General features: G+C 33.0%; 37 protein-coding genes and 1 long non-coding RNA gene across 70 annotated transcripts; 19 read left to right on the forward strand and 19 right to left on the reverse strand.

Annotated features, from left to right (window-relative positions):
• Positions 1–39620: 39620 nt before the first annotated feature.
• LOC110994641 (RNA-binding protein Musashi homolog Rbp6) lies at positions 39621–477247 on the reverse strand. 8 transcript variants are annotated; one of them, XM_022261422.2, is made up of 15 exons: positions 476998–477243; positions 476881–476921; positions 329695–329776; positions 277067–277151; positions 259808–259849; positions 185936–186028; positions 140102–140150; positions 68813–68895; positions 56241–56325; positions 54577–54609; positions 53850–53930; positions 46341–46406; positions 45743–45963; positions 44352–44417; positions 39621–43948 (listed from the first exon to the last, which is right to left on the reverse strand). In XM_022261422.2, the coding sequence occupies exons 1-14, from the start codon at positions 477228–477230 to the stop codon at positions 44376–44378; spliced, it is 1236 nt and encodes a 411-aa protein (XP_022117114.2). In that variant the 5' UTR covers positions 477231–477243; the 3' UTR covers positions 39621–43948; positions 44352–44375. The 8 variants fall into 8 exon arrangements, with proteins under 8 accessions (XP_022117114.2, XP_022117115.2, XP_022117116.2 ...); XM_022261423.2 differs by having other exon boundaries at positions 477004–477241; XM_022261424.2 differs by lacking the exon at positions 46341–46406 and having other exon boundaries at positions 476998–477244.
• On the reverse strand, positions 79346–82473 carry LOC123689332. The gene has a single exon (XM_045628822.1). The coding sequence runs from the start codon at positions 82125–82127 to the stop codon at positions 81363–81365; it is 765 nt and encodes a 254-aa protein (XP_045484778.1). The 5' UTR covers positions 82128–82473; the 3' UTR covers positions 79346–81362.
• On the forward strand, positions 200851–202895 carry LOC123689330. Its single transcript, XM_045628819.1, has 2 exons — positions 200851–201114; positions 201193–202895. The coding sequence occupies exon 2, from the start codon at positions 201278–201280 to the stop codon at positions 202412–202414; it is 1137 nt and encodes a 378-aa protein (XP_045484775.1). The 5' UTR covers positions 200851–201114; positions 201193–201277; the 3' UTR covers positions 202415–202895.
• LOC123689331 lies at positions 204243–205978 on the forward strand. Of its 2 annotated transcripts, none has more exons than XM_045628820.1 (2): positions 204243–205843; positions 205922–205978. In XM_045628820.1, the coding sequence occupies exon 1, from the start codon at positions 204409–204411 to the stop codon at positions 205522–205524; it is 1116 nt and encodes a 371-aa protein (XP_045484776.1). In that variant the 5' UTR covers positions 204243–204408; the 3' UTR covers positions 205525–205843; positions 205922–205978. The 2 variants fall into 2 exon arrangements, with proteins under 2 accessions (XP_045484776.1, XP_045484777.1); XM_045628821.1 differs by having other exon boundaries at positions 204243–205764; positions 205844–205925.
• Positions 477248–481160: 3913 nt separating the features above from the next.
• On the reverse strand, positions 481161–488706 carry LOC110994646. The gene is made up of 9 exons (XM_022261438.2): positions 488322–488706; positions 488048–488251; positions 487860–487928; positions 487448–487588; positions 487148–487339; positions 486096–486236; positions 485024–485731; positions 484324–484544; positions 481161–483182 (listed from the first exon to the last, which is right to left on the reverse strand). The coding sequence occupies exons 1-9, from the start codon at positions 488457–488459 to the stop codon at positions 482636–482638; spliced, it is 2361 nt and encodes a 786-aa protein (XP_022117130.2). The 5' UTR covers positions 488460–488706; the 3' UTR covers positions 481161–482635.
• Positions 488707–489836: 1130 nt separating this feature from the next.
• On the forward strand, positions 489837–492321 carry LOC110994600 (isocitrate dehydrogenase [NADP] cytoplasmic). Its single transcript, XM_022261353.2, has 2 exons — positions 489837–490004; positions 490940–492321. The coding sequence occupies exon 2, from the start codon at positions 490950–490952 to the stop codon at positions 492174–492176; it is 1227 nt and encodes a 408-aa protein (XP_022117045.2). The 5' UTR covers positions 489837–490004; positions 490940–490949; the 3' UTR covers positions 492177–492321.
• Positions 492322–495538: 3217 nt separating this feature from the next.
• LOC110994644 lies at positions 495539–534119 on the forward strand. 2 transcript variants are annotated; one of them, XM_022261431.2, is made up of 10 exons: positions 495539–495685; positions 513599–513734; positions 525083–525214; positions 526738–527340; positions 527817–528022; positions 528268–528367; positions 528810–528957; positions 531916–532041; positions 532297–532421; positions 533390–534119. In XM_022261431.2, the coding sequence occupies exons 1-10, from the start codon at positions 495629–495631 to the stop codon at positions 533416–533418; spliced, it is 1662 nt and encodes a 553-aa protein (XP_022117123.2). In that variant the 5' UTR covers positions 495539–495628; the 3' UTR covers positions 533419–534119. The 2 variants fall into 2 exon arrangements, with proteins under 2 accessions (XP_022117123.2, XP_022117125.2); XM_022261433.2 differs by having other exon boundaries at positions 528268–528355.
• Positions 534120–535126: 1007 nt separating this feature from the next.
• LOC110994643 lies at positions 535127–542733 on the forward strand. 2 transcript variants are annotated; one of them, XM_022261430.2, is made up of 5 exons: positions 535127–535208; positions 539896–540173; positions 540424–540667; positions 540839–541133; positions 541225–542733. In XM_022261430.2, exons 2-5 carry the CDS (start codon positions 539921–539923, stop codon positions 542425–542427), a joined length of 1995 nt encoding a protein of 664 aa, XP_022117122.2. In that variant the 5' UTR covers positions 535127–535208; positions 539896–539920; the 3' UTR covers positions 542428–542733. The 2 variants fall into 2 exon arrangements, with proteins under 2 accessions (XP_022117122.2, XP_045484844.1); XM_045628888.1 differs by lacking the exon at positions 535127–535208 and adding an exon at positions 536173–536382.
• A 146-nt stretch (positions 542734–542879) lies between these two features.
• Positions 542880–550054, forward strand: LOC110994632. Its single transcript, XM_022261410.2, has 5 exons — positions 542880–542995; positions 546093–546258; positions 546872–547130; positions 547799–548084; positions 548874–550054. The coding sequence occupies exons 2-5, from the start codon at positions 546099–546101 to the stop codon at positions 550032–550034; spliced, it is 1866 nt and encodes a 621-aa protein (XP_022117102.2). The 5' UTR covers positions 542880–542995; positions 546093–546098; the 3' UTR covers positions 550035–550054.
• LOC110994633 (sugar transporter SWEET1) lies at positions 550050–554120 on the reverse strand. Its single transcript, XM_022261411.2, has 5 exons — positions 553922–554120; positions 553775–553852; positions 553471–553697; positions 553063–553238; positions 550050–552278 (listed from the first exon to the last, which is right to left on the reverse strand). Exons 1-5 carry the CDS (start codon positions 553996–553998, stop codon positions 552171–552173), a joined length of 666 nt encoding a protein of 221 aa, XP_022117103.2. The 5' UTR covers positions 553999–554120; the 3' UTR covers positions 550050–552170.
• Positions 554121–554223: 103 nt separating this feature from the next.
• On the forward strand, positions 554224–581889 carry LOC110994595 (GATOR complex protein Iml1). 9 transcript variants are annotated; one of them, XM_022261339.2, is made up of 27 exons: positions 554224–554556; positions 554676–554813; positions 554938–555107; positions 555493–555759; positions 556001–556143; positions 556399–556586; positions 557336–557813; positions 558144–558289; positions 559301–559492; positions 560473–560616; positions 561532–561684; positions 562721–562735; positions 565194–565411; positions 566263–566474; positions 567191–567365; positions 567874–568068; positions 568922–568999; positions 569811–569896; positions 571776–571847; positions 572316–572514; positions 573011–573116; positions 574285–574506; positions 575216–575376; positions 575863–576031; positions 578883–579111; positions 581060–581159; positions 581616–581889. In XM_022261339.2, the coding sequence occupies exons 1-27, from the start codon at positions 554514–554516 to the stop codon at positions 581817–581819; spliced, it is 4503 nt and encodes a 1500-aa protein (XP_022117031.2). In that variant the 5' UTR covers positions 554224–554513; the 3' UTR covers positions 581820–581889. The 9 variants fall into 9 exon arrangements, with proteins under 9 accessions (XP_022117031.2, XP_022117032.2, XP_022117036.2 ...); XM_022261340.2 differs by having other exon boundaries at positions 569814–569896; XM_022261344.2 differs by lacking the exon at positions 569811–569896 and adding an exon at positions 571374–571414.
• A 1236-nt stretch (positions 581890–583125) lies between these two features.
• LOC110994624 (caspase-1) lies at positions 583126–584216 on the reverse strand. Its single transcript, XM_022261398.2, has one exon. The coding sequence runs from the start codon at positions 584025–584027 to the stop codon at positions 583140–583142; it is 888 nt and encodes a 295-aa protein (XP_022117090.1). The 5' UTR covers positions 584028–584216; the 3' UTR covers positions 583126–583139.
• A 754-nt stretch (positions 584217–584970) lies between these two features.
• Positions 584971–593058, forward strand: LOC110994597 (protein PTHB1). Its single transcript, XM_045628789.1, has 11 exons — positions 584971–585485; positions 586196–586284; positions 586576–586840; positions 587148–587259; positions 587773–587914; positions 588490–588801; positions 589438–589881; positions 590558–590853; positions 591102–591277; positions 591532–591661; positions 591838–593058. Exons 1-11 carry the CDS (start codon positions 585232–585234, stop codon positions 592054–592056), a joined length of 2439 nt encoding a protein of 812 aa, XP_045484745.1. The 5' UTR covers positions 584971–585231; the 3' UTR covers positions 592057–593058.
• On the reverse strand, positions 592422–606201 carry LOC110994590 (obg-like ATPase 1). The gene is made up of 11 exons (XM_022261331.2): positions 606059–606201; positions 605636–605820; positions 599133–599193; positions 598432–598559; positions 596973–597148; positions 596777–596854; positions 596205–596302; positions 595580–595720; positions 595083–595179; positions 594101–594248; positions 592422–593363 (listed from the first exon to the last, which is right to left on the reverse strand). The coding sequence occupies exons 2-11, from the start codon at positions 605814–605816 to the stop codon at positions 593278–593280; spliced, it is 1194 nt and encodes a 397-aa protein (XP_022117023.1). The 5' UTR covers positions 605817–605820; positions 606059–606201; the 3' UTR covers positions 592422–593277.
• Positions 599302–605268, reverse strand: LOC123689324 (adenylate kinase 9-like). Its single transcript, XM_045628787.1, has one exon. It carries the CDS (start codon positions 605127–605129, stop codon positions 599325–599327), a length of 5805 nt encoding a protein of 1934 aa, XP_045484743.1. The 5' UTR covers positions 605130–605268; the 3' UTR covers positions 599302–599324.
• A 400-nt stretch (positions 606202–606601) lies between the features above and the next one.
• On the reverse strand, positions 606602–610395 carry LOC110994601 (protein Asterix). Its single transcript, XM_022261354.2, has 4 exons — positions 610177–610395; positions 609887–609998; positions 607014–607129; positions 606602–606842 (listed from the first exon to the last, which is right to left on the reverse strand). The coding sequence occupies exons 2-4, from the start codon at positions 609996–609998 to the stop codon at positions 606744–606746; spliced, it is 327 nt and encodes a 108-aa protein (XP_022117046.1). The 5' UTR covers positions 610177–610395; the 3' UTR covers positions 606602–606743.
• LOC123689325 lies at positions 609120–609869 on the reverse strand. The gene is made up of 2 exons (XR_006750323.1): positions 609477–609869; positions 609120–609192 (listed from the first exon to the last, which is right to left on the reverse strand). It is a non-coding gene; the product is annotated as an uncharacterized LOC123689325 (long non-coding RNA).
• Positions 610396–643039: 32644 nt separating the features above from the next.
• Positions 643040–721743, reverse strand: LOC110994613 (transcription factor Sp9). Of its 5 annotated transcripts, none has more exons than XM_022261375.2 (3): positions 721585–721743; positions 670509–670550; positions 643040–644797 (listed from the first exon to the last, which is right to left on the reverse strand). In XM_022261375.2, exons 1-3 carry the CDS (start codon positions 721624–721626, stop codon positions 643673–643675), a joined length of 1209 nt encoding a protein of 402 aa, XP_022117067.2. In that variant the 5' UTR covers positions 721627–721743; the 3' UTR covers positions 643040–643672. The 5 variants fall into 5 exon arrangements, with proteins under 5 accessions (XP_022117067.2, XP_022117066.2, XP_022117069.2 ...); XM_022261374.2 differs by lacking the exon at positions 721585–721743 and adding an exon at positions 677273–677431; XM_022261377.2 differs by lacking the exon at positions 670509–670550 and having other exon boundaries at positions 721585–721742.
• Positions 721744–723230: 1487 nt separating this feature from the next.
• LOC110994637 (transcription factor Sp5-like) lies at positions 723231–724552 on the reverse strand. The gene is made up of 2 exons (XM_022261417.2): positions 724451–724552; positions 723231–724265 (listed from the first exon to the last, which is right to left on the reverse strand). The coding sequence occupies exons 1-2, from the start codon at positions 724478–724480 to the stop codon at positions 723330–723332; spliced, it is 966 nt and encodes a 321-aa protein (XP_022117109.2). The 5' UTR covers positions 724481–724552; the 3' UTR covers positions 723231–723329.
• Positions 724553–733850: 9298 nt separating this feature from the next.
• LOC110994612 (endoplasmic reticulum resident protein 44) lies at positions 733851–737776 on the reverse strand. Its single transcript, XM_022261371.2, has 7 exons — positions 737573–737776; positions 737364–737439; positions 737041–737283; positions 736474–736716; positions 735349–735615; positions 734721–734919; positions 733851–734233 (listed from the first exon to the last, which is right to left on the reverse strand). The coding sequence occupies exons 1-7, from the start codon at positions 737609–737611 to the stop codon at positions 734095–734097; spliced, it is 1206 nt and encodes a 401-aa protein (XP_022117063.1). The 5' UTR covers positions 737612–737776; the 3' UTR covers positions 733851–734094.
• A 786-nt stretch (positions 737777–738562) lies between these two features.
• Positions 738563–740049, reverse strand: LOC123689335. Its single transcript, XM_045628855.1, has 3 exons — positions 739715–740049; positions 739345–739643; positions 738563–738962 (listed from the first exon to the last, which is right to left on the reverse strand). Exons 1-3 carry the CDS (start codon positions 739776–739778, stop codon positions 738876–738878), a joined length of 450 nt encoding a protein of 149 aa, XP_045484811.1. The 5' UTR covers positions 739779–740049; the 3' UTR covers positions 738563–738875.
• A 345-nt stretch (positions 740050–740394) lies between these two features.
• Positions 740395–742461, forward strand: LOC110994604 (pleckstrin homology domain-containing family A member 3). The gene is made up of 5 exons (XM_022261359.2): positions 740395–740577; positions 740652–740768; positions 741122–741271; positions 741351–741475; positions 741831–742461. Exons 1-5 carry the CDS (start codon positions 740538–740540, stop codon positions 742014–742016), a joined length of 618 nt encoding a protein of 205 aa, XP_022117051.2. The 5' UTR covers positions 740395–740537; the 3' UTR covers positions 742017–742461.
• Positions 742462–742606: 145 nt separating this feature from the next.
• On the reverse strand, positions 742607–746364 carry LOC110994619 (DNA polymerase delta catalytic subunit). Its single transcript, XM_022261386.2, has 2 exons — positions 746220–746364; positions 742607–746099 (listed from the first exon to the last, which is right to left on the reverse strand). The coding sequence occupies exon 2, from the start codon at positions 746048–746050 to the stop codon at positions 742802–742804; it is 3249 nt and encodes a 1082-aa protein (XP_022117078.2). The 5' UTR covers positions 746051–746099; positions 746220–746364; the 3' UTR covers positions 742607–742801.
• Positions 746365–770661: 24297 nt separating this feature from the next.
• On the forward strand, positions 770662–824970 carry LOC110994625 (BMP-binding endothelial regulator protein). Of its 3 annotated transcripts, XM_045628908.1 has the most exons (9): positions 770662–771160; positions 774661–774672; positions 790199–790361; positions 794937–795037; positions 812832–813096; positions 819250–819459; positions 820062–820309; positions 820981–822117; positions 822635–824970. In XM_045628908.1, exons 3-8 carry the CDS (start codon positions 790274–790276, stop codon positions 822079–822081), a joined length of 2013 nt encoding a protein of 670 aa, XP_045484864.1. In that variant the 5' UTR covers positions 770662–771160; positions 774661–774672; positions 790199–790273; the 3' UTR covers positions 822082–822117; positions 822635–824970. The 3 variants fall into 3 exon arrangements, with proteins under 3 accessions (XP_045484864.1, XP_022117092.2, XP_022117091.2); XM_022261400.2 differs by lacking the exon at positions 774661–774672 and having other exon boundaries at positions 770662–771075; XM_022261399.2 differs by lacking the exon at positions 774661–774672 and having other exon boundaries at positions 770663–771160.
• A 2197-nt stretch (positions 824971–827167) lies between these two features.
• On the reverse strand, positions 827168–836147 carry LOC110994634 (troponin C). Its single transcript, XM_022261412.2, has 6 exons — positions 836017–836147; positions 834926–834956; positions 828773–828916; positions 828310–828429; positions 827644–827775; positions 827168–827395 (listed from the first exon to the last, which is right to left on the reverse strand). The coding sequence occupies exons 1-6, from the start codon at positions 836038–836040 to the stop codon at positions 827367–827369; spliced, it is 480 nt and encodes a 159-aa protein (XP_022117104.1). The 5' UTR covers positions 836041–836147; the 3' UTR covers positions 827168–827366.
• A 4260-nt stretch (positions 836148–840407) lies between these two features.
• LOC110994598 (serine/threonine-protein kinase fused) lies at positions 840408–848254 on the forward strand. The gene is made up of 11 exons (XM_022261351.2): positions 840408–840675; positions 840747–841006; positions 841372–841540; positions 841890–842045; positions 842551–842738; positions 843657–844420; positions 845087–845196; positions 845891–846031; positions 846446–846534; positions 846851–846978; positions 847738–848254. The coding sequence occupies exons 1-11, from the start codon at positions 840565–840567 to the stop codon at positions 848088–848090; spliced, it is 2469 nt and encodes an 822-aa protein (XP_022117043.2). The 5' UTR covers positions 840408–840564; the 3' UTR covers positions 848091–848254.
• Positions 848255–859296: 11042 nt separating this feature from the next.
• On the forward strand, positions 859297–865544 carry LOC110994642 (cytochrome P450 18a1). The gene is made up of 7 exons (XM_022261429.2): positions 859297–859565; positions 860036–860263; positions 861025–861140; positions 861707–861931; positions 862484–862700; positions 863176–863440; positions 863952–865544. Exons 1-7 carry the CDS (start codon positions 859391–859393, stop codon positions 864304–864306), a joined length of 1581 nt encoding a protein of 526 aa, XP_022117121.2. The 5' UTR covers positions 859297–859390; the 3' UTR covers positions 864307–865544.
• A 29269-nt stretch (positions 865545–894813) lies between these two features.
• Positions 894814–898026, forward strand: LOC110994648 (cytochrome P450 18a1). Its single transcript, XM_022261440.2, has 6 exons — positions 894814–895328; positions 895643–895764; positions 895923–896147; positions 896254–896458; positions 896537–896801; positions 896914–898026. Exons 1-6 carry the CDS (start codon positions 894944–894946, stop codon positions 897338–897340), a joined length of 1629 nt encoding a protein of 542 aa, XP_022117132.2. The 5' UTR covers positions 894814–894943; the 3' UTR covers positions 897341–898026.
• Positions 898019–905298, reverse strand: LOC110994649 (cytochrome P450 306a1). Its single transcript, XM_022261441.2, has 8 exons — positions 905135–905298; positions 904345–904665; positions 903902–904047; positions 901554–901753; positions 900714–901161; positions 899561–899707; positions 899006–899180; positions 898019–898249 (listed from the first exon to the last, which is right to left on the reverse strand). The coding sequence occupies exons 2-8, from the start codon at positions 904661–904663 to the stop codon at positions 898068–898070; spliced, it is 1617 nt and encodes a 538-aa protein (XP_022117133.2). The 5' UTR covers positions 904664–904665; positions 905135–905298; the 3' UTR covers positions 898019–898067.
• Positions 905299–937745: 32447 nt separating this feature from the next.
• Positions 937746–940272, forward strand: LOC110994640 (putative zinc metalloproteinase C607.06c). 2 transcript variants are annotated; one of them, XM_022261420.2, is made up of 2 exons: positions 937746–937881; positions 938127–940272. In XM_022261420.2, the coding sequence occupies exons 1-2, from the start codon at positions 937879–937881 to the stop codon at positions 939768–939770; spliced, it is 1647 nt and encodes a 548-aa protein (XP_022117112.2). In that variant the 5' UTR covers positions 937746–937878; the 3' UTR covers positions 939771–940272. The 2 variants fall into 2 exon arrangements, with proteins under 2 accessions (XP_022117112.2, XP_022117113.2); XM_022261421.2 differs by having other exon boundaries at positions 937783–937946; positions 938127–940270.
• Positions 940273–941026: 754 nt separating this feature from the next.
• LOC110994607 (glycolipid transfer protein) lies at positions 941027–942598 on the forward strand. 2 transcript variants are annotated; one of them, XM_022261362.2, is made up of 6 exons: positions 941027–941266; positions 941341–941533; positions 941602–941657; positions 941893–942005; positions 942074–942221; positions 942317–942598. In XM_022261362.2, the coding sequence occupies exons 2-6, from the start codon at positions 941422–941424 to the stop codon at positions 942488–942490; spliced, it is 603 nt and encodes a 200-aa protein (XP_022117054.2). In that variant the 5' UTR covers positions 941027–941266; positions 941341–941421; the 3' UTR covers positions 942491–942598. The 2 variants fall into 2 exon arrangements, with proteins under 2 accessions (XP_022117054.2, XP_022117055.2); XM_022261363.2 differs by lacking the exon at positions 941027–941266 and having other exon boundaries at positions 941311–941533.
• A 71-nt stretch (positions 942599–942669) lies between these two features.
• On the reverse strand, positions 942670–944532 carry LOC110994608 (transmembrane protein 17B; the record flags this gene model as incomplete). The annotated part of the gene is made up of 3 exons (XM_022261365.2): positions 942670–944127; positions 944227–944346; positions 944419–944532. Coding segments are annotated over 3 exons (462 nt in total), but the record flags the coding sequence as incomplete, so codon positions are not given.
• Positions 944533–944985: 453 nt separating this feature from the next.
• On the forward strand, positions 944986–947027 carry LOC110994606 (39S ribosomal protein L16, mitochondrial). The gene is made up of 5 exons (XM_022261361.2): positions 944986–945152; positions 945232–945309; positions 945393–945550; positions 946050–946292; positions 946720–947027. The coding sequence occupies exons 1-5, from the start codon at positions 945122–945124 to the stop codon at positions 946933–946935; spliced, it is 726 nt and encodes a 241-aa protein (XP_022117053.1). The 5' UTR covers positions 944986–945121; the 3' UTR covers positions 946936–947027.
• A 244-nt stretch (positions 947028–947271) lies between these two features.
• LOC110994636 (transmembrane protein 132E) lies at positions 947272–1025120 on the reverse strand. 2 transcript variants are annotated; one of them, XM_022261414.2, is made up of 21 exons: positions 1024773–1025120; positions 974704–975535; positions 972932–973078; positions 968436–968700; positions 963133–963276; positions 962363–962537; positions 960715–960863; positions 957596–957797; positions 956050–956222; positions 955277–955445; positions 954757–955029; positions 954147–954275; positions 953734–953774; positions 953070–953256; positions 952274–952541; positions 951040–951136; positions 950378–950499; positions 949798–950072; positions 949435–949524; positions 948833–948975; positions 947272–948657 (listed from the first exon to the last, which is right to left on the reverse strand). In XM_022261414.2, the coding sequence occupies exons 1-21, from the start codon at positions 1024849–1024851 to the stop codon at positions 948643–948645; spliced, it is 3975 nt and encodes a 1324-aa protein (XP_022117106.2). In that variant the 5' UTR covers positions 1024852–1025120; the 3' UTR covers positions 947272–948642. The 2 variants fall into 2 exon arrangements, with proteins under 2 accessions (XP_022117106.2, XP_022117105.2); XM_022261413.2 differs by having other exon boundaries at positions 948833–948990.
• Positions 1025121–1028322: 3202 nt separating this feature from the next.
• Positions 1028323–1030766, reverse strand: LOC110994631 (rRNA methyltransferase 3, mitochondrial). Its single transcript, XM_022261409.2, has 5 exons — positions 1030183–1030766; positions 1029841–1030088; positions 1029492–1029647; positions 1028866–1029154; positions 1028323–1028538 (listed from the first exon to the last, which is right to left on the reverse strand). The coding sequence occupies exons 1-5, from the start codon at positions 1030626–1030628 to the stop codon at positions 1028370–1028372; spliced, it is 1308 nt and encodes a 435-aa protein (XP_022117101.2). The 5' UTR covers positions 1030629–1030766; the 3' UTR covers positions 1028323–1028369.
• Positions 1030767–1031556: 790 nt separating this feature from the next.
• LOC110994605 (protein kintoun) lies at positions 1031557–1037450 on the forward strand. Its single transcript, XM_022261360.2, has 3 exons — positions 1031557–1033666; positions 1033752–1033869; positions 1035581–1037450. Exons 1-3 carry the CDS (start codon positions 1031688–1031690, stop codon positions 1035923–1035925), a joined length of 2442 nt encoding a protein of 813 aa, XP_022117052.2. The 5' UTR covers positions 1031557–1031687; the 3' UTR covers positions 1035926–1037450.
• Positions 1037451–1041750: 4300 nt separating this feature from the next.
• LOC110994621 (potassium voltage-gated channel subfamily H member 8) lies at positions 1041751–1110543 on the forward strand. Of its 6 annotated transcripts, none has more exons than XM_022261388.2 (16): positions 1041751–1041894; positions 1065327–1065435; positions 1078805–1079035; positions 1086086–1086223; positions 1094134–1094390; positions 1094474–1094708; positions 1095110–1095270; positions 1096870–1097086; positions 1099129–1099308; positions 1101624–1101823; positions 1105121–1105370; positions 1105923–1106038; positions 1106105–1106391; positions 1106540–1106732; positions 1107523–1107669; positions 1108305–1110543. In XM_022261388.2, the coding sequence occupies exons 2-16, from the start codon at positions 1065360–1065362 to the stop codon at positions 1108752–1108754; spliced, it is 3138 nt and encodes a 1045-aa protein (XP_022117080.1). In that variant the 5' UTR covers positions 1041751–1041894; positions 1065327–1065359; the 3' UTR covers positions 1108755–1110543. The 6 variants fall into 6 exon arrangements, with proteins under 6 accessions (XP_022117080.1, XP_022117081.1, XP_022117083.1 ...); XM_022261389.2 differs by having other exon boundaries at positions 1094134–1094381; XM_022261391.2 differs by having other exon boundaries at positions 1094197–1094390.
• LOC123689329 lies at positions 1086876–1090424 on the forward strand. The gene is made up of 2 exons (XM_045628815.1): positions 1086876–1087158; positions 1087872–1090424. The coding sequence occupies exon 2, from the start codon at positions 1087905–1087907 to the stop codon at positions 1090281–1090283; it is 2379 nt and encodes a 792-aa protein (XP_045484771.1). The 5' UTR covers positions 1086876–1087158; positions 1087872–1087904; the 3' UTR covers positions 1090284–1090424.
• Positions 1110544–1118683: the final 8140 nt, after the last annotated feature.

Consider the following 1118683-nt stretch of genomic DNA (forward strand, 5'->3'; position numbering starts at 1 on the left):
AAAATACAAATGACGAAAACATCTCAATCAAAGGTACGCTGTCCGAATTTGACTATTGTTCATTGTTTTTCGGGCATTATGAAAACTCCTACGTAACACAGATATATGACATATTTATTGTTTCATATCTTTTTATCTGTATTAGTTTTGTGTTATTCAGTACGGAGGTTTCTCACTCAGCGTAGTCATTAAATTGTTACGTAAGTAAATGCCTGTTTACTTTTGTCAATGAAAATGCTTACCGATTTTCTATATTGATAAAAATATTCTTATTTACTACTTTAACTGTTACTCTCTAACACAACCAATCACCATACAAACAAACACATGCACACATAGAGACACACACAAACGCAAGCGCACACACACACCAAATTTAATTTTACAACTCCGTTTGCAATGTTTTTCTTTTAGCGTTTACTTTTTTCTTCTATTGTATATATACAATGTATATACAATGACCTATTGTGCGTGTTCCGGTCCGGTGGTGGGGAGGCTGGCTATCAGTCACTCTGATCTCCTGTTACAGAGACCAGTCTCTCACATACACTTTCAAATGTTATCATCTTTGTTTAATCATTATAACCTTGTATGTATATGTGAGAGAAGAAAATAAAGATTATTATTATTATTATTACTTATCGACATGCAATATACGATAATTTGGCAAGAATCCCCTAAAGGACTGTTCAGTAAGTTTCACCGATACCGTACAATCATAAATATAGTATAGTTTCCGAAGAATACGCACATTTAATGTCGAAATTTTACAAGTTGCGCAGTTTCTTCTATGTTTTATACACAAAATAGAGCATATTTGGCATAAGTTCAGTTAACGGAATGTTATCATATAACTTCAAAGTATCTGAAAAGTTGACCTACTTTTTATATATCTTAGTCTTTTAAATGAAATTATAAAAATAGTAAAAATTTAAATGAATTTACGCTTTAGAACCGGGTCCATTTATTATAGAACACTTTTTGTCAGGGTTTTAAATGTGTTTTAATAGTTACGTTTAAATAAATATTTATTTTTATATTTATGAGCAGTGTTAATCTAGTAAGACAAGCGTGACCCTGAATTAGTGGGTTCATGTAAACGGATTTCTGTACGCGACATGATTTTACTAAAACTTAAAAAGGTTTGTGTCAGGCACAGATCTATTGCCAATACAAACACATAAACGTGTCTGTTCTCGATCCTGGCCCAGACATCTTTATGGCTTAATAAATAACTATTATACATATTTAAAAACAGCACAATTTTATAATATCCTCTATTAACTATCTAATTTAATAATAGTGGTGCGAACAAATATTTTTCAAAGAATTACCTAGTCTATGCTAAGAATGCGGGCCTTATGTCTCGATTATATTTTTTTATGTTAAAAGTTAAAGTGTAAGGTTAATTATAAAATGTATTATAGTATCTACATAAACTCCATTTTGAGAGCGTCAGAGTACGATGGCTAAGTATAATTTAAAAGGATTTTTTATCGCTCGAATCAGATTTTTATCTCTGGACGTTTTCTATTTTATAGGAAATTTTATGGGGGACGTTATCACGGAAAGATGATTCTTTATACAAGTCATCTGTGTCATATAGATTTGATTTTTTTTGTTATATCGCAAACACAGACAGGTCTACGCATTTGTTGCATAAAAAGTACAAAATCACAACTATATTATATTAAATATGACGTCCCGTTACAGCCACACTTGATTTAGATCCGCCTACACCAGCTGTGCCTGTAAATGTGGTTAGCTATGCAAATTTATTCTAGTTAGCGGATTAACGGTTCATCATTGAAGCACTCGCGGTAATTATGTGTATGTAGATCGGAAAGTCCACGAATTCTGCGGCGTGATTGTGGAACAACTTAGCAAACTTTATGAACATGTTTTGTATGAAATATGTAAATATATTCTTGCGTAAAAAAGTATGCTTTTTTATTAGGAAAGAAGAATACGTATGCTACAACCTTGAAGAATTCTCACGCGCTTAGCTATCGTAGAATATGCTTAAGAGATTATATATGATATTATATTTAATAATCTTTATTATTTTTTTATTTTTGATATTATTTCTGTCTTAAGCTATATGTCGGAGGTGAACATAAATACAAAAGCAACTGATAAAAATAAACGCACGCAAACTCAAATCTTTATTGCATTCCTTATGTTAATATTTTACACGTGACACGTTATAATTTATTAGGCCTTTGGTTAGTCACAGCAATATTGTAAGAGGGCATACTGCATAGTTAATTCTATTCTGATACATTTATATTCTTAAAAGATACCTTATTTATTTGGTATACTTGCTTTGGAAGGAGTTACCTAACATTATTGATAAACTTAACTTTTACAAAGAAATTAATATATTATTATACAGAAACTACAAACTAACTATAGAAAACTAGATTAACTCTTGTATGTTAGCAATAGAACCAATGTATAAAACCGAATAAGTCGATCTAATCAATGAGAGACAGCAAAAAGCTTAATCGAAATGTCGCGACCCACAATAAAATTCGTCCCGAATTGCTGGCTACTTGAAGGCGTTAATAAAAATCGTGGGGCGTCGAAATTAAGGGGTCTATACGAGCGTGGTCATTAGGACCGAAATAGGGTTGTATCCTGGTAGTAATAAGTCATGTCTCTCGCAGAACGGCGACCCTTGGCTCGCAATCTCTAACCATTACCCTCCGTCGCTGATAGCCCTGCGTTATCAGTGATCTGGCATTGAACTATAACATTGAAACTAAAGTCTTAATTTCGGTTAATCTGTAGTAACGGTTGATCATAAGGATTTAATTTACTTGTCTTTTATTTATGGCAATGATGGCCAGCGACCTTAGTGACTCTCCAAAGATCGTAGGTTCGAAAGCAGGCTATGCACTTATGAAGTTTATCCCTTTGCGAAAGAAAATATCCTGATACACAAAAAAAATGCAGGCCCTTGGCACAGATGCCTATTAAAAAACAAAGATCACGATACAATAAGAGAAATATTAGCCCCAGAAAAGGTGTAAAAAGTAGTTGTGTGTTTCATAATAATTTACTCAACCTAATATCAGAAACAAACCTGCACAAATTCTAAGCGTAATCTACACTTTTCTGGATCCCCGGTATCATCAGCCCATAAACTACCCCCTTACACCTCCGGATCTCTTCCGTTCGCTTTCCGCATAGGGAACGTAAGCTGCGCCATTTTTTTAATGCGTGCTTCGGACCTCCGAGTCCACATTATATCGACGCTTTACAGTAACTTTTATTTTCTTCAATGTAGTTTATTTTCTGCTCGAAGTGACAGTGATAACGAATGCTGTGCTACAGTTTTATAGCGTTCAGGTGCCACGTTCAATTAAGTGCTGGCTGGCGCGACTTCAGAAATATAGTCTACAGATTGGTCGAAGTTTTATGGCGGCAAAAATACTAAGCGCGGCAATTATATCCGATGAAAGGAATGAAAAATGTCGGTATTCCGAAATTCTCGTTATGTCTAGTATCTATGGTATAATTGTCTAACAGAACATATGAAACACTTTATTTTGGAAACTAGTTAAAGCATTATTTACAAATACTAGGCTATGTCTAAACAACCACCCAATGTTTGAGCGTTAACAACATATATAAATCTTGAGATTTATATAAAGATTAGTTTATACGAGTTTGTTTTATTTGGTTCTGGAGTTGGACTATCCCAGAAGCAGACAGGAAATGTCCGAAGAGTTTTAGTTAAATTACTTTATTGCAACTGACTTAGTGAGACCATAAATATACCTACTTTTAGGTTGTTCACTGGAACGTGAATAATTCATCCTATATATTGTAAATTATATTTATTTACAATAAATCTAAACATAACAATCACATATACAATATTTAAAATTTTCTTAACCTACAACGATTATTAAAAAATCATCAAAAGAAAATCAAAATAAATTTAAATAGTTTGGTCCCTGAAGTAGTGTAACCATTAAAGCTGGCAGCATTTCCTTGCTATATTGCCATAGTTATTCGTTTAGCGGGGATAACACCAGTCTCGGGGTCACCGGTACTATGTACCAGGCGACCCCAAAGGGAACAAAGTCGAAGTTGGAGGAAAGACTCTTATATGTGAGCCGTTTATTCTTGCTTTAAGCGTCATCAAACATAATATTACAGATCAGTACTATTAAAAAGATTTTTTAATATTCGAGCAAAAAAGCGGATTTCCTATACCCCACACATAAGTTATATAAGCTTACGTGCGGAAATTAGGGGCACAATTAGCACTGTAAAGTTGTAATTACAGACCATATTCATATACCAGAACTTCGATCATAAAATAATAATTTCTATTGCGTCCATTCATTTGGATAAAGTTCTTATATAAAATTTAGCATTACCTTAATTACATTTTATTTGTTTAATACGATTAACTACCGCAGATTGTAAAGGAAAAAATTAAAAAATATACTTCGAAACGTCCCTTCGCACTTGGCATTTGATTAAAGGACTTCTACCAACTCAACCGTGTTGCCAGCTCAGCGAAAACAATTCGCTAGTTATTAACAAGAGAATTGAATGTCATTTGCGGTGACAATCACGCTGCGAACGTTTTTATGTCAGCGCGAGACTAGACCTTCATTATGGTAAGTAGACGATGTATATGAGTGGAGAATGGTGTGTTTACGAACGCTAAATGTGTCTCTGTAGATAGTTTTTGTGAGGGCTCAGCGCTGTCGCGGTGACGGCTTATGCCCACTTCGACCGCACGAGTGGCATACAGGAGGGCAATTAAAAGCAAATGTCAAGTGGGGACCTGCCGAGACGGTGCTATATAATTTTTATATTTTAAACGAACAAATAGTCTGCCCTGTTACGTAATTTTTTGTATTACGTCACGTACATTGTGTCTAGTTAAATTTCGAATTACGTAAACGATAACGATACGAACGAATTTTTTCGTTCGTAAAACGTTTTTAATTTTCGAATATTTTGTAACGATCGCAAGTATAAGAACGCGAAACACTCAAAAACCTGCGAGCTATCAACGGCATCATTAACGATTTCATAAAAGGCTTATAGGGTACGCTCCCTTTTCCCTTCTAACATATTTTTCATGGGCGCGGCCATTTCCAAAACTCTTACAAAATGTAAGGTGAGGCGGATAATCTGCAACAAGTTTTTATGTGTAATCGGAGTGTTTTTATGCCTGTAAAATATTTTAGTAGAATACTCGCATTTCTATGGATCTTCTGGGGTTATTTATTATTATTGAACATTAAAAGAAGTTTAGTATAAGACTGTTAAAACCTTCAATAATTTATGAGATTGATAGGATGTACTATGCTAGATAACTATTGCGAAAACGATTTAGAAAGTAGGAATCCGTCATATGTTTTGCATTGCATTTTTTTTTCTCTTTATTTTATAAAATTATATAGTATATTACAATATGTTACATTAGAAAACCGCTGTGGTTTGTATTAATGTAACCATAGCAGTCTTGTTTATTAGTACCTAATCTGTATTTTTTTTAAACATGGATCTTCACTAAGAAATCTTAGAAAATTACGCCTAACTTAAGACTTATAAGTAATATAAGTCTAACCTAATTTACTAATAACAATATTTAACATGAGAAACTATATTAATGGATCGACACTATCTGTTCTTGTCTTCGATTTTGTCACTTAATGTTTAGCACTTAATACTAACGTGCACTTACACTAATTCACTAGTTCAAATGATTTTGTCTAGGTTCTTGCTAGGTGTCAAGGAGGTGAAGAGCCCCAAATTCCCGTGGTAGTGGAGCCTATGTTCGTGGGCTGAACCATCGTACTCATTTAACACTACTTCCAAAAAATATATACTATTAAATATATATAATTTGATACATTATAGAGAAAATAATTAAATAATCATTTGCACCGTAAAGAAATTGCGTAATCACATTGGAAAAAATTAGTTTCGTGTTGTAAGCATTGCGTATTCGAGGCGAACCCAATGGTTATGGCTTAATTAGTATATTGCGATAAGGGCGTCGTTTTTACTTCCTGTTTACTGGATTTATGTTTTATTGGAAGTAATCAAGAATTATCTTTCAAGCTCTATATATATATAAAGAAATGTAAAAACCTTGAATTATAAATAATGCTTTAGAGTAAGCGTAATTGAGTGATTCGCCACAAGCTCTAAAAACCAAAATTGACTGGTTAGAAAAATCAAAAACCACTTTACAAAACAGTCAATCTTATTTCAGAAGATAAAAATCGTATCCTTAAAACATAGAAGAAACACATTCAGGCCCATAAAAACATTTAATGACCTTTTAAGTCTCAAAAGCAACGCCTTGAACTTTACACTTACGATTATATAAGTGACATTGTATTTTTTAAGCAATAAACGCTGTACGAAGTGCGGTTTATTGGCACAAATAAAGTTGTACTCTGTCTATATGAAGGAATATATCATTTTTATCGGTCGCACGCTCCAGTATTATTCATTGCGTACCTATTGCCCATGATGACTGGCCGGCTTCTATTGGCAGTTTAGAAAGCTATATACATCTTATTTGCACTCAATGTATGTTGAGAGAGAAGACTCTCTCTCGTATATTGTTTATTTTATGGAGTATTAACAGCGTACAAAACAGTCGCATTAACTTAAAGTAATAATCTGTGGTTCTGTAGTTTTATATTCTAGAAGTTATCTAAGAGAACATTTTATATATTAGTACTAGGTATACAACTACCGTAACAGATAATGCGGTAGTTGTGTAATATGATACGATTCTCTGAATTAAATTTATATCGGAAAAGTTTAAATAATACTGTACCAAATAAATATATTAAAACTAAATACTTATATGTCAAATCATTTATAATATCTTGTCTTCATTTATAATGAGCGGCGTCCGCCTATAGGCTTCGGCCCACAATTCTCATCCACATTCGTAGGTTCGGATCCTGGTTGTGCACCAATGTACTTTCGGTGTATCTGCGCATGTAACATTTGCAAACCATATAATAAGCTAAATTACATACAATGTGTCGCTTGTGCCGCGAGACCCAGCTCATCCGCAACTTATATGACTCTAGCTAGTCCAAAGTTCTTTTGTTCTCTATATATACGTATGTAAAATACTGTAAGCATAATTAAATTAAATTAAAAATATACCATAACGTCTATGGAATCATTTATAAATAAATTAATAAAACATATATAAAGTAAAACAGCGCTTTAAAATTATTTATCTCATATATATACTTGAGTATAATCTGAGCTTAGCCCGGGATATTTCATTCTAAAAAACAATGTACGGTTTAAAACATGTTACCCGTTAACGACGAGTTAAGGCATGTTTTATTACAAAATGCGAACGCTATCCGCTTGGATTTCCGATAATAAGACACGCGTGAGTAGCCTCAGGCAATATCTTAAGTTACTCTTGTTCAAGTTTAGAAATAAACTTTTTGTTGAAGGTATTTCACTTAATGTAACCATACTAATAATAGCAATATACTGTGCGTTCCTTGGTATAGATATGGGATAGAGTTGCTCTTTCTCGTATTTTGTATACAGTGGTTATAACACAAAAACAAAACTGTCTATTTTCTAACTACCAAATTTATCTATTTTTTATACCTTAAAATACATATTCGTTCTTTGTGTCCAGCTTTTAAATTTATGTCTATTTGAGATTTGATATATACCTTAAAACAACTGAACTGTTCGCGTTCAGAGACTCTTGGGCCGTGGGGTTCAAGTGTACAGGCGCTGGTGGCACAGGGAGGTAATGCTACCAGCGTACCAGCAGAATTGAAATTTATAATTATATTAATTACTGAGTAAGCTAAGAAAATTGAAATTACTTACAAATACTGCTTTCTATGTACATAAAATATTGTATTACTATTTAATTAAATTATACTGTTTTATGGACAGTTATCTAGATAATTAGGTCATATATTTTTTAAGTAAGGGAAGCTGCGTAAACAATACTTACAATAGTTTCAGTCCATCGGAAGTCATGTATTAATATAAAATATAACACGAACTTAATGTAATGCTTATGTACTCAAATACAGGCTATTTTTGTTTTATTTATTGTGGACTTTTCAATGAAAACTTGCGTCGTGAAATTGAAAAAATAGTTTCAAAAATAAAACTATTAAAATTTAGCCACTAGGTAAATTTTCGTCTATTCAGCTATCTAATTGAGTTCTTAAGTTAAAAATGTATGAATACGTTTAGCTGACATGAGGCAGCTGGCATTTCTATAGCGTCACTGTTTCTCGGAATCTAAAAGCATACGAAACATACCTAAAATTACTACCGCAGTTATCACTCGGCTACGTATTGTGGCGCAGTTGCATTCAAAGCGTGAACTATTTAATCAACTCATGAAATATGCATTTGCCGAAATTCAGCATCGGCCAGTCCATCAGGAGGGCCTTATCCACCACGTCGCTTATCAACAGGTTCGCTCGTGCGCTGTTATCTCGCACTACAAATACTCAGGATTCAACTTCAACTGGCAGCTCTTGCTGGAGGAATTTAGGACTTATTGTGTTGATATTAAGTCGAGATTCATATGGAATTATAGCGTGCATTATAATGCATTGTCGCAGTCGCATATATTGACCTTAATGCGACTAATTCACGAAACCAGTCTTTGAATTAAGACTGCGGATTTTTGATTGTGCAAGGTTTTTAAAGCCTGCCTAGGTATGCCGAAAAATCATTAAGTGTTTAATACTACTGAGGCGCAAACTAGCTGCTGTGGTCTCTGGCAGCGCCAGCCCTGTGGAACAGTCTGCTTCTCAGCATAATGCTGATCCAAGGCTGATTACAGCCACAGCACACACGCAATACATAAACGTAACTTGTTCTTAATAAAAAAAAAATTATCCTATCAATTTTTTTCTATTTTGTAAAATCTTTTTTTGTTATTTTGAGTGTTTCTGTGTGTGTGTTAAATTGATAATATATGTTATGTCTCTGACTATAATATCATTCGATAAAATTTATTTGTCGCTAAAATATATTGTGTTCGTACAAACTCAAGGGTAGAGCTAAATACATTGATTAAGGCAAGCAATTGGAGAATAAAAATGGAGTTTCTCGGAACAGAAACAAAAGACAACAATTCTTGTAATACAAGGAAGTGATCTCTTTTTGTTTTACCCTTACTTAATATACGAGATATCGGCCCATCTACGTTGACTGTTCATGGTGTAGTGGCATTGTAATGTTAAAATTAAAGAGCAGCAGTTTTGCTGACGACGGCTTTTAATTGCGCTCTCTCGATGCCCGTGATATTGAGCGTAAACCTCTTAAAACTGCTTACAACATAGCCTTCGTAAAAGGCTGTTGTTCAACAGGTTGCTAGATTCCGGTTTATATTATGAAAGAGATTATAACTCGAAATTTAAACAAGCTGTTGGTAACATGAGAAAATGGGCGATATCGCGTGGAACAGCACTTTCATAAAAACTTAAACACGCTTATGAGTTCAAGTATAGTACCACTGCTAGCAGATATTTTACGTAACTATAGTTTTTTCGGAACAAGAGAGTCCACAGCTCTTGACTTAACCATTTAAAGCCATATTGGGCCTTTCTATCAATCTTGGCAATGGGTAGCAAATAATGTGTATACTAAAAGCCTGATTTGATCTACCTACCTATATAGTCCAGCCATAAGTTATGTTACAAATAATAATGATTTTTTTAAATGAAGTAATGTTATAATAATCAAATGTATACTTACATATTTATTAAAGTCTCAGCAAAAAGAAGAACAATATTATATTTAAAGCCACCTTTGGCTTTCATACAAGTCTTTAATCCGATGTATATGTATATCGACGATAAAAACGGAGTTTCAGGTCTTGTTGTTTACGCCATGACATACGCCGCTAGCGGGAATCTTTATTTCTATTCTTCTCTTCTTTTGCTTCCTAATGGGCCTTAGACGAATTCTAGCTTTAATTAAATTATTAGGTAAATTAAATATTCACGAATATTGCCACTATAAATTTAACATTATTCTTTAATAAAAATAAATTATAACCATATCTCTAGACAAAAACTACTCAACATGTTAACAATCATACATAGACTACATTATCCCCTAGTACATATAAAATCTTATTTAATGAATATTATCCAGATTCAGATGTGATTATTCCGTCATTAGCGTTTAATTGAAGTGTAAAGGTGAATATATAAAGTAATAATTTAGCAGCAAGGTGCGTTATAAATACAGAAAAGGGCGTAAGATAGGCACAATAAAAGTGAATTATTATCGTCAACATTATACGTACGTACTCAGGTATTTCATTTTAATAATACTATATTCTACTTTGCTTTACGACTGTAGTCAATTTGTCTTATTGTTTCAGTTAAGGCCAGTAACGTTGGGATTTAATTCAGCGAAAACAATGAACGTTGTTAATTGTTTAATTAATTTCTATTGTTCTAATTAACAAGTTGTGAACGTGTTCTTATGGATCGACTAAAATATATCATTTTACACATGAGTTTGATTTCTATCTTTATTATCTATATGTACCCTCATTTTGCTTTTTCATTTTATTTGAGTTCGGACTAATAAATACTTGCAGCTGAGTTTCATTATCGGACGTCGAGGTGATATGGATGGTGTCATTACACGACTGAGCGTTTTTTAAGGACCGTTTGAACCAGCTGCCCACCAAAGTATTTCCGTACCAATCTGACTTAAGGTCCTTTAAGAAAAGAGAAATTCTTGAAAGGCCGGCAACGCACTTGCCAGCCTTCTGGCATTGTGAGTGTCACTGGGCTCTCTTAACATCAGGTGAGCCTTCTGCACCTCTGCAAAAAAAAAAACTTATTATTAATCTATGCAGGACGTTTAAACTTGTGTGACATTCTATTATACAATAATATACAATGTAAGGCAACCATCATGTTCTAGGATCAGATTCAGAGTCTAGGTTTCCATGTTTATATGGTAATTCTACTAGGTTTTAACTTGATATCAAACAAAGATTTAATGCGCTACTGTTTTTGTCTATACTGGGTCAGTGTTCACTAATTCAAATTACAAAGAGAACTGTCTCAAACTAAATAAAACCTTAAAAACACTGATTCGGTGATCCTCAGTAAATATACAAGGCAATAATATAGGGTGGTAATTATTCCGCCGTAAATGTGGGACTCGCTCGCAGAATCGCAGACAAGGCATGTTCGTCCTAATTTACATGTTAATGAGAAAGGTTAGCAAAGATGGCAGTTGAGGACCGAGCCAATAGTGCATACGTGTCGGCTTCGAGAGCTCACTTCTCAAACTTGGGTAATTGCTTATATGATAATAGTAAAAAAATATATATTCAATAAATCTATATATAATAACGACCGATTCTCTTAGGGACCGTTCAAGTATTACGTAAGCACTGTGGGGAGGGGGGGTGTTTTTTTACACATATTACCCACACATTGTCTATGCTTAGAAATGCGTTTTCGAGGATTCCTACAAAACAATTGAGACTATAATGTGTAGTAGCGTCACTGAATATATAAACTATTTTACATCTATTGACAGCAAAGTTGGCCTAGTGGCTTTAGTTTGCAATTCTCATACCTGAGGTCGTAGGTTTAATTCCCAGCTGTGCTCCAAATGACTTTATGTCTATATGCGCATGTAACACTTGCTTGTACGGTAAACGAAGGCACAGGAGACTGATCACCTAATTTGATAGATTCAGAAATCTGATTTATGAATTATAATGAACGACATTTTTTTATAAATCTCGTACCGTGATCATGATTAGCTCGCTTGTAAGATGCGGACACTGTTCCAAAAGCAACTCGAACTCAAAGGGAACAATTTTTCCAACAGCCCCTTTCAATGTACAAATGCGAACGGGAAACATGTCACAATGTTCATGTCTTAATGAACGTTACATCTCTAGTCTTAATTGGAACAACGAATGAACAACAGCTGCAAATACTCGACGTTGGAATTCATAATAATATAATACTAGTTTGCGCTTATATGATTGAACTGTCTACTCTGAAAGTTATTTAGAACTATTTAAAGGACTCGTAAAGTTTTATAAATAAAAATTTAGTTTATAATTTCATTAGAATAAAAATTAAATAAGTTTTAACGGATTCGTCGAGATCGTGATCATCGTGAGAAGTAGAATGTGTTACATCTGTAACGATTAGGATTAATCATGTTAATAAATAAGTTTCAGGTAAGTAATTTAAGTTAGTTTTAAATGACTTATTAGACTTAATTTAGGATCGTGATATTAACATTGGTCTTTGAGCAGAGTTATAAATAGTGTGTAGAACTTATGGACTTAATAATATGTACAGCTATAAATATCCGCACAATTATCCAGATATAATTAGATACAATGTCATATAATAAGAACATTTAAAAATCAAAGTTAAGTTTATCTACAATTGGTGAGAAACGTAAGGCAAAATTGCCTTTAATGCCCTTAATTGCCTTTAATAAATGTAATCAATAAGGGGGATATTACTCCTGCTAGTAATAGCTTTAATCTTGTGCTAGTACACATAACCAACGAGCATGCATGGTGAATGTCATGAAAGCGGAAGAAGCGATAGAGATATGTCAGGACCGTAGCAAGTGGAGATCTGTGGTCTCTGCTCTTCGGGAAGTCGTGATACTCGTAAACTATCTTTCTTGTCAGGTATTGTTGGGCTAGATTGTAGTTTATAGAAAGACTCTTATATAGATAGGTTTTATTATCAAACTAATGGTATAAACATGCTATATAGCGTAACCGAACCTGGGTTTGATCCCGATGTAAAATATTAATTTTCGTGTTGTTGAAACGGTGTGAATTTTCAAACCTTTAGGTGGAGTCATTATTTCATCGTCTTGAGACTTTTATAGACAGCGTCGTAACTTTTACAATTGTTCAATGTTAAGAACCTATAGCTTTCGAGTTGCTGACTGAATAGTTAACCATTAAAAGAAATCTCACTTAAATTTTCTGAAACTTCAAGTTGACATAGAGTAGCCCAAGCGGAATTTACTACAGCGTGGCAATCTATTATACAGGATGATGCCTTGTACCTAGTTAAATACATCCACTAAATATGAGCCGCCCGTCAAGGGATCAGTGGAGTAAAAAAAATAATCATCAGAAATTCTCGAGCGCGTCAGATTTACCTAAATCTGACGCGCTCAGTTGAGTTAAATAACATGCTAATACGTAAATATTTCACTAATCTGACAATTTGCGTAAAGTGGCGAAACAAAAGGAATAAATCTATAGCCGCTCCTCCCACCGATGTCTAATTGTTATTATTTTTATAATATTCCTTTTTTTCTAATTCTAATTATTATATATAGGTTATATAGGTTCAATAGGTTACCCAACCCAAAATCTCTATGACACTCGACTAAATCCCCATTTAGCATTTAGGCCTCCCATTAAGTATGTCAAGCAAAAAGTCACGTAGAAACAAATCAAAACTTCATTATTCTTACTAATTAAGCCTAGATTAGAACCTAGTTCAAAATTTTTTATTGGACTGTCACAGACAACGGCTTCTATCAGACAGACGGACAGGTACGAGGATTTCGCTTTGAAATTTGGTAGAAAATTTTCTAATTAATGTAGGTGTAGTCTTCAAAGTAGAATCTGCAGGCAATAATTGGTTGAAATTGGAATTCTCTAACAAAGTGCCAATAGCGAAAATTATGAAATTTTCCAAAAGAAAACGCAATTTACGTTTTTCCTTGCATGAATAATAAATCAGTGGCCTCCAACCTTTTTAGTTCTAGGCCTCAGATTTCTGTAACTATTTCTTTATAATTTGTCAATATAATAGGCAAGTAGGTGGGCTTCTGACACACGCTGTCAAATTGCGTTAAGGCAAGCTGGTTTCCTCATGATGTTTTCCGTTACTGATTGAGCTAATGGTTAATACACACATAGAAAGCCCATTGGTGCACAGCCGGGTATCGAATCTATGACCTCAGAGATGAGATTCGATCGTTGTAACCACAAGGCCAAGATTAGACCAAAGTTTTCTGTAAGGCTGTTTTGTTATAACAACATTGGAATTCAAAACAGTGGAATTGAAATTTCCAGTACAAACGACTAACAATGATTTACGTAGCCCTTTCACTCACTAAATTAATATTTATCAAAATAAATTTCTAAACAACGTAATAAAATTAAATAGGTTTATAATTATGGCCGATATTGAAATGTCACTCGTAATGACTCATAATTAATGTTTAAAGTTCTATACAGCATAAAACATGATTTATTGATACAAAACAAAAGACAGGGAGGAAACAATACGATCCGCAACGTCTTTTATTTATATATATAGATATATTTATATCTTTTATTTATATATAATAGTAAATTAAATACACTTATTGATTAGAGAACCGAAGAATAAGATTCTGTCCTTATTTCAATTCGGTCATTGTATGATTACTAACCTGATATTAAGCGGTATAAGGCAACAAAAAATCGACGGCGTGTGTCAGGAACTGGTTTTACTTGCCTATTAAATTGTTAAATGATCATGAAACAGATACATAAATTTGAGGCCCAGATCTAAAATGGTTGTAGTTACACTCTTTATTTAATTTTTTGATGTTTAGCAAATATATAATGAGAGTGGTGAATACAAAATCAAGGGCAAAGGGTATCTTATCAGAGTATTCTTTTTAGAAAGACGAAGATCTGATATTATCGAGACCTAATCGTTTTTAAAGCGATTATATAAAAGAGTTAATGGTATTGCATGTTCTATGTAAATAATGAATACTTTTAATTTTACGAAGTTAAATAATTTCGGTTTTGGAGTTATGTAATTTAATATACATTAAGCTCAAAGTAAAAGCTGCCCTGAACCAATTCGACTAAGTGTCTTTCAATAAAAGAGCCTGTCAATTCTTAAACGCCGGCAACGCATGTGCGAGCCTTCTGGCTATGTGTGACTATGGGCATATTTGCCTCCTGATACGCAATAAAAGATTTTGACACCAGGATCTGCGCAATTAAAAAGCTGTTTGAAACTTCTTAGAACTTAAAAATTATATCATGTTTGCAGAAATCTTAGGCTAAAAAACCCTTTGCAATATGCTTACATAAAAACGTTGACTTGAATAAGACCTAAGCATAATTTGAATGTCCAAATTAAATATTAGTCAAAAGTCCAACAAAACAAGTGAAAACCACAGAGGCACAAAGGTTAAACCGGCCACAACGAAAGGGTGAAGCCGTTAAAATAAAGTACATTTCATTAAGCATAACGTTGTATTTACATTCATCATAGGCCGTGATTGCGAAATAACAACGAGCCTCTTTGATGTCGACATCCTGATCAATGATGGGTGCCTGGTAATCCGATTAGTTCGAGCGGGCCCCAAAGACCTGAACATGGTTTATAATTGAAATAATGGGGACATTGTTTTCACACCATTGGTTAAGTAATAAACATGTTGCCATTTCTTATATTGCTGATAAATTTTCTGTTATTGGCATGGGGCTTAATTAATTTTAGCCGTATAAGGTTTCTTTATTGGCTACATTCTTTTATATTAGACCTACAGTAGTTTTAAGTGATGTATATTTATTTTTTTTACACTTCGTTGGTATAAATAAATAAAAATAATCATGTAATAAATAGCGCTGTTATCGATTTTGAGAGATTTTTAAGCTATAGTAATATTTACGTAAATGTAATAATTTAAAGGTACAAAATAGTAAATCTTTTTCATCTTTTTTTTATCATGAAAGGTTTTATTAAATATTTTTCATGGTTTTTTATTTTCCCTTAATGTTTTCATACATTAAATCAAATAATTGATAATATAAGAATTTTATAGATAGACTAGCGGATCCGACAGACGTTGTCCTGTCTACACGTCTTTAATTTCAAAATTTCAATTTTTAATAAGCCATTTTGATGAAAATTATTATTCAAATGTTATGACAATATCTAACGATCCAGCACATGGTCACACACGATATAACACAATGATAACAAAACTTTTTTTAAATTTCGGGACAGACTAAAATTAAAATTCGAATATTATTTAAAATTTGACACTGCGATGGTAGCGCCGTCTGTCGGATCCAATGTAAAACATTCCAAAATCAACAACAACTAATAAATTGAAAATTAATTAAAAAAACATTGTCCAGCGGACAAAATTGTGAATCTAAACCATTCCCAGATCCCCTTGAACACACACAAAAAAATTCGTCTAAATCGGTCCAGTCGTTTAGGAGGAGTTCAGTCACATACACACGCACACAAGAAATATATATATTAAGATTAGTTGTAGTATGCATTTCAATGAGTGCATTCTGAACCAAACTGATACATTCGTTATTTAAATATCGTATGTTTGGAAAATCTATGCGACTGAGTGAACCTTGAGCAATAACAATAAATGTGCAAAGTATTTAATATATTTAGAATTTGAATTTAGAATGGATTTAGATCGCGTTGAATTCACAATGCCCCGTCTATGTCGATATCATACAGAGCCCATTAGTTGAACTGATCATTATTAGTTTAGTCGCCTATATTCGGTAGGTTAATGGATTTAGTTGATGTTCAATTGTGCTCTTGTAAAGCTAATTGGCCGCAAATGACGCTGCCCTAATGCAGACTGCCTATTAATCATAATTTTTCGTATGTTACTAAATATCGGTGTTCGTACTTGCTTTAATTTATATTGAAGTGAAACTTCTTTAGGCGCATGAGGGTAAAGTTTTTACGGATCGTTACGAAGATGTGCAGTTTTTTTATCAAAGAAAAGAGAGTGAGCGATTGAGACCGAATGATACAGAGAGTGAGAAAGGGAGGAGGGTCGACGTATTGGTTTTGTAGTTGCAAATTAGAACTACAGTCTAAAACTTTAGATGGCAATTCTATCGTAGAACGTCTTGTGTAGTAAACGCAGATTTTTTATTTATTTATGTTAAGTGTAATCGAACTTTCGGAAATTATCGTTAACGAGATTGCTATATTACAAAGTGACTGAATGAGAAACTAAAACGCACATTTATTACTAAACCAACTTTTTACAATTTAATGGCTCCAAGTGTACAACAATTGTTAACATTTCTTTTGGGCTTGTTATTATTGTCGTATTGGCATAGACTGTAAAGATAATGTGTGTATATTTGAAATAAATAAATAAATATTTACTAATATATATATGTCACTTAACTATGTTAGGTTAACTAGTGTAATGCATAATTTTTGACAAGTTTCATCTTTATTGTTCTAACGCTTGCTTATAAATATTTAAATCAGTGCCGCTACCACCTTTTTAGATCTCAGCTTCAGATTTAAGCATCTGTCACATAATCATTTGTCAATATGATAGTGTCCTGTGCCTGACACAGGCCGTGGATTTTTTTGGTCTAAGACAAGCCTGTATCCTCACTATGTTTTCTTTGACTGTTTGACATAAACAAAGGCCATTGGTACACAGCCGGGGATCGAATCTAAAAAAAGTCATACGTTATAACAACTAGGCTATCACTGCTCTCTGTCTATTGTGAATATTATAGTTTAATTCTTGTGGAAATTAGTATAAATAAACAATACTCTTGTTTATAAAAGAAGGCACTTACAGTACATGTTGCTGGATTTACATCTTAAACAACCTTATTCATTACGTTATGTTATTCTTATTTTCGTGCTTTTGAGAGAACGGTAGATTATAGAGTGATAAACCTCTTGACAGCATATTATCTTAGACGTTATCATAGTTTTGCATTTATGAATCGTTTAACGCGTTGCGTTGTCAGGAGAACCCGCTCGCTCTCGCCATAAGCACTGTAAAATTATATTAAGCCTATATCGCATGACAATTCCAGATAGATTAAGCAAATTTTCTAAAGTGATTGTCTGCCTATTGTAACGACAATGCGACCTTCATTAATTTGGTGTGCAATTTCAGTAGATATCATAACTAGCGTTGAGCATCACACTAATTGGAGTGCAATTTGCCCGGGTTTAATTACTTCTGTACAGGTTAAATGTTGCTGAGGAAGCCGAATGTTGCGAAAGCAAATGGAGGCCGTTAAGTTTTATACTGTAATTCATTGTAATTTTAATTTAATAATGAAACTCATTAATCATGTGTCATTTAATTTTAGCTATGGTTTCAGTGATGTAATAATTTAAGTCGCATTTTATTTACGAGGGCATGACATAATTAAAATAAATTGCGTTTAATTTTTTATAAAGTTATTGTATGTACAACTACGATACCTTGCAATACCAAGAGACGACGGCAAGAGACAGGAAGAGTTTGATTTCATGGAAGATGGGCGGCTGCTGGTATGGGATGCAACCTGTTCAGACACACTGGCCCCTTCACATCTACGTGAAACTGACAACAGACCCTTGGTCTCGTTTGGTTTGGTGGTGTACTAGCGCTTTAAGGCTTTAGGGAAATTGCAAATAGGTTGGTCGACATCACAGGAGACCGAAGAGCTGGCAGCTATCGCGGACTAAAAATTAGTCTAGTCAAAGATCGCTGCCAGTATCTTCAGAACCTTGCCTACAGGGAAATAAGTGGCTTTTATTTATATTTAAGTAATATTATTATATTATTTAAAGTGTAAGCTATTGCATAGATTTTATCTCGGGCTGTGAGCTCGGTGACCGAATGAAGAAATTCCGTAACGAAAATAAACCTAACACACAATGACGTAATACAGGTGCGGCCAATACGCGTTAGAGGGGGCAGAACGCATCCCGCGTATCATAACGGTGTGGCGTGATCGGTGACGTAGCGCAGGTGCGTTAGAGTGAAACAGAACACATACTGCGTATTCAGATTTCTCTGACGATATAGTATACTACGATTAATTCTCATGTTTTGGTAATCCTATTGAAAATTTTCTATAAAGATTTTCTATAATTTACGTACTCTTTGAGGATGAAGAATTATTTAAAAATAAAATATTTGTCTCTTATATTAAATGCTTCTTAAATAAGACTTAACTTTATTAACTAAACAAAAGTAATTAAAAAACACCAGACAACCAGCCACTCGTATGTATCAAGTTATAAATGATCAAGACATCTTTCTTCACAATAATCATTTCCCTTCACATACCGCAATGTAACCCCATTCCAGCAATATTTATGGTATGGGGCTTATTCGGGAATACAACTTAAGCACCTCGTACACACGTACCAACCGTTATAATTATAATTTATAAATTACTCATTAATAAGAAATTATTTCAAGTTAATGGCCACATAAACAGCATCTTGAACGCACAACGGTGAAATTTATCAACAAAAATTGGTAATAATGTCAAATGTTTGGAACTATATGGGTATAATTGCCGTTAGTGTAATTAGGTAGGTACACAATGTTACATACAGGATTTAAATCACACGTTTTAGTACAGAACGTTAATAAATGTCCGTAGTTACTAGAAATGTCAAGATTGTCAGCAAAAATCGATGTAGAGTGGGATGAAAGGGGAGACGCGCATATTAATCAGACAATCTCAATAGAGACACTAATTAGGTCTGACGGTGACAGTGCAAGGCGCGGTGTTTGCGTGCACCCCCCATTCACTCATTGTCTCCTGGTATTGTGCTACCCGCTTTGTTAAAACAACACAACTCTACTGTTTACTCTTTAGCGGTTTTATAATGGATTCATAATTCGCTTTTGCGTGAACGCCTACGTAATCCGCTTTGAATCACAGTTAAAAACTAGTTTTATCCTTGGCATATAAATCATTGCTTTTTCAATATATTTACAACGGAACTAATAACACTAATAACTCTAATTTAGTTAATAATATATCGAACGATAAAATAATTCTTGTTAGTATTAAACATCAGTTATAGTTAACGACAAAATAATATATAATGCCTGATAAGAAGTATTAGGAGACTAGCCGGATTAATATATCAGTGGTGGGTGGATATTAATATTGATGAACATTTTATGTTCTTTAATATTGTGGAACATTTTTTTTCTATCGTAACTAGTTTCCGCAGCGCATGCGATGATGATCATGATTTTATAAGAGCTTATAAGCTCTTATAAAATATATTACATACATTGGGTAACATTATTGTAGTTTTAGTAGGGAGCCTTTATTAATCGGTCATAATGTAGCATTCAGATAAAATCATTTTTAAAATAGGTCTAGTCCTTTTTAAGCCATTTTGTTTCAAACATACTTACATACAACTCTTTCCTTTTAATATCAGTATAGACTACCGCGGTGTTTTGAATAATTTCAATGAAATATTAATGAAACAAACCTTTTAATTAATTTTTAATAAAGATAATTAGTTAATACATTGTTTAGTTTAGGCCTCTAAACACATTGAATGTGGTCAGTTTATTTTGATAATCATCAGTAGTTTTTAAATTAATCTACCAACTCAGACACGTAGTAGATGTATCTTACAATCGTATGTTGGCGTCGACGCGTTCATGTTAATAAATAATATAACATTATTCAGACAATTGGTATAATGTTCATCGCTTACAGTAACCCTGTCAGTGTCAGGTCTAATTATTGCTATTCAGTTAGCTGATTAATATGCGCGCACTATGCCGATGCTCCATTGTGGAAGCCCGCTAAATTATGCACATCAAGTGAAATAATCTGATTATGCAATATTGTGAAGTATCGAACTATTAATTTACGTTTCGATCACTTAATCGCCGATCTGGTCAATCGTTTAGTGTGCTTTTTAATTAACCGCAGATTAAACTTTAAGAAGCTTAAAGCAGCTTTAAAGTTAAGCTCTTTGTGTCTAGATAATGCAATACTTGGCAAATATTTAGTGCAACTCATGATAAATGTTGGTATTTAAATATTAAGTTTTTAAAATTATCTTAATTATATAAGAACCGAACTGAGCTTTTCATGGTGCAGTAACATTAAAAAAAAACGGTTTCCCCATAGTTCATGCTAAAGCCTTTTTTAATAACCATGATTTTTTACCCATCATGTCTCAATGAAAAAGTCTCAATCTCTCTTTTAGAGCTATGCTGATGTATTCATATTGAAATTTTTACCATAAAAAACGTATTACTTTTTTTGGTTATTTACGTTTGATTTTATTGATTTTTAAATAATAAAACTAGTTTTTAAATAGGTACACGCGTTATACGCGTAATACGCGTTTGTTAGTTAAACAGTGAGTTTAAAGCGATGTAATGATTATTATAGACGGAATGCATGTTAGGGACGTCTAATCACGTCCAGTGTAATCGTATGTATGAGGTTTCTAGACCCATCTGTCATCCGTACATATAAACAGTCCATGAAACAATGGGCGTGGAACAAACACTGCTGTCGGCGGCACAGACCTACGCATTCAGATTGATTTGTCAAACGCATTGTTGTATACAATATGTCATGAGAATGAATGGGTTAAGTTCGTGCTATTTCTAACGAGTTATCCATCTATTGGAAGCGATAAGTATCGAGAAATGAGTTGATATCTAAAGAGTTGAATCATCGTCAAATTAATGTTTGCCAGAGTTTACCTGTGTTCCACAAAATACTTATAAAGAAAATTATGCGGAAAGTCCTGCCATTTCCTTGATTTGCGGAAGTTTTTGATTTAGCCTCGATTTATTAAATTACTTCATTCCAACTTTAAAATGGGACTATTAAGAATTGAAGCGCACTTTTGAAGTAATTAAAAATGGGCGCGTCTTCGACACAATTTGGAGTATTTAAGTGCTTACGCGGCTCGTTGCTGTCCAACTTGTTTGGAATAAAGAATTAATTATGAAGTAGAGGGGCAAGTTAGCGACGAAGTTGAGTTTCAACCGGGCACAATTGTGGGAGCGCGCAGGTGCGACACAAGACTGTAAACTTGCCGACACACGGTTGCCTTCTCAGATGATGAACTTGATTTGAATCGCAGATTTCAGGTGTTTTAAATACAGTACAAACTTGCACTATTGTTCTCCAAGTTTAAATCTTTGTAGATTTAACAGATAATACTTCAAAAGCTTACAACATTTTTATATGTTGAAATATGTTTATTAAAAAGGAGTGCTGATGACATGAACACTTGCAGATCAAAAATATAATAATACAATAATATAATTAATGTAATTTAATTTTTATCATCCATTGTCCTTTGTAAATGGACAACATCAGGTTGCATCTCCGCCCATGGACACTGATATTCGCTCTGAAGGCTCACAAGTGCGTTGCTGGCCTTTCAACAATTGGTACGCTCTTAAAGGTACCCTAAGCCAAATTGGTTGAGAAATACTTCAGTTGGCAGCCGGTTTCAGCCGGACATACGGTGAAGTAATACGGATGTATTTTGTAATATTTGGACAAGTGATATCGTAATCTTATATATTGGCCAAGGATATATTTAACAACAAAACTGAAAAGTATTATATAAAAAAGAGTGATCTACTATTTTTGTGAACACTTGTTTAAATGGTAAATGGAAACAAAGGCACTATTCAGTAGAACGCATGCAAAGCACAGTTCATACAAAGAAACCAACGATACATACTGTAACGTGTTGAACGATATTATATGAAACTTTTATAGGACAGTGAAATAAAAAAAAAAATTCGCACGAAACAGTTGTATTATCCTCTTCCTACAAGCTACCTGAAAACAATACAATTGAAAATGCAGTTATCGATCTATTGGAATCGTTCCTTTGTGAGACAATCCACTTTATGAAGATGGCAGCCGTGGACCTATTAATTCAATTAATTGGTTGTCATCTGTTGATCGTGTTGCTCTTGCACGGGTCATTAGTCAAAACGCACTTGTGTATTTCCGGTTTAGCTAATTTAATTACGACGTAATAAGTCAAATGGTTATATGCGTGATTATCGCAACGCGTGTACTGTTATATTGTGTAATACATTGCAATATTGTCGTTAACACAAGGCATTCTTGGTTTATGATGTGCGATAAATAAGCCAGAATTTCGTTGTACAAAATATATGAAATTGGCTATTTCATATTATATCGAGTAAAGATGTACAATTGTATTATAAAAAATAAAATGACAACCTAGTGCCTACATGAGTATGGTACAGTGGAATATGCTACCATATTCCACTATACATGACTCCAGTTGGATACATTAGGCATCTGCCTATGATAGTTATAGTAAAAAAACAACTGAATTAGTTATGAGGTCTAAATTATTATTACAAATGTATTTGAAAATTTAAAAACAAAATGACAACTATGAAATAAAATGACTCCATGACCGTAGTGGTACAGTGGAACATACAACCATAATCCACCTACATGTCTCGATTGAAGAAGAAAAGCTGTCTTGCTCCAGTTGGATACATTGGGCATGGGCCTATAACAATAATAGCTAGTGTATTTGTTGTGTCATTTATTTTAATGTATTACTATTATACCCATGTGCTACTTACACAAATGAGAAACTATTTTCAAATATTATTTACGAAAATTATATTATACGAAGCAAGAAGATAGCGCAGGAAGGAGCAAGCCTAAAGATTCAGTAATTCAGCGGAAACGATTTTACGTTGATATACATGGTATGTATTGACACGTGTTAATGTATCAGAAATGATTTATAGGAAGCAATCAATACATGGAAGATAGGTATGAGTGAGATAGTAAGGCGGAGTACGATTACGGCTGACAAGGCAATTAATAAGGGCAGATGGCGATTGAGCACGAGTCACTCGCCTGACCGGTATTAATCATAGCGGGCTGATTACGTAACACAAGTGTCTTAAGTTTTTATGCCTGAATATTTGGTTAGACAAAAAAATTCTCTTGTATACGGGAAACTGCAAATTTTGGTATTGTCTTGTTTGGTATTTTATTAACATAGTTTTTACACGTTTAAAGAAAACCCTTTTACCGGATTGAAGCTATGTATTATTATAAAATAATTTTTTCGACGTTTGGCGTGCTTTAGAGCGTGCGTGGTCACGTGACTGAAGACAAAAGGTGTTGAATGTCAAAAAGTATCACAGCATTTTCTAAATGTTCTATTATCTAGATTTGTATCCCTGGAGTTGACATCGACTAAAAGATGAAGGGTTTAGAAGAAATTATTCACGGAGTCCTCCATTTTCACGAATGGTCTTTTCACTTCCGATCGTATATCTGTTTTTTTAAGTTGATTATTTGTGTTTATTATCTTTTTTGAACTTAAAGTTAGCTAAAATTTTAGGTATACTGTATATCTATCTTTATTTTTTAAAATACTATCACATAATGCAACACACTTTTTACTTGTTATGTTATGTTACCTAACATTAGTTAAGTAATCACCGGTCACTTGAAGTAATTAAATTGTAAAACGTCAGTTAAGTAAAGAATGTGCACTTTAGATTTTCATAGAGTCATAAATTATAATTTATGATTAACTCATAAGTAAAATAATATTCTGTTTCCGAATAGGTCAACTACACACATATAAGTTACACAAGTGTCACTCAGATAGATAATTGTTAGTCTAGCGTCGCACTTCTAATTTTATGTTAGTTATAATCATGTATCTATCTATGTAATCATTTTAGATACATTTAATATCATTAAACATAACTCATGTCTTACAACATTAACCACCAAAGAGCTATTTTTCATATATAAACTTGGTCCCAACATCAGGCATATAGCAAATAATATTTCTCTAGAAAAGATACGGCTATCAATGAATGAGTGGTGTGAGACTAAGTACACTTATCGTTGCTATTGTATCATCGAAACTGAAATATGTGAGAATCTTGGCGTAAATGTCTGCAACATTCGATTTATGTCACTTAAATGTGTTACTGCACTGAAAATTGGTCCATTTTAAACATACACATATATTTAACTGGGGGAATTGGGAAGTTAATTTCACTATATTATGCTACATCGTTTTATTATATTATATTAAGAAACGCTAAGAAATATATTAGTAGTCAAATTCAAATCCTTTATTTGCTAGAATTAGTTATAGTCTCAATTGGTCTGTTAGGCGTGTCTTCGAAATCTTTGATTATTTTCGTATAGCTAACTTATGTTATATAAAAAACAAACATACTTAAGATATAGCAAACATAATACATATTGTTTAGTAAACACATTACAAAGCATGTCTCAACTAAGCCACAGCTCAAATAACTACTGTAAAGTGTACCACTAAATCGTCCATCCATACTAATATTTTAAAGAGGAAAAAATTGTATGTAAGTATGTTTGTAAGGAATTGGCTCAAAAATTACTAGACCAATGTAAACAATTCTTTCACTATTTGAACGCACAATACATTATTACTGATTAATATTATAACATTGAAGAACATATAATTAAGTTTTTAATAATTCAAACAGATCCAAAACAACTTATAACACCGTATTAACGCTCTGAGTGCCTATGGATATACACCAGTGGCAATCACTTTACGTAATAGGAGCCTGTAACAGTCTCCTTAATGACATTTTACTTGCGTGATTGTTGCTGTCACTACATCAAACTTGAAGGGAGGTGGTTAATTAAAACTCAGACATGCGTTTTATTTAAGTCAATATAATCTTGTGACTGTAATAATATTATTGAAGCTTAAGTGAGCATACATAATTAATTCTAGAATAAGCCTTCAAGATATTAGTTAGGAATATACGGGATTGTTTTGTTTAATTAATTATCAAATAAAAAATAAATATACATTAAATGCTTCTAATTTTACACTTACTGCCAGTTCTCAAATCAAGGGCGTAGAACGGAAGAGAAGAATTGGCAATAAACTCTCCATCAATCTTTGTAAGTGCATTATTAGTGATTTACTTATAATGATTGGCAAATCCATGACAAGAGATCTGCTGTTAGGAGAAAGAAGTCGTGGTTGTGGGAGTGTATCACATCCGCTGAGGAACTGTTTAGCTCTTTTTTATGTTACAGGAGGCAGACGGACAGGATGCTCATCTGTTTATAAGAGATACCACCGCACTTGTACACTTGCACTGACTGTAGTGCGATGCCGTCTGCGCTCTTTTCTTGAAGTGGTTGGGAAATATTTCAGGGGACAGCTAGTTCCACATAGTGGTGGTATTCGCCAGAATTGCCTTAACAAACGCTTAGTTGTGGAACGACGGATGACTAGGTGATTATGTTATTTGTCAGCCTTGACGTCCGATTATGAAACGCAGTTGCTTGTATTACTGTTATATACTGTTCCTATTATGATTGCTTGCCGTCCACTCCTTTGTTCTCGGTGCTACCCTATTTTTATTGTTAGTTATAATTAATTATTTAGTTAAAGCTAGATATGTCAATAATCGCAAATCTCAACTAAAGACTGCATAGATCCCAGTTTACCTCATTATTAATGCTAAGTTTCGAAATATTATAACTTTAGTTTTTATCTGTTTTTTCTCATAATATTTTTAAAAAAGCAAAACGGCTTTTAATAAAACGTGTTAGTTATAAGTTTGTTACATTCCAGGAATTAATGTACACTGGACATGTAGCACTTTTAATTTTTATTGAACATTGAATAAAGAATTTTTGAAATGGAAATTGAAATTGAGTTGCTTGTACTAATCCGGGCCTAGCTCAGGATTCCCAGAAAATTCAAGTTATTAACAGCCAACGTTTAGACATACGTTACACCTGAAGAAGAATCAGATTTATAATGAGTATTTTGTGTCTATGTCTTTCAACTTTGCAAAGATACTTTTAACTATTCAAACAGCGTACCAATTCTTAAAAGGCCGGCAACACAATCACGAACCCTCTGGCATTGAGAGTGTCCATGGACGGCGGTATCACTTAACATCAGGTGAGCCTCCTGCCCGTTTGCCCCTGTTCTATAAAAAAAATGCATATGTTTTACAATATATATTTAATTTGACACTTCTTGTCTCTTACCGCGAGAAGTGATTATTTTAACATTGGTATATTGTTCATGGCCTACTTTGTCTAGTTTGCTTTCTTATTTGCTTTGTTTGAGACCAAAACTAACACAGCTACTAATAAAACTTAAACTACATATGGATATAATCTGAAAGTTTTATTTTTATTTTTGTTCTCATCGCTCGTTACAAGGAGGATAGTTAGAAAATATGATATAGAAATACGTGTGAAAATGACATGAGAACGTTTGAAGAAGCAGCATCCATCCAACTTCTAACAATCGAGTAGTTCGCAATTTCGCAGCACAGTATTGAAGAAGTCACATAAATAAAAAGTAATTCAAATAAATAAGTTATTATTATAACTAGTCAATCAATCAAATCAACTCGTTAAAGTTTTATTTGTATGTGTACTCACGAATTTATGTTTTTTTACACTCAACGTAACGTAAGAACTTAAAGGAATTGTTAACATGCAGTGTCTTATGTGGTTAGTGAATATTGGGTAGTCTTAGCCATTTTAATGTACTTTATCCCTTTCTACATATGGATCTTTTAAAATTTAACATTAATATTCAAAAAAAGATTTTAGATGACTTGGTCTCACACGTTTCTTTGATATTTATTATTAATGGTTGATCATCTAAACCATCTGTGTAAAATGCATCGCGGATTACGTTACGTTATCAAATATATTCACAAAATGTTACTAGTTAATTAAAAACAATTATGTAAAATTCCGTGTGGCGTAAAAGAATCTAATCCTGATAGAAATAAGCTGAAGCAGCCGACAAGCTTGATGATATTATGCAAGTCACGTGCAACTAATTCCATCAAGTGCAGTGAGATCTTGCTTTACTGGACACCTGTGCGAGACGAATAAAGGCGTCCATTTGAAGAATGGATTCTGAACACCAGGATAAGCAGATTGTGTTCCGGTCTTATCTAGACAGCTTTCAGTATTTAGTATCAAATTATATTTAGAAATTTCCGTATGATACATGAATTTATTTATTTATATATACATTCTAAAACAATGTGTATGCCTAAAAAATCCGAGAAAATATGACATCACAAATTTAACACACACATACACATCAATTATATTAGAACTTAAGCAATATATCAAAGGCAAAAACTAAAGAAACGACCATAAAGTCGAAAATTAATAACATTGAATTGTCAATCAGATATTTATAAATAGTTACCGCTAAATGATGTTTATTTTTGATTAAAGCCACGTCACAGGTATTTAAAATTACACGCAAATGTTAATAATGTGATTTTAAAACATTTTATCAACACAAAACAACATTTTGGTACTGATTAACCGCTAATAAATCACACGCCGACCAAATTACGGTAATTCATCCATTTATAAATGACATTAATCACTTTTTATTAACGGAATTGATAGAGTATTTATATAAAATAGTTTTAATCCACACGCAGTTAAGTTTAAATCCAATGCTATTGTTCGAGTTTCCGATCGCGATGAAAAGTTCGATATTTTTTCCTATTTTCCGTAATAACAGAGAAAAGTTTTATTTCAGATAAATCTAGTACATCGTATGATTGAATAACGTAACTTTTCTACAATGACACTTGTTAAACTGCGGAAATAAGATGTGCATTTGTAATTTATTATAACTATAGATAAATGGTACACATAATATATTTGTGTTATCAGATATATCGTATTATAAACAAATGGTAAAATCATTAGTTAAATTTATGATTAGTTCAAGTAGTAAACGCTGCTACCAATACATAAATGATTAAATAAACAAATTACCTATTACAAACCAAATTTGTAAATACGAAATTCATTTCATCTAACGAATTCGCAATCACTTTCTATTTTTAGTATATATGATGTTTAACATAATTTTTAGCTAAAAAATATTAAAGAATGTCCATTTAAGTTGTAGTAAAAATTCACATCCCGTAATATGACGCCAGTAAAAAATTAACCCGTTATAATAAAATATAAGGTATTTAAGTAAAATATCGTTACGTCCAGTAGTCGAGAGCAATAGCTATATCACTTTCAGGCGAATATACACGAAATCTGTACACGTCGTCCGCCGGTGGGCCCGCAGCTGCAAATTAATTCACGCCTACAACCCCGTTTTAATTTCGTTAGCTCAACTGATTTACGATGTCCATATTAAAGAGAAGTATGCGTACAACCTCTCAATTACGAGCTGCTGCTTGAATGATACAGCCCCTTTGTCGTCTATATAACACGGGCTGTGGGGGGCGGGGAAGCTCAGAGTAATGGTTGGGGAAACTTTTCAGCTCCATAATGTCGAATTAGTTCGCCTATTCGTTATGTGAATTAGAAATGTTGATTGTTCTTAAGAAATTGCTACATTAAACTTACATATTATAAAGTAATGCGATGTAGGCTTTTGCTTCATATTACTTTTGGTTTAATTTGAATAGACGGACACAGTTTAAAAACAGTCGATTGCATTAGTTGCTAAATCTTTTCAGTTTTTATTTACGTCCATAGTACAAAAAGACTATGTAAACATTTTAATAGTGCGATCAAAAAATAAACCACGTTGAAATAATATACACATGTATTTTTGCTTAGTAATTCTAATAACTGATTATTTTATCACCGAACTGCCAATGACCTAGTATTCATATATGATTGTATCATTATAAAATAGAAGCAATGTATAAATTCAGTGACATGCAAGTGTCTCGATCTAATTCAACTATTCTAACAGAGTTACAAAGTAGAATTGAGGCAGGTTGGCACATACGGAGCCGACTCGGCATATTTCGATATTGGCCGACTTTAATGCACACATGCAGAAGTTCCTGGCAAACTTTTTAGAATAACAATTGTTACCTGTCACCTTTAGTCTCAGTCTTAGCTTTGATTAGTAAAATGTAAAGGATTACCTTGTACAACACAAGAAAGTTAATGACGATGGTTAATGATTATTGATTATCAATACGATTTAAGTTATTTTAACATTAAATAATTAAATCATACAATAATTGTTAAGTTCACTTTTCTATGTAAGTAGCATTTCAAAAATTATCTTAGATTTATTAAGAATTTTGAGACATAATGGATGCAGTTGCAGGTAAATTGTTTTCTTCCCACAATTTTTGATCTGATGTACAAATGTCGATACAATGCTGAAATTTAAAATAGCCTCAGAGTTGGACAAATGGTGGTGTTGTTAAAGCAAAAAAACATGAGTATTCTATTTTTTTTTATTAAAAAGGCAGGGGGAAGCTCACCAAATGTTAAGAAGTACCGTCGCCCATGCACAATCCCAATTCCAGAGGCCTCATGAGTGCATTGCCAGCCTTTTAAGAGTTGGTACTCTTTTCCTTCAATGACCCTAAGTTGAATTGGTTTGAAAATACTTCAGTGGGCAGCTGGTTTGCAAAAATGATCAGCTGTGGAACGACGGGTGTGGGATTTTATATTCTGCCTCGACGTCCGATGATGCTACAGCCGCAGGTAGAAATCCTGACAACTATTATAAGTTATCCCTAGATTAAAGGTAGTGTATAATAAAATAAATCTATTTCTATCCAAGCACACGTACCGACGGTGTACGTAATAATACATTTAAACGGACTATAAAATACGTGAACAGGTGCTTTATCATGAGGAAAGCCGTGTGTCAGAGCGTAGCGCCGCCATGATGTACAGGCTACGAGCTTACATATATTCTACCCAGGATACCTCAGAAAATTAGTGCTCATTTTTGGAGTATTTGTTAAACGTGTAATGAAACAGGATTTATTGAGTTCAATTTATTTTTAATGTAATACACGTATAATTAATTAACAAACATTGAATATGGCAAAAGTTCCTTTATAAATAAATGACGGTTGGTCTGTTAACTGTAAAAAGTATTTTTATCTTGGCTTGACAGTAATAATGACGTAATTTCCAACGCTTAAACACAAAGAATATTAATATTTTATCCACCGCAGACATTTACAATGATTACGAAATTACGCGTTGAACTTGTAATAAAATATGACTCCAAAGAGAATAGATTATAATTTGTACACAATTTATCCGCTAATAGAGTTGAGGTCTTAACAAACAAGATTAAGTTGGAGAAAGCAAGCTTTATAAATTTATGAACTGAACAATCCCTTAATACCCGAAACTGATGTCAGAATTTTAAGTTCGTCTCGCAGGGAGATTGTAGGAAGTTCGTTAATCCACTCCAATGCTTGCGAGTTGCAACACTACGCCAGCCGGGCCGGAAGAGTTTACTTACATCGCTTAAAAATGCGCCAATTATTTTCATGCAAATTACATTTCTTAAAAGAAACGTTTGTGGCATTGTTTCAACATCTTTATTTGCATTTTTTAATATCTTTTCCTTGTGAGCAACATGTTTGAAGATCTATTAACAGGTGGTGCGTGTTTTATCGAATGAAGATATTTATTTAATATTACGTATTCTTATAATAAACAGCTATATCTTGTTAGTAATTTAATTAATTTATTTTATGCCTTTGTGCACCAAAAGTAGCCTTTATAAGTTCTTTATTATAATAGCGTCATCGGAGTAATCTACAATCACTGTTTTTTTATTCAAGAGTATTTGGTTTTTACAAGACACAATGTATCTATGAAGATATTATTAAGATTACCGTATATTAGTAAAATCTTACAGTCTAGACACTGTAAGGTTTACTTATGTACGTAAGGTAACGTAGACCTTATTTAGTTAATTTACAACCAAAATGATATAATGATATTTGATAATATCATGACGGTTAATTACGACAAATCAAATAAGTCAAACAAGGATACGATCTTATTAGGATAAACTAAAACTATGTATGAAAAAAGGGATAAAAATGAATTTCATGTGCATATTTTTACTAATGAATCGCCCGTTAGTTTCACATTATTTTATGTTGTCACAAACTGCATCGTATTAGTGCACGCGAAACTTTCTCAAACAAGTGGTAACGAGTGATATACAAATAAATTGCACAATTTGGTAGATAGCGTTGCACGTAGCTTCGTAGCGCTGTCGTAGCACCGGCGTAGCGCTTAGTTGTGAGTCAAACTCGAATCGGAACTTCAACTCGGATAACTTTCATGTGCTAGATTGTGTGACGTCTGTATTACATGAATACTTTATTGAAATTATTTCTAGGTTAGCAGGTTACAAAGTATTCAATTTTATTTTGTCTTTTTCAAGTAGCCTATTAACAGTCAACGCTTTATTGGTCTGCACCATTTACTTTCACCGTTAAACAAGTGATAGTATCTACAATTGATCATACACACCAACATTATATTTCTCCACACCAGCAAATTTATTATAAAACCTTTAGCGCTGTTTATATAACGAGTTAAAAATGATGAACTATACGACACGATTCATTTCACTTTAACAAAGTATTAGTTTATTTAAGTAAGAATCAAGATGAAAACTTTATATTAAATGGATTTATTTGTTCATAGACTGTAGAGTTCCCAACTATTTCTCAACACATAAGTTATTTTAGTTTAAAACTGTAAGTTAAAGTGACTATTGTACTTCATTTCAGATCTTAAGCTTTATTAGATGTGAAATTGTTTCGTTCAGTCAAGTTTCATATCTATTGAACATTTAAAGTAACTCAATGTTTTTGGCGCCAGTATGACTTCTTATGATTGAAGGTACTTTTCATAAAAAGTATATTGAGAATATAATGTTTTATTTTTTGTCAAAAAATTTGTTTTATGATATTTGGCTTGCAGGATATTGTTGGCCATGCATCCATAGACAATCTGTCTATATGTGCATTCAATACTAATCATAAACCCAAACTTTCAGACTTAATACCAAAGCTATAATGACTTTAATAACAATATCTTCAGAATTGCAGGATTTCATTGAAATCTTCCACCCGATAAAACATTTCAAACAAATATTACAAGATATTTTATTAAGCTGATAATATTCTCCGGTACAGAAGTTCAATTTGGATTTAGTGAAACAATTTAGCTGTCCAATAGATACAATTGAAAGGTTTTATTATTTTCCCAATTTGGAAAGTGCAATGTTAGGTATATAATGTGGAAATCCTAACACGCTATATAGGATTATTGTGAACACGTTAATGTTATTTGAATCCGATTTGAAATACTAGCGCCATTTTGTAATCCAAATAATGTTCCGTATCAGATTTCTAACAATATAAGTTAGCTAAAATGGCCGATTAGATTCGCGGAGGATTATTTTATTAGCTTCAGTAATGTATAGAGATTTTACTTTTGTAAAAGCGGACTTAGTTGTAGGTTACTATTTTAAAATTATATATGTTTTTAACTTAAGTTAAATTATATTAATGAATTGAATGTGTTTTAAATTACATTTTACAAGACATCTCTTTGGGTTTTCTACGAATAAAACTTAAATCCAAAACTATATACGTCTTTCCATAACAGTTTAATTAACATTATTATTTTATTGATGAAAATAGCTATTTTATAGTCACATTAGACATTAGCTTTCTCTAATACACAATAACAAAACGGATCAAATACAAGTATTTCCTCCAACTTTGATTTGGAATAGAGACTCTTGGGCCGTTAGGTACGAGTGCACAGGCGTTAATTAAGTTGCGTTGAAGCCTGGTAGAAAGTACAGGTAACTCCAGAGTTGGTCCTTGCCTCAATCTAGGAATAAGTATCGCAATACAGTATTGGAATACTACAAAATTATTTAAGAAACCGTTAACTCTTAATAAACGTCATTGTACAGCTGTAAACTGTCCATAAACAATAAAGCTTAAAACTCACGTGATCAATTCCGATGTAAGTTCGGATTCCCACGCAGATTGTAAGGGTATTCGATTCGTAATTTATTACATAATTAAGCCTTTATACATATGACAGTCATACGTTTGAGTACACCTTACACGATGGCATTATTGTACTGTAATTGCGAACTTATGTTGAGGAGCAAATCGGTTTAATTAACCTCAGTCATTGGGGTGTGAAGATTATTTCGACTGCCAAATGCAATGTCGTTTTATATTGGTGGGCATCTGCCGACAATGCGAAGCGCGAAATCAGATTACTTTATTGAAAATATCTGAAATAAAAGCGACCTACTTTTAAATTTCAAAAGATTGCTCAAGTGATGTTCTAGTGTTTTGGACGGGAGTTTGTTAAGGCTCATATAATTAGATGTATTGCATTCGTTTATCTAATTTATAACTCAACCTTTGGAGAGTTATAAATTAGTTAAAAAATAGTTTGATGCAAATTAGTATTGGAAAATACATCTACTTTTTTAATTATTACAATTAACATTTGTTTACATTAAATTTCTTTCAACTATGGCAACTTTTGTTTTGAAATTACTGTGAAGAATATTAATTGTCTGAGACTCATATTTTTAGTGCTTTTCAGCAGTCGTGTTCTCATTTAGGTTTTTATTTATTTACACTATAATAATACTGTTGTAAAAATAATTGACTTCGTTTTATTTATGCCTTGCCTACTGTAAAAGCTAAATTAATTATTCGCCTTATTAAATTTACTACATAACAAAACTTACATTACCAAAAATAATTGACCTAGCATTTATTTACATAATATCTGACGTGTACACTACTTATTCGTCTGTCTTCTTTGATTTAGAAGACATATAACAATAAAAAAGGTTATAATTTATTTCGTTAACTCAAAACGTCTCGTACTGATTGATATCAATCAATCAATAACCAAATGCAATTTGGTTTCATAACGTTATGTTAGGTTCGGATTAGACATAGTTACATACTGTTAGTGCTCTGATGCATTCGACGTTGTTAGCTTTAGATTGTGCTTTAATTAAGTTATTGTAAAGTTCAGTTGCCCATGCACTATTCGAACTATAGGTAGACCAAGTCAGACAACTTGAGATGGTGGAAAATACCACGGAAGAAAGTTTCAGCTCTACATAATACATTTTATCAAACCATTTTCATTGTGGTTATAAATATACAGTTGGTATTAGTGAAATATCTCTTTAGACAGGCAAACAGGCAGGTTTCAGCTTTCTGCTGGCCATACTCTTAAATTTTAAGAGGCTAAATAACGCGACCGGTTTTTAATTAAAAATATTAGATACGCTACAGATTCGTTTGAAGGTAGCAGTGTGGGCCTCGTGCTTTTAGAGTGCGAGTCCCAGATCCCCGGCTGTGTGATAGACTTTCCATGTATATGTACATTGAACATTCGCTCGTACAGTGAAGAAAAGCCTAACGAAGAATCTTTAGACCCGAAAAGTCGATGGCGTATATCACGCACATAAGGATGATCATATATCTATCTATCTATTAGATTGAATAAGGTTGTAGCGCTACTGATTTATTTTTATAGTTTAGTCTGATATTTGAAATTGTATTATGGTTATTTAAATTAACGTTCATTTTATACCACAATAAGTATTTGATAGCATATAAAATGAAACGCAGGAAAGCAATTAACAGGCTATAATAGGATTTTACACCGGAATTATTTTATTACTTATGTACGTACGTTTTTATGATTAATTTATTATATGTTGCCATCTCAATAGTGTAGTGATAAGCAGGTGTTTCTGAGTTATTTCCGAATAAACAATTAATTTTTTATAAACAATATATATAATAAACAACATGTTCAACCTATGCTATGCTGAATGGGATTTTTTTACAGAAAAAGGGCCAAACGAGCTTAAGGTTGTTACAGCTATGGAGGTTGATGTTAAAAGATACCGCCGCCCATGGATGGACACAGCGTTGCCGGCCTTTTATTTTTTTATTCTAGGAATTGATAAACTTTTCTTGAAGGAATCTAAGTCTAATCAGTTTGGAAATACATCAATAAGCTACTGGTTACACATAGTAGTAGGCAGAATCTGCTTTAAAAACTGCTGCTTTTATTGTGATATGATTTCTTATAAAATATAATTGTTATTACGTCACTAGGAATCTTATTCTGGTGGCTTGTGCACTTTCGTTTTAACTAAAAGTCCTTTTTTAATACATGTAAAGAAATAATTATAATTCTAAAAATAGATTCATTATATTAATTATCTATTTTGTGTTAACAGATATTTTATTTAAAAAAAATTGTTAGCCTGTGGAAAAGACGCAAGTATAATAAATATATTAATTATACGCTAGTATAAAAAAAATAATTATGTCATTTAATGTTGAATACGAAGATTTTATGTTAGTCTATTTTGGATTGACTATAAAAGAGATTTTCAATTAAAATAACAAACTTTAAATGTTGCTTCTTAAAATACATATTTTGATACTCATTTCTTTTCTTTTCTCTCTTTCTGTTTAAAAAATATTAAACGTATTTACCCCATGCGCCAGAAGTATACAATCGTAAATTAAAAGCCGTTGCTTGTTTGAGCTATGTAACATATGAACACCAAAAAGTGAGTTTATGCAATGCACGTATTAATGCAAAGAGGCGTCAAAGAAAATGTTTGTGTTCACGAATCTTTGTGCATAAAGGGTTAAGCTGTTTCTAGTTCAATTAGTCTGCTTTTTGCTTATGTGTATTTGCCAAATGCATTTTCGTAACGAAATTTTCACATCATTGAGTTGTGTATGAGTATCGTTTCATATTTTCCCCAATGTGTTACGTAACATCATACCATTTTGATTTTTGTAATAATTTTCACACGAGTTAACTAAATTCTCTTTACAAATAATATGTATTATATTATCAAAGCAGTATGTTTTTAGTTTTATTTTGTTTTAGTATTCTAAAGTTCTGGATATCCATAGTTGCTCCCCTCACATTTTGAAATCAATTCATTTATTTAGTACCAATTTATCAGTGTACCGGGCGTCGGCGAGCTTTTATAAATAAATAATGTTTGTAAGCTTTACATATATACTTAAACATTGTTGATAATAATAGTAATAAAGCCTTTACTCATCCACATATTATTGACATATTTATAACTAAAAGAGATAGAAATAAAATTTTACTACATTATAATGCAGCCTGTGTCTAGGAGAACGCCTCCTCCAACTTCTTCCAACCTCTTTCACCTCTTTTATTTCTTGCCATCGTTATTAGTTCAGGTATATATTTGCTTTATTTCAAAATCAAAAAGGCTTCAACGTCACTTAAACTGGTCTCAGATTAATTCTAAGATTTTAAGATTACAATCTGATCTCGCGTACTTTGTTTCTTTTTAATGCCTACCTTTTTAGTACATACCCACGTGGAAATTTTTGCTATTCTACCCTAGAGACTGTTCGGTTTACCGAAATGAAAACTTTTTAGATTTTTCTGTGATTTTTCTTTTTATTAACCTCAAAGTTCAAATTATAAGTTACTCAAGTAACAAATAAATAATATGGGTTGATCGTAGAAGGTCGATGGAAATTACGGGTAGTACGTATTTTTGTATGCTTTATCTTAATAAGATATAAAAATAGAAATTTAATTTTGGAGTGAACACGTATCACTTATATTATCATACACACGTATTATCATTGGGGTATCACGTAGGGGTTTGAAAAATAGATAGTAGCCGATTATCAGACTTACTGTATATGCATAAAAATTTCATAAAAATCGGTCGAGCCGTTTTCGAGGAGTATGGGAACGAACATTGTGAGAGTTTTATATCTGTGTCTGTGTGACACACGTCGTTGACTTTTGCTTCCTCCCAATGTTTTCAAGTTGTAGTCCATTGCTCGTATTATTGATAAAATATGTAAATTAACAAATATATATTTTGTATAATCGTACTTCAATAACTTAAGCCTTACCCGTAAGGTAACAAGGGAATAGTTCCTTGTTAACTTGTTTTATAGTTGAGAGCTGCTAAGTAACGTGTACATTATGTAATAACACGAAACTGATTTGTTAGACCCATGTTTTCATGGATTTTGGTGTTATAATTTATGAGTTATGGTTTGTGGAAGTATATCTTTTGTCTAGTGTTGTATATTACGATGATTTCAGCAACACGCCTACGTGATTATTAGGGCGATTGTTATTTGACTGATGATAACGTTGCATTACTCTGAAAACTGAAATTGAAATGTACGTCAAGAAAGAGCTAATCGTATTAAGAATTTTAAGAGAATAACATAAATTTTAATCATAAACGTAGTAATACATGAATAAAACTAATTCTAAACTTGTAAGTAGCCCGTTATTTGTCTTAAAAAAAATAATCATCACAGGTTCAATGGTTTTTCAGTTATAAAGATTCATAATTCTCAAACTACAAGTAAGCAAATTTTCGTACTAAATCAGCCATCTGTGCATACCAATCCGAATCAATTATTTCTTTGTAAACAATTAATAAAATGGCCGCTGTGTTTTAGCCACAAATCCATAAAAATGTTTTATCCATATATGTAGCAGATCATCATATAGATTTCATACGCAATAAAAAAATATTCTAATAATGCCTTTGCGTTCCCTGGAGCTTTTGTATGTACCGTAATTCAAGCTTTTGTGCTTAGAAAAATAACATTTGTTACCATTGGTCAAAAGGCTTACACTATTGTTGTAGTACAATGGTTTACTACAGACCATATGACGGTAAATTGCTGCCTTCCTTTAAATAGCGTCACGTAACATATAAGATGATGTTACTTTCTCCAGTAAGCACGAACGTGGGTTACTCAGGATAAAGGCGATTTCGTTGACGAATATTACCTTACACTGCGAATTAAATGTTAGCCTTTTTGGGGGACAAGAAAATGTGAAGGTTTTCTTTCGTGATTCAGTTTTTGTCTAAAAGAATGTATTTTTAATTAAGTTGTCAAACATTCTTATAAAAAATATATTTTTACAATTGAGATATGTTTGTCTTGAGAAAAAACTATGGTTTTAAATTCAAGATATAATTTATACTAAATGTTTTATTGTTTTATCAGACGTTCAAAATGAACAGTAAAGCAGTAGCAAAATTATGTCTTATACCTCATTAATTAATGAATAGCTTTTAAATGGTAAAGAGCAGTGTTGGTTTAGTGGTTTTAGCGAGCAACTCATCCCTCAGGTCATCGGTTTAATCCCCGACTGTGCACCAATGGACTTTCTGTCTGTGCGCATTTAGCACCCGCTGGAGCCGTGAAGGGAAACGGCTTGTCTTAGACACAAACAGTGTAAGGCGTATGTCAGGTACAGGAGGCTGATCACCGATTTTCCTATTAGATTGACAGATCATGAAACAGGTACAGAAATCTGAGGTCTTGACCTAAATAGATTGTAGCGCCACTGATTTATACGTTATGAAGGAGTTAATATCGAACCTTTCAGCTCCTCAAACAATTAGAAGAATTTTATCAGCTATTTTAAGTAGTGCAAGTTTAAAAACAATTCATTGTTTTTATACTTGCTATATGCCTATCCTATCCTAATCCCAATATATCCTAATACCTATATATATGTGACTTCAGTTCATAGTAATATATAATTTCATTACATGAATTATATGGTGGAAAAAACTTTTAAAACTTAACAGATAAATTAAAGGTTTATCTTGCTTGGCTTTTTTCACAAATCCCATTAATTTCTTAAGTATATCATTTACAGCTATAAGTCAGATGAATCTCAAATTAAAAGTAACACTTTACAATATCTGTTTTTCTTTAACTGTTTCATTATTTAGAGTATCATTTTTGTAAATTCACTTCACCGTCGAGTGTCTTTTGCAGGCCAAAAATGGTGTCTCAGGAAAAGGTAGCGGATGAATAAATAAAACAACTGGTTATTGTTTGAACAATGTTCATATTATATTTATTATTACCACATACACACGGCACGATGTGAACCTTGTCCTTAATCATTGTATTATAATAGGTATATGTACATTGCACAATGTGTATACATACATCGCCATACACGCGCGCCCCGAAAGGCTGTATGATTATATATCTCATAGTACGTAGTATTACGTTATTATAATGTTATATTCCAATAAGTTAAAGTGTGCACGGGTGCACAAAATCGGGTGGCGATCGTACCCACCACATTTACAAAATCTCTGATATTATTAATAAAGAGATGCCATAAAAACTAATTTATTCATCATACGATTTATATCCATATTGTATACAGATTCATTGTAACATACTATACACGAAGAAATGACGAAAATACCGCATCGGGACCGCGGCGAATGCGCGGCCCGTCCGCCTATCATTAACTTCTTTCCTAATTTAAATGTACATGACACAAATTCGAACGTATATAAATCCAAATTTACTTTAATGTAAAATCTTAGGTAATTGATTTTTATTGCTATAGAAAATCAGTCAGCACGCGAAGCACGTAATCGAGAAGTAACCGCGAGAACGAAACGAAGCGGGCGGCGTTGCGCGGGGCGGGGAGGGGTGCCGGGGTTGTATTCGCGAGCGCCGGCCATAGCGGCACCGCCCGTGACGTCACTACCCGTAGCCTCTCGTCCAAATTATACCGTCATTATCTATTATTACAAAAAGATGCGATGTATGAAATTGACAAAACTACAGTAGCCTTATTGATAAATATTGCCATATTTTTATCATTACAAAGATAATTAAGTATCGTAAGAATTAGAGACTATTAGAGCTACAATAAGTAATTTAATTTATGTGAAGCGATCGTTAAAGGGTGTACAGAAACGTCCATGACGTCACAGAGGCAGCCGTTATGCCCTAAGCCCACTCTTGATTCTCAAACGCAATTCTCACAGACACGCTCTGTTGCTGCAATGATATCGAACAGTTTGTATCAGTTCGTGTGGAGCCAATGAGCGTCCGGTTCTACGCGAATTAATTTTTATACTTTTTGGTCCTTGAATCATTAGTTGGCCGTTGCCGAGTATGCAAAGCTACTGATCTAAGGCCGCCACGGCGACTCTACGAACATTACCAGTCTGTCACTTTATTCCTTTAAAATTAATTATTATCTTTAATAACAATATAAGTAGTGTAAATTAATGTAGAAAGTTATTATACAAAATATAATAAATTATCTTTTTAGTTAATTTAATTTTATATATAGATGGATATTATACGATATTAGAATCACATAAAGAATTTTTAAAATTAATTTGAGATCTCGCTTATTAATTATTACGTAGTCTTTACTTTGATATAGAACACATTTCTAAAAACTGTGACTGAAATAAATCAACTAACGCGAATGTTAAAAGCGAGAGGAAGTAGTCGGTGTTGGGTTTGGGAGTAATGCTTCATCGACTGTGACGTCATTAATATTTCCAAAAGATACAGTTATTGTGGATTTCATGTTCGTGACAGAAGATTACTCGCAAGCCGAACCGCGTCAATGTAGCTCTCTACACTGGTCATAATATTATCATTATTCATTGCTCACACACATCCTGACTTTTACTTTCGCTAAACCTCGTTACATATAACGTAACGACGACAAAATAATATTATGGCCTGTGCCCGATCTAACCTCTAACTTACAAAAACATAACGAAAGAATCATAAAAATAATGAAACTAATATCTTTGTCAAGCTAATCCTGATTGCGGCTCGAATGAGTCTAATAATATCGATCAGATGGTATTGACTAAGTCTTTTTACATGCGGCTATCTATGTATATACAATAGTATTATTTTGTCTTAACCGTCTCGTGCAATCGCGGCGAACCGATGGCTTCTCACGAACGGGCGAAACGAACTCACTCACTATAATAATTAAGTATGTTTGTACTCGATCTCGCACGGGGATAAGCGGCCGTGTACGCTTCTCCTACATTAAAAAGGTCGGTAAGAAAATATAATTATAGTGAGGATGTAAATGTGAATGAAAAGCCGACGGCGGAACGGAGCGCGCGCATCGCCCCGCCGCCGGCCCGGGCCTAACAATATAACATTTCATAATAATTAAATATTCTAAGAAAAAATGTCTTAAATACCTACAACACCGTAAATATAAAACAAATGATTACGTTAATTTGTTAGGTATGATATCGTTCTCCGGTCTTATGATAGACTCACACCTTTGTTTTAATTATCAATTTCCTAGCTAACGTTTAACAACATAATCGCGGTCGCGTTTTCTGTGCAACACGGCACCGACGCGACGCGCGCGCCGGCGACTGTGCGACGCGTTTGAGCGGACTGCGAGCTCCGAGTCGATCCAGTCGTCCGAGAATAGCGAACAATGTCATGCAAATAAAACGCGAAGCGAACGCGGCGAGCGCGCTCAGTTTGTAACATTCCTTTATTCAATTAACTACGTACCCATAAGTAATAATAATAAATTACCTTTAAAAAGAATATTGATTAATTTCGTATCATTTTCAATATTTTGTAACAGGAAACATTTATATTTATAACGTATTTATATAATAATAGCATTTAAAAGATTGTTCATTATTATTACCTAAAATTTAATATCTAAATTTATAATATTAATGTAATTGATGTAATGAGTAATAATAGTAAATAACGAATGGTTGCAATCACATGTGCATGTGTAATAAACGCTCGAGCGACTACGTAGCGCGTAGACGATCTACGCGATTGCTACGAATGGGGGCTACGAATACGCTGCGCTCGGCATCCTATAGTGGATTAGACAAGTCGTCATCAAATGTCTCAGTACCTAACGAATATGTATTAATGAATTGACCTCATATTTTACTCTATTACCTCAACACTGATTGTATTGGTATGTGAAACATGTGAAACTATAATGCATTTTATGTATGAAAATTTATTATTTACTGTTTAATAATTATTTTAATTAAAACTTGAAATAGATCTAAGTACGTTGTGACTCCACGACCTAGTGGAGGCGTGAATATTTTTCAACAGTGGTCTTAAATTTAAGTTAATTAATACAATGGTAAGAAACAATGGATATTAATTACGTAATGCACAAAATCGTATTCATTATAATTACAATGCCTACATTCAAAGTTACAAGATAGAAACGAATTATTATCTTAATAAGATGAGAGAATATATCGAAATGTTTCGACTTAGTTTCTCAAACTCCCTTATGTAATCGTAAACATGATGACGTTATCCTTAGGATAAAATTTTATATCATAATACATAATATAAGAAAGTATGTATACGAATTTATATCGTAGTCTTATAGGGAAGTAACCGAGAAACTTTAGCTACAAAACAATACATCGATGCAAAGAGGTGGTTTTATACAATTCGAATTAGGCAAAAATAATTACATTTATAGATAAAATATGCGCAATATAGTAGTATAGTTATTACTTTAATATTTGAATTTTTATTAAAAATAGAATAAAATATGTGTCGGTGGACGAGCGAGGATGGCGGCGGCCGCAAGCCGTCTTATTGTCTCCGGCCGGAGCCGGGCGCTCCGCCAGGCCTTTACCAAACAAACCTATTCCACTAGCTACCAAGTCGACTCTTCACGCGGAACACGGAGAAGGGTAGACATTAATGCTATTACAAAATAATGCGCTCCAAACTCTGCCCGAAACCCTATTAACACTGAAAAATCTAATCGTTATTATAAACTTCCTACGGAGAATGTTGGAGCGCGAAATTCAAATTCGAAGGATAGGCACGAATCGTGCGCCGAACAATTGTTACACTATCTAACGAACTAAAAGTCTCGCGCGTCAAGGGATAGACATGCAAGTTATCTTAACTGTTATTAACTATGAATAATAAAATATTAAAGATACACCTCTCTGCAGTATAACCATCTAGATGCTTATGAAATGTATTTTATTATTGACAACACATCTACGATACAGTCGAAGCGAGATTGAAAAAATACCTGTTTAATCGATAAACTATGTCTCGTTCACACGACAAAAAGTAGATTATTTACAATAGGGTGTTTTTGGGGAGAGAGATAGAGAGATAGAGGGGACTGGGGGGTGATTTTGGGGAGAAGAGAGGGGTTGGGATCTATGTGAGATTGAGATGCCGCGGTCGAGGGATCGGTCCGCGCGGTGACCGGACGGATTGGATCACCGTCGCCGATGCGGCGCCGCGTGCACTAGGGCCGTGGACCGGGCGGAGATGCAGAGTCGGCGCGATGCTGGATGTGCATGCTGCGCGCCGCCACGCCGCTCGCCACCTGCGGACAAACAATTTTATAAAACCTTGTAGAAAAAGAGACGTACACGTATAAGGAACATAATTATAAACCAAAGTTTCGACGAATTCCTTAACGTGTACAATTTATGAAAGCAAGATAAAATTTGTAAAAGAGGAAATTAAATGTTTTCTCGGTATGAAACTCGACTTCTTTCACGTTAGAATAAAAGCTAAAGCGAACACGTGTATGTAAGCAATTTTAACTATTGCATATTTTAATACATAAACGCTGTGCTTTTAGACTTAATTCTCAGTTTGTGAAAACGAGTATTAGCACTAGAGTGCTCATATTTGCAACAATTACATACGCTCGTTCTTTTAAAAGGCTATTCCGGCTAACGACGTTTTAATTATGCACAACGAGATACATTAAAAATACTCACGTAAATATTTGTGCTTTTGCGCTTTCAATGGTATCCGTTGGTGAAGGCCGCAGGAATCAGGGGTCCCTGTAATGTACACAACAGTGTTAGCATTCATTGATTTCTAAAAGCAATATTTATATTAACATAATCGAGCTTAAAATTCAACACCGCAGCGGTAGTTTTTAATTATAAACAAAGTTAAAAACAGCAATGTTCCCGTAAAACACTTTTCCATTTTAATTTCCCTTCATTTCCGAATAGGGAGTTTGGATAACGTAATTGAATGGGAGCATAAAACGATCGATTGGTTGTTAACCTCTCCGGGGGCAGATTTAAAGGTATTCAGTTTGGTGTCCACAGTCGATAGAGCCGTAGTCAGTGGCTAACAAAATAAAAACAGCGATGAGTTAGAGCGGCACGACCGCTCGGCAATGGTAATTACACCGCTTGTTCTCCTTGATTTATGGTTATTGCCCGTGGGGGCATTCCCGGTATCTAATAAGACCATTTTACACCCGAACACCACATGTGCCGCGGCCTACATAGCATGTCTATTAAGCCATTCACAACTGTATTCTCTTGTTATATTTTAAATATCGAATACATTTTTAAAGTAAACGTTCGCATTATGCAAACGAATGGAAGCTTTAAAACGTTTTGAAAAATGTCTTAAGATAGGACGTGAAGAGTTAAGATCTCAGCGCTCGCGGTGTTGGCGTCGACAAGCAATGAAGACTGATGGCGTCGCTTGGAAGCAGTTATGGAGCGCGGTCGCAGTTTTAAAAAGCCATTACCCGCGGCATTGCACCGCGCAGATTGCCGTCGCCGTCGCTCGCACGCTCATATTTCGGAACACTTTATAATCACATCTCTCACGCTTCACTGCCTCGCTAACTTATGGTGATTATGCCTTAAGAGCGACAAGGAAGATCGGTTCCCTAATGAGATTGGAATGTCTTGCTAAAATTTCAGTGTCAACGTCTGTTAATTGCGTCTGCGATGCCTGTCGCCTCTCCAAAATGCTCGACTAGCGAGTACGTAATATTATAGTTTTAATCAATGTTTATTCCTTAATGAGAATACGATTATAATTAAAGGACATCTCTCTAAGAAAATCTCTCAATAGAAATCAAAAGTTCACAAAGAAAAACAAAACACAACAAACATTAATTTGAATTTTGTGACAGTTGAAACTTTGCACGGGACAATTTTATGAATTGCTTTTATTTGAACCACACTGAAATAGGCATTTTTGAACATGACGTTATAAATGAAAAAAGTTGTAATCGAAAGTTAATAACTTTATCCCATTTATCACGGATAAAATAAGTGTGAAACTTTTTATTCTTTCCTAACTTTTATATTATAGTTGGTACATTTTTAGAAAGATTCATATGTTTTGATCTTACCGGGGTGTAATTAAGGGGTGCACGGCTCACAGCGATAGCTGGGAATCCAGAGGGCTGGGGACTCGCTGCTTGTACGTATCCGACGCTGTCTGCTGCAGATCCGTAGACGTCTAGCGCTGGTCCTGGTGAACTAGCAGCTGGAAATCCTGCCCGTCCACCGGCCGTGTGTGGTGACGCTGGAGGCCCAAAGCCTGCTGCTGCCGCCTGGTAGTTGTTCATTACTGCAAAATAAAATACTAATCTATTAGTGATCGCTACGGGTTGCTATAAATATGAACTTTCATGAAATATATTTACGTCCAGAAACTGTTGTTAAAACATTTGTGACAATTACTTGAAAATAATAGTCTATATTAATTTGATGTATTATATTACTTTAAGTTGATTATATACTTAGTGCATTATATGTCCCGAATAAAAAATGTAATTTAATAATAAAACAACATTTTAGTAAAGAAGTAAAATTAAATTAAATTAACAAATCAACTTTAATCAGAATAGAAACCACAGTACATCATACGAATAGTAGTTCTGTAAGGATTTAGGGATGGTTAGTGTAAGGAATGTTATGTATGTGTGTATGTGGTGGAGGCCTCACCTGAGAGAGCCTGCGCGAGCAGCGGTGTGTTGTTATTCGGTGTGAGTTGGCCGTTCGTCAGGTCCACTGCAAACATACACATGGTTCGCACACTCTGGCCTGAGCACATACTCATGTTACACACATTTATGACTGAACCATCTCCTATATAAGCCTAATCCTAAATTACCGCATCGAGTGTCAACGTAATCCGTAACAATACTACATCGGAAGTACGCGTAAACGCATGAATAATTTAGCCATTTAAGGCTAATACAATCCCCACTGTAAGACTGTGTCAGCATAAAGATATTGTGTAAGTATTTCACGTGCATTCAAATGAAAAAATGGGAGGTCGAAGTTTCGCGCATATAAATCACAGAAGCAGAAAAAACTTTTACAAGATATCCAGTAAATTATCTGACGTGAGTTCTCGCTGGTACCGCGGTCTGCTTATTGAATAGGTACATTAGCATACCATGCACGTAGAAAGGCTCCGCGTGGCCGCCATTGCTTTGCGCCCGTAGCATCTTATCGCGTCATTTGCTTATTTATTTACCGTTTTCCACGTACAATAAACATCAATTGTTGCAACTTAGTCACTTACGTTGAAAAGGTGTTACGATTTATGTCGACTCATACGTTTACCATTAGCAATATTGGCTTGTAGGACAAATTTTATTTTGTCAGATGTGCGAGTTATGATTTAGTGTGAAAAATGGAGGCCCGTTCTGCACCAGGTGATTACCGGCCCGTGAGTGACTTTGCAAAAAAGCACAATATAAGTAATGGAGGATGAATGATGGATGGGGCAGCGGCCATTCGGACAGCGGGCTTCGCCGGCGCTCGGACGCGATCATCGCTAAAATGCTGACACATTTTAATAATGGTTATTTATTTTAAAAGTTGCTTTCGGAGAATTATGCTCTTATAAAAGAACTTATAAGAAGTTAAGTGATTTATATATGTAATAGGTTGATATATACATACGTTATGACGTAATATTATAATTATGTGTGGTTCAAGTAACTTTTGTTAACTGTAACTCACATCTGTATCGGTTACCTTTACTTAGGTGTATTGTGGAATTAATTACGAAATCCACATTACATGCCAAACAGTAAATATCTTTAACATAAACTATACCCCTAAAATAATTTAATTACACCTGTAAACGCAATGATAAACCATAAATTGGAGACGCCGATTAAGATTGATAAGGGCCCAAAATTGGAAACGAACTTTTAAGATAACAGCGCCAATTTCCAGTTTTATTGGCTTAGGTGAGAACTCGTAAGGACTTTATTAAGGTACGGGGTGATTCGCACCCCAAGTAAGCCTCTCACCTCTCGGGAAGCACACATTCATCTATAAATTCTGAGGCCGTCTTGCGAGCTATTCGAACTTTCATAATTGCGAAGTTCGGAGAAACTTAATAATTCTTCTTCACAAGTGGGATGGCCGTGCAAAATATTCACAAGGCGTTCGGAGGGAAACTCAAGGAAAAGATGCTGAACGTTTTACGCACGCCCTTTATTTGGAGTTCGATCAATCTAGCGTTTCCTTATCAGTTCATATTTTTGGCGTACAAAGTTATTCTAACCGGGTTCATGTTATATAAGTTCCCGTGTAAGGGTAAAATACTTAATCACATTGCGAGTTATATGGATTAAGGTTGGGATAGTTTGTGTTCAGAATTATTGCAAAGCCATAAATTTAATAAATTTAAGAATCAATTTTGTATTTAGAAATTGTAATACGGAAAGACGGTGACGAATATAAAGTAAAATCAGAGGCACTACTAACTTTTTCGGTCTGGGCCTCAGATGTATCTGTTTCATCAGCATCAGTCTAATAGGCAAGTAGGTGATGAGCATCCTGTGCACACGCCTTTGACGTTTTGGGTCTTTAGAAATCCGGTTTCCTCACGATGTTTTCCATTACCGTTCGAGCGAATGTTAAATGCGCACATAGATAGAAAGAAATTGGTGCACCGGGGTTCGAACCTACAACCTCACTATTGAGAATCGCAGGCTGAATCTAGTGAAGAATACTGCGGTCGACAAACGAAGTATATAAAGGATATTAAAATACGTTTCTTTAGATTTTAATTAATTAAGTTTTCAATTACGATTTATTATATTTAAACCCACATAAAACTCGACTCAAAGTAAAGTTTTATTAATAACTTATACAAAAGCCATTGGTGTTAAGTCGTCTCAAATCACTATTAAAACATGTAAAACGTAATCAAAATAGTCCGATATAAATTGTTAGTAGCGTGAATAAATAACAAGATAAAATAGCATGCAAACACGATATTTTCAACGTTTTGGAGGGAAACATTATTTACGTATTCAAAAGTTGTAGAGTCACATATCTCATCGGCGTAAAACTCATACTTCATTTCTCACTTCGAGATTGAAATGTATTATTTTAGCTTTCACGTGAGTTCTGCCCCTGCGTATAGAAAACGTATATTTAATGGGTGCCATCAATAACTTCCCTCACTGAGATGATACTGAGGCGTGTTTCGGTTGCGAATATTTCTCAGTGTATTTATTGTTAATAGCTTATTTTTAGTCAATGGTTCAGTCATATAAAACACATAAAGCCACAATTTAGAAGCGAAATTAGTCACACATTAATTAAGGCAAAACTTTCAAAAATTTACTACGTATAACAAAAGTTCTACGTATCATTAAAACGCGGAAATGCCGCCATTTTCTACATTTAAACTACGGAGAATTATTAATATTTCTATTCTATCATAGATTACAAATTTATACTACTTATTCTAAACTTATTAGTTGATACAATATTAATAGAATTGCAGCCTATTATTACGTATGCCTAATGCACAATTATGGAAAATATAACTATACTAGCTTAGATCTAATTATCACTACCATTTTAAATGAGTTTGCACCACCAATATTTTGTATACTTCTACATACTATATGTTAAGCGTCGTACAATTCCTCCAGATATCTCTGTTAATCACGCTAATCGTAAGCTCTACTGTATAAGGAAATTGCCTGCCGCGACTTAAACCTCTATTCTATACTATTCAGGAAATCCGTCTACAATTTTTTTTACAAAAGTTCACGCTCTAGTTCTAGAGTACTATAATTATCGGCTAAGCTGTACTAATTTACAATTTTATTTCAATCCTGGTTCTAATACTGTTCACACTTTACGCACAAATGTTGCCTACTCTAAACTATCGTTAAACTTTATCAAACGAAGATGGTGAAAATGTTACTCGCCCTAGAATTGTCGTGGACGGCACTCTCCATTCACCAGCAGTTTCTTGGATCACTACACTTTTGCGTTTATACTTAGCCCTATCGTAGACTTAAAGGATATAAGGATTTCGAGTTTCTATTTACACTTAAAATGGCCTAGAAGAGATTGTATTGTACAGTGCAAATATCTTCTGAATTAGAAAAATATTCAGCAAACTCTGATGTCGATTTTCTAATAAAAGACTAAAAATATGTTGCCGTTAATAAACATTCAGTGATTTTTCGCAAAGTACAGACCCACACTGGCTGAACCATTATTTTTTTAATTAAACCGCCTTCTGCTACGCTCCTAATTTTAACTTCCCCTACAGTTCGTTACATAATTCGGCTTGTTTACGACTAAAGTATCGGGTTCCTTGGTGACAACGCAAGTGTAAAAACAAGAAACTATGTAAAGTAACTATGTTTGGTTCGCGGGCTGCATTCTGAGGGCAAACGTGTTGAATGCGAGGAATCTCGAAGATGCGGCCGCGTTCTCGCGGTCTCACATGCCTCTCCTGGGATACACTCCGGTTGTATGTAGATATAACGTCATCTTCTTTATTTCAACTCGTTACACTTGTCTAAGTAAAGCACTTTTTAAATGCTACAGTTTTAACGGTCTATCTACTTAACATCATCTCTTCTAGCCACTCTTAATGGTTAAAATAAATTGGTCAGTAAGACAAGACATTTGCATATACATTGGCAAATTCCTTTATTTTTAAAATATAGCGGCTTCACAATAAGAGCTTATAATTAATTTAGACGATATGTCGAAATAGTAAGAACAATGTTTTGACTTAATTAATACGTTGACACGATTACAATTTAATTATAAAAATTGTGCAATATCGATACCTAATTAATTGAAAAACATTGGATTACTTCCTGAGGGATACCGATTATTTAATTTTTCGAGCTATAGGGGCGAGCCTAGTCGGGTAAAAACATCTGCGAAATCGCGTGAATTATTGATTTAACCCTGCTAGCGACATTGCATTCCTTAGCTACGTTTCAAAGATGGCGTCGGATTCGAAATTTAAATTCAAATTTGCAACGCGTTTCCGGGAGCCGTAATGGATGTTCGATAACATAAGTCGTGAAGCGTAGTGGTCGTGGCATGTCGTCCATCGCAGAACCTATGAGCCTTGAGCGAGCCCGTTAGGATTTACGTACTCCACACCGAGCAACAGACGAGCTTCCGGTGGTATAACTCCCACTACACCTGCGACAAAATAAAAAGCTACAAACCCGACGGAACTAAAAAGGACTCGGGCAGAACCGCGGCGCTCAAATTAAAACTGAACTGAAAGTATGTCAAAAAGTAGCTTCGTTACGTCGAGTTTACGTTCACAAATTACGAGAGCTGTTTAGAGTATTATGAAACAAAAGTATAGAGAATGAACATCCCACGGTTCCACTCATCGAATATATATGGAGGAACTTAAATCGCTACTGATTACTACTTCGGTTATTTAAATTACTAGCACGCACATAATGACTACGTATTTTTCGTATTAAGCCAAACCTACATCACGCACAGAATGCAGGAAAGGGAAAGTTATTGATGAGTTATTTTACGCGTGTTTTGGTTATTAAGTCATTTATCCGTACGGCAACGAAACGAAAATAAATGTTTATGATCTTAAAAATCGAATTAATTATGGCCACACTTTATTATTAACATTACGCTTAATTTAATTATGACTAGTTTAGAGGATGGCGATTAGGACGGTCGCACAACAGCGATATGATTGGATCGAAATTACAAAAGCCGTTTTTTACAAAATTTAATTTTGAAAAACAAAGTGCGAGGCGTGGCGATAAAGCGATGGCTTATGATTGTAGATCCTTTGATGCATTACGCCAATGGTATCATTATTAAAATTACAGAACAATTTTATATGTTTCATACGTGTTGTAGCTTAAAATAGTAGCATCCAAAAATATTACACAACAATAATAAATATCAATATTAATGTAACATTATCGCTTAAGCAGTGTAAATATATTAAAATATAATAGACAAATAACTTTAAAACAATAATGTATATACATTTAATTACACAATAGAATTAATGCGAATATAATTAAGATATTAAAATAACATTTTCAAGCTCGTTTATAGTATTTTTCATCAAATAAAATATCTAAACTAATACTAGATATTTCGCTACTGAAATAAACATTCTATGTTTTTGGTTGATTCCTATTCATCCTCTAAACTGAGTAGTTATTTAGAAATTAATATCTATAACTACGATGAATTTAAAAATCTTAACTGTCTAGAGAAGAAATTGATTATATTATTACTTAGATAATCGATATACTGAACACAATTCCTCCTACTCATTTTACTGCGTATGCTTACTTAAACGGATCTTATTTATAGCGCAGAGGTAAGTTTTAAAACATTGTCTCATCATGATAGAATTCTACATTGAATGAAAAGCATATCATCACTTCTTAACATAAATAAGGTAATGTAAAAAAATAAAACGCTTGTACACTAAGTTCAAAATCTTCTGTTTTTAAATCATTTAAATTGTTGATTGGATGCCACAAGGAAGGTAAAAATTGTGCTCAGTTTTATTTTATAAGTCCTATGTCTAAGCTACACCATGCTAATAAGAGAATACATGTATCTCTATTAATCTATCTATTATTGTAAGAGAAATCTTTTACTCTAACTACACCTATTGCTACTTGATGAAACTATGTTACTTTTAAAATTACCTACTATATCTAAGCATGCTAGTATACCGATTGTAATTTGGTTCGGTATTGATTATCTAGCTTTCGCCTGCGGCTTTACACGCAATAAATTTGTATATCAACGCTACGATTGAAATTATAACGTAAATCGGACCAGTAGATTAGAAACTGACAAACAATTTTTATTTATTTTTGTATCCAGTATTTTATATAATGTACGTTTAATATCTTCATAACTTAAGACTGTCAATTTTGGTAGTATTGTGGTCATAGTAGCTTAAACACTCAATGTGTAAAAACTCTTTGATTTACCATTTAATATAATTTGCTGTGATTTTAACTATCGGAGTCCACGCTTGTGAATTTCATTCGAAAAAACACATAAAACGATAGCCGCCTTTATTGGTTTATCATAACCTGCTATAATCTATCTCGCGTGCTGTTAAATGGGAACATAAAAGTAGTTAATGCGGAGCAAATTGCTCTGTATAATACAAATGAAAAATGCAAATAGTATTAGCCCGACTTCCGATAACATCGATAATTGAATAACGATGAAAAGATCAACTAACGTTTACGTCATATATTTACGAATGGAAATGGAAGTATACGTATATTGTTAACGAAGTCCGCGCAAGCACGGGCACGTAGTTTTGATAAACACTAGTAGTATTTGTGCAGCTGCTCTCTGCATCGCGTATTGTCGATTAGGCAGCGACAGACGAAGCCTAGTTTCGTCAGTTTTCCATTACGAAAATAAACCTAATCCGAAAGAATAATACTGACTGAAAAATTAACGCCTCGTTTCGCGTTGAAAATACACTGGCATTTTATAAAAATACATAAATACGTATCCCGCCAGACATTTACGGAAAGTTCTCCAAAAAGGGACTTCGTTTCCTAACTCTTATTTTTCCAGCCCAAACTTGTATAACTAAAAGAATAGTTGAAAAATTTTTCCGCTAAGGGTAAAAGAGCAAACGGTCATACAAAGAATTCTGCGGTATTCGCGTTTTAGTATTTGTACAGCGCTTACAATTTGAGAATCGTTAGAGGGAATCGCATGTAAACATTCGGTCGTACGCTTGGCCGGATTGTCGCGACAATATTTCGAAGATGAACAATAAATAGTATATCTCAAAAGTTGGACGTTTTGTAATTGACGGCGTGGCAGATTTATCTAGATGGCTCAGTCATTGTTGGAGGTGTTAACTTGTTAGTTGGAGTTCACACGAACTTTTGCTTGGCATGAGTTAGTGAAATGGGAAGTTGGGATATTGTCACCCGAGTTATAGATTACACAAAGCGTGTGCGTTTTTAAAGTTATCAATGGGTTTAAGTTAAGCGCTGGTGACTTTTAGAATCGTTAGCTGTTAGTAGAATGCAGTGTCGCCGCGATTTCACAGATGCATGGCGTGTACATTGTAAACCCCGCTCAACTCGAGCGGGTGGTATGGAAGAAGTGTCGCCAAGTGATGGTAGTGATTGCCGGACAGTTGGTGGTGCAAGCTCGCCAAGGGATTACCTGCAGGATATGGCAGCCCGAAGCTAGGATAGCCCGAATAGCTACGACCTGCCGCATAAGCGGCGTACGCTGCCGGAAAACCTGTCGAACAAACAAGCACTGTTAAGTATTTTCAAACATAAGATTTGGTATAACATATCAAAGAGGTTTCATGCCTTTTAAAATAAGACAGATGTGTTATAAGTTCGAGGATTGTAATAAAATCTGATCTTCCGAGGCAACAAAAAACCAAATGGCCTAATTCTAAAATAGACAACGGATTTTAATATGGCACGGCTTTGGACATTGTCCAGAGCAGATTATTTTGTAAACATCGTTTTATGTTCGCTCTATAATTGTTAAGACTACCCCAAAACTATAAAGACATTCCGTATTTACCAAAACTGCTATTGAATACAACTATGTTACTACTTCTAAATGATTCTACTACAGTTAAAGCGATACATTGGCTTTGCTACGTTTGGCAAAAGTGACTGATGGTGACGTCATCGAATAATTATCAACCCGGACCGTCCATCATATTATTGCCAATCAAAATAGTGTATCTGTCAGGCCACATGATGCATCATTCGTGGACACTCACACTTTGGTAATCCATTTCCCCAGCCCATTAGTTCAAAGCATGTATGTCAAAGCAATTAGTAAACATGATTTAATTTATCATCATGTTTTTACCAACACTTGAAATGATTACATGAACATAGATAAATATAATAATAAAACTTACCGTCAGGAAGAGCACCCAATGACCACATGAAATCTAGAAATGTAAAAACATTTACATAAATTGATCGATTCTTACACCTTACATATATCTGCTATATATATTTTAGTGTGCTATGAGACACTATTTTGCTTGGCGGGTATTGCAGAAACATCAAAGAACATATATATACCAAAGACAACAACTCTAATAGTTCTACACTTATTCATATATCTATTATGACATGGGGTATGTTAGATTCTACCACCATATATGATTATTATATTATCAAAAACGCTTAACTATTCTATATGTTAGTCTAATTCTAAACATGTTAAACAAACAGACTTTTATAAATATTCAAGAAATGATATTTATTAATCTATATTTAAGTATTAAAGACTCTACTTATTAAGTTAATACAATCATTAATACTATTGGTAAACGTTCTACACTCGATACATTTTGATACACAGTTCTCCTGTTATACAATAAAAATAAGAGGAAAATACAAACTAAATAAAATCTAATAGGAAACAAAATATTTTTTATAAATATATAATAGAAAATATATAAATAAATTAAAGATTACTAATACCTAAGTACAACTGAAAGTAAACTACCTTTTCAAACCTAATATAATTATAAAAAAAAACTATTCAATTCACAAAACTCGTATCAACATCGACTGTTCACAAATACCTCTCTGTTTCCAATGTTAACATTTTTGAATAGCCGACATCAAGATGTAAAGCTAGCATAGAAAAACTCTAAGGAATATAAATATTATTTACGAAAATATCATTTCAAAACATCTCATCAATTTAGCCGCAACCGATAATGTAACTAAACGTAGTCTTCTAAAGTGATTGAGTTGTATTATATGGATGGAAATGTAGCAAAACTGGCAAGACTCAGCAGAACCGACGGGCTCTTATTTAATTTTCCCTACGAAAAGCTACTCGGAAATCAGGAAAAACCAGGCTCAGTTCTATTTTATCTAGCTATTCGTAAATCAAATGAGATTAAAGCACCTACAAACCTGGTAGAAAAATAGTTTCATTCTTTCTCCCTACGTAAAATTATTCGCGTTCCTTTCTCTACGTTTTAATAAAAATTTCGTCTGTATAAAATTACATTAACTGACTATGACTCGTCTAAAATCTCTCTGTACATAATACATAATATGTCAAAAATCTGCTATCTAACTGAATCGTCTAGTTGCATTACTAAAAATAAGACACTTCGTACTATTAATTAAGTACATTCATGGGGATAGTTAAGGAATGTATGAAGATTACGGGAAGAGGAATGCACGCAAATTGTTCCAGGATGAGGTTAGAAGTGATGCGGCTGTTGTTGAAAGAGAATTGCGGATCAGAGAGGCAGTGGTGTAGGGAGTGTCGACGCTGTAAGAGGAGAGTAGATGGTGGGTATATCGAGTGCATGAGCACCTAAAAGTTCAGAGACGGAGTAAGCGAGCGGTGGAATGGAAAGAGGGGTCATGGTGGGACGGTGTGGTCTGGGAGTCGGTCGGAGGGCAGCGAGTGCGCGCCGATACATAGCTGCGTGGGCGCTAGAACTTGCACCTAAACCGGCGCCGGTGACGAGGATTTGCGCCGGCGCATGAACAGGATAAGGAGCATATCGTACGCCACCTGCAGCCACTGCGCTACTTAGTAACTCACCGTAGGCCCCGCGTCCTGCAGCTCTCGTCTTCGCCAAGTTCGCTGGCAGCATTACTTCTTTCGGTTGTGCCTTTTTGCATTCCACCTGAAACAATAATGTTTTATTTGTTTTTTTTTTATAGAACAGGGGGCAAACTGTTTCCGAGCCCTTTCTTAATATGATAACAGTGCTAGGCGTGTGTGTTTACGTGAACTCACCAAAAAAAAATATCACTATATTTTTTGCAAAATATCAAAGGAATATTCAGTAATTTTCTGTTAAATCTTTATCAATGACTCTAAGAAATACCTGCCCAGTAACTTTCAGATAAAACAATTTAAATTTAAATATTAATGAAGTGTTTAATATTAAAATCGTTCTCGACAGTCCTGAACAAATATCATTACAGAATGAGTTGCAGAATTATGTAAGAAAAGAGGGCCGGAATCGGTTGACAATCCGTTATGCTTCATGACTGGAGACTCAAATTGAATTTTAATATGCTTTACCAAGTCAAGAAGCTTATTATACTTATCACACAGAAGAATACGGTATTAAGGCGGCAGAAATAATTGTTTATTCTGAATTTGTTCCCTTTGAATTTTGTATACTGCATTATACAGGTACTTATAACAAGTGTTTCGTTAAACTTTTATTAATTCATAAAAAGAACTAATTATAGTAGATATTTTATTCATATAACGAAAAAACTGAACTCAGCATTTTTATTACTAAACGATAGTTTGTGTTAATTAATATAGTAGCCAAACATATATTTGAACCACTTAAGTCACATTATAAATGAATTTCATAACAATAAAAAAAAACTATACTTTAATTCAAATGTACAATTTAATATTTTATATTATTGGTACTATAAACAATTTGATGGAGCCAGCACTTGTAATTGTCTGTATTAAAACCCAAGGCTTAATCGTTTCATTAAGCAATTTTAACGAAGGCTATGGGTCCTTGCTTGTACTTTCCCATTTCTGGGAAGGGCTGGAGGCAAGTATAAATTACCCAATCTACGCTAACCCAAATCTCTAGCAATAGAAATTCGCTACAATGTAAAAAGCTTGTTTATAACAGTAATAAATTGATTCTTTAAAATAAATTTAAACGAAATATATAATGTTAATATTACGCATATTTATATTAAATTTAATAATATGAATTTAATTAAATGTGATTCAGATCAGATATATTTAACTTCGTTTTCTCGCACAAAAATGTTCACACAGAACCGGATTACATATTCCAAAGACGGTTACAAAAACGAGTGTTTTTTGTCATCAAGACGCTTTTTAAAGTGTGGATAATGTGACATCGGTGCTGAATGATAAATTGTAACGTTTAAATCCGCTTGTCAGGCGGACTAAATCTCCCGAGATACATTTTTCATACCCTTGCATAATCGCGACGCGTTGTATGTACATAGAGACTCGTCCACATTTGTCACACGGCCGTCATGAGCCGACAAATGAAGGCTTTACCGCGCTCTGGTACTTTGTGCAGCCTGCACTTTATACAACTTTGTGGAGACACAAAACTACGTGCTTTCGCACTAACGCGGTGTGTGAGTTTGCTCTGAGTGTCTTTTCACCAAGTTTTATGTCGAGATAAGTCTTGAATAATCAACATGTAAAGCGAGTCTAAAGTTTGGATTGTTTGTTCGTATTAGTTGTGCATAATTAGTTTGCTTGAACATTGACGTTATAAGATATTTTTTAATTCTACTTATTTTTTGCTTATTCGTGGATTTTTTATGAGAAACGACATCATAGTAGTCCAAATATGCCTTTAAAGCCAATAAAGCAATTGTTGAAGTCGAAAGTTGCGCAAATAACTCACATGACCCACTATTTAATGCTATCTGAATAACGATATTTCAATGAAATAGGTAGATAAATTGAAATTCTCTGCATTGGAAATATATTTATCACTCAAAATTTTATTATCACGATCGATATCGAATTGAATTGAGAATAATAGAATCAGAATGTCCGTCGAAAAACCTACGTATAGCGAAGAAAATTTAGTCCGGCCCGTTAATTGATGTCGCGTTGGTGAGCGGGAAACAAAAGCTTACAAACAATTCGTATTGGAGTTCGCAGGGCCGATCGAGCGTTCGAAATCGCGACGCAGTTTAATGACACGAAAAATAACAAAGGTAAATTGTATTTAGCCCCGGTAGACGCGCCCTGCCGATCTATCGATCGAAGCGACGCGAAAGATCTCGATTTAGCGGAGCGGACTTAAGATTTGTTCAATAGGTCTCGGGTTAGTACCGAACGACTTAAATTCCACTCCGTATGAGGAATTTAATTGTTTCGCATCACATGTTTCATCACCTTCGATTGATGCGAATTAATCGGAAAGCAGTCATTATATTTCCGCTCGATATATTCCAATGAAATGCTTTCAAGTGAGCCTACATGTCAACATGTAAGACAGTTAAGGGCACATTGAGTGCTTCGTCGGTATTGTTCCAATATTCGGCACTGATGTTTATTCAAATACGCCATCCTATCGGAATAATCACATTTTTACTTTATCCATTTTTATATTCGAATAAAAGCATAAGGAGACATTGATTTTTTGTTGATCTGTCGTTTCATTGTTGATATCTTTTTTACTTGTATTCTTAACGTAGATGAAGCAGTATAGTTAAAAGCAAAGTTCCGTGAAAGATGTTATAACACGACTTAATTACTTGTATAAAGTTAGCCCGAAAACACGTCTGTAACAATATTCGTCATTAGAACTAGAGTCATATATTTAAGACATATTTTGGTTTCTCAAAGTTGTATTTTGTTAACCCGTAAACATAAGATATTTATTTTAAAAAAGGAATTACAAAAATGAAGTTTTTAATGTTTATAGATTTCAGTCACAATGCGGAAAATAAATTAAATTTTTTTAAACTTCGAACTGAGCTCGCATGTTTGTTTACGTTAACTGCATTTATTCTGCGTTTGAAATTTTTGTTTCGTTTAAATTCTTGCTGCGGACTACGGGCAGATCGCCAAATAGACAACTTTTATAAGAGGATAAAGTATTGCAGATCTTAAACCAATATGAAACTATCAAAGCCCTTCACGTTCTGCAGTATTCAATTTAAGTTACGAGATAATACGTTTATTAGATTCCTTAAATAATCAATGTCTTCAGAAAAGCTATGCTATGGCAGCCGTAGTCCCTTGTATTCGGCATCACAGTATACCCCGGTTCTTAACTTGGTAAATCACAGCACAGATTTTTATTTTATTTTTTACTTATACAACTTAAATGACGTTGTGGTTTATGACATTTTCCTTTGAATTATTGTTATGTAGAGGGAGGGTAAAACTTGCTAAGTTTCTTGCCCGCTCTTTTCAGAACAAGGCCTCCTGGTAGTTTTGCGAACGGATGGCGTAGTTTTGCTTTTTCGCGAATTTTGTAAACGTTTTTGACATTCATAAGCATGCCCTAAGACGCATCTAAATTGAATAAATGAATTTTGATTTGATTTAAAACAATCTAGAAAAAAAGTTATTTTAGGCAATTCATACAGTTTAGAGATGTAGAGACTTACCTAAGTATACGATCTCTTATGTCTTTTGTTAGTAACATTCCTTAATTTGGTTGGAAAGGCTTAATACGTGAGTAAGACATGTCGACCCGCCCAAGGGGATAGGGGGAGGGTTAGATAAGTTTATCAGGGAAATCTCTCGCATATTGACAGAGCGTCGCGAGGTCCTGATTGGCGCTAAACGAAAGCCTCGGCGAATAAGTCTTATTTTATAAAATTTCCAACTAACGTCTCTCGGTACTCCTTTATTTGATTTATTATAGAGGCCTCCAAGTTTTTCAACTACAATAAAAGAGATCTCTATTTATATTGTCAACGCACTCGGCAGGCTACAGATCTTTACGGGTGGCAAAACTTAGCATCAGGCGAGCCTAAATAAAAATAAAGAATTGGTACGCTCTTGAAAGTCGAATTAGTTCTAAAACACTTCAGTAGCCATTTTAATCAAAAAAATAGGTCATGCCATTCAATATTTTCTGAAACCTTTCCCTGATATTATATCCAGTTACACGAGAGACTTACATCGATTCTGGGCTTAAATACGCATCTCGTCAATTTTCGTGGAGTCGGCTCAGCAATGTTCATAAAATTTTGATATAAGAAATCCTTTCGAGGGGCCGGGTTAGGTAAGATGAGTTACAAATCTTACGTTCAACAGGTCACGGTTAATGAAACACTTTGCGCACCACGGGAGCACTTTGCATATTTACTTTATCTCGAAAGAGTTATTATTCAATTTCGATTGTCAATTCATGACTTTAAGAGTGATTTTGGATGATTATATGGCTGATTGTATGGAATAAGTAAGAAATACCTTACCTAAAAAGAAGAACATTGATTACAAAAATATAAGTATTTTTTTAATAAGGACTCTGCTGTCTCTATTTATCATCATATCATTAAAAAAAATGGCAACTAAACAGAGGGGCGGAGAGTTTATTGCCAGTTCTTCTCTTCGGTTCTACGCCCTCGATTGGAGAACTGGTAGTAAAAAATAATTAATGAATAAATGATTTTTGACTTTGACTGTGACATAACTATGGTAATTTTATTCCGAATTAAAGTGAACTAACTAAGATAAGATACGTATCAATGCGATACTGGACTGATCTTGTAAACCAGCCCAGATTTATTGTTCTGAAAACATTTCCAATCTATATTAATAACGTGCGCCCTTATGGGTAATAGTTTATACTATTAAAAAAATATTCATTAATTGTCAATTTATCTTCTTAACACATTGAATGGATTAAACAATATTTAGTTAAACAAGATACAAAGTAATAGCTGGAAACCAAAACTTTTCATGACGAATTTTGATTAAGTAAATAGGGATGTTTGAAAATATGTATGAATGTATATTATTAAAAAAAATACTTTTCGGATCCGAGTATTATAGATTTAAAAAAAATTAACGGGATGATCGCACGGGTCCGAGTGGTTGGGACCGCTACTATGACACCGCTCCACTCGGATCCGAGAAAAGAGCACTTAATGTGTTAAAGGCAAGGCATAATAAAGTTAAACGTTTCAATTACAGAAAAATTCTAAGGATATGACTGGCAAAACTCCACTTTAATTTGGGTAAGTGTTAAGTCCTTTTAGGCTAAGCAGCTTAGTCATGTTTTAATTTCTTATGAGTGAAACTTGAGTGGACGAAGTTATAGCAAATTAAAATGCGCTTACTTTTTCGCCAGGAAGTTGTTAATACTTAGGAGAGTTGGGGACTTAGAACATATAACAATGTTTTTATACAAATCAAAACTTAATTCAACAATATAAACGGTAAAAAAAATTCTACGTAATTAATAATTTTTCAACATTTAATGTATGTCATAAATTGTTATTAATTCCGTATAAAACATCAAAAGTCTATTTAAATTCAAGTACACATATGATATTCTCTTAGTAATAAATCGTCCCTCCATACTTTATGAAGGAAATTCATCAAAGACATGAAATGTTCGCGTGACATTGGCCATACATTTTAAATAGCATTGGCATAGCCGTCATAGAAATGTTGGTAGGAAATTAAATATTAAGACTGGCGCACAAGCGACTTGCAACATTCATTACTCATACCCCGTCTATTCCTGGGTATATCGATCGTAATTGCCAACTAACAGCCTTAGAATAATTCGAACCACTAAAAAGGTTGTCTTATTTACTATTTTATTGGAAGAAAACGTCTTTTTTGAACAAGGAGATGGCTGTTAATGTCTGTCTTATACACAACCATAATTTTCTTTATAAATTATATACCAAAATATCTTTCAATACTATAAAAGAACGGTATTTATTTAAAATTCACCACATCATATATACTGCCTACCTATATATATATGACTCACTTTTCTAAAATATACATGAATAAATAAATTTTGAATTTTTTGAATTTTATACAACAATTATGGTAAACAAAATAAAAATACAATAAAAACATTTCGATTCCAGTTTTATTTGTTACTAGGATAGATTACCTATCTTAAACCGCTAAATAAACTCATATAGAGAATCATGTAAGAAAGTATATGAGCAATACACATAATTTTATATATCAAATACCTTCAACTGAAACGGGACCATTTCGTAAAATTAAAAGTTGATAATTGCCCAACTTGGCAATACTCGAATCTTAAAAACGAGCTTTAATGCGAGGCAAAACAACTAAAATGCGCATTGGCAAGTAGCTGAGCCATGTTAGCGGTCGTTTGCAATTGTAAGTGGACGATTAGCGGGAACTCGGTACTTCACTAATTCCTATCAAGCATTAGGATTCTAGAAAAGGCAGAAAAAGGATAAACCGATTGTGAACGGCGAGAAGTGGCATCGTTTAGCCAATTGAAGCGTCGGTATAATGAAATCTGTATAATATTAAACGAGCAATCTATAACAGTGTTTTCATGTATCTAAAACGTTTACGAATCCTATAATTCGAATTAAATGGACAGTATTGGGTGTTAGTTACTTAGAGCTTAGTATGTCAATAAAAAATATATGATATTTTAAGATTATTTTATACTTTATTCACGCCACAATTTACTTTAGTTGTATTTGCATGAAGTTATAAAGAAATTAGATAAATCGATTTTCAAATTTTTCATAACTTAGGAGAGAAGCGAAAGCTATTAAAATCCACCAAATAATAGAGCAAACGTAGGTTGTATAAACATAATTCAAATAATAGAAACTAGAAATGTATAAAAACTTAATTGGAGCAAGAGTATAGAAAATTAATTATTAAACTATAAAAGTAGATTGTTAAATTTTCAATACAGCTCTTTACCATACCAGTTTAAAATCATTTTATTTTAAAGCTTACTTTAGTTCGTATGAAATAATATAATAACGCCTAAATCCGTTTAAATAGCTATCATATAATATTTGTATACAGTGTTGTCTGATCTTTCAAATGCAGTTTCTCCCATCGCCCATTTTGCATAAATCCTGTGTTACTACCTCGGTACTCTCATGAGATCAGTTCAGAGCCTAATGTAAATGAAATTGTGTACAAGAAAGCCACTTTCTTGGCTGCTGTTTATCGCCATATGTCTCTTAACTCTCCGAGAGGAGGGTAACGTGATAATTAGATTTCCTATTTACATATTCTATGTGAATTAACTTTGAGCGTAATGTTAAGATATAATGTGGTGTCCTGATATAATTTTCTAGAATTATTAAGAACCGATTAAAATAAATATAACAAAGAAAATTGTATCAAAATTTCAAGTGGTGTAGCCATATTTCTATGTCTAGTAGATTTAAATAGCTATCATACGACGCTCAGAAATGAGCTGCCGACTAAAGAGAGAGAGAGAGTAGATTTAAACCGAATCGATACTATAATGTAATTTGTTTATGAATATTTTGTCACGTTTACACCGTAAAACGACTGATAAAGAGAAAAATAAGTATTCGGGTTGTATAGATCGTAAACTTTTCTAATCTCTGTATTCTATATTACCCCCAATTAAGTATTTATAAATTTTTTTTTTTCTGAATATAAATATTGGTATTTGACATTACTTGTGGTACATTACTTGCCAATCAAGCTTCCGTTACTCTCCTAAATTATAAATATTTGCTAGCAACGAAGTGTTAAATAACTTAATCATAGAGGTGATTGTTTTATTATGAATAATGTTTCCTAAGAAACAATATTGTGCGGTTTTGTGACTAGTCATATCATATGGCGTTTTTCCCATGCATGAGGGCAGTAGGTGGCACTTAAATCTATTTTTGTTACTTTAATTACACTTCGCAAGTTGTATACGTCTTCGTTCTTTTATCGAACATTAATTGAAGAACACTGCAGTATTACTACGATATTGAAATGTATTTTAATTTAAATTCAGCTTAATTTATTAACTGTATTTCATAATTAATATGAAATGACATTAAAATCGAACTAAACAAACTTTATTGAACATTGTAAAAAATACTTCTCGAAATGTTATTCCAAGAAAGGTATTTTTATATATTCTTTACAAAGACTTAATCTTTTATTAAAAAAGTGTTAAAATTACATTTTATCAGACTACAATCTGTTGCTTTACCCATTTATTAATCCTTTTATGCGCGTTAAGAAACTGCGTCGCTTGGGCATTGCGTGATGTAGATGCATTAAAAATATTAAATATAATGTAGAGTACATAGGAAATTAGGTTGTTCGGCTAGTGATTGCTTCTAGATTATGATCGAAGGATTAAAAGGCTTAACGTAATTTTAGTTAACGCGAGAACGACATTTTATAGATGTAATCAAATTGATAGAAATTGAGTAAAAAAACCATTCCTTAAAAGGCACTGTTAATACAATATACATAACTCACTTTTTTACTTAAAAAATACTCCAAAAACGGACATGGGACGGACAGGTTTCGGCATTTGTTTTGTGTATGTAACACACGTATTTTTTTCTGGTTTAAGACAAGCAAAATATATAATTTGGTTAAAGACGCGTTTATTGTAATTGGGTGACCTGGGTATAATAGTCAAACCAAAATAAATTCAAACAATAAAATCAACATATCCTAGCATAACAAGTACTCAACTTTTCAATAGAAACTTTTGGGTTCTGAGAAGTCTTGAAGAAAAAGGGCCACCCAAATCCTGCCAAAATTCGGCTTACAACTTGCCAATTGCAAGTTTCAATGAAAAGGGACTGTCACAAAAACAGCCTGATATATAGAAGGCGTAAAAATAGGCTCAGGCGAATCGATAAAGCTCTGAAGAAGCTTCGGGTCCGAACCCGGACAACGAGAAGTTTATGGTAATCACGGCCTGTGATTGATTGCCACTGCTCCCTGGCTGAGTATACAACAAACGAACAACCGCCAATTTAGCGTGATCTTGACCGCAATCGAGATTGTATCTGATATAAGGTACTGTGTGTAATGCAATCCATTCCCTGAATCCCTTTCTTATCGGAGGCAATAGACCACAATGCGATCGGAACCTGGGATGACATAAAGAAACATGTACACGGGGAGGAAAATGAAAGACAAAGAACTGACATAAAAATAGTTTTGTATTTTAATGATTTTGCGTCTCTGGCGCAAACTAACTGTTGTGGTCTCTGGCAGAATGATATGCGATGTGGAATACGACTGCCCTATGCATAATGCATAATGCTGAGGGCCAGGCCAGGGCCAGTTACAATACACAACACACACTTAAAATGTCCCTTCTTATTTTGTTATTTTTCTTTTTTTGATTATTGTTTTGTGTGTTTCTGTGTTTTGTTACTAATAAATATTATATTAATAAAAAGGTCCTCTTTTAGTAACTTTCGACCGTAACATAGTTTAACTAATTGTTTGATATATATAATTATATTGCTAATATTTGTGGGTTGAAATGCTTTGTACAAGGCGACAAATAAAGGCGGCTGGCGTAGCATCATCTTAATAGCTGCCGACAAGGGTGCCGATCTTAAACGAGTCAGTTAAGACGCAGAGAAAAATGGCGATCGGGGATCTAAAGATTTAAGTGGCAGTTTCAAATGTGCCTACTTTTAGTGTTATTTCCTAAACGGGCACCATTTGTTTGCATCATGCACGATTGAGGAGAAAAATGTACGCAATACACAAAATGGTTTCACAGAAGTGTTTATGCGATTGCTCGAAGGAAAGTGCACTTTTATAACATCGCTCGCGTCTCAACGTAGATGGAAAACAAATTGTCGTGCACGCTTCCAATGTACGAAAGAAATCTTAATGTACTTCAAAATGAATATATTCTTAATGTACGGGATATGTTAATTCTAATGCATAACATTTTAAATTGTAGCTTTAATGTATTCTACTTCTTGTACTCTCCCTGTAACATGCGAGGAACAATACTAATTATGCGTAGTTATTGGAAAGAAAGCTCTAATAAAAGCGATTTTAATTACATGTAGTAACTCTTAATCTTTGTCGAATGTCATTTTCGCAATAACGGGTAAGAAGGTCTCAGGTGTCAAACGGCGCTCGCTTGCTATTTCACATAGAAAATTATGGTAGTAGGCGGAGTCATACTATATCAACACACTTTGCGGCTGCTTTGTTGTTAAAATTCATGGTAAGCGGAAGCAATTAGGGGAGTAACGTGTAAGGACGTAATGGAGTGACGAGAATTTGCTCTGAGCGTTTTAATGGGAGCCACTATTTATGTTACAAAATGCAACAGTGACACAACTCTAACTACGTGCGATGTTGTGAATTGTTTTTAGACGAATCCATTCAACGTTATTATTGTGAAACAATAACTTTCCATTCCACTTCTTTAATTGCGTCCCCCATGTATATTTACATGGGAGCATCAATGTAATACAAAATATTAAATTTATGAGAGCTCTCAACGTAAACATGACACGACGCTACTGTCTTCTTTATTACCAACATAACTATCAGATAGCTTTATGATAAGAACAAATTTTTAATGGCCGGGTTTGTTTACGATTCACATCTTAGGTTAATCTTAAATACGGTGTCAAAACGGCCGCCATAAATCGTAACATTCAAAACATTGTATATTCGAAATGTAACTTTATGCCTGAAAATGTTTACGAAAACAATGTAAAAAGCGAATTTGCCGTAACATTGATCATTCGCGCCGGCACGCAACGGAAAAGGGGAAAAATAATAAGCGATTACTTTCCCGTTTTATCCTTCATGCTTCGAAGACGCTTACTGAATTTCTTCCCCGACTTTGTAAGTCAAAACATCTATTTTGAAAAATCTGTCGGGCATTGGTTTGTTCTTTAAAATTTTAATTAATTTTTATCCTTTTGTTTAATAAACAGCGGACTTTGGCATATTGGGTTGTTTGTGTTTAAGAAAATTTAATATATTTCACATCCAGCGGAAGTAATTTTGTTCCTTTTTTAAATAGTTACCTGGATAGCGAGAGTGACGTTTTATTAACGACTGCGACGAATACATTACGTCGCGCCGCTCTTTGCACACCTCTCGTTTCGCACGGAAGCGAACCGTAATTACTCTAAAACTACCCATTTGTTTGATGTCTTTGTTCGTTGTTTGCTCCACTTAGGGCGTACATCACCCCGATTTCTTCCACCCGACACATGCAGCGCTTATACATTATAGCAAGAGACAATAACAGACAAAAACCGGCATTAATAATTCGAAATATGAGTCGACTGAAGTGTTTGATTTTTAAATGCATGGGGTTGCATAGTTCGTATGTATACTAGCCAGTTTTTAAATACAATGGACAAGTTATACCAGCATTACTGTTGGATATTTGTTTAAAATATTGTGGAGGTACATTTTTGAAAACAGATTTGACTTTGATCTTTACAAACATAAAAATCAAATAAATAATAGTGTAGGTTTAGAGTATGTTTCGGACTTATAAGATTTTTGTTTTGATTAAGGGAAAATGTATGTCAACACGTATTTGACAATAAACAATTAAATGTGTAATTTTTATAATTAAATTGTAGTTTTAATTCAGCAAAATGGCTACATAACAAAATACAGTTCATAACTAAATTTGTAATTTTGCTTCGGCTGTGCTAATTACACAGTAATTACTTTTATTAACCCTATCAAAATATACGGTTCAATTGTTTATTTTGATGTGCAAACATTTTTGTTTATCTACATAATGTACGATTTGTTATCTGTGCGCTAAGTTATTTAGTGATATTTCTGATTTGTTTAACAGGCAACAATTATATTTACTAGTTACGGTGTCAGAAGACTGGCTTTATACATTTTTTTCGGAAAGTATGACATCATGATTGTGTCATTGTAGTGGTGAAAGATGGTGTCATTTATTGGTACAAAATAAATCGTCCCTCTTTTTATATATTAGTTAGTATCAGACGCTCATTTTCTTCATTAGATACGAACACACAGTTGAAGATGAGGCAAAGTGAGCCAGAAAGACTTGGACCGAGGTGAAATACGAAGCTCAAGACTGAACGTAATGACGCCTTTTGCTCCAATCAAAGGTTAAGGGACATTAAAAAAATGTAGGAATTTAAAGATAATTAAATGGACCTTTATAAGTATGAAACGTGGACACTAGACACTGTAATCTGACAAAAATCTAAACATAGAAAAATCGAGTTTGAGTACGATTTTATTAGCTCCTTTGGACCGAAGCCAGCGTTTCTTTCACCTCTAATTGATATCGGACTGAGTATGTTAGCATTAAGACAGTTTGTTTCTGGATTTGCTCTGATTGATGTGTCAATAAAAGGAATTTATGTGTCTCATATTATTTTGTATTAACTGGCTTCAAAAGAAGGTTGAACATTCGACATGATTTTTGTTGATGAAGTTGAAGCATAGGTCTTGTATGTGGACCCATGTTAATGACAAATGATTCCACTCAGCAGCAAATGATGAATTTTCACATTTGGGTATGCTAGAGATTTTGTACATAACTAAACTATTAAAATTATATTTTTGTAAACTTCAAAATAATTAAAATTGACATTAGTATAAACAATATATATTTCTCGTTATTAATAAAAATTGGTAATAAATTTAAATACACTTACCATTTTGTTGTTGATTTCGTGAAAGTGAATTTCGCATACTTTGTCTACTATATCTTCGCTTTGAAATGTGACAAATCCGAAACCTGAAACAATATAATCCTTGCATTAATATTTACAAATTGATAATTACATAGATTATATGCCGTGTAGAACTTCTACTATGTATAAACCACAATCATTATTAGAAAAAATTCAAGTACGACCAGTCACCACAAGTAGCACCCGTTCACGAGTATCCTTTGTTTATAAACATGTAATGAATTTTCTATAAAGGATTTTTATATAAGAAATCTAAAAGTTGTCCTCGATATTTCTGTAGCAATCAATGTCGTATGACGTCAGTCCGATAGTAAAAAGGAACATCGTCCGCACAACGGAAGAAGGGGAGAAAGAAGCAAATAAAACTGCCTCGCCATTAAAATTTCACCTTTTTAATTTAACTTAGATTTTATTGATATGTTTAAAAATATACATTTTCAATTATATCTATGTATGTAAAGCTAAAAATGCAGTCTGCGTCTGCGTCATTTCTGTTACTTTTTTTTAAAGCAAGTAAAAGATAAACACATTCTTACACATGCCTCATATCTTATATTTTCTTGAATCTAAAAAAAATCTAACGATAAATATTCTCCAATAATTTTAATATCATTGCATGAACAAAGGGTTGTTAAACGTGTTTTTAAACACTGTGCAGCAGATACTCAGAGAGGAATGCTTGTTATATTTTCCGGAAGTGAAACTAGTAAAAATTTAAATTAAGAATAATTGCAGAGAATAAAATTTATACAAATTCCAAGGGAAGTAAAATGTTAAATGTATAAAGTTGCCACACTTTAACATAAACTTACGAACATTAATAAACATTTGGTACACTCGCAATAAAATCAGCTTACGAGGGAAAATTGAATAAGTGGTTCGAAGTATCGACGAGTTCCGTATATTACTTTTAAACGTCGCAAGACATTCCCGTGGCCGCTGCAACGACCAACTTCTCTGATACGTTCCCGTTCCGACTCAAAAGACCGCCCAAGTTTTCCTCATGCGATTCATGAGTAACAAATTTGAATTACGTATTCGAAACTCGGAATTGCTTTCCGATATTTACTGAATTCCGAACAACAACTTTCAGCTTACAATCTGCCAAAGAAATAAATCCGTCTAGCGCCTTCCACGTATCACATAATCGCCGACAAGTTTCTTTAACAAGTAAGTGATGAGGTGTATTCCTGCGTGCTAACGATTAAGACACACAAAGTGACTTGTCCCTCCCTGTAAATAGCATTACCCCGCCTTTGCAAACACGCCGTGACGTCATCAGTACACATTACTTCCGATATATTGTTCAACTTATCACGTATTTAGCTACTCAGTAATTTAAAAACGCTTATAAGCGACATATTAATGTCTGGAAAAGTATATATACTAGAACAAAACTATCTCATTATTTTCCAGGCATTATTAATATCGTATTTGACGTGACGTAGTACAAGACCTAGTTGGTATTTCACGCTCGACCAAATGTCATGAGTGGGAATTGAGGATAATATAGTAATAAATATAGTAGCAGTTCAGTATCGTTATAAGGCTTTATTTCGATGTTTTTTTTAATAAAAATGACAAGTATATACATGTGAAATTGTAAAATTATTGAGCAATATTCCTTACAGGGTAAAGAAAAGAAAAGTTATTTCAGAAATAATTCGACTTTCCTAATAGATGTCCTTAAAAGGTCAGCAACGCACTCCCAAGGAATTATGTCAGGGTAAAGTTAAACGCGAAAGCAAGTTTACCTATTTTTCAGTTTATGTGAAATAAACTTCAAACGCAGTTTATCGATTAAATATAGTGTTTATGAGGAAGCGATTCCCATTTATGCGGGTTGTAAATGGTGTACAGTGGTCAGTGAGCGTTCAGTTCAAACTTATCTGCGGGCCTGACAATCGCGGAGGCGCGCCAGACAAATGCGAGTCTTATTTCATAGCCTTCGTTTGCACTGCATTTGTTATTTATAGCTGCTATTGTAGCTTTTCATATGCCCTTATGAAATTACACATATATATGTATTTAATATCTTTAGATTTTATTTACTTCTTTACTAACCTTTAACACTTATATGGAACTGGGTTTAGTTGCCAGTGGGTTGGTTGGCAAACCTAAGCTGCTGATCTGATTTAATTTTTTTACTTCAAAAATTTCAGATTTTTTTTAAAACTTGTTTAAATTTTTATTTTTTTAGTAACATTTATGTTTATGTCAATTCATACATTTGAGACAAAATAGTTTGTAACATGTACCGAAGATTTAGTATGTATGATGTGGAAATGGTAAACTCATAAATAAATTAAAATAAAATCTATTTTCCGAGACACAGGTTATTTGTAATGCCTTTTTTCGAGGGTTATAACTGAAATATATTAAGTTGTTGTATGTATGATCCTATTCACATGTATCACGTGTTTGTATAGATTTGACGGAAACTCAATACGTCGGCGAGCTGAAATGAAACGCTGAGAGAACAGCATTGTCACTGACCACGAAAAAAGTTTCGGGTTTCACGTTCCCTTTGTATTCCACTCGTAGATAAATGGGGCATTTTCGTGAAATTCGTCCGCGTCACTTCTCGTAACAATGGCGAAGATAAATAATCTCTGCGTAAGAAAAGGATTTCGTAAACATAATTATTTGAACTCGCAATTGTTACTCAGGGTAATGGAAGCCTCTTGGGGACGTTCGAAAATCAACTTTATTCCCTATGTTATAGAATTATAGTATTATTGTAATCATTCCACGTGTCATGGAATATATTAATATAAACCTTTTTGAGAATCGTAAAACAAAAGACGAATCGTTAGCACCCTTAATTCTTATTGGTCAAATGGTAGTTTTATACCCTTGATATATCCTATAAGGCACTGCTGTTTTCCAAACATATATGGTGTGAAGTTATCATGCAAATAATTCTAACAGGACACTGTTAAAATGTAAAGGTGACAATCAGATAAACTTTCGCTTTTCTCGTTATTTGTTTTTATGTAACAAAGGGCTTTTCAAGTCACCTTCACACCTGCTAGTTTTTTAATATAAGAAAGGAAAGTGCAGATTATGAATGTGTCTTCGATATCGAATATCAGAGACATCTGTCGGCGCGTGGGGTTGACAGGGGGCCAGGGGGCGGCCCCCGAACCCTGCAAGCCCAGACCAGTATAATCTGCCCCGCCACTGTATGAAACACCGGCCGGTGGCATTTACGACGCTATAATAACCGTATAAAACGCGGCTCGACGTAGGCGTCGATAACTGACATTATACAAGTGCCTTTTGCCTACAAGTCGACTTTCTACAGTTTGTTTTGAATGTCATTGTACTTTCACAAACTCAATCTAGCAACGCGAAGTAGGAGTTTTCCTTGTTTTGACGAAATAAAAGTAATGTTCAATGGATGGCGTAACAAGCAAGTTTTCATTAGGGGCACAACAGGCACTCAGTGAGCAGCGATGAACTAGCCCAGTAGCGACGCCGGAACAACTTTTGTTATTGTTTCGTTTCATTATTGTAATAAGAAATACGCCATAATTAAGAGATGCTGGGGAATTGTCACAACTGATGTAATAGTTCCACAAAAGTTGGAAAACTTTTCTGACAGGATGTTTGCTTCGTAAATAATTGCCGGGGTGCTCCTTCTCATAATAAGTTAAAGATAATAAGTTATCGATAGTTATTAGCGCGGAATAGATGGCTATAAGTATGAAAAATCGCCAACGTCGAACGAACGGCGTTACGTAAGTATTCTAATTTATTATTCACTTGTCAAAGAAGCTTTTTCTATAGTAAATGTGAATAGTTCAAATAAATTACACCCTGCACTGTGTACTTACATATCGCTTGACTCAGATAATAAAGGTCTCATTTTGTCTTGAGTTGGTTTCATAATATTTGTATTACTTACAGCTTACATTAGGGCGCTGTTCAGCCTTTAAGCAAACATACACACAAAAACCTGCGGAGCACGTATAGGAATATGTTCAAACAGTTTATTGGTCCCATGCCCCCACCCGAAAACAATGTGCGTGTTGTGTTCCAAAGTAAATATGGCCCACATGCAAACGGAGCTGAAGTCTAAGGTCTCAATGCAAACTTTCGGCGAGCGAAGAAAATAGCGAGTAAAAGCTGCAAAAAGAATTGGCTCTTCATTTTCTCTATTGTGAAGTTGAATGGAACGCAAACAATCAAGTTTCTCGTCAAGTTGATTGTGTGGAGACACCCTTATTGTCTATTCTCAGGTAAATAAAGTAGAAACACAATTCGCCTGGTACTTTGTGCGTCGGCTTTAACTTTTAAATTCTCTAACTTCAATCTTATTATGCTTTAGTTCAATTCATGGATGAATACCGAGCAAAAAATCACTTTCGCTTTCTGCATTTACATTTAAATTCAACGGATACTTATCAGATTTGAGATAGCACTCTCTGAGTAAGGAAATAGATGTTAATGCTTGATTATATACTGACGAACCTTATGGACGAACCCTTTTTATCCTTATTTTATATGACTATAAGTTATCATTCTTTATTACTTAGGTTGTCCTAGGATAAACGTTGAAAGAGAATTAAACGAGAAGAAACGAGAGTGTTAAGAGTTTTGGCCTATACTGGAATATGGGTTTGATATTCTGTGTTGATTTATCGTTTCTAGGCACAAAAAGCTGTGAAAAAGAAATCAATGATGCAGAAAAATATTTTCTCTTTCTCCACTATGCCGTCTTTGGCAATTTCAATTCAACCTCATCTCCACTTATTTCTCCTCACCTTCCGCACCGCATCATCATGATTTATCATGCTGCATTAAGAGACTAAGAGTATTAACTGTTTGTTTATGACCCTAGTTGGAAGAAAAAAAAGGAGACACCAACGTGCTAAAGCATTACTAAATAGTGCACAACCTATGGCCTACAATATTTACGTTACAAACCATAGCGGAAAAGCTAAATAAAGCTAAAGTTATTTTAAGTGTTAATATTCAATAAAACACAAACAAAATTTGAATTTGATTATTTGATAATATTTTATTTACCATCACAATCATAAAAATACACGAAGCTGATAGAATTGTTTTTATAATTTTTTTACATGTTTTATGAATGAAAATGAGTAGGCAAGCAGCAGTTCTCACAATTAAATACTTTATTAATTGAACTGCAGTTATAAAATTTTATAATGGCTATCATATTATAACAGACTAAATTGCGAAGCCCAGATACTGAGCACTGGCAAAAGGGTGTATCGAGCACAAAAAACATAAACTGCGGTTCGGAAGGCAAGGGAAAAACACTGTGGAGATGAGGTTGAACGGAAGTTGCCGAAGGCAGGGCAGAGGAGGAAGTTGCGCCACTGAGGCAACCTTCAGAAATCAAGAGTGCGACTGAAGAAGAATAATATTACAATAAATTCCTTTCTAAAAGATATAACGTCTGCAGGTGCTCTTGAAGGAGATCGTTTTAATGTTAGTTTAGGACGTTACGCGAACTTTGGCAAATGCTTTAGCTATTTATCTTAGCAATACTTACCTCCATACCCTTCACTTAAGTAGTTATAATTATTATAAGGGATATTCCGTCCCTAGTAGTGATTACATAAAACAATAAATTTGTCGTAGCGCTGCTACGATATAAATATCGTAGTATTATATAGTTATGTTTGTTGTATGTTAATGTTTAAATGAAATGATTTTTTTTCTTTGCTTATAAAGTCAGTCAATATCAGAGTTGGCCTAGTGGCATAGACGTGCGACTCTTATTCCTGAGGTCGTAGGTTCGGTCCCTTTCTGGGCACCCATGGACTTTCTATGTTTCCCGAGCGGTGAGGGAAAACTTCACGAAGCAACTTGCTTGACGTAGGATCCATTCAAGTATTTCGTAAGCAGTTTTACTGCAATTTACATCCCCCTCCACCCCTCGTCAGCAATGTAAGCAAGTCTCTCAAAAATACTAGTACATAAACGTATTACTTTTTTTGTAGGTATCGTCAAAAATGTATTTTTTAAGCATACTCAATGAGTGCGTTATGTATAAAAAAGTAAATAATTCCATTTAATATAATCAGCACATAAGAAAATCGAAACCCCCATAATACTTGAACAGCTCCATAGACCCAAAAGGTCGGCGTGTGTCAGGTACTAGAGGCTGATCACCTACTTGCCTAATTAAGAAACGATCGCGAAACAGAAATCTGAGGCCAAGACCTAAATGGTTGTAGCGCCACTGGTTTATAAAGTCTGTTTCATATAAACCAATATAAGTCATATAGATGGCATTGTTGATGTGTCGAAACCAACATCAATGTATGTTATTTATCGCTAATCAGTGCAATTAGCCGTGTTATCAATTTATCATGTTACATCTGAATGGACATATGGGTTGTACATGCGTTTGTAGGACGATTCCAAATTGATTGTTTTAGTAAACATAATATTATTCGTGTTACGAGTCGCCATGAAATTTAACAACCACATTATGTGATTTATTTTAACTGTTAAAATATGGGTTATTTAAAATAGTTGTATGCTTCGTGTTAAATGTAATGGTATTTTTTACTATTTGCTATAAAACAGTCGATACTTAGACTTATTGAAACTGCAATGAATGGTTTAAAATAAAAATGTATAAATATTTTAAAAACGCTTACGATTATATAAGTTAAGATGCTATGTTAAGATATATCATTGCTTGTATAATCTAAAAAACTTGGCGATTAATAAGAGTGGCGGGGAGTTTATTGCCAGTTCTTCTCTTTCGTTCGACGCCCTTGATTTGAGAACTGTCAGTAAATGTAAAATAGGAAGAATTTTTGACGTTCATAAGTAGACCTAAGAACAAATGATTTTGAATTTTGAATTTTTTGAATTCTAAGATAATAGCTAAAGTTAGCCATTTTGTTCTGAAAACTATCCTTAACTATTTTTACACAGAATTCTCAAATCCACTTCTCTAGCTTCGTATACTTCGATAATCCTGAATAAGTCGGTCCATTTCCTTTGTAGAGCTTTAAGGCAATTTCCCTGATTATTTGTAATCCTTCATAAAGATATTAGTAGAAGAGGAGTGCATTGTACAGTGTAATGAGGTCCAACTTGGCATCACAGCATGGCTTCTCATTTCTTTAATTACATTTTCTTTCATGCTCAGTAGAGATTGCAGTAGCAATTATTTTTATTTAAATTATTTCCACTACATTAATTATATTCTACTAGAGATATTTTTATCGAAACCCCGATTGAGCTCAAATTAGATTTTTAAGTTTCACTTTCAGGTTTTGGTACAGAAAATTTTTGATTAATTACACCCTCGTTTGTGGAATTATGTTATGGCTTTAAACAAAATAGGTTTATCTGACTAAAATATGCTTGTAATGTTAAACACTTACGAGTGGCTCAAGTACTATGCTGGAAGAATCAATTTTAAAAACCTACTATACATACTACATATTAGTAATACACCTACTACATATTAGTATCTCAAGATATGGATGCTGAGGTCAGTCGGGATTGCACCAGATCGTCGAGTGAGCTTCGTAATCCCACGGGAAAGCGTGCTCAAGACGAGAGCGTTGGGATTTGTGGGATCATCGGATGTAACACTAGAATACTTGTTACATTTATCTGTGTGTTTATAACTATGCTATAAATTGCTTGAATTTTTTTATTTCTTTTTTAGTTCTATTAATTAAGAATAAGGATGATTTAAGTTTTATTTTGTTTATTTCTTAAAACCATATTTTAAGGATGATTTTATATTTTTTAGTTTATTTTTACTCAAAGTTTTCTTCGAATGCTATTTGTGATGAATAAAGCATAATCACGTGTTTAAAATAGTAGGAACTGATACCCATTCATAAAAATAAATCACTCTAATTCGGGATTTTAAACTCTTTACCAAGAATATTTAGACATAAATTCATAGTACAGTCTACAAAATACATAATTCTTTTCACAAATTTCCAAACACGGTCAGAAGATAAAACTCAAATAAGCGCAAAGTATCTCTATCCGTATGTCAATTTATTCATCCCCACATAACGCTTTGTCCCACACTGGATTTGTACACAATATGCACTATGCAGGTAGCAATACAAGTGGTTCACAATAAGAGCAGAATGTATTTGCCGAGCGCGATTATGCGTCTGTAGATCTCGGTGTAAGCGACTATTGTAGGTGGTGGGTAATATCCATATCGTATCCTTAAATAATGCATTGCTATGTGTGCTATGTAAGTAGGTATACTTAAAAGAAATTACGTATGGCATTTTCTGTTTAAGTGCAAAAAGCCGAGCCTCAATTAGATCTTCAAATGTTTATGTTGCATCGGTTTTGTGATAGGTTTTAATCGTGAAATTCTGTTGTGAATCCAGTTTTTTTATTTAAATTCCTGTGGTACCAGGCTCATAACAATTTGAGGAGATAAATTAGCGCCCTATACCTTTATTGCTCCGATTGCAAGTTTCGGAAATTGCAATAAAGATTATAAGAGAGAGTTAACTGGTGCTGTAATAGTCGAGGTAGGTTTTACGATCCGACTTTGCATATCCTGAGTCCTGACAGAAGCTCGAACAATAAACCAGCCGCGTGGGCATTGTAAACTGACGTCACAATTTTTATGGCCATGTAAGGTAAGAAGCTTAATCTAAGTATGAACTGCACCTGACAATATAAATAGTTTGCTTTTATCAAAAATGTTTACTGTTGTGGTTAGATGTGCGACTCTTATCCATGATGTCGTAGGCTCGGTTGCAGCTGTGCACCAATAGACTTACTTACTTACTTCGCTCGAATGGTGAAGGAAAACATGAGGAAAAAGTAGACGGCATTTATGTAGTACCGGATGCTGATCATTTACTTGCCTATTTATTTGACAAATGATCATCAAATCTGAGGCCTAGACCTAAAATATATTTGTAGTGAATAGATACGGGGGTGGCTGTCAACATCTCTGATAAGTATGCGTCATTAAATTTGACCAATCACATTCAAACGATACGCGCCATCTTTAAATTTAATTAATAAAGTTTTTTAGATTTTAGTAATGTAGTATAACAAAATGTAAATAATATTAACCCATATAAATTTTATATGTAGCCTAAGTTATGAGTAATTTAAACAAATGTGATGGTCTACTATATACTACTATACTTAAAAGATCCTAATCCTTAGGATTGATTTGCTCCAGTTCAAACAATTTGTATTAAAAAGTGGCGGAAAGTTTCTTGCCAGTTCTTCTTACCCGCTCTACGCCCTTGACTTGCGAACTGGTTGTAAATGTTAATTTACAATTGACTTAATTTGTTTTTTTGACTTTCATAAGTGTTTATGTTACCTACCTACCTATATGAATAAAGATATTTTTGAGTTTGAGTTTCTAAGCCAACGAAATTTAGTGCATATAAAATAAATAAATAAAATAGCCTTTATTGCTGAACTTATTTTTACAGTAATTTTTCTTACAAATACGTTTATAACTTTTAACAGTTTCTTTTCTTTTCATAAATCAGGTATCGGTAAACGGTCGTTTCTACATTTCAGCTTGTCTTTCGACATAGGCCTCCTCTAAAGATTTCCACTCTGTTCTATTTTTCGCTATGCGCGTCCATATTGGGCCCGCCACTTTTTTGATGTCGTCCTCCCATCTTCTAGTCTGTCTGCCTCTGTTTCTTTTACTATCTCGTGGTTGCCATTCAGTTATTATTCTCGTCCATTTCTCCTTCTTCTCTCTTATCATATGCCCAGCCCACCTCCACTTTAAGCACCTGTATGTTGTGTATGCATTCTTAAATTTTGTTTTGTTTTTGATACATTTTAGTTTAACTCGGTCTTTTCTTTTAATTCCTATTGTGCTTCTCTCCATTCCATTCTGACAAACTTTTATTTTCCTTGCTTGTTCTTCTGTCAATGCCCATGTTTGGCACCCATATAGTAAGCATGGTAAGATACACATATTGTATATTCTCCTCTTGTTCCTCATAGACATATCCTGGTTCTTCATGACTTCACTGAGTGACCAATATCTCTTCCAAGTATTAGTTATTCTTCTTTCTATTTCTTTTTGCATACATTCCTCAGTAGATATTAACTGTCCCAAATACACATACTCCTTTACATACTCTATTTCTTCATCATTTACTGTTATGGACTCTGTTTGTGAGGAGTTAGACATTACTTTTGTTTTCGTTAAGTTCATTGACAGGCCTGCCTTCTCACTTTCTTCCGCTAACTGTTGCAACATTTCCTTTAGGGTTTTCGGGTTTTCCGAAAATAAGATTAGGTCGTCTGCAAAGCGTAGGTGACTCAGATTTTCGCCATTTATATTTAGTCCTTTATTCGTCCAATCCAGATTTCTGAATATCATTTCCAGAACTGCTGCAAATATTTTTGGTGAAATTGGGTCTCCCTGGCGTACACCTCTCTCAACCGGAAATTCTTCGCCTATAGATTCTAATTTTACTTGTGTGGTGCTTTTTGTGTATACGTTTTTCAGTATCCGTATGTATTTTGCATGTACGCCTTGATCTTTTAGTGCGTCCCAGATAAATCTATGTTCAAGTGTGTCGAATGCTTTGTTGAAATCCACGAACCCTATGTAGTAAATTTTGTTATATTCTTTAAATTTCTGGAGTATTTGTCTAAGGGCGTGTATGTGGTCTATTGTTGAAAAATGTCTACGGAATCCAGCTTGTTCTTTGGGTTGATTTTCTTCAAGTGTGTTTGTGATTCTAGATAATATTATTTTTGAAAACACTTTGTAAATATTGGACATTAAACTGATTGGTCTGTAATTTGCTATATCTCCTTTGTCACCTTTTTTATGTAGTAGTATAATTGTAGATTTTGTCCAATCCTCTGGAATGTTTTCCGTATTGATAATTTCATTAAATATATCTGTAAGTCTTGGAGCGATTACTGGTAACGTTGCTTTTAGAAGTTCGTTTGTAACAAGATCAGATCCAGGGGCTTTATCGAGTTTTTGTGTATTTATTGCTTTTATGGTTTCTTCCTTCATTATTTCCGGTATATATTCTTCATTAGTTATTTCGTCGTTTTCTTTTATAGTGTCTTTCTCTTTTTGACTTCGGTATAAGTTTCGGTAGAATTCTGTAGCGATTTTTAATATTTCGAGTCTTTTACCTGTACTATTACCATCTTTCTTTCTCATACTTGGTATCCAGTCCTTTTTGTAGTTTAACTCCTTCAATGCCTTTTTTATTCCTCCTGTCTTTTCTATGTAACTTTTCATTGTATTAGATCTTTTAGTTTTTCTTTCTTTCCTAAGTTGTTCACTGATCTTTTTGCTTACTTCTGTTACTCTTTGGCGGTTTCCTTTAATTTCCTTTTGTCGTAAAAGTTCTTTTCGTTCTTGTAATAATTGTTTGATTGTAAGTGAGACTTCTTTCTTGATACTTTTGTTTGTTTTTCTGGTTACTGTTTTTAGTTGATTTAGTAATAGGTTGTACTTTTCTTGTATCGATGGATATTCTTTCTTCTCTAATTCCGCGGCATCTAGAGATGTTTGAAGATTATTAAGTAATAGTTTAGGGTCACCTGAGTATTGTACCGCTAATTGTTTATTTTGAAATCGTCTTGTTTTCTTGAACATTCCTGACATCGCAACTCGAACCATCCTATGGTCTGTGTGGAAGTTTAAATTGTTTATGATCGAAATGTTCTTGAAGGCTTTTCTATTATTAGACATAATAAAATCGATTTCATTCTTATATTGTCCATTGGGTGAGATCCATGTCCATTTTTTTGATGGTTTCCTTTTATAAAAACTGTTTAGAATACTTAATCTGTTTTCCAGTGCAAAGTTTACTAGTCTTGTTCCGTTTTTGCTTCTATTTCCATACCCATAGTTTCCTATGGTATTTTCTTCCCCACTATTTTGAATCCCAATTTGTCCATTAAAGTCTCCCATCACGATGACGTTTTTGTGTGCGTTATCAATAGCGTTTTGGAGATTTTCATAGAATTCCTCAATTGTTTTTACGTCCTCTTTTTTATCAGATTCAGTTGGTGAATATGCCTGTATAATAGACCATCTCTCTTCTTTATCTCCGTTCACGGGCAGTTTTATATTAAGGATTGCAATACGTTCCGAGAATCCACTAAGTTCTTCTATGTTGTTGACTAGATTTACTTTCACCATGAATCCAACTCCATACAGCCCGGGCGTCTCCCCTTTATAATGTAGTACGTATTTGCCATGGTTTTCTATACCTTCTCCAAATCTGCGCATTTCGCTAATACCTATAATATCCCACTTTAACTCTTCTATTGCCAGCTCTAGTTCTTGGAGTTTTTCAGGTGTTCTAAGAGATCGACAGTTAATAGTTGCTATGTGGATGTCATTTACTTTGTTTTTCATGTTAGTGTTATTTTTTTCCTTTAGAGGGTCGTGGTCATTTTTCCCCACGATGACCAGTCGGCTTGGGGAAGTATTTTGTTTTGTTATTTTATGTTGGTTCATGTTGAGCTGTTTATTTTTCCGTTTACCGACAGTTAATTGTTATTCTTTGTTAGTTGTTGTCTTAGCGGGAAGAGACGAAAGAGAATTAGCTCTAATCCTCATTACGTCGAAAGCATTTGGTCTATTGTTAATCGGCGGCATTAGAGTTTGTTGTTTCCTTGGTTGAGCATTGTTTTGTGGGGATGATGATGTTTCTCTTTTGCGCTTTTCCTTATTTATGTTAGTATTTTTTCCTTTTACTACTAGTTTGTCAAATTTCAGGTACGCGATATTTCCCTTTTCTCTCTCCTCTTTTAGCTGCGCCTGCAACGTTTTCCTTTTCTCTATTACTTCCTTTGTGTAGTCTTCTGTAACATATACATTTTTGAAGTTTTTCTTCTTTCCCATAACTTCATTCTTCTTCCATTCGCTCGTAAAGGAAATCAGAATTGGTCTTGGTTTTCCAGAAGACTTTCCCTTTCCTAGACGATATATTTTGTTTATCTCATGTTCTTGTAATTGTATGTCAAGGTCAGTTTTGAAAATATGTATTGTATTTTGTATTAATTCTTGTGTAGACCTTTCGCCTTCATTTACTCCAAACATTATCAAATTGTTTTGCTTCTTTCCTCTTTTTAAACTTTCTACTTCCTTTTCGAGATTTTCTACTTTTATTTTTAAGTTTCTATTTTCTGTTATAATAGGTTGAAGTTTTTCGTCTAATCTCTCCATTATATTATTTGTTATCGAATCTTTCAATTCTATTGTTTGGTTCAAGATTTCATTCTTCATTTTATCAAACAATAGTTGAAACTGATCCTCCATTCTTGTAAACTAAATCTGCGTGTTATGGAACGTAATTAGTGGTAGTTTTTATTTACTTGCTCTGGCAACACTAGTTAGCTGTTACTGTGACAAGTGTCAATGTCATTGATCTTTTGTCTATGCTCAATATGATTGGTGGATTTCTAACCTCTAATTATCACTTTTTGGAGATACTTTTGTTGAAATTCAAGAACTTACGTGATATTGTGTGAAATCGGTAGTTCCACTACACGGACGACACTTCAATTTGTGTTTTGTGACGTCGCAGTCTCAAGAACAGTGTACGAAATTATTTTTTAGCACTCAATAATACGGAGCTACACAATTACGATGCTTACAGTATGACAGCCCTGTGCTAAAGTGCATATTAGTGCATATAACGAAAACTAATGAACAGTTGATTTGCAAGTTTTAGCATGTGACGTGCGCGAAAACGGATGAAATTGCTAAAATTGATTTCACAGACATTCACCGAGCGCAAAGCCAGTGACATATTTTATCTTCACTATTTATGCGATACGAAAAAGTTTTTGTTATTTTTCAACCAAAATATTTCGTCTGGGCTTAGCCTTCGCTTATAAAATGTAAATACGGGCTATGAAATATTTGATCATTCATAGAGCTTTGTTCTCTGAGGTCTTTGTTTATGTGAAAACGAAAAAGCAATTTTTTTAACTTAATAGGATCGTACCATGTTTTGTTTGTCACGTGGGAATTAATATATTTCGAGTGAAAATGTTTTCCACGCCGCATTGATTCTTTTATGGAATTCGTTAAAAATTATAAATCTTAACTTAAGTAATTTGATTCTTCCCTTTCACTAGTGCGTTGATTAATTTAAATACCCCGAAGAAATGAACTAAATTTTTTATAATTAATTTTACATATGTAAACTAAAACTTTGAATCTAAATCATTTAAAAACTTTTTAGCAAATGAAACGCTAATAAACTCAAAAATGTAAACTCAAAGTTGATTTAAAATTCGATGCCCCTTCACAATTTAAATTTGAAAAGTTGCCCCGTCCGATGCCGACATTAAAAGGGGTATTACTTATGAATCAATAGTTAATGAGTATCAATGGAGGCTTTTGAAACTTGAAGGCTCTGTGTGCAGTCTCCGCGCATCATTAATATTGAAACTTACTCCTTAGTCCATTGTCTCTAGAGTGGTCTGTCTTTATACCTAAAGTCCGCCAGCGGAAACGACTGCTCATTTCCTTTGCGCGAAGTTTTCCTTAATATTATATTAGCTTTGAAATAATATTTCCGTTCATTGCATTTAAAATGATGCAGCTTATTTATACTGGTTAAGAGAAAGTACACGTTTTAGTTGCCTTAATATTGCCAGCATTAATTAAATTGTAAACGCTGTGTAATTTGCTCTTGAATGTAAACATCTATTTGATTAATTTCGTTGAGTATTATAAATGGGAATGTCAAGTTACGCCTTTGGACGTCGATCTTAGGGCCTCATATAGCATATAATAGTATAGTATAGTATAGTAAACAAATCATGCTGTTAATTGCAATTTTTTTTAAATAACGTCAATACTATTAAACTAACACAAAATTTAAAGTGAATTGTTTCATATGATGCATTCACCGCCCATATATGATTTAAATCGATGAATATCGAAGCGTTTAGAAGCTTCATAGTAATTGTTGAGGTCATTAATATTTACGATTATATCTTGGCTCAGATTGACGCGGTATCGTCTTCGGCAGGAGATATCGGTTTAATCCGATCGACGTCTTTACGATACGATACGTCATAAACTGCATACGGGCTTAGATATCCCACTATGCAAGTTTGATTCGTACAAGATACTCAAAATTATATAAGTACTTTCATGAAGAATTTTTGCTTTTATTTTTACAAATAACACTTTCTTTTTTATTTGTGAGAAAATCGGTATTTTTAAAACCCAAAAACCGAGCTTAATAATCATCAACTTGCAGAAAATAAAATTTATGCATGTATCTTTACTTAGATATGAAAAATTAGGACCTAGACTAACTTAATACTAATAAAAGTCTAAACTAATTTACTAATAACAATATTTAACATAAGAAACTCTATTTATGGACAGACAAATTCAAATGGTTTTGTCCATTTTAGCCTTCTCTCACGTCCCACATTCACCTGATGGTGGAGCCTATGTTCGCGGGCTCCAGAAGTATTTTCTTACCATCCTGGCGACGTCCGACACATAAATGAAGCCAGCGATAAATGAAGATAGAAAATACTTAAACCGAAACTGGGAAAGGTAGGTAGGTAGCAAAAATAGTGCTGTTTATAATAACTAAATTTAAATGTTATAAAATACAGAAACTCATTTTTAAATACTACTATTGACACTGCTTGATTTTGGTTCAAATCCCTCAAACTGCAGTCGTAAAAATTTACAAATGTTAAGTTGATTGTAAACCTTAATATTTATACACCTGCACGGGTTATATATTGTAATTAAACCCCTCTTTTATAAAGAGAACCTTCTATATAATAACAACTGTTGCACGAATTCATAAGTATCCATCGACTCGCTCTGAATCAAATTCAAAGGCGCTTTTTGAAAGATACAGTGAATGGGGCGTACGTGCTTACATTAACCTATAGGTAACTTTACACTTATAGTGTTAGGCTCAGCGCATACAATGTAGCTATGAAAGTATATAGGTGGTCTTTTGTGCCACCTCTTATCTAGCCTCTTGTAGTGCGCCGCCTGGCTCTCATAATGATGCATCTAGAAACACCTAAAACCGGGTGCATTTTTACACTGTTTTTACTTTCGTCTCAACTGTGGCTAGTAATTAATTTTGAATTATGTTCGAAAAGTGTTTAAAAATGGAACAGTGTTGGTGTTCCATTTTTAAACACTTCCTTTATCACAAATGTTTATGGTTTAAATTGTTCTTGGAAAAGAAGTTATTAATTCATAGTTTATTAAAAAACTTTAAAGAACTGAAATGTTTTCAATTTAGAGTATAAAAAACGTGTACTAATAATAAAAATGAATAATCGCAAGCAAAAGTACAAATTAAATTGCGCTATGATTGATAGCCGAATGAATTACTAAACAAAACTGCACGTATTTATGTCGCATTGCATTTGAAATTGGATAACGCATAATGTGGTATAAGGCTATGAATAAATAATGCATTTACCTAATTGATCTATTGGAATAGCTTTTGCATATCTAGAATCTAATATATTGATTTGAAAATCCAATACTAATAAAATATTTAAATGAAATCAATTGAGTTAGTGAATACCAATCAGGTATGCAATTAGAAAGAGTAGGTACAAAGGTGTTTTGAAATTTTAATGTTACATGCATTTGTCATTTAAGTAAATACTTTGATACAAACAAAATAGGCTTTATATTTACAAAGATTGAGTGAAGACTTCACTTCTTGAAATTATATAGGCAAAGCCTACGTCGATTAATTATTTTATACATGTTTTTTCCCTTTACATATTAAAACGCTTCTATGACACAGACGGACATCAAACCCACGTACGTTAATAAAGCTGACATTGCTAATTGTGAAACGGTTGATGAAATTCGGTAGTTTGTTTGCATATACGAATTTTGTAATATTACCACCAAAGTTTAACCCAAAACTCGTTCCCAAATGAATCATAACTTCACCAACTAATTATGTTAACTAAATACAGTTTTAAAACACTAAGAATCTTCAATTACGCAGTTATACACGTAATGAAGTTGGAACTTAAGTCAAGTCTCATTATATACACTGACTTTACTCTCATTAGCGGCAAAGTATTTACAATAAAACTTTCGGAGTTCTACTAGTTCACTTTGTTAGGCGAGACTTATCTAAATACTGGGAATACAACACAAGATAACTAACAATTTACTTTGTTTGAGATTTCATGAAGAAGTAGTGGATTGAAAAAAAATGTTTTTCCATTTACTATACATGATAAGATTTTCTAGAAGCGTGCATTTCTAAAAAGGATGTATTCCCGGGCTCTCTGGCACTGTCCATGGGTGGTAGTACTACCAAGTATCAGGTGAGGCACCTGCCCTGTACATGAAGAAAATATTCTCAATATGCATTTCTGTCTGGTAGTCTGATTTGTAAGGACAAATGTTTGTAATAGATTTTTAATCTTCCATTTAAATCTGTGGTGATCTTATTTTAATACCTCAAAACTACTCGTCCCTTATTTAGAAAACTATTTAACAGAGAATACAAAAACGTACAGAATTTATTTATCTTACTTATAAATGAGGAGTATAAATTATTATTATCTTATACATGAGTTCATATTGTAATAATCTACAGTTTGTTCATTGTTAAACGCAGATGTTTTCTCTTACAACAAAGATGTCCACAGAGTATAATATTTATAAATGTTACGTCAACAAAAGGAAGAAAAATAAACAATGGAAGCCGCAAGTGGCATACGATTCTCCGGTGTTGCATGGTCCTACTTAATGAGGCCCCTAGCGGCTGTGATATATCTTCTTACGAGGTACAGCTATTTGCAGTAAAAATCTCAATAGGAAATAAAGCATCATTTTAACTCCAACCACCGAGAGAGAAATAAATAACAATAATAAGAAAGGAAGGAAATTCTAAAATGTATGACGTTACTTTATACGATTTTTTGTGACTTATATCGAGCATTCACAGCTAACAATTGTCGAATCGAAACAAAAACATTAAAATTATGGTTGAAAACACTACTTTTATGGTCAATTGTCATCAATGACATGCGACATCAACTGTCAATTGTTAAATTGTTATTCGACATAAAATCTCAGTAAATGCGCCATCATGGCCGACTGCACAACAACCACTCTTATAAAAATCAAAATCGATATTTCTCAATCAAAAGTGCACGATAATCTACCTTGAACTATGATGTATTCATATTGAATGACTATTTGCCAAGATATTTTGAAATAACGCCATAAAATCATATTACATTATCGAAGACATAGATTATTATTCTTAAAGTGAATATTCGGAGGGTTAATGTTTTACCAAAATAAGGAAAAATGGCTTGAAAATATGTGACAAATCCTCTTGATCCTTCGCCTGAAGAAATATAAACATGAGAAACACGTTTTGTTATTTCGCAACAAAGTTAAAACCTACTTTTTTAAGATGTCAAGTTTGGTTTCTATTGTTAATCAACTCTGGAAATATAAAATATATGCGTGAAAAGTTTTTTTATTTACTCTGTTATTACGTTGTGAATTACTCCTAGTTTGGTTAGCCATAAATAACTAAGATCAGTTTTATAGACTTTATTAACAACTTCATGTTAACTAAAGGATCCGATTGTTAAAACCGTGCTAAATTTTCTAATAATTATATTCAGTTGTATCTCTATTATATTAAGTAGTATATTTGACATAATTTCTATTAAATTTTCCTCGCCGGTTTTAATTCCAGTAATCATAAAAAACACTGCTCCTATATATATCTATGATTGCAGGAGACATCATTCGTTTATGTTTTAGTAAACACTTAACGATGTTGAACATCAGAAAATATGAAACGATAAACGACTTGTGTTCAGTCGAAAATACATCCTAAAGAAACGTAGAACAGACAGAATCTGTTAAATTTATTGTGAAACTCAGTTTTTGCTCGTTTACAATGTTATATAGCAACACAGTTAAGTACAGTATACTGTTCCATAGCTGCTTTTTATATTAAGTATAAAATTAAAATAATATAAATTATAAACTGTAAATTTTACAGTCCCACAATAATTAATTTTACTAACATAGTTATAAGTTTTACTATACTAACACCATATGGACTTATTAATTGGTCTGAAATAAAGGATTTTATTTTATTTTTAATCCAACAAATTTATGAAAAATCGTATATATCATAAATGTAGGCGACATTATAATTTCATCTTACACGTGTACTACGAAATTTATTCCAGCATAGCATAGAATAATATACCTCAGGCATTCCGTGACATAAATTAACTCGTGTAAATTAAATATTAATATCATACACGACATACGACGGTGTACGTTCTTATTCTAATACTGACGCACCATATGTTACGGCCAATATCTTGTATGTTGCATATCAATGACATCATATAACTCTTCCTGTCAAAATTATATTTTTGTCTGTGAAAGCTTTTTTGTTTGTTTTGTTTATTCGAAATATATCTTTAATTAATTTTATAACTTGTATGGAAAATATTTTTATGCTATTGCATATATTTTATCGCGCGGCGACTGAATAGAGAAATTCCGTAACGAAAATAAAAACCTAACACACGATGACTAAATATAGGCGTGGCCAATACGTGTTGGAGCGGTACAGACGCAGTACAGATCGGTGCAGCCGGTACGTGTTAGAGCGAGACAGACTATATAGGCGTGTTAGTCTGAGTCTGGTATAGTGGTAGATTGAATTCATTAAAAAAGACTTGAATATATATTAAAGAAAAATGAATTGTTTATAAAAAACTGCTATGCAATAGCTTTACCGTGGCAGTCCCCAAATGCCACACTTTTTTTTTAATGCAAAACTTGGTACGTAAATCAAGCCACAGTGAAACAATCTTACATAAATGATTTTGCCAGATATGAGAATTCAAGGGATAACTTATCTCTGAATAAACATGGTGTAAATCGTACGCGCGACATTGCTATCAGGATATATACGGAAACGTCTTCATAAAGGAATATGTTTACACGTTCGTCAACAGATCTGAGACAAAATTGTAACGCCGGAGGCTACGGACTATTATGAAAACTTCTCAGGTACAAGTTTGGCACAAACAATTTGTACCCACAAAACAAATATAGCTTTTGCACTTTCCATGCTACGGAATATTACATTGCGGCTTACTACAGAGGAATTTTTTCCCCTAAAATTTGTTGTCAAAAAATACAGTACATTGTTCAACACAATTCGATATTGAAATATGTGATGTTCTTACGCGAAAAAATTAATAATAAGAGTAATGTAAATCTGCAAGTTTTAATTTTTTTAGTTTAATTTAATTTAGTTCCTAGTAATTATTTTGATGTAAATAATGTATTTTGTATGCTTAGCTAGACAGAAGTGGGTAGTAATGCATATTTTACAAAATAAATCTTGCATTAACAAAACCTCATTATCTTTACTCTTAATAAAAATATTTAAAAAATAAAGTTCAATTATAAATAGATAAAAGGATTTCATAAAAACTGTATTAATATTTTCCCACAGAGAACTAAAAATAAAACCATCCCTCTTCAATGTGAAGCTGTAAAGAAAAATAAAATAAGCATTCCGATAATAAAGATACAAATTTCAGATTTAATTAATACAAAATTAATACAGGTTGCGACAAAAACATAAATTTCGCAGTGAGATTGTACACAATTATTTAAAGTCATTATCCAAGTCCCTGAGGACTCGTAATGACGATCTTGACTCAATTATTAGCATTCAGAGCCGTAAAGCAATTACTCTAATAGTCCACTTAATAGCAACGTTCGAAGTAAATATTACACATTATACTTATTGAGAAATCCTTGTTTATGTAAATAATTATTTTCCCTAATAGCAGGCCCAGGTTCCCGACTCCTGTTTCATCACTAATGAACCCAGATGTAACAGATATTCTATGACCCACAATAATATATTCTAATCGTTATTATTCCCGCGGAAATAAACTCGAGAAAATCTTCTAGAAACATCCAATTAATTTTGAATTAATTTATTTTTCGTAGAACGTGATTCGAATATAATTTCGCCAAACGCCGTAATTAAATGATATTATTGGTGTTGAGTGCATGATAAAATGTGGTGTACGGTAATAAATGGAGCTATTAATTGTACTTCAGAATAAATTATACAAGATTATCATCAACAATATGTTCGTTTGAAAGGGCTAAGTCTTATGGTTCTCTAGCACGTATAGGTAATTATAGTGCGAAGGAACAATAATTTTATTCACGCAACTTTGATAGGACCCGGCGGAACCGAGTTTTCCGTACCCTAACGCACCATAATTTATGTAAAGATAAAAGATACAAATGTTTATTATTAAAGAAATCTTAGAAAAAATAAATATTCATTCAACCGCTCATGTTACTGATATTACAGCGATTTGTCTCTGTAACTCAACGATATGACTCACATTTGTATGGGAAAACATCTCAATCGCTATTTGATTCATTCCGTCGCCTGTGTACTGAATAAGGAATAAGTAGGATCTTGATAGTTGTTCTGTTTAAGTACTATCAACTCGTAGAAATGCTAAAAAGCACGTTCGCAGGACTAAAACTGAGTTAGGCAAATACTTCTAATCTTTCGCTCGGAGCGAAGTTGCACGCAAGCTTTGTAAACAGCGGCGAGGTGACTTTATTTTGCATCAACTAACTCGAGTCGGGCAAGGAATGTGATTACACCATCGCGCCCACCCGCGGAATCCTCACCTTTATTCAACTTTTTCTTAACTTCTAGTGGTAACAGTGTGAGTTCAAAAAAGCAATTTCCCGCTCCCAACTCTTTATGGTAATGCTCTGTCCCGTCCATAGTTTTATTTAAAATTGTGCAATACTTGTTTGGAACTGTATCTCTGGTTTTCTGGTTTATTCAATGTTTGGCGTAATTTTAGAGAGAATATGATAGGAACTGCTATGAGTATTTGTATGTAACGGATAGTGAGCGCAGTTGCCGGTAACCCGGATGCTATGGTTCCGGGCCGACTCGGCTTATCAGGCTCGATAAGGCTGGCTTCAACAGACATTATATGTCCTACCGCGTATTCTCCCATTACAGTAAAAATTTTAACAAACATTTTATTTGCAATTTTAAATATAAAACATATGAAAAATCAAGTAAGATTTAAAATCCTATATACAAAATTTATACAGTTATAATCTGGGACATTCTGTTTTCTGAAGGTGTAAACGTAGAGAAGTGGACATAGTATTTAACCTTGTAGCAGTAAATTATTACTTAGAATTACTAATGGAACGGATTTTTACAATTAAAATTAAAATTCAGCGGTTGTATCGTGGAACTGTTAATCGGATTTTTATGAAGCCGTCGCGTTAAGCGAGATAAGTCGTTATCCGAAATTAGTTCTCAACTAGGGTATCGAAACTTGTACACGGCTCGATTGGGCCAATCTGTGTAATATTACACAAGTTCTTGATTAAATTTAATAAAACCAAGACGGTTACCTAATTGCGCGGGCGAGTTTCATTAACGACTGTTCGATTCTCACCGAGTTTTGCCTCTTTCCATCGATCTGTCGCTAGAATTTCCCGAACACTTGGAATTTTAATGGTATAATTAAGGTTTTAGATTGGAGGATTCGAAGAGGTAACATCCGCGAAGAGTTAGCCGAGGTATCATTAATTTTCTCAAAGTAATTTGCGATGTGTACCGATCTTATTACTCTGACAAATGCTTCAATATCCGAAGCAAAAATACATTTACTCTTAATCAACAAATACAGATAATGTTATGACAAAAACATCAATAATTCCACAGTAGAATGTTTAATACAGCGTACAAAATAACGTAAACTAATTTACATCAAAATAATTGAAGCTTACAATTTTCCAGTGGCATCATAACATGTTTTACAAACTTATCAACCGATCAACATACAACACGGGTCCCTTTAATAACAGTTATTAAGGTTTACACCTCGTTAACTCGAATCAAAATCGCAACACGAAAGCACGCCGTGGTTGTTGCTTATTAAACTACGGTGAAGTTTAAGTACTATCTCCTATTAATAATGTATCAGCATTGCAGTGAAACGCTATTGAATTATCGGAAACTTTTCGGAAAATCACTACTACAATTTTATATAATTACACACAAACTATTTGTAGTTTATAAATTATATATGTAATAGACAAGTTAGATATAATTCTTTACTGTGAAGATTATAGTTATAAGGTCTACATAATATAGTATATTGAAATACACGAGCTACAAAACTAACGGTTTATTTCATTTGTCAATGTTGCTATATCTATAAATTAACTAGTCAATGATCGATAACAATAGTGCATTATTATTATTATAAGTTATTTGTCAAAATTTGAAACATTTTAAACTTAAGACATTAATATTAAATTAAACTACTAGAGATATTTCAAATGGATTCTGAGTATGTACTTCCAATTAACATATAAAATAATTCTAATATATTTAAAAAAAATACAAAATATATAAACTTTTTATAAAAATTACACGTTGTTCAGTGTAGCAGATACTTTTATATGAGTGAACTTGTAAAAAACATGAGTAAAAGCGAATCGGAAATAAAACCAGTATTAATTTAATCGAAACTCCTCTTCATTAGTTTCAGTCGTGCGGTTGAGTTGGCAGACAAATAAAAAAATTGTTTGATCTCGCAATTGTTGTACCATTGCGCGGTGATACATAACGATTGCTCATTTTACTTTAACCTAATATGTTGAGTGGGAATGTTTTTAACTACTTCGTTAACGGAATCTTTATCGATGTATTTCCGATAACTTTGAGTTTGTTTTTTTCCATATGAAAATTGTTGGTTCCACAATCATTCCTATGATAAAAGGATCGTATTTCTTTTGAACGAACTGTAATTTTAGTAGAACTATAAACTACTTGGGTATTTTTTTGTAATAGGAAGCCAACGGGCGGGAAACTAGCAGTAGGCTCATCTGATGTTCACTAATACATTGCCAAGAGGCTCGCAAGTGCGTTGCCGGCCATTTAAGAAATGATACGCTATAACAGAACTTTCTTTCTTTTTTAGTAATCCACATAGTGGTGGTGCGTGAATCTTCCTTAAGAAACCCTGAGTTGTGGAACGACTGAGGTGATACGGATATTTTGTATTCTGCCTTGATATCTGCTCTGCATTTGTCCTAAGACGAATCTCAGCTGCAGCTGCACTAATGTGCCAACAACTACTCTGAACACTCTTTTTCTCACTCTTGGATTTTAGCTTTTTTTAAATAAAATCTATGACCACCGTATTAAAATTGCCATTAACACCATTTTGTATTACGAAGTTATTTTTAGCTGCAGTATATCGCAATTTCAATGAGATAACAATTAAAAATACTTTAACACCTTTGGAATTATACTTTCTACCATATAGACAACTCAAAATATTGTGAATGATTGTACTAAAAAAAGTATCTGAAATACATCCGTTCCAATAGCTCATAACTTTGAAACGGCCCGACGCATTTCATCAAATAAGACTAAAAAGTCAATTGAACTTTTAATTAAAATTGATTTGAAACGGCCAATCCGATAAATGAACAAACCAACACGTAGAACATTGATAAATATTTATTTTCCCTATATTCAATACTATTTCCTAATTACTAACATAATTATTTACAAATTTCCATCCACAAATTTATCGTTTGATCTCATGTCAAACAGCACGCTTAACATAATTCCACAATATTAAGCAAATACAACCTTAATCAGATTTCAGGCCTTATAAAACTTTAATTAATATTGGACGCGAAAAATTTTATGCGAAAAATCGTTATATATAAAGTGTGGCTGCATTTTTTGTCTTCGGCGTGAAAGCGAACTGGGTCGAGAAGGTTGAAGTAACGTCATCAAATTAAAACTTGAATAATAACGATAGTGTTTAAAGAAATTGTTAACGTTCGCATTATAATAAGCTAAGAGATAGCTATATTCTGTATCTATGTAGGGTGCGCTCGACTCGAGTGGCCTACCACGTTCGTTAGCGGCCGCACAGCGACGGCTCTCTATCCCACTCTAGAGATCTTTTCATTAGGAAGTAATTCAGAGTGCCGGGCACTCTTCCGCTTCATTCCTCCACGTTCCTACCGAGAGTGCTCGTGGCCTCACTGAATCAGGTGGAGCTTTTGTGACAAGATTAAAGCTTTCTTAGAGACACGTTTTCTAAATAAATACACAACAACGTTTAAGCTTCATATGGCAGAGTTAAAATTAACAAATATCTGGTTTTGCTCGTGGAATCACAGTCTAGTAGGGGTTGTGAGAGGGTGGGGTAGGGGGTCCAGGGGTGAGGGCAGACACCTGTAAAGCATTGACACCCCTGTGTTGATATTTCATTTCCGGGAGCGTTATTTTTTGCGAAATACAAATATTTTAAAATAGAGATGTGTATCGTGGAAATGTCGGTATTTCACTTTTGATTATGTTAGGCTCAAAAATATCCTTAGTTTATAAAGTAAAAATCTTCCATTTTTTATATTAACCTGCTGTATATTAATCTTTCCTTCAATCACAATAATTTCACAATTACTTTTGTGTGTTATATCTCTTGTTTCGTTACCATTAATAGTAGGTACTCCACAAATTAGAAACCTTTTCTATAAAGAAAGTCATATTAATACAATTTAATTATATATAGAGGCGTTGAGTTATTTTATTTGAGGCTTGAAATTTGACATCTCGCGGTATCAACGTCTATTCCCGGAATCTTGTGCCAAAATTATTTCTAGTAACGTCACATTCAAGAACGTATTCAGCCTGTGGACTCAGTCGAGTGTAAAAATTGTGCAGGAATTTGTAATGCATTTCACGTTCGCAATATAAGATTTTACGTATCTAAGATAATTATTATTTTTTTACTTTTGTGATTTTCAAAGTGTACACTGAATTCTTTTAATAAGTTTTGTATTTATGTAATATGGAGTAATGTAGTTTAGGCGACTCTCAACTCGTATATTCGAATTGCCGTGCATATGATTTTCATTAAGAACTTGCTCATATGGTCAAGGAAACCTAGGGAAGATACCGGTATAATTCAGAATGTACATGTGACAGGGAAAAATATTCAGAAAACGGATGTAAAGAGGCCAATACCAACATACAACCTTAAAGTTGAAATTGGCGAAACTAGATTATTATGGTTATTTATGTATTGGTTTTGTGTATTGTATTGTCCTCACTATAATGCAAATGCGTGATTTTACTTTTCCTGTTAATATTTTTGTTTTTAATATGTCAAGTGAAGCATGTCCGCAGTCTCAACAATTTTCTTTTCACAAAACTTTATTAAAAAGAGGGACGAAAAGTTTATTGCCAGTTCTCGACTGCTCTGTTTTCGATTTGGGACCTATTAATGTTATTTTAGATATTCTTTTTATTTAATATTGATGTTCATAAGTAAACATTGTTTCCAATGTGAATACATTTTTATTTGATTTTTTCATATTTACATAAAAATGCTTACTGGTTGGATATATAATGTGTACTAGAAATTATGTCAACTCGCCTAGACAGAACCAGTTTTTTTATTAATTTCGACTGTGATTTAATGACAAGAATTTAACATCTTAATTTATTACTGTTAATCCAAGCATTCTAGTATGTAATTAGTGCAATAACAAACAACCTTAAGTAGATACTACGATTAAGCTGGGTTATACACTTAAGAGTACCCAAGGCACGCGGGTCCGATTTACTACACCCAGAATGGGCAATAAATGTAATAATTATCTTAATTGTTACATTTATTTAGAATTGAACAAGAAACATCTTTAGACATAGATATAACATTAATTACTAACGAAGTAAGCACAAAATAATAACAAAAAATAAACAATTTTTTGTTATTATTTTGTGTTATATTTATATTTGTGTTTAACGAACAAAAGTATATTTATTGTATGTGTACGTGTTATGGTTGAACCTGGACCTGGCTCAACATTCTGCTGAGGAGCAGACGTGTTCTACAGCGTTGGTTATTCTGGCAGAGACCACAAGAGTTATTTTATGCCTTAGACGCAATAAATAAAATTAATGTATTAATAATAGTAGAAAAAATATTATAAAATATAAATAAAGATCTTACAAATCCTTATTGGAATTCGTTTTGAAATATCAACCTAATTGTAGTTTATGCATATGGATTACCGCTTAATAGATGTTTTGAGGTCACTGCATATAATTACTCGAGGCGTACGCAAAAGGCGTATCATAGCGATCAATCTCTAGCTTATCAACGAAGAATCGCGCGTGTGTCGGGATCGTAGTAGGTTCTGCGTTTTATCGCACGGTCGATCGCACAATGCGATATTAGCGCCATTCGTCTTTGTCGTAGCGTTCTCTAATTTGAATAATCGCAGGTGAGAATACGAAATGATCAAACCCTCAACATTACACGAAGATACCCGAAGCATCCAAACAAATAATCAAACAAAAATTGTTGCATGCCCACCGACAATAACGCAATTTCCGGATCTATTTGACAAATAAAACAACTGCGCACAAAAGAAGGGAAAAATGAGAACAGTGAGAATTTTCTCATTACGCCACAAATCAACTGTTAAAGCAAATATTTAAAAAGAGAAAGGAATTCGCAGACTACAAAACGTTCTTCATCCCTGGCTACTGGGAAACGTGAAATCCGATTTAATTTATTTTTATCGCGGGGCTTTATAATTTCATTTTCGCACTTTCCATTTCGAGAGAACGCCCGCGCCGCGGACCGGCGCTCTATCCGAATGAGATCTCTACGAAATCAGGTACAAAAGAACGATAATGAACGCTCACTGCTTGCTACGTAATCTAAATTATTATACGAGTCGAAATTCTTACTTGGCAGCGAAAGAAATCTACTTTATCTCGGGCACCAGGAGATGTTTAATAAAATTAAAACGTCTGACTCTGTGGAGCCCCCTTCGATGTTTACGATGCTCTCTAACAGTATTTCGATTCTAATTTTCTTTCGTCTGTCGGCAACAGCGTTTTTAATCGGCTGTAAGTATTTGAAATTAAATAGCTATTTAGGCATCGAGAATACCAATTAAATAGAAATGTAGAATGGTAATGTAAACAGAAACTAATATTATACAGCGCTTTTTGTGTTGCAACGTTCTATAGATGATATTTATTGCGAAATTCTGAATACGGCTAATAGGCGCGGGCGCGAGGCGCTACCGTCTGCATGGCGCCATTCTTCGATTCCTGTTATACTGATTTCATATTACGTCTGCCTTTTCCTGACTGAAATGGTGGATTTATTAGGTATATTTGTTAGTTAACTATTAGCTTAAAGTTAAACTTGATGTATCTATGGCATAGATAACTTCCAGCTATTAGTTTAATATTTATAATTTAGTAACAAGGTAACAAAAACAGCAATTTGCACCGGTGATTGTTAGATAACTGAAATGATATGCAATTAAACAAATGCACCATGTAAAGCGCTTATGTTGGAATGAGACCCGTCGAGCGACTCGACCCCATATTGTTCCCCGTAATGATTATATAAACGTACTTTTAGTACACAATTAAATTTTAACTGTTCCTAAAATTTTGCCGAGTAAGCGCAGCACTGTATTTCATTTCAACGAGGCGTAACTAACTCTCTTAAAGGATTTCCATTAAATTACTCTATATTGTACGAATGCGCATCAAATATTTAGATTCTGAAAGGTGAATGACAACTGAATCCTGATATGAATAGCAAACGGAATCAATGTTGAATATGAAAACTCGGAGGTTAATATGCTCTTGACGAAGGCCGACAGAGCATCGAAATAACAACGCCCCACAGATGTCTAAGTTAAATAAGATTTAATATTCTCATCTTACAGGAAGTTTCTTCAAGGAGCGTGTGTAATCAAAATCTGCAAGGGGAAACTTTCAACGGGAATCTTCATGCAATTGCAGAACCTTCCCGGTAAAAAACTAAAATGAAGTTCTCGTTTAAACTAATTTCATTCCAAACTTTCTGTTAGAATAGGTTTTTTCATGTTCCCTAGTTTTTACTCGAAACAACTTGTTTACAGTTTAAAAATCAATTTCTAAGAACTTACAGAATAGGTAACTTGCGAGGTGTTTACTTGAGGCGCGACGCGGAAATGTGAACTGAAACTTTGAGTTTTCCTTTAAAAATGTTCAATTTAAAATTATATTGCTCGTGCATTTTTTGGTGCGAGTACATCTAGAATAATAACGAGTAAAGCCACGTTATACATCGTTAAATATTTAGAAAAAGTCTTAACTTCGATTTCGAGAATTACATTTAAAAGATCTTTCGACTCGAGGCATAATTGAGCGTTCTTAAGAGTCCAGAATAATTGATACAAATTGTTGCGAAACAAATAAAAATCGTAAAGTGAGCTTAATGTTAAGGCCGAGATTCTCAAGATAGAAAAACTATTAAACGTGACTAAGTAGATTTGCGACAGAGTGGAGTGGCCCTTGTCCTTCAAGAGCGCAATTAGTTCGCTTTTTGCTGCACTCAGATATTTTGACTAATGATTGGACGCGGAGCGAACAGTGAAGCTATTTTTGTTCACAACAAACGCTGATTTATAACGTTGTTCGAGTTTCCCTCATTCGGATTTTATTTATAAACTTGTTTACATTAATTCATAATTATCGATAGAGTAAATAAACTCACGAGTGTGAAGACTTTAAATCTACAAAAACAAAGGAAGAGCGATGTTTTGATCGCACATGAAATAAACTCATCCACTCATATTATTAAACTTGGCAAAAACTTAACTTGTTTTAGTAAGTTAAAATGATATGGTATTTATGGAAATGAGCGTCCATTCATGGTAAGTATTCACTTAAATCGTACTTAAAGTGAAGCTCATTTGAAAGATGCACACACATTAAAACGTAATAACACTAGCACGCGTTCATAACATGCAAATGCGAGGGCGGGGCACAAGAAACTTGGCAGCCAGCGAGCGGTCGCCCGATCCTGCAAATCTGCACACTTTGCTTATCAGCTCTGATTCATAACGACGCGCGTACATACACCAACAATACACACGAACATCGTACAAGTGTGATGTCACTTAGTGAATATGCTTCTCGACATCATTTTATTTTGTGGATAAGCACGCTCCTACGAGGGATTCACCGACGCTTTGTCGGGGAAGAAAAGAATAGATCGTGATGAGAAATGTTCCGGAATAATTTATCTTCGGGTTAGTTTAGAGAGCGAAGCCTGTCTCTGGCAGAATTGCGTGGCCTACGGCTTATTTCTAATTCAGGGACGCATTTTCGAAGGGAAAATGAAGCGCTGCGAGTGAATAACTGAATAGAAACGATGACTAGTTTCAAACTGGATGGCGCCATCCCCGTTCGACCTAAAATAAATCGTACCTGTATCACTCAAAACAAGGAAATAGAAACGTAGCGGCAACAACGATATTTTTTCGGGTGTAAGTCGTTACAAATATACAGATAACCGGCGCACGTGCCATTTATGGAGGAAGATGTTGAGGGCGACGCGAGCACAAAGCGCCTGAGATTTATTGGCTCGCCGTAAACATATATAAGAGGAAGTTTGTACTCTCGAGCGCAACAAATCGCAATATTTAACGTTCAACTATTTCCATCAATTTGTACTGGCAAGAAAGGAAAAACTTAAATTGGAGCGATTAAAGCGAACGCCCCGCCGTGATTGATTTGTCCGAAAGAGGCAGTGTTCGCTGTGCCTCCACTGGCCATTGTGCCCCTAGATTTATTTCTGTTTCCTCATTTTTATTGCGTACTCAGATCTTATAACGAAATAGTTACGGCTGTTAAAAGGTTTTATTGGTTAACCTTCGACGTATGTGGTCATAAAATAGATTCGTAACCAAAGAAGCGTACGCGTTTCGAAAGATTTATAACTGAATCACGTGAAAAAGAAACAAATTCGCCCTATAGAAGAATATAAAACCGAAGATATAGCATAAATTTATAGGCAAATTGTGGAAATCTCAGTATAATAAAATATATTCTATTGAATATTGTATGAAAAGAGTTTTACGGCTCCCGCTCATTTCCTTCCACTTTACAACCTTTTATACGATACCTTATATTAAAAGTAATGACCAGTCCAGTTCGGAGTTGTATCGACCCTTACCTGAAACGAAAAAAGAGAGAATTAAATTTCCAGCTCATCCAAGGAAAGCCGACATTCACGCACAATTAAAATACTTAATATCTCGGTGATTACATTTAAAACGGCGCAGAGCTCCGTTGCTGGCTTAGAAGCAAATTCACTTAATTTACGTTCGTTGAAGATCTACTAAAACTTTACGCACTTAATAAACTGCTCGATGAATTAAAATTCCACGGGTTTAGTAACAATTGTGTCGGAACGTCGTTAGCTGTCTCAGAGTTATTAATAAGCCACGCCTCGGTTGCGTTGATTTATTTACAAAAATAATATCATCAGGTTCCGCTAATCAAAATTAACAAGTGAATGTTTGAGTGGTTTGCCGCGCTATTGTTTAAATATGCAAATTATTTTTGAGTGCGGAGAAGTTTCCTTCCAGGTTGTTGAACACAAATTGGTGTCACCTTCTCGCAGCAAGTTTCAGTGTTGAGAATAAATAATAACTCAGTCGCTGTTTAGCCGGGAATCGTAAATCAGTGTAAGACGAAATTTTCGTCTAATGTAAATGTAACAATGGAGCATAGTTTTGAGATGTCTTTAACAAACTCGCATCGTTGTTTAAATGTTTCTTATTTGTATCTGAGTACCTAAGTTTTAGAGGTTATATTTGCGCTCGGAGATACCACATGCTCGTTCTAATTGTAACGATATCTACTCCCATAATTAGGTAAGTTTTACAAGTACTTCAAGCTAGTATTATCTTGTTGATTATAAAACTTGTAGACTTGAGTTTAAAAGTTTATATTAACTTATATCAGCGAATAAAATAGCGATTTTCGGCTGCAGAGGTTTTTTTTTGTATTTAAGTCGAACGATGAAGATAAATATCTTGAGGAAACCAGTTTGTCTAAACTCAAAAAGTATACGACATACAAATCTGAGGCCTAAGCCTAAGAGGTTATAGGGTTTCTGTTTTTTTAGTGTTATTCTATGTACAATCCACAGTACTACAGTGTTTATTGAATAATAATTCAGTCGTACTTTAAAATTTCTTGTTAACCCAATATAATTCAACTTTAACAAAACATGACTTATTTTACGCCAAATTGCTACTAAAAACGTTCTAATTAGTAATTAATATAACTATCAACATACGTTTTCTTTTTCATTTAATGAAGAAATATAAATGCGAGCATTGCAGAATTCTTATTGAAACAATTAACTGGATGAAATAAATCAAAAAGCAATTAACAAGACGGCACAAATGTGTTTCTAATAACATTTGAAAAGCCTTTAGTTCATTTCTGGGAGAGGTTTATCAGTAATTTAACGAGAGCAGTTACATGGAGCCTGGGATTATATTTGCAAGTTGTTTGACCCTTTTCGGAACATGTAGGATTATAATTCGAATTAAACTATTTTATTTATATCACATTCTAAATGGATTCCATTGTTTATGTAAACACATTGTTAAGTTTAATTGGAATATATTATTTATTGCTTAGATGAGTTTTTGCGTAATATAGCAGAGACATAATGAGCAGATACAATTTGTTACTAAAAATGTTTCCCTATGATATATTTGTATATGAGTTGATCATATTTATAATATTCTATTACCAATTATCTGCTGATAATTTAGTCCTATTTATTATTTTTAATCGATCCGAAGTGGTGGAGGCCTGATGACCTGTAACACAGGTGCACAACCTTTAACAGGCATCAGTCTCACTTAAGCAATAGCAGTGCTCCAAAGAAGAATGACAATTATTGTATATGTTTTTGTGAGAAATAAAATAAATAAATAAATTTAAAAAAAAAATTTTTGAATCTAACATATAGTTTAGTTATACTTTTTAGTGTTTCAAATGACAGGTTCATTATTTTATTTATTTATTTACTGTTCAATAGTTATTATAAGGATTTATAAAACGCATTTTTAGATACAGAAAAATATGTCTCTTATTAAAAAAAAGTAATTTAAAAATTAATTAAATAATAATTATTACGAGCAGCGAACAGTAATTTACAAATTGACACGTGTAAACTACACGAAATGATACAATTATGACAGTTTTATTACTGCTATTATTACATTGTGTAATCGCGCTTCGATATAGTGCACCCGGGCACGCGACCTATTCGCGCACACTTCATAAATATGAACGCATTTCAGAAATATTAAACTGCGATTATCGTATATTTACGGCTACTTAAGCCAACACTAAAACGCAAGACCCGCAACTAACAGCTAAGAATTAAAGTTTGTTCTAATCACTTATGGATTCATGCCTTGCAAGTGTTCTGCCAGCCTTTTCTAATAATAAATATAACATCATTATGATTATACTATATTTTTTTCTTAATATTGCTCAGTTCAATGCAAAATGCATTTCGTGCGAGTGATGCACAGGGTTTTTTTGTATTTTTTCTCTGTGAGTGTATATAAAAAGTATGATCTTACAATAAAAACAAGTACCAGGAGATTATACACTGACGAAGTTTGAATTGTAATGAAGGTTTATGCATAACTATATTAATTACAAATATTATCTGAATAGTTTTTTAAATATGTATAAGAAATTGGTAATGATTCTACGATTTTTCTAAAGGGATATATTTGTTCTGAAGTCTTTAACATTTCAGTGAAATTATTTCGTACCAAATATCATATTTCATAAGAATACTCATTACTGATGAAAGTTAAAGATGTTTGTGTCCCGACCAAGTCCATTAAAGTTAAAGGAACTCAAAGTGGACCAGTGTAAATAATAACTGAGTGGTTTTAGTCTGGGAGATGACGCTGTTATGATATTTAATTGAAATTGAGTTATTTAGGTAGGAAAGTTCAACTATTTCACTACAGTATTTGTGCTTTATGGAATATGTGGGTTCTCATATCCGTGTATTTTAAAGTAATTTTAAAATAATCAGATTTATTAACAAATAAAGCAACCATACATCATATTTTCTGTTAGCATTGTAAAAGTTAAAATATAAGTGTATGAAAGCTCCATTGCGTAGCACGTAGCTTAATGCTACGTTCTAAAAATAAATGTAGATACGAGACCCTACGCCGTAGCTTCAGAACTGTTCCAGAAATACTAGTTTATTATTATTAAATAAGCAATAGGATATATTAAGATTTAATAGTGAGTATTACATTTAATACTGCAGGTTTCTTTGAATTTCCTTAATTTATTTTGTAAAGAGCTTAAAATAATTTCTCATTTCAGGTGTATAAACTCACTGCATTGTAAGTGACAATTGAAAACACCTCGTGTGACAGCTTGATAAAGGTTTGGCACGCGATTGGAACAAAAAAGATTTTCTCATTCAAAGAATATATATATGTAACGAACTATCTAATTTACCCCAACGTAATCCACTCAATCAAATCGCATAATTAGTGTAATTGCTACATGGCTCTTCTTAGTTCTATAATGTTTAATATCTGTAATTATAAATAACTGCCCATGAGTTTGAGATTGGGATTTGCTTTTCTCTTTTTGATGTTAAAGATTTGCTTTAACTAATGTAACATTAAATTATTAATAAACTTAAACATCCAATAGAAGCGATCACAGATTTAAAAGTGGAATTTGGACGAATTACAAGTGATGATAATTATTAGTCCTAAATTTGAAATTTAATCCATAAACACTCACTTTATATTCAAATTTTACGAATTGCAAATCGAAAAATATCTAAGGATTACGACAAGCCTTAATATCTCACAATATAGGGATAAAATAAAGGCTTATTCGACATAAGCGGCGCTCACGGCACATTTCCCCGCTATCTAAGACCAGGCTAATAAAATAGAGACACCTGCCGCTTCCACAGTCCTTCTCACGCGTTTCAACATTTTCACATATAGACTAATTTGTCTTTGTTCTGAAGTGCCATTTTGGTTACAGTTTAATTTCCCTAATCCTGTGTATGCGCTTATAGAAAACAATGGAATGATAAGATTGATACGTTGGTTGATAGGATTTTGTGCGACTCAATTACTCTGTATACATTAGCTTTTGTGATAACATGTGTAAATTTGTAAGTTGTTCGAGATTCTTTTGTTTTTATACAAACACCCTTAAACAATGTCTTGTTTATGGATGATAATAAATGCACAATTATTTGATAGACAATCTTCCACAACTTGATGGTGGTTTAATAAATGCCCGTATTCGACTTTTTTTGTCTTAAAATGAAGTCAATATGATTTTTATGATATTAGCATACCTATATGTTTTCGTTATGTATTTTTCGTGAAATAAATACTAAACAATTCTGTATCTCTAAAATACCAAACCCGTTTACAACTCTCTCGACGTTAATCGAAATTATAGCAAGCTCGTAGAAAATGACAAAATTCAATTTACCACTTAGACTGTAATCGATAACGGACGCGAACCGTATAATCAAAGTTTAACTAATTTTCAAAGATAAGATGCGAGACATCGATTAAACACATCACAGCCGAATGAAACTTCTGCTTGAGTAACCAAGCAAAATATATATAAAGTTAGGTCGTAATTCATGATATCATTATAGGATCCCAGCCATCAAAGTTAACTTAATGATATGAAATAATGAAACCACGATAATAGGACAGATTTAATGAATTTACTAAGATAAATCTATTATATTTTACATCGATGTCGTAGACATTATATAAATCTTTTAATGTTGAAACAATCAAAATCACTTACACGGTAGTATAGTTCAGAAAAAAAACTAATTGAAAAGTATTTTCATGGATATCTTTGCAATTTTTTGCTCGTGTTGTCTAAAGATCGCTTATAAGCAATAACGCCTCCCATTGTACACATCTTTTAGATTTATTACCGTGTTTTCTACCAATAAAAATATATAAACCTTAAGTATAGGGTATTTTTATCTATTAATAATTGAGAATAGTACACATCATATACATCATTAAATACAAGTTCACCAACCCCATGGAGCCCTTTAATTAAGACAGTCTTTAGTTTCAAATCGATCTCGAACTTGGTCGTATAACTTCCTGTTAGGGTTACTGCTGCAGTTAAATTACAAGTTATCGGATTTATTATTTTAATTGCAATTGCATGCGATATTATTTCATCATAATAAACCCTAGCTGTTAATCGACTTGAGCAATAATAAAGTTAATTTAACGATAAAGAAAATGGTCATGCAGCAATCAGCAAGTATTATTTTATTAGACTAAAAGTACATTTTTATATGAGGCTTATCTGATGGACATTACTAGAAGGCTCGCTATTATGTTGCCGGCCTTTTAAGAAGTGGTACGCTCTTTTCTTGCAGGACTGTAAGTTGAATTGGTACGGAGCGCCAATAACTCTCGGCTGTGCAACGACGGACGTTTAGATTAAGTGGATAGTATTTTGTATTCTGTCTTGACGTCTGATAATAAAATCAGTCATCATAAAATCAATGCATAAAATATGTATCATAGACAAATTAAGTTAATAATACTATCTATCTACTGCTATCTAAGCCTATAAATAACTAATGTATTGTTCTACTACTTTTCAGTATTCTATATAGTTTATTGATGAGTGCGTCTTACGAAACGTAATTTTTAGTAAACTCTTTAAATTACTGACAGAGGATTGACGATGCTGGTGATGCCAATCAATCAAACCAGGCTAACGCCATCTATCAATACGTCACGGCAGACGCGTCCCACCAGATGGCATCTCTGGCTGATGGCTGATGAGTTATTAAAAACAAATTTCTATTTTCATCAATATTTTTATACGAGGCAAATTGGCATACTTCCAGAATAAATTTATTGTACATTATGAATATTATTTTTTAGACATTTTGCTTAAAAGTATATGCAGATGTGTGATAGAAATTAACTGTAAAGGTTCAACTTTTTAATTCCAAAATGATTTTGAGTCAATATAAATATTGATTAAGTCCAGATAAAAGGTGCATCGGAACGTTCCGTCCAATTCTGGCATGCCGTGCAAAAACTACATAAGACACTCGGTAACAGTTGTTGCGTCAACAAAATATAGTGCAATCGATTTGAAAGGTTGCTGCAGTCAAACACGTATATGGATAAAATGTTTCGTACTTTTGTATAATTCCTCGTCAAATTGAATTTATTTTAGACATGGATTTAACTTGTAATTACGAAATGATCCTTTAGATTTCATGAAAAAGGGATAAAAGCTTTTATTTAATTTTAAGCAGACACAAAAGGTACAAGTTAATCGCCGGCGTTAATGTCGACGCACGTTGATATCCGAATGGGACACTTTTATGACATCGGCCACTGGGCGTTAAATGCGATGGCTTAAAAAGGGTTGAGTAGCCCTGTCACCTGGCAGGCTTAAAGTACAACGCTACCTTTATCATAGCGTGGCCGGACGTTCATTGATAATTAATGGGCGGTGCCACAATAACGATAACAAACGACGGGTGGCACGCGCATGATAACGATTAATATCTTCGTAGCAAAAACAAACCTACGCTCGTAGCCTTGGCGTGATAAATCATATCTCTGAGGCGCAAAAATAAATGAAGCTAATGATAAATGGCGACGAATTCGCGAAGCTTCGATCGACTCTAAGTTTCGACTGCTCTCGAAATTAAACCCATTCTTTGTACGTCTATTGGAGAATCTCAGAATTTCCTCAATTTCATATCGGAGATTTTAAAGAAAATTTTAAATGAAATGTCATTTCTTAGACATGTTACCAGAGCGATTTGGTGAACAATCTCCATTGAGAAAGTAATATGCAAACGTGGAAATATTACTTGGTTAACATTTCCTTTTGTTATTAAAGAACATATACACTACTTAAAACTTTCTTGGCTTGAAAATGATTGCACATAATGCGAGAAACAATATTATCAAAATCAAGTAATAAAATCTTGCTTTATTAGATCCGAAGGGCCTTAATCTAAATAAAGAAACAATTTTTATTCTATTTATTTTCGCTGCTCTAAATTCAAGAGGCAGTGAAAACTTTTCCAAGTAAATTATCTCATTTCTCCGCATCCCCTTTAAATTTATTAGGAATTTCATTAAGACGTACTTGGGATAATATAGGAAACAATAATCACATTGTGTCTTCGGTAGGATCAAAACATTTAAAATGTTAAGGATTAGAAATCAGAATCTATGCTTGTAACTTGGGTAAAACCAAGTGCAAATACTAGTGTTTAATGAAACAGTTTACGAGAAATGTTTGCGATGTGGTCTCGCTTTTCTGGATTTAAAACTAAAATTAGTAGCTTGAAATTATACGTGCCTCAAACTATGAAAAACATAATTTTTAACTACACGCAACAAGCAAATATTAAAAATTACGGCTAAAAATTCGGACCTCAAAGCTCCTCAGCTTTCCAATTATTATAATTTGAGTGAAATAATTAATCCTTTAAAATTTTATTACGGAAATTTCTTTACAGCATTTTAGTTTTACGAACGGCGAAGTTGAGGTATTTGGTAATTTTTTTACATTGCTATCTTGCGATAAAACCTCTAGAACTAAGCTCTCATTTGATATCGGTAATAGTCCCAATGCGATTTCAACAGTGGCGTAGTTTCGGAAATTGCGTTAACCACATTGGGGTACCAGGAAATTAGAAATGTTCAGAGGTGTAATCGAATGTCATCAAGTAACTCATGAAGAGTTTAAATTATATAGACTTCCATTTCATACTTGACTTTATGTAGCACAGCAAACAACAAAAGTGAATGGCCTATTAGTTTTACAAGCTACATTTATTTAAGCAAAATGGATATTTGTTCGGCGACTGTACTAATTACATTAGTGATCTTTCCCCAAACAACTCTGCTTTCAGTGCAAATAAACTTTGCTTCGAATAACCGAGTTCGTAAGGAAAAATTCTTAAACCCTCTTAGTTAAGTCCCAATGGTATATGTTTCGATGTCATAACATCTGGTTTAATATTTGAGCACTGGAGAACTAAATTGTGTTTGCGTCTTAAAAACACTTTGTATTTGAAGTCAAATATTTTGTGCAACTAACAAAATAATCATATTAATAAATGTATTTCTGATTCATGTCTCATCTAAATCATTAAACAACCTGTCATGTCTAATAGTTTTTTTGTATTAGATAGCATATATATACAAAAATAAAAACAATATATTTAGAATATTTATTGAACCCGAAGGATAGTGTGTCGGTTTCGATTCGATTCAAGTTTTCAATCCCTCAGCGTTTTGGGACTTGCATCGGACAATCTTATCAGAGAGGGAAGGAAGATTTTCCAGTGTCCAGCTTCTCACCTTCAGGGATTTCCCCAGACGCCTTAGCGCGCTTGCCGATTGGATTTCAAATTATTATGCGTGCAGCCCTTTAAAGGCTTTGCATTTTTAATGCTTACCTTAGAAAGGTTTTATTGGATCAGACGGATAAGAGCATTTAACACGTGTATGTATTATAATTTAAATCGTGTTAAATAATAAAAAAAAAATCAGAATAATTAACTACACAAAGTCCTAATTTCCTGGAAGCAAGTTTTTAAATAGTTTTAGATATGAAGTTGGAATTATGTTTAAGCGTTAATGTTCATGAAGTTGGCAGTGGAAAAGATTCGTTCTCAGTCGCATTAGAGCCGGCCCACCGTCGGAGATAATGCCACTACAATACCCCAAGATCCGATTGTATTGGGAAATTGGATCGAATGCAGGCTCCCCATACAAAAGATAAGAGCGCACGTGAAGTTATAGCCTTTATTATTATGTACTTGCTATCAGCAGATTGCCGCATGCTCTTGACTGCTTTTCAATATTTTTATATTTTATTTAAGTAGTTCTTCATATTTTGTTACATTTATTTCACATATTTGGTATGTATTGTGAACGATAAGTACGACAAAAAATTGTTAAAATTAATAAAATGAGGTCATATATACAAGAAATTTAGGAATTTGTGTTTTTTTGGTTTCTCATTTGGGTTTTTACTCAAATTAAGCTGAACCATTATTTAATTCTAGGTATAAACAAATTAAATACAGCAACGCCATTCACTAAGTTCATGTTCGATTCTTTTGACAAATAAAAGATAATGCGAGAAAATTTAAGTGCAGCGATGCTGGATACATATCGTTTGTATCCAAAAATTTATACGTAATAACGTGCCATATCAAACGCCATCGCCGACGGCGAGCCATTCGCAGCAATGTTTTTGCGAGGAATGAAAAAATATCGTTCATGTAAATGACAATGCAGATTATGACTGCCCGTCGGGGACACATAAAGAGCTATAAGAAGTGTAATGGCGGCCGACTCGATAAGAAACGATTAGAGCACTGTACATGACAGTTTGATATGCGAAATGTTATTCATTTTTATGCGTCCTTTGTTTGGACTTTTATAATGTGCAGTGAGAGGTTTTACACAAGTTGTAATACTGTATCCGCGAATATATAGAAAAAGGTGTATCAAACTATTTAAACATTTACGAATATTTAATTTAATATTTAACAATTTTACGTCGAATTTTACAAACACAACTCAATGTTAAAGCATAATTTAGATATTTATCGTCTAAAACTTTGAGTATTTGATAACAGTCACCAAGTCTTGATAATCTAAAGTGACGTAATCTCTTCGCGTCAAAAATGAAAAATCTCAATTGAATTTGACGTTATAAACGCCCCGCTCAGCCTTATCTCCCCTCGACGATATCATTACAAGCCCTTCGCAAAAATTACGGTACAAAAACACTCGGCGCGCATACTAATCGTTCGCGGTCAATATATCCCATCCGGATTAAACAGTCACCGATTCAATTTAAAAATCTATTCGCACAGAAACAGGAGTACTAAATAATAATTCAAATTTTCTCTTTATTTGGGCTGAATGCTATATAAACTCTTAAAACCTACCCACATCCGTAGCGAAAGCCTGCTCGGTTATTTATGGAAAGCCAGGATTCATTGTGTTGTCGGTTTTCATTTTAACGTTTAATATTTTTTTTGTCTTTTTATGGTGTTTTCGTGATCACTGGAGCTTATACGATCATTTGTTTTTTAGTGAGCCCTTTCGAGTCGCTTAGTTCCGGTTATATGATTTATAAAGAGCCTACTTCAGCGAAATTTGGTAAAAGCGTAAGATATATTATGGATGTCGGTACTTAGTATGGAAATATACGTTTTGTTAGAGGATAATGCCCAAGGCAATATATTGTAATATTTTTGTTATAGAGAGGTTTTGTCTAGTCAAGCGTTTTTTTATGTGCAATAAAATTTTGTATATACTTATTTAATGGCGCTAGAAAACTGCACATAATCTTTTCTAATCTAAAGAACAAATGTTATTTGAAAACGTAACCGCAGAGTTGAGAAATCGCGAAACTAGGCTATCACTGTTTTTTAATCATAAAATATATCAGACATTTACAAGTCATAAAAAAGTCACGTTAAGACATATCAAACAAGGTTGTACATAAAAAATTGTAAAGGTTTGTCTTCCCCACTATCCCTTTGAATGAGGTTGGGCAGGTCATGCTTTTTGTGAGCGCTCGCCGGAAGCATTAGTTCCAATGGAGGGTTGAACCCTTTACATACTTAAGAGCCTCCGTATTAGTATCGTAAAAATGTAATTAAAATTCACATCATCCGACAGAGCTCTCGAAGCGGAGATAACTATCCTATTGTTTTGTGAGGGAGTCTCATAAATGGTCACTTTGTGTACAATGATACTGCAGATTTGAAATTAAACATGCATGTATCTGGGGTAACGTTTAGACTGTGATATTTTTGTGAGGGTTGTTTTAAAGGGAAATTCCAAATTTGAAAATAACACTTGCTCATTATTTTTAGTTTAAAAACTGAATCTTACGCCTTCGACATCGCACTGCTTGACCGAGATAAGTAGCTTTTATAACTTCAGCTTTCTTAAACATAAGATCTTGTTTTAAATATAACAAGCAAACAGACAGGATCTGATAAGTGATACCGCCATAGACACATTGCTAGCACTTTGCTAACAATTTAGTACGTCCTTTTCTTGGAGGACCGTAAGTCGAATTGGTTCGGAAATTTATCGGTGGGCAGCTCCACATGGTGTTAGAACGTGGAAAACCTGCCTTAAAAACACTCAGTTATGAAATCACGGACGTCGAGGTGACTGGTGAAATTTCGTATTAGTCTTGACGTCCAATGATGAAACGTTGAGTTGAGTCTTGTATATAATCTTATGAGCATGTATGTATTAAAAATATACAAACATAACTTACGATTGATGTAATTTTACGAAAGTCTATTTAAACACAGCGCTTAACAACTATTCGCGTTTTTAGACATAATGCATCATGTGTCAGTCAACAGACGATTGTTTCACCTTTGTGTTATCTTTACATAGCCGAAATCTGTTAATTTATAAACGAATAGCACGTAAATACCGCACGCAAGCCATTAAAACGATAGATAACGATTCTAAACATAAACAGTGAAAGATGGCTAGGTGCGGTGAAAATCATTTTTCATTAGACACGATAATTTATAATGCGTAGGTATGGTTGGAAAAGAAATCATTAAAATTTTCAGGAAACGTTTGATATGCATTTGTTTTTATTTTAAACAAAATGATATTAATCAATCAAATGTACGCGCAATTATAATCATTAATATATATACCAAAATTTAATAGTGTATGGACTAGCAGCGCAACCAATTCCTTATATTTTTAGCTATCAAAGGTGGAACACTGCCAGTATCTTCGGAACCTTGCCTAAAGGGACTCCTTTTAATAATATTTTTTTAATTTAGTCAGTTATTTGGTATATTTTATGTATTATGTTATTTGTTTTACGAAATATTCATATTAATAGCATATGTGTACATTACAATTGTTGATTCTACGTTATCTGTTCTAAAATATTACAAAAAACACTGTTGCCATAAATCTAGATAATAAATCGTACATCATTCATAACTATTTTTAACATTAATTTAAATTCTTTATTTCAAACTCGGTCATAGTTCAGATAGATAGAGTAGAGATAGATAGGAAATGAAGATAGATTAGCCTCGCGTGGCTGCTCCACAATCAGATGGTGACGATTTGCTACGTAAATATTTGTTTAAACAAAGTTTAAATTGAACGCTTTCCGCGGAAATAACTTAATATGAAGTTTATAACGTGTAAATATAATTTTCAACACAATTAATGTCATTGGAATAACATTTTATTTTTTATTCACATTGACCACATGTTTCGTTATTGTATTTATAAAACATGGGATACTTTTATTATATTATAATAATATTATGTTTATTAGACGTGAGTTATATATGTATAGATAACGGTCCGATGACATATAAAATTTAAGTCTTATAAAAAGAATATCATAAAAATATTTATTTAACTCCTTTTAATAAAATATTTTAATTATTAAATTTTAATGTTAGTTATTAGATATATTAGAATGACAATATGTACAATATTTATTTTGTGTCTAATAATACATTATTACGGAAAAAACTATCGCATCGGTTTTCTTATATTATTATTATAACTTTTTATTAATTAATTAGCTTCTTTAACGAAGACATTTAAATCGTAAATGAACTACAAACTTTCCACAGACTAAAGAGAAAGAAAAAATTGTTAAGAAACGTAAACTTCAAGTTATGTACGAGAAGTAAAATAAAGCGGTATAAAATTAAACTATAATTTTCATGAAAACTCTCGCTATAGAAAAGTGAATTGCGTAGAAGAAAGCTTAAAGATAAATTTGGCTTAAGGACCTCTCCGACCATTGTGTATGGAGTAGTAGCTTAAATATTCATCCTAACCGAATTGTAAAGCCTGTTTTAACGCGAGAGAGTTGTTATATTCTTGTTAGGTGGCGAAAAAATGTTACCTGAAAACGAAAAAAATAAGCGTGAAAAACCCAGTGTTGTTCAAGTAAAAATGGTAACCACAGTATAATATCTTAATGGTTTTCCTGAATTGTGTGATAATTTAATGGAGTAAGCCCGGTGAATTACTAACGGATTTTCAGACTTACCGTCCCATTTTGCATACATTAAAGTGTTTCAAGACTTAAACGTATTAATACGTCTTTAATATTTCGTGTAATTAAATTAATTTACTGAGTAGTGGGATTTTAAGACATCAAATCATCTTGAAAATTCACATACAGTAATTTATGTGTGGTAAATTTACATTAGAATAATTGAAGCATAGTTACCGATGTGTTTGAGGCTATATTATTTGAAACACACTTCGTTTTATATATCTTGTAAATGTTATAAATTCAATATTTTTAAAACTCAAATCCCACTGTAAACATAGCAAATTAACTTTACAAATATGTAGATATACAAAGTTTCAAGTCAAGGTAATATTTATATCTAATATTTATTTCAACGGTGTAATGGTATTTATATTATTATAATATAAAATCAATTCATAAGAAATATTATAATGTAGTCATATTAATTATTTAATAATAAATTTAATCTTTGTGGTAGAATTAATATTAAATTTTTGAACTAAAGTTAAACTTACAATAACTAGGATTACTCTGAATATTATTATAAAATATACATTGATAACTATAAGTTATATGCTACACAGATATTTAGAATATTATTAATTTTATACAGCGGTGTGTGTGATCACGAGTCCTCTCGACTGTGAATTTAAATTCAATTTTCATACGTCCTGAATGTCTGAGTTGATGTGGCTTTAATGTCGTCAACTCTTTATCCGCCCAACGTTATCGCTATTACAAAAAAAGTTGAAAGGTTTAACCTGAGAAATATTAAAATGTAAAAATAACCGTGAACCCATGGCATTTGTGGCGCGTTCGTGCTAACGCTCTCGTGCGTGACAATCACGCTTAGATACAGTTTACACAATATAATACAATTTAATTAATTTCTACTATCTCCGCCTTTGAGGCGCTAATTTATTGCTGTATAAAAAGTTGTTAACAATTTTTTAATTAACCATCACTTTAGATACACAGAAACGCGTGACGCCTTTGTTGTAACAACTCTATTATACCCTAGTGAAATAACAAGCTTTTAAAGTTATGTATTTTTAACGTCATTAAAGCCTACGCAATAAAAGAGTATTATTCCGTGTTGATCAGAATTACGCTTTGCGTAAATCTAAAAAGGAATTAACGTTAAAAAATGACCAAACGCGAACGTCTCGTTTGCTTCTATTTTAGGGAATCATTTATTTCCGTCAAAAAATTAGGCGGGTTCGCGAGGGCGCCGCGAGCAAGAAACTTCACTTCGAATCAGCACACAGAAAAAAAGGGTAGACATTTTTTGTTTCATAATCCGAGTAAAGTTCAACATTGAGTTCGGGTAGCGCGTTCATGCGTGCACTGGATCGGCAAAGTTTGAAATGACATTTGCAGAGAGCAACACAGTACACCCAGATTTGCGTGCAAGACTGACTTTCTAATTTCGCACAAACTTTGTGAAACGTATACTATGTTCATGGGCAGCGGTTCAAACCGCAAGTAAACTAATCTGGGTGGAAAGGATTCGGCTCCTTGTATCGGACGTTTTATAAGCGCAAATGTTCAGAACACTGATTAATTCACACCACACACGAACAAAGTTTGATATGCTAAAACGGAACTGTTGTATCAACAGGCTAATCCTATAGGTGGACGCGACGCTCGCAAAGTTGATTGTTAATCTGCACTGTTTTTAGTGCTCTGATGAATGTTATTACTAGAGTAGTTTTAGCGAAATTATTTTTGCTTTCGGTTATTTTCCTAAAAAAATCAGTGGTGAAACAATATTTTTAGATCTTGGCCTCTGGTTTACATATCTGTTTCATGATCATTTTGTCAATCTAATAGGGGAGTACGTGATCAGCCATCTGTTCCTGACACACGCCGTTGTTATTTTGGGTTTAAGGCAAGCTGGTTTCCTGACGATATTTTTCATCACCGTTAGAGGGAATATTATAATGCACAGATAGACAGATGATCTATTTAGTCACAGCCGAAGATCGAACCTACAATCTAAGCCATGAGTTTTACTACAGGTATGGTTAAGCACATAAGAGTAAATTACAAAAATATTTTTCTTCAATCAAAGTCAGCTCTGTTTCCATTTTTAGAAAAATTATAAAAATAAAATACAATACAGTAGTAATTCATTATTGATTAATGATATAAGTATATATGAGTATAATTTAATGAAATAATCGACCAAAGCCTATATATAATGCTTTGTTTATCGTAAAAGAAATATCAAATTTTTTTTAAGAGAAGAATGGAGTGTGTCGTTAATAGTGTCTGGAAGTAGATGATGGAACACTTTGCTATTACAACTATTCTTATTAGGCTAAAGTTATATTTGTTATAAGTACGATTGTAGATTAAAATGTCATTGATATAAATATTATATCATAAAAAAATATATATAAAAAAACAATATATTAAAAAAATCCTGTTTATTGTACGTACACTATTACCAACAAAAGCAAGTGACTTGACTTAGATAACATTTTATTTGACTAAAAGATTCTTATTAGCTGCTAATGTGAATCTTTTGGAAGAAAATAAGGATTTAAAAGAACATCCCGCCGGCTAATGATAAGCCTAGTCCTCGCATAATTTATAAAATCTGGCAACGTTTTAATGTTGAGCAGATGGCATCGTTTTATCTTAGCTATCAAGAATATTGTTTTATGCCAAATAATTTCTTAAACTGAATACCGGTTCCAAGAAAAAAGTTTCAGTTAAAATAATTTTAACGAAGCGCTGTCACAATATATTATATTACTTACATCGCCACAAGATATCTGCCACATATATTTATCATTCACTATTAGGTTGGCATAGAAATACTTAATTCAGATATATTAAGTATAACGTTTGCAATTATTTAATCAATTACCATCTAAAATTCGCAATATTGGTGTGTTTGACAAATTCAAAAAGGCAGTAATGATGCATGTTAGAGTGAACACACAGTGAAATTGAGACGGCTAATGGCGACGTGTATCTCGCTCGTATATATACATATTAATAATAAGTTTCTCATGTAAATAAAATATTTTTTTGTAATGAGAAATAAAGTTTTGAAATTATTATAACTAAAACCTCAATTTCAGACTTAAAATTAATAACACAACTGAACTTGAAGGAACCATTGTAATTAAGGCGGCACAAAGCCTACAATATTCTTATTATAGACCTTCAAGAGCTTCGTAAGCTCTTAGTAATAGCCCATATCAAGGTTATAGATTTGGGGTATTGGGAAGCAGAATTGCTGGCTTACAGGCCAATCAGTAGCTATAAGGCTTTATTAGGTAGTCTGTGCAGGGCAGTGCGGGCCCGGATAATCAATCGCTGCTTGCGTGTCGACCACACTATCTGTCTTTGACCAATTGGACCAGATAACCAGAGATAGTGGCGCAAAATTGAACGCATCGTATTTATAATTAACTTTGCTGCAATGTTAGACTTATGTTATTAATTTAAGTACACCTTTCTTCATATAAACTTTTGTGACTAAATAACAAGTTACCAAACAAATACTAATCCAAATACAAAAATAAATCCTAGATTCGGTAAAAAACATATTCTATTAGATAGTGAAAATGAGACGCGAATTTGCTTGTCCTTTGTCTGTGAATAATTCATATATATGAATTATAGTATAACGACCCTCAGTAATTGCATGTAAGAGTGATCTAGTTAATTGCATACTGTCTGAGTTCATAATGATCGGATTATTCACATTTGTTATAAAAAGGTTTAGGTTTTATATCTTTTTTTATATAGAACACGGAAATTATTAATGTCTTCTTATTTCGTCTATATGTGATATTATTTTTGTTTTAATTATGATTACTATTCCATTGGTATTAATTAATTAATTAATGGTTGACATTTAAGTAATAATGCAAATGAGAAGGTTTACGTCCAATATGTAAAAGGTTAAATCTGTATTTTACTTCATTTCATTACGTTGATCTCAAAAGTAAATGATTCTTTTATTAGGTCTATATAGATAAGAAAAACGGTAGTTCTATAAACGTCCGTTGAATGAAGCCAAATGCATTGAGTCGTTAAATACGATGTCATATATTTAATTTATTACGGTTGCATATGTAAAATAGGTATTGAACTACATTTAAATATGACAACAAAGTTTCTGGAGCAATGAAAAATGCTTTATGCTTCAAAATTCTAGTTTTCATAAATCATCCAGAGCTGAATGGCTGAGAGGGAGAAGTTTTAAAGTCGGGTAAACTCGGAACTTTGTATGAGATTAAAATCATAATTTACTTGATGAGAAGGCATTATGTTGAATATGAAATTCTATTAAAAAATCTTAATTTCAATATTACGCGAGAGTCGTACAGACACGCTGTTTCACTAATAATTTTCTTTGACTTCCACTGTGTCTTTATCACTATCAAAACTTACATAAGAGATACTTAAGAAAGACAAATAAATCAACGCTACGATCCTTTATGGTATGGGTCTCACATTTGTATTTGCTTCATCATCATTTGTCAATCTAATTGGCAAATAGGTGATGAGCCTCCTGTGCCTGACATACCTCAACACAGGTCTAAGTCATGCCGGTTTCCTCACGAAGTATACTTTCACCGTGCGAGCGGACGTTAAATGCGCACTTAAAGAGAAAGTCCATATGTGCAGAACCGGGGATCGAACCTACGACCTCAAGAACGTCGCATGCTCATGCAGAACGATAAACATCATTTTAAAAAGACGGTATTATATAAGGAAGGAATATTCTAAGATTAGGTAAAATCCTTACAAATGTGTTAACGTTAAATTTAACCGTTGCGTAGCGGAAAGAGATAATTCGCAAGGCTGTAAACATAACCGTACGTTTTATAGATAACGAAAGGGACCGCCTCATTAGCGTCTACGCGGATTCACGAGCATTTTATGAGAACCGATATATTTAAGATATTTGCTTAGCTGAGCGGACGCAATTTAGTTAAAAAATACCGAAGTAATCTCAAGGAAATATCATAAAAGAGGGTGCAAGGCGATTTATCTCCGTACAAATCTCCAAAATTACTTCTGAAATTAAAACATAATTAAAAACAATTTTATTGTTTACATGTATATTTTTATTTGCCGTTTTGTTATTAGGAAAATAATGTGAAAATAATCACAAATAATAATCCCGTATTACTTTAAGAGCTTTACAAGTATCGCAATTTTAAGATGACATTAAGATGAGAGGGTTAAAAATAATACACGGCGTGGGAGTAATCACGGTTAGTTAGTACCAGCTGCTCCCAGTTCGCGATAACACTTTAAAGGTACCGTTGCACGCTAAAACATAAGTTCCACCGCCTTTCTATAATTAATATGCTAAACAGTGATTTTTTTCATATATTATTATAAGCTTACCACTGATGACTTGGTATGTAAATGTAATAATAATAATAATATTTATTTATTTTCTCACAAAACTTCATACATCATAAGTTACAACTATTTATTAATGTATGTAAATAATTGTCATTCTTCTTTTGAGGGATAGTTATTGCTTATGTGAGACTGATGCCTGTTAAAGGTTGAACACCTGTGTAACAGGTCATCAGGCCATGGATTACATATGTGGTATAGGCTCTTGATTGAAGGCTTACATATTAAACGAATATAAGATAATAATATTGTTAAAATTATTTTAAAATTTTCCCGAATCTCATCTGGTTCGCGAAGCTAAAAATTGACTTGCGCAAATTAATATAGAATTTACGTAACAATAATTTCATTTCCCAGTTACCTACAATCTCAACAGTTAAAAATTTAACCAAAAATAGAATCCGATAGACCTAATGTTTTAATATATTATAGTGCTTATTGATATTAAAAATGTTATCTGGGACTTTATTTAGTACTCTTCCGGTACAGTTAGGTGATTCTTTGAAACGATCCCGGCGGAGTTGCAAACAACATTGTCTAGACTGGGATGAAGTTTATTTTACTTTAAAAACTATTACAAGGATTCTTATTATTTTTACTGAATAATGTACATTTCATACTCAATTATTGCGAAACATTCAATTGTTATATTTGATCCTAATACTTAATCAATTACCTTTACCAACTGGTTCTTTTTAGATATCAGTTGGAGCGGTAAGCCTGCCTTATTGCCCTCATAATTTAAATTTAAATTTTAACACAATATATAACCACTGCTTATACGGAAATTAAGTGCGTTTTCACAACAAACTCTCATTTGAAATTAGTAAGCTATCACTGGATACATTCAAAACTCTCGATAAACGTAAAAAACCAATAAAGCTTTTATTTATTAATTTCGATTATTTTAATGATCATAATCCTTGTAATTTATTTGAGTTCAAAATTGTATGACTCAAAACGTGGCAATTAAAAGAGTGACGGAGAGTTTCTTTCCAGTTATTCTTGTCCACTCCACGCCGTTGACTTGTGAACTGACTAAAATTTACAGTTAGGAATCAATTTAACATCTTTTCTGTTGACATTCATAAGTGTACTTGGTTACTTATACTTAGGTTTATTATACTGAAAAATCGCTTTTTTAAAGTTAAGCGTTAGATTTAATGAAATCACAGCCACCAGAATAACTCATCAAATTTTAATTTAGTCATTGTCACTTAAAATTTCCAAAACAATTCACAAAATGGAAGCCTTAATTAAATGAATTATGCATAAAATTAAAAGCTATCGCGTCAAACATGTCAGTGGAGTGGAATGTTAAATGCAACAACGTTATTAGTTATTAACAATTTGAAAACAAATAGAAGCTAATGGTAGATAATTAGTCGTTGTATTAATTAATATTAGTACGATATTGTTGCAGCAGCGGTGTTTGCTGATATAAAAACCACAAAACTGATACAACGGCGCAAGACCTAGGTTTCGCCGCCATTTGTTTTTTGTTTGATGATGTTTTTAGTAGTGAATTTTGTCTAATTAGTTAAATAAAAATAAATATTTCAGCTTCAATCTTATTAGGTTTGGGCCTCAGGTCTATGGGCATGTTTCATAATAATTTGTCAATCTAATAAGCAAGTCAGCCACGCCGTCGACTTTTTGGGTCTAAGGCGAGCCGGTTCCCTCACCTTTTTCCTTCACCCGTCGAGTAAATGTTAACACATAGAAAAAGTGCATTGGTGCTGTGCTGGGTTTTGAACCAACGATCTCAAGCATGAGAGCCGCACGCTGAACGCCACTACGTCAATACGGCTCTTAATCTCTTAATGAGTTAAATAACAGTAAGTATTACTATACAAAGGAAAATTAACGAAAATTAATTATTAATTAATTTATTAAGAGTATTTATTAATAAATGAAATTAATCATTAAACTGATATGAATGCGCATTCTATAAAACAAAATTGATTTTCAATTTCGTAATATGTATTTATTTATGCACACTTCGGTATCTTTTACAAAAAAATACATATAAAAACAGGTAAAATAAGCAATTAGGCAACGGGCCTTCGCTAACATGCGATTAGTTCCAGGCAACCCTTAATGGAACAATAAAAATAAAGAAACACCTACAGAGAGTATAGAAGTGCATAACTATGACGAAAAATAATTATAGTGAAGTAGCAGTGAATTTTGCGTATCAGACATAGGCGTAAATCGAACAGTCTTGTCTGAGTGGATATGCTTGTCCTAAATGACTAACTAACTAAGTAATTGCTTACCCGAGTATCAAACCAAAATTATGTATGATTTCATCTATTTAGAATTATTTAATTTTAATATTTACAAATAAATCAGTTGCCGCTTGGTGATGGTTACACCAAGTCATCTTAGTATAGTTGCTTTTGCGTACACTGTGAAAAAACCCCAAATGTAACTTTGTAATGTAAATCATACAAGATTTATAAATAAACAAAATCCCAATACCACATGTAATAATAATGAAAAACTTAACGTTACTTTGATTCGATTCGATGTAGGTTACGGTGAAATTACTCTAGATATTGGTTTGGGTTTACTGAATTAATTAGCGGGTATCGTAGAATCGGAGCAGGTGTTCGTCGGGCTTTATAGCTCTATTACACCGCGGAATATGCCAGTTGAAATGCTTGAGCGATTGACCTAACGCGTATTTTACTACGCAATGTATTCCTTTATATTCAATTAAACCGTACACTAACAATTGTGTGATGCTATGTTAAAAAGCCTACGGGACGGCCTAAAAGAGCAGTCATCATGAGCACCTATTTTTAGTAGGTTTTGCTTTTGAGAGAGGAGTCTCATTCTTTTAGCAATTGGAGATTTCATCTCTTTCTCTCTCGATCGATCTCCCTGTATCTTCACCCGAATTTACCATAGAGAGTGTTTGGAGTTGTTTGGATCAGACCTGACCAGACCTGCAGCGGAGTTTCATCATCTGACGTCGAGACAGAATAAGAAATTCTATCCGTATCACCTGGACGTCCGCCGTTCCACAAGTGAGCGTTTTTGCCGCGCACTATCACTATGTGAAACCATTTGCCCACTGAAATATTTCCCAACCAATTCGACTTAGGGTCCTTCAAGAAAAGAGGGTACCAATTTTTAAAAGGCCGGAAACGCACTCGCCCTCCGGAAGTCAAATACATTTGCTACTAAGTGATTCCTACTTCATTACACTTTGCCTTCATAAAGTTCAAATTTTCTACGTCTCTATCAAAGGTTCATAAAATTACAAGTAATATCTTGTCAGATACAATATCTGGAAATACGATTATAAAATATTCTAATCGTGTCGAGATACAGTGTCGTTGTTTAATCAAATAGCATTCCAAATAAATGGAGCGTAGACGAATCAATATCGATTCAATTTACAATTCAGCTTACATCACCGACGTATCAATTGTTCAATCTAAGGACTGATAAACGCATAGATTTGAGCTTGAAAAATAAGATCGATAGGACGCGAGTTTCAAAGTGAAAAATGTACGTTTGGATGGCGTTAATTCGTTTAATTTCCGGCGAGAGGGAGTGCCAGAGTCCGCTCAGATTAATTCAACTGAGGCCGATGCAGATAAGGATGCTGAAATAAATTGAAAATGTTCAGAGATTGATTTGAATACTCCCGAGGATATATCGAAGGTATTGCCAAGCAGAGACCGCACTCCATTACGATTTGCCGATTCAGGAAGAGTAATGCTGCAATGAAATAAAACCGAGACTGGATAATGGGATTCTCTGCAATTAGTTATTACAAATATTCAGCAAGTTATAATTATTACTAAGTCTTTATTGCTGACACCCAGTATAATAAAGTAACACTTAAGTTACCTACATAATAAAAACTTTTTTATAGAACAGGGGCAAACGGGCAGGAGGCTCACCTGATGTTAAATGATACCGCCGCCCATGGACAGTCTCAATGCCAGAGGGCTCGCGAGTGCGTTGCCGGCTTTTTAAGAATTGGTACGCTCTTTTCTTGAAGGACCCTAAGTCGAATTGGTTTGGAAATACTTCAACTTAATCTAATACAGCACTTGACCCTTTTTGGGTTATCAGCATGTCCTGTGGCACATAGGCCTCTTCCAGCTGCTTCACTTCATTTCTGCTGCTGCTGCTAGTGTAATATATAGGATTCAAGATATAGTATAATATATAGTGTAATATATATATATATATATATATATATATATATATATTTATTATTACTTGCGTTCAGCAAGACTTGATATCAAATGTTAATAATAATATATATTTATTCAATGGTTCTATACTCTCAAATATTGCAACTTAGTAAAGTAATTGTAGCAGCAAATTTATTATATTAAACGGAATAGTTCAATCTGCAGATTGTCTATTAAATCGTTTCTAAAATGGAGAAATTAATGCGATCGGCGTGGAAACTGAGATGGGACAATGTTCTACGCGTTCGTGATGAGAATGTCAATTGAAGTAAAGTGGCAGACCCTTGCCGCTGTTCGAACCAGGAACCCGTCTAATAATTTACATTCCACCATTTTATACACCCCCCAGTGATATATTAGATGCTTAAATCCACTTAAAACAATTTCAGAGTTGTGTCTGAAAATCAAAACGGTCGAACGGGAACGAAATTGATTGCCGTATAGACAAGTCCAACTAGCGTCCGATTGGTAATAGCCCATGCTAAACTTATTAGGCCATCGGAAAATGGCGTCAACAGACGTAACAGGCTCGTGTGAAACTTCATTCGAAGGTAAACGTGACACACCTGAATGATTGTTACATCCAATCAGTTTCTTAATTGACAGTGCCTATTCGAAAACTAGTTAACTTAAAAAGCGTTAGAGTTGATTTCTGTCCAGTGAGTGGAATAAAGAGATTTAGGGACTGAGTGAAAAGGCCACTTCGAACGATGAAACAATTTATCCTCGTAATCCACGAGTGTCAGATGATAATAAGAGTGACATTTAGAGCGGGCCGGCGTCGGTTAATTCTGAAGCGGCAGTGGCGACCGATTGTGACACTTACTAAACCCTGTTGCCACCAGTAAACCCATCAGGTGTAAGTACAATCTAATATCCCCTCGACTAGTCGCATAATTCAATTTGTTTCATAACAGGATTGCAAGATAATTTCAGTTTATATTCTATCAAGTAATCTGTCATCTACATAAACCGAGCATTCTAGCATAGTGTAGTTTTATTACAACGCCATTTGCTGAGACCATTAGCTAAGAATACAAACAGTGCTATTCCATTAAATTGAGCGATCAATATCCCAACAGAATGAACGTAATTATTCGCATTCAGTCAACAAAGACACGGTTGCACAAAGAGGCCATTTCATAAGTTAAAGCATACTGACGATAGTTATCTGAGCGCAACTAGTGATGCAGTAAATCCTATGAGCGTACTTCGCAACTATCCCTCCTCACGAGTACGTCTTTGGACTTCTACTACCGGTTCACGATAATTGTCACTCTCAAAGTTTCAAATTCAAATTCAAAAACTATTTATTGATTTATGAACGTCAAGAAAACAAATATACATTAAATGCTTTTAATTTTACATTTACCGCCAGTTCTCAAATCAAGAGCGTAGAAGGAAAGTGAAGAACTGGTAGTTAACTGTCCGCCACTCTTTTTAATTTTTTTTTTATTGTACACAATGTTTGTAACCATTAGTTTCATTCGGGTAGGTAGAGAACTATACTAACTGCGTTCTTGCATCATTTTCAATTGACGACTATAGATTCAATTGTTTCTTTTGAATTGAAACAAAACGTGGAAAAATATAATAACTCAATTTAAAGTTGTTCATAATCCGCGAGTTTTATTAGTATTACGAGTATTAAGTCAGTCTAATCCGCTTTCGGGTGATAGTATATGAAACGAAATGATAGTAGGAGATCGTAACCACACAATTCCCTGTGAGGATTACGGTCGAGAGAGAGAAGTAAGACGATTAATCCCACAAGGTACAGGAGGAATTTATTATATAAAACGATTTTGTCCGTGGCTTTAAAATGCACCAGTGGTTGATATGGTTAAAAGCATTTTTAAAGTGAATAATACAAATTGTATTTCACAGTAGTCGTACAAAATATTTAGTATTTAGTAAATATATATAAATTAATAAAATAATTGGAATAAGATAGGATAACGTTTTCTTTTTTGTCACCAGAAGTACGTGAAGCATTCGTTTCTCTTTTTCTTGTGAGTAGACCTTAAGACTGTGGAGATGGAGATAGCAAAATAGATAATGATGTTAATTATATGATAATTGTGCAATCGTGGTGAGAGAGATATAAAAAAGACACCGGGTATGAATGCGTTTTTTTGAATACAGAAAAATGGTTCTATTTTCAAATACTAGTCAAAGACAATATTATGAAATCGATTAGTATATGCCTAAAACCTTTTTAATCGATGGTTTGAGATATTTGTTAAGTATAAGGTAACTATAATGTAGAGATATCTATCAAAAACGAACGAATCCTTAACCCATTACCCCTCGACATTGTCTATGATCGAACTACACAAACAATTTTAAGGGATCGCGTGATAGAGTTAGCGTGTTATATACAGGTTGTTCTGAAACGAGATATATTTAGTTTCGTTTATGTTACATATACAAATATTCAAATAAGTAATATTTCAGTGGTAGTCACATATTTTAGTTTTGCTTTTACAGTTGTTAACGGGATAGCTTTGCGATCACAGAGTAAATTTCATATTAGCTAAGTATTATATACTAATGATTATTTTAAATTTATATCAATATAACTATGATGATTTAGTAAAAAAATTCAACCATTTGAACAGCCTGTATACAAATATCAAGTCTTAGTATTAACATTAAAGGTTATCGTACGTATCGATTTTACTTCACTCAACTGTATTGGGCGAATGTCAGGCCACCTACGTTCAATAATTTTATTATTAAGCGTGATTTAAAAATCAATTATTTTGTTTAACTATTAGGCATTTGTCTTAAATAACGTATTTATTAGTCCAACTAGTAAAACCAATCTTTAGCGATACCCATTAGACGTATGGCAAATATTCTTTGAAGAAGTAAAAATCGGTAATGTTTAAATTAAATAAAGAACAAAATTATTACAACGACAAAAACAATCAAATCACATTTCGTAATGTGTAGCTGATATTTTAATATCATAATATGTCACTGTCAAATTGGTGACACAAAACCATAGGCATGTCACCCTCAGTGACATTTCTAAACGCGGGAAATGCTTTTGACATTTCATAAGTATTTATACGGCCTTGGTAAGCTGAAGAGCTTAAACTCCTATTATTCATTGTTTTTATTGTTGATAGATAGATAGATTTAAATAGTATTTTGTTGTGTAATCTTGTGTGATTTTCGTCTTTGTATGAATTTGATCTAAATGACAAAATAATCTTTATATGACTACTTGCGAATACTCAATATATCAAAAATATTCAATCATTGTATCAAAAACTTCGTTGGTCTAGTAATAAATAATTTGAAAATGGAATTGCTATGATAAGAAAACTTAAGTGTAAATTAACAATTTTAAACTATCTTGAACAGTAGCGATGCTAAAGTTTAGCCGAGGAAGAATATGGAGCGGTGGGGGGTGTGACGTCACGTAAATAATTGCTCTGTCGAACACACCTGCCGGCGAAAGAAAATTAAGCGAAACGCAATTTGACTGAATGATAAAGCACCCTGAGCGTTGGATCAGTTTAATGAGGAGTTACGGACGAAAAATTGCTCCTGATTAATTTATAATCTCATTTCCATTATTAGCGCCTGCCGTTAATTGCTTTGTAATTATCTTTTGTAATGTCGGTAATGCTTTAGCGTAATGAAAGTAAATTACTGAGCACTTATAAGATATCTAATCCAAATGTTTCGATAAGGAACTAACATGCGGCAATGGTTTTATGCCTTCTTTGCATGATATGCTACCCTAAAACCTTGAAACTGCATAAAACTAAACTAGACAAGCCCATCTAACCATCCACTTGAATTCCCGTAAATATAATGAAACCACTTTTGAAAAAAAAACCGCAACAAATTCGGCACTCAATTTGGTTATGGCAACATCGCCTGGGTGTTTATTGGCAAATTCATAAACATTGACTCGTGAGCGAAATGTTGCCGTTTTTTACTCCCAAAACGAAAATGTGCAAACATGACATAGGTATCATATTTTATGGGATCCGAATAAAAATAAAGTTGATAGCCCCAGTCTAATTTGTCCGAGCCGTGGGCATATCGTGCGTAATCATTTGGTTTTATTACGTCAAAAGAGTCGCGCGTTTGTCAGCTGTTAAACAGTTGTTTTTGCCGGACGAGTCGCTATCTATTTGCATAATTGAACGGTCACTTGAAGCACCACCATTGTTATACTTTGCCGTACCATTTGTCAGATTCGCCGTATCATTTATGCATGCTCATAACGAGAGACGCTCCGTTTTTCTGGACTATTCATTATGTAGCCCTTTGTGTTGTTTGCTATTAAGCGACCACTCGGTTTAAGAACGCAGCTTAGAGAAACATGTAGTGTTATGTCAACTTATCTTCCCGCAAAACCGCAATTTTGTCAAAGACTAAACGAAAAGACTCGGAATTTTTCGTTAACAATTCGTATTTTTGTGCTCGCTGTTCATTTTAAATTTAAAAACGTATAACGCTACAAAATGAAGTAGTGATTAAGCTGCTCCTTTTCCGCCAATAAAATACCAACAAAGACTATCAACGACTTTTTTAATGAATCACTAAAAATTTTATGCGGCAATAAAATTACTTTGAATTTTAACTGACTAAGTTTTAAACAAAGAAGCTACGGTCACCCGTTAAATAACTAGGTAAGCAGGCAACTAGTGATCAGAACAAACAATAAAATTGCTATAAAATTCTCAAGTAGTACAGAGAATGTAAGCTTTATCTACCAGAAGTAAATTTTTAATGGGCTGAGCCATTCTGAGCGTCTTTGAGCACCTCCGATTTCAATCGATGACTTGTGTAAGTTGTTACGGAAATAGTAAAGCAATAGAGATACGAGTACTAAAACTTCATACGTAGGTATATGTTTATACAAAAAACAATTAAAGCTGGCGTGTTGAAGTATGTTAAATTAAAATATTGAACGGACAATAAATTAGTTGGAGTTAAAAGTTAATTTAAAAACTTTAACTTTTATTGAAATTTATGACACACATGAACGCGCACTTTGCATGCAAAATTACTGAAGCGATTTCATTACAAAAACTAATATATGCATGGTATAGTATTATACATATATTTCTATAAACTATGTATGACATTTTTTATTTATTTTCATAATTGGAAACAGATCAGACCTCTAAACATAAGACCTATACGACACAGATTAATTATAAAATATTCATACATCTTAAACATTTTATAAATAATTTAAAGTCAAAAGCTTTTGGTAAATAGCGGGGTTCAGGTAATGTTTTGATATTTCCCTAAGTAAAAGCGAAATTAATCGAAAGACCCTTGCGGACATCAATACGGCCGGGAGCCATTGTGAGAAATGATTACAATAATGTTTTTCGAGGCAAATGTTAATTTTTATTGCTGGCACACTCATTTACTTCGCACTTTGAAGTGTTTCGTTTATTTCGGAGTCTTTTGTCTTTTTATCTATATAGGGTAGAGTTTCACATAAATTAGGCGCGTAAGGGTTGGTTTATATGAGGGTAGCATGTACAAAAGGTTATATATACAATTAATTATTATAATTTTAATACAGGTATAAATATTTCGAACAAAATTATAATAAATATATTTTTAGTTTCCACGGGCTAAATTAAAATATATAACGTAATAATCTATTATAATAATGTGATATTTTATTACGACAAAAATACATGAATAATTACTTATAAGACAAATTTGTACGCCATTATGTGTGGCAGAATATGCGACCTTTAAATTGTACCACTATAACATTTTTGTAGCATATTCTTGCTAATTAATTATTATTATTTTAAAATTTGACTACACCAACTCAATCTACAACTCAATAGTATACCGTTATCGACAAATCTGTTGAAAACATCCCCTGCCCCGGCATATTCCTTTAATAACGGTATTGATCTATAATTACTGAGGAAGGTGGCTTTGATTGACGTTAAATTTTCATGTAGGCCCAAAGGTGAAACGCCGAGGCGCCTGGGCCTGTCTGGTTTAGACAGGAAACCGTTCCTAAGGGCTACTCGTAAAGTTTTGATAGTTTAACAGTTTTACTAGAATTTTAATATATGTAGTATAATGTTAAATCTTTGACTTAATTATTAATCTAAAACACAGATATTTTAAATTTAAAACTGTACAAGAAATGTAAACTAAGAATTATTTAGTTATTTATATTAATAGTGAAAAAATACACTTTTGCGATGTTTTTATGGCTGTCGACTTACACGCGTAGTATATTTAGTAGGTTATAGAAAATATTGATTTAAAAATAGATTATTAATGATAATGCATTTCCGGTAACTTTACAAGACCTTTACAAAAGCTCATTAAACCAACAAAAGGGTAAATATAGTCTGTAAAGGATAAAAGTAGTTCAAAGTTTCGCTATATCATGCTTACAATTATATTTTCGATGACTTTCACAAAAAGACGAAAATTTACGATCTATAGACATTCCAATAACTAGTTGCTGTTTTTCGCGTTATTCCGAAAAGCTATTTTTGTATCTAAGACACAAGTTTCCTCTGTAAGTTTTTCATCGTCTCTGGATTAAGTGCCCTCTAACATACACTACTGAAACTTGGTCAAACTAATTTAAATTTTATTTTACAAAATATTGACCAACTGCCGTTTTAACACGTGATAAACCCAGTTCACATTTCACAGTTTTTATTGCCAGTACATCTGTCACTTTTCATCAGCGATCCCTGTATGTGAAATGTATAAAATGGCACGATACAATATGAATATGCTAACATAAACTGCTAAAAACGACGAGGCACAAATTCTCGTTCGCGATTATTTTTTTAACGTATCTAGAGTATATTTGTTTCTGTATAATTAATATATATCGAACTATACGCATCGAGATGACAGCCAACTGTATTTTATGCAAATTTCATTCGGGTTGTCGATGTTCGCGATCAACTGGAACAATTCCCAACGAATCGAGTGACTTTTAATTGACAAGTCAGTAAAATTCGTTTAATGTACCGTCACTATAACAACAGTACGATTTCGATCCCATCCCTCACGTATTAAATAAACTTAATTCAATTCTTCCACATAAAGGTTTCCGATCGGCTGTGTCGTGTGTAAATAGTTAATCGAAATTGTTTTATAAAATCCAATTGAAAGATTAATCAATTGTTGTTGCATCAACGTTTTTATTATAGTTAAGATAATTACAGTTGCATGAGACGGTTTGCTCACTATGATATTATAAACTTATCCTTTTTGTATAGTTAGAAACGGGATATGATAATTACGAGTCTCGTGCGGGCTCATCTCTTGCACCTGTTGCCGTCGACTTTAACTAAAATTTAGTACTATACGTGTTACTACCCCGCCTTATATGCAACATTTGTGTATAATTTTATCGGATAACCCAAGGATAACCGATATTACCGGTTCAACTGAGTTGACAACAGTTTTATACCCTAACAGCAGATTCACTTAATGTGTAAGGTATTATAAGTTCCTGTTTATCTTTTTATATGGAATAGTAGGACTTTAAGAGACAATATACGATTTAAATTTACAGTATAGTATAGGCTCTAATGTTAAAAAAAGTATGTGATCGCTATTTCTAAAGTAACTTTTAATATTCTCTTTAGCTGTACTAAGGTGAAATTTCATAAAAGTATCTTAAAGTTTGTCATGTACTAAAAAGTGTTTTATAGCGCTCAAGTGATTTTGAAAACTATGTTGCCGCTTAAAAAGTTACTTAGAGAAAAGCTTAGAGTTTAAAGTTAAATATAAGTGCAAGCTTCGTGGACAAATTTGTCAGGTTTCATTCCGTAAACCCGCTTTTACTATCTCGTATATGAAACAGTAAACTTTCGGCAAATTGTTACATGGAAGCCAACTAAATGAAGGCCGGAGTCTTTTCATGGGCGTCGCCGATTTTATGTTGCATGAGCAAAATATAGCTGTAATTCCAATAGGAGAAAATGTATATTACACGGAATCCTTAGAAACAGACAATGCGAGGATTTCTTAAGTGCCTAGGGCTAGGTGAGGGCAGGCGCGAGTCGTTTTTGTTACATAAAAATCGCGTTATCTCGTCCGAAGACGACAGATTACTTTCTTGTTAAGAGGATGAAACAAGATTACGCATTTGTCAAAAAATATTCACGTTTTATTTAATTTTCAGTTCAAAGATTTCATTACAATTTTCGTAAATTGTTATTTAGCGTACTACATCAACAAATTATAACCAGTTTTAGTCAGATCAAGATTCTGAAAATTTAAGTTTTTTCTGAGACAACTGTAAAAACAAGAAACATATTTGTATCATACTTAACAGCTTACGTAAACATGTAAAAAACAAAGTTTCGTTTGTATAATGTATCTTCCTAAGAACATACACATGACATAGTAAACATAGCAGTGCGCTATCAAAATTCACAATAGACGCCGCGCGAAACGATTCACATTATATTCGAAATTGTGCAAAAGTAATCAGCCGATTTATGCCTCTCAGCCCCGGAATGATCTCTCGGTTGCGGCGGCAAACACGCAATTTGTCCTGAACGTTAAATCGACCACAAACAAAACGGGCGGCGGCGTGCACACCATCCCATCATTCACCTGTGGTCGCCAATGATAATGAGATGGACCTACTATTCAACATATTAGACTGATTGCAATTGTGCAGCCGACCAGTCGAGGCGTCCACCGCACCTAGATGGCACGGATACGATACGAAAAACATTCATTACCGATATCATTATTCGAAATAATGTGGTCGACGTTGATAAATAATGATAAAAACTATTAATTATCATAATGAGTTTAATATTGGTTGTCAGTTTTCGTTGATGAGAAAATTGTTCACGCTCACTGAAAATTTCGATTCGAATGTATTACGTAGATTATCTCGCTGTTTTAATTTTTATTTATAATTTATGTTTTATTACAAAAGCTATATTCTAGTAAAGGTGAACTGGAATCTGTGGAATTTAATGTATATTTCTTTTTTTTTTATAAGTGTACATTATGTTACCTATATGAATAATTGATTTTTTGACTTTGACTTTGTGGACTCTCCTACATATAAATATATACTGATATAAAAAAACAAAGTGTTGAACACTTCTTCGCCTATTTCTACTAATACCGATAGAGCTGGTACTGGCCAAAGTTCTGAAAGGAAACGAAAGTTCTGTTCAGAACTTTAGCCTATGTTAAGTATATTTTAAATAAACTATTTTAAAATAAACGCGTGTCTCTAAAATTGAGGAATTTAGTAAAGGCACGTCTTATAATGTCAAGAGCATATAAATAATATAATAAGTATAATAGTGTAATAATATATAAAGTATTTAAATCGCTATACGGCAGCACCTCGGTCACATTACTCTAGTGTGGTCAGCAAGGTAATGAGATGGGACTGTGACCTGGTTCTATTGTCTAGTTGCTATCTACGCTGCGAACATGGAAATAAGTCGACCACATAATCTGTCAAAGTTACGGAAACACTACATGATAAAATATGGCGATTCAATTTTGGTAGTTGAGCAATTTGAGGTTTTAGTTATGACGAAATTAGTTCTTATTCATGTATAAATCTTAAGTTTTGTAATATATGAGTGTTTTTGTAAATTGAATCATAAGAGACGGTAAAAAAAATGTGAAAATTATAAAAAATATATTTTTTTAAACACTAACAAACGTTTTTTTTCTTAGTACGCGTGTACTACTAATTAAAATACAATGCTTATTTTTATATAGATGGGGGGGTAAACGGGTATGTGAGGTGGCTCATCCGCTCACCATAGACAGTCACATTGCCAGAGTTCTCGGAAGTGCGTTGCCGGCCTTTTAAGAATTTGTATGCTCGTTTCTTCAAGGACTGAGACTAGAATTGGTTCATAAAGAATGCCGCTAACCTAGATTGCTCACAGTAATTACAGCACTAGTCAGAATCTAAATAAAATATTATTTTAATAATATACAATATCATTTATAATAACAATATTCATACAGATTCAAATATAGGCAATAAACCCCAGAAGCGATTGCAGGAAAACCTATCACATATCTATTTCTAGATTTATTCAGTACACCCCATACCTTTGTCATTTGTCCAGACACAACTGTCAAAAACATAAAAGGGATTGGATTGTACAATTTTTTATTCATAACAATGATATCGGTTTCGAACCCAGTCGGTTGTAGCAGATATATTACAAGTTTCAAGCAAGATTATACTTTATTCTTGGAGCTTATGTTTTAAATTCGAGTGTACTGAAAGGATAGGTCCAGTTTATAAAGTCTGTTAACTGTCGTGCACAGACAACCGCAATATCAGCGGGGTTTTCGATGCGATTTATTTTATACAACTTTTATATGGCGAATCTGAAGTGCCATTATTATATAACAATATATTTTAAATATCGAATACATTTAATACGAATATCGAAAATATTTTTATGAATTCATTTTGTCGTGCATTTGTTTAAATAAAATATTGCTAATTAATTTTGTTTATTAATTATGAAAATATAAAAGTGCGTGCGTATGAAGTACACATGTCCGAAGTGAAACTTCTTTTTAAATTAATTATTAGAATAGTAAAAGCCCCAATAGATGATTCATGTTCCAGTATAAGATTACTCCAAGTATTTGTATATCTATATTGACACGGTATACGTGCTAATGATGATATAAATAAATAAAAAATCTTCCTAACTCTCTCTCTCTCTCGATCTTTCTCACTTTGCTTGCTCCCTACTCTCCCTCCATGGCTATTTACTTAATGCTACGTTCGCCCTTTCTCACGCTCTCAATAGCTCTCTCCCTTTTCTTCGAAAAAAACGCTGCACATCTTCGTGACGCTAATATAAATATTATTACGTTTTATCTGCAAAAAAATATCCTCATGCACCTAAAGAAGTTTCAATCCAAAAAATAATAAAATGCCCGTTCAATATCCATTCTTGAGAAAACAACTAATATCCTATATCCTAGCTACCTTCGGTACAGTCGATCGAAACCCCTTCACGGGTAAAAATTACGAAAGCCTATATCAAAGCTCTTCAATCAACCACGCACTAAGTTGCAGGGTGAAACCACATTGCTCCTGACAGTAAATTATTGGAGTCATAAATAATAGTAATTGTTCCAAGTGGCCGAGGGATTTTTTCCATAATTTTATTATGAAAATTGCTCGAACGCGGTTGGAATAACATTCGGGTGTCCAACTTCGGTGATAGCCCACGGGAAATGATCAGGGTGATCTCATAAAGAGATTTTCAAGACGTCTTCCTACTAAATTAACGGGATAACGCTCTTTAGCTTAAGTTTTACCCGGTGTAATTAAGTTGGCCTTAGTAATTAAGATGGTTAATAAATGGGTGCGTAGTAAGACGCTTTGGATAATTATGTCAGGAATGCTTTAATATAAGCTAAATAATCTCCGGCTTCTGCACTACTGTTGATCTATTTCAGGATAATATGATCCTTTAACAGTGGAGACAAATTTTAGCGATTATAAAAAGACTATACGTACTTCAGATCGTTGGACCTGTGTTGTCGCAGGTTCGATCCCGGCTGTGCACCAATGGACTTTCTATGAGCGAATTTAACAATTGCTCGGATGGTGAAGGATACCGGCTTGCCTTAGACCCAAAAAGTCAACGGCGTGTGTCAGGCATAGGAGGCTGATAGTTTGCAAATGATTGTGAAACAGAAATTTTAAGCCCGGACGTAAAAAGTAAATTTTTTAACCCGGATTTCGAAGATATTTTTTTCTATTCGAACTAGTATTTTTAAAGATAAACAATTTCAATTCAAAAAATTTCAGCTTCACATTATGATATACTGTATATTTACTTTATTTTACTAACTAGTACTAAGATTTTATATTATATATGGTATATAATTAAAATAATATGGTCCTAATAAAACTTAAAGCACCCTCAATGGCCCGTTATAAATCACTGACGGATCTAATACGTGTACCTATTAAGAACGTTTACGACTTTCAAGTATCAAACTTTTTGAGTAACCCATATTTCTTTTAATAAATTTACGAAGGTAAATTGTAGGTTAAAGGTAAAATAACGTTAATGTTAGTTCCGTCTTACCTCCCTCGGACAAACAAAATTAAAGCAAGCAAAAAATATAAGAGTCCTTTCTTCCAACTACCAAGGCTCTTGGGCCATGGGGTTTAAGTACATGCGCTAATTAAATTGTTAAGATGGAGATCCTCATAGATAGTACCCGTCTACGAATAAGTATCGCAAAACAGCGAGGAACTGATGCCAGCGTTAAAGGTACACTGCCACACGGACCAAGTTTTTTAATTTTTTTTTGTCAAAGTGAGTGTCAAAATAATTTGTTCCAATTAGACCACCTAAAATGGCACTTGTACAATGTTGAAAAGATATAACGAAGATTCTAGTAGCCCCTTCCGAAAGGTAGTTTCATGTGAAGAAGAATGGGCGAGAAACTCCACAAACTAAACAATATTTAAAAAAATATTAATGTAACAATTGTGTCTATAAGCCTTATCCCTCAAACTAAATGTCTTGGGTTTGTTATACGCAAAACAATATTTGCCTTGGAAAAATGTTCTTCATTGAGACGTCTCTCCCTGATTTAGGACTACTTAAGTAAATCAAGGTATGCATTTTAATTGAATCAATCAAATGTACATAATTCTTTATCGATTAAGTTAATGGCATACCACAGTTCTGCATATTAATCGTTTTTATAGTGTACAAACGGCATATAAATTGACAGTAATCATATCCTTAATAGTACCTTTTAAAAATTAATGGTAAATCAACCAAGTAGCGTGTAATTATCCGTTCGTACCACGTAAGTAATAACAATGAATAGTTAAATGGAACAAAGCAGCATGAAACTATTGACGCCATAATTACAACACTATTGCCTTATTTGTTGGAAGAGTGCTACGCTTATTGTTCGAACGCTCGACAATGTAAAGCGTTCGATATTTTCCGGTCTTAGAATGACTGACTTTTCAATAGCTACCACTCTATTGGGAGGTGGGTTTCACTATGTCATTTCCCGTACTTACGAGTTTTTTAAGCGTTTCGTTTCGTTCGGTCTTAGGAAATGATTATACATATTTTCAAGGTGTCAATTATAGTCCAAATGTCATCCTTTCAATGTTATTATTCATATGAAGAGAATGCAAAAACGCGTCACTAGACGCGGAAGTAAAAATAGATGTAGGAATCACTACCATCCATTGAAATAATAAATATTCACTCCAGTGGATTCATTGTATATACAGAATCCCTTCTACTGAGGCCCCGAGGTAATACCCATAGATACACAAGTGGACAGTTTCGCAAATGGCTAGGAGATATCTAATGTTTGAAACAGGAACGTGCTAAAATACTCCCCCGTATTTTCTATACCACTTCTCGCCGAGACTCCCCGGGGAGGAAGTCTTCCGCTGATGTGTGAATAGCCTTGTGGCAAAATGTGTATAAATCCTTTAAAAATACGCCTTTAAAATAGCATCTCTAGTTGATATAGCAATCTTCATTTTAAAATTCGAACACACTCAAATAGTGTTTGGGGTGAAATGGTTAAAAACAAAAGAACTTAATTAACCATTCAGTACGCTTAATTATCTGAAAACTTTTTAAATACTCAGTAATTTATATTCGAATGCAAAGCGAGTGTGATTATGGAGTCTAGCGAGTTTCGAATGCCGATTTATCTCTTACTTAACGTACATTACATTGCCTGCATCTACAACGATCCCATGAGGCGACCGTTCAACTGAATTCGATACTGTATCGCTGTTCTAAATTTAATAACGCTTATGTTGTTAAAACCTGTTCATAGACTATTCCGTTTAGTTATTCGTGAGTTTATATTGGAACCGAATCATACACTTACATCTTTGGATTTCAATGTATTGTATATTTTATTGGAATAGATTAAAACCTATGTGTAATAGATATTAACGTATAGAATTCCATATTTTCACTTAATTAGAAGTGCCTCTAATACGGGTAAATGAATAATTAATGTGATACGGGTGTCGGTTGCCCGCAAGGTGCAACTAATCTCAGTGTATTCTCGTCTCTCGATAGAACCACGTGTGGCCACTTAGCGCTCACGAAATAAACATGGCACCAAATCACCAGATAAGTCTTATTGTAAAAGAAATAAAGGCGAAAATGTTGTGCCCTAAAGCTCTAAACAAAACAGCCGAGCTCCCAACAGACAGCTCTACTTCAGAAGCTTTCCTTCTAGGTATTAGAATTGCCTCGACGTGTACAAAAATAGTGAATCGGGGCGCCTTGTAAATTGAATCGTTGGTATACAAAGTGCCAAGATTTAAGAACATCGTAAAAGAAAAATTAAATATTTTTACACGATATACATTTTGAACTCGTAAACTTTATTCGTGAATATAAAATGATGCGTAAAACCATAGACAAAAGCTTTATGGTGTATGACGAAAGCGATCATTTATGATTCACGCGATCCGCATCTTTGAATCAAATATAAATAATGTCTGTATGCAAAGTGATAGGTGAAATTTACACGGTAGTGCGACACGCACTGGTAGAAATGCGTCCCGGTGGCGCCACCTAGTAACTTCGAGCAAATGGAACCCGCCCCGCTGAGATTGGTTCCACTACTTTTTTCTTTAATATTTATGAACCCGTGTCTCACGTGTCGTTTTACCTTTGGTAATTGCATTTGCTTCAAGCTTCGGTTGCGTTTTGAACGAGAATTCCTCGAAAACTTTGATTATTACATTGCTTTGGGAGAGATGGTCTCACGCTCTTTGACTTTCACGAAAACTGTTCTATATCTGGAGATCTTTAAGATAAATAAGTGTCTTTAGTTCTTGAACTAACCAAATAAACTAGTTTTAACCTAACGGAAATTGTTTAACGGGAGCTGCATCACCTCTCGTTATTAATTGAAGTTCATAATCGACCGTAAATTTTACTAGGCATACGTTTAGACCACTCAATAATGAATAAAATAAAAATTAACTAATCCTATCACATTCAGGGTTTAAATGATACCTTTTTTACAATTGTCACAGCCGTAAATAAAATTAAGGGTTGATATTAAAAGCATTATTCAAATATTTAATGTGTAATGCTAAAAGGTTTTATATTTTTCCTGATTCAAGAGCTTACCATAAAATAGCCTTTTAAATTAAGCAACCATTCAACACGTGATTTATATGTAAAATTTACCAATTTGAATATAAAGAACCCAAATAAAGAATAATTTATTTTTAATTTTTCAGACTAAACGGACAGAGATGACTTTGTGGGTCAGTTTCACAATGTCCCGATAAGTTCCAAATAAGCTATTTATTACTTATTGGTAGGATAAACAGTATGTTTAAGTTTCACGACTGTCCGATAGCGCTATTCGTCATGAAACGCGAAGTATCTTATTCGGAACTTTTATCTTTCGAATAATTTATGTGTTGCATAGCAATTTGGTACTTTATCCATACATTGTTAAACATAAGTACACAATATTTAATTACAATTTATTTTTCAAGAATAATAAAAAATCTTTGTTTCTATTCTCTCTAATACTGGAGCTTATTAAAATTAATATTCAGAATAAAATAACAAATCAAATATTCGAAAATGATAAACGAATTTGGGTGTATGATTTGATATTCGAAATTAATAATTCAAATGGACAGAAATCGTCGTCTTATGGGTCGGGCCGACCGTAGCGAAAAATAGATAATAAAATGTATTGAAATGGCAGCGGGCCGGCTTATCCGGTTGAAAGTCAATGAATATTTGATTTCAATTTTTTTTCCCAACGTCGCCGTGAAGTATTCGCGCCATACCTAATTTGATTTTCGCCATTCCGGCCGTTGGTTCAGGCAGTTTGCATTCATATTCAGTGCGAATACGCGTCGGGTTGCCTTTTGCCCGACTCTGATACAAACAGGGATATTTTTACATTACTTACCGAAATAACCCAACCCAACTGATTACGTTTGGGGATAATAGCCGACACTGCCATTATGAATAAGTATTTTATTGTCACATTTCATTTGTATATTAAGTATGTATGATATTAGCGTAGCGTTGAGCAGTGTTGCGTTGGCTTCAGCGTGCGACTCTCATACCTGAGTTCGCAGGTTCTATCCCCGGCCATATCCAATGGAGTTTCTTTCTATGTGCGCATTTAACGTTTGCTCCAACGGTGAAGGAATTGTGAGGAAACCGACATATTTTAGACCCAAAAAGGCAGCGACGGCGTGTGTCATGCACTGGAGGCTGATAACCTACCTGCCTATTAGATTTAAAAATGATCATGAATCAGATCAGAAATTTGAGGCCAAGACCTAAATAGGTTGTAGCGCCAATCATGTATTTATTTATATTAGCATAACGTACAAAAGGTATATATTTTGTAAAACAGAATAAGTTTTCGTTTCGTCAAAGCCTTAAAAAAATTATGTTTATTTATTGAATTTCACTTATCACCGGCTTATCTTTAAAACAACAAACATCAGATAATAAATCTGTTTTAGGTACAAAGATGAATCGGTGACCTATGTCCTATCAGGGAGACACGGGACTTCAGATATTACAATACTAATTCTTAAAAGGCCGGCAACGCACTCGTAAGTCCTCTGGCATCGAGAGTGTCCAGGGGCGGTGGTATCACTTAAAATCAGGTGAGTCTCCTGCCCGTTTGCCCCCTGTTTTATAAAAAAATTAAAAATAGCAACAGTCAATGTAAATTAATTAAAATCCCTGTTGATATTTATTAAAAGTCTTTAAATGAACTTCTTCTTTAAAGGAAATAAACTTCTTTAGTGAATCCAAATTGAATCCAAAAAGTTAATACTTGTAAAGGACAGAATTCGTTTGAAATACAGTGCAGATCGGCATCTAAAAATGAAGACGCCTTTCTTTCCTTTTGTTCAAATAATTACAATGTGAAGGGAACCTCAAACATGATCTAAATGACACGCAAAGGGCGTGAAAGTTAGAAGACAGATCGTTGTCTACAAGAGATTTTATGTCTTCTGCTAAAGCTTTAATACTTAAAATCCCTTGTCACTCGACGAGAATTCGTTTTTGCTAACTTGCATAAATGACGCAACGATATTTCACAGAGTCTAAATATTTGGGTCAACCTATTTTTGTATAATGGGAATTACAGAAATAAATTTTACATTGCATTTGTAAGGGACCTTTGTTAGCAAAAGATTATCCTTGATAGCAGTTTCATGGATTTAGAATTTTAATTAAAATCTTACGCCTAAACCTCTGATTATACACGTCCCGGCTGGTAGTTTGACGTACACTTTATTAACAAATACAGGTGCGTTTGGGCTACGTTATATTAATTTTTACGGCACTGAATATATTACAGGCCGCTGTCTCTGAATGTCCCTTTTTACTGGCCATTCAAAGGTATATTTTCGGTAACTTTAATTATGTATATAACATTGTTTAAAAACAGTTATATTTATTTATATGTACTACAGTTTATTGTTCACTTACCTCTGTGTCTATTTGTCTGTTTGTCGAACATCAGCATCGCATCTTCAATCTGAAACAAGACAATATTAAAAACATGAATATAGGTAGTGAAAAACATGTTCGTCGCGCGATATGAACCCCGCCCATGCAATAAAACACTCCGGCGCTGTAATAACGAATAAGCACCCGTACAGAGTAAACCACACGCTGGAAATAAACTTTGATAAGCGGGGGCGAGCAGGTAATAACGTATTCATAGAGAAATAAATGGAAAGTCGGCGGTTAGGACACGAACAATACAGGCGAGCAGAGGCGCTGTCACCGCACATCTAACCGAACGCTATATTCGGCTGCGATTGTACGGTTTAAAAACTCCCCGTCCGCAAGCGAAACGAAAAAGCGCGAAATTGTATTGTAATATTCATGTCTACGTGATACGTAACGTTGTTAAAGTTTCAGCGATGGGCGCGTAAGGACGCACAAATTGTACGCGTTAAAACAGACGTTTGCAAAAAGCGGGCATACAATTTGACAGGTTTGCCCCAGGGCTTAGTCTCGGAGTCGCCGGGCGCCCCAAGGGCGACATTACCCGCGAACCTCGACACAACACACCCCTGATGATCGATGTCGAATACCCGTAACAGGTGACCTTTCCCTGAATTATTCGTACCTGCAGAAACGTTTGTTTAGTGCTGATTTGTTTGAGCAGCCGCGCTAAGCTTTTATTTACGCGTGACAACCCTTTCGCTATGAATGAAAAATTTTCCGCAACATTGACGAAATTGAGTTAGGTTTTTCTTGTTTATGTGGTAAATTAGTTATTCAAATACATTCGTTTTGGGCCCGCTTTATGTGCGTATTTTCGTTTGCGCTTTTGCATCTGTAAAGTTATTATTTTCGGGGTTAATATTTAGTATTTTGTCTGATTCAAATATTTTTTTTAAGTTACTAAAGAGTCAAGAGTAAGCTTCCACTAGTAATGTGATTAAAAATTTAAGTTATAAAGTAAGTGATCGCTTGTACTCAACTTAAAAATTCTTAAAGGACCTCTCTAACAAAGGAGCACTGTCATTACTATTGTACCCTTACATAAGTTGAATAGCGTCTTCCTAACAACATAATATAGTAAAAAAAATAACAAGAAAGACAGTCTATTGTTGACTAGTACTCGTTTTAAAGAACCTGTTTCTTAACTTTATTACTCGAGTAGTTTCTCATTTTATATTTAATCTTATATTTTCTCGTGATAGTGTTTTAGTTTCGTCATAAGTTACGGCTGCAAACTTTAAGTGGTCTCCTGCTTAATCTTTGTCACCGATGTAGCTAATATGACGTTTATTGCGACACACTTCGTTGCATTTATGTATTTGGTTATTTCTTGGGAAATTTCGATTCATATAGATGGAAAACTATTATTTTTAGTTGTTTATAACTTTTTTATATACATATATCCAAGCAATGCTCTTACATTATTAAAGATTATGATATCTATCAAAAAGTCTCGAACAGTTTTGAACTAATTTGAATTTGATGTTAATAAATTATAATGACAATGGCAGCTGATACCAGCTCCATTGCTTCGACAATATATATAACAGGATCACATTGCTAGAAGGCTCTCAAGTGCGTTGTCGGCCTTTTAAGAAATAGTACGCTCCGGCGCAGTTTTTATTTATTAGGACATATTCAGTTTAAATAATTGTGTAGTGAAACAACAAAATAATAGTGTAGGTATCTTATATATTTCAAACATGTCATTCACGAAAATGTGTTAGTGTTCCAAATTCAAAATGAAATTTAAGAATATTCTTAAAACACCGGAAGCATATATTTTATAGTGAAGGTGAAGTGTAACGGCCCCTCTGTGAATCGTCAACTTCGGAGTGACAATTTGAGTCACGTTCTCTAAAATGATCCTAAATAAGTTGAGATGTAATGGGCACATTTATGAACACTGCGTGTCCAGTCTAATTCGCATTTTAGTATTCCAACAATGTCTGTCCGCTTTTAGTAATATATCAAATTATGTTTACTTTATAAACTCTATGCATGTAAAAAACTAAATTGGGTAATATTAAAAGTCTCTCATCCATTAGTACATTTAGTAATAGCTTTATGTATTAACTATTCATTGCAAGTATATAGAAAAACAGTACAATTTATTTTATTTATTATCACTTCGTTGCATTACATAAAAGGAAAATATTAAACATGAATCACAATAATTAGTGTCTGCAATCCATGTTGTATTCATTACTAAATTAATTTTTTGTTGTCCTTGTAAGATTCCTCTAGTATACAGAAATTATCCCCTATTGATACCAAAGTAAAAATACATAAGACAATGTGTTTTTAGTTTAAGACAATAATAGTTTAGGGTTATGATCACAAGAGCGCTACCAATAAAGTCACACTTGTAGCAATTTCCTCCAACGCCTGCTCATTCCTACTAAGCAGCTAACTCCATTATTAAGCATTTTATTTAAGGGGAGAATCCCGCCACGTCCCCGGAGGTACCTGTCGCATTAATTTGCTACGTAGGTACGCATTTAAGAGCTCCCACTAAACTTTAAAACTCCCTCATTCCTTTGTCACTTACAAGATTTCGTTCGTTACGCCTCCACAGATTTTATTCACTTTTTATGTCACTTTTTAATTATATACGACTAACTATTTTGCGCCTACGTAAGCATTTCCAACGTAATTAAATTAGTGGAGTGAATTGTTGGAGTGTTACGGTTATTTGTTTCTTATTAAAATCTTGGTTAAACTAAGGTAACTTGATATAGCGAATCATTTTTTCATTCGCATAAATAGTTCTAAAAATAATTCTAATAAATAGGTATTAAGGTGAAACTATTGTCTTGTTTTACGGATTTTTTTAAATTTAACGAGCAGAATAATTAAACGGATTGTGTTTGAAAATATCGTCAATAAAGCTTTGTTTCCTTGTCTATGGGAAGCCTAAATTTTATCTCATAAACATTGCTTCCGATTTCCAGGACTACCGTTCAACTATCTGGAAGATACCGCTCCTATTATAATATAAAATAATAAACTACAAATCGGTTATAAACTTTTAATTAAATTCATTCACACGGTCTTACACATTTTCGAATCCCAGAACCAAACATTCTATTGTTTTTATTTTAGTTTAGTCATAGTATGTTTTTCTATATTTTCTGTCCGGGCACACACACATAAACATAGGACTTCTATAGTCCTATCGGCACCAGGGTCTCATGAGATGGTGCCTGCTAATACTTGCAGCACAAAAAAGAAAAAAATGTAATATTGTGAAGAGGCAAATAAAATTGTATTATTATTAATATTTTAACCACCATGACCACATTGGAATTTTAAATTGTTTTATTTTTAAAGAGTTTTTGAAGTTAGATCGGCTAAAATAGTTAAATTGTATTAACATACCACAAATGAGAAATTTAAATTATGCGCAATTGAATTATCAATTGGATTGAAAATTATCAGAAATACATATTTGTTCAGTATTTAGCTAAAAGAGTTCGATATGTAAACAGAGTATGTCGAGTACAAAATGAATTACACATCACATTCTGTACCGCAATCCATCAAACCCGTGCGATATCGCTATTCGGCTAGCATTTGTCAGTGGAACTAATAACTGAACAAACGTTGCTCTAGCGTGTACGAACAGCGCAGACACGCTACTTTTAGATTGGACATTAGGGCAATTGATCCTGAGGGTATTAAATTTAATTGGATATAAAGAGATTGAAAACGTTATTATATATTGAATCTAATGCAATCTTTCATTTTAACTTGTAATCATATCACTTTGAATTACTAGCATTATATAGGTCTCATTAGGTACACTAGCGGACTCAACAGACGTTGTCTTTCATGATATTTCAAGCAATTAGGATATTAAACAAAGTGTGAAAGTACCAACTGAAACCTGTCAGGGTGCAACCCATACGAATATAAACGAATTCGATCAAATTGGTCAAGCCGTTTAAGAGGAGTTCAGTAACCTACACACATACAGCACGTATATAATTATAAACATAAAGATATATATATTAAGAAATCCACACGTGTCTACAATATTGTTCTTGAACAGGCTTATATTTTAGTTGTTAAATCTGCTTTTTTGAATTAACAAGACAATATTATTACGTATAATGACGTTTGTGCGGTCTGCTTTAATATTTGTGACGCATTGATTCGTAAACACTGCATGCATGCTTAGATGCTGTAGAATTAATGCGGCCGGTTAGGTCTCTGAGGTACAATGAAATGTTATCAGTGAGTATCGGTTATGCTCCTATTATTATAATTAGCTAACATACCTAAAATGGTATTGCGCAAATTAAAAAAAAACTAACAACAATAATAAAAATAATGCGTGAAAATAAACATGAGAAGAGAAAAAAATGTAAGCTGTGCAAAGTGTGAGAAATGGACGAAACAATTGTGGCCAGACGAGATTTTGTGTTGTTGACTTAAAATAAATCAAAGAATGATCGTAGATTTAAAGAAAAATATCTATAATATTATTTTTGACCACTAAGCACTTTTAGAAAATTTAAACGAATTGTGAATGGAGTCTAATATCGAGTTATCTCAACGTTTTGAGTGCTTTACAGCAGTTATGGTCAAATAGATAGCATCTCTCTGGCTAAAAATAATATTTTTAAGAAATAAAATATTTTACAAATTTTTATGATGAGAAATTAAATATTTAATGTCATGAAACGGTATTGTAAAATGAGATACCGATAATTAAAATGTCTCATTTCCTACAGTTATTTTTCATATCTCAACACGAACGCTCTAAAGCAATCAATTTATGGATTAAAAATAAGTAGGTCGGTATGAAATGCCAATAAAATGAGAACAGTCAAGATGTACGAGTGTTTTGATTATTTTCTCTTTATTAACATTTTGATTATAAAATCTATTGCTGGTTAGATACTTAAGGCGTGGATCCATATTTAAATTAACTAGACCTAAAAATATGTATTTTTCTAATTTATTATAATTAAATTCCTTAAAACATAGATTAGTGATTATAGTCATGGACAGTTTATTGCCAGTTCCTATCTTCTTTTTTAGAGACGTTCATAGGTGTTATCCATATGGATAAATTAGATATTGTATAGATGGCTACACACGATAAAGCCTTTTATATATAGCTTATAAAATCTATATTTGAACATATATATGTTACTGAAATTGGGTTACCTGGTTGCTTATAAGAACTAAAAATGTATTATTCTTGTTGATTTGTATATTATATATAATAAAAATATTTACTCCGCCATGTTAATTAAAATAGTTAAGTTATTAAAACTGTTCCCGTCAGTAAATTTAAGAATATTAAGAAACAAATTAACTTTTATAATTGTATTCATGAGAAACGAAGCATTAGATCCATAGCGAGAGAACATTTTCTTCAGACCGCATTTACTTTGGCAGTTGGACAGTCTTGGTCAGCATCCCGTCCATCAGAGAGTAATCCTTCACTCTATGGTATTTCAATATAAAGCCCATTTGTATTAACATCTAATACATTAAAACCTCTATATTAATCAAACTTATAAAATTATCATTTGCTCAATAGGCGCGTTTGAGTGGTTTTCTTGAAAGTTTTAGTCCCGTCTAAGTAAAATTGTTCTGGTTGAGTAATTTGTATAATTATTTTACCATTCAAATATTCCTGATTAACGTAGACTTCATAATAGTTTATTAGACATTACTTTATTATATTTTATTAAATGATTCTCGACATTACTTTTTAAATAAAAAAATAAAATGTCTATTTAAGAAAGAAACCTTTATGTCATATTAATATACATAATGGGGTTGAATCCGCAAAGCACATGTCTATAATTGTCTAATTAATATCTTAATGTATCTCTTGCACCACTTGCTTCGAAGAGTGAGTAAACTCAATATAAACAAATCAGATGAGTCTCTCCAGGAAATGGTATAAAGAAAAGTTTTAATTTGTTTAAATATTTCCGCGAAGTTCTCTGGTTCTTGAGTTGCCTGCGGCGCAACGGCACCTGCCTTCAAAGACGTCATTACAGAATTGCATGATATAAATTGAGCTCACAATTTCTAATCCTATTTCCAACTGGCGTGTATTATTATATTTTTTCACAGTATCTGGATTGCGACATAATTGCGAAATAACATATATTACCTTTTAACCATCTGTAGAAACCGATATTTTATTTCTATTTATAAATTTCATTAAAAAAACACAATATTTGAAGCCGTATGAACAATTAACAATCATAGGGACAATCTGGATGTATTAAATACATAAAGAACGTTCTTAGGTAGATTTGCGAGTCAAGAAAAAATATTAGTTAATACAGCCACTTGAATACACACTGCCCTTACCCTCGATAAATAACAACCCTTCTGAAGACAGATCCCCTACAATTTTGTCGTATTTACGTAATAATTCCCTATGGAGAGAAGTCGCAAATAATTTATGTCAGTTCTTATAGCAAGTACCAAAGTCATTTGAGCGAAATACAATCAGATTATGTTCGAATTTGGAATGGTTTTAGACTTTCTTTGATTTATAAACGCGCAAAATTATGTTCCATATTTTACGTCTTTCAAATTGCATAGTTTCACAAAAAAAGAATTTCAATTGGTAAAGAACCAAAAAAATCTAAAAATAAAGACATTAATATTTAAAGTCGAACTGGACTGGAAGGTTTTACAAACTTATACTTTGATAACCATCATACGTCATGGAGTATGTAGCATTTAAGTATATGTACATTTTTTTAAATAACTTTTACAGTAATCTTCCGTTTCCTACCTCCATAGTTGTTCCAAAATCGCACCTTATATGTGTGCCACCACTATCTCACTATCAATATTAAAGCGAAGTAGATTTAAACTTTACTATCCTTTCCACAACTTAGTACAGAAGGGAATCGTTACCTATCAAAGATCCCGTGCGCAAACACAGGTTAATAAGTAATGAACCAGATTCCGAGTTTTGTTTGTTAAAGTGATTATTCAAATACGTAAAACGTTTTCGGCTTTGCCTAAACTTCTTTCATATTTTATTCATCGATTCTTCACGGTTCAAGACATTCGTAATTGTTGATAAGATTTGAGTATTGGTTTGATAAGGGGCAACTTTAAATGGTTAATGAATACAAAGTCTTACATGTTAACTATGTCTAGTCTTATATGGTAATTACATTTTGTTATGTTTGTATATACTCTATTTATATTTTCTTTATAACTTTGTTCTATTTTATTTGACTTTTTTTATAGAACTGTCAAACAGATGATAACTCACCTGATGTTAAGAGATACAGCCATACAAGAGCACTCTAAATGCCAGAGGGCTCGCGAGTACGTTGCCAGCCTTTTAAATGTTTGACGTCTTATGGTATCTGATTGATTTCTTATAAATAAATTAATATTTTATCTCTTCATGTCCTATTACCCCTAGGTGGGGCAGAGGGCGTCAACAGCAAGTCTCCATCGCGTTCGGTCTTGAATATATTAATAATATTTTATAAATGTGAGTTAATTATAATCTTAACAATCTTATATTTAGTATACCGGAACATAAAGATAATTGAGACAGTATATAAAATCTCGATAGAACTATTGTTAAGGACATTACAACTAAAGTGGTTTCATCATCAAAGGAATTATTATGTTTGAAAAATTCTCAATACATCTGATGTATTGTATTGTATTGATGCGAAATGAATAAGTTATCGAAAGGGTTTGCCTTTGTTCAGAATTTATCTTCTGTATTTTTTCATCAAATAAAAATCTTTAATAATCTCTTTGTCATTGTATTTTATACAAAATTCCTCAAATATGGCAACAATTGACTATAGATTGTGTTTTTTAATTACCATTTAGATTCAAATATTATGTATTGATTGCACAAATGAAACTAGGATTGTAAACCACAAAAAAGTGTTATGTTTACAAACAAACCTAGTAACTCCGTATATAAGAGAATTAACGATGATTTTAAGATTTAAATTGTAGTTTTTTAATGTATTACAAATTAATCTGAACAAGATTATTGTTAGCGTGACCCAACACTATCGCAACACAGCTTAATAATTAATTAAATGATTAGCACAAATAAAAATTAACACTTAAACCTTCTGACCTGAACTCCAAAGTTAATTAACAACTTTTTAAAACTGCAATTCATAATAGACAGCGCTGGTGAAAAATGAATGATGTGTTGGCTTTTTCATTATACTTTTCCCCTCAAAACTTTCCAAAAAATAGCCGAACAAAAACAACTTGGGTTTGACAGTTGGGGTTTTTATAAAACATGCAAATGCTTTACGCTTATCCAGCGAACGTATTAAAGAAGAGTTGGGGAAAAATTGGTAAGACAATAATCCAGTTGAGGAAGTAATTTTCTTTGTCTCAGCCCTTTTATTTTTTGCGAAATGAGAAAAATTACTATTATATTGTGATAAAGCTGATTTAAAAATAAAGGTTTATTATTTATACCTATATACGTGTAGAAAGTTCTGTCATGTACCTAGTATGGTACTGACATGACAGAACTGTTTTTTCTGAACTCTTAATGTCCCGTCTGCGTTTGTTACATTAATATTATTTTCTTTTTTATAGAACAGGGGAAAACGGGCAGGACACTCTTGATGCAAGAGGGTTTGCGAGTACGTTACCGGCCTTTTAAGAATTTGTACGCTCTTTTCTTGAAGGACCCTAAGCCGAATTGGTTCGGAAATACTTCAGTGGGCAGCTGGTTCCACAAAGTGGTGGTGCGCGGCAAAAACTGCCTTGAAAAATGCACAGTTGTGGAACGGCGGACGTCGAGATAAGTAAGTATGTAAGTACGTGTACCTATTTTGCCATACCTACTGCTTATAAAGGATGCACACACTGCAAGCACTGTTTACTACAGTGTAAAAAGTTTTATTTGTAAATTGTCATTCGTATATAACCTCCTTTCGATAAAACTTTCAAGACACCATTCCAAATTTGAATTAAAGAAATCTTTATTTCTTTTGTTAAATAGGTGGAAGCGATTGGTGCAATGTGTGGAATTGAATCTAAATAGAAGTTCTCTTAAGGCTATTGATAAATGAATAGTTTCAAATGTAAACTCTATTGCTTAGGTGAGCTCAGGTGTTAATTGTTCTAGGTAATATATCTTCCTGTTAGATTGCTCAGACAAAATGATAAATACAGTTCGATTTAACCTATTCATCTGTTGTTAGCTTACCTAACTTAGATTGCAATAAACAGAGTGTTACTTTAATATATATGGTGATAATAAGAATATATATGTTTTATTTTATTATTCTTCATTGCTTAAGATGTCATATGGAACATGGTGTAATGGTTGCTCCTTACAAACGTTGTGTAAAAGAAAAAAAAAGGCAATTAAAAAGAGTGGCGGAGACTTTATTGCCAGTTCTTCTCTTCCGTTCTACGCCCTTGATTTGAGAACTGGAACTGTAAAATTAGAAGCATTTAATGTATTTTTTTTGACGTTCATTATGTTACCTACATGAATAAATGATTTTGAATTTGAATTCGAATTTAATTTATTGAAAAGAGAGAAGTAGAAAACAATTAATCGTTCTTTGAAACTGTAATACTAAAATAACTTAGCAATAAGATAGCGCAACATAGAGAAATAACAAACATAACATTTGGTTTGAAAATATAATATTATCAAGAATATATTACATAACTTTAGTATATGTATCCTTTCTGCTAAATTGTGTTTACGCTTTGACGAAAAGTGAAAATTGTTTTACTATGAATATACAACTTTACTATTCGATGGTAATTGCAAATATGACTTAAACAAATCTATTTTTGTACAGAGAAAAAGATGCTTACCATCGCCCATAAACACTTGCAAAGCTACCATACAAGTGCTTTGCTAGCTATATTAAAGATTAGTTTTTAACAAATCGTACCACGAATAACATAAACAAGCAAGTCAAACAGCACATTGTTAGAAGTTTTCAAAAACCCTTATTACAGAATTTTGCAATTTGATTTCGCGAATGCTACTGACATTCTCTTAGCCACTTGTCGTGAATGACATCCATTGTGATGTTTTATTAATACTCTGTGAAATGCAACCGGAAATTCTTAAACCCTACAATAGAGCCTCTGTCTTCGTTGAGAGGAAAGTTGAGTCGACTACAAAAGTGGCAGGGATTAATGAATTCAAACTTTTTAATACAAATGTCTTACTTTTGTTTTGTTCTGGCTTATGATTGATTATCCCTTTTTTTTATATAGAACAGGGGGCAAACGGGCAGGAGGCTCACCTGATGTTAAGTGATACCGCCACCCATAGACAATCTCGATGCTTGAGGGCTCGCGAGTGCGATTCCGGCCTTTTAAGAATTAGTGACCAATTAATTAACGTAAACTAAATTAAATGGTTAAATTTTTTGTAACGTACATACAAATATAATAACTAGATGAAATAAAATGACACATTTCACGATTTCTGTGGGTTAATTATTTTTCTTTTATTTCTTTTCCTTTCGATATATTAATTTGTAAGGCATATAATAATAAATACTACCACTGCGCAGTGCATCAAATGCGTCAACAGCACGTTTCGACCTGCATTTGGTAATCTGCATATAAATCGGATATCCATAATATCGCTATCATAAGCAAATTCGTTGGTATAAGGGCGTCTAAAGCACTAATCCACAGAAGTTTCGATGATCCCGATGGTAAATAGACCCGCGGTATCCTATTATGCAAATATTCTATGAAACTCGGACTCTGGTAAGTTTACGCTGAAATTTCGTCAATGGAAAGTTGAGTAAAACTTTTTGGTAATCCTCAAACATTATTCGTTATATATCACTTCATGAGACGTCCTTGGAGCCCAGGGTGGAAGATGAAAGTTAAAAGGGCGATTATTTTCCCATACCAACATTGTATAGCGAAAATTTCAAAGCAAGCTACGAGTGACATTTTAGTTTTTTTTGTGGATACACAAACAATGTGTTTATAATTACATAATATCTATCTGATAAATTTGTAATTTTTGTAAAAAATTCTATATATTTCGGTATAAATATACTTCTATACTAACATGATATGGACCATAGACAAATGATCGTGTAAAAACTATACGTTGTGCGTGCAGAGAGAACCTGTGTTTAATGACCCAAGAAGAAAACCACCTGGGTATGTACGTACATTACGATTAAAGTATTTTATTTTATTATTTCTATAGAAGCTTTATTGTAAAAAGATACTCGTGTATAAACTTCAAGGTCGAAATGCCGCAAGTTTTGATTGCTTTTCTTCTTACATGCTATCGTATGGGCCTTGGGTTTTGCGTATTAATATATTTTCTTTCGTAAAAACAATTGCAAGGGCAAAAAACAAAACACATCGTGAGACTCGAAAAGCATACAACAATAACAATAAGGCACACGACTTTCCCTGACCTAGTTCCCTCTAATCCATCACTTACCTATAAGGTTTTATTGGCAATGGCCCATTACAGCGTACATTATCAACATCATCATCCGATTTTACTATTTCCAGTCACGTAATCCTTAACGTATAAACCGCACACCGACCAGATTTCGCTAAAATATTTAATCATGAAGTGAGAGGTACGAAATCGTTCCAAATAAGTATCAAACATTTAAGAAGGAATTATAGAAATTTTTCCCATTTATAATGTTAACATAAAATTAATAGCTATTAATTGGGTTTGGAAGTAAATGTATTTTGTGACGTTCTGTGTACTTGTTTACCTATTTAATAAAGATATTTTGAGTTTGAGTTTGAAAGACTTATAAGGGATTTAATATGTAAAAAAAAAGTGTGTTATAACGAACAATTGGCAAACAAGAATACTTTGTATTAAATTTGTTTATGTCAAGTTTGAGTATTACTTTAGGAGATTGATCTTTCATGTAAGAAGCGTTTAAGTTGACGTAATTTATGACACGCATTTTTCTCCGTAGGCCGAAAGTTTAAGACAAATACGAACGAGGAAATTAATAATATGGAAAGCTGCTTTCATGTGACGCGTGAGGGAATTGTGCAGAACTTGCCTGGAGGATACATTAAGCCGATTGCGAACGTCAATCAAGTGTGTTTTTTTAGGCATACAATATCATCAAAGTGTAATTAGTAGTTGTAACGGCAAATTTGGTTTCAAGGTGATCACCTCCGGCAGATAATAACTATTACCGTGGACAATGGTCCTTCGCCATGCAATACTACATGGGTTCATTATGAAGTTGTAACTTCAATTTAATAAAATATATTACTACAACCTGCAAAAAAAATGGTAAAATATTAATTGAATAAACATATAAAACATTGGTGCGTTATTAAAGTAATGGAAAAATTATCAAGAAAGAACACAAACTCGCTTTCCTAACTGATGGAAATATTCACGTGTCGCTATCTAAATTTAAATCCCGCATTATAATAATATATCGCTGGAATCTTAAAATAACGGCTGAGTCCATTATCCCATCTACGACCTTCGGCCTATCGGACCGATGTCTGATAAATTGCAAGCCTTAAAACCAGTGGCAGGTAATTCTGCGAAAATTCGAGCTTAAAGCTCCTATGGAACTCAACAATTACGTCTGTTTGAAATTTATTATTTTAAGATAAAATCAATAAAGACAATTTTTAAAACACTTATGATGGAACTTAGTTTATTTTCTACATAAAACATGTAGTTTTTGCATATAATATTTGTAATTGGTTACGTAAAAACATTTTTCTGTGTTTAATAGATATAGATTTTGCAACATAAAAAATCGTCTACGTGATGGAATACGTGAAGCATGTATAACTCTTATTTCTTTCCTAATAATATTACACAACAGAAACGTGTTATTTTAGTATAATCAATGTCTATCCATCAAAATAATAGGATCGAACTGATGCAAGCTCACGCGTGCCGATCAAACATCGCATATAGAAGATTAGCGTTTAATTTTCTCCCTTCAGATTTTACTGTCAATTGTTGATACTGATTAGTATGATTAAAATATTAAACATTTCATCGTGCGCCTATATTTTTAATTTTAATTTAATCTGTACAAAAAATTACGTTTTGGGTTTAAAACTACGCAACAGATGAATGATTATTTTATTTTTTCTTTCTAATGTTAAATGATACACTTTCAACACCAGTGGGTTGTCGGCCTTTAAAGAATTGGTACGCTCTTTTCTGGAATAACCAATGATTATGTTAATAATAACTTATTTAGACTATAAAGCCGTGCGCTTCTCTAAATTAAGCACGCATTTCTGTACTCAATAAATGGGCGGGGGATTTTATTATTTACAGTAACATTTAGTAACAAAACTATTTTTATTTATATTACTTATAGTTACCGTATAAAGCTTCCATTTCTCGAATGTCCATTTATTATTCATCACAGAAGACACGGGAAAATTGTCTAAGTGCGTTGAGATCCAACCAATTTCGCCATCTTTATTTCATCACAATAAATGGATTACTTGTTTGAAATGTGTATCAATCGTTCCATTCTTGTTTTTATCGACTTGTTAAGTATATTTTTTGTTTTCTCTGATATATTTGAATTTAGAATATTACTTTTAGTAAGCAATTATTCCTATTAAATGTTACGAAGAATTTCGGTACACCTTTTTACAACTTTACTTGCTTAATGTAAAATTTATTAGTTTCTTAGTTACTGTTATATAATTTGAACAAAAACGATTAATAATTTTCTTATTAACAATGATTTAGAGCGGCCCTTTGCCCTACCTTCGTGCAGATCTAATTAATAGCTTATAGCAATCGGGAAATTATAAGCCATCATAATTAGTATTACTAATTGAATTGCAAAATTATACATAGTTTAGGTATACAAAAATTAGTATTAATATAACAAACATTTTTTTAACTTGGCAAACTACATCTGAGTACCCGCAGTGTTTGAATATATTATATAAATTCATAATTTTAATGCATGGGATATACTAGAACTGTTTATAAGTATCAACATGTATGCAAAATCTTTAAACGAGATGAGCACGTATTTTTACGTTCCCCACCCTGATTATTCATCTCTTGAGATACTCATAGACAATTGCATTAATATAGTCTCAATAATTTGGAATGTTAACGAAATATTTTTTTATACAAATGTCCGTACTTGAACCAACTAATATGTTACAATAATACACTGTTTGCTGCTAGTCTAGTACTTGCTAATAGGTGTGTAAATATTTTAATAATTTAAGATATAAATACTACGGCCAGATTGATACTGGCCTCATTTTAACCGCGTTTCCTACTCACCAATTAAATTGACACATAAACCATCGCTATTGAACGGCAAACACGGACAAAAAAGTTCACAGCAATTTCATTACAAAATACGCACCGTTAGAATCTAGAACTCAATGGATCGTATATTTCAGTTGAAATTTCAGCGACAGGTAAAAAGCGATTTTGTATATGGTACAATAAATAAGAATGGCGGCCACATCGTGCAATTGCTTTACGAGAAGTATGGCGTCGCAACAAATAGCGCGAAACGCTTCTAAACAATGAATAGACATATTAATAGATATTTACCGAGGATTTCAGAACTTTTAAACATCTCCAGTAAAAACTCTTTAGGTCTTGGCCTCAGATTTCTGAATCTGTTTCATGATCATTTTTAAATCTAATAGGCAAGCAGATCATTTTGTATGTCGTGTTGTAAGTTATTTTCGAACTTTGGCAGGATATATTTTATTATGTAAAGTTAGATTACGGTTGTAGTGTTCACACGTACTTGGCGATTACTCGCTTGCTCGCAGCAAGTATGGCGTTGCTTTTAACGTATTACCATGAATAATATATGCTCAAATTGAAATGTCGTATTCGCGTCGCTTGGTTCGCCTATCTCAGTCTCACATCCCACCTCTGCCGGCTTCCTATTTACCGCTTCGATAGTTCTTTCAATGGGTTTTACATTTTCGTAAACTCTTTGGTAAATTCTTACAGATTTTTCTACTCTGTTAATAGCGAGGGCCCATTATTCTATTTGAATTCAGTGTTTTATTTACAAATCTTATAATATTATATTAAGACTTTAATGCCATATTTGTAAATAGCTACCTTGAAGTATATACTTTTATACTCATACGTACTTTTATATAAACAACGAAACGTCGTTACATATAGAATTATGTGGAGTAAATCGTTATCAAATACAAAACATTTTATCAACTCACCAACCCTTTTGAGGACAATTTACCATAACTGTTTAATGTCCCGCTAAAAATGAGTGCTTGTTAAAGCAGAGCAGAGATAATTATTACAAGATCCTAAGGCGAAATAACAATATAATTAGGAAAATTACTTTCAACGAATAGTCCTCCCTTACCGCCGCGAAACGGAAGCGCCGCAAATTGCCGACTTAAATATTTAATTACTCAAGAAAACGGATTAGAGGTTAATTGTGGAGATTTCTTTTACATACAAAAAGGCCCAACTGAGAATGTCCATAATGACCATTGGGTGAGCAATTAAATCTATTTACAAAGCCCTCTAAAACGCATTAAAAGGATGACATGCTCATTATGGGTATTAAGTAAGATTTCCTTTAACCATTAAAGGCTCGTGACCTCGGCCTTCGGCTCCAAAGAATAAAATGAGGGTCATCTTCAGAAATCAAAGCCGGCTTTATTTATGACCTGAACTGGGGTCTATTTGGTCAAGATAAGCCCCCGTTTTCTACATAACATACAGATTATGTTATTACAGAGGCACCTTCCTTCGTCTGGGGTAAAGATAAGATCTCCATTAGTGGCAGGACTTATTCAGTGAACAAGTGAGACGAACCGTTATTACGTATATTCAAAGCCTACATGAAGGCCTATTTACAATTTGAATTCCAAACGAGATACGTATACTAACTACATCTATATGTATTTCAGTTGAGTACAGCTCTAAATTAACTGATAAGACTTGTATATAAATATTTTTATATGCTATTTGTACCAGCTTCGCGCGGCTTTGTTAATGATAATAAAAAAAATAGTTATCTTTTTATCCTAATTTCCTCCACGCGCTTTTTACAAATATCTATGCTTGGCTTTCTTTCTCCTCTTCCTGCTAACTAAATCTTCTATGCATCGCTATTTGGTGCGCCAACTTCTCTTCTTCCATATTGTTTTTAAAGACCACATTAATTGTGCATATTGCACGCGTATATATTCCACGCGTTGCCGCTTCTTACTTTATATTCTAGTAAATAATATAGCCCAATTTTTAAAAAAAAATTAATCGCTTCTCTAGATTTTCAGTTTATATCTTAAAATATATTGAAATAAAAACGTCTCCTTTTTATTATATTAGTTCAGATGTAGTCCATTTGGTTATAAAAAGCCGTCTCCCAAGGTTAATATAGCAAGATGAAGCGAGCTGGGATTTCGCTAAGTTTCCCCTTATCTAAAGAAAAGCCAAGGCACATTTGACTAATCCGGCAGTGCATGGGACAAATAAGTTTGTTTAATACTCGGTAAGCATTAGTGGCGAGTGTTGCGCCAGAGCACGGTCCGCCCTAATCAGATTAATTAGATGATTTTGCGGGTGTTATTAAAAGTTGAGCCGGCTAAACGCTACCCCCGTAAGCTTATGCGAACATGGTTAGCGAATATTATACGTGTGCCCGGAGTTCGCTTTAATGTTTTAGCATTTTCGACTGAGGTTGTGAACTCGGAGCCGTTTTGTTTGTGCGCTACAGTAGGCGGCCGGAATAATTCACTTAAGCTTAACTGGGAAAGATAATTAGGATTCTACGTCGGTTGATGCAGAATGAACGCAAAAAACAAGCTACAAGATTTTTGCGCTCATTCAGAAATTGAATTTTATATTTGTACGAAAGTTTTAACGAGATGAACATACATTTCTTTCTACATTTAGACACGAGTGAATCTCTCGTGCTTCCGTAATTAGGCGTGTGCGAATAGAAGGTTCGTGTTTTCGAGTGGATGATTTTTGTGAATAGTTCGGTGATTTAAAGTGTTACGTGTAAAAGTATCTGGCAGCGCTAGAGCTTTTGTATTATGCAACATGTGACTCCGGTAGACCGGCGGATAGGTTGGTCTCTTAGTAGTGATCACAGTCCACTGGGCAGGGATCGCGCGACCGAGCACGGCCTGTGTGCCGTCAATCATAAATAAAAAAGTTGGCAAAATTCGACCGACTAAATCCATGTTTAGAGTATGGTTTAGAATGTAAATAAAATTGTCCTAACTAGATTTCGGTGTAGCACTCTAATACGGTGAATATTTATAATCTATTCAATATACTTATTAAATAGTACAGGTTTTTTATACGTAATTTAAAACTGAAGTGTATGACACATTGCAACAAATATAATAATAAAGTATACTATTAAATGCACAATATAGTAGCTTTATTGTCTTCCAAAAAGATAAGTTGATAGTTTCTTTTTGTAATAGTAGCTCTAAAAAGTTTCATGTGAGGGTCATAATATACCGCACTACGAATGTAGCGTTTTCTTTTGTTACTTCGTCTTTATTTACCCTGAAAGGCGGCTTTGTTTCTCGTTGGAATGGCTAGAGATTGCGATAAGAGCGTGATTAGAAACAACGTGATGCGTATGTAAGTGACCTAATTTGAAATCACACTAATTCTTAATGTTTATATGCCCTTTCTATATATAAGACAGAGATAGACCTTTATTTTCCTCAGTAAATTTAAATTTAGAATTTTATGTCTTTTAAGTTACTGTTTACGATATAACTGAAGATAACATATACATATTTTTATACATATATGTATATATGAACAGCACAGTTGGTTTACATAAGTGCTAATCAGTAATTTCGTATATATAATTCTTAACCTATTTTAGGTCTCCAATGGCAACTGGAAATTGAAATAAAATACACAGTGAATACACACATATGAAATATGGGAAATAATTTTCCAGTTAAGTGAAAGCCTTCCGTGGATATGCACTAAGCACTAGGCTCGTGCGAATTATGCAAGCCCTCAATTGGATTAAAACCGCCCCTGTTACCGGACGTCTAATCGTCACGACGTGTGACAGGCCGTCTTTCCATCTTTATAACCACCTAGCACTATATTAACACGTTAAAATTGTATAGGAACATTTACGCTTTTTACTTAGTAATACAATTTTAGAACACAGAAACCAATAGATCAAAACATTATCCTTTTAAATTCTTTAATGACTCTAAGAATTATAATATTATCATCATATACATAGTTAAATTAATTAATTCCGAATTAATTCTTTAATTACTTTGACATTGACAGTTGACATATAAACTTTCGTAGTAGAAATTAATAAAATAATAATTATTAATATTAGTAAACTTTGAACTGATTTGTCTTTTAGCGTGATTGTATAACGCATTTCAACTTATCAAACAATGTACCGAGACATTTTCAATATACCTAACAAGAGCATTAAGGGTAAACGTAAATGTTTAATGTATACCCTCTCGGCGTGGAATGCGACATTATCGCTGGAATGGACAGTCCAGCCCCTCGAGAACCCATAAGGTTTGTAGACACTCAATAATTGAAGTCGTTGAAATTCCAAATGCATCGTTGAGGTTACGCCTTCGTTAAAGGCATAACGGTGAGCAATAAATCCATGTTCTATTTTCAAAAAATCACTTTACTACCATTACAATTTTAGAGAGTTGTTTAGGTGAAAAATTTATATTTTCTCAAACATAGCATTTAAATCTATTATTTTTACCCTTTTTAATTCTTTGATAACAACCAAAATATATTTTTTGACGTGACAACATGTTATAATTCAAAACATGATGCATGCGGCGTTACCTTGCTCTGAGGCGTTCCATTTAAGGCTTGCAGTGCAAGCGATAGCGCGGAACGAGCGACAAAAAGGCACAATCCGCTCCCGCATTTGGCAGCGTTCGTTCGTTAAAAATTGAAATAATAGTATTTATGCGTAAAAATAAATGCTTCTCTATATCCATACAAAGTATCTATCGAACACATAAAATTAAAATTTTCTTTTGAAAAAATGCAACCATTCCATCAGTATATTTTTCTGACGTTGTCACGTCCACCTATCTCTGTAAACCGACTTTGTAGACAACCGTTTTCTTTCTAGTAATAACATAACAATATGTGAAACCATTCATATGAAATAGTTAAAAATGATTTTGAAAATGTTTCAGGTACATATCGGACTGAGGGCCAATCCCTCCAAATCTATTGCGATAAAATCCATCAATGTACATAAATAATTCCAATTAATTGTCATTATCATAATCGAATTTCAGCGGTGAACTTAACACACGACACCAGTCAATGTTACTGCATCAAACGCTTCACTGCGGATTAATTAAAACTTAAACTACTGTAAATAAATTAATGGATTTCACTCGTATTTTATTCAAGCCTGTTGTATAAATCCAAAAATTAATTTATCTGTAAATATAACTAATTAAATTATTTTTTGATAAATTTAGAAGGAAATTTTAAATTTACAACGTCTACGAAAATAGTCGCTAGTTTTTTAATTTTCGTTCCTATTTTATAAGGGGCACGAGGGTTCATGGGATGTTTACGAGTAGTTCTAAAAAGTATTCTGTTTGACTACAATATTCTTTGTATTTGTAACAATATTTTTATAGTAAACTAGTGTATATATAAAATTGGTCATTAACGGAATTGAAGGGAAAATATATGTCAGGTAATTAATAAGTAATCAATTGAAAATGCTTCAGAGGTGGCGATAATCTCGTAATAATATTATCGGAATAATTATTAATATATTACCTATCCGAAATTGGAATTCTGGGCTTCCTAACTAATCTCGTAATATTGTATTGTTACAACTATCAAGATCGTGAATTGCCCAACTTCCTTTGATTATTTTTTTTATGTTATATATATTCATAATTATTTGGTATACGTGTAAATAATATTAAGATTAGATTAGACAGTAAGAAAAGAAGCGGAGATTTCTGAATTCATTTATGCTACATTATGATTACAAGATTTTTGTTTAAGTTACTGATTTTTTGTGAAGTTCTAATATACTTCAAACCTAGGTATTATTAGTAGTATGTTTAGGAAATCAAGCACTCACTCTCTCCAGTTCTAACATATTGAAAAATATATGTTTTTATTATTGCATTTGTTATTACTAGTGCTATGAAATGAGAAAATGAGTTTTGATTAAATAATTAATACTTCATTGTTATAGTTTACATTTGAATCAGTAGTATCAGAGAATGTTATTATAAAACAGGGCTATTATTTATATAAATAAAGGATGGAGGCTTCTAAATGGATAATCGTTCGCACGTGTGCCTTAGGAGGGTTGGTTACCGAATTTATGTGCAAATACGTTTCGGCTGCCCAATGTGCTAATGAAAGGCGATACATTATTCAACCTTTGAATTATACAGTGGTATGTAAATCGATATTCGCAATGCATACCGCACTTGCCGAATCATTTGAAGAATGACCGGAATTGTAACTGAAGGCTCTTGAAATCGCCGCAATAGTAATTACTGGCTTACAGATTACCGGCCGCCGCGGTCTAGACGTGTTTGATAAATTCCCCTTTTAAAGTGTTCATATGAGAGTAGTACGGAATACAAGTAGTGGATGTACAGACATCGTTTTAAGATTATTTCTTAGTACAGGTGCAAACTTTCGCCTGTCAAGCAATCAGGCTAAGGTACGCGCTAAGAATAATAAAAAATAGCAGTGCAGTAAGCATGTTTCTTTTTTTCTGGGCTTCTCTAGCTTATGCATACTACAGTTTTTAGCATACCATATCAAGTGGAACGGCCGATTATAACAATATGATAATTATTCATATAATTTCAATATTGATATGAATTCATCATATGTAATATATATGTCAGAGATTATATTAGGAACGCAATGCCTTTTTTTTATTAGAATGACAACGCAAAATCATAGAAATTTTTCTATGATTTTGCGTTGTCAAAAAAATCGGATAATAGTAATAACAACTTGGCATATAAAATTAATTAACACAAAGATATTATTGAAAATATTTTTCACGGTCTTACACAGTTAAATATGATAATACCATACACTAAATTATTTCATGTAAAATTTATTCAATCCGTTTTGCTAGAGATTTTAAAAAACTAATATCTATTTATATTTAGTTGACCTAAATACATAGTGTTTTAGACTGAGCGTCCGGAGGGACTGAACGCAATCTGCGTTTAGTACCAGGGGCTGTTGTAACTGAAACTGGTACCAACAATACGGGAAGCATTTTATTGAGAATCGCAGAATGGAAAATCTCACTCGAACGGCTATGTACAGGCGTTGATTAGTACGGCAGAAACAAAAACTATTCCCGAACCGAGTGTAATAAACGAAGCGGAAAGTCGATACGATATCTGATTGTAGGACGTAAGTAGCACTCATTTGTTTCGAGTAACAATTAATGAACTCGATTTTACGTCTACGAGACATCCGTAGCAATCTACGTAAAAAGCCTCAAATATTTTTAAAGTCAAACTTTTCTAGGCGCATGAGGGGTATTTTACGGTTGAAACGCAATAATAAAAATATTAGCGTCACGAAGATGTATCGAAGGAAAGGGAGATAGCGATTGAGACCGATTGAGCGAGGGAGCGAGAAAGGGCGAACGTAGCATGAAGCCATGGAGTGAGAGTAGGGAGAAAGCAAGTGAGAAAGATCGAGAGAGAGAGTGAGATAGAGCGAACGTCGCATAACGCACATTACCATGTATACCAGTGAAAGGTGGGAGAGAGCTATAGTGAGAAAGATTGAGGCAGAGAGTAAGGGAGATCGAAAAAAATACATCCTAGTCTTGATGTATTCGTTTAGTAGTTACATATAACAACGTTAGATGGCAATTCTGTTGCATAATATCTTCTATCAGATCTTTTATTTACTTATATTGTTGATATAGGTACACAAATACATAGAGTAATCATATAGGGGTATATGATCATCTATTTGGGCTTTTATCTTAGTTTTTCTTCAATCACTTGTATACTTTGTACACATGCACTTATAACTATAGTTTTGTAGATTGCCAAATCAAATTTCATATCAATAGCTGTCAAAACATTTTACATGCCGATGAAGTAGTGACATCTACTTTTTGACATGCAGTGGCCGTGACTAGATTTTGTTTTGAAATGCTAATAGGATTACGGCCCGTGTGTTCTTTAATTGGGACATATTTTTGTGTCTGTTTTATTTGACATAGCTTTATAATTCTGTCAACGCGTAATCTGATTAAAAAACGCCAATTGTATGAAATTTTTCACCACTACTTTGGTAACCATTGCTCATATACGAGAATTCATATAGGCGTGTCTAACATAATACATATTCGAATTTAGAATACAAAAACCTCAGCGGGCAAAACTCGTCATATTTCCCCTTATACGTTTGGTGGTACGCTTTGTAGTAGTCATAACCATTGATTGCTGGAACACAATTGCACCGCAGTACACGCATCACTCCCTTCACAAAGGATTACGGAATCAATTAGATAAAAGAAATTCCAAATAGAAGATTTATGAGTTCACGACCGCTTTCAAATTGATAGTACGCAATTTGAAAATGGAATTAAAATGTATCAAATAACAACATAGTTTGAAAACGTCGCGAAATGAATTCACTCATCGGATATGTAAAATGTTAAAATATTCATTTTGCCACAGTACTGTGCGCCGGAATTCATAGGTGAGTATAGAACACACAAAACTACCGCTACAGTAAACCTCACAGCATCAAAACAACTGGTACATTTGATTAAAATAAATAAAAAATATCGCGCTGCTACGATTCACTGCGTGGGGACTGTGAGCATTCATGAATCGACAACGAAAAAGTTATTTATATTATTTTTCAATCTGTGAATGCAAATATATTTCTTAGGACATTTTGCAAATGCTCCTTTTGTGTATTTAAAACTTTATTATTATAAAATATATAACGCAAAGGGAAGTCTTATATGACACCTTTAAAATCACATATTTAAAAAAATACATGATTGCTTAAAAGCATATAATTCAAATCTCTGAAAACTTTATAGTTCATAAATATGCCAAATAGAGCTAATTTTAACTTCTATTATTGTCATATTACATGAATAGTGTATCGCAAATGACCCTACATGTCTATGGGATGGAAACTCTATAAAATGGCGTATCTGCTGAAAGCGGAAACTGAAACAGTATCGAGTTACAAATCGCACAGAAAATCCCGACGTTTATTGGCCGGAGTCCAATCGAGAAGTGATCATATCTGTCAATATTCTTCGAATGGGATGCGTTTAGCTGAACCATGTGACTACACAGCGGTAACAAAGAGCATAAAACCTCCTCCATGTCTCCGTTAAGCCTACAAAAGAATAAATCTTTGTCCAATAGTCTCTAACAAGATTCAATTAATACTAACATTTACCGCTTCGCAAGTGAGAATTCCTTTTTATAATTGGAACATTAAAATTGTCTACCTTTTATCGGTTTATTTAGCTGAATCATTGAATTTTGTCTATAATAATGAGCCTTTAGTGGCTGACACGTCACTGCCGCAGTACTAGGTGATGAGGTAAAACAACTCTGAATTAAACATGGCTCGAACTGTCAAGCAGTAATGTCAGAAAATAACAAATTCTTGATGTCACCGGTTGTCGTGGCGTCACCACTAACATGGTTTATTGGTAATTATAGCAAGTGGTTTAAACTTAACTTTGTGGCGCGCTCCGCCCGAGAAACTGTACATTTGTGGAGTTTGTAGTCGTGAAATGGATTCTAGTTTAAAACAGAAGGGGTACTTCTGAACGTAGTTAGGTGATATTGCACTCGTTATACTGTTGCGGTATGAGCTTCGTGCACATTATATGAACTGTCTACTTATATGAATCCACGTCCTCTTACATAGATTGTAATTGCAACATTCTACCGTTTGCATTTATTTGTTCGCAATTTTAGCTGGAACAAATGTTATAGGCGAACTTTTAGATTTGATATTTCAGCTTAGTGTATTTGTCGTGGAAATGAACGGTACGAAAACATTTAAGTTAGGGTAATGCGTGATATTTTAACCGATTTATAGGCAGAATGAACTACAATATCGCATGTTTTGGTGGAGTCACTGCAACGCTACCCCTATATTTACAACACTGTCGAGTTGTCAAGCTATGCGGTAACATTTGGTCGGCATTTACATATAATTTCATATTCATATGGGAATTAGATGGCAGGTAACTCGAGGTGGCATTTCACGACTGTAACTGTGCGGAACTAAGCGACGTAATATAACATTTTTTGGCCTCTTTTGTATTCTAATAAGGAAAATATATTACTCATTAGACGACATAAGTATTAAAAGACAGTTCACGTGTCTATATTATTTATTCTCAATACAAGAAAAATACACAATTTTATAAATCCGACGGATAGTTGACCATTTCCAGAAAATCAATAAAAATATTTTGTATTAAATAGCAACGTAATATTTCCTATTAAAATAATTTACTGATTGGGAACTGAAACGGAAAATGTGAAATTCATTAACGGGTACGTGAAGAAAAACCTCATTTTTATAATAAACTAAAATATAAACAAAAATACTCTCATAAATATAAACTCTTAAAAACCATTCTCATACTTGTGAAAAGAACTTATAACAAAACATACTGAAATTTCTCTTTCAAATTCTACATCTTAGCGAATGTATTCAAGACAGTCTAAAATAAGCCTATCATACAAAAGTTGATGTGACGTGTATGAAGCCATCTAGGAGACACGCCGTGCATTAGGCGAATTAAAAACTTCTCATACATTTCCATTTGTCTCTGAATTCAAAGGCCGCACTGGTGCGAGCGATGCGAATGGGAATAATGACGAAAGAGTTCAGATCAAATGTCTAAGTAGGCCATCAAATGTAGCGTCAAAGGGCGCGAAATAAACACATTCAAAGGGAAAGCAATAGGGTAGTAGACTGCGAGGGGGTAATCGCGACATGTACTAATACGATTAATTATTTTTACTGAATTAAATGTTAATAATTCTAAAAAACATATTTATAGTCTCTATGGTCTTCTGTTTGTAAGTAGTCTTTATTTTAAGTAGAGAGTGTCAATAAAGGGTATTTAACACGTATTATTTAGTAGGTATAATATTTATTAATTTGTATTATTCATTGAGTAATATGTAATTAATTTTATTGTATTAATTCCTTTGACCATACGAGTCAATGCTATTATATTATAATATTAATTTATCCGTAACAGTTCAAACGTAAAACCACAAAATTACGGAATATATAATCCCATTAGAAATAATAATGACGTTCAAGTTGTAGCCAGTTTTCTATATATCTTAATGGTCGAAATAAATTGGATAAAACAAGAATCATTTGGGAAACCCTCAAACCACAAATAGGAACATGCAAAACAAAATTTATTACGTCAGGCATCGGTTTTCAAATATAAGGCTTTGCTTTGAAAGGTTCGACCGCTGTGGTATACATTGAAATATTTCGTGAGTTACAAAATAGTTAAGATACAAGTATTTGCTCATTTAATTTAACTTATATTATTCTAAATGTAACGTATGTGTATTAAATAATTGATATTATGAATATAGACCATTTGTTAAAACTAACGCGAAGTTAAAATTGATGTTTTGTTACTCGCCTGTCTTTACCAAATGTAAAAGCTACTGAAGCTTTATTTTTCCTTGAAAAGTTTTGGAAATATATTATTTCTATACTTTCTTATACTATTATATACACTGAGAATTGACAACTTTCTTGTTCGACATTTCTGAATAAATAATTTTAGTCAATACAAGAATAAACTGAGCACGACATAGTGATCAAAATTCAAAATCAATAAATCTCTAGGTTAAAATATCAGTGTTAAAACATGTTGTGCTCAAACAAAGATTGTTTAATTATTGTTTTGATTATAAATAAATATTATATCTTTAGCAATTGTCAACTTAATTAAATTGAAACGAGTGACTTGCTTTGTGTTTCAAATGTATATATTGCTTTTGTTATGAGAGTTTTTTGTTTTCCTCTGAAACTACATTTTCATGTAAATTACAATCAATAAATATAGCGGCGGGATTTCATTGACGGGGCTTAAGTGCCCCGCCTAAGATTTGTTCTAAAGGGTAGGACAGTTGGGGTCGAGATGTGGTTTTCTAAAGAGCTATTTGTTATGATTTCCAACAAGGTCCTGTCAGATGAAACGGCTTTTCTGCTTTATTTTATATAGTGGATACGGGCCTAAAAGTACACATTTTGTGATTAATGTTCAATTGGGTCGTGTTCGGTTAACAAATTTATTACAATTATTTGTGTTAACCATAAACCACATCCGTAATTAAGTTAAAAGCTTTGTTTATTAGAATCATGTTTTGACCTTCATACATTGATTTGTGTTAATTTTAAAATACATAGAAACTACTTTAAATAGTCTTCTTTGATCACGATGAACATATAAGGCAGAAAGAGGTAAGAGTGACAAATACAATTATTTATAAGAGTAATTTAGAATTAGCAATAGGTTCAACAAAGATAATCAAGTAATTACTTTGTGATTTTTTTAAGATAAAACCATTTCATATTTAATTACAATCGGTATTTTGTACATTAAGTTACACTGTTAAACGCATAGGCTTTGTATCATTAGTATTCCTAATTGGGCGTTATGATTTATGACTACAAAAAGCACACGAAATTCTTTTAATAAACATCGTGAAATTGTTAAAATTTTTCCCCAGTGTACGCTACCAACATGATTATGAAATTACCGTTTATTTGCACGCACACAAATCAAACGAAGCCTACACTTTTATTCATGTAATTACAGTAATTTATTATGATTAATTAAATCCTATATCCTATTAGCAACACATATCTAATAAGACATAGGGTTGATTTTTAGTTTTCTTGATTGAGACAATGCAACGCCCTCGCGATTCTAAAGCGTGCATCGTATTCGTTTAAAAAACTACTGAGATGTGACCCAAAGCACACACGCTTGTGTGTTAATAACTAAATCACGAATTTACGCCATAACTACAAAAGTTATATTAATAAAATATATGCCTCCTAGATACCAGTTTATCGTAACCGAGATTCTATAATAAAATAACAAATACAAACCCCAAATTAATTTAACGAATTATTTGTACGCATACGTAAAGTGATTAAGCATTTCCAACATGTGTTCGTTCCCTAAAGACTAATATGTTATGTAGCATAATTACTGTAGCTAAAACGGTGCGTCAGTTTAGGGTAAGATGAAGAAGAATTACAGGTGAAAATGGCCGCCTTTGCTCTCCGTCACTGTTCTCTTTAGAAAATTTAATTTACGCTAAAGTCACCTGTGAGACGTGATAATGAGGTCTATTTTGGGATAGCAACAATTGAACATTATCGCAGCAAGTTTGCGGTGTTACTCTGTCCTGGACAACGAAGCATTTAGAGCCAATTCCCTGTTGGCTTGTTGTATGAACAATTAAGTACCAACCTGCCCACGCGCGTTAAGAAACGAAATTAATGTTTAGAGGCTGTGTATATAGTGAAACAATGTTCACTTGTTGAATAAATCCTTTCGGGGTTTTGCATTCAACGATATTATATGAGGAATTTTAAACAAAAACTATTATGTACGATTATTTATCACACCTAACTTTTATGCTTGATTACGATTTCTTTATTATATATTATATTATATAAAAATGCAAAACAGTATTTAGGCTACTCAAAACTATTTGCAGAAATAAACTATTCTTAAAAAAATACTTGAATTATAAACACAAGGAAAAAGAAGCATACGTTTCAAACAAAAATATTTGTAGACAACTTCACCCATTCGCCATTATCCCCAAAAGCTCGCGATACTTACCTGTAGTGATAAAATTGTATAAAGGATACGTTTATCGGGTACAATAATATATTTTCTAAGTATGAACAAAGGCTTTCGTCGTAATGAGCATTGCGTGCGGCGTCAAACATGTAGGCAAACAATTTTGGTACGCCTGAGTAAATACGTTTGCGAATATCTTCAAAGTGGGTTGTGTAGGTTGCTGTACCTATCACGGAATTGTGCTGGCGTCATCATTTCAAAGCTTTTGTTTATAATGAAATACAAATACTATCCTAAGGTTAACAACGGATTTTGTAGCGTGGGGAATATTTACGCGGAAAACTTGGCTGACAATGAATTTCAAAACGGAATTGTTAAGAGATATGGAAATGGAATTTTAACGTGCGTAATTAGATGTTAAACATGATTGTGTGGGAAAATTAATTCAAATTACATCTGACAGGGGAGGGTCGAATTGTATACAAATCCAACACGCCATTACTTTCATTGCGTTTTATTATTTTATAAGATATACTAAGTAGGTTTTATATAGACAATTAAACGGGAATTTCAAACAAAAGAGTTACTTTATTTGTAGCATGAGATTTATTACAATTGTAATTGACGTATACGTTAAAGTAAAAAGTATACTAAGTATGTTAAGTATGGTAGTACTAGCTATCAGCTAAAGGAAAGATGTATAGATTAAAGTTAAAAGGCCGGCAAACCCTCTGGTATTGAGAGTGTCATTTGCCCCCTGTCCTATAAATACAATCTTCTTTTAGCTATTGGAAATTTTTTTCAACAAAATAGTACTAATTTTATAGTTAGAGTTCAGTTAGTTTTAATAAAACTTAATAATTTATATTGCATTAAAAGCCGTATTTTGATGCACTATAATCTGATTGCGGTCTCAGAACTAAAGTCAGGTTCAGTCGTACTGTTCGCATTCGTAAATCTGCAAGTCGTGGCCGAGACTGCTAGACAAACTCACAGTATTAAGCAACAATACGTAGAATGCGCATATATTAACGTCCTGTCCCTTTGGCGAGGTATCTAGGAAGTTCGCCGTGGCCTGCGACGATTTACATTACTTCCGGAACAGCAAGGCTTTCGCCAAAATGCAGAATAAGTCCAAGACGGCATACACCAAATACCGCCGGGTCTACAGTTGTTTTGTTCTTGTTAACATATTTACTAAACTTATATAATAAGTTTACAAATTCAGTACGTTTGTTACAGAATTCAAGATTATTGAGTTAACTATGAAGCGTGATAAACAAATGAATTGTAGGATTTAAAATAAAATACACTTTACAATATCACAACTGGATTTCAATCCACACAATTTACTTTTGTTACTAGTACTAATAGTACTCATATCTTATTATGAGTTGTATAAATATTTTAGAACTATACGACCGTCTGAAATTATTAAATACTTGTGATAAGCGTACATACTTTGAATTATAGCGTCGGACGATTGAAGCTTAAAGGTTCAACGTAAAATTGCATTAGCGAGCTTTCGAGTTATGTACCTTGTAATAATAAAATTAGAATTTCCCATTTCAAGTGCCTAACAAAGCTAAAAGTCTGGTAATAATATTAGCATGGTGTGCAGAGGTTAAAGTCTCTCATTACGCTAACGAGGCAGAAGCACTATCTAATCACAGCTCAGTTGCCAAATTACGCGGTTCGCTGTTTAAATGTGAGCTTATTTTAATCTCATGAAAGTAGAAAACTCCACAACCGACACACGATAACACCGGAATCCGATTTAAAACTTTCTTATAACTTCTGTTTAAGTAATACCTACGCATTGAGACGCATGAACAATGTTTGAACATTGCTTGAACAAATTATGAAACATGCCTTTATGCCTTCAGAGATGTCTAATAATAGTGTAACACTTTACAGATTTAACATAACTAAATACTTTTTATATTTTACTGTACGAGTTTGTAAAGGTCTTATGCCACATGGCTTAATGAATGTCATCAATTACCGTAAAATATTGTATTACATTAATTGACATGTTTGAATAGAACTCGCAGCGATAGACCGAAAAATGCGTCGCCATGTGTCGATAAGATCACCTTCTAGCCTTTTATAAAAAAAAATGATGATTTCACTGTTACAAACACAGGTTTAAACATTAAATCTGAAATAAATAATGTTCAGGAACGAAAACATTGAAAAATTTTCAAGGGATTTAAGATGCTAAGACGGGAAATTATTTGCGAGATAAAACTGTAAAGTCTAAGAAATACATAATATGCAGAGCGTGCGGTTGCACCCACCGGCGATGCATTTATCGTGCGCCGTAAAACGTTGGGATAACTTGTGTTACACAAGCTTTATACCGAATTACGGCCACGCCGATCTGTTGGCTTGAACTAGCTTGTAAGACTGTAATCATTTGTTCAAAAGACACCGGATTTTAGCTTTTTCTCGTTCGCACTAAAACACGAATAATTCTTGAAACTAGTAAGTTTAAATATCTGATTTATTACAAAAGCGACAGAGTAAATAAGGAAAGTCTTAGTAAAAACTAACCCTCCTCCGATGTATTGAACGCGACAAAACAAATATTCAGCAACTTTTCCCGTATTTGCCCTTACAAAGTTGGTAACTTCTGACGAGATCGTGGCATCTAACTTATCACTTAGCTGTAGCAAATTAATCCGAAATAGCGAACTACGAACAAACATAGTGACCCAACAGATTATTCGAGGCTACTTGTCCTTTATCATTACAGGCCTGATACGACCGTCATTTATTCCACCGAGGGCCAAATTAAATTATCAAACGTTGTGGTGTATCAGTGCTAGTGACTGTGATAAATGAAGCCATTAGTAACGCGAGCTGTATTTTTTTGGTTCATCCGGCATCCGTAAACTGCCAGGGGTTGGCCGAGTTGAGTTCCGTGGACAATTTCATTAGAAACAGTTACATGGGGGTGATGTGGGTGACGCTCTAGGTGGCGCCAGGATTACAAGCGACACGATAAATTTCAACGTCGCGCGGCATTAGGCTTGCGGCAAAACAGGGTTGGGAGCGACATCTTTAGACGAAATTAAAACAAGGTGTGTCCGCGGTGTACTATAAAAGTGTCCAATAAATTTGGTAAAGACGATGTGTGGACGCCGTGAGGGTCGTTTATTTGTAAAACAGGTGCGTGTTTTGAATCTCTCCGCGCTGCAATGCAGGCTCGGTAAAAGAAAAGTATTCCCTCAAAATGGAAATGACAAATGATGTAAATGCTCTCGCGGGGAAAAGAATTCTTATTACGGCACCTGAAGTTGTGTTTACTTTCGAGTTGTCATGTCGAATTCATTTTTGTATTAAATAACCTAAAAAGCTAAAAGAAGGGAAATTTGTTTATTTTGCTACGTAAGGTGAAACGGCCTCTCATTTTTTGCCACTCACCGCACTCCCCTAGACGGCGACAGTTTGACTGGAGAGGTGTTGACATTTTTCATATTATATACTCTATCTCTCATTTAAATGGGTTTTAAAAAGAACCCTCATCAAAGCGAAAAATGATATTCTGAATATAAATTACAAATTCAATTCTAAGCTAAATAATAACATTTGCTCGCTTCTGCGGTATACAAATATATAAATAGAAATAATATAAAATAGAATTTGTTTAAATATATAAAAAAAACTTCGTTTGACATTATAGAACAGAACAAATTACTAAAGCATTTTAACGCGGCAAAAATAGCGAATAAGTTTTTATTGCATAAAACATTTTACATCGCAAGATTTACTTAGCGTAAGTCTTATCATACCTTAAGCACGCTTTAAGCGGTGTGCTTACATATTTTTTAGAGTAACTAAACACGTTTCTGTATCTTTAGGGAAAACGTATCTCAAAACAATTCACGATAAAAGCGTCGTTTTTCGAATGCTTTTATTTTAAAAAGCCTTCTTTATACTTGTCATTACAATTGTACGTTTTCAGAGTAAAACAATGAACGACTTGCTGAAGGTAAAACACATAGTTTGGTAAATTACAAGCCCCTAAAAGGCCTATTGCGTAATTTACCGTCTATGTGAATTTTTGCCTAATTAAAAAAAATCAAAATATTTAGAAGAAATATAACGTTAAAATGTTAGTTTGATTTGGTCCTGATATGTTAACCAGACACTGTAATTGCGCTTCTCAGAGTCGTAGATTAAAATAAAGGACTTAATCTATATCAGTCATTACAAACAAATATATAGATATTACTCGACTCGTATGTCTAACCTAATGTTATCTATGCCCTAATTACCATAGTTAATTTGAGGAGAAAACTAGCGAAGTATACCGGCGAAAATCGTCTATAAAATATAAAAATCAAACCGGCCGCGTTCCGATTAGTAGGTTCTACCAATCCTGGCTGATACATTCATGGGAGCATTCTCCCTGAATCATTTAAAAGCAACGTATTAACAGTGCTTACAGCAACCATAATAAGACAGTTGAAAAACAAAGTGGAAGTAAATAAACATTAAACACGAACACTTAAGAGCATTTTCATTAAGGGGCTACAAAGTTGCATGTTTGTATCGTCCGCCGGCGATTACTTTTCCGGAAAAACTAATTAAGGTTGACAGAGGGCGCCAGCATCTTGTGAGCAAAGATTTCTTTAACTTTGCGAGTAATGTCAACTGTGATTTATTAATAATAACTATGTTATTTTTATTTTTGTTTTAACTAATTATTCGCTTTTCTAAGTGTGTTTATAGCACTCGTAGTATCAATCTCATAAAAAGATTAATAATAAATAAATTAATTATTAATTAAATTAATTATTTCTATTGTTGATATCTAGATATATAATGTATAATATACATTGTATATAGTTGATAAGTAGATATATAATCATAACAAGTTAAGCTTTAAAACGTGGAAGTGTTCGAAGTTAAACACTGATATCGTATAAAATACCCTTTAAAATATTGTATACCAATAGCATAATAATTGTGGTTTCAAAATGTTATGAGGAGCTTGAGCTGTCATGAAAGTTTCCGAGGAGCGTCCCTGGGGGCTGCTGAGAGTCTTCCCCGAGTGCCGGAACCTCAAACACGCGGCCAGTTCAATCCTATTGCAATACGAATGTAATCGAGTTAGGGCAATGCAATGTTTGGAAAGATAATTACATATAATTTCAAATTTGGAATGATGTTTTCAAAGCCAAACTGCCTGTGTGAATCAAATCAAATTTGTTTAGTTTTTCGATAAAAGCCTGTTAGACTTTATTTATTATATCAATACATAATTTTAGCCTACGTTATTGTAGCGGTATTTCTAGGATTCCTTATTATAATAAGTCTCCGACACAACACTTCAATTAAAATTTCTTTTTTTATTTCTGCGTTCTGAAACCATGATCTGATTGAATCTTTCGTAAATTAATTGGGAAAAAAAATATTTATCGAGGTCAATTAATTGCGGATTCTTTTTGAGACTGTATTTTATTTGAACGTGGTTTCTGAATGTCTAATAAAAAATATTTCATAGATTTTTCACATTAATTAATTTTTTCATACATATTACGACTACTTTAAATTTACTTTAGTTGGCATGTTTAACTTTTATTGTCCTATTAATATAAGGTGCTCGATATTATTATTTTAACAAAATAAAATCTTTTTCAGTGATAATATGATATGTATATTGTATACATTATTAAACGTAAATGTTTAAGAAAATATAATGTTATATTTATAAAATATTATTCTTTAACAGTAGACATTGTCCAATTCCATTACCGAGGTTCGCAATAAAACACTTTTATTACTTGAGCGTTGATGAAAATAGGCTTTTTATTGATTTTAAATCACCGTTTTAAAAGTATTTAAAGCTGTGTTTAACATAAAAAGTTTAAATTGCTATAGGGGATTTTTGTTAAGGCAAATTGAATGTTTTATTTCAAATTATTCAATTATTATTTTTTATCAACTATTTAAGCAAGTATTACATCAACCATGATTTCATATCATTGTTTTGAATTTAGATTTACAGTTTTCCTAGATATTAGACTGGTTTGGGGTAATTTTTATGTACAATACATAGCAAAATATGTATTAATACTGCCTGTTGTGCATGTTAAAATAGTGAGGTGGGAAACTAATGTAATAGACTAATTTCATACAACGAAAGTCACGGGGCACGTAAAATAGCCTTACAACGGAAGCTCCTTTTTGAAGTCGCTTAAAAATGAGTATGGCTTTAACTTGATAGAATAGTTTATTGCAGCTTATGTATTGGCAGTTTTGATTTACGGTCTTTTGTTTAATAACGAGCAAGTTTTGGTGGAGCGCGCTCTGATACATTACTTTTTAAGCGCCGTTAACAAGCGTTGTATATCATATAAACTTTCTTTTTTAAAGCTTTAAGCTTATTAATTTAAAAATGCCTTTCTGTGCAATATGCTACATTGGACAATGCATTCCAAATAGCTAAGTTGTATACATTTTTGTAAGCTTTTCTTTATTTTGTACAGAAACAATATGTATACTCCAAAAATGTTCAAACACGTGGCCCTAAAATTGTAAAACAAACTAGCTTAGGGTTTTTTAAAAGTCCAGCAACGCACTCTCTCTGGGATTGAGTGTGCCCATGTGCGGTGGTATGTTAAAAAAATCAAAGTAAAGGTAAGGTAATATCAAAAATATATGAAAACTTTTTATATTACAATTAAACCCCGAAGCCGAAATAAACTCAATACTTTGTATAATGTGTACAGATATTCCGTTTTTGCACGTCCTTTCAGCTCTCTTCGGATAATTTCATTAATACCTAACATTAACATCGGGTAGACAGGTCGGCGCCATTTTGATATACGTACGACTTTTTATAATCCAAGAAAGTGGAGTTTTAATATATTCAATGGATTTTTAAATTTAAGCTTACCTTATTTGAAATTAAAAAGTTTATGTAGATAAAGCGACTGTGAGTTATGTTTAGTCCAATTTTACATCCTATTTGTATCCTAATAATATAACTATAATTTACATATAATTAAATAAAGGATGCTGTAATCTGTTGTGTCTCATATTTATATTAATGTATTCGGGAATTTATTTTAACACTTCATTGCATTAATATAATAAAATTGACATTAAATGAAAAGGGAGGGTCAACTGGCGGCCCTATGGCTTTTGAGCGATCTATTCCAGGCAGCCATTGTAAGAGAAAACAAATTTAATTAGATAAGGTAAGCAATAAGTGGAAAAATACATTATACATATACTTATTTAGACAAAACTAAACCAAAAAGGATAAATGAAAAATAAAAAGTTCTCATGATTAAGGTAAGCGACATACGATATTTAACTGAATACAAAAAAGGTGGCTAAAAGAAATAGAAGCAAGTAAGAGGAAGAGAATGCAGAAATAAAGCCATGGACGGAGTCAGTTGGAAAAAGCTGGAGGAGGCCTTAACTTTTATAGGATATAAATGAAGATAAATAAAATAATGTATAAAACATAAAACATCTACACTATATCTTTTTTTGTCTCGATTGGAAATTAAACGGACTTTATTATTTTACAAACAAAATCATAGCTATCGTATCTTTACAAGAATCTAAATAAGTATAGAGTGTAGAGACGTCTTCAAATTGAGGTTCGGCTGTACCCTTCAGAATGTAAATGAATCCAAATTCAGCCGAGTCCACCCGAACTGCCGGGTAATCCACTGAGGGCCATTTTACGTACTCGTTTGTCGAAACGCCAAATCGTAGCGCATTATTCTAATACTCTTCACGATAGCTTTTGAAGAAGCTATTTACTGAATCGACGCTTGTTTAATTTATGGATTGGCCAGGATAAATTTAGCATAGTAAAGTCATATAGTTATGATGGTTTTGGGTTTTTAAAATACTTTGATGCTTTGATGGTCACTTCTTGAAAAGCTTTTCTAGCCAAAAATTTCTATCGGCTCCGAGAACTAAACGTTTTGAGTTAATAAACCTAGTGTAATGAATATAAGTTCAAGTGCGGTATCTTGTACACACGAACAGAATGTTATAACATCGTAGAACATCCTGTGATGAACATTACCTTGGTTTAAGCTACTCTATTGTTGTAGCTACTATTGTAGAAAATTAAGTCAACATAATATTACTTGCCATAATTATTGTATGGGGTAGATTGTTTACTGTGTTGAATATGACAGTCAGATGAAATAGTACATAGATTTTATTTTATAAGTTGTATGTAATCAACATACTTTAGTTTTACATATGTGCAGACTTTTTTATTTATAAATTTGTTTTCGCGAAAATGACATATCTACGAAAGTATAGAGAAGTGTAGGTACCTCGATGCTAATAAAGACGAACAATATCGAAACAATATTTGTATGAACGATTTGCAGGAAAAAGGACATAAAACGGAAAGAAACGAAAGTGGAAATATGGCCGAGTCATATTTTATTTACTGCATACAATTGAACCTTTATCATGGTTGTATCGAGTTAGTGTTTTGTAGTACCTTTGTACCGTTCAGATGTTTGACGATATACAATTGTTTTATGAGACGGCGGAATTTTTTTTCAGAATTATTTCTTGTGCATGCCTAATAATTTCAGCGTTAACCAGTTTTTTTTTCTCTGTGCAAAATTTACATTTAATAGTGAATAATCGAAGTGAATTCAAATATAAATGTTATTGTAAATATTTCAGGTACTTATGTATATTGAGGAAGTATATTATATTATTTAAAAGAACCTCTATATATTATATTATTTAAAATTCACGGTTCTTCACCGTTGGAACCTAAAATACTTATTTTAATATTTTTTTGTCATTAAGTTTAATCTGTGATATTTAGTAAACCAGCGCTGAAGATGCCATTATGAAATGATGATGCCAATGCTGTGTACAGATGTAATTGGATTTCAGGTTTTCAAATGTTGTTTATTGTGTAATAACTGTATGTATTTAATCAATTTATATTCTGTGTCTGTACCAATATGTAAAAAAATATATAGGTAAATATATTATAAGTTTAAAATGAGACAACTTTTATAGTTCAAGATAAATTTTATTAACTAAAATAGGTCAATTTCGTAAATAAAATAGAAACATTGCATTCGAATAAAATAGGCATAGGAATTGCACACTGAATGTGCCCAGTTCGCGTTTTAATTCGTAAATGGCGAAGTATTGGAAGGTCCAAATTTTCACGGCACAATCTATTAAGTTGAATGTTCAGCGATTATTTGAAAAAAGAGTTTTAGTGAAAAAATTCTGGCTTATTTATTAGGCGGAAATGTCGACATTGATTTCCGTCATCACGTTCATAGTCTCCTATCAAAGGCTACATTTTTTGTTGTTATTCATAAAAGTATTTTCAAACTATTTCATGGTAGTGATGGCACGCTTTCTTTGCTGATGTGGACTCCCATGGGCAGCGGAATATTTTTTTATAATATTTGGTAATATGTAATATTCGTTGCCGCCTGCTTTATTGAAAAAATTAAGATTTAATTTATCTTTATTACCTTAGAAGTCATTGCTTTCTTTCTAGCATAAAACAGCACGTTATCAAGTTATTATGGAACATATTACGATCCACTCAGGCCAAGTCATAACACTACATAGTACGGGGTAATTGAATAAGTTAGAAAAAATCATCAAACTGCTAAGAAAAATATAGGTACATATAATGTATTTAAGAGAAAAAAATTTTTTTCGATACGGTCAAAATTGTGCAAACAATGATGGTCCATTAAATCTAGTATCCATACAAAAACTAAATATTTTATAATTTATACATTAGACGGTTAATATGTATATATATATTTATTATATATTTCTTTAAAGCCTACAAAACGTTTTATAATAATATATTGTAAGTGACTAATATTTAGACGAATCCGTTATTTTTCTACGAACATTGTGAACATATTTTTTGCACACTTCACTTGTAACAAGTATCAAAACATGTATCGATAACTCATGCGATGATATCTCACAACAAATATACATTAGTTTTGTGCCGCAAACTCTCCGAAAAATACCTTTTCATCTGGGGAATTCGTATAGATTCCCTTATATTTATAAGGAGGTAGGAGAAATAAAGAAAGCCGAATGGAAAAAACAGACGTTCTCGATAGAACTGGCTATACATTTTGCTGATTGTGAGATACGCCGTGCCACACCTTGAATTATTTGACAGTTTGAATTGTCACAGGCACGTACAATCTGTTTTTATTTCCTACTTTTCGTATAAATGGATATTTTTGGAATATAGTTTAGGTGCGGTATACTGTTGCGGTAGAAATAAGTGATACCTTGATGATCTTATGTTCCAAAATAAACGTATTTTATAAAGATGTGTATAATTTTAGTTTCTTTAAAAAAAAGGATATTTTATTGTTACATGATCGTTTGTTTTTTTATGAAATACATATATTATAACGTAATATTAATTTTAAATTATAGAAGAATTACTTTTTAATTTAATTTTACATCGTATTATATATATAAATATTAATTTTGTAAAAGAAATTTTATTAATTTATTTTTTAGTGTTTTGTAGTGTGAAATTTTTTTTCTGCATACAGTATTATAATTATAGTTATTATATATGTAGTATTATCGCGTCTAAAAACATTATGTGAAAACAAATCAAATGTAGAAAATGGTGTAATTTAATTTCGCATGACCAAAATCGTTTTCGGCTTAAACATCTCATCCTCAATCGATTCCGATACCCCGAACTAATTATGTTTACTAGAACCTTCGATTTTCCTTTTCCAACAACGGGGATCTATTTCCGTTTAGCAATGAAAGTGAATAACAAAATTTTCCAGCATTCTTTCTTAGTTAATCATGACGCAAACATTGCAACTCTAACATTAATAAATCTTTATAAAAAATCAGGTTAGTCTTTTCGAATAGTTAAAAATCAACGGATTGCGCCCCAATCAAATTCAAACCAAAGCGGTTACATAATTTTATATTATTTTCTTAAGCGAACTGAATCATATTTAGTAATGATTTAAAAGCAAGTTTCATGTAATTTGAGGGCGGGAAATCGATACCGTGAGTTCAAACACCTTTCAAATTGTCAGATTGTATTAGGGTGCAGTATGAGCGTAGGGTTGTCGGGCGAAGGTTGTCATCGAAGAGGCCACGCACGGACCATTAATTACGACCCAGCCGTAGACGTCATCTACCTATAAACTCAATCCTTCCCCCTACCTCCCATCTCATTAAAAGCCCACAGATCTTGCTCGGCGTTTTTCCTCTATAAATGAATTAGCATACCTAATTGTCTCTCGAAAAACTTGAACACTCCCCAACCTTGAGATTTTACAAGGCAATCAAAATTGCGGAATAATTTAACAACTCATCAATTTTTATCTACACAATCTTAAAACTCGAAAAGTTGGCAATATTTTAATTAACTTTGGAAAAGAAGGGAAACAATTAGCCAAAGAATTACACGCACACATGGGTGTAAAATCCATTCGATTTGAGCTTTGAATAAGACTGATGTACTATGGTACGAATGTTGGTTTTCTCCGGAGCGTAATCCTTCAGGAAAATCGATGCTAAGAATAAATGTACCTTTATTTGAGATGGCTTATCATAAGATTGATAATAAGCTGAAACAATTGACTTGAAAGAATATGAAATACTTGACACTTGGTGTATTTTTACAATTAAGATATTTTGATTGTATAGATCGGATTTTGGTACTTGAGTATTTACTCAAGTATGAAATCTTGTAAATGTGAATAAATACTTGAGTATTTATTCACTACTCTATTTAAATTAATTAAAAACTTATTAGATTAAATTATATATGTTTTTGGTTTTGTTTGCTCTCTCTATTTCCTCATCAGTTTCAAGATTAGAATTGGAAATATACGATTATCTACAAGGATTGCTTTTTAATGATCGGCTTATATCGTCCAATCGATTTCAGTATTGTAACAGGATTAACAACTTGGCGCAGGCCCGTATTTATAGACGTCAATTGAGTTAACTCGGATTAAAATACTTCCAATGATTTTTATGGCATGTAAATGAGCAGTTGCGTATTTATTTATTGAGTCGCATTTGGCAAGCGGACTTCATGTTAAGAATTGATTCTTTTTATTAACTTATCGAATGCCGATAACTTTGCTCCCATATTGGATTTGAACGTTATCCAAAGACTGTTGTTATTGTATAGTGATAAAGGCTTTCCTTTTTTTTATATATTCGTAGGCCAACTAAGGCTCGCCTAATCTTAAGTGATATATGGACATTCACGTTGCCAGAAAGCTCGCAAGTGCGTTGCCGGCCTAAGTCGAATTAGTTCGGTAATACTTCAGTGGACAGCTGGTTACACATGGTGGTCGCTCAGAAAACGCTGAGTTGTAGAAGGATGGACTCTGTATACACGAAGTAACGCTTATAAGCGAAGCAAAAATTCAAAAATCATTTATTCATGTAGGTAAAATAATGTACACTTATGAACGTCACAGTTCTCAAATCAACGGCGTAGAGCGGAAGAGAAGAACTGGCTGGCTTCTTTTACACAACGTTTGTAAGGAGCTGCAACCATTACACCATGTTTTGTGTGATATCTTGAGTATTAAAGAATCATAAAATATTAAAAACAAAGATTTTTCCTCTATCAGCAGGAGGCATGGTGAAATATTTCTAGATACATTCTAAATTTATGTTTGGTAAATTATTGAACAAACCTTTCAAGATTTTTAAAACGTTTTATTCATGAAACTTATATCTTTTTAATTAGACATCATTGCGTATACCACAAGTTTTTTACTTATAAATATAGTTAGTGTAGAACAAAAAAATCTGTCACTAAATATATCGAATGTTAAAAACTCCTGGAGCCTCAAGTTTCAATGTTCCTTCTACTGTGCACGACAAAATAGCTGTAGGCGTCTATTACAACAATACTAGACAGCTAAAACAAATCGTTCGCCTGGGGGTGCGTTTATCCGATGTTCCCCCACCGCTTCGGGAGCTTTAATATCATTACTTCATAATATCATAAGATCTGAGTCATTGAAAAATGAACTCTCGAGCGAAAACAATAAGCTCTGAATTTACACTTCAATGAGAATTCCATATTCGTTCCGATTCGATAGAAGAGCAGCTAGATTTTTTCATACCCTTTTTTTAGATTATCATATTTTTATTGAATATATTTATTAAGATTTAGTTTTTTACTATTCAATAGCCTTTATAATCTGCGATTTAAACCGAGAACGTTTGATTACTTTCTCCTTTCCTTCGCTATTAATGAATGTTAATATTGACTTGAACATAACTGTTTATCTCAATACAGAAATTGTGAGAACCAACTATTTTACAAAGACATAACAGTAGAAGTATAAATAGGAGTTATTTAAGTTTTACTTTGTTCGAGCTTCTTGAGTGGCTGTTATGTGGTCCTTTAAAACGAAAAAAGACTCTGAAGTGTAATTAGTTTACCATTAGGGTAATATATCGGTACTTTAAAGTTGCTCGCTCCATTCGGGAGTAAACAAAGAACGAACCGCTCAATCCTAGAAAAATATTTAGCTAATTTTATAAAGTTGTATTTGGTGTATGTTTCCTGGAAAGCTTTTAGTTTAAACATTTACTTTTCATTGTAACTTTAGTATTAGCTCTGTTAGTTTGACATTATTATGATTATTATATTATTGTATATATTAAATTTCATTCCACGAAAATTTTCACGTTCATAAAATTCATAAAGGTACACATTACACTTCTTCGCTTTGAAGGGAGAAAACATTTTCAAAGACCTAAACTAATATAAACGAGTCGATGAATATTGCACGAACACGTTTTCAGTTAGCCAACGTTTCTAAAGAATTTGTAGTTAAAATTTAAGCATCGGCTGCGAGTCACAAAACGCACGTTACGTAAAACGGGCCGCGGTCAAAGGTAAAAAATTCCATTTCCTGTTATGCCACGTGAAACTGTAAGAAATAAAACATGAACATGCAAACGGTACCTGGAAATCGAACAAAAATTACAAGCCGCAACCGAATGTCGCTAGTGGCCGGAGCTTTAGCAGCCTTCGATCACCCGTCAGCGCATAACCAAATTAGAGCAATTTATGTCAGGAAATTGGAAACGCTATCGGGCGATGCGCCGCGCTGTTGCAGCGGGAACGCAACTACCGCACTAGTATTTCGAACATCCACTGTTTCGGCAACCCTAGCTAATGTCGAAACAATGCACGAATCTGGACAGATAGATCCGAGTGGCCCCGAAGATAAACGACAATCGTAGAGCGTTGTAACAACTGATTGATATACGACTAGCGATGATATCGTACCTATAGTTAAGCCGAATTCCGGACCCGCTTCAGTTACAGTTGGAGTGCCGCTGACAGTAAACGATGTTTAGTTAGTAATGTAAACGCTTAAGAGTTTACGAGATATCGAGAGTCAACGGTTTGATCGACATTTATAGGGTCCATTTACCGGAATAACTCAACCGTTATTTGTAAAAGAATATTTTGTTTCACATATTTTCTTTCTATTTCTACGTAATCTCGTATTGTATTAGTATTGAGTATGTAGTATAATACGTTTAAGCATCAGACAGATTATTCCAAAGTCAACTGCGCTTTGTTGATAATTTAATACAAACAATTGAACAAGTTTAGAGGAGTGTCATGACTTGCATATAAGTCGCCGGCGATCACAACGGTTAGTCTTAGCTAGTACTGGTCTGGGAACAATGGCGTATCAGAGGAAGTTTACCAAAGACACCAGTGCGTGCGAGGCTAACCGAACACCCGTTCTCCAACTTTATATTGCTTACCAAACTTGATCCTTGCGCAAACCACGACTTTAATACATCCAGAATGAAACAAGAAGGTACAAAGTTAACAACTGATAATTATTTCCCTATACAATTATAAATATAACGAGGATTCAGCTCACAATACAGTTAAGCACTTGATACATGATGAACATGATAGTGGGTTAAAATGAAAAATTGTGGCGAATAACAGATACAGTTATTTTCCGCTTGTTTGTGAATCTAAAAATAATGTTCGCGGGAAGATATTCAACTTAAACTTCTCAGTCGAAATTCCTGCGAATAAAGTTGTCCGCTTAACATTAAATATAAGATCGGTTTAGCGAGCCAGATAGACAGATAAAGACGGAATACATTTCCACGAGAGAGCAAAAAGAATCCGATACGAAAGTGTGGTAGTGTGCGTTCTGTCGATGGGGAAACATCGACAGTGTGCGAGTTTCGGGACTAGAAAAGGTCATAAGTGACATAGACGTATACTCTAAACTATACCCACGCCTCGCTGAATAAAATCTACATTCGAAAACAACATTCCTTTAATCATTGTAGGCTTCAGAGATTACACCGGTCGTTCGGCTAATTAATTTTAAGTCGGCATCTCGATGCCGCCTGGTGGCTTTTGCTTTTCAACTAAATTTGACTACGATTTGCATATTAATATTGTACACGATGTCATCTATTCCAAGTATGATTTAAATAATAATTTATCTTTGAGTCGAAGGTTTTTATTAGTCCGCTTGCTTCCATGGAATACTGTAATACTATTTGTTTATTTTAAAAAAAGAATACTGTTTTGACTATTTAAATAATAAATCTTAAAATGTAAATACGCATTTTAACGTAATAATATAAAGAAGAGAAACATTTGCACTAATTTATAGCTAAATATTTGCACCCTTTCCCGTACCCAATTTATCACGTGCAAGTTCATTCAAGCGGTTAGGAACGTTTTGTTGCCATAAAATTTGCTTTAACCTTTTCGGTTATAAATCCAACGCTACCTAAATCCTGGAAAGGGCACTGTCGAGCAGCTTTCGTCAGAAAATTCTCCATTATCTGAAGGAAATCGTTACCGGGGTTGAGCCTCACCCACCCATCGGCCCCAACCCGACAGCCTTTCATTTACGGCGGCGTTGCGTGCACGCGTTTCACAGCCTTTGCTTCAGGTGGGCGTTTCATTGTGCTCGGTATTTAAGTGGCTCATTTCATATTCAGAGACAGTTTGAATTCAGAAAGCTTGCACGTGGCGTGAGGCGACGGTATCGATGCATCGAAGTCACGACCACACTGTCGCCCACACTGGCGATTCAGAATACGACAAACGTGACGCTAAACTTGCGAGAACATTTCCGAATGCTATCAAAACTACGCACTCGCGCATCGTACCTGCCCGAGTTTGCGTAATGTTTACCCACAAATACACTAATGAAGGTACCTACGAAAGCAACTAGATTGTTAATTAAACTTGCTCAAAATGTGACACCCTTACGAAATGATGCCGAGCCGAGAGCAGTGTACGGTTTAAATTGAATTAATTCGTAATCAAAATTCCCGCTGTGCGTTCTTCGTATATCCAATAATGGTATTAATTTATTTATCTCAACAGAAAATTACGCTAAACTAGATATGATATTACACGTTTTGATAGTTCCCATCTAACGGATTATGGTCTCAATTTAACAGGATCTCGCTCCGATAAGTCATTTAAATTGTGTCTTCGTTTATTATTCATTGAAACTTTACGTTAAGCTATTTAGAAATCCGCAAATTGTAATATGTCTCATAGTATTTATTACAATAATTAAACAGACCTTGGTCACATAATTAGCGTTATTTTGCTTGTATTACGCAGACACACAAAAGTAATTCAAAGGACCCCATCATTAGGCTGCCGACCAAAAGGAATAACCATTCCCTTAATCATTATTCTTAAAGACTCTTCATTAAATTCCTTTTATCTCTCCCGGGATATTTCCTTCGCTCCGCATCAATCACATTCACTCCGAAAAACTGGTTCGCTTTATTCTAAACTCTCATAATAGGTAATGAAGGTTTTGATCGTCGCGGGTGGCTGGCTTCAGCCGATTACTTTGAGCTGGTACAATGACTGCCGCCTTTAGCCAATGTTCAATTCTGAAAAGTTCCTCAGTCCATGCTAGATACTGGGCTAATTACGGCAAACTTTTGTAGATAGACACCTGCTCTGAAACGCGGCTGCCAGACAATGACTTCAGTTATCGCAGACTTACAGTCGCGTACGCGGGGCCAGGCTAAAAGAAGCTTTAATTTTAGAGGATAAAGACGAGTTTTCTGCAAACCCTATTAGAGATAGATTTGTACTTAAACGAATACTATTTAATATCGATCGTAAAGCAATTGTTCCTCATTGAAAACTTTGATTATACACCAGCTGTGTCTAGTTACATGTTTTGCAACTCTACAATAATTTTCTTGATTTGTTAATTGGATAAATAAAGTTTAATTAAACGCTTACTCGATAATATTCAATGTGTCAGACTACATAGTATTGTCTTTATTTATTATTAATATAACTTTTACACATGAAAAGAAAAACACTGTTTTAAAATTATGTTTAAATAATTATAAGTTTACAATAATACATAACTTAAATCCGTTATAAAAGTGTTTTTCTTTAAATGTCAGACTACAATAATTATTAATATTTTAGAAGGATATTAATTGAAGACGCGTAGAAGTTTCGTAGAACCTCGTAGCACCCGGTTACAAATCAGCTATAAAAATGTTAATAAGTCTGTATATATACCTCAAATTTTATTTCAAGTGACTTTAAATTGATTTCTATCTGTAATTATGTTACGTTTGAGACTAAAACTTTAAATAATTATTTTTTAATTGTATAGTTACTTAAGCTGTAATTGTTCTGTGGATTAGTATATCCATAAATATTCTGGTTCTAGACTTAAAGCAAAACAATTGTAGTTGGTAGATACTATTTGTTTTAAAAATTAATGAAGATAAAGAAATATTTCTATGACCCTTTAGGAAGATATGGAATACATTTCTGTGTTGACCGTTATTGATTTTCCCTCGTTCTATGGTTGAATTATGAAGAAAGTTTTCGTATAAAAAATTCAAAAGCACTTACCGGCCCAAACTGTTCAAAATAATTCTTGACATCCTCCAGTGTCGTGGGTGCTGAAAGCCCTCCTACGAAGATTTTCTTTGTTCTGGTCACCATCTGAGACAAATCATAAATATCACATTAAAAATTTTTTTATAAAAAAATTGTTTAAGTATAAAAAATTATTTATTCCAAATTATAAATCATGAAAAATGAATACTGTTTTATTTAAAACGATGTTTTAATAATCACGATTAAATTAAGTTCATGTGTTTTATCAGTTTAGAAAACGTTTCAATTTTTATATTGTCGTAATGAATTTATAAATATTATATGTCATTATTTCAACAATGGTGAATTTACTTTAATGGCTACCTAAAAGCTATGGGCTATGTGGACTATCTTCTTATTAACAAAGCAAAATATGAGACAAAATTAAGTATTAATTTTTCCATAAGACGAAATAAATCTCAAAATTCTGTATTAACATTTTATAAATAGTTCAAAATATATCCAAAAAACTAACTAAAAGTTTTCTATATCATTAAAAACTGAATAGACCTAAAAATAGATTTAGCGTTAATTCAAAGTCTATAAGCCTGATAACAACTCTGATATATACACCGAGTTTCAAATATACGAATAAACTGAATTTCAAAAATAGCTGTCAAAACATAAGAATAATTACGGCGTATATATTATGCAATCCTCCCACGCAGGTTAGGGGATATTCTGCAAGAACCGGTAATGCCGACAAAATTGCTTTCCAAGATAACCGTGGTCGTAGATTTCCGTCATGCTGGTTTTAAACTCTATAAATATTTGTGTAGTTTAAAACTACGGTACGAAACGTAGCTCGTTCTTTGTAAATGTTGTTATTTATTCTAAAACTATATATTGAGGTAGTATAAGCTTGGTGGTTCAGTCTGCAGCTATCATGCAGTTTGATTTTCTGCAGTAGTTACAACGCATATGGAAATAATATATAAGTAGTATCGTTTATATATTAAAAAGGCAACATGAATCCTAAGTGTAGAGAACAATTGTTTTGATAACAAAAACAATACAACGTTGTGATTTTACTAAAATAAATAAAAATAATATATATATATTTTTTTTTTATTTGTTTCCATAATTTCCTATCTCAACGTATACGTAGAATATTAACTGTTTGAGTGAATCTAAAGAATATGACGTAAATTCAAAAGAAAATGTAACGACACAATAAAGTATTTAATCCATGCATATTTTATCAATCATAGCGCAGACGTTTAGAGGGGGATTTCATTATAATGTCAATATAGCGACGCAATCTCAAAGGCTGCGCTGTTTTCTTCTTGAATATTTATGCGAGGTAGTAACGAAGCAAAAAAGTAAACGAGACAACAATAGCTATTGAAATGGGCTTCCTACCAGTAATGAAGGAACTTATATGTATATTGATAATCCATTTCGGAGGTTTCGATGCGTGATATATGTGTGATTGGGGTAATAAGATTTTTCCTATACTTATCCGTAAACTTTTTATTATTATTTTATTATGATAGAATTAAATACTTAATAATAATATCACTGGTCTTTCTGGTTTTAAATGTATTTAATAATATTGTTATGCACTTAAAGTTTCTGTAGGTATGACTTTCCAATTCTGTTGTTGTGTCAAAAATATTGTTTAATAGATTTTGTATAAGTATTGGTTTTTTAATAAGCGTTCTAGGGAAGTGTGAACGCTTGTTTCATGACATTAGACCAAATATGGACGAAACAAAAAGCTGTATAAAATCTTTTTACGTTTAAAGCTCAATAGCTATGTGAATAATAAAAAGATTTTTATCCATCATAATCCCACGCAAAACGGATAGCAGGAAGCTAATAATAAAATCGAAAGCAGTTTGTACGTTTTGAAGTAATGTTGATTCATCAAATACATTTCATATAATTACACGGTTTAATTAAACTGATATAAGCCATATTAGATGCGTGGGCGATAATCCCACAAGAGACTAAGCAGATATCAATTATTTACCTTTATCGTTGCGATAAACTCACTAGTTCACACCTATTCTAGTAATAGCTTCATAATTCATGTTTTCTTCAGTTCAAGTCTGAATATAAATTTAACAATTGACTATCGCTTTTGTATAATTTCGTATCGTAATCGTTTCAATTTATTATATAATATTAATAATTATAAAATGCCGACTGTATTTTAGTGTTTATTTCACATATGACGTACGTATTTTGAGACCGAAATACCAATGCAATTATAGACCTGAAAAGTGAGTGCAGGATTCGAATTATAAATTAAATCTCATAAAATGAAAATATAATTTAGGTAAAATAAAATTACAAGTGGCATTCATTAATAGGATTGTAAAGGGTGATCCCACGGGGGCCAGTGTCAGGCAGCTGACGTAGAACAGCCGAAACTGCTAGCAATTACCTTAAACGTGGACAAAATAGTTCATTTCGCTGGGGAACATAATTTTGTGTAAGCAATTTTTGTCTTACTCGAAATGAACACTTAATTTCAAACGGACCCTGAAGTTATAACGTGATAACTTTGATTCTTTTTAGTTAATGTTTCTTTTTTGTTTCATTTTACTAAAAATCGATTTTATAAAAATTGATTCGAATCGATGGAAGAAATCGCTCGAAAGCGATAAGGCCGCTTCAGGCCGCAGTTGCTTTTAATTAAATTATATTTTTTTTTCCTTTTATATTATGCAGCGAAGTGTTAATAAATGAATAAATAAAATCTTAATATATAGGAAATACATAGAAGGTCACATTTACTTGATAACAAATCGATACCAAACCCACGTTTTGTTTATATTCAGTTATTTAAATATTTTTTTAAATATCGAACAATGTTCCGAAATATTAACGTTAAATAATCGAAATTATTATGACGTGAATGAATAGGTGTGTCCAAGCATGACCCCTACATTAAATTATACAAATATCTTAACGGCCAGTTACAATATAGATACAGATTATTCGCTGCCTTGATTAGCACGACAAATCGTCTGGACATTCCGTTTAAGGGGTCTAATTCGTCGTCTTAAAGTCATTTATATTATCACGATAAGAAATGTTTGTTACGCGATAGGCCTCAAGTTTTAGTAACAAATTACAATAATCAGTTAGTGTTACACGAACGCTTAGTAATGGTATATGAACATGCGGTCAGTATAGATAGGAAACGAAATATTGTCTGCCTAAAAATTAAAATATGTTAACGCTAATATATAATATAAGATATTTCTATATATTATTATTATATAGAAATTAAGGTACACATAGATTAAACTACATGAACTAACACTGAAAATAAATTGTAAGAAGTGTAAACTTTAAATACTGGAAATAAAAGGCTTTTTTATTTTGTTATTTTATTTTTAACACTAATATATATTAGTACGGTATATGTTTGAAAATGAAGTAATAATGGGTTTTGATATCATTATCATATCTATACTCAATTTGATATGTATGTAATTTAGTTCACAAGATTCATGTTTATACAAAATAAGCCTTTAAAGTAATTTATTGAGATCTAGAAAAATTGTATTCGCGACACAAAATTCGAACGTGTCGGGCAAACAGCGAGCTTCGGACAAACGACATTACCGCCCCCTCGTTAACGGACTCGGTTACTCGTAGTCATTTTGTTGCGAAAAATACAACAATTTAATTTAGTCTAACTTGACCGGGCGACTGCAAACACGAAACGGCTACAGCGACAAAAGCTACACACATCAATTACGAACAACAGCCGCGGTGTCCCTCGACGACTGAGCTCATAACTTACTCTAACACAATTCATAACGGCTATGAAATTTGTAAAAACTGCTCTCACTAATTACATTAAAGACATTAACTCTAGCTTTACACGTTACAATAACACGGAGCATTCGATAACTGCACTGAAACGAGCGAGCAATTCTTCATAGCTCGTTAAAAATTGTCGCAATTTTTCCATCGAAGAGCGTTTCTAAATACAAGTTATTGGATGAAAGCCGTCCGCGTGAACATAGGTGCCACTTAAAATGTTACGTGCGGCTGAAAACATTAATCAATTTTTACTGAGTGGAATTTATTTTGGGCAACGTAGGTAACGGTTCACAAAGGCCACCCTCTGGATAAGCCGCTGACGTTGCATTTCATTTTTGTCCGCCCACAATCTCTGTTTCACTTGTTCTTTGTCTTTCTGAATAAATCCGCAAGCCTCAATTTTATAAATGCTGTTGCAGAGATAGAATTTACTGCTGTATAATTGTTATCAGTCTTTTGTTTGATGTTTTATTTAAGTATCCGAGTTTTGGCTTGACGATAATCATCCCAATTCACGCCAAACACCTTTGTATTTTTAGTAACCACTTGAACGCACTGAGCAATGAGCGTTTCACAAAGATAGGGGGATTCCGTCTTCTCGTGTGGTTCACCTTATCTCCTTCACAGCTCATTAGCTCTCGCACGGGCTCTGCCAACAGATCTACGCCATTTGTAACAATACAGACCGAATGGATGGCAAATGAAGATACTGGGACTTGGCTTGGCAATGTCGTTAGTTCAAGAGGATGAGACTCAAGACTTAAAATAATAGGAACTCAGTAAGAATGATGTCTGACGCAAGACAGTAACCGCTCTCTATTCTAAATGGCAAACATTAATGAAACATTATTGCTTCTCAGCTCCACCGACACTTGCACGGAATTAATCTTTATCTTGTACTGATGCTAGCTGTCTGTTGATTCTTAGACTGTCTAATTCCGAGAATAACATCCACACTTGGCTCTGACAGTCGCTGTTATAACGAAGAGATTTGAAACACTCAGACATATTATAGTTTATCACTGACTTTCGCTCTTCGAAACAAAGAGAAGGCGTCAACAATAAAATCTCTTTACTGGAAGTTATTTAATTTTATCCTAGATTGAACACTTATAACAGGTAAAAGTGTAAATAAAAATTCATAAAGGTTAATGTATGTTTTCATTCAATATCCGATAAAGCGAACACAAACAAGTAAATACGAAAGAAAAAAGGCGAATGCATGTAAATGAAGGTACTTCTGAGAATTACATCGTGAGGTGAATAAATAACTGTAGATCGATGAGTTTATAACTCCATGAAAAATTGAAAGAAGACACCGCTTCTTAGCAATGTAAGAAATGGGTAAGAAGTGGCTTATATACTTCTCTCGCTTTTTATATTCGTATTTCAAGCCTTTGACGCGGGAACAAAAGATTCTTTCAAGATCTTCAGTTATCAACCTACGCTGAAATATTCCTTTTATCTGGTCACTTAGTATTCTAGTTATGTCTTATTATTTGACAAATAGAAATCCTCTAAATTTGTCTTTATTATGATATTTAAAGTGTCTTTTACGCGTTAAAAACAAGGGCTTTTATAATAATCACTTAACCGAGAAATATGCCCAGATGTGAGCATGCCACTCCAGAAAATATACTCTTATGAGCGTTCGCGAAACAATGGGCGCATTTAGTCGTCTAAAAAGAGAAATGGTTTCGCGTACTTGTCATCGAAAGCCATTCGAAACACGTCTGAGTGACGGTATATATTCAAGGGTTGCATTTGTGTACTATGTAGGTGTACCTATAGCTTTTATACAGACGAGTCTTGAGATGAAAGCCAGGCGTAGTACCTATGACTTGTCATGTTTCTCGCTTTGGAAGTGTATGATATATTTATTTATTTAGTACTCCTACTACTGCTTACATAAATTATATATAATTATAGACAAATGCACTGAGAATATAGCCAAAAATGGAATACATGATACAGTTTACAACAAAAAGATTTATAAAAGGAAACAAACAAACAAAAAGAATTTTATACATTTGACTAATTGTGATTTAATTTATTTAACTAAGCCTAAATTGGTTATGTTGTGTGATGATGTAAAAGTGTGGGTATGTACGTGATGGTGTGTGTGTGTATAATAAGAAGACGGCTATAGTTCTGATTCACTACAACACAATTAAAAACCTACATAAACTCTTTGATTTTGAAAAAGTTTTTCTGGCATTCAAAGTGAGTTACAGCAGATTTGAGATATTTTTATTCGAGGTATAATCAAATAAAACTTGATTTTATGTTTCGAGTCAAATTATAAGCGAGGAGGGTGAAATAAAAAGTGAATAATGAATTCAGAGTCCAAAACCGGGACCGCGCGACCGTAGCAATTATTTTGTTTCGAGTACCATCAACATGGTTCTTTCAAATTTTCATACATTAAGCAAATGTCGAGAATTCATAATAAGGACTTAAATGCTGTAAGCCATTGCTGGGTTACTAAGAGCATTTATTCATATTCCAAGGGTCTATACAAACGGGTACGTTTTGACCTTTGAACCCGCTAATCAATACAACGTCCATTAAAGTCTGATTTATTGTGCGTAGCCTCTTAGGCAGTATACACTGATTACTTACCTAACAATTTATTTTATCGCGAATTCTAGATTGAAATGTATTCTTAATTTAAAATTTAATCTTGTTTGGAAGTGTAAGAGTGTATCCTTCAAAACATGCAATCTAACGATGTCTGAACTAGTCGTAACCGTATTTTTTCAACCCCTAGAGTAGCATACAATGTAATATAAGCCGTAGTGCTCACAACAAATAGTTCTATTTCGTGTGGCACGTAATTCTACGTGGGCTGAGCCGTTTTGTCTCCACTCGGGTCGATAGTGGTGACGTATTAAATAATCTCCCCTTTGGATGGAACGCGTTAAGAAGCTATAAGATTAAAATCGGATTTTGGTTTACATACAAGATTTCTAAACAGGTTCAAAAGGTTAGGAATTAGTTTGTTGCCACTTTCAGTGTTGAATGACAAACAAAATTTCAAATTTAACATGTAGAATGTGCTAGCTTTGAACTTAGTAATTTAATTTAAAACTTAAAAAGAAGATTTAATTTTTTTATATATTTTCAACTGATATTTTTGTATCTGTCCCCTGTGGGATTAAGAAGCTCCAGTATGTTAACCACTGAACTAAAGTGAACAAAAAACGGTAGCAAGAAGAGAAGAGAGTGTCACATGCGTAGGAGCTTATATCGAAGGCCAGCAAATTTGTAGTAAATTGTGTTTTCCGTAAAAGTTTTATATTTTCATAGCGAGGGAAGACCAAAGCCAATAAATTTAAGCGTTCTTCTAAAACGAGCTTGGTGAATGGAATAGAACGTTATTTTTCAAGATAACGGGATCGTAATCTCTTGTGAAATTTAATAATGGGAAGTCATAGGAGAGCTGCTCATCTTAAATACTTTTATTTTTATTTAACCCTTATTAGATAAATCTTTAAAACTTGTTTTGCAGTATTGTCTTCTTTACTCTTTGAGAATTCATTTCCGAGGATAAAACCTAAATAAGATAGTTGACTTATTCATGAAAATGATTTTGTTATTGCAATTAAACCTATATGAATCATTATAAATAAGATTACTAGCGATTTGGTTGTCTGAAAGACTTCACTTTTATTTTGTTTCAGTTTTGTGATTTATATCAAGTATTATTATTATATTTTGAGAATAAGGTCGCAGAACTTGTGGTAAAATCTTACAACGAATATAATTTCGTACTTTTCCAGAATATTCTATGTTGATCTCAATAACTAGGGTGGAAAACAAAGAAGATGGATCGCCGACTCTAATTGTTTAGCCTGTAAGCTCGCATCGTGATTCAATACAATCTCAGACGAATGAATGGGCCCATTTTTGTCCCCCACTGTCATTTCTCCCTCTCGTTATGTATGTACTTTGTCATTTTACAATGTATTACAACAAAACTTTAATCACGTTCAATTTATTTAATTAATTTCATTGATTTTGTATCAAACTGAACACAAAAAGAATATATTTGGCAAACATTACGTTATTGTTTTTCTTTAATCTTTAATTTAAATCCAAAGAGTTAACTATATGATTAGGTAATAAATAAAAATCTATTACATTTATCACGAGTAAAGAAAAATTCAGAATTTATAAAGAAAATTGTAATTTTAAATCATGAAAAGTTTCAATGAATCACTTACATCTCTGTAAAATCAACATCAAAGAAACAAAGCTAAGTATGAAACTATAGAAGTTATGTTAAATAGTTTTGATAGAGCTCTGAACGACGCTTCTCATGTTTTACATTTTAGATTCTTACACCTATTCGTATTAAGTTTAAACCAAGTTTTATTGAATTATTCTACGTTTGTTTTATTATTCAACAAATTTACATTTTCAAAATGTTTTTCAGTTCAAAATAACAACTTTTTAAATAAATATTATTGGTAAAAACGACTACTGTAGCTACTTTTTTCTCATCGTATAAAATCCTCATTTCTATTCTCAACTTTAAACTATCCTATGACAAATCACTGGACATTGGATTGATTAAAAGAGCGATAACCAATCAAGAAGCCTGAAGATTTTACGAGTATGACTAACATAAAACTGTTTTAAACAGAGCACTGAACATCACTTGACTGCCCGCCCATCAAGCTCTAAGTATAATAGGAAACGCTCCAACTTGAATCGTGAATGAACATCTATCTTAAAATTTACTGTTAATAATATCAAAACTGTTAATATATAACAAAAAGTGTTTACAATCATCTTTAGATACATCATAAATATGACAGAAAACAATTTTTAATGTAATATAACATTTTCCAGCGAAAAATAAATCTCAAAATAAAAATTGTTTGTAAAAAGTGCACCGTGTTGGATAAATCTGCAGCTAGTGCCAAATTGAGGCTTAAGTCGGGGTTGCAGTTAATTGTAATAACCTTCTGGTGAGTTTGCCTCCCCGTGGGCGGGCGGTCTCTGCGCAGGCGCATCGGGCAGGCCACTCGAGCACGCGCCGCGACTCGAGCGCCCTCAAGCGGCCACTCGGCGCCCGCCGCCTCGAATTGAAAAGATACCTACCGACACCGCGCTGAATATTCGCTCACGTATCAAAAACGGTAAAATGCAAATCTATGCAGTGCGGTCGTCTAGAGTGCTTAGCGGATGCGAGCTGGGTTCCATCAAATGCAATCTGCCTCAAATTATCATACGCAAGTAGTTAGGATGACATTACAATAATACTTGCAATGCAGAATTATATACTTGATGATTATATTAAATGTTCTTTACAAAATGTAAGTACTCGTCGTCAAGGAAAAACATTTGTCGCTATTAATGATTCGTACTTTAAAACAACGAAACTCGATCGAAGTTCGTTAAAAGTTTGTGCTCTTAGCCAAACTTCAATTGGGCTTATATTTACAATAATTTTTTTGTAACGACGCGTTTGTTTATTTTTATAACATCTATGTCCATATAATTCACCTTGTTACAAAACAGTATTCCAAAGAAACGATATATATGTCGTGTCACAAAGATTATTTCTTATTCAGGTTACGTAGTAGTACAATTTATAACGCGGACAAGCCACACTGAAATGGATTTACAGCTGCAAACCTGCTTGTCTTTGATGAGGGGTCTATTTTGGGATGAGCCGAGCGCGCCGATACATATTCGATCTGATATATTATTATTTCGTATAAATCCAAATCGATTCGCTGCTATAAAATTGTGTTACGCGTTCGCCTTGACGTTTCTTATTTGTAAACAGGCGCTGGAGTAGATGGCGACGAACGATAATGTTTGATGTATCGACAAAAATAAGTTTTCTCGTAAATTGACGCAGTCTTCTAACTAATTTGCCGACAGATCTGTCGACGGGATGTTTACGAATTTTCAATGACATGTCAACCGGTGAAAGGAAACGTTGATCAAATTTTAATGAGATTAATGAGGAATTTACGCTACTAACATTAAATACTTTATATAATTAAAGATAAAATATATACGTCTATTGATATAATACTTGGGCAAAAATAAATCAGTTTCATTAATAATTTTTCTATATTATTGTTATCCAACTGATATATTCAATAAATTTTTGAGTCTAAGACATTCCCACGATGGCTTCCTTCATCGTACGTATTAACGGATAAGAAATTACTTAAGAACACACCATGGATTGAAAGTTGCACGATTTACTAGTCTAGGTAATATTAAGACTTACAAACATTATTTAAAAGTGATAATAAATCAGAAAATGTCTGGCAATGTCGCATGGGTACATAAATATTTCGGTTGTGATTTGGGTGAGGTAATAAGTATCGTGTTGAACCTAGAATGGACTAGGTCCGCAGTGTCTTTTAGGCACGACTGCTCAGTATGCAAGCGTTTTCCTGCACATCCGTTGTATGTGACCACGGAAGGAATACATACAAAATACTGTATGTTTAGTTCTTTTAGAATTCCTCGTTGTCGCCGACTCTTCGTGCCAGCGTATCGCGATGGAGAAATATTGCAGCTATATTTTATTAGAAAAGTCGCTAGTTTAGAACACTTTTGTTATGATATTCGTGAACAAAATCACAGTTCAAGGGCGTGGCTATTGCTACACTGTACTACGACGTATAACGTCCATAAAGTTTTTTAGTATCTGCCAAAATATAATAATGCTTTATTCATTTTTTTTTATTTGTACATAAATTTTACTAAGTCGAAACAAAAGTTAAAAAGTGATTAATAATCAAAATGAAGGACTTTCTTTGTCGTTTACAAAGAAAGTTTTACAAATTAAAATTTTATAACTAGTATTAGGACTAACACCATGTAACTTAAAAGGAACAAGTATATATTTGAATAATCACTGGATTATTGCTAGTAGATGGTTTAATAGTGGCTTTATGAGTGTCGGATATCGTAGTTCGAGATATTTGCCTCACTAATCTCCATTTTAAGAACGGTCGTACGATCCTCGAGCCTAGGATTACGGAACTTGCGTGACACTAATTAAGTAGGAATTAAAGGCGAGCCTATATCAAGAGCCGCGGCGGGAGTTATTTAAATGAAAGGGTATTTAAGCGAGTGATTAGAGAACTTGCAAAAATAATGTACGAGATTAGAAACTCAATGCCACGTGCAAAGGCGTGATGTTCCGTTCAAAGTACCAAAAGATATCAATTAGTAAAGCTCTTAGTCTTATCCTAATTAATATAAATGCCTTCACGAAGGAAAGGCGCTTATACGATTTTCTGTATATATTTTCAAGTGATTTTTGTACTAAAATTAAAGTTAATTATAAATTATTAAAGTTTGATTTTATTTGGTCCAATGAACGCGTATATTAAATTCTTGTTCAATTTATTTCTAAGATAATATGGTATTCATTATGAAATCCTCGACATACAAGCCTCAAATTAATTATATGTTTTGCCACAACAAACTAAGATGTAATAATTTCATCAAAGAAAACTCTCTGTGTATAATTCAGGGAAATATGTTGTCAATATTATGATGTCTCTATAATCCTTTTGGAGAGAGCTAACACAAATCCTACTTAGCTGTAACTTCAGCAAAGTAGGCGCTTTTGATGCCTCAAACATCAGCAATGTTCGAGCTTATTCAAACTTTTCTACTTATTAACTTGCCTATTAACGATTTATTAACGGTTCCATTTGCACCGATTTCGTTTGGGGTCGGTAAATGGAATGGAAAAATTGCGTGGCCAGTTAAGCGTAGTATTGAAGTTTCGACTATCCGTTGTAATCTGCTCTGGGTAGCCTAATCCCTGGCCAGCCCGGCATTTAGACGCGCTAGGAAAATTTGAGTAATTTCGTATCTAGGCCAAGTGCCAAGGGATCGAGTTGGTTCGCGGCAATAGTGATTGATATGACGTTCAAGCGATCCGCCTTAGCTCGCCCCGTTCGCCTCTGTCACTCGAGCAAGCTATTAGATGCATTTATAATGACACCCCTGCACCCTTCGCTCCACACACAAGATTCGATTATAACCCAACTTGAAATCTAACTATTTCTCGTGTTCTGTACATACCATATAAGCTCTGGGATAAGAATAGTTAACAGTAAATTAAAGCGATAAATCGCGTCTTAATTTGACGATGTGCATTTAACACAAAATAAGAACGTTGCGAAGTTTTAATCATGAAAATCAGTATAAAATGTTATAACAAGAAATTTCTTGAAAGTTCTTCGAACTATGAGAAACTCAATTTCAATTTCGCATTTAAAATCTTGCGGCTATTTCCTATGCGGTTTGAAATCAGATCGTTTAAATAAGCACTTACCAGTGAACTGAACAAAATGTCCTTAGTATTTTCTGATATTCGAATTCTCAATTTAAATATTGTCCCACCTTTTCGCCTTCTGGTTTCTACGACGAAATTTAAACAATTCCTCTTAAAAACTATTACTAAACGTACGAAGAAAAATATAATATATGTCAAAATATAAGCCAATGACATAAGCGTATACTTGGAATACAAAAGCCTTTTTGTATTAAGATTCTATGATACAGTGTCACGCAACCTTAATACGAACTTTTCTGAAAAAACATTTTATAATATTATGACATTCGCTCAGGTGACCTCGCCTATCAAAACATGAATAAAGAATGCTTAGCCCAAATGAGACTGACGTTTATAAACGTTGAACGATTACATTATATCACGCAAATATCTTCGTACACGTAGCTCGAAAGACGTAAACCAATTTTAGGAACGTTCGATAAAAATTGAATTTCGTCGTCTTAACGAGAAGGCACGACTTAGATTTACCTATAAAGCTCTATTTACCGACTGGAAATGTTTGCTTAAACTCGAACGAAGGCAATATTGTGGACGTTCGCGACGCTTGCGGGCGATGCAATAAGCGGGGCGGGCGTGCGGCTAGCGGAGCCTTCGCCAATTTAAAGAAAGCCCACTGAACCGAAAGACAAGCGCATGGCGGCTCCCGAACGCCGCACCCGCACCCGTCCTCTAAGGTTCATATAATTTTCAATCCAGCGAGCTTTAAAATCGATTGCTCTTTGTAAAACAAAACAAAGGTCTTCCGTCTGACGGGCATCAGCACGCCGTGTGTAAATTAAAGCTCTAATAAGACAACTTTCACGTGGAACGATCAAAATTACACAATAGCAAACGCGGGTTGTAATTTTGATTAAATATTTAACGGTGTAACCTCGTCACAATTTAATACAGAAATAATACTATTAAAGAACTGCAATTACGCTAAGCAGTTAAAAATTGCTGAGCAAATATTTCATAATGTTTGAAACAACTTTTTGGCGTATTAAAATATAATAATAAGGTAATGAAAAAAACCTTAATAAAGCAAAGCTTTGTGATAACGAGCTTTTACAATGAAATAAAGTTTAAAAGCAGAGATTACAATATTTAGTCTAAATGTTATTACATTTTGTAATTAAGTTTTAGATTTAAGTTGCTCAATAAAATTAACATAGAGGTCGGTTCGAACAATTACAATGGTACGTATGAGGTCAAATGTAAGTTCTAGGTTGTATAAACGAGTGCGTAGTACAGGCTTATCTGTGTAATACCTGTTTAATGAGAGGGTTGATCGTAAATCTACGCTCAAACTTAATATACGCCCTATTGGTCTCTCCCGGTTCGTTATTAATGCGCTACCATCATAGAGAAACTTTACAACTGTATTGAAACTACATAAGTATGAAAGTTTGTTCCGAGGTGAGAGGTGTTTGAGTTTAAACTCTAATACGAGTTAAAATATGTTAAAGCGATTAATTATCTGTGATCATGGATACGTTTGAGCGCACTGGAGCGTTCAGTGAAGTTTTGAGCCACGTTTATGCTAGATCAGTATAAATCTAGATTTAATTTGTAGCCACTTTGATTTGTATTAAGGAACTTTTAAGTTTTTGTACGTGCATGTGATTTTTGATTATAAAAGTTTTCTTTTTTACTCTGAATAAACTAAATATAAATCATTTGCGATTCAACCTTTTTAGGTCTAGGTCTTATTAATGTATCTGATGATCAATTGCCAATCTAAGTAGGCAAGTAGCTGATCAGCCTCCTGCGCCTGACAAACGCCGTCGACTTCTATGGGCCTGAGGCAAAGTGATCACGATTTTTTTCTTCACCGTTCGATCGTATTTAAATTAAAATGCGCATAGAAAGACCATTGGTGCGCAGCAGGGGTTTGAACCTATGACCTCAGATATGAGAGTCTCGAGCGACTAAGCCCATACTTCTCTTGCTTGACAATGATTGTATGTGTCAAAAGAATAAATTTATGTTCCTTTTTCGATTCGACTATATTATGTTCACATTAAAGAATTCTTTGATTTTTTTCATACTAATACTGATTACTTTGTTTAATCATATTAAGTATAAATACTAACACTGGTGAATAATGTTTCTATCTACATTTGTAACACAAATTGTAACTAAATATAGCGAGTTAAATTATTCATATTCTCTTTGTATGTTTATTTATAACTCATAAGGATATTGTCTTAATGCAACCATAAGAAGTTAGAATCAGTGCCAAAATACGTTCTCGGTGTTATATACTTAATCTTGGCGCGAACTAAAATCTGCTACGCCAGAAATTAATATTAATATTATGATAGGAAACGGAAAGCGTTCCGTGATTTAGATACATTTCAGTTCAATCGATATTTGTTTGAAAACAATTCTCATAATGTTTTTATTTTTATAATTTGTGTAGGTTTATTTAAATTTCGAAATTTCGATAGAATCATCATTTAGTCTATCGATTCGGAAAGGAAACCTAAAATTCAATACCGAGTCCATGTAATCACAAATCAGAAATTTTTGTTTTTAATTTATTTTATTATTCTTTATTACTGAAGATGTCATATGGAACATGGTGTAATGGTTGCAGCTCCTTACTAACATTGTGTAAAAAAAACTTTAAAAATTAAAAAGAGTGGCGAAGAGTTTATAGCCATTTCTTTTTTTTTGACGTTCTTAAGTGTACATTATGTTACCCATATGAATAAATGATTTTTGATTGATTGATTGAATCTACCCAAAAGGTGTTAAAAATATATAAAGAAAATAACGACTCCCATTTGTGTGAGACGTGGTCATCTTTATGTTTGAATTTGCCGCGTTTCGCACAGACTCGGGTTATCGATGGACATGACATATTATATGACATAACAACATGAATACTCGTTGGTCGGGATTCTAACCTAAAAGTATCGAAGATTGAAGTTTTCAATTATTGGTTTGAAGGTTATTGATTTTAATAGAAAATAATAAGTAAATCACCTGGAGTAAAAACTTTTAATGTTGTTTTCTGTTTTTATTGCAGGTGAGACTATTCCTAGCTGTCTTTTGTAATTTTATCTTGTGAACGGAAGATTAATAAATGAATCTGTTTTTATTGCAGAAACCCAACTGAGTTTTTATTTCGAGAAGGAGTGTTATATAATAACTTTATTACAAAACAACATTATTGTGAATACTTCGTGAAAATGGAGAAACTGAGGTTCGACTTTAAAATGCGAGGAGCGTCAGATGGGAAAACTACAATATTGTGCCTAACCTCAATCGGCACGCCGGATGGTCGTTCTTTTACAGTACCGGATGAATACCAGCCAACAAGTTTACACAAAGAATTAATAACGTCACAAGTGTATGGCAGAGTGAAAAACACGTTGGGAAAAAGAAACCAATTCAGGAAAGTTTGGATAACTTTAACTGAAAATATGAAAAAAGCTTACTTAGATGAGGAAGGTAACTTATTATTTGAAAATTTTTATTTAGAGGAGATTCCAGACAAGATAGCTGAAATATCTACCACAAGCACGTCAGAGGACACAATAAAGAAGTTGCTAGAAAAAGTTCTAGAATCCAAAGAACAAACTTCTGAAGTTAAAAACTTAAACAAAATTGCTAAAGATTTCATGATTGAAAAATTTGATGAAAAAACGTCCAATGCCAGCCAATGGATTGAACAATTTGAAAAAGAATGTGTTCGCTGTGTAGTGGCAGAAGATAGGAAAAAAATTGAGATTTTGAAGTTTTTTCTTGAAAAAGGTAGTGCTGACTGGTACACATGCATGATTTTAAAATACTCTATAGAATCAGAATGGAACAACTGGAAAAAAAATTTTATTGAAACTTTTGGGAACAAAGGTTGGTCTCCTATTAGATATGCTTTTAACTTCAAATATCAATCAGGTTCCTTGCTTGAATATGGCCTGAAAAAAGAGAAGTTACTACTTCAAATCAGGAAATCCATGGATACTGAAACATTGATTGATCTTATTGCTATCGGTTTACCAAATTATGTATCCGACAAGATTGACAGAGGAACACTTCAAGAAACTCAAGATCTTTATAATGAAATATCTAAATTAGAACATCTTGTGAAGAAAAATATGCATGAAAAAAAAGGAAAACCTTTCTGGGATAACAAACAAAAGAAAAACGAAGACAAAAATCCATGTGAAATATGTGAAAAGGCAAACAAAGGGAAGCGTTTTCATTCTGAATCAATTTGCTGGTTTAGAGAAAAAGAAGATAAAAACAAAAAAATAGGATCATTTAAATCAGTTAACAATTCAGAACTGGAGGTGGAATTAAATACAGAAGATCCAAAAAACTGAAAGTTCCACCGTTAATAAAAATCAAGCTATTACTAAATGATACATTACAAATTTCTGGTATTTATGACTCAGGTTCAAACGTATCATTGATAAATGCAAAATTATTAAAAATTAAAGAAGAAAATATGGAAAATTCAAGAAAAATAAGCTTGAAAACTATTAACGGTGCAGGAAAAACAAAAGGTATGATAACCCTAAAAGTGAAAATTTACAATATTGAAAAAATGATAAATGTGTTTATTGTGGACAGTGAGAATTTCAGTTATGATTTTTTGGTTGGTTTAGACAGTATTGAAAATTTTAAATTAACCCAGACTGAAGATCTAAGGATTATTCAGAACAAAGACTTTCAAAAACAAGAAAATGAAATTTACTTAAATAAAGAAGCTGAGAATCACACAAATGTCAATATTCCGGCTTTGACAGTTGACATAAAAGAAAAAACATACAATCCAACAAAATATGAAATAAACTTCAACAATCATCTAAATACTGATGAATTTGAGATAATTGTGAATCATTTGGATATGTATGAACAGTTGGAAATCGACAAGTTGTTAAATAAATATAAATCTGTATTCGCCAAAGATAAATATGATATTGGTAGTGTTAAGGACTATGAGGCCCATATTGACCTAATGGAAGAAAAATACTGTTTTAAACGACCTTACAGGTGCACATTCGAAGATAGGAAAGAGATAGAAAGTCAAGTAGCTAAGTTATTGGAAAAAGGCCTTATTGAGGAGTCATACAGCCCTTTTGCTGCTCCAGTTACTCTAGCATTTAAAAAAGAAGAAAATAAAAAATCAAGAATGTGTATAGACTTCAGAGATTTAAATAAAATTATAACTCCTCAAGCACACCCATTTCCACTGATTGAAGATTTGATAGTAAAAAGTGTGAACTGCGAATATTTTACAACCTTGGATATAAATTCTGCATTTTGGTCAATTCCCCTAAGGATTCAAGACAAACCTAAAACCGCATTTGTAACACAGGAAGGACACTATCAGTGGACCTGCCTTCCTTTTGGATTGAAAACAGCACCTGCAATTTTTCAAAGGATATTAAATAATATAATAAGAAAATACAAACTTACAGATTTTGCAGTGTCTTTCATCGACGATATATTAATCTTCTCACAAAATTTTACACAGCATATACAGCATCTTTCAAGACTATTGGAAGCAATTCACAAAGAGGGATTTAGATTAAAATTTTCAAAATGCTCATTTGCGAAGAATCATGCAAAATACTTAGGTCATATTATTGAAAAGAACTCAGTTAAACCACAGGAAGATTACTTAATTGCAGTGAGGAACTTCCCAGTCCCAGAAACAAGAACAAATGTAAGACAATTCCTTGGGAAAATAAATTACCACCATAAATTCATCCCACGCATGGCACAAATCTCAGATCCATTACATAATCTTCTGAGGAAAAATGTAAGATTTGTTTGGTCGAAGGAATGTCAAGATTCATTTGAGAAAATTAAAACATTGCTTTGTTCGGAACCGGTTCTAAAAATTTTTGATCCAAATTCACCAATTAAAATTTATACTGATGCAAGTATCAAAGGAGTTGGAGCTGTGTTGAAGCAAGAAGATGAAAATAAAAATTATAAACCTGTAGCATATTTTTCGAAAAAATTGAATGAGGCACAAAAGAAAAAGAAAGCGATATACCTAGAATGTATAGCCATAAAAGAAGCAGTGAAATATTGGCAACACTGGCTGCTTGGGAAACAATTCACGGTATACACGGATCACAAACCTCTAGAAAACTTGAACATAAAATCTAGGACAGATGAAGAGTGAACATATTATTTATCTCAATATGATTTTACGATAAAATACAATCCTGGAAAATCAAATCAAGAAGCAGACTGCCTAAGCAGGAATCCTGTTTTAGAACCAAATGATAACACAGACGACATCCTGGAAGTCGTAAATCTTATAAGTCTCGAAGACATAAAAAAGGACCAAAATGAGAACATGTCCTTTAAAGAAAAAAAGAAAGACATTGTATTAAAAAATGGCATTTATTACAAAATGTTAAAAGGAAAAGACAAAATACTATTGTCTGAAAACCTCAGTAAAATATTGATAAAAGAAATACACGACACTTACTGTCATTTAGGAAGATCACAAATGATCAATAAGATAACTCCATTTTATTCAGCAACCAACATGATAATGAATATAAAAAAAATTTGTGATAATTGTTCTATATGTCAAAAGAACAAATCAAGAAAAAAATCAAAATATGGGTTCCTATCACATTTAGGCCCAGCTACCTACCCATTCGAAATTATGTCCATCGATACCATTGGTGGATTTGGGGGTTCACGATCAACAAAAAAATATTTACACCTTTTGGTTGATCACTTTACTAGATACGCTTATATTTTAACGTCGAAAAACCAAAACGCAAATGACTTTATAAAATTAACAATGAAAGTGACAGAAAGTAACGATATAGGAACAATACTAACAGATCAATACCCTGGCATAAATTCAAAGGAGTATAAAAATTTTTTAAAGCAGAAGAACATAAAAATGATTTTTACTGCCGTAGACGCCCCATTTTCAAATGGGCTTAATGAAAGATTAAATCAAACTCTGGTAAATAAAATAAGATGCAAAATAAATGAAAACGAGAATAAAAATACATGGTCATCAATAGCTCAAGAATGTGTTAGAAGATACAATGAAACGGAACACACGGTTACTGGATTTGCGCCGAAATACTTAATGGAAGGTGAAAGTGTCAATATTTTGCCCCACGAATTGAAGACAAATTGTACGAAGGAAGATCTAGGAAGAGATCGACAATTGGCATATGAAAACACCAAAAAGTCCCACAATCAAAATGCAGAACGATACAACAAACACAGGAAAGAAATTACATTGAATGCTGGGGACTTGGTATATGTGGAAAATGGAAACCGCCTCAATAGGAAAAAGCTGGACGAAATAAGAATCGGACCATACAAAATACTAAAGAGAATCTCAAATTCAATCTATGAGGTTGATACCGGACACAAGAAAACAGAATCAAACCTTTTTCATATAACAAAAATAATTCCGGTGGCTGACGATACGACTTGACGAACAATCACATATATGTTATGTGTTTGTTCTCCTTCGGGGGGGGGAGATATAAAGAAAATAACGACTCCCATTTGTGTGAGACGTGGTCATCTTTATGTTTGAATTTGCCGCGTTTCGCACAGACTCGGGTTATCGATGGACATGACATATTATATGACATAACAACATGAATACTCGTTGGTCGGGATTCTAACCTAAAAGTATCGAAGATTGAAGTTTTCAATTATTGGTTTGAAGGTTATTGATTTTAATAGAAAATAATAAGTAAATCACCTGGAGTAAAAACTTTTAATGTTGTTTTCTGTTTTTATTGCAGGTGAGACTATTCCTAGCTGTCTTTTGTAATTTTATCTTGTGAACGGAAGATTAATAAATGAATCTGTTTTTATTGCAGAAACCCAACTGAGTTTTTATTTCGAGAAGGAGTGTTATATAATAACTTTATTACAAATATAATATAGTTTGTAAGCCTAAACGCATAAATTTCACATTAATTTTTTTCATTTCATACATCATAATATAAAAATAGAACAAGGCTATCTTAAAAATGTACGATATTTTCCCGAACAAGCTAAATATATCTTATATTCCAAGTAATCGAAAGTAGATACTTTGCAATAGCTATGAATTAATAAATAGAACCGCAACCCTTCGTCCCAAGGGAAGTAGTGGGCGCGCTATAATAATAAGCTTCTAAACAAACTACAAGTAATTACAACAAGAACAACTGCCATTACTACGTCAAACAAGTTAAGGCGTAATCTTGTATTACAAGTGGTCACTTATGTCAAATGTTTTGACTTGCAGGTATAAAATTTAAACTTGGAACAATTTTTAAAATAAGAATGTCATTGAATTGTAAAGTAGTTTTCTGTCATTTTAGTTCTGACCATTAGTAGGTGAAAAGCAACTGTTATTTTTTTATGTTTGTTACATTTATTCAATGTTTTCTTTGTTACATTTATGTTAATTTGCTTAAAACTTCACATCACAAATACAATAAAGTTTTCCTTTCTTTTACTTTTGGGACATCTGTTATTACTGCAATAAATTCGGGATATACGATATAGAATGACGAAGACCGAATGACGCAGTAATGATATATGACATCCTTGGTCAGTGCGTGCGACATTTAAGTAACATCTATCATCCACCCGTCCTCAATCATTAGGTGTTTGAGGAGAGACAGGAACATCGAATTGCTGTTATAACCGGAAGTTACATTACCTTGCCGAACCTCTTAGTATTGATTACTTAACTGAGGCTTTACTTGTGAGTAAGTGAGTAACTTATCAATTTAGATTGGTGATAATGTATTTTTAAATATGGAATAGCTACGTCTAGCGAAATATATATTCGAAATACATATTCTAAAGAAAATTGACCAGATAAATATTACATTTTTCGTATTATCAAAACATTATAATGAATATTATGTTTCTTATGTACACTTATTATTCAAAGTATACGATACGTGATAGTACTTTGTTTGTGACTGTGATATTATTTTGTGTGTGTTGTTCTATTAATGTGATTTACTTAATCTAAAAAATGTTTAGTACACTTTCATTAAACAGCTCATGAGAGTTTCATGATCTTCTCGGGAAACTTTAAAATAAGTTCATTTAATCAACAGGTGAAATCGTTTTAAATGCATGTATGTATTTTAAAGTGAAGTTACCTTCAGGGGCGTAGTCACATTGCTAGTGTTTTTAACAATTTTCATAAGTTCAGACAACTATCTTACGCGAGTTGAGATATAAAACTTTAAATCGAATAAAACAAATTATTATATGTATTTTTATTGACACTCTTCTATATTTCCTATTTCAAAATACCAAAACTATTACTAACTAATAATTATTTTTATAAGAGAATCAGAATATTTATACACAAACCTATTTGCTTATAAGATTATTAATATTTCAATTGAAAAAAAAAGTTTAAATATTAATGAAAGCAATAAAAGAAATTATTAATAAATCTTACAGAAACTTCTCTTGCAAGATGAAATGATAGTAGATTTTTTTTATTGCTTAAAATTTGTAATTAAATCTATTATCTTATGCGTAAGACGCGGGTTTAGATGTAAAATTATGAACCGAACAAATCAAATGATTTATGAATTACTTAATTTTGATATGTAAGTATTTAGAACCGAGAATATTTTTATTGATAACCACACGGAAACTTTAAAAAATAATTCAAGCTTTTTAATTCCCTGTAATAAATATTTATGAGGTTAATTAAAAACTATTTACTTTTGTTGTCATTTTAAACTTTTCATTCATTGTTAATTTCTAATTGCATGGCGTTATATTTATTGTACAATGTTGCTCGGCAATGTATAAATAAAAATAATATTCACAATAACACCGCACAAGAAAGCTTAATATAATGAGCGACCTAATTTTTAAGTACTATAGACATTTAATTTATTTAACAATTGTATTTCGCATACTTCTATACAATTAGCATGCTATGCCCACTAAAACTATTGTGTCCCTTTCTAATGTGCATATATTCTATGCTATAAGCTATCGACACACTAATGTGTTTTATCATAGAAACGATCCGTATCTGAAATCTCCACTACGTCATAATTAAAAGAAATCAAGTTGTTATTCAGATTTCAAGTAGAAATGTAAATGTGCTCGGAACATACAGTCGTAAATAAAGTTACAAAAACTATTTTTCATGCAACTGCTGACAATGGAACTCTAGACAATACATTGCGAGTTCTCTGATTGAGTTTTTTATGAGAAGTCACGCAAAACATGTATTAAGCGAACGATGATTCGATGTTTGCAATTGTAGAATTTAGGACCATTTGTTATACAATTCAGTATTCAATTTGGAAGGCATTGATGTTGTGAAAAATGGAATCTTAAAAAAAATTAATGAATATTTAATATTAACAAACTTTAACTTACCACACCAGTCATGGTGATATTTTTATTGGGAAACACAAGTGGTGGGTAAACTTTTACGATATTATTTGGGAAACCTTTTTAAATTCTGAAATAGACCACTGACAAATTATTTCACAGAATCGTGTCACGAATCTCACTCACATTAATAACAGGTATAGTGCAATGTATTCATGACAGATCGCTGGCGCGTTTTTGAACAATGCAGCTTGCGTCGTTGCAACCGCCAGTATGAACGAGGAGCACAAAAGCGATGCACCGAGCAGCTACAGGTGATATTTTTAGCTCATGAGAAAGCAATCAATTAAACATTGAAAATAATTTTCGAATGTATTATCGTTAATCTCTACGATAGCAAATACCTAACCCGGCCTCCCGCGACTTTAACAATTATTTATTTTCAAAGTTCTAAAATGCAATGCTACATATCAACTAAATTAGTTCTACGCTCTAAACAATTCTATAAATTGTGTTTATTTCACAATGCACTGCAAAAAAACCAATGAGGCGCATAAAAACAAAACAAAACTAAAAATACATAGTATATGTCACCTCGATGTGTGCTCGTTCATACTGAGCGAAACGTGTTAATTTAGACTCGTAATTCCGAATTTAGTTTCTCATAATCATAATCATACCGACGTACACAAGAAAAGGTAGGTAAACTTGAAACATTCACAGTTAATATCACCGTTACATGCGATCCTACAATTTTATTCCTGGCTATTAATGTTGTGACTTATCTAATCGCAAATTTCGTAAATTACAACAAAACTTTACGGCCGTTTCCCGATGGCTATGACGCGGCGTGGGGATTCGCTCGAGATAAGCAATGGGATTTTGCACGGGGAGCTCGATTAATCTGTTTGTTTTTATCGAAAGCCGGGAGAAGCTATCAGCGACACAACGGCGCCGCACGCCCGTCGGCGAACACTCGGGGCTCTGAGAAGTGCATTCGGCGCGCACTCCACTCAAAAAACTTTGCGCTCCCGAAATAAACTTTTAGAAACGCGCGCTATCGATCACTGAAACGCTGTACCCGCGGAGACTCTACTAACCCTGAACGGCGTGCGGGTCGGGTCTGGCTCGGAGATCGGCTGGAGCACTCGCGCGGTTGCGATCGGGAGCACTGACTTAAGCACTTTGGACATGTAAAGTCGGAGCGGACACGTGACGAGAACGCGCGGCGCGGCCGGCGTCGGCGCGAGAGGAGCGGCGCGGCCGAGTGAGCGCGAGCTACGAGTCCCCACCGGTGCTGCGACGCTTCGAGGGGAAAACGCGCTGCCGAGAGGAAAAGCGCTCATATCTGCTACCTTTGCTACAGCGCCATACTAACCGCCGACTTCAAATATAACCGAAACTATGTAGAGTCGTCATATAATTTTATTATGGATTAACTATAGAGAAATTATCTATCTTATACTGTAAATAAATTTCCTATATTAACGATTTTTCATATAAAACTCTGTGCCCGCCTGAAAAATAGTAGAATGCATGTAAAAAGCGCTGGATTTAGAATTTTGCCACGTCCTGAAATGCATAATTGTGTCGCCGAAAGCGCTGCATTGGTTGAAGCGCGCCCCACACGCGGGGCCAGCGCGCGCACGGCCCGCCCCGCATCGACCGCCACCCCCACCCCACCGCACCGCCACCCCCCACTAGGGTTGCCATATAAGTGCTCTTCATTTCATGGGCATTTCTGCTGTCGCGTACAAGAAAATAGACCAAGAAAATTTACGTAAATAATCTAGAAAGCTCCTCCTACCATTATTAAAAATATTAAATAATTAATTTCAATAATACTTAGAGAGTTAATATTAAGTTTTCTTCCCATGTTTTTATTCAATTATATCAATGAATTTTTTTTTATTAAGGCATAAATAAACAAACTACTCCAGATTTCCAGTTTGCCTTACGATAGTTTCCAAAAGTCTCGGAAAGACTTGAGTTTTCCTTACTGGCAGCCCTACTGCTCGCGCCTCGACGCCCGACTGTTTTTCTCTCAGCACCGACCGGGGGACGCACCTGATTTTTTCCGTGATATTTTTTCCTCCCTCTCCTCGCGACGCGATCCGTTCGCTTTCATTACGGTTTCGAGTTTGATTTATCACCGCGGCTTCTCTGAAATATTCTTGCGATGGCACCGGCTGTCGAACTCTCACCTCTGATTAGCATTTATAGAAATTAATTGGTCAATTAATATTAAAAAAAAGTTGATAAGGAATCATAATTTTATAACACAATAAATTTTCGTTCCCGTAGAGTGTTATTTTGCTTCAGGCTACAGGTAAACTCATGTCTTACAATTGTTAGATGGATTTCGTTTTATATAAAACACTTTGGGAGCTTCGTCATTTATGTTACAAATGGTCTCTACAATTTTGTTTCAATATTTATGTTTACGATAATAATGTACTGAACATTCATATTAAAACCTACTAAAATGGGTGTCCATGGGCTGCGATTAACCTTTTTTGGCGTATTTTGCCCTCCAATAAAAAAGGAAACTTTTTCATATACACAATTTCCCAATATATTATTGAGGGTAAGGTAAGGTATTTGGAATTTATAAATAAAGCTACAAATTGTCCACCAATTGATATGCAGTGATTCCGTCGGGTACATCTTTTAATATTTGGCGGCGATTCAAATTTTAATATTTTCATATTTCCATCATAACTTTCCGAAAGGATAGAACGAAAACTCTCGACGGTAAAATAAGTTATTTGTAAACGTTGACATCTCGGTATTCAAAAGTATGTAATGTTCCATTTTCAAATAGTTTCAGTGGCCTGTAGGTGGATTCGCTTTTGTTTTACGAATACGGAGGTTGTCGAGATATTGTTGTACCTATTCTATCGCAATAAAAGTTTAAAGACGCTGACGAATGCAATATGAACTTGGCGCACAAAACATATAAAACTTCTTCAAACTTGTATTCATCATATTGGCCAATATGATTAATACCGTTCAAGCTCGGTACACTGATACAATGAGAAGTTTACGCGCCTTTGTTGAAGTTACGTACAATGTCGTAAGTTGACGAGATAACCTCATTGTTACTAATTTAGGAAGCAGTGCTGGCTTTGTGGCTTCTACATTCTCATACCTGAGGTCGTGCGTTCGATCACCGACTTTTTACCAATGGACTTTCTGTCTATCATTTTACGCTCAAATACGGAAGGATGGGAGGCAACCGTAAAAAAGTCAACATGTGTCAAAAACAGGTTGATATACTAGCTATTATTGAAATCATCAGGAAAATAAAGAGATCTTTTTTTTAAATAATCAAAACAACCTTGTATGATTTATCCAATAAGCACATCTGTGATGTTGTAAATAAAGAAATAATAACACATTTTTATTTCACACTGAGTGCTCTAGTGGTAGTAACATCAGTTGATAGCTGCAGTGTAATGGCAAAGTAAACGTCAAAGTCGTAACGTCGGCGGCGTTCATTAAAAAAGTACACAAAACAGTTTGTACTGTATGCTTTCCGAGGCCGAAACGGTTGGAATTAAAAATAATCACCAACGTGCTGGGAGCAGAGACATGAAAAATAATAGGCAAATGTTTGTGATCCTTGCGGAATGCTACCTGCATATCTGGTTTATACATTAATATTTGATTCACCTGTGGAACTAACATTTCGATAACCATTGTTAATTAAAATACAACTTGGTTTGACTTCTCTAAGTTAAAGGAGTCTAGGCATATGTTAAGTTATATAAATCACAGATATAAAGATATAAAAAATATATTATTCAGATTTCTATGAATTCTACGTATAAAGTACATTTGATCAATATTTTATTTAATCACATTAAAACATGAGATTATGTGAATTAAATAAATATTGAACTTTATTTAGTGTTGGGTTGACATAAGTAAACACCATGCCTCCTGCTGAAAGAGGACCATTTTTTGTTTTTGATTTATTATTTTTTGTTACTCAAGATGCCATACGGAACATGATGTAATGGTTGCAGCTCCTTACAAACGTTGTGTAAAAGAAAAACTGGGCGATTAAAAAGAGTGGCGGAGAGTTTATTGCCAGTTCTTCTCTTCCGTTCCACGCGCTAGATTTGAGAAGAAAATGTAAAATTAAAAGCATTTAATGTATATTTCTTTTTTACCGTTCATAAGTGTATATTACCTACATGAATAAATGATTTTTGATTGACTGATTTATTGTTACGATAAAACGTTTAACTTTGCATTGACGTCCTAACATATTAAGAAAACTAGAAATACTCATTCTACACATATGTATTGAATAATAATTGTGTATGTTCTACAGTTTATAAGAAAGACACAGCCGCTGAAAATATGCATGGATATAAATTCGAACATTAATTACATGACTTGACATGACATTCATATTATTGCAGACCACATCAACTTGATAAATACTTATTTAAAATTACATTAAAACTCTATTTGTTATACGCATAATAACGCCGTGAATAAATAAGTAATCAGCCTTTTTAGTTCTAGGCCTCAGATTTTTGTATCTACTTAGTGATGATTTGTCAATCTGATCGGCAACAGGGTGATCTCAACCTTACAGACGCTGTCGTTTTGTTAAAGCAAGTTTTAAATGAGGATATAGAAAGAAAATGCATTTGTGCATAGCGGGGGACTGAACCTACGACTTCAGGGAAGAGAGTCACTGGGCTTACACTGCTATACTGTACGGTAGATATTTGCTATATTTTCTGGATTTTGACAAAAATGATTTATGCTTTGAGTATGAAGAAGTTTAAATCAAACGATTCAGTTAATTAAAGCATTGTTAATACCGCAATGTATAGTAAAAATATTTCAGTGTTGCCGAGGATCATTTAACCATTGGGAGACCATACATTTATACGAAAGAAATGCGACATAACAATACCACTTGTAAAATGAACAATCCGTTAACATTTACAACATTGTGCCATTTTCGGACAATCCTATGTGAGGTTGTTCCATCTTGTTAAGTACGTAAGGGATCGTACAGTGCGTCCTAATCGAATTACAATTGCCAACAGCGACGTAACGACAGGCTTTAGAAACGAATACCTTCGGGATCGAGGTTCAGCCTAGCCTTGCTTTTTGTGACGTTTATTTAAATATAAAGTTACCACTTTGCGTTGGCTATAAATGTTGACCAACACAGCTTTCTTAAGTCCCTAACTTTAATTATCTCAAGTGATTGTTCGTTATGTAAATAAAAGTGTCATTGATATCAATATGAATGTATTATCCTCAATAATTATTTGGAATTATTTTTTAAATAACTTAAATATTGCTCAAAAAATAGTCACATCAAATTATATAAAGTGTTCATAAAGTTATTAAATACTAAATTATTAAACAATGAGCTAGGTCTGGATATCCATAGTTGCTCCCCTCACACTTTAAAATCGATTTTTGATTAGTTGTTTTGTAATTGTTTCTTTTTTGTAATGTTTGTTTTTTTAATAAGTGTTTTGATTGATATTTGTATGAGATCTAAATGTATGTCCTGTTTTTTTAAAGTGCTTGTCACATTAAAAATTGTATTTTGTGTTTGTTTTTACCAATGTATCAGTGTGCCGAGCGTTGGCAAGCTTTATCAATAATAAAAAAACAGAAATGAATTACACATGAAAATGTTCACGATAATTAATCTTTTCAACTTAATTCAGTTAAATAATTTATAACTCATACTCGCTATATTTTCGCGTCGTCACGAACTGTGATAACAGATGATAAGAACTCGTCGCATTATTGCGAAAGTCATTAATCTTTAAGTTATAAACAATCGTGCTCGCGATAATCCAAAGATCAAAACGAAGCAGATATCGAACACAATCAGAAGCCAGCAAAAGGCTTAAACAAACCCATCAACAATTTTCTCGAAGCAAATTTCATTATCACTAGGTTACCCAATAATCCCCACTGGACAAATCTGCCCACTCGATTCGATTCCAACTTAAATGGTCCACTTACTTCATTTTTCGTATAATCCTCTTTTAATTGCCTCTTCACTGTACTGTTATTAAATCTTCAAGCTGAAATTAATTGCAATAACAAATTTCAAAGGCGACAATAGATCTTATCGATGTTAATTCAAGATAGAGCTACGAGTTTCTTAATTGATTGATGTAATTCTAGTTTAAGATTTTCGACGAGATGCTGGAGGCTTTTTGATCCATGTTTAATTGCTCCAAGGCTAATATTGACAGGCTTTCAATCTGCGTATTACACTTACCAAAAGAGTTTCTAAAACGAGACATTTAAATTCGGTATTCTCGCGAAATAGGGAAAAATCAAAATTGTAAACGGTGCCGACAAAAAGTCCAATTTGGTAGTAAAATAGCAATAAATCACCCGAGTCTATAACACACCTGAACAAGTGTACAGTTCCGCACAAAAACCGTTGAACGTTACGAATCGCAGTACAAAATTCCATTTTGTGCCGTCTAGAGGAAATGAAGCAATTAATTCGGCAGATGGCGTCGCCGTGCGAGTATTAATCATCGACTAATCGTAACTGCAGTCTTCGATTAAACCTAGCTCAATACGCGGACAGTGTTGGTATTCATTATATATATATCATTTACATCATTCGTTCATATAATTGACAGAAAAAATTAATTCACAACTACACTGAAGAAATAACAACAAACAACTAAGGGACATATATAATATACGGGCAGAAGAAAATGACGGTTAAAGAACGAATTTAACTCCTTTGAAAGCATCCAAACTTTCACAAAAGAGGGCCCGCATGATTTGTGAATGCGTGTAATTTTTCAGACGTCATATTTTTTGTTACAGTCTTTTACTTACAAATAAACTTTGCTATTGTGCTGGGACGACTTTTCGGCGTGTGTTCTATCGCTGTCTTGGTTAAACTTTGATAGTGTTTGACAGAACTAGCTAGCTTTTGATTTCCTTTACGAACTTCGTTTGTAACAATTTTCAAATCAACTTTTAAAGTTTACCAAGTTTCACTGTGCGTTGTATATTATAACATAATAAAAGGTGACTTGTGACTAAAGAATTCTGGTATGCAGGCCTTTAAAGTTTAACACTTTTTATAATAAAAAGTTAACCGTTCGCCTGATATGTTTCGTCGCAGTGCGCTGTGTTTCCGAAAAAAAGCATTCGATGAGTTATGGACAGGTAAAATTGCTTGCAGCCTTTCAGTTAGGTAATCCTTTGTCGCCATAGTATGGCAGTCCGTCAGGGCTGAACCTGCCCGCAGCGATCGGCCATTGATACCTGTCGACGCGTCTATCCCAGATTGACAGCTTTCGCCCGCCAAACTAAACAGAATTTTACAACACTCCATCAATATTGTTATCGTGTCAGATAAGACTAAATAAATGCTTTGGCGGTCTTCAAAACTTTCAATGTTGGATAGCGTATCTGAAATATGAAGGATCTTCGTATTTTACTGAAATAAAATCGATACTTTTATATTCCTTTCAGGGTTATGAATCCAAGTATCAAGTCATAACTGACTTTTAATTTAATGGACAAGTATTTGGATTTGTTATGCTATCAAACTAAACTTTTTTAAAGAAAAGACACTGACATGTCGCAATCATATGTGACGAATAATGATAATGAAATCAGCTTAAATAAATCATTAATTAATAATAAAAGTTAATTAATGTCTTATAAATAATTACGTTGACAATTATCAGAGAATTCCCAGTAACCACAGCGGAACATCAATTTAAAATGCAAATCATGTGTTTTTTGCTCGCGCGTCACAATTGCCTGATTTTGATTTCATCATTCAAATTAGTTTAATCAATGCGAGTTACAAAACAAACTGATTAGGTGAATCAACAACTACAGGCGTTTTCGATTACAATTCTACCGTTCGTACGTTAGCTGCTTATTAACATAATCCCATTTGGAAGTAAGCAAAGTTGATTTTGGATAAACTTAACGTCGAGTGTTTTAAAATTCGAATTCGGCGATCGTTTTAAATTCGCTGCGTTGTCATTTTTCAAAAAGCGATTTCGTTACCAACTACATTCATTTACACTTAATAATTGTGTTCGGTCGCGGGTGCTGACTCATTATCATATAAATGAGAGAGAAAAAGCAATGGTCGGCCATTAATCAAGAGAATGGAGCAACAACACTGGCTAATACACTTATCAACTTTAATTCAATAATCCAGGCGGCGCGAGCGCCGAGCTCGACTTTTGTAACGTGAAAAATAACTGGGAAACGCACGAGTTCACATACTAATCCCAATTAATTGCAATGTATGTACTATTTTAAACAAGTTTACTTATATGTAGTCACTGGCGTGTATTTTGTTATACCTTAGTTAATTCAATATTTGAAATTAGGTTTTTATATTTTTATAAGATAAAAGGAAAATTTCTCAGAAGTTATCTTAATCAAAAACCAAAATGTATATAAGATTAATAAATATTTTTTTCCAAACCATTGCGATAATTTTATGAGTAAATGTTGGTAAATATTAAATAATGTAGATGTAAGAATCTTATATTCCTTTATTACTTTTTATTATGAAATCCACAGCGAGTATTATTCTAGTAACAGTTTAACATAAGTGATAATAAATTCTAAAAACTATTCTAAATTATACGAAGACATAAATACGACGCGACTACGGCGTAGCGTCGTAGCAAGTGGCGTAGCTGACAAAGGTATGAGCGTAGCACCCGTCGCAAACTGTGACACCCCTATTTGTACATCAACACAATTTAAAATAATATATTTATGTAGTTATAAAAATTTATTTCAATGCATGTCAAATTTAAATTAATTTTTAAAGTATAGCATCAAATATGTAAGAAATGTTAGTTAAATGTAAAAGATATTTTAACCAACAATAATTTATAAATCACTGCCTTTAGTCGAATTGATAACACAGAAACAACAAGATATTTTTAATTAAGAACTAAACAATAATTTTCTGTTCTAAATACGTCCGTCGCAACATAATGAAAATGAATAAAACACATTATTTAAGTTCTTAATTCATCTCGCGCGTTCAAGAGAATGATCGACGCAATTAGTTTTAATATGGAATAAAAAGCACACTTTGTCATAATATCAAAATCAGCGGCGCCCCAGTTTTGCAAGTGAGCGTTAAGGTTTCGCGATCCAATTTCATGCCTTCATGAACTCATGCACCAATGGTCTACGTCGACCCACCAGAGAAATTTCACTAACACAAAGTTATGATTAATTGAGGCAATAATATGAAGACTACACCGTAGTTAGTCGCGCTGAAACCTCCAGAGACGAAGAGCCTACTTACTTGCATTTATTTCTTGAGAAACTATTTTATACTCCACTCCAGCCGATTTATTAAAGTCAAACTTTGTGCGCTATGACATTATTATTGTAAGGAACTTAATGTGTAATTTTATAGTATGGCAGAAAAATAATATTTTATCTTTTTCAGCGATGATATTTTGCTAGAGTATTTCATTAAAAATACAGCATTGTCCTGTGTTTAATATTGGGTATATATTATGATTTCAGGTTTAAAATAAAAATCTTTAAAGCATGTATATAGGTAATAAGTATTACTTACCTATAATATTGATGTATTTTTTGTCCTGATTGATTTTCATTTCATTTCATGTAATACTATTTTTGCACTGAACTATCGTCGTTTTTATTTTTGTTTCCTTGTGTAATATGATTCTCGCAGTTGATAAAAACATTGTTTGCTATTGCAATTTTCTTTATCATAATGAAAACGTTTTTCTTATTTAAATTAAAATATCGTAATATTGAAATCGCCTCACTGGAGAAACTTTTTCTAAATCAAGATTGCAATAAGTAGGTCCTACCAGTCGTTATTCGAAATCTGATAAGAAATTCAATTAAAATAAAATTGGTCGAGTGAGAATTGAGTTAGGCGGCCATTTATTAAGTTTATTTGTGAAATATTACAGTTTAAGTAGACGTAGACGTTATCTTTCTTCCATTATTAGTTCTTACTTTTTTGTAGTAATTTTGAATAGTTGTGAACATGTTACGTATGTTCAAATAGATTATGCGATTTAAAAATGTAGCATTAATTGAAAGCTAAATTTTGCAGAAAAAAGTTGTTTCGAAAAATTATATATTACCCAATTGGAAGAATAACAACATATACATAAAGTTCAAAAATGAATGTTCGATTCAAAATGCACACATTTTTTATGAAGTCGGTTAATGACTGATATAATAATTAGACGCAATTATTTACCTTTCCCAATAATTACTAGCGAGTCGCTCTTTCTTAATATACACTTCATTAAAGCGTCCAACTAGCAATTACATTAGAACATCCGTCTGACGAAAATCGTATTAAATTAAATTTAGAAAAGGATAATGTGCTGAGTATTCTGTTTGCACAAAAACACTATTCTTTTACACTATTTATATTTCAAATTTACCATTATAGTATTATAAGTACAGGCAACAAAGGTCAAAGTTCTTAAAAATTATACTAGTAAATGACTGTAAGATTTAATAAGATTTAAATTGTACTCAGTAAAGTTAAATTTTAAATGAGGTTCTTGAATTATTAAGCCGTTTTAAATGCTGTACTGGTAGTATGGAAAATTATATAATAAAATGTAACACTATATTCGGTGATTGATATATCTAATTAATTTATTTAAAATAGCTCTTAAGATTTAAACGGAGACAGTTTTACAAAAGTACTAATAAAACTTCTTTAGCTGACCACGATTGCTGAAAATCAGCCAAAACGATGTATTTACAGGAATACAGTTTGAGTTTTGAGCGTCGAATTTTAAAATAACAGACACACAATGTGCCAGACAAAAACTTGAATTTTTTCTCAAAACAATGCCTATTTACTCTACGGAGAGTTGGATATACCTTACAACTGTTCTTTCATATTAAAGACAAAGAAACTTCCTACATTTCAACAAAAACTGGCGCGAAATTACAAAAAAAGAAAAGTACAAGTACAGTATATGGACGTCTACGCGCGGAATTTGAAATAAGCCATTTTTCCCTGTCGAAGAAAAGTGTGGCGGATGTGAGAGGATAGACAAAAGATGGCTCGACTTTGTTACGTATCTGATGAGAGAGAAAGCGAATGGAGATGAGTCTCGGCCGAGCTCCCTTGCTTAACTACTCGTATGAACACAAAAGTTACATAAATCTTGTCATGACAAACTCGCGCGGCGCCGGCTTTCCTTCGAGGTGCACTTTCCTCTTGTGAACTTAGGAGTAATTCGGTTTTATTGTGTGCGAAGAGTGTATTGAACGTGAAGTATCCAAAGTTAAATAGGTAATACAGAAGTGTGTGAAAAAATATTATGAGAGAATTTTTTTAGAGCTTATAATAAATATAGTTTAGTATATTATTTTCCAAAGACTTACAAACATGTTGTTATTACAAACCGATTTCGTTATAGCCTTGGCATCTACGACCGGCCGTAAGTAGGTTTATTGAAATTGTACGCACAATTTTCTTTTAGTATATTTTTAGGAATGTTTGCAAAATATAAGCTTTTTATATCCAGTGGAATATTATCGTAACTTAGCCGCTCAAAGAGTTTTTTGGCTTAGTGATTTCTTCGTTCGACTTCCACCCTTCACGTCGTAGGTTCCAATCCCGGTTGAGTACCAATTACCTTTCTGTCTATGCACATTCGCTCGTACGGTGAAGGAAAATATTGTGATGCAGCGTGCCGAAACTCCTTTGGGAGGTGGCATGTTCTAGGTAGAGAAGGCTGATTACCTTTTTATTAAAAATGATTATGAAACAGATACAGAAAGTCAGATCCAAAAATGCATAGTAGTTAGTAGCTAAGATATTCCTATACTCAGGTTTTTATGTGAAATAGATTTGATTTTTACGCTTTTTTTACAGGAAATTTTATTAACTTCATGATTTTATTGTGACAAAGAATATTCCTACATAGTACAATAAAATCAAAATATATAATTAAAAATTAAAAATAGAAAATTAAAACTACTTTTAAAAGTTGGCCAGAAAAGTGGTCCCTGTTGCAGTGCAACTTTAATTTATTCAAAGATATGTGATAACAATTTAATAAAATACACGGTATATGTTTGCCTGCTAAGCTTACATTGATATAATTTCTGTCATACAAGTATTGTATTACACAAATAAAAAATAACTTAAAAGTAAGAAACAAATTTATAGACTTTACACCAAGCAACTTTATGTCTACAATCGCTTACAATGAGACTATAAAGTCTCAAAAGAGGCAGAATGATTCTATTACGAATATGAAATGTTATTACCTCGGACGGATTATAAGCAGGAGCAGGTTCTCACAAATGAAATTGCTTCCTTTGGAATCCATTTAAAGGATGAATGATAATATAATTCTAAGGAGTAAAGACTTTGTCAAGTGGAATGCATTTATTCGTCTGGCAGTGCATTAGTTACTTAAAGTATAAGAGTAGTATATTTAAGGTACTGTAATATAAACAAATAAACAATTTAAACATATTTAATTTTTTCTTATTTCAACGGCATTGCGCTATATAAAGTTAGTAAATCATATACATGTTAAGAATTATTAATGTAAAGAAAATGTTGGTCACTGCAAGGTTCTGGTAAAAATAGACACGACGAACATTCTACTCATTTAAAATCGAGGTATGAACCTACGACCTCAAGTTAAGCATAATTATGAACGATACAAACTCTAAAATATATGTTCCATATTCAATTAAAAAGGTTTCAAAATGCACAATATATATAAAATTTAAAGCGTATTCTAAGCTAAAAGCTTTTCATCAGTATTAGAAAGTTGTGAAGGGACTCATAAATGTTTTTCGTTGTCGATGGATTCTGACGGAATGTTTTAGTTTCTATAAAAGCTACGGTAAAAGGATTTTATGTTAATCTATTTACAGGAATGTTAATGTTTTTGAAAGAATATATTTATCAAAATATTCTTAAACTCGCGAGCCCTCTGGCATTGAGAGTGTCCATGGGCGGTATCACTTAACATCAGGTGAGCATCTTGCACGTTTGCCCCCCGTTCTATTAAAAAAAACTACTCATTTATATACGTATAATATACCTTTTAAGTTTAATTATATATTAAAGCTTCTTGAGGAATATTGTGTATTACTTAGTATATTTAAGTCAAGTATTAATAAATTATATTTAACTGTTTAAAACGTTGGTCATAAAAGTATAATTAAAATGTACACTTGTACACGAAAGAAACTTTAAAGGTGCTATAGTTGAGTTTAATCCGGCCAATAAATTACGTTTCACTTAAGCAACAGTTTTATGGCTCTAAAAAGACGATTTACGTCGGCGGAGAGTAGGTATAGAATTTTCAAATAATGCTTAAGTTTCGTTCGTTTAAAGGAATTGTCACGTTGGAAAATTAGTTAAAACATAAAGTTTCTTTGGGATTTAATTATTATGAAATTATTTTTTTACACTATCTATCCCTGTTAATAAGTTGATGTTCTCCGAAGACAGGTTTACTTCGTCATTTGGCAATGAAATCTGATTTTTATAAACCATTCCTGTTACCCTACCCTCTATTAATATCATATAAATATATGTATGAACAAAGATCTATCTCATGTCTCTTTTCATCACAGCGTAGACACAGTTTTATAGACAGAGACAAGTGATGTTAAATTCGAGCAATACGATTGATTTTTATGACTAATAGTAACACTACTTACGCCGTCGTAATTTCTTTAAGGATAGTTTTTAATGTTATCTTACCTATTTTTGTTATTCGGAAACCGGTATATGGTTGTAATATATCAAAACCGGTGTAATATATCAAAAATATCATATTATACGTGTGTCTATTATAACTAATGCCTATAAGAAGCTTCGAATGATACAACAGACCATAAGTCAAAATGAAAGTACCAAGAATACTATTTAGGCACGCTTGGCTTGAACAAGTGCAACCCCGGTCAAATGCAGTGAGGCGAAAGGGCCCAAACGACCTGTCTGCCGCTGACAGCCCTCCAAACTAATCGCAACTAATATTGTTTAGTTTGCATCTCTTTGTTAAATACATAAATCAAGATATAAGTTTATAATCGGTTACACTAAAGATCCGTAAATGGCAATTCACGATGAAATATATTTAATGTTAGTTGGGGTTCGTTAAAAATCTGCCTTTTTTCCTATTTCGGGTTGATTAAATTGAGTTTTTATTATATTATGTCAAATCTATTTTATGTCAAATTTAATAATCGAAGTCAATGTCTTGATTACCTGCAGCCGAGTTTCGTCGGTCGTCGAGGCAAAATATATAATTTTTACACCCGTATCAACCTCGACGTCCGTCGTTCTACAATTCTTATATCAGATTTGGGAGTTTATAAGACCTAAATTACATATGAGTAATATATTTAACTTCTTAATGTATAGTAGTTTAAATTTAAATATCAGACAGGAACAAAAATCGAACGACGCTCAAAACTTTAAAGTAATCCCTTTAATACGAAGCAATTTCAGTGACCGCTACATAATTCTTGACAAATTAGATTTTTGCAAGCGCGGGTAAGACGAAATTAGTGCTGACTTTGAGTCAAGTGCAGGCTTTTAAACGTGAATTAGAGGTCGTGTCGCTCAGGCGTTAATGGTGTATTATGACTGAGTGCCCGCAAAAATTATACAGCCATTCCATGCGATAATTTCAATAGAACACGACTATATCATTAAAAACAATTACATTATCTAGTTTTCATTCTTGTTTAAAATACCTTTTAATTTTTGAATGAAATTGGTCATGGTTTTGTAGGGTCCAATGAAATAATCGGGGAGCCCAACAGCTGCCGGAAATTTTACAATGTTTATGAGTTCCATCGGGAAGCGAGCATAAATTGTGACTAGTGGACATGCACATGAGATGCGAATGTGTGTAAATGTGTTGATACTATCAATTATGAATGTATAGGTAACATAGTTTATAATGTAAGATAGTTAATTGTTTGACTTTATACTAGTATAGTCATACGTTGATATGCTTTTTTAAGATATTCTGTCCTCATTTTAGTACACACAATTGAAATCGTTTATCTTGTTTGAGTTGAAATATGTGTATAAAATTCCTAAGTTTATAACCGATTATAACAAAGTTATTGGATACATGTAGGTTATGTTTTTTTTTATACGGTACAGAGGGCAAACGGGCAGGAACCTCTTAGGAACATTTAATGCCAGGGGGCTTGCAAGCGCGTTGCCGGCCTTTATTATAATTATAAGATTGATACGCTCTTTTCTTGAAGGAGCCTAAGTTGAATTGGTTCGGAAATACTCAAGTAGGCAGCTGGTACATGGTGGTGGTGTGTGGCAGAAATTTCCTTAAGAAACGCTTAATTGTGGAACATAATTAGAAATTAATGAAATACACTTATTTATGACTGTTCGTTATTGTTTTACGCTATTGTTACCGAGAACAAGACTTATCGATGTATATTGGGCACCGGTGCAATGTCGCCACAAGTTAATAAAAGAAAATTCCACGCTCTAGTTTCCAATTCCAAGAATTACATAAGCGACGAGCAAAAATATTTGATATTCAGTATTAATCCACGAATCTTCTGAATAACGTTTCCGTACCTTGTAGGATTTCAAAAAGAAAGCTGCTTGCGAAACTTTTATCCCAACTCTCGTGTAATCTTACTTATAAAAATAAACTTTTGCATTAACTGATTTTGAATCGGCTAAAAGTTTTGTAGAACCCTGTATGGGTCGTTTTCGAATCAATCAGCCAGAAAATAGCGACAAATACGTTAGTTTTGACTCGATAAGAACCTTATAAACTTAAAGATAAAAGTTCACATAGGTTTCACTGGCTTACGGGTTCGAACTAGATATTGAGCTTACATGCACTCGAAGTTATCAAGTTTATAGCGATATTGAAAAATGCATTAAGTTTCAATGGAAAATTGAAAAGTATAGTCAATTATTGGAAAATGTATGCGATTTACGTAATGTTGAATAGATTATTTAACATAAAATATTTACTTTATTAATTTCATTTTAGTATACTTATTGTTTTATTTAAAATCTTTAAAAGCTATCAATTTAATTACTAATAAATTCATGTAGCAATTAAAAAAAACAACGACATTTTCAAATAATTTTTTTTCATTTTTCAAACAATTGAGAATCACCTAATTCCTAAAACCAAACTACTGAATAATCAAAAAATGATTATTAAATTTCGCCTACATAGCAAAATCAGCAAAATTAAGGGCCACTAGAATTCCAAAAGCTGTTGATCTTTAAAAATTTTTACTCCCTTTTTGATAGCGTTCGAGACTACGTGTCGTTCTTACTGAGGCAGAGTGTAATTAAGGTGCAAAGATATCCGAAGTCTGCCGACAAGGGGGACATAAGAGCCCTTCTCTGTGGCTCTACTCAAAACCGATGAGTTGCGTAGGCTGTATTCTTTTTTTGCCTTCAAAAGCTTCTGAATAATGTTAATTGGGTTAACGTAAGACTTTCTCAAGCTTTTGGGGTTTGGTCTTGAAAAAAGGATCTAGTGAAATAAAATAAAAAATGTTCAGCAGTGAATAATGCAATTTAGAAGACTCTTGGAAGTACTACGTAATATATAAAACATTCTAACAATTAAAAATATAATTGGATTGAATAAAATGCTATCTATAGTAAGTTTTTTTTTGTATAGAACAGGGGGCAAACAGGCTCACCTGATGTTAAGTGATACCGCCGCCCATGGACATTCAATGCCAGAGAGCTCGCGAGTGCGTTGCCGGCCTTTTAAGAATTGGTACGTTCTTTTCTTGAAGGACTTTAATTCAAATTGATTCGGAAATACTTCAGTGCGCAGCGGGTTCCACAAAGTGGTGGTGCACGGCAAAAACGCACATTATAGTATGGAGAGTTATTATTATTACCTATTTATTTTTTAAGTTATTCTTAATCTAACTTTGGCTTGAAGCTCATTTGATAGGACTTTAATATGAATGTAATATTAATCTTGGCAAAGCATATTGTTTCTATGTCACATTTATTATCCGGTGACATTTCGCAAAATAAGCAAATGCGGCTTTTCTTCAAGTTGTTGTCTCAATCAAAATCTGAACAAAATAGTTTCATGACGGAACTGAAACCCGTAACTTTATGTAAATTCTATTTAAGATAAATACCAAAGCTGTATTTATTTATCTGTTGGTAATTTTTATAAATAAAATAATTATAATTGATCGTAAGCCATATAATATATGAAAGACTAACCACTACTACTACTAATACTACATACTTCTAGTCAGCTTCGTTTCACCTGCCTTTTTAAAGTAGCTACATACGATCATAGGGAACAGATTGTTTGCGTTCATAATTATGGTAAAAGAAAGGTTCTACCAAGCAATTTTTCCATCTTTTCTGACCCATTCTCAGATTTTGAACAATATTTATTTTTAAATGTTGAATTGGTCCAGATTCCATACAGTTTTGTGCTTTGCTACACATTGTGATTCCTTTCTATTAATATAGATTAATATGTTTACATGTATTTATTAATTTTGATTTTTATTACATATTTTACTACAACAGCGATTTTATCTCTAACATAGACATTTTTAAATTAAATTTAGGTTAATTATTATCATAGTAAGAAATATATATATATTTAACTGCGTAAATTGAAACATATTATGTATTTGTATATTACAAATAATTTATGATAATAGTGTTGTATGTTACCTTTATCTAAATAAACCTATTATATATACCATAGGTATAATAAACCTAACCAATTTACCAAATTAAGGAAAAAGTACATTTTTTATTTATTCTCAAAGGACGGAAGTGCGTACCCATATCAACATAAACGATCACACCCCGAAGGCGCGAAATTACTGTCCAGACTGATTACCCCACCCTATTTGTCCTCTAGCCGCGGGCACTGTTAACTACTACTATTTGTGTTTCTCACATCGGAATAACATTTAGTACATAAGAAAAGTTTCTTAGATTTCGTCATCGCCAAGGGATTATTCATTAATACTATTCGATTTGCGATTCCGAAGTTGATTTAATCAGACAGCTGCGATTGCCCGAGTAATAAGCTTACATTAATTCGCGACGGGAGACCTGTAATGCTTTCGTTTTTTGAATAATAAATCTCATTTGAATAAGTTTAAATTTCCATGAGCTTTAAATAGAATGATATTAGTCAAGTAAGTTTAATATACATATAAAGTATTCAGTTATATTATAAATAAATGCATAAATGTTTATTTAGGCATACGCCCATGGACATTTTTAGTAGATTGAACTTTTTTGAACAGTTGGAGGTTGTATCTCACAGAGAAGACCCCCATCGGTAATTTCTACCGTTCGCTAGTACGACAAATTACCTTAAGTAAGTATAAATTATAAAAAAACTATTTGTATATAACACAAGATACATACATACTACGTAAAAGGTCATCAATTACTAAATGTCTCGAAATTGAATCGGTGTATAAGTTTATTATTTTTGAATGCTTGATCATACCTTATATACATTGTGTTCACCTGTTTTATATAAGTATATACTATATATGTCTCTCATTGTTTTCAACGGTTAGTGAATAGGCTATCTCGCTCTTACAACTTAATTACTAACGTTGATGAAAATATTGATGTACTTTACAACGAATTTAAATTTAGTTTTAGTTACTTTTTTCTTGCTAGCTTGCTTATGTTCTAATACAATTGATGTGTATGTGGGTTAAAATCGTAATGTCATATTTTCTTGTATAATTTTATGCATTCACCTTTTTTGAACTTATAAATAAATAATAATCTATATACACATATATCTACTTCAACGATAGAGAAAAAACCTCTGTTCAATTATCTTTGTATTGTTTTGAAGTATTACTTGATCCCTATAATGTCGTAAAGGGGAAAATAATGAAGTTCCCATGTGATCGGAATACAAAAACCGTAACAATTGTAACAATTTAATTCGATATCTGAAACGAATTAACATACGAGCAAATGTCACGAACAAAGATTTTAATATACTTCGAGTCGTGTGAATAATATTTGATTTATAATTACATAAATAATTTAAAAATACTTTCTATTTTACAATGATGAAGCCATACATACCCACTAGACACACGATGGAATATATCATAAAATTACAATGTAATACATAGTCAAAACAATTATTATATTTTTAGATATAATTTTGTTATAAATTACCTTTAAAAAACTTATAGAAAAACCTTAGTACTTTTAGATAAATATCAAATTATATTACAATATACAATATAATTGTAGATGTCAATCATGTCTCAAAATTTATTGACAATTGTCAAAGTAAGAACAGAGAAAACTGACAGGAAACTCTCCACCACACATTAATTGCCAAATATATAAACCAATAGTTTCTGTATTAAATTAACTTATAACAGATACACTGTACAAAGTGTACAACTACCCGTTATCGTCTACATCGAGTTAGTTTGTTCAAATATTCTGTTCAATATTAATTTAAAATCCCATTCAGATTATGAAGAGATTGGAGATATGGCACGGATTTTAAATGTATGAGTTTTATTTTTAAACCTTTATTCATTGTGAATTCATTATTAAAGTATTAAGCGTATTCTTAGCGACATTTATTAACCACTTACACATTATATCCATTGAGGTAATGGTTTCGATGTCTGGAGAAATAATTATAGTATTCTAGAACAAATTAATAAAACACTAAAATTATAAGAAATACAACGGGCGGCCTTCTCGCTAACAAGCGATCTCTACCTGGCAACGAGGGAAAATTAAAAAAATAAATATGTTGCATAGTCAACATTATATAATTTGAAATTATTTTGTAGAGTAGGCCTGTTTCAATTAGCTCCATCTATCTTGAGCATTTCTCTACAAATCTTTTCCACCAATTTTAAGTAGATCAACCCACCGTACAAGAGGGCGACCACTCTTTCTTTTCCCTGGTGGCCCTTTCCCTGTTCGGACATCTGCCATTGTTCATGCATGGTCCGCCCATTTCCACTAAAGTTTTTTGGGGATGGAATAGAGCACAAATAACTTTTGTTTTCTTTCTTTTTGCAGAAATATCTGCACTTATATTGTAGTTTAGTATATAATTGAACGCATATATATAATGAGAAAAGCCCTTTATTTGCTAACCTTTTTATCTTACAAACTGAAAAGGTTTAGAACTGGCCAATTGCTAATGAAAACTTTTTATATTTAAATTTTAGAACTCTTTGGTTGTTTTTCGTCTTCTTTTGTCTTGGAAAAAAATTGCACCGCCCTCTAAGCAGGATCCTCCTTCACCATGACATTGCTTCAGCTCACTCGAGATAATGAGTCATCCGTCATACAGTTCTGACCTGGAGCACTGAGACTCATTAATTTCCAAGAACTAAAGATAAAATTTGAGGTATTCGCCGTTCGAGCCCTGAAGAGATCCAGTCCAGTTTATTTATGTTTTCAAACGTCACTGTCGTATGTATGTAGTAATAAACATTAAATATATATATCTACTAACCGCTGAAAAGTAATTTTGTAAATTATTGACGTAGTGCACGAGTGAATGTTAAAAGACGTTAGCAAAGCGTTAGAAGATGGATAACGGGGTAATCAGTTAATGCATTATGCGGTTAAAGTGCAAGCCTGACGTGGCATAGGTTCATAAATCCTAATACCGAATTGATTTTTCATATTTTTGGTTTCAGAACGTTTTCATAGGAAATATTAGTTAGTAGAATTTAGAGTTACTAAGAAATAAAGTTCCTTAGCAGTTTATTATAACCTATTGTTTTTGCAACAGGGGGCAATAGGACAGAAGGCTCATCTGCTGTAAAGTGGTACTGCCATGGACACTCTCAATACCAAAGGATTCGATTGTCCAATGCCTAAATAATCTAATTATTGAGTCAATATATACGTAAGTTTCACCAAAATGAATATTGTATCTCAAGGATTCGTTGCCTAGTGTATTTTTAACTTATAGAATGTAAGTATCAAATGTATTTTCTTTATAATTGTTTAGTTACTGAAATAATAAAATATTAATCAGGGTGATAATAAACGTATATCAGGAGTGTATAATAAACTTTTTGTAATCCATAATTAAAGCAACTTAAATATATGCCTAAATTTAACATTTATCGGTATTGTTTTAGTTTTGCCTAAATAACTATATGTACTATATTTTTTTTAAATTTCTTGCCTTATTAATTTTATTTCTCACACTGATAATCTGGAAAAGATTGATCGACAGTGATTAGCCCGCCAGTTTCCCACCTTTTATTTTATTTTTATATGAAACGAAGATTTAATATATATATACATACTAGCGGATCGGACAGACGTTGTCCTGTCTACACGTCTTTAATTTCAAAATTTCAATTTTTAATAAGCCATTTTGATGAAAACTATTATTCAAATGTTATGACAATATCTAACGATCCAGCACATGGTCACACACGATATAACACAATGATAACAAAACTTTTTTTAAATTTCGGGACAGACTAAAATTAAAATTCGAATATTATTTAAAATTTGACACTGCGATGGTAGCGCCGTCTGTCGGATCCAATGTAAAACATTCCAAAATCAACAACAACTAATAAATTGAAAATTAATTAAAAAAACATTGTCCAGTGGACAAAATTGTGAATCTAAACCATTCTCAGATCCCCTTGAACACACACAAAAAATTTCGTCTAAATCGGTCCAGTCGTTTAGGAGGAGTTCAGTCACATACACACGCACACAAGAAATATATATATTAAGATAAAAATTTAAATATTACAACGAACAATTCTATTATCAACGAGTTGTTTGTTTACTTAGTCAACCATTCTGAGACGTTAAGTCCCAATAAAAGCGACTATTTTACTGAAAAACTCCTATTTTCTTGACAAGGTACGCTATTTTCATAAGGTTTCGAAGAAATTTGCAAATTTGTCTTTCATAGAAATTTATTACATTTTAAAGTCAGCAAATTTCTGAACAATGCGATGGAATAAAAATCCACGTGTCCTTTCACCATTATAGAATAAATCCATTGGTGACCAGAGGCCGGCAACCCACTTGCAAGTCTTCTGGGAATGTTAGCGTCCATGGGCGGCGGAATCACTGCAGATGAGCATTCTGAGCGTTTGCCGCGTGAAAAAAAGTGATGATGGTTCTCAAGGATAGATACATAGCCGTCGTGCTTTGTTATAAGACTGAGTTACCCTACCAGGGTATATTCAACAACACTGACAGGTCAAAGTTCTCCCCAGTAAATTTCAATCAGCGACATTCATAAAAAAAGTTAGTTTTATTTACAATACACGGTAAAGATTATGTTACATTAAAGATAACATGTAACAGTGGATCGATGCGAGAGTTGGTTCTATCTCACAAAGTTTAGATTTATTGGCTATCACAAGTGCTCATTCAGCAGCTTTCCGTGTTCACAATAGTAAATCATACCACACATTTGAAAAACAATCTCGAACAATAGTACTATAATCCGAAAGAAGGACCATAGTGAGTTAATAGATATTGTATAAAAAAACAGTTAAAAAGTCCTTATAGTGTGAATATGTGTGTGTGCTTTCAAATCATAAGAGTGAATTGGTTTTGTCTTAGGTTTAAGGTTTAAAGACATTTTATTCTCATAATAGACATTAGTCATGTATATGAGAGCACTTATATGCCAACGTTACAATTTGGAAAAAAAAAAGAAACTTGGTAGAACTTTCATTTCCGTCACTCAATAGATGGTCTTTTAATCTTAATTTAAATATTGCTAGGATGCCTGCACTTTGTATATTTTGTGGGAGTCTATTATACTGCGGTATAATTCTTATAAATACAGTCTTTAATTGTTACAAAAACAAATCGTGGCTTGCTTTGGTAACAGAAATCAGCTGGCATTAGGCACAAACATAAAGAGATGTCATGATATCTGAACGAAAGGAAGACTATATATAAAATAGTCCAATGATTGTATTATCTTAAATATTGATATTTAAAACATAAATGAAATGGACCGTAATATACGCAGACGAAACTGCGGATACTTCTAAATACGTCCGTTATACCAGTCTTTATGTAGATTGAATGCCTAAAAGCATTTAAAAAAGGAACGAAATTGGAGGCTCAGACAGAAATTTTTGCGTATTAAATATTAGAAGCTTCCCGAATGAGATATGGTTCGTTAAGAGAGCATACACTTTTGAAAGAGCGTATCCTCTGATCCGTTAAATAAGACATAGAGAGCCGACTCGCACATATATATTTCAAGATATACGTTTAATGCACGCAATACACTTATTACCAATGTTTTTTGCAAGTCTACAAATTATAAAGGGTGAGTTTCTAAATTACGACTTTGTAAGGATCTTAAATTTAAGATATTTTAGTAAATTTAGGGCCCGTTTCACAATGTCCGGATAAGTTATATTATTCTTTATTACTCAAGATGTCATATGGAACATGGTGTAATGGTTGCAGCTCCTTACACACATTGTGTAAAAAAAACTTGGCGATTAAAAAGAGTGGCGGAGAGTTTATTGCCAGTTCTTCTCTTCCGTTCTCCGCCCTTGATTTGGGAACTGGCAGTAAATGTAAAATTAGAATCATTTAATTTAATGTATTTTTTTTGACGTTCATAATTTCACATCATGTTATTTTGTTTTGTTCCAAATAAGCTATTTATTACTTATTGGTAGGATAAACTAGTGTTTGTTGCGTTTCACGACTGTCAGATAGCGCTATTCGACATGAAACGCGAAGTGTCTTATTCGGAACTTTTATCTTCCAAATAATTGTGTTGCATAGCATTTGGTACTTTTACTACATTGTGAAACAAGCCCTTTTACTGCTATTCAGTCAATTTAAATTAATAAATCAATAACTTTAGTCGAAAAAAAAAATATTATTATGCCTTTTTGAAAGCTTTATACATAATTTTTCCTGCGTCTTAAAGGAAACTGTTGGTTGCAAATAACTTTATTAGTACCAAGATACAAAAACAACCTATCAAAAACTTACAACTAAGCTAAACCAACTTCAAACCATTATATTTCAGTAAGTCAGTCAACTAATCCACTCTAAAATACAGCAAACATCATTGCATAATAAAACAGGTATATTCCTTTTAAATGTAAATTTAACGTTAAAGTTGAGAAAGACAAAAGTTACGAGTTTTCCAGCTTTAGCCTTTAAATTGAAAAATAAATCAGCGTCCTAATAGAAAATTCTGAAGCCTATCAAATTAGATTGTAACCAGTACAGAAAGGGCGAGGCGGATTCGTTTCTTGAGTGGCTAGTTACAATGACGAGGCAGATAAAATGGGTCGATTACTTGAAATAGCAACGTGAAAACGTGTCGAGAAAATAGCGTTATTAACCTCTCGGGCATAATACGCGCCAGTGCGCCAGATATGGTAATGATTATGATAATCCCACTCAGGTACAACGCGAAAACGTTATATACTTATTAAAAGGATTGGCGCTGAAGGGATTCAAACGGAAAAATCGAGCGTTTATCGACTTTAATGTAATAATTGAAATCTTAGGTTTCCAGAAATCGGACCGTCGCTTTAGTCCCACTAGGCGACTCTGTTTTCAATTTTCTTAGTTTCCCGCTCAAAGTAGGGAAGTATTGTATGGCTAGATTCTTATCTTTCTCAAAAGCTATTTAGCAAAATGGAATTTACAGAGCCTGCACTGCAGTTCGACGAAGTACATTGCAATATTTAAAATCTGAATTTTGAGTGTTTACCGACGGTTTTCCTTACCATAATGCTTTTTTATTTCAACACTTCTCCAAATTAAAATCTAACAATTTGATATAATTGTAATGTGAGGCTCTTTATAGACATATTCAGTTATAAAATGTACCGTTTACATCAGAAGAAATACATTGATTGTAATTAAACTACTACAAGCCTTATTCATACTTGTATAGAAACACACTGCTTCAAAGTAATTGTTAGATATTATTGTCAAATTAGTAATGTTAATAAAACCACGAGATATGAGCATTTCTGATTGATTACTAAACAAATAATGCATTATTATCTGATTGAAGTGTTAATAACTACCAAAGTACCAAATACCATGAAATATTAAGTAAATTAAAGCAATTTTTTTATCTACTAACAAAAGTTTTTTTTTACCTAACAGGAGAAGACCGAAGGGGAAGAACGCCAATGCTGATGATGATGATCTATATAGGTACACTCACATCAACAGAGACCTTGCAAGTGACTGGCCAGCCTTTTAATATTTATTATAAAACCAAATTACATTAAATATTTTAAAATAGAATATTTAGTTGGGAAACCTCGCTATTTATCTATAGTTTCTAGCTTCGTCTTCGGATTTCATAAGGGTTATATTTTAGTCAATTTCCCTACAAAAATAATGAACCTAAATTAAAATTCACTGCAGGGGGATTTCATCGTGTTCTATACATTATTATTGTATTCATTTCTATATCGCGCTTACTTACCAACAAACATTGTTGAACAATTGCTGTGAAGCGCTTTTGTACACTGTTGAACGTGAATTACCTAATTGAGCTCTGTTAATCAAGACGGCGAAGTTTTCACAAGTTCTTAAATTATTTGCGTTTCACACAAAACATCGAAATTCAAAGCGTTTCTTGAATTCTCGTCGACACAACATTAAAATTGAGGGAATAGAAAATATTGAAAACAAGGAGTGAAACATTATATTGACCTCAGTTAATGAGTGAAGTTGAGAAAGAAACTCGACTGAAACATGTTTCTAGAATTCTGGTACACGCTGGTAGTACGCGATAAACTTTACCGTGACATAATGAATGCGTCAAATAAATATTTTACATCATAGTTTGTAAGTTTTCAGTCAATTACACTACGATGTTTTTACAAAGTTTCATCATGTTTCAAGTAATCTCAAAGTTTGAAAAATTGTGTTTGTAACCAAAAACTATTAGAATTTTTTTCAACTCTTCAACGAATTTTCTTCTGAAGACTATTTTCTGTTAAGCCTAGAAACCCATTATTGGCACTATTTTCTTATTCTGTTTCTTTCATCATTTATGGGCTACGTGGTGATCAATCACCACCCGTTCTCAAAACTTAGGTCATGCTTTCAAAAGCTGGCTTGCTATGGATCTTTGTTATGTTAAGAAAACAACAGAATTACTGAATGAAAAATACATAGAAAATAGGGATAATTGTATTTTTTTTATATCCGGATTTAACGATAAGGAACACTTATACGCAAATCTATTTGTCGTGTCTTACATTACTTTATAGGAAATGTAATCAATATTAAATATCCATATAGTTAATATGTAAGTTGAATAAAGTAAATGTAAACATATGCGTAGTATATCTTTTCTTAAATGGTCCTATATGGCTTTTGTCAATTTTAGTAGCTCTGTTTAAAAACGATGTTTAAATTAATAACTAAATCTATTTTATTGATGTTACTTTAACTAGATTTCCACGATTTGCGTAACATCGAGTTAAGTAAAACATTTCATAAATTTCTGTGTATTAGTTTTTATTTGCTAGATACTTAAAAAGCTTTCAAAAGTAGCGTAATTTTTCTAATATATTAGCCTCATACATCTTGACTTGTAATTTCCCCTCAATTTATTATAATTATATCATTTTAACAGAATATATTGAGGAAACAGAAATTACCTTTGAGGAAATTGCGTACATTTAATTCATAATGTAAATCAAACCTAAACCCAACCTTTGCTAATGGTTTTCCTTATATATACATATACATAAATATACATATACGAATATTGAATATTTTATATGTTTTTAAGCTTGCCAGTTATATTTTGATTTTACAATTCAATTAATCATGTTCTTATATTTAGTAGAAATCAATCAATTGACACTCGATGTAAAGAAAAGGGATTGGCAAATAATTCGGACAAAAAAGCGAGTCTCTAAAACTTACGTCAGACACTCAGTTAAATGAAAACATAGCCGCACCGGCCTTCGGCAAATGGTTTAATATCGAAATGTGATCACTTAGCGCAATCTCTTACAAAAGAAAAATGTACAAAAAGCCTCGATGTACTTGGCTTTACAAAATCGAAATATCTATTTTTCAGTGCATCGAAATAAGAGTGGATTTAAAATTGCGAGATAAAGGATTCGTAACATTGTGTTCAGTAAACATATAAATATTGTTAATTCTTTAGAAGTAAATTTATCATTTTAATAAAATTTATAATATTTTCTTATAACATATTTAACTTAATTATTCCCAAAGTATTGCAGCAAAATACTCAATATTAATAAACGATGAACTCTTATAAAGATAGCGTGACATATTATGGTAAAATACCGTTAACCGTTGCAATTGTAGTCGGGACATATTTTAAAAAATATTTTTGTCAATTGGAATATATCCAACTCATACCTTTTTTGGTTATTTATCAGCCGGCATAGGTCACTGTCAAATGCGAATATCGGAGCATAACGTACTGAAAAATATTGCCGATAGTTCATGTCTTTAATAAAGCAATTAAAAATTGACGACTGCAAAGCGACCGTTGAATTCTTCAGGGAAAGCACTCGAGAGGAAAATATTTACGGTTTTTCGAAATGCAGAAATCCAGTAACAAGGAACCGATTTTAGCGCAACGGAGACTTGAATAAAACGTTGCATAGAGCAATAATGGTTGTCTTTTACGTATATTTATAGATATTTACTTCGTCTAGTTAGCTATTTCGTTTGTCTTTTATCAACATAGTTTTTAGACATATAAAGAAAACACTTTTTTACCAAATTAAAATCTCAAAACAAAACATCTGCGAAAATGGAGCCCGTGAGCATCATCATTATATTCATCTTTTAGTCGATGTCAACTCCAGGAAAATAAATAAAGATAATATAACTTTTTGTACAGCTGTGATACTTTTTGACATTCAACACCTTTTGTCTTCAGTCACCGTGACCACGCACGCTGTAAAGCCAACAAACAATAACTATATATAAACAAACGCAACGTAAAATTATGTTAAATAATTATAATTGTATTACAATAAATAGCTTAAATTCGGTAAAAAAGTGTTTTCTTTAAATAGCTATGTAGTTTCAAAATATATAAAAAAACATAAGAAATTCTTTAGAAAATAATCTTTTGTTCATTTTATGCGGCCAATAAAATAATGATAGATAATATTGAGTCCACTTTGAGGCAATTTAAATATAGGTTATAAATCAGAGGTTCAATGATGATGGAGTCTCAATTGGTTTAAATTTAACACCTACAACCCTCTAATGGGAGACGGGGGAAAATTGTCCGCGCTATTGATTGATTGCTAATACTCGTTTCACAGGGCATAGAACCCGTGTCAAGCGAGGTTCGCCTGTTGAAATAAACGCAAATTCATTACATTATTTACATACTTGACATTTGATTAAATCACTCGCAGTCATTTTGACATGACATCTGTCAGACTGACATTTAAGTGTGTAAGTAATCACGTGAAGAGACAATTACAATTACTCTAAATGGATAAAATAAGCTTAAATATTTAAATTCAAAAGAGTACGAAATATTTTCAATATTATTTGACATTTCTATCGAAATGCGTGCATGTGGCAGTCTCCAAGGTAATCATAGTTGATACCCGTGTGTCGTCTTTTCTATGCTTTGATCTTCCTGCCTTTTATATGTTTAATAGTAGGTAATAATAATAACTTTTGTGTACCAACTACAACGCTTTATGTAAAAAAACTTAATGTTGGTTTAATTTAGTTGGTTTATTATACTCATCCAATTTTGCCTATTGACATTCTTTGAATATTTAATTTCACTAATAAAATTTAACTTAGAGAGGTGAATTGTGATTAAATTAGTGATATATTACTTTATATTACCTGGTAACGCTAAACTATTAACTATATGAAACAAAATACTAATAATATTATTAAATACTAATACGCACATAATATTTCCCCCAAAATATAAAAAAAATTAACCGTAAAAGTCTTCAAAAGGTTAATCAATTGTTATTTTAAAACAAACGGGTAATGAAGCATTTATGAAAATCATTACTTATTCACACAACAAATTATGACGATAATAAATAAAATCGCTGAATTTCAGTAAATGCAACGCCAAGTTTAAACAACAATTTAGGGTGGGAAGCAAATGTTTAATTATTCAAGCCGCTTCTGGCTTTGTACGCAGTTAATAAACTCTTAAATGCGATTCTGATAGTATTTTATTCAGAATAACTAGATCTTGTTTTTAAGTTCTTTTGTATATGAGTTTAATCCTCTGATATCTGCAGCAAGCATCAGGCAAATCATTGCGATTTCAATTTTAAGTTACTTGCTAATTGTCATGTATATTTCACAGATAATTAATACGACGCCATCACTATACTTGCCATATTCATTATTAAATAAAGTTTTAGAATTATATGTCACAAAAACTTGATACTGTAGGAGTATTAGCTATCAAAGGTTTTATAGAACAGGGGGTAAACGGGCAGGAAGCTATTCATTAAAAATATATTTTACTGTGTGTCTTCAAGAAATTATAACTAAAATTAATCATATTTAAGCGACACATTCGTAAATATTTTAGCATTCGTGGCTAATATCGCCAGCGTATTAGCCATTTCTGTGTCACAATGTACAAGTGAACCCAAACCAAGACAGTTATACGGCATAAATCATTTAATAATAAATCATTATGTACGTATGCAATCATAGCACTAATTGGCGTGTTTATTGATCCCTGACCAAAGCCGATTACATCGGCCATCAAAAGAACCTTGTAAGTTGACAATAGACTGGTAGTGGAGCAAAATACATACATATTTTCTATTATACGCTCACTTATAATATTAATTAAAGCTTCATGAATAATTTAAAAAAGGAACTTTAACATGTTTTTGATGTATATAGTGGACGTTCCGTGATTGTCATTTGTTTGACTATGCACGTAAGTTAATAATATTATCTAAGCTTCTAAGTTTCTCCTCCCTTCCTATATCCTGTTTGCATATAATTTTATTTATGGTTTTATTGACGCCCGTTCTTGACGAATCTAACGTCATATTTAGTACACCTTTAAAGGAAAAAATAAAATTTAACTAAGTGAAGTTGAATTAATTTTAAGGTTAAATCTAATTTAATAAAATCCGATTAAGACTTTTAATCAAGAGTGTTTCAGTAATTTTACGTTACGATTAAGGTGTATGAATTATAAAAATCAATGCGTTTATTTGATGCAAACTCCATCATCACAACGCCGGGGGTTTAGCCATAGCGAAGCTTAAGTCATATTCTTTGGGACCAGCTTCCACTACAGCTTTCCCAACCTCGGCTTTCAAATACAGATCCATCAAAAGTAATAGTCCAGAGGCTGTGGTCAGCAGTTTATTGAAAGTTACGTTAACGTTAACCCTGCTGGTTTGTCTTCTGTTCAGTAACAAAGACCATAAAAATCATTTTTTTTATTTATTTCTTTTCTTACTAGGGTTGCCTGGAAGAGATCGCTTGTTAGCGATAAGGCCGCCCGTTGCATCCCTTGTAATTTATATATATTGTGTTATTTGTATTTCTTTAGCAACGAAGTGTAAATAAATAAATAAATAAAAATATATATAATAGGATGGACAGTGTATGTATGTAGGGTGGAATTCGTTTCCGTACGTAGACGCCCATAGTCCGTTGTGCGTTAAGACAGTCTAGCTGCTTCTAGAAGATTGTCTTGTCTTCTAGGCATTAGTAGACCTCCCTACTCCGAGGATTTCTATTCCTTAGGAACTAGGATAGACAATACAAAGCCTTATAATTTCAGTTGTATTATGTTGCTAGCTTCAGGTCTTAAATATGCATAAACTAGTATTGTAATTGATTTAAGTTTAAAACTCTTTTTATGTTAACTAATAAACTGTACATGAAAACTACAACGTACAGGTTAATACGGGTACTAAATCCGTTGCGGTTTAAAACTCGTTCCGTACATAGCAACGAATGCGCGTGTTGACTAAACCAGACGTCATTTCTAGCTCAGCAAATGGGCGAGTGATTAGACTTGGTTTGCATTCGCGTGTACTGCTTTTGATAATTTTTTATTTTATGTTAAGGTAATCGTTTTTAATGGCCAATATTTTTTTAGGCGGCGGCCTCTCAGGTTATGTGCCTGTAAGTGAAATTTGTATATTTTAGATGAAATTTTATGAAATGTTTTCAATTTTATCGCAGGCTCTGAGAAATTCCCTAACGAAAGTAAAAGCCTAACACACCCCAATACGCCCAATACGTGTTAGAGAGGGACAGAACCCATACTGCGTTTCACATCGGTCTGGCGTGATCGGTGACGTTGTGAGGGTGCGTTAGAGTGGGACAGAACGCATACTGCGTATTCACATGTCTTTGACGAGATTCGTGACGTTGCGTACGTTATCGTATCTCGTCAAAGAGCGCGGCCGGTGCAGCCGGTACGCGTTAGAGTGAGACAGACTTTATAGGCCTGTTAGTCTGTGTCTGGTATAGTGGTAGATTGAATTAATATCAAAGAAAAAATTTAAATAATTATTATTGCACTACACATTGCATTTAACCGGGGCAGTCCCCGAGTGCCACATGCTTTTTTTATTTTCCTAAATTAAAATAATATGATATAAATTAAAGTGTGTTATGCTATATGGTTTGAAGAAAATCCTGAAACATGCCCTCGTGTGGACACGTGTCAGACACATAACCACCCACTTACTACCCCATTTACCAGAAATAGAACTCTGAGCGTCATCTACTTTAACCGCTAAGTCTTGAAATCATCAGTGATGACCAGTCTTGACCCTTGATATACGTATATGAATTTAGTTATATTCATAATACTTCTATAGGTAGATTAAAATTTTCATCATTCTTAGGATTAAAATTCATACATGTTTTGTATATTATAATATACATTGCTGCGACAGTGTAAAGCTCTCAATGTTTAAAATGTTGATACTAGTATTCTATCGACTGTAAAGTCTTGAGACTAACAATGTGCAATAGAATTTTATATGAGGAAAAACTGCGTCATTCGATATAAGATGGCTAAGAAGATGTTCTTTATTATTGATGTATAGAATGCGCGTTTTAAGAAAAGAAAGAATGTCTGTACAAAACTTAAAGACTTCTTGACACAATCTTTTAATTTGTGTACCATTCAAAGCTGAGGTCGTACGTTCGAATCACAGCTGTTCACAATCATTTTCTTCTTTCGCATATTTTTACTATTCTTTTTTGATTTACATGTGTAATAAATAAAAAATAAATCAATGGGACTTTTACGCCTTGGCCCCAGGTTCAGGTTCATTTGTCTATCTGATAGACAAGCAGAGGATCTACCTGCTGTGCCTGCTGGGCCTTTTAGATCTAAGGCAAGGCGATTTCCTCACGATGTTGTCCTTCACGGTTCCAGTGAAAGTCAAAAGCGTACATAGATAGAAATTCTATTGTTGCACAACCCGGCATCAAACCTACGAACTCAGAAATGAGAGTCGCACGCTGAATGTACCAGACCAAAACACTTAAATAATTTGTTATACAATATAGACGCCAATTTTTTATATTTTATGTTTTACATATAACTCGTAACAGATATATGTAAATAATGCAATTCGCTTAAAGGCCGGCAACACATTTGCGAGATTTCTGTGAATCTAAGTGTCCATGGGAGGCAGTATCACTTAACTTCAGATGAGCCTCCTGTCTGTTTGCGTCATACATTTCAAATGATATAAGAATATTGTTTTAAAATACTTGCCAAGATTTGAACCATGCATACGCCATATGTAAACACTAGTTCACCATTTCACTGCAAGATTATATAAATATTATCAGAGTAATAAGTATTTACGTAAATTCTCCTATTGATAATTTAATTTCCATATAAATAGATGGTAATGTGCATATTATGGGAATTGTTCAAAGTGCAAATTAGAATTATTTATCGCTATGCCAGAGCTGAATATTCCATCACATAACTGATTTTAATATATAATTATTACCGTTCATTAATTGTTTTAAGAGTATTAACTAACTTTCTATTATTATACAGTAGTGTGTGGTGAATTAATCACTGTTACCTGTTTTTGATGACTTAATATATAAACTATAAAAAAATGTCTTATTTTTATTTGATATATGGATATTTTGTATAGATATAGAGAAGCAGGTAAATGGGAATCACAATTGAATTTTTATAGAACGAAGAGTCAATTTTTTAACAAACGAACGTGGAGGCCGATTGTGCTTCTTTGTCACTCCTTCTGTGCTCTCACTTGCACTTTAAACCTTAAATGTAACGCCTCATACCGAGGTAACGCCGCAAGCGTCATGTTTTTTCGTGCGTGCAGCCGGCACCATCGAATTATATACACGTCAAAAAGCCTTGTATAGAGTCAATGATACGAGCATTTTATCGAACTATGACAACCATTGTCAAGACATGATCTTTTCTACCACAAAATGAGAGATGTCAAGAAGTACTTGGAGAAGCGGGAAGACTCCGATTTTTTTAAGTAGTAGTTTATTTTAAGTAGTAGTTATAAATAAATTCTTAGTATTATTTGTTGTTTTTTTTAATTTTGCTGTTTTTTAATTTCATTCTTTGTGTTTTTCTTTTAAATGTAACTTTGTCTTTTAATGCTTGTTTTGTGTTTTTTATATATAATTTGTTAATCTGTGTAATCTGTTTTGACTTTGTGTATTGTTTTAGTATTTTGTATAATAATATGTATTAAGTAAGCTGTTAGATTACTTATGATTAAATAAATAAATAAATACGCAAATATAATGTCGCGACTACGTATCGCGACTGTGCTGACTATTAAATCATATAATAACTTGTATGATGAAGAAAAACATCATTAGAATGAATGTCTAGACGCCGACACCGTGGTCGATAAAAGACTGATGAAAACATCATGACAACCGATATAAACAATTGAAGCAAGGATTTCATTATAACACTGGTTTTTACTATTTCTTCGTAGATAAACGGCACTACAGTGTTACGCGTACAACCCAAGTTTTAAATAACAAAACTATTAAACCCTAATGAAATTTAGAAACAGGTATATTTCGTAGCAAATCTTATTTAATTGAATGATAACAGCCGCGAGATATAACACTGTTTATGTAAATTTGATTCAATTAATAGACCCCTACTACGCGATTAGCTGAAGTTCGGAGAGTTCGTTAAGGTCAAAGCATTTAACTGCCGTAGGGCCACATAGAAAATTTAAAGAAATCCACTTCGATGAGTATTGTTGAAGCAAAAAAGACGCTTCACTAATTAGTATTTGTCTTGACAAACTGAATAAAAAGTCATTTGATCACTCTTTAACATATATTGCATCAATAGTCTTAAATAATATAATATGTATACAGCACATAATCATTAGAGCATATAACTAAAAATGTTACGAAACTCGAGCCTTTATATATGTGGAAGGAATGAAATGCTAACGAATGTAAGGTTATTTAGAAGAAGCTGAGAAAATATCTCTACGCACAGGATCAAGTCAATCGGTACAGTGTCATCGACGAGTGGAAGGAGCACTCGCCCAAAGGTACATGTGGCGCCAATTTTTCTCATTATACAGTGGAAAGATGAGCGAGACATCTTTAACTTTTATACTTATTCGTATAAATACTGGGTCAGTGTTATAATTAAACTGACCATAAATCCGTGATTTCAATTGCATACATTGAAGATGTAGATTACAAACTCACAGCTAGTTTTGTCCTACCTCTCACTCGGTGAGAGCGGTCGAGACGAAATTTGCATTAAATCCATTTACGACAAGATTATAGGCTTTCAGAATAGTCTGCTTGGCGCCGCAGCCGTATTCCGTTGGCAGTATCGCAACGCACAATACATACGTCGATTCGGATTATGTTATCGGCCCCCGTCGAACGTACCTAAGTGGCTACGAAGCCTCAAATAGGCACTTATCGACACCGCAATGAGATGTCTCGCAGCTTCCAACGTTAGATGCACCTCCAAGATTACGCCATCACCAACTATATGACACGCTTTATGCTGTAATTGAATTATTACTCGCTCTCTTGAAGCTATTCGATATTTACGACGGCGCATAAACTGTTGATGTCGTAGTCACAAATCACTTACCTCACTTACGGGACGGAATACTTTAGATACTAAGACATATCATTTACAATTTCATGTGCTTTCGATCGATACGCTAATAATAAATGCAATACACAATGTCGTAAAGTGATTTTCACTCAATCCCCCTTCTCGAGTACAAACACGCACAACACGTGCGTCCATATCAATAGTATAACAAATAGGCTGATATTTCGTCAGAAATAACCCAAATCAAGTTTCAGTAAGAAAACCTTTGTGTGTGGCAGGTGAAAAAGTGAGGAGCATGATTTATTCGTATACTGGCGCCGCCTAAAGCTGTATGATTGAACGCACAATGTGTTTATACATACACGAAATCGTATGGGACAAAGGAATCCCAGCATTGTTTTAATAGTCGCTGTCAGTACGGGCGGCGATCTTATGAGATACGTCCCGACTCAACTTTTAATATTAAAAATATGTAGCCGATAGGAATACAAAAATGTGATTTATGTCGGCATTGCACGTTGTATTGTTTCTTATGATATGTGCGGGGCTATTCTCTTCCTGTCAAATGCCTTCGTTCCGTTGCGCGCGGTTATTTACATTGTTCGCGTTGTATTCAAATAAGTTTTCATCTATACCCGTTTCACGAGGTGTATGAGCAAATCTACAATACAAAGCCGGGGTACAAAACCAAAGGCTAAGTATTCTTCATTTTTCACCCATTTTTATGATTGAAGTAAGTATTCTTTTGAATATATTCAAATCTCTTTACATACACCAAAATCGTCGGGATATATTCAAAAATGCCAATTTCATTTCAGTCGAGATATTCACGTTTACAAAAAATAAGAACTTAAAAATCCCACGGAACAGTTTCTATATTACGAGAAAATATAGAAACAATGAAATTGGGCACATTTCGTAGCAATAACAACATTCAGCCTAAATATTTTTCAGAGCGTTGCGTGAACAAAAACAAAACCTTTCATAGTTGAGTTCGCTGTCATAAATTATATAAACCATCAAGCCTTCAATCCATGTCCCCCAACAATGAAGATCGAACATGTGTGCAAGTAATAGGCGCTCGCTATAATGCGAGTGGATCAGAAAGCCTTGATAAACGACTTAAGAACAACGTCACACGGTGCAATGCGGTTTCACCTGACCCGTCACCGACAGTCTCCCAATCCCATTTTTATGACAACTAACGATAACCTCCGACATAAACACTTACGGAAGCCCTTTATTTGTTTCATACAGTTTATTGAAGATAAGTGTGTGCGGAGTGTTTTGTTTTCGAGTTGATTTATTGATAGCAAAATTATTTCTGTATACATAAGCTAAAATTGCGAAATTCCGCTACAATTTCTATACGTACGGTAATTATACGTTTATTAGAATCGGAGCTCTCTAAAATTAATCATAATAATCTCTGGGGAAAGTATGAAAAACGGCTATCCTACTGCAGGAATCCTTTGTTATGATTAAGCTCTAACGGAGCCGGACAGAGGCTTTCCGCCACAATCGAATTTGCATAATATCGAAACGGCTCAAATACACCTAGTGCTCATTAGCTTCACGATCGGCTTACGATATTCAATGTTGCAGGTGCAACTTGATGGCATTGGTTTTGATTGTCATGTCAGATGCGTAAATTGAGTTCTGTTACCGGAATTCGTAGATATTGCTTTACATAAATTCTAATGATACTATGTTTATACGTGCTGAACTTTTAATGGACAAAATTGCGCGTCAATTGCTATCAAATGTAAAGGTTTAGGATATACCTGGGTAACACTGAAAATGTTTAGAATGAAAAACTGCTTTATGTAGAATGTTGCCAATACTTTTGTTTTTCGAATTAATCTCCATTCACAGTACACATCGTCGCATTCGTTGGTGGAGAAAAAAGTCATAATAATTCATTGTCCGAAAATTTTCTCGAGTTAGGTTCATTTTCACGTGAAACAAGCCGCCAATTATTCACAAAAACAAATGACAAATGAACGCAATATACTAGATTAGGTTACCAGTTCTAAAATTGAAATTTAAAAAAGTTTTTATTAGTCATGTTTCTCACTGGACAGTTCTAAACATTTACTGTGTTACCCACGTACTACATACAGTATTTAGAAAACGACTCGTAACGAGACGGGTACACAGAGTCAGAATTTTAGTTTGCAAGCTATTTGTTATTATTTAACCTGCAAAAGGGTGACGAACGAAGAACTGATGTGATCTTTTTTTGAAGGACCCTCTGGGATTCTAAAAAAAGTTTATCAATTATTTACCTTCCGTCAGATTACCTTAGATTAATCAGAAGTAATGATGACCAATTGAAATAAGATACGCAGATACGTTAAGTTTTACTGTTAATCGAACGCAAAGATCAAGTGAAGTGTTATCGATCGTCACTGTTATGACTGAGAAATAAACATAAGTATTTGCATAGCACTGAAACGTCAGCGATACGGATCCTCGGGCTCATTAACGTAATTGATCGGCTTTCCGCTAGTCCAGAATCAATCGAACGTCCTGCCATCGATTTGCATTAATTACGGAATCGAATGTCACATATCGTCAATGTTCTCATAAAGCAAATGATTATTTCGATGAACTCCACTTTGCGTTTGATTATGAATGATTGGTGCTGATAAATATATACAATATTTAAGCTTTTAATCAAGCTAATATTTAATGTTGAATATGAAACTGTATTAATAGGTAATTTCTCATATTACAGGTTTACAAATAAATGAAGCTCAATTTATTACTAATTTCAAGTCGGCGTTTAAAGAGGATTGATATGAACGAAATAGCGTATTATTAAAGTAAGAAGCTGCAATCAGAACATATTTTTCCGTCCGATCGAAGCGCGATGTTGCGGCGCAACGTGGAGCAAACAGAGTATCCGCAAGGCGGTCCGCTGACGGTGCAATTTCTTCTCCAGGACCGGTAACTAGAAAAAAAGATCGAAATTTCTCGTCTAAAAGTCTCGGCATGTCGACCGTCGATTCATGTAGCAACGTGGAGATTGTGCCGTCAGTTCTGTTTGCTCCTACCATTTTATTTCCGTACAGAAAAATTGAATGAAAATAAAATTGTACTCCGTAAATATTCCAAAAAATACGCTTGCTCAACGAATAATACCTATTCCCGACTTCACCTGCAAATTTGATAGCACAGGCTTACGAGTGGAAGCTCGCGAACGAGTGCGCAGTGTCAAAAACTGTATTAAACGAATGAAGTCAACAGTGCCTAGTTAGTTGTTAAATAGCTCATTCTTATTCTCGGAAACGTACCCTAACTTAATAAACGACAAGAGTAGGAAGCTTCGCGCGAAAGTTGAGAGCGTATGCTATCTCATGCAAATTACGGCAGATTTATCATAAGACGTCTCCGTAATTGAGACGTGAGGAGATACGGCGAGAGCGCTTAAAGCCACTGCGCAGAAAAAAGGCAATTAAAGGGATAAACTGGAGCGTTTGGGTCGTGACTGTTAGGTATCAGGAGGAGCGCTCGGGAGAGATGCGTGCGTGGGGCTCACCCGGCGACACGTAAAGGGCGTGGAGCAATATCATAGACTACATGAGACGGGGCAGAGACGTCGAGACGCTATTGCACTTGAAGCTTTACAAAGCTAAAAGCAATACAGTTATTTGATTTAAGTCGGGTGTGTACCGCCGCCTTCCGCTGGATTGTGTTTGTACTGGTTTGGCAGATGTCAAAGTTGTATATTTTGAAACAAAAGCTCGTCGTTGTTTGCGATGTCTGTTTTCAGAGAGATATTAGTTGTATCTAGCTTTTATATGTATTACTATTTAGAATTACATTTTGGTGACGCTTTTAATAGAAATAATGTACTTTTACAATAGTGTAATGATTATGCACCATCCGAGAACATATAGAGACAAATAAAGTGTATAATAGTGTACACACTACTTGACTATTTTATAAATGGTACTCGGATCAGTTCCCGATGATATAAAAGTTGTTTTGTGATTAATACAATCATAAAGTGTCTGTCCTGTATTCAGTAATTGTTACATACTCATAACGTTTAACCCAGATTTATCCTTAAAGCCTTTTTAAAAATGATTTTACTTATAATTGAAAGAATATATCAAAATAACTATTAGAATGTCAGTTAAAAATAGAAAATACCTTTGTGGGTAACTCTATGTAAAGAGGTAATTTTTTGTGCCATATTATTTCCGTCCCCGATAGTGAATCCAAAAATAGGATGCTTTCATATTTTGGTTAGTTTTTATGAAGTGAAAATACATATATTTTAGGGCCTCTTTTACCGGGAGTGAGTGACTGTGAAAAATGAAAGAATTGGGTAGAATTAAATTTAATTGAGACATTGTAGAATGTGTCATATTTAAACTATTTGAATACCATTTATGATAAAAGATATCGGTCGCCATGTTAACAAAATCTTCAAACAGATTACGTAATCGATATTAAAGTAATATACATGTATCATCTATGCCACCCACGTCTGTGTTTTTTTTTGGTATAAGATTAAGTTTTTGTAGCATATAAAGGTCAACCAAGTGCTAGCTTTTTCTTCTATACTAAAAAACTAAAAACTTTGCGGGTATATTATGTAACAGCTGTTATATTTTTGCGTGTATTACATATTTAATTAATCTTCTAAGGATAATAATATAGGAGCGATATGTATTGTTAATTGGTGTGTATGCACCCACTAACAAGACTGAAATCTTAATTGTATTCAAAGGTGATAATTGCTTTGATTGTGTTTGGCTAATTAGACTTACGTATCATGTATAGGATCCATCACTCAATAATTGTAAAAGTCATTTTTTTTAATTACTTATAAGATGAATGTGGCAATTTCATTTCAAACATTTATTTAAGTTTGTGGTTTAATAGGAGGCAAACCGGTGACATGTTAAGATATAACCGCCGTCCATGTACCACATTGCCAGCAGGCTCACCAGTCCGTTGTTTGCCTTTCAGGAAAGATGTGGCTCTTTTCTTGAAGGAATCTCTCAGTCGAATTAGTTCGGAAATACTTCAGTGGGCAGCTGGTTCCAAATAGTGGTGGTGCGCGGCAAAAATTGCCTTTAGATGTTAATTTTATGCGAGTGTGGTCATACGTCTTTCTTTGCCATACACTCGTCAACTCCACTGTACTAGTATTAAATGCACATATATACAAAGGTCTATTTATGCACAGCGATGATTCTAATCCACGATTCAGGATTGAGAGTCGAGCTATATTGTTAAATCACACAGTTTATAGTTAATTATTATAATTGATGAAATTGCACATCCTGTATATTATATTCAAGTAGCAAAAAAATTAAACTTCACAATACAAACTGTGGAGTTTATATAGGCTATTTGCCAAATCCAAAGCTTTTAAATCGCGTTAAAGTAATGAAACAAAAACGCACGGATTTCTCGCCTTGCATTTTTATGAACTGAATGAGAAAACTGATTTAATATTAATCTATAGTGTACGTTCGTGATTTTAAACGGTGTGTTAATAATTTGTGGACGTAGATGAGGAAATGGAATTGAAACAAATGAGGATAAAAAAATAACAATTCAAATGGTTATACCTACTTCTACACACAACTCACTCCTGGTAAACTACTGCATTATGTTTTGTTTGTCAGCGATGTCTTATTAAGAGGGATATGGGCTCGCCCTCTCATTCTCCGTTATTACTAACAAAATCATTCATTCCTAAGTCTTAACATCGTTTTAACCAACAAACTCTTCAGCCACTTTCCATCACAGAATAAGCACAATTTGATAGAAAGACTACATACGCACATACGTACGTCATTGCCAACAGGCAAGAGACGATGGCAAGCGGCTGGATGGAATGTCGTCAAACCCTTGGAAGCTCGGAGTAGTATACTCTTGGGCCATGGGGTTCAAGTTCACAGGCTCTAATTATAGATTTAAGTCGACGCGACGCCTGGTATATGTGACTTCAGAGCTGGTGCTTTCCTCTATGAATAAGTATAAAAGGTACAGTAAGCAAACTTTTTTAATTTGTTTTTATTGTCTGTATAAACTTTTAATTATTTTAATTATTACTATGTAAAAATTACTCATAAAGTTAGATTAACTTAAATAGAAATAAACCCCAAATTAAATACATAAACATCATAAACATCCTCTAACTACGCAGCAAAAATTATATTACATTGTTTTGAAAGCCGGATGCGGTCTGCAAACTGAATTTTGATCCGGCTACCCGGCTAGCTTACCCTCACTTTTAAAAGGTAAAATTTCTAACCACTTGTTTAATATTTAAACGCACCCTTGTCTAGAATATTAACCAGTCCCAAAATATCTCGGTTAGGTTCAGTTTTTAATCGCCCGGATACCACTTGACGTGCGGCTGTGATGGATGGCAGGCGAGCTCGGGTCACGTTTTGTCATTTTATTAATACTTAAATTGGCCACTGGTGACGGAGAAAAAATATAACACTATCATTCTAAACGAAATTCCATCATCTTTGTACCCTCGTGATGTATGCTTCGAATATATTTTTTATCTTTATAAGTGTTTTGACCAACTATACAATTGAACGTGACTGTGACGTCATAAATACAATCGCAGTAAACATTATGTTAGCTTAACTAGAAGTTTGGTTTGTAGCTTATAAGAAACATCGCGTAATGGGCTTAAATAAATTTAAAGTCAATTAAGAGCTGTCAATTTCCAACGGCGGTCATTTCCCGTAAGACAGTGTCCAAGACAGTTAACGAAGAGTGCTGGGTTAATGGCATGTCATCGGTTATGATGACCTGTCTACTTCGATATAACCTCATCAGGATACGACACACATTATCAATTTTAAAACAAAAAATGGGGTTTAAAAAGAGTGACGGAGAGTTTATTGCCAGTTATTTTCTTCCGTTCAACGCTTGATTTGGCAGTAAAAGTAAAATTATAAGGATTTATTATATATTTTGGACGTTTACAAGTGTACATTGTGTAGCCTTTGTGTTGTGTTTTATATGAAAATGTCAGTCGTTTATACGAATAATATACATTTACATAAAATGTCGATTTATAATGATCCTGAATTGACTTGGCTGGGAATAAAACAAAAGACGGTGGCCGCTTTTTTATTTCTTTGTGATATCTAATTTTGATCTTTTAAAAGCCTCCAATTAGACCACAGTTATTGAAAAGAAGAGAACCTTCCAGGCTTAGGGCCTAGATTTATTTAAGCTGGTGTACATTCAAAGAATTGAATATTAATTGTCTGTGTACACGTTGTATTTATTTTAAATAATTTTATAGCCTACACGTAAACGTTTTGGCATTACCAAAATTTGGACTTCCGGTGCAAAAGTTATAAATAATTAAAAAATATTTGTATACCCGCCTATAACACCGGAAGGGTTTTGACGTGGGTTAAAACCATACAACCTGATACAAACTTGAGACATGTCGTGTGCAAAGCCGATAACACTTTAATGATTGATACACTCATACGTCTCTGTTCAAACTAATGACAGGGCGAGAGAGTTGACTTTCGAGTTATTAATTAATATTGCTATTATTTGGCCGAAAATTACACATTCATGTCTCGCTCGAGAACTTTATCTTGAATGTCAATGTACCATTAATGACACAATTTATATCGATTCAATGATGCTTTAATTATCATATATTGTAAAATTATTTATTATTATTTTGTAAAGAGAAGGGGCAAATGGGCTTATGGTAATTGATACCACCGCCCGGATACTTTCAATGTCTGCGGGCTTGCGAGGATTCGTACTGTAGTTAGGAATTGGTACTGTCTTTTCTTGAATGGTCCTAAGTCGAAATTTGTTTGGAAATACTTTAGTGGGCAAAAACAGCCTTATAAAACGCTAGTCGAACGGCGGCCATCGAGGAGGTACGGCTGGCCTTTTGTATTTTACTTTAAAGTATGAAACTCAGTTGCTTAAAAATCCGATTATGTTTGTAATATCTGAATTAAAACTGTACAACTCGATATTTCATACTGCAATTTCATCATTTCTCAAGTAAAATAATCGTACAATTTAAAAAAAAGTTTGTTAGCTGATTTAACATGAATTTGTTATTTACCTAGACGCTCAAAATGTTTAGCAATCCTATCTCACCTTTGAATTATTATGCTATGCGTTTATATCTGTTACACAATATGTAAGTATTATAATGTATTTAAAAACCAATATGTATAATAAATTCAGAATAATTAATGCATTTCTTTAATAGTTTCTCGACCCTTTCACATAATACGTTATTCTGAATGAGGCTATATAATTTAACACCTTAAGTTTGTTATTACTTAGAACAAAGGGATTAATTTCACGTAATATTGAAGTTTCATGCATAACATGAAGTGGCAAGAAACACGATGAAACTATGTGCCGAGGTGCACAACTGCTGATCTGACTGTCAATGCTATTGCACGCAAGGGGATAATTTTCATCCTTTGACTGTTTCAGTCGAGAAATCACAGTTTAATTTTGAATGATTTCTAATTGTTTTTCAGTAATATTTTGTTTAAAGCTCCGATTTGTTTTGTGTTTATTTTTGTATGTATGCCTATTAAACAGCTGTTGGAATACGAATATAACAATATTTATTTAATTACACTAGTAGTATAAAATGTCTTAATCTAAAAAACAAAGTCGGATTTTTTTTATAGAACAGGGGGCAAACGGGCAGGAGGTTCACTTGATGTTAAGTGATACCGTTGCCTATAGACACTCTCAATGCCAGAGGGCTCGCGAGTGTGTTGTCGGCCTTTTAAGAATTTATCTTTCAAAAATCGATAAATTTTTTATGTCACTTTTTTTTCGGACCTTCCGGAAAAGCTTTCTGTATATTAAATATTGCGCTGATGAATCGCGTGATTTGCTGATGATCGTAAAATGAAAAGCCTGTTTTGACATTAAACACAACTCGTATTATGAAAATGGTATCACAAAATTGTATGACCGCTATAATTATTGTATCGCTCTAGAAAGCGAATTAAATTATCATAGCAAAAATCCACCTATGAATTTTTGAACTGTATACTAGAAGAATGACCATTTGAAACGGGCTGTTATAACCATATTACTACATAATAAACTTATATTGATACTGCGCTAAATTTGTTATTTTACTTTGTACAAATTAAATTAATTGTAAGCAACTCACAGTTTTTAACGAATCATTATTGGAACACAATAAAGGACTTTCTAACAATTAGTAGCGCGCTTGAAAGGTAAAATTCTTGCAGCAGTGAAGAGAACGTACAATTAATACTAGCGAGCTACAATGAAACGAGTATTAATTAAACTGTATAGGGTGCTATAACTAACTTAATCTGAAATAAAAAAGCTCTGTACTACAATACGTAAAATGCAAAAGAAATATAAGAAACTAGAAGTGCAGGAGATTGCGTTAAGCGCTCTAAGGGAACGTGTTGAAAACTTTTCCATTAGACATTACGATTAAAATCGAGTTCTACAATGAGTTTTATACGTCCGATGGAGTATACGTTATCTACTTACAAAAAAAGCTCAAGTATTTCCTTAAAAGTTCTACGTATGACACTTACCCTGATAAAAATCGATTACGAGATGAAAGGAGTTTTTAAGCAATTTATTACATGAGACGCAACTTTTAACTCATGGAACGAGTTTCAATTTATTTTATTAAAATAGTTAAGGCCGTGGAGTCACGTATGATGAAAGTATTAAGGTAATTGTTTACAAGAAGTATGTAAGGAATTCATAAAATATATGAGAGAAAAGCGAGTTATGAGAAGGTCCCAACATGATTAAATGCAATTTCTTCACAAAGTATGCTCCGTGTTCTATGTGAAACTTTTGCTTTCAACAGCGGTTTCTAAACTCGATGTGAGAGCGATTGTGGAGGTATTAAAAGGGAGGCATTTTAGTGGGATCGAACCACTAGAAGGTGCGAGATAGAGGTAATATAGATGGGGATTAGTCGCACAGTTAAGTGTAGCACATTCACGTGGGATTTAATAAATGTAACACAGCTACAAGCTAAAGAATTGAGATTTCTTTCGTAATATCAATATGGACTCACATTGCCAGAAAACTCTCCGTCTTTTAGAATTAGTCCTTTCTTTTCTTGAGGAAGTTGGTTGTTGCATACTTGACATGCGTATGTCAAATTTATACGTTATTCAATTAAAACTTTAAGGCTAGGCCAGTTAAAATGACTGCCTTAATTCACTTCTATTCCAGCTGTTGACAAGTATACAATATTTATATTTACATTACAACCTCATTTGCCTTTCAAGGTAATGTCCCATATAAAACCAGCCGATAGGGGAAATCAGGTAAAAAGCCTGGTAAGTAATGACGAAACAGATGTTGGAAGTGACTTATGAGCGGCTCGAAGCTCATAACTAGTGTCCAGCGGCGCATAAGTCGCGCGACCGCAGAGTGAGGCTGCAACGGACGCCGACGGGCCAACTCACATTATTCACGACTATGTTATACAATATCTCGTATTTTACCTTTAATTAACGACCTGCTATTGGACTTAGCTGAGCGGCATTTTATGGCTGTTGTTGCCCGTAATTGTTCATTTGCAATGCAATTAATAACCTGAAGTAACATAGGTACAAGGTAATTTAAATGGGAAATTATTATGACGCAATCGTTATAACCTAATTAATTTTATGTTATACGATTGTTAAAGAAAATTGTTTTTAAATTAACTCCTTTACGTTAGTTACGTATTGTGGCATTTGGTTCGGTTGTGATGGTCTGAGAGTCATCATGGAGAAGCGACACGATCCGCCTTACCGGTTTAGTACGAGATTTGAATTAAGTATATTTACATTGATAATTTCTACTATACAACCCAGTTAACTTCGTATCACTTACATATATTAATGTCATATCTTATTTCATTTTTTTTAAACAGACCAAAAAGATCGGACCTTTAAAATGTAGGGTAGATGTAGCCGACACACTAATTTGTGCAGGATCTTTGTATCCAAGTAAGAATTGTTTATTTCTAAAAACAATAGACATACACACATATTTTACAGCTAGGAACAGATTTTATTGGATAATTCAACTGTCGTTTTTAGTTAATAATTATGTATCACCACCACCACCACCCCATTTGAATCTTCTCTGATATTCCTCAATTATTGCAAGATTAGGCGAATCATTCTCGAGTTAGTTAGACAAACAGACAGAAATGAGGTTTTATGACTTTATTTCTCCTAAATGACAAAAATGTCACTTAAATAAGAAAAATACTTTAGATTAACATTACATTGTAGTCGTTCTTAAAATAATCACAATAAAATGATAGCGGTACCCGCAATAAACTTAAAGTTAAAGTAACCAAAGAAATATAAATTAAAAGTAATTATAAGAAATTAATTTAAAAGTAATTTTGTCTAACCTATTCATTTAGCTTTGATTTGAATGAATTGAAAGAAGTAATATTTTGTTTTATTTGTGGGTAGTTTATTATACAGCTGTGTGTCTTCGTAGGTAAATATTTTTTTGCCATAGTACGTACGTATTTTAGGTAATGCAAGATATCTCGTTCGACGCATACTTATATGAGTCACATATTGCGGTTTGGTTAAGCAATTCATTGATCTATATAGATTGGTTTTAGTTTTATTTCCGATGCAGTCGTTTTGTACAAGATTATAAACCTGATTAGAGTAGACAACAATATTGCAGCAAAATGTATTAAAGTTGGGAGAGCTATAAATGAGAAAAATATTAAAATATTTTATTAAAAATTAGGTTACACGAACAATTCTTTAAACAAACCCAAAATCACTTGAAAACATTGTTACAGAATAAATTTGAACACTACTCGAGTAAAAATTTTTAATTGTACATTCAAAGTTTTAACGAGCGACTTACAGGAAAAAACGTCACAACGCTTTCGTGCAAGTAGGCATTGAAACAGTATTATCGCATAAAGGTGAAATATAGGAACTTTGGCTGTCAGTCTACACCAAGTTAAAACGAAGTAATTAAAAAAGAAAATACAAAACACTAAGGAAGTTGGAAGCTCTCTTTAAATTACTTGCGATTACACCGACAAAACGATTAATGAAATAGGTAGAAAGGCCTGCGAACGTCGATCGGATACTAAAACTAGTACTACAAAACAATTTTTAATTTTAATTAACTACAACATGTTACATTAGGTATTATTATAATAATATAGATTAAAAAAGTCATAAACAACGGGAAAGTAAGAAAACACTCCGATATGCTAAACATTATCCTCAGAGAAGTTTTCTATTTAGTATTATCTAAATCTAATTATTTGTTTATTAAAAATAGTTATATTGACGTAAAGTACGTTGCAAAAACTTCTTACAATAAATAAAAAAACATACCGTTAATAACAATAATAAATAACAACCAAAAAGGTTTTAAGGTATAAGAAGAAAGGCTGTCACAGATATTATATGAGTCCTTCCACGATAAAAACAAACACTCAAAATATAGCCAACAATGTACATAGTATTTACAAAAAGGTTCAAAACTTACTAAACTACACTAGGGAAAGAATTATTCAATACATCTTAGTAATAACTAATTGAGCTGTATTGTGTGACGGTATGTATATGAAGGTGAGAATGTATGAGACTTAACTATATTCTATACTATATTCCAACTTATGATATTTTAAATAATCTAAATATATACAAATAAATTCTTTGTTAGCGAAGTGTGCCACGAGCTTAACACAAGCCGTAGTTTACCAACTACACTAACTGTGGTAGAGATGTGGGTTTTTCCTCAAATATCTTACTGTAAAGAGAGTTGAATTAGTTTGAAGTCCATTAAAGAGTATGAACTGTGTAATCACAAATAGTACCGATTTTGGCGACCATTTCGGGGTCGATTAGAGTGTCTTAATTGAATTTGTCGTGAACTTTGAGTGTGCATGAACCCTGCATAGCATATACTTTCCTTTCATTGTTTAGACTGTAACTAATAATAAACAAAAGTGCAGCAAGATAGATAGATTTATAGATAGATAGATCGAATTATATAGATTATCGTGGTTTGTGTAACTCTTGTATTTCCTTTTTTGTTTTGCATTGTCATGAATCCTTCAAGTTAGCTTTTTAGTTTTTAGTTTGTAATTATTTTTTTAGCTTAAGATTAAGGCACTTCTTAAACTCATTATTTTTCTTTTTTTAGTCTTTCTCTTACTAGATGCCAAGAAGAGATCGCTTATTAGCGATAAGGTCGCCAGTTGCATCCTTTATAATTTGTATGTATTGTGTTATTGGTTTTCTTATAGCAACAAAGCGTAATAAAAATAAATAAGAGTTATATAATTTTTTTATTAAATAAAAACAAGTCCTCTGCCGCATCTATTTTTTTGCGATAAACTCAAAGACTGAACTGTATTTATTGCTGTTTTCGCCAATATCTAGAAAGATTCATGGGAAAGGTATATATTTTCTCAAGGTTTACGGACTACGGTTTCCCGTGTGATGCCGGTGCGGATCCATAGTTCTAATAATACTACTTCTCATAAAGTTTACGCTTAATCAGTTATGACGGACCAAAACATTGGTAATATCAACGTTCACATGTGTTTGTAAAATTTTGAACTCCATTTTCAAATGTGGCTCTATAATATTCTCTATTGTATAAACAATAGCATGGTTGCTTGGTATAACTGATTTAAAATATACTATACATTTTTTTATTACAAATTGTATCCAATTTTCGTCTATGGATCTATCAATAGTTGAATTATAACGTATAGCAGGTTCCGTTTCCGGTTTCAATTCTCTTCTCTCTTCTTCGGTTTTAAATTTTGAAATTAGAATTACGGATGTATTGTATAGTGAACGGAATATAAATATGTAACAGGAGGAAACGCTGACGTCTGCGTTCCGCCGCGTCGGTACGGAAACCGCGTCAATTAACTTGCCCACAATGACATATTAGCCTTTGTTCCATGTCTCTACGTCTACACTAACAATACACTGCGTCTGTTTATCTGTCTCCAAAGGTTGCTGTACAATTGCATTAAGATATCTTTAACGATTCCAATCAACTCTTTAATCTATATAATATATAGTTTTTTATCAATTTTTACCAGAACATTGATTTTGACTTTTTTCTCCGAAACAATTAAAACTTGGCCGTCACCCGCCAGATGTTAAGCAATTTTGCTTGAACTGATTCTAAATTAAATAGATCTGCGAAAATAAAAAGCCGGTTACTGTCAATGTCAAACAAAGAAGATGAAAAAAGTTTTCTTTCGGGTTCCATTTTCCTCCTCAATTCCTCTTTTAGTCTCTTAAAACTTTTCAAAATAAGAGGTTTTTGCAAGAGTCTCAATTATCGATAAAGGCGATATTAAAAATTCGTTTGTTTTGTCCTTAGTTTGCCGAGAAAGATGTCCCCTTTTTCTATTGTTTGCATTAGACGGGAAACGGCGCACGATAATCACGAATTTGAATTTCACCGCAAGCACAAAATTACAATTTCGCGCGTCGTTTATCATCTCGACTAATTACACTTACAAAAAAGTTATTCCACAAAATTATTCCAAGCTGAATACGCTACGGAATCAAGTCCGTACTTAGGTCGTTATCAGGGCTCGATCGATAGAACATGATAATTTACATACGAAGGTGCCATTCAGTGATGAAGGAACAATCTCTAAATTTATTCGTGAGTATTATAGTGTACCTAACATGTATGAGCCAGTCCTTAATGTATTCATGTAATTCGCATAGCCGGCATCCCCTTTGACCGGCCACGCAACGCCACACGGGCCGGATAGAGTAATGTTTTAAAACCATCCATCAAGTATAATGTCCATATAAAAGAAAGAGCGCGCCGGCTTTCGCGGTTTTGTTAATATCGCAAACATTCCCGTATGTGGTGTTCCAATTTCAAATTGTTTCTCATACAAAATGTTATTCTGTAATAGAGAAATCTTTGTAGTTCAATTTATTACCCAAATGTTACGTAAAATTTTTTTCACGTGAATTATTACAGAAGTAATATTTATAGCTGAACAAAAACATTGAACCGATAAGCCTTGGATTCGAAGTCTTAACATTAAATTTATTGGCACGCAAAATCCTCGCGCAGATGTTTGGGTATCGCGGATATTTTGCCTATCGTAAAATTGTTAATATGAAGTTACCTTTCCCTTTTAAATTTGAATTGCAAATTGTCTCTTTACTTAAGCTAATACACTCTAAATTTAAACCTGCCTTACTCTTTGAACCAAGAATAAACCTTTGACATCAAGACAACATCAACGTATAATGAAAATAAATGCAGTGATTTTTTTTGAAATAATCTGATAATTGTAAAAACAATAACTCTCTTACGTGGGTTGGAAAATTCATTTGATTCAAAGCCCGTCCCCTAGTAGTCCCATTATCTAGGAAATTCGTCAGATAGAATTGTCTGGAGCGGAAATTGTGCATTCAACTAAGGAAGTTTGTTTGAGGCGCAAAAGTAATAATAATTTTATAAATGTAAATTTTATTTAAAATATATAAAACTGTTATCCTTTAATAGTATTCGATAAAGTAATATAAGGCTATGTAAAGACATCAGTGTTATACCAGTGGTTACTTGCGTCTGTCAACCGTTAGGTCATGTTTTCGAGTAACTGGTTACAAATAACTATAACATTGAGTGCCCACGGGTAACAGTATCTTAACATCGGATGAGCGCCCTGCACATTCTTTGTTCTTCAAAAATATACGAAGTATTATCTATACAGACATGTGGCTACCATGCAAATGTTTACAATTGAATCTTTTTTTTAATAATTTACAATGAAATATCATTGGAAAACAAAACAACCTTAATATATAGCTTTGAAATATTGAGGCAAAAAGTAGTCTTATTAATGCAATATAAAATCCAAATTTTACAAATAGGATCAAGTGTGATATAGGACGAAATAGTAATTACACAATTCAATCAGGCCTGAGCATTCAGGCAACGGTCCCGAAGATCACACTCCGCATACTAAATTATAATCCCCTACTTATTTATGCATCATGAGCCAACATCTTAATAGCGAGCGAGAGTTACGTCCAGCCTAAAATAATATTTTGTGTAAATGTTTTAAAATAAACAAACGGTTAGCAAAGATATTTTGCACAATATGTCGTAAGTTCAGTGAAAATTTAATCTCGATGGGGTTAATAAAGCCCCAGTTTATGTCTGACCACAAAGATATCATTCGCTTACCTTTGGATGTGCTCTTCTGGGAAATGCCACTTTGGGGTCAATCTGTAAAGAGAAATACAATTTTAATGTGGCGAAAATAGTTGTAGCTCCTGGTGTGAGTTGAGTTATTTCTGTTCTCAAATCTATGATATGATATATTAATAAAAGTTTTTTATATCTAGTTGGTAAGATTGGCGATATTTTTATTTTTTATAACTTATATAAAAGTAGAAAATCGAATCAATTCAACTAGATTACAGTAAAAAAAATAAAGTTTAAGATGAAACAATCTGTATCTTCTACGGTTAGAGGAATTTTAGTAAAGACGATTAAAATAGTTGAAAGTATTATTTATTTATTTATTCACTTACAGACTATACATGGCCAAACTACTAAAAAAAGGCTAAAATATATAGGTATACAATATTAATAATAAAATAACATAAAACACAGTAGATAGCTAGCTATAGAGCTATAGAGCTAACCTCCAATATCCTACAATAATAAGTACCGCCATATCTATTATTATCTATACATAATATGACAGAACGAGAAGGGTATTTTAGTTTTATAGGGGATAAATTAGTAAATTTTTACTCTTATTACCATGAGGTTTAAAAACTGTTTCGGTAGGAGGGCCTATAGAGAATATAAAGAACAAGGCACAACAAATTCTAATCTGAACGGATAAGCTATTTAAGTGTTAAACCTTTTGATTAAGAAACCGTGGTCTCAAGTTATAACACCATCATGCGTACGTAATAAATTCAAATGGTCCGCGCGGCTGCACAGCCCGCCGAAAATCCCGCAAAAAAGCATCTGCCCCAAAATCCTGTGCCGTGGTCCTGTCACTCGATTTCTCTCGTCTTTTTCATGTAACCGAGCGGCACTATTTCATACGTGCCACTGTTTAAGCTCTCAGATTTTCTCCCGGCAACCAGCGGTCGCTTTGAGCTTTTTTTCCTATCTCGACGCGTTTGCTGACCGTTATAAACGCAAAATATAAAGCTTTTCCAAGCAAAATGTTTTTTTTACTTTCGCTGATCACTTTCTCGGATGAGTTGTAATTAGAGGATTTAGCCATTTTTCAAAGAGAACATTTTAAATGTTACTTCAAAATCCTATTTTCTAATCTAATTTTACAGCGCTGCGACTGCAAGCCTAAGGACAAATTCTACTTTTTTTTATAGAACAGGCGGCAAACGGGCAGAAGGCTCACCTAATGTTAAGTGATACCGCCTCTATCATACTATCATACACTCTCGATGCTACAGGGCTAACGAGTGCGTTGCCGGCCTTTTAAGAATTTGTACGCTCTTTTCTTTTCAATATGACTTAGGGTCCCTAAGTCGAATTGGTTCAGAAATACTTCAGTGGACAGCTGGTTACACAAAGTGGTGGTGCGCGTAATGTACTCTACTACTTAAATATAGTTTTGCACTTATTTTAAGTGCGTTACTCTCATACATAGACCACGTTAACTCCTCAACTTAGGTAAGTGGAGTTACACAAATCTGAAGAATATTCACAATAGATTAAGAGCACGCAAGTCCCTGTAATTACGGAGCATGAGAGAATAATTTAAAAGATTTCGCCCAAGAGGACTGCATTACTACAATATCAGAGAAACAGCTTTACGGCATCATTCATACATTCTTAATTATTTAATTATCTTTTGAGCGCTCAGCGGAATAACGCAGCTACAGAAAATCCGGCATGATTTGATTAAATTGGATTTCGCCTGAAAGAGTATTTTATTTTATGAAAATATAATTTTACGCTAATCTTAAGCCATATCTATTCAACATCGGAATTGCAAATGTTTTATTAAATAATAAAATAATAATCCATCGGCACTTCAATAGGATTTGGCGTCAGATTGCATTTGTTACTTTGGACATTATGCTCTAATTCTAGGCAAGTATACAAGTATTTGAGTAACATAATGTTTATTTAAACGCGTGCAATTTTGTACACGTAGTAAAATCACCAGCAAATTATATGAACAAGCAGAAAAATCATAAAACCCCAGATGGTGGCGTTAAAGCGATTAAGCGGGTCGATGATAAATTTTAACGAGTTATTTTAATGGAAGCGATCGCAGTCAGTGGCTAGCTGGCAGGCTGTGCCGATAGAAAAATAAAAGGGGACCACTAAAGACTGGTCCATTCTGGTACCAACATTACCTTGCTTCAATTACTTTGAAATTATTACAAGAGACTTCGAGTATCCGCTCTTCCTGCTCTCCCTAATGAGTGTGTATTTGAAAGAATTTCTTTGAGAACTTTTTCGTGGGGCTCTTTCCGGGGTGTATTTTTTGTGGAAGTTATTCAGCAAAATGAGCTTTTTTAAATAGAAAAATGTATCCTTCTTCTAGTAGTTCCTAGCGCTTTATACCTTAATTAATGGGGAAACTAAACTTAAATATTGATGCATTTTACATTGGTTTCGATTTACAGCTAATAATTAATGAATTTATAATTAATGTTTGTTATTTTACTTTAGTAATAGTATGTAGTCATCTCTTTACATATTTTCCCCAATGAAAGGCTGATCACCTGTTAACACAGGAATAAGTCCTATTAGGCACACACAAAAATGGTAAATGAAACACATAAAATGCAGTATAGAGGCAAATAAACTTTATTATTATTAAACATACTGTCAATATTATCAGTCGGTTGGTGTAATGATATCAACCCCTGATCATGGCTGGGTCAAGGTAATCCTAAAATGTAAGGGCTGTTCTCATAATTAACTTTTGTATATTGTGGGAGCAGTGTTCACAGCAAGCTCTCACCCTGTAGTCGTAGGTTTATTCCGCGGTTCATTCTTTCCTTTTCACATTTAACTCTCTTGAACGGTAAAGGAAAACATCAAACCTGCTTGCCTTAGACCAAACAATTTACGGCACGTGTCAAACAAATTATCATACTAATACTGACAGAAATCTGAGGCCCAATTCTTAAAAAAGTTTTAACTGATTTATTTATTTAATATCAAGTGTGTACAAGTCCCGTTTTGTATAGTGAAAGCCGCGGAACAATGCATTAAAAGGATGTACAAGCAACTGGAAAATGGTAAAAAATATAAAAATTTATTGTCTCGCTATAATATTTAACAATGCGGATAAAAACTTGGCCACAAACCTGTGCCACACAGAATTGACAGCGAAACATCGATATACCAGTGACGTTTTGATATGCCATTTGCGTGATTACAATCGACGCAGCGCCGCACCCTCCTTGCCAGCAAACCTCCCCCTGACTTCCCTAGCGATAAAGATTGACATCACCGCTTTTATACTCCAAATTATCCTAAGTCGGTGTAATAAGCATCCTAAAACAAACCCTAATCCAACGCGTTACAGGCCATATTCACCGAGTTGATGATTTTAGCGTGTCATCGAAGAAAAGATTGCAGGAGAAAGCACATTAGTGTTATCACTGGTAGGATACGAGTATGCTTGGCGTATACGTTAAATTTTATATAAAGTAAACAGTTATTGACGTGCGTGTAGTTTTTCACTGTATGGTTACTGCATTTTGTATGACTACGATCCAAATGTGAACAGTGTTATTGGAATTCTTGTTTCTTTTGTTTTCGATGAGTTGTCAATTCCATATTGATTTATTGTATGTATACTTGTTAATATTAAATTTAAATGTTGTGTGATAGTAACCTTTGTTATTTGGTAGCCCTTTCTCTCGTAGCATGCTAGAACGCAATGAAAAGAAGCGATAGAGAAGATAAATAAGAAGAATACGTAATGTGAAATGCCTTAAAACTCAAGGCTATAAGAGAGCCAGGCAACAAGGTACACAGATAAAAAGACTTTAAAGACGACTATATGGAAGGGAGCAAGGGAGAGAAGGAGGGCGCCCTAAAAAAGAGGGATAGAAGATATCTTCTATCCAGAAAACGTCTAATATTATCTATTTAAGCGTTACCAGAAGGAGTAAGAAGGAAAAGAGAAAGAATGCCATGGATGGAAGCCTATACTCGTGAAGGAGTACCGATTAATGATACTGAATGAAATTAGGATACATCTAAACTGTAGGTACATTTGTAATGATTTGAAATAAACGAGATTTATTAACCTTTATATAATCAATATTTCCTTCCTTCAATTTGTGTGACCAAAAACAGTTTCATTAGCAAGGCTAATCCCTTGTTTAAATTTTGTTAACTGATTTAATATTTCAAATGCTTACGGATTAATTACATATGATAAGCGTTTATTACAATTTGTCACATTTATATAATATTTGAAAATAAATATACTTGCTGTGTACTTAGACATGTCATCTGATGGTTCATCCACGCATTGTAGTATTTTATATTTCAAGTTTCTAAGAAGATTCTTATGCTTTAATATTAAATGCTTTTAATTTTACACTAACTGCCAGTTCTCAAATCAAGGGCGTAGAGCGGAAGAGAAGAACTGGCAATAAACTCTCCGCCACTCTTTTTAATCGCCAAGAAATACTGGGGTACCGGGGAATTTTACCCGACATGTTTGAGGGTCGCTAGGCTAAGACCCGTAAATGTTTTTGACGTACAGGACTCAGACCTTTTTTTATAGAACAGGGGGGAAACGGGCCGGAGGCTCACCAGTTGTTAAGTGATACCTTAAAATTTATTATTAATACCTTATTATTAACATACCTAGCTTTTAATTCGTTTCCGAATCTTACCACTCTTCATTTTATATTATTCGATCCAGGTCTATCTGTTAAATATCTAAATAGAGACATAATACTGCAATGCATATTGCATGTATAGGATTAGTATTTGAGCTTCGGTGTCGATTCACTAGCACCTTACCGTACACGGTGCAAATGCTTTCAATGATCTTGTCCGGCGATCGTGCATCTTGCTATTCGATTCCACTTTAAATGCATTTGATATCAATGCAATATCAAACACGTAAATGTATTAGACTGAATTCATATATGGAACACAAATAACAAATTGGAATAATGACACGGGAAAGAAACAAAATACAATTTAGTGATTTGCATAACAGAAAGTATACTTTTGATTCAACTTAGCGTTTTACATATTGCTTCATAAAATAAATATTGTTTTAATTAATATTTTTATATATTCTTGAAACGAAACAAAATAATTGTGTGTTATATCTGAATTAACAATGTTTGCAGAATATGTTTTTTTCAGTGGCTATAAATTGAATACAAATAGGCAGCTTAAAAATTAACATTGGCGGAATTTTTAATTATTTTTTTCTTAACACTGAATGTTCTATGGGATTTTCTTATGATATACGTTTGACATTGTAATAAATAAATGTCGATTTTGCGTGTATCAAAATGTATATAGTTGAACAAATGCTTTTGTTTTGGTATTACATGTTGGTTGTTAAGTTTTTGGGTCGATCATAAACTGGCCTGCCTGATTTCACGCGGTTAAACATCGATTTTAAAGTTTTTTTTAAACATTTTTACAATGGATAATTAATGGTCATAGCTGAAACTGGTCCAGGTAATTTTGAGTTTCGTTCCAAACATCATTCGTTATTATAATATAAACACATACATTTTGAAAAACGTATTTCAGAATTCACGCAACTTTTATTCTTTGTTTGAAGAAAATCGGATGTTAAAAGGAAGGGTAACGTTAATAATATCAATATTGTTTTAATCAAAACCACAAGGCATTGGCGGAAGTTCACAGTTATTGTTTGACATTGTAATGATGGTACGCGATTATGGGAACTATAGGCGAACCTATTAGAAGCAATTAAAATTAATTGCATTCGCAGTATTGAAACTATGAGTAAAGCTTAATGAAACTAGCATTCAGAACATGCAATTTCAATCAGCAAGCGTGTTGTAAAATCTCGATAATTAACAAACGTCGCGAGGGTGGCGAAGACAAGAAAGTCTAGTGATGCGAACTCGATCGAACAATGGTTCATCGAGTGGATTGATGCAACTTCCATATATTTAAATCACGATAAACGTTTGGAGTATGCATCAACAGCCTTTCCTATAGCATTTAAGAATATCGTAATCCATGATGCTGTTGTCCAATGACACTGTTGAATTTTATAGACGTAACATTGATTACTAACAAAACACATACACAGAAACACACAAAATAACTCAAACAAAAAAAATATGAGAGATAAAAAAAAATTGTAGGTATGTTTTAAATGGGTAATGCTTAATAATTTCGTTTCTTAGGCACGCCCAATGCGTTTGCCTTCACAAGTATTAATTCTAGAGCCAGGGTGCGACCAAAGGGTTACAATTCCACAAAAGCTATCACTCATGCCACATTTTAACTGAAGATAACTACCAAAAGTAAAACTCATGAAATATAGGTAATATCTCAAAAAATACTGATCGGATATAATTTAGACTGTTCTTTATGTTTAAATTTTTGGACAAATATATAGTTTCGAAACTTAGCGTATGTTTGGAATAAACGAGTACATAATAATATCACAAATATATCAAACTAATAAGGTACTTCTTTTTAAAGTTTTTGACATGCTTTTGAAAGTTATTCGTACTTACGTATTTTTACTAAGCTCAGTTTGCCTTAAAAAAGCTAGGTTTTGAATACTTACGATCTCAAAACACGTCACTTAGATAGGCGTATAACAAGGAGCTAGACAAGCTATTAAAATTTAATATCTAATATTTTCATATTAAATTATATTTATAAAACGCTGAGCGTGCATACGTCATAAGTGTCGCCCGCCCACTAAGTGGGAACCGCATCATTTACTGTTCAGTCTGCGACGCGTAGTCTGCCTCCTAATTGGAACGAATTTGGCTGCAGGTGCCACTTGACTTGGCTCAAGATTAGGGGCGAGCTATTGCTATATTTCCTCTGGAATATTTGACGTTCAACGCGTGGCACCAGTCTCGTGTATTTAGTGCTATTGTTAAGAATAATATATACCTATTAGCACGGTACTATTAAAGTTATTCGTTTGTTTCAGTTGTATAAAGTTAAAGCGGTTTTAATAAATAGTTTAATGCTCACGACACTTCTATATATATAAATGAACCCATATTTATTTAATATACCTTCATCACGCATGAACGGCTGGACCGATTTCGCTAATTCTTTTTTTGGTTTGTTATTGTCAGGAGAAGGTTGTTATGAAATAAAAAAATAAATTAAATTGCTCGGAAAATTTGATATTTTATGAATACTTACCATCATATTAAGTAATTCTAACTTTTGTTACAATAGCAAATGAATTTTTGGTCAGTACATAGCGCTCTTACAATTCAAACGGTGAAAGAGAAATTAATATGCTTCGATCGGAGTTAAAATACATATAAAATAATTAAATACGCGCTAGAAAAACAAATAAAGAATGTTGTATATCACAAAGTATATAAAAATAAACACTTTGTTTCTGAAATATTTTTTACGTTAATTGTATCAATTCGATATCAGTATTCATAGTTAAGACTGGAAAGAAAACGTCTTTCTGGTCCACTGGTTATAAATAAATTAAAGTTATACAAATTTTTTTGGTTAATTTAAATCACTTCTCGCTGTCTGTACGATTAGAATTTTTAAAAGTTTTGTTTCATATGTATCAATAATAATTCTCTAATACAGTATAAAGGTTACATAAAGGTGTTTAAATAATGAATATTAGTATAGCACAATTAAAATAATAAACTGTAAAGTGTTAAAAATCTTGAATATTCATGTTAACTTTATTAATTTACATTCCCAAGAATCGGAGCCCGTAGCATTGTTTTAATTGCTATAGCTTTTAGTCATTCAATAAAGAAATATGCAAACAAGGCTCGAGATTGGAAAACACTCGACACAGATTGTTTATAAAGGAGGATTTTGCACAGGGAAAGGCTGTAATGAAGCCTCAACGGAGGCTCCACAGACGTCATTACAGGCATAAGTATGCAAGTCAGGTGACGCACATTTTCATGCGACGTCGCAAGAATTTTATCGTCGGTTAATTCTGTGAGAAAAATGTTATTCGGTAAGAGACCGCGTGGGAACCGACGCGTTGTCGAGCCTACTACTAATGCAATGTATTTTTCCTTCACTCCGTAAGATATTACTTTCCCTTAAATACCGTCGAAAGGGCAAATGGCGGGAAGGAAATGAAACTTATCCGTCAGTACCGTTGAGAATGTAGTGTTCGTGGGAATCCTTTTTAACGTGCATATTTCAAGGAGGATTTCTTATATGTTATGTATTCTGTTTTAGTTATAGAGACAAATGATAAATATTTATTCAAAACAAATAACATAATACATAAAAATATATCTAATAACTAACTAAATTAAAAAATATTATTAAAAGAAGTCCCTGTAGTCAAGGTTCCGAAGATACTGGCAGCGTTCCCCCTTAGAATAGCTAGACTAACTCTTTGTACGAGGTAGTTACCAGATCTTCGTTCTCCTGTGATGTCGACTAACCTTTTTGATAATTACCTAAAAAGCCTCATCGGGCTAGGAAAAAAAATGATTTAACCGTTAATTTCGAGTAATAAAACTTTATATTGGTTCGGTTCAAATATACTTTATTTCTCAACGAATTACATTCGTTTAGTGAGAATTTTAGAGGTTAGTAATGTACATCGTTTTGAAAATATTCTATATAAAATATTAGTTCGTAAGAATATGTACGATATGTTATACAAAAGTGCAGGTAGGTCGCATCGATGTTACGATCGAATAGTAATAATTTTAGACGCTCGTTCACAGATATAAATAAATAGTAAGTAAGTATTTTTTTTTGTTTTGTAAATAACCTACATATTTATGCTATTAATTTATATTAAACTTTTACTATTTTTATGGACAAATATATAATGTGTGGAATATTCGTAAATTTGTAAATATAATAAACTGGAAGGCATTTTACATCAGTCATCTTAAGTTAAAAATAGCTAGATTTTCTCAATTGAGGAATTGTAATAATTTTTGGATTTGCAAATGAGCATATGGCACGGCAAAAAGAACAGTTATCACAGCCCATGGACGCCAATTTAAGTGGGTTGCCGGCCTTTTATAAAGAATATTTTAGGCGTTGAAACTTCGGGTACCATTTGATATTTAGTTTGTAATGTGTATCTAAATAAAGATCTAAAGCTGGTCAGACAGTTCTGATTGAACAAAAGCTAGATACGATGTGTTCAGTGGTCTCGCGAGACAAAGATTACGCATTACTTGTTCTGTGTCCGGATCTATTTGTATAAAACACAGATGTTTTTCAGCTAGATGTGGCATATTATTGTTTAATCTACATATAACTGAGATTAACTACTTGACTTGAGAGAAACCCTCTGACCCAGTGTGAGACATTTAACTTTAAATTTATATTTATGTAAAAATATTTGCATATAGTTTGCATTATTAATTACGCAAAACAGACCAAATTTGAGTCTAAATTGCGGAAGATGAGTCCACCTACCTTTGGATAATTAAGATTTTTTCTCAATTCTAAATTTAGATTTTAAATTAATTATATAAATAATTAATATAGAAAGGGACTGTATTGTAGGTGTTTTGTGTTTTATCAACCTGCAATAAAATCAGTTTCTAAAAGATAGGATACTATATGAAAAATACCCGTGAAAGAAAATGTTTACTAGATTAATAATAGCAAGAAAATGGATAGTAGCTCTCGAAACTTTATATCCACGTTCTAAAACTTCTAGATAGGCATCCAACGCAGATATTTGCAGTCAAAACAGACTTGGGCGATCTCTGCACTCTGCGCATGTCACTCTGTATTATTTATTAACTCCAACAAGCTTCCGATGCTACTTTATTCTATTGTGTAACTAAATCTACTGGTTTTGATGTCCGAAGCAAGTTTCGTCTGACAGAGCAGACGAAAGTTTTCCTGCATACAATATGCCTGTCAGGCGAACTGATATATCTTAAGGCGAAGACAGAATAATAGAGGATTTAAATATGAGATAAATATAGCGAGAAAATCACGAACGAAAAGCTCTATGGGATGACCTGCTCAAGATGATTTGACGACTCGGGTCAAGGTTTGTCGATGCGAAAGTGTATATAAGTCTAGCTTTTTAGATACACTTGAATGTGGATCATCAGAAAAATATGTTACATGTATAATATTGGAATATAGAGTCGTCTTTGCAGAGTCTGCGGTATTATTGTGGGAGTCCGTGCAGTAAGGATTCTTTATTAAGCATTTCTGTTCCCCAATCTCGTCAGGTGGGGCGAAGGTATACATTTCAACTTATTATTACGGATTTTATTTGGTACCCGCGTTTTTTCTATTACATAATACAAAATATTATGACCATTTTCAAATATATTGCATTTTTACTTTTACCATATTAAAATAATTCTAAAGTATAATCCATAATATTCATATGATTAAATAACATTTACAACTCGACTAAAGGCCGGTTTTCCAAGTGTAATAAAAATATGTAATTAGAAGCTAAACGTTTATACTAAAACATGCTAACGTGGACGGTTAAAAAAATACTGAGAGATCCTCTGTAAAAGCTTATTTTAAAACGGTCTTTGAATCGTCCATTATTAATGAACTCGTTATAACGTTAATTGCCACAATCGGCCGAGGCGTGGCATTAAAACGACATTAAAAATGTATGCTCAACATTTAAAGATTCACATTTCGCGGCACTCGCGTGCGGCCGATTTACAAACTGGCCTCGTGCCCGTTAAAGCAGATTACGGTCGAAAAAAAATCAACAACTCTTGGCGTTATGAGTTAATTTTGGAAGAATAACGCAGGCGTCGGTTAGTGCTTCCCTTTATTTGGCGTTTCGCTCGTATTGTTTAAGCGGGTAATCCAGCGCAAAAACATTATATAGCGGGCCACATGTTTGCTACTGTAGCCTTTTATTATCACTTTTGTAAGGGAAGCTTCGTAATGGAATTGTTTAAATGAAATACCGACTTTGATATATTCAGTCTGTGTTCGATTTTCAAACTGTTATTCCCAAAAGTGAATCATTCGATCAGAGCTCCCACTATAAACTTGGAAATCGTTGCTAATATGTTTTTCTATATTTGGTTTATTTATATATATTAGTAACTATAAAACATATCTTAATATATATATTTCTTGTGTGCGTGTGTATGTGACTGAACTCCTCCTAAACGACTTGACCGATTTAGACGAAATTTTTTGTGTGTGTTCAAGGGGATCTGGGAATGGTTTAGATTCACAATTTTGTCCGCTGGACAATGTTTTTTTAAATAATTTTCAATTTATTAGTTGTTGTTGATTTTGGAATGTTTTACATTGGATCCGACAGACGGCGCTACCATCGCAGTGTCAAATTTTAAATAATATTCGAATTTTAATTTTAGTCTTTCCCGAAATTTAAAAAAAGTTTTGTTATCATTGTGTTATATCGTGTGTGACCATGTACTGGATCGTTAGATATTGTCATAACATTTGAATAATAATTTTCATCAAAATGGCTTATTAAAAATTGAAATTTTGAAATTAAAGACGTGTAGTCAGGACAACGTCTGTCGGATCCGCTAGTTTTTATGTATTATTTTATTTTGACACGGATGAAAAGTAAGTGACAGAATGACTTAATTTCAATAAGTTTTATTACAAACATTTATCAAACAATAAAAATATTCAGAATTTTTCGCTACATAATTTCCTTGTTGCAGTGAACGTCATTTTTCAAAGGAGTCGATGAAAAAATAAAGGCGTCTGCGTCTCTGGTCTGAGACGTGTTTACAACTTATACAATAATTCAAATAGCGTACAGCAAATTTATGCAGCTGCACGGCAACATACTTGAATGGCTGCATTGAAAAGCATTTTATTTTCATGGCGCCCTGGTACCTAGTATTTTCGAATTCAGCCAGAGAGACTCGAACGTGTTAGGTGGCAATATGAATTTATGATCATGGCGAATTAAATGCGTTAAAGTCGAACGTGATTCGGCGAAATACGCATCGGAATTTAATTAAGCTTTTGCACTTGACTGCGCATTTCGCCCGTGCTGCAGATGTATGCGAAAGTCAATGGACTAACGCGTCTAGTTATAGGCTGAAAGTGTGTTTCCAATTACCACCAATTAAACCAGGCTGAGACTATATTGATTTATATTCATAATATAACTATTATAGTAAAATCTTACGACCACCTATCATTGCAATAACGTGTTTAACACACTGTTTAAAACAGTGAAATTATTTTATTGACATATAAAGTATGACATATATAAAACTTTATCGTTTTACGTAGGGTTCTTCAAGATAGCAGAAGCAAGAAGAGCGTATCTGTTCTATAAAAAAAAACAAATACTAACAATGGTTAGACATACATTAATTAGTTTATTTAAAGTACATCACATCATATATACTGCATATACGGTAAGATACAATATATTCTAAAATACATGAAAATTACGGTAAACGTAAATTTAAAAAAATACACTGCTAACTACAAATTATGTTATTAAACACCAATTACAATTTTAATTAACCAAGGTAAAGAGACAATAGCATTTTAATTAAGAAATTCTACCTACTATTGACTCATTAATTATGGTTGAAGTTGCTTCCAAAATCTTGTAACAAAAACCAACCTTCGTCTGAGATCTGCCAGTAAATGTAATTTAAGAACTCTTATTAATTTTACTAATATTGTGCAAGTTTTTGAAGTGAAACTTCTTTAGGCGCATGAGGGTAAATTTTTTACTGAACGTCACGCAGATGTGCAGCGTTTATGTCGAAGAAAAAGGAGAGAGTGGTTGGGACCGATTGAGAGAGAGCGAGAAAAAACACACGTTATTGGTTGACGTATTCGTTTAGTAGTTACATATAAGAACTTTAGATGGAAATTCTGTCGCATTACGTCTTGTGCAGTACAGGCAGATTTTATATTATTTTATATAATATTTAATATTGACATACAAATACACGGACTGATCATATAGTGGTACATCTATTGGGGCTTTACCTTAGTAATAATAATAAATTTACAAAGAAGTTTGTACGCACGCACTTTTTTTAATTGTATGTAGGTAACATAAAATTAAATAATATAATATTTATTTATTGCGCTCAAACATATAACTACACCATCACTAATCGCTTGGATACTTAATTCAGGTTTAATTTATTCTTTCTTAACGAAAGGAACATAAAAAAATCTTTCGTTTTAGTTAGGCTTACTAGATGAAATTTAAGTATTTAAGTGGCTTCTTAAAGCAGTTCCGGCAGCGACAAAAGGGATCCACAGAGCCAGGGTTGGCGGGTAAAGAAATTCTAATTGGCTGCCAAATAAAAGCCCATACAAATGAACCTTACTTTGAAGAAGCATTAATACCTTTTATAGAGAGAATCAAAACGCCGATATATTTAAATACGCTGAAGTAGGCTAATTTCGTATTATACGCAACAATAATTATTAAAAACCCTTAGAAGTTCGAAAAATAACAAAAAGCGTTTCATTTTTTGTACAAGGTGATCCCAAGGTCGAAATGCTACAAATATTATAATGATGATATTTTAATTAAAAGTAATCCACCGGTGGAGTACATCCAAAATAAAACTTACACTCAGTCGCCGTATACAAAATCAATACCAGGCTACTAATACTAATACTTCTATTATGGTTATTATGTAATTAACAGGAAATCCATTGAAATTAGTAAACATGTTATTTCACCATGCCGATAGAGGACAAGTCTTTATTTTTTTATTAATTTTATTATTAATTACTTAAAGATGTCATGTTGAACATGTATTATGGTTGCAGCTTATTTGCAGCTTCTTTCAACTTGGCGATTAAAGACTCGCGGAGAGTTTATTACCGGTTCATCTCGTCCGTCCTAAATGTAAAATTAGAAGCATTTAATGTGTATTTCTTTATTGGTATTGATAAGTGTATATTTTGTTACCTAAATAAATAAAATATTTTTTTTTTTTTTTTAGTTTGATACATTTTATTAATATACAATTACAAACTAAAAATATATCTAATAACTAACCTTAAAAGATTTTGAATTTGAACGTGAAAAATATCCAAAATGAATGTATTAACACCTTTATACACTCGTAAATAACTTAATTTATATTGTTTCCAAAAATTATGTACTATTATGTAGAACTAAAACTAAGATTACGGAAAGGTAATAGATAAAGTTGAAAATTAACATTATCTATTACTTTATGTAAGTCATATTGTTATTGTTAAAAAAAATACCTTTAGTTTATGTGGGATTTCTAATGTGCCCGACCTCAATTTGATGTAACATTTTATATCGGTATCAAAATTTATTTGTTCGAGATTGTGCTCAGAATATTCAAGCGATATATTTTAGAAGACGACGTGATTTATTAATGTTCTTAGACGTCATTTAGACAGCATTTGTGGCACATTCAGGACATTGTTAAGCTGTTTGGTATTTTTTTTAAATATATAATGGCAATAGTCACTTTATGACAGTTTCAAGTAAGCTGTTTCTTTCTTACTACGTTAACATTTACTTATTAAGTGATTTGTAATACTGGTATTTTAACACCCTCCATATATACATTTATAAACCGTAAAAACTCAAAATGTTAGTAAAATAAAAATAAATCAGTGGAACTACAAACTTTTTAATTCTGGGCCACATATATCCGTATTTGTTTCATGATAATTTGTTAATCATTAGATTGCCTATTAAGGCAAGGAGGTAATCGGCCTTTTTGTTACACGTAGATTTTTTTGGGTCTAAAGCAAGTCGGTTCCCTCACGATGTTTTCCTTCACCGTTCGAACGAATGTTAAAAGCGCACACATACAGAAACTACATTGGTGCACAGTCGAGTTCTGATCCTAGGGCCTCAAGGATGACAGTCGTACGTCTACACCACAAGGGCAACACTGTAAAATCTTAATACAGTATAATATATGACTGTCCAATATTTTTACTTAAACACTTTGTGATCTGTATAACTACATCTTCTTTATAATAAATCTTTTAATTAATTCACATAATTTGTATAGTGAACGAAATTAGTTACGCGATATATGTAACGATTCAATCGTTTCCAATCGATACGCCTCGAATAAACTTGGATGGAAAAATAAAGTTTCGTTATTTCTTAATAAAATATAAATGGCAGAAGTTTTACACTTGAAGGACGAACAGCAAAAACCATTATGATAAATATTTATTGGAGACTAAATTCTGTATAAAGGATTGTTTTTATGCACGGATCGGCATAGTATCCTAGTGCCTAACTGCCTTAGATCCAGGGTTCAAACTCTGGATGAGTAGCGCTTTATTTTTAATTATGAGTGCAACGAACCAGATAGAAATGGGAAAGAAGAAGGTAATGTAAATCATAATTAATAACATTGTTATACATAAATCTCAGACCTAACATGTATGTAGCGGCACTGACTTATTGGTTTATTTTTTATGACCATTGAAAGGAATACTCATGTTTATAAAAACCACACTATCGAATATCAACTCTTAGTAAGTCTTAAATCACAATACCAATATAAGAAATACTGACTGAATGCCGCGATTTTCGCGTTCATTTTATGTAAATTGAGAAAACGCTCTCTTCTCGCTCGATTTGTGAGGCTTCAGCTAATCTTCCGCCAGTCGACTACAATTTAATCAAAGTAAACAACGCCGGGCTCTGTAATTTATCTAGATTATTTCGTGGCGAGCGGTAGTAATCGCTTTTTTTCTCCATCTGTCGAGAATACCCGGGACCGATATAAAGATGAGTGTTTAAATAAATGTATGGAAGCATTTACGGATTATTGAAATTGCTAACTGTACTCGCAACAGTTGACCGATTCATCCGATGCAATACATTTGAAGCTAAGATTAATGGGCAATGTACTAAAAAATAAAACATCACAGCAATAAATTCAGCAATTTAAATTGTACTTGATTAATTTAAACGTTCCAGGCGTGTTTTAAAATCGCAGATTTGCCATTCTAATTATATGTAAAGTTATATCATTTGAAAAAAGGTCTTGGCCTCACGTTAATGTATCTGTCTCATGATTATTTCTAATAGTCAGGTAAGTGGACTTTTTAGGTCTAAGTCGGTAGTCGGTCGGAGTAAGGAAAAGACTATTGGAGCACAGCAAGGGATTGAACCTACGATCCCAGGGAGTAGGATAGCACGTTGAAAGCAATTGGCCAAAATTGCGACATTAACATTAAAACAAAAGATGACAGCATGCGTTGAAATCTGATTGCCCAATTGGAAGTAACATGAAACACCATATCGCGCATCAACGCGTATTAAAAATTTTGGCCGAATCTAAAAATCGTTAAGTCGTTTTACATTTACATATATTTTATATTGCAAGCCATTTCAATAACATATATTTAATATTAAAGAAGTTCAATACTACATAAAATATTTAAAAACAGATTTCCTCAAAAGTGACTTTAATAAGTAAATAATATGTTCACGAAATTTTTCACGAGTCGGAAGTAAAAACATTTTCAACTGTTGTTTTTCCCATCACGATTTTACCGTGCAATTTTAAGTAGCCAAGAGAATTAAAATTGTAAAAGTAAACGCAGAAAAATATGAAAACATGAGTATAAAATGATTCTCAGCACTCATTTACAGTGGTGTATTCAAATAATTATTTCTTATATAGTTGTCAATATCTTAGGCTTGTGAAAACGAGACGCAATTACAATTTTTATTATATTATATAACATACTACTTTGTGCCTGCCAACTTCGTATGAGGTCGTTGGTTCGAAGCCCGGATGTGCACCAATAGAAATAATATAGTTTCTATGTGGAGATTTAACACTCGCGTGGAAGGAAAATATCGTAAAGAAACCAGTATGCCTCAGACTCAATAAGACAGGTCTAGTACCTTTGAGGTTTTAGGTTCTAAACCAATAGTTCGAAAAACATCGCTAGGAAACCGAGATGTGTTTATATGTACAATATGACGACCCAGACGGTTGATCACCAATAGATAACGATTTTTAATTTCCAGATTAAGGGTTGCAGCGCAACTTTTTTTCCTTTTATAAGATCCATAAACGTTTGATGAATATACATTCTTGCCATAAAGTAAACCAACTTTTAAGTATTATAGTAGTAATAGTCACCTATCATAGTAACAAACATCTGTAACAACTTATACGTGAAATATAAAAGCCGGCAACGCATTTGCGAGCTTTCTGGCAATGTGAGTGTCCGTGGACGGTATTACTTAACATCAGATGAGCCTCCTGGCCGTTAGTCTACATAAAAGTAAAATAAATAATTAAGTAGAAATTCACTCACCTTCTTTCCATCTAATTCATGTGTTCCTTGTGCTAAAACTTTGTCTACACTAGCGGGGTCGCCGAATGTGATAAACCCGAATCCCCTGTAACAAAAAAATATATTAATTCATTTCAGTTAAGAACGTTAGTCTTAAGTGCTAAACTGTGGTAAATTAAAAACCACAAGAACACAGTGTCTGCCATTTATTAGACACTAAGTAGTGTTATTGACTTCAATTTCTTATTAGTCTTCAGTTAGACTAGATCGTGATATTCCTTAAAGTCTTAGTGAAGGCAGGAATAAAAAAATGTAAATAGATACTTAAATTACTTAGTCTTAAGTTAGACTAGATTGTAATGTTCCATAATTAATGTGAAAGAAAAGTTAAATGATTGATTTTATTTTAATAACATATGTCATTAGTAGAATGTTACACTTGTCTTAAAATTTAATTCAATTTTTATTTTTATTTTTTATTTATATGTAATTATTTTAAAACAGGGTAACAAGATGGAGAGGCCCACCAGGGAAGTGAAAAAGACCCTTTTTAACGGTGGGCTGACGAGCTTTAATAAGTGGGTAAGATTGGAAAAAAATGCTCAAGATAGAGATGCAGCCAGTTGGAGGAGGCCTCTTATAAGAGCTCCTTGTAAAAAAGAAAATTATTTTGTATAAAATTAAAGTGTATCTTTTGTAAAGATTGGTGAATGTTTCAAGGAATAAATGATATTTTATATTACTTTCGCATTTGGTTTTGGAGTATTCAAAAATCTCATAATTGTTATATTTTATCAGTTTAAAAGTTTATATAAAATTAGGATGCGGAGGTAGAGAAAGTTTCAAGTTGACAGGGTGTTCGCTGATTGCGATGTACTCTAGACACGGTGCTACGTGGAGCGTACAATTGTAGTGTACACGTGCCCTAATAACGTTTGTATTTACTCAGTTCACTTACTCGACTTTAACGCGACGATTTAAGCGAGTGTGTACTGAATTTTAATATTCCATATTTAAATGTACGTCATTCGAATTACAATTTTATTTTTGTTTCGAAAATGACGCATGGAAATTTAAATAAAGAACGAAAACAGATGAAAATTATACTCGAATTTTCCAGGGAAGAATAAATGCTCATACAACGTATTCTTCAATATACAATATACTCCTTGAATAGGAATGTAATTTATTTATTTAACAGCTCACACCATTTATCACATTATTATATTTCAAATTTACAGAGGCCTTACAACGTGATTTAGCATTACTCTGAGATTCCAAAAGTTAACACTGACACTGCGCATATTTATCGGTTGTTGTTGTTTTTGGTGTAATGTAATGTGATCTAAAAAATCCAGAAGATTTAGAGAAATCCCTTCAAAAATAATCGTAATAATATTTAGTAAAGATATTCTGATCTACCTACCTTAATCTGTTTTTATACAATATAATTGTATAAAATATCTATTTCATAACACATCAGGATATCCAGATTACAAGATCACGATATATTAACAACATTTTCAAATAACTTTTATAAATAAAAAAGCCTTCGTCAAAGAGCGAAGTACAAAAACTCTTCGCAATTTTTCTGTTTAAAATTTCTATGAGAGTAATTTCAGTTCAGTACAAACTAAAAATATTATAATCACCAAAGGTCAGCCTGACCACTGAGGTTGCTTTAAAATTACAATTTAAAATAAACTAGCTTTCCTCAGTGATTTCAAACGTATTTGGTTCTCATAAATATTCAGTCATTCCGGTCTATGCAGATCTCTCTTTGTACTGCTGGAAATGAAATAGAGAGTAGTCTAACCCTAATGTAATACACACAATAATAGAAGAGAGCGGACGTGAAAGCGAAAATATAAGTCCTCATTCTGAGTTTGTGAAATGGAACTAACATGGAGACATCGATAGTGATTTTGACAATTTTTCAACATTTTTTAGGGATTTAATAAGGTAAGGCATACTAACAAGTACCATTTAGCTGACTATTAACGTCTTATAGCAGAGTTAATTAATAATAATAATAAAATAATAATCCTAACATTAAATCCTAGAATTCTATTCGCTTATGATGTGATCTGTCTGCTATTACCAGTAATACCGCACATTTAAGTGTTGTGTCACACACGCTGTGTTCTGTTATAATTTTTTTCTGCTTTGTGTTTCTATGAATATAGTAAATTATTATTTTTACAATTATTAATTTGTTTATATATAAATAATATGTATTCGTTTTCCTAACGCTTTTTAATATATTACTTAAGAGTTATTACAAATAACAAGTGTTTAGCGAAGGTACTAAAACGGAGCTTCCTTTCCGTTCGCCTATTGTTCTAAAAATCGCTTCCGCTTATATCATGGTAATGGTCGATCGCGTCCTAGTTCAGCCCAAATCCTACGGTAAAATTTTACACCAGCTGTCAATGAGTTTTTTTGCCGTAAAAGTTTAATAGTTTATTTAAAATATAACTGGAATACTGGTTAGGTCTATCAAAAGTTTTGCTTTTGAAAGTCTATCAAAAGGTCTATCAAAAGTTTTGTTGTTGCTGAGACAACTTATAAAACAATGAATAGTATATACATTTTTTTCTACAATACAGTTCACAAAAGAGAGGGGAACTTTATATGAATTACAACCTAGCCTTTACAAAAATTATGGCTTATAAGTAATATTGACTTTTCTACAATACAAGTCAATAGTTAACTAAATGTTAATTTTAGTGTTCTAAAATGTTTGTTTTAGTCTCGGAGAGACTGCAATTGCACTTATATTCACTACACTAGTTTGTTGGATCAAGAAGTCGAAATATATAATACTAAACTATTTTCCTTTTAAAATTATTCGGTACACATCGATATAAGTTGTTTTAATCTTGATAAGCTTATTATACAGTTTTAATACCATCTCTTCTGAAAAGCCGTCAACAATTTGCCTTCATATAACGGCTATATATTTTTATTACCTGCCAACTTATCGCGCTTATCGTCTGATTATGCAGACGGCTTCTTAAAATCTTGTATCTCGGTAATTTTAAACAAGCAAATTGAATATTACCGGCGATTCAGTAAGTCGTCGGCCGCGGGCGATAAATAATAAAAACCGTTTCCCACTTTAGGACTTGCAAAAATCACAATTTATAGAGCATTTTAATTTCACTTACGCGATCCATATTTTTATTAGTTATAATATATCCTTCAAGAAAAGAGCATACTAATTCTTAAAAGTCCGGCAACGCACTCGCGAGCCCTCTAGCGAGAGTGCCCATGGGCGGCGGTATCACTTAACATCAGGTGAGCCTCCTGCCCGTTTGCCCCCTGTTCTATAAACATGTGGAGCTCGGGCCATTCTCGAATTAATACTAAATTGAAATTGTAAAAATGGAAATACAATTTTCTCGTTGTATCTCACCCGCTCCTTATTCGTGATGCTGGTAATATTACATAGTGCTTAACATTGTACACGAGTTTTCATTACTATATTTAAGCTTTAACCAAATTTTATTTTTGTTAAAAAGGCTTTTTAGATTTCTTCGTGTGTACCTAATTAGTTACTCATACTGCTTGTCCAGTATTATTACTAGTAAGCACAACATATTTATTCTACATGCATTTCTGTATACAGAAGGCCTTTTTTTTAGAAAAAGAGATACTCTTCTTTAATAAAATCCCAGAGGTTCTTTTATTTCTGCCTTGCCTAGTGCTGGGCAGGCTACTCCTAATTAATTTTCTATATTTGTTTTAAAATAAGTTAAGTTATGTCTGTCTGTAAAATAAGTGTTGTTTGATGATTTGCTTTTTAAAAGAGTACCAAGAGTTTTTTAAGTCGGATTTTTCTTTCGGCCGGCGGGCTTCTTTGCTGATGAGTAGGGATGCCCACAGGTTCAAATTTAATGATATGGAATAAGTGATACCTGTCTATCTTATGTCCCTTAAAAAACATATTTTATTTTTATTTATTTATTTATTTCACTGATCACTGGCAATGTTAGTTACCTTCAAACGAAACTAACGATTCTTAAACAATTTGATTTAAAAATAACCCATAAATGCGCGTGTATTATTTCAAACAAAATATTCAAGTTTTCAATTATTTCGCATTCTGGAAATTCTAAATTGCAAGTATCATAGCGTATGAAGCATAAGACTTGGCTCCTAACCAATGTATGAAATTTGCTTAAATAGGCCTTCATCTAAGATTAAATGAAAACAATATGGCATTTGGTAACACATATTTTACGTTAAATATCGCTTAGAATGATTAATAGAATCGATGTGTTGGAAGGCCTATTTGAAGATAGCTATTTCTATTAATATAACAAACAATACATTTATGTATAAAACAAAATATATGTATACGTATTATAATACACTTTTTACAACTACATAGTATAGTATAGTATATTAAACTCCCGTATATATTCGTAACTCTATTGATGTTAGTAATACACCTGGTATATACTATTAGTGCGAAAGAGAGATACTTACTTGTCTTTAGTCAATTCAAGGTTAAATACAAACAATTTAAATACATAGCCTTGCTAATCAATATGGTCTTGCGTCTTTTATTTCGACGGATCAAACGGTCTAGATAATACTCGGCTATTGTGTTTGGAAGAAGAAAATAAATATAGGACCGCCGGGGTAAAACCCTAAACCGCAACGTCAGGAACAAATAGCGGTAACTCCCGTATTCATGGCTCATGGCTGCAGCCCCGGGTGGAAACCGATAGCAATTACTGGCGGAATTAATATCACGCCCAAATGTTGCTCGCACATTTATACGTATTGAGTGCAATATTGTCTCCTTTATTAGTTGCCGAGACAAATGCTGCCGCTGTCGTAATTCCACCCTCATTTCGCTCTTCGATTGCCGTCTTATTTAATCTGGACGATAATTAATAATATCTCTTATGACCCCCGGTGTGCCCTCGTAAAACAAATTAGCCGATACACGAGCGATCTAATGCTATATCTAGGTACTTATATCCGTGTATGTTGGCAAATACATCTCACAAAATTAAGTTATCCAATAATTAATCTAAATGGACCGTACAGCTGAATGGTTCAAAACAATCAGCCCTGCCGCAAAATACGCGCATTAAATGAAGTGAATGGCTGCCTCCAGGGGATCCCTGATAAATTAAATTGATTAGAATCCCGTCCGATGCTTCCCGTCGATGTTGTACCGCGTAAAAATAAAAGTGTATGAAAAATAGCGTGTCTAGTTACGCCCGATCCGCGCTGACCACGGGTTGGTTAATTTTCTCATTATATTGACTCTTACACTGGAATGTTCACAATTTTTATTACAAACGGAAATATTTGAACGACGCTGTAGACGTAAAATAATAATTTCATTAGCGGTTATTGCTTTGGAATCTTTGTTCAAATTGGAATATAATAATTTACAACGTATTAACATGATATCAATCTATACTATGAACAGAAAAAACACGCCTACTGTATTAAGGGTTTTTGACATGACAACGTCTTATATTTCGATGGAGCCCTTCGAGGCTGCACGCACGAAAAAACATGACACATGCGGCGTTACCCCGCTCTGAGGCGTTTCATTTAAGGCTTGAAGTGCAAGCGAGAGTGTGGAATAAGTGATAAAGAGGCACAAGTGGCTTCCGCGTTCAGCAGCGTTCGTTCGTAACAAATTGACATATTTGTATTTATGCGTACAAATAAATGTAACTAGATCAATTGAATTGTGATTTTGATTTACCACCTTCTCTATATCTCTCAAACAAATAAAATCAAAATTCTCTTTTGCAAAATGCAACCATTCCATCAATATTTTCTTAAGACGTTTAACTATCTTCAGTAAACTGACTTTACAGACAACCGATTTTTTCATAATAAATTTCTTCATAAAATTATAAATAAGTAGATAAAGACTACGTAAAATCCAAATTTAAACTCTAAAATGTTCGAAATTTCGTAAACATTATCTATGAAAGGCGTTTATTCCATGCAACCTTTATCTATGGCTTTAGCGACTCAATGCCTCCGTTAGGTGAGCCTTAAACAGCGATTAAAATTTAAGCCCATTTAGAAGGCTTAATCTCATCGCTGCAACGCTCCACTGCATTTTGTGACCCGACGCAAATAAAAGACAATAGCGTTATATTATTGAGTAGCTCACAATATCTGTAGGAATATAAAATTTATTTAATTATGTATACAATATTTAATTTCCAGCCATTGATTTTAATTCATATCAAGAGAGCATGTATTGTATAAATAAAGTATTAGTTTTTACTATGTAAACACATATATCTCGCAATTCAAAAGCTTCGATCAAGTTTCAACACAGAACTTGCCGGAATGAAATTAGGAAAACGGTCTAATGTTTAGTATAATTCATGTATGCTACGTGCTTTTCCGTAGCTGCGTAGCCACAAGTGCTACGCTTATAATTATTTTTTACATATACCATTCTACTACAAATAAATACCCCTGACGTGAAATATACAGAACAAATAATCATATAAGCAGTTCACCAAGACTGTACAGCTGCTTTGAGGACTTATCGGCTTCACCATAACTGTGTTGCATCCTACTTATGTTTATCGTTCTGTTTGAGTAATATCGCAAATATGAGCTACTTAGATACAACTTGAGCTATTTACCAACGTTGAAGTGACAGTGCAATATACAATAATTAGCTTCAGCTAATTATGCATCCATACACAATTGTTAGTGTAACAAGCTCAATAATTCATCGTATATTATTTGTTTACTGTCTGCATCCGGCATTGTTTACCGAATGAGTACAAGGATACCACGGGATAGGCTGTGTACTAAGTTAATAATTACATAAGCTGTATATGATTATTATCGATTGTTGTAATAAATTCAACACATCTTTAATATGAATGGATCATATAATTTGATAATGCTGTTTGAATGTTAGGCTGGTCTCATGGAATCGATTACATACAACAATGTTACCAATTTGATAACTTTACGATACGTTACCCACAAAAGATACTGTGAATACATATATGAAATATGTAGTTTTTTTTTGAAAAAAGACAATAAAGAACAGGCTAATTAAATTTCCATGAAATTCAGAATGATTCTGACCATGCAAGGTAATGCCCTCCTAAATAATTTATATTTTATAATATATATTTTATTTTATAAATATACATATTTACAATATAAAGTCCCTGGACACGATGACAGGGGAGTAGAGTAAAAAAAATATAACAAAACAAATAAATGCCAAGATTATTTAAATAAGTTTTACATTACTAAACAACAATATACTTAATAAGAGTATGATTAAATGTTAATTTAAAACAAATAATAAAATCATAAATCACCTATCAAGTATTAACATTCAAAACGTGACTTCATGTAATTATTTTTGACGGCAAAACTGGTGACAAACAAATTTCGACACGCCATTCGAATTTAAATGTATTAAATAATTGTCTTCTATTCATAAACGCTGCATCATTTATATTTGTATGGTAATGATTTTCAATATAATTATTATTTCAGCTTCGGTTTACCAGAGGAAAACACATTTAAATTCTTATTTATGGGAACGTAATATATATATATCATATCGATTTGTATAGCCGTTGTTTTCAATAAGTCAATAAATATTATATACATTTTGAGCAAGAAGGGTATAATGTATGCTATGTCCAGATTAATCAGAAACATTTCTACGTCAGTGGTTTCTGAATAAATGTTGCTTTAATCTTGTAAAGAAACCAGAATGAACAGAAGTCATACTTTTTCTTTGGGAAAATCTATGAGAGTATGATGATTTTTACGACACGCGCACAACGTCACAAAAAACCGACACCTCGTTAGCTATAGTCAACATTTCAATTTTAGTTATTTAAATAAACTTTATTTAACTAGATAATGCGGTATCCTTTTTTCAATTTTTTGTGTCTTTTTATCTACAAACGTAAAATACAATTTTTGAAAAGCTTTCTTCTAACACCTGCACTTTTTTATTTATTTTGATAAAATTATTTAGCATTATATTTACACACCCATAATCTGCTATGTAATGTAATTAATTTGTGGCCAGTACAGAAAGCTCTTTCATAGATTAATGGATTGTATATTGTAAAAGCACACAGCACTCAATTGCACTATTTAAATTAATCACTAGATTTGTTCCATGGTTATGTTTTCGTTTATTTTACAAACACATAATTTAACTTGTCAACTCCTGTTTAATTTAAGTTATAATGGTATAATAAAGCTGTATATTAAGAGTAGTGATTAAATGATTGTTAAAAGGTCATGTATTCAGAACTTGCATCAACACTAGTTTTTTTTATATTATATTTATATATATACGACGTAAATACAATAAATACATACATGGCCAGGAACATTGTGAACATATAGTAAATATATCTGATTAATACATTTTTGAGATATGTACAATAAGTGTTGACTTTGAATTTTAACCTTGAGCGTCTTAAGTGATTTCGGGACTCATATTTAACTTTTTATATACTTGCAGCGTTATGTTGTATCATTAAGAAAGTAAAAAGTAAAATTCATTTACAAGTATTTTTCAGTTACAAGAATGCAAGAAATGTAGCAGCCCTCTGCCAAAGTTGGACAAATAGACGGGTTGTAAGTGTCTCCGACTCACTAGAGACTATAGTTCAAGATTAAAAATTATGTAAAATGTCTGTATGAATAAAGGCTTATATTATATTATCATTCTGTTAGAACACGAAATTTTGAGTTATTACATACATAACCGTCAAATTTTAACTGTTAATATCAGTAACCACATGCCATCACAGGATTATAATTACAATGGAATATTTAATATAATTACGAACATTTTATGTAATGAGTTTCACACGCCGATTTCTGAGAATTCCCTCACATCTTATTAAGTATACGTTCATTATTTTAGTCGTATTTTTTACAATAACCTACCGCGTTATCTTTAACTACATTTTATCTAGAACTGCGAAGAAAAATGAACTATTTTCGGAATTTTCTTGAAGTTGATTGATGAATGTTGCTAAAACAGAAAAACGCTTAGAGTTTTCTAGTCATCGTGAATTGTGGGTCACAGTATCGTCGTCTAATAAAGCTAAATTGAATACCAATACTAAGTACCTTTAAATAGCACAGCGCATGGATGGGTAGATGAATAGAGAAGATTGACAAAATTTGAAGAGTCATCATAATTTCATGTTTTATGAAAGCATTATTTTAGCCGTTCTGTGATCGGTCTGGGCAGGCTTGGTGGATACCATGGATGATCGATAGATTTCTAATCACTACCTTTTTTGTTTCGATTTCCACGTTCCACAAGTAACAGCTTTTAGTCCAGAAAATCAAAATAATAGTTTATTTTGATTTTCTACTTCATCTTACTAAAACACATCTTAATAGGTAAATTAAATTTCATATATTTCAATGTACATTCATTTAAATTATTAACTTATAATTTTTTCATCACCAAATCTATATCTTAAATATAAAATTTCCGTGTCGCTGTGTTTGTGGTTAAACTCCTCCGAAACGGCTTGACCGATTCTCATGAAATTTTTTGTGTATTTTGGGTATGTCTGAGAATCGGACAACATCTATTTTTATAAGAGTAGTAGTAGTACGGGTAGTCCACCCCGAAATATATATTTTTTTAATTTTTAGATAATTTTTTTTTTCATCAACTGTATCAACAGCATTAAAAAATACATACAAGCCTAAATGTTCAATCCTCTACGACTGGACCGACTTGGTTTATTATGGTCTTGAATTATTTGTGGGAGAGAAGAACCAGAGAAGGTTTAAACGGTGGAAAATATAAATAATATGTAAAGAAAAATACTAAAAACAACAATTGAATTTTCCAATAAAATCTATTCTTGTGTGTCTTTTTAAAAATAAAGAAGTCCCTTTTGCTTATCATATATGTATAGGTGCCTTCTAAAAGTGTCTTTGGTATCTTACAAAAATGACGTATTACGTTTTGAGACAAACATGACATGTAGGTGATTCAGTCTAGTCATTAATATATTTTATATCGCAGACATAATGCGTTCTTCAGACGAAGATGTCGTATTAAGTGACCATCTTGCTATAACAGTTTCTCGCGTCCAATATTGCAGGTTAACTAGAATCATGTATACATCGCCATATAAAAGTTTACAGCCCATACAAACGATTTTCAAATCATATTTATGATTGTCGCCCGAACATCTGCAATGGCCAGTTCGCGTGGAAATTGAAACCTAGTGCATAACGTTCTCACGAACAATTTAAGTTTGTATTGTGCTGTTTTTGCAGCGGTCAGCGCAACCCACCATGTTTATTGTTGTTTTCTACGCCTTAAACGTCTTTTGTGGTATAAGTATATCGCTAAAGTTTTCTCACTTGAATTCGAAGCACATACAATAGTTTGAATAGTTTGTGATGTCAATCTAAATTTGTAATAATATTTATAATTGTGATTGTTTTTCTTACAAATTGTAAATTTGATACTGTATGTATTTTACAATTTTCATTGCAATGTGATTCATGTTAAGATTAGTTTTAGTATTTTTTTTTAATTTAGCTATGAATTTGACTGTTAGTATTTATTTTTTATTTGTGCTTACTAGAGCCGCTTGAAAAGGACGCCCATTACCTTCTTAATAATTTATCTTTTGAATATATGTGTACTATTAATGCAATAAAGTGTTAATAAATAGAAAACAATTACTTAATGTCAATATATTCGAGTTCTCTATCTTTTCTGTTCAGTTTGCTATTTTTTGTTTTGAATGCCTAACACAATGGATACAAAGAAAGAAGCCGACCGAGAAAAGAGCACTAAATTTATTAAATTCATGTGATTATATACGCTCACATTTTATGGAACCTTGTCCATGATTGGATCTTTTGAAAATCACATCGTTTTGTTTCATACATTTTGTAAACTCTATCTTTTTAAGTCAAACCTAATTAATTTGAACACATATTTTCTATTTTTTTCGGTTACAGAATTATTTAATAGTAAACTTGACAGTTTGTCAATAACCCCTTTTGTCCAACCATATTAATATATCTGAAGTAAGAGCACAACGTAATATTAAACCCGTCTCAAGCTGCAAACGGCACCTTAATGAAGTGACATACGTATAAAGTGTTTTCATTAGAAATTTTCCACTTAGTATCTGAATAACACCAAATCCCTGAGCAAGAGCGACAAGCCCGAGTTATCTTTCCAACAGTGTGGCTAAGTCAGCGAAACTTGGGTGTAATTTAATTTGCATCTGTGTTGAAATGTAAGTATAAGCGGTGGATGAAGCGAGGGGGAAACAAATGAACTTCAGTGACGTTTTCACTTTGAGTAGAATTGAAACTGGTAGATAATAATAATAATCTGAAAAGCCCTTCATTCGCTGACTATTTTAACTTACATCCTATTCTTATTAAACAGTAGTAATCTTAAATCTAATTTACATAGCGAAAATAATATTTTTATTATCAACCGCTTTAGTCAGGTTGTCTGGCATGGCCTCTCGTAGATAAATAAATATCGAATAATAACTCCCTACTTTTGCCGCAAGTATTATTTAATTAATATATTTGACGATAAAACATAAGTGTCACAATTTCTTCGACCTTCTAAGCGTCGACATTCACAGTACTTAAAAATAAAAATTACTGCTTCAATAAATTAATATTTAATTTTGGTTGTATCATACATTTTCAAACAAGGCATGGTAATTGGACAAGTTTAAAGTTATACAAAGTATGACAGTAAAAAACGGTAAAATCTAATGTATAATAGCAGATTCTGATGAAATTGTGATTGTGAATTAGTCGACATAGGTTTAATACAAAATGTAGAAAGCTCCAATACACTGCCTATTGCACAAGATTCTTACGTTAATAATCAAAGTTTTATATAAAGGTGAGGAGTTGGTAGACGTACGTTTCTTATTTAATCCCCTTTCATTTTAAAAATGTTAACAAAATCAACTGCAGACTTCGAAAAGAAAATAGGTGTTTTTCTTTACAACACGAATCTACTAATACTGGCAAAAATACAACAGTTTAAATTACTTGAATTGAATAACATGTGGAAGGTGTTAATCTATGAAACCTCATCATTAAATAGACTGGATTTATTGTTGACAACCCATTTGAAGGCTGGTAACTCGTGCGACAATTATACTAATGGTAAGTAAGAAAATGAACCCTTCTTTAATTTTCTCCGAATTACCCAATTCCGTTTAATTCAACAAAATGAGCCAGCAATCAAAAGAACTAATAGCGTCTCCAACGAGGCATTTCCATACAGGGAAGTATTAGTTCAAAACTGATTACATTCCTTGAATTCAAATTATACAGAGATGTAACAATTTCGATGACTGTATAAGATTAATATTTATAAAATTTATATCTGTTTCCTTACGATATTTTTAAGCCTTATTTATTTTAGCTTTATTGTGGGTACCCCAATAAATTTATATACCAATATATAAAAATAGTATATTATATATACCAATTCTACTTAGCGCCCTTTAAGAAAAGCCTTTACCTAAATCTGGCAACGCATATAATATTTGTAATCAAATCAAAATATATTTTTTCATATAGATAAACATGTACACTTATGAAATCGTATGTATGTATTCCACAAAAGTATTTCTTTATATTAATGTATTTTGACAAACAAACCTGTCTCTAAAGAAAAGATTAAACTAGAAAGAAGAAACTTAAAGTTTAAACTACTCAAATGACATCACAAAGTGCCCACTATGATAAAGATTGTAAGATAAGCAACACAAAATCCGTACAAATATGACTTCTACACACAGGCACCAGTATGTATGTAAAAATTATCTTAGTACTAACACATACGTGAAGATGTGATTATGTTGTTTGAGCGCTTTAGAATAAAGTATGTAAAACTCATGCTAAGATGTGTGGGTATTTTTGCAGCGCTTTGTGCAGCGGGATTTGGGCGTTGAGTAAAGTAAATAGTGGTCCAGCAAAGGGTCTAGATCTAGAAGATCTAAATCAGTCTTTGTCTCACGTTAAACGCTATTCTTTTGTGAGATTTCCTATCTTTGCGGAAATTCGAACGCGGATTGTATTGGATGTCCAAATTGAAGATTTCACAACGCTTTTGTACATTTACAATTCTATTATTTAGTATTGGAAATTATTAGGTAGGTTAAGAATTGCTCAGTAAAGCGTATTTCTTCCTATTATTAAGTGTTTAATGTGAGTAGTAGATACTAAGTATTGTCTTTTATTAAGATAGCTTTTACACATTTAAAGAAAACACTTTTTTACTGAATTGAAGCTATGTATTATTTGAAGACACCTTCAGTCTTCATTCACCGTGTCCACGCACACTATAAAGCACACGAAACGTCGGATAATTTTAAAATTATGTTTAATAATTATAAGTTTATAATAATACATAGCTTCAATCCGGTAAAAAAGTGTATTCTTTAGTAGATACTTGTTGAGAAATAATAGAAAAAGCAAAATCTCAATTTGAAAATAGAATCCCGAGCATATGTAAAATTAGATTCATTAAAAATTTCTTTTTTTTTTGACGTTCATAATTAGTGTACACCTATATGAATAAATAAAATTTTGACTTTGACTTTTGGCATAAACATAGCCATCTAAAATGTGATCGTCTTAGTCTAAGGAATCTTGCCGTTGGCCTTAAGGTCCTCTACAGCTTAGCTCGGGCGGTTTTAGGAATCGTAGCTGGCTTGATGCGCAAGGGCGTTGCGAGACATGGATTTCGGCTTGGACGATACGGGATGGTCAATCGCTTGAAGGGCAATACGGAAGCTTAATGAAGTGAGCGAACCACGAAGTAAAAGACCACAAATTTCATCTGCATCTGTTTATATGACACCTGTCCTATCCTTTTTTGCGCCACGCCAAGATGGCTAGTAATGTTGCCTGTTATAAAATAAAACACAAAATACACTTTCGTATATAAACGTGCCAAAATCTCATCAAATATATTTTAATTATTGAAGATTATAAGCACACACGTAACTACGTAAGTTAAAGTTTGGTACCCGAAGGTTGTTTGTCGAAATACTGTGACAAAATAAGTTTTAATTAATGGATTGGTATTAAGAGACGTGCGTACTGCGTAGATTGGAGACAGCTCCGGTAATAGATTATAAATAGTGACTCATTAATTACTGTTACTTAGGCGTGTTATTGGCGTTTGTTTTGCTCGCATCCATTCAATTAGTTTGCTCGTACGGTATGGTTTCTATAAATATAGATTATATGGAATCAACTACCTGAAAGAGGTTCTGAGACAACGAAAGGTGCATCATTAAACCGAACCCAATAATTAATCCACAATTTCCGATTGAAAACAATCTGAGATCAAATCGTTACAGTTGATCGATCTCCTATCTGCATCCTAATAACCAAACCCTACGAAGACAATCCATTTTTGGCGACGGATAGAATGCAATCTCTTCGCTCTTTACTGAGTGTAAAGAGCGAAGAGATTGTATTGTATTGTTGAGATGTATTGATATTTGATAATCAATATAAACTAATTAATAAAGTACAAAAATAAAACCGTACAAATAATGTCAAAATATGTTTATGTTTAAAACATATCAAATAGCTTTTTAATTATTGTAAAAAATGGTGTAAGTTAAAATCTTATGATAGGAGTCTATCCACAAACACTCTCAAGATTGACAAAAGGTCTATCCATAGATAGTGACTCTTAAGATTAGCTTTTAGATTTGCTTTTATTTTTGGTTTTGTAATTGTGTTAGTAATTGTTATGTGTGATTTAAAATTGCTTTCGCACTTACTCTTAGTGTTTCTTTTCTCTTACTGGGATTGTCTGGAAGAGATCAGACGATTGTCAGCGATAAGGCTGCCCGTTGCCTTCTGAATTTGTGTTGTTGTCGTTATTCAGATATGTAACGCAACAAAGTGTTCATAATTAAATTTAAAAAATATCGTTGTATTTGCAATAAAACTTAATGTATTTATGTTTTTAATCAAAATGAAAGAGAACAATAAAATAATAAGCAATTACTAGAAGTCACCTTGTTAGAAGTAAGTACGCAGACTATCTTGTTCACCCTCCACTCTGCTTAATGAATGAGAATAATTTTGCCAAAATACTTCGCAGACACGGAACTACTGTCTAGGAATTTTTCAATTTCATACTGAGTGAAAATTACTGCGTAATTTATAACTATGATAAAGTCAACTAATATGTGCCGTTTTTAGAGTTAATGAATGATTAAAATTGTTAATTATGAATAAAGATGGTATGCCGCATCTATGTGACGATTTTTCTGATAAAATTTTAAAATCAATGCCCAAAAAAAATCTTTTGGTCAGGTTGAAAATTTCTTACAGTGGAAAAGATCGATGTTTTCTAATACAAAATATATACCTCCAAAAAACATATTTTCTATAGTACGTATAGAAAAAACTATATTTTTCAGTAAAATCATCAGTATCTTCCAATTTTTTTGAGGGCTCAAAACCCCCGCTTGAATAAACTATTATTAGCGTAGGATTAAATTATTATTAGCGTCTAAAATTACAAAGCCTCAAAGCCAAAACTGTGAAATAGTTTGCGAGGTGATAAGTGTGAAGAACGCATTGCAAGTTTCGCGTAACGCATAAAAGTGTAATAACATCGAAAGCTTGAATAATGTATGGCCTAACGAGATGTTTTTCTTGTGCGAATCTCATTAACCTACATTCTGTTTGTGATTGTATTCATTCGAAACTTTTTATTCTAAGAGGAATCTTTATAATTACGATCGCCTTGAATTAAACGTCGTTTTTTACATTCATTTATAGGTACTGGAAACTCTGGGTTAACAATACTTTATATATATATATTTATTACTAAATAAGTAAATAAATAAAATGATTTCATTTAAATTGTAATTAATATCTAGAATATTTTTCCGCATATTATGGCTTTGACATCTAAAACTTAATTTTAATTAATATTTATTTATCAATTCACAATATCACCTATAGGTCACAAACCATATATTCATGACAATAATGTTAAACATAAGTTTTACATACAACAAGTAAAAATAATAAAAATATCACACTTTGCATTATATATTTTTTGGTTACTGTATCACTTAACAATACTTTTTTCAAAATCAGCGAATATGTCAAGCTTTGGAGAAGTAAATATTATTCAGCTTCATTAATATGTAAAGGAAATCGCTATAATTTTAAAACATTACATATAAAATTATTGCCATATTGGCTAAAACGAATATCGTTTATTGCACTCATAATAAACCAATATTATCTCAAACGTACCGGAGCCATAAAAGTAATCCTTCTATTTTAATAGCTGCATAAGCTGTGGGTGCAATTTGTATAACTTTTATTCTATATTCATTTCCTCTACTTAATTCTAGTTATATAATTATTGAATTTTTTTCATCGTTCGTACTCGCGCCAGCTGAGCACTGATTGTCCTTATACGTCCTTAATCGTGAAAAAACATGGAGACTCCAAAACGGTCATTGAGTTCTGATTTAGAAAATACATTAGACAGAAGATGTTTTCTTGTTTCTTTGGAAGGACTTAGCAATACATAAATTATAGGTAATTGAATTCTTAATCAATAGTCATGATCGTCCTTTATTTTTTAATAATAATTCCGATGCATTTATGCTAATTCTACAATTACTACATTTGATTTTAATAAGTTAAGGGGACTCAATGATAAGCGTCATATGACGGGTTGATTGTTAAAAACATATTATTTTTTTAAACATGTAAAGTGACATTTATTTACCTAATTCTATGTTGATTTATAATTCAATAAACAGAACGATGCGTTATCATTCGTTTTTGAACAAAAAAATCCCGCCCGCTTTCGCTGAAGCTCTTTATAAAGAAATTTAGAAGCTGCGGAAAAGTTCAATGTGTAGATTTCTACTTCATAAATGTTTAACAAACAGATGCTATTTGCAATAAACAATACAGCTACTCTTCTACAGAACTAGAACCGATATAGCAATTTAAATATTCATATATAATCCTTCGCCTCGCGTTGTTTAATCGGCGCGTTAAATTCGAGAAAAGTCGAGAACATATCAAATATTAACACACCTCGAGCGTTGTTACGGAAAATTGGATCGCAATTTTGCATCAAAACTAAGCATCGCACGTATAAATTAGTAACAATAAGCTCTAATTCCTCGTGGCCTAACGTTTCCCCTCACGATTCACCATTAATCAAGTGGAACTTCAGATCCACCAGGCCTCCCAAATCTAATTTCACAAACAAAGAATGCGAAAACCTGTCTACCTTTATCAATCAAAACTGTTTGAAAATTCTATTCCGTTAGTTCGCACTGCGGAGGCGCGCATCGGAGACAATTGGAAAAATGTATCACGAATAAAAAGTCGCAATGTAATATTGGGAGGACGCAGCTCGAAATATTCTTGTCAAGTGAAAATAAAGGGTCGAGAAAATACAGTGACAGGTTGTGAGCGGACAGTGGTCATCTGAAAACGGACAAGTTTCGAATAAATAAACTCGGGCAAATAACATCGCCTTCGCGGGATACAGTGGCTGTCAACGGAAAGAGACCTACATAGACGATCAAAACTATTGATCTATAGATATATAGATATATTAGTGTTTCACAAGAGGCATATCAGTTATAGTTCTGACAACATTGATTAACATTTTTTTTAAGATTCATGTTCGAAGCAACGCACATTTTGTGATATTAATAATCGCAAAAAGGAATCGTTATTTCACAATATATATATGTTCTGAATAAAAAAATATAATTGCAATAGTCATACAATGTTATATATCCTACATTATTAACGATATTGGAATGAGCATGACAGAATATAAAAATAAATTTACTATTGAGTGAAGGGTTTATCAAGAGCTTTTTCGAAATAACATCGAACTTTGACAAATTCAAAGAAGTGCAAATAAAGCATGCCTGCCTCCATCACATTTGACTAGACAAACATCCAACCCTCGACCTCACTATCTGCCATTGACTTAAATTCATTGACTTTCCTGAGAAAAAAGCAATTTCACCTTTTCCTTTAAGGTGGTCGGCATATTAAAGAAGCAATATTATGCAGATTGAATACCACCGAGTAACTTTATAACATTTTCATGTAAAGCTTCTTACATTGGAAAACAATATCAGGATTATACTGAACAAAACATTCAGATGAGGCAAAGAGAGACGAAAGGACTTGGAGCGAGGTGAAATGTGAGGCTCAAGACCGAACGCGATGGAGACTCATTGTTGACACCCACTGCCCCATCTATAGGACAGTAAGTAAATTAAGTCAACATTATACTAGTAATTTAGAAATGATAGCATTATTTAAGACAATTGTATCTAGGTTTGTGCCTGTTATACCTGCCACCCCGTATTTTTAAATAAACACCATTTTACGCATATGAAGGGGATCAATAGAAAATGTCTGCGTGTTACACACGTAAGATGTGAAACTTCTTTATGACCTTATTCGTAAAATGATCTTACTATATGCAACTTTACAGAAATTGGTTAAATAGAGTTAAATTAGAGAGTTTCTAAATTAAATAAAATACTAAATACAAATTCTGAAATGTATTAGTTTTTGTAAATCAATTAGCCAATCTTTACAGAATTATAATGAAAAATTTGATTACTTGTAATATAATTATTACTATCGTTGTATCGTTATTACATATTTTTTCTCTTCAAATTAACCGTGGTAGTGACAAGAAAAAGTTGCCGCGTAACGAAAAAAAGTGACGCGTAACCGAAACATGTGACGCGTAACCGAAAAATGCACATGTATCTTTTTCATTTCTCTCTCTTCCGTCATGCTCATGTCTAAGCGTCAGCACAAACACCTGGACATTCTGTTTCCATCGGTTACTGTTCAGCGCCTCTCATAACAGCGTACAAGAGGACGATGAGTCTTTCATTTGATCGGTCCATCTGGTTGGTGAACGGCCACGTGATCTTTTGCCTTCTATGTTTCCAACCACGATCATTTTCCCCAGGTTCTCATCGCTTTTGCGCATGGCCGAAATAAGGTAAAATGTTCTATCGGGATATAGTAGACATGCTATTCCATTTGCAGAGTTGGGATCAATGCATTGATGCAATTTATTTATTATTTCAATGCATAGTAATGAAAACATACATATTATTAATTATATATATACATATATAATATAAATAATAAAAAAAAATATTAAAAACGCTAACGCAAAAACCAAACGTATAGCAGTACAGAAGCAATATTATGCAAATTCCGTGGCTTTTGCAAATACAAAAAGTACTTGTACTTTGCATCTCAAGGATGTGCAACTGAGATGCCCCAGGAGAAAAAATGAGAAGGGTATTTGTAATTCTGTGCCATTTATTTATTCTTCATGTGAAGGGAAAATTTTAATATTACCTTTGATACGATATTGCCTCCGTAGGATAAGATAAAATCTCCTTAAATTGTATAATCTATTTCATACTCTATTTATTTTATAGTACCTGGATGACCGAGCTTAACTCGTGTTTTTATTTGTTTATTATTTTTTTGGATATTATATTTAAGTACGAATTACATACTAATAAAATAATGAAATATAAAAAATAAAAAGAAAGAAAAATGTGACGGTAATTTTTTTTTTCAACGCCGATAAAGATGTTTCACTTAAAATAGCTTGGCATATATATGTCTGTACGTAGCAGGAGTTTTTAATTGATATACAAACATATTAAAAATTTAAATTTTTCATACTACGGTCTACGACATAGAACAAAATACCTTTAGACAACATGAGACATCGGATATTTAACAACATTTCTCTCTTTCTATCAAATAGTCATAATACTTTTATGGAAAGAGACAGGAGAGTATTTTGGTTTGGTTGAGATAAATTAAGAGATGCAAGCAAGTTTATACAAAGTTATCGAATAGATTCTCTTGTGTGTGTAGTGTTGCTTCGTCTTACATTGGCTATCGCCACCGGACCACAGGTATTTGCATAACAATGCATCGAATTTCATTTATGCCTAGATATAGGATTAAGCATATCAACATAAATATCCTTTAACTAAATTAGTTTTCAGCGCAACAAGAGCTTTAAGCTTATCTAGCTTGGAAGGTAGTTTTATATATCCAAAGTATATAATATGAAAACAGTTTATCGTACATTTGAAGAATATATGTGTACGGTTCCTGGGTCATCAGGTGGTAGAAATAATAGAAGATTTGTAGATTACCTTATATTCACCACTTCCGTATAACAATAGAATATGAGCGATATAATAGAATTATAATAAAATTATAATTAAACAATTGAAGAGAGTGCCGACGTCTGGCTATGCTCTCGGGGTGTAACTCCCATGACTTAGTAAATGCAGATGAAGAGAGTGCCTGCGGACGGCTATACTCTCGGGGCGTGACTCCGACGATTTAGGAAATCGTCCTGCTTATAACTAATCCAAGTGAACAACCACAGCACGTACATACATTTAAATATTTTCACGTTTATAACTGAGCATGATGTGTGAGCCTTGGCACGTATATAGAGAAACATCACGCTTATAAAACTAAGAAAACCTAAGTGAGCAAAATGTACAGCCTTGGCTCGTACATACTCCCACAGGCAAAAGGTGCAAGATGAATATGTAGTGCTTTACAATAACAATTCATTGTATGCTTAACAGTCTCTAGAACACTAAAGTCTTTAAACTTATATTAACACTTCTGACACAATTCCACTGCACTATCACTAGCACTAAGATATACTGGAGCCCGGTCCCGGGTGGCTTCTCCTGAGGCCACTGCGAAACCGGTTGCTGATTCTGCCGAAGACACCTACTGCTCCGTGACGTCACCTAATCTTCACATGATTGTAATATCCTATCCACTAATTGTCTTGAGCACATACTGAGAACTATCATGAGCATTTAAAGTACAATACTGTTTTGGTGAATAAACCATTACCTAGGTTAAATATAATTATTATAAAATGCAACCGTATCTCGGTAATTTGATATCTATATCATATTCATTGTATGTGACGTCTTTCACAGTAGATCAATCAACTAGCTAACATATGATATTTTGCTGAACTGACATTCCACTTATTGTTTACGATATCCACTCATATGTTTTATATATATATCGTTTTCCACTTTATAAAATGATTTATGTATATTGATGTATGTATAATAATAACTTTCGCTCAATATTAAATGAAATGTTTCGACAATGTATGTTATTCATAAATGGAACTGAACATACGAGTCTCGGCTTTGTATCCTTAAAGGAATTTTAAGTATAACTTTATATATGGTGCTTTTCTTTCTTTTCCTTTGATTACTCATATTCGACTCATAGCATTGCATAACCGAATAAGTTTGTTGTATATTACTTTTACGAAGTCCTGTATCTGTGAGGCTGCTATAGTGCGAAACGATAACGTTGCGCAATCTTCCCCTTTTACGAAAGATATCACCTTTCATTCTAACCTTTCTTTTTGACCTTCCTGGAAATTCCTTTCTTTTCTTAACTCCTTTTTTCTTCTTTCTTATTTCAAATTTCTGCTTTTTGTCGAAAGCTTGTTCCTTATTTTTCTTGCCTTTATTGATAGGCAAAACATTAAATTTGCGTGCAACCCTCTCTGATCTATGGTTTCCCGGTCCCGTATATAATTGAATCGGTGCTTCTAACAAAGGCTTAGACAATACTAAGCTGCAATTTAAGTTTTTATTCTTTTGAGAAGACACGAACTGAGATAAACTTTCTTTTTCTTCTGGTTCTTGCTTGTTTTGTAAGCAGTTCATGCTTTCGACACCCACGTTATCATGATGTGATTTATCTTCTCCGATCACTTTATAACCAAGTTCCGTTTGCTGTTCTAAGGATTGCAATGATGGCTCGCTAGATTCAATAGATAATTTACTATCAATGTTCTTCTTCGTACACAAATTAGAATTAAACGTATTTGTAATATGAATTGAAGAACCAGACATTGTATCTTGACCTGAACTTTGTTGCAGGGTCACTCCTACTCCAGAGATGACGCTATCATGCTCTATTCTGTCTGAAATTAAAGATTTTACTACGCTTTCTGCTAGTTCGGCTACTCCGCCTTGATAAATATCTGCACATATACTGTGATTATCCATAAGTAATTTACTACCTGTTTGCTTACTAGTATGCACATTGGAATAAGAAGTATTTTTACTATGAATTGAAGAACCGGGAAGTGTAACTAGACCTGTACTTTGATGCAGGGTCTCTTCTACTCCGGAAATTATGCTATGACGTTCCATTCTGTCAGAAATTACAGATTTCGCGACGCTTTCTGCTAATTCGGCTACTCCTATGCCTTGATAAATATCTGCACATACACTGTGCTCGTTCTCATTTTCTCCTAAACGTTCTTCCACTTTTGCCGAAGACGAATAATTTCTCTTATCCGATTTATATTGAAATGATCGCTCTCTTTGCGTAGAATAATAATTTACATTTGAATTAAATAGTGCATGGTGCAATATAGTATTATGTTTTTGGGAACAAATCTTACATCTTTTATGCGAGAAGCAATCTTCCACGTCATGCTTAAACAAACAATTTGTGCAAAGCTGTAATCTTAAAATGGTATCAACCCTTTCATTAAAATCTTTTTCTAACAATGATCGACAATTAAACAGGCCATGATTAGACAAGTTGCATAATTGACAACGTTTTATTTTATTTGTATTTCCTTGACCTTGGTTATCGAAACGCGTCGACAGCGAATTTTTGCTGACACAAAAATTTGATGTAGGCCACTGTTGTTTTCTAATTAAATCTTTCCGCATTTGATTATTAGCTGTTTGCAAGGCATATAATGAATTTTCTGAATTATGTGAATCCCTAAGTATCGGTGATTCCATACGCGTTTCTAGAGAATTCTTCTGCCAGTCGGTAGCATGAAATTTGCGATTCAACTCTCTCCTTTGGCGCCTATATTTAGCTTCCTGCTCGTAATATTTATTCTGATACTCCGAGTCAGATCCATTAAGAACAGTATTTATTTGGATATGGGTTTCAAAAATTAAATCCCATCGTAATTTTATTCCTTCTAGTACATACTCAAGTTCATCTTTTTCGTATGCCGAATATGCCTTAGATTGTTCCAATATGCTATCCAGCGACCTAAAATAAGCTTCTTGCTTGCGAAGCAACTCTTCAGTTTTCGAAACTTGGAGTAACTTATCCATTATGCTTGTTAAAATGCTCAATGAATGCTTCTAATCATTCTCAGTAAAATTATGCTCGAAATGAATGAGATAATTCTCAGAATTAATAGTGCTCAAAACAAATGGAAAGGACTTACTGCAGCTGCCTCCCTATGTTGAAGATTGACGTCCGTTGCCTTCTTCTAGGTTAAAAAGGACGTCGATATACTGTTGACCACTCTGGGTCCTTATAAATGTTGGGTCAGGACTTATTTCACTTGCCTCCCTTTAATAACGATTGACGTCCGTTGCCTTCTTCTAGGTTCAAAAGGACGCCGATATACTGATGATCCCTCTGGATACTTAACACGTTGCTCTCCTCTTTTCTATTGATGCGGATGATGGTGTTCTACTTGCTTGATGACTCCACAAACCAGCAGTGGGATGTTTTTCCACGGCGCCGATCTTCAGGAAAACGGAGAAAAACGCGAACGCGATCAACTGTACGCGAAAGACCCGCTATTCCCGGATAGCTCGAAGGACCAAAATGTACGGTTCCTGGGTCATCAGGTGGTAGAAATAATAGAAGATTTGTAGATTACCTTATATTCACCACTTCCGTATAACAATAGAATATGAGCGATATAATAGAATTATAATAAAATTATAATTAAACAATTGAAGAGAGTGCCGACGTCTGGCTATGCTCTCGGGGTGTAACTCCCATGACTTAGTAAATGCAGATGAAGAGAGTGCCTGCGGACGGCTATACTCTCGGGGCGTGACTCCGACGATTTAGGAAATCGTCCTGCTTATAACTAATCCAAGTGAACAACCACAGCACGTACATACATTTAAATATTTTCACGTTTATAACTGAGCATGATGTGTGAGCCTTGGCACGTATATAGAGAAACATCACGCTTATAAAACTAAGAAAACCTAAGTGAGCAAAATGTACAGCCTTGGCTCGTACAATATGTATTGATTTTCATTTTAAAATTTGACATTTTCTCGCAAATCAGGGATTGTCGCAAAACGTTGTACATTGACTATACAAACACTGCACTATAATATATATTTCTACACACCTGACACTGCTGTCTATGTGTGCATTTAACACTCGCTCTCCAAATGCCTTAGACTAAAAAAGTTTACGGTGTGTCTCGGGTATACCAGTCTGACCTAGTTGACTATTATAAAAAACAAATTATGGCGAAACAGATAAAAAAAAAATTTTATCTATGAAATAGAACAGGGGGCAAACGGGCAGGAGGTTCACCTGATGTTTAGTGACACCCAAGGACACTCTCAATGTCAGAGGGCTCGCCAGTGCGTTGCCAGCCTTTTAAGAATTGGTTCGGAAATTCTTTAAAACGCTCAGTCATGGAACGGCGGACGTCGAGGTGAGACGGGTGGTATTTCGTAATCTGCCTCGACGTCCGATGATGAACTCTGAGGCCCACACCAAAAAGTTTGTAGCGGCATTTTATATACAAAACTAATAGTCTAACCGTTAGTAAAATACTGTAAACAAGATTAATTGCCCTCCAGATCAAAGTGTCAAATTCGCCGACCGTAATTACTAATTCGTTTTCATTCCTTTAAATCTATTTATGTTAAAAAATATTAAACTAAAGAAATTACATTTCAGCAATTTAGTACACGCGTAAAAGAAAATCTTAGCACATACATGAAACACAAATACCATTAGTACATTTACACTGCCAATATCCATATCAATCGGATAGAAACTCATCTTGTTGTTCCAGCACACACTGCCCTCTATCGTAGATGAAGCCACTCACATAATAGCCTATTGTCGACCAGTAGAGATGTTATCTCAGAGCCAATTCAAGCAGGCTCGCTACTGACAGTAATTAATTTAAACGTCTGCTTTAACTGAACTGTTAGACTACGTTTTTTGATAGATTTTTCAGCCATTACTGTTAATTGTTAATCAACGTTTGAAATCGCATCGGCGATCTTTGCCGCACGATTTTTTAGTACGAACAAACTGTGTAACTGAACATATAAAAAAGCTCAAGTGAAATTTGAAAAAAGAAAAACTATGTTGACTCAAACTAATTTTTTATTCATTTATTCTCCATCTTGTAATTGTTATTTCTTCAAGAAGACGTGTATGTGGCGTATTTAAAATAAATAATAAATATTTATTAAAGTGAAACTTTTATTACATCGTCTCAAACTTTTTGGTCTATGTAGCGCATGTCGCGTGACGGTCGGCCGCGGAGTAGGGATAAAGTGAAAGGCGCTCGTCATAGCAGCCAAGGGCGCCTGAGGGCGGTAGTGTATACCATATTATTCATTTATGCCAGTGCCACACGCTATTTCGTTTGTTTTTCTCAGAGTTTGTTTAATTAATATGTGTATATAATCTTAATAAAATGTTAAGTATTATGTATGTCGTATCCTCAAAGACACAGAGTTCAATAAAAATATTCGTTGGAGACTTAGTCTACTTTTCCAAGTATAAAATAAAGATTGATAAAGCGATTTTTATACCCTTACTGGAATATTATTCTAAATTTTTTTTAGTTGAATGTCTATAATGTGAAAATAGTTTCACTTTTACAGTGGTTTCATAAAACCACACTATCCTTTTTTTTAAATAATTTCACGAATTTAGGATTTCTCTCTTAAACGATTTATATAACGAAAAAGCTATATTCGGAATTCAAACATAAATTCTAACATGAAATTTCCCCTTTCCTATTGACTAGGTAAATATTAATCCTGCGAAGTCTAGGTTATATTTTAAAGTAAACCTCACTTGAACATTTGATGGAAAAACAAAATAACCTAAAAGTATGTTATGATTCAAACTACGATTTCTTGTGACACAGCGTACACAGATCATTCAATAATAAACAATGAATAAAAGTCTACAAAAAGAACTTGATTTGCGACTTAACTATCTTGCTTTGGCATTTAAGTCAAGCGTAAAGGCATGGAATAAATTGTAGGTCAGAAGGGACAGATAAAGAGACTTGAGTCTCCGCAGATATTCCTTTAAAGCGATTCGCATTTCGTGGATATTGAGTAGCTACATCTGATTCTCTCTTAATTTAAAAGAATTCTTTTCATGTTATATTCTTTTGTTATAAGATGTTTGATATTCTGATTTATGGAGAGAATTTTAACTTATTTGTATATGTATAGTTAGAAATTAACAAATAAAATTACTAAAAATAACCAAATTAAATTACACGAAATTAACCACAAATTTAACAACAATAGTAACGTCCTATATCTAGTGCGAGCGTCGAAGAAGTGCGCCCGACCATACAGCGCGCCGTGCTTATATAGCCTGAAAACCAGTTTAGTCCAGTATACCCCACTGCTACACGTCACTTGACTTTTTACAGCTTATTCGGCCTCTCCTGACGACGGTGCGTCCTCGCCCGTGTGATGATAGGCAGGTTGGCATGTTGAAACTTGACCTGCTGATGACTCTTGTATCACGTGCGGTGGTTGTGGTGAAGGACTATCGTCATCATCAGCGCCACCTAAAAATTACATCATTTTTGTTATTATAACGTTAAATTAACATAACTTCATCGAAAGTAAGAGCGCATCCATTACTTTCGACACAACATTAGTTCATTTTTTTTTTTTATTTTTTTTTTTACATAGCAAGAGCGTCTCCATTGCTATCAACAGTAAGAGCGACTCCATTACTGTACATCACACTAAGCAAGAGCGACTCCATTGCTTTAACAGTAAGAGCGACTCCATTACTGTACATCACACTAAGCAAGAGCGACTCCATTGCTTTTGATAGTAAGAGCGACTCCATTACTATCACACAAGACTCCCGCAGGTCTTTACCAAAATAGTTACTACCTATATGATAAGCAGTTCTAATAAAATGACAGTTTTCACAAACATTTATCAACATACATAAGTTTTGAAAAGGCAAGTAAAAATTACTTACTCTCAAAGAATGCGGCACACACATCAGGGGTCCATTCCCCGCGCCAGGGCAACATGTATTCCGCGGCAGCTTTACCATAAGAACCAGCGACTAATTTTAGTTCATATCTGTCCTGCGACAACGTCGCTAAAACCACATATGGTCCGCGCATACAGGAGTCTAGCTTACCAACAGCTTGGCACAAATGCAAAATCGCCGCCATTGAAATGCACACCCTTGCGAGTCAACCTCGCAATGCACGATGTCTTCATATCTTGACCATTGCTAATGACTCGGCATAGATACTCGATCTCCGTAGTCTGAAAGTTACATTTTTTTTTTAATTAATGAAAAAGCCTGCCTGGGTCCCTTACCCTTACCCCCATCTCTGACACATCATGTAATGTACCTAAACCCTCTTCTATTGTTTTACTAGGTAATAATACGTCATATACACAATTACAACACACAAGGGCTCTGCCTAATCTATGTAAAATCGTAACGTATTTACTCATAATGACCCTCAGGTGTTACGAATCTCGGGAGTGGTGTCGATTTTTTTATTTAATTTTATCTGGTGAAAGCCAGTAGCCATATCAAGGTAAATATAATAGGTAGCTTTACCTAGCCAAACAATATGGTCCTCAATTAACGGAAGCGGGTATTTTAACTGTCTTTGAGTTTTAAGTTTAAAGTCGACACAAAGCCTATCTGAATCGCTTTTTTTCTTTACAAATCTCTATCTCTAATTATTTATTGATTTAACACATCTTTTATGATATCTCTAACGCGTAATTTTTCATCACACCTTAATACCCCGAATAACTACTGCGACAATTAACTTTTCACTCATTCCTCGTATAACACGCAATACATGAGATAACTATCAGAGTCTGTTGTCATTACGTCGAATAAAATATTTGCTAAGTCGCTACGGAAAAAGCTATTTAAATTCTCTCAACTATGATCATTACTAAGCCACTCATTTAGCCACACTTTAGCATCCCCTTTCAAACAGTATCCAATCAGAGATACACACTCACGGTCATCCCAATAATTAGACAACCGCGCAGTCTTCCTGCTCACACCATATATCGAAATATTTGAAAGACGGATCAAAATTAGAAATATAAATGGAGTTAGATCTTACCAGAATTGTGCTCAACGCACTTACTAGTTTGTCGGTCACCTGATTAAGTACCAGATCAGTGCTTGACTCGCATGCGCTGCTTGAACTTGGCACCGGAGCGTTCTCAGTACCATTGTGCGAACCGTCAGTACCAGGTGGTAACGAGTGTCACTTAAGGAAGAAAGCAGCAAATCCGATGGTGTTGCGCATGTCGGTGCAAAGGCCCGATCCCCTCGCGGTGGTGTTGCTGAGCACTGTTGTGGTGACACCACTGGTGGACATAGCTCAGTCGCTTGCGTCGGTTGACGGTTTAATATCGACTGTAACGTTTCTTCAAGCCCAGAGACGGGCACACCGTCATTTTTTTACGTGTTCACCGCCTACCCTCCATTATTTTTATTAAACGTATAACACTCGCGTTTCAAACTGACTAAAATAAAACCACGTGGGCGTTAATTTAAACTAATCAGAAATGAGAACGAATCCCACTACTGAAGTTAGAAATTAACAAATAAAATTACTAAAAATAACCAAATTAAATTACACGAAATTAACCACAAATTTAACAACAATAGTAACGTCCTATATCTAGTGCGAGCGTCGAAGAAGTGCGCCCGACCATACAGCGCGCCGTGCTTATATAGCCTGAAAACCAGTTTAGTCCAGTATACCCCACTGCTACACGTCACTTGACTTTTTACAGCTTATTGTATATTATATAACTCTTTAACGGTAATTAATAAAAAAAATTTAACCAGCAGGAGGCTCACCTGACGTTAAGTGATATCGCCGCGTATGAATACTCTCATTACCAAAAGGCTTGCGAGTGCGTTGCAGGCCTTTTAAGAAGTAATACTACTTTTCTTGAAGGACCCTCAGTCGAATTGGAAATACTACAGTGGTTTTACATACTTAAAAAACGCTCAGAAGAACGACGGACGTCGAGGTGATATGGGTGGATTCGTATTCTGCCTCGACGTCCGATGATGAAACAGTTTTTTTTTTATTTCTATAATATATGTATGTTTTACTTTTGTCTTCACTATGACATCATGGAACATTACGATCTAGCCTAACTTAAGACTAATAAGTAATTTAAGTCTAACCTAATTTACTAGAATGGATTGTGATCATAAGTGTCCACACTACTTACAGTCTTTATTAAAGGGTAGACACTCTGTTCTTGTGGTATTCAAGTAGTTGAATAGCCTCTACATTCGGAACTGGTTTTAATTCGAACATAGTGCGGCAACTAAGTCCACCAATATCTAAGATTTGATTTATCGTACAGTTTTGGCGAATGTGGCATGACCTCCACATATTAAAGTGAGAATGTGTTTAAAGTGAAAGTGTTTCAACAGAGCCATCTGAATTGAAATTCGCGTTTATCACTAGGCCATAATGACATCTATAATAGTATTCATAAAATCACAAAAATAAACTACTTTTTAAGCTTAACAGCAAAGTCACTTCAGAAAGCAATTCATGGCGGTAATAAAATATGAACTTCCACCGAGATTGTTTTCAAACTACTCAACATCAAAATTTTGGAACTACGCGAAATTTTAAAATTGGCCCGCAACAATTACACTTGGATGACAACTGCTGTCTTGGAATGAGTATTGGAAATTTACATCAAGTCAACCTTTATTGTAAACTCCGCAATTCGAATTTGTTCTTTGATATTCAAATGTACCTTCACTTGAGACACTGCCTTAGTTACTCGAGTTTTTGTAAAGCAATCAACTTGTTTATAGAACCCAAAGTGAATTCCTATTTTAATTCCGTCAATCTCGCCGTTCTCGAACCAGATTTAATGTTTAAAATGTTTATTTATTTAATGTATTCCTATCTACTCATACAATTATGAGTAGATCTAGCTGTAGTGATATACACAGTACATAGAATAAAATGTACGCACATAAAACACAGTGAACAGTGTAGTGTAGATTTAAAATAATACATAGGTCAATTAGGTTAACGGTTCGACTCTTTGGTGTGACGAGACATAATTTAGATATGATTATGATTCGATATATTTCAAACGAAACAACCCTGCGTCTAACTATTATAGCTCATACTTACTTTTCATTACTCTTTTTGCTAGCAAGTAAAAATTAGTAAAGTTTATTAAGTACTTAGATCGATAAGATATTTAAATTTTTACACTAGAATTTTGCGAACAATTATAAATATAAAAATTGTTCATATCATTGTGCAATTTGCATGCCTATGGCTGACTGTGTGGTTTTCTTCATAATGAATCAGAAAACCCAGAGCCAATATTGTTAGTAAAAGTAATAAATAGTTTAAAGTAATCCATATACGTTTTTTTTTACTAAAAAAAATATGCCAACGCTTGGCACATACATTGGCAATAGAACCACACAAAAAATACAATTTTTAATGTGATAAGCACATATAGGGTAACATTACATACCTACACGAAGAGATTATAGAAATATCAAACAAAACAATTACTTATAAAAAAATATATGCATGTAGTGAACAAATGTACACACTTAAGAATAGAAAATTATTTATTACCACATTTTTCGAAAAAAGATCTTGACTATTAATGGCTCTATTATGTAACTTTACAGAAATTGGTTGGATAAAGTTAAATTAGATAAATTTGAACAAAAGTCTTTTATTATCATAGATATGAATACAAATAAATAATCTTTCAATCATTAGATAGAGTTTTTAGAGAATTTCATTTATTGTAACAAAATTATTTCATCATTATTATATATTTTTGTTATTAATGACTTCGATTCTCTTCGAATCAACAAGGACAAGAAAAACATGGCGCGTAACAGAAAAATGTGACGGTAATTGATTTTCCAACACCTATACAAGAAGTTTCACTTTAAAATTAAAATTACAAAAAATAAACTGAGACTTTGGTTTCTTACTGCTAAAGTGTTATTTTGTCATGTATGCCTTGAAAGGATCTGTTGTAAGCGAAAAAATTTGTTGAGCGAAAAAGTCTGAACCTCGAAACTACAAAACTTTACCTTTCTTTACTGCTGAGTACAATATTCCTGACAAGATATTCCAAAACGTTTGTTAGCTTCCTCGACGTTGCATGATTATTGCCTTCAAATTTTCATATAGGCAGTTCGCGTGCGTACAGTGCATTTTCATGTTACAAAACTTTTTAGCCGGCCGCCTGTCTCAAGATCGAATCGATATCGGAACGAAATTGACAAGTCACGAATTTGGCTGCAACATGAATACACCACTTCCGCGATGCCTTCAATAGCCTGTCAGTGGCTTAAATATTCTTTGTATCAGTATATCGATCTTGAACTTTTTTTATTTATAACAAAATTACGAAACATATATATTTTTAAAATAGTATTTAAAGCATTTTTGTTACAAGAGTTATAAATCAATTATGATTGATGATATGAAGACGAAAACTTCAGGACATTTTCAGTGTAATATTGTTTTAATCTTAAAATTAATCTGAAATAATACAAGCTGTTGAAGCTTATAGTTTATTCAATAAGACATGTGTAAAAATTTCGCAAGATTTAATTTCATGAGTCATATAGGTTTTAGTTAACTTATCCTGACCTGTGTTGTTTCATATAGCTTATTTATAATTTTTATAAATAAGCTATATGAAACAACACAGGTCAGGTCGGCAGGTACTCTGAATAATTTACAGTTGGATACCAAAAGATCTTGACAGTACTTTAATCGCTATCACCATCACACCAAAAGTACATTAGTAAATACATTTTAAATTTTAATAACGTCAATTAAACGCTGAAATTCCGCAATATCCAAGTCTCGCGTATAAATTTAATAGCCCCAATACCCATTACACTTCCACGCAACATATTATAGAATATTAAAAAAATCGCATCATGAATGGGCTCGGAGGGCGGTGTCGCAGTAATTGCTGGCAATTTGTAATGGCCGTGTGATTGCCAGGCGTAACGTCGACTCTAAACTACGCTATTAATTTCGTACATTTGATTAACGAAACTACTTGCTATGTTAATGAACGCAGGGAAAGAATGCATGCTAACGCGCTACACGACGCCTTGTCGACACGTTGTCGAGCTTGCAATATTTTCGCCTCGCATGTAATTACTGGATATTTTAAAATTTAAAACCTTGTAGAGTTTGGAATATTTACAAGGCTGTTGTGGATATGATATCGATTTATGCAGATATTATAGACTACTCGTACGTTTAAGGGGCATATTTTTGACCTCGATTGTTGGTTTGCAGTGGTTTAAACCATGATTGTTTCATTGTTGTAGTAATTGTCAGCGTTAAGTGGTGTTTAGACACAGACAGGAAATCTCTACTTTACTAATAGACCACCTAAATAATTGTTTAATTATTATTTTTAAATATTTTTTTTTATTGTTTTAAATATTTCTACCTATCTTTCTCCTTTATAAATACAAAAGTTAACGAAGTACCTACTAGAGGTTAATAATAAAAGGCCGGCCATTGCTAGGTAGTTTTAGGACTGTACTAGTAAAAGAGGGAGTTAACAAATAAAATTGAAATTGGACATATACATATTCAAACAGTGAAATTAAAATTATGGCTCAGTAAGAATTCTTAGAAAGAGTAAGTGTATATATAATATAATACTTGTGGATGTATTATATGATATAAAATAATAGTTTTACTTAAATAACATATATGTTTAAAGAGAGACTTCCGGCAGGTTTCCATGTTTTAAGTCGACTTTTCGAGGATACGTATGACTTGTATCATAGTACAGGCAAACTATTTTATAAAACTAAAGACTGGTCACAGCACAGATCTGTCATGCGGTTTCAGGCATCTGGTATCAACAATATAAAATTGCAAAAAGCATTACATATACTTATAGTAAAAATTTATAAAACTTTGTATCTTCTCCGTAGACAGCTTATCTCACAATATAATAAGAGACAATTTATTCACAATTAAACTTTAAGGCGGCTTATTCTCGGATGAAGAAGTGATATTAGCAGCTTTAAACTGAATTAAGCGAAAAAAGATAAGTTTAATTAAATTTCTGAAGGATCATTATCGGAGAACATTATTCAATAATTTTTAATGTTCCTGAGAAACAGCCGATGCCCGATAATTTGGATTTGGGGAGAGTATGACATAAATTTATTTTTAAACGGAATTACTTTGTCTCGAGTTGGCAAAGATATGAAAATCTCGGTCGGTTTATAACTTCAGAGGAAATTGTTTTTTTTTTTTAAGAATTGAATACGGACTTGGCAGAACAACGCTTTTTATGAAGCGTATTAGAGTTATTCGAAATTTAAATTTCGTTAGTTGGATATGTTTTTTTTCGGACAGGAGTGTCATCTGATGTTTTGGCACGCTCTTTTCTTGAAAGATCCTTAGTCGAATTGATTTAGAAATACTTCAGTGGGCAGCTGGTTTTACTGAGTGGTCGTGCCCGGTAAAAACTGCCTTAAGTATGGCTCAGTTGTGGAACGACGGACGTCGAGGTAATACGCATGGTATTTTGTATTCTGCCCTGACGTCCGATAATAGAACTCATCTGTGGATATTGGTATTAGTCCGAACAACTCCTCTGTACACTCTCCATAGTAAATGCAATAGAAGATGCAGAGATTCCACATCTCTACGAGCCGAGGGAAAAACCAACGGCTTCTTCTCTGAACCAAATCTTATTTTTATTGTTTATATTCACTTACTTGACAGTAATAACCAGTTTTTGTCTAAGACATGCGTCCTAATAATGTTTGGTTGCTTGAGATTAAATTTAATAATACATAATCTATGGAATAGTCGAACGAAATAACGAACGATAGGGGATAGTGTAAATTGTCAAATTCGCTCAGGCAGTATATTGAAGACTCTTTTATAACCCGTACGGAATATAACGCATTCAAATATCAAGGAAATTTATCAACCTTTTAGCATTGGACCCAATACGTTTGGGTCGTTTATGGCATATTACAGACGAGGTATCGTCAGCTCTGCGCCGGAAAAGTCAATTTGACGCAGATTACAGAACGACGGAGAATTCTTAGTAAAATCCGTATATTTGTAGACGTTTTCAGTTTTATTCAATGAAAATGTATTTTTTTTATATTACAAAAATATAGAAAATGTATATACTGGGCATATTTTAATATAAACAAGTATCAAATTGATTAATCTAATAATTTTATTTATATTAATGCATAAATTTATGCGTGCGTGTCGTTTAAAATCACTCTTCTATCTGTTGATCGACCGTAAGTACCCTGAAAGTATTTTTCTACTGATACTGAACTCGACTCGGAGATTAAGAATTCAAATCCCGGATGTGCAACAGTATATTTCTATATAGCTTAACTGTTCGTCTGGTGATAATATAAGGATCTTAGATTCAAAAAAATAGACGTCAGTTGCAGAATCATTCCTCATAATTTGCTTTATTTGAAATAAGTATTGTTTGATGATTTGCTTTTTTAAAAGAGTACTGAGAGTTTTGAACGCCGGCTTTTTCTCTCGGCCTACACCCTGTCTTCTATTCCGATGAGTAGGGTTGCCTACAGGTTCAAATTTAATGACGTAGAATAAGTGATACCTTGATGATCTTATATTCCAAAATAAATGTATTTTATTTTATTTTTATTTAAATTATCAAAGAAACAAGTGATAGCTAAATACCTCTGAATTGTTTATTATTATCGTCCGTTTGTGGATACCTATTTTTTAAACCTATAAGTATACATTCACATGAGTATTAAACCAATTAATTATTTTGCGATAGTAAAAGGGATCCAATATAGTTCCATTTGGTAAAGTGACAAAACTGATCGCCTACAGTCTGAATCTCTTTGTCCCTCAACTTTAGTTGACGGCAATAGGATTATAGGCATATAAAGTTACAACTGAAACCGAAATAAACCCACTGTATTTATCTAGTAAATGTCAATTTAGTTGGTATGTATATTGAAATATGAAAACAAATTGGTGATGCATTTGTCCGTTATTTATTGTAATTTGATAAAAAGCTAGATATTAAAAAAATAACAATCGATGATTTTTTTTATAGAAAAAAAACATCCTTGGAGGCTCAACTTATGTTTAGTGATTAGCCGCGCATTGACACTCTCATGGCCAGAGTGTGCGTTGCCGGCCTTTAATTTAATTTAAAGAGTAGTTGTCTTTGTTGAAGGACCCTAAGTCGAATTCATTCGTTAATACTTCAGTAGACAGCTGCAGCTTCAAATACTCAGAATTAATAAAGAGTTTTATCATTATGGGTAAAAATTGCAAGAATCAATATCGTGAATTTTTTTCTGTGTATGCAATTCGTAACATAATTGATATAATGTAATTATATCATTACATATTCTAGAAGACAACGAACTTTTGATGCGTAGATGATGGAAAGGACCAAGGGGAAGAAGAAGCAGAGGGCGCCTCAAAAAAAGGTGGATAGAAGAAATAAAAGCGATAACAGGAAGCGAATGGAGAAAGAAAGCCATGAACAGAGTCAGGTGGAAAAGGCCGGAGGAGGTCTTTACCCGCGAAGGGGTTCAGATCGACGGTACTGAATTTAGCTCAGATGTAGGATACACAACAGGATAAATAAAATAATGTTTAAAATTTAAAAATATATAATTTGTATAATATTGTCTTGATTGGAAATTATACGGGCTTTATTATTATTATTATTTAGATGATGGAACGCACTTAGCGCCCAAATCGATGAAATCTGCGCCGCCATATTCAGTGGCTTTCATCAATAATCAAGCAAAAAATATCACAACTTGCCGAAGAGTATTTTCGAATGTTTTAATGAACATGATAATAATCCTTTCTCAAATATTTACGGCCAAGACAGTTATTTCATTATGAACGAAATACGCTTTTTAGGTCTGGGCCTCATTGTGCCTGTTTTATAATATAATATGCAATTAGGAGATCAGGCTTCTGTGACACTCGGTATAGACTTTTAGGATCTAAGGTAAGGCGGTAATTCACAATGTTTTCCTTCACCTTTCAAGCGAACAATGCGCACAGACAGAAAGTCCATTAGTGCCTGGGATCGAACCTACGACCTAAGGAACTAAGCTAACACTGCTTCCGTATTTGTTTTTTATCAAAATACTGGGCATGTCAAATACATGCGCATCAATGGCATGTCAAATACATGCGCATCAATGGCATGTCTTACCCGGGGTCAATGGGGTAAGATAACTATGAACCTAGTTTCCAAAGTGCGGTAAAAACTTCAATGGCCGCTTGACGCAATGTTTGTTCGTGATAACGCTACGAAAAACGACGAGTGGCGATATTTACACGAATTTGTACTACGATATGTTACAATATTTTATCAGTTAATTATCATTACACGTTTTACTTTACGGATTAAACCATTCATTATCCCCTTGCCAATCTTTTAACGGGGCTTTACGCTAATGAGATTTTGTATCATAACGTTATTTTTGCAATATTTTATACGGAGATTTTTTTGAATAGGTGTACGTATTTGTACGGAATTTTGTATTGAAATTAAATATAGAAAATCTTCCGTGAGGGCTCATATTTCATTATCGTTAGGTGATTTCTGTGCCTCACACACGCCGTAATTTGGGCTTAAGGCGCATTTATTTCCTCACAATGTTTTCCTTCATTTACGGAAGTATTAAATGCTCACATAGAAGGTACTGGAATATAGCCGCGGTTCGAATCAAGGACTGTAGTAGATGAATGTTGCTCACTCAAGCACGCAACACTGTTCTCATTACAAATATAGACAAATTTTTGTAATAAACTTCAATGTCTGTCATCACATATGCGCCCAGTTCACCATGTCATAAACTTAAAAAAATATTTTTATGAAGTATTAATAGAGTTAATGACTCTCACATATTATGTGTAAAAATCCAAACCAATACTCCTTTTAATTCGTTAAGTTATATGTAACAAAATGTAAACAATAACGCACTTGAAGACAATATGAGCCCTTTAGTTTTTACCACACATAAATTGTAAATTAACATTTCGTTTCCGATAATGTCCAAAGACAAAAGTGTCTAGATTTACTAACTCTTCAATAAGTCAAATTAGTTTTTTGTTATTCCAGCCCCACAACCCCAAATATTATCTTAGTACTCTCAAGTTTTAAACAATGTTACCCAGCTTCAAACAGTTATTTTTACAATTTATTGCCACCGAACTTATGCATTTGTTTCTAAAAACAATCAAAACGATTCCTATTCAGTACATAATATATAACACAATGATTATTTTCATATAACATTGATAGCAGCAATAAATAGTCGATCGAATGAGATATAACACATGAAGTGCGCTAAGAGTCCACTGAGTAGAGCCCGTTCGCGTATCGCGACGATGTTCTATTACAAAAGGGAATTGGATCTTGATTCATTGGTTCGGAAAATCGGCATCGTACCTTGATAATTTCATTTCTGTACAATTTGACCGTAGTGGTCGGAGCCTCAGTGGGGCCAACACAATGCCGTCGTCCCTCCGGCCCTCACATAATACTCAGCTTTCATACCTTGCTTTTACAATCTCCCATTACTAGTTCTAACGCCATTGGGAATCAGATTCGTTACACTGCTCCTTTATTTTTTCCCTTTGAGTGATTTTTTCCGGACAAGCGATATTTTATTTACGAATTTGATCTTGTTCTGATAGTGTTCGGAGTTGATAAAGTTATTTTGATAACTATAACGGTTTTATGTGACATTATCAATATTATGAATTTTTTTATAATAATAATTTATTTGCAAATTATGATGCCACACATGGTGTGTTATTATTCTATCGCTTACATATGGTCGATATGAATAAAATACAGCTCATTGTCGAAGCCATATCGAGAGTTGTAGGAGTAATAAAATTAAACCTTATGTACAGATTTGTAGGACTCCCTGTGCAGTTAAATATAAATATAATTCAAATATAGTATATATACTTGGAAAATAGATTATGACCGTTAAAAATGAGACGTAAATGAAAAACATTGAACTATAATGTGAAGATTTCGATTTTGTTTGAGTTGTACCAGTTAATGTTCTTATCTCAATTGGGGCGAGGTCCATCACATTTTTGATATGTGAGAATGTAATTTTGAGAAGAAATCCAATATGCACTACATATCCTGTTCAATCATTCTGGTTTCATGTTTTTCAAATTTGCTATTGTATTTTATTTTTGTCATTAAAGTTAATGTTACTTGTTTGTTTGTTTGTTACACATTTGTTTATTCAGTTTTACACTTGCACTTTACCTTTAGTATTTCCTTTTTTTACTACAGTTACCTGGAAGAGAATGCACGTTACAGATAAGCTTGCCCGTTTCATTCCTAATATTTTTTCTATACCGGTCATATAACGTTAGTTTTATAAAGAAATTAGACACCCAATTATCAATCTAAAACCTTATCCACTGAGCAATACCACATAAATATTTGTAGACACTAAACTGGCTCATGTCCCATTAGGAGTTTGTAGTTTGTTATAATAAAATATTAAAACATATTTAAATTCTAACAAACAGGAATTAATCTATATATTTCAAACTACTTTTTGTTTGTATCGACCAAGTTTAGAACAAAAATAGCTCCAGCTGCCGCCCGACCGTTCAAAATTGTCAACTTCAAATTACAGGGCACAGAAATCGCATACTTGCCTATACTTTGGAAAAACCTCGCTTGAAAATGCTGCATTGAAATTTAGTTGTATTCATTCCTTTCGTAAAAAACAAGTATAAGCTTGATACAAAATGTTTATAAAAAATATTAAAAATCTTTCAATATATTTATTTATGTAGGTTTATGACATTTTCCTTTGAATAATTGTAATGTAGAAGGTGAGTTTGCTGAGTGTCTTGCCCGTTCTTCTCAGAACAAGGCCTGGTAGTTTCGCGAACAGATGGCGTAGCCTTGCTCTTTGGCGAATTTTGTAAAAGTTTTTGACATTCATAAAAATGCCCTAGGCATCTAAACTGAATAAACGAATTATGATTTTTTTGTTTTTTTTTATATATAAATACGCCAGTCAATGTATAGAATAAGGATGTAAGGTATATACAATCATATACTGAAAAACAGAACATCAATGTTCTTAATAAGGTAGAGTAAAACTATCTAATAAGACAAAAAACTTAAAGTAAAGGCAAAACAGTAAACTATATGTATTTTTTACACAAACATAGACACTAAAACGTTAAAAGAACTTTCAACAATATTTTGTATAATAAAATAATTACTTAAATTTGTTCAAAGAGTTGTTTCTCAATATCAATAACTGTTCTAATAATTTAAATATAATCAAGTATTGCCCTAATATTACAATTAATAATTGTAACCAATAAATAAATTTTACGTCGCGTCACACACATCCAACGATGAATACATTAAATATTAATTTGAATTACAAATTAGCTAAATTTCAGTACAAGATTATAGCGTCAGGGAGGTAGAAGGAAGCAAAAACAAATTTCTTTAATGAAGGCTGCTAACAAACGTTTGAAATAATTCACACTAAAGGGTTGCATTTACATAAATATTAGGTAGCGATAGTAGGAAACATAAACATTACATGCGATAAGGTTAATTTATTATGATTTAATGTAGGTATTTCATAATTTAAAAATGAAAATACTGTTATTATGTTCAAGATTTCACGTTCGCGGGCGTCGCACGGCGCATTTTTACAAAGCATCGAAACTAATTTGCATGTTGCCACGAAAATATTATATGACATTTTAATTTTATTTTGTAGGCGTACAATGTAACGATTTTTAAAATAAACAAGTTATCTTTTGTATCGGAAATTGTTAGTGTAATTTATCTGTTATCATTCGTTATTGTTATATAGAGGCACATTATGTAAAGTGGTTATTATTCATACACTTGTCAGCGAAGCTCCTTCCCGGCACGTTCCGTCAATAATTTTCTTAGAACGAGATATCTCGCTCGAGAACAAATCGTACAGCAGTAAACACTGTATAAAGCATGTCCATAAAATATCATCTCTTCGGTTTTTGTTTTTCCATCTCGTTCCACAAGTGGGCAATAATTGAAAACGAAACCCTGTTTCAGAGTATCGTGAGACACAATATAAAGGCGCTCAAAATAGATTGAACGTATAAAATTTTCAGTTCAAATTCGCACGAAGCGCCGCTGCGGGTGACTATCTTTTTATTTTGTAAGCTTACTTTTTATTCCATTAGCGCGTGAGCCCCCGTAGCCAAATATCACGGAATAATAGAAGCTGTTTAGTAATGATAATACAGAACAGCTCATGCTAGTATAAGTGAATTAAAGTTGCCCGCCATGAATTTTGTGTTTACGCTTATTGTTGGAGCGAATTAAGTTGTTTAAAAACGAACGTTCATGTTTAATAGAATTTATGTATTCCGTGGAACCGCACACTTTTCTACGAACAAATTGCGAATGCAAAGTTAATCCTTAAACGCTGTAAAGATTGCAAGTCCATTGGCAGAGAAGTTTTACAATGGCAGGTCGGTGTAAAAGTTGGTGGCAGTTTTTAGTGTTTAAAAATCTTGGAGCGTTTTAAATTGTGATCCTTTGCTTTTTCTTTACTTTATATGCGCAATGTACAACGCTATTGCTCTAACAGAACTTTTTATTTCCGTTTATACCGAGTCAATCGTCCGCGAACATTTTTCAAGCAAACTTTAACAGAGGCAATCGCTCCTGAAATTCGAAAATGAAATCGTTCCGAGCGTCGCCAAGATTTATCGATGGATGTTTGAATTTACTTTGAAACTTTGGGGGCATAAAACTTATGACACGTAATCGTATATTCTACTCAAATTCCCTCTAATAGGTTTACCTTACATCTTAAACCCACTGAATAAATTTATTGCGGTTCTACGAACACCGCAACGTCATGCATGATGTCGAACAAAACAATTGAAAAGTATTCAGGACGGAATGTATCAAGGGCACTTTTAAAGATATTTTACGTAGAAATCTATTTTTAATCATATTTCGGTTATGTTTATATGTTCAGTTAATACCTGACTGAGATCCTAATCAGAGATTTAATTTAAATTTAGAAATTGTTTAGTGACGCAATTTATATTCAAATATAGAGAAATCAATATTAGTTTTATAAAGACTGCGTACACGCGTAAGAAATTCTACTTCTTTGGCGTATGGAAAAAAAAACTAAAATGCTAAAGTGATTAGCGATAAATATTGAAATTAGTCAAAAAGATTTTATTTAAATAAATAAATTATTAGTAAATACTATCACCGTCGTATATGATTTAAAAACACCAAAATAATATTTATTCATTCACACTGTTTAATTGTAATGTTACGAAACACGTTCTACATATAAATATACTGGAATATACAACTTGAACATAGTTATCGATTAAACGCAATTTTATATTTATTTGGAATGTAAGATCCAAATTCATCATTTATATTTAGGATTTGAATGGGAAATGATGGAAAAAATATCAAACATTTTTAACCTTAACTACATAGTAATAATAATAAAGATTGGTCTCTGTGGCAGTGTACCTTTAACGCTGCCCGGATTTCCTTGCTGCATTGCTATACCTATTCGTTGAGCCAAGAAAACATCAGCTCTGGAGTCACCGGACCATCTACCCGGTGCCAAAATCTTTAATTAGTTACATACATTTAAAACATTAATCACTAATCCTTCTGCAAAATGTCCTGAACTCCTAAATACGAACAAGTCAAAGTTATATTATGTAACAAAGTTTCGTTTAAACATAGAATTTCAATACAATATAGATGTTTATTTATGAAAAAAAAAATGTAATCTGAAAATTCCAGAGGGTCCTTGTTTTATAGTCGTGATAGCTCGAAGGTAGGCACGTACCTCGGCGGTGACAGCCAGTGATATATTTACGGCAATCTACCGTTTCGTAGTTTTAAGAAATATCCAGGTTCCCACTTTTACGATAGCAACAGTTTTGTTGATGTTACCTTTGCAATATTAAACAGAATAACCACATAAAATATTTATTTAATCCAAGGTAAATCGTTTTTTTTAAATTAATTAATTATAATTAAAAATGTTATCATAAATATGAATTCATATAAAAATGTTGTAATCATGTTTTTTTGTGTAGTTTGTAATTTGTATCAACACCTTAGAAGATTCAAGCTTTTAAATTCAGATTGAACTCTGTTACAAATGTCTAGTATTTTTGGTATCTAATAAATCGAAGTATCTAATGGCCGTAACATTATACATATATCAATACATAAAATAAGCTTCATAGAAGATACCAGAATATTTAAAAATTAAATAATACTGCACTTACAAAATTTCAGTTTAAATTTTTAGTAGAAGAAATGTACAAACAGAAAAAAACGACCTATAAACTGTAGGTTCGGATATAAATCACTTTAAATTATAATCCGATAAAATACATTCAAAATTAGAATTCATGCAATCGGAGGAGAAATAAGTAGATATTAAGTTATGTGCATCGCTTAATAAGTCAATATATTACTTCGTTTCATTCACACTGCGTCTAGACTGCCAATAGTGAGATTGCTTGTATGTACCGGTATACATAAAACATGAGATGTCCAAGTCTTATATAGTGACGGGGAAAATTAAAAAGTTTTTACTGGCAACACTTCAATTTAAAATAATCTTTAATTTGATGGAATATTCATGGGAAAAAAATGTTAATGTAAGAACATTCAACAATATTATTACGAAACCGCTGTTTTATAATTATTTATTTATAATGAACTCAATTTTTCAAAAGACAACGTCTGATGTTTTGCAGTTGCATTCTAAATTCAAATAATTTCACATAAGCAGTGGCATAAAGATTGCATGTTCGATTTTCAATTTATTAACATTAGAAATAGGTTTTATATGTAAAAATATAAATTTATAAATTCGTTCGCCTATGCCAAACTTATGCTAGAAAGTGTTCATGCAACAAAACATAGGCAGAGATTATTTGATGGAATATTCATGGGTCTTACAGTCAACAATATAATAACGACACCGCTGTCTTATAATTGTTTATTTATAATAAACTCAAGTTTTCAATTTACATGACGTCTGATGCCTTGCAGTTGCATTCGAAATTCAAATAATTTCACATAAACAGTGGCATAAAGATTGCATGTTCGATTTTCAATTTATTAACATAAGAAATAGGTTTTATATGTAAAAATATAAATTCGTTCGCCTGTGCCAAACTAATGCTAAAAAGTGTTCGCCTAACAAAACATAGGCTGAGACCACGTCCAGTCGTTTTGACGCAAGAATTAATAACGCAGTGATATGTAATGGTTTCTATTTGTTCTTGTCCAGAATTGCATCGGTTAATCCTTGGCACGCCACGGACGGCATGTCCGTGTAAATTAATCTATCAGCATGATATCCTCATGCACACACACGAATGTCGCATCTTTGAATTTTCTCTATTCTGATTCGGAATTGGATTGCGGTCGCCATTTATATTTTGCGTCCTATTCTAATCTATTCTATTCTAATAAAGTTTGGAGCGTATTTGGTATTTATAACTAACAGCTGTTAGATTTTGAAGTGAAGCTTCTTTAGGTGCATGAGGGTAAAATTTTTATCGAACGTCACGAAGATGTGCAGCGTTTTTATGGAAGAAAAGAGAGAGAGCGATTGAGACCGATTGAGAGAGTGAGCAAGGGAGATCGAGAAAAAATACACGCTATTTGCCTAATTGAAAAATGATTATGAAAAAGATTGAGGGCCCAGATCTAAACAGGTTGTAGCCACTGATTTATTTTATTAAATATCACAGTAAAACATAAAATTTTTCCTAAATTATATGGTTAAATTTCAAGCGTACTTGAAAAATCTTGAAAATTTTCAAGAAGTTCTCAAATCGTTAGTTTGGACAGGACTTGACCGCCGCGTTCAGGCGCACTAGATTGGGCGGATCTAACAAGTACCCTGCGGCTTACCTTCATACAGTAATATCACCCTACGTAGTACATTCTAACTCAGGCTAACCAACGATTTTTCTTTATATTATGTCCGCAATTAAGAATGTTCTGTGAATCAATTATGTCCTATAAAATATCAATGAGACAGACTCTGACATGTTCTTAATACATTACTCTATTTTCTGTATGGTAAACATATATTAAAAACAGACGGGAAAGGTTTTTTGAAATACGTTTATTATAAATAAAATAATAATTATAAAACATTATATTTTTTTTTATAGAACAGGGGCAAACGGGCAGGAGGCTCATCTGGTGCTAACTGACACCGCCGCTCATGGACACTCTCAATGACAGCGGGCTCGCAAGTGTGTTACCGGCGCTTTAAGAATTGGTACGATCTTTTCTTGACCCAAAGTCGAATTTTATGTTAAGTAATAAATTTACTAACATAAATTTAAAGAAAGCGTGTTCTGTAGAAGATCAAGTAATACATTAATTTTTATTCAAGTCTATTAAATGAGTTATTAGTTGAATATTAAGCACAATCTTGTATATGCGACGACTCATATCGTAATAGCTTCATACGATAGCCGATTAATGAAGCCAGCGTGTTCAGAACAGAGCAGTAATAGTTTTATGACTAACCCCCTACCAAGAGGGGTGGATGGCCCACAGACTACCACTTGATTATGCATCGTACACTTTCCATCCATAATCGAACCCGTAATGAACCGCAAATTTAAGTTTTTAGATACAGATTTCTCTAATAAACGTAAAGTTTTAATTGGAACGCGTATGATACTTAAGTATTCGCGTGTGTTATGAATGCTTTAAAAATAATATAATTAACAATTTTCAGTTACATATGACAACATCGAGCTCTATCAACACAGTTGCTTCGCACTGTTATCAGTATACGTAAATGTTCCAAACGTTAAGTAAAAATATATGTTTCAAAATTAAGTAGTATTTGTTCGGAATGATTGTAAAAATATCCTTAGATTATTGAAATCGTAATACATTTGTGAAATCAGTTAGAATAATGCGGTGCCGATACAGCACGGTTATTGCACTAGTCTGTTGCGCACAGATTTAACCACTCGAGCCTACTTCACTATTAGTATCGATCTCCAGAATAATATTGGAATCAGAAAGATTAAAGACATATTGCCTTCGCACTGAAACGAAACAAAACTTAATATTTCATATAAAGTATTGTCTTTTATTAACATAGCTTTTACACATATTTTAAAGAAAACACTTTTTACCGGATGTATACCGCTATGTATTAAAATCATGTTAAATATTTATAAGTTTAAAATACATAGCTTCAATCCGGTAAAAAAGTGTTTTCTATAAATTTCATATAAATTTAAATTAGTTATAAAGACGATCAATGGCAATCATTACATAAACACAAGATGTAATATTTAATCGGGTGAGTCGAAATAATGGATCAGCCTCAAACTGCTAAAAATGCCTAAGTTGTTGTGTAACCCTTCTAAACAACTGTCAACCTGTAAGCAAAATGTTTCCTACCGATAAAACCGTGCGGGGTTATCTTAATAACATTATTTTACACTGGCCACATTCTCAGCCATAAATCTAATCTAACAATTGTCTTTTGCTTAGACTTGACAAATGTAACAAAACTAATTAGTTTTCCTGTAAATTATTGAGGGCATCTATAATTTAAATTAAAGAAAATACAGCAATTATTTATTTATTTTGTATAACTCTATATATATATATATATATCATATTAGCATAAGGATTTTGATAGATCTATAAATGTGTATAAATCTATCTTATACAGTTATTATTCTCATTGAAGAAAAAATTGGATATAGTTATAATACTCCTAGTGGCCGCAAGGCGAATATTTATCATGTAAATCGGATTTCGGATCAGCTTTGAAACATTTTTTAAACAAATAAGGCATCCGATTTCCTGAATATTATCCACTGTGTAATATAGACAAATCGTCTTCCGAATTATATTAAATATAGACGAGTAAAATAATATACTCCAAGTTTTATCTGGATGGAGGACAAAAGAGTAATTATAAGCTAAACGTAAACTAATTTATTTCCATAGGTTACATTTCAATGATATTAACAATAGTTTTTACCTTTTAGAGAATGTTTTGAAAAGCTATATATCGATAAACAGCCTAAACATATTGTTAAAGGTAAATCGGTAGACTTTGTTTTTCAGAGAGGTAAACGAACTATTTCAAGAGTTGGGCCTGTTAATATTTATATAATAATAAGTCTTATTGTTATTGTGTCATAAATTAAAAAAAATGAGATATATTAAAATATTTTGATTACAAAATAACCTAATAATATTTCAGAGCTCATCATAATATCACACTAATCGTTAGCTATCTCAGCCGTGACGTTGGGTATTCGAACCTTAGATGTAATGTAGCAAATTTTCAGTTCCTCGTACCTACAGCGAAAATACTCAAATAAACTGGAGAGTCATGTTCAAATTGTCAAAAATTGGCGACATTAATTACGAATTGTTAAAATTTTGAATAAGTTGTGCATTGGGATAAGTGGCTACCAATTTGAAGCATTGTTGAAAATTTAATTTAATATTCTTTTGAGTAAAGAAAATTAAATTATATAATTGAAGTACTGATTAGCTCGTATTACCTAGACATAAACGTAAAACCAGAAAAAGAAAAAAGAATGAAACAGAAAAATAGATGTTTATACCCGACAAAGACTTGAAAAAAGTCACAAATAACAATTCAACAATAATTTAAACCAAAAAATATTGAAGCCATTGAGTATTATAAGTGCTCATAGATCGTTATTTAAGCAATTTATTATAAGACAGATCTTCAATATGTCGAAGCGATATCAAGTATGAATTAAATGCCGGAGTATCAGCAAAGATATCGCGATGTCTGAGGCGGGGGACGCTCAATCCCTCTCATTTAACACCACTCTATTCCTCTGTAGGTGTTTGCCGAAGCGATTGCGAGGAAGGATCTTTTATGGTGCTACTTACAGTCTCATAGTGATTCGCGGTTTTATTTCGGACGCTTCACGTAATGGCGCGTACATTTTTCAAGCCTTGGGAAAAGCGAGCCCAGTAATCTTGCATTTATACTCTGATCCTTTATTGATTTTAGATTTTTAGTGGAAAACGAATGAAATGGCTGTGAATGGAGACGCCCGCTGTAAGCCGCTTTGAATTGCGAGACTAATAACATATATTTTTGTGTATAGTGCCAATTTTTAGTACTTGGTCTGACTTCTACGCAAAGCTAGCATAAAAACCATGAAAAACAAGTTGCATTTTTTGGCTGTTAAATTTAATAACGGTTAATAACTTTGAAAACTTATTTGGATTTCACTATTAGAATATGACTGTGCACGGGAAACTCTGAAGTCTCAGTAATGAAATAAAGAGACCTGCGTGGTGGATAGCCTTTATTAATCCTTTTGAGGTGGATTGAGTAAGTAATTATGAATAAATCTGAAGTTTAAACCAGTACTAAACCTGCGGTATAATAGACACCCTTCAAATATAAAAAGTACAGGCAGCCTAGCAATAGTTAAATTAAGATTATAAGACCATCTATTGAGTGATCCCAGTCTACGGCAATGAAATTTCATCCAAGTTCTACCAAGTTTCTTTTTTTTGTTTTTAAATTGTAACGTTAGCATATAAGTGTTTTCATGTAAGTGACTAATGTCTATTATGAGAATAAATGTCTTTAAACCTAAACCTAAAATAGAAGTTTCACACAAATTCTTTGTATATTCTTAATTTAACTCATAAAAGTTTTAGTCTTATTCAGTTATAAGTGCCATTTGTCATAAAAACGTCAAGACACAAATCATATCATCTACTCAACCCTCTTACAAGAAATGGGCGTTCTAACTTTACAAACTTTACCCATAAAGTAATGATAAAGGTCTTTGTTTTAAATTGTTATAGAAATTAATATTTCGTTATATATTCAGTTTAAAAAAAAATTGCGTCGTTTGTGATAAGCCTCTCAATATATCATTTTTATTCGACATTGTGCTAAGAAATGTATATTGTAGTACAATAATTAAAAAGTTGTTTTAAATATAAAACATGTGTGTTACACGCGTTGGAACACTTCTTTGAAACAATAGAAAAAAGCCATTTAATACATTGAAAGTTTTATTTTAACGCATTATCTAGTAAATAAAGTTTATTAAGATATCACAAAAAAAAGAAATATCATATATAATTCAAGAAAGGGCATGTTTTATTGAAAATGTTGAGTATGCTAACTTCAGGTGTCGATTTTTAAAATTAAGTAAACATTTACTGTCATCATTTTTCCTTAACACGCCAAAAGAAGTATAACTAATGTATCTATGTTTGTAATATAAAGGCTTACAAGCTACCTATGTTACGAAGACAATTCCATTACTCGTTGACGGACGACTTAGTATAATCTAAATATTAAATATAAAAAAAAAACAAATAATATTCTTCAAACAATTTTATAACGGTACAACTGTATCGCGAAAACCCAATTTCACGCCGTATAAAAATTATTAATATAACACACGCGCGACCCGCAAATCCGAAGAAAAACCGAGCCATTAAAATAAAAGAAAATATCGCTGGCCGCAAATTATTTCACTTACTTTCTATAAAAATGCGAACGGCGCATTAAATTTTGGGGTGAAAGGAACTCTCTTGTAAGCAATATCGGGCAGGCAAATTTTTCAGATATTGCCTTCAGGTAGCGAACATTTATTATGTACCCGAATATATTACTCCTGATTCATTGAGTTCGGGTATTGATTTACTTGCACAAGATATAATAGTGGGCAAAGTTCAAGCTAATGTGCGTGTATACTTTGAATTTGGAATTGTTTCTGAGTGCTATCAAACCACATTTGTAGGTTATTATTCTACAAAAAACAATTGCTTGTAGCATTTGCACAGAACAGCTGACAACAAAGTAAATACATTTTGACGTAAAGAGACCAAAAAGTTTTTTTAACTCTGTTTAAATAGTTTAATGAAATGTCACCCTGGTAACTAAGAAGTATATTGTAATTCGTTTTCTTAACTGATATTCAAGATCAAGTCCAACTACATCGTCAATTGCATTAAGGTAAAGGGTAAAAGGTATTATTATTTAAAATAGTCGACCATTTTTGTTATTAGAAAAATATATAACCTCGTTGCCAAGATTTAGTTACCAAAGAAACCTTTATTCGTTTTTTTTAAACGTGATAACCAATGTCTTACATATCTGACTTTGACGTAATCCTTTCATGGATTTAAGGAATTAATTTCATTCATAACTCTATTATAGAGTTTATTTTTAACATAGAATGAAATCTACGGTATACCTTACAAACTATTTTATCTAAAATGTATAACAACTAACTTGTACAAAATAAAAATATGAGAAATTTTTGTTGAGCACAAAGAGTAATAAAAAGTAAAATGTTGTGTGGTTGTATGAAACCACGGTAAAAGTGAAACTTTTTTTCACATTATAGACATTAAACTAAAAATTTATTGAATTCTGTATCTTAGAGAGAACGACATACATAATACTTAACAATTATTTAGATTATATACAAATATTAAAATAGCGTGGAGCACTGGCACAAATGAATAATAGCTGCTAGCTGTAGCTGCTGCGAACCATGTGCGCTGCCATATTCGCCTTGGCTGTTTTGACGAGCGCCTTTCATCCCTACTCCGCTGCCGACCGTCACGCGACATGCGCTACACAGACCAAAAAGTTTGAGACGATGTAACAAAAGTTTCACTTTAAAACCAGCAAAACAGCGAATTAAAATCGAGATAGGCACTTTAAAGAACACCTAACCTCTCTATTTTTTATTCTATGATCTTACATAAGTATGTAACAAAAAGTATTTGAAAATACAAAACAAATCTAATACTTTCGTTGTTTACGTTAGCTTTGTTATCACTTTCGGCACACCGGCTGTACATCTTAACCTTCGGCTATGTCCACTTGATTTACGATAACGATAAGGTGCGACCTAAAAACATTTCACCTCAGACAGGGAACATTGTTGCAAAAGATTTAAAACCGAAAACAAAGCGAAAAATTGCTCGTTGTTCTTTTTGTAATATTTTATTGCCATTAGGAAGAATACTAGACTACTGATAATATTGTGGTGCTTCGAGAGTTAATGGTTCATAAAATGATATATAATTTTGAACGTATGCCTTATTTATTTTATTTTACTAATAATATATATAAATAATACCTGGCTTAATGGGGTACATAAAACACGTGGTTTTTAATCTACACATTACAGTATCAAACATTAGAAGCAAACAAAATTTTTAGTCCACAATGACAAAGTATGAAAACTTATAATAAAATTATTATTAATACTCATCGCCTACTGGTATCAAAATAACTCAGGAATACTTCAAAATGTCTGCTCAAATATAATTAATAAATAAAGATAAAGTGTACATTACTTTTATGAACTTCAGTAAAACATATATTTTAATCTCAGTGTTATTGTTTGTTGAAAAAAATGCAATCTTTTTAATAGCTTTATATATCAGTATCTCGGTTACATGTCGACTTATTATTTAAATTAATTTTTTATAATTATGTAAATATATTCTTTAAAAAAACTAATAATTCTAATTTACATTGCGTATTTTGCAAGTAACTTAAGCCTATAATTTATATCTGAGAAAAATTGTGACAACACTCACTCCTCTATGAAAGTATGAGAAATTAAAATCATAGCATATTTAGAGAGAAGTACCTAAAAGATCATAGATATCTTTCGTATTCCACTTGAGGCGCCTAACGTCACAAAACCATACTTGATTCAATTTTGACCAAATCAGAGACTTGGCTAGGCTCAGCCATTTAATTAACACCACGTTACCGATACCCGATATAGCAATAAGCATAAACAAAAGACGTTTAGTTACATTTGGCTGAAGCAAGGCACGTAATGGCTTGCAGACTGCATTCAGATTCACAGCTGAGCCGCTTCAATATCGGTTCCAGGGATATTATTTCAGAAGGGAGCGCGGCTTTATTACTGATATAAATGACGGTTCCAATTTCAAATTGCAAATCACAAGGTCATGTATTTTTGTATTCAAACTTCCGGTTCTGTATTTGATGTATCCGGATTTTTATTGGTTTTGTTTGTTGGTTATTAATTTCGTGTTGTTATTATCTATGACATATTTTAATATATATAACCTAACACCTCAATTGGACAAAAATATAAAGATGCATATTTCACTGACCTTTAAATAAAGTAGAATATGGTTCTACTTCATTTAAAGGTCAGTGACTTTTATTAGCCTTTACACATTTAAAGAAAACACATGTTAAATAAGTGTAGTAAGTAAAAGTGTTTACTTTAATATCATAGAGTTAATATGTCTAACTGAAACTATTATTATTTCACCGGAAATTAAAGGACAATTTTTATTTTGGATTAGTTTAATTTTGAAAACGTAAGGTATGAACTATCAACTAAGTAAATTTTTTGCAATTGCAATTGTACGACTGTCTACCGGTTGCCGTCGTAATAACCCTACCAATATTGAGTTGTGAAACCGACGATTTACCTAACTGTAGACGATGTTAACAGACAAACTTCACCTCGACACTTTGACAACTTATTTCTTGTCTAGGGAGTTGCTAAGCCACTTCGTTTGCTATGCTTGATTGTTCCCAATATTGATAACTACTCGACAGTGTACATTGCATACCGAAAATAGAAATTCCGGGAAATAATACGACATTTTCAAAGCAACTTGACAACCACTGAAAATACATAGTGGATTTGGTATTAGTTTGTTGTTTCTTAATTGTATTTTCGTAAAGTGGGATTAAAACATTGATTTAACAGGCGAAGGCAACAAACAGCAACTCAATGTTAGCGACTGACGCGCGTCCATGTACACTCCCACTGTTAGAAAGCTCGGGAGTTCTTTGCTGTGGTTTTTTAACAAAAAACTAGTATATTAAATAAAACTTTAATTCTAAAATTGAATTACAATTTTTGGCTTAAATTTCAATTTTTTTGTTTTAAAACATGAATACGTATTACAAATACCATACCCATACTATATATAAAAAAACATTTAAATTTCTGAAGTAATAGGTTCGAATTCCGGTTAAACAGCCATGTGCTGTATTTGGAGCCTTTAACACTCCCTCAAAGAGAAAACATAGTGAAACCCAAAAATTTAAAAAAAATCCACCCACCAAAAATTCTCTTCTAATTTCTGAATATTAAAATTCACTTAAGAATTTGTAAACAGATTCTGGATGTTACCATATTTTAGATTTCAAAAACCACTCAAACTAAAAAAATAATGTTATGACTTCAAAAAATATCCTATTAATATTTTCAAATAGCCTACCTCGACCGTCTCGTTGTGGGATCTTTCATAACCATTACTTCTGTGATTTCGCCGAATTTGCCAAAGTAGTCTCGTAGGCTTTCTGTAAAAAGAGAGAAATATTTCAAACATACATATTTGAAATTACGTAAATATTTATTTAATTGATATTATATTACTGTTACGTGTTCACAAATAATATATTTATAATAATTGAGGTAAGATTTATGGAATTAATATTAAGAGTTGGAGAGGAGACTTGGACAGTTGGGAACAAGTGCTCAGGCCCTCATTAAAGATTTCAGTTGGTACTACCGGTGACCCCAGCCGGTGGTTTTCTCGCTCAACAAATAAAGAAATGTTGCCAGCATTATAGGTACAGGGACCAAACTTTTTAAATTCGTTTTAATTATGGTTTTACGATTTTTTTATTATTATTATTACTTTTAATTAGGTTAAGATAATTTTAAAATACTGTATATTTGAAAATAAATTGATATAGTTATACGAATTAAATAAATGTTACTAATTTCAGTATATTAAACAGGTTAATCTAAAAGGTTTACTGGAAATATATCAAAGCCTGAGTATGTAGAGTTTAATAATTTCATTACTCATAAATTCATAGTCTCAAAAATGCAAATCCCTTATTATTTGGAATGTTAAGTTGGAACCTTGTCATATAAACATGACGTTATCCACAAATTCTTTATCCATATTCCGGGTGAAGTAACGAGGGACAGCTAGTTTGAAAATGGTTCCATACGTAAATTAGCAGTTGATAATTGGGATAACTCCGTATTTATGCGGTGCACTGCCGTTTTTAGGTGCATTTTACATAATAAACGCGAGGTGAACGCATTATTTTGATTGCAAATTTTATGATAAGTAATTGATATTTTGTATTAATGCAGCTATTTTCGTGTGTATAGGAATTGGCAATAACGTTTTCATTTATATATAACAAACTAACGAGACGATTTTTGTATAGAATTATAGAAATTTATTAGAAAAATAAACAGATTAGTATACACTATACCGGTTATTTAACCGTGGTAAATAATGTTGACTAATAATGAAACATGTCCTCACTAGAAATGCCTACACCCATCTATGTAAAAATGTAGTAATTATAAAAAAATAGTCTCGATAATTTTAAAATACATACAAAAATTTATCACACATTCTCAAATATCTCACTATAAACTGTTGATTAAATACTCACAAGAACTTCATTGACTGATACTGTAAGTTATCATTACTTTTTGGACGATACCACACACACCGCAGGGGTCCCGATTAATTCTAATTAAGAACAAACAGACCAGTCACAAAAGCTTATTGTAGGTTACATTCCAATTTAAAGTTGTTTTCGTGAAGCTTCTAAAACCAAATGTTGGACTATGCTTTTAAAGTCGATTTTAGACTTGTTTGAGTGAACTTTTCTAATCTGACCAACTGGCTCCCAGCTTGGTACACTTCGAAACAGTAATGAAAAGTAACGATTCAATGTTCATTTTACCATTAATCAGTGCGAGATCACAAATGTTATTTATCTAATGGAACAAATAATGTTTAAGGTTTAAATTTAGTGTAAATTGTATTCATACATATACATATATATGACAACTATAGTTAATCTTAATGGTTACGTATAATATGTCAAACGAAGTGCAACGGGAATGGTTACATTACACGTCATCGATCAAACAATTACTTCACAGGACACCAGAATGTAAATAATTTAAAAGAAAAAATAATTACGGCTTTAAGATTTTTGTTTTTTGTTTCTCACTTCACCACACCTCTGCTTGGGCATTACAAATCCACCAAACAATTAAATCATATAAAAAACACATTACTATAGTAACTAAGGATGTAAGTGCTTCTTTATTAAGGGTCTTACTGACGGTTTTCCGACTGTATGTCATTAATTAACCTTGAAAGGTTATAGTGGTTTGTCATTTTAGTGAATTTCTTGATAATTAATGGCAATAATTAATTTTCTACGGCATATGGTATAGCAGGCTGATTTAAAGTTAAATCATTTATTTCAATTAGGCCCAAAAAGGGACTTTCGACCGACCAGATAGACCGATCAAGTGGAAGACAAATCGTTCACCAACTGTACACTGTCATAAGAGAGGCGTTACACTGTAACCAGTGGTAACAGAAAGTCCGCTCTAGAGGCTTCGTTGCTGACTATGACGCGCAGACATGAGCAGCCGATTAAAGAGAGAGAGAGACAGAAGAAGCTGTCTAAACGCAAACGGCAGATTAATGTGAAGAATGGGCAAGAAACTCCAAACTTACTCTTTTAAAATACTTCTTACTATTCTATTTTTATCTTGTATACATTTATTAGTATATATGTGAAGACCGTAATAAATAAACTGTACTAAAAAAAAAAAATTTTAAACACATTTTACTGTGTGTGCAGTGTGTGTAGAAACATGGTGCTCACATGGTTACACTATTGCAACTACCTTGCTTTAAGAAAAATTATCATAAAATAGATACTGAAATCTGTACTCGAACAATATTAGGTGGCCAAAAACCCCAGTGGCGCTAAAACCTTTTTCCTCTAGACCTCAGAAATCACACCGTTAAATTTTTTTGGATCTGGCCCTATAGATTGGGTCGACCTCAGAGATTGGACTTAATTATATGTATTGTAACTATATTTCCGACAGATTACAATTTATTCTATGTACTAGTAAGTAAATGAATGAACTAATACTTCGAAATATCAAAGTCCGCTGAGTAGGTTTTTGATGTGTTGTATTGTTGTCGGATGTTTATTAATTTGGATTAATTTCTCCGCCATACCATTGTACCTTCAATTCTCTGAACACTTGATACCTGAGTTATTCCACTACGCTCAAGGAAGGATTGAAGATTTTTAAACTCAACAAAGACGGACGTTAAGGATTTACTCTGTTTCTCTTAAGTTTGGTGCCTTTAGAAACTTTTATAAGCTACGGATTGCTTATATTATACGTTTTCAACTGTTTTCGAGTTTCTTTTTTATGTTACAAAAGGCAGACGGGCAGAAGACTCATCTAATGCTAAGTGTCACTGCCCATGGACACTCGCACTGCCAGAAAGCTCGCAAACGCGCTGCCGGCCTTTTAAGAATTGGTACGCTCTTTTCTTGAAGGACCCTATGTCGAATAGCTTCGGGAATTCTTCAGTGGGCAGCTGGTTCCACTTAGTGGTGGTGTAAGCAGTAATGGTAGAAGAAATCATGGTGAGAAGAGTTGCTGTACTTGGAGGATACAAGACTCGCTTCACAAGACTTACGGCCATCCTCCAGTAATGAAGAGGCAACAAAAGAAAAAGAATAAACTGGTAACATCAGCGAGAAGCACACGTTCACAAGTACGTACATGGCCAGCCATCAGCGATAACAATAATCCGAAACTACAATACAGATAATTAAAAATGAGTCAGTGAGTTTATAATAATTAAATTAAGCGATATGTAAATTGGCTCGCGATTGTGTTAACGTCGAATAAAAAGGGCGCGATGTAGCATTTGTCATGTCCAACCACCATAAAATTGAACCTTTCCGCTGTAGCCCGAACAATTGCAACTGAAATTCAACATATATATATAAAATGGTGTACGCACACTCTTGCTTTTCAAGTTAATAGGACGTGCGTGAATATAATAAATCAGCCCCATGGAGCGCTGTTTAAATTTTTCATAGTTCAATTATACTGTATTTTTTTTTATTTTACTTATATATTACGGAGATACAGAGAGCGATGTTGGACTAGAAGCTTCACCGTGCGACTCACAACTCCTGAGATAGTAGGTTCGATGAGGCTGTATACCAATAGACTTTCTGTGTGCGCTTTACTGCACCGTGTTTGCTCGAAAAGAGGACACACAGATACCAAAAAGAAGATAGAATATATATAGATAGAAACGTGTTTTTGGAGAATAAACATTATTTTTTGGGAATGAAGACGTGTATCTCTTTTGTTCTTCATCTTACTTTAAAATAAAAACTCATATCATAATTTAATTTGAAAATTGTACGTTAATTTAGTTGTTTGTATAAATAGTCATATTTAGAAGTTAATTAAAACAATTAAATGAATCAAAATTCAAATTCGCCGTCAGACGATTTTGATTCGTAGCAACAGCGACCGCGACAAGTTGTTGCTCACTTTCCGCGAAATTCGCACAAAAGTTAGTAGATTAAAACTGCCAATTAGGGACCATTTCAACGGAGTTGTTTTAGAATTCTCGTAATTATTGTTGGATGAACAATTAATGAAATTCCGTTTTAATTCTTGTCTTTTATAAATTACGTCTCAAATATAAAACAATACTATATGTTTTTAACAGTGCCTATATTCACAAGCTAACGCGGAATATGCTTTAAAGGAATATCCATAGCGCTGGATAACCTGCATTATGAGGACATCTCACATACAAATCCTTACGTATGAAACCATACCCTTACTTTCACAGCATCATTCAAGACAACTGAATTGGGTGTTACTAAGTTAAATGTATTTAATATTTTTATTGTTATTTTCCTTTCAGATATATTTGTATATATTATGTTTTCCATTCTAGGCTATACCTTTGGTACATTTTTTGCTATTTAATATAATTGATAATAGCTGTAGGATTACAAAAATAAATATGAGAGATGAGTTCATTCTGATATTTTCTTGCCTTCAAATATAGACTATATAATTAAAAACGATAATCGAAACTTTTCTTTAAAGGTTAAATTAGAATGTTTGGGCCAAAATGCCATCTTAGGTCTGATATAAAACAATTTTTACTTAATGGCGAGAATCTGCACATTTGCGTCCAATCCTAAAAAGAGGTTGGTCGTCAGTCTCTTGTTCTATGCCGGATGCCTACAGCTACAAGAAATCTATACGTTCAAAAGTTTTATAGTATCAAAATAACAATCTAGTAAGGAAACACAAATATACGCAAATTAATAGGCTTAAATTCATTAATTAAGTTCAATCCGAGAGTTAATTTAATTAATTTATTATGAATATAATCGAGATAAGCTTTAATCATTATGTGAGTAACGACACGGCGTACATTTTGTCAAAATAATAACAATTATAATAATGATCATTGTTTACTGCTTGGCGATGAATTTTGATAAAAACCAATTGGGAAAAGTAAAATTTTATTGAAATAATATTGTTTATTTTCATTTTAACAGTTTTAATTTGTCAGCTTGTGTTTCACTAAGTTTATTCAATACGTTGAGGTGGTTTGAATTCTACATTACAAAAATATATAGAAACTAACTAGTTTTTACATTCATAGATATATACATATATTCTAGTGGCCTATGTTGTTTATGTTAGACCGAAAGTCTGTCTTTTCTTTAATGTCTGATTTTTACATATATACTAATGAATCCTGTGTGCCAAATAAAAATAATTACATTAGTGATTTTGGAATAACTATAGAATTATACATAGTTTTGAACACCATGGAAGGCACCACCCAGGAAAAGAAGAGCGGGCAGGGAAAAAATAACATGGACTATCACTTTCCGTGTGGTTTGATCCCTAGGCGTTGCGAAGAGATGTGGGGTATCTATGCATCTTCTACCTTCATTATGGAGAGCGTTCAGAGAAGATCGGATTAATACCGGTAGCTGAGTTTCATCATCTGACGTACAAAATATCATCCGTATCACCTCGGTTCCTTCGTCCGCTCCGAATTTTACTTTAACCAATTTTACTTAGGGTCCTTCAAGAAAAGAGCGTAGCAATTCTTAAAAGGCCTTCAACGCACTTGCACATGCCAATATGAATGACCATGGACGGCGGTATCACTTAACATCTGGTGAAACTCCTGCCCGTTTGCCTCCTATTACATAAAAAAGCATTGGAAAGATAGAGACGTGTGAAAAGTGTTAGTGGAGTCCATATTCTATGACGACTAACATCTAACACGTGAAATGGGACTTGGAAATAACAAAGGCTTGAATATTACATATACATAGTCCATTATCTCACACCAATTATGGCAATAAGAAATGAGGTAGCTTTCACGTGACATATTGACATACGACCTTTTGACGTAGCAAGTGCTCAACCACCATAAAATTGGAAATTAGCCCGTCGAGCGTGCACAAAATAACCACGGACGTATATGAACAGTGGGCACACAAAAATATTCGAAACCTATCGATAAATTAATTCCAACCGCACGCTTTGTGTCGCAGAACTCTTCCGTAATCGAAATATTTAAATCACCACCATTTTCAATGACTTTACTTGATTTAAAACTGTTGGTGAAAGAACTCACTATGTATGCCTAGATCAGTGATGGCCTAGTGCCTGCTTGCGACTCCCATCTGAGGTTATAGGTTCTATCCTCGGCTGTGCATCAATGGAATTTCTATGTGCGCATTTAATAATCGCTCAAAGGTTGAAGGAAAACATTGTCAGGAAACTGCCACCACACTTTACCGGATACATATATAAAAAATAATATAAGTCATTTATTAAATAAAACGTCAATGTGATATATCAATTGTTTATTTAAAACAATTTAATTGTTTTAAAATAATTATAATTCCTGTTTTCCTGGAATGTTCGCTTCTTAATGACAATTATGATCGTTCTTAATTCAAACAAGTGTAACAATTAAATAATTTATCCAACTAAGAAATTTATTTCAAATTTTCAGTCCCTTAGATCTCAACAGTGTCGACCGCATCAATGACATGGACCAATCAAATTTGACGTAATGAAGCAATCAATCAACGCAAACGGAGATTCGTATATTTTATCTTTAACAATCCTTGCCTAACCAATTAGTGTAAAACCTTCCGTAGTACAGTCCAATGTTATAAATTTGGCACTTAGCCTGACGCAAATTTTCACTGTTGTCAGCAAAAATGTACTGCAGTAATAGTTCGGGCTGCGCTAAATTGACACAAAATAACATTTTTCATTTTAAAGCAATACTCAACTATCCTGATTGTGAAACGTACTTTTATACTGTTCATAAATAAACAAACCGCCTTTTATTTCTAAATAAACATGTGTGTATATTTTTGTTTAGCACGAGAATATAGCCATAGTCGTATTTTTGTTCGGTCCCAGGAGTGGGATTGTATAACGAAATGTAACTAGTGCGCGTTGCGTATAATTGTGATTGGTCACTGGAATCTATAATCACAGACATGTGACACGATCCGTCTTTTGTCACTTTGATAAAGGCTTGGCTGATGAATGTAACTAAATGCGTCATCACTCTTTTGCACATTCCTTTTTTTATAACAAACGGACGCTCAATGATACGGCCGCCCATGGACAAATGCATTGCCGGCATTTTTGGAAGTTAACTACTAATAATACACAAATCATTGTTACAACAAAATCGTTCTAGAATGAAAGAGCTATTGATACAATGAGATTTTTTTTTCATTTTTTTTTATATAAAATTTAAAAAAAATCGTTTGTACCCCCCGCAAACGAGCCTGCGGGACGCCCAAAAAGGCCGTCGTACATAGACCATTAGCCCATTTTTAGTGGGTGCGTTGCCGGCCTTTAAGGGAGGAGTACGCTCGTTTTTTGATTAAGCTATAATTTAAAGGGCTTGTCTTATATTATCTCTATCTCTTGACTGACTGAATTGAATGACAATATAATTGGTATGACCGCAACAATTCGCAATAAAATCTGATGGAATTAAAAACACTGTTTGAATGCTGACATCGAAAAATGCATATTGTTTTAGAAATGACAATCGATTGGGCTCAGGTTGATTTTGCGTCTATTCAATTATTTGTAATAGAATTTGAATACCTATATACCTTTGAAACTAAACACTTTTTTATGTGTCAAAAAATTAGTGATCTCACATAAATGTATGAGCCCTGAAGCATCAATAGATTATTTGATCGTGTGCAATATTAACATGAGCTCAAATTGTAAAGTATCAAATTTCGTGAAAGTTTTTGGGGCAAGGCACAGTTATATACACATATGTGGATGGCGCAAGAATCCGAACCCTTCCTTGCCTGTGTCTTGTCTTGTGTCTTTGCATAAGATTAAAAACACTAAGTAATTTACGGCTAATGTACAGTCGGCAATGCACTTTTTATTATTTGATTAAACTCAATACGAGTGAGGTTGGGCCAACTTTAATTAAATATAATTTTTGTCACAAATAAACCACACTCCTAACCCTAACCTAACCTAAGAGGTGACTATAAACTGACAAGAGTGCACAACAAGCGAATAAAAATTACAGAAGGAACAAAAACCAAACTTAAGAAATTGAATATAAAAGAATAAAGGTACACTTACAAAACACAATTGAGATTAACTAACTAGATAAACTAAAGAAAGTAAAACAAAACAATTACAGACCAAAGCTGTTAATCAGATAAGTTTTTATTTCAACGCCAATGTAATTCAAATCAATTTGCACATTTCTAAGTATATTTTTTTTTAATGATAACAAAACAATCGCATTATCGATCTATGAAATGTTTATAAACAGCTTCAAAATTGTGTCCTGTGTATAAAATCGGCCAATTAAATGTGTATTGTGGTTGGCAAGACTCCAGGACACGTAAGCATATGACCGAGTCTCCGAATCTCTAAGTAGCGCCACTCACTCGTTTAGGACGATTTCAACATATCGACACTGCATAATCGAATAATAACAAGTTTGTATAACAATTTAGTGATCGAATTTGATCGTTCAAGCACTTCAAGTTGTTGCATCAAAGTGAAGACTTGTCTTGTATATCTTTTTGTTACGATATAGTGACCGAGGAACGAGAGGAAATCTTATATATAAAATTCTGTGTTATATATTCTGTCTTTTATATAAAGTGTCGCGGTGTTTGTGGTTAAACTCCTCCGAAACGGCTTGATTGATTCTCATGAAATTTTGTGTGCATATTGGGTATGTCTGAGAATCGGACAGCATCTATTTTTCATCCCCTTAAATGTTTAATAGTCCACCCCTAAATATTTCTTTTTAATTTTTAGATATTTTTTTATCAACTGTATCAACAACATTAAAAAATACAAACAACTCTAAATTTTCAACCCTCTACGATCAACCCCTATTTTTATTATAAATGATATACATGGCAAAATGACGTTTGCCAGTTCTGCTAGTATGACTATAGAATTTTTAGAGGGCTGACGCAGAACATATGGAGCTACGCGAACTACGAGATATGAAGATTGCAACTGACATCGTGGCATCATTCAAGTTCTACTTTTTAGTAGTCTACTTCACTGAAGGTCGTACCTGTCTTGAAAAACTTTAACCGATACATCGATTTGTTGCCTTCACATCACATGACCTTCAGCTGTTGAGTCACATAATTGTCTTTATTTGTTGCGACCAGTGGGTAGGCGACTGACTCCACTCCGACATCTTCTGCCATCACTTCTCCCTACGATTACCATCAATACAAGCATACTCATAGTCGACTAAAAATGTTATCGACCCAGCGACAATTCTTTCTCTTCAAGACAATCCATTCGTAAGTACTTTAAGTAGAATTCCAAATTTGAATTGGAATTGAGAGACATTAGCACAGCTTCACTGAAAGTGAACGCTTTGTACATGACAGGACCCAAGAACATCAAAGAGATTGCATGTAAAAGCAAACGCGAAACATTGTAAAAATCACTGTGTACGTGTGAAGTGTTATTCGAGGATCTGGGCTGAGTGGTGATCGCTTGTTTTTTCCCACTTTTCGATAGGCGTAGGCCTTTGGAGGGCTCTTACCAACGCTTTCACCCCGCGGGCTGTTTTTTATGAGGTCAAGTGACCTCCCACAAAAAATGCGTTCGGATAAATTACGCACTGACAGGTCCAGAATGGACCATAATGTCCCTGCTTTTGATTTATACGATTTTTACGACTTCATTTCCGATGTGGTTTAATTGGTTGTATAAAAAATATTAATTAATGTTAAAATTAATAAGGTGATTAGCTTACATCACTGTATAGTTCTATTAAATATATATATATATTGTATTTGCTTCCTTATCAATATAATTTAGAACGGCAAACGTTCGGTATCAAATTCCAATAAAGTGATATATGACATTCAGTTTTTTCTATGTGCAAGGCTCAGGAAATCCATTCCAGATCTGGTTACTAACCAATAAGCCACAGCGGCAATTAAATGTAACGCCTATGTAAGATTATCTCTAGCTAGCAGGCGAGTGACAGTAGACTAACTTTACAAATGTATATCAAGTTATGGAAGAGAATGGGTAATTTATTCTCAATAACTATCAAAGCCAGTGCAGATGTTGTACAGTTTCAATTTAAGGGCACACGCCGGTGGAACTTCACCGAGATGAACTTTGAACGAAGTTTGTATCTGACATTGTCAACTAATCTTACAGCAGCACGAGGCTAACACAGACATCTCAGCTTCCCTCTTCATATAGGCCCAAATTTATAGTGGAATTTGTAAACTTAAGCCGTATGTAAGCTATTAAAATTAAGATTAAACATTACTATTACAAATTTATATGAAATCAAATCTAAAATCATTTATTCATGCAGGCAACATAATGTACACGAAAGTCAAAAAAGAAATGTACTTAGGGTACTTCAAGAAAAGAGCGTACAAATTCCTAAAAGGCCGGCGACGCACTCGCGAGCCCTCTAGCATCGAGAGTGTCCATGGGCGGCGGTATCACTTAACATCAGGTGAGCCTCCTGCCCGTTTGCCCCCTGTTCTATAAAAAAAACATTGAATGCTTCTAATTTTACATATGCTTTGGAACTTGCGTTAATATTTTTTTATATAACAGAAGGCAAACGTGCAGGCTCATCTGATGTTAAGTGACACTCGCAAGGACACTAACTTTGTAAGCTTGAAAGCCTTAAGAATATGTATGCTCTTTTCTTGAAGGACTCTTATTGGAATTGAATGGAAATAATTCAGTGGGTAGCTGGTTCCACATAGTGGTGCATGGCAAATACAGCCTTAAATAGCGCTTACTTCTGGAACGACGGAGGTCGAGGTGATACTTACTGCTTTGTTTGATAAATAAATCGTCCTTCAATCTGATATTTGAAATTTGTATTATTCATTGTCTTACTTAATCATATCTGTCACTTCACAGGCCAGATTATGATTAATTTAGCGAGGTCATCTGCCTAACACAGTTAGTGATAATCTACAATAACTTTTTGTCAATTAATTTCATCATAACTTTGAAGACACTATGTAAACTACCTATGAAATAGAGGTTGTGGCACCCATTTATTTTAGTAAAGATACATTTCTATATACTTAATATACAATTATGATTATCAGGCTATGATTAAGGCAGACGTTGCATAATATATTATCAGGTAATAGCAGTTGTCTCGATCTCCATCAACACCAGAACGCTGAGATACGATCTGGCAGCGTTACATAGCTAATTTTGAAACCATTCATCCAACGAACCTCAATGAAAGGACAGACATTGTGGGACGAACAACACACCTAATAAATTGTTACTACTGAAATAGAATAGAGATATTTATCATACTATGTGCGTCAGTGATTTAGAAATATGTCGCGACCCATAAGATGTTTGATGCAAAAAGTAATACGATATCCATAGCTCAGTCAATGCAAGGAGATTTGCAGCGACATCAAATTTCTGATATACATATTTATTTAACCCTATATGTATTTAGTAATCTCTGGATATTATTTTATTTATTTTTATTTTTAGCATTAAATTATTTCCTGACTACTTATATCTGGTTAGTTAGTTAGTAAATATTTTTAACAGTTAGTAGCTATCAGAAAAAACTAACCAACTACATAATATGATAAAAACCTTATACAAGGCTAGCATACAAGTAGGTTTAAATTAATATAATAAAAACAAACCATGACCAATTACATAAGATCTACTATAAAAAATGGGAATGACGAGTTACAATATGTTGCAAATTATATTTATTTGGGTAAACAGATTGGAATCAGTACCGACAGAAATAATCAAGCAATAGAGAGAAGAGTAAGAAGTACGTGGAATAAAATATATTGGAGTTGTAAAAAGATATTTAAGAGTGATAATATGCATATAGTGCTAAAGAAGAGAGTTATGGACTATGGTTATGTCTTATTCCATGTCTGACAATCTCTGTATATTACTTACTACTAAGTTTATCTTATATATTTAAAAGAGCAAGTTTTGTATATATATATAATCTCGGAATCGGCTCCAACGATTTTCATGAAATTTATTATACGGGGGTTTCGTGGGCGATAAATCGATCTACCTAGGAATGATGATGATTTTTTTCTTTAAATAACCAGTTCACATTTTTATATTATTCTGTCAGTGAGATCGAAAAATGTTATTAATGTTTACTGTAGGATTACGAAATACAATTAATATATGGTTAATATTAACCATTATACATTTATTGTATATCAAACAAAAACATAACAAAAAGCTATATCCACACACGAATATAACAGCAAATTATTTTTTAACGCATTAATATTTCCCCACTGAGCCCATAATAAGCCATGGATTTGAGAGATACTTAAATATTCATAAACATAAGCCTCCTACTTCAGCTTGAGTCGTAAAGCCAAGTGTAATGTCAGTACAGTAACATACGCAATGTAATAATGGTTACTTAAGCGTAGGCCTCCTAATAACACCTGATGACGCAAATAAAGTATCCCCTTGAGGTTACATTATTGAATTTTCAGAAATTACATCTCCAAGAGAGCAGTTTGGAAATTTTATAATCATAATTAGAAATTGAGCCAGTATTTATTCGTTCTATATTATATACAGAGAAAGATTTATCTTCTTGTTTGATGTTTATAGCCTTAGATTATATATATTGGTACGCTGTTTATAATGTATATTATAAACAGCGTACCAATTTTTAAAAGGCCGGCAGTGCACTAGCGAGCCGTGCAATGTGTCTATGTCACATAATATCAGATAAGCCTCCTGCCGTTTGCCTTCTATCCAGACTTGAGGTAAGGTGTTCTAACCCCGTCTGGGCACAATTAATTAGTACTCGATACCTGCCTGACTGATACCGGTTGATTACCGCCGCCTATGGACACTCTCAATGCCAGAGGGCTCGCGAGTGCGTTGCCGGCCTTTTAAAAATTGGTAAGCTCTTTTCTTGAAATAGATGATATGATATGTCATATTTAAGTGATAACCGTTTATTTATAATCCAAATTGCAATGCTTGCCTACACAGAGAATTCGGACTTGCTAGTATAAACATTCATAAACGTCTTCCAAAAACACTTAGTTTATATTACACCGGTATAATTTTGTAGAAAAAGCAACCGTAACATCTGATAAACCTAATTAACAAGGCTTACGTAACACGCGACACGCGGTTTACCCCATCATATAAAATTAATTCTCGGAATGTTTTGAAAACATTGCAATATGACTTACAGATTTAATAGACAATGCCACAAGATGGAGTTTGTTCAAAACTTCAGACAAAGTTGGATAAGTTTCTGTGCATGGCCTTCTCCTAAATTGAAATGGATACCGAAATACCGGAAGTTGTTTTGTTATCTGTCAAATGGAATATCTGTTTTATATCCGGTGTGTTATTTTTGAATTTTGGTTCATTAATTCGATAGTATTTCCGCTCACCTTATTTGAGGAGAGAACCTTTAGAAAGGTTAAAAACTATATATTTATTCATCGACATACTCTTTATTGATTGTTCCGCAGTATTTCGAGACATAACAACATACATATAACATACATATCTATCGTTAATATAAATAAGTGCACGATATATGTAATGGAATTTTATTCCTAAATCATATTCATACTGAAACAAATTTTTGATATCTTTTGGTGTTTTCGCATAATATCCGTCGAAATTCAGCTTTTGAAAAACCGTATTTTTCTCGAAGAAATTTTCTTTTGCAATATTTCGAATGGTGAACTGTATGAAGGCAATCTTGTCCAGTGCTAGGGAAATATAATTTCGATCGGACAGCAATCAGAGACCGTTGAAGGTGGCGCGTGAGATGACTTTATAAAATATGAAATGCTCCCGCCAAAGTTCCGATATCAGTGGAATATTTTATGATTATCTAAACATGTTTTAACTCGCTTACGTTAAACCCCACTTATATCGTTTTATTTCTGTACCACAAAATTACTATTTACAATTCGAACTAAATATAATAATTACCAGATAGACCCTGAAGTAGACATTACTAACACAGTCTTACTTTATATTTCAATTGTAATAATCACCAGCTATAGGTATTGCATTATAAACATGTTTTTTAAATTAATTTAATAATATCTATATTTATATGAATGGTATATATTAATAATACTTATAATAAACGCTAATGTATTAATACATTACTTTACAGCAATGATGATCAGCGAGTTTTTGTTTAATGTAGTATTTGCAATGCAACACAATATCATATATTTGAAATATAATATGGTTTTTATATTTTTTTGAGGAGAACGTGAAATTCGTTGACTAGGTGATCATTTTTTTACCTGAAACAAAGAAACGGGCTTATTAATATAAGTCGTATTTATTCTTACAAGCCTCGATTAAATAGCTTATTAGCGCTAAGGCCGAATAAAGTCGGAACTAAAGTTACTACCATTGTCGCCATGGTTACATGTTTACAAGATAAGTTAAAATCTTATCAAATTTCGAGAGAAAATAGTGCTGATTACATGTATATGTAGCAATTTATTACTACACGATATAATATAAAATATATTTAATTCTCTTCTCATATCTCAAAAGAAAAACACCGTAAGAAAGTTTAGAATTTATCAATTTTCCTATCCATTGAAATACAACGTCAGACTTCTCCGTATCAGAAAAATCCTTTCAAGTGTAGCACTATCATCGAGACGGCAGAATAGATCACTCCCCGTAGGAAAGCGTCAATCGCAAGCTGATTTATAGAGGGCGCTACAACAGCATCGTTCGACTAAACTGCCCGGCGTTTTGCTCGCGTTGCAGCGCGGGGCCTCGCAAACAAGTCACTCATCTGCAGCTCCCCTCATCGGAAATGCGAACCCCGGTAAATGCTTTTATAAACGAACCTATTTTAAATTTCGAATAGTCTACCGAAAACACGGAACTTCCATGCATGACATGCGTGTTAACGAAATGTTGGCGCCCGGTCAATTTTAACATTTTGAAGGAGAGTTTATTAAATTCACCGACAAATTAAATCCTACCCGCCTAATAGCCGGCTGGATTCACCGAAGTTGGACGTTTTTAGTTTTAATTACGCCAACTTTCATGAAACAAAAATCGTTAACAAGGAAAATTGTTGATTTTCATAAGGTCTTTTATGCAAAACCCAGAGCAAACTTGACCTAAGAATTCAATCAGGACTCGGTTGGCAATAATTGCACGATCCGAGAGCGCACTATTGCGAAACTTTACATTCCGTTGTTGGCGTTCTATTGAAAACATCTTAACGCTCTTCGTAGTTCTACACTCTGAACTAATAAATTGTTACCAAGCAAACTACTTACATCAACTAAACTTATTTAATCTCCAAATGCAAATGTTTTCGAATTACAACTTCCGGTATTTTACGTGAAATGGGTTTTTAAAGGTGCACTACGTCACGGTAAAATTATTGGGGCAATTTGTTTTCGGCGGGATTTCACGAAGAAATTTGATTTTCTTTGATAAATTGCACACCATAAAACACAGAGTTTGTCTTTTGTATTGTTTATATAATATAATTGAAACGTTTTGGAAGCATTGAAGAAGTTTTTAGTTCAATTTGGCGGCAATCAGGGCGGCCGTTGGAGACGACGCGTGAGGTGCATTCTTGAGATATTAAATGTGCCAGGACGAAGGGCCGATCGGCAAATCGCACACTAATTCGATATATATGGATTTAACATACTATTTGTATTGAGTTTGGAATTCAATTAATGAAATACGATGTATACTGTACGTTTAATACATTTGTACCCGTATAGGATTAGGTACACTAACAAAACAATTACTTATTACTTAGTAAATGGCATCGTAATTTCTGATACCTAATTCAAAAAAGGCATTGATAAACAAAAAAATGTGTACAAACTACACATGTCAGCAGTGAAACTAGTTTGTGAACTAATTATCAGTAAGGTGAAAGCCCCAATAGATAATGTAGCAGTATGTGATCACTCCATGTATTTGCATATTCACACTGTTCACAAACTAATGTACTAATGATAAAATAAATAAATAAATCTGCGTTTGCTGCACAAGACGTTATGCGACTTTCTAATCAAAAGGATAGGAAATATGTTACTACTAAGCGAATATATCAACCAATAGCGTGTCTTTTTTCTCGATCTCCCTTTCTCACTCTCTCTCAATCGGTCTCAATCGTTCTCTCCCTTCTCTGCGACAAAAACGCTGCACATCTTCGTGACGTTTTATCCGTAAAAATTACCCCCATTCGGTTAAAGAAGTTTCACTTCGAAAATACTAGTAAACTGAGAAATGTAATATTTTTATTATTTGTAACATTTATCTTCAACTAAAATGTTATGTATTTTAGAATACGTGTATCATATACTGTAGATATGCATATAATATAATTATGATGTGGTGAACTTTAATAAATCAATACTTAATAAAACCAACATCATAAAGAAGTATATAAAAAGGCTTATTGTTATTTAATGCATTTAAATATAACATTAGCTATGCAATACACATTAGGTATTTAAAACAAAACCTATTAATACACTGTTTTTTCAGACATTTTGTCAAATTCCAGCTTCATCCATTACAGTATTAAGCATTCGCATAGCTGCACAAAACCAAAACGAAATCCTTTAAAAGGTCAAAGCATTCATTAGCCAAAAGGTTATACTCAGTCATAACATTTTAAAACATTCAAAAGAGCCGGTACATACCGATAGCGTAGAGCAATCATACAATTGTTTACTCTGTGTTTGGAATGTAGGGACATCATCAATACGTGAAAATCTCATTCCACGATTTTAACATTGGTATCATGAAACATTTATGATACGAAACAAGCAGAAACCAAACAATTTTACGAATGAACGTGCCGCGGCATACGTTTTTAAGGCGATGAGCCGGTTATAATTGTTCAATAGCGTTGTTCTTTTTGATTTGATTATAGAGACGTTAATTGAATTGTATTTATTAGTTTTTTTATTGAATTTCGAAACGTATAAGGCAAGAGGAATAACACAAACGAGATGAAACTATTTTTACTTGAATTGGCTACTTATTACTACATAAACACTTTTAATTTATTTTAACATAAAAGTGTCTTTAGGCGTCTCGAAAGCTTAAATTATTGCTTGGTGTTGTATTCTAAGACTAATCTTAGAATCCGCTCTGAAATATGGTAGAAGTTCATTAGTCACGAAAGAATGTACAAATGCCTTGAGTAGATTTGAGTCTCTTTTATCACATTTACCATGGACAGTGTAGTGGACCTGCCGCTAAATTTCACAATCGGACTTCGAGACAGATTTCCACCTGTGTAGTCATCCGTCGTTCCATTACTGAGGGTTATTTAAGGCAGTTTTTGCGCACCAATACCATGCGGGACCAGCTAGCTACTGAAGTATTTCCAAACCAATTCGACTTAGTGTCCTTCATGAAAATAGCGTATCACTACATATTATAAAACAAAGTCGCTTTCTCTGTCCCTATGTCCCTTTGTATGCTTAAATCTTTGAAACTACTCAACGGATTTTGATGCGGTTTTTTGAATAGAGGAGTGATTCAAGAGGAAGGTTTATATGTATAATAACATCCATTAAATAGTGGATAAGTACTGTTATTTTTGAGGTTTCTAATGTGATGTCGTAAATAATTAAATTAATGCTTATACAAGATATATTTAAACACCGTCAGTCACTAGAAGGAATAAGGATTACTATTTAATTTTACTCTCAAAATCGCAAAACCATGTTATACTTTCACCCGCTGTTAGAACCCAAAACCCCATAGGCCAATTAATAGTAACTTGTAACTCAGATAAAAAGTAAAATACATGACAATTTTATCCTTGAAACATTAATGAAGTCACCGCATTGTTAAAAAAAGATATTGTAGATAAAAAGTTCCATGTAGTGATAATTATACAAAGGAAAAATTCTTATTACTTTGCTAAGATTTCTTTTGTATTCCCACTTCATTTGCATACCTATTTCTAATATATAGAAGTTTTCTTTTTCATGTTTTTATTATAACTTGAAAAGGAGGAAGAGGTTGCATAATCAGCTATGCTTAGCTAAAATTTTGAGCTCCTTAAATAAAGGTACACAACTATCACGACAGTTTGATCCACAAATTGCTCGAATACATTTCTTTTGAGCCTTAAATATCCTATTTACTTTGACTGAATTTCCCCAAACTATAATTCCATATCTAAATAATATGAATGATACTCGCTTGCATAATACAGCTAAAAACTGCCAGTGACTGACCACAGTAATCAATTAGTTTTTATTTTATAAAAATAAACTAATAATTTCACGTCCAGCCATTTTATTTCAGTACATTTAATTTGATACGATATAACAGTTTATCAACTCAACATGACGTACCCAATATCTTAGTAGTGTTAGCTTAAACTATTCGATTTACGAATTTTACTGGAAACTACGTGAAGAGGTAACTGAATCATGGATATTCGAGAAAATCCAATTATCGCTAGTACAATGGGTCACGAAACAATCTAAACTAAGAAAATTAATCTTCAGAGTCCAGGCAGGAGTCTATGCGAACTTTCACAATGGATTTATAGTTCATTGATTTCGGGTTATCTAAAGCGGAGTGCGACCGGTGGGTATCTGAGGGCTACCGATTTTCCCGATCTCGGCTTAGATATTTAACACTACACAGACAAAACATTTTTAAGCTTTTTTTTGAACGACTTTTACAAGTCATGCCAATTTGACTTAGGGTCCGTCAAGAAAAGAGCGTACCAATTCTTAAAAGGCCGGCAACGCACTCGCGAGCCCTCTAGCATTGAGTGTCCATGGACGGCGGTATCTCTTAACATCAGGTGAGCCTCCTGCCCGTTTGCCCCTGTTCTATAAAAAAAAATGTCGTCATGAAACATTCCTGTAGGCCCCGACCTCAAGGGTTGTAACGCAATATTATAATAAATTGCGTTAGTGTTAAATACCCAATAAATTAATGCCTACTACATGTGAATGTGAATCTACATCTAAGCTGTACAGAAAAGGTGTATAAAAACTCTTTTCATAAAACAATGCTGATACGATGCTTTTAAAATAAAGGGATCATAATAAGGTTTTCTAGGAAAAGAAATTTACTATAACTATACAATTTCTTGCTTTATTAACAAAATTGGTTTTCGTGAAACTTTAAAGGAGCTGAATTAATAATGTCATATTGATTTTTCTAAATGGAACCACAAAGGTCTAGTAACGGTTAAGACATTAAATATTAGTAAGCGGCAACCGTAAGTAACGTGTTCAATACCGTGAACTTTAAAGTTAAAACTTAATCTAACTTAGTTTATATTTAAAATGCTGTATTGTTAAGTACTTGATTAATAATTTATATTCTCCATGATGAGGGAATAAAACATGTATTTTTTTTTACACTTTTGACTCAAAGTCAAACATAAAATATATTTATGTAGGTAACCAAGTACACTTATATAACAGAAAAGATTTTAAATTGATTCTAAATTTAAATTTACTACCAGTTGACAAGTCAAGGGTGTAGAGTGAATAAAAACGAAGCGTTATATATTTTCTGAAAAAATACTATTTACAAATAACGCAAGTTTATACAAAACAACTAATTTTTACGGAATTCTTAAAGAGTCCAGACAAACCGGCTTCATCACTCTCTATCTTAACCCCACCAACTTCGTTAAGCTTCACCATGCAAGAAGGCGACCTCTCTTTCTTTTCTCTGTTGGGTCTTTCCATGAATATGTCATTGATATTGCGTAACGGAGAGTTTATTGCCATTTCTTCTCTTCCGTTCTACGCCCTTGATTTGAGAACTGGCAGTAAATGCCGCAAGGCACTAGCGAGCCCTCTGATATCCAGTGTCCATGGGCGGTGGATCACTTAACATCAGATGAGCCTCATGCCTGTGAAAAAAATACAAGGATTCTAGAAATGTACACCCTAGATTAATAATATTTTTTCTATGTAACTTTATTTATTTTCTGTATTTTGTTATTAAGTTAATTATTCATTGCTTTATTAAAAAAAAGTAATTGTGACGTGTTCTTGCAATTACATATATAACGTAAGTTAGTACCTAGAGTCTAGTTAAATATAGCTTAACGCTTAAATTTAACAGTGTTAAGCTAATATCGGCTTGTTTAACACAGGCTCTAGTGTTAATAACAACATGAAATGTCAACGGTGTCTATTAGACAAATTTCGCGCATTCTGGCTAAGTGGACACCTCGATTAGCAACGGAAGTGTTATGATTAGCGAGGAATATTCGCGTCATAGTATCAAATGGTAAATAGGAAATATGAAAGGTACTGTAGTTTTATATTTATTTATTGACCACTTAATGAATAGGTGGGAAAATGTTTTTTGATTGAACCAGGTAAATAAAATAGAAAGCACTATTTTTGTTATAATTCACAACATTGTTACTATAACACGTTTTTTTTAAAGGACTCTTTTGATTGTCTCTATGCGTCTCACTCATAAACAGGTGCTACTTGTGGTGACTGGTCAGACTTGAATTCGTCTATTAGTTATTTGGACTATGTATTTGTGTGTTGTTCCCACGTTGTAAGTGCGTGCTTCTATTGGACCATGCCTTTTGCTGATAGAGGACATATACGTTTTTTTTAATATTATCATAGTTGATTGCATGTTGTCACGGTGTAATAGTTGGAGCTCCTTACAAACATCCTCCTACAGAAAAAACTTGGTGAATTAAAAGAGTAGCAGAGAGTATATTACCACTTCTGCTCGTCCATTCTACGTCCTTGATTTGAGTAATGACAGTAGAGGTAAAATTAGAAAGATGTTATGTATTTATTTATTGATGATGAGATATGTCATTGTGTCACCTAATAAGAGATTTTTGAATTTGAAAACGTAAATTTTACTTCAAGCTTTCCTGTACAAATAATTTAATTAATTCATCCAATATAGTACTTGTAACTATAAACCTTAAAATGAAACTAAATTATTCACTGATTTACAAAAAAATGTTTTCATTGCATGCCATACAAACAAATACATCGCGTTTATCAAACCAAAATCTACGGCGAAGACTCAACCATTAATGTTACAAAGGCTGGCTCTTTAAACAATACTTTGAAAATAAAATAATTTATACAGGAAAGCTTAACTTCAAAAGAGTCTTCCATTCAAAAATAAAGCGTGTTATAGTACCTAAACAAGGTGGAACATTGTTTTGCATAACAAAGGGAAAAAAACACCTAAAGGAAAACATAAAGCCACACTTTATTCGTAGAATACTTATTCAAATGAGGCTGTCCCTTCTAAGTTTGTTTTCAATCAAAAACTCTCACGGCTTTGTGCCTAAACTTTATAAATGAGACGATTATCCGCGTACGATGTCGCCAATTCCGTCCTTCGCGCCCGGTCTGCACCTCCCTGATAAAACCGGTCACCTGCGTTGCATGAGTTGCACCGCTTTTTAACCCCCTTCACTTCATCCGCTTAAGCTCCGCACTTTATTTATGACTTAGATGTTGGCGTTGCTTATAAACGAAGGTTTTGCTAATGCTACACTTGACTTAGCACGTTAAACACTAAACTGATTAACATAAATCTTATAATGCATTATAAAGTTGATTTTGTTTTGAGGTTCTAAGAATCGTTAAGTTTACTGGGAATTTTCTCGCGTTACATACTTGCCATAACGATACTGTTATTTGTAGGAATAGTAGGTCCTGACATTTTCTCATTAAATAAGTTATATGTTCAATAAATTGCAATCTGCACGTTTGTTATTAGCAACGGCGTAGAACCCATGAGAAGAACCTGCACGTTCGTTACGAGCTACGGCGTAGAACCCACTAGGCGTATTGCAAACTGGACTTGGAATTCTTGTGAGTCCAATCAAATGCGTAAATAAATCATCATCAATCTGTTCTGGCTCATGTCTGGGTATTTTTGAAAAGTTTTTGTTTTTGTTTTTAATTAATAATAATATAATTATCTCCTTTTATTTCAGATACTTTAGATTTAAATATATTTATATTTCTATCACTTTATTCCTAGATATCTGTTTGGTTTTTTTTAAATTTAATGTTAGTAACATACAGAGTAGTTTTATATAGTGTTGATACTAGAAGAGTGAATATTTGTACAATAGTGAGCATTATAATACTACGCCGGACCCTCGACGCTTACCCGAAGCACCTACAACTTTCTTTACAATTTCCTAGGAGAAATTTTCCATTCTATTAAATTATTTCAATTCATTTGCTACTTTCCTCCAGCCTTATTACGGATTGAAGCAATTTCTGTCTATTTTAATCTATACAAATAGTATAACCGACGAATTGTAACTGTTAAAGTTAAGTGTGATTTTGAAAAAATAAATTCAAGTACTTTTAAAGTGAAACTTCCATTGGTACGGAATAGATTGAGACTGAGCTAGAGTGAATGTTTCTTATTATAATTTCCACGCGAATGGAACGCACTATTTTTTATTTTTCATATTATTAGTATGTTTGATAATTTTTACATTTAGTAGATTATAATGTTACTTTTTCTTTAAGTATTCATTGTCCTATGAGCTTGAATGTGAAAGCGTATTCTTGTATAAATTCGTTCACCTCGTGTCATCTAGATGGCGTCAAAGTGCAACAGCTCGAATTGGAGTTCGAAAAATGGGCAAAAAGCGGACAATAAAATTTTCGCATTTTGGAATTGCAAACAATATTACATTTTGGAAGCAATCTACGTTAAATCGAAAGGGAATGATGTGGCAGCTCTTTATATTGCAATTTTTGTATCCAAACAAAACGAATTTGCCGCGCAATCAAAGCGGGAATCCGATTGATGACATGGCGGAATAATTGTTTCGTGAAATTGAAAATATCGCGGCTCGCTGTAACTCCTTGTAACAATGTGTATTGTTAAATGCAAACTACTGGGCCTCGATTCTATAGTAGGTGTCGAGAATCTAGTGTTTCAATACTTTATATACAAGATCGGAAGCTATAGACTACTATAAAACTCAAATAGCAAACATAATATATATCCATGTGACACTACAACCTTTTTAGGTCTAGGCCGCAGAATTCTGTATATGTTTAATAGACAAGTAGGTTTGTTCAGCCTGTCACACGCCGTCGACTTTTTGAGTCTAAAGCAAGGCAGTTTAATCACAATGTTTTCCTACACCGAATGGTAAATTCAGCGAACATTAAATGCGCACATTGACAGAAAATCCATGGCTGCATATTTCGACCGTGAAAGTCGCACGCTGTAGCCACAAGACTAATACTGCTTGCTGCTGCTGCAAAACTAAGTAAATCTCATAATTAAGTTAACGTGACATACGTTAACAAAATTAGCATTATTTAACCACCTAGCGTACAACATAAGGCAGAATTACAAATAATAAATATTTATAGCAGACTAGATAAACAAAGTCTGGAGGTAACATAGTGGCATAGATAAATCCAACACACCTAGAAACCCAAAATCATTTCAAAGCTTCATCTAAATTTCTGGGATTGTGAGAATCCTTGATTTACATGTTCGTCACCATATCGCAATAAAAAATATTTTGTACACTCAACCCGTTTCGCAAGCAATAAACATATTATATTCGCACAGTAAAATCCTGGATCTCGTCACACCTGTGACGGGGACAATAAAACTTTACCAATAAGTAATATTTCACAGTCGACTTCAATCTCAAATACCAATATATTATGAGACGATTTCAAAAGGTTTCAAAGGAACAAACTGTATAGGTGTTCCTTGTTACGAATTTAGAAATGTGGATCTCGAATTTTATAGAAATATTTATTAAAATAAAAATAAATAAATTAAATACGTTTATTATGGAACATAAGATCATCATGGTATCACTTATTCCACGTCATTAAATTTGAGCCTGTTGGCATCCCAACTCATCGGCAAAGAAGACGGAGGTTTTTGGCCGAGAGAAAAAGCCGGCGTAAAAAACTCTCGGCACTCATTTTAAAATAAAGCAAATCATCAAACAATTCTACAATATTTAAAACAAATATAGAAAATTAATTAGAAGTAGCCTGCCCAGCACTAGTCGCAGGCCCTTTTATCTGCTAGATAATCACTAACTTTATAATAAGCCTTTTTACACAGCTTTTCTTTAATACATTTCTTAAATTTAATAAAAGGCAGAGATAATAATTAGTAATTGCTTATGTATAATACAAATGGAATTTATTTAAACATATAGAGGGTAAAAACATTTTTAGAGTAAAAGCAATGAAGCTTGAAGCTGGTTATAGATAATTTCTTGTTATAATATTATACCAAAAGTATTAAAATATATGTGTTAATATAACTTTTATTCATGTTTACTAAAACATCATGGAACATTAGAATCTAGCCTAATTTAAGTCTAACCTAATTTACTAAGGATGTTTAACATAAAAAAGTGTCCAATAACAGTACTTAGTCTCCAAGAATTCTTCATTCACACAAGTATGTGTTTTATTTTTTCACCCATTGGTGGGTCTAGCACTTAGCACTAACGTGCACTAATTACAAATTCAAACGTTCAAATAGTTTTGGCCTATACAGTCTCTCACTAGGATATAGATTCCACGTGATGGCAGAGCTATCGTAAACTAATTATTTACGAAAATTTAATCTAACACAAACATAATTACGTCCAAAAACTGTCAAATAAAAGTATCACTAACATCCAAGCTAAGTGTGGAAAGTAAAATATTAATATCCATAGTAGGGTTCATATTTGTCACAGGGTTGTCTCAGTTGTGAAGTAGATTAGTATGAGCTGTCACGAGCGCGGTTCACCTCGACACTCAGGATCACACACCAACTTCTAGTAGGTATAAACTTCAGTAGATACTTTTTGTTTGAATAAATTTTAAACTCGTCCTTGCTATGTTTGTAACAATTTTGCAGCTTTTTCGGCGTAAATAAAAAATGTTTCTTTATTCGGATAACCCAAATACGACATATATATGTTCGTGTTTCAATGTATTCTATTTAAAAGCCATGTCGTTAGTTCGTATTCCAGAGAAAAAAAAAATATCTGGCTGTTTTCTAGTGTACATTGATCACTTCTTGAGATGAATGAGTAGTGATTTTATTTATTTATTTAGTACTCCTACAGCTAACATTAATTATATATAATTACAAACAAATACACTGAGAATATAGCCAAAAATGGAATACATGATACATTTTACAACAAAAAGATTTATAAAAGTAAACAAAAAGTATTTAATACATTTGACCAATTGTGATTTAATTTATTTAACTAAGCCTAAATAGGTTTTGCTTTTATTTTCTCTACCTATATTCAATTAAAACAAAATTCTTCATTTCTTGGTTATTTAAACACCAAACGTTTCTATAACCAAGAATAAAGAATGTTTTTTATCCTTGTTTGCTACGTGATTCATTGGGGTGTTAGAATTATGAGACCGTTTAAATTATAAAGTACTTTGAACCACGCCCGTGTCATCTTGTATTTACTAACCAAAATATTAATATAATAATTACATTATGAACACAAAATTCTTAAGCTAAGCGTTTTTAAAGCAGTTTTGATTCGCACTTTCACTATATAGAACCAGCTGCCCACTGAAGTATTTCCGAAACAATTCGACTTAGGGTCCTTCACAAAGAGAGCGTACTAATTCATGAAACGTTGGCAACACAGGCGCGTCCATGGGCGGCGGTATCACTTAACTAAGCCTCCTTGCCTCATATTACTTAGAAAAACATTTTTAAGATGGTTACCCAAAAGTCTCCTTCAATTTAACAATACTTAGTACATTAAAGTAGTGTAAACAGATACTGAGCCACTTAAGAATAGAATAAATAAGGTGACTACTTGCAAGGTCACGAATCACAAACAAAATGAAACCTGGTGTAATCCTCAACAAGCGACAGTTTAAAGTGTCCCGATTTACGCCATTATCATTTCAATTATACTGTAGCAAAGCCTCAAATTGGGTTCACAGTTTATTTGCTTGATATTTTAATTGGTTGTAGAAATTAGCATCTTTCAATTTCAAACTAATTTCTCTTGGATTATTTACAAAACCATAGACCGTGAAATTTGAAATACTCTATTGTCTATTTAAATACTATTAAAAGCTGCTACATAGAAGAGCTTACTTATTTAATAGTATATTAATATAATTAGGTAATATGACAGATATTATGAGAGCTATATAGTAAACAGTACATCCATCGTGCTGTAAAATAGTTGGTAATGTGAAGTTTAGAGGTAAAAAAAATCCTGCAAACTGAAGGTAGGTTCCTGGATCACTGGACCAGCCCGAAGACTCAGTGGCTGAGGTGGAGAAGATGTCGACTAAGCAGTAACTGTAGTTATGCATTAATCTATTAGAGGCTCTTAATATAGGTTATATATAGTTTTACGAGAATTGTAACTGAGAATAACTGTAAGCTCCAAAATTTCGTGTAGGTATGTGTGCAATATAAATTATCTCTGAACTTCAACTTTAACACTATTATTGCTTATCTACTTTCTTTTCTTGTCCCTTTATTTTTACCTAAACTTTTATTACAGCAAATAAAAAAGGATAATTCTAAGCTCCAAAGTTTTGTGTATGTGTGCAATAATTTGTATAAAACAACTCTACCATTGTATAACTACTTTAATTCCTTGTTTCTTTTTTCTTATTTAAAATTTTATCACAGTATTAAAAAAAATGTATAAAATATAGAGAAATCGTAAGTAAGACATTATTTTATATAAACTTAAAGCATTTGGCATTTCACGCCTCTAGTTTAAGTGCAGTATTGTAATAATGAAACGTACATTTCACTCCAAAGAGGATGGGATGCTACTAAATACACAGCGCATTGTTTCCTCTCCATCTTGACACTGCAGTTTACATTGAAAAACATGTAAATGAAGCTATCACTCTCACGTCATGAAAATCGTTGGGAAATACTCGTAACATTTTTAATACTTTATAACATGTAATATCATAATTAAACTACCGACATGACACGCTATTGAGTATAACCCTTTTGTTAAGTTTTTAATTTTAACGAATACTCTGGTTATTTGTTAAAATTATCTTATATATTAAATTTGAAATGTAGGTTACATTTCAAATTTATTTTCTTTATTCATTTTGTCTTATTAGCTACCTAAACTGACTGTGCATGAATGAATTGTGCATTTACCAGTCGTTCTGACGATGAAGATTAACAAACTAAAAACTTGACGGCATGTGTTAGGCACAGCAGGTTGATCACCTACTTGCCTATTAGATTGATAAATGATGATCAAGAAACATATATAGAAATCTGAGTCCTTGATCTAAAAATGTTGAAGCGCATTTGATTTATTTACTTTTCATTCCTTTAAACTGCTTTTTAAAGTATGTATAGAATTTCTTTTATATTCATGTCACTTTTTGCTTTTTCGTAAGAGTAAAATTCCTTGAAAATAAACTGTTTAAGCGTTAAATCTCTCGAGAAACAGGTTTCTAAGAGATATTATCTAGGTTACAGGATGTTCAGTTTTTGCTCCCCATTTAAAGTGATGACGAAGGATGAATTAATATGTTTAACCGATATTTGCTTTCATGTTTGTATGACATGGTAATCTTGCTGTAAATCGCATTTACTAGTTAATTGAGCGTTCACCTATCGTTTACTATATTTCATGTTCAATTCCGATTCTATGAAATAAAATTAAAATCGGTTAATGATCAGTATTAGTCAAATGGCTTGAGCGTGCGATTCTGAGGTCCTGTGTTCCAATCATGACTGTGCTTGTGTCTTGTTTACTTTTATGTGTGCGCAATTTAACACTCACACGCAATTTGAAGGAATACAACGTAAGTATATTAGGCCGAATACTTTGAAATATGAGCGAAAATAAAGAAACTTTAAGAGACCAAAGAGGATTGTTGTTTAGTAAAACTTAGACATATATGTTATAAATGTATGTTATAAATATATAATTAAAAATTTGGATTAAAAAGTACTCAGTTGTCAAAACAGTGAAGGATATTTAAACGTTGTTATCTCCAATTTTATATTTAGAACATATTAAGAAATGATCCCAGGATATTAATAATCGAATTTGAATCGGGTCTATAAGAAGGTTCTTCAATAATTCATGCGGTAGGCACCTCGTGGCCGCCAACCGTACCTAATTGATTCCTGATGCGGTCCGTGAGCTCATCGCATCACTGCTCATATCCTCTAAGGATCTCGCTTCATTATACTTAACGGCTACCAGTGAATGCTCTTATATCAATTTAACATTTCTTTTAGTTATAACTATCTTTCCGTTTTGTTAAAAAAAAACTTTAAAAAGCACTTTTAAAGTACACATATCAGTAAAATTTCTTTGTAAATTAATTATTACGAAGGTAAAAGATGATCATGTACCAGTATTACTAATAGATCTACATATATTGGCATGTTTCCCTTCTTATTTAAAAAAAACTATGTGTGAAGATTTTTAATTGGCTCACAATTACATATGTATATCTATTTCTGTATTGTGCTGTAAATCTTCTTAAGAAATAAATATTTTTATAATAATAAATATTTTTATATTTTATTACCTGATCTATTAGTAAATACAAACTGTGATATTATGGGCACAAAAATCATCATTGAATGGGGCTTCATAGCACGTTCTCAGAGCTAAAACCTCCATAGTGAATCACGGAAGTTTATCACTAACGAATTTAAAAATACCTAAAAACAAATGACTATCGGTGCGGTGAATTCCTGGTAGCAATTCGTAACTTTTCCTGGCATACTTTCGTGAATTAGAGGTCAGTAAATAATACGAGTGAACGCTTTTACTAAACCTAATGTGACTCGGCTGTAGTGGTTTAACTTGCAACTTTGAATTCTGGTTTCCCAGTGTTTTTATGAGCGTTATTATAAGCTTTTCATTGATATGTCACGCATGACAATCTTTTTATTCATAATATCATATTTAAAGTTAGAGTCACAAAGTTCAGATTTTACTGTTAATTTCATGTTACTTAAACCAGACCTCATCATGGATTTATAATTACTATGTCAGTAATTAAAAAAAAAACGATGGCGGAATGTCGTGAAGCGCTTCACATCTGCGCCTTCTACTTCTACTACACAGCGATCACGACCGCTTTGTCAAGAGCGTAACAAGAAGCTGAATTAAAAAAAAACACTTCGATTCAAATTATAGCAACCGATAATAAAAATAATATTTAAATGTCTCATTTCAAATCGTTTAATAAAAACAACACATGTCTTTCCAAGTCATTGCTTAAAACATTACCTGGTGGTAAAACCACCTTCCAAACTTACATGTTTACTCCAGACACTGCCTCTTCAAGTTTGAAATTTATTCATAAAGATAGCTTTTAGATGTATTAAAGATTTAGCGTCTCACGTCAATTACAGCAACATTATCCCTCCTTACGTTATTATCCAATGTTGGTGGAACCTTACGTGACAATAAGTCTCTTTCCACTCGACTCGTACCACGTCGTGAGTGACATTAATGAGATGTGCGAGCAGCAATTTGTTTATGCATCCGTCGCTTGCATCCATATTCACGATGCAGTTTTTATTATACCTTGAAAATGTTGGCTCGAAATAAACTCCGCTTTAATTTTTAGAATGAACAATGGACTTATTACATGTTAAGCTTTTCGGTATTTTTATACAGATGTTGCTCACAATTCTAACCGTCTAGAAGTTGCCGCTTCAACCGCTTATATGAATCCATATTATACTGACTAGAGAAGATGGGACAAGGATTACAATTCCCACAAAATATTGGGAACTTCTTGCAAGAAACTAGCAGCTTGAATGTCCAAAAAGAAGTTAGCTTTCTGTCCGATAACAGGGATTTGAAAAAAAAAACAAAACGTCAAGGGATGTAAATTGCAGCATCATCGCTGTGTTACCCCAGCTTGCCGCAGCATCTATTTATGTCAGCTGTAACTTAATTAACGATTAATTAATATGAAACTAATATAAAAATGGAATCGTGAAATAATTATAGAACTCTGAGGCCCATACCTTCAGATGTAGTGCCACTGATTAATTTATTTAATGAACACATAAAACTAATTTAAAACGAACAATATTTCAAAGGAATAACGATTGCCAATAGACGTCCAACAATACAATTTGAACATGTCCAGAGGCCTTTGCGGTATAAAAGTCGCGATCTTGTAGCACAATAAATGCCCGTCGCAAAATCCAGTTACGATGCGGGCCTCGACAATTGATAGAGAAACTGTGTGCAACGATGAAATTTAAAAAGTCATTTATTTCGAAATGCTTTTTCTCGGTCGCCCGCGGCAGAGCGATATCAATTTTATTTTCTATCTTGGCTTCCCGGGTACGCTGATGTAAGTACACTGTACAACAGATTAGGTTAGGGTTCACTACAAAATGTGGAATTAAAGTCCAGGCGATGCTTATTGTAACATATTTTATTTATTGTATCAATAATGTTGATTCTGAAGTGTATGTGGTGGAAACACAAACTGGACATAGTTTTTCTGTCCACCAGGACGTCGAACATATTTAAATAATTAACTTATATATATATATACTACTAGCGGATCCGACAGACGTTGTCCTGTCTACACGTTTTTAATTTCAAAATTTCAATTTTTAATAAGCCATTTTGATGAAAATTATTATTTAAATGTTATGACAATATCTAACGATCCAGCACATGGTCACACACGATATAACACAATGATAACAAAACTTTTTTTAAATTTCGGACAGACTAAAATTAAAATTCGAATATTATTTAAAATTTGACACTGCAATGGTAGCGCCATCTGTCGGATCCAATGTAAAACATTCCAAAATCAACAACAACTAATAAATTGAAAATTAATTAAAAAAACATTGTCCAGCGGACAAAATTGTGAATCTAAACCATTCCCAAATCCCCTTGAACACACACACAAAAATTTCGTCTAAATCGGTCCATTCGTTTAGGAGGAGTTCAGTCACATACACACGCACACAAGAAATATATATATTAAGATAGCCAGTGATATAACATACAATATAACATTTTTACCAGTAAACCATCAAAATTGCACGAACAACGTAATAAACCAATTGAAACATTGTCGCTCCATAGATAGCCGATGCATGAAACCTGTTCTTGACGAGAATTCTCATTCGAATACAGGAGGATATGTTCCAATATTCGAATATGAATATTAGCATATATTATGCATAATTTATAATTGTCTGATTTATGTTATAATTTTTTAGTTGAATTATATTGATTTTAAAATCAAGAGAAAGAGTATTCATACATTCGTTGAAACATCTAGTATTGTATTTGATACGTGCGAACTACACATTTACGAAATTAAATTTCTTTGACGAGAATTTATTTTACTATTTTTTAAGGTTGTAGCACCATATATTCATTTTTTGTTTTACTTTTTACATGCAATTTTTAATACTCTTGTACTAAAGTACACCATCTTCAACCAATACGGAAACAACTGAGAGTCTTACTCGCCATTCTTTTTTTTTATATTTATCCATACTACGGTTGCCTAAAGAAATCCCTTGTTAGAGTTGCCACATAACTTATGTATCCTGTTTTATGTATGTTTACGATAACGAAATGCAAATAAATAAATTATGTACTCGAATCGTGGTCAGAGGTAAATCTCTGATGAAAAGCACTCGACACATCGAATTATGTAAGTAATGTTTACATGCTTTACAAAAGTTTGACTTTATTTACATAAAAAACCGTTAATTAAGTTGTATTGGTTGTTATATCTGCAGGAAAAAGTATATAAGCATATCGGACATAATATATGATATAAGTTTGACTTTTTCTTTTTTTTTTATTAATAAAAGCTTGCCAATGCTTGGCACACTGTTACATCGGTAAAATAACCACAAATACTATTTTAATACTATTTGAAGCACTTACAGACAAACATGAAATACACGAAAAGACACAAATATGAAACAAAACAATTATTTATACACAGGAATAACTATTCAACACAAAACTATATTTCAAAACTGTTCATTAAATACATGCAACTATTAACTGAATAAAAGCACTTGAACTTGACCGGATTTCTGAGAAGTTCATAATTATCAAGTCTGACAAGATTAAATTGTTTACTTCATTGTAGCGTTATAACGTTGACTTAATTTTGAAAATTTTAAGAGCCGTCAGAATTGTCAATCTTCACCCTTCAACAAATTAACACAACTTTTGACTTGAAGCCCCATCTGCTAATATAAATTCAACAACAAAATTCTCTTTCTATATTATTGTAATACTGTTTTGGACAGCAAAAGTATCTGATCTGTACATTGGACAATCGAACGCTAACACGATTAAGAAGAAACGCCAGTCATATATGTATAGCACTTAGTCTAGACTCTGAGTTGTGTAACGTATTCACGTAAATCTATCTGAGAAATGTATCTAATCTATCAAAAGCACATACAGAAATAACCATTACTAACTCAAGTAGTATGGAGAGACCTCTATACTTAGAATGACAACACGTCATACGCACTAATAAGATTTTTTCGACGGCTTAATATATACAATGCAGAGGCAATGAAAACTTGGAGACACTGACCGAGACTTGGAGACTGATTAGTATCACAGAAGTGATAGGCTCATCACCCTTATAACTGTATACTGCACGGCGAACTGGACCATAACTGGTGGAAACAGAGAGACCACACTCTTTCTTTCTGACCACAACGCATGGAAATGAGCATCCGATTAAAGAAAGAGAAAAGATCTAAACATTTCCCTTCATCTACAAGTAACATATACTAACTAATAAAATAGCTGCAATAATAAAATTGCTTTATACAATACAGGGCCAGTTATAATCACAACATACACACCTTACACTTAAACTGTACCTTATTCTCTGCAATAAAATTTGATTTTTTTTATTATTGTTATTTTGTGTTTCGTTATAAATGTTACGTCTATGTCTTATATCTGTTATGTCTGAAATTATGTATAACAATAAAAAAACGGTATACCATTTATTTAGGTTTGATGTTTTTACAATAAGGTTAAAATAACTTTATTTCTCATATGAATTATGTACAAAAATTCGCTTACTGAGAAAACATTATAAACTAAGATTAATAATTTATTATATAAGATTTATTAGAATTATTACAAGAGATCTACTAATATTTAAACTGATAATGAAGTATAATTGAGCTTTTAATTGAAATAGGCTTTACATTGAAATAGGTTTTAGTCTCAAATAATTTCTATTTATCATAAGAACTATAAGAGGATTCACTTATTTTATAATACTTTGTACTTACCGAATTTTAAAAACAAAGTAACAACGTAAAAATATCAACATTAAGACTTTTTCTTCCAAATTTCCCGCGACACCTAAAACGACTTCATAAGCCGATCAATAAGCTTTTCCTTTCGCGGAGAAAATTAAGTTACATAATGATTTCCCAAACAAATTAAAAGATTACATCTTCTCTTTATGCAATGAAAATATTTTCCCCCGATCTCGACGCCTTCTTGTTTACTACAAAAACTCCATTTTAATTTTGGCATAAATTTTGCCATTCAAATAGACTTTTTACGTCTAATTTTGATATCAACTTCGACGATATTGAATTTTGATAAAACAATATTTCCTGGTTGGGTCGCTTATCTGTGGTCCCTTCGTTTTCTATAAACCAAAGTATGAGATTCATTGGGTTTTTTTTTTGTCTAGTTAATATTAGTAAACCAAGCTAAAACATGTACGTAGGATAATTATGTCTAAAAACTAGTACTGCTTAATAATATTCCCGTACGAATATAAATAATACTAAATATTATTTATATTCGTACATTCGTATAATCTGTTTTGTTTATTACACTAAATACTTACGTTATTTTTTTTTTAAATTTCATGAAAATAGAATCTCCTATAAACAAAACGTTAATGATATTTTTTATTTAAATTAGAATTGAAAAATACATCAGACATATACATACTTATTAAGACAAAACGGACGGAATAAAACAAAGCACTCAAAACTTATGTAAAGTGGTGAAGACAACATTTAAAAAAATAGACGCATGATAATGAAAAACGGTATGAATATTATTTTTAAGAAAGTGGAGCTCATCTTAAATTAATTTTTAGTCATACTATAACTATAACTTGTAGTTTTAACCATCGTCAAATTAAATAAGTTTCATTACTCTCCACAAAATATGCACATATATCGATAGAGCAGCAGTAAGCGATACATAATATAAGAGAAATTCAAAAATATCACGTGAAGTTGTACTAAACCAACATTAAGAGCCTAAACGTTGCGAGATATGAAAAGTAAAACGTTTATACAGAATGAAGTATGACTGGTTGAGTTAGAAAGAGAGAAGATAAGAAAATAATGCGCCCCATATATCATCGCAATCGCCAGAATTCGTTGGCCGGCAGGCTCGCCATGACCCTTTCACCCGTTTAAGCCTACAACCATTTTACTAAGACGCACGCTACAGTAATTTTCAGGGAAAATGATAAAAATATATAAAATTATGTATTTAAAATTATACAGTTATTTACTTTCAGATACAGACAGAACTAGTCTTGGCCTTAGATTTCTGAATATGTTTTGAGATTATATGTAATTTCTAACAGGCCACGTGATCAGCCATCTGTGTCACACTTGTTTATGCTTCTGCACATGAACTTGAGCTTGGGAATCAAGCTAGGCTAACAATTTTCTTAATGATAAAATTAGTAATTAAGGTTTCATCAGTTATCAGGATTATATATCCCTTCATCGGACTATTTATATATATAATTATTAAAAGTAGCAGCCTGGTATTATAATAGATATAATTCTGTGGCCATAGATTAGAATATGATAGATGCAATTTGATTATTTTACAGGACAGGCAATTAATTTTTTAAGAAATCTTGAAGGCACTATTAAAATATGAAACATTACTCACTATCATACTGAGCAAAAATGTACTTATCATTGTCTGATCTATGACCACAGATATATATACATATATAAAGATGTGCTTCACAAGGCTGGACATGTATTATTGTTTTTTCATATATCTGAGATAAAAGAGAGCATATATTACTCAGGTATACTGAAGCATTTGAACAGTTTTGCATTTCAGTACTTATATACATTATAATTAGCCAATAACGTTATAAATCAAATATGTGAGTTAATTCAGGTATTTTCCACAAATATAAATATATTCAATTATACGGTTTCCCGACCGCATCATTACTTTTTAGAATCGAATAAAAACTAACCATATTAATTAATAATGCAATTTTCACGGCTACTTAAATTTAATGATCATTATTTTCCACAGTAATCGCCGATAAAGTTTAAATTAATAACCTTTATCATTTCAAAACTTAATTTCGGATAAAATTTTAATCTATATAACCATATCAGTTAGAATACTCATTACAAAAAATATAATTGACTCATTTGATGAAAAACGTTACAATGAACTTCTAGGTTAAAATCAAAGGATGAGATCGAGCTATAGCACTATTACCAAAATATATGACTGATTATAGTCCTAAGAAGTGGCGTAAGGAGTAAAGCAGCTGTTGGATTCAGCATGCGGCTCTCATCCCGGAGGTTCCAGGTTCATCCCCGGCTGTGACTGTGTGCAACAATGATACTCCTTTTTATGTGCGCATTTAGCACTCGAACTATGAAGGAAATTATCGGTGGCATGCCTGACAAAAGGCTGATCACCTACTTACCTATTAGATTTATTTATTTATTTATCCTTGATCGCCTTATACAAAAACACACATGACAAAAATAAAAAACAGTTACAAAAGTTATAAGGCAAAGGGCGGCTTTATCGCTTACAAGCGATTTCTTCCAGGCAACCCTAGATTGACAAATGGTTACAAAACAGATAAAGAAATCTAAGCCTCAGTACTGAAAATAACAGCGCCACTGTTTTTTTTATTTCCGTAGTCCCAAAAAAATAAACTGAGACGAAAAAGATGAAAACTTAGTAAAATTAGTGTCTCCTATAGCGAATAATTATTTCGCTGGAATAGAATCCAGTTCTTTATAATTTAAAATGACAATAAAAATTAACAAAACACTATTGGAATTCTAATAGCCAAATTCCAGCTTCAACAGTTGGAGACTAAACATCGAGGTCTTCAATAAGCAATTATTGTTTCTAAGTTCGTAACTAGAATGAATTTGAAACGTCAGCTCAACATCGCCGGTTCCCAAATGACAAATGCCCAAGTCGCTGGACTTCCAAGCAACTAATCCCAAGTATGCAAGGCGGCATACTTGTCTAGTTTGCAGAATGTGTAAACAGTTGAAATCGTGGTTGAATACTATTCATTTGCAGGATCTTCCTATTTAGAATTGATTTAAGAACAATTTTAAACTTGGATAGTTTGAATTCTTTTAAAAATGGAATATTTCTGTTTACAGATACTGTATACTGTATACTAGTATATTTGAATCGCCGGTAATATTTTAAGATTTGATTTATTATTTAATTTGAATACATTAAGAAAATAAATTGAATTTTTTTCAGAATTTAGTAGACTTTTATTCCAGATTTGCTGATTGGTATATTCTACAGTCAAATGTCCTGTTATATTAATTATCCTAACTAGACTAAATAACAAAAAATAAAAAATGTATTTAGTTATATGTTGAGTAATGAGCGATTATTGCATCAGTTTGCCATTTTTCTTTGATCATTTTAATTAAATTGAAATTAACTTAAATTTTAACTAAACAGATAGTTCGGGCAAATAAATTCTTTTATTTACTAAAAAACGATTTAATATTCTTAAATGCGTATTAACTATAAAAAAATATATTTTTAGTAAGCATAGTTCTATATACGTATTCCCATATATTTGGTATAGACTCTATATTGGTACTATATTGCACGTTACATATACCAAATAGATTTATATAAAACCTGGATTATTCTAAAACTCATCTACACGAATTCGAAATTTGAAAAACAACTTGCAATAGCCGAATATGGATTTATTTAATCCTATATGGCTATTACAAGGATTTTGTTGTCCAATATAACAGCCGTACTTAGAAATATTTATAAGAGAGATATTAGGTATCAATAATTTTAAGGATTACGGACCTATCGGCAGATGGTATATAATATTGAATTAATGTTTCTTTTATTATTTATAGGTTAACAGTATTCCTATTTGTATCCTTGCCTTGGTACACGGCCTAAAGATTGATCTCAACCACTACTCTTTACCAAGTACTATTGCTTTTACAAGTACTATTTTGTAATCTTAATAAAATTCTTTTTATCATCATGAAACCAGAAATACAGAAGCTATTCAAAAAACATAAAATTGTTACTAAATCCATCATGTTTTGTGCGTCTATAATAATAGACATGCAATGAATCGTGTACTATTAGAGTCGCTCGGTCGATGAACCACGTTCTTATTTGTTTTGTAGAGACTAACTAAATCTGTAAGATGTAGAAATTATAGTTTCTATAACTTATTTTTGCGTATTGGAAAATTTTTCGTTCGACAGTCTTCGAATTTCTATCCTTATACAAATATTAATTCAATCTAAAAAATAAGATACATAGAGAAAAATATCCCAATCGATTCTCAAGATAAACTTCATTAGTAATATGATTTATTTGAGTTTAAAAGTAAAACTTTTTTGAAAATTACTTCAGTACAAAATTATGCCTTGCTGACGTGGACTATACTGGCATATTTGATTTTTATTCATGTTTGTCCACGATCTACGATCGCCCGTTGTCCCAACCTGTGGTAATATAAGTAATTGTTTTAAAATAATAAGATGTTTCATTTACCCTACATTGGCTAGGCTTAAAAGCCGATGCTTTTTGATAACAATCAATTTAAAGTTGTTGCTAAGTGAGATGTGTGTTGCCATGTAAACATTGGTTAATAAAAGACACCTTTATAAAACTTTTACGCGTTTTTAAGTAAAATAAAAGTATTTTACGCTTGGCTCTTTTACGAGCGAATAAAAACTAAATTTGTAAACACGGTGTTTCACGTTAGCTTAACTTTATATTTTACACGGTTAAATATTAGTATTATACTTGCTTTGTTAGAGATTTGGCTAAACAGTGTTTTGTATAGTCCTAATTATTGTTTTCTTTCGGATAATAGTTAGTAACTGCCTGCATTATGACTGAGTTTTTTTTTAAAAATACATGTAATTAGGTTATTTTTCTTTATAAAACAGGGAAAAAACAGGCTTATCCAATGTTAAGTGATACCGCCGCCCTGGATACTGTCAATGCCACAGGGCTCGCGAATGCAATGCCGGGCCTTTTTCTTGAAGAACCCTCAGTCGAAATGCTGCGGAAATACTTCAGTGGGCAGCTGGTTCCATAAGTTCCAAATGCTCAGTTGTGGAACGACGGACGTCGAAGTGATACGGGTAGAATTTCATATTCTGCCTCGATGTCCGATGATGAATCAGCTGCAGGTATAAGTCTAAATAGCTCCTCTGAACACTATGGGAAATGCAATAGAAGATGCAGAGTGACCCCACATCTCTATGCAACGCCAAGGGTTTAAGCCGCTCGGAGAGGAATTGGTCGTTTATTCTGCTACGGAAAACTAAACTATATAAATATTATTACAGTAGTAACATACTTATGTATGTGGTGGAAATTATTCTTATGCCAAATTTGATTTATATAGGTAACATAATTTATTCATTCATATTAACAATAATCAATCTAAAAAATAAACCTATCGTGAGCTTAGGACAAGAAACTTTTCGCCAATTTTTTTATTACAAGGTCCTTGTTAGCATTACCATACTCCATTTAATATGAATTAAAAATTCTTCATCTGGTGCCACAATATTGCTAATGCTTGGCAATTTTGTGGCACCATTAATAACTTAAATTACCAGGTACTGCGCAACCAGGACTTCTTCCCACTACCAGCCCGTCTCTTGCCTAAGCTTCAACAACTCAATGATGACGCAAATCGTGTTCAAAATATATGATATTTTCACTTCCACATTTTGTTCAATCAACGATGAATCAATTATAGACATCGCAATTGTAAAAACTTGTACGTCTATTTTCCAAATAGCAATCGTACGATGACTTTGTTTCAGCAATCGTATTACACTGTTTGGATAATGAGCTGTCCTGTATTCGTTAATTGACTCGTAAAGTAAATAAACAGATCGGTACTCAATCATTGCCGTCAAAGGACCTGCGTTTTATTGTCCTCATTTGTTTACGAGAATTCGTAACAGATTTGATTAAAGTTTAGTCTAATTAATGCAATTTGAGTTTAAACGTGAACAAATATTTAGATTATAAAGCGATGTGTGACAGTGTTGCCACCCTCCTACGTTCAAACCCTGACTAACTCCCGATGGAAATTTCTAAAACACAATGAAGAAATCGGCTTGACATAGACCCGAAAATTCGACGGCTTGTAGGCATAAGAGGCTTACCTACTTGACTATTAGATTGCAAATTATTATGAGATACAGAAATCTGAGTGCTAGACCTAAAAGGTTGTAGCGTCACTTGTTCCCACTTTCATATGATGCATGTATCTGAGAGGTAATTTGGCGTTTAAGACACATAAACGTGTCATTTGGAAATGGTTGACTACCTACTTGCTCACAGAACCAATATCTAACGCAAGGTATATTTAAATAGTACAGGAACAAACAACCGATAAGAGATAACTACAATAGTTTCAGCGTCAAGGTTTAAATGAGTTCACATTGGTGGTGCTCGACGGTAAGGATTCAAATTTCAACAAAATCGGTTTAGTGGATTACGCATAAAATCTTTTGAACATCAATTTATATATTCTCTAACATATAATCCTTCATGTGCCCTTTTTGTCTGTTTGTTATAATTGCTATGTGATGTTTCATTCTTTATGATTATGTCATTGTATATCTTGTATATTTTGCACTTCTTGCCTTTTTATTATTTTCTTCTTACATGGCATTCCTTTCTAGAGGAAGAAAGCGTAAAATTTAATTATTTCATGTAACTGTATTTCTTGGAAGTGCAATTTAATAAATAAGTTAAAATAACTGAATCTAAGTTTGAGCTTCAGTTGGTTTAAACAAATTTTCATATATCTATATGTTATATTGTATTCTTTAGAATAATTGTCTATGTTATATAGTATGTATGTTAGCAGTAGGATTACGAAATAAAAATACTCCAATATTCATAATGCCTTCCGTTTGTAAATCCACAAGGAACTGTTAAATATTTTTATAAAGCGCAGAATTTTAAATACACCTAAACAAAAGCCTAATTTAATATATCGTAATGTAGAGGAACGTTCTCTATTGCAATTCTTTTCGAAAGTGTCCTGCGCGGACCGGTGTTCGCTGTTAATATAGACTGTTATCAATTAAAACTGTCTCGTGTGATTTATTTTATTGGTTCGGCAATTGATTACATTACGCCAAATTGACCGCAATGGATGGCCGTCTCACGACAGTGCAATGCTGAAAAACCTTTGATAGCTTTTGTTGCTTGGCATAAAAATTTATTGCTTCCGCGTACGCGAACAAGACCGAATTTGGACTAGATTTACTGTATCTGCATACCCCGAGTATCGCTTATATTACACGTTTGAATGGTTTTAGTAAATTAGGAACTGTACTTTAAAATAACAGCACACATACACACAATTAACGCGTGTTTAACTTCAAATTTTGAATTCCAGAACTGACGGTTATGAGGAATTATGATTTCATCCTATGATAAGTTTACTGCATTTTAAATTGCATCTCAACGCATAACAATTTACGCCGCTTCAGATAGATGGCGCTCAAATCAACAAGTGACAAAGGCATAATTGCTACCCGATATGATTTAATAGATGTCGCCTGAGTTACAACTTTCAGTTTTATGAATTAATGTATAATTCTGTGCAGGTTTTTGCTCACATTTTTATTATTAACAATTCTGCATAGAAATAAGAAATAAAATTGAATATGAAATAATTTATAAAAGTCAGGACTTAGTAGCATTTGAATTTGTCACTAATTCTTCACATGAATTGTTATTCTGTATATATATATATATATATATATATATATATATATATATATATATATATATATATATATATATATATATATATATATTGTATTATAATATATTCTTAATAAGAATATCCATCATAATACTTTTAGATATTATATAAGTATCACTTTTACAAAAGTTTTCACCAAACAAATTTATAGGTAAGGTAAATTAAGTCTGATATAAAATTAAGAGGCTTTCTTAGTTATTGATAAAAAAAAACAAATATCTTGTAAGTTTCTTCGTGGGCACATAATTATGTAAAATTGTGACTCCACGTCTATCACTCTACTAAAAAAACGTGGGCTGGCATTTTTTGTTGACGTGAACATGAACACATGCTGAACACTCATTAGAGACCAAATAGGAACAAAAAATGACAACACACAAAGCGTATGTCACCAAGGTCTCCTACGGTCTCTTGATCATCAAAAACGTGTCAATCACTGTCAGGCATGTTTGATTAAAATTAGTTTACACGTGTCATTTTCTGCTGGGCAGAAAAAATCCTTTTAAAAAACTTACCAATATCTCTACAATATAAGATGCGTGGATATCTTGAAATTTTAATAATTTTTATTATTTATGGTTTAATGGGAATGTTTTTTTTTAATCACTTTTTTGCTTTACTGATTTTGTGCTAAACAAATGCCACACGTCACGCATATACACACATATGTGAATCCATGAAATATTTTGATAAGATGTACTGTACACATATACACATATACTGTACACATTATCAATGTGTTTAATTCAATTTTCGTTAAAATAATTGTAATTCCGTTATTAAATACGCAACTAAAAAGATTTTTCTCTATAATAAATATCGATGATATTAAAAAATGCTTTAGCGGCGGTTTGGGTTCATACCCCGGCTGTGCATTGGATATTTACAATAAATTAAATAATATAACAAGCTTACATTATGAGTGAAAACACTATGAAAAGCTCACGTTTTGGACTTTAAATACAGCGATGATAAAATTACTGATGATACAGACGCATAAATATGGCTGTGTGATACAGAGGAACATGATCCAATTATTTGCCAGCTGCTCTTTATACCAAGTTCACGGTTCCTACATTGATGCATCATTCAAGTCTTGTCGATGCGACATTGTAGCAGTTGTACTATTTATCTGGCGAAGGTTCAAAGGTCTTTATCATTGAGTACGTTCATAGATCATGGAAACAATTTGTCGTAAATCAAGTGCGTTGCGGTCAAATGCATGTTTGTGGTCTCCAGCGGACACTTTATTGTTTATAACATATCTGTTATTACTGTTAAAAAGCTAAACTGGAATTGTATTCTTGTACAATAATAAGATACTTCAGAACCACAGGGTAAACTCCTATAGTACATTTAAGACTAGCTAAATTTGGCGATTACTTCCCACGTAATTTTTATTATTATTTAAAATATGTTTCCAATATCATAGCTCCATGGCAAAGTTGCATATCATGTCATGTCTTTTTCATGCAGACGGTGCTTTGGCCTAGTGGCTTCAGCTTGCGACTTTCATCCTTAAGCTTGTAGTTTCGATCCCCAGACGTGTACTAATGGAATTAATTCTATGTACGCAATTAATATCCGCTTGAACGGTGAATGAAAACAGTGAGAAAATCGGCTTGCCTTAGATTCAAAAAGTCTAGAGTCCGGTACAGGAGGCTCATCACCTACTTGTCTATTAGTTTGACAAATGATCATGGTACAGATACAGATTTGAGGACCAGACCTAAAAAGGTTGTAGCGCTACTATTTTTTTTAATAGAACATGATGCAAATGGGTAGGAGATCACCTGATGCTAAGTCTTTCTTGATCTTTGACTTGTTCTGTTATATAAAAAGCAAATATAACTCGCGAGCCCTCTGGCATTGATCCATGGGTGACACCACCACCCATGTATCAATGTCAAAGGGTTCGCGAGTGCGTGGTCGGATTTTATGTAAAAAAGCAAGTCAAAGATGCAACTGAAACATTTAATTTTAAAATATTTCAAAGCTTTAACTATGTGACACAGTGAAACGAGGATAAAATTTTAATTTTTAACTAGAATACAATTCAAGACACAGTTGTTTCCGACAACGCACGTGACTCAAGAAATGACGGCTCCAAATTAATGCGATGCTATTTTGTAATAACTTATTTAAAAAGAAAATTTATTTAATATTCCATTATATAAATTGTTCTATAGAAATAAAATGTTGCATCCTATATCAGATTACAACGTAGCTTTACAAATAATTTTACCATTGAAAAATTGTGTTATTTTTCTTTTAAATTGCGATTTAGTTACCTTATGATTACTATCTTTATTTTATATATTTATTAAAAAAACACAATCCTGTCTCGTTAAACAACCCTAAATTTACATGAATACGCAAGGAATGAAGTAAGTAAATAAATTTTTAATACAATTGCGAAAAAATAAGCAATTTAATAAAACTATTTGCTTTTTTTTCTCTTTTCTTCACGAAAAAAATTCGTTGCACGTAGATATGTAGCGACTTTTACGTTTCCGATGTTTTTGTTCACTCTCAACTCTCAACCCTCACCTTCGGCTGCGCCTCGGCTCGGGTAGAAATTCGTCGGAACTCTTTGCAATGACAGGCTTTCCGCACTTGTAATGAAATATACTATCTACAAACTGAACAAAAAACAAGCATTTATTCGGTAAAAACTAATACAGATGTGGCGTTTTCAGAAGGTTAGTGCTAGCTGTGGGCACAAGAAGTAATGGCAGAAGATGTCATATTAAATCCTTATTCAATTGGTTATAGGTAATAAAAGTGATTTAAATATACATATGATTAGTAATAAATAGATACACAATATTAAGTATATATTTCAGTGCCCCAAGAAGGTTTTAATAATACTTTACTAGACAGATAACCGAAAAACTTCTTTTATGGTTGACATTCTTGATTTTTCCCGGCCAATACTTCTAGCATAGATTATTATAAGCTATTAATAAATTCAGTACCTTTTAAACTTAGAATTTTAATTGCAAAATGGCCGCTTTTAGTCAGTTTAAAGTATTTCCGTAACATTTTCTTAATTTAAAATTGTTCTAAAGTAAAAGTTTCGATCAAATTGACCCGCAAAGTACTGAAAAGCTAATGAAACACTTTTTCATCACTCGTTCCCGCTAAGACCGACGATTGTCAACAAAGTTCGACGTCGCGTTTCCCTCTAATCTTAATTGAAAATTCAATCATTTATTCATCTGATCGAAGTCGTTAAGGTCTCTAATGGCTCGCGTGCCTTTTTTCTTCATTTTTACTTCACGTTAAAATGGCCAGCTAATTTTCTCTATTGGAAAGTAAAGTTATCGCTGAGTAGCTGGTACAATTTATATTGAATAAAGCATACAGTTTATAATATGGGCTATTACAGCCCGACTGACCTGAATTAAGTACACATGTTCGCTGTTCACTTTATTGGATTAGCATTAGCCGCAATTGAGGCATACATTGCACTGTAAAATAAGACAAGTTTCAACTAATAAAATGTGTTTAAAAGTCACTGTTTTATTATGGAATATTAATGGTGCGAAATTCTGGTACATACAGCAACACATGGTAATAATAATAATATAACTAACCAGCAAATATTTGCTTGTGGTCCCCACATAAGTAGGTATTAGTAAAAATCCCTTTACTTTTTAACGTTAATGATGACAATAATACTAAATTCAAAAAGTTTATCAATCTTGTTTGTCAATCAAAATCATTTATTCATATAGATCAGTAGAACGTCAAAAAATATGAAATGCTTCTAATTTTACATTTACTACCAGTTCTCAAATCAAACGGGCGTAGAACGGAACGATAGACGAGCAATAATCTCTATGCCACTCTTTTAATCAGTAAAAAAAACATTCATTAAACAGCTTTCAAAAATATACACAATATTAATTTTTAATTCAAAATAAATGATTGAAAAATTGTATCATTAGAAGCGTAAATAGCAATAAAAACGATATAAATTTATTGGAAATAAATATATGTATCTACAAATACACCATCCTCGCAATAGACTCGTCGGTAATTTAATAAAGTTGTAACCCCCAACTCCCATATTTATCCGACCGCACAATAAAATAAGCATTGCTAAGAATGAAATTCATTTATATTCTTATTGAGTTTCCAATAGTGATAATGAGTCTAGCAATATTGTGTCATGGAAGTCATCCGATATTCATAGCTCTATACTTCTCTACGTGTTCAATAAAGTTATTTATCGAAAGAGTTCCATCTAAGTTGATAAGTTGTGTACGCCCACGTACTCAAGACTTATTACGTATTATATTTGATTTACGATTGGAAATATATAATTTTAAAAGTTGAGTTATTTTTAAGGACATAACTTTAATCTAAAAAGGGGTGGAGAAGATGGATAGTATATCGGGGTGATAGGAAACGTTGTGGTAAGGATGAGAGACAAGTGGAAGAATTTGGAGAAGAATGACATGGACTAATATAATCCCTTTGAAGTAGAACCTCTTGGGCCTATTGGTTAATAAAGAATTAGATTGGCGTCTGGTAGATAGGACCGGTGACCTGTGAGCTGGTGTTTTCCTCCCAGCGTTAAAGGGACTCTGCTACGAGGAGCAAACTTTTAGATTTGTTTTGATTTCCTTTTTAATTATTGTTATTATTACTTTGTAGGTTAAGAAAATTGTAAATACTGTATTTTTGTTTGTATTAATTAATCATCTAAGATACTCGAATAAATTACATTATTATTTTTTATTTATTTATCATCCATATGTCCTGTAGTACAATATACTTTGAGCATAATTTTTTCTGTTTCGTTGAACGTCAGCGAATCGTTAGATCTTAGGTAAGATCTCATATATGACGATTTTCTTAGCTGTAGAAGCATGTTCACAGATGGAGAGCCTAATTCTCGAATGACCCTACTACAACAAATATAACGTCAGAGACATATTTCATTTTTTTTCTGTGTCTCAAAAAGTTTTATCCAATATTTTATTTTTATTAATATCACAATATAGCTCATAACTTCAACTAATAAACTACGTTGTAATACCTAAAGATTACTACTTAGATATTTAACACACAATTACATACGAGATTAATTTTTCCATCCACCAACAAAACAAAAGAGAAACGAACGAAAAAGACGCGATTTTCGGCATTAATGCAACTAGAAATACGCTTACAAAAACAAGAATACCAGAGGAGATTTGTGGAGACCCAAAAGATTTTTAGGGGCGCTTCATTTAAATGCTATTCAAGCGGAAAAATCGGACAGTCTGCATAAATGTTTTTCGTAAACTGAGCTAGTTTAAATTCTAGACCAAGCAGCTATTTTTGCGGTACGAGGTTGGACCGATGGACCGGGACGACCGATACCTGTCACATACCCAGCCCGGGACTTATTCACTACATATTTGATTGCAGCTATATTTTAAAATTATTCTAGAACGTCAATCGATAATCTAGTTTGAATAACTGTCAAATAATTGTTCCAATTTGATGTTGAAATACTTGACAGTGTTCAGAGTGACAAGAGAAATATTCTAATAAGTTATTCGTGTAACCTATTTAGTTATTTTTAGTAGCAGATTAATTTATTATAAATTAAATATGTTTTAAACTATTGTAATATCGCTATGAAACCACTTATTTCGGATAGAAAAGATCGGATGAATCGTAGACTCATTAAAACTACATGACGTACCGGTATAATTCAGATATTAACGTACATAATAATTCCATTAAATTAGCAATTGCAATAGCTATTATCCTGTCATAGATTCTGTCAGATGTTGAACTTTTCGAGAATTTATTTCGTTCTTATGGTACTATTATACCCGTCTCAGCAACACAACATAAATAATAATGCGGGCTGTTATAGGGTCATTACAGTGGGAACGCCGAGTGACGATACAAGGCTTCTAATATATCACGTACTATGAACATTCTAACAATGTTTTCTATATACACACATACATACTGACATTTTGCTGTATATTATTATATGCTTCAAAATACAAACCACTTCTTATGTGAATATTGTATTCGTTTTTACAACAAACTCCCAAGAAAAATTAGAGAATTATCACTGAATAAATTTAAACTGTCGTTAAACGTTAATTAATCAATCAAGCTTTTTATAATGATGATTATTGAAATTATCATAATCCTTGGGAGTGATTTGCTCCAGTTCAAACATTTTGTATGACTCAAAACTTGACGATTAAAAACAGTTGCGGAGAATTACTTGCCAGTTCTTCTTGCCCGCTCTACGACCTTGAGTTGCGAACTGGTAGTGAATTTAAATTTAGAATCAATTTAACATCTTTTCTGTTCGCGGTCATGTGTACTTGGTTACCTAAATTAATAAAGTTATTTTGAGTTTGAGATTATACATATTCAGTATTCTCTTGTAGATTGGAACGAATCGTTACTTAATTTAATTAGTTTGTATGTAAATTGTGTGAATTGTATCTTGTAAATTAATATAGTATACGTAGCAACGTGGTAAGTTATTTTAATCCATATAAATCAAAAGCCAACCTACATTTTACAACCACATAATTTACCAACCGTGCGAATCTCATCCAGGTCATAGTTTCAATCCCGGTGCACCAAAACTTTCATTCTATGAAAACGATGGGAACGATGAAAGAAACTTCCTTGCTGTAAAGTGTAAACCCAAAAGGTCCACGGTGTGTATCTAATGGCTTCTAGATTGACCAATGATCATGAAACAGATTCAGAAATCTGAGGCACAGAACTAAATAGGCACCAATTTATTTTTATAGTTTACCAAACTTTGTTGTGAATTGAATCGATTTACCTAGTTCGAGTTACCTACTATATTGGAAGCTATATATATCTGATACTTTATTTATACATTAAAATTATAAGTTAGACACAGAAATGTGTCTGCCATATGCAGCACAAGAAATATACACACGTGTGCTATTTGATAATAGTGATACTATTTTATTTAATAATCATTAAGACGATTGATATTAAAAGAATTAACTTGATTCTACGCAAGCTATCATAAACATGACCTAGGTAGACCTAGCAATAATCCAATTAAATGTATACCAGTGATATTTGCGTGTTGTTCCCACGAGAATGTAAGTGCGTTCTCATATTTTACCATGCCTCCTGCTGACAAGAGGACAAATCTTTGTTTTTAATCTATTTTATTATTCTTTATTACTTAAGATATCATGTGGAACCTAGTTTTATAGTTCACCTCCTTCCAAACGTAGTGTAAAAGAAAAATCTTGGCGATTAAAGAGTGGCCGAGAGTTTATTGCCAGTTCTTCTCTTCCATTCTACACCTTTGATTTGAGAACTGGCAGTAAATTTAAAATTAGAATTATTCAATATTTATTTCTTTTTGACATTCATAAGTGTACATTATGTTACCTACATGAAAAAGCTATTTTTTATATAACAGTTTCTGATTTAATTTTTCATACACAAATATTAGCAATAAATGTGCACACAAGTAGCCACTCTACTTTCATACATTGAGCCGAGATGAAAGAACGGTCATTACTGGAAACAAAGCGACGTGCCGTCAAGCTAAGCGTAAATCGTAAGGCTGTTTACCTACGTCGAGGCTTCCTAGGATCGCCAAAGAAAATACAGCCTACTTTACCGGAGATAGTTTGAAAGCTTTTTTATATACACAAAAGAATGTATGTGTGTACCAGTGTTATATATAAGCAATGTAAATCACGTGGTATTTTGAATCGTATAAAAATATATAAATTTACCTATACTTTATTTAAATAGTATCCTATATAAATAAAATATATATATTAACATAAAGCTCGTCTGAATCTCAGTAATAGACCAACAGATTATTCTTAAAGCATGTTATCAATAAAGGAAAATCATTGTACAGATTTAGTACTGGAGAATAGAGAATACAAATTAAAATACAATATTATGTTATGAATCCCTCTAAGTGTGACATGCTCGAAGCACATCCAAACGTTTTATTTCATTAAATAATCAGTTTAGTCCTTAACTGCACATACAAATTGGAGCTATCTATTTGTCGGTGGCAGCTGTTGATACAAGTCCTGCTAACAATTGAATATGGCTGTAAATCAGCGAGATAGCGAGACTGACCCCAACCACATGTAAATGGCGACTTCCACCCTCCCACCGTATTTGGTCTAAGTTCGGAGCGACATTGAGATGACATACAAGTTTATTAATATACTTATTTTAATTCATAAGTTCTAAAACCACGTATGTAATATAAGGAAATGTTACGTCACAATTTCACACCTACACATAAATTAGAGGATGTGCAAGCTAGCAACCACTAAATTAAATAATAACTAAAAATAGTAATAATAACTAAATACAAACTTAAACCTCATCATGAGCATGAACTAAGTTAAAGAAAGTTGGAAGACTTGTAAATTAGATTTAAATATTTTCATAAATGTTAGTAATCAAGTCGTAAGATCGAGGACCATTAAAAGTATCAGATAATAGTAATTAACCTTCTGCTATTTTATAATTACGCACAGAACATACTGGCATACTAAATAGGATTTTCTGAAAACTTTCCTCAAAATGGTAAGAGACGACGAAAAAAACGAAAACCGAACAATTCCGATCTTAAAAAAGAAATGAATAAGTTATTTGTTTGTAGTTAGTTTTATATACTATAACTGTTTATAAATCAAATATTCTTGGTATTAAAACAAGCGACAATCAAAATATTAAAATACTTATATTGCTTTATTTATAAATATAACGTACTAATAATAATCAGTGGCGCCACAAACTCTTTATATCTCATATTTCTGATGTTCATTTTTAAATAAAATGGGCAAGTAGGTGATAAGCCTCCAGTGCCTGACACACGTCGTCGACTTTTGAGTCTAAGACATTTTGGTTTTCTCACGATGTTTTCCTTCACCGTTCGAGCGAATGTTAAATGCGCTCATAGAAAGGTGCACCGTCGGGAATCGAACCTACGACCTCAGAGATGAGAGACGCACGCTGAAGCCACTAGGCCAATACTGCTCATTAAATGTGATAATAATATAATTTGTAAGTAGGAATATCTAATTTTTACAAAGACATTTTCTTACTAGGACAGAATATATAATATTAGTATTTTATATATGAACATAATTGCCTTGAAGAACATATCTACAGCACTTGTAAACATCTCTTAATAAATAATAATACTATAAATACGATGAAATAATTCGCATTCATAAATCCAATGCGATACTAATTTCGTCAGTCCCACACCTGTCGACATTACTATGAAAACTTATCGTAAATTAGAATGAGATTCTATCTGATGGTTAGTTAATGTGACGTATAAAACAAGCCGCTACAGTTGGTTGGGAATACGCCAACTTGCTTATTTTGCTCCACACATCTTAAATGTAGTAACTCCAGAAACGCGACGTCCAGTACCACAAATCAGCACCCAATTTGTTATTTCACGGTCGCTTAAGTCTTTATTGATCTATTTTAAAACAGTCCAAGTTTATGTATAGCTTTTATTTAGAAGTTGCCAAAGAAGGAACAGGCAAAATATACAAACCTACGAGAACTTATACCTAACTATTGCTCAGTATAAGGCGATTGGGACAATGTTAAATTGACATATAATCTGAGTAAAAAACTGTATATTGTTTATTTAGATTTTCTTATAAAGATTATATACATAAATGGCTCGACTGATTTTCGTGCGTGTTGGTAAGGTCTGCCAATCGGATAACATTTATTCTTCCACTTAAGGGAGTTAAGGGTAAGTTGTTAAGGGTAAAATAACCCCTAATTATGATATAGCATACAAAATCCTAAATTTCACCCCTCTAATATCAACCCCTATTTTTTACTATAGTAGATAGGTAGTTATTTTGATTGAAATAAAAAAATGTTTCCTAGAAATAATATAAAATCGTTTGCCAGGTGTTTTATTCGAGTATGTTAATTTATATTTCATACTAATACATGATGGAGTGGAAGCCTCCGAATTCCTCAATCCCCTCTTCGCTACCATCTTCCACCCTACCACTTTTATTCCATCTTCCCAGGTTTCTGGCGTCCTCTCTTTTTTCTGCCATCACAAACGCGGGCAATATTTCCGGTGCTTTTCCACTTTAATTTTTTTGGCTGACTAGAAGAATATACATTAATGTTAGATGTAAAACACGAGTTAACATATAATAATGAATATGTATTTTTCGTGTACCTAATTTTAAGCCATTACAACATTATCTTTATTCCTAGGCCTAGATTCGATTTTGTAAATATAATTACTCTGTTTTGAATACTAAAGCTTCCATTCAGAATGTGTAGTCCGTACTACATATAGTTAAAGCTAAAATAATACTCTAAAAGCATTGTCTGTTGTAGTTATTTCAGATTTGCTTTGTTTCTAAATGGGCAAATTGGGATATCAAACTACGTTTTCGTGAGATAACTTCGTTCTTCGTTACGTATCAATGCTCGTACAAAGTATTTGTGAAAGTTAGCCAGGCTCCCGTAAATAGAACTATGATACGATTTCTTCTAAGTTTCATTTTAATATATATAAATCCCCTGTCACGATGTTTATCCGCGATGGACTCCTAAACTACTTAACCGATTTTAAATTAAATTGGCACACCGTGAGCACTCTGGTCCAACTTAACAGATAGGATAGCTTAGACCTTTAATTATAGTCTCAGTTTTATTTTATTGCAAATTATTTGATACAATTCTAGCAGATGGCGCTGTGCTAAATGTACCAACGTTTCACGTAAGCTATCTATCTTTCACATAAGTGCTACCGATTCTCTTGAATAGTTTTCTACTATGTAATATAACAAAAACCTTAGCCACAGCACCGCTTGGCCGAATCTCCTAGTATGTTATATATTGCGCTATATAAGTAACATTAGTTATATAACTAAATAAACATTTGCAGTGATGCGTAAGAGATATGATGGCATTAATAAAATTCTCAAGAATTTTAATAATAAAATATTGGTCTCCAGTAAGTAGTGTAGAACTTTATAACATCTTTGGCCCTTTTATTTGTATTGCATATATTGGTCTACTCAAGTGTTTCCCCACGTGAGGCCCACAACTCACAGGGGTCCCCCCCCCCCATTTGTAAGTTCAGGGAGGCTATTCGAAAATTTATTATAGAAAATTTGTGATGTCAGTTTTTCATTATGTTTTAAAATCTACTAACTGTGGTTCGTTACTAATTTCCAAGTAATTTTTTCCTAATAAATATCATATACTTAGTCTTATGTGATCAGTTCAATTTTTGATATAAAAATTATGTATGTTATTTAGAGAAGGGCGTAAGAGTTAAAGAAAGGTTTAAGTGTTGCATGGCACAAAAAAGTCTGGGAACACTGGTGCAACTGCAACTCTCACCCCTGAGATCGTAAGTTCGATACAGTGAAGGAAAACGCTGTGAGAAAACCGGCTTGGATAGACCAAAAAGTCAACGGCGTCTGTCAGGCACAGGACCACTTAACTGTTAGATTAACAAATGATTATGAAACAGATACTATTCAGAAATCTGAGGAACAGACCTAAACATAGATGAATATGATTTCTTCTCAAATCTTATTAACACACTACAGCGGCTAAAGAACGAAGGCGTAAGAATCTCTTTACAATATTAGTGAAGATCGATATATTCAACTCGTATGAATCCAAACGACAAAAGGCTATAGAAAAATGCCTTAAATTATATTGGAGTCGGAAAAGTTGTGCACAATAGACTCTGTAGAACCATAGATTGCTTGAATACGGTCTAAATCGACTTTATCTAGTGCTCTCAATGGCTTCTGTTAAGTGTTTAATATTGTAACAAAAGGGAGCATTTTGAATAAGATGTACATTGTACGTGCGTCAAGTACGAAATAAATCATCAAAGTCCATAATTAGTTATGCGTACCTTTACACCTGTTACAATTGTGTTGTACCAGAATGCCTTTTTTTCTTAAGGGTCTCAACTCGAAGCAAAGGCAAAACACCGGCTATAAGAAACTTGTAATTAAATATATGTACTTATATATATACCTACACACACACATACACACTACTCGAAATCTGACTTAAAAAACAATTTTATTCGTATCATAAAATCAATATGGCCTCAAATCTTTATTTCCTAAGTTTACACTTCAGTAAACTGCATAGTAAAAATCATTATCCCAAATAGGAATCCATTGTTGAATGAAAACTTATATAAGTGTCTTAAAGCCTCAGTGTTCACAGAAACTTATCCTATCCGCCAATGCAATAAATGGTGCGATCGGTTGCATGAACTACTCCGAAAAGAAACGATTTTATTGCAATTTTATTTTATCTCCTCTCTCAATACCTAATAACGCTTAAAAAATTTCTACTTTTATATAAAACGCTTTGAGAATCGGGTGGTGAATAGTAAATTGTTGTGTTTGAAGCATCCTAATAAATATGTAACAGCGAAGTTTTTAAAAGAAATTTCTTTATCTATACAGTGAGTGCAGTTCCCGGTGCTATATATTATTATATATTACTTAATTGTTACAAATTTTAACATATTTTTGGCATAAGCTGTAAAAAAATTGTCTATACTAATATGAAAAACTGCTTACATTAATAACATTTTGTATGCGGTTACAGAGATAAAAAACCTGGCTAGTGCACTAACGCCCAAACCCAATAACCTATCTCATTCCCGTTTTGATAATCTGAGATAAACATCAACTTTTGCTAAAGTGGTTCTATTAGACTTATTCAGTTTATATGCATTGGCATATATAAATGTATACATATATTATACAAAACAGCCGTACAAATCCACAAAGCGTAGCTAAAACAAAATGTCACATAACATTTATAACTAACGAAACACAGAAACACACAAAATAATAATCAAATAAGTTATGAGAAAACGAAATAAGGTACATTTTAAGTGTGTATTGTGTGTTGTGGTAACTAGTCCTTGCTGATTACTATGCTATGGAGCAGAATATAAAATATAAAACGTTTTATATTATTTATACTCGCTATAATATTATTATTATTAATATATAATATGATATTAATAATAATAATATTAAACCTTTATTGTTGTAACAAGTTTTACATAGAGCAGTTTCGTGTGCCTAAAATTAATTAACTTATGACTCAACTATCTAAAAAACATATTATGACTGTTAACTAGAGTTTAACTAATATACTAACAGTTTTAATATCTATTGATTAATTATCGGCAAACGATAGTTCGGTTACAACTTGTCTCCCGACAAAGGCCTCCTCTAAAATTCGCATATTATACTTGTTTAAACCCTTTATACAATTTCCCGTCATTATCAAGAATGTTTAACTCAAAATTATAACCGTTAAAGCGCTTTAACTGCGTATAACGCAATAGCCAAATAACAAATTGTAAATTGTAATTTCCGACAATTTATAACAAATCTTTGATTGTACGAACAAACATTTTGGTTAATTAAAGTATGAAATGTTGTTAGATGAAAATTAAATAGGCTTCAGTGAATTGAGTTTAAACGACAAGGGTTCAGTTGCGAACGGCTTTGTACTAGTGGCGATACTTTGTAAGGCTTTGGTCACTTTTATGTTGCCGGAATTTCTAATTGCCTCTTGCATTTTCCGGCAATTGATGTTTTAATATACAATTTAAGGCTTTACTTTGCCAATGCCGTGTTAGTCAAAGAACGATATAACCATTACACAATTTAATTTAAAAGAACTTACAAGCTTAAAGCTGTATATCAAATAGCTAAAGCCTAGTTATGACGTACAGATCGTATAGACCGTAGGTTCGATCACCAGTCGTGCACAAATAGACTACACAGATATAAGGATGTAGATACACATATAGATTAGATAGGCCACTGGATTATTATTATAAACTCAAACAGATTAAAATTTGTCTGCCCAATTATTAAACTTATCGAATTTCTTTTTTACATTTATAAGAGTTTTTACGACGACAAATAATAATTAAAATTTTCAATCAATAGTTTTTACACGATAATAAATTAAAGATATTTATGTAATCACAAAATCGTTAACACTAATGGGCACACATAATCACATCGATACAAAATAACACAAGTATAATGTTAACGGAATTGCATGCGGAAGACAATGACATAATGGGCTGTCGTAAATCTGTGGAGCATTAGACTCGACAATTATATACAACAAAGAGACTAATCAGACCGAATATCTGTCAGCGACGCTCGTTAAAATCAATTCCTCGTTACAGATAACGGATTTTCCAACGGAATCATAACGGAGGCATTAGAATGACGTTTGTTTGTGGACGCTCTGATTCCGATGCGTTTGAAACTGAAATAACTCTAGACGTTGACAAATAATGGCGAGGGAATGCCTTTGAGGATTATGGGTGCGTTTTGGCGAAACGTGGAGCTTAATTTATCTTTGAAGAAAAGAATTAATTTTTAATTAAAACTCGTGCTCCTTCTGCGAATGTGAGTCGGTGATACCACTGCATAGTAGGCGAGTTCATTGTCCTTCTATTGTTATATCTAAAATTTGTTCGGACTAATTTCTAACCAATAACAATATAGAGTAGGACAGAATTGGAGTGAGGTTAAATACATGGCTCGATTATAGGCCATCCATAAACCATAAAATAGTCAAACTTCAGACAATTGTTTTCATAACCGGTACGAGCAATTAACTGTTTTTACAATGACTTAATGTCTAACTGAACTCGTGACCATGTTTGCTGAAAACGAAACGAAACGTTTAGACAGTTAATCATTTCAAATTCAAACGAAATAATTTAATTTAGTTAAAACCTAATCCAAAGACAATGTATGTAGGGTTCAGTGGTATGTTACCGCGGTTATAAATGAAAATAAATTTCGTTAATTAGGTACAGTATTAATACTCCATGCTCTTACAATTAAATAATAATAATAGCCTTTTAATTCAGATACTTTAAACTACGTTTCTATTTCAATCTTCTTTTTGGTATCTGTGTGTCCTATTTTGGCAGGCCTTCTCCAAATCTCGCCATTCCTGTATACACTGTGCCACTCTCTGCCATGTACCACCTGCTCTTACCATATATTACTTATTAAGAGAACATTAATTCTACAGAGAAAAATATTTGTCATTCTCTAGAACTTACTAAAAGATATTTGAGCTTGTATGGTTTTAGAATATACATAGTTATTTTTATGTCGCAAATCTGATTCTTGGTCAAGAATAAAATATATATATTTATATTATCTATATTATATTTATTTAATTAGTATCCTCAGATAAAAATAATAGAAATGTATTAATATTATAATATAGTGTCTATTTCTGGTTACATTGTAAGGAAAGCAAAGCTAAAGAACAAAATCTGACTACGTATATAATCAAAATAACAATCATCTGTCTTCCAAATATCTATGACGAAAATATCACGTGAATGCATATATGTAGTGTATTCAATAACGATGCACCTGTTCGCATCTTATTTACATACTGTCATATTATATACTTTACGTTATTACTTCGTGTTTGGATTATATTTGCCTCTCAAGATTTCATCGACAAAGAAAACTGATACAATATTTTGTGAGCATATAATAATGAAAAGGACTTTCTTGTAATATGAGGGCCTTCTCTAAACGGTAAACGAAGTGTGGTTAGTGCGACATACTCACGTATATGAAATCCAATACCTTTTTGACATAATTTACTTAGCTAAGTAAGCTAAATAAGTTTTCTTACGCTTAGTCTAAGTCCCATAAGTCAGTACGCGCAAAATCTCGTTTCTGAATCTCGCCCTCAGATCCTAATTTGAGCACAGATTATAATTTAATCCAAAAATTATTTTATTTGTTACATCGTTAGGATGGCCAATGCTGAAATACGTAAATTTTACTTCAGAAATTACACCAAGCAGTGTTAGCCTAGTAGCATCAACGTGCGAATCTTCTGAAGGGATCGGCGCCTTGTGCATCAATGGACATTTTGCATATGGGCCCATCTGACATTTGGTATGTTTCTTTTTATGTTACAAGAGGCAGACGGGCAGGAGGCTCACCTGATGCTAAGTGACACCAGAGCCCATGGACACTCGCACTGCCTGAAGGCTCTGAAGCGCGCTGCCTTTTAAGAATTGGTACGCTCTTTTCTTGAAGGACCTTAAGTCGAATTGGTTCGGAAATACTTCAGTAGGCAGCTGGTTCCACATAGTGGTGGTGCGCGGCAGAAATTGCCTTAGAAAACGCTTAGTTGTGGAACGACGGACGACAAGGTACGGTTGGATTTTGTATTCTGCCTTGACGACCGATGATGAAACTCAGCTACTGGTATTAGTCCGAACAACTCCTCTGAATACTCTCCATGGTAAAGAACAATCTCCATGGTAAAACGGTGAAAGCATCGGATGAACCAATTTCAGACAGAAGACTGATCCTATTGTCCATAAACCGGTTGCAATCTATGGCTACGGATTATTACGTAATTGAAAAATATGATAGGCTTTCGCAATAACGGAGACTATCTAACCAAAATAAAAAAAAAACTTTTTCCCAAAGTATTTGCGTTTAAAGCATTCAATATCTCTGTTTGAAAATCAATCGTATAAGTGTTACGTACATCGCCTACGCGGCCGCATTACGAGCTAGTACGGAAATAATTAGAGCCCGCTTTATCCAGATCGCATTCAGAGACGAATAATGAATGAAACGTCACTGAGGCAGACGTCATCAGGAATGACACGGCACACTCGAATACATTTTAAACATTAATTATTGAGTTCGATTTGGAATGGTGTACTATTTATAGGGTTTAATATTCAATTAAGTGGCGTTTTATATATAAATTGTCTATGTTCTCTTTCTTTCTTTACGTGGTAGAAAATGATAGATATTTCAACGGTACGGTAAGCTTTAAATAATCACAGTTATTGTTGGATAATATACGAAGAAACCTAAGTTTATAATCTAAAACATCGTAGATCATTAGTAATATATACAAAAGACTCCAATCAGACATCGGGCAGACACTTTTTTGTGGCTGTTTCATTAATATACATTTTTTATAGTAGATGAATAGATTTCAATTCTTGTCTCACGCCGTTGATATGACGGTCATTTTCTTACTAGAAGTTCTTTGTAGTTTTCGTAATTTTGTAAAGTGCTTCTAATCAAGTTTAAGCTGAAACTAGACGGATTAAATGTTTTGGTGCTGCATTGATCTTTTATTAGTTATAAAGTTATTTCTCGTACTTTTAAAAACTTATAAATTAATATGAATTCATTTTTCATTAACTATGCACGACAAAAAACTGTTATAACTTTAAACTTTATAATATAATTTTAATATAATAGATAAATTGTCACGATATTAATAGACAACAACGCTTGTCTTGTATAGTGAAATTGCTTAACAGAATGCCATAAGATTCCATAAAAGAAGTGACGATGGAAGCGCTGTTAGTGAAGTGAGGTGCGAGTTCAAATAACTGATTATCGGAATACCCAATTCTAAAATTAATTTTACTACACCAGCCTATTAGGTATATCCAATATAATGTATAAAATATTAATACCGCTTAGAAACAGAGTAAAATTTTAAAGCTTAAAACCCGTTCAATGTACGTACACGGCAAAGATAAACAAGCAACGCGGTATTAGCAGAAGTTTATAATTATCGTTCATAATAAGCTACCGCTATTGTTCGCAAATTCAATAAATAAATTGAAACCATTATATCTGACCGCTATAACCGAATCCTGTCCAAGCAAAATAACTCGTCATAAATATTGCCAAACCACAGGGCAGATTCCAATATGAGGATGAATAAAAAATATATTAAAATTGGTGCGAATCGTAGCTCGGCTATCGCTACCAAAGCACGTGCAATCAAAACGGAACGTGACAATGAATCAGTACCTTTCGCTTCTGTGAATAGCCTAACTTATTGGCGTCTGTTTATTTGCTGATTGCTGTTTACACCTCCGAAAGCCGCATCTCGTATTTTTATTTAATTAACTTCGCTCGGCCCCAGTGTCGAATGTTGTTACAATTTACGAAAACCGAATTTACACAATCGCGCAGAATTTATTATTTGATGTTTTCCTGTTTTACATTATATATACGAGCTATCGATGGAAAATGTGTTGTGTTCTATCACATCATGAAAATGTGTTGGATCACATCAAAAAAAAAATGTTGATGGTACTATAACTTATGTAATTAAGGATTATTTTCAGTTGCGGATTTACCAGCAAGCTGCGCAGCCTGGAGCCTAGGGCGGCAAATTTGGGATTATTTTAGTCATAAAAATTACAAAGATTTCACTAGTCACTTCTGCATGAGTAAGAAGAGAGAAATTTGCCTCCTCCCTCTTCCCCCCTATTAACTTAAAAACGTCAGTCCTACTACAGGTGGGAGGCTGCAAACTGGATAGTTTATGTACTCAACTACCTTTGTGCTCAAAATCAAACCCAATTATTTTATTAGCAACAAAATTGTTTGATTCTAAAAATAGTCTAGGACATGACAATCGTAGAGGCAAGGGCGGAAAATATTTCACAGCTCCATACCTCTATACCTCGAAAATTCGTAAATCGACCACTGATTTTTTTCTACCAAACGTACAAAAATAGAACTCTTTTATAACGTTATTGTTATATATTGTAAAGGAAATTTGTAGGCTCACATACTTATCCAATTTAATAAAGCGAGTAAAAGCTGATTTCCATACAAAATGCCACTTCGATTATAAGTAGTTCCACACGAGTGGAGAGCAAACTAAGGGTTGGTCGGCATTAAGAGGATCTCGGCCACTAAGATAGAACCTTTACTGGAATAAAGCTACGCTCTTCGACACTTCCGCAGTAGGAACTTTTATATCAATATGGTTTTTTTCATTTCCTTTTGGCTGGTTAGACAACGTTTTTGTTAAGTTTATTTCGAGCAAATCGTTTCTAAGCGATACTATTCCATATTGGGGAAGGACATCGCTGTCTATATATGATAATTTGTGTTTTATCTGGTAGTAAGATTAATTCATGCTAACAGTGTTATATATTGAGAATATAATTTAGGCAAATAGTTTTATGTACTTGAATTACTTGCATTCATTTCTTATTGTCATTTGTTTTATAACCAAAGTTAGGGAATGTTATACTACCTCAAAAATTTTACCAGGGCATTTGTGGAAGGCAATAAAAAAACTGAAAACATGGATAAAGATTTTGAACATACATTTTGGGAACCCTTAAAAAAGTACTAGATTTTTTAATAGGTTAAAATTATTCAAACAAAAGGTACTAATAACACTTTGTACTGGAAGCAAAGAACTAAATCTTTTGATTTATTATACAATGTAAATTAAAAATGTCTTCGAGCCCTAACAAGTATAGTTACGCCAATGCTTGGCACGTTACTGAAACTTAAGTATCTTTAATTGAAAGAAACTGCAGTGAACGTAAATACAGACCAAGTTGAATTCGCCTGCCCAAGAGATAACACGATAATAATTCTTCGCGGAATGTCACGAGAGTTCATAACTGATAAAAGTTTTGTCCCTTTAAATTTTAATAGAGATTTAATTTTCACATTAAATTTTTTTAGGCTTTGATACATTAGATTGTAATCAAACTTTGAGCACTAGATAAAAAAACTTTTCTATTATTATTAAAATATATACAGTGAATTATCATCGAAACGAATAAACAAACAAACAAACAAAATATCTTTATTCATCTAGGTAAACAGGTACACTTATGAATGTCAAAAAAAATTAAATTAATTGTAAATTTACATTTACCAGTTCGCAAGTCAAGGGCGTAGAGCGGGCAAGAAAATAAATATCCATGCTTATCTACATACAGTCTATAGCGGGTATTCAAAAGTATATATAACAAATATCTAGAAAAAAAAGAAACGTTTCAAATTCTATAACTTAGTTATATTGGGATTCAAGTTGCATCTAGACTATGGATTACAAGTTCTAACTACTCTTTAAGAAACGTAAGTAGTTTGTCACCATGGTTAATATTTTTAACAAGTAGTAGACCATCCACCAGACCATCTTTTTTTATAAGTCCATTTTTAATAATATTTTTTTTTATTTAAAACAAAAACCCATCAGTGGTGCTACACCGTTTTTAGGTCTCGGCCTCAAGTTTCTGTATGTGTTTCATGATTTGTCAAAATTATAAGGCAACTAACACAGGTTGTCGGCTTTTTGATTCAAGCCGCTTTCCTCACGATGTTTTCCTTCCCCGTTCGAGCGAATCTTAATGTGCACATAGAAAGAAAGTCTATTGGTGCATAGCTAAGAATCGAACCTACGACCTCGGGGATGAGGCCACTAGTCTCACACTGCTTAGCATACACTGAATTAATATCTTAACTAGTAAATAAACCTTAACTTAACCCAAGATTTCACAACATCATTTAAAACGCATATAGAAAATAAACAAACATTTCAAATGTTTGTTTATTTTTCATAATATATTGATTGATAGCTCTTATTAATTACTTACAGTGATATTCAAGTTGCGTCTAAATCAGGGATGTACTCAATAAGTATGATGGTTTGCCTATCTACAGTCTCAAAATAAAGCGTGGACTAAAGTAGTAGTTAATTACACTTATACTTAACATAGTGTAACTACTGTTAACATGTTTAACAAGTCCCATCTTTGTTCAACGATATGGTTTTAATAAAGTTAACTAAATTATATTTAAATAAATGTCACTGCACAACACAACGTCACGCAACTTTGTAATTGAAAAAGTTTTTTTCATCCAACCTTTATTTGCTTTTCAATTTGTTCCGAGTACACGTATGTTATTGCTAAGTTTTTCATTGAAAATTTCAAAAGTTCCCCTGTGATCCTCTTTACTGCTATTTATGTTATTCTTGAAGATATTTTCAATTTCCTTATACGAGGACTTATATTTTCTTGAACATAAGATTTTATATTCATTTACTTTGTTTATTTACATGTATTACTAACCTTTAGTTTACAAGTGACCTGTAATAGTTGTACATAATTATAGTTATTAAACCTTCCTAATCAACACAGCCTACATTTCAATAAAAAAATCAAAATTAAATTACGTTTATTCAGTTTAGATGCGTCTTAGGGCATGCCTATAAATGTCCAGATTGTTTACAAAAATTGCGAAAGAACAAGACGGCATGTGTTCGCAAAACTATCAGGGAACTTGTTCTGAGAAGGGTCGAATTTGATTTGTACAATATATTTTAATAGGTAATTTACAAAATAAAATTATAATCTATATTTTATAATCACATTTATTATTGGAGCCCAGATGTAGTCTGATCACTTTCATGTTACAGGGGTCGCGAGTGTACTCCCGGCCTTTTACGAATTGGTATACCTTTGAAGTCGTATTGCACTAGACAATTGCTACATAAGTGCTTTAAAGACCATTGAGTTGTGGAAAGACAGACAACTTGGTGATCTTTGGTGAATTTCGTATTCTGGCTCGATGTCTGATGATGAAAATCAGCTGCAAGTCCACTCATTTGAAGATTCTCCTTAGTAAACATTGAAAATGAATATTTATTCTACTGTTACCAATATATTTATTATCTTTTGTTTATACATCGTAATGATTGTTTAATATACGCCATGTATATATTAGCCATAATACAACTACGCTCAGTATAGTATTGTAGACGCTTCAGGAAGATTTTATTTTTAAAAAAATGTTTATCTTACGATGGTATTCATCAGCGTGATAATGTTAATTGCGGTAATTAAAAAATACTCCACCACACCACTGAAAATTATGTCTTTAAATAAATGATTGGCACTAAAACCTTTTGAGTTTCTTATGACACACGCCGTCGATTTTTGGGTCTAAGGCAATACGATTCCCTCACGATTTTCCTTAAACATAGAAAAGGCAATTGGTGCATAGCCAAACCTACAGCCTCAGAAAAGAGAGAGAGTCACACGCTGAGGCACTAGCCCAGCCCTATGTAAAATCTCTTACTGAAAATTAAATTGATTGAAGTAAGTTTAACTATAACAGTATAAGTACCCATAACAAAAGTCAATTTGTAACAATGCATTACTAGACGTCAACTCTTCTACACTTCATTTCTTAGTGAATTAATGTTGGTAACAATAATTAATAGTTTATTATCGACATTGGAATCACCGCGTTAGTTTTTATTAGCAACGTGTCGCCGACAATAACTGATATTGACAATAATCAGCACGTGCTCAACAATAGTAATACAGTTCACATGTAATTGTTATAATCATACGTATAATTCGTAATCCTACAGCTAACAAAATTTATGAATAATATCAAACAATTACAAATTTCTACTTTAAAATCGATTTTTTTTTAGTTTTTTTGTAATTGTTTCTTTGTTTTTCTTTGTTTGATTGATATTTGTATGACCCCTAAATGTGTCATGTTTGCCATTAAGTGCTTGTCACATTAAAAATTATATTTTGTGTTTGTTTTTACCAATGTATCAGTGTGCCGAGCGTGAGCAAGCTTTATCAATAAAAAAAGTATAGCCAGAAATGTAAAATATAAAATTTCATAAAAAAAATATTTACAAATAAAAATTCTTCAATACAATCGACTAAGAGTTACCTAATTCCTACTTCGTGAGATAAGTGCATTGCCATAAATCAATAGATTTATAATATAACTGTAGATATTCCATGCCCACCACAACCATACTGGGGGTGGACCAAATGTAAGGTCCAATATACAGATGTTTATAATTACCTATTTTCTAGAAACTGACTGAAACTCAACAAACAAATCACTGATAAAAGAATACACAGACTCGTTAAAACCTTTATACAGCGTGTGGTTAAAATATCGTTTACCAAAAAGCAATTTAAAAGCTATATAAGAACGTGTACCTGTGCCGTACTGATTCAGCAACGCTGCGTCAGGAGAATCAGTGAATTGCATTGTCTAGTCTACGCGGGCTGCGGGTACCCGGGTGACGTCATCCGCCCCAAACCCCTTAATTGCTCTATTGTTAATTAAGATACGTTTCATACTGTATTTGAAAGTAATATCGAATATTTTTGCTTTAATAAAACAAAATACGTTTATTTTGAGATGGGCTCGTTTGAGTTCCGATTTTAATTGCGTAGAATAGACAACGGCAGCGAACTCGCGAACCTTCTGGTATTGAGTGTCCATGGGCGGCGGTGTCACTGACCAACAGGGGAGTCTAAGCATTTGTCTTTTCTAAAATAACAACAACAGAATCAAGTCTGTAATTTACCCTTTAGGTAACAAGGGCAGTTTCTCAAGTCACCCGTTGAAGAAAAAAAGTAATTGTAATGATCAATGCATCTTACAATTTACTACATTTTTTGTTGTGTAGGTTATATTTGTTAACTTTTTATATTTATATTTGAATGTGTATTCCGTTGACTTTTGTGTATAGTGTAATTGTTTAGATATTGTATAATGAGTAACTGTAGGAATACGATAATAATAATCTTTATTTTCTCACAAAACTTCATACATGATAAGTTTCAACTAATTATTATTAATGTATGTAAATCATTGTCAATCTTCTTTTGAGGGTTAATTTTAAAATTGAGGGAAAATTATTGTTTATTTGAGACTGATGCCTGCTAAAGGTTAGAGCACCTGTGTGTACCACCACTTCGGATCGACAAAAGATAATAAATAATAAAGAATTGACAATTATGGTTATAGTAGAACATCAATGTATAAAATAGGTTGTAACGTTAACAAAAAGAAGAAAATATATACATATGTCTATAATAGTATATATTCTGTATACATAAGGAATGTATATATTATAAGGAAAGCAAATAAATAAATAACGAAATATATTATAAACAGCTTTCGATTCATTATTGAGTTGGGGCGTACGTAGCAACAGCCATCGAAAGTCGTGGCTGCCTAAATACATCATAAGACAAACAATTCTGCACATGGTTATTGACCTGTTAACTAAAAAAACTAGTGGGACTTCTCAATCCTTGATCCTGAACACAGATTTCTGTATGTTTCCGAATTTTTTTCTTAATATAAAAAGTTTAAATAGGATATAGAATAGGAATAGGACGAAACGATTTCCTATAAATGTTTTCCTTCAACGACCGCGAGTAAAATGCGCACACCGAAAGAAAAATCTGCATACCTATGAGTCGATTGCACGCCAGGCTAAACTTATTTAGATAATCTCTGTCAACAATTTAGATCATAAATCAATGGCACCTATAGACGTAAGAAGTAAGAGCATAGCCAACAGATACACAAACATAAGACACGCGATTAATTAAAATAACGAAGCCAATTCGAAACGTGATTACGTCACCTTTGAATGCGTCAAACGCGAATTTAATCAATGCTCAGGACAGTGCATACGCATTTCCACGCGGTTATATTTAATCGGCCCAGATGACTGAAGAACTGATTCAATACATTACTATCGGTTCATACATTCTATATGCTTATAGTGGTTTTCTCTTATGTATCTTAAGGGGATATTAATTAATAGTAGGGAACAGAGTTGGATGGAGTGTGCGCTTCCAAACATTGGGCTCAATCATTTGACAGATGTGCACCAATTACTCGATGAAGGAAAACATTGGACTTAAAGATCAACCTTAGCAACTTCAACTTTAGCCGGGCAATCTTTGGCGGTTGATTTTTTTTTTATATAGTATGTACTATGTAGTTATATTATATATTACATTATTTTTTATTAAAGTTTCTTTATCGGGCGTCAAGCCAGAATACCATCCTTATCACCTCGGCGTCCGTCGTTCTACCACTGAAAGTTCCTTAAGGCAGTTCTTGCCACGCAACACCGCGACGTGGAACCAGCTGCCCACTGAAATATTTCCGAACCAATTCAACTTAGGGTCCTAGGTAATGTAATTCGCCATGGGCGGCGTTATCACATAAATGAATAACGTATTAAAAAAATTAAATATTTGAATTATGAAACACGTATTGCAAATAACATTTTTCTAGAGCAAATGAAGGGAAGATAGAAAGGAGAGTTTCTTGATTATCCGACTATGGACTCATTCCATAAGGTTCATGATCGCATCAAATTTGCATCTGGTATTAAACATGCTAGATAGTCTTTTGGAAGCAAACAGCTCTATATAAAACACAGCACTGGAAACGTCTTGTGATATTCTTTTACGTAAACTGCTAGTCTAATTGTTATAATAATTACTGTAAAAATAGATGGAGTTTAAGAATACCTATTATATTATAAAGATAATATGCGTATGATACAAAAAGTATTTTAATCTCTGTGTATAAATAACTGTGGATTAATTTTGTTGGATGACAACTAGCCACCATTAGTCTGTCACAAGCCCGTCGAAGTTATGATTTAACAGCGTGTTTATTTTGCTAGTCACTACATCACATGCATTGATTTCATGTAGATAGGTTTGTACAGAAAAGTGACAAGTAAACGACGAATAAATTATTACGTTACAAGTACAAAATATTCAAATTCAATTCAAATTCAAATTCAAAAATCATTTATTCATTTAGGTAACATAATATACACTTATTAACGTCAAAAAAAGAAATATAAATTAAATGCTTTTAATTTTACATTTACTGCAAGTTCTCAAATCAAGGGCGTAGAATGGAAGAGAAGAACTGGCAGTAAACTCTCTGCCACTCTTTTTAATCGCCAAGTGTTTTCTTTTACACAACGTTCGTAAGGAGCTGCAACCATTACACGTGTCGTAGACCCCTTGGCTTGTTGGGTAAACCCCCTACTTACGAAGTTTAGTGTTAAATACTTGAAGTAAACACACATAATAATTTATACATTTATTAAGCAACTATTTTTTTGTTTTTATAAGTTCAAAAAAAATGTTTTGCGACTACATAGCGGATACCAACATCCTACAATTTACACAATTTTATAAACGTATATAATAATTTTTTTACTTCATAGTTACTTTTATAAATAATGTATATGTTTTGCTATTTATAAGATAGTATGATGTAAGTAAATAGGTACTATCAGTGTATTGGTTGAGATTCACTATCGTGGACCCATATTTTCGTTTCATGGTCCTCCAAATTTTTTTTGCTGACATAGACCCCTTACAGGTTGTCATAGACCCCTAGGGGTCGATATAGACCACTTTGGGAATCACTGATCTAGACGAACGTTGTTTGAAAATATCTTTAACGAATTCCAATCTTTTATAGTCTGTTAGAATGCAGTTGGTTCATAGATCAGCCTAATTCGAAACGACATATTCTATAAAACATTATCACTTGTGGTTTGGCAGGGATGTAGATGACAATCAAAATTTAGGGCAGTGTTTATTTTGTGGGTGACAACAAGCCGCACACAGCCTATCAACGGTCAATACTAGACAAAACGTAATTAATTTTGGTGAAACTTGGATCATTATGTTTAATAGGTGTTTACATTTCATTAGATATATTTGTATGGAATTGACATTTTACGTATGATTAAGTTATAACAAAGTTTATGTAAGTATGACTTCCAACTGTTAAGTATTAATTATAATAATTGAAGATTTTATAACCAGCATTTACATATTGGCGTGCGATTGGAAATTCATATAATTATTTGGATGTAGTACATGCAACTCTCATACTTAACATTCGGAGTGGGTTGTGCGTTCAAACCCCAGTTGACCTAATACAATGATGTATGTATGAATGTATTTTATTGTCCACAATGTCCTTGCTAGTTTTAATGAAAATAATGAAAAAGATGAAAAATAAGAACGCGTGGCCATAACCATGTGTACAGGGATATTGTTAACAATTTACCCAATACATCAGAATGACCTTTCAAATCATAAATTTTATACACAAAAGTAGTCTGAGTGTATTCCTATTTTACTGCGTGAACTAGTTTCCTGACCCACAACTAACGCAATAAACTATAAATAATAAATCCAAATTGTGGTGGTTTAAAAAAACATTTTTTCCGTTACACCCAATAGACCATAAATATTACCCAACCAATTCCCAACTTAAACTCATGAAAGGAATACCACGATGCCCTCTATTACAATATCAAGAAATTGGTATTTCGTGTAAGCAATAAATAATAAAACCACATCGATTCGACCGGCTTTGTAAATAAATAAGTACATTTGGGTAATGCTTTGTGTCGATTTTGTTCGATATAATCTGTGCCACGTTATTCAAAACATTTTCTAAATTCATATAAATAACATATTATATTCTGTATGAGACGTACTCGGCGGTAAATACTCCGCACAGCATAAAAATAAATATTAGTGAACAATTTAATTCATTTTAGTGAACTGACGCGCAAACTAATTCAAATGAACTCTGATCTGATCTGAACGTTGATATCATTTGGTTTTTCACGCGTGGCCACTAGAAACACGCCACCTTATTTTATTCCATTCGTCCGGTCGCATCTTAGGATTTGATACCTCACGGGCACAATTTCCACATCTTTAATATAATCATTATACCGTTTCTGTTATGGCCACTATATCAAATCCCGGAACTCCGACAATAAAATAAAATCGTATTCTGGTCTCTCAGACGCCTCATGGTTCAAGCTAGGTGTCAATTGTCAACTGTTAACTATCTATAAGCGTTAAAATTTATGTATCTGTTCCATGATCATTTGTTAAGCTAATAAGAAAGTAGATGATCAGCCTTCTGTGTCTGACGCACGCTCTCAACTTTTTGAGACTAAAGCAGGCCTGTTTCCTTACGATGTTTTCGTACGTTCGATTACCAGCTACCACCAATGGACTTTCTTTCTATGTGCCCATTTAACTTTCAAACGGTGAAGGAAAATATCGTGAGGAAACCGAAATGCTGTAGATACAAAAGTCGTCGGCGTGTGTCAGGCACAGGAGACTGATCACCTACTTGCCTATTAGACTGATAAATGATCATGAAACGGATACAGAAATCTGAGGTCTAAAGAAGCGCCACTGATTTACATATTTAATTTACATATCCATAGAACTGAATAAGACATATTATTTGTTTATTGAAGACAGTCTTGTTAAATTGCTATGCGTGGGTTGCTGTAAATTGACCGAAACGTAAGTCACGAGACGTTACATATCACATGTGTGCTCATGTACTATCGTAAGATCGTTCACCTGTCAAGAGTATAAATATAACCTGCCATTTCCTTACGCAGCAAGTCTTATTTTTTTGATGTAAGAGAAAATATATTGCACGACGTATTCAATATATTGTTACGCCATAGCTATCAAACTATTTAATCCTATTTACAAGAAGGTAATACTTTAAGGAATATGTGACTAAATTTTAAAAAGCAAGATGCCTTTATTGCTTCGGAGAGTATTTAGACTATAAGAATTGACAACAATTATAATTGATAATTATGACATTTGCATGCCTATTTTTATATGGCTGTTTGTGCGGATTTAAAAAAGGTAAAAAAAATATTCTGATCCACGAATATGGTATATTTTAATATAAAAAACCTCATATGTACGAATTATAACGCAGTTTACTACCACCATCATATTTGTTTGTGCATGCCATTCCATTTGGAAGGCACAAAACGCAAGGTATGAAGCCTGATTCGTCTCATAGGTCTCATGCCTTAAATTGAAAAAACAACAGAATTTTAATTATATAACCAAACTCAATATTATACTACTATGACTGAAGCACTTTTAGATTGTAAAAACAGATTTATTGTTATTACTTTCTCTATGTTAAACTTAGATTATTAACTTAATCTAAGTTGCGGACTCGGTTTGGAGAGCATGCACTAACAAAATACTTATACCTGAAGTCAACAGATTTTGAAACGGGAAAGATGGATAGCAAAACGTGACATTAAAAGACTTCAGCTCCCACAGAATTCTAAAAGCTATCTTTGAGGTGTAGAGGTCCAATATTGCCACTACGTGCCCAAGATGCAAAACCGCAGGCCAGAGGTAGTGACTACAACATGATCATAAATTATGTATAAGTATCCCGCATCTGTACTTTTTATTAAATTCCAGTAAATTATTTTTACGTTTCATATTCGTACGGTTTTAACTATGCAGTGTTTTGCTAAATCTTGATTTTGTTATATTTAATTCGATTCAGGGTATTTTTATGGGTAAATCTCTGTATGTATAAAATTCTCGGGTCACAGCGTTGGTTCCCATACAACTCCAAAACGGCTCGACCGATCCTTGTGAAATTTTTTCATATTCAGTAAGTCTGAGACAAAAAAAAATATTTTATTTTTTCATCATACAAAAATACATGTACACCCTTCCTAACTCTTAATTTCCATCTACCCTCTACGATCAACCCAATTTTTTTATTTGTTAGTCAAGAACTTGTAACTTGAACTCTGAGGTTTATATAAAGAAAAAGTTAATGTTGAAATGTACTAAAAAGGTAGCCTAAGCATTAAGGAGAGGGGAAGGTCGCGAAGGCCGCTAGTTATGTACAATAAATTCAGTTTGATATGTATATAATATAAACTATAGGGAAGTTTAATAAATAAGTTTTAAAAATATATTTTTAAAGCATTGTCAATTGTCTTTCTTCTTTGATTTTATTAAAAACTATTTAAAAAATTGGTCTAGAATGAGTATAACGCGTTTTCGGGGCAATGCACAAATAAATTTCAAAATCTGTAATACAAATGTGTGAAAAAAATAATAATTTAATAAGCTGGAATGGGGAAAAACCTGTGATAAGATTCCAAGACATTCAGGAATGGTTTTATTGTATTTTATTCGTTAAGTTATAAATAAATAAAAGTATAATAATAAAAAATGTTAATAAATATACATCGATCATACATAAATCCCAAGTTTGATCTGTTATATCTAACTTTTCTAATACGTATCAATCAAATTGAACTCAAAACAATATCTGTTTATTATCCTGAATATATATGACGAAGTCTCATTGGTTTCGATTAGCCTTTGGGTTCAGGTTAGATTAAATTTAAAAACGTGTGTTTTTATAAACAGGATTTTTAAAAGAGTTCGAAGAGAGTATAATAAGAGTTTCCGGAAAGTATAATAAGAGTGCTCTTATTATACTTTCCGGTAGCCTATTCCAGTCGGTTAGGGAGAAAGTTTTTAGGGAATTTGTATTATGTTGACTGGTCTTCAGCTTAAAGAACTACCCTCAAATTTGTATTATCACTTAATATAAAGAGCTCCTCAATTCCTGGAACATTATAGGGGCCAGTGAGGATTTTATAGGTATTCATGAGTGACTTAACAAATACTATGATACCTCCAGTCTCAATAGATACTTACGGGTCATTACTGTAACTGATTCCCAAACCTTTTTTACAAATAGGCAAGTAGGTGTAGCCTCCTGACACACACCATCAACTAAACCGCCTAAGGCCACCCGACTTCCTCGCGATGTTTTCTTTCAACGAACGGGCAGGTTTTAATGAAAAAGAAACTAAAATCTATTGGAGCACAGCTGGATTTTAAATCTTCGAATTTTAAATCAAGAATATTATGAATAACGAAATGCAAATTGTTACTTCGATATACATTTGGTTTTTCAAAGCATTTCTCATTGAAACACGAATATCGCATTTCCCTTGTCGCGCTCCACATCACATGACCATTTTAATCAATGACCTGTTGCTCCCAGTTCTCATGCTGAACTCTAGATTACATCTCTTATCTCCCTAGGAATCAATTTCGTTATCTGTTTACGAACCTTTGACTTTAGAAACAGAATTTCTAATAACATTGATGTATTGGAATCTGCTGAGCTGATTCTGAATTTAATTAATTAATAACAGGGCCTTTCAATGTGCTGATTTGTAGTAGTTTGTTTAATGCAACATATTGAATTAGTTTTTAAATTCAAGTGATTTTTTTACTAAATTTCGAACTTTTTGTTACCTTATGCTAGATCACACTGGCATACGCCGATTTTGAACGCAAGATACCCAGCATTTCAAGTGGTTGACAGCAAACCTTTAAGATAAAAGTGGCACCAGAAGATGAGTACACAATTCTTCTATGATTTAAATTGTCAAAGCTGCAATACTAATTTATTATTTGCCTAAGAATCGAAGTCGTACCTACGTGCTGTCCAAGACCATGTTTTCAAGTACAATTTTCTGCCATAAAGTCAGTAAAAAGGAACGGAAGAAGCGATTTTAAATAAATATTTCTTAAGCTCCTAGCATAGAGCAAGTAGAATATTCATTTCGGTAATATATCAAATTTTTATTTAACTAAGCGCCATCTGTTGATTGCGAGTGGAATTTTTATAAATCATGTTCATACCGAAGGCCTACATTATTGCAAGTTGCAATCAAACGCGACTCGACGCAAAAAGAGAAAATCAAAGCTAAGCGAGAAAATAAATGAGGTCGTAAAATCTCATTTCTGTGTCACGATTTTATGACGGCTGATGTACACTTTGACATTTGAAATATACTTTCCGTATCAGAAAATTATTAATACAAAATTTAGATATGTCTGGAGTTTATCAATACATAAATTACTTTTGATTTCTTCTACGCTATTATCTAATGATATCTTTTTTACGCATTCGGCACATTCGTTTGACGTCATTATGAGTAATTTAGCGTAATGCAGTTGTTTATTCTTATCATCAATGTTATCAACGCATTTCTTATCTAGATATATTGTATTTATTATCTTTTTATTTGGTCTTTTTATTTACTTTTTACGCACCAAAACTATGAACGTTATTAATAATAATTAGATTATTTTAGTCTTTATTGTACTTATTTTTATAAATTGTTATATATTATAGTTATGTATGTATTATAAAGTAAAATTTTTGATGACATTGAGTTAACAAAATTCTACATTTTTAAAAACAATAATTAAAAATTAATAAATATAAAACTTAAATAAATTTAAAAAGTCCCTGTGGTAGTGTACCTTTAATACTGACAAATCCTCGCTGTATTGTAATATTTAATTCGTATCATTTCAAAGGGTCAATTAATGAGACTTTCACTAGGAATCATTTTTTTAATAATAATACGCAATAAGTTTAAGAGACTTTAAAATGCCTTAAATAATAATCTAATACTAACATTTACGCTTATATAGCATCAGTGCCGGATTTTCAGGCCACGGGGCAACAAAGGAGTGAAAACCTAGCTACAAATTATTTTCCAAATAAAATGAACAATTTTTTCAGTCAAGCTTTTCAACCAATAATTAATTGTAAAACCCAATAGGTTCTTTAAGTATTTAACAAATATATAAAGTATGCTTGTAGTGTTTACTTGTCGCAATTTAAAACGTTTTTCTTCCGAAGCCTCTCTTGTGGATGCCTCAGGCTGTGGCCCCAAATGCCCTCCTTAGGGAAGGCCCTGTTTAGCATAGAAATTGTATCGCTGAATAAGTAACAAAGCTTGCAAGACAAGGAGCTAAGCTCATGCTATCGAGTAGAGCACTCATAGCCTGTCAAAGATTTTATAAGTGTTTTCGAACACTGAATGGCTGCAGGGTTGCTACCGCCCACTTACACACGAAGTCATTCTTCAACTATTGAAGTATAAGGATTTTCCCCCTATTCACTGCATGATCTAGGCACAGATTGATACTTTGACATTTATGGGGCAAAATTAATAACTTGCAGCGAAGTGATTAGCCGGTGATTTCAACATCACCAAATCTAAGTACAAATACAGCCCCATGATAAATATCAGTGTATCTGATAGAGAAGGCTGGACCCACTTGTCATAATATATGTAACAACAATAATAACAACAATTATGATGAAACGTAATCCTCATAGGGTGTGGGGGAGGCGGATCCATCGTCCACGCCAGCAAATTAAATAGTCATAATCAGTATAAATCTAACTAAGTTAAATGACTAACAAAATAATGACGGAATGGTACCGGGAGAAGAGTCGCAAAATATAGAGAACAGTGGAAAGGCTTAGAAGAGGCCTTTGCCAAGAGGCACACCGAACTCGGAGACATACTGGAGTGAAAATATATTAAAATTCAAATATATAAAGATTCGGAATAAAAAGGCTATATTATATTATTAATTGACGATAAATTCATTATTCAAATAAAAAATGAAAACACTCATAATGACAAGCGTGAGTAATGCATATTAATCTAAAATATTTTAAATAAATTTGTCACTAAATGAAACTGTATAGGCCACACGGGAGTTATAACTGTTTGATGACATGTCCACCCTTGGTAACGCCATTGGATAATTTATTACACATAATATTAACAAACAAAAACTGTATTAACTTCGTATCCCAAGGGATAATAGAGGTTTTGTAACGGATTATATCTTAATTAACATGCATCCACAGGGACAGAACTACAAATTGCTAAACTGTACTTCAATAAAACTTTTTCAAAAATTGTTCGCTATTTTCTTCGCCAAAGAACACAAAACAATGTGACAGGGAGTACATTTCAAAAGAGTTATTGGTGCCGATATGAGAACAATTTGAGCGTAAACTGCCGCAGAATGACCAATGGACTTGCCATTACATGATTTCCGATACTAAATTTTAAAAGAAAATGAATATGGAAAATTCCATATAAATCGAAGGAGTTATAAAAGTAGGTCGAAGAGGTCAAGTGTTTCAATCTCTCTAGGCTCTTAGCAACCTACATGTAGACTTTTTAGTCCGACGATCGTGCGACTCAAAGATTCTTACTTTTGAAAACTAGACATCCTACTTAGCACAGATTTCGCTTAAGAATTATTTTAAAAAAGATTTTATTCTCACTGAAATAAATGTAACTGAGAAAATTTTATCTTGTATATTTAACTTCCTGTACCGTCTATGTATGTATTATAATTATTTCTATGTGGCGTATTTATCGGGATGAGAGTTAAAGATGGCATAAAAGATCTTTTTTAATTTAGGACAAACATCTATATATACAATAGAAAGACGAGCCGGTTAGTCTTAACAATAATATTACATATACTATTTCTTTATATTTAATTGTATCTCAAAAATGTTTAAGTCATCCAATGGGCCTTGTCCGTATTTGTGATGGCAGATGGGTAAAGAAGGCCTTTACTTATAATGGCCCAGTGGAAAAAGAAAGAGGACGCTCACCAAAAACTTGGGAAGATGGAATATAGGTATAGCGGTATTTATAGAATTATAAATTGACGCGAGAAATAGAGACTAGTGGAAGAATTTGGAATAGGTCATCACTTTGTTGGAAGTCAAGTACTAGTGTAAAACATAATGATTTGGACTATCTTTATTTAATATTCAAGCCGTGCGCTTATTAAATAATTCAAATCACCTCGTTGCGATACTGAATTATGTATTACAAACACAGACTCGAACAAAATAAAACATTTTAAATTTAGCATAGAAACAAAACACAAGGTAACAAATAGTTGAAATACAGTCCTATAATATCGCTAACGGTTGGTTCCAAAACGAATGGGACTCTTCAATCAACGAATCAATCTACGATCGGACTGTCGCCACTTGCTATCGACAGTTCCACTTTATTACTATAAATCGCACATAGGCCTAGAATTACGAATATTTTAAGTCGCAATCCAAATGTATTCGTTGAATATTTAGAAGTAGTTTTGTTGGTACTGCTTGTATTTTATGTGTTCGTATCTTAATGTACGATCAAATGTGACGTTTAGAATACTAGTAGAAAGATCTTGTTCATAACTGTACTATTGATATATAAAATGTTTTACGAGACAAAAATCTTTGATGCCTGTATATTACCGCGCTTTATATAAGCGTGTGAAACCTGGTCACTCACTGACAAACAAGTAAACAATCTAAGAATATGTCAAAATAGTACCAAAAGGAGCGATCTAGGTCTGAAATTGAAAAATCTTGAAAAATACTAAAATGGAAATGGACGGGACGCAGTATGAAAGAAGACAAAGGTAAATTGATGAAAAAACTCTTAGAGGAGGCCTATGCCCTATACCTATTTATTAGTGCTTTAGAACTTTGCATTGTAATATACTAGGTTACACTAATAAAGGCTACTATTCTTATTATACCAATGTATTATTGATTTGTTTTAGTTAAATTGGCTTGTAAATATACTTACATGTAATTAAGGTCTATGTCTGATAGTGCTTTTTTCCTTTCATTATAAAGTAATGCCAAGATTCAAACTACCTGTTAAATAAGCTACACACAGAATCTCACTGACTACTGCGATACTTTTTACATACTAGGGCTATGTGCTGAGAGCAGCACTATTTAGCAGAAATATATTTTGAAATAATTATATATAGATTATGTATATAATAATATAGACAGCATATAATTATCAACATACGCACAGTCAAAAACGTTAATGACATGACGACATCGTTTATAATATTATATACCAAAATCAAAGGTCCTGGCTGAATTCTATTGTATTAGGTACATAATAACAACGACTGTTCCGACTATTAGTTTTTACGACCAAATATGAGTAGTCCATTCAATATCGTTATAACAGATTTTGAGTATATTTTAGTATTTTTTTTTAAATCATAACTTGTTGAAACAGCGAAGTTTCTCCCGAAAAATGATTATGAATTTCATCAAGGTGTTGGAGTGTGCTCAATCCAATAAGTGCCGTTTAAAAATTATGAAACTTGTGAAAATGATGTTACGGCTCATCGCTCGGACTCATTACAAGTTTGCCAGAAACCTGGTTAAGTTGTAGTGTGATTAAAGCGAACATCGGATCGCCTGCCAAAACCACTAGAGCTGCCAAAGTTCCTACCTTCGTTATATTAAAGTGCACCTTGAAATTTAAATTACAAATTCGATTTTAAAACTTACGTCATAAATTTTAATCATATAATTTTCATTATCTGTATTTTATTATATTCGATGTGATTGATATTTGTTGGCAGAAATAAAATTGTGGTGTATGAGGATGTCTCCTCTTAACTAAACACTACATTTGTATTAATTAAACTTAGATAGTTTTATAAAGAATCGAGTGGCAAATAATACTACCAAAATATTTCTGCGCCTACTTAAATTTTATTAGCAATCTACGTAATTTTTGTAAAACAGTAACAGTTGTTCTATGTTAACTACATATAGAGGAATGAATTCAGTCAAAACTAGTACATTTAATAATTACTTTAATTAGTTTTACAAACACATATATCAACTAGACATTCACCGTATTTATTAAGCGTTATAAATAAATATACAGCTCCTTCGAAGACAATCGCTATTGCCGGATATCTTTAGGTGATTTACCTGAAAAGAAAAGAAAAACTCGTTAATTTATAGCTCTGGACATTTGCCAAGCATTTCAAACAGTTGTCCAACTTGATCTAGCCGCAAAATGAATGAAACAACGGCGTTTCAGTGCTCGGTTATCAGGGTGATAGGCTTAGTGATAGACAATATAAAACTCATTTATAACCTGTCATGATGAGGCGTACTAAGGCGTTTCCCGATAGACTCATTTATCACACAATCCAATGGAGAGGAATCTCAACAGTTTTGGAGCATGGAATTCTACTCAATTCTCAAGTTTTATTATAAATTATAATTGTTGTACATTGCGTAAGTCGCATATCAAGATTTTAATAATTATCATAATCACGCCCTTTTACCGAAGGCAAATCGGTTCATCCATCTTCTATGAGATGCATGCTCTGGGTTATGGAGACTATTATTAATCACATTGCTATTTATATAAGCCCCCATATTTGAGCAAGTTTTTTTAAGTAAATTAACAAAAAGTTCATTTTCTTCATATTAACCTAATATCGTAATTCAAAATATTTTTTTATATAACTGAAGATAATGAGTAATCTTTTCCGATTATAAAATATATTTTTTAAAAGGCCGGTAACGCACTCTGGAATTGAGAGTATCTATAAAAAATACTTCTTTATTACATGTGAAATATTACTCGCCAATTCTTTGCCTTATCTCCTAAGAAGTTTGTATAAAACGTTTACTAATCATCTTAAGTGACGGTTAAAAGATAACTAACTACTCTGAGTACGGCCGTCAGTGTTACAATGTAACCCACTTTACGTTTAATAAAAACAAAACTACGGTAAAGAAGGCGAAGGTCAAGGCGTAAATTATTGTTATTTAAAATTTCTAAAATATAGAAAAGAAATTCCCTTAGACTTTATATTAATGACTTCGTATAATTTAAACATCCATTGCATCTCAACGATTAATACGATACTATAAACGTAATAAGGTTGTTGACTTCAAAGTGTCACTGACCTCTTATCTTCGGTTAAGTAATAATTATCATAAGTTACATTTCATGAGTTAAATTCTATATTTGAAATTACCTACAACTCCGCCAATCTATTTTAAATCTGTTAAGAATATAACAAGAGAAATCACATGACTCCTGTATTAGCCAGCAATCTGACGCAGACGTCGGAAAAATAAATTTAAAGTATATCCGTACATTTCAAAAGATTTTACGCGTGAATACTGGCATTTGTCTTTTTCATTGAACTATTTACAGCTAATTGGATATTTCAAATACCGATCTGTCGTGGTGCCGGGTTTATTGTTACATTCTCTACCTAGTAAGATTAATTTATTTAAATGTATTATAATAAATAACAAAAAAGAAATAATAGAGCTGAAATCGTATAAAGGATTTATTGTGGGTTTTACAAGTAATTTAATTTATAAATCGTAGGTACTAATCCTTCGAATTTTTTAATATAGCAATACTGTTGCACAGATTATAGAAAATATACGAAGGGTAATGACCTGTCTTAAAAAGTCACTTCCTAACAATAACTTGACAGTTCCGTTTTGTTAATTAATCGTATAAAAAACTAACGTATTGCGTCAGACAACGCTTATCGAAATGATCACGCGGTGGAACGACGCAAGATGCGCGGGCGCGGCTGGTGCGTGCCGCGTGACGCTTGATGACGCGTTTGCCACAGATCATAAACCACTATGTTTTAATATTGTGAAAGGATTCACAACTTATATTATAATTATATTTCTTTATATAAAATTATTTGCGATATATATAGATGATATATTTTAGTATTGTGTAACGATTTAAATTCTTCCAAATCTACTACAATACAAATAAACTAAAAATGTCTAGATAACAGATGATTTTACATTAATACTAATCAAGTGTAATTAAGAGTCGATAAGCTTTAAGTACAACTCCTAAATGACAAATACGTTAGAGAGCTAAGTGTCGTTTTAACTCTTCTTCTTCTTCTAATTTCTTAAGTACCTTGTATGTATTTATTAAATTGCTTCATAAAAAATAGTATATATAGTATATATAGCATATAAGTAAATATAGCAAATGTTTTTAGCGATTTTTTATTTAATTGACAATTTTTCTTTTTTTGCACACATACAAAAAAGTAATCTTTTCCCATTTAAAAGGCCGGCAACACACTCGCGAGCCCTCTAGCATTGAGAGTATGTATAAAAAATTACTTCTTTGTTACATGTGCAATATTACTCGACAGCTCTTTGCCTAACAATCTCCTAAGAAGTTTTCATTGAAATCTTTACGAAATTTAAGTGACTTTTAAATCATAACTAACAACTCTCAGTACGGCCCTCAGTGTTACACTGTAGGACTTGGCTTCACAAAAACTTATTTTAAGATGGAATTCATAACACCTTTGATTGTCATCTGCCAGATGTCAGTCCAGAGTTGTTGACTGAATCGCAAGATCTAAATGCTTCTCGAAATAAATAGGTTACAATATATCAAGTATATTTAATAAATAGACATCGTTTTTGTACTGATTCATACAAGTTGAAAGTATTTGTATCAGTAATGTGTTAGGAATATAATTTAGGTACCTTCGGAAATACGAACGAAATAACTTCAGAAATACGTTTCTTTAAGTTTTATTATTTTACTATGCCGTCTGCTCATAGAGGACAAAACGTTGTTTTTAATTAATTTTATTATTATGAATTACTTAAGATGTCTTGTGAACATTGTGTAAAACAAAAAACTTGGTGATTAAAACAATAAAAAAAATAGAGAGAGAAAAATATAAATAAGAAATAAAAAGACAGATAACATTTTTATTTTATTTTAAAGAACAAGGACGTAATTTAGCATCGACTCTTGTCTTGTTACAGCAAGAGATAAGTTTACGTTCACCAAAATAAACAATTTAGCTATTTTAGTTCATAAATGCTACTCGCCTCTCAACAAATATTACCTTATATTCAATACTTATAAACCTTGAATACCAAAACAATGTCACGGGCAACATTATTAAAATGCCCTTTTAACAAAAACTCCATAATTAAAAGCTCATAAAAACTAAGTGGATGCATGCTAAGTAGTCATTATATCCGTTAGCTTTTGTTATGTTCTGTTTAAACTTAAACGGTCCAATTATGAATGAAAATTACATTGTTTTCACTGAAGGCAAAATAAAGCTTCATGTCGTAAAACACCTGTTTGCGTAATTATTATTATTTTATGGATCGTGGATATCAATTAAGAGAAAAAACATTTTATTGAATTACAATTGGACGTCACTAAAATGGTATTAATAGCGTGACCATGTGCGACATCCGTTATGGAGACACATTTCTGCGTCTATATCGGAAAATTTATTCTATTTATCGTGTCTAATAGCGTACCATTTCGTAAAAGGCCGGCAACACACGCGAACCCTCTAGTGTTCAGAGTGTTAATGAGCGGTATCATTTAACATCAGGTCATGTCATGACATAAAATGTGTTACAACGCATTATCAATTATTATAATAAGCTTTAGATGTCGTGTTGTAAATCGTATCAGGCATATGTCAATGAAAGGCCGCTAAGACTTATATGACGATTACTGCTGAAAATGTCGCAAATTTGCAAAAACTTATTAGTTTTTAATAAACAAAATATTTAATATTTATGTAGTAAATATTTAATTATTAAAGAAGCAGGGAAATCCTATAAAGAGTAGTATGAGTCCATTCAATATCATAGAATACATAAATATACCTAAATGTAATTCGTCTCTTTTATCTTATCACTATTTTAATTATCTCACAGCTTTTTCACGGAAAGAAATTAATGGCGTATTTTTATACCTTTATTCAACGGAGACTCTTACTCAAATTAAAACTAGGACCACTCTTTATCTTTTCATTACATAAGACTCAAAGAACTTTATCGCTCTCAAAGGCGAGAGCGGAATTATACTCTGTAAAATTTACGTACATTCAAAAATATTGTATATGAATACGCCTGAAAGATAAGCGATAAAGTTGCTGGCGTCCGCGGTAAAAATTCCCCAAACTAAAGTGAGGGAAAATTCATAACGCGCTTACCAGTTCGCCTCACCTGTCTCGTTAAACTTCGGAATTTTTAAATTAAATTCTGAATACCATCGAGTCGACAAAGTTGCGAATTCTTAAAATTCGTATCATAATTATTAATCTTGGCTTAGTTTAATAAACAATGATGGCTTCTACTTGTTAATGGGATGACGAATATCGTAATTGCAGGCGCGCTGAGAACCTTTGGCAATTATCCGATCGCTTTCAATGCGAAATATTAAACAATTTCCCACGACAACAGCTAAGTGATTATACAAGAACATCGAAGCACTTCATTTACTTCGGCCGTAGGACCCACTTCATTTCATTACGTGTACAATCAAATATTTAATTTGCTCGCTTTTCATAATTATAACGAAAATTACAATGAGATTACGAAAGCTTTTGAACCACTTATGGTACATATATATATGGGAATTGATTCTCTACTCTAAGCCAATCAACATATTATTTATTACGCAGGTAATAAAACATATCGATCGATGTATTTTATACGATATATTGTTGGTTAGATCGAAAAAGCGATCAATTGCTTTGATTATTTGTAAAATCTGGCATATATCGATGTCGTAACTGACCCTTACAACAGCCCACGGCCGACGTCAGCAAGGTAGGACACCAAACGCAGTTCTGTACTATGTTATTGATTTTTAGCGTGGGGGCGGGGCCAAACCTGTGCGAAAGGGATCACGCGATTGCCCCTTCATTAAATCAGAAGAGAAGCCTTGATTTCTATTCGTACAGTTTCTAATTAAGGACGTACCCATTAACCAACTATTTAAAATAGGTAGAGCTCTCAGCTGGCAGAAAAATAATTGTGGTCATACATTTGCTAAAATTGTTTTGTGTTGTAAATATTCCAATGTCTTCATTTAATATCGATGTCAACGGATATTAATAATAACATTGCGTAATTATAGTTGCTTGTTTTGTAGTAAAGCCATTAAAATTGTCGACTAAACGCAAATAGTCAATTTTACTAGCACTAAAGTCCAGTACCCATGAACAATTACTTTAATCGCGAAGTTTGCGCAAAACTTTTCAATAGCACAGCTAAGTTCTCATTACTGTACAAACGGAAACTTCTTAGAATACGATTAGTAATGTGTTTTCCTTTGTGTCCACAATCTAGACTTTCAAACGCTTTCGTTGACTATAAATTCTAGTATTTAACTGCCATAACTGCGCTGAATAACTTTGTTCTAAATGTACCAATTAATTTATTAGCAACTGAATTATCTAACATCAAGACAAACTTCTCAAAGTGTGTAAAGCCTAATCTTATAATATCGATGATTTTCATCCTCTCTAAGAAATTTCTAAGTCTTCAACTGCAGAAGTGAGAAAACTGCAAATCATGTTCTGTAAAGTTAGTAGATTGTGTAGTTAAAATGTTCTAGTGACATTTCGCTGAGTGCATCAGTTCAGGGCTACAACTGTGGCTGTGCACACGTTAAGCATTGAGAGCGGGTTGAGATTTGGATGGATTACGACAGGTATTAGATTATTTTAGTAATTGTCTTGAAGAAACGACAAATCAGTGAGTTAATAAAAAAATATAGATGTCTGAAATAACTTTCTATTGAAATTATTATTGTATGAATAAAAGTTATAACATTAATTCTCCTTAAAAAGTATTTGTTAAAGTTTAATTGAAAAATCAAAACAGTTATTCCTGTGACAAATTCAATCTATACCACAATAGCGAGCATATATATCAGTTGTTTTATTTGACTGTACGGATCATTGATACTGATACTAGCAGATTTTATTTATTTAGTCTATGGTTTTGTTAGAACTTCTTATAAGTTGAAGTTCCGAGAAAAGCTATAAATAAACTCGGTAATTAAATTTAAATTTCGAATTACAAAATCGCTACGCTTGTCGCCTCATTTGAAACACCTCCTTTAGAGGACGCGAATCGAGACGGCCGCGCGCCCGAGATCGTGTCGCGAATACAATACTGCTCTCAATCCTGACTTAAAATCTGCATAAATAACAACCATTATTCCCACCATTCCTTTTTTCAAAAATTAAAACTATGCATATGTGAAAATAATATGGAAATAAAAGCATTTCTCAAAATTAAACAAAATCAAAAATATCTCTAAATAATTATAAATATTTGTTACATCAAGCAAAATTTTCATCAATTGTAGAAACCTAGTGGAATCCGACAGTTGCAGAAAATGAGGCAATTCAATTAAATCTACGGCATTCAATTCTGTCTACTTCATGGAATTATTCATTTATCTGCGAGCAATCGAATTTACCGTAAGATCTATTACATTTCAGGATGCTATTTTATTGATGGATACAACTAGAATGTGAATTTGTTTGAAGTAATTTAGTTATGCTATTTATCATAGTTATTAGGAACAAAACTTTCATGTTATTTCACGACTTGGAGATAGAAAGTAACATTTAGTTTCGGCATTTCATAGTCGATAGGTATAATAAATACATACGTGCAATATACACGTGGTAGAAGTGAAACCTTCAAAAGTTTTCGTTACATGATAATGAGACGAATCTTATTTTAATACTCGTATTTAAGTTTAACATCGATTATTAATTTTGATTAATGTTTTTATAATTAGTAATATATAAATGTAGCATTAGACTTTTCTTTACATTCATTTTGATTTCAATTTTAATTGTTAAAGTTTAAAATTTAATTATAAATTAATGTACAGTTTATACACTGTATAATGCTTTCTATGTCATTTTTTCCGACGTTAAATCTTATGAATTCATCTCTTTTACTGTCGCTTTTTCGTTTCATCTCGAAATCACAACGATGCTAAAAAAATGTTTTCATTTCAAAAATAACATTGCATTAGCAAAAAGTCTTATAAATGATAATGTAAATAAATACAACGTTTACATAACAGTGCACAATTAATAATCTGAGGTCCATTGGAGGACATGAAAACTGTCACTAAATTGGTGTGACATTTACGTCACCATGAAATAGAAATACCCAAATAACAATATTATTATAGGTTAATAGGGAGCTGTCAAGTATTTTCATTCAATAACAGCAAAGAAGTGGGCGGTCAGTGCAATCATAGCTTTAAAGAGAGGAAGTATAAATGCAGACATTATTTATCCACAATTCCAGTTATTTTCCGCCACCCTTTACCCACCCAGCACCCACTTACCGCGTAACCGACATAGGAAAGTACCTATTTATTAATCACGACGATCCATACCAATTTGTCAACATATTTTTCAGTTTTACAGACTACATTTAGGTCATGAAGCGTGATATTATCGTGGAGGCTTTGTCAATGAACACCTAAATAAAAGGAAGTCGGAATCTTCATTTCAATTCATCGAAGAGGTCTCGTTAAAAATGTTGTACATTTCAATTATTACACGTACATACGTCAAATAAAACCTGGCAACGCATTTTAAAATGGGCCGGTTACATTGCCTGAGTTCGTGAAGACAGATCTCAAAAAGATCCTAACTTATAGGAAGAAACCAGAAACCTAGGAAGGCGACATAAAAGGGATAGCGAGGAAATATGAGAAAATAGAGAAAAAATAGAAAAAAATTGGAAGAATTTGAAGGAGGCCTTCATTTCGCCGAAGGTGATGCTATCCATAGTTCCCGAATATAAGTTATTTTTATTTATGGCATCAATAACTCTATGTCAAAAGAGCCTTGAGTTTTAACCACGAAAACTATACAAAAAGCAGATTTTTATATATTATCAAAAATATCAAATATCAAGCAAGCGATAAATTAATCACATACCCCATATTGCTCATAAATCACCCTGATCCGGGTAAAATCCTTCGTCATTTAATCAAACTTTTTAAACTGCGATTAGTCCATACATTTTTCACGTGAGAGCTAAAAGGGTCGCGCCATCTAGTGAGCCGTATAACTGAAAGGATCGCGGCCGTTTTATTGTTTACCAAAACAATGGTCGACCTCTTCGAAGTCATTAACCCACCTAGAGCCTCGGTTTGGTGTCACTTTTAGTAAAATATGTGCAAGTTTTAACAGCTATTATCAATATATAGCATTACTTTCATACAAAAAAACAGTTTATAGCATAAGTACGAAATAATATTCTCCATAGACTATTGAATTTAATCTTACTTTTTGTGTGTATGTTTACGACATCGTTTAGAACAACATACCGGTTTTATTAACCAAAATCAAAGGTGAATTCTATTCTATTGTATTACTTAATATCAGCTGTTGTAACAGATTTTTAGTGTATATATTAACTTTTTTTTTCAACACACAAATATACCTAAGTACATATTAAGAATAATCATAAAAAATGTATAAATACGAAATAAAAACAAATTAAAAAAATATCGCTCCCTGTGTCAGAGAGAGAGAAAGAGAGTACCTTTAATGCTTGCGGCATTTTCTTGTGATTGCGATATTTATTTGTTTAGCGAGGAAACCAGCTCCGGTCTACCAGGTGCCAATTTTAATCTTTCATTGGTATATTATATATTTGATTAACATATTTTTTTTTGTTATGGAAATAGGAAATATTAAAGACAATAATTAATTTGTATTTATTATTAGTACTTTTTGTATGAAATTCTTTTCACATGTTTTGACGGATGCGAAACCTGGAAATCAAAGTTATACGATATCATTTAACCACTCAGCTAATCAATAAAACAGTATCTTATAAAATTTTTGGCACAATCCTAACAGGGCTGACAATTGTATAATTTTATTATTCCGCAAACACGCAAAGAACATCGAAGTTGTGTCTCCTATAATAACTATATAAGATATCGTCCGATCATAAAATATATATTTATGTGAATTGTAAGCTATTAAAAGTTTTAATATCATCTTTTATTTATACTTTTGTCTTTCATATATAGCAAAAATCCTTGAAGGGTCATCTAACCCCTTTTCTATGTGTTTACCAGCGTCATTCGAGTTAAACAATATGAAATATGAACGGAAATAACCAAATATGAGACAAAATCATTCATTTTCAGGTGTTAATTTGAATTTTTATCAGTAACCCACGAAATGCATTGTTGTCGCTCGACATGTTGACTTTATAATTTGATACTGGATGTTTGTCTTTTATGTATATATAAAAATCCGGACAAAAATAAAAAATACAAATTTCAAGTTGGAAAAATGCGGCGACGCACTCGCGACTGATCTGGCATTGAGAGTGTGTATGCGGTGCCACTTAACATCTGATGAGCCATCTGCCCGTTTGCCCCCGGTTCTAAAGAAATATATATTATTGTCTAGTACATAAAATTATCGCCTCATGTCGTGAAATTTAAATTGTAGGTAATTTAAGAGAAACTAAAAGATTTTGTTTACCGCCTATATTTATGGAACTATAAAATGTTGAACAAATTAGTAACAGAGTACATCCCTCTTCAACGAGAAACATTTGATTTTTAACATGAAAATCTACTTTAAATTAAGGGCATGAAAATGGATCGCTTAATTTGTGTGTCAGAACGTGCTGAAGTACGTCTGATCGGACAATTCTGCGAGTTGCTTGACACCTGGTAACCCTACTCAAGTACCCACCAGAATAAAGGAAAAATGTGTATGCTATGGAGTAGCCATGTTTCTTGACAAGTTCAGTTATATTGAGACTTGAAAAAGAAATGCTGCCTTATTTAAAGTGGTTTATTATCATATCTTGTAAGCACATTGTGGCTGTATAATCTTGAAATCAGAACACATACACATACTTATTGTAAGAACAACCAATACAAACGTCCAAGATTACGTTTACATAACAAATAATATGGTTTCGTATATTTTAAGTTTTGTATCCAACTGATCCACAAAATAATGTCGTTAGTGTAAAAACATTCATTCAGTTAAAACATTTAAAATTATGTTATAGATTTCAATGCTTAAATTTTTGTAAACAGTGTTTTGCGATACCGTCAAACCCACATCCGACGCTGTCCGTTTCCTTGCCTATAGTGAGGACGAATTCAAACTTCGAACGAACATAAACGAAACTATCACTGACATTCCGGAAATAGCTGAGGTTGACATTTGACACCAAGAAAACAATCTTTGTTCGTGCGCCCCTGACAATGTGCACTCGGCTTCGCCATGCTTATGCTTGTAGTGTTTTGTTTCAAAAAAAGAATAACCATTTTTAAATATAGAATACCGCGGTGAAGAATATTTTTAAATATTACAAAATATATACAGAAGACGCGGGAGACCGTCAAACTAATATTAAAGGCTTCATTATATATTAATAAAATTAAATAAATAACATTTCATTTTAATTTAATCGGAGTCAACTGTATTCCTAGTAGTATTCTCAAAAACGCCTATTTATAAACTGTTAGCTCACATCATGCTGACGTTACATAGGAAAGTTCAAAGGCCAAACAAGAGATTTCAATCGCTCTTTTAAAACGCTCGACTGTTTTCTATAGTCTACGTCACATACGATATAAAAAGTTAATCCATTTATACTGACTCCATTTTTCTATTAACTTATAAAGTAGAAATATTTGCACTTTGTATATAAAAAATAAAAAATCACTAGATTTAAAAAATTATTTCACCATAGAAGGTCACATTATTATTTTGTAATTATCCAATCCGTATTTTTTAAATATAGCGAAATAAAATCGACACAATAATATTAATGATTTAAAATATTAATAAAAATTCTTATTATGTTTGTAATTTGTGTTTACGTACGGTTTTGAAGTATAAGGAGTAATTTCAGAAAACCTTCATATTAAGGCCGTGCATTATGCGCATTGTATAGTCTGTTGCATATGGATGACTATTGCGTCACACGTAACGCAGTCTGTATAGTCTTGTGACTGACACTCGGAAATTTAATTGAATTAAAACTCATTCATTACTGTAAAATATTTTTTTTTACGCCTGATCGACAATTTCCATTACTCATATTTACAACTGGCCAGTACGTTTTAATGTTAGAATATAATTATCTATGATTACCATAGATCAGCGTTAAATTAAAAAATGACACTTCACTTCATTGTGAAATAATAATTCTGCCTGTGAACTGAAAGACAATTTAGCAAGTAAAACTGGAATTGGTTAGTTGAAAATAGGCCATGTAGAAACATAAAACCAATTTCATCTCCCACAATACACCAGTGTCAGTAAATGACGCAAAGCTTTGTGGCAGGACCTGGCGAATATAATTCGGAACATACCGTCCTACCTTTATCGAATTGTAATAATTTAATACGACGCTTACATATCGAATTGCTGCCAGAAAATGAAGTTATGCATGATTGTACCTACGCCAAATGTATTAATAATTATTAGGATATTAAGTTTATTTTATTAACGATGTCAAGGGTTTTCAGTGCTCAGTTTGTTCATAAATTGACAACTACAATTATAAATATTTTTAGAATTGATTGCAAAAAATTATAAACAATGTTTTCATAATTTTGTATATGTTTTTATGATGCCCTATTTTGATTTTATACATTGACAGCGATTGTCAATCCTATGGTCGTGTTTCCGACTCGAATACAGACTATAAAAATAAATTGACACAGATATTACTTCAATTCTTTTGACTGCGGTAAAAGAACACAACCAAGGCCTATGAAGGGTTAATCATTGAGTTAATATTATTATGTATCTATTTAATACATGTTTTATAGAACTGTAAGTAGCACAGGAGGCAACAGCGTGGGAAAGCGTTTACAATGTGCAGGATACAATATGGAGCGCGATACAAAAGATAGCAAACAATACTCATCTGTACAGTGAGCTAGTCACCACGATCGCTTACATTGCCGTTTTTGTATATAGGGGGCGATATATCGATTGACGTTTTCTTAATTAAAACAGCTTTGTGTATAAAACAAGAATGCTTCTACGTAGTCTGTTAATTAGTGATCTCGTGACAATTGACATTGACAGATTGATAGTTTTTAATGTACCCTATTATAAAATTAGTTTGCTTTGGGATAAAACAACGCCAGTTTTGATATTTGACATATTACGTGTGTTGAAAGACAGTTATTTAATTAAGTCAGTTGAACTTCTTAGTGTTAATATTTATATTTATATGACTATGAATTTCAAGCCGGCAAATATCTATTTAGACAGGTCTTGACGTAAGAGAGACAAGACGAAGAGTGTACTTACATTGCTATATGCGCAGACACATCTTTTTGTCTCTCATAATAAATGTCTTGGGGACGGATCCGTTTGATGACCGGAGTATCACCAGATCAGCTACAATAGCTATAGGTCATTCATTTCATCATTGTCGAGGTAGAATCCGAAATTCCAGTCACCTCGACGACTCTCAGTTTATACTGCGTACCAGCTGCCCACTGAACTTTTCCGAACCAAATTTTTAAAAAGGTTGCAACGCACTCGCGCCTTTTATAAAATGTCCATGGGCATGAGTATCACTCAACTCTAGGTCCTTCCCGGAACTGTTCTATAAAAAAATTGTAGTTTTACAACTTACTGCTATCGCAAAGGCACGAGAGCCACATCCGAAATTTATACCAATCATCAGGTGAACGTGACCAGGCCCCATAGTACCGGAAAATTTTGTTACCGTATTTTATCTGATTTTTATTGAAGTCATTGTAGGGAAATGGACTTTCAAATTTAGAATAGTTTAAATGTTCAAAAGTTCCAGGTTCAATAATGTCTATTTTCGAAGAAGGGAAATCTAAGTGCAATGCTCCGGATCGATAGAGTTAACACCTCAGGGCGTATTTATAGAAACTAGTAATTCGATAATGCAGAAAGTGGAGCCGGCCGCCTTAATCTGTCTGTCACAACTAGATAACAGGAACTTCGCAGTGAGGTAAACTGATTTACAATATTATCGTAGATGCAACATGATTTTAATTGTCATTACAGATGTGTTCCATTAATATATTTCAGTCAATTTATATAAGACCACCCAAACCTTCCTCAGAAAATACACTATTTGTGTAAAAAACTACACAAAAATTTGTATTTGGAATGCAACCTTAATTTTTCCCACTTGATTTTAATCAGTGAACAGCGTCTAATGTGTGAAAAATTACGATTTTTTTAAAGTAAAGTCAAATCAATAAGGAAGTAAGTAAGCTAGAGGTAGATTCTAAATTCAAAAATTTCTTTTGTGAGGTATATTAAATAACCATTGTACGTGGCGTTAAGTATAAGGTTTTTATAACCTTTGTATGTGGCGAAAGGTAGATTCTAAATTCAAAAATTCTTTGGTAAGATTCCATGAAAATACTGCCGTTTTTCGTAAGTCAATTACGAAAATAAACAGTAGGGTTCAAGAGCCTACTGAAATTAAATCGTACAAAACATTTTCAACTTCTCTTTGTAATCAACGCGACGACTTAATGTTAACTGTTTAGTCAATATTTTGTCTACTAAGAGTTTACCTGAAGTATAATTTCTCCAATAGAAACAAAAATGTGTATAACACACGTTTTTTACTTATCGTAAGAACGGTACATACGCTTATATAAAGAAAAGTCCATTGCTATATACGACATTTTTTATAGGCGAAACTGCTCTAACCGTATAATTTTTTTAAAATAAAATACCTCTGATGAATTAACAAACATGTAAGTCCGAAAATAATTTAATCATTTCACACGAATAGATCGATTTCCGGCGAAAATCTTAAAGTTTCAACAGCAGTGCAGCTCCAAGAATATTTCATGATGTCTCAAGTAGTTTATAATTGCTATTAGTAGTTAAATTCAGTAATTAAGCGGCAAAAGAAAATACGCTTTTAAATTAATGGGCGTGTAAAATTGTCGCTTAACGGTCGCGGAGTTCTGCGCCAGACGGATTACGGGAAGATCATTTTGTATGTTAATAAGCCTTTCACGTACCCTAAATATACTTCAATACCATTAACTAAGAAAAACTGCGACAGATGGCAAATTTCGCAAGTATATAGTTGACATTTTGACTCTAGAATAAAACATTTTTATAAGAGATTAATAGTGTAAGAATTGATAAATTACTATTTAACTATTTATAATATTATATTATAGGTATTGTTCGGTTCAAATACACTTTTCAAAGGAAAATTCTCTAACTGAGAAAATTTACGGTTAAAAGTTTACGGTACGTTCGTGAAATTAAATTATTAACAGAAAATATACTATAAAATAAAAATATTAGCTGCTCTGCCAATCGCGACAGAAGCTAATATACATACAAATAGCACTTAAAAAATACAAAGCTATTTAAATAATTACTGGAAATATATCCATGTATAGTTCAAAATTAAAGTAATTTAATAAAATCGGGACTAAAGGAAAGATTGAGATTATTCTCTACGTCTATATTTTAATTCACAATAAATTCGTCATGAGCGCTGACAAATATGTAAAAAATAGTTTGACAGCTCTCTTATACTCTAATATAAAAATGTATTTTAATATACAGGAGATACACATCGTGTGTCCTTTCTGAATCTGACCCTGAAAATCCCCCTAAGATTACTGTATCTATGACTACGCTACGAAGTTAAAACTTAACGATTTATCCGTACGAGATCTGTTAATCGTGTTCTTGCAGTCATTACACCACCCTACAGCGAGACATAAAGATATTCTAATTTCAAACATTAAATTACAGTGCTCCTTAAAAACCTAATACGCTGTTGGAACAATTATCATTAATGGAGTGCCTCTCGGTACAAGATGCAGCCTGTCTGAGACGTGACAGTTCTAGGAGGGTTCCTCGCTGAGTGGGAGGGAAGTACCTTTTGAATTATGGCCGTGGTCTGCCCCGGCACTTATCTCTGCATAATGACGCAGAAATCGGCTAAGATGAACCTGTTAGTATGGATCTGGTGGAGGTAATTAGTGTATTTTCTCTAGCTTTATTGTTTAATCGTGGTCTAGTGTAAAACATACGACTGAAGTAGAGGAGTTAAATATGAAGGTTATGATTGTTTTGTTATATAATATTTTATTTATTAGTTAGTTAGTTACATTAAATATATCTTTATGTAAAAATATTTAACATAACTGAGACATACTTGACTTACTCAAAATGAGAAAAATATTTTTATTAAAAAAAAGGCTATTATATATTAATTTAAATACCGATTATTATTTTTGATATTTGTTAAATTTGCCTTGATCATTCTTTAATTATTCTACGAAGACTGAAGTATGAAAAATTAAAGATGGCTGACTTTTGAAGCGCTATTGCTTGGTACCAGTAGGGCCTTAAAGCGTCCCCATGCCCAACATTAAAGACGGTATTAATTTGCAGTTAAGAATTACATCAAAAACCCAGTTATCGATATGATAGATAATTCAATCCAAAATCATTGTAGACTTATTTATTGATCTGGGCCTCAGATCATGATGATGATCAGCCATGTCTACATGTCACATGCCGTCAAAGGCACACAATTTTAAGGTCAAAGGCACAACGGATTCCACAAAATTCTACCTATACAATTACTTTTACTTCGATGTTGTGATTAGAACCCACGGGCTCTTAATTTGAAATTTATATAATAATCAATAAGAATTTGGATATATTTATTCAAATGTAGTAATGTCAGAGTATAATGCCCATTTCGTAATTAGAACACACAGGATATACGTGACGAGAATGTCTCGTCTAATGGTCAATTAGTAAAACTATAACCTCACAGTAAACTCATTAAGTAATAGAATTCATTTGTTTTAGAGGTACAGTTATGCATTATCCATTTATAATAATAGCGGCCCGTGTCGGCATCGTAGGGGTGAACATTTATTTTTTTATTACTTTTGTAGATATTGATATGTTCTTTAATATTGTCGATTTTTTTTTCTATCGTTAATAGTTTACGCAGCGCATGCGATAAAAGGTATTTTTTTAGACTTTGGGTAACATTATTGAAGTTTCAGTAGGGATTGTTATTTTTTCTTGTAATTAAAATATCGCTAATAATGTAGCATTCGAATGGTGAAATTTTTTTTAAGTATACATATATATAAAATATATAATAATACGATATTTGTAGGAATAGAAAGTATGACATACAATGGGTCATAAGGCAAAACATATGTATGTTTTAATTGCAAGGATTACAGGTTCGAATTTAGACTTTTTTTGTATATTCGATAATAAATATATTTAATAAAATATCGTACATTTCAAATATAAATGATAATTTATTGAAAAGAGAATTAAAGTAATTTTAAGTTTTCTGTTTGTATTTGTGTATTTATTTTATTTTATGTCTATTAAGTACGCAGTTTCACAAAATCGGTAGTCATAAGCTAATTGCTGGTAATATGCTAAAATGTAGACATATTGTGCTCATTCACCTAATTAAGGCCAATAAAGCGAAAAAATTCATTTACCTTAGTGTCGAGCTACTACAAAGTTCATATACGTGTAATGAACTGGCGATTGACGAGTCGTATTAACTGGCGGAAATTGCTTCATTAAATGGAAGCGACAAAACCGTCCATGTACATATTTCCCGGTTAAAATTTGAAAATCAATATGCATATATCATTGACGAAAATAATTTAATTTCTAAGTCTATTTACATGGTGCGGTTGTTATATTTTATTTCAGTTGACTTAGAATGAGTTCATCGTTAAAATCCATTCGAAATATTTTAATTAAAAAGAAACTATAGCTAATTCTTAAAAGGCCGGCAACGCACTCGCGAGAACTCTGCCATTGTGTTCGTGGGCGGTATCACTTCATCATCCTTTGGCTTACGATTTTTTTAACTATTTTAAGTAAGCTTTATTATTTATCAATTCTACTAAGGGCCAAGAAAAGAGCGTACCAATTCTTGAAATGCCGGCAACGCACTTGCGAGCCTTCTGGCAATGTGAGTGTCCATGGGCGGTGTTATCACTTAACGTCAGGTGAGGAGATCATTACATAAAAAACAGCAGTTAATATTTAAAAAAAAATACAATTCAAAAAATATTACAACTCGTTAAAAAACTTTACATATTATGTATTACGATAAAATTGCGTAAATTTGATGTTTAATCATATTCCATAAACATATATATATTCAACGAGAAATATCTAATATGCACTTCGAATAAAAGTTAACTTTTGCGTCAAAACATTACACGCATCGTTAGACAGCCGAAAGTCACAACACGTCAAGGAAAGAAAATATGACTTGGATGTTTATAAAACCGATTATGTGACAGCGTAAACAAACAAAATCACCTCGTTCAAACTTGTTCTACGAATATAAGAAGAAAATAACATACTTAATATTTGTTTGAAAACACTTTGTACCCATAAGGGTTAAACTGTTTACTTCTTAAACTTTCACGGAATTATACACTATGTGAAATCGAAGGCTTTAGATTAAAGCATCATTATTATACCAGATGACTCCGCCAAGCGTTGCTGTGGCTAAGCTTTTTGTTATTTATATTTTTAGTAAAGTATTCGAGGGAAACGATAGAACTTATGTGAAAGTTATGCAGCAGAAAGCTTATGAGAAACGTTGGTCCTTTTTACACAGCGACATCTGTTAGAATTGTATCAAATAATAAACAAATATTTGCAATAAAATAAAATTGCGGCTATAATTAAAGATCTAAGCTATTCTATCTCTTAAGTTGGACCAGACTGCTTTGTATGCAAATTTGATTGATAACGGTTCGGTAGTTTAGGAGTCCATCGCGGACAAACATCGTGACAGTAGATTTGTATATAATATTAAGACTAGCCGTCCCGCCTTTGCACGGGTGGACCTTAATTTTTTTTTTAATTTCGTCGATAATAATATGACCTTTAATATTGTGTATTTTTTTTCATTCTATCATCAATAGGTTTCGGAGCACATGCGATGAATGATATTTTATAGGATTTTTTAACACCTTGGGTAACATTACTTGTAGTTTACGTAGAAATTCTATCAATTTGTTTGCAATTAAAATTAATCAGCGATATTGTAGCATTTAAATGGTGAAATAATTTTTAAAATTAGCCCAGTACTTTTTGAACCAATTCGTTACAGATATTTCCTCTTTAAAATATTAAGCATATATTATGTTATGACGTATTATTATTGTTTACTTTTATTGCGTCGTTGTTGGTAACGCGAAGGTATTAAGATTTTATCGTTCAAATTAAATTAACGTTAATTAATAAAACGAACAAATGTTCCATTTACTAACTTATTTTCGACCCAAATGACGCTTCTTCCAGTGATTGGCTCAAACATACAAATTATTAATTTATATAATTATACGATACTAAACTATATATATGTTTACACTATATAGTTAAGTTTTAGGAAAATAAATAACAGCGTTAAATAATGAGAATATTCATCGACAAAAATCAAGGTAATATATTTTCGTCCGAGTTGATTTTAAATTCATAATGGCGTCCACGTGACATCAATCAACATCCAACGTTCGAAATTCAAACGCGGATTTCAATGCTCCATTTCTTTTAATTTCCCAGATCACAGAGTTCATGGTAACATTAAATAAACTACCGTTATAACTAAATAGTTATAGTCGTGTCCACAAAGCGTGAACCACTTGTTTGCACCTTGTATTTACTGTCCACTACGTCTACATGACGCTTTCTTTGACGCCTCTTTACTTAGCAAGTGTATCTGTGGAGCTGTAACAATTCATTTTTGGATGTTTAAAGATTTTCAACCGTCCCAAAATATTAATACTGGCTGCACAATCATTCTGACTACACGATGCGATAGTTTCGGCAACATACCATGTTTTTTAACAATTCGTTCTATGCAGAAGTATAATACAATTGACATTATTAAATGAAAAGGAGGACAACTGGCGGCCTTATCGCTATCAAGCGATCTTTTTCAGGCAACCACTGTGAGATGACATATTCAATTTAATAAGGTATGCAAGAAGTGCGAATACTACATAAGATATAGTTATTTAGACAAAACTTGTGGAAGAAAACGAGGCAATTGAAACATGTGTAGACAGTGATCAGAACAATATTAATAAAGGGACACATGAAAACGAAAACAATGTTCATGTGTTCTATACAAAAACAAAAGACTATCTAATCGTATTATAAAACGGTAGGTATTAGATGCTACGCACTGACATTAGATGTTAGTATAAAGTCCAATGACAATTGCTTAGTAATAGATAAAAATTTTCTTCGCTTTTTTCTATTTAAAACTGTGTCGCCTATGATAAATGTTTGGATGACATGTGAGCCGCAGCATATGTTAGTGTTATATATAGATAAAAATACGCGGCTAAATTACTGATACATTGCCAAGTAAATAAATAGTCTATATTTGATTACTACTGTATCTAATATATAAAATTATCGTGTCACAATGTTCTCCGAAATGGCTCGACGGATTCTTATAGAGAAATATATATAGAGCATAAAGAAATAAATAAAAATAGCCTTTACTCGAGTAGGTAATAAAGATAACATTAATTTTGCTCCTTCTTACACGTCTCTTAGCTTCGCTACTTTTAAAAATATTTGGATCATAGAGTATATACTATATAATTTAAAAAGCTTGATACCTATTTGATAACCATGAAGCCCTTAACATAATGACATACATGTAAAGATATTTAAGACTTCATTCAAAACATATACTTGAGACTTTATCGCGGTGCACTAGAGGCACGCTCGGCTTCTAAAACTCGAGATTAAATGTAGCTCAATGTACGGCAGAAAATAACAATATGCTCGTTCATTACAGGGGCTGTAACCTCGATCGCATTGCCAACACATGAAACTTTTAATCAGCACTTAGTGGCACCCCGCTGCGCGTATGAGCGCGGAAAAATTGGTCGACGCGGGGCGCTATTCTCAAAGCACTTGTATTATTTCGAGTACATTTACTATGTGTACAAAGACGCCCCATTTCTAGCTTGTAGTAATTTCTCAACTACTTGTTTGTTGGGCTTGGGGAAGAAATTTTTCTTAGAAATAGAAGTAATTACTACAGGCCCAGATCTCTACATATTAATATTCGTAATGCTAAGAATCTTTTGCTGCTTACTGGTATATTAACTTATCTCTTAGAAGGGATCTCTTCCAGGCAACCCTACTAAGGAAAAAAACATTTTTGTTAAGTTAACACATAATTAAATATTTTTCGAAAAATATTAGAAACATTTCATTCCAGTACGTTTTTTAATTTTATAACGAATCAGTTTTTGGCAATTTTTTATTTGCTTAATAAATGAAATCAGTTAGGTATTTGAAAAAAAATTCAAATGGGGCCTGAGAGCACCAGAGCTAGAAAAATCAGAGTAAATTTCCTTTTTTTAAATTGATTTTTTATGTTTTTTTCCAGTAAGTAATCTTTAAATATAATAGATAACTTTACGCATATAACGAGGCAACTCTCCTTCCAAAACCAATAATTCCACTATAAAGCCTATATCGAACAGTTTGAAGATAAGCCCCTAAACTGATTAGTGGTCAGGATCCCCGCCAACTGGCACATGAGCCGCCTGCGCCGGCCAAACCGTTCGGATCTGCCTCAATGAGACGACTCTTCAATTAACTTCATTCATATCTTCGACTTTCATTTGTTTTTATACGAAAGAGAACGCCTAGTTTCCGAAAAGCTATAACACAAATCTGATCTAAAAAAATATATCGTCAAACTTAATGTGTAAGTTTTTGTAAAATAACTTACTCAAATTAATAAAATATTTGTTTTATTAAAGTATTTTTAAGTTGCTTTTCATAAGAATTTGTTAAACACAAAGCAACGATCTAATTTCTAATTTACAAAAGGTAAACGTATACATCGTTTCAACTGAAACATTTGTCTCTTTTCGTCAAATAGTATTTACGCTATGATAAATAGAGAGAAGCAAAAGAATCGAATATAAACCTACACTAGGAACGATATGACATCGGAATCTTCATAAGCTTAATTCTTACAAGCGAAGGCCGTAAAAGGAACGTTAACATTTTTCAGCGTGCTAATTTTATTTGACTCGACTTAAATATATTATGCCCTATTATGCCCACCCTCAGCAAGCGTTTAATGCCAACAATGAGTAATTTTTCCCTGTTTAATTTGTTAAGGGTGAGATTTAGGTACTGGACGTAGCATGAACAAATCACAATAGTCAGACATCGCGGAAATTTCCTTTATTAGCTGTATTAGGTTGCATGTCTACTCCATATACAATATTTATATTAGCTATATAACGTCTGACGTCTAAGGACACAGCAGTGGTACGGGCACCTAAAAGAAGATTGAAATAGAAACGTCTTTGAATGTAAGAGTATCTGAATTAGTTTAAGGTCTTACCAATTAGTACCTGTAATGTACTGCTATTTAAAATCGGACCGGATTTACATGAACTGAAATGGTCATGCAAACTATGTTTTTCTCTTGAACAGGAGATAATCGGCAGACGGTTATTTTACGCGATAACCTACATACTACCTACAACTAAACAAAGCGGGTGTGTTGCCGATCTTTTATCATGGTACGCTCTATTCTCAAATGACCTTTAGCCATGTGGATATATATTTGATGGTTTTTTGGTAACTATATTAAAAACCAAGCATTTACTTTTATGTTTTACTAAATGATCTCAATAGGGTCATAATCATGACGTCGATGATGACACTATGTCATATACACCTGTCTCCTGGCTGGTTAGGTTTGTGATAATAAATAAAATGATGATGATGAACCGTGGTCTATATTAAGTAGTTTTACATTAACACATTGGTGACAGGTACATAAGAACAAGAATGGACAAGTAGCCTAGAGTCTTCATAGGCTCCACGATTGTACTTACAACACTTTAATATTTGTAATTACCATCAGATTACTTTGAATAACCTAACTTTATTAATGTAATTTTGTTACGGTCCTATTATTAAGTTAAATTAAATTAAGTTTGTCTTAAAATTTTTAAGCTAGACCAAGTAGACATTTGGGGGAAGTGACAACCTTTTCAATTACACATTAAGTCGCCAAGACAGAAAATTAACAACAACTTTAAAAGTACTTAAAGTTTAAGTAATTTCAGAAATGTCTTAGCGGACTTACGTTTCTTCCTCGTTCAGGGATTGACTCATATACCATCTCGTGATTTATTGCATAATTCTACCTGAAACAAAGAAGAAAGTGTATTAGTGATACTCCAAAAAATTCAAATAATAATAATAATTTCTTTTCTCCCATATAATATTTACAACAATAAACAAGATTAAAAGGACAGGCAGGGCATGCGATAAAGATAGATACATTTAATTTATTTATAGTTTAAATTTTATAATACTCAAATATAAAGTAGGCTTAATTAATAAAACCTAAAAATAAATACGTTTTAATTCGGTAAATAATGAAACAATTGTAGAATTAATAATAATATTTTTGTCATGTATAATTTTAATTTATATCGCAAGTTACCCATACAAACAAGATTCAATCCAAATTCAAACTTTGATCATGACATCAAAGAATTGTCATAATTTTTACGCTTCGATTTGTCACGGCCGGCGGTCAATCCTAAATACTTCACAAACCATCCGCTGACCCGGTGGGAATCGGTAAACAGACGCAATATTAATTACATGGGTTTAATCAACGAACCGCCAGCATGACATTACAGAAAGGCAGCTAAATTTCCGGAGCATTCGGCCGAAACAATCCAATAATAGCTCGTTTCGATCGTTCTAAGTTTAACTCTGTAAATGCTGCAACTTTAATTGACCATTTTTATACAACCTCTGACCCAGTCTGGCAACTCCAGACTAACGTATTTTGGGCTTCATATATTATGCTAGAACGAGGGCAGTCTTTCAAATCATCCCATTATATGAAATTCATTATTCAGAGGTCTAAATTACAAATGTACAATGAAAATTTCGCTTTTGTGGTCTTGCTCTTTGTTGTGGATAACTTTGCGTATTTGCGAATTAAAAATGATGTGGGAATACTTGTCTTTTGCTTACTTTTATAAAATACTAGCTGACCCGGCTAACTTTGTTCTGCTTAACCGTCTAATAATACCGTGTTAACTTTAAACTTAAAATTTCATTACGGTAATAAATTAATACAACTATTTTAGCAATAACAGAATTGTTTTTTGTTCTTGTTGAGCCAGAAGGAACTGAGTTCTGTAATTTTTTTTCTAGAATTTTTGGACAATCGAGCCTACGGGACGTCCAAATAAGGCAGTCATCGCAGCCTATTTACACCCATTAATTAGTGTGTTGCCGGCCTTTTAGGGAGGAGTACAGTCTTACTTTGAACAGTTGGTGATTGGATCTCTCTGGGAAGAGCCCTACCAGGAGTCGATTTCGCAGTTCGCAGTTCGCAGTTCGCTAGTTCGCAAAAGAAAGCGTCTTGTGAATTGGACTGTGGAAGGCTTCCAGCCAATCCTTCCAGAATTGATACGTATCAATAATATAATATAATTCTTAAATAGTCTTTATTAAGCCAACGATTTTCTATATGTGTTCATATCATATCATTTATAACTAAATAATTTCTAAATCCACTATTAATCTAAGTTCTATTTCGTCATTATCTCAAATTGTGATTACGCTGTAAAAGAAAGATAAGTACCTACTTGAATTAAAACAGTTCAATTATCTATGTTAATAATGTATATTTGAATATTATCCGTTCAGTAAAGCCATCTGATAGCAAGAATACGATAGCCGAAAACGTAAATTGTTAGGATCAAAACGCTTGCCAAGAGGAACTAAAGTGGATACATGTCCCATATCTTACTTCCGTTTCTAACCCACCACAATGGCTCCTAAATAACACGCTAGTCTTAGGAAACATATTGAATACCACGCCACACGATAGGACCACGCTTGCGGCCTGAATCACAAATTTAACTGATAAAAATTTAAATAGCTCCCATTTCTCTTTGCGATTATGTGTCGTAAATTTTATTTATTTGTCTTAAACGTTCAGAAGTAGATAGTGAAAACGTTAAATGAATCGATATTTAGTCCGATGAGCAATGTAAGGAGCTGCAACCAAGGCTATTTACAAACATAATCTAAGATTCAAAGTCTGACTGTCTTGTAAATAGACTAAAAATAATAATAATACACATAGAATCAACATTTCAGCTCAAAATATGTTTTATTTGTTGCTGCTGGTATATATTGGAAATGAGATTCATCATAATATGTTGATTCGCAACCGTTCACGCGTGAGCGCGTATGTAATTCGTGCGACATAATATAAACTAACCTAAGTTTGTAAAACAAGTAAACAGTGAGGGACTTGGATACGGTGAATGTGCGATGTTTTTCTAGTTATTTTTAAAACCTTAGTTTAAAGTTTGTGCTGCGCCTAAGTGATTTCAATTTAACTAACTAACATTTTTGAAATGACCTTAAAGGTATTTTGAGATCATAATATCGAGAAAAGATAACATTCAAACTTTACGACAGTTAGTTAAATGCATAACAAATAATAATACATAGTAAATGCAATTGCCAAAACTTGTGGGACTTGATGTAAAGTGTAAACGTGACTTGCGATAAATCTTGCATTAGTCACTATATAGTGTTATAGTATCTCAAGAAATTGTACTATATATTCGCCTGTAAAGTCAACGCCGTAGTGGCGCAGCGTTCAAGTCGTGGTACACAAATCAATACGACGCGAGATCAAAACTGTTCGTCGACCATTGTAACATTATTATTACTATATTTTATTTTTTTGGTATTATTTAATTTTTTTTTTAAATAATACAAGATGGATTGTGGCAAATGCTTAAAACATGTCTCTGATGCTGAAATGATTAAATGCACATCTTGCCTCACTGTGTTGCATTTCTTCTGCGCTGATCTATCGGAATCTGATTTTAAAAGAATTCTTCCGATGAATAGGAAAAAGTGGAAGTGCTCGGCCTGCAAGAGCAAGAAGATCACTCCTACTTCATCAGTGTCACCAAAAACAAGTTTAGCATCCTCATTAAACGTCGATACTGATTTGCTGACTAAATATATGGATGGTAAACTCGCAGATCTGAGGCAGCAATGGCGGGACGACCTCAACGCTGCTATTTTCGAGGTGACGCGGAAACTCAGGGATGACATAGTCTCTCTTGAAAATCGTATGAGTACCTGGGAGGGCCAACTTTTGCAAGTGGAAGAACAGGTGACCAACACGACCAACACGTTAGAAAAAATTAAGTCCGAATGCGCTTCACAGGCTAATAATATGTTGCAAGAGTTCAGGAGGGATAATGAATCCCTGCGAGCTGAGAACATGACGCTGACTGCGAAACTTGCCCAATTTGACCAACTTTCCCGTGCAGCAAATATAGAAATTCAATGTGTCCCGGAACACAGAGGTTAAAACCTAACCAAAATTATCCAGCAAGTTGGGAATGTAATCGAGTGCCCTGTCAATGAACAAGATATCCACTACTGCTCCAGAGTCGCTAAACTGGACAGCAAATCTAATCGTCCTCGCTCCATTCTGGCTAAGTTTAGTAGCCCGCGTCTACGCGACGAGTTTATCGCGGCTTCCATAAAGTTCAACAAAGCGAATAAGGACAATAAACTAAACTCTAGTCACTTGGGCATTGGCGGCATTGCGAAGTCTGCTGTCTATGTGGTGGAGCACTTAACGCCTGAAAATAAGGTATTACATGCCGCTGCTAGGCAGAAAGCAAAGGAACTAAAATACAGCTACGTATGGGTGCGCAACGGCCGTGTTTTCATGCGAAAAAACGCAGAATCAAACTTCCTCCATGTAAAAAGCGTAGACATATTAAGTCGCTTATCATAAGTACGCTAAGCTTGTTTTATAAATATATATGTATGTTGAACAGTGGGCACCCCACACAATGTAAACAAAATCGATTGTAACTACCAAAAACCGAATATAACAAGTGTATTTAATCTAAGTATATATTACCAAAATGCTAGAGGCTTAAGAACTAAAACGCATTCTTTCTACACCCAATTACTTTGTAACACTTATGATATTATAATTTTAACTGAATCATGGTTAAAAGACTCGATATATAGCTCAGAGCTGTTTGATGGACGGTATGTGGTTTACAGGCGGGATCGGTCTGAGACCTTAAACTCCCACAAAAAAGATGGAGGTGGCACCATTATTGCGATCTCAAAGAAACTTAAATCCAAAAGAATGATTAGTTGGGAATCTGATTTAGAAGAAATCTGGGTTCGAGTGGAACTGCCGGCGCCACGTTGCCTTCATCAAATTGATTTCTGTGTAGTTTACTTTCCTCCGCCCGTCAACTATTCTATGTTAAAAAAATTCACCACAAATTGCAATAAAATTTTCGAACACTCTGTACATCATTGTATTGTTGGTGACTTCAATTTAAGAGATATACGCTGGAGCAATTCTAGTGGTGAATTTTATGTCCCTCCTTCATGTCAACCATTTGTCGATTTCATAGACACTAATAATCTAAAGCAACATAATTCTATCCTTAATAATTGTAACAGAATTCTAGACCTTGTACTTACAAATCTGCCATCGTGTGAGGTGAGCAATTCGTGTGGTGTTTTAAGCGTTATAGATAAACTACATCCTCCCTTGGATATTGAAATTTCCCTGGCCAGAAATCCTGAATTACCTTTTAACATAGTCACGACTAAGCGTAATTTCCGTAAAGCTAACTATGACAATATCTTTATTGAGCTAACAAAATGTGATTGGGAGAAACTTTTCGCTGGGATTGACGACATAAACTTGATTGTAAATGTTTTTTATTTGAAGATACGAGATATAATCAATAATTACGTTCCTTTAAGCAAACCTAGTAATAACCGCTATCCCCCATGGTTTGATCGAAATTTAATTCGAACTTTAAAAGAGAAGAATAAAATAAGACTACGTTATAAAAAATATAAAAACGCAAGGGACGGGCTAGAATTGACTTTACTTAGTAAAAGATGCAAGAAAATGGCCAGTGATTACTATAAGCGGTATATCTCCGATATAGAAAATAAAATAGACGCAAACCCTAAATATTTTTGGTCATATGTGAAAAACAAACGCTGCGGCAATAGTTCTTACCCCTTGGCTATGTCAGATGGACACACTTCTGCCTCTGACGGTTACCGAGTCTGCGAACTATTTTCCACTCATTTTAAAACTGTATATACTCCTAGTAATAGCATTAATTTTAGGCATAACAAGGAACAGAAATCCTTTTTTTCTAAACTTGATAATAGTGCTCTTTACTTGTGTCCGCCGGCTTTGAATTATGAAAATCTTCTTAAGAAACTAATACACTTGGACGAGTATAAGGGCGCTGGCCCAGACGATATTCCGCCCATTTTTATACGCAAATGTGCTAAGTATTTGGTGGAACCTCTACTTACAATTTATAATAAATCTCTTAACTTAGGAGTTTTTCCGGACAAATGGAAAATGGCTAAAGTGGTACCTATCTATAAGTCGGGGGATAAAGAGCTAGTTGCTAATTATAGACCCATTTCTATTCTTTCCTCCTTTGCTAAAATACTTGAGTCTCTAGTATGTCCCTATCTTTATAAACACTTTGAACAGTTAATTGCTTTATCACAACATGGGTTTATGCAACGTAGATCAACCACAACTAACCTAGTTGAGTATACTGAATTCCTAAGTGATGCTTTGGATCGTGGTCTCCAAGTTGATACGATTTATACAGACCTCAGCAAGGCTTTCGATCGAGTTCCTCACTCTATACTTTTAAATAAGCTGTCTAGCTATGGCGTATCACCGCGTTTTCTTAAATGGATTGAATCCTATTTAAGTAATCGCGAATTTTTCGTTGTCGTTAACGGCTTTAGCTCCACAATACATAAAATATCCTCCGGTGTACCACAGGGCTCTCATTTAGGGCCAATACTATTTAATATATTTGTAAATGATTTAACAACTTGTTTTAAGCATTCTAAGGAGTACATGTACGCAGATGATCTCAAGTTTTGCCGTGTTATCAGTAGCTCCGATGATTGCTCGATGCTCCAATCTGATCTGAATGAAGTGACCTCATGGTGTGTCTCTAATGGTATGGAGCTAAATGTCCGAAAGTGTCACTTTATTCGTTTTGCAAGAAAAAGGGATATTTTAATTCACAACTATCATATAGGTAGCGTAGTACTTCGAGAGGAAAGAGTGATTCGTGACTTGGGGGTACTTTATGACAATAAGCTAACGTTCTCAGAACACCAAGACTTTATAGTTAAGAAAGCTTCTAGAATGCTTGGTTTTGTCATAAGAAATACGAAAGGATTTCGTAGCATCAAATCAAAAATACTATTATACAATAGCCTCGTGCGGAGCATTCTAGAATATGGTTCAGTTGTATGGAGGCCGCATTATGCGACGCACATGCTACGACTCGAGAGATTACAAAAGAGGTTACTGTGGCATCTGCTTTTCTCCAGTGGCATCTCGAAAAAAAAGTTGCCAACGTACGAAACCAGGCTGGCACACTTTAATATGATGTCATTGGAGAATCGCAGAAAAATTATTGATATATCGTTTGCAGCAAAGATATTCAATAATAAGATTGATTGTCCGAACCTTCTTTCTAAATTTAAGATTCATGTACCCTCTCGATCCCCAAGGCATCCCGTTATTTCATTTGTCCCTCCTTTCCGTAGGACGCGTTTTGGTCAAAGCTCTCCGGTGTCCAGATTAAGCATTCTGATAAACAAGCTAGGTCTGGATATCCAGAGTTGCTCCCCTCACACTTTAAAATTTTGGTTTAGTTTTTTGTAATTGTTTCTTTTTTGTAATGTTTATTTTGTTTAAAAATTTGTTTCGATTGATTTTTGTATGTGCTCAAAATGAATGTCATGTTTGCCTCTAATTGCTCATCACATTCAAAATTGTATTTTGTGTTAGTTTTTACGAATGTATCAGTGTGCCGAGCGTTGGCAATCTTTATCAAAAAAAAAAAAAAAAAAAAAAAAAAAATAATAGAAATAGAATTTATTTGTCACTTCACAATATTACAATTTACAGGCTTATATGCTTTGTGAGGGATTATTAAAATCATTTTAATTATAAATTGTTTTAATTAATAAAACGTGCTAGAATAACTCAAAGTATAGGCTTAGTCGCTATCTCTACTTTGCAGTCGCAAGCACGGTGCACCGAAGCAATTAACTTTTCACACATTAAAATAGAACTGAAAGCTTTAAAGTTTAAATCTATTTATAAAATGTTTGAAAGTAAACGCAAAAATATATACAGTATGGCTCTAGAGGTTCTTAGTTTTAAAGAGCTCTCAATGCCAAATAAACTCGGGAATACGTTGCCGGCTTTTTAAGAATTGGCACGCTGTTTCCTAACTTGAAAATGGATTGGTTCAGAAACACTTCAGTGGACAGCTGGTTCCACATAGTGGTGTTGCTCGGCGAAAACGCTCAGTTGTGAGTCCTGAAACCGCCATTTTTTGACTTCCAAATCGACACGTGTCAGGCACTAACGCACAATTCTGATGACCCATTGTCCTTTAAGAAATAAAGATTATTTATTTTATTCTTAAAAGTTTTGATAATAAAAAACAAAAAACGCAAAAAATATAATTTTATTGCATATTGCAATCAGAACAAGCAGATCCATCCGTGCCTGTTCTGATCCAAAGAATTACAAAATGGCCGACATCCAATCAAGGCAATAAAACAATTGAATCTCATTAAACTTATCAATATATTAATCAACAATGTGCCTACAATAGACCAGAGTTAAAATAAGTTATATGTTTTTTTTTATAGAACAAGGGGCAAACGGGCAGGAGGTTGACCTGATGTTAAGTGATACCGCCGCCCATGGACACTCTCAATACCAGTGGGTTCGCGAGTGCATTGCCGGCATTTTAAGAATTGGTACGCTCTTTTCTTGAAGGACCCTAAATCGAATTGGTTCGGAAATACTTCAATGAAAATATTAAAAAATATTTTTTTTTTTTAATATTTTCAATTATATTATTAATATATCATTACTAAAAATAAGTTTGTTATTTATATTTACATATGAGCGAAGAATGAATAATTATATTTTTAATATATCATTACTAAAAATAAGTTTGTTATTTATATTTACCTACATATGAGCGTAGAATGAAGGTAAAAACAATGATTAATCATTAAATATTGACAGACTATTCCTCTCTACCCAATGTGCATACTTTCAAGAATACAGCTTAAAAGCTGTTCTGCCCGTTTGCCCCCTGTTCTATAAAAAAAAAGAAACAAAACATTTTTGATCAGTTTACACAATATTTATACAAATGAAACGTACCGCATAAATTGCCCACAGCCTATTGTGCTATCCGGCTTCCAAACAATAGTACACTTTCAATACGCAAGTTATTTAAACTGGGAGAAAATGAAATATGCCTCTCAGACCTAAGAATATGCATAATTTTCCTCGGCTGAGATTTAAAGGAGGCGGTACACTTGAGCGTCATGAAGTGGCTCTTGCGTTTGCGTGGCGTCTAAATTTATTTTAATTAATGTTTTACCAATGATAATTCTGTATTTAAATATATAAGATTTTAATTTTCACGCACCACCACTATGTGCAACCTGCACACTGAAGTATTTCCTAACCTATTTCACTTAGAGTCCTTCAAGAAAAGAGCGTACCAATTCTTGAGGCCGGCAACCCACTGGCGAGCTCTCTGGCATTGAAGCTGAAGTTGAAATTCTATAAAAAATTCAAAATAAACAAAATACAAAATCTGATAGGTGTTTCGCGAGGTGTCTCTATTAAATAATATACAAAGAACAAGTGAACGACGAGTTAAAAGTAGTATATATGTACCTATCCTAACCAAACTAAAAGTAATACCACTGCATAAAAAATATTGATAAAACAGCAGAATTATCAGTATCAACTTGTTTCTCCTAATCATATCTAAGAGATTAAGGTATTTATTACACCATATTTGCACTACCAAATCGTAATTTGATTTGGTGCGATAAAAATTAGATTCAGTAAGAAACGATAGTCTATTTAAAACGTGAAAGCTTTTAAATAATTATGAATGCGATTTAACATTTCCAATTCGCTGTTGTGAGATCAATTCGCATTGTCATTTAAATAAAACTCTTAAACCAATCGGATAATGTTGAAATTTACGTAACGTTGGAAACTTTAATATAAACGGAATAGTTTTCTTCAAATCAAATTATTTAGCAAGACTTGTATTATAAATATTTTAATTTTTTTTTAAGTTATACTGAGAGTGAATTCTTACGAAGCGCGCGCACACCAACACCTAAATTCGACATCGTAAAGTTAGGTGCAGGTGGCATTCAAATCGATAACTATGTTCAAGTTGCATATTCTAGTATTTTTATATTTAGAACACGTGTTTTGTAACAGTACAATTAAACAGTGTGAATAAATAAGTATTATTTGGTGATTTGAAATCAATTTCATATACGACGGTGATAGTATTCACTAAAAATTTATTTATTTCATTTAAACCTTTTTGATTAATTTTAATATTTATCGTTAATCACTACTGCATTTTAGTTGTTTTTATCCATACTCCAAAGAAGTATAACTTCTCACCCGTATATATAAGTACACACACTCTTTTCTTTAAAACAGACCTGGACAAATGTTTCCTATAATCCTACCTATGTTGACTTAGATGTGGTCTGTTGGAGCCGCCGCTTAAATGAAACCCATATTATATTATTAAAGGATAATGGCAGAGGGAAAGGAATGAAAAGTTCCTCTTCCTTGCTATTTTAGTAAGAAATGACGATCCTAATCGTGTACTGTCAACAACGATTGTGAGGCAGGCAACTGAACAGCGATGGTAATGACTCAAGAGTTGTAATGCAACGACTGAAAGATCTATATTACATCTGTATTACATTGTATTCGCAAAAAACCTAGAACTTAAGAAGTGTAATGATTTATCAGTTTAGTTTAAACTATCAGCGCCTAATCCATCAGCATGTTATAGGATTCCTCTCTACTGGTAGAAAAAAATGGCTCCTACTACGCAGTATTTAAGGTCATAATACAATGCACAAAGATTTCTTCAAACGCTTATGCCACCAATATTAACACCAAGGAGAAAAACAGGTTAATGTTCGTGAATGATAAACGCATAAGCGACGTTGATGGATGATTGAGAAGACAATTTGTGCAAACAGTGCAGGTGGAAGTAAAAATCTAAGGCGATAGCGTACGTCAAAGCAAGACGTATATGCTTGACTTAGGATAATGTAAATATTTTATGACTGAATTTGAATGAATATTTTCTTGAATTTCCGTCCTTTTCTGTTATACAAGTCAATGAATTCATATTAACATTTTAGTATAACGTGGTATTTACTTGGGGTTCTTTATGATACGAGGCTCAATACACCTACACCTGCTACTGATATCTTCATAATATTTTTTGTGACCTTCATTCCTATTTTCTACATTTCTCTGGTTGTCTTTCTCTCTCTTTCCACATTTGATATCTTCGCCATTTTCATTCATTCATTCATATCGTACTATGTTCAACCTATTTGATTTCTTCTTTTTACCAAAAATTTAAAACCCTATTATAAAAATACTTCCTGAATCGATGTAGATCTGGTTTCTTGGTAACACAATCTTTATATCTCCATTTGCCATTTTCTTCCATCACGTGTTCTTTTCACTTGATGTCTTATCTTTTATATCTCTTTAATCTAACTGATTTCTCATCTTTAATATTATTAATTTAAGAACATAATCCATAAGCCCTTGCTAAATCAATGTAGTTCATTCTACCACCACAACCTTGATAAATGAAAAACACAGGCCAATAATTTAAAGACGCAACCAAAACATAATCGTAATTCGCAAGGGTATGTGAGGTGGTTAATATTCAGTGAACCGCGACAATGTATGAACGTCTTCCAACATTTTCCAATAATACATCTACATCATAACTATGAACCCTAAACTCAATAATAAAATCGATTTGCCCGCGAGATAGACTTTATACATGAGCAACCACAAAATATCTTTAGGTGTGAATAAGACGACTATTACGGAGGTAATAAAATTTTGCGTTATTAATCACATACATAAACATAGTTGGAGACCCTCAATGGAAAACAGATATAGGCTGTTTCTAATAATGTTTAATTCAGAACATTTAAAGTAGATCAATCTTGCGTGACCGTGTCGTTAGATTTCAGATTTCATTACTTTTTTTTCGACAAGGTTTTAGCAAGAGGAAATGGATGCTAAATTGAAAATTAATTCATGATACTTTTAAAGTAAAACATAGGATTTTTATGAAATGAAACCTGATATGATTACACAAATATATTGTTTCAGATTGTGTTTAACCATGATTTTAATTATTTGTTCAAATTGTTTATAACTCAAATTTTCAATTTACTATAAGCACTATCTAATCGTCTAGCTGTTATGAAATATAGCTTTAGACATTACTACGATTTATTTTTGACCTTGAAATAAATCGATATCAGTCTAATCAATCGTGATATTAAGTAGACGTTTCTCGCGAAATTTATAATAAAATATTGTAACATTGAATACTTAGCATCTGTAATAAATTTTTAATTTTACTATGTCATAAGTTTCACCTTCAGAACTTGGGTGGCAACCTGTCAGTCATATTAGGCTCACATTTAATAACCATGATATGAAAGTTGATATAGACACATCTCTGGTAGACACAACTTGTAATCTGATGTACGTCAGTAAGCAAAAGGATCTGTAGAGCAAAAAAACGTGTAATTCTCAGTCAAAATCCAATTCCTGTTTCTATTTTTCATATACTATTATATATTTCTTTAAAAAATAAACTTAATCAAAAATTATAACGGCCGCAATAGGCTTTCTTGTACCTTTTTATATCATAATATATCTGATTGTAGGTTTTGTTAGACTTGAAACAATTCGGTCAAATTGCCATGTTAGTATTTTCATAAGTAATATAGTATCAAATCAACTAACAAAACTATATACATACAAGTATAAAGTAATTCTAATATACCTAATAACTAACCTTAAAATTTAATAATTAAAATATATTATAAGGAGTCCCTTTAATATATTTTAGATAGAGATTTTATATAGAGAATTTATAACATATTTTAAGTATTTATTGAAATATGTTCGACGTCCTGGTAGACAGAAAAACTGTGTTCATTTTGTAAAACCACACCAACTTCTTTTTAATGCATAAGAAATTAATGACAAGACAAAATAAAGTTAAATTCACGCTAATTTAATGTAAGATAGTACCTCGGCGTTGTTAATAAGAACTTTTAATGAAGTGTTAGAGTGTGAGTTTTGTACACAGTATTAATTTTAATACAACAAAGGTTCGACGAGTAGTGAGAAGATTAAAATTTAATTTAAACGAAATTGACAAACGAAATTCGATATTTGAATTTCCGAACAAACACTCAACGTAGTATTTTGGCAAACACGCCAGCATTGCCTACTCGAAAACGTTATCCTAAACAAACAAACGTGTATATTGTACATTTATTATCTTAGAGAAAAGAAATCTAATCCCCTAATTTCACGCGCCCACCTCAAAACGTTGAACCAGCTGAGTCCTGTAAATCGTGATCATTTTACTACTCAGCTGTGCGTAATTAATTTTATGAAGGTAAAAGAAAATACGCGTTCAAATTTTGTATGAACATTTTGTTTATTCTTCGGATTAGCGAATGTTATAAGAGTTATGTATGGAATAATAATACAAGAATGATCAAATTATAACCAATGCGTGATTCTATTTAATATAGACATGCTAGCTATAACATGAAAAACGGCAGGACTGTTTTAATAATTTTAAATTCAAATTGATGTAGTCCTTGTTACTGAATTTAACGTTAATAAAAGCATTAAATTTTAAATTCTTAAAAGGCCGGCAACGCACTCGCGAGCCCTCTAGCATCGAGAGTGTCCATGGGTGGCGGTATCACTTAACATCAGGTGAGCCTCCTGCCCGTTTGCCCCCTGTTCTATAAAAAAAAATGCTTGGAATCGCATTCCTAGATTGCGGTTAAGTTGAAGCGACAGGATATATGACACTTAACTGTCAACAGCGTAACATGAATAGTATCTATAATAAACTTGATTTCTCTATACAGAAAACGTAAAACATCGTTTGACATGTGTACTTTTCCTTTTTCATGTCCTGTTCACAGATTACATTGTTTTGGTTACATGAGTTTACTAATACCAATTAATGGTTGTTTTGTTATTTTCTTTTTGTCTATATATATGCCTTATGTATTTTTGCACTCCTTGCGCTTGCACTATTTTTTATTTGTTTTACACAAATTGGTTGCCTAGAAGAGATCGCTCGAAAGCGTTAAGCCCGCCAGTTGCCTTTTCATTTTATCATATCAACTGTATTATATTTCATTATGCAACGAAGTGTAAATAAAAACTTTCAATTGATCGTATATAATAAAATATTTAATATATTTATACAAAGTAACAAAGGTCTTATCTTGATGATTCGACTCAATAATCAAGTAAAGCAGGTTATTGAGAAAGGCCTGAACGCAACATATACGAAAAGACTCAGTAACCGTAATGGAAGAGAAATGTAAATGGAAAAGAAAGCCTGCAGCCAGGTCTAAAAAGCATATGTGGGAATATGCCCGGATCCCGCTGGAAAGACTCTATGTAGAGCGGCTAGAAGTAGAAGATCAAAGGCGTTCTCTTGGAGAAGAAGACTTTGAGTCAAAGCAGTGGAGCACGTATGCATGGCATTGGACAGATACTTATGCTTCCATCGATATAATTCGAAAATTTGTATCATCCCTTCTTTATTAATAAAAATTGTGTCGCCGAGAATGCACAATCATCATCGTATATGATGATTGTGCATTCTCTTCTTTAACCACAAAGTAACGGAGGTAAGCAGTACTAATATTGAATACTAAATTGAAAGTTTTATATTGAGCAACATCGGATATTAATAACCACTAAAATCGTTACGAGCTTCGGCTCCAGGTTTATTGCTAGCCGAGACTAAATCAAAGACCTAAGCAACCATATGGCATATCTAAAAGCTTTTATTTTAAGCTTTTGTGATTTATATAAACACGATGACATTCATTACTTATTAATATTTACGTTCTGTTACAATTTTACGCCTTGGCGCAAATCACAAAAGTCATAAATTGGAAATGTTTTTTTTAATATACAGTACCTGGCGCCAACTTAAATATATATTAATAATTAAACATCATTTCGCTGCCTTAATAAGGACGGTAAAGTGTGATTTTTATTTGCTAACAAAATGAAACTCCAGTGGTTTGAGAGACAAATAAAAAGAACAATACATAAATACTTGGTAAATATATTTGCCAATCTCACACCTCTGTCGCCACCGATCTTACTGCACTATAATTAAATAATATTGAAAAAAATTAGACAGTTCAAACGTTGCGTTTCGGGTTTGTATTAATTATCCTATGACAGAAAAAACAAATGAGTTTCATTACAACGAGTTTAATTATAATATTAATGTTTGATTCGATAGTATACAAAATCTATTTAATTTGTAGGTCTTACATGTAAATACAGTCACAAACTACAGGAAATTATATATTTGTCATATTTTTGTACGAAAATAATTAATTTTTAATCAATCGTAATTTATAGTAACAATATTAAATATTAATCTGTTTTATAATCATGACTTTAATAAAAATCATTTAATTGTACAAGCCAGAGTAGATCAAATCCAAATTCTTCAACGCGATATTTCAAAATAGATTTTTCTAATTTTGTGTTTTATTACTGTGGATATATACACTATAATATTATTGTGGTTAAAGAAAACAGATTGTAAATAATTTACTTAACAAATTTAAAGTTAGTTTTAACGGAAGCAGAAAGATAAATGTGCTGTCGACGAAGCTAAAACTAATTATTTGTGTACTATGACGATTTTTTTTGACTCGCGTGACGATGAATTTCCTGCCAAACAAAAACTCAACATCTTCATTAGTTCACGTGATCGGGCGTGCTATTCCGAAACATTTGTGGGAGATCGTTGAATACTACTGCGTTCTGGCCGCTGTACACTGATAGAAAAAAGTGCATATTATTATGTGCACCTTTGAGATTTATTATTAAATACACGTACAAAGATGTGCTGGTTTATCTGTAAAAGTGTTGTACTGTTGTAATGTTACTTTATAAGTATGTACAATAATTATGACACACAAGCAATGAACCTTACATTTTAAAGCATTTCTTTTAAAGGTATTGCTATTTCGTGGTACCAAAACGATATATAACTGATTTTTACTTAATAGTATATCTAATGTAATACGCATAACTCAGTATTAAAAAAAATACCGAGAAGTCATCTCTTCACACTCCTTTCTTGACAGGACATGTCAAAAACAAGCAAGCATGCCACAGAACATCAATCAATTTGGGTCGCTCTTATTTTTAGATTTTCCGGAACGATTTCTATGCCGAGTATGTCTATGATGTACAGAATATATACAAAGAAGTACAGGTAACGTAGTCATACCTCTTTATTTAAATTAATCTTCTTATATAAATAGTCTGGGCGTGTGTTAATTTCTAAATGACTGGGCGGATTTTGTTGAATTGTTTTATGGCTTTCAAGTGGATTCGAGAATTATGTTAAAATCATTTTTTATTGATTTTTGTTTTATATTAATACGCCTTTTTCCCGCAGACCACATATCTACACTTGCTACGATCCTGACATATCTCTCTCGCTTCATCTACCATGCACGTTCACCAGTTACGGGTACATCTAATTTGTCTCTTCTCTCGTACCTCCTCGTGGTTCACATATGTAGAACGAGGCCTAACCAACTTTTTCTCCGTCCACGGTTTCCTTGATAATCCTTCTTCTCATTTATCCTTTGCACATAGCCAAACCACTTAAGCATTCCCTTTCATATCCTTGTCATTACGTCTTTTAAACATCACTGCACTGACATCTAATAAGAGACTCGCTACATCCTAAAATAGGAAATTTCGACCATTTTATTGATTTACTATGCAAATCCAATGTGCAAATAATTTTGAGCCATTTTAAACACATCGTAGACACTAAATCATGCGACTAACGTTGTATTAATAAAAGCCATTCCCAACAATCACAAACAAACGCCAGTACGTCCAGCGTCATTATTCCTGGCTGCTGAATATTTATATTCCGGAAGAGCTTCTAGATTTATAGCATTGTTGAAATCATGCTAAATGCCTGTGATGGTATCGCCATCGTCCATCATGTCAATGGGTTAGAATATGTAGTAATGAGATGCTTAGTGACACTTCATTTAGAGTCATTATAATTTATTATTTAGCAGAACTTCAAGTGCAAATTTACAAACTAGCAGAGTAAAAGCGTAAAGCAAAAGAATATTAAGTGTAAATTGTGATACAGGATCTAAGATTTAGAAGGAAGGTGACGTAGGCGTAGACGAAAATAAATATTAATATACAGCATATTTTGAGCCGTTCTTATTATCATTGTGAAAAAGAACTAAATTAAGTCATTGGCACTACAACGTTTATAGGTCTGGGCGACATATTTCTCCATCTGTTTCATGATCATTTGTCAATCTAATATCAGTGATCACTCTCCTGTGACACACGTCGACGTTTTGGGTAGGAAAGCTGGTTACTACACGATCTCTTCTTCTACCGGTCGATCGAATGTTAAAATCAGAATGAAATTCAATTTGTGCCGGTGATCGAACCTACGACTCACGGGTGAGTATCGCACTCTGAAAAGCTAGATAACTATGATTTTTTATGAGAGCATCGATAATTATAAAATTTAGAAATTAATCAAGTACATCTATTTCGTACGCTTGTCTAACTTGGTTTAGTAAAAATAAAATTAGCCTAATTGCATTCTTTATGTATTTTATTTGAATACTATTTTAAAGTACGTGATTTTTATTCGTTGGAACACGTAGCCTCTTAGGGAAGATGGCAACAATATCCGTCTCTTTGGCAATCCGCCAAAAATTTGATTTTAATGACGGTTTATACGCACATATGCAAGATCGTCTAAGTATTTCTTTGGTCTGAATGTTTCATATCATACTGAATAATCTTTTTATGAATACCAGTACTCAAGTATTAGTAGACATTATTTGTTACGGGATTATGATTTTTCATATACTTTACGGATGAAGTTGAGAGAAAATTTTTTAAATTTTTAAACCTTGTTAAGGTGTATATACAAACATATTCGGTTTAATTAGTGTTTGTATCATCTTCTGACTATGGAATATTGAAGGGGGATTGGGTGGGGGGGGTGGTCATTCGAAAGTCAAAGTTACAAATATTTGTAACTTTAACCCCCCATTATATATATATATAATGTGTAATAAATAAAGCCTGAAAATTACTGTGAAGAAGAACATTTCATAGCAATAACAGCGTTATTAGGGAAAGCCTCTCCAAAGTCGACGAATCCATTTACGTAATACAACATAGCGTCTATATTATAATATATGCGTCGCATACCTATAATTCATCCAACCGCGAACCGAATATTTATAAATACAGTAAAGTAACACGAGTCGGCAGACAGTTGCTAAATTTCAATGCTCTAGTTTTGTTCACTCGGCTCTCACGGCGTCAGAGCTGAAACTTGACAGAGCTCTTCACTTAGGACAAATATAGTCTGAACCAAGAATAAAGCACTATTCCCGCTGATCAAAATTTCATGTTACATAGATATTTTTACTAGCACTAACGGTTTTGGACTAGATAGATTTTGGTATCAGATTATTTGTCATATTTTAAATTGTTTATTTAGGTCTTTTGATTTTTGGGACAGGACGAAACTGTTTTATTTTTTTAGTTTTATTTTATTAATTTTTAATTATTTTTAGGTACTCCAGGAACTTTGTTTCGCCTTAGATTATTGTTTACTTAGCCTAAGAACCCTCTGGAACATTTTGCTATTCATAGTGCTTTTTCCGGAATAAAAACCTCAGTAATAAATTACATTTTTAAATTTTTCTATCCATTAAAACCTTTCTCAGTGCTCAAAGAATATATAAAATCTAAAATTACTCGAATTTTATCACATTTTATGGTTAATTTATATTTATATAAACTATTATTACTATTGAGGTTGTGAATATTATATTAGGAAATTTCACGCACTTTCTTTCGCGAACTAGCGAACTGTGGAATCGACTCCCGGTGGGGGACTTCTGTGAGAGTGAGGTCCATCTTGAATAGAGTGTATTCTTCCCTCAAATATTGGCAACTCAGACGTTTAGATAACTGCGCTTTTTAGACGTCCCGTAGGCTCGTTTTAACTAAATACAATTTGGCAATAAAGTCTTTAAGAACCTGTAATGTTATTAACTTGATTATATTGAACTTGTAATTTTTCTAAACGTATGTAACAACTATGAACTTATACTGCATACTATTTAATATTTTCATTACAGACTAATGAACTAATTTGGTTAAGGCTTTATCTTTGACTAAAAACTCGTTTAATTTTATAATCCTGCATTTTTTAAACCTATGTAATGTAAAACTTTAAAGAACAAACATTAGTGGTATCTTTAACTATATTTCCAAAATATCTACGGACTGCCTTCAGCCAAATTTTGGTTTATTACATAAGAACTCGGGGTTCTTTACGATCCCCTCGTATCTTGTAAAAGCTCTTTCACGAATCCGTATTGCCATCTATTTGGCTTCGAACAAACTTCCGGACCATTCGATTTATCATGACTCATAAACGGGCACCTTAATTTCCATACAAAATATAATACTATGTCTACATATATTAGACCATATATAAAATCCTCTCAGTTGTAGTAACTAAATTATTCCCAACACCGTTTATGACTAACACTAAAATAATAGTTTAACGTTAGCGTGAGCGAGGTAAAACTCGTAAATCTTTTGTCGCCAATTTGGTGTCGTAAATCTTGGATAAAGCACGAGCAGTAAATACGGCCTACCTTTTGCTGAGCCCTAAGCGACTTACAAACCGAACAATCGATCCCTACACTGCTCTGGAGGGATGACTGCAATAAGACGAAAATATTTATCGTTTACAAGCTGAGTCCGCGAAATTCGTTTCACCTTAATGAAAATTTACATAGCCAACCTTTATTGTAGCTACGTGCCAACATATGGCAAATGTTGCTATGCTATCCAATATACACTGTTAGTTTTTCTGGAATAAACACCTCAGTACTAAATCAAAAAAAATGTTTTCAATCGTATTGTCTTTTATTTACACATTTAAAGAAAAACACTTTTTTAACGGATTAAAGTTTTGTAAACTTATTTTATTAATTATTACTAGTTTTGTAAGATTATTGTAAACTTATAATTAATAACTTCGGTTATTAATTATATCCGTTAAAAAAGTGTTTTTCTTTAAATATTTTCAATTTTTCTCTCCAATAAAACCTTCCTCAGAGTTTAAGGAATAAATTAAATAAGAAACTACTTTACACCAGCCGTCTTTGGGTTTTACGCTAAGCAGCATATATAACGATTCATTTTTATGTATATAGATTACGTTCGAGAGCATGCTCGCGAACTATGTCGTCTAAGCATTGTGACATCGTTTCGTTATAGGGCAATTACTGGCGTTATCTGGCATTGATATTGCATATAATTTATTCATGCTGCCATAAACATTTGAATAACACATGCCAGCTGCGTTGACCCTTGAATACGCTCCATTCGTGGAGATTTTGCGTCTTTCCAGACGTTCCATTATCATAAGGCAACTATTATGCGTTGGCAAATAAAATGCTTATAAGAGAATATAATCCCGCGGTCGTTGAAATCGTGACTATTTTCATGAATAAAATGCTATTACGAAGATTAATATTTCTTCAAGTAGACGAATTTAAGACTGGTTCGTTTCGTTTTTATGTAGAAAGGTTTCCGTACTAAAAATTATTAAGATTTTCCTGTGACTATTGAGATGCTGGCACTCAAATGGTGATTAAATATTAACATAAATCTGTTTATCTAGTTAACGATGCAAGTTGTGACAAGTGTTAACAAAAGTTATTACCTGATCCTTAAATAACATGACTTGTAAACATCTTGAATAGACATATGTTTTATTTTGACTAATGAGCGTGTCATTTTTTATCACATCTTTAAGAACATCTCACTTTAATTAATGGTTATTTAAGTAAATGCATTCTGTCTGTATTTAAGTAAATGCGTCCTATTTACATATTAACGACATAATATAGTTGAAAAAAGAAGTAATATAATTAATATCGAATGATCCGAATGACGAATGTGTATCGTAATGGGGCAAAAAACATATTCCGATAAATAGAAGAGACATATTTCCTAACCAATTCGACTTTAACTTAGGGTCCTTCAAGAAAAGAGCGTACCAATTCTTAAAAGGCCGGCAACGCGAGCCCTCTCGCATTAAGTGTCCATGGGCGGCGGTATCACTTAACATCAGGTGAGCCTCCTGCCCGTTTGCCCCCTGTTCTACAAAAAAAATCAATAACACTATTTGGTTTATTAGAATGCAATGTATATCTATGTAATTTTTACAATTAAAAAACCACTAAGTATAAGCGGTCATACATTAAAATTTATTTATGACTTTTCGTGTGCTTTAAGAAGGGTAGCCGAGGTAGAATGCCGAAAGACAGGTCAACATAGTTAGATTTTAAGGAGGCCTTTCTCTAGAGACCAGATAAAAATACTCTAAACACAGCAATATTTTTTGTTATTGTGTGTGCTTTACAGCCACCAAAGTCAAAGTTTAACATAATGATTCATAGACCACAATTCTCCCTAAAAGCCATGGCAAGGTATGCACTATATACACACATATTTGACTAAAATCAAAACTAACAGTCACAAAATGTTAAGTTTATTTCTTGATAAGATGTTATCAACAATATCCTGATATAATTTTTTTGTCACAGATTTCGTAGTTGTGTCAACAGTGAACCTTATCTTAAACACTCAAATATTTCTTATCAAACGACGCTGTCGTGAAGACAGATTAGTTTGAATGCTCTCAAGTTTGTTAAAAAACATTATTCCCACGTGCTAGCACAATGCATCTTTTGTTTGTAATACAGTATAATTACATTCGAGCCATTGATATACTCAAAATCACATTAGCAATAGATACAATACTTTTTTAATAATAATAATAATAAAAATTTATGAAAAAAATAATAATTTATGAAAAAATTATGAAAAGTCGTCATAATCATTAAATTGTAATATATTGATTTTTATCTTTCTATATTGTGACAATGAACAATAACATAAATCTATGGAAACGCGTGTAATGCTTCTGTATGAGAAACTATTATCTATAAATACTAAAGAAAACTTTTCCGTACCTAATTCTGAGTGACATAGACCAAACATATTGATAGTAAATAATACATACGCTTTTCCCTTATCTAATTTTAATAACAATTTTTTTAATAGCCTGTTTTCGGACATGACAGTACTTTCTTTATTTTTCGTAGATTGTTCTTTTATTCCACTTTTGCGTGTCCGTTTTCCAGGTGGCAAAGGCCGCCATCTTCTCCATTCTGGCCTCTCTTTGGCCACTCTACCCAATAGCAAAGTATATGCTTGTGTGACTGGATGTTGGAATCTCCGTGTTGATGTTTTACTTGGGTAGAGTTTGTTTAATGTTTTCTTCATTATGTTGTTGGTTTATTATTAGAGGATTTATTACCAATCGATAAACAAAGTACCGTTTGAAAAAAAATGATAAAAAATATATTTCTTCCGTAAATGGAGCAAGGAAAACGGAAGTAACTAAAAAATATGGAATTGCCATTCCAGCTCTCTCAATTACTGAACAAAGCCCACTGCAGCAACTGCACTTATATTCATAAAAATATTATTTAATTCAATTTTCATATTTAAAATTGATCAAGATAGGGAACAAATATAAACTAGTGCTAACTAGTGGACAACGTTGTCCTTGCAACCCTCAACTTTCCTCATGGAGTCTGTGATAAATTCCGTGCAGTAGTTTTTGGGTCTAGATACAGCAGATGACTTGTTTCATAAAATATACTTAGACATTTTTTTCACAGATTTTTAGGATTAGGATATTAACTCATGTCTTTCATCATTAGGACAGCGTTTTCGTTCCACAGTTTTGCTCTGACTTCAAAACCAACAACGAATCTTTTTGAGTATATTAGGCCTGTGCTACTCACAAATAACATGGTTTGCTATTGATAAAAAGATTTTCAAAGAAAAGATAAATCAAAGTTTTTATCATGAACTTCAACATGAACCAAGATCGGGCGGTGAAGGAAGCGTACTTAAACCGACCTTGTGGTTGAAGATCAGTAGTCCTAGGTACCGCTGTATCCACTAAGAGGAGGAAGACCTGCTGCAGCTGTAAGCCAGGTGGCACAGGATATGGAGCGATGGAAGATACTAATTTCGGAGGCCAAGACACTTGGCTTGCAGAGCCAGTGAAGCGAGTGAATGAGTGAGTTGTAAGTAATTCATTCCGCGTTTTTCTGCTAATTTTATATCTAGACCAAGCGAATTTTTTACAAAAAATAAATAGTTTTTTACGCCGGCTTTTTCTCTCTACACCCTCTGTCTTTTTTGCCGATAAGTAGGGATGCCTACAGGTTCGAATCTAATGACGTGGAATAAGTGATACCTTGATGATCTTATGTTCCAAAATAAACGTATTTTATTTTATTTAATAATGATAACTCTAACAGTAGGACATAAAATAATACCCCTTCGACGCAAACAAATGATGCGGCACAGCCCAAGTTATTTTCGCGTACACTGGAACTATCTTAAATTGAGATAATGAAGACGAATTGGAGATGTGACGTATAACAAATTACCCACGTGAAGTATTGAAGTAACTGAATATGCAAGCTAACTGTTGCTTTCCTGTCACGGAAGCCGTCTGTTAATTTAGATGTTACCAGTTTTTGTCGGACTGTGGGACTTTAAATTTTTGTCTAATAGATGTATACATTTTCGTTTCAACAATACAATTTTAGAATTCATATTTCTTTTCTATTATTTTCGGCCATAGTTCAATTGGTAGAATCCAGGGCAAAAACCCTGCTGGTAGAAAGAATGGGTTTGTAACGTTAGGGAGATAGGGTATTGCGACTGCAGAAGAGTTGCTGCATCTGGCACGAGACTGACGGCTAACCTCCAGTAATGGAGAGGAAGAAGGAGAATGTAAAGTTGACTTATGTATTAAAGGCTTATAAAAGTGATATAAGTAAAACAACTCTTAAAACTTTGCATCCGATTCTTTAATCAATATCATTTCAGAGACAGAGTGATCAGCCTTCTGTCTGAAAGATTATGACAAGATTTGAGACATGCGAGGTTTTCACCGTACGACTGCTAGAAGCGCACATAGACAGAAAGTTACCTTTTATAAATACAGTGTATAAACAGTGTGAATAAAGCTATACAAATACATGGAATGATCATATACTGGTATATGATCATCTATTTTTTACCTTAGTAATAATTAATTTACAAAGATTTTTATTTTATAATGTGTTTATTACTATTCTGTGTCACGCCATGAATTTTATCGTAAATAGATTTAGCTCACACCACGTTTAATCTTTACAATAAAAAATCCCTTATCAAATGGCCACTCATCCATCATCTGAGTCATCCATCGTCATATGTCTCTTCTATCAATCGCCGTCTTGACAATTTTACATAGCGTTATGCGTTTATATTAAACTGCTTATTAAAATTGGGGCTGAATACAAATTGTCTTTGTATCTAGAGTTCTTTTGTTGACGGCTGATTAAAATTTTATAATAATAATAATTTAATGCAAGGATGTGGTACAAAACTGTTATGGTGGTACTAAATACCAAAATATATGTGCAACTGTCATCCCTCATGTCGCTCCCGGTTCAAGTCCGGTGACATAACAATTAACTTTTTTTCTATGCGCATTAAACACTTGTTCGTACGAGAAAATCGTGAGGAAACCATACCTCTGAACCAAAAGGCCTATTAAAACAAATGGTGACGATACTCTCTCTCTTTAGTCGGCAGCTCATGTCTGAGCGTCGTGGTCAGCAACGAAGCATCTTGAGCGGACTATCTGCTTCCACCGGTTTCTGTCCAGCGCTTCTCTTATGACACTGTATAGCTTTGAAGACGATGATTAAAGAATCATAGTGAAAGTCACTTCATCCATCCGATCCATCAGGTCCATCTGGTTGGTGAACGGCCCCGTAATCTTTTGCCTTCTGTGTTACCAACCACGATCAGTTTCTCCATGTTCTCATCGCATTTTTGCATTGTATGGGATGAAGATACAAATATAGTAAATTCTGAGGCCACATGACAAAACCAATGATTATCGCTACTGTTTTTTGAATAATCGTAAATTTATTGGGTTAATAAATTCGCGTTTAATCTCCCGAATAAGTTATTTACTAGAGGATGTTCTGATAATATTGATAACGTTATCAAAACATTTCCTATTTGCTATAAACACCTGCGTTATAGGTGGGAAAGTTACGAATAATATTTACGCGAATAATATGTAACCTGCAGGCTTACTCAGTAATACCGTATTAGTGGCGATTCCAATTATAACGTTATGTAACGAAGCTCAAAAACAACACGTTTATTGGGTTTACAGCGAGTAGTGTTGGTCAGTGGTCGTAGGTTCGATTCCCAGCTATGGACCAATGGACTTTCTATGTGAGAATTTAACACTCGCTTGAACGGTGAAGGAAATCATCGCGAGGAAACCGGCAAAAAGCCGACCGTGAGTGGTACAGAAGATTGGTTCCTGCCTATTAGAAATGCGGCCTAGACCTAAAAGGTTGTAGCGCCATTACTACATGGTAAATATGTATATAGGTTTTACATACTAACCCTACTGGATACTGTTTATATGAAATTTATTTTTGAGAATTAAAGTGACGACGTGAATTATCACAAAAAGTTTTAAAACAATGTTTTTCTGTCCATTTTGTCGAATTTATAAATTTATACTGTGCTTCTTTGTAATAATAAGTTTTCTTTAACTATACCTGGAAGAGATCGCTTACGAGTGATAAGGCCATTGCACCTTGTCTATTGTTTTTATTAGGATTACGATTCAAGTGTTGTTTGACAGATATTCTCGCCCTCTTTACGCCATATGGAATCAGGGCTAATCACATAAATGAGTTTAATACCGTAAAATCTAAAATGCGCTACGGATATTGAAAAAACTACATGAAGCTTACATACAAAAATGTTGAAATGGGTATCAATCTTGGAAGTTACAGAGTAAGAGCACTGGTTGTAAATAAAGTTTTTTTTTTTGTAAAAAGATCCTACGCATAAAACTGAATTTTATCACTCCTTTACTGTGTAAAGTTTGGAATGCTTTTGAGTTCCTGATATCAGTCTAAATTAATTTAAGAATATTCTTCTTTATTTAGCTTTTTTTCATTTATTTAGCGATTTCTTAGCTAATTCAGCTTTTTTTTTAAAATTTTAGTTAACTTTTGTAATCATTTATGCATTTCTTGTACTTTACCCTCAGCAGGTATTTATTTTATTTATCCATACTAGGCCGCCCTAATAACCTGTTATTATATGTATTTTTAAAGTATGTAGAAAATTTCGCCTTAAATTTGTATGCGGACAACGTAACATCAGACTTCCGCCTTAATCCGATTATGTTTAACAAAATGCTCCATCCTCGATCTCAACTACGAAGACAAGTTTGTACAGCACTTTGTTTCCTGTTATTACATTTTTATACAAAGAACTTTGGGCTTGATGTTCTATTTTTTTGTTAAATAACTAGCTGACATGTTTTTCTATACTTAGTAGGGTTTGGTAGGAAATTTAGAGGTTATAATATATATAAAAATTAAGTTATTATTAAATTGGAGCCTTATCACTTAGGGGTAGAAAAGTTTATGATACAACTCAGAAATACACAAACGGTATTGGAAAATCGGATAAGCCGTTTCGGATGAGTTTCCTACGAGTATTCTAAATATATATTGTGTATATGTAGGCTGACTAAAGCCTAGTGCATCGTTTCTGAAACGCGGGGTTCGAGATTTTTTAAAGGGGGTCGTACTCTGAGTGAGTAGCTGAAAAATAATAAATACAAACTACATATACTTCTAAAGATAAAAGTGAATTGTCGCAAGACTGTTTTACTTATGTTTTTGGCTTTTTCGTGGGTAAAACTAATTAAAAAACTAGTGGAAAGTTACGTGATTGCCATACAGGCAAAACGTTTAAAACAATTTTTGTTTATTTTTGTATTTAATACATGGTATATGAAATCTAGAATTCCCTATCTGCACTACTACATATATTATGACCCAACTCCACCACCCGACCTGTGTACCACATGCCGACAGCGAATTGTGTCTAACTTCAGTTATACAATGGGCGGAGGTGATTAGAACTTGGAAAAGCCGATCGTTGGTAACACAGAAGACAAAAGATCATCGAAGTGAAAGACGTCCTCAAAACTACACTATCATAGGAGAAGCGCTGGACAAAAAACCGGTGGAAGCCGATAGTCCAGACGTTTTCTTGCTGCGTTAAACTATGAGCTGCTGCTAGACGAGAGATATTAATTGGTTAGACAATATACAATGGAAATAAGAAATGATAATGGAAACAAATAGAGAAAGCAGAGGAAAAACTAAGAGTTGTAGTGTGTATGTGTGCCTTTTATGGTATTAACCCCGTATGAACGGATGTATTAGAACCGATCATTTCATAAGCGTGAAATTTAATCATACAACATCCTTTGACTGAAGCGACCGTTACAACGTACTTTTTATTATGAAACCTATATTACCTATCTCATATTTTTGTGTCGCCTTTCCTTTAACACTATTTCCGTTGCTATCCTGTTATCCTTTTTAGTAGTTCCAGTGAAGATCCCTTCAATATGCTCCAGTTTCAAAGTAGATGAAAATCTCGAATGTACCCATTTAATATATGCATAAAATAAGGAAGCGACGTCGACCTCCATTACACGGATGAGGTACGTTCCAGTCAGGTTGACTGGCTAAAACCCAGCGTCTTGAAGATTGCATCCGAAATTTTCTAATTAATACAAAATGTAGTCAGGCAAAAAAATGTGATATAAAAAATATGTGCAATAATGTAAAAACTAAACGTGCTTTTAACCATGCATTGCGTGTCGACATTAAACGCTACTCTAGTAAGCTTAGTGGATCAAGCTGCTACTCTACATGTGCGAGATACCGGTGACTCCCGGGAAAGATCTATTTAGCATGATGTTCCGCACTCATAATGTTCGTGTCAATAAGCTGTGTTAACAGGCCACGAGCGGTACAATCGACAAAATATTTCTCTCCGGAATCACGACGAGCAGGCAAATGGAGTGCCCCACTTACCAAACTGTAGGATGGCAACTAAGGTGCTCCACCACAACTACCGCACGCGTAACCCTGGGAAAAATATTTTTCTCCGTGAATCTAACGTGTAAGGTATTCCTATATAGGTGATGTCTCTTATAATATAGGTTATTTGTGGATTTGCTTACGTGTAACTTAGATATATCATGCACACTGTTATACAGGGTCTGCATAGAGGGTCTACGTGGTTCGTTACTGTTAATCTTAGGGAGCATTTATGCTAGGTAATTACAACACTATACCGCTATTCGGCACCTACATTAAACACTATGTCCACGACTTATCTATGAGTACGTATCTATAACATATTACAGCAATTATTACTTAATTAATACGTAATTTTAAACTGTTCACATACAAAGCAGGGCTGTTACGGAGATGTTTCGTGTTTTTAGGGTAATTTGATAATACGAGAGATATTAAAATCATCCTTACCTATTTTTATTTGATTTTGACAATTTCTTAATCTATTTTTTATATCCATAACATCCCTGCTTTATTAAATAGATGCTTAGATGAGAACCTGGAAGAGATTTTGATTAATGTTATATGATGCCTACAAATAACATATAATTATTAGGAACTACTATATTATCATAGAAAGGACCTGAGTTTGAAGTTCTAGAATTCATTCTGAAAATATGTAAACAATTATTTTCACTTTAAATAAATTAACATTTTTATATCACTTTAAAAAAAATTCTCTCTCAAGCATTCGTTCGGTCTAGGATTTCATACTTAGCTAATGTTTTTTATAAATAACGGATTCTTTGTATTGATTTGGTTCTGTGCAGGTCGTGAGGCGTAAATTTAATATTTTATTGAGTTTTGCGACATTGAGATATGGGGAACACATATATTATTGAGACTGTGTTATATAAATAATTATTTGATCTCAGCTTTAGGTAATCTGGGTATATAGGTTAAGTAGTAATTTTCAACGAGGTATACTACACGATGTAGACTTATTTACTTTTAGCTTGAGAGCAGTGGTTTCTTGATTGCTTTAGCTTGTTACTCCCATGGCTTAGGTTTGATCCCCAGCTATGCACCAATGGAGTTTCTAAGTGCGCATCTAACATTCGCTCAAACGGTAAAGGAAAACATCGTGATGAAACCGGCCTTAGACCCAAAAAGTTGACGTCGTGTGTCAGACACAGGAGGCTGATAACCTACTTCCCTATTAGATCAACAAATGGTGACGAAATGGATACAGAAATCTGAGACCCATATATAAAATGTTCGTACCTCCACTGACTTGTATTTTACTTTAAGTTTTAGCCAAAAATAATATTTTATAAGGGATTTTACCTATTCTTAGTCTAAGAGTACTGGGGATTCAGACAACTTCTGATAGAAAGACATTAAAAGTCACGTGGCCATACAATACAAATAGTTGGTCAAAACTGTAGCAATGTCTGAGCCAAATAATTAGTAGAGTACATAAACAAATTATAATCACGGTGGCGTATACTAAAATTTAATAAGCAAATAATTACAATGATATCGTATTTATTTGCGCATTCTTGCACAATCTAGGTATTACTTACAACGCAATGCAGGAGATAATGTAACGCACTGTTAATTCGCGTTCAAATAGGCTTTATTTATTTTATTTAAATCCTATTATACTTATATGTTGAGATGAAATATATTTTCAGACAATTATATCATTTAAGTCTATGAAGGAAGGAAATGTATCCCTGCTTCATTTTATTAGAAATAATTTAATATTAAACTGAGAAATATATAACAGATTGACGTTTACTGTAAAATCCAAATCAAAGAAAGCGCACGCTTATAACAACTCAGTCACACTCAAATACGCACACATACTTAATTAATCTCTCAATATTTTTAATTAGACGGTACACTTACACAAATTTTTCATTTTAGATCATTTAAGATTTATTATTATAGTAAAATAATAAATAAAAATCAGTGTAGATCTGTTTGATGATCATTTGTCAATCTAAACGGTAGGTCATCATCTTCCTGTGTTTCGCCGCCGCCCGCCGTCGACTGTTTGGGTCTAAGGCAAGCCGATTTCCTTACGATGTTTTCCTTTACAGCAAACGTTAAATGCAAATACAAAAGTTCATTGGTGCACAGCTGGGAATCGAACCTATGAGCAAACGGATAAGAGTCGCAGAACCCACTAAAAACGTTTTGACGTTTTTTGTTTTTGTATAGAAAACTTGTATTTGTAAATGTGACTCTTGCAATAGTATTATCACTGAAATTAATTTTCTATTCAGATTTATACTTGTGAGCTAACAATGAATCAGTTTTCTAAACAATGAGATTTATTGTGCAATAACAAAGGTTTACCCCGCTACTGTATTGTCGACTTTGAAATATCAATGCGAAATATTTATAAGAAACAATGCAAGAAGAGTACGAATTATTTTTGCTTTATATATAAAAATTGTATATTATTAGATTTTTAATACTAAATAATTAAAAACAATTCTTAGCTACCATTGGAAAGTTACTTGTAGTAGATAAGAAAAAGATTTCCCACTTATCTCAGAAACACGTTTTAAAGTTGAGTATATGCCAAAGAGGAATAGATAGAATGGTCCAGGGGAGTAACTTTGAGACAACGCAGAGCAGAAGAGATAAAATAGAACGACCAAAATAAGAGGGCATTTTAAAGAAAAGAAGACGTTGAAATGGCACTAGAACAACATGTCGAGAGATAGCAGGTTAAAATGGATAAAAATTATAACAGATTAACCACGAAATGGAAAAAGAGAAACAATAGAGCAAGAGATGGGCAGACGATATAAAGAGAATAGGCGGCACAACTCGGAGAAGAGCTAACATTAGAGAGAATTTGAGCAGCTGGAAGAGACCACAAGGCAAGCTGATCACCAAAACCGGCAATTCTATGTTTATATAAACATATAAATTGTAAACTTTGTGATGAAAAGAGTGTACCTTTAGTTAAAAGGTGTAATTAAATTGATATCTATGAACAAGTTTTGGGCGTGTCAGAAAATATATAAATTACTTGCCTATCAATAAAACAGATTGGACATTAGGACCTTATTTTATACAACGGGATGGAAGGCATATAAATTAATAAATTAAAAAGTTATCTGATACTGGAGAAATACATTTTTATATTAATGTTAAAATCATTGCTGATGTTGAGAGTAAAATAAGAGTAACTAATAGACGTTTCTAAAAAACGAATATCATCAGGCCTTTTACCCAAAGGTCTATTACCATTACGACCATGGATCTCCTCTTGCCACGGTCCTGACATACCTCTCTCGCTTCATCCACTTTTATGGCATTCACCTCGCATGCTCATTTAACACTAATTAGATACTAAATACACTCAAAAACTCACTATTAGAATGCATTATTCCTGACTACACACCAATGAAATAAATTTGCGTTTATCTATTAAGAAGCTCTAATTAAATGTCAAGAACTCCAGTTATCTTTGTCCGCCTAAGATAACCAAACCGATACCCTTTTGACGGTTAGTATTCAGTCAGAATTGCCGCTGTCCAAAGGTTCGTGTGAAACAGGTACGATTTGTGATTTAATGCATATAATAATGGCAATTGTGTAAACAAATGACAATATAGCGACGCGTGCGGGTGCGGTGTCCGGTGGCGGAGGCCACTCATTGCAAATTGAGATAATGGCTTCAAATGCTGATTACTGACCCATTCATTGGGAACTTCTGCGACATACATATTCCCCACACAATTAAATGAGGTCTGTTTGAACCACGTAAGAGAATATAAAAGTATCGATTGCGCACGCGCAAGGCGTATTTATCTAAGCCTACACCTCTGTAAGCCTAGGACTGAGTTAATTTGTATGAGGAATATTATTTCATTAGGAGCTTCATGCATATTCCCCACAAGATTTGTAAGAGAATATAATATATGCGATATATGCTGGTTCTCTGATGAGCTGTCAGCAACCTTGGGAATGGTGAAAAACTCAATATTGAAGATCAGAATTGCAAGTGGAACTCGTAGGAGTAACAAACTCGGACAGCGCAGACCCTGAATTATGATAATGCAATAGTTTACCTCTGTCCCATCCCCAAGTGTGTGCATGCGCAATTTTTACTGCATGTCTGAGCAATCTAGATAAGGCGTCGTGACTGAAACGGCCTGGAGGAAAATACTAGAGTTAAAAAATATAACTTAACCAATGTCCGGAAATAATATTAGAAATTTTATAACTTTAAATTAAACCGCAGCGTATGTTGTATGCGTTGCCGGCCTTTGAGGGACTAAACTCTAATTTTAAATATAAAGCTATCTAAGAAATTATGAATTCGTTTACAATAAATAGAACAACCCAATGATTAGACTTTTCTCAACCATTCATCACGTTCCAAAAGATTTCGTTATAAAATGCTAAAAAAAGAGGCTATATTAAACGAAAACTCTTTAGTCGTTTCGTCTACAGGGTGTCAGTTTTCCATTCCATTCCAATACATAACCTAATACATTTATTGTATTTAATGTAAACGTTTAACCGAGTTTATTAAATGAACACTAAACACTACACCATGTTTATTATAAATTTAAACCTACGGACAACGACTTACACGCATTGTTACATTTTATTGGCACGTTAGAAATAGAAATAGGATATTGTTTAGCGTTATTACATGTGGTCCGCAATTTATGTTTTATGCATTTGATATATCGACTTTGAACATGTGCATTGCGCAGGATACGTCAACAATTGTTGTCCACATTACGACTAATTGCCGCGGAAATCATTTGTACAAGCTGCAAAGAGATTAATCACCCATCTCTATTTATTAGGTAAATTAAGACAAAGATAGATTATGTTATATTTAGAATCCTTTGCGATACAAAAAAATTATACCCTATTGTTTCTTGATCATTTGTTTCTTTAATAGTAGTAGTTCTGTGCCCGACACAACACTTTTCAGTGCAAGTTTGTTTCCTTACGATGTTTTTCTCATTTAACACTGGCTTGTACGGTGGTACAGTCAGTGTTAAATGCGCACTTAGACAGAAAAGTCTATAGGTTTCGTACACAGCCAGGGTACGAAACTTAGGAATGAGATGACCGCTGAAGCTAAACTGCAGATCAGTTTTATTTTATTTTTATTTTATTTTTTTATATAGAACAGGGGGCAAACGATTTATATTAATTTATTTATATATTTATTGAGTACTCATCGTATATGTTTCTACAGTATATGTTACATGCTATCTTATCTACAATATATTGTAGAATAAAAAGAAAACTATTTTATTAGTAATATTTACTTAACCCTGATTAGGTATCAGATAGGCACGTATTTTTTTTATTGATTTACTCCCGAATATATCAAGCATTTACTATGTTATATTGGCAAAGAAGTACCTCGTTTATAGCATACTAGCAGACTCGGCCAAGCGTTGCTGTGGCTAAGGTTTTTGTTATATTACATAGTAGTAAATTAATCAAGGGAAACCGTAGGAGAACTTATGTGAAACGTTGGTACCACGACACGGACCTAAACTAAACTACCTTTAACTCAGCGCCATCTGTTAGAATTGTATCAAATAATAAACAAATGTTAATGTTATCGTAATTTTAGTAAGGATGCCTATTTTTTTTGAAAATGAAATATAGCCTATGTCACTCAGGAATGATGTAGCTTTCCAACAGTGAAAGAATTTTTCAAATCTGCCAAGTAGTTTCGGAGCCTATTCAATTCATACTAACAAACAAACAAACAAAAAATCAAACCTTTCCTCTTTATAATATTAGTATAGATATGCTGTCGGTACACACTCGTTTAATTTATTCACTGTATTGGATCATTAAAACATTTAATATCAGGTCAAGGTCGTGAAACCTTCCTGCGTTTTAGACTGCACTCCTTTCTGCATTTTATTTTTTCCTACACGTCATTAATGGCGAATATGGATTGTATTCACCCTACGTTACATAATACAAAATTATGCAGTTTCAAGGTAACATCATTTTTTTGTGCGTATTGATGTGTATGTGTGTTAAATTTGTGATGTCATAGTTTCTTGTATTTTTAAGCATAAACTTTGTTTTAGAATGTATAAATAAATAAAACAATTACATTTGAACAATAAGAGAAAAATAAATGGAAAATACTTGAACGCTAAAAAAACTAACTTATATTACCACAACTAATACACGTATTAAATAATATTAACAAATAAATTGTTGTATGAATTCATTAATAAAGCCCTTTTTAGTAAATACATAGATTTTAGTACTAATTTACGGAAATAGTCATAAATAAGAAACATTTATATCGTTTGTGTCACCGATTATTTATTTGTTCTTTATTAGTATATTTAAGTAAGTTTTTATCGAATAAGTCGTTTAGAATTTTATATTTGTAAGTCATCATGACGATTTCATAAGGTCATCATCACTATGATTTGTGATTTCAAAATGTTCAATGTAAACATACCGTTTAGTCTGTGGACTAATGATTTAACACTTTCGTAACTAAAACTGTCGTAGTTATTTTTGTTGGTCTCTTTGACACTTTAATAATAGAAAAAATATAATTTTAGGTCACGCCTTGAGATACTGAACTCATTTCAAAATCACTTTTACGAAATTTACACTAATAACATTTACACAAAGTAGACAATTCGATGTTATTAAAATCATATGTTTTATCTGGAAATTTTAATCTCACTATAATTCTAGTCTTAAATAAACAATCGCTATTGTATATATTACATATAAAAATCTCTTTAAAGATCTAAGTTGTCAGAGGTCGGGTTACATTGATAGGAACTATGTATATAAAAATAAATCACAAAAAATATTGCAAGTGCAAAACTCGAAGACCTATTTTTTATTTTTAAGAAATTAATTCTTAAGCCAGGTTTTTAAAGACAGAAAAATATAAATGAGTAAATTTTGGTTTTGGTTGGTGGTGGTTTTATTTATGAAAAAACGAACGGATTCTATGGGGTATCACAAAGTTCCATACGTTGGTATGTATCTACTAAAAAGGTAGACTAAGTAATCATATTAAAGCGAAACGATTTGCGGGAGTTATTAATATAAACCATCCTTTCTTTGTGTCCAAACACATCTTATATATAAAATTCTCGTATCGCGGTGTTTATGTTTAAACTCCTCCGAAACGGCTTTCCCGATTCTCATGAAATTTTGTGTGCATATTGGGTAGGTCTGAGAATCGGACAACATCTATTTTTCATCCCCCTAAATTTTAAGGGTAATCCACCCCTTTATTTTTTTAAATTTTAGATAAAAAAAATATGATACAGCATTACTAAATACATATCACCCCTAATTTTCACCCCTCTACGATCAAGCCCTATTTTTTATTATAAATGATATACATGGCAAAACGACGTTTGCTAGGTCAGCTAGTTAATATAATATATTAGTTTAAAAGATTTAAGCAAGAAACTTTTTAATTTTATTTATATAATGAGAAATATATTGGCACGAAGCACTTCGTAGAACATAAATGTCAATACGGAGTAAATAGATTCAGGCTTTTTAAATCTCACTCCTGCACGTACGATTTCATATGAACGTGCCAAAAAACGACAGAAATAATTTTTATTACCGAATTTTCGGCTGCGAAAATTTGACTGCAATTATGCCTTTATTGCGAGAATGCCCTCAAAATATTAACTGAATGAATGTTTACTCTACTGATATGCTGTGACCCGAATCATAGATTATAGAACAAAGTTCACTATCTTCGTATGTCTAGTATCATAAGTGGATGCAACGGGCTATCGTAGAACTATGCGTGCGCGCTAAACAAAGGTCGGCCATCTTCGTAACAAACGAGCTATATCATTTAATTACGCGCAACATATGTTATAATATACATACTAAAGATCCATTTAGACAAAATATAGTAATATATTTAGTGATATTGATTTAAGAACTACATTTGCCACGTTATTTTTTTTCTTATGCGTCAAATAACACATTAGAACATTGACTCGTTTGATCTATCGTTTTAAATTAATCGCACCTTTAGTCTTTTGTTTTATATTAAAGCTGTATTAAATTATAATCAAATAACAGTTTAAGTATATAAATAATCTAAGCGCACGACCAACGATAGATGATAAACTCCTTATATGGAAATTGTATCAGTTTTTATAACAAACTCCCAAGCGAAATAATCACTGAATAAATTTAAAACTTACGTTAAACGTAAATTAATTCTTAGATCCTTATCTTTGGGATTGATTTGCTCCAGCTCAAACAATTTGTATGACTCAAAACTTGGTGATTAAAAAATGTTTCCTGATCTTCTTGTCCACTCTACGCCCTTGACTTGCAAACAGGCAGTAAATGTAAATTTAGAATTACTTTAACATATTTTCTGTTGACGTTTATAAATGTACTTGGTTACCTATATGAATAACGTTATTTTGAGTTTGATCTATCCCGTTCAGACCTTGGTCCAAAAGAGAAACTGTCATTATTTAAACATTGAAAACGTGAATTCATAAGATCTTTTTCAAAAGTGTATTGAAATCCTTTTAAAACTAAATTTCATGTTAACAAGACCTAGTTAAGCATCTAAATACGCCAATTAGCGGTCATAATATCTTTAATGAAAGTCTTCGTTAATAGTTTTATTTCAAATTATATTGCGTATTAAATATGAACACTTTTGGCGGCAATCCAAAACTTTCTGTTTTCAAATTCAGTGATTTCAACTCCAGGTCTGATTTGGGACACGTCGTTACGATTTTGACGCTGCATGACATTAATTCGATAGACAATTTAACAGTGTCAAAGTCAAAAATAATTTACTTATATATGCAACACTTATGAACGTCAAAAAAGAAATAAACATTAAATGCTTCTAATTTTACATTTACTGCCAGTTCTCAAAGGCGTATAACGGAAGAGAAGAACTGACAATAAACTCCGCCATCCTTTTAAATAGCCAACTTTTTTGTTTTACACAACGTTTGTTAGCTGCAACCATTACACCATGTTCCACATGGCATCTTAAGTAATAGTATAAAAATAAATTAAAAACAAAGATTTGTCCTCTATCAAGAGGCATAGTGAAATAGGAGCACGCACTTACATTCTCGTGAGAACAACACACAAATTCATAGTCGAAATAACTAACATATAATTATTCTAGTTCGAAAGATGTGAAAAAATTGATATTATGGTTAGCGAATATATGAACAAGAACAAAAAATCGTGCCTCATTTCTCTTTTCTTTTTTAATAATAAAATAAATACAAGTAATTAAAGATCTTTTCTAAATAGGTATATAATTTGTACATTCTCTCTTTTTTAGTTTCTTCTTAGATACAAACTGACTCAGCGCTAAACACAACTCCCGTATGTGGAGTAGGAGGTTGCTTAGGCTTCCCGGGACAGCTGAGAAAACCAACGTGGTCATAAAATAACGCTTACGGGTTAGTTTTTTTATGAATTAAGTTCGATTTCGTAACTAGCATGTGGATAATATCACGTGATTTGAACGAATAAAAAATATTATTCCATACTTTTTGACCGCATTAAATTGTTACAACTTACGTCTATATTTATTTATTTCGTAATACTACGGATTATATATAGCAAAAAAGCTTACTAATATAGCTAAAGATGGAATACATAATTTACAAAAAGGTTCAAACATTTACGAAATGAAAAAAATATTTAATGCATTTAACTACGATTTAATTCGAGTATGTTGTGTAATCGTGTGAAAGTGATGATATGTCTGTATGTTGTGTGTGTATATGTCTGTATGCAGCTGATTTAGCGCTATGAATGTCCCTCATGTCAAGTTATTTGTCTATATATTTCAGTCTTATATAAGTATAGTACAATAATCCCTCCTATAACACTGTAGATTACTTTCGTGTTATATAAAACCCATTGTAGGTGTTTTCTCGCATAACGCGCATGACCTCTTATTAAAGGCACAAATGATTCATGTTTAAGTATTCTCGTTAAAGGAATTTACGATAAATCTAATATTAAAAAGTATGTGAGAACAAATCATTATAAATGTACAGAAATAAATATTGTGCAATCCTCGCGTTATATGAGTCCGTGTTATACGACGGACTGATAAAACGCGTTATAAGAGTACAGTTTTACAAGGTTTAGTGTAATATACTCATAAGTCTACGGAATGAGAAATTAGTTGTTTATATACGTATATAATACGTTGAGAACGAGGCTGCGCACCCATTGCAACCAATTACATTCATAGTTCGTAATTGCACTGACGAGATAATACAATGCACGTGAAGATCATTGATATCCTTTTAAATGGATTTTTATTCGCTTTATCACGGAAATAATATATTGCATCATATTTTACAATAGACATTTATTGACTTTACAATGTTTGAAGTTACCATAGTGTGGAATAGAGATTAAGGTGTCATATTTTGGCAATTGGTCTCCTATGTTTTTTTTGCGTAGAACCCAACACTGAACACGTGGAGATTAAAACTATATATATTTCTTAGCGTACTGTGTTTCTAGAACATTGTTTCAGGTTGATAGGCACGCTGATTTCCTACAAATGAAAAATACGAAAAGTCGAATTGCCATATTACAAAATATATCAGTATAATTTATTTTCCTCAGCAAATATCAGACTTCGCAGTCAAGGTCATAGATTGATGGACAAGATCGCGACTCATAAATAAAAATGGGAAGGGGCGACCAGATGTGTTTATAAAAATATTAGCGTTAGATAAAGAGATTGTATTATTTTTCTTCAAAATAGCCGATGGAAATGAAATCCGATTGCTTAAAGGAATATTTGGAAGTTTTTCATTTAATAATATTATTTATTTGTATTTTTTATGTAGTAGAGGCAAACGGACCAGAAGAGGCTTACATGCTTTTGCGATCCTCTTCCACATACATCCACATTTAGTCTTGTATTAATGTGTAATGCCTTCGTTTAGTCCATGTCTAGATATATTAGAAACAATTAGGACAATCATAGAGCCTTGACAAAATCAATTGGTTGCAGATCTAATGTTTATTTTTGTTTTATAGTACTAAGAACAGTAATTATTTTATCTATCACACTGTTTTATTGTTTTAATGTATAATATTCTATTGTACGGATATTTGTAAATATTTGAGGAACATCTATAGTATAGTTTTTTTCAGAAGTAAGTATATAGTCTTAACGTATAATTATTATTTAAAATACAATTTAACATTTAAAAGTGCAATTTTAGGTGGTTTAATTGGAACTAGTTTTTTATAGGCCAGGCCGGCCTTGCATTGAGACGAAGGATTTGCAGATACATTTACTTCATATGCCCAGGGCCTGAGTAGACCACTTTAGAAGTTCAGTTTGCACCAAGTCTACTATTCGTAAACCAATTATGCGTGTTTGTTTTTAAGTATAATATTATTGTAAAGAATGTCGACTGAGAAATTGTTATCAACTTGTGTTCCACTCTTACATAAATTGTGTTGTTTTAAATAAATAAAAAGTCTTTAGATGTAAAAGTAATCAAAAAATAATAATTTTAGATTTTTTTTAATTAAATATTTTAATATTGTATCTACCTCTATTTCATTATACTTGATCTTTAAATACACAATAAAATCCTTAAATGTGCTTGTTATTTATTAGAGTACTTCTTTAACTATCGCCTACAGGAATGTTTTTCATCACTTAAATAAACTCCACGATAGACAAACAACATTGTAAATGCAGTTTTAAACCCAATTCTAAAAAGTAAGGGTTATTTGCTTAAACGTCAATTAGCATGTCTTTGGAATGCGTATTCCAAAACATCGCAGCCGTTGCATTCGACGTGCTCTTTTAGTGCACGATTTCAGTCTTATTAACACGACGGTGTTATTACGAATAACAAACGCACGATTCCACAGCAATTTCTAGTCTAGGAGTCCTTAATATGTGCCCCTATATTCAAAGCCTTCTAGACTGACGACTTTTATTAGAAGGGACACTAAATGAAGAGTTCGTTGAACACTTGATGGTCTTCGGTGTGCACCAACGGACTTGCGTATTTGATATTTGCATCAACGGCTTGCTTTAGACTCAAAAATTCGACGGCTTGTGACACAGATGGACTACTTACCTATTAAACTAATAAAAGATCATCAAACAGATCTGATCTGAGGCCAGACCTAAACAGATAGAAGCCACTGATTTATTTATTTAAATTTATAGCCTTTAAAACCATTTATTTAAGAAAGTTTCTGCGTTACCTTTTAATCGATACTTACAAGTTTTTTATTTAGTTAATTAAATCGACAATTAAAATGGGCTTGATAAGTCAATTCCGATCTAAACAATCTTGAGAATCGGAAGCTGATTACCACAAACGTACACGAAAGAATCTCACAATTACGGTGTCTTAAATAATTAGCTATTTTATTAGTTCGTTCCTAGACTAGTCGATAATAGGCCCGCGGGTGTATTATGAGACATTTCCAAAGAAATGACGGTACATGAAGCCGTGTTCGCGACATATGAGTAATGACAACAGCGCAATAACGTGTGTCGTTTGAACCGAACGTTTCCAGATGTGCGTCTGAACTCTGTATGAGAGTTATGCAATGGAAAATTATGTAAGCAAAGATATATATTACTGTAATATATCACAGTGTTTAACGACTGCACCGTTACTTGTAAGAAAATTGATTAGTTAAGATTTTGTGACTAAATTGTAAACAAATAGGAATGTTCTTGACGAATTAGAATACGTTTTTCACAGTAAATACAGACTCTATAAGAACGAGCAAGTATATTTGTAATAAGTAAAACATATGGTACAAACAACTACAAACTGGTCTTAGTGGTTTAACGCGCGAATCTCATGCCTGAGGTCGTAGGTTCGATCCCGGGATGTGCACCAATCGACTCTCTATGTGCGCATTTAGCTCAAACGGTGAATGAAAACATCGTGATTCCTCCTAAGTCCTAGAGCTGGTTTCCTTGGCCTTAGACCCAAAAGGTCGACGCTTTGTATCAGGCACACCAGATCATCTACTTGGCTATTATATTGACAAATTATCATGAAACAGATGAACAGAAATCTGAAGCCTTGCCTGAAGCCTGAAACCTACATAATTTTTAAAAAATTATATGAATTAAAGCCTCTGGGTATGAGGAAGTGCGGTATTTATTTAATATCATAGAGCAATCTGTCCGTTTGCCTCCTCCTAAAAAATATAATATACTTTGAAGGGCCATCGCTAAATAACTCGTAATATATATTATGTGTATAATAAACAATATGCTATTAAAAACCTCCTTGGTTTGGGAATAGTGAATATTTTTCTGGTAAAATGTGAAAAATTTGTGTTCCTGAAAGACGCACTATCTAAGGTACGGTTTCATATTAATTATTTTCTAAATAAACGCATTTTTTTAATTTAATATAGCCAGTTATTCAGGGATAATATAATATAAAAAAATCTGAAATCGGTTAAGTAGTTTTTGAAGTTATCAAGTTTCAAAGGTCAAATTATTCAGAGGTTTTTTGATGATTTTTATATTTAATAAATAAAACATGTAACATTTACACGAAAACCTGTGAGTACACTAACAAGATATTGATTGAACTTACTGGATAGAAATAAAAATCTATTTTCACGGTTGAATTTATGTGAAAGCTCCGACAGTTCATGAATATGGATTCTCAGCTAATAGTAACAATGAACGAATGCGTCGAGGATAAAACAATTCAGCGAGCTATTTAAATAAGAAATGCGCTTATATATGTCCCGTATAGGGCAACGACACATCTCTAGACTCATTGGTTATTCTATTCTGGGCAAGTAGATATTTGATGTTCTCAATTCAGTTCGGTCCAGAGGTAAAATTCAAAGTAGAGACAGTGCAAACCGGTAAGTACTACCGTATAACAAGTTAGTTGTTTGTAAAACAAGAGCCTAATATTAGCCAAAGACACTTCCTCATGAGCATCATATGCTTGCGTGGTGAGTACCCAGCTGAAGATCAAACGGCTAACACTTAAGAAATGTATGCAGCAAGTTAATTATCATAATATTTAAAGAAAACACTTTTTTAACGGATTAAAGTTATGTATTATTGTAAACTTATAATTATTTAAACATAATTTAAACCGTGACCACGGACGCTGTAAAGCACGCGAAACGTCGGTTAAATTTAAATTATGTTTAAATAATTACAAGTTTACAATAATAAATAACTTTAATCTGTTAAAAAAGTGTTTTCTTTAAATGTGTAAAAGTTATGTTAATAAAAGACAATAATTATTATAATGTTTAAAAGAACAAATGCTTCCTATTGCGAACTAGCGAGCTTCTTCTTAAACAGTACACTCCTCCCTCAAAGGCCGGCAACGCACCCACTAATATGGGTTATATGAAAACGCTCTGATAGCTTATACGTGCGGTATGCTGAAGTTGTGCGAAAGCCCCAGAATACTTCGATAAAAGACGAAGAACCATATTATGTCAGTCCCAAATATCAGTAACGTCTGATAGCACGCTGATGCTGCTAAAATGATATCAAGAAATAAATAATTATAATATGTGTAATTTATCAGTAATTTCATTAGATTTAATTAACAGAATTATAATCGCGGTTAAAGCGAGACCCAAGCTTTCTCATAAAACAATAATAATACTTAAGCCAGTAGTTTTTTTGTTTTAGACTTGATAGTGGTCATTCTCTGTGCGAGTCGGGATTACGGGACGATTTGCGGTAATGTGGTTTACCCTGGTACTCTTTGACCGTTAGGTTGCCTTAGACAAAAAATACTTTTTGCATTCAAAATATATCGAAATACGTTGACATAAATACGTGACCCGTAATAACACAGTACGTATTCTCATAAAGCATTTTCAAATTACTCGATGAATCCCTCGTATAACCCGGATATTCCTCCTGATATATTATAAAATAAATACGTTTATTTTGGAACATAGGATCATCATGGTATCACTTATTCCACGTCATTAAATTCGAGCCTGTTGGCATCCCTACTCATCGGCAAAGAAGAGGGTGTTGGCCGAGAGAAAAGGCCGGCGTAAAAAACTCTCGGTACTAACGCGGCATAACGCGGGGTTCACACGTAATTTTTCTGTATTGCGAAATTTATAATAAATACACATACTCGTTTGAAACATAGTTTTTAACGAAAAAAGTTCAACGTGAGTTCTTGTGTTCATAACGCGTTATACGAGGATACCCGTCAACGCGTTTCCTATAACGCGAAACCGGCGGTTTACGGAATGGAGACACATCTACATCTATTTAATAAATATTTTTTCTTTAACGGTGTAATCATTAAGACATGCTGTGGAAGAATTTATTGCACACATAGAAATATGTATATTAAATATGTATATACATTTTTATATAAGACGGCAAAAGAATAAAATGCTCGTCTGATGTTAACTGCCCCTGGACACTCACTGCCAGAGAACACGCAGGTACATTACCGCTCGTTAAATGTTGAATAATTCTAGAAGTACGATCCTAGAAGGCTTGTTCCTATGAAATTAATATTCGGACGCAGGACCAGTTGGTATAACTATAAATTTGTATGTAATTTTATCCTCATTGTATACAATAATAAAAACCAGGATAAAATAAGGAAAAACAATCGTGTAATTTGATGGATTTATTATATGATCACGTGGGCTGTTAGTCTGATGTATATCCAGATTGTTTGGCAAGCATCGCAAATGGTCAATTAAAATAGTTTAGAGCCGGTTAATAAATTTATCCTTAAGTTCACAAATGTCATAGAAATTACATTAATTCGCAGCAAATATTATAACGTGACATTATAAAATTAATTGATGTTAACAAATTATCGCAATGTTTCCTATTTCTTGGTTTTAAATCAATAACAATTTTATTGTACTGGTAACATTATACAATATATTGGTAGTATAGCTCCGTGGTCATACTTCAATCTATTATTCACGATTTGGACTGTTCAACACATGCTATTATATTCATCAATATATTATGTTCGTACTGAATCAAAGTAATTATTAAGCATCGTTTTCAAATTCGACAGACAGGATAAAAATAATATATGTATTCCAAGTCCCATATTTATAATAGCGTTTATTGCTAAAAAACCTTATTTAATTACATAAAAATGTGTACTATAAACAGTACTAATTTAGCGGCAAACCCGTTAATTTTACAGCTTGTTCTTGGACATAGGCCGACTCCTAAAACTTCCACTCTTCTCGGTGCCTTGTTTTTATATATAGGGGGGCAAACGGGCAGGAGGCTCACCTGATGTAAGTAATACCTCCACCCATGGACTCTCTATGCCAGAGGGCTCGCGAGTGCGTTGCCGGCCTCTTTCCTTGAAAGACCTGCTGCTGCTGGAAGGCTGCTGCTCTATATATATAATCTTCTCATCTTTTTGTTTGTCTTCCTCGCTTTTTTTGTCGTAGCAAGAAGCAGTTCCGATGCTTTTTCGTCAATTTATCTTTGTTTTCTTTCATAATCCTCATCCATTTCCATTTCAGTTTTTACAAGAAGTCACAGCATTTCTTAACTTTCTCAAGTCTCTTATTTCGTCTAGTTTTACTCTGCCTTTCAATTTCAGACCTAAAACACCGCTTTTGATACTATTTTGACATACTCTTACTTTGTTTTAGGTTTATCAATGAGTGTCCAGGTTTGACATGCGTATATCAGACACGGTAATATACAGGCATTAAAGAATTTCTCTGGGAACAAAATTTCAAGTTTCTATTTTTCATCGTTTCTAATATACTTTAAGTAATTTCGTATTAAAACAGCTTTGTAGACACTATTTGGATTGGAACATTACATAATGATTTCAATTCATGGTAATTTTACTTGAATAATTCACGCGAGTGTTGGTTATGTGATAAATTTACATTTCGTTTGTACTCGATATTTCCACACGACAATACTGAAATACATAGTTTTGCATTTGAAGATTTTTTCTTTTATTGAATAGGGGAAAACGCCAGCGGCCATTAAAGGTAGCTTAGCCCATTAACACCCATTTTATTATTTCAATTCAAAATCATTTATTCATGTACACTTATGAACGTCAAAAAAAAAAAGAAATTTACATGAAATGCTTCTTCTTCTAATTTTACATTTACTGGCAGTACTCAAATCAAGGGCGTAGAACGGAACAGAAGAACTGGCAATATACTCTCCGCCACTCTTTCAAATTGCCAAGTTTTTGTCCACATGGTGTAATTTATATTATTAAGTTGGCTTAAAAGTTACGAATTACAGAATATAGGTAGCCAAAATGTTTAGTTATATTTATATTTATCAGAAGACCAAATTTGTTTTAATATAGCTGGTAAGGATTTCAAATAAGAATGAAACTCTTGGCACGTTTTTTTTACCTACTGCTGAAATTTTCGCGCGGTTTCTGGAAACCGGACAATGTCCCACAGTTCATTCTGGGGACACCGGGATTCGTAATTGGAAAAAGGGACTGTCCCGTTCAAAACGAGACGTCTGGTCGCGTTAGCTATACCCGACAACAATATTTATTTATTATTATATTCACAAATAATTATTTAACAATATATTCAATATTGTTAAAACTATTTTAAAAGAGTAAGTGTAGAGTTTCTTGCCCATTCTTCTCCACGAAACTACATTTTGGAAGGGGCTACTAGAATCATCTTTATATGCAATTTTAGGTGATCTAATAGGATTAAATGATTTGATTTGAGTCAATTCACATAAAACTAACATGAAATGCACCCAAACCTTTCTGGATACACACAATTGAATCCTATAAAAAATCTGCTCTATTACGTTTCTAGGTTGACGCGGCGGGGCAGACTTCTTTTTTTTAATATTTTGGTCTGTATTAGATTATCCTTATTAAAAATAAATCAGTGGCGATACCTTCTTAGGTCTGGACCTCAGATCATTTCACGATCATTTGTCAATCAGTAGGTGTTTAAGCTCCTGTGCTGTCACACGCTGTCGACTTGGGTCTAAGGCAAACCGGTTTCCTTAAGATGTTTTCCTCCACTGTTCGAGCAAATGTTTCATGTACAGAAAGTCCATTGGCCGGGTCCAAGCCGGGGCCAAAGCCGGGTATCGAACATAGGACATCAGGGATGACGCACGCTGAAGGCACTACTGCTCGGTTGGCATAATTTTTTTTACTATTCCAATTTAGAAAAATTCCTGTTTTTTCAGTGTTTCCGAGTATATGCAATAATTAAACATAAATCAAATACAGATATGGTTTGCATGATACACGTGAGGTACACATACTTTAGAGAAATTCACGTGTAGTTCACAATTGGGGATTCAGTAGGCTTACGGGATCAGTCGCCCGAAATAGACGGCACTTATCGACTAGTTGAATAATATAATCGTCGCTTGTTTTCTACGTTTATTTCTGTAATTCGGACAACGTGAATAATTCAGCACGAAGTGAGCCTCAATTTTATGCCTCAACACGTTTTTTTTAGTTACGTCGAAATTAAATTGAAATAAATGTTTATAGATAAAATATAATTCTCTAAAAAAAAGAACGATAATATTCCTGACACCATGTTTCAACTAATTATATTAATATTATTTTTTTTTCAGCTCACGAACTATTCAGTTTACCACGACGTTTTATTTTTATAATTTGTTTCTCCGAACTAAGCTAACACCATTTTTTGTTTATGTATTATACTTTCCTGATTTTAAATAACACGAAACGGAAGAAATCTATTAAGAAACTAAAAGCGAGAATCTTTATCAATTGGGACGATTATGTTTTGTGATCTTTGGCATACATTTTAATAGTCAGTCATACATGTTTAGTTATTTATTTACAGTAAACAAATAGCATAGCTATTATGACCCTTAAGTGTACTATGTACGTTTATATATCCATATTTAGGTTTGTGAATGCGGAATATATAATACTTATCTTATCAGGCATACCTGAGTAAACTCATACGTCATAAGTTCACTGCGCTCGCTGATAGCTGTCAGATTTAAATAGACATAACTAATGCCAAGACAAGAATTTCTTTATGTTTATAAATTTATCACAGTTATATATAATCTATGGTTGCCCCTATATTTAGACAAATATGCTTTAAGGCACAGAAAACTCAAAAACGTATCACCTGACAATATTTGAACTGATAACAGTTCGTACGTTAGAGATGTTAAGATAAGATTTTTATAAAAAGAGATTGTTACTTTTTCTAATTTTTCGAGTCTGCGATTAAATTTTCATAATCAAATGGTATTGCAATCCAAAGAATAAATTTGGCATAGACTAAGGATCAAAGGGCAGCGTGGGCGCCGACCCAATACCGCGGATGGCACATCAATCGCGCAGGCGCACCAGACCTTTTGCGATCGCTAATTATTGTCATTCTATATAAATAAAACATTGACAGAATTCACATATTTTATTACTATTGTGTTCACAAACTTGTTTACTTCACGAAGGTAAACTATCATTACGCGGATAAGTAACGGTTTTATGATACTTGCGGTTAAATCATGTGAATAGGAAAGAAAAGTTTTTAGTAAAATTTTCCTGTACGATAAACTCTAAATTCTTAAACTCACGGGTCACGAAAGACAGGATTGAGGTTATGTTGTGAAAACTGAAGATTATAAGCCGGCTGTTAAATTCAACCCCGCGGTATTCACCCCAAAAGTCCAAGGAATAAAGGCGACTTTCGCTTGAATATATTTCATGAAACACAACAGAATGGTATTCGAGGATGCGCGCGCATCCGGAATGGCTGCCATCGGACACCTGACTGCCGATACACCTTGACATCTTTACTGAATTACGGCACGTATATCGCTCTTGACGACTGAAACACCACCGGAACCCCGTCTCTGAGCGATAGCCTCTACGCAAACTCTACATACATCGCACATACAGCCAAAAAAGTTTGACGCGCATTCGATCAGCTGATTACCAAACTTTTACCGGTGTTTATAATTTGAATTTCATCACAGAAAGCACGTTCGATTCGGTTCGTTTCGAACTGAAAGCGCACCAATCGAAGTTTTACTAATAAAATAAACGCTCTAACTAGTTTAGCCATCGCCGGCGTGTGCATCAGCTGCACTGCCGTATCGAGCACGGAAGATCGGCTGCCAAGAAGTTTTGCGTACCTGGACTAGTCTGCCAGCTTAGCCCTCCGACGAACATCTTCCTGGAATATAAACATTACGTTAGGATGCAAATCCCGCCGAAGGAAACTCGAAAACGTCAACACAGTGGATACAGACACGTACCCGGGGTCGTTTGGCACCTCGCCGGGGCCGTTCGCGACATCCTGACTTTGGGTTTCCATGGAAAAAGCACCGAGTGGCGCACTACGACTACGAACGAGGACGGCGCGGGGCGACTCTCGTGGTCGCTCGGCTTCACTACCGACTACCGGCACAAGAGCCACGAGACTGCCGCGCGGCGCACCCCGCCACGCAGCGGCGCCCGCCGCCCCGCCCCGCCGCTGCCGCATCGATTCATTCACTCCGGCTACAATAATTCATACGAGCACGGCGGACGACATCGCGCTCGGCACCACCACGTGAGCGCGCGCCACGTGCCGAGGCCGGCCGCGCGCCCATCGCCGCCCAACAGCACGCCCATCGCACGCCTTCGACCCCCCGCGCCCTCGCCACCGTAGGGCAGTTTACAAACGCTGAAACTCAAAGGTAGAGGTCGCCCCTTTTAGAACTAGTTCCAAACATTGGGAAGTTCATAATCTTTTCATAAACCCATTTTTTTGTTCATGAAAAAAACAAAAAAATATAGCAAACTTTTACGTTAAAGCTGCACCTTACCTCACTTATACGTTATATTATTAAAGAAATAAAATTTAAAAAATAAATGTTAAAGCACTAGCACATTATTGACTTTGGATACTTACAGTTTGAGTTTGTTTCAATAATTTAAAAAATATAGATGCTACGTGAGGTTTCGTAGGCCGATTTCCTACGGCGTAGATATTTTAATTAAGAAATTTTTATACTTACCTAAAAATCTTGTAACATTGCATTGGGTAACACTTTTTAAAAGAATAAATACCATATTATTTCATGTTAAAATGAATATTCAAATGTGAAATTATCTCTTTACTTATTTCTATTTTAAATTAATTATTGGAGAATATAATTAAGTAATTATTTGTGTAAAAATTACTTTAAACTACGAATATTGGTATAGTAATAAAAATAAAACATACTATATCATCATTTATTATGTAAAAGCGTATCTACAAGGATAAAATAACATAAATGTAAAACCACAAAATACGAATAACACAAAATAAAACAATAACCAAATAAACTATATTTGTACTGTCATAAGGTTTTCACAAAATGCCCATTAGATTTAATTACAATCAAAGATATGTATAAGCCTGTTACAAAAATATCTTAGACTTATAAATTAAGACCTGTACACCTGACGCGCAAGAACTAAATAACTAGTTGGCTCTGCAGTTTACGTCGGCTCTATAGATATTTAAAAAAAAACGATGAAAAATTGAGCATTTGATAAGACAGAGCTAACTAATTCAGTCATAGACTATGTTATATCAATAACAATTGAATTGTCAAAAAACGAACACCACAGAGCACGCTCGAAAAATAGCTCTATAATAACTGCCAAAGTATTCAAATTTTATATCTGCGTATTTATGAGAAATCCTACGAATATTTAAAACTTTTTAAATTCAGCTAGAGAATCGGAATACTGTTACGGCGTCTTAATATTACAGCAGACATTGGCTCAGCCTTAGAACACATCAAGATCAATCAAAAGATTACATCTAATGAATCACTATGACAATAAACTAGAAATCTAACGGAAAATTCTATGTTTCCTCTACCGATACCAACGATTAAGCCGGAAGCCTTATTATAAACACAACCGTGTCACAACATGGTCACAACACCAATAAGATTTCACATTTTACAAGAAAAACTTTTCAATGTAAGCCTAGGGACATCGTCCGATTATTTATTAATACGGAAGGTAGCGAAAATTTTCCTTAAATCTGTGAATACGTATTATTAAAGTATTAGCGTACTTAGTGATATTTTTAGGCCAGAAGTATATTTCCCCTAATAGAAACTAGTCCAATTGCACTCTTTTGGGACCGACAAATATTACGTAAACTCTATACGAGTGTCTTTGATTTTCTAATTTGGTGATTACGTCAACAGTAATTATTTACTTTTTTACAGATTTTACACACACATTGTCTTTGCTTGAAAACGAAATGCGCTTTAGAGGATTCATACAAAAAAATTAATACGTTTATTTACTATTATTATTGCGAGCTTTGCTTACTTTTTCTGACAAGAGAGGGGGGGATAAAATGCAGTAAATCTGTTACGCAATACTTGAACGGAGCCTATAACTTAAGTACTCTTCTGATTCTTTCAGTTACATTATATTCACGCTGAGGTGATAAAACACTGATGAGGACTTTAGTATTAAGTCGAATGTTAAAATTAATTTTGTTAAGATTCTACATAATATCTCTAAAAGCGTCTACATACGGCACTAAAATCAGAAGCAAGTTTGGATGAGTGGTGGAGAGCACCCCAGATCACCTCGTGTGTTGGTGAATCGTACCCTGCCGATTCAAATTACGATGTAATCCCTACCACCATTGTTCCGACATCGCCACTGACTTTAGAGCCATGTGTAGACACTTAAAGGCCCATAGACAATCATGTACAGTGCAAGGACAGCTACTGATTTTTCCGACCCAGCCCGCATTTCTACCTCTTGCAAGTGATAATTTCTAGACGAATATAGATTATCGGTTACTTAAAAATACATTGAAACTATATGTTGGCGCTACCTTCCGTATCTTACTAGTAACTATAAGATTAGAGTTAAAATTTTGACACAGCCATTTTACACAACAAACTATAGGTACGAAGTGAGAAATATTAATTATTACAGGAATTCAATTGTCAAATTTACACAGTACAAGCTACATAGGACATAATATTTTTATAGAAAATAAATCACCTACCTCCGTAGTCTGACATTTTATTTAGGAATTCATTTTTAATCTATGAATATGACAAATGACATGTAAGCGGTAAACGTCAAATCACGTTATTTAAATTCCTAACGACTTTTATATTAACACCGAAATTAAAAGAGATCATTATTCGTATATTATTCCTACCTTAATCTAAAAATATTTCAAAATGGCTAATTTAAAAAATTATTGCATAGCTAAAATATAAAATAATAAAGCATTTGCCACTCAAGAATTGCAAGCTTGCGCCAAGCTAAAATTGCACAAAAGCATAATATAAAAACTCACTGATAGGGAAGTTTCGTAGTCGATACTTAAGCGCTAAGTATGCCTCCAGTATGTTAAATCCAATAAACTTTGACATATAGGACAAATACTTAGACATGTCTTGACTTTAGGATCCTATAAGCCCTAAACGCAGGATAAAATTAATTTAGACTAGGTTACGAGAGATCTAGTCCATTATCTTTGTCCTTATCTAAGAAAAGGGGGATTGGAGAAGGTTCATTCACTCCCGAGATATTTATAAAGTAAAATTTTGATGCCAGTGGTTCATATGTTATCATATACTTTGTCGATCTCATGTATGGCTAAAATTACTTCTATACATAATGTACGGAAGGGAAAATTATTAGCGCCAATTTTATTTTAGTATAGCAGTTTTTTTTGTTCTTGATCCATTGTCTTCACATATAATTATCAAATCAATGTATTCAAAATATATTTTAATCTATATTAACATAGTAGGTATGGAGTTTCTTGCCCATTCTTCTTCATATGAAACTAACTAACTTGTGGAAAGGGGCAACTGGTATTTATTAATATTTTATACTTGTAATTTTGACTATGTCTAATGAAAGTAAATGATGTGACTTAACAAATCAAATAAGTTAAAAGCTAAAATTATATTATAATTAACTATTAAAAATTTAAGATTTAAAAAAAATATTACTTGAACATAAATCAAAAAAAATATTTACATTACATAAAGTGTCGTAATAATTTCCATTTATGTCTGACATATACTGAAAATGTATATGCTCCTAATATATGCTCCTAATCTGGTATATAATAAACACGGGAATTCTATAAATTTGACTCATCATGATGATACCAAATTTATTATCACATTATATCTATACTAATATTATAAAGAGGAAAGGTTTGATTTTTTGTTTGTTTGTTTGTATGAATTGAATAGGCTCCGAAACTACTTGGCAGATTTGAAAAATTCTTTCACTGTTGGAAAGCTACATCATTCCTGAGTGACATAGGCTATATTTCATTTTCAAAAAAATAGGCATCCTTACTAAAATTACGATAACATTAACATTTGTTTATTATTTGATACAATTCTAACAGATGGCGCTGAGTTAAAGGTAGTAGTTTGGCAAGACGACGTTTGCCAGGTCAGCTAGTTATTAAAATATATGCCAACACATCATGATATGCATTTCTGTCTTTGTTTCATACAAAGACTGAAGTAGAAAGCTGAAGTAATATTTTTAAATGGACTTAATTGACGAAAAATTGTATTTAATTGTATTTGAAGAATTATATTGTTCTGACTTTACTATAATTTAGGTTTTTTATTCTTATACTAACTTAACCTTTTTTTGTTAGAACCCACATATATGGAGCATATACATTCAGCCGTAGTGAGCGGGGAAGTGGGCAGGGAAGTGGACAAGATGAGTGTGTAAACGCGATACTTCGTCGTAAGGAAATGCGGCAATATGTTCCTAATACTGTGACAGAGCGAAACTCAAGTTTTTCATATAAAAATGAATTAAAGCCTAGGTCATATTGAAATAAATAAATTTCATAGCCTATCGAAATCACATATAAATAGTATAACGCAAAAATGCCACTCATAAAAGCTAATTTAACTTACATAAGCGTATAATTATAAAAATAGCACAGCCTTAGAATTTGTAAACAGTTGAAAATACTTCTAAAAATCAGTCAAAAATTAAAGCTTAAAGCGTAAAACACAACCACGTAACAAAATAAACTGTCAAACGAAACTTTGGCCATATAAAACATGCCTTATTTTTACCGTACTTGTTACCATGGTAACGATCACCATGAACAACCAAACTTTAGTCCACGTTTTACAAGCCTGTTACTTAAAAACGTCTGAGACGAAAAACAAAACGCCTAGTTAAAAATACCATTGGCATTTGCGACGAGTCGTTTTACTATAGCTCGTTTGTCACAATCTATAGTAAAAATAACGACAAGTAACAGATATTAATATTTTTTAAATAAATAGGCGGATATTAAAACTATTTTCTAAACGAAACAAGCTAAAATAACCATAAACTTATTCTAGTAGTAACTAATGTATATAATCAGGTAACTTAACGAGGTAGATAACATGAAACAGTCAAAAATGTTTATAAAAATAACAATCTTCTCGCAAAATAATAGCGGGAAATTATTTTGCTTATTAAGAGGCATTGTACGATTCAAGTTTCAGTATCTGTAATCCTACCATGAAAATTTAATTATTATTGCAATCGCTAAGTCTTTAATCAATTTTGGCAGTTGACAGTTGTCACAATATTTAACCACAGATAAGTAATACAACACTATTCAATAAGATTCAAGTAACGATTAAATTTTTAGTATCTGTAATCTACTACCTATAAGTCTTGACATCCATTCATTTTGGCAGTTTTCAACCACAGTTAAATAATACAACACTGTTCAATCAGGTTTTATGAGTGAATGGCTTAAGACTAAGTTACAGATACAATTAATACTTTAATACAAGCTAAATTAAATATCGCTGGGAATACTAAAATAACTTAAAAGGAATAGACATAATTTCACGAACTTTCTAGGTTTCTAAATCATTTTTTATTTGTCTGAGCGTTTTCAGCGCTTGAAGCCAAAAGAGCTGACAAAGTTGCGTGAGTCGCACTCAAATTGCCATTAGCGGGGCATACAATAGTCGAATTTCCCAGACTGTTCAAGAGGCCAGAACCAGAACTAACTATGGTGACATTAGGTGGCGGAGTGGAACCCGTTGCGAACCCGGTTGAAAGAACCTTTTGGGTATTATGCATTATGAAAGACTTGCCTGAACCCGTACTGCCCAACGTCAGTACCTTCTTCAACATAACCGAGGAATTACAAGCGTTGTCGATCATTTCCTTGGTCGTGGAGATGTCCGACTTGGGAGTCGTGACCGGCTGAACTGAAAAGGAAATACCTGAATTCTGGGTTTTCGACATAATCGCGTTATGGAGAATGTTCCCGTTGGGAAACGATTTCGTCACGTTGTATTGGCCTGGAGTGATGATGGTCGAGTTGTGAGTTCCAAAACCGATGATCGTGTTGGCCGTGCCCTGAGACATCACTGTACTTATGGTCCCAGATTTGGCGTTGATTGGAATGCTGAAAATTGGATTTTGTTAATGATATATAACAAGTAGTTCTCTTAAGGATTAAGGGATATACGTCGTTCCACAAAGTTTCTAAGACAGGGGCGCGGACCATCAGTATATGGAACCAGCGGCCCACTGAAGTATTTTCAAAACAATTCGACTTAGGAGCCTTCGGGAAAAGAGCGTACAAATTTTTAAAAGACTGACAACGCACTAGCGAGCTTTCTAGGAATGTGTCTATGGGCGGCGGTATCACTTAACCTCAGGTGAGCCTCCTGCCTTTTAATACATTTAAAAAAGGCAAATGTTGATTATTTACATAACGTGTTTTCATAAATTGTGGGCAAAACTAAGAGAAAGTTACGTCTTAACTTCCGTAAGCGCTATAGGCCTAAGCTTGAAACATATAGAAAAACAACTTAAAAAAACTTTCCCAAAAGTTCTTACACATACCTACATTTTAAAGTTTCGCAATTAAAAATATAAACAAATTTAAAAATATCGAGTTTTATAACATGGTATAAAGACGTCCATATCAGAAGGTATTGATACACTATTGGGGATGAAGGATGGCTAACAGTTCCGCCAACCTGCAGGAAGGATCCTAGGAGGGGCTAAACTTGAGAAGTTGTGTATATAGCAAATTAATAAATGATGTGTATATATAAACAGTAAAAGGTAGTAGTATTATAATTCGTTATACATTCGCCACGTTTCCATAGAAAGATTTATTGACGTGACAATTATATCGATTACCGCCGGCTGCATGCACGACAAAACATGAATTATCCCGCTGCGCTCATTGTCCCGTTACGAACATTGTCCCGTTACGCTCATTGTACGCTTGCGCCGCATCTATCTCCCTTCCACATGAAGAATTAAGTATGCATTCATTTTATCAAAGTTTTGTTAATCATATTTTATATTTACAAATTCAACTAGTTTTCTCCGAAAGGGTGGCAGACCCCACTGCCACGCACTATGTGATTTTTAAATGGCCGGGTATTGTACGACCATTATTTGGTGCAGGTAAACAAGGCCTACCCAACCTGACTTCACTAAACAGTTGCTAAACTATTTCTCATTCATCGGTTCTACTACTAACCTAAGAATTCCCTTTGACATTCCCTCTTGACTTTAAAAGTACATACCCGCGAATAACTTGAGACGCAGACGCCGGTATGCTTTGTATAGTGACAGTGGCTTGAGGCAAGTGATGGACCGTCCGCTGGCCTTGGACGTTGCCACTTGTGTAGTAGTGCACTGTGCTGCCGATACGGCCCGGGGCCAAGTGGGCAACGGGGACACTGTGCACCATACCACTGGTTGTTGATGCTACTGTTATGCACTTTGTGTTTTGACTGCCTGAAAACTGTTTGAAACTGGTTAGTTAATAAAAAAAATGTTTCATATGGTGTTAAACTGTACAAAGTTGATGCATATATTATTGATTATTTATTTAGAAAAGTACACCACATTATTTATAACACTATTCTACAGTAGTGTTACTATATATACTAAGACTTCTAATTTTAGTATAATTTTTTTATTTATTATAGATTATACCAGCAAAAGTGGGTTATGTATAAGATATCTTAGAGTTATCGTTATATGGAAAAATACAATTTACTGCAGAACAAAAAAAACAGGGCCCAAAGTAGTTTTAACGTTTTAAATACTCTTTAAATCAAGTTTAGTTAAAAAAGTTTAGACTGCATTTGAATTAATAATTTGAGTTATCGTAAAATATAAACATTTCAGGAAATATAACATTGTAAGAGGAGTAATTGAAATATTAATAATTGTTATTTATCGAAAAGTATTAGTTGAAGTATTGAATACAAAACTTACTGTGGTATTAAGTGTACTTCCGAGGTCAAATTCATCACCAACCAAAGTGATCGAGTCCGGATTGACACCTGTCAACTTTTCAATTGTCTTTCTTGCATCTGCGTCACTTTCAATATCCCCCAAGTTCCGGCTCAGAAACTCAATATCTGCTTCAAGCAACCCATCAACCAGGCTGTTCTCATCATTATCCTTACACAAATCAAATTCATCATTCTCCAGTTTGATATCTTCAACCTTGATCGCATCAACATTGATATCATCTATATTTTCAACTTTTATACCGTTCGCTTCCAAATCTTCCACTTTGATTCCATCAACCTTCATCTCATCCAGATCTTCCATTTTGATTCCATCCACTTTAATGTCATCTATATCTTCAACTTTTATATCAGCGAAATCGTTATCGTTAGCGACGCCTGCGCCATCAGAGTTGTTCATATATTGACTGGCATTGAAGTTGGCAGAATCGAAGTCATCGTGTGCCTCGATTTTTATATCATCAATTTCGAATTTGTCCTCTTGATTACTTGTCGTTGGCTGTGGGCTATCGGCGTTTAGATCCCCGCTCAGAGCTCTCTTTAGAACATATGCCTTTATCTTCCTCAACATAAATAGTGGTACTTTGAAACCGGTCAGCTCGCCAAGTAACGGCAATGAATTGTGCTTGTATGCCTCACTGTGAGCCAGTTCCTCTATATCTTCTAGAACCTGGAGAGATTAAGGGTTTTATTTATAAATAAATACATAGTCAAATAAAGAATTTTCTTTTTTTACGCTTCTATTATTTTTTAATAGAAGAAAATGCAATAACACTGTACGACGGGTCGTGATGTTTTACTTTATATATTTTAATTTTTTTTCCTTAAAAATGACATGTATGTTGTTAATGACAATAACCTTCTTAAAACCTAATCGAATATTAAGTATTTTCTTTCTATTCTAAACTTTTAAGTATCTGCACCCATGGATATGAGAGATAAGTAAATAAGGGTTTACATGACTATTTAAAACCCCTTTATAAAGTTAAATATGAACTATCTTCTACTTAGTTTTAACTTCACAATTATCATACCATGATGTAAGTTTTGCCTCCGACAGCATTCACAAGATTATGACTTGCAATCCATTCTTTGTCAGCGCTGTCTGCTGGATACCTCAGTAAGTCCGCGTGTCTCGTGTACAAACGACCGCGTGAATTGCCTAATCCGAGAACCTTAAATCATAATAAAAAAAATAGTGTTTCTAAATTTATATTTACTATCAGTTCTCAAATCAAGGGCAATAATCTTAAAAATCACCAAGAGAGAAACTCTCTGATTTCTTTTCTAGTCTTCATTACATTGTAAAGCAATTAATTTTAGTGATTAAACTAAAATTGTTGAATATTTAATAATTAAACCAACATTACTATCATAATCAAAGTGGCAAATGAAGGCAGAAAATAATCATTACATAACCATATATACAATGAACCAAGACCAGTAACAAAATTATTTTTATTTCATGTAAGATAAAATCCCAAGCAGATTTTACTGCAATTTCTCCATCCCAATTGTCAGCATAAGTAAACAAAAGTCTCAAAAATAATAGAACATAAAGATAGAAATTTTTGTAGGAATATTCTATGTCTGTATTTTTTTTATAGAAAAGGGGCAAACGGGCAGGAGGCGCACCTGATGTTAAGTGATACCGCCGCCAATATTGTATGTGTGGTAATATGTGTAAAAAAGTATATAATTATTGTAGACGTAATCACCAATTAAGTAAATCAAAGATTCCTCCCTCCTCCTTATGGTGCTTATGTAATACTTGAATGACCCCTATCTCCCCCCCTATCTCTATGACCCCTGCCAATTAAGCATTGGGCAAGAAATAACTGCATCAGCTTCAATGTTAATTTTTATTATTGGAAGACTTTTATACTTTAGCACAGTGTCCTGAAATTATTAAATTTTGTCGAGAATCAAAGCAGCAATGACTAGATTGTATGCGGCCTGCTTAACCAATAACCCAAAGTGGCAGTTTAATTATTATACTCTTGGTATATATCTGTACCTATTGGTAGCTAAATTAACTGCTTATAATCTGATCAAAAATATTTACAAACTACTCGGTAATACTGACTTTGTGAGCATGAGAACCCATAATGAATAAAGTGTCCTGGGTTAATCTACCCGGATTCCATTTATCAGGGTCTCGGACTGCAGGTGAACATATTGGTGAAGATCGTCCACTGTCGCCACTTTCCTCTTGTTTAATTTTCTTAATCTTAGGATCAGCTTCAACTTCAACATCTTTTCGTTTCTGTGAAGGGCCCTGAAAATGTGTAATATATGTATGTTTTAAATTCTCATTTTAAAAAGGACAGTTTTATGTTTGATAAAACATGATATATATAAACATATTATTTGAAAGAGTACTTACAGCAGCATATTTAACAAATTTTGTTTCCACACTTTGACTAGCTTCAAGGTCATTTGACTCTTGCGTAGCTTGGTAAGTCCTAGGAGGTGTAGTATATAACAAACGTGTGGCATCCAGCATAGCTCGGCAAACTGCTCTCACCTAAATTTGTAAATCATCCATTACAAGTTATATTCATTGGCATAGTTTTCGGACCTATGACATCTGTTATGTTATATAAATAAAATAACTTGTGGGTTAGTAATTTAAGTTCAGTTCAGTTCAGTAGTAAGCCATAATCTTCAAAGTACAATAACTAATATATGCGTATTCTTAATACCTCACATCAAATTTCTGTACATAAACTACTTTTTCTCCAAATAGCAATAAAATATTTATTACTAACTAATATTATTAGCTGTTCTATGCTTACCTGATCTTCGCTCACAGATTCATCTCCTAGGTTCAGCCGGATATTATTAACAGCAGGAACAAAGAATTTCTGAAAACATTACTATATTTACTACAAATTTTCATTATATTATTATTTATATGCTTATATAAAATTATGTTGATTTGTGTAATGTGTATAAAAATTAAACTATTTCATAATAATCATACCTCCAAATACTTTTTTATAACTTGGTCAATTTCACGGGTTACAGATGACTGAATGGTTTGCCTTAACATATCCAGAGACTTATTAGCACTTGCACGAAATTCGGCTATGGGTCTTGAATGCGGTTGTACAGGGCCAGGAAGGCTAAATCGACGATGCATTGCTGCTAGCGTATTAATGGCAATTTGCCGAGTTATTGGCTGTTTCTAAAAAAATTTGTCGCAAATGTAAATTTTGTCAAAATGAATGGAAATTAGAAATTATAAAAGTACTCACTGTTTGCATATTGGTGTTCATCCGAATGCTTAGTGTCTTAGGACCTTGCGTAGTCCATGAGTTATTTGGAAGAGCTTCCATATTCGGATTATTCGACGAAGAGTTCTCATTCTGATTAGCATTTTTCTGAATGACCATTTTAGAATGCAAATTATTTTAAAGTTTCATTGGCTGTATTTAACACATTTACTATGGAATTATAGTTTTAGTAGCGATATATCATACATATTATTATTTTCTATGTGTACATATTTAACTTAGTACCCATAAGCACTTTATTTTCTTATTATGATCCACATTAGATACATTAAAAATTAAAATAAAGTATTGCAGATTGCTTAAAAACAACGGTTTTAACAAAGTCAAATAATTTGGATTTACCGATTTGTAGGAAATACTCAAAAGTTAAAAAAAACAACCACAGACTACAATACTCAGATGATCATTAGATATTCAATTCAGACACGACCAGACTATAACAATTCATTAAAAAGCAGCTTCCGATTAATATGATATAAATTTGACGTCATACTGTCTTAATTTCTCGGTGTCGTAAAGTTCATTAATTAACTAAATTTTTTTATAACACATGATTTGGCGACTTGAAGCGAGCTGTTTTTGAGTTAGAGTTGACTTAAAATTCTAGCATCTTATGTCGGTTTTGACCGCCGTTTTTACCTAACTCCAAACCCGGCTCTCTTAACTTGAAACTTAACGACGTCAGGTTTGACTGGGACGGCCATGCTTCCACTTTCTTCTCGAGTTCCAATAGAAAGCGCCTATTAGGAAATGTGATTGGGAGGGTTTGGTCCATCTATTTCCATTTGCGTCGCTTGATTTGCTGGCTAACCGTCCTCTACACCCATCCAGATCGGTTCTCAACTTAAACATGCATTTCTTTCGTTTTCCTGGTGGTAGATTTTAAGTCCCGCCGATGTGAAACGTTGATAAGAGAAAAGTATTAGGTGATTAGGCCGGATGCTTGTTCTATGCGAAGGAGAGACTCGTCGGCTCCAGAGAGAGAGCTCGTCCAAGATAATTCTGCAGATAACCTTAGAAAGTCGAGAGTACATAATGTGATATCTCTCCAATTGCTGCATTGGCTTAAATCCCTTTTTGGGTACAGATATAAGAATCCCCCTGTTCCAGTCCTCCAGAAGCTTGTCGCTGATCCAGATTTTACCAATCAAAGGCGTCAGCGGGATGTTTGGGAATTAAAAGGCTATATTATTATTATTATTATAACATCAAATTAAAAATAAAGATGCCTTATAAAGTTATTGGCCGACATGACGATCATAGCTCAACCACCTCATCTATTTTTCTGACAAAATGAATTATTAAATACTATCTTGACGCGTCATCCGGTAGCGCTATTTTATTTATCATCAACAGTGCAAACCTTTCTCCTACAAGTTTGGCCGTAGCGTATAATATTAGAGATTTATGTAACCCTAGCTGATTATTATTTCATGCGATACTAGCGCTAAAACGGAACATTTTGAAAACAATCGGTCCTAGGCCTGACAGTTACCTTTCCTGTTTTGTGTTGAATTAATTCTCGTCAAGTCGTCACTATTTGAATCGAGAGTGGGGCTCGAGTTTGAGTATATTGTGTGAACTGTGAATATTTACTTACCTACTTAAGTGGTGTAGACGTGGATTCGTTGTAAAGCCATTAATGTAAGTATATTTCTAGTTTCTCTGCAATTAGCTCTATTTTACCGCTGCTGTTCTAAATTTAGAATTATTCTCTATCGCTACTGTATTCGCAAGATGTTAAAGAATATCACTCAATTGAATTATTTTTTTGTAGATCTGATCTTTTCATTCTAATACAAATTTTTATTCCAAAATTGGCTTTATTCATCGGATACATTCAATATATATAATATAATCATATTTATTTTATAAGCCTCTATGAATGTATTATTGGTATATATGACTTAACATATAATTAAAATTACACCTACAGTGTTTGCATTATGCTTCAAAAGATAATTAACAAAAAGTCCAAAAAAAACAATATTTAATAGCTTTTGAACTTTGTACTTTGACACATAAGAATTTTTTTCTTAACATTTTTCTCCTACACAAGGTTTAATAAATAGTAATTTCAGTAGGTACATACTTAGTTGTTTTTAGTATAAATAAAAGAAACTAAGTTGCAGTAATAGGTATCAATAGTCTATTATAGAGTAAACAATAACTCATAAAATGAAGAAAAATGATTTTTTTTATACTTATTATTATTAAATAGGGTAGTAATAAAAATATGCCTTTATTTTCACCTGTAAAAGATTATTTTAATTCTTTACTTACTGTATAAATTTTTTATTAACTTTGTATCTACCATACTTTGACGATATTATATCTAAAGGTATTTTTGTAAGATAAATAAATGATAAAGTGTAAATGTAAAATGATAAAATCAACAAATCAAGGTTACCTCACCTTATCATATTTTGTAGAATGTGAAACTCATTAAACCTTCACCTCAGTTACATTTGGCTTTAAAATGTAACTGAGGTGATATAAAATAAAAAAAATATAGTATAGTGATATTATCATAATAAAATAATCAGTATAATTTATTATTCCTCTATTTAAAATTTCAGACTCATAAAAATGTCAAAAATAAAGGCTGGACCTGTTGTTGATGTCCTTGGAGATGAGATGACAAGAATAATCTGGGATTTGATTAAAAATAAGCTCATTTTACCTTTCTTAGACATAGAATTACATACATATGATTTGGGAATGGAGTACCGTGATCAAACTGAAGACCAGGTAACAATTGATTGTGCTAATGCTATTAAAAAGTACAATGTTGGTATTAAGTGTGCTACCATCACACCAGATGAGAAGAGAGTTGAAGAATTCAATTTAAAGAAAATGTGGAAGAGTCCCAATGGTACCATTCGTAACATTCTTGGTGGTACAGTGTTCAGAGAAGCTATTATTTGCAAGAACATCCCACGTCTTGTTACTGGTTGGGAAAAACCAATTATTATTGGACGTCATGCTCATGCTGATCAATATAAAGCCACAGATTTTGTAGTTCCTGGTGAAGGAAAGTTAGAGTTGGTGTTCACACCTCCTTCTGGTGAACCAGTCAAATATGTTGTTAATGAATTTAAAGGTGCAGGTGTAGCTATTGGTATGTTTAACACAGATGCATCAATTATTGATTTCGCCCATTCCTCATTCAAATTTGCACTCGCAAGAAAATATCCATTGTACTTGAGCACTAAGAACACAATTCTCAAGAAATATGATGGTCGCTTTAAAGACATTTTCCAAGAAATCTATGAAAAGGATTATAAGTCTCAATTTGAAGGTGCAGGAATTTGGTATGAGCACAGACTCATTGATGACATGGTTGCATACGCTATGAAGTCTGAGGGTGGTTTTGTTTGGGCTTGTAAGAACTACGATGGGGATGTGCAATCAGATTCAGTTGCCCAAGGATACGGATCTCTTGGTCTTATGACTTCAGTACTTATTTGTCCTGATGGAAAGACCGTTGAAGCCGAAGCCGCTCATGGAACTGTTACACGACACTACCGTTTCTATCAACAAGGAAAAGAAACATCCACCAATCCTATTGCTTCCATTTTCGCGTGGACCAGAGGTCTATTGCATCGCGCCAAGCTAGACGACAATGCTGAACTGAAAAATTTTGCTGAAACACTCGAAAGTGTTTGCATCGACACCATTGAGTCTGGAATTATGACAAAAGATCTTGCTATTTGTATCAAAGGCATGAACAACGTAAAGAGGTCAGATTACTACGAAACATTTGAATTTATGGATAAGTTGGCAGAGAATTTAGCTAAAAGACTGGGAAAGTGACTAACAAATGAACAAAAGTTATGTCATCTCTAATGGAATGATTTATTACTTATACGGGGATATATGGTATATTATTTAAACAGCATTTATTTATTGTAATCGATTTTATATAACTAATAAATGATCTTTATTGTCACAAATCAAATCTGCATTTTGTCTTTTAGACCCTAAGAATTCTATTATAAAAAATAACTGATTATAAATTGTTTAATGATAACATGTAATGAGAGCGGGAAGAGGTCAGTTACTGAATAAGAGTGCATATCAATTATGCATTATTTCTTATCGTAATGCAATCTTCATATAGTTATCGCTAGTCATGTACATAAATAACTAAATATGTTTTTGTTGGTTTCAAATAAACGAGTAAATTATCCGTTAAATAAAAAATCTGGCCTCTAGACACACCTCTAATTAAAATTATAATGTATGCCAATGAGGTAAATGGGAATAATTAAACCCATTCACGGATACTAATAAGTTATTTAAAACTATTGACCTAAGACATTAGTTTGGCCGAAATTATAAACAAAATTCAACATAATGGTCTTTATAATTTACTTTTCGCCGTTAAAAATAACGATTTAAATAGTAATTTAACGACTTCAAAGTTACGATTTCGTAAACATGTTCTCAAGGACATGAAACGAAAAACAACTAGTATAAAATATACGGTCGAAGTAAATATTGAGATGATTATTACTACAAATTTACCTTGAATTGACATCCCATAACCTCTTTCTTTTCTCTAGGGTTCTCATTTAAACCAGATTCAAACATTCTCTAATTAAAGATGTATATTAGGCATATTATTTATGATAGTAATCAGTGGACAATGATTTAATTGTGTATTATTTTTATTCAGATTTGTAATTTTAAATGAATAACACTTGTTGAAATAGTCGATTTATAAACAACATGACCAACTTAATTTGTTTTCCTAATTACTCGATCACAACTTGTTTTTAGCACTTTAACAACCACAGTTATTGTAATATTTCATATAAAACAAACAAGTTACAAAACAGTTTAATATAAAAATATTTTATAAATAATTCTAATATAATAATTAACCTTAATGTAATAACGAAAATATATTATTAAAAGGAATCCCTTTAGGCAAGGTTCCGAAGATAAAAGCAGCATTCCCCCTTTGAATAGCTAGACTAAATCTTTGTCCGAGGTAGCTGCCAGCTCTTCGGTCTCCAGTGATGTCGACTAACCTTTTTGATATTTCCCTAAAAAGCCTTATAGCGCTCGGAACCCACGAACCAAGGGTCTCGACACCCCATGGGACAAAATCATATTTGGAGCCTAGACCCCTGTTTTGCATACTTTTTTGCTGCCTCACAAGCCGCACACAATCCGTTGTTGGTTCCATGTGGATGGACAGGTTGCATCATGAGAAGACTTGGTATGAACCAATACCCGGCCTATCTTCCATGGAGTCAAACATATACCATCCAGTCCCTTACAATGCCAGTCGGCTCATTTATGAGGAGCAATTTAATGTAATACATATTTCATTAAGTTTATTTAAAACTTAGGTCGCTTTAAAGATTATGTCATAAAAAAACAGGTAGTTTACATAATTTTGTAATAGGTAAGTCAAGTTTTATGTTATTCATTGTGTTAAGGCATCTTTAGTTACAATTCACACTAAAAAATATTTTAAGAGATAATAAACACCTTATCAAAAAACACGAAAGTGAATACGCAAAAATGTGTCTGACCTCCAGCTATCTATCAATGTGTACAATAATATCAATAGTAAAATAATAAACAACTCTTTGACAAGAATAAAATTTTGCTTGATTAAAATTCGCCTTCAACGTACACTGAGATCCGCGTCACTACTGAGGGCGCCTACTATAATTTCTATATGTCACCAATGTCTCGGTATGTTTTTCACTAACGGTAGTTTAATTTTTACATAGTTGATGATATAGTTCTCAGTCTTGTATTTAATAAACAATACTATATTTTTGGTAATATGGGCTTGTCAGACTCATTCTTCTCTTGGTATAAGATTTATGAAATAAAGACAATAATTTTTTTCTAAAATATTTATGTGAGCGTATGGCTGTCGTCGAGTCGAGGAAATCTGCACCGACGTACAATAAATTCTTGAAACAGTTCAGGCCATTTCTGACCCCCCTATAACTTCGTTATGGATAAAAGTAAAAGCCTGAACTAAACAATCCAATTTAATATAATGCTTAGATACATTATATTTTCATGCGATGGCCAAGTCAATCTATTTATTTAAAACATAAAAGTTTTTTAACATTGAAATGCCCACTATGTTAGGTTAGCTAATTACGTAATGACTTGGTATAAGACGAATCTAACAACTTTTCCCTGTAGAAGTTATAAAGTTTTAAAATCTATAAAATTTTAAAGCGCCTGATAATTTTAAAGTAATTTCTCTATTAAGGCAATTGCTTCAAAATATTGTAAGTGGTAAATAATAAAATTATTAAAAAATATCGGGTCTACTCTACTCCAAAAAGATATCTGTTGCTTTACAACAGGTTATATATTTGTTAATTTTTTTTAATTCATAAATATTTGTTAAGTTTCTTAATCAATAGAACCGCTTTATGTACAATATTAACGAAAATATATTATTTATTGTTAAGAAATCCTCTTCATTTTCTAATTATTCAATATTTTTTTTATTTCTAGGTGTTTTGTTATACAATGCTTCGTTCGGTTTGCTTGGAAATATCTTTATTTATTTATTTATTGACACTTCGTTGCTAGAAAGAAACACAAATAACACAATATATATAAATTACAAGGGATGCAACGGGCGGCCTTATCGCTAACAAGCGATCTCTTCCAGGCAACCCTACTAAGAAAAGAAAACAATAAATAAAAAAATTATGAGTGCAAGAAGTGCAGAACCAGAAGTTATATAAAAAACAAAATATATTTATATTAATCTATAGAGATCTTTATTGAGATTTTGATATGGTTTGATACACTATGAATATTCTAATACATTTTAAATTTAAAAAAAAAAACAATGTACATTTTGACATTAATTGTAACTGTACTTTAAAAAAATGTAAAATATTTTCAACCTTCGATGACCAAGGCATAATCAATTTAATCGAATCCATAACAAAACGAACTCTTACAAGTGTAGCAATTAATCGTTATATGTATGTCAACGCACTATTTACACGAAAGTAAAACGTTTTCGCTTTCTACACAATCCCTTTGAATCAAATAAGTTTTCTTGACTCAAAGGTCCCCTACAAGATTGTCCCTCTCGAGTAGCGGCTGCCTCCCTCCGTAATGCAATGTGCCACAGAGACTGTTCGCGAAGCTCGCTCGCGTCTTCAGTTTGGCGGGCAAAGCGTCGCTATTAAGTTGTGTTGCCAGTTCTTTCAAATATTTGGCGGGAACTGCGAATACGCGGTTAAGTGACATATTCGTGAACGATGAAGTCTACGGTGTACGAACTTATATGGTGCTGGGCAATTCTTAATATATTTATGGTAAGATTTATGAATATTAAAAGCGAAAATAAGGATACATCTAAATTATAAAATATTTAAGTACATTTAAAGGCGAATATTGTTTAGTACTCAATCTTTTTAGATACATTTAGAAAAAAAATTCATAAGTAAATTTAAATATTTTACTAAATTAATTTAAACATTGATCAATGCAATGATAAATCCATCTTTACCACACAAAAACAAACAAAACTCAATTGACATCGAATGCAAATAGCACCCTACAATAACACTCCTTCCAGTTATCGAACAAGATACTGGGGCGATTGTTTTTCTTCAATTGCATACAACAATCATACGAAGGGCGTGTACCGCTAGCTCCTCATATCAATTGCACCGCTCGGGTGCACCCAATTACCAGCATCACAGATTATGGGGAAATTCAGGAAACACGCGAAGCACCGTGATAATGTGTCTATTAATTACAGACTACGATGGTTTAGATTAGTTCGCATCGATGGTTAGGACAAAATTGCCATATTAAAGAAAATGATTGACTCATTAATAACCGAAATCCTTATTTTAACTGCTACAAAAAATAATTGATTTAGATGATTTATATTTATTTAAATAAAATTTTATGATTTTATTAACATTTCTGTAACACACGCTAGTTCAATCTTGACTGCGCTCGATCGAAACTCATGCAATTATAAAACTGATCTAATTTACCCGTAAATCCTATTATATAATATATTATATATATCGCTTTTTATCATAAGTGAAGTTTTATATTATGATATTTCTAAATTATTATATTACAACTTTGAGTCGAGAAATACATTGATTGGAAAATGGCAAGTTCTAATTATTTAAAAACTGCATACAATTTTTTCAAATTATGATTGTGTTCTTAAAAAAAAATTACGAAATATATACTAAAGTTTGTATATTTTATTGACAGTTGATTCTGTTACTCTATGGGGTCTGTTTCACAATGTATGGATAAAGTACCAAATAGCTATGCAACACATTTTTTCACATTCCGAATAAGAAACTTCGCGTTTCATGACGAATAGCGCTATCTGACAGCCGTGAAACGCAACAAACACTAGTAATAAGTAATAAATAGCTTGTTTGGACCTTATCCGGACATTGTGAAACAGACCCTAAATGAAATTAACGAAAAACAATCATAAAATTTAAAATGATTTTATTCAAATACGTATTAGTAATCTTATCTATCACTAAAAGTTCGTCGCTTAAGTAAAGCAACGCATCACTATTTCTTCTCCAGAGTGTATATCGGTATAACGGACACCGATAATACCGGTCAAATATCTCAAAGATTAACATTATCTTCACCTATATATGGTAACACATGACGCAGAAATATGTTACATTTGCCAATGGACTTTGTATCCGGCTAATAAATAAATAAAAATTAAAAAAATATGTTCACGCTTTTTCGGCATTCCGGGAATTAAAAAAGTTAGTCTTCGATCTTATACCCAAGCCCTAAGACGGAATTATGATAAAGGACAAAGAATTCTCTGTGATGCTGTAACTCATGTTCGTGGGAAGCGTCTCAGGCCGCGCAATCAGGGAATGTAGGGAGAGTGCTCAATTACATACGAGCTGTTTTTATTGCGATTCCTTGCCATGAAACCTGCATTAGACGGATCTAAGTTTTACGATACATTTCTCCTATCATGATTGAGTTTTTTATTGCTTGTCTGATTGCACGGTTTTAACGAGAAAATATATTATTGTAATGTCTTTTACTTATATTGACCGCATTTCAGTCTATGCGATCAATATTGCTATTTTATATTATCTCGATTTCAATCAAATATGTCACGATTATTTTTTTTGAAGTATTTAAATATAATTCACATTATGGTTCTATAAAACAAAAGTGTTGTTCCATTTCTTCCAATTGTGGACACCCAGATCCCCGACTTTTTATAGGTTTATCTTAAAGCTATAGTTTATGATTCGAATTTTGAGCAGTTCTGCAAATTTGCTAGTCTGCTTTGAAGAATGTATTCACTGTGATGTTCAATCCGCACATTATAATAATGCAATTATAATATTACAATTTTTTTTTATAAATATTTAAAGTTTAAAGTAGGCGCTGAGACACCCTTTATTTGTTACAAGTATAAAAGTTACGTATGTTTAGGTAATTGACTGTGAAAGTTAAGTCAGACCTAACAATAAAATTTAAGAGAATTACAAGGAATTATTTTTTAGTAGTTAGAACTAATTTATTTGCTTTTTTAACGGGAGAAAACGAGCAGGAGATAAGCATTGCCTAAAGGTTCGGAAGCGCGCAACAATGTTCAATTAACATTGTTTTAATACAAAATTGATCACAGTTTTTTACTAACGGATAAGAATTTGTTTATCACGCGGATGTTATTAACGTTCCGCTAAAGAAAACCTGGCGTAAAAAACTTAACTAGTTTGCTATATACGCGGAATTGAAAACAATTCGATACACATACATTTTAATTTTGAAGTGCCTGTGGTGCGATTATGAACCCTGAGGTCGTGAGATCAGACACTAGCTCGTACAGTGCGGGAAAACATCGCGAGGAAACCGGTATGCCGTAGAGCAAACTTGGACTCCCGTATGTCAAAAACACATTTGACGTAGATATTCCACAGGATTCATCATTCAAAGCAAAGTCTCGCATTTTATTGTGATAAAAAAATATTAACAAACAATGTCCAATTAATATTGTAGTTGACAAATTCAATTACATTTCAGACTTAGGGTGACAACAGATTCTTAATAGGCCAGCAACGCACTTCCGAGTATCCTAGCAGTGGATGTGCCCCGCGGCCGCGGCGGTTAACATATTATAAGCGCGTAGGCGTAGGCATGGTACTCTCTCGAAGTCTTGCGTTTACCGTGTCTCTGAAACGATGGCTTTTCCAATGACAGCCATATGCTCAGAAGGATGCTCCTATCCACTTATAAAGAAAAATGTCAATTTATCTATACCCTGGCTTGACAAGATTTTAAAACCATTTCAAGACATTTATTAATGCATACAAAAGCAATACATATTTTTAAAAAAGGCTTTAAAAATCCATTCAAATTAAACATTCAATATTTCAAAAACCCGCCAAAACGCTTCTCAAGTCAAAATAGCGTTGCACTTGTCATTATTAAACAACACATGTATACCAATATTTATATCAAAAACAGAACCCCAGGAAACAGTACAACGCAAGTATGCTTGCATATCGTCGATTCGTATATGACTAATGTATCAAATGACGTTTAAAGTTAAATAATTATAATTATTTTCTCATAACGCCTTATTTATTTATTAGTAATCAGCTAATATACATATTATAAAACAAAACACTTAGACAATATTTAAAGCCAAAACATATTACATTGTAAAACAGTACATATGAAACAGACAAAAATAAGTACATTAATATACAAAACGAAAAAAAAAATTAAAATAACTGAAATTTAACAAACGACAAATAATACTTAATATTGTTACTACTTAAAAAAAGTCAAAGCCTTCCCGTTTCTCAAAATATTTACTAATAAACTTAAAAACCTCTTTGGTGAAGTGAAAAATATCATCCTGATTATTTGTGTCATAGTTACCTAAAGCCCGAAACATTATGCAGGTAATTCATGTTCGTGACTTTAAAAACAATATTTTCCACAGATTCCTCTCAAAATATAGTCTATTGGGGGAACTTCACACACGTGCTTTTACGAGTACAAACACTTTTTGTAACATTGCAAGTACTTATCTCATCATGAAATTCCACCTTTTGTTAGAACTCATTTGCTTTCTGTGATTTACCGTCGGCAGATTGACTCATCCAATTAGCTTCGTTCTGGAAAAACAATGGGATCATTGTTATTTAACTTTGAAATCTAGTTTATAATGCAAAATTTCATATGAAATGTTGAATGCAGGTAAAATTTAGAATTCTTTCTTCTTATTCAGATGAAATAATTTCTTTTCTTTTTTCTTTCTTCTATTTCTTTATTGTTTCCAAAATTTATGAAAAAGTTTTACAATTTCGGTTTTTCTTTATATGTTCCCAAAATTTACTAACTGTGTTTCCTAAACAATTTTCTAGAAATTTCTTCCTGAAGTCTATCATTTCATTTTCTTAAGTAAACATTTTTTTTTACATTATGTATGAATACATGAGCTTTTAGACAGGCTAACGTTTAACAACATTTAACAAACATTTTAAATGAGTAGGTCAAAGATGTGTTAAAAAACTCAACATCTGACAGATTTAGAACATATCGCACATTCACGGTTTTAAACTCACCTATTATATCTAGCTTTCACTGTTATCACACTATACATGTTTTATACTGACATTTTATAAATAATTATATGTTGTGTGATCAATAAATTCTAAAGGGATTCTAATGTTTTAGTTATTTTAACTGGCCATATGAAAGTAACACTAATGAAGAACTAAATATTACCTTTAGATTTCGGTTTCCTTAATATTTTTTTTACGCCTTTGTACCTTTATCTTTATGTATGATCTGTGACTATCGAGATGCGATGTTATAAGATTCAGAAATGAAACAAGTGTACTACAACTACATTCAATCAAATATTTCATATATGTAATCATAAAAATAAAATTTTGTATATTTTTACTTGTGTGAAAGTATGTCTTGAAATAGTAATAGCGTGAATAATATTCTGGATAATCACTATCGTTCATCTCATCTATTAAGCACAATAAATTGAGATTGACTTTCTTAGAAAGGTTTCGGATCGAAACACAATAGTGTTTACGTATTGTTATACGAATCCAAATTAACAACTGTTATTTCACCTGATTTGTTAAGATTGATTTTATCATTTCTAATATTTGAACTGTTTTGGGTAGAAAATCGCGGATAAATGTTTAAGAAATAACATTTTAAACTCAGCTCAAACGATTTTTGAGTTGAGTTGAACCAAGACAAACATACAAGAATATTTTTATATTATGTATTAGATCTACTTAATATCCGACACTCCAACATACTATTAACACACACATACTATATAATATAAAGGATTTTTAGAGTGTGTAAACCAAACTTGTAGAACTTAAATAAAAACTAAAATTCGGGAGCCATATTAACTCAAACGCAAATGAGCAGTGTTGGTCTAGTGATTCTTACGTGCAACTCTCATCCCTGAGGTCGTAGGTTCGATCCCCGGCTGTGCACTTATGAACTTTTTTCTATGTACGCATTTAACATTCGCTCTAACGGTGAAGGAATGCATTGTGAGGAAACCGACATTTCTTAGACCCGAAAAGTCGACGGCGTGTGTCAGGTACAAGATGTTGATCACCTACTTGCCTATCGGATTGTGATTAAAAAAATGATAATGAAACAGATTCAGAAATTAATATTAATGTAATAATAATAAGGGTATTTGTAGGTAGGTAGGTAGGGTATAAGTTCCTTCCAAATCTAACCTTTTCTCTAAATGCAAATCTGATCTAAAGATGGCATAGTTCGCAGGTAGTTTAAACATTACAACATTAGTTTCATGTGTTTTATACGTAAAAAGCAAAACCGCTATAAAAACTCGTTTTGTTTTATAAGTTTGTTACATTCTAGGAAATAATGTTTTACAAATTTTCGGGTAACAAAACAAAGAATTTTTGAAATTGAATCTAACCTCAAACCGAAATTTTTAACATAACTTCAAGAAGCCCATAAACCAGGTTCACATACAGTTATCCTTTGAATTGTTAGGTAGATGTATGAATTATGCCATTTTCCTCAACTAAACGTGTAGGAAACTGGGTATTCATTGCGCCTAACTGCATGCCAAGACTTAATAGTTTATATCAAACAGGCTTTGAATAGGTTGACCATAGTACCGTTGTGTGTGTTCCGTCAATGGTCAGGTCGCTGTGTCTACGACGCTGTTCGCCCTATCGATCCATAAATGCGCATAATTTACTTGCATATTAACAGTACCCTTGTTTTATTGAGGTCAGATTGTTGTTGGGATTTTTACATGTATGAACTTAGATCCTTTCGTTATCTTGTCACGATGCTAAGCTGTCTTTTACACCTGGGGCAGACACAGTGGTATGTTCGGCTTTGATGTGGTGATGCTTTAAAATTATTGGTTATTGAAGTTATACTTCGTTTGGCGCGTAACATGATGAGAGTAAATTTTTACGATGCGCGCGCACACCGTCACAAAAAACCGAAATCTTCATGTTAGGTTTAGTCAACATTTTAGTTTTTTGAAGTTATACATCGATTGGCGCGTTAGGGAAAAAATATTAGAGTAATTTTTTTCCAATTGTTAGTGTTTTTCTACTAACGTAGTATAAGCCGAAAGATTTTTGAAAAGATTTTCATCTTGTTACGCCATGTATGTAACTTCTAACGCGTGTACATAAATACAGACACGTTTGTTTATTTATTAGACAAAACTGTGTGGTAGTCATACAGACAGTCTATATTAGTCGTGATCGTAGACCAGATACTCTTCCGTGGCTCACAATTGGTAAACATTTACTTTAAATTGCAACCGATGATTGCCAAACTGACATCTGACAAACTCTTACAATATAATAATATCAGTATAGATTTGACCTGGAATGGAAAATAAAAATGAAAGAAAGAGAGATCGGTATAAGGCCACCCATTGCATCTTCATATTTTCTTTATTAAAATAGATTTGACGGTACTATTACTCATGTAAGCATAACACACCTGCAAGTGGGAATGCTTTACGCTTTGAACCTAAGCAAACTTAGTGCATTTCAAAAGCCTTCATTTCGGCGATATAGGTCAACAGCAATGCAGATACAGTTAAATACTTGATATTATCTATGCTTATTCGCTATATCGTTTTAACATCTTCAAAAACGGCCTGTCAAAAATAACAATCTCTGCGAAACGTTGAAGAGTTAATTGGTGCAAAGTTTTTGCTCGCTTAATTCGATTACAACAATGACAGGAGCTGTCAGCAATTGGCGGCAAAAAGTGTACAAACTAGGATCAGATATAACCCAATAAGATTATCTATTAATTGATATGACACGACGTGAGTAACGGTTGGATAATTTTTATTGTAGACTGTTATAATAATTATGGATTTTACTTAAACAAGTGCTTGGTATTTTTATACAGATAATGTAGACAGTTTAAAAAGGTAACAGTTGTTAAGAATATAAAAAAAACTATTAACAAATACATTATGTGATTTTTTTGTCATTATAAACCTTACAATTTAATGGTTCTTAAGTTGATTAGCAAACAAAACTTTATTAATTTATACATTTTGTAATATTTATCCTCAAAATTGAAGTACAAAAACCATTAGGGCTAAATATGATTCCCGTATTGATTGGATTTGACTTCGCATATTTTTACTTAGTACGCAAGTATTTTTTTTTCTTTCAAATTAATATCTATTATTTTCCCAATAACAACGATATAGAAAACAACGATATATGTAACACCGGCTGAATTGGCTGATTGCTTATCACAGCACGCACCTAACGATTGGTGACAAATTACAAACATAGCTTATACTGTACAAAATATTGATTTACGTAAAATCGTTGAAATGTGACTCAATAGTCTCTCGTTTCCAGAAATCAATGTTGTTTGTGATATTGTGGTGGCTGGTGCCCCTACGAGGGTGGCACACCCCCGTTCTATAAATCATTGTCCAAAATTACGTACGATTTCTATGAGTTACAAATCCTATCCGGATAAATCTTAGTGTAACCATGGCAACGGTTATAAAAGCTCGCGTTTAATTTTTCTTTAGATCTGATATATGCAATGGGTACTCATGTGTGACTATGAAACTAATAAAACAGACAAACCCGGAAAATAAATTTCTTATGCTTCATACTTGATTTATATTTATTATTAATGCCAAGATGCCATATCCGTTTTCTATGTGAGCATTTTTAGTATATCCATTTGCGAGTAGTATTAATACGAGCCGTAATTATTAAATCAATAATTAACTTGTAATAATAGTCACAACCAAACCAGTGTTTGCAGGGGGTTGATGTTAATGGCTATTCGAAAATGTATTAACATTAGGTATTCGATATTTGAATTTTAGTTTTTCACTATGTTTTGCAAATTTACTTACTTACTGAGTTTCGTAAACAATTTCCTAGTGAATTCTTCCTATAATTTTAGGTTCTAAAATAAACTATTTCTTTATATTAAACATTATATAGGTGTGTTTTGTCATTTTGTATGATGATTTCCTATTTTAAAAGAGTACCGAGAGTTTATTCCGCCACGTTTTTCTTTGGGCCTCTGTCTTCTTTGCCGAAATAGAACGGTATAGTAATTTTATTCTATGAGTACATGACTTCACATATGATTATTTAACTAATGTATACAAGTATTGTAAATTCTATTTTAAAATAGTAAGTGTGGAGTGTCTTGCCCATTCTTCTCCACACGAAACTACCTTTTGGAACGGGCAACTAGAATCATCTTTAAGTATATTTTATTTAATGTTCACTAGTGCCAATTTATTTGGTCTAATTGGAATAAATGATTTGATTGATTGATTAAGTATGGATGTCTGCGATACAATTTTATGACGTAGAATAAGTGATACCTGTATCCTATATTCCATGCAATGAGTACCTTTGGAACGAAGCATTATATTCCCATGTCCATTTCTACTTTTTAGCTATTTACGCAAGGGTCAGCAATCCACATGAAAAAGTGAACTCTCATGTTTACAAAGCTTCAAAATGCCGCCAAAACAGTCTAGACGGATCACAGAGGGTGTACTCCTTGGGGAGGCTTAACATAATATTCAATACATGAAATTATATTCATCGACATGAACTCAAAAGTCAAATTAGCTTTCTTGTATTTTGACCTTATACGCCTCGATATAGCGCATTGCTTTGGTTAATGTTAAAAAGTAATCAACTTAAAATAAAAATAAATCAGTGTTACAACCTTTTTAGTTCTGGGCCTCAGATTTCTGTATCTGTTTCATTATCATACGTCAATCTATTAGACAAGTGATCAACCTGTGCCTGACATACGCCGTCGATTAGTTCTAAGAGTTTGAAATTTAATAAGAAAACTTGAATAACAATATTTCTATTAGTGCCGGAACAATGGATGCAGTTTTTTTACGCTTGAATATCTCACACACAGATGGCGGCGGGAGGTGCAATCATTACCATTACTTCACTTGCCTTACGAGTTTATGAAAAATAAACACTTAAAGCTATGATTATTATTTCTATTAGAGAGCAGTGTTGGCCTAGTGGCTTCAGCGTGCGACTCTCATACCTGAGGTCGTAGGTTCGATCCCCGGCTGTGCACCTGTGGACGTTCTTTCTATGTGCGCATTTAACATTTGCTCGAACGATGAAGGAAAACATCGTGAGAAAACATTAACTTAACATGTCTTAGACCCATAAAGTCGATCACATGTGTCAGGCATTGTAAGCTGCCTGCCACCTACTTGCCTATTAGATGGAAAAAGGATCATGAAACAGATTCAGAAATCTGAGGCCAAGACCTAAAGAGGTTGTAGCGCCACTGATTTTAATTATTATTATTAAATCAAGAAAAGCAATCAATTTAAAACATTTTGATGACAATTTTTCTATTAGTGCCAGAACATTGACTGCGTAAGATGCTTCCAGACCGGATTCTTTATCTATAATAAAATACCTAACAACATTTGGAATAATTCTGATTGATTGCCTCATAGAAAGTCGAGCATTTTCACCCCTAGTTACGCGTGCTCGGTCGTGACAAAAGTAGGGAAAAGTATTATAAAGATAAGGTTACGGTCTATTAAAAGTGAAATGAATTTGTGTAAAACCGTAACTAATACCGGTTAATTCAATTCGAGTTACCGTAATAAGTTAAGAATGAACGGGCAAAAACCGATAGTCAAAGTCGACGTTTAACATGATCTTTGATGTTACTTTAACGATTACTTACTTTTACTTTTAATAATAGCTCTTGAAGCTAGTGTCTATGAATTTAACCGGCGACGTACCAGCGATGAGTGGAATATATTTAATATATCATAGAGACAGGGATAGGTATGACTTCTAAAATTTATTGGATTTTGAAATACAGTTGTGTTGAAAAAAATATCTTGAATTTGTCATAGGAATATAAAATAACACATGTATTAATAAAATCAATTTCACTCCGTTGTTGATCGAATACAAATATAATAACATACAACTCAATTTAATTCTTATTAAAGTACTCTCCTATGGCCAATTTATTTTATAATTTTATTATATTTTTATTTAATACATCCAGAGATCCCATATACATTTCTACAAACAAGCCAACTGTTACTACCATACTGATAAATGATAAGTTAAATTATTGGGTTAACACGAGTCACTGTGCGGTTTAATTTAATGGATTGTACTTTCCCAGTATTAAAAGCCTACTAACGGTTCAACTTTGACACGAAAGTCAAAAGCCTTTCTCAGGTTCTCACAAAAATTGGTTAACAATGCCCTACACAACAACGATTACTACAAGCCGTACATAGTTATACTGTTACTTGGAAAATATTGTTACATTCTTAAAAATATCAACCCGTATATACTGAAAAATACACTTGTAGAGTCTATATAAAAAGATATTGCAGCGTCGATCGTATCGTATGAGTATCGATAAAAATTTTGTATTTTAATCTTCAAATGACCAAGGGTCATGTACTGTTCTTACATTTTTATTTTTCGGTAGCGGTTCACGCCTGACAGAAGTTCTAAATAGATAAAAATAAAATCCTGTTTACTTCTTACAAAATCGAAGAAACCTACTACACCCTTTTTAGATATGGGTCTCAGATATCTATTTCATGATCATTTGTCAATCTGATAAGCAAGTATCCATCTGTGCCGGTCACAAGCCTACCAAGTTCCTACTGAGGTACCTAAGTAGGAAAGTAGTACCGAAAGTTTCTACACCAGCTTTTTCTCTTGGCCTACAGCCTCTGTCTTCTATGCCGATGAGTAGGGATGCCTACAGATTAAAATTTAATGACGTGGAATAAGTGATACCTGTCTATCTTATGCTCCATAATAAACGTATTTTTTTTAGGAATCTTGTCTAATTAATGTATGGACTAACTCAATTCGCGATTATCAGCTATACACAAGAACATATCAATTGTCTTACATCTGCATAGTAAGGTCTCAAATCGGATAGGGCGCGTGCGCGGTCAACGACCAAGCCATTGCGTCGCGCACGCCGCGATGCGGTCGTGAGCGCACTTCGACGCATAGACAACTTCATGAAGCGTCACTGAGAAATCTATGAGCAATTATTTACATAACTAATTAACGACTCACGTTGTGTTTATGCATTCAAGATTGTACATATACCTAGAAGTTCTATGTTCTTCATAATCATTTGAGAATAGAACACCAGAAAAGAGTCTTCCCTTAATAGAGACTGTAGTATGTAGTAATTTTATTAACAAGGGCATCCCATCGTTACATTTGTACCTTCTTTAGGAAGGCGTTTTGGTTATATCTCACCGATTTCCAGATTGAGCATTCTAATAAAGCTAGGTCTGGATATCCATAGTCGCTCCCCTCACATTTTAAAATCGATTTTATTTTAGTTTTGTTATTTAAATTGTTTTGTTTAATATTTGTAATCTTCGTATATGTCATGTTTGCCTATAAATGCTTGCCACATTAAACACTATATTCTGGTTCTTTTACTAATGTATCAGTGTTCCGAGCTTTGGAAAGCTTTTAACAAATAAAAAAATGTGTACTTATGTACACGCGTTAGAAGTTATACTTCTTTGGCATATGGAAAAAAATAACTAAAATGTAGTAGTGATTAACGAGAAATACTACTAAATACTATCACCGTCGTATATAAAATTTATTTAAAAGCATCAAAATAATATTTATTTATTTACACTGTTTAATTGTTCTGTTCCCAACCACGTGTTCTAAATATAAAAATACTAGAATATACAACTTGAACATAGTTATCGATTTCCATGCCACCTAGACCAGGTAAAAATTCACTATCATTATTTTTCTCCAACGCGCCAAAAGAAGTATAACTTCAAAAATATTGGTTCTTAGGTATATCAAATACAAATTTGACATAAGAACCAAAAAGAAGACATTAGTAAATACGGTTAGATTTCAATTACCTACTTATTAGTCTTAAGTTATGCAAGTTTGTAATGTTCCATGTTGCCCCAGTGAAGAAAGATTAAAATTTTAAAAGTTTATTAAAATATTCACATTATTTATGAGTACAAACAATAAACAAGTAAAGAACACATTCTCAAATAAAATTAAAACGTTTCTTCAAGCTCAGCATTCGCGCCTTGTGAGCTTCCGGTGAGTTAAATGCACTTTATATTTATGGGAATATAAACTCAATTACAATGGGTTACAGTACTGATTTACGTAAACGTCTTTGTATGTTGAATCATAATATTTGTAGTTTCGTGCACACTCGCTGAGAACGGGTCTTAAATACTAATAGCTAATAGTGAGGAGGCCGCTGTGTGAAGCCTGGGAAGTGCCCAGGAATCTTCTTAGCGTCTGGAAGGAGCTAGGCTAGCTTAATTAGCCAGGACTTTATGCACAACTTACAAAATAAGCGTCTAATAATTGTGAAAATTTAGTCCACACTATTGAGGAATTTCAAAGTAATATTTTTTTTAGTTTTATAATTAACATGGGTTTGTACATCTATACTTATAAAGAGGAAACATTTGCGTTTTTGTGTGTATGTAATATTTTCACACAAAAACTACTCGACCGATTTTTAAAATTATTTCACCGTCCGCGTCAGAAGACACCTTCACTGACTAACATATATTCTATTAGATTACAAAAATAGGATTCTAATATATAAATTCAATAATATAACCCGAGATGTAAAAATGTTCATAAAAAACCGTCATCGCATACGTTGTGGAATATGTTATGTATTGATCAATATCTACAAAATAATGTTTTACATAAATCAACTTGCAATTTGTAAAATGGTTTGATGAAAAAAAAACTTCACACTAAATCAATCACCAGTCTTAGAAAGCGTAATAAACAAAGGTAAATCAAAAGTAATAAATTATACCACAACTCCGAATGTTCACTTGTGGTTCCCTGTTCATGTAAGAATGTAACCACAGACTTCCGCATACCACGGGTAGAATGTTCCAACGAAATCCTATCATCTTCAAATTAATTAACCATAGATAGGAAAATTGCTAAACGATTCAATTTACTATTGAACTTCAATCTAAAATTCTCTAGAAAAATCGATAAAGAAATGATTCTTGTCTGCTTATTAACACTTTATTAATAGTAAAATTAAATCCAGTAAATATTCAGTCAACTTCACTCAACATAATCGACAATAAGCAAAACCTTAAAAGAATAAATTTTTACAAGTAGATGCTTTTGGAATATTAGATTTTTTTTAGATAAAGTAATTTTGAATAAAGCATGTCTAGTATAAACTAAAATTAGAATAATTTTATTACATTTTTTTTTGTAAAATTTATGTTCCCATATAATTGTCATGGATTTCAGAATATATAGATCGTAACTTAGAGTATTGAAATGCATTATCTGTGATGTGGTGAACTTTAATAAATAAATATTACAAATGTTTAGGGAGGTAACTATGTCTTCAATTTCTGTGGTGAAGCTGTTTATAAGAGAACAATGCCTGGTATCCAATCTTTACGTAAAACCTCTATAATTTGTGACAGGAGTGTGACAATATTTTACGCTCTCGTAAACATACAAGAATCTTGTTAATTATATCATAATCGCTATGCTAATTGATTTAATAATATGTAGTGTTTGAAGAGGTTGATGTCATTCGTGTAGTGAAAATTTAATTATATATCGTACACATATGCGTGTGGCGTGACATTAAATTATAATAATAATATAATCGGCAAAAAATATCCACAGATATGAATAAGCTTCAACGTTTATAGAAAACCTGACTGCTAACGGATGCAACTTTTAACACTCGTAGCACGTACGATAGCTTTGCTAAGTATTTGTGAATGTATCAGTTTCATTTTTCTTTGATTATGTTTTTTGTTATGTGTGTGTGTTTTTGTTTGTAATGAATGTTATGTCTATGTCTTCATAATTGTATTTTACCAGTATGCAAGCCGCTGGTGTTGAATAGATTTCTTTGTGAGATGCTGGTGCTTTTAATAGATATTCTTTGGTAACCGGCTCACCAACCACGGATAGAACATATACAAAAACATAACTAAAGTATTAAACAAAATAAAACTAAAGCATGAATGTTGAGGGTGTGTAAAATAATTTAAAGTATCTAACCGCTTAATCGTTAGCATGTTTATTAACCATACTTTCACGTCGCTCCATAAAATTATAACGATCTATTGTCGGTCAATTGAAAAATAAAAATCATCTCCATGATAATAAACACTATGAATAGTTGCGGTTACCCGGAAATAGTTCTATTAAATCTGTTGGGATATTGGTAACGAAGTTGTTAACTGACATTAGCGGAATTACAAAACGTACCGAGGTTGTAATCATGTTAAAAGAATGGTAACTATGGTAACGAATACCTTCTTGGTTATATTTAATTACTTGTTTAATTGATTGTAAATTACAACATATAAGTTTCGCCAATTAGTCATGTACTTGATGCTAGAGTTTTTGTCTAATATATTATTGAGTTATGCGCTGTATGCTGAAATACAGGTTCACACCACGTTCAGCGTCAGATAAACCTGACTAATTATGTTTATATAACCAGCGCAATTATATATAAGTTTTTCCTGTGAAACAAACTTGAAATAAATTATTATTATTATCAGTTTTATTATTATTATTTAGAAGTACTTAAGTCAAGTTTATCTGAAGTTTCTAAATTAAGAATTGGAGAATAAGTTAAACATTTCTTTTAGTTTTTTTTTGTCAAAAATACCTTTAAGGTGACCTTTAATTTCTTATAAGATACCCGTCGCCTAATCGTTATACGTCAAATTCAGGGTAGGAGTGTCTTACCCAAAAGAAAATTAACATTTTACTCCACTTCCTTATAAGAAACTAAATAATAAATTTACTAAGTATACAAAAGGTTTCAATATCAAAGAACTCCAAATCGATCTTACATATTAATATAGTTTCAAAGTAATGGGGAATGTACGTGAAATATCAAACACTCCAGCCCTCCTGCACTGAATAATTTCACAGCTGAATAATTTACACTTTCGTTTCGAATTGTTGCTTTAAATTTTAATTTCGATCGATCCTCAGCAGTTCTCCTTAGCGAAGAATTCTATAAATTGTGTGTCAAGTACGAATAATGTAGTAATATAACTATAGCAAGATACGCACATTCGTTAGTTACATTAATACTATTCGAAACTGAACGTCACCTCGCTGGTTCAAGTTTTTTAGTTGAAATAACATCCAAACAAGATGTTTGTTTTGTTTATTTTTAATGAATAAACTACAAAATTACTGGGCCAAATATAACCAGACATTAAGGATAATAATGCAAGGAATATAGGTATATATAGGAATATTTATTTACAAAATTTATACCATTTTATTTTATAGAGCAGTCCGCTACTAAAATAACTATAATCTTATGTCAATTGTCAAATGCAGTTGTTGTTTTTGATAGTGACAGTTAATTACAACACTAAGTAAAAACATTGCAAAATGTACCTTTTTCTTTTCTCACAGTGATAATAAAGAATAATCCAGGGGTGTAAATAGCGTCTGTTTCGTTAATCACATACCAAAAATTAGCATGCTTCTTTTGTTTTAGTTGTGTTTACACAGGTTTCGCGGTTTAAGACACTTAGTATATTTTCGTTGTACCATATTTGAAATAAAATTTTTAGTTTACCCTATATAATAATTGTGTGATAGATCATAAGCGTAGGATAAAGGATATCCTAATAGTCGCGTAGACACGTTAAGATTACAGCAATTTACTAGTGAGACAATGCAAATTCTTAAATTAAATAGGTTACAAGTGGCAACATAAATCAGTCTTCTAATGCGTATACTATCTTTTTTAACTATAATAAAGTTCAGGGAAAATGGATCACAGATAACACAATCCGAGCTACATATATGCTATTTGTATAGTAGTTTCCTAAAATACATAATCATTTTTCGATAGTATTGAACAAAACACAATAATATAAATTCGTTTATTAATTGGAGACGGCCTTATACACGCCTCAACTACTAAAGACAATAGAAGATGAAACAGCTGTTAAAATGTTTATAAAGGGTTTCATCAATTTTCGGGCAAAGAAAAATGATTTTGGTATTGTTACATATTCGTATAAATCTTCCCCTTTAATCAGTGGGCTCAGTCAAAATGTGAAAATAACACTATAAACAAAATAAGAACGATTTTCTTTTTAAAGTTTAAATGGCGGCTGTCCACAGAACTAAGGGTGGCATCTAGAGCTCTATGTATGACACCTGTCAAATTAAATACGTTTTTGACTTACGGGAGCCATATTCATATTTAGTCTCGAGTCTTGACAGTGAAACAGTCTTTTGTTTTGCGTGCGTACGCATAGATACTTGTTACTTATGTATATAGTCAGACCCAAGGTCAACGAGCTCAGGAGAGGTCTTATTGTAGAAAAGGACAATTAACTCTTTTTGTATAAAATTGCACAAAGGCGACACAAAGCGAAATTGTCAACCGAGGTATTTTCGTTTATAGATTTTTTTACATAATTGATTGATAGCTTGCAGTTGTCGATGTTTCAATTTGTTTTTTGGATACGTTTTTGGCTGAAAGAATTTGTCAAGAAGCAGTTTAGTGATTTGGCAAATTTTTGGGGTGTTTAATGTATATAAAAAAACTGTAGGTAATTTTTTTGCGGTAAAATTGCGGTGTCTATTACTAATTTTGACATATAATCGTATTAATAATCTCCGAAAGGACTAGATCGATTCTTATGAAATTTTGTATGCATATTCAGTAAGTCTGAGAGTCGGCTTCTATTTTTTATTTGTTACTAAAAATTTATGAGTTGAACTCTTATACAGCAATCACAGAAAAACCTAAAACAATTTTGTTCCGGATAACAGAACTGCCTTTGGGGTATCCTAGCAAATGGTTCCATGTTGGTATGTACAAATGTAGGCTTAGTCAAATCACATTATGGAGAAACGAAGTTCGCCGGGCATCTCGTATTCTATAGAAAAATTGCAAGACACGTTAACGCATTTAAGTGATAAATGCGAATCATTAGCAGCCATTTAAGAGATAACCCCAAGGGAATCTACCCTCGTTTACTTTAACTTAGTGAGGCTGGAGTGTCATCATCATTAAAAGCAGGTCCAAATCACTGTATATTTTAATATGGTGCCATTTAACAACTATTCTAATGTATATAGCACTCTTCTACCTCATAATTAGCTTATATATAAATTTTACTTTGTTATTATATATATTTTTTAATTTTAGATTAGTACCTATTCGTTAATTTTAGTTCATGTCATTTTATGTGTTTTTAATTGTTTATGCACTTGGAACAGTGACTTTACCAGGAATTCCTTTTTGAAATCGCTTGTCATATACATAAGTGCGCCCTTGCCAAATAACTTATGTAGTCCGGTTTTCTTATGTTTATGTTATTTATGCACCCAGACTCTACAATAATATTAAAATACTTATTTGTCTCTTAGTTTCAAATTGAAAATTATATATACTTTGGTTGAAACAAATACATTTTTTTAATTTGTAATCGTTATGAATGTAAGCAAGAATGTTTTTTTTAACTAAGCACACATAATTTTTTTAAAACTATGTTGTTAAGAAAATGCAACTAAATTCCCAACCCAGACTGACTGACATTCATAAAAAAGTATTTCAAAGTAACTCTAGTCATCTTAAATAATTTACAGATAGTGCATGGTGACTTGCTCGGATCGCGATGTCGTCTCAGCTCAGACTGCAGGGTGTCCAATGCGCAGTGTATAAGAGGCTCCTGCACCTGTCAACCTTACTTCGCACAAGTTGACAACGCCACTTGTCTTGAATGTAAGTGATTTCACGTGTTCATATTATTTATTTCGTAATCCTACAGCTAACATCATTACACAGTATAAAACAAAGTCGCTTTCTCTGTCCCTATGTATGTTTAAATCTTTAAACTATGCAATGGATTTTGATGCGGTTTTTTTAATAAATAGAGTGATAGAGGTAGGTTTATATGTTTAATAACATCCATTAAATAGTGCAGAAATATTGATTTTTTAAGGTTTCTTTCTATTGTGATGTCGTAAAAAATTACATTTTTTCCGCTTACTTTGTGCAAACCCTACGGGACTTATCAAAATAATTTTCTAAGTATTGAACACATTGAAAAGGTCTACAGAAAACTCCGCCATGGTATATGTCTATCTCTTATATCTTATCTCGCCATGGTATATGATATCCCACAATGACATTTTTTGTCATTTACTTTTTACAACTAATGGCTAATTTTCGAAGCGATTTTAAACAATACAGTATTAATCCTTATCGAATAAAAACCTTACATTTTTGATTTAATAGAGATCTATATGGCCCTTTACAGTATATGATGTAAATGAATATTTTCGATAATATTACAGATTTAAAAATATCGTAGCGTTTGAGGCGGTACCGGCCGGGACGGAGGCCGCGGTTCTATAGCAATACTTTATAAAAACGTGCTTTTTATCAGCATTGCACCCGTGCGAAAAAGTGTATTTTTAATTATATGAGAAACTTAATATATACGTGTATCTCCACGTCGCCAACAGCCTTCCTAATTTTAGTCTACTAGACTTAAACTGATATGTACCTGTAATACCGTTTTAAATTGGTTAAGCACGCTAATATTACGAATTTCAGACGGTAATTAAGTTTAGTTAAGTAATTAACAAGTAATTGCACAACCTCGTACTTAATAGACATTCTTCAAATAATTTGTACGTTGCTTCGGCAAGATAAGTAAACTCGCTCGACGAGTATTGCGAGTATTGTGTTTTTGATTTTTTTGAATGAAAGGCTAAATAATTGCCATTAGAGACAATTATTTAAATGTTTTATCGTGGGCTTTGAGCGCGGCGACCGAATCAAGAAATTCCGTGACGAAAATAAAACCTAACATATGATGAAGTAATATAGGGCGCGTAAGAGCGGGACAGAACACAAACTACATCTCACATCGGTCTGGCGTAATCGGTTGCCCGGCTGTGAACAGTTTGAGGGTTGGGGATTGAACCTCAGAGATGAGAGTCGCACGCCACTAGGCTAAACAGCTAACACAGCGCTCTACATAAAAATATTTAACATAGTCCAATATATACATAAAAATTATTTAATACAGTTTTTCAAGTATCATTTCAAACTTATTATCGTCGAGTAATTCAAGCGTTTATCGTAATACACCTAACTTGTGGCTTCATTTCACTTTCACTCGTCCATTACAATAAGCGTCCGCGGAACTTTTTATCTCTGATCTCAAAAAACCATTACTCGTAGGCATTACCTAACTATCCATTCTCCAATAATTGTCGTTAAATTTCGGACAAATAAAATAGTAAATTTGTAGTACATAGTTACTATTCGATTGTTTCTAGAAGTCTATTTAAAATATTACGTAGGTAGCGAATTAGAAAACGCTGTATTTTATAAAATAGCACTTGTGGTTCTTGGATATCCTTAGCTTTTTTTTCTTGCCTAAAAAATACAAGAAAATCATCACAAATTTAACACACATAGCTTCATATCAATAAGTAAGGAATATATCAAATGAAAAAGTTAAACAAACAACCACAAAAAATAACAATAATAACTTTAAATGAAAAATATCAATAACAGTAATAAACAAAACTAAATGAAATCTTAAACCATATTAAGAGCCTGCAAAACAAAGTTACCGCTAGTTGGTATAGGCTATTGTAAAACACATCAAAATTTTCATATTATAAAATCAGTGTCGCTACAATCCTTGCCCAGCATGTACTGCCAATGGCAGTGCGATTTTCACGACATTATGTTATTGTTCACCGCACGAGTGAGAAACAAATGTGCCGATAGATTTAGAACTAAAAAAGAGTAGCTATTTGAAGTCATGTTGGAGCGACCCAGAGATTGAGCATTCAAATCCCAGTTCCAATGTTTTTTTCTTTCTAAGTATCCAATAAGTAAAAATACAAATGCTACAGAGCATTTTTTTATTATGTATATTTGAAACAAACTGCCTTTCCGTCTACAGCAAGATTAATTAGGTCGCAGCGACTTAAAAAGTAATTCGTTTAGCCCAATACATTCATTCTGATATGTATTTTACGTTCAATCCTTATATCGCAAACCAATAGATTGAAGATACTTTAAATCAATAAAATATACAGTTATAAACTATTAGTAACATTTTGATGGCGGAGTATGGGCAAAGTGTAATAAAATAAATTGTTTTGTGAAAACAATCCCACGCGTCTCGCTTTCTTCGTCCAATTCTTAAAAGGTTCTTGACGTTTGAGTTTCTGTGTGAATTAGATCCTTGTGTTTACGAGCTTTCTCTGAATGTACTTATGAACTTATGAACTTCTTTTTAATATGAATTTCTTCTTACATTTAACTCTGTGCTTTCGATGCTCTGGGAATAGAAACTCATAGGTTAGCCTATATTTAACTCAATGAATGAAGTAAGCGCTTCTTTCTTGACTCATAGACCATACGTAAGTGGTGAAAAATTTACTATAGTTAAAAAAATAATAATAATAAAATATTTAGTTTTTCTTTACATTAGAAATAAACATTAACATATTATTAGGGATTCAACAGGCGGCGATATTATTAGCGATATCTTGCAAATTTAGTAAGGAAAAAAAAATTAAAATAATTGTATACTTTACGCAGAAACTATAACGCTACTTTCATTCAAATAAAATATCCAATATCAAATCATTTATTTCAATTAGACCACCTGAAATGGCACTTTAAATAAAATACATATAAAGATGATTCTAGTTGCCCCTTCCAAAATGTAGTTTCTGTCGAAGAATGGGCAAGAAACTCCTCCTTTTAAATAAATACGTAAATACGTTTATCGATAAACTATTTTTAAACAGTAATTCCTATAAATAGCCCTAAAAAGCCCAAAAAGAGAACACTGAGGCAATTTTACACTTTCTCCTAATTCGATAAAGATGTCGTAAACATGTTCAATGATAAAGCAGCGGGCACGCTAGAGTATTTCCGCTACAATTTAACCAAGTACAATATCAATAAATCCTCATTCAGTCGCCATGCGTGCGTTTAACTTCACGTTAAACAATTTACCAGTAAATCAACGCGCCAGTAAAATGTTGCCATATGTTATCTGTAACTATCTTACATAGATAATTAATTTACTTATAATAACATCTTTATTTACCAATCAACGCCTTTACAAATTTAAAATAAAAATATTGTTAATAATCCTACCTACATCATACAATTTGTTGCCTCATATTAATGTCAGTTTCATGATAGTTTGTCAATCTAAGAGGCAAGTTGGTCTGACACTCGTCAACATTTTGGGTCTAATTCCGGTTTCCTCACAATGTTTTTCTTCCCGTTCGAGAATGTTAAAAGCGTACATAGACAGAAACGTACATAGTCCATTAGTGCATAGACAGGAATCGAACCTACCACCTCAGGGATGAGTTTAGCGCACGTGTTTGACACGATCAATTTGGGTATAAATATATGTATATAAGAATTAGTCGCCTCCAAATCGGCATTGATATAATTTTACGTAAAATTGATTACATTAAAATGAACCATCGTATCGACTGATTAACAGCTGTATTGTCAACAGTTGACTGTATCAATTTCGTAACAACTCCTAAAAGTTATTCACGGAAAAATATTACGACTTACTTTTCTTCATTATTACTATGACTTTGTTTTTATTAAGGATGTCTCTGTTTAATTTCCCAATAAATAAATAAATGACATTACAAGTACTCGTTATTTACAAGATCATCGTTTTTGGTAGGTTATACTTATACGAATTATATCAATATAGGAACAGTTAAAAAACTCAAAAGTAATAGTTATTGAAAAACCGGAATTGTTTTATCGTGACCGATTATAAATTCCATCAAATATTGATTTGCTCAATCGAGATCAAGATCAGAGCGAAATTACTTTGCATTTCGAAGAGGCTTATTTTAAAATTAACTTCGTTATTGGGTATTCATTAACTTAAGCGATACTTAAAAAATGCTAAATCACACCTTTCAGCTAAGTAGCTCTTGACGTTAGCTAGACGTTACAATTTTTAATATGTCATTAATAAATAATTAAATATTCTTCTCAACCATTATCGCGATATAGGAATAGGATTTAAAGAATATCGTTTCATAATGACAGTCAGTGGTATGTAAAATGTGTGGTTAAATTTATATGTATTAAATGTCATATGTATCTGTCTATACAGACATATTTGTTGTATATAAAGAAAGATAACTAAATATAAGAGAGGGTGAGTATAATAAGTACGAGATTTCTTCACCAAGAGACCTAACAAACAAACAAACAAAATATCTTTATTCATCTTAGTAAACAAGTACACTTAGGAATGTCAAAAAATTAAATTAATTGTAAATTTACATTGACTACCAGTTCGCAAGTCAAGGGCGGGCAACAAGATAAAGAAACATTCCGCCACTCTTTTCAATCCCCAAGTTTTTACTTGTTAGTCTGTTTGAAGACTTAAAGTTGTCTATGCCACTTTGAGAGGAGGCGATAAATAAATAAAACAGAGCAATATTCAAATCTGATTTATTGTTATAAAACAATATCTTAAATACTTCTTCCCCTTATTCAAACATACATAATATTATTCTTGTGTTGGTTTCTTCATATTCACCTAATGAAGTATAAGATAGTCGAGAGTCCAGGCAATTGGTCAATTATCAAATGAAAGATGATTTTTATGATTAAAGATTTGCGACAAAATTTAACGATTTTTATGATTTAAGTTTTTAAATCATTTTTGTAATGACAATTTAAATCATTTTAGATTAAAAAAAACATTCATTAATGTTTTTGCTAGTTTCTATATTTATTTGTTATAAAAACGTAACAAATAATTTATCCCTCTGTTAAATAGTATATACATTCCAAAACATTAACAAACCTTCCAAGCTTAGCTTATTTCAATAATAAAGAGGAGCCCAGACTTATCAAATAAATTGATCTTGTCGTCTCGAATTAAATTGCAATAAATTCTTTCAAGGTGTAGAATTTTTATTGTTATAATTATGTTGTCAGTGTTTGATTTTAGCTTGAATGAAACTAGAACCAAAGGTTTTTAGTTTCGAGTGAAGAGACGAATACAAAGAAAAATAGTTTTTTGTGGAGTAAAACAAACTGAACCTTACTCTACTTAGTATGTCATACTAGTTGAGTATCGAATGCAAGTTAGTTAGATTCTTTGTGTGTTAGTGTTTCTTTTTATAGAACAGGCGGCAAACGGGCAGAAGGCACACCTGATGTTAAGTTATACCGCCGCCCATGGACACTCTCAGAGGGCTCGCGAGTGCGTTGCCGGCCTTTTAAGAATGTTTAATACACGCCTATATGTGTAGTAATTCTTAGATATTGCTACGTCTTGAATGCACTTTTTTTAGATTCTTTTTTTGTGTTATTTTTAATACATGATTACGTAGAAACATATGTGTACTATTAAATTGTAGCTTTAATTAAATTTCAGTAATACAAATATATTCTGTTCAAAAGCCATTAAAATAAATGAAGTGATGCTAACAAAGAATATGCATAACTTATTATCACGCCACTTTGCACGTGCTCATATAAGAATCTTAATTTAATTTTTTACACCAAATTTTTCGTGGCGTAAAAACTTATTTAATTGTGAACGTAATTGCATTCGAGTTATCGAATAGCGGTCACTGTGACACAAATTCGGGCAAAGATAAAATCAAAGTATCGCAAAATTCGAATTATTTCACGGATGTTAACCCGTTCTAGATACGAAAATCTCAATGTTGGGTTAAATTATATTGATTTTGCGTACTGTAAAATTGCGCTAATAATTTGAAATTAAAAAAAATATTTTTTGTACACGAGAGTTTTATTACGCAAACCATTTTTTTTCGTCTTAAGTTCATGTGTTTAAGTCTGACTTATAACGCCCAATAGCACTGGCATCTCTATTTTTCATAGAAAAGTAAGTTCTTTTTGACTGACATGAAAGACATGTTCTATTGTAATAAACTTTGAGGTTTGTTTAATATTCTTAATATGCACGACTTCTGGATTGACGGTGACTTAAATAATCACAGCCCTAATAAGGAAAATAAAATAAGGCCTGTAATTCTATCAGACCAGCTCTTCAGTGACCTCTCTTTTTCTGGGAAGTAACCGTTATTTTCTTCGTCCAAATGGCATTGCGTTATTGTATATCCTGTTTCATTTTGGACTTTATTTTTGGAGTGTGGTAATAGCGTCTATAATTTTATTTTTTTTATTATATAAATATTACGTTTCATATATATTAACCATGTTTTATAATACCATCATCAATGGCTATAGATCCTCTTCGCCCATCGCAATCTTTTTCGTGCTTCTTGCGTCAAACATTTGTTTTGAGGTGCTTGACAACTCCGTTCAACCAACGCAGCCTTGTCTACGGGATATTTATATATTAAAATTTAATAAATCGGTGGAAAATATAATGTACCTATTTACTGTAGTTAAGTTCACTAAGAATCCCTCCCCCATATGCAATACCCCCATACTCACAATAATTCCATCTGCCTCGTCTCACACGAAGTGAGGAAATATTTGAAGAGGCGGGAAGCCTTTAACTTAGTTTAGCATTAACAGTCTTTGAAATATTAAGTATTAATTATCGTTTGTTAATACATTTCAGTTTTATGTATTTTTTGTGTATTAATACTTGTTTATGTTTCATATATATTATAGTTTATCTCTGTAATATATTTTGGCTTAGTAAATTGTCTAAGTGTTTTGTTTAAAATATGTATGTTATCTGTAATATTACTTATAAATGAATAAACATTGAAAGCATAAAATGTAAATCAGTTATGATCTTTATCATGAAAACTTTTTCTATTAGATTATTCATTCACTTCAATTATGTGCAGTTGATTAACTCACAGCATGTTTTTGTCGGCATTAAACGGATTAGCTTATCAATAACATCAACATGTACTTCTGTCTTAGTTAATTAACGTTTTTGTACCTATATGATTTCCGGAACGATTTATCAATAGATAAATAATTGTTGTAATAGAATTTAATTTATTTTCAATCATAAGAGTTGGTTTCCTTCGATGATAATCTCAGAAACTACTGGTTCAAATACGTCTTGTGTTGGAAAGACAAAATTCTAGCGTGCCAAATTGCTTTGTAAGTTTGGTCAACAAACTGCAAAGTTCTTTAAAGTCTAACGCCCAAACCCAATAACCTATCTCAATCCATTTTTGACCATCTATGATAGACTTTTTAATACAAATATTAACAAAAGTGTGCCAATAACCAATCGATGGATTATAATAGCTTATTTAATTCCTAACTCCTTATATAATTGTATGCATACACGTTTTAGTACTTAAAAATAAATGTAACGCACTTGCGAGCCTTCTTGCAATATGAGTGACCATGGGCGGCATGGCTCAACGTGGTAAGCCTCCTGCCCATTTACCTCCCATTACATTAAAAAATATGGAAATTTCGACAGAAATGTGTATATATCTATAATGAATGTTACAAGTTATTTAAAATAGGCAATAAATAGTAACATTACAGTTACGTACGTACTATGAATTTAAAAATAAATAATTGCTATTCAACGTACGTGTCTAGCGCCCTTGTATCACAGAACGTTCAAATATTTTTTGAATAAATTACGTTTTTGGGTCATACATTATTCTATTAAAGCATGAAAATATAGGGTCCGAATATGTTTTTGTCCCATTCAATGTCAAGACCCTTGGCCAGTTCCTAGCGCTATATTATATTAAGGCAATAGCAAAAAGGTTAGTTGACATCACAGGAGGCCGTAGAGCTGGCAGCTACCTCGGACAAATAATTAGTCTGGCTATTCCAAGGGAACATTACCAGCATCTTCGGAACCTTGCATTAAGGGACTCCTTTTAATAATATATTTTAGTGATTTCATATGGAACATGGTGTAGTGGTTGCAGCTCCTTACAAGCATTGTGTAAAAAAAAAACTTGGCGATTAAAAAGAGTGGCGGAGAGTTTATTGCCAGTTCTTCTCTTCCGTTCTACGCCCTTGATTTGAGAACTGGCAGTAAATGTAAAATTAAATTCATTTAATATTTCTTTTTTTGACGTTCATAAGTGTACATTGTTACCTACATGAATAAATAAATTTTGAATTTGAATTTTGAATTTGATTATATAAGGTGAGGTTATTACAATTTACATCATAATAATATATTATTTTATACCTATACTAAATAACATAGGAAGAATGTGAACTCTGTCTACGATCTAACGGAGCATTGTCGACCAGCTGACTGGCCCCAATGCCCCAATGCCCCAGTGGCTAAGGCCGAGAAGTTTCATAATATATCTTTAGCGGTCGGAATAACTTTGTTAGTGCAACTCAGGGTATGCTGTCATTTATGCTATATATTGTAGGTACACAAATATAAATAGGAAATATTTGTACATTGTACATATATTTAACATGGGCCCCGGGTTTTCCGATATAAAGCTCAGTCAAGACATGCGGTTCCCGGCTGAACCACCGGCCAGTCTACTTACCAGTAGAATACTTCATTATCCCATAGTACCATTAGCTATTTCTCAAATAGTAAGACCTTACGAAAATATTTAGAAGTAAGTTTTCGATGCAAAAGCTTTGTATATTTTTTGTTAGAACTATTTCATTATTTGTGTACTTAAACAACACCCATCTCTTTTAATTTCAAGTATTTTAAACTAGTGTTAAATTTTATGTTATTATCAATATCAGAAATCTTGTAATAGGAGTCTAATTTTTACTCTTTATCTAAGTACTATTTAGTGAATAATACTAATTTATTAGGAGCGTTGTTTGAACCTGTCCTGATACATCAACTTTTACTGTTGAAGAAATAATGCTCAATTTGCCTTATTATTATTGTACCCATAGTGTAAAAAGTGCTCATGGCAACATATTTATCATCAAAAATATTTACAGTAACAGTTTGAACTTTTTCACCTACTTACATTTTACATGTAAAAACCTCATAACGCATAGTTTCACATCACGATCTAGATTAAATGTTTCATCGTGACTGATATGTTCAAGTTAATTTGCGATTTGCCCGTACTATATTTATTTATTTATTGTATACATAATCTTTAATAGCAAGGAGTTGGTCTGGTGGAAACATAAAATGGACACAATTTTTCTGTCCACTAGGACGTTGAACATATTTATATAATTAAATTATATACACACTAAGGCCAGTGACATAATATACAATTAACATTTTTACCATTAAACCATCAAAAATTGCAGGAACAACGTACTAAACCAATTGAAAAATTGTCGCTCCATAGATAATGTCGTTTATGTTGACTTCACAGTGTTTTAATAAGTCAACATATGACACGGTTAACCAAAATGACACTGATACGGTAGTATCTGCCTAACTATCTGTATGGAGTAGCAACTGGACCATCTTGGGTATCGACCCAAAAGCTTTTGAGGCGTGCTGGCGGCGAATGCAAAATGCTAAGAATACCATAAACTGCAAAGGGCACCAATACATCGATCCTGGCCAAACGCCGCATATGTTGGTCTGTCTACCTTATGAAGACAGCGACTTATATTTTATTTCGGCCATAAAATGAGTTTCTTTATCTCTAATATAAATATTTCGAACTGTTTAAATATTTCGTGAATGTTCTTTATTATTTATTTAAATTATGGACGTTAAATTTACTGTCATTTACCAAATAAAGAGCGTGAAGCGAGCAAGAATTGGCAGAATACTTAACGCCACACGTTAAAAGTAACATATTTGTTGTATAATTAACGATGCATTTTTAAATAAAGCTTGTATGCTTGTTATATGCTTGGTTATGTTTAGACTAAAGAAACATTTGATAAAAAACCTACATACAATATGTATTTTTAATATACCATCAATATTAAAAAGAATTATTTTTCCGCCAATCGTATTAATTTGTTATAGACATAACATTTATTATTAACACACACAGGAACATACAAAACAACAATAATCAAAGATAAAAAATAATGAGAGATAAAAAAAAAATTAAGAACTCCTCGATATCCTCTATCATCTATATAGTCGATATCCTCGGGTATCGAAAAACCACCATCAAATACACATAATTGCATGACAAGCCATGAAGAACCGCAAATTAAACTAGCCGGCAAATATTGAACTTGGTAACATCAGGTCAGGGTTCACGACCCCGTCACTCACATTTTGAGGATTCGTAATTGACCTAGGCAACACTTAGTACTTGAAAGTCTAACGCAGGAATATTTTTATAAATTATAAATAACTGCACACGACATGTTTTATTCTATTGTGCGTTCCCATAACACTTTTTACTCACTATACTGTATCATAACGGTTCCAGTGCATTAAATGTTGATAGCATCAAAGCCGTCTTTCAATTAGCAAAAGCCAAGAGCCAAGAGGTACAGTTTAATTGCACCATGTATATCAAAATATAATTTATTCATATCTAGCTTAATACATGTTAGAAAAATGGCCCTAAATTAACGTTTAATGCCAGTTCTCAAATCAAGGACAAATGACGAGAACTGGCAATAAACAGTCACACTTTTAAACCACTAATTTTTTCGGTCTTCAGTGATGTCGACTAACCTTTTTGATATTTCCCTATAAAGCCTTATAGCGTTAGGACCCCACGGACCCAGGGTCTCGACACTGAATGGGACAAAATATATTTGAAGCCTGGGGGTCTACCACTGTATGCAAGCTTTATCTTTTTCAGCCGCATCAGAATCTGCATCAGCTCTGTTGTTGGTTCTATATAGATGGGAACGAGGTCCATTTATTATTTTACATCTGAGGTGGAATGCTATTATCCCCCACCCAAGAAAGTAGCACCGGTGGGTTTACTACAAATGGGTGTTGGTCTCACTCCAGAATTTCGCTATCAGAGACTGGGTGTGCACCAAAAACCAAAACCATCTAGTCCGCGTTACGGAAATTCCAAAATCCTTCGCACATTCTGCCTCATTAAACTCGCGAGTGCGTTTTGCAGTTGACAGTTAATATGAAATAAATTATATGTTGACAAATAACCACGGTATGTCACAATATTTTCCTTTTAATTGTATATTAAATTTCTTTTCAGCAACTCTCCTCGGTTCAGAGTGTGTGGTCTCCGAACAGTGTACGCTGAAAGTTGCGTACAGTGCGTGCTTGGACGGCGTCTGCCGTTGCACCGATGGCCATTTGCAATTCAGAAAACACACATGCCTCTCACGTGAGTAAAGTATTTCCAATTTATATTTAAATATATGTTTCCAGCCTAGAGATGCATTTTACACAATTTAAGACACGCTTTTGTTCGATGCTTTCGTTTTCGCGATGTCGGGTCTTGATCTCCGCTGATCGAAATCACGATTAGAAATATCACTGCAAATAGACAATCTTGACATTGAGATGAAAGTTTAGATACGCCCCATTGGGCATCAACAGTTTTGAAGGATCGAATATTAGAATTCAAGAACATTATAAATTTTACAAATGTAAATATGTGAGTACCTACATAACAGTATGAATCTACATAACAGTTTTTTTTGCCTACATTGTCTTCACATATACTTAATTATCAAAGTATATAAAATATTGCAAAAAAAAAAATTAAAAGAATAAATATGCAGTTAGTAGAAGCTAAGCTGTTGATGATAGATAGATCACCTTGATAGCTGGAAGTTTTCCATGGCCTGCCTCAGAAGACATTTTCTTTTAGAAATGTAGAATCATCAAGCGACAGGGTCTTCCCTGGAGGATACAACATACAATTGCTTTAAAAAAGCGGGGCTACAAACTTTCGGAGTCTGAGCCTTAGATTTCTGTATCTGTTCAGTTGTCAATCTAATAGTCATGTAGGTGATCAGGCTCCTGTGACTGACACATGTCGTCAACTTTGGTTGAAGGGAAGCAGGTCTCCTCACGATGTTTTCCTTCACCCTTCGAGCGAATGTTATATAAAGAAATTATTTTGGCATAGCCGGGATCGAACCTGCGACCTCAGGGATGAGAGTCCACGTAAAAGCCAAAAAAATATCAAAATAATTCGTATTTCGTCGAACTAAAAACTATTATGCATATGTAAGTATTTAATTGAAAACCTTTTAAACTGATTTAAATTTCACGATAAAACATTACGTGAAGCATGATTTGTTTAACTGCGTGCCGTCTTGAGCTCTCTTAATCGCCATTATCTTAAACACATTACCATAAACGGATGTTATTAAAGTTTATCTTGGTTCTATGGGAAAAAGTGCACTCTTAAACATGCACTTACCGTGAAGAGTTTCCGTAGTATGTAATGTGATCATGTTATGGGAATGTTTCACCGATTGTTATGGATGGTTATGGCAAGTATCATCAATTCAAATGACAATAGTATTGTTGGTATTGTAACTGTTATGTCTAAAGTGCGCAAAGGTTAACTCTTTATTGAGTTAACTTAATTATTTACGACGAATTGGAGAAACAAAAATCTTAGAAATAAAAAAAAATTTTTTTTACGTCCACAAATCTAGTATTCTTTGTACCTATGCTAATTGGATGTCTTTTTAATTATAAGTGTAAGAAACTTTCCCATACTTAAGTAACTACTGATTTAAATTGTATGATTGCAAAGACATCATAATTAGAGCATGAAATTGTTAACTATAGCTTCATAATCATGAAAGCTACTAACTGTTCTTGATTACTAAGTGGTATAATGCCATAGCAATAAACATACAGTAGTTCTTATATTAACTTTCATTTCAGCCGCTCCACCATCCCATGTCTGCTACATGAACGAACACTGCCGCCTTTGGGACAAGGATAGCCATTGTGAATTTGTGATACCGAACCTCTTTGGAAGATGTTCTTGCAATTCTTATTTCAAACAATCCGGAAATAAATGCCTTCCAATTAAACTAACAGCGTATGCTACAGAGGCGGTTATTGCAGAGCAAGACACAGTCAATGATTCGAGTGACAATTCAAATAACTATGAAGCAGCCAGCTTAAAAGACCCTTCCGGACAAGCCAGCTTAGTCGTCGCATCCGAAGATGTGAAACCAAGTAAACTGCCAATGTTTACAAGCAAGAATGATGTTCTAAGCACTCAAGAGGATAGCCCGCTGATGCAAGCCGTTATGAAAGTACCATTTGTTGAACAAGCGAAACGTCTACCAGTATCCAATAGGAAGGATGGAGAATCTAATGAACTTAAAGTTGATGAAATGATTGCGAATCTACATGCAAATGATCAGCCAGTTTATAGAGTTGTTACACAACCGTCGATCGATAAGAAGTCCAACAAAAAGAGTGGTTCTAAAGAAAATGCAAAACAGAAAGGGCATCAGAAGAAATCGTCACTCAAAGGTAAATTGCATTGTATTGTTTCGCAGGCAATTTTAGCCAATAAGAAGCAGTGATAAGATTCGATAATAATTGTTATAACAGACTTAATATCACTAAGGAGTTTAAGTATGTCTCCGTAAAATTGTAAATATTATTTTTCTTTTTAGACACAATTTAACAGTTTGACAGTTTGTTTGTCAGAGTTTTCTAATTTAGTGTTTAATAGAATACTCTGACATAGTGATGATTTCAATTTTAAACAGGATTTCGGTGATAGTCACATATTGATCATCATTAAGGCCCATATTATCTAATTCGCATCTTAAGTCATAATGTTGTCTTGAGCACTATTAAATAATGCCAAAAAAGTGGCGTTCTTAAATCGGGCCTAATTTTTTTTTTGGTAAGATAATCATACGTCAATGTAATCGTCAAAATAAATCATACGAATTAAATTTGGACGTACATTTAGGTATGTATAAAAACGTTAATTTCAGATAAGCAACGCGTAAGGGCAGATGGAGTGGCTAAGCTGGACCTGGGGCCAGTTTCCTTGGGTATGCCTTGTTACGTTGACAGCCAATGCCAGAAGGTTGATCCTAACACACAGTGCGTGAACAAACGCTGTGACTGCATGTACCGTACCAATTCCACTGCTGCATGCTCTGCAAGAAATAGGGGCTGTCTTCCGGGAACTTTCCAAGTAAGTTTAACGCGTTCCAGCACGCGAGGTAGTTTCTCCACACACCCCCACATTTCTCCAAATGCCACCTTAACTCAAACCCATTCTTCACAAACAATATATTAACAATTACTAGCCCCCTCCCCTCCACCGCTTCCACTACGGCTGGTCGTCGCAGTAGAGCCAAAACACTTCCAATCCCTAATCCATATTTATCGATTTTATTTTTGTTTTTAAACCGTATATTATGTGGAATGGCTTTTCAGTGTAGATCCACTGGCGCCTGTATCAGCTGGTACTTCGTGTGCGATGGGAGGAAGGACTGCCCTGACGGCTCTGACGAGAAATGCTTAGGTACTGGTAAAGGTAACTGTCTAGCACCTTACTATATCCTTTGCACTACTTGTTACTTGGCTAACTTTCAAAACCTACTAATATTTCATGATTAGTTAAAGTAGATGTAATACAGACATATAAGAGCGTACCAATATTAAAAAAGGACGGCAACGCACTAGCCTTCTTGTCATGTACGGTAGCGCTTGACATCAGATGATCCTCATATCGTTTTCTCTCGTTCTATTTAAAATAATGTTTTTTATGTTGAAACTTATTATAATACATTGTATATACCCCTAGTGGGGCAGAAACTGTCCATTGTAGAAAACCAGCCTGTTCAGTCCTAATCGGCTCTCTTAAGTAAACTTGTGCTAAATTAGTGATATTAGACATTAGTAGTTACATAATATATTCAGGCAATGTATATGTACATTTTATATCAAGATTTGACTGGAGTTTGTTTGCTTTAAAGACGGCATGGGCGAACGCTGTCCGATGCATGCGTTCCGTTGCGGCGGACCCGGTTCGCCTTGCGTGTCCCGCGCGTCACGGTGTGACGGGACGCCACAGTGTCCCGGAGGAGAGGATGAGAGGAACTGCAAGGCGACTAGGCGTAAAGGGTATGTTATTTTTGATTTTATAGAACAATATAAAGTTATCATATATTTATTTCTATGGCAATAGTTTAACTTTATGCCAGTTTCAAGTAAAAGGTAGGGAAACTAAACGCAAGAAAAAATAAACAAACACATCAAAAAACAAAGGGATTAGGTGGTTAAAACATAATATTTACACAAATCTTAATATCATTATTGATTATGAAAGAAAATAATACAATTAAGGGTACCTAAAGCAAAACGCAGGAGGTTTAAGTCGGAAACAGAACATGTAGTAATTGTAAGGAATTCAGAATGGAGGTACGGTGATATTGGGATAAGGAAAGAAAATATGGTCGAGGTCACCAAAATCTTCTCCAATCATGTAGTTTAAAACTTTAAATATTCAATTCAATACTCAACCAAATTGTCTATGACACATTTGCACACAAGTCATTGTAACTGGCAGGAAATGGCTAAAAACACAATATGTTCCTCAACTGCGCATTTCTTAAGGCAGTATTTTCATCAGCTCTATGTGGAACCAGTAGAAGAAGTATTTCCGAGCCAATTCGACTTAGGGTCCTCCAAGAAACGTGCGTACCAATTCTCAAAAGGCCGGCCACACATTTCTCCTGTTTGCCTTCTGTAACACAAAAAAGCTTGCACCGTAATAAAACTATATTATTATTATTCAAATATTTACTCAGGTGTAAGTATATGTAATTTTGAAGTATTAAATTCAAATGTTATATTGCATAGCCAAGTATATTTTGTAATTAGGTATAGGCATAATCTGGCTACAGTCTTTATATGCGCAGTCGTTATGTATTTTATTAAGGTACATACATCAATTTTACATATATTATTTCCAGATCCCTTTTATATAAAACAAAATAAAAATTACCACTCCAAAAAAATATATTTCCATAATGAATAATATATTTTAAACAAGTATCATATGATTAATTATAACATAATATGTGCATTGCAAATTTAGGGAAAAATAAACTACATATTACTATTTTATTTATCCTTTAATTTCAATTCCAATCATAATTAGTATTTAATATCTAAAAATTTTAAGTAATAAATAAATAATAATAAATTAACAAAATCAGAAATAATTACGGGTAAAGGCCTTCGTCATTTTGTTCCACATCTGTCTGTCTTTTACTTTGGTGATCCATTTTTCACCACCTTGTCTTTTTATTTCATCAATCCATTTTTCTCTTGATATTTTATTTGTTGGTCCTTACTAAGTTACCCTTATTTTTAGTTTTTTATCAATTGGAAATTAATCGACAAATGTGTACAAGTAGGCCTCCCTTTTTGAAGTCACGTCACCTTGCAATTCGTCATATGTGGTCCCACAATGGCGTCGAAATGTGTAAATAAACAATTCCCACGCTTATAATTACTTCAACGTAATAGATACTGAACAGGTTTCACCGTTCACATTCCTTCATCCCACAATATGTTATACAATACTTGGTATTACCAGTTAACCTGCATGGCAAATCCTTTAGAACATATGTATGTGTGGACTCAGATTCCGAACGTAGAGGTCTGATAGTCCGTTGTAATTCCTGGCTTATTTAGATAGCAGTTCCTTTCAGAAGCTCAGAAATTTCCTGGGCTTGCTTCTCACTGCTCCGAAGATTTCTGTTCATTGTAAATCCACAATCACGCATGATGATACACTATTCCACTGCGTTGAAACATCTGCAACATGACTGTCTGTCGCGCAAATATCAGAGAGATTATTATTATGATGTCAGTGGCCCGTAATTGACCCTATCATATTTATTATTATCAAATTTTATAAATTTTTTCCACTGTGGTTTCCTGGAAGAGATCGCTCGAAATATATTATTCACTAAAATATTTTAGTATTACACATATTATGATTTTACTCTATATTTTTTATGTATTTATTTACAAAAAAAATATAATATTTTTTTCCTTACCCACGTCGTAATAATAATAATGTAAAAATATTTTACTCTATATTGCATTCCTAATTTTCCTTGCAGAATGCAAAAAATCGTACATATATACTTACTTCAATAAAATTTGTAAAGCATGGTACTCACTGCAACAAAAACGTCTCGCCTAAGAATATATAGAAAAAAATATATTTATATGAATGATTCACGAATATGTTGCATTGTAGTGAAATATGTATATACAACATTCAGAGTTCGTTTTTTATTTGAAAACAACACTTTTATAATGCTAAATGTTCTAACAGGAAATCTTCGTTTAAAACTTTTAATGACAAGCAAGCATCGTTTCCAATAATACACAAAAACTACTAACTAACTAATAAACAAAATAAATTAAAGTTAACGCTTAATAGATACTTAATAACCTAAAGAATCGAATCTAAAACAAAATATTTCTTTTTAAACATACATATTACGAATATTATATATGTATATTTGTTCTTCTTCATACTAAAAGAAAAACAAATAACATAAAGATTATAAGGGATGCAACGGGCGGCCTTCTTATCACATGTTAGCGAACTCTTCCAGGCAACCCTATCAAGGAAAAGATAAAAATAGAAATAAAAAAACAAAATTATGTATGTCAGAATTACTAAACATAATCTGGAATAAAACAGAAAATAAACCAAAACCTTATCTCAGGTATTCATGGAATTGACATGAAGTAGCAGATTCTAATGGTGAAGAAACTCTTGACATCGGTCCAGTAGTTTTAGTCTTTACAAACCAAATCTATTTATAACGTTAATTCCTTCATACAAAGTGCATTCAACACGTTTAAAAAGTGTAATTAGAATGTTGAATTCACCGTTAACATTTCGTATGCATCGCGTTTAAGCATTCCATTCCTGAGTTACTACTTTGAATGTTAAGTCTGAGTTCCCTACTTCGAATCCCGGTGAGATTTATTAGGCCATGAAAAAGAGAAGGAGTTTTATTTGTCATATGATTGATTGATTTTATCTTTCAGTTGTCCACGTCACACATTCCGTTGCAACTCGGGCGAATGCCTCCCTGAGTACGAGTTCTGTAATGCTATCATTTCCTGCAAAGACGCGTCAGACGAACCACCTCATCTATGTAATGAACAATCTAGGTATGCATATTAGTTTGATTTCAGGTTTATAAAAAAATAATAAAACCATTTATGTATCATCATATAAATTTCACAGCTGTGAAAGCAGAGATGCAATGATTTTACTAATAAATCAAATTAAATAACTATTACACTAAAAAGTCCCAAATTATATTTTTAACACCATCTTTTATCGTATCCCAATTTAACTAATTAGCCAAAGTTGATTACAGCGCCCTCTCTTATTTACTTGTTAAACTAATTTCTGTCCGATAGATGGCGCGCAGCAGACTTCTGCCCGCTCCGCTGTGGTAATGGACGATGTCGAAGCACAGCCGTGGCTTGCTCGGGCCGGGATGGTTGTGGGGATAACAGTGACGAGATAGCCTGCTCAGTCTGCAGTAAGTGTTAAGGATACAATTCTAAAAAATAGTTAGAAGACATAGACATGATACGCATTAGCGACTATGAGCGAAAAAATAAAATAGATAAAAACCTATGCATTCTTATCGCTAGATGTCATGCCACAAGCTGCTCGGCGTCTTACCTCTATTATTTGTTTGCAATCTATTCTAAAACTACTTACAAAGTTATCTTCTTACTTAACACAGTCAAATTTTTTTTTCTGATTATATACAGAAACCTCGTCTTACGAGGTTTTTCATAGAGTTTAATTGTTACATTGGCAATGTTTTTATCACTATTCACATCTGTATTTTTTATTTTCAGGAAATTTAATCTTTAAACACAAAAAATTCTTGTAAATGTCTTAAAATTTGAAATCTAGAAAGATATTAAGCTCTAAATAAAAATCTTTTCACATCAACTCCGAAATTTAACTTTTTGCTATCTATTTTTAGACTATGAAATTGCGACATAACCAAACACCAAATATAATTAAACACTTGAACAAACCAACTGTTTCAATACTGACACAATATTCACCATTTTCACGTGTTGCTCTATATTTTTAAATAATTACCGACAAACTACCTATATACACAAAATACTTAGTACTTATCTAATAGTAATAAACTTCTTGGTATTAAAGAGTATATGTAGGTTTGCGTAATATATAAAATTTTATTATTTTGGAAATTTTTAAAGTTTTATCTGCCACGATTTCATCAGATCAACCATCAGACGTTTTCAATTCATTTTATTCTGCTTTCAGTACAACATATTTTGTACAAGTGTAAATAAATAATCATATTATTTTTATTATCAACTTAGAACAGCCAAATTTCATAAAAATCGTTCCAAATGTTTTTATGATAAGGCGACCCATGTTTGTTACTTACATCATTCCCCTCCCCCCATTCACAGGATACACTAATGTTTGTGGTAAATAATGAATCATTTATTTCAGGATGTCCATTAGCACCAGAAGCACCTTGAACTGGAAAGATCACATTAGATAATTGCGGTCGTAAATTTCTGCATATTCTACAATTATTTCTTTATAATAGCAATATGCCTAATCTTTTGTTTGATATAAAGAATTCATAAAGGCACGTACACCGATTATAAACCCCCGCTCATAAGACTGACGAGTTATACTCTATATCTTGCATTTCATTTTCATATAGCTGTAAATACATAGATTAAGTCCACCAATTTAAACTTTGCGATAGTTTGTCACGTTATTAATGTCAGTTTTGATAGCACGCTTTTCCATAGTCCAATTGAAAATTACATTTTGCGAGACTATTCTCAAATGACGTAAGATCCCAGATGTCAATGTCATTCTAGTTTCAAGAGCTGTCAAACTATTTTGTGAGTATTAATTATGACATATTTGAATTGTTCATGATATGTTACGGGATATGAATTTTAAATTTTTTACTATCAATTTAAAAAAAAATTATACATAAATTTAGTGATTTGTTTGATTTGTTAAATGCCTATACTAATTATATACTCTGTGTCTATTATTTTAAGATGTTTGTCAGCCAGTAGCTTTGTGAATGTTTTATTTTACTGCACTTTTAAGTATAAGGAGAGTCTTCTAGATTTAGTTTAATGAGAGTGTCGGTGATGTAACTTATTGTAATATAATGTGTTTGTGTGAATGTGATAAATTATATTTATATTTTTAAGGAAAACTGAATTTTATTTTTTATCCCTTTAAGAAATAATAATAAAAAAATTATTCATGACAAAAAGATTGTGACTAAATTCACACATGTTACTGCTAATGAGTATGTCTGAATATATAAGTGTGTGGATGGGTGTGTGCATGTATTTGGGAGTATAGCTAAAAGTTGTTAATATCGATGACAGTTAATTATTATTAAAAAAGAATATTTATGTCATGTAATTAAATTACTCGATTTGTCATCTACTCAAATAAATTTTTGTGTCGCAGTATTTGTAATAGGCAAATAGGTGGTCAACTTTACTCCCTTGAACCTGACATACGCCGTCGACGTTTTGAGTTATCAGATGCCGGTCTCCTCACGATGTATTTCATCACCAGTCACATAAATCAATTGGTGGAAAAAACAATCGCATTCGATACGCTGGATACATGCTACGACAATGGTTAATACCGACTATTACCTCGACAAAATTGGTAGCTCCAAATGTACACAAACTTTATTAAAACTCAGTCAGAACTGACTCCAACCTGATTTGCAAGATGATGCTTTTATCCATATATTTTAATGTCTCCCGTCATGTGTTTTAGTGTGTATCACAACTGAACTGTTTTGGTCATCTTTTTCGAACTGCAAAATAATACTATTTTGCTATTTGTCTCTTTTTTTATAGTCAAGACGAGGAAACGAGTTGCCTTTGTAAAAAGATCCCAGTAAATGGTATTTTTTTAAATAAGTGAGGCGTATATATGAATATATAATATATATATTCAAAACACATATATTACATACGTACATACAGCATTCAAAATTTTCTGAACCTACATAGTACTAATACAGTAATTAAACATTGATAGATAGAAAAAAAAATTTCTTTAATTAGTGCGCATGTCTCCCCGGGGTCTTGGATAGGACACCTGACCTAATAACAATATCAATATAATTGATAGCAAGGTGCATGTGCAGTAAATATCGACGAAGCTGCGTCACGCATGCGTGGCCTGCAATTCCCAGCCATCAAAGCTTAAGGTGCAGCCTCCCAGGCTGTACCACTATTTAGAGACCTTTATTGGTTGTGTGTACTTCTGGGTATGTAACATTGTATACTTAATTTAATTATGCATTATTAATTTAAATAAGCTTATAAGCAAAGGTTTTTACAATCTTGCGCAGACGCATACGTCAGCTTTTAATTGACTTAAAATAATATTGAGTTATTTTATGTTTATATTAAAACTTATAATATTAAATATATATTAATGTAATTTCCAATAACAACTAAGCAATTTTGATAATATGTTCTTCTTATATTCGACAAACATATATTGAAGTCTAGATCTCAATCTTTATTAGGGAATAGGGTTAGTTACAGATTAAATTTGCTAAAATGATTAAATTTGCGCTATGGTCATTAAATCATAAAATAAACTTATAGAATAGATGTATTAATTTTAAATTGTTCTAGCCATTGATTTTTGTGTGGAAATTTTATTAGTCTAGTTTTATAAGTCTTTTATTAACATAACTTTTACACATTTAAAGTAAACACTTTTGCACGGATCGAAGCTATGTATTATAAACTTATAATAATTTTACATAATTTTAAATTTTTCCGACGTTTCGCGTCCTTTATAGCGTGCGTGGTCAATAATTATTTGTTTATACATAGCTTCAATCCGTCGAAAAAGTGTTTTCTTTAAATTAGGTTTTGTCAGTTCGATGCTCGTATCAAGTACGAGTCGTTAATGCACCATATGCATGCCCGGGCGTCTTTTAAATATTTAACTTACGAGCTTTGCGAAAATGTTATAAGGATTGTACAAACATACACTCTGATCTTATCATACAAAAATATAAATAATAATGTGTGCCTACTTTGAAAGTATATGTTAGGTCAAAATCGTTCTACGACAAAATGAAATTTTCTTTAGTAATTTAAAAAACCAAAATACTAATTATTTATATTTTACCCTAAACCATAGTCACTCATACCTTTATCAGGTATGTCGCAATCTATCTCAATATATATTTGAGATATAGTACGGCTAAGCTAATATAGGTAAATTACTCGGTGAGACAGCTTCGCGCATGTCCTGAGTCCTGTATTTGGCCCCTGGATGTCTGGGAACTTCTGCGCATGCTTGAAAACCTAGGATAGCTGGAGAGCTGTTATATCAGGGTTTATACGTAAGTCTGAATCTGGACCTGTGAGACTAGTAATATAATAATCAGTGTAAGATATCAATTATAGAACAAATTTTGGGTGAGTAATGTGACTATAAATACGAGCTATTAAAATTATCAATCCTATAAGGATACACGTATGGTGTGTGCATACATACATACATACACGTATGGTATAGAAACTGGGCGCTGACGTTACTTTGTGTTGTGATATCTGTTGTGATATATCTGTTAATAATGATAAGACATTCTAATTGTTAGTAAAATAGCACGAAATTGAGTCCCGGCAATTGATAAAACAATTTTTGAATTATTTATATAAAAATAATTAAAAAATGTTTTTAAATAAATAAAAAGTAATCGTTTTATATATAACCTAGTGATTGCAAATCTTTCTATGTTTTTATAGCATAGACATAATATGGTTGATTTTTAAGTCTGACACTGACGCTGTACGAAGTGTTATTTTTGCATAGAAACCTATTGGTACACAGCCGGGAATTAAACGCATGACATTCAATAGTCGGCCTCATAAGCCTAACCACTTAACAAGGCTGCTCTTTAAACTTTGCCGGTATTAACAATTTAAGCGAATAGAACACACAATACAATATTTACACTATTCTTAACTTACATAGTAACAGTAATTAAAAATTAATAAATACGAAAATATATGTGGATTTTACAAGTAGGGTAATTATTATTAACTAACATGAAATTAAATTTAACATCCTCAACCGCCCCCGTGACTCAGTGGTTGTTGAACAAATCCCCTGGAGGTTTGAAATAATATTTTTTAACTAAGAAAGGGGCAATATGAACAATCAAATATACAGTATTTACAATTGTCTTAAACTACATTGTAATTATAAAATCAAGAAATATTAATGAATTTTTTTTTAAGTTTGGTCTCTGTGGCAGTGTACCTTTATCGCTAGAAGCATTTCCTCGCTCTATTTATTTATTTATTTATTTGCGATATTTATTTGATTTTATTTATTTATGTATATATATATATATATATATACATATATATATATATATATATATATATATAAATAATTAATAATTTATTTATTTATGTATATATATATATATATACATAAATAAATAAATATATATATATAGTTGCGATACTTATTCTTTGAGGAAAGGATTGGAGGACCAAAATCAAAGTATTTGGAGGAAATACTTTAACATTTTCCAACCTGCGGCCGCTCTAGGTTTTTGCACTAGTGATGCCTGTTGGCTCGAAAATCAATGGAGCATTGATTGTCTTACTTCATAATTATTAATTATTTATGGTATTTTTATTTTAAACAATTTATAGGTATTTTATTTGTAATAAATTATTTTATTATTTATGTTTGTACCCTAATTGTCGTACATGAATGATAAAATAGTACGTAACATATATCGTAGCAGTATGTATGTCGTGTTAAACTTTAATAAATATAAATAAAACAATAAATATATGAAGGTCACAAATATGGCATGAATAAAATGAAAATACTTTACAGTGTTCTATTTTATCATTTTACATACTTAACAACACTCAAATAGTGACAGACAGACAGTTATGTAGTAATTTTCAAATGACTTTTTAAATAATTTAATTTGATAAAGACTCGATTATAAAGAAAAAATAAAAAATATCGACTATACAAAGAATACACAGGAAGACAATAACAGATATATCTCGTATTAAATCGGCCCGTTACAAATAAAAATATTCTTAGCATTCAATTGTTTATTAAACAAGACTATGAATTGAATTTTCATTAACGAAGTCATTGCCGTGTTCAACGTACAGTGTTTAATGGATTCAAAATGTTGCATATATTTTTTCAAAGTGTTAAAGTGTATTTCACCGTCGAGGTTAGATTTTTTTCTATATAATCGTGACGACCGTGAATCATCAAAGCTTACGTATGCTATTTGTTAATAATTCGTGATTTAATTATAATGGCACAAGGTTTTATAAAACTTCAAACACTTTGAAGTTTAGCACGAAGAAACTCATATCTACCGTGTAATGCTTTTTTTATGAATATTTGATTAGTAGTAAATTAATCCAATTCGCCAGTTAATTTCCGTTAAGAATAAAGTTTTTCTATTCAATTCAATACAATTAATTAGCCAAATATATTATAGATAATTGATTAATTAAAGTACTAGACTTTTTCTAAATATATTATCTTGTGTGGTGAAAATAAAATTTACATAAAATAATCAATTACTCTTTTTTATATAACAAACGGGTAGAAGGATCACATGCTGTTATACCGCCCATAGACTCACATAGCAAAGGTTCGCAAGTGCGTTGCTAGCTTATAAAATTGGTATTTTCTTTTCTTATAGGAAATATTCGGATTAGGTACTCAATACGTTCTTATCAACTTTATAAAGAATATATCAAGCTCTGAATAAGTAGCGGTCAATATGTTGAATTCGCGAAAAATCTGAGTGAGAGGCGCCTGAACTCCTGATAGAAGATTCTGTTGATTTTGAACTTGGGCATATAAAACGATAATAATGTTTAAAGAACTTTATTTCTCATTACAAAACGTATTTCATTTACATGAGAAACTTTATGTTATGTTTTTCTTGACGTTCATAAGTGTACATGTTTACCTAAATGAATAAAGATATTATGACTATGACTATGACTATGTTTAAGTATATACGAGCGAGATTCACGTCGCAATTAACCGTCCCAATTTTATTCTACTATGTTCACTCTAATATGTAACTTTAATGCCTTTTTAAATTGGTTAAACGCGCTAATATTGTGAATTAATGACAGTAATTGATTAAATAATTGCACACCCTCATACCTACTAGACTTCTTCAAATAAAATAAAAATAATATTCTAAGAATATTTAATGATAAAATTATCTATAAATTAATTAAGGACGACGACGGAACCTCAAATATAGTTAAATAAATTAACTTTTATATCTGCTAAAGAGATTCTAATGAACTATAGCGCGATAATCAAGCGAAGTACCTATAGTCTATACATAATTATGTTTGATTATTTCACTATTTATTTTGAAACTTTAATTTGAACCATTTTCTCGAACACCATTAGTTGTATTATAAGATCCATTGTGCACTTTTGAATTTTCTTTCATTGTTTTTTTTTCCACTAGTTTTGTCTTATATAGTTTTGCGCTCTGCGCTCATCTAATAAATTGTCTCTCTTACAATGGTTGCAAGAGAATGAGATTGATAAGGCGATAGGGCTACCAGTTGCTCTCATTTTTATTTAATTATTTTTATTGTACTCTATAATACTCTATTTTTATTGTATTCTGTAATACTGCTGCAAGTGTTAATAAACAATATAAGAAAATAAACAAACAAATGTATACGCATAGGCATGTAGGTTATACAATCATAATGAAGCCACTTTTATTCCATACTACAAATTAAAAATCAGATGTTAGTTTTGTTATACAATCTATTACTGTTATTTCCATCCATTGTTATACAGTTTGCATTTGTTCTTCCCTCCATCCATTTCTCCCCAGAAACTCTCCCCGATGTTCTCGATGTTTGTCACATCATAGGATGTTTCAATTTCAGGTTAAACGGGCTAAGAAAATTCAACATGAGGCAGCTAAAAACAAGTTTGTGGGTGGTAACTGTTGGATCGATTTTAATCACATTGATAATATACCACCTGTACAAAGCACCATATTCAACATCCGTGATGCCTCACCATACGACCTCAAAGTTCACTAAGGATCTGCACAAGTTCGCTGAAAAAAAGCAACCAGTGCCAATGAAACACATACCATTAGACGAACTGTACAAATTTGAAAATGAGTCGGATTATTCTATGGAGGAGGACAATACCAACCGTAAATAATTTAGTTTATTCAGACTAGCCAAGGCCCCGTTCTAATTTGTATAAGACTTACGTACAATAGAAATATTGTATGAGAACGTTGTGAGCTTACCATTCATAGTAATGAAGATTATTTAACTAGATACCGATTAATCAGTTAAATATTAAGTAATGATAGGTTGAAATTAAAGCACTCTATTAGGTATTTATTATTTAAGTTACCAATTTAACCGTACATACTAAATCTATTTAAAACATTTCAGCCCATATGCTATGGACACCCGGATGTAAGATTCCCCTCATGATGGTGTCATACAAGAAAAGGGAACGAAAAGCAAAACCAGATGTTTGTGGAAAAAGATTGGTCTTTTTAACAAGAATTGATTCCAGTAACATTCGAGTTTTAATTAAAGATGATGTTTTAAAGAAGAATACAAGCTATAAAAACCATGAATGTTGCTTACGATTCTATATGAAGGGAGATGATGATAACGAAGATAGTGATGAGTAAGTCAAATATAAACATAATCCTGTTTGTCCTTATAGATATTTATTTGTTTTAAATAATAATAATAAAATTATATACACGCTTCAATATTTAAACATATGTCAGTGAGTAGATAGAAATCCGACACCATTGATAATTAAGAAATATATTAATAAATTATTTCTGTATAGGTATTCAAGTTGTAACAAATGTGAAAATGGAGATACTTTTATGCTACAAAGTGACTTTGTAAACGTTCAATGCTTTGGTTACGATAGTCAAAACGAATCACATGTGATTTACGATGATGTGTACGCGTTCTGCAAGAAGAAGAGACCCCAGAAGAAAAATAAATGTGAAACGCGATTCAACATACTAATGATAGGAATGGATTCAATGTCTTTACCACGATTTGCTCAAACCATGACCGAAACTCTCAACTTTATGAAAAGTAACTTCTGGTTAAGCTACAGGGGATATCACAAGGTATATTGCCTTATCACACATATCAATTATACTTGACAATTATCAGTACATATTTCCTTTTCCATGTAATTATTTATCAATATAATTTCAGGTTGATGATAACACATTTCCAAACTTAATGGCGATATTAACTGGTCTAAAGTTTCAAGTATTTTCGGACAAGTGTCTGGGTCAAATGGACCCCTGCAATGATCTACTTCTTTGGACGTCATTTAATTCTCTTGGATATGTGACAGCTTATGGAGAAGATTACGTGTCTTTGCCGGATACATTCAGCAAGAACTATACTTTGACAATTAAACCCACTGACCACTATATGAAACCTTTTTTCAAAATAGCCGAAAAAAACAAGAATTGCGACGGAACACCATATTTATGTTCAGGCAAAATTACATCTGGACAACAGTTACTTGATTATGCCTACGACTTCGCTATGACCTATAGAGATGACCCGTTTTTCGGATTGTTTTGGATGAACTCATTTAGTCACAACCCATCAAATCACCCAGAAGACGTGGACAAGATCTACGAAAATTTCTTGAACCGTCTCTTCTACACTGGCGTCCTGAAAAATACATTCGTTATATTTTTCAGTGACCACGGAGTACGATTTGGAAAGGATCGTTTGAATGTAGAGGGTTATTACGATGACCGCATGCCTTTACTCTTCATATTGCCACCAACATCGTTTAAATCCAAATATCCAGAGAAATACAAGTCAATGATTGTAAATCAATTTAGATTGGTCACCCCATATGACGTTTACAAAACGATGTTAGACATATATAAATTATCTGATTGTAGACCCAAAATAAACACAGAATACTACAAAAAATTTAACAATCACGAAAGTCTTTTCAACATTGTACCCGGTAATCGCACTTGTCAAGACGTACTAATTGAAGAGAAGTGGTGTAGTTGTCACAAACTGTATCCCCTCGCAGAGCACGACTCAAACGGGCTGAAAGTTGTTCAGTTTGTTGTGGATCGCATCCAGAATAAGACTAACACAATTGTGACAAAACCATGCACAAGCTGCATGAAGACCAGCCTGGAGAGTGTTGAACGAGTACACTTCTACTATGATGATGAGAAGGTCAACGTATATTACGTAATTTCAATTAAAATGACACCAGGGGAGATGGTTTATGAGGCAAAAGTATTGCGTCGCGGTCTTGAAATGGAACTTGTGGGTTCTATTAACATTATATCGGGTTACAAAGGCCTCGGATCCTGCACTGTCAGTGACAATTATAAAGATCGTATTTTCTGTGTCTGTCATAATGATTGTTAGATGTAAACGCCCTTGAAAATACCTCTTTCGTAGTTAATTGTTATTGGTATACCTGGATCTTTTAAATTATTTACATTTTTATATGTTTAGTTAATACTCTCGATTATTTTGACGAAATTTAATTTCGTTTCTCTGTGATATTTTTAGGTATTTTTATTGATATTTACTAATTGTAAGATTTTGTATGTTTAAAATGTCCGACTTGCATTTATTTTTATAAGAGTATTTTCTATTTATCTACTCATCTAGGATTAGGAATTATATTATCGTAATAAACTTATAAATGTGAATTAGTAAATGTTTGAATCACGGTATTCTGATCTAATACTTTTGGTGTTTTATTTAGACCTTCTAATTTCCCTTTTCTGAAATATTTTTGAGTGCGGTTTAATTAGCGTGACCTCACCTCGGAGTGAGTAAAAAAATTATTCGTGTGTGCATGTGAATATTTATCAGTTACTATTCAGTCGGTCAGTGTGATTGATATGAAACGGACTTTTAGTAGAACTGGATTCGTGAATTACTCTTTGAAGTGCCCTTTATCTGTGGTAGATAATTAAAATGAAAGGTAAGAATTATCTTATTTTATTATTAATATCTGTGCAGTATTTTACAATATATTCATTAGAGAATCTATCATTATGTTACAAATTTTTCCTTGTTTGTATCTAAACTATTGGATAACAATTACATTTAAATATGTAGCAATATTTTGCGACTTATAAAATACGAAATGCATACAATCTCCTATAATATTTTTCCAAAAAAAAAATCCATGAACAAAAAAATACTCAAGTGTTTATTTAGTCAAAGGTAGAATATTTATTAAAATTATATAAGAATATTTATATTAAATAGATAGCGCGAGTATATTATACTTATTAAATAGTGATTTATTTACAATGAAAGTATATATGTTAGTAAATTAAATTCGAATCTATTAAATCAGTCACTGTGTATATGAAAATTGATTTAAAAGAAATATTAATGTAACGAATTAAAAAAAAAAGTTTAGAGTCGACCTGATGCTGGAGTTGTGCGTATCTGTTATGCGTATTTACGCAATATTTCCCTTCACATAAAACTATGAATCATGAATATTCTTCAGAAATAACACTACATATTAATGAATCATAAAAAAATCGCTTCGTTATTTTTTGTTGTTTACAATCATATAGGCTGACAGGCGTGAGGGTGTTAGGATTAAGACTATGAGTGTTATAGGGGTTGCAACGTCCAAGCCACATACATATCCAGACCAGACATACTGTTTTAAACAGGACTGTCCCTTTTTCCAATTACGAATCCCGGTATCCCCGAAATGAACTGTGGGAAGCAAAATTGTCTGAATCCGCGCGAAAATTGTAGCACAGAATATAAAATATACGTGCCCAGAGTTTCTTTTTCTTATTTGAAATCGTCACGATATTAAAAGAAAATTTGTTTTTCTGATAATATATAAACATTTAGGGTACCAATATTTTGTGATTCGTTACTTTTAAGCTAACTTTTTCTCAATTACTTTAAATGAATGTTTTTTTCATTGACTACTTATTATTTGATCTAGAGTAAACCAATGCCCCGTATTCATCGTCTGGACAATCATACATGAGGTCGTAGGTTCGATTCGGCTGTGAACTACTACTTACTTTCTGCATTTAATAGTCACTCGTACGGTGAAGGAAGACATCTTGAGGGAAAAAAAACAGACTAAAAATCATTAACTACATAGACACGGCACTAAATATTAAATACTAATATTATAACCATTGCAATATATTTTACATATGTTGCCCATTCAAGGTTGTAAAAGCGTCAATCAATAGAATGTGTATTACCACCGACATACAAATGAAGGCCATAGATAATGTTTATTTTTCACGAAAAATACTTCGCAGATACACCTACAAACAAATATTTTGAATAGTTCAAATGTACCGAACACAATACAGGGATAACAAATTTCTGCATGTTTCTTCAAGATCAGTTTCGGTAAATAAAAAGTATTAATACTGTGAACCTATAAATAGCGATAGCAATTGCGATCCAAATCAAAAGCGACGTCAATTTTAAAATTTTGTATTGATCCCAATCGCGCCCGCGCAATGGATCTTAAAGATAACATCGGAATGCGTACCTTGTAATATACGTAATTAAGTAAAAAGTATACATAATTTTCATAAAACGTATTATATGTACACCTTTCAATCTCAACAAATATTCGTTGGACAGTTATTACAACAGCAACAAGCATTACGCATAATTTGTTAAAGGCCGGTAACGCACCCGCGAGCCCTTTTGCTATTAAGAGTATCCATGTATCTATCATCTAGCATCAGTTGAGCTTCCAGCTGGTTTTTGCCCCCTGTTCTATAAATATACAATAAGTAATTGTACGTATAAGTGATGAGATGTACTAGGCAAACATAACATATGAAACAGTCATTGTATATGCAGGAAACAATGTAAAAATGTTGTTCTATTCGAACTAGAGCAAACATATCTATCGCTAGATGCATCCGGACACGTTAATATAATGGATAACGCAATAAAACGTTTCCACTGGAATGATAACGTTATTTTTCATGTAATAATATATTTCCCATTGTTTGTATTTGGAACTAGTACAGAACAGTTACAGTTCTATTAAAGAATGTTTTTGCATTCCCCGACCTTAACCTTCGCGGTTCCACAACTGAGCGTTTTTAAGGCAGTTTTCGCCGTGCACCAGTCTATGTGAAACCTGCCACTGAAGTACCTATTTCCGAACCAATTCGAAGAGAAATACCTTCAGAGAAGTTTCAGGAGTGTACGAATTTTAAAAAGGCCGGCAACGCAATGGCGAGCCCTGTGACATTGAGTGTCCATGGACAGATATATAATACTCAGCCTCGGTGTTAGATTTAAAAAACTGCGCCAAATAGACGCATTCTTCTACAAAGGTTTCTCCTAAATTAGTGGCACTAAGTTGTTCTATTTTGATTTTGATAGATATTTTAATACCGTCGATTCTTCATCTAATTTGCTGCTTGTCCAGATGTAGTAGTAGATGTCCAGTTCACAGTTTATTTAGTGTTTTTTCTCGGTCTAGTTGAAATATGCAGGAGATGATGCATAGCATTTAGCGAAGACGCAATTTTAGACTGTAGCCTGATTAACTTAAGGGTTAATCAGGCCCTGGGAAAAATCGCAAAGAAACAGAACAGTGACCAACCTGTATGACTCTTTTCTACTTAGTAAATGTCTGTTCAGCTAGATTGTCATATCAAACTCCATAAAGCTGGCCCGAGATAGACTTGGATGTATTTTTACTACAAACCGAGGTTTTTGTAGTACAATACGTTTTTGTAAAAAAAACAATAAAATTACGACCGCGTTCTGACTTAGTTTCGTCTTCGTAAAAGACTTCATGGTAATTAATGAATTCTGGTAGCAGACGGTAGACCCCTTATATACAATATATCAAATACGAAGTTTCTCTACGCAGCCAGTAGGTTTTATTAGTCAGAATTTTGGTTTGTGACATCTTGGGTTTTATATTGAATGTCACATAATGTCAATCCCAAATAGTCTACTGGGAATATATATTATTATTATCCACTTCTATGTATATAGTTTTTTAATTATGTTTTTTAAAGAAAATTTTAAGTATTCGATTTTTACAGATTGCGATGAACGTACGAAGAATTTCCTGTGTTTTTGTAATAGCATCATGGATCACTTTTTCTCTATATTATTATGATACAATATATGGAGCTTTGAAGCCGACAATAGAAATTTTAATCAGCGCCAATAAAGATTTAAGTTTTGAAGAGATTTTAACATATAATGGTATGTTCATTATATTATGAAATCTAATTTACTGTTACGCTAATCTACTTTTAAAGTGTGTGAAGTTTTTTCGAATTCGACTTTCCTTCAAGAAAAGGGTGTACCAATTATTAAAAGGTCGGCAACGCACTGGCGAGCCCTCTAGTATTCAGTATCCCTAGGCGGTGGAATCACTTTGGATGATTCCTTCCTCCGACCTCCTGCCCGCTTGTTCTATAAAAAAAACTCCAAATAACTATTTTATGTTTTTTCCTTACTTTCCTGATTATTTTAAAATTATCGTAAAAGAAATGTACTTGAATTTTGATAGCCTGAATCCTCGTGGTTACTAGGTTTGATTGGTCTTTGATTCAATACTACTTACTACTGATAAGTAGATATTCTTTGAAATGTATTGATAGCATATTAATACATATTATTACGCAAGTACGTTACCTGAACTATCTTAAATCATCTTAAAAGGCTGACAACGTATTTGCGAGCCTTCTGGCAATGTGAGTTTCCATGAGTGGCGGTGTCCCTAAACATCAGGTGAACCTCCTAAAAATATATATATTGTTAGCAAATTACTAAAAATTATATTAATTATAAGAAATAAAACTTATATTTTTAGGTACAGAAGATTATTTAATAAAAACACCAGGATGTTACATACCAAATTACGGAAAAACTTTGAAATTTCGAGAAGCAAAAATAATTAAACATTTTTGCGGAACGAGAGTTGTGTTCATTGAGAAACTTTCTGAGGAATATTTATTTATCAATATTGATGATACCATTAACGAATACAGTAAAGGAAACGATTACAAATGTTGTTATCAATTTGTTACACCTGCAATCGTTGAAGGCATCACGGATCAGAGAAAAATAAGGTTTGTTTACATAGTATTCATAGTAGTAGTAATTTATAATGATTTATTTCCGTATTACGCCCTTGATTTGAGAACTGGCAGTAAATGTAAAATTAGATTCATTTAATATTTCTTTTTTTTTTTGACGTTCATAAGTGTACATTATGTTACCTATATGAATAAATAAATTTTGACTTTGACTTTAAATATAACTACGACTAAACTAATATTTACAAAGATCTAATCTTATACGTACATTTATTAGATTTTTTTTAAAATACATGTCTTAACTGAAACATTATTTAGCCTAATATAATTTACTATTAAGATTATTTAACATAAGTGCTGAATACACCACTTCCAGTCGCTTTTAAAGGGAAGACACTGTGTTCTTGTGTTCTATTTATTCACTTACACTGTTTAGAAGTTAAGACTAACGTGCGCTAACACTAATTCAAACGAATGTGTCCTTTTCAATCTTCTCACTCAGCTCGAGGTGTCAAGAAGATGAATAGCCTTGACATTCACGTGATGGTGGAACCTGTACGTGTGCCCATCAGTCTTTTTTGTTAAGGTCCCAATGGAGGTCCTTAATGTACCAGGGAGCTGAGAACTTATTTTTGGAATAAACTGACAATTAGGTGATGCAAGAACTCTATTAAAATATAAATTTACATTATCATCCACAGATATTCATCTTGCGTCCCATTTAAAAATCAAACAAAAATACAACTACTGGAAGAAATAATCGTAGTAAAATGCGCAACAAAATTAAAAGTATTTTATGAAGATGCTTATATATTTGTAAAAAAATTAAAAAGGCAGATATATGACGATTTGAATCAAGATACACCATGGAACGTGCTTATTCTAGGAATGGACACAATGTCAAGAGCACGTTTAATCAGTAGTATGCCAAAAACAGCACAATTTTTACGTAATCATCACTGGCTGGACTTTCGGGCCTATCAGAAAGTAAGAAATTAATCTATTCGATTTGTCAAAACATTTTGATAGCGGGGGTTTGATAAAGATAGATTTGATAAAGTGTGATACATGACTCATGAGATAAGTACAAGTTTTTATTGTCTTCATTCAATATTCTATAATTGGAATTTCTGTCGTTATTTATTAAAATGATTTTAAAATTAATGACGTCAAGCTAGTAGGTATCATGGTGTGGACTAGGGCAACGTCTAATTATGCACGGTGCAACAATTTATTTTACTAACTTTTTGTCGTTATCCAAAGTTATCAAGGCACATTGAAAAATAGCTTTTTTGAAGTAAAACTATCGGCGTTGGAAAAAAATTAACGTCACATTTTTCGGTTACGCGTCACATTTTTTCCGTTACACGCCATCTTTTTCTTGTCCCTACCACGGACTTCGAAGAGATTCGAAGCCATTAATAACAAAAATATATTATAATAACGATAACAATGATAGTAATAATTCTATTACAATTAATGAAATTCTGTAAAAAATCTTAGTAGTAACAAGGTAAAATGAAATAATTGTATTATTTCTATTCATGACTATGATAATTAAACCCTTTTGTTAAACTTCGTGTAATTTAACTTTATTTAACTGTAAAGTTGCATATAGATCTGATATAATATGCATTTTTCGAAAAATAAGGTCATAAAGAAGTTTCACTTCTTACGTGTGTGCACTTGTACACACACACATTTACACCTGTTTGGTTAACACTCATTGTTTTTTATGCTATTAGGATAAATACACCCAAGTTATCAATATTTCAGGTCGGGTACAACACATTTCCCAACGTGATGGCCTTATTGACAGGAAGGAACCCGTCACAAGTACACGCGGAGTGTCACAAGAGCTTGGATCAATGCAATGATATAATGTTGTGGAGTTATTTTAAGAAGGCCGGATATTACACTGCCAGTGGGGAGGACTTCTTGCATCTCCCAGACACATTTACGAGATATAACGGGTTTAAAAACGCTCCTACCGATCATTACATGCGACCATTCTATCTTACGGGCGAAAATTCAATTGGAAACCTTGTTTGTACAAAGAAAAAACCATCCGCCAACCATTTGTTAGATTACGTACTAGATTTTACGAATACGTATAAAAACGACAAATTCTTCGGAATGTTTTGGTTTAATTCCTTTAGTCATAATTTAAATAATGTACCTGAACTCATCGATTCGAATCTAGCAAAGTTTTTTGATACCTTTCATACAAATGGTATATTAAATAATACCTTTATTTTATTTTTAAGCGACCACGGATTGAGATATGGCGAAATGAGAGTGCCATACGAATCTTATTATGAGGAACGACTTCCAATGCTTTATTTATGGGTGCCAAACGATTTTAGGAGAAAATATGAAATGTTTAAAAATTTACTTGTAAATCAGAGCAGACTAGTCACACCATACGATATATATGTTACACTATTAAGTATTCTAGAAATAGGTAATAACACTAAGCGATACTCCATCGCATGTCCCAATTGCTTCAGTATTATCAACGAATTGTCTCCTAATAGAACATGTTCAGATGCGCACGTCCACGAGAAATGGTGCAGCTGCCATCCCCTGACGAAAGCAAACCACCACGTCACTACCAAAAACGCAATCAACACAGCCATAGAAGATTTATATGATATAATAAAAAACATCAAAACAAAAGAGTGTATGCAATGTGCAGATCTCAAACTGAAGGAAATATTACGTGCCCATACATACACAACTTTCAATTCGACCATTTTTATTATCGCTTTTAAAATGACCCCAGGTGATGTATCATACGAAGCTAGTGTCGAACAAAGAGGAGATAACTTCACAGTATTGGACACAACGCAGACGATATCCGTGTATAATACAAGAGGCAATTGTGTCGTGAATCCCGTACATCGCGCCTATTGTATATGCGTCAAAGTTTGCTAAATAAAAGAGAGAATATTTATCTTATTTATTTATCTCACTCCAATGACCCTTAAAATAAATAAACTTCTAAATAATTTATCGTCCGTACTTAGAGTCGATCATTAAGACTACGGAAACATATTAAGATTTAATGAAACTCCTTAAATCATTATTTAAATGGTTGCACCGTAGCTTTAGGTATAAATTTATGGTCGACTCTGAGTATGGTTTAAATTTTAATTAATATAAATTCTATACCAACACGGGTTACGTCAACCTGTAAATAATTGCAAATTGGGGAATCTGTTTTAATCAATAAAAATAATTTTCTTGTAATTATACAAACACTATAAAATTTTATAAACTATGACTCATCTCGCGCAGTTTCAGCTCTACCATGAGTTTATAGCATAGGTTAAAAGCTAGAAAAAAGGTCTGCACAAAATTAATATTTTTAGCCTTGTATACATTCTTGGCGGCTAATCCTTCTTTTAGGATAAGGTATTGAGTCTCGCTGAGTATTACTATCGTAGTCAACTAGATTAATTAGCCGTTCAATTAATAGACTAGCCGTTTTAACTAACGGACTGAATGACATTCAGCCAGTTGATTAAATATCAAGAGCAAATCACATGGATCGATGGCGTTTCATTACTTGCCTAGCCTGTTGACTGTTAATTTAAGTCGACTTCCACTTTCTGCCACTCAAAACTCTAAACGAAACTCTTCTAACTATCAATGACGTCACTTTATCTTTCGAATAATTTATGTGTTGCATAGCTATTTGGCACTTTATCCATACATTGTGAAACAGGCCCTAAAGGTTCTTAAAAAAAACCAAGTTCAATGGCAGAGAATAGTGACAATAATAATGTACATTTGACTCGAGCAATTTAATTAAAAAGAAATATTTTGTATGTCATATGTTAAATCTTTGTTATTGCTGCCAAATAATAACTATCGTACCAATGACCGAATCATTAGCCAGCCAGTTCATTAAATGTTGTAACAAAAGCTACGGCTAATTCTTTCAACCGTTAGCTAAACGGCTAGGCAGTTAATTGAACGGCTAATTAAGCTAGTGGGCTGCAACATAACTACCGTTTGCCAAAAGTGTATTGGATTTGTCACACGGAAGGCAATTCCGATTCCCATGGCCTTTAAGGCTACTTTAGTATTAAAAAATGTAATACACATTAAAGGCACGATAACTATGATATATAATACTGACTCATCGTAATAATCTTTTACGCACTTGTTTTATTTAAATATTGCTACGAAAACTTTATCATACAATTTTTGTATACAAAAAAATACATTTTACTAGTACATTATATACTTTACATTTTAATAACATGAACATTATAAAGGTGTGTTTTAATGTACTGGTAAAGTGAGAGATTTAGATAATTTACACAAATTTGCAACTTGTAAAGATATGGATTAGAAATTTATTTTTCCCATAGGGTGTATCATGACCCACCCTTTACTGTACTGCAAATAAAAAACAAATAATAACAAAACTTCTGACCAGATATAGCCGCGAACTTCGGAGCTTTAAGCTTTTAAATTACTGAGTGTGAGTAACAATTAAATAATACTATTTCTAACTAATAATTTCTTTTTGCGTGTTTATAGAATTCATCAAAACTTCGGTCACCCTTATAAGGTCAACGCTGCGTATACACAATACATAGTTATTTCCGAATTGTACATAATCTCGAAGGCGGGACACAAATTTCAGCAAGAGTATAAGGATAAAAGAAACCACCTGAATAAATATTACTTGAAACTATTTGCCCGCTCTACGCCTTTGACTTGCGAACTAGTTGTAATGTAAATTTACAATTAATTTAATTTTTTCGACGTTCATAAGTGTATTTGTTTACCCATATAAATAAAATATTTTGAGTTTGAGTTAATTGTGCGTTCTCACTCATGGGAGATCAATAAAATATAATTTATTAACAAAATAGAAATTATTTAACTAAATAATACTTGTTGTGGATATGAGTATGACTTTAAATTAATAATTTTAATTCTACAAAAATATTTGAACTTTCATTTCAAATTTTGAATTACCTCTAATTGTATAATTTCATTTTCGTTACCCATTTGTTTCTTTAATACCTGATGTAAAAAAATATGTCATAATCCTTACGCTAACAAAGACTTAACTAAAAGTGGGGATGTTGGTTTACTTGGATAAATTACGAACAGAGACAGCTGTGCAAGCGCTAGCGACGCGCCAATGAAGTTTGGTATCTGTAATAATATTTATAATTATATTTTTATTGCTAAATGAATATGTCACCGTAAGATTGTAAACATCGTTATATTACAATCTATCTAGTAAGATTGTAAACTATCGATAAACTGTGAACCGTATCATTATGATTGCAATTACAATCTATCGATAGTTTACAATCTTACTGGATAGCTTGTAATATAACGATGTTTACAATCTTACGGTGACAAATATAACACAAGAACAAGGTATCTTCGGAGATGCCGGCTTCCTCACAATGTTTTTCTTAATAAGCATACAAGTGTTAATCGTGCATATACATAGAAATATCCATAGATGACCCAACAGGGTTTGCATACATAAGTTTACACAATTAATAATTATCAATTACAAAATATTGCTTTATAATTCACTGAGTCCATTAGTCTTGTGGCCGTGAGTGTTTTTGTAATGGTCATTACCATAAAGATAACATTTGAAATCATAATGACACCATAAAATATGCATTTTTATACGAGTTTGAGTAAAAACTATTCAATATTAATAATTGTAGTTTTGGTGTTGTAAAACTTATTAGCAAAATATTGAATTCTAGATTTTTTTTTATTTATTTAAATATCATCTTTTTGCTAGGAGTAAATTTATTTTTAATGGTTTTTGGAAAGACAGAAGTTTATAGTTTTGTCTACTTTCATGTTAATGTGATACAACACAATATCAAACTCATAAATATTTTGTTAAATAAAAACAATTACTTATATTTGTGTTTGTAAAGAAACCTAGAATATATGATAGACTTACAGTAAGATACATGTCCTCTTCAATTATACCATAAAAGAACCACAATGACATAACAATAAATGACATAAGAATCATAGGAAATGGTAGACATTCCGTGCTTCTAGTTTTTATAACATAAAGCAGTTTGCTCATTGGCGAGGCAACAGTCAGTAATGTGAGGCTGCATGCTAGGAGTCCTAAAAATTAATTATTATCACATTAATGTTCAGCATATGTGTTTATAAAAAAAGATATTTCTTAAGACTAATAAAATTAGTAGCACTCATCATTAATTTTTTATATAACATAATAATTAATAATTAAAAATATATGGTACTTTAATAATCTGATTTCTTATAATAAATGATTGATAAAAACTTGATATTATTTAAAAATTATGAATAATAAAACATATATATGAAAACTTACCAAGACGATTGAGAAGAAGTTCACTATCTTCTTCAATATTTACATACCAAATCATAAACATACAGGAGCCAACTGTTATATATGCCTGTCTCAACACCACACTTTTCTTAAATGTATATAAATAAAATACTATTGTATATGCAACCATGAAAACTACGCCTACCACATTGACTAAAATCATATTCCCATCTTCCTTAGTCAATCCATAAAGCAGCCATATGCTACAGCTGGAGATAATAAACATTAGAGATTAGAAAAAGTTTTAATTAATAATATGATGTGGGTTTGGCGTGGGATAACTTACGAGAAAAATCCACAGGTAAAAGGCAAGGGTGAAGCTTCACCAGTCGTACGATTAGAAACATATTGCTTGCAAACTAACCTGAAATAAGAGTTCTTATTCAGAATATAATTTTAATCAGAAGATATAAAACTTTGAATCTAAACTTACGTGCCCGATAGGAACTGGATAATAGTAGTGACAACGGCAAGAGATTCTACCAATTCTTTTATGTCGTATAAATACATTGCTACATTCCATTAGCACTTTGTTTAAAATTGTGCCTTTTCATTCATAAAATACATTTTATTAATCTTAAATAAGGCTGACGACTTCATGCTCAATTTATAACTTTTGAATGAGCCAAATATTTTTATTCGTTACTAGAAAAATAATATTGTCACTGTCATTTCGACTCAAGCATGATGATTAGCAGGTGTCAACAGTCAATTAGCAATTGTCATGTAAATAATGAATTCAACGCAGATTTTGCGCAAATTATTATTATTTATTTTTAATAATTGTTATTGATGAAATAGAAATAGTTCGATACAACGTAAATTCTACAATGATTTATATGAGTACCAAAAAATAATATGTGCAGCGTAATTTGTTGTGATAAAGAAATTATTGAGTAAATATGTTGTTATCTTAGTTGTTGTTTACCTCTACGATGAATTTAGCATTAAGCCATCCGTTGCAACTGTTAAAAAATTAAAAAATAAGAATTTACTCAATAAGGCGTTTTCAAATCGCATACACTATGAAATCATTCAAGCTTATAGTTCATCAACCCAGCTTTAGTAGTAAGTAGTTAATTACTGTATATTTATAATAGCCAATATTGCATACCTATTATAATTTTTCTCTCAAGTACATAGTTGAAACAAATTTTTAAATACAAATCTAATTCACATTATTTTAGCTGAAGAACTGATTATAAACATTAAAGATTATCCTGGAATAAAAGAAAAAGATGTAGTGGAAATATACCACCCTGAAAATGATTATCCAAGATTATTACTTCAAGTGTCTAAAGTTGATGCACCAGGAAGAGGTAGAGGTAAGTATTTATCACCTAAAATTAATTTAATATATTAATTGGATAGATTGTACCTAATGGTCTGTTTTATTGGTCAAGAAATGAGTTATCAAATTATCTCTATTCTGTATTTTATTATTTCCAGACACTATAAGTGTGGAACAGAGTATTGCAATAACATTTCAATTACGGACATTTGCTGATGTTTATGTTAATATTGTCAATGTAGCTGATGTTGCATTGGACTCAGTGGAACTTACTTTCAAGGATCAGTACATGGGTCGTTCAGAAATGTGGAGACTTAAGAATCATTTAGTAAGTATATACAATTTATTCTTGTTATGAACCATTTGTAAGTTACCAATAAAGTTTGCCTTTGTTGATCAATTTTTAGAATAGATAGATTTATTATGTTACAATGTTTTCTATATATAAAAAGGTTAATAAGTTCTGTGTGTAGATCATTCTGTTAATAAAGGTGCAAGATATAGTATATTTAATTTGACAGTTTGTCATTCTAATGATTAAAATCTGAACAATATGTGACTCTTCTTGGCGCTTAACACATAGCAAGATATGTAATGTTACATTACTTATAAATTTAAGGCAATAAACTGTAAATTGTAAATAAATGAAAAGTCTTCTTTTGTGTTGCACCATAATCTTAAATGGAAATATTAATAAATGTTTGTGTATATAGGTAGGCACATGTGTGTACCTTAATAAAAAGATAGAATACTGTGGAGGTGCCATACGCTGTCAGGTATATGAAATGTGGTCACAAGGCGACAGAGTTGCATGTGGAGTTATAACTGAAGACACAAAGATAGTATTCCGATCGTCAACATCCATGGTTTATCTTTTTATACAAATGTCATCAGAAATGTGGGACTTTGATATACATGGTGACTTGTACTTTGAAAAAGCTGTAAATGGATTCCTTGCTGATCTATTTGCTAAGTGGAAGGTATGTATATTAAAATATTATCTGGACCGTCTTAATGTTATGTATCTCCTGCACTACTTAACTTGTATCAATTATTGTTTATGTTTTAGATTATGTTACTTATAGGTTGCAATGTCTTGTTAATGTTAACATGTTATCATAGACATGACTACACTTGGGGGGTAGATTCAATCAACAAGCCTACCCTCTTTATAGTCAACAATATTTATTTGAATTTAATTTGCAAGTTCATTTATTTTAGAAATTCGGAAGTAATCATGAAGTTACAATAGTTTTATTCTCAAGAACATTTTATAAAGCCAAATCATTAGAAGAGTTTCCACAACATATGAAAGAATGTCTTCAACAAGATTATCGAGGGAGGTTTTATGAGGACTTTTATAGGTAAACACACAAATATTAATTTAATCTCCACATGTTCTACAAGCCTACTACAGCTAAAGTATTTGTTTTATGAGTAATATTAATTAAAAAATAAGTTATTAACAACATAAAAAAAAGATTCTTAGCCTGAAATACTGAAAAAATTATAAATTTAGGATAAGAACATGGAATTCATTTAATAATTTAGTTCAGATATAAAAAATATTTATTATTTTGTTCAGGTTCTTATATGTATATAAAAAAATATTTTTTTAGGGTGGCAGTACAAAACGAAAGATATGAAGACTGGTCTAATGTACTTTTGCAATTAAGAAGGCTGTTCACAGATTACCAAAAGATTGTCCTCCAATATCATGAACGCCCCAATTTGGAGATACCAACTGCTATCAACTCTACAGCAGCCCAAGGGAACTTTCTCGAAGTTCTCAATATGAGTTTAAATGGTATGAAATAACAATTGAAACTTGTAATTTATTTACTATTTAAATTGTTAGTGATATCTCTATCTATCATTTCTTTTGAAATTAGAACAATTTGGCTCTACTCAAAGTTTCGTGAAAAAAACAATAAAAAATTTTTTCTAAATTATTTTAGCAATAAAAAAACCTAAATATATAATTGACTGAAGTTGATTGAAGTTTTTCGGATTAGATTTGCTGTTGAGTTTTATCATCGGACGTCGAGACAGAATACGAAATTCCACTCGTATCACCTTAATGTCCGTCGTTTCTGAGCGTTTTTAAGGAAGTTTTACGTTAGGTTAGGTTGAGGTTTCCACGCCTACGAGGAACCAGCTGCCTGCTAAAATATTTCTTATTTTATTTGTAGTCGTGACCGTTGACGGGCGGCGGTATCTTTTAACATCAAATATTTTGTAAGTTAGGTATGTTTAAGCTACCTTTCAGCTTGTCATTTCGACAGACCAAGAGACCTTATTTCTTTTTACTTATGTAACTTTAATGACATTGTGGTTTATGACATTTTCCTTTGAATAATTGTAATGTAGAGGGAGGGTAAATGTAGAGGGCTCAGTTTCTTGCCCGCTCTTCAGAACATGCCTCTTGCTCATTCGCGAATTTTGTAAATGTTTTTGACATTCATAAGTATGCCACGCATCTAAACTGAATTAACGAATTTTGATTTCGATTTTTGAAAACTTAAAAATTTGGTAAAAACGCTTTGCATTTTCCAGTATTCGAGAAGCATTACCTAGACAGATGTTTTGATAGAACTGGACAGCTAAGCGTCGTTATTACACCTGGCGTAGGCGTCTTTGAAGTTGACAGAGAGTTGACAAATGTCACAAAACAACGAATCATAGACAACGGAGTGGGAAGTGATTTAGTCTGCGTCGGGGAGCAACCGTTACACGCGGTGCCGCTCCTAAAGTTCCACAACAAAGACAGCAATTTAAATTCCATAGACGATTACTCCATGCCGCATTGGATCAACCTGTCATTCTATTCGACAAACAAAAAGGTTGCCTACTCGAATTTTATACCGAGAATAAAGTTGCCACCGCGAAAAAGTCAAGAGCCGTTGAAGAAAATGTATGATGACGAATACAAAGGGAAGCTGTTAAAGGAGGATGAATATATGCACAATTCGATATTTGATTATGACGCGTACGACGCCCAAGTGTTTCAATTACCGCCAGCTCATAGTACGTGGTAAGTATTTAGATGCTTCTTGGTATACAGGTTTTTTTTAAACAGGGGGCAAATGGGCAGGAGGCTCACCTGATGTTAAGTGGACACAAGCCCATGGACATTCACATTGCCAGAAGGCTTGAAAGTGCGTTGCCGGCCTTTAAAAAAATGGTACGCATATGAAGTACCCTAAGTCGAATTAGTTATGAAATACTTCAGTGGGCAGCCGGCTATTAATGGAGATTTCATGAAAAGAACCCAACACATTTCAAAGATTAACCGATTCTTGCCAATTCTTTTCTTAGGAACTTCGGTATTCATTAACAATATTGATACTATGACTAATTGTAGTGTTCAAAGAGTGGCTCGAACAAAGAAAACTTCGATGGCTGGTCTCGAAATGAATAGGAAAAGTCCACCTTCCTCTATCATGCATCAGAGGAAAATGTCCGATCCGGACATACATCACAGTTCAGTAGATTTAAGTATCGGTAAGGGTATGTCTGTTTATTAAAAAATACTGTACGTAATCTTAGCTATCTATTTTATTTTTGGACACTTTCATATGTAAAATATTAGTAAATAAGGTTACACTTGCAACGAATAGTATATTCGGCAGTATACCGAATACCGAATATTCGGCGAGGCCTTTGACCGAATAGCCGAATATTGCGCAAAAGTACTCGGGTGGATTTTAGCGCCAAAAACTTGTACAGACGGGATTCTTTCGCGCTCCTTTGTTTTGTTCTACTCACATGTACTCGTCGCCCGCGCGCCCGCTGCATGGCTACTTAATGAATGATTATAAAATAAATGAGAACCTTACCCTTCTAGATTTTGATTACCACAATAATTCAAATACATAGAATCCTCAATCCAATTCAGAAGATTATTATGTACCTTTGTTATGTACCAATGACTACTTAAATGATTATAACAGAAATGAAAATATGAAAATATAATCAAACGATTTTAATTTTTAATTTTACCAATTATTTCTCTATGACAAAATATATAATTTAAGTATTCGATATTTGGCCGAATTTAATAAAATCAACCGAATAGGTCGAATACCGAATAGTAACCGAATATTCGTTGCAAGTTCACTTATGAGTATTAAGTTGGACTAGATCGTTATCTTAAATGATGCTGAGACAATTTATAACATACGTGTGTATGTTTGTCCATCAATTTCGAATTCGATAATGTGGATGATTCGCAATCAGGATGTTGCCATTTATGTTTGCTATCATATATAATACATTTCGTGCACCCGGTATTGCTTTATGGTGCTATCTGTGCATTTAACACTCCCTCGAATGGTGATGGAAAACATCGTGAAGAAAACGGCTTGACTTATACACAAGATGATGATGTGATGAAGTAGGCTGATCACCTACTTGCCTATTAGACTGACAAATGATCATGAAACACATACCGAAGTCTCCTGGTCCTAAAAAGGTTGCTACTGATTTTTATTTATTTATATAGCGCCCAAACAATTTCAGGTAAATTTACAGAGAGTGCCGATACAACAGATTCGCCGATTTCCATAAACCGCCTGTCTCCCCGAAGCTCAGTGACTGGCCACAAACCGGTGATCAGGACCGGGCGGGCCTTGATCAACCCGTTCGATCCCTCGCACGTCACTGTTAAACTTACGAGTAACAGACGACGCTGGACTCACATATTCCCTAAAGGTTTGATATTTTCTATATATATTTGTGTAAATTGACCTTGATGGCTGGAAATCTTCCCGACCAGTTCTTTTGCAAACTAGCGAACTGTGAAATCGACTCCTGGGGTCTTCCTCGAGGAACGACCTCCAACAGTTCAAAATTCGAGCGTAAGAGTACGCGTACCTCGAAGGCCGGCAACGCATCCGCTAAAAATGGGTGTCTATGGACTGCGATGAGTTTTTGGGCGTTCGCAGGCTCATTTGCCCCCTATTACATAAAATAAAAAGATTTATTTATTAACTTCGTTGCATATAGAAAAATACTACAATTGACATTATTAAATGCACTGGCTACTGGCGGCCTTATCGGTTTTAAGCGATCTCTTCAAGGCAACCGCTAGCGGGATTTAAAGGGTCGGAAAAATGTATAACAAAAATTGGTGAATTTTCCTCTATACAAACTACAAAGGATCGAAAGTAGTAATTAAACATTTAAAAAAAAATTAAACGGCCGGCAATGCCTCGCGAGCCCTCTGGCGTTGACTGTCCATGGGCGGCGGTATCACTCAACATCAGCTGATTTTCCAGCCCGTTTGCTGTATAAAAACGGCCGTCTTTTAAGAGTAGAAACCAATGTATATAGTAAAAGTTTTTTTAGATTTTAGTAGTCTTAGAGCAGCAGCGTTGAGTTAGTGTCTTGAGCCTCTCCTAGCCAGAAGAAACTAATGGTGCCTAAACAGATATAGAAATCTGACACCACAATTTTTCTTTAAACCGGTGATATTTGATATCCGAAAACTTGGCGATTGAAAAGAGTGGCGGAAAGTTTCTTGCCAGTTCTTCTTACGCCCTTGACTTGCGAACTGGTAGTAAATTTACAATTAATTTAATCTTTTTGGCGTTCATAGATAACCGATTTTGGATTTTATATAAAATCGTTATGTATATGACGGCAAGAAGTAGTTTTGGGATAAACCAGATTAAGCGATTCGTTGATTCCAGGTCCAACGGGTGTGTTGATCCAGCAGCATCATTACCAGGCGAGACCTGCCGGTGAAGCCACGCAGACGCATGAGGAGCACGACACATACGACAGAGCCAAAGATAATGGCATCAACAATAATCACTCTGTATACCAGGTTGATGGTGAGATTTTTATATTATTAAGGTATATAGCAATTAACATATACAATTATTAAAATAAATAATTCACAAAAATAAATTACACATAACATGCTCAAATCAAGTTGGCACTTGCGTGAAATGTGCTTCCCCTCACCGCACCCCACTCCTCACCGCTCTCGCCCTTGACGCGATAGTACGATCAGTAAATTAATTACTACCGTTACAATTACGTTAGGTTTTTATCACCATAGAGTGATATAGAAATGTTACCTTGACATATACCTACATTTAATTTATTGATAAACGTTGATATTATAAATAATCAATAGATACCTACTATCACGAGTGTCGAGAAGGCTTAATTGATTTTTTTATGCAGTTAGTACATCACTATGACGTCATTACAGCGAGGCGCCTAGTTAAGTTCTGCGTGTAGTATGTAATACTTTTTAAACAATATATAGCCTAACCACACATCTATGGTGGTATAGTTCAAAACCAGTTATCCCTTTCTATGCATCACTTGAGATTTTTCAGCTTAATACCTCGTTGTCCCAATAATTCCCCCCCCCCCCCCACCGATCATTTGCTAACTAAAATAAATAATTTAGACATTATATACCGTGCAGTAATTCTCCATTTTAATCAGTTCTAAGCAAGTACCAAAAGTCATTATTTGCAGCAATCCTCGAAATGTATTTTGTTTTCAAGCATAGACAATGTGTGGGTTGCCATCTGAGAAAAAAAGGTAAATAATTATTGCCGAATTAGTTGCCATTTAGATCCCCCCATGTCAACAAAAATAAGAAAATCAAAGACTTCCTCTGCTATAGTGTTTACGTACTTGAACGTACGTACTTTGTTTACGGACTTATACGCCAGACTTAGTAAGATTAATAAAAAGGTTTTATTGAGAGCGATTAAACTTCATTTCAGGTAATATGACGAGTCGTAAGCGGATGATCAGTGCTTCCGGTGTGTTGAGCGTCCTGGGGACTGTGGTCGGAACGCCCACCACTAACAATGCGTCACTGGCCTTACTGTGGGGTGCCACGGGCGAACAGGAGTGGACACCGGCCTTAACCACTGGTAACCACAATTTATTTTACTGTATTTTTAAAGTACTACAAATTAATTGAATAATCTAAGTCTGCTTAACCGATAAATTTGTTCGAAATTATTAATAAGAATATTTTGATGTAAAAAAAATGATTTTTTAACTAATATTTATTAATTAATAGGCGATATCTCATTTATATATATCTGTAATAATCAAAGTCGATTTAACTGATGATTTTTCTTCGAAATTGTCAATAAGTTTTTTAATGTAAAAATATTTTTTTTAAGTTATATTTAGTACTAAAAAGTGTTAATCTTAATTGATCAATTAAAAAAAAAAACATTAATTTATATGCCATATCTCATTTTCATTGTTACATTCGTATATGTAATAATCAAAGTCTACTTAACCGATAGATTTTCTTTAAAATTAATTAAATTTAATACTAAAAGTGTTTATCTTTACTTAATTCATCAATTTAAAAAAAAAACATTAATTTATATGCCATATCTCATTTTCATTGTTATATCCATGAAACAAAATCCAAAATTATAAAATATGTCTTATGCCGTGCATTATAAGTCATATTTTCTTTTAATACAAGTTGTATATACGTTGCCCTATACGTACGCGTACGCTATCAAAAAATAAAACTTCTTTAAAAGATTTGTATAAATTGTAAATACTTCCACTATCTTCTACCATCTTTACCCAACTCTATGAGTCGAAGTTATTCAAAATAACTATATAATATGGTGATGTTTTATTTTCCATTATACAGTTTTTTTTTCACTCTTTTGTGAGTGTGATTCATATTTTTTTTAGTATTACATTATTATTTATTATACTATTTTATTTTTAGCTCTGTTATTCTCTTTTATATATCTAGAAGAAATTGTAACACCTGTTTCTCTCGGTATATAAATTTATTACCTAGATTTGTAGCAAATAAATTCGTATTAAAGAAGTTTTATTAAAATGAACGAGGCTTTTTAATTTTTTTTTAATGTCATCATTTGATGTTTCATGATATCGACGAACATTTTGGAACGTTGCGGCCCAAAGCAATTCGAGAAATAGGTTTGATATCCTTATCATTGGATTTGCATCGTAGTTAGTTCGCTTATTACCAGGTTATGGGCGTTATTTCACTAGGCAAGCATGTTTTTGACAGTTGACTCCGACATTTTCTTTTGCATTTGTAAGAAATCTTAAAAAACAATGACATTCAAATATTGTCTATGAATAATTTTCACGTGATAATCCCAAAGATAGAAAACAAACGTTTAGAAGTTGTTTTAAAACTTATATTTTCCGATATAAATAAGGAAAACCTTTTTACTTATATCATCACCACGCCATTCCCCAAAGGGGTACGCAGACGTACTTGCTACGGTCCTGACATACATCTCTCGCCTCATCCACCACCATGACATTTCCCATACATATTTGACATTTAAGTATATCACTTTTAACTTGATCCTTTTACTGATCCTGGATTTTATATTTAAGTATATAACTTTTATCTTGATCCTTTTATTTATCCTGGAAGCATGATCTTAAAGTTACCCACACAATTTTAAGATCCTGTTTGTTAATCGCTTCTCGTTCATTAGTTCTACACACATCTTTCTCGTTTACACTCACACTACTTCACACTTACGTATCTCACTTATCACGAAAAAGTTTTTACTTCTCATTTTAATAAAAATATTATTAAAAAGTCAAGTGTAAAAGAATGGAGGTAGTTTTATTTTTCAAAACACGCACATCACCTGGTAATATGGTAATATTGACGTAGCAAAATCTTAAAGAAATGCTTTATACGATTTAGAAATGAGGGTAATGCTTAAAATCCACCAATATGTATATGTAACAAAAATCTTGTCTGGGCATTTGGGGTAATTTTAATGTTCTCTCAATTCATATAAATTAATGGGGTTTTTGATACATATCCAGCAATATTTGCTTACAATATCTTGTATTGATTTAATAAACCCAAACCGCGTAGTATTTGAGACCTATAAGAATTTTTTATAAATTTCTTTTGGTCTGCAATGTTCCTTAAATATCACTTATCGCTTATTGTGTTAACTTTTATATATTAAGCATATTTAATTGTGTAGTAGACGTTGAAATAAGCTGAAATAAAGCGTTTATCGAATATCTTGGGGCGAAACACATATGTATTTATTTTAATTCATAAAAAAATCTTGAGATGCGTAAAGGGACACCCAGATGGAATTGAAGTGTAAGTGAAGGAATTGTAATTTTTTTTAGTGTAATAATAATATTTTTGTTGTTATTAACAAATATAATGTAATATAAACTTAATCAGTAGGCTCAATTTTATAAATTAATGCCTAAAACTATTATTTTGTATTAATTTATTGCGGTTCATTTTGACCACAATTCTGAAGCGAAATAAAAAATGTTCATAGGTGTCAATGAACATTTTTTATTTCGTCGTTACAATTTTTTTCCGTCCGCGCAACGCGCGATTAGGAACTTCGTTCCAAAAACTTTCAAATCACTATTAAAGTGGCAGTTTGTTAGAATAAAACGTCTAAATAATGGTCCAATTTAGCTTTACTAAGTAAATAAACGTAACGAGTTGGCCTAGTAACTTCAGCGTGCGATTCTCATCCCTGAGGTCGTAGGTTCGATCCTTGACTATGCAAAAGGGGCCTCATCTTCTATGTGCGCGTTTGACGTTCGCTCGAACGGTGAAGGAAAACCGCTTTGACCCTAAAGTCGACAGCGTGTGAGGTACGGGCTCTTGCCTATTCGATTAATCATGAAACGGTTACAGAAATCTGAGGCCCATACCTAAAAAGCTTTATTTTAATAAATGATAGAAAATAAATGTATCTCGTGCAAAGGTTTTCGATAAACGCTTAGTGCGGTGTCGCGTCTGCATGAAGGAAGCTTGGGTGATGAAGAGAAACGAGAGTGCATGGTTAAAATAAGCCAAACCCGTTTATTTCTGTAGGTTTAGCTGGGGAAACCTTGAGAGCTTTTGCACTTTTTTTATAGAACAGGGGGCTAATGGGTAGGAGGCTCGTCTGATATTAAGTGATACCGCCGCCTATTGACACTCTCAATGCCAGAGGGCTCATGAGTGCGTTGCCGGCCTTTTAAGAATTGGTACGCTCTTTTCTAGAAGAACCCGAATTGGTTCGGAAATACTTCAGTGGATTTTATTTAGATTAACATTTAAACAACAACTTAAAAGCCGGTAACGCATTAGCTTTTCGGCAATCCGAATGACCATGGAAGACGGTCGTATCTTGCCCGTTCGTTCTCTTATTAATACTACTAGCAAAATAATAAGTGATTTTATTTTTCATCTACCTCATTACTGAAATTCATTACAAGTGTCAAATTTTCCTACATTTAAGCTATGTTGATAAAACTGTGATCGCTTCATTACCTAATCATTATTTTTGCTAACATTTTAAAGTTCATTATAGCTGCCTTTAGTACGGACAAGTGGCGTTTAAATGTCCGCAATTATAAATATTATATTCTGAAACAGGAGTTGACTGGAAATCCTTAACGATCCCGGCCTGTCTGCCAATAACCACAGATTACTTTCCCGATAAACGTTCGTTGCAAAATGATTATCTGGTGTCTGATTATAATCTGTTGCCGGATGACGTAAACGCCGATTTCGCACAGAATAGAGCGATATATAAGGAGCCTCTGACCACTATGGAGGTTTTTAAGGAACTCGTCTCGCAGCGATTGGCGCAGGTATGCAAAAATAGTTCGTATTAATGGTGATAATTACTTACGGGCAACCAACGCCCCTGTCTCTTATAAGTGATCTTCTATCGCGGCATATTCTTAGTACAGATACCGGCAAACATCTTGAACAAATATCCTTGCCTGCGGCATTTTTATTTTTTAGGTTTGACTTGGAGAGGTGGAGTGGGAGAGTGAGGTGTCGATCAGTTGGTAAACTATATATACTCACTTGTTTCATGCTGAAGAAGTTTGCCGGTATCTGTATTAAGAATATCCAAAGCGTAAAATCTCCTGCATCATGAATATACTCCATATGCACACCCATACGCCTTACTTTCCCATTAGCTATTACTTATACAAATAGACATAACATTTATTAGTAACGAAACCCACACACAAAAACACCAAATAATAATAATAACCAACAAAAGAAAGAAAATATATTTTTTACTTACTTTATATGTCTTTAATATTTTTTATTGATTTTCATATGTATTCCATCTATGGCTATACATATATTGAGTATAATTGTTTTTTGTTATATATATGAAAAATTCGCACAACTGACCTACTGAGATCTATGTGTGGAAATTAATTCCACGAACCATGTTATATATAATTTATGTAAGCTGAAAGATTATGAAATAAATAAATAGTTGATATAATTCTTTACTATACGTATACTTTTTTAAGTATAACGCTAGTAAAATAAATGCATGATATTAGCATTTGCGACAGTCCCACAATCCGATATAAAATACGTTCAATTTATGGAAGTAAGAGTTCATAAAAATTATTTGTAGACATACAAAATATCTCCAAATTGGTGAAGTAAAAGTAATGATATAAAATTTCAGGGCTTCCAATTAATAGTGGGGGTTAATGAGAACGAAGTGATAGAATCCCACTGCCCGTCTGCGCGTACGCCGCCGCCTTCGAAAGTGGCGCCGCAGTGCGGGAAAAATGTGAACTCGGCGCCAACCAAACGGTATCTGCTGTCCATTGGAAGGATTTTTCATAAGTTGACGCTTGTTGGCTCCACTATTACCGTTACTAGATATAGACCAAGGTAAGTCGCTATTGTTTAAGTATTGTTGTGTATATTAAGGCACAGATGGTAATCGTTTTAAGTAAGAGTATACTGCTACCTCAAAGGCCGGTAACGCACCCAATAAAAATGGGCTATATCTGTGCTTTTCCCGTCCCGTATCGCGTCTCGGCTCACGATTGATGAATTGATCACGTGACCATTCATATACATATTCCACAAAATAGCTTTAACTACGATATACGGAAATGTAAAAAGTATTAAATTACAATATTATTTCTATTGCATGTTCTTGTATTATATGTTTAACGTCCGAGGTCCATTATGAGAGTACATCGTTTCCGTTTTCGCCCAAATCGCTAGTATCCGACTCTTTCCCACCACCACGCACCAGCTCCCAAAGTTTGAAACTGGAACTAAATTTTCGCGCTAAAGCAAGTCGCCAGAATTCTTGTTCATTGTTTGTCTCATGATAACAGAACCAGGAAGAGCTTGTTTGGACCTCGGACGTCTTAGGAAACGGAATCCAAACTTTACTTTTATATTGTGTTTCGTTTACGAGTTTTAGACGGACTCAATAATTCGCACGGATCAAGTTTTAAAACTCTATTTATTTTATATATATTATTTTTACACTTCTAACAGTATTTTCGAACCAATTCGTAGGGCTGGCACTTTGCTCCCAGTTTTAGAAAAAAGTATGAATGGTATAAACACGAGGATACCATTGATTTCAGACACCCCTATCCACCTTTCAACATCCACTATAGATACCGTTTTCATGCGCCAAATCACGATACATACGAGGTATCCTGGGTTTCCTTCACCACTGAGAAATTGGAGAATTATAACTGGAATTATATGGACCATTATATATGTACGAGGGGAGATACTGACTTTGCACTTGTCGAGGTAATTATCACGGTTAAATAACCATGCTGATTTTCTATTAATTAAGTAAGTAGTATTTATTCTATTTATTTGCGAAATGAGGGCTGCCTGAACTACTTGGTTGGTTTTTGTAAACAGGAAATTACAAAAACCAGAGAGGTTAGAGAGAAAATTCTGTTGATTTTGAAAGAACGACAATGTTAATATTCTGTGAGAGGGTATGTTTTTGACCATTTACAATTTTTTATAAGAAAGTTATACCATACCCTCTAGAGATCTCCGAGAGAAAGTCACTGATCGTACGAGTACTAATAAGACAATCTTCATATACAATTTAATAATAATAATATCACCTTTATTCAAGAAAGAAATAGGCTGTAACAAAGTTCATATATGCACTAAGCCCTAGTTTAAAAAAAATAGTTTTAAGCGTGATTTTGTTGTGTGTGTGTGCGTGTGTGTGTGTGTGTGTGTGTGTATGTATGTATGTATTTGAGTGTAGCTGAGAGCTGTTATATATTTATTTCAGCCTCTGAAGTACTGGCGATTCCGCACATTGCTTCTCCCGCTGAACAATCCAGCCACCAAACAAATATTAGAGGCAGAAACGGCCCATTGCGACATCTATCCCGCTCCCACGCGCCACGACCTGGATCACCTGACTGAGGGTTTCTTAAAAATGACTGAGTCCTATTTTAATAAGGTCAAACGACCTAATAAGCGGGTGAGTAGCGGTAAACACTATGGTTAGGTTGATCTGTCAAATGTCAGCTGTCATTATTGACACTCACATTCGCTGTCTCTTGTTATTTGTCTTCTGTGAAAAGAGCGATCGACGCATGATGTGATGGTGAAACGGATGATCCATTTTAAATTTGTGGCATTTTATATTCAAAGATAATCTGTGAATCTATTGAATTATTTTTATTTACGCATGTTATAGTAAGATTTGATAATACTAGTCAAGCGTGCGTAGACTAGTTGAAATTATTTTCGTATTTTTAGGTTAAAATCTCTTTAATGTTTTCCAAATATGATACGAAAATATAAATGAATGCGATTCGTGTTTGTTGTCATGGTTGCCTCTTTTTTTACTTCAACGCAACTCATGAATTGATTATTTTATCTCTTCGCGTTTGTTATCTTTGTCTAGCGTGTTCGTAAAATAAATATTTTTTGTACAAATGTATCAGTGCCGTGCGCTGGCAACCTTTGATTAATAATTTTTCATATGACGTCACATCCGACCCGTCCCATGATGTGTCGCGAGCCCTTATGAAATGTCAGCATGATTACACTTGAACGAATGACACGTAGTTAATGCACTGCATGATGAAATTTTGCACAGAACTTACAAAGCTTCTAAAATACTCACACCCTCAAACTAGAAGTTTTTAATATCTGGGCATGCGTTAAAGTTCTCGTTTGAGTCGCATGCACTAATACCTCGGAAGTCTAGCGCCCATTTGCGATTTTGACGCGCAGACGAGAGGTCAAGACACGTCTCGTTGGAGGCGATTATTCCAAATTATCTAAATTACCTTTGAAACGGGCGTTTGGAAAGTGATTGTGTGCAGATGGCGACGTCGGGCAACGCGGAGAGCGCGCTCACTCGCCGGAGACATTCCACGTCTATCCTCACTCGGAACGCCCAGGTATAGGGGCAAGGCCCGTACCGGCCGAATACTAAAAAAATCTCTTTCGGTTTTTCGGTTTAGTTTTTTTTAGTTTTCGGCCATTTCGTTTTTGAGCAAAATTCATTTTGGCAAACATTTTTTGGTAAGTGATCTTGAAGGTATTTCGATCGCAGTTTTAACGCGTTTCTTTGCCCTTTTGTTTACTCATTAGCGAAGTTATAATATTTAATTGGCATTTATTTAACAAGTTAACATAGTGTATTAATTCCTAAACTTTATGAGCGTGGGTTTCAAGAAAAGTGTACAGTAGTTGGTAATAGTAAATGAAGCTTGTAAGTCATTTCATTAGTGAGTCGCTATGCCTATTTATGAGCACCGCTTAAAGTATCAATACTGCACGATCGCACAACACTGTAACTGTTTGCTGGCTTTAGTACTTCGGAAGCAGAGAAACTTTCTTGAAACTTTTAGATATGTATTTAGAGCTTGAATACTTTTTTAACTAAACATTAAGAATAGATATTTTGATACATTCGAAGCGTTGAAAATTTCATTTCACATTGTCAACATTTAATAATTAAGCACGAACTTTACAATAACTTCAAGTATTTAATAATACTTGTCGTGTTTTTGTATGTACACAAATTATGTACGTTTGTTCAAACGTACGCGCTCTCGTTTCTTTACGAACAAGCTTTCATACGAAATTAATGATTTTACGTACGGTTCGTGCTAATAATTAGAAAATATAACTGCAGGTTACATATACAATCATTATTTAGTTATTAAGCCCATTTATAAGGCTTGTAACACGAGATATATGCTGTAGCAGGGTGGTGTATCGAGCTCTCCCTTCAGAGAGCGCGTGGGCAGCACCAGACTTCCAGACCGACCGCGTCTACGCATCGAAGCTATGTCAGTACCTTGCGACTAGCTTACCTAATGCTATCCTTATCTTTACATACGCTACTGAGAGGGACATATGAGCTCTAGCAGAACTGGTGCTTTATTATTGCGTTTAATGTATTTTTTAATTAGACCTGGTTTAGGGTCACAAATCAACTCGGAAAGCGATCATCATCTTATAACCTAGAGAGTTCAGTATTGTTTGTATGAAACTCCCTACTGCAACGCACACTAATCGAGATCGTACCGTATTCGTCTAGCCTCGGAACTTAGAGCCTCCAAACCGCGATGCGGGGTGTGGTCCACTTGCAGTTCCCCTGCATCTATCTCTCCGTATCCTCATGTGTCCACCCCCTGCCCCTATCTCCTCCCGCGGCAAGAATCAGCAGCGATCGCATCGTGTTGACGTACAAGAACTGCTGATACGCTGTCGTTACGTGCATACGTTAGATTAACGACTGGTTGTACGCCGAGGTGATACGTTGACGATCGCTTTCCGAGTTGATGTGTACGTTTAAAGCTTACGTTAACGGGATTTTACTTTTGACAGCTGACAAAATTTAATATTAAATTTTCCGATCATGATAATGGTAAAGATTTTCGAATGACACATCTGTTTTTTTTTCGGTACAAAGATTAAAATATAGAAAATGCAGACGCTGTCAAAGATTAAAATATAGAAAATACAGAAGCTGTCAAAAGGAAAAGATTTGTACGTTACTCGGGATGGGGTACAATTGTTAAGCTGTGGTATCGTAGTTTCATGGAGATGTAGGACAGCTTGCTTGCGTGTTGCTTTTGTTTCGTCATACAATTTCACCTTACAGCTTACTTCTTACAGCTTGACTTATGACTTGTGTATTTTAATACATAGTCATTTTTCTTTCTGAACCTTAGGGTTACACTTAGAAGACTTAGCAGTCCGTTGCTGAGCTTCTCGCTAACGCCCAAACCCAATCACCTTTCTCGATCCAAATATTGATAAAAGTGTGCCAATAACCAATCGACGGATTACAATAACCTTGTGTATCTATGCTATCCATGGTAGAACGGATCGGTATATGTTTGAAAATGACAGTTCAACTATTCCAACTTACACCAGTTTTTAAAATAATGAAAAGGCTATTTGATATGTTTTAAACATAGACATGTATATTTTAATATTATTTGTATGGTTTTATTTACACCATTTTGGTTTATATTGATTATCAAATATGAGTGTAAAGAGCGAAACGATTGCATTCTATCCATCGCCAAAAATGGATTGTCTTCGTAGGGTTTGGTTATTGGGATGCAGATAGGAGAGCGTTCGACTGTCACGGTCTGATCTTAGATTGTTTTCCATCTGAGATTGTGGATTAATTATTGGGTTCGGGCGTTAGTCTCCTCTAAACGTTACCCATAATCTCCTTGTGACTAATTTCAGAGTCAACCCTTTGACCCAATGCTTCTTCCTCTAGATGCTTGATATTTCTATTCATTTCAGCAAGTTTCGCCTACTAAGTCAATAAATAGCCAAGGGACCAAGTGAGTACCCTCTTTCTGTACACTGAAATCATTTATTGAAGCTATTTTAAATATATTATCGAAAAAAAATACGTCTTTTTACAATATCTTATAAAGGCCAGCATATGTTTTTCCAATTCCTCGTTTAGTTTGGTCAAGGAAATTTAAAAAAAAAAACTTTTTTTTTTTCAAGATTTGTTCAAGATGAGTTTTTCGTAGAAAATTAAGTTTAAACTTTGTAAATGAAAACATTTTTTTTTCTGATTTTTTCAATCTACGTCATAAATGATTTCAGTTTTTCTCATTACCTCATTGTGCTTTCTGCTTTTGCTTGCGATTGGAAGAAATATTCTTACATACACTCATTACAAAATGTTTGCAGACAAGCAGCAAAGACTGTTCTGGAAAGAACGCAATCTCAGACTGGCGAATGTGAAGATGGATATGATGATGGGTGAGTTCAAGAAATTTTGTCTTTTAAGGATGATTCGGAATGAAATCAAATCAAAGAACGATAAATATTTAAATTAATCAACAAAATGTTATTTAAATAAATAAATTTTTAGTAAATACTATCACCGTCGTATATGAAATTAATTTAAAAACACCAAAATAATATTTATTTATTCACACTGATTAATTGTACTGTTACAAAACACGTGTTCTAAATATAAAAAATACTAGAATATACAACTTGAACATAGTTATCGATTTTCATGCCTATTACCTAGACCTAACTTTACGATGTCGAATTTAGGTGTTGGTGTGCGTGCGCATCGTAAAAATTCACTCTTATCATTTTTCTCCATCGCGCCAAAAGTATAACTTCAAAAAAAATTGCAGAAATGTATGCAATCTGCATAGGATAGCTTTTCTGGACCTTGCCGAGATCCGAAAAATTATTACAAATATGTTTTTACAGAGTCATAGAGCCGAAACTCAAAGCCAACGCGACCTTGTCAGAGATAATAGAAAGGATGCGAAATCCGTCTCTTGGCATAGCGTTTTTGCAGCAAACTGTCAGTTTACCTTCACACACATTCGTCTCTATTTATGCCATACATTGGTTGCAAGCCAATATGGAGAATCTGACGTACGAAAAGGCCACTAATATTATGGAAGTAAGTATACAAAAGAGAAATGATGGTCTAGTGCAAAGTTCCCCAAACTTTTTAGTGTCGTAGACCCCTTGTCATGATTTTCCGTGTTAGAAACTTACAGTAAAAACATATGTTAATTTGTACATTTATTAATTGAATTTAAATTAAAACTACTCAAAATATAATTTTGTATGTTATGTAAAATATACGTAATAACATTAAATAACATAAAATAAACTATAAATAAAATAACATACGTTTCATGGACCCCCAAATTTTTTTTCGCTGACATAGACCCCTTGCAGGTTGTCATAGACCCCTAGGGGTCTAGTGTTTTCAGTGTGCGACTCTCATCTCTGAGGTCGTAAGTTCGATCTTCGGCTGTGCACCGATGGACTGTCTTTCTATCCGCATTCAATATTAACTCGACAGGTGAAAATCGGAATGATAAAAAGAGAAGGAAAATTCTCCAGCCCGTCTGCCTGTTTCATATAAATAATACAAATGCTATTTTCAGAAATTACTGCAAGAGAAAATGATATGTCACGCTTCGGGTGACACGTTGAAGCGATACGTCGTCGGCTACTACATGTATCACATTTTACCGCAAAAGAAAGATAAAGGTATTTTGATTTGATACTCATCTGTCTCTTTCCTTCTGAGTATGACGGAAAGTGACAGACGATCTGTGATATATGCTATCATATGTCGCGGCCAACTAGCATAATTTGCCGTTTAGTTAACAGCCTAGCCTTTTGACAATAGCGTCGTGTAAAATATTCAGCCGTAAGGTTTGGTACAATATTTAATAGACTGGCTGGCTAATGTTTAAGCAGAAATAAGATAGGTGAAACATCTCACATAAAAAAACTTTCTTTATAAATTTAATTGCCTGCGTCAGTCACAGCTGAATTCACATAATTATTCTCACTTCTCTTCCGTTGTGTTTATTGTTTTTCATAAACTTTGGAAAACACCATCAAAGTTGTGGTTTGCCGACGCCATATTGACAGTTTGAGAGTGGCAGAAGTGGAACTCAATTTAAATTAACAGTCAACAGGCTAGACAAGTGAAGAAACGGTTCTCTATAGATATGAGGCTAGGCTGTTAATTGAACGGCTAATTAAACTAGTTGACTGCGACATACATATCGTGTTGTTCCCTACATAATAAAAGTTACGTACTACACACACAAATCAACTTGGCACCTGATTTGGCCATAATGACACTTGGCGAGGTGCCTAGTTAACTTGTGTGTAATATGTAATTACATAATGATCAGAATTTAATGATTTCTACCTTAATACTCAGCTACTACATTGGGCCTTTGGGACATTGGGCCTTGTTGTGTTAATTTTTTTTTTAATTCTACGTAGTTTGTATATTCGCTCTTGTGCATGCTCCAATTGCGTACTGATAAAGGAGGCCGTACATACATTAATTTTAATAATTAATATCAACATGATAACATGAGCTTGAAGTTCTTAAAAATTTTATGCAAAACCAAAAACTGTACAATTGAAAGAATAATGGCATGACAGTTTCTTACCGTGCTACGCCTATTTGAAAACTGACGTTAAAATTATTGTAGATTTTTTTTTATTCGTCACATCTGGATACAAGTCCTTTAGGAATTATAGACTACAAATTTGATTTAAGATACATGATATAATTACGTATTTCTTAACAACAAAAGATTAATTCCTTAATTGATTAATAAAGTATTTAACCTATTTATTTTAAAATAATAAAAAATACTCTTAGATATCAGTATTTGATACGTAATTTCAGAAATGCCAGACTACGTGAAACCGTTAGGTGACTTGCAAAGTTTCGAGAACGAGTGGATGGAAGTTGAGGTTTTAGGCCCTCGTTCGCCCATACTCAGGACAGAGTCGAACACTGGTGCTATCGATATATCGGGATCAAGCCCCGTTATCGACGATTCGGGAATACCCGCCTTCCTCTGCGACCATATTGACCCAAATTATATGCAATTGGGAAATGATGACAGTGAGTGACAATTTATTTTTACTTTTACTTTAGGTACATAAACATCTTTTACATGTCAATTGGGAAGATTACTGTCAAATAGTACCTTGTAGAGGGCACCAAATGTTTATTACAGGGAAGCTGTCAAATTCCATAGTAAATTATGAAACATCGCGACTTTTTATGTTTTACTATTAAATGGATTGGAGTGTAGCTTGTGATGAAAAGAAATAGATGCCCATAAATTTCCTTATAATTTCACCCTAAGAAGAAAATAGGAATTTTTGAAAAATTTTGAAGTAACTGTTTTCTAGGTAACTCTTAAATTTTTACTCTTGGCAATTCTTCCAAATTACCAGATTTTCAAACAATTTCTAATGAAACAATTCAATTCAAAATGCAATTCTCCAAGTACTAACAATACATGTTGCAAATATTATTAAAAGTAATCTTGTAAAAATCAGATTCGTTAAAAAACACGAAGATTTTTTGACGTCATACTGAACAAACGGGTGCTGTTTGTTCAGTATGTATTTTCTACTGAAAATGTTTCTAGTGGTCATCCTTTCCTTGAGAGCAATTCTTTAGTCTATGTTTTATTTTCACATCAAAATTTCATAAACAAAAATGGTGACTGCTTTTGGTTTATTAATTTTGCCAATTATTTTGACTTTTGAATCCATAAAATACTAACCTATATTGTATATCAATTTTACTTTTTTTTTCAAAGTGCCTCTATACAAAAACACTCACTTGGACATAGACGTGAACAACAAGAGCGATCGCATAGAATGGGGCCACGCCCGTTATCAGGCCACTTTCAGGCCAGACCAGGCGTACGAGATGTGCATTCAGTGGGCTGTGGCTAGCGGAAATATTGTCTCGGATCTGGTAAGACATATAAGAGTACGGCCACACGATGCGGTAAATGTGAGGTGCGGCGCCGGAGAGGTGCCGCACCGTCATCATACTACATACAAATTACTATACTTCTCCATGTCACACGATGCGTTGCGCCGCCGCGCGGTATCGCACCGCAAGCGCGCTGAACCTGTGTCCTACGAGACGAGGCGGGGAGGGGTAAAATATAGCCACACCGCAACGCCCGTGTGGCACCCTATACCTCGAAATAATTGCGGTGCGGCGCCGCACCGCACCGTCACCGCATCGTGTGGCCACGCTCTTACCAAGGAAATATATAACCTCCAAATGCGTATCCTCAAACGTGTTGTCTCGAGAAATGTGCTCAACTCATATAAAATGAAAGAAAGAGTAATTTTTAAACACTGCAAAATACTGCCCATAACAAAAGCATGCCGGATTCCCCAGGAAAAAAATCTTTTATGGTCAAATATAATAAATAGAAATATTTGACAGATTTTTGGTTGGGCTCGCAAAGCGCAAAGCTGTAGATTACAAATGGTGCCCATTCCCGCCGATCCCCTAGCATTGCCCTTCACTGAGAAGTCGGACCCTCTCAGGGGACCTATATATGTCCCGCTGAACGAAGAACCACTGCTAAGAGGAAAAAGTGCATTGTTTCAAGGTAATTACGCAAATTTTTATCACTAGCCATTTAGAGTCTTTGGTCATATGACATCTGACCATCTTCGCGCCCGTTTTTAAATGTATTTTGACTCAATTTAAATATGTATAGGTATTTCGGCCTCAGTTGTATAAAATTTTAAACCAAAATTGTACCTGGACCTTACTTAGCAATACTGGTTCCGACGTATGCGAAAGTAAGATGTAGTTATCTCTATATCCGCGCTCTCCTCTTCTTTCATATCCATCTTCATTCACATCCCTGCTCATTCATACTCCTCTTCTGTCACATTAATTTTCTTTCACACTAATGAAGAGGCATTAGTTGAATCTCAGTATAAATTTGCTATTTTATATGTTTTCTAAATACCCTATATACAAACCGTGTGGTTATGTTATCAAATTTATCATTATTTTTTGTTTTATCGTATTTTTTAATATATTTCCCTTGATTGTGGTTTTAAGAATTCGACCTGCATTCGCTGAGAAAATATGCGTGTCACTAAATTTAATTAGAGTTTTTCCTTATATGAGTATAAATAAGATGTCCTCAAAGCATAATCTTGAAGGGAAAAATGTTTGACTAATTTTACTCCTGCAATGCGTCTGGCTGACGCAAGATGCCAAGCCATTACAAAACATGTCTGTACTTGCGCGAATCTTACTTTCTTTTGTCAAGTTATCTGTCAATACAATTTCAGTTTCTGATGGCTCAAACGAATAGATTTCCCATACAATTTTAAGGGCATTGATCTATGGTTGGGCTTTGTCAGTGTCACTGGCAAGATTACCAATACGCAAGGGGTCATAGACACTAGATGCGTGACGTCAGAGGTGGCGTGATACGACATAATCGGTATAGTCCAAGAGCCCACGACGGCCAAACTTTCATTATCAAATCATATACGAAATAATAAATTCTTTATAATATAAGGTTCATTTTTTTACATTTTCTCCAGGATAATTTTAAAAATCACATTTATTGCCGGACACTAATAAATTGTAATAATAATTTCGTTATACTAGTAAGAAGCTGATTCTTATGTCTTGGGACCTATAATTTTATAACCTCAACAGCCGGAGTTTTAATGGTTTTCACATATTGTTAGAGTAAATATGTAGGTGCGAGCGGGAGCAGCAGCTTTTCATGCGTTTGCGATTAAGATAGTGTGCTTAGTCTATCGTGATTGGATTAATATATTTATTGAAATAAATATTACGTTCATCGAAATGTTATGCAAAGTTATTTTAATATTATAAAGTACAATAACAAACTTTTAAATCGGATGCCTGGGGCCGTACAAGTATGTATTACGTAAGCACAATGGGGGAGGGAGTCTTTGATTTTATTATTTTGTTATTCATCAATAGTAATTATTTACTTTTTTCCTCATTGTCTATGCTTGAAAACGAAATGCATTTTTGAGCATTCATACAAAAAATATTACGTTTATGTACTTTAATTTTTTTGAGCTTTGCTTAGGTACATTTACTGACAAGAGCTAGGGGGGGGGTTTAAATTACAGTAAATCTGCTTACGTAGTACTTGCACGACCCCCTAGACTTGGCGTAAGTCAATAATAATCAATAATTATTGATTATTATTGATTAATTAATTGATTTTGACATACGGGAGTTCGGGTTTTGAATATCACCAATTCTTTCATATTTTATCATAAATTCGTTTAAAATATGAAGCATCATGGCGTAATCTCGAAGAGGAAAATGTTTGACGGAAGATGCGTTTTCTATATTAATACTGTCTCTCGAACTATGTCGGCTAGTTAAAGTCCTTCACCTTTCGTCGTCACCAACGCGAAAGCGCGTAGATAATCAACGAGTGACGTCAGGATATGGTGCGATATGACCCGATACTCCCTAAGAACAAGGACAGTAGGAACCGAGTAAAAAGACATACAAGATGTTTGGGTCTAAACATTATATTATGACTTATGTGTATGAGTGAATGCGACATATTCACGAGCGTGCTTTATTCTCTCATTTATAAATTTCACAACTGACATCGTTATCTTATTGTTTCCATAAATCTTAAACAGTTAAACAAAGTTTTGATTGAAAATCCCATACATAATTTTACCAAAGAAACAATGATTTTTCACTAGTAGGTATGTTTAGATAATTGTTTATGATATTCAGCGGAAATAAACAACTCCTAATATTGTTTTGTCTACCGCATGTATATGATGGATGGCAATAGTAAATTAAGGATGTCGATCCTTCGCAAAGTTTTTAGAGCTTTTGCCTCCGTTCCAAAGTTCATACCCTTAACCATATGGTACAAAATCTTATCTTGTTATATTATGATGAGACTTGGTAATTATAAAACCTTTCCTCTGTCCAGACAAGTCTAAACAACTTTATTTTTAAGATTTTTTATTTAATTTAAATACTTAGGTTTAGGTACATTTTATAGCGAACGAAAAGCTGACATGCTTTATCCGTCGCTGTCAGGAGGTATATGTATGACATAACAACTACGACGAGTAAAAAAATTTTAAAATTTTGACACAAATTTTTATTTAAACTATTTAGATGAAAAATAGCGAAAACATTCCGATCGTCTGACTAACATTGGATATTATTTATTTAAATTTTTTTTTCTTATATCCACGTAATAACAGGATTTCACTAAACTTAATGTACCTTTATTAAATCCAATAGGTTTAACGTCTCGTTTAATATAGGAAATACTTTAATGGCCGACAACGCACTCGCGAACTGTGATAATGCGACTATCCGTGGGTATCTTAACTTAGATTAACAAATGATCATGAAACAGATACGTAAATCTATAAGGTTGTAGTACTACTGATTTTTTTTATTTGTCCAAGGTTTCCCAGAAGAAGAATGGCCGGAGCGCCTCTTCCTTTTCCAGGAGGCGATAGTTGGAAGATTTGGGTTCATCAAATGTACAGTAGAGAGTACATCACACGCTGCAGGCGTTGGAGATCATTTGTACGTCCACGTCACGGGAAATATGTTCATACTTATCCCCACAACGGTGAAATCGGAACAACGAGCGCTTCGAAAACCAATAAATAAGCCGTTGAATGCGAGCAGGTACGTAACTTTAGGGCCCTTTAAATGCGTACCAATTTTTAAAAGGCCGCTAACATACTCGCGAGCCCGACATAAAGTGTCCATGGGCGGTAAGACTCAAAACTGGCTGATTAACAGGAGTGGCAGAGTTTCTTGCCTGTTCTTATAGCCCGCTCTACGCCCTTGACTTGCGACTTGCGACTGTACAGGAATCAATAAAACATATTTTCTGTTGATGTTCATATATGTGTTAGTTGAGTTTATCACTTAACAACAGATGAGCCTTCTGCCCAAACGGGGTCCTCCCCGCTGCTCTATAAAAAACTATACAAGTCTCCGATGTCTACCTATATACTAAATAAATGATAGTTACGTATTTTTATTAAAACATATACATATGTAAAATACGCTTAGACGACTTATTATAGAGAGCACACTTTCGCAGTTTAATTTACGTAATTATCGACAGAGTATCTATATACTATATTCATATATTTCTTTGCACCACATACAGTGCGCTTAAGTTCTGGCGTCTCAAGATATGACGCGTTCAGTGATAGTAGTATCTAAAGCACTACCATTAAAGTTTACAGCCGTATTTAGAGTTGACCATTAGCGGTAAAGACATTTCGCTTTGATTTTAATAGTTCACCATAAATCTAATCGATTATAGGCTTTTCTTTAGTTACATATTTTATTAGGGATAAATCAGATACAGAAATATGCATCTTTATTCCTATACACAGGCGTGTAAAACGAATATTTGTGTCATGTAAATCTATAGGAGAGAAATTTCTAGAAAACTGTTTTACTTTTTTGTTTTTGCTAAACATAGCATATTGCAAGTCCAGCCGTCATAGTCATTATACTAATATAGGGTAAATATTTATCTTGGTTCTGAGTATAGCCGGTCATCTATAAGGGCAAGAGTTCGGTCACTTTTAACGGCATTTCATGACGTAATAGAAATTAATCGATATTTTGTGAATAGCCAGACGCGCCGTGCAATGAACTAAATGCACTCATAAGTTCGCTAGCCTCTTATTTAACAATGAATAATTGTGTGAAGTGATAAATTGCACTAGCCATGTAGGGCATACGTCACACGCGCCTTTGTTTAGATCATATGGTCATTCTTGAAATGTTATTATTAGAATAATTGTTTACGCACTGGTTGAGAGCTCTGATTAGAGCTTAGGGTAAACTTAAAGTCACACACAGGTCAATTAACCTATCTTATGACTTTTTGGGCTGCAACCCAGGTTCCCCATGGATATAAAGAGCCCCACTGAAAAAAGGCGATATTTTTGATTAAAAAATAGCTGAGATTTAAAAATCCAATCATAATCTTGGAATCTCTGAGATCAATCAACTATCGAACGGAACGGGGAATTATCCGTTGTTTTCAGTCGGATTTTTTTGCGTGCCCAGAGCCCGACAAATTCACGATCCGCCCATGCCTATTTTGCATTAAATTTCAATTAAATTCGCGTTTTATTCATCACTGTACATAGTTTGTGACCTTGAGTTTCAGTCATGGTCATGTTCTAATATAACCTTCGACTAAATGAAACCCGTAGTTCCTGAAATCGAAATGCTTGAATCATACAAGCGGTGGGAAGCTCTTAAGAAATCTTTTTTAGCATATTTTTTATCCATCTATAAGGCGTGTTGTTATGCATTTGTTTATAACATTAGTGCAGATTCAAGTATCAAACTATGTGTTTTAAAACACTATGCTTTTAATTTAATTCGGATTCTAACCTACCGACTTGGACCTTTGAACAATTTTTGCCACGCGAAATTGATGGGGACTTTTCAGCATGTCATTGGAGTGGTATAGGTACCTAACATGTCTTTGAATACTTAGCTTGTTGAGTATGTAAGGGTTTGGTCCCATTTAGGGAGTTCACCAGGCGAAATGTTAGAATTTTTCGACATTTTGACAGGTATTTTTTATTTTTATCAGATATCCTGTCCATTCCGAAGCTGCTCCGAGTCCGCACGAGGGTTACATAACTCGACACGTGAGCGGCAAAAATAAGGACGACTACGACAATAGTCGCCGGGTATGTATTTTAAAACGACTGTTTAATATGAACTTCGTCCCGTACGCTCCATTGCCTATGTTATAAATAAATATTTTAATGTTAGGAAGAATTATACCTGCTGTAAATAGTTTAATATCAGGAAGAATTATACCTGCTGTAATTATAATTTGACAAATACTTCCGATAAACGTAATTTATTTCGAGCTAGTTTAAAACGTTATTATTAAATTGCTGCAAATTAAAAATGATGTGCGCTAATGACCGAGTTAATCAAAATAATAATAGACATCTTTTTTAATATAAATAATAATTTTAAACCAAAAAGTGCCAGTAAACGAACACACGAATAATTCCTTATATAATATGTCAATCACAACAATGTGGAGACTAGTGTCTATAAAACAATGTTTTTATTAAATCAATTTTATTTTATTTATGTATAATTATTACTAAATATACTCATTAATGTTGTAGATGGGTTTCCTCTGGTCCTGGAATCACATGATATCAAAGAAATGGAAGTGGTCTCAATCACTTGCAACGGGCGATGAACCCTTTCAAATGAGAATGTTAAGGGACTTCAAACATTTTTGTGCAAATCAAGAACAAAGACTGAGCCAATTCTGGGATCAATGTTGGGAACTACAAGAGAAAGCCAAAGGGATAAAATGTTGCTAGTTTATATTTTTTAAATAAATAAATGAATTACAATCATTTATTTAATCAACCTCCTAGTTCGGCAAGCAGACATAGTTGTTTTACTTACAACTCATAGTAAAGTAGTTCACTCCTATCTTTTTCTTTGCAATTGTAAATAATGATCTAATATACTATAGAGAGCCTAACATCTTACACATACTTCACAAATTTTCATGTGCCCATAAATAATTGGTAATGTTAGTCATGGCAACTAAGAATTCAGAAGTCCTTGATATGTGTTGGTGAAAGAATTATTATTAATATCCATAGAAACCTTTACTTTTTATATTGGTAAATAAAAATATTCTGTAAAACAGTCTGTCCTATAGACTTGAAGGATATTGACATTGATAAATAATACCTTTTTTTTATTTTTTTATTTATTCAATACATGTGATAAAAAAATACATGAGGGTACATGCAAATAACCATGCGCTGAAACCAACAGAGAGGGTCCTGTCAGGGTATATAGTATAAAATCTATGTTGACAAAATTTTAAGATTAAAATAAAAGCTTTATAACTGGATAAGACATGTATTGCTTATAAAATACAAAAATACTTATTATAGGTAACAAAATATGTCACTTTGCTTACCAAAACTATGAAATTCATTCATAATCCATATTTTTCTAAGTGTCTTTCACAAGGCACAATCACTTTCACCAAATTTAATCAGTCCTTAAAACATGATTTAACTATCCCACGCTAGTAACATAGAAAATCAATGCTATCAGTATCAACAAATATACTGAAGCATTTTAAATACATTAAGGAATGGGCAAGTTAGAAAATATATATGGCAGTTCTCCATAACTTAGAAATTTCTTACATTAGATTTAAATGCTATTAACAGGCCTGTAATTTAAGTATGAAATAAATTCAATCATTATTATAGTTAAGCAATACTTGCAGTGTGCAAGCATTTACAATAAATGATATGTAGAAAATCTACAATACAAATTGTGCGTTAGTTCACTTTTTTAAGTACTTTTACAAGCAATTGACAAATTGTGCATTAACATCTAAATATTTGAGCATAGAGATTCATTTACTTATTAACACTAAAATTGCTTCTATATTATTATCTTACATTCTAAATAACACCTACTCAAACAACTATGAGTATCTTATATCTTCATATAAACAATGAAAAAAAGAAAAAATTACAATGCATCTAGCAGTATCCTAGCATGCAATTAACTCAAGGTTAATAAAAATTAACAGTGTAAAATAGTTTGTTCTAGAAATACTAAAAAATATTACTGTAAAATAACAACAAAGGATTACTACAATTAATCTATTTCTTGCCAAATACAAGTAAACGAGTTAGCATACTGGTAATACATGGAACTTGTTTCTGCTGATGCATGGTCAACACATCTGGTGTGTTGGACTCATAATCAAGAGCTACTTTTTGACAAACGAAAGTCAACAACGTAAGTATGTCTCGTTCTGTTCCTGAATAACGTAACTCTTCACAAAGTGCTTGCATGAACCAAGAACCACGAGTAGTATTTCTCCAAGAATAAAAACCAGGAACAGTTGAAAACACAATCAAGAAATCTGCATGTATAGGTATCTTGTATGAGGCACTTGAAGAGCCATCAGTCTCAGATCTACTAGTAAGTGTTATACCACCATCCAGTTTGTCCCCTTGACAAGCTTGGATAAAAAATATCTTTGGTTTTCCAGCTAATGTGGGGCATTTGTCAGCTGTAAAATAATACCACAGATTATCGGGTTTGTAATGGGTATCTTTAGCATACAGCATGCCCATTTCTCCATGAGTTAGAACTGCTATAAGAACACAATCATAGTCAGAATGATCCATCTCTGAAGTTTGTTGTAGGTACCTGTTTACATCTTCCGACTTTAAATTAGTTAGAACCGTGACACGGAATCCTAGACCTTTCAAGACTCGGGATAAATTGTCACTATCAACATTCGTGCCAGTGCGAGATTTAAGACTGTGGATATCGAAATGTTCATGGTTAAATATTATTGCCATACCACGGTGTTTGTGATTCATGTTGTAGAACGGAGCATTTCTATCAACAGGCATCTTAGCGTATCGTCGAGCTGAGGAAGACTCATGACTTCCCCAAGCATCACCTTCATCACCTCCACCGTTGGTTCTTTGTTCTGTATCGTTATTGGCATTGTCTTGCACTTCAATGTCGGACATTTTTACGATATGTTAAACCTTTCTTCGTATAAAAACGGAATAATTTGAAACTCACTATGAAGAAACGGTGGCCGGCGAATGGGTATTTGAAACTGAATTTCAAAAAAGGACCACGAGACGAGTGTTGAGTACCAATAATTGAATCGATTAATAAACCAACGCCAACAAAACAACGCGACTCGATTTATATCCATAGACCTCCACAAATGCACAGAGTATTGGTTGCTCCTACTGTCAGTCTAGCGCATATAAATATAGTCTATGTTTTGTTGTAGTCAAAGAACTGACGCACATTTTCAGCGCCACACGGCCTGAGACAAAATCAATATACCTAAATGTTTCGAGTAATATACAGGTGTGCCTTTGTAATGGTACATACGGGTAGAGGACATTGTGGCAGGTATAAAAATATAACCTAAAATTAAAAAAAATTATATCCTGTGCCACTAATTTTGGCGCGAAGATTTCAAATGAAAAACTTCACGCTATTGAATGTAGATTCTGATTTTTTTTGGAGTATTGTATGTAGTTTTCTTGAATGAAATTACTATCAACTATAATGTTTTCTTCATTTTATCCGAAGTTAAATCTAACATGGTGTAAAAAAAACTATGGTCATATTATGTAACATGAATACAGATTTTTTATTTTACATTTGTAAGCGCATCTTACCAGGAATACTATCCAATGAACATGTTATTTTAGAATCTGACCAAAAATAGTGGTATAAAATGTCAATTTTTCGAATTTTCGAATATGTCGAATTTCTCGAAAATGGAGAGTATTTTACTAAACTTGAAACTTATTTTTATAACCTCTACTCGCAGGTGTCATTATCAATTCATACCGCCACACCCGATAAATGACTGTGCCTACATGATTAATATAAATGTATCGATGTTTTTAATATAGATTAGTATTGTACCAACACTCATATTAATAATCGTGTCTTGATGAGCCTCCTCCTCTTTTATTACAATACTTAGTACCTTAGTCAGATAACTGTGGTAATGGTAAAAGTAATATATAGTGAAGGTGAATTACGACTTAGAACTAGCAAATTTGTTTTTCAATTATTAATTTTGTTTAGTGATTTAGAAACACTAATAAACATACTAGGCTTTTTATACAATACATGGTTGCTATGCCAACATCTCATGTAAACATATTACAACGCTTAAGCGACTAAATACTCAAGTTACAAATGTCCATATTTAAATCGAAACCATTTTGGTCTAACGAGAAATTACAAAGTGAAACATACGATGAAGGTATTCAAAATAGCTGTTGCGTCAAAGTGGATAAATTTAACTCGTACAATGATAGCGACTGCATAATTGCTTGTGAAGGTCGACAATTGAAGATCTATAAACCCAGCAAAGAGTCCGAATCTGATATTGTTTTAGAATCTGACCAAAAAGATGTTATCCTACAGATTGAGACTGGAAAATTTATTATGTAAGTTAATTTTTTCAAAGAGACCAAATACATATTTATATATATATTATTTTTTTACGTTAATTTGCTACTTGTTTATTGTTGTAGCGAGACCGAATTATGTTAATTAAGTTAATACGGATTACATTAAGTTTGACGTTATAACCCCTAGATGGGGCTGAGGGTATCAACAGTAAAAAATAAAACACTGCTACAGGCCCAGACCTCTTTAGGTCTGGGCCTCATATTTCTGTATCTGACCACGAAACATCATTTGTAAATATAATCAACAAATACATGATTAGCCTCAGATCCTGTGCCTGACAGCCGTCGAATTTTTGGGTCGAAGGCAAGCTCGTTTCCGCAAGATGTTTCGGTTCACCTTTTGAGCGAATGTTAAAAGCGCACATAGATCGAAAGTCCATTGCTGCACAGCCGGGGATTGAACCTATGACCTCAGGGATGAGATTCGCACACTGAAGCCATTAGGCTAGGTATTTAATATAAGTACACGAACTACGGTGGAGTGAAATTTAAAATTATTATTATTTAACCTCCTCTAAATTCTTTCATTTGTCTCAATTTTCGACTAAAGGATAGAAAAAAACACTACTCTAAATAATGGATGAATTTAAATTATTTTCTATTCTTACGTTCTCTAAATAATATTGCAATATAAACCAACAATATATGTACCTCAACACTATAATACAAAACTAAATGTATTCCAGGGATTCCAGTGATAGACAAATTTTCATATTGCATCCTCAAAGTTACGCAACATATTTTCTTGAGAAAAAGGATGGACATATTGATGCAGGTACAATTTCCTTAATTAAAAAAATATATGCTTAGATATAATACCGTAAATGTTTGGATATAAGTTATTACTGAGGGATATAACAAAATCTACCATAAATAAAGGATCATACCAATTTTGAAAATAATTAACTACACAGATATTCTTAAAACCGGTTTTGAAGATTCAGATTCAAGATTTTCCACAGATTATTTACACGAAATTCTATATTCAAAATACCAACCTATAAGTCGTTTTGTCTATGGAAACATTTTATTGAGCCCTTACCTTACATATTACTTCATATTTCAGGTGTTCAAAACTACCTAAGACCCGTATTAAAGCACTCATTCACACGAAAAGCGTCTAGTGTGGTTGTTGGGCCCTTTGGCGTAACAAAAAGCAGAGACCTCATTTGTATTCAGGCGTTAGATGGCGCTTTGAGTTTTTTTGACCAAGACACGTTTCTTTTTATGTGTTTGTTCGATGATATTATAATACCCACACCTATCGGCTATGTGCCTAGTAGCGATCTATTTGTTATTTGCAAATCTACGTGGATTATGGAAATATACAGGTAATACTTAAAGGACTATCTTAATTCAGGTTTATATTTGACAATTTAAAGGAGCGATTAATTATAAACTTAAGCATGTAACTTAACTTACGAAGTAAGTCATCTGATAAGCCATAATATTTCTTTATTCATTTTAAGTACACGAATATTTTAATTCATTACGAAAATTATACAATTTTATAAAACTTTACTATATCGTTTACGCTTATAATTAGAAGAAAATGTAGCCATAGTAATATATTTCTTTAAAAAAAATATGTATTTGAAAATACTTTTTATTTAATTATTTAATTCATATATATTTTAGTTACCAGCAATTACGCGAGTTGAGTGAACTAAGTGGCCGACAGAATAAGAAGAACATTCCCCAATGGACATATAGTCCCGGCGAAGAAATATCGGCTCTGCAAGTTATACGGGTAATCCATATTAAAAAATTAAGTCTAAGTTAAAACTTAAAAATAACAATCAAATATAAAACTTAAAAAAATAAAAACGTTGACGATGGTAATGGGAGGGGCTTTGGTATGGCATGCTAATTGTATGGACACGTTAGCCCCATGAGGAATACACACAAGTAGCTCAGGAACCTCCCTCGGACAAGCAAAAATGCTGCGTCGGCTGCAGCAAGTAATAAACGTATTTTCTCCAACTTGGATACGGTTTCCTTTGGAGATTCTTGGGTTTTGGGTTTTTTTCCCAAGTTCACAGGCGTAATTTAAGATTGCGCTTTGTGGATAGTGACCCCAGAACTGGTTATTTTCTCGGTCAACGAATAAGTATCGCAATTCATCGAGGAAATCCCAGCCATCAACCAGCGCCAACTTAATTATTATTTTCAATTCGTATGTACGAGCATACTTTCCAAACAAATGAGAAAGAATGAAATTTTCTGACAAAAGCATTAATTATACACACGTTTTCCCTTCCAGACGAGCAGTAACTTTTCCAGCATAATCGCTTTGGGAGAGCGATATCTCTATTGTTTCCAGGATAATGGATTGATGAAATTTATGATTCGATTTGATTTTATGCCTGTCTGCTTTTACGGCTACCTTATTGGTTGGTATTACGGTATGTATCTTCAGCTTATAGTTTTAGACCAGGTTCTCCACGGCTGCTAAATATCCCTAATGAGAAGCGCCTATTATAATACCTCATGGTAGAGCAGTACTGAAAGTTTAAGTGCAGGACCCAACAGCTATTAGAGGCAGGTTCTTGACCTTCCTTTGAACTTTTTTTTTCTTGGAATTCAAAGTTTACATTTTCTAGGCATTCGAATTCAGGATATACCACCGAAAATGCTAATGGAGCCTCCAGGCTAGAAACAGAAAACACTTTCCATTCAACTTAAACCATCCCAGCCTAATAATTATGAACCAGACTCATCATGTAATCTATCACATCATCCTGTAAGATCTGCCTTTTAGGAGTCTGTTAATTCCCAGTTACATTTATTTACTATTACTTTAATAAAATTAAAGATATAACAATTTTACATACATAGACCTAATATAGACCTAATATTGTTAATTTAGAAAATTAATAAGATTAGGTCTTATTCTAATGATGTTATATCTATCACCAGCTGCTTATCCGCTGCAGTCCACTTCCACTTGATGTAAAAATCAATAAATCGTATTTTTCAGAACCTAATTCAAGATTAATTATAATGGTAGTATCTGACGATGCAAAGCTCTTTATCTATGAAGACACAGCGTTGTTATGGTCGTGTGATTTACTAAATGATACAATAGCAATATCTCGATGTTTTCTCAAAAACTTAGCTGGAGGAATTGTAACACTGTCCACGAATGGAATTGTAAGTGTCAGCTATTTGGGAACTGAGCCTGATCTTAATTCGTCTATAGTACCAATGACAGCTGAAGCTGTACCTGAAGATATCCTTGCAGAGATAGAGGCTGTAGAGGAAGCACTCGAGAAAATTATGGGAAATGAAGGTACGTGCTTGCTCTTTTTATATCAATTTGTATCGAGTTACTTATAAGTATTTTGACTTTAAATAAAATTTAGAATAGACAAATAAGACTAAGAGATAATGCAGGAAAGTATGTTATCGTCTCTTTTTGTAAAATTGTGTTTACGCTGTTATGAAAAGTGAAAGAGTACTTTCGTTATAACTGTTAAAATTAGACTAATTTAGTTTTTGTGAATAAGATATTTGTGTTATCATACATTTAAATATGCTTGAGAAAATACTTTCTGGTGTTCATTTATTTAGACAACATTTACATTTGAATCCAGAATCAAGATAATAAAACTAAAAAGTATAACTCCCATATGTGTAAACGTATAGGATTTAACAATTTGCCTCGACTTTTGTGTCTTAACAACGCTTAATAACAATTTACTTCAATTTAACAACATGAAAAATATAGAAAATTGTATAAGAATTTGGTTTGGTTTGGTTGGAACTATAACGTAGGTTTGAAATCCAATCATGGGTATAAATTCTCCAGCTCCATTCATATTAGTTTTTCGACACTTTCGCTTGGTGCAGCTGTGATATCGTCCCAGCGTTTTTGGGAACATTATACGTCCACTATTATAGACATCATTTTATTTTCTTCTTTCAGAAGCACTTCCAACGCCCGAGCTTATCAAAATAAAGATTGAAATGGGAAAGCCAATTGAGAGCTTCATCAATGACGATTTAACACCCAACTGTTCATTAATAATCATCCTCACTTGTGAACCTAAACAAATCCAGAATATACAAATAACCTACTTCTGCAAGCAGCCATTCTCATTTAGCGATTCGTGTGTTTGCCTAGACGATATTAATGGAACAGAGATTGTCGAAACGCGAATTTTTCTCAACGATTTTTGCGTTTCAAATAATAAAATTAAAGTTATTTTTACAATAACGGATTGTTCTGGAAAGATCCATGTGTTGGTTAAAGATCTTTTGATACCGTTGTCATTGTATACTCGTGTAGTTGATGTTGTTGAAAATAATGCATTTATTTTGTATTTACAAACTAATCTTGGCTGTATCAGTTTAGATAATATATTTGAAGGTAAGTTTTACATTGTACAAATTGCCCAATACAAACCTTTTATAATAAGTTAAGATTTTGTTTTATTGGTTTAACATGATTTAGACAATTCTCTATACTTATTTAGCCTAGCTTAAACGACCCCCATCTCTTGAGGTTCTGTGATATAATTATACGATTGCTTGGTGAAGAGAAAGATCGCGAGCAAACCGGTTAAACCCAAATGACACAGAAGGACCAAATACTTTTATTACATTTCTTATTTTTGCGTCTGAGGCGCAAACAACTGTTGTAGTCTTTGACAGAATGACCGAATGAGCGCTGTGGAACACATGTGCTCCTAATGCTTAGCCAGGGCCAGTTACTACCACACCACATGTAATGCGTGTAATATGACACGCTTAAAATGTTCCTTATTCCTATATTCAATTTAGTCACTGGATTATTAAAACAATTTTTTTCTGAAATTTTTGTTATATCTGTCTATACATCTATAAATTTATTGAAGCCAAGTCAAGTTCCAGGAATATACAAACCTAACTTTGTATATCTTTATACATATAAATCTGTGCGTGTATTTGTAGTTAAACCCCTCTTAAACGGTTGGACCGAGTTTCTTAAAATTGTATTAACGATTTCTACTAAGTCTGTCGGGTCGGATAATAGGCACAGAACAATACTTTTTTAACTAAAATATATTTTATTTCAGACACAATTAATCCGAATAACATTACGTTTTCATTCAAAGATAAAACTGTGACAATAAAAACAATCGCCGATAAATACACACTCGAAGGAAACGATTGTACGGAGATGTATCCGATATTGAATTATTTCCTCGATAAATTACAAGAACATTACACGAAATTGGGAATAAACAATTTAAAAGTAACGCTTAAAATTGATACGGAGCTGTACAAACATATAATTCACCGATTTTTAAAATCAATAGAAATGCACGCCAAGGAACGAATTGTTTTGAAGAAATTTGAGGTTTGACTTTTTTAGGATGGCCTTTGTTTAGATTTATCTATTGTAATGCTATAAAAATTTGATTGTATGTATTGGCTTCAAAACTATTGGACGCATTTGAATAATTGTCTTAGAATTAAGTATAACAATCTTGCAACCCTAATGAACATACCTACTTAAAATCAGAAAAAGTAATATATTTTGCTTAATACTTTTTTTCTCGCGTAAGAATAAACTTCTTTAAGCCTAATAATGAATGTTATTTTCAGGCTGAACTAAACGTTTTACAATCACAGTTCACTCTCATTCAAAAGAAGCTGTTGGTCCAGTATGGGTCTTTGCCACCGGGTGACTGTGATGCCCTGGAATTTCTAATGCGAGACACACATTCAATGATTGTTAGGACTGCTGAAAATGTCTTAGCAAGTAAAGATAAAGTAATAAGGTAAGTTTTTCTTTATATAGATAAAAATCTAACATTTTTTTTCTCCTGTTTTGTGTTATTGTGATGTAAATATATTTTTATTATTATTCTTGTATGGTCTGAGATTAAGATATCGATACAGCCGCTATATTTGTTTCGTGATAATTTTTATAATAGGCAAGTAGATGCCTGATGCAGCCTTCTATGCCTCAAACAGTCGGCCTTTTTATATATATTTATATAATAAAACTACAACAATTCTTATTTTATTTTAGTATATCGTGCGAGGTGAGTGCAATTGGACATCTTGTGCTTTGTGTACTCAAACATTCTGGTATTGAAGAAGGAAAAGTTCAAATACTCGAAGAAACACTTTCATTGGACACATTCTGTGATGATACTCAGGTATAAAATTGGTATGCAATACAAAATAATAAAAGTTATTTAGAAAATTTTAAATACTTTAACGATTTTGTTGATGAAAAAAATATATCTATTACAATTTTTATATAACCTTTTTACGAAATAGAAATATATAATATGTATTTTATACTTAGAATAGAATAATTAATTTCTTTCAGGATTGGGAGGAGTCAGTTACTCAAGCGTCCTCCTACATTCTCAACACAATACTCAAGAAGAGCAAAGATAAGGAAAAAATATCTCCCGTAACTGACCAAGATATTCTATCAGAAGTCAATATTAAAAGATTCCTCAAGCAAACTAAATTTATACTCGAAAATTTGACCGAACAATCAGAAAATATAACACGTATAGAAGAATTCGTTGAAGTAATTTGAAAATAGAATTTGGTCAAAAAGTTTTTTTTTAACATAGCATAGATAATATTTACATTCAAAAATAATAGGCAAATTGGTAACACAAATTCAAAATTGCAAAAATTTAAAGCACTATACTGTTTGAAATGTAAAAAAATATTATTTATAAATACTTTTTTATACGTCAGTCACGTACAAAACGGTCACAGATTAGTTAAACCGACGATGAAGTAGCATGCCAGTAAATATGTACATATTTGATTTTCTAAACAATAATAGGTGTGTCGAAAAATTTTTATACAAATTTAGTTTTCGAATATCTACATTCACTACTGTTTTATTATTTGTTCATACATCACAAAGGATATTTAAATAAAAAATACCTATAAATTATAACGGTTTTTATTTAAGGTACCAAGGTACATATTTAAGGTACATATGCTGTATGCTGTCTCATTCTAACAATGTTACTATATGTCAGAGTGAAACAACATAATTAGCAAAATCACACTGAAATTATGATATTTAATAGAAATTTACAAATGTTTCATTTACACGACACAACAATATGTATTAAAAAGGTTATTTAAGAATTCATAAATTTTAACTAAAAAATAAAATTATACAGGCTGCCATAAATTACCGTCAAGCTGAAGTTGGATGTTAGGATAGGTATGTTTACCCCAGAAAATGAATAAAATATTCTGTCAAGTATTTTTTAAATTATGTATTAAACGTAACATTAAAGAGGTAAATTTATTTGTACACCCTGTTTCTTGCTTTTATATGAACAATCCAACCCTGTCCAAATAAAATATATTATGCAATATTGGCAATTTGTAAACAATTATTTTGGTTAACTATAAACGAGTTACTACGGCCTAACGTGTAAAATTTGGAACACGCTGTATGATGTTAACATTTTTGACATTTAAATTGAAATTATCATTTTTTATGAAAGAGATCGTTTTCCAAATAGTTTCTATGCCATATTCAATTTGGATATATAGATTTCCCAACAATGTTTTATTAAAAAATCATACAAAAATAACTAACCAAACTTAAAAAGGCATCTGTATGTTATATTATTCAACAATCAAAATTGGTTCAGCCGTTATTAAGATACATGTAAACAATGTCTTAACGATATACAATTGTGTCAAATCAAGCGACGTGTAGCAAAGAGTAAAGAGCGAGGTTCATGTATAGCATATGCATTAGGATTAAGAGGATTGTGTCACGTCATTTCTTCTTAGCGTCCTTCAAACCTGCGCCTGCGTTGAACTTGAAGAAAATTATGTCGCCATCTTCTACTACGTAGTTACGGCCTGGAATACATTAAATTTATTATTTTCGGGCGAAAACGCCCATGGACACTATCAATGCAAATGGGCTAGCGAGTCGAATTGGTTCGGAAATACTTCAGTTGGGAGCTGGTTCCACATCGTGGTGGTGTGCAGCAAAAATATCTTTAACCGCTCAGTTATCGGACAACGGACGTCAAGTGGATACGATAAAAATAGTGTTAAATACAAAATCAAGACATAATATAATGGATAATTGATTAGATTTTATTAAAAATATACAAAAAAATAGGTTGCCCCAAAAACGCTGTTCACCATAAACTAACAGTACTGAGCTATTAAAAGAGGGATTTGTGGGTAGAAGAGTAAGGGTTAAATGTAACTTAGAGGACAAATTTTTCTTTCTTATTTAAACATATATTTTTACTGTTTTACTAAATTACTTAAGATGTCATGTGGAATATGGTGTAATGGTTTCAACTCCCTAAAAAAAATTCTTAAACAAAAAGCTTGGCGATTAAGAAGAGTGTCAGATGGTTTAATATCCTTCATCCCTTTTATGCTCTTGATTTGATAACAGGCAGCATATATAAAATTAAAACCATTTAATATATATTTCTTAATTGACGTTAACCGTTATAAAAATCTCCAAAATGTTGAGGGTTGCAATTTACCTACCTATTTATCTATTAGAGATATTCAAACAATGTCACACGAGAATTTAATTAAATTATTCTAAGTATATAATTTAATTTATTTACCTTGCTGACGGTACTTGCCGGCCCCCTTGCAGGCGGCTTCGGAGCCTTCCTCCTTAAAGTCCTTGAAGTGCATCACTTCGGCCATTATGAAACCTTTCTCGAAGTCCGTGTGGATGCGACCCGCGGCCTGAGGGGCTTTGGTCCCTTTCTGCGAATATTAGACTTCTTTAGCTAGGGAACTGGCTAGCATTTATGTATATGATTTGCTTATATTTCATGTTATATATATATATAGCTTTATTAGCCGTTCAATTAACAGGTTAGGCTGTGTTTAGCGGCCTGAAATATATTCAGCCGTAGAATCTGTTACAAAATTTAATAAACTGGCTGTCTAATCTTTAAGTCATTCGTACGATAGAGTCATTTGACAAAAAAAAGGTGAATCATATCTTAAAATTGATTTCTTTTTGAATTAAACTGCTTAAGTCAAATTTACATTATTGTCACTAAAAAAACTTTGTAAAACACCATCAAAGCTCACCATATTGACAGTTTGAAGAGTTTCGATTCGAGTTTGAGAGTGTCAGAAAGTAGAATTAAATTTTAATTAACAGGCTAGGCAAGTAATGAAACGCAATTGATCCAATGAACCAAGTAATTTGCCTAGCTGTTTGATCAACTGGCTGAACATCTTTCAGGCCGCCAGTTAAACGGCTAATTAAGCTAGTTGGCTGCGATATATACACAATAAAAATATATAATTATGCAGCAATAAAGAAGCTAATTAACACTATTAATAATGCTCAATACGATATAAAGTACTGGAAGAAAAATTACATAAGAGAATTTTCATAATATAAATACATATTTCGAGGGTTACGTATCATTTCGCCATTACCATGTATATATTAAACATCGCTAGAAAAATAAAAGGTTTTAGTTATATCCCTAGTAACATTAATGGTTAGCAAACGTACTTTACTATAGCAATATTATTCGAAAACGAATGTTAAGTTTTCAATACATAAATTACTTGATTTACCTGAATAGTCCATGCCTTAACTTCGTCCACTCCCGCTGTGAAGAAATACTCCAATTGCAGGGCTTTGTAGCCTTGGACGATGATTTTATCTAACGCACTGAAAAGCAAATTCATTGTATTTGACAGAGACAGACATAAATTTAAAACGTCAAACGTCAACGTCAAAAAAATTAAACAAATTGTAAATTTACATTTACTGCCAGTTCGCAAGGCAAGAGCGTAGAGCGGGCAAGAAGAACTGGCAAGAAACTTTCCGCCACTCATCTCAATCGCTATAAGATTTGGTTATGCACTTCTTGCATTTTGCCTATCATATTTATTTTTTTAGTTTCTTGTCAATGTATGAATCGTCAATTTAATTTTACTATAATTATCATACCCTGTATTATGTATAGTTATTAAATTATATTGTAATGGACTGACGTGATCATCTGACTCTTTTCATCTGAAGGTAATCACAGTTTAATAGAAAGAGAAAAGACTATTTTATTTGTTACCTGGTAACATTCTGTTCTTTCAAGAAGGCCTGTCTCTCTTGTGGGTCCATGTCCAATAGTTTGCTCTCGAAGACTCCGGAGAAGGGGATCAAAGGTGCACCAGGGTCGTTCTTATCGATCCATTCCTTTAGTTTTGGTAACCTGAAATTTTTTACAAGTTTTATATTTTATAATTATAAAGTTGTAGGTATTTCGGAAAAAAAAATAGTAACAGTTCGTAAAACAAAAATAGAAGTTCTAGTAATCGTAAAAAAATATAAAAAACGTTAAATATATGAAAAGAAAAAACAATTCAAGAATCGGGATATGAACGACTTCGAAAGTTTACATAGAAAAGATTTTAACTTCTTTCGTATTTCTGTCAGACAATGGATACAGTAATGGGGCAGGTGAAAATGCAATATTGATTAATTTTCAAAACTATTGTAAAGATTTGAAAAATTCTTGACCATTACTCTACAAATGAACATAAAACAAACAATGACGCTACAAATTTTTAGAAATTTTACAGAGCCCAAAAAACCATATGTCTAACAATATATATTTTTTTTTTGAAAAGCCAATCTACCAACGAACATCTTTAACCACAACATCGTGCCACCAGGAATCATAAACAAATGCTTACCATTTATTTTTCTTCCTAATATAGTCCTTTTCCGATAAATTCACAAGATAAAGCGCCGGCTTCGAAGTTAGGAATAGGTATTTATTTAAAATTTCAATCTGAAAAAAAATTGTCATTTAGGCAAAATGGGATGATCAGTTATTTGTTTTATTTTTATTTATTTACACTTAATTTACGAGTTAATTGCAAGAAGTTCTATTTTTTTAAATTAAAGACCACCATCCTTCATCTAAAATAATACAAAAAATAATTAAAAAAGCTAATCTCACGGCTTCATAAATTAATCACTGCGATATACCAATGTATAAATCTTCTTTTGACAATATGTTAAAACAAATATACTAAAATTGGATGTTTTTGAATTGTAATTTAATATTTGTAAATAGTGCGCATTATATCTATAGTATCATTGTAATAAAAAAAATTTTAAATGAGGCCTATTAAAAAGCCAATTTTGTAATTCAAAATTACAAATATAAAAAAAAAATGGTTATCTCACTTAAACATTTTCAATAAAGTATATGCCAAAGTGATAGCTCTTTTTTGTGTCGGTTAATAAGACATTCACTTACATCAAATGAGCTCCAGTCACCGAAACGAATATGCTTCTTCTCATCAACTAAAATGCTCTTAATCTTCATCAGAGAGTCCTGGAAACCAAAACATAAACTTTTTATTTACAAATATTTACATGGTTAAATACTTACTAGAATATATAAAATATATATAACTCTTAAATTAAAAAAAAAAAGTTTTTTGAACACTTACATACTCCGGCTTCAGTTTCTTATCATTACCACGGACGACAACCCGATCCAACTTCTCAATGTTCTGCAGCAACTGCTCTTCATCCTTCAGCCGCAACTCTTCACCAATCGTCTCCAAATCCCTGATGGGGTTCACATCTCCGTCCACGTGGATCACGTCTTCATCATCGAAGGCGCCTGAAACGCGGCATTTAAAATTATTTATTTCGTAATCCTAGCTAACATAAAATATATAATTTTTATTGGCGATTAAAAAGAGTGGCGGAGAGTTTATTGCCAGTTCTTCTCTTCCGTTCTGCACCTTTGATTTGAGAGCTGGCAGTAAATTTAAAATTAGAAGCATTTAATGTGTATCTCTTTTTTTTAACGTTCATAAGTGTACTTGTTTACCTATTTGAATAAAGATATTTTTTTGTTTTGTTTTATATATAACAGAAAACAATTATACTAAAGATATAGCCAAAGATGGAATAAATAAAATATGTAAATAGTTTACGAAACTCGTAAACCGTTTTAATATTCTCCCATTTTTGACTTCCTTCGGTTATATACCATAGCTGTCATTATTTTACAGATTTTTTTCTAAATATCTATATATATATAATCATATATAAATCACGTGTCACGTTGTTTGTCCGCGATGGACTCCTAAACTACAGAACCGATATCAATCAAATTTGCACACCGTATGCAGTTTGATCTAACTTAAAAGATAGGATAGCTTACATCTCAATTTATACCCGCAATATATCTATTTCAAATATTTGTTTATTATTTGACACAATTCTAATAGATGGCGCTGTGTTAAAAGTACCAACTTTTCACATAAGTTCTCCTACCGTTTCCCTTGAATACTTTACAACGATGTAATATAACAAAAACCTCAGCCACAGCAACGCTAGACCGAGTCTACTAGATTTACTATAAATAATCACGAGGATATCTTTCTACGGAAATTATTTTGTGGACAATGTTATTAATTTTCGTTTACCTAATTTTATTTCTTGAAATAAGTCGTATTAACGATGAAGATATACCACCAAATAATCATAGGTCAATCGACAATTTAAAAACGACAAAAGAGAGTTAATAATACATATATGACCGTTTCACCAAAATATTTCCGTGAAAAGCGTGGTCATACGTAGAATCTAGACATTCGTCGTAATGTGTGGTTTCGTAATTATGTTAAAACAGTGAAACAATCGTAAAACGCTTTTGTTCCTCATACTGATTAGATAAATTACTGTAATGAAATTACTCTATTTACACTAAATGCACAGGCTCTGAATGCCGGAAGGCGAGTACGTTGCTGACCTTTTATTAATGGGTATACTCTTTTCTTGACCCTAAGTCGAATTTTTTCGGAAATACTTCAGCGGGCAGCTACTTCGTAGTAGTGGCGAGTTAAAACTGCCCTGAAAGACTAATATAAGAATATGTTTGAATTAAATACTCACGACATAAGTTGAAGATTGCATCGCAGGCCTTGATATGTGAGAGGAAGGCATTTCCGAGTCCTTGACCTTCGGCCGCGCCTCGCACCAACCCAGCGATGTCCACAACGTTCAAAAACGCAGGCACTTTACTGAAAATTACCATCTCATATAAAAACAGAAAGAGACAGAAACAGTTCAAAACATTATACATCAACTACAAATCTTAAACGACAGCTGTCCTGCTGAAAAAAGAAAATATTCTTTTTGTGCAAACTATAAAATGTAAGTACCGTTAACATGTCAAAAGGACTCGCTTCTCACGACACAGGAAATCCTAGTATGGGGGCTAGTGCACTTTCTTTTTACCTCAAACTTCATGAAAAAAATTACATAATTGTACAGACATAAAGAAAATAATTATTGCATTTGCATATTTCTTGGACAGTGTGCTGATGGAGAGAGATAAGCCGGTGGAGAAGGGTTATATTCTTTAGAAGTTTTGTATAGAATGTGTTTATATTTCGTTAAGAATACTTTATCTCAAAACTTTAAACATATACCATGTACCACGGAATAATTGTTACCTAGCTAGCCGCAATACAGGATAGATGAATTTTGACTCAACCTATATGTCATAAACAAGATTTTTTTTTATTTAAAAAATTGTTACATGTAATAAATGGGGCTTAAATATTATTATTACTGAAGACAAAGAAATATACCTGGCAGGTTTATGGTACTGGCAAAGATAATCGTATCGCTCATCGGGCACCGGTACACGACGTGCTGGAAGAAAATATCTGGTCAGACATTCGTATTAAATAACGTTATATAGAAAATACAATTACCTTGTAAATATGAACACAGCAATTTTAGAAATAAAACTAATAATTAAAAACATAATTTATTAATAATTATTTCCAAGTTTCATTAGACTCCGTACTCGATGACTTATCCGTACCAGAGTCGGTTCCCATTATACTTTTTATTCTACCGTAAAACTTTACATAGTCGGCAAAAGGATTATCCATTGATCGCAACTTCAAGCCTACATCGATGGGAAGCTTACATCTCGCTTCATATATCTTTAACGCTTTCTTATATAACTGCGATTGTGACGAATCAATACGACAATTATGAGTCTTCAAATAAAGTGCTATATAAATAACCCCAGAGATAGAAATATTGAGTCCAAGATATTTCGGACGTAATACATTAACGGCGCAACACGCCGCAGTTATCATATTCCCAATAGTTTGTTCTAGATACCCAAGATTCGGCAACGTTTTCAGAGATATCTCGGAAAATCCAGACGTTTCCTTGAAAACTTCAATGTCGAAATACAAGTGCGGTTGACGCATAAAGGAGTCCAGGCACTTGGAACTACAAAATAAATAATAGCGACCCTTATAGACTGCCGCAAAATTATTGTTGCCTTTTATTATATTCTGTGATGGAAGGTTTTCAGCATATGTCACTATACAGACTCCATTTTCATAGACAAGTGCGGGGTAAATGGTTTTTACGATAGCTGGGATTTCAGGTATTTCTATTTTCATTTGCACAGACAGAATATTTGGTAGTTTATCTAAATCTTTAATGTGATTACGACAGATCCAGTAGTATACATCTCTGTACTGAACAACACCAGATTTATCCACGGGGTGATCATTGTTTATATATATTTTCTTTACAAAACACATTGGACAAAAGTTTTTAAAATCAGACATTTTTGTAGCAAATATTTCATTCGATATACCCATAACACCTGCACTGACCACTTTAAAATTGTAATTGGATAAGTAGTGATGCACTTTCTTTGATATGTCTTCAATAATATTCAGTGAAGTGTGAAAACACTGCCACGATGTACCATTTGCAGGTAATTCGTAAATATTTTGAATGTCACCGTTAATCCATTTTCGTACGGTGGAGCTGTTTCTTTCCCACTCACGAAAACGATACTCAATAAATGCTTTCGAAAACGTTGGCTTGTTCTTTAAAATATCTAAATGTATTTCCCTGTGGGTATTTTCTAGAGCTTTGGACATACTTGTTTTAAGATCGAAAACAATTGAAGGATAAAGACCGTGTTTCACTAATTCAGAAGCTTCAAAAGCTGTTTCTGGAAAACCATCAAACACTAAACCGTATGATATCGATCTATGGTCGATAGCTGTGGTTTGGATGGACTTTATAATGTCTTCTGTCTTTAAGGTATCTCCTTTCTCAAGCGATGACTGCATCTTAGAATTAAGTTGGGTCCAATTCATATTCTCCATAATATGTCTAATCGAAGTACCTCTACTGATGCAAAGCAATCCGAATCGTTTCGCAAGTTTCGCAGCCAACGTAGATTTTCCAGATTTAGGTGGCCCAATAATGCTTATCCGTAAGGGATATTCCACATACGCCTCGATACGCCTACTTTTAATATATTTTAAGGGGTTAGACCTGAATTTTTTAACGTTATCTTGAGATGAAATAAAATATATATAGGCACGATGAATTACAGGAAATATCTTACCCTTACGTCTTCGAATATAGTATGGATTGTGTAGTATTAATGGATTATCATACAAGAAAACTGGACACATTCTATTAAACATGCTTAAAAAGAAAAATCCCTCATAAATCAACATTTCAGCTATATCGCTATTTATAATAAATGTCTGTTCCAAAAACGATTCATTTCTGTTTAACAAAGGAGATAATTTGTCCAAGGCATTTCTAAAAACTTTTTCTATAGACTTTAAGCCGTTAACAGCAATCATTTTCACTCTTTGTTCTGTCAGCGTATCCATTGCAGATTGGATATTGTCTTCAAACACTTCATAGATGGCTTCAATTCTTGTATTTATTCTCTCTGAAACATCATCCGGCTTCTCCCATTCACTTTGATCGACTGGAGCTGGGTACTCCTGAATGACCACATTATAAGTGTTAAATAAATTTACATCAACGTTTGAGGATCCTAACGGATTGGCGTCAAAAATTGTGCTTTGCACTGACATATTTTGTAACAGTTCGTTTTCATTGGGAATCACTAATTCAATAATTTCATCAACAATCAATTTAATAACAATATTTTTTGTAATAAAATCGAACCATTCTTGTTTTTCATCTTCAAACTTTGCCTGTGCTTGCAGCTTTACCTCTTTGTATTGATTTCGCCACATTTTAAACATTACTGGTGAAATTCTTTCTATCGCTTTTTCAGTATTTGCTTCTAATCCTATTACTGCGTTTGGAATGCAATAAGATGATACCATATCCTCTACATCATTTGGCAATTTTGGAAACCCATCAATTATAATTCCCGTTGACTTGTAAGGTTCCTCAAACCACAATATTTTTAAGATTTGTTGCAACAGTAAAGATGGCATTGGAACGCCCTGTTCAAAGTAATTGAAGAGTATTCTTCTTATTTCAGCTTCGTTAAAAAGCAAGTCCGCAACAAGGTTGGCGTTCTCCTCATCCATTTGAAACTCGATAGCATTTTCTTCTTCGACAGCATTTTCTACAAAACTGTTTTCATATTGCCAACCAACCTTTTTAAAATGTTTTGGAATCACATAATTATTGATAAACTCGTCAAAGTTTACATATAATAAGCCAGATTCTTTAGCTAGGCGTCTTGATAACGTAGACTTGCCACTGCCTATATTACCTATTGTGCAAATTCTCAGAGAAGGCGTTTTTTTAAAAGGTTTAACTAAAGATTGGAAACGTGTGCTATCTTTTTGAAATTTTTCTATGCATTCTTCTTTGCAAAACATTATAGTTTTATTATTATATTTAGCACTAAATTCGGGTTTACCTTCCCAAAGCACATTATAATCAAAGAAAGCTACTGGACAAAAAATATTGGTATCCGACAAATTGCGGTCGTCATTGTATGTTAAAACATCCTGGTTTATTTCATTATCATAGTCATGATCTTGACCATCTTCATCAATAATGGAAAAAGTACAGTACGCTCTTCGCAGTTGTAACAAGACTTCGTCTAAGACACCTATGTCAGTCTTACCTTCGAGTTCTACTTCTCCATACCATTTCGAATTATCGTCTAGTTTGGCTTTCACTGACTCCCAACCTTCTCGAAATTTCTCTATTCCTTCAGTGAGTAACGTTTGTAAATCAGGATTGACATTGCCTTCTACAGATAAATCATCAGTCATTATCGTACCTAATATATTATCTATGATTTCATTCACAGTTGTTTTCATATTCATATAAGTTGAATTCAAAGGAAGACCTCCGAGAAGCTTTGTTTTGACTAATGTGTCATTGCTATTAAGAAATCGCTCTTGGTAATTTTTAATGCTTTTTTCTATTCCCTTGTAATGCTGTAAAAGATCGTCATCAATTTCTCGGTTTTCTGTTAATACAATGGTATAGTCAGGTAGCATGTCAGCTTCAGATAAATATTCCCAATATTCCACTTCAGACGGAAATCCATCAATTATAAATTTGCCATAACATGGTTCAAAATTTTGAGAAAAGCATTCACTTTCAATAGCTTTAAGGTGATTCATAATTTCTGTCATTATTTCTTCACAAGTTGGCTCAATTTCCTTTTGTAAATCATTGGTTTTTATATATTCAGCTATTCCCATAGTAACATCCTCATCACCAAGAACTGGTAGCTTTGGTTTTTCTGTTACCACTAACAAATCAGCTGGAGCATATTTCTGCAGGTTCTCCCCCTGCACGGCTTCCTGACATAGATCCATATCATTCAAAAACGGAAGAAACGGTAATTTTGTTATCAAATTGTTTAATTTTTTCATTAGAGGTCCACTAACAACTTCACCTCCCTGCCTTTTTGACAAAACTTCTTGAAACACTTGTATGTATCTATTTAAAGTATTGTGATTTGTATTAAACCACATATTCAAGTCTGATATTCTCTGAATCTCAGTACTCTCCCATTTCATAAATCGAGCATCTTCAATAGAAGCTATAATTTCTGATAATATGTTCTTTGCATAATAATTGTACTTTTTCTCCTTTTCTTTATTTAAAATATCTGAATAACTAATGACTGTAGCATCAAATAACCAAGACAAGCAATTTGAAACAAGAGTTTTTCCAGAACATTTTGAACCTATAACAATAATTCTGCAAGTGGGCTCTAGGAACTCAAGTTTTAGAAAAGGACGAGGATTTCTGCAAAATGATATCATATCATTCAGTGAAGACAATAAATAGACATGTTTAAAAAATGAAACTGCAAATCTAGGATTTCCTTGCACTGATCTTCTTTTCATTAGCTGCACAGGACATCGATTGCACCAAGGAGAAGAATATCTGGTAAAATTAACATTCTGACTTCTAACAACATTCAATTCCTCTACTGTTTTCCAAAATTCATCCATATCTTCTGGTGGCTCCTCTAAGTATAGTGGCTCAGGAAGTAAAACAGGTTTTATAGGTAGTAGAGTTATCCTCTCCATGATGTTATGCATCATGTGATGAATTGAAACACGACCATCCAATTTAACAAGCCATTTTGGATCATAGCTTTTTATTTTAGTGTCCAAAAATTCATAAAGATGATCTTTATAATTACATATTTGTTTCTCGACATTAAAAGAAAAGTTACTTGGATGCTTACAATTATATTTAGGATTAAATGTATGACTATCAAACGGTGGATTGTAATCTCGCAAATAATATTTTGATGGCCACTTCACCTCACTATCAGGATTAACTGTAAATGGGCTTAAAGAATTGGCACTGGTCAAATAGTTAAAATACTTATGACTTCTTTTTGTTATTAAATCACTGTTAGGGCATGTTATATGAATTAAAATATCTGGCTTAAAATTAAAAACTTCTTCAATCTGATGAATAATTGTGGCTCTCATAATTTCAAAATAAGGTTTCTTATAAGAAATTATATTAGAACATGTATCTAATAAGTGTTTTGGCAATTCAACCCGAGGTTCTTGTTCCTCTTCCAGTACTGGTTCATGTTCTTCTTCTACTTCCTCCTCCTCATATTCTTCACCTACTCCAAGTCCACTAGTGACTGATGATGTAGCTGACTCCCTTTGGGCTTTTGACTTTTTTTTCTTCAAATTACATATAATGTCAAAGAGCATTCCCTCAACAACATCAATAGATTCTTCCCCATGGAGACTGTTGAAATAAGTTTGCAAATTTCTTTCATATGATATTAATGGTATTCCTGATATAACAAAGCCTCTATGTTTAACTGCTGGAGATTCTAATTTTCTTTTCATTATAGGCAGTATATTATCAATTAGACAAACTTTATTAAGTTTCATATTATAGTCTAAGCAGCGTCCAGTAGGACTTTTTTGGTCAATTTCATCATTTAATACATTTTTTGGACAAATGTGAACACAGTTCATCTTTTTAGAGAGGGATTCCCCCAATGTATATGAATTTGTACCAGGTTTTCCTAAGATTAAATAGCAGGTTGGTTTTGTTTTTAAGTATGCTTCTTGCGCATCTGCATCTGTCCAAGCATTAAAAAACTCCAAATGATCTGGAATAGGTATATCCGTATTCTCTAACCCAAGAACTGAAGCAGCTAATGGTGGTGGATGACATTTACAGACACTTTCATGTTTCTTTATTAAGTTATATTTTCCTCTAAAGCAAACACCATTGCAAACTTCTATTCCATTAATACAGCTTTCATCATTAATTTCTACATTTGAAAGATATTTTTCAAATTGATTCATTATTCCTTTTTAAATTGATGCATTACTTTGTGATTGTTTGACATATAATTATTTGACAGTACTATATTTTTATTTTTTAAAAAGTTATTATGCTTTAAACTTAAATGAAATGTTATATGAAGTTTCATCATAGGTTTTTCTGTTTACAATTTGTATTTGTAAGAAAAATATTTTCCTCATTAAATATAACTTATATTATGTGAATATAAGTAGCTAAGCTAATATTTCAGCCTTAACAGCATGCAAATATAATTGTGACATAAATTAAATGCATATTTAGCTATATAAATGACATAGGTATAAAACTTAAACCCTTTTGGAGTTAGGTGACATGGCATTTTATAGATAGGGGTATACTTAGGTTTAAATTAATATAATTTAGAAACTGTTTCAAAATGTAAGTTTTTAAAGTTCTTATAAATTTATAAATACTAAAAGTTTAAACAACAAACAAAATAACATTTCATGAGTGAATATACAATGAAATTAATAAATTGGATACTTATTTTCATTAGGATCTATCGTGCAGAAAGGGAAATTTTCTGCAGCTGCTTGACTCTTGGTGAGAACATTAAAGAATGTTGACTTTCCCACATTCGGTACACCAACTATTCCCACTTTTAAATTTGTTCCGACACGGCCAATAAGTGGTTTCTTTTCAGGTTCTTCAACTTTTTTAGGTGGCATTATACTGAAATTTATCAAAATGTCAATAAGAAAACTTAAATTATTTAGTAATTGTAAAAATATAAAACTTTTTTGCATTATAAAGGCCTTAATCCAATAATAGTCAATTTTTCATGATATTTTATTAATAGATAAATATTATGTGTAATAAAAATTATAACCTTATTAAGGAAGAATAAATTCAAAAATGAATTAGGCTTGCGCGGTATAACATTTAAAAATAGTTATTTGTTTATACATACATTATATGAGGCTCCTCAAATTAAATTAATTTGCACTATTTACTTAATTTATATTTCTAGCTTTATCTTATTATATTATACCACATGCCATGCAAAATTGAACACAACACCGGACACCGGTTTGTGTAATGTCAAACAACTCGTGTCAATTTGTACATTGACAGCTTTGATGTAGAATGTAGATAGTCTTGATGTGCACATTTTACATGTACACATCCTTACGCAAATTGTATAGATCTTATTATATACGAAGACATGAAATTCATCACATTCAAATTCTATTAAATATATTATCATTTGCTTTAAGATTTGCAGTTGACTCTAATATTTTTGTAAATCTCACGGTATAAGTATTAGCGTAGAGACGTGACGCAGAAGACTGTATAAAAGTACTGAGCCTAAAAAGCCTTTCATGTCTTCTGCGTAAAATGCTTCCTTGCCTCAGACCACACTAGAATAATTATTTCAAGGAAATAGTGAGTCATTGTTGGTATTAAGAGACACATTGATATATATGGATTCTTAAAGTAATAAAAAAAGTAATCAGTTTAAGATTTTTAATGACATGCTCTCCAAAATTAACATTTTAAACATTTTAATAAAGTTGAATTGGACTATAAACTCTTTATTCAAATAAACAAATAAGTTAATAACATAAAAGTAAAAAGTCATAACCACAATTAGGCTATGATATAAGTGAGGCCCATGGAGGTGACATGGGAGCTGGATTTTGTAAATAAGACATAACAACTGCTGATACAGATAACATGAAAGAGCTGATGATCTGAAAAGATAAAATTACATGAATAATTAGTATATTTCTTCTATAAATTACTATTATTGTACTTGTTAAAATTTTTGAAAATAAACCAGTATAAAATGAAAAACAAAGTATTTTTACTCATAAATATATATACATGATTCTTAGACAAGTATCCATAATAACTCACAATACCTGTTTAGTATCATCGGTGATCCGGGAATTGGCAAAACTTACGCTGGAACAAAACACGGCAGCCCAAGCACACCACTTTAACCGCATCATGAGTCCACACATTGAGAATACCATACCTGTGGTTTAATATATTAATAATAGTTATGTATACAGCGCAAATTAGTTTCTATATAAAAATGGGGATATGGGAATAATGTTCTACTTTACAATGAAGACAAGAATGCATTCCTGGTTATAGTTTCAGCCTTAATAAAACGAAAGAGGAGATTGCAGAGTAAAACCTTGAAATATAATTATAATTTGTTATTCTAAGTTTAAATATCGCACACCCAGATCAATACTGCACTAAGTCAAAATATAACTTTTTTGAGTATCGACTAAAAACTGTTTTATCATATAAGATGTAAAGTTATTACTAAGATTTTTTAAATATTATGTAAATAACCAAATGCTTATCAATAAACATTAGTTAATTACTGTAAAAAACTCACATAAAGTGTTTAATCCTTACTTTTCGAGTTAATTCACTGTTGTAAAACTATTGAACCAATAAAATAAAAATTATTTCTATTTACTCCGTTCTTACTGATTGATTCTGAAATAATGCAGTGTAATCCTATCATAATATATTTGGTCGTAAATATTCAACAAAGAATTATCTGTTTCAATTTCAAGAATGTATTCATAAAACAGTAAATAAAACAATGGAATCTATGAAAATCAGCATGCACTCTTATTATATACTGTGACAGTGTGATCAGCTATATTATGTTATGAAGAAAACCAGTCTTACATGTTTGGGGTCTAAAAAAAGCAATCTTTAACCAAAAATTAATGTAACATCACAAGTTTACTTTCATAATTATCTATTGACTACCTTAAACTTTCTATAAAAAATAAAATAATCACAGGATACTTAGATATGAAATTTTCAATTCAATGAAGGAAATTACGTTTCCTGTAAGTGCTGTGCTACTCTAAATTCAATGCTGTCTTGTAACTGAGTTGACATAATTAGTAGGAAAAATATATTTTTTAATTAATTCCATTATATCTCTCTTTTTTTTTTCAGCCACAGGTTGTTTTTCTGTATATGCTTTAAGAAATTGCGGAGAAAAGTTTTGATCTTAGCGTAGCGCCTTCGAACACAAACTTTCTTAAAATTAGTCACACTGTACGATGTTTTATAGAAGAAACTCAAAGGACATTGCTTTTCAACGCGAAGTTGCTTGATGTCAATCCACTTGACTTGGTTATTGTCCTCATCCACATTAAAATTATTGCCCCAAGATTCCTGAAGGGCTTTCAAGTCATAAAAGTTATTGTGTAAAAGTTCTTTTACATGATACGGCTCTCCTGTTTTCTTCGCAGTACGAATTAAAGTAGCATATTGCTGTGGGCAATAAATAGGAACAGATTTTAAGTATCTTTTAATCTATTTTTCTATTACACTGTGGACGTTGTCCCCTTCGTTTCGAGAATGCCCGCGGAAGAAATTATGTCTTATGGAATTAACTCTAAGCATGTTGTTAACTGCGTAAGCATAGAAAGATAGTCAGTATTTGTTTTTTTGTTGCCGAAAGCAATTGTCGCTATAGAATATGACATCACATCATTATTAGGATCCTTTTTTGCAATTATCAACTCAATGTATGCAAGGACACAACTCCCGATCTCACTTGCACCGCGCTCCGCTTCGGTTTCGGGTATCTTCTGCCGATGGGCCTGGTCTATTGGATTCATTGTCAGATGAGCACTTTGAGCTGCTAGAGCTTGATGACGATGAGCCTGAGTCTGAAGAGGTACTTGAGCAGGAAGACGAAGATACCCGTCTAGGTATTACAGGTGGCCGGAATTTTTGTATTTTTCGGATAGAAAAAGTAGGATCCGTTCCGATCCGAATCATCTATAAAATCTCTTTCATTACTCTTTTCGGGTGTCAAAGACTTATTTGAAGCTACAATAGATGATACCTCGAGAGCTGATGCTGCAACAGGTGATACCGTGATAGTTAATCATGTAACTGGTGATACCACGATTGATGATGGTGATGCATCTAAATTTTTGCTTCATTTTCAACACAAATTTCTATTTTTCTTTGTGAAGTGGTTGACGCAGCCTCGATTGCCGTTGCTTCCAATGCCTTTTCAAGCAACAATAGACCCCGACCCTTCATCATCTGCCAAATAACATAAAATATTCAATTTCATTCACTAATACTGCATTATCTCAAAAAATATGTTAAATCTTCTTAAAAAAAAATTCTAAAACCAATTTTCAAAAGTATTCTTTTAGTTTAGATAATAAGTAGTAATTCTGAGTATTAAAAAATAATATATTGCTCTATTTCCAGAAATTATAACATTATTCACGTTTACCATCAATAGTGCATTATTTAACTAATTTTCAGCTTTATCAAACAACACTGTACTATTTTTGAATAATTAAAAAAATATAACATACCCTCGTCACCAATACAGTATTATTTAGAAATACTATCAAAACAGCAGAAGCAGGAAATTCACCAACACTGCATTAAATCTAAATAATTCGGAGTAATTTTCTACTTCATTCAACAATACTTAACCATTACAAAATAATTCACTGTTACGTAACGTCACTATATGCTGCTTCTATAAAGGAACAAGTTGCAACTCGAATTAGATTCTTATTCGTGGTACGACTAGGCAGTTATTCATTCACCAAAAGAGACTTAGCACGACATCTGTTGGCTGTTTTAGCAAATAAAGATATGGCTGTCTTTGTGGTATGTGCGGGAAAAAAATGCCTATTTAACTATATAAATAAGTCGATTCGGGGATTTTTTGACTTAGTGCAGTATTGATCTGGGTGTGCGATATGCTAAGTTTTACCAAGTATGTTCATATAATCTGTAGTAAGATCTTCAGCTGGTGCAGAGGTAGGTGGTGGTGGTTTGTAGTGACGCTCCCGATCTGCTCGTCTTGGATCCAAAGATAACTGCATCTAAAAAACATACCATAATTTGGGTCATTTTCATAATATTAATTAGATTATTATTACAGAAAGGTCTTAGGTACTATAGAAAGGTCTTATAATGAATATAGATTTGTGGTAGACCTCATGTACGAAAGTTAGTAAAATCTCTAAATACTAGCCTAAACAAATGATACTAGATAGGTACCTTTCGTAATGTAATTAATGGCCCACAAATAATTGCAGTTTTTATAAAACTAAATTATTAATAGGTATATTTGTCTTGACGGTAGGTTGCTGATCAATGTAAGTATTAGATATTTTTCCTGTATCAATATTTTCGGAAAATAAAAAAGCAACTGAAACTTAATTATTATCACTAATCAATCCTTGAGTAGCAATAAAAAACCACTTATATTATAATTTTAAAACTTCAAACTTGTTCGTCATCAGCAAGTTAAAATTGGCATTTGACAAAAGTCAAGTATGACAGGACTCGACAGATAGGAATACAAAACTCAAATTTCCTTAGACACTTTCAGCTCTGTATCAGCAAGGCAGTTTAAAAAAATATAGTTTTATAAAGTTATATTGTTTTATAAAGCCTCTCACTAATTACATAATGCGTTATTTGTTATTAAATGTTATACGTATGTTGTAGTAGTTTCAAAATAGAAACGCGTAATTGTTAAAAAAATATAATATTTAAGATATTTCTTTGGCCTACTCACTACTAGATGGCGTTAGAATTTGTAGACAATAAATTATGAAATCTCTTTAGGTACACAGAGCTTGTACGGTCGCTCACTTTTTTTCAATCATGGAGTATCTAAAGCAAAACGTGAACAACATTAAGAAATTTTTAATTTTTTGTGCATCAAGTAAAAGGAGAATTTGAACTTTAAAAAAATGCTTGTTACTTCTCCATAAGTAAAGGGGTAACCTTCTTAAGTGCACAGCCAGAGTTTGCACACGAGACTACCTCAGGGTCAACTCTTATGTTTTCGGAGTTTGCGTAACGTCTATTTTCATTGCCTCTATCAACTATGGTTATAAATATATAAAAGCAGTTTAAAACATAGTAGAGTTTTAAACCAAGAATTTTATAACTATTTAATTTGCAATGATGTTATGTTAAAATTATGCAAAATAGCTCAATTACTCAGTTAATAATAATATATTTGATGGTTCGAAAAATCCCTGACTATTGGCTGATCGCCGTACGCCCACCACCCGAGGCACACAGTGCCTCGCCCAACGATTTGTATGTGAAATCTGAAATTACATAACTGGTCTCACATATGTAAATTATGTGCACTTACGACTTGAAACACGAGATATCACTAAACGTTCCTCATTTTAGTGACTACTTACAAATAATTACATGTAATGGCAGTTATAAATGTTGAAGCTTCCTGATCCAATTGTTTTTCACACTTTACTGCTTATAATTAGGACCTATCTTAGTGGAACAGGCATATTATGTGTCTTAACTTATTAGATTTCTAATACCTTATTAAATAGAAAGACAATCCAGGAAGGTAACCGATCAAAATACTGGCTGATGTGACGCCATCTAAGTTCCTTTTTAAATTACACTTATTATTGTAGGCCAGACGAATGTACCTTTTGTGTTTTTTCAACGATTATTTTCAAAATTTAACAACGGAGTAACGAAGCAAGATTTTGTACCTTAAAATTATTCAGGTTTTCATAATTAAAAATATTATCGGGTAGTTTTTTAAAGTTAACTAAAACAGATTAGGTGAGTTAAGTGAGATTTCAAAGCTGATACGTATCATCTATCATCTGTAACAAGTATCTGTAATACATATAAGTAGAATAATATAAATTAATTTGAAATGTTGACAAATATGGTTGAGTTTTCATTTAAAATAACTAAAGTTTTAGTTTTTTGTTTTAGTCTTGTCTAAATGTCTACCTATATATATTATGGATTATTGCACTTCTTGCTAACCTTATCTAATATTATTTCTCACAGTGGTTGCCTGAAAGGGATCGCTCGAAAGCGATAAGGCTCCTTTTCATTTAATGATGTCCATTTTATTATATTTCTATGCAATGATGGCCGCACCAATGTTTTGAAAAAAAAACTTCGTGCGGAAAACCAAGGCAAAACATTAAAATAGTGGCGCCACGCCATTATTAATACGGTCGTAAGTACTATCATTTTAAAATCGTATATTAATAATTACCAGTAATATAAACATCTTAATTAAGCAAAACATACTAAAACAACCACGTTAAATTAACTTCTTTTATTTTAAATTATTCATTAAATATATTGAAAAACATATAATTGTTGCGAATAATTAGTGTGGTTATCCGATCGCGCGTGAAGCGTATCGCGGTAGCTACCGGAACGAACGAAAAAGGCGGGAACAATTAACTAATATGGCGGATTAATTACTATCTTTTCCAAGAAATAATGACGTTTCTATTCAAGAAGATGGCAGTTTTTATTTCAATTATAAGTCTGCACATGTTCATTAATTGTGGAGTGTATTATATGCAATTTTTAATTTTCTTTGCTCTTGATTAGTTTACCAGGCGTAGTCACATAAATGATTATGTGTATTTTATTATATGTTTATCACATCCACTATGAATTAACTGACGCTGCTGAGTGTATGCACTACTGAATACATACATACAGTGAAATTCTCTAAAATTTAAAAATAATTGGTTCAATTCAGAAGTTATCAGTATTAATTTATTATCTCGGCACTAAACTAGGTGTCAACGTAGTTCTAAATAAGTCAAAGTGAGAGACTCCTTTAGACATTGACGTTGCTAAATTGAATAGAAAAATAGTACATCGGATTTCGTATCAAATAAGATATATATAGAATAATAAGTGCTTTTCGTCATCATGTCTTTATAGAATCAGTTCGTTCACACGTCTGGGTTGGGTCTTACGTAAATAGCTGAAAGATACCATCGATTTCTGATAGAAAATTGTTGACATAAATTATTTTGATGCTGCTTTGAGCGTGCAGCTCTCATTCCTGTGGTCGTTCCAACCCCGGCACCAATAGACTTTTCTGTAAGCATTGAATACTTTTAAGGCTGACAACGTCAGGCACAGATGGGTAATAACTTACTTATCTATTAAACAAAAAATCACGGAACAGATACAGAAATCTGAATCTTGAGTCTGTTCTTTAAAATTAAAGGCTGTTAACCTTTTTCACCTGCAAAAGGACTTTGCTTAAAGTTCTAACAATTTGCGTGTCTGATTCAGAAATGATTGTAGCGAATTAAGTCAATATTGTGGTGAACCCAATTTTATTACCGATTGAAGTTAATACGGGTCATTAGTGTGCCATTTTAAAACTATAACAATGCTTACGGGCTTCTCGCGACTTTGTCTACATAATATCTTTCAAATAATAACGTAACTTATAAATTATTTTTGATGGAAGTCTTCCACGGTCTGCATCGACTGCTGGTCTTCCCTGGGAGATACAATCTCCAACTGTTTGAAAACGCTCATAATCCTCCCCAAAAGGGCGACTAAGCACGGTGACTGCCTATGCTGATACGTAGAAAAAAGAACAAGGTAGGGAGAGCTTTTCTCACTAGAGAATAAAAAAATCTTTTTTTATATTAAGTATATTTTTACAATTTAATTTTACTATATAATTTCTCTAATTAGTCAGTCATTTGCTTGCTTTATTATACTCATACGTCAGCTCTTAGAATTTATTTCATGAAAATCTTACAATTACTATTTCTAAGTCTAACGATAACGTTACTTAGTAGTTACTTAATACCTAATTACTTCCAATTTAACATATATATAGCCTAAAGTCTCGAAACGTGGCTCCCAAATGTCAAAAACTAATTTTTGACGTATGGGCATACGACTTAGCCCTCTTGTTTCTGAAACTAACTTTTAGTTACTAGCTAGCACGTTCAACTATTTCATAAACAATTATTGCATTTAAATAAATCTATCATCTGTCTCCACAGAATAAACATAATTTGAAATAAGCACTTAACAATGTATTTTTTTTAATATGTGCCTATCTGTATATATATATATATATATACATCTATACCTCTCCTCAATGCTTTGTTTTGCTAAATTTTTATTACGAAAGGATTACTGGTAAAATCTCTAATTGTTATTATATTTACCATAATTTTCATATATAGCACGTAGAATATACCGTAGATATACCATTATATATGTGGTGAATTTAAATAAAAAAATAAATGTTTTATTAGACTGATATGCTTATAATAATTGGATCTTGCTGAGGCCGCGTACAAATTATTTGAAGAAGTCTATTAGGTATGAGGGTGTGCAATTACTTAAACAATTACCATCTAAAATTCGCAATATTGATTATTTTGACAAATTCAAAAAGGCATTAAAGATGCATGTTAAAGTGAATATAGTAGACTAAAATTGGGACGGCAAATGGCAACTCTCTCTCACTCTCTCATGTATATGAAATACATTTTTGTAATGAGAAATAAAGTTCTTTAAACATTATAATAATTGGATTAAATAAATTAACAGACATATAAGATGCTCTAATATTATAGTAATACTATTTAAATCGATCATAAGCTAAGTATAGTGTTGCAATAATTCGGTAATGAATGGTTGGTCAAGGTCAACACAAGACTTAATTTGGTCTGTCTTCGGCGTCTCTGTGGCGTGTCTAAATTATAATGTGAAAGAGTTATATCTCACGAACTGCCTCAAGAATCGTTATAATTTAATATTTATACAAAACAAAACAAACTCAAGTACGTCCGTGGTTTTAGTCCGTGCGACACACTTTTGTTAAAGCAATTTTGCGACTGTATAGTTATCATGATTGTATAGGCGTCGACACTTGTTAAAATTTAATAATTAGAATTATACTATTGATTCGGAATTAATTCTAATTAATTATTAATATCAAAAAATCATTATTTTGATGATATTATGTAGAGAGGCGTGGAGATTACTTCGAAAAAACAATAAAAGACTTGGCAACTTTCTACATTAAGTTTTTCATTTTCAGTGTTACAGTATTATAAGAATTGAATAAAATAATATGGTATGTTTTATGTTATATAAAAGTTCGACGTAAATTATATTTTTAAGACAAATTTGCACCTGCATAAATGGCAGAATATAAGACTTTAACATTGTATAATAATGTTGTAACATACAATTAATTATTATAATGTTTGGTAACAGTTTACTTTAGCTGTGGATTGAATAAAACCAGTCTGTTGACAAGAGCCTTAGCTAAGTGAACACATTTTTTTATCTTGTAAATAAATAGATTTTTGAAGATTGCAATTATTCCGGTGGTGGATAAAATGATTGGTAAACTATTGTTATTTTGTTAAGGATCCACATCCTTATTATTTTTAGGTTGGTTTTAAGTGTATAATGTCCATCAGTCACAGAGTAAAAACATACCGTACAAAGGAAACGAATTTTACGGGGTACTTAAACAAAACAAGGCAGAAGGACCTAGCGCAACGAACGAGTCACAAAAGCATATGTTTTGAATGTTAGTGCGCACCTTATCATTTACCGCATTACGTGAGCAATGATTATAGTAATCTGCTCATGAGGGAACAATAGCAATGCACTCAGGCCACCGCATGCCTCCATCTACAGGGTGCCTCTAAAGTTGCGTTTTGGTTTGGCATAGTTTGTGTACGACAAAGACAATCTAAATTATATTCTGTTTGATTTACGTAGAGGTTGCTTTAGATAAACTGGAAAGAAGTGAAATTGCCTTGTAAGTTTATAAATTTATGTAACACAATTAAGAACTTACAATTTTATAAAGGCGACACATTCGTGGACGTTCATTAACTGTCTACTGTTGTGATAAGACGACTACTGAAATTATATTTAAAATATAAAAATATATTGATGTACCGAAATAACGGCGATTACGTACAAACATCGCCAATGATGGCCGATCAGAGACATTTATGCCCTTTACACAAACGTGATTGCCTTTAGTCCATTATTTCATTGTGAAAAGGTAAGCTTTTTTCCGAAAGGCAGAGACGGATCACGAATCTCTACTCGCTTCGGTTGTGATATCTCTCTCGCAACATTCACTTTATTGGACTTGTTCCAGGTATGTTAACAAGGCCTAACTTCATCCACGGTTGCTTTACCCAACTTAGCCGATTAACAACATCAAATTATCTATATTACTTCATAATCTACTAAAATGTATATCAAAACAAGCGTTAATATCGGCACATAACTAAATGTAAAAAAAACTCACACTGTATATGAAGTATAAATTTAATAGAAAATATGACCCTTTCAGTAATGTAATTACAGTGTGCACAAAGGACCAATCGCTACTGTTATAGGATCGGTTGACAATGACGGCGCACGGTACCCTTTCTTCAGCAATTTGCGAAGCAGCAGGCTCCGGAAGTAACCTCGGCGTCATATTGATGTAGGAACTCCGCCCCCTAAGACTGTATTATACGCACGTGACATTAATGCAAACGGTTTGAGAAATATTCGGTTACTGCCATTATAACATATATAATAATAATAATAAAGCCTTTATATATTAGGTACATTAAAGTGTGAAACACTAAAGAAGTTATCACTAAAAATAAAAAAATACTAATTATCAATCGGTAAGCCAGTTGATTTTATTATACAGCTTGTCCTTAGACATAGGCCTACTCTAAGGACTTCCACTCTTCTCTGTTTCGGGCTCTACGCATCCAATGAGGGCCTCTTCGCAAATCATCTTCCCATCTTTTCATTTGTCTTCCTCGTTTTCTTTTGTCATTGCGAGGAAGCCATTCCGTCACTTCTTAGTCCATTTCTTTCTTCTCTCATAATGTGTCCTGTCCATTTCCGTTTCAATCTTTTACTAAACTAACAGCATCGTTTATCTTTCAATTTCAGAATTAGAACACCCCTTTTGGTACTATTCTGATTGAATTATAACGTATACCAATGGTAAATTCTGTTATAAGATTTTACTGTTTTTAATTGTTTCAATTACTATCTGTAATTAATTAGACCACTATAATAATAAAGTCTTATTTTAAATCTTTACAAATTTTGAATATAAAGTTTATATTCGTATATTGTAATTTTTTCTTGTTAATCGATATCCTAACTTCCGTCAGCAACATTGATCAAAACCCCTACAAGGGTAGAGGATTTCTCCAGCCGTTACCAAATATCTCTTATTTATCCTATCCATACCATGATATGGATCTTTCTTCATTCACTTCCACTACCACTATATTATAAATTTATTCTAATTGTTTTTTGTACGTTATGTTTGTAACATGACGATATAGCAAACATTTAGTATAATTATGATCTTTACATTTTATTTTTCTAATTGTATACTATGAGATTATTATGGTTTCATGTAAATGTATAGAAATATAACATTTATTGTTGAAGAGGTCAGCAAAATCTTAAATCATGCGAAAAGTCGAAAACTCAAACTCAAAATATCTTTATTCACATAGGTAAACAAGTACAATTGTGAACGTCAAAAAAAAACATAATATAAAATTTCTAACATAGTATAGTCTTCTTTTCTCTACTAGGCTATGTTAATAAATATGTATAAGATATATAGAAACGTTGAGTTCTTGAATTTAGGAATTAACGCCTAACCCACCTAAATACTATTTAAGGTTATATGTATATGTTAGTCGGGATCAAACGGCTCATTATGCAGCATCCACGGACGCGGTCTGTCATTACAACAAATGGAGGTAAATTGCGCATCGAACGCACAGCTGAACTGCTGATAATTCCTCTAAAAGCCGGAATCATTTTGACATTACGTCTATGCTAATATTAGGTGCTACATAACGCACGTAGGAAGGATGAAAAGTATGTATTTAACTTCCTAGTTCTCCTGAAAGACGATCTTCTGTTTTATAGGCGAGGATCCCTTTGAAAGCCTTGGCTTGTTGAAGTTATCCAGGGATATGCCTTAAAGGGTATTAAGAATATCAATAGCGTTAAATCACCTGGATCATATATAGACAAACTCTTGTGGTTACGTATATACTCTTACTTTCTGACCAGCACAGCAATTAGTTATTAAATTTTTTTTCTTTCGTAAATATTGTATCTTTGAATGTAAAATTGTTTTTTGTTTTATTTAAAGGTAGCAGTAGGAATACAAACAAATAAAGAATTCGGAACTCAACACTACATAGACAAGTAATGCCTGCTGAGTTTAATCATGGGACTTCAAGGCAGAATACAAAATACAGCTGAGTTTCAGCATCGGACGTCAAAGCAGAATACAAAATCCGTATCACATTGACGGAACTTTTACACTTATAATTTAGTAAGAAGGAATAATAAATGTCAACTTCAAGTATGAACACAATATTTAACAGCGCTTCACACAACATTTTGACTGTAAAGCATTTGAACGACGAGCCATAGAATATCTACAAGAAGACAGCAATGTAAAATAGAAATAAATAATTTACTCTCTCGATTCTGGCTTTAAATATTTATTAATTAAATACTCTTTATACTGTTTATACTCCACCCTAATATAAAAATAAACTAGTAGTATGTCTAGATCCTATTCCCTGTATGAAAATGACAGCTGCGATGTTGGTACCAACTGTCGACACTAGCTGTCATTTTCATACAAATTTAGTTTTCGACTTTCTACATACACTACTGTTAAGCCGTCTTGACTAAACCCCCTTTTATGTATCTGCCTATTGAAGCATTTATCTTGATGTAGCTTATCAGCATGACACACGCTGTCGCTTTTTTGATGTAACGCATGCCGGCTTCCTCACGATGTTTTCCTTCATTCTACAAGTGTCAATTGCGCGCATAGAAAGAAAATATTGATCCAGCCGTAATTCAAACACCCAGGATTCGCCTTCGCTACTACGCCAACACTTACGACACGTTTCACACGGAAATCGCAATTAAATATTACTATCTATTGATATGAACAATGTTCAAGGGATTATTATTTCTAAGCAGTGAATAATGGTGTCGTTAAACCATAGTTAATAAGCCACATCAAACAGTTACCAAGGCTCACTAATGTATGACATAGAGAAAATTATTTTTAATCGCAACCAATTGGCAGTGTAATCATTGCTTCAGTGCAAACCAAGCGTGACTCTAATTAAATAGCGGTTTCTACTACGACTTAATATGAATTAATGTCAAATGGTTGATGACCATTTGGAACTGTCACATATTATACAATACTTTATGATTTAGAAAAGGGCGCGAAATATGACGGTTTTATGTCAAAATCCAATACATTTTTGATGGGAAGCATGTAGATACAAAATGTCATTTAAAAAATTATGATTTACACCTTACCAATAAGTTATGATTTACACCTTTAAAGTGTGATTAAATATATAACAGGAAAAAGAAGCGGAAAGACAACATTTTTGCTTTAAATATTAAGTTTTCCGGTGTTAAATGTTTAATTTCAGTTTTTAAATGTATTTCATTGACTTATGTTTTCTGTTTCGGATCCTTTAATTATCAATATTTTCTGTTTAGGCTTTGTATATTGTCTAACTGTTCTCTTTTATAATATGCATAATATGTGTAGGTGTAAGATTACTTACTTTGATAAAAATAAGTCATACAACCTATACTAGTCTTTGTTAGTAGATATTCCTTCTAAAAGATGTCTTATACATAGATTTATGTAAATTCCGGAACAAAAAGGCAATCTAACCAACATGGTGGAAATTCACCTCGTTTCAGACACGAAAATGATTATTTTGATTGCGATTAATTTGCATATAGGCGGAGAACTCGCCTCCCGCCCCAGGCTACTTGGATACCTGTAGTTTTCTGTAATGTTTTCGCCATTTCCAACAAAATTCCGAACAAATCGTATAATATGTGTTATCATTGTTATTAGGAAGCGCAGTCCGTACATAATTCTTCGTGTAATAAATAGTAACCCGCAGATAATGATTGGATATCTTCAATTATGGGTAATATCGAAGTTTTAAATGTTCTTAGGAAGCTGAGTCGTTAGTGGAGGCATTTTGCGGACGTATTTTAGGTAAAGTTTTGCGCTTTTTATAAGTAATAATAAAGCCTCGTGTACAGCTTGCTAGTCAGTGGACTGTGAAATGTGTGCTAAAATGTGTGTATCGAATGTCAGGATTAAATGTATAGTAAATGTAATAATAATAATTTATTTATTTTTCTCCCATATAACATTTACAACAATAAATAAGACTACCTACAGTTGTGACGGTACTGGGAGACTGGTTTCTAAAGTAGGTAAGAACCTGTGATATGGATAAGTAGGCTTCTATTCTATAGCAAAGTCATATGGAGTAGTAACAAAAAGTACATACAGAAACTGTGTAGGCAAACAAATTTAACGTTTTAATGAGGAAAGAAAAACAAAAGACATAGACATAGAATGACATATAAATTGATCATGAAACATGTACATAAATATGACGCAAAAAGTTATTTAATATAGAAAAAAATCTTTTTTTGTTAAATCATAATTTGAAATGACGCTACATACTACATACATAAACGTTTCTCAACATTATCGTATTGGCATAATCTGTAATTTCTGTAATATATAAATAAATAAATTATATACAACCAAAAACAATAATACTAAAGTTGGAATATATAATACATACAAAAAGGTTCAAACATTTACGAAAGGAATAAATCAATAAAAATTATTAAATGCGTAATACCAAATGCAGCTGTGCTGTGTGATGGTTACGTAATGTATATGATATATGGGGTCTGATCATCATGCACGATGCTCCTTTGTTTTCTCTATGACTACCCATTTTAGTAGTACCTAAAGCATGGCTGTAACTTGTTAATTACATAGAGAAAATAATAGTGTGATTTAATAGGTTTACAAGCAAATGGAAAAACCAAAGTGCATACGTGTGAAAAATATGAAGTTATAGACGGGGGCGTGTCCCTCAACGGCGATTGGAGGCGGAGGCACCAATGCGCGCGCGCTGCACAGTAGTCGTACTTTGCATTTTTATTTATGCAAATTTTGGTACTCATGTGAAGTAAGCATGCGATGTTATAAGGTCTAAATCAATTGTATTAAAAATGTATATCCTTTGAAATCTCGGGTCCCTCTGATTGGATTTCTTCATATTTTGTCTATACCTTCAATAACGATATTAAATGAAGTACAGGGTTATTAGAGAGTTCCAATGATAAGTACAAATAATTCAAGATAAAAGAATCTCTACTCTGAAAACGACCCAGCCGCAATAATGTGTTACAAATATTTTATTTATTATTTTTGCTCTCAAACATCACACAATAAAATGTGAGCAATCAGATACTTGTGAAAATATGTTATTGAAAGGATATGTATGAAATGAACAAGAGAATATAAGAACGCGCCAGACCAGATCCATGCAACTTCCTCAGAATCAAGTACGCAATATGGCAAAACAACTCACGTTGTATTAAAGAAGATAAATTAAATTATAAAAAAATAATTGTTCGTTTAAATCGTACTCAATATTCGTTGTTGCATTTAAATCTATTTTAACCACAAATTACAGAACATCAAAGACATTTAGCCCATAACGCCCGCCTTGTAACTCTCGGCTATTGCCTTCAACGGTATCAAAGATTGTCCAGCCTAATAACATAATCAGACCCCGAGGCTTTCGTCTCCATGTGATAACAGTCATTTGAAAGCGGAAAGCGCAGCGGTCAGCGATTGTTGCAAAACGAATTGTTCCTTGCGGCGTAGTGCCGCACCTGACTATTTTGAATAGAATAATGACGACGGTTATCTTCACCGGAAAGTATTGATAGATAGATAGTTCTTTGCTAAGGTTTGTATAGTTTTTAAGGGCTAAAAAGGAATGCTTTTGGAAGTGAAACTTCTTTATCGGCGTTGGGAAAAAATATCGTCACATGTTTCGGTTACGCGACACATATTTCAGCTGCGCGTCACATTTTCCGTTACGCGCCATCTTTTTCTTGTCACTACTACGGTTGATTCGAAAAGATTGGAAGCCAGATAACAATGATAGTAATAATTCTATTACGATTAATGAAATTCTAATTCTAATTCTGTAAAAATTAGTTAATTCATTTACAAAAAATATGTAATATATTTCAGAATTTATATAGTATAGTATTTTTATCTGATTTAGAAATTATTTTAAATAACTTTATTTAATCTGTTTCTGTAATGTTGCAAATAGTAGATCATTTTTCGAAAAATAAGGTTTAAGACCTCTTTTCTTCGTAAGCAGTTTAGATTCTTACGTGCACATACACTACTCGCACTTTTAACAGCAGGAGGTTGTATCTCCCAGTAAAAGACCAATGGGAGTGGAATCACAGTTACAAAAGTCTTGTGAAAGACATCCAACAATGTGTCGTAAAAAAAATTGGAGTTAATATGGCTTTTTTTATAGAACTGGGGGCAAACGGGCAGGAGGCTCACCTGATGTTGGCTTACACGGTGATTAGTTAGGTTAACTATACCTAACTAACGCCGTAAGCGTGCAGGATGCCCTATAATTGAGTAGACCAATTCCTTAAAGTGATTCCTTCGGATGCAGATTTCAGACCAGACCTAAGAAAGGTTGTAGTGCCACTGATTTATTTATTATTTGTTTTATTGTATTAAAAGGTAAAATTTTACATAGAGGTACAAATTATGAGTAATATCATTATCGTCAATTTTTATATTATTTTATCACTACATCATCACATTATTAAAATATATTATTACGTTATCAAATTGATATTAATTATGTTTCACGCAAATTATAATTAATAGTACAATATTTTATAAATGTAATTAAGTCGATTTAAACAACTCTAATACGACGATATTTGAATTTTTATTTATATGTTATAAAGCACTTTGAACCAGCTGCCAACTGAAGTATTTCCAAACCAATTCGACTTAGGGTCCTTCAAGAAAAGAGCATACCGAATCTTAAAAGGCCGGCAACGCACACGCGAGCCCTCTGGCATTGACAGTGTCCATGGGCGGCGGTATCACTTTAAATCAGGTGAGCCTCCTGCCCGTTTGCCCCCTGTTCTATAAAAAAAGCTTGAAATACAAAAAAAAATTCTATGCCTTTCTCCCAATGTCTACCATTATTATATATTTTTATATATATATCGACAGTTGTACATTCCCGGTGAATAAAAAATATTTTTATTTATGTTATTGTGAACGAATTACAAATGCTCTAAATAATGAATGGTTGAAACCTAAAACCCAATGAATGAAATATGAAAATTGCAAATCCCTAACCACTTGCCAACAATACCTAGTGGTCGGGGCATAGAAGTTAGCTTCGAGTAATAGCTTGTAATAGCTTTTGATTTTCCATTGCGGGAAATTTTTTAATATACCACCCAATGTTTTCTATGCATAATGGCAGCTAGATTATAGAGTTGATGTTTATGATGGCTGTGTTTGCAGCATTGGTTACGGGAATGCATTAACAAAGATGCAGTTGTATTGTTATACGCTTTTGTCGTTTTCCAACCGGAAAATTATGTGCTTATTAAATTATGAGTTTATTCTGTTGTGTTTTATTTCGTAATTCAAACGTAATGAATATGTATAAAAGAATAATAAATAAATTAATATATTTTAAAGATTCATTTCTTACTATGAAACTTCGTTTTTTTTTATTTAACAAACGAGCAGAATGATGATTTTTTTTCTCCTTTAAATACCAAAATATTTCTGGTAATTTTATTGTGTGCTATCTTTCATATGTTTAATTTGTATTTTTTCATTTTTCATTTCCATTTTTTGTATAACTTGTTTAATTTTCATACATTTTAGATGGATGATTTGTTAAATAATCAGTAGATTTAGTACTATGTATGATACCGCCACCCATGGACAAATATTGCTAGAGGCTCGCAAGTGCCAGCCTTATAAGTATTGGTACGCTTTGTTAAATTGGTTCAGAAACACTTCAGTTGGCAGTTCCACATAGTGATGGTACGCGGAAAACTGTCTTAAAAAACGCTTAACTGTGGAACGACGGAAGTCACTAATAATAGTTGGATACGACAACTAAAAAGCCACGCAACTACTATAGTGGATGTCTATAGGCTGCGATGTCTGCCCGTTTTAAGGCTATTAAAATATACTTAGAAGCTTCTTAGCACGATTCAGGGACGTTGATTGTAACTAGGAGTTATCAATTACTTCTACTTATAGTATTTAAATAAATAATTCCTATGATACAGCATTAAGACAAGAAGGTAATAACCAATCTTCGAGAATCGCACATTAAAACATAATACAATTTTAATAGGAAACCGAAATAGAGGTCGAAAAAAGGCCTTTTGACTGTTCGTAATTACACGTTGCTATCAACCGCATCAAACTAAATGCGACATAAAACTACCTTTATTGCTCCAAATTGACACAAATTTGACAAAGATTGTATCATTATTATAGCCTACGAAATTAAATGAACATTTATAATGCAACTTTACAGTTAAATTGCCTGAATTATATTTCGAATGGGAATTGACTTTACGAAAGCTGGTTATAAATTAATTATATCTAGTTATGATTTATACGTTTGTAGGTGATTAATATATATGATTATATATATTTAGTGGAGCAGTGTTGGCCTCAGTGGCTTCAGCGTGCGACTCTCATACCTCGTCGTAGGTTCAATCCCCGGATGTGCACCAATGGAATATAATTCTATGTGCGTATTGAACATTTGCTCGTATGGGTGAAGGAAAACGTCGTGAGGAAACCGACATGTCTTAGACCCAAAAAGTCGACGACGTGTGTCAGGCACTGGAGGCTGATCACCTACTTGATCAAATAATTTTATTTGTTTTGGATCACAAAACGTACTTGAATCGATTTGTTTTGATTATAAGAAAGTAATTGATAGGTTTTTAATTCTTTAACAAAAAGCTTACAGTTTTTATTTAAGCTCTGCCTATCTATATTTTGAATTATTGTATTTTCTATATAAGTAATCGTATACAGGATCTTTTCTGTAATTTTTGAACGATGCCTGAACATGCAAATGCTGTTCATATTACTCCCCCATCGTGTGCTACCACGTGTGGGCCACGCATTTTTCACATCATATTTCCGGTCGCTTAATCATTAGCTACGTTATTGTAAAATTCCTACTAAATGCAATCTATTTATTCTAAAATGAATACTTAATAATTAAAAACGAATATTATGCTACTCGCTAATAGAGGGCGCATTATCCCACTATATTATATTAGTATTTAAAACTCTCACTAGATGGAGTTTACGATGCAAACGACGCAGTTGTTAAATAAATTAAAATACTTTATTTTACTGACCTGACAAACTCGAATGGACAGACTTGATTTGATTCCAAAGGCAACAATATTTTTATCTTCTGCCTTTAAAAGCGATCAATAAAACAGACACACAAAACTGACTGTCGTAAGCTTTACTGAACTTTATATGTAGATTTGTATGTGATATGTAGATTCCTTGTGTTCTTACGCAAATATTATAAAGTCCATACAAATATTGTAGAGTCTATAGTGAGCAGTGGTATGGCCCACACGTGCAGGTCTTGGCACGTTCGGCAGCTGAGGGGGCGTCGGGGCGGCACGGCACCGCCTCGCGTCTTCGCTTCGACTTACATTCAACAAGCTATTAGGCCTTCATTGTTAAGTAAACACTTATAAACAATTTAGAAAGTCTCGTGGGATGTCAATACATCATAAAAAATGTACCCACCATAACCCTGTGTCTTTGAAGATTTAGAATTCACGACACGACTTAGAATGTTACTTTTTGACACGGTTAAAATCTGCTTTTAGGTAATTAAATCAATTCGAAAATGGTTGATATTTCTGTTACATTGTTCGAAATCCTATTATGGCAATGTCGTGTTTGTTTCATCAACATCAATAAATAAATTTTTCAAACAAGGATATGATCAGCCTGTTGTCTGAACTCGAAAAAGTCTTGGGAGATAGGTTTATGCTCCACAAGTATTACTACGAAAGAAAACTTTTGCACCGTTTGCTACAATATTGTTTTATTATTACATCTTTAAATATCGTTTTAAAAGGCAAAGTTTAAATACAATATAAGTGTGAATTAAGTTCCTAGGTGTTGCGATAAAATGTATAATTGTTTTTATATTCTTCTTCTTCTAATGCCTCTCTATTACCGTTGGCCGCCAGTCTCTTGTAGTGTATCTTGTCCTGTGGCAGATGCAGAGTCTTTTCATGATTACTGACTACTAGAGAACAATACTGAGCTGTGGTTGTCTTCTGCCCCAGACTTTCAAGGAATCATTTCCTTCCAAGGTTGCTGCCTGTACTAATCCGTTGTCGGATCATCGTCTTACCGCAATTAGGCTAGGGAGCACCACAATACTAGGTATCGCAGCAGCGTCGCGCGTGCAGAAGAGGTTTACAATTGGGTCGGGTATAATGTAAGTAATATGTAGGTTGTAAATTTGTTCGTCACCCTATGGACGTAAAACTATTTTAAATATCTGCTTCAATTACAGTAACATCTGTTTTAGTTAATGTGAAAAATGTATGAGGTATGTTTAAAACGTTGCAGTCATAAACAATGATAACGCAACAAAATTGATCCGACGTCATCATATGTAATACACGATGTTCGAGCAGTCTCGCAATAAAACTGGCGTAGTATTTTACTGGGATCATAAATTATGGTCAATATGTCGAGCGGCATTGTCGATTCTGACAAATTGCCCCTCTCGCTTGCCGCCACATTGTTGGCTACCGAAGCTCTGGGAACCTTTTGTCGTCATTGTAGTACAATGCGATTTTACCAAATCACTTTTGTAAGTGTAATTTTCACCTACAAATCGATTTTATTATATCTTGCGGGTGACAAGACATATCGGTCCCTTTATTTGCCTTACAATACTTCAATGTTGTTTTTATAGATATGAATACGAAATTCAATAATAAAGCAAATATATTCTAAAGAAGAAATCCTTGTAACTTACCGCGTATAAAATATTGATTTAACTTTTGAGGTCAGGAATGTTTGTTTACGGTGGTTTAGCGGATTACACTAAAGTAAATATTAAAAAGGCGTTCAGCTTTGGGTAAGATTCATAAACGAGATTTAGTCTGACTCCGGTATGTCAATAATTTAAGTATTAGAGTTTGCGAATCGGACATAGGCCTAAGTATGTACTATAAAAAACTCATGTGCTTCTGGTAACATTCAAAAGCGAGACTTAACAATAATTCAGACTTCCGTATGTCATGAAAAATAATCAAATTGTAACGTAACAAGTGCTTATGGGCAAACAGTATATCTATACGAAGAATAATAAAAAATAATTTTAAAGTGGGGTGCTATGGATATCCAGACTTAGCTCGTTTTTGAGAATGCTTAATCTGGGTATCGATATTTTGGCCAAAATGGGCCCTTTTGAAAGGAGGGACAAACGGGATGATAAGAAGCCTGGGGTATAGATGTAGAGGGCACTCAAAATTTGAATTTAGTTAAAAGATTGGGGCTCAATCTGATGGTTAAATATTTTAAATGTAAATGATATATTAATTCGTTTTCTACGATTATACATTGACAACATCTTAAAGTGCGCCAAGGCTATCCACCTTCTAAGTGTCTTCCTCGGTTTCGTATGTTGGCGTTTTTTGTTCAGGCAGACCTATAAAGGATTAGTAGTCCATCCAGTAATATTAGCAGTTTAATTCGCAATGTTATTCAGATACTTTTACATTTAAACACGTGGATTTCAATCCTCTTTTTTGTATCTGGCAAAGGCCTACTCCATATCCAGCCATTCCTCTCTGCACTGTGCCACTCTCTGCCATGTACCTGCTGTTTCTTTAATTTAGTCTATCCACCTTCTAAGTTGTCTTCCTCTTTTTCGTTTGGTGTACCTTGGGCACCAGTTAAGTACTTTTTGTTCCAGTTTTCTGTTCCTCTTGCCTCCCCGCCCTTTTCCACTTTAGTTTATTCATTTTTATAGTAAAATCTTCAGACCAGACTGAAACGATATAAAAATATTCGACAAAATAAAGAATACCGCTTTAGGAAAAATACTAAAGTAGAAGTCAATCAATACATTTTCCTAATCATATCATAATCAATGGATTTTGAGAGGGTGTGAACCGTAACCCCTATACAAACTCGAACATATTTGCTTTAAAATTAAACACAATAACATCTATACAAAAATAAATTACTGTGAAAATGCGATAAAAACTCAGCGGCCCCTACTATTAGGTGACGTAGCGATACTCTGCGCAGGCGCAAGTATACATTCATACTTCGCTATTTATTCTATAATAAACCTTACGTTATTAGCCCAAAGTTGTTAATCGTATTCCATAACCCAAAGGGCCCAGTGAATGGTGTATAAAAAAATAATAAATCAAAGTCAAAAAGGCATAGAGAATTGTGGAGAAGCGGTCGCGTTTGCTCCCAGCTGGCATTTTGTCGTCTGACAATGCATTATTCACTTACCCGATCGATAAGGGCAATTTTGTCACATTAGAAGATATATCATTGTTAATTTGATATATCACGTCATTGATATAGCATAGTTCCATTGTTCTTTCGCTAGTATTTTAGTGTAAGCCCCAAAATGTGTCCTTCTCGGGTAAAGAATAGTTTTATTATTTTAAGACAGACAGCGACTTTTGTTGTCATTACTAAGCTAAGAATAAAAGGGATGGCGGGGAATGATTTAAAAAAGGCGAGAATGAGAGAGAAGTTTATGAATTTCCAGGCCGCATCTCCGTTGGAGGTAACACTACCGAGTACACAGAGAGTACACACTCTGAAACATATTTAAATGTAATTGACTTATTGTAATCCTGATTATGCACTAAGGCTATTTTTTATTTTTAGAGTTAGTTTCGCAAACTTAAAATCACGTTATACCACGTGATCGTCATAGTGCCTTTGAAACCGCTTGCCTTGCGTCAACGTAACATCGTCTTACGTCCAAAGGCCGGGAACGCACCTGTGAGGCTTCTGACAATGTGAGTGTCGATAGGCGGCGATATCGCTTAACATCAGATGAGGCATCATAAAAATTATACATCGTTACATTTTTTAATTGTTTTGCAGTCAACATGGTGTACCGAAACATCTATTTATGAGTATAAGCAACACATAAGCCTTTTTTATTTCTTTTGCCTTTTACACATAGATTTAAAAGCTAGCTAGCTGACCGGGAATATATCGCTTTTCCATTTAACGATTATTTCAGTACTAATACCGTTATTAAAAAACAATAAGGTAGTTAGAAGAACGGTGTTAATAATTTAATATGGTAAATCATTAAAGGAACTAATTATCAAGTAGGATAATAAAAAAAACAGCCATTATCCGTTCGGATATATGTACACAAAAACATAAAAATCGCTCAATCTGTTTCGGAGAAGTTTGGTTACACTATGATAATTTTATCGGTATTTAAAGGTTAACTAACCTATTTGTCATTTATAGATGCATTAATATAATCTGTAACAGTTCAAACACAATGTTAAACCATCTGTGGTCGGAGCGTTCGTCACCGGACGAATTGTGGTTAGTATAAGCGCCATCTGTCGCCATAATTACATCCTACTCTTTGAAACTCAACCCGCTAGCTTTTGTTATGCATACATTACATTTTTAAATGATAATTATGTACCTAATAAAGAAATGAAAGTACAGTCGTGTAGAAAGTTTAGTTATTTCCTTATGGTATTCAAACTGCCGTGAAATTATTAGGTTGTGTCTAACCGCAATAATTTCAAAATAAAGTAATTGTATGTTTAGAATTAAGCTCCGTGACAATGCGATTGATGGCGGACATATTTCTGTGTCTGTTTCACGTTCGTAGCTTGAGGTATTACTTGTCTTTCATCGGAATTTCAATTTCAAAACCCTCTAGACTACATGCACAGTGTTTGAAAAGGTTTAGATATAAATTTTCAATAAAAGCAAATTTTTACATAATGGTCATAAATATAATCGTAGTAATTATTTTTTTTTTATTTTCGCTACGATAAAGACCTAAGGTTTGTACTAGTTTATTTAGCATAGATTTTTTTATGTAATAGGAGCCAAACGGGAGGCTCAGCTGATCTTAAGTGATACCACACAAGTGATAGCATATGGACACTCATATTGCCAAAAGCCTAGCAAGTGCGTGGCCGGCCTTTCATGAAAATTTATATATTATAGCTTTCTATACTGTTTCATGATCATTTGTCAATCTAATAGGCAAGAAAGTGATCAGCCGCCGTCGGCACCGTCTGCTTCTTAGGTCTAAGGCAAGCCACACGATATTTCCTTTACCTTTGTAGTGTATGTTTAATGATTATATTGAATATGAAAGTCCATTGGTGCACAGCCAGGGATCGAACCTACGACGGAGATTAATACAAAAAAACCTTCTCATGCTTGTTAATGACCAGAACAAGTAAATAACGTTGACACCTCATTGTTCCCTTAATTAAGTTCAACATTAAAACAAAACCGACATAATTAAATTATAACGAATGGCTACGCCTCAAAAAGCGTTAATTCTGTTGTCCAAACATTAAAATAACCGCCGTGTCGGTTTCCACTCATGCGATATAATTCAATAAATTTTTCAGTCACCAATTAAGGGAACAATCGGCGCGACCGAGCGGAGAAAAGCCAAACAAAATATTGCCGTAAGTTGGGCGGCGCCCAAGCACAATGGGTATTCACAAAAACAATAAAGCTCTTTATTAAAAAGACATTCAATTTATTTTATTCATTATTTACAGAACAAAAGTGTTGAATGCAGGCGCGATAGATAATTTTAATGGTATTATTTATTTATCAATTATAAGATTAATTGGTGAGATATATGATATAATAGACATACATATATAACATTTATTACCAACGAAATATAAACACAGAAACTCGCAAAATGTTTTCATTTTAATTTAGATAATATTCAAAATAGAAAAAATAACTCTGAGGTAGTAACTAGTAACTGGCCCTTGCTCAGCTTTATGATGAGGAGCAGATGTGTTACACAGCGCTCGTCATTCTGCCTCAGACGCAAAGAAAAACAAGGTAACAATAGTAGTAGAAAGATAGGAAAAATTAAAAAAAAGGAAGGTTTGTGTGTAAAACCTGGCAACCTGGAAGGTTGCCTGGAAGAGATCGCTTGTTAGCGATAAGGCCGCCCGTTGCATCCCTTGTAATTTATATATATTGTGTTGTTTGTATTTCTTTAGCAACGAAGTGTAAATAAATAAATAAAAGTATACAAGTAAAAATGTATATAATATTAATTGTTACTAAAAGAACTAAAGAAATAAATGAAGTAACCGATCACAGCACTGACAATTTTGTCGACTTTATATTAATTACAATCTACCCTATACAATTATTATGGCTAATTAAAATTATGTTGACTTAATTTACTACAATAATACTAAATAATTTAAACTAAGATAATATTCATTAACAGTCTTAATGTTCTATAATGTTTACTACACTAAGTTTATTATTTTAATAGTTTTAGTTCTATTTGCATGTCTTGTTCTTCTTCTACCCAGAATTTAGATTGCGTCTGCAACGAGAAATGACAAAACATTGTTCTGTTAAATACGACAAAAATAACATTTATATTAATCAATACCATGCACTCATTACAGTATAAATCAAGTCAAGTCAAATTTATTTCAATTAGGCCTATTAAAACGCACTTTTGAAAATTCAGCATTACGAGAACTCCATATTTACTCTTTTAAAATACTTTTTACAATATTTTGTATACATTGCTTTGATAATTATATGTGAAGACCTTGTTCCTATAGAAAAAATTGAAATAGCATACAAGAACAGTTTGTATTCCATTTATTAGAGACTGTAAGTAGTGTTAATGGAAACTTCCTCGTGTTAAATATCTTCTCTATCTATGTTATATGTCTTAGTAAAGACACATGTATAAAAAAAAATTTAATCGGGGCCCCGGCTGTATATCAAAAGCTTCTTATGGCCGTCGCTACAGTCTGTTGTCTTATGTCGACAGACTTGTGGTGATATTTGGTTGGTTGAAAATCTCGTTAAAACATCTTAAATTAGAATTCGTAAAGGGAAATTTAAATATCAAAGTTATTTAATATTCGCACTCGTCAAGCGTCTGACACATATTCAAGGAATTCAAGCAACTCATATAACACACCATCTGCGAGGGGCGGTTGCAGACATTTTTGGCAAATAGTTGCGTAATTACACACTTCCGTATCCGGAAACGCGTGCGCAGACGTCGTCACTCCCGCCCACAATGCAATGCGATATCTTTATCGCACCTTTAAGAAATGTTACATGTAATTGTAGTTGAAAAAATCTTTTGTACGGCGCAGAGCAGACGGAAAATATTGAACTGCTGAAATATAAAAATATAGTCTTTCCACGAACTTCGATTATGTTTCTTTTGGAGTAGAGACTCTTGGGCCATGGGGTCAAGGGGTCAAGTACACAGGTGCTAATCAAACATTTAAATCAATGTCTGGAAGATAGTACCGGTGACCCCAGATCTGGTACTTTCCTCGCTCAACGAATATATCAATACAGCGAGATTATTTTCTTAGACGCATTTACCACGACAGTGATTAGAAGAGTTGTTCGGATATCTGCTACTGAGTTTCATTATCGGATGTCGAGGCGGCATACAAATTCCACGTCTCACAATTGAACGTTTTTAGGCTTACCAATTTTTTCCACGTACCATGTACCAGCTGTCATACTGAAGTATTATCGAACCAATTTAAAATAGAGACTTTAAAGAAATGAGCGTACCAATTCTTTAACCGGAAACTTGCTCGCATACCCTTTAGGTTTGGGAGTGCCCATGGGCTATCACTGAAAATCAAATGAGCCCTGCTCTTATGCGTTGTTGTATAAAAGAAAATGTTATTAAAGATAAAACTTTCGAAGAGCTTAAAAAAGAAATATGTTTTAATCAATTATCTCTTTATAATTATTTATCTTAAGTTTTATTAATCCACTATGGATCCAATCCCATCCCATCAGCCTTTCATCATCAGAATTCCTTTAACTTAGTTTAGTCTGGTGCGAGAACTCCTCCAATTTGTTTATAATCTTGTTTTTGCGTATTTGTATACATATAAATATTTATAATAATATTATTTTATTTGCAAGAATATGGTGGTGTTATGGTTGTTCAATCTTAAGTTCGCATATCCTGCTACATAATATAATGACGTGAAAATTTGTCTTATTTATTTGTATTATATATTTGGTTTATATTTTACATATATATATCAAATTTTACATACATATGTCAATTCGTATATTGTATGTAGTGATAAAATATCATTTTATTAAATTATATTGATTTGATAAATATAATTTTAATTATAATGTTTCACGCATGTAACAATTATTAGAATAATGTTTTTTTTCGAAATAAAACATTAAGTCGATTTTTAAAAACTGTAGTATCTTTGTATGTTTATGATAAATTATTATAAACCTTAATTGCCATAAAAAGTTTTCCTATATGCCAAATTAATTTATGGCACAGCCAATTTTTTCACGTCTATTTCGACATTTGTCCATTCTGACTAACAAATATTTATGTTTTGCCAACGAATAAGGACACTTTACTCTCATACCTAATACTGTGTTATTACTAACGTATATTATATACCTAATACTGACAATTCATTAATTTCCATTCAACGTCAGGAATTCACATTAAATGGAGGTCTTGAGTTATTCCAAAGATTTATTTCGACATTCAAAGGAATTTCGTTTTTGCAGTGACACACGACAGTCGTTAACGCTTATTAAGTGGTTGAACAAAAACTTGTCAAATCTTCTAATTACGTCTAATATTGTCTGAGAACATAGTGTTATTAGACATATTTAAAATAGAAGAGAGTAGGTATACACTATACATCTTAAATACAAAATACTAGGGGTCACATCTTCTTCTTATATATATCTTCTTGATATTTTTTTTATAGCAGCAGCAGGTTTCCATATGAAGTATCCTTAACCATACGAGTGAGTGTTAAAAGGGAAATGTTAGAGTTTATGTTCGAAGACCATATACTTGACTGCTGCTAGAAGCTAGAATTCAGTTGTTTTTATATATATATATTTAAAATTACGGCGTAATATTAACGTAAATCCTATAGGTAATTTAAGAGTTAAGTTTTAGATTTATAAATAAATAAATACTTTAAAATAAAACGTAATTTCCTTTCACCTTAATTATTACTTAGCCAAGATTTTTAGTAGCTACATATCAACATGGAGGATTAGGAGCAGTGTTGGCCTAAAATTTGTTGCAATTGTTTGTTGCGAAATCGTCTGCGTGTTGTCAGTTGTCAAGTTCTACACATGCTGTCAATTTTAAATACACATGTAAACAAATGAACCTTACTGTTATCGTAACGGAACTGACTTAACATAACACTAGGGCGGTGAAACATCCTACAATAATATTCACTCGTAACCTTTGATTGGCGAACGGCGAACGACTTACGATTCGCCGACAAAGCCCAAATTTGCATTCACTTTGTCATTCATGTCGCCTCTCTGGCTCATTCCTATTCTGCGCTTATGTCATTGAATGTGGTATGCTAATCGGGTTCAACTGCTTCCCAATTTCTTTTATAAACGTAAATTGAATCTTAAGTTTTTATGTTCATTCGTTTTGGATGCGTACGATGATATTTCATTTCCCCGTTATTGAAAACAGTCCTAATGCCACAAATAGTTCCACTTCTTTTCTGTATTTTTTATTGACCATTGCGGTACATGAGGATGTCGAAATCGAAGCGGGGAAACTCGAGCGTGCTTCTGCATGCATGTTGAAACTACTCGAGTGGGTGTTACCCATCGGGAGTAGCAGAAATTCTGCTAGGTCTATTGACACCACACACCCTTGCTATTGTGAGGAGCAAATGTATAACCTCAGTTTTAAAAAAAGGCAATTTCACTGTAAGATAGCAATTTCCTTCTAGTCTGGACTATAAAAGCCATAAACATTTGTCCTTTTTTTTAATTAGTGAGTAAAATATTCGATATATAATGACTGATAGTATCTTGATTAAATATATATGTTATAAAGTTAGAAAAGGTTCAATTTTATCATTGGAACCGCAGGCTATAACGCAGGGTAACTAATTCCCTAACCTATATATTTTGATCGTAGCATTAACATTAAGAAAAACCAAATACTTAAAAAATACTTAAATATTCTGTACATAATATTTTTAATCTGTTGTTTCAAAAATCCAAATTCAAAAACTCATAGAACTGTCGTCATTGCTCACGCTTAATTCAAATACCGCGGTGCTTTTATTAAGAACCCACAGTACTGAAATGAAAGCGTACACTAATTACTTGCCCTTGAGAAATGATTACTGAACGCAACAATAAGCCACTGGGGACTTTACAAGTGATCACATAGAAAAATATTTGCACAAAGTGAGAACATCAAAAAGAGCAAAATGAAGCAGAAACTAATAAAGTGACGCGATTGCTTTAATGTACCCCAAACGAGGGCTGATTGAAACGCTCCCTAACGTATTTGCTGAATAGATAATTTGCATCCTTTAAATATATTGAACTTATGCTAATCTGTGCTCACTGTATATCTCTTGATTCTGTAATTACTCTTTTCGTTGGACACATCAAAGTCACAGCAGCAATAGACAATTTATTTTAAGCGATTTCCGGTCATTATTATAGATAACACACAAATTAGACCAATTTATTTATGAACACAGATGATATATTCTTTTACAGAATTTGATCCACTTTTTTAAATTAATATAGACGGTGTATTGTGTCAAACAATATATGTTTTAATAAATCATTTAAATTATATGTGCATATCTTTTAGTTTGCCTCATGTTGGCGTAGGGCAACGGTTTGGTTGATACTGTTATGATGCCCCCGGTCCAAAGCCAGATGGGGCTGATGGGTTTTAGTGGATAGCGGTCCATTTCACCTCACGGACCGACCAGCACCCGTAACTTAAAAGTTGCCCCGGCCGTCAAATTGATTTCCCAACAATAAAAAAGGGTGCGAATAATAAATATATAATAAAAAAAATATTTATATTTTGCGATAAGATGTTTTAAATTTGATCTTGAAGCCTTTAAAAAAGCATGGTTTATAAGTTTAAATGTACAACAGTGAAAGGGGGTCGTGAAAGTGGATCCGAGAACAATTTGTTGTCATTATTTTATCACGTCACAAAGAGACGGATTAGTTGAATATTTACTGAATTTAAATTCGCTTGACAGTGTGCGAAAACGACGCCCTTCGCTTTTATTAACTCCCTAATCTTATTGATTTTCGTTTACAAACATATTACGGAGTATGTGTTCCGTGCACTTCTAAATTTGTTTTATTACGCTTTTCAGTGGCCTCAGATTTCTGTATGTTTCATGATCATTTGTCAATTGTAATAGGCAAGTCGGTGATCAGCCTACTGTGACATTTGCCTTCGACTTTTTGGGTGTTTCGGTTTCCTCACGATGTTTTCTTTAAACGTACCAGATAATGATATGATAAGAAAGTTCATTGCTGCACAGCCAAGAATCGAACCTACGATCTTTGGTATGAACATAGGCGGATTTGCCCTAAAGCCCAGTACGCCCGGGCCTAGGCGGCAAGATGCGAAGGGCGGCAAAACGTGCAAATTTTTTAAAATATTTTTTTTTATATTTATGTCTACAATTTTGTCTCGATAAATTTTTTTGCCCTTTGTAGGTCTTTCAACAAACTGTTTCCTATAGACACTAGACATCCCATACGCAGTTTAATGAAGATCTAGTACACCGTTCCTAAATATATCTATATCGTAGTATCTTGTCTATAGGTGTTGAGAAAGTGGTGGCACATTGGGCCTAGAGCGGCTTGGTTTGCAAATGCCTCTGGGTTTGAAATTCACACACACTAGGCCAATACTCAGTTAATTAAAGAATAATTATACAGAAATATTTTTTTTTTAGTACCGGTAATCTAGCGTTTACTAAAAGTACTTTCACATGAAATTTCGTAAAAAAAAATAACTGACAACTGATTTTAAGGCAATTTTCCCGCGCACCACAACTATGTAGTACCAGCTACCCACTAAAGGATTTCCAAACCAAATTAAATTAGGGTCCTTCATTTTTGTCTTTGACTTTGACTTTCACACTTAACATGAAGTAAGTCTCCTTCTTTGGGTCTATTGGCCCATGGACACTCTCGATGCCAGAGGGCTCACAAGTGCGCTGCCGGCGTATTAAAATATTATAAAATATAGTGGCCGCTATTTTTTATATATATATAAAATATAGCGTTTGATTAAGTCTATTTATATATATATATATATATATATATAATATATAAATAGACTTATTCAAATACTTCTTATTGAAGTACATTCAATAAGAATGTACATATTCTTATTGATTGTTTTATTAAGTGAAAAAAGCTCAGTTTATAGCCTCTATACAATGAAAACAAAGCGTTAAAATTTTCAAAAACAAGTATTTATTATACAATTATTCCCGTATGTAAAAATCCTAAAACTTTTTTAAAGTTAAAAATATAAAGTCTCCTGTCATTTGCGTTTCCATTTGATGGTTCAGATGAAGTCTTAAAACAGTAGCATTCAAGTGGAACATTGTAAAAAGTCATATCCGTGATTGCGACTCCGCGCCAGATTTATCACTTCGGGGTATCGAATGGCGGATATGACGGAGTGCCGCACTAAATTATGACGTTTAAACTTGACAGTTGTGTCGCGCATGCGTGTTATAGGCATTTGTCATTTATTTTACACCCGGATTCCAAATTACGAGATGTAGCTTGGTTTAATTTGACAAGTGTTTTAACTAATTAAAATGCTATGTTGGTAATTGAACATGTAACGTAATTACATATAGGATAATTAAATATTTAAATTTATTAATATTTCTCAATTATTAAGTATTAAACGCATTATCTATTGAGAATTTTAATTCAAGCGTTAAGTATTTGAATCCGATTCTCATCGAATAAAAAATCAATTGTCGTAAATATGTTTCAATAAAGTTCAAGAATAGGTACATAGTTCAAATTTCTGTTTCATCAACACAATGCATGGTCAAAAATAAATGAAAACACAAGTCTAATTGGGCTTCAGATTTCTTCCACATCGACCGTATTCTCCAGATTTGACCCCCTATTTCCTGTTCTCAGACCCCAAAGGAATTCTGGCTGAACGGAAGTTTTGATAAAAAAGAGGTAATCACCAAAACTGAAGCCTATTTTGAGGCTAAGACAAATCGTAGGTACTATGAGAACGATTCCGAAAAATGAAGTTGAATCGCCCCCGTAGGAATTTTGAATAATCATATAAAGACTTTTTCTATGTTAGCTTATCAGCTGTTACCTACCTATACCTGTTATATCCTATATCATGATCACTCTCACTGTCATAAAAATATGAAACATTCCTAGTATATTTTTATGAAAAATATACTAGGAATGTTCGCATTAAAACTTGCCCATACAAGAAATAAATGCTTGCTCGCACTAAAAATCTGTATAACATTCATTGTATGAGAAATGGCAGATTAATGCGAGTTCGGAGAAGTCAATATTACTTCTGAAGGGTCTACAACTCGTGATTTACTGCGAGCGGACTGTGCTTTTAAAAAGTTGTAAACAGCCTGTGTTTCCGTTCTTCGCTTGTTCGCAACAATGTTGCTTTTATCAAGATTCACTCACTCCACTGGCTCTGCAATGTGTCTTGGCATTCGCAGAAACTTCCAACCTTCCTCTTCTTCGGCAGATCATCTCTGACCGTGACTTAGTTGCAGCAGCATATTCATCTTAGTCTTCTAATCTGTAGTGTAATAGTTCTAAGAGAAAATTTATTGTTATATTAACACAATTATTGGACAGAGTTCGATTTTCGAGATACACTTTTCAGTATCTTAATACTATTTTATATTTTCAGAAGTTTTCAATAATTTAATCACATAGTTTTCTAAGTTTTGTGTAATATTTAGGTAAATATCCAATTATACAAATAAAATATACTAAAGATATTCTGTTCCAATAGCAGATGCCATATTCTATTGAATTTAAATAATTGTTACAGTTTTCTTGTCTTTTCTTGCAGTGCTCCGTTCGACAGGAAGTGTTTTAATAGGCCGACGGAGTGTTTTGCTTTTTACAGCTGGCTACTTTACTACTGTACTACTTTTTAGTGTCGGGTGTATATCACATACACACAAAAGCATTTCTAATAGAATCGACTTACGAATACGATAAATATAGTATTGTAAATATAACCTTTAAAGTGGGTTAAGTTGGTACCTACGACATATCCTTGCTTCCATGGCGGAATGAAGAAAAGTCTCCTAGGACATAATAATGAAATACTACAAAAACTTAACAGGCAAGCATGGTTAATTATAGGAAAGCGTATGAGGCTATTCTAAAAATTATTTAAAAAAATTTCGTAAACATTGGACGGTCAAAGTTAGGATGGGCTGTTAAACAAAGTTAACACAAAAACCAGCTCATTAATGTGAGATGAATAAGTCGTCGTAAATTTTGACCCTCGTAAAGCAAAGAAGCCGCAACACGTGTCTCATCATTTTCTGAGAATATTTCGCAAAAAATCTAGTTTATTTGCAAATTAATATGACATAGATTTATTTGAAACACTTTTCATATTCGTTTATGATTTTTAATATGTTGAATCTATTAGAACAGCCTGGCTTCAGGATGTGACTCATTCCTGAGATAGTAGTTACAATCCCCAACATTGCACCAATGGAATGTCCATTTTCTTTCTATACTTAACTCTTGAACGGTGAAGGAAAACCTCATGAGGAAACCGGCTTGCCTTTTCCCAGAAAGTCGGCTTGTGTCAGTCACAGGAGGCTCAATACCCAAAGGCATATTAGGTTGACAAATGATCATAAAACAGACACAGAAATCTGAAGGCCAGACCTAAAATGGTGGTAGTGGTAGACTTATTTATTTTTGACAATAGATAAAAATCAAAACGTAATCCAGAAATTACGATACAAATAAATTATTAATTGTGTTTTTTATTTAATTTCGTTTAGTTTGTCTTTTGCGAGTAATTATTACATGTGAAAAATATTATTTAATTGTTTTAGCACAATAGATTAAGTTTTATGTGATGTTTTACAAAATGACTAAAGGTTATTTACTAGAAAATAACTTATTACAGAGGTTGTTATTATTCACTTTTGTGTAAAACTCGAAGTCATGAAAAAATTATGTTTAGTTTTTTTTTAATACTTAGGTTCTCGAAAAAGAAAACTATTTGGTAGCATAGCAAAATGTTCCATTCGTTGGTATGTAGCTATTAATACTATTATCATATTAAGGCGGAACAAAGTTCGCGGGGGCAGTTAATAATAAAAATAGCCACTTTCTTGGTAATGTTTTTTTCAAAGACCTCTTAAAGGCAAGTCCTCAAACCATCTTCCTTACCAGTATCTTGATCTCGTCAGGCCGTCCGTAGTAGCAGATATTCCAGCAACGAAGACATCCACCGCCGATCGAAAAGATAACCAGGTATGCATCTTTACTTAGTGTTGTTACATGATTAACTAGATATAAGTTTTCACTGTGCATACAAAATCAGTAGATTCATATACTGTTTTTAAAAACTCCCCCTAATACATTCGCAATTGTATTAGTGAACATAAATCTCTCATTAAGAGGGCTCTGTTTCAATAACTGTTTACTCAATTGGATTATAGAAGTTAACAAGTTCGTAATCCAATATATTTTGGGACATTAACAGTTTATATTAAATAAACGTTGGTATTAATTAAGTTAGGTATGGGATGGGTACAATACAATTGTAAACTAAGTCGATTCCTTAAGCTTACTTCTTCATGCGCTAAATTAATATCAATTTAAGTATTTTATTAATTTTTAAGTGATAATAATAATATCGGTAGCGTTATTTTTCGCCAATTTTAGACTGCGGACATATTGTATTTGATAAACCTGTATAAAGCAGTCGTATAAAGAAATATAAAATAATTATTTATGGCGTGTTTATGCTAAATTAACTGCACCGAAAGCTTCCGTTCAAACCCTTACGCGACTTCTATTAGCCCAATTTATGAACACCTAAAATCTTTTAAGCAAAAGTTATATATTCCATAAATAGCTCTTTCATAGCAGACGAACTGGCACAGACAGCTACGCATCTAGAAGAGGCACCGGTGTACGATAGATCCTCCTATCTCATCTGAAGAACTACTTGCCAACACGACAAAAAATGAAAGCACATACATAGCAACGGCTATATAGCTGCAATAATTTAGTGTTTCCTTTCAAATGTTGTTTCCTTTAAACCAAAGGGATTGATCAAACAGATGATAGGTCACGAAAGATTCTTACCTTATTCACATATTCAGAGTTGTGGCCTGTTGTTTACAGATGAAGAGACGGCATATGTTGTGCCTAATTGTCCCATGACACGTAGGTACAATACTGAATAAATTAAGGGATTTAATATAATAGAGACAAAACTCAAAGACATAATATTGAGCAAAAGCTTAAGATTCTAAAATTTCAACTTCTCCTATTACTTAATAAAAACAGAATTATAGTGCTAAATCATTCTAGTTACAAATGCTTTTGTTATACATAATGTATATGTATTTAATGCCTAAAATACATCGCAGAATTCGCTAAAGAATTTTATTATAGGTATAAAATATAATACAGTACTTCGATTCCGCCATAATCTTCGATGCAACAGTCTCCATACTTAATTTCGGCATAGATTAATCTTTCTAAATCTTGCTTGTGTCAACTCGAAGCCGATCACCTATTATTACCCATATTGAGAGATTACCCGTCAGAATTTTAATAAGACGTCAATAACATGCGACTTTTGGCAAATATAGATGTCAATAAAGGTCGGACCACCGCGAAAACGTCATTAATAAGAGAAGATAAAGCTAGGTTTAATGGGTATGCCGGTGTCGCAGATGAGTTTGGTTTTTACGGCACGAGTTGACGCCACCCGCGATGCCCTAACCACCCATCCCCTTCTCATTTGCGGTTTCAATTTACTTTTTACGTCGGCTTCTTGTGTAAACAAAAGGATTTCATTAAATGTATTAAATTACTGTTTCAATGAGTATTTTTTATATTAATGTTGTAATCAGTGTGAAGCGATCCCTTTTTAGAAATGTACGGTAGTTTTTTTAAATAAGAAATGTAATCATAAGTTTTTTATATACACTAATAGCCTATACCTAAGCTAATATAAATAAAGAAATCGTTTATCAAAAAAAACAGCGCATTTAACAACGTTCGTAACAAAACGTGAATCATTTGTCTTTGAACACGAAATTATTTTATTATCAGGTAATTTGAGGATTATTACAAATGTCATTTTCATTATGATGTGTTATTGTAAATTTGGTAACATTTTTTAATGTAATAATTCAAAATAAAGGATATTTTCTAAAACGAAATGGATGATTTATATTTATTAATAATTAAAGCACCTAAAGGAAAATTTGACTACAGATAATAAAATAAGTTTGTAGATTTGTTTATGAACTTAGTTACGTATTATTAATCAGTATACTTACTATCGTAGCACAAACAGTTGAAGGCGCAGAAGAAGGAAGCAAGGAGAAGACCCAAAAAGAGGTTTACAACTGAATTATTACAGACAATTTAAATAGTGTCGTCATTTTGATTGATTTTTATAGTATATTTAACTATATTCACATATATCTTAATACTTTTAAGCCCCATTATCCCTTGTACTATGTTCGTTTCAGGTCGTTTATGATTTAAACTAATAAATATAGGTTGCATGAAAATGTGGTTCAATATTTGTTTGCTACTGCGCCGTATAGATGGCGCCATTACAATCAAGGAATGATTTATAGAGTGAATGAAATTCTATAAAATCGCCACAAAAGGTTATAATAAGTTTTTGATGGTTGTTTTAACTAAATAAAAAAGCATAGATCCACTCGGAAAATATATTTCAAGTTTATAAAATCAATTTCAGGCATATGCTTCGTTTATACACAGTTTGTACATACACATAGCATGCTTTATTATACAAATTTATAAATTTTCATAAGAACATTCCAACATTTTCTATTTTGTGCAGACGAAACATTATTAGAATAATCTGTGATGTACTGCTATGGTTATTTGTTGTGAATTTTTTAGGCATCTACTTAAAATAAAATATTAATACAATTATTCAAAACAATATTCTACTTTTATACAAAAAAAATTGACACAATATGCATTTATGATCTCTGTCCGTAACAATTAATTAGCAATATTCTAGTTAATATAATTTATAAATAAACTCTGATTTTGTTGGAACCATGAGGTATCATTTATCATTACAATAAGTACCAACTGCAATTTTGGACAAACGTGTTAACTACTTATATTATGTTAGTAGGATAATATTATCGTAATAACTAATTAGTATTATATACTGTACACTTTAGTCTCACAAAGTCCGCCGATTAATATCGAGTAGACTTTACACTTTCACGTTCATTCATGTTGATATGTGGTATGTACAGAGGGCGCAAGCGGCCTGCAGTATCACAGAAGCGACGCGTGATGGGGCACCGGCAGCGCCGCGCGCCCCAGTCACAGTGGCCCAGGCTTCACGTCCAACTGGTGCTCAGGTGACCGCCCACCCACTCCGCATTCCCCTTGACTGTTCTCCTCTGAATCCGAACACGAGTCTGAACTTCCCTTCTTGCCCCCGTTGTGAGTTTTCACGTGCTTCGCCAAATGGTCCGATCTCATAAACCTCTTGTTACACACGGGACATGCGAACCTCTTTTCACCAGTATGAGTCCGAAGGTGTCTTTGCAGTTCATCTGACCTCGTAAATCGCTTGCCACAGAATAGCCAATTACAAACGAATGGTCGTTCACCGGTGTGCCACCGTAAGTGGGCCTTTAAGTGTGAAGTCTTTCCGTACACTTTTCCACAGCCAGGAATGTGACAACTATGAATGTTCTTTTTGCGGAGATGAGCTCCAGCGGGTCCAAGTCGTTCAGCCTCCTGACAATTGGGACAGTCGCAAGTCGCTCGACCGGCGTATCGCCGCTGGGACCGTGGTGAAGGTGCCTGTGCTGGAGGTGCCGGAGAACCAGGCGCGTGTAATCCAAACGATCCTTGTGTTGGCAATACAGATTTGTAAGCGTCTTGTAAGAGGTGTGGTGCTGGTGGAAGTAAATGCGCCCCACCAGACAGGGAATGGGTGAGTTGTGAATAATCTTGTCCGGCATAATTCGCCATTTGGCCACCAACATCGAGCCAACCACTGTGGACGTCCCACCAAGTACTGCCAACAGCACTGACGCCACCCATTTCAGCAGCCTTGAGCGCTCCACCGCCGCCTCCTCCGCCAACGTTAAAGGGCCACGATTCATAGGGGTGTCTTGAGTACATTGAACCCAGGCTCGCGCTCGATTCACTTTTTCCTAATAGTTGGTCTCCAGATGATGGGAAATATATGTCATTTCCGTAGGTGGGTGCGGCTGCGCATGCCGTGGGACCGCGGCCGTAAGGCGTACAAGAGGGTGGCTGTGTCCGAGGAGCTACTCCAGCGCCCGGTGGTGAGTTGGTTCCTGGGCTTTTCTTCCAAGGATGAAAGCCCTTGCCAACGGCCGCGTCAGCCAGGGGCGGAGGAGATTTGCTCGATAGCTTATTACACTGCGCCGCCAGCATTGCCAAAGGCGTGCCGCGTAAGCTGGGATGCTCCTGAAATATGAGAAACGTTTAATTAATAATCATAAGAACGAAATACGATTTTATTATTAACTGAGCCGGTTTCGACCGTGAGAATCGGTTTTAGTGTTGGCTCTGATTTATAGCCTAATTTATATGGGAATCAATGTTTTGTTCCTAATAGCCGGAGGTGCTTTTGAATAGCAATATAAATAAATTAAGAGAAGGCCATAGGTACATATTTACAATTACGTGGATCGGTGACAGCTCCCGACCGCTACCGCTCGACGCCGCGGCGGGACGTCCTAATTAATAAAAGCTAACGACTTCAAATAAACGCAGAAAAGAAATGAGTTTATGTCAATCGCTTCTTGGATTAATATTTTAGGATAGATTTGATTTCAATATAAGGTATTGAATATCCTTCTACTGTAGTTAATCTAGCATCAAGGCTTGATGATATTTACTACCTATGCGATATACATAGAATAGGATTAAAATGCAAATGTGTTTAAATGTTAATGACAAATGTATCTGAATAAAGGCTATTAATTATTATAATACTATGTATTTCAAGAATATTGTAAATAATGTATATTGGTGTGTTGAAAATACATAAACAATATATTACCATAACTCGCCCCTATTAAAATAAAAAAATGAATCCTTTCGTGTTCCCAGTGAATAAAGATGAGTTGAAACGGTATATCCGACCGGATATTTCACCCCAATACGAGACAATGGCACGATAAAAAGTTTCATTGAGAACAATAAAATAATCCGGGGATCACTCGGGAAGTGGGGTGGGGTGCAGCCACGCCCATTATATTGTGATTGGTGCAGCTGTTGTGTCCTTAATTTTATGCGATATCTTGCACATCAAGTATGTTTATTTGATAATCTCTGGGTATTAGGGCCATTGAAACATGGCTTAATAATATTTAATACATTATTACTATACAACTAGTTAAAGTATGATTATATACAATCGATGTGGTATTGAGGTCTGGGGTTCAGATTTCTGTATCTTGTATGGCCATTTCTCAATCTAACTGGTGCACAGACAAACAGCTCAAATCGTCAAAAAATATCGTAAAGAAAACAGCAGGTCTAATGTCAACATTACCGGTGTTATTCAGAACCGAGACTTAGCACTGTCACTTCTGTATGTCAAAAATTAAATTTTGACGTACGCCACGTCAAATCAGTCATGTCAAATTTCATACATTGTTGACTAACGGGTTACATTTATGACTCAATTTCTGAATATCCTGAAGACTGTTATGGAGACAGCTGAGTTATGGGACTGTAGTTATACTTTTTGTTTTTGATTGCCGTAAATCTATGAATCTACTGAATATTTCCGAATGAATTCGACTTAGGGTCAATCTAGAAATGAGCAGACCAACTTTTTAAATAGCCTGCATCGGCGACCCTTTTGGCAATACCAGTGTCAGCTGTACTTAAAAATAGTTACATAAAAAACAGCAATACTTTATCAGTAAACCAACATATTATGCATTGTTTATATGGCTATCAAAGTTTGATCTATTACTGACTTTTTACCATCATTAAAGTGAATTAACTGTGAGTTGGATCAATTAAATTTTAATCATTCCATCGGTGAATATGTAAATTCGCTTCTTACAATTAAATATTCCCTATTTCTTTAGCGATTAAAATTGAATTCATTTTTATGGGTTTAGTGCCATTTCAAAGTTTTTGTAATGACTAGATTCTAGAAGGCCCATACTTAATACTTACTAGAGGGTCATAATATAATAATAACGAATATTAGACACCGATATATGGGGACGTATTAGAGCGTACAGGCTAGGAATGAATTCTTGAATCATTTTGATTGCATATTATTAACATTTTGTAGTAAGAGTTTATATATTTTAAATCATGTTTTTTTAAAATATTTAAGCATGCAGCAAGCAATAATGAGGATTTCCTTTAACCAAATAGGCCGAAATTTGAAAGATTTAATCAGGCATATTATTTTAAACATATTCTCAAACATTCAGAATTACTTCCCTGTAAATGCTTTTAATCCCATGACCACAAACTCATTTATCACATAAGATTTCATGTATACGATATTAAGTGTTAAATAAATCCATAATGCAGATATAAATAAATGTGGTTTAGACTGACTCTAGGATATCAACTAAGTACAAAGAACAATGCGTCACAATGCATCAACACGGTTGTATTAAAAGAAAGCAGAAATGACGTCGTCATAATTACCCAGGCATTATGGCTCATTCGGGTTGGAGCCATGAGTGATATAGGTGGATAATTGGTCAAAGTTGGCTCCGACGGCAGATTGGATCAAAGCGTAGATGAGGCCCCCGCGCCGACAGAGCGGCGCCGCTCCATTACAAATTTGATGGCCTTTTCCTTGTCAAAAAATGACGAAGATCTTTTGTTATAAAAACTCCGCGGAACCGGTGTGTTTTTTATCTGTGGTTACTCGTTTCAATAGATGCTCTGTATTTAGGTACAGTTTTTATTTGAAATGTCTTTGATATCGTTTTAAAAATTTAAATAAGGAATACGCACAACTGTATTCTTATTTATTGTTGTAAATGTTACATGGGAGAAAAATAAATAAATTATTATTATTATTAGTTATTATATCAAACGAGAATCTCAACTCGACCTTTATTTATTAAAAATAGAAAGGAAATATTACAAAAGTTAGTAGTTTTAAATTTTATTAATTATTTAAATTTAAGTAGGTAGGTACTTATTTGACAGATTGAATTTACTAGGAATAAATTTCGCACTAAAAGTGAAATAGAAATGTAACTAATATCTACTACAGAGTGCAGATGAGTTATAGCGATATATTATGCAAGATTTATAATAGTTTATCACAATTAAATTACTGGCAATAATGTGAGAGGTTAATAAATCGCCGCGTGGGCGCATCACGTCCCGAATGTCTTATTGGATAATTTAAAATTATCTACCAAAATTATGATGAACCCAAATGAATATTCAAGAGAAACGCTTACCTCTCCATGTTATTACGGTGATCGTGAAGTCGTTACTGAGAAAATTGTATTTCATAAAACTCATAACTATACTTATTACCTAATATTTTTCAGAAAACACGTTATTGAAAATAATGAGAGCTATTATCGATCTCTATGTACTCAGCGGATAAGTTAAATTATTTATTACCCTGTAATAATGTTAGCGAGATTTCGCACTGATGAGATAATGTAGCATGATGGAGTCTTGCCGTCTCAGTCAAGAGCGGATACAGCGTTCGTCGCAGCGTACATGTCGCAGCCAACCAGCTTAATAAGCTGTTCAAATAACAGCCTAGCCATTTAACTAGCGGCCTGAAGTATATTTAGCCTGCAGTAAATTAAAACTACCCAGCCAATGCGATACCTTGTGACATAAATAAAAAAGATGAAACATGACATTTAAAAAATGCAAGTCAGTCACAACTAACACATTATTATTGTCACTACACTCTACCATTATACCTATATACGAGCCTCCTGTCTGTTTAGCCCCTGTTCTACTAAAAAAATAGTGTTCTACTAATAAATGTTTTTCACTAAACGTTGGAAAACACCTTCAAAGTTGGCGCCGACGCCTCATTGACAGTGTGAAGAGTTTTAACAGTTTGAAAAATTTCACTGTTTTTTACTGGCTAAATTTCGATCAGGCCGCTAGTTAAAGATGTTTAGTTGAGAGGCCAGGCTCTTTATTGAACGGCTTATTGAACTAGTTTGCTGCGAAATATGTACAATACAGTTTCAGCGAAATTCTTGGTGTCGTGTGAGAAGCAGAAACGTATTTATTTTTAACAAAAATAAACTACCAATACAAGTTACGCCAATGCGGAAAGTATTTTTATATTAAAGAAAAAACAATACATACAAAAAAGCACGACATTTAACGGTAATACAAAATTTATAAAATCCCTATTTCTAGCAGTATAGGAACTGACATGAACTTTGTCAGTCACTCAACGAACAATTAAAAACATCTGTTAATCTATGCATTTTGCGTAGCTTTGTCAATAATATTCAATTGTGTTATAAAACTAAACTAAATGGTTGCCTGGAAGAGACCGCTCGAAAGCGATAAGGCCGCCAGTTGCCTCCTTTTCATTTAATTATGGTCAATTTATATATTGTAATGTAACGAACTGTTACTAAATAAATAATTTATTAAATTCGTGTTTCTAATTGTGCAAAAAAACGGATCTTCGAGAATACTCCTATATTGCTATATTTTCTACACGTAAAATTAGTTTAATAATCTGTTAATTTCGGTTGAAAATGGTTGCAATGTTTTGCCCTCTCAATCCCCGACCGTTAGTCTAATGCAAATCAACTCTTGCTCCCACAATTTATGACATATTGTCTGGTTATGTCGTTTAAGCCAATCTAGTGACGTTTGTGAAAGGGGAGAGGATAATTTCGGTATTTGAAGAGCTCGCTAGCTTATTTACGCTTATCGACAGTATATTCCAGATGACTTCATTACAAAATGAATTTCATAACTTCAAAAAACTAGCTAGGATTTCAGGCCTCTTTTTCGAATTTCGCAATTTTAACAGATTAAACATTACTTATCCGCAACTGGATATATTCTGTAGTAGGCTCTCTTTTTTATCTGTGTAACAAAAATTTCTGGTATTTTAAATGTCACTATGCGTATCTTATCTCGTATATATTTATTAATATGTCTTTTTGTAACACTTACGTTTACTTTAATTGTCATACATTTTAAATAAAAGACTTGTACCATGTACCTACCGTATATTTGTAACATATACCGTATATTTCGTAGGTACTGTATGATGTGGTAAACTTTAATAAATAAAATAAATAAATAACTTTCACTTGAGACTAGTATTAATGGAAAATAGCTTATTTATGTATTTCCTAGGGGTTATTATTTATATCTAGGGGTTACATGACATAAAGTTAGTCATACGTCCTCCATGTATCCACTACATTTTTAATACTATGTATTAATAAATAAAATAATAATAAAAACTAACTGCAATAAAAATAAAAATATAACTTATGTACACGCGTTAGAAGTTATTTATTAATTAAAAACTAAAATGTTGATTATGGCTAACTTCACGGTGACGATGTGCGCGCGCATTGTAAAAAAATACTCTTTTCATTTTTTCCTAACGCGCCAAAAGTAGTATGACTTCAAAAGTTATGTGTCAGTTGGAACTGTTTTATGACAACTTTAATGGTGGGTATCATGAAGAGAAATATAACTTATAGCAATCTACGGCTGACATGGTGTGTATATACCAAACCACGTTTAATAATTTTTATATGGCAGACATTTAATTTTTTTTTATATATGTTTAAATAACCGTAAATATATAGCTTCTCTGTTCCCATTAGAGCGACAATAGTTATTGATTTATCGCGTCGTTGGCGCCCAATTAGTAATGACGTCAAATTACAAAATAATTTGTTGGTGTCTTGGGTGGAAGCGTAACTCCATAATTGCCCAGGACATTATTAAGGCAAGGGTTTGAAATCCGATTCTATTGGTGGGGGAGCGACGCAAGTTTACATCCATATCGATTTCTTATATTGGGGACAATGTCCTATTTCACTTTGTCTTAGCTCAGTACGAAATGCGTATTTAAGGTTGCTTAACTTGGACCTACTATGGGGTTAAGAGTCAGAGTAAAAGTTGGTTAAACACGTTCAAGGATCTTTTTCTACTAAGCTAAGCCTTGAATAGTCTAGACTCGAAAGACCCATCTACCAAACCACGCTCCAAAGTTCTTAGTTCGGACTTACCCTGAATGTATATTTGTAAACTAGGCTCCACTCCCAATGTACACTCCACGACAATATAAATATACACAAAAAAACAATGGCCTTTTTAAGGCTGGTCCTCAGATTACTATCTGTTTCATGAATATTTGTCAATATACCTAATAAGCAAGTAGGTGATCATCATGAGCCTGACTCACCGTAGACTTTTCGGTTTCGGCAAGCCGGTTTCCTCACGATATTCCCCGTCATCGTTAGAGGAAATGTTTAGACATAGACAAACAGTCTATTGCACAGCCGGGAATCGAATCTACGACTTAACCTACTGCTCTCACACATGTTTTACAGAATAGTTTATTTTTGTTAACCTTCAAGTTGTGTACAAAATATAGCCTTAGTGATTCGATTACGATCGTTTATTATTTTAAATATTGACTGTCATAACACAGTGTACATTACGTATTGATTTATAATTTACCTTAAGAGTTTACGACTCATAAACTACAGAACAGCATATAATGCTGACCGCGACTGCTGTAAAGCACAATGTTAAGCAATTTTTATTCAAATCTTTTGTGATACGCGTTCAAATTGCGTTATATGGATAAATCGTGTAATATGTGGGACAAGCTCATTCCTTTCGATTTTGCCGCTGGGCATAAAATACTTTAGACGTATCGAGACCCACAAAACAGGTTCATGTTTGATACTAGCTGATACCTACGAGTTTTATGCGTGGAGTTAATGTTTCGATTATATTTTAACAGGATTTTACCGGTATAAATGTGACCATTTAAAAAAATTGTCCTGTCCCAGTTTCGCGTGCAACAAGCGTGATAGTCTGTGCTGCCGGCGGAAAATAATAAATATGTTGGAATAATTACCAAGTTATTCTAACAATTTTCTTTATCTCTACCCGTCACATCATTTACTGATACGTAATATATTCTTTTCATTTTTCATACTATCTTAAACGAAATTACAAAAGAGGTAATTTAGCACTGCATAGTCTAAAATCTCACTCACTGCGTAAAACTTAAAAATTCTTAGAGTCAAGACTTACTTAGTATCTATGTCAAAACAATTTTTGCATACAGGTGTCATAGTTTGTGTGTCCCTACGTCCCTTTAATACTTCCATGTGAGAGACACGGAAATATGTTTAAGAGCCTTCTACTAATGGAACATATTTTACAAAGTTCATTAAAAGATAAAACAAATTGCAATGTTCCAAAGTCATCCGGTATCGCGTGTTTGTAGACGCTTAATGTAGAAATAATGTCTGGGTGCCATTATCTTTTACTTAATTCGAACCCTGTTATTACTTTTCGACATCAAACTTTGAAAGATCAATACGGTAATGTAAAAATCTACTTTTCTTGAACACCAATTTCGTCATAATAATGACATTTTGTTTTATTTTCTCTTGGAAAGGAATCCCTGGTAAAAACTTAACTCAACGTACAATTAAAAACGTCTGTTAGTCTGTGCTTAATATTATTAATGTATTAACTAGTAGTAAATATTTTTATTACAAAAAATACCTTTGTTTACTTATATAAATCACAGATCCTATCATAACTACGCATGCACAGACCACACAGTCTGAAATGTGAATTTCGCGCGTAAATAAAGACAACTCACAATCGTACATCTTTAAATTTATTAATGGCCAGTTACATTATGCATTTTAATCTATGACAAGAAAAGAAGGCCGAATTTCAATAGACCGTGACAATTTAGAAAAAGCGGTCCCCTCTTACACATGCCGATCGCACATGCGTATACGTCACAGGCCGATAATTGCCATTTAAATAAATAATTTTCTGAACAATTTCGAGGACCGCTGTGGCATGTGGACGCGTGAAGCGGACTAATGATCGTAACTAGCGCGGTTTCACGCCTTCACTCACATCAAGGGGTCTGTGGCCAAGTTACAATTTACTTTTTAAAATAATAGTCGATCCTTCTACGATCTTTTTTTTCACGGGCTAATGCCTTTATGAGGTCTTGAAACTTGAACGAAACTCACCCAAAACGCTTTGTCAGATTTTTATGATTTTTTATGTATATATTCAGTAGGTCTTCTGAAAAGTGAAAAGGGGCGACGTAATTTTCATATCTCTTATGATTTGGCATTTAATACACACATTATGGCAACGTTTGTCGGGTCAGCTGGGTTTGTATGAAAGCCTATATTTTGTTATGACATTTGTTTTGTCCTTTTTTATGACCCAAAAAAACAAAAGATGTCCCGGTGAAAAATAAAATATGTTTTTCTTAAATGGTGGGCAGAGGCAAAACAGCTTACATTTCCAGTCTCAATGGAGGTAAACCATCATGGCAGAGTTCGTTTAAACATACATTATATTTTAGTAGTAAAAATAATGTTAAGATTGTTAAGCTGAAGAAAACATTTTAAACGCGTTGGACTGTTAAAGCTATCTGTGCTACTTATAAGTCTTAGGCTCGGAAACTTAAGAACGGGACTAGAAAAATCTACTAGCAAAATAACGTTTTTAAAATCTTATCCTTAGCATAAACCTCTCACTGTATAAAATATAGTATTAACTGTGTCTGATTTCAATACGATGTTTTATTGCTTAATATGTGCATACACATAAGCTATACGAAAAAATACTGATAACAGTCACCCACAGCTAGATTTTAGTAAAAATCGTAGAAATATTGAGTTATATGAATAATTTTATATTGTTTGAAATTATTATATTTTGCGTGATGGAATCTGCTCTAAATTGTTAGTGACGACCTTCATAAGTTGGGTAGATAATAAGAGTAATTTTAAGAACCTGTTCCATAAAAAGCAACATTGTATACGCGATACGAGTCAATACAAGCTTGTAAAGTTAAATGACCTTCTTAATTCTGTAAAGACACTGAGAAATTTGAAAGTCTGTAGTTGTATATATTTATTAAGGAAACGAAACAGATATCTCTCTAAACAACAAAAAGTCTCACTGATAAAAAACAAAATACAAAGCAAAAAAAAAACATGACAGCACAAAATTTATAAATTAGGAGAACGACAAATATAGCTATAATAAAGAAAAACTATACAAGTCTTAGGACAGTTATAGTTGTTTTAACTTACTCTTAAATGAAGCAGTAAATGAGTAAGAAAGGGTCGATATAAGTGGCAGAATTCAAAGTAGAAAAAGCTCGTGGAAAAAGTTAGCGGAACCAATGTTGGTTCTGGGAGTCGGAAGGTTCAAGATTCTGCGATAGCATAATCAAGCCAAGGTTTAAATGTCCCGGCGGCAACTAAGTTTTCGTGGTTACGCAACAAAGAAAACTTAGGCATAGTCGGTGTTTATTTGAGGAACGTAACAATTAAGAGATTGAAAGAGTATGGGTAATTTTTCTAGAAATGAGCTGTAATTTGTGTATATATATATCGTTTTGTTTTCGTCGAGAGTCTAATGTGTCAATTAGTATCTTCGCACGCGACGGCGGTGTATTAGATAAATTTTATAAATGCGTTTTGAATATACACTGTACTACGTAGGTGACTAATCCAAACCTTTAAAAGTCACGATACAAATTAATGTATACAAGATTAATCAATGCCGTATTTGTAAGCGCAAAACAGTGTTGCCAATTAAGATGGTGACGAACATAATAAAACAACTGTTATTCACGTATGTTAATTCTACAATACCCCTAGTGTTAATTACTTATTTCGCTTAGATAAAAGTACTGATATCTCTTTTCATTACATCATAAACACAATCCTACAGAAAGAGATGAACGAGTTTTGTTTCAAAAGACTGTAAATCCTAGTGGCCGTTCAAATATTAAGTAAGCACTTATATATAGGGGGGGCTTTGATTTTCTTATTTGATGATTACCTTAACAGTAATTATCTACTGTTGTACACATATTACCCACACATTGCCCATGAAAACGAAATGCATTTTCGAGGATTCCTACAAAAGTTCATGCGTTTATGTGCTATTATTTTTGAGACCTTTGCTTACTTTTGCTGACAAGAGGAAGGGAGGAGGGGGGTTAAATTCCAGTAAATCTGCTTACGTATCTAATATTGGAACGGCCCCTGTTAATATTTAATAATAATAATAATCAGTCGCGCTAGAACCTCTTTAGGTCTTGGCCTCAGCTCAGATTTTTTAATCTGTTTCATGATCATTTTTTTAAATCTAATAGGCAAGTAGGTAATCAGCCTCCAGTGCCTGACATGTCGTCGACTTTTTGGTTTAAGTGATGTCGGTTTCCTTACGATGTTTTTCTTCACCGTTCGAGTAAATGTTAAATGCGCACATAGAGACATTGGTGTACAGCCGGGGATCGAACCTACGAACTCAGGTATGAGAGTCGCACGCTGAAGCCACTAGGCAAACACTGCTCAACTGCCTGCATATTTAGCAATTAAGTATGGTTGATAGTGAACGAAACAAGACATTTATAAACTAATTTATACGTTTAAGGTTATTGTGATTGTAAAAGGTTCAAGGCTGTAAACCATTTCAGTGAGGATAATATCTCGTTGCGTGCTCAAGCCGTCGCCGAAGGCCTCGGCCGACAGTTCCGAGAAATCATCGTTAAACTCACGTATTTTTGGTAGCCAGATAATTCCAGTAATTACTGAAATTATAATAATTAGCTCCATTTAAACCATTGTAACAAACAAATAAAATATCTAGAACATTGCTTAAGGCGTGCGCGAGCGGCCTTTTCCACGATTTACGTCATTCATTAATTTATTGACGGTTCTTTGACGCCCGAGTCGATCTAAATGCCGATTTTAATACCACCTACAGACATATATGGAAACGACCAAGGGGAAACAGAAGAAGAGGGTGCCGCGAATGAAGAAAGAAATCCATGGACTGGAGATGGTTCGAAACAGCTGGAGGAGGAATTTACCCGTGAAGGGGTCCCGATCAATGGTTACATAGCAAGAAAAAGGAAAAAATGATATCTAAGATATATATATTCTACTTTCTGAAAAATTATTATTATTATATATATAAAGTTTACTTCTATCGCCGGATGCTTCTGAAAACTGATCACAAAATATACTTATATGCATATCAGTCAGGTCAGGTCAGGTTTTGTAGCCCTTTATTGTTATCTATAATCATCTTGAATACGTCCAGTTCAGCGACTGGGGATGACTGTGGAACTCGTAGCCAAGATTAAAAAACATTTCGACGGTGTTAATACACAAAGTATAAAAGCTAAGTTTTAAGTGTTGCCCTAGGGACTTCACGATCCCTGCGGTCGTAGGTTCGATCCCCGGTTGGGCACCAAGGACTTTCTATGTGCGCATTTAACATTTGCTTAGACCCAAAAAGACGACATGTGTGTGATGAGACTTGTCTATTAAATTGACAAAAGATCATGAAACAGATACAGAAATCTGAGACCGAAACCTTAAAAGGATGCAGCGCCACTAATATATTACATTTAACAGTTTTAAACCACAACAGCTGTACACAAAACCCTTGATCGCAATTATACAGCTGGTACATTGACTCCAGCAAGTGGAGTTCATCAATAGATGTGGTTGGATTTTTTTACATTTTCTTTCCTGTTATTGAACAAGGCATTAATTGCTGAGAAAATTACGAGCCCCGAGGCTTAAACGTAGCCTCTGGAGCTCATACAATAATTACGCATACTTAAGTTCCACTAGGATTCCAGCATGCTAGCATTTAATTAGTAACATGTTGATTTTGATACATTTTAATTGATGAGCAATAAACAACTATAATTTCCCACGGAACAATTGTTTCGAGGTGTTGAGAGTTCCGTCACGTACTTTCGGTAAGAACAAAGGCAAATTGCTTGAAAATCCCATAATTCAATTTGCATAGAAAATGGTCGGCAAGAAGTGTACGCGCCGCGGGCTTTGGGAACTGCTTTCGCCACTTCAACACTACGCTGAATCGATTAGTTACGACGCCTGTCGTGACTACAAGGATTTCCAGTACTTGAAGATATCGATAGCGCTGAGGCAAGAGTGACTCGCGCTTTATTATGATAATTCGGGCGGGGCCGATTGTATCGCTATCCGCTCTCGTAACAATTGAATTAGCATAGCGGAGTTGCCGCAGCGGGCGGTCCTAGCCACGCGACCACCAATGTGCGTCTCACATCCGATTTAATTTTTTTCATAATGTTTTTTGTGTGTTTTTTAACACTTGTTTTATTAAACATTAATGAAACTCACACTTGTGTGCTGTAAAGTAAGGACGCACACATATCTAAATGACGTATTTTTACTCTTTATATTTGTAGTTAGTGGAAAGAAATATGAATGCAAACATCGGCATTTGTGGTCAACAGTTCCAAAATTGAATTCTTTACTAAACCAACATGGCGTCAAATCTTTTTCCTTTAACCGGCCAGCATTCACGTTATATTTTGCATAGACTACAGTTAACTGTAACCATAGAGATTGTCAAAATAAGGGATAGACCCTCAAGTGATCACAGTGAACATTAGTGCCATCAACGACAGACGTGGTTTAAACCGTCGAAAGTGAAATTCATTGAGGTCGTGTATCGTGAGTTATGGCAGGGGTGACGTCACGTGACCCTTCTAATGGAACGGGGATTTCAAGTACCCAAAAGAAAACAATTTGGCTTTATTTTGATCTGAGGTCTTTTGTATTACGGTGGTTTGAAGGGATGTTTTTGTACTTAGTATTACTAAGAGGTTTCTGTGAGTGTACATTATTTACGAGTTAGTATCCAATACGAAGTTGTTTTAGCGTTAAACTTAGACTGAATGCAGACTGGGCCAACAACATTGATTATAGTATCTAGATATATTAAAGTTAAACATACAACCTCTTTCGTGTATGACCTTAGTAACAGTTGTTATATTATACTGTAGCGGAAACATGCGTGTTCGTAAATTATTATTTTATTATGAATTTATTTTACCACCTGAATTTCAATCTGAAACTCTCGTACCGCTAGAGAAATCATCCCACTACAGTATATTATATGTAAATCAAAATTGAAACTTGACTTTATCAAAATCCGTTGACTTTTACCACGGAAAAATAAATATAGACTGATAAAATTTTTGGAAGTTTAGAGCTCTTAATTTTAGATGACTTTATAGGTACATTTATATAGCATAATTTTTAGTAAAATTTTAGTATTTATATAGTATACTGAAAATTGGTGGAGTGACAATCTTACTTACAAATAAAAATATGTATAATATTACCCGTGTAACAAAAAATTTGGAAGCGTATGTATTTTTTGTTATATATGATATAATGGCGGCATAGACATCATACTAATGGAATATTCCACGGTCCATATATACGTACCTACTTAATTTAAAGTACGCAACGACAAATTGCAATCGGAAAATTTACAGTTAAAAGCCGGATGCAACATTTAATAGTTTGCAATTTCCTATCATTCTTGTTAGCAATAATGGGGCACGTGCTCTCCGACATTTCGAGGGATTTGTTTAAAAAATTTAATGTTATGTGTATTAATTATTACGTCCACTTTTATATTTTTAGTATATATTGGTATCAAACACCGATCGATTCTCCGTCAGATGATTTTTTTTTCAATTATGAGCGTCTATTTTAGTACTTTAGTTACCCAAAGTGTTCTCTAAGGTCGGACCTCATTTAAAAGTTGTTTTATGAAAAAATCCAATAAATAATTGTTAAATACCACCTTTCATACATTAAATTGACTATTATTATCACAGATTAAAAACAATTCCACAGACTAAGACGAAACAAAAAAGTAATTTCTATGAATGAGGTTTAATTATTTATCCATAAAAGAGGTTATATATTGAATATTGTCCTTTTCAGCTTAGGATGATTGGAAAGCATCAAAACATACACATTAGTGTATGATTTGAGTGCTTTCCAATCGTAGAAATTTTACATAATACTATCACTGTCTGAGTAGAACAAAATACTGCTGAATCATATAATTAAAAAAAAAACAATCTATTTGTGGCCATACTTCGTTGATAAGGTGAATAGAATGTGGAGAGACGCTACGGGTGGGACACCACGGGGTTCCTATTGTGTGATAAGTGCTAAACTAATTGTTCATGAGGCAGTTTAGCGACACTTTTGGGGTTTTGGGTCGATGACAGATCAGATATCGGTGATAAGATTTATTTACAAACACAGTTTAATTGTTATAAAATATTTAATTATTAATGAAGTTTAGCGACGTCAGTTATTTAGGATTGCAACACTGTGTTTGGTATTAAAGGTGTGACCGTGATAAGTCATTTGATTTTTTTTTTCAATTATTCTATATTCTAATAAGTACTAAAATAAGTACTAAAATAGTCGACTATGAGCCCATAGCTCATAGTCGACTATTTTAGTACTTCTGTTACGTACCCTAAGTTTTAATGTAATGTTAAAAAATATACTCGAATTATGCCAGAAACTACCTTAACACGTCCCATATTGACAGAATCGTGTCATCGAAGCGGTAATTTCGACACAAATGAGCACCCGAGGTAGAGTCCGATGACAGAAGAACAAAGGCGCCGATGGAGAGGGTATTAATTAGTGAGTTGCATCTTTCTGTTAGCATTAAGGCAATGGCGCCGCATGACTTGCAATCGACTAACAAGCCGTCTTAATGCCGTGATTTGCAAAACGCACTGCGGTTTTTACTCGCGTTTAACGCAAAAACGCTTATGATAACAGAAACCGTCGACTAACTTCACTATGGTAATGTGAAGCTTGCGATTGCGTAACAAGCTGGCTCGATGCCGTGATTTGCAAAACGCACTGCGGTTTTTACTCGCGTTTTAACGCAAAAACGCTTATGATAACAGAAACCGTCGACTAACGTCACTATGGTAATGTGAATCTTGCGATTGCGTAACAAAATTAATGCCGAGAAACATTACTATAGTAATATTGAACTTTCCACACAGGACTCGGTTACCTAATGACTTAAAATCGAATACCCAAACGGGTCAGGCCATGAAAGTGGTGAAGCGAGAGATGTATAGGACTGTGGCCAACGGTGATCTGTGGTTTATGACTTCGGGAAAAGGCGAGAAGTTGAATTAATTATTAAAACTTCTAAACAGAGAAAGGACAGTGCGGCCGCTACTCCATTAAACAAAGGCGAGTAAAAACGGCGATTTTATTTCCGCAGTGCGGCCTCAGACCAATATAAAACCCATTCAGAAGCCGACGACATGACTTATCTTATTCTCAAGGGATGGATTGGTTAATTTCGACCTCAATTAGAGCGGTGAGTTCAAAAGATTCATTTTAAATTGAAAAGTAAATAATATAGTAATAAAGAAATCTTAAAAGCGGTGTTGGCCTGGCTTCAGCCTGCGACTCATATGAGGTCGTATGTTCGATCCCCGGCTATTCACCAATGGACATTTTAAGTGCATATTCAACAGTCGAACGGATTAGGAAATCCGGGTATCCGTCGGATTGACACGAAAAGTCGACGGCGTGAGGCACAGGACTCAGGAGGCTGATCATCTACTTGCCTATTAGATTGACCAATTATGAAACAGATTCAGAAATCTGAGGCCCAGACCTTAAAGGGTTGAAGCGTATGTTTTGTTTCACGAATATTTTAAAGAGAGGTAATACCAAAACGTTCATAGAGGATGGCAAAATATAGTAACAAGGAAAGAGGCGACATTTTTGACGGCTTAAATTGCTTTTCTTTATAATATATTTTTCATAAGTTTTATTCGCTTGATATTACCTTCACCGAACTCAAGCATACACAAGCGAAATGTGAATTAAAAATCCTATACCACAACAAAAACATTGTATATAATTATGGACAAATAATGACGCATCAAAAAGCTAACATTTGAAAAGGCCGGCAACGCACTCGCGAACTGTCGGCATTGTTCGTGGGCGACCCTCCTGCCCGTTTGCCCCCTATAAAAAACAGTATTCAACTGAATCAGTTTAATATTTTTTGATATTAAAAATTAAAATGAATCCGATAGCGTACCCAATGAGCGTATCATTTCCTTAAAAGCCGGCAACACACCCGTAAGCACCTATGCATTGCAGGTGTCCATGGACGGCGGTTAATAGAAACTCTCTCTAGACTATGCTAAAGCCGTTTTTGTGAATGTAAAATACTATCAAATTTATCAAAATTGTTCTATAAACCCTAATATATAGTTAGTTTAAAAAAAACTCTTCAACAAAATGTAGGCCTGAAAATCAGTCACCATAATGCTTATACATAATAATCAAAATTAAATCAAAATGTTTAATATGAATCTTTCACAACATGTACCGAGGTCTCAAATATGTTTAAATTGACGTAATCTTATTAGTAATGTTTTTACAATATGCGAGAAGTGTATGATTAAATATGCACCTTTTTGCAGCCCTTTAACGACTTCTCACATTTACGTTTCGCACAACTGTCAAAAGAAAACAAACTCAAGAACTTAAGTTATTTCTTTAACAAATGTGAACAAAATCTTTATGTGCCTCAAAGCTACAATACGACAATACTTGGAAAATAACCTAACATTGAATTTGTTTTTTATTATATCTATTTTTTATTATATTTAGATCATAAGTTTGACACCAATTCTTAGTGATATCTGTATCTTATATTCCATAGCAAACAATTTGTTTTAATAAAGCTGAAGACGGGGGGCAGAAGACTCATCCATCACCATCATCATGCCAAACAGCCAGAAAGCTCGCAAGTGCTCAGTCTTTTAAGAATTGGTAAAGAAAAAGAAAGAAGTAGCGGAAAGCTCCTTTACTTTTCACCTTCAAGTCGGTTATGTTTGGTAAAATCCATAGTCTTAATAACGTTGATACCAAACCCCAGTAGGACTTCTAACAAGCTATATAAAATGGCTGCGGTTGCGGCAGGAAGTGTGGTCAGGCCATTTAACTGTTTTTCTATATATTTTAAACGTTATGCATATCCCAATGGAGGTTGAAATTAATGCTGACTGCTATATTAATTCAGTCAACGACATGTAAAGACGGGATGTTCCTGTATTGCTATATCATTATCGTAATTACCCCTTTTTATGGATTGCATCTAATCGAATGGCAAACTACCATAGACTAATCATATCCATAGACTAAAATCGAAAATCGTAGACTACCGTAGATTAATCATAACCCATTGCCCGTTGAAATGTTTGAAACAAGAGCCAATTCTTAAAAGGCCGGCAACGGACTCGCGAACTCTCTGAAATTGAGAGTGCCCATGGGCGACGGTATCGCTTAATATCAGGTGAGCCTTCTGACCACCTCCTTTTCTATAAAAAACCATAAATTAAAATCTACTACAGAAAGTACTGACTCTGATTGCAGACTTAAACAAAGTACTCTTTTCTATTAGTTTACGCTGTGAAAGAAGTCACCAGAAACGCCATAATATAAACCATTCCGTACTGGCCTGTGACCTGTAAGGAGACGAAACATAAGACTTTTGTGTCAAAAACTTTGGATTTTTAATAATTCTTATTTATGGTAGTTGTGGTGGTACAATTGAAAGTCTGCCGCACATGTGATAACAAATTTTACATTTTACTTAAATTATTTGTATGATACATATCAGATTATACGTTATCAAATTAATGTTAATTCTAATAATTCACGTAACTAATAAATAAAATTATATCAATTTTTAAAAACTCTACTCGGAGTATCTTTTAATGTTTTTGGTAAATTATTCTAAACTTTGATTGCCATACAAAATGTTTTTTTCCTATACAGATAAATTTCTGGCACAGCCAATTTCTCCCCATGTCTACTACGACAAATATTTATTCCCATCGACTTAAAAATATGTATTTTTGAACGAATAAGGTATACTTACTGAAGTTATACTTAGCGCTTTATATTGATTCATGGATAAGTTCAGTCAAGCAAGTGTTAAATTCAATTCGCCTAGCGATCTAGGCTACTTAAAATAGATAAAACCTTTTTTGCAACAAGGTTAATTAATGTCTGCTTTGCCTTACCAACAGTGTGTATGACGCAAAACTTATCGATTAAAAAGAATGGCGAAGTTTATTGCCAGTTCCTGTCGCCCACTCTAAGTCATACTTGTGAACTGGTAGTAAATGTAAATTTAGCAATTTTCAATCTTTCCTGTTGATGTTTATAAGTGTACTTGGTTACCTATATGAATAAAGTTATGTTGAGTATGAGTTGAATTTGTCACCAAAAATAGTCCAAATAAACTACTTCAGTATCACAACTTTAAATATTTTATTTTAATTTTATATATTAATTGTTATTGTTCTTATAGTTATTGTATTTACAATAAAACTGTGATGTATCAGCGGATATTTTCAGCAACACCTTTCAGACGAATCGATTTAAAAACGTTGCTGTATTTATGATTGTTGTTTTCTTTATTCCTACATACATAGTTATTTATTTGCATTGTAAATAGATCCACACCCATGCCACTTCCTCCATACATAATTCCTTCGTAAGTTTTGTGCTGATATTGCAGTCTACTCGACTGTGAGGAAGTTGCATGGATCTGGCTTGCGCTGGTCCTTCTTAAGTTCTCATATCATTTCCACACGTGTATATCCTTTCTATAACATATTTTCATAAGTGTCTCATGGTCCTTCTTGTAACGACGTATATAACAATATTTAAGAGCAAAAATATAATTACTTAAATAAATAAAAAATAACTGCTGAAGTTCTGTACATAGTTAAATTTGTTTGGCGGCGGACACGCGCTAACGGACGATCCCATAAATAATTCTAAAATAATTCTTCTCGTTTACAGCCATTTATAATTAGCGTTTGTTTAAGCTCGTATGCGATTTTTCGTGGCTACCGTCAAATGTTTGTGTTTTGTTACTACCGTCAAGTAATAAACATTTTCGACGCAATTTTTTTAATTAGCATTACTAGATCAATTTATTTTACTTATTGCAAAAGTAGATAAGTTCTTAGTCATATTAGTCAAAGAGCCGTGGTTAACAATCGTTTTCTGTCACTTTTCCACAAAGCATAAACGCAATTTGAAAAACAGAGACAAAAGAGTTAACTTAAAAGAGTGCCAGTTTGTTTAGTTTTTAATGAAAAATAGACATGTTTGTTGTCCGAACTTATTATTATTATTACGATGTAGTTTAAGAATATTGTAAATACTGTATATTTGTGTGTTGGAAATAAATATTATTTATGATAGTAAAATATGTCATATTACCAACTCAACCATACACAAATATGATAAATTGACGATAAAGAGACCGTATAACACAGCACCGATATTCTGTAACCCATACCGATATTGATTGTTGTATCGATCCCAAAGCGAAGCTTGCATCTAAAATTGTCCCACATTACATAGTATATTCTAAAACTGTAACAAGAACGTTAGGAATGTCGCTTGCGCACTAAATATTATTTCCTGACAGCTTAATTTAAATACCTTTTGTCAATGAACGGGTTAAACACGACGCAGCGGCGATAAAAAAGACAAATGGCTCACCGCTACCGTTCCGGATTCATATATATGTGACAAATATTTTAATTAGTTTATTAACTTAATTTACGACTGTATCTGTTACCTATATAAAGAAAATCAGTGGCACTACAACCCTTTTATACAGAGCTTGAGATTTCTGTTCTTTGATAATTTGTTAATCTAATAGGCAAGTGGGTGCTCAGCCTCCTGTGACACGCCGTCGGCAAGCCAGTGTAGAAAATAAAGGCTACAAAACATTTCGATGTAATAGCAGGCAAACGGGCAGAGATCACCTGATGTTATTCAATATTACATTGATCCAAGATGTCATATGGAACAAGGTGTAATGGTTGCAGCTCCTTACAAACATTGTGTAAAAAAAACTTGGCGATTAAAAAGAGAGGCGGAGAGTTTATTGCCAGTTCTTCTCTTCCGTTCTACGCACCAGAACTGGCAGTAAATCTAAAAGTAGAATTATTTAATATATATTTCTTTTTTTTACGTTCCTAAGTGTACATTATGTTACCTATATGAATAATTGATTTTTGATTTGATTTGATTTTTGTTAATACCGTCGCCCATGGACACACATTGTCAGAAGGCTCGCAAGTTCGTTGCCGGCCTTTCAAGAATTGAATTTGATGATATAAAGCTCTCCGGAACTGGATGCTTAGCAGTTAGCACCCAAAGTGGCCAGTTAATCCAACAAAAACTGAGTGCATTATGCGAAATGTCATTCAATGGATTTGTCGAATGGCACTCGGAATGACAAAGCCGAACTAATCCCCACAACAGCCATTTAGGTCGCATAAAAGTCGGCTCGTTGCCACAATGCTATTCACGCTTGAGACTTCACGCTGGGCCCGAGAATGGCCAAAAAAAATCTAAGACCATAATAGGTTCAATGATAATACTGATTGATGCTCTTACTTTTGGCTTAGATGTGCAAAATTTTGGCGAAGCTTTGTTGATGAAACTCCAAAAGATCTTGTTTTGGCTTTTCGCAATGATAGGAATGCAGAAATGTTTTGTCCCAATCCCCATCAGTAATGAGATAAATCAGCTTTAACACTCCGACTAAAAATGTAGGACGTAAACATTATACCTAAGTATTAAGTCTTGTAAAATTTTATCCTTATAAAATAAAAAATCAAATTTGTTTTTTTAACAATGGCGCTACCATCTTCTAGTTTTGGGCGTCAGATTTCTGTATCTATTACGTAAACATTTCTAATATGCAAGTAGGTGATCAGCCGTCTGTGTCTGGCACACACTGCCAACTATTTTAGGCATAGACATATTATTTATTACAAAAAAAACACACACATATAAACACACTATTTTGGCTAAAGCATGTCGGTTTCCTCACGATGATGATTTGACCTAAGTTCTCCGGGATAAAAAGCCGTCTCGTTATTCGTAACTGTATTATCTACTTGTCTAATACATAGTTAAAAACTTATTAACTTCCCAATGGGGCTTGGGACAAAATAGGTGTTTGTTTGATGGGTTCACGAGCCTGTTACAATAATAACAAAAACCCAAAGCAAGATTATCTTTAAACTGGAAGTATCAATTACTTTTAATACAATTTAGATAAAATCATGTATTATTCGATGAGATTGTAAGCTGAATAGAGAATTCAATCGATACAGAACAATACAGCATTGTTCTCGGTGAAAACAATTGTTCGATGTGTCAAAATCATTCACGAAATTTGTTCGAAGACATATATTTTTCGAATGAATTAATTTTGTGTTACTGGTGTAGACAATTTTCTTTATCTGTTTAATTTTTTTGTTACCTTATAAACAAATTATCTATATTATTAATATATAGTATTTGTCTATGGACTTTTTAGCTCTATTGTTTAAGAAATATTTCTAAATCTATAGGTATGTATAGAACGGCATTCGGTTATTTAGATCTATAATCTATGTTTTTTAAATACTTATAGAAATTAAAAGCATCAACTGAGTTACGGAAATTAATATTCTATGTCAAGCTATGTAGTATTATTAACTTTTAGTAATATAACCATATCTTGTATTAAATATTTTATAAAGTTATTTAACCAAATAGCTAGATCATATTATGCGTATTTAACGCTGTCTATAATATATGAATACTTAAAATTGTCCTAACGTTATCTGTAATGTATACATTTCACAGACTACTAAATTAATAATATAAAAACTCACAATTGTCTTATTAGGCGCCGGCAGCGGCGCGTACATATCGGTGATCATTTTGTCCACAGAACACTAACACATAACTGCCGATAAAATTGACATAAATTCAAATTTGGAATGACTTGACAGATGGTTGCACTGTTTGTGATGGACGCGAGGAGCGCGGCACATGACGTCGGTGCTAGAGCGCAGCGCGCGAACATTGGCTTTGTGCGCTTGCGGGCGGTGGGCGGGTCGGCCTTACTTAACCCTGCCCACGCGAAGCCCCGCCCCCAAGGTCGTATCGATCGACCAAGACTCCATTTTATTCGACTCTTGATTTGCATAAACTTTTCTTCTAATTCTTTGTTAGCTTCGTTGTTACGTTAGGCAAGTACTTTGTTTAAAGAATGTTTATAACTTTAAATAAATGAATTTTGTGACAAATTTCTAATATCTTTTAAATAATTTTATTTTTCACGACAAAAATAAGAACGGAATCACCCAAAAGTCACTTAGTGGAATCCATCTTCCACGTAAATTTTCGTTTTTTAATTTCAAAGTAATTTTGAAAAAACATCTGTTCGAACCCTCTAACGCAACAAGGTGTTAAAGATAATGAAATAATGCTCACATCGACCAAATAATTCCTAATGGCACATAAAAAAACGGGCACAAAAAGCCCCTGACCCCTTGCTCAAGACAGCTTGAGAATAGGTAAACTGTCTAATAGTTTTATGACACGCATAACATGAAAATATCATCACTTTCACGCACACTGAATTAGTCTTTATGGTGTATAAATAGAGGGTGAAATTGTCTGTCATAATATTCAAAATGGGGCGATATTCGGGGGCTGAAGGCGTGTTCCTAACGAGATAAAATTCACCCATCGTGCGAAAATGTAATAAACGTTTTAATTTCAACTCGAATCTCACGCTGAGATGCAAAATTACGGTGGGTGTGATCGGCAAATCGAATTACCTAGGGATTTCATATGTTACAGAGTACATAACCTGGCGTTCATTTCAAAAACCCCCATAGGTTTACCAATTACTTTTTATGATTTTTTACTAGGCAAGTATATTAGAAGCAGCAGTTCCCACGAGAATGTAAGTGCGTGCTTCTATTTCACCATGCCTACTGCTAGTTTGTTAGTTAGTTAGTTAATGTCCTATAACCCCTAGGTGGGGCAGAGGGCGTCCACAGTGAGTCTCTATCACGTTCGGTCAATGCCTACTGTTGATAGAGGACAAATCTTTGTTTTTAATTTATTTTATTATTATTTATTACTTAAGATGTAATGACATGGTGTAATGGTAGCAGCTCCTTACAAACGTTGTGTAAAAAAAAACTTGGCGATTACAGAGTGGTGGAGAGTTAATTGCCAGTTCTTCTCTTCCGTTATACGCCCTTGATTTGAGAACTGGCAGTTTTTTTTATTGCTAAGTTTTGGGTCTGAGATGGAAAGATGAAAGATATCTTCACGAGGTTTTCCGTCACCGTTCAAGCGAGTGTTAAATGCAAATGAAATATCCTGATCGTCGTCATCGCAGCCTATGGACACTCATTTTCATGAGTATATGAGTACTCTCTTCTCTCTAGGTATTGGAGATCATATCTTCCAGAGATCTACTTCAGTGGGCAGCTGGTTCCACATAGTGTTTGTACCCGCAAAAATTTCCTAAAGAAACTATCAGTTGTGGAACGACGGACGTCAATGTAATACGGTATTTTGTATTGATGACGTCTGATGTGAAATTACCCTGATACTTCCAAAATACAAAATATAACAATTTTCAAGCCGTACAAAGTCACGACAGATACATCTTATACATCTAACTTATATGCTTTGAAAACACAACCTCCGCTTTCGAATGGAAAGCGTCATAGACGCTAGAGTATTGGATGTCGGTAAATGACCGGCGGAAATTGAGCTAACTTACGGAAACTGGCGACGCCGGCTTTGCCGACAATCATTCGATTTAACTGACACTAAAGTGAACGCTTTATTTGCTTGATATGTTGCTCAGGTCGTGAATCAAACCTCGACTATGTTAAAGGATAACCAATTCTACCAAGGAAAGGGTGTACTCTTATGTATATATCGAATGTTAGACCATTTTATTAGTAATAAGAATTTTATGTAACATAAGTATGTGTGTGTCAGATTAAAGTTGGCACAGATGATATATACATATGTAAATCAACATTATCGCTACGTTAAATAAACCGAAAAAGAATCTTTATCCTTAACCGATACAAATAGAACCCCTGAAAGCGATATTTCAAGAGGAGTAGCCAGATTTGCCCTCGGTCAGGCGAAACCCTCAAGAGTTTACGTTTACATAAGGGTAGCAGGTTTTGACGGCCACTTTGGGGGCCATGAATTCCTACACATCTTATGTATCGTAAAGTTTTATGGTTTTTAGGGAGGTTTTCAGATAGACAGTTCACTTTATATACCTACAATATCTGTGTATGTATCTGTATACAAAAATCTATATACTTTCTATAATATTAATATATAAGCACTGTAATATCAGAATTACAACGAAACAATTTATTATTACTATTACAAGTAGGACGCAAAATATGACGAAAATGTGAAATTCGAATTTTAAATTTTAGTACTAACATTTTAACGGGCATTTAAAAATAGAATTCTAAATTCTCGTCCGTTCACTTTGGTGTTAACATCTGTTGTCCCACCCCTTTCCTTCGATATTTAAACAATGTATTTTAGTTTAAATTTACTAACATATAAACTAATCAGAAGAAATGTATACGAAATAGTTACACAATATAACCGTGTAACTCTAACTTGAAGGCGTTGAACTGTGCAATAGAACACGAATTGGCCACACGTACATTGCAAAATGCCTGCGGCGTCGCGTGTGCTTTTGCAGTTTTCAATGCGCATTGTATGTAAAATCTTTGTATTAATTCAATTGAAATCAATTGCTTATTGTTCCTTTAGTTTGGTAATCGGTATCACGCGTCATTTAATCCAGTTAGTAATTCGTTTAAATTAATAAGTTTTTTTTAAATAAAAATCTTTAAGTTTGGATTACAAAATTCAATATTTTTTTTAAAATCTGAGTCAAACGTAGCGCTTAGTCTCGACTCTGAGTCTTGCCCTAAATGAGCATAAAAACAATTGGCGTTAATAGTAATGCTCAATCATCACCGAGAGACATTTATACCTTTTAACCCTAAATTATGAATAGCCAAAAATGTTGCCATTTTAACGCCGTAATTTCCGCATAATATGCTCCACGATAAAAATATTTAAAATGGCAACGCGAGCGTACGTTAAGAAAAAAACAGTTTGTAATTTTTTTCATTATTAGTACGTAAAATAAAAAAATAAAACATTTATATACTTAGCTGTTTTAATTACTACGAATTTGAGAAAATAACATGAAAGTTATGTAATTTTTAAACTGATGCTATCATATATTTCATGGTATGACTACCTCATGGTAGTTTTGACATTTGCTGAGTCCGAAATGCTGCAGTTTCAGTGCTCCTCAATTTAGAATACAGTTTCATCATCATGTCGAGGCAGAATAAAGCATTTTACTGGTAGGTATCACCTCGTTATCCGTCGTTCCACAACTGAGCGTTATTTAAGACAGTAGGTATTTCCCGCGCACTGCCGCTATTGGAATTGGCTCTACTGGAAGATGAATCTTTCGAATAAGCGGGTCAATTTTTAAAAGGCTGGCAACGCACTTGCGAGGCCTCTGGGAATGTGTATGGGAAGCCGTATTATTAACACAGATGATGCTTGTTTGCCCTCTGTTATATAAAAAAAATATTGTTTTAAATAAATAAAAGAATTGAAATTAATAAAAACTACACCAAGCAAAGCCAGCTAATCTATTATTTTATAATACTTTATGGAGCCGGCCTTGCGGCGTGCCGTAACGAATCAATCACCATCGCCTCTCACAATACATTTCACAGCGTCAATGGAACATCAACACGACAAATCAAACTAAATTATCGATTTTATTATTCGTTCCGATCTAATTTACGATGATCGTGATGTTGTGTTATATCAAGGATGCTGTGCGCTAAAAAATAAGGTCAAAGGTTGATTTTTGTATCTTTCTGCCTACGTGATTTTATTTTTGCTCTCAAAGAACACGTTAAAATGAGTAATGAAAATATATTAGAAAAGCTACTCTATTCTTAAAAATGACATGATAGCTTAAGGCCCTATCGCCTTCACAGTAAAATTTATTATGAAACATTGATTCCCTGATATTAGTGAGTACTAAGTAATTGTTTAGAAAAATTAGTACTTACTAAGATCTTCATATCCTTGTGATCCGCGTTGTCGATACTAACCTAGAAAAAACAATTGTATCAATAAAATTTGGTATAAAATAAAATGTACTATAAAATATTTTTAATATTGAGATAGACTAACATCCAAATACTATGGCGACGCAATGCAAGGGAAACTTTAACTTGATTAAAACTCCTAAAAGATCTGAGATAAACAGTACATGAAGTCGCCATTCAAGTCAATGACACGTTCATAACCAATTGCTAAATGTTTTCGCGTATGCAAATTAATAAGTAAATGACAAACTTCTGGGAAACTTAAAAAATATAAAACAAACGATTTTTGACCCTGGACCACAATGCACAAACCGTGCGGGCCATGAATAAAAAAAACGGATGACACCTAGCAAAGTAATATGGAAACCTAACTATGACACAATGTCGCCAGTAGTAATATCTATTAAACATAAGCTATAAACTATAGGATATCTCGCTCTTACAAACTAATGTCAAATATTGATATGTATTGATATATTTTACAATAATCTTTCTATTACCGTAACTTTGTTTATCATACTCTGGATGAGGGTCATGTTTCTATTTAGTTTTAGTGATTATTTTTTTTGGTTGCTTATTTTTCCTTGCTCAACTTCTAATACAATTTTATTTTAACATGTTGTTTAAGAAATTTTAAATAAAATATATACAGTAGGTATGAAAGTTTGTAATTTTAATTAATAAATTATAAACAATATGTGTTTTACGGTAATGAGTTCACAATTCGCAAATAATTAAAGGCTCAGCTGAAGGTCTATTCATGAATAAAAACTAATTAGAAAGCATCTAAAAAGTTAATATCATAAGTCCGAGCAAATTTAATTCGGAACGTTTTTAATTATGGCAAGAGTCGGTCGGTTTCGGCGCCGAGCGGCTGCCAGCCCTGTAATTATGGGCCCCGTAATTGCAAGACCTCTCCTCTCCCTTCCCACCCGCAACTAGGGCTGTCGACTGTGTTATAGAATTTTAGTAGTTTAGTCATAGACTAAGACTGTCCTATCTTTTTTCCTAAGACATATATACACGGCAATTAGAGTATAGTGAATTTTTAAATAAGGAATCATGGCAGATACATCACAAATACAACATATGTTCGTAGAAATTATATACAAGTGTTTTCAAAATTTATTCACAGATAAGTTTTTTTTTAATTATAGTTGTGTTAAAAAAGAAAATATATATAGGTAGCTCATACTATGAAAGTCAAAGAAGATTGAGACCTATATGTAGAAGGTGTATCTTAGTTAAGTCTCGACTCTGATTATTATTTATTGTTTGTTAAAAATCTTGATTACGACATTTTTAAATATCTAAATTAAGCTGTCAGCCCTAGTCTAGTCTATTACCGCTGAAACAAGAATGGGATAGCGACAGAATTAAACCATCAGGGTAACGTTAATTTTTGGTAACAACTGATGAATGACCAAATTGCCTTGATATTTTCATCTATTTTCAAGAAACAAAGGCTAAATTCTAATTAATTACGTAACATTAAAACCTCCTACATAGCGACAGAACATATCACAATTTGACAGTTCATTCATATAACCTATTTTTATACGTGACTATTGAGGTCACTCGGCGATGCCTGCGAAGTGCCCAGGAAACGTCTGGAAGGAGCTAGGCTGGCTTAATTAGCCATGACTTTACGCACCAAATGGGCATCTAAGTGCGGAAACTGAGTCCACGTACATATCTGGTCAAGGTTCTGGACATTCAAAGTGGTTGAATATGTAGACTCGCCGTAGTAGATAGGTACCATTTGCGCATGTGGTTTCGTTTCGCTGAACGAAAATATGATGCTCCATAGAGAATTATTGTAATCCGAATTTGTCTTAAATATCCGCTATACTTAACCAGGACATGCACATAAAAATACTTTATATATTTAATTATAAAATTTATATATAAATGTAAACTATGATAAAGATAAAAGATTTGTGTTAGACTATATAAACTGGGCCAGGCCGATATTTAGTATTATGCATAAGACCAACTTCTTACTTGGAATGACGCGGGAAGAAACAGGAGAGGATGCCCATCTGGGAAGATGAAATACAAGATATCGCGGGGTAAGATTGGAAAATAGTAACGTAGATAAGAGAGGAAGAGTGTGACGGACGCTTTTAGACCAATTCAAACGCAGATTTTTGGAAGATCTATAATAAACTAGACTCTCGGTATTAACCAGAACATACTTATGACCAATTTCCTAAATTGATATAATTACAACATATATGCATCAGATGCACTTACGTAACCCGCCTTAAAAGGATTGTATTTAATTGTGATGACTCGACCGACATTATGATAATTGCCTTATAAGATGTGGTGAGTTGAAGCCTCAAAACGTTTGAATAATATTTCGGGTACTCAGGACTCGGGACTTCGCGCTAACTATAACTCCTATGTATCATCGTGACATGTATATTATTCTTAGGGCCTGTTTCACAATGTATGGATAAAGTACCAAATAGCTATGCAACACATAAATTATTTGGAAGATAAAAGTTCCGAATAAGAAACTTAGCATATCATGACGAATAACGCTATCTGACAGTCGTGAAACGCAACAATACTGTTTATCCTACCAGTAAGTATAGTTCATTTGGAACTTATCATATATATACATTGTGAAACACACCCTTAGTGTTCAAAATTTAAATGTAATAATGTAAGTTAATTACATACACATAAATCTATAAAACAATAAAATATAGATTTGTGTGTTAATTGATAAAATTCAGTTATATTCATTGTTGTCGTTCGTGTTATCTTTTCTTTTTTGTCTTATACATATAACTGTAAGCAAAATTGCTTTATTTTTACATACTAATAAATATTTTGTTTCTTGTAATATACAATTAGTATAAGTATATATTTTTCTATAAGTGAAATATAATATTTTAATCCGAAAACTTTCAATTGTTTATTTCTAATTCGTCATATATCATCGAATCATTGGCAGAATTAATCTAAGAAACATTTATTTAAGAGTAAAATGACAAAAATGTGTCAGGGAAAAGGCACAGACGATACCTCTACTTAAACTAAAGTCGAGAACTAGTTACATTTCTATGAAAATGTGTCGACAGGAACTGTCATTCTCATACAAATTTAATTTTCGACTTTCTACAAACACTACGGTTAAGTCTTGTCGAGAAACTTCGACCTGGGGGTCAGTTGGAAGTTTCTCGTTTCGGAGGCGGAAATGTTTTGGGTCGCAAAGCGGAGTGGGTACAATGTCAATGTTGAAAAGTATAATCTGTTTATTTGGTTGATCTTATCAGAGCTGCCACCTGCAGTCTGCCGGATATTCCTCTCTAAACTCGCTTAAAAGTCTTCTACACAGCCACTTCTTAACCATATCCTATTATGCTCTGTCTTGACGTTTGTAATCCATATATTTTTTCATTCCTTTGTATTGCATTGTAATTCAAGAACCGTAATATCTCTAGTCTATTGTTCATTTTATTTATATTTTGGAAATTTTGTAAGTGCATTACATTTCAGTGTTACTTGTTATTTTAATTTTGTTCCACTTACCATTCGTTTTTTAATGATACCCTTAATGTATGTTGCTTGTTTTTATTTGTAATATTGTTATATGTTTGAATAAAAATAATTTTGTAACTGAGTATTATATTTTTCATTTTTTATTTCATTTTTATTTAAATTTAGTTTCAATCGTATCTAGAATACTTGATAATTACGGTGAACATACATTTTACAAATAATAAAAACAATGTGCGTACTTCAAATTTTGGTGCTAGTGTTTAATCATGAAACATTTAATTGAGGGCACCTAGGTTTCGTTTCACAGACGAAACTTGAATAATTCTGATTTGAACCTTGGGAATGAGTAAATAACGACAATGTTCAATTCTGTTCTAAATAGAATAAGATTCGATCTCAATTTGGACATATCTTAGAAAATACATTGTTTTTCAGGTTTAGGTGTATTAGTATTGGTTCTTCAATAAACCACAAAAAAAATCGCCTTGTCACAAAAAATCTAATCACCCGACAATTTCTCTTACTTTCTTACTTTGCTAATTTATAAAAATATCTCAAGCTAATAAATCAGAGATCAAATATCAATTTTAGGGCTGTGAGAGGACCACGGGCGGTATTTGTGTGTAATCACACCAATTAAATGTTTAATTCGCATTATTTCTTTGTCAAGGTGTGCTTTTGTTAAGACATTTAGCTTTTGTGTATCGTGTGAGCCGGCTTATTGTATTATTGTATTTATAAAGTACGTTATTTATATTTAATTATAGAAATGGTGAGCTTTTTGACTCAAAAAGAGAAGAGAGCTTTTAAATGGGAACGTACTCCAGTGGCTCCATGACACCACATTTTTGTGTTTTTATTAGGCTTATTTTATTTCTAGAATCTTAATTCTTTGGAATATTTTCGTATTTTGCTCGCTTTCGTTATATTTAGGTTTTCAAGGCCGGCAACGCACCCACTAAAAATGGGCGTCTTTGGGCTGCGATCACTGCCCTTTTTGGGGGCAAATTTTTAATTCCCATAATCTCGTAAGGTTAGATGATGAAATACTTAACTGAGATAGGAAAAGCAATTATTGTATAATAAGCACATTCGGAGTATATTATATATAATATTATAATATATGCCTTCTTATTCGAGTATGTATGCTCTATCGAGAGAAAGTTGGTGATGATGTTGAATATTCTAGATAATTTCATGCAAAAATTTCTTCATAAATGATATAATAAACAAATTAAATTTTATTACATTTGGTACTCAAACATTAATTGAATTTTGTAAGTACCTATTACTCAGATAATTTTCGCATAAACTTGAGAAGTGTAGATAAATGTTCCTTTACGGGTACCAAATAGTAAACAAGAAATGTACCTGAATCAAGAAGATGGGAGGACGACAGTGAAAAGCATAATTAGACCTAAAGAGGTCACTTTATGGTTCCCAAAAGAGGGAGGCATTTGACCGGCGAAGAAATTTGTATGACACAATTATTACCTTCGAACTTCTACCTTACTTTATTTTTTTTATTTACTGATTTCTTACCGTGGTTATTAAATTATTAAGAACCTTGAATACTGAAGATACAAAATAATACGACTTTCCATTGGCCACATCCATCTATCAAAATTTAGTTCTGGTAAAATTAATTTGTTTTTGAGCCTACATGACATAGACATAGACATATTATTTATTACAAACAAAAACACACACACACATAAACACACAAAATAACAATAATCAAAGAGAAAAACTTTAATAAAAGATATAATGAGAGGTATATAATTTTAAAAAATGTGTTTACATTACTTTTTATTTGAGACGCCAAATAAAATAAAGCACCATAGATAGAGTACCATAAATCATTTTTGTCTGACACAATTAAAACATTGTGGCAAAATAATAGTTTTTAAGTTTGTTGAAAATCGAACGAAATGATAGTGATGTAAACTGCGGGAAATGAGGTCTATTTTTTTAATGTGATACCGCCGCCCATGGACACTGACATTGGCAGAAGGCTCGCAAGTGCGTGCTTTAAAATCCGTCAAAGTCGACTTATTGAAGTAACTGTCAATCGATTAATTTTCGAACTGACATGACGTAATTTTTTTTTACATTAAACTTTTTTATAAAAGCTCATTATTCATCGTAGATTGTCATCTTCGATAAGCATGAATCGATATTTTATCGATGCCATTTATATTATTAAAAACACTGTCAGACAATTTTTAGATTGACATTGGACGATTTCATACGCGCCTTTTCAAATTTAATTATTTCAAGGTGCTTATAATCAAACTACATAACGGTAACAGTAAATAATGGTATTTATTTATTTTCTTTCTTAGTAACTTTAACTTAACACTTTTTTTTAGTTTAACGAACTTTATTTCTCATTACAAAAAAAAATGTTAACATGAGCAACTTAATATTAATATGTATATACACGAGTAAGATACACGTCGCCATTAGCCGTCTCAATTTTAGTATACTATGGTCACACTAACATGCATCTTTAATGCCTTTTTAATCTGTCAAAAACACTAATATTGATTAAATAATTGCACAATCTCATACTTAAAAGACTTCTTTAAATAATTTGTACGCGGCTTCGGCTAGATAAGCAAACTCGTTTTTTTTTTCAAAAATTATTCAAAGCGTTTTGCTAATAAATAGCGGACAATGCAAATCTCGTGAATTCTGCTGTATCAATATTTGCAAGAATCAATTATTTTAAACTACTTAAGTAAAGTATATTACTTTGCCTTAGGAGTAGACCTTGGGCCGTAGGGTTCAAGGACATAGGTGCTAACAAAGGATTAAAGTCGGCGCCTGATAGACTTTTAACTTTGTTTCCTATTCATTAATTTTTAAGTATAATTATTATTACTTTCTAGGTTAAGAATATTTTAAATAACTTGTGTGTTGTGTGGGTATGTGTGTGGAAATAAATAAACACTAACAGTAAATTACATAAATTTTTAAGAATCAGCTAAAATAGTATCAATCAAACTTTGTTGTTTTTTATAGTCTGTGCATGTATTTTTATATTAAATGAGGTTTTATTTAAGATCGCCAAAAATCCGCAGTTACATTATTTGAGTATGTAGCGCCATTTATCTTAAAATAACTTAAACTTTCAGTTCTATGCGTCCGTTTAACACTTTAAAATTATTCATATTAACGAACCGGTTACAAAAATCCACAATTACCTCGTTGAAGTAATTATTGTTGACATTATGAGGCACGGGGCCGCCCCCATGCTGTTGATAGTACGCACAATTCATCACTGCTCACAGCACACGCGGAAAATCATATCAAGAAAATCCTTCCGTACAATTAACGCGACGAATCGATGCCGCGGCCGAATCTCGCCTACTAATTGTAGGGTTCGTTGGTTGTGTGAGCTCAGTCAAGTCTCGCGTCCCTTTCTACGTTGCGCGTGTTTGCGTACGCTTTGGGCGGGCCGCGCAGCGAGGGCGGGCACTTCAAGTATAAACCGATAACGCACATGTAATCAAGCTCTTTGAACTTAGTGTTTGTCGTTGGGATTGTTATTTGAGCTGATTAATTTATCATGGTAAAGAGAAATAATAATAATGCAATAAATGGTCTGCCTCAGATGACATCCGTTTTGATTATTTTTATTATATAGACAAGTAGGTGAGGTAGGTCTGATATATGTCGCCGATTTTCAAGTTCGACCACGTTCTAATTGTGCACAAAAGTACGATGATTTATGATCGGACGTCGAGATAGAACACCGTATCACCTCGACGTCCGTCGCTTAACAACTAAGCAGTTTCTGCCCCTAGCCAGCCTAACCAGCTGCCCACTGATATTTCCGAACCAATTCAGTTTCGAGGATCGTTCAGGAAAAAAGCGTACCTATTCATAAAAGGCCCCTAAAAGTGCACAGCTGTGATTCGAACACAAGACCTTTGGATGAATATCACACGCTTAAGACACTGCTTAAAATATGTACTTTCTCACTTTTTAATGGAAAAGAAATAATAACACGGGGAAAATGAGTCTATGGGATGCCCAAAAAAGCAGTCATTGCAGTCCATAGACACCAGAGCTTTAGAGGGTGCTTTGCCGACCTTCTTAATTAAAATTGTCTTTCAATATACATATATTACTAGATAGGAGACTAGACAGGTGAGCCTTTCGATTTTCTCCAGAATCGAATCCAGTGTCCAATGACCATGACAACTAAGCCAGCAAAGTTGTTAAAAAAATCAAATCAAATTTATTACTTTACTCATTTTGGTAATGTATACCTATGAATGTGAAGGAAAATATTAAATGTCTAAATACCTGAATATTAAATTACTAAAGAATTGCCTGAGTGTAAGTATAATGTATGAATTTTTGTAAAAAAATAAATGTCTCAGCATTTTGAATGAATGTAAATCAAACGCAACAAAAACTAATTACATCAATGAACAGATTTTTAGAAAGATTTCCCATTTCTTTAATAATATCAGCTGCGATATAGAGTTTCACAAAAATAACAGTTTTTCATTGCACAAAGGTTATAAATGTTTCCGGTTTGTAATAAAGTACGCGTTACCCTAGAGACTATTATAAAAATTGATCCATTTTTTACATCCCCAATCTGTGCGTGGGCGGATACGTTTCGTATGACAGGATGCATTTTTGGAACACGCAAATTGTTTGATACAACAGATGCTTTGAAAAATATGATTTGAACTTACGTAAAAGGGTACCAACGAATTGTCATTTTCTGGTAATGCGTAAATCGCATGTAGTCTTGCCGGAGACCAAAGACTTGATGACTTGATGAAATCATTAAACATTTAGCAGGAAAAAATTTAAATTTACCTTGACGTCCGTCATTCTAGAAGTGATTTATTTATGGTAGTTTCTGCCTTAGTATGTGGAACCTGAAGTATACTTAGGGTCCTTCAAGAAAAGAGCGTACCAAATCTTATAAGCATTGCTACGCACTCGCTAGCCATCTGGCATTGAAACTGTCCATGCTTATCTTATGCTTATCTTCAGATGAGCCTCTTTGCCCCCTGTTCCATAAAAAAACGATTGAACAGGTCTTTTAAGCAGTATTGAATGGAGTCGTCACATGTCACTAGAAAATATTAAATTAAATATTTACATGTGACATGTGACGACTATTTCTTTTGTAAAAGGAATGAATTAAATTAAATTATCTCATTTATGAAATTCTCGTGTCACCATGTTCGTTCCTGTACTTCTCCGAAAAGGCTCGACCGATTCTTCTGATTTTTTAATACATATTCAGTAAGTCGAATAGGCTGCTATCTAAACCCCTAAGTGATAAGGGTTTGGGATTGGTTTTGAATTTGTAATCAATTTTTTTTTGTTTTTTATTAAGTGTATCTATCTACAAAAATTAATACAGCCCTTAATTATCATCTACCCTCAACGATCAACCCCTATTTTTTAGAGCTTGTAACTTAGCTTTATATAGAGAAAAATCACAGAAAACCCGGTTTCTTCTAAAAAGAAAAACAAAGCCCATTGGTGCACAAGGACGTTGTACAATTCTTCGTCTGAATTTCTCTCCCAACCTTTCTTTAAGCCTACCGTGCAAGACGGCTACTTTTCTTTTCCCTGGTGGCCCCTATCCATCTTGTTACTCCTAAAACGCACTGTATATATTGCTTAAAATTTCTGCGTAAATCTTTAAACATAGAAATAGAAGAAACTTTAATTACAGCCTGACAAATGAGTTTGTTAATGTGAACACACATCAGGCGACAATAGATTTTCGCGATAGTTTTGTGACTAGTTCTTAAATGATAGTTATTAGGTCGCAGAGGGCGACGCGTGCGTTCATAATTATTGTAATCTGCGCCGGCGCCGCTCCCGCTGGGTACGCCTTTTCTATTATTGTTCCCATTTTAGGATTTCATCTAGTGTTTATTTCTTTTCTTTAAATTAATTTTAACGGAATTCGTTCTGCGGCTTGGATTTTATAAACGTTTCCACACAACGAACAAATCACATTTTCCTTATAATTTTAGTTGTTCGGTGTTATACGTTAATGATTGATACTACCCAAGAAGAGAAGAGTGGGCATGCCAAAAGGATAGTGATGATTTAAGAGAAATAGCAGTAATATACTAGCAGACTATTAGCAAAGGTAGAGAGAGGCATCTGGAAAGGGATGGAGGAAGCCTTCAAGAGGGGTAAATAAGGGATGGGGATGGACCACCACCAAGTCAACAAGTTTATGGACATAAAACAGGGCTTTTTTATTATTATTTTTATCTTAATGAACATCTTGTATTCCTTCATCAAGCCAATTTTAAGCTTTTGAAGATGTGAAGAATATGGGCCTAGTTCCTTCTATTTACCTTTATTATTAAAAATTAATAAATAAAAAAATAATTTATAGTCAAATACAGTTTTATTAATTATTAAAAAAAAACAATCACCAACAGCCATAAAAAAACAAGAATGCAAGTGTCATAATAATGATAACAGTTAATTATAATTATTGTTATAGAAACATATCCAAATACTCTCCCACGTGAAAAGCACTTTACTTTGAAAAATGAGTTGCAAGATATGTCATAGTCAATCCACCATTATTACAGCTATAAATAAACGCCATCCAAATATTTCTGATATTAAATATGTTTCTGTTTGTTTTATAAATTCCATATAAAATTTGAATAACACGATTCAACGCGTGCGCATCTGTCGTCGCCGCCCAAATCCGCCCAGTCCTGGACGGCTATAGTCACCGAATATCAAATAACATGCCCCATTACTAAACAACGGGCATTCCTTTGTTACTATTATAAATGTTATAAAGAGTAATTGATGGTTACGAAACAGTCACCCGTTTGCAATTTTTCATAACCATTCGTCTATAGTCTATTATTCTGTCTAGAGAAACAAAATAATAATGTAAAATGTGCTTTTTGATGAGGCTTGACGATTTCTTGAACACTAATTTTATACATTAGTATTTGTATTGTCTAACGTGGCTTCCGATCAGAAATCCTCAGAGCAGAGTCTCTCCTTGAAACCTAGAAACTTCTTCCGAGCTTTGGAACTGTCTGGCTTAATTAGCCAGGAATGCACAAGGGACACACTACATACATCTTCGTCTTTCAGTGGCTATCTATTAGTAGTAGTTGGGCATCAGTCTCGTAAGGCGTGATTTGTCCCGTGCCAGATGCAGCAACTCTTACGCCGACAACTCCCTAATATTGCAACATGAATTTACCCTCTACCTATACGCTGTTTACCCTGGATATTACCCGTTATAACTAATAGAGGGAGAACACATATAAACAATGTATGGTTCAACTTAAAAGTTAAAAATATAAAAATTATTATTAATCAGTTTTATTATTATGTGATAATTAGTATAACTTTGAGCTTGATTTCAGAGAAAATTACGGTTAAACGTCAAAGTACCAAGCAACTATAAAAATAAATCGTAACTCGTTTAGTCTCTAGCAAAGGGTGCTGCAATATTACACCGACTTCCGGCGCTTTCATGCGCAAAACATTGTTGCAGTGATTAAAGGAAGTCTCATTTCGTGAAAGTCCTGTTACCCCTTAGAGACATATTTTTGTCTCGTATTTATAATTTTAATAGTTTGCGTATTTTAATAATATTTTAATAAGATGTTATTCAATATCATCATTTTGACAAATAAAAATCGTTAAATAATTTTAACATTTTCGTTATTTACCTATCTTTATTTATTTAACGCTACCGTCTAGCTGATTTCAAAATCAGATGAAATGGTCAGTTAGGATATTAAGAGGAATGGAACCAAAGGCCGCCAATAAATCTAGCATAGAAAATTTACTCGTTAGAAAAATCGCTATTTTAATTTTTCAGCTCGTATGATGCGCCCGTCTTATACTCTGAAAATGCTAATAAATAAATAAATCATTTATTTGCCAAGAAACTGGTACATTTGCATCGATAATCTAATTATAAAAATCGAATAATTGAACATACACTACACAATTTCGTCTTTATTGTACCTATACAAGATCTATTATTATTATTACCGTGTAATTAAAAATCTCCTTTTTGATAATTTTTCTTCTGCCTCGTTGTTATTTACTATTTATATATTAATCGTGTATTAATTAATCCAGAACTTCTACGTGTCTGTTTATACAACCTTACATCCATATTTTTTATTAAGATTTTATTTTATTTAATTTTAGCTACAGTTGCATGTTATTTTTAGTATATGTTTGTTAATTAATTATGCATTTCTTGTAATTTACCCTCTGTAGGTGTTTTTTTGTTGTTCCATATTATTGCCCAAAAGATATCGCTTGTTAGCGACAAGGCCGCCCGTGGCGTTATAAGATATGTTACATACTTACTTCTTTGTTTTTATATGTATAATCATGTATATTATGGCAATGAAGTATAACTAAATAAAAATACCGTGCTCATTTTCTGTTAATAGTATTCCTTGAATGAATTTAATGTTCAGGGATAATCTCTTGTCAAATAGGCAAAATATTGTCGAAATTTTATTCAAAACACGTGTGATTCCGATCTTTTTGATACAATACGCTCCTTTTATAGGATCAGCGCGTTGAATAGACATTTGACGAGCGTTTCCTATGCAAAATTCTCTTTTATCCCGGAACAAAGGCAAATCCGAGTTCCGATATTCTCAAAAGTATGGTGTAACATGAAGTGTCAATCATTATCTATTTTGTTATCGGATTAGTGACACTTAAGTGTATGTTTTGGTGTGAACTTCAAGTGTTAAATTTTGCAAATATTTGTGTAAAAAATTATTTAACTTTAAAACCGATATTATAGTATTTTACATATTATTGTAGTAGCTGACGGGCTAAAACGGGCAGACAGGGAAATATTGAATGTCTCTTTAGGCATAATTATTTTTATGCCTATATAACAACAAATATTTGTAGATTCATCAATTTTTGTTTTGTAGCTGAAGTACGCTCCGATCTCTTTGGTCCGCTCTTTGTTTAATTTGTATAATATTTGGAAATAAATTAATATTAAATAAACAATTGAAAATCGAGCAACGATCCTTTTTAAACAATTTCTGTATTAAAAGATTACATGAGAAGTCATCAATTTATATAAATTAATACATTTAAATGAAACGGTGAGGTAATTGAAAAAATCGCTTCATTCATTCAACTGCACTGCAGGCTGCAAATAGACGATTCGGGTTATGGCAAAATGAACCAGCAAACCCGTGTAATAATGGTGTTTCCACCCCGTAACAATAACTACATAATAGTCGAGAGCTTTTACGAGCTTTTGTGAGCTTGTCGATGCTTCTTTGCGTTTTTTGTTAATGCCGTAACTCGTGTTTTTATTGAATGCAAACTGGGTATATGTTAAACAATTTACGATTTGCACCATATATTGTAAAACATATCTTATGTTGTCGGAAATCTGACTTACGCTACATAATAAGTACGTAGGCGCATATGATGTTTAAGAGTGTGTGGATGTTATTATAAAAATTAAATTAATTTTCGTTTACTAAGGTATCTAGAGTGAATTGCTTTGTAATGAACCACAGTGAAACTTCATCTGCTTCAGTAGAACCAGATGTTGAAGAAGGCTTATCTGAGGTAACCAAGTGCTACAAAGACCGCTAGAGTCATGGACCTTCTCTCTTCTCACCTTCTCACCTTCTCCACATGAAGGTGTGTACTAAATTAATGACGCAGAACGAGGAGCTTGGATGTTGCACGTTATAAAGTCCAAGACAAATTTTGGGTCAAACATCCAACGGATTAAGCTCGCGAAAAGCGACCTATTTATTACGACTTAGAAAGACATTCTAAACGTAAATAATAAATTGACAGACAGACATAACATTTATTACAAACATAACACATACACACACATTACCAGATAAAATAACAATAATCAAAGAGAACAAAAATTAAAAAAATTAAAATGATATCAAAAACAATAAAAAGAAAGCAAAGGAAAGAAAGAAAAGAAATGTAATAAATACCAAATAAACAAAACACGCATAAAGAAACTTTAGCGCTCTCATATTACACATGAAATGATGAATATGAAAATTTTAAATCATAATCAAAAATGGAGAATATAAAATTAATTAATAGCATTTATTTCAACTAGAGATGATGCGATACGGACAGACGCGTCGCCGCTCAGATGCCCGTTGTTGAGATAAAATTAATGGCAGCTATTAAACCGCGAAACACTCTGCGGAAGACTTCATTAATTTTCCGTAACGGATAACGCCTCTTAATGCCGGAGAATAGATTTATTAAGAATTTTGTGTAGTATGATTGAACATGCAAACTGAAATGAATGAAAATGAACAATTGAACAAAGAGCGTACCAATTCTTAAAAGGCCGGCAACGCACTCGCGAGCCCTCTGGCATTGAGAGTGACCATGGGCGGCGGTATCACTTAACATCAGGTGACCCTCCTGCCGGTTTGCCCCCTGTTCTATAAAAAAAAACATGCAAGGGCTTTAGTTCGCATTTGGGGGGTTAATCAAAGACACTTTTTATGTATACCACCTTGTGGAACCAGCTGCCCACTGAAGTATTTCCGAACCAATTCGACTTAGGGTCCTTCAAGAAAAGAGCGTATAAATTCTTAAAAGGTCGGCAACGCACTGGCGAGCCCTCTAGCATCGAGAGTGACCATGGGCGGCGGTATCACTTAACATCAGGTGACCCTCCTGCCGGTTTGCCCCCTGTTCTATAAAAAAAAACATGCAAGGGCTTTAGTTCGCATTTGGGGGGTTAATCAAAGACACTTTTTATGTATACCACCTTGTGGAACCAGCTGCCCACTGAAGTATTTCCGAACCAATTCGACTTAGGGTCCTTCAAGAAAAGAGCGTATAAATTCTTAAAAGGTCGGCAACGCACTGGCGAGCCCTCTAGCATCGAGAGTGTCCATGGGCGGCGGTATCACTTAACATCAGGTGAGCCTCCTGCCCGTTTGCCCCCTGTTCTATAAAAAAAAAATGTTTACGAAAATAGTGATAAGTTTACTAGAATAGAACATACAGTGTTAATACTCGGAACAAACGCAGGCTGCAATTTCCCCGTACCTACTAGACTATCTAAAGTTAGGATTTTTTTGGAAAAAAAATACTTTTCGTTAACAAAATCCCTGAGGCTCTTTTATCTCAGCCTTTTAATAAATTTAAGAAATTAAAGAAAAAAGGCTTACTATAAAGTTACAGATTATCTAGTTGATACAATATGATATTACTTAACACTATTATTATTACATTAAGCCCAGTTTTTGAGTGTACCAAAGGTACAAAAATAAAAATCCTTCCTCTAGATAATATTAGTATAGATAATCTACCACCAATTAAAAATGTTTTTGTAAAACAGAAAACAATTAAAAAATAATTTGTATCTACTTTAATTACAGTTCTGGTAAAGTTTTAACATGATTCATTAGTCTTACTCTCTATTTCTTGAGATATAAATAAAGGAGATGCCATTCTAAATGTTATAATCAGAGATTTGAGGCTCTATAATTATACAGACTACATCAGCAGGCTTAGTATGCAACTACAATTCAGTTTTCAAAATTGAATTTCTTTAGTAATTTTGATATTTTCATGTCACCAAATATGAGGGGAAATATTTGAAGAAGCGGGAAGACTTTGAGTTGCTTTTGTTTAAGCAGTAATTTGAAATATTAAATACTATTTGTCTTTTCAAATATTAAATTTAAGTTTTATTTAGTTTTTTTATATATTAATGTCTATTAAAGTGCTCATCTGTTTTCTGTTTGATATATTTTTATCTACGTTTTTTTTACGTTGGCTTTGTAAATTTCGATTGTAAGTTAGCTGATAGATAACTAAGAATTAAATAAATAAATAAAAATAAGTAAAAGTAAATTTCAGTTTTACAGATTTTTTACTCGCATCGTTATTATAAAATAAATAACGTCGTTATATGCCTCGTCTAGTTTTAGTGCAACGAAAACAATTGTTATTCAACCAGGAATCAAACCCCATAGTTGTGGTACCCACAAGTTGGTTAATTACAATGCAATAAGCACATTTTTCGGGTGTCATGGGTGCATTCACCATTCAACAGTAAAGCCTTTTTTTTAATTCCTATTTTTAGCAAAACTTATGTTTACATATACTGTCGTAGGGGAGAGCGGGGCTGGTTTTAACGGGGGTAAGAATTAACAGGCTTATTCCCACCAAACGTGAAGTGATAAAAAAATGAGGCTAGGTTTAGAATAACTATATACACAGCCGAACATTTCCTAAGTTGTCGCTTATCGATCGGCCGACAATAGTGATAGTTATGCGTAATCACCTCGAATTGACAGGTAAACCAACTTTTCGTACTTCGTAATAAATTGATTTAAGATTTATTTTTACGCTAAATTTAATCGAATTTAATCCTAAATGGAATTGTATTATATTGATTATAAGACTATTATACTTGTTTGTATTTATTTTGATTAGTTTATTTTCTGTAATTTATGAAATATAAAAAGTGACCTGGGGGCTAAAATTAACAAATTGAGTGGGGTCAGTATTAACATGTTATAATAACGAGTGTTTTTCCAATAAGTATGTTTTTTTATAGAATGAGAAATTACAAAACGAAGAGTACAAGGGGGGTCTATGTTTCAAAAAGTATTTGAGCTGGCAGCTGAAACAGTTCTGGTAAAAACAGGAAATATAGAAATATAAATGCTGCTACTGAATATGTTATTGTCACGTAGCACTGTTTAAATACGTAAAGAACAAAAAGGAGGGAACTTCTGTCGAAGTGGGTTATAAAAAAACCGTCTAGTTTTCAATTCTGAGCAAGAAACAATGATAGCTGATTATTTAGTAAAATGTTCTAATACCTATCTATTTATGATTGCTACCAGACGATGTCAAAAAATTAGCTTGCCATTCGACACAAGATAGATAAATATTCCAGAATCTTGGAAAAGAGACGGAAAGGCTGGCAGAGATCGCTTTGCTGATTTTATGAAGCGCAGCGCATCCTTGCCTATTCCAAGTCCTGAGGCGGCCAGTTTAAGCAGAACAACATCCTTCAACCGACCTAACTTTCATTCATTTTCGAAGTAGATTTACAATACTTTATTGTTTAACTCATTGAGATTCTTTAAGACGGTTGATACTAAAAAGTTTATGTGACTTTTATTTAATTATTATATTTAAACTATTAAAAAAAATGTTTGTAACAGATTTATAAGATAATACTATTTTTTTTACACTATTTAGAAACTGAATGATTGTAGAACCTAAAAAAATTAAGTAATTTTTAAACATTAAGTTTAAACTATGTTTTTAAGGCTTAAAATTATTGAAACTGTAGCAATGATTATTTTTAAGTGTGTAGATTAAAATAATTTGTTAAATTCTTTCAGTTCCTATCATAAAAAAAGTACTAATTTGTTTACCATTAAAGGCAATAAAACATTTTCATTAATGTCAGTGACATTTTATTTGAGTATTTGATAAAATTTTAGTCTCTGTTATTAATCGCCCCTTACGTTAATACTTACCCCAGCTCCGTTAATATTTGCCCCACGTGCGGGGTATGTATTAACAAATGACTTTTTTGGTTTTCATGGTTCTCTTTCTGGAACCACTTACGTTTCTGATGATTTTTTTTATTAATATCATAGCTGAATAACCAAAGCATGTTTACAATAAAAAATAAAATGAAAAAGTCTATTATCAACGGAAATATAAATCATAATGCAGAATTTGTTAGTACCAGCCCCGCGCTCCCCTACATATTAGATAGAAGATTTTGTAACATTATCAGTAGATTTCGTAATATGTATGATGTTGTAGACTTAATTAATAAATAAATAAAGCCAAATAAAATTGAAAATCATCTATACATAAGTCTAGCAAAACATGAAGACTACCAACAAAACATAACTTGGCAAGAGCCTTCGGCTATAAATCAGCACTTAGGTATTACCTTTTCTAGATAGAGATTTATCCCGTAATAATATGTTGCTTTTCACTAAATCAACGAATTATCCAGTAGAACAATGATTAATCGGTTCTGTTGAAGGTGTAATGATGGAGATTGCTGTTCTTTAGGCAGCCAAAATATAGCCTTGATGTGTTCTCTATGATTATCTAGTTTATATATTATGAACCAGGGAGTGTAAAACATCAGGATTAATAGAACAATGAAATATCTATTTTACAATATAATTATCATAACATATTTTTAAGCCGTATAATCTGTAATATGACTGTAGGTATAATTGATGTCACCACTCCTTTTTTTATGTAATAAGAGGCAAAGAGGCTTACCTGATGTAAAGCGATACCGGCGCCCACGCTCGTAATGTCAGAAGGCTCGCAAGCGTTGCCGGCCTATTAAGAATTGGTACGCTCTTTTTCAAGGACCCTTAGTCGAATTGGTTCGGAAATACTTCAGTAAAGCGTGGCAAAAGGCATAAGTAACGCTCAGTTGTGAAACGACGCATGGTATTTTGCCCTGACATTTTATTGATGCAATAATCTATGTAGTTTCAATATATCTGTGTTGATTAAAATCATGATATAATTATTACCTATTTGAAAATGCATCAAGTTGACTCATAGGACATTTCAAGACAGGCACGAAGAATACGCGGATGAAACGGAATAAGCCGCGACTCAGACGAAGCCATATGTTCTCCATGTCCTTCGCCAGTAGTTAGATAATCCTAGATAGCTATGGTAAGATAGAATAAAAACTATCTGACTCAGCAGGCTCTGAAACCCTAAATGTTGGAATGAGAATCTTCCAGCGCTGTTCTGTGCCACCTCCCACCAAAACCTGACTTTCAACTGCTAGAAAGTCCTCCTCTACTCTGTCTATCCAAAATCTTACAATGAATATGTATACATATACAAAAGGAGGATATATAACTTACAACGTGAACTAACTTCCGCGATAGGAACATTACTTGTTATTTCTCTTAACTGCAACAATCTCTCAACAGCAATATCAAATGCAATTATTGCAAGCGGAACGCCTAGATAGGTATTTAACGATTAACTTTAATCAAACGCTATCTTCAATTAAAATTTTCATAAAAATATCGCTTATAGGAAGTCTTTATTGAGATTGCGACTCCAAAGAGGCGTGACTATTAACTTGTTTGAGAATTTGAATAATGCATTGGTCTAATGCAGTTGATAAACGTACCGCTGTGACTATGAAAGTTAGAACTGTATATTTAAGTTCAATATTATCAAACTGTTTGACTAATCATGCAATAATATTTATTCATACAATTTATAAGTGGTAAACTATGCTCCTGTCTCTTGTCATCAAAGCATAAACACAATTAGACGGAAAGACACAAAATTATACTTAAGTTAAAAACTCCAATGAGTTGAGTGAGAAATGTTATAAACAAAATAAAGAGAATCATTAATTTGTTTATAAAATTACTAACCTTTAATAATATAACTATAATGTATGTTTAAATGAATGCGTAAGATTTCTGGACTTTCTGGATCTTTTCGTGTTACAACACGTAGAGATAGTTTAGAAAAGTCATCGTGACTTGAAGAGAAAAGTATACCAGTGGTGCATCAGCCATAGCTTTCTCTGCCATAGGCTTTTTCGTTTCCTTCGACGAGTTATGCATGCAGTATGTATGAGTTCTGCACATAAGCCCATTAGTGCATAGCCGTGATTCGAACGCACAGTCATATTGTCAGAACCGCACGTCATTATATCTATTTTCATTAAAAATATACCCAATTCGAGTTACCATGTTTTAAATTGTACCTGTGAATGAAAGAAAAATCTTTACTAAACATAATTAAAAAGGATATTTAGTTCAAAAGAAAGTGCACTAGCCCCCACTGGAATCCCTGTGTGGGCAGCTGGTCCCATCCATTTGACTTATTAAGGATTTCAGATGTCGTAATAATTTCTACATAACACTTTATTTTTTATAAGTGGTTAAAGCCACGTTTTAAATGCGATTCTAATCAGAGGTAAAATAGCTGGTAGGTATTAATTCACTTTCATAATTCCCTGCGAATCGCTGGAATTATATGCGAAGGTATAAAATAAAAAATACCAAACTATAATTGTAGCTCTAACAGCGAAAAGAATGTAAAATCTGTCTCCCATAGCGTCTGGCGATTGATAGCACAAATTCCGCAGACTCCCAGTTTGCATACACCTCACACATCATCGTTCATATTTCAACGATAATGACAGCGGTTTGCGTGATAATAATTGTTATTACAATCCACATCTGCTATTATTTTATAATTGAGGCCTTTTGGGTTTTAACCCTACAATTATATCGAGTGCCTCGAGCCAAAGCAAGATGCATCGGCCAAGTTTGCTCTCCCAAATAAATACCGCTACTAGATCGGGATGATAATTCAAAACATTCTACATTTGTCTTACTCATATAGAGAGGTGAAACAAAAATATTAATGACAAATAACAGCTAATTAATGTGGCACTTAACTTATAATTTATATAAAATAATATAATTTTACGAATAAAGTTTTGTTATTAGTAAGCTGTTATGGCTATTGGAAAGTTAAAGGAAAACATTGAGTGGAAACCGGCTCTAAAAGCCCCAAAAATCAACGGTGTGTCAGGCACGGGAGGCTGATTACCTACTATACTATAGATAATCATGAAACAGATACAGAAATCTGCGGCCCGACCTAACAAGGTTACGTTGTGTTTCTAGTCTGTTAAAAAATATGTTACTTGATGGCATTTAGCATAGAGACTAGTAAACTCCGAATAAACACTAAGTTTATTAAAACTGTATGTTAACTATATTACCTAATTCTTTGGTTCTTAAATGACATATTTAATTCTAATCAGACCATGACATACACATTATCCCCATTTATTTATATTTTAATACTCCATTGAGTGCTTTTTTCTCGGATACGAGTGGAGTGGGTCATAATAGCGGTGCAGCCCACTCGAGCCGTGCGAGCGTCCCGTCTATTTTTTAAACCATTGCCAACCTTAGCTCTCGGATCCGAGTATTCGGCACCTAATGCTGTATGCCGACTACTCGGATCCGAAAAATGTTTTTTTAAAATATGAATATACATTCATACATATTTTCAATCATTCATATATTAACTTTATCAAAATTCACCATAAAACGTTTTAGTTTCCGGCTATTACTTTGCATCCATTGTTTAAGCATTCAATGTGTTAACCTAAGCGACCGTATTGCGTAAAACATAAAAATCAAACAAACGAACCATCATTAATGCAAATATATTTTTGATAAATCATTAATCGAATTAATATCCTCTCAGACTGGATATTTGATTATTTATTGTGAATATTAGTCAATTTTTATTTAGTCAAAAAAGTGAGGGCCGACCGGGCCAACGCCTGCAATTAACTTTGCTAACCCTATAATTATGGACAGTAAATTTCTGAACGCGGCTTGACCGCTGTTCTTATATTGTTCTATCTGCGAGCTTATTGGAGATTTGTTGATGTATTTTGGGTTGTGACTTGATTGAAAAAAATTCTTCTTAATGTAACATTTCCTTCTATAGTTTGTATAATAATTCATTAGACGGTAATGTTTAGAATGTACTTTTGTACTTGGACATATACAAACAACTTAGACATATATAACATTTATTACTAACGAAACAAAAAAAAATCAATGAAAAAGAAAGATAACTAACAATTATCTTTTCGAGAATACGGTACTTTTTGAGTGTGTAATGTGTGTGTGTTGTAGTGAAACTTGACCTTGCTCAGCAATATGCTGAGGAGCAGCCATATTCCATGGCGCATGGTCAGTCTGCCAGTGACCACAACGTCTAGTGTGAACGCAGAAAAAATATTCAATAGTGTTACGATACTATTTTGTTTTCCTTTAATTCTTGAGTGGTGTAAAAAACACACTTTGTATATAAGATATAACATATAGTATTTTAATTGGATTCCGTATTTGCGGCGAAACTATGAGACTGTTTTATTTGAGTTGTCACCGTTTCAGACAAATCATTTTCCATAAAACTTTTTTAGGAGAATTATTGTCAAAAATACATTTATCTTGCATTACATAGTTGGTATATGGCATTCATATCGACATAAATTATGGAGGCAGTGGCTAACAAACGATCTCTTCCAGGCAACCCTAGTAAGGAAAAAGAAAGACTATGGGTAAAGTGCATTTCATTACAATTTACCGGTAGCAATTATTACGAGTTACCTATGTGAAAATATAATTATTATATTTTTTTAATATAACGTATTCTCGAGTGCATTATATCGCATTTTTATTCTGTACTCCCCAACGATTATCTATGTTAAATAAAACGTCGGTTATTTTTAAAACTGCTTGTTATCTATAACAATTTCATCGTTCCATTAATAAGGCTAATTATATGGGACACTCTCTGACATTTACAATTGCTTCAATTATGCAGGTGTTGGCTGTCATATCAAACTTCGTAACAATGTATTTCGAACAAGATTTAGGTTTTTGGCGATCTTTGACCCTCTTGTGAATGAATACAATGATATGACACGGTATGTTTAGTCGTGATTTGAAACTACAATAGAATTTCCGCTGTGACTCAGCAATTCTCGGCCATTCATGCTTGTACACATGTTTCGATACTAACACCAACTAATAGGTTAGAAATCTTAAATCTCTTCTCATTGACACTTTGTTTAGTAATAAAAATTTGAGAAAAGAATGAATATAAAAGTTTGAAATTGGAATACGCAGATATATACGGAAAATAAATAAGTTTAAAAAAGGTTTTAATTTTGTTCCAAATTCAAAATTTTGTTGGGAAACACAGGGAATTCCTGGAATTACTTTTAATGGCTTAGTAACGTTTTGCTATACAAACAGTTTCTTTACAGTTTATACATATCTTTATTTTCCTATATCCAACTTTTGTATTACGCATCTTTTTTACTTTATGCAAGTAGACAAAAACTGATTTCTACTAGAGAAATACATTATGACAATTTTTTTTTATTAAAGACATTAATACAAATTTGAACACAAAAATCCATAGAAAATACATTAACAATTTTACTTAAAAACTATGTCAGCCTGGCGCAATCCTGACCCTGTACCTAAGGTAAGAAAAAGTAACGATTCTTCTTAATATCCTACGGTGTTGTTAATGCAAAATTTTATTAATGAATTACGGAACTTCATACATCAATTCTTTTAAAAAATATCATCGTAATCGGTCGAAATGTACCAAAAAGAGGACGATCAGGGCCGCCGGCCGCAAAGGCGACCTGCGACCCACAATTTGCATACAATACTAGGCGTGGGCGGGCGCATTCTCCGCGCGTGCCTACATCCTCGCTCACATTACTCTAATATTTCCAAATGTTTCTTTGTCTTCATAAAAAAGAACACGTGATCTTGCTGAAGGCATACTTTGATACTTAATGGCTCTTGGTTTAACTTAGTAAGTGTAAATCCCTCAAAGAGCTAACATTATTGCATGTGGCGACACATAATATGTGATGTTAGTAAAATGATCACTATAGATTTTTATTTAATTAAAAATGGATATAAAGAAGAGATTTTCCCGCCAATATTATTAAATTTCCAATTACATAATCCTATGACGAATGATTCTTTAAATCGATTATATCATTTGCATATGGAGTATTATTATTTTTTATAGAACAGAGGGCAACCGGGCAGGAGGCTCACCTGATGTTAAGTGATACCGCCGCCCATGGACACTCTCAATGCCAGAGGGCTCGCGAGTGCGTTGCCGATCATTTAAGAATTGGTACGCCTTTAAATATTATAAAAAATCTTTTCGTTTTTAATATTTAACACTCAGCTGAATGATTTAAGTAAAAATAATCTTATTTAAAACTATAACGGTAAGCTGAAACAGGCGACAAAAATAAACAATTAATCGCTAATATACTTACAATTATTTAGTATATTCTCTCTGTCCAAATATAACAAATAAGTCCGTACACGTTTGGGGGCGTGGACAGTGTGGCATGTTTATTTCAATCGGCAATTTTTCAGTGTATGTACCGCAATGCAGTTGCCAGGAAGATTTATAGCATGAAGAATTCACCCTCACAGTCGCGTCGAATCAGCCGCTCGTGATTAATGGTCCATCTATTTACTGCTCGATCTAAGCTCTAACACGCTTTTAACTTCGACCAAATTGTCTTCGAAAAATGCTGTTTCAACTAAAGTACAGAATCGCACGATTGACTGGATTTTTAATAGCTACAATGCCGTGACCCGGTGACATTTCACCAGTAGCCGATTTACCAGCAGGCTCTGTAAGCTGGACCCGAAGGTGGCAGATTTTTGGGGTGACAAATATAATGTTTAAAGAACTTTATTTCTCATTACAAAACAGAAATATTTTATTTACATGAGAAACTTAATATTAATATATATATATTACTAGCGGATCCGACAGACGTTGTCCTGTCTATACGTCTTTAATTTGAAAATTTCAAACTTTTTTTAATAAGCTAAAACATTCTGGACCATTTTGATAAAAATTATTATTCAAATGTTATGACAATATCTAACGATCCAGCACATGGTCTACAATAACACAATGATAACAAAACTTTTTTTTAATTAGATCGCAGCGCTAACTGTCGGGACAGACTAAAATTAAAATTCGAATATTATTTAAAATTTGACAGTGCGATGGTAGCGCCGTCTGTCGGATCCAATGTAAAACATTCCAAAATCAACAACTACTAATTAATTAAAAAAAACATTGTCCAGCGGACAAAATTGTGAATCTAAACCATTCTCGAATCTCCACGAACACACACAAAAAATTTCATCAAAATTGGTCCAGTCGTTTAGGAGGAGTTCAGTCACATACACACGCACACAAGAAATATATATATTAAGATATACGAGCGAGATACACGTCGCCATTAGTGGTCACAATTTTAGTCAGCTATGCTCATTCTAACATGCATCTTTAATGCCTTTTTGAATTTGTCAAACACTTCAATATTGCGAATTTGAGATGGTAATTGATTAAATAATTGCACACCCTCATACCTAATAGATTTCTTCAAATAATTAAAATATAGAAAGTATAATACTACGTCCTAGAAATGTTACTTTACTTAAACTGAACCTGGTGCCGTAGAGTTACAGACGACGCAAAGAGAGCCGGAAAGACTAGCTAGGTGAAGTGTGATGCTCAAGACCGAACGTGATGGAGTCTCACTGTGGACGCCCTCTGCCCCATCTAGGGGTTATAGGACATTTCGTAAGTTAAGTAAGTAAGTACGTCCAAAAAGCAGTTTTCTGTTGTTTTCCATAAGTCTGCAATAAATTTTGGCGATGACTGTCTCTTAAGTAGGCAAATACGTGATCAACCTCCGGTGCCTGACACAGACTATCGACTTTTTGGGTTTAGGCAAGCCGGTTTCCTCACGATGTTTTCCTTCACCGTTCGAGCGAATACACACAGAAAGAAAATCCACAGCCGGAGACCGAACCTACGACCTCAGAGATGAGTGCCGCATGAAACTAGGTCAATACGGTTCCTGTGGATATCGTATACCACAGTAAAAATTGAGTTGCAGAAACTTTTGCACTTCAAAAGCCGAAAAATAAGTAACAAATATAATCAGGTCCTCATAAGCATTCATCAGACCTATTTAGCCGTAGTGAGATTTAAACGGAGCGTAACAAAATAGGGAAGAGTAATTTCCCAGGCGATATTCCCATTGGGGGAGTCACTTGACCACATTACGAGCGCGACAAAGCATTCCCCCAGAGACAATTTATCAAATAATCATTTGATTTTCTTGTGTTTGATCACTGAACACATTAGAATTTGCAACAGCGGCAAATGCAAATATCATAGCTTCACTCTTATATTTATATTAATATTATTTATTTTACACTTCTTTATTCCACTCTTTTCGTTTTTAATAAAGCTTTTGATTTGCTGCGTTTTGAATGAAGTAGTCATCTTTCTATATTTACCGCAGACAAAAAACAATTTGACAGGAGACGAAAGATTAAAGTTTATTGCCAGTTCTTCTATTCCGTTCTACGCCCTTGTTTTGAGAACTGGCAGTAAATGTAAAATTAGAAGCATTCAAATACATTAAGATTCTTTTTTTGACGTTCATAAGTGTACATTATATTACCAACATGAATAAATGATTTTTAATTTTTAATTAATTCTAAAATCAAAATAAACAAGATAATTGGAAATATATTAGTGAATAAGTATGTGTATCACAAATAAACTTTGAATATATCAAATAAAGTTATTTTTGAGACCAATGCACTCTCTTTTCATTAGCTGATAGGCACGAAGCGTTCAGAAACACAATCACCAGAATCGAATCGCAGTCCTAAAAGCCCTCAACCACTGAGCCAATTGCACAATGCACCCTCTCCCCCAATAGATACGTCTTATAAAATACGATCTGTTTTGATTGTGGCCTCGGGCTTAAACCAATTAGGCCCCATGCCCCCCGTGACGGTTCACCCGCGACACCAGACCCAGTGGCTCATTTTATGACGCGAATTCATTAACAAGATCAATGGACAATACAATTGATTTTATTATTGATATTTTGCTTGTTCAGGTTCAGCGTTCTTTTAAAAATAATTATTATTAAAATACCTGTGTATAGTTTTGTTCTTAATAATAGTATTCGATTCTCATTTCAAATATTTGTCTGCCCTATGACCAACACAATTAAATTCGAAATTATTAACATTTGACTTGACACATTAAAATTATGCCTATTATTTAAAAAAAGGAAGAAATCGCTCTAAAGCGATAAGGCCGCCAGTTGCTTTTCATTAAATTATGTTTAATATATTTTTTTTACCTTTTATGTAATGCAACGAAGTGTTAATAAATAAATAATAAAATAAAATAAAAGATCTTAATCAAACCTTGAGTATTATTATTTACTCTTTAGCTATATAAAGGTATATTATTTCAATTTAGTAATGCATATAATCATTGCAAGATGGCTGTTATTGTATGCGCGGCGAATTGAATATTATGACAGTGATAAAGAACGTATAATAATTTTATTTACCTCACCAACAATTTGTAGATGCCGGCAAAACTATTATTTACAATTACGGAGAACAAAAAACATAAATGTCATATAAATGTCATTACAAAATATTGAATAAAATACATTAAATATATATGATTGCTTTTCTGTTTGATCTTCAAAAAAATCAGTGGCGCTACAATCTCATTATTGCTACTGCCTATTAGGTCTTGGCCTCAGATTTCTGAATCCGTTTCATGATAATTTTTAAATCTAATTGGCAAGTAGGTGATCAGCCTCCAGTGCCTGACACACGTCGTCGACTTTTTGGGTCTAAGATGTCAGTTTCCTCACGATGTTTTCCTTCACCGTTCGAGCAAATGTTAAATGCGCACATAGAAAGATAGTCCATTGGTGCACAGCTGGTGATCGAACCTACGACCTCAGGTATTACAGTCACACGTTGAAGCCACTACGCCAACACTGCTCTCTTTCATCTTTAACCAATTTTTTAAAAACCATAATTTTTACACACACATTTCACAGAACTACACATTTACTAACCCCTCAGCAATACCTTCTTAAACTTTCCTATGTTGAAACGGGAAGTATTATACTGGAGAAATATTAGGTTAATTATAATCTAAATCATTAATATGTCAACTGGAAGCTACTAGCTGCCCACCACATAGGGAATCCTAGTGTTATAAGTATTAGATATTTTACAATATAGAATAGAATAGAATTCCGAGTATGTATTTTTTCTAAAAAGTAGTTAGGCTAGTTGTCCCTTCTGTTCTCCTTTGTAGAAGACATCTGAAGAAAGAGAAATTGAAGGACCAGAAGAAAGATAGATTTTACGCATTTGTAACCTTTTTGGTGAATTTATAAACTTTTTTATTGCTGGCTGGTTAAAAAAAATATATTGGTACAAAAATGTAATGGTGGTATACAGGCAGTACATCTATATATAGTCTTTGCATTATTCGTGGAATATTATAATTAAATTCTAACAATCTAATTATATCGTAAAACGCAATTATGGATTGTTAGTTCTTATCCATATATAAATGCTTTATAAATTGAAAACAGCATTAAAGGCGTATCGATATAGAAACACAATCAATTTTTGATTTAATATAAAATCTAATAGTAAATAATGATGTAATAGAGGCCGGCGGCGACGGGGTCGATTCCCACGCCGCGCCACTAAGGATAATTTTAGTTTTTTAGGAGAGAAAATAAATTAAGTTTTGGTAATCAGGCGCCGCGCCCGAATCACCCGCTTCTTCGCAATATCTAAAATGCTATTACAAATACATTTATATAACCACCAAAAAGTGGTCCCGCAATTTTCGCCACATAATTAGGCCATTATGAAGAATTTTGTTTTACCAACATAATAACTTCGCCGTTTAACCGGACGAACAAGGACTTCGTTTAAAAGACAATATTATTCCTGTCCTGATGAGGTTATCGTGATGAAATTTTGACGCAAAATTGCCCCCATTATGTTTTTCATTATTCAAATTATTGTTTAATGTTTTAAATTAGGCAAGTTGAATTAAAAACGTATTATGATAAGATTTTTATTCGATTACATTCTTTAGACTTCTATATGTTTTAGACCATCAAGGAAAGTCAAGAATTTCTGGATGTCAAATTAAGTATATTAAGACATAAAAAAATAAAAAATAAAAAATAGTGGTACTACAACTTTATTAGGTCTAGTCCTCAGATTTCTGTATCTATATAATAATTTGTGAATCGAGAAGAGGCAAGTAGGTGATCAACCTCCTTTGCCTAACTCCGGCCGTCGACTTTTTGGGTCAAAGGCGAGCCCGGTTTCATTGCGATGTTTTCTCCGCCGTTCGAGCAAATGTCACATAGAAAAGGCCATTGGTGCACATCCGGGGACCGAACCTACTACCTCGGAGATGAGAGACGTAGGAGCCACTAGGCCAACACTGCTGTATTATTTTAAGACATGCTTTTCAATATTATTTAATTCTATATCGACTAATATTGTAGTAAAAATGTAACATTATTAAGAGTTTCTAATCTCAGTCTCAGTCAATCTAATCTCTCAATTCTGAAAGTCTGTAATGATGGTACCAAATGAAAAAGTCGACACGTAGAGAATTTCACAGATTATAAAGAGCTTTAAATATATAATAATAATTTCCATAGACATTCGGGGGTAAAGCTATTATAAGTCTGCAACGCAACTTGTTCAGATCCAACCAACCTTGAGTAACCGCTGGACATCTTCCTTTCTTTTGCGAACTGTGGATTCAACTCCCGGTGGTAGCTTCCCTGGGTGATACTTTACCGAGAGTTAAGTTCTCTCAAAGTCCGGGAACGGACTCACTAAAATGGGTATGCATGGAGTAGATAACTAAACGAAATGAGCTGACGATACCCTTATCATAAAAAAAGAACTTGCTGATACTCCCATTTCCAGCAAAAACATCATTACCATCATAGGGTGATAGAAACACACAATAAATACGCGAAAAATTATTAAAGACTCATTTCTATTTTTTTTAATTCACTTTCAACTTTGTAAAGTTTTATTTATCTCTAACACCGACGGGAAACAAACTATTAGTACATCATTAGTGATAAACTACAGCCTCCAGAAATCACTGTAAGCCATAACATGCAACCATTATTCTGTCACCGAGGGCACCCGCTCCTGACCATGATCACGACTTAACATGGGTCTATAGATTATTATATAAACTGCAATTTACTAAGGCAAATCGGAAGTACAATTTCTATATAATCATAGACTAGTAGATGCCTCCGTAGATGAATTGAAAACTTTTCCGTTGCCAGCTAATTTTGCACAATATAAAAAAAATATATTTATATGCTGTATGTAATGTATTACTTATTAATATTTAGCCATTAAAACCAGCACTTAAGATGACACTGAAATGTGTACAGACGTAATTAGTCTTCAGGTTTACAAATGTTATTTGCTTTGTAGTAACATTATGTATTCACTCAATATTTTGTCTATTTCTATACCGATCATTTAAAAATAAAATAAAATATGTGACAGGTAAGTAAAATTGTCTATGACACATTATCTGCCCCATTTGGAATAGAACTTCAATCATTTAGATATATTCTATATATAATAGTCTTGAAAAATAAGAACACGTTAAGAAGACAGTTCTTTGCTTCATGCTTTGGTTCACGTTCCTCACATCAACACCAGCTACGCAAAAAACTTAGTTTCGTATCGCACATCGCGGACGTATAAAGACTAAGCCTTGACTTGGCTATCGCGGAATATGCTTCAAAAAGTATTAAGAATATCTATATCGCTAAATCTCCTGCATCAAGAGCATACCCTGACTTTCACACCATCACACAGCACAGCCGAATTAGGTATTACGTATGTAATAAATTTTTATTGTTTTTTTCCTTTCGTAAATATTTGAATCTTTTTGTTTATATTATGTATTCCGTCTTTGGCTATATGTTTAGCTTCATTATTTTTGTTGAAATACGAAACAAATAAATAACGAATACAAATATATATTATAAGTAATACAAATATCGCCCAATTGTTTCAGACCCTGTTAAGGTCTCTGGCAACAAAGCACTATTATATTAGAAAACTTTAAAAATCTATTCTTATACGAATGAACAGTGCTCTTAGACGAAGTGAATTTCGTACAATTTATTGCGCTGCAATTTCCGAACGACTTTTGAGTTTAACGCAAAATTGGCTCCGAGATTCAATTAAAATTTTATGTTCAAATTACGCACCAATTATATCCCATTAAACAAGATAAATACGATCAAGGCTATCCTCATTTGAATAATGTTGAACGGAAAATTGATTTACCGAGAACTTAAAAAATATATATTCCCTTATAAGTATTTTCAGTTTAATTTGTTCTAGATTACAGTTTTCTTAACCTACGCATTCGTCTTTGTTTGGCGTAGATTTCCGCATATATATAATCCTTATCAAAGTCTAGGATGAAAACAATGTGATAAAAAATTATTTTATATAAGCAAATAGACCATTCTTTTGTGTCTCTATGTCTTTGGGTTTTTTTTTGCTGGTTTTCTGATTTACTATTGTATTGAAAAAAACTCTTTATACACGAATGGCTCACGGTTGCGTTCACTACCTATTCCTAAAAAAAGTGCTGACTTTAAGATGTATCTATTAAAAGCGGTGGAAATGATCGCGTCCGAAATAACCGAAGATATCCGTTGCTCTTATGACGGGCAGATATTTATGTCGCACGGCCCCGCCCACAGCCGCGGCTTCATTCAGCCTGTTTGTATTTATTTCGTGCCTATTTATTTGTATTTGCCGTCGCTTTTGAATAATGTATGAGTTTCCGACGTGTGTAGGCTGCGTGACGCCGAACCCTCTGGTACCACGTCAGCTATCTCAAGGTACTCTATGTATGAACTTTTTATATTATATTTGACTTATTAACGTCAAGTGACAGTTCATTTATTTATTGAAGTTCACCAAATTATATTTATTTTTATAAAAAAAAATTGATATCTTATTTTCTTTGTTAAAATTATTAAATTTGTATATACCTATTTATAATGTGATATCACAAAATTGTCACACATACACTTCTATTACACTTTAATTATGTTAGAGCATAACCAAAAGAATTAAAAAGGAACGAATTAAAGTAAAAAAGTAATAATATTAATTTCACGGTTTCGTTCTCCGCCATTCGGAGTTCTTATAATGTATATATATAAATATGTGTCTAATGCTATACCTATACCTATTTTCCTCGGCATTTTTAATTGATCAGCCCCCTACCTAATATATCAAGCGTATATTTTTTTATATTCGAGAATAATTCAGATGAGACGTGGCTGAACTCTAAGTTGGTTTTTGCAGACGAAATTCGGAGAATTCTGCTGATAATGAACTTTGAAATGAAAAACTACGTTATTTAAATATATTGTTACTGCATTGTTTCTGTAACTCTCGACTATTTATATAATTACTGAGAAAACTTTTATTGTCGGCTTTTATATTAAAAAAATTAACAAAACTATGTACGACTATTAATCTCAATTGAATAAATTAAAAGTACATGTTAATATGGGAATTTTAATTCCTAAACTTTTCTCAATGCTTCGACTTATCTAATCCATTTATCGATTCACTCTCGTGGAGTTAATTAACATCGAATCGTGAATTATAGTATTAATTATCGATAACGGACTGTATATACTTTATTATTTGGTGGGTAAATCACGTGTATCGCATTCGTATCGATTGACTCCGCCCAACTGCGATTTACAACGGGTTACGTCACCGCGCGGTATCGTGTCCTTTATGTCAAATTCTAATTACAAAATGCTTTGTAGTCTATGCTTAATTTATGACGTCATTTGAAACCCCTCCCTGCTTGAAGTGGAAAGCTCATCAAGTGTACTGCAATTCCTCTTTGGTTAAGAAAACATTCCTACAAAGGACCTTTCGTCCTATTTTTTCTTATGCAGTGTACGTACTAAGCCTTGTAAAGTTTAACACGCTATTACAAAATGATTGCAGTTTCAAGGGACTTGTTTAGTCAAAAATTATAGAACATGAAATGCTCTGTGCATGACTGTATAATATTTTTTTGTATTCCATATCATTGACCAGATACATTAAAAAGTTATTTGCAGGTTTGAATTACAATTAACAATGATTGACATATGTTGCTAGGCGCAAAACTTGAAGACGGCTGAATCTATCGGAGTAATTTGACATTTAATTCTATAAAATTCAAGGTTCCTTCTCAAGGGAAGAATTAAAATCTATAGTCTTCTTTTAATTTAATGAAAAAGTGATAAAGGTAGGCTAACTAAAAATAATTTTAATGCGAAATTAAGTTGGCGAGGTAGGAAATAAATTAAAAAATCGTCAAAACAAAGAAGACTCAAATAATGTTTATTTTTATAAAAAAACTGTCAATTAAATAAATTGTAATTCAATACAACTCCTGTTCAATACAGAAACCCGAATGTTTAAACTTCATTAAACCTGTCAGAAATCTATTCTAATTTGTTCCAATTTCAAATATCCAACAAAAGCTGTCGCGAACAAAAAGTACCGTACCAAATCCATCACGAGCCGTCGCACGTCAATAAATCACGCGCAGCACGCGAAATAAACGTCCACTTTGTAGATCATTACCGCCTCTACTAATTCTCAAGATTACATAATATGATACCCGCAATTATTCAATGACAGCGTACCATTGTTCAGTCATGATCACGTAATGATTAACAATTTATCTTCAGGATTTACATACTGGAACATAGTTTTTGCTATACTTTGATATGTAAACAAATGTTATATGCATTATAAGCTCTTGCTCGTGCTCTTTGTTGCACTTGAGTTCTTCAACATTCTTGTATTATGCAAAATACAAAACAAAATACTGTAAGAGAAATAAATAAAGATCTCATACGGAGAAAAAAGTCAACAGTACAGAAGAAACCTATATGTTAATAAGGTTATTTATTCAAAGTTTCAGATTTTTTTTAATAAGCAATAAGATCAGCCTTCTGTGACCTGTCACACGCCATTTGCTTGTCGGTTTCCACACGATGTATTCCTTCACCTATGAATGTAAAATACGCAAAAGACATCCAATCCATTGGTTGATGGCCACAGCCATGATGCAAAGGCAAGACCCAATAAGCAATTTAATCCAGTCTTAATTCATCTCTCTTTCATATATGAGCGTTTTCATCAGCAAGAAAACATCTGGACCGGACTCTGTTACCACCGGTTTCTGTGTCTCTCTTATTAGGGTATTCAGTTTTGAGGACGTTGAATCTTTCACTTGATCTGGTTGGTGAACTCTCACGATCTGTTTCTCCAAGCCCCATCGCCTCTGCGCATTGTCCTTCTGAATGAATAATTATTTATTCAAATGCTCCATAAAATTTTATCCAAACCATAGTCTATCATATTCTGTCACGAAATGATTAACGGTCCAGCATTCCGCGGCTGTAACAAGTTCATCCTATTTAAATTTAGCACGGCGCGTGCCGCGGGTGTCCCTGCGGGAGAAGGGATGGGCGGTACCGGCTACCATCACTCAAGTGACGAAAATTGACGGAAAATGGGCGGACACCGGTTGCCCGCCACGTCATCAATTAACGTCGACGGTCACACATGCTTGCCAAGACGTGCTATTCTTGTGCCATTTATAGTATTTTTGATTAACCTCATTCTGCGACAGCATTGGTCAATAAGACAGTTTGGATTCAGAGGCATTTCATTAATTACAAGACCACTTGATCTGATGAGTCAGATGAGAGAAGTAGTTTCGAAGTCTTTGACACCAGGAGTAGCTTCAGGGTGTTAATGAAAACACTTGACCTGGTTCTCTTATCACAAGTTTTTCATCGATAAAAATTCAAAGTCACAAAGACATAGCTCCGAACCAATTACAAGAAAAGAGCGTACAAATTCTTAAATGGCCGGCAACGCACTCGCGAGCCCTCTGGGTTGTGAGTGTTCATGGACGGCGGTAACACTAAACATCAGAGAGCTTTCTGCCCGTTTGCCCCCTGTTCTATTAAAAATGCTAATGCGAGCCTTCTGGTAATGTGATGGTCCATCACTTAACATCAGATGAGCCCATTTGTCCCCTGTTATATAAAAATAGGATGGAATATATCTAGAATCACCAACATACATTTACGAAAGCATGATACTTAAATAAAAGCGTAACACAATGTTAATTTACGTAAGTACTAACACAATGAATGTCCTAAATTGTAAGAAAGTGCGCCTGCATAATCGTTTTCAAACAGACATTATTTAGATGCAATCTGGGAGCTATCGAGTCGGTAATTCGCTTACTACGGCAACCAATCATTAGGCATCTAACATGACATTTTTACGAGGCTTTTGTAACGAACGGAATCCTGCTTAAATACGAAGAAATTTTCTGCTGCTAGCATTATAAGAACTATTAAGTATTTATTCGTTATACAATTGTATATGTGTGTAAAATAACACCAACTGGACCTATTTAAAATTATTTTTCCTTTAGAATTTTAGCATATATGTCTCCTTTCATCGCCTCAAAACTAAATTAAACAGAATGAAACGAAAGAGTACCTTAGTTTTAAATAGAGTAAGACTTGTTTATGTCTATTAAGCGATAAAGCCAGCCAGGTCGCTGGTAATGCAAGTTACTTTGTGAACACTCGAAACTAGTGAATTTTCTATGAGAATTCTTACTATAAGAAAGTTATACCTGTATTATGCCTGAGTTGAGATTTCTTTATTCTTAATATTGGTTGTTCTCGCGCGTAATAAATGTATTTTGAGGGATAAATCCTGTCGTACCAATCGTCATCGTAGTCCGATAAAAACCTGAAATAATCACCTGAGTCTAACTCTCTCCAGTTTATTCTATTAAAAGGGATCACGAAGTATAAAAAGAATTCTGAGGCGCAGACTATACGTATATAGATTCGAGATCAACTGTATTCTTGTAATACAGTTTAGAAACTCGTTCACAGTCAGAGGAAACACAGGAAGCCAAAGTGTAAAATCTTGACAGTCGATTTTGAAAATTGCCTATAATTAGCATGCATGGACGATTGCGTTTAAAAGTGGGAATGCAACCACAGGCTAAATATTCCAGTAGCGTTTACCGAGTAACGGCCATATGACGGACACAAATTGCCCGGGGAGATGCCGTACAAATTGCAGTCTGTCGGATCGCAATCAATTGTTTGAAGATTGTAATGGAGATTTTCTAAACTAAATGCTTGGATTTCTGTAGAATAGAACGCCTTACTAAAGTTTTTTTATCGAAAAGGCTTGAGTAATTACTAATTCGATATTTCGTAATTTTACTGTCATCGTAAATTATCAGTATATTTATTGATTTATTAAGTTTACGACATGATCCATAGTACTTATACGGAAAATTTAACAAAATATTACATCTAAAATGTATGACAATTAAAGTAATAATAATTTTTACAAAAAATATAAATTAAAAAACACAATTAAAACATATATAAGATAATATTATAAGCACACAATAAAATAAAATTACCAAATTTTTTTTTGGTAAAGCAGAAAAAAGTTCCATCAGCAAAATAGCAAGAAAGTCACCTAACAATGCTTTCTCTAAAACCGATCAGCCTACTACCGAATATATCCAGCTCTGGATAAGCTGTGTTCAATCCGTTAAAATCGTGAAGATTTCGTACGAGAAGTTTTTATGTAAATTGAATTTTTTCTTACCTAATTTGGACACCAGACTGCCAACTCCTTCTAACTGTAATCTTATTGTTGTAAATGTTATATGTGCCAACAAATATATATATCCATATATAGTCCAGCCATAAGTAATGTTACAAATGAAAATGCACTTATTTAATTAAAAACTTTTTCGTTTTTCGCCACACTAGTTACATATATGAATAAAATAATGCCTCTAAAATAAAATTTCCACTAACTTATGAATTAATATTAATATATATAGCATTAAATATATATAAATATAAATAAAAGTTATAACTGTACTTGAATAAAGAGACAGGTATTTCGCTAAACACGCCCAATAACTTGAGACTTCACAAGTAAATAATATAAAAAATTATTTATATACCTATAGAACCTTTTATTTAAATTAAGAATATATTCATACTCAACCGTGAGCAAGACGTAGGTTCGAACCTCGGCTGTGAACCAATACACTTTGTGTCAATGTGAGCAACACTCGTTCTAAAGTGAGGAAACCGCCATGCATTAGACCCGAATAGTCAACGCTGTGTGTACTGTGTCAGCGCAGAAGGATGATCACCTACTTGCTTATTTAAAAAAAACATATTATTAAAACAGATACTGAGGCTAAGACCTAAAAGGTTGTAGTGCAAAAAGGTGCCTTATATTCAAGTCTCACATAACTGCCTCTTCCAAGCATTCCAAAAAGTAGTACATACTAGCAAAAACCAGAGACTACAATAGCAATAGTTTGAATTAAGAAACACACCAGAGACAATATAAATAATCCTACTTTGTAACAAGCAGCACCTTTCATTGGCAAGGCGCCTGGATTCCGAATAATTTACAGAAGATAATCTAGTGTTGCCAGTCACGTAGGCATTTGTTCGTAACGAGGAATTAGTTAATCTACGAACTGGTAATGGCAAATAATTGCATATCAAGTGACCCCATTATGGTTGAGTTGCATTCAAGAATTAATCGTGAATATTCATGGACTATTTGATATATTTCATTGTTTTAAATTTTTTTCACACTTATAGTAAAATGTATCCTTAATATTTGATTGTGGTATTGAAGGTGTACAGATAAAAGATGGACCACCGAAGCCAAACCTGAAAAATACTTGGGAAAACCACAAAAGCAATGCGCTGGTGACATAGTTAAGGATTCTGGGGAGAAATGGATGGAGGAAGCAAAGAACTGATCCAAATGAAAAGAAGGCCTTTATCAGAAAGGGTCCATACTGCAGAAAACGAAGTATTGGGATTAAAAATTATATAATATGTAATTAATAACACCCTTTTTTATATGAAACCGTAAATGGGTGATAAATTAATTAATGTTATAATAAATTTGTAATTTTTAATAGAATGGAATTAAGTGACTTTATTATTATTATTATTTAGCACTTTCCCTGTATAATTAATAATCTTACTAGCGTTGCTTGGAAGAAATTACCGGTAAGCGATAGCCTTCCTTCCTTTATCTGAAAATGTGTTTAATATATAATATTTAACCATAAAATTTTCACTTCTAAAAAAGATAATAAAGGCTGCAATATATTTCGACTGTATAATAATTATCTCAGTGTTCTATGAAATAAATTTCGCATTTTGTATAGCAGAGAACGAACGCACTACCCCAGGGTTTATGCGCCTAACCACTAGCCTAACATAATGTATAAAAGTATTCAAATTGAGCTCTGTCGAGTTCAAACGCGCGACAAAATAACAGAGCCATGGCTGCCGCCGGAATCTTTGATGTCTCAATTAGTAACGTGAGCGGGTAATTGTGGCGAAAATTAATTCGCGCTCGACTGAAACCAGACGAGGACTGACGTCAGCTATCCAATTTGTCACGATGTAAGGTCTAACGACAGAGTGGAATTGGCCCATAGAAAAATTATCACACACACACTACAGGAAGAAATATGTACCTACTCTGTGTGGTAGATAAGTATGTGGGCTGACTAAAACATATTTAAAGGTGGAAAAGAGGCAGTAGCTGTAGGTAGAAGATAAGTAGACGCTTCCAATGGGAAGGTACTCCACGTGACAGCATCACAGAACAGATTCACTCATAGCCTCAGGGCTGATTGCAGAAAATAAAAACTCTTATTCTATACACGCGAGTCTTCTCGCAGAAGGAGTGCCCAGGACAGTGGTATCACTAGAGATCAGGTAAACCTTTCGCCCGTTTGACTAAAAAACACAGGAAAGCTTATAGCTGTTATGGAAATATTTATGGTCTGTGGCAAACCAGAGACAATAATCATGTTACATACACAAGATGTCTCCCCTCTTTGCTTTCTTATATACATAGTATATATTATCGTTACAAGATACCTACAAAAAACAGGTGCAGAAAAAGGTCACATTAGGAGATTGGGAACTGATATAATAATATTCTACAACCATTTAGCAAGGAAAATCAATGTGCTGGAATGTTCGGCTAATGTTCTACAAATTATAAAAAACTTAATAAATGTTAATATAGAATGAATATTAATATAATATATATTCTTAATTGAAATACCAACATAGTTGTTAACAGGATATTATTAAATTTGAAACCAAGAAACGATGATTACGTACCGTATTTGTCACGCTAGGAGATAATTGTGTGATACATCTTGTGTTTAAGAATGATATTAAATAAATGTGCCATAATTTATGTAAATATTAACATAATAGTAACGGCATCACCGCGTTCGAAATACGAATGTCTATGAAAGCTGCTAAAAGCTTTACTGACCATATGAATTCCAAATTCAAATTGCTTCATCAGTAATTGGAATTGGGAAGCGGAAGTGACTTGACACTAGAGCGTGTAATTTTCACACTGTACTAATGCCAAAAAGAGCTTCAGTAGCCTTAATAAAACAATTACGGTTCATTACCTTATGCGAACCGGAAGAGAAATATTACTCGCTCATCATTACAAGACCACAACTCCCCTTGTGTTTGTTAAAGATGAGATGTTAACTCTATCGTAAGGGTGTAGGGTTTTAAGTATTGTATGAAAATGCGAAATGCGGTTGTGATGAATGGCTGCGGTCATTTCGATGCCTCAACTCAACATATGGCTCATTTGGGGGAGACAATGCGTGGCAAAGGTGAAAATGCATTTGTACTGTAAATGAGCTTAGCTTAGCGATTTATTTTATTTTTATTTATTATTTTATTTATTTATATTTAGATTAATATATATAATTTTTAAAAAAATGTTTAATTAATACGTTCCGGCGCCCTTTAGTGCTCCAACTCTCCACTGCGCACCACAGTCCACCCCAGTCCCCAACACACTGACACAGCAATTCGTGCTAGTATAGGACCTTAAGCTAATACGCAATTCAGAAATACCAGTTTTGAAATGCGCCTATAACAGTTTATTTGATAATCTATACATCAAAAGTAGTGCTGGGCAGGCTACTTCTAATTAATTTGCCATATTTCTTTTAAATATTGTAGTATTGTTTGATGATTTGCTTTTTTTTAAAAGAGTACCTTTGTACTCTCGGCCTACACCCTCTGTCTTCTTTGCCGATTTGTAGGGATGCCAACAGGTTCGAATTTAATGACGTGGAATAAGTGATACCATGATGATCTTATGTTTCAAAATAAACGTATTTTTTTTTAAACAAAATAAAAATAGTCGTATTCAAGTACACACGCTGAAAGATTAATAATATGAAAATAAATATAATGCTCTAGAAGTAAAACATGGATTTAGCTACAAAAGGCGTTATGTTCCGCAAAATCACAAAAGTCTCAAGTAAAAGCAATAAAAGTCACATTAAGTTTGAGAACGCTTTTCCACAAAAGCTTCTGTGATTAAATACTTTTTCAAGAAGCGTGCAGCTTTATGTCCACCTGTAACCAGGTTTTATTAGAAAAGTAATATTTTTGATAATTTACTTTCCTAACTAATAACTTTTTAATAAAATCAAATCGTTTATTAGCTAGAATAGTAGAACTCAATGTAAACCAAATAAAGTAAACAAAATAATATTAAAATATACATTCTATGTTTAAAACATATCAAATAGCTTTTTAATTACTTAAAAAAAACGGTGTAACTTAAAATCATAAGATAGGATATTGGCACAGTTGAACTGTCATTTTCATACAAAGGTCTATTCACATACAGAGATCTGACCTACCATGGATAGCTTATATCGACTATTACAGTCCGTCGATTGGTTATTGGCTCAGTATTATCAATATTTGGATTAAGATGTCTATCTAAGATGGTCAAAAATTGATTGAGATAGGTTATTGGGTTTGGGCGTAAGACTAGAGAAGAAGCTATTTAATACCTCCGACGACAATATAGTCGAGAAATTAGCTAGAAAATATATATTTAAAAAATATATACATATATGTAACTATAGCGCAAAAGCAATTACATTTCAACTACCACTAATTAGTTCGTAATTATTAAACATCCTTCTAATATTAAATGCCACTTATACACCACTGAAGCTTATTAAAGGTGCTATTCAATTAGTAATTTAGAGGTCCAATTTAATTTTCCGACGACAGTTTTGGAACGGCAAGGTGAATTTTAAATGAACTCTATAATAGACGATAATTCTATCGAACAAATAGGCCAAAGGACATAATAATACCATCGGTGGAAGTAATTATAACTAACTATCTTTACAAAGGTGTCTACATTCACGCGTACGGCGCAAAGTTTAGAAATCTACAAAAGTTTGATTGCAAACCTATGTAATTATTCGAAACTGTTAATTCGAAACACTTAACTGGCGTTTTAATATTTAGTGTCTTCCAAAGAATAATGGTGTATTTTGAAGTATTGGTATATAAACGTTTATTGCTGATAGGCGTATATTAAATTCAGTCATCGCATTGTTTATGCCCTGCACATACCATTTTTAAGTCTAGCTTAGTTTTGTTTAATATGTTTTATACGGCTTATTTTTGTATACTTTCCGTCTATTTTCGTTTATTTCCGTCTGTTTACGTTTATTTTATATCTATGAAATATCATAGACATAGAATCCACAGATACAACTTCAGATTTACACAATAAATCATAACACCGAACCAATAATTAAATCAGAGATAAAAGAGGAGTGTAATTAAATCCTCTTTTTAAAATCGACGATTAGATGCATAGTGGATGACGGCGTGGACGCAGATGTTTAGAGTATAATTAACATTACGTACTTAATGATCTTTTCACGACCCGAAAACAACATTTAATTGTGGTCATTCGGAAGAAAATAATCTTCAAAGTAGTTTTTTGGTCAAAATATACTATTCTTATTAGGGCAGTGTTGCAATAAAGCATTCATCGTATTATCTTTGCTTGCGAATACTATCGCTGTGCTGTCACGTTTAAGAAGCGGTTTTGTCCCCAGAAATCAAACCTATAGCCCGTTGAATAAATCAAGAGCGTGGCGAACTATAACATAAATCTTTAAAGATTGGATTGTAGATTAGAAATTCGAATTTCGACATCAATCATACAACGCCAATAAATCATCACGAATTACTCCATAAAATTGTTTTTCGCACGTCCTCATGAAAGCGATTATAAGAAAATTATAATAATTGTGCGCGCAGTAATTACTTGTTGTAGGATAAGATATATAGCGGTCAATTTGAATTTATGTAAAATATCGCGCAGTAAATTTACATTTTATTACTTTGTATAATCTTTGTTTTATATCTATGCTTACGAAACATTGGAACACAGTTAGCTTAGTGGTTTAAGTGGACTGAAGTAGGTGCAAATCCCGGTGTATCAATAAAATATGTGCCCTTTTAACTTCGCTCGTATTAACGAAAGCATCGTGAGAAAATCGGCATTCCTTAACAGTCGAGAGAATATATTTGGCAAAGGTGGCACTTACTTGCTTAATAGATTACAAAACAGATACAGATCTGAGTTGGATGTCTTAAAAAGTTTCGTCGCTGTTTGATACGAAATAATAAAATAAACTGAAAGTAGACTACTTCAGATTGTTATAATTGCATTTACTATCGGCAGATCGGCATTCATATCCCTTCCAACGCATGGAAGTAATGGAACACACACAAAAACTATAAAATCAATTTTGGTACGCCATTTTCATAGTCGAAATAATCCCGAAATGGTTTTCTAGAAACTTCAAAACCATACGAAATTTATCAACGTGTTGGAAATATCACCTCCTTTTTTCGAAGTTCAATAACAGTATTATTTTACCTGTAATAGTAATTCTTGACATATAATACGACCCTCGGGCGGACTGACCGACAGTTGTCTAATAAATTTATGAATGTTTCACGTCGATCGGAACTCGAAATTAAAATCGTGCTTTGGGGCAAGACATTGTTATATCAATTGAGACAAACTTTTAAAAATATATTCATAAATCTCGATAATTTTAATTTTTGTTTGTAAAGAGACCCTTACTAATTGTGGTGATGGTTTTTATTTGGTTAGACCAATTCTTATGTGACTCAAGCCTTCTATGACAGTGTCACAGGTCACTTATAAAAGTTTGGCCTCTATTAAAAAAAAAAATATAATTCCACGGTTAATATATTTTTAAAAAATCGGTTGTCTGTGTGACAACATCATAAGTAAATACAGATAGAATGGTTGCATTTTTCAAAAGAAAATTTTAATTTTATTTGTTTGATAGACATTTTGTATGGATATAGAGAAGGAGGTAAGCTTGCACTTCAGCCAGCTTTAAATGGAACGCTTCAGAGGTAACGCCGCGCCGCGAGGTGACGCTGCGTCAGCCATGTTTTTTCGTGCTTGCAGCCGGCTCCATCGAATTATAAGACGTTGTCTCGTCAAAATTTATATACATACCTAGATTTTTTAGCTAATAACATAACAAGCAGCTATTGTGCACTCAGCCAGTGCAAATAAATAGATATACAAATATAAATAGTTACAGTTTTAAATCGACCAATAAGACTTCGTTTACTTAGAATATAGTATTTTTTTATGTATTTAATTAGTGTATTTTTTTATAGTCTTAGTATCGTAATTACATAATAATATTAAGAGATTAAAAAAATATAAGTCCCTGTAAGAGTTTCAAAAAAATATGCGAACCCGGAAACGATTCGTCACGGGTAATGATGTAGAAACATCAATGAGCTTGTATTACAAGTTTTGGGACCCTATCCTAAAAAACAGTTAGCGAAGTACGTAATCTATACAACGATAAACATTACACTTGTGTATTGTATTAGCCAAGAAAATTATAATAAAATCTATGCATTAAGAAAATTTAGATATTTAAATGATTGGCGAATCTCAACACTCTAGCTTTGCTTTTAAACCCAATAAATTGTTCTATGTATGTTCGCAAATAACATATTCTAGAACGGTGTAGGAAAATATCGCGAGCAAAAGCCAAAGAATAGTTTTATGGCGTTTGTAGAGTGCTCAAAATTTATAAAGAAAATGAGTCAAAACTCTAGAGGCCAAAACCACCCTTATTTTTCCATCCTTCAGTAATTCTGATTTAACAAAACACGTTAGTCATCGTTTTAAAAGTAAAAAAAACTTTGACGTAGAATAACATTCATTTAGCAGTAAAAATGTTTCAAGGAAATTTATGCATCTTTCCCGCCACGTGCACTCTAGAGCGCTGACGGATACAAAAAGTAAACTGCCATTTTATGGAAATGTTGCCATTTATCTGGGAAAATAAAATATAGTCGATGACAAAACGACTTGTTCCGGAAATGAAACACTCCAAAGGATGGGGAAGAGTGCTCTAACATACCAAATATGCTCCTACATGTTTTTATTGTAATTTATCTTGGTAAAAAAGAGATTATTTTAGTCTGTTTTCCTTATTGAAGATGTGCGATGGTCAATCCTAAATTTTTTGTTAAACGAAAACAAATACTTAGTAGAATATTTTAAAATGAAAGCCAATACATTTCTTTTTTTTTATAGAACAAAAAGAAGCAAACGGGCAGGAGGCTTACCTGATGTTAAGTGATACCGCCGCCCATGGACACATATATATGTCACCTCGACGGCCAGCTCCATCAAATTATAAGACATTGTCACGTCAAAAAATCACGATTAATATAAATTAACCAAAATTATTTCCATCCAAATTAACAAGAAATCTTCTAGGGTAAACTTTTTTTTTGTCCACACAATCTTGAAGTAACCCGGAAAACCGTAAGATTACTTGAGAAAAAAACACAATTATTCAATGAATATAAATTAACTAAAATCATTTCCATCCAAATTAACAAGAAATCTTGTAGGGTAAACTTTTTTATTTTTGTCCCATACAATTTTGATATAACCCGTAAAAACCGTCAATTACGTGAGAATTCAAACGACGTACTGGCAAAAAACCGAATATAAGTCGTACATAATAAAGTGGCGTACAACCACTGTGCCTAGAAGAGATCGAAAGCGATATATAGTTTTTAACGCATGTTTAAAAATAAATAAACATTCTTTAAAAAAAATATAAAAAAAAATACGTTTATTTTGGAACATAAGATCATCTAGGTATCACTTATTCCACGTCAATCAATTCGAACTTGTAGGCATCCCTTCTCATCGGCAAAGAAGACAGAGGCCGAGAGAAAAAGCCGGCGTAAAAAACTCTCGGTCCTCTTTTAAAAAAGCAAATCATCAAACAATATTTAAAACAAATATATCAAATTAATTAGAGGTAGCCTGCCCAGCACTAGTCCCAGGCCCTTTTATCAACTAGATAATCAATAACTTTATAATAAGCCTTATTACACAGCTTTTCTTTAATACATTTCTTAAATTTATTAAAAGGCAGAGATAAAAGAGTCTTTGCAGCATACATATTCGTGGCGAGCACGTAAAATGCCCTCATTATTTTTACCACATTTTTATATGTTAATTCGAAGGGTCAATAGTCAACGTCAATAAAAAAAATTAAAAATCAAGATAATTCTGCGTAATTTTCTCAGTACGTGACTTATATTTTAACGTCAGCACGATGCGCTGAAATGTCAGCTTGACACTTGTCGATCACGAACAAGTTTTTAACAAAGAGTACCGCTTTTGTTTTCCAAACTTTCCATAAATAAATGCTAGGTGCTAAACATCTATACTTGAGGTATGGATAAGATAATCTAGTGGAAACCGCGTCATTAGATGGATTTTTATACACATATTATATGGAGAAGATTCAAATACTGTTAGCTGTTTTGGCCTTGTGGCTTCAACGTCCGACTCTCATTCCTAAGGTAGTAAGTTCGATCCCCGGCTATGCACCAATGGGCTTTCTTTAAATGTGCGCATTAGCTCGTACCGTTAAGGAAACTTAGACCCAAAAAATCGACCAGGTGTGTCACAGGAGGCTGATCACCTACTTGCCTCTTATTGACAAATGATCATGAAACAGATTCAGAAATCTGAGGCCCCGAACTAAAATGGTTGCAGTAGTTTTTTTAGCTTCATCGGGCGATCAATTATTTTATCTCACTTAGATAAATAATCAAATCAAAAATCATTTATTCATATAGGTAACACAATGTACACTTATAATAATATATAATTACAAACTAAAAATATATCTAATAATTGTATATAAATCCATATTAATAAGCTAGTACTTCTACTAAATACATGTTGTAATTATAAAAGGAATGTAACTTCACCAATTATCTTGTATTACAGATACCTCGATACAGATAGGACACACAAGGTCAAAAATAATGTCTAATGGCTCGCAATTTACTTAACCAGCGCATGGTAATTCATAATAACGGATTATTAAAACTTTAGATTCTCGCTTCAAATATTTTTATCATACAATACAAAACGCCGAGATTTTTCCATCTCTTTCGTGTAAAGAGAATTTAACAGTAACTGTGACGTAAAACAAGTTTTTGTTTGCAATAAACAACAATATTTTACGTTATCCCTAAGGTAATTTAATCTTTTAATCATAAATTATGGATCAAAATATATATATATAGATATCATATTTTAATGTTTAATCTGTAAATTATTAAATTATTAAATTTTTCTATCACCCCATTAAAATATTAAAAAAAAATTATATAAAATTAATATAATTTTAAATATAAAACTCTATAGGGTCTTCTCGTCTTTTAAATAAATTTTAGCTTTTTAACTAAAAAGTTAAATTGTTAATAATAAGCACAAAAGTTTTCAACATGCACATCAGGAAATAATATAGGTACTTACATACACATTGATGGCGTAATAAAAGAAAGAAAAAACTTTACTACAGATATTATAAAATATATTTAATTAAAAGAGAACTTATTATCCCCACACTAGGACGTATTAATAATTTATACACAATACTTAGAATTTTATAATTAGATAACTGTTGCACAAGAATACTTTCTGTTTCAGCACCGTTTCAGCATAGAACAGGTTGAGAAGATAAAGAAGAGGAAGAAGAAAAAGCGTTAGGCGAAGAATGCGAATAAAATCTTTGGATTTGTTTACTACTAAGATGAACATCAAAACTAATACAAGCATATTTAAAAGCGATACGATAAAGCAAATCAAACATGGCAATGCGCGGTATCGAATTGTGTATTATCCGCAAATTATAAAAAAGTATTTATTACCAACAGTTTTTATATGTATACTACAACATAGAATATCTTTAAAATAACAAAAATCAGTGGTGCCACCTTTGATCTTTGGACCTATGTCTGTATCTGTTTAATGATCATATTTCGATCTAATTCGGCTTTTTGTGTCTGTCATATACTACCGACTTTTTGGGTGTAAGGCAATTTTTCTTACGATGTTTTCCTACACCGTTCGAGAAAGTGTTAAATGCGCACATGGAAAAGTTCATTGGTGCACAGAAGGGATGTGAGTCGATCCCCGATAAAGCCACTAGGCCAACACTGTTCATTAAAGATCTTTATAACAGACTAGCTGACCTGGCAAACATCGTTTTGCCATGTACTTATATAATTTATGGTTATTGTGCCTCACTCGACATAGATAGGTCGTGTGTCGACTTTTTTGTAGATATTTATAAGATCTACAATTACTTAGAACACTTTATGGTTCTATCTTTAATAGTTTAGGTAGGGTAAGCAAAATAAGTGACTTTTTTGTTTGATTTTTTACATCTTGTGTCCGAAAAACCCTAATATCTTACGAAACCCTATTTTTGTTCAAAATGAAATATAGCCTATTACTCGAGGATAATGTAGCTTTCGAATGGTGAAATAATTTTTAAAATCGGTCCAGTTGTTTATGAGCCTATTCATTACAATCAAACAAACAAACAAACAAAGTTTTCCTCTTTATAATATTAGTGTTAGATAATTCAAGACTGAAAACTCTATTAATTATATCATAAAACTTTAAATACACACATTTTTGATCTAGATACTAATGTTATGTGTAATTTCGGATTGGTAATTCTTTGATAAGCAGGCGTTGATAGTAGAAACCTTTTTATCTGTATTACGTAATAGTTCAATTAATCTAGATATTTGCCTCAAAGTAAAAAGTAATATTCATTCATTGGAGATACATCTGTTGTATCATACATACAACCTGTTGCTCAAACCATATAATTATGTAACTTGGCGCGTGACGTCAGTGGACTTGTTCTGAATAACCATTGTGCTGGAATGCATTTGATTCATCTTTTAAATAATTTTATGATCCCTCTATATATCTGAATTAATTCCTTAAGTAATTTATCACTTTAAGTTTATTGACGTGCTTACGCTCTCCACACAGAACAAGAAAAAAAACAATTTTATTTTTTAAATGTAAGTTTCCAGATATGAAAAATAAAACCTATATGCCTACATGTTCCCTCACTACCTATTTGTAATGCATAAGCCATATTTTTGAAGTCCACTTAACACTTCAAAACTTATCTAAATAAATGCAACAAAAACCACCAATACGAAGCTACAAGTATACGTTTGACAAAATAACATTTCAAAGTTCCTTTTCAATGTTTTACCTATGGAAAGGATGAAGCTTTAAAAAAAATAATTTGCCTAAAATTCGTCTGACAACTACAGCGTAGTTGCGAGTCTCTGTATAACAGTCCCTATAGGTACGAGTATAAGGGCCTGTTTCACAATGTATGGATAAAGTACCAAATAGCTATGCAACACATAAATTATTCGGAAGATAAAAGTTGCGAATAAGAAACTTCACTTTTCACGACGAATAGCGCTATCTGACAGTCGTGAAACGCAAACATACTGTTTATCCTACCAATAAGTACTAAATAGCTTATTTGGAACTTATCCGGACATTGTGAAACGGGCCCTAAGTTTATTAAAGTAACGATATGAAAAGCCTCCAGGTGTACGAATGACATTTTTAAACAGTAGCGCATGTCAGTAACAAATTGATGCCTTCACCATCGATGCGTTATTTGTAAATGTCGTGCTTACTATTACAAGAAAATAACTAGAATTATTTAGTAGTTTGGTAGACGACGACTCGCAGCCGCTGAAAACGCGGCGGAAGCCTGTCACACTCGCAATTACTGTACCGAGAATCGGTATTAGTTCGTCGGGCAAAACTATTTATGTAAAATAAGGCTCACGTACGGGGAAACGCGATTGCACGCATCCCTCATTAAGCACTTTAGAGCAATTTGAGAAGAAAAAGTTGAACGATATAACATCGCGTGGTCAATTAAAACGAGTGTTTGCGGTCAACGGTATTCTATGCAACTGGACTTTGAGTTGCCGGCATATATTCAGGATAAGACTTATATCAGTAGGTATGTAAAATTTACTTAGGTGAATGAACTTCGGAGAATTAACGTTCTTTTACGCTTTCAATTTACATAATTAGAGACGGTAATTGTACGGTTCTTGGGTCATCAGGTGGTAGAAATAATAGAAGATTTGTAGATTATCTTATATTCACCACTTCCGTATAACAATAGACTATGAGCGATATAATAAAATTATAATAAAATTATAATTAAACAATTGAAGAGAGTGCCGACGTCTGGCTATGCTCTCGGGGTGTAACTCCCATGACTTAGTTTAATGCAGATGAAGAGAGTGCCTGCGGACGGCTATACGTGCTTATAAGTGATTCAAGTATATAGCCACAGCACGTACATACAATGGAAATCTTCACGATTGTAGCTGAGCAAAATGTACAGCCTTGGCTCGTACAGTGCGTTTTTATGTGATCTTAAATATATTAAATTTGTATGACTTCAACAATGTTATATTTGAACAAGCCGATTGCGAGCAAGTTAGCATGAGCATATTTACTAAAATAAAAAAATCTGTAATAGAAACATGTACACACATTTTACAGATATTAAATTATCATAATATAAATGAAATAGGAGAGGAAGCTAAAAGAAAGTAACTGTCATAAGCAATTGATATTATGCTGCTTTTCTCTATTCTCTGTAGCATATATTCAGATTCTATATTATATATTATATTATCGAAATATATCGCCGTTTACCAGGCAGTAAGGGTAAGGAAAAACCTCCCATAAATTATCTAAACGATAGATACACGTGTGTCTGCACTATGCTCTTTAAGTTATGGTTCTTAAAAGAGGTTGCAAGCAAATAATGGTTGGCTACTTCTGTAAGACTGTAAGTAACTGCTAGTTACTTCATGATAGCCTGGTACATGTTAAGAGCTCTTTCAATATCCTAGATACTCCATTATAATTTACGATATCATCAATTGTTTAAGCCAGTCATGCTAGTAGCCGATGCCATTACAAAACAAATAAATCCCTCCATTACACCTGAAGCACGGGCACGTAACATCGTGACTTGTAAAATGTAAAAGCGATGCGCCTACGCAGCCGCCAACCTAGAGTTCCGGTGAAACACGTTTTGAAATATACCTGTCCAAAATTGTTGGAAAATTCTTTGTTCTTATGTTTTAGTTAGTCTTAGGTTTGTATAGATATATATGTGAAGCCTATGATAGAATTAAAAATTTAAAGGTTTTTTTTAAATGCAGTTTGTTGGGCACATTGTTTTTCTATTTAAAATATACTGTTTTTTTTATTTTATGAATCATTAATTATTATTATATTACATATCATTTAAATAATTTACATAATACAAAATTCATACATTGTTTGTTACCAAATGGTACCATCTTTGAATACGTCTACTTATTTCATTATTTGATATAAAAAATTTGGAAATCTCGTTATGTGAATGAGGCTAGTAGTAATATATAATAAAAACCTAATGATAATTAAATGTAAGTAAATGATTTCTCTAGGATGAACTAGAACTAATCGTCCGTCACACATCAATCAAACAGCCGACGTAACTACGAAAACACTGTTAGTTTTGCCGCCGAATTATTAATTACATTCTCACAAAAAACACACACGGAGCCGAAACGCATAAATTTCTTTATTTTTCATAACAAAGGAGCCGTTCGCCCAACAATATAACACTAAACTGATTAGCTCCGACCGACACGGCCGTCGCGGCATAATTTTTGGCGCCAGTAGTCTCTAGATTAATATGAAAAGGAAATTGGGTAGAAAATGGACGAAGGCTCTGTGTGTCATTAAAAATTTGTTACGGAATATATTGGACGGACCTTTATTTGATTACAACTAATTGAATTACCTTTCCACTTTACGAGGTGCCGGTAACGTTCGGAACTAACTTAAATGGGCAATTCTTACATAATAACACCGATTTTTATGTCAAAAATCGTAAATATAATCCAATCAATTCAACGCTACCTTTAGTAATTAATGTTTAGTAATTAAATTGTATATTAATAAGTAGTTTTACTGCGCTCTATTTTTTGTTAAATAGATTTCGATGAATCATGAAATGTTTGGTAACATTATGCGTCGGGTCCGGTCCCTATAGAGGGACAATGTCATGAATACTAATGGAGGTCGAACTCGAGGGAGTCTATCGAAGCCGCTTATAGTGCGTGCTAAATCGACAATACCCAGGGGCGTCTTCTAACAGACGATTTTATGAACTTCGTTCAGATTTGTTTTACGGATACGGTTTAAATGTGCGTGGTGATAGCCCTATTTCAACTCATAACATTTAGATGTCTTTGGACTTTATTGTTTGTATTGACTATGTATACACACATATACTTTAAGTTGGAGTGAATCGTTTGGTCACGTTAACATCGCGAAAGTTTAATTAAACGAATTGAATAACTTGTCATTCCATTTTGGACATATGAAGCCTAAAAGCCTTATCTGTGCTGACTCACATTCATGAGCAGGTCCGGTGAGGAAGAACCCTTGCCGCTCATGGTTGGGAGGTCTACGGCGCATGTCACTCAGGCACTGTCACTCGCGAGCGGCGCATGAGCGCGGGCGGTCTGCGTGCGTCGAGCGAGCGCGACTGCCGGCCCCCGCCGCACATCGCGGCCCCCACCGCTACCGGCTGCCTCATTTCTCACTATAATTTGCGTGTTTCGTTTTTTACCATTATTACTCCCTCGTTTTGTTTTACGTATTATCGAATGCATCCCGCTCGCACCGGCCGCCATGCGCGGTGAGCGCCGCCCAGATAATAGCCGCGCGCAATTACGCCTCGCTGCACCGTCGCGCGTCACAGCTCGTCTTAAACCTACAACGACTAGCGACATCTTGTGGCGAGAGGCGGTAATGTGGCTAAACATATAGGTCGCAAAATTAATATTATAATTTCAATAAAATTATATTTTTATCAACGCCCAAAAATCTGTCACAATTTAGTACAACATTCTCGGAACTGCATAAGTAGTATATGACGATGTAAGATTTTTCGTAAAATCAAAGTCATTTTAAATAATCTGGAAACTATTAAAAATAATCCGTAAATATATCATAATTTTATGTATCGAGTTGAAAATGAAAAATAAATATAGAGGGCATTATTATAGTAATTTAAGAGAAAGAATTAAGCCTCATCACTAAGTATGTCTCCCCTCTTTCAAAAACGTATTAAATTTACCACACTCTTAGTTATGAGATATCCTTATCTGATAAATGTAATATGGGAAGCAATTCACCAGTATAATACTCGAAACAGAACAAATTTAAGCGTACGACCATGGCTCTAGAAGATAAACTACTCCTTATCTAATATAAGGTCTTTTATACATTTGATGATAATTTACAGGATTCTAATACTTGGGATTCAATTGCCTCAGATCAAATATTTATAGCTGCTCTACCTTAAAAACAATTTGTATGTCTTAAAATTTGGAGATTAAAAAGAGTGGCATAGAGTTTCTTGTCAGTTTTTTTTGCCAGCCAATTCGCAAGTCAAAGGCATATCTTGACTTGCGAATAGGTAGTAAATTTAAATTTTGAATCAATTTAATTTTCTTTCTGTTGTCGTTCATAAGTGTACTTCGTTACCTATATGAATAAAGTTATTTTGAGTTTGAATCATAACTAGATATTCCCAATATTCATATTTAATTAAATCATGAGTTATAGAATTAACAGCATAGAAATGTTCTCTGGGGTGTTTATATTACAAAAAGTTCCTTCCTCAATCCAATATAAGAAATTTATTAAAAAGATTTATAAAATAGCTCGATACTTTAATAATATCTACGTGCTACGAACATTAAGCTACTGTGCTCATATCGTAGCTTCGTAGCACTTCGTAGAATATTGTTTTAATAATTCATCTTCATCTTCAACTCGATGAGCTTTTAAAGCTTACTTTTAATCTTCAAAATTTTACTAATTTTCTGAATAAATCGAACGTAATCTATAATAACAATTATTTATTCATTTTATTTTTCTTTGCGTAATGATTGACCAGATTAACGAAAAAAACATTATCCAAAGAATATTTATTTTACGTGGTAAAATAAAACATATTTATATTTAAATCAAAGTATTTATTATACTAGAATAACATTTATCAAGGCACATTTCATTCACATTAATGGTAACTTAACAATACTTTATAATACACAAATGTTCCATTCTTACAAAGTTCTTAAACTTTGTATCACTGTCCGATGGCAACTGAAGGCTGTAGGCTGTAATGCCCCTGAAACATTGAATAGTTATCCTTCGAGGCACACTGGTAAGCACTTATTGGCGCGTACTGCTGGTAGAAACGCGGGTCTCTGGCTGTGGAACGAGCATATAACGAATCTTGCCGTACATCCGAACACCAACCATTCCCATAAACAACCCCACTTCCCAATACAGCCCCACTGTGGTAGTTAGCCGTGTTGATGGGAGCTGGTGCTGCATAGTTCAACATCGGCTTAGGTGCACTCACAATCGGCACCGTACCACAGTTAACACTGCCCAATTCACTAACAGCTTCACTTTTACTTTCTGGTTTAGTCATCTCCACTTTCTCATCTTCTTTTGTCTTCTTCGCCTTCTTCGACCCATTCGCGTGAGTCTTCACATGTTTCGCGAGGTGATCGGAGCGCATAAACCTCTTAGAGCATAACTGACACGCGAACCTCTTTTCCCCAGTATGAGTTCGGAGATGACGTTGGAGCTCATCAGAACGTGTGAATCTCTTTCCACAGAATAACCAGTTGCACACAAACGGTCTCTCTCCAGTATGCCAGCGTAGATGGGCTTTGAGATGCGAAGTTTTCCCGTAGACCTTTCCACATCCGGGTACATGGCACACGTGTTCTCGTTTCGCCCCATCCTTTCCGTAGTTTGGGCCAAATCCAGCGGCTTCGGTCAGGCAGTTGGGGCAGCGACATTTAGCACATCTACGTTGAAGTTCCCGAGTTTCTTCCGTGGTAGTTGACGTAGGCCAGTAGGCTGGGTATTGTGGATAGGGTGGTAACTCCCGCCATGTCGATCCACACCAGGCGCCTGATGAAGCACTGCTGCATGAAGAGAGATCTGATGCAGGGGATATGGCATCACTCCGCCCATACCCACAACCGTAGCCACTCATCATCACCATCTGAAAATAACGACAAATTTATTTAAATGTTTCAAATAAAGTTTCTATTAAGAGTATTTTATTATTCCACTTTCAAGAGCATTAAATTGGATATTTATCTATAGTACCTATCTATAAAATTATTTTGTCTATTACTTTATTTATATAAATTCTAAATTCATTCTATATAGTATCAGTAAACATACCTGTTGTGGGGGTGGCTCCACGTATTGCATATCCGGTGGTATTTGGTGACAACAGTACGAGAATCAACTGGATAATTACAGGGCGGCGCACCACTCGCGCCGAGACGTTTTTAATAACTGCCTTGGGATAGACGTAACGAGCGGTTGTCACCTCTCCCCGCGCCCCTTCCCCTTAAGACCCATGGGCCCCGATGCGCGCGCGCAGCCGACCCCCGGCCCCAGCCTCCGACACACCCCGCCCCGCCCGTGAATTATGAGCTTATAATCTTGAGAGAGAAAACTGTGAGCTTTCCTTATGTTCATATAAGAAACGACACCTTTTAAAGGAGTGACGATCTTCAATCCTAAGCGCCATAGATAAGCATATTATACATGACACAACATATTATATTTTTCCAAATTTTATTAAAAAAGACGTTCGGTATAATTATGTCATAACTAATTATTATTATTTGGAGTTGTAAAGTAGTAAGTTTCTAGTACATAATAAGAAAATTATTTATTTAAATAAAACATTAAATTACACCACGTATTTTTTATATTATTTGACAACTCAAATTCTTTACAGTCTACAGTGTGACATATAGAAAAAACATTCGCTATCAACATGTCCTCATGTAAAGCCTCGTACCAAAAGACAATAATAAACATTTAATTAGATTTCTTATCTACTAATTTTGAATAGTTATAATGTTTCTCCAACTCCCAGGCTGTGAGTTAATTTTTTCTCTATTTCGGTCGGCAGTTCGCGGCAGAGGCATGATTTATGCATATTCGAGTGGAGCCAAACCTTTAATTATACGTTGTTAAAATATGGCAGTTTGTAAATCGTTTCTCTTGCTTTTGTTTCAACACCGCTAGGGAACGTTCCCTTTCTCTGCGCCGACCTTTTCTCATTATTTTTATTTTTCTAATCGCTCTTATCTTCAGTCGGCGGTGTCAAATATAATAACATTAAATTAAGATAATATTTAAAAATTAAAAATGAATGAAATCTAATAGTATTCTCTATTTAGAAATAAAATCAAAATTAAGCGTACAGCATATTGTGCGGATTTATAAGTATCATTTATGTTTAATTATAACGATAAAGAACATTGTTAGAAGAAAAAATAATAATTTTATATTCCAAAACTATACTGAACAGTAGTAGTAGTATAGTTACTTAAATTTTCTTTCAATTTGATTTTATTTGTAGACTAGAAAATTCTGGCTTAGTTAAATTTAAGCTACGAAGGTTATGAATAATTTTAATATATTACAAATGCAGTCATAAACACTAAACATAACATAAGTCTGAAACACTAAGGGCTTGTTTCACAATGTCCGGATAAGTTCGAAAATAAGCTACTTATTACTTATTGGTAGCATAAACTAGTGTTTGTTGCGTTTCACGACTGTCAGATAGGAAGTTTTATCTTCCAAATAATTTATGTGTTGCATAGTTATTTGGTATTTTATCCATACATTGTGAAACAGACCCTAAGTTATAATTTGTAAATCTTGGCAACTATCAAGAGTAAAACGAAACGTCACTAGAACTGTCACCCGCACCATGCTACAGCGCACTTAGTTTCTGTTCTTGAATGGGATCAAGCACTGAAGAAAACACCTACCTAGATTAAAATATAAAATCTTGATAGTGCCAATCTGTGCACCTACCATAATTTCTCACACCTCTCATTAATCCAATTTGTATGTAACCTTAAAGTTTAGTTTAAGTATAACAAGATTTTTCTTAGAACCAAGTTACAAGCGAACCTGTTGACATGTTTATGACGATACCAAAATGTCAAAAGAACAACGCAGCAAGTAACAAAGTAAGTAAAAAAGCGCTTTAAAGGTCGAACAAAAGCGGCTACTGTTCCAAGTCGGAGTCCTTTGAATACACGACACAAGTACAATTGTTACTACTAATGCGCTATGATCGCTCCTCAAGCCATAAATCTTTGCTACCGTTTTTTTGTTCAGTAAAAATTCACAGCGGGACAAGACAGCCGAATTGTCGTCGGTTCATTCAGTCAGGCAAATGATAGATTAGATGCACTTGTTAATGAATGCGGTAGCTTCGATTGTTTTCGATCGCTAAACTGGTTGCCATGGCAACTATTTCGATACTGTATTCACTGAAAGTTCTACGTTATGAAGATATATCAGCGGCATGGTCCAAACGCAAATGTTATTCATTATGTCTGCAACGTGGACATGTATATTAATTGTATTTTATGACATTTAAATATCGCGACTAATTTTATTAAAGAGATCTCTCTCATTTAATAATTATTTTATTACTAAATTTATAGAACCACTAAATCGACCCTTTTCTTCTCTTTTAGGTCCAACACATACCGGCATCGAGCGAATGTTAAATACACAAATAGAAAAGAATCCAATACTGCTTTTTGCTTTTTATATAGTTACCACCAACACTCATTACTCTATCTAGTTCGATTCTCCGAGATAACATTTCGAGTTGATACTAAAGGCAACAATAAAACTATGAACACAAACGATCGGTGGACATTTTCTCCACATTGAGACCTTTCACCGAGTCGTTTCAGAAACCTTGGCATATTATTATATATTAATATATTATTTATTATTAAATAATTATGTATATTCAGTGTATATTAGCGGTTGCTTGGCGGACACATGCGACTCCTTATATACAAAGAATCACCTAGAAAAATGTGTAATTCAGGCTACTTGATTGTGGGGATGTTTCATGGATTTGGTTAGCACCTAAAATTTTCATGTCATTTTCACAAATATCCTTGTATTACATATATTTATACGTATCTAATTATCCTTGTGTGTTGATTGAGAGGAAATAAAACTAATAACTCAAGTATAAAGATTATCGCAGATCCATGGTCCGAAAGCTACCAGCATCGCGCTTCCGCTCAGTATATTTTACACTAATTGCTGGTTTCATATATCGAGGGCGGATAATTGGCTTTATCGTACGTTGTCCTCCACTTCCTGTCTTTTGCTTAGCGCCCGAGTTCCCGATTTCTACAAAGTACCGACAAGATGGTGTCAAATTGCATGTATTGTCGCGGTCCGAATGGCACCCACGCCTTGCAATCTTAAATGCCATCAAGGATAAATACTTATTAATTGTCTGTGGTTTGCGTGAAAAATATTTTATATTGTTCATGTGAGAAAACATGCATTTTATAATATTATATAATTCATTTTCATTTTCATTGTCAACAAATTAAATTCTGTTGTTCTGTTTATTGTTATTGTGTTGTTTAACACTAAAATTTTTTGTAATGTTTAGGTACCTTCTTCTTATATATATTTATATAAAATGAACTATTTGTGAAGATTTATAATTGGCTCATGTTGTTATATATTCATCTATTTTTGTATTGTGCTGTGAATCTTCTTATGAATAAATAAATAAATAAATAAATAATGCATGTAACTAAAATTTATAGCATCATTAGGTTGTTGTAATGAAAAAAGGCCTTAGTTGTTCCTACAACCAATAGCAGACTAATATTTTACAATGTTTAAGTCAAAATGTCCATGTTTTATGTTTAAAAGGCTGTCAACGCACTCGCGAGCACTCTGGCATTGAGTGTCCACGGGCGGTAGATATCACATAGCTTTACGTGAGCGGTGAGCATCCTGCCTGTTTGCCCCTGTTCAAAAAAAGTCGTGTATATATGCGTATAGCAAGCTTCGTCGATGACCTTTGATGAATCAATAACGACGTTAGCCTCAATAATTATCATAATCCCCACAAAGTAGATAAATAGTGGAAAAATTTAAATCGCCGTTAAATTATTAAATTTTAAACTTTCAGTGTGATTATTTAATAACGTTTTATTCATATTTCTAAACGAATTATACTGAACAAATAAACATGACCAAACAAACCAGCTTCTCTATAAACCTAAAGCATGGAATCCATAGAAAATTAAATGAGTAGCCAACAGCAATTTCAATAATGACAAAATAACTAGCTATACACGTTCTTAGTTTCGCTGTGTCCTGCGTAATTATTTGATTAAATAGTAATTGCGGAACTGCACGATCTTCTCAGTTGCTACTGGCCGATACAACCTTATTTACTGTGATTCGGTTTCGTATTCATTGATTCATTTTGGATTTCTATTCTAATTTCAAATTTATCATTCAAAATTTCCTTTGTCAATTACTATGTAAATTATAACGAAAAACAATAGACTGGGCGATATTGTCCAAAGACATCAGCCTGCCGCTTGTGCGAAAAAAAAAATTGTTTTTGTTTAATATGCAGAAGACAGGCCGAAAAGTATAAAAGTAATGATAGCTTCGTGAAGGTCGTCTATGCCTCTTTGTCTTGTCTATGCCTCGAAACTTAAGTTTCATTAGAAATTGAATCTAATTGCGCCAAATGCCACAGTTGTTACTTTTACCGATTTAATTTACTGTAATAAATAAGGCCTTTTTGTCTTCATTGTGTTCGGATTTACGATAGGAGATCATTAATCTAGGATGTTACAGCAGAAAAACCCCCACGTTCTCAATTACGTGATTAAAAGCATGATTCAATTTGAGGAAATAACGATTGTACTTAGATAAAACAAAGTTGGCCTCCTTCTTTTAAAAAATAATTAATAAAAATGTTAAGTGCATGAAGTCTACTTCATCTGTCACTTTATAAGTCTACGGATGCTGATGTTATCTGATCGGAACTTCGCAAAGTATCAAATTCATTGAAAGGAGTGAATAGATGAATGTGTAACAAGATAACTCAGTACCTGTTCACAATACAGCCTGGCAGGTTCGCACGGAGTTCCCTATTCATGTATCTCTATTGTGATAATGTTAAAAGCAGCTTATAGGTATCGAATATTGACATAAAAAGGTTCTTACAGGTTAACATGTGTTAAAGCAGTTTTGACTTGGATATCTCGGACTCAGGGCTAATAATTAAATTATCTTTAATCTTAGATTTTTCATGAATCTCTCAAGAACTCAGGCCAATTACCTAATCACTTTACGATCAGTGCTCAGCTTCTTTAGCTTTTTATTTTTGTTTATATTTTATAATTTATAATTAAACTTACACTAGCTTAATTAATATTTTTTTAAATATAATAATCACTTATTATGCACCGCCTTTATGAATGGTGATTTTAGTTTTTCGATGATTACATGTGTTATATTCAACTTTTGTATTTATAATGAAAAAATATATTAGATGAATTTCAATTCTTGCCAATTTCTTCTCTAAGCTATCATAACTAACAAAATATTTATCTTTTTATAAATTATTCATTTTGTCGTAAAGAATATACGCCTACCTAAAGGCCGGCAACGCACCCACTAAAATGGGTTGCGAAGAACCTTTTGCGCGTGAGATTTATGGACCCTATATTTATGTATAAATAGAGTAATGGACCAAACAATTTAAATATATCGAATAACTCAAGCCTACATACCAACATACTAGTTGAATATAATAAAGAAATAATGTATAAAATAAAAACCATAGTAAACAGACATAATATCGGTAAAAGTAAATACTAGAATAGATTATAGTAGTCCAAACTCCAAAGTAATAAAAAATTAAATCTCGAGAATTTCGCCAAACGACTCCCCGTAGCGTAGCGGCGGCTCACAAACAATTATCTCTTTAGTCACTGACAGCCGAAATAGACCAAATGGACAAAAACTGGCAAAAACTATGTCCCGAACACAGTTTGTTTTACACAACAGTCCGTATGATACTCCTAATGACACATTTGACGCCGTTGAGGGACCCTCGTCATATCTAGGGTAATAAAAAAATGAATTCATATTATTATGCGTAGTTTTACGCCATTTTGGATTATTCTATACGATCAATTTTAAGATAAATAAATACACGCACTTAAACGTAATTGTATAATTGTTAAATACTGGATAGAGTTGGTTTCTGTTTAAAATAATCGTTTCAATTTTCCTTAGATCTGAAAAAAAAAAATGGTTTTGTAGACATTGAAACGTAGTTCTAGTACGAATCTAGAAAATTAACAAAATACACGCAAATCTTCATCAAAATTAACAAAATTACGTGTGGATTTAAGATATTTATTTTATTTATTTATTTACACTTCGATGCTAAAGAAATACAAATAACACAATATATATAAATTACAAGGGATGCAACCGGCGGCCTTATCGCTAACAAGCGATCTCTTCTAGGCAACCCTAGTAAGAAAAGAAATAAATAAAAAAAAATGATGGGTGCAAGAAGTGCAGAAGTTATATAAAAAACAAAATAAATTTATATTAATATATAGAACCTTAATCTATTAATAACTATATATACATCAAGTTACTATAATTTCCCATCTTTTGGAAACTATATCAGATATCGTTGTTGTTCTGTCGGATATCGTACCATTCATGTTTTTTTTTTTAATTTTTTAAAAGATTTTTTTATTGGTTATGTCTATTAGTTTTATAAATTTAACTTTATATTTTCTATTTCTTCAGGATCTTTTGGATGAGATCGCCGGGTAAATAATGTTATATTGTACAAATAAATAAATAGATAAGACTTGCGGTTCTACGTTTTACCCTAGTCTGTGCAACATTAAATTATTCTTTACATATGTGATATGCGCCATGACGTGTTGTGTTACATACGAATGAGGAGGTTTTTATATGTTTAGGGCAATTTTTGTTCCTTATAATTGCACTGACAAAAGTTAGAAATTTTAACTATTTGTGCTAAACTAAAATAACAAAAAAAAGGATTAAAAATTTTATTCACGCTTCACAAAACATACAATTTGTACAATCATTTACACATTGTATTTAAATTTACTGATAAACTATTGCTTTGACAGATATGGATCAGCCGTACTCAGAGTCGACAATTTTGTAACATAGTCGAGTATATATAAATAGGAAATTTAACGTCTCTTTATTGGCCATTTTTAGCTGCTTTTTCTGCATGGATCTATGGTCAACTTAAGTTACTAAATGCCCTAAGTGACCCTTTATTCTTAATTGACTACTCTGAGTGCTACCGTAAGGTAAGGAATAGCCAGAGCCAAAACAGGGCGCGAACTCATAATCTTGACTTGCATATGTCAAAATTCAATTGAAATTATTTTAACACATTTATTACCATGGTAACGATGTTTATTCAGTATAAAATGGTTACCATGGTAACGTCATACCAGCTATAAGGACAACTGGCTATTGTAAATGAGGGAGATAAGAGTATAATTGACAATTCTTATACCAGAATAAATACATTTGGAATACCTGAGAATCTAGTGAGCAGACTGGAAAATTGAAATATTTCATATTGGTACTAATTCTAACGTTAACTCAGGCAGAGAATATATATAGTTTACATAATATTTGTCTTTTTTCGCGAGCATTGCACATTGCACTGGGATAAAAACGAATCTAACTGTCACACACGTTTATTCTTAATATAAAACAATACCAACCGGTTTGCTTTGCAGCAATCATTCTTGACTGAAGTGTTAATTGTCAATGCAGTGAGTGAGACTTTGCTAGAAATACTTGTATTTCATTTTTTTTTTCATTTTATAGAAACGAAAAGTATTAGTACCAATATTTTATTCGTGGATATATCGCAAAGAAAACTTATTTAAAAGCGTATACCAAAACCAAGAACAATTTATTTTTATTTATGCTAAAACTAAGGAAATTGCAAGTTAACCCACGCATCTGTCAAAAGTTGCAAGAGCTGTCAAACGTTTTAACAAAGGAGTTTTTAAATAGGAATCAGAAAGGTTTCGGAAAGTTATCTCTACTCTTCTTGTCACTCCGTTCAGTGAAAATATGATATAAATTTGACAAGGGAGGGAAAAACCCGCGCTCAGCTTTGTCTCTGAATGTTAACCTTAACTCATCTGTCAACACGAAGACCGAACTATAGATGATAGAGTTAATTTGCAGTGAAACTTATCTATGATAAATAACAGAAAAAAATACTCAAATGGAGAAATAAAAAAAATAAAAAAATCTTTTTGAAAACTAATATTATAAATGCGAAGTTCACTAATTAGTGTATTATTTGCACTATCAGTATCTAGTATTTTCTCTACTAGATCCAATAAGTTTTACAATTCTCGTTACATGTACAAACTCATTTATAACATTAGTTGCAATACAAAATGTGCGTTGAAAGATTTTTTAATACATTTAAATCTATATTTAAGCCTATTTTATAATAATTATATTTAATTATACATTATAATTTCTCCTCGGTGTACTGGAGGGTAAATTGATTTGCGAGTTTAAAAAAAATATGCAAGTTCATATAATTATTTACATGTAATAAAAGTTATTTTAATTCCCAAGTACAAAATGACGTTGGTAAAAAACAAGGAATGGTGTAGAATTTCAAAATGACAATTGACATAGTGACTAATTAATGCCGTTTAGAAATCGGCAATCATCTTCTTTCAGAGTTGATAAGTGATTAAAATAAAGATTAGATATAATCAAGGATAATGAAAAGATAAACCTCGATTGTTTTTGATGGCTTAACATTGATTAATTTTAAATTGTTTCACCTGAGAATTTATTTGTAAACAAAAGCTTTATACTTGGAAATTAAGTAGAAAAATTAATATTATTTTATAATGATGCATTTATCATAATAAAATATTCCTTATATTTTCGCATATAGTAATGATTTAACTAATACAACTAAGAGACAGACATAAAACAAATCATAATAAAACATGAAGAAATAAAATATAATTTAATGCACAGTTGATCTACATAAATGCGTATTTATAATTGCAATGTAAAACCACTATCAATATAATAATAAAAATTATTCAGAAATTTATAAATTAAATTTAAATATTTACTATTGGAATCCAATAAAATAAATACAAGCGGAAATTCGCGTATTTCATTTCTAATACCACAAGTAAATGTCAGCTTTGTAATCAAAACAAAAGTTGTTTTCTACAATTTTAATATGTTGTATATGGTTTAACACAATGCTAACAATTCCCGAATTTAATATACATAAGCGAAGTTTTTCGCAATTCATATGAGACTCAACATTATACTGTACATCGCGCCATTACTTCATATTACATCACATTATATTCAATTCTTTGACGATTGAGCAAAAACGCAATAGCGCCCTCTAGTTTAAAAAAAACAAAATTGGGCCGTATTGATATTATGAGGGATTCAATTTGTATGAAAACCTTTCACATGACCAATGTAATAAAATATAAACGACCCATCAACTTTAGGAAATCTACATACAAAATAAAAGTGTGGTTCAAAGACATTCAATTATAATTTTTAATACAATTACAGAAATTATTAAAAAAAAAATCCAATTATTCGATTTTCCTACCTAAAATATCAATATTCTATAAAAGCTATGAACTAATTCATAAAAAACAAAAAGCCTAATTGCACTTTTAACTCTTTCGTCTCTTTCTGTCAAATTGCCTATACGCTCTGATGAAAAGAGACAGACGACTTTAGTTAAAATAATTACATTTTTTATAAGGACTTTAGATTCTTACAAAGAAAACAGCACTTCGAAGACAATAATGTAGGTGTATTCACGAAATGAGAACATTTTGCGGTTTGTACATTAAAAAATTCATTCAAATAAATAAGTTAGGAATGAAATTGAATTATAATTCGTCTCTGAGCAGGGTGTACCTGTTTTTGGACGGAGCTAACTTTTTGAAGGTAGACTCAGGAGGTGTGGTTACCTTGACCTCATTATTCACCATAATCACTTGGGGCGATTCCGGGCCGTAGTGGAATTCTCTGGAAATTTTAAAGTAAAAAAAAGTTTGAAAAAATCCAATACCTGAAAAATTATATAATTAAAAACTTAACTACTTTGGGGCCTTTATTTACTACTTTATAACCCCTCCCCTTCTCTTGTCAGCAAAAGTAAGCAAATCTCTTAGGAATAAATAAATTTTTTGAAGGAATCCTCGAAAATGCACTTCATTTTCAAGCATAGACAATCTGACAATTTACTGTATAAAAGATCAAAAATCAAAGACTAGATCCCCCCTCTCTCAATACTTACGTAATACCCTATATCTGATACTGTACATTTATATCTATATCAATTTCAATAACTTGATTGTTTGATAAGTTGGAATTTGCCTGATAAGAATTGCAATAATATAAATATTTTTTTTTTCATTATTGCTTTTATAGAGAAGAGTTATTGGATATTATGTAAAATTTAAATATATATTTACTTAAAATGACGCATGTAATCTGTCATTAAAATAATTACCTATGCAATTTTCCGGAATACAAATCTTTCAAATACTCCTTCAGCCTACCCGGCTTATCCATCTCCTTGTAATCAGGGAACAGGTACATATGCCTGAAGGAATCGATGGCAATCAGAGGCAGGTCAGCCACCGACTTGCCAAGGTGATGCAGAGGATGCTCAAACCTCACTCCATCCGCAGTCAGGAAGTTTACATTTTCTGTAACACGCAATAATATTATTTGAAATCATTTTTTTTCTAAATAAGTAAATGTGATAAAAAGAGACAGATGAGTCTTTTTGTTAAAATGCAATTAGACAGACTATGAAAAATGGGTTGGAAAAAATGGTTTATTTCATACACTATTCTATCTAGATATCTCACATTGTTCAAATTAGAAAGAGAACCCTTATACTAAATATATATGCCTGTATATAAATAATCAATGTCTGTTTATATTGTTTTAAAAGGCCAGTTGAACACATATCCAAATCAAAAGCTAGTAATAAGAATAGTGTGGATAATTAAAAACACTTTCTTAAAAGGAAATATTGAAAGGAATCCGAAATTCCTTAGATCCAAAAATCTACATATTAGGTTTACATGTCCCCTTTCTGTGCATTGAATTATATAATTATTATTACACACGTTTCTCAGACTCCAGTTCCAATGAAACAACTTCCTTATACTTCTTAATACTCTCCGGATGATCAGGATGATAGAACAAAATCAGGAATGGTAACCCTTCTTCAGTGAGTTCTTCTGCATTTTCAAATGTTATTTCTCGGACTAATGGTATGCATTTCTTCTGTACCCAACTATGCAGCTGATCAAAATCTAATAGAGATCCTGTGTAAGTTTCATCGGGATCAGTAGAGGTCTTCCTGTCTGCTCTAAAGACGACAATTGGTTGCCCTGGAAAAAAAATTTGTTATTTAACACATCACAGCCATAATTATTAGATTGTTGGTCTTTCCAGTCAAGTAGTCTTTCTCCATCCAATTGAAAGCTAAATGTTTCCTAGAAATCAGCAAACGAACAAAGAATTAAATTTAGTTTTAACACATTGTTCTTTATATAATTCTAGTGTTAGTATACTCATGTACTATAAGTATCTTGACATTTGGTATTTAATATAAAGATCAGTTATTGGTGCTCAGAAGTGTAGGTTTACATAATAGATGTATGAAAAAGTAAAAGTAAACAAGATTTAACTAAAATATAGAGTATAATAGTGTTAATAATAGAAATAAATCTAGATATCTCAAAACACATGGTAATTATTAAACAATTTAAGCAAAATAAAAATAACTTTAAAATGTTACGATTTTAATTGTCTTTAAAGATTTTCAGTGTTTCAGAAATTCCTAAGATAGTTTATTAAACATAATATTTTTAGCAAGGTACAAGAAATTTTGGTTAAATAATTAGCATTTCATTAGCTGTTGACAAACCTTTGTTGGACATTAAAACAAATCCATAAAATATAACAACAGACAAGTTTATACTAGTAAATAAGCTAACATTTTTTTGTTTACAACATACAAACAACAATTCCAATCATTGTTCAAGGTTAACAATAAATAATATGTCGTATAGTATATAATAGTAATGTGAAAGTGTAGTATGATGACGCGGGAAGCACTAGATAGATCGTGATGGTGAAGTGTAATTGAGGAGGCTAAGGCCCACAAGGGACTGTATAACCATTGATGATTATTATAATAGGTCAATTTTGTTTTATAAAAAAAAACATATTTAAATATTCCATACCTGGTGGATGCATTTGTTGAGATGCTTCTCCAAATCCAGCATGAAAAATACACTCATCCTTCAAAGTAGCAGCCACCTTTCGCAATATTTCATACTCCTTTTGATCCCTTCTGTCCATGTACCCTATGATGTGCCTCTTATCTTCTGCCAAGCTGTGAAGCTCTTTTAAAGAACTAAATGTTACAACTGAATCAGTTAGTTGTTTCTTAATAAATTCTGCAAATGCTTCTACAGATCTCTGACCTGAAATAGGAATATTTTTCATTTAAAAATAATATTTGAGACACGCTAATCTAAATTTTAAATACCATTAGCTTAAACTGCATTAAGAAAAAAACTTTGTTCAAATAATTTGTTAAAGCAAATCAAATTCCTTTTTACAGTTATAAAAAGTATAAGGATTTAACAAAGAATTTTACTAGGGGTTTTAAAATAATTCTTAAAATTAGCATGCAATTAAAAAATATTGGTACCACTGCACTATACAAATTGTAACTTTTAAGTTAACAACACATTCAGAATCCTCAATTGGTTAAAAAAGTTCTTTTTTTTAAAACAGTAAAATACCTCTGTACTCTTTTTTAGCTGGTAATCCATTCCGGAATAATTTTAAAGTAGGGTATTTGGTAATATGAAATCTTGTAGCTACAGCCGGTTCCTTATCACAGTCAACTTTCCCCATAACCACTTGTCCAGGATCATAGCCGGCTTTTGATACTTCGTCCGCCGCATCATCAAATATAGGCATCAGCATATTGCTAAACTTACACCAGTCAGCATAAAAATTAATAAAAACAATTTCATTTGAAGCTGAAATCCAATTTAAGTACATTACAACTAAATAATTGTAAATAAATAAGTACATTAGACACTTAAAACAGCAACCTTACCTAAAACCATATCTAAATTACTTTGAGTAATTTGTACAGCTCCACTATCAGTTGGGTTATAAAAAGTGTGGCATATCTGAAACATAAGTTTTGCATAATTAACAGCGAGAAATTGTTAATTAATTGGCTATAAACTGTAAATCGTTTACATATACGTGTCCAAATTGTAATTGATTCAAAAGCATAGAATTAAACAATGTCGTGCTTACCAAAACAATAAATGTCGCTAAAAGTTTATGTGTATTCATGTTGGATTTTTGTCCTGATAGTTTTATATCAAATTCACTTTTTACTTTAATTAACGAATCATCTAGAAAATCCACTTAATACAATCAAGCCGACGTCAATTATTCAGCTTTCGTCCACCACTTCATTCTTCTTAAACCGCCATTAGCCGTCACTCTTCAGTTCATCAGTCATCTGTCGCAATCAGTTTTCGTCAGCGTAACAGTGACAAAGGCAAATATGAAATATCATACGAGATAACCACAGATTGATAAATAAAATATAATTATATAATAAATAAAATACATAAATGTCGAGCACTCCTAGGCCACAGCGGAAGTAAATATACATGACTACAGTTAAAAAATATAACTCAATACACTTGATTTAGCAAATCTTTTGTTTAGAAACATTACTTTAAGGAATAATTCCTGTACGTAATGATTTACGTATTATTAAGTGTTTTACTTCTCTCTCACCCAACGCTCTCTATAATTATAATACCAAATAAACCTGTCATTGAATGACGAAATTAGACTTCCATAATTATCATTTCCCTTTTTGTCTTTACAACAAGAATACAACAAAATAAATATACAAGAACAAGTAGATGAGGAAATATCTTGATTTCTTTGTTATTATACAAATAACCCTGTATTCCAAAACTAAATCAAGTTCCAGTCACAATCTTGTTTAAAGTGGTGTCAAAAAGTTTCTATGATCTCAAAACTAGATTTAAGTCTGATACTTATTATAGTGTATATAAGCTTAAGAGAATGAAATAAAATTAAGAATTTAAAAAATATATTTTGCTCTAATATCAATAGTAAAAAAACCAGAGGTAACAGTCATATGTTGTTTTAGACAATTTCATTATTACAAAAAATCAGAACACAAAATTAATTAAGGCTAACTTAAAATTATTAATAATTTTTATCTTATGAATATTTTATTTTTATTTAATAAAATGCAAAAGAAAAATTAAGTGCTTAATATGACAATAGATCATTATTAATAGTATTGGGACGGAATTGCTTACAAAAACTTAAAATTAAGAATTGCTTAACTATCACCCCAGCAGGTATATAACCAAGAGTACTCAAATGCACAGTGCTGACAAACTTTACCCTCAAACAATAATATCTTGTCAAATTACATCAGTATGCAAGTGATATTCATCAATGTGAAAACATCACTGTTCTAATAATTGTTATACAATATAGCTGTTATACAAAAATAATTTTATTTTGTGCAAAAGCTCACTTAAATTATATAAAAATGCATATGCTAATATTTGCTGATACCATAAATAATGGTAAAAACTACCCCAAAAAGTAGCATGATATTTAGGGGTTTCTGACTTGACCCATCATTCTGAAACAGAAACAGATTTAAATTTAATAATTAATTTAGACATATTAATTATTTAAAATAAATGATAAAATGTTAATGACAATCAATAAGCCCAGAAAAAATTAAAACTCAAAAAAATATTGTTAAACAAATTTTCACCTTTTTTTAGTATTACAGTTTTGACTGTATGGTTTTGACCATAGACAACATCATTTAGAACAACATAATATGTACCAGTTATATTAACCAAAGGACTGGGCTGAATTCTCTTGTATTCAGTAATTAATAACTATATCAACAGCTGTTGCTGTTACTATAGAATTTTACAACCAATTATGACTACTACTGATTTTGACTGTATTTTTAAAGAAACTTAGAAAAATAAAAAAATATGTATACTTACAATAATATAATAATTACAGCGATCTCCTTGGCAACAATCTGAACATACCCAGTCCTGATACCAAATGTAAGTACACAAAGGCATATAGCGCTGTCTTGTCATAGCACATTCTGTTTTATTAGAACATCTCTTAGACACATAATATTGCTTTTTAGCACCTTGAGACCAGTATGGTGTACTGCCCCACTTGATCTCAGTCAAACAAACATCTTGATTATATTCACAGGTCACAATAGTTTTAACACATTTTTCGGAGTTGTCTTCTTGGTTTTTGCAAACGTAACATTCTAACGAGTTTACTGAAATAACATTGTGGAGTTTAGTTAAGGGGTATGAAAACATTAAATTTTTTTTTCACTAAAAAACATACCTGCACTAACAAAGATATACAATTGTATAAGAGTTAGCATCAATAAGGAACTTAAATTAACCATTTTAGGCGGTTTGTAATGAAACAATTAACACTTAATAAATCGCGTCGATGTAACTTAATTTCCAAACTATTAATAGACAACGAAGATCTCTTAAAACGGGCGCTCAACTTAAAAAAATATATGATACAAATTTTAAGATTTGTAAATGACTAGTGGAAAGTGAGGGGTAGATTTTAAATGCTTTAATTTTTTGTTTATAAAGTTACAAAAAAGTAAAAACCAGTAAAAAGTAAGAAGGGCGGTGGTTAACATTTCACAGACTTCTTAAACATATTGCATAGATTTGTTGAAGCTAGATACAAGTCTTTTGGGTATTGGCCGAATTATTCGTTGTTTAGTTCACAGAACAGCAAGTTAATTAGTAATATCAGACCGCCTTAGTACCTAAAAGTCACTATACAAGTCACCGTATAGAATTTCTACCAATTAATTAATTAATTACCAATACCAAAATAAAGATATCAACATATTATAAAATGAAATTAGAAGTGTACATATAACCTCAGGGTTACTTTTATACTGAATTATTCAATGATCGTACGTACAATTTCAATCACCCCTTTTTATAATCTGTTCTCAATTGTCATATCACTTGAAAATTTGTCATGTTTTTACTTTTTAGCTTCACCAAAAATTAAAAATATTGAAGATGTGAAAATAAATAATTATTAAAATATTGTTGTTGTGCCTCCATGAATTTGATTTATACTTTTTGATATTTCATTTATTGTTTATAATAACGATAACTATAGGGACGTAATGGAAGGTATTTTGTGGAAGTGGACAAATTACTGGAATGGTACGCTCTAAAATAAATATGTCAAAATACCCATATGTTTTATTTATTGTTATTCTATCAACTATCAATTCTAGGCTGGCAGACAAGATGGTTCGTCTTAGAAAACGGGATATTATCTTACTATAAATCCCAAGATGAAGCTAGCCAAGGATGTAAAGGTTCAGTGAAAGTTTCAGTTTGTCAAATTAATGGTATGTAATTTAACACTAATTTTTATACTGCTAAAATAGACGTGTGCTTTATTTATTGCATTTTAGAAAGATTTACAGTATTTTAACAGAATGTAAATTATGATTACAGTAAGATAAAAACAATACTAATTACAAATCTATAGAGAAACCATAAATATCTTTGGAAGAGATGAAGAATAAAATTAACAATGATGAATTTTTAAAACTACGAAACAATTTAAAGATTAATTCTTCTCCTTTTTCATACTTAATTTCAAGTATGAAAAAACAAGATTTAAATTTATAACTAGTCTAATGGAAATATCAACAGTTTTCCAGTTTATCAGTTGTATATTTATTTAAAATATTTTCAGTTAATAATATTGATAACACTAGAATGGATTTAGTAATACCTGGCCAGCAACACATGTACCTTAGAGCACCATCTCCACAGGATCGACAAAAATGGTTGGTAGCCTTAGGTAGTGCCAAGGCATGTTTGGAGTCCATTGTTGATTCAAAAGGTATTTCCAATACATCTTTTTAGCCATAAAATTCATGGAATTATGAAAGTATAACTGAACCTATGATGAAAAATTTCAGTGATTGGATTAGAAGATTCCTTGAGTGATAAGAAATCAGAATTGCATCTTTATTGTGATTTATTAATGCAACAAGTACATGCTGTAAAAAGTGCAGCTAGCCAGGAAACTGGTCCTGACATGGAGGTAATAAGTCAAGAAGTTGCATATCAATGTTCATCTACCATACCTCTTAGAGCCTTGTAATTTAAAAATATGTTTCAATTTTGGAGGCACACAAGACATGTAATGTTTGACTTGGTCAAAAATAAAAACCAATGAAAGCTTTGTAAACACAAAGGAATTTGAACTTGGTTCTTATTTTAAAACTATTAATATTTAAGTTCTTAAACCTAAGATAACATCTTACTCATTCTAACATGCTAGTGGACAAATTGATCTAGTCTTATGAAATTGTATGAATAAATCTATAACAATCTCATTTTTCTGAAGTAAGTTCTATTTATAGCAGTTTTCTTTTCAAGTTATTTTTTTGTTACAGAAATTGGATGAAGCATCAAGCTTATTAAAATCTACTTGTGACACATTTATAAGGACTTTAGAAGATATTATGAAATACACCACTACTGCAACTGGAAATATAACACCCTTTGAAATTCCAGTACCTAATATATGCAAAAATACTAAACCCAACCTTAATAGATCTCTATCTCAGGAAAATAGATAAAATTGTTGAGGAAAAATAATCTAAGAGTTTTTGTATAAAGATTTCATCTTCTCTCTAATTATTAAAAAATTGGCTATGGATTTTACATTCATAACTGTAAAATTTACTTTATAGGTATATAAATATGATTTATCTTGAAAATTATTGCTGTGATATCTTTTATGCTTTTACACTTAAAATGTTGGCATATCCTTGACACTAATTCTTGTCTTGCATTTTATGTTTAAATAAAAAGTATACATTTTAAAATAAAATGCTTAAACTATTAAAATCACCCTACATTATTTTATTTATGATAAAATTTAGGTTCATTCTACATACATTTAGATTTTTTGCAAAATAGTTTTTTCATTCTATAATTGTAGGTTTTATGCATTCCAAGTTCACATTATGATACTACATTTAAGTAAACAATGTATTTATCTCATATGTATTTTTTTTATTAGTTTAGTTTCAAATATTAACAACATAAATAGGTTTTATAAGTACTTAAAGTATTATTTCAGATCTATAGAGATAGCTGTATAATAGCAGCTTATAAATTATTTTTTAATAATAATTATTATTTCTTTTAAATATTTTTTATAATTAAAAATTATTTTTAATATTAATTATGATAAGTCAAATTAAAAATCAACGCTTGAACACTATTATGTGATTATTCCTAATAAGTTATTAAATTATTTGTTGTTTGTTAAAGTTGGTTGAAATAAAAGTTTAAAGTAAAGAAACTTTGTTATTTTTCTTTCAATATGACACAGTGCATATTTTTATTAGAATATTAATTACCAAATGGGTTCACCAAATCTCGAAACTCTTTTTTCTTGTGTATCTAGTTCCATACCTACTTTTTTCCTCATATAAAATATTGTGCAATCTCTATTTGTGCACAAAACCTCTTCATGTAGACTGCCTTGACATCTTTGACATTCAGTCCAAAGTCTTGAAAACTTTTCTTGAAGATGCCTAACTTTAAACATTTCACTTATGTAAAGCTGGCCTTCCTTATCCAAGCAATGATCACATAAGGCTTTTGTATCATCTGATATAACTACTTTACATCCAATACATTTTTCTTTTTTTCTTGTAAAAGCAGCTAATGCACCAACTTTAGAGGTCACCATTGCTTTAGTTCTTGTATGTTCACCTTTTAATAGTAGTGATTCAGCCTTTTCACCTAGTATTGGTTCAAAAATTCTTAATAATGGCTTAGATAGCTGATTTTCTAAATAATAACTAAAGTCTATGGGCACACTATTTTCTAATACAAATATAGGATCTTCTGCTTTCATGTAAGCTGGTGTATTTTTTGCAGCACAACATATAATATAAGGTACTCTATCTCCAAGTTTTGGTGCTGTGCCAGCATCTCGTTTTTTCATTTTATTTGCTAATTCTACATGAGCTTGTTTTGCTGCATAGTCATTTTTGGCAAGTTCTTTTGTAATCACAAGTTGAGATATATCAATCCGGTTACATAGTAAATCAGAAATTATTTGCTTAGCATATGAGACAGCTCCATCAGGATCTCTATCAATCAGAAGTTTTTGAAGGCACATGCTCATCATATTTGAAACTAGAGGGCAGTTATCTCTGCGTACAGTTTCTATACCCTTACAATCCATTTTGTCGTAAGTTTCTGGCCTAGTAAAATAAAGACCGGCATATCTTTTTTTATTGATTAGTAGATAAGGGTAATAGACTTTCTCGAATTCTAGCTTAATTGGCTTTACAAATTTAGAACTGACAAAATCAGCTGCTTCTTTTCCCAATTCCATACTTTCTACCAATGTTTTTACTCCAAACTTTACCATTACAGAATCTGTGTCTCCATAAATAACAACAGCATCTTCCTTGTATCCATTTGCTTTTGTATACTTCTTTTCTACTTCGGTTTTAGTGAACTCAATCATAGTTCGCCCATAAGCAGTAACACTTCCTGATATTTCAAGACAAGGTAGTTTCCCAACTTGTGCACCTGTAAATCCATACACAGAATTTGCACTTATCTTTAGTGCCAACTGTCGCCCATCTAGAACAGACCTTTTAAAAGGGTCTGTTTCTTTTTTTAAATCTGCTTTTGCTTTTTTTCTTGCAGCCAAAAGTGACTCCAAAATTTCTGGTAGAAGACCTTTCCTAATGTTAGATTTAACAAACATGTTATTTAGAGGTGTAATAGTAATATTTTCTGGATCAAGATTCAATTCCTTTTGCATATTTGGAGAGATTAAGGTAGTATAACATAAATTATGTGCCATCATTATACTAGGATACAGTGAAGCAAAATCTAAAGTGGATATAGGATCTGCATAATATCCCTTTTTAGGTTCTATGACAGTTGCTCCTTCAAACTGATCGTCAGAACCCTGACCATGGTAAGCTGGCATTAAATATCCAGCATCTTTAGCTTTGCGCAGAAGCTGGCTCACAACTTTTATTTGTTGCCCTCTTGTTAAAAGACATAATAATGGTACACCGGTAACTCTAGCCATTTCCATGTAATTAATTATACACATTAATTTATTAAGCAATTTAATCGGCAAATAAGCATCCTTTAAACAATACATTGCTAATCTTCTTCTAGTTTGTTCATTTTCATTTTGTAAGTCTGTAATTATACTATGGTGGACATCCTCTTTTTGTTCTTGAAGAAAATGGTAACTAACAGAATTTAATGTGTAAGATCTCAGTTTATAATCTCTTAAAAGAACTTGAAGTAAATCAAATGGAACTCTTCCTTCAAAATTAATGGATTTATTTTCTCTTCGACCCATTTGCCTAGATTGTAGCACAGAATCTTTTATTACTGATCTAATATTTTGGATACGCCCTAAATATTCAAAATTAGCTACTTTAAGATGTTTTGCACGATTTATTAAGTAGGGCCAATCAAAGTTACTAATGTTATATCCTGTTATTATATCTGGATCTAATTCTCTAAAAAAATCTGACCATTTTGACAAGAGTTCTGATTCTGATTGAAAGCTATATACTTGAGACCCAACTATTGGGGCACAAGTATTTAATGTAAATACATTCCTTAGGTATGGTTCATTTTCTCCTTGTCTAATTACCATGGAAGCAATTTGAATAACAGGATCTTTTTCAGGTTCAGGAAAAACCCCTTTCCTTCCTGCACATTCAATATCAAAGCTTAAAATCCTTACAGGAGCAACTTTTGACCACTCTCCTTCTGGTTGATGAGAAATAAAATTATTCCATGCCACATCAACTTCAATTTGACAACGGGATTCAGGTGGTAATTTACCAAATCTACTTCTAATTGACCACTTTGTAGATGGCAACTCAATCCAATTGCAACCTACAACTGATGTATCAACCATGAAACGGATATCAAAGTCTATATTTGTTTCATAAAAAGAAGGATCACTCAAACTAAATGATGTTGGTTGCCTTTCAATTAGTCTTTTAGCGGCTGCTATTAGTTTAGGCAATGCTACTGACACTTTAGCATACATTGTTTGATTATCTCCTTTATAATACATTATAGATTTTGCTTTTACTATTTTGACCTCTAAAACAGCTTCTCTGATGTTATCTTTATTATTTCGCAAGTCTTCTAAAATAGCCTTATTGAGGTTTGTCTTAAGTTCTAGACAAGATGATATATCAAAGTTTAAAGGAACGGTTACATAAAAGTAGGGAGTAAAGCCATGGACATGACAACATACAGAATTTCCTTCCATTGTAATACCATACATTCTCATTATTGGTACAGGTGCCAGTTGTGAGCCTGGCATACCTGGTATAGGTTTTCCATTATAATGATCAATATCAAACTGCTGAAAAATCAATGATGTTGTGCCTGGATCCATATCTGGTGGATAAGGCCGTGACCATTTATTGTTAGTGTTTTGATTTTCAGGTCCATCTCCCACTATTTCAGGACTGTCAAAGTCACTTTCCATACCTGCCAGTTGGTCTTCAAAACTTGCTGGAATGTCATCTTCATCGTCATCGTTAGATTTAATCCTTTTTGGTGGAGGACCTTTGAATTGTTTTCGTTTATTCATTTCGTGGGTATTTCAAACTGACTATATAATCAGCTTATTGACAGCTTTCCTGTAAAATAAAATTTTACTGAAACGTTTATAACTTCAAGTAAAAGACAACACATTATAATAAGTTTTGGTGTTTGTTTTTCATTTGTTAAATTATAGAATAAATAATCCAAAAACTTACCCCTGTTAATAATCCTTAATTCACATTTGTTAGTATAGTGTCAACAAACAACAAACGCGATCGGAAATCAGAATTTTTTGAAATATTTTTCACCTTTTAAGTTTTAACTTGTAAGTTGTAGCAGCAACACAATGCACTTGCAGTTTCCCGCCTTATTTACATTTTACAATTGTCAGTTGTCAATTACTTCAAACTGACAATTTATACTGTATAATATGTCAAGGTTTGTAACAGATTGTAGAATATTAACGCGTTGTAGGCACAGACAAATGTGTTAGTAAATAATCATTTATATAATATTAATAATTGAATAGTCTCCGATAATTTACCCTGCTGTTTTTTTTACACAAGTAGAGTATGCTTATACATAAAATCTGTTACAGAATAAAAAGGAATCACTTTGTTTATCTATGACGAAAAATAACAGAAATTTGTTTGGCCTTTAATAATTAAGATTATTTATTTACTTTATTATTAGAATCATGAGTTAATGATGTATTATTATACCGATTTTTTTCGATTATTATGATTTTTCCGATTTTTTTTTCAACTTCCCACTGTCACATGCAATGATTCCAATGCAATAATTGTTTTTTTTTCTATCAATTAAATTAGTTATATTCTATTATTATAAATTTTATGTAATAGAGTAAATACATTATTTTAAAGAAAACGGACATGAATTGAAATCACCAGTCAAAACAATGTTATAGAGATACTAAAAAAAGAAACTCAATGCACATCAAGCGCACTGCGCAGCCTTCGAACGTTTAAATAAGAATATGTTATGTCGCCATTTGTTCGAATGTGCCTAAAAAGCGTAATCTATTAAACTTCTGAACTTCCATCCACACTCTCGCACTCCCGCCTCTCACGGATAATGTGGATGCGATGTAGATGTGGGCTCGTGCCCCTCGTCTTGCCTCACCTTGCTGTCGCTGCGCTTTGTGTCCGTTTTTCGGGCGTGAGATAAGCCAGGGACCATCAGTAATTGCGACTTTTAGAAAACTTTTAAAACAAAAACTTAAATTAAATTTATATCGGCAGAATATAATTTTTATTTATATTTGTGAAATAAACGTTGGTAGGGTCATAAAGTAGTAGTAGTAGTATAATACATAATTGGAGTTACTAAATTACGTCTAAATTGTAGTTGTGAGTAGTGAGTAACTAAATAAGTGGAGAGACTGAATGGTCACTCGTGTCTCGCAGCTTTTACTCGCCAGATTCGTCGAGTTTCAACGAGGTGCCTCGCGAGAGTGTGAACACGGTTTGAGATTACGATAATCAAATCGTAGTAGATAGCTACTGAAATTGCTTCGTATATAAACAATTGCAGAAGGGCAAGTTCTACGTTAAAATGTTTAAGTACATATTTTAAGAGTAACGTAAACTAAAATGTCGACGCTTGTCTAATCAATGATTACTCTTCGCGACATTGGTTCTCGGTATCAATAATTATTGAATAAACTCATTCATTGCGAGCAGGCAATAAACCCGAACACACAACCGTAAGGATTGTTGTGTTTTATGAGTCAGCTGCATTACTTGACTATCTTTATTAATTGCATTGCGCATAGACAATGGTTTCCATTCAAACAAACATAATATAACAGAATTATCGTTTCATAAGTGTTAGGTTAGTGCTGGTTACAACTAATTTTTACGAGTTAGTTGACCTTTTAAGTTCATCCATAAAATTAATTTTAAATCGTTTTGTAAATAGTCATATGACTATATATACACAAATTCTATAGTCTGGTGTCGAGGAAAATTATTGGCATTTAAAGATAATTCAAAAATGGCTGTAAACTATGTCGTATTGTTTTGTCTAGTTTGTAGTGATGTGATGTAAATTAAATAAATAGCATCTCCCCTACTGAAAGTTGCAAAGCAAAATACCTCTGACAATTTAAAGTTATCTTTGCTGTATAATAAACAATTCTTTACTGTTTTTTTACTTGAGACTTGAGACTACTAGTTTAGTTTTTCTTAACCTACGTATGTGTTTACGCATTCCTGCACCAATGCCGTTTGGGACTCGGTACCTCAGACTGCTACTCAGAGCAGTGTATAGCTCCTACTAAAAACACCTTAGCTAGTTCTGACATAACGATGTGAGGTCATGGTGGAACTATTGGAATGGTGGAACTATTGGAATGGTGGAACTCGCAATATATTCCACCCCACATTTACTTGCTACATAGTAAACAAGAATAAGAAAACGAGATGTTTCCACAAGTATTAAATTTGGACTTTTGCAATAAAATCGGATTTTGACAAGAAAAGTAATATAAAAATAGTAATAATATTTGTTTTCATTTATTTAAAATTAGTGCCGCTAGATATTTAGGTCGGGGCCTAAGAGTACTGTTTCATATTCATTTGTCTATGTAATAAGCAAGTAGGTAAGGTAGTCAGTAGCCTCCTGTGCCTGATACTTTATGGGTCTAAAACAAGCCGGTTTCGAGTGAATGTTAAATGCGCACGTAGACAAAAAGTCCATTGGTGCATAGCCGGGGATCGAACCTACGACCTCAGGGGTGAGAGTCGCACGCTGACGCCACTAGGACATTATATATTACATATTATAGCATTTAAGAAACCAAACAATTACATTTTTTATAAACACACTATGTATATTTCATTATATATTATTAATCTCATTTCATTATATATAGATTTGTGGCTTTACAGAATCTCATCTTAGAGGTCGTAAATTCAACCCCGGCTTCGATCAATTTTTTTCTAATTATTTATTGCATTTAACATTCGCTCTAAGTTGATTAAGTCGATTACACATCGTAAGGAAACCAGCTTGCCTTAGATCAAAAAAGTATCAGGCACGGGTGGTCGTTTACCTACTTGCCTATTAGAGTGACAGATAAACATGAATCAAAAACCTGAGGCGTAGACTTAAAAAGCTTATAGCGCTACGGATTTCTTTTATATCGATGACTTCATTACTAAAAGTTGTTTCTAGATTATAAGCTACCAAACAGTTGTGACTGATAGGATTGCAATGTGTCGGTATCTTATCTGTGGAATGTGCCATCCCTCTCAGAAGTCGGGTAGCTACTTAGCGGCCCAATTCAATAATAAAAGTCGAAAAAGATTACCTAACTCATTTTAAGTAAACCGTTAACTGAATTCTTGACACCGTTTTTTTAACACGGCAACATAGACAACGAGTAATTTGGTTATGTTCAAAGTATTCGATTTGAACAATATTTTTTTGAGATTTTGTTGGATGAAGACTGATTATATTTTAATGTTTAATTTTATCTGATAGACATGTTACATTTTTTAAAAGATCGTGAGTATGGGACGGAGCACGACAGCTTCAGGCTTTTTTGCGGGAATCCCCCAATTCTACATGGAGCTGAGCTAGTGGAGGAATCCCTGAAAAATATTTTTTTGTTTGTACATTGTTAAATTTGAGAGACCGGGTGGGTGTCACCTCAAAAAAGGTGTGTACCGCCCCCGCCCCCTCACACCCTTTGCTACGCCACTGCACTGGGATACATATTTTGTCTTTAGCATCAAAATAATATTTTTTCTTTGTTGAGGCGAAAGATAAAATAGACTATTTGTTTCAGCGACTATCTCATCATCAGAACAACAGGACAATATTCCTTCAGCGCAAGAAGTCGCTGGATTCCAAATCTGCAGAATACGTTAGATGTGGAAGCAATTCAAAGCCGAATTCATGTAATTTTGCCATCGTTTTCCTTAATTTGAAAATGATGGACACATGTTTCATTGATTGTCACATATCGACGCAAAAATTGAATTATTTATGAACAGCTTGAACCGCTGATCAGAATCATAAATTCGTTGTTGTTTTTGGTCTAATCTGGGCATATTATAATTAAAACTAGCGACCCGCCCCGGCTTCGCACGGGTGCAATGCTGATACTAAATACACTACAGAAAATCTGTGAACGTTGTATATAAAAATGTGGGTTATCTATAAGAGATAGACATATACCATCATGGACTTTTCTGTAGACCTTTTCAATGTGTACAATACTTAGTGCATTATTTTGATAAAACTCGTAGGGATCAGCCTGCGTTTGCAATGTAAGCGGAAAAAATGTAATTATTTACGACATCACATTAGAAACCTCAAAAATAACAGTACTTCTCCAGTATTTAATGGATGTTATTATACATATAAACCTTCCTGAATCCTTGAATCACTCTAACTATTAAAAAAACCGCATCAAAATCCGTTGCGTAGTTTCAAAGATTTAAGCATACAAAGGGACAGAGGGACAGAGAAAGCGACTTTGTTTTGTACTGTAGTGATTAAATAATTCTTTGGTAACGCAGATAATCCGACCAAAATTTAAAAATAGAATGGTTTTGTTGTATCTGATATTGATTTTTAAATAAGTCATGTGTCAAAGAATATAATACGCCCTTGGCCACATTTTGTCACAATTGCACAGACTACGTCGCGACATTAGCTATATAATCTAGTATCAATAGCAGTATAGTAGTAACAGTTATTAGGCATCTTTGTTCGCAACCGCAGACTTGTTTGGCGCCAAGCGCAGATGAGTTCTATCAGCCTCATTGACAATACATGTGGTCCGCAGAGTTCAAAGTTCACAGAATGCCAGTGACTACTGAGAAATTGCAAGAAATAAACAGGAAGATGACAAATGTAGGACACTTTTAGAATAATGTATTCATAAATTATCACATGACTAATAAAGTTTGTGGTATTCATTCATCAATATTACTTAAACTTCTGTGCCCTGTGGCTTGTGGTTTCACCCTTGTTAAGAAATGTTTCATTAAACATTTGTTATATGTGCAACATGTAATATAAAAATCTTAGGACTTAGAGTCGTTCAAGAAAAGAGCGTACCAATTCTTAAAAGGTCGGCAACGCACTCGCGAGCCCTCTGGCATTGAGAGTGTCCATGGGCGGCGGTATCACTTAACATCAGATGAGCCTCCTGCCCGTTTGCCCCCGGTTCTATAAAAAAAAAAGAAATGAAATAAATCCTCAGATGTTTGTATTTGTTTTATAATCATTTGTCAATCTAATAGGCAAGTAAGTGATCAGTATCCTCAAGCTTTCCTCACGATGATGTTCTTCACAAATGAAAGTCCATTGGTGCACAGTCGGTGATGGAACCTACAAAAGATTAGAGTGAAAAATGAAAAATAAATACAATAATAATAATAAAAAATATAGATATAAAATACAGAAGCAAATTAAAGATTTGAATTGGTCGACGGTAGGTGACGCAATAGCTGGTGCGTATCGCAAATGGGACCAAATAGTTAAATTTATTTAGTGTTTTGTATATTTATTTAGAACAATTTTGGTCTAGTGGCTTCAGCGTGCGACTCAGATCCCTAAGGTCATAGGTTCGATCCCAACTGTGCACCAATGGACTTGCTTTCTAAGTGCGCAATTAACATCCGCTCGAACGGTGAAGGAAACCGACATGTCTTAGATCCAAAAATTCGACAGCGTGTGTCAAGCACCGGAGGCTGATCACCTTCTTGCCTATGATATTGAAAAATGACCGTGAAACAGATTCAGAAATCTGAGGCCCAGAGGTAAAGAGGCTATTCTTTTCTCGATTTCAATATTGAGAACACGAACAAATTTATGATAATTGCGATGACGTATTTTGAACTACATACTTTCGAGACTATTCTACAGTTTCAGTTACAGATTTCTACAGTTCTCTCCGCGAGTCAGCTGATTAAGTTAAGAAGACTAAGTTTCTTGTAGGTCTAAACTTCTTCAGACAAACTCTTTCGACTAATTAATACTAAAACATTAAAAGATCTAAGCTTAATTTTTAGAATTTATACTAACACGACTAAAACTTATATTAAAAACTCACTCACCTTTTACATGATCAAGTACCTATATTAAAAAAAACTTGAGAGGTGTCAAGGTGAGACCCGGTTCAGCCTGGTTCATCTCCTTGTATAAGCTATTCTCGTTGTGATATTCACAAAGTTTTGAATTCGCAGAATTTGCATTTTCCTGAAGTATTATTTATTATAATGTTTATAAAGTTAACGTTGATGATGTAACTGTATTTTGCAAGGAAACCAGGGACCCAATTATTGTACAGGGAGGTGTACGTTTGATCTCTCAAAACAAAAACAAGACTAATTTAGTTAAGTGATTCCAAAAATAATTTTCATTTCTTATCCATAAGAAAAAAAGCCAACATCACGAGGTGTTCCCAGGCGGTCACACATCCAAGTATTGACCTCGCCCGATGTTGTTTAGCTGAAAGACTAATTTAATAAATCGATGTTATAACAATTTAGTTGAAACTATATTACGGTTATTAACCTCATTATAACAAAACGGATCTGAAGGAAGTGACTTAATGACTCTTTATCACACAGTGACGACAAAGTCATCGCAATACGTCCGTACACTTTGCCCTCTGTATCTTGATTTTATTATACATAAACTATATTTGAATGTTATACGACCACTTTATGAATATCTAATTTGAAGTACGACTATCATATCCTGTAATAATATAAAATCAATATTATATTTACATTTTTTTTAGAACAGGGGGCAAACGGGCAGGAGGCTCATCTGGTGTTATGTGATACCGCCGACCATGGACATTCTCGATGCTAGAGGGGTCGCGAGTGCGTTGCCGGCCTTTTAAGAATTTGTACGCTCTTTTCTTAAGGACCCTAAGTCGAATGGGTTCGGAAATACCTCAGTAGGCAGCTGGTTCCACAAGAGGTGGTGTGCGGCAAGAACTGCCTTGAAAAACGCGCAGTTGTGGAACGGCGGACATCGAGGTGATACCGGTGGAATTTCGTATTCTGCCTCGATGTCCGATGATGAAACTCAGCTGCATTGAAAGCATTGCATCATTGCAAAAAACTTAAGTAGAAAAGGATGAGCCAAACTCTCACATCTCTCCATGAACTATGAAAGATGGACAAAAAAGATAACAAGGAAAGGGCCATCAGAGTAGAAAAAAAAGAAAGAGCGGTCGTCCTTTTGCACGGTTTGCTGGTGCCTGAAGAAGCTGGTGGACGGAGCCAGTTTGTGGAGGCCAATACTCTTTAAGAGGACCTTGGGAAAAGAGTAACAAAAATATTATTGTATGTATTAGATTTGAAAATTATTAATAAATAAAATTAAATTAAAGCTAAATACAATTTTCATTACTATTATACATATATATGTACTAGGTATTTAAAATATATTGCACGACAAATATTATTTTAATTCTGCGCAGACGAAGTCACGGGCACCAGCTAGTTGATTAAATATTAGAATGTCAGCTGTATATTTTACTACGATAATAGATCTAAAGTTCTTTGTCTCTCTGATATATGTATAGAAGATGATATTCATTTATCCCCATGGGAAAAGCATAGGACTTTAGTACATACGTCCCGGTCTTATTTTTGGTAATAATTGAAGAATTTTGGTAGTTTTAAAGGCTGTAGCCACGTCTTAGTTAGCCATTACTTTTTGATTCCTGATATACCAATCCATAGTTAAGTTATGACAATATTTCAAAACAACAGCTCTGCTTTTCCTGCTTTAATTAATTTGTGTACTATATCTTATATATATATATATACACTAAAACAATTGAAATCGAACTAGTCTCTCATATCAGCGCGATTAAATAACAAAAAACTAAGCTTTAATATAAATATAAATATATAGTAGCGGTCTAAATATTGAAGGTTATAGTCAAAAATAGATGGTTCACAAGAGCCGTATAAAAATAAGTATGGATTAACAATCACAGATAATGTACATAATGAAAGTGCGTGGGAACGATCGTGCGTCAATTTGCTTAGTCTATCGTCATTGCAACGTTTTTGCATAATAGAGTAGTGACATCACTGCGATTTATCACTGTTATCACACATAGCTTAGGGAAATATCAATATTTAAGGTTTATTGTTAGAATTTAACTTTGAACTTATTACGTATTTGGATTAATTTTTTTAAGACTATGAAAAAGAATCACAAAAATAGGAACAAAAACCTATTAGGAATTCACTTTTACATTATATATTTATTATTAGGCCAATGAGCTGCGATGACCGCCGTTTTTGGGCGTCCATGCTTCAGTTGCCCCATTATATATAAAAAAATATTGTATAGGGATAATATTGATAAAATCAATAAAACACTTATATGCATTTGAGTTTTAGTTGTACTTTTTTATGGCAATAGTATAAAAAAGAAAAAGAAAATTAAAAAAGGTGTTAATTGGAATTGTCTCTATAATCTATGGCCGAAAATATCATAATCAAGTCAAGATGAGATGTTTTCTAATGTAATCAATAATAATAATACTCTAAATTTATGTTTCGTAATATATTTTCGCTCTGTATAAATATTTGACTAGGAATGAAAGCAGAAAGAACCAAGGGCTATCAAAATTACTAACATTATATTGTGTAATCAAATTATGCTTACAAATCATAATAAAAGGAATGATTGGGGTTGTTTGTGTCATAGACCCTTTAATTTTATCCCCTTTTCATTTTGAGTACATATAACATAAAAGACTTCATTAGAATTAGCAAAATTTGGCTGGAATAATCAAAAGTCACATTGAATCACCATTATTAATAAATATGATTTGTGACGCTTGTCACGGAATAGAAAAATATTTTCTCTAAATTGTTGTGATGCCCTGAAAAAGTTGCTAATAAGGTTTTAGACCTGAAGTAAGGTGTTTCATCTATTTTCGAAAATACTTGTTTCGTTGCTATTTCTACTAACTACTCATTAAATAACTGATGTATTGATAACCTTTATTATAGTTCATTCACCATGATACCTTTGTACGCCGGAGTGTCTACTTTTTTTTTAGACCTGGCCAGCAGTTTGTTAAGTAAGATGTGGCCTATTAGAGAACCAACAGATCTTTATTTAACCGCTGCCTAAATGAACCCTTATTATACTGTCTAGGAAAGATGGAACGGGGCGAGAAGTTTCACTCCTATGCTGTTTTTACATGAAATTAATCAAATCGTAAAGTGGTGGCATCTGACACTCAATATCTTATTAAAAATAAGAAAAACTTATAAGAGATGTGATCCTCCTACTCTTAAATAATTACTTTAAAAATAACAAGGAAGCCATTGTAAAATCCAGTCCCGATAGTTCGTAATAAAATTAATTCACACGCACAGCTAGTATTAAAGCCGTATAAACATAAACCTTCCTATTAAATATACTTTGTTCTAGATTGGATTTCTCAAATATGATATCGTTGAGTTGTACAGACCTAAATACAGACCGCCCTATAGACGCCACTTTGTCGCACAGCCTTCGCACAAGAAAATACTCAAACAAAATGAATAGAGGGTCGCCCACACAATCTGCACACAATGAAACTAAGCTCATGAAGTACGAAGTTGATAGCCAAAACGCTTTGTTCCGAGTCGAGTTTAATATTTTTATAATTAATGTGCGGAAATGAATTATTAGGTTATTGTCATTTGGCGTATATGTTTCTATATTTTTGCATGGACACAGATCTTCTCGCATTTCATGTACACTGAAATGAACGATTTTTTGTTTGTTGCAAAAACTCGATAATTTCTCGACCGATATGGCTTATTTTGATATTGAAATATTTGTAGTAGTTCAGGGAAGGTTTAAACGGTAAGAAAAATGTACCTATAACATACAGTAAATAAACATAAGTATTTATGTCTAATTAAATATTATTGTTTATAAATCTTCTGTTCACGTGTTTGTAATTAAACTCCTTTATTTTTTTTGTGTAGATTGGAACAACGTCTGTCAGGTCCACAAGATTATATCAACAAAAATATCTCTTTTCAAACCGAATCAAATTGACGTAAAGATATAAAGCGATGTAAAGCTCCTTATTAAAAATGTTTTTTTTTTAATCAACTGATGAAGTTTAATTGTATTTCACCATATTATAATTAAAAAAAACAATTTAAATTATTTTTAATTACATAGCATAACCCAGGATTAAAGAAAACACTTTTTACCGGATTGAAGCTATTTATTATTGTAAACTTATAATTATTTAACATAATTTTAAATGAATCCCACGTTTCGCGTGCTTTACATCGTGCGTGGTCACGGTGACTCTGAATCTGGTAAAAAAGTGTTTTCTTTAATGTGTAAAATCTATAATAAAAGACAATACTATAACACAGGATATTTTACTAGCTTCATGTAACATCTTTGGCGATGAGAAGTTTTTCAAAATACGAAACAAAAGTTGAAAAGCTTTAAAGTTCTATCGCGTTTCAGCTGGTAAGCCGCCAAGTCGTTGATACTACGATATTTTCTCTATTCCGAATAAGACAAATATGAAACACACACATATTCTTTTTGAATGTCCAGACGGGCTCCACTTAAACCAATTCTTCGTCCTTGTCAATAATAATTGCTTGTCGATTTTAATTTTCTATATATGCGATGTATCAGTCATTGATGTTTATTGTTTTAATAAAGATTAAAGTTATATTTATAAAAGGCCTATGCTGAAAAGCAAGACGATCAAGAAACCGGTGTCTAATAGGAAATACTATGATATTATAATTACCTTAACTAAATTTCGTTAATAAGTTTAGGTAGTATGTAAAGTAGAAATAAGATAAAATGTAACTTACAAGATTGTCAATAAAGGCTATATTTATTTATTTATAAAGTTACTTATAAGGTATTCAAATTCTAAAATAAATTAATACTGTGTGACTAAGTCTGAACAGAATTAGTGAAACGGAGACAACATTTTGTCTATTGTGTGTTACTTTATCACTAGAAAGGCGAAAATAGTGGTCCTAGTGAAAAACTCAGGTACTCAGGCGAATTATATTATTTTATTATATTCTTTAAAGTATTATTTTGAAAATTATTATACAAATAATTAATTCTATCCTAAGTTGAAGCCAGAATCAAAATAAATATATATATGAACTAATGGAAAATTTTAATACTAGTTTTCACATGCACTATTTGCAGATTATAGTACAACAAGATTCCACGCAAATGAGCCATGTTGACTGTAATTATAACTAATTAAGGACATTATTATGTGTAACTTAGAATCGGTTTAACGTAATAATAAATATTTATTTAAATCGTTGATGTTGTTTGATGAAATTTTCAGGACGCGTGAATTTCAAAATTCGAACAGTAGTTAGTTAATTAATATTAGTACACAGCCGATTTAGGTATTACGTACGTATATTTATTAATTTTATTGATCGTAAATGTTTGATATATTATTGGTTTATTGAATTTATTACTTGTTGGTAATAAAAAAATATTAAATACAATGCAATGCTTTTAAATTCGACGTTAATTAGGTTCTGTTTCTATAAACAAATACAGTCGTAATAGTTAGAAATCAGTTCTTACACTGCGTTTAAGTATGTTTTATCATAGAAATAATTACGACTTGTTAGTAGTTAAGATATAGCAACCTAAAGTTAGTGGATAATCCTCATCCGTATAGTGCGTTTTTCGGCGAAAAAGTTATTGTTTTGTGTAGAAGCATATGAATCATCTCGTCTATAATAATAATTAATGCCAGTATTAAAGATATACCTACTGCAGGGAGCAAATTTGATATATATTTGTATTTCATTATGTACCTTAGGTTAAATTTTGAATAATTATAATTCTAATCGACACACGGACTCGCCTGTCTACCATATGCTACTACCATATGCCATATGCTATGATAGCGACTTATATCATATGTCGGCCATACAAAGCGCAGAAGCAATGAGAACTTGGAGAACTGATTGTGGGTGTACAACAACAGACGGCAAAAGGTCGCATGACCAGGTAGGCCTATCGATTGAAAGACTCATGGTCAAACAGATAACCCGATCCAGGTGTTTCCTTGCTGACCACCACGCTCCGACATGGCTACCGGCTGAAGAGAGAGAATTCTAAACGAAATGAAAACCACTAACTTTTAGCCATTCCTTTGTATTTTTGTTGTTTAGTACTCGCATTATTTTATGTTTATCGTATAATATTCTACGGTTTGATATTAAATAGTAGATATGTGAGGAACTTGTATATTAACAATACAATAATTGACCTGTATAGTAATTTTATTTTGTTTTTGCATTGTTTTCAGATATTTAAATAATGTATACAAATATTGTAAACTCTATTAAAAGAGTTAGTGTGGAATTTGCCCATTCTCCTCCACACGAATCCCTTTTGAAAGGGGCAACTAGAATATTTTTTAACGTTCAAAAGTGCCATTTTAATTGGTCTAATTTAAATGATTTGATTGATTGTAGGTTGAATTACTAGAACGTATTGTCTCTTCAGTCATGCTCTTCTTTTCTGAAGATAATGTTAGTGACGCTGCACTTCCTCCACTCTACTGTCTTCAAGTAGCCTCTGCACCTGGGTAAGACCAATGAAGGGAACATTTTTAGATTTCCCAGGAAAATGGTTCCCAAAGATTATTTTTGGTCAGAGACTTAGTTTTCGCTATAAGTCTGTGTAATACTATATTACGAATCAACACTATTGCTGAACATAGCAACAACGAAGTAGGTACTAATTGTTTATTATAACCACCTGTTTATTGAAACATCTGCCTTGCTATAAAAAGCCGTAACTCGCTTACCTACTGCTCCATATTCTGTTCTATATAAGATAACCTCAATTTTGATTGTGTTAATTAGTCTGAACGGAATTTTCCGTCTCATTAGTACTGCGAGAGTAAATAGTGTCTCAAGTAATTGGTAGTGTTTTGTTATGTAAGCGCTTTTTACGGGATTGGGAGGGGCGGGGGGCAAAGTAGGCGGTTACTTTGGGTCTTTAAAAAAATCTATCAATCTCATAATCTTTTGGGTTGCCCTTACGCTAAGCTAAAAAGAATAAAGTGATCACCATTACCCGTCATCATCCTGGTGTGTTACCGCTAAAGAAAAGCTTGCTCATATAGTTCGTATTTTTAATCATTATTTCAAGTATAAATTTCGATCAATTATTTATTTTAACGCTTCTAATTGTAAGCTTCCTTAGTACTTGTTAGTTGTTTACGAAACATTGTTGTCAGCTATCGCTTTATTATTTAATTGGTAATTGCATATACAGAACATATACACAGTTACATGCCGATATTATCTCCTTAATAAACATATATGTACAGAGGCTGTATTAGCGCAGAGGAATCAGTCACCTACGTAGTTCTGGAATGCGAGGCTAAACGTACAAACTTCCTTGGAACAGTGAGGTCGCTCTGGGAAGCCTGTGAAGTGCCCAGGAGACATCTGAAAGGAGCTAGGCTGGCTAAATAAGCCAGGACTTAACGCAAAACGGACCAAATATGAGTCTACGTGCGGAAAATTAGCCCACCAACTATACTGCTGCCCTGCCGCCGCCTGTGTTCAATAACTGAGTGTAAATTGTGGAACGCGAACGACGAGGTGAAACTGGTAAGATTAAGTTGTTAACTCATCTGAATCTGATAGCCCATTCAAAACCAAGGGATCAAGGCGCTCGGTAATTCACTGGTCGTTTTCGTTTAGATTTTCTAAATAAATTATGATAACAATAACTTTAGTTGCGTGATGTGTGTAATATATATTATGTCTAGTTTTGTGTTTGAAAACTTGTACTGAAGTCTTTATTCCTCGTAAATTTCACTCAATGACCGTAAATTCTGTCCTCGCGTCTCAAAGTCTCGAACAAAATAGCTTATAAACAACGCTTTTATAGTTTCATGGTTAGTCACCATTAGGAGTTTCGTACGTGAGGCACACTTTAAATCACCCACTCAGACGTGCATTGTATATGTCGCAGCAAAGTAGTTAAATCAGTTAGTTAATTGAATCTCTAGACAGTAAATTAAAGATCGATATTTAATCAAGTTGCTAAAGTTCAGTCAGACAAGTGACTAAACGAAACGTTTGACAAGTTTCCTAAATGTTCCTGAAACAAGACTAATCTTACCTAACCTCACCTGTCTATCCTACTCTACTATATATCGTTGAAGCGGTCATGACTGTAAAGAAGCATCCAAAATTATTTCAAACATTTAAAGAAACTGGGGGATCGAACTCGGCTGCGGGTGCCTGCATGTTGCACTACGCTATATTCTAAAAATTGCTACGTCATGGCCGTAAGAATATTTAATCACCTTCCCAGAAGCTATAGATCGCTACCATGTAATGTTTTCAAGGGGAAGGTGATTGGGTTCTTAAAGGCAAGGTGCTTTTATAGCGTGGGCGACTACCTAGATCATAAGTTTGAAATTACGCGGGGAACATCACTTCAGATGTTATTAAATACAAGAAAAAGAAGCCTAACGTTTAAATCGTTGTATTTTTTAGATAAGAATTTTTACAAATATCGGTGTCTAACTAACTCTGCGCTGTTATTTTTCTAAATGTATTTTTCTAAATGTAAGATTTAATAACTAGTCTTGTTATTCAATAGATCAAATAAAATATAAGATGACATTTGCATGCCTATTCATATGTGGCGGATTTTTGTTTCTTATGTAACTAATTGTAAGACTATTCTAGCAAATAAACGATTTCTAATTTCTATCTATTTACAATAAAACAAAACATGAAATTTCCAAGCTCTCAGTTCTTTACGATCATACCGATCAATCATGGCGGAGTCGACAACATGTTAACAATTTCACGACCACAATTTGAAACAAAAACTCTCAGCTGTTGTCGTGACCGCCATCTTGTTTTATATTATTAATCAAAACGCTGGCTTTCGGTAAGACAGATAGTTAAACGTTTTCAATGCTGCTTTATTTAAATCAAAATGCTAGCGACTTGATTGAATTTCGATATTTAACTAACTGTCTAAAGATTCAATTAAATCTCTGATTTAACTACTTTATTGCGATATATATGGTAGACAATCTCTATATTTCCGAAAGTCAATCGTCAATATTGTTGTCTTTTATTTTATCTGTGATATTTATTTCATTCATAGTACAACTCATACAAATGCTTTTCACTAGTGAATACAGACTAAATGATTATATACAAACAAGAGCGGATCTAGAATTCGATAGGTGGGTCACATATTTTTATAAATAATCTGTGTTTACAATGTTACCAACTAGGTACTTAATAAACGAGTGGAATTTTCAAAATCTATAATACACCACCATGTCCCCCCCACCTGGATCCGCATTAAGCTGATAAGAGTGTCAATCGCAGCTGGTAAACCTAGAATACAGCATTTGAAGATTTTACAAATTAATTTTACTTGAATAGATGTAGTTTTCTTAAAAAGAGTATGATATGTTTTTATGAATATGCTATCAGTAAAAAGACAGAGAGCACTTGGGAGCCATCTAGCAATTTTAGTGTCCATGGGCGGCGGACACTTAACATCAAATGAGCCTCCTCCCCGTTTGCCTGCTGTCACATAAAAAAGGCAGCAAATTTTGTTACAGTTATGTTTATTCGATTCAAAGTAAAGCTGTTCTCTAGAAAGCGATTAACTTCGTTATAAGACGTTAATTGTTAACGCGAATAAAAAACTGAGACAATCTAGAAACCTATCTAGCTTTTTACAAACATCGTACGTGGAAAAGAGTGACCCAAATAAATGCGAGTCTACGACGAAGATTAATAAAGTCCATATTAATTAATGCACGCATTGATTAAGGTATCATGTCGTCTACATCTGATTTATTGTATCGATAGATGCAATTAAATTTATTTAATAACGGCTTGCTTCTTGACTTTGTCTGTGCTGCATATAATTTTGTCGTGCAATTTTTTACTTATTTATTTAGTTAATGGCAACAGATTATAATAGTGAAAAGGGTAAAAGGACGAACAGAGAAACAAGGTGGATAGGAAAGAGAGGTCGCACGGTGGGCTGAAAAGCCGAAGAAGATGGAAGAAGCTGATGGAGAAGATGGGCAGAAGGATGCTCAAGATTGAGTTGGAGTCAGTTGGGGGTCGATAAGTACTCTACAAGGGGTTTTAGAAAAATAAATAGTTCCGTGTAGAACTTTAAGTATCCTTTGTAATGATAGATAAATGTTTCAAGAAATAAATGAAGCTTAATTTTTATTATTAATGTCAACAAAACATGTAGAAGACGCATGAAACTTTCGAATAGATAACAATCGTTTCACTCACTTATTCGATCTGATTTTTTAGCTTCAGTTAATATTATTTAACATTAACCTTGGTTATTTTAATAATAAACATAGATAAATTGCACAAGAATCTCATGTCCAATGCTGTGTAGTATTTGTAATGTATTACCATAAGTATCTTTTATGAGAAGCCGGCTGTATTGGCGCCGGCCGTCGCGCCAATCATATTAGATTGAACACGGTAAAATTACATACCTTGTTGAGATACTTAAACATGTGTCTGCAACATAATTGTCCTAGTACCTAGAACGTATTAACGTCGCCTATTTTTTATGTATCACAATTATTATGACGTCTGCACAACTGCGTTTCATTTGCTGTTTTTATTAAGGTGTCGCGGAACATTCGATCAGCCAAATTGTAAATAGAAAAGGTATATGTTATGATTTTGTGCTTAAAGTAATTATAATCAAATCAAATCAAAAATATATTTATTCATATAGGTAAACATATACACTTATGAACGTCAAGAAAACAAATTAACAAATTAAATTAAGTGTATAGATTAAAAACAAAATAAATAATAGAATTAACTACAATTATATTAAGTGTGTATTGTTAAAAATAATTATGTGTGGTTATATGTAATGAATTTAGTTTGTAGCAGAACTGACAATATTTACATCACAATATAAAGTATTACATATAAAATATTGAAAATAATTATAAGTATATTATAATAAGTTAATTAAACTTTTTTTTGAACTTGAATTATAGAATATATCTATGGACAAGATGTCTAATTGTATGCTATTTTTAAAGCAGAATAAATATGTCAGACAGAGAAGTTTCATTAGCGTTATTTAAAACAAATTAACAAATTAAATTAAGTGTATAGATTAAAAACAAAATAAATAATAGAATTAACTACAATTATATTAAGTGTGTATTGTTAAAAATAATTATGTGTGGTTATATGTAATGAATTTAGTTTGTAGCAGAACTGACAATATTTACATCACAATATAAAGTATTACATATAAAATATTGAAAATAATTATAAGTATATTATAATAAGTTAATTAAACTTTTTTTTGAACTTGAATTATAGAATATATCTATGGACAAGATGTCTAATTGTATGCTATTTTTAAAGCAGAATAAATATGTCAGACAGAGAAGTTTCATTAGCGTTATTTAAGACAGTTTTCGTCGCACTATCACTATATCACACCAGCCAACCACTGCAATATTTCCGAACCAATTCAAATAAAGATCCTGCTAGAAAAGAACATATTAGTTCTTAACAGGCCGGCAACGAACTCGCAAACCATCAGGCATTGAGTGTCCCTATCTCTTTTCCCCCTTATAGCTTTGAATTTAAAGTAAATTAACCAAATTACGTGACATATCAGTGTGGTACACCGAAGCTGTTCTTTATACTAAGTAGAAATATTATTCCGACACCAATTAAGAATCAGACCAGGCAGAATCAAAACCATTAAAAAATACGGCATCGGTTTCATTATTATGCAAAAATTAATTATTGACCACATTATGAATTTTGGAAACGAAATGTAAAAGGTATTATTCCGAACATGAAGTCTATATATAGATAATACACTTTAACTAATAGTAATTCTATGTAAAGTGATAAATTGAAACAAGGAGGTATGTAGCAAATGTTGCCAAACGATTATATCCTATCTGGCGTGCGATCAAAATAGCCGATTCATATCAGCTCATTGCATATTAAATGGACAAAGGAGAACAAATGATTGAAAAGTGGTTATTACACTGTCTAGAAATCAGTCTACCAATTTCATATCTGCAATTAGGGTGATAATTTGTGCAAATTAAACGTTTAGTTTTGGAGCAGTACTATCACAGATAATATTTATGGAGTACACGAACAAAGACCATTTGTAATTATTTATTTATTGACACTTCGTTGCAATTGACATATTTTAATGAAAAGCCAACTGGCGGCCTTATCGCTTTCGAGCGTTTCGGCAACAAAAAAAAATAAGGTAAGCAAGAAGTTCAAAAATATATAACACATACAGTAAAAATCATATTTGGAGGACTATGCATATATTCGTAAGAGTCGATGACGTAATTAAGTACCTACCTAATATGTACTTATTGTTGAATATGTGATATAGAAACTTATGTATTTAAACGAACATTAAAAAATATTTATTTCACATGAAAATTATAATAAAAACACATTACGTATTATCATTTTTCTACATTAACAAAATCTGTTATTTTTTATAAGGCGGTCTAATAGAGTTAAGTTTTGATTTTAGTCAATATAACGGATGTTCTTGTTTTTTTTTTATAAATAAATAAAAATATAATAAAACAAACAGTGCTGGCTGAAGCTTATTGCGTCTACACGATAAATGGTATTTTCCAGGCTCTTTATAGATACAATATGTTTCAGCCATGTAACCTCAATATTTTTCATTTTATCCTCCATGAATTAGCTGACAATGAAATGATGGATTTATAATAGACCAAGTGTGTTTGTGAGAGCATTAGTCTTAGAAAACACCAGTTCCTACATGTAATCAAAGATTGTACAATAATACTTAAAAAAAGTCTAAACTTAAAAGTAAAGCGTGTTTTAAAATATGTTAAATCCACTAGATGGCATTATGCACAATTTCTATAAAACTTGCCATAGAACCATATTACCCATTAAAGCAATACATTCCTTGTACACCTGCTGAGTTTTATCATCGGAAGTCAAGCCAGAATACGAAATCCACCTGTATCACTTCAACGTCTGTCATTCCACAACTGAGCGTTTTTTAAGTTTTTGCCACGCACCACCAGTATATGGAACTATGCCTTCTGAAATGTTACCGAAGAAAAGAGTAGGTATACTGAGTCTTAAGAGGCCGGCAATGCACTTAAGAGTTCTCTGGCAATGTCTGTGTATCATTAAACATGATATGAGCCTATTGCCCATTTGCCCCCTGTTAATTAAAAATGCGGGTTATTTGTAAATAGCCGCTTATTTGGTTCTCATAAAAGGATAATCGACTATAAATATTCAGTTAGCATTTAACGGCTCAAAACACAAACGCAAATTCAAGCGAATAATTCATGGTTAACTCCAATCTTGAACTATTGAATACTGTCGATTATAGTGCCATTAACACTTTAACACACTTAATCACGCCCAACGATATTGTCAGATAGGATCTTTAGGGGCAATCGAGTGTAAAGGTTTTGTGTTTCAGTGTTTAGAGTCTTATTTGCATTTAGTAATGCAAAGTAGTACCGTAAATAGTGCCCTTTGAAGCAAAGTTTTTATTTATTTATTTATTTACACTTCGTTGCAAAGAAACACAATTAAAACAATACATAAAAATTACAAGGGATGCAACGGGTGGCCTTATCGCTAACAAGCGATCTCTTCCAGGCAATACTACTATAAGTTTTTTCTGCTAAAATCACTCATTGTAGAGGTAATCTTCATAGAGCCGGTATCAAAGGTGCGATAGTTCGAAACCAGAACTCTTGTTTATGCTCCGTCATAAAAAGGCGAAAACTATCAGAAAGGTAGATTTTATCCCATATAAATTGTTCTTTTTTTTAAAAACTAGTCAAGATCATTCAAAATATAGCTTTCTTAATTCAAACATCGCAGCATTGGAATATTTTATTTGCGTAAACACTGACTCGTCAAAAGAAATCATCGGAACAAAAAGAGGTTTTCATATATGTTTGGTTAAATCATCATCAAATGTCAGAGAAGAAAGTACAATCTTTCAAATTAATTTATAAAGAAAAATTATCAAGGATAACCACAATAAATATTAGGGTGACAAAGATATTGAGAACTTGCACTTGTATCACCTCTACCGATAAACAATTAAAATGAACTCACCAAGAAACTATCACTGGAATAAATATTTTTATTTATAAATCACGCCAGTCTGTCAACGCTAAGCAGAGACCAAAGACATCCACTTGCTACTCTGTTTCACTCTCATAATGTTCACCATCAATGGTTAAAACAGAAGGTTATGGTTTGACCTGCTTTTTTTTAAATATTCTGAATCTGCAATTGTATGAACAGTATGCCCGCTCTCCAGCCAGCTTGTAATCAAGCCATTGAATATCAATATTTATCTAATCTATTTCAGGACACCATAAATAAATAAAATAATAAAAATAAAATACAATATTCGATATAAGAATTAGTTTAAGCCATGATCACTTGATTTTATTGATTAATATCGTGATTCATGTGTTCTTTCTCTTTTGTATCCCGTGTCCTTTTTATTTTAGTCCCCTTTAACTGTGTACATATGCTTTTGCAATGCTTTGTTCCATTAGTTTTGCATTTGTTCTTATGTCTTTTTGTACTCATTGAGAGCTACCTTCTCCAATTTATTTTTTATTTTTTTTCTTACAGTGGGTGTCTAGTAGAGATAGGTCGTAAGCGGTAAAGCCGGCAATTGCTCTCCTTTGTATTTAATTATTATAATTGTACTGTATTCCTGTATGACTGTAAGGAAGTGTTAATAAATTAATTAAAGAGTATGTTTTGTGTAATAAGCTTTTTGCGTCATAGTGAAACTTGATTTTATATATAAACTTAATTATGGTCCATTACTCCTTGTCTTGTCCTTGTGTCTTTTACGCTTGTCACGTTTCATCTGCTTCCTATGTCTAATTTCCGCAAAATGTAATTACTGTCATTATATTGTGTAATGGCGGGTAATACATACATGGATGTTACTGACATATACGATTTACTTACCGTGGCTAAGGCAATTTATTTTATTGAGGTACCACGCTTTAGTATGGACTGCCCTCTCTATGCCCCTAAATACCTTAGACTTCATCATAAGCAGCGAGCCTCCATTCCCTTCCAAGCTTTTCGGGTTCCCCATTCTCAATCCTGATCGCATGATATATATACTGTATCCTTGAACGTCTTAATAAAGTTGGAAAGTAATCTAGTGACCATTGTTTACAAATATTGTCTTGTTAAGCCACATAGGCCGAACAAATTTTCGTATTTATTCAAATCAAAATTCAAATTTTTTACAGACATTCTGGAAATTCGAGAACCTACAACCAAGAATATTGTCTATTCTTTTTTGAAAGAGGTTTTACAGTCGTGACCTTTATTTATCGTTTGAAGTGGCTTTCGAACTATTCATAAACATTTATAAGACAACTCCAATGCAAAGATTTTCTTTCCAAATACGTACATCGTACACGGAGCCCTGTTTGACCATTTCAAAAAAGGTACTTTATATTTAAAATAGCATTCGTGCCCATTATATAAGAAAATATTCTACTCAAATGTGTTGATTTCCATATACGCTACTCGTAAACAATTTTTTCACTCGGTTTTTAAAACATTTTTTATTTCACACGCGGAAATTAATACATCAATAAATTAGAAATATTTTAATGACCTTTTATAACTCGATTTAAAATAACAAATCATTAATCAGCTAACTAAACAAACAGCGTTTTGACATCTATAAAATTGTGTTGAGTTATTGTCGTGTCATCGAGTTTAAATATTGTATTGGGCCTTCGTCAAGGAAAAGATTTATCAATCTGATAACAGATGAGATGAATATTAAAACATCGATAAGGTATTGCTACTTAAGAATTAGTAATAGATTAATGGCTGACATGTATGACGTAGCTAGAGGCGCCGCGTAGATCGGATTTTCTTCATATTTCCATTAGATTATTGCGATAAATGCTTGGAATATTTGAGAAGTATCATTGCAAAACCATAATAATAATTCAAAGGGGCAAACGCTTTTTGAGTCTTGGCACTTAGATTGCATCAGTTTATTTGGTTATTTTAATTTCATAGACAAGTAGCTCAGCTCTCTATCTGGCACATGATTTTTTCTTTGGCGTTTTCCTCAAGATATTTTCCTTTACTGTACGAGCGAGTGTTAAAAGCGTATTAATGAAAAACCTGGGCTGGAACTTACGACCTCAGGGTGAGATTCAAACGTTAAAGACACTTACCAAACACTGTTGTCGATTGTTTTTTTAATTGAAATTTCGTGAAAAGAATATAACAGTAATTATGTATATTAATTTGACATTTCATACATTTTCAATAATAATAAAGATTTCAGGAAAGGGGCACTTTCTTAAGAGCACGTCTGCATGGCAATTCAGCAACCAGTGTTAGTGCTTAAATTCTCAATTGACCCATTTCTTTTAAAAACAACTTTGGCACTATATCCTTTTAGGTAACAGGGGGCAAATGGGCAGGAGGCTCACCTGATGTTAAGTGATAACTTGGCCGGCAACGCACTAGGCGTTGCCGGCCTTTTAAGAATTGCTACGCTCTTTTCTTGAAGGACCCTCATTTCTGTACCTGTATTGTGATCATTTATTTTTTGCTACAGGTTGATGATCAGGCTTCTGTCTCAAACGAGTCGTCGATTTGTAGGCTCTAGACCAAGCCGTTTCCTCACTGATTATCCTTGATTGTAGGAGAGTCTACTTTTGGACCTCGAACCTACGGCCTCAACAATGAGTGTTCCACGCTTATACCACTTGGTCAACAGTTCTCTTTTCTTAATGTATCTAATAGAGTTATTTATTTATTTTGTAATCCTACAGCTAACATAAATATAACTATGTAACAAGAATGTTCAAACATTTACGAAAGGCAAAACCAATAAAAATACTCTTAATTCGGCTGTGTTGGTGTGAATGCCAGAATGTATGGTTATGATAACCTGCATCATGAGCACACCCTTCATATACTAAGAACATATATTCGATCGGATATAGCGATGATTAAAAAAAAATATTTTATGATATTTATTACAGAAATACATACATTATCCTTACAGACTATGCCAATATAGTCGAGAAGCATTAAATAAAATATATAAACATGTTGATAGTGTCAGAGACAGTATTCAGTAGTTCATTTAGTTTTCATGAAAAATATGGCAATTAAAAAAATACAACAATCTTCGTTGAGTGTAAATAAATCTCTTTATAGTAGGAAGCATCGTGATAAAGAGGCCAAAAATCGAGCCAAAAAGAGGCCATAAATGAGGCTGACTGATCAAGTACTTATCTGTGAAATAAAAATTATAAAAGGAACTTATATTTACGACCCAAACCCAACAAAGGGTTATATCACCACTGATTTATATTAATTTTTGCAATGATCACCTCGGTGCCTCTTGCTACGTCACAGATGTCAGCCATTAATCTATTAATCATTGAAATACAGTTTACGCTAAAAGTAATTATTATCTATACCAAAGCTAGCATTTATCATGTTACCTAGAACTGATTTAGTTGTTCCTAATTGACTGCAAAGGCGCACCAACTATTATTTCTTAATGTTCGTATCTCCCACATAAGCTATTGAAGTACTTAGTCAATAGTCAAGGAAAGCTTGTTTCTAAACCGCACAATCACCCCGCCTTAATGTTTATTTATTATGGTTTTTGCAAAAACGTATATATTTATACCAAGATAATCATAGTCTTCGATTACTTTTGTGCCTGACACACGTCTTTGATTATGTATCACGATGTTCTCAGTGGAAAGTGTTGATTGCGTACGTAGAAAAACTGACCTCAAAGTAAAAGCCGATTGAACTTCTGGTACAGAAATCTGTGTAAAATAATTGCCTTGTGTTATTATTGCCCGCTCAAGACACACTGAAAGATTCTCTGAGGTTACTCAAGACATACTTCTGAGGGACCCAGAAAAATGACTACACTAAGCGATTGCGATGCAGTTACCTTAGTCCCAGAGATGGCTCTTTATTGATCATCCGGTCGTGATGTCACCCACCAGTGACTTTTAGTTTCATAATATTTTGACATAGAGGGGCTTTTTGCTCATACATAGGTTCTAGAAATAGAAAGTCTCAAAAACTGATGTCTCATTATTGTCTTGTATTTTCTGTGACAATTAAATTGATAAGGATTAGATATAAATTTAATTAATTATATTACAATAAGCGTAAGATTAGACGCCCAAATATCAAAAATAATACTTGACTTTCAGCTCGGGGCGTCGTCGATCTTTTACAACGCAATTAATATGGGGTATTGCACACAATGAAAGGCCAGATGTATGTTATTCCACTAGATTTATTAGGTTATAAAGACGATTTAATTAACACGCAAAAGCGCAGATAATACATGAGTGCAATGTGCAATACCTATGTGATAGCTACACATCCTTCAGACTGACAACAACTTATCAATACTTATCTGGGACGTACTTATTTACGAGTCTTTAATATGTGTGGTCGATAATTGTATCTAAACAATGCTAGTGTGTGGTCCGATCGTTAAGCTGTGACAATTAGAATGACAGCATCCACAATGCAGCATCTGCCTGATGTAGTCATTGTTCTTGAAAATTTCATATGAACTCTTTGGCAGGGATTGCGGTCCTTGACCCTGAAGTTTGTCCAGTTTTTACTAAGAAGTATGATTATTTGTTGTACTTAATATATGCTTTCTGAAATTTTCAACAGTTCTCAGGCCTTATTGGATGTAGGGAGGGTTCTTGTAAGCACTTCCTGCACTGGCTGGTGCTGACGAGATTAGCGCAGGAGGCTGTAGGAACAGGTCCAGCGCACGCGCGGGGAGTCGCGCCGCGGCCGGCGAGTTAGCCGACCGGCCGACACTCAGTACTCGGTTCGCCTTGCCGCAACCAACTAGCGTTGGTGAGACCTTGCGATCAATCCTCAAAAAATTTCGCACGTGAGTTCCATTTGCTGCTTGTTTTTGTGATAGTGTCGGGTGTGAAGTTCTGTATAGCTATTGACGGGATTTATCATTTGTTAAGGTATTGTTTTAATTATTAAGTGTTTTTTTTTTAATTATTTAAATGTCATTTATCAATAGAAGTCCCTTAAAAATATTTATTAAAAATACAATATTCACGTTTTGCACAGTAATTCTTTTTTCAAGGCTTCGCTCATTTTGCTTGACTTGCTAATTGATCTGGCATATTTTATTTTATAATCTACTTCAATGTTTAGTCATCGACGATAATCATTATAGAAATGATAGTATATTATGAATTAGAAAATAATTTAGACATTTACAATTATTTATTTTGACGATTATAAAAAAACCGCAAAAAGTTTATTGTACTTTATTACTACTAAAAATATAAATAATTTTAAAATACAACGCGGTTGTCGAAATTTTTGAATAAATTCAATATTTACGCTTCAGTTTCAAAGTTTGATCTTAATACAATAAATTCCTTTTCTTAATAATAGTAATTCCTATTTCTTGTGACTCGTCTTGTATTAATTACATACGGTAGCTAATACAGGCTATTTTCATAAGGATTCTTTGTTAAATTTGCAAAAGTAATTAACCTCATTTTTAACGGACTTCCAAAAAGCTGAAGGAACTGTATTTCTTGAAACGCCAAAACATCTCACTTCGTAAAATCGAAAGGTGTTCCTACACTAAAATAATGTTTATAAAAAAGTTGTATTTTTTATATCAGTAACCTATCTTCTGTCTCAAATACAATGCCAACAAAAGCTTGTAATACTTTTTGAGGCCATGGCGTACTTATACATAAGAATCTTCAAAAATTCATGTGATCTTTCTTCAGCATTTTGGAAACAAATACTTTCGTCGAATTGCAAACTAGGTTTTTAAACAGATATGGCTGAGGATAAGAAGGGAATTGAATAGTAAAGAGCGTACCAATTCTTAAAAGGCCGGCAACGCACTCGCGAGCCCTCTGGCATTGAGAGTGTCTATGGGCGGCGGTATCACTTAACATCAGGTGAGCCTCCTGCCCGTTTGCCCCCTGTTCTATAAAAAAAAATAAAAATGAAACTTATTTTCCTGTTTTTAATAAGTTCGTACGTCAAGTCCGGTTTATTAAACTGTGTTCCTCGAATGAAGTCAAAACTTAAGTAAATGTTAATAAGGAAAACTAACTCTATGACTTTTTGATCAAAAGAATATTTATATTACATATATAGTAACACATAGCGTAATCGTGGAGTCCCGTGTTCTATTTCTGTCAAAACACAACCAGCCTAACTTGACACGTCCTAATGAATTTTTCTAATAATTAATATATATTAAAACTTCTTTAAAAGGATCACGTTTCTACCTGAAATACAGATAAATTTAACATAAGTTTTCGTATTTCCCACATTTTCCAAATGTATGGTATGAATTATTTATATTTTAGGAGAGTAACTTAACTGAAACATTGGCTGAAGTCCAATTTATATAAAGGCGGTATTGGCCCTTAGCCATGGTTAAACATCCCGTGTATGACCCTTTCATATATCTCATATCATATATAATAGTAAAGAAATAACGCTGTGCAATTACTTTTTTATATCTCTTGTATGTTTATAGATGCAATATTTATTGTAATTCCCTTTGGAAGAGCTTTATTTAATAAATAAACCTTAATATGGAGTATTTATCAGATTTGTATTGAAAGAAAATAAATGTTTGCTTAGTGTTTAAAGCGTTTCTCAGTTGTGACTTCTTGACTCTGATATGTGTCTTTTATGCGGAATAATTGATATTTGTTCGTAAGGTTAACGAAAATATAGTAAGACAAGAATATATATGTAACATGACTAAAAAATCATCTAAATTTGTCAGGCACAGAAGTCTGCCCTGAAACTAATACAGAAATTATTATTATACACATATTGTGTCTAATAATTTTGTTGGTTCATTACCTATATATTCATCATCATCATCATCATCAATATCATTCAGTATAATTGTTGTACTGTCTCTTTCGATCACAGCGTAAACATATTAGACAGAAAGTGTCGATAGACAATTCATGCAATATGACTGTTTTTTATATAAACCAGGAAGTTTTAAAATGATATGAATTTTTCATTTAAGGAATCCAAAAATCCGTGCAAACTTGCTAATTTTAAATGTATAATTTATAGTTTACTACCCACTTTCGTAGCAACATTGCAATGAAATGCCGTATAAATTTTATTAACAATAAAAAAATTAAGTAGTCGATAAATGTCAATGACTACGAAACTAAAACAATGTTTTCAGGAATCGAACCCAGGATTACAAAAAAAAATCACCATATCGGAGTATTAAAAATATAAAATGACACTTTTAAGCGCTGATACGTGAGTCGATTTCTGAGTCTATGTATGTATCTATAACTGCTTAGTAGATAAATAGGCTCAGAAATGTCATCAACACAACACCGTCACAGACAATTTATAAACGAAAAATATCTATGACCAAACATTTCACCACATTCAGTGAATTTGTATGAGTCACACTTCTGCAGATTTCAGATGTTACCCTTACGCACAATATTAGTAATACAAAACACTTTAATCGCATCCGGACTCCAAAAATAGAATCTCTTCACTGATACGATTGTTGTGAATATTTAAAAATTCTGACTCACATTTGACAATGCGAGAATTCGTGTGACCATGATTGGTAATGGTAAAGTTCTCATAAGTATTAAGCTAACAAAAGATATTTTATCTTTCTTAATAATGAATCCTTTACTTGAAAAGGTATTATTGAAAAAAAAATCACAAACAATTAAAAAATGACAAATTATCATAAAATTCTTAAATTATAATGTTATATCCATGTCAGTATATCAAAGCGTCGTAAATGTAACAAGGATTCCTCTTCCCTTGCGGGGAAAAAAAATTGTTATTTCTAAAGTAGAGCTACATACTAGCATAGAGATTGGAACTTTAATAAGGGCCGTATTTAGTTGAGAGCAACCGGGGCTACAACCTGCAATAAAGACTTTGGGAAAAAAAGTTTTAAATTCTGACTAGTAACTAACGTTTCTTTTCATATTTTTCTTTCACTCTTGACTTGTGTACTAACATGACTATGTTGTTAATAAATAAAACAAAAATCATTACTCTGCATTTAAATATTTAAAAAAAATCTCCTTGATTTCACAATAAATTATTGATTGAAAAACTCGACGTAATTTTTTTTACACTATTTTAAAAATAATTTGTAGTCAGGGGGGTGGGGCTCCACTCTTTTAATAAAATAATGAAATATTTCAATTTATGTGTTATTACAAACATTTTAGAACTATTACTAAGGTAACACTACCACTTGGGAGCACATACCACCCTAAAGTATAGGTACGTGGAGAAAAAGATCCTTTTGAATACATAAAGATACTTATATTATGTTTTTTTTATAATATGGAGATGATATATAAATTTTATAAAAGATTTCAAAATTTTATAATATGTGTGCTGACTGAATATAAATTTTATCTTCTGTTCTAATTACCAGATAATCATAATTTTGTTGTTACAGAAAATACCTAGGGTATGTGCTCTGTGCTTTACTATCTAAAATGCGCCCGATTTAATCCCGAAAAAAACCTGATCATTAAACTGAAGTAATTTAACGATAAAAATATATAATATTTGTACCCTGAACATGCTTGGCACAGCCAACGAGGACGATTTACTTTGATGAAATATCGTAAAAAATATAATATTTTATAAAATTATTATCTTTGTGATAATAGTTTTGTGTTATAGTGACTGTAGTAGTAATAGGCTTTTTTATTATTATGCCAAACAGCACGCGTATTGTACAAGAATCTTTGTATGCATTTGAAAGCATAAAGTTTCAATAGACAAGGAACTTATTAAGCTTAAAGCTAAAGTTTGTAAAATCAATTCATTTATTCCAATTAGACCACCTAAAATTGCACTTTTGCACGTTAAATAAATAAATATGATTCTAGTTTCCCCTTGCAAAAGGTTTCGTGTGGAGAAGAATGGGCAAGAAATTCCATACTGACTCTTTTAAAATAGAATCTTCAATATTATAATGTATGTCTGACACACGTTGTCGACTTTTTGGGTCTCAGACATGTCGATTTCCTCACGATGTTTTCCTTCACCGTTCGAACAAATGTTAAATGCGCACATAGAAAGTCCATTGGTGCACAGCCGGGGATCGAACGTACGACCTCAGGAATAAGAGTCGCATGCTGAAGCCACTAGGCCAACACTGCTCATTTGTATACATTAGTTATATAATTATATGTGAAGACAACGTACTCGCAGAATAAAATACACATCTATATAAGTTAAGATTATGATATATCATAAATAAAACGTTTTACTAACATTATTTAAATTAAATTTACATATGGGAAACAACGTATAAAGTAATTTTAAAAGCTCATCGTTTTCTCTCCGAACATAACTAATTAACGCTAACTTATAGCTAGACTAACTCTTGTTCTGTTGGAAGAAGTCATTAATATCTTTTGACAGATTTACACGCCACCAATTGTCTGGCAAAATGCGGTGAGGTTTGCTATTTTATGTAAAAGGAACCCGCAATTTCATCTTTAGAATAGATGCCTATTGTATCCGTTAATGACGTTTCACAATCTATCATGCTCTATGATTTTTATAGACTTTTTAATCTGTGTTAAATGTATTCCTGTTTATGGTACACAAGGTACTAAATAGATGTCGAGATCGGCATCTATTTAGTACCTTCATCATTGAGAAATATTGTTATTTAATACTTTTAAGTGCATTATGCAGCCGAATTTATTAAAAATTATTATTTCATAAATGTAGATATTCTTGTAGACCTCCACTTGAATATTTTACCATCTCCTATGTCTATTATGGTCTTTTTTATACACTTTTTTATCTCTGCTGAATCTTGTTTATGGTATACATCTGGGTCTAGGACCTGTGAATAAATGTTTACATTTTAAATATAGTTAATTTTAACGCACTATTATTTTTATTGATACCAATTCTTTATCACGCTGATAAAATAACAATGAAATTTTGTGAAATATAATTTGTATGACGTATGAGAGAATAATTTGAAGAATTCGATATTATTAGTGTCTCATCGACTGATTGTGTTTGTTGAAACGATATCTCAATTGCCTCTTGATTACGGCGAAATTCCACAAGTGGGAGCATACGTCATCTATTTAGATTTTTAATAATAATTGTTCATATTATTCATATTGATAATAAAACAGTGCCGCTACAATATATTTAGGTATGAGCCTCAGATTTCTGTTGTTTGTCTTCCTTTTTTGCGTTTATTGTACCTTAGGCACCACTTAAATACTTCGTTGCGTTAATGTTCTGTTCCTCTTGTTATGTGCCCTACACATTTTCACCAAAATTTATTAATTTTCATTGTGACATCATCTACCTTACTTATTCTTATTAATAATGTATTCGTCACCATCAATCATCAATCGTCATTTTAAAAATTCTTCACTTCAATGTTCATTATTTCGTCTTTCGGTATAGTTCTTTTAATATAGTTGTGTAGTCATTATGAAAAAGTCGCATAAAACCACGGATTATCAAAACTTTAATAAGAATATTTCAGCGGTTTTCTTTGGATATTTCTAATCTAAGGTTTTTAGGGTAAGATCTTAGGCAAGAGAAGGGTGAACTATGACTCCGTTATAAAAATCTATATATTTTTGACATACTGCAGTCATAAGGAATTCAAACTGAGCGATCTTCGATGCGATGAAAAAGTTCAATATAATTTGAATAATAGTTTAAGAGATTTTCATAAGCATAATAAGAATAGGAAAATTTAATTTATTTCTATCAAATGATATGATAATATTTGCAACAAAATAATTGGTTAAACCAGAATTGATAGTCCATATTTCTATGATTAGGATTTACCACAGATTAGAAAAACTAGTTGTAACTTGACAGCGGGATTAAAATAGATAAGATAAAATTATATCTAATTTAATAAATTGGTTTACAGTCTCGCGAAATACGCCCCGGCTACACCGGTAATATTTTTATTTACAATACTCATGGGCGAGCCGGGCGCAAGAACCGCTCTTTCAGTTTCGTTTGTCGACTTTATATTAAATAACTATCCTGTATGTTACAATCCAATACACTTTTGACATAGGTGTGTTATTAAGTATCGTGTCAGAATCATCATCGTAAAATGTCAGTGGTAGACCAAATACAACTCCAGTTAGGAAATTTGACTCTACTCTGACTAGGTGTACTCGAAGAATAGCTCGTTACGATCAAGATTGTGTAATTAACTTGCAACATTTACTAGTTTATTGCTTTGCTTATATTTGTGTAAGTTTCGCTACTAGAAATCGATAGTTTTAATATATAAAATTTACGATCAACTTATAAACTACTTAAAACTATTTGAACTCTTTAGTAGTATCAATCAGTAGTTCATTATTTTTATGCTACTATATAAAGTAGGGGTTTCAAAGAAAAAAAACTTATTTCACCGATATTAATTACTATAATCGGATCTATAACATATAGAAACTTATTATGTGTGGTATATATTAGATATTAAAAACTATAAAATGATGTGTAGATTTAATAATCAAACATAGAAATATAAACACTTAACAAATTATATTAATCTTGTAACTTTTTATCATAATTTTACACGTGTCAACAAGGCGTGTCGCTCAGCTGATTTTAACACTTGGGTCCATTTTGTTTTGTAGAAACATTGTGAAATATCAATGGCCATACTGTTCACAATTTAAGTAATTTTCAATGGATAAAATTTTATTTTATTTATCAATAGTTTATATAAAAACAGATAATATTAAGCAACAAGCGAACTCTTCCAGACAACTCTAGTACAAAAGAGTTAAAAAGTGACTTCTTGTATAAATAAATTAAGAAAAATACAATTAACAATTGTGAAACTCAAATATATAAAAAAATTTGATTTTACGAATCAGAAAATATAATTAAAAAATATTAAAATATGTAAATTACATAATTTACGATTGGGTAGAGGGATATAATTGATTTTTTTTATAATTTGAAGGAGAATCCTAACCGGATGTTATGTTTTAAAGCAGCCCAGGGACACTCACATAGTCAAAAGGCTCGCAAGTGCGTGGTCGGCCTTTGAGTAATTTTATATATATGTATGAATCGTATTCCACAAATGATAGAAATCCTAATTGCCTCAAAAGTATGAGCTGGGAGATGAAATTTTGTTATGTCGAAGACAAGAAGAACTGACCTATAATTTTACGGTGTAGCTACTGTTGAATGGAGTGTAAAAATGTTGGTTTTGGCTCGGCGACAATCTGGCTGCGTGGGCCTATCAGTTGCACCGAGGTCGCCCGCTCACCCCACTATCGCTTGTGCCTCATTAACTCTATTAATAAATAATTCATCTTGTGTCCCTATTGTTCTGCAAAATTTTTCATTGAGAACTCGTGCTTTCGACGTATTGTCGCTTGTTTGTTTCTTTTTACGTCTCACGCCAGTGTTTAAAGAAGTGCAGGACAATGAACCGCGGTTCAAGGCAGCTGTAACTGTCTTGATTTTGTACTTATTTATGTGACTTTAAGGTGTAGTGCTTCAGACTGATTACAGTAGATTTACTGTAATGTTTGGGTCCTTGTTCACTGTAAAACTTTATTGGTATACATTATTGCGGTTGGTCACAAATCAGACAGTCTTTTGAAAAACAAACCAATCAATACCAATATTATTACGAGAAAATATTTGTACTTATGTTATTAAGAAACCATACCAAATACGAGAGAGTATTAAATTCACTCATATACAGAAAGCACATTGCAAAGCCAGGTCTCGAACCTACGACCCCAAGGAAGGAGTCGCACATTGATACCTAGCCCAATAGCAACTTTAAAAATCATTCAAAGTTAGGAAGCTATGTGATGACATAGACTGAAGTTATATGATATGGATTTCCAAAATATTTAATACATAATTGAAATCCAGCCACGCGAATCTATGACATCTACTGTATTATCGGGAATCTACAGTATATTTTAGAAGCAACGTCATTTTATACTCAATCTGTTGCATCGAGGCACAATAACATTCCTGTCTTGAGCTTATTAGAGCGGTGCAGTTAACTTTTAAATGAATATTATCATTGAATGGCGAACATATAAGGAAACTACTAATCATCGAACGCTTTACTTTTATAGCAATATGCGGAATTTATTTACAAAAATATCTCGTTTAAACTGTCTTGTTATTAGATTTATATAACATGTTTCTAACGTGTAATTTATTGCACAATTTACCTTAAATTAGTTTTGTATGTTGCGAGTTGCTCTAAGATATTATATTAACGCATTACTTAAGATGCCATAGCCTACAAATGACGTAGGCATATTTTTTTCTGTTATTAATTTTTAGTCTGTTCTTAAATGTCAAATACAGATGGTAAAATTGTATGTTGTATCGGTGATTAAATGGTAAATCGTTCATCTGTTGAAATTGAGAAAGATTTTCTGGTTTCTTCCTTTTGATTTAGAAATACGGGACTTACAATTCCCGGTAAAACAAATTAAGTTACTTACTATTTCACAGTACTAAATATATATGTAAAGTTGTTTTAACCTAATAAAGTCATTATGGGGTGAACGGTGTACTAAATTTTTAATGTTGGTAAAACCTATGAATCATAACTTTTTGTTCTTTGTCTTTCGCAAATGCAATGACTAATGAAATAAATCGATATTTTTATAGTGTTATAATTGAAGTATGAATCTTTCGAATAATGTACAAATTGTGTTCTTCAAAATAGACTTCTATTTTTCTAAAACAGGAAAACAAAAGGATCGCTGGCAAATATAAATTTATTCAATTTTAAAGGAATATAATCTTAAGCATAGAACCTTATCAAGAAAAAAGCGTACTACTTAATTCTTAAAAGGCAAAGCAATTGCGAGCCCTCTGGCAATTGTCTATGGGCGGCAGCGGTATCACATAACAGGTGAACCTCCTGCCTGAATGTTATATAAAAAAAATGAATGGCCAAAATAAACCACTTTAAGTTTGCGACAATATTGTACTTTAGGTCGAACTGTTTGTCGCTAAATCTTAATTTATTACTTGACAGCTTACTTAGCATTTGCAATATTTGGATACGCGGCTAAATTCACTCACAAATTTTTGCTTACAAAGAACGCTTAATGGATATGTTATGTTCAGGCCTGTTAATTGAATTAGCCACTTGAAGTTGCCTCTCATTCAACAGCTCATTGTTTAACGCAATGAATGCTCTATTAGCGGTAATGGCTTTTAATATTTAAATTTGGAAACTGCTTGCAAAAAGGGGTGTGGCTATACTAGCAAATGCCCGTGGTTAAAAAAACAAAACGCAGCTTTTACTATCCAAGGTCTTCTTTGTTTAACGTTATATTCAATAAAGCTTTTGTTGTATAAAAACCTTCTTTTGTCCTTTCCATTTAGCATTTAAATATCTTAACGTTTCCGTGCAAATTTAGCATCTCCGACTACATTTTCCACAATATAAAACATAAGTGAGCGGTTTGCTTGATCTAATTTTACCATTACAAACAAAAGATAATTATGGATTCTCCTCCAATATTTGCCAAGATTATCTCACTGCAGCGGCTGACGACAGTGGTTATCATAGTGAGATCAGTGTTATTTTAGGTGAATTCACCACTACGAATCCAGTGTTTTTGCATACAAATGTCTCTAGATGTCACGCGAGTGGCTATAAACCGTGATCACGAAGCGTGACTTGAAGCCGTGATCCTATAATTGGCAGATCCAAGCCAACCTAACCGAATAATTGGCCGAGCAGGTAAACGAAAACAAGGAAGCGAACGCGGAACAACACCCTATGGTCCCCGCCCTTCGAGCGAACTTGTTGAGCAAAAAACCCGATCTTGTTTCGAGTACAGTTAGGTGGAGCATTAAGTAATCCGAGCTGAGAGAGCTGAGATAATGTTGCACGTGAAATATATCCGAGAGTTTTTATTGCGGCCGCGTTCCGCGGGACTGGTATGTGCGAAGAAATTCACTTCGACCTTGCGTATTGTTACTGTGATGGTACCATGGGGCTTGGGACCGTTTTTCTATATATAATAATAATAATATTATTGACTATGATTAATTGTATAATAATTGATATAAAATAATAATAATATATTTGACTATGATTTGTATTTTGTCAGCTTGAAGAATATAATATAAGCTTTTCCACGCATCACCACGATGTGGAACCAGCTGTCCGCTGAAGTATTTCCGAACCAATTTGACTTAGGGTCCTTCGAGACAAGAGCGTACCGATTTTTAAAATGCCGGCAGCGCGCTTGCGAGCCTTCTGGCAGTGCGAGTGTCCATGGGAGGGGTGTCACTTAACATCAGGTGAGCCTCCTGCTCGTCTGCCTCCTGTAACATGAAAAAAAGCTGGCGATTACTATGATTAATCTACAATAGTAAAAGATTTTTTGCTTGGTTTAATGCACTTCTCTTAGGCTTGATTGGTTCTATATATACCATCGCAAAGAGCAATAAGTTATAAGAGCAATATACATATATATAGCAAGGTTAAAGCACGAAATCAAAAGCTTGATTTATTTAAAAAATGTTTGCAAAATTTAAGTAGCGACTGATCGCCAAACTGCGAAAGGTGATGACACTATGAGAAGACCAAAGAAAAAAGCTTTTAAGATTCAGTTACTAGCGCTGCATAAATGAAGTTTAAATAAAAATGAAGTAAGACAGAATAAAAGAAAAACATTACTAATCTTTTTATATTAATAAAAAATTAAACAATTATGTCTTGTTAACGAAAGGGTTTTGAGAAAGTTGATAATAATTTTTATTCAAAAACGTACATATAACTTGACGACAGTCGAGGTTGAAAATATCTAAAAGTTCTAATAAAAAAAATATCGAATAAAAATGTATTTTCTTTATCTTTGATTTATACATACAATTTTATTGAATGAATGTTATAAAATACGTGACATGAATTGTGTCACCAGTTGTAAATATTTGTTAAGCTATCAAGAAGATACGATATACAAATCAAGCCGGAAACTTATTTTTATCATTGAATGTCTATTTTATTTAAAGCTGTACTAAAATTACCAGTACTGAATTTCAATTGCAAGAAAAAAATAAGGCACCCTACTACAACTACAATAATGTTATCCGAGTTACAAAAAATGCCTATTAAATATCGCTGCGAAAACTATTGATGAGAGAACAAAAAAATGTTTAAAAAATAAATGTCAACCCTTCCGATTATAATTATTATTCATTAAGGTAACACTTATGAACGTCAATAGAGCAATAAGGAAATACTAAAAAGTAAGTCGACATCACTGGAGACTGAAGAGCTGGGAGCTACCTCGGACAAATAATTCGTCTAGCTATTCATGCCAGTATCTTTAGAATCTTGCCTAATGGGACAAATTATTATTTGTCCGAGGTAGCTCCCAGCTCATCGATTAATAAGATAATTAAGTAAAATTTTTTTAAGATTAGTTATGGTTTTATGTTTATTAATTTATGATAGCTGTAGGATTACTTTATACAGGTTATTTTTATTTATTTAATTATTAAATTTTTTATTATCTTTTTTATAGAGAAATACATATTACATGCTAAATGCTTTTTATTTTATATTTTCGCCAGTTCCCAAATCAAGAGCGTAGAACGGACGAGAAGAACTGGCATTAAACTCTCCACCGATATTTTAAATGGTTAATTTTTTGTTTTACACAATGTTTGTAAGGAGCTGCAACCATTACACCACGCTCCACATGATGTCTTAAATAATTAATACTAAATACATACTAAATAAATATAAAAACAAAGGTTAGACCTCTTTAATGTATCACTATATAGTATAAAACAAAGTGGCTTTCTCTGTCCCTATATCCCTTTGTATGCTTAAATCTTCGAAACTACGCAACGTATTTTGATGCAGTTTTTTTAACGTAGAGTAGTTTAAGAGTGAATCAAGAGGAAGGTTTATATGTATAATAACATCCATTAAATAGTGGAGAAGTACTGTTATTTTTGAGGTTTCTAATGTGATGTCGTAAATAATTAAATTTTTTCCGCTTACATTGCAAACGCAGGCTGAACCCTACGAGTTTTATCAAAATAATGTACTAAGTATTATACACATTGAAAAGGTCTACAGAAAAGTCCGTGATGGTATCTATCTCTTATGGATAACCCACATTTTTATATACAACGTTCACAGATTTTCTGTAGTATCAGCATTGCACCCGTGCGAAGCCGGGGCGGGTCGCTAGTATCATATAAAATATCCTGAAAACTATTCCTGTTTTGCTTGCTTTGGAGCTTGGCACATGATCGATAAAAGTGAGGGCTTCTAAATTTACAACTTGGATTTAAACTTGGAGTGAATAGGTAAAACAAAAGACTATAGGGTTATCAGAGATGTTTCTGAACAATTCCGTTTGTGATCGTTCAAAAACATCTAATCATAAACAACCAAACATTTCGAAAAAAGAATTTCGATTAAACATCCAATAAATATAATATATACTAGCTTCTTCTAAAGAGGTTGTATAACAAAAATTGGGTTGGAATTTCATTAACAGAATTCAATGCCTAATTGGGAATCATCGAAGGTTTCATTAGTGGTGACTAGTACTAATTATGTAGTCACGATGTTAAGGGACTTTTTCAAACATTAGATAAAAATATGACATCCAGCCTAGTTTGTTTTCATTACAAACTAGATTATAATGAAAAATATTAACCGCATATTAGCGATAGTATGCCCTGGGTTCGTCGAAAAAATTAATAATCATCATTTAAAATCAATGAACAGTATTTATTTAGACAGAAATGTTTCTATACCCAAACAAATATTGTTTTAGTATTTATATACAATTAACAAATTCTAATTACAATTAAGTAGGCAGTATATATGTCGCAGCCAACTAGCTTCAATAGCCTAGCCGTTTAACTAACGGCCTGAAAGATGTTCAGCCAGTTGGCAGTTGACAGCTAGGCAAATGACTTGGATCGATGACGTTTACTTGCTGTTATTGTATGTACGCGTTGACTGTTAAATTAAACATAATAAGTAGACTATTCACTATCAATCAGTCAGCAAACCACAACTTTGATGGTATTTAAAAAATTTCATAAAAAATAACCCATGGAAGAGTGTAGTGACAATAATAATGTGACTTAAGCTATTTAATTTTAAAAGAAATATTTTAATGGCATATGTTTCACCCTTTTTAATTCGCCAAATAACTCTATCGTACGAATGGTCTAAGCATTATCCAGCCAGATTATTAAATGTTGTAGCAAACACTACGGCTGAATATCTTTCAGGGTGTTAGTTAAACGGCTAGGCTATTAGTTAACAGTTGATTACTCTGGTTGGCTGCGACATATATACATACATAGGATAAGCACTCTTTGTCTTCATTGTTTTATGTATCACATGATATAATAAATATCAAGTATTTATCTGAGCTATTTATGATATATCTGACCTTAGATTGCCATTGTACGTAATATTTCCAATATAGTAATTAAACAATTTTTAATTGAAGTTTCAACGGCGCAAATATAATGAACTTGCAAAAAGCAGTAACAACGATATTATTATAAAATATTAAAGCAAATTTCCAGTTCCCGTCCTAAGAGTGAGTATTTAATCTCTTGTGCATAATTGGTTGTGAATGTTTAAGATTAGTTAGACAAAAGACATTGTTCTTTTGTCGACGGTTCGTGTGATTGGTCAACAAGTTGTCAACTAATGCAATAAGCGTTGACGCGCGGCATGATGTTCATACCATGTCCAATCACAATCAAACGCAGGGCTGCGTCTTTCGTGTGCCGTGTTATATTTATCAAACTCGGTTCTTGTGTGGAGTATTGCAGTCATCTCAGGGCTGCTAAATGTTATCTAGATATCTATGAAAAGAGATATGTGAAGCGGGCTAAGAGAATTATAGACGATGATTTACTCTTTGAATCTCAACATCTGAGTATTGACCATCGCCGTTCAGTTGCCTGCCTTTCAGTCATTGCACTCCGCAGAATGCTCTATTGAATCACACAATCTGATTATTTCATCCCCTTTTAAACAACGCTCATCCAGAAGCACCCTGGTGTCTCAAACTCCTGCACGATTTGGTTGGACGTGTCTTATAAAAACAGCATAGAAGTTTAAATCCTTGACGTTTTTATCTTCCCTAGACTGTATTATATGGTTTAATTTAAGTGGCGGTTCATCAGGCATCTCCTGGACATACGCGTCCTTCATTTAGCCACCTCTGATTTCATCAGGTGGGATTGTGGCCAAATGCCTGTCTAGTTGTGTATAAAAATAATGTCTCACATCTCTGTTCTACTCCGCCAGCAGGTGGACAGGCGACGAATAGTATGTTTGTCTCCTGTATGGTACAAGTAAAAGGATAAATGATTATGACTCACAGACATAGACAAAAGAAACTCAGGGTGACATAACATATTCCTTTAAGAGTATTTTTCTATCCGGTCTCGATTTTAAACGGAGCAAGTCTACTGCGATTTAATCATTACAAATGAAACCTAATCACTTTAATTATGTTCTACTTATTCTGTAAATCTATTCATTAACTATTATATCGATACAGTAGTAGCGAAATTTAATAATTAAACAATATATTAATTAATTACGTTATTACTTTACAATTCAATCATAATGCAACAATGTAATTAAGAACTTATCAATTGCTTAACGTGTTCGGGGAAGAGGTATTGTATGGAGATTCCGGACACAGCAAAAAGGTTTTAGCGAACGCTTACTATAATTTCCTGGACAACTTGGTGGCCTGAACGCTCAGTTATAAGTTGTGTGTGGCCAGTACGAAGTGTTTGTGCAATGATTTTACATTCGGGCAACATTGAGAGACAAACTAAGGTAATGGAAACGTTTTTATTTTAAATACAGCGCTAAATTATAATTTATAATACGCAGTTAAATGTTCTTAATTTTTAAATTTACTTTTACTGAGATTTTTGTGTGTGTTTTAATTGATTTAACAAGTATAGAATTAAATGTGGCATTGTTTAGTTTTGTTTATTAAGGTAATTTAATGCCAAGAATTAGCTTTTAAGCTTCCGATACAATTAAAAGCTGCTGAAGTTTAAACAGAAAATGGGGATTATTAAAACCATACACTACGCTTTTAAGCAGTCATTGTAAATTCCATTGTCCGATTACATTATTATTAGTCGTGTGATTGATGGAATAAAAAGTGAAACAATGCATAGAGCGGATGTAGGATCTCTTGGTTTGTGATCTAAAGAAACTTCTTTGGTATAACAGGAAATCAATTGAACTTCTTACTGCGCTGTTAATTACTTCTTACGACGACTTTCTTGTGCTTAAAAGTTTATTTGTTTTTTAAAGTTTACTCTGTAAATGATACAGGGATTTGGATTTAATTAAAAGCTCTGTCAAAGCAATGGTAATTGAAAAATATGAATTAAAAAAGAAAATTTCTATTATTTTTTGCGGGGCTAGTTATGTTATTGTCCTAGGTTTGTTTGCCATGAAAATAATAATGAGTGTCATGCTAAATGAAAAAGTAAAAAACTAGTGGCCTTACAACTTTGTACGTCTGTGTATTAGGTACCTAAGCTAACACTGCTCCTCTCGACGCTAGGGATGATCGATATTAGAAAAACATCGATATTGGGTTCGATGTCATATTCGTAAGCTCCACATCGATATGCGATATTAATCGCGTATTACGATACAGTACTCTCTTATAAATGGTTGTATTCTAAAAGAAAACTTAAAATATTTAAATGTCAATATTCATTTGTGAGTAAATAATTATGTATTTTAAACATCTAACTAAAAAAATGTAACTCACTTTCAAACGCCAAGTTTCAGAGTACTAAACTACGCAATAGTTTTTCTTTTAATTTCAATCAAAAAATTTCTTTTAGTTCGAATGGAATATACAATTTATTTAAAAAAATCTGTGATTATTATTACATTACATTTATTAATGAAAATCTTTTCATTGTAGAAATATGTGTCGTTTTTTGTAACATTAATTACGTTAACAAATTTACAATTACTAATACAAATAGTTCTAGTACCGTTTTAAAAAATGTAGTTGAGCGAATTCATTAGGTTTTTTGTTGAATCTAAAACGCATTACTGAGGAGGATCTAAAACCGGAACTTGTCTAATTGACAATGAGCACCTCATGGCGCCTACAAAAGCTTAGCGATGGTATCACCCGACTTACAACTGATATTTCTTTGTAATTGATAAGTCTTTGCCTGGAAACAGGAAGAATTATAAAGGCAAAATATATTTATTTATTGGAATAGCTGTAGTACAAATAAAATTAATTCTTTTTTGTTTACTGGGAGTTGTATTATTTATTTAACGTAACGTAAATTACGAAATTTTCAATTCAAATTTAGATGTAGAAATCGAAGAAATAACAATCGAGGAGCATAAGTATGGGCAAACTTAATTGTAAATAATATCTTAAAAACTACTTATAAGAAAGATAGAGAATGGAAGAGATATAGAGAGAGAGAAATAATTAAAATGTTATATCACATTTATTATAAGTGTCCAATTACACAATATACAAGTTTATTTGCAACTACCTCCAACTGTACAAAGTAGAGTGTAGTTTAAGGGTGTATTCTGTACACTCTTAAAGGCTAGGAAGAACCTTGAAGGTTGCTAGAAGGTTGGCAAATCAGTAATTATTAAAGGAAAAATTGATCAGAAAATCTTGAACAAAAAGTGAAAAAATAACGTTATTTACACAGCAAACTTAAATGTTTTACTATAAAATCACTTGTTTTTTAAATATCTCCTAAGTTCTTGGACTTTGACTCACATGATGAGTTGTAAAACGTAATATCAATATTTTATTTCACTACATTTATCTAAGCCATTTATCCAGATGCTCTCATATGTTAAATCTAATAAATTTATAATACCCTATGAATCTTGGTATTCTTCTGCTTCTCTATGGGTCACAATATACATGAAACAAATCGATTGAACAATTTAATTAAGGTTCACATAGGACAGGTTCGAGGGTTGGAGATCACACCTTTTCCCAATCTGTGTCAGCCAATGTAATTTAAATACAGCGTAAAGAATTTGAAATGATCTATGCGTAATTAGAGGTAAATAATACGAGGCATTGACCTCGTGTGGAATGCTATAAAAAAATGCACTAGGACGAAGTTTGGCAGTCAATCGATATTATCGTGAGCTCAGGGTCACTTTGAATAATTAATTGATCGATCTTTTAAGGCATATATTTGAGATTTATTGTATTAATGATTATTTTGATTTATAAAAGGTGGCATTAAGTTACTTACGTTACTTTTTTCTGGTTAGTATTAGTTGTTAATAAACTTTTTGGTAATACTTTTGGGATACTAAGATAAAATAAGAAACCTAGAAACGAAACAAATGCAAAAGTAGTATAAAAATATTAGTCGTTCAAAAGTCTTTCCTCGAACTTTGATGTTGTTCTCTTTGGAGTAGAGATTCTTGGGCTGTGAAGAAGTGCACAGACGTTGATTAAATATTTAAGTTGGGGCCTGTTTAATAGTACCGGTAACCCTTTCCTCCGGTGCTTTCCTCCCTCAACGACTAAGTATTATACAGCGGCGAAATGATGCCAGAATTTTTTTTCTATTAATTTTTAATATTACTATGTAGGTTATGAAGGATTCTTCATAGCTCAGATATGCTTTAGTCGTTATATTTATAATGTTATAGTTAGAATGAAGTTTAAACCTTTTTAATTAAAAAAATAAAAAATAATATAGTAATAAAATTAAAAAAGTATCCGCACAATATATGGCTGTATAGATTTTATTAAGTGTAAAGTTATATTACAAGCAAAGTTTGTGACTGGTATTATCAACTTCAGTATTCATATTTGTAATTGTTTGCTATTTATAAATTTTAATAATAAAAGGTGATATTTTAGTATTCATTTTAAATTTGACGTCCACTTTAAAGCTCAGGAGTTTTTCAAAGTTTCGCTAGAATCACAATTTAAGACTATTTATTACAACAAAATAAAAGTTTAAGATAATAGTTACCGGTAATGCATAGGATCTAAGACAGACAATTTAAGTGGTTGCAATTAGTTTTTTTAAGTAATACGAGGCAAACGGGCAGTAGCTCACCTGATGTTATTGATATTGCCCATGGCAAGCAGGCTCGCAAGTGTTCGCTCTGTTCTTGAAGGACCCTTCGAGTCGAATTGGTTCAAAAAAGAGAAAGCCCAATGCTTGCCATGAAATAAAAATGGTTGAAAGTTTTACGCATTCTATCATAAGGTGCACATCCTGTCATTTGAGTAGCGAAGATTCTATACATTTCTTATCATTGAAATTCAGAGTCCACTGACTCGGCCGTTACTTACTATACGAGTTTAATTATATTTGAAATAACGAGATTTTAACTTTATGTTTGAGAAGTTGGGAAGATTTTTTTATTCTATTAATGAATAGTTGTAATTCGTATAATATAATACAAATAAAATTAGTATACTCTTTATAAGTACCGACTGAATTTTTGGTTGGAGTGTTCATTGGTTAATAGAATTGTCGTATTAGTTTTTTAACACTAAAGTCTGCAAATACAGGGGTCTAGGCTCTGAATATGATTTTGTCCCATTCGGTGTCGAGACCCTTGGTCCGTGGGGTCCTAGCGCATTAAAGCTTTTTAGGGAATTATCAAAAAGGTTAGTCGACATCACAGGAGATCGAAGAGCTGGCAGCTACCTCGCACAAAGAATTAGTCTAGCTATTCAAAGGGGGAACGCTGTCAGTATCTACGGAACCTTGCCTAAAGGGACTCCTTTTAATAATATTTTTTAATAAATAAATTTTAAGGTTTAGTTATTAGATATATTTCTATGTATTATGTTATTTCTGTATTAAACTTTGTAGTAGTTACTTGTTATTTATTTATGTATCAATAAGGATATAACAAATATAAGAAATTAATAATGATTGTCCTACAGGTGTGTCGGTCGAGTGGCGCGGTGCGAGGGTGTGATGCGAGGGGGGCGGGGCCCGCGCAGGCGCCGGTAGCGACCATGCGGAGACCGCGCGTCGCACGAGTCGTCGCATGGTTTTTTGCAATCGCCGCTACTCTCTCTATTACGACTGCCTCTAGTGTTATCAGTAAGTAAATGATTTATTTGATGCCCAGCATTCGTTGTTAGATAGTACAACGCTGACTTACAGCAGATAAACAATATGTTGTTGCAATTATAGATCTATAGAAAAGCTATGTTCTCTCTGTGCCTCCAAGTCAAGTTGAAATTAGTATGTGCTGCGTAACGAACTCGTTACTACTAATAACTCTCATGTTTTTCTTTAAATATAAATAATAATTCAAAAATAAAAGAAAGAAAGGTTCGAATCTGGTAAGATTTTCAGTCTGAAATCTCCACGTTATATCCAGTTGATTCCCATTGCACCTCTTAACAACCAAATTGTCCTTCTGTCCCCTCGTGGGGTACCACTGGTCTAAATCCTCTCACACAAAATTTAATCACATTACCCTTGAAAGCATTACACGGTAGTGATCTCTAACTCATAGGAAGTTGATTAAATAGTTTGATAACTAACAATTCCTTAGAATAATCCATCATCAGATTTTTTTTAAATAATAAAAGCAAGTGCAAATGTAATACCGTTAAGAAATCGCGACATACCAATGCAACATTGTTGTATGATTGACGTGTCTCTATAAGCTTAAGCAACTTGGTGTATGCAAAGTTCGAAGCGTCGGAACTCGGAGCGTAGCCGGTTATATAAAATGTGTACAAGTTTCGATTGCACAAGCCGTACCGTGACAATTCTGCGCTTGAGCAACTCGGATCCCATGCATAGATCACACCGTACACCTGTTGCGATATTTTTATTTAATCTACATAATTTTATATGCGCTTGGCATTTTTACGATTTAACATAACTTTCGATTCCTTTAGCATTTTGTATAGGCTTTTCGTATGCCTAGAAACAAACAAAGTACACTTATAAATCAGAAAATAGAAATATAAATTGAATGCTTCAGTTCTGCAGTTCTCAAATCAAGCGCGTAGGTCGGAAGCGAGGCAATAAACTCTCCCCCACTCCTAATCGCCAAATTTTTTCTTTCTATATAGTAGGGTTTGTTCTTCAAAAGACTGTCTTTAATTATATCGCCAACCACAACAAAAATATTCAATAAAATATTCAGTAAACAAGCAATTACAATAATAGACACAAAAGTAAGTACAAAAATCGACAGTTACAGTCAGTCACAAAAGACTAGTCACCAACTTGCCTATTAGAAAAAAAAATGATCACTGCTCTTTTCTAATACGTTTCAATTTGATATAACTATAACGTCACGAATGAACAAAAAAATATTCACGTAGGTAACATAATGTACACTTATGGACGTCAAAAAAGAAATATACATTGAATGCTTTTAATTGTACATTTACTGCTAGTTATCAAATCAAGGGCGTAAAACGAAAGAGAAGAACTGGCAATAAACTCTCCGCCACTCTTTTTAATCGCTAAGGTTTTTCTGTTACACAACGTTTATAAGGAGCTGCAACCATTACACCATGTCCCATCATCCGAAATAAAGAATAATTAAATAAATTAATAACAAAGATTTGTCCAACAAACAGAGCAATCCATTCTATAACCGAAAATCCTAATCACTATAATCAAATCATAATGTATATGTACTTACTAAGTTTAGCGAAGTGACGTGATGTGCTAATAAAAACTACATACATATATAACATATACCTGAAATACTTTGTAAACAAAACCCATAGAAGTGTCAATCATAGTGATTTATAAAGAAAATATAATTGAATTGCAAAATAATTTATTGAAATAAATAAATCTGCCTTAAGGTTATAAATACACGTAGTAAACGAGGCCTTAGAATTATTATACAGTCGTCTATTAAATTATTTTTAATTATAGATTAAAATATCGTTAGACACCTACCATATTTATTAATTAGTTCGTGAAGGATTTTCATTAACCTGTTCCTTAATTTTATAGAATTATTAGCCGCCGCGAACTCAGTCTCTCCTTAATGCCTAGCTACCTTTTTAGTACATACCAATATGGCACTTTTTGCTATGCTACCCCAGGCTAAAACCAAACCTCAGAATTTATTACTAAATTAAATACTATATATTTAAACGGGCTTAACTAACAAATAATACATAAGAGATTGATTGTGGAGGTAGATGAACGTAGATAAAGATGTAGAGAGGTAGGGTTGTATGTATTTTTGTACGTTGTATGTGTTATGTTTGATAAGTTTTTTTTCTTAACTATCAAATAATAAATAAAAGGTTGATTGTGGAGGTAGATGAACTTTTAGGGTTGTTTGTATTTTTGTTTGTATTATGTATGTTAAGTAAGTATCTATACTCTGTACTTAATACGATAACGGGAGTTTTTTTAGCAAAACAAATATATTTTGTTTTATAATACAGCTGGCAAACGGGCTAATGCTAAGCGAACCATGGACATTCACACTTCCAGAAGGCTCGTGTGCGTTTTGTATTATCTATAAAAAATATTTAAAACTTTATCTTCTATATACGTCATTCCCTTGATTGTAAGATAATAAATAATCTTGTATAAGACATAGGGTTTTCACTATTGTAATCAAGAGTTAATGACACACCCCGAACACAGATTGTACCTTGAGAATGTTTGAGAAAAGATGGTTCAACAACTTCAAATGAATATTGAAAATCCAACAGCTTTGTAGTCTGCAACACCAGGTGGTTCGGCATCCATCCGACCAAATCAAAGTACCCACATCCCTTCTTTCATGTTAAGGAACAGGAAAAATAAATTAATTAATTAACACATTATTAATACGTATTTTTTAAAAGAAATTGAGCTTAATAAGAAAGACAGTTCTAAAACAAAACTTATAATATATATGTTAATACAAAAATTATATGTGCAGTACTTCTCTGTGTGAGAATACGGATCCTGCTACACTTGCACAGAACAAACCGTCGTCACGCTTTATACATATTACAAAATCTTTCGCTAATCCTACGACCTAAGACCATATTAGAAACAATTTCAGCAGCAAGTGAGAAATATGAAAGTCCTTTATTACATAACTTACACATTAAAAAAAAACGCTTTTTTAACAGAATGAAGCTATGTATTATAATTATTTAATAAAATTTATTTTAAAATTTTCCCGACGTTTCGCATGCTTTACAGCGTGCGTGGTCTATGTAAAATAATAATAGGTTTATACATAGCTTCAATCCGTTAAAAAAGTGTTTTCTTAATATGAAAAATATTAAAACAATAATAGTTTGCGAACGTTTAAATGTTTTTCTAAAAGACTTCTAACTTAGTTTATTTATGATTTCATTTACGTAAGTGCTTCCCTTCCTGTTATTATTGTAGAAATGAAATAAACATTTTATTCTTCCGGATGTTTTGTTTCTCAATACGAGATAAACTACATCATATTAATAACATTAATTTAGTTCTATATCGCATAGCAACATAAACAAGTTGTAGGTAAAAAAAACAGATGCAATTTGTATCTGATTCCTATCATTACTGTTAATTTTACATTCACTAAAAGAGTACCTGAAAGCTCGGTATCGCTTAGACGAAAAAATTAGTGTTCTGTGTACTTTTAAGCTCTCCCACAGGAAACCCTTACTACTTACCTTAAATAATAGAAGAATTTACAAAACATTGAACAAAAGAAAGGATTCTTTGCCTTTTTGTTCTACTATCATTAGTGGAAGCTTAGTATACGGAATGTAATATAAAACGTTATCTAAGCAAAGTGCAGGGAAGACGCGGCGAGTAATATATAATAATTTATAACCTTGATGAACCGTTGGTTGCTAAGCGAGATAGACGACGATGTAAAAATAAAACTAATTAGGTATTTTATCATTGAAAATATTGCTCAACATTTCTTTATATATTCCTTGCTTTTGCGTATATTAACCTGCAACCTGGATGACAAAGAGTTTAAACTGGAGATGCAGACACCAATATCCGATAATTAAATGTGCTGTATGGGACGCCACTCTTGTCATATACATTATACACTCATATCTAAAAAAACAATTAAGCTTAATGCAAACGCATATTACGCTATAAATATATTTTTCTTTAATTTACCGCGTCACAACAGCTCACACGTAAGGCATTTGTGAGTATTTTACAACACTGGAATGTTTTCGTAGTGTGAGCAAACATTACCAAAATATTTGCGCAGGAGATGGTGGCGCTCATATCTGTCCGGTACGTAATAAGAATGCGGATCTGAAGTTTTAAATCAAGGTAAATGATCGTGCGTTTTGGCAGGGAAATAAAGTTGTATCATCTCTATAGATTTGCTTATTGTTGGAGAGTTTACAGTCTATGCTATTGTTGACATTAGACGGGTCGATGACTGGTCGGTTATAAAAAAATTACGCATTTTGAAAAAGTTCTTAGTTTAAATTTCAAACCGAATTATTTTACGTCTTAGGAAATTATTGGAATACAATGATTCTAATTTCAGTTGAAAGTATTTTTTTTATGAACATTTATAAACACAGCTTTTTCTCCTTTTTTTTTCTAATAATATAAGCGAAATGGGTTTATTCATTATATGTTTAACGGAAAAGCTTTTGTAGATGTGATGACTTGTATGGTTCACTTAATCTTATTAATCAACATGAGTTTTTACAGAGGGTCAGCGTGCACCGTGCTCCAACGAAGGAGAGCCCGTAAGACTTCAGGACGCACGGCTCGAACACGATTGGAGCAGCTGTTTCCGTTGTATTTGCAAGGTACGTGCCTTAAATATAATTCTTTATAAAATTAGGACAAGCCCAACATGTGCCTGCAGTAATGAAGAGCAAACTGTGGAACATGTGCTTCTACACTGCCCTATATTCGCATCGTCCAGGCACGACCTGGAGCAACAAATACAGATGACTGTAGACCGTAACGGCCTACAGGACATGTTAATAAAGCACAGACCGTGCCTGGAACGGTTCTGCGAAAAAATCATTCTCTACATAAAGGCGGCAAATAAAACAGAAAGAGCGGGTCTCGCGGGGAATTGCGCCCCGGCTCGCCCATGAATATTGTTAATAAAAATATTACCGATGTAGTTGGGGCGTAATTCCCGACGCGTTAAATAGTAGCAGTGATACATAAAGTCCCTGGACACTATAGTAGAGTGAAAATTTAAAAAAAATATATATATATAATTCTGGTAAAAAATCACGTAAATGTATTTAAAAGTACAATTCTGTATAAAACTTTTTATTCATACACTGACGTATATTATTATTTCTTAACACTATCACAAGATAAAAAACAGTATTTTTTCTATACTTCTAAATATGGTTTTAACCACCATTTTGAATTCTCAAAAACGTATACATACTTTCGTATGTATACAGTGTTCCGAATAAACGTCGTTGTGTTGTTGAATTGATCGATAATATGGTAGGCTCTTCACGCCAATTATTGTCTGTGAGGATCTACTTAAAGCACGTTTGTATTCACCCAATGACAACTGTCAGTGTACAAATTTATCACGAGCCAACAGCGGAATTATAATTGAGAGACACGTGCGACTCTCACCAATGGACAGTGTAATTTTGACCTTGAATGTAATGAAATAATTGGGGAAACCCACTCTGGCATTAGCTTATCAAATGTCTCACATGCATATTCTAATATTTGTGGTAAATATCTGCTTAAAACAGTGTTATTTTTTTTTAATAATCTTTGTCACGGACTTAGACGGTTTAGGCCCGTCACTAGTACTACTATACAATCTATATAGGATAATAAATAAACTAAATAAATCACAATGGACTCTGCGCCGGGCGTAAAAGATATTTTTTTTGGAAATGTTTTGTGTGTTTTCATCAGTTTTATTTCAATTTTGTCAGGCCTTGATCGTGGGTTTAAACCAGGCTTAAACCAGGTGGGTTAACCTATACAAGGAATTTCAAAGAAACATCCCGCGGAAACTAACACGTCTTAAAATCTACGACATAGACGTCAAATCGTTTGAAAAATATATTGTGCAATCTATAACTACGATATAGCTATAGATATGATTATTATTAATTGCATACAAAAGTTAAGTACTTGAAATATTATTCATGAATAAAATTACAATGTTAAATTACATAATCGCATTACGATTGAAAGCGATCCTCTGACAATTTAACGGGACACGTACGGATGTGAAAGTATGATGGAAAATTTAATCGTGAACTTGCAATAATTGTTAAAAGTTGTTTACAACGCTAAGGTAACTTGCGTATGTATCAATTCAATTTCAATTTTCAATTTCAAAAATACGAATCCTTGCAAGATGGCGTATCTTTATTGGTCTACAAACCTTGGATACAATCAGGATATTATCCCTCATATCCTCAATATTTTTAGGTTCATATTAAATTTATTATTTACTTTTACTATGAGGCTGCTCGAAATAACGAATAACTTTATTTGGAACTTTAATGAATTAAATACATGAGTTTTGCTACTAACTTCCAGAATTTGTTTATCATATAAACTATTATTACTACTAATAGTAAGATGTTAAAAACAAAAAAAATATATTGTTATGTATATTATCGGAACAGGCTTATCGCTTACAATAAAAAAAGCATAATGTTAAATCAACATAGTTGTTATATCAGTAATCGCTGGAAATTTAAAACGTCAGACAATAATTTGAATAGTATTTTCAAATGACAAAAGAACATTTGAAACATGTAAGTGTTGAATAGTGGATACAAATGCGCGCGTGGTATTTCCCAGTCGATCTCACCTCGCCGGATGACTTGTGCGGAATTTGAAAGCCCATCGAGAGATTAATCGCTCATTTTGTGTTAAAAATTAAATGTATTTTCTTGGCTAATGGTATTTTTTTGTCACGTGCTCAGTATCTAAATAATATTACGTAAGATTTAAAATGTATTCATATTGAAATGAATCTAGAAATATGGGAGTACAAATTAAAACAGTGTAGGTTGACATTATTTGACATCATTGTGGATTATAATTTAACAGAAGTTTTTGCTTAATTGATTCTAAAACTTCTCTCTAATGTGCTTGCAAAGTGTATGCCTGTCTTGAGTTTGATTCCCCGATTCGCCAGCCAGTATGACAGACTACGTATCATAAACGTACGTATAAATATGTAATGCCCTTGCGATATTACTTCTAGTAAGTTAGTCAGGAGATTTGATAATTAAGTTCGATATAATAAGAAACATGTGCGGGACGCAAGCGCGGCGTCAGTCTGACCCCATAGTAGTAGCCTTTTTATGCAGTGAAGTAACAGTCCGATAGAATCTCCCAGCTACCAGTCACCGCTTACTTTAATGAGGCATGTCAGTTATAGCAGCAACGATTGCGTATGAATTTCTGTCTGTAAAAATTATTACTAAAATATCCGAGCTCTCGTTTGAGTCTGTTTAAGTCTGTTTTTTATTTATTTATTTATGTTATTTAAGTATTCCTACAGCTAATCAATTAACAATATTCAAACAGAGTACCTATTGTCTTTAATTAACATAATTTTTACACATTAAAAGAAAACACTTTTTTAACGGATTGAAGTTATGTATTATTGTAAGCTTTTACAATAATACATAACTAAATAATACATAACAATCCGTTAAAAAAGTGTTTTCTTTAAATATTCAAACAATTACATTACACACAAAATCCAAAACGGAATACACAATCTAAGATTGATTGATTGGTAGATTATAATATATATTTAATATGAAGGAACAAACAAAGCCATTATTAGTAAAAGATACCTGAGTTTTTTTTAATATTTTTTTAGTTTAGGCTCATTATTGGCTCAGGAATAAGGATTTTAATGATAATAAACTCGTGTCTTATATGTCATAATTATTTTTTTCCGTTAAGAGGAGAAAATTCAGGAACGCTGCACTGATATAACGCTCAGTATCTAATACTATTCGTAGTTGCTACGAGTCGTACTAACTAATAGGTTATATCCTTTATCATATACATTAATTTCTCTTTAGACATTTCGTAATTATTTTATATGTACCATTAAGCTGTAGTGTTATTCCAAGAAACTCGTAATCAAAAAACAAAACACTGTGCACTTACAGTAATCATGTATCTTGGCTCCTATATGACAGTTTAATTGAATTGCGGCGAGCAATTCCTAGTTTAACATCAAGTCTTGATTGCATATAATTAAATATTTTACACATCCATGCTATTTCTGTACAGTACGCAAGTGTTCGCAGATATTTATTCCGGAAAAATAACATAAAAAGCTATATATTTTTACCCTTCCACCAAAAAGGAAGCATCTTCATAGTTTCTTTTTCTACGTTAGTGCCAAATATGCTTGTGTAAATTATTAGAAATAATATCTTTAACAATAGATGTTATACCCGCGCGTAAACGTCATTTCCGTTTCTGTATGGAACTAAACTTTTAATTGTGGTTCATATACCACGTGACGCTAAATTACAGTTTCGGTATAAGATGCGACAATGTTAAGAGATAGTTGTTATGTGATGCCGTGGTACGAGAAAGTGGGTAAGTGGAGAGCAGGCGCAGGTGGCGGCAAGGCCTTCCCGCGAGCGCGCGCCTGGTATGCGGTCGCACCGGTTCTTCTAGTAAAGTTGATTTTTTTACGCGCCACACATCAAACACTGTTCGTATATTTTACTATTATGCAAAAAATGTGGTCAATGTTGCCATCGTAAAATAAGTTTTTATTCCGTCGAATGGCATTGAGAAGGGCGATTTGAAACCGTTGCGCGACAGCTGTTGTGATTATTTTTAAATTAGCTCGTGCTCAACTTTGACTAACGTATGAAGAGATATGATTTTCTATAGTATTTTTTTAATAGTTCGCAAACACAAACATCTTACATGAGTAGTAATTTGCGCATTTTTTTACCAGACACTTAAGCGTAACTCAGAAACTACCAGCTACTATATAAATGCCCCGATAAGAAAAATAATGGGTTTTTTTAATCCAAAAAATGTTAAATGGATACACACCCGCCGCCCACAGTTGGCCTTGTCGTCGACCGGGATCATTTACTTGCCTATATACAATTAGAACGCGAAAATGGCATATTCATAATATTTATATTAAACCAATTAGAGTGCTGTTGCTTGTAGCCCGACGTAACAAAGGATGGCGGGGTCATGACTAAAGTGACCATTTATTCCTTGACTCAAAACAAGACATTGTTTTTGACCAATTTAGGGTTAGATTTTGTATATAGTAAATAGATAAAAAAACTAAAGTAATTATTAAGAAAATGTTAGTTGGATTAAGGGTCTGTTTGACAATGTCCGGATAAGTTCCTAATATGATATTTAATACTTATTGGTAGGATAAACAGTATTTTTGCGTTTCACGACTGTCATATAGCGCTATTCGTCATGAAACGCGAAGTATCTTATTTGGAGCTTTTATCTTACGAATAATTTATGTGTTGCATAGCTATTTGGTACTTTATGCATATATTGTGAAACAGGCCCTAACAGTTACGAATCACAAAATATAGGTACCCAAAATGTTTAGTTATACTTATCAGAAAAACAAATGAAGCTCTGGGTACGTTCATTTCATATACTCTGTGGCTCAAACTTTCGTGCGTTTTCCGAAAACGGGACAATTTTGCGTCACCGTTCATTTCGGGGACACCGGGCCTCGTAATTGGAGAAAAAAACAGTCCCGTTAAAAATAGATCGTATGGTTACGTTAGTCATGACCCACATGGCTGGGCGTTAATCCCTCTATTGACAAATATGGTGGATAAAACAGATTGTCTCGGTCAAAATTTCTTGTTTCAAAACACAAAAGCAAAAAAAAATTTCATAAAAATTATCGCTCCTAGAAGTCCTGGGTTCAATTACTGGGTAGGCACACACTATACCACTCTTAGCCGGAACGCAAAGGGGTTCAGTTATTTTAAATAGGGATATTAATTTCATAATTAGCGCTTATCTTCGTATTGCTCATTGTTTAATTAAGTAATAAGTAATTATCATTTGCCGGATGCAGCGTTACCCCAAGGCTACTTTAATGGAATAATTTTATAGTTTGCAATATAAAATCAAAATAGTTAATAAATAATAAATAAATTTAATCAAAAATGTTGCCGACAGTAGACAAGGCATAGACTAAATATATAAAATGTAATGATTATGTTGTGCTGTGGTTTGTTCAATTTTTTCTGTTCAAATATTAACACAGATAACACGTAGAGCTCCTTGCGTTGGCATGTTTCGCTTGATTTTGATTTGCAACATTGAGAGGTTGATTTGATGTCATCGATCTTCCAGTACCAAGTGGTCTCTTGTTCGGTGGAGGTCTCATTTAAGAGTATATGGACAAACCCTTCTGGTCTGGTGTACAAACACACCTTAAATGTTAAAAAAACTTAAATAACTTTCTCAGACACTTCCATAGAAATCATAGTAGCCTAATATAACAGCCATTTGAATTTCAATCGTACTTAAGAACGTATCCAGTTATGTCATTAAACTAATTAATGATGCATATATTAACGCTATATCAAAAATAAAGTATTGATATTAATAGAATTTGATTGCCTCGGAGGTCGTTGCGGGAAATAAAAATATTGACGGAATTTTTATAAATATCCTTCGCGCAACTCCTAGTATTAAATGTATCAATAAAAATATCTATTCGTATTAACAGATATATATTTTTATGTGCTAAGGACAGTAATGGCCGAGGCTTGTGCCCCGCAGTCTGAGCTGGTAATTCATTATGTAAATTAAGAGATAAAGCACATTTAAAATGAATATTATATGCTAACGTTCATTTTATAACATTTCAAAGTCATTTTGTCACTGACATAAGTTATTTAATTTCTATAACCAGTGATAGACTTTATTATATTTCCCGTTTCGAGTGTGCATAGATATAGCATAATTGTAGCGTGTTTATGCATACACAAATTCATTTGCACTAATGAATATGCCTTTCAAAACATCTTTATATGAAAAATCGTCATACGTCCAAGATAAATGAGTTTTTTGTGTTAAAGTTTGAATTATTCAATGGAAATTGTAATTTATTTTTTAGAATTCTTCGACTACAATGACACGGAGGTATTTATAAGTTTTATAAAGAAAAACTCGAGATGGAAGTCATTACTAGAAATAAGACGCATATTCAAAAAGAAGACTTACTCACATTAAGCTCGCAAAACTGCTAGCTTTTTTGGCTGTTCCGAAGACATTTGCCCTATATTAAAATATAACAATTTAACATATGGATATTTTCCGTGCTTTTGCATGATTATATATTTACGCTATGAATATTAACGAATACTTTATAAAAAAAAACGTAAATTTCGTGCTTAGAACAGTTTAAGCTAACTTAGAGACATGTCTCTCAGTTAACGTTAAGTTTACCACTTATTTTTATTATGACTGGAAAACATTGACCGTAAAACTATGGTTATCAAACATAGGCGTATTAGGAAGTGGAATTGCGCAATGCTCCCGGTAGTATTTGCCCTCTGTTATCACATAACGGAAACTGGGTAAACTTTGCCGAAATATCACAAACATATTTGAATTTATTTATATTATGACAATAAAATTAATACAATAAATCAGAATGTTCTGTGCGCCTATAATTGGGTTAGCACTAGGCGTGTGTTTGTGTAACATGTATGTATCAGTGTCTACTTTGTTGGTGCAACAAATAAATAAATAAATAAATGCTTATAAACTTTATGTTGAAGAAACAGTCTCCTACTTTTTATCGCTTGTTGGATTTGTATGTATATAAACAAATGTATAAAGATTTTTTTGTATGATGTATTTCTATGCCCGTATTTGCAATTTTTTACGATCTTTAAATTACATTTATTATCAAGAGGATAACTTAAACTTCATTTATACACGTTTTATCCTTATACCGAGAAACTAACGTTTAGGTATATGTTACGTAAATGAAAATAATTTTAATATGTAAATATTAAATTCATAGAATTATTCACTTGCATGGTCACTGCTGACGACGGATTGAGATAACGCCATTTGCTCGGAGATATTTAAGAAAACAAAAAAAATATAATGTAAGGCTAATAAAGAAGAATAGGGTACTAGCGTACTTAAAGCAAGTCATCGAATTAAGTAATATACTACGCATTTTATTATTAAAAAAAGTTTTATATGGTTTATTGTATATACACCATTGACCTCTCCAATTACGTTTATAGTACTAAACATTTAATCCTTATAGGCAAGACCTGTCCCTCGAAACTGTTCACTAATCATTGCCGGGGTTTCTGTAAATAATTTTTCTTACATTTTTATTCTAGATATAGTATTTAATTAAAATAACTAACGTATAAATTAAAAATACCTTTAAACTAACCTACATCATTGTTATCAAATTAACTTTTCATCAAGTCCAAACGTTTAATTAATAGTACAGATAATACATACTATATGTAAACAATGGAAACTTTAATTGCACTATCGCTTGCAAAATACACAAGAAAAGTCAGTACAAAAGTTCGTTGACTTTTGATAAACGATATGACACAAAAAATTTACTTGAATGAGTATTGTATAAATAGCGTTGGGATATGAAATATGATAAAAAATGTATGATTCTCAACGTTTAACACGTGCTTTAAGTTGCGGGTATAAGGGCGAAAATGTGCAATTTTAAGAGAAACAATTAACAATTACCCTTGTCAAAATCCAATTAGTTTAGATGAAAGTCATACTTTATTGCCATATTTCTTTATTGTCATTTTTCTACGGATAATGGTTGTTAAAGAAAGTACGCGTCCTAAATAGGTGGATAGATGTAGATGTAGCAGGAAGCAAATGGAGAAATCTATTGATAGAGAAATTTGAAAAGGGCTGCAGGAAGACTTAACGGGTTTCAAACAAAGAAATGAAGAATAAAGAATGACAAGAACAAAATGTATATAACAATTGTATATATTTTGATTTAAACTGTTTATTGTTTTAATTATTGGTTAAAAACAATGGTTTGGTCAAAATAACAAGTCATGGTTTAGAAGCACGGAATCCTTCAGTAAACTCGTCAACCTTCGCAAGAAGATGGCACTATAAGATGAAGAAGATTGTTTTAATAATAATTATGTTTGGTAACTGTTTATTTCACCTCAGTATTGAACGAATCTGTTGCGCACGGACCTAATCCAAGACCACAGTTTTCTTTGTCTTATAGAAATTTGCGCGTAATTACATCATATTTAACTGATTTATGAAGCATGATATAAATAGATTTCATTATTTCTAACAATTTAATTGTATTATTATTAGAATGATCATCGACTCCAACCTCCAACCATTTCCCCATCATCACGATGTGTTATAAATTCAATTGTATTGTCAACTTATCTCACTATTTACTCATAGATGACAAATCGAAGAACATGATCTCATGTCGAAACTATTAAACTATTGATAACTCGAATTCCGTAGACAACACGACAATAAACAGATAAAATTATCACTGTTCCCTTTCTAATGCGTATTTAATGACGTAATATAATAAAATTGCCAAGTCATTTATTGTTAAGCATCTTAATTTTTTACTCTATCTAGTGCATGTAACCTAGTGGTTGGCTCAAGGTATGTGACCCAGAGGTTCTAGGTTCAGGTACATTGTGACAGGTTAAGGCACAAAAGGCAAATCAACTACTAAACAACTTGGGTCTATTGTAAATACAATAAACTTTATTCAAACTTTCCATACATATAATATTCAGTGTACCATTTTATAAAGATCTATCTATTGGTGTTCTCTTTTCTTAAATACGTCTTCAAAATACACTTACGATATTTTACAATGACATAAAACGTAATTATTGTTATATTTTTAATTATCTGTAGTGCCAGATTTCAGACCTGTCGATTCGGAAACCAAAACAAATTGGTTACCCAGTTTGACATTAATACATTATAGGATTTGACATTAATAATTGGATTGCCGCGAATTGTTTTGCTGACAGTTTTTCTGTTTAAATTGCTAATATAGTAGCAGTAACACGTATGCTTACCAAAACTGTCATATATTTTAGATAAAAAGTCTTGTATAAATGTATATTATATAATTAATAAATAAATAAAACTTGATATATACTTACCGAAATATAATTACAGGTGTTGGAAACGATAGTCTATTTTCACACTAAATTAACGATCAGTAGAGTGATTTAGGCACATTGTAAATATTTAGGGGTAACATCAAAGAGCTGAAATTATAATAAACAAAGGTGTAACCTCGAGCTAAACATCTCGCACTAAAAATGGTCTAGTATATTTTTATAGTCATATATTAGTCATAGTTGAAAGAATTGTGAGTAATATGATGACCCAGTTCATTGATTATATCAATATATTTATCAGTGAAATAAGGAATCATTTTATGAAATTTTAGTTTATTTGTCGCATAGGCAGTTTTTATTTTTGTATAAATAAATAAAATAAATCAGTGGCGCTACAACCTCTTTAGGTCCTGGCCTCAGATTTCTGAACCTGTTTCATGATCATTTTTAAATCTAATAGGCAAATAGGTGATCAGCCTCCAGTGCCTGACACACGTCGTCGACTTTTTGGGTCTAAGACATGTCGGTTTTATGAGAGTCGCACGCTGAAGCCACTAGGCCAACACTGCTCTAAAATATTTTTATATACAATTATTTTTATAAAATAATAAAAAAACTATACGTCATAGATAGCCTCCGCTATTTGGTCAACTGAAATTGTTATCTACAGGTCGTTGTTTCGATTTGTAATATAAATGTATCAAGGCCCGGAATATAAAATGACCTATTTCTATTATTTGATTTCGGGATTCTCATCGCTCGCTTTCATAAATTATTACGAAAGACGTCTGCCCCTTTTTTATTCGAGGTGGAAATGCATTCGCGCATCCCCTGCCCTAGACAGTTTCAGGGGTATGTGGGACTCGACCCACACCAAAATCGTCAAAATTATTAATATATTAATTAATTCAGAGACTGGGTGAACAATACCCACTAAAAACACCTCGACAAATACCTACAAAAGATGTCTGCCGCAAGAGCATGCACAATATAATATCTTTTGCGAAACTATACGTATCAGTGGAATTATCTTCCGGTGTCAGTATTGCCTGAGAGTTATGATCTCCCAATAGTTTAATAACGTGCCTCCGTCCTCAAAAGTCGGCAACTCCCCACCCTATAAAATGGGTGTCCATGGGCTGCTATGCATGGCAATTATGTTTATTTTCTCAGTGACTTACTGTTACTACAGTAATCACAGTACGCAATCAAAAGTTAGCCTAGCCAAGATGCATGACTCAACCGTGAAGTTTTCAGTCCATGTGCGCAATATTAATACTTGCTCATACGCTGATTTTAGATTGCCTTTATCAGTGAAATTATATTGAAAATTCAAATGTTTAAATATGATGAAATATTAGGCAATTGTTTTTCTTCGTCAGTTGGTCGTCGCGAATGTAGATTATAAAGGCAACTTAAATGAATAAATTCGCAGAAATAATACTGCATCGTTTACGCACCTCGTTAAAAAAAATCTTATTAAATTTATATATATTTGACAGTATGCAGTCGATGATATGATATCTTTTAACGGAATTTTCTTTTACCTTATCTACGAATTAACGATTTGGCACTATCACTGGTCAAACTTAAAGCTTAAAGTAATTGTACAATTGAATAGATATAATTTACTAGCGGATCCGACAGACGTTGTCCTGTCTACACGTCTTTAATTTCAAAATTTCAATTTTTAATAAGCCATTTTGATGAAAATTATTATTCAAATGTTATGACAATATTTAACGATCCAGCACATGGTCACACACGATATAACACAATGATAACAAAACTTTTTTTAAATTTCGGGACAGACTAAAATTAAAATTCGAATATTATTTAAAATTTGACACTGCGATGGTAGCGCCGTCTGTCGGAGCCAATGTAAAACATTCCAAAATCAACAACAACTAATAAATTGAAAATTAATTAAAAAAACATTGTCCAGTGGACAAAATTGTGAATCTAAACCATTCCCAGATCCCCTTGAACACACACAAAAAATTTCGTCTAAATCAGTCCAGTCGTTTAGGAGGAGTTCAGTCACATACACACGCACACAAGAAATATATATATTAAGATTTAAAAAAATTGTTCTGCTAACAGATGGGGGTTATCTTATCGAGTTTAGGGAAGATATTATACGCTTAGTAAAACAGCGCCTAATTAATATTTTTTTCATTCACTGTGGAAGAGCTAAAAACAATTATATAAAATAACTTATTGATAATGTAACGTAATTCTAAATTCTACCAAATATAAGACAAATTTGCACGCCATTGTGACTGGCAAAATATGCCATGAAAATCAGATTATACCATATTACTAAAAATAAAGAATTATTAATATGTATCTCGAATAATAATTCCCGGGACACTATTAATGGTAGGGGAGCCCACGATGCTAAATGGGGATTTACTCGAGCGTCGTGGAGACCTATTGGGTTGCAAAGCTTAGATGATAAGAAGAAAAAAATGTTATATGATATATACCTTTTCATCGGTGGGGAAAGCGGCTATAGATGTTTAAATATGTAAAAAAAACTGTTGCATGGACATACTCGAGCGCGTCAGATATTGATAGCATCAATATCCTACGTATTTTTAATAATGTACGTATGTTAATCTGATCATTTGCATGATGGGGGTGGTTGTACGTAAGGGTTAAAAATGAAAAAAAAAAAATTAATCGAGCGCGTCAGGTTTTCTAAGGGGGTGTTAAGTGCACCAAAATAAAAGCTCTCATTCAATAATCTGACGATTTCGATCTGACGCAAACTCGCAGCCATTATTATAATGTGCAAAAAAAATTCGCCATTTTGAAATACTCGAGCGCGTCAGATTAAGATATATATGGTTCAGATTTATATTCTAAACGTACTGTCTCATAATCTGACGATTATCTAGAGGGATTTGCCTGATCTGACAAAAAAATATTAGAAAAACGGTTCACCCTAAAGGCCATCCCTGCAATTCCATTCCTGGGCGCTTAAAATTGTACTTATGAGCTCGCTGAGTTCAAAGAAATAATATTTCTATGCGTTTGAGTTCTCCCACCTCGAAAGTCTGATAGAAGTTTCATAGAACACTATTTTTGAAATTTTCAAACCCCAATAACTTTTGAATGGATCAAGCAATTTTCCCGCGGTTGACGGTGATCGACGCATTTTTTAAGCTCTCATTATTTAATTTCATCAAAAACGATAATCCGATATGAAATGTCGAAGTAATGATAGAAACACTTTTTTCGGTTTTCTTTCGTTCACGATATCTCTCGAACGAATCAACTGATTTTGACCAGTTTGGTGGCGATCGACGCCGTTTTTCAAGCTTAAAGGTGGATTATTTTTTTGAAGTTGATGGATAAAGCCGTTTAAAAGTTATTGCAAAAAAACACTTTCAAAAAAACAAATTGTTATTTTTTTAGATTTTTCAAAATTTCTCAAAATCTATCGGTCCGAATCGGTTCAAATTCACATGAAATCTAATTTTGAGGGAAACGCGGAGAAGGAAATGTAGGCATCACGCAGCTGCACGCGTTTATCGCACGAACTTTATCGACGAAATTTTGTTATTTCGGCTTGCGGAAATCGTCAGATTATATATTTTTCAATATTCTTGAATTATTTCATTCAAAATAAAAAAAAAATTAGCTGCGCTCGAGAATGTCAAGATGACGTTTTTTTTTACAACTTTGCTGCCCTCCCCTCTCTTTACGTCACTCTCAAATTGTCAGATTAGTGGAATATACACTTTTTAGGATGTGATTAACTCACACTACCTTAATCTGACGCGCTCGAGAATGTCTGATGATCAATTTTTTTTTACTAATCTGATCCTGTATCCTTCACGGGCGGCCTTATATATGGGCCTCATATTTGGTGGAGGTACTTAACCGGGTACAAGGTATCCCCCTGTATATTAATCTGCCGCGCTTGAGTAAATCCCGAAATCCCCTCTTGGGCTCCCCTACTATAATAAAGAAACAACATTGGTAATTTTGAATTCTCTTGATTTCACCTTTTCGATTCGGGTACTAGGTTAAAAACTGTATTTGCGTGTTGTTCTCACGAGCATGTAACTACGTGCTCCTATTTCACCTTGGCTCCTGCTAATAGAGGACAAAAAAATTTGTTTTTAATTTATTTTTTTATTCTTTGTTACTCAATATGTCATATGGAACATGGTGTAGTGGTGGCAGCTCCTTACAAACATGTAAAACTTGGCGATTAAAAAGAGTGGCGGAGAGTTTATTGCCAGTTCTTCTCTTCCGTTCTACGCCCTTGATTTGAGAACTGGCAGTAAATGTAAAATTAAATTCATTTAATATTTCTTTTTTTGACGTTCATAAGTGTAATTATGTTACCTATATGAATAAATAAATTTTGATTTGATTTGGAAAAAAATCAACAAAGTACTTTATGTATGTACGTATATTTACGTACGTACATAAATATAAATATACCGTCATGAAGTCACGCACACGGCTTTATGACCACAAGCGAAGGCTAAGTTCTCTTGTCATGGCCAAACGCAAAGTAGGACGCCATTCGGTGTTAAAACGTTTGATAGTGTACAGATTTGAGCAAATATTAACCGCTAATATTGATTGTCTGCGACCATTTGCTGATTTTTTACTTGATTATATTAAATAACGTTTTGTATGGCAAAAAGTTATGAGAAATGTAAATATTATGCGCTGTACCGTATATGATAACTCTAGGAGTGTATAGTCACTTTTTTTTATAATCCATTGAATACAACTTTATCGTATTAAATTTCTGTTCCATGATCATTTGTCAATACAACAGGCAAGTGACAGACCAGATGATGATCAGACCCTCCCATCACACGCCGTCGACTTTTGCTGACACGACAGGGATGAAAGACACATGCTGAAACCACTAGGCCAACATTACTCTCGATTCTGGCATATGAATTCTGGTGGAATAACTTTTGTTTCTCCTACTACTTGGCTATATTAAAAGAATGTGTTAAATAATTTTGTACAATCTATTTCTAATATTTTTTTCCACACTTAGATAGCTAAATTAATTTCATAGAATTAGTTATGAATACACACTAGTTATGAACACACACACACACTCCGAAAACTAATCAAAACAGATGATTTTCTACATTTTCGTTGTAAAGAATTTGCATATTATAAATATTTGTGTATTCTAAACAAACTGACTTTTGACGCCTTTAAACCAGTTTGGGAATATATAATTAAATTAAACAATATAAATGTTTTCTCGTGCAATACAGCAAAACATTAAAAGGCCGGCAACGCACTACCCTTTACGCACGCGCATGCGGCGGTACCGCTCAATTGAGTCTCATGCCTGTTTGCCCCCTAATCTAAAAAAATCGTGGTTTGAAACTCGACATGTGCGCTGAAAATATTTAATACGCGCTCGTAGCGTGACAGATGCAACCAACAGTGCCAAATTAATGAAACATACATCATAGTTTATACCATGGTAGAAATGGGTTCTCTGCACCAAAAAAAGGGGGTGAGACTCGATTCATTTCAGGCACTCTGCTACGAGCCGATTAACATGGACGTCTGTCATGCCCTATGGGTTATAGTTGCAAATTTATTTATTTTTCAAGTATTAGCACTTCTTTGCATACATAAATATAATACGATTGACATAATTAAATCGTGTAATTATGGTCTTCAAGCTCTGAGAAAAAAAAAATGATAACGTAAGCAAGAAGTAAAAAAATACATAAGATATCATAGCTATTTAGACAAAACTAATGAAAACAAAAGCAATTAAAACATATATAAACACCTATCAGGAGAATATTATAAAAAGGACACGTGAAAATGATAAAGAAAAACTAAGAAATAAAACCGATCAGCGATAATTTCAGATTAGTTTTGCGTCAGTACGAAAGTTTGGGATACGATGTGGACAGGTAGTGTCTGTAAATTAGAGATTTAAAGAAAGATAGAGAAGATGTAAAAATAATAGGGACGGGGACTGAATTCCATACAATCACTGCAGAGTACTTCAAGGATTTGCTAAGAAAGGAAGATATGATATAGGAAGGAGATAGGATTAGACAGGATGGATGGATGATTTTACCTATGTATTTTAATACGTCTTAATAATTATTTTCTCATTGAAACACAAACAAAAGGATAGGTATCAAATTCATAGAATTCTTTCGATAACAATGGCTTATACAATAAAGTAATTGATTCGCATACAATTTCAAATGAATCAGATATTACGCGAAAATATTTAGTAATTATATCTAGGTATTTTTTTTCATTCGTTCTGGTCAAATTGAAATAATTTCCCCTTGGAAATAATGTCCCCGGAATGATTTTGACGGCCAAACCTAGTAATATGGCCTTTGAGAGGGGAGGGAAGGCTCCCGCATTATACTTTTATCTTCAGACGTCAAGGCAGAATGCGAAATTCCATCCGTATCACCTGGACGTCTTTCCATCCAGTTTTGAAGGCAGCATATGGAACCAGCTGCCCACCGATGTATATCGACTTTCGGCTTCGGACTTGTACCATTTATTCAACCGGCGACGGACTTGCGAGCCCTCTGTCAATATTAGTTAGTGTCTATGGGTAGCACTGAACATCATGAGCTTCCTTCCCAATAATTAAAGAAAACATTGTTTTCATCTTGTCTGAAACTATAATAAACCATTTTTGATCTAGCATCTAGCATCTTGTATTGAATATATAAAAGATATTACTGTAATTTTTTAAATATATATTTAGGTAAAACAATGTACACCTCAAATTAGAAATATAATGACTAACTTAAAATGTAATTACTAAAATATATTATTAAAAGGAGTCCCGAGGTTCCGAAGATACTGGCAGCGTTCCCCCTTTGAATAGCTAGACTAATTCTTTCTCTGTGGTAGCTGCGAAATCTTCGGTCTCCTGTGATGTCAACTAAACTTTTTGATATTGCCCTAAAAAGTCTTTTAGCGACAAAATAATATTCGGAGCCGAGAATAGGGGATTTGCAGCTAGCTTTTTCAGCCGCATCACCAGCCGTACTAGCTCTGTTGTTGGTTCCATGTAGATGGGAAGGGGCCAGTATGTCTGAACAAGTTGCATCCTATACCAGCACCCGGCCCATCTTCCAAGGAATCAAACTCATACCGTCTGATCTCTTGCTACCGTCTCTTGCAATTCCAGTCGGGTCAAGTAGACTTGGCACGTTGACGATGGCAAGGGACCGACGTATCACATCGCAAATTGTATATATTTTGCGTCATATTATTTTGTTATCCCAATTGAACGCGCCATACAACATTGTTTGGTTCAATATATTGAATAATAATATAGGCGATATTAATTAATAGTTACGATAGGCCGTATCAATTGTAACCACACAATGCGGTTTACCATAATTAAACACAAGTTACGTACTAACTCTTGAGTCGGTAGTACCTTTACGACGTTATTCGTAACAAATATAATTATTACCAGCGTTACGTGGACGAATTTGGAACTAGACGGAAGTACGTACATTCTTATAATAGTTGATGCGAATTATACAAAAAAATTAATTATACAATTCTAAGGGAGAAAAACAGATAAACCCTAGGTAAAACTGAACAATAATACTGTTTTTTTATGACTAATGGGGATACGACCAAATTAGCTGTATGGAAGAGCTATTATGAAAAAATTAAACAAATACTTTTTATGTATGAATGTTTTTAATTCAGTGTTAATAACATGTGAAAATGATCATTCGTAAGATTACAAGAGATCAAATGTCATGTTGTCTGGGTCGTAATTAAGCAATTAAGAAATGCTGTCTCTCAGTTAACACAAGCAATTGGCCAACCGCCTACTTCTCTTTAGTTCCCATAATAAATATTTATAAGGTAATCTTTACGCATAAAATCGTTGATTCTGTATATTAATGAATTTAATGCACATGTTTATAAATAAAGAGAGCATAATAACACATTTATCAGAAATTACACACACTCAATACAAGTTATTTAAATCTAAATATCTTTAATTTATAAATCTTTTTTTTATCACGGCGTAAAACGTATTGAGTACCTACTCACTTACTTGATAAGTTATTTCTTAATTTGATGAAATAGTTTTTTGTCTACCATTTTAATATAAATATAGTTATATATATTTACACGTGTTTCGTATAGTCTTATGATATGGAAATTAATTTAATTTGCTAAACTTGTTTTTTTATTGCTTATACCCGAAACATTGAATATTAAAAAAAAAATTGTTCAACGAACAAGTATCACAATATATCGAAAAAATGCTGTCAGCTTTAAAGGTATACCTACCATACCACAGGGATTATACATTTATAATTAGTCTGAATTTTTTGTTTATCACTTTTTTAATATTATATTTATTATTACTTCGAGATTGATTATATTGTAAATACAGTATAAAAAAAAAACAGTATTAATTTAGATCTCAACATTCCAGAACGGCTTCGTGGAGTGCCGAAAAGGCGTCGAAGAGTGCGGTCTAATGGAAGATTGTGCGGTTGTGATGCCTCGTGAGGGCTGCTGCGCCCGCTGCAAGGGATGCTGGTACAATGGCACAGACTACGCCTCTCATACAGAATGGGGAGACAGCGGCAAGCTGTACAGATGTGAAGCTGGAGTCGTCACCATCTCCCGGCCAGAATGTTATGCGCCGTGCGATAATCCGAAACACCAACGACACTATAATTGCCCTGTTTGTGATGGTAATTATGTCATTAATAATAATTCGTAATGTTTATTTATTAGTTTCAAAAAAATACGCATTACCTTTTGAAATAAAATGTACCCAGTTTGTTTCAACTAAAATATGAACTGATTTTATCTTGCACGAATTTGCTCCTAAGACATAAAATTAGGCAAATTTTCCCTATGTGGTAAATAGTAAGACACTACTGAAGCTTTGAAACTTTTGACAAGTATTATGATTGAGTTGTAGGTTACAGTGTGGCATACATAGTTTAAGTGCATAAGTTTGATTTTTGGCAAAGAAATGTTTTTTTTCTTAGAAGGCTAGCATCTCATTTTTCGAGACTACAAAAAACAATATTCTCAATATTAGTTCCCTAAACCTTTTGAAAAATAAAAAATAAATTTAACCCCGGATACATTTTATTACCGAATACCAGGTACTATTTTATATTACCTTGTGTACTCGTGATGTACTTTATATTATGTAAAACAGGTAGAACAATTTGCGTTAGGTGATTGACTTACTTATTAAGTTATGCACTTCGATGCACATGAAGGGTACGTACTGTGCATACGTGGACCAAATATTAGAGGGACAGATCAAAAAAACTGACAAGCATGGTCAAAACCGTAGCAAGTCGCAAGCAAGAGATCGGTCTCTCCCTGCCCCTTCGGAATAAGGTGTATTATGTGTAAATAAAATAGATGAATTCTGTGCACAAATTCCAGAAATAAAATTGTCTTTCCAGAAAATTACATACAACAGTTGAGAAATAGTTAACCCAAATAAGTGTCTATCCCGATCTCCCCTAGCTATTTGTAAATGCGTATGGCCCGGTCTGTGAAAGATGCTTGCTGTGTCAAGCATCCTCACAAATCAACAATGGGCGGGAAGAGGCGGACGCAACCGCCGCATCGCGTGTTGGGAAGCGGATGAGGCTCTGCTGTTACCGCATCCCGCATAAGGCGATTGTTGGTGGCACCTTGGGGTTTTAGTGGGTATGCACAATGGCGAGTCCCACATAATCTTTCTGCACCAAGCAGTCGCGCCGCGGAAGGGTATGCGCAAAGCATTTCTCCAAGTAAAAAAAAAAAAAGTGTCTATAAAGAACATTAGAAAACGATAAATTATACTCCAAGGGGCCGCTCAAGTAAGCAGATTTACAGGATTTAACCCCCCACCCCCCTTCCTCTTGTCAGTAAAACTAAGCAAAGCTCTTAAAAATAACAATAATTCAACGTATTATATTTTTGTAGGAATCCTCGAAAATGCATTTTGTTTTCAAACGTAGACGGTGTGTGTAAAAAAGTAAATGATTACTGTTGACGTAATGATCAAATAAGAAAATCAAAAACCCCTCTCCCCCCTATAGAGCCAACGATATACTTGATCGGCCCCAAAGACAATTGTTTGTCTTTGTTTAACAATTTCATAAATCTATCGGATCACATACAAAACCACCCACCAACTCAAGCAATGATTTCAAGAAAAAGATAAAATATATGAAACATTAAACCAATAAGCTTTGTTTTAAAAGGCTCTTGAACAATACTGAGAAGTTTAATTCGAAGAATAAGAAAACAAAGTAATAACTGCAATACCCATTGTATGCTGCATTTTCCCATCAAAGAATGTACGCACACATTCAAGTTATAATGAAATTGCTTTGCTGGCGCGGGTCTGTCTCATGGCATCGTCGTAGGGTTATTACGAAAAAGGCTATCGGTAGCGAATCGCACGATTCGCTTCTAGCTGTACAATTATTCACTAGTTGTACTCTGTATGATCAGCTTCTAGCCTTACAATTAGCTACTAGAAGTACGCTAGCTTCTAGCCGTACAATTACATATTAGTAGTACACTCGCTACACTCGCCGTACTATCGATTCGCTTCTATATCTATAAGTTAATACTAGTCGGTGCGCTGTTATATCTTAAATAGCTATAGTAATTTTTTTATCAAAACTTTCGTTATTATTATTTCACATTTGTACTTCGTTAGAATTACATTTAAGTAACATAGAAATAGAAACTCTTGTTTATAACAACTATCCTTACGCACAATTACAGTCACTTCATAATACTATTTCTTTCCTTATACTATTCTTATAAGGCGATCGCCTTAGAATTGTGCACCCATAGCCATATTTAGTAATAAGCCTGCACGCGCCCACCCAGTCGCCATCGCGGCTAAAAAAGCTTATAACCCCATTCAAAAACAAACACGCCGACATGCGAGCTCAATAAAACCAAAAAGCTGGGCAATTTACCTTCCCAGACCTTAACAAGATTATTAATTCAAAATCAAATAATAGTAATTTTCGTGATGACGCTACAGAATCGCTTTTGAGAATAACCGACATTCCTTCCTATGGTTTTATTGCTATTCATTATCCAATACACGCAGTTAGTTTATACCAGTCTTAAGTTTATAACGACTGCCCGCGACTATATTCAGCTATACATATAAATACCGAGAACTTTTCTTGAACATTCTTCTGAATGAGAATTAACTCTCAAAGTCCATTATAGACGACAATATAGGTATTTCTGTGTGCCACTTCCTACCTAACCAGTGATTTATTGGAAATTGAGAAATGATGGCCTTGTGGCTTCGGCGTTCGACTCTCATCTGTGAGGTCGTAAATTCGATCCCCGGCTCAGCACCAATGGACTTTATTTCTATGTGTAACATTTTCTCGATCGGCGAAAAACATCGTGAGGAAACCATCATGTCTGACCCATAAAGTCGACGGCATGTGTCAGGCACAAACTGATTACCTACTTATTAAATTATGAAATCATGAAACAGATTCAGAAATCTGAAGCCCACACCAGAAAGCGGCACTGATTTTTTTAATCGAAATTACCAAAATCCGTCTAAATAGTCGCTTAGACAACATTTTAGTAATTGTAATAAAAATCAATGCCGTTTTTTTACGAAGGTGAATTTTTAATGCTTAAATCGGTTCTATAAATATTCTATGAAGTGGACGATAAATCTTTTGTATATAGGATCGCCCACGTGGGTTGGTGACAATGGTATAATAATACAAGATGCGCAGTAGCCTTTAGACAATAGAGCACTCAACAATAATTGTATGGTATAATACCAAATGGTGGTCTCTATCGGTCATCATTGATTGATTGTTACACCTTTTGATTTAGCTAGTATATTAAAAAATGTACATAAGTGTACACACGTTAGAAGTAATAACTCTTTTGCATAACAAGATAAAAACCTTTCAAAAATTTTATTTCTTTCGCCTTATTCTACATTTGTAGACTATAAAAAATTTTTACTCTCATCATTTTTCCCAACGCGCCAAATAAGTATAACTTGAAAAATCTGAAATATTGACTATGTATAGCTAACTTCAAGGTGTGGGTTTTGTCACGGTGTCCGCGCATCGTAAAAATTTTCTCTCATAATTTTTCCCTAACGCGCCAAAAGTATAACTTCAAAAGCAATTTACAATTATTTATTAAAAAATAAAATAACAGGTTTTTGAAAGAGAAATGCGGGAAAACTTTTCTATTTTTTTATTGTTACTTTTTGTCATATAATCACAAAAAAGCTAAGAAATAGTATTAATAATTATTTTTTACGATCTTTTAATGGAATGTTTTAGTTGCCTACCTTCCTCAATAGGAATAAGACCACCCATAATTCATTTAGCGTGTTGAAGGACGACTCCCAAACCTTGTTATGGCTAACAGAATCATTAAAATTATATACATTAGTGTTCTGAAAGTCTCCCACGGCGTTGTGTCTCTATTATTGACTATAAATCAAAAACTTAACAACATACTTAAAAGGTTTTTTGTCCGTTCAAAGCCGCCGCGCCTGGATGGCTTAGAGGTTGCCCTGTTTGTTTTACGATCCCCACGCTGCATTAGCTTTTTGTTTCTCTTACATCTTATTACAACCTTATCAGAACCTTTTATTTGGGGCTCAGCAAAAATGGTCATCAAGTTTTTTGCTTGTATCTTTAAGAAGTTTTTATTGACCTAAGAATTGACATCACAAATCGATCCATTTGACCGATATTCATGCTTGTATATCGTGTTTAATATTATAATGGAAAGTGTAATGTAGCATTATGATTAACCATTTTTAGTATTTGAGCTTACTTTGCCACCAAAATTTGTCCCGAACAATTTTTAATGTATTAGACACGTTCTTTTATACTTCTTTAGTAGACCGAAGAGACCTTAGTAGCAGAATAAAAAATCAAAACACGAACCTTAACGAAGAGTTTGCTAAGATTATATATTAATATCTTAACAGGATTTTGTATTAGTTATGAATATCTTAAAAATTGAGCTAACTTTGCCATCTTCGTTGCCAATGTTGTCATAGATAACAACTATTACAGAACTATTTTTGCTATATCATAATATAAGTCCGACTAAAAAACTAAATAAAATACACGTTTTAATTAATATTCTTGTACCGTCTTAAGTGCTATCGTTATTATTGAGCGGATCGCGACAACGACCCGAGAAATTAAAATAATTATCTTGTGATATACTCGTGCTACGTACATGGAATAACTAAATAGTTACATAAGAAAATATTGTATTGAGTTCTTGTATAGACATGAGACGTGTGGAATGAAGCAAATGTTTAGCGGATTTTAATTGCATTTATTTTATTACTATTAAAAGTACCAAGCTATTTTCCTCCTTTTCTATTTTAATATTCATTTTGATCGGAATTATATTGTTTTATTTTATGTTTAATATAAAATAATACATTTTTAATAATAATTAAAAATGAAGACTTAGGGCATGATCACCGTGATTTAGAATATTATAATATAAGGTATTTCTGTATAAATGATTTTGTCCTGGTCATTTTTAAGGCAGATAGTGCCTGCCATGTCTGCCTGTGCCATGGTTATGACCTGTAGTGATTGCTCATTTATTCCCTAGAATTTATAGTCCCTACTATATATTTTATGAGCCGATAACTTATATTATTTTACTTATTATAACGAGCTCTTCGCCAAAGCCGTAAAACATAACTGTTAGTTTTACGCCCCGAATTATCCTGCATACTAATTGGAGTATAATAATAAAATTGTAACTGTATACAAAGTCGTGTACTGTAAGCTCAAAGATTTCAGTTAAAATTTCAAGCATTGTGATTTGGTTTTTGGCTGATTTGCTGATACATTTCTAATGATTATTTGGCTAGGAATCCGATTAAGGATTTCCAGGTATATATATATTCGTACGCTTTAAATCATAGATTTATAAACATGACTCATTGTTTTAGTTTTTTTATTACATTTTTTTATAATATCTGGTTAAGCACCTAGTGCATTTAACCCATCATATTGGTTTTTTAGTTTCATTCCATAATAGGGTGGCCTGGAATTAATCGCTTGTTAGCGATAAGGCCGCCCGTTGCATCTCTTATAATTTTGACGTGTTCTGTTATTTGTTTATCTATAAATCTAACAAATATAAATATCTAATAAAATCTAATATATCTATAAAAAAATTAAAAAATAATACCTTCTATTTTTCGACTAAAATTTACAGCTTTTAAATTAATTAAAATCTCTAATTTAATTCATATTCTGCCAGTTTCAAAAGGAATGTGACCGTTTAAAATAACAATCGCCTAATCGAGCAAAAACAAAATCGCATTGTTTTCCTAACCGACGTCAATAAATAAGTACGGGTAACGATGAATCAATCCTGATGAATAAGGTATGGCCGCACACAGCGCCCACAGTTGGCCGCGTGCCTTTACCACAGATTCATAATTATACCTTTACAAACCCTTATAATTAACGTATAAATAGAATGTTATATACTTGATTAGTACAGCCTTTACAAGATAGTTATTGTATACCTTTTGGAGGTACTTTACTTCGTTAATAATATAATTTAATTAGTAAATATTATTTGTATACGAAACTCGTGTGCTTACATATACAAAAAAAATAAGAAAGGCACTGCACTCTACAAGAAATTTCAAGATATGTTTGGCCCTAATATTAGTAATAATTCTTTAAATAGCGATGATTTTATATATGTGTCATCAGCGCTAATTCAATACTAAAATCATTGGCATTGTTATTTGACAATATATTTTTGGACTGTAGCAGGTCTCTTTCAGCTTAACTTTAAATCTTTCTATACATTTTCAGAATGTGTTATAAACGGCCAGCGAGTCTGGGAAGGTCGGGATGTTCGGATCCCAGAGGAACCGTGCTTGTCTTGTCGATGTGTGCGAGGTTCGCTGTCGTGTACCAAGCGTGCGTGTCCAGTGCTGCCTTGTGCGAAGGCCCAACAGTTCACACCAGTTGGGGAATGCTGTCCAAGATGCTCACACCCAACAGCTGATAAGATACTACCAAGTAAGAATTCAAATATTAAATTTACTTAAATCCAGCATCATTTTATCGAAACATGTGGGTATTTCTAAAAAGCACACAAATACGGTAGTCGTCGCACAGATCAATCTGCTAAAGAAGTGCTAACATGAAATTTTATAAAAGGTAGGTATTAATATTAAAACTTCATGCCAGAAATATGGGCGTGACAAAATTGATGAATGGGTTTTTTTTATAGAACAGGGGGCAGGAGGCTCACCTGATGTTTAAGCCCATGGACACTCAATGCCAGAGGGCTCGCGAGTGAGTTGCCGGCTATTTAAAACTATTGTATTAATATAAAAAGTCTTTAAATTGTCGTTAGATAACTCAAACAAAATTCGGATAAGGTCTTAAAGTGAATGTATGAGTATGTGAATATATTTACACTCTGTATTTAAGTGTCGCCCACAGCTTTAAGCGTGCGCTTTGTCTGTGTTAGTTTGTAGTGTAGGCCTCATGAAATGCCAAAAAACTATTACCCTATTTAGAGTTTTAATATTTATGAACCCAACCCAAGTCTTGAGATATCTTCAACATACCTAAAAGCCCTTTGTATCAATAAAAATAAATAAGTTTTATTATAGTTTCAGGAAGCTCGCTACCAAAGCCGTGTATAATCGGCAAGGAGTATCACGCGCACATGAGCCAATTCCAAGTAGACCCGTGCACTGACTGCACGTGCATCAACGGGACCGCCGTGTGCGCACGTCACACGTGTCCCGTGTTGACGTGCACGCGTGCGCTGCCCCCCCCACCGGGCAAGTGTTGCCCGGAATGCCCCAACGTCGAGGAGGCTAAGGCCGCTTGTATTGTGGCGGGAAAGACTTATCAGGTAATATTTCTTTTCATATTTATATCATAAACTTTTTTAAGTCTTCTTTTATTTATTTATTTATTAAAGTTCAATACGTCATGTATAATGTTATATCTACACTATATGTTACAAGCTATATTTTATAAAATATTACAGTAAACATAAATGTTACATAAATATATGGGTAATTTAAACAATACAAAAAACAATAAATTTGGTTGCCTAATAGAGATACCTCTAAAGCGATAAGGCTGCCAGTTGCATTCCTTTTTATATATATATATATAAGCATTTTAACAAATTAAACTAGTAAAGTAGCAAATTATTAGTACTTAGGACTTTTTTTAAAATGGATCAGCCCACATTTGCAAAGAAGTCGAATGTGAGGTGCCTGAAATCTTAGGTTTGCTTTTTCTCACGGAATTTGGACATTTCTGCTGATTTTAAGCCTTGAAATATTTAGTAGAGATAAAATTAACATAATATTTACATTGATATTCAATATTTAATATAATGTTTTCAATACTAAGAGTTGCGTTTCCAAAGATTATATAATAAAACAATTTTAAAAATGTAACGCGGAAAAGGAAACACTCAAAGTTTTAAAAGTAATATTAATAAAATACGATTGACGAACTGCCTACATAAATGTAACCTTAAAAATATTACGATAAGATTTTTTATTCCAGGAAGGAGATACGTGGCAACTAGATGCCTGCAAGTCCTGTGAATGTCACGGTGGTGAACCCAGATGTGCCATGGAAAGATGTCCAACGCTCTCTTGTACCCCAGACCAAACACTTCGACAGTCTCCCGGCCAATGTTGCCCAAAATGTGTCGACATAGACGGAATATGTACAGTTTTCGGCGACCCACACTACAAGACATTCGATGGAAAGTTTTATAGTTTTCAAGGGTCGTGCAAATATCAACTAGTCTCAGATTGTAAGAATCACACATTCTCCATAAGGATATCGAACGACGCCAGAAATACCTCACATTCCTCTTGGACACGCACCGCAACACTTCGCATTGGTTCCACTAAAATAAACATGGGACGAAAAATGCGTATAAAAGTTAACGGCCAAAGGATAGCCTTGCCTCATATTATAAAAGGCATCGCCGAAATTAGCCGCAGCAACGGTTCAGTCGTGCTCAAGTCTGATATAGGCCTACAGATGGTGTGGGACGGGGAAGGGTTTCTGGAAGTGACAGTTTCGAGCTCGTATAAAGGTCAGCTGTGCGGTCTCTGCGGTAACTTTAATTCCGTGGCGAGAGATGACATGAGGACACGTGACGGCAGGCTGATAAACGATACATGGAGATTCGGTACTTCGTGGCGAGTGGGCGGTCACAGGGCGTGTACGAGGCGTCAGGAACGTCCCGGTCTGAACACGCGGTGCAAAGCGTCGAAGCTGAGTAAAGTGCGTCGTCTGTGTCGGGCCTTCGACCATCACGAATCTTTTTCCGAATGCGGTGCGAAAGTGAACCCGCATAATTACAAGGAGGCGTGCCTATTAGATGCGTGCAGTTGCACAGGTGTTCGGTGCCATTGCGCCGCATACAGGGCGTACGCGAGGGAATGCACCCGCATCGGAGCCGAACCTCATAACTGGTTGCAGGCCGCGTGGTGTGACCCCGCCGGTTCCCAACCGGCCTGGCTCCTTCGCGGACGGAAAGGCTTCGGCCGAGCTGTCAAGTCGAAAGAGCACAGCTTACCAAACTTGAGCGCCATACCGAGGCGGAATAATAGTCGCGCGAGGCCGCCACCACTGCATTTAAGACGATAATGTCACTAGTCAAAACTGCCAGTGTGGCTATGTTAGGTGAGTGGTTTATTTATAATTTGATCAAATAACACAAGAAGTAGAGCACCGCTGGCCAACGGCTTCAGCGTGTTACTCTCCCCCTGAGATCATCTGAGGTCGTAGGTTCAATCCCCGGCCGTGCAATGTAACATTAAATTGACGGTGAAGGAAAATATCGTGAGGAATCTGGCATGACTTAGACCGAAAAATGTGTTCCATGTTGAAATGTTGAGTTAGATATTGCTTTTTATTGGTATAACTTTTTGTTTCTCTATGTAATCAGGACTTATACGCTCTCTAAATTCCCAAGTGTTAAAGGCATAATATATTATATTTGTAAGATGACTTATCTTTTGATCATGGTCTTCGTTGCCAATTATTTATTTAGAATTTATAATTAGCGCTTTTTGTCACGCTAAAAACTTATAAAATTTCGTTAGCTACACTCGTTAGACCACATACATTAATACCTAGAATTCTGCATTATCTGTGTGTAATACAAATCATATTACCTTTAACTAAATACTATTTTCAGCTTGTTGCTTGCGCTTCAACGCTGCAGCTCAAAGCTGCAACGCCGAAGAGGAATGGAATGAAGATCTTACTTAACAGTATTCATAAACTACTTATAGTTAGAAAATAAAGCATAGGTAATAATTGTACCACCTATAGCTCAATATAACCTCGCCAAACCAGCTTACATTCCTATTCACTACACATATTTTTGCTGGTCCAAATCAATGGCGAATATTTAAAATATGTGATATTAGCTTTTGATTCATGATTTAAATAGTTCAAAACGAGATCTCCTAGGTAGTGTTCAAAATAGATATAGATGTTTAAAGACGCTATGGGGCTGCGCAAATCTACCTATAATGTGTTAATGGAGTCTTAATTCAGCATCGAAGTTACGATAATCAAATATGCCAGATTACATATTTGATTATGAACGTATCTATATTTTAATAGAGTGTAGATAAATGTCAACTGTCAATAGACGTCTTAAATTAGGCATTGACATTTGACAGCTAGACTTATAACAATGTCTATGGTTTCGTGTGTGCTATGATCTATAATCGATATTAATTCGATATTTGTTTTATTGACGAAGTCATTTCGTAGCGACTAATAAATTTCGGGTAGAGTAAAAATGTAACCAAAATAAAACGTGCTCTATGTATTTGAATAGTTAAACCGAACCAAAGGTTAATGACCTGTTTGTTAACATTTCTACATTCTATTGGAATAAACGAGTTGCGTATTAAAGATTTAGACGTAATAATTTTTATGGCCTACTGTGTATACGTGTTAAATAAAAATATAGCTTTGAGGTTTTAAAGTACCTATTTATAGCTGTTAATAAACTATAGATACTAACCAGTTTCAAATTATTTATCTAATTTCACGTCGGTTATTAAAAAATACCAAAAATGACTCTTCGAAGACTTAAATTAGACTATGTTACCAATGAATTTTTACTGACTTTTGAAATGTAGTTTTAAATCTGCTATTCACTTTCATGGTTCAAATTCCTATTCCATTTTTGAATGAAACGCATAATTTATTAATTAAAACTAAATCAGTTTTATATCACTGTTTTAACAAAAAATAATTTGAACAAAGTATTTAAAACAGTAAACTGATATAGTTTTTGTTAATAGTCGGTATATAGTTACAACAGTGTATTTCTATACAAAAGAAGTGTACTTCATTTGTTAACGTGCCATTTAATCAATTTTATAGAAATAATCAAAAGGATTGCTTAAATAAAGTTCGCTCTTATTTAGAAATACCAAATCAGTTTATCGCACTTTAAACTATGTTTTATGTCGAATTATAAATTATGTAAAATCAGTTTAGAAGTGTAAAACTCATTTAGTTTCAATGAATAGGAGGTATTTCTAAACAGTTATTTTTGCGATAAAATTTAGTAATACATATATATTTTGTTGTCTTAGTTACATTTCATTCCTGTATTATATATTATCCGTTAAGCTTCTGTTAAGTTTAAAGATATTTTATGATGACACATGTGGCAGATATAATATTAACAATAATTTGCAATAGCGCCATCTATCGATTCGAATTTTAATTAAGATTTATTAACGTTCAGGCTAAAGTGAAATGTGTTAAAGCTGGCTGGTTTATATATATATATAGCCAAGATATATATCTATTATTTAAAAACCTATAGAAACATCATAATAATAATATAAAATATATATCTGCCGTATGGATTATTATATGATGGATTTAGTTTAGCAGGGCCTACGTTTTAAGTAGGCCTGTAAGTATGAGATTAATTTTATTTTTACTAACGAAATGCACATTACATAAGGTCTCTAACGTAAGTATATAAAAATATATTCTTTTTTATTATAATTAATGCTTCATATTCTTAATTTATGATGAAAAATCCCTGAATACTGCAGTTAATATTATTTTTACTAAAATCTCAGTATTAAGGCTCATAAATTTTATGTAAAAAATTCAACTACTTAAATAATTTAGCACACTCATTTCATATAAATAACTAGCACCATCTTCGAAGCGCTCGATAAACTCGTCAAATAGGACGCCAGCGATTTTAAACTTTTCCCTTGTTTATTTTTACTTCTTTTATAAAAACTAAATCTAATTAAATTGTTTTAATATTAAAATAATATAATTGATAAAAAAATCAGCTAAATCAGTGTAATAAGGATATTATAGAAATCGCTGTCGCTTTTGTAAAATTATATAAATGTGAATTTGTATATAATTGAAAATTACTATGTGTAATTATTTATTGTGCATTTATGAAGTCTTGTATTTACTTAGGTTACGCTAATTTAATTGACGATTTTTACGCAAGATTCAACTTGATATAAATCAAGGATTTGTAATTAAAATATTATGTAATATTTACTAATTGTTTTATTTCCATTGTACTTTTATAGGATGAATTTGGCTTTTTTATCCTGTGAACACATGTGACTATAATAAAGACAATAGTAAGGGGAAAATTCATTAAAAAAAGAGACACATTATGGCTATCATATTTTTTATTTCAAGTGTTCTTATGTCAATACGATTCCTTCAGATTTTTTTTAATTTTCAGACAATTTATGTAGTTTCTAACGTATACTTTGTCCTGACCGACTGTCCAATGTATGAATACACTGAAAAAGCTATAGGAATAGAATTAACAGATAAACTTAAAATAAATAATGTTCAACAATATCTTATATAATGCTTAATCATCCAGGTTACCATTACCATTTACTTAAGTTGTACATAAAAATAAGTGATTTATAGTCAGGGAATAAGCAAAATATATTTAAAAAAACATATTCTTTTTTAACAATACCTGTTTCAGGCGCCGCTTAAACCCATTACATCACGATTCTTAAGCTTTTCATACGTTTAGTTGTTTCATTTGTATAGCGCAGTGGGCAAAAGAACTATCATAAAAATCAAGTTTGAAAAAACGGGAATTTCTAGTTTCTACATGTGTGAATGTGTGAATTAAAAGCCACCGCGACCAGTGATTTAAAATTGGCTTTAAGCCAATTCCCCGTATTTTATGACAAAATAATCTAGGACAATTTGGCATTCGGTTTTATTATTTTTGTCTCGTAAAGTCTTAGCAAACGTTTTCCCTACCGTTTTAAAATACTCATTTACAAATTCGTAGATTGTTAGTTTAGCCTTGTAATTAGCTTTGTTTTGTATTCGTGGACGGTTGGCAGACTCCTGCGACACAAAAGGTTCCCTCGGAACTACTCGATTGTGAGGAAGTTGCATGGATCTGGTTAAAGATATGCCTTTTTAAGTTCTCATGACATTTTCACACGAGCATATCATATTTCATCGTTTATTCATCCAATACAATAATGCCGAGAAACAATAAAGTGCAATTGCCATCTCAAATTCGCAATATTGGAGTGTTTGACAAATTCAAAAAGGCAGTAAAGATGCATGTTGGAATGAACATAGTTGACTAAAATTGTGACGGCTAATGGCGACGCGTATCTCGCTCGTATATATTAATATTAAGTTTCTCATGTAAATAAAATATTTCTGTTTTTGTAATGAGAAATAAAGTTCTTTAAACAATAAAGTCTAAGTCAAAAATCATTTATCCATATAGGTAACACATTGTACACTTATGGACGTCAAAAAAGAAATATACATTTAAATACTTCTAATTTTACATTTACTGCCAGTTCTCGAGGGCGTAGAACGGAAAAGAAGATCAGGCAATAACCCCTTTCTTTTAATCGAAAAGTTTTTTGTTTTACACAACGGTTGTAAGGAGCTGCAACCATTACACCATGTCCCACATAAATTAAAAACAAAGATTTTTCTCAGATTGTCAAAAGAAACTCTATCAGCAGGAGACATGGTGAAATAGGAGCACGCACTTACATACTCACGGGAACAACACGCAAATACATAGTCGAAATAAATAAATAAAATATAAGAAAGTGGGTAAATTAATATTAAACAAAACAATATAGCTACTGTGAATTCACTCAGTGAACATATAAACATGTCGTTAATGTCGGAGACAACATTCAGTAGGCGCAATATCTTTGATAATAGGTATCTCTGCAACACACTGATTCTGGACCTTGATATCGCAAATAACCTTGACCTTCACCGTCGCACATTTCCCATGGGTACTAAGAAACCCAGTTCTTGGAGTACACTTGGGTTGCACCACAGTCCACAACCCGCAAAACTTACAGTACGTCAACTGTTAGTCCCATCTGGCTTCAATTTATTGCAGGTACTCTACCAATAATAATATCTTATATAATTTTTAAAAACAACCCTTGTGCGGCTGGAATTACAATAATTGGTCCCTTACACTTTACAAATATTTTATTACTGAAGCCAAATATAGCTTGCTTAGAGTATACAAACACATGTGTTTGATTAATAAGATTTTTATTCAAATAAAAAATGTTCAGTCAGATCAGTCTTCTATGAACCTATGTCCCAGGTACCAACACACATATATATATATATATGTATAATAACTAATGAAAAATACTAAATGAAACATAATAAAACACACACATAAGTTGTAAATTATTTATTTAAAAAGAGATACCATACGCAGCCACACACATCAGTTTATATTTAACATAATTTGTGTTTACAAATACATACATAATACTTAAAATAGATTTTAAATTTTTATTGTCCAATATCTCGAAATGTTGAAGTACCAAAATGTAAATTATGATAGACTTAAAGTATATAAATAAATAAGCAATTTATTCTCCGGTCATCATTTCCATGAATTCTGTAAAATAAAAATAAATTGTTAAGAATAGTTGATTCAACTATTTGGGTACGGAAGACACTCTTAGATCTAATTTACTATCAAGAATAAATCTCAAAGAACATTGACTCGAACAGCTAATTACATATTATTAATAGTTTTCATAAATGATATGACTATAATAAAAAGCTCTTTCAAAAAGACAGACAAAAAATATCTAAACAATTTTTGTCAAATTGACGGTATGTTCTAGAAAGTGGAATAGTTACCATCGAAGTCAACTGTTCCGCTGCCGTCTGTGTCAATTTCCTGAATGAGACCATCAAGTTCTTCTTCCGTTAGCTGCTCATCCAGTTCACGGAGGATTTCACGCAAGCTTGAGGTGGGAATGTAACCGTTGCCTGAACGAACAATATAAAATTACTTCATATATATTGGATACTTAGATGACAAAAAAAATATTTTTTTTAACTATTGAATTACCGTCATTAACTATCACGACGAAGACTTAACATGACATTTGAATTGTTAAATTGGAAAGGAAATAGACGTTCGGGAATCTTAATTTAAATTATTCTTGTCTTAGACGTTTTTTTATAATAGGGGGGTAAACGAGCTTGCGCGACGCCCAAAAAGGGCAGTCATCGCAGCCCACAGACACCATTTTTAGTGGGTGCGTTGCCGGCCTTTAACGGAGAAGTACGTTCGAATTTTGAAAAGTTCGAGCTCATATCTCTCAGGGAAGGCCCCCACTGGGAGTCGATTACACAGTTCGATAGTGCGCAAAAGAAAATGCCTTGCGAAACGGACTGTGAAAGATTTACAGGCATCAAGGTGATGTTGATGAAATTTAGAATTGATACGGCTCGTACTATGGTGAATTAGTTTATCAATCACGATAGTGACTTAGGTAATTAATAGTGAATTAAACTTGCCTTCCTTGTCGTATAATCTAAATGCTTCCCTGAGCTCTTTCTGCATAGCTTCAGCGTCCTCTTCTACGATAAACTTGGCAGCGAGCGTTACGAATTCTCCGAATTCAAGACGGCCAGATTCTGTTGGATAATAAAATTTTACAGGATCCGCAATAAAATCTAAATGTGGCGATCATGCCATTTTTAAAACGATCAACAAAATACATAATCATACAAGATAGATGAGACAAGACGAGAAAATCAAAGGATTTGCCTTTGATTTTTGATTTCTTTGTATAAGAAAGATTCTAGAAATCGTACATGTCTTCTTTTTTATTTTATAGAACAGGGGGTAAACGGGTGAGTAATACCTGGAGGTACCCTCGAACACTCTCAATGCCAGAGGGCTCGCAAAAGCCTGATGTCATATATAATTCAAGTTCCAAACAAATTAACTATATAATTTAAATTTGAAGTAACTCACTGTCTGCGTCGACTTCCTCAATGAGTTCTTCAAGAATCTTCTTGTTAAATGGCTGCCCCATCATACGTAGGATGTCAGCTACGAAGTCACACGGGATACTGCCAGAGCGGTTGTGGTCGAAGCCATCGAAAGCCTTGCGAAGGACTGTAACAGACACAAAACTTAGCACACTGCCATCCGAATTGAGGATTTATATTGTGACGTACCCTCAACGTTTAATCCGCTCATTTTGTGCCTAATTTCGAGAAATTAAGTGCACAGATTATCCCGGCAGTCAAAATGCAGCCGAACTGAATTCTATTCGACTGCACCGGTTGCGGAACGGTAGTTCATTGCACCTAGATGCAGTGCGAATTAGTTGTGCAACAGCTATTTTGGGTGCGACGGTGTGTGCATGGCATGGCCTACATGATAACAATAAACTAACAAACGACTGCAATTGCACCTATACATTGTGCTAAGAAAAAATATAATATTGTAACACGTTACATTAACATCAGATTCACCGAATTACTTCTAAGAGTGGATCCTCTGAGGGTCAATTATAAACATGAAAATGCACTATTAATGAACTCTCACAGTAGTTTGGTCTTTGGTAAGTAGAATAACATTAGCAAATATTAATCAAATCCGCGACCTTTTCAGGCCTTGGAGTCAGATTTCTGTATCTGTCTCGACTTTTTGGGTCTAAGACAAGCTTTTCTCGCGGAAGGAAATCCCTTCACCGTATGAGCGAATATTATATGTGCACATAGAAAGAAAGTTCATAGTTGCACAGCCGGGGATCGAACCTACGAACCTGAGAGTCGCACGCTGACAACACTACTTAATGTGTTTTAAATGTTATTCAATAGAATTATGTCCTTTGAAATTATTTGTGGAACGTGAATGTAATAAAAACTTAATTTATTTTAAAAATCGTAACTATGACGTAAAAGATCAAAAGTTTTATCCGTAGGCGTATAATAACATTTATAATATCAGCCATCTGGTTAAATAGTCTATAAAAGATAAAAGAAAATTAATAATCATGAATTATTACACACTACATGACAACTTATTACTCTGGCAACTGGTTGTAATAAAACCGTAATTTGCGAATATTATATTCAGAGTGCGTCATGATATTAAAATAAGCTCTAAACACTTTCGATGTGTGGAGTTTGTTGATAGATTTCGTTACGGCTAAAAATACTCTAGGGTTTTTTCAACTTAAATTCATGGGAACCAATGACGTCAACCATTTTGAAAATCATAATTTTCACCTTTAATTTAACAAACACTTCGTGTAATTTGAAAGATTATAATCGAAACTAAAGGAACAGCTGTCATATATTATATTCTGGCAACACATTCTAAATTTTATCTCTCACGTCGGCTTCATTTTTATCAAGATATCTTGGCAGTTGTCTCAAAGTTGTGCGGTTTATTGCGATTTTTTTCTAGATTTTAGCTGTTTATTAATTATCATCCCACGATCGCTCCTATTTCGAAATGGGAACGTCTGCGTCAGTTGGGTTTATGTTCTCTAAATTTAGAAAAGTTGTTGGTAACTTTATTAGCGTTATGGTTTTACTGAAATTTTAGTTTTAGTTGAAAACATTTTTGAGGCACGTGTATTTTAGGATGTACGGTGTGTATCCATGTAAATAAATAAATCAGTGGCGCTACAACCTCTTTAGGTCTTGGCCTCAGATTTTTGAATCTGTTTCATGATAATTTTTTAAATCTAATGGGCAAGTAGGTGATCAGCCTCCAGTGCAGTACGTCGTCAACTTTTTGTGTCTAAGAGATGTCGGTTTCTTTATTTTTATTATTTAATTTCATGTTTGTATTTTTTTGTGTTTAGGGCCACCTGTTAAGGCAGGAGTATTTTTATAAATAAATAAAAAATACTTTCGTGTCTTTACTTAGAAAGTTCGCTATTAAAAGATATCATTAATTTTTTATTGGTTACCATGATTGCTTTATAATCTTCAACGGTCTTAGAGTCTTGTTTATAACAAATGTTTAAAGTACCTAATCGAAACGCGTAATGTAAATATTATAATAAATGTCTGTATCTGTTAAATTTAAATATACAGTTTCTATTTTAAATGATTATAACATATAAACACAAGTGCATATATATTAATCTTAATTTAATTCCATCATTCATGAATCTTTGAAATTAGAATGCAAAAACAAACTTCGACATAAAATTCTATAACAAAATATATAAATAATTTTATGTCAAGTTTTTATATTGGTTTCACATTGGTACTTCGGACGAGATCGGTCGAAATCCATAAGGCCGCTGATTGCACTTATCATTCAATTATTTTAATGAAACTGCAAATGCAAATAATTAAATAAATCTGTACCACCTTCTCTTGTGCGTATTGAATATAAATGAAAAAAATGTTTACAATATAAGTCACAATCTATTGTTCTAAAGATATGACTATTGTTCAATTATAGTATTTTAATAAACTGAAATCACTAACACAAAGACGATGAACAAAATTATAAATTTTACTTAATATTGCCTGAAGGGGATTAGCGATTTGACGTTCATAAGTGTACATTATGTTACCTATATGAATAAATGATTTTTGACTTTGTATCTTAGTTTCATAGGTATCATAGTTATCAACACTTATTTTTAATGATCAACCTACTACCAAGTGTGTACGTATATAATTTCTAGTCTGCATAAGTCTAGAAATATTTTGGTTTTTAAACAATACAATTGTAAAAATATAGAATAAACGATCGTTAAAAATATACGAATATTACCTAAATACAACTAATTGAGGTGACCGACAGTACATATGTGCATTTGGCAAAATTTAGTTTTCAAAACATAGGTGTTATATGTAACGATATGATTAATGAAGCCACACTATGCGAATTGAGATAAATCTGGCTTAGGGCATATTTGTCACTTTCCAGTTGACAATTATAATAAAATATGTTAAGTTGTCATTTGTCAGTAATTAATATAATGTTTTTAATTTCAGGAAATTAAGATTCGTGTAAAAATATGTTAATCATCTAAGATTAAGTAAAGAACTTTTAAACCTTTTTCTTCGTCTAATAACAGTGGGCAAATTAATTTCTGTCATATCATCATCTCGTTTTGTCTATTAAAATATTATCATAGTATGGCAAACCTATGTATTTGTTGTTTTTTATTTTATTTTTAAGCTGTCGTATATTGTGAATCGTTTTTAGTCTGTCGAGCGCCTGTCATGCTATGCCCGCAAAAGTCAAAAAAAGTTTTTCTACTTATCATATTTATTTTAGATTTCTTTGACCCCATTCTATTTACACAAGATAAATATTATATACAGAAATTATATTCGTTTCGTGTAATTTATGAAGAGCTTTTAAGTTTGTTATTTGTAATAACATTAGGTTCGGTGTGAAACGGGTCATGGCGTGGCAACATGGCTGGACGATTGCCAACGTACCGAAGAAACTGTATATTGTGAAGCTCGATTTATTATAGAGCATTTGAAATTTCAGTCATGATTCCTTTAGCATTCGTTAATAAACGTTTATTCATAATCGTCCTCGCACAGCTAGTGAAAGTCCTTTAGTTTGACTTTGCAAATAAATTTAATCAAAGAATTATTTTTGTTACATAAACGATATTTTATTTTATTTATCTATAGATTTTAAGGCTTTTATGAATAAGTCTGGTTAAAAAAATGTATACATTATTACATAAATCAGTACTAATGTATACGACTTAAACTAATATAATAAGGACTTGTCGAAAGCTGAAATGTTTTACTCTAAATACCTCGGGTGCCACCAAACTTTTCTAAAACAGTTTGTCAGCTAGCTAATTGTTGTTTATAAAATTATATATTTTAATAATTACAAAACTGGCAAAAACTCCTCAGACATTTTTGATGGCAGCTGTTTATTATACTTTAATGAATCTTTTTAATTTATTAAGTAGCATTAAACTGTATAAAAAATATTTGATCGCATTCTGACATTGAGTAATGGGATGTTCTGTATATTGTAAATACACATAAGTTCCGATATTAAAAAGCTAGGCAATATGTTGATAAATTAATGAATTTATGAATTAAAATAATTATTAATTATCTAGGTATAAAATAAATAATCATGGATGGAATCAATTTATCAAGTTATCTATATATATTTCACCAGAGGAATAACTTGATCTTGTATTTGTTAAGCCAATGCCAATGTATCTGTCATTAAAGCAATGTTTAAGATTTAAAGCTATCTTTAGTTTTCGTAAGTATCAAAGCATTAAAATAAGAATTATACATTTTCTTTGATTTTATACTATATAAAGTACAGAAGCTCTCGAATGTATAGTAATAAAATACAATTAAAAGTGATTCGATAATAATTATTACAACTTTTCATTCTTCTTAGCTAAAAGACGAAATTGTACGCATTTATTATCGTAATTTAAAAACCAATTTAACAAATGTTTCTTGTATAATTTATAAAACTGAATGATAGATCATTTATCTACCGAAACGTCACTCGACACGACATGACAGTCGAGGAAAGAAACGTTTAAACATATTCGATACGAAATTCAATATTCACTGTGTTTACGTTTTAAAAATGTTTAAAGACAGAATTATATATTTTATATTTCGAACGCTGTAAATATGACGAAAATAATTAATTTTTAATCTGGAGATAAAATACACGTTCAATGGCGTTCGAACGCTTTTTAGGTTCTGTTAGATTTTTGCTTCTCTTGAATAACATTGCATTGTAACCCGGGGGTCTAGTCAAGACAGCGTAACAGTAGTGTATGCAGAAAGTCGAAAACTAAATTTGTATGAAAATCAAAGTCAAGTCAACAAGTCCTACTATTTATTTTTTATTTTTATTATTTTAACTTTTAGTTTATTTTTATTATTTTAGATTAAGTTTGGTAATTGTATAATTTTCAGTGTTACTTCTTATTTTGTTTTTGTTGATTTGGTTATGCACTTCCACGTTACCTTTAATATTTATTTTTTAGTATTTCAACAGCGCCTTATAATTTTTATGTTATTTGTTTTCCTTTTAATCTAAGTATAAATTAAAAATAAATGTGAGCGTATACTAGTGTATATACGTAAGAAGTAAACTTTTTTACAACCTTATTTTTCTAAAAATGATGTGCTATATACAACTTTATAGAAATTGGTTAAATAAACTTAAATTGAATAAAGTTTAACAAAAGGCTTTTATTATCATAGACATGAATACAATCATTTCAAATAACCTTATTACTACTAAGATTATTAAAGAATTTCATTAATTGAACATAATTATAACTGCCATTGTTTTTGTCATTTATATTTATGTTATTAATGGCTTCGAATCTTTTCGAATCAACCGTGGTAGGAACAAGAAAAAGATGGTGAGTAACAGATAAATGTGACGGTAACAACACCGATAAAGTTTTAATTTAATAAATAACAATAATAGTAATATCATAGCCAGTACGACAAACACACACAATTATGAATTATTAATAAAACCTAGTACTATTAATCAAGTCGAGGGTGTATCTGTTAACCTGGTATTGTGTCCTAATTAATCTTCAAGAGCTACGCCTCTTCCAATTGCTTTCAGATATTTCGAGCGAACTATATAAAGATTCACGAATTGAAAAATTAATTCACTATGAGTAAGAAGATTTATCCACGCGGTCTATTAACTCTTGGCGTTTATCCAAATATTTTTTACTGTACCGTTGTAAACAATAATTGTGTTGTACTAATTTTGTATTTTTTTTATCTGATAAAAAAATGTTTAAATTAGATAAGACCGTGATTGTATGGGTTTATTAAAAATAAATAAATCAGTGGCGCTACAACCTCTTTAGGTCTTGGCTTCAGATTTTTGAATCTGTTTCATGATCATTTTTAAATCTAATAGCCAAGTAGGTGATCAGCCTTCAGTGCCTGACACACGTCGTCGACTTTTTGGGTCTAAGAAATATCGGTTTCCTCACGATGTTTTCCTTCACCGTTCGAGCAAATGTTAAATACGCACATAGAAAGAACCTCCATTGGTGCACAGCTGGGGATCGAACCTACGACCTCAGGTATGAGAGTCGCACGCTGAAGCCACTAGGCCAAGGCATGACGTTGTATTTTAAAATCTGTATCTTACCGGCAATCTGTTCTGGCGGGAGCTCATCTGCCTGAAAAAAAAATATAATTTACTATTTTGACTTCAATCCAAGTATATGATAATTGCCAATAAACGAACATATATTTTGAAAGAGGTTTAAAGCAACTACTACTATCAAAAATTAAGATTATTTTTAGCTTTGGTGTTACGGTTCATGTCTGTCTTGTTTCAAATCCACAGAATCCTTACACCAGGATTAGTGTAAGGATTCTGTGTCCTATGTTCTTATTATGTGAATAGAGTTTTTCTTACTTGATACATTCATATGAGGAATTTAGTTGAGCCGTTATTATAAGTTATTAAAATTTACATTGATGCGTATTTCATCAAGAAATACAATGCAGCAAATTATTTTTTTGATTCTTAACTTCAGAAAGCAAAACCAGTAAACCTATTGTTGAATATTAATTAAAATATCGTGCCCTGTTGGGATAACGTTTCTAATTTTAAGAATCCCGAACATAAAGCGGGCGTAAGACAAGTCGAAATTATCAAATAACTGATCCTACTGATTGAATAATGTTACCATATAATTTTCTGATGTGGCTTATATGATCACCAGTTTTAACATAATTTACTTTAAGAATACAATTATTAATGCCATAGTAATATTTTGTCATAATTTTCTACGTTGTTTGTGACATTAATAAGTCTCCTCCCGTCGGTAAATTGAAACAGAAAAATTAATACATAAATAAATAAATTTAATAAGTCTTATTTATTTATTACTCTTAGGCTTGATGAAGCTTATTTAAGTATAATTCTTTAACTTGGTTGGACCATAGACTGCTTTTTTTTAGCTTACAAATTTACCATAGATTATGTTTACCATAGATAGGTTTATAATTAATGGATCTTAAATAGATTACTGGAAATAAAAAGTCATGAATGGGAATTACTATAATTGACTTTTTTATAAAATTGATTAGAATTATATATATTTAATTATAGTAGACGTGATTTGCATACTCTGAGAAAACATTTTCTTCCCATATTTATTCATTGTTTGATAATGCTGAAAATTACAAGGCCCGTTCGCGAACTTTAAATCCAATTTACAAAATACCTACCCAATCTTCAGTGTCCAGAACCATGTTGATATCACTTGTTACCACTTTGAGACGCACAACACGACTGGCCTGAAATCTCTTAATTCCAGCGTTCAGGGTTATTTTCTGTAGTCTTTCGGAGATTTCACATAAAATGTGGCGCGGGGGCGGAGGGGCCAGCTCCACGGTTTCCTGCGTGAGCCAATCGCGTGAGCCTCAAACGGCAGGATGCGAACATATTTTTAGTCGAAAACGTGGTGTAAACGTAAACAGTAAACACCTCGATTTGTAAGCCTTATACTTCATTGAAAAGTTTTACGACGTAGCATAGTAGCTGCTTGCTGTATAGTCGTTTGGTGTAACGATTACACGAACTCTGGGATAACCGAAATCGTATTTACTACAATTGATGCAAATCGTTACTTGAATTTCTACAAAATACAGATTACTCTATTATATAAAAAAAACTTTAACATATATTTTAAAATGCAATTATGTCATGTTTGTTTTTAAGGTTTTACGAGGATGGCACGAGGCAAATAAATCATTTCCTTTATTGTTATTTTACGGGAAGCAAATGTACCAACGCCAAATAGTTTTGAATTGTCTAGTCGGGAGTTAAATCGAAAACTCCAGAATATCGGAGAGTTCATAATAATATTTTAATTTTTTTTTTTATAGAACAGGAGTTAAAAGTAAAATTAAGTTTAATTAAATTAAGTTTTGACTTAACAAACTACTGTAGTTATGGAAGTTACTTAATATCACTGTATATCAAAACGCTGGTTTACACGATTAGAATATATTTTCTTTTAAATATTTTAATACATAACCATAGATACAATTCCTTAATATTATATAGTAGGTGACACAAATTAGGTCTACCTTATTTTCTTTATTATCTACCTAGCGGGTTTATTATAACAATGCGCTGTTAATACGAAATACATAATTTTATTTATTTGTTAAACTTTATAATTAATAAAACAAAATTGCTTTCAAAATAAAAATTACACTTTTGTGAATATAAATCGTACCAATAATGTCACTTTGGCCGTATTGGGAATCTAGCCTTAATAAAGCCTTAATAAAAACAAGTGAATATTCAACTTCTTTATCAATACAAAACGTTGTCTATAGTTATATAAAATCGAGTGACATCTAATGTCTTTTGATCATTTTATATCAGATTTAACGAGTTCTTGATCACGTATCATATTAATCAGCCTTTTTCATCCCTTTTTTTAAACAATAACTTTTATCTGCGGGTGTGAGTCCAACACACACCTTATGATACCAAACGCCTCAAGTAAGACATTGTCGCATGTCTTCAACTCGACATTCGATCTCGATCGATTTCTCGAAGATTCGATCGATCTTTACAAGCTCGACAATACTATAAAGGTTATCGTGACGTTTTGGTTTAGCAACTGCAGGTTGTGCAGATGTAGGCAGTACTGACGCTGATTTTGGTGTCTTTGTGTTAATCATTATCATGTATAAAGTACCAGGGACCTCTTCTACTCTTGATGATGGTACAGTAATCTTACATAAATAAAATACTTTTAACAATTGTTCTACAAATAAGCCTAAAATATGATATGTTTATCTACGCTTATACTTTTTATTGCCATGTAACGTAACAGTAGAAGGAAGTTTACTGAAAAAAATATGAAATGATGTTTACAGAAAATACAGTTCTAGTCATCTAATGACACTGGCTACTTTATTTACCGGATATTGTTATATCAGGTATGAGGAAGTTATTTAAAGGAAACATCATAAAAATAATAAAAAAATATAATAATAATAATCATGTCTTAGATGTGACCAAGCTATAAAACAAATTTAGTGGAAAGTTTTGTGTAGGAATTAAGCAGATTGGAATGGAATTTTTCGCAAATTTGCTCATCCAAAGCACTACGCCAATAAAAATAGTGCAGTGGTAATAAATCAATCTGTAAGTGTAGCTGAACTAGCTATAAAGTTTTTTATATCTGATTACGTATTTAACTAGACTTAATAAAACAATATGTCAAACTCCAAATGATTAGATAAAAGAGATTTTTTTTAAAGGTCTATGATGCCATTATATAAAAACAGTCTATGATGTTGTCTTTTGGCCAATAAGACAAACTGTGTGAGGAAGTTATTTAAATTGAAATATATTTTGTGACAATAGGTACAATTGTTTAATTTGACAAAGATGTTAATTAATTACCTTAATACTGACATCCCAGTATAACAATACCTACAGACTGATCAAAACGTAAATCAAACATTTATTCTTACACGAATTTAGCATTTAATTTTGCAACGCAAAAATGTTCTTGTTTTGTTAAATAGACACTAGACAGACAGATCCATAAACCCAATAAAAAGTGTTACATATTGTTTTAATTAAACAAAAATGTTTACAACCATAATGTCCACATACCACGCCCACATAGTTCGTTTGTTTACAGAATGTGCACGGCTGTGAAATAATATGTTTAAACGAAATAAATGCTACGGCCCGGTTGGTAGGTATTTATTGTACGTGATTCCCAGCTTTATAACCTACAGCTGCTTGCCGAATAAATGTATAAATAGATGATAGACAACAAAGCATGAACAAATCTCGTATACCACACATTTTTGTGTATCGATATACATCGGTTCACGATAGTATTACAATGTATTGATTTAAAATTAGCTTAGAACATAGAGCAAATGGCTACTCCATCTTGTAGTATTGCAAGGTGTTAATATTATATTGTACTTTAAAGATTCAGAGAATTTCCTCTGCAACTTTTAAAGTTGTTATATTTATAACTTTTAATTGATTTATAAAAAATTACTAGTTAGTTAAATTTGTATATTTTTTATGGATTAAGTTTGTTGTGTATAGTCACCATAAATTAATACTAATAATGCTTTACACTTGCCAAAACCTGCGAAAAGACATGCAAATTATTGTTGTATTTGTTTATATATAGCTAAATGTTTGCTACACTCTACAAATAAAATGTTTATTATATTCAAAAGCAACATTACTGTAACTAATAATTTGTATAAAACTGAATATTTTTCTAAAATAATAATTTTATAGAGATATCTATTGGCAGATGTTTATTTTTATTGGCAGGAAGAATGTCATTCTGACATTATTGAGCGGCAACGATTCACGGAGTTTAATATTTTGAGATCTTACGAATTTGACGGCGATGTTATAAATATTGTAACATCAGCTGTTGGCTACTGTTTCATCTATAAAAATATAATGTACAAACTATTTATTTCATCCAAAACTGCGTTTTTCTCAATTCCAATTAATTTTTTCAATGAATATAGCTCTTGCTTAAATTATTGTAATCTATATTTTAAAACAATTACATTTGTAACGTATCAGTAACTACTAACTCTTTTAAACGATTTCTCTTAATTTTAGCTTTTAAGTGGGAAAATATCGCGAAACCTATAAGAATGAAACCTAATCACTGTGTTACGTATTGTGAGTGAAACTATCTAATGCTGGTATTGTTGTACTAAAAACAAGATTTACTTTATTTGCCTTATGATAAAGTATAAGTATTTATGATATTCTAAAAAAACTGTATTGGTGCGCGCTGTAATTATTGTAAGCTTTTGGTGATGGTTCGGCCTTCGGCTTCAGTCATAATATAAGCAAAACAGACTCATTATTCAAAATTGTGCGCCTTATATTATTATAGTAGCAAATCAGACAAAACGAGTTGTCAAGTTCGATATTTAACCAATGGATACTGAAAAACCAACGGCTCTACTACGTTTTAGGTGTGCGACTTAAATTATCTTATCTGTTCTATGATTATATTTTTTAATATGCAAGCATGTGATACGGCTTCTGTGCCCGACACACATCTTCGAGTTTTACCGTCTACGACGGTTTACTCGCCTTTTCCTTCGCCCTACGCTTGAGAATTAAATTCACAATTTTAAAAAAATCCAAAAGAGAAAAGCCGTTATTGGAAGACACGGCCTTTGGTTTAAGAACCGCAGGCTCTAGGTTAATACTGCCTAATTAACGCTAAGGCCCATATTTTGTCAACTTGGGTGCTGAGGTTTCTATTTACGCACACTTACGCTGTTTACTTCTCATACTATTTTCTTCAACTAATATAAATATGTACTTGTCTAATGTCCCTTGAACTATTTAAAAAAATGTTGTTTAGAATATGTATATAGGTTTTTGGCATTCAATAAATAATTTGGTTTAATAATTCTCGTCATTTAATGTATCTAGAAAGAAGAATTAATTATCTTTTTTATAAACGGCAATCTGCTTGTATATTCTATGGTATGACACATTCGAAATGCATTATTTGGCCTGAAGGTTATAAACTCAAAAAAATGCATTATTAGTCTGTGCACTATTCTATGGTAAACAAACAAAAACATTCAGCAAAGTAAAAAGTTGGACATAGTTCAGGTTGATACAAATTAAATACAAAACATTTAATCGATAAATACCAAAAATGCATCGTCAATTATTAACAAACTGAAAATTTGGTTTGCATTTCGTTTGTTAACTGACAAAAAGTTTCCTCCATGGAAAACTATATTGTTATATCGTTTATTGGTGAAGGATCATTTGGGAGAGTTTTCAAAGCAAAACAGAAAGAAACTAATGCTGTACTAGCACTAAAAGTTATACGAAAGGTAAGTTATGATATTCTAATCTAGTAAATTTCACACTAATATTTGTAACGCTTTTTTATTTTAAAATTTAGAAAGGCCGATCATCGAAAGATCTCAAAAATTTAAGACAAGAATGTGATATTCAAAGGCAATTAAATCATCCAAATATTATTCGCATGATTGATAGTTTTGATACTGAATCCGAACTTGTGGTGGTAACAGAGTATGCAGAAAAAGAACTACACAGTATACTTGCAAAAGAAGGTTGTCTGAATGAGGACCAAGCAAAGAAAATAACATGGGATTTGGTTTCAGCACTATACTATTTACATTCCCACAGAGTTCTTCACAGGTAGGGTCAATATTGAATTAATAAATTATTATGTAATATAAGCAATCATTCTATTGCTTATTTTAAAAAATAAAATAAAGTTTGCCATAGATATCATAATTTTTTACATGTTATATTTTATCGTGTAAGGTTGATGGTCGATGTAAAATTATATTTGGATGCCTATTTAATCACTTCATAGCATTTTGCATGTCATAAGAGTAATTAGGTTAATTTAAATCAAAGGAACTCTAAAATTATAGTTTAAAACTCCATAAACCATTAGGAGGTTGTTAGAACTTGTTGCCTATGCTATATGTATTTCTGATAGAAAATATTATGTTAGAATAATCATCTTTATTACTCGGGTTACATTTGCATTTTAGAGACCTCAAGCCACAAAATGTACTGTTAGATAGTACTGGGCGGGCAAAGCTGTGTGACTTTGGACTAGCCCGAATAATGACTAATGCAACTCACATTCTTACCTCTATAAAAGGAACACCACTTTATATGGCACCTGAATTAATCGATGAGAAACCTTATGATCATCAGGTATAACCAAATTTATAAATAATTTACAACAAGTTTCAAATAATCATAACTTTAAAAAAAGGAAACCAAAAGTGTTATTTTGTAATAAAATTCTGCCCTTTTTTCACAAGACTGATTTTGATGGTAGAAATATATGTTTATACTACTTGCATATGTAAACTATATAAGGCTTTTTAAGACTGACAGGCATTTTAATGTCAGTTTCATTGATAATTTTTATAAAGAAATTTGATCATGCTAGAGTGAGATAAATGGCCTTAAAATATGTTGTTGTTGGGATTATCAAATCCAGGGTAATATGTCATCTTAACATTAAGACGTTATTGAATTTGGTACCTTTTATTTCCAGGCAGATTTATGGTCACTTGGATGTATTGTATATGAAATAATGGCCGGACAACCACCATTTTGCACTATGTCTATTTGGCAGCTAGTCAGGATGATAAGACATAAACCTGTGCAGTGGCCAAGTTTTATAAGTCCTGACGCAAGGTCATTCTTGCAGGTAACTCCAAACATTTTCTTATAAAATCTGCCTTAATAGGAATATATTTTTTAAATATTTGTTACGTATAATTTATTAGTTTATTCAATATTGAAATTACTTCCAGGCAAATATAATGTATTTTCGTTTTATTTATTTTTTATAGTTACTTTTGTTTAAACAGATTTGTTGTTAATATGTATATTTTTAGTTAAGCATTTCCTAACGACCCTCAAAAACGGAAGTTAGTCTCAGATATAATGTCTAATTTTGTGTCTAATTGGTAAAACTAAGAACAGACTAACAAATTCTAATTAAATATTAGCATACCCTTCCCGAGGAGTGCCAACCATCTATTAATCATAACCAGCTATTTAAAAAATCTCATATTACTCCCTGAAAAGGCCACTGGAATCCATCCACAAATTATATGTGTATCCATGGGCTGTGTTAAGGGCGGTTTACCACAGGCACAGGCTTATTTGCCCCCTTATTTATATAAAATATTATAATTAAACTTTCACAGGGTTTGTTGCACAAAGACCCGGTAAAGCGTATGACATGGCCAGAAATCCTAGAACACCCATTTGTGAACGGACATATACTAATCCTCCCAGAAGATGTTCAAAGTGACTCGCCATTTACAAAACCATTATCCTATAGTCAACAGGAAGCAAAGTTTTTGCAAACTGAGAAAATAAGCAAATGTACAAAGTAAGTCCACAATTCTTTAAAAAACATATTAAAACCTTCAAAATAAATCGATTATGACAGATTTTTTATTAACGTTAAAATTCAGAGTTAATGTCATTAAATTGCGATATCTGGTTAGGCGCAGCCCTTTTTAAGTTCTCATGTTATATTCACACAATTCACTTTTCTATTGTATATTTATAATGGATTTATGTAATATTATTATTATTATGTATATACTAGTAGCTTAATAAGATGATGCGGGCGTATTTTGAGATTTGGCAAAAATATGTAATTAAAGAGTTCAATGCAATTATTACACTTTCCGGAAGCCTATTCCAATCGGCCATTACTCGGTTTGGGATAAAGTTCTTTAGGGAATTTGTGTTATGTTGAGTGGTCATAAGTTTTAAAGAACTACCCCTCAAATGTGTATTTTCACTTAACATGCGTTTACGAGCAAAAATAAAATTAAATACAAAAATTGTACACCTATCAGCCTCGGAAAAATAATATTTGCCGCGTTTTTATATGAATTTGATACAAGATTGTCGTAATTTTTTCGGAATAAAGACTTAAATGTCAATAAGAGGTTGCATTCACTTACAAAGTGATTGTACACTCAAATTCTAAAGTATGAAATTGGGCTCAACTAGAAATACAGGCATACTATTCAAAGATAATCTTTTTGACATGAACGTAACACTAATTAAACTGAATTGAGAATATATTAGCAGAATAGAAAATATTCTAGAGTAATTTAATCAACGTAGACTAATGAATTAAATATCTTTAATAATTTTACTAACATAGTTATAAGTTTTATTATAAGTTTTACTATACTAACAACATATGGACTTATTAATTGGTCTGAAATAAATTATTCTATTTATTTTATTTATTTATTTAATCAGAACTTTGGTTTTGCTTAAATTTCAGGGGCAAAACTCACTCTCAAACAAAACCAGAAGGGCACGATTTAAGAAATATGCGTGTTCAGGCGCTAGAATGTGTGCCCATGTCTGATGATGACAGCGTACGTGCAACTAGTGCGTTCAGTGTTAGAGACAGTCTCAAAACCGACGATGAAGACCAATCCCAACCGATAACGGCGACCAACGCGAAATTATTGAGACACGAATTCCACGTTATGAACAATTCTAACCTTGTCGTGTGTAACTTGGAAAGAAACATCGCCCAACTCATGGCAAACAATGAAATGATAGCAGAGGAAAAAGACACAAAAGACAGAGAAGAGAAAGAAACAAAAGACAGTGAAGAGATAGAAACAAAAGAGAGAGATGAAGTTAAGGGAAAAAGTAAAGGAAGCACCGCATCACAGAGCTTAGAGAATCCAAAGAGTTCAAATGTTGATGTTAGCGCGGGTCTCAGTAAAAGTGTGCCTCCGTCGTATAAGCAGAAGTTATTGCAATTCTCTAAAGATAAGCTGAGATTTGGAAGCGGTGGAAACAGACTGACCAGAAGTATTAAGAGATCATTCCACTTTAGTAGGAGTTTAGACAAAAATAAGGAATCCCAACGGAGAACGAGCGAACCAACAATTGAAACGCATACAGATAGAAGCAAATACTCGAAAGAGGATAAAGACGAAGACGTAGAGAAAAATGAAGTAATAGAGGAAACGGGGGATGATAAGGATATCGCTAATAATGATAATATAATGCATGAAGAGAATCAAGAAGGTGAGTACATTTACGGCCTCAAGTGACATCTCTCGATTAGTCGAAGTGGTTTAGAGGCCACAGTGGCTACGGTCATTGTATATTAGCGGGTGGAATAAGTTTTTGCGATTCTGGGTATGACGTCATCGCAGTGAGTTCAAGTTTCATCGAAATTGATTCAGTAGTTTTTGAGATATTCACGTATTTCAGGACGATGTATCTAATGTAGAAATTATGTTGATAGGTTAATGATTTTTTTATTATAAAAATAATTTTACAGGAGGTTTCATTAAATATACGTTTTTAAAAATCTACTTATTACTTATTATTGTATAATATTATTTGCTTTGAACATTTAATTAATATTAATTTGACATAATTTAATGTGATTTATTATCACTACAAATAATATAAGAATTGACTCATATTGCATATAACTTCCATATAAAATTTCAAATTTGCTCACCGAAAATACGAAATAGATTGTATATTCTTATAAATAAATTATTATTATTATTATTGTGCCTACTACGAAGTTTTTGCTTCTAACACTGGTTTTCTCATGATGTTTTCCTTCAAAAAGTTATTATAGAAAGTAAAATCTATGCACAACTAAGCCAAGACTGCTCAATCTTGATATAAGTCTCATTGTTAATGATTTACTCATCTATTCTTGACGTTTTTCAGAACTTAAGGAGCCATCCTCAATAGAACTGGAAGAATGGGAGGCATTTTTAAACTCAAATATCACAGAGGTTATGGAGGGAGACGTTGAATCATTGACGCAGTTGAATATGGTAACACTTTACAATTATTTTATTTCCACCAATGTTATATTTCTATACAGTTCCCTTTTCCACGGGTTAATATAAACTTGACAAGCTTTAATCATAGAAAATGAGCAAGAATATATTTTTATGGCACTGGTCTTCATAACATTCAAAATTAAGTAGTTCAAAAATCATGTTATACAAAAAAAAACCAGTAGATGACAAATCTCGTTAAAATGACTTCCAAAGTATGTTGACGTTTGAGGCAACTATTTAACCTGCTTTGACAACTGACAGCTGACAGCATAGTTGGCGACAAGGTTCCGACAGATGGTGCTATATTCTGTTAAGATTAAATTTTCAATTTAAACGCTGTTAAGACACTGATATGTAATAATTATTTCGAAACGTGATTTTACCTTTTAACCGACTACAAAGAAATTTGAAGGATTTTGCAATTCGACAAGTATTTTTGTGTTTTTTTTCAAATGCCACATCTTCCTTCTGCACTTACATACCACTGCGATGCCCTCATACCCTGAAACATACTAACGTTATTCCGACTAAGGATATATTCAAATGCTTGATCTTACCTGGAGCCTTTCTTCCTTTTGATTGGGGGATCCTTTCTTCCTTCACAGGTTTACATAGAATTGAGACATTTTGACAGTTTACGATCTCCATTTCTATATATTTTAAATGATTTTTATATAATTTCCAGGTGAGTATGGTTGTGGGAGTGGTAGGGAGTGCGGCTAGAGGCAACAAAGGCGCCAGAGTTTGCGGCGCCGTGGCGGCCTTGCTCGCCTTACCATCGCTATCTCACTCTTTGCCAAGACACACATTGCTTAATATACAGGATGTGAGTAATTTATTTTATACGAATATCGCTGTAGATATTTTTTAATTAAGAAAAAATTATGTAATAACGAAATGGAGATATTATATATGCTAGTTTTAATGGTCCAGTGAATAGGCTATCATGCTCTTAAAACTTTATTTCTAACATTGATGAAAATATTGATTAAAGAGGTTTAAGTTTCTATTAAGTTTTAATTAATATTTTTTAATTTGTGGTTACTTGTTTATTTTTTCCCTTGCTAACTTGCTTATGTTTGTGTGTTAAATTGATGACGGGATATTTTATGTGACATCACAAGTTTAAGACACATACGCATAAATTATATTAGTAAGCAATGTATCAAAGAAATTAAAAAAAAAAATGTGTTTATGTGTCATACATACAAATCCCAATCATATTTTTAAACGCTTTCAGGTGTACTTAGAAGCGAAAGTGGTTTACAACTTCATAGCAGCCATAAGTACTCTGATGAAGAATACCAATACTGATGATGACGAAGAGAGGTATTTTTTAAAATTAGCATTGCCAGTTAATACAAAATTCGCAACACATAGATATTTCATTTGATGTCGTGCGACTCTCACCCCAGAGATCGTAGGTTCGATTAACGACTGTGCACCAATGGATTTTTTCCATTCATTCCCTCGAACGGTGAAGGAAAACATCGTGAGGTAACAGGCTTATCTTGTCAGGCACAGGAGGCTGATAACCTAGTTGCCTATGAGATTGGCAAATGATCTTGAAACAGATACAGAAATCTGAGGCCCAAACCTAAAAACTTTGAAGTGCCAGTGTTGAAGTCGGTTATTTTTTTCATAGACTTCGTGGCGTAAGTCGGATGCTAGAAGTTTGTCTATGGCTCTGCGGTCGCTCGTGCCGCGCAGTTCGCCAACTCGCCACCTCACTTGGGAACGCGCATACAATTTATACGGGACTGCTAACTATATGTAAGTATATGTATATACCTTCGGAAAATTTAGTAAATAAAAAATCGAATTAAATGCGCATAAACATTTTTTTCTTGTAGAACTGTAAAACTAATGTTTTTTTTGGTTTAGAGTTCTTTTGATTGGCAGAATCGCTAGGCCTTGGACATTTAAAAAAAAGTGGTATGTTAAAACTATTGTCTCTCCGAATGGTCTGTTATTGAATAGCTTTTAAGTCGACAAGTTTTGAGTCATACATATTGTTTTAACTGAAGTAAATTCCAAGGATTAGGATCGTTTAAATTGCAAAATTTGTAAATTTTATTAATTTACTATTAACGGGAGTTTTGAGTTAATTCTAATCGTAGTTTGGAATAACTAATATAACGTATTAACGCCACCGCGGCTAAAATTTAATTGTTAACGTGGACAACCTAAACCTAAATTATTGATGATTAAATATAAAATAAATTACTTTTTATAAAATCAAAACACTAGAAGCCAAAAAGGTTAGGTTCAGATTGTCCATTTAAGTATTAGAATAATTTGCATATAGCAAATTATTCTAATACTTAGTATTGTCTTTTATTTACTTAACTTTTACACATTTAAAGAAAACAATTAAAATTCTCATAAAATCCGTTAAAAAAGTATTTTCTTTCAACTTTTAATACTGCTAATAATTTTAATGCTAAATTTTTTAATCAATATTTTTTTCAAATTACAAAAAAGTTTCTAGTCTTAATAATTGTTTATTATCTGTATTGTCTTTGGTTACAGCCTCAAAATCTCCGCGAATAGTTCTCAACCTAGTCGGCCTCCTTATAACGATCCTTCAAGACCTGCCCGAACACGCGGACGTAGTCGAACGAATATTGTTTGAAGACAGGAGTTTTACCTTTTTAAAGCTTTTGGAGCAGCAAAACGATGCATTAAAAATAAGAATATGTGTTTTAATTAGCTTATTGTGTACTTATTCGTGTACGGCCTTTTCAGCAGCCATGGAAAATGAGTGGAGGAAGAGAAACAGTGAGGTGTTGGAGGAACTCCATTCCCATTGTAATGTTACGTTGAATAGAGCCGCTAGATTGGCTAGTAAGGAGTTGTGTAGTATGCCATTTTATATCAGTTGATTCCGCATATAAAATTGCAGTATTATTAGGATATATATATATATATATATATATATGCATATATATGTATGCAACTAAATTAATCTCAGAACAGGTCAAATTTAAATTTTCTATTGCCGACATTCTAATGCTATATTATCTTTGATATTAGCTGTTCAGTGTATGCTTACTTTGTATTTTTTTACGAAATAGTTGGTATACTTTCTAGTAGAATCTCATGTAAAAAATATATATTGCCCACATAAATGTGTCTATAAATAGTGAGTAGATATATAATAATAATTTTTAAAAGGCCGGCAATGCACTTGCGACTCTTCTGCCAATGTGATTGTCCATGGGCGGCGGTACAACTTAACATCAGGTGAGCCTCCTGCCCGATGGCCTCCTATTACATAAAAAACAATGAAAGAAATGTGCCTTATGTATTTTATTACTCAATATTGTGCCATTATATTTTTTATATACAATGTTTGTTTTATTACCCTCCGTAGTTTGAGTCCCAGTAAAAAGTTCGAAAAGATGTATTCTTTTTTATACACGATTGACAGCTTAAATGGATAAGGCACAAGAGAAAGTTCGTGCATTTGACATTTAAATACAATCTGTTTGATAATGGTTTAAGTATATATGTACATTTGATGCTATTACATAGTTATATTACAGTAGAACATCAAGGGAGAGCGTTCAAGTAGGTATATCGTCACGCTATTTTTGGAGATTCTTGACCCCCCCCCCCCATGTAACGTGGGGGGGGTCATGTAACACGCCGTAACATTTTTCTGTACCCAATAGAAAAACGTTTCGTTCCCACCCAGACTTAGTGTAAAGTATCAATCAATCCCCGCACCGCATCGTCACGTTTTACCCCTAACTCCCAAAATTCGTTACGTAATACTTGAACGACCCCTTAGGCAGATTTTAATTCGACTTGTTGGGGCTAATTTCGATAATTTTCAAAATCAAAAATAATTTAAAACACTGACACCAAGTACCTAAGCAGGCACGTGTGTCAAAATTTCCTTAAGTCTAAGTTTTCCAATAAACAATGTTTTCGAATTAGTAATGTAATAAATTTCATATTATCTAGTTTGTGTGTACAGAGGGTATCCCAAACACACAGATATAAAATTCCACACAGATTCCAATTCAATTGTTCTAAAAATGTAGTGAAATGGCTTCCTTGGGCGAATTATTTCGACTGATTTGAGATTTTGAGTATTGGAGAAAACCTCCATTACTCAAAACTCACACGAATGTACACGAATTAGTAAAAAAAAGTTTTTTTTTCAAGTTTTGGCGGTTTTCTTATCTTCTCGAAGTTCAACAAGAATTTACAGCTACAATTTGTAATTGCAGGTAATATGAACAACTGAATCAGACAAATACAGAAGCTACCAGAAGTTAACACTTTAAGGCCTTACAGTAACAATAATATCAATATTACATCCACAAAAGTAACTATTATATAGTGATAAATTCCAATATTTATTTTGTAGTAAGACCATAATCATATGGTTAGTATAATCAATTTAATTTGAGAGGATGTTTTACGTTCACAAACAATTTTCACACTAGTAATGGACGCTGGGAGCTACTCTACGTAGTGTAATAAGTAGTAGGTACAATACCAGCTGTTTTTTCCCAATGGTTGACATATAGCAGTGGGTGACTTGCTCTTTGATACAACTACGCCGTCTCCATTAAATTTATGACTTTGGTTGTGTGTCTATGAAAAATAGTTTAAAGTAATTATTTTTTATATAAAATTTGCTGATTTGAAAAGCACTTAATTATCAGAAATTTAGACAGTGACTGGATAAAGAACGCAAGCTATTTATAGCCTATTATATATATTATTTAACACTTTTTAATCCACTAAGTGCGTACTTAAAACCAAACCAGGTAGAGGCTGGCAAATCAGGATTTTTCAGGAAGCAGACGAGTAGAAGGCTCACCTGGTGTTAAGTGATACCGCTGCCCGTGGACACTCGCATTGCCAGAAGGTTCACAAGCGCGCTGCCGGCCTTTTAAGAATTGGTACGCTCTTTTCGTTAACCCTAAGTCGAATTGGTTCGGAAATATTTCACTGGGCAGCTGATAGCATTAGCTAGCACGCGGCTATGCCAAGGTCGTTCCACGAGGAGGTACAATCTATCGCAAAAGTGCATTAACATCAAAAACATGGACAGGTTTTGCCCATTTATCGTTTTATGCGTGGGCGTTGCACTTTATGGCATAGGTTACATAAGGAAGGTGATCGGCCGGCCTCGCGCCGGTCGCCTCGTGCATTCACCGCCTATTAGAATATGCATATTCAAATTCTCATTTAACGACACGCCTTTTTTGGCACGTCTGCAAAGTAGATAAAAAGGCATTCGTTGGGATTTGAAAAACGAAAACATTATTTGTGTATTATTCTTACAAATATCTAAATGTCAGCCAATTGGATTAATGTTTAGTAAGAATATTAGCTTATATTAAACAGTTTCGATTTCAAATGGAAACATTTAAGTTAAGATAAATAACAATGTACACTCTATACGGGTCACGGAACAATTATTTTCAATTATGTTTTATCACTGGACTGAGATTTATACGTATACATAGTAGAAAAATTCTACATGCATAAATGGTCTATGAATTGATTTATTACCATGGTATATTTAAAATATATAACAGCGAAGTATACCTCTTCCACAAAGGACCTAACCAGCTAAGTAGATTACAAGGAAAATAAACCCATAGACATATCAAGGGATTCATAAAAAGGCCATAAATGACGAGATGCTAACAGCCTAATACGCCGGGAATCAAACTCGACCTGGCTTATGTAGCTATCACAATATAACATAGCTTATCGCCACAAATGGTTATTGAATATAATGTAGGTTAATGTAGGAAAATTTGCATTATATTACGCAGTTCTAATATGCACTTATCAAGGCGTGATAATATATCTTAAGTAACAAAACTCTCGAAGATAATAAGACGATATTTATGCAGATAAAGTGCATTCAAATCGTTGCGGTGTTGTTGAACCCAGCTCTATGATCTAATAGTTTAGTTACTGACGTAATTTCGCGTGCACAGTGCCATTCACCCATATTTAAGTGTATAATTTAAAATAAGTACATCAACAACAATAGCAAGTGTAATAAATATTTTCCTGTAGGTAAATCTCAAGGTCGAATGTATATTGTGAATTATTCGAGTATTTAATAAAAAGAAAATTCTTCTCCAAATGAAATAAATGATATGACTTTGACCATTTTTGTATTTTTTTCGTGTAACAGGAGGCACGCTTGATGTTAAGTGATAACGCCGCCCATGGAGACTCACATTGCCAGGAAGTTCGCAAGTGCGTTGACAGCCTTTCAAGAATTACTACGCTGTTTTCTTTAAGGACCGTAAGTCGAATTGGTTCGGAAATACTTCAGTGGGCACCTGGTTTCCTTTCTTATATATATATAATGTATAAGGAAACCCGTTCTTTCATTTCCATTCTGCGTTGACTCCCGATGATGAAACTCACCTGAAAGTAATAATTAGTCCGAAAAGCTATATGAATATGAGTATAAAAATCTCGAAGAAAAAGACTTAAACGATTCATGAACATCAAAGTGAAACAGAAATACAGAATACAACTTAAGTTTATATCAAATTTTCCTGATTGAAATTTTCAGAGGCTTCACGTTATGAAATATCCTCTAAAGCTGACCTGGCTTAGTGGGACCTTATAGTCTATGGTCTTGTGTTTTGTTTCTAAATCGAATACCACAGCCATGCCGAGCCAAGCAGAGAAGAGGCCGCTATCGCTGCCTCTAAGAGCTCAGTCCTAACTTAAATTCCAATAGCGATATCCCCAGCGATCCTGAAAACACTATCGGTAAGGGCGCTGATAGTGAAGAAATATTTATTACTGTGTTTTATATGACAGCCTATCATATGGCCAAAGATACACCAAAGTCCATTTAAAACCATAGCAAGGAGCGTATGTAGGTATTCCTGTAAGCACCTACATACAATCTCATGTCACAAATTAATATAACTATAGTAGGTCCATGAAAAAATGATTATTAAATATTATTAACAGCGTAGGTAATAAAATATTACAACATTATTTTGTCGATATTTTATAAAGACCATATTATACCTTTCTAAATTTGCTTAATTACCCAATCAACATTAGTAAAGCCACTTAAAAGGTGAGACAACATTAATATGGAAATATAAGCACATATTCATAAGTACTCGGATTTTTTTTTCAAATAACCCAGTCTTAAAACAATATTATGAAGCCGTACTAAAACTGTCCTGTTATCAATAAAAAGATAGATTTAAATCGCTAGTTGATACGACTAATCTAAAAGATTCGGGGCCGGAAATTGTTAAAGATTTCGTGGAAACAATTTTCAAATTGAATGACGCGAAAATAATGCAGGAGACTGATAAGTATTAGTAAAATCTATAAAATAACTAATAATTGTGACCGCACCAGCACTGCTATTTCATTATTATTAAGATGTCACAGGTTTATTAGCTGGCGATACTATCTGCCTGTTGAAAGCTGTCTGTAAGTCAATCACAGTATAATATTTGGATTGACTGTTTGTTAATGTCCAGGTACATCTTCAGATATCTCTTACAATTCGTAGGCAATTGTGTCCCTAAGGGGACCAATACTAGATACATTTCCGATCGGGGGGCATCAAATCGAATTCAAAATTCGTTTATTCAGTTTAGATGCGTCTTAGGGCATGCTTATGAATGTCAAAAACGTTTACAAAACTAAGCCATATATACGTATATTCTAGTAGGCTACAAGAACAAAACTTTCAACATCCATAACTCGGGCTCGAATTCGTGGTAATTACGATTTTAATAAATCCAGAAGAACATCTAAAATTGGAATTTCTTTGAAAATTTCGTCTCACATAAAAAGTTATAACACTGTGCATTGCAGTTCATTGAACCAACGTATTCACTGTACCATTAGGTCATGAGTATTTTGACAACGCAGCGCGGAAATTATCTAATCGGCACGCGGCCGCGAGGACGCGAGTTCGATGACCGCAGACCGTTGACTGGTCCCTCACCAACACAACGAAAGTGAAATTGGTAATGGGCAGCCGATAACGTCCTCTTGGCTTAAATTTGTTAAGTGGGTGTGGTTGCTAAGTTAAGCATGCTGAAATGAGAGCAATAGGGCTGTCACTTTTTTATCAGAAGCTCCAGAGGTTCATTGAAGTAACCCCAAGTTGTGCTTATGCATATGTTTCAAGTGGTTTTACGTAATGTACTTAAGTTTCAGTATGTTTTTTATTTGCGATTATAAAATACGGATATTTATAATCTGTGTTTAAACATATTTTCCATTTTGTAAACTTTATATTTCTATAGAAATTAGAAGTCCTAAGAACTTACAAAAACCATGGGTTGATGAAAGATTTATTTATTTATTAATAAATAATGTTACAGCTACACAAATAAATATTATAAAACAATAACTACATGTTAAATACAATATAATATATTGTATAGTGTCAGAATATTTTGACAAATAAAAAAATATATGTAAAATGAGGAAAAAGGACATCTTTATAAATTGACCGAGCTAGTTAGGTTTCTTTCTAGGTATTCTATTTGTTCTACAAAATATGAACTAATAACAACAATAGTTATTTATTTTTAGTCTTACTATGGTTTAGTATAAGAGAAAAAGTACATATTATGGCACATAGTCCGTATAATGACGCCTAAGTGTGCTTGATCAACACCTTTTGATGAAATTAAGGAATGAAATTAATTTATTAAAGCATTTTGAAAAATATTTTGACAGCCCTAGCAACAAATCTAATGTTTACGGCTCGAAAGCAGGGTTGTTACGTAAGAACAGTAGGGTCTATTACTTACCATTATCTTAGTATTATGCAATGATTTAAGATAATTTCCTGAAATCGCAATTAACATTACAATTACTAAGTCATATTTATCGCGAGTCAAGTTAGGTGGTGGCTGTTGGAGGTATGTTCAATGTATATTAAATTAAAATCATAAGTAAACCATTTCAGTATCGGACATCAAGGCAGAATACAAAATGCCGTCCGTATCACCTGGACGTCCGTCGCTCCACAACTAAGCGTTTTTTAAGGTAGTTTTTGTCGCGCATCATTATGTGGAACCAGTTGACCACTGAAGTACCTATTCTTACTCTTATTATATCATTTTTTTATAGAACAGGGGGCAAATGGGCCGGAGGCTCACCTGATGTTAAGTGAAACCGCCGCCCATGGACACTTTCGATGCCAGAAGGCTCGCGAGTGCGTTGCCTCGCCTCGAAATAGGGTACAATTAAAACGATTTTGTGATTAGGAGGGTAACTGACAGCCTTATCGCTTTCAAGCGATCTCTTACGGCTACCACTTTAAGACAAATAAAGTTAGATAACGTGAGCGGAAATAGTGCAATACTACATAAGACATACTACAGTAATTATGTTACCTTAAAATATACTAACTAAAATATATTATTAAAAGGAGTCCCTTTAGGCAAGGTTCCGAAGATACTGGCATCGTTTCCCCTTTGAATAGCTAGACTAACTCTTTGTGCGAGGTAGCTGCCAGCTCTTCGTTCTCCTGTGATGTCGACTAACCTTTTTGATAATTCCCTAAAAAGCCTTATCGCGCTAGGACCCCACGGACCGAGGGTCTCGACACCGAATGGGAAAAAATCATATTCGGAGCCTAGTATTTGTATGCTTTTTCTTTTTCAGCCGCATCACAAGCCAAACGCTAATTTATTGCGTAAAAGGTTTTATATCAATACTTAAAATAGTACCAGAAAATTGTTTTGTCTTAGTTGACTTTTTATCTCCAATTCCAAAGTAAGGTAGGTATATCATTTCAAAATCACAATTTTTAAAGACTGCTGAAACGTCGTTTACTAAAAGGTCGACCGACCACCCTCTGTATTTTTCATTTAATTTTGATTAAATTATTTTATAACCAAATAAATGTTTATTAATGCCTGTCCTACCACAATATATTTTAAAAATAATTCACGAAGCGAACACCGGTGTCATTCAACCGACTCGAAACGGGTCAATGACCGCTCAATATACATACAGCATGCATATTATTGGTATCAAATAGTTCGTAACCCAAATATCGTGATTAGATTTGTTTAGGAAACTCTTAAATTAAAATGACCGATTTTTCTCCATTGTTACTTCATTGTTTTACAAGCCTGTACTACATCGTCATAGCAATATAAATTTATGAACAAATCTTACCAAAAATAACAAAAATAATTCATCTGACCTTTTCATTTTTAAGTTTTCATCACTTCACTTAAGTTTTAATAAGTACAAAAGTAAATAACAATGGCGATTGAAACAATTTTAACATCACCAAATTTTATCTAAAGATTAAAAATGACTTACATTTCTAATCAGTTATTAACACTATTGTAGTATTTAAACAACGAAATATAATCAAAATGATAACATCTATGGCCTAAGGCAACGATTTTTTAAAGTACAGTTGTTTTGAGTCCGATTTTTTTTTGTAAAAAGGTCAGTCTTTATTTTACGGGAATGCTACATTTTCCTTTTCCTATAATCTACTATTTAAATAACAACCATTGGCCTATATTTTTCTTACTAGAATTTTCTATTGGCAGTGGGTGAACAGCCTTTCTGACAAACGCCGTCGACTAGTTTACCGTACTAGGAATCCCACATAGACAGAAAATTCTTTTCACGTGGTTTGAACCCAGGACATTAGGGATGAGAAACACTTAGGCCACTATGTCAACACTGCTCATTACATGTTCCTCTAAAAGGTGCTGTGTTCAGTTGATATCGTGCTACGGATGAAACTTTCCAATTACTATATTGATAAATAACATTTAAATTGTTGAGTTAGGATATTAAATGTGATTAATGTCATAAATAGTATAAAATTCCTATTTTGTATATGAATTTTATACTAGTCTAACCATAGCTTGTATCAGCTATAATATAGTTTATTTTAGATTTGACTTCTGGCTTTTGCTACACACGTTAAGGTAACCTAGTTATATATTTTTTCAAATTCTGTCAAGATAACTCGTAAGCATTTGTTATGCATCTTCTACCGCATTGTCCGAGAATATCCAAAGGAGTTGTTCGCATACCCCCTGAGTTCCATCATCGGAGGTCAAGGCAGAAGAAATTTCCATATGGTCTGTTGTTCACGGGGTGAGAGCGGGTTACCCTGTCCCTTTTCCAAATTTAGTACCGTTGCCCTCAGAGCTGGTATTATGCAGTACAGGGAACTTTTCGAAATTTGTTAATATTTTTTATTTATCAATTTTTAATTATTATTACTATTTAAGTTTGTTAAACTGTATATTCGAGTGACGAAGAGTATGTAATTATATCAAACAACATTTTTTTATGAGTTATTTACGAAATGTTACATTGTATGAGGTAATTTAAGTATTAGGAATCTTTACATGACTAAGTGAAAACGTGATATGTATAATAATAAAACGATACCAGGTAATTAATCGTTTATATCAAAGTTGCAAACACAGGTGTTAGTGCGACGACCCCTTTAAAATACTATTTACAACTATTGTAGAATTCATACGAGGTTCTCTGATACAATCACGTGTTCGAAAGATCATAACAATAATTATTATTTAAGCAAATCACAACTTCCAGCCAGTTTCCACTCATAAATTATAGACCAAGTGCAAAGAGCTAGAAATATTTATTTAATATATATTTTATAAATGAAATGGTATTGTCAATTATTTTTAAAACCGATCAACTTACACACAATAAACGACCTTTTTAGCCCGTTGTTTCCAAGTAACGGCTGCATTTGTAAGCCTTTGAATGGGCAGATATAGTTTTGCGTCTTATTCAGGCAAGTAGATGTTCGTAGGTCTACTGTGTCAATCTCAAATATTGTCGTCTTTTTGAAGGTGCTTGGCTTGACTCGGGTGCTGCAGTTAATTGATATATTGCATGAATAGATAGATATAATTTATATTATATAAAAATATATATTACTATTTTACATTGCATTGGAATGAACCACAGCTTTTGCAAATTGAACACAATAACCGATCAACGATATACGACAGCGCGTTTCGTTTGACTGTGATTAGTCAATAGCATCATGTCCAATCACAGACACGCGACACGATTCGTTATTCTCTTCGACCAATGACAATAAAGCGAAACTGCATACCTTTTTTAAATTATTAATCTTACGTAACATGTATTATTGTTCAGCTCCTACCCTACACGTCCTTGCGAAGTCAATAACCCCGGAATACATAACAATCTTGACGATAATGCAAGATAATATAATCACGAATGCTTATGTAAGCCCCTGATACCTAATCGATAATGATGTGACCTTCACGGTCATTGCCCTATAAAATAGAGTTAGCACACTGACATCATTAGGTACATAAGTGCAATGAACCGATAACATGTGTTGTATAAGGAAATCTCTACGAAAGAATATATACAGGCAGTACATATATTATATTTAAAAGTTTCGCTTCAAATATAAATTTAAAAAAAATTGTATCTAATATTGTTATTCGAATTTTCATTCGAGGTCCTTTTTTATTCACTAACACCATGTTATATTACGAACAAAGTCTGAATGTTATTTTAAATTAAATAAATTGAGGGTAGTTTTAGTATGTATACGCCACTGGGCGTTTGAACATCTGCGATATTTGATTGTGTAACGGCTTTCTTTGAAGATGTCGTATAATCACCAATTCGGTTATAATGAAACTATGTTTAAGATGAATTATAAGCCTGTACATTATCATAACTAAATTTTGGAACGGAAAAATATATGTATTTTTGCAACGAATTAAGTAAAAACTCGATTGAATTTCATAAATCGTATTACTAAAAGAAAGTATTGTTTTGAATTGTATTACTCTGAGTAACATATGATATATTTATGAAATATTAACGCATATATTGTCTATATTTTTATTCATCAATAATTGTTTATTAACAGATATGGTTCATGCTAGCATATACAATAATAAAACTGTAATCTAAATATTAAGAAACTGTAGGGTTTTATAAAGACGTTTAAAACCGCAAGGTGTCATATGGAACATGGTGTTACGATTGCAAACATTGTGTAAAAAAAATGGCGATTAAAAAGAGTGGCGCAGAGTTTCTTGCCAGTTCTTCTCTTCCGTTCTACGCCCTTGTTTGAGAACTGGCAGTAAATGTAAAATTAGAATCATTTAATGTATATTTCTTTTTTTTTGACGTTCATAAATGTACACTATGTTACCTATATGAATAAATGATTTTTGATTTGATTGACTATTATAAATTTAAAATGAAAGTTTTGCAGTCCCTCAACGTACTTTCTAGAATGCAGTACGTAAGATTTGTTAAATACGATATTTTATTTAGTTTGAAAGTTGCCGCTTAGACGTAAAACACTCGCGGTTTTAATATAATAACGAATATTTTCCCAGAAATTTCATTCCTCTTAACGATGTAATTAAATTTATATTTTCAAACATAATCTTCATAATAAATTATTCACTAGCTCTCAATATTTTAAAATGTGAGTTTTTTGTGCTTGACATAAAGCAATTCGTGGGTATAAAAATATAATAAATTATTTACATATTTAATTGTAATAATTTTATTAATTTTGATTTAATTTATTTGAAAAATTCATAATTTTAAGAAATATGTTAGAATTGTCTGAGACAAAAGTATTTATGCTGCAGACTTACCTAATTGAACAAAATCTATCAAAAACCGCTTAGGCTTAAGAAAAAGTATTTTATGAAGGAAAAGCTAATAATAAAAAAATCTTGTGAAGGAATATTTTATTAATTTTAAGTATTACTTAACATAATGAAAGTGACCTCCTGTAGTATAATTATAGTATATTGTTATATACGTCAGTAATATTATGAAAAATACTACGCTATTGGTTCAAGGAAGTTTATCGGCGATCAACATATTATGCAGATAATTTACTCGCCGTCTATATAAATTCAATGGTTTGCCATATGGTAGCACATTTCTGTCATCTTCGCCTATAAATCAAATAGAACCTACTAGAAACATTAATTGAGCACATACAAAATTTGAGGGTAGTTTTAAATTTGCTTTTATAGTTTTTACAAGAGGAGGGTAGTTTGAAAAATATACAACTCAGTCGCTAAGTTTTGAGTCACATTCTACCGGGAGCGAGGCGGGCTGGCGCGCAAAAATACGATCCTTTTTAAACAAATTTGGAAATATGTATTTTTTATTCAACGTTATTCCTTGTGTGTTAGATGAATATATTTTGCAATATATTTACGCATACGATTGGAATAATTTCTTTCGATTGACTGCGGTGGCCGTGTTTGCAACTATTATTGCGCGCTGGACGATCGCTTTCTTGAAGCAAATTCGGTTGTGCCTTCCACCAGGTAAGCCTTCTCTTCTCTCTGTCTTTAATCACATACATTTGACTTCCTCATTTGACATCATGCTCGAGATAAATATATTTTCACTTGTCTGAAAATTATGTAATTACTAGAAAAATCTCGCCCTTCGAATATTCAATTCACGTAGGTATTGTTAGCATTAGAACACGTTCAGTGCATTAGCTAGGCGATTCTTAAGAACAAGGAAAACTTAGATAATATGCATTCAGTGATCAGCGCTGCTATGTTCGAGATGTTTCTAGTTTCATTTTATTTAGTATCACGTTCGCATAAGTATTAGATTCGGCCTTTTTCCAAGGAATTTATCTATTAGCCATTGACATGAACGTGATGAAGTGGCAGTTTTCCAAAGGCCGTTTTTCTCTTAACTGCTGTTTCCCCGCATTCACGGTTACACGTTAATCTTGCGGGGAAAAACCGCAATACTTTTTAATTGGTTGTAATCTTTGCAGGACCTTATGGACTTCCGTTCATCGGATGTTTGCCATGGCTGTACCAAGGCTCCCCCCATTCTTGGTACCTCAAATGGGCTAAACGATACGGGAATATATTTTCCTTGAGACTGGGTAACAGCCTTGTGGTATGCATATCATCAGCTCAAATCCTTAGAGACGTGTTCAACAAAAGTGATTCGATCGGTCGACCAAAAACCCCGTTGAACAATCTGCTTGGTGGTTATGGTAAGTTTTTTATGTATGTGTATGTACACAGGTCTTTAATACAAATAATCATCTATTTGTGAATCTAAACCATTCTCGAATCCACATATAAAAACATCAAAACCAGTTCAGTCACTTAGTTTAACAGGAGTTATGAGTATTTCAGTTGAGTTAATTACAAACACACAGAAGGGTTATATATAAGAAAAAAACGTTTTCTATTGAGCCAAAGGTTTATTATATTAAAGTTTACCGAGAGATTCGATGGAGCAGTCTTTTGTGCATCCTATTGTGCAATTTATATGCACTATACAATTTGTTTTATCTAAATAAAATATTCTTATTGTGCAACAATAAACAGAATAAATGTGTTATGTAGAAGTTTTTGCCAAGTACCGTCAACATCTCAAAAGGAAGAGACTAGCTGGCCACGACAAAGGGATTACTAGTGTGGACGCTAGTGCACTTTATTTTAAATAAATATCATTTGATTGTGTATAATAAACGATTTTCTTCCTTTTATACAAATATTACTTCTCTGGAACTGGCTGAAATATCATCGCTACGCGACGTAGCCCGTAGCATACTAGATAATGATATGACTCTGTTTCTAGTATAATATTTGTATGTAGACATTAACCGCCACTTCAACCCTTATTATTAAAAGATACTTTACATTTTTTTTCTTATGTTCTTCCTTAATTAAGTTGCCTGGAGAAATAAAATCACAACCGATATACATTGATGTATGTTGTGTAAAAAAATTGCTCTCTCGTTTTCAGGGATTATACTAAGCGAAGGTATCCTGTGGAAGAAGCAGCGCCAATTCGTTCTTGACAAGTTCCGTGCCCTCGGTGTTAGGTTGTGGAGCAGACAGAAGTTTGAAAATTGCATTATTGTAAGTTTAATTTCGTAATTGATTATAATGACTGAAGAGTTCGTTTGCAGGCGGTTATCTCAGTAAATTCAGGTTCAAAATTTTTTGTATTGAAATTAGTCAATAGCATACTTTTTGTTGATTAAGGCTTTCATCTCTACGTATATATCATACAATTTTTGCTATAATGTTACTGTGTGTATAATATTTCAAATGTCTATGTTATCTTTCCCAGTTTAAGCTGTGGAATGTGAAATTGTGTCGATAAAGTTTAAGTAAAATCGAAACTTGAATAAGAAGGATTAAGTAAAATAGAAGAATGTAAACTATGCTTACATTAATAATTGTTAAAATCTTCAAAACTATCTAATGTGTTTTGCGTTTCAAATAAATAAATATATTTTTTCCTGTTCTATGTAGAATTAATTTAAATTTAAAATAAATAATTCAATATTTTTTTAGATAGAGAAGTGCAAATTATATCTTCCAGTTTAGAAATAACAGTTTATAGTAGATAATTTTATAAATATATATTATACGTATCCAAACAAGGCACTGTACACAAGTACTAAATTTTTTTTTTTTAGGATGAAGTGCAAGAAATGGTAACAGAAATAGCCGTTAAGGAGGAACAGCCCCAAGACCCCGTCCTGGTCCTGGGCAGACACATCCATAACGTCATATGTCAACTGATGATGAGCTTCCGCTTCGTTGACGGAGATCCGCAATTTCAGGCTTTCAATGCGTTGGTTACGCGAGGCATGCAGCTGTTCGGTTCCGTCCATATAGGCGAACACCTGCCCATTTATATGGTAAGCACCCTTTATAAAATCTTAACCCTTATCTTTAAATTCAGCAGTTTGAGCAGTGTTGGCCTAGTGGCTTTAGCGTTCGATTCCGGCTGTGCACCAATGGAGTTTCTTTCTATGTGTGCATTTAATATTTGCTTGAATGGTGAAGGAAAACATCGTGAGAAAACCGACTTGTCTTAGACCCAAAAAGTCGACGCAACTAGAGCACTAGAGTGCCTGACACACAGCCTCTAGGCTGATCACCTACTTGCCTATTAGATTTAAAAATGATCATGAAACAGATTCAGAAATCTTATATATTTTTATACTTTTTATCTTTAAATTCAAAGCCCTTGTTAAAAGTAAATTAATTAATAAAGATTTTTATAAATGTGACGAATACTTAAATGATCCTAATCTTTGGGATTGGTTTGCTCCAATTTGTATTAAAAACTTGGCGATTGAAAAGTGTGGCGAAAGTGTCTTGTCAGTTCTTCTTGCTCGTGTACTTGATTACCTAAATGAATAAAGATATTTTGTTGTTTACGATTTTCTTAAACATTTCCCTTTCAGAGACTGCCGGGTAAGAAAGCAGTTCTGAAGGAGATCAAGGCGAACCTGGACAAGATAAGTAGCTTCCATGAGGAGCATCTGATAAGCCGGATTGAAATGCGGAAGAACTCGTCAATGGACTACACGCCTGAGGACCTGTTGGACTACTACCTCCAGGAGATGTACAAGGGCGTTGAGGGTGGTGAGCTGCAGACGGTTTTGGAAGATAAAGAGAAAGGTATGATACTTTTCTCATCTCATATTGGTTTGGATTGATGTGTATTATTTTTATCTGTATTTTTTTAATGCATGCTTATCGTAAAAAAGAATTAGACACTAATAGATACTGAAATAGAACTAGAAGTTACAGCATTTCTTAACTCTGTCATGTTTTTCATTTCTTTCTACTTAATCTCTGAAGAATAAAATAAATCATTGGCACTACAACCTATTTAGGTCTGGGCCTCAGATTTCTGAATCTGTTTAGTAGGTGTAGTAGTAGTAGGTGATCAGCCTCCTGTGCCTGACACATTCCGTCCACTGTTTACGTCTAAGACAAGGCGCTGTCCTAACGATTTTTTCCTTCACCGTTCGAGCGAATGATAACTATCATTATTCCAAAAAACTTAAGTAAATAAATGAAAAAAATATGAAGGTATATATATCGATCACCAAGTTGAAATTCTGTATCTGAACTGTGTTCTACGTTACAGTAAAGCAAGCGGTGCAGGTGATGAACGACCTTTTCTCTGCCGGCATGGAAACATCGAGGACTGCTATCGTGTGGCTGTTGCTGATGATGATTCGGGAGCGGGAGGTGGCTGCTAAGGTTCGAGAGGAGATGTCGGGAGCGGTTGAACCTGGGCAACTTGTGACCCTGGAACATCGTCTGCAAATGCCCTACATGGAAGCTGTCATCTTTGAAACCCTGCGCATAACCTGCATCGTACCTTTGGGCACTGCGCACGTCAACACCTCGTAAGTACTTACATCTACCTAAAATATGTCATTTGTTATAGCGCCTTCACAAAATAAGATTTAAAAGCCTGTCTCAACCCTCTTGCTGTGAGTTTTTATTGGAGGCGGAATCACATAACACGAGTTAATTTCGTTTGATTTTTCTACTAACGTAAAATACGGCGAAATATAAACAGTAAAAATAATCTTATCTTTAAAATGCTGATCAATATACCTAAATACTTAAATTACGTTTATTGTCATCTGTCAATCAACTAAAAAATCATCTAAAGAAATCTAGGAAGTAGGCAACGAGTAATCTCACTTTTTACCGTAGGAAAACTTAAGAATTATTGAACTGGTAACTCAATAACTACAAAAGTAATGATACAGCTAGCTCATGGCACGGATGGCTTGTCTGAATCATTTAAACGATTCAATGAACAGAATTACAGCCTTCGTCTTCCACGTTCAGTAATGGCATACTTATTATATTACTCTGTACTTCTGTTACAATGATCTGAATTATTAGGGACTGGAAGGTCGAGGGATACACAGTTCCAGCTGGTACAACACTCGTGCCGTTGATCAACAAAATCAATATGGACCCCGAATTCTTCCCTGAACCGGAAAAGTTCATGCCGGAGCGTTTCTTGGAGGACAACAGGCTGAACCTACCTGATCACTTCATACCTTTCGGGGTCGGTCGTCGTATCTGCTTGGGAGAGCAATTGGCAAGAATGGAGCTGTTCATCTTCTTTTCGAACCTGATGAACAACTTCGACTGGGTTATACCGGAGGGAGACGAGGTACCAGGCTTGGAGGGAACCTATGGTACCATTCACATGCCTCTCCCATTTAAGGTCATTTTCAAGAAGTGGCCTTGAATTGACGGGAGCGAAATTACTTTTACAGTAATTTCAATTTTACGAATTAAGTAATACATAGCTAATTTACTGACGGCATCAATAGTACTCTAAAATTGATATTAATAGTCAAATGCAGTTAAAATTCAAATTCCTATTCAATTTATTACATTTCATCAAACCTTCATCAATTTCAACAACATTCCAACTCAATGAATTAGCTAAGTGATATTTAATTTCGTATATTTTTTTTCATTTTATGCATGCTAGTTTTAATCCATTTTATCATTTTGACATTTTCTTATTCTTAGATTTAATTAGACTAGACTGACATGAGTAAATGATTTTTAACGATATGTGTTTCATTTTATTGCTAAGTGCATTTTATTTTGTATTAGACTTAAGACATTCGTGTGAATGTGGCCAATGGATGCCTTATTTGATTTTAGGATATGATTTATATGTAGCCAATTTTAGCATTGTTTCGAAAATTAACATCTAAATGTAAGTAAATGTGACTAATCCAATGAATGTACGATGTGAGAATTTAAAGAATTACAACCATTTTTAAGACTGATTAATGTACGCCATATATGTATAAGACTAACATCGATTAGTTTGAATGAAATTGATTTTAACAGGCTTATCACCGCAGCTATGTTGAGAAAACATGTCGGCAGAGTTACTTAATTAATTCTCATTTTAAAAATTAATTTCATTCTATAGAATAAGTTTTCGGACAATTGCGAATGGCTGAACGCATTTAAATCATTAGATTTAATTTTTTTATATTTTGTGTGACATTTCATTTTATTTTTAGAATAATTACCCTAATTGCATTGCATCGGAAAAAGCACTCTTTGTACCTCTGAAATTGAATTAAGGGATTATTTTTAAAATGTCTTGACAAACTTTGACAACCCATACTTTGATTGCATGGTGAGGGCGGAGAACGATGGTGTGATGGGGCTCCCTGTGCAAGGTTCACTAACTCACTAACGTGTACCTTCCACGCGGAGGCACACCCCACTTCCCTCGTACTTCGCTCTCATCAGTGTTCTGAAATTCAATTTCCATAATTTTATACAGCAATTTATACATTTAGATATGCTTCATTAATTTGAAGTTAATTTTATTTACTATTTTTCAACTGTTTGCATTTATTATAATTTTAAAATCAATACATTCGATTGTAATGGCATTCAATCGATCTTTATCAATTTTTTCGAGCAATTGCAATTAATTATATTTTATAGGAACGTTGGTGTTTCATTTCTTTTTCAGTAACCTATTAAAAACAACTTACTTAAACAAACTGATACTGCTGATTTTGAAAGTTCGTGAGATTTATTAAATAACAGCTTAGAAACTTACCTAACTTTCAATTTGACGTTTGACGTCACCAAAATCTTGCTAATGGATTCATAATGTTACTGTTTGGTGACATTTTAAAGTGGCCATATTTAGGTGTATAAACGCTGATAAGTTTATGTGATTTAATGATTTGCCAATGACGTAATGTTACACCTGCTATAGCGTTTAGTTCACAAATGTCTATTCTCGATTTTAAAGATGGTACCGAGTTCGTTACCATGGTTACAAGTTTCTTAGAAGAAAAGCCATTGTTATAAATAAATTATATTAGTGGTCTTAATAAATAATACAAATTTTCTTCATAACAAAAGGCTTGTGATGAAATTCATCTATCGCCAGTCTCGTGACATGTAAAAAGATTTTTTTAAAGTATTTTTAACGTTGCAACTTCTAAGATATTAAGTATGCGTGAATGTGTGAGTGTGTGAATGTATTTGAGAGTGTAGCTAAGCTACAAATATCTCAGTTTTGAAGATATACTTTTTCGTTCGCGAAAAACTATTAGAGTAAATTTTTACGACACCCTGTCAGCTATAGTTAACATTTTTTTTTACATTTAAATAATCAACATATTTAACCAGATAATGCGTTATAATAAACCTTTCAATGTATTAAATACTTTTTTCTATTGTTAGTGTCGTTTTTTTACAAACGTTGAATTTTTTTTAAAGATTTTGTTGCTACGCCAAAGTATAACTTTTAACGCGTAAATAAATAGATATACGTGTTTAAATCTGATTTGCGTTAGTATCTCTATAGATTTTTTTTAAATTTTTGCTTAACAATACCATGCATGAAAATCCCAAGAGAGTTCGTCAGTCACTGACCGGGATGAAAGCCGCGTGTAAAAAAAGGGCCGCCTGCCCATATCTGCCCTTCCTAACTCAACGACAAAAGAATTCAAATGCCGGTTTTATCAATAAAAATATTCTTAGGGCAAAGTACAGTGAATACATTATATGAATGAATGAATAATTGTCGTTGACCTTCGGATTTAGAAGTACCAAAGGGAGGCATTCATTGAATCAACTTTATTTTTTAATCGATGTGACCTTAGATGACAAGTTCAAGGATTTAAAGTGAAGCTGTGTTAACTTTAAATTTATGACAGTGTTTCTTGCTTGAATTTAATATTGTGTAATTCATACCAGTTTGAATATTTTAAACCTTTATTTTTACATTACATATACACTATTTTAAGTAAATTTAAACTCTTAATATCCGTTTCAAATCTCATTTTTTTTGGCTTTAATTTGTGCCAACTCTATTTAAATTTAACATGTACTTAAAACCTGTCAAACAGGTTTTAATTATATAGACATGTTAGATGGCGGGTACCCGCCGCGAACCCGCAGTTTTTTTAGCAAAATACAAATTATTCACATATTTTTTAAATACGAAAAAAAAACTTCTTATTTAAGCAGTACTTCTCATATTTAAGTGATATCGTCTTTAACGTTATGAAACACGCTAGAGACGTCAGCTACATGCAGTTTTTTTCATTTATTTTACTTATTTTTAAACACTTTTTGAAACATAACTATATAAATTGCCTTATTTGAATAAAAATACTTAACGAAACGTATATGTTATAGACAAATTAAATAATAGAAGCGCGTCCCCTTAACATTCCACGTGTAACTCAGCGCCTGGACCAAAACAAGGTCGCAAGGGATGAATAGTCCCCGGCCCTGCCAGAGCGTGACGTCAACCGGCAACCTCCATTTTGATTTATCCACTCAAAAAATGTTCTCGTACAGCTCGGCATTGACGAAATATTTGAATTACATAACAAGTCATACGCGCCGTGACTTATTATAACTAAATTAAGTACGCAATCATTGCTTTTTAGGCCAAATTACATCTTTGTACCTTCGAAGCTATGTAAATAAGCCTAAATAAATAGTAAGGTTATTTCAGTAATACTTTTTTCTAAGCCATTTATTTAATGTGAACCTACTATTTGTAATATCTAATAGACAGAGAGAGTTTGTACCTATAAGTACGGACACGCAATAAAAATTGGCGTTAACAAATCTTTAATAAAGTATCAGTAAAACGTCAATTTATAATATTTTATGTTGCCGTTAAAACGTTGATTATTAAATAAATAGTAGTACAGTCAAAATCTATTACAACGAAGGAGCTACTCATATTTGGTCGTCAAAACCGATGTCGTAACAGCCGCCGACGTTGCTATTAAGCACCTAATTCAATACAATTCAGCCGGAACCTTTGATTTTGGTCAATATTTAAACGATTTCGTCGTAATTCTATTCACATTAAATCAGCCGTTATTTTTAAGTAGATTTTTGTTAAACGCCGAATTGAAAAGTACCCGCAAAATCACCTGGTTCCTTTAAACCCTGGGTAATATTTGGATTGAGCCACTTATTCGATATTCAAAAAAAAAATTAACAAATCAGTGGCGCTACAACCTCTGTAGGTCTTGGCCTCAGATTTCTGAATCACAACATGATAATTTTTCGACATTTGAGATACAAATATTCCATTATTACTTAAAAGTTATGGCATCTTAGAATAGCGGTTGATACTGCGACAAAACGCTTTCACCAGGTTTTTTTAATATAAAATTTTATCTAATATTATTATTAATAGCGTATTTAATTTCATATCTAGGCGCATTGAGTGCTTTAGATTCTAGACTTCTATAAAATGTACACGCAAGTCCAGATTAGTTTTCTCAACTAAAAGTTCTCAAAATTTCATTAGTAGATAGAGTCTAGACATCTTTAAAATGAAATCGTAAAATCTCATATCTGTCTCAAATCTAACAATAAAACTTGTATATCAAATTACGTTTTTGGGCCCAACAAATGGCAAAGTGTACGTAGGTTTTTAATATAAATTATTCGTTACCTAACTATGTATAGCCATCGAATTATTATTGTTATCATTCTAGTGTCATAAATAAATAATGGTTAAAACGAATAGCAATTTAATATTTAAGTAGAATTACGACACAGAACCGATAATTTCATTTCTTGGTTTAAATATTTTGATATTTTGTATTCTGATATAAATAAATAAATAATAATGATTTGACTCATGCAACTTCTATGTGAATATAATTTTCACGCCATTATGCGAACGTTAGATTGTACCACTAAAACATTTGTGTACCATATTCTTGCAAAATTACTATTATAACTCTGGATAATCTGTAAAATTTAATCATATTTCATTTGCGATTTAATTTCCCTTTAACATTGAACTAAAAGGACTTTGAATACCACTCCTAGACTTATAATGTACAGGGAAATATTCGGTTAATCCCCCGGCAGTTAGATACTAAATCTAAATAATAAAGTTTCTAGTCGAATATCCAAAATAATATGAAAGTGTGCGAAATTAAAATGGCCTTACGCACAGTTGGGCAACTTGTTACCCAATCTTAGTCTATTGTATTTCGGCAGTATTAATTCGGGCATTGAAATTCATATAGTGTGCCTTGTGGTAACAAAGCCCTTTATATGTTTCAGTGTTAAGGGCCTAACGCATATGTATGAGGTAATGACGAAATATCAGTTGCCAAACTTAATCGACTTGAGTCAGGGCCATCTTGGCGATTTCAAAATTAGAATCATTATTAATTGGCGAATTTTTTTATTGATTTTGTAGCTTAAAAGTATTGACAGGAACCTTGTACTTATTTACATTTAGTTAGAGTTGTACGTATATGTAAGAATAGATGATAGATATATACTGTAATTCAAATTCAAAATTCATTTAATCATGTAGGTAACATAACGTCAAAAAAAGAAATGTAATATATTTAAATGTTTCTAATTTTACATTAACTGCCAGTTCTCAAATCAAGAGCGTAGACCGAAAGAGAAGAACTGGCAATAAACTCTGCCCCACTCGTTTTAATCGCCAAGTTTCTTCTTTTACACAACTTTTACGCACTTACATACTCGTGAGAACTTCAGATTCATTTCAATTCAGTTGATTTGTCTTTGAATAATATTTATTTTTAAGAATTTTTTTAATGCACAAGAGGACCTCTAAAGTGTTTATGAAGTTTTCCAGATACCTCAAATTATACAAATCACCCCGTATTATATGCTATTTACTAAATGCCAGCGTTAGCCCAAAGGCTAAAGCAAATTCAGTTTAAACCAATCATTATTACAAAATAAATGAGTCGTAGAAACCTCCTAGTTCTATAAATTTTTGGCCTTTTACACTTTCACATAATAGGACAGTACACATCTGCGATCTGATAGAATTGTTTTATAATATACTCACATATACTAGCAGCGAACTTCGTTTCTTCTTAATACCTAGCCAGCCTTTTATAGTATATAACAACTTGGAACATTTCACAGTGACTGTTCGATTTTTTCGAAATGAAAACTTCTTAGGTTTTTCTGTGATTTTTCTCTATATAAACCTCAGAGTTTTGACGTTTTTTGAGTTTTTAGAGTAAATTAAAAACAAAAAAATTGTCTAAATAATAAAAAAAATCGGGCGAACATTTAGGGGGTTTTGAATCTCAGACTTACTGAATATGCATTAAAATTTGATCAAAATCGGTCGAGCCGTGTCGGAGGAGAATAGGAACGAACATTGTAAAGCGAGAGTTTTTTAGACTTAATACATACTAAGTTGGATTAATTATCTTGTCTTTGTATATAGGATTGAATATAAGATTATTTATGATTTAATTTGATATTTGTCTGTGGTTGTGTCAAAACATCGCATATATTTTAATAAAATGTACTAATTTAATATTAAAAAATACAGTAATTATAAAGGTTTTGTAAACAAAAGAACTTAAACTTTTTCAAAGAATAAACTTTGTTGGTGTAAAAGCTGGTTGTTATTAGATTAGTCTAGACGAACCAAACTTACCAGTATTATCTAAAATCGTCTACCCTCAAGCCACAAAAAATATTAAGAACGAATATTTAATCTTTATATCATATTAAGTGTCTGTTAAAATATTTCAACTGTAAAAGTTTGTAGATAAAAAAAAGTTCCATTACTCTTAATAACTAACTAACTAGCCAAGTAACCTAAATACCAGATGGGGTTGTCTTATATTTAAAAACACAAAACAAACATTAATAAAATAATTTTGACTTTTTTCCATACCAAACTATAAGTCCATTAAAAAAAAATTCAAAAATAGAACAAAAGGATCGCCTCACACTAACTGTTCCCCAAATGTTCACATTGAAACCAGAACATCGATACATTCATATATATAGATTATAATATGTGTAGATTAAGCAGCTTTGTGATCCTTAACGCAATTATTTATGTGCAACTCACAATCGGGTCAATGGCGTATATTTATCATTAAAGAGATGCTCTCGGGCAGTCCTCAGGGTTCTAGTTGCCTCTAAGTCGTGTGTAATCAATACGCACGTGATACTACACGTGATTATAACAAAATGAACAATCTAATAATATAATTGCTAACTGCGCATTACAAGCGTGGTAGATCTCATTTATTATTTATCGAGGTTTGAATTAAGAATATATTTAAAGGCCAGAACAAACTTACAATTTTGTTCCATTCTCAATGAACACGCGATTTAACGAAAATCTACACTAATATTATAAAGAGGAAAACTTTGTTTGTTTGTTTGTTTGATTGTAATGAATAGGCTCATAAACTACTGGACCGATTTTAAAAATTCTTTCATCATTCGAAAGATACATTATCCACGAGTAATATAGGCTATATTTAATTTGGAACAAAAATAGGGTTCCGTAAGATATGAGGGTTTTTCGGCTACAAGGTGTAAAAAATCAACCAAAAAAGTAACTTATTTTGCGTACCCTGCCTAAACTATTAAAGATAGAACCATAAAATGTCCTTAGTAATTGTAGATCTTATAAATATCTACAAAAAAGTCCACGACACACCATACCTATCAATGTCGAGTGAGGCACAATAACCATAAATGATATACATGGTAAAACGACGTTTGCCAGTTCAGCTAGTAACGAATAAGTGAGATTTTTGTGCCTGACAATTAAGGTTTAAGACGTTCTGGGGGCTAAGTCAAGATGCCTTCAACAGTACGTATTTATTGACACGAACTGTCATTTTCATGCTAATTAAATTTTTCAACTTTCTGCATACAGTATTGTTAAGGCATCTTGACTAATTACATAATAACGATATTTTTACTCGCCTTATGCACGGTACATAGATGTAAATAATTAAATTATTATACACGCTGGACTGGAACCTACGGCTTTAAAGTTGAAACTCGCTCACTACTAGACTATCAGACAGATATACTGTTTATATAGATTATAAACGAGCGCTGCACTATGCAAGTGTATGACGTCACAAGGATAATAGTTTCTACCTTGACCTTACAATAAAGTCGGCGCCTCTGAACGTCTGAGCGTACGCTTATGTAATTTGCTAGTGACATGCTCTCACAGGAAATGTAATATGCTTTTGTGTCTAGCCTTGCGATTGAGTAATTAATATCTTGACACAAATGAAGCTAAACACTCTTCAAGGCGTCAACATTGCAACCTCAGTTTTCATTGTCATGTTATATATAACTGGTTACATGATATATTTATTATTATTTCTTATCGCGTCTAATCAAGTTCTAAATAGGGTACCTAGATTGATAAAAATTAGGAACGTGTTGCTTAGTGATATTTTGATAAGGTTTTTATTTAGATACCTAATGTCTTAGGAATTTGAAATAGTTGATTCCGACAGTCCAATATCAAAGATTATTATTGAAAGTTTAATAGTTATACTTCACTATAGGTTTTCATAGTAATTTACTCGGTTTAAATTTATTAGTTTTTTGTTAGTCTTACTTTGATAGCTTTGATTGAACCTGTAATAAAGAATTTTAATACTAAAAAGGTTTTATACTAATAATGACTTAGAGTTACACAATTAAATTAAAATCTTTTATTACGTGTTAATATGTGTATTAAACGTTATATTCGAGTAAATAATATATAATAGGTATTGACCTATGTTCAATCGAAGATGTCAATAAAACGAGTATATTGATTGAACACTTTTTATATTCATATTATTTCAATCTTAAATAATCTTCTCAACCTATCGTATGCAATAGTTTCATTAAAAATGTTAGTGTTGTATGATATTAATTTCAAGTACTGTTAATACGTCAAAAAAGAAAAATAACAAGACATATTGAATTCTAGTGTATGTGCATTGCCTATTTAACAAAACATCCTTAATTAATAAAATAATGGATTTAATTATTTTAAGGAAATCAGTGTGATATGGAAGAGCTGGGAACTCTAAAACAGGTATTTTTACTTAAAAATCTTACACATAGGAATGAAAATGTACTTAAAATGAATAAACACTTATTTATTTTTATTATTATTATTTATCCTTGTTTAGTATGTATAACAAAGTCTCTTCTTTCTTTTAAATATGCAAGGAGGATATTGTCTGGGGGTCAGTCGGTAACCAGCATATATCTTATATGTATGTTAGGAAAATGATGGCTTTATTCATTAGTGTGTAGCAGTGTTAAGTCAAAAAGCCAAGCCAAGTAGCTTCAGCATGCGACTCTCATCCCTGAGGTCGTAGGTTCGATCGCCGGCTGGACTTTTTTTATATATGCGCATTTAATATTCAAACGGTGAAGGAAACCGACTTGTCTTAGACGCAAAAAGTCGACGGTGGATGTCAGGAGCAGGAGGCTGATCTAATTGCCTATTAGCTTGACGAAACGAAAACTGAGACCTAACCTAAAAAGGTTGTACCGCCACTGATGTTTTTCATTTATTATTTTTTTTATAGAACAGGGGGCAAACGGGCAGGAGGCTCACCTGATGTTAAGTGATACCGCTGCCCATGGACACTCTCAATGCCAGAGGGCTCGCGAGTGCGTTGCCTTAAAGGGAATTTATTCTCGAAAAATCTACGATCGCTTGGTCACCGTCAAATGCACTGAATAAACAATTCTAACCTATAATTATAATGATCGTTATAAACTGATCCATCAAGACGATGAAGACGGCCTTGCATTCAACAAGGAAGCATTGTCTAGCTCGTGTTTCAGTTTTATTAACGGTGACAACTGTAAATTATTGCACTTGATATTTCATTGTCAAAAGTGTCTCGTTTCCACTCGCTTCTGCAAACATTTGTTAGAACGGGATATTGTATTAATATGAACTTGTAAAGAGCTAAAACAATTACTGTGTATATTAATTAGGCTTTTTATGTAAGATATCAATTAGTTGTTTTTTTGTTGTATTTTAAATTGTTTTTATTTTTGTGTTGTGTAACTGTTAAAAAATTGTAAATTCTGTTTTATATTTATAAAGTATGTATACTGGTTCTTGCTTGTTATTTTACTATTGTAATAAATAATTAGTGAATACGATTTTTACTAAGTATTATTGTATTTGAATAAAATGAATAAATATCTTAAATCGTTAACATGTATTATTTATTAGCCGTTTCATGACGTCGACTGTTTTAAAAAAAGTATCAAAGTTTATTACTGACGTTAATGTTAAGGAAAATAACAAATATTGATTCTGAATTTATTTTAATTAGTTGGTTTAGTGCACAGGTTCAATTGCCAGCCGAACAGTTTCTTAACACATTGAATGCTTAAACAATTGAAATAGCCAAAAACCAAATATTTTTATGGCGAATGTTAATTAAAATATGAATGTTTGAAAATATGTATGAATGTATTATTTTTAATAAAAAAAATTTAAAAAATCCGGTAACGCACCCACTAAAAATAGCTGTCTATGTGCTGCGATGACTGCCTTTTTGGGCGTCCCGCAGGCTCTTTTGCCTATTATATAAAAAAAAAATTAAAATAAAAATTGACTGACTCTATTTATTATTAAAAATATCGTTTGTATCTAAACTACGTAATCGCAGGTAATGGCGAAAGCTTTTACTTTTAGCCTGTAACGAGTTTGGCCTGATCACTCGGGTCAAGGCCACATTAAGTCACAAAAAGTGGTTTGGCGCCCTGAGCACATTCTCACCGTCACACGACGTCAATAAAGTGTCTGCATATGATAATTTTATATTTTTTATTTCGGATCCTGTCTTAACGGATAGCACAGGTGTCGTCTACGAAAACAATTCTCCGAATTAGGTGTTATGGATGACGTAATTTCGATTTAGATTAATTTCCATTGGTAATTCGAATCACGCTATCGAATATGCAAAGTAAAATTGCCAAAATTGAGGGCGGCACACCCTTGACCTGCGTTGCGCAATGTGGCTCCCAAATACTGAAGGTGTGCAGTTTGCCAAGGTCCTGTGAATTACGTTTCGTTCTTGCCAAAATAAAATTTGAATACACAATGTTAAAATTTATTGTGCGATGCATCAACTTGTTTTTTAAACCACTTCAAAGAGAGGTTTTCAATTTAACGTCTAGTTAGCAGGCATGTAAGTATATGACTTTTGGATCAGAGATATGGGTATGCAAGTATGTCTGGGAAGGACGTATATTCGAAAAATAAGTCGTAATAACAACTAGTCCTAGAATAAACGTGTTTGATATATTTTTATATATATCAGAGATTAACTGTTGCAATACAGGGAGGAAATGCCAGCGATAAACGTATACCACGGGGACCAAACTTTTTAATTTGTTTTAATTGTCTATTTATTAATTATTTAGTAATAAATATTGTAAATACTGTATATTTGTGTATCGGAAATAAGTAAATTAAGTACGGCGATACTTTGAATGTTGACAGTATTATTTTAATTAAAAGTCAATTCCTCTATTTCAGTTAGGCCTATTGAAAAGGCGCTTTTGAAACTCAAAATTACAAGTTAAAATATTTAAAATATTACTCTAGTCGCACCTTCCAAAGGAAGTAGCGTATAGAAAAGAATGGTCAATAAACTTCATACTTACAATAGTTTTTATAAAATTTTGTATACATTTGATAGAAGGTGAAGACAATATACGAAAGTAACTTAAATAAAATAGACGCATAGTGTTATAAAAAACTATGCAGCATTTTTTACGTAGATATGGTGCTCACATATTCACAAATATTGCAACTATAGATTTTACAATTTATGAATTTATACCGACTCCAAATACCTTTCAACATTACAACAAAAAGTACCGACGAATAAATTAAAAGTAGTGTCGTCGTAGATTTTTCTATAAAAAGATATCAGACATGTTTTTCCTAAGACTAGTTATAATTACGACTTATTTTTCGAATCTGCAACCCTCGTGTTATTTTTATCTTATTACTTAAATAAAGAGTAAAGTTGATATAATTTAAATTTTAAAATCTATAAGGAAATCTTTTTATTAGTCAAAGCAATCGATGGCTCGCTCAAGCGACAAATTAGTTAAATATTAAAAGCAATTTCAATAGAACCTAGGACACCCGTGATAATTAATTCAAATGTAAATAAATTAATTCTCGTAACTTTCCGCTATATCTTGGAATCGCATTAAAACCTTTAAGGGTTTAATTTAAAATGTAAACAATTGCGTAATGGTCTTTTTTGTTCCGTATTATTTTGTTTACAATACCGGGTTCATTCAACGACCATGAACTTTGTAATCGTCATCCGATAATATATCATAATATAGTCCTTGTGTAATAAATTAAATCCAAAAACAAGGTTGTTTTCGAGGTGTATGGTAAATCCTTACCATCTGCGCACATAAATGTAAATGCGTGTTTTGCGAAATCATATTGTGACAAGAACCATTTATTTTCTTTCAAGTGATTCACTTGTGTCACAAAATTTTCCCTTGTTTATGTAGTATTGTGAATAGGGATTTGACAGTTATTGATAACGGTAATATAAGGTTAACAAAGATAAAAATATATCAATGGCGCTACAAACTTTTTAGGTCTACCCCTCAGATTTTTGTATGTTTCGAGATAATTTGTCAATCTAATAGGAAAGTAGATTAACCTGTGCATGACACACGTTGTCGACTTTTTGGGTTTAAAGCAAGCCGATTTCTCACTATGTTTTCCCTCACCGTTCGAACGAATATTAAATCGCATATAGAAGTCCATTAATGCATAGCTGGGAATCGAACCTTCAACCTGTGGGATGAGAGTCGCAAACTCGTTATGCTTCGAAAGCATAAACAAAAAGCGCACCTGAAAAACTTAATACATCTATAATCTATGTTTATTTTAATTTGATTATATCTGTAAATCTAAATATTGTGTAATGTATGGCCGTGAGTTATAATCAAAAGTTAAGCGTTAATTAACATAATGTTATCGTAATACATGAGTACATTAGATAAGCAAATAACACCGAAAATATTTACTAAATTAACAACTAATTAAATCTTCACATTATAAAACCGTTAATTATAATCTTATAAATTATAAAAATACTATACATTTTTATTTTTGTTCTGAAATATCACTTTCTTATTATGTCATAGAAAGAAATTTAATTTTATAGATATCAGACGAAAAAGACGAAAACGGAAGACAAAATAAAAAAAACAGCTGGTCCCAACTGGATCCAAATAGCCCAATCAAGAGAGGACTGGCTGTCTTTGGAGGAGGCCTTCATCTATAGAGGAGTTTTAACAGAAGAATAATAGTTTAAAAGTAGGAAAAACTAACACAACTAAACTTAGGATACACATTTAATTACTAACACTAGTATGTAAGAAAACTTAATTAATCCAAATTCTTGTTATGCTGAAAGAAATAAAAGGCTTTTTTTATTTTATTTATAGATATCAGACAGACGTGCGATAAAGTCATAAAAACTTAATAAGGCGCAACTCTAACCAGAACCATGCATCCAAATTCCTTAAACTCGAGTAGCCCGCAACACATCAGCGCACAACACACGAAGTGAATTAAGTATTGAAGAAGTCGCATAGGTCTGCCTTGCATCCGAGAATATACACTGTAAATCCATAATTATCTAGGAATACAAAAAATATTAGCAAATAGATTAACTGAGCAAGTTTTCTAAAAAAATAATATAGAAAGTTGAAAAACCTAATAAGACGCTTCGTTAAATGATATTATATAATTGTTTATTAAATTACAATAATTAACAACTTAAACATATGGCGCCATGATGTAATGATTACAGGTGCTTACAAACTTTTTGTAAAAAAACTTGGCATTTCAAGAGTGATGGAGTTTGAGGTTTGAGGATTTTGCCACTGCCAGTTCTCCAATGGGAATCCATTGGAGAACTGGCAGTGGCAAAATATGCTGCAAATGTACACGACTGTAAATTTGGGAGCCTTTTAGAGTTTGCCAAATCATTAAAATCCTTAACTTATGTTTGGCTTCAGCAAAGCTAAGTCTAACTATGTTTAAGATGACTTGAGACTTAGCACTAAGTGAAAGATTTACAGTCGAGACTTAACGCTAAGTATAACTTATGTCCCAAACGTATTAGGTTATGATAACCGTCCGTCTTTAGAGATATCTCAGTAGACAAGTACATAGAAATAGTATAGATTATTTTAGGATTACGATTTTTATCGTAAAAGATTTTTTTTAATCAAGCATACCACATCACAAATATATACTCTAATTAAAGTTTAAATCGTTAAAAAAACAAATGTTCTAAAATATGACAGCTACATAGATGTACAAAAACATAAATATATACAAATAAAGAGAGCCAGAAACACAATAATAATAAAAAGATTTTTTATTATTAATTATACGACCTTAGCTATCAAAATTACACGCTGAAACCAGTAGGCCAATACTGTTTTTTAAGGAGTTGATAATTTGCTTATTAAAAGCATATTGTCTGTTTGATTAGCGATAACAAATTTAGTAAAACCTGATACGACTTTTAAGAATTAACTGTGTAGGGTAAACCTCAAGTTAATTGTTTTGAAGGTTATTGAACTTCAATTCATTCATCGCTAATTACATTATGTAACCCGTGTCATTAAACTTTGATCGAATTTCCACTTATGATGAAAAACTATCGTTTGCGTAAAACGAAACGTTGTATCATATCCTGTTAACGGATAGCCGATAGCATCAAGCATTGCCAAATTCGCCGAATGTGAATTATTAAATAATTGTAATGTTGTTATGATCTTAATTATAGTAATACTATACCTTTTTAATAGTAATTAAAACAGAAACAAGATTGTTTATATAATAATATAGGCTAGTTTTTATTAGTCAATTCCTTAGTAGGCGACTGCAACGATTGTGGTTTGGGTTCGAGTCCCGGACGGAGAGCTTTTTTTTTAAATTTGTGCCGCGGATAGTAAAGAAAAGATACTGCAGCCGAAAAATCTTACAATACACCCGAGTGGACTTGCAGGCATTACGGAAATACAATATCAGCTACTGAAGAGCAGAAATTCTGGTGTAATTTGAGTATCACTTAGCCATACTTACGGGGGAAAATTCATTTCCACCTCGGATATAAAAATATTTATTTATTTATTTTGAAGTTTTTTTAACTATGTTAAATGAAAAGGTGAGCAACTGGCGGCCTTCCGAGCGATCCCTTCCAGGTAACCACATTTATTATAGACATTTAAATTAATAAAAAACCTCAACCACAAAATAGATTGTCAAATTTAATTAAGTAATAATTAGAGAATTGTAACTTGCGATTAAAGCCAATTAAGTAAGTTATTAATTTCGCGATATCTTATTCGTGAACTTACGCTGATATGGTTGATAATAAAACAAAGATATATATATATATATATCTCTTTTTTGTATTGTATATATATATATATATATATATATGTATGCAATCTACTACGGACACGATAAATAGTGTTAATATTATCTTATTCTTAAATACGTAGTAGTGTAAATAGTACAACACGATATTTTATTTCTATTTGCGCAATTAGCTCCTACAGTATGAAGGAACCGTTTTAAATTCAAAAATCGTCGACATGTGTTAGGATTAAATACTTCTACAAAATATTAAAGACCGAAGAAACGGATGCAATCTGAGGCGAGTTAAACGGTACAATATAATCAGATTTACTTTATTATTAAGCCTTTTTAAGCATTTTTGAGACAGTGTGCACACCAACGCATACCGCTATCTTCGACAGCAAAAGAATTGTAGTTTCTAACCTAACCTTGGAATAGCGAGGCACTGAACATTGAGATCGAAATTGCAATGTTTTTTTTATCGCTCTACGGCCTCTGTATTACGATCACTTTTTGGAGTATAACTCCAAAATCTTTTAAAATCTCCAAAATTTATAAAAATCGTGCTCTATTGGAAAAGAACGAGCTAAGCATAAAATGCTGTTATCAAGAAAAATAGTATTCTCTGCTTAAACGGTTGTAGTTAGTAAGAGCAGTGTCGGCCTAGTGGCTTTAGCGTGCGACTCCCAGGTTCGATCGCCGGATAACCAATGAACTTTCTATGAGCGCTTTTAACTTTCGCTAGAATGATGAAGAGAAATTTTGTGAGGAAACCGGCTAGGCTTAGACCCAAAAAGCCGACGGCGTTTATCATGCACAGGAGGCCACTTGCTTATTAAGAAACATGTACATCTGAGGCCCAGAACTAAAAAAATAGTTTACTTAAAGTTATGATGTGTTGTCGCGTTACAGTGTTAAGAGAGTGATAAGTATAATATATTATTAAAGCTAATAAGTACGTCCGTTTGATACATTACGTACGTAATGTTTATGAATGACGACACGATATATCAAACAATCAAGTAGACGAGCTGAATAATAGAAGATGCCAATAGATTTTTGTGCTAATGTTGGTTTTTACTTGCAAAGAAAATAAGCTCAAAACTCAAAGACAGTTGGGAAGGTTGACATTTTTTAATTCCTTGAACGTTGAGGAAGGTTTTATGGAGAGAAAGTTTTTAATGTTTTTTACTGAAATAAGAAAAAAAATATTAAGTACTTATAGTAAATCACTCTAATTATATTTTTATCAGAAGAGGGAGCAAAAGGCTCATCTGATGTTATGTGATACCGCCCGCCGCACATGGACACTAACAATGCCAAAGGTCTCGCGAGTACGTTGCTGGCATTTTAAAAACTGGCTAAACTAAACTGTACTGTTTTCTTTTCTTCCGTCTCTTTTTATTAAAATACAAATACAATTTGGTATAAAGATACGGATAAAGACTAGTATGACTAAACATAATTGTATAATCAAATGTTTTAATAGAGATTTATTTATTTATTTATTTATTTATAAGTAGGTATATTACTTATAATGAAGATAATAATTTATGTGATTCATAGAGTATGTACCTATTTAGAATAAATACAAATGGGCTTTGACAAAACAAAGAAACAGACAGTAGACTGTCTCTACTATACATATTTGTCTCGTAGTTCGATCGATCTGGGAGTTTACAAAGGTAATTCCTGAAAGCAATCAAAAGGCGCCGTGAAGTCGGGAGCTTGGGGTGGAAATCGATAGTTCGTGTCTAGCACTTGGTAGAGTTTAATTCGTTTGTATCCGAGGCACGTTTCTTGCTGCAATATGCTATATCCGGCAACATATATGCAGTAGATATGCAGCTGTATCTGTATTTGTAAGTCTTATGAGCAAGTTTATTGTTATATCAGCATAGCCACATGCAGATCGGAAGTCTAGGGTTTGAAATCGAATGCACGGCTAATTAAAAAATATATCATTGGTAGCCCAAGAATATATGAGACATTGTTTTGAAGAACTATTTTATATCAAACTATAGATTCTTATATCAATACAATAATACAATAATACATAAGGTACTAGGAAATTATGATAATAATTACTATTCAACTTTAAACTTTATTATTTTAATTTCGAGATGTGTTGAGAATGTTTTGAATACAACTTCAAAAATAAAGTCGATTTTCAACCAACTAAAGATAACTACAAGACTGTCGACTGTCATTTACAAACCAGTGCTTAGCTTAGCTACTCCGCCATTCTACCAGAATCGAATAGTGTCGCTGCTTAGTCAAGCTAGTAATAGTAGGGAGGAGTGATGGAGTTACCTACTCTGACCAGGTAAATACAATTGTGGGTGTCAATCACTATGCACTAAGCTGAGTATAGAGTGGTGTGGAGACAGTAAGTGTTGGTAAAGGTTTATCAAAACCGACTGAAGGTCGAGTTATATAGACTACAAAACATATTTTAATTAATTAGTTTGCCGCAATTGAATTTTATTAAAATTGAATAATATCCAAAAATACCTATATTAAAAACTATATTGACGAATAAAGAATTTCGAAACTAAGATAAGCTCAGTGTTTTTAGAAACGACAATGATCAGAACATAATGTTATCATGATTGGAATGCGTATTTGATAAAAGTCATAATACCAAATTGGACTTTAAAGTAATTTGCATAAGACTCATTTGTGTGAAACGAATCAATTATCTTTATCCACAAGGTGACCGTATGTTAAATGGAGCCAAATTAAAGGTGCCCCCTTATTAACTAATCACGCCTTTTGATAACCTTAGCCGTATCTCATATAGTAGAATCGTATCCTACGTATACAGTTTTATTATGCGAGTGAAAGGAACGAGAGAGGTATATCAGGACAGCTGTCTGTCTCTCTTTAGTCTACTATAAAAATGAACATATTATTAGACGAAAAGAATTTTTCTTATACGTAAACTTATTGTAGATTAAGTCATATGAAAAATGGAACGCAATTATTAAAGTAGGTTATCGTGTGACCTATGACGTATAACGTAGATTTAGCTCGACGTCGTCACAGAATAGATTTAACGAATTAGTTTTCGTTAGATGTATTTCAAAAATGAGTTCTGCTTTGATATAAGTATCATTTAAGACACGCAAAGAATGATGTTTAACCTGTTTTCCACAAGTAGATAAAAGCCAGTGTCTGCCGATCCTAGACGTCAACAACAGCTGCTGTCAATTTTTTTTTATTATTAGTCATCTTCCGGCCAGTTAAAACTTTTTTAGACCATATCGCCTTGTTTACATATAATTCTCTAGAAAATTCCACTATCTCGTGGTCGTAAGTTACTCAGCCCGCAATTTTTTTTTTCAACAGCTACGCTATCAGTGAACAATGACATTCGGATTTTGAAAAATGTCATTGTGGGAGTTAAGAAGCCTTTTGTATTAAAAATTACATTTTGATAATTGGTCAAGTCTTTTTTAACAGCAACTTCAACCTGTCCAGGCTCACACGATGGTAAGTGATATCGCCGGCCATAGACATGCACATTGCCAGACGACTCGTAAGTGTGTTGCCGGCCTGAACAATACGAATTGAAAGGCCTTTTTTGACCTTTTTTCAACTTTATTGACTGATGTTGGTAGTCATAGAGTACAGATTGACTCTCCCCGGATACCGCGGTTTCTCCACCGCGATCGCATGTGGGAGTACCCCTGGTAGTTTTTTAAAACGGAGGGCAAACGGACGGGAGTTGGAAAAATATTGAACACCAAATTAAAAGAATGCCTCATAAACATTTTATTTAAAGTCCAAAAAAGAACAACTCGAATCGACGCATGTGATACAAATATGGAACGTGTTTGGTTCTATATTAAGAACTTTAAGATTTCAATGTTATTGTATTCATAGTCAAAGCCAGAAATAAATCGCAATTAACAAAGCAAGAATATATCAAAACCTTGAAGATATAACTCAAATAGATAAACTATTAATTGTGGTCGGTTATGACGTTATGACGATTATGTAAGATACGGTGACTTTGTTGTACACAATTATGATTATAATTAAATAACTCGTATTAATGGCTATTTAAGCAAAAATGCTGTTTGCGTACATATATTTATAAGACGTCGCAATTATAACATATATGGAATATTAACACAACACTCCAAAGATCTTTTTAGAACTATTTGCTGGTTATTCAATTTGTGAGGCCTAATTGCAAAGGATATAATTTAAAAAGGGCGTGCGTACAACGTACACATGTCAGAAATGAAATTTCGTAAATTAATTATTACTAAGGTAAATGCCCCAATAGAGTGATCTTAACTGGTACCTGCTGTTAAGATCACTCCATGTATTAGTCTTTATTCATACTGTTAACACACTGTATACCTGCAAATGATAATATAAATAAATAAAAAAAATCTGCTTTTACTGCACAAGGCGTTATGCGACAGAATTTCCATCTAAAGGTCTAATATATAACTACTAAAAGAATACATAAACTAATATTTATTCTTGATCCATTTCTCACTCTCTCTCAATCGGCCTTGAGGCCAAAAAAGGGAAGGAAATAATTGATCATTCCCTTCCTTCTCTTAAAAAAAACGCTGCACATCTTCGTGACGTTTCATCCGTAAAAAAATTACCCCCATGCGCCTAAAAAAAGTTTTACTACAAAAATAACAGCTAAAATAACTTCGTAGTAAATTAATACAATGACTCCCAACCCTATGTGACCGGCTCATAAGAGAAACATATTAGTTGTTTCTACTATGTATTTGCGTGTTGTTCCCACGAGAATGTAAGTGCGTGCTCCTTTTCACCATGCCTCCTGCTGATAGAGGACAAATCTTTGTTTTTGATAAATTTTTTTATTCTTTATTACTTAAAATGTCATATGGTGGTGTAACGGTTGCAGCTCCTTACAAACTTTGTGTAAAAGAAAAACTTGACGATTAAAAAGACTGGCGGAGAGTTTATTGCCAGTTCATCTTTTCCGTTCTACGCCCTTGATATGAGAACTGGCAGAAAATGAAAATTAGAAGCATTCAATGTATATTTCTTTTTTGACGTTCAAAGGGTACATTATATTACCTACATGAATACATGACTTATGAATCTTGAGACATATACATACAGAGGTGGTTGTAATGCCATGATTTTTAAATTTGACAAGACTTTTTAAACCACATGGCAACATTTACAACGCCGAGGTGGCACGATGTTTCGGGTTGCGCCTGCCTGAGAAATCATTGTTTCGACACTTCGATTGATATGTTTCCAGGTACGGACATTCGAAGCTGCAACTGAAACTGCCAGTCAAATATAATGCCAATTCAAATGTTCTTAGAATTTATCGAATTCTTATAACTGTTTACTACGTAGTACTTATCTGCTTGACATTTAATTGACACTTATGTTTTTATATAACGGCTATTAAGATTGCAATTTACGATGGATAAACAAAATATTTCATTCACAGTTGAATAAGATTATATTTATTATACCCAAAAGTCGACGGCGTGTGTCAGAATAACTGCTCGCCTATTTGTCTATAGAAAAGATGACGGAACAGATACATAAATCTTTAACCATAAACAAGAATTTTTTCTATGTTTTTTTTATACAGAGCGTCCCAAGACAACAAGACAAAGTACATTTAAGGTCGTATTTGGATATTTTGTTAAAAGAAGTCGTTTTTTTATTATAAAAATTTTTATTATAAAAAATTATATATATAGAAGTACTGCATTCAATGTTTTCTAAAAAATAATATTTTCGAATCGAACCGACTGAAAGGTGAAATTATACACACCTTATTTTTTGTTGCCAATAAAGAGAAGGGATAACAAATAATAATTCTTCTTAAGTAATAGTATTTTTAAACACACAAACAATGTAAAATTAATAATTTTAATCAAATTCTCTTCTAACTTACTATCTTCTATCTTTTAATCAAATCTTATTTGGATTCGGTAGTTTCATGTGTTTTACACATGAAACTACCGAATCCAAATAAGTATGTTTTTGGAAATTACTTAATTAACTGCTCAAAATGTTATCCCTCTTAACCTACAGTAATCGTCAGTATTTTAACAAATCCGCAGCATTTTCTTATCATATTATGGCTCTCGCCGAGTGTTGGCTGTACACTCTCGCCGAGAGTCTCGACCGAGAGAAGAGCGCAGCCTGTACACACTCGTTACGTTATTTGTATTTAAAACACCGTTAATAATGGACGTGGAAACCGCTGCTGTAACACATAATAACCACAATAACCACAGTCATCGAGCAAGTGATTGAACGAGTGTGTACAGGTCGCTCTCGTTTTACTCACGAGACCCTTTGACTCGTGCGCAAAAAACCGACAGGCGAACCGAGAGAGGCGAGACCGACTGCGAGGAAGCGAGGCGAGGCGGCCTGTCTCGGGGTGTCTCGCCGAGTGTGTACAGCTACCATTAGAGTGAATACTCGATTTTATATGGCTCATTTCAGCTTGTAACTCGCCCACGTTGTTGTATCTCTTTTTTTATAGCAAATCATTCACGTATTCCCAAAACAAGAAATCTGTAATGGTTTGGGGATCTGGCCGGTCATGTAATCTCTCCATTTGTACCAATCCAGAAACTCTACTGTTTTCCAACTATTATACGCCGAAGCTCTTGTTCGAAAATTAAGTTCTCTTGCTCCGCCACGGTAAGTTTTCTTATCTTATCAACAGTTGAGTGAAAACGCGCTTGGTTATTCGTTTCAATCAGTCGTAGGGGATGTTTTTTAGACCAAACATGATTCAAGAGGTCGACTTACTGCAATCCACCGATCACAAAAATAATAGTACACATAGGTATTAATTTTTAGTAGTTACCTCGAAAATGCAATTTGTTTTCAAGCTTGGACAATGTGTGTTGGTAATACCACCAAATATGAAAATTAAAGAACCCTCCCATACTGCTTACGTCATATTTGAACGCCCAGTTATTGAAATTTGACTCAAAAAATTTACATTGTTTCTTTGTTAAATACTATGTAACTTAAGAAGAAATACTATCTTTGACCATTCTCTTCTTTGGCATCAAAAAAATAAAGCGCGTTTTTTCACATTCAGGTCAGTTTAATTCCCAGACATAATTTTTCGAAAAATATTGATTGTAGTAATACTTACTTTTCGAAACAAAATAATATCTAGAAAAACACTTTTTTAACGGATTGAAGTTACGTTTCGCGTGCTTTACAACGTCACGGTGACGTCGGTTAAATTTAAAATTATCATTAAATAATCATAATTTTACAATAATACATAACTTCAATCCGTTAAAAAAGTGTTTCTCTTTAAATGTGAAAAAAAGTTATGTTAATAAAAGTCAATAAAATAATTTCTTTAAAGTTAAAGTACATTCTCTTGATGTCCCACCGTCATGGGACCTGTATAATTAATTTGACATTTACCAAATTTAAACGTCAAATAGCTATTATGTCTTGTCCATCTTCTGCTATTTTTGAAATAAGAACGGCAAAAATCATTATTGAACTAATACCAAATTATTCTAAACAAAACTTAGCACGCATTTTTTATAATCAGCCATTTTAATTTTGGGCCAAGGTTTTATTAATATTATATAATTTCACCGAGTAAAATTAATTAATAAGTAATATTTTTTATCATCCACAGGGTTATCACAAGAGATATGAGTGGATGTGGAGAAAATGTGTCGCGTCCTACTTTTTTCACATTGAAGGTCACCGATAATACTTTTACAAATAGATACATAATTTTTAATAATCGCAAATGAACAGTTCGAATCGCGTGTCATGGACGAAATGATAAGTAACCGCGACGTATAAAAAATATAAACAATATTAATACACGTGATTTATGACCTCATAAATACACGTAATATACTCTGAAAGAATGGAATAATACTGTATAGAAACGATGGAAAAAATTACGATTCTAAAAATTCCCGTGTTAATATTTCATTACTAAGTCTTTACAATAAAACTAGTAGATGATGATATTGATGTTTTGATGGGTCAAATGGCTTACTTGGAATGACCTAGTGGAAAGAAAAAAGAGAGGACATCCACCAGAAACATAAGCTTACTTAAACCTATAGGGTAAGAAAAAGAGATAGCGGAGAAAGATTGGAAATAGCAAAGATCAGACCAATGGAAGCATTTGCAGGAGGCCTTTACTCCGTCTGAGGTTACTAATATTAAATATAATAACATAAACTTAATGTAATTTTTATCATAGTACTCGAATATAAACCATTTTTTTAATGAATTATTATTAAACAATATAAATTTGCTGGTCCTTTATATCCAGAATCGCAACTCAGCGAGTGGTTTAGTAACATAGTAGTTAGGTATGGCAACCGTGTTTAATAATATGGTAACTATTAAAAACAAGAATATATTTTGGCATAATATAATAATATATACCAGACAATTTTTATGTAAAATCAACCCTAACTGTAGAATTTAACTGTCTTAATTTATAACTTGCTTATTTCAGATTATAACTATATGTCGTTTTAGTTGGTCTTAGTTGCTATGTTAGTATTGGTTAGGAAACAATACTGAAACGGCATGGGCAGAATACCAACGTTTTAAGATATCCGTGTTCTCAATAGATTCAGGATAACATCGCGTAACGGATTACCGAATGATGGCATTAGACCCGTCACTTCAGATTTCGGCAATCATACCTGACACACTGTAGAACTTCGACCCTAAGCATCCTTCCTCTTGCATTGTTATTAAACGGAGTGTATTAAAGCCTTAGCTTACGTTTAAACTTAGCTTAAACGTAATCGAAAACAATATTAATACTTTCATTAAGAATGAGTCATAGCATGCATTTCAAACGTGACTTGGAAATTGCAAGTATTATGCATATATAATGCATAATCGGTAAATACTACTCAAGATCTTTTGTGAGATTTAGGGGAAAATAGACTTAAACGAAACTGATTTGCTGTAAAGAAATGTGCATCTTATTTTCGTAACACAAAGATAATACAATTGTTAAAAAGATAAATATGTCGTTTTAAACTACCGTTTTTATCATATCTATTTTTTGTGTTTTGTCTTTCATCGTTGATGTGCTAATTTGTGTGCGTGTTAATAAATGTTTCTTTCTTCCATACCATATATTACCTATTATGAAACTTTACTATTTTACTAGTAACGATATATAAAGATATTTCTTAAAAATGTATACAACATTTATTGAGGGAAAAGTTTCAACGTGATTTTTTTACTACTGCAGAATCAACGTGAAAATATTTAATTTTTTTCTTTCGAAATTCAAAATATTAATTCTGCCCAATTATCCTCTGGGGCAGGTGGAAAATTCAAGTCAAATTGGCGCCATTGAAGATATGATGAGTTGCGAATTACTATCGAGATTATACACGTTATTGCAAAGTAGAACAAACAGTGGTCTTAACTAATTTCATTTTTATTGTTTGTAATGCAGTATTGTGCATAACGACAAAGTACAGATGACGTCAGATGAATGTTTAATTTGTAGTGATATTGGAATAAGGCTCCATGGGATTTATCGTGTATTATTAAAAGCATACTGTACATTACAATATGTGGTATTTTTTATTGAAGTACTCTTTCTGTCAACTTACATACGCTGAGTAACGAATTCTTTTTTTAATTTAACAGGTGGCGAACAGTCTGGTTCACATTGTCAAAAGGCTTTTTAAAAATTAGTAGGCTCTTTTCTTGAAGGACCATAAGCCGAATTGATTCGGAAATACTTCAGTGGACCGTTGGTTTCATGGCATAGACTGCCTGACTGTTAATTATCGTCGACTAATTGAATCGTTCTTCGTTGCTTACGGCCAAGCGGAATGAGCTGGTACTGGGGAGTCCAAAAATAGTACTCCATATGGAGCCCAATTTGCCAAAGCGGGGCCCGGAGAGATTGCTGAGCACATCAAGATTCTTGGAGACTAACTTAGCCTTTCCTTCGAAATGATCGCGAAATTGAACGTCTTTTGATATCTAATATATAAAATTCTTGTGTCACGGGGTTAGTAACCGAACTCCTCCGAAGCGGCTCGACCGATTCTCATGAAATTTTGTGTGCGTATTGGGTAGGTCTGAGAATCGAACAATATCTATTTTACATCCCCCTAAATGTTAAGGGTGGTCCATCCCTAAATTTTTTTATTTATTTTTTAGACAAAATTTTTCGTTTTTATTCTTTTACGATACACCATACAAAATACATGCAACCCTAAATTTTCACCCCTCTACAATTATGTTATGTTTTTTTTGTTAATTATAAACCATTATTTTTGGCACAAGAACATGGCAAAACAAAGTTTGCCGGGTCAGCTAGTGTCAATATAAAAAAGTCATAGTCAGTCGAGTACTATAATAGGAATTACATTCATTTTATGTTATTATTACTATACGAACTCCGAAGGATTGAAGGACCTCTCCCAAGTCTTCCACGTGTCTCTCTTATCTTCCCTACTATTTTTCAATTATGGAAACGTATAATAAGACTAAAGAAGATCGAAGGCCTGACCACATAGGCCTTCCATCGTGAATAGAATTCATTCAGCACACGATGACACATGTTTGTGTGTGTCCTCAAATGAGTGGGTATAACTAATTTTCTGTTGTATTGTAAGCTTTTAACGGCAATTTTATACAATCTTTGATTTTAATTTTAAATAACAGTTTTTTCGAATAATTTGATAATTATTTCTTAAAAAAAACGTTAAATAAATTTGATATTATAGAGCGGTTCGAATCGTTGACGACCAAAATCTCTCCAAGCGGCTTGATCCTTTGGCGTTGCGTAGAGATGTGGGGTCTTTCTGCATCTTCTACCGCATTTACCATGGAGAGTGTTCAGAGGAGTTGTTCGGATTAATACCTGCAGCTGAGTTTCATCATCGGACGTCGAGGCAGAATACGAAATTCCACCCGTATCACCTCGACGTCCGCCGTTCCACAACTGCGCGTTTTTCCAGGCAGTTTTTGCCGCGCACCACCACTCTGTGGAACCAGCTGCCATCTGAAGTATTTCCGAACCAATTCGACTTAGGGTCCTTCAAGAAAAGAGCGTACCAATTCTTAAAAGGCCGGCAACGCACTCGCGAGCCCTCTGGCATTGAGAGTGTCCATGGGCGGCGGTATCACTTAACATCAGGTGAGCCTCCTGCCCGTTTGCCCCCTGTTCTATAAAAAAAAAAAAAATATTTCGGTATTTTAAACATGTCATTTAACTGGTGTACGGATATTTATTTTAACTGTGTATATATGCCTTATTAAAATACATATCACCCTTGTGTTAGCGCACAATAAGCAAACAAGATAACATTATATAACAGTCATGTAATTTGATTTCATTATGACGTGTAAACAGAATTTATATTATTCACGCAATTTAGAAAGCAAAATGACCATAATAATACGTACTTTCGGGTAATGTTGTATTATTAATAATGGCATATTATTTTGCATTAATGTGAATGTATGTCAAGGTGTTACCCTTGCGCATATGCGTGTTGAATATAGGTTTTATCAACTATGTTGAACTTGAATAATGTTTGATTATTAGTCTTGACTTAGTGGTAAAGCCCTAGTTTCCTTTCCATACTTATTTATTATGTACTTCTGTGTGACTCAATAAAGTTTGGTTTGATACTTATATTTATAACTAATGCTTTAAAAATCTTTCTTTTGTAGGAATGATGGAAATAGTTGGATGTGTAGTGTAAGCCTTAGTGGCATCACCGTTCCAAATCAAATCAAACAATATTTGTACACATTATTATAAAACTATTATATATATGTTTCTCACATATTTACAAATGCCGAAACCGTAGAATATTATACATTTTAAAGTAATAAAAAATATAGTAAAACAGTGTGCGAGGTAAAAATATTTTTTTTACAGTTATTGTTATAAAACAAAAAATTTGTAAAATTAGATCAGCAACCGGAGGTTGGCCATTAACATCGTTAAGCGTGTCTTCTCCCGTACCAGATACTGCAACTCTTGCGCAGATGCAATACCTGTCCACTCCCTAAAAAAGCTAGAATTGTTTCTTCTACCAACACGCTTTAATAAATAATTGAAGTTTAGTAGGTTATGGAGCAACACATGTCCCAGGTACGCAAATTTGTGTTGCATCGCCACATAAATTTTGTTTTATTTAAAAAAATCTATTTACTTTGATAAAAATGTTGGTTTTATATAATTGTATACAAACAAATCAAAGGTTCATTGATCTCTTGGCCCAGTGCTTGCGCTAATTTGAACTTAATCTAACGATGCCCGAAACCACAGTTTAAATTATCTTATCGTGCTATTGCGTTTTACTAATTTTATCTACATACTTGTAGAACATGAAACCGATACGCATAGACAAATTCAATAGATAATAAAGAATCCTTACATTATGCAAAATTTAATGTTCATAAGTTCTTCCTATACTAATATATATAAATATTATAAATAAGAAAAAAAAAAATGTTTTACCGAACAAAATCATTCACTGCTGCACCGATTTTAGTACTTTCACCATTATACATACCCCTTACAAATTATAATATTTGTCTAAAGTAAAATTCGTTTTGGCGAGTTTTTTTATAATTTCTAAAATAAATACATTTTACTCTAATAGTAACATTATCTAAAAAAGTTAATGAACAGCCCTCCAAAACCAGGACAGATTGCTACTAAAATTGACTTAGTTTGTAATTAAATTTACCTCGTAATTAAGTAGTCGCACTTGCCTTCACGGAGAGCGCAGAGCGATTATTTGATCTTCGCTTGTTTAGAAATTGTTTTCCATATGTGGAATACTGCAAGGATGAATAGGGAATATCTTTGACGGGCTAGCTTATACAAAATTCTCATTAAAACTTAGCGAACCATTGTTATTATTGGCGTCGGTAATAAATAAAAAGAAATCCTGTATAAAAGGCCACTGTATATCTGCTAGTCTAACTAAATATTCATTTTCATTCTAGGACTCTAAAAAGCAAAATCCTTTGTTTAAATTCCCGGAAAGACGATAACCAACATTGTTAGAGTGGAATTCAACAATCGGCTTTTTATTTGCGAGAGATTCGGAGCTACGATCCATAGATTTTTATTTTCGTCTGGCTCATAAAGTATTTGTTTGTTTTGGAATGTATATAGTTCTCTTATGTAAGCCGTCAGGCGTGAATGATTAATGTAGGTGCTCAAAATTATTATATATTTATATTATATATTATACGCGCGATATATTAGTATTTTACACAGACTACGTATTTAGATCTAATACTGGCTGGTTATTATTATCATAGATAAAAAAATGAATTGAAATTAGTCGTTTAATGTTTTCTATGACATGCTATTTATAAAAATCTATGCAAATTTGCCCCTTGCCCCTTGCCCCTAATTATGATTATTGGGCTTATCCCATATTTTATGTTTAATATATGTTTGATTCAATGTATGAGTCTGTAGGAGACACATTTATTATATCAAGCTTATAAACACATTAATTGTTATCCAACTAGCAAGTGTATTGGCGGGAATCGAATTTTAAACAGTACTGAAATAAATTAAACCATATAAATATATTATCTAAAAGCACTTATCAACCGTTAAGAATTGTTTAGCATAGACTATAGACCTTACGTCTAGACCTATCTTTTCCTTTGTTCTATTATAGACTGGCTTTGACCTAGTTTGTGAGTGTTAAGATTCTCGAAAAAATAGAACTCGCTTTAAGAATAGAAACTAATTTTATTTTTAAATAAAATGTCTGAATATACTGTAAATACACTTTACACTTTAGAAGACTCTTGGAGAAATTACTTAACAATGTTTAAAAAGCTTGAAATGTTAAAAAAATATTTAGACTGGTGTCAGACGGGCAGGAGGCTCACCTGATGTTTCGTTTAAAAACAGCAAAGGACTCCTTGATACCATCTTCCCTGACTGTATTATATGCATCATCATCAGGCATCTCTGGGACAGGCATGGCCTCCAATAGGCTACATCTTAATTAACATCAGGTGTGACTAAACGTTTCCAAAGTACTCTTAGCATATACTAAACTTATAAGATTAGCATTGGCTATACCGGGGCAATTATACAGACATATAATTATGAATATTTTTTTTCTTTTGTATTTTAAAGAAAGTTTTATACTTAACTTGAAGTTCTTATTAGGTGGCTAAGTATTACAGGTAAATTTCAAGAAGTGACTGTAAAAACGTAACGAAAACCCTTGAAAATTCTAGAAATTATTTGGAATAACATATAAAAAAATTCGAGGTATTTTTTTCATTCAAAAGAAAGAGACAAATCTAACATATTATAAAACGAATTACTAAAACCTGTTTTTTTAATAAAACGTTTTATTTATGAATTGACGTAAAACACAATGTTGAGAAAAACAAAATTATAAAAATTTATGACTCTCTTCCCAAAAAATCTAGAAATCAACATCCAATTTGATTATAATAACGGATGTAAATATTTGTCAAATTGTACTTTGATATACTCATTGATAATGAAAAAATAATCATGTGCCCTTAATCGAATATAAAACAGCGGCCTATTTCTTTCTTTCAACAAAATTTACCCGTCATTAGGTCTGCAACCTTAAACTAAAAAACTACTTGAACGCCTTTGAAACTGTCACTTTAATGACGTTAACTATTAACGAATTGGAGCATGACTAAAAATATTAATTTAATGCGTAAATTATTTGGTACTATGCAAATTAAACCAACAATTATCGGTATTTATATAAAAACTGTGACCCGAACACGTCTCGAATGATTCAAATTTTGCATGGTCACGTTTCATGTATCAGTCGAGTATTAATAGAAAAATAAGGAAGGAATATTAGCCAGCGTAATATGTGTGTGGTAAGCGTATTGGAAATCATATTCAAGTGTCGCTTAGAGGTCACAGCTCGTAGAACTTCCCAAGGCTCTCTACTGCGAGTCGACGACCCGCCGTCACCTTGCTTCGCCAACTTACGCAATTTATTAATCTTATCATCCGAATATGACCTCGCGCCCCGGTCCCCTCTTACCCCCAAATAAAACTGACCGCTTATTATGTCCCACTTCAGTAATAAAACAGTCTTCAAACAAGCGTAATAATTTTACAATTGTATGATCTACAAACGAAACACTGTCATAAAAATATGCATAATTCCATTCCATATAACAATCGCAGAGAAACTTGACTAACCGATTTGTAAAACAGAAATTTTCACAAGAATATTGATTGTGACTACCAGCTTAGGTGTGCAAGCTTGTTAAATAAAAAGCTAATAATTAAAGTAACATTATAGTAAATTTAAGTAAATTTTTTAAGCGAAAGTTTTACTTATAGATGTCGGCTACGAAGCGAGTAGGGCTACGGCTCGTAGCAGCGCGCGCGTCGCAAAAGCGGAGAGAGGAGTGCCGGTGGGACGAACCAGCGCGCGCGACACCCGCGCGTATTTATTCGCAAGGCCACGCCAGCGGCATGCCAGTGCGCTTACGACGTTTGCACGCGCCATACGATTACCAATATTACCTACGTACTGTCGCGATAGCAACGCGCACGATATTATGTTCTGATTTATTCAAAAAAAAATAATTCAAAATGTTATCAATCTTATCAAACTCAAAAATATTATGGGGTCTGTGGCAAGTGGTGACATATTGTACTTCGCGGACGACGCTGCCCCTACTGCTTGCGGCCGGCGCAGCTTTTCTGGTGATGCAGGTGATGAGCCTAGTGCGAGAGAGCCGAAAGCTTCCACCTGGACCGTGGGGTCCTCCTATCGTGGGCTACCTTCCATTTGTGGGAGTCCGTCACAAGACGTTCCTGGAGCTGGCTCGCTGCTATGGAGCGCTATTTTCCGCACGTCTTGGAAATCAACTGACTGTAGTGCTAAGTGACTATAAGCTGATCAGAGAAGCCTTTCGTCGTGAAGAATTTACTGGGCGGCCTAGTACGCCTCTTATGCATACTTTGGATGGTCTCGGTAAGTCTTAATTTGATATTAAAAAATTTAATCTGTATATTTTTATTTTTATTTAGATTATAAAAATTATTTGCTAATTTTTTTTTCGCCCGCTTAATAATTTCGAATTTTTTATGTAAATTTAAATGTGTAATAAATATTGCTGAAAAAATACTTCATTTGTTTATCAATACACGATTTTTTTTAACAATTTAATAAATAAGCTTAATATATAAAGCCGGTAATAACGAAAGCACATGCGCACGGGGCGTCTTACAAGACCTCCCGTACCGACAAGACCCGCCCACATATTCATCCCCCTCCTTCTTGTGCAGGTATTATTAACAGTGAGGGTCGTCTCTGGAAAAATCAACGGCGTTTCTTGCACGAAAAACTACGTGAATTTGGCATGACATACATGGGAAATGGGAAAAGAATTATGGAGGAAAGAATTAAGGTGTGTATGTGAAAAATTATAGAAAACGACAAAATGCGATTCACTTTTGTTTTACATTAAAATTACAAATGTTCTGATACAATATTATTGATAAAGTTAACTTCAGATGTCATCGCTTGAATCATATATTTTATAATAACTTCAATATTATATTTTAGACTGAAGTGCAAGAGCTCATGATTAACCTACACTGCGCTGATGGAGTACCAATAGACGCAAATCCGTTATTAGCTTTGGGCGTATCAAACGTGATCTGTGGCATAACTATGTCGGTGCGATTCAGCCATGGTGACGCACGATTCGCGAGGCTTAACCATCTAATTGACGAAGGCATGAGATTGTTCGGCGAAATTCACTATGGAGAATACGTCCCATTATATAATGTAAGAGAGTTTCTTCTATCTTCTTCTATCATCTTATATCATCTTCTATCTTAAATCAATAAAGTATATTGTCTGTGTGCCGTTGCTTATAGTCATGTCTTTTTAGTATCTACCCGGAAAGGCTCAAGTCCAAGAAAAGGTGGCGAAGAATCGTGAAGAAATGTTTGAATTTTACCAAACATTGATAGATGAGCATCGCAGCACTCTTGATATCAACAAGGCGCGGGATCTTATCGATGTTTATCTCATTGAAATTGAAAAGGCTAAAATTGAAGGTCGCGAAGGAGAACTATTCGAGGGAAGAGATCACGGTTAGTTCACCATACTTGATTGGTTTAATATATGTAGCTTTTAGTGAATGGTATTTAAGTTTTTTTTTCTTTTTTTAGAATTGCAGCTGAAACAGATTCTCGGCGATCTTTTCTCTGCTGGAATGGAAACCATTAAGTCATCTCTGCTGTGGATGATTGTGTTTATGATACGAAATCCCGATGTGAAAAGGAAAGTTCACGAAGAACTCGACTCAATCATAGGCCGCGACCGCCTGCCCACTATCGAGGATATGTCCAGTCTTGTTTATACGGAATCCGCTATTTTAGAGACTTTGCGAATGTCAAGCATCGTGCCCTTGGCCACTACCCACTCTCCAACTAAGTACGTATATTACTTTTCTCACAGACAAAAAAAAACTGAAAAATTTTTTTTTCAAAATATATTCTTTTTTTAAATTTTAAAATTGGAATTCTAACGATAAAATTTTTAACAGGGACGTCAACCTCAACGGCTACAGAATTCCAGCAGGTTCTCAAGTGGTACCTCTCATCAATTGCGTACACATGGACCCCAATCTTTGGGACGAGCCGAACAAGTTCAACCCAAGTAGATTCATTGATGACGGTGGCAAAATCAAACGCCCTGAATACTTTATGCCCTTCGGTGTAGGACGACGCATGTGCTTGGGTGACGTCCTCGCCAGGATGGAAATGTTCATGTTCTTCGCGAGCATGATGCACCAATTCGATGTGAAAATGGAGCCTGGGGACGCACTTCCTTCACTGGAGGGCACGGTGGGTGCGACGATCTCGCCTCAAGCTTTCCGCGTAAAGTTTATTCCGCGCACACTGCCTGCGCCCGCGGCGCCGGTCGTGAGCTTTCCCGACCATCCGCATCTACGCCATGTCGGCTCGCACTAAGCGATTTCTTGTTATTCCGACACACACCCACCAGTATTCAAGATCACTCGTTTTAGAGCGATTCGATGACAAATATAATTAAGATTAAGATAAGTGACGTCATCGCTCCGGCGATGGTCCAGGCTGTGCATAAAGTGTTCAATTAAATGTTAAAACGAACTTTAATTTAGTTAAACTGAAATTTCCCATCGGTGATTATTATTCATTTGTTACAACAGTATTATTTATAGTTGTCCGATCTGTAAGATCGTTGCCGATCGTTTTCATGAAATTGATAGGTTTCAGTTCAGTTTTAAGATCTAGTTTTTTATACCAAATTATCATTTTATAGTAGGTTATTTATTAATTGTGTTGAATGTTGAGAGTGATCTCATGTTATGTGTGAATCGATTAGTGTCTATTTAGGATTGTAATGCATACATTTCTAGTTTATAACGTACCTATCATGAGTAATATACTTAGTAACATTCCATGGTAGCGTAGAACCAGCAACTAGTCTAAGAGCGGTAAATTGTCGCTATAGGTTTATTATTTTCATTATACAGTTGTCAAACAGTTTTTACAAAGCGCCTACAAGGGCGTAATCCAACACTTACGTTAAACTACCATTGTATCGCTTTGTAGATATTGCTATATTTTTAAAGTGTTTACAATTGATAAATAAATAAAATTACAAGATTCTTAAACATGCATTTTATTCCGTCTAACTACATACAATTCTAGCGATCTATATGAGATCACAAAAGTATTTGGTTTCTGGTGGAGAGAGAGTCAATCCAACTTTTCCCATCATTTCCTCCTCTGTCGGTGGGTCAGAAGCGAGTCGAAGCTTGAAGGTTTTGAAAAATCGTGCAATTAGGCCAACTGATATCATTCGAGACAGCTCGTCACCCGGACACATTCGTTTACCTGACAAAACAAAATATTATAAATGATGTTTGTTCACGAGAAAGTCTGTTTTTTCCGGCCTGCTTACGTTGAATTTTGACGCAAAAGACGCATGAATACATCAATAACGTCAACACATGGAAGAATGAATACAGTGCATAAAATAAATTTTAAACAAAAACAACAAATAAATAAACAGTGTGATCTTATGTAATTAAATTAAACTAAGTTCACATATGTTTATAAATTTCTTATAAACATATGTGAAACGGTCACCTGATTCCTCAAGATTTAGTTAAAAACTATTGATTTGGTGGTCTAACAAAAAGCCAATTGCAACAATTTAGACTTTAGCTTTCATCGTTCTTGTTAGTTTATGGTCAATATTTATTAAAATCAGTGTAAATAAATCGCATAGAACTTCCAGTATTAAATTCGAAATACCAGATACAAAAACATTATACCGAAATCGAAAAAGCTTTCTAATGCCGCATTTACATTCAGGCTTAGAGTGCTTTTACACACTCGGCCTGCCCACTTCCCTGCTCACTACGGCTAAATGTAAATGCGGCATAAGCGTGCTATGATCTTAATTATTATACTATTAGCAACCAAGTTTGCATATATTCATATCTTATGCCGCATTTAATACATTAATTTTATATACGCGATACTTACAACGAAGCGTTTACACACTAGTCCTGCTCACTGAGGCTGAATGTAAATGCGGCATATAATATGTTAAGTATCAATCGTGTATAGCTTTTAGTACAATACCTGTCTGAAAGGCTATAAATTCTTGAGGTTTTAATAAATTCCCATCTTCATCCAAAAAGCGTGAAGGGCGAAATTTCTCTGGCTCTTCCCATGTCGAGGGATCCATATGTACTGCCCATTGCAAGGGAACAACCATAGTACCTTTGGTTATTCGATAATCACCTAAATATGTGTCCTAAAATATATGATTATTATCGACACAACGTATACTGGAACTTTATTAGGAGGCAAACGGGCTATCTATAATTAAAATTTAGATAATAAAATTAATGAACCAAGTATTGTCTTTTAAGACGTAGGACATGAAGATGATTAGAAACATTTGGATGTCGTTTTGTAAAAAAAATACAGTAAATATGGTAACCATAGTGACATATTTAGACCACGATCTATGTTCTCCATTCATTTTCTAACTTCTTTTTTACTCTTTTACTTAAGTAATACTTGAACGGAGTAGTTGTCGCCCGGAATAAAATACCTTTTAGACGGCTGCCTCTTCAGCCATAGATATGCCTGATCGGTTTTCTAATAGGCTATTAAGCTAGGAAAAAATACCTGGACACAACCATGGGGTATTCCAACGGGAACTATAGAGCGCACTCGTTGAGTTTCACATATCGTCGCCATCATGTAAGGAAGCTTTGCGTGGTCTATATCAGTCTCGTCCGGGCATACAGTCATTATTTCCTTGCGAACACATTCCTGAAAATCCCGATAATTCAGTCTGCTGTAGCTTTATAGCCGCGGCTATCTTACGTGAAAACTTACAAAAATTACATACAATATATATAAATTACAAATCCAAAGACTCAATGTACGTAAAGACTTCGTGAAATGGCGTTGTAATGTTATAAATTAAATCCGAATTTACATTGTAATTTAACGGGCAACACATATGTGAAAGAAATAGGAGATATTGCAGGAAAGTTTTCTGAGTATTGCCTATTCAAATATCCAGATGAAACCCCGAAAAATACCATTGAAACTATTACATACATAAATATAAAAGTCTAAAACAACATCTTGTCAACCTGTCCTTAGCTGATACAGAAAATATTTTTATCATCTAAAAATAGTTTAATAATAAATTTGTTCTCTGTACAAATCACAAAGTAAACTACAGTAACATGTCAAAAAGAAATAGTAGCAGTAAAATGTATTTATTTTTGTTTGTTAAAAAAAAGAAAAAAAATGTGTGATATATAAAGTCCCTGGACACGATGGTAGTGGAGTACAAATTATAAAAATAAAAAAACATGTCAAAAGGCAGACTGGCTGCCCACAACACAGGGAATCCTAATTTTCACTTTATTTACATTTGCACTTTATTTCACCTAAATATCCTTTTATTGTATACAGGTAATAAAGTTTTTCTTTTAATTCTCTATTTCTTTCTTTGGCGAACAATATGCGCTATTTTTTGTATTTTTAAGATTTATACATACTTTAATCATAAGGTACAAGAGTCAGTAAAATACTATAATATCTAATAGTTTAATTCTTTATAGCTTTTAATTTAAAATTTATGTTGTGTATTAACACTGTTTATTGTATGTACCTGATTTCGCTGGTCGTGTCCATATGTTTTAGGGACGATATCGCTTTTTATATCTTCGTATGTATGTTTGTGTTGACATGTGTTTTTCCTAATTTTGTGGTCCAAATAAAAAAAAGTCTCTAGACTAGAATAACCTTAATCTTAACGTACCTGTTCTTCAGGATATAATGCCATAAATAAAAAGTACCAAGCAATCGTAACTGATGTAGTATCAAGCCCAGCCCCAAACATATCAGCTAAAAGATACACCAATTGTTCATCGCTCATATACTTTGCGGAATCTTCGTTTGCGTCATACCGCCTTTTTTGCTCTTTCAGAAAATTGTCAAGAATGCATTCGTCTTTAGAAGCGTGAAGAACGTCTGGGTCAAAATAATGTTCCGAGTTAGATGAATGTTTACTGTAGCTTATGCATTTGATGTGGCCTTGTGGGTGTTCATTGAACATGTTTTCGTGCGCCGCATAGGACGCCTTTTCCGGTTGCGGGATTCCGATTAGCTTACGACGCTTGTCTATAAGGCTGGCGTATAGTCTGTGGGTCTGAGCCTGCCCACGTGTCAGTACCTCCATCGTCACTTTTATTGATGGCATGAAAAACCTATGTTATAAATCTATATTAATACGCATACAATGTAATCGCAATTTAAACTCAATAAATTAAATCTCAAGGATACGAAAAAATGCATCAAGATAAACAGGTTCCATACGAGACTTCTATTAAAAGTTAATCTTTAATTAATTGTATAAAGATTCCAAATGAGTATAAAAATTTGCTTATTTTTCTACAATTTGTATTTAGCTCTTATTAACTACCTACCGATACTCGATATTCGACTTAGAGTCCTTCAAGAAAAGAGCGTACCAATTCTTAAAAGGCCGGCAACGCACTCGCGAGCCCTCTGGCATTGAGAATGTCCATGGGCGGTGGTATCACTTAACATCAGGTGAGCCTCCTGCGCTTTTGCCCCTGTTATATAAAAAAATACCTACCGTAGAAATGGTAGAAAGTTCACAACACCAGCCACACCCATTTCATGGCAGCCTTCCTCTTGTATTTGTCTAAACCAGATCCATGTTTTATCATTTTGCGGATATTTATACCCAAATATAATATCGTTTACAACATTCCCAAGAGAATTTGTTACCATTTCTGTCAAATTTATAGGTTTTCCAGTAGATTCTTTAACATTCTAAAAATACATTCACATATTCAAGATTTTTTTATAAATATTGGCAATAAACATTTGTAATAAATACAGGATTACTATTCTATCCTATTTATTACTAGGATAATACTCGAAATAACTTGCATCTGACGAAAAATTTTTCCTAAAAATTAATATCATACAATTTTAGTGACCAACATTTGAGGTATCATTTCTGAATAATTACATCCGTTTTTGCGAGTATTCATTGGGTTTTTGTCATCACGTAGAGGTCATTCGGGTAATAATGTACGTTTTTTGTGCCCAAAAATTTGTTTGAAAAGTACATATTATATTTTTTGCTATCGTAAAATATTGCATCGTATTATGTTACTCAATTGTAGCAAGAGCGTGACCAGACAAATCTTGGCAAGCAATTTGTATTGTCATTATATAAAAAAATATTCAATGCAATTAAATAAAATTTATACGTAGTGAATAATTTATAACCAAGTTAAGCTACAAAACTTTAAACTCTGGTGCAGTTTCGTAATCTATTTTTCAGTGGTTACCTACAATCTAGGCTACAATCAGCACGATGGCGTCATACAGCGATAACACAGTTATTCCGATCGCTAAGGATTTACAACAACTCCTCGACCTTAGCCACTGGAGCCTTCAGGCCGGCCAATGCTTATGATCTATAATAAGTCTAGGATCCGATAAGGTCGGAGGAAAAGCACAAAATCCTTCCTCCACTGTATACATTTTCCGTTATCAAGAGATACAGAGGCTCAATTTTAAATGAAAAACATGTGTAATAAAATAATTCAGGATCCCCTTTGATAAGCTATCTATCAACTTTGTTCGAAGAAGATTGTCTCAAGACAATCTAATCTTATCTTTGGGAAAAATCGAAAATATTTTACAGTTACTACATTGAAGTTCGATGATTATTTTAAAAAGGTCTCCCGCTTATGACAGCTGCAAACAAATCAAAACGTCAGTTAATGTTACTTTTGTTCATTAAACACATAAGGAAAAATCAGCACAAATCACTACATAGTATAAAACAGAGTATAGAGTAGAGAAGTATAAACAGTAGATAGAGTGATTCAAGAGGAAGGTTTATATGTATTATAACACTCATTAAATAGTGGAGAAGTACTGTTATTTTTGAGGTTTTTAATGTGATGTCGTAAATAATTACATTTTTTCCGCTTACATTGCAATCGCAGGCTGAACCCTACGAGTTTTATCAAAATAATGCACTAAGTATTGTACACATTGAAAAGGTCTACAGAAAAGTCCGTTATGGTATATGTCTATCTCTTATGGATAACCCACATTTTTATATAAAACGTTCACAGATTTTCTGTAGTGTATTTAGTATCAGCATTGCACCCGTGCGAAGCCGGGGCGGGTCGCTAGTTAAATAATATGACGCCCAACGGGCGGCCTTTATATGGTGCGTAATGAAGTTATTCGAGGAAAGACTGATGTTAAGAAAATAGTTACTAAGATACCGCGCATGGACAAGACCTCATGGACTTGACTATTTGAATGAAGACAGCGGAAAAACAAGCATGCAGCCTGCAAATGGATGCAAAGGACCGGTCGAGTACGAGAAAAATTGAGGAAAAACGTCCAAAGGTTATTTATATATTTTACAGATTAATATAATCTATGTTACATTCGAAAACTACTGTGGTTTATATTATTGTAGCACTGTTGTTTTTTTTCCAAATAATCCTACCTTCGCCGGCTACTTTATCATCGGGGCGTCGATTAAGCTAAGCATCCTTTCTTTTCTACCATCCTCTAAATAAAAAGAACAAGTTGTTTTTATTTAAAGTAAACATTTGTGTACAGAGATTTGCCTTTAGGGGGCTGGGAGTTGATGCTATTTGATACATTCTTTCTACCAGCCTAGCACTCTTGTTTACGAGTGCGATAAATGCACATAAAATTGTTCTTAAATTTACTTTTATATGGCTTATCGTTAGGCTATCTTATAACTGCCCGGATAGTCTATTTAAAAGCCGCTGTAGCTCCCTCTATGTTCTCTTTCATAGACAATTTTTGCTCTTCTACAGAGCCGAAAGTTGCAGGTCTGTGCGTCATGTTCAACTCGTTTCATACACTTACGTTATTACACAATTGAATGAAAAATGCTCAATTATCGATACTTACTTGTATCAACTCGTCAACGCCAGAAGCGATTCTGGTCTCCAATCGATCACGCGCAAGGCTGTGCTTGCTCATACCAAAGCTTTTAAGCCATGTCGTTATCAGCTTGCGTTGATCTTTCCACAGAGCACCCTCAGCGCAAATGATACCTTGATCAGTTAATATAATTAGTATAGGTCGACAGAGCCGATTGTATTAATCTGATCTACTATAAACAACATCATGTACATAATATACCGCGCACTTGTTAATGTGGTATTTATAAAGAAATACGTTTGTCTCGTAGTAGGGGTGACAATCTTTACAAAATAAACGGAAATCAAACGTAAGTACAACGACTAATTAATTCACTTTTAATTTATTTAAGTTTTGCACTCGCACATCATACATGTTTTGTTTACTAACAGAAAAAAGTCCTTCAATTAATTGTAATAAACCGTTCTTACCATTGCCTTTCATGATGCCGTGGGTCAGGTACAAAGGCGCACGACCCGAAAAGTCCTCTTTAGCGAAGGCCTCCCTAATTAATTTGTGGTCCGAAAGAACTACAGTAGGAATACTCCCCATCTTAATGGAATAGATCGGACCGTATTCCCTTGCCAGCTTCGTTAGGGTTAAGTGGGGGCTGTTGCGGTCGAAGAATGGCAGATAACCGACAACTGGTAACCCCCAAGGCCCTGGCGGAAGATTCTTCCATTGCCTAAGTTTTTTGTTTATCCAGAAACCTATGACAAAGCTCACTAGCCAAAGAAAGAGGAAATCCATTTCTGTAATTAATCATACCAATTAATTAATCGGATTATACTTTATCTCTTACTAACTAAAATGTGTATAGCCACAATACGTGACTAACACTGAAAATATTTAGAACTGGCCAGTTAGAAGCATTGATAATGAAAACTTTTTTGAGATTACCGCGGTCAGAGAAAAAAATCTTCTGTTTTATAATTTTAATATTAACTTAAAGAATATCGAATTGAATAATTAAATAACTAATTAAAACAATAGTAAATGAAACGATAAAAAGTAAATTTTAAAATATCTTAAATCTTTAATACGATAAGGTTTGATTTACATTATCTTTGTTCTGTGCGACCTTTATATTCCCACGACCAGTAGTGCCACTATTGAAAAAACGCGCGTGAGACGGATGACGCATTGTATCAAAATGGCTAGCCTGTTTATGGCTAGCGCCAGATAATTCTAGTGCTATATACGATGTAATTACAGATTTACCTTGTTTGTTGGCTTTAGGTGAACTTGCTGATTATGATGTCACACTCGCGGAGATTTTTTTTACGATTTGGTAGGGGTAATACGATTTTTTTTATCAGACCACTTATCACGAGGCCCGGTGCTTGCCGAATGTCGACGGACGCTATCTTCAACCGCTCAACCAATCTGTTTTTCATTTTGAAATTTAAATTCTGAATGTTCCAGGTAGACAAATCAAAATTTTAAATTTCACAAAGGTTTTTGAATGTTTTTTGTTTATATATTTTTTTGTGTCTGATGTTATCTTCACATAAACGCGATAATAGGACACTGAATTGAAAGTGATTACATTAATATTAAAACTGTTATAATGATTTTATGTTTATGTATATTTTAAATTACACATAAATAACTTACACTAGATAATACAGATATGTAATGGAATACGATACATTATATAATAATGACATTGTTCTGTCTCCTTGACGTAATGTTGACAAAGCACCTTTAAAAGCAATTTTTCACGTTAATGTATAAATTACTCGTCACGTTGTTTGCCCGCTATGGACTCCTAAACTACTTAACTGATTTCAACCGTATGCAGTTTCATCTAACTTCAAAGATAGTACAGCTTACATACACACACATATATATATATATATAATTCTACTGTACTTGTTTATGTAACTGAACTCCTCAAAACTTTCATACTTTGTTTACTAACATAGTCGCTTAAAATATCATACTGGACAATGTTTGTAGTCACCGCTAGTCTTTTAGTATTATACATACCTTTTCAAAACAACATTAAAGCCTTTCGCGTCTCAAAATTCATCCAAAACATGCTATACTTTTTGTTTGAAAATAGTCAACAAGTCTGCGCCAGGAATAACTCGTAAAAGAAAAATGTAGTCGAGCTATGCAGACATGTTCCATTCTTTTGTTATAGGAACAAAAACTGTGACCCAAATAGTTTTCTTTGAATTATTTAGTGACTGCAACGGACCCTCTATCTTTTTGATGGACCTATATACTAAAATATTCTAAGGCTTCTAGTTGGAAATGCTAATAAGAATGTTTTTTATTTAATGCCTATTGCTATATGAATATGCTACATTATATTAAATCTTATCCATTTCAATACTAATAATTAATTTGAAGCAATGTAAAACTTTATAAAACTTTCCGGTTTGTTAATTTTAAATTTAATTATGCAAATGTTATTTTTTTAGAGTGGCGTTTGATGTAAGTATATATTTATCAGCCTTATCACGAATATACTGTAGTTTCGGCGAGTATATATGTGAGACATGATGGCTTCAGCGTGCGAATCTCATCCCTAAGATCGGACGTTTATTTCATCATTCAACATTCACTCGAATGGTGAAGGAAACCATTGTGAGTCAGGCACAGGAGGCTAATTTTGTATTTGCCTATTTGATTCACAATCATTCATAATATCTTTTATATGGGCTTACCTATAATCAATTTAAAAAAAACCATTGTTAATTGCCTATATAATACGTAACCCGCTTTTATTACCTTTTTGTTACGCTAACAGTAATTAAATCTTAAATTGGAAGAGTAATATTTTTATTTTACATTAATTTATTCTATTATTTATTTTTTTGAAAAATTTATGCTAAACATAATTGTCATAAACCAGCTTGTTACATAACCAGTAGATATAGCATTATATATGATGCTGTCAGCTGTCAATGTCATCTCTGTTACTCCAGAGTATTGACGTACCAAACAGTTTATACAAATTTATCTGTGCAAGTATTTCTATTCGAACTATGTGTGTTCTTGCTTCTATTTAATTTCGAATACGCTTACGATGTGCATCTTAAGTTTTATAAAATAATATATATATTTACTTTTTAAATATGATAGCTATTTAATATATTTAAAGGAAAGGTTGTAAAGACAAATATAATATGCTTAGTATTAAGATGTTAAAATAATAATTTATACACCTCTGTTACTTAAGAAAGACAACATTTTCTGTGTGTGATTTCTAATAGTGAGCTTCATGCATTTGGTAAATTTATTAGGTTACAAGTATATGGGGAACTTAAATCAGTGATTTGTATTTAAGTCATGTATTAAGACGTTTATAGTTGTGTTAGCTGGTCAGCTTGAGACGTACGAGGTCATGCAGTCGCAGGCGCAGCCAACGTGAAGTGTGAAGGTCGGTCAGCGTCCGAGCTGTTATCGAACCAATAATAACTTAAAATATTGCTCACAAAAACATTGAATTGAGCAAATGTTGTCGATTTTTGGTACTTTCATTTTTAACTTACAAATAATTTTATTTCTGAATATTGCGAGTGGGATTCGGGAGTTATTACCATGCACAGATTATTACAAGTTAAAAATACATCACAGACTAAATTCTGTCTGTCTGTTCTCTCTGAAATTATGTTTGTTTAGTAAACTCTTTTTTTATGTCACTTGTCTATCACTCGTCTATTTACGATAAACATAAAGCCACAAGCAAGTTTTTCGACATAGTTTCTTCGCAGAGATCGTGCCTTTCAAGGTACGGTTTAATCTACCAAAACACGATGCTTATAAGCCCATCCACGTGCTTTTGCCGTCAAAAACCATTATTTACGACACAAATGTCAACGCACACCGTGGCTAATCATGGACCTAACCATGTCATAGACTTTGACCATAAACTTAAGAGTTATATGGACTTGATTGAAACTCTTTTGTTTTCTCATGAATATACATAATTGTATCGACTTCTTCGATACAAAATATCACCTCGGGAGTTGTGTGCTGCGTTATTGTGGGCCACTAGACGAGGAAGTTGCATGGAGCTGGTCCGCAGTGCTGATATTAAATTATAAGTGTGAAAAAAATAACATACCGGCGATATTGAAATTTAACTGAAAAAAATTTAAAATGTTAAAACTGTTTGAGCGATTGCTGACATTAAACTGGTCATTACAATGTAGTTAAATACGCTAAAATTATCCTTCATTAATTACATGATATAAATCACAACCTGTTAAACAAACTATTAACTTAATTTCATCATTTTTTCGTTGTTTAAATGTTCAATTTACTTATATTCCTTTTATATTAAATGGCTTTAGCTTGGCTTAAGATTTTCTTATCTTTTGTTGATATTTTTTTCTTGATAGCCAAGTAAATGATGGCTGTGCTTATAAAATTAGTGTCTATATATGGCTAAATAAAGCCATACTTTGACACTAATAAGAAGAATACTTCGGGGATATAACACTCGGGATTAAATACATATATTTTGAGAGTTGATGCATGTAAGCGATGAACACATTTAATTTTAACTACACGTTAAGATTATAGGTATATCGATAATTAATTTATAAAAAATTAATAAATAAAAACAATATATTTTATATAGAAAGTTTTATATTTATAGTGACTCATTCAACTAAAATACAGTTACACTTCTGGTGTTACTGACACACTGCAAGGCTAGTGCGGGGTGGATGCCCGGACAAAAGGGACCTTAAATGGTTACTGAACTACACTGCACAGAGTATTATGACATTCCTTTACTTTCTAAAAAAAGATGTTGTATGGATGAGTCATACAAACATTGAATCCTATTTTAAACGACTTAAAACAACTGAAGGATTGTCTTTTATTAACATAACTTTTACACATTAAAAGAAAAACACATTTTTAACGGATTGAAGTTATGTATTATTGTATTTAATATTACACTAACTACTAAACTTATAATAATTTAAACATAATTTTAAATTTAACCGAGGTTTGCGTGCTTTACAGCGTGCGTGGTCCTGATTGACCACGCACGCTGTAAATCCGTTAAAAAAGTGTTTTTTCTTTAACTGTAGAATTTGTAAATATAACTTATAGTTTTCTTATTTATTACGAATATTTTTTTTCCTAGCATTAAGGTTTTGGCGACGTTACTTTAGAATAGTACTTAATTTTGAAAAACAAGGGAATTTGAAACATGTAGTGAACAATCTGCAGACTATGTTATAGTTTTTAGATATCTGTACTCTGGTAGGCCTGAAAAGATGCCTTTTTGCAGAGAATCGTACCCAGGATTTTTTACAAATTGACGGCTACATCTGGCGATATGATGTATACGAATAACTTTTCAATTCAAAAAAATGTTTGATTATACAATAAAATAATTTAATTAATGCATCGTAATTAGAATTGTAAACCTCAAAGTCTCAAGTCTCAAAGCTTTAGACATACTAGAAGCGTAATAAAAAGTCGTTGGTACTTTCGAGAGAGTATGAGAGTACAAGCCAAAGGCCAACGAAGAGGCTTCGGTCGTCCACTCTAGGGCCAACGAACGACTTAGATACCTACGTTTATTTCCTTTTTTAAACATTATGTTCTGGAATGTCTGAATCCTATGCGCTTCCTTCGTTTATTTTTAGTTTGCGTGAAAAACGTCGTTGGGTCAATGCATTCGAGGTTTTTACCCTCAACCCTTGCAGGTGTTGCACAATTTCGAGAAAGTTCCCGGCATAAATTATGAGTCATTGTTCTATATTTAAATTTATTATTAAGTTCTTTAAGATACCAAGAGTATTTATATATTCATTTAATATCTAAATGAGTTGGTTTGAGTTTTTTTTTCGTGTGAAGATGAAATAATTTATTTTGAATAATGGATGTCGAAATTCTCATTAATAATACGACTAGCCATCGTAGACATATTTGAACCAACTAAACAGAACGAGAGTATATAATTGTGTACAAATTGGATAATATTTAACTATAATTTAGGTTTTCATGAACATCTGATTTCGTAAGTGAACTTGCATTTTTTTTAATGAATTATATTCGATTTTTTTCTACACTTTCCGATTCTTTTGAAACAGGTATTTTAATGTAGGTGTTTACACTTAGACAAAAAAAATTAAATTTGTAATTAAATTGAGTGGTTTTTGATATAGGGATATGAGATACACATTTCTGGAGACATATTGGTTATGGGTAACCACCAGGAGGCCCATCTGATGGTAAGTCATACCGTCGCCTTACACTTACATTGCCAGTGGGCTGGCAAGTGTCTTGCAGTCCTTTTACCTCTGATACCTCTGATCTCTCCGAGGTCTCTTATTAAATTACTTTGTCTGTGCAATCAACGCGTGGCCCAATAGGAGTTAAGGTATATTTCTATTTAGTAATTAATTATCGATACTATCAATAGTAGGCATTGTATTAAATATGACCAAAGGAAATCTTAAATTAAATTACTGTAAGTGTAGATAGCACAGAATTCCTACCGGTTCATTGAACTTTGACAAGTGAAGGGATAAGGTATTTTAATTTTTCAAATTTAGAATGCGTTTAAAGTACATTTAATTTAAACATTAACCTGCGTTTTCAATTTCGAATTTTAAATAAAAGAAAGGTCAAAGCTTTGGCCTTTTTTTTCAAAAAAAAGGCAAATTTTTGGTATTATTTAAAATGTACTAAATATTAGTAGGAACATTTTCAAATAATTAAGATATTATTTTAATAATTTTGATAAACTTAGAATAAATTATATATACCAATGGCGCTACAAACATTTAAGCCTGGGCCTCAGATTTCTGTATCTGTTCCAACTTTTGGGTCTAAACCATGCCGGTTTCCTCATGAGGTTTAACTTCATGTACGAGCGAGTGTTAAATGCGCACAGAAAGTCTATTATTTCACAGTCGAAGATCAAACCTACGACCTCAGGATGAGAGTCGCACGCTTAAGCCACTAACTAGGCCAATTGCTCAGAATCAGGTAATTATTTATATTATTCCTAATATGTACTACTACTTTTTTTAATTTAACATACATTTATTGCAATGTTTACACGACGTTGTGAACGTTTCAAGACAATTATGGTGGTATGACAATTGATTAACAAAAAATAAAAACAATATTATTTATGATAAAATACTCTATGATCTATTGTATCTTTTATTAATGATATACTTAATGGATAGTCCGAAATATGTAAAACATGTATTGTCTGTCACGATCACGATATGTCAGTCTCGTGACATTAAGATGCTTAATGTCATAAGATGCGCAGAAGTCATTTTTAGTTATATCTACTAAAGCCACTTGCGCAAACTTTCTCCCGCGCAAAATGTGGCCGAGTCATGTGCTGAGAATATTATTTTAAATAATTAGTTTCGAGTATATTAAATATTATATTTTAAATTATAATTATGGGTAGCCATAGATGGTATGCACGAATTAGGGTCAAATCTCGTATGTTGTTCACACGCACGAGTGACTCCCAAACTGAAATAACCTTAGAAGTATCAAAACTTGTTTATTTTTACTTTATTTCATGTGAATAAACTTGTCTAATATAAAATAAGTAGTATATAAAAGAAATTACTCTATAATTATAATAAAAAACCAGAATTTTTATTCCCTTTTTATTATAGCGTAAATATAAATTACAAGTAAAAAAAATATTCTTTTAATTTTTTTGAGATTTCGTAATCTGATAATGGCGCAGACAACACTTAAAATTATTTTCTAAACTCACAAAATCATACACCATGTATTAGTAACATTTCTTTGATGTAGATTATTTTACCTGCTTTTTATTTATTATAAATTAACTGTCCAAAATTTCCTATTCTACTACATACATATACACACTGTTATGTTATTCACACTACAGTTCCTTTACTTACTAAGGAGTTTAAACATTAAGAAACACATCACGCAGAGATCTTGTTTCGTATACTATGCATAAAAAACATCTTCCTTAATTTTCTGTAGCCAAGTAATCACGGCCTAGGTTGTACAAAACAAACAGTTTGTTAGCCTTGTAATCTAGCCGTGATGCACCTAGTACTGATATATATAATTAGCTATTTAAAACATACATTCCTCAAATCGGAGATGACGTTATCGCATACATTGTATGTGTAGACAACAAAATAAAAATACAAATGTTGAAACTTTTGAAAATTTTCCATCCATTTGCATTTGGTTCTTAAAAACAGACAATCAATGAAAGTCAACAGCGCAATGAATAGCACGCTTATTGACATTTGTTTCAAACCGAGGCGAGGTGACAAAACTCACATCAATATCAAGGCTGGCGTCACTTTTTTTCTTTCAGCTAAAAGCTCATAATTTTGATACTTTATTGAGATATTCTTTTATAAATTTAAAGTTTAAACGTACGCTTAAACGTTATTTGATTATATTTTAAGCATTCCCCGATAGTTTCCGTGGCAAAAATAAATTGTTATTTATAAGAGCGTACCAAGTCAAATTTAACTGATAAAAATACTTTTTCGATTATTTCTTGATAATTTCCCTTGGCAAGGCAAGTTCTAGATCAGTGCCTGACATACGTTGTCCAATAGAATGAATAGGAGTGAAGACCTCCTCCAAATTCTTCCATTTGTTTTTATTTCTCACGATAATTTTCCAATTCTGCCCCTCTTTCCCTTTTACTCCACCTTCCCAAGTTTCTGGTGGGCGCCCTCTCTTTCTTCTTGCCACTGGGCCATTCCAAGTAAGGGTCTTGACCCGTCTGCCATCACAAATGCGGGCCATATGACCGGCCCATTTTCTTTAAACCTTTTCTTTCTTTTTCCAGATATAAGATACAAAATTTAATAGTTTTATGCGTATAGAAACATACTTATGAACTCGGAAGCTTACTTAATATCCCTATAAGTCCATTGGATGAATATTATTGTATGTTTATTGTTTCGGCTATGTACAATAAATGTAATACTGGTCGCACTATTTATTCATATAAAGTAAAGATTATATGACAGTAACCTTTAGATTGTCATTTTAAATATACACAAATATATTAAAAGGTGATCGCCCGGAGAGAAACAAATGGATTAAAAACAAAGTAAAAATATAATTATCATATGACAGTTGAACAATTTGCATACGTTTTGTAATGTACGAAAATGGCTACGTTTAAATATATTTTATTAAATTCCACTACCGGTTGGTAACTGGTTAAATTATTAACTATTATTAACAATTCAATTTACTCACACCGCTGGCACAACGACCCAAAGTGAGAACGCTACCTTGGAGTTTCGTTCGCAGTTGCCAATCGGCTAGTTGGTTCGCCTTCCATGGCATATTCCCAGCGATATATGGGCCAGATATGTTATCTAGACACTCCGATCTTCTCCCTCTTTTAACTCAATACAGTGCACCCAGGTTAATTCGCACTTATGGATGGCAAACAAACCCACTGCTGCATATGTAAATATGCAAAGGCACAAAAAGCTTTGTATCCAAACAAATTAAATTATTTATTCATTTACGTAACAAAATCTACTGTCAATCGTCTGTGACTTATGAAACTCAAAAAGGACTTTAAATGCTTCTAATTTTACATTTACTTCCAGTTTCCAAATCAAGGGCATTGAACGGGAGAGAAGAACTGGCAATCTGTTAATGGCCATGTATTTTGTTTTACACAATGTTTGTAAAGAGCTGCAACAATTACACATGACATCTTAAGTAAAATAATAATAATAAAATAAATTAAAAACAAAGATTTGTCCTCTATCAGCAGGAGGCATGGTGAAGTAGGACATACTTACATTCGTGGGAACACGCAAATACATAGTCGAAATAACTATAGCTATAATACACTAGTGCAGCAACATATGTATAACAAACCTACTCCCAATAAATTTAATGGACACAGAATTAATTGGAAAACACCTTTACTCTCTCTATGTCATAGCCAAAACATTCTTTGGCCTCCCAATCTCGTATCTTGAACGTTGTAGGTAAGAAAGTTAACTCAAGTTTCATATTGGAGAAGGCGGCGACGCCATGTTTACAAACAAAGAGATCAATGCACCTCAAGTAGGTTAACGCAGCAGCAGCGGCGCAACGATGTATGTTGTGCGGGTCGTGGTCTCCAAATATCGTATTAATTACCAAAAATTCCACTCAAAGTGCTTTTTAAGTGATGACCTATAGACATAGATTCCAGCAGAAATGGGCCGCATTTGTGTCTTGTATATTTATATTTGAATCATTAAATTATACCTATGTAATTTTACTGTCACTAGTATATCATATATATGTATATGTATATTAATTTAGTTACTCATATTTATTAACTTACGCAGTAAAAATTTAACTGGTTACGTTAAGAATTATAAATGCTATTTTCCATTTATTTAATGGATATAAAAAAAAACGTCGCGTTCAAATAAAACAACTATATTAAATTTATAGATTGCAACGTTGATTCATATCTACTAATTAGTACTAATGAGTCATATACAAAGGTATACAAAGAACTGTAGACATTTGAAATTCGAACCCTATTATTCATAGTAAATACAACGGTTAACCGGAAGTGATTACTTTGCATAAAGTTATCCCGCGTATGATGGCCTACATAGACAAAAGACTATGGCATTATGTAGACCCATTTCCGTGGGTGCACGACCACTCGACTTGACACACTTCACTATGAAAGTTTCACCAAAGGAGAAATTTACTATATCTAATAACTTCAACATCCGTCTATGCAGATTTCCAGAGCAAACCTCTATAGAAGGCGATGACCCAAATTCTGTACAATGTTAGATGCATTTGTGTTGACTAACGAAATAAATACATTATGTTGGTTTTTCATACAATGTAACAACTACTTAAAGACATTGAAAAATCACTGGAATAATTGATATTATATAACAATGCAATGCTCATGAAGACGGCAACGCACTTGCGAGCCCACTGTTATTGAGAGTGTTCATGGGCAAAGATGGTTTCACTCAAAATAACTCTTGCCCGATTTTTTTTTATGTTATAGTACTGTCTGAGAAATAAGTGGAATAGTTAATATAATATAACAATGCTCATGACAGGCCGGCAACGCACTCCCGCTCGGCGGTATGACTTAAAGTAACTCTTACCCGATTTTATAATTAAAAAATATTATAGTACCTTAAAAATGTTGACGATTGACCTATATTTATCCAGCAGATATATAAAACTAAAAAATTATTCATTAAAAGATTAGTGAATCATTATTTGTAATTGAAATAAATCTTGTTGTGATATTTCGAGTAAGAAGACTCAGTTCATTATAATTTTAATGATTTCATTTATACTATCATTAATTTAATAAAAACGTGCTACTGTGGTAAGTAAACAACAATAAATTACAATTTGTATAAACTTATCTGTAATAGACTAATTAATAAATACTTTTTGCGAGTTCATTATTCTCAGGGCGTCAACATATCTTATATCATATAAATAGCTTTTAATGATGATAACAAATGTATATATTATAAATAAACTTTCGAAATTTGTTGGCAATTTTGCGATACAAAAAGAAAATTATCTAAGTTTCATCTGGGATATTTCTCCCATTATTATATTTTTGTACAATATCAGTTACAGAGCTGACGGAACTTATGGGCAAAGTACTACTTAGTTAAAACACGTCCATGCTTTTAATGTATTTGAGAAACGAAATCTGATTTTAATCATTCATCTGTGTGTAAATTTGTATCCTCAAAATAAATTTAATAAAAGTATAAATAACAAAAAACAAAAGAAATCTGGTATATTGGACGTAGTTCTTCAGTCAGACATCGAACAGATGTAAAACTTATACACTTATTACTAATTTAGTATACTCCTTGCAATTTTTAACTAATACCACTTTTATTTAGCAAAGAATCTTACATGTAATATTCCCTTCGTATTACGGGAGTTTATACGTAATGAGAACTCATACTCATCTCGTTTTCATTGAAAGGCAAGCAGAAAAACTTGCACTTGTGTTAGAAAGCGTAGACTTTTCACCATGGAGGTTAGAAAGTGTAGATAAGAAGAAAGTGAAGCAGGAAAAAAGTGCAATGAATGCACCGCGGAACGTCAATAAGACACAATCGCTCCGAATCAATGCAGTTTTCTTTGGACCACACCACTCTTCCTACGGGTGATAAATTGCGTTCACTTACTTTTCACTGCATCGCCTACTTTATTATTGCATTTCTTTTTACTTTCTTTTCATTTGCGCTTACACATTTCGTTTGAAATCTAACATACGTGACCATTATCTTTATTAATGCTATATTCAGGTCGAATTTCCTTAACATAAAAAATTGTTAAAATTGTATTCTCGTTTTAAACTTTACTTCCGCAGAGTCTTTGAAATGAAGAGAGGTTTTGAAAATAAGCTAATAACACTTTTCATTACGAGCGTTTCTAACATTAAAATAATGTCTGAACTGCTTCAAATATCTTTATACATACGATAAAAATCTTATATATTGAATATTACTTCGAGAAATAATATGGATAAAGCATTTCATTAGTAACCTAAACAATTTGATAACTATACAAAACGGTAAACAACTCTTAGAGATATAATAATCTTGATCTGAAAGTGAAACGGAAACGTGGTATAAACTAAGTAGACATTATTTTCTATGTTTACACGCATCGCATAGCGATGAGCAAACTGCGCACGCACATCGTTTGTTCGAGATCAATTAAACAAGTCTTGACTCCTTTAACGCAACAAGCGGGGAAAAGACGTTTTATTCGACATTTTAATGACAGTTTCTTATGTCAGTTCCGTTAAATAGTTCAGATAGTAACATGCAAGCGGCCGAGAGAAATTATAAACGGCACGATACGCGTACTTTCCCCGATTCTTAATTTAAACACAACCTAAACAATACAAAAAAATTCCAAAGCAAACTCTACTTCGAAAGTGGAAAAGCCGTTGCTAAGTGATAGTCGAGAGAAAGAGTAAGAACACGGTGAAATGTTCACCGGTTGGGGTCAACGCGCTCTGTACTGTCACTGATTGTGCCCCAATTGTATTATGTGGGTCTAGGCCGGCGTTCGTCGACCTGCGTGACACACTTCTGAGCGCTCGACCGCAGTGCTTTCACACCACGCGGGGTAGGGGGGGGAGTGGGGGCATCGCAGAAAGCATTGGAAAATTCACGTGTATGGGATCACGTTTCAATGATGAAAGTTTTCCTTTAGTGATCTCTGACGCTTTCAAACGTTATTATATCATTTGTTTTATCCTCTTCTGGGATTATGTATCATTTTTGCGTCTTAATTGATGTGTCACATGCTTTGTTAAGGTATCTATTTACGGATTCTGTTTTGAAGTTTCATAATTTATCTCTCAAAGGAAGTATATGTATTTAGGTAAAACTTTATTTTAACAAATAATTTCTTTTGATGACCGAATGACCCTATGAACGAATACAAAATAATTTAATTGACTAAACTTATTGTTATACCTATCAACTAAATGACTCATATAAAATATTCTGAGCATTGCAAAAAAATAAAAAAAAGTGTTTTGAGGATAAATTATTGAGAATATTATTTGTTTCTCTTGTAATATTCTCAATAATCGTGTTCCGTGATCAGGCTTCTGTGTCTGCCACAACATTTTTTATATATCCCTAAAGCAAGTGTTCAATGTAGTGAAAAAAACCATTGGTGCAACTGTGATTCGAACACACGACCAGGGTTTAGAGGTGCGAGCTCAAGCCGCTAGACCAACATTGCTTCCATTTCCTCTTTTATTATCAAAGACAAAATTAATTACAATTTTATCGCGCAATGAAAGGGCAAGGAATTTAAAGACAACAAGGTATTAAACTCACAGACACGCTCTTTGTTTGCTATTTATGTGCGACACCTTTGCCTCGCAGTATTTTCTATATTATCAAATAAACTTTGACCTAGATTGTTTGTACACCAATCAGAGAAATCAACAACCCGAATAGGAAAACCTCTTAGCACGTTGCGCTTATTAAAAACAGCGATATGTCAAGTGGTATCACTTGAAATTATGAAAAACCTTCTGAAGTACGTGCATAATTATCGCAATACAATTTTAATTAAAAAAAATTTATTTTTGTTTTAAAACATTTTTTCATCGATATTAACAGGTGCTATGATAGCTTTCGCATATTAAAACATATTTCAAAGTCAATACATTTGAGGGCGCCGTGGTTCAAACGCGTATCAAAACCAAGTTCACAAGTTCATTATTTTATTTTCGAATGGAGCGATGGACACGCAAGCCATCATCGAACGCATATTTGTTGTACAATTGTTTTGGAATGCAAAAAGTTTGGCTACTAAAAAAACAACAAACCTATATGTCTTCAATTTATTGTAAGACAATCTTTTCAACTACCTAATTCCCATGGGAACCGTTACTTTGAAAGGCTGTGGGCCAGTGGCCAGCTTTTGCGAGTGGCATGATGACCACAGCCTTATGACACCTTACCACATGCCTAAGGGTATACAGAGTATAAATAAAAAGGGTCTTATTAAACACAATTAAGCGCTGTGGGCCAGCTATTGAAACTAATGCATAGATACGAGATAAAAACAGTAGTTGATAGAACAAGGGCGGGTGATCTGGAGCAAGGTCAAAGCGACATCGAGTAACAGCATGACCTTTACATTCATTATCGCTATGGCAAACGTCATAGCGTAAATTGCGTGAGTAGTTTTTTTTTTAATTATTCGACTCGATTCTCATAGAAAAATTTTAATGCAAATTTAAATTAGTTTTTATGATTCAAGAGAGAAAGTTCTATTGTGGCCTGTTTTAAGAGCTCTTCTCTCGGTGCTGCCCACTCGGATCCGTGCGATCATCCCGTTTATTTTTTTAAACCATTGCCGAGTATTCGGCACCCAATGTGCTGTATGCCGACTACTCGATCCGAAAAATGTTTTTTTAATTTAAAATAATGATATACATTATTTTGAATATTCATACATATTTTCAAACATTCATATCGCCATAAAAAGTTTTGGTTTCTGGCTATTACTTTGTATCCCTTGTTTAAGCATTCAATGTGTACTTTTAAATGCGTTTCTCTCTTATATCTTCGTTATCCATAAATACGATCGTCTTATGGTAAGATTTGACGATAAGTCTTGACTCCGAACTATTAAGGTCCTCCATAAGAAGAACTTTTTTTTAAAAGTATATATATATTGTAATACTAATAAACGTCATTTGAGTGAAAACAGTATTGGACTGATATAATCTAAGTAATTATCTCTACATCTTGTATCAGACTCATTGTAAACAGGAAAATTTGTTCCTTTTTTGAATTCTTTTACTTGGCATTAAAATCACATACGCGGTTTTAAATAAGCTGGTTTTAATCTCGTCATAAATAAAATAAATTTTGTAGAACAGTCTTCCAAATTCAAAACTGAAGTTTAAAAACGCTTTCATTTCAAACTTAGAGACCATGACAAAAAACATGCATAATAATCTCTTACCCACATTTACCCTAACATCATTACGAAAGAGGTTTTATTTAGAATTTAATTTAACCTAAGCGACGGAATTGAGGTCTCTCCATTCAATTCGTAATGACTTGTGATTGTGAAGAGGTCTTTTCATTCATCGTGTGAAAAGAAACCATTAAAAAGGGCGCTCTTAAAAATCTCTAGTAATATTTACCTTAATGTTAGTGAAGGTTGCATCTAAAAATACTATTATAGATGTACTGTTATATGGTTGTTATGATTACAAGCGGTGTTGGCATAGTGGTTTCAGCCGTCGGCCCTCATTGCTGAGGTTGTAGGTTTTATCCCCGGCTGTGAACTAATGGACTTCGACATGGCAAACGCAGGAGGCTGATCACCTACTTGCCTTGCATGAATCAGATATAGAATTCAGAGGCCAGATCTCGTTGTCTATGCACAAGAGTAATATAAAATTCTGTACAAATAGTCTTAGATTTTAGTTACTACCTTTTCCCGGTAAAGCTACACATATTAAGATTAAATTGCCCAGGTGGGGTAGAGGATATAAAATATAGAAAACCAGCCAGAACGGTCATAATTTCACTCCACGTCATTTCCGCTTCCTTTACCTCTAATGTGATGCTTCGTTGGCAGGTCTGCTTTGGCCACATCATATTGCCTTGAGAATTCCAGGACTAGTTTGGCAATATGACATGAATCTTTCCGCAGCTTATGGCCGACCCACTTCCGCTTTCGGCGTTTTTAGCCCTGTCAATGGGCACCTCATTGCATAGCTCCCAAAGCGATTAAGAGATTCATGTGTGAAGAATTGATTTGATAGCTATATTATTAAATTATATTTTGAGTAATTTATTTGTTAATGCTGCTTACCGTTTTTACGTTCAGTTTCCGTTTAATAATAAGCAGTTTATTTAGGCGTTCCATTTTTAAAATTTTCCTATCCGCTGTGAACGCACAGATGCTGTCATGATAATTGATAGGTACATTCGTTCACAATTAAAAGACGACCGAATACAGCAGGTGCATGGGAAGTCAAGGAAACGTGAGACCATTCTGAGAACTTGTTGCGGGAATATAATTTATATCTTTATTATTAAGTATTCAATGTACAGTGCATGTGATACTTGTAAATTAATATTTTGTATATGAAATTTGTGTTTTTTAAAGTAGAATCGCGCTTCTATTTTTTAACGGTATTTGGAACTCCTAGCAATTGAATAGAATAGATGAGAAATTGCTTTTCTTATGTAACCGAATGCACTGGTACAAAAGGGTAGACCTAAAGACCTAAGAGGGATAATAGAGTAATGGGCCGACGGGGTTGAGAGGTTTGCTGAAAGAAATTGGATGACGATGGCTAGAAATGTGTTGAAGTTGATCTTTTTTTGTTAAATGTATATTAATAAGATGTGGATAAACAAATATTTATTATGATTACATGTTATTTTATCGTAAAATTCATTAGTGAAAATTTTGAAACATAAAAGGCTCATCAATATAATTCTTCGGCATTAGAGGTTCTTGAATAAATGGTAACATAAAAAAACTATCTGTGTGGTTAAAAACTTCCTTGGATATCTCTTTTATTCACAGCCTGACGGAATGAGACAAAAGTGTGCACTAATTAGGCTCACATAGTTGACAGATATGTTCATATAGCGCATGACTCACAGATTATATTCCCTATGAAATAATTTACCAAAAACCCATTTTGGAGACTCCAAACAACTAGGGAAGTTTTTAATTCCCCGTAAAGTACCACGATCAAAACCCACTTAAAATAAAGTACACTCTTAATAAAATTGACGTACTAAATAGCGCAAGCTGCGTATAACTTGTTTCATGTATAAATAGATCGTAGGTAGCCTTAAGGACAATAGTCATCAGCTGGTACTGAGTCATACATTTCTCTGAACAGCCGTATCGCAACTGTTTAAACCGATTTTAGTACGACGTATGCCCTTCTATGTCTAGAATGAAAGAGGAAGACTTCCCATTTTTTATACAACTAATAGTAACAAAATTATCCTTAATCATCTTTTGACCAAAAGTATAGGATATACAGTATACACATCTCTGTCCGTTTTATTTACGCCCAAACCTCAATCCATTTTTTTTATATCTGAGATATATATTTTAGACCAAATATTGATGAAACTGTGCCAATAATCAATTTTACATTTAAACATAGACAATAGACATGTAAATTTAAATGTAATTTTTACGGTTTTATTTACCTTATTTGGTTTATATTGATTATCAAATATGAGTGTAAAGAGCGAAGAGATTGCATTCTATCCGTCGTCAAAATTGGATTGTCTTCGTTTCGTTATTGGAATGTAGATAAGAGATCGATCAACTGTCACGGTCTGATCTCAGATTGTGGATTAATTATTGGGTTCGGGAAACGTCAGACTTGCCTTAAGAAATCTTATATGTATTATATTGTGTCGTCAAGGTCAGGCAGGGAACCTTGGAATCATAGGCCACGTGTAAGCTATAGAGGCGTCTTAAATACTTTATAATTTATAAAGATCAGTTGATTTTTGAAGTCATACTTCTTTAGCGCGTAAGGGAAAAATGATGAGAGTAAACATTTACGATGCGCGCGCACACTGTCGCAAAAACCGGCGCCCTGAAGTTAGCTATAGTAATTTGGAATATTTAAATAAACATTATTTAACTAGATAATGCTTATAATACAACTTTCAATGTATGAAATACCTGTTTTCTGTTGTTTGAAAAGATTTTTATGTTAAAATTTAAGATACAAATCTTATAATATTATATACATCAGAATATCGTCTATTAAAGATGTGTCTTAAACATAGTCATAAGTCAAATTATCGGATAGTCGCAAGCTACTCTTTTGAATGAATTTGTGCATGTATGAAGACCAACACCAAATTTCCAGGAGAGGTCAACTATGTGGTACACTACGAGTCAAGAAACTCCATTGATATTAATTTATTTGAGAATATTTATTGTCCTTAATATTACAAGTGATATACGACTTATAACGACATGGGGTAAGGTTCATCCTTACCACAAAAAAATCAGTTAACATTGTTTGCTATACATTCGTTTCTGTACGTCAAATAACGTGTTACTTTAAGCGGAAATAATCCATAAAATATTCTACAATATTAAACGTTTATCCGGTGGTTCGCGATCCCGTATATTTCCCGACTGGTTTAAAGTTAGATTCGCGGTGAAAAGCTCCGTAGAACTACTAGTCTCGTGGAAACTGTGTCACGGCGTGCGTCTCTCAGTAAAAGTACTTTCTTCCAGCTGCATTAGGAAAGTCGACGACAATTTCCTAGCCATCGCGAGGTGACATAAGGTGTTTTCCTTATTCAAATATAGAATGTCTGATTGTCTTTTAGTTGTTCTTTATTCAAATTTCGGTATTCGACAATTAAATATTACAAGTAGATAAATTAAAGTAAATTAAAGTAATTAAAGATTTAGGATTATGACCTGTTGACGAATAAAAATATCTTCTAATACTATTTTTAACGAGTTAATATTATAAAGGTTTAAAATACTATATCCCTCCTATTATATATCATGGTCATCCCTTTTCAAAATGCAAGTTTTCTTGGTTTATAAATAGATAGAAGGTTTATGGTTTTGCACCGCTATTTTTATCTCGAAAAAGTATAAGGAAAACATAACGTATACTTACATCGATTTGACTCCGGTCTAGTGATTTATTTGGTTCTGTATCCCTCAATTTTCTTTATTTGTGCATTTAAGGAACCAAAATACAATTTATTTATCTTAAACTACCTCTGAAGAATAGGTGTGATATCGTTTGATCGAAGGTTCTTTAAAAGAACCTATTAGGTTTCTAGTAACCTTCTATAAGGTTAAAAATGTTAAAAAAAAAGTCTAAGCAGTATTTTATATATAAAAATAATAGTGCCATATCGGGTACGTAACACACCTCAATATGGTCACAGTCACCGTCACTGACGACAATATTATATTACTAATTGTACATTTGGTGATTCCTGCCGTTTATCCATTATATTTTATTATAGATTATTTCATTGCTAGCGTTCCTTGTAATATTTATGTTTTCTTATAAATAAATGTAACAAAGTGTAAATAAATAAAAATTATCGACGTCTAGAATTTTTATGGTAATTCTGTTTTCAAAAAATGTTTTACCACAAAGAAAAAAGGGTAGAAAAAAGAAGCCAGTTGGAACAGACTATTGGCAAATAAAATCAAACATCGAATTAGTATCAAAGTCTGTAAACAACCGTTTATTTGGATGATTTGGAGCCGTATTGTGGCTTCAAATATCATTATTAGAATTGAAAATAACTCATAAACGTTAATAATAAAATTGAAATAAAAATATTATACACCAGTTACTATATAAATGCCTTGTCAACGTTCGAAGTACAAACTAGTATAAACAAATGCGTTAGCACATCTCAATTCTTAGGAGTCATCATTTTAATAAACAAATGATTTTCTCATAAGATTAGATACCGAAGCAGTTTTGAATTGCTTACGTACCAAAGAAATTATGTCACGGATATATTATTGTTACTAGCCGAAATCGCTACTGTAATATTTTTACTTTCTCTTGAAACAATTATTTTTAATATACATATTATATCTTACTTTTGGAAAGTTAAGAGCAGTGTAGGCCTAGTGGCTTCAGCGTGCGACTCTCATACCTGAGGTCGCAAGTTTGATCCCCGGCTGTGCTCCAATGGACTTTCTTTCTATGTGCGCACTTAACATTTGCTCGAACGGTAAAGGAAAACATCGTGAGGAATCCGACATGTCTTAGAGCCAAAAAGTCGACGACGTGTGTCAGACACTAACACCTACTTGCCTATTAGATTTAAAAATGATCATAAAACAGACTCGGAAATCTGAGGTCAAGAACTAAAGATTATAAATATTTTGTTTTTGTTTTTTATATAACTTCTGGTTACGCACTTCTTGCACTCATCATTTGTTTTATTTATTGTTTTCTCTTCTTACTAGGGTTGCCTGGAAGAGATCGCTTGTTAGCGATAAGGCCGTTGCATCCCTTGTAATTTATATATATTGTGTTATTTGTGTTTCTTTCTAGCAACGAAGTGTAAATAAATAAATAAATAAAGAGGTTGTAGCGCCACTGATTTATTTTATATCTTACTTTTAAGCCCAAAGTAAATTACCATAGGTATTACTAATCATATTTTATTTATTTAAAAGAAAAGCAGGTTCTAATTAAAACTTAATTAATCTAATTTATAGCCTATGGTTTATTACTCTAAGCAAAACATATCCCCGGCTAAGAACATTTACATTATCTGTGCAATAACTACGCTTGCGGCGTGCGCACTCTCAAGTCTCGACTCCATAGTGAATTTCGCCGCTCTCGCCCACTGATCTACTTTTCACTGCTAATATGGGTCAATAACTGCCCACGCGCAGCCCCTCAGACAGCGGCCATTCACCTCGCAACTCCAAATCATTGTTCGCCAAATGTAAAGCGAACTCGGGTCGATGACCGCGATGGTGTAGCTGTCAAAGATTCTTCTTCGAATGATACTTGACACAGTAAGTATAAACATCCTCTGACTAGAACAACACACATCTATTAACAAATGATAATTATTTGTCGTTTAGCTTCATGTAGTACGATAAAAATTAAAATGGACTCAATATCTTAAGAATTGTCTTAAGATATTTAGTCCATTTTAAATATACATATAAAAATATTAATTGTAATATTTTTATTGTATCCCTTATGAAATGTTACCATGTTATATGTTGTGCACGCTTGTCATTGATCCATTTCAAAAAAAAAATTAGTTTATTTTTTCTATAAATGTAGAAAGTGAGGAGATAAATCCATAAGAAAGCTATGAAAAACTTGCAAAGTTTTTCATTGCATGTTATTTTTTCCCGAATATCACTAAACAATTGAATAACATCACATCTCTTTGACTGTGTATAAATCAACTCAATTACGAGTTCCCCAATTTTTACATGTAATTTAAAACCTATGCATTTGACTAACAAATAGATATTAATCGTATTATAACAAACTTTATATACTGCGATAAACTTTACCGAGTAAATGGTTAAGTACAAACAAATATTAAAGCTCCCGTCACAATAAACATAATAAACGTTTCACAACTATGTGGCATTAATGTAGGAAACATTCTAACATCTAGGATGACCTACAAAAGCTCAAACCTGCATCACGATTCTCCAGGACTTTCACTATTTTATTGCACGAAAACATTCACAAATTAATTCGTTGCTATTAAAAATAATTATAATACAGGGCAAATGGTCTTATCTTAAGTGATGTCGCCGCCTATTAACACAATGCTAGACTCGCGAGTGCGTTGCCGGTCTTTAAATACACTTGTATTTGTCTTACAAGTATTTGTTAATGATAATAGGAAACTTTCTTCACCCAATACCGACTGCGTACCCTGTGTTCTGGGTGACTAGATCTTTCTATCATACTCGGTGTAAGATATAATTTTTTTAACATAATAATAATACAAACTTTATTCATTACAAAAAGGTTGTGACAAAATGCATCTATCATCTAGGTATTTGAGAGTGTAGCAGAGAGATGCTATGATCGTGCACTGTGTCTGTGTTAGTTTTTGGAACCTCAAAGTATAGGGACAGATTGAATTCATTAAGTAATATTAGTTGGTTACTATAACATCGGAATGAAGTATACATATTTGTTATATGTAACGGCAAATTATTCCTATATGCACAACGAAACAATACTGGGCGTATGGTATCTATGTTGTACTGAGTACAGTTTTAAATGCAAGTGGCTAATAAATAAATGTTAATAAAATAACCAATTTGACATGGTTGTAAGTAGGTAAGTAGTGCCTGCCGATGACCAGTCGTAAAAATAATATTCAATATATACATCGACACACCTTATAGATAAGCGTTATTAGGATTTGAATTTACAAATACACTTCTTTATACACAGAATTAATCATACCGAATCAAAACTTAATTGATATGAATCTGACTAATAATGTAAAATCTAAACTAAGATAAATTTGCGCGCCACTGTGTGTGGCAGAATATGCGAACGACTGACAATTGTACCACCTTGACATTTTGTACCATATTCGTGCATTAAATAAAAAAAAAAAAAAATAATAAATAATCATATAAGAATTATTTTACTTGAAAATCAAATTTGTCAGATACAAAATCATTGACATTTGCTTGGCTAATATACTTTACAAACGGTAAATAGCAAAAAGGTTAGTCGATATCACAGGAGACCGAAGAGCTGGCAGCTACCTCGAACAAAGAATTAGTCTAGCTATTCCAAGAGGCAACGCTGCCGGTATCTTCGGAACCTTGCCTTCAGGGATTCCTTTTTTTGTTAGTTGTTTTTTGTTATACACTTAAATATAGTAAATAAATATTATTGCTTGTTTATAAATATTTATAAGATTTTATTTAATAGTATCATACGATTTCAATGTGTTTCTTACAAACATTGTAAATCAAATATTTGGTCAGAAGGAAAGTGGCGCGCGCCTGCTATAACCAAAGTATCACATTGAACTGTTGCATAAGGACTTGTGTGCTTTCGAAAATATATTCACAAATTTGGCCATTTCTTTGCTTAACTGCGGATGTAGTTAATATACTAAAATGTACATAGTGTTCGGTTAAGAATAATACGCGTTGTTCAAGTCCAGAACCGACTTGATTCATAAAGTTATTATCTCTGGTGCCACTTTGTTGTTAAAGTTTGGTTGCTCTAATCTAAAAATTCCCTCGTTGAATATGATGCCGGTCCACTCCCATGCAACCATGACTTCTTCTACTAGTCTTTCGCCCAGCTGTATAAGCTGCAACAATTCGTATCGGTGATAACTCAAACGTGTTCGAGATATGCAACTTTCCATACTTTAAGAATCTGCATAAAATTCGTTATTTAGGATTTTTCTTATTATGATACTTGCCAATCGTCGATTTTTAATGTCCCGTATCTCCATCACGGGGCAAACATATTTATACTGTTGCTTTGAATTTTTAAGTGACCCGTTCTAATCCGAAATTATTGTCGATGAACATCGAAATCATGCATATTAGACGTCACTAATCCACGGATGCTAGAACTTGTTTTTCAGATTGAATTGAATTTATTAATTTTGTATGAATGAAGAATCAATCAAGTACAGACGATTTCATTTTTTTAAATTAATTAGAAATAATATAAAATCGTTATTCTAGTATTATTCTAAAGCTCCAATCTATTTAACCTCTTTTAACTTATTGGATTCAGATTAAAAAATTAATACCTAGTTTTTAAATATGATTGAGAATAACATAATCACGTAAGATTAGTGGAAGCAGTACGAAGCCGATGACTTCTCATGACCGTGTCCTCCTTACAGAAAGTCAAATCTCGCCAAATTTCTCTCTTCTGTTCCGCATCATCACGTACAAAAAGTCAAAACCCGTTTGGTGTAATCGCGCCCTAGATGCAAGTCTTAACTCTACGATAAAGATGCTGTTAACACCTTTTAACATAATCGTGTATTTATTTAACGCCAAAATTGTTTTATTTTGCGCAATTATAAATATACTTTATGCAATTAAATGAAGTCACTTTGATGACATATTTTTTTCTTAACACAACTGATTGATTATATTGTTTAGTATTTAACTTAGTACGATACAATAATTTTGAAATATTATATAAATAACTCGAAAGGAACTTTTAAACAGTTTCAAAAGTCTCGATATTATTTGATTTAATTAAATATGATGTTTGTATACATAAATTACACACCTAGAGATTCCTATTGCATCAATTATTAAATTCTTAACCTAGGCCTCTGTATTGCAATTAGGAATGTTAATATATGTTTGGTTTGTATAACATTCACTTTTAGTAATAAAAAACGGGTCCATTAAATAAATAGCTGGGTGCATTACCGGTATGAACGCACGTAGAATGGCCTGGGCGTGCCGTGTGTCCACAGCATTGGTAAATGTTATGTACGCGGCCTCTACTTACAAACGGCCTTTGCAGTTCGGAGCGGTCACCGACCCGCATGGGGTCGACGACCAAACCCGCATTTAGTTTTCACTTTCGTTCGCAAAGGATAACTGTTCCCATACGTCACATGCATACCCACGAATGCGTTCGCAACCGATAAGGCACCGCGTTTCCTACAACCTGTCCGGAATTCGCAAGTGTCGTGTCATTATCACTCATTCGTCAACTAGAATGAAATCCTTGGAAGTATTTCACAGTGTCTTAAACACACAATGTGTTGCTTAGCGATGACGAGATATACCATTTACCAATTTGTATGGCAAACAATCGGCAGTAGTTTTGCATAGTAAATGCTAAGCGAGATGAATGCCAGTTAAATGTTAGAATTGAGTTCGGTGAGGTTGTTGCTCTAATGATTGCCGATGTGGTAACTCGGGCGATAAACTCGTGTCCTTTTAACGCATTTTGGTCACAATTAGGTAATTTTCATGGGTAGTGGGGAGTGGAGCGAGTGGTTAGGAGGTGCGGTGCGTGGGGTTGCGGGTTCGCCGGTTGCGCAAGAGCGGTCATCGACTTGGTTATGTCAGCGGTTTACGTAACTATCACCTCGCAAGCCGCTACGCTCTCGGCCAGCCGTCAATTGTGCTCCGCGACCGATTCGCACTTCTCGCGAACTATTTGCAGTTTGTTGATGCCACTTAACACTTTGATATTTATTGACGCTCGCCGGAAGCCATTTATCACATACCGAGCCTACATTGTAACAACTGTTTAGATGTATACACAACGATAAGTTTTCAAATTATAATTATTGTGTTAAGCGAAATTAAATAGCCCAGTAACCTTTTGTTTAAACTATGAATTGATGATTATCATTGATTGTTTTCGATTCAGTTTGGATGTGCCCTAAGGGAATAATTATGAGAACGGCTGAATCAGAGAAGGGGCTGTATTGGTTGCGTCAGCGCACAGAGAGCGGCGGGGCTCAACGCACAAGGTTGCAGAGGTTCAATGCTCTAGAAAAACGACACCCGACCGCGAACCGCCTGCGCCCATCGGCTCAGCGCACCGAGCGGCCGAGATGTACTACGACAGCGTAGACCTGCTACGAAGCGTAGAACAATGTTCTGTAAATTCAAGAACTAAACAAGGATAGCAATAAATTAGATCACTAATTGAATGATGAATTCAAAAAGAGTTTAATTGACTATTAATAAATTATGGGTTAACTGGCATTAAGATTTCACAGCGTGAACATGACGTTTCATTTGTATACAGTTACATTATCATTGGTAAACTAGGTCTTCGAAAATTATGACAGTTTTGTTTTAACGGTACACACACGCACAAAGCGACCTTCAAAAGAGAGAACGGGGCGTCGTAAGCACGTCCAATGTGCCAACTCTTTTATTTCGTAATTTTTAAGATTTTTGCCTCCGACCTTTATATCGCCCAATTCAGCTCAATTGGTATTCCTATGGCGCCAAGTGTTTTTCGTAACTTTGGTTTCAGCGCAATGGTTATGACGTGATTCACATACCAGCCATAGGCGGTAATTAAAAATATACATATGCTTTTTTACATTCGTGTGTGTGATGTCATAAAATTCACCTTAAATTTTACGTAATTTGAATATCCAAAATCAAAATGGTTTTTCTATAATAAATGTATCTGTTACTAGGCTTTACACAACTGTGGAAATAATTATTGAATTGTAACATATAGGAATAAAGTCTCAATGAAAAAATGAAATAAATCATTCGACTAATGTTATAAAGGTAAGAACAATTAGATATGAAATAAAATATATTAAAATCAAATTTGTTTGCTATTTAATTATAGTTTTAGTGAGTTCTACTTTGGTCCAAAAGATGGGCCACTCCAGAAGAGAAATCTATCGACTTATAATATCTTTTTGAAGTAAATTTATGGGATATTTTATGATGATTAATTTCTTTCTAATATCCTCCTTTTTTATTTATATTTATTATATTAATTTTCAGCCACTTATGTGCGTCATAACGTTTCTGTACTTAATCCCATTCAACACTCCACTTATAGAAATTATTGATACGTATTTGGAAGTATAAACATTTAAAATTTCTCCGTTCACTTATTCTGGTTACAGTCCGGAGAAAGCGTCGCTTATACAACTCGCTTTAGATTACCAAAATCGTCTTTGGATTCGCAAAGAAGTTGTAATAAACCTTAAGTTCAATGACCTCTTGCTCAACTAAAGCACCATTCGGCGCCAACTGCGTTACAGGAGATTTAAATTAAGAACAGCCAAGCAAGTGGTTGATAAAATACGTACAAAATTCTAGTATGAATAGATATGTTCTATTATATGATATATAATGAACTGATATATTTTATAATACTTCTTTATTTTAGGTCTTTTAACGTATACAGTGATAGAGATCTTTTAATTTTGTTATATTAGTAGGTACATTACATAGTAAGTACGTTTATAAGATTCTATCAATATCATACATAAGCATGCGTCTTTGTCGTAGTTTTGTAAAAAAGCTTTCTAGCCAAAACATTAAAATTGACTGAGCCATCTAGGCGTTATAAGTGGATTTTCGCATTGACAGTGCAAGGAATTTATTGTGAAAAATTATCACATATATATTTTATATATCGTTACATGCAATACACCAACCGAATATATGTATATATCAAAATTTTAAGCGTAAAAAAAACTTTCGGATATAGAATCTAAGCATCATAGGCCTCCAACATATGCATAGGCTGTAGCCTTTCACGCACTCTTTTTGGCAAGAGCCCCCTCCACCCGCGCCCCTTCGTCCCAACATCAAGAGAAAGTAGCCTACGCAATTCTAGGGTCGATGACCGGACTCGAAAATGCTTCTGACAAAAAGTGACACATTAAACGTGAATTTCATATTCAGTATGAGTGGTCAGTTTCTTGAACGGATGTTGAATGGGCGATGTGATTAGGCAGCTATTGTTACCAAGGATCTCACGTGTCGGTATACGTGTTCAGGAACCCTTGCTAGTTTCCCCTTATTCGTAAAACTGTAGCAGTCTAATTATAACCGTGCAAAACCAAAACACAATTTGATAGGGACAAATACTCACAGTGTAGATTTTTGCAGCGGAACCCAAGTTATATATTTTTAAAAGATTATAACAAAAAAATTTGACTTACTACAATGTATCTATTTAATATCTATAAATCTAGATGGTCACGCTTATTAAACAAATGAGGTGCCGCGGCTAATAAATGGAGTCAGATATTAGACTAACGCAAACCAACATAGACAGAAAATTAAAAAACTAGGTACATTTATATGTATTTGTCGCGCTCATAAACTAGACTGCTATAGTTACATATATACAAACCACAGCGTTTTTCTAGTGTTACATATTATGATTTTATTTTTTCTGTACATATAGAAATTAATTTTTTAAAATAAACAATGTCATAGTTGTTTAATGTTGTCAATGGTTTATAAAAATGGTTCCACGATATCGGATCCTGGCGAGAAACGCAATCACTCATTCGTTCAAGCACTCTTTTACCGACATATTTCGATTCCACGTTCTATTATCACGATATTTTTTTTATATCAGAATTTTTTATGTATTTATATTGTAATTTCGCAACAATCTTCCAGTTTACAATAACTCTGATTATCATGCTCTTAAAAAGGTTAAGTTTCCATTTAGTTTTAGTTATTATCGTTTTTAATCTGTAATTGCTTCTTTAATTTTTTCCCTTTATTATACTCTATGTTTAACATACATACACAGTAATTATTTTATAATTACTGTGTATGTATGTTAAATTGTTGTCTATTTTCTTTGAATATTTATGCATACACTGTTTTAAAACTTATAAATAAATAGTTAAAATATTATTCATCCTGTTAACTGTTAGCAACAGTTCTTAACGTTATTTTAAAACGTAATTAGTAGAAGCTCCGTTTGTTACATAAAATACAAAGGTTTTTAAATTAAGTTCGCCTCTAAAACAATAAAAAGTGCCGAAGGGCGCCACTTAAGCGCAACAGGGCGTGGCATCAGCAAAAAAGTAACCGTATTAAAAATATAACAGAATTGTGTACTACTGCTCTACTAAGAGCATAGCAACGCGAATGCCTCTAGGCTGTATCAAATTGTCGGAGCCAAAACAAGTTTTACGATCACCGAAAATTGACATAGATCAAAAGTTTCTATTTGCTACGAGTTTTGTAAATGTTAAATTCATGAATATGCTAACTTTAAGTATTACGAAAGGCGGTTATTCACCCGAAACGTAAGGCCAAGAATATGTTAAAGTTCAAATTCATGTTTTTTTTATAGAAGAGGGGGCAAACGGGTAGGAGGCTCACCTGATGTTAAGTGATACCGCCGCCCATGAACACTCACAGCCAGAGGGCTCGCGAGTGCGATGCCGGCCTTTTAAGAATTACGTTCTTTCCTTAACCATACGTGACTTAATTGAGCATAGAAACAAAAAACCGTTGTGGGTTCCGAACCAACTCAGGAATCGCACGTTCAAACAGTGTTACCAGAATATTTTTTTCTCGAATCGCCCTACCGGAGCGCGTGTAGCCCGGAGATAGCCACATCATGGCGGGAAATTTGAAATAAATTCATGAGCTGATTACTGCTTATATAATTATTAAATTCGCACTTTTAATTATTAAAAATTTATTTTCAACAGAAATAAGATTCAATTGAAACTGATTGTTGCTGTAAAAGTTCTTTTTTTTGCTTAAAAATGATTTGTTGATTAAATATTTCTGAAAAACATAGCCCCATTGGCGCTAAATAGCCCCATCTGGCAACACTGCGCTCAACCACAGATATCGCCGCTCTTAAAATTATCGTACATTGATTTCAAATGCGTGAAATTGTGAATTACGTAACATATTTGAATTATTTGGCGGTTTTGCAATTTCACAAGGCTTTACGTGTGTGGTAATTAAAATTTATAGTTCTTAATATTAGGTTAAGTGATAATTAATAAACCAGTATATAGCGAGATAAATATTATAAAGGCCATTATCATTAACGATATTTTTTTGGTAAAATTAGCAAGTTTAAATATGATGTAGTCTACTAAATTGTATAATAAATTTGAAATATTTATGAGGTTTAATTAAGTCGAGTTTACGCTACTGTGTACAACTATTTTTTATTTCATAGACTTATACATATCATTTATTACAAACAAAAACATTTATACATATTTAACATAGATTTATTTTTAAATTTAAGTTAAGCAATTTATTTGTATATTTAATAAAGTATTTTGTATTGTTTGTATTGTTTTGTATTTTTGCGTATTTAATAAAGTCATAAACTATAATTATTCTCTATAATAACGTTTATTAGTAATCATAACAATGAAATATACAGTATTTACAATTTTCTTAACCTACATAGTAATAATAAAGATAATAAGAACAACAATTCATTCATTTTTACGACATTTCAATAGTACACAGAACAATCGACTTGAAAGATTATACACATTATAACGCGGCATTGCTTACAATACCCCGCTCCGATTCGTGCCCTTATATCTAATGTAGCGTTAATTTTGTAGTGTTTACTTGCATACACACACGTGACACGTCTAAGTTACCATTAGGTACGCCAGGTTTTCCTCGACGGGCACGTGCCTCATGGAAAATCACAGAAAACAAGGACAACTTGCAATGGTTCATTCAACCGAGAGTTATTATTCAACAAGCGCACTGTGATGAAACTACTAAGATCTTCATTATTATTAACAAAGAAGATCGTTTCGAAACGACACGCTATGAAACGCACACGATTGAGCCCTTAGGCAAAGGTAAATTCAAAATAGAAAACTAATGTTGTATCATCCTTCAAGCCAATCCAGCAAACAAATTGTTTCACTATATATTAATGATAATCACAGATATTTTATATAGATAAAGAAGGGAGGTTTATATTAATAAAGAGGCCTGTTACTATTAGCAAAGACTTAAATTATATAAAATGCATTAGTACACTCTCAAATGAAATATAAAGTTTTCTTCCAGGTCCTTTTAAACATGCAGATTTTTTTATAGAACAATGGGCAAACGGACAGAAGGCTCACCTGATTATTATACATATGTGATACCGCCGCCCATGGACACTCTCAGCCAGAGGGCTCGCGAGTGCGTTGCCGGCCTTTTTAGAATTACGCTCTTTTGTTGAAGGACCCTAAGTCAAATTGGTATGGAAATACTTCAGTGGGCAGCTGGTTCCACATAGCGGAAGTCACATAGCAATTATATACGAAGATCGAACTCCGGATGGATGGGTACGCATTGCTATAGTCACAGACAATTATATACAAACATACTATATACCTAATATATCTGGCAGGCTTTAATCAACGAAGTCCTTGGTCAGTTTAATTTGAACCCTAAACCTGTTTTCCATTTACGGGCGAAATGACGGGAATTCCTGTTTGACTACGCCCAAATTAGTGTTCGGTCGTGTCGGAAATAGATGACGTATATTATACAAGAGACTGATACAAATTTGACATAGACTGAAAGAGTAAATTGTTCTAACCTCACAGCGGAAGGTAAATCTAAATGACATTTAATTTGTTTATATAAATGTTATACGTTTATACTTGAGGTTAATAAAAAAGTCCATTAAAACCTTATTCTACCAGCAAAATATTTCTCTAGGACTACAATTGCGTAACCAAACGCGCATTACCAAATTTTTTATGAAATATATAATTAGTATTTAAGAAACGTCGTAACGCCTTATATTTATGCATAATTATCACGTGTATCCCAGTTATATCTCTGACAGTTCTATTAAGATCACGAACGTGTGTTAGAAACACTTCACACACACACAAAACTCGCGTAACTTAATTTTAATAAGCATCAGTAAATTGTTTGGAGCTAGCTTCAAGTATATGGTTCTATTGACCTTGAGGGATTGAATAGTAAAAACAATGTTATTTCGGAAACAGAAAGCCTACTCAACACTCCTATTAGTAGGTCTCTGTAGCTTTATAATTCAATTCAATTCAAATGCAAAATTCATTAATTCAATTTAGATGCGTCTTAGGGCATGCTTATGAATGCTTATGAATGTCAACGGGCCAGAAAATCAGCAAGTTTTACCCTCCCTCTACATAACAATAATTCAAAAGAAAATGTCATAAACCACAACGTTATTTAAGTTACTTACATAAGTGAAATAAAAAATTAAAAAAAAAGTATAAACATTTAAAACCCATGGGTACTAATGTATTTGTTGTGGCCCTTTCAATCTACCCTGCAATACCATTCGTCATGTATTAATGGGTCCAAGTCGAAGAGAAATCTAACATCACAATCCCACATTAGTATGCACACATACTAACGTACCAAAAACCAACAGCTGCGTGATGGAGTAACCACGTGAGTGCTGTAGTAATGGGCCGGGTTCGTTCTCCGATAAAAGCGAAAGTGCTGCGTTCACTGGGACAACGACCGGCTCCTGCTGCCCTGTCCACTTCCTGCAACCGACTCATCATCATACAACACGTCGCTGTAATCTCGCTTGGCAACACACCAAGTTTATTCACCTCGGTATGCATTATCTAACACGAATCTAAATTCGATATATACAGCGTCTCTTAGGGCTTTCATTTGTCATTCGTTATTCGTAGTGTGCTTACAATTGTGTAAACCAAATTATAGATTTTGATTTATAATTAATTTTGGTGGCTTCCTTGTCATCTTTGATGTGGACGTCTCTAGATGACCACGATTGCTAAAAAGCACACGAGTCCTAGAAATAATAGTCATAAATTCGCGTATAGTATTCTTTTTATTTAAATTTGGAATCATTACATAGTATAAAACAAAGTCGCTTTCGCTGTCCCTATGTCCCTTTGTATGCTTAAATCTTTGAAACTACGCAACGGATTTTAATGAGGATTTTTTAAAACATTGCAAACGCAGGCTGAACCGTACGAGTTTTATCAAAATAATGTACTAAGTATTGTACACATTGAAAAGGTCTACAGAAAAGTCCATGATGGTATATGTCTCTTATGGATAACCCACAATAACTTTTTTTTGTCATTTACGACAAATAATGGCTAATTTTTGAAGCGATTTTAACCAATACAGCATTAATCCTTAACCAATTAAATACCTTGAATACATTGTTCATTTAAAATAGATCTATACAGCCCATTACAGCTTATTTAGCAGCGATCGAACGCGTATATTATCGGAGCTTTCCAGCGACGGAAATAACAATAGGTACATAATAAAAACCTGCTTTTCATCAGCATTGCACCCGTGCGAAGCTGGGGCGGGTCACTAGTACTCCTATAAATCAAAGACAATATAATGTAAGACTGTTTTATACTTTTCATTTGTGCACAGATAAATTAATTCTGCTACGGAGACAATTCATGAGTGAGACAATTCATGAGATCTATTGGTTTCCTTGTAAGACCCATTAATTATTGCTGCCTACGGTACTAAATCATTAATACCTTATTAATAATACTTGCGTTTTGTATTAATTATCCTAGTAGTGAAATACTGCCACTTTTAGACAAACATTTCCACTGTCAGTTTTTTGTCAATTGAAAATAGACTTCCTTTGTATGTTATATAAAATTTATAAACAAGACAAAACTATTAATTAATGCACATTTTAGCTTATGATAACTTAATCTTTTTCAATAACATTTATAATAAATATAATTTATATTTTATATTATACTCTCTGTAATAATTGTTAAACTTATTAAAATTATATAAATTGTGTTTTCTTTACTTATTTTTATTTATTAATCGCTATAACAGGAAAATACTAGCAATGCAAAGCAAAACACTTTTTCTTAACAGTATAGTAACAATCACACCTGAATGTTACAAGTGAGAATAAATAATTTTAAGCGCCTAGTTACAAAGTGTTATTTATACTGTACGAAATGGTAGAAGTATTATTAGTATTAAAACGTCAGGCGCTATTTAATTCTAGGTTCATCATAGATATGTAATCCTTGCGAATCTGCAAATCTAACTTTTATAAATTACCTATTTTTAGAGCTAATATACTTTTATGAACGTCTTGGTCTTTTGTATTTTTATTAGTAGGTTCAATTTAAAAGCCTTCGGCAAAGATTCATCATCTAATTTAACATTTAGAACATATTTTAGTCTAGTGACTCATAGTACTGCACTGCACATTTTGAATTTCCCTCTTGTTGGTGGAGACAGCTAGTCTGTAACGCAACAGTCGCAATCGTTATTGTGTTATAGCTGTCTGCATCTACGAGCATGCGCAGTTCGTGTATCCTAAGTAAAAGGGAAGTGAGGACTGAGTACCGCTGTTCGCTGAATCGGCTCTCCGCGCCGCGACACCCGCAGTCCTCCCGCCGCGCCAGTTCTGCGCGCTCCTCACTAGCCGCATCATGGTGAGTCATGCTTCAGTGCGAAACAATTCATTTGGGACGACCTTTACCGCAAATATAAAACTCAGGTAGAATGCTCTCAATCGCTATTTTATTCGGTATGATAACGTAGCACGGTCACGTGCTACATAAACACTAATAACTTAACCTAATTATACTTCATTCGGAATTACTTTTAGAATGAACCTATCAAAGGCTTAAATGTAAACAATAATGATTAAATTATACACTGTATATGATTGTTTCAGGTAATGGACAACCGAATGAATGAACCTAACCAAAATGAACAAAATTCAATATTCATAACAAATTTGCAACATGGAGAAACCGTTAATTATTCGCTGGTTATCATCAAAGGAATTATAACATACGGCGCCTGTAATAATTATGAAAAAATTAGATGTAAAAGTAACAGAAATAAAACCGAATCATTCTGGGAGGTTTACAATCGCGAATTCAAAGTGTTGATTGAACTTGAAAAGGGTGATAATGTTATCGATCTGGAATTCACAGGCCTTCACAAAACGACTATATTGTTGCGTTACGAGCCGCGAAAGACAAATCTGAGAGTTACGCCAGTTTATATTATCTGTCAAGGGCACGATGGATGTTTTCAATGTCCATCTGAAATCAATAACTCCATTGAGAGTGCCTGTGCTCGCATCGCTATTGGCTCAAAGATAATACAATGCATTACCGCTGAAAAACTTCATGAAAGCGGTGTCGGACGTAAAACTTTTCAACTTGAACACGAAGTGAATACAAAAAGCCCCGAATGTTTAGTTTTCAGGAGTGCACTGAACGTAAATAAAGCTCGTAAAATGAAACAAGATGAATTGTGGACACATTTTGGCAGAGAGCTAATGTTATCGGAACTTGGAAGTAACGAAAGAAAGTTTCTAGGGTTTATTTCGTGTACAAGATTTAAAGGAACAGACATTGATAAGCCTTTAACGCACGATGAAATTGTGTCATATACAGAGGCCTATGCGGCTCTTGGAGGAGGAGGTTTAGCATTATTTGGAACTGCTTGTTTGTATACATGGCCTGCATCAGTGCCCGATATCGTGCCGAAACTATTAGACCCAACTCCTGTAAATAATAAGAGGTTCATGGATGATAGTGGTTATCGAGGTACCATAGGAGGATGTTTTGCGACAACTCTAGGATCTGTTTTCCACGAATTAGGCCACACATTTGATCTTGGTCACACAAAAGATGGCATAATGGGGAGAGGTTTCGATAACATTGACAGAGTATTTTTAGTCGGCGAGAAGCGATCAGCTGCAACCAAAGATAATAATAACTTTAACGGAAAACCGGTGCAACATTCAACTGTTTCCCTACAGCGCAACATAAACGTGACAATGAATGTAGCTGAACCCTTAAGAGTTCTAGGCCCAAGAAGTAAAACGACACTTGGAAACTTTGTATCCATGTCTAAATCGGATATTGTGCGCCGAAGCCCCAATGTGACTCCGATTACAAGACCATCGAGTGTTTATTCAACGATAACAAATCGAATGGCCGATTCTAAAAGAAATGCAAATCGTAATAATGGAAATGATTCCGTTTATTGGACAAGAAATTGCGCGGTCCTGTTATCCTACCATCGATGGTTTAACAATGAGTTCGGGAGAGAGAGACAAGCTATCACACGCTACCTTAAATTTGATAAAAATAAAATGATGATTTTATCAACAGCTGGATTAAGAATTGTGGAAGTCAGAGATGAGTCTAATGGTATGGTACTTGATTCATATGAATTTACCAATGTCTTACCGGAAAAAAGATTTTTGCTTCCTTTCACTTTTTCAGCAAAAAGCAAAGTACTAACTATAGTGGTTGAAGATGATTTAGGGAACGTACTAAAACAATCATTTACATATTAAATCTACAAAATCAAAGTGAATGTGGCATAAAAGCGTGGTGACAATAATTCAGTGAATCAAACAATTTAATTCTGCTTTGAGGCTTTGTCTAAAAACGCAAATGTCTACCAGATATAGCTGCCAGTAGCTATAAGTACAGTATTATTAAAGAATTATTGATAAAAGAGTCAGATATTTTAAAGCCGAGAATATTTTTATTGCTCGCCTGTACTTTGCGTATTCGAACTAAAATAATTAAAATATAGTTTATGTATGTACTACATACCTACTTATTCCGGAAGAATATTTTTGTGAAAATTGTATTAATTTTAATATTATGTAGATATCTAATAGAGAAAATTTATCATACATAATATTATAAAAGGACTGTCGAAATAGAATATTATAGCTTATGCAGAAGTTTTATTATTAGTTGTAGTTGAGTTTTCCTTAAGCCAGGCAAATTAATCAGCTTAGGCAATATTAAGTACATATTCACAGGAATAGCTAAGGGAAATGCTACAATTATTTTTATATTTATTATTGTTTTGTTAAAACTGTAATAATATTTACGAAATTCCCATAATGTATATATAATAAATATCATATTAATAATGGATTTTTTTATGATTTAGGTACCTAAAATGTATTTGATATTTTAATTTATTAGTACCCTTGCTTATGAATCACTCGCTGCTGCTTACGACTTCTTTTTAAAGTCTGTAAATTATCATTAAATTTTGTGCAACACGGAAAGAAATTGCGTACAGGCATAATTTGTTCAGCAAAATATTTTTTACAATAAATATTTGTACATGATTACCATTGATGGAGTTTAGAAAGTGTCAAATTTATTTACAACACAGTCAGTTTAAGAAACATTTTTTCTGCGTCGGATTACACTTTATTTCATTTATTAATTTTCTTTTTTTGCCTAAAATGTTCCTGTTTTTATTAAAGTATCAATATTCATTTATTATAATAGAAACGAATGTGAATAGTAAGATAGAAATCTATTACAAGTACAAAACAAAGAATGATTTTTGTTAAGTGTGTTTGAGCTCAATAACTGAACCATCTCTGGTAGAGAATCAAAATATAATTGTTTTTTTTTTCTTTTTTCTGTCAGCATTGTTCAAAACTTGTATCACATTATTTTCAAGTGCAATCGTCAATCTATATTCTATGGTTGATTGTCAAATCTCATTTGATAATTGACAGATAAACTTTGAACAGCTGTCAAACAATGTATGATTTTGTAATTTGTATTTCAGTAAATATAAACAAAAACATATTAGCAATGCTAACTAAAAATAAATTTTTATTTATACCAAATGACGAAAATAAAATTGATACTTAGGGTAATCCGGATCCCGGGCGATTGAGCGTAAATGAAAATAAAGTTTCATAAAATTATATTTTTTCAAATATTATTACAGGTTTCATAAAAATAAATATAAAATGTACCTGTGAATCAGAATGGATTATCATTTTGTACGCTTGAGCTTGATTATTAGGTATACATTAAAGTACTATTTGGGTTTGAGCTAAATTAATATCAATTTTTACTCATCTATTTTTTTCTAATCAGCAGATAAAAGTCCTGAATATTAAGATGCGTTAAATTTACTTCTGTCAGTATTGCCAATATCTGATTAATATAGTTAAAGAAATGGACAGTAGATTTTCATTAGAAGATTTGAATTATTTTCCACCTTTGGAGAATGGCCACATTAATCTATTAAAGTTTTTAAAGGCATCTTCAGACTTAATATCTATTGTTGGTAAGATTAGATTTCTATTTGCCATTTATGCTGAGTTTATTCTTGTCTAAGGTTTGTTTCAATTGCAGATTGCTTAGGAAAATTACTAAAACCTGTAAAACTAGATATGCAAGGAAATATTGAGGTAAACTAAATAATTTATAACATATTTAAGGTTATTATGATAAAGACAGATATTACTGCCTTGTCTTATCATCTTTTAATTAAACTTATAAGATGTAATTAATGCATACACACATAATAATAGAAAAATAAACAGTAAGTCATTAAGTATCACATGGTAAATTTTGATGATATGGTATTAGCAATTTAATTGAAGTTAAAATAATAATAAATCAAGGGATTTTATTTTGTTTTAGAAAATAAAAAACAACTTTGTGTTAGATGAAAGTTCCTGTTTACTTGATCTAATGTTGAAGGAGACTGCTGCAGGTGGCAACATTGGTGCTGAAGCTACATTATGGCTTAATAGGTAGAAACATTCATTCCATTTCATTTTTTTTATGAATTAGCAGTGTTTAATTCATTTTTAATTTACAGAGCACTGCTATTTTTTGAATTAACATTCAAAGAAATATTAGAGAATCTTAAAGAGAAACGGGAGATAAATATGAAAATTATTTTCAACACAGCATATCAGGGCTCTGTGAAGAAATATCACAACTGGGCTGTACAAAAATTGTTTATGGTAAAGCATAATTTATGAACATGAACTCATCTTTAATTGTTTAACATATATTTTTTTCTTTAATTTAAAAAATTAATTAAAACATAATTTTTCAGGTTATATGTCAGCTCTCTCCAACTTTTCCTCAAATTATATCATCTTTGGGATTAGAGAATAGTGACTGTTTTGAAGAAAAGATGACATTATTCAATGATTCTTTACATGTAGTAAGATGTGCAATTGATAATTTTTTTATTGATAACTCCTTATTTTGTGATGCATATTCTTAATATATTTTATGGGTGAAAATAATAGAATATTGTGTAGACAATTATGCATTTATAATTTGACTTTCTATTAGCTCCTGTTATTATTATTGGAAATGTGTGAAGGATGTTTCCCTTACAAACTTACCATTATTTTTTGTCTATTTTGGTTAACATCCAATAATTGGTTTGTATTTAAAACATTATCTCTTCAAACTATGAATATACACTTTATAATATATTAAAGGTTGGTTATATAAATGTAGATATTTGGCATTGGTTGTACATTAAGAATATATATTTGTTTAAGTTCATACCAAAAATAAATATGCATTATATTGTCATTTGTATTTTAAAATAATTAGAAAAGAGTGATACATATATTTTTTTACTAGACTATCATTTAATTGATACTAATTATCAAACTACAGAACAAAACTGAAACTTCTTTTTATAGACAACCCACATTAATCTGTGCAGACATCACTGGCGAAGGGTGAAATTTTGGCAAAGGGAAGCCGGTCCAAAAAAATGTTGAACAGCACTCTATATGAATTAAAGCCATAATAACAAACAAAATCCACAGTATTTAACCAAATCTGCAATTAAATTACCTTACAGAATCAGTCACAGTTTAAATAACACAAATATTAAAATATAACAAACGAAATTATCACGCACCAGTGGTATAGGAACACATGTCACATACTAAAAATAATCTATTTTCAACCAAACGAAATGGAACGCGAAAATATGCCAAAATAAAAAGAATATGACTTGCGAAGGATTTCATTATAACGGTAATTCTTTTTAATTTTGTCGTGTTTTCTTTCTCCCGTGCCGTGGTTCAATAACAATAATTTCTTTGTCTCTTTCTAATAGAGGAGAGGAGAGAACTGCAAGCCGGTCGCGATCAGCCTTATCTTTCTTTAAATTTTACGTACAGTTAGCGAGCATTAGAAAGAGATGGTTTGACACGCTCTGTCTCTTTTCGCCTCATAGTAAAACGTTGGCCGAGATAAGCTGTAATTCGTCGAGTTACCTTTAATGTAATTTAGGTACGAAAAATTGACGCGCTGATTAATTTACGACTATAAAATGAAATGTGATACTTAGGGTATTGCTAAGAATTACTATTGCTATTGTAAATCGCGCAGGCATTTAATTAATAATACTTTGTTAATGAAATAGAATGTAAATACTTTTGTATGAATATGGAACTGATTTTTGAAAGGTAACCCGGTGGGAATCGGCTTGTATGGACTCTTCGCCACTGGCAGACATACTCTTTTACATCAGGTTCTTTCATATATTTCATCGGGTTCTTTCATATGTGCTTTTTCCCCTCCTGGTCTTCTGAATTACTTTAGGCTTCCGGCCTACAGTTTTAAAAAGGTAAACCAATATCAAATCTGAGTGATGTCATATCCTGTTTATCCATTTTTGGTTCTCAAACCAAAATATAAATCTTTGGCAATAGTGGATGCTTGTTTCAATACCCAATAGCCTAACAAAATTTCTAAAAATATAATTGCCCACATAACTGCATGAAGTGTGACTTCAATTGGTGTGTTCATTAGGTATGGGTTGAATAAAAAATAGGTAATAAGTGGCATTTGCATAAACACACTCAACATTAAGAAACCAGCCATCTCTGGAACCTGAAATTATTGATATAAATGTATGTATTATGATGACCACAATTATTTTGTTTTGTGACAATTCATATAATATTAAAAATGAAAGTAATAATTTCTTACTTGACTTAATAAATTTCCACTCTGTCCAAGATAGAGTCTCAGACATTCTATAATTGTGAACATAAAAAATAATGTTATAGATAAATACTTCACAAGCTGGTCATAGTCATTTTTCTGTAACTGAAATAGTTTATAAGTTAATATTTAATTTATATTATGTCGGTGTACTGGCTTGCATCGTGTGTCGTTTACCTTAATACAAATGAAGAAACCAGCTGTACATAACCAAACAATGTACATCCAAGTATTAAAGTATATGCATTTTTGAAACATTAGCTTATATTTATAATCCATATTAATTTGTAATTAAATTTATGAAAACCACTAATTACTGATTACTATATAAAATTCATAAATAAGCGTAGATACACATAACACAGTAGAAATTTAGTAGAAAAAAGTTAAAATACAACATAACAATCACAATTTTTATTATGTAAAATAGTATTAAAATCTGGCTATGTTTTGAATTTTCAAGCCCAATTTGATGCACAGATTACTTTATAGGGTTGTTGTAAGAGCTAGTTTGGTTCTATGAAAATTGCTTATAGAATAAGAAAAAGAATAAAGAAATATGTTACCAATTTCCCCAGTATCCATAAACGAGAAACACTGAATTAATACTATGCTAAATGAACACAATGATATATGTACTACGTAATCAGTACATAGTAGTACTTAGTTACTACTCAAATATATATTGCTCTGCTAATCTTTTTAATCATATATCATAGTCTGTGATTCAACAAGAAATTATAACCTATAAAATAATTCTAAATTCATACATTTTTCATTCGTTATTTACATTTGCAAGTTCAATGAAAAGATTTTTTTACAAATTATAACACATGCCATAGTGCTCTTCCTTTTTTAAGTTAAAAGGCAGACTTTAAAAATGTTATCAAGAACTTTTGGAATTGTATCAGGTATAGTCTTATTATAATATATTATACTTATGACAAAAAGATAATTTTTCAACATGATTAAAATTCCGATCTTTTGCAGATATTTTACGACCTGAAAAGTTCCAGTTGATTTCAAAATTCGGTATAAAATATTTTGCACCTCCTAAAAACTATGACGGTAAGCTCTCAAAAGATTCCGTAAACGAGTAGGATATTGTAGATTCTGTTACTTATAATGTAAAATATGTATATTTGCTACAGATATTGAAATACCTGAACGAACAAGATTAAAATTGTTTGACAAAGTCCCTATGTATCCATCAAATATTAAACCCCCAAAAATGCAAAAGAGGCTTCGTTACATGAGAGGACCAGAAACAATACATAATACTTTACAATTAAAGCAATATGGGGTTGTGGTATGTAAATTTATTATTTTTATTTTAAAATATAAGTAATTTACAATCCATATCTTTCTCAATAATGTATAATTTTTGTAAATGTTAAAGAATCGTTAAAGTGCTAAGTGCACTGCTTGTAACTCGAGGATGCAGTGCTTGTGCTCCTTGGATTCTTTTAATACCCATGTAATTATTGTTCATATATTATTATCTTTACAATGGGTTAGAACTATGTACAAGTAAATAACTATGCTTATACATCTAAAAATTGATTGAAAAACATCTTGATATTTATGTAGTCATAAACTTCACAATATGAACCACAGCTCTGTAAGCCATTTTGCACGTCTTGTTTATATATTTGTATATTATGCCAAACCAAAAACCATATATAAATATACTAGGAGATCTTTTACCTCTGAATAATTTGCCATCATGACACCATGTGCTAGCCTTCTAGACAAGATGTCTGAAGGAAAGCATCTTATTTATAACACCACCATAATATTTTTCACAGGCCAGAGGTGGTGGTAGATTAAGACACGAACACTTTGAAATGATACGTCTTCAAGTGGCAAGACGGTTGGATCAAAAGAAAATGTTTGCTATATGGCGTGTAGACCCTCCCTGGCAGCCCGTTACAAAGAAAGGCCAAGGTCAAAGAATGGGAGGTGGAAAAGGAGCTATTGATCATTACTGCACACCTATTAAAAGTGATCGTATTATCTTTGAGATTGGAGGGAAATGTGAATATGCTGAGGTAACTAATTAGAAAAATCTTACAAATTTTTTATGTATATATATTTTTTAGATATATACAAGGATGTTAAATGCATGACGGTTTCTGATGTTTTACAAATAGCATAATCAACAAATTTTGCTGATAACTTTCCCCTCTTGCCTGTCATTGTACATTATTTGTAGCAAATTTCCATAATCTGTGCAAAACAGCTAGTTTGCTGGCCACCAACCAATAATAGAACTGCGCATATCGTCACCAAAAAACTACACCCGGATGTTAGCTATAGTCTACATCTTAGTTTTAGTTGGCGGTTTTTCTACAAACGTAGAATAAGGCGAAAGATTAATTTTACTATATTTACGCCAAAGAAGTTAACTTGTAAACAGGTGTACACTTATAATATTTTATGTAAAGTTTAATCATTAATACTAAATATTAATTGCAGGTTCATACTATGTTGAGAATTATATCAGAGAGATTACCATTTAAAGCTGAACCGGTCTCACAAGAAATAATGGAAAAGCATGCAATTGAAGAAAAGTGGAAGGAAGAAAATAATTTAAATAAGTATACAATGAAATATTTAATACAGAATAACATGCAAGGGTGCAATACGCACATATCCAAATATGATAACCGTTGGTATGGAAAATATGTGTAAATAGTTAATCTTGTATGATTAAGTTGTTTTATGTTATTATGTTAAAAATCCAAATAAATTTTAGAACGATGAAATAAATTAAATCAACAATATCTATTATTTTCTTTTTATTTATTTGATTTCAGTACTTTTTTCTTATTTCTTAAATTGTGAATCATAGAAAAGCTCTGGGTCCATTCTTCCTTAAGCTAATTCTTCCATCCAGTAAAGAGAATACTTCGAATTTTATCTTTAGTTCTTGGGTAATAAATAAAAGTAGCAGGGCGCCATGTCAGGACTGTATGGCGGATGACTCATTTTAAGATAATTTGTGGGAACACGTAAATAAAAAACAAATTTATATTTAATAATCGTTTATTATATTTGACATTTCCTCAAGGGATTTCGTGATAAGCCTCAGTCTGTAGCATTAAACTATTAAACATCTTTACGTTAAAACCCAACAAAAAACAATTGCTTAGTAACAAACTCTTCTGTCACTGTCTCCCTAAACTAACGTCAAAAGCCAAAATTCTTAATACAGTAAGCTGTATAAAACTGCACTGAAAATTAAATAGACCTCACTAGTCACATCGATACACCGATACATCAACTATGTGTTTAACAGACATGAAACGGTTATAAGTGCAGCCTCAGCACGGTTACTCTGCAATTTCCAAACTCTACCTCAAGGTACATAATATTTACCCCGCAATTCTTCGAAATTTCATTCAAAACATAGCCATTGGAAGTTACAGAGTAACGACGCTGACCGTAGTATAAGCGACTACCACATACTATATTCCTTTATCCGCACACATACCTATAAATTATATAACATCATAACAATATTTACAAAGCCTATAAACCTATCTTATATTATGCATTTACATATAAATTAAGATATATTAGGTACAATATAATACAAGCAACTAGATTTCATATGATATGGCATTTAAAGATGGCGCTGACAGCCATATTTATCACAAAGTTAACATGTATGCGTTAACATTACTGTTTATTAAATTAGGCCAAATAGAAATCCGGTCGAAAGGAATAAAGCTATAGTGAAGAATTAAACGATTTGAGCAATAGATAGCCCGTGGTTATTTGACTAGTTTCTCTTAAACAACTAAGCTAATCTAAACTGGCATCGCAGTCTTTAAACCTAATGTCTTTGAAGGAATAAATTACGTAAACTTAAATATTGAACTATTAACATTGTTTGCATTGTAGGCTAAGCTATAAGTTATAAGTGAGGTAGCGTTTTCACATCTTCAATGGAAAATATGTACATAGACAAAATGCAATTTTAATTTGGTATTCCGCAGACCAAAGTTTAAATAGACAGTTAACACGATTATATTGAGTATTATGCACGAGTGCAACTTTGATGACTAGAGTAAATACGTTAAACGTTAGTATAAAATATCTTTCGATCACTGCAAGGATCCATTTGCGTAGAGGATAATATTGACCGACAATTCATTCGTACGCCTCGCTCAAGTTTCCCAAGAGGAACTCGAGATGTCGCCTCATAAAGTGGTTATTCTGAGCGATCGAGTCGCAGAGCACATTGGGTGCGACATTCGACATTTTTTGCGAGTCAATATCGTTATCCTCCACCTGACCGGTGGGTGCATTGAATACGTCGATTGGAGCTTTGGTGATATGCTGATAATTAAACGTAGACAATACCTGCCGGATCTTTGCAATGATCTGCTCTACTCAGGCGTTCGATTCCTGAAAAATTCAAAGTCATCTTTGAAAGGTGAACTACTCTAGAAGGCTAGCTACGTATGAAATGACGCTATTACACGATACGTATAAAACTAGTAAACGTTTCAAAAGGCTCTATTCATAAGTACGCCGTGTCGAAGCGAGTCTAAACTAGAAGCGTGGGACGGTGAGTTTATACCTTAAGGTTATGGAAATAATGCATGATTTGATCGTAGTCCATGTGCAAGTCGTCGATGCCGAGGGATTCCACGGGGGGCTCCCCTGCCCCTCCTGCCCCGCGGGAGAACATCGGGTTGCCCACGATCGTTGCGCGCTTCACCTCTGGCGAAGTGTTCACTGTTAGGTATATGTCCGATTACTGACGAGTTTTTATTAATAAATGCAGACAAATATTTCTGTTAACCGTTAGCAACTACTTTTGAAAAACCCTCTCTCACTCTAATCTTCTAGTTTCTCTAATCCCAGAATTTATGGATTACTACAAGTCATTTGAAAATTATAAAACTGAATCTCATTACCACAGATATACAACAACCCAGACCTATATTATATTTTATTAAAATAATTTTCAAGATTTTTTAAAAAAGTTTTAGTAAATATGTAAGAAATAGAAAAGTCCCTGGCACAAGGATAAGTAGATTAGGTAATAATACAAAAAATATCTTGCATTCACTTCATTATGTTTTCTGGTTATTTAGGCTTTAGTGCAATTTAGGATAATATTTTAATGTCTAAAAAAGTATTATCTATAAAATGTAGAAACCTATAGGTTTGAATTACCTTTGTTTTGATTCGACAGCTCCACAAAATCGCCTTTGCCATTTCCATCCTTTGATTTATTCTTATGCCGTACTTGCATATCCGGTAGGCCTGTCAATTTATTTACTAATCTTAAGTAATACATAATATATAACAAAATACAATTATACTAATCATATAGCCAAAAATACATAATCTATACAAAAAGGTTCTAACATGAAAGGAAAGAACTTTTGTAAATATAACTAACCTACTCTAAATTTTCTCGCTATATCTAATTCTTTGAGAAATAAAGTATCTTTGAACCAAAGAATATTATGTTTTAAATTCTCTGCTCTCAAAAAAAAAACAAACTTATTAACTTTCATTAAATCATTTACTTACCGATTCCAGAATCGTGCATATAGTCCGGGCTCTCGGGCTTGGTAAAGGTGCGTCTCGAGTCGTCCGTTCCTCTGTTGAGGCCGACGATCTCCCGATAATCCTTATTCTCCATGATGAGGGGAGCATCAGAGTCGAACTCGAACAATCTAGCGCAGTCGTCTTTGTTCAGCTTTTCCATTGGGTCATCGAAGTCGTTGCGGAGTCGTAATGGGTAGGAGTCGCGTTTCAGGTCTCGGGTCATGTATGGCGAATCGGTTTTGTTTAAATCAATAATTCTGAAACAATACGGCGATGTTTCGATACGTAAGGCAGTGTGTTAACTGTGATTAAAGAGATACAATTATGTTACGTCTCTTTCTATCAAAAAGAGAAAAAAGAGAGGAAGAATGTTTTTGGAGACTGCAACAAGACTTGGACATTTGTATCGGTTTAAAATGTCCATACAATACTATTTTATAGCAAAAAAAAAGAATTATTTTGGACTTAATTAAACAACTTGAAAAATCTGTGTACTTAAGATTTTTTTCGTAAGAAGTAAATATTTATTGTGTCTCCCTTGCCCAATGCCCCAGCAACGTACCGGTCTGGCTGGCGATTATTTTCCGGAGATCGTTTGGTAGACTCATGCTCGCGTTCATGTTTCTTGTGGTGATTCCTGGAGTGACTTCGCCTTGATGGTGGCATGACGGTGTCGGGCAAAATCTAAAAAAATGTTGTATGTGAAAAATGTTAAATGTATAATCTAGTCTAATTGAAAAAAAATTGTAAAAAACGTATTTTGGACTGTTAACAGCTGTAGCGATCTTCCGAGACTTCCATTTAATGTATTTTACGATATCTACGGATACTGAAAGCCAATGACGTCATCAATTGTTAGTCAGAAATATTTTTATAATTATAGTCAATATTTAAAATTAATACAAATTTACCTTGATACATAATCATTATTCAGAAGGAGTGACGCGCTAAATCTAAACTAATTTGTATAAAAATGACATTAGCATACGCTTTATCACGTGACCATTTTCATACGAACTATTATCATACGAATAATTTTTCGATGACTCCCGAAAAATGATTTAGCAAAATCCTTTTATAGTAATTAAATGTTTCGCTGAAATAAATTCATTTCCAAATTTATCATAAACAGATTATAAACGTTTTGTTAAAATATATATATAAACTATTAGAGAATGGTTAATACTCCAATTACATTTATTGGGTAAATAATCTAATACTTACTTTATTGGTATGTCGTGGGGGCAGAGGGACTTGGGGCTGAGGTGTCGATGTATGTCTGTGGGGCGGAACAGGGGGACGGTAGTCGTCACTCGCATCCCTGAAACATTCCACCCGTTATGCTCCAGACTGATATCCCTATGTTATTTTATTGTTCAATTAAAGCATGATCTAAAGTATATTTTTATAAGTTCTAAAACGGCGTGTATGTATAAAATTAAACAAGAAAATATGACATCGTATAATTTACACAGAGACACATTTATATTATAACATAAGCAAGCTAGCAAGGAAATAAATTAAACTAGCAACAACCAAAACAATGATAATAATAATATAAGATTATAACAAAAAATACTACTTTTCCACAGTTTCAACTAAAGTACTAATAGTATCTTTTATCAATATAACTTTTACACATTTAACGAAAACACTTATTCAAACGGATTTTGTATAGGTATGTGTTGACTTCAGTATGCTACACTCATCTTCAATCCTCAGCCCAGGTTCTATTCCTGGCTGTGCACTAATGGACTTTTTTTATATATATTGTATTTAACATTTGATCGAACTTAAACCGAAGAATTGGATCCGTGTGTCTGTCACCGGAGGCTGATCACCTACTTGCCTATTGACAGATTATAGATTGAAAAATTATCATGAAACATCCAGAAATTTGAGGCCCAGACCTAAACAGGTTGTAGCGCCACGGATATATTTTATTTTTATGTCGTGGAAAGGAAGGTAGACGTCGTACGGTAGGTTTTTGTATTTTTTGTATTTCACTACTAAAAGCAAACAAAAGCAGTTTAAAAATTTTAATGCCCTGTAGTTCATTTCTTTTAAGTTTGCTGGGTAAAATTAAACGCGATCACAAAAAATCGTAAATGTTTAAAAATTTTATACGGCGCTTCAACTCGTAATAAATCAATTACATTTAAAATAACTCTTAAAATATCTATCTCTTTTGGTATGTACAATGTATATAGTCTGTGCCATTGTATCAGACGTTTTGACGTTATGAAACGAGAGTTAGTCCTGTTTGGATCAAACAAATGATATACACCATTCTTCAGTCTACGTATGAATAAGATCGGCGTCGTGTTAAATTTTCCTGTCTATAATTTTTTTTATTAAGATTGGTACTCTGTGCGTGTATTTAGGCATTTTAATCTATGGTCTAAAAATGTACAATGTGTGTTTATGACGCATGCAATGATGGCAATGACAATCTTACTGCCAATGACCGTCGGAGTTCTGAGGCTTCGGCTTCTTGCAGTACGTGGTGGTATCGATGACCCGCTTTTCGGTCTGTGATGGCAGTTCGATGGAGTTGGGGTTGTCAAAGCTGGTCACCATCACGTTCTCCCGGATCGCGTCTTCTGGGTCCACGTAGTTGTAGTTCAGAGGGTTGCTGGTGATGCGCATCTCTTGGGTATTTTCGGGTTGGGCAGAGTTCCGGTTTACCGGATGACGATTTCCGTTCTTCTCCATCGTCGCCCGGCCTGGAATGTGTTGTTGAGGGGTTAACTTTTCTGCTTACTGTCATATTCGACATTTCGAGTGCTGACCTTTGGTCTATGAGATATAGACAGATAACTTTATGATTTTTTAATACATTTTTGACACATTAAATCTTTACAGTTGGTTTTAAAAAATTCGTTGTTATTTCAACAAAAATCACTTAATTGTAGCTAGTTTTCACTGGGGAATTATTTATAAAATCCAATTCAAATTTGGGACTTTCTGAATTTATATAGCGCGTAGTAAGGAAATGATTTTTTCTTAACGAATGTAGGAAATTCATTTTTATATATAAGATAAGTTTTATTACAAGTAAACTGAAAAAATCTTCTAGTGACTTCTAAAGTGCGTCTCAAAATCCGATGATGTTATACCCTGAGTCACCAATTATAACGAATGTTAATCACATACAACGACCTTAGTCACTGGGGCCTTCGGACCAATCAGTGGTAAGACTGGTCAATTAGGTTGGAGGAAAAATGTACCATCCAGATTCAAAAAATATTTACCTAACCACACCCAGTCATGAGCGTTGGTAGTAGATTCCCTGACAGGCTTCTCCTTGGCCAGCCCTAAAGTGGTGCCAACCAGACTCGTCACCTGCAGCCTTCCGTTCTCAGTGGCACCTGGGCTACATCCACCAGAATTCACCTTCTTCAGCTTATACGCATACACCACGCATGATACTACGAATACCTGAAATTATATCGTAAAGTATTTTTCATTTAATTATAATAAGGACTTTTTAATCCGTCACTCTTTTTAATCACCATTTGATTTTACAAGAAGAAGCTTGCTAATCTGTGGGGAAGAGTTATCGTAAGATTAGAGTTCTGTAGCGCAATAAGCTTTTTTGTTACGTCAGTTTGACAGTTAACATCTTACAGACATGGTCTTGATACTTCAAATGTAAAAAAGTATATAAATATGTATCAATAAATGAAATGATGCCTACAAATACGTCAATTCTCTTACAAACTCTAGTAATTACACAAATAAAAACAATCGTTTAGTCTCAATCAAAAAAGTAGTCAAGTAAGTTTTGTCATACTATGGCGTCAATTTTGGATTTTTAGTTATGTTTTGTGTGTTAGTATTATGTAATGAAATTAATTTTATTATAATAATGTTTGAATATGTATTCAAAAAAGTCGTAAACATTTTAAAACTTACCATTATTGCAAAACAAAACGCTCCGAGAAGTATCGACATTCCTGAAATTAAAAATAAAATTCCTGTAGCATTTTTATTTTATATTTCTTAACTTATTATTTTAAAAATTGGTTAGAAGTTAACACAATAACTTTTCAACAACATAATATATTCATCTGTTTCTTGAATATGAGCAAAAAATAATATTTTTTTATAAATACAAAAACACAAATTCCTTTCTTCTAATGAAACAAATGTTTTTAGTAATTACCAAATATAAAAATCTAATCTTTAAAAAGAATTCCCGCCAACTCGAAGAATGGACGTGATTTTTTTAATAATAATTTTTAAATGTGATAATTAAATCTATGTTCAGTTTATAACATTATGAATTAATACATAATTAAACATTTTTTTACATGGCAATGTTTTACCTAATTGAACTTGAGATTCATTTTTCTGTGCGACGTGTCGCGGATGGCCGTTAGGCCGATGTATGGAGCCGTACTGCTGAGCCTGAACCGTTGGGTTATGGTTGTTCTCGTCCTTTATACGCGATATATCTAAAACATTTTAATCGAGTTTAAAAAAGTTTACCTGTATTTAAAAAGTTAAAAATTAACCTGTATTTTTGAATTGAGGCCCTATCCCAGCACGAATTGCTAATGCAAATGCTACGTGCATTTGCATTAGCAATTAACCATTTGTTATGTGACAACATTAAATTGATATATTTTTGTAATTTTTTTCTAATGGATTACTAAATAAATCGTGTAAATTTCAAAATCATGTTCGATATAAATTTTTGTCATAAAATGTATTTAAAGTGTCTAAAATTGGCTGTTTGGATTTTTTCTATCGAGCGAAGTTATTTAAATCGTGAAACGATCTTTCAAAATGGGTACATATTTTTCCATTCACCCTTCTTTAAAAAAACGATGACAAAAAATGCAAAGAAATTATGGAGTTCGGAGTTTGGCGACCGGAAAGGTTCTTAAGTATTTCTATTTTCTACGACAATCTTTTTATTTTAATAAAACTAACCTTTAAGTAGATCAGTCAGATCATTCATGCCAGTCCTAACTCCTCCTCTTGCCATGATATCATCATTCTGGGGCGTGTCAGGTCTTTGAGGGGAGTCAGTTCCGCTGAAATCCACGTCGACGCTGGCGGCGGCCGTGGCTAAAGCCCCCGGGATGTTCTTGATGTTAGCCGGTGTCTTCGTATCACCCTTGCCTGGTAATGCCACGCGACGAATAGGCCCAGACCGACACTGGTCAGGGGTTAAAAGAGTCACGCGTAAGAGTTCTCCGCTTCCTGATATAAAAATAAAAAACGCTTTATTAATTATTGTATTACCTACTGGAAAGAGATGTATAGCACGACAAAATGAAAATGATCCTAATCCTTGGGATTGATTTGCTCCAGTTCAAACAATTTGTATTAAAAACTTGGCGATTGAAAAGAGTGGCGGAAAGTTTCTTGCACAGTTCTTCTTACCCGCTCTACGTTATTTTTATTTACGTAATTATTGATATATAAAACGGTGTGAAAGCAATAATACCTTCACCAACAGCAATGACCCTTGGATGTACTGACGCCAGCATCGGCGCAAACGCAACCACCTCAATGTCTAAACTCTCAACTAGTAAGTGGTAGTCTGTTGTTGCCACATCTCGCAGAGCCGTGTGAGTGCCGTCAGAGAACTCTATGTCTATGTCAAGAAGGCCTTCCTGGAATTATCAATTGAAGTATTTAAAAATAGAACGAATATCTAACTATAAATAAAAATCATAAAACCTTCTTGGTCTGACTGACATTAGACTATTTGACAAGATTTCAGATTATGTATTAGAACCTACACAAATTGTTATTATTTATTATGTAAAGCTTTAAAAATTCATATCATACATTGGTAAATTTGAATAACCGCTAAAACAATTGATGACACTGGACAAGATGGCGTCAAACCAGCCCTTTCTTTGACTTCAAGAATCACGAACTTCAAAACTTGACAAGCGAAGACATTTACAAGCATACGTCTACGTCATTGTCAATTTGACTAATCTTTGATATTTTTGTCATTTTAATATTTATGTTACGTGACTGAAAAACATTCTTTTTAAGTACATGATTACAACCACTATAACACTATATTTTGATACTTTGACAAAAAGCCTTGCCCACCTTTTATTAATATGTATTTGTTGAATTTATGTTACCATTTATAATTGCCAATGTATACATTTATAATTTATGATTATTTCTATCACTCGATGTTTAACAGAAATCGAATTCGATAGTAAACTAGAAATGTGAAAGTAATGTAAAACTAACCTGATATTGAGCCGTTAAACGCCTTGTAACCGTAGTCTCTGATACATATCCGTTTTCTATAGCCGTGTCAGGCGATATGTTCAACTGGAGTCCTGATATGACACGAACCAAGAGTCGAGTAATCGATACCTTGTCGTTCACCACCCGTACTTCGCGAAGTCCAATAACACGTCCTGTTAAAATTGTGTAAGTTTAGACCCGCATTATTATAAGTCATACCAATGCCGGATTTTAGAAAACCATTATAACAAAAAAAATAGCTGCCATTGTAAATATATAATATAGAGCTTATAAATTAACAACGTCAAAGTTAATTTAATTATGGTGGTTTATTTGATTGGCTAATATTGTATATTTTTATTGTAATATACGTAATATACGTAAGCAAATTATCTTGTTTCATCTTTGAAATAAAAAATATTTGGAAAAATGCATATTAAAATAGAGAATTTAGCCCGCTAATATTTTGAAAATCGCTGTGAATCTATGACAGAATTAAAAATATTTTGTTCACTGCCCATAGACAAAAAAAAATAAACTGTTGCTCCCAAATGACAAAAGCTTTTATATTTGACTATCTACAAATATATTCATATTTTTTGCATAAGTTCCTTTGTTATCCTTAACTTTCCTACTTATTTTAAACAGCCAACATTTCTCGTAAGTATTACCTCGGGAATAATTGTTGTAATTATGTACTGAGCTTTTCTACAACAATGACTGTTTACTGAGGCCGGAATACTGCAATTATTTACGTACTAAGTTTTCTAGGACATTTCTCGTAGTTTTAGGATCCTATTTAAAATCTTTAAAACAAAGGCATCATAATAATTCTTCTCTGACACTGTTTTTTTATTATTATTTAAATATACTACACCTCAACTTCGATAGCGACATGTTTTCAGTAGAGTGCATGAATGTGGTGAAATTATATATTCATCTATGTATGTAGTAAATTATAAATTAATGTATTGTACAAACGAACGCGTCCATGATCCTGTAATTCATTATGTATTGCGCTCTAGGTAAACGGCAAATTTTATTCGATTCTTTTTAAACATATTATCGGATAAAACAGAAGAATTTCTAAGCACTAAGACAGCTACCTTTGAACCCCTAACGCGGATTGTACCCGACATGTATTTGTGGGTATTACCCACCCACAGTTTGAATAGCTGATCTCCATGGGTACCACATATCCCTACTTTCGTGTCTATTGTCGTACTGTCATTAATTATGTATTCCGTTTTAGGGAACAGCAAATTTTTAAACAATTAAAAATGAAGCATTTCTAAGCCCTAAGCGAGAGCGATTCCAGACCCTCTAACTCGGCCTGTAGCTAGATGGATTTTTAGATATTGCCCTTCCAGTTTCTGAAGTATATAGAACGAAGTGTATAGACGAAGTATTCTCATTTAAAAGCCAAATATATATATATATATATTTGGCTTTTAAATGGGAATACTAATAATAATTTATATATATAAGAATAATTTATATATTTATATATAATATATATATATATATAAGTTTAAAAATTACATACCTGTTATAGGTGATAGCACTTGTACTTCTGTCCGGCCAGTGCTTCGTCCTTGCAGCACACGATTCCTCAGCGAGGCAATCCGCGGATCAGATACGCGCATAAGTGATAGCACAAGCTCTGTCACTTTGAGCCAAGTACGCCGAGACACGAAGTACGATACTCGACCTGAATCGTGGTCCTTAGCGAGGAACCTCGCGTACACCTAAAAAAATTATATTTAAATTTTCTTGTTATATTCCAACGGATTTAGGAAGGCTTTTTTTATATATAAATATGTAACAGGTGGCAAACGGGCTGCTCACCTGATGTTATTATATGGACACTTTCATTGCCTCAATGGCTTGCCAGTGCGTTGCCGACCGTTTAAGCATTAGAACGCTCTTTTCTTGAAGTACCTACCCTAAGTCGAATTGGTGGTGCGCGGCAAAAATTTCCTTAAAAAACGCTCAGTTGTTTGGACGTCGAGGTGATACAGGTAAAATCGTATTCTACCTCGTCCTCTAGTAATGATACTCAGCTGCAGGTATCCGAACAACTCCTAAGAAAACTCTCCGTGGGAAGATGTCGAATTAGCATTCTAATAGATTTTTTTTGAATTAAATGTTTCATTCTATAACGAATACTTACATTAAAATGCATTTTCTTCCACATAGGATTAATAATAAAATTGTATTTTTAGACCTTTAATTATTTAAACATTGAATAAGTTGATTACAATGAAATTTTTGACTTTAGTAGGTTTAATTTGGATTCGCAGAGAAAAGGTTTCGATAAGGGAAAAAGGTTCCCTTATTTATACTAAGCCTTTACCCCAAAGCTATTCAATAATGTCTTTAGTACGACAGTGCCCCTTCTAATACATATTTACCAGATATATGCCAATTACTAGCTGTACGCGAATGAAACGTTTAAATAGTCGAGTTATGTGGCGGTGAGTGTATTGCCAGTATTTCTCGTCCGTTCTACGCCCTTGATTTGAGAACTGGCAGCTAATATAAAATTAAAAGCATATGTATTTCTTTATTGACATTCATGAGTGTACATTGTGTGACCGAAATGAATTAATTATTTATGTATTAATTATGGTTTGGTTATAAATAAACGTAAGTGTTCGAAATACATAATTATTATTTTCAAAATTTTGATAATATTTTAACTCCGCCGATCATTTGATTCACTTGCTTTATTTGATAATCTTACTAGTTGCGCCCTCAATTTTTATAATTTTTTGTGTTTGTGCGTATGCGTCAGATACTATTATCAGTACCCTTTATTGATCCCATACAAATTCCTCCTTATTCGACTGAAACTTATGTGCCTTTCTTGCGTTAGGAATATGTCAAAACGAGGTATGTATGAGGGATTATTATTTTAAGAGAGAATTGTATAACAGTCGCCACCGAACCGTTCTTTTGCCGTACAGTCACCAATCACTAATCAATCATTAAATAATTTAAGTGCATATATTTTTAAGTTAATTCATCATTCATTTAATATTCAGTAAAAAAAAAACAAATATTCAGGAAGTAAGAAGACAAAATCATGTCGGGCTTATTTTGTCTAAAGCATAAATTGGCTACCTTCCAGTATGCAAAATGTGCTGACACAGATTACGAATGATTTATTACGTCAAAATAAAAATATCTGACTACAACTATTCAGCAATATTATTTATATTTAAATTTAAAGTTTTAAAAGCAGCTAACATTTATATATAATCAACGAATCATGTGAAAAAAGCCAATGTAAAAGAAAATTACGGGAGTATTACACATTTTAAAGTATAAAGTCGGCCTAGATACTGCCAGATCGACGAAGTGGAGGAAGACCTGCTGCAGATAAAAGCCAGCAGTTGGCGGAACACAGGACAGTGAGCGCTGGAAGTTTCGGAGGCCCCTTTTCGGTGCAGAGCCAGCGAATAGAGAGAAATTTATAAGCCAAGTTTAAAGATTAAAATAAGGCATATAATGTAAAAAGCTGGTAACGCACTCGCGAACTCTTTAGTATTACGAGAGGACGGGGCAGTATCCTTTAGCGTCAAGTAAGCCCGATTGCCCCTGTTCTATGAAAAATACAAATGGGACAAGCGTTGTCATTATTGAATTTTTATTAATAAAACAATTAATAATTACGAGAGAATAGGAATTTGCTTGAAGCTTGTGGTATTGTGTTCGGAGACTTGTATTCATATATTTAAGGCACCGTTAATTTTATTAAAGTTAAAATCTTAATTTAATTTTTGTCTAGTCACTAATTGAGTTCAGTTCCAATCTTAGACACAAATTTAGAACTGCTGACTCCAATTTATCGACACAAGGCTAGGTCAAGCTGCTTTTATTGTTTCAGAGTGACCTGAATCGAATCGCATACCACTTACGACACACTCAATATATGAACTTTCATTCGTAATTCAAATAGTTATTCTGCTTATTTTTTTTTCATGGCCATGGATACAAGTCCTTCAGTCGGAATAATAGATAACAAATTTTACTTTAAAGTTTTAACTATCATAGAACTAATAATAATTACAGATTAAGAACTAAAATTTTAAATGTCTAAATTATAATTGTATGCTTTATACAATTATTTGCTACAGATATCTTTAAAGATAAATCTATACAGATCTTTTCTTAATTTAGACCTGGATCTTTCAGCCAATATATTGTAAAACATCATATGTAAATTAATTTAAATAAACAATAATGAATAGGAAAACATAACTATTTAGAGGATCGGTAGTATATCTTCTAAACACATAGGTATAATATTTTGTTCAAGGCTTGAGCATAACTTATCTTTGATTTTACAACTCATGACCATATTACTAATTTAGTATTATTTTATATGATTTTTAAAAGACGCCCATGGAAAATCAGACAATAGATTTGTTATACTTATAAAATCGGAGTTTCCTTTCTTAAAACATTAAGCAAACCCGCTAATGAGGGAACCCAAACCTTAACTTAACTTAGGCTTACAGTATATGCTATATTCAGAAACATATATTAAATCACATTTAGTACCGGTTAAGATTACAACGTAATTTCAAGTATAAGAATTAAAACAGAAACAGATATTGAAGCTGTATATAACTATACAATGAAAGTAATCTTACATACCTCGACATTACTCTGTTGATAACGGAGTCTGCAAGATCGTTGATCAGTGAGTCCATTTGGGCCATCGGGTCTGGAGGCACCCCACCCCCTCGACGACAAAGACCGTTTTAATCTGTCCTTAGCGTTCGTTTCATCTAAAACTTTCCAACCTGCACACAATGCATCTAGGTCAATATGGAATGTAGGTTGCGTTGACATATCAAAAAAATATGCCGATTTTTAGACCTCCAACGAACAACATGTTTTAACAAGGAAACTTTTAAAAGCTGTGTGAGTTATGAGGGAATTTTTCAAAAAACTAAGGTAGGTATCGAGTTTCATACGTTATACATAGTAATAGATAACACTAATAAACTTAGCTACGAAATTTAATGACCGAAAAGTAACAGATTTGGTTTTCCAATCAAACCTATGGTGAACACTACTAAACAGTTAAATAAAACCGTTAACTCTTACGTCCAAAGCCAAAAATTAATCCTCAATTGAAAACAATCTGAGATTGTAGATTGTCAGACCGTGACAGTCGATCGATGTCCTATCTGCATCCCAATAACCAAACCCTACGAAGACATTTTTGGTGACGGATAGAATGCAATCTCTTCGTTCTTTACAATCATATTTGATTTTAAAAGGTAGGAAAGAAAGCGGCCAGGTTCCGATATTATAATATTGATATTGTAGTTAATTATCTAATATTTGACTTTATTTAAGAAGAATTAATTAAACTAAAAATTCTATGGGTGCTGCTAGTGAGCGACTTTCGATTTTAGATCATTCAAAGGCCTTGGAACTTAAGAAAAACCTCTGCGCATGGCCTTGTCCCATTTAATTTCTTGATAAAGTTTGAAGTTCATCTGCATTAGATGAAATATAGTTTATATATATAGAAACCTATAAAGTTTCTTAGACTTTAAAAAACAGTGAAAATAACACATTGAATGATACATGAAACATGTTCGCTGTTGGTAATTGAATTTTCATTTGACTGAGCCTCTGTGTTCTCGGTTATACGTTTTTCGCTCCAATTTTTGTTTTTATTAAGTAAACAAGGCATATAATGGGTTGGATATACATACATATTCCTTTCATATGAAATTTATCTTTCAGCCGATTTATAATTGAAAAATTATCCGTTTTCTCTTTACCAAAAACAAACAAACAAATGTTTGTGCTTTTTTCACAAATTGAAACATTACTGAAGTATGCCGAAAATAATTTAAATACTCTATTTTGAGTTACGCTAATGCTTGACCTGAATACTACATGCCGTTTTCCGATTTATATAATTTTATAGTTTGAAACCTCATGCGACTTAAATACTTTATTTAAACAAAACAAGAATTTCTCATTAAACAAGGCATAGAATTTGAACTGAAAGACTATGGCGCGTTTCGCTTTATCTTGATTGGATAAACGCAATGTCAAGACGTGTCGCGTGTCTGTGATTGGATGCGAGATTGACCAATCACATTCAAGCTAACTCCTTAACATCTTTCGTTAATTAATCACCCATAAAACGTATATATTAGTTATAAGTAACGTCTAAATGCGAATTGTATTTATTTAAACACCTTTTACACAAAGAAAATTTGTAAATATTCGTGTTATCAAGATACGAAACCAGTGAGCAAAATTGTAATTTTATTACCTTTAACTTGTGATAGTCGGTTGTCGTCAACGTCAATTTCCAGAGGATATTCCGGCATCCAAACAGTGAACCTAGCGAGGCCTGTGTAGGTTCCATATTTGACAATCACAGACGCGTTCGACGATCCACGAATTTCGGAGCCATCAACGTATACAGAACTGCACGATGATGATACCTGTCCGAAAATGTATTTTTATTCATTCAGCGTCATTATTAAACTTAAGATAAGATAACTTACAATAGAATCGTATAATAAGCTGTTCATACAAATATTTATAAAACATTTATTTTCCAAAAGGGTTAGTTAGACCACTCCACTTGCCACGAAACTAATTAAAAAGGTAATAAGAAAAATGCAAACGATTTTTTTACATGTTCGATACAATACGTCCTTAAAGGCAAGTATTCAATTAATCATCGAGTTTTTTTAATGTACTCCTTGAAGACTAAGAAACGTTTTATGGATAGAAAATTTGGAAAACTAAAAAAAAATTTTCTTTATTTTTTATGTAGTAGGTATTTAGGTTTTTGTTCCGGAAAATCGATCAGTCTCTAAGTAGCATAGTAAAAACCCATATTAAACGAAATGAAGTTCGACTTACATTACACTGACAAGGGGTAAAAGTAATACATATCAGGAAAAGCATCCATAATTGTATGCAATTGGATACTAATGTTATCCTAAAATATTCGGCTCACAAATCAAATTAAGAGAATATATAACTGATAGCTTCTAATCAATTGAAGGACGCCTAAACAAATTGACGTACCTTAAGGACACTCTCGTCCTCCGAATGGCAAGAGCTTTGCAATGTAACATCAGCAACTTGACCGGCCTGCGATACAATTAGAACCTTCATGGCTTGGGACACTTGTCGTCCAGTCAATACTGCAGTGTTAAGTACCTCCCAGTTCTGAAAATATAAAATAATTTATTAGGTAATTATGTATAATTTAATCAATATGTTTTAGTGTTATTAAAAGGTAGATTAGCTAATAATTCTGCATTGCTATTCGATTTTTGAACTTTTAAATGTTCGCATTGCATTTTCACGTGTGACTTTGTCTTAGATCATCTTTGAAACACTTAAATAATTGGTGTTCTAATTATTTAAAGATAATTTTAATTTAGTTATTTTAGTTATACGTATAAAATCTGTAAAACAAACATATTCGTTATTACAACATATACCAAAAAACAGAAACCTAGCTATAGCTAATATATCTAATAAATCTTAAAAAATACATAAATTTTAAAACTACACTTTTATATTTCTCTAGCGTTAATGTAGCAAATAACACAGCTCGGTAACACACATAACAGTAAAGGGCGGTAAACGGTCGAAAAGCCTCAGTCTGCCCTTTAGCCAAAGGACCTCAGCCTGCCCTTGGGGCAAATTAAAAAAAATCAGTACAAGTGAAATATTATAATAATAATATAAATAATGTTTCTGATGACAAACAGGTTACATTCACATCTTACATCAATAAAGACACATAATTAATAAGGAAGATAACGGCGCTTCCATTGAAATGATATCATATTTTAATTAAGAGAGCTCTCAGTTCAATGCATACGACTATTCAAATTATCTGTTTATAAGGAAATGAGTTTTGTTCATCAATGAAACGGCTATCGCCCTGAGGCTTAATGGAACTACTGAGGAATGATAAATTAACGTCAAGTTAATATTTAGCGTACTTTTATTAATTAATAGTTACTACCGGTTAGACAAGTGGATTCTTTGGAGAAAAGTGACTGCTTTCTTTGAAGTCAAATACTACATATTTCAGAATAAGTTAAAAAGGCACACTAAAAATTTCATCTATTAGTGAATAAATACGTCAGTATGATACAATTAGAAAAGTAATATTTGATAATTAAATTTGATTGTTTATTTTCTGTTTAAAGGTATAACTTTAAGTCAAATCAATATTGTATATGGCATAAAAAGAAGAGAGTGCCTACTTATGTACAAACGTTAGAAGTTATACTTCTTAGGCGTATGGAAAAAAATAACTAAAATGCAGTAGTGATTAACGATAAATATCAAAATTAATAAAAAAAAAAATATTTAAATTGATTTAAAAATACCAAAATAATACTTATTTATTCACACTGTTACTGTTACGAAACACGTGTTCTAAATATAAAAATACTTGAATATACAACTTGAACATAGTTATCGATTTCCATGCCACCTAGACCTAACTTTACGGTGTCGAATTTAGGTGTGGGTGTGCGCACGCATCGTAAAAGTTCCCTCTCAATTTTCTACATCGCGCCAAAAGAAGTACATATAACTTCAATAAAATCAGTAGCGCCTTTTTAGGTCTACGCCTCATTTTCTGTATTTGTTTCATAATGATTTGCAAATAGATGGTCAGCCTCCCGTCGACATTTTGGGTCTAAAGCATGTAGGTTACCTCACGATATTTAGCTTCACCGTTCGAGCAGAATTTTTGCAGACGGGGATCGAACCTATGATTCCAAGGACGAGAATCGCACGCTTAAGCCAACTAGGCCAATACCAGTGTTGAGGTAAAGCTTGTCTTAAACCCGAAGTTTCTGTTAGAATTTAAAATTGCACAGATGAGGAATGAAATAACAAACATAAATGCTAGGTTTGTATTTGCACCTTAAATTGTTCCACTCCACAAATAACTTACAAATAAATGAGATTGAATTTAATATTACTTTATGGCCATTGATAAGTTGTTTGACAGTAACCACACAGATTTATCATGAAATTACTGTATTCAACGGCGCTTTTAAATTGATTGATTTTGGTTCATAAATCTATTTTAAGATTTAAAAATAATAAATATGCATATATATTCAATAATAATTAAAATAAGTGAAAGAAATACAGTATATAAAGTTATTCTTTTGTATTGCAATGTTAATTATGAATCTGTGAGATTAGCTTTTTAGTCTTTAGTTTATTTTATTAAAAAAAAAACATGTATTATTTTTGATTACGGTTGTTGACTTTAATCCTTTTTTAAGACTTTGCTTTGTAATTCTTGCACTATACCCGTCAAATTTATTTTTTTAGTTTTTTCTTTACTAGAGTTGCCTCGAAGACATCGCTTCGCGATATGGGCATATCGCGAAGCGATGTCTTCGCCGTTGGATTATTTTTGTTATTTGCTTGTATTTTAATGTAATTTAGTTTTAATAAAAAATACCCTTTTGTCTCTTTTTGCAAAATTGTGTTTACGCGATGATAAAAATAGACGACTTTAGTTAGTCTTTATGAATAAGTTCATCAACGCAGATCGCGTTCTTTTCGAATAAGAACTCAATCGGTTGTAAGATTTCCAATTGATACAATCAGCCCGTTATTGAACGAACATTGTATTTTTTAATTTACTTCATATACAATTAAATACTTTCACATATAAACAAATATGATTTATTTTTTACACATACACACGTATGTAAATATATATCATATACTATGTGAATATTGGGTTTCCATAACATTTTTTAAGGCAACGCAAACCAAATTCCGGCGGTTTTAATGGGTATGCACAGCAGTCTACATAACTCTTTACCACGAGCTTGTCTTGCCGCGAGAAGGTGTACGTAACGCATTTTTCCACGTAAAAAAGGCAGGTAACGCACTTGCGAGCCTTCTGGAAATGTGGGTGTCCATGGGCGGCGGTATGACTTAACATCAAGTGTTCCGTTCGCCCACTGTTATATGAAAGGTTGCGTTTTCGAATACTCTCAATACTTTCGAGTACTCAGATGCTTGTAAAATTATTTTGTATTGTTATCCAAGTAAACAATCATTGTATAATTTAATATCCTTTTTATAATATAGAATAACTTATAACCATCTCAACCACAATTGATTTGTGAACCTCTCATAAAAAGTACCTACCAATTCCGACCTAAAGTTATTTCAGATGCTTGGATCCACTTATCGTTATCACACCCATAACAAATCAATCTATAATCCGAACAATTAAGCTATCCTAACCAAAAAAGCTCTAATCTTTGAACCATTCATTAAGGCTTCTTAGTTTATCGTTACTATCAAGGTCTCAATAAATTGCGAATTTCGTGCGCCTGGCTCGTTCCAGCCTTAATATCGTAAAGTTAAATGAATGGCACACTTGCTTTACGATTATCATTGGTAATTCTTATTTGTTCGAATTGGGTTTTAAATGTTAACCTACTAAACGCATCCATGTTTACAGTGCTAATTGAACCTTTGCCTTTCAAAATGTGTGAACTTAGACAAATTTCATGTATTCATAATCTTAATATATACAAATTACGTGTCACGTTGTTTGTCCGCTATGGACTCCTAAACTACGGAACCGATACCAATCAAATTTGTACACCGTGTGCAGTTTGATCTAACTTAAAATATAGGATAGTTTACATCTCAATTTATACCCGCAATATTAGTTTATTGCAAATATTTGGTACTTAATAAAATTCTAGCAGATGGCGCTGTTAATAGTACCGACGTTTCACATAAGCTATCTACCTTTCACATAAGTTCTCCTAACGTTTCCCTTGAATAAATTACGACTATGTAATATAACAAAAACCTTAGCCACAGCAATGCTTGGCCGAGTCTGCTAGTTTATTAATAAATAGCTAAAAACCACCACTATGTCACTGACGAATATAAAGCAATTGTCAATAATGGAATATAAACGCGTGGAATTACGATTTGAATTACGTTTCAATTTAACTTTGTTGCTAACGCGTAACACAACATTGCTTCATATTCCAACAATTATCGATATATAGTACATATATGTTAATATTATTTTTATTATTACTCTGTAGGTTAAAAATTGTAAATACTTGATGATGTTTAGATTTTAATAAACGATTAAAATCGACCTTAAAAACGCAATTATATTATATTTTGGACAGCGAGGAATGAAACAAAAAAGGACAAAATTAGAAGTATAGAATTAAGAAAGAAAACAAAAATTATTGATGAATTGATAGAATGTTGAATTGCAAAAAAAATTAAGTAGAAATGGGCGTACCTAGCCGGTCGAGTGAACAATGACAGATGGACAAAAAGGATAACGATGTGCAAAAACCGAGCTAAGAATGAAAAAGAGCTAGCCCTCTTGTACAGAGGTTAACGAGGTTAAAGAAGTAGGTGGGGAAGATTGGGAGAAAAATGTTCAAGATTGAGAGAGATGGAGCCGGATAGAGGCCTTCTTCAAGGGATCCTTGCAAAAAAATAATTTGCCTGCTTTTGTATAAAAGTAGATATATGTAGAGACTTTAATATTATATATTTATATACAACCGCTAGTTTAACATTTAGATAGAGCGCTGAATGATATTAAATGTCTCTGATGTATTGCCATAAAACTCAAACAAATGAATCAATTTCATTGATTGAAGGCTATTGATAGTTCAGCGTCAATGGTTTTAATAATAGCGTTTAGTCTGCTCAAATCGTCACAGTTTATTCAAATAGTCCTTGTATTGTCCCGGGGGAAAGTATGTTTTCGCATGGAAACAATCTACTTTAAATATAAATTAAATCAGTGGCTACACTAATAGAGTCTATAACACAATAGATGTATAATGCGTCTGTTTTATGTGGTAAGGTAGTAAAACAGTACGTACATTCTTTTCTTTCTTACATTAGGCAAATAGGTGATTAGCCTTCTGTGCCTGACACATTCCATGGAGTTCCAGAGAGTTATGGTACGAGTATTAAATGCGCAGATGTGCAGATGCTCACAAGGACAGATGCACAGCCAAGAATCAATAGCCGCTAGTATGTAATAAAAATATTACATACTAGCGGCTCGTCCCGGCTTCGCACGGTGGACATTCATTTTTTTAAACATATTGTGTAGATATTGACATGTTCTAATACTATAGCCTTTATTTATCAGAAATTATGTAGCATTCGAATAGTGAAAGAATTAATAAAATCGGTCTGGAACTTTTTGAGCCAATTCGTTACAAATAGACTTATGTACAAATCTTTCATGTGCATAATATTTTATTATATGTTATTATAATAACACATTGTAATAAAGTTTGTTCTTTATCGCTACTGGGACCTACCTTAGATATGGGCAGCACAGCCTGGATGTCATCCTTCTCAATATCCAGTCGAGTGTTAACTCTATGTTCGTGTGGTGTTTCTTCGGTCGTGGATGCACTGCTTGCTGTTGAAGACACCTTAGCTGACCAGCTAAGTCTCGCCGTGCCTCTACCAGACTCTCCTTCAGAGCCGTCGCTGTCACCTTCTCCCTCTGCCCCGACTTCCACCAACCATGTAAGGACCTCTTCCCAACCGGGTCCACCAGCGCCACTTTCTTCTTCTTCCCTGTAAACAGTTATTTTTATTATTGAGGTTAGTTTAGGGACATCAAATTGTGTCCTATTAATTAAGTTATTATCTCGTATTTATAACTTCCAGACATTGGAGAAGTTCGACGAGCTGGTGGAAGGAATAACCCTATATTATATTTCCACCACACAATAATGTTTACCTTAAAGTCCAATATAAAAAAAAATTAAGTATACAATCTTGACAATAAACATACAAATCTTTTATTGAAAAACCATAAAAGAGTTCAGAATTATTTTATTTTAAGTTATCTCGCGTCGATAAAGACAAAGGATTTGTATTTACTTTATTAAATAAAATGCATCAATGGCAAAAAAAATTGCGCCACAACCTTTTTAGGTCTGGGCCTCAGATTTATCTACCTGTTTCATGATCATTTGTCAATCGAATAGATAGCCAAGTGCCTGACACAAGCCGTTGACTTTTAGGTCAAAGGTCTTTTTCCTTCACCTTTTGTGCGAATTTTAAAATACGCACATAGACAGAAAGTCCATTTGTGAACAGCCGGGGATCGCACCTACGACCTCAGGGATGTGACCTGCTGACGCCACTAGACCAAATGCAATTTATGAAATACTTGCCCGAAATATTTATGCTCACTTCAGCCGAAAATGTAGTTTTTAATGAACGGTTTTAATGAGTGTTTAAAGTGTCAAGGTTATGTCAACCTCTGTAAAAGCGCTTGCTTGAATTGTATATTGCCATTTTGCTCACTTCACTCTAAATCATTTTCTTATTATGAGTATTATATTTTTTTAAAGCATGGGGCGATCGGGCCTACAGGACGCCCAAAAAGGAAAGAGATATCTATGGACATCCATTTTGCATTGCCGAAAACGACCCCGAACGAGAGTCGATTCAGTCACGGTGATGCGGATGAAATTTTAGGTAATGGTTCATACGGTGATGAAACGAGGCAGGAAGCAATATCTCTTCCAAACACTCTGCATAGTACACTTTGTAGAAAACGCATATACGTAATGTCTGAGACAGAGAGAGAATTAAGTCCTGATCGTACATGGGATATTGACAAATCGACAAGCCTTTCGCTGAATTTGGTGAAAAGAACAAAATTGGTACTTAGTACACCCAGAAATGTGATCATTAAGAATCCTAATATATCTAATCCCATATACCAATATAACGATCGTATAATAACGTACTACATAAGAAGAATGTTTACGATGCAGGTTAAAGATCAATGTCTTAATTGAAATACCTTAAAGTTCTTATTAGGAGGCACGCAATTTATAGTGTCAATATTCTGAAAAGTGTTCTCGTTCATTCTGTTGATGAACCCGCTTTGCGCATTTGGCACCATTCATGTTAAATAGCCTTGACCTAATAAATAGTCTAATCCTAATTATTAAATTAGATAACGTGTAAATTATTATGTAAAAATATAAAGTAAAATGGGAACTACGTCATAAAACATAGATATATTTTCCACATACACACACATATGGGAAATGAAGTAGTGTGAGTTAACGTAGTACACAATTCAATCAATGGCCGTCCAACCTTATTTATCAATTCTATGAATAATTAAGGAATTCTTGAGAGGTTAACCTCTCAAAAGGATGTTCCAATTAGGAACAGTACAGAGATGTTCATATATTAATGTATAATTGTATTCATAATATTTCAAAAACAATTGTGATTTTTAGAAACATTTAAAGGTGCCACAGAGATGAATTTATAAATTACTAATTATTAGTATGTAATGTAAGATTGTAAATAATGTAGATATAAACTTCGTTATGAAACCTATTTACCTATTAATACTATTTCTTAATCTTCGGTAACATTATATAACTGTGTAATAAATAAGTTTTTTTTATCCACAATTTAGGATTTTGGATTTTTAACCTCAGGGCAGCATGGGGTATGGGGAAAGCCGCGGTCTTGCCTTTATTTTTTTTATTATAGACAATTTCGGCGATCAACCTACCGCGATTTATATTAAACAATAGCTTAACCACTAAGCCATGGTAGGGTTTAGATTACTTAACAGTAGACATCCTTTCTCATGACACATTAATTACGAGTTCCTTTAATTGACTATTGGTTCAGATAATTGGTACATCCGTTAGTCATTATACAATAACAGTCAAGAGAAGAATCAATAACATTTAAGTGATTAGAGATCATTGCTCAGTCAGTTCTTGCGCTCGCTTTTTTAATTATTTCTCTTTCCTGATTGTCTGGAAAAGATCCCTTGAAAGCGATAAGGCCGGCAGTTGCTCTATGACTTATTTTAATTGTACTGTACTTTTTTTATAGAACAGGGGGCAAGTGGACAGGAGGCTCAGCTGATATTAAGTGATACCGCCGCCCATAGACACTCTCAATGCGTTGAGGAACGTTTGGGCTCTCGAGTGCGTTGCCGGCCTTTAAAGAATTGATACTTGCAACATTATCGTTGAATGAGTTTGAGTAGTGAGTGAAATATTAAAAGCCGACAGTATTTTTTGCAAAACAACCTCCAAAGATTAAATGTACATAGTAGAACCTGGTTTAAACCCAGTTATCGAGAACAGTTATGAATATTAATAGTTCATAATTATAAGGCCAGTTAATTCTAGATTTCAATAGTAATTTGACACTGCAAGTAAAAACGTTAACCAAAGCCAAACGTTATTATAAAAATCAGGTTCACAATGCAAAGTGTAATTTTTAGATATTTTCTACTATAACTACTGCTAATGCGCGAATATTTCTGGCTAATATATTGTATAACTAGCAAGGCCCCGCGGTTTCACTCGCGTAGATACCGACCTCGTGATAGTGATCGTCGTAACATCGTTTACGTAGACTGTCCGACATTAGTAAATTTAAAAGTAAATTAAAAACACTTTACATGTCTTGAAAAATTCTAGATATCAAGGTCTATTGAAAAGATGTTTTTCCAAGAATTTTTAGCTTGATTGTTATAAATTGTAAAAAATATAAACTCTAAATGCAAAACTTTCTTCTATAATATTAGAGAACAGATTGATTTGTAAGTTTTTAGTGTATTAGAAATTCTATATACATACAAAATATTTTGATGTTTTGAAGTTCCGACTCGGGATAAAATTGTCCATGGGTAAACGTTCTTGATGATATTGATACGTCGTTCTATAATACCGTACAATTTATCAATTTGTCACCTTGGGTTATATTATTGCACTAAAATTAGGGATCCCTATTTTTTAAAATTCAGATAGCCTATGCCAGTTAGTGAAGATGCATTATTTATATTATCATCAGCACATATACAGTGTAAATATATAGATATACAAATACATGGAGAGATCATATACTGGTACATGGTCATTTATTAGGACTCTTAACTTAGTTATAACAAAGAAGTTTCACTTCTGACATTAGTGCTTTGTACCCACGCACTTTTTTTTCAGAATATACACAAATAAATGTTTAGGCTTAGCAGGTCAACATAGACATCTAGTAAATTGTAAAAGTTAAAAGTAATACATATATTTGAAGTTAAAGCCGCAATTCCAATTCAAGTAGAATTAAAGTGAACAAAAAGGTATCTCTAATGGAGCCTTTGGGAAATTACTCGAGATTTTCCCAACTTTATTTAAACTTTATGAAGACAAAACTTATAAGGGAAAATTACATTTAATTTTCTTGCCTCAGGCATATTAAGAAGACATGTTATTTCAACATTAATTAAAATATATGATTGAGTTGCCAACAAATAACTGTATCAATAATTTTTTTTACTTGTGTTATTTATATATGGACTTACTAATTGGTCTGAAATAAATGATTTTTTTTATTTATGCGATGAAGAGAGGAATAAGTTTAGACACATTTATATACTTATTCATATCATGGACTAATCTTTACATTAATTATTCGTGAATCAAGAGTTCAAGCTTAACTAAGCTAAGATTTCGATAATTTGAAGGATAAATAATAATTAGTTTTATGAGAGAAAAGAAGAACACTTGGAACATAATTGTAACGGAGTGGAAACAAAAGGCAAATGATTAGAGATGAGATGGGATGACGATATAAAAAAGGTATCATATTAATGCTGATTTGAACCGCTAGAGAACATGAAGATTGGATAATTTCGAGTATAGTATAAAGAAATAAATTATGATGAAATAGATTGCCGTCTGTTACGAAAAAATCTATTAGATAAATCGCGTACTCTTACATAGGACTTAGACAAATACAAGAAGTCACTTACAATTCAAGTCCATCATCATCCCGTAGTGGTTGTTCTAGACGTGTCGCTGTGACCGTTGCAGACCTTGGCTTGACTTCAGCAGTCACCGCCCAATGAGAATTCGCAGCGTTCACGCTTACCAGCCTTAATCCGGACTTGACTTTCATCCTATAAACATAATATAGCTGGATTAGTATAATATTAGCGGAAACTTGGCGATTAAAAAAAGGTTGGCGGAGAGTTTATTGTTAGTTCTTCTCTTCCGTTCTACGCTTGATTTGAGGACTGGAATGTTAAATTTAAAGCATTTAATACATATGTTTTTTTTTAAGTTCATACCCCGTAGCACGTACGTATGTACATACATAGTATTGTCTTTTATTAACATAACTTTTACACATTTAAAGAAAACACTTTTTAAACGGATTGAAGCTGTGTATTATATAACTTAATAATTATTTACAATATCCGACGTTTCGCGTGCTTTACATCGTGCGCGGTCAAATTATCTTTAAATAATTATAACTTTACAATAATACATAGCTTCAATCCGTTAAAAAAGTGTTTTCTTTAAACACAATGTACTTCATTTCCATAGACGGCGGTATTGCTAATCATCAGATGAGCCTCCTGCTTGCCCCCAGTTACATTTTTTTCATTAAGACTACGTTTAACCATCAAGGTTAAAGGTACTGATTCTTTCAACTCAGACGAGTTAATATCAATCAATAAGGTTTTTAAACAAATCACTAATATACTTTTGCCGACAAACGTCAAATATATGAGTTTCTATAACGCTTGTATTTCCAGCCAGAATTGAATTCAGTTTCATAATGGTCGAAACTCTAACGTGTGAGAACTGACAAGTTGACCTGATTTCCAACGAAAAGTCGAGCGGTGCTTAAAGCTCTCCATTAGTGCAGCATCAACTTTGTAGCAACGATAAATCTAGTTGAAGCTCGCCGTTTTTACCTATCTTGACACGGAATATCAATTTTCTACAGTATCTGTATTAACCCTTCAAAAATATCGAAGGTACGTCAAAAGAATTATTAAAGAAGGATTTATTTACAATACAGATTATATTTAAATATACAAGTTGGCGCTACAGCCTTTTTAGTCTGGGCGTTAGTTTTCTGTTTCTGTTTGTCTTTTGTTTCAGGATCATTTGTCAATCTAATAAGTAGGTCTTGTGGCTGTCGACTTTTTTGAATCTAAAGCAAGCTGGTTTCCTCCTGATGTTTTCCTTCACTGTTCGTGCGAATGTTAAAAGCGCACATAGACGGCAACTGGTGCACCAAAGTCCAAAGGGTCGAACCTACTATCAGGATTGACAGTCACACGCTGAAGCCACTAGGCCACTACTCACATTTCAAATTTAGAGTCCTTAATCCCGGAAATTAAATACATACTTGTACACAAGAATATGAATTTTTAATAGGAATGTTAGAAACCGGAACTGTCTAGGTAAGTACTTAGTACTGTTAGTTCACACTTGACTAGTGAGTGGGCGGTCGTTGATGGCATCGCCGAGAGGTTTTCATGGTGACAGCAATTTGCGCTTCAATGTCAAGACTTGAGAGGTTACTGAGGGCTCTTTACTCCGTATTAACTTGGGAACGATGATTAATATTGAGTAATACTTCATTTTCAGTACATCAAAAGTAATGCTCTTCACTAACATTAGATGGTACATAGATTCGGAGCGAATAACATGTCTAAATCAATCTATCATTCTTCGTTCCCCGTTAGTAACATTATAAAATACATTATTATAGATTTTAGATTCTTACCTTATGACAACATGACCGATGGTGTGACCAGCATCACGGCGAACAACAAATGGAATGTGCAGACGGAAATGTGGGTACAGAGGTGCACGAGGTAACAGTAGAGCTGTGTCTCCAGCCCTCGCCTCTCTATACCCAGCCCTAGCTCCTGCTAACGTTACAGTGCCCAATGGCCACGCTGGCTGCACGGAAACCTTTCCACAGACTCCCTCTCCACTATCTCCGCTATTCGCTTCTGCTGCACTGTACGCCAATTTCAATGTGCGAGGCGGTCTCTTCCCTTTGCCATCTGCCGGCCACCATGCTGCTGGCACAGTCAACTCTGCGAGACAGGCTCCTTCCTCTCCTTCCGGACCGCATGTTGCTGTTAGAGTCTTCGAGCCTAGACTAGCGTGTAGCGTTATACATACTCTCCGTAATCTTGTGGCAGCTCTTCGTGCGCCGCCTTCCCCTCCGGTGTGAAAGAGAACTCGTAACACGGGAGCGTCGCGAGGCAACTCCCTGAATACAAGGTGGGCGGATACGTCAAGTCTGTGGGCTGTTGCGTCTTGCAATTCCAGTAAGGTGGCATTCCTTCTAGGTGGTTCTAATGGATCCGGGACGGCATACCGCGCTGGGACAGTCTGCTTCGTCGAGAAAGGCCCATAGGTTGCTCTAACTGATGCTGGAGCTGAACCTTGTAGGACAGTAAAACGGTCGAGGGAAAGAAGAGCACCGGGTAGGGCTGTGCCCATAGGTTCTGGTGGTGGACCAGACCCACTCCATCTCGCCGTGTGTTTGAGAAAAAAGCCGCTGTCTTTGTTTTCGAAGTGAACTTCCACCGCTAGCACGGAACCTGTAAACAAAAGTCTTTAGTTAATAAAATGTGATACAGTGCCTGTCACTAATAAATACCACGTCATTGTTTTTATTTTTCGGTTGACAATAGATAAAAGAACGTTTAAATAGTTGGCATGCAGCCAACCCGAACTGTATTCGTGTAGTTATTTTTGTATCAATGTTTACAAACATTGAAATATATTAAAATATGTTTTGTTTAATGATTTCAACCTATTGTTTGAAAGAAAAACTTTTGTTCGGCTTTAGGTTAAAGCAAGACGAGTCAATTCTTTTTCATATAAGACAATAAGACAGAAAATTCTCATGTAAAGCCTGAATGGATGAATACATTTTCGTTGACGAACGCATCGTCAGCATCACAATCGTGACTCGTCTCACTTATTACGAGAATTTGTGTCACATTTCCGTGACCTCGTATGGAATTCATTACGATTCAGTCTGCTTAATGATTTTCATTTGTCTACACAGAAACATTCCTACATAATACATTGAATAACATCCTAACGAATAGACGGATTAAATATTTACGGGTTTCTCCTTAAATAGGATAGTAAAGTGTCCTTAAAGAAAGCACTTATTGTAAAAATGTTAAAATGATAATAGTGGTTGACTTGATAGCTGTAGGAGGCCTTCATTTGCAAGGAAACGACTCTTGAGAACACGCGGCGTAGAGCTCTCAGCGAGCAAGGATAGAACACGTATAATAAAATGCTTCAGCACGTGACGCACTTAGAACAAAGAAAATACTCGCTTTCAAACTCGTGGATTTAATACAATATATTTCAAAGAAAAACTCAGAACACGTCGCGGAATTATTCATTTTTGTATCAACTTGAAGTTATATCTGACGTAAATTTACTCCGAATTTGAAATTTGTTATATTACCCGGAGAAATGAAAACATGGCGGCATAATAGCATCAATTAATATCTGAAATGATGTCACTATAGTGTCGAGCGAACAACAAGCCGTAACAAATGAACCAATATTTGTTCGTAATGGAAACCGCTCAGTATAGATACCTACTTAATTAAATAGATTTTCCGAACCGTTTATCATTTAGAAGTGACAAGCCAAGTTTGCTGGTCACGAGAATTGCAAGCGTTATGAAAGAATGGGGGACTTAGTATTGTCTTTTATTAACATAACTTTTACACATTTAAAGAAAAACACTTTTTAACGGATTATAGTTATGTATTGTTGTATTTAAACTTATATATATTTCCCCGGAGTTTAGTCGTACCAACTCCGGGGAAATAAATACAGATAACACAACATTTTCTGCAGCTGTAATACTTTTTGACATTTAACACCTTTGTCTTCAGTCACCGTGACCACGCACGCTGTAAAGCACGCAAAACGTCGGTTTAAATTTAAAATTATGTACAAATAATTATAAGTTTAAATACAACAATACATAACTATAATCCGTTAAAAAGTGTTTTTCTTTAAAGAATGGGGGACTACTAGAAACTTTTCCAGTAAAGGGCGTTGTACCATTAGTTGATGATGATCCGATTTTTTTTTAAAACAAGCTTTGCAAATCTAAGGAATGAGCTGAAAAGAAGAGGTCGTGGCAGGGAAAGAAAGCGGAATTGGTAGCGAGGTTAGCTTATTATTAGTTTGTTGTCTATCCCCAGCTACCAAGAAATTTGTTATGACTACTCAAATACCAAAGAAATAAAAAAATATATCCTCACATTTAAGATATCATACATAAATCATTTATTTCTTGGTACAGATTACGACAGTAATTTCACAATAATGCTCATGGCAATTTGCTGTAGGAAATTAAAATTAACTCTTCTCGATGCTTTTTTCCATTTTCTCAGGGAGACATTAGAAGGGAATTTATGTGAACCTACTTCTGCATATGTAAAAGCTACACACCGACCCATTTAATATTAAATCGTAAAAAATCGCAAGCTTTATAATTTATTTTTGAGTTTGTCAAACATTTGGCGCCCTCTACAAGAAACTATTTGGCAGTAATCTTGCCCGTTGAAACACTGACATGACAAAATAGCAATCGAATCGATAATTCTGAGGCTAAACTTTTATACTGAAGGTTAAGTGAAACGTACCAATGCTCTTTAAAGGTCGGTCTGATAAACACGATTATTGAGTAGTGGTCGCATTTCGAATAGACGAAAGCATATATCATAGATATCGTACAGTACCCTTTTGTACTCGGTAATCTAATAAAACTTAACATCTTCACTTTATAGGAATCATTTAAATTTTGCGGAGTTAAATTGTAATCCTTTAAGTACAATTGGAGACAGAACTTGGACCAGAAGAGCAAAATTAAAAAAAATTATAGATGGAAGCAGCTGGAAGAGGCCTATGTGTGAGGACACACTGATCACCAAAACCCGCACATCTGATGTATTAGATTAAGTTAGATATATATCTAAAACAACGGTCAACCAGGCTCCAAAAGATAAACCACTCACTCTCAAGCAAAATTAGAGAATTATTACTAAACAAATAAAAAGCCCTCGTTAAACGTTAATTAATCAATAAAGCTTTTTTTATTAAATACTGAGGATTGATTTGCTCCAGTTCAAACAATTTGTATGACTCAAAACTTAGCGATTAAAAAGAGTGGCGGAAGGTTTCTTGTCAGTTCTTCTTGCCCGCTCTACGCTCTTGACTTGCGAAGTGTTAGTAAATGCAAATTTACAATTAATATAACAATTTTTTGATGTTCACAAGTACTTGTTTACTTATATGAATAAAGTTATTTCGAGTTTGAAATGTTTATATATATGACACTGGGTGTTAGGAATAACAGCTTAATATTAATTAATAATAATTGTGATTTTTTTACTGCATTTACCAGATGATATATTACTTCTTAATTCTAATATTTATATTAAACTACAAGTAGGTAAGTATAATTATTTTTCTTAGGTATCACAAGAATCGGAAATGCTTATAAAAACGAAATAGTAAAGAATAAACCTTCCCTGCATTTGATTCGAATGAAACTAAATCGAAAATGTCAAAAGGAAACGTACTGTAATAAAAAATGTTCACCCTTGCGACTTCCGAAGGCGGGTTGCGAGGTAAATTGTTTCATTTCTTTTTCCAATTTAAATACCGAAATCTACATTTGCATTTTTTAGATTACTAAACGTCACTTAAGTAACTATAAACTTAAAAGCATTAATTTTAACCTCGACATTTGAGTAAGTCTTTTAGTGCATTTAATTGCGTATGCCAAACAATATCAGTAAGTAGTTTTAAAATTTTTGATTATATAAAAAGCAAAAAGCCGATATGATTTTTTTTTAATTTTAAAGACCACTTTTGTCTACGTTCTTGTACATATAACACTTATTAATATATTGTACAGTCCCTTAATGTAGTAGAATGTAGTCACTCACAACTAGAAAATGCTATTTTTCTATATAAGGTAGAGATTTTTGGATATTCAACTAATACAGGTATTACGTATTCGTGAAATGCCTGTTAGAGTCGTAAAGAGAAATTGATGTCAAACCTTCGTAAATATAACCCATCTAGCCATAGTTGGTATAGTCATAGATGAGAATTTATGGGAAGGGAAATCGAAATTGGGGATTCCTAAGGGCTTTTTCAGGACGCTGCCTACAGACTATAAAACCAGTTGCTTTCTAGAAACCACTATCATAAGTATATTTAAATATTCCTATGAATTTAAAACAATATAAATATAAACTTTGTTACTCTGTGTTAAAAAAAGAATAGACAATCAAAGAAGGTTTCTTTTAAGTATACAATATGTAGTTCCAAATTCAAAAAGTATAAAATGTATTTAATAATTACAACATTAATACGAATTTATTCAACACAATTAATTTCTAACATTACCCGATGAGTTCGTTAATCATATTATAAAATTTCTACGTACATTTTATAATATGGTTATACACACACATATGGAAAGTCTCATATCAAGACTCGTGACAACGATTCAGCACTTATATGAAATTTCATTAAATTTCACTTCACTTGCGCCTTACATTTCGTATTAAATTGAATTGGCGTCCTTTAAAATGTACAATTTTCTACATATTGCTCGAACGGCTTGACATTTAACCTTATTTTTAAAGACGACGATGATAGAACTATGATCTTTTGTATAACATAATCAAAAAGTACAAAAACTAATTTTAGGTGTGTTTTTATTGGATGAAACTTAATTATTTTTTTAATGGCATAAGTAATCGATAACACATTATAGACGACTCCGAGTACGGGTCTGTAAAATATAAACTGCTTCATTCATCAATAACACTCGTAGTTTTCCTTACCTACATTTTACTTGAAACTGGCATACAGTTATAACTATTGCCATAAAATTAAAAAAAAAATCAATAACACTCGTAGTTTTCCTTACCTACATTTTACTTGAAACTGGCATTTATAACTATTGCCATAAAATTAAAAAAAAATCAATAACACTCGTGTTCATTAATAATAATTGCAATGTATTTTTATAGAAAGCTGTTTTCGCGCCTAACCACAGACTACGAATAATCGTAAATAACTTTTTTTTTAATATAGAACCCGAGCGTGGTCTATTCAAAACCGACTTAGTTCTTGGTATTCAAAGTAAACTTACAGAGTATGTTATGATGGTCGATATAAAAAAGCAGTTACCACGGCAACAATCTTTTGTCAGAACTGTCAGGCTAAGACGTATGTCGTTTACCATAAAAAGGGCGTAAAGTAGATAAGAGTATCAATTACAAATAGAAGCCATTTTAGACGATTATACAGTGACTAACTAATCGTCCCAACAGTTTCCTAGGCAAATCCCCTGCAGTCTCATAACACGTTCAATCCGTCTTAGCTGAGTTAAAATGACGACACACCTAGTTTGAATGGCGCATGAAAATGGTTATGGGTTTGAATCCATCAAAATATATTAAAAAGAACAGTGATTACAACCTCTAGGTTCAGCATCAGTAATTTATATTTGTGTATGTATATACTTTTAAATATGCAAAAAGGGCCCTTCTATGCCTGACTTTTGACCCGATTTCAAGTGATACCGCCGCCCATGGACACTCTCAAAGCCAGAGAGCAAATCTGCCCCTTGCTATTAAAATATCTAATATAATTACCGAACTAAAGGCCCACAAGGTAACGGTTACAGTTATGTTTGACAATTTACAATACACCTGTGTATATGACGCATCACTGTTATGTTTGAACGTTGTGAAAGTTTTTATCGCCAAGGGCTTGGTGTTTACATAAAATCATAAAAGTGAGTTGAAGCTTCAAGATACAAAATTCTTTAGAATTTTAAATTTTAAATCATCCAAATATTTGGCTTTTTTAATCAACCCTATTTAAAGAGCAACAAAAACACGGATCAGTTCTCTTTGATAAACTTACTGCACATTTCTCTTAATTAACTTGGCACATTTTAGGATATATCGACCATATAAAACGCTCGTGTTCGTTACCATACTCCCCCTAAACGGCTCGACCGATTCGTATGAATTTTTCTAAGCATATTCAGGAAATTGGCTACTATCTAACCTTTAAACTCCTATGTAATTAGAGTGTCACTGACAATTTTATTGTTTTTTTTTATGATACAGCATTCAAAATACATACTATATAAATAACCCTTAATTTTTATCTATCTTCTACGATTACTTTTTATTTGTAAGTATTTTATTTTGCAAGTACTTATAACATGAACTCTTAGTTTTATATAGAGAAAAATCACAGAAAAACCTAAAAAGTTTTCATTCCGGAAAACCGAACAGTCTCTGGGGAAGCATAGCAAAATGTTCCACGTTGGTGTGCACTAAAAAGGTAGGCTAGGCATTAAGGAGAAACAAAGTTCGCGGAGGCAGCTAGTAATATTATATAATTCGAAAACGTTTTACGTTAATTTATTTTATACATTCAATAATTTTAAAACACGATAACAGTCAATATTGTACTCTTAATGTATACGATAAATTTGTCACGACTAATGCAAATAGACTTGACACCCCCGATCGTTGTCTTTCTCCCTCATTTGTTGGAGGATAAGGATTTGTATGGCTTAGCTAAATCCACTAACATTAGGTTTGTTAGGGAAAACATCTTCAAGCATAAATTACATTCTTTATGTTGTGTTTTCTCAAGATAAAATATTGAATAAATGTAAAATGCAATGTTAAAATACGACGATTATGGAACATCCACACAACACCAATTATATTAAAAAAAAAATTTAAAAAATGTTTTCATTATTTGCTTGCCTGAGGTATAAGAATATTAGCAAAATATTGTAAAAACATATTGTCTGAAGCTGTGCGAAACCGGGAAGGTCCGAAACGAAAACTATTTGTTTGGGAATAATTAAAAAGCTTTTTCAATGATAACCAAATCTGTAGTTATGTTAATAAAGAATTTAGCTTTTTCATTTACCGATACCAGATATTGTCAACTTCATGTAATCCAGAGACAAAGAGTTTTATCTGTGTACATTCAGTATTTTTCATGAAATTTTAATAATTTGTCAAAATAACTTCTAAGACCTGCTTTAGTTCACATAAATACTGTGCGAGCATATTTGTACAATTTTAATGTTAGAAATTCCCCTACATCTAATACATTATTCAATATATTTCCAAGAATAATTCAATTCATAGGATTTAATGGTATTTTGTCACAGAAATTTATTTAACGTGGAAAAGTTGAAATACATAATTCATAAAGTTCGGGGAGTGTCGGTAAAGATGTGTCGCAAAGTTGTACGTTGCTGTGAAGGATCCCCTGCGGCTCATTCATTATACAATGATTATAATTAACAGTCACTGTTAAAAGGTGTAGAGAGACTTTTTAAATAAATAAATAAATATAAATTTGTTAAATAAATTTGTTTTTCTTGGAAAAGCTATCGCATTTTGCATTAGGCATTACGAAGACATAATTAAAAACAGTAATATACACTATCTTTTATCTATGCTTATTTTATAATTTTCACTATTGATAATTATTTATTTATTTCGTAATAGCTTTATAGCTAACATACATAAATACCAAAAAAACAATCAAATGTATAATCAATCAATGAACATTTAAATATATGTTATGTTCTTCACATAACATATATTAAAAGGTTCAAACATTTACAAAAAGAAAAAAAATTAATATGTATTTTTAAATATAAATAATAATTATTTATTTCACTGTTTTAGGACTTACTAAGTAAATAAATTATATGAGATTTTAACCTTATACAGTATTAAATCATTTTCACAGTATTTTTCAGTATTTATTTTACTTAGATAACACAGATCCATTTTAGTCAGTAAGTTCAATTCAAAGATTTTTTTGCTCTCAAAAATCAACATGCTACAATGCGGCCGATCAGATACTTATAAATAAATATTATAGAATATAATACGATAACTTTAAAAGGCGCAACGAGTAGCTTGCAACATCTCAGCACTCTCTAAGCACATATTAATGTTGGACCATATTTATACAAACATACTTTTAATTATGTACTTATAAGGAATTTGATTTGGCAACGAACAACTGTGTAAGCTTTCGTATGGGTTCCTACCTCTACGTTGAATTTATTTTATTATGGATTTAAAAATAAGATTATACAGACTTGAGATAGTAAAGTCGCAACACATTAACATCAGAGGGATTATCTTCATGCAATATTGAGTGCAGTTTAGCGCCGGCTTTTAGCTGATTTACATTTTATTCGTGACACGTCCGGTTATGCAAATTGCGCGTCTAGTTGCTAGTTCACACATATAGCTTTGCACATATCACTATACATTCTGAAACAAACTTTGCCCTATATCTTTTCTATATATTTTGTATGTTATAAAAAAAATCCTTGCCTTTTTTTTAATACAACTGTGCAGACGACCATTTTTGTCATCGTTACTTAAAGTTGGGTGAATGGAAAAAATTTATGGTGAAGTTGAGTAGTTTATGTTTCCATTAAGACCGATACACGATTTAAATAACTTCGCTCGATAGAAAAAAATCCAAACATAGCCAAGTTTTGACACTTTGAATTCATTCCATGACGAAAATTTATACAGAACATGATTTTGAAATTTACACGATATATTTTATCGCAAGTCAAGTAATCCATTTCAGAAAAAAAAATTAACGAAATTATATTACTTAATTTAATGTTTTACATAACTAATTGTTATTGCAGGCCGGCGCGCCTCAGTGCTCCAGCTATCCACTGCCACCGCAGTCACCGACACAGCAGTATCGTGCTGGGATAGGGCCTTAAGTGACACCTAGAGGGCTTTTTTTCAATCATTAACCAATACATTTAGAACTTTACTTTTACCCTCATATAGACATCGGAACCTTTAAGGGGTTTTGACTAAAATGCGATGCGATGATTCTAAAGGGTTGAAGTCTTAAGAAAGACATCATATCCTTAAACCACTAGTCATAGTAATCCATATAAAGAGATATATAGTTTCAAGTTGCCAAAACCATCGATTTATCGCATCGAATTTGTGTACTAAATAATGACTTTGGAACGTTTAAGTGCTATTAATTGGTGCAGAGCCTGGCGCCGATAGCTTCCAGCGTTCCCTGTGGAACACGTAACCACGTTTAATGGATGTGGTTGCCCAATTAAAGATAATATGTATATATATTTTATATTAAAGCTATAGCATAAGAGTTACAGTAGTGTTTTAATACGATAGATACTGGTAGTAAATGTAAATTTACAATTTGATTTTTTGTCGTTCATAAGTGTACTCGTTTACCTATATGAATAAAGATTTGAGTAATTTGCTTAGCTGTTTGATCAAATGGCTGAATATCTGATATATGAAAAAAAATGAAAAGTAAATAAAATATAATATAATAAAGGTTTGTGTACAGCTCATAAAATACTATATTAATTGATGATTTAAAAACAAAAACAAAGATTTAAAAAGTTAATCGTTTTATGAACCGGATCTAGATTCGTAGATCTTTTGAGTTCGTTCGTTAAAAATGAAGTGGAAACTTAAAAGTTCCAAGATTCCAATTAGACGATTCAAACACTTCTTGAACAACAAAGCTTTGCAGTCGTTGAAATAAACGGAAGCTCGTGAATATCTCTGGAACTGAGTAGTTCCGTTTCCGGGTACGTCACTAATGCTTAATCAAATTACTTGAATGATATAGGTTCTATCAAAGGGGACTTTATTGAAAATTTTAACGATCTTGAACGTACTGCACTTGTATATAAAGCTTTTTAAGATTAATGGTTTAGTTATTACTACTCATAATTCTTATCGACATTACAAAACGTATACTATGCAACATAAAGGTATACAACTTTTATATATTTTTTGATAATGTATATACTGTTAAAACAAGTTTATTATTAATGATGGTTTTCGTGGCATATTTACACGCATTATCACTCATATAGGTTTGATTCCCGGCGACTACAAATATCCCGCATTATAAAGAAACTTCATAACAATTAAATCATACATGAAAATGTTGTTATTTTTATAAGGCTTACTAAACATAGATAATACCAAAAATTTTACAATAAAAATAAATGACGAATAACAAAAATATTACATTATTAATATTTTCCGTCACGGAACTATGACATTATTAAAGTATATATTTTTTTGCAAACGAAATACACTCGTATGATAAGGAATATATTAACTTGTTTGATTTTATTTGAAGTAAAGTACAAGAGCTTAAATAATAAGCTCTTGTCGGTCAAAAGGTTATTATTTTTATAACCGTAAAAGGAACGCTTGTAACGTGAGGTTTACAGATGTTTTTAGTGACGATACCGGTTTTCTGTTTACCGCTCATTCTCCGTAATAAATTAACGCTACCATTTTGAGATAATTTGAGAAAGTTACCTAAGCATAATACTTGAGTAAGTACGCAAGATTCCAATACTGAATTTATACGGTGTTAATTTAATTAACAACACAAGGCGTATTTTTTGTAAACAAATATATTTTCTCATGTAAAAATTGTGTGACCACGATTAAGAGCGCCAAAAATAGTATGTAAAACAATTTTTTTATTTTTTTTAGTGGTCAATAACATTATTATGTTAATGACCACTAAAAAATCAGCTTTGGCTCTTAAACTATGTATTCATAGTGTAAGAGCCAAAGCTGCACATTTTGCTCATTCTTTTTTAGTTTTATTAGCGTGGAGATTTTCTAACTAATCGGAGTGACGCCCCGAGAGTATAGCCAGTAGAAGACACTCTCTGCAACTGTTAGATTGCATTAATTCGTTGCATAACAATCTACATTTCATTATTTCGCTTATATTTTAGTGTTGTACGCGAGTTAATATAGATAAACCGTAAATATGAGTCATCAATTAAATGATGTAAAATGGTAATTACATAGTACTATACGTTTCGCATAATGTAACTCAGTTGCAAAATTTGTTAAAGAGTTAGACTATGACTGAAGTAAACTTGAAGTAGATTTTTCGCTGTCCAATTATTTTAATCTTTGCTTAATGGTAAAGTCAATCGTTAAATATTAAGTAACGACTCTAAGGAGAGCTATGGTTTGTAGTAAATTCCTGATCATCTACTCGTCTGAATAAATATATAATTTAACTTTACATAACTAAGCTAATATAACATTTCATACGAACAGCAAATATCTCATCACGTTGAGAGATCCGCCATATTATGAGCAGGTAGGTTTCAGCAATTATTCTAAAAGCAAAGGCTTCCAGTGCAATTCTAAAGGTTTAGTTGGAACCGCAGCATAAGTACATTCTACAATTTCAATGTATATCAAGTAATATATATATATATATATATATATATATATAATAGATAGAGAAATAAATACATAATTTTTTTTCACCCATGGCGCAGGCTATCTGAGTCTTTCGACCATACCGCCTAGTCTTTCGTACAACTTTTCCATTAATTGTATATTAAGCCATTAAATACATAATAATATTTTGCATACATTTCACAAACTTTTATTTTAAACCTATATTATGTCAGAGCAATGGCGCAACTGTCAGCTGCCAATGTCATCTATCACAGAGCTCATAAATTGACAACAACAAAGGCTTTAATATCGATTTAGCAATATTAATAGATCTACAAATAAACGACTATTTGATAGTCAAGTCAAAAATGTAATCGTGATTTTGTCGGAGTGTATAAAAATGTCAGTATTTATACCTAATAGGAACGTTATGAACTATATATAGCTTAAACTTAAATTAGTAATATTTTGAAAATATAATAAAGGTTTTTTAAAAAGAAAAGCTACTTCCATCGCTGAACGCGACATAATTTATTGAAATAAAGCGTTAAATAAAAGTTAAAGTTGATAAAAAAGACCTTTGAAATATAGAACCGACTTCTAAATCCAGAATAGTATCGGTCAACATTTATTGATGTTATTGGTTTCTGACATGTTAAAAAATTGTATTAAACTTATAAACGGGATATGAAGGTATAAGAGTATTTTTTAAAGTTTCCAACGTATAGTTTTATAGATTAACAAGCCTACCGAGGGCCATAAAAGCTGCCCAGGAAGACAAATGTTAGTAGGTGCGTCGCCGTCCTTTAAGAGATGAGTATGCTCTTTTATAACATATTTATTTATTACCACATAAGTTATGAAGAGCTGCAGCCTCTACCAAAAATTGTATCTTAGTTATTATATCGTATAAACAAATTTTTAAACGCAATTCGGCTTTTTTAAATGTGTTCTCAAGAAAATGTATTTTATTTCGCATGGGATTTTGATCACCGTTTTCTTAATGTAATTTGCAAAACAAATCTAAACGTCTCTGAAAACTTACATTCCCTTTTAAGCAAGTTCTTTTGCAGGCTTAAACAAATAAGCCTCAGTTAAAAGTGGGTCTTGTGGATTTTCGCGGTGCTTTGAATTCAGAGAATTTATGTAAATCGCACGTTCGCGTTTTTACAAAACGGTTAATTTCTTGCTCCTTTTAAAATAAATTAAATATCAGTATTGCAAATAACAGTTTTTATACATTAAATAAGTAATGTATTAAAACTTGAACACGTCTTGATCGTGTGCTGTATTTACAATATTTACGACAAAGAAATTACTATCCCATTTAAGTATTTTTTTGTGTTGCCGCCATCTTTTAGATATGGTTCGCGCTCTTTTTTCGAAAGTCCCTCGGTCGTATCGGTTCGAAAATAGCTTAACTGCTAGTGGTGAAAGAGCCTAAAAAAGCTCTATACAACATAGCGCTTTTTTAGGCTAGGTGACATGGAGATGGATATGATAGAATTTCTGCCTTGACGTCTGACGATGAAGATAATTCTGTTTTTATTTTTTTATTGTCATTAATGTCGACGCTTCATTGAACGTTGAAAATGTTATCACATAAATTTCTGTTTTTTTATAAATAAATAAAACGTAATTAAATTGTAAGAAGATTAACTCAAGTCTTAGACTTCTCAACCATTATATTGTGCGTTTGAACCCCGTCTGCGCTCTTAAAGTAAAAAAAACAACACTTTTCACATTCAGTCAGTCCCTAATTACGGGATCCATATCCATATGTCAAATGTAAGGAAATAGACGTTTATTGACTAAGCAGCAGGCAGACCAATCAGCTGTTTAGGCTTAAAAAAAAATTAAACAAGTAGATAATCCTCTGCCCTATTCCCTGTTTCAGGCTTAAAACAATTGATAAAAATCCTACTTAACACTATTTATTAAGTCGCTCAAGAAAATTACCATGAATAATGATTTCGTTTCCTGATTCATTGTAAGTAATATATTACCGTTACCTGGAAATATACTCCGTTGCTCATAAAATATTACCGAGGTTAACTCGTCCCAGAACACGCCAGGGGTCTTTAAATCCAATTACCTCTTTAATACTTTAGATTAAGTGCCCTAAAGTCACCGAAGGGGTATTCTGCAAATATAACAATTGTAAATCCTTCAAATTAACATCACCCGAACAGTAATATTGAAAATGGGAAAAATAACGCGCAATTTCCTGCAACACAATAGCCCATAAAAATAATAAAACCTTTGCCCACTTGGCAACGCGATGGCAACAATGCACCAGGATTATGAACCGCACCTCAGCTAAAGAAACCAAAAAGAACGTCATTATAATATATTTATAATAGCTCTTTTATAATTAATTGCTATTTGCTATAATGATTTCAAATATGTGTCACAATATAGTGAGAACCAATTTCACTGTGGGTCCTTCAAGAAAAGAACCAATTTTTCAAAGGCCAGCAACGCACTTGCAAGCCCCCTAGCAAGTCTTTATGGGCGTTGATATCACTTAATATTAGATGAGCCTCCTGCCCGATAGCCTCTTGTGACATAAAAAAGGGCCAATTTTCAAGAGCCTGTGTGGAATCACAGGTACATTTATTGTATATAATATATATGTTTCTATTGTTGTTGTAGTAGTAGTACCTTTCAAAGTATAACCATTCCTAACCAACTAAATCTCTTTAAGCGTATTATTGACATGTCATAAAAAATTATATTCTAACAATAAGGGTAATGTACTTTAACTACGGAAGTTAAACGTTCACGACAAAACTTCATGTAATAATGTCACATGCTTGTTCAAACTAAGTCCCTAGACGACAGTTTGATATATTAAGTTGCTTTGTAAGGTGAGCGGGCAAACATTCGCAAGGAGCACCCGATAACATTTTCTTGCTTAGAGCACTATATTACTTTTATCTCCCACGCGCCCGACGCATTTGAGAGCTTTTTATCATTATGCACATCGTTGCTCAAGATTCTCACGGCACTCGATTTTTAATAGGCCATAAAACAGTGGAAACTTACCGCAATACCGTGATTTATAATGATCAATTAATATTATCGTTTGGAAAACTTTACTTTAGTTTCATATTATCCAAAGTACATATTAGTGGTATTTTCAGTATATCTTAAAGACTGATACATAGGTGAAGTTCGCAGACCAGTTCACAGCTGAGCACAAAAAATTGGGTTCTGGTATCACATGCAATTAGTACACTGAAGTATTTAACGCGTGAAACTATTCCCAACATAACATAACATTTTTCTAACATATTTATCAAATTACAAATTTAAGTGCAATTAAAAAGATTTGCAATCGTTCTCAAAGGCTTTCTATATCCAAAATACGAGTCGTCGATTTCTACACAGCCGTTTCTCCATACATTTAACACTTTTGAAGCCAAGCGTTAATTATCTTGTAGATAAAGTAATGTAATAACTTTAAAATGACTAAAACTTCAGCAACGCGTCAACTCTTGGAAACGGCGGACGGCGTGTTTCGACTGAGAAGAGCGAAACTTGCTGCAGTTTGATAGTTTGTGAGTTACAGAGGGAAAACAAATTATTGGATTGCCTCAAAATCATGTCCTAAAATCTGATAAAAGACAAGAGGCTGATTGCAGATGAAAAAATAATTTTATAGTAATGTTATTTAAACTTTAACACTACTTATAGTATTATCTTTTATTAACATAACTTTTACACATATAAAGAAAACACTTTATTAACGTGAGCAATTTCTGCCTACAAACCCTACATCTTTTAATCGATACCAACTCCGGAGAAATAAATACAGATAATACAACATTTCCTACAGCTGTGATACTTTTTTGTCATTCAACACCTTTTGTCTTCAGTCACCGTGACCACGCACGCCGTAAAGCACGCGAAACGTCGGATAAATTTAAAATTATGTTTAAATAATTATAAGTTTACAATAATACATAACTTCAATCCGTTAAAAAAGTGTTTTCTTTAATCTTATACTAATGCTTAAGTATCGTAATCTTCATGACGTGTAGGAGCTAGGGTGCCAACGAGCCCTATCTTATAAAAACGGATTTTTGCGGCTCGATACACATTGCTCGAAACATTATGACCGGCAAACGACCTGTATGTGTGAAGGAGGCAAGCTATAAAAAACTCCATTTTCTCTGTCGAGGGCTTTGTAAATGACGGCAGGATGTTCTGGAAGCGAGATAAAAAGTATCAACGCTATGCGCAGTTTCACGAACGAGATGTATTTCTGCGAGTTTTAATAATAAAAGATTGTGAAATTAAATTGGCTTTTTTTTATAGAACAGGGGGCAGACGGGCAGGAGGCTCACCTGATGTTAAGTGATACCGCCGCCCATTTACACTCTCAATGCCAGAGGGCTTGCTAGTGCGTTGCCGGCCTTTTAAGAATTGGTACGCTCTTTTTTTATTTAACTAAGCCTAAAGCTTTGCATAGGCTTAAGGCTTGGTTAAATAAATTAAATCACAATTAGTTAAATGTATTAATTACTATTTCTTTGTTTGTTCCCTTTTCTAAATCTCTCTCTAGTAAAATGTATCATGTATTCCAGCTTTGGCTATATTTTCAGTGTATTTGTTTGTAATTAAATATAATTTATGTTAGCTGTAGGATTACTAAATAAATAAATAGCAAAGTAAACAGTTTTTAATCGTTGTTAAAGTGTACCTTTAACTATAAGTATTTATGACAAATATTAAGTTAGATATATATATTTTGTATGTATAGTTATAATTCCAAATTTCGCGCGTTATAATACGTTCAATCATCACATCATCACATTGATATAAAGGACGCAAACGACCCTTCGGAACAGCCATAAAAGGCCAATGCCGCAGACCATAAACAGTCATGTGTGGATGGGTTAGCGGCCTTTAAGAGTAAGTATGTTCTATGAATATTTAAATATGTGAATAGGTATAAATAAAATTAGTGGCTTAACAACCTTTTTCGGTCTGGCCTTCAGATTTCTTTTGAGGCCAGGACCTAAAAAGTTGTAGTTCGACGATGTCAACGATCGCACCCTTTTCAAAAAGTTACATGACGATCCGAAACTAGGTTAATTCTAAATCGGTCAATCCATTGCGTGACTCGACAAATGGCCGCCGTTTGAGGGAGGTTTTTGCTTGTTTTCCAATCCCATAGTTCCCAACTCTGACATTCGTAACGAACATTGTTAAGCGTGGTTTTCCGTCCGCAAACCTGTTACTGTTTTATTGGAAAACGGGACGTTATGCAAATAGAGATTCTCCGTGGACTATTCTTGGATTTGCTGGAAATAGGAGCGCAACCTAATGGAAGCCGGTAATGGTGAGCGAAGGCTGGTTTCAGAGGGTTGCTTATTGAATATACCACTTTGGAGTGTTTGAATTATTTTTATAAATAGGAACTATCGTTTTAGATAGTCCTTGCTTTAAGTATATATTAATATAACTTCATACAAATATTGTGTGATACCTCTCATACCAGAGGTTTGTGAAATCTTATTAAAATATTCGTTAGGTTAATAGGTTGTGCTTTTAACACCCCAAGCGTGACCCAACGAAAACAAAAAAATGATTTTTTTGTTTTTTATTTTAATGATAAATTTTTTTTAGGTATAACCCTTATCTTTCACCCACCTACCAGCAACCCCTATTTTAACAGTATTATTAGCACTGTTATAGTCTTTATCTGGCAAAAACGTTTACTATATCACCACTTATCTATACTAATAAACAGGAAAGATTTTTGTATGTAAATATGTTTGTAACGAATTGGCTCAAAAAGTACTAGAACGATTTTAAAAATTCTTTCACCATTTTTATTGCAAAAAAGTTGTAAAAATGCCTATACAATATCTTTCATCGCATGCGCGAAAACTATTAATGATGGAACAAATAAATGTTCCACAATATGTAATAACATAGGAATATCTACATTTTTTATAATTTCACTCGCGCGAAGCCGTAAAAAGCCGCTAGTAAATTATCAAACGTTTTATGTCAATTTCATTTTTCGTATTTTTATTTATAACTACAATCTCACGCCGATTATTAAAATTAGACGAATCACAATTACGAGTACCAAGTTATCGATCCTGTTTTGTTGGCATACAAAGTATAAAAATATAAGTATTTTAACTATTAAAACGTGCAGTCAAACATAGATATTATCACTGTTTGCTTGATACAATCGTAGCTGTCACAAAACTGAATTTATTGATTTTATATTTCATTTCGTTTTACGTTTATAATAATAACATCACAATAACACAAAACAGTTTCTTCAAGACAACCACCCACACACTTTCTCATGCACGGTTTTTTTGTTGTTCAAACAAGTAAGTAAATAATAATATTATTGAATTTACTATTAAATTTGTTATGAAAGTGCTGGGAAAAAACAACAGGTATTTTTTGCTAAAAAGGGTTCCCAAATCCAAAAATTGTAATGAGTCGTTTCAAATGAATAAACACATTTTTATTATATTTTTATAATTCAAACATAAATAATATAAACAAAAAATACTCTAAATTTAACTAAGTACTAGACTTTAAGTGAACATTGTCACGACATATCTGATTTTACTATATTTTACTATAATTTATACTTGTTTTTCTTGAATAGAAACTAGCTTTTATAGGCCATTACAGCTCAGTTCGGCCTGTTTTAGATTTTGACTTTGCAATGCCGCGCGGGCTGCGGGCGGCTTTTAATCTTTCAACATCTACAAAATAAACTTCTAGATAAATATTAAATCTTATATACTACATATTTCTTGGACTTCGTTGCATGCACAACGCCATTTATTATTTTTAAAAAATTAATGAAATTAGACAACTATGTTTACAGTTATTCAAATTATTAATTATAAAAGTAGTAATATTTTCTCGTTGTAAAACATTATACAAATTATTAATATGTATTTATGCATTAACAAATTACAAATACATATAAACTTGACAATGATTAAGCTTTATCCGCGTACAAAGTAATCGTCGCAAACTTATTTTGCCATAAAGTATTTCATTTGATATTTTACGAGAAACATCTGAAAAAACTGCGAAGTAATTTCGGTCTGTTTACGGAAGTTTGCTTAGCGTGGGCGGGGAAGGCTTCATTCGTTGATATTGCGGCAGAACGCGAGACTTATTCTTCTATAATTACGTCTTTTACGAGAATATTTGCTTGGAAAATGAAAATCTTTAAAAATGCTAGCTCTTTTTTGTACTTTTATAATTATAGTCATTCCAAAAGTTTCTTTAAACAAACAGTAATATAATACTCATTGATTTCAAGTTACGGTTAAAAAAATATTTTGGTTAATAAATTTGAGCATTGCTGGTCTACTGACTCTCGAAGACGTGCATTCGAGACACGGCTGCGCCAACGGTCTTTTCTTTCTCTGTTCGCATTTATCACTTTCTCATTTGGTGGAAAAATAATGAAGAAACGGGCCTGCCGTAGACCCGACTCGCGTGTCAGGTACGAAAGTCTGAACACTTACATGCCTATTAATAAAAACCAGCTCATTTTTGTTGATTTTGAAAGACAAAGACACACTATATTTTTTATATTATACCCGTAATAATGAGCTTTAATAGCAATTCCAATTCCTTACTTCATTTTTAACTGCTATGCTAATGCTTTTGCTAAGTTTAGATTCAACACCAGTTAGTATTTTTACTATACTTTTATTTCTCCACATTCTTTTGATTACAAAACTGAATTCTTTTATAATAAATATTCTACAAAAAAGAATTGCATCACATCCTTAGAGATCCTCACTGTTCTTTGTAGTCACTGAAACACGAGACGTCGAAGTTTATTTACTTGTACATTACTTGCCAAGTTTAGTAACCTAGATAGTCAAATAGTCTGGCTGGGACAAGTATATTGTCTAGACTCAAGTCTCAGTAAGATCTAGGTTTCAGTTATCCTAATGAAGTGATGCTGTGTTTTTGTTTTTGGCTTATATTGGATTAGTTTTCTCTTAATTTATTTAGTACTTCGCTCAATTCATACGATTATTATTGTGGCTTAAAGTCGAATATAACGATGTATGTAGGACAAAACAGTGTTTGGTCAATAATATGAATAATATTTTTTTATTTCAATAATCAAATGTCATTGTTATTGTTTTTAACATTAAATATTTTTTAATCTTTAATATTAATTATAACAATGAAATATATGTGCAGTATTTACATTTTTTAACCTACATATCAATAATAAAAATTATTAGGAATTTATAAAAAAAAATTAAAACCAATTTAAAAAGTTCGGTCCCTGTGGAGTAAACCTTTAACGTCGGCATTTCTTCACTGTATTGCGATACTTAGTTGTTGAGCGAGGAAAGCATCAGGTCTACCATGCGTCAACTTAAAATCTAATTATTGGTACATATTTTGCATTTTAAAATATTTAAATAAAACCGAATACAGTAATATTAACTACATATTAAGAATAGCTCGCCTTCCGGAAGCCAGACTACACTGTCAACAAAAAATGTTGACCGTTTCATTAATTAACTTTATCCGACGTAGGACTAATAAAATGCCATGACTGTCGCCAGACGGTTATTATATATAAATTAAAATTAGATAATTTCTGAACCCAGCTATAACTCACTGAGTTGTGTATACACAGTTAACAGCATATTGAGTTTCAGTTTTTAAATCTTACGCCAACGTTTAAACGCCTAGGTGTAAAATGAATTCAATTTTAAGTATCCCTAGCGATGGAGTTTTAAAAAGAGCGTCGAAAGCTTCATAAAATTTCCGCCTGCTGTAAAGAAATTCCGCTGTCGTTTTCCCGTAATTCACTAAGAAAACTTTAATTGGAATTGTTCCTTTAGTATATAAAGTATTCTAAAAACCTCTTCATCTAACTGAAGTATGATTTTAATCGAGTTCAAATGAGGTTGTATTCTATTAAATTTTAAGAGTATATTCTGGTAATAAATAATATTTGTTCCACATAATTAAATTCATAATGTTTTATTAAGTTTTTCCAAAATACTTAATAGCAATTAAAATGATAAACAATCATTTAATTATTTAGAATATAGTATTATTAAGTAATTGTAATTAATAATTGCAAAAATATATCAACCTCATTACGTATTTATAAAGGATTATCTATGCTCGGTACACTGATACATTGGTACAAGAAAAACAAAACACTTAATTTCAATTGTGACAAGCAAACAAAGGCAAAAAGCTTACAATAATATGATGTATATAAAAACTAAATGAGAATCGTTTTTAAAGTGTGACGGGAGAAAATATCGATATCCAAATCCAGCACGTTTATTAGAATGCTCCATGTAGACATCGGTAAGTCTTGGCCAAAACGCGTTCTCCAGAAAGGAGGGACAAATGGGATGGGGGTTCCTGGGATATCTAAATGGTACATGAAATTTAAATTTCGTTCAAAGTTGGGGAAATCAACCAAAATATTACGTCATATTAAACTGTATGCCATTATGTCAATTCCTTCGTATTGCCAAAAAATCCGTGAATCCGGATTAAAAAGAAACCAATAAAGTTCAGTAATATAAAAGGTTACCCCGACTTTCTAAGCCTTTGTATTGAAGGATCGATATTCATAATTCCACAAACGAAGTCAATAATTTTTCAAGGCACGACCACAGATTATGTTAATTGACATATAACTCAACATTCGCATAATTAAACATGGCCACCACAGAAAACGCTTGTTAGCGTAATACCACTACATAGAAATTATCAAATTCTAATCGCATTACAAAGAAAACTTTATATTATTCAAAGCTTGAAGCGACGAAAGCTCTGACGTAAGCACTCGTGTTTTGCTTCGCTTTATAATTCAAAATGCGCGAAGTAAGAGACAAGACTGAATGAGAATTCAGAGGGTGCAGATTGGAAGCTTTCTATTTAGTGCTACAGCTAAAACAATAGGGCTTTGTTTATTCTGCACCTGCAAAGTATACATGTAACCCTAAGAGGGGCTTTCATTGGTTTTTGACTGGCTGAAACCACCGTAAGACATATGTTTATAAATATTTTTCATCACAGCAGAAACACAATGTCACAGAAAGAGACTAATTTGAGAGAGGGAGACAGAGATAGTAAAATTCATTTGTTTTTGTTAAATAAAATTAATACATCGCATAGCAGCTCTTTGTATTTGTGACTTCCTGTCACTTATTAATTAGTTTTAACGAAAAAAATCTATAAATTTGTAGTAAATAGTAAATATATTTTAGAACCTATCATTGATTGATAACTCTTAAGACGATCTTACAGTAATTGCTTTTTTTCTTTACTAGGGTTGTCTGGGAGAGATCGCTTGTCAGCAACTCATTGCCTACTTATTAATATTATCTGAAAGTATATGTAACTAATAAAATCTCACAAAGAGTTGGTAAATAAATACTTTTTTGTCGATCTATTTGAGGGTTTTTACGAGTAAGGGTTTCGCCCATAGACATAGCGTCAGACAGCGCTGCTATAACTTCCAATACCGATGTCGTTGCAGAGATAAATCCATGGTGTTATCCGTGACGCTGATGTCGCTCTGGAAAAACTGAACTTTCAAGTCTTTGCAGTTACAGAGTCTAGTGCAGGTTTCAAGAGACTGCAGAGTTGAGAGGCGAGGCGAAATTTTATTTCATCGAACTCGTCAAATTTATCTTATATTTATTTCGTGCTAATAGCGTTTTAAATAAATATAAAATACTTTTGTTAAATTATTTTCAGGGATTTATGCCAGCTAAGTCTGATAATTGACATCTACAGTGTAAAAATAGAAGTGATAGTTTCTCTCGAGTTTTCACTCGTTCAACAGATGCACTCGGGGCTTCATGAATAAATAATTAATGCCCTGCTTGCCAGATATTGAAACATTTATTTTTAGAACTTTACAGTTTGGAATGCAATTATAATTCTGTCGAAAATATTTTCGAAATTGACCTATATTTTTCTTAATTAAAACCTACAAATGAATCGCTGACTGACGTTGGTTGGTTGCATTTGTCACTTACAAATTTAATGCCCCGCAAGATTCATGACTTGTTATTGAGAGCGTACCAATTCCTAAAAGGCTGGCAACGCTGTTACGAGCCTCCTGGCAATGGACACTCCATGAGGTAAAAACCTCCTGCCCGATTGCCCCCTTGGTGTATAAAAAAGTCTTGTCTTTGAAGTAGATAAAGGTTTCCTAATGATAGTTGATCGTGACAACGTCATAAGAAAATAATGATAGAATGGCTGCATTTTTTCAAAAGAAAATGTTAATTTTATTTGTTTGATAGATATTTTGTATGGATATAGAGGAGGTAAATGGAAATCACAATTGAATTGAACAAGTTACTATTATACATTGCACTTCAAGCTTTAAATGGAACGCATCAGAGGTAACGACGCGCCGCGAGGTAACGCTGTTCGTTTTTTGTGCGTGCAGCCGGCTCGATCGAATTATAAGCCGTTGTGACGTCAAAAAACAAAAGAAACTTCCTAAATATATTTCTCAGACCTAAGCCTCTTAATGATGTGTCCTTATACTTCGTTTCATTATTCTTTCATGGCGCGTGAGGGTCTGAAAGATGAATGTACTCGACGTGTGTACTACAGTTACATTTCATGTCCCTCTTTCGCGTTAATTAAGCTCTCAGACATTTTCACCGTTAAATTTAATTTTAAGCCAAGGTAACATCGTTATATTAACAGAGACGCCTACAGTTTTAGCATGTTCTTAATTAAATTGATCCTAAATTGTTTGCTTCATTTATTTATGGTACTCTTATACCATATATATTATTCTAGAAGTTTCTTAATTATATTACTAATGCAACACACAAAATAGTAATCAAAAAAGACTAACATAAGTAAAAGGAAAACGAAGTAAACATTTGTAGAGACAATATCTATCCATAGATAATATGATTACATAGCATAGATTAAAAATTATAGAACGTTAATTCTAAAACGTATGCTTATATATAGTCTATAAAGGTAAGTTATTAATCAGTGCTGTGGAATACAAATTCCATGAATAAAACTATTTTGCGCAAAATAACTAGCTAAATATTCATTAAGCTTGGCATGGAATATACGCAAATAGCGAGAAGTTATAACGCTAAAGTTAAATAAGGAAGTTCGCAGCTGAAAAGTTTAATTAGAAATGTCTACAAAAATTGACAAGCGACTTTCCAACGAACTTGCTACAAGTTAAGGCTTGATTATTACTTTTTATTTTATGAACATAAGATTTTATATTTCTTAGAATTTTTTACAATATTGGTATTTACCTTCCGAAGCTTCGCCCAAGGGCTTTGTGCTACCTTTTTAATAATCGTTATATTTTAGTCCATTTACATGAAACCATCTATAACAATACACCTAATTCTTCGTCAGACAGGTCCTCGTATTTACTAATGAAAATCGCACAGTAAATTTTTGAATACATCGCGTTCATACATGCACATAGACAGTATTTATAAGACATTCTCAGATACGTGTGGATTAAACTATCAAAGAACACGTTTGTTCTTTGTAAAGTTTTTTATTATTATCCTGTTCACTGTTGACATATATTTTAATTGCTTTATTTTAGCCCATTAGTTTTGTCTAAATGACTATATGTCTTATGTTAAATTTTAATTTTAAAACTATGAGATTCACAGTATTTGCCTGACAGTTCGCAAGTGTTGAGGGCGCTGCTTGTAGGCTGCTGTAATATAAGGTAATTAAGGATACAAAAATATAATATATGAAAATTATAACAGTGTAACAAATAGCAATAAACTTTTTGTTAAGGTCATAAGATCGCGTGAGAGGCCACGCATCGCATGCCGATCTTGCGATAACTTTTATATTACATTCCGTTGCGAGGGTAGGAAACAAGAATTACAACGCGGCTACGTGACCGCTCAAATAAACTCGCTTCTCATTCCGTTGACAATGTCCTATTACAGCACAATACTCATTCATATTGATATAATTCTGATGAACATGTATTATAAATTGACTGGAGCGTTTGCATGACATTAATTACGTTGTAAGCACGTAAAAGATAATTCAACAGTCCCGCATCAACTAAAGATCGTATTTATTTATATTATTACGCCCTTTTCCGGAAGACGAAGACCGCAGATCTCCACTTGCTACCTATCTTAACATATTATATATAAATGTCGATAAAGAAATACATATTAAATGGTAAATGATTTCGAGGATAGAAATATTATATATCATAAATCAATCAAGCTTCCTAATTTTAATCCACTTATTTAACTATCAAAAAAAAATTACGGATATTGTATAGTACTCTATCAACTTGTAAAATCCGTATTTCATTCAGACCATACGCATCTGTTTGAGAAGCCATTGACATGCACGCCCGCACTTGCTATTATCATAACTAGCTTGTAGCAAGTACATCGCACAAATGGGAATGCTGGAATCATTAATACCAAATCGATAGACTGTAACTGCGATATTTTGTGTAAATTTGTCCCGTTTTAATTGGTGCAGTGAAAATAATAAAATATAATACGTATTCTGTGGGCCTCAATCTATTCTTCTGCGCACTGAAAATACAGATACTTCGATAATGTGTTTAATAATTTATAGCACATGCAAGAATTAGAAATTAATAAACAACATGGCGCAACGAGGTCTATCGCCGGCATAGTGCGACGTTTTCTGGCAACCCTAAAATAACATAAATTGTAAAGTACAAGTGCAAAACTTATAAATCAAAACAATGCGTCTAAATTTAATATTAATACAGAAACTTATTTCTTTTACTTAACCAACCAAAAGAAATAGATAATACAAATGTAAAAATGTCTATGTCAAAATAATCAAGCAACGGAAAGTTGCGCACATGGGCAACGTATTGTATACTACCAATATCTTCAATAGATTATGATGGATAAAATCCAGGGCGTGTAGGAGGATACAGCATGTGTCAGGAAGCGGACGGATATCGCGACTGCGTCATGAGATTGACGAAATCAGTAATGGAGAAGCACCAAGAAAAGTCATCGTCATGTTGTGTCTACAGCGAGCTTCCTACTTTACCACTACAACACAACATATTTTTTTAAAGTTGATGAGTCACCAATTAATATGCAACAAAGCTTTAAATTTCCATAATTTTAGTATTCAGACGACAACACCGATAAGATTAGTTTACATATGCAACATGCATAAGTGCATTCTTCAGATACTCTAACCTTGAATGAAATACTTAATTACGCAATCGGAAGTGCCAAGTATGACTTAAGTATGGAAGATGTTTTGCATACAAAAGATGAGTTCATACGGCCTTTTGAGGGACTACCTAGTTTTATTACTGACCAAATTTTCTGGCTGTTGAATAACGATTGAAACAATGTTAGGTTATAAACGATTATAAAAACTCTTTTAGGTTAAGATTTCATGTGTAATAATACTATGCACAATTAACACCTACTTGTGAAAGAACAGGAACATCAAGAGAAAACCGCAGCGACTGAAAAAAGAGGATACTGTGTCTCTAACAGCGCAAACTATGACGTTTTAGTTTTTGAAATAATACGAGAATTTTGAACACACAAAAGTCTCAAAATCACTTAGGCCTAAAATCACTATAATTCTGGCTACGTCAGTATCATCATGAGGTATCATTAATCTTATTAGAATCAAATTAAAACAATAGAATCGAAATAGGATCATTTCCGTTTTGATAAATAACTATGAATAAGCGATCTGGTATCTCACTGTGGGCAGACCGAGTCAGCACTTTGTCACCCACACTTAAAGTATCTTTAACTGTATGTTTTATAGCAAAAGAACTATCTAATTTATCTTATTTAATAATAATGATTTCTCTTAAATGCAAGGTTTTGAAAAATTCGTGTACGAACACATATATTTGCATCCATTCTACCTTTTTCATATTAGGTAATTAAATTAGCGTTGAAATTTACCCCTGTATGATAAGCTGTGCTTATTCTGATACAGCGCGATTTTGAGTAGCAATATACAATTCATGTTGATCTAGTAATAAAATAATATATCATCTGCACCAAAATTCAATCAGGTGTTCTCAGAAGTCAATACCTATTGTACACAGTAATTCGAATAGTGGATTCAGCGTGCGACTCTCATCCCTGAGACCGTAGGTTCGATCCCCGGCTGTGCACCAATGGATTATATGTGCATTTAACATTCGCTCGAACGGTGAAGGAAAACATCGTGAGCAAACCGGCTTAGACCCAAAAGTCGACGGCGTGTACCAGGTACGGGTTGATAACCTATTAGATTGACAAATGATCATGGAACATATACAGACATCTGAAGCCCAGAACAAAAAGGTTATAGAGCCACTATTTTTTTTATTCGGATATATATTTGAAATTTAGGCTATATGTAAAATATATACTGATTTCAGATACACAAAGCGAAATTGTTCCAAATATCCATTTTACATAGATTTGTTGGTTTTGTTCGAAGCATTAATATTTATGAGCGGAAAATTATCATTAAAATATGTACAGGGCAATGCCGATAGGCCAAATGGCCTGATTTCAACGGCCTTAGAACACAAATGGGCGAAAAGCTCGATATTTTCATAACAATGGGAATGGACGGGGCTTAAACCATGAGCTTTTGCAATTGTGCGGCCTTTGTAAGGTCAAATCGATATGAAAAAGCTTTAAAGCTTTGAAAAGGCAGGCATTATGTATCCCTTTTATTCATAAAACTTAATGCGCTGTTTCAACTAAAACACTCGTTCGTTTCTTTATGTCCAATTATGTTTACGCTGAAATGATAGTATTCAGACTTAGGTATTATTTATATTATTAGTTATTCTTAATGTTATGTTTTATTTTATTTTTGTTTATTTTGTGGTCGTTTCTTTAGTGTTTTCCTTTAATATATTGCTTAAGTTCTAATGTAATTGAAGTGTATCTGTAAGTATGTTAAATTTGTAATGTCATATTGTCTTGTATTTTTTAAGCATACACATTTAGAATGTATATATAAATAAATAAATGGGTGAGTACGTATTAGATAGATAAGTTATAATTTTACCAACTTTCGCACTACTAAGTATGTATACCTTTCAGCATTTCTAAGAAAAAAAAATCGATATAAAATCGTAGAGCGTAGTTGGCTGGTACTGAGGCATAAAGTAGCAATAGTGAAAGATTTTGCAAATATACAAATTTATTTCTTTATAATATTAGTCCCGATGATAATAACTATTTGCGAAGACTGAGGTTCGAATGTAATAAGTTATCAATTTCAAATAAAATATTGTTTAAGGTATGTAAGTACTATACTTTGGCCTTCATTCAGTCTTAGAAAGTAAGTATTACAGTTTTAATCTACTAAAGTAGGGAACTGTTTGCTTTCCTTCCGGCTCGTGCGTCATGCTCCCTTTTGGCTAATTAACTTTACACCATTGAGTGCAATCGTCGTTAACACAAATTGTTACAATATCGCAATACGTTACGAAGTTAAAGACTTGCTAATTCAATTCAAAAGCGCGTAGGTTAGGTTGTCTATGTCGGGTACAAGAATGCACTTTTTGCCACCCACAGTTATGTGAAATAGTTACAGTTATTTCCAAACCAACTCTAATTAAGAGTCGAATCAACCTGAGAGTCAGAGACAAGTTTAAACTAGTACTTTCTTCAAATGAAAATCATCTGACAGTTTGACAATTGACAAGTGATAATTCGCGCTAAAATTTGAATTTCGTTTCCAATTTTAAAATTTCTGTATATCAGTGTTATTAAAAACTTTAGTAATGTAATTTAAAACATATACCACTGCTTAAACTTACACGTTGATTTAAGTATATCCAAAAACTATTAAAGGTCTGTGTGCACTTAAATGAAAATTATAGTTTGCCTGTGCCTGTATTAAATAAAAACTTCTACATTGAAATATGAAACTTGAAAACAAGTGTATAGGTTAAATGTAAGATTATTTAAACTCGCTTCCTGTAAAGGTATGCAGCTGGTGCAATATTTCACATTTCATATAAATCTCGACACATGCGCGAGCGCACTAACTCGACCCAGAATCCCTTACATAAACACTTGCCCGAACACTTCATAATCAATTTCCATATGGAAATATTAAGTGTTGAAATTCAAATATTTATCTTGGTTCCCATACGTATTCGACCATTGACCTTAGCTTGTTGCTTCCCGGTCTATGGCACTAAACAACAGCAGATATTTTTTTAAGATTCTTGCTCCTTCAACCTTTTTATTTCGTGATATTTGTTTTTTTTAATAAACAATTAGGTAATTCGCCTCCTGAATCTACACGTCTATTTTTAAAAGCATGCCAGTGTCCTCACTATAATTCTCAACGCCGCGGCCGTACGAGCGAGAGGTAACTGCGCACATAGACAGATACTCCATAAGTACATAACCGGGGATCGAACCTGTAATCTCAGTGGTCAACACTGCAAGCAAACATAAAATAAAAAAGTAAAAATATGTTTATTATTAAATTTAATTTAATTGAGAGTGTCCATGGGCGGCGGTATCACTTAACATCAGGTGAGACTCCTGCCCGTTTGCCCCCTGTATATACACATACATATATATACGTATACTAAAAGACACCTTGTGCGTTCGAATCTGCTTTGTATCTATAAATTATCTTTGCTTCGTTTTCATTGTGTATACACTTGCTAGTATGTTGAAGAAGTCATCGTAAAGAAACCGACATAGACTAAAAAATTACGTTGATCAGGTAAAACGATCATCTACATTCTACTTCTTAAAAAACAGACATTAAAGTTAGTTTGAGCTTAATATCCCTAATGGAACTTGTCCCATAAGATATTCTCAGTATAAGCATTACTCTGCCACCAGTATTAAACTTGTTCATTAAAAGAATTCCTTTATCCAACGACAATATTTTACTTTGTGCAAAGAACCCGAAGAAGGCGGATAATATAATTTTCGTAACACAATTTCTTCGTTCCGCAACATAGAGAAACTATGGAATTGCATTTTCCGACGCGATACAAACTTCTCATCACAAACTTACTTCCGCAAACTATACCATCTGGTGTTATATACTGCTAACATCGTTTATTTTCTATTTTTATTATGAAAGTTTAGTAACATTCGATTTTTAAATTTCTATTCCTTAAACGTAATAATGCCTGTTCATTTCTAATTTATAAATATTAACTAATGAAGTTATTATTTGTTATATTCATTTTTTTTAGTTACTCGTTATCCTAACGTAGTTCAGTACTCATTGTATGGACTTTCACACAAGGTAAAGACTTCTCCAATTATCTCTATTCAGCTTTTTCTCCATTCGTTTCCTGCTAACGCTTCTATTTTGTCTTCATTCCACACTCTCTTCTCCTTCTTTCCGTTCCTTTCTTATTATTGACTTTAAGTCCATCTTTGATCTCTGAATCTTGCTCAAAGACAAAACCTGTAAACTTTTAATGCTTGTTTTTAATTACTCTGCTAGAATTAAAAAGCTATACCTGAGCCTCCTTGATGCAGACTCGAAGGAGCTACCCGATGTGGTTTCAGTGGCTATTTTGAGTGGGAAGATTGTGGGAAGAGTCTCACATATATCAGCTACTTGTGGAATATACACAAGACATATATTTAGATATGAAACAATCCTGTCCAAATGATTATATAATATGGGTAATATATATTTTTTATTTTAAATTACTCTGTCGAAATTCCTTGGCGTATTCATCATAGATAACATGGGTTGAGCAATTTTACTAAAGCTTTTGGTGTACCGATAAAAAATGTTTTATTCAATTCCCTTGTGGTAGATTGTTATAACTGTAACATACCAAAAAATCATAACATATAGTTAAATGATTCTGTGTTCCATCGATACGGGTCACAGAGCCGCGGGAATCAATTTAATTAAAATGTCGGAGCGGCCAATGCACCTAAATCGATGAATGCACCAAATTACTTTGTGTTCTTCACAATACTGATGCAAATTGTATTGACCATATACGTTCCATCATTTTAGTCTATTGCATAATGTATTTCTGAGAAATATGTTGTCATTTTCTGTTGAACATATTTGCAACTCTGGAAATAACTCAATTTTGAATATTTTATTTAGTTTATTTATATGGCAGACACTAAGCTAACATACTTATTTATTAGTGTAAGCTGAAGGACGGTAGTAACGACATAAATAAATGTATTACGACTATTTGTAATATGCATATTAACAAATAAAATATCGAAGTGTTCGCGATGTTTTTTCATACCAAGTAATCGATAATAATGCATTGTCTAACAACAATTTTCATATTTCAGTGTAAAGATCTATAAACCATATTTTGTTTTATTTAAAGATCCTTTAGTTCTACGTAAATACTTTCCATATATTTTTTGTTTTTGTAAAGATCCTTCACGTAAATGTTCTCCGCTCCGCTATTACGACGCCTCTATGATTACTCTCAATGAAGGTGGCTTATTACGTTAAAAGATTGCCTCCCTGCTAATGTCCATAATATATCCATAAAGGAAAGTTAAAAATTATGAAACGTATTATAAATCTGACTTCAAGCGTTTAACTTTAAATTGCATAACTGTTGACTGTTTTTTAGCAGTGTCTGTCTAATGGCTTCAGCGTACGATTGCCATCCTTTAGGTCGTAGGGTCGATCCCCCGGTACACCAATTGACTTTCTATGTGCGTATTTAAAATTGGTAGGGAAAACATTGTGAGGAAAGCGGCTTGATTTAGACTCAAAAAGTCGGCGGGTGTGAAGCACAGAAAGCTGATCGCCAACTTGCCTAGCTGTAAAAAGTAAAAACTGCTTAATAATTATGAAACAGCTATTGAAATTTGCGGTATATTTCTTTTTGTTGACTTGACTTTATTGATCTGTATAATATAAATACAATTTGACAGACAAATATGTAGGAGAGTATTAATTTTCGTCATAAGAACATAATATCTACGTAAACGTTGTAGTCATTTGAATTGATATATTTTAGATGCATCTTAGATTTGCCTTTGAATGAAATTTTATATGTATTTAACGTCTTAGTATCGATAAGTCTATATCTTAATATGCCGCAAAGAAATCTCATCCTCCAAACTCTGATAAAATACTGTAAACACAACAAAACCGTATGTTAATCTCCAGGCATAGAACCGAGGAATACTGAGTACCGCAACTGGTTTAAAAATCCCATATACAGAGCTTAAACATAAAGCTTTAATTAAGTATTATTAGGTGGATAGAGTAAGCTCCCAAGCCGATATTAGTTCCGCTTGATTGGTCACTGAACGACTAACCCAATCACGTTTGTTATGTCACAGGATTTAATCAAAGGATATCCTTCGGTGAATAAACCATTAATTTCCTATTCCTTACACAGATACAACAAATTCAGCTATGTTATTTATATAAAATAATAATGAAGCCACTTTAATTCCACATTAATAAAAATTACATATTAAATAGGTATTAGTTTTATTATTACACTCTTATTCTAAGTTAGTTATTGTTATTTCTTTGGGTTCTGTAGTATGGACCCCTTTTAGGTAAAAGCCTCTGAACCTCTGGCCTCCTAAACTTTCAATTTGGACCTTAACTTCAAAGATACTTTATTAATCAAAGAATTACAATCACTTAGTTAGAAATTTTAGAGGTAATGTACATCGTTTTGAAACTATTTAAAAATAAGCTACATAAAATAAAAATATTAGTTACTAAGAATATTTACAATATTTTTTTACAAAAGTTCTTAGCTTCCTCCATCCATTTATTTCCAGAAACTTTAACTATATAGTCAGCACTCTCGTCTGGCTTCCGTAGTCCATCTTTTATCTGTACAACTTACTGCATATTATTTATATAAGCCAGCTAAATAATTACATTATATTTACACTATACTTGCAGTATCCTGCGGTATTCGGTTCGAGGGAAAATCTCCATTATTGGTTATTAATCAACCTTTGAATAGAAATTTGCAATTCTTTGGAAGAGAATATATACCATAAAGGTGCCTTATTATAATAACATCGATTAAGGTCACCAATGAAGAGTGTATGTCGCAAGTGACCGCACTAGCTCCAGACTCCCACCACAATGTTTCATAGTTGATATCATCGACATACATTAGATCAATTGTTTTATTTTAAGCAAAGACTACCTAAGCAGGCAATTGGTATTAAGCGATCAATTTTAATAGGAAATATAATTTAAATTTACATCACAATAGACAAGAGAAATGTAAAACAAACACGGAACATAAATTAAAAAAAAGCAGTTTCTTCAAGACAAACTAGATGTGTAAAGTCATAGTCAAAAATCATTTATTCATACAGGTAACACACTGTACACTTATGAACGTCAAAAAAAAACATATTAAACATAATAATAATAATAAGTCTTTATTCATTTAAGTTATAAATATTAAAATATTAAATGCTTTTAATTTTACATTTACTGCCAGTTTCAAGTCAAAATCGAGTTTCTTCTTCGACTTCTGTTATGGCGTATAACAGAAGAGAAGAACTGGCAATAAACTCTCCGCCACTCCTTTTAATAAAAGTTTCTTTTTATAAGAAATATTAAAATAAAGTAGTGTACGGAGCTTAAAATCAATGTTTTATTACTTAATATAAAATTACACGGGTACATGTATATTTATACTTTAATATAATAAAATATGACATAGAAATTTGAAATTGATACTATAAAAGCTCACAAAATCTTTCCTCTTAGTAATGAAGTTAGTTGTCGCCTTTTTTAAAGGAAATAGCATGTCTTCTCACAAAGTTAATTGATTTAATTTCCTCCGTAGATTAACCGATTTAATTTAATGTTAACGGGAAACTATTCTTATATGTTAATTGAACTGCTTCATATAAAAAGGCTATTTCAGATTGTAAACGTTACAATTTTAACTTGTGTACTCGTAAATGTTACTGGTACTGTAAATGGCTTCTCCGCTTGGTATACATATAATATTTGGTGACTTGAGAACTGGTAGTAAATGTAAATTTACAATTAATTAATTGTGACGTTCATAAGTGTACTTGTTTATCTAGATGAATAAAGATGTTTTTGTTTGTTTGTTATAAGTAATGTTATGTTCGCAGGGTGTTTTCTTAATCAGTTCAGTTAATATCAAACACACAAATACAGGGTATTTATAATATTTTAACTATTTTGTAATAATAAAAATTGATAAAAAGAAAACTAATAGTTAATTCATTTAGGTAGGTATAAAATAAGCAACATTACCAATGCGATCAACATCAGTACTGGTTCTTTTATGAACAAGTACGGAGGTTGGTATGGTACTGTGCAACAAACAACCAAAAATATTATTTTAAAATAATAATAATACTCTCGTATTAGATAATAGTTTTCCTGAATGGAATTTCAAAAGGGAATCATTTTACTTACCTATACAAAAAAATACAAAAAATAAATGAATCAGTGGCGCTACAGGCCCAGGCCTCAGATTTCTTTATCTTTTTTATGATGATTTACTTTTTACTAATAGGCAAGTAGATGATCAGCATCCTGTGCCTAACACACGCCGACTTTTCAGGTCTAAGGCGAGCCGGTTTCCTCACGATGTTATCCTTCACCATACAAGCAAGTGTTAAGCGCACATACAAAGAATGTTCATTGGTGCACAGCCGGAGATCGAACCTACGACCTCAGGAATGAGAGCCGTACGCTGAAGCTACTAGGCCAATACAACTCAGAAAGACTGTGTCCAGTTTGTATTTCCACCACACCAACTTCTTCTATTTAAGATTATGTATACAATAAATAAATTTAAAAAAAAATCAATTTAAAGAAATTTCTTACGTCATTTGCTGACATAAAATTTGAAATTGCCTCTAGATTCCATAGAGTTTTATTGAATGACGATAAAACACCTACTTTTAATGACCTCAGTCCCGAAATTTATTGGCCATTACAATAGAACTTAATATCACGCTTTTCTAATACTTCAATAAAGCAATACACAATACGAATTTTTGTGTACGATTTTATTACAACATTTAAATCGCTGTTTATAACTTAATTGTAATTTGCAGAAAATTTCTACATTTATTACAAATTTTCGAGACTTTATGTACAATATTTTATGTTTAAATTAACGTTTAGTACAAGATTTATAACGAACTAACGAATCAACGAAGCACGTGTTTTGATACGCATCAAATCCTTATGTCATTTTAACATAATATTCAAAAGTTGTCTAAATAATATTATAATCTATTTTCAAAAAGTCATAACCAGTAAAATAGTTCTACAAAATTCTAAAAATGAACTGTAGGAGTAACTTGCACCTCTTGTTACAAACACCTAAAACATTAGTATATACACACCAACACAATAAACACAGCCGAACAAACGTATGTATAGGAAAGGGTAAATTGTATACAAAAATACGCGTTCCAGACCACAATCGTAACTTTTTCATTGCCCCTATACGAGAAACATTCGGCGTCAGTGAATGGCTAGACGGTGTGGCACCATATTGTGCTTACCACTTCTTTACATCTCTAAGTCTTTCATTAAAATCACCGAGACGTGTTACTACCTGATACTGAGTTCTAAGTTTAAAAATATATGTACCGTAGATTAGTAAAATTAAAAAAACACGTGATTTTGGAGCAATTTTAATACTAAATAACATTTTTTCTATAAGAAAGTGGGTTATCCTTAAACAAACCACCGGAACACATCGAGTATGAAAATTTTCTTAGCATCAGTTGTCCTATTCACTGTCTTTGCAAGATACGCCCTTTGATTCATTATCGACTGTCATCCGCACTCCCAGTAATGGTTTCTTGTGACGCAAAGTTTTGCTGATACCCGCGCCATGTATTCTTCAAGAGTTTTATTTGTTTCGTAATCCTACAAAGTATATATTATAACAAAAAAAAAATACAGCCAAAGATGGAATACAATATACAAATAGGTTCAAACATTTACGAAAGAAAAGAATCAATAATTTATTGCTCTGCGCCATTGCAGTATGCAGAAGTCCAAAACTACACTTTTTAAAAACTGTTAAAAAATCCAATTTGGATACTTCTTTCTATACAAATACTTATCGCAATCTTAAATAGTTTTATTATGATAGAGGAATTTATATTGAAAAAGGCTTAGTAATGTTCAATTTTCTTTATCAACATAATGAAGTCAACGATACCATGAGTCAAAGGTATCTGGTTAGCTTGTCGAAATCGTTATCTTTATTACTGCGGTCCTTAATTAAGGTCTATAATCGGAGGAACACAAAAGGGTTCCGTAAGGCTCCGCTCATTCAGAAATCTACAATTCCGTTGTACTATACTACCTTTAGGATATACAATATTTGTACGTTCTGCTAAAATTACGGACAAACAAAACAATTTTAAATAAACAAATATCCAAATGCTTATCGAAATTAATAGTATTTAAAATTGATTATAAAAAAATATTCAAATATATATAATATGTAATATATAAGATATATTATCGCCATAGACAAAAAATTCTTCCCTTTTTTCACATCTTCGTGATAAATAAAATCGATAATCCAAACTGTTTTAAGAATTAAACATAATTATTTCAAATGCTTAATTATGCTTATGCTTCTGGGTGCGACTCTCATACCTAAGGTAGTAGGTTCGATCCCGGGCTGTGCACCAATGGACTTTCTTTCTATGTGCGCATTTAACATTTGCTCGAACGGTGAAAGAAAACATCGTGAGGAAACCGACCTGTTTTAGATCCAAAAAGTCGACGACGTATGTCAGGCACTGGAGGCTGATCACCTACTTGCCTATTAGATTTAAAAATGATCATAAAACAGACAGATAATGACCTAAAGAGGTTGTAGCGCCACTGATTTATTTTTTATTTAATTTTATTTCAAATGCTGTACACTTATTGTATTTAATAAATATTCCGCTATTTCATTGTGGTTTTGTATTTTTAAACTAACTATCTTACTTGGGTTATAAGAAAACGCGTTCTAATAATAATAATAGTAAAAATTTTCTTTACAATGTCCCGAACAAAAGATCATACTAGTCGTTATCGGTTAGATTAAAGCTTCTTAATGCAAAAGCACGCGCAGTGCATTCCTTACCCTCTCACAGCATTGTATTGAAACGTTTAAAACATAGTTCAATCTACATACTATACACATCGTTTCCGTGCATTTCTGCATAATATGTTTTATTGATGTTTCAACGGAAAGATATGTGTCTGACACAGGTCGATATTTGGGTTTCAATGGTTTTATTACAATGATTTTAAAGCTTCGTTTTAAATCATAAATGGGGTTAGAAATGGCCCAGTCGGACTTAATGTGTGTGTGTTTTTAATATCGTTAAATTGATATTGAAAAATATCCTGAGCCAAAATACAATTTTATTTCAATGAATTTAACCATTAAATTTGAAACTAGGAATACAGGAATCATAGATTATAAATCTTTCTATTACATTCATATTGCATTCTACTAATAGTTCTAACTATAGTTCCTAAAAATATACTACAATATTCTATATATTGTTAATCTAATTCTGATATAAATTTTCAAGATTGATTATTATTTAGGCATACCTAATGTATACATATTGAACACAGTAAACGCAGGTATTTCGCTCAAACATCACGTCTTATGCACAAAGCAATTCTCGGAACTTAAGTAAATTTTTCGTTAGGAGGGCGTCCCAAATGGTGTGCGCCGTTACGTTGGTTATAAATCTCGTAAATAGCCCGCTTTATCGGTCTTCGTTAAACCCTGCACACTTCAAAAGAGTTTTTAATCTGTTAACCAAAATTGGGGAATTAATAGGATATTAGCATAGCCGACTGGCAATTAATTCGATTGATGTATGAGTTCTGTGTTGGTTATGTATTTAGTGTGGACTGTTTTCGCACTTGAAAGAAAGAGAAAACAAAAATTATTATACATAATAAAAAGGCAATTTAGGTAAAAAAAAAGTGCACAACTAGGATTCCCTGTGGCGTGGACAGCTAGTCTCTTTCTTTTGAGATGTTAACAGCGATTATAAACATATAATTTCATTAAAAACATTTACTAATGACTTTCCAGGCAATGTACATTACCACAGAAAACTTATCTCTCTGTCTCTGCCATTTATATTCTACAACGAATTCATCATTAAGTTTTTGCTACGTAAAACCTAGTTTGAATATTCAGGTAGTTCATAAATTAAAGAAGTTACGAAACGTAGTTAATATATTTATATAATAAAGTAGTGGCAATATGGTCAAACACGAAAGAATTGATTATTTTCCTCAACTTTCACATGAAACACAAACACTACTACAACTTCAACCTGCAAAACGCTTGTGCAGGCTTTATTGCATTACTAGATGCAATTTTGAGTCCATTAATCTTCGCCGACTAGCTTCAGTTGTATCGCGAACTTATGTACACCTTTTCCCATTTCCGCTAGCGAATTTCAAGAGGTACGAGGTATCTTGCGCTTTGCTAACTTATATTATAAATATATTAAACAAGCATGCCTATTTTATAACTTTATATATTATATAAACCCAATATAAAAACTTAGTTTTATTGATTTTTTAGGTTAGAATATTTTTCTAAATTATTTCTTTAGTGTCATAAGTTTCGTATTTTTATCGTGTTCTAATGTGTGAATATTACATCGTCTTTTAAAATTATAATTATTTAAACATACAATTTTAAATTTAACCGACGTTTCGCGTGCTTTACAGCGTGCGTGGTCACAGTGACTGAAGACAAAGATGTGTGATGAATTCTCACAATTCGATTCTCGGTGTATAATAAAACGCCTGCTTTGTTACAACAATTATATATATTTCCAACACTTCTTATACTTAAACAACCACACAGCTTACAATTAAACGTCCGCCTTCGTCCAGCGGAACGGTCCGAATGCACTCACTTATTTTAGATCGTATCATGACGACTCGTCATTCTGTTCGTAACTGTCGGTATCGAATCAATCAACTTACTTACATCGAGTAAAACATATTAAACAAATACAATCATCAAATAATCTATACTTAAATTATAAATATTAATTATAATCATAATAAAATTTGTAAAATAATAACATATCATCATAAATTCATTACATTATAAACCCAATATAAATAGTTTTATTGAATTTTTAGCTTAGAATATTTTTCTAAATTATTTCTTTAGCTGAAAAAGTTGATGGGCAAGGTTGGCAGTAAACCGGTTGGTAGATGACTTTGCCATTTAAGAGTCTTGAAAAAATTACTGAAGCATTTTACTCAACGTCTTAGGTGTTTGAAATGAAAATCAGTGGTGCTACAATCTTTTTAAGTTTAGACCTCAGATCTGTTTCATCATCATTTGTCAATCAAAAGGGAAGTAGGTTTTTTGTACCCAAGGCAAGCCGGTTTCCTCACGCAACATTAAATGCCCACATAGATAGTGTATTGGCGCACAGCCAGGGATCGAAATTACTACCTCAGGCTTGAGAGTCTCTCACTAAGCTACCATCATGGCTAAGACATTAACTCGTATTTTGTGAAAAAACTCGTATTTTGTGAAAAACTTTGTATTTTGATAATAGCAAGATAATTAACGAAATTCGAGAGCAATGTTAAGTTACTTAAATAATTAAAAACCTTAAAAAAGTGACGATTCATTCGCGTGTCACTTTATATAAAAGGGCGCGTCTGGTGCACGGTTTTACATTTCTTTATTCCTTATCTTATGAAACAAAAGCAAAACTGATGGTATCTTATCAGTTTCAAGAACTGTAACAAAGGACACTAATCTCCAGTTAAATGCTTCAATAATTTATCTTTGTAGAGTTCACGGGTACATTTTAAAGCTAGCTTTTAACTGCGACTTTGCTATTTCAAAACTTAAAATTTCTAAATGTCCATCACTTCGATAGTAAAATTACTCAAGAATATATATTATATTAGAATTATATTATTATATTATATAGATTTATATATAATCCAATATTTAATTTTCTTAACCTAGTAGTAACAAAATAATTATCCCTGTGGTAGTATACCTTTAACGCCGGCATTTCTTCACTGTATTGGGATACTTAGTTGTTGAGCGAGGAAAGCATCAGGTCTACCATGCGTCAACTTAAAATCTAATTATAGGTACACATTTTGCATTTCAAAATATTTAAATAAAAGCGAATACAGTAATATTAACTACATATTAAGAATACGACTACACTGTCAACAAAAAATGTTGACCGTTTCATTAATTAAAATGCTTTAGACCCCGCTTATCCGACGTACGACTAATAAAATGCCATGACTGTCGCCAGACGGTTATTATCACTACAGAGTTAAACAAATTTTTAAAATATGTATAATTTAATAAAATGTATGTTTCTGGAATGCATACATCCCTTGTATATATATCAATTTTACACCATAGTATCTAATATATCTGTTAACGTTTTTACACTTTTTTATAGAACATTGCCGTTATGTGATACCACCGGCCATGGACACTCAGTGTCAGAGAACACGCGAGTGCGTTGCCGGCATTTCAAGAATTGGTACGCTTTTTTCTTAAAGGACCCTAGGACGAATTGGTTCTGAAATTCTTTAGTGGGCAGCTGATTCCACATAGTGGGTTGGGGACCGATGGACGTCCATGATACATTATTTAAAATGATTTATTAGTCTTCATTCTTCTCTTCTCGTTAGGTCTGTAATGTATTTAAAATTGTGCTAATTACAATAAAAGACAGAAGATATAAATAAAATTAAATGAAAAATAGATGTGCGATCTAACTGCAAGAAGCAGATTCTTCGACACAACCCAAATGTTCACAAAAAAATACAAAACAGATTTAGTATTAATCAAATGCCTATAAAATATCACAATAAACCTTAATAATAAAATGGCAATATAATTTCCGGTGGTTCACGTTAATCATGGATATTTACGTAAAATGTGGTTTATCGTACATTTAAATAGCTGAAACACTGCCGAATAATGACAACTGCGATAAGCACATTGAAAAGTAAAATTATTGTAATTATTATGTGTGTTTAATGGGATGAAATTACGAATTATTTAAAACCGCAATGTGCTATAAATTTATGATCTGTTAACTGTTAATTTAGAGACTGCCAAGAAGGTTGCGTTAAACGTTTAACGCTATTGGGGAGAGGGAATGGAAAGAGACCGAGCGAGAGTGAATGCTTCCTGTTTTTATTTCCACATTACGAAGTTTCACTTCTTCCTTCTACGTTGTATGATAAAATACGAACGGGGTGTATTAGTTTGTATTAACAAAACCACGATTGATTTGGTAGACATATATACATATAATGCCGACAAGGTTTTTGCTGTAATGTATATAATTAACTATGCTTCTGTTCAAGAAAAATATCACTATACAAATATAAACATACGAATTCGCAATATAGGGATTTGGTAACTAAATAAACACAGAGGGTTGAAAGAGCCGGCTCCCTTCAAGTACGTATTCCCCGCAGAGTGCGCAGATGCCCGAGAGCCATTTTAATGTAAGAGGTATCAGACTTAATTGCAACAAATAGTAGACAAAACACTTTAAATAAATCCTATTTAGTATGGCTTTAAAGTTTAGTTAGAGAATAGTAATAATATACTTATTTACTAATACTATATTTTTGTTTTCATCTTCGTGTTATTGTTCTTAACCTTTGGGGTTAAACCTCATTTAACTTTACCAATATTAAAAAAAGTATTTTATTTAGTTAGATTCTTGTGAATTACGTGGTTTGCAGGCATTCTGATTACGGCAACTTTAGTTTAAAATGTAGCCAAAGAAATCAAAACATTAAGCAAAAAATTGCCAACGTTTGACATGAAAACAGAAAATAATCAATGACGAGGTCATTTGGACGATAAATTCGTTACAAAAGTTAAGGAATGAATTTTACTGTATGAGGGGATGTCTGGATAATCCCCTCTAAGGCGCCACCCGTATATCGTCACGACTGTGAGGGTAAAAACGCTGACTACGATTCCTTCAACACAAGCTTGATATAAAGTATTGATAAAATACATCTCGTAAATTCTTATTGAATCCCTAATACGTTATCTATTATGTGAGAAGTAGGTTATCTATTTATTAACACACACATATCTTAATATATATATTTCTTGTGTGCGTGTGTATGTGACTGAACTCCTCCTAAACGACTGGACCGATTTAGACGAAATTTTTTGTGTGTGTTCAAGGGGATCTGGGAATGGTTTAGATTCACAATTTTGTCTGCTGGACAATGTTTTTTTAATTAATTTTCAATTTATTAGTTGTTGTTGATTTTGGAATGTTTTACATTGGATCCGACAGACGGCGCTACCATCGCAGTGTCAAATTTTAAATAATATTCGAATTTTAATTTTAGTCTGTCCCGAAATTAAAAAAAAGTTTTGTTATCATTGTGTTATATCGTGTGTGACCATGTGCTGGATCGTTAGATATTGTCATAACATTTGAATAATAATTTTCATCAAAATGGCTTATTAAAAATTGAAATTTTGAAATTAAAGACGTGTAGACAGGACAACGTCTGTCGGATCCGCTAGTTATGTATAATTTTATTCAATTTTTACAACAATAAAATGTTACACTTTGAAAATAGAGAAGAAAAATTTAATTACAATTGCTACTAGTAAGTTTATTATACTATTTAAAAGGTATCAGATAGGCGATTTAAATCATTTTATTAAACTATTTTTTTATGTAATACAACTGCATTAGTTTTAACTAGAGACTTAGTATTTAACTTCTTAATTAGTATGCAAGTTTTTTCACGTCCAGATATTTCTATTGTTATTGCATGGCTATATGCCATTAGTACAATTGCAAATTGATTTAAATAAAGTGTTAAAATTACCTAAATTAATAAATTATTCTTCTAGAATTTGTAGTTAAAATATAACGATGATATAATAATTGTTTTTTGTAAATTCACTCGTCTGAACCTTTATACCGTGTTGTCTAATTAGTATTTTTTATAAGTATAATTAATTAAATAAACTGTGCATGTTAAAAAAAAAATAAAGGGTTCTGTCTATGGAACAGGTTGTAGAATCCTCCACTTCAAGGTTATATAAAATTCCTTTTGTCATGAGAAAATATGAGCCATTTATTGCCCAGATTTTTCTCTAATATTAAACATTGTAAACGATTAGATACCTATTTAGACGGTAAAGCACAAAAAACATACTTTGAATAATGATATCATATACAAACTGATAGCAACTGGCAAGCTTGACGCATGATTTGTATCAAGTTGCCACCGAGTTACCCAGATTATGTGGCTTCGTATACCCGCAAATTATATAATACAAGTACTATTTTATACGTATCAAATGAAAATCGTATAAGATTCGCACCCCTATGTGATGCCCCTATTATTTTGAAATTTTGTAAAGTCTTTATAGGGTAGAAAGATAAAGCTTAGAAAATAAATTTTAGTATTTTTGTGTGCTTTCCTGATGGTGATACCCATAAACACTCTCAGAAGGCTTGAAGGCTACCACCACTCATGATAGAAAGAGTCATATTATAGATATTTTTTTTCAGTTTTACTTATTAATGCATGCAATAAATTTATTGTACATTACAATCTGTGATACGCCGTTGAAGACGTTCGTAATTATAATTAATCTACAACAAGACGGCTTTAACATAAGGCAGATTGCTCCAACTTGAAAGCCTCATTCTAAATACAGTAGACCAACGTACAATTGTAATTAAGGATCTAATCTATGTACCCAGCGTATTATAAAATCCCTCTGTGAGACCTCTATAAATTCTTACACACTTAGATTTTCGCACACATATCTGCTTTTTTATTCATTGGTCCATATGACTACAAGACATTGGAATAATTTCGACGAAGTAGTATTCTTATGCGGTACTTTCAAACGTAGAAAACATTGCTTTATTAAATTTTTTATCGTAATCCCATGTTAGGTAACGAAATAAATAGAACAATAGATATCATTGGAAGCCGCTTAAAATGCTTTCCATGTCCGAACACGTCCGGGCAAGATTTCGAACCGCCGGAACCAACATAATCAATACTGGCCAAAGAAAAATAATATGGTTAGAAAATCATTAATTTCACTTGAAAGCAGGATGCAAGCGGGCTTTGAGATTATCGAGATAATGCGGGTCATGATGTTAATAGTATGGTGATTGTATTCAACGATTTCTTGGTAAGCTTATGAAAAGTCAATGGCCAAACTGTGGTTTTAAATTGGATTGTGGTAAAAATATAGTTCAAAGGGAACATAAGTAAAATATGAAATAGAGTTTCAATCAATCAAAATATCTTTATTTATATAGGTAAACATGTACACTTTTGAACGTCAAAAAAAATTAAATTATTTGTAAATTCACATTTACTACAAGTTCGCAAGTCAAGGGCGTAGAGCGGGCAAGATCTAATGGCTATAACATTTGTTTTAAACTCCCAAAAAGGGCGGTCATAATACGTAACTATTCCAAAGTACACAACAACAATAACAATCGATTCAAAATTTAAACATTCCATTGCTTAATCGTGAAATTCGATGATCATGACTTGATCTTTCAAAATAAGAGAATTTTTCAAATCCGACATCTCGGAGTAACACAAACATAAAAGAACACATTGAGGATCTGCATTAATGTATACATTCTACTATTTTCTGTTAATATTATAATATATTAATTAATATTACTACTGTTATTATAATATATTAATTAATATTATAAAGACGAAACATGTTATTTTTTTCCTTTGTAACGTACGTTATATTTATTTTCAAAATATAAAACTAGTTTCCAGCCGTGAGGAGCAATATAACAAATTTGCAAACTTACCAACCAAATATAAGAAACCTCATGACCCAGGTAAGAGATAACTATATTTTGAGCCACGAAGCGAATTCTTCCGGATGACTCTGCGTAATGTTACCCCTAATAAATGGATCCGTGAACGACAGCGTCGCAAAAGAGCTTAATCATCGTTTAACTTTACCCAGCATCGTGGCCGATTTAAACACGATATGTAGGTTATTTAATAATCCAAAAGAAGATATGATTATGATGATTATTATTTATGATTTTGTCCCATTCGGTGTCGACACCCTTGGTCCGTGGGGTACTAGCGCGATTAGGCTTTTTAGGGAATTATCAAAAAAGTCAGTCGACATCACAGGAGAACGAAGAGCTGGCAGCTACCTCGCACAAAGAATTAGTCTAGCTTTTCAAAGGGGGAACGTTTTTATTGTACCACCAAATGTTACCGTAAATGTATTAATTGTTTCATAGATAATTGCTGCAAAGAATTCCATTAGAAAATACATATAAGAATTTATTGGCAATCGATTCCTAATATTAGTTTACTAAGCTATCAATTATTATTTTAATTGTTTAATTAATTTTCCAGTTTAATAAACACATAACGCCACAGAACTCGACAGTTTTACCTAAATGTTTTCAATTATAAAACCCTGTGAGTCAATGTTTCAAAATTGTTTTCAATATGTTTCAAAAGCTTTAATTGCGATTTTTGATTGAACTTTTAATAACCACTGTAATATTAAACTAATTGCATTTATGGATACTTTTTAATCGAATCGATTAATCATTTATATTAAATACAACGTACGTACTGTTATTATACAATATTTAAAATTTACATAAACATTTAGTTTAGGCCTTTAAAATGATCCAATTCTTCTCATGGTTACTTTAATTTTGTCAAATATACTGGTATTACCGACTGGTTATATAATTATCAGCATTTGCTTTACCAAAAACCCCGAATCATAAAAATAAAAAGCAAAACAGAACGTTGAAGTTGTTAGTTTTCTTCATAACTTAATTCAATCTAATAATATTTAAAAAAAAAACATTTGACACTCAATATTATACAACGTCTAAAATATTATTGCTAACGATCAAAACAATTCGTATTGCATAAAAGCAATCTCCTAAGCACACATGGTGACTTCATAAATCTTATGTCAGATCGCTACATCGGGCTATCATAAATAGGACGGGTATGTATGTCAAAACATGGGGATATGGGCGACGTCTCCCGCGCCTGCGTCACCATGAGATAATGAGAAAAAAAAGATTTATGATCAAATGTAATCAAATTTTATTACACTCTATGACCCTCGCCATTAGACATCGAAATAATTTTGTTAATGCATTTTGAAAGCTACAAATTGTGGAGCTTATTCTTTGTGTGTTATAAGCTCCGAAATATTATTAAAAATAACTTTATGAGATAAAAATATAAGTACAATTAAAATGAGATATATTTGCAATAGTTTTAATAACATAGATTTCATAAGGTTTAGTTTTTGTAGGTATTAGTTTTGGTGTTACTTTTGATTTTACCTTGTGTTTAATTAAATAAATAGAAATACGAATACAAAATCGAATTCACCTTTAAACAGAAATCTATAACACCCTACAAATCATATAGCAAATTTATTGTGAAACAAAAATTATTTAATATTAAAATCTATTAAGTTATTACAATATAACAATACCTACATGACTCTATTAAATTGATTTTATTACGAGATTGTTTTAACTTAAACGTAGTTGTAATTCTACGTCATATTACCATAAAGTGTTCGGAGGTTATATTGTTAGAATAAACGCGGCTTAAACTCACAACCCTCTCATCCTACTTGGCCTTCTTCGAAGCTTTTTGACCCAATTATAACAAAAAATATATTTTAAAGCATGTAAGCTTGGCACTTTTGACGAGGTATAGCTTGCACATTATAATTATTGTTCAAAGCTGACCCAGTCACGGACGTCACTCAGTACGCCTCGCTCTGGACATGACAGATTGTTAATTAATTTAATAAGTAACAACTTGACAACGCTCAACATGCCACAGACGCAACAAATTACTATTTTTAAACCGTGAAGGTTTTATTGTTTTTATTAATCAACTAGGTCCGTCACTTTCTTTATTTAATTTAGTTGTTTAATCAAACTCTTCTTAAATAAAAGCCTGTTTCATTAATAATAATATTCAATTCTGAGCTAAAGTAAACAGTTACGAACTACAACCAACTCCTACAACTCCTACAACCCATCTTTGCCAACAGTCTGTCAGTCTTTTCATGCTATTTCTACCACATCACCCCTTTTTTTAGTCTGCCCACGCTTCAACTTTAATAGTATGAATATAAATATTACGATACCAGACCATACATACCCTAATCTAAACACTAGTACCTAAAGAGGGTGCCGCAAAAGGGCCGCTGCCCATATTGAAGAGACTTGAATTAGTTATTCAGTTGATTATAAGTCCCCTTTAGCCACTCTATCATTATCGTTTTTCTTTATGCACGTGCCGACATTGGCAACACAACCCTCCGATGTCAAATCAAGGCCGCAGGAGGCAGTTAAATTTTAGAAAGGAAGACTGGCGCACTAGGAAATTTTTATATCAACATTTGATCTTCCCCGAGGAACTCATACACATATGAGTAAAGAGTTGGTCCAGTCAAAAAAAAATGGTCGTAGATTTTCTTCGTAAATTTACGTATAATAACTATTTTGACGCGTTATAATTGGTTCCTTTGATCGTGTTTATTGTCTAGAACTATTTCTGTACTAATTGTATAAGTTGCTTATTATCAGCATAATAAAAGCACGTTTAGCGCTATTTGTCGATGCTCACAAGAGAGGCAATAAATAGGTTATCTTTTACAAAGATAAGTACCGACGCCGACGTCACTTCTGTTGAATGAGATCGAAAAGGGTAATCGTAAATATAATTCTCAACAGCCCTGAGTACACAGTCAATTATGAAAGGCAACACCCGAACTTATATACGTCTAACAGGAACTAAAAACTCTTTCAATTTAATTATACTTATAGGTGGGAGTTTGAGCTGAAGAATTTTTGAGTCTTAATGCGTAATTTTTAAAGAAACTATGACTATCACAATGAAATTAACTTTTGCCTTATAGTCTCAAGGAAACACGGCCGTTGACTCCATAATTACGATGTTATTTTATAAACTTAAAAAATAATCAAAATTTCGTGAGTTAGATTAACAATTTCAAAATGTAGGCTAAGCATTTTTCAATTAATATATTTGAAGAATTTTAACTTCGCTGTAAAAGAACAAGCAATTCTTCCAACAGGAAGAACAAAACATACTCCCAAGACTTATAAAAGTGACGCCACATTACTTCAGAACGTGATGCATTATTCGCGGACATTGCATTCCTCAAGAGTTCACGCGGCAGTAAGTGTGTGTATGCATGCGTATATTGTAAACATTCAAACCAGATGAAAGCTGGCGCCTCTGCCACTTATCGGCCTTACATTCATTCCGTAATTGTCACCATCCCGAAATAGATATTACATTATTGTTACGAAGAGAAAAACGCGCCCAAACGTCAATGCCAAGTATGTCACTTGAGTTCATTAACACAAGCAAATTGTCTCTTTGAAATTGTAATTTGGCAACGTTCAGCTTTAATATAGTCTGTAGATTCTCTATGCATTAGCGAACAGCATGTTCTGAATGCGCAGGTACCACTTGATGAGAATTTAACGAGCTGTCGCGATTTACAAGAGATTTATCCCTGTACGGTCCCAGAACTGTTAAATATGGTTCACTATTTATTACACTCGTACAAAAGGTAATAATGTAGAGCACAGAGCAGTGTTTGCCTAGTGGTTTGAACGTGTGACCCTAATCCCTGAATGGGGTTCCCTGGCTGTGCAATGGAATTTCTGTCTGCGTGTATGGATATTCATGAAAGAAGGAAAACGTCGTGAAGGAACCGGTACGCCTTAGAACCAAGTTGACTGCATATGTCTGGCACAGAAGATCACCTACATGCCGTTTAGAAATGATCACAAAACAGATACAAAATTCTGAGGGCCTTTTTTATTATTGCATCGCCTTCCTTAAATAAACTGACATTTCAATTAAAAAAATTTTCAAATAAAAGACCCCTAATGAACCATAGAGCCACACTTATATTTGTTATTATCTGACGTATATTTTTAACTTGTATGTGATTTAAAACGCTCTCTGGATATTCTCAAGCCGATCCAGTTTACGTAAAAAACTTTAAAAGGCCAGGTGCGCTCAGCATCCGCCTTTTAATCTGAACTTGAAAAAAAAACCAGTTGCAGCTTGAGACGCTTCACGTGTTTTAAACGAGATTGCATAGTTTTTAAACTGTACCAATAACGTTTATAAAATTATATTATATTATCTTTGGTTAACGAGACCTACATATATATAACTTCTTTGAAACATTGAAGTGTTTAAATAATGTAATGAATTCGTTCTTTTTATCGTGTTTTTATACGTTAAAGTAACACCTAGAATTTCTTAGTTAATAAAATTAGGTGATTAATAGATTAAAGAGATATTTTTTACTATGAAAACCAGTAGTGTTAGGTACTTGAGCTTTACGTGTGATATATCGAGATAAATCTTCAAGATATATTTTTCGCGCAGAGTAATATCGGTTAGAATAAAATCACATAAACACGTATAAATAAAAGCTCCTAAAGGAGTAGCAAAATTGAAGAAACATAACTTTTCTCAGCTTTTCCTCTACATGTAAAGTTTGGTTCTCAGATAAGTGTGTCAATACTTTCAAAGTAAAAAGGTTATTCTCAAGAGACAAACTTGCTTTTGAAAGAAAAAAAGAAAATAACTAACATAAATTTGTTAGGATTTATATTGATAAATCCCATCGGTATTCGTCTTTTTAGATTTATCTTTCAGAAATCAAATATATTTACGATAATGCCACTGGGACTTGCACTTACTAGCAATTGTGTCTTTCTTGAATCATATTGTCATCGCTTTCTACCAATCAGAGTCCAATCCGCAAACCTTTTAGACCAGGTACCTGCGCTTGCGCTGAACACCTGTCTTGCAATCCATACACGACATACAGAATTACGATCGATTTCTAACAAAATTAAAACGTTTATAATTAGAGAATACCTTATCAGGTAAAGCTATACAGACAAGTGACAATTGTACATTCATTATAGTAAATTCCTTGGAAGTACGCTTTTAATAAAAGCTTTAACCAATTAAACAATGTAGCGGCAGTAAAAACAAAACGATTCGTAACCAATTTGTGGTGAGTCACTCGCCGTCATGGGAATTAAATTTAATTGTTGGTCTTTCTTTATGTCTAGCCAGAGAACTTGTTCAGACCTCGAAACGTAAGAAACGTACAATTTCTTTATAAGTATCTATTAGCAGTTAATACAATTCTCAGGTATAGGACGACAGAGTCAGATATTTGCTGTAATATTTTCAGTTAATACTGATGTATTTGTTGAACTAAGCTTTACGTCAAAAGCGGCATGTAAGTGCAACAAATTAAGCGGCAACTCAAGAAAACTGAACTTACCGGTTAAAAGCAGGATTATTAGGCCCCACATGATTCCAGCCAAACGATTTAGGGTTTTACACTGGAGCCATAATCTCATTTAACAAATACCAATGTTTACGCGACTCAGCTGACGTCTTCACGTTCGCCAATCAACCAAACACTCGCGCACTGCAGGACCCGCACGCTGCAGTGTCAACGACCACGGGAAAATAGTTGTCACTTCTTACAAGAAGAGTTACTTCGGTTTAAATTTCAAATGAATTCATCGTTGAATTTGACAGATGTAATGATAGTAACATTCACATGGCCCCAATGACTAGACGAGCTCGGAGCGCGATCGCAGCGCACGACGGCTGACTCGCGAGTTAGCGGAGTGAACCGAGTGCGGGGGCCGAGGCATGCGCACCGCGCCCGCACCGCACCACGATATTGACCGACGCCTCCTTCCCACATCGAACATCCTTAACTAGGCACTACGAATTCTCCTTTGAAAAATCCCTCGATTCCCCCTACGGAGATAGGCCACGTTTACGGAATCTCTACGTGATATAGAACAGCTGCCGTCAGTCTTAATTTATTCAACACTGCATTGTGAATACAATAATTGTGTTTTTTTTTTTAATTTATATTTAGTACCATAAAATACGTTACGTTACTAGCGTTTTATTTTACGTTTAATGGGGAATTAATATAATTTTGGTTGTATAACCAAAAGTATAGTATCTTTAATGCTAGTATAACAAACTAAAACCAATAGTTATGACAATTTTATACTTTATTTCCTGTAAAATTGTTACATTTAAATTATTTTATAACTGACTATTTCTAAGATGATTTCATACTGTATTATGATATAACGCTATCGTTGGGTCACAATGTCTGACACGTTTAAGAGTTTATAAGGTCAACAAAAACCGTATATCTCATTTACCCATATTTTCATAGTTTGCCTGCCAAATACAAATTAGAGCAATGGCTACAGTCCAGAATATGTAGTCTGAAATTTACGGACAAACATAATGAAATGAGTAACAACATAACATTAAATGTTTGTTTGAAGTAAATTATTCTTGTTGATATCAGAAACTGAACGAACTATATTTTTAAAATAGTTGATTAATTTATACTAATAATTAATAATTCCCGGTAACATAAGTCAGTAAAACTGAAAACACTAAAGTTTCGGATGTAAGCGAAAGTAAACGGAAATTGTTATAATAGCTCAAGTCATTTACTATAATCAACAACTCTAAAGAAGAACGGCTGTAAATAAATTTAAATGTTATATATTCCAGTATTTAAGAAACAATTTAAAGTTTTCAAGTATTTAAAGTAGGTGTTGAGTAACAAAGAATTGCACTACAATAGTGAATCTGTGATACAGCCTCACGGTACTTAACTCAGGCTTTATATCCAGTAAAATATAGGGAATTTAAAGGAATATAGGTTATGTCGTTCATTTATTCAGTTTTACTTAAATTTAAAACAGTTTACCGTTACTTATTCCCGATAGGCGTGTAGCATACTAAATAATTTAATACTTATATTATATTATGTAGGTTTTTGTATGGTTTTTTGGTTTCGTTTAGTGTGGATAAACAGAATAATGTCAGTATCGGTCTGGTTAAATATTATTAAACGAAAAACAAACAGCTGAAGTTGCTATTTTTTTTCAAATATAGTGTAAACATAACTAGACTATTTCTTTTATTTTTTATTTACTTTCTTCGTGTTAATTAGTCTTTCATTTTAAGTTCAGTTTCATTACTTGCTATGAGTAATGTGCTCCCCTGGACCCCTGCGTACGTACGAATATTAAAGAGTTTGTTTTTACTTCAACTTGTACTTATTTAGTCTTGATATGATTCAAAAGTGTATGGGAAACTTGTAACATTGTCTTCTCAGGAACACACGAATATACCTACTCTAAAATACATACAACAAGACATAAATATAATATCATTTAGAAGTAATATAGGTGAAAAGGCAGCCTTACAGGCGAGGTTATTTCAAAAGCAACAATGACCAATGTTCTATGGTTTCTTTTAATTTCATGTCAATTTATTTATTTAACTAATGTCCGTAACTATAAACTACGTTTACTTAAGGGTATTGCAGTAAACACGATCATTATATTACATACATTATATTTATTATTATTGGATTTAAAAATTATAAACTGTAAGATTATTTTATCAAACTTATTTAAAGAGATATTTTATTTAATGACTAATTGATTAAATGGATTTTTATATAGAGACGTGTTTACTTGTGTAAATTGATGTGTAGTTGATGCGAAAAATCTTGATTCCTGGTGAAAGAAAAGTAATAGTTCTAACAAAGACGGGTTAATGGTACGGCATCGCTACCCTATGGGATTCATCAGCATTTCTAGTGCATACACTATATTTTGATAGTGGATCGATGATGGGCGTACCTTGACCTTCTCCAATTCTTTAACCGCATATAAATTTCGTTTCGGCCCGGAGATACTCATTTTGTTACATTTTCATTATCTTATGAAGACTGTCGAATAAATCAGCATTTTGACAATGCGTCAGAATTTTGCAAAAGAAAACACAAAAGATTGTCTCACTTTACCAGTTTACGAACACGCAGATAGGTAATACCTACTAATCAAGATTATTTATAATGGTCACTGCTGATAATCAGCAATCTTACCACATATCTTTAAGAGCAATTACAATAGGTAACTCAATTGTAAGTCAATTGGCGGGCGTTGATATTATTCAATAACATACCTACTGATACTTTTGTATTAACAGGGGGCAAACGGGCAAGAGGCTTACCTGGCGTTGAGTGATTCCGCCGAACGTCGCCAATGTCAGAAAAATCGCAAGTTCGTTACAGGCCTTTTAAGAATTGGTCCGAAAATACTTCAGTAGGCAGCTAGTTCTAAATAGTGATTTAAGTGAGATAGCTGAAGTGCTGGCCCTAGTTGGAAAACTCAATAAATAAATCGGGAGCACCAAATATTTTATGTATTACCTATATATAAATAATTTGATAAAAAAAGAGTGTAGAGTGTGTGTACACTCGTTAGAAGTTATACTTTTTTGGCGTATGAAAAAAAGAACTAAAATGCAGTAGTGATTAACGATAAATATTAAAATTTAAAGATTTTATTTAAACAAATTATTAGTAAATACTATCACCATCGTATATGAAATTGATTTAAAAACACCAAAATAATATTTATATTTTCACACTGTTTATTTATACTGTTACGAAACACGTGTTCTAAATATAAAAATACTAGAATATACAACTTGAACATTGTTATCGATTATCATGCCACCTAGACGTAACTTTACGATGTCGAATTTAGGTGTTAGTGGTGTGCGCGCGCATCGTAAAAATTTACTCTCATCATTTTTCTCCATCGCGACAAAAGAACTTCAAAAATTCTATTAAAACTGTACTAAAATAAATGTGATGACCAGAAAAATATAGGCGTAGGACTCAATTAAACGTTCTTTCAGGTTCATACCAGTCACAAAAAACGCCGTCGAATTTCGACTTCAGTCAGAAAGGAATAAATAAAATATGAACTTATATAATTTAATATTTATGCAACTACATAATAAAAACAAATTAGTTCTTTAAAGAGTTCTCCTTTTCAAGTTTGATCTTCGTCCATGCTTGTAAAAATTGCTTTCTGATTTCAAATGCTATAACCGCGGTTGCCATCCCCGTGTTAAGACTATCTACTCCTTTTTGTAATGGAATATTTAATCTCATACCATCTTTTTCCAATGCAAATCTGTAACAATATAATTATATGCGAAAAACATAAGCTAAATGATTAAATATATAATCACATGAGTATGGGCTATTTGACAAGATTTTAAGTCATGTCCGATTATTTATTAAGTGACTGATAGAAGCTAGACTAATAATTGTTATAATGCGTTAAAAAAAATAGCATGTCCATAGTCCATCCTTCCTTCGAGTATTTAGTGTCATGCAACAAACTGAAAGACTTATCATTGAAACAGATTTTCTGCTTCTCAGAGAAATCAATCTCATTAAATTCCAAGTTATGGAACAATGCAAATTTAAATTTAATGTTTGTTTTCACTCCAATTACCTATAGCTATCTTCACTTATCCCTTCAGTCTCACCACCAATCACAAGTGTAATGTGATTTAAACTTGGGAATTCCACCCCATAATATGGCAACAATGGTATTTGTGACATCAAACTGGTATCTGAGTCTAATTCGCTGTCAGCAACATTACTATCAGCTACAAATATAGATGTATTAGGATTGAGAATATTCGGAATATCCTCCCAAACTACTGAAGTGTGAATTGGTTGTCGAAAATGCGCACCAGCAGCACTTCTTATCACTTTTGGATCCCACAGGTCAACACATCCTGAAAAAATAATTTATTAATAATCTGTAGGTCAATTCTCTTTTGGTAATTGATTTTTTAGAACAAAGACTTCCTCCACAAAAGCATGTATACCCCAACCTAGCACTATTTTGACCTATTCCTGGGTGCAAGATAAAAAAAAGTAAAAAATCAAAGCCTAGTATATACTAATAGCAAAATCTGATGACTGTATTACAATGATTTTAATTAATAATCAGTATTAATGAAACAATTAATGACACTCATAATTAAGGCATAGTTTTCCCTTACCCCCTTTAATTTAAAAAATATTGTAAATATCAGATAACCATAGATTTTAATTTAATAAAGTTTTTACCTTTTGTCAAAAGTACACTTTCACAGCCTGCTCCCACTGCTGCCCTCAGGATTGCACCAAGATTACCAGGAACTCTTATATTATCACAAATAAATGTCATTGGCAATGGTCTTGATTTGGGCTTTATATTTTCAATACTTGGCAGTTCAAATACACCTAAAACAGGGAGTTTGGGTATAAAAATAACATTTAATAAGGTTTAAAATATATATAATTTCTGGTTAAGAGATGAGTGAAATCTTATTTATAAAATAAGTACCACTGAAAACAATGCTCAACCAATATCATTGAATATGATGTTATTAAATTTGGGACCACATATAAAATAATTTAAGAAGTAAAATTTTACCAAATATCCCAGGTGGTGTTTCAACATCTGACCACTTTTCTATCTCTTTGTATGATATTTTATATATCTCTACTCCTGTATTAGGTAAAAATGGGTGCAAAGCACTTAAGTCTTTTGTTTGACTAAATATGACATACTTTAATTTGCACTTCGCTTCTAGTCCATCTACAATCAAGCGCCATCCTTCAACAAGCATTTGATTTGTGCGTACTCTTTCTTTTTTAGATTTTAATTTAACTAAAAGTGAACTGAAACAATAAATGTCATAAGTAATTGGTAAGGTTTAAAAACTCATGACTGTAGAATCAGTACTGGCATAATTATATTACTATAAAACATTACCTTATTCTGCTATCATTTTCCTTTAACTTCTCATAGATAATATCTCCATTATCATCAAATACTTTTTTTTGGTTAAGATAAAAATTTCTCCGTTTCAGTTTATTCTCTTTTTTCTTTCTAATATCTTCTGACACTTTTATAGGTAATTGAGCAGTACTAGTGTTTTCTTGCTGGTTCAAATTGTCAGAGTTATCTTGTTTTGCCAATTTTTTTTGTTGCTTTTCATGTGTATTGTTTAGATTGGTATTTACAGTTTTTGTTTGAAACTTTGTAGGCCCAAGTTCTATAATTTTTTCCTTTTTAAGTGTGACATCTTCTTTATGCTCAAATGGTAGAATAACTTTAGCAGGGTTTCTATGCACCCATCTGGAATATAACCTAGCAGAACTTATACATACATTGGAAACTTTTAAAGTTCTAAACACACCGTAAATATTTGCAGACATAATTACACCAAGAGCAAAACTGATATATTTCTTATTATTTATGGGTCAATTAGTATTTAGATTTCAGTTACATGATAAACTTAAACAAAATGTTTAATGTATAGGTAATAGGAATTTTAGGAGTTAGGGGTGTGACGATCGACACAATACTCGAACTATAATATATATAGTAATACTCGTTACGACCCGACCAATCGGATCGTATCGAGTTCGAGTTTATAATAATTGATCTCAATTCCACTCATCAAATATACGATCCAAATTCAGTTGTATAAACGCATTGTAAAATAGGATGCCTACAATTGTATAAATAGAAAGTATTGTTCGTTCATGTTTTAAGTGTAAACGAAAATACATATAAATCCAAGTTTCCATTAACTTGGGTTGAAAAGTGAAATATTTCATACTACAGCATAGCGTGACATTAAAGAGTAACAGATTTCAAATATTTTATAGAATAACCTAAAAAGTTTTTAAATATTTTAAGTTTAAAAATTCAACAACGATTAAGTACTCTATACATATATCGAATACTATACACTATATTTTTAATTTGTTGCAATGTGTTAAGGTTGGAGCTTTTTAAAGTCAGGTCATCCTAAAAAAATGTATCTCTATTCCAACTATGCTGAATAGGGATGAAAGTTTAATGAAGTATGAGTAGTGAATACGCGAAATGTAAACTAATTGAAATCGTATTTTACCCCACAGATTACATGTTATTGTTTAACAGTAAACAACACGTTATGTCCATTATGCAGAAAATGTTTAGTTCGTCAATAAATGTACTAAAAATATAAATATTTTAGTCAGTAATATTTATAGTACATTTATTGGTATTTTATTGATATTTTAAATAATACATTTTATAAAATCTAGTAATTTTTTTAGACAGCGTGTCAAAGACAATAAGCAGTTGTTATTTTGCAAACTGCAACACTGTATGTGAAAATCAAAAACAATACATTGAACTTCGAAGTCAGCTGAATCGTGGTCTATTTATTTATTATATTTGCGTGTTGATGTTTTATTTATAAACTGAAAAAAACACTGAACAAAATGGCAACAGGCGTAAAACCTCGTGATGAAGAATCTAAGCTTACGAGAGCTGATCTTGATATCTTGCAAGACGCCATGAAACATAAGAAGTTTCGAGATTTGTTTACCGAATATTGTGAAGAGATACGTGACCCGGCGAATCAAGCGGTTTATCAAAAAGAAATGACCCAGCTAGAGAAGGAAAGAGGTTACGACGTTACTTTTATCAATCCAAAAGGAGGTTATGTGATTAAAACAAGCGTAGCGGGTGATCGAAAAGCTTTTATTAATATCTGTAGCAACGAAAATATCGATAAACCTTCGTGCAAAGTTCAAGATATTAATGGACAAAAAGGTATGAGCTGGCAACTCCCCTATTCCCTTATTCCGCCAAGGGAAGATTATAATAACAAAAAGGAAAGGTGTGTTATTTATGACGTTGTTTTTCATCCCGATACATTACGCATGGCCGAGGTTAACAAGCGTTTCCGGGATCTTGTAAATAAAACTGCATTTGATGGTCTTCAGAAATCATATGAAATTCACTTAGATATTAATAATGTACGTTTTCCGAAATCTTATTACAAGGGTATGTCTGTACCTGCAGTTATCAGGAAAGAAGACCCCGATTATAAACCTACTGAAGATACAGAAAATAGCGAAGCAGACCCTGAAGGATTAGAAAAACTATATCCTCAACATAATTATTCCCATGACAATAAACATGAAACCAGTGAAAAGAAGAAGTCTGTAAAATCAACCAATATAAATTTCACCCATACCAGTGGCAATGGATATACAGTACCAAAATATACAATTAAACAACAGAAAAATGTTGATTTCCAAGAATACACCTACAGCAAAGACAGTAAACAGTACACAGCAATTCCCAGTTATATTATTGTAGAAATTAATTTACCCTTGCTCTCATCTACAAAAGACTGCATTTTAGATGTTAAAGAAAGAGAGTTAAACCTTATTTCAGAGAAACCAGCAAAATATAAACTTGATATTAAACTTCCTTATACTGTTAATGAAGACAGTGGTAAAGCGCAATTTGATCAAACTAAGCATCTATTAATAGTTACATTACCAGTGGTTAGAAGGACTTCTAAAAACAGTGATAAAATAGATAGTGGTGTTGAAAGTGAAGAGTTGTCAGGGTCCCATAGTGAAGAGGAGGGTAAAGAGGAGAAAAAAGATTTAATAGTGGAGTTAAATTCTTCTTCAATTGTTATGACATCTGAACCAGATAACCATCAACATGACCACACCTTTCTTCTGCCAACCATTGGCTATATTCTTCCCACATACACATACAACATGTTAGATGATATAGTGGCTTTTACATTTCATGTTAAAAACACTGATCCAGCATCAGTGGAAGTTAGAAATATTGATAATATTGTAGAAATCAAGTTTACCTCCATGGGGTCTGGATTTGTTCCAGTTCATTATGCTGCCATTCTTTCATTCAGTAATGACATTAAATTTAATGATGCTATTGGTGAGGCCTGGGACAATAATGTTATCTTACAATTAGAAGTTGCAGGCAATGTGCCTACTGAATTTGAAATTGGTTTGAGCAAAGAATCTATGACAAAGGAGTATTTAGATGTCTCTAAAATTAAGACCACTAAAACTGAAATATGTGATAGCTTGCCGAAGATTCCTGAAGATAGTGTAGCACCTGTAGTTGAAGTAACAAACTTTGGCATTGAAACCAATATACTTTTGTCAAGTTCTAATCAAAAAGAATATGAAGATGATGAAACTATTAAAGAAACTAAAATAACCTGGATCGAAACTGAAAAACCCTGTGAAACGGGGGCAAAACCTATTTTGAGAAAACCTATTACAATGATGAGAAGTTATTCTGAATCAAGTTATGGAGATGTTGCATCATCAATGGATTACATTAGTTCTGACTGTGTCCCAGAAGAGTCAAGCTTAAAAAAGACTGTTAGGTTTAATAATGTCATTTCAAGACAATTTTACAGGTATTTTTTATTAAGAAAAAACTAATACATTATTGTTTCATAGCTGATAATGATTAGTTATTAATAAAAAATTACATTATTTTAGATATAATTCCTCTATAGAAGGCCAAAAAAAGAAAAACCAACGAAAAAAAAGTAAAAAGCGTAACCAAGAAAGAAGAAAAAGTGAGAGTGAAGCTGAAGATGATTCTTCAAACCATCAGGTAAAACATAAAATTATATTGTTGTTTATATTTTGTTAATTTTATCATGATACATTAGATAAAAAGCAAGATTTTAAACATAGATAAAATAAACTTTCCTAGATAACGTGTTAATTAGATCAATAACATCTGTCAATTTTTCCATAGCAAACAAGTCTTGTCTCAATTTTCCATTATCATGTTATGCCTAATAATGTAACGGATATTATGAGGAACATGTTTGCAATGTCATTGTCATGGTCAATATTATGAATACTAATTGCCAGTTTATGGATGTTGGCCAATATGATGAAATTAGCGCGAAATTACACAATATTACACTTTAAACACTACTATATTGTGAAGAATATTATGTAGCATTTTTATTGATCATATATATGTATATGAAAATGTATTTTCCATTTTAATAATGACATTTGGATAATTAATAAATTTAAAAAATATTAATTTCCTTGATTTTGCAAGCATGTTCGTTGTTACGTCATCAACTCTCGAGTAGAAATTTCAGTCAATTTGTTAGTCCTTACTCCTTCATTATCAAACAAATCGGTAGTGACATCCCTCATCTGATGTTAAATGATACTGCCCATTAAAACTCACACTGCTAGAAGGCTTGTCAGTGTTGCCAGCCTTTAAGGAATCGCATCTCTTGTCCTATTCACTTCATAATTTTAATGTCATTTATAATGAGTGTTACCGAAAATAATGATTGTGGTATCGCTTACACAGGATATTATGATAATTATGTAGGTTATGCGCATATTATGTATTTAACACGTCTGCTTAAGGCGGCCCATACTACTACAATAATTTTGCACTATATTTTATTGTGCAATAATATTAAATACCCTCATAGAATTCAAACGTCCAATAATAGCAATAAGATTGACAAATCATTCACGTCAATATTTTCATGAGAGAAACATGTCTGACGACGAAGTTATGGCTGCAGTGATAATGATTTTGTTGAAAAAACAGTGAACTGAAAAAATATTGCGCAATACTAACCCTACACAAAACAAAAAATACATATTGCGCAATAAAATTTAAGCTCGCTCAAATTTCTGTTCAATCATTGCGCAATTTTTCAATATTATCCCAACACTGCTAATAATATTGTACAATCAACTATATTGTGAAATATTATTGTAGATGTATGGGTCAAAATAACTTAATTCATATAGGTAAACAAGTACACTCATAAACGTCAGAAAATAAGTAAATATTTTCTTAATTTAAAATAAAAATATTACCAATTCGCAAGTCATGGGCGTAGAGCGGACAAGAACTGGCAAGAAACTTTCCACCACTCTTTATAATCGTTAAGTTTTGAGTCATATAAATTGTTTAAACTGGAGCAAATCAATCCCAGGATTAGGATCTTTTAATTATTCGTCAAATTTACAAAAAGCCTTATTGATTTATTTATGTTTAACGAGACCTTTGAATTTATCGCAGTTTATCTGTATCAGCACGCTACAGTATAATGCCGTATTACGTAAGCAGATTTACTGCAATCCCCCCCCTACCCCCCCCCTTATCAGCAAAAAGTATTAATTAAAAAGGGAAATAATTACTGTTGACGTAATAACCAAATAAGAAAATCAAAGACCGCCTGCCCCCATAGTGCTTACGTAATACGTGAACGTCCCCTAAGGCAGTAACGCTCAAACATAAATTTAAGACTAAAGATATTTTTTTGATTTTCCAGTCTAAGCCTCGTCAGAAGTCAGCAATGAAACAGCGTCGCGACAGCGGACTAGCAGACACTTCGGACGCCGAAGGCAACAAGAACATGTCTGACATTGACATGTACAATTCTGCCACCGAAACTGATGAAAATTGTAACGGAAATGAATCCAATTCCAAGGAATTTTACAAAAAAGTTAATATAACGTCCCAACGAGAAAATAATGTTAAGAAGACTCCTAAAAAGGGTAAGAGCTTTGATGATATCAAGCATAATACAGAGTTATATGATCCTGACAAATTGAACAAGGGTCAGTACTTGGAAGTGAAGTTTAAAAATGATCTCATATTCGATTTAGACATGTAATGTCATTTTAATGTTTAGAAGAGCTGTATTGAGTTTTATTTAGTCCAGTTTGTGCGCACATTAGAAATGATGCATCCGGTTTTCTTTTTTCATACTGTGCGCTGCTAAGGTTTTATATTTCCCTGATAATTATGTTCCTTTAAACCTAGTGTTTTCTTGTTATTGTAAAAGTTTATGACAATGGTTTAAAATCTAATGCTTTTAAAAATCCTAGTGAATAATTTAAATTTTTTACGAATATTATTAGGAACTTATATTTAAATGGCACTGTGGGCAAGTAATCATAATATGTCAATGTCAATTATCAAGCCCAGTGAATTTTACCATAGATGTCATTTAGCTAGGCGACCCAATAGAAGGGATTTTATAGATAGAAATGAACTGTTTTACATCTGTGTCGTATGAATAAACATTTGTAAATGTTATCAATCAATAAAAAAATTATCGGTGCAAGAGTTTGACCTAAAAAATACTTATGATAATAATTGTATAATTATGTTTATCAGAAAATTGCGTAGATAAACTTCCGTTTAAGAAATTGTTTGTATTATTGATAATTTAACATAAACAAATTATTAATTATCGTTTGAACACTTATAGCCCTATTAAACGTACAAACTACAAAGATATTGCGTTTTGCGTGCGTGTGGGTATGACAGATGGCGCTGCAGGCAGTATCTAGGTTATTTATCTATACTGCAGCTAAACACTTAACTATCAGTTCTTCACATTTATTTTATTGTAATTAATATGTAATACATAATTATTCAATTGAAAAGGAAGATTTAATTCAAATCTAACCGTGTAGTATATGCAAACTAAACGTATATCCAGTGATTTTATTGAAATGATACTTACATAATTTTATTTGCCACTGTTAGGTGTCAATATAGGAGATACAACAACTAAAAATGTCGTTCCTATACATTTTACTAATATATATAAAATCAATCACAGTCCGTGTACCAAATAATGCTTAAAATTGGTTTATTAGCTATTGAAATAACCCTTACAAATAAAGTAAAACTTCTTGTATTAAGTTTTTATTATATATAGTATAGATAATATAGATCACAACAAGTTTCTACATTAGGTACGTCCACTTCACTGTATTTAATTACATACATGACAATTGACACAAATCATTAACTACAATACTATAGATGTAATAATAAATGTATTTCTCATCTACAGCTTAGAATTTGTTAGAAATTGTGAATTAATTAATAATTGTAAAGATTATTTAATGCTACTTTCTGCACTGACAATTTCAAAAAAATACACTCGGACGCAGGTGCACGGCATATTAATATTCATCTAATTGTACTGCATATACTACGCACTGTACAAAATGATCTGTAGGGAAAGGCGTGTCCCTTTCGGCTGTGTACTGTTACACCTCGAGGGTTGCGTTTGTCACTAACGCCCAAACCCAATAACTTATCTCAATCCATTTTTTACCATCTGAAACATCTTAATCCAAATAGTGTTAAAAGTGTGCCAATAACCAATCAACTTTTTATAATAGCGATCTGTCGATCCAAGCTATCCATGGTAGGTCGAATCGGTGTATGTAGAAAGACCTTTGTATGAAAATGATAGTTCAACTGTGCCAATATCCTATCTTAATATATTAACTTACACCAAATTTTAAAATAATTAAAAAGCTATTTCATATGTTTGAAACTTAGACATACATAGTATATTTTAATATTATTTGTACGGTTTTATTTACTCTATTTGGTTTATATTGATTATCAAATAGGAGTGTAAAGAGCGAAGAGATTGCATTCTATCCGGCACCAAAAATGGTCTGTCTTCATAGGGTTTGGTTATTGGGATGCAGATCGATCGACTGTCACGGTCTGTCAGATTGTTTTCAATCTGAGATTGTGGATTAATTATTGGGTTCGGGCGTAAAGCGGGCGGAGGTACACGCGTGCGAGATATCACAAAATTTGCTTGCTTTACGAGCGTTCTTAAACGTCCTGTTAATCTAGATAAGGCTTAAGTCAGGCAGAGGTTCAGAATTTTTCACCATATCGAAACTAAAACTACGGCATTGATTAATTGTAACGCATTGAGTTTTTTTTATGAGTTTATCTATATTTAAATTTTGATCATAGATAGTAAAATTACGTTGTCATAGATTGACAAGTGTCAAATTTATGTTGAAGCTGTATTGTAATCTTTTTAATCGTCAATCATGCTCATTGTAGACAATATAATAAACGACAGGAATGATTATAGTACAAACTAGGTGTAAATTTGCAACATAGATAAGATAAATTTTTTAATGGGTTTCATCTTTCAATATTATTAATTCAGTAATTCGATAAAACTGTTGTCATAATACTTGCATTTAATTAACTTTAGTCGAATGTATTAAGCCGGCTGCTACATTATCATTTATGTAATTTGTAGTATACAAAGCATTCGTGGTAGTGTATTAGAGGCGTTAGTTACGTGTTTGTAACTTTAATTGTGATGTTTATGATTTTAAATAGATTTATTAAACTTATATTGGTGTTTAATTTATTTCCTTAGGCTTTAAGATATGATCAGATAAATTACTGGCAGTAAATAATAGTGAACAGGAATATGCCATAGAGTCTATAAAATACATGTCTTGTCAAAGAGTCCTGTCTTTAAGGAATATGACAGTTTAACCATAGCCGTGAGAAGAGGGGCCCCAACAGACTTCGGAAAAAAAATATTTTAATTTACGACTAGTAAATTTTATATGCATGCATGGGCGGCGGTATCACTTAACATCAGGTGAGCCTCCTGCCCGCTTGCCCCTTGTTCTATAAAAAAAAATATAACTCCACGTTTGATTGTGGTATAGCATTCGTGATCAGCGGGAGTCTTTCAACAAAAATGTTGGATTGTTCAGTTTTCTGTTTATAAATTAGGGGGGCAAACGGGACGCCCAACGAGGGCATAGAGATTTTTTCTCTAATTCTTGACAGTAAGTCAAGTATAGTAGTCGTAGTAATGGTAGTAGTCTGTTCAATAATTAATTTAGTAGGCTCCCAGACATCCAAATCTGACATAGGTACACTTACGAGTTTGTATTATATAGGTAAATATTATATAGAATGTAATATAAACAAATATTACAAGTCTTAAGTTCAATCCCGGCAAAACTATAATTTTTCCGTTTACATTGTAAACAAGACCAATTAAAGAATGAAACCAGTTAAATATTTTTTTTCTTGGATATTTTATGAAGCATTGTAAAGAAAATTCAATATCATTTAATAAGTTGAATGAAACCAAGGAAATGGGTATAATTAGGTTGAGGAAAAGTTAAGAAGCCTTCGAAAGAAAATTGTCGGTAAGTATTGTACAATTAATTATAGAATTTACCATTTTAGACTTGTATTGCAAGTAACAAGGAAAAATTGAAATCGCCGTGTGGCTGAAATTTTCCAACGGGTCTTCTATCCGGTCTGGCACATCGGCTTACCGGAAATTAGTTTCCTCTGGGTTAACGTATGAATTGCCCTTTTCCATGAAAAGCCCAATTTGACCAAATTTAATGTATCGGAAGGATATGAAACTGAGGAATCGAGAGATGTGTAACAAGTTAATTTTACCCACTTACGGTAGAAAAAATTGCCAGGGTCGGAGGAATTTCAAAGAAAATCTTCCACATATTATCTATGGGACAAATTTCTCTATCCGTGGCTTTCTTTCTCCATTCGCTTCCTGCTAACACTTCTATATCTTCGATCTACCTTTTTCTAGTCTTCTCCTTTTTGCTTTTGGTCCTTTCCATATAGTCTTTAAAGTCCATTTTCTGTCCTTTATTTTTTGTATTCTTTTTCTAAGAGACAAAGTATATGCTGACAAATTATCGGCTACGCGAGCTTTTTTTTTACTTGGGGAATTGCATTTCACATAGCCTATCGCGGCGAGGCTGCTTGGTGCAGGAGGGTTACGTGGGACTTGGTGCATTCCCCCTTAAACCCCAAGGCGCCATCCACAATCGTCTTAGGTGGGATGCGGTAACAGCAGAGCCATACGCGCTTTCCGACAAGCGTCCGCCTTTTCACGCCCATTGTTGGTTTGTAAAGACACTTGACACAGCAAGTATTGTTCACAGACCGGGCCAGACGCTTTTACAAATAGCTAGAGAAGATCGGGTCCAAAACTTGCGAAGCAGAGTTGGTGACCCATCCCTGCTTTGCGAGCTGCGAAACTTCATTTAACCAACTTTTTAGTATCAAAGTTAAAAAATGTAGCAGGGTAGTGATAAGATTTATGAAACAGGCTTTTAGTTTCAATTTTCGTGATTAAATTTCCATAGAATCCTCTTTACATTTTCTATGGTACAAGAATCGTTCTTCAAGCTTTCAGACACCCTACGTCGCGAGCTGCGTGTTGCTCAGCGCACTATTTCCCTCGTATAAGGACATTGCCGAAAGCGGCAAGCGTTCGACTGAGTAGTTAAATCCTTTCTCACGTGCAATTAAGGATTTACCAGATACAGTTTAATTGGAAATATGCGTTTATATCGCGACATCCTATCATTCAAAGGGAATTTGACATTCGTCCCTAATTCATATTATATGAGGAGCCAAACTCTTAATCCTTTATCATAATTGGATGTATTACTATAATTTTATTGAAAAAGCATTATTAAAGTTGATGAAATGCTATCTCCATACGTATATTTATCTTACTTCGCTTTACCACGCGAACAAAGTCAGCTCGAATAACACCTGTCAGAAAATATACACGGAAGTTATAGTTGATCGTATTTTACGGCGCACAAAAATCACCTGCTCCTACAATTTTACGGTCGTTTTATTGAACAACAGATGCACTTTGTTCTACTGTTTTGTATGATTTGTTTTGTTTCAATTTGAGCACATTTTTGTGAAACGTTTTCAAAGCTTTATAAATCCCATTATAAGGTGAGAGCTGAGATCAAAAAGTTAGAATTTTATTAAAATATACAGTACCTGTGAATAATAATCTATTTTTTTAATAATTTTCTCTAGGTATAGAGAATACGATTGTGCCTGATACTAAGACGTTCACTAACAATGTGTACCTTCTTCCTAGTTGTCCATGAAAGCTTGGGCATAGAATAAAGCTTGGAAAAATTTGTTTATTGTATGCACAAAAGAAAATCCATTGGTATACAATCGGGACTTGAACGTTTGACCCCAGGTCTGGCCCTCACACGTGTATTTCACCTTCTCCCTCAGCTTGTAGTGCTAATGCATATTTATTATGTATTTAAACGAAAAAATATTACTCCTACAACTATCCCGATTAAGTCATACTAGTCTAGTTTTTTTCATTAAATAAATTTTCCTAGAGTGAGAATAAAAAGAGAAAGAGGGAAACTAACATATTAATTTATAAATATTTTATTTATTTGATGAATTTAGCATTCAACTTATTTTTATTAAATTGACTTTATAAAACTTTGCCTGAATGCACATTTTGTGTTTGTTTGTAGTAGACATAACATAAAAGACGTAAGAAGAACACACGCAAATGTATTACATGTAAAAATTTCTTATCTTAGTTTCTTAGTTTATGGTTATTAAAATAAGCTTTCTGGAAAACCTCTAGCAGTGGCAAATAAGTTGATAGATAATAATTTAAGACAAGTGTGATAGTTGTTAGAGCGTCTTATAATGACTAGTACCTCTAGAAACGATAACGAGGATGTAAATTCGCATTTAGCATGGGTTGAGGGGGACAAAGGTGGCCCGGGGAACCTGTAGCGTCGCGTATCTGTTGCGCCCGCCCGCCCTACCTCCGCCCCTACGAGTGTAGCGGCAAGCAGTGTTTGCCCCGCACCGCGCGTAGCTGCACGTCCGTAGTGCTACGCACGAACGCACCACGTGTGAGCTTTGTATTTTACAATCAAAATGATCGTGAAAGTGATTTAATGTACACGTGAATTTTAAACTAATTTTGGAAACTTTTTGGATTCATTTAAGGTATGCATTTTAGTAGAATAATGACAAGCATTATCATAACAAAGGATATTATTGAATGAAAATGGTCTTTTTGTATTAAGCTATTAAAATCTGTAATTTGAATAGGTCTTTACAAAATATGTCTTAAGTTGCTTGGATCGTAAATTTTTCCTTTCAATTAGTGGATAAAGGCTCGGTCATTTTAGTAAGTTGCTCATTTGGAAATTTAACATTGTATTTAGAATACAGGAGTGAATTCTCTCTACTATTTCGAATCACGCTCGTATGGAGTTTAATATCTGAGTCATGACGAAATAAATAAATATAAAAAAAGTAAACCTATTAGGTTTTTATACAGTGCAGATTTTTGGATCATTCGTTTACTAATTTAAAAAAAATCTGCACACTATACTATTATTACTAATACACCATCATCCTCAATAACTTCATATGACTATTTTTATTATACACTGATTTATATAATATTACTAATATATATATATATAATAAATATGGGCAGGAATATACAGGGCGGAAAAGACAATAAACCATTACGCATTTAATTATTTTGTATTGTAATCTATTTTTATTATTGCAAAATTGTTATGTAACGATAACACACATACTCAGAAACCTGCCTCAAGCGTTAACAGTTCTGTTTAGTAAATATTTAAATAATTATTTAAAAAAAGTTCACCGGGAGTCCAATCAGAATATAAAAATAGTTGCTCCAAGGTTAAATAACTTGTTTACTAACCCGGCAACCTTTTATTAAGATATATGATAAAGGAATCAAATAGAGTTTGTTTATTGGAGTCTGAATACATTCATACATAAGTCGTAGTCATATTTAGCACTAATTGTCGACTCTGAATCTTACCCAAGAAAACATTTCAATAAGTAAAATGTCTTGAAAATGTTCACTATCTAAAGATATTATGCAACAGAACTGATTAATTTTTTACACGAGAGTTATTAATTGAAACTCATATCCATTATCAGTATTTGCGAATCTCAATATAAAATTGAGAACAATGTTTGAATTCTCGAAACGTTCGTGCAATTGAACAAATCCCAAATGATTATACTGAAGTAAATTTATCGAAAGCGGGAATTATCGATGCTATCTCCGATCAATACAGATAACATATGATTCCGCAGCGTGAAATCTTTTTAAATACCTGTATCTAATCGTAAAAAACATTCATTTAATACAGTATTGGAAACCGTTCGATTGATAGTTGTTTGGACAATAAAGTGAAGTGATTAGGGGATCGGGGGTGAACTGTTGTCCGATAGAGGCTGCGCTAGATCGATCCTGTCCCCGCTGCCGGCCTCGGGCTATCTCAGGGAGTGCATACAATATACGCGTGCATATTTGCCCATGCTATTGATATATTTTAATAGTTTCAATCTTCAAAAGAAAATTCGGAGACCAATAATAACATAAACATTATTCCTCCGCCTACACGTTTCAATACAATACTTTCAATTGGAAGTTGCAGATATTATGGATGAATTGTGAGGCACCGGATTTTCAAAAACAAAAATGTTCCTTTTGAAATGAAACTTCTTTAGGCGCACCGTGGCATGTGGCACCGGGGTCCAAACGCTACAAAACAACTCAACATGTATATTTTTTTTATCTTCACTAATTGTAAAAGGCATCGACAACTTTGACTAAATATTTTGCATATATTATAATCTGCACAAGGTTGTAAAATACATACAAGTGATTGTTATAAGCTAAATGTTAGACTTTTGAGCCTTCAAGGCCGCAGTTGTTGGTTGACGGGATAACGTGTCATACATTGAGATAACAATTGTTTAATATGTCTTAAAGCAGCTTATAGGACTTACATAATTAACATTTCTGCATAAAGTGATTTCATACAGTGATAATACAATTTAAAAGATTATACATGGGAACATCCCAGCTCTTCCATAAACTTAATTATAACTTCCTTAATATATGTTTATGTATAATTTAATTTTTATTTTATTTCATTTAATTTTGTTTTGTAATTTTTCAACTGTCATCAACACGCCTGAGTGCATGAGTAAGTGTGGGTGCAAATGTGTAAGCGAGTCAGTGAGTGAATGAATGAAGTGTGTAATTACATATTAGGTCTCAGAAGCAGATGATTCATAGGGTGTGTTCGTAAGCCAGTCCTTTAGTCTTATTTTTATATTGTAGACAGGTAGCTATTAAGCAGCCTATTTAATTTATTATAGATGTAGTCTGCTTGCATATTCTTCTGGCGAAGTCAATCCTTACGGTCTGACCGACGATAACAGCGCTCTGTGTGTTTTTTTTAAATTAGACTCAGGACATACAGCTTCCTAACGGAAAGTAATTGGCTGAGATGATAAAGCTCTTCCGAAGGGTATATGTATAGCCAGAACAGCATCACCTGTAAACCTTATCTATACGTTTAGTCTATTCTAAAATAATAAATGATAAAATCTTGTTTAATGTTTCCATTTCAAATATTGTAAGTATTGACTTATGGCTAAATGTTAGTCGCCTTTCGACTTATCGACCCCTCTTAGGGCCTACTCCAACCCTTTTCAGATGATTCTATTTGACAGGAGTCTGCCAGTATTTTCCTGCTATTTCTATCAAGTCATCGGCCCACCTTTTCTTGGCCTAGTCTTATTTTCCTGGGAGTTCACTTCCATTGTGTTGTCTTTAATGTCCTATTCTAAAAGAATATAAAATTATATTATATTTTTAGTATAACAGCCAGGTTTTAACGATTACTTTTGAAAAAACCTATTGAATATAAATTATTACTTCGAGTCGTGTCGGTCTCAATAACTATGACTCACAAATATACTGAACATCTAATTGATACTTTTACGAAGAATTTACATAAAAACTATGTTAATAAATACATACTTATAGCCGTATATTTGTATACTAAGACAATCCCAAATAAAAATAAATACTTTCGGCACAATTACAAACTGGTTAATATTTATTTACATCACACTACATGTCGTGTAGAAATATTTACGAAGGCCTTAGAATAGTAAATCAAGCTTTTCTTCTACATCTGAAGAGCGGAAAATTGTTGAGGCTACAATGGACTTTACGGTCATATACTTTTATTTTATCTAGATTATTTATGATGAGAATTTGAAATTAGTTTTTCTCTTTTCTGTTACACGGGCTTTGAAAGCTTTAAGATTTATTTTTAAAATGTGAAGCTGAAAGTTACATTGTGAAGACATAGAGGTAAATATTCCTAATCCTCGCTTTTATCTGTGTGCGTGTCTAATGAATTGATTCGTCAAATAATTCGACTCAGCTGCGAGCTAGTTTTAAAGAGTTGGATCTTGATTTATAACGAAAATCGGAATGTTAAAAGTGTTTTACTAGTTTGTTTATAAAAAAGATGTTATGTTTATGTATGCTACTTGTGCATTGATATTATATATTTATAAAATATATTTAAAAGTAAATAGAATTCGCCTCTTCTATTTATCAGAATAGTGTGATTTTAGTTTACAAAATTGTGACATAATAAAGCCTCTGTGTTGTGGGTAACTTGATTTAAAATAAATAATAATAAAAATTTAAATACTTTTTTTGACACAGAGTAGTATAAGACCTTAAATATGCGTGAATCTATAAGGGTGTGACTGGGTGTGTGCGTATAATATGTATACTCTGTATTTCCGAGTGTGTTACTGAGATTTGTGCGTGAGCTTACACTGTCTGTGGTACTTTTGTGAAGAGACATGCCAAATTATTAAGTAAGATCTCTTTAGAATGAAAATCAATTTGGCTAGCATAATTTTTGTGGATTTTGTGACTTTAATAGTTGACTATCTCAGAAGTCATAGATTATAGATATTTTATATGTAAGTAATTGTTTATTACTGTTATTGTAATTCGAGAAGCTAAAGTTCAATAAAAAAATCATTAAAATAATAGTTTGATATACTAATATGTAACAACTTTTAATTTTGCAAACCTCGGTCCGTCTCTTTTTCATTGATAATAGAAATTTCATTAAAATAAATTTTTGCATTAGTATACTGTTCCTTAAAGGCAACATTTGTTCAAAAATCAATTATAATCTGGCCACATGGTACATATTATCAGACGTTTAAGAAATAAAGTGTTTACCGGCAGAGCTCTGATAAAACAAAGGAGTGCAGAAAATATTTCTAACACACTTCTGAGTTAGTGTATAGATAGATAGTAGATATATGATACGCAATATTTAATAGACATAAACGCTTTGAACATTATGAAACTTGATAAATAACGAGTTCCCTGTTTAATTTATTTCAAAACATTCGCTTTTGAAACTATTGTCTGATTTATTAATTAGCTGTGGGATTTTGTATTAGGTGCATGAATAATGCTTTTAAGCATATTAGCTAGGTATTTTATTAAATGTTAATTGTAGAGTAAACACATTTATTTATTAGTAACAAAAATTATCTAAAAGAATTCAGCGATAGCGATGCGACGTAATTATATGACTACAATATATATGAAGTATTTCCGAACCAATTCGACTTAGGGTCCTTCAAGAAAAGAGCGTACAAATTCTTAAAAGGCCGGCAACACACTCACAAGCCCTCTAGCATCGAGAGTGTCCATGGGCGGCGGTATTACTTAACATAAGGTGAGCCTCCTGCCCGTTTGCCCTATGTTCTATAAAAAAAAACAAACATTTTATTTTTTTTAATTTAAATTCCTACACGTTTTTGACATGCGGAAGTCAAATCGCAAACGCAAAGTTATTGGTGAAAAAAAATGTAATGTTCCATATGATTTCATCTAGGTATAGAAGACGCTGATAGACTAAATATTTGATATTTTTAGCAACTGTTTCAAAGTCAGTCAATCTTCACTGTATTTATCAACGATTTCCTTCGGACTACATTCAATTATAATTTACAATATAACACCAATTTCCGCCTCGCCTTCCGTTGAACTTTATAAATTGTAGCGATCATCGACAAATCTACGAATATAAATTCTCTTTCACATGTGTCAAACATTAAAAAATATATAATGAAATGTATAGGAGTAACATATTTATTTTTGTGCATGCTACATTGCGGCTTGTAAACAAATAGTTAATATATATATAATCTCGCGATTTCTCAGTGGTATAAATTCTATGGTTCATTCGCTATGATCGAAATAGAGTTCCTTTGTCTATGCACCTGTCGTATGACTTCGGCGTCCATCCACTATGTGGATCCAACTATCCACTGAAGTATTTCCGAACCAATTCGAGATAAGTACCAATTCTTAAAAGGCGCTCCCTACCATAACCTAAGTTGGCGTCTTCTTCTACTTCGACAAAGGCCGGATCCGGATGATCTTTCAAATCTTTTACGTCAAGTTATGCTCCTATCACTGTTAAAAAAAGTACTCCCGCGTCGATGGCCATAAATGTTCAGTGTCAATAGAGTTTGGCCGTCATCACAAATCTAAAGATTTTTTTCTAATATACCTATACAAGATTTGTGCCTAAAATTTCCTATTTAATCAATGTAAACAAATCAACACAGCGTTTCTAAAGGATTGTATAAAACACCTTAGAGAATAACAATTGTAAACTCAAACTGAATTTCACAAATGTTTTCAGTCGCTATTCAAAACAGTCGTGGGCCAAGATTTATCGAATCCCTTTGTACAATCTAGTTCTGTTTGCTAACCGCAAATTAGAACGGTGATCATTCACTGTGGATGCTTAACCACTTTTGTACTGCTGACAGACAATTTCAAGAAATTGAATTATTAAAAGTCAAAAGTCAAGAATCATTTATTCATATAGGTAAAACAATGTACACTTATGAACGTCAAAAAGAAAAGAAATATACATTAAATGCTAAAAAATATAATTAATTTTACATTTACTGCCAGTTCTCAAATCAAGGGCATAGAACGGAAGAGAAGAACTGGCAGTAAACTCGTCGCCACTCTCTTTAATCGCCAAGTTTTTATTTTTCATTATTATTATGTAAATAAGCTCGCTAGCAGCTTATTGCTCGATTGCTTACTGCGCGATTTGGAGATTATGAGAAACTATCCAACCTATTTTTTTAATTAGTTCAAAGTGGGTGCACTAACACTTTCGGGAAGCCTATTCCAGTCGGCAACTAATCAATTTAATCGGTTTGGTTCAATTTCTTTATGGAATTTGAAAGAACTACTCCTCAAATATGTATTTTCACTTAGTAAAATGCTTCTCAAATTCTGAAACATAACAGTGGCCAGTGAGGATTTTATTAGTTTTAATTAGATTTCTTCTTAATCGCCTACTTCCTAAATTAGTACGGAGTGCTTTCAGACGCTTCTTATGTAATTTGCTCCTAAGTGACCATTGTGGCTTTTCTTTAAACCCTTTCAAGCATACTAATATCCTTTACGAAATAGGGATCTCAAATGCTGATCAGTTACACACAGTGGGTCAGTGGTTAAAGAACCACTGAGCCACTAGATACATGGATTTTTTATGAAATAAAAATATTAAAATAAACTTGCACAGTTGTTATATTTAAGTTATATTATTTAAATAATTGAATTCCTTATTTTAAATTAAGTCCTTACAATCTTGATTTGACAGTTGACTATAATTTTAGGCGCCATTTTTATCACAGACTATAAACTTATATTTAACAAACATATACCACAAAATTGTATGAATAATATCAAGAAATTTAATATTCGAAGATAAATTATAGCTCACGTTCGGTCTAGCTATAACTAGTGAGCAATTATTAGACTTGGGTAATTCATTTATCTGTGGCGACGCGGGATTTTGCTTTTAAGTAACGTGATAACCAAGATACGGCGATATTACATAAAATGATTAAGCTCTGGGAAGTACAAACAAATTGCTTTATTGTGAAGTCAGCGGGAACGCGAGCGGAGGAATTTAAAGCTATTTTCGTTTTATTGAAATACTTTTGATAAGCCTAAGTCGACAATAGCACGCTCAATATAAATCAAGAAAGTTGGACGAGGTAAGTTTTTAAAACACATTCATTCTTATCTCAGTCATGTCTTAGCCATTTAAGATCTTTTGAATTACTATGTGGAGATTCAGATATTTGCTAATTTGATTTGATGTGTTGTGTGCTAATACAGTGAGACGTAAGAAATTTCCCTCCTTCTGAACTCGACAAGGTCTGACAATTCGAATAATGTAGTGCTCTTTGATATGTTTACAAGTTACAACTAATGGGTGACAGTTCGAAGTTTTTGCCGGTCGCTTTCACCCTTAATTTTCATGTTGTGATTACACTATTAAGTTTATCTTCTGCGCGAATTCAAGTTAATTTTTTAAACCAACATTAAAACTTCTTACACTGAGAAGTTGCTGGCATTTTTTGTGGCGTTAAATGCAGTTATTTAATAAAGAACTCATTCCATTTATTATCTGATAATAAGTCCTTTGTTTGAGAGTATCAATACCAGGCAATTATTGAGGCAATAATTGGACTTTTACCCATACTTAAGTTAAACGGGACGAGTCCCTATAAGTATTAGAAGATACTAAGATCAAAATTGATGAAGCACTGCAGTGGAACGAATATACCTACTTACCTACTAGGTTTTCTTTTGAGATTTCAAGTAAATTTTTTTAGAACATAATATATTATAGTAATTAATAATTAAAATTCATTTATCAACAATGTGGGGAAATGGGTTTATATTACTAAGACGAGACTGCTAGATGCAGGAGGGTTATTTAGGGCTAATTACTGTATACGCTATATAGTCCCACCAATCACTGCCCTAGTCTGGATGCGGTAGAAGAAGATTGATAAACTTGAGAATAGAACAAATTACATCAGATGAGTCGCCTGCCCGTTTGTTTCATAAAAATTACTGCTCAACACGCCCTAACCATCGATCACCTGAAATTTTAGCCTTTTAGCAGTCATTCTTCATATTACCATTGTCTAGCGTAACCTGGCCTATAAAATTTTCTACTTTTATTAATTTTCCACACTAAAACCGAATAAATCGTTTCAATAACAAAACTGTAAAACCGAGCTATCGATTTTTCTATTCTCGTCACATTTATCGACATTTCGCATATTTTATTCCCATGAAGCAAACCAATTAATGAAGAATGAGTCAAGGCGACCAGTTGTATTTTCCAGATTTTGGCATATTGCCCACCCACGTACACTCCTGAATAATTGATACAATATCCACCCAAAAATCAACATTTTCCAATTTTATTAAAAAATTAATGTCAACAGAAACATTTTGGAATTTGAATTTAAATATTTCCTTCGTGAAATGTATCTTAATATAACACGTGTCACGTTATTTATTTCCGCGATGGACTCCTAAACTACCGAACCGATATCAATCAAATTTGCATACCGTGTGCAGTTTGATCTAACTTAAAAGATAGGATAGCTTACATCTCAATTTATACCCAAAATATTATTTTATTGCAAATATTTGTTTATTATTTGATACAATTTTAACAGATGGCGCTGTGTTAAAAGTACTAACGTTTCACATAAGCTATCTACTATGTTCCATAATTAAATCCATAACAATTTTAAACTTCAATCATGTTCATAGTTATCCAGTAATTTAACTAGTACGGTTTAGTAATTATTATAATGTATTGTAAAAAACGTAGAAGATTTTACGACGACGTAATCATGGTTGCATAAGGCATTGAACGACAGTTTTGCCCGTCTTAAAAAAACCAAAGAAATTATACAATTCCACGCAAAAATATTCGTATTGTAGAGGAAGATATCCAATGTAAAAAACTAGGTTTGACTTGGCCAATTTGACTGGTTCTTAATTTCGCTTCAAGTCATTCTAGCATCCTGCGCCTCTAAAATGATGCTTCGCTGCCAGGTCCAAGTTGACTTTGAATTTCTCTGGAGCTAACCAACTTCCTAGCTACAACTTCCAGCTAATCAACCCTTGGGACCCTTTTAATATGAAAAAGAAATATTATCTTATGTTTTTTACTTTTTCCTTATTATTTATACGTAATTAAGAAAATGACATTTTCTAGAGATAATTGGACATGAAATAGGTTTTATTACCTTGACTTTCACTTATTTGTTCCATTATTGGATTACTCGCAAGCGTCGTATTGAACGTAATTCATTTATGAAACAAACATGTAAGGTCCATATAGGCTTTTGTTAAGCTTCATAAAATTAAAGGGCTTTGAGAATGGTTCGTCTGTATCACGAATGTATATATATTCTAGAAAAGTAAATAGCTTCAAAAGGTGTCCAAAGTTTTCAGTTAGGTATCCTATATTAAATTTACACGATTTTATCCAATCTTTCTTTTGAATATACAGTTATAATATAGTCTTATGCTTCTGCACAATTGATTGGAACCCTTTTACAGGTAAAGCTCTCCTACTAACGCACGTATTTCTTCTATCCACCATTTTTTTTGCTGGTCCTTCTCCTTTCCCTTGGTCCTTTCCAAGGTATGCTATACTACAAAAACTTTTTTCGTATTGCGATCACTGATCTCGGTATATATAAACGACATTTTGGAAAACGAATATCCAGTTACATGGATGATATTATTGCAAAGAAATCAGCAATCATTCAACAGTAGAAGACACTACGCTGACATTCAGAACACACCTATGTTATAACATCCACTTCAGAAAAGCGCCAAATAACTCGAAAACTATCAAAAGATGAAAGTTGGATTGATTCCTACTTAGCTACTTACCTAGTACTTTTTAATCAAAAATGTGTTATTCATTATTAAAGTACACCTTTTTGGGAATTTATTTCTTAAAAATAATACCGTTCAAATGTAGAATCATTTAATCGAACAATAAAATTAATTAGGACGGCTCGGCAGGTGGACTCAGTGATGGCTGCCATTTCGTGACGGATTCCTTTCAATAGCGCCAGGGAAGTCGGCTTATTGACGTAGAATTTAGATTTAAGATAACCCCGTAAGAAAAAATCCATAGGGCTTAAATCAGGACTGCGTGGAGGCCAATGAGCCATGTCAAGAACTGTATGTCACCTCTCCAATAGATCAATTTGGCTGAGAAAATTTCACAAACTCGTAGCAGTGACGTTGCACCAACCTGCTGGAAACACGTTCTTTGGTTATAGTTAGGAAAGTTTTAGACTGAGCACATGTCTTTGTCTTTTCCGTGATGATTTCTAATAGGCAAGTAATCAACCTTCGGTACCTGTAACCTGACACAACCGTCGTTTCTTTGGCCATTTGGTCAAGCATGCCGGTTTCCTCACAAAGTTTTCCTTCACGTACGAGTGGTGTTGAGTACGCACATGCTTCAGTTCTCGTGAAATTTATGAATATTTGTAACGATAAGTGTCATTAGACATAGCTCTCTATTATTATTATTTTGTTTTATATAAAACAAATTATAGACGTAAACAGAAAAATAATAAAGGCGTTCTGACAAATTATTATTAATTGAATCAAATAACTAAATGTTGTATATTGGATGCAGAGAAAATAATTGAACTTAGAAACAAAAAAAAAAGATAAATAAATACATCCACTTATGGAATTAAGCAGACTTGCAAACTCAATTATTATACAATACAAACTGATTACATTGTTTTAAAGTTCTTTTAAAAATTCATTATATTACGCAGCTGACGGGCAATGTTTTTTATTAACATCATTATTTACTCATCAACAGCCACCTGTCGTAAATATAGCATTGTTATGGCAGGTTATTTTAAATATTCTGTGTCACGCGCCGTTAACCCTGCATGATTTAAGTGCAAATAAAAGTGTAAAAATAATTGGAGCTGTGCCAGACCGAAATGACACTGTTTAATCATCTTATCATTTGTCTGTCAACATACTGTATGTTTATAGGTTTATTCACCGCTGTGTACCAACTTGTTACGCGTGTTTAGTTTGTTTGCTGGATTAGTTTCAAAAACATCAAATTTTATTTTTTTATATTTACATTATCCATTTTGAGTTCACAAAAACATCGATTTGTATTCGACGTACGAATACAAATCGATGTTTTTGACGACGAAAACTTGTCGTTCACGTAAACACGGCCGCATAATTTCCGATCGTAATAAAGTAGAATGTAGGTAAACCCTGATCTCGTCTCTGTGGCTTTAAACAGATGTTGCTCGTTAGTTTTTAAACAGATTCTATTAGTAGCTATGTGTTTTTGTAAATCGACATGAGCTGATTGATTTATCACTAAAATATACTGGCGTATTCGTGAGTGTGACTATGGGAAGAATGTCAAATTTGAATTTAGAATCATAAACTAAAATGGTCATTGCATTTTATTTTTTCTAAAATCTAGTGCGAGTTTAGCAAAATACGAATGCAATGGAAAAGCAACAGCATCTAATATTTTATATCCAAGCCGAAGTAAACGCATTCCACTTTTGCCCGCTGTGTTAATTAAAAAAAATCAATATTAAAATATATTTCAACTGAAGCAATTGAATGTGAAGTAGAGATAACGTATTGGCATATTTTTCACTATGAATCTTCTGAATAAGTTTTATATGTGGGACAAAATAAACAATAATTTATATTCTCTATTTCGGATAGCCTGTCTTCTGTGTCGAAACTCGAAAAAGTTTTCCCCAAGATTACATCCGGTAATGCTGTGAGCTCGCTTTTATTTTATTACTATTTATAATACATATGCAGTCGAAATATATGAAATATAGAATATATATTCACGTATACAAAGCGAAATCAATCACAGACTATAATATGTTTTAGTCCTGTCAATGTTAGTTAACGTAAATGAAATGCATGATTGAAATCCCAACGAATTGTTTGTATTGATTCCCGCAATACTTCATGACATCAATTTCATAGTAGCAATTTTTTTTAATTGTTTTTATGTATTTGTTTTTAAGCCTTTATACGATTTTTATCTTTTGTTACAGTTATTTAAAAACAACGTTATGGTGTTGAAAATCTTTTAGATATAATTTTAACAGAGAAACAATTATTGATTAGCACTGACTATTTAGTCATAATAATATGAAGCCTACAAAAATATATATAGAATTTTTTTTTGCCGTCGTCATCCAATTTTTTCCAGCTACGCTTTCGAGCTCGTGAGCCCATCGCCTTATTTGGCCTGTCTTTGATTCTTTTTCCTTTTGGACCAGTGCATTCGGTTACCGTTTTTAACCATCTGTCATCTGTATGGCTACCGTACATATAAAAAGCATGTTAATAAAGTTATAAGGAAACGATCGGCCTTATCGCTAACAGGCAATGGCATCCAGGCTACCATTACCAGGCTTTTTATTGTTCACAAAAAGGGTATAAAAAATATGTGACACTAAAATAATGTAAAATTTAAATACAAATAAAATAATTATAATAATTTAAACAAAAATGTAAAAGCTAATCCAATGGTTAATGAGTCACAATTTTTATATAAAAGCTACATTACAAGGTTGACAATAATTAATAAAAAAGAGATATTTAAATAATCATCTTCATTTAAGTTGTTTTTCTGCGGATACATTTACTTTTCTGTTTGTTAGTTATAAAACACGACAATAAAGATAAAATAATGCAAACAACGATGAATGCTATACAAAAAATATTTATTTAATTGTTCGCGAAGTTTCTACTTGATACTCGCAAGATAACTTACGCCTGGAGTCATATACATGAATTTCAAATACATTTTGTACTTATTGACGCAGCTTTAAGATAATTGAAATGATAATATTACAGGAAATACGTAATAACGCTTATAAGTCAAAGGTTTTAAAAAAATATTTTTCTTTCCTATAAATACTGTGGTAATTTAAAGTACACTGAAAGCCAAAAGTTAAAACATCTATCCATAGTATGAACTCCCGTAACTCAACAATGATACCCGCTAGCTTTAACGGCAAGTAAGCGATCAACCCGAATAAATTATTGTTTTATCGGACATCGAACCCAGAATATTGGAATTTATAAATATTGGAAAAATTCAATTTGTAATTATAATTTCAATTAGATATTATAATTACAAATTGATATTATAAAGATTATTAATATATTATCTAATGCTTACTATATGCGTATACATATATCATACGGTCAGCTTAAATTTTACAAATTACATTCATTCATCAGCTCCTCTAGAATTACGATTTTTTATTACAACAATAGGTTTTAAAAATTGAAAGTAGGTTAGCGACTTTCGAATACTCCAAACTTTTTCAACATAAAACAAAACAGTTATTTTAAAAGAATACAACGCACGAAGAATTTTAACCATTACAAGACGGCACCTACTCAAGTTCCAATTTAAGTTCAATCTCTGAATCTGCTTCAGTTTGATTGACAAATCGTAAATTATTTATTTTCTCATGACATACGCAAAGCGAAATATTTCGTTGTTTATTTTAGCTTTATTTGGACAATCTATAAATCGTATACAAGCAAAACGATTATAAAAGTAGCGCATTTTTCTCGTTGGTTCAATGACACCTTAATATTTTCATTTCCAAGCCCTTCGCAAGATTTTATAATCAAATTATGCTATGAATAGCTAAAACCTTTGATATTCACGATGCCTTGTTTCGTACGGTATTAACTCAGAATCCTGTCACCTTCTGTGTGCGATCTTATGCCGACTTGAAATCACATAAGCCTTTGATTCTAACATGACTTGAATGTACTTAAAACCTAACAGAAATGTATTATACCAATTAGCAAAATATTGTTAAGCACAAAACTCGAAGCGTCTGTAGCAATAGGAGTATTTATTAATGTATTCCTTGATCTCTGGGAAAGGATTTTATGGAGAGAAAATTGGAAAAGTTACTCAGTTGTTTTTATTTCGGAAAAGTGGAACATTCTCTATGGGGTAGCATTGCAAAATGTTACGTATTTCGCATGATAACTCAACGAGTTCCTTATTACTGAAAGTAACTTTTATTCACCCGCCGGAGTACAAGCTATTCAACTGAATACCGAAACTAAATAAATGAAAACTTTTTATACCGAATCACTTCAATACTTTTCATTTGAAGTTTATTCAGCAAGTGAACGCGCGTATACTGGGTCAGAGGGAAGCGATTTTATATTTTTAAATTAATTAAACAGTATATATTATGTACGTCTCCGACGCTACTAACATTGTTACATAATGTTTAAGAACAAGTAAGTTTTCTTAAGTTATGTAAAAAGATATTAATATATTCACAAAATTTATGTGAAAAAAATGATATAAAAAATATCTAAGATACACAACATCGTTGCTGTGTACTCACTCTCCGAACATAAAAAGATATATACGATCTATATCTTTTATGCAGATAATGTAAACTGTTGAATTTATTTAAAAAATAAAAAATCGCTTCCCTCTGACCCAGTAAGGGTACGCGGGTATACATGTTTTGATATTATCCTATTGGCTTAGTACCCACTTGTAAGGATAGTGTTAATATTTTGTGAATAAATAAATAAATCTTCCTTATATTAAACTTAAGAAAACTGGGTTCTTAAAAATTGTAACCGTCATTGTATCATATTATGTGTTTTTATTTAAACTAATAATATTAATAGCCTTTATTCAGATACATTTTACATTATATATTTTATATACATTTATCAAATTTCCATTTTAATCCAATTCTGGTGCATCTGTGTGCCCTTTTTTGGCAAAGGCCTTCTCCAAATCCCGCCGTTCCTCTCTGCACTGTGCCACTCTCTGCTATGTACCACCTGCTGTTTCTTTAATGTCAATCCACCTTCTGAATTGTCTCCCTCTTCTGCGTTTGCTGTACCTTGGGCACCAGTTAAGCAATAATTTAATAAATAATTTAATAATTAAACTATAATAGATCAAATAGTTAAATAGTTATACTTCTAATGAACACTGTTCAGATGTTTGACGGCCGCGAATTTATGTCTCCGTTAGTACTTTCTATAGGTTTTTTTTTAGAACAGGGGGCAAACGGGCAGGAGGTCTTTATAACATGAGCTTACGAAAGTGATCTAAAAAAAATCTTAATAATTTTTCTTTAAATTATAATTTTGCTTTTAATGACTAGCAAGTGAGTGCCTAAAAATTTCCGTCGTTTTTTAAAGACCAATTCCAAACCAATTCAACTTTGAAATCCTATGTAGAAAAGAGCGTACCAATTCTTAAAAGGCTGGCAACTCACTCGCAAGCCCTCCGGCATTCAGTGTCTATGGGCGGCGGTATCACTTAACATACCAACTAACTACTACCAAAATATTTTCACGATTCACGGCTGTGGGTACCTTACTTACTTAGAAACCTTACGTACTTGCTGCACTACGATGTATGCAAAAAATTGTTACGCCATGACTATTATTTAATCACCTTCCCAAGTTATAGATCACTGACCCGTAATGTTTTCAAGGGGAAGGCGATTAAATTTTAAAGGCAAGGTGCTTTTATAGCGTAGGCGAGTATCTAGATCAAAAGTTTTATATCAATCCTAAATAACTAAACTTACCTATATTATTATTACAATATGTTAATGTTTGTATTGTATAACATTATATAATTAATATGATTTTGCATGCCATGATTTGTATCTAATTATAACACTATCTTAGACCTTAAACGATTTTCTTTATTTCATTTTCATGTTTTCCTTCACCATATGAGCAAGCGTCATTTGCACACATAGACAGAAATATGGTCTACACAAACACACAGGGTTGGCGCACGCCGTTAGAGCAATACGATAATGATTCCAAAAATTAACACTTCACATTGAAGGTTATTTAAATTTTCGGCAACCCTGTGTTTGAATTAATGTAAATAAATAATAAAGCAACTATTCGATGTTTTGTATAACTTTAGTGTTAAGTAACCAAACTGTCTAATTCAGGTTTGGCTTTCTATAGAGAAGAATTAAGAAAAGTCTGTGTATAATATATAGCCTTGGTACATTGCGTCATATAAATAGATAATAGTATATTTTATCAACTGATAAGTGGCGAGTAGAATATAGATTATTTTTATAGTTAAGAGCTGAGCTTTGTCATATATATGTAAAACATTACTAGAAGCGTTATATATAGTATGAAAACAGTATATGTTAACTTATTTATTGTATAAAGTACAAACGAATAAAGATACCAATACAATAATTGTTTAACGTATCAAACTGATTGAGTCTTTTATCTATACTAATATTATAAAGACGAAAGGTTTGATTTTTTGTTTGTTTGTTTGTATGAATTGAATAGGCTCCGAAACTACTTGGCAGATTTGAAAAATTCTTTCACTGTTGGAAAGCTACATCATTCCTGAGTGACATAGGCTATATTTCATTTTCAAAAAAATAGGCATCCTTACTAAAATTACGATAACATTAACATTTGTTTATTATTTGATACAATTCTAACAGATGGCGCTGAGTTAAAGGTAGTAGTTTTATAAATTACTAGCTGACCTGGCAAGACGACGTTTGCCAGGTCAGCTAGTATTTAAATAAATTTTATTATTTTTGGTCATGGTATAGGCTCTGATGAGCCTATAACTAAACGATTGATTAAATAATAAAAGATTACGTAATAATGTATGTCGATAGGTTGCGGCAGCTGCCTTTTAACTATTCCCTAGACTCGTTTGCCGATCGTTTTCTTTATCATATAAAAAATACAAAATCAAATATTGAAGCCTCTATAGAACTTGTGTTGCCGTAAATTTGACTCATATGTCATTTGAATTCTTAATACCTTTGAAGTCTACTTAATCCTCCATATAATTTATTTCGTAAAACGAATATATTAGGATCTCAAGTATTTAATTATAATGTACTCAGTTTTCAAATGAAAATGCTATGTTCTATATTTAAAAACATATACCATACATATATATATTAAGATTTGAAACGTTTGCTATGTAATCGTTAGTACATTTTATTTAATGCCGTGCAAATAATTCGTTATTTCTTTAGTATATTATAATTTGTTTTACTAATTAAACATTGTAAAAATATAAAACCGAGACTTTACGATCTGTTATTACATTATTAAATCTAATCTCGTAGAATTTTACAATGACATTTTCGTAAATTTAAATCTTAAATTTACACCAAGTTTACGAGCAAAACGTCACAAAATTTGTCATTTCGTTAAATGGTTTACACCGAGTCCTGAGAACGTAATTTATGACTCATTACAGAAATAAATTTCAATAATATTATGTTATAAATAAACATTACCATCTGGTCCAATGACCTACTTATTTATAATCAGTAATTCGAATTTCGAAGATGCTCATGAACACGTAACTAATAATACACTTAAGAAGATATTAAACAGTTCTATTCTCACATCATATGGTAATAAAAAGGGAAATGAAACTATAATCAATTAATCAATCTGATGAAATCCGTCCAAATTGAGCTTGGTGGCTTACATGTGTGTGTGACTTGTATAAAGCCGTGTCATACAGACGATCATTAAAACTTCGTCTCTTCGGAGTAGGAAATAAATAATGTTTTACGTATATATATAGTTCACTTTTTTATATGAATGAAGTACTTAAAACTTCTTTATAAAGTAAAGGTATGATACCAAAGATAAGTTGTATAGAACAAAGTTGGTAGTACAAAGGTATAGTCAGACTTGTGTCGTCGAACGGTTCTTCAAAACAAGGCAGAAACAGAACAGAACAAACAGCTGCTAACTGAAGTATTTCCAAACCAATTCGACTTAAGGTCCTTCAAGAAAACAGCGTACCTATTCTTAAAAGGCCGGCAACGCACTCGCGAGCCCTCTGTCATCGAGTGTCATTGGGCGGCGGTATCACTTAACATCAGGTGAGCCCCCTGCCCGATTGCCCCCTGTTCTATAAAAAAAAGATAAAAATGAAAGTGGCAATTAACTTAAGAAACTGATATTAGTAAGTAATATTATCGGCCTTACTCCATCCGCTTTCCTTCATATTGAATAGCCAAAACAACTACCGGAAACTAATAAATAGTTCATATAAAAAAGTCCAATATCTGGTATGCAAAATGGAATTTGATGCGAGATTCTTTCGTTTATTATTTTCTCTGAAATAAAGCTCTCCTAAGGTTAACGGAGAAAAATATTTGTGTAAGTATTACTTTTAATATTTCAGTTTCTGCAACTTATTAAATAAGTTGGACGGTTATTGCATTTGTGTTCCTCTTAAAGATCAATAAGAAGTTTCAGAGAATATTCAATGTTTTTTCAAATAAAAGGAGGCAAACGGGCAGGAGGTGGTATCACTTTACCTGATTTTAAGTGATACCGCCGCCCTATACACTAGTGTCTATACACTCACATTGCCAGAAGGCTCGCAAGTGCGTTGCCGGCCTTTCAAGATTTGGTAAGCTCTTTTCTTATTTTTTATTACATTTTGTACGGTAGCATGGTTCCGCATACAAGCAAGCAACATTTGTCAAAAATATCGTAAAAAGTGAAACAGTAGCAAAAAGGAAGACAAAACTAAATTTATAGATGCTTACAGAACATACTAAGTGGAGATGAACGCAAAATATGAGAAGATAGAAGAAACTGTCGCGCTCTTTATTTCTGTAAGTCGTAAGAAAAAAGTATTCAAGAAACAAATCGAAAGAAAGGCAGGTAGACAAGAAGGGAGGAAAATCCAAAAACATAGCGTGTCTTTTACTTTATTTCAATTTTATTTATTGAGAAAAATTTACAGCTTATAACAACATACTAAATATAAAGTTCTTTTAACGCCATTATACAAATCTTTACATATAATTAAGTACTACATAATTAAAATGATTGGTAACAATACCATAATTTTAATCCAACTATAGATAGTTAGATATATAAATCTATCAAAGAAAGTAATAAACAAACTAAAAATTTGCTAAGGAATACTTATCGAACTTATACACCTATTAAAACTTATGATACACTTTTCATTCCGCTGTCAGAGCTCTCTTGCTGACATCACAGTTAAGGCAAACTGGTAAATATCAAAAGTTAAATTGTTAAACTTACCAGCCCCTCTAACCATAAAGCTGTTGCCTCTATAATTGCTATTGACTGTAGGTGTATAAAATAGATATATTTTTTAATATCGACACACCTTTTTGTAACTCAGGACAGTCAATTTTACCTGTAGATAAATTCACGCCTAACTGAGAGAAGAAGAATTCGGTAATTCTTGCATCTTGAGTAGTCAGGTAGGCTTCAGTAAGCTTTATACAGGAGACGTTTGACGACATATATTTGGTTACTTGTGAAGCATACTCTACTTTAGATCTAAGATAGGCATTGAGGAGAAGTCTTTGTCGAAGGAGATGCTGTTAATAAAAAAAAATAGTTTGCCGAATATTATTATACCTACGCTCTTTATTGAATAACTACGAGTGTAAATTCAGAATAATTAGGGGCAATAGTTATGGGTCGTTCTCGTGAACGGTTCAAATCCGAATGGTACCGATTATAACTGAGATCTAAATAACGGAGAATTTGTCCCACAAATGGCATCCCACCGCAGGACGAACACCCAAAAATTAGCCTAATCGGATCATTTTGCTGTGCCATTTAGTTTATAGATTAAACTCTAATTAACTAAGATGGAATTGTTGTAAGTAAAGGCCAGGCAATATAATAATAAAAACTTTATTCATGACAGGTTATGACGAAAAAAATATATTGCTATACACTAGGAAGTTCTTATGTTGTCGGTTACTGCTAACGAGATAAGAATGGGTCAGTGGTACCTGAAATTTTCTCGCGTAAGGTTTATTTTCACGTGTAATAAGAGTTTTAAATTTGCCGCCGATTCATTAGGTAGGTACATTAGGTTGCCAAAGTTCTAAAATTGAAATTCAAAAAGTTTTCATTAGCAATGGCCTTCTAAATATTTTCAGTTTTACCCACGTACATATTGTTTAAAACTGTTTTTTTTTAAAGGTGGGTTTAATGATATATTCAAACACAAGTCTTATAAGACATTAAATATGTGTGATTGTTTGAGTGTGTGAAAGGGTGTGTGAACTTAAAGTGTAGCTAAGAGTTATATTAGGGTAGGATGGATGTTCACTGGCGTGAGCGAAAAACGTAATAAGGAACCTCGCCTTTCCTGGTGCTTTACTCTAATCTAAAATGGATTTGGCTCGCGGGTGAATTTTAATTTTAACTAACGTGATCGGATCATTCAGATCCGTTAATATCATCATTGATGTTTTTCGCACCAACCGGTTTTGATGGTGTTTTAGCCAGTAGTCAGATAACACCGGTTGATATAACATGATTAATACGTGACACACTTTAATGAGCACCGCATTTTTCCAATACTCATATCGGAGTTATTTCTCTTGAACAACAAAAGCATGTGCCATTTCCCTCAGATTGAAATGCATTTTTATAGTTGTGCACCCAACCGGCAGGCACATCTCATTGCGAACACATAACGCGCCTTACAAAAGGGGAGAGACCTCGGAAAGCCATTAATTCATATTTATAACCCGCGCATTTATGAAACATAAAAAGTTTACGAGAAGGTAGAAAGGCTGCAGGCATCTAACGCCCAGTTTATGGGTCACCTTAAATAGAGCTTAATTATACAAGTAGATTTATAGCGACTGCTAATGAAAATCCCGATGCTAAACCGACAGCATTAATTGAAAATTTGTAGCTTAAAGTGTAATTTCGCTTTTTGAAATTTAATATTTAATTTATGTTTATAGGATTAGATTTATATCTCATTAGAGGGTAATGAATTCAAAATGTTTGAAACCACAAATCTAACAAAATACCTTGGAATCTTTAGATTACCTCTCATTCATAATTTGAATACTCCTGCACCGTTACTTAAGTACTGTTTGTACTTATTTTATTACCTTTGGAGTACTCTTGGGCCGTAGGGCTCAAATGCACAAGTGCTAAATAAAAATTGGAGATTGCGCCAGGTAGATAGTACCGGTGACACCAGAGCTGGTCCTTTCCTTGTTCAACCAATAAGGATCGGAATACAGCGAGGCAAAAGTCGCTGCCAAACAAATTGAATTTGTCTTTTTCTATTTATTAATTTTTTTCTTTTTACCTCGTAATTAGTTCTGCTTATATATATTTATTTTTATAGGTTAACCTTTTTATTGGCTTTTAAATTTTTGTCTATAATTATTTTACTTTATTATTATTGCTATTTTTTCTTTGATTTTGTTTTATTATATTCAATTAGTTATAGTAACGCTTGTTTTTAAGGTTTTAGTTTTTTTTGTTTCTTTTGTTAATTGTTTTTTATTTTTTGTACTTCTACCTTCTGATGGTGTTTCTTTAACGTTGTTTCTCATTAGGGTTGCCTGTAAGAAATCGCTTGTAAGCGATAAGGCCGCCCTTTTCCTTATATCTTTTGTAACTGTTTATTTTTTTTTTATTTTTGTTATGTGTGTTTTTGTATAAGGCAATAAAGGATAAATAAATAAATAATTTTTAATTAATATTACTATTTCTACTATCCGGTATTTCCGGTATGTTGAAAAAAGACACATGTATGCTTTTGATAATACAATTTAATTCAACTGCTGTAATCAGATTATTTTAAGAATATTTTATGCTTTTGTCTTCTTAACAATAGCATTTACGACATGCTCGAACGTCGAGAACTCAGGACTTTACATACAATTATCGCATAATAAAGCTTAATGCACATATAGCCATCTATTGTTGGAAAGAACTGAGGGGTATGAGAAGAGAGCGCCCTAAAAAAGGTGGATTGAATATAGAAGCATTAGCAGGAAGCGAATGGAGAAAGAAAGCCATGGATAGATATACATATTTGGAAATAGCTGGAGCCTTTACCGGCGTTGAAGATATTGGTACTGAGTTAAGTTAGGAAATTGTTAGAAGTCAGATGTATATAACATATCTAAATAAACAGGCTTTATTATTACTACCATTATAGTCTATTGTTTTATACTGAAAGTATTACTCCTAAACTTTTAGTATAATCTACACAACTATGTGAAACATTTGTCAACATATGGAAAAATTCTGAGTACGTCTGATAAACCTAAGGTATTTGAAATCTGCGAATTGTAGCCAAACTCAATAAATCAGATCAAACGTGTATCCAGTAAAGTTGAGAAGATTATGTGTTCTTGAATTGAGACAAGCCGGCTGTTGCGAAAAGTCAAGGAAAAATAAACGATATCATCATTTGTTTGGACGTAAGCAGAATTTTGAGGCTTACACCATTCATCTTAGCCAAATCCTTTTATATATATGTAATTTATTTAATAATTGGACAAGAAATTTATATGGCATGGAAGCACGGTACATTATGATTCTATGCTCTTTTTGAGCATATACAATTATCAATGAGGTAACGCTGTGAGCGTTCTAAAACCACACAGAGTTCTTACAAGTTAAAGGTTGCGCATAGTATGATAAATTTTCTTCGCAGACTAAATCTACAGAAGCAAACGATAGCAATCAACAGATCTTTGATATTTTTTAAATGTTTATAATATTATGTTTAATTAGAAAAGAAACTGCTTCAAGCCCTAAGTACCATTTACATCCTTTGTCTTCATTTAATTACTCTTATTTCTACAACTTGTGTTATTGTGATGTATACAAAGTGTTATTATTATTATAGTTTCCAAAATACGGTTAACTTTGTTTTAGACAGCATACATCAATTCCAAACTTCCCAACAGTTTCAAATAACCTCTCCGACATAAGCTCTCTTGTTTACTGAAACACAGATGTATTAAAACTAATATATTTATTAAAGACTATAAAATCACAAAGAATAGACTTACAAAGTAACGGAAGGAAACGTGGCCGATACTTTTGTAAGCATCCGGTCTTTTATGTTATTATTCCTAATTCAAACCTTCGCGTTAGACATAAATCTTAAGTAAATAATTGTGAAAAGGTATTTTTAAAATCACTTCAGTTTTTTAATTAGTTGATAGAAAGCCTACTCCAACTTGAGGTTATTGGAAATCATTCTTTAATCTCGTAAGAATTTGTATGCTCTTTTCTTGAAGGACCCTAAGTAGAATTGGTTGGGAAATACTTCAGGGGGCAGCTGGTTCCACATATAATGGTGCGAGGTCAAATTACCTTAAGAAACGCTAAGTAGCGGAATGACGGACATCGAGGTGATATGGATGGCATTTTGACATCTAAAAACTTTGTGAAAAAATGTGCACCGGAGTCTACTTTAGGTGGCAGCGGGTTCTGCATAGTGGTGGTGTGCGGTAGAAACTGCTTTAATCAACACTCAGTTGTCACGGACGCCGAGGTAGAACAACGGACGTCGGAAGGTGAAATTTCGTATTTTGCCTTTAAGTCCGATGATGACTTTATGGAAACAAGCGTCAATATTTATAAATTTAAAAGTAACGTTATCGAACAGTAGCGACTCGTAATAATAAGATTATATAATAAAATAAAATAAACATGTCCCTGATGCTCAGTCCCTAATAATGTCTTTAACTGCTGCCAATTGTTCCAGGTGGAGGGGCAGCGCTCGCGCCGGTAAGGGGTGATGCCGGTGCGAAAGGGGCTTCTCGCGCCCCAAAACACCTTCCTCGATACCATCGCCACACGTTTCGATGGAACGCGTAAGTAACATTTATCTATTTTACTAAATTGCCTGTTACTACAAAGATACTAGGACACTACACGTAAATATTTTTATTACACAATTTTGTACGATTTGCTCTAGTGTTTTTACAATTTATTAAATCTCATTTCAGATTAATATTTGCAATAAGTATCTTGTTAACTTTTATGCACTTACATTAAACATTTGCGCCTTTATTGAGCTCTAGTATGTTATGGTAGGATGGCTAGCATCCGACATGTAGCAGGAATCTGGCCTAAGCCTAGGATAACTAAATAAATCGAACGGCCCTTCTGAGGTCGCCAATTTATTAGCATTTTTACTAAAGATGTTATCAGCTAAAATAAACCAACACAAACTCCTATAATTTTTTCTGGTTATGCTTATTTTAATAACAAAGTTTCGATATGCTGCGATTCCGATGCAGTACTTGAAAATAATTGGTTGGAATCGTTAAACTCGAGCTTATGAGTACTATTCAAAATGTATACAAAAGAAATCCCTTGATTACTGATAACCAGAGCTTTTGAAAGTTTATGAAAAATATACATCCTTCATTGAGGTCTCAAGTGTCAGACCCTTGAAAATATTTATTCAGGGCACCTACATGAATAATGGCATAGAAAGGGTAGAAAATGTGCTTAGTATCCCTTTATAATTCATAATTCATTTTCATTGTAAACCTCGAGTTATATAAAGCCTTTGACTTCCACTTTAACACTGCGTGAAGTAACAATAAAAGATTGTTATATAAGGACTAAGTATTTGAAGAATTCAAAATGATGAAGGAAAAATAAAAAAATTATAATATAATATATAGGATAAAAATTAAAAAAAAATTAATAAAAATTCAAGAGTCTAGAGTTGATTAACAGATTTTTTTTATGGAATTACGCTGTTGACCTGAAGAACCTTAACAACTTATCACGTCCTCATAAGAGCATACGATCCTGGGTTCATTTGGGGAGAATAATTCACTAAGAATAATTTAGTTAAACGAAACTTTAAACTGTCAACCTATTATTTAATATAAGTTTGATTAAAGACAACACTTCCCAGTGTATTATTGGTATATCTATCGAGATTTTATTAAACTACACTTAAACTAAATCATTGCGTGACTTACAAACCCAAGTTAAGATTTCAGAAAATACCAAAGACAAATTAGTAAATTGTCTTTGATTATACAGTCCGCTGCCATGTATTCTGTATTATGGGACATGTAGGGGGGTCCATACAAGCTTAACGTAAATAAAATTGCATCCTCTAACAAATATTCAGTTTGGCCCTCAAATTGTGTATATTCAGTCCATTGAAATGTTAATGGACTAAATATATAAAATTCTTGTGTCACAATATTCGTTTCAACACTCCTCCGAAACGGCTCGACCGAAATTTTTTATGCATATTCAGTAAGTAGAAATCGGCTACTATCAATCTTTTTCACACACACACATTCCGCGTTAGGCTGAACTAGTCAAGGCTTGGCTGGGTAAAATTGCAAGGTCAAATATTGGTCCCAAAAAGGACACAAAATCTCTTTAACATAGCTAGTATTGATGTAAGGAACATGAACCAAAGCACATCGTTGGCAAGGTCTCATAAATAAATAAACAATTATAATTGTAATCCATTCATAAATGTTTTAACACGTAGTTTTAATACTAAACGTATTTTCTTATTATATATAAGTGCTATACATTAGCAAATTTAGATTGAAGCGATACTAACGATCAATAAAACAAAGTGTATTTTAAATTGTATACGCAACATTTAATTGAAGTAATCGAATTGCACATTATGAGAACCATTGGCGCCAGTTTCAATTAACTGAGCGTTATTTTGATACATTCGAAATCGGCGCATTGACCGTTCAGTAATATTAGCCAGGATCCGCGAATGTTCTCCATATGTGCAATAAAGTTATTTCTAGTAAAATTGGGTCTAGCGTTTGTGTTGTCTTCTAAGAGCGAATAGTATATGTGGAGAGCCAGTCATCAATAGTTTTAGTTTGAACTTCGAAGGGAAAAATCTGTGGTTTCTATAGACAAATGATATGATTACTTTTATAGATAATCCCTCCTTTGAGTTTGTCTATTAATCACGGGAGGTTCAAGGGGAACCTGGGGTTCGGCAAGATTCTCTGCGCTTGAAGAAACCGACGGTTATGTTCAACAAAGTATAGCGACCAACAACTGACTTGCAAGATGCTTATTCAGTTGTTAGTGTTGAAAATAGTCTTGCTAATCCGTCGCTGGAGGACAATGTACAATAAATATGTTCAAGTACTAATACAATACATATGTGTTTTTCGCATGAATGCTTCATTCCTTTAATATAATTTTTATACCAGGTAAAAACTTAAAAATTAGGTTATACTTTATACCGGTACATAAAAATAATGTTTAGTAAGTTAGTAATAAATATTGTAAAGTAACGACACTTCGTTACTTTACAATATAAAATTTACCACTGTAATAAATAAATAATAAATCAATATTTATTGGCATAGTTTACGAGGTATAAAAAAACCACATGTTTTGGTTTAGTATAGTTTATCAGAAAGTAACACAAACTTCCAAGCGCATGCTTTTTACCACGGCATCATCAGATACACTAAAGTGGATTAGCTTTTTCCAAATTTACGTTCAATTTATAAAGATAATAAAGTAAAAACAAAATTTAATTTACAAAACTTCGGTGAAAGCAGGAATAAACCTAATACTGAATCAATTTGCTGCGTAAACATTGATATTATATTTCGGCCACGAAGTTATAAGTGTCAAAATTGTGTGTTTTAACAGGTGTGTAAGTTTATTTAAGACATTCATATTTAAACAAAAGTTGCTTTGAAATTTTTATTTTATTTATCTAACCTCTTTACTATATGTTACTATAGTGATACTTACTTGAGTGTCATAGAGACCTATTGAGTTCCTGAGCTTACATAATAGGAAATATATGTTACATGATTTAATTCAAAAATGTAAAAAAAACATTAGACAAACTCGAGCGCGTCAGACTTGCATCTCTGTGCGACGTATTTTTAATTAGGTACGTATGTTAATCAGATTGTTTGCATGATGCGGAGTCTGCAAGGATTGAAAACGAAAAAATAATGGATCTTAAGTGATCCTAAAAACTTGTGTCATCTACATTATTAGAATGCGCCAACAAAAATAGCCATTTTGATAAAATATAGATATTAATAAATAAACTTCGTACCTAAGTACTTGGACACCTGTCGGGAACTTTCGAATGGGTTTTGAAAAGGGTAATGAAGCATAGACAAGATCTAGACGTCTAGCGTCTGCATCTATACTCTAATAATTTGTAACAAGTCTAGTCTTGATCTACGAAGACGTACCCTGTTATCTACAATCGCTTTTGTATACAGGCGGTACAGTATACGTTTATATTGACCGATTTTGTTTACCTTTTCCTTTAGTGTTATTTTACGGAAAGAAGTGAAAATTAAGTTTCACGCAACACTACTGTTTAAACTTCACTCATAGTCAGATAGGGTAACGAAAAAATACATATATAATGCAATCTCTGAAAAAGTTAAATCTTTCATCAAAGCTTACTTGTGCAATTCTTAAAAGGCCGGCAACGCACTCGCGAGCCCTCTGGCATTGAGGGTGTCCATGGGCGGCGGTATCACTTAACATCAGGTGAGCCTCCTGCCCGTTTGCCCCCTATTCTATAAAAAAAAAAAAAAAAAAACAATATCTATTAGATATTGAAGTCTTATGATCGCCCATGCGGCATGGAAAGACTTTCTACGTCTGTCATGGCTAGGTATAGCTGCTCACATAGGCTTATGAGTATACTCAAAACAATTATTTTTTCACCGGAACCAAACTCACGCGTCATGTAGGTACGTTAACAACTAATGAGGTGACTTTTAAAGTAACCACAGTAATTCTACTTCAAACCATAGACTAACAATTTAATGTATTTTTATATAAAATACAAAACACATTTTAAAATTATATTTTTTATACTCAAGGTTTAATGCTGACATACGAGTTTCTAGTTTATGCGTATTATCGTAACATTATACTTACAATAAGCTTTAATGAGCACAGAGAAAAGAATGCTCATATAATATTTTACTTTTAAATGAAATATTGTTCATGTGAGAGCGTGTGTGAATAATCACTTTTTTTAAAAATGAATCGGTGTATTTAGACCATTTAACTAAAATATTAATATCTCTTTTCATAGTATTGTCTTTTATTTACATAACTTTTACACATTTAAAGAAAAACACTTTTTTAACGGATTATAGTTATGTATTTGTATTTAAACTTATAATTATTTGTACATAATTTTAAATTTAAACCGACGTTTCGCGTGCTTTACAGCGTGCGTGGTCACGGTGACTGAAGACAAAGGTGTTAAATGTCAAAAAGTATTACAGCTGCAGAAAATGTTGTGTTATCTGTATTTATTTCCCCGGAGTTGGTATCGACTAAAAGATGTAGAGTTTTTGCAGAAATTGCTCACGCAACAATCCGCGAAAATGGAGGACACCGTGTATTATGTACAAATAATTATAAGTTTAAATACAAATACATAACTATAATCCGTTAAAAAAGTGTTTTTCTTTATATCTCTTTTCATTACAAAACAAATACAATTTGATAGTATGATTCGAAAGGGTACTTTAGGTAAAAGCGGAATTAGAAAGTGATAAAATTTTGGAAAATTACATCGCAGGACATTTGCTCTTTGAATATTCCACAGATTAAAATGTAAAAATAGTATGACAAATTATCAATATTATTATTAGTAGCAGACTTTCATGACTGTATTTAATGTAAATAAAATATAATATGTGTAATTTTAGGCTGTAATTAGGATTAAATTACAAAGAAGATTCGTACCACGAGAAAAATTAACCTTCCAGTTTCGTATTACACAGATGCATCCCATATATATACCATGCTTTTCGACTATGCACTAACGAAATATAAAAATATATTAAAAACGTATGTGAATTAAAATAACTGAGAACGGATATGTGTTGCCATAAAAAGAATTTTTTCAAATAAGGAATAAAGAAGAACAATAAAAAATATGTCATAGAGCCATAGATACAAAAGATGAAAAAAAAGCCGCGAACGTTTGTTTATCCCCACGTTTGAAGTACACCTGACATAATGAAAGATGTGAAAGCATTTTTATATTTTCTAACATAAAGTAGACATTTTTAAAAACATTTTCCGTAAAGATGCATTAAGCTTTCGCAATTATCAGGTGTCGCGTTGATATGAAAGCTAAAAGCAAGTTCGGAATGAAAAAATTTCAGAGAAAAACCTTGTGAGTGACGAAAAGAATCGTTGCGAAATTTTTTAAAACAGGCCTGGAAAAGCAGCGTTGCATTTTCTTTCACTCCGCCACGTATTTATAACTTGTCACTCACCCAGGTTCTCTCGGTGCAGCATAATGTTCAAAACTATTTTTTTTTCTGTAGACGAGCATTTTTTTTGTTTCATACGCCTAATAAATAAAAAATAAATCAGTGCTACAACCTATTTAGGTCTTGGCCTCAGATTTCTGAATCTGTTTCATGATCATTTTTAAATCTAATAGGCAAGTAGGTGATCAGCCTCCAGTGCCTGACATACGTCGTTGACTTTTTTTGACCTCCGTTCGAGCAAATGTTAAAGGCGCACATTGAAAGAAAGTCCATTGGTGCACAGCCCGGGATCGAACCTACTACCTCCGGTATGAGAGTCGCACGCTGAAGCCACTAGGCCAACACTGCTCATCACTTTCATACGCCTAATCTGTGGAAAGGCATAAAGTCTGTAAATTGTTAATCATGATTCACGACCATCGATGGCTGTATGGACTAAAGTCTTATGCCTTTGCCATTAGGGATAAATTAATTTCATCATCATCGACCATTGTCGATCTCTTTATCATAACAGAAATAACTAATAAATAATTCCAAATTTAAAATTGTTGATATTGAATATCTCAAATACTTAATATTCACTAATTAATTCTTATAATAAATTTAATCAATTATCGCCTGTCTATTTCAGGAAAATATGTCACTGAACGTATACAACAAAAGCTCTAAAGTTACTTGAGTTTAATAACTTAATATTCAAATTAATTCACGGCGCAAGATTTTAAATGGAAATTCGTAGAGTTCGTAAACATTTTCCTAATTCGAGGTTCATGGCAAAGTATTCAGAATAGGCTATTGCTATATAAAAACTTCAAAAAACGTATGGATCTGTTATGAAACCAATAATAAAATAAAAATTGGAAAAGTTCAATATCAAGGGTTTTAATAATATTTGGAAACAGACGACGCCAATATAACCTCGAAGTTCGACTCAGAGTGCTTTATGAAAAGAGCGTTTCGATTCTTAAAAGGCCTTCAACGCACTTACGACCCTCCCGGCAGTGTATAGGCGGCGCCATCACTTAACATAAGGTGTGCGTGTGCCTCTTGTTCTATAAAAAAAATATCAAGTGGGTTAAATACGTAGATCGCGCAATTTCTTTTCAGTTCTTTTTTGTCATATCAACAAATAATATTAATTCTGAAAGTGGCAATGTGTAAATACATATTTAAGTTTAATAATATCTGTCTGTTTACTTATTATGTAAAACTTAAGTTGGTGTATCTGCACCATTTACTTTAGAAAAAAGTGCATTGATGTAGTCGTTACTAACGCACGCACACATTTAAGAGTCGCATGCTCAAGCGCCCAATTATATATTTTATTCTTTAATAAATTGATGTCAACAGTTTATCGAAATTACAAGGCAACTAGTTGCGATTCCACCCGCAATAATCCATAATCATCTATTGGGGCTTTTACCTTAGTAATAATTTGTAAAGAAGTTTCACTTTTGACATGTGTAGATATACTTTGTACGAATGCACTCATTTGTTAGTTAGTTATGTGTAGATTATTGTCTTCTCTAGAACTGTAGTACTTTAACAAGCGTTTTCGAGGGAATCTTTAATTAATATATAAGATATTTGTTTTCTATATAAAAAAATCTATTTTCGGTTTATCTGGTCGCAATAAAATGTATTTTTATAACAATTGTATGCACATTAATTGATGCAATAAAACAGAAATGGCTGCCCGATAGACGGACATATTGTCAATGATTTATTATGTAATAGTTAGCTCTCACAACAAAAGCAAAACTGCAGAAAATTTTTCTTATTTATTTACAATATCGAAGTGAAAATATTGTCTTGGTATTATACCACGCATTGGTCTTAAATTTGGTTTCTGTATTGAAAGAAAGTTTTGATGCTCGACATTTTAATAGATAATATGAACTTTATTTCTCATTACAAAAATTCAAAGTACTTAACTTATAAATAAAAGTAAAGACATAAGAAACTTAATACGTAAGTAATTACATGCGAGACGTCGCCATTAGCCGTCCCAATTTCAGTCTACCATGCTCCCTCTGATAATAATTACAATCAATATAGCTTTCTTCTGGCATTGTTTAGGGAACCAGAGATTAATTTCCAGAAGCATACTTACCGCCAGGGCACTTTTTGGCCGCCTATCGTATTTAGAATCCAATTGAATCAGGGTCCGTGCACCGATACTTAGAAGGCGGACAATGCATTTGCAAGCGCCACGGTGTATGTGCCCTGTATTATATAAAAAAATATTAATCCGCAGCGCTACAACATTTTTAGCTGTGGACCTCAGATTTCTCTATCCGTTTTTATGATTATTTTACTATATAATAGGCAAATCAAAAATCGATGATCAGCTCTCAGTTTCTGAAACACGCCGTCGATTTTTTGAGTCTATGACAAGCCGGTTTCCTCACGATGTTCCAGTGAATGTTAAATGCGCACTTACACAATGCTATGCCGGCCAATAGTGCACAGCCGGGGAATGAACCTACGACTACGCCTACGAGTCTTTTGCTATTAAGCGTACAACTATAATGCCAAAGGTGAACCAACACAACGTAGGCCAATACTTCTCATAGGTAAAATAATATGTGTAGATAAAATGTTTACATGATAATAGTGACTGATTTGACATGTAAGAAAGATAAATCTAGCTTCAAACCTCTGGGAGAAAATGTATTCAAGAATCGCGCAGCCACTTTTCAATGGATTTAGCTGTGAAAGGATCCGGGATTATGAAGGTTGACATTGATTTTTACAGTGTCTTGATAGTAGTAATCTATTAGCAAGTTTCTCCATATTTTACTACTTTTTGTATTCCTTTTTGTGTTGTGTATTGTTAAATGTTTATTAATTATAAATCGATATGCATTACAACGTGGAAGATCTGAGAACCCTTTTAAGTACAAAATACCTATGTCAGGGTTCCCAGGTCTTTCTTAACAAACTTAAAATAAGCATATGTACATCAATAATCGAAATTGTAATGAAAGAAAATATTACTCTGATTACATGAGTGTGTGAGGGTGCATGCGAGTCAATTAGAGAATATAATGTATTTGAATCAACATTTTTCGTCTCAGTAGCTACTCCAACTCAAATTCAAATTACATACTATTCAAATTACATACACAATCACACACATAAAAATTAAACCTTAAACCATTATCAAAAAGGGATTATTTAAAAAGAAGATTCTATTAACTATTGTTTATAACGAAATTTTAGCTTTATCTTTATTTTTACTTTAACTTTTTTCATAAATAATTTTTTTTATAATTATTAAATTAATATTTTGAGGTGGGTGACGTGAAAAAACAATTGACAATACAATTTCCTCCCTGAGAGAGTCTAAAGAAACTCCCGTAATAACTTATTTGATTTTGACAAAACACTAAAAATTACAAAATGCCAAATGAGCCCTCTAGCATCGAGAGTGTCCATGGGCGGCGGTATCACATAACATCAGGTGAGCCTCCTGCCCGTTTGCCCCCTGTTCTATAAAAAAAAATGTGAAATTGACATAACAGTAATACTTTCATGCAAGCAGCAAAGCATTAGTTATTTGAACCTTCAAGTTAAATATTTATTTAATTTGCCCTTACCTCAGCAAACAGTCGAGTTTCATTAAACGCTTTAATTTGTTTTAAAATAGTTATGCTTACCCCAGTAACAATAGACGAAGTTTTAAACAGTCTACATCAGGTAGATGAGGGTTTCCGGTGAGGTAAAGCAATCAAAACTTATTCCTACAGCTTACGTAAATTGGAAGTTTTCCCAGAAAAAAAATTCAATATCAATATTCAACTTTAAAGCAGTATTTACCCACTATTCGCCTCCTTAGCTCTGAGGTCTTGCAATCAAACTCCAGTCATTGGTCGTTTTAAAAGAAATTAAAGATGTTATTTTTTTTAATACTCTTAAATTAAAGTAAAATATCGTAAAGAGACGGTAATTGCAAGAACAAAACACATCGTTTATTTGGCTTAGAAGGCTGATCATCTAATTAACAATTATTAATGCAGATATGCGTGCCCTATGGCTCGAGTAGGGGTTTTGGTACTCCTACCAAAATTGATAATAATTGGCCAAAAGCCAAAAATTATTTATTCATGTAGGTAACACAATATATACACTTATGAACGTCAAAAAAGAAATATACATTAAATGCTTCTAATTTTATATTTTTTTAGTTCTCAAATCAAGGCCGTAGAACGGAAGAGAGAACTGGCTATAAACTATCCGCCACTCTTTTTAATCGCCAAGTTTTTTATTTTCATAGTTCATATATGTAATTTTTACATCTGATATACGATTTATTTAGTTTGCATAGTCTAATCTGCGTTTTTATTAAAAATATGCAATAAAGCATTCGTAATGTATCAACAATTTCTGTTTACAAGGAAGTACAGAAATAAGAGAGAAAACAAAAGTTATTGATGCACTATCCAATTACAAAAAACTTGAGTGGAACTGGGTGGGGCTGATGACTGAACTCTGGTCGAACAGGGTAACAAGGTGGAATGGGCCACCAGGAAAGAGAAAGAGAGTCTCACTCTGAAGCCACCAACTAGGTGAACACTATTTAATTTGAGTTCTTCAGGAAAACACAGAGTTCTCTACACTCGCACTAAGTTATGTGTATTTTGTTCAATGTGTCAACGAATAAATAAGGCTCAATTATTATTATTAATGTAATGAAAAAAGTTGTTAAATGTTGTACACGTTTAATTGCAACCTGGCAAATCATTAAAGTAAACTTACAAGCTGACTTTAGATTTAAGACTTTTTGACTTTATCTAAGAGATATTTTCTGTATCTTCACTATTTCGGCTATGGATTTTAACGAGATACATGTCTCGAGGCAGGTAAGCAGTTTTGAACTTTACTGATACTATGACACGTTCGCTTTAATAGGGTTTACGTTTACAACCCCTAGGTGTAGTACCCGTGCTACGTGTTAACCTGCTATTGTAAGCTCCTTATGATATTAACACAGTTTGCGAGAGCTTTTAGCATATTAAAAACCTGTTCACGTATAAACTATAAAATCTTGTAAATGTTGCAAAATAATAATGATATAATAATTTAGAAATGGGAACTTTCCTTTTCGTTTAATGTGAATTTCTTATTTAATAACTAGTCAATTCTATAATTGTTTGAGTCAAACTATTATTTTCAATATAGTAATAAAATAATGACTGGGTAATATACACTTATGAACGTCAAAAAAAGAAATCAACACTAAATGCTTCTAATTTTACATTTACTGCCAGTTCTCAAATCAAGTTCAAAATTGATCATAGGACTGATGAGCTACTCATTTTGATATAGTTACTTTGTGAGTCCTTTCTAATATATTATTATATACATATGTCAATTTACCATATGTAAAAAGAAATACTTAGTTATAACTTAAACTTAATTACTTCATTAACGTTGTGGGTAAATTTAAGCCCGAGCAAATTTAATTTGGTCCACCTTAAACAATTTGTATGACTCAAAACTCGACGATTAATAAAATTGGCGGAGAGTTTCTTGCCAGTTATTCTTGCCCGCTCTACGGCCCTTGGTTTGCAAACTGGTAGTAAATTTCGAATCAATTTAACGTCTTTCCTGTTGACGTTTATAAGTGTAATTGTTACCTATATGAATAAAGTTATTTTGAGTTAGAATTAAACTACAAAATAGTGAAATAGAATACATAAAAAAAAACTTATGTTTCTCATTTCGAACGATAAATCGATCACAAATCCGATTTTAATTATTTTTTATTTACATTGCGTAAATAATATGTGAATAGAATAGAGGCCTGTGGGTTTGTGGTGCTGTAACTTCGTAATACGGCCGAAGGAATGTTCAGTGAGTCGTGATGACAAGGGCGGGTTGAGGGATACTTATTACATAGTATAGACGCGTCCTTGAACATCACAGGCTTTAACATGCGAGGTTTTAAGTATTCGACCTCACCATTATATATTTCCTTATAAATAGAACTACACTAACAGCTAATAGCCATTGTGATAGTTGTGTAACTTAATAACTGTAACTTAGCATATTTAACGTGGCTTTAGTGTTTTCGCTTGGAAAACTTATAAATATCGATTATTTCGAAGATATTTGAGCACTCGCAACACCTGATGACAATTTGAATGTGCTTATGTTTCGAATCTCGATGTTGTATTTATATGGACGTACGACCATTTCTATTTTTTATAGTATACGGTTCATCCAAAGTAGGCATCGTTACCCATGAATACCCGTTTCGTGGGTTGCCAGCCTTTGAGGGAGGAGTACGCTCATAAAATAAAGTATTATGTATAAAATATATAAACAAAGCAGGAGGGATCAACCCAAATTCTCCATAGTACAGGGTTTGCCCAAAGGCTTTGGTCAAATCTAGGATGAACCAGTCATTCCGGGATGAGACTCCATATCTCTCCCTTTCTATCTCCTTGTTAGTGAGTAACAGGTGCAACATGCCGCGCACAAAATTTGACAGATGGTTGTTGACATATGACACATGACAGATGAAGGATCTTCGTTTAAATATAATGTTTGCATTCTATTACTTTTATTTATGTTTTGTTATCAAAATGGTTCAGAGAAAAGAGTGAATCCTATTAAAAATAATAAGTATAGGTATTATTATTACAAATAATTGTTTATATATATCTTTGTATATCACAATTAACATTTAACTCGTAAGATAAAAATAAAAAACGTTAGAAATCTGACATAGACCTGGATACAATATTATTGTTGTACTTGTTGTTGCATTCTTCAACCTCCAAGTTAAAAGCATTGAATAACAAGCCCTCGACAAGCGGACGGACGTATTTTAATTTTGCTAAAATATTTACCTTTTATACGGACTTTGAGGGTTATAAAAGTTGGTACACAGAAATATCCGTTTATATTCGATTGACAGTTTGCAATACAGTCATGTACTGCAACACAAATCTATCATATCGTTTATCCGTATATACTTTAGAATTTAATAATATTCTCAACCTATGTAGGTTTAATATTATGTGTAGGAAATAATAATATTAGTAATTAAAAATTGATAACAAATAACAGATTTACTACCCAGCCAGCATACGGTTTAAAATGTTAGACAATTTACAAGTACAGATAACAAACCATAGATTGTAAATAAATAGAGCAAACATATACACTACAATTCCAATATGAATTTCAACATCAGAGACAAATGTTATATTGGTACAATTCGGCTAAAAAGTTTAAAATTAGTCACGCGGGAACAAATATAACGGCTGCATTGTTTATTGAGAACAGTTTAACGTTAATGATTAATGTAAATTTATAGTTTAGCGGGATTTATTTGCACAATTACGATAAAATGTAAAACGTAATTATCTATGAAAATTATCTGTAAACATTCGACACGGGCGGTTATCTTTGAACTACGTGGGAGTGCCAGTTGAAAAGTATGTGCGACACAAATGCCTTCTTTTCCACAATACTATGACAAATCGGAGTTATACTTGTGCTAAACTATTCAAAAGCGAGATCTACCACGAACTATGACTTTCGTTTTTTAAGTTCGAGGAAGTTTCTGTCATATAGTTAGTTTTATGTACCAGTTCATGGTACCACGATTTCATAGTCGACAAAGTTTTTATTTTTAGAGAGACTATTAATCTTTCTAATCAATACATGAATATACATAAACTCAGACTATAGAGTTTAAAATGTTTATATCGTAAAAATATTTCCGTATTACGTATATTTAGATGAGTTAGATACCACCAATTTGTCTTTGGCCTCGAAATAGGTGTCAGTTTCAGCGATAACCTCTTCATTAGTGCAATATGTATGTCCACCGAGCATTCTCTTGAGGTCTGAAGTTAGGATGGTGATACATATAAAACCTCAGATACCAAAAAAAATTAAAATATTTTTTTTTTGTTCACAGACAGTAATTTCGTCCTCGGCAATGCACAAGTCCCGTCATATCCCATCGTGTACTGCTCAGATGGTTTCTGTGAGCTGACGGGATGGGCGCGCGCCCATATTATGCAGAAGGGCTGCGCATGCAAATTCCTCCATGGCCCTGATACGCACGAAGACCACCGCCGGGATATTGACGCTGCCCTCGACTCCAAACATGAACTCAAACTCGAACTTATATTCTACAAGAAAATTGGTAAGTAAATAATAAATTCAATAATATTTTATTTTATTTTAAAAGGCAGGCAACACACTTGCAAGCCTTCTGGCAATGTGCGTGTCGATCGCGGTATCACGTAACCTCAGGTGAGCCAGTAAAAAAAATATAATATAAAAAAATATATATATTATATATATATACATATATATATATATATATGATAGAATTATATATATATATATATATAATCACAATAATCACTGCTTTAATGAACGAGAAACATGATGGTGCTTACTAACATTGTGTAAAAAAAACTTTAGCTTTAAAGAGTAACGGAGTTGCCAGTTCTTCTCGTTCATTCTATGGCCTTAATATGAGCCACGGCGGCTACGGCTAATATAAATACATCATATATTGAGTTGTTACCTCTATCTCGGAACGTGTGTAGTAATTTATATAACTAATAAGGATATAACTCATGTTACACGCAGTATAATAATATATATGTATTTAAAATAAATCAATATGTAAGTAGTAGTCCAATTCATACAACAATACTACACGGCGTGTTTCTGTTGTGTCGAATATTTTTTTCTTCAGTGATTCACTGGAAGAATGAATCCCGACCATTCACAATCCACATCAGTTAACGAATGGAGAGTTTTGATCAGTAAATTGATGGACATATAGTCCAAAGGCGATGCAAGTATACCTGGGCCTCGATAAGCACTGTATTAAAAGTAAACCATCCACTTTTTAGCACCAGTACCTAGTTAGAAACCTTTTTTAATCTCTCTTTAAAAAATGTTGACATTTTTATATATAGGACCCCTAATAGCTATCAGGAAGATCTGTGGCCGGAAAGCTAAACGCAGGGGAGTGAAAAGGGGAACCCTTTTCTAAAAGGGACTTTATTTATTTAAGCTAGGTCCCGGGCAACGAGTTGAAAAACATATAAAACAAAGTCGTGTTAGTTACACCAGTTATAACTCAAGATGGACCGAAGGCCCGATGTTAAATATACCTTTTTTGGTGGAATCTTCTCCGCTCCGAATAGCTGAATTAATAATAAAATATCAAATAACTATAAATTAATTAATTAATTTTGAGAATGCAAGAAGCATGCAGTGCCATCTCTTGATAAAACTACGTATCATTTTACGTAGAATTCGTGTCAGATTAAGAAATTCCGATCTTGAGGAAGTTCGAAGACATGTGTTGCCTCATCATTTTATATATCAGAAAGTATTTCCACATGTTAAAATCGCAATATTGGCGGTAGAGAGAAGAGGCATAATGTGCAAAACTGCCATTCTTCTTTCGCAATGGCAAGCAATAAAACATTACTGTATTTGCAACTAAACTGTATGAATACTATTACATTAATGAAATCCTAAATTAAGTAGAAATGTTTGTTAAGGTTTCTAACACGAGGCACTTACTCATTGTTTCTACTATCGATGGTACTAATTTGATTTAAAGCAATGATAATGGTCGATTGATGTACCGATAGTAATCAATCTATATAGGTAATCGACATACATAGACTAGGTCATATAGATAATTGTAATTTGTGTCGGAACCAATCCCGTATTGAATGTCTAGTATGGATTTAATTGTAAACGTTTATCGTTTTTAACCTGTTATCGTACACGTACTGACGTGTGTATCAATGCGATAAATAAAAAGGGAGGCATGTGCCAACATTTAAAGAAGTAGAATAATTTAAATAAAGTCGAAAAACATTAACAGAAATATTGAAATGCCTTAATTATTACGGCTAGCATCGTAAAATATATGTAGTTACTTAGACTCTTCCAAATAGTTAAATCGTTTTAGTTTCAAGAAATGTAATGAAAAATATTTCTTTGATATTAAACTATGAATGAATAATTATAATAGTTTGCTACTTATGATTATATTTATGATATATCTTGGCCTAAATGTTTTATAGATTTTGATTCTAATTTGATAACTTTATGTTAAAGCTTACACAACTAGTGGAGCTGTCCTTCTAAAACACTGTCGGGTAAAATGGCTCCGTCATACTTTTGTCTTTTTGTTTACTTTTCTTATTTTACATTTATATTACTGTTTTATTCATATACTGTTTGCTCTGTTATATTCGATTTTATGTTACGATTAAATATATTAGTTGTTAAATAAGTAATGTAAGAATATAAAACAAAAAACAAAACGACGACGCAATTTGTTTGATTGCGATGTGACTAGGCCCGAGATACGTTACGAAAGCGTTTTTTTCGTTTTACATTCTCAACGCCCGTTGTGCCCGTGCTCGACACACTCAATGGATTAGCTCTATCTCTCGATTACACTTCGCAGCCTCACCTAAATACCACCTACAAATCGAAACGCCATTTCATTTCCAATAGAATTGGGGCCCGGGAATGTTCGCTGATCCTTCGCTTTCAAATTTACATTACTTGGAACATCATGAAATATTTATATTAATTGTATACTTTGTTAATTTAAGAATCAAATTATACAGATTAAGTTGTCAAAACTCGATTTGCCCAAAGCAAATTAAGTATTTTGTCTCTTAAAGAATCAAAATTGTATGCAAAACCAGACGGAAAATCAAGTCTTTTATGAAATTGAAAGAAATCATCTCTAATCATAAATTATCTTATCTGAAGGCGTAAGGAGAATTAATGCCCGATATTAAAATTAAAACTAGGTTCCGATTTTATCTGAGACATTATTTAGATGTGTAGTTGTAACGGATTAAGTAAGCGTTAATTTCAGTTACTCAGTGTGAACTGTGTGAATGCCTAAAAATCCAATATATATCACGTTTATTATATATAATACAATTTTTTGACATGACAACGTCTAATAAATCGATAATCGCCGGTTGCACGCACATAAACGTATGACTCTTGTCCCGTTACGTTCATTGTCCCGTTACACTCTGTCTTGTTACGCTCATTGTACGCTTGCGCCGCATCTATCACACTTCCACTTTATTGGCCAATGCGTCCGAGAATTCACTCTATGTCTGTATCCGTTCATTATGATGTCACGTTAAGCTACCGTCTTAAAACCGACTTTACCGATAACCATATTTTTGCTAAGTGTTTCTGAATATAACATCACCCTGAGTATAACTCACAGAACAGAATCACAGTTTACATTGCAAAATATGAGAAAGTAAATAAACGAAACTTAGTTTGTTGAACCACACCCAGGTGATTACTATAATATACTCTTGTGCCAGGACGACGCCGCACTCATTTCAAATTACTTTAAGTTTTCCCGTAAAACTCTACTCCCAAAACATTTAACGACATCCTAAACAATATTTTTATATTCTTTGTTTATATAAGTTTTTTTTATTATTTAAGTTAATCTAAGTATTATTATTAGCAATACAGATACATGGCTAACACCGGTCATGCACCATTGACTTTCTTTTTATTTGAGCATCTAACATTCGCTCGAACGGTGAAGGAAAACATCGATATCTTAGACCCAAAAAATCGACCGCGTGTCTCGTAGCTCAGGAAGCCGATAACCGACTTGCCTATTAGATTGATTAATTATCATGCAACAGATACAAAAATCTGAGATTTTTTTTAAAGATAACAAAAATACACATGTGCTGTAAAAAGAAATTGCACATTTTTAGAAACAAATTATAAGTACTTAATTACAGAATGGACAATGATAACAATGACTTTTCGTAGTAAATGCAGAATGGGTCGTTATAATATCGTTGTAGGTTTACCACTACAACTCGTACTTCTTCACTTGTCTACGGTTCAAAGAGCTAAGTATGACGTATTTATGTAAAAAAATATATGTTGCAATGTTGTTTGAAGTCTCAACTCGGCTTAGGCGAGCGACTCTCAACCATGAGCAAACATTTTAATCATGGCTGTGTACCAATGGATCTTAAAATACAAGTCTTTGACATCTGTCAAGTACCTTTGATCGCCACCATAAAAATGATCAAAGGAACTGTGATCCACACCCATAGGATTGCTGCATCACTGGATAGTTATTAAACAAAAAACCTATTGGAATTTGACAAAGGAGTTATATGTAATATACTAAAGGCCGTTTATTTATAATCTTAATAAATGTTGGATATACTGTTTAAAGAACTTTATTTAAAAAAATATATTTTATTTACATGAGAAACTTAATATTAATATGTATATATACGAGCGGTACACGTCGCCATTAGCCGTCTCAATTTTAGTCAACTGCGTTCAGTCTAACATGCATCTTTACTGCCTTTTGGAATATATACTTTATATTTCTTAATATACGATATCCTAACTTCCTTAACTCAGTACCATTAACCGGAACCCCGTGATGGGAGGAGAGCCTTTACAACTTTTTCCAACATCTCTATCCATGACTTTCTTTCTCCATTAATTTCCTACTAACGCTATATCTTCTTAGGCGCTCTCTTATCCTTCTTCTCCCTAGTCTTTACCATATAGCCTTTAAAAATCTATATAAATACCGGAGTAATAAGTATAATTTAAATACAAAAACGATTAACAATTTTAAATTAAAAATTTAATTTTCTTTGTAAAACCAATAATTCCTAGTTGTCATCGCCACAGTTGAAGTTCAAATGGCTTTAATTACTCCCAGTCAAGTTTTTACACCAGTTTTACTTAATTAGATGATTCATTTAACTTAACAAGAAATGTTTTCGTCTAGAAAGCTCTGGTCAATGCTTTTAATTAAAAGTGTAAAGTTAAAAATGCTGTTTTCACAGTGTTCTAGAGAAGATATTAATTAAAACAAACGTTTTAATAAGTTTGCGCTTGGTGCTTCCGTTGTTCTCTTTATATTTAAATATTATTCCAGAATTTAGCTGTAAGGTTGATAGAATCCAGTCTTCATCAAAGACCGGTGTCTAAAACACCGCGTCGTCCGTGTCGTTCAAAATTTTTGTTGAAATTGAAATAATTACAATACTAAATATTTAAATCAATAAATAAATCAGTGGGGTTACAATCTTGGGTCTGGTTAGATTTCTGTGTAACAATCTTTGTCAATTTAATAGTTGCGTTCCAGTGACACAGGATTTTTTGGGTCTAACGCATGATTTCATCACGATGTTTGAGTGAATGTTAAACGAGAAAGAAAACCCACCCTCTGTAGGCCAATAAATATATACAGCACGACCCATACCTTTACCAGTAAAATACATTACGAAAAAGTAGCCCGAAGCACTTGTACATAAGTGGTTTATAAAAGCTGGCCTCCATTTGTGAGATCGGAAAAATTTCTAGCATTAGCCTTATTTTTCTCTTACCGTATTATAGATTTGTTCATTTGAATTTCAACAACAACAGTTATAGTAGTTGTGTTTCGTAATTCATATAAAAAAACGTGTATGTACGCGTTAGAATGTATACTGCTTTAGCATAAAAAAAAAAATTACGTTTGTAGAAAAAACTACACTTACAATAAAAAAAGGTACTTAAGACTGAACAGTCAAAAAATACTCTCATAATTTTTCCCTAACGCGACAAAAGAAGTATAACTTCAAAAACTTATTCAAACTGTCATTAAATAAATCTGTGAATGTGCCAGTTTTAATGATAGATAATATTGAACAAATTCCGAAAGAATGCTTTTGTGACCGGTGAAACGTAAAGACTGATCGTGGCGAGTGTCTATGGTTGGGCGACGGATGGAAATATGCAGTTGAACAATCACAATTAAGACGCCATTACTTACTCTTTTGTTTTAAACAACCCCGTGACGCAGGTCTTTGTTTTACAGTACTTTAATTAAAATAAAACTTCTTCAACATATTTAATTCTTTTATTTCTTTTATTATATTATTGCTTTCAAACATTACACATATAACAATTAGGTCAATAAAATACTTATGAATATATCTTTTGAACTACATTTAATTTGAACTTAATAAAGGGGCAGCCCTGACCAAATCTATGCAACTTCCTTTCGAGTAGCCCGTAATATCGCAGCACACATCTCCCGACGATATTTTTTGTAGCGAAAAGTCGCTTTCTAAATGTCGAGCTTAAAAAAATGTGTAATAAATTCGTGTTTATATTCGTCGTAGTTTAATTTATACCCCAAAAGACGGTTAGTTATAAACATAATGTAATTACGTTTTTAATGTGTTCCAGAGGTGAGATATACGTTTCAATAAAATAGAAATGTTTCAGTTTCTAAATATTTATATGTAAAGTTTAATTGTCTTCAAGTGTTTCTTGCCGAGCGTATTCCCAGCCGCTATCGTAAACAAATTCCAATAACAACTTTACGATTCCTTTCATCATAATTAAACAAGCGCACAGATGTTCGTCGTCACAACTTTTTGTACAAACACAAAAAGATTTCATTCATGTAATTTTTGAGGATGTATTCAGTGATTTTTAAAGGCACTTCTTTGAAATGTCTACGGTGTTGTGTTGAGTTTTATTTAAAAAAATTAACACACATAACAGACGTGATACATTCGGAAAAATTAAAGTTGAAATAGGCCGGTCATATTTTCCGCGTTTGTTATGATAGATTGGCCAAAAAGAGAACCAGTAAACAGAAACCTCGGAAGATGAAATAAAAAAGATAGCGGAGAAGGATTGGCCAATGGTATCGAGGATGAAATACAAGTGGAAATTTGGAGCAGGTCTTCACTGCGTCGGTCTGCGTCATGTACTGATGTTATACATTACCTATGTCAATTCTAATCATGTAGTACATACTCGAATAACGATTTTTTTGTATGCCCAATTCCTCACAGTGTTGAAATTGTAAAACTGAGAGTGTAGAATGCTGTGTTTACTAAACAAAAAAAAGAAACCATTACATAGCCAATCGAAATCAATACGTTTTTGACACACGTAAGTTATACTTAACGTTAAGTCCGATCTCTGAACTAAACGTTCGTTAAGCTTACGTAATCAATTAGTTCGTCTTAGATCAGAGTTGGATAATTTATACTAGAATTATGATAATCACATACAATTATTTAACTTCCCATAGATTATTTACCATTCGACGTGAAGATAGTATAATGATGATACAAATATTACCTTCAAGACATTAATTAGTTCTTTATTCCAGGGACGCCATTCTGGTGCCTGCTTGACATCGTTCCAATTAAAAATGAAAAACGAGAGGTGGTACTGTTTCTCGCCTCTTTCAAGGATATTACAAACACAAAGATGGCCGCCATGAACACTAATGAAGACTTTGACAGCGGTAAGTTTGATAAACGGAATATCTCGAGTTGCATTTCTTCCATTCACTGAACCGTGATTGTATTATCTACTCGAAACGGTCATTTGCGATTGTGAATATTTTATCAAAGACGCAATTGTAAAAACATTAAAATACTATAGCAAATGTATATTGATCTAAGACTTTGCTCCATTATTAACTATTACGCGTCATGTACATTTATAAATTAAATTTAAAGAATTTAAAGACCAAAGAGGTCTGAAATAGTAAAATATAAAAACTTCAATATCACCCGTAGTTCCCGGGAAGGATAAAAAACTATCCAAATGTATTTGAATTTCCTCATTAAATTCTAATTACGTCAATTGCAATTGATAGTTTCGATAATGCTCCTAATATTGTTCATAGCTTGAACTAATTGAAATCCCAAAGAATTGAGACCTTTAGAAGCATGGATCTAATTTGAATCAATCAGATTAGTTGTAAAGTATACCTAAGTCTTTGTAGGGTAATTTACATAAAATTATTTGTATTACATAATTCATTTGATACAGTGTATTTCACGTGTTTGAGCACGTTTTAGTGACATTTAGATACTTCGTCGGACCCACAATGCACGGTAACTCATTTAAATGTTTGAAGGTAATTTCTAAATAGGTTTCGAAAAAATCTACATGTCGCACATCCGCTCAAATAACGTCATAACTCGATAAAATGTCAAATGACTTTAATTGTACCATTCGTATCAGAATAACACATACTTCATGCTCATAAATCGTCATAGACGTAGTTCAATTATTTGTCCCTAGATGGCACTTGTGACGTTCTATTGTTTACCGAAAGTTGTGCCGCGGCGAACATAAACAGTGTCATGTTACGACTTGCGCGAGGTGGTCATACGGGCGTTGTTCAGTAAAAGTGAATTGTGTCGAATCAAGACAGTCTTTGTAAACGAGGTAAGTAACATTTTATTTTCTTTTTTGCAACTAAACTGATGCTTGTCGAGTTATGCCAGTATACGTGATTGAAACAATTCAATTTACACATTTGTTAATCACTAATAATGACCTATGCAGAGTTATGGCGGTATACGTGATTGAAATTATATTATTAAACATGTTTGTTTATCACTAATACTGACCTATGCAGAGTAACGACGGTATACGGGATTGAAACAATTCAATTTACACATTTGTTAATCACTAATACTGACCTATGCAGAGTTACGACGGTATACGTGATTGAAATTATATTATTAAACATGTCTGTTTATCACTAATACTGACCTGTACTAATGTATGACAGTATATGTGATCGGGATGATGGCACAATATGTTTTATTAGATAATAAATCTGAATTATGTTGAATTTTGACTTTATTCATAAATAAAACGACTGAAAATAAAACTATGTGTCAGCAAGAAAACTGATTTGTCTTCAATTATGCTCGTGTTTTTGACTATGATTATTAATAAAGTGATAGATTTATTAATTTAAAATTATCGTATAGTGATAGTATAAAATTATTTTAGGTACTGTTTACGCATAATGTTTTTTTTTAATTCCCTGAGGCCACATTGTTGTTTTTTTTTTAGTTTAAAACCTTAAAAAATGTTTAGGTAGGTATTTAATTGTTTTTAACTAATTGTGTTGTTCATCTTGTTCTCAGGTGTTATTCGGTTTGGCGGTGTCACTTGTAACTATGTCCAGATCCAGAAAAATATTGTCATTATGTCTGGAACCCAATGACCATCATAACACAGTAACTGATGACTTGTCTATTGTGGCGGAAGATACGCAACCAAAAGATGTAGAAGAAAATTGTGACACGTCAAATAAAGAGAATACATATCATATAAATGAACCTACTACACACATTCCCAACTTACAGGTAGAATGTAATAGAATAGAGAATGAAGACTGTAATTTGCAAGAACCCGAATCTACGGGTGAAGAAACAGACGATTCTGTTAAAGATCGTGATTATAAATTGTCTTCCAAAAAGCGTAGCAAGAATTTAGTAGTTTCTCGTCAGCGATCATCTAGTACTTCATCTACAAATTCCTCTTCGTCTAGTTCATCCTCATCTAGTTCATCTTCATCTAGTTCATCCTCTTCTGATACTCCTTCGTCTAATAGAAATTCTCCAACATCTACCTCTGTACTATTGTCACTTAATAAACAAACAAATCAAGACAACAATGAATGCTTGCCTTCAACTTCCAAAGAAATTAACTTAAATAGTATTCATTCTCCAATACCAAACGAGACCGTAGTACAGGGAAATTTCAATACACGTAAGAGACGCCGTGGAGAGGCACAATGGAAGCAGAATATAACAAAAGTTTTACGAAACTCTGGATTACCCTATCAAACGAAGTCCGGACGAAATATTTCTAAGAAACAAATGAAACCAAGTTGTGGAGAAGGTTGTAGACTTAAATGCAGCTATTTTCTTACCGATGAAATAAGAATTCAAATCTTTGATTCTTATTGGGCTTTGAAAGATTTAGAGAAACAGAGACTATTCATTCACAAACACATACAACAGATAGAGATAAAGTTTCGGTCTACCAAAGCACAGAAAAATCGAAAAATCAACTATGCATTTTACTTTGAGGTTGAAGGTTCATTAAAAAGGGTTTGCAAAACAATGTTTAAAAATACATTGGATATTAATGATAGAACAATTAGAACTGTAACAGAGAAATCTACTGGAGGATTTTTGAAAGAAGATGAAAGAGGGAAACACGGTAAACATTATACTGTAGGTGACACTATAAAAAATGATATAAGAAATCATATAAAACGTATACCGAAAATTGAAAGTCATTATTTAAGAGCACAAACAACACGAGAATACATTGATGGAGGAAAGACTATATCTGACTTACATAGAGATTATGTGAATGAATGTAAACAAGATGGACGCAACTTTGGAAACTACGTAATGTACAGTCGTATTTTTAACGGTGAATTTAATTTAGGATTTTTTGTGCCAAAAAAAGACAGATGTGAATTATGTGTAGCTTATGAAAATGCAGTTCCCGAAAGTAAACTGTTGCTCAAAAAAAAATATGATGAACATTTAGTGGACAAGGTTTTATCCAGGGAAGAAAAAAAGCGAGATAAAATAGCCCTAAAAGAAAACAAAAACCTGATTGTATCTGTATACGATTTACAAGCAGTTTTACAGGTACCTCGTGGTGATGTTTCTGTTTTTTATTATAAGAGCAAATTAAATAATATGAACTTTACGATAAGCAAATTGAAAGCAGAAGAATCGGGAAAAAAGAAAAAAAGGCAACAGACTGAAGACGATAGTTACAATGGAGACACTATTGTAAATAACAGTATTACCGATTGTTATTTTTGGCACGAGGGTCAGGGTAATCGGGGTTCAGATGAGATTGGTAGCTGTTTGCTTAAATATATAGAAAAAGAATTGCATGATTACGAGGGTGACCAACTAGCTGATATAGTTTTTTATTCGGATAACTGTTGCGGCCAAAACAAAAATAAGTTTATTGTTGGATTGTACATGTATGCAATATTGAAGTTTAGTAATTTAAATTCTATTACTCATAAATTTTTGATAGCCGGACATACGCAAAACGAAGGTGATGCCATACATTCGGTAATCGAAAAGCAAATAAAACGTTCCTTGAAAACTGGTCCAATTTACGTGCCAAGTCAGTACGTACAAATAATTAAAGAGGCTAAGAAAACTGGGGAACCACTAAGAGTTAATGAACTATCACACACCGATTTTATTAATTTAAAAAGATTAGTTAGTGATCTAGGTATTACTACTTTAAATAAGCTAAAGATTTCTGAAGTTAAAATGATGATGATTACCAAAGCCGCACCAAATATTTTAAAGTACAAAACGTCGTACACTGACATTGAATGGTCTGAAACTAATTTACTTTCTCGAAATAAAAAAATAATAGTTCCTGATCTAAAGCAAGTTTATGCTGCTAAAATAGAGATTAAGGAACGGAAAAAGAATGACTTAATGACATTACTTCTTAACAACCACATTCCTAGTTTTTATGCCAACTTTTATAATAGTTTATAAGTTTAATTATTTTTTATTACACTGTCTACTCTCGTGTTATTGCACAGCTGATTGTTATAAGTACTTAAAGTATTTTATTTTGATAGAAGTTCATTTTTAGACTTACTGTTACAAATTGTGATTTTAAATAAGTATTGAAATACCTAGATTATTTAATTTTCATAGAGTGTTTATATATTATAGTGATAGAGTGTGAATTGTTTATTTTTCAGTTAAGACGTTGTAAATTATAAGTTCCTTAATTTGATTTATTTTTTCAATGCTATAGAGGTGTACTACCCTCGTTTTAATTAAACTGTTGATCGTTTTGAAGTACATAGATTATTTAATTTTGATAGAAAGTTGTTTTTTTTTCAGTTATAAGTTTGAAAATTTAATTGTCTTTATATAAAAAGGCATTTCAAAGTCTAATATGTGTGTAATACACGTTATATTAAAGAATATATTGTATTTCATTACAAGTTAAAAATACTTGTGTCATTATAATAAACAAATTATAATAAAACTTTGTATTTTTTGTACATATAGTGTCACAACCCAGATTATTTCAATGTTTTTTTCAGGATTTTCAGATTACTAATAATATGAATTTATAGAGCTTAAAAAAACATTATAACTCGGTGAAGAAAGTTTTCTTCTAAAATAGTTCCCTTTTTAATTATGATCCAAAAACTAAACAAATTAAGTTGGGTAAACTTTAAATGTCTTTCCTGAAAAATGTAGTTTTTGGAGTTGTGACGTTATTTGAGCGGAGGTGCGATGTGTAGTTTGTATGGTTTGATTACTTGTAGTTAAAAACGTTATTTTGTTTTATAAACGTCAGCTATGAATAAAAACATAGTAACGTAATATATTAATGGGATATACTTATAGATTACTAAAATAAACTGAGTTACTAATTCTAGCTAATATGATTTTATGTATATGTAATGGTTTGGTAACATATAACTTAGGAGTATAGTTTTTTTACGGTACTTTTAAATAATTTATATATAAGAAAATTGTACGCTACCACCCTGTAATCAACAATAAAATATTTATCGCTATTAATATATATAGAAATATATAATGGGTTGCAGCTTATCAATTTAATATAGTTGAATGCAAAAACCTAGTTTCTAGATAATGACACTGCGCAGCTACTCTGAAACTCCCCTAGCAATAACGATTTCAAAGGCAAAACCAAGGCCGGATTATGAGGCAACAAAGGCCACTCCTTAGGGCCCAAATTAATTTCCATTAAATGCAAAAAATCCAGTTGAATTTAACAATTAATAATTCATTGTAAAACCAAAAAAATACTATTTAACATAAAGTGGTTTTCTAGTCAAAATTTAAATAACTTTTTCCCGAAGTCTATTGTGGGGTCCCCACTTTTATGTAGGCTCCGGGACGGTACCTCTAGCTACCCCTAAATCCGGCCCTGGGATTAATATCAAAATACGCATAGAACAACTTCTCAATATCAGTCGCTATTAAAAGTTACTGGTTTCGTGTAAATTTCATTCACAGATAAAAAATAATTCTTGCTTTTAATAGCATATCATAGCTTTTAATAGCTTTTATAGCATAAATATAAGCCAGTGGTGGATTTACCAGCAGGCTGAGTAGGCTGGACCTTGGGCGGCAGATGTTTGCACATAATTTATTTGCTACCTCATAGAAAAAGATTTCTGCATGACGGTTTATTATGTTTTACAGCCTATGACTTTCCCCTCTAACTAGTCATTGTACATTCGGTGTAGCTAGTTTCAATATTCAGGAGTAAAACAGCTGGTTCGTGGCCCAACCTGTAATCGACCTGTGCTCCTACAGGTTACATTTTGTACGAGTGAAACTAGTGAAATGGCAGAAAATGTATTTTCTTCTCCCTATTAACCCATACATATCATTCCTAATACAGGTTGCGAACTGGATGGTCTGTGTATAATTTTGTTCTTAAAATGTGATCCAAAAATTAATCAAAAAACTGTTGTACAATTAATGACAATTGTTGGGCCGAAGGCGGCCGAACTTACAGCCTTTAAAATATTTAAATCCGCCACTGGTATAAGCGCATGCCTATTATATGTACTTAGGTTGTAGCTGTTATATACTCTTTAATTTGTAAAATAGTTTTTCTGTAGATGCGATGTGATAACAAATTTGTGTAATATTAGCATTCAAACTTTTTTATATACTCGTTCTACCATAGCACTTTCATTTTATACAACGCCCATTTGACAAAATTTCAATTAAACATATTAAACATACACACATTGTCTAATAGTATCACTATTCACACAATATAAGTACTTACGAACTGGATCTTGAGGAAAAAAAATTGTGTTGACTTAAAAGGGCACATTTACATTACACTATATTGTATAAAGTAAACTTTCTTAAATTTCGAATATCAGCTGTTTATAAATTTCCGCCTTCTTGTCTATGAATATGGTTAAAAAGGTTCGTTTTAATTTTAAATCTGTGTAGAAGCCCTTCGTATTAGTAGGTTCAGAAACTAAAATTACCTCCGAAAAAGTTTCTGAATAAATTGATACAAATTTTAGTACATACACAGCATATCCTTCTCTATATGCCATTTTATCGATAAACCCCTATCATAGACACACTTCACCTCAATAAACGTTAATTCATCCCGACTATTCTGTAGTCGCTTTCTCAGTCACTTGCGAGTATAACACATAATTTAAAAAAAATATCGTATACCCTGTATAAACGCCTACCGTTTTACATAATTTATTTGCTATCACATCCATTAATATTAAAGGCAGCTTTAAACCAATGAACATAATGGGATTTTCTTTTGGAACACAGAAAATAAATTATTGTCATTTAAAACGTTACAACCCAAAATCACGAACGGTTATGTTCTCGAATAATCTATTACTCGTTCCACATTCGTGAATATTCATTATACTTATCCTTTATGTGACTGTGGAGTCGTCGAGTGACTTCAGTCATCAAAAACTTTTCATAGCTTACGACACAAAGAAAATCCTGTACGTCTTGTATTTACGTCTGTAGCACTTAAGGCTTTTAGGAGCCTTCCACACGAGGGCTCATTCAAATATGGAACAATCGTGACGGTTATTTAAGAGCGCGGCCACACGATGCGGTAACTGTGCGGTGCGGCGCCACAGCGGTGCCGCAAAGTCATCCTACATTCATTGCCACCATGCCACACGATGCGTTGCAAGCGTAGTCCATTGAAATGTTACATTTTTTAGGCCTAACCTTGCGTTTTATAGAGGACGCAATTTTATTTTTTTCATGTTTAGGGGGGTTCAGTGCAACCCCTAAATGTAACTTATATTTATTTATTTATTTATTTGTTGGGAAACCAAACAGATACATCCTTATAATAAAAACAAAGTCAAAAATAAAACACAATACAAACACATTGGATGCATCCACAACAGGTTACACTTATACAACCATAAAAATAATACATGACAACAACACAACACCACACATAATAATAGTATACAGTTAAGACATTAAGAGCTGCTTTATTTTATTCTTAAACAAAGCAGTAGTGGAGTGCGAAAAAGGGTCAATGTTTTTGATTGAATCTAGAGAAGAACACATCCTGTGAAGAGGCTCGCGGAACCCAATGTTGCAATTTTCAATGGACTAGCGCGCCAGACTTGTGACCGAGACGCACCGGGGAGGGGTAAAATATAGTACCACACCGCAACGCCCGTGTGACACCTTATAGCTCGAAATAATTGCGGTGCGGCGCCGCATCGCACCGTTACCGCATCGTGCGGCCGCGCTCTTACGGTAACTTCGTGTGAAAGGCTGGTAGGTGTTAGCTGATTAGTAACAGGGTGGTTTATGCGTACAGGAGCCGCGGTGCGGCCGTCGGCTGGCGTGGTAACTCTAGCGTTGTCCCCATTTGTACCCGCAGCGGCACTCTTGGGAGCCCGGTTCCGAGCTGAATCTAGTTGCCTCCTTCCAGACTCCAATGGCAATCTTGACCCCGAAGCGCCATCACCCGCTAACATGGGGAGGCGGCGCTCCAGGGCCGTTCTTTACCAGCTTTCAGGACATTACAAACCAGATAAAATGAAGACAAAATTAAAACTCAACAATGTCAGTAAGGTATCCCGAGCTTCCTACTAACCTCTGGCTATGGAATATTACACTATCTATATATTATATATAAACAAATGATTAATTTTTAGAATTTGCTACACTCGTCCGATCCACCGCTTCCAGAATACAAAACGTCTGCTATAAAAAAGTCTAAATTTATTATCTCGCATTATGGCGTTTTTAAAACCTTCTGGGATTGGTTAATCCTAATAGCAACGTTTTATGTTGCGGTTGTTGTCCCGTATAATGCCAGTTTCGTTGACGAGGGACATCCAAGAATAAGCGTCACGAGCGATGTTATTGTGGAAGCACTTTTTATTATAGGCAAGTATTCAAGACTCGTATTACTATAAAATTTATTAGAGAATTTATTATTTTTCTTAATTCTATACTTTTGTCACTATGTGAATTAAATAAATATGGCATAAAGTTATAATATTAAACTATTAACACTTCAACATTCGTCATTCATAAATTCATTGACTTACAAAAAATCTTTGCGTATTCCTAGCTAACATAAATTATATACAACAAAGAACAATTATACTAAACATTTAGCCAAAGATGGAATATATAATATAAACGAAAAGGTACAAATATATACAATATGGTGTACTCATGATGGAGATCCTATAATAATTCTTAATACTTAGAAGTCCATATCTTAAACGCTAATTAATCACAGAGTACATTAAACTCCAAGTAATTATAATTATTGCCTCCAGATATTGTCCTCAACTTTCGCACGACGTTTGTAAGCAAGAAAGGAGAAGTGGTGTCAGACTCAAAGGCAATAGCTCTTAATTATATACGATCTTGGTTCGTGGTCGATCTCCTGGCCGCACTCCCTTTTGACCTACTTTACGCATCAGATGTATACAGTAAGGTAAGCATAATTACGATTCCAATATAACATGGAAATAAATTTGCAATTAACAGAATGTATACAGAACAACGTTGTTTCTAAATCTCATAGAATCGTCTATTATATTTATAATTGGTCCATAATAAATTGAAAGCCATCTGACAGTTGACAATTAATATGATTGTCAACTGTCAGATATAGAATTTAAAACAAGAAATTGATTATCGTTAGGCGATTTTATTTCTGGTCCATTTAAATTTTGTCTAGCCCACGTATTCTGGGAAAGGCATAAGCTACTTTGAAACTATCTAGGTGGTAATGTACTGGATAATCGAATGGATTTATTCACCTGATCGGATAGGCGTATAAGATTAAACTATATTCAACTAGCTACCCCTGCGAACTTCGTTTCGCCTTAATGTGACGTTTTTATCTCGCATACGTTTTTAGTAGTGACATACCAACATATGCAATATTATGCCATCCGTCCTTATAGAGACTGTTCGTTTTATCAGACTATAAACTATTAAACAAATCGTTTTTTTAATATCTCTGCTTAAAATCCTTCGTCAGTGTTCAAGGAAAAAAATATACTTGAATTGGTCCAGCCGTTTTCAAGTTTTGACCTAAGCAACACATTTTGCGATTAATTTTTATGTATACATGTGTTGTATCCATAACACATATATTATACTTAACAATAAAACCATGGGTTACTGGCCTATTTGCTTACAATTTTCCTATGTTTATTTAAAAATCATACGTAGTTTTGATTATTGAAGTTTAAAGGATTTACAACGCACATTTGAAATACTGCACACATCTGTATCTTTTATACGTAAGCAAGTTTCGAGTATGTACCTCACTCGCAACTCTATGTACGACGTAATAAGCAAGAATTATAAACATTAGATAAGTAGCAAATTACAATTTTCTAATACATGTGATATAGCCTCTTATGAAACAGCCAGAACTACTTTTAAGCTTGCTGAAAACGTCTCTAACTGTTGGGAAAATCGAGAAACATTACCGTCAACCCATCTTCGTAACAATAATATAAAATAACAGACCAGTGTCGTTCTACAGGCTTCAGCGTACGAGTCTCATCCCTGAAGCCGTAGGTTCTATCCCCGGCTGTTCACTATTGTACTTTCTTTCAATATGTCTGTTTAACATTCGCTCGACTTGTGAAGGAAAACATCCTGAGGAAACTGTCTTGCCGACGATTAAGTCGACGGTGGCGTGTGTCAGTCACAGGAAAGTGATCACCTATTAGATTGACAAATGATCATGAAACAGATACAGTAATCTGAAGCTCCAAGGCTGTATCGCCACTGATTTAAGTTAACAATAATATGTTTTTAACGGTGATATGTAACTTGGCGATTAAAAGGAGTGGCAGAGAGTTTATTGCCAGTTCTTATCTTCCGTTCTACGCCCTTGAGAACTGGCAGTAAATTTAAAATTAGAATCATTTAATATGGATTTCTTTTTGACGTTCATATGTGAACATTTTGATATGTAATGAAAAAATGACTTATTTGATTTGATGAAGACTCACTTTAGTGACTTTTGAAGGAATTTAACTGAAATTCTCGCTTATTGTGAAATTTTTCACAGGAATCGACGCATGGTAACGTTCACCTCGTCAAATTAACACGTCTATTGCGACTGGCCCGACTATTACAGAAAATGGACCGGTATTCACAATATTCAGCTTTGATTCTTACACTACTTATGCTTTCGTTCACATTATTGGCGCATTGGCTTGCTTGTATATGGTTTATTATAGCCGAGAAAGAGATTGAGCATCATAAAAATGAAAGTTGGGATTTGGGTAAGTAAATGATATATTTCAGCTATTCTCCGATTTTTCATTTCGTAGAATTCTGACATTTCTGAATTCTGACACCGAAAAGGGACAAATTTGATCACACATAACAGTAAAAATAAAATGCTATTTTTTATGTTTTACATACAAAATGGTTAATCTAATTGTCAAGGGACACAAACAAAAATAAAAATTATTTCAGTATCACGAACAATATATCATTTTTACTAGTGCGTTTTTTACTGTTAGTGATGAAAAGGAGCGTAATCATCACAAGCCGTTAAACCACTTGTACTATGGAGCATCGCACTTCATAAAATGGATACATTCCAAACTTATATTTTACAAATAAAATGTATGTATAAATGTACTCAGATGTTCAGACTCGTAGTGAAATGGAAATATGTGCCCGGTCAAAAAGGTTTACCATCTGCGACAAGTTAAAAAATTATAGCTGTCAGAATTCAACGGAATTAAAAATCGGAGCATAAATGTGTAATTATCGCGCTTTGAATTAATGGACATTTCGAAAACATTTTGCTACTCATATGTAATGGGCTGTCATATGAAATGTATAGTGCCTCTTGAAGAAAATATAGATTTATTATCCCCTAGGGCAAGATTCAGAGGTCTAGAGGCCTCGACCAACAGAGGGATGCGAGGTCGCGTTTGTCAATCAATAATTTATTGAAACCAAGTAGTTCCTTTCGTATTTAAGAAACATAGAGACATAAACAACAAAGATAGTTTACTAGCGCTTAATTAAAAAAAAAATTTCGAAGACTCTTTTGGCGGTATATCTTTCTTTATTTCTTTCTAAATACCCATTATGTACGAGGGAGTTAATATATACTGGCATAAGGTTTAATAAATAACCAAAAACCCCGTTGGGATACATAAATTTAAATAATGTTATTTATTCGACATTAAATAGCTTAAAGCTAAATGCGACAAAGACAGTTCAATATTCTACATAGCACTCAAAGCTTTCGTGAGTATACTAGCTATTATCATAACATGATAATAGCTAGTATTACATATTTATAGACTAAAATTCAATATTTATGAATTCCATTACATTACCAATCTATTTTTTTATGTTGTTAAGTGAAACCAAACAAGGATTTTATATTAAAAATATACCGTATTTACTAAGAATTGAAGACTGTAAAAGCTCCATCAATCACTCAACGATAACCTACGACTGATGTTAATCAGGGAGCCAATCATAAGCATAGAATCTACGTAAAATTTATGGAAATAAATCCTAAATTACTATTTATTAGAATTATAGGAATTATTAACATTTCATACGAAACTGTTAACGTAATTAATGCTTACAAAATACTTCGCAGCGTCAAGTCACGCTTAAATACTATTTACAATGCCTGAAATAGAAACTTCGCAATTAAATCTTAAACGACGCTATAAGTTCCCTTTTAGAAGTACTTGAAGTGTTTGTGGGTGGATGCGTTATATTAAAATGGATACCTTTAAAAGCACACGTGGGCGGACAATGTCATTTGTGTTGTCAATGTCAATTGGGCATGTCAATCCGATATTGTGAGTGATATGCGCAAATTATTGATTTTAACTTCGTTATAGATAATAAGTGTCTTTTGTTCAAAATTAAAATTAAATTTCTTATGTGATTGTTACTCTAAATACGCTAGAGGTCTCCTTTGTAGTATGGCGTGAAACGCTAAATATTTAAATAATTATTGCCATTAACATATTTAGTGAACAAATGTTCTATATTCTATGCTACAAATATTAAAGCTGGTCTCATTTTTCGCAGACTTCCATTTTTTCTCAATAAATATAAAATAATTTATTTTAAAATTTTTGTGTAAATTACTTCGATCTTCAGAAGATATGTCAAGATTTATTCAAACTATTTACTTAGTTTTTTTTATTACATTAATAAATTAAAAGCAATGATATTATCCTAAATGGGGTAATACTATATATAGTTCGAAACAGTATAGACAACTGATATCTATTGTCTTTGATTTATAGTCTGTTCTGATACAGATGTCTAATTTTAGGATGGATCAACAATTTAGCTGAGAGGTTGAAAATCCCAATAGGAAATATATCGCACAGCGAGAGCTATGTAACAGCATTGTACTTCACATGTTCGTCACTAACAAGTGTGGGTTTTGGAAACGTGTCTGCAAATACTCTACCGGAGAAAATCTTCAGCATATTGGTTATGCTTGTCGGAGGTAAGTTTCTTTACATTAGTGTTCGATTTAAATACTATACATCTTTTTGTTTGTTTCCTTTTAAATTCTTTACAATTGAACACAGAATGAATGGGGACCTTGATTGGAACCCCTCAAAATAAATTCGTTAAACGAAACGTAAATTTTATACTTTTCTCTTAATTATTTTCATATTTCAAGCAGCGTGTATTTCAGAACATGTGAAACGAAACGGAATCCGCTATTTTGAATGTAGATTTTGACAGAATTGACACTGACAGATCCGTTACTTAGAAGTTTACGCGAACAGTTTATATAGTTTAGCTTGTTATATGATATGGGATATACCGGTGTTACATAGGTAGATTATAATTTGCTTAGGTAAGCATTTACTAAACTAACAGGGGCTTGAAAACAAATCACTTTTCGACAGAAGTGACTCACAAACGCTAAACGAATCTGTTTGGCAATGACATTAGCTCACGCATTGTCACGTCACCATTTTCACCAATCCTAAATAAGATCAATGTAATCCGTGCTTACAGAGAATTTAGAAACCTTTTGAGGAGTGCAAAATATTTGTAAATATGTTATTTACATAGGAGTGCAAAATATTTGTAAATATGTTATTTACATATAATTCTGTATTACAAATAATACAGAATTATATGTAAATAACATTCGTATTCTATCGTATGATTGACAAATGATTAATCGTCTGCGTACAACATGTTGATATAGCCTTTCTGGTTTCTTAAAAAAAACGATTCATATAATCTTGGCTAAATAAACTCTGAATTTTCGGGTTTGGACGTTTGATTTGTCATTACAGCAAATAGAAATACCGATGACCTCCTAGATTGCTACCTACTCAATTGTAATAATAATTATTAATAATAATAGCCTTCATTAGTCTGACACATGTTGTGTTTTGGATTTGAGATATGGCAGTTTCCTCACGATGTTTCCCTTCACCGTGCAAGCGAGTGTTAGATGCCCTTATAGACAGAAGTCTATTAAAGCACAGCTGTAGTTTAAAGCTACAACCTCAGTAAAAAGAGTCGCTGAGTCCACCTTTAATATAAATGTGTTAAACGAACGTGATCATATGTATTCTGTTAAGTCCTCGAACTATTAACTTCTCATAAAAAAGAATTTAATTTCAATGCACGAGATCAATATTTGAAATATTGAAATACGATACCAAACTCGACGAAATTGCCATTTCTTTTTAACCTCATTTTTCTTTCCTTTTGACTTGCTTCTTCCGTTTAATGATTCTTCGTATCGAAGACTTACCGATTACAGGTGCTCACAAAATAATAGGTTCATTATTTATTAATTTCGCTACGATCACGTAGGAAATACTCTGTACAATTATTAAATCTTTCATAAATAGTATTAAATTTCAATTGACTGTTAAATAGTTATGAAGATGCTATGGTCAAGTCATGATCGTGTAGATCAGTGATTCTCGGAGCCAACGCTCCACAGGGGGGAACTTAGAATGTTAATTCAAAATAAGGAGCAATTAAAAAATGGACTAGACGTTTTTTCCTATATCTTTTGAATGTATGTCACATTAGCAGAAGAGTTTTAAAAAGACTAAGGTGGCATAAACTGACTGGTGACTGACAAGGCAAACAGTCGTGTAAATTATAGTTTTGACATTATTTATGCAAAAAAACTACCTCTGTAGAACCTCAATCGCAATATAGTATATACATGAAATAATAAAATTTTACGGAATTTTGTACATTCGATATCTAAAGGGATAGAATATAGGATAAACCGGTGAATTTGAATTCTTAATTTAGAGCTGTGGTTCCCAACCTTTTTTGCGCCATGCCGTAGCCTTTCTATAATTATTATTGCCCTTTTAACATACATAAAGTTGATATAAATATATATTGATAGGAGTTAGCCAGAAATCCCTAGGAAAGGAAAGGGAAGGAAATTGTTAATAAAAAACTATATGTTAATTTTCAAAACATAAATTAAAACAAATAAAGTAAAATTCAAATTCCAAATAAATTTTTGAATTGTTTATTGTGGGGCAGCGTGCGCGCCACTTTGGAAAACACTGGACCGACGAAAACAGCCCAAAAACTAGTTGTGATCCGCTTTGTTTTAGAAGAAGAATTCAGTAAATAGGTTGCAGTCAGAATATTTTAGTACACAAATAATACAATCATTTAATCGTTAAACTAATCTTAATTATCTTTTCGTTAAAGAGCTATTAAATATATAAACTATTTCAAAAATATATTACATAGTTAATATGAAAATACTAATAACACGTAATTAAATTTTTCTTAATTTACATTTTTATTCAGCTCTGATGCACGCGGTGGTATTCGGTAATGTCACGGCCATCATACAAAGGATGTACTCACGTCGATCCATGTATCAAAGCAAGTGGCGAGATCTGAAGGACTTCCTAACCATCAACCAAGTCCCTAAGGAACTCAAGCAGCGCATGCAAGACTATTTTCAGACGATGTGGTCTCTCAACCATGGAATTGATATACATGAGGTAATTGGACTGTTATAACGATAGCTAAAATAAATCACTAAGCACATTTGATCACGTTTCAATGCAGTAAATTCTTTATAACCAGAGATATGTGTTTATAGATTAAACAACGCATTTACTCTATTATAGAAGCTAGTGTCAAAGACAAACGTCGGATTCTAAAATCATTTATACTATCATCTCATTTCTAGTTGTGTGCATATTATTTTTCTATCTATTTATTTATTAAACCTTATTCAAATAAATGTAAACCTATTTCTTAAGTAACCTTTGTTTTGTCTATTCGTATTTGACATCTGTCAAATTCAGCTTCGTCATAGATTATAAAACACTTTGTAACACGTTCTTTCCACATAAGGCCTGTTATTACGAACTACGTATGTATACACACTTGTGGGCTTGTGTCTTAAGACTTTACCAGCCTTTGTTTTAAGCTCGAGCATACTTTTCAATCGGGTCAGTATAACGAAGCTTTAGGTTAGCTTTTGCTCTAAAATAATAAATTCATTTTCTAAGAAGAAAACCTGTTTTAAATTACTTTCAGTATTCCACCTCCTTGTACCGAGTATTTCTAGCCTTATTTATAAATCTGTCTGATGCACTGGTAACTGTTACTGTAACGTACTAATCCCTCTCTTGTTAACATAACGTAAACACCATTTGACAGAGAGTGACAAAACAAAGAGTACTTAAGAGTTGAGTGCGGTTTTATTATTTTTATCATTTATGGATACCCCCTTATTTTCTTGATAGTCCATATACTAACTAACATCTAATACAAAAAAAAGCTAACACAATTTATATACATAATGATATTTTTGTACCGCACTCACATTGTTAATGGAACAGTTTGCCCTTGTATCTGTCTGGAGGTTTCTTTTTGGTAGATAATTGTCTATATTCCAGACTAAAAAAAAACATAAGTTTACTATAACGCGAGAAAACTTATAATTATTTTATGGTGAGAGGTATATTTAATTTTTAAAGATATTGAACTATGCTTATCTAAGACATGGTAACGCGGACTTTTTATTAGTTATTGACGTCTACTACAAAAGTATAGGATATCACTTTAAGCTCCTATCAATAGTTTCCGAGTAATCGAGATAAGGATGTTTGTTGGTATTTATTTCACACCTAACTTAACAATTTTTTTATACAGAATATAATGTTCCAATTGTTAAGTTTTTCAAACTGGTCCCAGTAATTTAGGGCCTCTTAATGACAGCAATCTTTAGAATATAGCTATTTACAGTGGAGTAAGGGATAAGACAGTGGTTTCATTCGTAACAATGGAGATTCAAAATATTACTTACGAGGAATTAAGCATTACCAAATGAATTGTCGAATTGGGATTTAGGTTTATTAAATCTCTATTGTTTCCTTTAATTGAATTCGTAGAAATTCAGGTTCAATTTTTACATTTATAAAAAACGTAGCACTAGAGGGGAGCATGAAATGTGCTCTTACTATCTGAGCCCTGTGGTTACAAGCGGTAATTAGGTAATAATGACTAATTTACTTATAAATAATTATATTATTATATTAATTATTTATAATTAATATATATATTATATATAATAAGTAATGCGACTAAGTTAAAACAACTTTTCGGTAATCATAATCTCATCACCATCAGTGTGGAAATAGCTGCCCACTGAAGTATTTCCGAACTAATTCGACTTAGGGTCCTTCTATAAAAGAGCGTACCAACACTTAAAAGACCGGCAACGCATTCGCGAGCCATCCAAAATTGAATGCCCATGCAGCGCGGTATCACTTAAGGCCAGACGAGATAAAAGATAACACCGCTTATGCTGTGTTCTATAAAAAATAGATATTATTTATAAAAATATTGTAATACAGATGAATTTAATAAGATTGATTTGTGAGTGCTTTGGCCCTTCTAAAACCTAGTTATTCGAGCGTTAGCTTTTAGATTGTATTATTATAGATTTATTAATTTACTCAAGTAATCCATTAGTAAATTACTGTGTGTAATAGGATAATTCTTGAATTGAACTTTACATTACATATTCTATAATAAAAAATTTAAAAAATCAGTGGCACTACAACCTCTTTAGGTCTTGGCCTCAGATTTCTGAATCTGTTTCATGATCAAGTTTTAAATCTAATCGGCAAGTTGGTGATCAGCCTCCTGAGACACGTCGTCGACTTTTTGGGTCTAAGACATGTCGGTTTCCTCACGATGTTTTCCTTCACCGTTCGAGCAAATGTTAAAATGCGCACATAGAAAGAAAGTCCATTGGTGCACAGCCGGGGATCGAACCTACGACCTTAGGTATAAGAGTCGCACGCTGGAGCCACTAAGCCAACACTGCTCTTACATTTTCTTTAATATCTCGTCAAATTTTTTCGCAAATTAAATGAGATGGAAACACAAAGCAAATTTTATCTGCATCATCTCATTTTTATGAAAGGGTAATAATTCATTACGCCTATACAAATTTTAATCGCTAATTTGAAGGGTTTTGAACCGACTTGAGAGATGAAACTTATACATTCAGAAATTATGAATTTGTTAAATGTGTGTTTGTTGTACACATATACTTTTCACAGTGATATAAATATGTTTTGTAGATTCGATGACTCGGATTTACAAGTTAATTTTATAGTTCAATAATCGAAACTGTAAATTAATGATATAAAAATATTATAAACATTAAAACAATATTTGTTTTGTCACCTTTTTTTGGTGCTTACCAAGGAAATATAAAATAGAGATACCTACCGTAGGAAAGTCTCACCCCATCAACAATGAACATAAAAAAGGAAATATTTTATGGTAAAAAGTTAAAACATTCTAACATGTAGACATAGTAGACCAAACTTGTGGAACCAGTTGCTCACTGAAGTATTTTCATACCAATTCAACCAAGACCAATAAAAGAGCGTATCAATACATAAATGGCCGCCAACGCATTAGAGAGCCCTCTGACATTGAGTGTCTATGGACGGAAGATTAGATTTTTATTTGTTCTATGTAAAAAACAGGATTATCGCTATAAGTATTACTCAATAAATACAATTATAAAAGAAACAGAATACTAAACACCCTAAAGATAACCAAAAAGATGTTTGCAGATACATTATTTCTACATCGAATCGAACTAATATATTTAAAAAAGTAAAATGGGAATGTAAGTGTCTTTTTTCTTGAGTGTCTCAAGACGGGGGACTAACTTTATTCCATATAAATACTTGAATATAGGGGCTCCTTTGTTTAGGAAAGAAGCAATTTAATTTTTAAAACGAATATATATTCATATTTTGTAGACCCTGAAAGAATTCCCTGAAGAACTAAGAGGCGACGTATCACTACATTTACATAGAGAAATCCTGTCTCTTCCCATATTCGAATCAGCTTCGCAAGGCTGCCTCAAACTCCTATCTCTACATATAAGGAACAATTTCTGTGCACCAGGCGAATACCTCGTTCACAAAGGCGACGCATTATCATACATTCACTATATTTGTAACGGCTCAATGGAGGTGATGCAGAACGATATGGTTGTTGCAATATTGGGTAAGTAACACAAATATCAGATTCAACAGAACTTAGTGCTGTTAAAATTGTTAGTATTAAACATATATTGTATGACGTATTTTATAGCCAGTAGTCATTTAAGTGCTTCTCAAACTCTTTTATTTTAATCCACGAACAAAAGCTTAGTTAAAGCTCCATCTATAGCAAAAAGTTTCCTTAAATAAACACATGATTTTTTGTCTTATCTGATATTAGACGCATGGCGTAAAACTCGAATTTATTCGTGGCGAAAATATAATTTGATTCAGATTGGAAGGCATCCAAAGCTTATCACATGTTAACCAGATTATCAATATTACATAGAAATGCTAAATATTACAGCACCTATATTTCTGTATATAAATCTTATAAAATTTGTTTAAATTTTTATGGTAGTAAATGTAATTTAGAATCAATTTAAAATATTTTCTGTTGACGTTGATAATGTAATGTGTTTCATATGTTAGCTAGCCAGGTGTAAACGTATAACGTATTGAACATTTTTAAACGCAATTTAACAACATATTTAACACGTTTGTATAAATTCCATAGGAAAAGGAGATTTGGTGGGTTGTGACATGAACACACACCTGCAAGCCTACAACGGGACCGGGACCACACAGTCAAATAACGCCGACGTAGTTGTCAAATCAAGCAGTGACGTAAAGGTATAACATCCACTTGGAACTTTGAATAATTAAGCGAACGATAATGTACTAAGTTTAATATTACAGGCGCTCACCTACTGTGATCTTAAGTGCATTAACATGATTGGCCTCGCTGAAGTATTAAGGTTGTATCCGGAATATCAGCAAGAATTTATACACGATATACAACATGACCTGACATATAACCTGCGGGAGGGCTACGAAGCCGAACAAGACTCTGATGGGAATGGTCATCCATCTCTAACACTGCCTTCGATATCTGAAGACGATGAGAACGCTGCTGAGGATCAGACCCTATCACCTAAAAAGCCTTTAGTTTCCAGCACTAGTAGTCCGCGGCACGCGCGTTTCAGGTAATGGGATGTTTCTATTAGTATTTGACAATTTCAAAGGAAATATATTTCATTCGGTTTATTAGTGCATTTTTCAGTGCAGTTCTTTCAAAGTGTGCTTACGTATATTTATTAAAAATATTAGCTATTTAAAACAAACCTTTTTCAGATCGGACGGTCAAGCTCGATTATCACACAGAGAATTACGTGAGAGAATTGAGCGACAACGTTCCGTAGCAACACCGAAGATGTCGAGAGCAGATTCTTTGGAAGGTTTAAATTTAGAAATACGTTCGTCTGTAGAAAGACTCGATACACAGGTGTCCAGTTTACATCATGACGTCGCCGCTCTGAGCATGGAGGTAAACACTGACCTAATAAACCAAGACACATGGCAGATACAGATGTATTGAACAATACTATACAAATAAATCATCAATACGTTTTTTTATAAATAAATCGTAAAATATTTTGCTAAGCTCAAAACTCAAAAACGGCATTCGAGCATTTTTATTATAGATTTTCGCGAACTTTATTCATAAAGTTCACGAAATACACGACGCAGTATGAACGTTAACAGAAAAGATGTTAAATTGGTTCTTTTACATTTACTACCAGTTCGCAAGTCAAGGGTGTAAAGCTGGCAAGAAGAACTGGCAAGAAACTCTCCGCCATTTTAATCGCTGTTTTCAGTGATACAAATTGTTTGAACTGGAGAAAATCAATCCCAAAGATTACAATCATTTAAATATTCGTTAAATTTATAAAAAACCTTATTGATTAATTTACGTTTGACGAGAGCTTCGATTTTATTCAGTGATAATTCTCTAATTGGCAGTTGGTTATAAAAACGAGTTAGGTAGTACTGTTGTTTACCATTTGTTTTAAACTCGTTTATATTTCTTGTACATACAACAAGGCTTCAAAAATATTTAAACTACATAGTGTCATAATACTTAATTCCGTACCGACTCCCTCGGGTCAATAGTACTTTAAAGTACTTTTTACACTTAAAAACATAAAATTGTATGATATCACAAAACATACAATAAAGTAACTTTTTTCTTTTGACTTTTAATATAGTATAAAAGACCAGTGTTATTAATCATTAAACGAGTAATATACCTGTTCTCACAGCACCTAAATGTGCAGGTACGAACGGCAATTCAGGCTCTACAGGAAATGACTGGTCCCGTGTGGCATGCAGCTCATTCCAATCCCAATTTACAGTGGAATGCGCCTCCAAACCAGCTCGCTCGGAGTTGCAGTCATCCGCCTGACGTATTTTGTTGGGATCAGGTATATTATTTAGATTAATTATGTATATTAGCAAAATCGATTAGCTAAAGAGAATAACGTCCCAATGTCTTAAAAGCTATATTGCTTAAGTTCTAATGTAATTGATGTGTATGTGTAAGTGTATTAAATTTGTGATGTCATATTTTCTTGAATTTTTAGGCATACACATTGTTTTAGAATTTATATATAAATAAATAAATAAATAAAATTAAAAGGCCGGCAACGCACTCGCGAGCCCTCTGGCATAGAGAATGTCTTTGACTGTATCACTTAATATCGGATGAGCCTCCTACCCGTTTGCCCCCTGATAAACATCTAAAACGTTTGAAGTCAAAGATCTTCAATTGCGGGACATACATAAGCTCCTTCCACTCTCATAAAATTCTCCATACACTTAGCTCGTGATTTTCACGTGCCGTAATTTATATATAATATACTTAATAATCGAGAGAAGCTTAAATATATATTTAAAAAAAACTAATGATAAATATAGTATAAATAGGTTTTATTAGGTGCTTATAACAACGTATCCTCAAAATTAATTGAAGTCGATCTCCAATGCTTAATATATAATTTATAAATCATTAACGATTAATAATAGCACACTTATATCGCTTTTTGAATTGAATTTACAGCAAGAAAGGCCAAGCACCCCGGAACGGCCAAAAATAAACCGATGTACGCAAACAGATCCTTTCTTAAACTGTGTTACACAATATATCATGGAACATCCGGCCACGGTAATGTTGCTCCTTGGCTTGGATCCTATGGCCAACCTGACACCAGTGATGACGCCACCCGTTCCATACTACGATTCTCACGGTAGGCGACCAAGTGGCCTGGAACAGATAGCGGAGTCAGAAAACGGTAGCCAGTCTCCGTCCAGTACTGTCGAATCCTGTGCAAGTCCCACCGGAAGTGTCAAATGCAACGTGCCAGAGACAAAAAAGTTTTCCGATAAAGATTCTAAAGGTATAAGACGGAATAGGTATTCCGCGAGTGATATATGTGAAGTGACTGAACGATTGCTTCCGACAAAATCGGCAAATCAAAGTTCATATAGTCTAAAAAATAATAACTGTTAAGTGATATTCCAGTATGCTCATTAGTAAATAATTCAATTCTCGGTGTTAGTTTTGATCGAACGATGTTTTAATATTATCCAAACATATTTTTCTGTACATATCAGGTGTACTGTTGACACAAGCTGTTTATTTGTCTAGTCATTAAGATTAAATTTATGTATATAAAAGTTCTTTAGATGTGTTAATACAATAATCCTTGAAAATTGTTTATATAAACGAGTATCTTGGTAATATTATCTATGAATGCCAGTTGTTTTCTTCGACTTTTGTCACATATTGGTAGAGACGGGGAACTCTGCAAAATTATATTACTGTCCTAAGTCACAAACACTGACTGCGCCCTGTGTATTTTCTTTATTCGACTGATCTTTCTTGACAAGTGACATCTGACAGTGTTCATGATTTCTCTAAATATTTTTATAGAAACGGATTTGCGCCAATGCGCTTTATATTTATAAAAGAGAGTTGTTGAACTGGCTCAGTAAGTTAGCGCCATGCAAAGAAAGGGCCATGCAGCGCGATGGTGGTGGTGCTAGTTCTGTTGTTCATGAACTGTAGACTAAATATTTGTGAATAATAAAATATTTATTATTATTATATTATTTTGACGTTTTTATTTTCAAAAAATTTAATTGTACGTGTTTAATAATCACAAATAGCTTCAGCGTCTATGTGTCACATGCAGTTCCATCTGTGATAATTCGGCCTGAATTGAACACACCAACTTGAAATTTGATGATTAAATCCGTAATAAAAGATAAAAATTGAAGTTGAATTAGTCTATGGTTACCATGACAGAGGCAGATATAATCACAGCTGAAATTATTAGTATGTTTGTTTTGTTTTTTGTACATCGGAATTAGCACTAAAACCTTAAATAAAAATTTAACTCATCAAAATTTCTTAATGTGCCAAATATGGAATAACGTCTTCCTCAACAAAATATAGTATTATGCAAGAACTGTGTGTTGACTACAATTTAAATTGTATCTGTAACACAAGCCAATAAAAGTTCCATAAACAATATTAATACCATAGATTCAAAACTAATTTGAACTAAACAGATATGTATCAGTTTCACAGTAATTTTAAAATTCTATAGTGCAGTTTCAACGGTTGTCAATTCTGCATAAATCCATATTAATGTAATGAAATATCAATTAAAATATATACGACTTATTAATTTGAATATTATGAATATTTTCAGGCCTAAATCACCAAAATATACGCCAGGTTAGCCTTTTTTAATAGTTATTTCTGCATACATATTTTCACCTTCTTAAATTAAATTGTAAACTTGATAAACTTTAAGAATGAAACGCTTACTAGTGTAAATAGTTTATATCTATGTGTATATCTCTATTATAGAGTCAATAAATGTGATATGTCGAGAAATTATTAAAGATATATAGTGCCTAAATTCTTGTTTATTACTCCAATAACTTCTTAAAAATACCACATATTTATAAAATTAAATCAGTCTTCTTGGTTTAAAAGTTAAAGTCCAGACAGCGACGATAGACTTTCCTATGTTTTGGAAGACTTACTTGTGTAAAATCCTACCTAAAAAAACTTGTACAAACCACGAAGCACTGTTTCAACAAAGTCGGATATTCATCACAGCGTAAATAGACATAGTAATTCAGTTAGATACTGAAAACAGTTAAGCCGAACTGATTTAGTTTTATAAATGTATTTTAAATAATATATTTATAAGCGGTAATTGCATATCTTTTAACCTATATTTTTTGTATATACAATTTGTTTTTCTCTCGTAGTACAAAGTATTAGTAATAAAAAGTTCAATAAAGACAAATTGATGTTTATAAATGTCGTTTTATTTAATTTTAAATATTATTTTGACAGCTATTTAATATTAGATTGAAACACTCACACACATTCCATCGATTTTTAAAAACAAAATGTTTACTATCACAGCTTCTAAATCTATTCTAAGCTGAAACCGAAAATATTATTCTGGTGCAGCAGCAATTTATAATAGTTATTAAATTGCAAGTTTCTCAAATCATAAATGTGTCAAATGGAAGTAGACCAGTGTCGATAATTTTTGAAACCAAAAAAAATTACAGTAGGATGAAACCCATTAGAAATGCAGGGGAATATGATCAAAATGAAAGGAAAAATAAATTACGGTCGATCCGAGTTCGGGAAGTGGGAGGGGGGTGACTTTTAAGGGGGAAAAATTGTTTATCTTGATTTCCGGCGAAACTACCAGTCCTATGGAAAAAAGTTAAATGGCAAAGTTGTAGGTCATAAAAAGATCTACAACTTTGGTACTTACAATTTTTTCACATAACCTCAAAATTTAGGTGAAAAATTCAAAAAACCAAGTTTTTGGTTTTTTATTTATATCTTTTTTAAAAAGTTTTTTTTTTCTACGAAATTTGGTGAAAACTTACCTTATTAGGTCCCAAATATACTGTAATTTATTTGATTAAAAATATTTATTTTTTCGCCTCATTTTAACTTAATATCAAAAAAACACCCTAATTTTCAATCGAAAATTCTGACGTCAAAATTTCAGCTTTTTTCAAAAAGTTTGGAGGCTTTTTGTTCGTTGAAATGTCTACTTTTTGATGGTGTAAAAAAAAATATACATTACCATAGGAAATATTATTAGAAAATGCAAAATATTGAAAAAACCTCAAATTCGAAAATTTTCTTTTAATTATGTACAATTTTGAGGTATTTATTAAAATTTACACTTTAATTACTCAAAAAACGTAAGATTTCATGCTTCATTGATAAACGAAAAAATTGCAAATTAAAATATACTTCTATAATTAACAAACAAATAAGTTAATAAAGTTAATATTTAATAAGACATCTACAATATTTTGAAAAAGTTGTAGAATCTTCTGTAAATAATATTTGTAGATGCCTATTTATTGCTGTTTTAAGATAATTTATATACCTGAGTGACCTTCGGTGAATTTTAGCCCAGTGTAAGTTATTTCATTGAGAAGTGGGGATGGACCTAGGAGGGTCTGGGCCTAATTGCTACCTGCTATTTCGTAGCAGCTGTAAAAACCGTTAGCCAGTATTCGAGATACAGAGTAGTGTACAACATCGTTTTTAAAAATACACCTGCAGGCTGAGTTACTCTAAGTGATTTGTGAGAAATTAACTTTATTCAAAGAAAAATTCAAAATTCACCGAAGGTCACTCAGGTATATAAATTATCTTAAAACAGCAATAAATAGGCATCTACAAATATTATTTACAGAAGATTCTACAACTTTTTCAAAATATTGTAGATGTCTTATTAAATATTAACTTTATTAACTTATTTGTTTGTTAATTATAGAAGTATATTTTAATTTGCAATTTTTTCGTTTATCAATGAAGCATGAAATCTTACGTTTTTTGAGTAATTAAAGTGTAAATTTTAATAAATACCTCAAAATTGTACATAATTAAAAGAAAATTTTCGAATTTGAGGTTTTTTCAATATTTTGCATTTTCTAATAATATTTCCTATGGTAATGTATATTTTTTTTACACCATCAAAAAGTAGACATTTCAACGAACAAAAAGCCTCCAAACTTTTTGAAAAAAGCTGAAATTTTGACGTCAGAATTTTCGATTGAAAATTAGGGTGTTTTTTTTATATTAAGTTAAAATGAGGCGAAAAAATAAATATTTTTAATCAAATAAATTACAGTATATTTGGGACATAATAAGGTAAGTTTTCACCAAATTTCGTAGAAAAAAAAAACTTTTTAAAAAAGATATAAATAAAAAACCAAAAACTTGGTTTTTTGAATTTTTCACCTAAATTTTGAGGTTATGTGAAAAAATTGTAAGTACCAAAGTTGTAGATCTTTTTATGACCTACAACTTTGCCATTTAACTTTTTTCCATAGGACTGGTAGTTTCGCCGGAAATCAAGATAAACAATTTTTCCTCCTTAAAAGTCACCCCCCTCCCACTTCCCGAACTCGGATCGACCGTAATTTATTTTTCCTTTCATTTTGATCATATTCCCCTGCATTTCTAATGGGTTTCATCCTACTGTAATTTTTTTTCATTTTTTTACTATTTTTGAAGGCTTCGGCACTGGTCTAAAGAGACTAGCTACCCACGACAGGGAATCTTAGTGTAGGAGCTAATGCACTTTCTTTTTAAATATATCATAATGTGTAATAATAAATGTAAGTTTTTTATTTCTAAATAGATTCTCTGCCCACGAGAATGTGTGCGTGCTCCTATTTCCACCATGCCTCCCGCTAATAGAGGTCAACTCTTTGTTTTTAATTTATTTTATTATTCTTTATTACTTAAGATGTCATCTGAAACATGGTGTAATGTTTGCAGCTTGTGTAAAAGAAAAAAACTTGGCGATTAAAAAGAGTGGCAGAGAGTTTATGGCCAGTTCTTCTCTTCCGTTTTACGCCCTTTATTTGAGAACTGGCAGGAAATGTAAAATTTGAAGCATTCAATGTATATTTCTTTTTTGACGTTACTTGTACATTATGTTACCTACATAAATATAGTATATCGGATTTGAATTTGACCACTTAAGTGTTTTACCGACGAAAAAACGAATATCCTACTTAAAAATAGTTACGAAAATGTAAAAGTTGGTTAAAAAACTTAAAAGACAGCTTTTATAACTTTTAAATATTCAATAGCTTTTTAATGTTAAAAGTACTTGACATGACTTGTAAGATTGTTTCTTTTTTGCCTTGAGCTTTCAAATACATTTTTATTACTATGATTTAAGCCGTAAACAATATACGGCTATAATAATGTTGACATATTTCTGACATTGTCATGCGTTACTTTATTTCCGAGTATTTATTAATAAATAGTAATTTCATTGTGGCATTTAAATCATCATTACTTACATACAATACAATTATAAATTTTGAAGATAGTATTATTAAGTGCCTATCTCGTACCTAAGTCGCTGGTATGCTGGTATTTTTTCTGCTTAACAAAAATTTCTGGTATTTTTATTTTATCTTTTATATATATTTTTCGAAAATATATGTTTACCTAAATTGTCATACAATTTATATAGATGAGTTTGTAATAATAAGTAAATAAATCCTTGCAAACGCGGCTGTATCATTTAACATCCGATAAGCCTCTTCGCCGTATGCCTGAAACGTAAACTGAAACGTGTGTTTCAGACACGACAACACACACACACGCACACAGTGTGCGATTCATAAAAGAGCTTTGAGGAATTAAAGCTGACGCAGAAATGAAATACGAGCTTGCTTAGGGTAAATTCAAAGTCGACATTAAGCGCGACGTATGACTCCCGTATGTCTCCAATACGTATTTGACGATTTTCATAATCGCAACTTTGAACCTTACCCATTACGTACAATGGTTGGACAAGTACCATATGGGGGTGGGATCTTTGATTTTCTTCTTAGATGATTATGTTACCCACAAATATGCTTGAAAACGAAATGCAGTTTCGAGGATTCCTACAAAAAAAGAATACGTTTATATACTATTATTTTTGATCAAAGCAAATAAGCAACAATTACTTTTGCTGACAAGAGGAAGGGGGGGGGGGGGGCTAAATTGCAGTGAATCTGCTTACATAATACTTGAACGGCCCCTTACCCGTGAATGACAAATTTATTCTTATATAAAACACTTTGTTTACAGCAAACTCATAAAAAATCCTCAATATTCTCGTGAAAGTCTCGTGATATTAAGTTCAATGTACGAGAATAAATCTAGCTTATGCAGGCTTACGGGCTGTGATACTTAGTATTTCTACGCTGAAAAGTTTTTCAATAATACGAACATTCTAAAAAACTAAAATTATATACACTGTTAATACAATTTAAAATGTCACTTATTAAAACGGTACTACACTGTTGATTTCGTTTTTTGCGTAAATAGTAGAAATTCAAAGTAGAGGCTTTAGATTTTGTGAACAATTGAATCACACTGCTTTTAATTCACTGGTTACAGGTTTTATATTAAATCAGATTTTAACTCTGCTAGTTTAAAAAAGCGTAATTATTTTTTTAATAATAAATTATTATCATATTTAAAAAGCGGTACAATTAACGAAATTTAATTATTACGTATAACTACTATTTATAAGCAGTAAAGGACCTATTTGAGCTTTGGATTCTAAGAAGGATTGTTAGACCCAAAAAGCATTTAATTAAAAACATTAAAATAGGGGCAGGTTTCTGACGCAACGATGAATAAAGGTTGTAGCGGTATTGCAATGGCAATGCAAGAATATTTTTTTTAATTTATTACAGAAATAAATACATCACCTTAGAGAATAGTCTCTAAGGCATAGGCCAATAACACATAATTTCGAGAAACATTAAATTAAATATAATAAAGTACCTTTATAATAACACATAATATACACAATATCACTACTGTGAATTCACTCTGCGAACATACAAATATGTCGGTAGTGTCAAAAAGTGAAAATCTTATGTATTTTATGTATTTTGTCTAAATAATGACTTATGTATAAGAGAACAGCTGTGTAAGAAAATCATTTCTGCCTGCAAGCTTAATATGCTGGAAATGGAGGCTGATATTAAAAATGCATTGTAGTGTATATCTATAACAAAAATCGATAAAACATTTACAATGCATTTAATGCATAATCTGATGCGAAGAACTCTAAAATTCATTTTAACGCATATAATAAAGTATAATAGGACGGACGCAATTTATGTGACACTACCTGTGTGGTACAATTTTTTAATAATCGCAGCCTCTACGACTAGTTTATATAATCAATTAGCTACAAACCACAAACCCGAAACACCACTAAACTATTTAGTACATTTAATCTGTTAATTCTCCCTTTTCGTAGCTTTGTGGCGTTTAATCTGCAAATCCTTAATTAGGAAATGAAATATATGGAACGTAGGATCTATTGATACAGAGATCCCCGAAAAATGTCAAATAACTTGTTAGTCAGCATAAATCTAAATTATTTATAAAAAATTAACGGAAACATTATTTGTAAAGTGACTTGGGTACGTAGAAGTTCAGCAATACATATTTTTGTCTGAAAGAGCATCGTATCGCATTAGTGGAACAAGTTCTTGGAGTGAGGTGGGTTAAGCCATCTCTATAAGACTTCTCCACATCTCCATGGCAACATAGTAACAGTTGCAAGAATAAGACTTTTAACTCGTTGTTTTCGCTTCGACCTTCAATTAATAATAAAATAATCCGGGGTAAATCCGTGTTGGTAGAAGGTGAAAGTCATGGCTTCGTTTGGGAGTTAACGAATGGGTTGCTGCATCCAGCACATGACAAGACACGCTTTACGAGACAGGCGGCTAACATCCAGTATGGAGAAGCACCAAAAGAAGTCGTTGTTTCAAGTTAAAGAATATAAAATCGAATAAATAAAATATGATTCACGCAAACTTAATTTGGTAATAAACTCTACGACACTCTTTAGAATCCTCAGATCATTTGTTTTACTCGTAAGAAGCTGTAACCTGAACACCATCCTCTGCTTGACATCAGAATAAAATAATAATAATGATAGCTTTTTTATTTTACCGTTTATTTTCAATCTTTACAAATGTACCTACAGTTGTATGCATGTTATATAATTGTTATATACATTTCGTTTTCTTATTACCCTAATATTCAAAATCCTTTCAGTTCCAACAATCGAAACCCCTTTATGGGTCCAGCTGTTTCCCAATATCACTTCCATGTCTTTCTCCATTCGCTTCATATTCCGCATTCCTTTCCGCTGTTATTTCTGCTTTCCTCTAAGCGAATTATCATAAATATACCAAGTAAATTATGCATATTTCTGCAATAATCATCACATTGGCTAGGGCCTAGGGCTCGACATAGTCATGAGCAGGGCGCGGCTGGTGCAATTAATTCAAAATGAGAGTCTCGAAACGGCCTCTGTTGGACCTATATACCCAAAGCCTTCTAAAAGACCTGGCACTGATTTCGGTAATAAACCTGAACAGTTTGATAAAAAGCTTATCAGTTTGTATGAAGCAAACAGCAAGTCAAAGAAGCTTGACGAATTGATTACATCATTTTGAATATACAGTATATACTCTCTCTATACACGCTCCGAATCGCAGCCTGTCTGCGGCTTGGGGTACCGGTCTGCGCTCCTCATACTTGTCCCTGTGGCAGTGATGTCGACAATAAATTTTAAGGTTAGTTATTAGATATATTTTTAGTTTGTAATTAAAGATTATTTGACATAAATATATATTATATATACGCCTTTTAGTTTTTAGACAAATTTTAAAACGAAAATCATAGCAAAGTAGAGATATTTTTAAACTTATAATATATTTATTAAAGAAAATGCAAACTCGTCCATCTTAATACTCATCAAGTTAATATGCTTAATCAAGATACACGTGTAAATTACAATTGAAGTTTTATGAGTATTTTTGTAATCCTATGTAAATATTAAGTGTATAATTAAAATCATTAAATAATCTCTCTAAGTTATCACTTGATGAATTTCTCGTAAGTTTATATTTTTCTTGTGATATCAAGTAATAAAATAGCCTAAAAGTAGTACTTCAGTTTTTTCTAACCAGTTATTATATTAATAATTATATAATAATTATTAATATAATAATAATTATTTATTTACTCGTTAGCCCCCGCAAGGGGCGCGACAGCTACGCAGCAGCCGCTACGAGGCGTGAAATGCAATTTTCCCCTGATGCAACGTCGAACCGTTCGCCACGTTACTAAATTATTGGAGCGCATTTTAAATTACCCGATTTATACTTTATACTAACAACATTTATGCTTAGAAATATCCTTTTTAAACATTTAAACTTTACGTAACGAAATTCGTTAGAAAAATGAATGTTTTGTATTGTTTTTTTATGTATAACGGTCCTGGCGCTGATGTGAAGTGCAATTTATTTTTTAAGGGCTGAAATTATCTTTATACCCCATGAAATAATGAGCCAAATACTGATATTACGTTATTGAATTTTCTGTAAGCCAGTTCGATTCTTGGATCATTTATTTTTGTAAAAATTTAGCTTAATAAAAAACTTCCCAGTAAAACTCCTAAAATGCGTATTGCATAGTTTTCTATTCTTCCAGTTAGTGACATAAATGACCACTAAATTAAAAAATCATTTCATAATTATGCAAAACTTACTTTCTTTATATTTCTATTAACACCAGAACATTATTAAGTACTTGCCTTGTTTTTTTTTTTCAATATAACATGTAAATATTTAGACGATGAATCAAACATAATGCGACGCTAACAATGCCAACTAAATCTACACCCCGATTCAAGTTACCTTGGATATATGTAAATAACGCACTTAGGGAAAGGATAATTGACAATGATAAAGGAACCAGCCAGCCGTGTGAAAAGGTATAACGTAATCCAGGAGTTATTTGTATCATATATAAAGTATCCTTTTATTTAGAAGTCTAATAATACTGTTAATGTAATTAAAAACAAAAGTGAACAATTATATTTCTTTTAATCCAGTGTAATTATGCAAAAAGAACAACGCGGCTAAAGATGGCATTGTAAATGGCACCAATTATACTAATTATGTATAGTGTAAACACCATGTAAAGCCCCTCGATTTAAGGACAAATCCCATAAAGCATCGACAAACACATGACATAAATTGACATAACAAACAAAAATCTAAATAGTCCCTACAACATATGGACACGACCATAATAAAAAGTACTTTCTAAGAAATCCGTTTTTTTTTTACAAATTGGGATTACTTAAACGTAAACTTGAGCTTATACCTTAATATCGCAAGATATGTATAAAAAATACAACATTATTTCTGGTGCAGCACATAAGTTACACACAGCAACGTCAGCTGCCGAGAAATGCGGCCCAAATAACAGACTTAGGGCCTGCTTCGCAATATATGGATAAAGTACCAAATAGCTATGCAACA

This window comes from Pieris rapae, chromosome 7 (assembly GCF_905147795.1).
Source record: "Pieris rapae chromosome 7, ilPieRapa1.1, whole genome shotgun sequence".
NCBI classification, from domain to species: domain Eukaryota; kingdom Metazoa; phylum Arthropoda; class Insecta; order Lepidoptera; family Pieridae; genus Pieris; species Pieris rapae.

Coding starts and splice junctions, on each gene's coding strand:
- LOC123689332 (XM_045628822.1), bottom strand. CDS start 82,127: ATGGAGGATCAGTTTCAACTATTGTTTGATAAAATGAAGAATGAAATC.
- LOC123689330 (XM_045628819.1), top strand. CDS start 201,278: ATGGAGAAACTGAGGTTCGACTTTAAAATGCGAGGAGCGTCAGATGGG.
- LOC123689331 (XM_045628820.1), top strand. CDS start 204,409: ATGTCCTTTAAAGAAAAAAAGAAAGACATTGTATTAAAAAATGGCATT.
- LOC110994641 (XM_022261422.2), bottom strand. CDS start 477,230: ATGCGGCAGCGGCGGGGCGGGGCGGCGGGCGCCGCTGCGTGGCGGGGT. Junction 186,029..259,807: donor CCAGAAGAGCACATCCAAAG/GTAAGCGAATGA, acceptor GATTTGTCTCAG/ATGGTGACCAGAACAAAGAA. Junction 68,896..140,101: donor ACAGACAAATAGACACAGAG/GTAAGTGAACAA, acceptor ATATTGTTTCAG/GTTTCGGATTTGTCACATTT.
- LOC110994646 (XM_022261438.2), bottom strand. CDS start 488,459: ATGGTCATTCAGAAAAATGCTAATCAGAATGAGAACTCTTCGTCGAAT. Junction 486,237..487,147: donor TGGGTTCTCATGCTCACAAA/GTCAGTATTACC, acceptor TTATGATTTAAG/GTTCTCGGATTAGGCAATTC. Junction 483,183..484,323: donor GCGTCTCAAGTTATTCGCGG/GTATGTACTTTT, acceptor TCCAATTTTCAG/CATTCCAATCAACGCCAAAT.
- LOC110994600 (XM_022261353.2), top strand. CDS start 490,950: ATGTCAAAAATAAAGGCTGGACCTGTTGTTGATGTCCTTGGAGATGAG.
- LOC110994644 (XM_022261431.2), top strand. CDS start 495,629: ATGAAGTCTACGGTGTACGAACTTATATGGTGCTGGGCAATTCTTAAT. Junction 528,368..528,809: donor ATGCTTAGGTACTGGTAAAG/GTAACTGTCTAG, acceptor TTTGCTTTAAAG/ACGGCATGGGCGAACGCTGT. Junction 532,042..532,296: donor CTATGTAATGAACAATCTAG/GTATGCATATTA, acceptor TCTGTCCGATAG/ATGGCGCGCAGCAGACTTCT.
- LOC110994643 (XM_022261430.2), top strand. CDS start 539,921: ATGAGGCAGCTAAAAACAAGTTTGTGGGTGGTAACTGTTGGATCGATT. Junction 540,668..540,838: donor GATAACGAAGATAGTGATGA/GTAAGTCAAATA, acceptor ATTTCTGTATAG/GTATTCAAGTTGTAACAAAT. Junction 541,134..541,224: donor GCTACAGGGGATATCACAAG/GTATATTGCCTT, acceptor ATATAATTTCAG/GTTGATGATAACACATTTCC.
- LOC110994632 (XM_022261410.2), top strand. CDS start 546,099: ATGAACGTACGAAGAATTTCCTGTGTTTTTGTAATAGCATCATGGATC. Junction 547,131..547,798: donor ACGGATCAGAGAAAAATAAG/GTTTGTTTACAT, acceptor TATCATCCACAG/ATATTCATCTTGCGTCCCAT. Junction 548,085..548,873: donor ACTTTCGGGCCTATCAGAAA/GTAAGAAATTAA, acceptor TCAATATTTCAG/GTCGGGTACAACACATTTCC.
- LOC110994633 (XM_022261411.2), bottom strand. CDS start 553,998: ATGTATTTATACGACATAAAAGAATTGGTAGAATCTCTTGCCGTTGTC. Junction 553,698..553,774: donor TTTACCTGTGGATTTTTCTC/GTAAGTTATCCC, acceptor TATTATCTCCAG/CTGTAGCATATGGCTGCTTT. Junction 552,279..553,062: donor AAGAGGACATGTATCTTACT/GTAAGTCTATCA, acceptor ATATTATTACAG/ATACCAAACTTCATTGGCGC.
- LOC110994595 (XM_022261339.2), top strand. CDS start 554,514: ATGAAATCATTCAAGCTTATAGTTCATCAACCCAGCTTTAGTA. Junction 556,144..556,398: donor TTTTATGAGGACTTTTATAG/GTAAACACACAA, acceptor ATATTTTTTTAG/GGTGGCAGTACAAAACGAAA. Junction 569,897..571,775: donor CGTCTACGCATCGAAGCTAT/GTCAGTACCTTG, acceptor AAATGTTTGCAG/ACAAGCAGCAAAGACTGTTC.
- LOC110994624 (XM_022261398.2), bottom strand. CDS start 584,027: ATGTCCGACATTGAAGTGCAAGACAATGCCAATAACGATACAGAACAA.
- LOC110994597 (XM_045628789.1), top strand. CDS start 585,232: ATGTCCATATTTAAATCGAAACCATTTTGGTCTAACGAGAAATTACAA. Junction 586,841..587,147: donor TGGATTATGGAAATATACAG/GTAATACTTAAA, acceptor TATATATTTTAG/TTACCAGCAATTACGCGAGT. Junction 587,260..587,772: donor CGGCTCTGCAAGTTATACGG/GTAATCCATATT, acceptor TTTCCCTTCCAG/ACGAGCAGTAACTTTTCCAG.
- LOC123689324 (XM_045628787.1), bottom strand. CDS start 605,129: ATGAATCAATTTGAAAAATATCTTTCAAATGTAGAAATTAATGATGAA.
- LOC110994590 (XM_022261331.2), bottom strand. CDS start 605,816: ATGCCACCTAAAAAAGTTGAAGAACCTGAAAAGAAACCACTTATTGGC. Junction 595,180..595,579: donor AAAGAACAGAATGTTACCAG/GTAACAAATAAA, acceptor TTTGCTTTTCAG/TGCGTTAGATAAAATCATCG. Junction 593,364..594,100: donor CGGCAAGTACCGTCAGCAAG/GTAAATAAATTA, acceptor AATGTATTCCAG/GCCGTAACTACGTAGTAGAA.
- LOC110994601 (XM_022261354.2), bottom strand. CDS start 609,998: ATGCAGTTATCTTTGGATCCAAGACGAGCAGATCGGGAGCGTCACTAC. Junction 607,130..609,886: donor AGATTATATGAACATACTTG/GTAAAACTTAGC, acceptor ATTAAACCACAG/GTATGGTATTCTCAATGTGT. Junction 606,843..607,013: donor TCACCGATGATACTAAACAG/GTATTGTGAGTT, acceptor TTATCTTTTCAG/ATCATCAGCTCTTTCATGTT.
- LOC110994613 (XM_022261374.2), bottom strand. CDS start 677,347: ATGAATTGTGCGTACTATCAACAGCATGGGGGCGGCCCCGTGCCTCAT. Junction 670,551..677,272: donor ACAATAATTACTTCAACGAG/GTAATTGTGGAT, acceptor TGTTTTTTCTAG/GTTAGTATCGACAACGCGGA. Junction 644,798..670,508: donor ACAAGGATATGAAGATCTTA/GTAAGTACTAAT, acceptor CTCATATTTCAG/GAGCATCCCAGCTTACGCGG.
- LOC110994637 (XM_022261417.2), bottom strand. CDS start 724,480: ATGCAATACGTGGAGCCACCCCCACAACAG. Junction 724,266..724,450: donor TGGAGCCACCCCCACAACAG/GTATGTTTACTG, acceptor CGTTATTTTCAG/ATGGTGATGATGAGTGGCTA.
- LOC110994612 (XM_022261371.2), bottom strand. CDS start 737,611: ATGAATACACATAAACTTTTAGCGACATTTATTGTTTTG. Junction 737,284..737,363: donor TAATTTAGATATGGTTTTAG/GTAAGGTTGCTG, acceptor ATTGGATTTCAG/CTTCAAATGAAATTGTTTTT. Junction 735,616..736,473: donor TCAACAAATGCATCCACCAG/GTATGGAATATT, acceptor TTTTTTTTCCAG/GGCAACCAATTGTCGTCTTT.
- LOC123689335 (XM_045628855.1), bottom strand. CDS start 739,778: ATGGTTAATTTAAGTTCCTTATTGATGCTAACTCTTATACAATTGTAT. Junction 739,644..739,714: donor GTATATCTTTGTTAGTGCAG/GTATGTTTTTTA, acceptor ATGTTATTTCAG/TAAACTCGTTAGAATGTTAC. Junction 738,963..739,344: donor GCTGTAATTATTATATTATT/GTAAGTATACAT, acceptor TTTCTGTTTCAG/AATGATGGGTCAAGTCAGAA.
- LOC110994604 (XM_022261359.2), top strand. CDS start 740,538: ATGGAAGGTATTTTGTGGAAGTGGACAAATTACTGGAATG. Junction 740,578..740,651: donor GTGGACAAATTACTGGAATG/GTACGCTCTAAA, acceptor TATCAATTCTAG/GCTGGCAGACAAGATGGTTC. Junction 740,769..741,121: donor TTCAGTTTGTCAAATTAATG/GTATGTAATTTA, acceptor AAATATTTTCAG/TTAATAATATTGATAACACT.
- LOC110994619 (XM_022261386.2), bottom strand. CDS start 746,050: ATGAATAAACGAAAACAATTCAAAGGTCCTCCACCAAAAAGGATTAAA.
- LOC110994625 (XM_045628908.1), top strand. CDS start 790,274: ATGCGGAGACCGCGCGTCGCACGAGTCGTCGCATGGTTTTTTGCAATC. Junction 790,362..794,936: donor GACTGCCTCTAGTGTTATCA/GTAAGTAAATGA, acceptor GAGTTTTTACAG/AGGGTCAGCGTGCACCGTGC. Junction 813,097..819,249: donor TAATTGCCCTGTTTGTGATG/GTAATTATGTCA, acceptor ATACATTTTCAG/AATGTGTTATAAACGGCCAG.
- LOC110994634 (XM_022261412.2), bottom strand. CDS start 836,040: ATGGTTCTGGACACTGAAGATTGG. Junction 828,917..834,925: donor CCCGCCAGAACAGATTGCCG/GTAAGATACAGA, acceptor TGTCTGTTACAG/TCCTTCGCAAGGCTTTCGAT. Junction 827,776..828,309: donor TAGATTATACGACAAGGAAG/GCAAGTTTAATT, acceptor TTGTTCGTTCAG/GCAACGGTTACATTCCCACC.
- LOC110994598 (XM_022261351.2), top strand. CDS start 840,565: ATGGAAAACTATATTGTTATATCGTTTATTGGTGAAGGATCATTTGGG. Junction 842,046..842,550: donor ACGCAAGGTCATTCTTGCAG/GTAACTCCAAAC, acceptor AAACTTTCACAG/GGTTTGTTGCACAAAGACCC. Junction 846,535..846,850: donor ACTGATGATGACGAAGAGAG/GTATTTTTTAAA, acceptor TTTTTTTCATAG/ACTTCGTGGCGTAAGTCGGA.
- LOC110994642 (XM_022261429.2), top strand. CDS start 859,391: ATGTATTTTTTATTCAACGTTATTCCTTGTGTGTTAGATGAATATATT. Junction 861,932..862,483: donor AACACCTGCCCATTTATATG/GTAAGCACCCTT, acceptor TTTCCCTTTCAG/AGACTGCCGGGTAAGAAAGC. Junction 863,441..863,951: donor ACTGCGCACGTCAACACCTC/GTAAGTACTTAC, acceptor CTGAATTATTAG/GGACTGGAAGGTCGAGGGAT.
- LOC110994648 (XM_022261440.2), top strand. CDS start 894,944: ATGTTATCAATCTTATCAAACTCAAAAATATTATGGGGTCTGTGGCAA. Junction 896,148..896,253: donor AATACGTCCCATTATATAAT/GTAAGAGAGTTT, acceptor ATGTCTTTTTAG/TATCTACCCGGAAAGGCTCA. Junction 896,459..896,536: donor ATTCGAGGGAAGAGATCACG/GTTAGTTCACCA, acceptor TTCTTTTTTTAG/AATTGCAGCTGAAACAGATT.
- LOC110994649 (XM_022261441.2), bottom strand. CDS start 904,663: ATGGATTTCCTCTTTCTTTGGCTAGTGAGCTTTGTCATAGGTTTCTGG. Junction 904,048..904,344: donor CGGCATCATGAAAGGCAATG/GTAAGAACGGTT, acceptor TAACTGATCAAG/GTATCATTTGCGCTGAGGGT. Junction 901,754..903,901: donor GCGTTGACGAGTTGATACAA/GTAAGTATCGAT, acceptor ATGTATTTTTAG/AATGTTAAAGAATCTACTGG.
- LOC110994607 (XM_022261362.2), top strand. CDS start 941,422: ATGGACAGTAGATTTTCATTAGAAGATTTGAATTATTTTCCACCTTTG. Junction 941,534..941,601: donor AGACTTAATATCTATTGTTG/GTAAGATTAGAT, acceptor TTTCAATTGCAG/ATTGCTTAGGAAAATTACTA. Junction 942,006..942,073: donor GCTACATTATGGCTTAATAG/GTAGAAACATTC, acceptor TTTAATTTACAG/AGCACTGCTATTTTTTGAAT.
- LOC110994606 (XM_022261361.2), top strand. CDS start 945,122: ATGTTATCAAGAACTTTTGGAATTGTATCAG. Junction 945,153..945,231: donor AACTTTTGGAATTGTATCAG/GTATAGTCTTAT, acceptor GATCTTTTGCAG/ATATTTTACGACCTGAAAAG. Junction 945,551..946,049: donor TAAAGCAATATGGGGTTGTG/GTATGTAAATTT, acceptor TATTTTTCACAG/GCCAGAGGTGGTGGTAGATT.
- LOC110994636 (XM_022261413.2), bottom strand. CDS start 1,024,851: ATGAGATTATGGCTCCAGTGTAAAACCCTAAATCGTTTGGCTGGAATC. Junction 973,079..974,703: donor ATCGGTCATGTTGTCATAAG/GTAAGAATCTAA, acceptor TTATGTTTATAG/GATGAAAGTCAAGTCCGGAT. Junction 955,030..955,276: donor GGTCATTGCTGTTGGTGAAG/GTATTATTGCTT, acceptor TTTTTATATCAG/GAAGCGGAGAACTCTTACGC.
- LOC110994631 (XM_022261409.2), bottom strand. CDS start 1,030,628: ATGTCTGCAAATATTTACGGTGTGTTTAGAACTTTAAAAGTTTCCAAT. Junction 1,030,089..1,030,182: donor GAAAATGATAGCAGAATAAG/GTAATGTTTTAT, acceptor TTATTGTTTCAG/TTCACTTTTAGTTAAATTAA. Junction 1,028,539..1,028,865: donor ATAAGTGAAGATAGCTATAG/GTAATTGGAGTG, acceptor ATATTGTTACAG/ATTTGCATTGGAAAAAGATG.
- LOC110994605 (XM_022261360.2), top strand. CDS start 1,031,688: ATGGCAACAGGCGTAAAACCTCGTGATGAAGAATCTAAGCTTACGAGA. Junction 1,033,667..1,033,751: donor ATTTCAAGACAATTTTACAG/GTATTTTTTATT, acceptor ACATTATTTTAG/ATATAATTCCTCTATAGAAG. Junction 1,033,870..1,035,580: donor ATGATTCTTCAAACCATCAG/GTAAAACATAAA, acceptor TTGATTTTCCAG/TCTAAGCCTCGTCAGAAGTC.
- LOC110994621 (XM_022261388.2), top strand. CDS start 1,065,360: ATGCCGGTGCGAAAGGGGCTTCTCGCGCCCCAAAACACCTTCCTCGAT. Junction 1,101,824..1,105,120: donor ATGGAATTGATATACATGAG/GTAATTGGACTG, acceptor CATATTTTGTAG/ACCCTGAAAGAATTCCCTGA. Junction 1,107,670..1,108,304: donor ACGTATTTTGTTGGGATCAG/GTATATTATTTA, acceptor TTGAATTTACAG/CAAGAAAGGCCAAGCACCCC.
- LOC123689329 (XM_045628815.1), top strand. CDS start 1,087,905: ATGTCCAGATCCAGAAAAATATTGTCATTATGTCTGGAACCCAATGAC.